At 35.6% G+C, this 1,153,433-nt stretch overlaps 1 protein-coding gene, 2 long non-coding RNA genes and 1 pseudogene across 9 annotated transcripts; 3 read left to right on the top strand and 1 right to left on the bottom strand.

Annotated features, from left to right (window-relative positions):
* Nucleotides 1-435,914: 435,914 nt before the first annotated feature.
* LOC132667237 (uncharacterized) lies at nt 435,915-448,400 on the bottom strand. Of its 2 annotated transcripts, XR_009605053.2 has the most exons (6): nt 448,027-448,400; nt 447,468-447,553; nt 446,970-447,090; nt 445,313-445,398; nt 437,001-437,099; nt 435,915-436,915 (listed from the first exon to the last, which is right to left on the bottom strand). It is a non-coding gene; the product is annotated as an uncharacterized LOC132667237 (long non-coding RNA). The 2 variants fall into 2 exon arrangements; XR_009605052.3 differs by lacking the exon at nt 447,468-447,553 and having other exon boundaries at nt 435,917-436,915; nt 448,027-448,387.
* Nucleotides 448,401-448,413: 13 nt separating this feature from the next.
* On the top strand, nt 448,414-1,049,176 carry KHDRBS2 (KH RNA binding domain containing, signal transduction associated 2). 6 transcript variants are annotated; one of them, XR_013555659.2, is made up of 10 exons: nt 448,414-448,751; nt 548,932-549,059; nt 683,532-683,648; nt 756,796-756,942; nt 841,508-841,635; nt 847,345-847,543; nt 998,977-999,059; nt 1,024,349-1,024,407; nt 1,042,410-1,042,583; nt 1,044,534-1,049,176. XR_013555659.2 is itself a non-coding variant. In XM_078447039.2 (10 exons), the coding sequence occupies exons 1-10, from the start codon at nt 448,661-448,663 to the stop codon at nt 1,044,556-1,044,558; spliced, it is 1,029 nt and encodes a 342-aa protein (XP_078303165.1). In that variant the 5' UTR covers nt 448,414-448,660; the 3' UTR covers nt 1,044,559-1,049,176. The 6 variants fall into 6 exon arrangements, 4 of the variants coding, with proteins under 4 accessions (XP_078303165.1, XP_078303167.1, XP_078303164.1 ...); XM_078447039.2 differs by having other exon boundaries at nt 1,042,410-1,042,461; XR_013555660.2 differs by lacking the exon at nt 1,024,349-1,024,407.
* Nucleotides 965,097-967,145, top strand: LOC144616389 (60 kDa heat shock protein, mitochondrial pseudogene; annotated as a pseudogene).
* A 9,332-nt stretch (nt 1,049,177-1,058,508) lies between the features above and the next one.
* Nucleotides 1,058,509-1,069,778, top strand: LOC132667238 (uncharacterized). The gene is made up of 4 exons (XR_009605054.3): nt 1,058,509-1,059,552; nt 1,062,134-1,062,167; nt 1,062,714-1,062,883; nt 1,069,669-1,069,778. It is a non-coding gene; the product is annotated as an uncharacterized LOC132667238 (long non-coding RNA).
* Nucleotides 1,069,779-1,153,433: the final 83,655 nt, after the last annotated feature.

Below are 1,153,433 nucleotides of genomic sequence, written 5' to 3'. Positions count from 1 at the left end.
TTTTTAAGAGTCTCTTATGCTTTGGCTCTCTCTCCCACTCTAACCTCTTTTTTTTTTTTTTTCCTTCCTGTGGGAATTTAATAAAGCCTGACCTGGGAATTAGAGTTGACTTAGCAATACTGTTGTGTTCTAAGATTTTTACTTAAATATTGTATATACTTTTCCATATAATCACAGCAATTGTAGTTTTTTGCTGTTGGATGGCAATTCAACAATTTCAGGTGCTGGTTTTACTTTAAATCTCTCCCGCTGCTGGATGTTTTATGGTGTGGAATTTACTTTGAAAGTGTCAATCAGTAGGGCTGCCTGGGTGGCTCAGTTGCTTAAGCGTCCAACTTTGGCTCAGGTCACGATCTCACGGTTTGTGGTCCAAGCTCCACATCGGGCTGTGTGCTGATAGCTCAGAGCTTGGAACCTGCTTTAGATTCTGTGTCTCCCTCTCCCTCTGCCCCTCCCCTGCTCATGTTGTCTCTCTTTCTCAAAAATAAATAAATGTTAAAAAATTTTTTTAAAGAAAGAAAGAAAGTATCAATGCGTGAGGAAGGGAAGTGTGAGTGTGCTTGGTCAGATGTCAATCTTTAAAAGTTTCTGAGAACAATTTGAATATAGCATGTTTTGGTAGGTGGATTTTTTTCCTCAAATAATTTTTTTCTGTGATTGTGTGGATTTAGTTTACCTGATCTATTTTTTTGGCTGACTCAGTATGAATTAAGGAAAGGAGACATTAAATCTCAGATACAATGAAAATGAAAATACTGTAGGTTTCTTCTTGATGTCAAATCTACCCTTAGATGAAATTTGTCAGTGAGAAATTGGAAAAAGAATTATTACAGGAAGTATAGATACATATCAAAGATAAATTTGAACATAGATCTCCACAAGATATTCCATAAAAAGCTATCTAAACTTGGTTAAATATAAAATAAATACTTTCCAAGGAAGAAATGATTTAGCTTTTATAAGATTTGCTCTGCCCAAGGATCTCTCCAATAAGTGTTCTGTTTTGAAAGTCTCTAGAAATGTACTCAAAGGAGTGATAGCTATTAGGAATTCTGTTGACCTTTTCCTAATCATTAATAATGTCAATGGCTAATTCAAAATACTAAGGAGAATACAATCTAATGAAAATCAATAAAATTAAAGCTAATTATTAATACACAAGTTACAGTACAGTCAACACTTGCCTCCTAGGTGGCCCTCATGAAGCAAGCATATGTCTCTTTCTTTCTTTTTTTTTATTTAAAATTTTTTTTTAACGTTTATTTACTTTTGAGACAGAGAGAGACAGAACATGAAAGGGGGAGGGTCAGAGAGAGAGGGAGACACAGAATCTGAAGCAGGCTCCAGGCTCTGAGCTGTCAGCACAGAGCCCGAGGCGGGGCTGGAACTCAGAGTGCGAGATTATGACCTGAGCCGAAGTCAGACGCTCAACAGACTGAGCCACCCAGGCGCCCCTGTCTCTTTCTCTTTGTATTCCCAGCCCAGAGAAAATACAGCACATGTAACAGGCATCAGATAAATGTTTAGTGAATTCAGGGAGTAAAACTGACACCACAGGAGACCCAAATCTTAAAAGTCACAACTGCTATTTCTGAGATATTTCCGTTTCCCTACAAATACAGGGTTCTGCATTTTAGAGGTTTTATTCCATTTAATTGTCTCTCATGTGGAATAGGTATCATTAAGCCATTGTTCTACATGCAATAAAAATATAATGTAATTCTTTAGAAGTTTATTAGGAGACTAGGGGTTGGGACATAAAATTATGCCATCATAATATATAGATAAATCAAACATGGATAAATTCAGAGTAAATAGTACTGAATAGGTGGCAGAATGAAATTACTTATTTAACCTTGTACAAGAAATTTCACTGTTTAGAAATTACTTCCCTTCTCTTAGATTTGATTCAACCAAATTAGAACTAAACTCTTTTAGAATTGCATATTTGTTTTGCACCTGCAGAGCAGACATGCATGTGGATAGCCAGACCTTGACAAAAGGTCAAGAACTAAGCTCTGAGGTGCCTATTCCAAACATTAAATCCATTAACCTGATAAAGTCAATATGAAAGTGTGGTCCTTGTTTCTGTGTCTTAAATGAAAAATAAAATCTGAATGCAAAAACAGCTATCAAAGAAAATTTCAACACAAAGACATTTGTAATATCAGGATTTAAAATTCACTTTATTTTGAAATATTTGTTTTTCCAAACATGGGCCTAATACAGAAATCCTAGCACTACCGCTAATGTTATTAATATTATATTACAAAAAGAGATTCATGGAATGGAAATATTATTGGTGTGTACAGATCTCATGAAGATCTTTCCATGGGTTAATCATTTCTTTAAACATTTGTGGAAAAAGCTAAAAAAAAACCCCATTATTTTCTCTTTAATAGAAAATAGTGGCTACCCACTTCTCTATACCATATTTAACTACATTATGTAAGTGGATGAACACTCAGTTCATTTTGGGTAGCTTAATGAAATGGATTTCTGTCAGGAAACATTTAATTAAAACGTGATTATGACACTATTACAAAGACACTAAGGCAGTCTTAGTACATATGTTTTTTGAATTATTCCTTGGAGATATAACAGGAATTCCTCTTAAAGATTTTTATCTCAGATTCAGATTACCTACATTTAAACTCCCCCTTAATAAGGCATCAATATGAGAAAATAGTCTTACAGTGGGCTACATACTTCTTCTATCATGTTCATTGTCCTCCATGTTAAAGATAGGAAAGACAAGGGAAAAGAGAGATGGGTTCTTCCACATCATGTTTTAAAACCCCTTCTTCAAAGAAAATAGCACAGACACAGAGTCAGATATATATTGTTTCCTATGAACTGAACTAAACCTATTTTTTTAAGTATATATAAAATTTCCTTTTCCTAAATCTTCACATCTCTCAAGACCATACTGAAGTCTAACATCGGAGCTACAGAAATATGCCTGTCATCCATTCGGCAGTATTTGCTTAAAGCCTATAAACCTTAAAATATGCCTTCAGTTGCCTATGCATTCACCTTGCAAACATTCAGCTGTTCCCTATTGATGAAATATTATTGGATAAAGGGTAAGGAAGATTAACTTCATAATACTGGCCTACAGATTAACAGATGCAGGAAGAGGCTTTTTTCTCCCTTTTTTCATACACAAATATACAGACATATTCTGTTTACTAGACAGAAAAAAAATAGTCTTAAGTAATTATGAGGGTTTTCCTTCCCTTCACTGCATTTCACAAATCTCAGAAACTGCAGGCTGATGACATTGTTACTAAGCATGGACAGAGATGTTAAAAATCTGTGTGGACATTTGTTAAAAACTTGTTGCTACTCTGAAGCACTTCTAGTATCTGCTTTTCAATAAAGGATTATTCTGAATGTGCCTTAAAGATTAGCAAAGGCTTCATCTTCAACCGTTTATTACTTGTATGAATGGGGAGGGAAATTGTACAAAGAGGTTTAACCAGGAAGAGTAGGAAAAAGCTCCAGTGACCTTGAAATATGTGTAGCTTCTACTCAGATTCTATTCTAGCCGTTCTGAATGTGAGTGAACTTCAGTGAAAGAAAATAAGACAATGAAAATTATTTATGCATAACTAAGGCAGCGAGGCTTCAAAATGATCATTGGTTCTGCTATGTGCCGTTGTGCAATAATTCAGCCTCACTCGCTAAATCAGGCATCAATTTGTTCAAGCCCTAGCTTTGCCACTTCTTTGGCTATGTCCTTGGAGACTTGTTTTATTATTGTCTCTCAATTTCTCATATGAATACTTACTGTAGATTTCTCAGATTTGGGGCTATTGTTTTAAGCACTTGAATCTCAATTAAGTCATTTAATTCACAATATGCTAAAATGTAGATAGTATCACTATGCCAACTTTGCAGACCAGGTAACTGTTAAGTGGACTAGTAGGTATTTGAACCCAAGCAACGAAGTTGGGGCAAAGCATGTGACCTTAACCACTTCATTTACTACTTCTCAAACTCTTAGGATGGATCTCACATAAAATGAATGCCTAGAGTCAGCCTCTTACACCAGCAATTATTTTTTCTTTTTTTATATTTTATTTAATCACACAAGAAATGAATTAGAAATATCATGGGCCCTCCTATTCTATATTTTGTTATAAGTTGAAACAGTTTACACAGTAACAGAATGAAAAGGTAAAATATCTAAAATACCAATCAAAAGTTAGCAGTTTAATCACTGAGTGTATCCAGTGTCTAAAATAAATAATGAAATGTTGAAAATATAAACCGCTAGCAACAATGCCATGACTTTTGAGGAATACTCATGTGTATATCCTGAGATTTGAAAGAGGAAGCCTCGTCTGGTGGAAAGAAGATCCACTGGCATCAAACTGATTAGGCTCCTGGGGTGTCTGGGTGGCCCAGTTGGTTGAGCTTCCAACTTTGGCTCAGGTCATAATCTCATGGTGGTTCATGGGCTCAAGCCCTGCGTTGGGCTCTGTGCTGACAGCTCAGAGCCTGGTGTCTGCTTCTGATTCTATATGTCTCTCTCTGCCCTTCCCCTACTTACTTTCTGTCTCTCTCTCAAAAGATAAATAAATAAACATTAAAAAATTTAAAAAAGCTGATTAGGCTCGAATCTTAATTTACTAGTTGTGGAACCTAGGAAAATGATATAACCTATGTGAGACTTGGTTTCTTCACCTCTAACACTGGATAAATATTTAACTTAAGTAAAACTGATAGATGAATTGAATGAACAAAAGTCTAGTATGGAATGTAAAGAGCACAGAATTGATCCTAAATAGGTCTTAAAGTCACTAAAATAAACTCACTTGGAATGTCATACATTTCAGTAAACACAAAATGGATATCATGATCTGTGTAACCGTACTTACTTGTCAGAGACGAATGAAAAGCACAAAAAGAAGAAATTGTCATATGGAAGCCCTACATATCTTTTCTTACATCCTTTCTAGAGCCTCTCTTGTTCTCTTTTCCCTTCTATCACTTTCCGTCTTTCCAACTCCTTTACTTTCTGTTTGAATACAGTTAGAGCACTGCAGAGACTGGACTAGATAGCTGGGGAGTTGATTTGATTGCAACTCACATTGGCTGACTGAAGACTTCACTCACTACCACACCAGCTGGTAACAAAGTGCCTGGTGCAAGCACAGAGCTTCCTGACTGGTTGCCAGGAAAGACAGAGATGTTCAATAATAACCCTCCTTAATATGGCCCAATTATAAAGACAGTTTGATGGAAAAACAACAGTTTGATGGAAAACTGAGGGCAGTTCATCTGTCCTCAGTTCCGTTGCACCAGAGACAACTTCTTTCTTTCTTTCCTTTCTTGCCTACTTGTCTTTGACCAGATTAATAAGAATTTTCAGGTGTTAAATTAAATACCAGAGGGAGCTGTACAATGCCATCAATATATTTTAGACAATGATGCTGTGATAGTGAAAATGAAATCAACTAAATGTTTTAGCTCTAGTACTTAGAATCCAAAATAAAAGCACTGCTAGTTTATATCAAATGCTAAATGCACACAATTGGACAATTGTGAATATTGTTTTATTGCTCCAAATTTGCCATTTCATCCAAAAGTAAAAGTCCCCTGAAGTACGATTTTGTGATTGCAGAAATAAAATATTTCTGGAAAGAAGCACTCTACAAAAAAATATTACATCCAATTCAGATGTCCAGTGAAAGCAAAATCACCTGTGAAAGAGCAAGCTCTAATGAAAGAGATGCTAGGATGACAGTTAGTGGGAAGTTGGACATCTGAACACTTCCTGCCAGAGCAAAGTCATTTCTACAAAAGAAATAAAAGGGTGCTGTTCGCTATCATTATTTACAGCATCTATGAAAGAGGGGAGAGTGCGCAGACAGAAAGACGCTTACGGGAGGTTTTTTATGCGGGAAGAAAAGAGGATACATCACTCTCCCTGCCCCATCCTTACCTAATACTCTATCATCCAACCTTTCCCCTTTCTCCCACCATGGAGAGAAACACTTCTGGGATGTTGTGAAGGTAAGTCTGGTGCTTTTTCTTTGCTACCAACACATAGTACCAAAAGTGTGTGAGAAGGAAGCTGCATCCTGTAAAGTTGTTTTTCTGTGACTTACAGAAAGCTCCTCAACTTTTTGAATTGAGGCTTAGACCTAATACTTGTAAAAGCTGCACAAGAAAGCCCACCTGGCAGTCATCCCACAGGCTCCTGTCACCATGCATCCATTCCATTCTCTTCAGCCAGCAATAGAAAATGGGCACAAGCCTGTGTCTTTCTGTCTACTGGGCTGTCTTCATTATGAAGAAGCTGGAAGAATTTCACGTATGAACATAAATCTTTATTTTATCAAAGGGAATATCAAGTTTCAGTCAAAAATAGACTTGTAAGACATCCTCACAAAAGAACTCTGTTGATATTGTATTATTATAATTACAGGAAAATCTAACATAACCCATGTGGGGTACACATCATCTCACTAAAGGAAAATACATAATTCAAACATTATTTGGGGAATGTTAAAACAACAAAGGAGAAAAATATTAGTAACAATACCATTGAAAGAGGTAGAGTATTATTTAATCTCATCTTTAGTTAGACTAAAGGTATGCTTAATTACGTATTAAAATTACAAGCTATACTGATCATATAAGTCTCTAGTTACATGTGCATCATAAAATTATATCATATAAATCTTTCCAAGCAGAAGATCAGCCTTTAGTTGAATTCATGAATAATTAGCTGGGACTCAAGAGTAAAAATAAAATGCCATTCACATTCCTTAAAAAAATAGTTTCTTTTTCTTAAAATAAGTACATCAGCATATAAGTTTTGTTTACTCTTGCAAGTTAAGTGAGACCTGAAGTTCATGTGCAACCAAGTGGAATTTTTTAATTATATAAATCAGTTTGACTACACTGCTCAAGTGTTACATACAGTTATTAAAAGTTTCATTGCATTTGTTTCTCCACATCCTGCTCAATTTTAAGTAAAATTGACAAAAAATACATAGAAGTATAAAATGTGATGTTTTTATATACTTCTACATTGTGAAAGGATTGCTACAATCAAGCTATTAACATAACCATCACCTCACATAGTTACCACTTTGTGTGTGTGTCTGTGTGTGTGTGTGTGTGTGTGTGTGTGTGGTTAGAACACATAAGATTTGCTCCCTCAGTAAATTTCAAGTATACAATGGTGTATTATTAACTATAGTCACCATGCTATACATTACGTCTTTATTCATCCTGCATAAGTGACACTTTGTACTCTTTGAACAATGCCTCCCCATTCATTCCTCTCCCAGCCCCTAACAACCACTATTCCACTATCTGCTTTTATGTGTGTGAATTTTTGAGATTCCACATACAAGGGAAATCATGCAGTTTTTATCTTTCTGTGCCTGGCTTATTTCACTTAGAATAATATCCCTTAGTTTCATTCATATTGTTAGTAATGACAGGGTTTCCTTCTTTTCAAAAGCTAAATGGTACCCAGGCACCTGGGTGGCTCTGTCAGGTGAATGTCTGACTTCATCTCAGGTCCTGAAATCATGGTTCCTTCACGAGGTTGAGCCCCACATCTGTCTCTCTGCTGTCAGAGCGGAGCCTGCTTCAGATCCTCTGTCTCGCTCTCTCTGCCTTTCCCCTTCTTGTGGTCTCCCTCAAAAATAAAGAAACATTTAAAAACATAAACAAATAAATGAAGTCTAAATAATATCCATGGTACATATTTTCTTTATCCATTCATCCATCAATGGATAAGTGTATTATTTCCATCCCTTGGCTATTGTGAATAATACACTGCAACAAACGTGGGAGTGCATATATGTTTTGGAATAATTTACAAATGAAGCCATCTGGTCTGGAGATTTTCTTGGTTGGGAGGATTTTGATTATTGATTCAATCTCATGTCTCATTATTGGTCTGTTCAGATTTTCTATTTCTTCTTAATTCAGTCTTGGAAGGTTGTATATTTCTAGGAACTTAACCATTTCTTTTAGGTTGTTCAATTTGTTGACGTTTAATTGTTGATAGTAGTCTCTTATGATCCTTTGTATTTCTGTGGTACCACTTGTGATGTCTCTTCTTTAATTTTTTATTTTATTTATTGGAATCCTCTCTTTTTCATTTATCTTTTTTTCACATTATGAGTTATTAAAATATATAAATAACAAAAGGAAATTTTGTAATTATGAAATTATTTAGGCATATTATAGACTTCTATAGCTTTATTGTGCAGGGATGAGGAGGATAGGTCTAAAATGAACATGAATCTCACCATAATGTAGAACAGATTTTCAAGACTATCAGACAGGGGCTGATCTGACAGGCTTTGATCAGTTAATTCTGGAAAGATGATACCTTTTTTGTAATTATAAAGAGTATCATTTGGACAGAGCATGTACTGAACATTTTTACAAATTATATGTTATTTGGTTCTCACAGTAATCTTAAGAAGTCAGTATTATTTCTTTTTAATTTTCTAATGTTTATTTTATTTTTGAGAGAGAGAGAGAGAGAGAGAGAGAGAGAGAGAGAAACAGAGGTGAGCAAGGGAAGGACAGAGAGAGAGGGAGACACAGGATCTCAAGCAGGTCCAGGCTCCGAGCTATCAGCACGGAGGCTCAAACCCAGGAACTATGAGATCATGACCTGAGCTGAAGTCAGCACTTAACTGACTGAGCCACCCAAGTGCCCCAAGAATTCCGCATTCATTATCGACATTTCACAAATGAAGAAACTTAGGTTCAGAGAATTTTTTTTTAAGAGAGAGAGAGAAGGTGCACACACCCTCATATTCAGAGAATTTTTGCAAATTTAAATTTTTGCAAATTAAAAAGTTCAGAGAATTTTTGCAAATTAACAACCACCATATATCTAGTAAGTTTTAAATTAGTATTTAAACCTGAATTTCACCTCTTTATTCCCTAGAACTTGATTATTTTCTTCTCTGAGCAGGAAGCTACTTTTGTCTTTTATATCAGGTGCTGCAATTACCATTTAAATAATATCCATGATAAATCATTTCATTATTTTATTTTGTAATTATTATTATATGTATGCTTTTTATGTTGTAGACTTGTTTGTAAGTCTCTCTCACACACACACACTCCATGAGGTAAATATTATGGTTCACCTAGACTGATTCTTTGCTACATCCCCAAAGAGACACTTATGTTTCCTAATATTTCCATCCTATCTGATATTAAACTAGTTCTAGTCTCTCTGAGTGGCACATATATTTTAGGTTGTCTGATATACTATGTACCTATAATAAGATCCAAATCAGCACCAACTTTCTGCCAATAGAAATATTGCTGAGATTTTATGTGTCCCAGCTATTCATCTTTCCCTTGAAGCCTACATGTTACTTGAAAGCCATCTATCAATAATACATTTAAAAGAAAATTTTTATAAATTAACAATACTGGCTACTACACCTGCATATCATTGAATAACAATGATCTTTTCTGAATAACTATAAAAAAATTTTCTCCCACTCCTACTACTGCACTTTAATTTGTTCTGAAGATGTGGACTGGATAAAAGAGAAAATGAGAGACTTCTTAAACAGACAAGGACATTTCTTCAGTTATAATTTTTCAAATTATATAAAATTCCATGTGAATTTTATATCTCAGTGTTTTTCACCAACCTTAACATTAAGGAAAATTGTAACCTTAATATGTGCATTTCTATTGTAACCAAAATTAGTAAACTGATTAAGTCTAAGCAATACTAAAATATCAACAAGTGAGAAGAGACTTCAAGCTTCAAAAACCTGATCTACAGGCACCTGGGTGGCTCAGTCAGTTGGGCGTCCAACTTCAGCTCAGGTCATGATCTCACGGTTTGTGGTTCTAGCCCCACATTGGGCTCTGAGCTAACAGCTCAGCTAACAGCTAACAGCTCAGCTGTTAGCTCAGAGCCTGGAGCCTGCTTCGGATTCTGTGTCTCCTCTCTCTCTGCCCCTCCCCGGCTCACACTCTGTCTCTCTCTCTCTCTCTCTCTCTCTCTCTCTCAAAAATAAATAAAAATTATTAAAAAATTTTCAAACCTAATCTAAGATGATGCTCTATAAACTTTTATTTCCTGAGTTTATAAAAATGGGCTATTTAAAAAGAAATACATGCATTCTTTTACTGAAGTTCTCGTCTTTTTTTTTTTTTGATATCCATTTATTCTGTAAAGAAATCTCTTTGCACGCTTCCCTTCTTAACAAATATGTGACAATCTGTCCCTCAGAGTGTAGAAAACGAAAACAATGTTATATGCTCTCATTCAAAATAAATGTAAAAAAAAAATAAAAGAAATGAGGTATGATTACAGATCATAAAAATAAGGATTGTTTATATTATTCCAGCTGAGCAGAATGAACCACCTGTTAAACGTCTGTTTTATGTATTATTGTCTTCTTCCAAAGGGAAGATGTCAACATAAGTCAACACCAATCATAATTTGTTTCTAACAAAACACTTATATTATTTTTTTTTAAATCTATGGATAACAGAATTGATTACAGACAGGTTGGGAAGAAATTATCTTTTGCTAATTCATATACAAAGTTTTGTGTGTGTGTGTGTGTGTGTGTGTGTGTGTGTGTGTGTGTTTTCTTTTTCTTTTTCTTTTTCTTTTTCCTTTTCTTTTTTATGGAAAGAAGAAATTCCACAAGTTTGGATCTAAATACTGTCTTCCAAATTGATCTCCACAATTAAAGCTATTTTTACCATTGATGTGCAAGATAGCACAAATAATTATTGTGGCTGTACATGTACCTCTAAAGAGAAATAGAAGATTCAGGTAATTAATATGGAATAATATCTATGTATCTCAATTTTTAAAAATCTACTCTTGTGTAACATTAACAAGATGCCAGATAGGAGTTTTCAGCCCTCACCACCCCTTCCCCATAGAAACATTAATTTTTGCAACCATTCATAGATGAGAGTACCATTGTGGGAGCCCAGCAGTCCAGCAGACAGGTCCTAGCACATATTGGAGCAAAAAATCCAAGAACAGACATAATGAAGAGGATAGGATGAACAGTTTACTGGCATCATTCCTTCCCTAAGGCAGTACATTTTAGCAGCAAGAGAGGAAGACTTGGCCCGTGATTTCTCGCACTGGAGAAAATGAGCATGTAGTGAGCACCCAGTTTTCCCATTTATGTAGGATGCTGCCCAAAATGCCCAATTCTTTTTGACCCATCCAGAACACTGAGGAGATCAGCATGACTAAATAGTTAGGGAAACTTAAATTAGAGAAAAGAGGTGGGGACCCACAGAAACCAGGGTGCAAGGAACCAAACAAAAGGTCTCAATTTCACTAGCCACCTCCTGGTTTCATCAAAAGGCCCAATCATGACACTTGTAGCACACATAACCTACAGACCCCTAATCCTCATATGCCACCAGCCTTCCATGCACCCCTGCCCTCAAACACTCAGTGTATACCTATCCCCCACTCAGTGTATACCTATCCCCCCATACCTGGCCCACTTCACAGAAGGTGTGCTCAAGTCTCTATGGATACTGCACAGCCCTGAACAACCAATGGATCAGAGAATAAACCAAAAGGGAGATCAAAAAGTATCACAAAGCAAACAAATATAGAAACACAACATATCAAAACTTATGGGATACAGCAAAAGCAGTTCCAGGAAGGAAGTTTATAGTGAAAAATGCCAGTGTTAAGAAAAAAGAAAGCTCTGAAATATATAACCCAACTTTATACTGCAAGGGGATAGAAAAAGAAAAACAAACTAAGCAGAAAGTTGGCAGGAGGAAAAAAAATAAATATTAAGGGCAAAATAAATGAAATATAAAGTAGAAAAGCAATAGAAAAGATCAATAAAACTTAGAGTTGTTTTTTTTTTAAGATAAATAAAGTTGACAAACCTTTAGCTAGACTAACCCAGAGAAAAGGAAGAAGAGTCCAATAAGTGAAATCAGAAATGAAAGAGGAGACATCACAACTGCTAGCACAGAAATACAAAGGATTATAAGAGACTAGTATCAACAATTGTACGCCAACAAATTGGATAATCTAAAAGAAATTTATAAGTTCTTAGTAACATACAATTTTCCAAGACTGAATTATGAAGAAATAGAAAATTTGAACAGACCAAACATGAGCAATGAGATTGACTCGCAATCAAAATCCTCCCAATCAAAGCAAGATCAATATCAGATGACTTCATGGATGAATTTTGCCAAACACTTAAAGAAGAATTAATTCCAATACATCTTAAAGTCTTCAAAAAAATGGAAAAGTAGAGAACACTACCAAACTTGTTTTATGAAACAAATATAACCCTCATACCAAAGCCAGATAAGGACACAATAAGGTAAGGAAATTATAGGCCAATATCCCTGATGAGCATAGATTTAAAAACCTTCAACAAAATACTAGCAAACTGAATTCAGCAGTACATAAAAAGGATCATACACCAATGTCATGTGGAATTTATCTCTGTGATACAAGGATGGCTCAACACACACAAGTAAATGTGATGTACCACATTAACAGAATGAAATATAAAAATCATATGATTATTTTAATAGATGTAGAAATAGCATTTGACAACATTTCAAAATGTCCATGCTATCCAAAGTGATCTACAGATTGAATGCAATGCTTATCAAAATTATAGTGGCCTTTTTCAAAGTAATAAAAATATTATTTTAAAATTCATATGAAACTACAAGAGACCCCAAGTAAACAAAGCGATTTTGAATGGGAAAATCAAAGCTAGAGACATCACACTGCTTGATTTTAAACTACCAAAGCTATAGTAATCAAAACAGTATGCTACGGATATAAAAACAGACACAAAGACCAATGGAACCAAAGAAGAGCTTTAGAAATAAATCTACACATATATGGTCAATAAACCTTTAACAAGGGCACTAAGAAAACACAATGGGGAAAGGATAATCTCCTCAATAAATGGTGCTCTGAAAACTGAATATCTACATAAACATGAATAAAAGTGGGCTCCTATAACACCACACACAAAAATAACTCAAAATGAAAACCATTAAACTCCTAAAATATAAGGAAATATTTTGGATATGACACCTAAAATACAGGTAAAAAAAAGCCAAAATAAACAAGAGAGACTAAATGAAATTAAAAAGCTTCTGTAAAGAAAAGGAAACAATAAAAAAAAATAAAAATCTACTTACAGAATGGGAGAAAATATTTCCAAGGCATACATGATAAGCAGTTAAGCAGTTAATGTTTACTCCATATATATATATATATGTAACTCCTGTAACTCAATAACAAAACAAGGCAAAACCAAAACCAAATAGCCTATTTAGAAATAGGCAAAAAACCTAGACAGAAACTTTTTCTCAAAGAAGACAGAAATGTGTAACAGGTATATCAGGTGATCAAAAGGTACAAACTTCCAGTTATAAGATAAATAGGTCCTGAAGATGCAGTGTATAGTATAATGACTAAAGCTAGTACTAAATAGTACATTTGGAAGTTACTAAAAGAGTAGATTTTATTTTTTAAGTTTACTTATTTTGAGAGAGAGAGAAAGAATGCGCCCATGAGCAAGGGAGAGGCAGAGAGAGAGAATCCCAAGCAGGGTCTGTGCTGTCACCCCGGAGCCCATGAGGGGCTCAATGTCGTGACCATGAGATCATGACCTGAGCCAAACAAGAGTCAGATGGCTAAGCCACCCAGGCACCCTGAGAGTAGATCTTAGGAGTTCTCATCACAAGAAGAAAAATTGTAACTATGTGAGGTGATGGATATTAACTGAGCTTTTAGTGGTAATCATTTTGCAATGTGTACATACATCAAATCATTACACAATATTAATATCATTTATGTTTCCATAAAGCTGGAAAAAAATTTAAAATGAAAGTGATAAGATTGTCACACAGAGAGGGGCCATGGGATTTTCCTCTGAGCCTCCTCACATTCTGGAGACAGAAACCGTATGATTTTCTGACAATTACCTAGTGCTTTATAAATGAAAAAGGATGTATTATGGTAAATGCAAAGATATTTACCAATTCTAATTTGAGAGTCACTCTAATTTTCTTTCTTACTTTCTAAAATGGTATATTATGAAAATAAACACAAATGGTTGGTAGCTATAATTCTTTATCTGCTTGTTCTTATTAACCAACCAAGAACAAAACTAAACTACAAGGAACTCATGACAAATAAAATATTCTTGGAAATTTTGGAATATCTCCACTAGTTGAAGGATAAATTATAAAAGGATGGTTATATCTTGATACCTCATAACCGGTTTATATTTTTGCAAGTATTTAACTTGATTTCATTATAGAATAAACATAATTTCAGCTAATTTCTAAAGACATATTATTTCATCAGTGTATGTCTATGAGAAATATTAACAAAAATAATATATTAGTTTAAAGAAAAAGGCAAATAAAACATAGTTCTGCTCTGAATAAATTTGAAATCCAGGACAGGGAGGCAAGCAAATACAACAGAAAAAAACAAAACAAAACAAAATCAAAACACTACACTGAGATATAACCTCACACCTGTTAAGATAACTATTATAAAAAAAAAAAAAAAGAGAGAGAGAGATGAGATTAGGAGAGGGAATCCCTGTGCACTGTTTATGGAAATATAAATAGGTACAGCCATTGTAAAAAACCCTATGGTGGTTACTCAGAGGATGAAAAATAGAACCACCCCAGGATCTAGCTATCCCCCTCCTGAATACATGCCTAAAAGAAATAAAATCAGTATCTCAAAGAGGTATCTTCTCTCTTCTGTTTTTTTGCAAACTTTTTTCACAATAGCAAAGTTATGAAAATAACCTAAGCATCTATTGATAGATGAATGAATAAAGAAAATGTAGTACAGAATGGTATGCTATTCACATAAAGAGAAGAAAATCCTGCCATTTGTGACAACATACATGAATCTGGATGATATCAGGCAAAGTGAAATAAGCCAGACACAGAAAGAAAAGATAGTGCATGATGTCGCTTACATGTGGAATCTAAAAAAGTTGAACTCAGAACCAGAGTAGAATGGTGGTTGCCAGGGGCTGGGTGGTGGGAGAAATGGGGATATATTGGTCAAAATGCAGAAACTTTCAGTTATAAGGTGAATAAATTTTTGCGATCTAAGTACATCATGATGATTTTAGTTAATAATATTGGGTTGTATATCTAAAATATAGTAAGATGTAGATCTTAAGTGTTCTCACCACATTAAAAAAGAAAAGGGTGCCTGGATAGCTCAGTTAGTTAAGTGACAGACTCTTGGTTTCAGCTCAAGTCACGATCTCACAGTGAGATGGAGTCCCTTGTAGGACTCTGCACTGTCAGTGCAGAACCTGCTTGGGATTCTCTTTCTCCCTCTCTGCCCCTCCCCCACTAGTGCACTTTCTCTCCCCCTGTGTCTCAAAATAAAAAATAATAATAATAAAAAAAGTAAATATGTGAGATGATGGATGTGTTAATTAACCTAATTGTGGTAATTAGTTCACAACATATACAAACATTAGACCATCATGTTGTACCCTTTAAAAAATAAAAATAAACATTTCACCATGCTTATAGTCTTTGTTTTTCTGTCATCAATTGTAATTCTCTTCCAAGCTTCCATTCTCATGTCCTTCAGCAACCCAGCATAAAACATTTAAATGAAACTCAACTTTGTTTTGTTGTTTGAACATTAAATTATTTTATATTTAGGTCTCCTGATCTAGAATTTAGTAGACAAAAAGAGGATTCTTTTAAAGCATTTAGAAAGTGGAAAATATAGTCAATTAAAAAAAAAAAACAACTAATGTAAGGCAAAAAGAATATGGGAACTCCACCTCTTTTAAGCTTTAATTTCCACTTTTATTTCCACTATATTTATTCAGAAAATTTAGATGGTTTTACTTTTTTACTTTCAGCCACTGAATCATTCAGGAAGCAAAGTGATTGTTATAAAGGAGCACAAGAAAGAAAGTATGGCTGGGCAAATAAAAAGGTTGAGAAAAAAATAGATAATGGAAGCAAAAGAATTATATCAGGTCAGTGGCTAACAGGAAAAATGTACAGAAATGTAGTCATGAAAGGGAGACAAAATTTGGAGGAAAAATGAAATGAAAATTTTTTCCTATTTGAGAAAAAAATGAGGGAGTGATGAAATATTATAAAAGTTTCCAGACAGTTTTTTACTAGTTCATTCATTCATTCCTTTATCTCTTTACCCATAATTTATTCACCTATCCCTTATATTATGAAATAACTATACTTTAGAAAAATATTCAAGTGTAGGAAGAAAAAATGTTTCTTTGGAAAATTATGCACTGTCTAGAACATATCCTGCCAGGTTATCTGCTGCTGTCTCTACAGGAATGGTTTTATAACTGTAAATTTAGAGAGTCAGTAACAATGCCAGATAATTCTTGCTCGTAAACCTCTAATTCTGTCCAATGGAGGTAAAATTGACTTCCTTCCCCAGCTATAGATATTTTCCTATTCATTTCAATATTCTGGATTTATAATGTTCCTGTTGTTTGGATTCTCCTTTGGATTGGTTTTAATATATTACCAATTTCGTCATTAGTGAGTTAAAATTTTTTAACTTGTGTTTATTTTTATATGTATGATAGTCATGGTTTACTTACTTTTTAAAATTGTCTTTTAACAGTCCTCTTATTTTGTAAATATTTTGGCAGTTAAAATTTTCTTTGGGGAAGAAAGGGGTCAGTGGTAGTAGTTATATGACCATAACATTCTGTGTGGGAATTTAGTACTTTAATTCTAACCTCATGCCTTATTATGACTAAGAATGGATGGTTTCTTGAATTTAGTAGTTATCTGTATCTTGGTTGTTTACATTTTGAAGTAATCAATTAATATTCCTTTTATCAAGAAGGATATGAACATAGGGGGACAGTTGGATTCCATGGTACAAAGATTTCATATTTTATTTCCTAAAGCCAGAAAACATCTTCCAACTAAAGAAGTAAATCTCTGTGTTTCTCAGCGTCTTCCATTCGTCTGATTTCCCCCATGTCCCTGTAACCTTAGCTAGTTGAGAACACCACTTACATCTATCTGTATACCACAGAACCATCTGACTATTCCCTAGCCCTTTGCCTGAGGAAAGACTAGTATTATCCTTTATAGTTTTCACTTTTATCTTTTATGAAGACTTGCTTAATGTTAAAGGCAACTCCTAGAGATATCTATATTTTCCAAAAATACTCAACGTTCATATTACAAATTTTATAGGAATCATAAGCCCTCACTTCACTGTATTTAAAGTGTAGGGTCAACCATAATTTTATAGTTATATTATTTTGCAAATAAATGAGTATTCTGACAATTTGCCTCTGTGTTGATTCCATTATAAAATTAATTTTGTCATGATGTCAGTAAAGTTACAAGAAAAATGTAAAAGAGATGAGAAATAGAAAAGGAGGAGAAGGAGAGGAAGGGGAAAAAGAATGATCAGAAAGGAGAAGGAGAAAAGAAATGAAGGAAATAGGAAGGAAGGAAGGTGGGAAGAAAGGAAGGTAGGAGTGAAGGAAATAAGGGGGGGGGGGAGGAGGGAAAGGAGGGAGGGGAGAAGGAAGGAAGACTTTCTCCGCTGCTCTGTGAGTAAAAGAAAGCAAATTCACTCATCATTTTAAATCCAGAGGGAATTTCCTTCTGGTGGTTTATAAATGGGTCAAAGATTTGGTTATCATTTTAAAAATTACTTTAGGCAGGGAGATTCAGTATCTGAAATTAATATAATTAGAGCTTTTAGAATAATAAAGCTTTTTTTTTTAGAAAAATCTTTATCCATTTATAATAAATACATTAGTAATTTGTGACCTGTAGGACTAAACACTGGTTCCTGATTGAAACACACTATTATATTGTTTAACTTCAAAACTGCTGAAAAAGAGAGAAAGAAGTACATTCATAAGTACATTTTGAGTGTTGTATTATTGATTCAGTTCATAGACACTCTTGTATCTAACTGGCTTTCATCTTGTTTAATAATCCCTGAGCATCCTAGTCACGTTTTCAACGCTGTACTGAAGGAATGCTAACTTATCCATTAAGATAAAAGACACAAAATGTCACTTTTAACACCAAGGGATTAGGGTCTTCGTATGTAGCATCACAACCCCTCTAGGCTAAGCGAGGAGGCTGACACTGAAGTGATAGATGACCCCAACGTCTATTATACACGGTAACACAATTCAGAAACTCTGAGTCACAGCTTGAGATAACTTTCAACTGCACATGTGAATTTTCTTAATGAGACTGCTTCTGAGACTATCCATTTAAAAATAAGCTCTTGCACTCTTATTTCAGTACTCAGACTCCCATTTAAGCATAATGCAGCACTTGATTTTATTAAAGGGCAAATTCAGATTCAAGAGGTGGGGGGGAGTCAATCAAAAAGTGAATATGAAATAAAAGGCTTGCTTGAGAAGTATTTTAATAAATCTGGAGGACTTCTTTGTTTAAATTTTTTATATCTTACATAGCTCGATAGCTCATGTTAAATATTCTTACACACATGCACACATCACAAAGCAAACCAAAACACACATATCACAAAAGCAAAACAAACAAAACAAAGGGCCAAGGCAGAAACTTCTGGAGGTGATGGATACATTTATCATCTTGATTGTGTTGATGGTTCTGTAGATGTATACCTATGTCCAAACTCCTCAAATTGTACGTATTAAACATGTGCAGTTTGTGTTTAACAATTATACATTACAAAAGCTGTGAAGAACTGGTTTGAAACTTTAGTTACTAAACTGTGTTCAGGAATTTTTTAATTAAATTGTGAAAAAAAAAAAACCCACAGAAAACAAAAAAACCAAACTAAGGATATCCTGAACCAGTCCTCCATAGTTTGGCTGAAAAGTCAGCTGATCTGGATGGTTTAAGCTTTGATCAGTCCGTGCCTAGTGGCCAAAAAAGTTAATGAGTCTTTCAAAATCTGAAGAGATAAGTCAAATAATTAAAGAGAGCTAATTATCTTTAAGAAAATGCCCTCTTAGCACTATTGATGATAATAATAATCAGCAAGGTTATTTTAGAAGAGTTGGCATTTTCCAATTTGATTGACTGACAATATACAATGTTGGTATTTGGTTAATTTGCATGTCTTGGCCCAGGACAAAAAGACAGAAAATTTTAAAAGCATAGTAAACTAGAGACAGTAACTGAGAAAACTATTTGTAAACGGGAATTAGGGTGATAGTAAGCGATGTGAAATATAAATTCACTTATATGCACTGAAACCATGTATTTAAGATGAAAACGATATATATATACATGTATATATCAATACTTATAATTTATACTTGTCATGGTATCATAAGCTATTGAAATGAACATGATGATTTTAATATGTATGTAATTTGTAGGCTATATTGCAAAGAAATCAAACACTGTTTCACTGTTAAACACAGGCATTATTTTGCTAATATGTGAAAATCACTAATGTAATTACATTCATGCATCATTATGATCCATAAAAACAATATACTTCTATGCTAAGGCAATTAGATCAAACTTCATGAATAAGAAATTTGGTAATGTAATAAATTGATCTTCTGGGAGATGCTGATTTTTCTTTGTATGCTTTATGGCTTTGGTCTGTGTCTCAGGAATATTTTCATATCCTATCTGAGATAGAGTAGAATGACAATGAGAAGTATAAAAAAAGAAAACATGACTTGTTACATTGGCACTCTGTGTTACATTTGTTGCTTGGCTATGTTTAGATACTATTATTATGGTTTTGACTTTTTTTTTCTGCATTTATGTGTTTATTTTGTACTGCAAGACACATACGTGGAGACCAAGTTATGCATCCTGTAATTTAATATTGAAATGATCAATTATGAAAGTGATTAGCAGATGTTTTCTTTATTCATTCTCCTAGCTTTGCTAATGCATGCAATTAGAATAGTCAGTATTTTCATGAAATGTTGACAATACAATTGCCACATTATCTTACAAAGATCTCAGAAAAAACTACCAAGCACGAAGTACCAATTAAAGTGTAAATCCTTTGATTTCCAATTTAAATTTATAATTTATTTGTGTATAAAATAAGAATACAAATTCTGAATAGATATATATGCATGAGTATGAAAGACTTTCTTTGGTAGTTTTTATGCATCACTGGTAGGTTCAGTGGCAAGGTAGGAATGTTATTTTGCGAGTGTTTATCCATATGTGGGTCTCACTGCTTACAAGTCATTTTGTTCCTTGTAAAGGCCCTAGGCTGCTGAGCACAGGCCTAAACTTCTGTTGGCCTCCTGTTTCCGCATACTTATTGATACTAGTCATTTCTTTTTATCATCAATTAGATTGAGTATAACACCTGGAAAACATAGGCTATTTTAAAGACTAACATTGATAACAGGGTTATAAAAATAACCCAAGTTCAATTAATATATTCACTTCAGATATTCATACTATTTGAAGATAAAAGGCCATGGAAGTAAATATGGGATATCATCCAATTATATGAAATCATATCTTAATTAAATACAAAGGGGAACACTTTAGCTTTAGAAATCTGGAGATGAATTATGAGCTTAAAAATTTATAATACTTTCATGGCTTGAAAAATTTCATTTTCACAGCTCTAACTTCTTCATTTCATGTTTACACCATTTCAATAATTTTGTAACTTCTCTACCTGCATATAAGATCTTAGCTCTCTATGTTTAGGCTGATGCTGTAGCTATTTTACTAGAATCCAAGTCATGTCTTAGTTCTATTCTTCACAAAAAGCTAGGTGGCCCCCAAATGCCCATCTCATAAAGTCAAGTTTCTTAGCTTGCCTCCAGAGCCTTCCGCAAACTGATTTCAATCTGTCCATTCACGAGCTGGGTTCTCCATCAAGCGCCAGACACATCAGACCCTTGGCCTTCCTCAACAACTCGTGCCGCTCTTGAGCCTCGGCAGTTCTTTGGATTGCTGCCTCTGTGTGGAATAGTCTTGCCCATCTTTTACTTGCTGTACGTCCACTCATCCTCCTAGGTCCAGCTCAAAGGCACGTTTACTTTGACACCTCCAAGATGGAATCATTCTTTCGTATGGAATATTGGGAGCATGTGTCATGTATTTTAATAATCGTATCTAATTTAATGATAAACAGCAACGATGAGAAAGCACCAGAAGCATGAACTCTGAAGTCTGAGAGAGTTAGGATTAATTCATGTTTGCTCCTGAAAGGGTGATTTGGGGAATTCTACTTAATCCCTAGGCTTAAATTTTCTAATCAAAAAAAAAACAAGGATAATAATAAGACTCGTTTTGTGGGTTTATTTTGAGTATTAAATTAGATCATGCATATAAAATGTTGTGCATAGTGTCTGGAATATGTATCCATTTTTATTTCTTTACAGTTATTGTTCTAGGGAAAACACTAAACCTTTGATGTGCCTGTCTCCTGAATCATATTAGGCAAAACTTTTTTGGTCTCTTCCCAATAGTACTTCAAAACACATGTCTCTTTGTATCATATAAACTATTTTATTAAAAACCACTGAATTACGAATTTGTAAGAGCTTTGTATTTTTAGCATTTCTTAGCTTTTACATACAATAATGTATCAAAACATCCTAGTTGGGTATAAATGAAACACCTAGATTGAATCTGATCAAACAAGATAACATAAACTCTTGGAAACATTTGATATCATTAGAGAATTTCTGAGTTTTACTTTTAGGTGCATATACCATGGATAAGGTGTAATATTAATGTTGATACTGGTAATGATGATAATTATCACCTATTAAATACTTTTTATCTGACAAGCACTAACTCAGAAAACCTTCAGAATATTTGGACACTATTGTTATCCTTATTTTACGGATGAATGAATCTATTTTAAGTTCATTTAAGAATATAACATTAATAACTTTAAAAATATAGTAACACATTTTGTCCATGTGACAAATGAGCGACTTTTAAAAGGTCTCTTATGCAAAACAACTAGTGTTTGGGTGAAGGGTATTCTAAAGACGTTTCTGGGTTGGCAGAAGTAAGGGAAACGGCAAGACCCTTCCTGCCCAAATAAACAAAGCTGGAGCAAAAAGTCTTGAACACTTAGAAAATGCCAATAACTGCTTGATCTGAGAGCGAGTGACAATATCTGCACTGTAATTAAATTCCTAGTTCTGGGCCAGGGGCGGTTTAAATCTGATATGACCGCTTTAAATTTGAAATCTTATAAAAGGATTAAAGTGCCCAAGGTTGGCAACATCTCCAGGTTTGTGACAAAGCCAATTGTGTTGTCTCTCTGAAGTAAGAATTGCCACTGATGAAAACTAATGACATCTGAATTAGAGTCAAAGATGACCAATCACTGAAGAAAATTGCCACCATGAGTGAGAATCATCAAGAAAAATAGAGATTTAAATCCCTCAGAAGCCAGTAGATATTAGAAATACCAGACACAGAATGTAAAATAACTACATATAAATTTTTTTAAAAGACTCGTGGGATCACAAAACTGAGCGATATGAGACTATCAAAAATAGTCTTTTTCAAATAGATTTGAAAAAGAGTCAAAGGAAATCTTCAGAAGAAAATGAGATAGCTAAGAGGGAAAAAAAGAGAAAAAGATGGGTGGACTAAATAGCAGGTAACAAGATGCAACATAAAGAAAACTAGTGAATGGAAGATCTGAAAAAAATATCCATATCATTTAGAGACAGAAGATGGAAAATATTTTTTTTAATGTTAAAAACTTTGGAAGAAAACAGAATCTCTAACATACGTCTAATGAGTGTTTTCAGAGGATAGGATAGAGGAAAGGCAGATGAGGTTGCTATAATTATAATGAAAAGAATTTTCCAGAACTGAAGAAAAATAAGAATCTATATTTATTAAATCACAATTCATACCAAACAGGATAGGGTAAAGCAAGAATAACCACAGACAATTTCTCAACAGTCCCAAATATATTTTAAAAGAATAAACTATCTTTAAATTCATGAAAGAAATTATCAACTTAGAATTTGGTACCTATAAAATATCTTTTTTTAAATGTTTATTTATTTTTGAGAAAGCACAATTGGGGTGGGGGCAGAGAGAGTGGGGCGGGGGGGGGGGGAGCACAGGATCTGAAGCGGGCTCTGCCCTGTCAAGCGATAGCAGGGACCCTGATGTAGGGCTCGAGCTCATGAACCACGAGATCATGACCTGAGCAGAGTTCAGACGATCAACTGACTGAGCCATGCAGGTGCCTCTAAAATATATCTTTTCAAGCAATTTGGGAAGTATTGACATTTTCACAATATTAAGTCATCTGATCCAGAAATATGAAATGACTTTCCTATTTAAGTTTTCCTTAAATTTTTAACAATTTTTGTGGTTTTCAGAATATGTTTTACATTTTGCTTTTTAAATTTATCCCTGAATATTTTATCCTTTTTGATGCTATTATAAATGAAATTGTTTTCTTATTTTCATTTTTTGTTTGTTCATTCCTACCTCACAGAAATACAATACTTCCCAAAATTGATTTACAGATTCAAGGCAATTCTTATCAACATCCCAGATACCTTTTCTTTTTCTTATATTTAGAAATATAAGAGAACCAGAATAACAAAAACAATCTTGTTAAAAAAATCACAGTTGCAAGACTCACACTTCCTAACCTCGAAACTTACTAGAAAGTTCAGTAATCAAAACAGGATAGTATTAGACTAAGAATAGACACACAGATCAATGAAATAGAATTGAGAGTCTAGAAGTAAAACTCACATTTATGGCTAACGGATTTTTGACTAGTGTACCAAGACAATGGAAAGAGAGAAATCTTTTCAACAAATGGCACCAAATTACCTGTATGTCTACTTGCAAAAGAATGAAGTTGGACCAATACTTCATGCCATGCACGAAACTTAACTCAAAATGGATTGAAGACCTAAAAGTAAGAACAAAAACAATAAAATTGGTGGAATAAAACCTATGAGTACAACTTTATAGCCTTGGATTATATAGTGATTTCTTAGTTGTGACACCAAAAGCGTAAGTTACAAAAGAAAAAAATCAAATAAATTGGATGTTATCAAAATTAAAAATTTTGTGCTGTAAAAACACCAGCAAGAAAGTGAAAACACAATCCACTGAATGAGACAAAATATTTACAAATCATGTATCTGTTGTGAGACTTAGATCCAAAATATTTTTTAAAAACTTATATATCAACAATAAAAAGAAAAGTACCCCAATTCTAAAAATAGGAAAGGTTTAGAACAAACATTTCTCCAATGAAGATATATAACTGACCATTAAACATGTGAAAAGATTCTCAACATCACTAGGCATTAGGGAAATACAAATAGAAACCACAATGAGATATCACTTCATACCTGCTTAGGTCGGCTAGCATCAAAAAGACAGACACTAACACATGTTTGTTAAGATACAGAGGATGTACATTGGCAGTGGAGCTGTAAAATGGTGCAGCCACTTTGGAAAACAGTTTGGCAGTTCTTCAAATTAAATAGTCTTAAGACCCAGAAATTCCACTCCTAGGTGTTTGACTAAGTGAGTTGAAATATATCCACACAAAACTTGTGCATGAATGTTCATATAATAACAAAAGAGTGGGAATAATCTAAATTTCCATCATATGATGAATGCCTAGACAAAATACCCATAAAATGGAACATTATTTGGCCATAAAAAGAAAATAAACATTGATACATGCTGCAGTGTGAAGGCACTTTGGAAATATGTACTAAGTCAAAGACACCAGACACAAAGGCCATATCTTTTATGATTCATTTACATGAAATGTCCAGAAAAGGCAACTGCATATAGATAGAGAGAAGGTAAGTGGTTACTAAGGGAAGGGGGGGAATGGATATGAGACTTGTTGGGGGGTTGATGAAATATTCTAAAATTAGATAGTGATTGTGATTGCACAACTTCATGAATATACTAAAAACAACCAAAATGTATACTTTAAAATGGTGGGTCTTATTGCATATATATTAGATCTCAATAAAACTATTATAAGAATATAAATGTATATGTGACACTTGAAGGTATGTGAACACTGGTTGAATAGTTGATGATACTAAGGAATCATTTTTAATTTTTTAAAGTATGGCAATGGTACTGTGGAATGCTTTAAAACAAGACCACCTATGATTTGATTATTGTTGGATATAATTGATAGATACATGGGAGTTTATTATTTTGTTTTCTACCTTTGAAGAAGGTAGATTATCTAAATTTTCCAGCAAAGTGAGGGAAAAACAAGAGTAACATTTATAGATAGATAAATGTTATCTATAGATAGTATAATTATCAGCATGAAAAAGACTCTAGCTCCCAGAGAATTTCTTAGAAATAATAAAAAGCATGATAAGTTGGTTGTATAGATGATCATTGTACAAAATATCAATTGCATTTCAATACAGAAGCTATAGTGCAGTGCAGTATTTAAGATGATAATTTAGACTTACTATTTTGTTCAAAACAGAAGATTTTAAAGACAGAGAGCCTCTTGATTTGGTCATAAAGTGGCATTAGCCTTTTAAAGCACAGAGTTGACCACAGACTAATAGAATTATCACATTGACATAAAATTCATAATAGAAAGTGAAAAATTGCCTAAAATAACACTACCCTTTGTGAGAAAGTTGGTAAGAATTTCAAATAATGCAGAAGATTCCATTCCAAGAACTATCCGTTATATCAGATATTCATTTATCCTTCTAAACCAAAACAGACAAACAGTAAATTTCAGATAAGAGTATTTGCTATTCTCATGTAATATCAGTGTGTCATGTAACTTAATTAACACTTTATCTCTTTAATGACTTAGCAGTTCTAGTTTAATAAATGCTTTCTGTAAATCTACTCTGCCTTATAACATGTTACATTCTCAGTTTGACTTTAGGATGAGGTTTTTATTTTACTTAAGAGATGAAAGCCAGTGTCGGGGGGGAACGTATAAAGTATCTCTTAAGGAACATTGAGTAAAACCAAACTATCTTCTTATTCCTCACATAGAAATGTATTAAATTCTATAAAAATTGTTGGATATTAATGATTAGAAAATGTAGTACCAGCACACATTCAGTAAAATAATCTTTGCCACCACAACCTGGGGACCATATACTAGCCTAACAAAGCATAATATCCAACTGAAAATAACAACTAACTAACTGAAAATAAGAAATAACTGCTGGTACTTGCATATTCAGATGATTCCTATAAATTCTAGAATTATAATGATTTTTCACTCTTAAATTGTTGTATCAATATTTTAATTCTAACTAGGAAATACATAGCCTTTGAAAAAGTAATTATAGCTTCTTCCATTAAAAAATGAACTAAGAGGACTGAGTTATCTCTTTGAGCGACTCTGAAATATTTTAATTTCTTATTGGGTGAATTAAATGGCATGTTTATTTTTTTATGGGACATAAATGTTTGTTAGTAGAGAAGTTGCCTTCCTCAGAGTAAAATGTCAATGACAGTATGGTATTACTTATATAACTTATGAATACAAAAGTATCAATAAAAGTCTTACATAAATTATAGCGAATATTCAGTAATTCACAAATATAACTACATAAGCCATGATGAATTTGATGATAGAGGTATGTCATTTGAGAAGTGTTCAAAATCATGAAAATCTTCAATTCAATGATAAAATTTAGAATGTATTCTGAGTACACTACTTACTGTTAACAAATCTATTACTAGCATTCTCAGTCTGAGTTTCCTAATCTTTACTGAGAAGGATATTAAGGCATTATAGCAAGTTATTATTTATTCAACACGTACTGTTTTGTAAAGAGCAGTGTACGAGCCACTTGCATCAGAATAGATGCCTTGATCTCACACTGGACTTTTATGACTCAGAATATTTGGCCATTGTATCCAGGAAAACCACATTTTAAACAGTTTCCCTGGTGATTGTTATATACCCTTCTATTTAAGGATAATGGCCTTAAGGAGAACACTTTGAGATTTCTCCATTGCTTTATGGAATCCTTACCTGTGGCTAGTTATCAAACCATGAAAGTCAGTGTCTTATAATACAAGGAGAATGTAATGGAAGTATTATTCTAGCTCTGTACTAATTTATGTGACCTTGGGTAAATCACTTCTCTTGTCTAGGCTTTAGTTTCCCCAACTATAGAATGAGGGATTAAACTAGATGACTTTTGATGAGGCTTTTGGTTTTACAATTCTATTAAATTCAGTATGAAGAATGCTACGAGCTTATTCCTATGCTAGATACAAGGGATGTCAACATTTCATCACACATATGGGCACACATAATTCCTGTTCTCATCTCTAGTTAAAATTTATTGTGCTTTTACATGTATAGAAATTAGAAAGAAGACATATGTAAAGGTATGTTAAGAGAAATAGCATTGTCATTAATTAGTACAGAGCTTTCCATTCCCCTGCCTCTGGAATAAGTTTGAAATGGAGTTCTGAAGTCTGGTTGTTTTCAGATATATAGCATCTGGAGTAGTCACAAAGAGGTGATGAAATTTCTTTTTTTTTTTTTTTTTTTTTTTTTAATTTTTTTTTTTCAACGTTTATTTATTTTTGGGACAGAGAGAGACAGAGCATGAACGGGGGAGGGACAGAGAGAGAGGGAGACACAGAATCGGAAACAGGCTCCAGGCTCTGAGCCATCAGCCCAGAGCCTGACGCGGGGCTCGAACTCACGGACCGTGAGATCGTGACCTGGCTGAAGTCGGACGCTTAACCGACTGCGCCACCCAGGCGCCCCGAAATTTCTTTTTTTAATAAGCATAATTTAGGGGTGCCTGGGTGACTCATTTGGTTGAGGTTGAGCGTTCGACTTCAGCTAAAGTCATGGTCTCGTGGCTCATGAGTTTGAACCCCTTGTCAGGCTCTGTGCTGATAGCTCAGAGCCTGGAGCCTCCTTCAGATTCTGTGTCTCCCTCTCTATCACAGCTCCTCCCCCACTCATTCTCTGTCTCTGTCTCTCTCTCTCAAAAGTAAATAAACATTAAAAAATATTTTTTAAAAAAGGCATAACTTGGGGCACCTGGGTGGCTCAGTTGGTCAAGCGACCAACTCTTGGTTTCGGCTCAGTCCATGATTTTGCGGGTTCATGAGTTTGAGCCCCACATGGTTCTCCACATTGATGGCACAGAGCCTGCTTGGGATTCTCTCTCTCTCCCTCTTCCTCTGCCCTTCTCCCACTTGTGCTGTCTATGTCTCTCTCAAGAATAAATAAACTTTAAAAAAAGCACAATTTGACATGAACACTTTTTCTCCAGAGAAACTGAGAGAAATTGAAAATAGTGGATCTGAGAACCCTGGACTAAGTTTTACTATGAATCTATGAAAAAATATTTATGTTAAAATATCCATTTGAAATGCATTGCATACTGTAAACAAAATGATTTGGAATTTATAGCATATAAATATTGAAAAACAAAAAGCTCCTGTATGCTTTCTATCACTATGTCCTCTCAGAGCCTTGGATTTCACCTTGCATCACAGAAGAATATAACACTCTGTGGAGTACAATAGGGAATCTGTCGAAATATTACACAGCTGGCATGGCCCAGGCACCAAATAATACAACTATGTAGTTCATAGTCAAACGTTATTCCATACCTATTGGGAAAGATTCCTTCCACAGCTAAGATCTATAAAACTCAAATCCCTTTGGTTTTAGAAGCTTGTTGAACTTTATATACATAGGAACAAAACTCTACTAAAATAACTTCTTTGGCCCAAATAAAGGATAATAGATCAGTCACTCATTGACTATTTCTGCAGTTCCAAAAAGAGGCCTATGGAAGTCTTCCTTTGTTATTCGCTGGAGATCAACAGCACTTTCTGCCATTTCAGCTGTTTTTCTTTGCATGATGAAATTAAATTTCCACTTCTAGCCTTGTAAGAGCATCTTCTGAATTCCAATATGTTGATTTAGGTGTATGATTTTCCAAACAGTCTTTCAGAGCTTTGGAAATATTCCATTCACATCTCTGAGCACTGTATTTCTACATTTGTTTTCTTTTATTTGATTTCAAACTTACTCTGTGTCGGGAAAAAAAAAAAACCTGCCTAATATCTATACATATTTTGACAGCTTTTCTTCAACAGAGACTGGGTTTCTTTCCCCCTGTTTGATTATGGATTTGTAAAGTTTCATTTTGAGTGTTCAAACAGTGTCAAGCGGGTATGCCATTTAGAAGTCACTGATTTTCTCTCCATGTATTTCTCACTGACTCGTTGGAATTACTCTATCAAATTCTTAACTTTCTTTTTATGATTTGTTTTGGTTCTTTTAGGATTATTTACTCTTTTCTTCTTCTCTTAGATTGAATAATTCCCAGTTACTCTTAGTTCAACTCTAAACAAAAAGAACCAATAAAAAAAGAATTCATAAATCAATCACATACATCAAGAGACAAAGGTGACCACAGAGCTTGTGAAGGAAGCAACTTGTATTAGGTGAGCTAACATTACCTCTGATAACTAACACATTGAAAATATTAGTGACTTTTACAATAAAAACTTCTTTTTCATACAGCTGTGTAATAAAAGTGTTCTTGATTAGGGGTTGGGTAAGTTTTCTCTCCTATCATTTAGAGATTAGTCCAGGAGACACTATCTTATTCTGCCAGTTAGTTCACAAGGGAAGAAATGATGGAGAATGAATAACTTCTTCTCATCCAATTTGACTTGGAGGTGATATATGTCTCTTTTCTTATTCTAGGGGTGGAGACTAGTCAGATGGTTCCACGTAGCTTCAAAGGAATCTTGAAATTGTAGCACCTGTCTGAACAGATGACTCTTAGCAACAGTTAACACCAATATGGAAAAAAAAGGCACAAATATTTTTTGGACTATGAGCTGTTTCTTCTACTTAACAGAGATGAATGAAGACCTAATATCAAATGTACGAATTCACACTTAATATCCATTATTCTCAGCTGTATATTCTTTTATCAAAGGCACCTTTTGAAGCTAAATACTTATTCTCCATTGCAAAGAGAACCATGCTATCTAAAATGTATATAGTTCAGAGCCGTTCTTATATTTTGAATTGTCCGTGTGTCTCAATATTTGGAAATATTATAATTACTTAGATATTAATTAAAAACTAAATAGTACAGACCTTCACTTTTAACAAGCATTTATTAATTAACTACCTGACTTAATATAACAATGGGTGGTGCTTTCACCATGCTGTGGTAAAAGTGATAAAATATTTTATTTGCTGTGTGAGGAATTTATAAGTTAGTTATCTCTTTGGTTCTAATTTACTCAGTTGCAAAATGCAGCTTCCAGTACACTTGTAATGAGACCACCAAAGGAAACAACCTTAAAGTTTATATTACATTTTATTGCACAGAGAAAAATTCTTCATGCATTTTTGTTTTATCTAGGGACTTATATATTCAATGAACAAAAGAAAGGAAGGAAAGGGGAGGAAAAGAAATAAGGATACAAAAGGGAAAGGGAATATAAAGGAAAAGAAAGGAAAGAGAAGCAAATGAGCTAATGTAATCTGGAGCAGGGAGCTTTCATTTTATTTTGCCTTTGAGATCAGGGTCTCTGTCATTGGCACTTTGGTATTTAGAGCAGTGCCTAAATAGTGCCTCATACTTGAGAGTTAGAAAATGTTAATTTGAATGGAATTATTTATATCATAATTATAATGGGAAATATACGTTAAGGATGATGGCCAAGTGTATAATTTAGGTGTGTTATATACTTAAATAGCATTGTAGAAAGAGGTAGTTATGCTCTGACCAAAGAAATCTTTGGAGGAAAGAAATGTGTACTTCAGAAATTCTTTCAATTATACAAATAATTCTACAAATTTATATTCCATCTAAAAAATAAACATTGGCATGAGTAAATATAGTAGAGAAAAGAAAGAATTAATCAAGTGTTAAAATTTTTTTTCACTCCCTGAGCAAATTTGATCTTTAAATTAGAATGCCTCAAATAAAATTTCACTTTCTATTGAAGAAACAATTCAATCATTATCATAGGTCCTTTTCGTTATGCAATTAAATATTACACTCTTGTTTTTTTAAGAGACAGAGAGTGTTAGTGGGGGAGAGGGGTAGAGAGAGAAAGCAAGAGAGAGAGAGAGAGAGAGAGTGGGAATCTTAAGCAGAGTCCATGCTCTGTGTGGATCCCAACACAGGGCTCAATCCCACGACCCTGAGATCATGACCTGATTCAAAACCAAAAGTTGGACGCTCAACTGATGGAGCCATCCAGGTGCCCCAAATATTGCAATCTTATAAATAATTGAGAATCTTTAAAAACTCCTAATTAGAAAAATTGTTAACATGTAAGGTCTACTGAACTGCTGAAATCACAAGCATATTCTTGTGTGATCATTAATGCTTTGTCTTCTAAGAGGAAGATGTTCTTTTTATACATGGAAAAATGAAATGATAATTTACAATGTATCTCTTTAATTTACAAAGATGGACTGAAACTTTAGATATTTTTCATGCGAGAGATCATTTAAGAAATATATATGAAATATATACTCAAAGTGTTTTAGTTTGGGGAAGTACCAAGTGTTTACTCAAAATTTCTGTTTGAATATCAGAAATATTATCATTAGATTCTTATCATTGCAATACAATGAGTGCTTTCCCTTTTGGAAATTAACCTGCTGTCATTCCATAAGAAAACCTGAAAGAATGAGGGACGCCTGGGTGGCTCAGTCGGTTGAGCGTCTGACTTCGGCTCAGGTCATGATCTTGTGGTCTGTGAGTTTGAGCCCATTGTCGGGCTCTGTGCTGACAGCTCAGAGCCTGGAGTCTGCTTTGGATTCTGTGTCTCCCTCTTTCTCTCTGCCCCTTCCCCGTTCATGCTTTCTCTCTCTCTCTCTCTGTCAAAAATAAATAAACACTAAAAAAAGAAAACCTGAAAGAATGCAGTTTTTTCCAATAAATTAAAAATTCTCTCTCAATATTAATTTCTCTCTCTCTCTCTCTCTCTCTCTCTCCACACACACAGCATTTTACATAAAATAATTACATTATGAAATCAATGAATTAAAGTTAACTACACTTCTCCTCACAATATCTACATTACTGAAATAACTGCTTTTCACAGAAACAGAATCTGTTTAACATACCTATGCAGACAGGTGCATGTTTTAACATCCTTGTTACTTAATTTTTTTCTTCAGATTTCCCAGGACTTATGATTAACTAGTTATGGATTTCAGGACAAGTCACATTGCATAACAGGTTTTCTGGGAAAGATATTTAGTCTCCAGATCTGGATGCAACACTTAACATAAAAGATGAAGTATTGCTCCCCCAAATGTTAAAAATCGATTTAACAAAATGTCTACTTTTATTGTTATAAGATTCAGATATCTTCTTTTAAGCAACCACAAGGCTCAAGGTTGCATTAGATAAGTAATTTAATAATCACTAAATATTCAATGATAAGGAAGTTACCTTTTTACTATTACTCTCAATTATAGCTCTACCTATCAATTTAAATGACAGTTACTAATGTGTCATTTAAAATTAACAGCTTAGCCAGTGTTTCTCAATTATTCTGAGATTAATGTTTCCCAAGGTACTAGTAGCAGGAGAAAAATATATCTTGACACATTTTATGAGTAGAATTGAAAGCAAATTATGTCAAAAACGATTTGGATAGACATTTAGTATCTCCTTTCTATGTTAAGAACATAGTGTCTCCAGTTATTCAGAATTAAGATAAATTAATATAAATTTACATACACTTTTAGGAAAAAAATATCCAAAATTAGAATCAAATTGTTTGAAATTGAAGTTAACATTTGAAACAAGAGATATGGCAGCTGCAAATTAGTTTTAAATATGCTATGTATATTTTATTTATTTGTTTTTGTTCATATAAGAAAAACTGCATAGCACAAAATTGATGAGCAAGGAAATAAATGTTGTCGATTTTGTATTTAAGAGAAGATGGCAAAACAGGAAAGGCTTCTGACTTCTTTCACTGAACACAGTCTAGAGATGCTATAGAATGAGGATGTATTGTTTTAATGTTTATTTATTTTTGAGACAGAGAAAGACAGAGCATGAATGGGGGAGGGTCAGAGAGAGAGGGAGACACAGAATCTGAAGCAGGCTCCAGGCTCTGAGCTGTCAGCACAGAGCCCAAGGTGGGGCTCGAAATCACAGACCGTAAGATCATGACCTGAGCCGAAGTCGGAGGCTTAACCGACTGAGCCACCCAGGCGCCCCTAGAATCAGGATGTATTTTATGCACTCCAATATATGCCACTGATGGAAGATACCCATTGTTAGAGGTGCCACATTAGACATTTTGAGGATCACTGTCTATTACCACTTCAGAGCAGGAAGCTGGAATATCATAGCAATGAAATCTGCAAAAAAAAAAAAAAAAAAAAAAACGGATAAAGAAATAAATATTTTCAGGAATATGGGTGGCAAGAGTTGAAGTAATATTTCTGTGTAATAAAAACCCTGGAAGAGGAGAAAAGGATGTGGAGAGAGTAATAATAATTTTAAAAATAATGTATCTGCACTACATGTTCAATGCAACATTATTCACAATATCCAAGACATGTCCCTCAGTTGATGAATGGATAAAGATTTCTGGTATATATACAATAGAATACTATTCAGTCTCAAAAAATAAGGGAATTTTGCCATTTGTGACAACCTGGATGGACCTGGAGGGTATTGTTCTAAGTGAAATCAGCCAGATAACTGAAGACAAATAGTACATTATCCCATTTAAACGAGGAGTCTAAACTTGTCAAACTCATAGAAACAGTAGAATAGTGGTGGCCAGGGTCAAGGGGAGGAGGAAACAGGAAAGCATCAGTCAAAGTGTGCAGAGTTTCAGTTATGCAGGAGTAATTAGTCCTACAGATCTTATTGTACAGCATAGAGACCATCGTTAACAATACTGAATTCAGATGCAAACAGGGTGGAGCCATAATGCAGCTGGCCTAATCTAACCTGGCAAATGTACAGTCGGATGGAATTGGAGAAGCATTTGGAATTGGACAGCTTTGAATTCAATTTTGTTGCAACAAAAGATTGCTAGAGCAGTGTCACGGTCCCTCACCTGTATAACCATATATCAATAGCTATTCAATCTCTAAAAGATTTACTTACTATACTGAACTACTAAAGATTTTACTGACAGATGAGAACAGTTAAGTATTGGGCATGGGGCTTTTACAGAGAGAATAAACAATGGTGAGAAATGTTGCTCAAATTATACATACAAGAGCTGACATTTGGTGCACACAGGTCGAAATTGCTAAAAAAAAAAACTAGCCTATATTGACGAAAAGGGGTTAAGCTTTCTTCTTTACTGATATGGAACAAATATGTTTAGATGAGTACCTGTCATTCAGGGAGACTCTGCATTGACTTTGATTCAAACACTGACATTGAAAAATAAGAGAAGTGGCCAATTGGATGGGGAAAACTGAACCCTATTCCTTACAACTTAACAATTCTCCATGTATCTTATAATGAATGCCCCCTAATTAAACTTTAATAATGGATAACAGACCTGCTGTACTATATATATCTTATATTAGAAACACTGTATGAGGATAGCGGTACTACTTCTACTGATTCTAGTTTAACCTGTAAGAATAATATGACATATGATAATGGATATTCACAAAAAAATATATTGACCTAGGAAGAAAAAATCCAACTCAAAACCTTAGACTACCAAGTCCCTAGTGTTAATTATGCATTAGGCACCTACTGGGAAAAAATGAAAGGAGCTGAAGAATAGTTATCAAACTGGTAAAGCACTTGGAAAAAAATAAGCTACAAAACATATCAATAATTTGTAAAGTTTTTGTAGAATTAAGGAGAATCCTTACACACAGCTACCAAGAATCTGCTTTAACTGTGTATTGCTGGCTATTTTCAAAAACTATTAATCTAAAGCTAAGATCCTTAACTTTATAATTCACCCTATTGTAACATTAATCATTGCTTTCATATCTATGTTATGCATACATTTGTACTTGTTGGCTATATACAAATTAAGAAAAGCTCAAAAAGAAATTAACACTGCCATGCAAGTTAATTTTTGCCATGCAAAAAATCTGATACTGTAAGTGGCATCAAAAGTTGGAATGCTTGTGAGAAATTGAATTTAATTTAATCTTACTGAGGAATGTTTAAGACTGTGACTAAACTATATGCACTGTCAAGAAGATGCACTGTTAGGGGTAGCCCTAGGAGGTACTGATAAAGAATTACAAAAATCATGTCAGAGTAAACTTACTGTAACTGCTGATGCAAATCGAACAGGTATTGACTGTTGATTGGGAGTACAATGATGTATGACAACTGGAACTTTAATTTCTTAAAACAGAGAAAAAATTCACTCCACCTTTGCAGCCATTGCGAGCTACTTTCAAGGATTCTGTTTCTCTTTTTCCTTTTTTTCCCCTCCTTCAATAATAAGCTTAGCGAATCCAATTTTTTTGAATTGGCAAGTTCTTTGGGTTGCATTTTTTTTTACTTCTTTAATAGCTGCAAAGTATAGCCACAACTGAATTTTTCAAAGGTAATTAAAAAAAAAATTTTGTAGTTCTATTATTTATTTTTGAGAGAGAGAGAGCGAGAGAGAGAGAGAGAGAGCAGGGGAGAGGCAGAGAAAGAGAGAGACACAGAATCCAGAGCAGCTCCAGGCTCTGAGCTGAACTAACAAGCTGTGAGATCATGACCTGAGCTGAAGTCGGATGCTTAACCAACTGAGCCACCCAGGCGCCCCTGAATTTTTCAAAAATGTCAAATCTGGGGCACTGGGTGGTTCAGTTGGTTAAACATCTGACACTTGATCTTGGCTCAGGTCATGATCTCTGGGTCTGTGAGTTTGAGCCCTGCATCAGAATCCTTGAGATTCTGTCTTTCCCTGTCTCTCTCTGCCCCTCCCCTACTCTCTCTCTGTCTCAAAATTAATAAATAAACTTAAAACAAAAACAACAAAAATGTCAGATCCCTCTTCATCAGCAAAATCCTTATAGATACTGTGATCCCAAGGTGTAGGAGCAGGTCCCTGGAATGTTCAAAATGTAATGTGCTTGTTATTGAGCTGGTCCAACATCTTGAGCAACTGAAGTTCAATCCTGTTGGAGATCATCAGAGGAGTTGTGTAGAATTTCCATTAGAATTGCCTTTCTGAGAAACAGAAAAGAGAAGTATTTGTCCTCCCATCTCTGTGAACCCCTAGTTTGTCAAGTTGTGACCTATAGACAGCTAACTCCACTGCAGTTCCAATCTCCTGTATGTGTCAGAAAAGACCTCCCATTCCTGGCAGTAAAGAAGCCCTGGGCAGAAAGCCAGAGATAGATGGTGTAGCTGAGGCAAGGTCTGTCAAGTTTTCTCCACACACAAATGCTTACCAGATTTGGAGTAAAAAGATACGCAGGTAGGAGGGTCACAATAAGTTTCTGGTATGATGCCTTCTCACTACCCATAAAATTATCATATGCATTTTCAATTTTTTTAAAGTTTATTTATTTATTTTTCAGACAGAGAGAGAGAGGCAGAGCACAGAAGCAGGGGAGGGGCAGAGAGAGAGGGAGAGAGAGAATCCCAAGCAGGCTCCACACTGGCAGCATGGAACCAGACGTGGGGCGCGAATTCACAAACCATGAGATCATGACCAGAGAGGAAAACCAACCGACTGAACCACCTAGGCGCCCCCATTTTCACCTTTATTGTATTAATGGGGTGAGATTTGTTAATAAATTATCTCATGTATAATCATAATTACATTCCCCATATAAACTTTACTTGGGCATGATGTACAAATAATACATAGCTGGATACAACTAATAATTTATTTAAGATATTTATATATATAATTAATGAGAGACGTTATCTCTAGTTTATTTTTTCTTATTTTAGATCTTGATATTGCCGGTTTCTTCAAAAAAAGTACACATTTATACTCTGGAAGGAATTAAATAACATAAACTTTACTTAACACTCAGTTCTTAAAACATATTTAATACTTAATAGAGTTTAGTTCTTTGGGAAGTTTTTAATTTTAATTCATAATTATCTATGCATATTTGTTATCTCTTTTTGAATAAGCCTTCACAATTTATATTATTATTTTTTGAATATGTCCATTTAATTAAAATGGCAAAATTAAAACTAAAGTTACATACAGCATTCCAATTTATAGAATGTCTTTTGAATCTGTGATTATGATTTGTTAATAATTTATTATGTTATGCATATAATTTTATTCATTTTTTCCCCTTAGATTAGAATTGCTAAAGATTTGCTTAATTTATTAGGATTTCAAAACACAACTCATGGTTTTTATTTATAAATTCCACTGTTATTTTTTAGTGTCTAATTTAACATATAACTGCTTTCATTAATAACTTCTGCCTACTTGTCTTTGAAAATCAATATACTTTGCCAACAACTCACAAAGCTACATAAAATCAATCTTTTGATTTGATAAATATAAATATTTATTACTTTAAATTTCCAGAAATACAGCTTTGGCCACATTTCATAAGTTTTGTTAAATGGCAGAGTTTTGTTAATTTACAAATCATTTGTATTAGCAATTTTGTATCTCTTTTTTGAAATGAGGGTTATTTGAAGGTGTAATGCTTGTATATGTGTAGGAATCATTGTCATTGACTTTGTGAGAGTCATCAGGCCTCTTCTCCAAAAAATATACACACATGTGCACCATTACTCAAAATTTTACAATAATGCCAAGATGCCTATTAATCACCTAAATTTGAACCAATTAGAAACTCACAATTAAAATAACCTTTAATAATTTCTACATAATTACTATTTATTTGTTTCTTTTTTTTATTTTTCACATTTATCTGATTTTTGTTACAGGTTTGGTTGTAAATTTCTCCTTTGGGGATTATATTAAAAGTGATTATTTGAAAAGAGATATAAATTTTTCTGTATATTTAAGTATAGATATTAAGTATATAGTACATGGCCTGTATTTTAGGAAGTTAGTCATCGAAGCATTATGAATTGCATTATTTAGATTTACTATATAATTTTTATCTTTTTTATACTTCAAAATATCTTAGTCTAAAAAATACATGTTAAAGGATACTGCCTCAATACACAGGTTTTTGGATTTCTAAGAGTTTCTGTCTTATATATTTTGCTACGTATATATATATAGGACTTCATACTTTCATTTGCATACTGACATCAATTTAAAATAACTGGGTTGTTTTCCTTGTAATTTTTTTGTCTTAATTTTTTTGTTCTTCAGATATTATTAATATCCCTGCCTCTTTGAAAACTGTTTTTGTTTATTTATTTTTAAGAGACAGAGAGACATAGCATGAGCAGGGGAGGAGCAGAGAGAGAGGGAGACATAGAATTTAAAGCAGGCTCCAGGCTCGGAGCTGTCAGCAAGGAGACGGATGTGGGGCCAACCCTAGGAACCATGAGATCAGAACCTGAGCTGAAGTCGAACCATGAGATTAGAAACTGAGCTGAAGTCAGATGCCTAACCAACTGAGCCACCCAGGCACCTCTAACTGACTTCTTTAAAACTGAATTTGCTCAGTTCTTTATTTTGGGATTTTTTGAGTCATTTGTTTTAAGTGTCCCTGATATAACTAATTCATACCTGGTAGTTTGACCATTTAACCCATTCTTTTTTTATCAAGATAACCAAAAGTTGGGTATTTTATTCCAGATATAAGGTTTTATAATGTGTGTGTATTTAATTCTCCTCAAGCCATTGTTTTTGTTTCCTTTCTTCTGTTCTTTTGGAATTGATTCCAATTTTTGTTCTAAAGTGATTGCCTCAATAAAAACAGAAAACTAGAAAAATTTGAATCTCAATACCTAAATACCATTAAGAATAAAAATGAAATAATACATAGATATTGAAATAATATCTCAGTAACATAATTTTCTATTTTCTTGCCTTATTGTCCTTCCACTTTCCAGACTTTATTTTAAAAATCTAAAAGGTTTAATTCAGATTGTTATCATTATTTACAACATGATTAATATTTTTAAACACTGCTTTCTTTTAAAAAAATGATTTATTTTGAGAGAATGTGTGAGTCGGGAGGGGCAGAGAGAGGGAGTGAGAATCCCAAGCAGGCTCTGTATTGTCAGCACAGAGCCCTACACAGGGTTCCATCTCATGAACCTTGAGATCATGACCTGAGCCAATGTCAAGAGTAGGACGCTTAACCAACTGAGACACACAGTTATATTAATTCTTACATTAATAATCACTTAGATTTAACTTAAAAATAAGGGTTTCATTTCTCACAATTTTTAGAAAAGTTATCTTGTTGGCATTTTTGGTAAACCTTTTATTTTATTTTATTTTTTACTTTTTCAAATTTACATCCAAATTAGTTAGCATATAGTGCAACAGTGCTTTCAGGAGTAGATTCCTTAGTGCCCCTTACCCATTTAGCCCATTCCCCCTCCCACAACCCCTCTGGTAACCCTCAGTTTGTTCTCCATATTTATTAGGAGTCTCTTCTGGTTTGTCCCCCTCCCTGTTTTTATATTCTTTTTGATTCCCTTCCCTTATATTCATCTGTTTTGTCTCTTAAAATCCTCATATGAGTGAAGTCATATGATTTTTATCTTTCTCTGGCTGAGTAATTTCACTTAGCATAATACCCTCCAGTTCCATCCATGTAGTTGCAAATGGCAAGATTTCATTCTTTTTGATTTCCGAGTGATACTCCATTGTATATATATACCACATCTTCTTTATCCATTAGTCCATCAGAGGACATTTGGGCTCTTTCCATACTTTAGATATTATTGATAGTGTTGCTATAAACATTGGGGTGCATGTTTGAAACAGCATACCTGTATCCCTTGGATAGATGCTTAGTAGTGCAATTGCTGGGTCATAGGGTAGTTCTATTTTTAGTTTTTTGAGGAACTTCCATACTGTTTTCCAGAGTGGCTGCACCAGCTTGCATTGCCACCAACATTGCAAAAGAGATCCTCTTTCTCTGCATCCTCACCAACATCTGTTGTTGTGTGAGTTGTTAATGTTAGCCATTCTGACAGGTGTCAGGTGGTATCTCATTGTGTTTTTTTTTTTTTTTTTTTTTTTTTAATTTTTTTTCAATGTTTTTTATTTATTTTTGGGACAGAGAGAGACAGAGCATGAAAGGGGGAGGGGCAGAGAGAGAGGGAGACACAGAATCGGAAACAGGCTCCAGGCTCTGAGCCATCAGCCCAGAGCCCGACGCGGGGCTCGAACTCATGGACCGCGAGATCGTGACCTGGCTGAAGTCGGACGCTTAACCGACTGCGCCACCCAGGCGCCCCTCATTGTGGTTTTGATTTGTATTTCCCTGATGATGAGTGATGTTGAGCATTTTTTCATGTGTCAGTTGACCATCTGGATGTTTTCTTTGGAGAACTGTCTCTTCATGTCTTTTGCTCATTTCTTCACTGGATTATTTGCTTTTTGGGTGTTGAGTTTGATAAGTTCTTTATAGATGTTGGATACTAACCCTCTATTTGATATGTCTTTTGCAATTATCTTCTCCCATTCTGTCGGTTGCCTTTTAGTTTTGCTGATTGTTTCCTTTGCTGTGCAGAAGATTTTTATTTTGATGAGGTCCCAGTAGTTCATTTTTGCTTTTGTTTCCCTTGCCTCCGGAGACGTGTTGAGTAAGAAGTTGCTGCGGCCAAGATCAAAGAGCTTTTTGCCTGCTTTCTCCTCGAGGATTTTGATGGCTTCTTGTCTTTAATCCATTTTGAGTTTATTTTTGTGTATGGTCTAAGAGAGTGGTCCAGGTTCATTCTTCTGCATGTCACTGTCCAGTTTTCCCAGCACCACTTGCTGAAGAGACTGTCTTTATTCCATTGGATATTCTTTCCTGCTTTGTCAAAGATTAGTTGGCCATCTGTTTGTGGGTCCATTTCTGGGCTCTCTATTCTGTTCCATTGATCTGAGTGTCTGTTCTTGTGCCAGTACCATACTGTCTTGATGATTACAGCTTTGTAGTATAGCTTGAAGTCTGGGATTGTGATGCCTCCTGCTTTGGTTTTCCTTTTCAAGATTGCTTTGGCTATTTGGGGTCTTTTCTGGTTCCATATTTGTTCTAGCTCTGTGAAGAATGCTGGTGTTACTTTGATAGGGATTGCATTGAATATGTAGATTGCTTTGGGTAGTATTGACATTGTAACAATATTTGTTCTTCCTATCCAGGAGCATGGAATGATTTTTTGTGTCTTCTTCAATTTCTTTCATAAGCTTTCCATAGTTTTCAATGTATAGATTTTTCACCTCTTTGGTTAGATTTATTCCTAGGTATTTTATGTTTTTTGGTGCAACTGTAAATGGGATCGATTCTTTGATTTCTCTTTCTGTGGCTTCATTGTTGGTGTAATTGGAATGCAACCGGATTTCTGTGCGTTGATTTTATATCCTGCAACTTTGCTGAATTCATGAATCAATTCTAGAGGTTTTTGGTGGAATCTTTTGGGTTTTCCATATAGAGTATCATGTCATCTGCAAAGAGTGGAAGTTTGATCTCCTCCTGGCCAATTTGGATGCCTTTTATTTCTTAGTGTTGTCTGATTGCAGAGGCTAAGACTTCCAATACTACATTGAATAACAGTGGTGAGAGTGGACATCCCTGTCTTGCTCCTGACTTTAGGGGGAAAGCTCTCAGTTTTTCCCCATTGAGGATGATATTAGCATTGGGTCCTTCATATATGGCTTTTTATTATCATGAGGTATTCTTCTATCCCTACTTTATTGAGGGTTTTTATCAAGAAAGGATACTGTATTTTGTCAAATGCTTTCTCTGCAACTATTGAGAGGGTCATATGGTTCTTGTCCTTTCTTTTATTGATGTGATGAATCACGTTAATTGTTTTGCAGATATTGAACCAGCCCTGCATCCCAGGTATAAATCCCACTTGGTCGTGGTGAATAATTTCTTTAATGTATTGTTGGAGCCAGTTGGCTAATATCTTGTTGAGGATTTTTGCATCTGTGTTCATCAGGGAAATTGGTCTTTTTAGTGGGGTCTCTATCTGGTTTTGGAATCAAGGTAATGTTGGCTTCATAGAAAGAGTTTGGAAGTTTCCCTTCCATTTATATTTTTTGGACACCTCCAAGAGAATAGGTGTTAACTCTTCCTTAAATGTTTGGTAGAATTCCCCTGGAGAGCCATCTCACCCTGGACTCTTGTTTTTTGGGAGATTTTTTTATTACTAATTCAATTTCCTTACTGGTTATGGGTCTGTTCAAATTTTCTATTTCTTCCTGTTTCAGTTTTGGTAGTGTGTATGTTTCTAGGAATTTGTTCATTTCTTCCAGATTGCCCATTTTATTGGCATATAATTGCTCATAATATTCTCTTATTATTGTTTTTATTTCTGCTGTGTTGGTTGTGACCTCTCTTCTTTCATTCTTGATTTTATTTATTTGGGTCCTTTCCTTTTTCTTTTTGATCAAACTGGCTAGTGGTTTATCAATTTTGTTAATTCTTTCAAAGAACCAGCTTCTGGTTTCATTGATCTGTTCTACTGTTTTTGTTTTTGTTTTTTGGTTTTGATAGCATTAATTTCTGCTCTAATCTTTGTTATTTCCTGTCTTCTGCTGGTTTTGGGTTTTATTTGCTGTTCTTTTTCTAGCTCCTTAAGGCGTAAAGTTAGGTTGTGTATCTGAGATCTTTATTCCTTCTTTAGGAAGGCATGTATTGCTATATACTTTCCTCTTGTGATTGCCTTTGCTGCGTCCTAGAGGTTTGGGGTTGTGGTGTTATCATTTTCATTGACTTCCATTTACTTTTTAATTTCCTCTTTAACTGCTTGGTTAGCCCATTCATTTTTTTAGTAGGATGTTCTTCAGTATCCAAGTATTTGTTACCTTTACAAATTTTTTCTTGTAGTTGATTTTGAGTTTCATAGCTTTGTGGTCTGAAAATATACACCGTATGATCTTGATCTTTTTGAAATTACTTAGGGCTCATTTGTGTCCCAGTATATGGTCTATTCTGAAGAACGTTCCATGTGCACTGCAGAAGAATGTATATTCTGTTGCTTTAGGATGAAATGTTCAGAATATTTTCTCCCCTCAGAGAGTCCCCCTTAAAATTTCTTGCAGGGCTGGTTTAGTGGTCACAAACTCCTTTAATGTTTGTTTGTCTGGGAAACTTTTAATCTCTCATTCTATGTTGAATGGCAGCTTTGCTGGATAAAGAATTCTTGGCTGCAAATTTTTCGGATTCAGCACACTGAATATATCCTGCCACTCCTTTCTGGCCTGCCAAGTTTCTGTGGATAGGTCTGCTGCAAACCTGATCTGTCTTCCCTTGTAGGTTAGGGACTTCTTTCCCTTGCTGCTTTCATGATTCTCCCCTTGCCTGAGTATTTTGTGAATTTGACTATGATATGCCTTGTGGATGGTCGGATTTTGTTGAATCTAATGGGGCTCCTCTGTGCTTCCTGGATTTTGATGTCTGTGTATTTCCCCAGGTTAGGAAAGTTTTTTGCCATGATTTGCTCACATAACCTTTGTACCCCTATTTCTCTCTCTTCCTCTTCTGGGACCCCTATGATTCTGATGTTGTTGCTTTTTTATGAGTCACTGATTTCTCTAATTCTTAAATCATGGTCTGTTGCTTTAATCTCCCTCTTTTTTTCTGCTTCATTATTCTCTATAAGTTTGTCCTCTATATCGCTGATTCTCTGTTCTGCTTCATCCATCCTTGGCGCGGATGCATCCATCCATGATTGCAGCTCAGTTATAGCATTTTTAATTTCATTCTATTTTTTACTTCTTTTATCTCTGCATAAAGGCATTCTAACCTATTTTCGACTCCAGCTAGTATTCTTATTATTGTGATTTTAAATTCTGGTTCAGACATCTCACTTGTATCTATGTTGGTTAAATCCCTGGCTGTCGTTTCTTCATCCTCTTTCTTTGGGGGTGAATTCCTTCATTTTGTCATTTTGAAGGGAGAAAAGGAATTATTGAGGTAGAAAAATTAAAATTAAATAAAATTAAAATAAAAAATATTAAAACTAAAAAAATAAACACACACACACAAATCCAATAAATGATGCTAGATTTTAGGTATGTTTTTGTCTGCGTATTGAAGGTCATTTGACAGATTAGAGAAAAAAAGGGAGGGAAGGAAATAATTTGAGAATTTGAAAAAAATGAATACACTGAAGTAGGCTAAAATGAGATGATGGTAGAATAATGGAATTTGAAAAAAATTTACGCAAAAGTACAGAATATAATAGAAAAAAATTAAAGAAAAATATTTTAATACAAATTAGAAATAAAAATTATTTTTTTCTCTTTCTGTATTCAAGAAAAAAGAAAAGAAAAAGAGAAAAAAGAGAAAAAAAAGGAATTCCTTTGAAAATTTGAAAAAGTGAATACACTGTAGTAGACTAAGATAAAATTATGGAAGTAAAATAGATTTTGAGAAAATTTACATAAAAGCAAAAATATAGTAGTAAATATTGAAGAAAAATATTTTTAATAAAAATTGAAAGTAAAAATGAAGTTTTTCTCTTTCTGCCTTCAAGAAAAAGAATAGAAACAAAAAAGAGAAAAAAAAGAAAAAGTCAAAAAGGAAATAATTTGAAAATTTGAAAAGGTGAATACACTGAAGTAGACTAAAATAAAATGATGGAAGTAAAATAGAATTTGAAAAAATATACACAACAGTAAAAAATATTGTAAAAATTAATGAAAAATATTTTTAATAAAAATTGAAAGTAAAAATGAATTTTTCTCTTTCTATATTTAAGAAAAAGAAAAGAAGTGTAAAAGAGGAAAAGAAAAAAAAAGAAAGAACGAAAATTGATACATGGACCTGCTAACAGATTGAAGTAGGACTGGAATTCGTTTTTCCCTAGAAGTCAGACTATGTAGCGCTTTCTAGTCCATAAACTAAGTAGGTGGTAAAACTTGTGTCTTGGAGAGCAAGGTTGGCCCAGTTGAGGGGGTGGCGCTTAGTGTAACGGCTTCATTCTCCACTAGATGGTGCTGCTAGCCTACTGGGGTCGAGTGTTGTGGCGCTTGTAGGTGCGTTTGCATGGGAGCGGTGAAAATGGCACCACCCAGCTACCCAGTCTCTAGTATCGGAACTCTGTTCTCCCAGATCAGCAATCGCGCACCCGTCCTCTGTCTTCAGCTTTCGTCCACTCCCTGTTTTTTCACTGTTCGTGACCAGGCCCCAGGCAGTACCTCTCTCCTGAGTTTTGTCTCAGATGCAGCTGTTTTCCCCAGCCCCTTACTTCTGAAGGACTGTGGCTTTGACCCGTTCTGGCCCTCTGAGGGAGAGTCTCACTGAGCAATGGCCGAATGAGCAATGGCTGAATGTTGCTTGCACCCAGGAACGCTTGCTGGACCCTGCTGCTACCCGTGCCACAAGATTTTGGCCAGGTGCCAATCTGCCCCAGAAAAAGTTCGCAAGATAGTGTAGCAGCAGCATTTTAGAGATTATGGAAAATCACAACACACATATGGCACCAGACTTCACCCTTAATGACCTTGTTCCAGCACCAGCAAATGTGGCCATTTTCTGGGGTCTGCTGAGACCAGGTGGCTTCAACAGTCTCTAACAAATGTCCTTCCAGCAGTGGAACTGCTTTCCCTCTGTGGCTGAAGAACCTCCCGGACCCCACTCCATTCTTGGGGATTCGCCCTTCCCACCAGAGCACCTCCAGGTATGGAGTTGTGGAGTTGCAGCCTTTGTGCTTCCCTTAATTTACAGTCTTAATGGAATTTAAACCATCTTCTTTCTCCTTTCTCCTTTCTCCCTTTTTAGTTTAGCCCCTGTGGCTGTTTCTAATTTTCAACTTTCTCTCCAGCTGCTTTTGGGGAAAGGTGCTTTTCCTGTATTCTCCCCTCCCCCCCAGTCTCCAACCTCTCTCCGCTCACAAAAGCACCTCCCTTCCTGTGTCTTCTTGCTCCCCAAGTTCACCTCTGCACTCCGTGTACCTGCTGAATTCTCTGGTTCAGTTTGTGCAGATTGTTGTGTTAATCCTCCAGTCAGTTTTCTAGGTGTGTAGGATGGTTTAGTGTTGGTCTGGCTGTAGTTCATGGGTGTGATACACACAAAACACTTCCATGCTGTTCTACCGTCTTGGCTCCTTCCTTGGTAAATCTTTGAATATTGAAAAGTATCTGTCTTTTGATCTTACATTTGAAAAATGATTTGGATATGAATAAGAGACTGTTTGTTAATATTGTTTCTTCAAAACTACTATCATGACTAATTATATTCTCCTCTCTTTGTTGCTGTGGAAAAGCAAGAATTATATTCTTTTTCTTGAATGTTTAGATTTTTCTTTCTTTACTGAGTGCTTATATTAACTCTTTATTTTTCAAATTCAGATATTCTTCTAGAAGAAATTCATTAATGTAGCTATGAAAAATGAAAGCTTCTGCGATAAAGTTAGGCATAGATTATTTGTTACTTCTGCCTTTCAGAATTGTCTTATTATCTTTGAATCTGTCTTTGCCTACTAAATTATATGATGAATAGAATATGCAGAAATGATGGCACTTCTGAGACTAGGTAATAGGAAACCTTGTAACTTCTACCCAGGCTTTTTATAAAAGGTAAGGCCAAACTGTCAGATCAGAAGCCCAACTAACCAGAGATCACCATGCAAAGAGGAAGCCATGTTAGTCCCCAGGAAAGGTCATATGGAGAGAGATGGAGATGCTGGAGTAACGCCACCTTACCTCTTTCAGCTTTCTCAGTCCCAAGACTGTTCAGGCATATGACAAAGCTGTATTGCACACACCAGCCCCAACAGATGCTACATGAAGCAGAGAGGAACCCCTATAGCACCCAGATTGAAAGCCCCAGACATATGGTCCAAGTCAAGCCTTCAAAACCAATCAAACTACCATACCTGAGTACTCCATCTTCATGGGAAAGATTAACTGATTCTGCCTAAATTTAAAACCCACAAAATTGTGACCATGACAAAACAGTTAGCTTTAAGGTAGTTTGTTAGCAATAATATACCAGAACAATTCCAAATATGAAAAGTAATGGTGTTTTCTTCTTTCCCCACAACTTAAGTTTATACCATCATTTCTTTGATAATTGTTTTTGGTTTTTTTTTTGTTTTTTTTTTGTTTTTTTTTTTTTTTCTGGTCTTCACTGGTTTTTTTTTTTCTCTTTTGGTAATGCTACTATTTACAGATTGGATAACTTAGGTTTGCTCTCCATATCTATTTCAATACCTACTTCATATATTTTTTTTCAGTCTATCTTTTCACCTATTTTCCCTGAGAAAATTCCTCTTGTTTCCTTTTAATTTGGGAATCTGGCTTATGGCCATATCTAATTGGTTCTTTTTTGTTGCATTTAGGTTATTAATTTAATAATTATATTTTATATCCCAATACTCTTTTCTTTCCCAAATTATTCCTTTTCTGTAAAAGCTTGGTCATCATATATCAATGCAGTATACTGTTAAGTTTCATAGTAAATACTGTTTGGATTGCTTTATAATGCATTCTCCTTCTTTTAGGAACTATGTTTCACTAGTCATCTGAATATTTACATTTGTTCTTGTGGAAGAAAATTGCTATAGGTTCTTTACAAAGTAAACACCTTATAAATAAAATCCTTAACACCTGACTCAGACTTTTCTCTGTTTCCTCCAGTAAAATTGAGTTCTATAGAAAGATTTCTTTCTTATAATGCTAAATAATGAATTCCAGATCCTTCCCTTAGAAATTCAGGTTTGCATAACTAACAAAGGAGTCCAAGAAATAATGAAGTATAGTGTTTCTCTGCATATTTGGGGAGAGATACTCTTTTGCATCATAAAACTTGTTTTAAATAATCTCAGATGGTAAGATGTTAAAATGAGAACTTTCCCAAGAATATCAATTTTATTCTTTTGTGTAAAATGGATACATATATGAATATTCATAACTATTATTAACTTGTTCTGTTCTCTGTTAAATACATGTGCCCTTGATAATACATTCTGAATAAAGGAGTATTATGGTCCTATGAACCTCCCAAGACTTTAGAAATTCTTGCTACAATCTGTGAAAAACATGTGAAGATTGAATCTTATTCAGCTATGTTTTTATATTAACAACATTAAATTGACATCTTAAATGGCTAAATGGTTTAAATACTTAGTATTCTCAGCCAAATGAGAAGGAGATCATTGGCACTTTCATCTCCCATAGACACAGTAGAAAAATAAAATAAAAAATCTAAAAGTCCTTTAGATTTATTCTTTAATAAGTAATGACAAAATTTGTTTCATTTAAGTTCTTCTCTTTTGATATAATGAGTCTTCTTTTGTTTCTTTTGATTTTCCTCTATTTTCATACATTGACAAAAGAAATCTTGATGGGTAATTGTGGAATATTATAATAGAGATTGCAGATCTTAATAAAATCCTTTATCTAGGAAGTCTCCCTTTCATGTCTTCCTTGACACAATTATGCCATTCTTCATTTGACCCAACTTCATAAGAACTAATCTTTGTGTCCTTGTTTGTCTCCATGGCTTATCCCCTTAGGGTACTAGCTTTGTGTTTGGGCTGCAAGCAGCTTACTCATGGACTATTGTCTCTAACCTCAGTTAGTAGTTTAGTAGGGCCATCACCAGCCTTTATCCTGAATGGAGGATGTTAATTGAGTTCTGCAAGGTTGCAGAAAGACAAAGAAGAAATAGAAATTTTTGTGTCCACCATCTCTTCAAAATTTCACACAGATTAATAAATGAAATCTAGTTGATACTACAACCAAGTTTTCTCCTCTCGCTTTGTACACATTTCTTCTGAGAGTTGCTGGAGGATTCCCTGTCTAATATCCACGTTTCCCAATTGTACTGTTGGGTCATTTGGGCAGAAAAAAATGTTGGAACTTCAATTTTGGCATTGCTCTTTTAGTATTTCAATTTGTTCTTTGAAGTAACACTTCTGACATCTGTCAAGTGAGTGGAAATGAGTGTTTATTCAATTTCTAAGAACATAACCTCAATTAAAAGGTTGCAACACTTTATATCTATCATATATGTGCTCTAAAAATATTTGGTAAAATGCTGTTCTTTTTCAAATGTTCAAATTCCTTTCATATAATTTACTATCTTAAAGTTATTGTCCGTGATGCCAATATAATATATGGAGCAAAATAACTGATAAAATAGAATTTAACATTGAATCAATATTGGTTTTTGAATAAATTAAAGCTAGAATTTATGTCTTTGCATAAGTATTAATGTCTAAGTTATCAATCCATAAAGGACATATTAAAGAAAATATTAAAAATTAAGACCATAAATACTAAAAGCTACATGATAAAATGTCATAGATAAAATTTAAAAAGACAATTTTGGAGTATATCACTGAATATATGGTAGGCAAACACAAACATATAAGGAGTTACTTTTTTTAATTATAGGAAAAATATTAAGTAAATATAATTCCTGTAAAATAATTGCTAGTAAACAAATATAGAAAATTTCAATTTTCATGTATATCAAAATTATTTAAAAAGCAATGAAGCATTATTCTATATCTATTAAATAAATAACACTTAAAAGCAATTATAGTTCCCAATTCTGACTATTGGCTATTAAAAAACTGACATATGTTCTGGGTAACGATGTAGATTTTTGTAATATTTTAAAAGGTAATCTGCTAGTTCATATCAAAACATCTAACACCTTTGCACACTTTGTCCAAAGAATCTCTCTCTTTTGAAAATTTATTTCTTTTAAATAGTCAAAAATGTTAAATATCTATGAATCGATATACATGAAGATCTTCATGAATATGCTTCTTATAATAATGAATTCAAACTGTTGTAAAGTTTTGAATAAAAACTGTTGTAAAGTTTGTATAAAAACTGATTCAGTGAATTATGGTGCCAAATTTAATGGAATATTTGCTGAACACTTAATATTTCATAGTTTCAAGACACTAAAAGTTTAAGTATAAAAATGTATATAAGTGGAAACATACTTTTGTATGATGTTGAAACAAAACAGTAAATTTAAAAAGTATGCCTATCTTATGCTCATACCCAGGTAAAATAAATTTTATATACTAAAAAAAACCTTGAGAGACCTGTGGAAAAAATGTTTCTTGCAAGAGGGTTGGGATTCCTTATGACTTTTTTTTCATAAAATAAAAAAAAATCTAATGAGGTCATGAATCGGAGTAGAATCCACCATAAATCTAACATTTTTTTCCCAATTATTACAATTGTAATTTCAAAGAGGGTTTTATGCAAATAATTACTATGTTTATATTTGTTTAAAGAAAATACCTGTGAATTGTAGAAACAGGTGAAGTGTTATGGAACCAAGAATTTCCATAATGCGGAATAATAAATAAATAAATAAATAATAAACAGTAAGAAGAATTTCTATGATGTGGAATAATAAATACATAATAAGTTGAATGATAAACATAATTTATGCAAAGGAGCACAAGTTATGTGTGACATAAAGATGTTTGGACTAGCCTTCACAAAGAAACCATGAAGGCAAATTGACTTTAAAAACACCATTAAAAACTACATTTATGAAAAAAAAGACTGCCTAATCCTTAAAGCTATAAGGCACACTTAATTTTTTTTTTAATATTATGACATTTGAGGGAAATAAGATTTTATAAAGATGAATTATTTCATCCCAGAGAATAATTGTGAGCTCAAAAAACCAAATAGTGAAACTAAAATATTAAAATATTATCTATTTTTACCCCTGCAAGGTAGCTTAAATTAACTCGAAGTGACTAAAGGAAAATGAATAATAACCACATAATTAATGAAAAGCTGATGAAATTTTTATGTAAGGCAGAAAAGAATACCAATCATGCTACTGTTAGTTCAAGCATGTGGAGTGGCTCACTCAGGTGGGTATAATGACTGCCATTCTTTTTCTTCGTTTCTCCTTTTTTTTTTTTTTAGAGAGAGAGAGTGAGTAAGAGTTGGGGGAGTGGAGAGGGACACACACACGGAGAGAGAGAGAGAGAGAGAGAGAGAGAGAGAGAGAGAATCTTAAGCAAGCGTCACGCTCAGCACCATGCCTGACATGGGGCTTGATCCCACAACCCTGGGGTCATGACCTGAGCCCAAATCAAGAGCTGGATGCTGAACTGACTGAGCCACCCAGGCGCCCCCTAACTGCCTTTCTTTTGGAGCACTCAGCACATATACTCTACCTATACTGCATACAGTGAAGGTCCATTCTCTGTTTCTCAGACAAAGCATTCACAGGGAACAGTTTTTCATTCTCTGCCCCAATAACTTATTAGTTTTTTTTTTTTAACTCAGATACTCATTATGTTATTAAGATCATTATCTGGTTCAGTTTGAGAGTTTAATATTTTATTCTTGAAAATATTTATGATTTCAAATCCTGTTTGAGGAATATGATGCGACACACTGCAAATAGCTAGGTAAGAGACTGAGTTAAGAATATAACTAAAATATTAACTAAAGTAAAAACCTCTGCTTACTTTCAGATCAATCATTTTTCCCCGATGCCAACCTAGACAGCATTGTATGTGTTGTTGACACTGCCAAATATGACTAAATCAGGTACTGACACCCTTCTTCAAGGAAATACAGCCTCAGAAACCAACTTCACTACTTTCTTGACTAATTTGATATGTAATATATATTGCTGTTTATCTCCTTTTGTCAGGATGTTTTGTTATAAATTTTAACTACTGTGGGTAATATGTCATGTTTGCCCTTTATGTAGCTTTCAAACAATAACTCTTGTGCTATCAAATTCCCTCTGAGAACAGTACATTACAGAGTTATCACAGATTTCAGGTTTCCAATAGCCTTTTTAAAAAAGTCAGGGTCTTAATGTTTTCTAATTGAACTTAATATATATATTCTTTATGGTCTGTATTAAGGTTTTCTTCCAGAGAAACAGAGCAAAGAATCTGTGTGTGTGTGTGTGTGTGTGTGTGTGTGTGTGTGTGTGTTATATTATAAGGAATTGGCTCATATGATTATGGAGATTAAGAAATCTCTTTTTGGGGCGCCTGGGTGGCGCAGTCGGTTGGGCGTCCGACTTCGGCCGGGTCACGATCTCGCGGTCTGTGAGTTTGAGCCCCGCGTCAGGCTCTGGGCTGATGGCTCGGAGCCTGGAGCCTGTTTCCGATTCTGTGTCTCCCTCTCTCTCTGCCCCTCCCCCGTTCATGCTCTGTCTCTCTCTGTCCCAAAAATAAATAAAAAACGTTGAAAAAAAAAAATTTAAAAAAAAAAAAAAAAAGAAATCTCTTTTTAATAAAAAAAAATAATATTTACTTAGGAGCATTCAGACCAAGGCTAAGAAATCTTAAGATCTGCAGTCAGAAAGCTGGAGGCCCAGGAAAACCAATACTGCAAGTCCAGTTTAAAAATCGGCAGGCTTGCGACTTAAGAAAAGCGAATGCTTCAGTTTCAGTCTGAAGGCAGAAAATAAAAAGCGATGTCTGCTTGAGCAGGCAGGCAGGAGGAACACCACCTTACTTGTGGGATGGTCAGCCTGTTTGTCCTACTCAGGCTTTCCACTGATTAGATGAGGCCAACCCACATCAGGGAAGGTGATTTGCTTTATTTACTCAGTCTACTGGTTGAAATGTTAGCCTCGTCCCACAACACCTCCACAGACATCTGCAGAACATTGTTTGACCAAATATTTGGGCATCCCATGGCCAGTCAAGTGGACATATAAAATTAACCATCACATGGTCTTTGGCCAAATAAAATTTTGTGAAGAATGCCATAACAATACAAAACTGTCTGCTTTCTAACTCTACATATCTGCATTTTGAGGTGTAAAAATTTTATTTTGGCTAATTTTAGAAAGAGTGAAGTTGACCTTAAGTTTAAGACTAATAATGTAGGAAATCACAGAGCATTTCAATCTTGCTCATTTAGCAGTTGGCTACTTTTATTGTATTGATTTCAGAGAATTTTGAGGATCTTCTGAAATTGACTATATTTGTGTACTCCTGCCTTCAGCATTTTCAGATGTTGGCCCTAATACAAAAAGAAAACTATAGCACAGAACAAGCTACATAACATTTTGGGGCTAAGTAAAGACTACCGGAGTTTTTAGATAGTGCTTTTGTGGTAGTTAGTTCTTATTAAGGAGTGGGGGTAGTTATTTTGTAGCATCCAGGATCCCTCTTGTGATTCCAGGGATTAGCTTATTTTCCATATTTAATTGTATCATAGGGCTTTTGCCTTTAAGGTTTACTGGGATTGGAAGCTCTCACTTTATATACTGAGAAAATCCCAAGACATCTCTATAAGTGGTTGGATTTTTCTTTATAGAAAGTTTAGCTTTAGTGGTTGAGAGAAACATACACTAGGTAACTCTAACAATAAACCTACAAAGAATGTATGAAAAATTTGAAGATGTGAGTTTTTCATCTAAGAATCTAAAAACTATCAATAAATAGTGGCTTAATCTCCTAAATACAAATTACTTGATCTCTTAAAGTAAAAGCTTTCATTGATCCAAATTTGTGTCCTCAATTAAAAAGGAAGACCACTTTACTTGATTCTAAAATCTGATTGAAACAAAAAACTTAACAAATGATTTAGAGGGACCTCCCTGACCTGTTTATAAGCTCATTACTTCTTGCCTCACAATAAATGCATGTGCTTTTAAACATGTATCGAATCTTGTTGCTTAGAAAACACTAATATTCTCTACAGACGCAGTGAACTGCTTGCAGCTCTTTGCACTGGCTCTACTGATTCTCATTCCTCTCATTTGCTCATTCTCACATCTCTAGCTTTCTCCTTTCTGAGCCCTACAATGCCTATCCATCCTTCAAAACTCTGCTAAGGAGTCACTTTCATCCCCAGGAAACCTCTTCTAGTCCTTATCCACACATCAAGGTGTGTTAGATGATATCCCTCTTCTTGTTTCAGTGTTATTATATGAGTTCTTTCAATTCTCTTGCCTTAGGTGGCAGCATGGTGGGAAATAATGATTGGGATCATTTTCTGCTCCAAGCGATTACTAACTGTTGCAGGAATTACTATAGAAATGGATTCCAGTGAGAAAACTCACAGAGTCTACAGGGACAATTTCAAAAATGGCACAGTTCTTGGCATGAAATTATCATGCTCACTTCAGTAGTAAGAGAGGCTGAACTATTTGTCTACTTTCTTTTAAGAGATAAAAGCATGGAGTGGTAGGAGCAAGAAGAGATTATTATAAAAGATGAGGGAAATGGTACTTGATTGGTTTCCCCTTCCTTAAAGCTAACAAAGAAAAAATTCTGCACAAACCAAAGACTGGCATGCTATTCCTGAGTGGGCATGTGTTTGTGCACTGAATTTATTGACCTACTCAGTGTTACTGGAGGCAGGGGGAAGGTTAGTATGGGACAGAGATACCTCATGATATGACCAGGCAGAGAATGGAAAAGAATAATTCACTGACTTTCCAGTTCTGAAGCAGTATAGAAGGTGGATCCTGCCTATTTCTATGGGCCTTAGACTGGAGCCTTGGACTGGACTGGGAGTCAAGATGTGTGAATCAGAGGTAAGCAGCTGAAGATTGCCCACAGAGGGAAGCAGGAATATAGAATTCCTCCAGAGGAGGTAGCCTCCAGAAGCCTCCAGAGGCTCATCAATACCAAGGGAACCTGCTTGAAGTTGATTCCTTCATCAGCAGGGTCTGCAGGTCTTTCACGATGCCCCTAAATCACAGACAATGAGCTACAACAGTGGTGAATATCAACAATGAAAAGGTAGCAACATTGCCAGGGAAAGTCACACACAAGATGTTTTCTCCCTCAGACTTCTCACAGTTTTAACCGTAGAAGGTAAGCATAGGAAATATAGAAAGTTAAACATAGTGCAAAAGAGAGAACTGCATGCCCCTTACTAATTCCCCAGACTAACCAAAGCTGGGAAGAGAGAGAGAGAGCTTTTTTTTTAAGCTTATATATTTATTTTGAAAGAGAGAGCACAAGTGGGGAAGGGGCAGAGAGAGAGGAAGAGAAACAGAATCCCAAGCTGAATCTGCACCACCAGTGCGGAGCCCGATGCAGGGCTCAAACTCATGAACCGTGAGATCATGACCTGAGCTGAAGTTCAATGCTTAACTGACTGAATCACCCAGGCATCCCAAGAGAGTGCTCTGAATTAAATATGATGTCATTTATTACATTCTTAAAAACACACTTCCTTTTGTTTATTGTAATTCAATAATGTAAATTACACATATAACTGGAATTAAAATATAGAGAATTTAAAAAATAAAATCAGGAGGGAGACTGGATTATTTTACACAGAGCTACTGCTATATATAGGACTATTTATTTGGTCATTCCTTCATATGATAAGGAAAATAGCTGTAGGTCAACTTTTTATTTATTTATTTTTTTTTTAATTTTTTTTTCAACGTTTTTTATTTATTTTTGGGACAGAGAGAGACAGAGCATGAACGGGGGAGGGGCAGAGAGAGAGGGAGACACAGAATCGGAAACAGGCTCCAGGCTCCGAGCCATCAGCCCAGAGCCTGACGCGGGCCTCGAACTCACAGACCGTGAGATCATGACCTGGCTGAAGTCGGACGCTTAACCGACTGCGCCACCCAGGCGCCCCTAGGTCAACTTTTTAAAGCAGTAACCATCCCAGAACTTCGTTTTTCCATACTGAAAGTAGGGAATTCTGTATCACCGCATCCATTAGGGCTGTGGTAGAGAGACACTGTATTAATATGCTACAGTGGCAGGTGATTTTAAAGGCAAATACTAAAGATTTGAGTATAAATCTCTAATTCCTCAAATTTCTACAGATTTTGCACTGATGGTAGGAATAGAAATTATTGGAACCATAAAAATGATAAGTTAAAATATAACTCTACGGTGACTTTAAATTCTTAACTTGTAGTAATTACAGACAACAAAGCTAAATGTGTTTCCTGGCGGTTGACCTGTCTACTCAAATCCCAGGAGCAAATGAGTAGGTGTGAATTGGCATGGTGCCCAGAAGAGGATGGGAAGTCGATACTTAATAAGAACAACAACAAAAAAAAGAGCTAAAATTGGAACTGAGCAACTTCTATATGAAGTGCCTAAACTAAGGTCTTCTTCTATCAGTAGAGACTGGTATTTCACAACAGAGACATATGGAAATTTACATACACACACACACATTTTTATGCATGCACACACACATAGTATTTGTGGTTTATGTATTTTTAAACTGACTTTTTGGAAAACCACATAGTTTATCTTTCTGCTCTCTATTCAATAAATTCTTTGATTTTACTCATTTCTAAATGAAATAGTTGCTTCAATAATTGTGAAAGACAAATATCCTACCAAATGAATATTTACAGTCCAAATTAGAGCATTCACAGTAGGCAAGCAATACACTGTAGTTCCAAGTACTATGGTAATAAGCACCAGAAACCGACTAGCTTCTTATGAAAAATAAGACAGTTTTTGGAAGAAATTTAAAGCAACCTTCCCACTCCCTGCCAGAAAGATATAAACTATAAAATTTTAGAAGGCAGGTTTTTGGTGCAGCTACAGAGACCAAAGACACAGGAACTGAATTCTGTTCCCCACTCCTGACTAAAAACTTTTCATGGAATTATATTAATTGAAGTGCATCTTGAAGAAGAGTAGGATTTTGATAGATAATAATATAAATGAAATGGAAGGACTCCATTCAAATCATCCTTTTAGGTTTGGTATCTTTTCCTTAGGAATGTGCGCCCTCCCCCCCCCCCCCCCCCACACACATCTATTTTTAAAAATCCTTGCAGTGAAATGTTAATAACTGGAAATTTTGAGTTATTTCCCAATCAGCTCTGTATTCACCAAGTTGGTAGTTAATGTTGTTTAGTTACAGTCAATTTAGGTATCACAGTTAAGTCCTGTTTTGCTTTTTTAAAAAATCTTATCTGACAACTGTCTTTTAATCAGGTATGTTATTTATTTTCTGTTTCTCTCATCTATTGTTTTCCTTTTCTTCATTTTCTGCCTTCTTTTGGAGTTAGTATATTTTATGGTTCTATTTATCTGCTTTTTTGACTTATTAGCTTCAAAACTTTTTATTTTGCTTCATTTTAAACAGTTAATTACCATTTGGGGTATTTAAAAATATTAAAAATTAACTTTATATTTGCTCATATATTTACCATTTTTGGTGTTTTTTATTCTGTTAGCATAGGCAGTTAGGTTCTAATAGGAACATGGAGTTAGGTTCTAATAGGAACATGTGGAAGTCATGGGCAGCTATCAGGAAGTCAGAGACCGTCCAGGCAGGCTTCCACAAGAAGCCAGACAGGCCCAAGATGGCAGATGCCATGACAGGAGCCCCCTGGCCAAATTAGGAAGGAAAAGCACAAAACTCTGCTTTGCACCCCAAGTAATAAATATTTCACTTTTTACTTAACAAGTGTCAGTGAAAGATAGAAACCCAGTCCCCTATGGCACACATCTTCCTCTCTCTTCCTCTCTCTCTCTCTCTCTCTCTCCCCTGCTCTCATATCTTTAGAGAATATCTTTCACTTTAATAAACTTCCCTGCTTGCATCATTCATCTGCTGTGCTGCATTAATTGTCCTTGAATTCTTTGTTAAGACAAGACCAAGAACTTTTGGTGACTCCTTCAGGATGGGCTAGGTCAAGGTCCCAGGGTCAATGGGTCTCTTCAGCTCTCCCAGCAACAATTCCATTGTGCAGATCCAGATATCCAGCTGACATCATTTTGATTTTACCTGAAGAATTTTGAGAATATTTCTTGAATAACAGATTCTGATGAAGAATACTTTCAGCTTCTGTATGTTTGAAAGACTTTATATCACCTTTGTTTTTAAAACATATTTTTGCTGGATATAGAATTATAGTTTATGGTTTTTGTCTTTCAGTACTTTAGAGATATGTATTTTATTCTTCCATCTTTTGGATTTTTTTTTGTTTTTAAATAAGAATCTATTGTCATTCTTTCTTTTTTCCCTCAATATGTAATATGGTTCCCCCCCCCCCCCCCCGCCCCCCAAATTCTGGTTGCTTTACATTTTTTTCTTTATCATTCGTATCAAGCAACTTGATTATCATATGTTCAAGGTTTATTGTGCTTTTTGGATTTGTAAATTACAGCTTTCACCAAATATGGAGAATTCTCATTTTGTGTTTCTTCCTTTCTCAGAGCTCAACAGTTATAACTGATGCTTGTTGCCCAATGTCTAAAATTTATTATTTAATATAATTTATCTGGTTTTTTAGTTGTGTATTTTAGAGTGCAAGTTTGGTCTCTGTTATTCCTACCTGTCTGGATATGGAAGCTGAGCCCAGGAGTATTTTTCATGATAATTTATATTGAAATTCTTTGAAACTTATAGAAAAGTTGCTAGAACAGTATATAGAACTCCAATTTTCCTCAAGATAGGGAATTTGTTAGAAATGTATAGGATTTGCCTGCTACCCTTCCAAACAAACATACACACACACCCACATACCTCCATACACATTATTATTAGTCTTTTTTTGAATCTCTTGAAAGCAACTTGCATACATAATGTCCCTTCACCACAAACACTGTAGTATCTATTTCACCACAATGTGAACCTCTTTGACATAATCAGCATACGTCCTACAAATCAGGAATTCATCATTGATACATCACAACCATTTCCATACACAGAACTCATGTAAAATTTTCCAACTGCACCAACAATGTTTCCCTTTAATTTCTTGCCCAGAATCTGATCCAGTTGTTTGTGTTACATTAGAGTTTTAAATCTGAAACAGTTTCTCCTTCTTTTCCTGTCTTTTCTGTGCAGGAGAGCTTTATTTTATTTTATTTTGAGTTTATTTTTTTTAATTTATTATTATTTTTTAATATATGAAATTTATTGTCAAATTGGTTTCCATACAACACCCAGTGCTCATCCCAAAAGGTGCCCTCCTCAATACCCATCACCCACCCTCCCCTCCCTCCCACCCCCCATCAACCCTCAGTTTGTTCTCAGTTTTTAACAGTCTCTTATGCTTTGGCTCTCTTCCACTCTAACCTCTTTTTTTTTTTTTTTTTTTTTTCTTTTTTTCTCCTTTCCAATGCAGGAGAGCTTTAAAGAGTACAACTCTTATATTCTGGATGAGGCTGCATGACCCTCCACCTGTACCTGTTAGTTGGTTTCTCATGACCAAACTCATTTCATAAAGTCTCAGAAATAATATTACTATTGATGCTAATTAGTATTACTAATTACTAGTATTACTAATGATGCTATAAACTTCATGCACTGTTTGGTTCCCGTTATCATGCAGTCACTAGGGGCGTTAATCTTGTTCACCTTGTCATGCTGGTATCTGCCAGGTTATTTTTTGCCCCCCACCACATTTTGACTATTTTTTCCCTTTCAATTGATCAGCATTTTGTGGGAGGTGTTTCATGATTATTAATCGAACTTTTATCCGTCAATTTTATCCATTGTTGAATTCTACATGAAATAACCCAATATATGATGGTTGACTGAGAGAGGAAGAGAAGGGAAAGGAAGATGAGAGGGAAAGAAAGATGACTTGGGAAGAGCAGAGAGGCAAGGAAAAGAAGATAGAAAGTTATGAGAAGATGGGCAGAAAAGTGGAGATAGGAAGAGAGGGGACAATGGGAAGGCAAAGCAGAAGTATTGTTCTGAACTCTTTCCAACTCTTCTTCAAAGAAAGTAAAATCATATAAAATCATATAAAACCCTTGTCCTTGGTTTATATCTGACTAAACTTCAGATTGGGTATTTATTATTTAAAATATTGTCTAAACAAATACTGTGTAGACTCTGACCCAAATCTAGTCATCATTTTGAAAGGTATTGAAATGTGAAAGGGCTGAGGGTTTGTTGAAGAGCAGTTTAGCATGTTATGTGTGCTCATTAATCCATAGGAATCCCCAGCTGATGTGGCCAACTTAAGTTTTATAGCATAGGGTTTGGGTCATGAATTTTAGGCATTAGGAGAAAAGTAGTGTCTGCCTGGGTGACACTGTTGGGTGACACCAGGGAAAAGGGTAAGAGTGAAGAAATCATCTTGTTCTTCCACAGCAACCCACACTTCAATCATAGAAACTGTAACTCCTTATTAGACTTCTGGACTATGCATTTGCATATCTATTCTGTTATTTTTCTTTGTAGGCAGAAACCTTGTCTTACTCATTTTTATACATCATCCACTTAGCTCAATGCCTAGCCTATAATAGTAATTTAATACATATTTTTTGAAGAGACAAATAATGACTAAAGTTTTGTGGTATAGAGCTTGATGAATTAATAGGACAGTATCTGAGAAGTGCCTGGGTGGCTCAGTCACTTAAGTGTCTGACTTCGGCTTAGGTCATGATCTCATGGTTCATGAGTTTGAGCCCCATGTCAGGCACTGGGCTGACAGCTCAGAGTTTGGAGGCTACCTCGGATTCTGTGTCTCCCTCTCTTTCTGACCCTCCCCCACTCGCTCTCTCTCTTTCTCTTTCTCTCATATATGAATAAATGTTAAGAAAAAAATAAATAGGACAGTATCTGAGGCTGAGATTTGATTGCACAGACCTTCTGAATTTGTTGTATGGCCAGCAGGAGAAGTTCGTAACAGTAATCCCTCTAACAACTCCAAGTGTAATACGGCTACCTTTTAACTTTGAAACGTTTTCTCTAAGTGTTCAAGGCATTTTGCTTGGTCAGATCTTCAGGATGTGAACGGCTTTTGATGATCTGTGATCAGGTTCCCTGAAGGCAGTATCTTCACTATCAGGGGCACTTTTTCCAGATAAAGGGTAGATCCTGGGGAAAAAAAAAAGCCAATATCCTTAGGAGTTGAGACACAATTCATTCTCTTCCCTGCGGTGATTAATCTGTGAGGCAGAATGATAGAATGGTTAATGGTGTTGGCATCAAAAAAACCCCGAGTTGAACTCTTGACTCTGCCAAATCCTAATCAAGTAACCCTAAGGCAATTTACTTAACCTTTTTATGTCAGCCCTGGTCCCACAGTCAACAATTGGCATACTTCAAAGTGTGTAATTGAAGGGAACATAACAAGGGTGTGCAGGATTCAGGAAGTAATGGAGAGTAATGAAAAGCCAGAACTAGCAACAGCAGGAAACTGTTTCCACCTGGGGCCTGAAAAGGAAAGGAGGGGGAAAGGTGTAACCATGTTACAGAGACAGCTGGAGACACAGAAGTGGGACCACTAACTTGAACTATGGTCATGAAGAAAGTCAGTTCCTGCCAGAACCTTAGCAAGGTGAGTCAATCTCCTGATCTCTTCTCTTACCCTCGTTCTTCCACCTTCCAAACCCAACCAGGAGACAAAAGGCCACGGAGCCCAGGAAAAGAAATACTTAGGGGTCAGATTCTCAGTGTGCAGAACAGGCCAGAAAAATGCAAAGAATAGATATTGAGAAAAATAGAGAATAAAGATATTCTTTAATCATCAATTCCCCTTTCTACAAATTTCCAATTATAATCATTTCTTCCTCATAGTTGAGGGTTGTGGATGAGATAATGGATGCAAAGCATTTAACACGAAGCTTAGCACATTGCTAATACTTGTTAAGTATTAAAGTATCCTCTGAAATATGCCCAAGGCTTTGATCAGAGGGATCCTAACTTGTGAAGATAATTCTTCTCTAATTAATTTCTTATTTCAAAACAGATAACTAGAATCCAAGAATATGTCTTTTATTGTCAGGATGTACATACACACATTCCTGGTGTGAGATTTGGATTCAGAAAGACCCAGGCTCCAATCTGGTCTCTAGTTTCTTTACTAACCATTTCCTTTTTCCTGAGCAATTGTGTATTTCATATGATCCAAGGTTTTTTAACTATGAAAATAAGGGAATAATAGCTACTACTTTTCAGATGTGTATCAAAAATAAAACAGTTTGACAACACGATAGGTAGTCAGAAGTTAGTAATGGGATGCTTTAATATTATTATAGAAGCTAAATATGGTATTATATACTAGAAAGCATAAAGAGATATAATATAGACCTTTATTTTGTAACTCAGAGTGTTTTCTTTCTAATATTATAATTATATTACATGGATAGTTCACTTTAAAAACTGCCCACAGATTATCCTACATTAATATTTCAACATCTGTGTATTGGAAACTAAGGCAAATATCCTCACACCAGACACTGAGATTAATATTAATATACAATCTACAAAAACACAGCAAAACTCAATAATCCTCAAATAGACTTTTATGTTCTCCATTACCAAACAAAAAAGATAACAGGTTGACTCCAGATGTTCTCAGTAAAATGCCTTCTTGTTTAACCTGACTTTATTTTCCTTCGACTAAGCTATACGGAGTCATTTTGGACAATTACACAATTTTCCTTGCCCTGCTTGGTCAAGAGACTAGAGGGAAAATGTTTGGGGGAAAAATAGAATCACTCTACTTTTTTCTTAGAGGAAACCAGCAAATGTCACTGAATGAGAAATGTTCTTGATGCAGAAGAATGCACCAGTGATGAGCATATTTACCATTCTTGATGACTACATCAAGCCCACACCACCATCAGCATTCAGTGCAGAACCAAGACCTGCAGGAAACCATTCCATTTGTAAAAGGTCAAACGTTGGTGGCCCTAAGCTTTTGAAATGAAGCAGAGAAAACAATTTCAGAGCTATTTACTGCCCTGTTCTCTGACAGCTTTTGTCCCGGCTTCCAGTAAGAGAGATTTGCTTTTATAGTCACAATCCTTTAAGTAAATATGATGCTTGTGGCTACAAAAATGCATTTGATTGCTTTCTTTGAGTCATAAGGCTTTTATCTTGTTTCTAAAATCATAAAGCTCACTAGACATTGCATTTTTCCAGGAGTATTGACTGGTGTCCACCCTATACATTTAGGTAATCAGATAAGGGTATAGATGATGATAGAGTAACTTGGGTAATGCAGGAAGGAATTTATAATACATGAAGGCTCTTTTACAGGAGAAGTAATGTGCCTTTTGGAGGGTAGGAAAATTGTTATTGTTGTTTGGCTGTAACATTTAGCATTTCTTATATACTTCCTAGCCTTTTGTGTATTAACAAGAACATATTTGGAGGTCCTTCAATACTGTTTAACAGAAAGAAACATACATACAAATGATCAAACTTGCTGTGATACCTCAAGAATACTGTGTCAATATAAGGAGCAGCAAATATAAACCAGACAGATGTCTACACACAATCAGGTGTAGTTCCTATTAGGAATTGATGGTTGGAATATATTCTACATGTACTTTCAGTGAAATAAAGGCACACACGAAAAACATTTTAAGAAAATGGCATCTCTTCAATTTTAAGATTATTTACGTTTACAGTGAACATCCTAATACATTTATTTCACACTTTTTAGAAATCCAAGCAATTCAGAGTATCATTACTACTTTCATTTTATAGGGAGGAACTTAAATGATTATGTGATTTTCCTGAAGTCACATAATGGGTAGAAAAAATTTGCTTTCAGGTAATATGAAGCAAGTAAGAAACATGAAAATAAAAAAGATGTATTCTCAAATATTTTCTCTAGGGATGTTTTTTACACTGTTGTAAATATAATAGCTTTTCAAAATCCACTCAATGGCCATAAGCTATTTTAGGCCAACAATTATTATACGTTCCAAGATAGTCAACTGTGTTCAACATGTATATATATAGCAGTTATGTAACAAGCTTTGTTAAAATATGGTTAAGAACCATAGTGGCTAGAAAAGATAAGATTCTTTCCTTCACAGAGTTCAAAGTCTTATAGATGTAGTCAGTGCTACTGAAGAAGTATTAAAGGATGTTATTGTGACACAGAGGGTCAGAAAGTCTTCACTAAGGAAATTCTACAGGAAAACTAAAGATTAACAGACAAAAAGAGTGACTATGGTTGTTAAAGAGAATAAAAAGGCAGAGATGAGTGAGGAGAATAAGATTCAAGGTAAGGAAACAGCTTATTCAAAAGCTCAGAGTGAGACAGACACATGAGTGCACTTAAGGAACCAAAATGAATCCAAGAAGTCCAGTAAGACTGGATTATAGGGTTCATGATGGAGAAAAGATGAGGCTCAAGGACTTAAAATAAACTAACTGCATTAAGACTTATTAAATTAACTCAAAGGATAACATTGTCAAATCAGACTCCTAAGAATCAGCATTCTTATGTAGTATCAAGTTTTACTAATTATATGAAGGGTATAAGCAATCTCAAGAACTAGGAAAAACAGAGAAGTTTGGGACAACCAATGTGTAGCTCCACAGAGCCCTCTTGACATATTAAATGTATTCTTTGGCTCACATTTAAACACAAACTATCTACATGATGCATGGGGTCAACATTTACACAAAAAGGAATTACTTTCGTCATTACATAGGTTATGTAATAGTCTCCCTGGACCCATGCCCCGTAAATCCAGAGTTCATGTTTGTTTGCCATTAACAATGCTGTACAAATATAGTACATCATGTTCAATATGGAGAGCAGATCGAAGAAGAATAATATTATAGGAAGGAAGAACAGTTGCAAGCTTATGGCATGGTGAGCATGACTTGACCTGGGGTATCCCACAGTGGTGTCCAAGAGCAAAAGGCTGATGGGAGAGATGTTTGCAAGTCAGATTCCATGGGACTTGGTGATTAAATACATACAAGGAGATGAAAGAAAGTAAGGAGTTAAGGGTCATCTATATTTGAACCATGAGGCAGATGGGGCCATCCGCTGAGATAAGTAAACATCAGAAGAGGAGTAGATTTGGCACCTGGCTGGCTCAGTCAGTTAAGTGTCCAACACTTGGTTTCAGCTTAGGTCATGATCTTGTAGTTTATGGGCTTGAGCCCTGCATTGGGCTCTGGATTGGCAGTGTGGAGCTACCTTGGGATTCTGTCTCCTTCTCTCTCTGCCCCTCTCCTGCTTGCTCTCTGCCTCTCTCTCAAAACAAGTAAATAAACACTTTTAAAAAAGGTGTCAATCTAGAAGTCGAAAATGTGGTCAATTTTAGATACGTCAAGTGTGAAGTGATTAGGAAATGTAAAAGGAAAGTTTCTAGTAGGCAGTTGGATAAATGGGTCAGGACCTCAGTAAAAAGACCTGGATGGGAGAGTTGGGGGTTCCTAGCACAAAAATATCCAGTGAGGCCATGGGAATGACTGAGTTTGTCTGAAGAGATCAATTCAGAAGAAAGCCAGAAGAAAATCTAGCCAATTGTAAAGAGCACAAAGTAGGTAAGGAGAACAAAAGGACCTTGGTATGAAATTAGGAAGACAAGAGCTAAGTTTTAGATGAATAAAGAGAATGTTTGTGTAAAATCTTTAGAGTGTCCAAGCAAGTGAAAATTGTTCTCTTGATTTAATAATGTGGATGGGACATTGGAATAAAGCCCAAATACAGAGATGGAAACCAAGTGGGTAAGTAACTTCTTGCAAGGGTTGTTTGTGAAGTCAGGAGAAAGATAGGGTTAAAACATAAGATTTAGATTCAATAAATTAATGAAACGGGTACATAGGTGGCTCAGTTGGTTAAACGTCCCTCTCTTGATTTTAGTTCAGGTCATAATCTCACAGTTGTGAGACTGAGCCTTGCATCATGCTCCACACTCTCAGCGTGGTATTGGTATTCTCTCTCTCCTCTCTCTTTGCCCCTAACCCCTCTCTCTCTTTCTCTCTCTCTCTGTCTCAAAATAAGTAAATATATAAACATTAAAAAAAAAGAAATTAATGAGTAATATCTCAAGAAATATGAGCGAGTGATTATGTTTGAATGCTGATGGTGGAGCTTCAGCAGAAAGAACTTTAAAATGGAAAGATATCTTACTTAGCTCCTTATCTAGGCTATATTCAGTTTTGAGACTTGTATCTTTTTCTATATTCCCCCAAACCAGCAGAGGGAGCGGAGGGACCTATGCATAAAGGAGCTTAAGAAATACTTTTTGAAAAGTAATCTTTTTGAAAATTACTATCTGAAGAAAAACTGAGTCCAGATTACTTCTTTGTTGGCGTGTACAAGGTAAAACTTCTAAGTAGGAGTTCAGTATAACTGTTCGGGGTGCCTTTACTGCATTCTTCCTATTTTTTTGTTTTTGTTTTGTTTTAATCTACCAAATCTGGTGAACATGCATGTGCTTAGGAAATAAAATAATCCATTCACTTTAGCTTTGTCAAAAGATCTAAAAAAGACAATCTATTATACAAGTTATTACAAAATGCAATCCTAGTACACAGAGGAATTTCAAGGACTTGCTATTATCCATACTACTTTCCTCTTCGGTTTTCTGAATAATGGAAAATAACTATATTTCAAATGAAAAAGAACTGGTGTGAATTGATACACTGATATGCTCATATAGGTCCCTACAATTTAAATATGAAAATGTTGGTAGGATTAAAAGTATTTGTTTTTGGCTTGTAACAACAATAATGATAGCAATAATAACAATCTCTTATTTTTAAAAGAGGTCATGTCACTGATTCATCTTCAGCATGATATTTTTTCCTATAGAAGAATATGCATTTATACTAATTTACTTCTTGGTAATCAATGGCATTCAGTTGAGAGATTGTTTATTGAATTTAGGAATCAACTATTTAAGCAGGGAAGAGAAGAAGAATATTTGAATGTGAAGAGAATCACTACTTATCTTTTATAATATTATTTTTAATCAACTGAACTTATTAACTCATTGTAGAATTTTCAAGAATCACTCCTAAGTAAGAAGAAATTGATGTTTTACCTTTTGATTGAGAATTAGGCTGTTCAAGTTTTTAAATTGATCTAATCATCAAGGGTTACTTAGGATCTAAGTGCAAAATATCCATAATAACCTGCATTTCAGTGAATTCATTAAAAAAAACTGTTGAAACATAAAATAATTGCCATGCAAGATAACATTTCTATTTGTTATAATTATATTGATGCTCCTTATTGCTTTCCATTGTGAACATCCCTAAAATGCTATCACGTTTATGACTCCATAAATCTGGAAAATGCCTTACAGTGAAATAATGGTCATCTGTTTCTAAATTAAAATGATATCATAACACTGGGGGCCTACATGTATAAAGTTGTTAACTCCTATAAGCAAAACATTAAACAAAGGGAAATCTTTCTCAAATTTGATATTTCTAAAATAGCTATGCAGATAAAGAATTTCAAAGAGACAGAGAATTTTTTTTTTACACTGAAAAATAAATTAAGATGTAGCCGACCTCTTGATCCAGGCTTGGCTAAATATATATGGTTGGAGATAAATAGTGGGAAGTGTAAAGAATTCAGTCAGTACTTTTAAATTAATAGATGAGTAACTTCTGAGTAGGCATTCCTGAACAGAGTGTTCACAAAATGAATTAATATGAATAGATAGATAGATGCTCTGACCAAGGCCATGTCAGAAGAAAATGTATTACACTAATTGGACCAGACTCCTGCTATTGGGTCCTTGTTTTCCATGGAAAAGAATGTAAGCCAACAGAAAACTTCCCATACAAACTGCTTACTACGGCTAAATACGATATAACTTTAGCTTCTGAATGTGCCTTCTGAAATAGTGTCTGGAAATACCACCACTAGTATCAGTCTAAAGGTTAGGTACACTATGTTGCCTGTGACAAGAAACACATTAATAGGGCATAGTGTTGGAGGAGGTCATGGAAAGGATGTGATTTCAGAGCTGGGTCCTGGGCAATCAGAGGTTCTTCACCCCCTTCCTTGTCCTTGGAATGTGCATCCCGCCCACTGTTCCCACAGTGGGAGCCATTTTCAAGGATGCAGACTTGAGAAAGCAATGCGTTGTTGAGACTATCTAGATGGTGTATGTGAGTGAAGAATTCCATTAAGGCCTCTAAAAACATAAGATTCCGGCAGGCAGACTTGGACGTCTATTTGTCTTGCAGCTGCTAAAGACAAACCTCGTAAGTTCCTTTGCTTATCCAACCTGCCACCTACCAGCCTGGAGTGGCCTGCCTCTTTCTTCAGTCTCTTCTAGTGCTCAGTGTGCAGAGGCCAGTTTCAGAGTTCACCCAGGAAACTCCCAAGGTTGTGAACCAACAAATAGTTTGGTTAATTCTTTACTAGACAAAAAAGAACAGATACCACATTTGAATGTGTTCAAGGAATGTGATAAATATATATTGAATTAATGAAGTGTCAGCACAGAATAGAAAAAGACAAAAAGGAGACAGTGTACTCTATTTAATCTTACTATGTCTGAGACTGAGTGTAAGCTACACGGTTTGCTCTCAGTGGTTCCCATTTTGCTTAGGAATCCTGTGGCATGGTCCCTGTATACTGCAATTCTGCTCTTTGTGAAACTTTGTTTTATTACAATAGTTTCTCTGGTATACCGCAACGAGTCCAGTGCGAATCCAACCAGGATCCTGTTCTTGGATTCCTTACTAATTATGTGAATTTAAGCATAATTTAAGACTTGTCTGTTTCCTTGTTCAGAGTGGTTTTGTTATTTTTTCTCTTTGGTGTGTATGTGTATGTCTTCACCATTATATCAACACTGCAAATAAACTTTCTTACAGATATCTTTCTGGGGGCATTTGTGTGAGAGTTCCTTCACTAGATAAATGTTCCTCTGCCTTTCAGAGTATAATTGCTGGGTCATCAGTTAAGAGTAGTTTCCACTTTACTAGGCATTACCAAATGCTTTCCAAAATGGACTGATTTACATTTATACAAGAAATGGATTAGATTTTTTTGTTTTATTCTACATCTCCATCAACCCTTGATATTATGATATTCTGTAATGTTTTCCAACCTTAAGGAAGGGAACAATTTCAATGATGTTTTAATTTTCATTTGATGATTACTAGATTGAGCACATTTCGTTTATGGTTAATCTGGCATCCCATTTCCAGAAATTGCCTGTTCCTGTCCCATGCCATTATTCAGTTATTCAGTTTTTAAAACCTTGATGTATAGACGGTCTTTATAGTATCTAGATATTAATTCTTTATTGCTTAAACATTTGTAGATAAATTATGCAAATCAGAATTTTTCTTTTAGCTTCTGTTATATTGCCATTTAATGAAAATATTTAAATGTACTCCCACTTATCATTTTCTTCCTCTTACATTTTTGCTTTTTGGGTCTTACTTAGGAAATAATTGTCTGCTTTGATATTATGTTTTCTTCTCAAATGCTTTTCTCAAATGTTTGCTTTTTACATTTATGTCTTTATAAGGAACTTATTTATTTACTTGTTTCAAGATTCAAACATAATTTAGAAAACTCAGGAAGAGAAGGAAAGTCTCCTGTATTTACCTGGATTTTAATTTTTTTTCCTATTGTTTTTTCTTCCTTCCTAATGTTCCAAGATTTCTTTTATCATTTCCTTTCTGCTTGAAGCATTTATTTTAGCCATTCTGAAGTTACCTGGTGATGATTTCAAGTTTTCCTTCAGCTGAATTCTCTGATTCTGTCTTGATTTCTGCTTCATTTCTGAAGGATATTTTTCTAGATAATGGAATTCAAGTTGACAGTTCTTTTCTTCCAACACTTGACAATTTTCCCACTTCTTTATAGTCTCCACAGTTTCTGCTGTAAAATCCACTGTCTTTTACAGTATTGTTTTTCTCCTACAAGTTGATTCTTGTCTGCTTTCAAGACTCTTATCTTTGTCTGCAGCTCTCAGAGGTTTGACTGATGTGTTTTAGCTTGGATTTCTTTGGGTTTTCCTCCTTGGGGCTAGCTCAGTTTCCAGAGTCTGTAGGTTTGTCATTTGCCACTGAGATAATTTCAGCTATTACTTACTCAAACACTTCCTTCTTTCTAACCACATTTTAAGTGCTCAATAGTTACATGTGGCTTGTGGCTACCTTATTGAACAGTTCAGGTTGAGACTATTTTGATCAATACAACCTACAATTTTATTTTCTTCATTGGCTTGGTTTAGTGTCAAGTATGGTGTCAAGTCTTTACGAGCCTCAAAACCTAAGTTTGTTTGCTTTATTCCTTAGCTTTATTCTGAATGTTTGTAAAAATAAGGATACGGTGTTGGTTGGAAGATTGATGTCACTAATTGGGCCTGTTAGCTTTGTACTGGTAAGGGGGAGTTTTGGTCATTAATTGGTTACAGATTGTTGGTTTATTCAGACATTCTCCATATTTAATCAATTTTCATAATTGATAACTTTCTAGAACGTATCAACTTTTTATTTTAAAATTTTATAAATGCCTTATAAATCTACAGATTTTTATTTTATGTCTGATTTTGTTTAGCATATTTTTATCACTATATAGCCTTTTGAATTAACTTTATGAAGATATAAATTAAACTAAAACACATCATTTTCAGTATAGAGTTCATTGAGTTTTGATAAATGTATTATTTATCAATGTAACTAACACCATAATCAGAATATAGGACAATTCCATCATTCCAAAAAGTTTTCTTTTGCCTCATTGCACTTAATTTTTTTTTTCCTTACCCTGGTCACAAGAAATCACTCTTCTGCTTTCAGGGTAACCTGGGTGGCTCAGTCCGTTAAGCATCCAACTTTGGCTTAGGTCATGATCTCATGGTTCACAAGTTCAACCACTGTGCTGGATTCTGTGCTGACAGCTCAGAGCTTGGATCCTGCTTCAGATTCTTTGTCTCCTCTCTCTGCCCCTTCCCTGTTTGCACTCTCTCTCTCTCTCTCAAAAATAATAAAACATTAAAAAAAAAAAGAAATCATTCTTCTGCTTTCAGTCATTAAAGAATCGTTTTCTTTTTTTTTTAATTTTTTAACATTTATTCATTTTTTTTCAATATATGAAATTTATTGTCAGATTGGTTTCCATACAACACCCAGTGCTCATCCCAAAAGGTGCCCTCCTCAATACCCATCACCCACCCTCCCCTCCCTCCCACCCCCCATCAACTCTCAGTTTGTTCTCAGTTTTTAAGAGTCTCTTATGCTTTGGCTCTCTCCCACTCTAACAACATTTATTCATTTTTGAGGGACAGAGTGTGAGTGCAGGAGGGGTAGTGAGAGAGGGAAACACAGAATCTGAAGCAGGCTCCAGGCTCTGAGCTGTCAGCACAGAGCCCCATGTGGGGCTTGAACCCATGAACTGGGAGATCATGACCTGAGCCAAAACCAAGAGTTAGACGCTTAACTGACTGAGCCACCCAGGCGTATCAAACAGAAATTTTAACTTCTTCCTTTCTAATTTGGATGCCTTTTGTTTCTTTTTCTTGCCTAATTGCTCTCACTAGGACTTTCAGTACTATGTTGAATAAAAGTGGTGAGAGGGGGTATCCTTGTCTTGTTGCTGATCTTAGAGGGAAAACTTATATTTTCACTGTTGACTAGCTATGGGCTTGTCATATTATGGACTTTATTATGTAGAGATAAATTTCTTCTGGACCAAATATTTTGAGAATTTTTATCATGATAGCTTATTGATTTTTGTCAAATGATTTTTTTATATCTATTGAAATAATCATATGACTTTTTTCCTTCATTCTGTTAATGTGCAATATCACATTTATTGGTTTGCATATGTTGAAACAAACTTGTATCTCAGGGATAAATCTTACTTAACCATAGTGTATGATCATTTTACTATACTTTGAATTTGCTTTGCTAGTTTTTGTTGAGGATTTTTGTATTTTTGTTCATCTGGGATATTCACCTATGGGTATAATCTTTCTTGGGTCCTTGGGCAGATCCCTGGGTAGTAGGACTGCCTCCAAACTGTGGTAGAGGGAGGCTGAATTCAGGCCACAAGACTGTTTCAGGAACTACAGTCAGATCCTAATTTTGCAGGATTGTTACTGGAGAGGTGCCTCTGGGGTCCCTGGGAAGGTCTCTGGGTGAGAAGGCAGAACTGCCATAGGACCTCAATAGAGCAGGGCTGGAACATAGTCATGGGACTACTTTAGGGACCCCAGTTGGGTCTGAGGTTGGTGGGTCTGTTCCTGGAGTTACTGATGAATGTAGCACCTCTTGGTCCTTTGGCACAACAGGTTGGTGACAGAACGTGAATAAGCAGGGCTGGAGCCAGTTCTCAAAGGGGTAGAGCTGCTTCCAGCCCATGAGTACCATGGTTGCAGACCTGCCAGTTGTGCATGAGCCTGCCTTGTCAAGGCTCCTGCCTTGTCTTGGGCTCCACCCAAGTTTCGTAACTTCCCACTTGGATCCCAGAGCCCCCAAAAGGCACTTTTTCCCATGGATAGCTGCCAAATATTCGTTTTTATGAGGGCTGTGGGATAGAGACCTCCTATTCCACCATCTTACACATGTTGCTCTTCATTGTCATTATTTTTACTTTAAAGTAAATTACTTTTTTAAAGTAATTTATACATGAGAAAAAATATCTATTGTATTTATCTACATGTTTGTCATTGCTGGTGTTCTTTATTCCTTTTTGTGGTTCCGTGATTTCAACTTGCATCATTTTCTTCCACCTGAGAAACTTAATAATTCTTTTTTTGCAAACCTGCTGAAAGTGAATTTTCTCTTTATTATTTCACTTTCATTTTTGAAAGTTTTTCCCTTCTGTTGCTGTGAATGAAATTCTCACTTGACCTTAAGCAATTTAAAATCTTCATTCCAATGTCTTTTGGCTCGCATTGCCAAAAGTCTAATAATATTTTGTTCTCCTGTGTGTCTTGTGTCTTTGTTCTCTAGTAGATTTTAAAATTCTCTTTATACTATTGGTTTTCAGAAAGTTGAAAATGATGTGCCCTGATATGCTTTAGTGTATTCTACTGAGGTTTTATTGAGTTTCTTGAATGTGTAAAATTACATTCATCAAATTTGAAAATTCCCCCCAATATTTATTTATTTCCCCACCTTCTTTTTTATCCTTCTCAGGAATTTCAGTTACACATATGATATACTAGAGTATCTAATATTGTGTCCCTTGTTCCTTGTTTCCTTCTCTTCCTCCTCCTTTGCCTTCTTTTCCTTTTTCTTCTTCTCCTCCTTGTCATCCACTTCCCTTTCCTCCTTCTCCCTCTCCTTTCCATCTTCCTCCTCCTCTTAATTCTCCTCCTCCTTCCACTTTGGCAATATTTTTCCTCTGTGTATTAAATTTGGATATTTTCTACTGCTGTATTAAGGTCACTAATCTTTTCTCCCACAGTGTCTAATTTTATATAAAGTCTATCTAGGAGATTATAGGACTCCTGTTATTTGCTTCCCTTCCTTATGTATCTCAGTCTTTCACTGCCTCTTGTCCAATGTCCGACAACAATTGTTTCTCATATTTTGCCCAGTTTCTAATTGCTTATAGCAATTAGAATGAAGACCTATACCAGTTTTTCCTTTGTAGATGGAAGCACAACTTCGAGGTATTGTGTATACATTATCTATATACTGTATGTGTTTGTCAGTTTTTAAGTTATCACACAGTAAAATTGGTCATTCTGATGTGCATCGTTCTTGACTTTTACCCTTAAGTTGTAATTACCATTACCATCAGGATACAGACATTGTAATCACAATCCATCTCCATTATATCCTTTTGCATACATATTCTCTCCCAGTCTTTAACCCCTAGTAATAACTTAGCTATTCTATGGCTCTATCTTCATCTTTTTATCATGTAATATCAATGGAAACTAAATGTTGTCTACCCTTGTTTGAGCTCTGGGAATTCAGCAGTTGTTCTCTGCCCTACGTTATGAGGTTTAACTTCATAAATGTAACCTGGTATATGTAGAATAATGAAGAACGTATTTTTTTTAAACCTAGCTACTTTCACTCAAAATAATATTATTGCTATTTAACCAAACTATTGCATGTGTCAATATTCTCGTGGCTATTGATGCCAAACATCTTTTCATGTTTGGTATTTTATGATGTCATATAGTACCTCTGAGAAATATAAATAATTTATTTTTAAATCATTGCCACTCTTATCTAATTAATTACATATGGAATAAATTCATAATTGACTTGCACATTTTGCAGCTGCCTTTCTTACCATTAAATATTTTCATGTTTTAGAATTTCATTTTGCATTTGCAAATTTGAATGAGAGTTATGTTTATATTGTACTAGTAATTGCCATTTTTCTTTTCCAACTGCTACCAGTCCAGTATTCTAACAATTTTATGGTTTCTTTCATCATAACACTAACTGACCTACCTCTTGTTCCAAACCAGGGTTCTCTACTTCTATTATAGACCATATTTCTTGTAGTGGTTTGGTAACTTGTATATATATTTTATCTCAAGTGAAACCTTTAATCTAGGTTTCTAATAGTAAGCCTAACTTTTTGCTTTGTAGCATTTTGAGTTTGAGTCGCTACAAAATTTGATTCCCTGGCCTCCACTCCTTTTCCTTGATTGGAGTATAGCTACTGTACAACTATTGTCAAGGTTTTGCACTTTCTGCTCAGTTTATAATCTTTTGAGATAGTCATCTTTAATCTACTCCAATAATAACTTTTAGTTAGTTCTTTTAATATATTTTCTCTACCACAGCCATGATTTGGAGTAGAGGTGTCTCCCAACTTTTTAGACCACCTGGAATTTTTCCAAGTGGTCTTTATGGTTTATGCTAGCTTTAAAATTCTATGTAAATACTTTGTTTACATACAGCATCAACTTATTGCTTGTAACATCTATCAATATGCATCTCATTCTGTGATGTTACAGCTAATTCACATTTATACAGTATTTTACTTTGATAGAAATTAATTTTATATTTTATTATTTTATTTTATAATTGCTTTAGCATTTCTTTTTCAGAGCATAGTAAATGTTGGTACAAAGAAGTCATGACCAGTGTCCTAAATTAAGGACATTGAATCAGTTCTTCCATATAGATCTTCAACTACATGCCCATTTTCACCTCTGTAATTGATAGCATTCTTAGGAAAAGTTGACACTTTTACATTCCTAGAGATTCAAGTTCAAATGAAATTTGAGGAGTTAAATCAATTTAGGTGAATTGCTGAATAGAGGCTTTTTCTTCACATCTTAAAAACTACTTAGTATGGAAGTTGAGAAAATAAGAGTAATAAGGTCAGTGCCCCAAAATGACTTCAGAAAAATTATGTGCACATAGGATCTTGTATCAAAAATAGTCATGAAGGGGCACCTGGGTGGCTCAGTCAGTTGAGCGTTCAACTTTGGCTCAGGTCATGATCTCCCGGTTCCTGGGTTCCAGGCTCGCGTCGGGTTCTGTGCTGACAGCTGGGAGCCTGGAGCCTGCTTTGTGTTCTGTGTCTCCCTCTCTGCCCCCTCCCCCCCCAATCACACTCTGTCTCTCTCTCTTAAAAATAAAATAAAACATAAAAAAAAATAGTCATGAGGTATGAAAGACAAATACATCTACTTCATTGCTGTACTTTAAAACTAGAATTTGCTTGTATGTGGTACCTTGAAAATGTGTTGTCTGTGTAAAAAAACTTCCATGGAATAAGTATGATAAAATAATTTCACACCATCTTTATGAGTCTTGGCATCATGAAGTAATGGGGTGTAATGGAAGAATTACTTACCTGATTATCAGACACTAATACATTAATACCAAAAGCTTGTGTTAAGAGTTTTTCATTTAGAAATTTCTAAGACTAAAGTCAAACTCTTATTATAAACAATTAGCAATGACTGCCCTAAAAGTATTTTTTAAACTGTATTTTATTATCTTTTTAAACAATAAAGCTCTGACTAAAGTCAGGATTTCTATTCTAAACAAATTACTAATGATTAACAGACATTTTATATGGGAGCAATCATTATTTAAGCTCTTTCTAATTAAAAACAATTTTGGGGATTATGGGTACTAGAAAGCATAGTTGGTACCTTTTCTCACTATAAAATATACATCTCTCTTATATTTTATTTTATTTATAGCAGGTACATAAGAACCACCTTATGGAAACTTTTTATTAATAGATATTACTGAACTCTTCAAAACAGCACAGGTTAAATAATTTTATATAAATAAGGAAGAACTAAAACAGACGAGTATATGTAACACTGAAGTTATGGTTTGGTGTTACAAAATTTTTTTTTTTGTTCTCTAAATTTTTGTTTAAATTCCAGTTAGTGAGCATACAGTGTAATATTGCTGTCTGGTGTAGAATTTAGTAATTCATCACTTACATACAATACCCAGTGCTCATCACAAGTGTCCTCACTACCTATTTAATGCTTCTTCCTGCCCACCTGCCCTCCAGTAATCATCAGTTTGTTCTCTACAGTTGAGTCTATTTTTTGGTTTGCCTCTCTTTTCCCCCCCATGTTCTTTGTTTTGTTTCGTAAATTCCACATATGAGTGAAATCATATCGTGTTACGAATTTCTAAGAAAAAAGTTACTAGCTCTCCCCTATTGAACTTTAGCCCATAAAATAATTTTCTTTTTATAGCCTCTTTATAGCATTCCTAAATTTCAACTACGCAGCTTAAGAAAAGTGCAGCAATGATTTCTGTGATGGCAGTCTAGGCTAACTTTTATATTCTTACTGATTTTCTGTCTACTTGCCATCAGTTATTGAGAGAGGGGTGTTGAAATCTTCAATTACAATTGTGGATTTGTCTATTTTTTTGTAGTTCTATCAGTTGATACATCATGTATCTTGAAGTTGTTTTATTAGGGGCATAAGCATTGGGTTATTATGTCTTCTTGATGAATTATTTATCATTATGAAATGACCCTCTTTATCCTAGGTAAAATTCTTTTTTCTAAAACTTACTTTGTCTGATTTAATATAGCCACTATAGCCCTCTGTTGACTGATGTCAACATGGTATTTTTTCTGCTTTTTTTTTTATTGCAAAACTGTTTATTATATTTAAAGTGGGTTTCTTGTAGGCAACACACAATTAGGTATTATTTATTCATCCAATCTGACAATCTCTGTCTTTTAATTGGGGTGTTTAAACATTTACATTTAATATGATTATGGATATATTTGGGTTTCATTCTACCATCATGCTCTTTTTTCCTTTTGTCCCATATTTTCTTTGTTCTCTCCCCCTCTTTTTCAGCTCTTTTGGGGAGATTAATTAGATAGCATTTTATAATTTCATTTAATTTTATTTGTTGGCTTATTAGCTACAGCTCTTTTTTTGTTAATTTAATGGTTGGTTTATGTTTTATAGTATATATCTTTGATGTCAGTGCCTGTCTTTAAGTGATATTATATATACTTCATGTATACTATAAGAATTTTATAATAGTATAATATACTATTATAGAATATTATTATAGTGTAGTATAATATAATATAATACATATAGTATAGTATAATATAATATAATACATTTCTCCCCTTTTGGTCTTTGTGCTGCCATATATTTTATTTAACTGTATGTCATAAGCCTCACATAAATTTTTATTATTTTTGTTTTACAGTTGATTATCCTTCAAAGAGTTTTGATAATAAAATAAAATATATTTATTCACATAGTTACTATTTCCAGTCTCTTCATTCTTTTTTTAAGTCTACATTTCCATCTGGTATTATTTTCCTGCATTTTGAAGACCTTCTTTTGACATTTCTTATATTCAAGTCTATTAATAATTTTTCAGCTTCATTGTTAAATGATTCTTTATTTCACCTTCTGGTTTTAAAGATATTTTCCCTGGATAAAGAATTCTGGGTTGACAGAATTATTTCTTTTATATTTTAAAAGTATTACTCCACTATTTGAACTTGCATTGTATATGACAAGAAATTTGCTATCTTTGTTCCTTTGTATTTTTTTGTGCCTTTCTGCCTCTGGTTCCTTGTATAATTTTCTCTTTGTTGCTGATGTAAGTGATTTGATTGTAATTTTTTTTGGAGTAGTTTTCTTCCTTTTTTTTGTGCTTGAGGTTTGTTCAGCTTCTTTGATTTGCAGGTTTCTAATTTTCATCAAATTTAAAAAAAATTGGCCATTTATTCTTCAAATACTTTTGGTGTCGCTGCTCTTTTCTCCTTTCCTTCTAATACTCATATCAGGAAGCTTGAAGTTGTTCCACAGCTAATGCTCTGTCCAATATTTTTCAGTCATTTTTCTCTGTTTCATTTTGAATGGTTTCCATTGCTATGTCTTCAGCTGTATTTTCTGCATGTGTAATCTGTCATTTATCCCATCAAGTATTTCTTTATTATTAGACATTGTAGTTTTCATCTCTAGAAGTACAATTTAGATCTCCTTAATATTTTCCATATTGTTTCTTTATGTGTTCAAATATCCTGTAGCATCTTACATATATGGAAAACTGTTACAATAATTTACCAATGTCTTTATATAATAAATCTATTATATGTGTCTTTTTTGATATGATTTGATTGGTTAACTTTTTAAAATTAATTTTGGGTAGTATTTTTCTCCTTTGAAGGCCTGGAATTTTTAACTGGATACCAAACATGGTGGACCTTGCCTTGTTGGTGCTGGATAATTTGTTTTCTATAAATATTTTTGAATGTTATTTCAAGACATGGCTAAGTTACTTGGAAATAATTTGCTCTTTTAGTGCCTTATTTTAACGACAAACTAGGCAGTTTATGAATAGGTCTCAGCCTGGAGCTAATTATCCCCACCTGAGGCAAAACTTTTCTTAGTACCTTTCCCATTGCCTCCTGAATTATGAGATTTTTTTCACTCTGGTTAATGGGAACAATTACTATTCCTGAACACTGTTCCTTGGTGATTGTTTCTTCTAATCTGTTAGGGTAGTTCTTTACTGGGCTTTGCATAACTTCCTTAAAAGTGTGCATTGATCAATACTCAGCTGATTCCTACTCAAGTGGGAATCTTGCTTATATTTGAAATTGTCTCTTTGTGCTGTGTTTTCTTTGTGAATTCTGGAAGCTTTGGCCTTCCTGGACTTCCATGTCCGTCTTTTCAACTTAAGAAGTCCACTTGCCTCTGCTTTGGACTTCCCTTTCCTGCTTGGAAACTTTACCCAGGTAGTAATCTGGGGCAATGTTAGGGCTTATTTTATTTATTTCTCATCTCCCAGGGAGCCCTGACCTTTACTGCTTGATGTCTGACATCTTGAGACATCATGTCATGTGTTTTAAAGACAAAGTCTTTAAAGAAAATGTTTTTCTTCAGTTAAGTAGTTAAGTCCAGTTTCTGTTACTACATTTTGGCTGGAAAGTCAGGGTTGTTTTACATTAATTATAATAATTTGAGCTTAGTATGCTTCATGGAGTCATTTTAATTTCATATCTTTTGAATTCCTTTCCTTCTTTAAAATATTGCATAACTTTTTCTCTTCTCTCCTTATTAACTAGAATGAGAAACATCTTACATGCTTCTTTATGGTATAGAGCCAAAAGTATGACTATTCCTTTAATAGAGACCTTTTTCTTGAAAAAATTATAACTGGGAAAACATTAAGAATCTTAATAATTCAAATCTTCATTTTGGTCATTCCACATATGTTATTCCATTCGATGCAGTCTTAATAGCAGACTGAATTATGTGAACCTTATGGTTCCTTACACACCATATATCCTTCCAAGATTGCTTGCTTTGAATCTTGTAAATGATACCCAAAAAAATCTAACATACGCCTAAATATTCTTTGAATAGGACTGTTTCCTTATCTCAAGACTTCTCAGAGCCTTAAACATGCAATTTTCCAAGAGGTAATTTGGTACTCAGTACTTCCAAAATGTATTTGAATGTGATTTTGTTGTTGCTGTTTTGAATATATTTAAGTAATACATATAGGACAATATATCCTTAGCAAATATTTTGAAAATACCAAAGAAGTGTTCTTCTATGATACTAATTCTAAAAGAATTGCATTAGAAAGCATATTATTATCAGATATTTAAGTTGTACCATTTTTTTTTATTAACGCAGAAGTCTCATCTAAATAAAAATCCCAAAGAATTGAAAAACAACATATCTTTCTGCTTTGTCAACTATTCCATTCATTAAATGCTCTTCATATGAATGTTAATAACACAATTATGCTAATAAAATTAGAAAGGTAAGCATGAATATCATAGCTATCAAGAGATAAGGATTTATTTTGTTAGAGAGGAACCTCAGTTTTTCCATTTGAATATTTGTCTTGGTAGCACAAGATGTAGAAATTATAGTACTTGAATTTAAATTCAAATATTTTATTTATAAGCCAAGTCACTTTCTTTTAATGGAATCTATATTCATGCTAGTTAATATTTGTTATTTTTTCTATACTCCAAGGCTGTCAACAATTAATATTTCTTTTGGTGTATTTGAATACTTTTGTCTGTGGTTATTAATATTAGAGACCCTAAGTTTTTAGGAATTGGAAATTTAGTCAGTGGTTTGATTCATCAGTTTGAATGTAAAGAGTGCCCTGCTATTGTTACATTTACTAATAAAGCATTAATTAACTAGACTACTTAATAAGTGGGTGTTCTGGTTAACTTAAAATTGTCACAAAACTTTAAACATATTTCTTAGTCAGGAAATTGGATTATATTTTGGAGAAAATGCAGCGTACTCCTATTAATTAAATCTTTTGTCGACAATTGAAGATCCTGTCCAGTCTCAGGACCATCCTTCCGAATATCAATGAAGTCTGGATTGTATTGTATATAATTGAATGGGGTGTTAGGTGTATCTATTCAACTGATGGGACAAAACCTAGAAACCATTTGGTCTTTGGTCTTGTGAAAAAATTCTTACCTCAAAATCTGAATATAGAAGAAAAATGAAAACGTGATTCTAGTTCATTGATGATTCTCTATTATGCCTTTGTTCATGGAAATGTCTTTATTATGGTCAATTTTTTGGTATTGTGTGAAGGAAAAAGTGAATGCTGTTTATTAGTGATGAATCTTAGTGTAAAATCAGAGCTTGATAATTTTCCAGCTGCTAGGGAGGAACATCTTGACTATATCACTTTAACATATATAACAGAAGGGGAAAATGAATGGGGAGTAAGGAATCTCTGCACAGCAAATAGAAAAACACATAATATAAAACAGGTTTTAAGGCCTTTACTTACTCATAGGAGAAAGTCATTTGTAGAGTTGATACTTAGGCCAAAACCATTTCCTTTTGTACTTTGTTGAGCCTTCCTCATGTTTCAAAGAATATGTAGCCATAAAAACCCATAAAATAAGATAGATCATTTCTTTCAGTATAGATGCTCATAGGATAGTACAAATTACAAAAATTCACCTCTCTGAAAATATTAGTGTTCACTCTTTTTTTTCTTACTTATATGGGCACAAAAATGGGCGTATGAAATTTCAATCTACATCATTGAATATTTGTTTTTATAAAAAATATTTTTAAAAGGCATTGTTGCTTAAGCATTGGAAAATTGTTAGTGACATTTTCTTATTTTATTCTGATGCCCCATCAATTTTTTTTCTTATGATCAATTTTTTAACTTCCCAGGTTGTTCTTTCAAATTCCCACAAATCAGATTTGCTACTCTGCTTCATTGCTTCATGTGGTCTGAGATTAATCTGCAGAATGTCAATAAATCAAAAACTCTTTTTATTCATGCACAAAGTAGATTCAATCAATTTTACCCACTGCTGAGTTTCTGGTATTATCAAATTTCTGATCTACCTTTGTGCATTTAATACATAATTTAAGAATGTGATATTGACTGATTATTCATTATTTTGAAGTACTCATGGACTATAGCAATATTTAAATGTTTCAAACTGACAAACATATCACCTCCAGTCGTTATTAGAGAACAGTGTCTTAGAATTCATTTTTGTTTCTATGGTACGAAGTTATTTTATGTACTGGGGACATTATTTACATTACTTTTTTTACAATGTATCTAGTATATATAATTGCATTTTTTTTAATCTATTCTATTATATAAAATAGTGAATTATCTTATCAATTATATTCTTCTCCAATTACTATTTTTCTATTCTCTCTCTTTTGGTTAATTTTTTATTTTGAAATAATTCAAACTTACAGAAAATTAAAAGAACATTAGCAAACATTACCACATTCTATTACTCATTTTATCTTATTTGCTTTATTGTTCTCTCTCTCAATATGTGTATACATATTCAGATTTAGATGTATATTTTATATTTCTATAACTATCTTATGTTTTATATATTTTATATTTATGTTACATATGTGTAAATATTTTTTGAGAATAAACTGCAGACATAATGCCCATTGTAACTAAAAACTAGGTACACTTTTTGCATAACATTAGTCCAATTGGTGGTGTGCTATGACTAGTTTGAATTGACTTGCAAGAGTTAAATGGGCTCATCTCTTTCTAACTCCTCTTAGTGAGTTCACATTAGTAGCTTGAAATCAGCGGTTGTGGGAGTGTTTATCACATGGAAATCAGTAAATGTCCCAAATCTGGGCTTCCTCACCACCACTTAGGGAAAGCCAGCTTATCCCTTTGGCATTTGTCACCAACTGACTTAATTTATATTACCTTTATGCATTTTCCTTCTGTCTCTTTCTTATGGAAAACAGTAAGTATGCTTTGAACATAGTATGTGCTTAATGAACATTGGTCTAATGGATGAATTTCTTTTGGTTACAGCAATCCAATAGGTAAGGAAAACAATTTTATCTGAATGTGATGCATAATTCAATATGATAGCAACATTATAGAAGTGATGTTCAAAATGTATGCTCAATTTTATTGTATATCAACAAATCTAATTTATTTTATAAGTAATTTAACCCTCCAAAAATTTAACTTAAAGCTTAAAATATTTAGCACTATAATATTACATTAAATATGATCTTTTCAAATTTCACTAGAAGTGAACATTTTCCATTGTCACATACCCATTAAGCGTTGTATTTATTTGCCTACTTAATCAAGTAGTCTACTCATCTATAATGTGTATGAACACATCGAAATAGTATTTGTAGGGTCTGGCAAAGTAATCAGTTTTGCTTGTTTTACTTTTCCCAGTCAGCTGTCTCCCTAGATTCTCTCCCCTGTTGAGCCTATACCTTAAAAAATATATTAGTATGGTAAAGGCTTTCATAGGTTACTTAAATCATAAGGCTTTGACTCTAGAACATATTATCAGAGCTCTGTAGCATCAACTTCCTGCTTATTAATGGACGTTACTGAATGGCACATATTAACTATGGTATGTATGTGTATATTTATTTCTTTCTTGCAGTATGAGTAAACAGAATTAATCCTTCTTCAACTGTAATTTTGTTCATGATTTTCCATCCTCACTAATTTCTAAAGCATTTAAAAGTTTTGAAAATTCTTTCAATCAGGTCATATTCCCTTTATTGATTTATATTTAACCTTAACTTTATGGGAGGTTTACTCTCTAATTTCAAAAAAATCCAATTTAATATCTCTTTTACCCCTTCCTTTTTCTAGCAAACACAATGTATTGCGTATATTTTCCCTTGATCCAAAAATCTTCTTTGTTATCTCTGAAGATTATCATTGAATGCCAACTGCTTTTAGAATTTTTCTCGGTGTATCAGTGCCACTCAATAAAACCCTCACACTTTGAGTTGTGTTCCAGGGCTTAGTCCTTGGACCTTTACTCTGCCCTTCGGTGATTTTCTCCATTCTCATACTCATAAATATTATCTGTAAGCCCCTAACTCAAAAATTATGGATCCAGCCTAGACCTGTCTCCTGAACCATCTGGAGTTGTTTATCCAACTGACATTTAGATGCCTCTACTTTGATAAATTAGAGATATGTCCAAAACTTATGTCTCAAACTGAACAACTGTTTTTCTCTACCAACAATGTGGTATCCTCAAATGTCTCTCTTTCTAACCTCTGTTTCCAATGTCACATCTCTGACTCTAACCGTCCCACCTCCCCTTTATAAGAATCCTTGTGATTAGATTAGGCCCACCAGTGTAATCCAGGTAATCTCTATCTCAAACTCTATAATAAACTTATGTGGAAGGTCCATTTTGCTGTGTAATTAATCTCAACAGCTGGGTAGCTATTCTACCTTTTATGTATGTTTCTATTTGTAAAAATTTTAAATTCACAAAGCTTAAATATACAGTTTTAATAAACATGTACACCCATTTAATTTATATCTCTATCTAAATACAGAATAGTCCCATAAACCCAGCAAGTTCCTTTGTGCACCAGTCAATTCTTCACCCAGACACAACCATTATTCTGGTTTCTATCTCTATAGATTGGTTTTATTTGTTGTTGAAATTCATATAAATGAAATCAGATCATATATAAACATTTTACAACTGGCTTTCTTCAATCCATATGTGCTTTAGATTATCTATGTAGTTGTGTACAGCAATAGTTTGTTCCTTTTTATTGTCTAGTAGTATTCCATTGTATGAATTTGCCATGATTTATCCATTCTTTTTTTCTTTTATGAACATTTAAATTGTTTCCAGTCTTTGATCATTATGAACAAAACTACTATAAACATTCTTGTCTTATAGATAAATGTTTTTATTTCTTTTGAATAAATAAGAGTAAACTGCTGGATCAGGGGAAGACTCGCAATCTTTTTTCAGAATGGTTGTAACATTTTACATTAAGAGGCACATTCTTGCTGATATTTGCACTGCCAGGCATCTCAATTTTAGCCATTCTAATTGGGGTGAAGTATAGTTTAAATTGCGTTTTATGATGATTAATTATGGTGAACACTTTTTCATGTGCTCACTGGCCTTTCACAAAGTTTTTTGCACAGTGTTAATTAGGTTGTTTCCTTTTTTATTATCGAGTTAGGAATTCTTTATATATTCTGGATATAAGCAGTTTGCCAGATATATGCATTGCAAATATTTTCTCCCAGTCTGTGGCTTCTCTGTTTTCTTTCTCAACGATATGTTTTGGTAAGTAAAAGTTGTTTGTTTGTTTTTAATTTGTGTTTGTGTGTGTGTGGGGGGGGGGTTCTTTTGAGAAAAAAAAGTTTAAGTATGAAATTAGTTTTATTATTATTTTAAAATACTTTCTGAGAGAGCAGTTTAAAGTTCACAGCAAAAATAGAAAGGTACAGAGATTTCCCACGTTCGCCTGCTCCCACACATTCGCAGCCTTCTCCATGATCTACATCCCCTACCAGAGTGGTACATTTTTTACAACTGATGAACCTACATTGTCATATCATAATGACCCAAAGTCCATAGTCTACGGTAGGGTTCACTCTTGGTGATGTGCGTTCTATTTTATTTATTTATTTATTGAGAGAGAGAGAGAGAGAGAGAGAGAGAGAGGAAGGGGCAGAGAGAGAAGGAGAGAGAGAAACCCAAGAAGGCTCTGCACTGTCAGTACAGAGCTCAACGCAGGCCCGATCTCATGCGCTATGAGATCACGACCTGAGCCAAAATCAATAGTCAGACACTTAACTGACTGAGCCATCCAGGCGTCCATTCTTAAATTTTTGATAAAACTCATTTTACCCAAATTTTTGAAACCTAGTTGTATATTCAAAAATTACTGTTTTAGTATTTGAGAATTGGGAATCTGAAGGAAGTATATGAAATGCCATTAGAAGACATTCTACTACTTCAGGCAACAGTATTTAGGAAGAAGTTCAATATTAATAACATTTCAAAATATATAGTTGTTTTATGAAGTAATATGAAAATGTGCAAAATAATAAAACTGGACTATTATCTTATAATACATGCAAAAATTAATTAAAAATGGATTAAAAACTTAAGTGTAAGACATAAAACAACAAATGTCCTAGAAAAAAACAGGGAAAAATCTCCCTGATACTGGTCTTGGGAATGATTTTTTGGATAAGCACAATCAACAAAGCACAATTAAACAAGTGATGAGACTACATTAAAGTAAAAGCTTCTGCACAGCAAAACAAGCAACCAACAAAATGAAAAGCCAACTTATAGAATGTGAGATTATTTACATATCATATAGTTGATAAGGGTTTACTAACCAAAATATATGACATACACCTCAGTAGCAAAAGGGAAAAAGGGCTGCAGACCAAATAGACATTTTTCAAGAATATATACAAATAGCCCAAAAAGTAAATGAGAAGATGTTCAATATAACTAATCACTAGGGAAACACAAATCAAAACCACAATGCAGTATCACCTCACACTTATTAGAATGGCTATTATCAAAAAGACAAGAGTTAACAAGTGTTGATGAGGATGTGGAAGAAGGGAAACTTTGTGCACTAATGGCGGGCACAGCCACTATGTAAAACAGTATGGATACCGTTTTTGTTGTTTTTAACAAAAGTTCATTTCTAAAACAGTTAGAATTCTTAATTATTATTACTTTCTTCTATGCTCATTTTGAATATTCTTACGCTAAACAAAGACTCGAGCTAATTCTTATTTTCTGGTGGGTATCTATGACGTATGTTCATAGCTTATCTAACAATGACTCTAAGTGCCTAAATTCAGAATAATACTACTTGATTTTTAACATGCAAACTGCTTTAGGGGATCACCATTTAGCCATTGGATAGAACTAAATTTTATGTTTTTACCTTCAAAAGTGAGATAAGCTGAATGTAGCTAAATATGATTAGATTAGCATTTCCAGTATTTTTAAGTAGTTCACTACTATCATGAGTTGTCTTTTTATTAAGCCACAATATGGGAAAATTAGTGAAATAAAATAAAGGAGTTAAACTTTCCCTAATCTATTATGTAAATGTAAACTGTTCTTTAAAGAATACATTTCAACAGTTATTACTTTTTAGTATCATAGCTGCCCACTGATGTCCATGTGCAAAGACTGGCAGAATGACTATCACTGGGTCGACATTATAGACATTATAGAAAATATCATATCATGGTTTTAAAGTATCTTTGTGAATTGATGGACTTTGTGACAGTTTATTGGATGAATTGGGAAGCTCTAGAAACTTGTCAATGTCTTCACTGTCTATAATATGTTCTTAATCTTAGGGTACTCTAAAGATTTATTTAATAGTTTACATTGGGGAGCCTGGGGGGCTGAGTTGGTTGGGCATCCGACTTCGGCTCAGGTCATATTCTCACAGTTGAGGAGTCTGAGCTCTGTTTCAGTCTCTGTGCTGACAGCTCAGAGCCTGGAACCTGCTTTGGATTCTATGTCTCCCTCTCTCTCTGCCCCTCCCCCACTTGCACTCTCTTTCTCTCTCTTTCTCTCTCTCTCTCAAAAGTAAACATTAAAAAATTAAAAAAAAAAACATAGTTTACTATTATAGCATCCGATAAAAGGAACCCATAACCGGCAATTCTTACGTTGTTTGTAACTATAATCAATTAATCAGAGTCATTTAATCTTGAAGAGTGAAAGCCTCAATAAGGACTATGCCATGTACTCTTGACAGTTAATAACCATGTAGCAATCTCATGAGTACAAGCTTCCCAATGCAATCAAGCACTGCCATGAGCACACATATCTGTTGGTCTAGTCTGAAAAACCAAGTCAGGATTTTAGAACTTCCAGTGGAGAGGCAGGTATCTTATCAAGAGTAGACTACTAGCTAACCCAAAATCAACTTAACAAGAATTGATTATACAGAAAAATAAAATGAGTGAGGAACAGCTAATGAGATTGTTTGTAATATTATTGTTCTCATTTTTAAGTTTTTATTTTCTGATGGGTGTATGAGAGAATCTTTGTCTTCTTTATCCATCTCTAGTTCTCAGTGTAGTAGGTTCCACTTGTGTAGTGTGAGATGAAACATTCTTTGAGTGATTGCTTAATTCAAATGACCCCTTAGAACTCAGGAAAAATCCTAATATTGGCATACTAAAGAGTAGCAGTTAAAAAGTCATGCTTAACTAAAAGTCCTTATAAGCCTATTCTTCAGAATTTATATTCTTTAACACCTATTAATATCTTTCTGAACTCTAGGGTTTTCAAAAATTTTAAATTTCAAATTTCAAAAATTTTTAAAAATTACAATAGAATTCATCTACTTCCAGATTTTCAGAAATTATTCCTTTGACACGGATTGGCCCTTAAGCTAACAAGCTTTCTTTTAACTTTTTTTTTTTAAAGGCTTTTGGGGAGGAACTTCAGCTTCATCTCTCTATGTGTTAACAGAGAATTGTTATAATATATAATTATGAATTATCCTTGGGCTCAAATTTTTGACTGGTCAATTCCAGTTTATATATATATGTTAGAGTTTGGTTTAAACAGCTCAAAAGAAACAGTGAGTCAGCATTTAAAAATCAGGTGCTTCTGAATAAAACTACTCATTTCTGGGACTGCCTGATACACTGGAACATCTGCCAGTGTTAGGACTACCTTCCCTCATGGCAAAAAGCCACCATAGCTAAGCAGAACTGCTTCACAGAGAAGGAGAGGTACTGGATGGAATCCCTGCCAGTCCACTCCACTTGCATTATCTGACTGGTCACTGAAGCCATTTGACTTACAGTCCCTGATTTCATAGTAATTGACCTTAAGTTTGATCCCAAACATTTATTGAGTCTTTTCTCAATAAATGGAAAAGATTCAGAACAGAAAACATATAAAACTGAAGTGTATAGCTCTGTAGAGATAATGAGTCAGTAATAGCACACAGAGGTTCATTTTTTTTTGGACAATGAACAGTATTAGAAATGTCATTAAAATGAGGGAAACTACTTCAATCAGTCAAACGTTTGATAGGTAGGAAGAGAATATCGCAGCACTGTAAGGAAAAAATAGCACTACAAAGTAAAAACTAATTCCATTTATGTTAGCATAAGGTTTTTGAGAGAGTAGGATGAAAACAGACTCATTGTTGCTTAATTTAACAGGCATTTTTACACACAACAATAATGAGTTAGATCCTGTGTGCTGGAAACCGCTTGAGAACACCAGTGCTTGATTGGGAGGTGGATGAGGATGGAAAATGAAGAGCGGTTAATTTAGCAGAATAATCTAAATCATAATCAGTCACTTTTAGTTATAAGTCACCAAAGATGTCACCTATCAAAAATGTATAAGGAGTCCAAAGTTAAAAGAAATCACAAAATTTTGTGAATGAGTATGGAGCTGAAGTGTTCACAGCCTGGAATTAATTTGTGCTCACAGAAACAGAATTAGTTTCACCTTTTGACTAATAATATCTTTTCCCAAATAAATTGTAGAAAAGTTGCAAAGAAACATTTTCAATTATTTCTGAATGCAAATTAAGCTCTGAGAATCCCAACTATGACTTGACATATTAATTTGTTTAGAGCTCCATTTTCCTTATTGAAAAACAACCACTAATTTTTATTTTAGTAAGTTTCTTTCATCCAAAATATAGTAACTAGACATTCAGACTATGAAGGAATCTATATTAAAAATATGAAAAGATGAGTAAAATCATATTATAGCATAGAGGTAAAAGTATTCCTAAATATATATTTTTCAATGTGTTCAGTGAAGAACCTGGCTACCTTAATCCATTTTGAATATTTACAGACCATTCCAAACCTTTTGAGAACCTTAGCCACTGAATGAATAGTTAGTCCTTTCTCTCACTTTAATCAAACGTTTCAGCATGAATTCATGCACTTAATTCTAGGGACCATTTCCTCTGAAATTATCCATAAATCTCCTATGTCCTATGGCAGAGAAAGTAAAATTTAACATCATTTTTTAAAGTCTTGAAATTAAACTATGTTGAATTTTTAATGGAATCCTAGGTTGAATATGACATCCACAATCCTTTGGGAGAGGTATTAAATACTTGTAAAAAATTTTTGGATGAGACTTTCTGGTGTGTTGCTACATATACATTATTAGTCACTCTAGTTCTTTTATTTCAAAGGAAATGTTCTTTATTCTTTCAGAAATAGGCCTTTAATCTTTGATACAATTTTTCCCTTATTGTTAATATGGTCTGTGACCTTGAGCAAATTATTTACTTGGCTAGGCTTTTGATTAACCCCGTATGAATTAAGATGACGCGTGTTTGAGCTTTATAAAGAGTCTGAAATTAATTATATATAAAAATTTTGGTACCATGCATTTTTTAACTTTTAATTTTGATATAACTCTAGATTCATAGAAGTGTGACAAAGATAGCATAGTTTCTGTATAATTTTCATTTGACTTCCTGTAATGTTAATATTTTACAATGCTATGATATATTTTCAAAACTAAGAAATTAAAATTAGTATAATATTATAACATTAGTATATAACATTAGTATAATATTAGTATAGTATTAGTATTAGTATATACTAATTAATATGTATATATTAGTATAGTATTGGTATTAGTATAATATAACATTAGTATAATATTAAAGTATAATATAATACTATAATACTATAGTATAACATTAGTATAATATTAAAGTATAATGCTACAATGCTATTATTATATTATACCATATATTAGTATTTATATAGTATACTATCTATATTATACTATATATTAGTATTTATATTGTATACTATATATACTAACATATAGTATAATATAATAGTACTATTATAATATAATACTATTATAATATAATACTATATATAATATATAATAATATAATAAATAATACTAGTATTTATATAGTATACTATATATACTAACATATAGTATAATATAATAATACTATTATAATACTATTATATTATGTAATATAATACTATTATATTATATGATAATATAATAATACCATACATAATATATACAATATAATAATATAAACTATTATAATATCATACTATACTATACTATACTATACTATACTATAATATAATACTATTATATAATATAATATTGTTATAATATAATATATACTACCTAGTATATATACTATATATAGTACTATATATTAGTATAATATAGTGTATAGTATAATATATATATAATTAGTGTACACACTAATAAACTATAACATATATAATATTAGTATAAACCTCAGGCTTTGGTTTGATTTCACTTTTTCTACTGCCTTTTTTCTGTTTCAGGATCTAATTCCAGATTTCATATTGCATTGAGTTGTCATGGCTCTTTAAGTCTCTTTCAAACTGGGATAATTTCTCAGTCTTTCCTTGACTTCATGACCCTTACACTTTTGAAGATATTGGTTAGGTACTTTGCTAAATGTCCCTCATATTGGATATGTTTGACATTTTCTTGTGAATAGATGGAGGTTTTAGATTTAGGGGAAGAATATAACAGATGTCATGTACTCTTTTCATTGCATCATATCAGGGGTAACGTGATATCAACATAACTTTTCATTGATGATGTTTACCTTGAACACTGGTTAAGATGGTGTCTGTCATGTTCCTTACTCTAAAGTTACTACTTTTCAGGGCACCTGGGTGGCTCAGTTGGTTAAGCGTCTGACTTCAGCTCAGGTCATTATCTTGTAGTTTGTGGGTTCAAGCCCTGCATGGGACTCTGTGCTGACAGCTCAGAGTCTGGAGCCTGCTTTGGATTGTGTCTCCCTCTCTCTCTGTCCCTCCCCTGTTTGTGGTCTGTGTCTCTATCTCTCTCTCTCTCTCTCTCTCAAAAATAAATAAAAATTTAAAAAAATAATAAATTTAACTATTTTTCTCTTTCCACATTCCATTCACTAGAAGCAAGTCACCAAATTCAGCCCACTCATAGGGGAAGGGGAAATGAAGTTACATCACCCACAGAGATGGGTATCAAAGAGCATGTAGTCATATATTGAAACCACATCATATCTAGTAAATTTGGGGGAGAAACTTTGAGACTATGCAAAGAGGCTGCTTCTTTTTAAAGATTCACCTACTAATTTTAACATTCATCAATGGATCATGACTGCTGTGATTCCTTCTACATCAATTAATTGTAATTTTTCTGTTAGAAAGGTTTGTCCCTACTTTCCCATTCTTTTATTTATTCACTTATTTACTTACGTAGTATATCCTCCTGGAAATTTACTTCATTTTTAGCATGATAATCTGATATTATTATTATTTCTTATATTGTTTAAGTTGCTTTTGTCATTGGGAGCTCTCTCAGAATATCTTGTGGGTCCCTTTGACATGACCCATCATGGCTTTTGGCTTTATTGTGGGTATATATTCACTTTGTTACTTCGTGTCACTAGAAGATAATGCCTGATTCCTTTAGGAGGCTCTGAAGGATAATCTGTTCCATACCTCTCTACTAGCTTTGGTTGGTTGCTGGAAGTGCTTGGCATTCTTAGGTTTGTAGTTGCTCACCCCAATCCTTGCCTGTATCTTCACATGTGCCTTCTTCCTTGTGTGTCTCTCTGTGCCCTCTCCTGTCTTTATAAAGATACATCATTGGATTTAGGGCCACCCTTGGTACAGTATGACCTCATCTTAAATAATGACATCTGCAAAGACCCTTTTTCCAAAGAAGGGAAAATTCTGAGGTTCTGGGTGGACATCGATTTTGGAGGGACACTATTCAACTCACGACAGTGTTTAGAAATCAAGATCTGGACGTTGCATTTTGAAATAAAAAATCATTCTGTGTATATGTATGTGTGTTATACATACAAATGAAAATATGATATTTTGTAAGACGTTACAACATACTTGATAATTGCATTGCTTTACTCCTTTATTTTACATTGTATTTTCAAGTCAAGAATTTCTTTAGTGTACTATTAAAGACACATGTAATCTCTGAATTTTCAGTATGTAAATTTCAAAATATTTTTGTACAAATCAAATCTGTTGTTCTAGGTGATAATGATGTTGTTAAAATAGCTTATTTTCAGTCTTTCAGATGACCAGAGAAAAGCCAAAACCATAAAATTTATATTGCTTCCAGTTAACTTAAAGTGATTTAAATTTCAATGTTTAAATGTGTTACATGTATTAAAAAGATACAGGAAAGATACACCATAGAAGCACAATGTATTCATTACCCACATTTAACACATGGTCTGGTAGATTTTGCAACATGAATTTTTAAAAACAAAGTAAATTATTCTAAAAAGAACTAAAATATTGGTATAAAATTGAAAACCTTTTTATTATGTATATTCAAATCCATATCCATAATCATATGTCTGCAAACATAGCATTACTCTATGTTTGTATATTTATGCAAATGACATATTTATCATGATTTCTCTGCTAATACATGTAGATATAGTGAATTTTAATAACTATGTATTATACAAATTTCTGGATTTTAGAAAAATATAGAATAATTGACTATTAATTCATTTTTATATTCAAAACTTAGGCTGTTTCATATTTCAATATTAAAAGTATTTTTCAATAGATATTCATGCACAAAGAATTGTTCATTCTTAGTGTATGTGGATGCTTAGCTCTAGTGGATATTGCTAAATTGTTCTTCAGAGTGGTTTTTCTTGTATTACATGTCTATGTAATTAGCAATGTAGGCAAGATTCTGCTTGTCCCAAGTCTATGACTATTTGATATTATCTTACAGACATTGTTTTATATGTATATATAACATATATTATTTTTGACAATTTGATAGATGTGAAATTGTATCTCATTGCTTTAACAAATATTTCCTTAATTTCTAGTAATGAGCTTTAAACATGTTTTTATTTATTATTTTGCTTCAAGTTTTTATTTAAATTGTAGTTAGTTAACATATAGCATAATATTGGTCTCTGATGTAGGATTTAGTGATTCAACACTTACATACAACCCAGTGATCATCACAACAAATGCCCTTCTAAATACTCATTGCCCATTTAGCCTATTCCACACCCACCTCCCCTCATCAACCCTCAGTGTGTTCTCTATAGTTGAGTCTTTTATGGTTTGCCTCCCTCTCTTTTGTTTCCTCTTTCCCCTATGTTCATCCTTTGTTTCTTAAATTCCACATATGAGTGAAATTATATGGTATTTGTCTTTCTCTGACTTACTTATTTAGCTTAGCACAGTACACTCTAGTTCTATCCATGTTGTTGCAAATGGCAAGATTTCATTCTTTTTGATGAATGAGTAATATTCTATTGTACATATATATACTAACTTTTCTTCCTTCCTTCCTTCCTTCCTTCCTTCCTTCCTTTCACTTTTTTTTTTTTAATTTGAGAGAGAGAAAGTGTGCCAGTGGGAGAGAGGAGCAGAGGGAGAGAAACAGAGAAAATCTTAAGCAGGCTCCATGCTGAGTGTGGAGCCTAATTTAGGGTGCCATCCCATGATGCTGGGGCATGATCTGAGCTAAAATCAAGATTCAGACACTCAACCAACTAAGCCACCCAGGTACTACTATACTATGTTTTCTGTATCCCTTCATCAGTCAATGGACATATGGGTTCTTTCCATAATTTGGGTATGGTTGATAATGCTGCTATAAACATCTGGAAGCATGTGTCCCTTTTAATCAGTATTTTTGTGTCCTATGGGCAAATACCAAGTAGTGCAATTGCTAGGTCATAGGGTAGTTCTATTTTTAACTTTTTGAGTAACCATCATACTGTTTTCCAGAGTGGCTGCATCAGTTTGCATTCCCACCAACAGTGTAAAAGGGTTCCCCTTTCTCTGCATCTTCACCAACACCTGTTGTTTCTTGTGTTGTTAATTTTAGCCATTCCTACAGATATGAGGTGATATCTCATTGTGGTTTTGATTTCTATTTCCCTGATGATGAGTGATGTTGAGCATCTTTTCATATGTCTGTGTGTCATCTATGTGTGTTCTTTGGAAAAATTTCTATTTATGCCTTCTGCCCATTTCTTCACTGGATTATTTGTTTTTTTGGGTGTTGAGTTTGATAAGTTCTTTATAGATTTTGGATACTAGCCTTGGTGAGATATATCATTTGCAAATATCTTCTCCCATTCCGAAGGTTGCCTTTCAGTTTTGTTGATTGTTTTGTTCCTTCACTGTGCAGAAACTTTTTATCTTGATGAACTCCCAAGACTTTTTTTTTTTTTTAGCTTTTTTTCCCCTTGCCTCTGAAGACATGTTTAGTAAGAAGTTGCTATGGCTGAAGTCAAGGAAGTTGCTGCCTGTGTTCTTCTCTAGGATTTTGATGGTTACCTGTCTCACATTTAGGTCTTTCACCCATTTTGAATTTATTTTTGTGAATGGTGTAAGAAAAATGTCCAATTTCATTCTTCTGAATGTTGCTGTCCAGTTTTCCCAACACCATTTGTTAAAGGGACTATCTTTTTTCCACTGGATAGTCTTTCCTGCTTTGTTGAAGATGAGTTGCTTCTTGTGGTAGGCCTCTATTGCTATATACTTCCATCCTATGGCCACTTTTGCTGCATCCCAAAGATTTTGGACTGTTGTGTTTTCATTTTCATTTGCTCCCGTGTATTTTTTTAATTTATTTTTTAATTTTGTGGTTAACACATTCCTTCTTTAGTAGGATGTTCTTTAACCTCCATGTATTTGTAGTGTTTCCAAATTTTTTCTTGTGTTTGACTTCAAGTTTCATAGTGTTGTGGTCTGAAAGTATGCATGGTATGATCGTAATCTTTTTGTACTTGTTGAGACCTGATTTGTGACCCAGTGTGTCATCTATTATTGAGAATACCCCATGTGCACTAGAAAAGAATGTGTATTCTGCTGCTTTAGGATGAAATGTTCTGAATATATCTGTTAAGTCCATCTGGCCCAATGTGTCATTCAAAGCCATTGTTTCCTTGTGGATATTCTGCTTAAATATCTGTCCATTGGCATAAGTGGAGTATTAAAGTCCTCTACCATTATTGTATTGTTATGAATGAGTTTCTTATGTTTGTTATCAATTTATTTATATATTTGGGTGTTTCAAGTTGGGGCATAAATATTTATAATTCTTAGATCTTCTTGTTGGATAGACCCTTTTATTATGATATAGTGCCCTTCTTCATCTTTTTTTACAGTCTTTGCTATAAAGTCTAGTTTGTCTAATATAAGTATGGCTACTCTGGCTTTCTTTTGATGTCTATTAACATAATAAACTGTTCTCCATTCCCTACTTTGTCTGCAGGTGTCTTTAGATTTAAAATGGGTTTCTTGTAGGCGGCATATAGATGGGTGTTGGGTTTTTTTAATCTATTCTGATACCATATTTCTTTTGATTGGAGCATTTAATCCATTTACATTTCAGAATTATTATTGATAGATATGAATGTACTGCAAATGTGCTACCTAAAAGTTGGTATTTCTGGAGATTTTCTTTGTTCCTTTTTAGTCTTTGTTGCTTTTGGTCTTTCTTTCCTACTTAAAGAGTCCCCTTTAATATTTCTTGCAGGATTGATTTAGTGGTCACAAACTACTTTAGTTTTTATTTTCTGGGAAACTCTTTATCTCTCCTTCTGTTCTGACTAATAGCCTTACTGGGAAGAGCGATCTTGGCTGCATATTTTTTCCATTTTGCACGTTGAATATATCGTGCCAGTCCCTTCTGGCCTGCCTAGTTCCTGTGGAATGATCTGCTGCTAACCTTATTTGTCTTCCCTTCTGGGCTAGGGATTTCTTTTCCCTTGCTGCTTTCAAGATTCTTTCCTTATCTCTGTATTTTGCAAATTTAACTATGATATGTCTTGGTGTTGGCTTTCTTTTATTGATTTTGATGGGAGTTCTCTGTGCATCCTGGATTTGGATGTCTGTTACTTTCCCCAGATTGGAAAGTTTTCAGCTATAATTTCCTCAAATAGACCTTCTGCCCCCTTTTCCATCTCGTCTTCTTCTGAGACTCCTATGATACAAATTGTTATTATGCTTTATTATTCTTCGAGTCTTCATTTGTGACCTAATATTTTTCTTTCCCTCTTCCTTTCAGCTTCTTTATTTTCCATAATTTTATCTTCTATTTCACTTATTCATTCCTCGGCTTCTTTCATCCTTGTGGCCATTATATCTAGTTGGTTTTTCATCTTGGATATAGCATTTTTATTTAAGCCTGACTAGTTTTTAGGTCTTTTATCTCCATGGTAAAGGACTCTGATGTCTTCGATGCTTTTCTCAAGCTCAGCTAGCATCCTTATGATTATTGTTTTAAATTCTGGTTCTGGCATATTACTTATATCTATTTTGATTAGATCTTTGGCCATGACCTCTTCTTGTTCTTTCTTTTGTGATGAATCCCTCCACCTTGCCATTTTGTCTAGGTCTCTGTCTTCTGTGTATTAGGAAAGCCTGTTATGTTTTGTGCTCTTGAGAATAATGGTTATATTAAGAAAAGGTCATATACTGTCCAGGGCCTGGATTTTCAGAAAGTGTTTATGGTGTCTGCTGTGTGCACTCTGCTGTTGTATTTTGGCTGCTCTTTCCCTCAGGTCAGTCCTCTGCAGAGTTTCTTCTTGCTTGCAATGCAGAGTGTTTGGACCTTGTCCACTGTGTGGTGAGTTTTAACTTGGTGTGCTTTGGTCTGCTTGTTAATAGAGACTATATCCTAGTTCCCCTAGAGCTAAAGCTTTGTAGCACTCTCTGGTCAGTAGACCAGATGGTGGGTGTGGGGTGGTTTCTGCTGGTCTTCTGAGGGAGGGGCCAACTGCCACTCAGAGTCTCAGGCATGCTGGCCCTAATTCAGAAGCACCTTCAGATTGCAGGAGGGTGTCAGCTTGGTATAAGTGATTCAAGCCTCCCCTGTAGGCACTGTGCTGCTCACTGAAGTACTCTGTGCTGATGGATGAGGGTAAAAATGGCATCAGCCAGCTCTTTTATCCCCAGAGAGGGGAGTTTGCACCCCCACACCGTTCAGGAAGCCCTCACAGAAGAGTAATCTCCCTTCTTGTGTCCCAGGCTTTTCTCAGATATGTACCTTCACTCCATGTGTCTAAGCCATCTGCCCACCTGTCAGTGCAATGTTCCTGGTATTTTATCCCAGGCATGCTGGTTGGGTTTAAAACTCCAAATTTTGGAGACCCACCACTGCATAAGCCTGAGCTGGTCCTCCAGAGGAGAGTCTTGCTGAGCTCTGGCTGGTGCCAGTTTGTCTCAGAAGGGCAGTTGCAAGAATGCATAAGGGCTCGGATTTATGCAAAGTGCAGCAAAAATCAGGTGTCTAGGTTAGCTGCCCTCAGCATCTGCTTCTGCTCCTATGCTAGTGAATGGGGCAGCTCAATGGTGTCTACCAGCTCTTTTGTCCCTGGGTGCAGTGCCTCCTCTCCCAAATGTACTCCAAGAAGGGAAACTGTCTCTCCCAATGAAACCCAGGAGATCCTCAGACTATGCTATCCGCACCTGGGCCTCTGCCTTCCTTCTCCACAGGAGCACTTCTATGCCTCCCAGAATCCACCTTGCCAATGGTGCAGACTTCTAAAATTTCAGATTTTGAGCTCCGCTCCTAGTAAAACCTTGTGATAATCAACCCCTCTCATTTTCCACATCAATGGTTTTAGGGAAGTGTTTTCATTGTGCAGTGACCTGGACCCTGTTCTCTCTCTCTCTCTCTCTCTCTCTCTCTCTCTCTCTCTTTCTCTCTCTCTCTTCTTTCTCTCCTCTCTCCCTGATCAGGCTCCTTCCCCTCTGCAGCACTGGCAATTTTCTCCCCCAAATAACATCTCTGCACCTCCTACCTTTCATGATGTGGCCTCTTTTCTCCCTCTAGTTACACAGTTTGTTCTTTCAGTCCTCAGATTGATTTCCTGGGTGTTCAGAATATTTGATATTTATCTAGGTGTGTTTGAGCGTTGAGGACCTTAGTCCTCCTACTACCCCTCCATCTTAACTCTTCCTCCTTAAGTATGTTTACTGCCAATGCAGATTTTACTTTATGATTTGCTTGTTTAAATCATTTTATTTTTTTTTACTTCTTATGTTATTATTTATTATTTTATTTTTTGTTATTATTTTTAGAAACTTGTAATGCTTTCAGAAATCAAATATTGATTACTTATAGGTGAAAAATATAATTTTGCAATTTTTGGCTTGTATTTTAAATTTGTCTTTTTTTTGTCAGACAGAAAAATCTAAATTTCAATGTAGTGAAATGAATCACGCTTTTCCTTTGTTTCATTTGTGTGTGTGTGTGTGTGTGTGTGTGTGTGTGTGTGTGCGCATGTGCATTATTTTAAAAATTCTTCTTACCCTGAGGATATATAACTATTCTTTTAAGTTACATGTTTATTTTACCTGGATTATAAGATATAAGATATTTTTATATTTTGTTTTTCCATTTGGACAGCCCAATGTTCCAACAACATGTGTTGAAAAATCCATCACCTCTATAGTGATATAGTTGTAAAATCACTATTTCTTGTATATTCTATGTTCACATATCTGCATCTGTCTGCTTTCTGGGCTACCTTTTCAGTTCCATCTCTCTATTAGTCTGTGTCAATATTATCATATCTTAATTTCAGCCTATTGTGCTATTTATTAAGTCAAATCTTATCATTTTAATTTTCTATAAGGGTGGTATAATGTACTGGCTTATCATGTAATGTTTGGAGATAGCATATTAGAGTTTAAATCTCAATTCTACCTTCTTTTAGTAATATGACATTGGCAAGTTACTTGGAATCTGTGTCTCAGTTTCTTCATCTGCAAAATATAGGCATTATTGGTTTCTATATAACCATGTTCTTTCAAAATTAAGTGTTCTTATTCATATAAAGCGTTAGAATTATTCTTGACAAATAGTAACTACTCAATCATTAGTTATTATTTAAAATTATCTTGACTTTTCTTGGTCTTATACTTTTTGTTGTGAATTTTAGGGTTAGTGTTTTAAAGAGTTTAATAAACCCTATCCAGATTTTGCAATTGAAATTTCATTAGATTTATAGAGTGATTTGTATTCTCTAGCTGATTCTATGAATCAACTTTATTTGAGCATCATTAATTTCTAACTAAGTTGTGATAGAAACTAATGCGATAGTTGTCTTGACAAAACAATGTATGGAGTAGCTTTGCAAAGTATCATGATTATAAAGTAATTTTAGAAACATGATAAGTTTTTAAGGAAAGCTTTTTTTAAAGTTGTATTTATTTGTTTTGAGAGAGAGAGAGCATGCAAGCAGGGGAGGGGCAGAGAGAGAGGGACAGAGAAAATCCCAAGCAGGCTATGTGTTGTCAGCACAGAGCCAGACATGGGGCTTGATCTCACAAACTGTGAGATCATGACCTGAGCCAAAATCGAAAGTTGAACACTGAACTTACTGAGATTCCCAGGAGCCCATCGTGAGAATTTTTTAAGGATACAGGAGTAACTTACAATCATATAAAATTAGGCCCTATGTGACAAATGGGGAATTTGAGGCTCTGAAGAGTGTGGCTTCATGCTGAGTATGGAGCCTGCCTGGGATTCTCTCTCTCTCTCTCTCCTTCTCTCTCTGCCCCTCCCTTGTTCACGTGCTCTCTCTCTCTCAAAATAAATAAATAAACTTAAAAAAATCCATTGATTCAAAAAAAAAGATTGATTCATTGTCATTAGAGAATTAAAGAATAATAACAGCTATTAACGTTAAAACCCTGCTGAATATTACTGTGTGTCTGATAACTGACCACACTTGAGTATTCTAAAGTGGCCCCCCATGAATAGGAACGTTCACTGATGCTTTGAAGAATATTTAACAGAGATTCTCAGCTGAGAAAAATGGCATATAAAAGTCAGGTTTTACTTACTTTTGCTTACCTCAAAAGAACTCTGGATTCCTTCTAAAGTCATATTCTCTGTTTTTTTTTCTCCAAAGTTATTAATCGTTCAGTACTCTACGAATAATTAAGAGGTTTGGAGGATGCCCATTAGCACTGATTTGGGGTTGAGTCAGTATCAGGCATGCACAGTACTCAGCAAGGCCTTTGGGGTAGTAGTTTGGGAAGGACAGTAAGGGTCCTGAGTAGGTTGTTCATGAAAACACCTAATTTCTGAGTCACACCTACCTTATTGTAAAAATCGTATTTGACTGCAACTCACGTTTCAAAATCCTGCTTTGCTGTCTTCTCTTTTGTGAAGCCATTTGTGACAGTTCCAGAGGAAAAAGAGAAAATGGTTTGTAAATAACTTCATCCTTAAAAAATATGTAACTGTATCATAATTGATTGGGCTACCAGATGACTCTTTAAAAATGTACTTCAAAGGCCATTCATTTGGCACTACTCTTTGCAAACCACAAATAAAAAACCCTATTGATTAGGTTAACAGAGGAAAATTTCGACTTCTTTTTCAGGTAGTTCTGCTGGCAGATTCTCAATTGACTTTATTATTGAGAAGGATTTTACAGAGGAAAAGAATCATTTGTTGTTTACTCATAGGTCCTTTTTACAGCAATTCACATTGAATTTGTGATTTCCAGTTCTCTTTGGAATGCACCTACTCAGATGAATATGATTGAAAGGCACTTCTACTTCAAAGTCTCTATTTTCAGTAGCTTGTTACCAAACTAATTAACTGGTGAAATGAAATGATTCATGCTTATTGTCAGTTGAAAAGTGAATTTAGGTATATGGAAACAAAATCCTTGATGTTATTTTGGAGGATCAGATTAAAACAATTACATATTTTGATAAAAATTCTTTGGTGATATGAGTTAACCTTGAATCAGAGTCATTTAGACAAGTAGATGTCCAAGAAACACTGCATTGTGCCTGTTTTTGATTCTCCTCGCCAAGAACATAGGTGTGGACTCATCATGGTAAAGAAGTAACTTTCATGTGTTAAAAATAAAACAAGCTTTTCTGCAATCTTTAACACTTCACGTCCTATGCCTCCATAATGTTTATTTCTAGGAATATATGGGCAAAACCAGTAGTGGTTATAATATAATTAACAGCCAGCCACATGCAAATTTGTTTCTTCACTCAACTTTTATTAGTAAAGTAACACTGAACAAGTTACTTAAATAATCCGTATTATACAACAGAGAAGCAATACCTAATTTATGAGATTGTTATGGAAAGTAAATATGATATGGTAAGAAGTATAAATATTTAGACCATTTAGATATGGAGGCAGTTTTGTTTTCTTTCCCCCCACCTTCTTACTACTCACAAAGAAGGGAACACAATTCTAAGAGAACAAGTTAAGACCTTTCTGTCTTTGTATAAAGGAGAGCTTGTATCTCTGAGTAGAGAAAGACATTAAGAGATATCACCTGAGTATGACTAAGGAGGCAAGAAACCAGCCAATCTTAAGGAATTTGTACCCCAGTGGAGAAGACTTTACTCCCTTAGAACACCCTTGGTGAGCAGATACAGTGAAGTCTTTGGAGCTGAATTATATACGTCAACCACTTAACTGGTCACGGAGACAAAATTTGTTTATGGCTTATGCTAAAGGTACTGTAACGTTGATGTCTAGTTGGGATCAAGAGGATTTTATCTTGTCAGCTTCCAACACCTCACCTGTTGATTGCCAGCAAGAGTGAGATGAGTTAGAGGCCACGTGCTCCCCAGCTGATTCCTACACCCCATGAACCCAGTACACAAACACAACATGCCAGACCATGAATAAACAATTCTCTAATCATACCCATATCATGGAGGGTATGAATTTAGCGTAAATTTGAAACTGAATATTCAAATTTCACTTAGAGTATAGAAAGACAAAGACATAAGAATTTATTTATTTTTTTTTCTTTTCTTTTTTTTTTTATTTTATTTTTTAATATATGAAATTTACTGTCAAGACATAAGAATTTAAAAGAGAAATGAGAATCAGATAGTAGAATTTGAAAATCAGTTTCCTGAAGGTGATTTAAAATATTAAATGCTGTTAAAATTAAGTGGAATGATGATTGGGAAACAGCTTTTAAATTGTCAAGGACACTTGGTATCATTAAAAATAGTCACTGAATGTACACATGACAGAATTTACTTAAGAAGGTTTTAGATTGGGGGCGTCTGGGTCCCTCAGTCGGTTGAGTGTCCGACTTCGGCTCAGGTCATGATCTCACAGTTCGTGAGCCTGAGCCCCTCATCTGGCTCTGTGCTGGTGGCTCAGAGCCTGGAGCCTGCTTCGGATTCTGTGTCTCCCTCTCTCTGCCTCTCCCCTGCTCGTGCTGTCTCTCTATCTCTCTCAAGGAATGAATAAACATTAAAAAAAATTTTTTTTAAAGAAAGTTTTAGGTTAAATGATGAAGGAATCTAAACTCAACTTGCCCAGAGGAAAATTGGGCTCTTTTCTATAACATAAACTCCTGCAACGTTTGAATGATCTCTTGGTTTGTGCCTTCTTTAACCGTCCTATATTTACCATGTGGCTAGGGTGATATCTTCAAATGATAAGAGGTGGATACAACTAGATCCACCTGGCTAAGGGGAAGAAGTAACTGTATTTCTCTTGGCTTATCACCTCAAAATTACCCTATGAGTGTTACCCTATCAGAACCTAAGCAGACTCTATTATTCTAAATATTTAAATAATTACTGATGTTTAGATGCATTACTCCAGTCAGTCATCTTTAAAAGAACACGAAAACAATTATTTTTCCCTCTTTCTTGTGTCATGTGAAGCATTATGTGGGATTATGTTAAGAGAGGTCTGTTTAAGATCCATCCTTCTGATACACTTGGTTAGAAGAATTAGACCAACCTCAATGTGTTCTTAAGGAACTTGAGTATTTCTGTTGGGCTCTAAAAAGTTAATAAAGGGACAGTACAGATCCAATAGGCATTGAAAGCAGCATGTCCTATACTTGTGGGAAAATCTGCTGCAGGAGATCATAGTGTCACAGCAGAGTTTCCAAAACTACTAAGGAAGATGAACGAGGGCCTCATCTGCTCAGCAGTTATAGTTCTTGATTGAATATAAATAAAATAACAATTTATTTTATGCAACCATTTCTGTGAACTTAATATGTGCCAACTCACAAGACAGAAGCCCATTCAGCAAACTATCAAATTAAAAGACCAGATGTTTAGGTTGTGGTGAATCTACCAAGAAAATGCCACTCGATGTAACTGGCCCAGGGGCCCAGCTAGTTTTCTGGTGAGATGTTACTTTATATTGTACTCATTTTTTTCTTTAATTTCTACTGCAAAGGAATCTGCTAAGATATTTAAATTTAACCTTGAATATATGAATCTGCAAAAGTGATTACAGTGCTTCATCCTTTCTAATAATCAAAGTTGTTTGCCCACTATTTCCTAAGTAACTAACCTTATTTCTAACATCATTTCTAATAGCTAGATTGGTTATAGGCAACTAACTTCTTTAGTAAATTTTAAGTCAATGTTGACAGTATGATTTATACTATTTTAATGAAGCCAATGAAATCACATTTTTATCTTTATTTCTTTGGAGTTATATCATTTATTTTATGACATATACTAGCTTTGTTTTGGTCCCAATATGCACGCTTTTAAACTAGGAAAGTTCTTAGGTTGAAATATAATGGCTATAAATCATTCATTCATATAAAATAACAGTTTTTATGATGGAATCTTTACCAAAAAATCCTGATTTTTGTGACCACTGGTGACAATTTGCATCTTTTTTGTTTGTTTCTCTTTAGAGAAACTGTTTAATCATATAATGTTGATACATTTATTAAATATACAATGATTATTTCAACCATATCAACTGATTAAAAAGTTAGATAAATAGAAAATACAGCAAATATCTAAAAACATAGAATATTAATTTCAAGTGTTTATTTTTGAAGGAGAGAGAGACAGACAAAATGTGAGTCAGGGAGGATCAGAGAGAGAGGGAGACACAGAATCTGAAGCAGGCTCCAGGCTCTGAACTGTCAGCACAGAGCCCAATGCAGGGTTTGAACTCATGAACCATGAGATCATGACCTGAGCTGAAGTCAGAGACTTAATCGACTGAGCCACCCAGGTGTCCCTCAAATTTCAAATTAGAAATCTAGATCATAGGTCAATGAACTTTTCCTGTAAAGGGTCAGCCAGTGATTATTTTAGACTTTGCAGGCCATATGGTTTCTGTTGTAACCATTCAACTCCGGCGTAGCGAAACAGTAACAGACAATATGGATACCAATAGGTGTGACTGTGTTCCAATAAAACTTATAAAACAGGCAGCAGGCTAGATCTGATGCATGGGCCATAGTCTGCTGACCTCTGAGCTTTAGCATTCAATTTTAGTATATGTGCTGCCGAAGCGAGCACAGAGCTTTAGCATTCAAATATAAATGCTTAAATTGTGACTGAAACATCAGTGAGGTAGCTGTGCTGTTTTGGAACTTAGAACTTCGGCATCTCAACATGGGCTTGATGCCTGGCCCAGCTCTTTCCCAACTCTGTGACTTTTGGCAAATTACCTAACTTCTCTGTGCTTCAAATATCTAAGTTGCAAATGGAAATGATATGAATATTTATTTTGTAAAAGTATTTGAGATAATTACCCTATATAATTTATGTAAAGTGCTTAGCAGAATGCATGTTGGCATATGAAAAGCAGTCAATAAACTTTAAAAATGTTATCACTTTTGTCTCACTTAGATTCTATGTTATATATGCTATGTAATATAATATTATATATACAATATATATTTACCGTTTGTCTCTCACAAAATTACATATTATATAATTAATAATATATGTCATCTATGTAATACAACCTAAAATAGGTATTATTTGTTTAGGAACAATTTTGATTTTGAAATTTTTGTTGCCCAATAACTTTTGGTGATTTTCCCCCTTCGTTTTATATGTATGTTACTTAAAATGTTTAAAACAGCTCTGTATTATTTTATTTTTTTAAATGTCAATTTATTTTGGGGGAGAGAGAGAGAGAATCCCAAGCAGGCTCCATGCTGTCAACACAGAGCCTGACACGGGCTCCATCCCACCAATCGTGAGATCATGACTTGATCTGAAATCGAGAGTTAGATGCTTAACCAACTGAGCCACCCAGGCACATCAGACAGCTCTGTATTATTTTAATTGAACACATTTTCATTTAGTTAAGCACCCCTATGTATAAGTTTGGAAATAGGTAAGTCTAGACACATTAAGATGAAAGAAAGCTAAATAATGGGTTGCATTATTTAAGGGCCAGATTGACATTAAAAGAAGTGATTCAGAAGGTTTTCACATGTTAACCACCTGTTATGTGAAACACTAACACTATGAAGAAATAATTTTGGTCTTGAAATTAAGGGGCTCTGTGCTGGCAGCTTGGGGACTGGAGCCTCCTTCAGATTCTATGTCTCTGTCTCTCTGCCCCTCCCCCCGTCTCTCTCTCTCTCTCTCTCTCTCTCTCTCTCTCTCTCTGTCTGTCTCCCTGTCTCTCTCTCTTAAAAATAAACATTAAAAAAACACTCAAAAAGCTCATATCTAGATAAAATCACATAAATAGAAACTATGTATTAAATGCAAATGTAGAGATGTGGATGGAATATTATAGGAACACCAAAGAAGAGAACCTATAACAGGATAATGAGTTCATAGTGGACTCCTAGAGGAGGTACCACCTAACTTCTGAATGAAACTTCTTAGAATGTAAGTACCACAATATACACTGTTTATTAAATCAATATCAAAGAAACGGATCCTGTCACCTAAAATCCTATATTTAACAGTATATGTTTAAGATTCCTAAATCTATCACCATAAAACCATCTTTCCCTTTAATCTAAAATATATCTCTATTTTTTTTTTTTTTTAGATCTAGCTATACATCCATCATGATATCATGGTATTTTCTGTGTTCAAATTGTCAAAGAGAATTTGGTTAGTTCTCAGACTATGTAATAGTAGCTACATATAAATGGGAAGGAAAGCAACATTTTCAATGTAGTCTTTATTTTTAAAGGCTCTGATATTTGTTTCCTTAGATATACTTGCTTAAATTATGTTTTTGCATATGTCAGAGGAAGCATGTTTTTCCTTGACATATCAGGGATTTATTTATAAGACCTTAGTTGAAAAGATGATAAATTATTTAAAATGTTGCCAAAATGAATTCAAATATTTGAATGCACAGAGCATGTCCAGATTGCACCAGATGTTTTTGAGGATTCCCAGGGATAGTATTATTATTTTTGAAAACAAAAGTAATTACTAATAGAATCCCTTAAGTATAGGTTTTATGTGAAGAAGTCCTTAACAATGGCAATAATAAACTCCATTTCAGACATTGAACATTGAGTGCTTAAGTCAGAGAAATCACCTAAAAATCTGAGTACTGCCAAATTAAATGTTATTTTTCCAGATCTGAGACCATCCAACTTGACTAAATATGAATCTGGTCCTTGTTAGGCCCCAGAATCATTGCAATAGGGCAAGGGCTTCAAATTATGTTACATCAGTGAATGCTTATTTTCATCAATTAGTTTGTGTTCAGCATTAGTCTCTGAGGTGTCATTGATAAATTTAAAAGAATGTTCCCCAAGGTAATTTTCCAGTAGTGAGATATAAAGCATAGTAAAGACTTAAAGAATCATTCTTAAAATTAAATCTGTCAGAGAATGATCTGCATAGTAGACTCCAAATAGGAAAAACTTAACATCGATGGTACTGTCTGTCTGGAGAAACATCATCAGCATGTAATGGTGAAGAAATGCTAAGTGGATCCAATAGGGAGGCTTAGAGGGCTAAATGGGAAGTTTGCCTGAAAGAGAGGCAAATTTGAAAATGGAAATAATTGCCAATAGGTGAGTAATGCATTATCTTTCTAAAATACTGTCAGAAGCCTCATCTCATTTAATCTTAATATTGTGTCAAAAAGGATTTGTTTTTATTACCATGCTGCATATAAAGCTCAGAAATGTTATTGAACTTGCTTAAAGACACAGTCCTAAAAAGAGCTAGAACTGAAATTTGATCAGCAATATTCAAAGGCCAAATTCTAGATTCTTGATACTATGAGGCAGATTTTAAACAGAATTCCTTCAGCTAAAACTGAGGTGAATTACTTGTAGGGGAGCAGGCACAATGGAATATACCTCTGATCACCTGAGTTACTGTCCTGTACAGCATGGGGATGGTGGTAATGGGGCGGGGGGCGGGGGGTGGTGAGGTGGGCATTCTGATCCATTCAGAGTATATCCTAGGGAACTAGGGCAGAATACGTGGTCCCCTGTTGATATTCAATCACAAATTCCCTTCCTCTCTTTTGAAATACAAAGAGAAATTATTTGCAAAAAAATAAAAGACAAGTAGGTTTCTAAAGCAAAAATATTTAAGCAAGTAATTTTGTAGATGTTAAACTTCCTTCTCCTACAGTACTGGCATGCTGGATAATTTCTAAGTGTAGAGAAGGGAATCTTTCTGTGTGAGAGAAAATTTACTACACGGTAATGGCAGGGGAATTTCCTTGAGGGTATCCAAGAATATCAATGTTATGTAATGTAATTACTTTATTTCCTGGTAGTTTTAAGTGAGGCCTGGCTTTTGAAAAATACAGACTAAGCTACAAGGAGTATGAGACTTAAATTTAGTTTAATTTACAGAGCACTGTTGATGTCTAAAGCGTTAGGATAAACAGAAATGGATGCAGCCAGGTATCTGCCATCTGAGTATTTATCGTTTGGTGAAGAGAGATACAAAGACCTTTAATATAATGTTGCAGTAACTACTATAGAAGAGGTAACAATACAGTGAGAGACCAAGAGAAAGAAAGAATATTTTCACTGGGAAGGAAATATGGAAGAGGTAGTGTAGAATGAAAACAGCGAATAGACAATTGGAAAAAAACAGTGGAAGAGGTAACCTAAAGAAAGACATGCTTTGAGAGAGATTTGGGATGGATCGATGAGACCAGTGTAAAAGGATCTTGTGAAGAAGACGGAGACCTAGAAATCTAAAAGACATAGTGTTAACATAGAAGCCAAGGGAGACAAGAGAGAAACTGTCTCTGAATGAATTTAGATCTTTAAAGTGGCCATTGGCTTTGGCACATCAAGATCATATGTTCATTTCCAGAACAGTTCCCAGGGAGTGGCAAGTGGTGAAAGAAGAAGGTAATCTCAGTGGATTGAAGACTGAAGGGAAGATAGAGTGACGATGGGAGGTGGTATGGGTGGGTAATATTTCTATGAAGTGTGCTATTATGGGATGGATATGCTTAAGTGAGTAGCAGAGTTTCAAAAGAGCAAGTTTATAGGCTAACAGGAGGACTGGAAGAGAAGAAGAAATACCTAATGGGCATTGCCTTGGAGGACACTGGATCATTTTGGTCCAGTGAAAATGGGGAAGCTAGCCCTGAACAGAAGGAGGAATTTCTTCACCTGAGACTGGAAAAAAGAAAGAAAATATGGATAAGGATATGTTAATAAGTAAAAGCAATGGGATATTGGAAGTGTCCAGTACTAATTACTTCAGTTTTCCACTTGATATAGAGTTAAGTTACCAGAAGATTAGATGGCAGGATAAAGCTGGAAAAATGGAACCCTCAGTGAGAGGAATGAAAGGTGGAACTAAGAACAAATAAATGTATAATTAAGTAGATTTGAGGGCCTCTATCAGAAAAAAACATTATTATTATTATTATTATTGTTATCATTATTATTATTATTATCCTTGTTCTATATGGTTGCTTAGTTTTATCTAGTAGAGCTTAGGAAACTGCCTAGATATGAAGAAAGGGATGGTGGGGTTGAGTCACAAATGCAATGTCACCACCATACAGTTGCAATGAAAAGGCAGGACTGCAAGATAGTTCGAAGTGTGAGTGAGTGATACTTCAGAGGGGTAGGCTGAGCACACAAAAAGGAGAGATCAGAACCACTTTATGTATTAGGTGAAATGGAGGGATAGAGGGACCAGAGTTATGATATTGGAAAGGAACTGCCTGGGAAGTGATGTCCAAGAGAACAGAAGCATGCATGGTAGTTTCTCTTTTCAGGTTCCTTTTCCTCAGTTCTGAATCTTACCTTCTGTGTAATAATTCTAATTGTTGGTGTTTGTTCTTTTTTTTTTAAATTTTAGAGAGAGAAAGTGAGCAAATGAGGGAGAGAGGCAGAAGGGGAGAGAGAGAGACACACACAGACAGAGACAGAGAGATGGAGAGAATCTTAAGCAGGCTCCATGCTCAGTGTGGAGCCCAATCTGGGGCTTGAACCCACTACCCTGGGATCATGAACTGAGCCAAAATCAAGAGTCCGATGCTCAGCCGACTGAGCTACCTAGGTGCCCCCAATTTTTTTCAAAATATATGTTGTATTATTTCATGTTTAACTTATAGATTCAAAACTTTTCTGTTAAAAAAAAAAGACTCCTATCTCAGCATCAGTGTCCCCATCACAGAACTGATTTGGGGAGGACTGTTCGGCAAGCAGCAGTTTCCTTGGATAGCTGATTCAGCTCGGGTGATAAGGGTCGGTTCTCATACACAATGCAGCTATATGAAGACAAAATGAGCCAAACAGCTAAACTGTAGACAATTTGACGTTCTCAGCAAGTGAACTTTCTCAACTGGCCCCATAGATTTCCAACTTCTGGAGGCTGCCTGGTAGTCACTACTGCACTAATTGGACTTGATTTATTGTGGGACAAGCTACTGTACATGCATTAAGTCACAGATTTTTCTAACTGCTAAATTGAGGTCACTGTGTACAATTTAAGCGCTTTGGTTAGGTAATAATGCTTCTAGGTGGAGCAAAATATTTAACAAAAATAAAATGTAAGTTTCCATACAATTAAAGTGTAACACCCATAGGTTTGAAACTGGTTAGAGGCTATTTTAATATTAAATTAATATTGCATGAAGTTATTTTTATTCTGGAGGAAATATTGACCTAAGATTTTGTTAGAGTGTGTGGAAATCTCCCTTCAGCCATCCCTCAGTTTTCTGTTGGCCTGCTCACCTTTCTCTTCCTCACATTTTAAGATATCCTGAATTATCCATATTCAGTGTTTAAATAAGGATAGAGAATTACTGAGGAGAGATGGTAGTAAATTAAACTTGGTTTTTAATTCTTCATTCTAAGCAGAAAAATGTTTTCCAGAAACTTATTCTGGAGCTTATTGTAACCAAACAGTGAGCTTATTCTATTTTTGGTAAATTCACATCCTCTTTTTCACTTATAGGACTTTAATAAGATATCAAAGCCTGTATGTATATTGAATTCTTTCCATACTGCTTAGCACTGTTCTAGATATTTTGGAACACAAAAGATGAAACCCAGGCCATGACCTCACATTCTAACAATCTAGTTGGGGCAGATTAGTATCATGCAGGGAATAATAAAGGCCAGGAAAACAAAGTAAAATATGAAGTCTTAAATCTTGCACCTGATATTCATTTACTCAGCAAACATCTATGGAGCACCTCATTTCAGGTACTCTTTTAGGTGTTGAGCATACAGTATTGAATAAAACTCATTAAAAAAGATATTTTTGAATGACTTACAGTGAAGTAGAGCAGACAATAAGCAAGATAAAGAAGTAAATACATTAAAGAGTAAATAATGCTAAGTTGAAACATGAGGAAGAACGGAGTATATGAATGTCAACAGGATGGGGTGAGGCATTTTGATAAGGTGTCCAGTGAAGGGTTCACTGAATATAAATCTGAAGGAAGTGAAGGAGCTGAACTGACTGGCCATGCAGTTAACTGGAACATCATATGCCAGGCAGAGGGGAGGTCAAGTACAAAGACCTCATGGCAGGATCATGTATGTTCAAGGGGGCAGAATAGTGAGAGTGGTTTGAATAGGGAGAGAACACTGGGTGATAAAGTAAGAGAGGTAATGGGGAACCAAATCATTAAACATATGTAGATCATTGTAAGAAATGTTGGCTTCACTTGGAGTGGGAGAGTTTGGGGATGAAAAGGAAATTAAGAATTTGGTAGAGAGAAAGGATGTCTCCAGGATTTGAGATTTGAATGGGGTTTCGATGGGTAGATAGACTGAGTTGTTGTATCATTACTGATGAATAGCTCAATAGCAAAAACATAGTAAAAATTACTTTAGGGGAGCCTGGATGACTCAGTCGGTTGAGCATCTGACTTCGGCTCAGTTCATGGTCTCGCAGTTTGTGAGTTCGGCCCCACGTCGGGCTCTGTGCTGATAGTTCAGAGCCTGCAGCCTGCTTCGAATTCTGTGTCTCCCTCTCTCTCTGCCCCTCCCCTGCTCATACTCTGCCTCTCTCTGAATTTCAAAAATAAACAAATGTTAAAAAAAAATTTTTAAAAATTACTTTAGCGTCCTTGAGGATAAGATCCCTAGTGAGCCTTGAAGTAGAGGACACATTCTGGGACTGGCTAATTGTGATGGAACTAAATTACTAATGACCTTGAAAGACATGAAAGGAATCTCATATATGATAAAATCAGAAATAAGCAATCTTGGAAGTTTCTGACCATCAGAGTTTGAATAAATTGGAGAACGACTACAGGAGGACAAGAGATAAAACGACACAGAGAGAGAAAAAGAAAATTGATTTCTCCGGCAGTTTAAACAATCAAACTCCTATTCCTGACCTTCAGTGGACCGTGAATTTCTTCCTATGGTTTGTAAACATGGAGCATTTTGTATGCCCTTGTGAAAAGAACCACTGATAAGGATAATGTAAGAAATGTAGTACGAGATCATAGAAGAGACTAAGAAGTAAAGAAAGTTAGATGAAGGTAGAAGAGTTATGGATAGGAAAATCAGTGAAAACATATTTGAGTAAGCCAGAAAAACTGGAGTTCTATTAACAGCTTTTATGAATTTGATACTAAGAATGTTTTAATGTGTTAACGTTTATTACAGTGTCATAACCTGATCTTTAGATTACTTCTCACTGGTCCTTCAACTGTCAACATTTTGAGATAGACAGTGTTTTGAAGCCTATTTTTCTGACAGTAAAATAAAAAAAAAAAGTACTTTAATGTTTGCCTCCTACTGCCTCTCTGACACAGAAAGATTTTCACACAGGTTGATACAGGAAGTAAAAATAAAAATTGCTTTTACTGAGCCATTGGACTGTGAAATGCAGTAAATTTCTAAATGGCAACAGTAGAATGGTGTTTATGACGGTGGGGGATTTGCTTACCACAGGGTACACTTTTAGGTGGGTTGGGAATTTGTGAAATTCTATTTTTCTATATGTGACCTTTAGCGAGTATAGAAGATGGGAGAAAAATTCTTTTCAACCTTAACTGGTTTACAAGGTAATCTCCAATAACTGGGTTGTCAGGGCCAGTGGGTGGTCAAACTAACTGCAAACAGAATCAGCCTAACTATATGGATTGAGTGTTCGTGATCCTGAGCAAACATCAAAAAGGGGTAGAGGAGAATTTTATGAACAATGATATTGGAACAATAGCATTTTTATTATGTTTAATCAATTTTCAGTGATCTATTCATATCAACACTTGTTTGTTGTTCTTGTTGTCTTAGAGGAGACAACTCGCATGGAAACACAAAAAGACCTAATTGCCTCACATAATGTATTACTAATGGCAAGGCAATAAGAAGCAATGTTCTAAGAAAAGGGTTCGAAAACTGGCCCTTGGACTAAATCTATGTACCCCAGACTCTCTTTGTAAACAAAGTTCTATTGGAATGCTTAGGTAGGTCGTATGCATGATATATGCATGGTCTGTGGCTGTTTTTTGGATACATCTATTGGAACGCTTAGGTAGGTCGTATGCATGATATATGCATGGTCTGTGGCTGTTTTTTGTATGCAATGACAGAGTTGAGTATTGCTATAGAGATGGCCTGGCTGCCAAAGACACATCTGTTTACTCTGTGGCCTTTTATAGAAAAAGTTTGGCATTCCCATTCTGAAAGTCACTGCTTATGATTGTTACGCCAGTGGAAGGTAACATAAACATTCTGTTAATGGAAAGCAAAGGAAACTGGGAAAGAAATGAGTGGCAGAGATAAGAAGTCATAGCAGTAAAAGAACTCATGGGCCTCATGAAACAACTTTTTTGAGTGTACTGTCTATGTACAGCTTATTTGAACTCCAACATCATCCAGTGTTTTATTTTTTTTTAATAAAAATAAAAAGTGGGGTATCTGGGTGGCTTAGTTGGTTAAGCGCCTGACTTCGGCTCAGGTCATGATCTCAGTTTGTGAGTTCAAGCCCTGCATCAGGCTCTGTGTGGACGGTGTGGAGCCTACTTGGGACTCTCTCTCTCTCTCTCTCTCTCTCTCTCTCTCTCTCTCTCTCTCACTTTCCCTGTCTCTGCCCCTGTCTTGCTCTGGTGCTTTCTCTCTCTCTCTCTTTCTCTCTCAAAAATAAATAAACTTCAAAAAATAAATAAAACAAAATAAAATAAAAATTAAAAGTTTTTCCCCAAAATTCTCTAACACTGTCTTAGGAGGAGGTATTTCTTTTTCTTGCACCGAATTACTACAAATACAGCTAGTATGCAATATAACACATTGTTGTTAATAATTATGCTTCTTTACCAAGGCAGTAAAAAAGAGGTTGTTGTTATTTTCTCATTCTCAGCCCCTTTTGTTATAGAAGCGATAGTGTCGTTTTGACTATATGGATGAAAATTGCTACTTGATGAGATCAAAATGTAAAGGCAAAATAGATGAGAAATTCAGATCTATTACATACCACATGGACTACTATTTATTTAAGACTGAAATTTGTTTTGTTTACTGAGGGGAACATCCATATTCTCTTTTTCTGAGAAGAGCTTTACATCACTTCTACCTCATCCATGAAAACTCAATGGACAGTGTGACTTATGAACACATGGGAAAAACTTGCACTGTGCAATGGGATGACGGAAACATGAATTTCAGATTTTCAGCACGCCTGCTACTTTGGCTGCTGCTATCACACCTGTTGCAGCCTGTGTTGAAGAAAATGGATTGATACATAATTTCTAAAAAGCCTATCTCTATTTGTCTCAAGAAGATTACTGTTAAATTTTTCTGAGGGAACTGTGTTTCTGTTTGTTTTTACAATAGATTTTAATTCTAACTTCATAATAGGCTCACATAGCAAGGATGTTTAAAGCAGCAATTTCTCAAACTTTTTGGTCTCAGAACACTTTCATACCCCCAAATTAGTGAAGATTTCAAGAAGGTTTTTGTTTATGTGGATTATATTTATTACTGATATTTATACTACTGGAAATTAAAACTAAGAGACTTCAAAAATATTTATTAATTCATGTTTAATGTTGAATTGTGGCAAAACACACTTAACATCAAATTTATAATTGACCATTTTTAAGTATACAGTTTAGTATTGTTAAATATACTCACCTTGTTTGTAAAATCAATTTTTTTACATGACAATAATAAACACTACACATAGTGACATAAAGAATATATTTGTAATTCAAAATAACTATTTATTTTTTAAAATCAAATTTGATTTTTCTCCAAATTCTGTAAAATTTGCATAGTTTATATTTTTGTAAGCCTCTTTAATATCTGGCTTAATAGAAGATGTCAGATTTCCATGTCTACTTCTATGTTCTTCTTAGTGCTATATGTTGTTTGGTGAAGTTTATGAGGAAGTTCTGGCTTTGTTTAAATATGTAAGTGAAAAAAGAATTTTTTAATAGCCTTTCCGGATAATTGTGGATTCATCATGTAGCCTGCACTGTGCATGTGAAACTGAAAAACTAAAAACTATAAAAAAGACACGTGACATTTTAGTATACTTGAAAAAAATTTTGACCTCACAGATGCCCTGTAAAGGACTCATGCAGGTAAGTCCTCAGGCAGTATTTTTGGAATTGCCAGTCTAGAGTACAGTATCCTGTAAATCATGATATGACTTCTTAGATTTCAAACATTGTAATTATCAGAAAAACACATTTAAAATTTGTTTTTAATCGTGGTAAAAGGAACACACCATAAAATTTACCATCTTAAACATTTTTTAATGTTTATTAGTTTTTGAGTAAGAGAGAGAGAAGGAGAGAGAGCATGACAGTGGGAGGGGCAGAAAGAAAAGGAGACAGAGGGTCCAAAGCAGACTGTAAGCCGACAGCAGTGAGCCCAACGTGGGGCTCAAACTCACAAACCTTGAGATCATGACCTGAGCTGAAGCTGACGTTTAACCAACTGAGTAACCCAGGAGCCCCATCATCTAACCATTTTTAAGTGCGTGGTTCAGTTGCATTAACTATATTCATTTGTTGTGCAACAAAACTCTAGAACTTTTTCATCTTGCAAAACTGAACCTCCATACCCACTGAACGACAATCCCCATTTCCTCCTCTTCCAGCCTCTAGGAACCACCATTCTACTTTCTATTTTTATGAACTTGACTACTTTAGATACTTCATATGAATGAAATCATATAGTATTGTCTTTTTGTGGCTGGTTTATTTCACTCAACACAATGTACCTAGGGTTCATCCATGTAGTAGCATGTGGCAGGGTTTCCTTCCTTTTAGATGGCTGAATAACATTGTGTTTTATGTATATACCACATTGAGTCTATCCATCCATCTACTGATGGATATTTGCATTGTTTCTACTTCTTGACTACTGTCAATAATGCTGCAATGGACATGAGTATGTAGATTATTTCTTAGAGATTCTGCTTTTAGTTATTTTGGATATATACCTAGAAGTGGGATTCCTGGATCATAAGCATTCCTGGGTTGCTAAAAATCATTCTATTTTTAGTTTCTTGAGGAACCTCCATACTGTTTTCCAATGTGACTGCACCATTTTACCTCTCCACCTAGAGTATCCACAGGTTCTCATTTCTCCACATTCTCCCAACACTTGTTATTTTGTGTATTTTTGATAGTAGCCATCAAATAGGTGTGAAGCAATATGTCACTGTGATTTTAACTTGTGTTTCTCTAATAATTAGTGATATTGAGCATCTTTTCAAATGTTTTCTCGAAAATTGTACATCTTCTTTGGAGAAATATCTATTCAAGTCCATCAATTTTTAAATAGTTTTTTTTGTCTTTGATTCTTGAGTTATTGGATTTCTTTTTATATGTTCTGGATATTATTATCAGACATATGATTTGTAAATATTTTCTCCCACTCTGTAGGTTGCATTTCCATTTTCATTTTGCTGATTGTTTTTGCAAATAACAAGATTCTCTCCCCCTCTATTTTTTTAAGACTAAATAATATTCATTTATGTGTAAACATTAACACTCTTTACCCTTTGTCTTTCTGATAATAGCCATCAACAAGGTTGCCAAGAACATACAATGGAGAAAGGATAGTCTTTTCAGTAAATGGTACTGGCAAAACTGGATATTCACATGCATAAGAATTAAACTGAACCTTTATCTCTCATTATTTGAAAAAAAAAAAACTTTCAAAATGGATTAAAAATTTAAATGTAAAATGTGAAACCAAAAAGTAGCAGAAGAAAACAGTGGATAAAATCTTCTTGACTTTGGTTTGGGCAATGATTTTTTTTTTAAATATGACCCCAAAAGAACAGACAACAAAAGCAAAACTAAACAATTCAGATTGCATCAAATAAAAAGCTTCTACACAGCAAGGAAATAATCAACAGCATGAAGTCAACTTACAGAATAGGAGATTATATTTGGCTAAAATTGTTCTAAAAAAGTAGTTTTAAAAAATTAAAACAACAAGAACAATAAAAAAGCCATATATTTCCATCTTTACTATCTTCATACAAAGGAAAACCTTGGCTAATAAGCCTAGTCAGAGATTTAGGGGAGTGTCTAAACCTTTTCTGGGCTTGACCATGAAATTTCCCAGTCAGGTGAATTTGCCACCCTGTTTTCTGTATCTTGTAATCTCTTCCGCCCCCTGGTGACTATGTGCAGTAAAGTAGTCTGTCTAGTGGAGCCACAAGAAGGGATGCTTGCCTTTGTCTCAGAGCCCCTTGGTCTGACACTAAACTGCCAATTATGTCCGTGTGCCGCATCAGTCAAGGCAGAAACCATTCCCTTGGGGAGCTCTCTGATAAAGCAGATCATTAGATTCAGTCCATGCTTCTCTCTCTCTCTCCTGAGTGGAGGGAGAAGTCTGAGAGTTTGGGGTTTTCTCCACATCATGCTGTGCTGTGCCAGGGAGTAGACGGACTATGATGGGCAAATACAAAGAACATTCTTACTGTCTTCTATCCAACTCTTTCTGGCTTTGTTCTTACCTGAGGTGCTCACCTTCTTAACTGGCTTCTGGAGTTCTCACAAAGGTAATTTTGGTCCTATATTATTACCAGGTCGGTGTTTCTATGGGGGAATGTGAACCTGGGCCTTCCCACTGCACCAGTGCTGACATCCCTTCAGTAAGTCATTTTTGAAATATAAATTTTTATAAAATTAAATCTAATGTATTGTAAATAGAAGTTTTACGAGATATTTTTGTTAAACTTTCTAAAATACCCTTTCCTTAGAAAATATTTTGGCTCATTTTATCTCTTTTTAAACCCTCAAGACACTTGACTAATTTTAAAAATCAGCTGACACACTTTTATGCAATGTCACATAAGTTAGTATAAGCATGACATTATAAATATCTCTTTTCAGTGGCCATGATTGGTTGCTTATTCTTTCATTGCTCATTTTGCTGGTTAATATATCTTTATGAAGGGAAGCAGTTTTCAAGAGCTAATAAATTTTGTTAAGCTTTAAGTGGCTACAGTTTAAAAAGTAAACATATTTCCTACTATGACTTAGTTTCAGGTGTGCAGGTTAAAAAGGAGATAGCATACCGAAGTACTCAGTCCATATTAATTCTCAGTAGAATTTTACTCAATAGAATTGTCTTACTTTATGCATAGAAAAGGTAATATAAACAAAATTAAGACATGATGTGTTTTTAAAAGAATTACAAATAAGAATTAAATAATTTTTGTTTCTTCAAAAGAAGTATACCCTATTGAATATTCAGGGCTTTGATGATAGTTGATGAAAATTGTGTTCCTTTGTCCAGTTATAAAAATATCAACACTAACATATTTATTGATTTACAGAGAAGGCATCTGGACCTGCTGGAAGCTATTTTCCTTATCACTTTATTGCAATGACCAGAGAATATTAAAACTGTTAAAACGTAAAGTGTTTTAAATAGATCAAGCACAGAAAACTACTGCTTCTGAGCATTGCAAGCCATGCAAATACTTTTTGTATTTATTGTAAAAACCTTCAAAAAGAAAATGTCTACTTCTCAACAGTAACATTTATATTCTGAACCAAAGAATGAGTCTTTCAAATGCATTTGCATTAGACACACTCAGATTGCCGCTGCCTTTAGGGCTGAATCCACTGATTAAGTGCCTATTAAGGTAAAGATAACAGATAAAAATCTACTCTTGATTAATTACATATGAGAAAAAGTATATTTAGAAACCTGACTTAGAGGTTTTGTATGATTTTAGAAAATATAATTTTCAAGTTCAAGATGATTTATCTAGAAACATCAACAATAATGGACATAAATTATAGATTTCTTTTCTCTTCACCCTTCTAAGGTGTTATACTCTTTATGCTTGCTTTACCTATTTGTCTTTATTTCTATATATCTCTCTGTTTATATAACTATCTATCAATGGCCTATCACTCTATTTTCTTCTAAAATATTTTTCATTACATTAAAAACAGATCTTTCAGTCAAGAGCTAAGTGCAACACTGATTAGTATAGGACATTTACCACGTTGGAAGCTCTTATGGAAATAACTTTTTAAGTTGTCATGAACAGGATCCCTGCAATCCCCTTATTCATTTTCCAAAGAGCTAGTGCAAATCTGACACATACTAGATGAAAACATGACTATCTGGAGAACTTAACTGGAGGTAGAGAAAGAATGAGAGATTTATTTAAATCCTAATGTTTTTTCTACCATTTTTGTCAAACACCAAAGCAGACTGACAGGTAACTGAACACTTCATTTTCATATTTTAGGGCATTTTGGATATCAAATATTATGAAAATTACTCACATGTTAAAATTAAATAATAAAGATAGAATGCAGAAAGAACTTGAAAATAACCCATTTCTCCAAACTGCTCCTCCCTCTGGCTGGTGAACTAATGTAAATTATCAGCAGAAGTAGGGTCAGCCTGATAACCACCCCCCTAAAATTGTTGGCTTAGTTCTTAGAGTTTGCTCTGCTTGATTTTCCTTCTTCCTGCCCAGATGTTACTTCATTGATCTTCACCAGTCCCTTTCACCTCATGTCCTCTTGATTCATCCTAAGCTGAGTGAAATATCACAGTACCACCATCAGGATGAAATTTCATAATAACATTTACACAGCAAAATGCATTTCAAGACATCCTTCAACAATTGAAAGGAATATCAAAGCAATGGTCTTACTGAACATCTTGATGGCTCATATTCTTCTAGCTTATTGTGTAATATCAACAAATTCTTCACGTCATAGAAATCTTGTGAGGTAGCCTGGTAAGTTTGCACTATTGCATATCTACATATCTCTTGTGGGTGTAGTTGTTTCTAGAATTTCTTCAAATTAAAAATGCAGAGAAATAATTTCCATAGCAGTCAAGAGGTTATGGTCATTTATTATAAAATACAGCTAGACATGCCGTGAAAATTGGTAAATCGTTATGATAAAGTAAAGCAAAAACAAGCCTGTCTTTTTAAAAAATATATGGCTCATCAGATGTATATGAGTTTGCTTTAATGATGGAATAATCTACTTTTCCTGTCCAGAATAATGGAATATTTTAGGTTAAATCTTTAGTCTTTTGGTGATCTGCTTCTGAAGGAAGACTAAGCCCTTTCATAAACTGAGTCATAAATAGTGAGGTAGATGCAGTGGGGAGGTAATCTGCAAGAAGTTACTGTAACTGAAAGAGTAGATAACCAGCCCATGTGTCCTTTAGGCTGTAACATATAGTTATTTACAGCCCTTAGTTTACAAAGATTTTGTTATAATTAAGAGACTCGTGGATCAATGCTACAAAGAAAACAAAAACAAAAACAAGACAATTAAAATCACCTTATTTTCCTGAATACTAGTATAAGTCCAACATACACAAAACCATGTAAAATATAGATACTTGCATATATAACTAAAAACACACTGTGGACTTAGAAATCGCATTTTTTTCTAAATAAGTTTATTATTGACTATTCATGCTCCTTTCCTCCATAGTCCCTTTTGAGGAAAGAAAAGTTGTATTTGAAAATCCTGTTTAATAAACAAGATAAAATGTTCGCAGTTGGAGTGGCGTGCAAATTAAAATGCAGTGTTTTACAATCTGAATTTAAAAGATTATCACCTAAACTGATTATCCTCAAAATTAAAATGACACTCTTATCCATCTATTATAGAATTACTCAAAAAAATGATAAAGTGGGGAGCCTGAGTGGCTCAGTCGGTTAAGCCTCGGATTTCAGCTCAGGTCATGGTCTCGCGGCTTCTGAGTTCAAGCCCTACATGGGCTGTCTGCTATCAGCCCAGAGCTTGCTTCTAAACTCTATCTCCCCCTCTCTTTGTGCCCCTTTCCGGCTTGCATGCTCTCTCTCTCTCTCTCAAAAATAAATAAACATTTAAAAAAACGATAAAAAGCTTTCAACTAAATTTGAAGACCACGCTTGGGATAGTTTGGCTTAACAAAAAAGACTATAAGGTACATGTGAAACTCCAATTTTCCTTAGGGGACATTAAAAATATAGTTTTTCTGAAGAAAAGGAGAAGCTAAGCATGAATTCTTTAGCTTCAGAAGGTATGCTTGTGTAGTTTAACGATATATAAGCTATGTGGCACTTAAAAGTCATCATTTCTATGCTCAATAACAGAATAGACTGTATATAAAAAACTAGACTATATATAAAAAACTAGACTATATATAAAATACATATGTAAGGATAAGTATATATCTATGTGTAAATACATATATATGTATATATATGTGTAGGTTATATATAGGTATGTATATATACTACTATTCTCTTTATGGCCATATTTATTATTTTAAATATGTGTTCTAACATGGAGTTTATATAATATATAGTTTATATATGTTTATAGTTATATATTATATAGTTTATATATTATATATAAAATAATACAATAGCATCTATCTCTCAAATTATATCAAGACATCCAGATCTCTCTGATGAGGCCCTACTTGAGCTTAAACTATCCAAAGAAGGCAGAACTCTTAAGAAAGATCAGTCATGCTTCCAAACATCATGTGAAGAAGTAATTGGAGGGTCAGATTCACTGTATTTGCCTCTGCTGAAAACTCTCCCTGTAAAGTTGTTTTTCACAAGTTCAGTGGGTTTCACAGATTTTAGTTCCTAAGGCTACAGCTTTTTAATCAAGACCTGTGCAGCCATTGTTCCTCAGTCATACCACTATAACAAGTTAGCTCCAGAAACTGGCACCATTTCCTACCCTTTCCTAATCCAACTCCATTTGGTGTGGTTTTGCAGCTCCTTCCATCAAAAAGGAGGTTATTCTTCTATTCCTTGAATCTGGGATGGTCTTGTCTCTTGCTTTGACCAATGGAATATGATGGAAGTTATGCTATACAAATTCCAAACTGAGGCCTCAGAAGGCCTTGCACCCTTCTTCTCATTGTCTTAAAACTCTGTTGCTGCCATTTGAACAGGCTCAGGCTAACCAACTGAATGAAGAGTGATGTTATGCTCCTTCACCAAACCATATAGGGAGTGAAGGCTCTGAGATGAACTAGAACCCAGCCATTAGAGCAACATGAGCTAAGATCAGCTAAGCCTGGCTCAGATCAGCAAAATCACCACATAAACCATAGACATGTGAGAAGTAACAAATGATTGTTGTCTTAAGCCTCTAAGTTTTAGGATGGTTTGTTATATAGAAAGCTAATCAATGCATTATTTATCACCTCAGAACTTTAGAACTCTTCTGTGGAGTATAGGGCACCAGTCCAGAGTAACAGTAGCTTTCTTCATATTGAGTTTTCCTTCCCTTTCTTGCCAATGGACATTAATTTATCAGTAAGTTTTGTTAATGAACTACAGAAGTGAAGAAGTTAAGGTCTGGACTCATAGCTCTCAGTACGTTCTCTTCTTCCTATGCAAATTGATCTCCTCAATAGGTATATCATTTCATGATAACAAGTACTACACAAAACCACCATAAAATTTAGGGAAGTGATGGATATATTTAGTACCTTGATGGCGGTGATGGTATCATTTCAGGATACTCTATAGCTTCTAAAGTCCTTCACCTGCATAATCTCATTTTAGAAATATCATTTCCCACAATTTCAGTAAAGAGAAAACTAAGTCATAAAAATGAAATAATTTGCCTGATAAATTGAGTAAATGTCAGATTCAGGATTTAATCCATGGTCTTTAGACCCCAGGCTCCACATTCTTTTCACACAATAATATTTCCTTTCATAATCAGCAAAATTAACATTTTGAAAGAATGTTGATATTTCAGGTTCTGCATTCACTGGCAATTTAACAGCCTAAAAATGTCATTAAAAGTAATATGAGAAACTATACTTGTAACAAGTAGTGCACTAATTAATCCAGCTGAAATCTAATGCAATATGCTAGTTATTAATGAATAAGGCTTGACTAGTATCACATCAATTTAAATTTTATTTATGCATGAAAGAGATGACACTTTTTCTTTTTGCTGACTACTTTTTCTCTCCTATTTCCCCAGCAGATTAGTTGAAAATGTTCTGCATATCAATATATTGGGATTGCCAGGGCGGGATGGCATAGTTCTTAATTTGACTAAGTACCAAGAACTGGAATTATCTATTCATCCATCCATCCATTTGTCCATCTATTCATGTATATGACTTAATATAAAATTACCAGTGGGCCATTATATGAATGTGATTTACACTTATATCTAGAGAATATTACATCTTGTTATGGATATGCCTACTTAGAAGCTAAGTCTTGACTTCAAAATATTTGGGCTCCCAGATGTAGACTGGAATAGTTAGCACAATATAGTGGGAAAAGATTTTAGCATCAAACAAACTTAAATGTGAATCTTCGATCTGCCACCAACAGGATGGTCTTAGATAAATCACTTAACTTTTCTTAGCTCCATTTGACAATGTGTAAAATGAAACAATTAGTTTATATATTCTATATTTACAGATATGTATAGCAAGTCTGTATGCATAGAATCTGATATATAATTTAGGCACTTTATACATGTTGTTGTCATGAATAAACATTAAAAAATTAATAAAAGTGATGTTGCATAAATAATAAATAAATAAAAGTAATATCGCTACAGTTATATAGTAGCTAATGCAATCTTTTATATTATTTTTTAATATAATAGACCTTAATTTGTTGAAGGTTTTAAACCTGGTAAAAGAGAAATCCAGTACTCACATTCAAGATTGACTCATCATTTTACGACAACATATTTAAGCATCTATGAGGTTGAATCTATGTGAAATTAAAATACAGAAAGTAAAATATATAAAAAAGGTTTGACATATTTGAATTAATTTGTTGATAATTTCAGAGCATATAAGAAACAATGATGAAAAGCATTACTTTTGAAATTCAGTTTTACTAATAATGAAAACATATGTTTATAGAAATAATGGTTACACACAGAAAAAAGAATACCATCTTAATATTTGCAAAATCAAAGGAAAGGAATATAGGGTTATAGTCCTACAGGGCCAAAGAGTTTAGGAAAGAGTGTTTGAATATCCCAAGAGAAGGAAGCTTGTCCTAACAGCAGATGTAAGAAGCATTATAACCCAACAACCATACAAATTTCAGAAAAACATCCCTCAAATCTGACTACATAATTCTGAATAACCTCAGTGAGAAAGAAAAATGGAAAATAGAAAATATACAAGAAAGCGGCATGTTTGACCAATTAGCTCCATGAAAAACTCAGATTTGAAAAAAGGCAACAAAATATGGAGCATCTGGGTGGCTGAGTAGCTTAAGCATCCAAGTTTGTCTCAAGTCATGATCTCACAGTTTGTGAGTTCGAGCCCAGCATCAGGCTCTGTGCTGACAAATCAGAGCCCAGACCCTGCTTTAGATTCTGTGTCTCCTTCTCTCTGCCCTTCCCCCACTCACACTCTGTCTCTCTCTTTCTCTCTCTCTCTCTCTCTCTCTCTCTCTCAAGAAAAAAAGAAAAGAAAAAGGAAAGAAAAACAAAGAAAAGAAGAAAAAAGGCAAAAATGTGAATTTGAAGTGAGCATCAAATAACAAAGACAATGCTAACAAAAAATGATACGACAATATACTAAAAATTTCAACGATATGAAAACCTTACAGTGTTACGGGATTATATCTTTAGAAGATAAAGATAATTGCTAGAGTCTTTTGTTTATTGTTTGTTCTTTTAAGAATGTTCAAGCTAGAAAATGAAGGAATAAAAAGCCTTTCTGGGGAGTCCTTTCAAATATCTGAACTAAAGAAATCTTTGCCCAACCCTTTAACAAAATGTAAGATAGCATTCATAGTTCATAAGTTGTAAGTTCTTGTGTGATGCCAAGACACAGAGATGGGAGTTTTTTACACTGTCAGTTTGTAACTTACTAACTGTACTACCTCAGCAGAATTATTTAACTTCTTTGTACCTTATTTTCTCACCTTTAAAATGAGAATAAAAATAGTCCTTGGCTCACAATGTTATTGTGAGATTTAAATAGGGTCATATAAGGTACAGAATTGTTGAATCATTCTATTATATACCTGAAGCAAATATGATGCTGTAAGTTAATGATACTTGAAAAAATATGTAAATAGGGTAACATATTTAAAGCATGAGAACCAAGAGGTCCATAGCAGCATTTAATGCTTTCTGTTTCTATTACTCTACTCCTTGGTGTACTGATAAACTATTCATAACAAGGTGGGTGGGGTTGGAGGGAGGCCTCATTTGTAGTGTTTGCCAATGTCTATGGTGCAAATACTCTCATCATGGCTGATCTCATCTTTCATGAAGTCACTGAATGAGAGTTGGATAGAGATGTACCCTTGCATATTATGGTGTAATACTGCCATAATCCAGTTATCAGTAACTTCAGGAGCATAGATGATAGTAAAATTTAGTAAAAAGAAACTAGGAAATAATAAGTTTTGAGAAATTGTTACTTTGTTTTTAGAAAGAAGAAAGAGAGAAAGAAAGAAAGAAAAAAAGAAAGAAAGAAAGAAAGAAAGAAAGAAAGAAAGAAAGAATAGGAAGGAAGGAAGGAAGGAAGGAAGGAAGGAAGGAAGGAAGGAAGGAAGGAAGAAGGGAAGAAAAAGAAAATAAATCACCTGAGTAATGAATTGCAAAAATATATATTCAAGGTGTGCCATGAGCAAATCTTACCTAGAATTTTAAGTTCTAGGAGAGCAGGCAGTGTCTGTTATATCTGACAATCATTTGACTCTCCACAGAACAGAGTAAATAAACAAAAAGTGCTTATTCATGGAGGGCCTGTTGGAATAAGAAGTACTATTTTAAAGATATATCTATATCGATAATATAGTATTATATATCTGTATATATATAAATTTGGCTTTTCCATACTTTGTATTTATTCCATAATAAAATATATTACTCTTATTAGTATTAACAGCAAAAAGTAAAGCTATATAACATCCAAATCAAAGTAGTTTGTTTAGAAACAGAATTAGTCAACATTACAAGGATGTTAAGGCACGATTGTGACCTAGTTACAGTTGGATCCAAAGGTTAACACAAATTTTCACAGCTATCTCACTCCCTCCAACCTCCTATGGCTAGGAATTGGTTTTATGCTGTCCTAATCCCAACAGATTTTCATCTTCATGCTAAATAGAATGGTCACATTCTCCCAGTTATTGTGATGTAAACCCAATAGCAAAGAAGTATATTTTATATTTGACTTAGCCTAAAAATATCACAGAGGATTCTGATGGGCCCAGGATAGGTAATTAGGTAATATGCCCATCCACAAACCAATCACTGTAGCCTTGAAATAGAATATTTGAACTGACTAGCGTAGATCATAGTTTTTTAGTGGAGAAGGAGCAGTTTGCCAAACTTCCCAGTTCTATAGAAGAGATGATTCCTTAAAGAAAGGCACATTGGGAAATAAATAATATATGTCTACTGCAATTATGAAATGAAGGTGAAAGGTAAATTGGTAGCTAGAGGGGAGTATAAAGCCTAAGGAATTCTCATGAAATAAAATGTTATGTATGATATTTGTAAATTACCTAAAGCTAACAGGAACTATAAATATAGTAGATGGGAAGACTGGATTCAAAATGTTCTCAATTGGCAGAAATGAGAAACATAAAATGTAATTTCAAAGGAGCAAATATAAATTCCTACATTTAGGTTCAAACAGTTGGTTTTATATTTTTAAAAAAGTGGAAAAACAGGATTTATAGCAGTTCTACTGAAAAAGAAAAACATGAAGTTTTATTTAGCTTCAAGTTCAATAGGAACTGACAGCATGACACTGTTGCTAAAAAAGGTAATCCAATCTTTGGCTGTTGTATGGCTCAGAACAAAGAAGATTATAGTCTCCTAGTGCTCTGTGCTGATCATATTAAACCCAGATTATCGCCTCCAGTTTTGGATTCCATACTTTAAGAGCGACACTAACAAACTCAAGGGAATCCTGAGTGAGATGAATAGGGTCAAGTAATATCTTGAAATGACAGAATAAACTGGGTATATTTTTATCACAGAAGGGATGGCTTCAGAGTATACAATATAGCCTCCTTCAACTATTTTCATGTGTATCTATGGGAAAGGAAGATAATTAAGTCTGGGGTCTAGAAGGACAGAACAACACTGATAGAGTTCAAAATAAAATGAATTCTGGCTTACTAGGAGGATGACATTTCTTTTTTTAAATTTTTTTTTTGTTTATTAATGTTTATTTATTTCTGAGAGACAGAGACATAGCGCAAGCAGGGGAGGGGCAGAGAGAGAGAGCGAGACACAGAATATGAAGCAGGCTCTGGGCTCTGAGATGTCAGCACAGAGCTTGATGCGGGGCTCAAATCCACAAACCGTCATGACCTGAGCTGAAGTCAGACATTTAACCCACTGAGCCACCCAGGCTCCCCTGAAGGATGATATTTGAAATGACTGTATCCCAAAGTAGTGTGCTTTTTACTGGAGGTGTTAAGCTATACATTAGCACAATGGAGTGAGAGAGGAACAAATCACTAAGGATATGAATGAGAGCAGGAAGTTCTGGACACTGCTCCCCGCTAAAACACTACACAAATATTCAAAATATGTATATCAGTTATATTCCAACTTTTATTTGCCTTCTGCAATTTTACTTCATGCTGTCTTTATATGTTTTTTTAAATTTGATTTTAACAGCTTTATCGAGATGTATTTGACATACAACAAACTGCACATAAAGTGTATAATGTAGTGTTTTGACATATGTCTGTTTCTGTGAAACCATCAACACAATCAAGAAAGGGAACATGTCAAACACCTCTAAAGGTGTTCTCATGCCTCTTTGGGAATTCCTCCCTCCCCAAATTTCCTTCACTCCAACTGCTTGCATCCCTCAGCAAACACTGATCTATTTTTTTTGTCCCATTAATTTGTTTGCAGTGTTTTAGAATTTTATATTAGCTACTCCTTTTCTGGCTTTTTTTATGCAAAATAATTATTTGTGGTTTATCCATGTTAATGTGTGTATCAATAGTTCAATCACTTTATTGCTTAGTAGTATTCTACTATATAGATATTGCATAACTTGCTCATGTATTCACCTATGCATGGACAATTGGACTGCTTTCAATTTGGGACTATTAAAAATTTTGGTAGAGACATATTCTTTCACTTCTTTGTGTAAATATCTAGGAGTAAAAAGGCTGGACTGTATGTAGGTATATGTTTAACATTTTCAGACATTTTGGCCAATATTTTTCCAAAACGGTTGCACCATTTTACATTTCTACAAGAACTGCTTGCGAGTTCCATTAATTCCACATCCTGGGAATCTATTCAACTGCAGACCCTCTAATGGGTATATAGTGGTATCACACTGTGGTTTTAGTTTGCATTTTCCTAATTACTAACATTGTTGAGCATTTTTTCATGGGCCTATTTGCCATCCATTCGACTACTCTGAAGTGTCTAAGTCTGCCCATTTAAAATAATTAGTTTAATTTCCTATTATTTCACATTATAAACACAAGTTCTCTATCAGATATATTAGTGCAATATTTCCTCTCCATCTGAAGCTTGTCTTTCATTCCCTTAATATTTTTGAAAGAGCAGAGTTTTTAATTTTAATGAAGTCAATTTATCAATTTGGTTCATGGGTTATACTTTTTTAATAGAGTGTGCTAAGAAATCTTTATCTAACTAAATATTTATAAAGATTTTCTCAAAAGTTTTATTTTAGAAAGTTTATTGTTATTAGATTCTACATTAAGTCTGTTTCCCATTTTGAATAATTATTTTATGTAATACAGAGGATGGAACGAAATTCATTTTTTTTTCACATATGGGTAAGTGACTGTTCCAGTAGAATTTACTGAAAGGATGACTCTTTCTCTAGTGAAATACTTCACATCCGCTTTATAAGAAGTCACTTTTCCTTGTATTCTGTTACAAAGATCTAGTTTTCTAACTTTATGCCAATACCATCCACACTGTCATTATAACTAGCTTTATTGGAAATATTCAAATGGTGTTGTGTTAGAATTTCAACATTGCTTTTCTTCTTCAAAGTAGTTTTGCCTATTCAGTGCCTTATGAACTTCCATATGAATTCTAGAATCAGTTTGTCAATTTTTGCTAAAACTCCTAGTGGGATTTTAAGTAGAATTGCATTGATTTTGGAGATCAATTTAGGGAAAATTGTCATATTTACAATAAAGAGCCTTACAAGTCATGATGACAGTATATCCCTCCATGTTTTTACATCCTTAATTTTCTCAGCAATGTTTTGGAGTTTTCTGTGTAATTTTTGTATGTGTATTTATCACTAACTATTTTTCCATCCTTTGTAGCTGTCGCTATTTTTTGCAATTTCAATTTCCAGTTTTGTTGTACTATAAAGAAATACAGGGGCTCCTGGGTGGCTCAGTGGGGTAAGTGTCCAACTCTCAATCTCCCCTCAGGTCACGATCTCGCAGTTCATGAGTTCAAGCTCCACGTCAGGCTCTGCACTGACAGTGTGGAGCATGCTTGGGATTCTTTCTCTCTCCTTCTCTCTCTGCCTCTCCCCTGCTCACTCTCTCTCTCTCACAATAAATAAATTAACTTAAAGAAAAAAAAAGAAATCCAATCCGTGTTTGTATATTGACTTTATACCTTGTATGTATCCTTTCTGTAAATTCTATTAGATCCCCTATGAATATGAGCATGTTGCCTGAGAACAGTCCAGAGAATAGCTTATGGAAAGATTATGGTTTTAATGTATAATAGCCTTCATGTCCACTCATGTTTGGGAGTTCTATCTCAAGAAAATGACACAAAAGCCAAATTTTGAGAAGAGCTAAAATAAAAATTCTAGCTCTACTTTGGCACTGCCTGTGGAGGTGACAGCCATCTCTTCTTCAGCGTCATGGCCACTTTCCTATCTGGTGAAGCCGAAGATTGTTAAAAAGAGGACCAAGGTGTTTATCCAGCACCAGTCATACCAACATGTCAAAATTAAGTGCAAGTGGCAGAAACCCAGAGGCATTGACAATAGGGTGTGTAGAAGATTCAAGGGCTAAATCTTTATGCCCAACATTGGTTATGGGAGCAATAAGAAAAGCACATGCGATCCATTGGCTTCCTGAAGTTCCCCATCCACAGTATCAAAAAGCTTGAAGTGCTGCAAATGTGCAACAAATCTTACTGTGAAGAGATTGCCCACAGCATCTCTTGCAGGAACTGCAAAGCCATTGTGGAAAGAGCAGCCCACTGGCCATCGGCGTCACCAACCCTAATGCCATCCTGCACAGCGAAAAAGAGGAATATTCAGACAGCCTATGTGCATGTTGCATTTGTGTCTATAAAACCACAAAATAAAATAAAACAAAATAAAATAAAACAAAATAAAATAAAATAAATTATTAACTTAAATTAAAATTAAATAAGAATTCTAAAGTAAACCCTTCAAGTTTAAAATAACTTATCCATAAGAAGAAAATAATAAAGACAAAAAGAGAAAAAACAATAAGAAGAAAAGATACAAACTACTCAACAGTCATTAAAATGGGGATGTAGATGTCTTATATTTGATGTTCAACTGCAAATACAATGTTACTTTCCATTGAATATGGAAACCTCCATTCTAAAGTTTACATGAAATTTATGGACAAAGGGAAAAAACATCATTGACAACAAGAAAAATGTTAAAATAAAAGTATTATATTAAAATTTCTCAGTAAGACAAAATGTACAAATATATAAGAAAGGTATCATTCTATAAGCAAATTAAGATCCATTCTGTGTCAATAAATCCATGACCTGATTAAAGAAAGCCCCTTTGAATAAATAAATAAGGTGATTTTAAAATAATGAACAAAAGCAGATGAATTTTGTTACTTGCATTCTTTCTTTACTACGTAGCACAAATTATTTTCTAACAAGATTAAATAATATTGTTGACAAATTTTATGTATTCCTACCTTTTTCCGTTTTTTAAAATCTTTATGGAACCCTGTTATCTCTTTTGCATTTAAAACTCTTGACCATTTATTTGTATTTATCAAATCACCTCTTTATTTATTTAGTTAGTTAGTAGTTAGTTTATATTCAAGTTAGTTAACATACAGTGTAGTATTGGTTTCAGGAATAGAATTCACTGATTCATCACCTGCATATAACACCCAGTGCTCATCACAATAAATGCTCTCCTTAATGCCCATCACCCATTTAGCCCATCCTCCCACCCACCTCCTCTCCAGCAACCCTCAGTTTGTTCTCTGTATTTAAGAACCTCTTATGGTTTGCCTCCCTCTCTGTTTTTATCTTATTTTCCTTCTCTTCCCCTATGTCCATCTGTTGTGTTTCTCAAATTCCACATCTGAGTGATATCATATGATATTTCTCTATTACTGACTTATTTCGCTTAACACAATACACTCTAGTTCCATCCACATTATTGCAAATAGCAAGATGTCATTCTTTTTGATTGCCAAGTCGTATTCTGTTATATATATATATATATATATATATATATATATATATTCCAGTTTTAATTTTTTGAGGAACATCCATACTGTTTTCCAGAGTGGCCGCACCAGTTTACATTCCTACCAACACTGCAAAAGTGTTCCTCTTTCTCCACATCCTCTCCAACATCTGTTGTTTCTTGAGTTATCAATTTTAGCCATTCTGACAAGTGTGAGGGGGTACCTCATTGTGGTTTTGATTTGTATTTCTCTGATGATAAGCAAAATTTTTCAACAAGATACTAGCAAATTGAATTCAACAGTACATTAAAATAATTATTCACCATGATCAAGTGGGATTTATTCCTGGGCTGCAGGGCTGATTCAATATTCACAAATTAATCAGTGTGATACACCACATTAATAAAAGAAAGAATAAGAACCATATGATCCCCTGCAGAAAAAGCATTTGACAAAATATAGCACGTTTCTTGATAAAAGCCCTCAAGAAAGTAGGGACAGAAGAAACATAACTCAAGATCACAAAGACCATATATGAAAAGCCCACAGTTAGTATCATCCTCAGTGGGGAAAAATTGAGTTTTCTTCCTAAGATCAGGAACACGACAGGGATGTCACCATTGTTGTTTAACATAGTGTTGCAAGTCCTAACCTCAGCAAGCAGACAACTAAAAGAAGTAAAAGATCCAAATTAGCAAGGAAGAAGTCGTGCTTTCATTCTTCACAAACGATATGCTATTCTAAGTGGAAAAGTGAAAGACTTCACCCAAAACCTGCTAGAACTGATACATGAATTCAGCAAAGTCACAAGATATAAAATCAATGTACAGAAATTGGTTTCATTTCTATACACCAATAATGAAGCAGCAAAAGAGAAATCAAGGAATCAATCCCGTTTACTATTGCACTAAACACCAAAAAATACCTAGGAATAAACCTAACCAAAGAGGTACAAGATCTGTACGTTAAAAACTATAGAAAGCTTATGAAGGAAATTGAAGAAAACACAAAGCAATGGAGAAACATTCCATGCTCATGGATTGGAAGAACAAATATTGTTAAAATATCTATACTAGCCAAAGCAACCTACACATTCAATGCAATCCCTTTCAAAATAACACCAACATTCTTCATAGAGCTAGAAAAAAACAATTCTAAAATTTTATGGAACCAGAAAAGACCCCAAATAGCCAAAGCAATGTTGAAAAAGAAAACCAAAGCTGGAACCATCACAATTCTGGACTTCAAGCTGTGTTACACAGCTGTAATCATCAAGACAGTATGATACTGCACAAAAATAGACACATAGATCAATGGAACAGAATAGAGAACCCAGAAATGGACTCACAAATGTGTGGCCAATTAATCTTTGACCAAGCAGGAAAGAATATCCAATGGAGAAAAGACCATCTCTTTAGCAAATGGTGCTGGAAAAACTGGCAACATGCAGAAGAATGAAACTGGATCACCTTCTTACACCATACACAAAAATAGTCAAAATAGATTAAAGACCTCAGTGTGAGACAGGAAACCTTCAAAACCCTGGAGGAGAAAATAGGCAGCAACCTCCTTGACCTTGGCCACAGCAACTTCTTACTTGACATGTCTCCAGACCCAAGGGAAACAAAAGCAAAAATAAACTATTGGGACCTCATCGATATAAAAAGCTTCTGCACAGCGAATGAAGCAATCAACAAAACTAAAAGGCAACCTGTGGAATGGGAGAAGATATTTGCAAATGACGTACAGGATAAAGGGTTAGTATCCAAAATGTATAAAGAACTTATCAAACTCAACTCTCATAAAAACAAATAATCCAGGGAAGAAATGGACAGAAGATATGGATAGACACTTTTCCAAAGAAGACATCCAGTTGGCTAACAGACACAAGAAAAGATATTCAACATCATTCAAATCACCTCTTGGTCTTTTATTCTTCCCCAATTGGGTGTACTAGGAGCATCAGCGTATATATTGATAATTAAAAGGTTAAAAATAGAACAGACATGAACTCATATAGATATTTTTCTAATAATTTAAAGAGTTACCTCTTACATTTACTTACATGATCTATAATAAATCACATTTGTCCTTTAATCCTAATAAGGACATGGACTTTATTATTATATGTTGTAGATACAGAAATTCAAGTTATAACTCACATTCTTTTCCCTTAAGGAAGTGCAATATAATCTCAATTTTTTTTTTTGAGTAGCTTTAGCTGTTTCATTCTCTACCACTGATCATATGGTCGTGTAGGACAAAGACTATGTCTTACAGTTGATTGTGTCTTACTTCAATGCCTAACACAAGCTCTGTTCTTGGGAGATGCTGAGTCTGTATTTGTTAGTTGATAATGTTATATTGTAGGATAAAATCACATAAACTGTAAATAGTGCAGATGAATGTGAAATTATTAGGCTGGCTAAGTTCATTAAGTCTTTGTATGTAAAGCGATAAAAAAAAAAAGAGAGAAATCAAATGGACTGATCTTCTTCTGATAAGTAAAAATTAGTGAAGTCTGACTTCAAAGGAAATGACCATATATCAACTACTTTCCTGCCTGACTTACCTGGAAAGTTAATTTTACTGACCACTCCAGTATACCTATCGACTGTAACAACTGTATTAGCTATGCTTCCTTACTTTTTAAAATGCTTTCATTTATAACATCCAATAGGTTCTAAACCTAAACCTTAAACATGTCATGCTGTCATCTAACTAACAAAAAAAAAATGATTATCTCAAGGTTTGATATCATAAAATTTATTATTCCTTGCATACATATAATGTATCAATATGTCAATTAATTTATTGACCTGAATTAACATGAATCTCAGAGAATTTGTTTCACACCCTTTGGTTATGCAGCTCATTGGGCTAGAGTTGGAAAGATAATAACAAACATTATATTTTATTGTCAAAAATATTCAAAATATTTTTTCTTGGGGAAATTAATTCTTCAATGTTAAGTTATAAAAAAGGCTAAATGCAAGGTAAAAAATTGAAAATACTATTTAGCTTAATTTGCTACATAGTTTTTTACTTACTTTGGTCCTAGTTTAATTGTTTGGTGTCAACTTCTTTTCTACATAAAATTCTAATTGTAGTTTCTATAGATATAGAATTAAGAGAAAAGGGTGCAGAAAAAAACTAAGCCTGTCAACAGAGAAATTAACAAAGGAAGAGTTAATTAAATGGAAAGAAATACATTGTTATAGTATTTAAAAAAAAACCAGGGCAAGGAATTAAGTGACCTGGGTTATATCCTGGGCTCTGCTCAGAAAAACATGGCATTTAGTAAATAGATTCTAAGCCAATGTGTACATTTTATATGCATTACTTTGTTTACAAACTATCTCCAAGGTGTACTTTTTATATAAATTTTTTATATTACTTCATTTGGTTACAAAATTATACCCAAGATAAATATTATTCTCTTCTTTACAGATGAGGAAACAGGATTAGGGAGGTTAAGTAATTTGGGAAAGGTCACACAGGTAGTAAGTGCTTGGTTGATGTTAGAGCGAGGAAGTCTGATTCCAAATCCAGGTTCTTTCCATTTGTCATTTAGCTTATTTCAGACTCAATATGTTTATTTAGTTTTAAAAAAGGAAGGATCAGATAATCCTTTAACCTATGTCACTTTGTAGACACGACAAAGAAAAAATCAAAAGTTTAGTTTAAAAAAGTATGTGCACAATGACTGAAATAATAAAATAATGATAAAAGAGATAGTCCATCTGTTTCTGTGGCAGCATCCCACTTCCTAGAATCCACAACACCAAAATATTTTCTCTGCACAGGTTTCACTTATTTGAGTAAAAAAAAATGAAAAGTTATTATAGCCTGAAAAAAATTACAGCATTCATTTCTAATTCTAAAAAATGATGCTGGCACACTTTCACTAAACCAGAAAATACACCTTCCTTTCTCGTGAGCCTGATTCATATTTCTTTTATTAATTCAATATGGGGTTCATAGAACAATGCATTTTATGACTATTAATTCACAACCTGTCATCTCAATTTTCAAGTGGAACTCCCCTAACTGTGAAAAGAGTTTCATATTAAAATCCATAGTAGGATACGACCCATGGTTTTGTGCCTTGAGATTTCATCAGTGGAATTATAACCCCATAATTCATGGTTAACTGTTTATAACTTCCATACTTGAATAATGTATATTTAAAGCATGTTTATAAGGCATGGAGATGCAAACATTTCTAAATTAATTTTTGTGTTCGTATTATAGGCTGTTTTCCTTGATGTGATTTTTCTACTCCAATTTAATGAATTAAAAAGTGAAGCAAATTGGAAAATGAAAATGGTGGAAAATACAAGTGTAATTTCTTTGGATACTTTTATAGATAAGGTTAGAAGGACTGACTTATATATATTACTTGAAGTACCCAGCATGGTCTTCAACATTCTCCTCAAATCCTGCCACTGTGCAAGTAAGGGTGCCTTAAATTTATCTTAATAGTAACTTTTAAAATAAGCTTTATTTCTTAAATTTGAGAATTTAATAATAGGTTAGAAATGGTTTTTTTAACCAGTTGTTTATATTTCAGTGTGAATATATTCCTGATATTTTCTGAGAGCTTTCACTTAACAATCTTTATTAAATCAATTAATTAATGTTATAACTAGAGACCAGACCATCCTAAGCAATGAGCTACATAGATTGGTCCTGTACTCATGGAGGATGTAGAGTGAGACTGCGGCTAGCATAGGTAGGTCAGGCCAAGATTCTCTGGGGTGCAGAAATTAGACTGAAAATTGAACGTGAGAAGTCTTAATGAGAGAGCTCCATGTGGAAGGAACAATAAGTGCAAAGATACAGAGATAGAAACAATCTTAGCATGTTTAAAGAATAGAAAGAAAGCCAGTGAGGCTTACAGTTGGAGAGAAGAGAGAGAGGTCTGGAAGAAAATATTAAATAGATCTGCCAAGAGCTAGGTGTGTAGAATATTGTGAGCCATGGTAGGGAGTCTGGTTTGATTCTAAGTATAGGAAGACGTTTTTAGACAAAAGAAGATTTTGATTCAACTTATTTAAAAAAATTATTCTGTATGTTCTTTGAAGAATGGATTATTGAGGCCAAGTGTAGGAAGGTATAAATGTAAGATGGCAATTTCTTCTTTATTTATTTATTTATTTATTTATTTATTTATGACTGAATGATGGAACATGGGGTTGCCAATGGAAATGGAGAGAAACATACTTAAGATATATTTTGGAAATCAAGTCAACAGAGTCACCAATTAATTAATTGGATTCAAGGAAGAAGGAAGAGTTAAATACAAAGGAGCACTCTAGGATTTTTTACCCAATCTTACAGGTAGTTCCACTTATCATAATGAAGACTAGGAATAGGGTATAGTTATGGGTTTGGGATACTTAATAGGATGAATCAAGTGTCCTACGTTCACTATGATAAATGAAGTGACTGTTAATCAGATAATGAAATGTGTAAAGGCAGCTGGATATTTGAGTCTGGACCTCAAGGGAGGCATTGAGATGGATGCAGACAATTACAAGTCAGATAAATACAGATGATCTTAAAGCCATAAATCACAAGAAAATGATGTAAGAAAGTTTAAAAAACAAACCATGGCGTAATCTAACATTTAAGGCCAGCCATAACAGGAGCATTCAGGAAAGGCAATTGTTGAGGAAATGCCAATAATTCAAGGAAGATCAGGACCATATTTTATGGAATCCAAGAATGCAAAATGTTTCAGGGAAGCAGTGGCCATCTGTGCTGAGAGATTGAATAACATGAGGGCAACTAAGTGACCATTGACTTTGGCAACATGGAGGCTAATGAAAAGGTTAAAAACACATTTAAAAAATATATTTGAATGAAAAGGAAGACAGAGGTAATGTTATTATGAGAAACCAAATTTCCATAGGTGCAGAGTAGCTCTAAGGCTAAGATTATGAGAGACAAATTTCTTGTACTTCATACATTAATGTCTATAGAATAGGTAAAAAGCATTTCTTATTCTACATGGTTGGCTTACGTCTTTGACATTTTTTTTCATTATAATCCAATGATGTTTTTGACTAATTAATTTGGAAGCCTAATTCCTGAAAAAGAATAAAAGATTTCCAGTAGTATTTACCTACTGAGTGCTTGCTACCTTAGTTACAGGGCTTCTCTTCTAATTTTGTCTTCCTGTACTTTGACCCTCCTTTAAGTTTTTATCTTTTACTTCTATTTACAAAAACATAAAAGGTAAGGAACAAATGACAGAGTTATCACATTAATAATTTTAATATTTAATCATGTTACACTATTATTATACTCCTTGATGGGAGAGTTATTTCAAATATTGGAAAGAATTCCCAGATGCCATTTAATGTCGACATGCCAAAATTGAGCACAACAGAGCACATTACATATAACTAGGTCCAAGTATGCAGTTGGAAGCTATGCACATTATAACTTGGAAGTTTTCTCTTGTGGGAAAACAAAGAAGTAATCAATTATTTTATTTGTCATTCTTAAAATTCATAGGTAAGACACAATACAAAGAATATCCTTTTGGTTTTTAGTAGAAAGAGGCTAAATTTCTTCAAAATTCTTTATAAATTTTCAATGTTTGTATAACATCTTAAATATAGAAAAAGTGACAAAAAAGATCACCTCTTTCATGGATATACATGTAAGCATATGTACATGGTAAAGGCAAACTATAAAAGCTTTATATACACTGATAAGGTAATGTAAAGTGACTCTAGATTCTTACCAAATACCATATTTGTGTTGTTTATTTTCAATTTTAAAGTCATATGATAAAGTTAGTTATCCTTTCACAGCAGTAAATACTTTAAACTTAAATCTATGTGAAAAGATAAATGTCAGCAAGGGATTCCAAAAAATAATCATCATTTAAAAGTTTATCAAAAACTATACAAGAGAACATTTTTATTTCTTCAGGTTGACATAATATGGATGACAAATATTTCATTTATAGACAAAGAATATAACTCAAGGGGTACAACTTGAGTAATTATATGTGTTTAAGAATTTAATTCATTTAGTAGCTTGAAATAATTTTAAAAGAGAAAATTATCTGTTGACATAATGCCTGTTTAAGGTGAATAGTACCAGTGTACTATTTACCAAAGAAATGATAAAAATGACAAAGTTTAATAACTGATGTACAAATATATATTTTCATGCTGTTATCCTTTTTTGTACAATTTTATGTTATTTTTCTGGTATTCAGGCATTATTCTTTGTATTCATGAACATTTTACATTATTCCATGATGAAGAATCTGTACCTCTAGAGAAGCCTGCTATGCTCATCTTTCTGGTAGGTAATTTTAATACAAAAATTTAAATCATTGTGAAAAGTATTTCGTACATTTATATTTTGAAGCCGTAAAAAAAATGTAACCATTTTTCATTACAAATGGCTATTATGGATGGTTGCCTGAAAAGAATAAGAAAAGATAAAGATTTATAACATCACTGGTAACATAATAAATGTGGTCTATTTAGTAAATAAAATTATGTTAATGATGAAAAGAAATCTGAAAGAAAGTAATTATCCAAAGCCCACCACACAGAATCAATGTATAAAAGTTAAAAGTCATATGTCTTATTTAACTCAATTCATAAATATTTTTAAAAATATGTCTTAAATGATTGCTAGCATGGTAATTCTTTTTAACAAAATTATGAGCTTTTAAAAATACATATTATCAAAAGATTTTCATCTATTCTTATCAAAGGAAATCTCAGTTGCTTTTTATTTCAATTAAATAAATACACTTATTAAATAGGTATCTTACATGCTGAATTAAAAGGATGGAGAACTAAATATGATCTGTAAGTTAAATTACATAACATTTGTTATTTATCCTGAAAGATTACCTAGTAAATCCAATACTTTTTGTCTGCTTTTATAAGTTGTTTCAAGATCTTATTGAATATCATCTGCTTACATAGTACCTACCTGAATAGTTTCAGGCTCTACAAAAATGGTGATGGGCACATATCTGTAATGAAAATGTGCCTACCGTTAGCTCTTATCTCCTACAGTTGGAAATCACATAGTGAATTAGTGACATTACTAGCTCTCTATTATTAACTATTTTTGGCAGATCCTCCTGAAGATACTTTCAAGGACGCTGACTTTCATTTGTAAAAACTTTTGTTTGAGGTAGAAAATATTTTTTTCAATCTTTAGGCATCTATATTTGGAGTGCATCAAACCAGTGCTTTCCATGTTGAGCGTCTAAAGTGTTATCAACTCAAGGAGACCTAAATTTGAGGGCCCCATATTAGAATGCCACTTTGGTAGTTACTCTGTCTTCTCAGAAAAGGAAACTAGGAAACTGATAGGATTGTTTTACTTGAGTTAGAAATATCAAGCTTGCTCATGAAGGGTCTTTCTAAAAAGTCATGGTTTCCTTTTAGAGAAAACGTTTTGTTCATCCTTTTTGAAAAACATCATACCATATTGATGTATTTAATTTCATTATACAAATTAGAATATGTTATTAGAATTTCCACTTTTAAATGTGACCCACTACTGGAAGAAGCTGATATTTTCAAACCATGTGACAAGCTAGTAACCTTGTTTCAATCAGAGGTTGAAGCTTTGCTGACCACTTACCTACCATAGCCCATCATGCCATACAATTGTTCCTGAAGTGTCTCCTTTATGACAACAAAAACAAATCCTATGAAAGATATTTGTCTTTGGGCCAGAAATATCTGCAATTATAAAAACCCCTTGCTTTCCAACTACAGTGGTTGTGAGATTTATGAGATTCATTGGGAAAGGGGTTGCACTTTAGAATATTGCAATACTCTGTTGGCACTAAAAAATTAATGATACAAAGAACAGTCTGCAAGACAAAAAGTAATGGAAACATTCTATTGTTCAATAATCACTCTGGTATTTAGTATTTCAAGATGGGTGAGATTGTCTCCAATGTATCATTCTGCTAAATGAAAGAGTGTTTAAAAAAAAAGAAGAACCTGAGGTGTTTCTTAACAAGAAATTGAAAAAAGATCTTAATATTTCTAAGCAGTTGAAGCAACAGCAGCCAGAGTTTCCCCTTAAACTGATATGCTGTGAGATGTATTAAAAGCAACAGCTTTCTATAATTGTGGTATTACAAAAGGCAAATTATTTCATACATGCGTAGCCTTTTTAAGAGACTTGAGAAAATAGAATTCAAATTAATACCTCATTTTCTTAAATCATAAGGTTTTCTATTAATTTTAAAAATAGCGTTACATAAATTTTGAAAAATGCCAGTGTGCTATTAAATGTCTCATTTATGTTTCATACACAGTTCTTAGAAATAGGACTAATTTACTACTGAGTATTTATGAGTTAAGGAACTAAGGATTGAGAAAAAAAGAACTCTCAAAAGCTTAGGAAATTATAAAATATTTTTCTCGATATCAAAGAGAAAGATATATGTTCTGTAGGAAAGAGAACTAAAAGAAAGTAAAAAAATATATGTATCTTGCCTGGACTCAGATACAACTAATTATAAGATATCCATTCACCATGAAAGATAAGATGTGGACAATGTATTTTCTGTAATGACCGATGAATGCACAACCCTATAAGTGGCTCTAGTAAAATAATTGAAAACTAGTCCATGTATAATCAAGTTTCATACACGATTATGTAACTAATAAAAACTCATGATTTCAATAATTTGAGGAAAATATATGATTTCATAAGAATTCTTAGCATAAATGTCATTTTATTTCATTTCTTCTGCAAATATTTGATACTTTACCTACTTACACTCCAGTCACTAGGTACTAGGTATCCAGAAAAACAAACCAGACTAGGTTCTTCTTGAAGCACACATTTAGTGGGAATGTGGAAAAGAGACAATGCCCAAGTATAAACGTGCATAGATAATTTTAGGCAATTATACATGCAATGTTATAAAGTAAAGACAACTGGGATCTGATTGGGATAAAGAGTGATATAGGGTGGGAGTGGGGATTTTTTATTCAGGTAGATCAGTGAAGACCTCTCTAGAACACAGTTTGGAGCTAAGTTCTGAATGCTGGGCTATGAAAGAACAGTGCTACTGGTTGAAGATCAAGTATAAAGAGCCTGGGGGAGAAAACACCTAGGGTTTCATAAATGTTATTTGAATTTTGGTTTCAAGCTTGGACTATCATTGGTGCTCACACAAGAAAAGGTACAACGTTAATACTACAAGTGTGAAAAATCAGATTCTTTCATCTGCTGTACTCTTAAGCCATACATTTGTTTATTTTTAATTTCAGTACAATTCCGTTAAAAAATATGATCCAAATGTATTTAAGATTGCAAATATTTTCATTTCAATGACACAATTAAGTGATACTGTTGTCTTTAGAAGACCTTTAGTGATAAAGCACAGATTATACTTGTATCATTTTTGCTTAAATTCACATAATTACACAACTGATGAATGGATAAAGAAATTGTGGTTTATGTACACAATGGAATACTACGTGGCAATGAGAAAGAATGAAATATGGCCTTTTGTAGCAACGTGGATGGAACTGGAGAGTGTGATGCTAAGTGAAATAAGCCATACAGAGAAAGACAGATACCATATGTTTTCACTCTTATGTGGATCCTGAGAAACTTAACAGAAACCCATGGGGGAGGGGAAGGAGAAAAAAAAAAAAAGAGGTTAGAGTGGGAGAGAGCCAAAGCATAAGAGACTGTTAAAAACTAAGAACAAACTGAGGGTTGATGGGGGGTGGGAGGGAGGGGAGGGTAGGTGATGGGTATTGAGGAGGGCACCTTTTTGGGATGAGCACTGGGTGTTGTATGGAAACCAATTTGACAACAAATTTCATATATTAAAAAAAAAATTCACATAATTAGAATAGTGCAGAGAAATACCAGGGCTATACTTGGTTTTGTTTTGTTTTATTTTTAATTTAAATTCAAGTTAGTTGGCACACAACTATGTACTCTTGGCTTCAGTAGTAGAACTCAGTTATTCATCTCTTACATATGACATCCAGGACTCATCCCAAAAAGTGTCCTCCTTAATTCCCATCACCCATTTAACTGATACCCCCTGAACCTCCCTTCCAGCAACCTTCAGTTCATTCTCTGTATTTATTTATTTTTTTTTGAATCTTTTATCTTTTTCTTTTATTTTTTTCTTTTCTTTTTATATTTTAATTTTTTTAAATATATGAAATTTATTGTCAAATTGGTTTCCATACAACACCCAGTGCTCATCCCAAAAGATGCCCTCTTCAATGCCCATCACCTACCTTCCCCTCCCTCCCACCCTCCATCAACCCTCAGTTTGTTCTCAGTTTTTAAGAGTCTCTTATGCTTTGGCTCTCTCCCACTCTAACCCCCTTTTTTTTTCCTTCCCCTCCCCCATGGGTTTCTGTTAAGTTTCTCAGGATCCACATAAGAGTGAAAACATATGGTATCTGTCTTTCTCTGTATGGTTTATTTCACTTAGCATAACATTCTCCATTTCCATCCACGTTGCTACAAAAGGCCATAATTCATTCTTTCTCATTGCCAAGTAGTACTCCATTGTGTATATAAACCACAATTTCTTTATCCATTCATCAGTTGATGGACATTTAGGCTTTTTCCACAATTTGGCTATTCTTGAGAGTGCTGCTATAAACATTGGGGTACAAGTGCCCCTATGCATCAGTACTCCTTTATCCCTTGGGTAAATTCCTAGCAGTGCTACTGCTGGGTCATAGGGTAGGTCTATTTTTAATTTTTTGAGGAACCTCCACACTGTTTTCCAGAGTGGCTGTACCAATTTGCATTCCCACCAACAATGCAAGAGGGTTCCCGTTTCTCCACATCCTCTCCAGCATCTCCTGTTTTGGAGTCTCCTGTTTTGTTCATTTTGGCCACTCTAACTGGTGTGAGGTGATATCTGAGTGTGGTTTTGATTTGTATTTCCCTGATGAGGAGCGATGTTGAGCATCTTTTCGTGTGCCTGTTGGCCATCTGGATGTCTTCTTTAGAGAAGTGTCTATCCATGTTTTCTGCCCATTTCTTCACTGGATTATTTGTTTTTCGGGTGTGGAGTTTGGTGAGCTCTTTATAGATTTTGGATACTAGCCCTCTGTCCGGTATGTCATTTGCAAATATCTTTTCGCATTCCGTTGGTTGTCTTTTAGTTTTGTTGATTGTTTCCTTTGCTGTGCAGAAGCTTTTTATCTTCATGAGGTCCCAATAGTTCATTTTTGCTTTTAATTCCCTTGCCTTTGAGGATGTGTCAAATAAGAAATTGCTGCGGCTGAGGTCAGAGAAGTCTTTTCCTGCTTTCTCCTCTAGAGTTTTGATGGTTTCCTGTCTCACATTCAGGTCCTTTATCCATTTTGAGTTTATTTTTGTGAATGGTGTAAGAAAGTGGTCTAGTTTCATTCTTCTGCATGTTGCTGTCCAGTTCTCCCAGCACCATTTGTTAAAGAGACTTTTTCCATTGGATATTCTTTCCTGTTTTCTCAAAGATTAGTTGGCCATACGTTTGTGGGTCTAGTTCTGGGGTTTCTATTCTATTCCATTGGTCTAGTGTCTGTTTTTGTGCCAATACCATGCTGTCTTGATGATTACAGCTTTGTAGTAGAGGCTAAAGTCTGGGATTGTGATGCCTCCTGCTTTGGTCTTCTTCTTCAAAATTACTTTGGCTATTCAGGGCCTTTGTGGTTCCATATGAATTTTAGGATTGCTTGTTCTAGTTTTGAGAAGAATGCTGGTGCAATTTTGATTGGGATTGCATTGAATGTGTAGATAGCTTTGGGTAGTATTGACATTTTGACAATATTTATTCTTCCAATCCATGAGCACGGAATGTCTTTCCATTTCTTTATATCTTCTTCAATTTCCTTCATAAGCTTTCTATACTTTTCAGCATACAGATCTTTTACATCTTTGGTTAGATTTATCCCTAAGTATTTTATGCTACTTGGTGCAATTGTGAATGGGATCAGTTTCTTTATCTGTCTTTCTGTTGCTTCATTGTTAGTGTATAAGAATGCAACTGATTTCTGTACATTGATTTTGTATCCTGCAACATTGCTAAATTCATGTATCAGTTCTAGCAGACTTTTGGTGGAGTCTACCGGGTTTTCTATGTATAATCTCATGTCATCTGCAAAAAATGAAAGCTTAACTTCATCTTTGCCAATTTTGATGCCTTTGATTTCCTTTTGTTGTCTGATTGCTGATGCTAGAACTTCCAACACTATGTTAAACAACAGCGGTGAGAGTGGACATCCCTGTCGTGTTCCTGATCTCAGGGAAAAAGCTCTCAGTTTTTCCCATTGAGGATGATGTTAGCTGTGGGCTTTTCATAAATGGCTTTTATGATCTTTAAGTATGTTCCTTCTATTCTGACTTTCTCGAGGGTTTTAGTAAGAAAAGTTGCTGAATTTTGTCAAAGGCCTTTTCTGCATCGATTAAGAGGATCATATGGTTCTTTTCTTGTATTAATGTGATGTATCACGTTGATTGATTTGTGAATATTGAACCAGCCCTGCATCCCAGGAATGAATCCCACTTGATCATGGTAAATAATTCTTTTTATATGCTGTTGAATTCGATTTGCTAGTATCTTACTGAGAATTTTTGCATCCATATTCATCAGGCATATTGGCCTGTAGTTCTCTTTTTTTACTGGGTCTCTGTCTGGTTTAGGAATCAAAGTAATACTGGCTTCATAGAATGAGTCTGGAAGTTTTCCTTCCCTTTCTATTTTTTGGAATAGCTTGAGAAGGATAGGTATTATCTCTGCTTTCAACGTCTGGTAGGACTCCCCTGGGAAGCCATCTGGTCCTGGACTCTTATTTGTTGGGAGATTTTTGGTGACTGATTCAATTTATCGCTGGTTATGGGTCTGTTCAAGCTTTCTATTTCCTCCTGATTGAGTTTTGGAAGTGTGTGGGTGTTTAGGAATTTGTCCATTTCTTCCAGGTTGTCCAGCTTGTTGGCATATAGTTTTTCATAGTATTCCCTGATAATTGCTTGTATCTCTGAGGGATTGGTTGTACTAATTCCATTTTCATTCATGATTTGATCTATTTGGGTCATCTCCCTTTTGTTTTTGAGAAGCCTGGCTAGAGTTTGTCAATTTTGTTTATTTTTTCAAAAAACCAACCCTTGGTTTCGTTGATCTGCTCTACAGTTTTTTTAGATTCTATATTGTTTATTTCTGCTCTGATCTTTATTATTTCTCTTCTTCTGCTGGGTTTGGGGTGTCTTTGCTGTTCTGCTTCTGTTTCCTTTAGGTGTGCTGTTAGATTCTGTATTTGGGATTTTTCTTGTTTCTTGAGATAGGCCTGGATTGCAATGTATTTTCCTCTCAGGACTGCCTTTGCTGCGTCCCAAAGCGTTTGGATTGTTGTATTTTCATTTTCGTTTGTTTCCATATATTTTTTAATTTCTTCTCTAATTGCCTGGTTGACCCATTCATTCTTTAGTAGGGTGTTCTTTAACCTCCATGCTTTGGAGGTTTTCCAGACTTTTTCCTGTGGTTGATTTCAAGCTTCATAGCATTGTGGTCCGAAAGTATGCATGGTATGATCTCAATTCTTGTATACTTGTGAATGGCTGTTTTGTGACCCAGTATGTGATCTATCTTGGAGAATGTTTCATGTGCACTCGAGAAGAAAGTATATTCTGTTGCTTCGGGATGCAGAGTTCTAAATATATCTGTCAAGTCCATCTGATCCAATGTATCCTTCAGGGCCCTTGTTTCTTTACTGATCCTGTGTCTAGATGATCTATCCATTGTTGTAAGTGGGGTATTAAAGTCCCCTGCAATTACCACATTCTTGTCAATAAGGTTGCTTATGTTTGTGAGTAATTGTTTTATATATTTGGGGGCTCCCGTATTTGGCGCATAGACATTTATAATTGTTAGTTCTTCTTGATGGATAGACCCTGTAATTATTATATAATGCCCTTTTTTATCTCTTGTTACAGCCTTTAATTTAAAGTCTAGTTTGTCTGATATAAGTATGGCTACTCCAGCTTTCTTTTGACTTCCAGTAGCATGATAAATAGTTCTCCATCCCCTCACTTTCAATCTGAAAGTGTCCTCAGGTCTAAAATGAGTCTCTTGTAGACAACAAATAGATGGGTCTTGTTTTTTTATCCATTCTGATACCCTATGTCTTTTGGTTGAAGCATTTAGTCCCTTTACATTCAGTGTTATTATAGAAAGATATGGGTTTAGAGTCATTGTGATCTCTGTAGGTTTCATGCTTGTAGTGATGTCTCTGGTACTTTGTCTCACAGGATCCCCCGTAGGGTCTCTTGTAGGGCTGGTTTAGTGGTGACTAATTCCTTCAGTTTTTGTTTGTTTGGGAAGGCCTTTATCTCTCCTTCTATTCTAAATGACAGACTTGCTGGATAAAGGATTCTCACCTGCATATTTTTTTCAGTTCATCACATTGAAGATCTCCTGCCATTCCTTTCTGGCCTGCCAAGTTTCAGTAGAGAGATCCGTCAGTAGTCTTATTGGTCTCCCTTTATATGTTCGAGCACGTTTATCCCTAGCTGCTTTCAGAATTTTCTCTTTATCCCTGTATTTTGCCAGTTTCACTATGATATTTCGTGCAGAAGTTCGATTCAAGTTACATCTGAAGGGAGTTCTCTGTGCCTCTTGGATTTCAATGCCTTTTTCCTTCCCCAGATCAGGGAACTTCTCAGCTATTATTTCTTCAAGTACACCTTCAGCACCTTTCCCTCTCTCTTCCTCCTCTGGGATACCAATTATGCGTAGATTATTTCTCTTTAGTGCATCACTTAGTTCTCTAATTTTCCCCTCATACTCCTGGGTTTTTTTTTTTTTTTATCTCTCTTTTTCTCAGCTTCTTCTTTTTCCATAATTTTATCTTCTAGTTCACCTATTCTCTCCTCTGCCTCTTCAATCCGAGCTGTGGTCATCTCCATTTTATTTTGCAGCTCATTAATAACATTTTTTTAGCTCCTCCTGGCTGTTCCTCCGTCCCTTGATCTCTGTAGCAATAGATTCTCTGCTGTCCTTTATACTGTTTTCAAGCTCAGAGATTAATTTTATGACTATTATTCTAAATTCACTTTCTGTTATATTGTTTAAATCGTTTTTGATCAGTTCATTAGCTGTCATTATTTCCTGGAGGTTTTTTTGAGGGGAATTCTTCCATTTCGTCATTTTGGATAGTCCCTGGAGTGGTGCAGAACTGCAGGGTACTTCCCCTGTGCTGTCTTGAATCAGTTGCATTGGTGGGTGGGGCCGCAGTCCAACCTGATGTCTGCCCCCAGCCCACCACTGGGGCCACAGTCAGACTGGTGTGTGCCTTCTCTTCCCCTCTCCTAGGGGCAGAATTCACTGTGGGGTGGCGTCGCCCATCTGGGCTACTTGCACACTGCCAGACTTGTGGTGCTGGGGATCTGGCGTATTAGCTGGGGTGGATTGGCAAGGTGCACAGAGGCAGGAGGGGCAGGCTCAGCTCGCTTTTCCTTCGGTGATCCGCTTCGGGAGGGGCCCCGTGGCACCGGGAGGGAGTCAGACCCGCCGGAGGGATGGATCCACAAATGCACAACGTTGGGTGTTTGCGCGGTGCAAGCCAGTTCCCTGACAGGAACTGGTTCCCTTTGGGATTTTGGATGGGGGATGGGCGAGGGAATGGCGCTGGCGAGTGCCTTTGTTCCCTGCCACGCTGCGCTCTTTTGTCTGGGGCTCAACAACTCTCCCTCCCATTGTCCTCCAGCCCTCCCGTTCTCCGAGCAGATCTGTTAACTTACAACCTTCCAGATATTAAGTCCCGCTTGCTGTCAGAACACACTCCGTCTGGCACCTCCATTTTTGCAAGCCAGACTCAGGGGCTCTGCTTTGCAGGCAGGCTGCCCCTCCGTCCCGGCTCCCTCCCGCCAGTCCGTGTATTGCCCACCGCCTCTCCGCCCTTCCTACCCTCTTCTGTGACCTCTTCTCTATGCTTGGCTCCGGATAATCCATTCTGCTAGTCTTCTGGCGATTTTCTGGGTTATTTAGGCAGGCGTGGGTGGAATCTAAGTGATCCACAGGACGCAGTGAGCCCAGCGTCCTCCTATGCTGCCATCTTCCCAGAAGCCCCTTCCCATTCTCTGTATTTAAAAGTCTCGTGGTTTGTCTCCCTCTGTATTTTAATCTTATTTTTCCTTCCCTTCCTCTATGTTCATCTGTTGTATTTCTCAAATTTTGCATATGAATGAAATCATATGATATCTGACTGATTTATTTCACTTAGCATAATACCCTCCAGATCCTTCCACATTGTTTCCCTTCCCTTATGTTCATCTGTTTTGTCTCTTAAAGTCCTCATATGAGTGAAGTCATCTGATATTTGTCTTTCTCTGACTGACTTATTTCACTTAGCATAATACCCTCCAGTTCCTTCCACTTTCCTACAAATGGCAATATTTCATTCTTTTTCATTGCTGAGTAGTATTCTGTAGTGTGTATACACCACATCTTCTTTATGCATTCATCAGTCAATGGACATTTGGTTCTTTCCATAATTTGGCTATTGTTGATAGCATTGCTATAAACATTGGTGTTCATGTGCCCCTTCCAATCAACAGTTTTGTATCCTTTGGATAAATTACTACAGTGCAATTGCTGGGTCATAAGGGAGTTCTATTTATAATTTTTTTGAGGAACCTCCATACTATTTTCCAGAATGGCCACACCAGTTTGCATTCCCACCAACAGTGCAATAGGGTTCCCCTTTCTCCACACCCTCACCAACATCTGCTGTTTCTTGAGTTGTTAATTTTAGCCATTCTGACATGTGTAAGGTGGGATCTCATTTCAGTTTTGATTTGTATTTTCCTGATGATGAGTGATATTGAGCATATTTCATATGTCTGTTTGCCATCTGGATGTCTTCTTTGGAAAAGTGTCTACCCATGTCTTCTGCCCATTTCTTCACTGGATTATTTGTTTTTTGGGGTGTTGAGTTTGGCAAACTCTTACAGACTTTGGATACTAACCCCTTATCTGATATGTCATTTGCAAATATCTTCTCCCATTCCAAAGGTTGCCTTTTAGTTTTGTTGACTGCTTCCTTTGCCATGAAGAAGCTTTTTATATCAATGAGGTCCCAAGAGTTTATTTTTGCTTTTGTTTCCCTTGGCTCTGGAGACATATCAAGTAAGAAGTTGCTGTTACCACAGTCAAGGAGGCTGCTGCCTATTTTCTCCTCCAGGGTTTTGATGGTTTCTTGTCTCACATTGAGGTTTTTCATCTATTTTGACTTTATTTTTGTGTATGGTGTAAGAAGGTGATCCAGTTTCATTCTTCTGCATGTTGCCATCCAGTTTTTCCAGCACCATTTGCTAAAGAGACTGTCTTTACTCCGTTGGATATTCTTTTCTGCTTTGTCAAAGATTCGTTGGCTATATATTTGTGGGTTCATTTCCGGTTCTCTGTTCTATTCCATTGATCTATGTGTCTGTTCTTGTGCCAATACCATACTTTTTTGATGATTACAGCTTTGTAATACAGCTTGAAGTCCAGAATTGTGATGATTCCAGCCTTGGTTCTTTTTCAACATTACTTTGGCTATTTGGGGTCTTTCCTGGTTCCATCCAAACTTTAGGATTGTTTGTTCCAGCCCTGTGAGGGATGCTGTTGTTATTTGGAGAAGGATTGCATTGAATGTGTATACTGAATGTATATCAACATTTTTAACAATATATATTCTTCCAATCCATGAGATTGGGATGTTTCTCCATTTCTTTGTGTCTTCTTAGTTAGCTTTAAGCTTGAGTTTTAAATTATTTTTCTTTGAAGAAAGTTTCATAAATGTGTAGTTAAAAAAGGGGAGGAAATTTGTGCATTAACGAACACTACCAACGGAATGAAAAGTCAACTTACAGAATATAAGAAAAATGTTTGCAAATTATACATCTAAGAAGGAGTTAATATCCAGGGTATATAAAGAATTCCTACAACTCAACAACAAAAAATCTGATTTAAAAATAGGCAAAGAACTTGGGTACATATTTCTCAAAAAAACAAAGTACATATTACAAATAAGCACATGAAAAGATGCTCAACATCACTAATCATTAAGAGAAATGTAAATCAAAACCACAATGAGATTCTATTTCACACTGGCTATTATGAGACACAGAGAGAGAGAGGGAGAGAGAGAGAGAGAGAGAGAGAGAGAGGGAGGGAGAGAGAGAAAAACAAGTGTTGCCAAGGATATGAAGAAAATTGGAACCCTAGGTATTTCTGGTCAGAATGTGAATTGGTGCAGTTGCTATAGAGAATGGTATGTCAGTTCCTCAAAAAATTAAACACAGAATTGCCATATGGCCCAGTGATTCCACTTATGGGTATATACCCCCAAAGAATTTAAAGCAGGGACTTGAACGGACATTTATACACCCATGTTCATAGCAACATTATTTACAATGCCCCAAAGTAGAAGCAATCCAAGTGTCCATCAACAGATGAATGGGCAAACAAAATGTAGAATATACATAGTGGACTGTTATTCAGCTTTAAAAAGGAAGGAGATTCTGGGGCACCTGGGTGGCTCAGTCGGTTGAGTGTCTGACTTTGGCTCGGGTCATGATCTCGTGGTTTGTGAGTTTGAGCCCTGCGTTGGGCTCTGTGCTGACAGCTCAGAGCCTGGAGCCTGCTTCAGATTCTGTGTCTCCTCCTCTCTATGCCCCTCCCATGCTCATGCTCTGTCTCTCTCTCTGTCTCTCAATAATAAATAAACGTTAAGAAAAAAAAATTTTTTTAAAAAGAAGGAAATTCTGACACATGACACAACATGAATGTAACTTAAAGCTATGAAATAAGCCAATCACAAAAGGATAAATACCATGTAATTTCACTTATATAAGGTACCTAGAGTAGTCAGATCCATAGAGACAAAAAACAGAGTGGTGGTTGCCAGGGGCTGAGGGGGTGGAGAGAATGAGGTGTTACTGTGTAAGTGGTACAGTTCCAATTTCAGAAGAAGAAAAAGGTTTTGGAGATGGATGGTGGTGATGGTTGCACAACAATGTGGATATATTTAATGCCAGTGAACTGTATGCTTAACAATGGCTAAAATAATAAATTTTGTTTTATGTATATACACAATTTATAAAAAGAAAAAAATGTAGTATTATTAATTGTTATGGTGATGTGTTTTCCCTTGCCTAACATGGGATTCTCAAATAAAGAAATGTACATTTTGTTGCTTTGATTGTGTTAAATATTTCAAAAATACCACTGTATCTTATTGAAACAAAATAACTTGAAAGTTGTTAGCAACAAAAGTTCTACATACAATTTTTTTCCTCAATTTTTCCTGATTAGAAATGATTATGAGTACCATGATGAGATGTGAGAAATAAAAAAAATTAATGTTATATGCTAGCTAAAACTTATTGGCTTTATATATTATATACATTATGTTATACGAACAGGCAAAAATAGAAGTTATCATAACATATACTTCAAATAAGTTTAATTTGTTGATCATAACATGTGATACATTTCATCACAATTTAAAATGAATGCAAAATTCTAACAATTATGCTACAGCCTTATCCCACTGGTTATTAAGAAAGTGATTTTTCTCTGGAGTAAAGCAATTTATAAGAAAGACTGCACATTGTACATGATGCCATTTTATATTAATAAACATTTGTTTCTAGTAATGCCATGGTGAATTCCCAAAGCATTGCTTTAATTAAGTGTTTTATTAATTAATGTAAACCTCATGTAGTGAGTATGAAATTAACTGCTTTCTTCCATCTCACTGAGCTACTGAAACTTAAAGACAAAAGGTACCTTTACAATAGGGAAATATATATTGAAAGATGAAAAACCACAGTGGGGTTCTTACATTATGAAGTTGTCTTCCAACAAGCATTTAGCCTCAAAATCATTTATCTTTAGCCCCAAATGACAAAAGCCGATGAAACATCCCTAGCCTCACAGAAGGCATTCCTGAGCAAAGGGAATGCACAGACACTAGGCAGCCATTACACCAGCGAGGGACACCTCTCATCATTTCTGCTACATACATGTTATTATAGTAGAAGGTAGGGGAAACTAACAATAACAAGACAAAAGAAATGTGGTTGCTGAACTGTGAGTACAAAATTGAGTATATTCTAGCACATTCTCTAATGTATTTGCATAACCTAGCCTAACCTCTTTGCCTAGACCCACACAAGTGATTATTGCTAGAAACACAAAGCCATCTTGATTCTAGACTCATGTGAAAACATAATCAAAATCTTCAAGTTGAACACTGCTCAGCAATCCCTTCTTGTTCCCAAAGTCAATTCACTCTTTCTCTTCCAGATTCCATATTTCCTCGTATCTCCTCAAAATTCCATCTCCTTTTCCATCTTCCTAACTCTTAAATGATGACCTTACTTTCCATTGCACTGAGAAAATAAAACACAGTTGACACTTGAACAACACAGGCTTGAACTATGGATCCACTTATGTGAGGATTTCTTTTGGTAAATACAGTGTAGTACTATAAATGTATTTTCTCTTCCCTAATTTAACATTTCTTAATAACATTGTCTTTTCTCCAGCTTATTTTATTGTAAGAATACAGTATAACATACCAAATATGTGTTAATTGACTGTTTATGTTATGAGTAAGGCTTCCAGTCAACAGTGGAGAGTATTTGAGTTTTAGGGTAATCAAATGTTGTGCATGGATTTTCTACTGCATGGCAGTTTGGCACCCCTAACTTTCATGCAGTTCAAGGGTCAAGTATAAGCAGCTACCAATTATACCAATCCATTTGCCTCTGGGCTTCCACTCTCTCCCTTCACTCCTGTCCATTCTCTTGTCAAGACCAGCACCTTCTGTTTAGATCCCATACCCTGACACCATACCCTGACTTCCTGAAGAAATTTACTTTGTAATTCTCACCTCCCTCCCATATCATCAATATTCTACCTCACCAGGATTCTTCTTATGAGAATACAAAATAAATTTGTATTTTAATAATTTAATAATTCCCTTCCTTAAATCCATTTCCCTCTTTCTAACTGCATTACATTTCAACTGTATAGCAAAATTACTCAAAAGTAGATTTATGCACATTGTTTTCAGTTTCTCACCTCTCATTTTCTTTTGAACATTCTAATCATGCCTTTGGACCCTCCTGAAATACTCTTTCAAAGGACTGCCTTGTAAAATCCCATGATGGAAGCTTAGTTCTTATCTTATAAAAATTATCAGCAGCATGGCACAACTATTTTGTTTCTTTTTTTTAATTTTAAGTTTCTTTCTTCCTTTCTTACTTTCCTCCCTTTCTCTTTCTTTCTTTCTTCTCTTTTTCTTTCTTTTCTTCATTGCTTCACCATAGAAATAAATCCAAAGATGAATAAAGAATTAATGGTCTCCCCCATTTTCTCTTGAGATAAGCAATATTAAAAACTTGTAGTCTACTCTTTCTCATTCACCATACAATCTTACACAATCATAAGTATACATATGTATAGTCTGGTTTAGTTTTAGAAAATAGAATCATACTATATAAGTCCCTCCATAATTTACACATGCCTTCTGATTTCTCTTGTAGTAGCACCTTGAATATATTGGCAATGGTGATGGAAATTTTGTGTTGAGAAAGATTCTGAGCGGGCATCTGGGCATAGTGAGTATCAGGAAAAAAGCAATGTGTCTTTGGACAGATAATTATAATTCCTTAGTTACGATTTAAAAAACTGAGTAATGGGTAATTGACTTTTATTTTATGAACGTTTATATTTATATATGTCTAAGTTCATTATTGTGATATATTTTGTGAAAAATATATTGTGAAATATTGTGATATATCACAATAATAAGTTTACAGTTACTCAAAGTAAGTTTCCTTGGAGTAATTTTACTGAATTCTAGTCCTGAATTAAGAACTGATACTGTTTAATGAAATAAGCAAACCATATACAGAATGCTTAGCAAAACTACCAAATTTGGAGTTCAGTGTGGCTTTATATACATACTAGACTAAGTACTTTGAAAAGTTCTATTCAGTTATATTCATCTAAACATGTTACCAGAGTTTATAGGGATGAAACATTTTATACTGGTTAAGAATACAAAATCTGAAATACAAGCACTGCTATTTAAACCTCCACTTACTGCCTGTGGAACCTTGGACACATTACCCCTCTGTCTCAGTTTCCTCACCTGCACAGTAGGGATTATAATGATATCTATATCATAGAGTTGTAGGAAGACTAAAGACAGTTAACATTTATTATGTGCCTAAAACAGTGCCTGACATAGTAAGTATTGTATAAACGTTCTTGAATAAGATATGAGGCACAAAGATGAATCCTTACCCTCACAAAGATAACCATCTTGACTCACACTTCATTACATGAACCCTTTTCTGTATCAAAAAATCACAGTCAACTATTATAGAGAAAGGGAAAGGTATTTACAAGTTAAACAACTTGAGAAAAGCATTGTTTTTGTTATTGACTACACACAAAAAGAAATATGATACAGGTTCAGTTGTTCAACACCTTAAAGTTATTTGATGAAATATTTATAAAAATAATGTTTGTCAATGAGTGTTACTAAAGTTCTGGAAGCTTTTCATAATACGTGTTAGCCTATGTGTATCATATCTGTTAAAACTTTAATGTTGGCATGGAGTTAGACCTGTATATAAACAAATGCCTTTAGCAAATTTTAAAATAATATTTTTCCAGATATTTAAGAGTTACACATATTTCCTATGGAGTAATATTTTCTAATGCATTTTACAAGGCTTTAGATATATGCATGATTTTATTTGAAATTTATTTTTCCTGGTTTTTATTCCTGTTCAATAACAAAGTATGAGATTTATTAATATATTCTCTATCACAGTGATCAAAATATAAGAACTAATTTAGAAAATTTATCCCTACTGTTTTTTGAGATAAAGAAAATTAATTAGGAAAAAAACGCATACATAGAAATAATCTAGAGATGTTGACTCTAAGTTGTCCTTGCAAAAAGAGGATCTCTTAATTTTTTTTTTTTCATTTTATTATAGGTCATGAAACATATCTGTTATCAGTGCTTTAAAATGGACCATGTGAGCACTGGGTATTGTATGTAAGTGATGAATCACTAAATTCTACTCTTGAAACCAATACTACAATGTATGTTAACTAACTTGAATTTAAATAAATACATTTAAAAGTAAATAAATAAATAATTAAAAAATTATTTAATGAGCCATGTGAACACCTAGGATATTTCACCCTTTCCCATGACTAGACTTAGAAAATTTATTCAAAATTATTTTGTGTGACCATCCCTCATTTCCCAGTTAAGTTACTGAACCTAGATTCTTTCGTTCATCCTTAAATTTACAGCTTTCACTTACTTTTCTTTTATTTTTATCCAGTTGACAGCCAGAATCTCATCTTTCCTATTGGGTTTCTCCTCTTAATTAAGTGATTTAATAGTCTATGCTGAAAAGGTTCTGCCTCACTCTATTTTCATTAAAGAAACATTTCCTGATTGTCAATTGTACTAAGGAATATGAGGAAGGCATTTAAAAAAAAAAGCCCCACAGTGATATCCGGAAGAGAAATACACATCAGTGAAACACTAGAGACCAATTAAAAGGCAACAAATCAGTAAGCCGATGATTATGTGGTATAATCAATATGCATGAGTACCAGGAGAATGAAATATTAGGGAAAATAAGTCTGGGATGTAATTAGGTCTAATTACATTCTCTGATAATAAGCCTGATCGTCCGGTGGCGATTTTACCTTTATTGTTTGAGGTTGTGAGGATACGGTTTACCCATTATTCATTACAGGCAGTGAAGACATTGCAGCAAAGGATTACCTTATTCACCTAGAGAGTGTTCTTCATATTATTTCTCTCCCTGCGGCTAGTAATTGATACAATTTTGAGTTTTGCTTTTGTATGTCCATGTTATACATTTTTAAATATCAAATAGAGATCATATAAACATGAGATCATTATGAGCATTTTAGATTTAAAAAGTCAGCCCCCCTTTTTTTTTTTAAATATTTATTTATTTATTTATTTATTTATTTATTTTTGAGAGAGAGAGAGAAAGAGACAGCGCAAGTGGGGAAGGGGAAGAGAGAGGGGGGAAAGAGAATCCCATGGGATTCAGCACTGATAGCATGGAGCCAGATTGGGGCTTGATCTCACCAACCATGAGATCTGAAATCAGGAGTGGGAAGCTTAACTGACTGAACCACCCAGGTGTCCCTAAAATCTCAGTACCCTTATCATTTTATCATTTTGGTGAAATAATAATATATTTAGATTATAATAAAGAAACAAAAATTTTAAAGCAAAGCAAAATTTCCAGTCATCTTCCTCCTCAAAAAATAGAATTTCATGTGAATCCAACTCTCCAGAATAGGCCATTATTAGCATGTAGTGACCCTCCACACATGAAAACAAGTACAAATCATAAATGTACTTTCATATTGCATGCATTACATGTACACATTTGCAACTTTTAAAAAAATTGCATAGGAATATATACAAGATGATCTGATTTTAAAAGCTCTGTCCTATTTTATTTAACAAAATCATTAACTGACCAAATTTGCTGCTATGGGCACTGATTATTCCTAGGTCTTTTTTACTATGACAAAGAGTTACTTGGTAACATTTTTATGCTTTAGGCTTCCATATTTGTTTAGACATATTTATTCACAGAATATATGTAAATATATCTGTATCTTTATCTGCCTTGACGTAAACTTGCTTGGTTAATGAGAAAGCCAAGTTTTATTTTCCCAAATATTTCTAAAAAAAAAAAAAGTATCATTTTGTGCTTCTATTAATAAGGTCTAATGGCTTCTTTTGTCTTACTTTATATTTTTAAGTATATTTAAGTATATTTTAAGATTTTGCTTAGGTGGATAATATTACCTCATTGTTATTTTATTTTGCATTATTTAATTATAATGATTTTAAACACCTTTCAAATTCATTGTCCATTTATATTTTGCTTTTTCCTTACCCATTTATATATTGTGTTTTCAGTCCTAATAAGGACTAATTTATAAGCACTCTTTGAAGGTTAACAAATTTAGCCATTTAACTTTTACATTTTTCTCAGGTTCTTGTTTGTCTTTGACTTTTTGCTAATTATTTTATTTAGAAAATTTTAATTTATATAATCAAATTTGCAAGCAATTCATTTTTAGAAATGGCATGTTTTCCCTTACAAGCTATACTATAACTTCAGTATAAGTTTAAGCTGTATCATAAACATTTCCTCTACTAATTCATGGCAAAGATAATAAAAGACTACTCAATAGACAAATGATTGTCTATATTTATATTTTATATATTGAAAACAGACACAAAATTGTAGGCTCATTAGTATTTTATAGTTACAAAAGTCCAGGGCAAATTTGCACACATGACAGAAAACTACTGCCAATTACTAAGTTATATAGATTAGCGAATGAGCCAGCACACATTGATTAAAAATAGAGACCATATCACAAAATGTACTTTGCTGCTTTATCTTGACAAATGTATTTCAGTACCAATTCTTTGATAATGCTTCAGGGCAGACTAGTACATTTCTTCTAACACATTTTGTGAAAATAGTTTAGTGTGAGTGATAATGAGGTCTCACTCCAGTTCTTAGCTAATGATTTGTTGCTGAGAAATGGAAGGAGATGGCTAGATATGCAATGGCAAGCTACGGAAATGACATTTAACAAGTTTCCTTTAATGGGGGAACTATTTTATCTTTTTGGAGTAGGAGGCAATTTCATGACTGTCTGTAATTTTAAAAGCCTGTGGTGAAACTGGAGTGTCACTGTAACTGAAAATGAAATATTAATGAATGAAACACACTTAGTTGCAATAACTAAATATATCTATGACTGCAGCGAAAAAAAGTAACATAACAGGCAAAGTATCTGTAGTTACAAGGGTTATCTCACAACTTTATATTCAACATCTTTTTTTTTTCTATAAAATGAACCTTTATCTCTTTATTTCCACTTATGTGATATAAGAGCGCCTGCCTGAGCTTTGATACAATATGTTAGAAGTTCATAAAGAAAAGAATTAAACAAATTTAATGTCGATCCAAGTTAGATGTTCACGAAAAGCAGTTTACAAGGTGCTCTAGGGTGTGTGCATCACCACAGGATTATGCACGTGATTTTACAAAGCCATAGTTTGGTCATAAAGAATTTTTGATGAGGGCAGAATTAAGATGGAGGTTAACAAAAAATAGATTGACTGATAGTACACTGTACCAGCAAATTATGTGATATAGGAACTGTGGTTTTCATCCATTCCCTGCTTCCCATTACACTCATATTTAAAATATATCAATGTGTTTATTAATGGAAAAAGGGTTATATACGAATAAAAATTTCTTTAAATTTCTGTTCCTTCTTCAAATACAAATATCCTAGATCTCATTTGTTGAATAAGTGATACATGGATTCTTTTTTTTTTTAAGTTTATTTTTTATTTACTTTTGAGAGAAAGAGAGTGAGTAGGGGGAGGGGCAGAGAGAGAGGGAGACAGAATCCCAAGCAGGCTCCATGTTGTCAGGACAGAGCCTGATGTGGACTTGAACTACCGAACCATGAGATTATGACCTGAGCTGGAATCAACAGTCAGATCATTAACCAACTGAGCCACCCAGATGCCCCTTGTGGTACATGGATTCCTAAACTTTTCCCTTTCCCTTCCTTTCTCCTATCCTTTTTTTTTTTTCTTTATTTCTTTTTGTTTTGCCATGGTTTACCCTTATTTTCTTTATATTTCACTGTATTTTAATATAGTAAATACTTGAAAGGTGCAAGGAGTCAAGAATTCAAAGGTCTATGAATCAAAGATGGATGAATGCACGATCTATACCTGTGTGAGCTCATCATTTCATTTACAGGAAGGATTTACATTCAGGTGTGCCAGAAAAAGGACAGTACTAGTTTACTTTTATTTCCCCAATGGAATTATAATAGAACTTCCTTTGACTCTCAGAAGTTTTCCAATGGGAAAGATAAATGATATGTTCACTCCGGATGTTGGAAATACTGGGGAATGTGATTTGCTTTACTTGATATAATTTCAACCAGTGCTTTTACTTTTCTCCCTTCCATTACTTCAACCTCAAGAGATTTATCCACAATTTAGTTCAAGCAAGAGAACTCAGATACTAAAATTTCAGCAATAACTGAAAAATTTGCAACTCAATAAGAATTAAGAATTTAAGGATTCAGGGGCACCTGAGTGGCTCAGTTAGTTAAGAAACTGACTCTTGATTTCTGTTCAGGACATGGTCTCATGGTTTGTGAGATCAAGTCCTGCATGGAGCTCTGCATTCTCAGTCTGGAGCCTGCTTGGGATTCTCTCTCTCTCCCTCTATCTCTGCCCCTCACCCACTCATATGCATGCACGTGGGCTCTGTCTCTCTCAAAATAAATGAATAAACTTAAAAAGAAGAACTTAAGAATTCATCAATCCTTAAATATAAAAATATTTGCTCCATTAGAAATGTTGAGATTTATTCATACTTAATGCAGAAAAAAAATCAATAAATTAAATAAATAAAAACATTTATTTCATGATTAGAGTTTTATTGCTTGTTTTCTAATTCCCTTTAATGTATTAATTGCCTGTGGAAGCATAACATTTTTTTGTTTGTTTTATATATTGTTTTTGTTTCTTTTCACAAGTTGAAGGAAACCAGGTGAGGGAAAACTGGAAAGTAACATTGAACCACTTTTCACTAGTTTTGTTGTCTAACAAGTTCAGACTGATAAATATAAAAAGTAAAGACAAATAGAGAGTTTTTAGAGAAGATTCCCTCTTCTTGGATAAACAAGAATTAATTCCTTTTCTTTGAGCAATATTGGAGATTTGATTTGAAAAAAACTTTGGATACATTTCTGCATAGTTATTTAAACTACTGCTTCTAAAATATATATAGTTGGCCCTTGAACAACAGTGGTTTAAACTGTGCGGGTCCACTTCTATGTGGATTTTTTTTCAATACAATACTTTAAATGTAATTTCTCCTTCTTATGATTTTCTGAATAACATTTTCTCTTCTTTAGCTTACTTGATTATAAGAAGATGGCATATAACATACAAAATATGTGTTAATCAACTGTTGATGTCTTTGGTAAGGCTTCCAGTCAACAGTAGGGTATTAGTAGATAATTTTGGAGGGAGTCAAAAGTTATATACAGATTTTCAATTGTGCAGGTCAGCATTCTTAACCTCCATGTTGTTTGAAGGTCATCTGTATACTTCAAATAAGTTATGATGAATAAAATATGAACTGATGTTAGGTAGTGCCACAGGCACAATACTCACTTTAAAAAGTATGACTGCTTGCTAATTATTCATAAACACTGAAGAGAGAGTTTACCTTACTGATGCAGAATTAATCAGACTTCTTATTTAACATGAAATGCTATCTCCATACACCTGTCTATTATACACAAAATCAAGTATTATTTACATTCCGCTTAGAGGAAAGATTTCATTCACCATAGTGTTGTGGTTTCCTGGATTTATGTTTCATTACTTTTCATTTGTCTGATTTTGTTGGTTAGATATTGCCATTTATAATCGTCAAAGTGGGATGCATAAAGACAATAAAATCTCAATCTAAGTTTCTTATTTTTAGAGAAGCAAGAATGCATATTAATCACTAAACCAAAAATGTTATAGTGTTAGAATAAACACATCCAGACCACGATTGATTTACACAATGGATTAGAGAGGAGAATCATAAAACTTAACTGAGCTGGCAGGAAGCAAGAGTGGAGTCAAAGACACAAATAATTTTTCTCAGACCTAAGGGGCATTTATTTCCTAGAAATACTTAAAAGGAAAGAATATGGGAAGAATAGCTGTTCAACTTACATTCCAAGGAATGAAGAAGGCACATAAACATGACCTTTGTTTTTTTCTAGGAAATATTCAAAGAAAAAAAATTTAGTTTCACTGTGTCTGTTATGATTCTATCAAATCTTGTTAGTGTCATAACATCAATGTAATTATAGATTTTATGAGTCTATAATTTTATATAAAGATGAAAGATTATACTTCATAATTTTAGTAAATCAAATATATTTTTATTGGATACATTATACATATTGGAATCTACCACACATGCACAGTTAGGTTCTGGTGAGAATTGTTGAGTGACTTATGGTTACTGACCTCTAGGAATTCACTGTTCATTGCTTAGCAAACTATTTGTCATTTCAGCTCCTTCAGCTTGGACAAAAAGTCAAGCTATATATATTTCAACATTTTAAACCTTTAAACCGTTTAAACCATTTAAACCTTTAAACCATTTAAACCTTTAAACCATTTAAAAATTATCATAGACAAGTTATTGATGCTACAATGGCAGATCATGAAATTTCTTCAGATGAATTTTGGGAAAACATGACTTAAAGCATGCAGTGGAAAATATTCAACCATGATGACAGGAAGTAACAGAATAAAATGCATGTAATACAGCAGAAACTTTTACTACACTGTGAAAATGATTTTGCAGGTTTTAAATCAAACATAAATGGGGTTGCAAAAGAAATAGCTGCTCATGAGATGGTCGACACTGCAGCTGTTTGACACATGCTAGGAATACATCCAGAGGAACTAGTGAAGGTACACTTACTGACATAAATGATGACAGAAAAGGGTTGTGATGAAAAAGATGAAGATATCTCAGAAGTGATATGGGCAAAAACTTAACATTAAAGCAATTCTCAGAGCCATTTCATGACTTTGAAAGCACAAAGGATAAAATGTTGGAAGTGGATCCAGACTTAGAAAGGAGTATGACATTCCACAAGGCATAGAAAAGATCCTCACTGTGTACTGTAAGTTATACCGACAAGGAGCCAAACACTTTTCAAACTATCACAGATGTGTATTTTTTACCAAGATATATAACATCTCAATGCTCAATGTTTTTAATGTTTGAAATTATACTATATAAAATTAAATTGTGATTTACTATTTTTAAATATCTCCATACGTTTATAACTGACATTTAAATTGTTTGCCAAACTCATTGAAGGTAATGGGAGAATCATAAATTTCCCATTTGCTATTAAGATCACTTTGCACTCTTTCAGCTTCTACATTTATAATGTGATAACAGTACTGAGCAAGACAAGGACTGCCCACATTTACATTATTTAAAGGAAAAAGGAAAAATAGTTGTGAATCAATAAAAAAAATTTAGTTTTTACTCATTTATTTTTAAAGATCTGTTCTCATTTTTCAAGAGTCTCTTTTTGACAGAATAGGCTACACATATGTTAATTACGTGAAGTGTATAATAATATAAATTCCAACTGAGTTTTTAAAATTCTAATCTAAAATATTTTTTGAGAAGCTAAAAGCCAGTGACCTGATGTGTTTTTTGAGATTCCAGAGAAATAAAAGAAATAAGCATGGACATTAGCAGCTACTGATCTAATGTTTTATTACAGTGGAATCTGGAAGAAGATTTTCATATGTTGGTAAAAATTAGCCATCTGAAAGGAAGGGGAAATTTACATACAATTAAAATGGGCCAAAATGAAGCTACCTAGGAATATAATTCAAATATTTAACATACATTTTAAAGAAGGTAACGGGCATGTTAAATTGTTGCTTTTTACTTGTTAGCCGTAATATTTCATTAAATTTGCTTATGTATTTAATTCACACACCTCAATTTATATTAATACATATACATATAAAACATAAACTTTTGATTTCCAAGGTCTTCAGACCAAGTACATCTAGTTTTACCCATGATCACAGTTTATTACAAAACTTGCCCAGCAGAAAAATTGAAATTGGGTTTAAGGGAGCATATTTGATAACCATAAGGGTGATGCATCCCAGTTGTCTAAGTATTGTAAACTTCAGTGCTCACAATTCCTATAATTACAGATTCCAAATAAATATTTAGACATATCTGATGGTAATGGATGCTTATACATTTCTTTGACCATTACTGTAGCTATAAGTTATGAAGAGAATATCCCTCAGGTAAGAGAACTGATTTCAGTAAATATTCATCACAAGTGAAGATGAATTAGGCATGGAGGAATGCTGTTCATTCATTGATTCACTGTATTAGGTCTCAGTGATTGTTATTTCTCATATTTTTCTGCACATAGTGTTTTCCATTTATTCCCTCTGATTTTCTGACTTCCTCTGACTTTTTTCCTTCTTTTTTCTTCTCTCCTATTCCTCCAATTTTACTGGCTTACTCTTTGGTTCCCCTTACCAGCACATCATTAAGTAAGATAGTAACTTTAGGTGCCTCCAATGTCAGAGTTTGGATTGTGTTCATTAAAATAGCACAGCCTCTTTTTTTAAATGTTTTTTATTAATTTTATTTTTGAGAGAGAGAGAGAGAAAGAGTGCGGGCAGGGGAGGAGCATAGAGAGAGAGGGAGACACAGAATCTGAAGCAGGCTCCAGGCTCCCAGCTGTCAGCACGGAGCCTGATGCAGGGCTCCAACCCATGGACTGTGAGATCATGACCAGAGCTAAAGTTGGATGCCTGACCGACTGAGCCACCCAGGCACCCCTAAAGTAGCACAGCCTCTTAAAAGTAATACAGAACACTGAGGAGACAATGATTTTATAGTATTTTTCAACTTCTCGTGTGATAATCATAACATAACATAAAGTGTTACTGTAGATGAGTTCCTGAGAGGCATTCAAAGAAACCTGAAATCCAAAGTGGCCAGAAGTTAGCACAATAAAGGAAAGCTTACTCTACAAATGATAATTGGCTTATATCTTCTTACCCTTGTTCCACACCTCTGTTCTCTTTGGTCTCAGTCTTCCCATACGCATACAAAACACATTGTAAATATTGCTTTCTGATTGTTGTTTCTCAAAATTGTTTACATGATCTATAATCTCTGGGGGCAGGGGTTAAATTCTTCCATGGCTTTGGCACTTAAAAGCTGGAAATCTTACAGCCTGGTTTTGAAAGAGCTAACAGGGCTGTTTGTGTTCACAGAAGATTATTCACAGAAGATTGTTAATTGATGTTTATAAAGCCCTGTGTAGACATTCTGAAGTATGAAATTTTGGTTGATATACTTCTACATTTCAGTTTTATTTCTGTGCAAATGTTCTAATCCCATAGAATCCTAAACAATGAGTCACAAATAGCTTTCTTTGAGCTATTTTCTGGTAGCTCAAAGAAAATTTATTTCCTTTGGGTGAAAATATCTAAGAATACTCCCTCCCCTCAAAAAAGATAGATTGAATGGCAGTTAGAGACTGCATTCCAGATGTTTTTCTTTTGTGTCAGTTACTGGGAAAACATAAAGAAACATATGCAGCCATCTTGCACCAGAGACTCATTGCAAAGGAAATGCCACAGCTGATGGAAATGCTAAGGAATGGGTGACTCCCAAAGGAATGAATGGAACGGATACTTAAATGCCATTTGACAAAGATCTTCAGGCTAAACTTCTACGGATCAAGTGGAATCTTAACTTTAATCATGAAATAGAAAAAAACAATGGTGGATTTAAGCTATCTGAATATAACATAGCGAGCGAAGCATAGAAAATACAATCACCAAATATGGATTCATCAGCTAGACACAGATGGGTGAAAAATCTCTATGACAATTCTAAGTACAGTAAAATGAAATAGATCAGAAATACCTGTGTATTCCCCTAAAGAAATCATAAGGTGGAAAACTTTTGTGGCCTATTTCAATCTATTTCCATTACACTTATACCTTGTGGTACTTAGCACTCAATATACTAGCACAAATCTAGGTATAGAAAACTGAAAACACAGGGGATTAGGTGGAATATGTGTTCATTCATTCATTCAAAAAACAGACATTGAATTCTTACTATGTCGTATCTGATTTTCTTGAATTCATTGTAATAGCAAAACAAAACAAAACCCACAAAAAGCAAAAAATGAGAGCATGGATCCTCTGTGGAGAAAAGGGAGATATGAGCAGAATGGAGGAGATATCAGACTCTTGATCAATCTCTTAGATGTCTGCATTTTAACCATACAGGATGAAGCAGGCTTTCCAGTCTACCACTTAGCACAGGAGAGTCATCATGTCTGACCTAAACAGAATTAACCATCTCAATAGCACTTTTAGTGATATCACAAATCCTTTTTTCTCTGCTGTTTTTTCATCACACTAATATGGTAAAGCTGGCTAACCCAACTATCTAATTTCCTTGTACTTTCACCTCAGCAATCAAGCACCACTGGAGAAATAAGTTTAATTATAAATTTAAGATGAAATAATATCAAATGGAAGCAAACTGGCAAGTCTACTCAAGTTTTTCCTTTACCTCATTCTCATAATTGGCACATATATGCAGGCACACACACATACACACACACACACAAACTCTGCAGTCTTCTTAAATCTCAAGTCTTTCTTCCTCCCATCAAATCCTCAAGTCTTTAAGGAAGATATGCATTAAATAGCACAGGAGTTTTTCAATGCAACCATACAAAATTACCTATATCTGTGAATACCCTGTCCTCCTTCCTTCCTATTATAAGAGAGGAAAGATCCTTATTATTGAATGCACTATGAATCCAATGTATTCTTTTTTATTCAATAATCCTAGATAATAATCTTTTTCCTTTTATATTCAACCTCTACCTGGATTCTTTCCATTGGATTTTAGACATATTTGTATCTTTAACACTGGCAACAGACACACCTCAGCAAGGTTACTCTTTTCCTCATTCTTTTCCAGCTACTTTGGTAGCTTTCTCTTCTATTTTGTTAAGAAACACGTATTCTATATATGCTTCTCTATTTTTTCATCTTGCTCTCATTTTATAATTGCTGTGTGCTAGTATGGATATAAGCTCAGCTGCTACAACAGATATCCAAAATTAACAAAAGACTAAGAAAAAGCAAATTATCTTTTTCTTATAAAAGTTGGAGCTGTTGTGGCAACACCTTTCTGATAAGTTTTCAAAACCCATGTCCCTTCTCTCTTGCTGCTCTGATATCCATAAAGTGTTGCATTTATCACGGTCAAAGACAGCTTACCATCATATTCACATTCTAATAACTGGGTGAAAGGAAAGGAGAAATAAAGAGCATTACTAGGAAGTTGTGCTATGTTATCTATAAATTCAAAATATGACTACATTTACTTGTGATGGTAGTTGAGAAATGTTGGCTTAATTTTGGAGATCAGGTGTACAGATAAAAATTGGAGGTTCTGCTACTCTGGAGGAGAAGATAAGAATGGATATTGGGGAACACAAAAGAATCTACCAAATACTCCAATTTTATATTTCTTCATCCAAAATAACTTCCACTAAGACTGATGATCATGTTCATGAATTTAATTCCAATAGGCCTGAGAAGCTAAGATGGAAGATTATTAGGAGGAACCTAGTCTTGCCTTTTCCCTTGAACACAACTAGATAAATATCAAATCATTTGGAATACCCAAAAATTTGATCTGAGGACTGACAGAACAAACTGCACAACTAGAGGGAGAGAAGAGGTCGTATCATGGGAAGTGGTGTTGGAGACATAGTTGGGGGGAGAAGTGGATCTTGGGTGCTGTAGAGGGAAGGGAGCTGGTCACAGAAAGAGGAGAAAGAGAGAGAAACACATAGGGGGTCACATAAGGAAAACAATGCTCCAATGCTATTACTGGGAAAATTGGCTGATTTTCATGAGTTTTTGCAATCAACAGAGCCCAGGGGTTTAGAAGTCCATGGTGTGGGCAGTGTGGAGCCCTGAGGATGCTGCAGTTGTCCAGTGGAGAAGGAGAGCAGAGAGCCAGGGAGCAGACATCAGGATCTGCGGATCCCCTGGGACGTACTGGGAGAGATCATTCCCAGTACTGGGAGTGCATCTGCGAGAGGTGGCATTGCCTCTCCAGGGAGAAAAGAGGCGGCAGACACCATTACCCTCCCCAGATTCTCAGCGTAGATGCAGAAACACCTGCTGAAGGTGACTAACTGGACACTGGCTCTTTGCTACATTTTACTCCAAATTCCATGCATCTGTGATTTGGTGCAGCTGCCCTCCTGGGACAAACCTGCATCAGTCCCATTGCAGCAAGACCCTCCCCTAGAGGACGAGTGTGAGTCTGCACCACCATAGGTCCTTAAATTTCGGAGTTTTAATAATCAGCTGGCCAGCCTGGATAGACCCCAAGGTGCATTGCACTGCTGTGCAGGCAGAGGCCTCAACACAGACAAGGTGCAGACAGGAATATGAGGGACACCTGGAACACATGAGGGGAGATTGTTCGCTCTTTGGGGAGGGCTTCCTGAACAGCATCAAGTGCACACTACCCTCTCTGAGACCAGGGAAGAGGCTGGCACCATTTCTCTCCACTGCCCCTCAGCATAAACTAACTTCAGTAAGCAGCACAGCTCCAACAGTGTCAGCTTAAACTGCTTACACCAAGCCCCACTTCTCTGCACTCTGTAGGTCCTTTTTTTCTCCACCAAGTGTGCCTGAGAAGAAGCACAGTGGGCCCCTCCCCAGAAGACCAGCACAGATCCTCTGCACACACCATGGCAACTGGCCATACAGTTTTGCAAAACTTCAGCTCTAGTGGAAATAAGATCAGGTCCCTTTTAACAAGCAGACAAGAACACACCTAGTTAAAACTCACCACACTCTGATCAAGGTCCAAGCATTCCCCACTGCAGGCAATGAAAAACTCTGCAAAGGACTGACCTGAGGGAAAGAGCAGTCAAACACAGCAACAGAGTATTCCAGCATATACCAAAACACTTCCTGAAGTGCCAGGCCCTGGACAGTATATATATGACCTCTTTTTCATAAAGCCATTACTCTCAGGAGCAGAAAACATAACAGGCTTTCCTAATACACAGAAGACAGAGACTTAGGCAAAATGCCAAGATGCAGGAACTATCCCAAAAGAAAGACCAAGAAAAGGTCATGGCCACAGATCTTATTAAAACAGGTATAAGTAATATGTCTGATCCAGAATTTAAAGAAACAATCATAATGGTACTAACTGGGCTTGAGACAAGTATAGAAGACACCAGGAGTCCCTTACCACAGAGATAAAAAAATTAAAATAAAAAATTTAAAAAACCCTACAAACTAGTCAGGACGAAATGAAACATGCAATTGCTGAGATTCAAAACTGACTAGGTTTAATTACCACAATGGTGGAAGAATCAGAGGAACTAATCAGTGACACAGAAGACAAAACTATGGAAAATAATTAAGCTAGGAAAAAAAGCGAAAGAAAAATATTAGATCATAAATATAGACTTAGGGAACTCAGTGACTCCATAAAGTGTAATAACATTTGTATCATAGGAGTCCCAGAAGGAGAAGAGAGGGAAAAGGGTGCAGAAGGTTTATTTGAGGGAATTATAGCTGAAAACCTCCCTAATCTGGGGAAGGTAACAGACATCCAAATCCAGGATGCACAGAGAACTCCCATCAAAATCAACAAAAGCAGGCCAAAATTAAGACATATAATAGTAAAATTTGCGAAATACAGAGATAAGGCAAGAATCCTGAAAGCAACAAGGGAAAATAAATCCCTAACAAACAAGGGAAAGCAGATGAGGTTCACAGTAGACCTTGTCACAGAAACTGGGCAGGCCAGAAGGGAGTGGCATGATATCTTCAATGTGCTGAATGGGAAAAATATGCAGCCAAGACTGCCCTACCCAGCAATTCTGTCATTCAGAATAGAAGGAGAGACAAAGAGTTTCCCAGATAAATAAAACCTAAAGGAGTTAGTGACCACTAAACCATTCCTGCAAGAAATATTAAAGGGGACTCTTTGAGTGGGAAAGAAAGACAATAAGTGTCAAAGATAGAAAGAAACCGAGAAAATCTCCAAAAACTATAACAAAACAAGTAATAATGTCACACTAAATTCATATGTATCAATAATTACTCTGAATGTAAATGGACTAAATATCCAATCAAAACACATAGGGTGTCAGAATGGATTAAAAACAAGACATCTATATGCTGCTATAAGAGACTCATTTTAGACCTAAGTTACCTGCATATTGAAAATGAGGGGATGGAGAATGATGTATCATGCTAATGGACATCAATTGAAAGCTGGAGTAGCAATACTTATATCAGACAAACAATATTTTAAACCAAAAACTGCAATAAGAGATAAAGAAAAGCATTATATCATAATAAAGGAGTATAACAAGAAGATCTAACAATTGTAAATATTTATGCCCCCAACTTGAAAGAAGGAAACTATATAAAACAATTAATAACAAACAAATAGTAACCTATTAGTAATAATAAAATAATAGGAGAATTTAACACCGCACTTACATAAATGGACAGATCATCTAAAAAATCAGGAAGGAAACAATGGCTTTGAATGACACACTATACCAGATAGACTTAACAAATATATTCAGAACATTTTCTCCTAAAGCAGCAGAATACACATTCTTTTCGAGTGCACATGGGGCATTCTCCATAAGAGATCACATACTGGGTCATAAATCAAGGCTTCACTAGTACAAAAATATTGATATCGTACCATGCATATTTTTCCAACCACAAGCTTCTGTTATGAAAGTTGAAGTCAACCACAAAAAAATTTTTTGGAAAGGCTATAAATACATGGAAGTTAAAAAACAACCTGCTAAAGAATGAATGCATTAACCAGAAAATTAAAGAAGAAATTAAAAAAAATACATGGAAACAAATAAAAATGAAAACATGGCAGTCTAAATCCTTTGAGTTGCAGCAAAAGCAGTCAGAAGAGGTAAGTATATAGTAATACAGGCCTATGGCAAGAAGCAAGAAAAATCTCAAGTATACAGCCTAACATCCCACCTAAAAGAGCTAGAACAACAACAAATGAAGCCTAAAGGCAGTATAAGAAAGGAAATAATAATGATTAGAGCAAAAATAAATGGTAGAGAAACAAAACAAAACAGTGGAACAGATCTATTAAATCAGGAGCTGGTTCTTTGAAAAAATTAATAAAATTGATAAACCCCTAGACAGACTTACCAAACAGAAAAAAACTTAAATAAATAAAATCATGAATCAGAGAGGAGAGCACAACCAACACCATAGAAATACAAACAATTATAAGAGATTATTATGAAAAATTATATGGCAATCAATTTGGCAATCTGGAAGAAATGAATAAATTCCTAGAAAAATATAAACTACCAAAAGTGAAACAGGAAGAAAGAGAAAACTTGAACAGACCCATAACCAGCAAAGAAATGAAATCAGTAATCAAAATTCTCCCAAAAAACAAAAGTCCAGGACTGGATGGCTTCCATAGGGAATTCTATTCAAACATTTAAAAAAAGAGTTAATACCTATTCTTCTCAAAGTGTTCCAAAATATAGAAATGGAAGGAAATTTTCCAAACTCTTTCTACAAAGCCAGCATTACCTTGATTCCAAAACCAAACAAAGACCCCAATTTAAAAGAGAATTACAAGTCAATATCCCTGATGAATATGGATACAAAAATTCTCCACAAGACACTAGCAAATCAAATCCAACAGTACATTAGAGAATCATTAACCATAATCAAGTGGGATTTATCTTTGGGTTGAAAGGGTCCTTCCATATTTGCAAGTCAATGATCATGATACACCACATTAATAAAAGAAAGGATAAGAACCATATGATCCTGTCAATAGATGTAGAAAAAGCATTTGAAAAAATACAGCATCCATTCTTAATAAAACCCTCAACAAAGTTGGTATAGAGGGAACATACTACAACCTCATAAGGGCTATATATGAAAGACCCACAGCTGGTATCATCCTCAATGGGCAAAAACGAGAGTTTTTCCTCTAAAGTCAGGAATAATTCAGAGATGTTCACTCTCATCACCGTTATTTAACACAGTACTGGAAGTCCTAGCCTCAACACTCAGATAACAAAACAAAATAAAAGCATCCGAATTGTTAAGGAAGGAGTGAAACTTTTACTACTTGCAGAAGACATGACACTGCATGTACAAAAACCAAAAGACTCCACCAAAACTTCACTAGAACTGACACACAATTCAGTAAAGTCACAGGCTACAAAATCAATGTGCAGAAATCGGTTGCATTTCTATATACCAATAATGAAGCAGCAGAAAAAGAAATCAAGGAATTGATCCCATTTACAATTGCACCAAAACCCATACGATACCTAGGACTAAACCTAGCCAAAAAGGGAAAATATCTATACTCTCAGAACTATAGAACAGTTATGAAAGAAACTGAAGATGGGACATAAAGAAATAAAAAAATATTCCATGCTCATAGATTGGAAGAACAAACATTGTTAAAATGTCTATGAACCCAAAACAATCTACACATTTAATGCTATCCTTATCAAAATACCACTAACATTTTTCACAGAGCTAGAACAATCTGAAAAATTGTATGGAATCACAAAAGACCTCAAATAGCCAAAGCAATCTTAAAAAAGAAAAGCAAAACTGGAGGTATCACAATTCCAGACTTCAAGGTATATTACAAAGCTGGAGTGACCAAGACAGTATGGTATTGGCACAAAGACACCTAGATCAATGGAATAGAACAGAAAACCCAGAAATGGACCCACAACTCTATAATCAACTTATCTTCAACAAAGCAGGAAAAAATATCCACAGGAAAAAGGACAGTCTCTTCAACAAATGGTGTTGAGAAAACTCTACAACAATGTGCAAATGAATGAAACTGAACCACTTTCTTACACCATACACAAAAATAAATTCAAAATGAATGAAGACCTAAATGTGAGAAAGGAAAACATAAAAATCCTAGAGGAGAACACAAGCAGTAACCTCTTTGATCTCTTTGCTGTAGGAACTTCTTACTAGACATGTCTCAGGAGGCAAGGAAAACAAAAACAAACATGAAGTATTGGAATGTCATCAAGATAAAAAGCTTCTGCACAGTGAAGGAAACAATCAACAAAATGAAACCAAACCTTTGGAATGGGAGAAGATATTTGCAAATGAAATATCAGATAAAGGGTTAGTTTACAAAATCTATAAAAAAAACTTATCAAACTCAGCATCCAAAAAAAGAATAACTCAGTTAAAAAATTGGCAGAAGACATGAACATTTTTCCAAAGAATATATACAGATGGCTAACAGACAAATGAAAAGATGCTCACCATCATTGATCTTCAGGGAAATATACATCAAATCTACAATGAGATATCACTTCACACCAGTCAGAATGGCTAAAATTAACAACACAGGAAACAACAGATGTTGGCCAAGATGTGGAGAAAGGGGAAATCTCTTACAGTGTTGGTGGGAGTGCAAACTAGTACAGCAACTCTGGAAAACAGTATGGAGTTTCCTTAAATAGTTAAAATGGAACTACCCTACAACCCAGCAATTCTGTATTAGATATTTTTCCAAAGGATATAAAAATACTGATTCAAAGGGATATACGCACCTCAATGTTTATAGTAGCATTATCAACAATAGCCAAATTATAGAAAGAGCTCAAATGTCCATCAACTGATGAATCAAGAAGAGGTGGGTATATGTATACATACAATTATAATGAAATATTACTCAGTTATTAAAAAGAATAAAATCTTGCCATTTTCAGTGATGTTGATGGAGCTAGAGTGTATTATTCTAAGTGAAATAAGTCAGTAAGAGAAAGACAAATACCATATGATTTCACTCATATATGGAATTTAAGAAACAAAACACATGAACATGGTGGGGCGAGAAAAAGAGAGGCAAAGTATAAAACAGACCCAATTACAGAGAATAAACTGAGGGTTGATGGAGGGAGATGGGTGAGAAGATGGGCTAAATAGGTGATGGAGGAGGAGGAGATGGGCATTAAGGAGGTCACTTGTTGGGATGAGCACTGGGCGTTATATGTGAGTGATATATCGCTAAATTCTACCCCTGAAACTAATATTACACTTTGTTAACTAACTAGAATTTTAATAAAAACTTGAAACAACAACAACAATGCAATAGGCCTTTCTTCCATATTAGTCTGGTGCCAACTCTTAGCATCAATTGACACAGTTTACTTATTCCCTTTTTGAAATATTCTCTTAGCTTGATTTCTATGACACAACAGTCTCCTATTTCCTCTGATTTTTCTCCCATCTACTTTGTGGATTCACTTTTTTCTATCAGTGAAATTCTGGGATTCATTATGAGTAACACTATACCATTCTCTCTCTCACATTCTCTTTCTTCTCTCTCCCCCCTGCGTATCCTTCCTCCTGTAGGCAAATGTCTTGTATTAAGTATATTTCTCCTCTGTACTTCCCTGATTTATGTCACCACCATTCTAAGTACCTTCTAGTGTTCCCCATTCCAGTTAATGACACCAATATGGTCCCAGGTGGAACAATTCTAATGTATAACACACTTTCTAGTTTATAGTAAGCACTTGATACATATTTTTGACAGAATAAATAAATGAACCCATAGATCAATGAAATTACAGCACATCTATCCAGGAGAATCATTTTTAAGACTATACTACACTTTGTACTTATTAAGGATGATAAAATTGAGGCCTAGAAACATGAACTTATTTTATAGAATCATATAACAGTGACAAGAAGTGGATTGAAAACAAGGTTTATCTGTCTGCAAACCTACAGTCTTCCTACAACATTATGTTGCCTATTCTTGAAAGAATATGAAAGAAAGTAGATTACAGGAGGAACAAAGAAAAACAAAGATAATGTGAAAATTAATTTTGCAATGTATTATATACAGGATACAAAGGAGAAGAACGTGGAATTTTGAATTCGAGTCATCAGGAAAAGATTGGCGCCATGAAAAGAAAGGAGAGATAGTTAATTGACTTTTTGACAGAATAAGTTTAAACTGCTGAGAATCTGTGTAAATTTTCCAAAGGTTATTTGGAAGAGTGATTCTATATGTACATCCAAAAATTGAGTATTGGAACACAAATATAGGGTTAAGATGCCAGCAAAGGGAATATTAAGCTGGAAAAAATATTACCTTTGTAAGAATTTTTCTTTGTAATGCTTTTTGGCTTCTTTCAATATGTTGGCTACAAGGCATACTTTCCAGTTTGTCATCAAGTCTAGTACCTGCCATTTTATGGAAAACTTTTATCACTTCTTACCTTGATAGCCTCACAAATCTCCTTTGACTGTGGTTTCCAGGATATTCATTATCCCATTCTCCTCATTATTTCTATGGAAAAAAATGTCTTCTTTGTGTTATCAGATCATTCCTCTTTACATGTTCATCTATGATTGTTACGTACAGATATGTTCATTTTATAGGATTCTTCTGAGTTTTTGAAGCAAATGTTCAGTCTAATAAAGCTAGATTATTGAAAGGCATGTTATCCTCACTTGACATATACACTGGTCATTCTCACACCCTTTTCCACTTTGATCCATATACAGATACAGAAATTGTCCTTGAATACCATTAACTTTTGATAGTCCTTCTATTGTACAACTATAACACAGATTGTTAGAATAGAGGGTAGATGTTGTCTGGATTCATTCATGAGCATTGCCGTTGGAAGATTAAGAAAATCATGTGATCATGTTGAATTCACAGTAAGACCTTCTAGATTTGAAATTCCTTGAGAACTGGGAATGTGTCATGTTCATTTTTATTCTTCAACAATTAGGCCATTTTCTGGCACAGAGAAGGCACTGAACATTTTTGGTGATCTGAAATGAACTGAGATAGTCAACTATTTTATATATTACTAAGAAATAAGCATAATTCAAAGTTCAATTTCTACTTAAATAGGAAACTACTTATCCATTGCTTTAACTGATCCATGATTTAAAACTCAAAATGTTTTGGCTAAAATTTTTACAGGCCATGGAACAAAATGTTTGTTATCAGCATTTGCAAAGTTAAATCCCGCTATCAGTATTTTCTTGGGATAACATAATTAAAAAGCTAAGAAAAGCAAACAAAAACCCAGCATGGATAACCTGCTTCAAACAGTTGCAAAATTGGGGGGAATCTCTTGCTGTTGAACAGAGCACCACACAATTTGTCACAATTGTTGTAGTAATTGTGTCTGCCTTTAGGAAAAATCCAAAGCAGAACCAAGTATTATACCACCTCAGTGTGATCTCTGCAGGCAAATATATCACCATGTGGCAGAGTGCCATGCTGAAGCAAACTGCCCTGTGCAAGTCTGAAAAATGATAACTTTTAATCCCTGTATGATGTATGGTGGTGTGACACTTAAACTGTTTTCCATTCCCTGATTTTTAAAGCAATTATACTGTAGGCTGCAGGGTACATTGTTAGATGCATTTTTCTGTCTCCAAAACTTTTCTTTCCCTATCGAATATTTTTCCAACATGAACATTTCCTAAATTACTATGGAAATGGAGTATGAAGCACAGAAGTTGTAAAAGCAGCTAGGAAGTCCGGGTTTTGAAACAAAGCCAGAAATAATGGCTTAATCTGGTATTCGATTGTGATAAAATCACTCTTATTCACATATGTGCTCCCCTAATTCCCCTAATGATATTGCATGTGATTTTAATGTATCTTGAAAAACTCAAATTTTGAAATTGTTCTATAAATCATTGATGTTTATAAAGGACATATATCAATTAGGAATTCTCAAATACCTTAATACCACTATAGTAGGTAGTTTTCCTCACAAAGTAAACTCTAATTGGAAAGTATCTGTGGATTCCCATTACATTTTTAATTATTCTAGTAGAAAAAGAAAGTCACTTATAAACATATTTAAATGCATTTCACTTGAGCCATCTTTTCAGAGTTCTGTTTTCTTTGTGCTTAACTTTATAAAATGAACAAAAATAGTATGAAAGTTAAAGTGTTCACACCAATGACTAGAGAAAAACCAACCTTCATTGTAGTGTAGAAAACAGTTGCCTGGTCTATGGTGAAAGTTAAAAGAAAATCTTGTTTTTTCTCTTCAGCCCCTCCAAATTTGTAACTCAACAGAAGTAGAAGTTAAGTACATGCCATGAACCTTCATGTGTATTATAATAAGTTGACATGGAAAAAATCCTGCTCCAGAGGAAAGTTTATATTAAATGAGGTCATCAATTTGAAAGTAGGAAAGTAGGTGAATATGTTAACCCTTGATCTCTACTGGTGGGTCCATTTGTAAACTCATCAGTGCCTCCTTCAGTTTCCTTCAATGTCTATGGCTCTGTAACTCTTCATAGGCACTCTTTTTTCACTCAATCATTCACTCAAAGCAAATCGTTGAGAAAGTCTAAGTGTTCTGTACTGGGTGAACCAAAAGGTGGGCTAACAAGACATTCAATACCTAAGTCCAAAAAATACATCCTGAAAAATTGTGATATGCTCTTTGAATGAAAAACCCAGGGTAAGAGGAGAAAGAATAATAAGAAGGGAAATATTTAGATTGGGAGTTTTAGAAAAGCTTCCAGTTATCTGATAGAAGTGTAGAAATGTTCCTGCTAATAGCTTATAAGTAGCTATTTTCATCAGAATAAAAACATGTTTTCTCTAAATGCCAAATTGGGACATTTTACTTTCAAAGACTATCCAACTTGTTACTCTAGTTGTCATGCTAGCTGTTTCCTTTTTTTAAGTTCATAGGCTACACCAGGGCCAAGTGCTTAAGCCACACCAGGCCAATCCTAAATTTTGGGGATTATCAATTAATATACTGATTGCTACTCTGTTCAAAAGAACACAGCATTGACTATAATATACATGCTAAAACCACACATTCCTTCTCTCCTCCCTTAACAGCGGCCTAAGATCCAAGATTTTAGCATATTGCCCAGAAGATTTCAGAGATAAGATTTATCTTGGCTATTATAAGCTCAAGTCAGTAGTTTTCAAACCATGAAGGCTAGTCAGACAGGACTGTGGGCTCCTGTCACTTTCAAAAAGGACTTCACATCTGATTAACACCTGACTAGTCATCTCTGTAAAATTTTGTTTAAAAAAAAGTTCTGGGTTCTATAAAAGTGTAAAATCACTAATTTACTTCACTATATCACTATTTGTTTAAATTCATTTAAAGAACTTAAAGGAATAATCTCAGGCTTGTGGCATGAGTGGTTGCTCTCTCCACGACTTACACACTTATTTCATGTAGTCAGTACATTACAAAAATGACCCATACAAAAATGATAGAAATAGGCAATAAAAAAGTTTCACCTAAGATTGGATTCCTTTTCTTTCAAAGTTAACATTTTTTTTACTTTGTGCTGCCTCTCAGAATTGTCCCTGAATAAAATGCTTCCAATGAGGCACAATCTTATTGGATTGCCAGTACGAAAGTAATGAAGTAATATGAAGTCAAATACACTTCCATTACCAGCCCAAAGCCAGCACTAGGGAGAGCAAAAAAGACAGTGGAGCTCAATGCAGCCATCAACTTACTTCTCTGCTTTTACTCTTCCCCAGGACTCAACCTAATTAAGAGTGTTCAGCACATGTCAGAGACTTAAAAAAAGAGTAAAAGGTCTAGTTAGAATGTTGGAGCCTAGAAATCTTAGGGAATGCCTCAGACTGACACCAGAAATACTGCTGGGCAATTCAAGGGAAGACAACCTATTGACCAAAGTCGATAAAATCACCAAGCTTGTGACAGTTTAGCAAAGGTAACGAATTTACCTTTGATAACCTCTAACAGCTATTTATTCTGTTACAATCAGGAAATGATAATAGATGGAGACATGGTCACTGCTATTTAGACCTAAAAGCATAGGAAACTTTGAATCTATTCCTGGGTTTATCACAGGATGGGGGAAGTCAAACATCAAGAAATGAGATGGATTTTTAATAAGCTTATCAGAATTTTTTACATTGAATTGATATAGTATTCAAACCAGTTTGAATACATATTTTTTCTAATAATCCTTTTACTTTAAAAAATTTTTCAATGCATTTGATATTTATTTTCATAAATATTTTTATATTTCATGCTAATATATTATAAAAATTGATAACTGCTATCTTAAATTCAAAGAAAAATTTCTTTTATTCCTCATTCTTGCTACACTTTCTAGCTATAGTTCCATTGCTTTTCTCAGTGTCATTCTTAAGCTACACAAAAGTCAATTTCCAAAATCCTAACTCTTCCTCAACACGTCTTCACTGCAGTGTAACTTTCCTCCCTTACATAAATATTTAAAATCTCATAGCTTTGGGGTGCCTGTGGGTGGCTCAAGTCATGATCTCATGGTTCCTGAGTTCAAGCCCCACATCAGGTTCTGTGCGGTAAGCAAGGAGTCCCCTACAGATCCTCTGTCCCCACCCCCACCCCCACCCCCAACATCTCTGCCCCTCCCCCACTCGTGTTCTCTCTCAAACATAAATAAAACCTTTTTATTTTTAAATTTTCTAATTGTTTTAAATGTTTATTTTTGAGAGAGAGTTGCATGCACGCATGCGCATACATGCGCACACATGCGCACACAGATTGGAGAGGGGCTGAGAGAGAGAGGGAGCCACAGAACATGAAGCAGGCTCCAGGCTCTGAGCTGACAGCAGTGAGCATGATGCAGGGCTTGAACTCACAAACCAGATCATGACCTGAACTGAAGTCTGACATTCAACCAACTGGGACACATAGGCGCTCTAGAAAATAAAACATTAAAATAAATAAATAAATAAACTCTTGTAGTCTTGTCTTCAGCTTTTTTCTTCAACTATTATACAGCATTTTATCACTGTTTTTTCTGTCCTGAAGTTATTTGCCCCATGCCTTCTATTCCATGGCTCTAGAATGTTCTTTTTACTTCTCTAGTATATTTCACTAGTTCCTTAGCACCTTCCAGTCCTCACATATAGGTACTCCAAAATAATCAATTCTGCTCACTGCTGGAATTTGAAAATCTCAGATAAATTCCATCACCCAGGATATCCAGCATCTTTTTGAGCCTCATTTTTTTCAACCGTGGAATAAGCATAATAATAATAGTTAGCTACAGCCAAAGAATTGTTGGAATTAAATGGGATAATGTGTGTAAAATTAAATTACAAATTTTTAATAATAATATAAAGATATGTTGATGGATAACCAATCACATTGACAAAGGTGTGCATATGACACAAATTGGCCAATCAGAGACTTTGGTGGTGCTTTTTTCCTGACTTGTCAGGGAAGACTCTCTCTTGTTCTTTTTTTTTTTTTTTCTTTTTTTGTGATTGATAAACTGGAAGATGTGGGCTAATTAGGTCCACTATACAAAGAAAGGGTGTTTGAGAAACAGAGAGAGACAGAGCCCAATGATACTGCTTGAGTCCCTAAATCCAATCATACCCTTGGAGGGGCCAATAAAGTATTTTTTCCTTATATCTGTTTAACTTGTATTTTAAGCTATGAAATGACAACTGATTAATTTTGTATTTTTCTTCTTGTTCAAATCATAGTGGGTATGAGAATTCACTCTTATCAGGATGGAAGATAATCTATTTGCATAAGTATATTTATATTACTCATTAAAAAGTGTCAGAAATCTATAAAGAACCATACAATCATAAAGTTTTTTTCTAATTAAACTTAACTTGAGAGCTTAAACGTCCCCAAGTGCCTACCTTCTTGTTTGCTTACTTATATATCCATCTTGAATACCATCCCTCTAATTTTGTTGAAATATTACTAAACACATCATGCCCACAGCAAATGTCATTCACTTTTAAAAACCCTGTGTTACCACTGTAAAACTGGACATCCTCTCTTCCTTCCCAATACTTTATTTCTACCTCTTTTATGGTAGTTTTCTGCTTTCATTATCTATATGCCTTTTAAATATCCCTTATTAAAGTATAAGCTTTCTGAAGGCAGGGATTTTATATTTACTTTTGAAGTTCCTTCAATATCCACAAGATATAGATAGATGATACTCTGTTATTATTGGTTCGATTGAGTTAAATCATGTTCTTAGGGAAATGGAAAGAAAATTTATCTTTGAAACATTTAAAATTCCCTACAATTATCCACATGAAAACAATCAAGACAATCATAGGATTGGTGTGTCAGTTAGATGAGTAGCAGAGCCCTTTCTGCCTTCCAAATTGTTAACTGAATATACAATAAATTGAGAGTATCTCTGCAGATTCTATAACCTAATATACCTTCTGTAATAACTTTGATTTTTCCCAAATCTGGTATTGACATTAGGAGAACATTAGTACTTCAGTCTTTTTCATTGTGGTTATGACATCCCTGAAATTATTAGATGGATATAAGAGTTCTCCTTAAAGTTAAAGCATTAAGTAAATCCTTTAATAGTTCATTCATAGCTTGGCATAACTTAATAAGAAAATTCCAGTTGAGCCAGATTAGCAGGATTTAGCTTTCCATCCAATGCATGGGATTTCTAGACAGCTCCTCCTCTACCCAAAATAACTTCATGCTACAAGAGAGTAAAGCCTAGCATGATTCTTTACACTTCTCTCTCAACATCATGTATTTTTTACTCCTTATTGGTCTCAGGATTGCAATGCAAAAACATTATTTATGGGTTGTTTCTTATACATTTTTAACTACCATCACCATTTATTCTATTACTTTTGTATTACAGTCATTAAAAGAACTAACTTTAAGATTCATAAAAACAGAATCAAATGGAGACTAGTACCCACTAGTTCTCTGGTATAGATACTGCCCATTAGTTTATTTTCCCACTTAGTTTGATCTCTTACCTGTAAAATGGGTTAATATGATGATACTTTGCACAAAGTACATACTTATTACATATCAGTTTAAAATTACATTGTCAATAAGATAAATAAATCTGGCAATGAATTTGCCAGGAAGCTATGTATAAATAAATATTCAACTTTAAAATGTTGGAGCAGGGGCACCTGGCTGGCTCAACTGGTAAAGCATGAGATTCAATCTCAAGATTGTGAGTTCAAGCCCCATGTTGGGTGTGGAGCCTACAAAAAAAAAAAAAAAAAAGAAGAAGAAAAAGAAAAATGAAAGAAAGTAAGAAAGAAAGAAAGAAAGAAAGAAAGAAAGAAAGAAAGAAAGAAAGAAAGAAAGTGTTGGAGCAAATCTGAAAACCATAAACAACTCTCTTGAAAAGTGCTACTTTGTCCTTTATAACAGAAGAAAAAGAACCCTAGTAAGAAAATATCTCTGTAGTTTGGCTTTATGTGCTGTTCAAATTTTTTTAGCTTTCCTGAGCTATAATTGACAAATAAAATTTTGAAATGTCAAAGTGATGATTTATGTACATATACGTTGTGAAAAGATTCTCACAATTGAGTTCACTAATACATCCACCATTTCACATATTTTTCTTTTTCTAGATGAGAACACTTAAGTTCTTTTCTGTTAGCATATTTCAACTATATAATACAGTGTTTTCCACAGTGGTTGTACCAGTTTACATTCCCATCAGGAGTGAAAAAGTGATTCCATTTTCTTCACATTCTCATCAGCATTTGTTATCTTTTATCTTTTTGATAAACAGGTTTGAGGTGATATCTCACTGTGGTTTTGATTTGCATTTCCCTGAACATTAGTGGTGGAGAACACCTTTTCATATACCTGTTGATCATTCATGTGATTGCCTTGGAAAAATGTTTATTCAGATCCTTTGCTCATTTTTAAATTGAGCTCTTTTTTTGTTTTGTCCTGTCTTGTTACTGAGTTGTATGAATTTTGCACAAGCTTCTTCCAGGGATACTCTGGTGATTTGCAGCAGGCTCTTTTGAGAAGCCCAGGTACATTCTGCTGGGTAATGTCTCTGGGGAAGACTGCAGTCAGCTCCTAGATGTGTGCTAAATTAGAAGCCTGACCCTTAGGCGGAAGCTTTTAAAGTATGCACATATGTCTCTTTCAGAGCAAGACTGGAAAATGTTTTTGTTTCGTTGTTTTGTTTTTATCTGCTCCCTCTCCATTGAGCCCTGGAAGAATAGCCAGGTAGCTCCTTGTAAGTCCATTAAGAATTCTTTCTTTTTTGGCTCTATTCTGTAGTCTCATGGACACAAACCCCATTGACTGTCAGAGCTAGGTGTCTTGGACACCTTTCCCTGAGGTGGCAGTCTTAAAAGTTGGGGTGCTAGATGTGGGGTCCCAACTCTTCTCTCCTCAGGAAAAAGCTGGGAGTTGAGAATCGCCTCAAGATTGCATGGCACTATGCTGGTGGTGAGGTTTATGGTGAGAGGGTGCCTCGCCCTTTTCTACCCATTTCAATATGGATGATGTGAGTATTTTTTCATTTGCCTCAGGCATAGGAGCTGCTTACCTAGTTTCTGAATTTCTTGCAGACGGAATTGCTCTGTGTAGATGTGTTGTGTCTATGGAAGGAAGTGAGTTCAGAAGGCTCCTATGTTCCAATTTTGGGTTAGACAAGTAGGTAGTTTTTTATGGGATCAGTTCTATCCAAGGCAATAAGAGTGACATCTGAAGATACAAAATATTCAATAATTGGGACCATAAGTGTCCATCTCAGGGAATCTCGGCGGGAATTAGGACTATCTCTTTTTCTTCAGTAGCTTAAATTATTATCATTAGTTATAGGCCATTTCAAAAAAAATATTTCTAAACTTATATTAAAGAATGCCACAGGGCCATCCTCAGACCGAGTACCAACAATTTTGTTTCTAGTCACAGAAAAAAGATGACTAGTGACTGGGCTGAACCCAATATTCAAAGAGAAGCAACAGAAACTCCAAGATTGAGAGCACTGAAATTATACTTGACATTTAGGTCACACTCACACATTTGGGAAAGAGCAAGTTGACATGGCTCTGAAAGCTTCACTGAAAGATAAGGATAAAATAAAACCGCTTACTAGATTCATGAGATAATGGGCAGGAACGGCTCTGGGTGGGCATTAGCTGGACTTTTGTTATAATAATAAGCAGAATCTGTATAAGTGTGTCAAAAAGGCTTATATAAGAATTATTAATAATAAAGAGAAGTTGGTAAGAACACGTGATGTTTGGTTTATAGAAATTAGATTTGTAAGAGACACAGTTTATCATTATTTCCAGAAGATAATGAAATACACTACAGGAATAACCTATCATTACCTATAGCTAATGTCCTGGGGTCTTTACCCTACAATATACAGAATAAGGGGAGATAAAGTCTTAGAGGTCCAACAATTTATCATGTGATAATTGTTTGCATTAATGTACATACATTATTAACACAAAAAATCACATGCTGATATATAAGGTTTTATGCATAGCTTTGGTTGCTTGAATACAGAAAGACGAAATGTGGTTCTAGCATGTTAGATAGGGAGGCCTGACTGAATTAGGCCACTGGGAATGGAAACAGAAGGAAACAAAAAGCGGGGAAAGAGAGGAAGCTGGCAGTCCTATAGCCACTTACAGTAGGATTCGCTACTATTCATTACCCACCCATTAGTATCACAGACTAGGGCCTATAAAAACTATTGGACTCCTAATGAATGTTGAAAGCTCCCCTCATATATCTTATGTATATATAATATTTTTGAATAGTTAATTTATGTTGACATCCTTTAACTCAGTTTTTTTTTGTTTTTGCAAATGATTTCATGGGATATTAAATAGGAAAGCCATAATTAATGCTTGAGCAAACTGAATAGTAAATATCCCCCAGCTGCAAAGCTTCCACAGGGGAACGACTAAATTTCATTGTTTCCATGGGGTTTGTCAGTGATCCAATGTTTAAATCAAACAAGGTACCCATTTTTTTCAACTATAATTGGTGTCAGTTATTAAGGTTGAATGGACTAGATTTGAAAGTGCATTCCACACACCCCGAGAAGCACAAATTCTTACACTGATGATTGATTATACTATGCAGATGAAGTTGAATGCTTATATTTGCCTCATATTTAAGAAGGGGAAATTATTCTCAAACTGACTTGTTTTGAAACATTTTGTGATGTCAGCAGAAATCAAAAGTTCCTTTAAAAGCAGGGAAACTCAGATAAGAAATCTCAAATTTCTTCTAATATAGTTCTATATATGTGAAGAATCTTGAGTTCTTGAGATTAGATTAGCCATTATTGGCCCACTTAACTTTATTCTGTCTAAATTTATAATATCCAAGTGTCTGATCTAGGTCTGATCAGTGTAGATTTATATTAGAATATATATGAATGTGGCAAGATCCCTCACCTGTTTCTTTAGCCCAATCATAGAGGCAGAGGCCCTTCCTCCATGGTTTCACATATATTCACTACCCTTTTCACTCTCTCTCTGTGTGATTGTAAAATTAGATACTTGTGCCTAGTCATGAATTTATTCTCTACTCTTTCTTCTTAAATTCTAATGCATACCTTTTCTAATCTGACCAATAAATTACTTTTTCTTTCATCTCTGATTTCATTCCTGTCCAGTTCTCTCACATATGCAATTTAAACAACTTTTTAATTGTGTATGTTTAAAATTTTAGGGTAAATTTAAATTATTATTTTGGCTACTTTCAGTCTTCTGCCTCTCCATATAAACTTTAGAATCAGTTTGCCAATCTCTACAAAATAACTCCCTGGGGTTTTATTGAGATTGCATTGAATCTACAAATCAAGTTGAAAAGAACAGATTTCTTGACAATATTGAGTCTTCCCATTAGTTTAGGAAGTTTCATTCCATGAATATGGAATATCTCTCCATTTATTAAGTTCTTTTTTGATTTTTTATTAGCATTTTATAGTTTTCTACACATAGATCTTGTGCATATTTTGTTATATTTGTAACAAAATATTTCAACTTAGGGTGCTAATACTAATGGTACTGTGTTTTTTTAAGTTTTTATTTTATTTATTTGGGAGAGACATAGACAGTGTGAATGGGTGAGGGGCAGAGACAGGAAGAGAGAGAATCCCAAGCAGGCTCCACACTGCCAGAGCAGACCCTGATGTGGGGCTCAAACTCATGAAACCACGAGATCATGACCTGAGCCGAAGCCAAGAGTTGGATGCTTAACTGACCAAGCCACCCAGGTACCTCAGTATTATGTTTTTAATTCCAAGTTCCACATTCCACTTGTTCATTGATGATGCAAAGGAAAGCAATTGATTTTTCGATATTAACCTTGTATACCACAGTCCAGCTAAAATCCCTTATTTGTTCTTATTTTTTATATTATTGCATTTATATTTAAATATATTATAAAAAGGCATATACAATATTTACAATATTTATTGAGATTAGTTTTACCTCTTCTTGTAAATCATCTAAATGTTATCATTTAATATGGACTTTTAGAGGCTTTTCTTAGCAAAATGTTTGTGATATTAATCATATTGTTTCATGTTTTCATAACTAATCCATTTTTATTGCTGAGTAGGATTCAGTTGTATGAATGTATCAAAATGTATTTATTTATTCACTTATTAATAGACATATGGGTTGTTAGCGATTTTGGGTGATTAGGTAGGCAACTATGAATATCCGTTTACATATCTTTTTGAGGACATATGTTTTTATTTATTTTGAGTAAATATCTACAAGCAGAATTACTGTGTCATCATTTTAAACAAAGCCAAAGTGGGGCACCTGGGTGGCTCAGTTAGTAAAGCGTTCAACTCTTGGTTTCTGCTCAGATCATGATCTTAACAGTTTGTGAGTTCAAACTCTGCATCACTCTGTGCTGACAGCAGGGAGCCTGCTTGGGATTTTGCCTCTACCTCTCTTTCTGCCCCTACCCTGCTTATTTGTTCTCTGTCTCTGTCTCTGTCTCTGTCTCTCTCTCTCTCTGTCAAAATAAATAAATAAAATTTAAAAATTTTTTAAAAGCTAAAGAAATAACTCTACCCTTATTCTTCTCCTTCCAGTAACGTGTGAGAATTTCAGTGGCTCCATATCCTTCCCAATATTTGATACTTTTTCATTTTATCCACCCTAAAGGGCATCTGACCCTTTCTCTGGCTTTTCCTTGTCTTTTTCTACAACCATCCTAATAGTGACTAATTTCTGTTCATTCTACTTTTAAAATATATCTCTAACATTGTATAGTTATTCCAAGTGTGTCTTTGCTAACTTTAACTTTTTTAAGGCAATAACATTATTATTTTTGTGTAGTGTCATTCTTTAACCTCCACACAAAAGCTAACACAATGCTAGACATCATTCGAGGTTAAATGCATGTTATATTCTTAAATCACAAAATATATGAGATAAAGGGGACATTGTCTTGACAAATGCTTTGCTTTACAGATACTGTAAAGTATTCAGATTATACCCGTATAATGCAATGCTCAAATTGCAAATGGCTGAGTTCAGATGAGAAAACAAATGTTTAGCTTGTGATCCAGGACAATGTACACAAAACCAGGCTGCTTCTCTTGATAGATTGACAAGTAAGTTGTTTTTAACTCTAATGCTTTTAAGAATTAAAAAGGTAAGGGCATGCAGATTAGAGAGTCCCTAAATAATAACATATTCTCAGGAACATTCCCACCCTCTGGTATCCATGTGTGTTCCTAACTTGGTGCTCATGACAGCTTTTCTACCCTGGGAAACAATATCAAAGTTGGATTTTTTTTTCTACAGGTGAACACCCTGAGATTTATTTGGAATGACATAAGAAAAATAAGGGGTTGTTTAGGTTTTTCAGAAGCTATAATATTTCAGTTAATATATAAGAATTCTTAATGTTTAAGAATTTTTAAAGAGATTTTTTACTATATTTATTATGTTAGCTTTTACTGTAATAGGACTGAAAACAAAAAGAAAATACAACTCACTCCTTGGAAATTGTGGCAACCACTAGAGAAGCTTGTGATGTGAAGCACATCTTTACCGAAATCCAAAAAAATCTAGATAAATCAGATGTGGACCAACTCTATGTGGATTTCAGTCTTAAATTATCAGATCAACATATGTTGCTATTCGTATTTTTTCGCATAAATTATGCACAAAAGAAAATTTTAAATATCTACATTTTAAAATTGGAAATTAAGAGTATTTTATTATATTTCTATGAATTCTCTTCCTTTAAATATAATTATTATGGAGAATTCAGAGCGTTCCAGAGATTATGGCAATTATTATCAGAAGACTGGAATATGGGTAAAAAGTTGTTCATTGCCATGCTTTGTTCTTTGAAAATCTATTAGTATTGCCTTGATGTGTCTGTCCCATAAATCTTAAAGAAGATATTTTGTAAATCTTTTTGTTATAATTAGTGTATAAAGACATGTCTTAAAACCTGTGAGAATATCTCATGGCACCTAAACTCAGACACATAACTCTTTTTTCCCTAAATTATAGAGTAGGATCTAGCTATTCTTAAACACTGACAGTAGTTTCATCACCTTGCCTGTCGATGCCTCTGATTCAGGAAACAAAGACTTTTGCACTATTGTCATTGATTATTACAAGTGTTGATTCCCTCCCAACTAAACAAAGGTGTTACAGACTATTGTGTTGATGACATATTTCTACACTTGGAGCCCTTGAAATTTTATTGAAATCCTTTCTAGGAGATTCTGGGGGGTTGAAATATAGCATCATATTATGCTTAAAGTTCCATGGCAAAGATAGCATTTTTACCCACTATATAAAATCTTTCCCCATTCTGTCAGATGAGACCTATACAAAGGCATATGGCAAGATATTGCTTGGTTTCCACTTAATCACCTGCTGTGGCATTGGACTCCTTGGGACCTACAATACTGTCCTGGAGTCATAAAGGCAAGATATGTTTTGTGGTTGGGGACCAAAGGCCAAATGCTTATAATATCCTTTATGTACAATTGTAGAATAATAGCAAACCCTCAGGGTGAATTTTTTTTTGCTGATGTTGAAGATCAAAATTTTTGGAAAACAAAATAAACACTGAGAAAGAAACCAGTAAATTCATTTCATTGCCAATGGCTTGACAGTTAAGGTTATAACGGATGTTGGTGTGTTCACAGAACTATAATTGCCTATCTTGGATTATTCTTTTGGTTCTTAACTGTATTTTTCACAATATCTGAAAGCAAAAACATTGCAGGACTTAATGTTCAGTTTTTATTCATACCATGGTATCCCAGAGGGATCATGGATAATCTTGCTGTTGTAAACACTAGTCTATAATACTTCTCTGTATTAGTGAAAAAGATAGATATTATGAAGAGTAATTAATTATTTTAAATCCAAAAAATAATTATTATGTTATTCAATATAATAATATTATTAAAAATGACCATATGCTCAGTTCATCACAAAGTACTATTTAGCCTGAAGTATACTTTTATATTGAGGTTTCAGAGGGCTCTGTTTTAGACAGGGGTGATGTCTATCACAGGAGTGATAGACAGGGGTGATGTCTTACTGGTATTTTGCAACCAATTACTAATGTGAATTTTTACCAATCTATAGGTGGAAAATAATTATACTTGTAGCTTGTGAAAAGTATTTTCCAAGATATCTGGAAAAAAACAAACTAGCAAACAAAAAAAAAAAAAACAACCGCCTTTGATTAAATTTTCAATGTCATATATATGTATATATGTATGTCATACATATATTCTTTAATAAAAATATTTCTTAAAAGCCATTTAGAGATTGCATAGGTGCATTAAAAATTTTTTTTAATGTTTATTTTTGAGAGAGAGAGCGTGAGTGGGGAAGGGACAGAGAGAGATGGAGACACATAATCGGAAGCAGCCTCCAGGCTCTGAGCACAGAGCCCAATGCGGGGCTCAGACCCACAAACCATGAGATCATGACCTGAGCTGAAGTCAGATGCTTAACCGACTGAGCCACCCAGGCGCCCCCATTTTTAAAATGTTTTACTGAGGTTCAGCCTACCTAAAGTCTACAAACATTAAGTGTACAACTCAATGAAGTTTTATGCATATACACCTATATGACATCTATTGTACACCTAATGCTAAAATTTTAATCCCTTGCTATATAACAACAACAACAAAAATCTGGCTCTTTTCTTTGGTAAGCAGGAGCTTACCAAATGGATTAGCTAAGCAAATTTATTATTACTATCATCATCATCATCATCATCATCATCACCATCATCATCATTTATTTATTATATGATTGCTTTTGAGGCCAGGGGTGATGGTCAGTTTTATATGTCATCTTGGCTAGGCCAGTACCCAGCTATTCACTCAGACACTAATCTACATGTTGTCCTGAAGGTATTTTGTACATATGATTATCAGCTGACTTTGAATGAAGGAGATCACTCCTAACAGTCTGGATGGGCCTCACCCAATCAGTTGTTAAGGCCTGGAGAGAAGACCTGAGGTTTGTCTCAGGAAAAACTTCAGCCTGTGGAGTGCAGCACCAGGAAATGAAATAAAAGATTTTTCAGGAGATACATTTATATTAAATCATAAAAGGTGATGCCTCAGCATCACAGTAATGTTAGTTTCAGATGTCTCTGATACTGCAGTGGAGTCTTTTTTGACCCTAAGTTCTCCTGATTCCCTTCACTTTTCTGGCTTTTCTCTCTCCGTGCAGATTCCATGCCATGCCCATTCTCTATTTATACTTATGTGGTGGATTTCACAAGAGTAAATCTTAAACCCCAAGCCCCCTCTCCTCTCACTCTGTGTTCTCCTCCTAGACAACTTATCCATGACTGTGTGTACAACTGTACCCATATGATAATGATTTCCAAATTTGCCTCATCCCAAGTCCCTTTTCTGAAATGTCGATACATGTACTTAAATCTCTATCTGACATCTTGGTTTTAATGTTTTCAAGTTGCCTGACAGTCAATGTACTCAAAACCCAACTCTCAACCTTTTTCACTAATGCTCCCTCAAAGCACAGCTGCACGTCCTGCATTGTCCAGGAGTCTTTGGAAGTCACAGCAAATGCATTATGTTCCAATGAAAGAGTGTTGAATAAAATTTACAGGAGAGTTAGCAATTACCACCTTTAGTACTCCTTCCTCATCACATCTGTGTTCTGAGACCAACCCCTTTACTCTAAAAACCAGTTTCATCAGCTTTGTCTTGAGCATTGTAATGCTTTTATCTCTGAGTTCTTGAATATGTCCTCAAAAGCACAACTAATTTAATTTTGTGTATAGTTATACAGAGATATGGTATATCTCTTGTATACTTGGTAACAGATATCTGAATGATGAACATTTTCAAACATTATTTTACTTAATTCTCATAATAGTTCTTGAAATAGGTAATGTTATCCCTATTTTGTAGATAACATAATGCAGGCACAGAGAGATAAAGTATTTTCTCCAAGATCATACAAGCTAGCAGTAAAGTTAAGATTTAGATACAAATGTATCTGACTCAAAAGTCAATGAGCTTTCAACTTCATGAATCTAGAAAATGACATTTCCTTTGCTAATCTATAGCTTAAGACTTACATATTCAAGAATGACTTAGCTAATAGCAATTTTTATTTTTAAAAATTGAATCTAGTGTTCACTTTATATATTCCTAGAGATTATAATTCTCTCTATATTCTCATGTAACATAAAATAGCATTGAGATGTAGATTTATTTTAGCAAAAATATTATATTCTAGTATAACAACTGTCTAGTAAAAGGCTGTCTTTTTAACTCAGAGTAATGTGTGTGTCCACACACTTGAGTGTATGTGTTTAATATGTCACAACTTCTTTCTGTTTGCCTATTTTTTGTTACTCTGTATACTTAAAATTCCATAACTGATTTCTACTTTTACTCATAGTATTTTAAATAAGGTTCTAAATTAGCTCATGTGAAAATGTTATTAACTGACTATTAACTTGTTCTTCCAGATCATGACTCAATAAAATATCCTGTGGAGAAGAAATGAGAATAATACTTTTTATTTTTTCTTGCATAACAATTGAAACTTTTTCAGTCAGATTTTCTAATAAAAAGGAGACATTTTCCTCTCACAGTTTGAAAATTACAAACACCTCAATTCTTGTTTTAAAATAAAAACTGTCATTATGTCTCTCAGTATAGTGCCATTTGCAATAAGCAAGATTTGAATGCTTTTGATTTTGAAAATGAGGGTTTTCCTCAGTCCATATGGTTTAAGTGTTTCCTGACATCTATTTACATCTTCTTTATAGAATTAGATTGTTTATTACCAATCATATTATTGACTCTACTTTCAGTTGCCAATTGTCCTGGCCTCTTCTTTCAACCCTGGAAAGCTCTAAGTAGCAGATCCTACTACTTACTGTGACCCAGACAAATACATCCCCTACCCCAACTCCTATCATCTAGTACCTGCTCTCAATTCCATTTTTTTTTTAGTGTCCTACTCTCACATTATCTCTGATTCTTCCAAAAGGGTTTTTAATTAGAATAAAAGAAAACACAGGTAAATGGACCAGTATAGACCAGAAAAAAACCAAACAGATCCCAGGTGTATGTATGAAAGAATGAAAACATAATCTGTGGTCAAAATGTTTATGTCTATTTTATAAAATAATTTAAAATTTTACTAGCTTCTTAATATGTTACATTGGCTTAAAGGAGAAATAATTTGTCTTTTTTCATTTTTTAGCTTCTAAAATTAAAAAGAAATAGTAAAATGTAGTAGAATTTTATTCATATTGATGAATGAATTAGATTATGATCAAAACAGGACATGAAAAAATGTTTAAAAATTTTTTAACGTTTATTCATTTTTGAGAGAGAGAGTGAGAGAGAGGGCATGAGCAAGGGAGGGGCAGAGACAGAGGGAGACACAGAATCCAAAGTAGGTTCCAGGCTCTGAGCTGGCAGCACAGAGCCTGATGTGGGACAGGGCTCAAACTCACGAACCGTGAGATCATGACCTGAACCTAAGTTGGAGGCTTAACTGACTGAGTCACCCAGGGTGCCTCGATATGAAAAAATAGTTTATTATTGGTTTTTTAATTATATAGTAAGAATGTTCAGCATTAGGAATACTATGCACAATTTCTCAACTAAAATTAAGGTATACATACTTAGGCTTTCCTTGTACTTCTCTCTCTCTTTGTTTCTTACAGTTTTGTTTTGTTTTGTTTTGTTTTGTTTTGTTTTGTTTTGTTTTGTTTTGTTTTGTTATTAAAGCCCTTACTTTTGTGTACTTCTCTTATTCTGTTAGCTCTGCTACTGAAAAAAATATTTTTATCTAATATATTTTAAATTTTCTGACTAAAAGAGCAAAATTTCTACATAAATTGCATTAGCTATTGAAAGATTCTTTAGCTGCTTACCTAATTTAGTGTCTTTCTTTCTCATTTGTAAATATATACAGTCACTCAGAGTCATAATACTTTTCTATAGCACTCACTCTCTTCAAACATTGTTAAAATGCCCCTCTAGAAAATGGCATACTCAGGATACCACACCATTTTCCCTCATTGAAAATAAGTTTCCATACACAATGTAAAGCATGAACAAGTGTTGCAAGTAAATATAATATGTAATTCTTAGAATATTCTGTATGTAGTAGGTCTTCTCTTCTCATTTAACTTCAGAAAGAATTGATTTAGCTTGAATTATTCAGATTCTACATCTCTTTGGTGGAGATAATTTGAGAAGTTTTACCATTTTAATAATTGAGTGTCTATCAATTCAATTAGCCATGTGGGACTATGGATCAACCATTTAGACCACACTCCAATTGAGCATGCTAAAATCCTTTTGTATGTGTTCAATTCTTAAAGCTCTCTGAGTCCCATCTCTGTGCTGTGCTTTATAGCCTGAATAATAGCAACATTGCTTACTTCCTTCAGGGAAGGTGTTTTAATGGCTGTAAAATGCTGCCTTGTTTTTAAATGCATAATTATAGGTTTTGCATTTGCCTGAAGATTTTAATAATTTAGAAGATGTTTTTCTAGTAATCAAAATGAAATAATTTTTCCTGATAATTACCTCAGTCACTTTTAAAGAGTCAATGATGAACATATTCATGCTGTGAGATATAAAAAGGTGATTAAATAGACTTTAGCATTGAATATATTTTTCTCTCTGCCATCTATTGAAATCACTGTTTAAATTTAGTACTTGTGAGAAATTGGTATTTTCTTAATGGAAGATAATTAATAGCATCTTTTTCATTTCAGGAAAAATAAATTTTATTCAAGTTTTTTATTGCCATCATTGATGACTGTAATTAATGTGAGGGAGCACCAAGCAGGCATGCGCAGAGGTATTCCCTGAGTCTAGAGAATGGACTCACTTCACAGACCTCCTTCAAGGAAGCTTCTTAGACTGGACACCACCTCTAAAGAGACAGAACTATCTCAGGCTTCATTTGAAGGCAGTTCAAGATAAGGAAAATTTAAAATTATGAGCAGAGCATAGTACTAGGGACTCCCCACTACACTTAATACACAGGAATTCATTAAATAGAACTAGATTTTAGTCTTAGCCTTTAACTTTGGGTTAATGCACAACGCTAGTTTTCATTCCCTTAAAGAAGACAATAAAAGCATGGCTTGGGGTTAGTTCCTGTTTTAAATGTTTATTTATTTTGAGAGAGAATGAGAGAGAGAGAAAGAGAACATGCACGAACAAGGGAGAGCAGAGAGAGAGGATCTCAAGAAGGCTCCCTGCTCTCAGCACAGAGCCTGACATGGGGCTCAATTCCACGAACCATGAGATCATGACCTGAGCTGAAATCAAGAGTCAGAGGCTTAATTGACTAAGCCATCAGGTGCCCCAGGTCCTTTGGTTCTTTAAACTAAGTTTATGAGAAGTTTATTTAGAAACAGGACTGAGTAAAAGGTGTTGTGGGTAAATATGACTACGAAATAACACAAAGTCTAAGGTGTGTTCCTTGAGCAATTGAGTCTAAGGTCTTGTTGTTAGTAAAAATACACAGGATATCACTTCGGAGCTTAATGGTCATGACTAAACAGTCACATCTCAAACATTTAATTCTGGGCTGTTTAATTCTGAGTTTTATTTGGAAACAGAGAAGGCACTGGACATTGTTATAAGAATATGGAGAATAGTAGGGGATCAAGGCAAAGGATGAGAGTTTTCTCCACAATGTTGTAACAATGTCGAATGATTCCTGGGTCTACTCTATCTCTCAAACTTAACATTAAATAGTGTTCCAAGATTTTCTTTTTCATATAATGGGATTTCTCAAATATATCCTTTTTCTGGGAATAATTGTGCTCACCTACAGAACTGCTTAATTCTGCTTTATAAAATAGAGTGGTAATGAATGCTGATTCCCTCCTCTGATGGGCAAGTTTCTAGAATCTAAGACCTCAACTTCAAAATTAGCTAACTGGCAATGATTAGAAAGAATTGAGTAGAGAAATCAAGGAGAATTACTGTAGCTTTGGAAAGACTAATATAAATGTACATTCCTTTCATGGAGGACAGTGGAAATGTCTTATAACTCAATTCCTTGAATTGAGTCTTATAACTCAATGACTTATAACTTCAATTCCTTTGAAGGAATTATATTAAATTGAATATAACTCAAGGAAGTAGAGACATTTTGTAAAACAGTCTTACACTCTCAGATGAGGCAATTTAGGTTAAAATATGATTTCTTTATATTTTAATCCAATCAATATTTGTTTTAAAATATTTATGTAAAACTAATTATGTGTCACTACTTTAATAGAAGGTAATGCACAATAATAATAAAAAGGTATATGAGTATTTGAGTTTAAAATATGGCACCAATGCTAATTTCCTACTTTGGTACTGTATTAAAGTTATTTGAGATGTTATTATTGAGGGAAGCTGCATCAAGGGTACAGGGGAACTATGTGCCATTTTTGTGACCCCTTGTGAGATAAACTATTTCAAAATTAAAGAGTAATTTAAACAAACAAACAAAAACAGACAAGGTAGCTGTCTTCACAGAAGTCATAGTATACAAAATGAAACAGCAATTAAGTAAACAATTACAACAATCTCACCTGTAAGAGTGCTATGAAGCAAGACACTAAAACATAGCCTCAGAGATTTACACTAGTTATATAAACTTCTTTCTGGAAGTCTAGATGCTGATTGAGAATTAACTAAGTGAAAGAGTTGTGGGGGAGCATAGCAGGCAGGTGGGACAGTATATGCTAAGACTCCAACGTGAGAGATCTTGGCAAATATTTGGCGCCTAAAGAAGTCCTGATCATCCGGAGTACACAGCAAAGTGGGGAAGGATGTTAAACTTAAGTAGGGTACCAGATAATTCAGTACCTGTAGGGTAGGATACAGAGTATTAAATTTGTCCTTATAGCAATGAGATTCTTATGAAAGCCTCTAAGATGGTCTACGTATTATATGACAATTGATTAGCTTAGGAAAATACATGTACTCTTTTTTCTTAAGAAAGTGGACATGTCTGGGGCTCCTGGGTGGCTCAGTCGGTTGGGCATCTGACTTCGGCTCAGGTCATGATCTCAGGGTTTGTGAGTTCGAGCCCCACATCAGGCTGTGTGCTGACAGCTCGGAGCCTGGAGCCTGGTTTGGATTCTGTGTCTCCCCCTCTCTCTGCCCCTCCCCTGCTCATGCTCTGTCTTTCCCTATCTTTCAATAATGAATAAACGTCTAAAAAAAAATTTTTTTTAATTTTTAAAAAGTGGACACGTCTGCATGGGACAAGACTCTTTTGCCAATTCAGATATATAATGACTTATAGCATACTAGGATTGCTCACAATTTCAATGAGAATCTTTATTTGAATGTTCATTTTTTAAAAACTTTTAAACCAACCATACCACAAATACACACACAAATCCTAAAATAGCAGCCCCACTTTCACAGTGACCACTCCCATGTAGTCACCACCCAGATGAATAATTAGAGTATCAAGAACACCCCAGGAGCCCCTCTCATGCCATACAGTACCTTCCTTTCTCCCAAAAGATGGCTGCTATCCTGAATTCCATTCTGAAGTCTAACTTTTGCCTGTTTGCACTCATATAAGTGGAATTATTATGTATTCTTTTGTATCTGCCTTCTTTCACTCAGTATTATGTTGGTGATTCATCCATGTTATTGCATGTAGCAGTAGTTTGTTCATTTTCATTACTGTTACTCTGTTCTGGGAATATTTACCGATGTATCAACTCCTTCTTGATGGAAATTTGTGTTGTTTATATCCACTTACTTTTAAGCATAGATTACAATAGTTTGGGTCATTATTTTAGTGTAGCAGGTTCATTTGTGAATTTTTTATATACATAATTTATGCCATAATACATAAATACAATGAATTATTAATGATATAATTTAACAACAGAGTCAAAATATTCTAAGAATACTGGAGAAAAATAGAAAATTAAGGAACTTTTTATTGATGAAAGAGTTTGAAATGAGTGGAAACAAAAATTTGTAGTTTGGAAGACAGGCATTGAATTAACAATGTTCAAATCAAACATTTAATTTTATATTTTGGTGATTCATATATAGTTATGCTAGACATCTCAATTGTATTTCTTGCAGAAAATGGGAAAATAAAAGCTGTAATTTTATGGCTTACAACAAACATTAAGTTTCAAATTTTTTCTAAAAGCTTTCCTAATTTTTTTCAAGAAATTCTGCTGTATTTACTTATTTGCTCTACTATCCATTCACACACTTCTCCATCTTTGATATGTATTGTAGCAAAAAAAATAAAAATAAAAAAGTCTGCAAGAACAGCTCCCTTGTGTTTTTTTGTGAGTTTCTCTTCTAGAGGACAGCCTTAGAAGAGAGAAGTTACTAGGATGAGCTACCACTCTCACCCCTGGAATTAGTCTCAGAGCATATATGGTATTCATTTTCTCCCTCTTCTACTATCCATTCGAAATTCTCATCAAACTTAGCTACCACCTGGGCAGATTTTGATAGCTTACCTGGTGATGTGACCCAGACTGTCATTCCTACAGAGTCCGAGACTTCAGTAATAATAAACTTTGCAGGCTGGGGTTTCTTTGTGTATTGATCCAACAGTTACCATGTTGCAAAGGATTACCAGAAGGCTCTCCAGTGGATCACCAGCAAGCCACACAAACTCTTCCCTGACATTGTTGTAATAGCAGCCCTAGCTTTTCTGCTGATCAGGGCCAACTATCTCTTGCAAGATGGTCATTCCTAACACAAGAAATCCAAATTACTCTGGAGGCATGCATAAATTATACTTCAATGGTATATTTGCTGGTCTTTAGAGTGAAGTCCTTCAGGTAACAGGACTTTTAATCATGTCGATTCCAGGGTTAGGAGATGGGGTACAATATTGTTTTTGAGATCGCTCTTGGCCAAGGAGATTAGAGTAGTTTCAGAGGTTTCCACTTGATCTTCTCTACCATGATAAATATTAATTCACAGGCTAATGACACAATGTGGAGGTTATTCTAACTACCAAATACGGCAATCCCAATTATAAATGACAACTGGTGGGTCCACAAATGTGATTTGGATTTGGAAGTGGGCTCAGCTCTGGGAAATGAATGGAAGTTATCATAGCTGTTTACTGAGGAGATATTCCTGGGCTTTATTGTTCCTCTTTCTTTTGTCTGAAAATATTAAACAGCAACCTTTTATGCAGCCTGTCCACTTTACCCCTAGGTATACCATGCTCTCTTAACCATCTGCACAAGTCCATGTTGGTTGAGCCTCCTGGCTGTCCCTCCGATATTGCCAGTTATTATAGTACAGTCCCTTGTGTCCAGTGGTGAAGTTAGTCATCATCATCTGCCCTCTATTACTAGGAGTTAGGGGTGAGGGGAGTAAGCATAATTTCCCTGAATATTATGAGCCTAAACCATGTGATCATCTCTCCTATTATCATCCCTTGCTTGACCCACCCCAGACCTACTTAGTGATAACCATGCTGCTCTAACTAGCACATTCCTGATGACCTTGGTGAAAAGTATGCACTCTGGGTTCTTCAACAGAGCATAATCCATTGTGGCCTTACATAATATGTTCATTCAGGCATGCCCATTTCCCTTGGCCCCTTCATTCCTTCCTCTGCTGTCTACCAGAGCAACTCAGGCATTTTTATTACAGCATTGGCTCTTGATTTCTCCAGGCTTTGAAGAGCCAATTTGATCCCATCCCCTGGAGTATTTTCCAGGGTATTAAGTCCCATGTCCTGAGGATATGTCCTCAAGTTAATGAATTCTCACTTATCCAGTCTAATGTCCCAGGTCCCTTGATCAAGCACCCTTAGTACTCCTCTAGTTCCTGTCAATACATGCTAGGTAGTTCTTATATCTCCTTTGATATATACTCTGTTTTCTTCCTTATTAAGCACAGCAACTACTCAGAAAGGTTATGTAGGGATTTTACTGTAGTTATAGGTCTGTCAGCAAGAAGGAGTAGGGGCCATTCTGAAATGGAGATTCCTGTTACCTTGAAGTAGGGAGGCCTCTGCCATCCTCCATCATGGGGGAGTGGTAGGGAATAGGGAGCCAACTGTGCAAGCTAAGGGCCTCAAGGAGATCTGCAGAGCTAACATGCTCAGAGAAACATCAATGTCTCCATCCTACACTTTACAGTCCCAGGTGTTCTCAACCAGGACCCTGACTATAGCACAAGACTTGGATGAGCTTTTAAATGTCACTGGAGCTCTGTGACTAATTACCAGAACCTCAGTTCTACTTAGTTGCATCAGCTATTCCACTGTAGGAGATAAAGCCTTTTAATAAACTACTAAAGACACATGAAAGAGATTTCCTGGGAGAAGTCTATGAAGAGGAAAAAAAGGAGAAAACAAGAGAAGGTGGAGAGTGCCTTCAGATGTTAATGCATGTCTGACCCCTTCTAAGCAGAAGAATGTAAAACCATAGTGCAGTACTGTGAAAGTTTGTCTAACCCCGTGGGGAGATCCTTGAGCTGCAGCCACGTTTTTTCAAAAGTCCCACATCTTGCAGGAAGGAGCCTATATCAGTACCCTGTCTGCTGTGTTAAATCGCTAGGCACAGCCCTCCAGAAATATGGTGCAAATGCAGGGATAGATCCAAAAGAGAACCAGCTGAAGACCTCAGTCTTCTTTTCTTTTCTTTTTTTAACATTTATTCATTTTTTGAGAGACAGAGAGAGACAGTATGAGTGGGGGAAGGAGAGAGAGAAAGGGAGACATAGAATCCAAAGCAGGCTCCAGGCTCTGAGCTGTCAGCACAGAGCCCAACACAGGGCTCAAACCCAGAATAGTGAGATCATGATTTGAAGAGTTAAAGTGGTTTTTTTTTTGCCTGTCTGGACCTTACCTGACAGAATTAGGATAAATAATGTAAAAACCAATGTCACTTTTTTTCTTTACATCTAGCTTTCAGGAAATATGAATATTACAATTTTCTTAGAACACCTTCCTGAATTAATATATTACAATTATTATCAATTTTAATGATATTCTTTTCCTTTAACTTACATTTCTAATTAACATGTTCTTAAAATCATAGCAAAAATGAGTTAAGAAAGAACAAGAAATTCCCTTCCATAAAACATGTCTAATTGTTAAAAGATATACAGTATTTATACTTAGAGACATATAATACTAATTCTATACTGCTGAACTTGACATTTAAAAAATTTATTAATTAGTTTAAAACTAAATCAATACGTATACATTGCAAAATAGAAATGTGTATTAATTTGGATATTTTTCTTCCCTACTTATTGAGTTTTCAAGCCAATAGGTAAGGGTAATAAAATGCTCAATGATGCATTTAAAATTGTTAATGCCTTTTTTAATGGACTGTCCAAATACAGATTTATCTACCAGATAGATTCATGTTCACCATTTAGACTGAACTATAATGAACACATTTATCTGTATCTTGATCTCTACTGATACGTTTGACTAGACAAGTAACCTTTCTCAGTGTTTCTGAACAGTCTGCATTCAAGCATTATCAGTTAGCAAGACTTGCACAGTCTAACATCATCTATGATAAAGAGTACTATCTTTAACACACACACACACACACACACACACACACACACACAAAGGAGGGAGGAGAGGGAAAAAAAAGTAGAGGTCAGTGGAAATGGAGACTTTCTATGTAGTGTTACTTTATAAACTTATCTGACACATAAGGAAAAATTATGTGGATTGTTGACTTTGAGAATTATCTTAACACTGGTCTTGTCTTCTGGACATTGTTGGTTCACCTTAGGGACTACCACATCAGTCACTTTTGGCCAAGCCTAATCCCATACCAACCTGATCATTCAAGTTCCCAGTGGATTTTAGAAAGTATATGGGTCAATGGAAATCTAATAAGGATGTTTTTTCCACTCATCATGAATAAATTCTCTACTATAATTGATCCAATATAAAAATGCTCTATTCACTAAATTAACTGACTGGCTGTGCCTGATGCTGGAGTAAAAGAATAAGCATGAAAATCAAGAGGTCTTTGTAGATCTCAGAGAATTTCTACCTCTAAGATAAAATCTTACCGATATATGATGCACTTGAAATCTCTTGGATTGTTAAGTCAAAAAAATCTAAAGGGAATACCAGCTCCTTTTTATTTAGTTGAACCGTATGAAATTGCTGATATTTGACCATTTGGGGTCTAAAAAATAGCAATTTCAAAAAGTTCAACATGATAGGCTCCTAGGGACACCTGGGTGGCTCGATTAAACATTCAACTCTTGATTTCAGCTCAGATCATGATCTCATACTTCATGAGTTCAAGTGTCTACTAGGGTTCCACGCTGACAGAGCAGGGCCTGCTTGGGATTCTCTCTCCCTTTTTCTCTGCTCCACTCCCCCCACAAAATAAAAAAAAATTAAAAAGAGGTTCCTAAAAGCTGAAACAATATCACCTAAGAACATCTGTTAAGCACGTGAGACTTCACATACATGTAAAATAACCTAATGCCATTTATAAAATGAAGACATTCAGTATAATCTGTGTGATTTCACCAAGATTGTAAAATACCAAAACCAGATTGTTCAAAGCATCAGCCTTTTCTCTCTGCTGACCTGGTGATCTTGCAAGGTTTCAAGGTCAATGTGCCTGTAAAAGAATTAGTATAACAAATCCAAAAAGGTTCAATCTTTCATCCTGACCATTGTACCTGTAGCAAAATGCTGTTACTCAGAGAGAAATTTGGGTGCTTTCTTCAGCTCTGTCACCAACCTGTTCTGTAAATTTTTACAAATCACTGTCAGAACTATCCTTTTTACTTGGAAATAGAGGGTATTAACATGATGATCTGAGGTAATTTTAACTTTAAAAAATGATCCATTATGTGATTCCATTCTTGAGAAATGGCTTTGTTGGTAAATTGCAACTTGTTTTGCTTCTTGTAGCATTCTTCTGAATTAAATCCTCAACTTAATTAGAGCGTACTAGTGTTTAATTTTTATCTCATTCCCACAATTATAAGACCTGTTAATCTGACTTTATGTCATGTACCATTCATGGAAGCTTTCTTTTTGTAGATTTATAACCCTCAATGCTTGTTAAAATCTTTTTGGTGGGTTTTTGTGTTTAAATCATACATAAAAACTAGCAAAATGATTTTAACAAACATGAAAGGGTTATAATTGTAAGTTTAAGCTAGCTGCCCATGGTATGTTTTTTTGTCCCTCTTATTTTCACAGTTCTCTGATGGACATGTTCCCACCTGCATCCTACATAAAAGCCATTAATGTGCCCACACACAGAAGTCTGTGTGCCACAGGCAGAAGCCTGAAGATCTGATATCAGCCACAATTAGCACGGCCTCGGCCACAACCAGAGCCATGAACATGGTACGGCCAAGGTTGCTCTAGCTCTCCTGCCACAGTTGTGAAGAGGACTCCACCGCTTGAGAATGACCAAGAAATCCAGATTTGCCCTTTGGTGCAGCTGCCACCACTTCTGCTGCAGCTGCTGGTGGGAGCACTCTAGGAGCAGGAAAAAAAATCACTTTTCTTTCCTATCTTTCATACTCAGAAAAGGACTTTCCATTAGCAGAAAGTATCTAGGAGTCTGTTGCCAAGGAAATCTGGGATGTGTAGTTTCTGGCTTCCAGCCCCCACATTTCAGAAAAAGCATGGAAGGATGGGAATGAATCTGAGAGCCAACAAGTGCCTAATGGGTTATCCCTAAGGTTCTTGATCATCTATTCTTACCTTTGTACCCGTGTTCATATTCCATACACCATACACAAGACCACTTCATACGTTCACCTAAAAAGGCCACAAATTCTTTGTACAAATTAAGTTGCTCTCAGAAAGAGGGGAAATACAAGGACCTGGAAGTCTCCACATCTATCTCTGTGTGGCATTAATTTCTTTCCTAATTCATTCAATATCCATCCTCTGTATTCAGCAAACTAAAGACCAAATCATACTGTCAAAAACCCTACCAGTACTCCTTACACAAAAGTAAAAGGGATAAAGTGAAATGAGAAATAAACTAATGAATATACGTAAATGCTTACATATAATATACATTAAAATTACAAATACATAAATAGGCAAACAAGAAAATGTGCTTAGATGCTGTTATCCTCTTTCCTACAAATGGTTACCTAGCAATCTTTGATGTTAATCACTGTACAGGTAGGTAGGTACAAAGAGAGAGAGACAGAAATGCAGATGAATACGAACATGAAGACCATAAAGCATAAATACTTAACCATGAAGAGATATTTACTAATCAGTGGTTTGAGTACCAGTGAATCCTATTTCCTCCCACACACTAATCTGAGATTCTGTAAGAATGTAGACCCAAACCAAAAAAAAAAAAAAAAAAGAAAGAAAAAAGGGACATGAGCAGACATATGTAGTATTTCTCACACTGTTTCAGAAGGTTCACTGACCCTCTGAAGTCCATCAACACACTATACATTTTCAACATTGATCATTATTTTTCCTTTTTTTTAATGTTTACTTGTTTTTGAGAGAGAGAGACAGAGCAGAATGGGGGAGGTACAGAAAGAGAGGGAGATGCAGAATCTGAAGCAGGCTGCAGGCTCTGAGCTGTCAGCACAGAGCCCAATGCAGGGCTCAAACTCAAGAACTGTGAGATCATGACCTGGCCGAAGTCGGATGCTTAACTGACTGAGCCACCCAGGCACCCCTATTATTTTTTCTAACAAGACAAAACTAAGTAATATGCTCTAAGAAGAAAAGGAAAAGCAGCCTACCTAGTAATAGGGACATTTACTATACTTCTAGGAAATGAAAACAACAAAAATCTTCCTCAGATTAAAATGGCCACATCATATCGAAATCAGACTGTTTATAAATGAGTAGGTAGTCCTTTGTTTTGAGCAATTTCAAAAAACACAGCACCCTGTTCATGAATACTACATCATCTTTGTAACATCATAAATTTTACTTTTTAAGTAATATAAAACTAAATGCAAATTATTCACTCAAAATTGCTTATAATAACTCAAAAATCTTCCACAAAACATTGTATTTTATTCAGTTTATTTTCAAACTGACTCATTTGGGAAAACTTTTTGCATCATGAACTAAGAAATACATGAATTCTCTGGTGTAGGAGGAATAAAAATCATTTTCTTATGTATGATAACACTTTAGTGATTAGCATACGATAGATGGAGAGGTTTAGTTTTGATTTTCTTTGAAAGTACAGATCAAACATTTTTCCAAAGTTTTTATCCAGTATTTTCCCTTTTTTCAGATCCTGTTGAAAGCTTTAGAGCTATGTATCTTCCCAGGGTTTCTTTAACTATACTCTTTTAATCATAAAGTAAGGATTGAATTCATTCAAACTCATAAATACTCAGTGAAATTCAATGAAATACTCAATGAAATTCAATTTATTGGTGATGATATTAATGCTACTTAAGGCTAGTTTATGTTACTAAATCAACAGAAGGAAGCAACCACCTGAAAGCAAATACCCAAGAAAAAAAATAACCACACATTGTTTATCTGATTTAATATATAATCTTGAATAAGTTAATTGCGTTTGTTTTTTCTCAATACTATTTTCAAGTTATTTCAGGAGGCAGGTGAAAGAAAGATGGAGTGAAGAAAATTAAAATTTAGTTTATGTTGATTTATAATAATTGTAACTTGAGTCAAACATCTAAAATTTAAATAATAAAAATACTTAAATTCAGATAAAATTAATTTCTTAGAAACCCAGTTTGATAATTTTGTCATTATCAATGTTCATCCTTCTTCCACCCTGGGTTCTACCTCACATTTTGTAGCCTATTATATGCTTTTCAGGTATCTGCTTTCAACCAGGGACTAATGTTTTCTCAGATGTCAGGACAGGGATTGTTTGTGTTGGTAATGACCTGAGCACTCCTCTGGATATTTCTCAGGCACAATACATAATTCATGGGAAAGGGCTTCACTAAAACAAACACTGCAATGGTATTTCAGCCTACCCCCTACATGTCCAATTTTATTTCCTACTTTTATCCTTGAGAATTCTAGAAAGTTATCTCTTATAAGCTGAGAACCATTGTTTCTGCACTTTGACATTAGTTATGGAACCAAAAAGGACACCTCCCCCAGTGGATGCCCAACACATATTTACCAATGTAAAAATTTGAGAAATCTCAGTCAGATCAGTCACCTCAGTTTGAACTCTCCATGCAGGGATACTTTCATTGTTCATCTGCACACATACCTATTACCATCTCTCCTTTCTGAAAATTGGCTTAGTTGTTATGCTGAAGCTCTGAATCTATCACATAGCTTAGATTGCACACCACTGTTAGTATTTTACACAAATTTCTTTTGGTTTGTTAGCTTCTTTCTCCAATACAATTATAGGCAGAAATGTTAGCTGTGTTCTTCAGCAACCTCCTATGGCACCTAAAACGTATTTTCTTATTGAATGAAACATCAGGGGGAGAATTAAGCCAAAGGCATAAGCAATTGTAGATATTTATTCAACCCACATTTATTGAGCATCTACTCAATGTGAGACTCTATGCTTTTGATGTTGGGAATTCAAAGCAGAATAAAACAAAAACATTGATCTCATGGAGCACACTCTATTGATGTAGAAAGGAAATCACACGAAAAGTTAAAATGCAAGGCAATTAGTACTACTGTAAAGGAAAATACAAGATGCAATAGAAAAAAAAGGGGGGGGGGTTATGTGTAGGGCAGGGTCAGGGAGAACAGGTGGTAAGGGTTAGAGTCTGCACTTCAGTTCTATAGAGATTTAATCTGATTACTTTATTTATGTATAATAATCTCTGGTTTCCTGGTAATAAATCTCATTTAGGTACATTGTTTTACCAATGTGAAAGAACAACTTATTCATTGTTAAAGCTCTATTTATACTAACTGCAACAACACAGTTGAGGACAATTAGAGAGCTTTTAGGTATTAGCTTTCTCATGAAAAGAAAAACTAATAACGTAGCAGCAATAGGAGCCCATTTTTATTTCAAGAGCAGATTTATTTATCAATTTACTTTTAATCCTACCCACAAAGCAGCACAATCTGTGGGCTCATACTTTCAGTTGTAGATGTGATTCATTCAAGCTACACCAAACCTCAGTGCAGCTTTATCTTCCCTGTTCATTTACGCCAAGTGTTCAACTTAAAAGGCAATCCAATATTGCCTAATTAAAAATCACATGCTTCATCTTCTCATAAGCTAGCTAAATTGTGCCTTTTAGTTTCAATACTGACTTGACATAACAATTTTCTTATACAAAACCACTAAAAGAAGTTTATAAAGCTTATAATAAACATACATAATTTCCTTAATATTTGGAAATAACTTTTAAAATACTTCTGAGCTTTCATTTTATGGCCCTGTTTTGGCCAGGGCTTTAGGGTCCTTGGATAAGCTCTATCGCAATTTTATTTGGGAGATGTTGAAGTTTGGGCTCAAAATTTGCTCCTTGCATTTTTTCTTAAGTATGGAAACTATACTTTAACTCATACATGTCTGGCCTCATCAATCTATAACCACAAATCACACTGTATCTCCTTTATAGAAACATATTGCAGCAGAAGCCTTGCACTATCTTATTTGAAGAAAAACATCCCAGATACTTTATCCAACTCTGTGTGAGAACTATTTCCTCAATCCTTCCTCTGTCCACAATTTGCATCTTACCACATGCTGCCAGTTCTACAACTGCCCGGCCTTGGCCTTGTCAAGAACATAGACTTTGTGGGAAGAATGCTGGCAGCCACAGGAAAGCATTGGGGAGAGGAGGACAGTGCCCTTCCTCCTTACAAAGTACCACTCTGGCTCTTCTTAATGCTCAGGGCACCCCCTGGTGGATGAGGGCAAGTGGCAATCATCAGCCATTTCAACCTCCTTCTAATTGCCTTCCTTAACTTCAAGGGGCTGGAGAGCTAAAAACTACTTTGCACAACCTCCCTTATAGCCAGAGTTATGGATGCAAATTAGTGTCTGCCAATAAAATGCACTCTCCAGATGAGGTGGGAAGACATGAGTCTGCAGCTAAGCTGCTGTTGCTGGAAGCAATGGGGACATGCAGATGTGGAACATGCAGATGTGGAACATGCCTATACGGTGCTGTGGTCACTAGCTTTGGTTGCCCAGATGCAGGGATGCTGGACTGCTGCTACATAAGTGGGTACCTAAGCCACAAAGTGTAAGGGACGGCCTCAAGATGCCCCTCCACCCTCACTGCGACAGAGGTAGTGGCTTTTCTGGCAGTCCAGTTAAGTAGTGTGTTTTAGGGGTTCATTCCTGAACACTCAGCCTATCATTCTTATGACAACTTCCTGTTTTAAAGACCTTTCTCCTTAAAATAACAAGAATGGCTCCTATTTTCTGCAACTGAAGTATGACAGATATTCATTTTGAGTCTCTCTCATGGCTGCCCAAACTTGTTTCAGAGACTTTCTGCCTCATTTCACTACATTTGCAGCTGTTGCCATGGTTGATGAATGGTACACTCATTTTAGTAACCTTATTCCCCAACTACTTTCACATGGTGAGGGATAGTTGGATATTATTCCTGAAACAGTTCTAGGACATGTAATGCCTTCTAATCAGGGACCTATTAGCTCCAGATTACGGAGAAAGAGGCAAGTCCCCTAGTTCCCCATACCTCTGATCAAAAATCTACTTCATCAGTTGTCCTAGAAATAACCTCCCCCTGCATAGTTATCAATGGCAGCCTCAACTCCCTTCAGTTGAAACCCCAACACCCCACTCACAAGTTTTTATAATCATGATAGCAACTGACAAATACCCACTCCCTAAAGAAAAAACATCCTATTTTGTCTCCGTTTGCTTTATAATACTTACAATTATCATATCAGAGCAAGCTGTAATTATAATCTTATACCTGCTGGCAAAATCATAAGCCAGAAAAAATGTAGTTCTTACTAATACAACAAAAGTGGGCATTTTGGGGGGCGCATGAGTGGCTCAGTCGATTAAGCATCTGACTCTTGATCTCAGCTCAGTTCTTGATCTCAGGTTTGTGGGTTCAAGCCTCACATTGGTCTCTGCACTGGGTGTGGACCCTACTTTAAAAAAAAATTAAGTGAGCATTTTTTATCTACACACTTATCCTCATGTTTTCCATGATTGAAAAAGCTACCCATTTTCGTAAAGACTTGAAGACATTAGTTAATGTTAAAATCAATTTTTGCTTTTATGAATATTTTCACTTCAGTCTTTTATTGAATTTATTTTAGATAAAATAATGTACTCTCTTTGTACATTGAATGGGACTATGATTCACTTGCATACATATCCACTTTCAGATTTTGACTCCCCAAAACCCATAGATCATTTGGTTTGCCTAAATTAATATGGTACCTGGCACATTTGAGTGTATAACATTTTAACTTTATAATGGAATTGTTCGGGGATTTTATTTCTAATTATTGATATATTCACTACTCAGATCTTGACACTTTAGAGTATGCTCAGCATATCCACTTATTTATTGTACTATATTTAAGATACCATTCTTCCCATTGACAGATGGACTCTTTCCCTTGAAACCAGGCTTGCTTTATGACTTGCATGTCTAATAAAATGCAGAGGAAGTGATGTCCTGGGAATCTGAGGCAAGATCATAACAAGCTCTGTAGGTTCTAGCAAGACTTTTTGGAACATTTGGCTTAGTGCACATCCTTGTGGAAGCCAGCTGCCTTGATTTGTGACACTGAAGCTACCACAATGTGAGAAGCACGAGCCACATGGGCGATTCTCTGGAGGATGAGACACCATGTTGAAGGAGGAGGGATAGAGATGGAGGTGGAGATAGGAGACAGAGACAGAGACAGAGACAGATAGAGATGGAGATGGAGATAGAGATGTACAAAGAGGCCAAGGAGCTCTGGGACCCAGAACTGCAAATAAAGCAGCCATCTTAGAAAAAGATCCTGAAGCAGATCATTGCCCCAGCTGGTTCCTTAAGGATCAAAGATACAAATACTGCAACCAATCCCTTCACAAAATTCTGACCTCTGGAATTGTAAACAAAATAAAATGGTTGTTTTAAGCCTCTAAATGTTGGGATAGTTTCTTGTGACACAATGAGGAAAGCACAATAATTTATTCAATAAATATCTTCCAAAAAATAACTGCATAAAATAATACAATAATGACCGCATTAAAAAAGAAAGATCCTAACTTTTAAATGAAAACACATCCTAGTACTGACAATAAAAACTGGTAAGAAAATAATTGCACAAAGATTTGCTAAGAGAAATATTAGAGACATGTACAGAGTGTTGCGGAGAACAGAGGAAAACATATCTCACTCCAAGTGGGAACTAGGGATGAGGTGAAGAATCACAGAGAGTTATCTAAATTGAGACCTTGTATATTAATGGGAATCCATTATACAGATAAATAAGTCAGACATCTAAGTTTCATGGAACAACCTGCAAAGGGAAAATGGCACACGTTCCATCATAGTATCAGTGACATGGCTTAGTACACATACATAGCACAATGTGCACAGGGAAGGTGAAGGCAAAGTTTGAATGAAAAGAAAATCTTATAATTATTAAGTGCTTTGTGGGCCATAAACAGTATCCTACAGGTAACAGAATTTTTTAAAGGATTCTAAAAGTGTTCAAACCACTATAACAAATAGATCCTCAAATATTTGACAGTTCTAACACAAGTATGTTTCTAGCTCAACTGAAAAGCCCAAAAACTTGACAGTAGGTCTATATTAATTTTGGATGGAAAGACAGCAGTGGGACAGTGATCCGCTCCACACAGTCATTCACAGACCCAGAGTGAAGTAAAATCCATGTTTCAACAAGTGATGTCCAAGGTTACCCCGAGAGTGCAGACCCAGCAGGCAGAAGTGAAAGAATATGGTGAATCAAACCTGTAATTCTTTATGAGCCAATTCCTGGAAGTGGCACATATCACTTCCGCCATATTTGCCTGGTTAGAGATCAGTCTTAGGACCACACCTAACTACAATGTCATCTAACCAGATGCCCAGAAAGAAGAGGAATCAGTTTTTCTGAGCAGCCAGCAGTCTCTGTCACAAGGGTAAAATTAATAGATCTTGACAACTAATTACTGTGACAGGGAAGGTGTTTAGGCTGACAGTCAGATTTCTCACTTGTGCAATTTAGTGGGTACTCATCTTTTAACTAGACTAAGAAATACAGAAAGGAAATGTCACCCACGGGTTTTATTATGATTAAATTATGTCAACATCAGGTTAACAGTCTCTATCACATCTCAGTTTTTTTTGGATGAGGAGCCAGAAGCTGTGATGGGTTAAGTTCCCTAAAGTCACACAACTCTCACATGAGAGGTCAGGAATCCAAGATCTATTTGATTTCATAGCTCACATTTTTAACTATGACCTCTAAGAACATTTGGAAACAGGTGTAAATTGTATTATAATGCTCAAGAAACTGTAGATATAAATTTGCATGTCACAAGAGCACAGAGAATATTTGAAACTGAGCCTGTTTCTGAGTTTGCCAAGGGAGAATGTACGGAGAAATAAGAGGACCAAAGAAAGTCTGCTAAAATGAGTCTCTTAGACTTGGAGCTAGATCACAGCTCTACTGTGGCATGGCTGAAGAAAGTGACAGGACAAGTAAGAGCCAACTGTCTTTGAAAACTGAGAAAGGAGTCATAGGGGCACTCTAAATTTGAGAAACCCAGTACTATAATTTCTAAACTAAGGAGCCATGTGATGTGGGAGGCTAACAGTCTTCATAAATGTAGCTCTCAAATCCTCAATACAGAGTATAGGTTGATGACTTACTAGGCAGTACTAAAAGATCAGGTCCTAGAAAAGTTGTTCTTGAGCACTAAAACATGCTCATAAAATTTATGTCTTATTGCTTCCTCTTATATCAGGTTAACTATCAAATGCTATCACAGTGTTTGCTTTGCAGACGCCCACCATGCTTCCATGTAGTGTATGACAGAGACTACTATCTTTTCACAAAGCCTGTGTCCTCTTCCTCCTGACAGCATGACTAGTCCGTATTTCTCAGACTTCTTCCAACTGAGTTTGCCTATGTAACTAAGTGCTACTGGTCAGTGCCACAAAAGCAGACATTTTTGATGCAAAACACAGGCCTGCCCTTGTGTGTAGTATCTCCCATCATACTCTTCCTCCATCCACTAACTCTAAATAAGTGATTCCACTCCTAAAGGATGTCAGATCCCCAATGTGAACAGAGGTGTATGCACAACTAGACTTCAACCTGAATAAGAAATATACTCTTATGCAGTTAAGCTAATGTCCAGGATTGTTTATTACAGCTAATATTACTTTAATTAATGCATAGAAGGATAATGAAAACTTCCTGCAGCACAGACATGAAGGCAGATTGTTTTTGTTGGTTTTGTTGGTTTTTTTTCTTTTACAAGCATGAACACGTCACACTGCAAGATTTGGGGGGTTTGGCATTTATTATATTCTCAAATTCAGACATTTTCCCTTATGATCTTCCATACTAGTCCAACAGAATTCTGTAGAAAACATTTAAGTGGAAATCGTAGGAAGTCAAAGTCATGAAGAAGAGAAAGGAGTATGAGAGGTAAGAAGAAAACTAGGGATACAGTGGCACAAAAGCCAAGGAGAGTAGAAATTAATGAATTAGAAGTGATCCGCAGAGTTAAACGCCACAGCATCACAGATTAGTTGAAAGAAAGAAAGAAAGAAAGAAAGAAAGAAAGAAAGAAAGAAAGAAAAGAAAAGGTAGGAAAAGAAAAGAAAGAAAAGAAAAGAAAAGAAAAGAAAAGAAAAGAAGAAAATTAAAGAAAAGAAAACCCAAAAAACAAAAACTCGAATTTACCAGTTGAGGTCATGAGTGCCAAACACTCAGAAAGTATTTATTTACCTAAAGAAATGGAGATATTAGGTAAGGTCAGAGATGACAGACAGAGGGACCAGATCACATAGAGCTCTATAGATAAGGATAAACATTTGGGGCATGTCTAAATGTAATAAGAAATCATCAGAATTTGCCCTAGCTTTAGAAATTCTAGTATTAGAAATTATTTTCTTCAAATATTTGTCTTTTTTGAGTTACACACATATAGGGAAATATAGGCATACCTCGAAGATATTGCAGGTTCAGTTTGCAAAGTATCACAATAAAGTGAGGCAAATGATTTTTTTGGTTTCCCAGTGCATATAAAAGTTGTGTTTACACTATACTGTAGTCTATCAAGTGTGCAAAAACATTATGCCTTTAAAATGTACATGCCTTAATTTAAAAACACTTAAATGCTACAAATTGCTAACCATCATCTGACCTTTCAGTAAGCGGGTTATCTTTTTGCTGGCGGAGGGTCCTGCCTCAATGCTGATGGCTGCTGACTGATTGGAGTGGTGGTTGCACAGACGTTTGGGGAGGTTGTGGCAATTTCTTAAAATAAGACAATGAAGTTTTGCAACATTGATTGACTCTTCCTTTCACAAACAATTTTTCTGTAACATATGATGCTGTTTGATAACATTGTATCCACAGAACTTCTTTTAAAATCAGAGTCAATCCTCTCAAAGTCTGCCTCTGCTTTATCAACTAATTTATGTTTTATCTTTTTTCACTTTAGAGAGAGAGAGAGAGAGGACCCAAGTTGGGGAGATGGGCAGAGGGAGAGAGAGAGAACCTTAAGCAGGCTCCACACTCAGCACAGAGCACAATGCAGGGCTCAGTCCCATGACCCTGGGATCATGACCTAAGCCCAAATCAAGAGTCAGATAGATGCTCAAGGAGCCCAGGTGGCTCAGTTGGTTAAGCGTCTGACTTTGGCTCAAATCTCAATCTTGCAATGTGTGAGTTCAAGCCCTGCATTGGGCTCTGAGCTGACAGCTCAGAGCATGGAGCCTGCTTTGGATTCTGTGTCTCTTCTCTGTTACTCCTCTCCTCGCTCACACTCTGTCTCTCTCTCCCTCCAAACAATAAATAAGGATTAAAAATTTTTAAATTAAAAAAAAAAAAACAGTCAGATGCTTCAACGGAGCCACTCAGGCACCCCATTTCTATTTTATTCTAAATTCTCTATTGTCATTTCAACAATCTTTACAGCATCTTCTGTAGATTCCATGTCAAGAAACGACTTTCTTTGTTCATCTATAAGAAGCAGTTCCTCAGCTATAGACTTTTGAAATGTATTTCTTATATAAAAAAGATCTGAAAGCTGAAGTACTTCTTGATCCATGGGATGCAGAATGGGTGCTGTGTTAGCAGGCATAAAATCAACATTAATCTTGTACTACATCTCCATTGGAGATCTTAGGTGACCAGATGCATTGTCAATGAGCAGTCATATTTTGAAATACAGGAATCTTTTTTTTCTGAGCAGTAGTTCTCAACAGTGGGCTTAACATATTCATATTACAACATGTTGTAAACAGATGTGCTGTCATCCAGGCTTTGTTGTTCCATTTATAGAGCATAGGCAGGGTAGATTTAGCATAATTCCTAAGGGCCCTAGGAATTTTCAGAGTAGTAAATGAGCATTGGTTCCAACTTAAAGTATGCAGCTGCATTAGTGCCTAATGAGAGAGCCACCCTGTCCTTTGAACCTTTGAAGCCAAGCACTGACTTTTCTTCTCTAGCTATGAAAGTCCTAGTTGGCATGTTATTCCAACTGAAGACTGTTCACCTGCATCAAAGATCTGTGGTTCATGAATTATCTTGGCTAGGTCTTCTGGATAACCTTCTGCAGCTTCTGCCTCAGCACCTGCTGCTTCATCTTGAACTTTGATGTTATGGAGATGGACGTTTTCTTTCCTCGAATTTCATTAACCAACTTCTTCTATCTTCAAACATTTCTTCTGTAGCTTCCTCACCTCTCTCAGCCTTCATAGAATTGACGAAAGTCAGGACCTTGCTCTAGATTAGTTTTGTCTTAAGGGAATATTGTGGCTGGTATAATCTCCTATCCAGACCATGAAGACTTTCTTCTATCAGCAATCAGTCTGTTTTGCTTTCTTATCATTTGTGTGTTTACTGGAGTAGCACTTTTAATTTCCTTCAAGAACATTTTCTTTGCATCCACAATTTGGTTAATTGTTTGTTACAAAAGAGCTAACTTTTGGCCTGTATTGGCTTTCAACAAGCTTTTCTCACGAAGCTTAATCATTTCTAGCTCTTGATTTAAAATGAGAGACAGGGGACCCTTCCTTTCACTTGAACACTTAGAAGCCATTGTATGGTTATTAATTGGCCTAATTTCAATGTTTCTGTGTCTCAGGGTACAAATAATTCTAAGGAGAAGGAGAGAGGCCAGGGATTGGCTGGTTAGTGGAACAGTCAGAACATAGTAAAACAGCATTTGTGGATTATTTGCTGTTTTATATGGGTGTGGTTCATAGTGCCCCAAAACAGTTACAGCAATAACACTGAATATCACTGACCACAGATCACCATAACAAATATAATAATAATGAAAAAGTTTAGAATATTACCAAGATATAACACAGAGGCATGAAGTGTGCAAATGCTGTTGGGAAAATGGCACCAATAGATTTCCTCACGTGGAGGATTGCCACAAACCTTCAAATTGTAAAAAATGAAATTTTTGCAAAACGCAATACAATGAACCACAATTTTTGGTACTGACTTGTTGAACTTTATTTAAAAGCTTGCTGGTATTTTTATGAGGATTACACTGACTTTTCACTTTACCTTAGGGAGAATTGACATGATTATGATGTTGAGTCATCCTATGCAAGAACAGAGGGCATCTCATTTTTAAAAGTCTTTTCAGTGCCTTTCAGGAGTTTTTTCAAGTTTTCCTCATAGGAAGGGAAGCAAAAAGAATATAAAAACAGAGAGGGAGGCAAACCATAAAAGATTCTTAAATACAGAGAGCAAACTAAGGGTTGCTGGAGGGGTGTTGGGTGGGGGATGGGCTAAATGGGTGACAGGCATTAAGGAAGACACTGGTTGGGATGAGCACTGGGTGTTATATGTAAGTGATGAATCACTAAATTCTATTCCTGAACATACACACACACACACACACACACACACACACACACACACACACATATATATATATATACACACATATATATTAAAATGAATAAATGAACATATATATAATGAACATATTTATATATATATATAAAATGAACATATATATACACATATAATATATACATATATATTAAAATGAATGAAGCCTTCCTTATATGTGTTTTACATAATTCTTGTTAATTTTTTAAGTATTTAATCTTTGTTGCTATTACAAATAAGTTTTCTCAAATATTATGTCCTTTAGCTGGTTACTGTCTACAAAGATGAAGGCTAATGATTTCTGTATGATAATATTTTAGTCTACTAACTTATTGAATTATCTTATTGTTCTATTAGTTTTTACTATTGTAATCTTAGTAGTTAATTGTTAGTTTTAACAATGATTCTTTGGGGCTTCCAAAGTTCACTATTATACCATCTACAAAAGAGATACATTTTTCTTATTTAAAAAACACTTGCCTCATTGATTTGTCAAAGAAATTAGACACATTTCTTTGACAAATGTATATAGTAGAATGTTGAATAGTAGCGGAGATAGTGGGCCTTGTTCTGGCCTTGTTCCTTGTCTTATTAAGAATCTTTTAGTGTTTTCTTATTCTACAAAAACTAAGAATGCCTATTCTCTTGAGTTGTTTGGTTTTTTTGTTTATAATCAGGAAGAAGTATTGAATTTGTTACAGTTTTCAGCATCTATGGAAATAAATTATTTTTTTTCTTTGCCACATTATCATAGTTTATTATATTAAATGATTTCTTAATATTCAACAACATTTTCATTACTAGAATAAATTCCACCTAATAACTTGTATTATTTTCTTAGTATGGATTTAGATTTCTAACATTTTATCTAGTATTTTTGCATGAATAGTCACAATATTTCTGTATAGGGTTTATTTATAAAGAATTCATAAAAATGATTAGGGAATATAATTCATTATAATTCCCTAAAACCATTTATAGAGCTCTAAGTCCATCTGGTCTTCTGAAGATTTAACACAGTTTTCCTGTAAAAGTATCTGGGTCAGTTGCTCTTACAAGGAAGGAGATAGATACAGTTAGTTAATTAATATCTCCGTTTCTTCTATGAAAATTGGTCTGCTTAGATTTTCTTTATACAATGGGATCAACTTTGATCATCTATATTTCCATAGAAAATTACCGGCTTCAATTAAGTTTTCAAATGTATTCATAAAAAAGTAAATATAAAAACAGTGTCATGATTTTTGAAATTTCCTGTTTCAGTGATTCTTCTTTAAGCTTTTTCATTCTCTTAGTTGATACTCTACCTTTCTCAAGGATCCTTATTAAATTATTATTTGAGTTAAGCTTCTCATGTGCACTTTATAATTTCGTTTTTTTTTTTTGGACATAATTTCTGTTTCTTTTATGACGATTTCCTGACTTCCAACAATTCTGTTCATTTCTTATTTTTTGTCTATTTCTGTTTCTAGTTTTGTTATCTAGTTTTGTTTCTCATTCAGCATGGTTTTTCCTATCAACCAATGCTTATTGAAACCTATTTATTCAGTATGGAATGTTGTCTTTCAGTTTCTTCTGCTTGACAATTCTGTTTCAGCAAAACTTTTCAAAAGTTAATGTTTGTTGGACCTCATTTCCTGGTTTTTTTTGTGTGTGTGATAAATCAGAATAATGTTTGTGTGTATGTATTTTCTTATTTCCTCTTTGATTTCTTCATTGACCCATTAGTTGTTTAGTAGCATATTGTTTAGCCTCCACATATTTGTGGGGGTTTTTTCCAGGTTTTTTCTCCTAATTGATTACTAGTTTCATATCATTTGGCCAGAAAAGATGTTTGACATGATTTCAATTTTCTTAAATGTATCAAGACTTGTTCTGTGGCCTAACATATGATCTATCCTGGAGAATGTTCCATGTGAACTTGAAAAGAATGTGTGTTCTGCTGTTTTTGGATGAAGTGTTCTGTTTATATCTGTTCAATCCATCTGTTCTAAAGTGTGCTTCAAAGCTACTGTCTCCTTATTGATTATATGTCTAGATAAGATTTGATGATGAATTGGCTGTGAGGGATGATGGAAAGAAGGAATAAGAGAGTATACTCGTGGCTTGAGTAAATATGTGGTTGTGGTGACTTTTAACATAATGAGGAAGACTGAAAGAGAAGCATATTTAGGATTAAAGAATTCAGCTTTGATCTTGTTGACTCTGAGATGTTTAGTACACATCCATTTGGAGTTTCAAGTTTGACCATAGGCTTTATGAATCTGAAATTCTGGGTTAAAATCAAACATAGAATTACCTTGTTACATTGTTTCATCATTGGTCTTTGAGCTCTTGTTTCATTAAGTTTTCTAAAAAATAAAATATCCCAGAGAAATTTTCATCTTTGAGTTTCTTCCTCTAGATCAGTACTTCATTTTTCATTTACAAACTACGTTCTGTCACCTTAATTTACTTCCTCCTTACAGTAGCAGATTTTGCAGGGGCCACTATGCCTCTTCTTTATGTCACACTCATGTTGAACTTAGGCAGTTTTGTCCAAATAGGGAGAATTCAGCTCGAATTACTTCTGTACCCTTCTTTGAGATTGTTTTAATTGTCTTGTGCCTGCCTATTCTTGACCTGGTAGGGGATGCAGCCACTTATCATGAGGAGATAAATACATTCTGATAGCTCCCCTAATTTACCCACAGATCCTACAGGCTCTATTTCTGTCAGTGAGAGTATGATACCATATTTCATTTCTATATTTAGTCAGATTCTCTACGGCAACAATTTCTATTTTCACTTAACCGTCTTATGTCTTTCCACCTTTTCTAATCTTCATTCCTGAGTCAAGAAGGGGAAAAAATAATATATTCATAAGCCTAATTACTTGCAAACATGATGATCCAAGTGAGAATTGCCGCCATTTTGTTTACTCAGAGTAAAGCGTCTGAGGTTGGGCTATGGGTACTTAAAAATTACTCCACGATATACCAGTTCTTTTCTTGGTTATAACCTTTGAGGTTTGTGGCATAAAATTAAAATCTTTTTCTTGTTTGTTTGATACTGGTGAGTTTTTGGCCAATTTTTTTTTAAGTTTTGCATGTTATCAAGCATTGGAGAAGGAAGATTTGTCATCTGGTGTCACCCTACCATCTGTATACAGAAATCCTAAATTGATAATCTATACAACATAGTAGTTAACTGCAAGGGTCTAAAGGACTCAGTAGTAAAGATATGGAGGCAAAAGATTAGGCTATTGTTTTTCTTTTCATTTTCCTAAAAAATAATTTTGAAATTATAAAGAAGAAATAAAATTGAAGCAAGAAAATTAACAAGTTCAAACAACTTTTGTTTGCTTTCACATTGGAAACTATATGCGTGATGCAAGTTTGAACTCAGAAGGAAAGGTAATTTTTACCACGACTGTAAAAGTCACTTATATTGTGGGCATTGATTTTTAGCCTTCCACAATGAGCATACCTCTTATTTTTAAATTGTTTCATGAGAATCAATGTACCAATGTCCATAGAGCCACATAAAACTGAGAAGTTTTTTAGTGTTTACTGTGAGTTTTTGCTTTTTCTGTGCATTCTCAACTATTTGGCCATTCCTGGAAAGTTTCCTTGGATAAAATCTATGCAACCTGGGCTTAACTATATAGAAGAAAAGCCAAATTATTTATAATAGGTACAAGAAAGCAGGTTCTAAAGAACTTATGAATATTTCAAAGCACTGTCTATGAGCAGACTCTACTTGTTGCCTTGAAAACTTTTATGCAGGAAAAAAAAATGACCCAAACAACAAAAACAAAAACAGAGTGCCTGGGTGGCTCAGTCAGTTAAGCGTCCATCTTCGGCTCAGGTCATGATCTTATAGTTTGTGAGTTCTAGCCCCGCATCAGGTTTTGTGCTGACAGCTCATAGCCTGGAGCCTGCTTTGGATTCTGTGTCTCCCTCTCTCTCTGTCCCTCCTCCGCTCTCTCTCTCTCAAAAAATAAATAAACTTAAAAAAATTAAACAAAAGCAAAAACAAACAAAACACAAAAACCCTAACACAGTGATGGCAAGTATGTGGTAGCATGTCCTCACTCAGTTCTCATCTGCCAATGATAGACTTCACTGACACACCACAGCTCTTCATGCTGAACAGAATGATCTCAGAATCAGTCTTGATAGAGCTATCTCTATTATTTTTTCCCCACTAACACCCGGATTGATAAGTAATTGCAATGAAAGTGAATTTGCCAATTGTTCATGAGATCCGTGGTTTTCAGCCTTGTCTATGCGCTGGAATAACCTGACAGCCACCTGAAAACCACTTCCGCCTGTGCACCACCCAGAGAGGTTGATTTCCTTACTCTGGAGTGCGACCTGGGCACCCCTGTAGTGATCACTCCCTGAGTGATTCTAATAGGCAGCCTGAAAAAGCCCAGATGGACCTCTTTAGTAAACACACACTGCCCATTCAGCCTGTGCTGACCTTCATTCAGAGAACTATAATTCTTTTCACTAAGGCCACTGTGGCTGCTCCTGTAGTGCAAAGATTTTACTCTCCCCATAGGATAGGTTTCCTGCAGGAGCCATGATACTGCCTCAGCACAAAGAAGCCCATTCATGACTGAGGGAAACTTCCTTCCTGCCCAACCTTTGCACACACTGTTTCTAAAGTTCTTTTTTAGTCTAAATTAATGTGTCTTTACATACATACAAATCCAGCTCCTAACTTAAAAGAAAAAATAAGTTTAGAGATACCACCTATTTTGTTTCCTCCATTTTAAAGAAAAATATATTGAAGAGTAGAGATATCAATGACTTGTAAAAAGGAACAAACTTGGTAGTGGCAAAGCATAGTTGAGAATTCAGTCCCCTTTTCTAATTCCCAGGACGCTGATTTTCTAGGTTAATTATTTCTTAAACTAAGGTTTACTCCCTTCACTGTTTACTTCCAAATGGTAAAAACAAAAGCATAGGCCACTTTTATTACAGTAGTCTGATGCTATCCTCAGAAAAATAGTAACAAATTCTACCCTCTAATTTAACAGAAAGATCCTAAGGAAAAAGTGCTCTAGTCAGCAAGTTTTATTTTGTTTCCCCCAAATTCTTACTGACTTGCAGTACTAAAGAGGCAGCAAAATTTGCTGTACTCCTCCTTGCTAATTTCCAATGTCTCAGTGAGATTTTTTTTCTTCTGAACTTTGACAAATTACTCTGAACTTCTGAGTTTATTGAGACTCAGTCCTCATTTCCAGAATACATTAAGTCTCACACTACTAAATAATTTACCCTGGAAAATAATGATACTCTAGGTAATAATTGGCTAGATGAATTCAGCAAAGACTAGAGATGTGAGCGATCTGGAAACAAAAGAAAACAAAACAAGAATAAGCTCAAAGGTAGAGAACAAACGGGATGGCGTGATTTAACTGCATATTTTACTGGTATGCAAATCAGAAATCTCTTTTTATGTAAAACCCAAAGCCAATCAAATAGTATAAAATAATGAATTGATTTTTTTAAATTTACTGTTGGGAAAAATTTATTATAGTAAGACTTTCACTATGACATAACTTACTACCCTGCAGAATCATATCACCAAGTTCAAATTATATTCATAGATTAATATCAACATACAATAACAGCTTGACATAAAACAATCAGTGCAGGAGGCATTCATGAATGTTAATCTTCTCTAAGGTAATCATATTAAAAGTGTCATTGTAGTTGTAAATAAGTATTCTTTAAATAAGTACGCTTTCTGGGAAAGGTTAAATTTTTTTGTTTAAAAGGATTAATAGTTTTTAAAAAATGATTAACAATTTTATAGTGAAAATATTAACTCTGAAATGAAAATCTTTATTATGCCTTGGATATTTGAAACCTAGGTTTAGGCCTATCCATTCAGCATTGTAATAGGTAGACAAAGTAAGAAAACATACATAAAGGATTAACAAATAACTTATAATAACAATATATATGATGTCAAAGCACTTGCCTTGGATATTTATTTTTAATGAAGATCTTTAGATAAATAGGTAGAAAGGAAGAACAAAATTATTAAAATTAGATATAAAAGAGTAATGATTTCAATAAAATTTCATGTTCGGGAGGTATTAGGGTCTAATCAAAGGAAAAATTCAGCTCTCTCATTAGCTAGCTCTGTAATCTTAAGCAAATCTTAAAGTTTGGGAAATGTGTATGCTTTAAGAAAGGCATAGCCTTGAAAACAAGTGGTATGGATTTGCAGGTTAAATAGAAGGACTTCCTATCACCAAGTATCAGTATGTCAAGTTGTCCCAGGGCTTCAAAATGACATGCTCTCTTTTGAGTTAAACTTTGTCTTATTCCTGGCAGCCGTTCTTGACAAAAGGAAAGATCTCTGCATTAACCAGGAATTCAATGAATGTATTTCCAGACAGGAAACCGGTAGTGATTCCTGGGTGGAAAATTTCTTTGAAAAGGACAGAATGAGAATAATATGCCTACAAAGAAGGAAGGAATGTCTAAAAAGGGGAAAATATGTTTAAAAGAAGACATGTATCATAAATCTAAGACATATATCATAAATTTTCCTGGGACACCTTATTCATCATAGAGCAATTTTACCTGAAGTAGAGAAAGTTTTCTTCACTGTCATTTAGTCTTTGGGTTGTTCCAGAATTGAGTCAAACAGGAGCCAGACTGCATTCTAAACATATTATTTGTATATATGTTATTCATATATATTAATTTTATTAAAAATATTGCCTTTAAAATGAAAACAACTGGGGGCTCCTGGGTAGCTCAGTTGATTAAGCGTCAACTTTGGCTAGGGTCATGATCTCACAGTTTGTGGGTTTGAGCCCCTTGCCGGCTCTTGCCGGGCTCTGATAGCTTGGAACCTGAAGCCTGCTTCAGATTCTGTGTCTCCCTCTCTTTCTGTCCCTTCCCTGACCGTGGTCTGTCTGTCTGTCTCTCTCTCTCCCAAAACAAAACAAAACAAAACCAAAAACAAAACCAAAAAAACCCTAAATAAACATTAAAAAAAAATAAAATGAAAACAACTACATTTCATCCAAAGGAAAGACATATTTTAGGAAGGAAATAAAGCCCATAAATATATGAGGACAGATAAAAATTAGCAAAAATAGAAAAAGGAAAAATGTCCACCACCCTTTAAGCATTTCCTTGACCATTTAAAAATCTCTTGCTATTACAGTGTTTCTGAGATAATAGACCTCATCAGAACAGGATTTCAAGGAGATAAAAGGTCACTCCCCCCTTTGTTATTACTCTGAAACACATCTCCTTATTTTAAATGAAGTTGTCCCTATGCCTTTTCAATCTGCAAAAGTTATACAGCAGCATGTAAAAGTAATGCAGTAGCCTCTTCAAAGAAGCTTAAACCTGTGCTTCAGCCAAGTTGTTAAGACAAGAGTCTCACCAACACCAACAGAAGAATTTGGGGTAGAGATGTAGAATGTAGCACTTCTAAAATTCTGAGAAGCACCATAAATGGCACATTATTCCAGTAAGAGGAACGTTTGAATCAGTGACTTTGAGTATCTGCTCTATAAGGGCACAGTGAGGTCTACATAAGTAAATACAGGTGAAAGAAATAGCTTTGGGACTAGTACGTAGAAAGAAGCAAATATTAATTACAGGTATGCACTTTTAAACTATAATGGGGAACTTTTCCTGGAAAATTTGTTATTACTAGTTTTGATGATCAGTGACAATAATGCCCAAACATCAGCTTTGAATATTTATTTTTAATGGAGATTGGTAGAGTCGAAACAAGAGAAAGAGAATAAATAAGCAGTTATTTCAACAAACGTCCTCTGAAATATGAACTTTTGTTGCGAGCTATTCAGTTGTCCAAAACACCTGATCTCTCTTCTCTCTCTCTGAATATTCCAGGTGGCACAGCATATTGTTCTGCTCCGTTACCACTTTTCAAATCTGTTCATCCTCTCTGATGATGGGGTACAATAAAAATACATCGTTCCATTATTTGATCCTGTGTATGTCCCTTCCAATTGTAAATTTCTGCATGAAGAGGCACTCAAGCCACTATTCTAAATCAGAGGCTGGCACTTGCATAAATTGGATTTGTAAGCAGAAGCCATTTACAGGTTTCTTTGCTTTTAGATTTTATCTAATGACAAGGAACACATACCGAAGGTTACTTTATTGCTTCTAACAGAAGGGCACAATATGATGGTGCAGTTAACCATAGAAAGACATGAAGTGAACCCTGATAGCCAGTGGGTCCCCAGGAGTGGGATCTTCCTCATCTGGTGCCTTAAGTCATCAGATCCCAATGGATGTTTAGTATCAGAAAGCCAATGCACCTGTCCATGCTACATCAGCTTTCTGAGGAGAGGGCTTTTGAGAAAAATGGTTCAGTCTCTTCCTGTTAGAGCCCAATCAGTTAAGCATGCTACCTCAAACCCCAATTACCTTAAAACTTTCTAATTTAATCCAACTCTCACCATTGGATCAAAATTAGTTTTTAGCCACAGAGTTTTACTAATTAGACAGGAGTCTGGTGAGTGTCTGAAAGGAGCAACATTGCCTGTTATTTCAAGCCCATGAAAAGCCATGTTAAGAGAAATTTTCCCCTAGGATTTTACTCAAGCTACAGGACAATGGTATCAAATACTGTTTTCTGTATGGCTTAAATAACCTTAATTTGACAAGCCCAATTTTGATTGTGTCCTGGAAAAGAGAACTGGGGTCTTACGATGTTGCAGAAAGGTGTAGAAGTGCAATGAAGTGAAGATCCCAGCTTCGGCACATCAGACGAGACCCCAGAGCTGACCCCACCAAAGGGCAAGTGGGTGGACTGGATTAGTGGGTGTGGGTGGTGGCGTGCAGAAGATACCAAATATTGAATGGAGGAAAGACCACTCTTTGCTATAGCCACATGTATGTTTTCTCCTTATTCTCAACATTTATCTTTTTTATTTTATATAACATAACCATTTTCTTCAGGAAAAAAATTAGAAACTACTCAAAAATTATAATGTTAGAAGATCAATTGATACATATGGAATGAAATGGTATAACTATTAAATGCTTTTGTTGAGTAATACTTAATGATGAAAACATACACATGATATATTTTTTGGTCAAAAGATGCATGTTATGAAAGAATAAATTCAAAGTAATATTTTAGGAATCATTTTTGTGTATATATAACATACTTGTGTAAGAAGATAATAATAATGTGCAGGAGAAAATAACTAATTTTTTTCATTGTGGGATTACACCCATTTTTGTGTCTTTTTGTGTGTGTGAGTGTGTGTGTCTTTAGGCTCAAATAGCTTTTGGTTTAAGGAAATAAACTCTTTTATGACTTGTTTTTCTTTTGAGAGACATATCAATTTTCTTCAGGGGCCTCATGATAGGGGAGCCTGACAACACAATCGATATAAATTATAAAAAATAGAGCAAGGGCAATGACAGAGCCAAGATAAAATGCTGTTACAGAGGGAACAACCGGTTGGGTGGGTTAGAATGGACTCACCTAGGAAGTGACATCCAGATTGAAATAAATGTAGAAGTTCTTTGCAAAAGGCAATGTGTTTACTAAAATAGTATTAATATACTAAGCTCTGAAGAACTTTCTTCTGGTCCTTTTTCGAACAAGACACAAATAATTAATAGTTGACTAAAATAACTATTCCTCAAGTTTAGTGCTATGAATCACTAAAGTAATCCATATACCACACCCACACTAATATTATATTTGTAAGAAGATTGAATTCTTAACCAATAATGATATGCTATTTGGAACAAAAAATGTCATATTACTTCAGTAAAATAAATGAAGAAATGTATCAGTTCGATTTTAGGAATACATTCATCCAAGTGTAAACTGACAAATAGGCTGATGATAATTTCATTAAGTAATAAAACCAAGATTAAGAAAGACTTGAAAACCTGCAATGTCATACAGAAGGGACTGTTTTAAAATTGCTCCTTCCTAGTCCTATTATTCACTTCTTAAATATATTTTGTATATTCTAACTTTGAAATTGCTATTTAAAAAATAACACATACGTGAAAATGTTTGTGAAATGTATGGGTATAAGATGAAATTTAAAAACCCCCTGATATCCAAGTCCTACTCCTTGGAAGTACCATCAGCGTTGATGGGGGAGTTATATTTTTTAGAAATTTTTGATGGATATACATGTGTATGTACACACACACACCACAGAAACACAGACCGATTGCCCAAATTCCTCCGAACAAATAGGATTACATAATACATACCATTCTGTAACATTTGTTACCTATTAACAATTTCTTAGCAAGAAAGATAATAAAATGCATTTATAAGTCCATTTAGATTTATCTCTTTTTTTTTTTTTTTTTTTTTTGAGAGAGAGAGAGAGAGAGAGAGAGAGGGAAAAGGTGCACGTGTACAAACTGGGTAGGAGCAGAGGGAGAGAATCTTAAGCAGCCTCCACATTCAGCACAGAGTGCAATGCAGGGGCTCGATCCCACAACTGTGAGATCATGACCTGTGCTGAAATCAAGAGTCAGCTGCTTAACTGACTGGGCCAACTAAGTGTCCCATCTCCTTACCTTTTTTGGCAGCTTTGTATGAATATGCCACCACACTCCCCCTTGTTATTATGTGGCTTGTCCCTGCTCCTCTAGTCACACTTCAGATGTCACCTCCTCAGAGTTCTTCCTTGACCCCTCTATCTGATATAGGCCACCCGTCTCCTCTATCATGCTCCTTAATTTTGTTTTCTTCATAGTATGTATTATAATCTGAATATGTATATGAATACATATATGTAATCTTACATTTGTTATTTATTTTCCATGACTCCCACTAAAATGTAAGCTTTTATCTTGTTCACTTTGAATTACAAACCTTAGAACTAAACCTGGCCTATAATAGGCAATAATTACTTATTGACTAAATGACCAAATTTAGTCACTTTTTGGTAAATATTTTTCCTAGTTCTCTCAAAATTACAAGCAATACTAGAAATAAGATTTTTTTATTTATTATTAATTCAAATATGTGTGTAAAAATATACCCAGTTGATTTGCTGGAGTAAAGAATATGTACATTTAAAAATGCTGATAAACATTGCCTTCTGAAATTCACAGCAGTGTGCACTCTCAACAAGAGCATGTGAGAGGGTTATTTCTCAGTACCTTGAATAATACTCATTGTTATTAAAAACCTAATCTCTGCCTAATAATAAATAAAACTGTATCTCATAGTCTTCATATTTATGTTGCATTTACTATGATAATTTTCACATCTTTCTGTGGTATACATATATAATGGAATATTACTCAGCCACAAAAAGAATGAGATCTTGCTATCTGTAACAACATGGATGGACATAAAGAATATTGTGCTAAGAGAAATAAGCCAGAGAAAGACAAGTGCTATATGATTTCACTTGTACGTGAAATCTTAAAACAAAACAAGTGAAGAAACAAAAACAGCAGAAACAGACCCATAAATACAGAGAACGAACTGGGTGGCTTCCACAGGGGGTGGGGGAAAGACATAATGGGTGAAGGGGAATGGGAGGTACAGGCTTCACATTATGGAATGAATAATTCATGGGGATGAAAGGTACAAATACAGGGAGTATAGTCAATGATATTATAATAGCATTATATGGTGACAGATGGTAGCTACATTTGTGGTATGCATTGCATAATGTATAGAGTTGTCAAATTACTACATTGTACACCTGAAACTAATGTACATTGTATGTCACCTACAGTTCAATTAAAAAAAATTAAATTTAATACTTTTAAAAGTTACACATCTTTCTATATTTTATTTTTTGGTGGCCTTCATGTTCACATACTTTAATCATTTATCTTATGAGTTATTAGTCTTTTTCTCAGTAATTTGGATGAGATGTTTGTACATTAAGGAAATTGTTCCTGGGGCACCTGGGTGGCTCAGTTGGTTAAGCATCTGACTTCGGCTCAGGTCATGATCTCATGGTTCGTGGGTTCCAGCCCCACATCGGGCTCTGTGCTGACAGCTCAGAGCCTGGAGCCTGCTTCAGATTCTGTGTCTCCCGCTCTCTCTGCCCCTGCCCCACTAGTGCTCTGTGTGTGTGTCTCTCTCTTTCAAAAATAAATAAACTTAAAAAAAAAAAAACAAAGAAATTCTTCCCTAATTAACTATGCGAACTAATTTTTCTAGATCTTCCTTTGCATTTGAAAATTCTTTTATGATATTTTCCCACACAAGTGCTTAAAATTTATGTGGGCAAACTTATCAATAGCTTTTAGGCCATTATTCATTTCCTGTAAGTGTTTTGTTTTAAATGATTTCATTAGAGTCAAACCAGTTCCTGAAAATATTAGGTAAGAATGATATACATAGATGATGAAGAAATCCAGTCATATCTAGGAATAAAAGTCATAAATGTGAAGCTGCAAATTAAAAAGAAAATAAGATGAAAGTAGTAAGCCTTTGAAAGAATGATTTTTACTAACATTTAAAACAGCATTGAGTTTTAAAAAATATTTTAGAAGAGCATCTGGGTGGCTCAGTGGTTAAATGTCCCACTTGGGCTCAGGTCATGATCTCATGGTTTGTGTGTTCAAGCCCTACTTAGGACTCTCTGCTGTCAGCATGGAGCTGTTTCAGATCCCATGTCCCCTTCTCTCTCTCTGCCCTTCCCCACTCATATGTGTGTGCATGCTCTCAAATAAATAAATAAATACATAAACAAATATCGTTTAGAAATAAGAGAATGAAATTTAGTACTGTCTAAAATTTCAGTGCATTTTTCATAAATGAAATTACATACAAATATTCTTGAAACAAGAAACAAGCTTACTATTTCTTGTGGAGACATTTAAGTCTCTTAAAAAGTCTCTTAAATAGAACTTTAAAAGCTAAGAGTAAAAGGTTTATTTTTTATGAGAATCCATGTGGCTTAGAGATGGGACAGGTAGTGCACTCACAACAGTTTTAAGTAAGTAGTTTATTTATACCCTGAGTTAATCCACGAAGGATTTGGGATGACTTAGAAAAACACAACCAACAAAATAGTAAAACATAAATAAAATATCAGGACCAGGGAAAATATAAATTAGAATAGAAGGAACAGACCAAGGGGAAAAGAGAACACAGATAAGCAGACATAAGGTCCAAAATGGTTGTTATAATTGAAACATAAATTTGTGTCTGATATCCAAAAAATCAAAGCAAAAAGGGAAATGCTGTTAGTTACATTGTTTTCATTATCTATGAGGAGGAAAAAAATCCAGACCTTTGGGAGAAAGAAACCTATTCCTGGACCGCATTTTAAAACAGATTTCTTATGTAGATAAGCAACATCTAAGTTTTGAGTTGTAACTTAAATCTGGAACTGGAAATAAAAGTCATTTGTCACACATGCAGTTGCCTCCAGTACTATTTCCATCTGTAGCCAGGACACGGCATGTAACCTCCTCCAGTCAGTCATTGATTTGTGTTTTCATTTATCCCTGGCACCACCAGACCTGCTGCCCTCTCGGAGTTCATAGTTTAGTCAGGGATATGGAAATTCCCAGAGACGAGTAAAGCAAGAGAGAAACGTTCAGGTAGCCCGGGGTTTAAACACAACTGGAAGAACAAGAAAGGCTTTTCTTGCAACATGCGTTTTGAACTGCATATGGAAAGATTTGTACAAATTTTCAAGGTTAAAGAAAAGGGGAAGGCCATTATCACTCTGTAAGATTATAAAGTGGAGCCAATTTTAATACACATTGAAAGCATCCAAATTCAAACAGGTTTGTGTTTTGATCCAACAGATAGAATTAGTCCTTTCCACAAGATTTTTTTGTATTCAATAGACCCACAATATTTCCTAAAATGGATCATGGATAAATTGAATTAGTAACTTTAAATAGAAAATTCAATTGTATAAAAGTATCTTCACGTTGATTGATCTTCCCCATGAAGATATTTAGTTGCTGATGTTGAAGAACTTGCTCCAGACACAGAAGACCTCTGTGGAAACTCTCCACCTGTTCTCTGTCACATCACCTATTTCATTTTCTTCATTACAGTTCAAACTCTTTGAAATTATCATTATTAAGTCGTTGATTGTCTCCTACATAATATACACTTAACAAAGGCAGAAATTTACAATGGTGTTCAGCATTGCTCAATAAATACATGTTTACTAAATATATGTATGTATATATGTACACACACACACACACACATATATATATATATATAGAGAGAGAGAGAGAGAGAGACTAAATAGATGGATTCAGAAGTTCATGATATAAATTTAAGTAGACAATTGTAAGAAGGAAAAGAGGCAAGGTCAGAACTCAATGAGGTTAGAAAAGTCACCATGTCCCCTGGCAAATATTTATCACTAAAATGTTATTTTGATGACTTATTCCCATATATGCAATATCATAAATTTTAAAGATGTCCATATCTTTACCTATTTAGATTCTCTGGTGTTGCCCAAACTTACTGTTTGAAAGCTACAGCACTGAATTATATTTCTGTCCTGGAGAAAGCTATCAACCTTGGAACACTCTTTTCTCTGACCCCCAACATTTCTAAAAACTTCTTTCTTCTAAGAAAGAGAAGGTAAGTGTGTCTTATTTTGTTGAGAAAAACTCTGTAGAAGAGGTAGCATATTTATCCAACATTTCCCAATAGGGAACAAAACAAAAAGAAAAACAAAACTTATACTTGACAATTCAAGGTAAGTTGAAAGTTGCAAGGTTTGTCACAAGCTAAGAGGCAAAATATTCCTGATCTTTAAAATTATTGAACAATGTTAAGAAGTCTTCTATGAGGTCATGACATATAAATATCTGAGCAGAGATCAGATGTCTGGTATGTATAAGAGAACTTTCATATAGTCTGAGAGACTTGGCTGCATCTAAGTAGTGTGTTCACTAGTAGGGGGTGAATGACAAAAAAAATAGATTAGTCTACTAATTTATTTGCAGGTTAATTGTGGTTTAGAGCCAACAGTGCCTGGTTAATACATCACAGCTCAGAGCCTAAATTAATTTGATTAAAAACCATGTTGTTTTTGCAAATTAATTTTCTCCACGTGTTGCTTTCTGGTATGTCAAGACACAGCAGTGTCCTGATTAAAAACTCACTAGTTTAGTATATGTGCATATCTTTGACTTAGAAAAAAATACAAAACAAAACCGTAAACAAGGCGCTTGTAGTTATTTGCAGTTGTACTTTTAGTGCCCAACATCCCATCAATCATTCTACGCAGAGGAACAATTCCACCTTGGTGTACCAGTAAGTTTGTACAAGTTCACATGGACCACGTTGGCAAGGATTGACTGCAGTCTACCCCAACTCTGTAACATACCTTGTAATTTCTCTGAAACAGGTAGAGAAAGATAACGAGCTTGGTGAGGAGTTGCCATGAGGTCATTTCTCATCCACCTCTTTACCTCGAGGAAACTGCCACAAGTTGTTTCTGGTCCATCTCCCTAGTTTCATTTGAACTCAAGACTTTCACCTTATCCTTCTCTAATGCTTTAAAAATACTTCTTGGCTTAGTATTCAGAGTTGACTCTTCAATGTCAGAGCAAACTACCAAGCATGCTGCATGTTTCCTGGCCTTTTTGAGTTAGTATCTTCCTGTGGGTCTTGGGACACAGAAGCTGACAAAATGCTGACCTTGCCACTGCCAGCTGTGTAAGTAATAAATTGTCTGAATTCATATGGGATACTGTCTCCTTACTAGCTGGGTCGATTGAATTGTGACAAGGCAAACTAGCAGCTGAATAGTGGTCCTTTTGGCCCTGGTAGCCACCATTTTGCTGCCTACTGACTGTCTCATCACCTCATATTTTATACTCAGCAAGAGAGTTACCTTGTCTCCAGCCCCTTCTGGACTTGGTAACCAGGCTATAGAGTTTTGGAATATCATAGAACTTAAACTGAACCTTCCAACGAACAATATCTATTTCTGATGTACCCCCTTCCCACTAGTGCATTACAACATGACCCTCTGATCTTGAGCTACATCTTGGAGGACAGGTGGGACAATGTGTTGTGGAAATCTAATCTTTCTCTGACATCTGTGTTACTGCCTGAGATACTCACACATACATGCACGGAGATGAATTATCTCTGTTTTCTAATCTGAGCTGCATCTTGCATTAAGCAAACTTTGCTTGTGAGTTCTTTGCTTTTGAGTTCTAGGAAGTCCATTGATTTCCTAGTCTCTCTTATTTTAGCATCATAATGTAACACACTATAAATTTCAAAGATCTGCCTCTTTTAACAGCATAGTGGTTCTTTTATGCTTTTACAATTTTTGCAGCATGAGAAATTTACAAATATACCACAGAGTTTGATTATCTAAAAGGATATCATATATGCAAATATTAGAGCTTTCAGATACTATATTTTGATAAGGTTCGGAGACTAAGAAATCTTCCTAATGATTCATTATTCTTTCGAAATCCACTGAATGGGAAAAAAGTATTAAAGATGACCATTTTGCTGCAATCACTACATTTGCAGTTGATAGCAAAAGAAGAGAAAGGGTAGCATATCATGCCAGACAGGCTGTCCTGGCAGCACCATAACAAGTATGAAGAAGAAATATAATAAGAATCTAAAACTCTGTTTAAAGTTAACACAAAAATCACCATAGCAACTTCTCTCCCAGAATACTGTCATGCCTTTCGTTAAAAAATACTGGTATCTCGGAGGAGCCAAGATGGCGGAACAGCATGGAAGTTTTGTGTGTGTCTCGCATCCATGAAATACAGCCAGACCAACACTAAACCATCCTATACACCTAGAAAACTGACTGGAGGATTTAACACAACAATCTGCACAAACTGAACCACAGAATTCAGCAGGTACGCGGTGTATACAAGTGAACTTGGGAAGCGAGAAGGTGCAGGAAGGGAGGTGCTTTTGCGAGCGGAAAGAGGATGGAGACGGTGGGGGGGGGGGAATACGGGAAAAGCACCCCTCCCCAAAAGCAGCTGGAGAGAAAGTGGAAAATTGGAAACAGCCACAGGGACTAAACTAAAAAGGGAGAAAGGAGAAAGGAGAAAGGAGAGGGTTTAAATTCCATTAAGACTGTAAACAAGGGGAGAGCAAAGTCTGCAACTCAGCAGCTCCATACCTGGTGGTGCTCTGGTGGTTAGGGCGAATCCCCAGGAACAGAGTAGGATCCGGGAGGTTCTCTGGCCACACAGGGCAAAGTGGTTCAACTGCTGGAAGGACATTTGGTAGAGACTGTTGAAACCACCTGGTCCCAGAAGACCCCGGAAAACGGCCACATTTGCTGATGCTGGAACAAGGTTGTTAAGGGTGAAGCTTGGTGAAAGATGTGAGTTGTGATTTTCCATAATCCCTGAAACTCTGCTGCTACACTATCTTGTAAATTTTTTCCGGGGCGGGCTGGTACCTGGCCATAGTCTTGGGGCACCGGAGGCAGCAGGGTCCAGCAAGCGTTCCTGGGTGCAGCCGGCATTCGGCCATTGCTCGGTAAGACTGTCCCGCAGAGGGGCTGAACGGGTCAAAGCCGCAGTCCTTCAGAAGTAAGAGGCTGGGGAAAACAGCCACATCTGAGACAAAACTCCGGAGAGAGGTACTGCCTGGGGCCTGGTCACGGAGAGTGAAAGAGCGGGGAGTAGACGAAAGCTGAAGACAGAGGACGGGTGCGCGATTGCTGATCCGGGAGAACAGACTGGGTAGTGGATGAGGCTATTTTTACCTCTCACGCGCATGCGCATATGCACCTGCCAGCACCACCTCAGTAGGCTAGCAGCGCCATCTATTGGAGACCGGAGCCATTACACTGAGATCCACCCAACTGGGCCAACTTTGCTCAAGAACACAAGTCTCACCACCAGCTTAGTTTATGGACTATAAAGCGCTACATAGACTGACTTCTAGGGGAAAAAGAAGCAATTTCAGTCCTACTTCAATCTGTTAGTAGGTCCATCTATTCAATTTTCTTTTATTTTCTCTTTTACACTTTTTTTCTTTTTCTTGAATACAGAAAGAGAAAAATTCATTTTTATTTTCAATTTTTATTAAAAACATTTTTCTTTAATTTTATTACTGTATTTTTTACTTTTGTGTAAATTTTTTCAAGTTCTATTTTACTTCCATCATTTTGTTTAGGCTACTTCAGTATATTCACCTTTTCAAATTTTCAAATGATCTCCTTTTTTTTTTCTTTTTCTTTTTTTTTTCTTTTTTGTTTCTTTTCTTTTTCTTGAGCGCAGAAACAGAAAAACTTCAGTTTTACTTTCAATTTCTATTAAAATATTTTTCTTTAATTTTTTTTACTATATTTTTTGCTCTAGTGTAAATTTTTTCAAATTCTATTTTACCTCCATCATTTTATTTTAGTCTACTACAGTGTATTCACTGTTTCAAATTTTCAAATGATTTCCTTTTTTTTCTTTTTTCTCTTTTTCATTTCTTTTCTTTTTCTTGAAGATAGAAAAAGAAAAATTCATTTTTTATTTTTAATTCTTATTAAAAATATTTTTAATTTTTCTACTATATTCTTTACTATTGTGTATATTTTTTCAAAGTCTATTTTACTCCCATCACCTCATTTTAGTCTACTTCAGTGTATTCATTTTTTCAAATTCTCAAACGATTTCTTTTTTCTCCCCCCCCCCCTTTTTTTCTCTAATCTGTCAAACCACTTTCAACACCCAGATGAAAACACACCTAGGATCTAGCATCATTTATTCGATTTTGTGTGTGTGTGCATGTGTGTGTGTGTGTGTTTAATTTTTTAATTTTAATATTTTTTAATTTTATTTTTTATTTTAAGTTTTGTACCTCATTAATCCCTTTTCTCCCTTCAAAAAGACAAAACGAAGAAATTCACCCCAAAAGAAAGAGCATGAAGAAACGACAGCCAGGGATTTAACCAACACAGATACAAGCAAGATGTCTGAACCAGAATTTAGAATCATGATAATAAGAATACTAGCTGGAGTTGAAAATAGAATCCCTTTCTGCAGAGATAAAAGAAGTAAAAAATAGCATGAATGAAATTAAAAATGCTAAAAACTGAGCTGCAATCACGGATGGATGCAGCCACGGCAAGGATGGATAAGGCAGAACAGAGAATCAGCAATATAGAGGAAAAACATATAGAGAATAATGAAGCAGGAAAAAAAGATGGAGATTAGGGCAAAGAGCATGATTTAAGATTTAGAGAAACCAGTGACTCATAAAAAAGGAATGACATCAGAATCATAGGGGTCCCAGAGGAGGAAGAGAGAGAAAGAGGGGTAGAAGGGTTATGTGAGCAAATCATAGCAGAAAACTTTCCGAACCTGGGGAAAGACACAGACATCAAAATCCAGGAAGCACAGACAACCCCCATTAAATTCAATAAAATCCGACCATCAACAAGGCATATCATAGAAAAATTTACAAAATACTCAGGCAAGGGGAGAATCATGAAAGCAGCAAGGGAAAAAAAGTCCCTAACCTACAAGGGAAGACAGATCAGGTTTGCAGCAGAACTATCCACAGAAACTTGGCAGTCCAGAAAGGAGCAGCAGGATATATTCAGTGTGCTGAATCAGAAAAATATGCAGCCAACAATTCTTTATCCAGCAAGGCTGCCATTCAAAATGGAAGGAGAGATTAAAAGTTTCCCAGACAAACAAAAATTAAAGGAGTTTGTGACTGCTAAACCAGTCCTGCAAGAAATTTTAACGGGGACTCTCTGAGGGGAGAAAAGATATATATATCTTTTATATGTATATACATACAAAAAGCAACAAAGATTAGGAAGGACCAGAGAACACCACCAGAAACTCCAACTCTACAAACATCATACTGGCAATAAATTCATATCTTTCAGTACTCACTCTAAACATCAATGGACTCAATGCTCCAATCAAAAGACACAGGGTAACAGAATGGATAAGAAAACAAGCTCCATCAATATGTTGTTTACAAGAGACCCACTTTAGACCTAAAGACACCTTCAGATTGAAAATAAGGGGATGAAAAACCATTTATCATGCTGTATCAAAATATGCAGAAGGGCATTATATCATAATCAAGGGGTCTATTCACCAAGAAGACCTAACAATTGTAAACATTTATGCAACAAATGTGGCAGCACCCAAATATATTAATCAATGAATCACAAACATAAAGAAACTCATCGATAGTAATACCATAATAGTAGGAGACTTCAACACCCCACTCACAGCAATGGACAGAACATCTAATCAAAAAATCAACAAGGAAACAATGGCTTTGAATGACACACTGTACCAGATGGACTTAACAGATGTATTCAGAACATTTCATCCTAAAGCAGCAGAATATACACTCTTCTCCGGTGTACATGGAACGTCTCCAGAATTGACCATATACTGGGACACAAATCAGCCCTAAGTAAGTACAAAAAGATCAAGATCATATGGTGCATATTTTCAGGCCACAATGCTATGAAACTCAAAATCAACCACAAGAAAAAAATTGGAAAGGTAACAAATACTTGGAGGCTGAAGAACATCCTACGAAAAAATGAATGGCTAAGCAAGTAGTTAAAGAGGAAATTAAAAAGTATATGGATGTCAATGAAAATGATAACACCGCAACCCAAAACCTCTGGGATGCAGCAAAGGCAGTCATAAGAGGAAAGTATATAGCAATCCAGGCCTTCCTAAAGAGGGAAGAAAGATATCAGATACACAACCTAACTTTACGCCTTAAGCAGCTGGTAAAAGAACAGCAAATAAAACCCAAAACCAGCAGAAGACAGGAAATAACAAAGATTAGAGCAGAAATTAATGCTATCAAAACCAAAACCAAAAAACAAAACAAAACAAAAACAAAAACAGTAGAACAGATCAATGAAACCAGAAGCTGGTTCTTTGAAAGAATTAACAAAATTGATAAACCACTAGCCAGTTTGATCAAAAAGAAAAAGGAAAGGACCCAAATAAATAAAATCCAGAATGAAAGAGGAGAGATCACAACCAACACAGCAGAAATAAAAACAATAATAAGAGAATATTATGAGCAATTATATGCCAATAAAATGGGCAATCAGGAAGAAATTGACAAATTCCTAGAAACGTACACACTACCAAAACTGAACCAGGAAGAAATAGAAAATTTGAATAGACCCATAACCAGTAAGGAAATCGAATTTGTAATCAGAAATCTGCCAAAAAACAAGTGTCCAGGGCCAGATGGCTTTCCAGGGGAATTCTAGCAAACACTTAAGGAAGAGTTAACACCTATTCTCTTGAAAGTGTCAAAAAAATAGAAATGGAAGGAAAACTTCCAAACTCTTTCTATGAAGCCAACATTACCTTGATCCAAAACCAGACAGAGACCCCACTAAAAAGGAGAACTATAGACCAATTTCCCTGATGAACATGGATGCGAAAGTCCTCGGCAAGATATTAGCCAACCTCCAACAATACATTAAAAAAATTATTCACCACGACCAAGTGGGATTTATACAGGGCTGGTTCAATATCTGCAAAACAACTAACGTGATTCATCACATCAATAAAAGAAAGGACAAGAACCATATGATCCTCTCAATAGATGTAGAGAAAGCATTTGACAAAATACAGCATCGTTTCTTGATAAAAACCCTCAAGAAAGTAGGGATAGAAGGAGCATACCTCAAGATCATAAAAAGCCGTATTAACTACCCAACGCTAATATCATCCTCAATGGGGAAAAACTGAGAACTTTCCCCCTAAGGTCAGGAACAAGACAGGGTTGTCCACTCTCGCCACTGTTATTCAACATAGTATTGGAAGTCTTAGCCTCTGCAATCAGACAACACTAAGAAATAAAAGGCATCCAAATCGGCCAGGAGGAGGTCAAACTTTCACTCTTTGCAGATGACATGATACTCTATATGGAAAACCCAAAAGATTCCACCAAAAACCTCTAGAATTGATTCATGAATTCAGCAAAGTTGCAGGATACAAAATCAACACACAGAAATCAGTTGCATTCCTATTACACCAACAATGAAGCAACGGAAAGAGAAATCAAAGAATCGATCCCATTTACAGTTGCACCAAAAAACATAAAACACCTAGGAATAAATCTAACCAAAGAGGCGAAAAATCTATACGCTAAAAACTATAGAAAGCTTATGAAAGAAATTGAAGAAGACACAAAAAATCATTCCATGCTCCTGGATAGGAAGAACAAATATTGTTAAAATGTCGATACTACCCAAACCAAGCTACATATTCAATGCAATCCCTATCAAAGTAACACCAGCATTCTTCACAGAGCTAGAACACATAATCCTAAAATTTGTATGGAACCACAAAAGACCCCGAATAGCTAAAGTGATCTTGAAAAAGAAAATCAAAGCAGGAGGCATCACAATCCCAGACTTCAAGCTACACTACAAAGCTGTAACCATCAAGACACTATAGTACTGGCACAAGAACAAATAAATGGAACAGAATAGAGAACCCAGAAATGGACCCACAAACATATGGCCAACTAATCTTTGACAAAGCAGGAAAGAATATCCAATGGAATAAAGACAGTCTCTTCAGCAAGTGGTGCTGGGAAAACTGGACAGCGACATGCAGAAGAATGAACCTGGACCACTCTCTTAGACTGTACACAAAAATAAACTCAAAATGTATGAAAGACAGGAAGCCATCAAAATCCTCAAGAAGAAAGCAGGCAAAAACCTCCTTGATCTTGGCCGCAGCAACTTCTTACTCAACACTTCTCCAGAGGCAACGGAAACAAAAGCAAAAATGAACTACTGGGACCTCATCAAAATAAAAACCTTCTGCACAGCGAAGGAAACAATCAACAAAACTAAGAGGCAACCGACAGAATGGGAGAATATATTTGCAAACAACATATCAGATAAAGGGTTAGTACCCAAAATCTATAAAGAACTTATCAAACTCAACACCCAAAAAACAAAGAATCCAGTGAAGAAATGGGCAAAAGCCATGAATAGACAGTTCTCCAAAGAAGACATCCAGATGGCCAACCGACACATAAAAAAATGCTCAACATCACCCATCATCAGGGAAATACAAGTCAAAACCACAATGAGATACCACCTGACACCTGTCAGAATGGCTAACATTAAGAACACAGGCAACAACAGATGTTGGCGAGGATGCGGAGAAAGAGAATCTCTTTTGCATTGGGTGCAGCCACTCTGGAAAACAGTATGGAGCTTCCTCAAAAAACTAAAAATAGAACTACCCTACGACCCAGCAATTGCACTACTAGGTATTTATCCACGGTATACAGGTGTGCTGTTTCGAAGGGACACATGCACTCTCATGTTTATAGCAGCACTATCAACAATAGCCAAAGTATGGAAACAGCTCAAATGTCCACTGATGGATGAATGGATAAAGAAGATGTGGTATATATATATACAATGGAGTATTCCTCGGCAATCAAAAAGAATGAAATCTTGCCATTTCCAACTATGTGGATGGAACTGGAGGGTATTATGCTAAGTGAAATTAGTCAGAGAAAGACAAAAATCATACGACTTCACTCATATGAGGACTTTAAGAGACAAAACAGATGAACGTAAGGGAAGAGAAACACAAATAATATAAAAACAGGGACAGGGACAAAACAGAAGAGACTCATAAATATGGAGAACAAACTGAGGGTTACCAGAGGGGTTGTGGGAGGGGGGATGGGCTAAATGGGTAAGGGGCACTAAGGAATCTACTTCTGAAATCATTGTTTCACTATATGCTAACTAATTTGGATGTAAATATTTTAAAAATTAAAAATAAAATTTAAAAAATATATATTTATATCTCATTTTGATTAAAAGTTTTGTATGTATATGTGTATTTATTGTGTATATAAAAATATAATGTATAAAGATCATATTTAATCATTATATTATTTAGTAACATAAAAATGGTTAACTAAATTAAGTGGCAGATGTTATTCCACAGTGTGCATATAAAATATGTAATTACATAGAAAAATGCTTATCTTATAAGTGATAAAGCAAGATACAAATATAGCATACTCCAAATATATATTTCATTTATAGATAAAGATACACAAATATATGGGGCTCCTGGGTGGCTCAGTCAGTTAAGCATCCGACTTCAGCTCAGGTCATGATCTCAAGGTTCATGAGTTTGAGCCCCGCATTGGGCTCTGTGCTGACAGCTCAGAACCTAGAGCCTGCTTCAGATTCTGTGTCTCCCTCTCTCTCTGCCCCTCCTCTACTCGCACGCACTCTCTCTCTCTCTCAAAAATAAAATAAACGTTAAAAAATTTTTTAAAAAGATACACAAATAGAGGGTAAAGTCTTTTTAAAATTAATCTAGCTGTTAACAGCTATTTGTGCTATCTTGAGCAAGGAGTACTAAGAAGTAAGTGTTTTGAAATTTCTTTTCTAATTTTTTTCAACATGCATATATTATGCATGTTGATGACAATACTTTGTAAAATATGCACACAGTGAAGGAAGTCATTCTCCTCCCCCTTCCCTCCTCCACTTTCTCCTCCTCTTCTTCCTCCCTATCCTGCTTTTACTTCTTTTGATATACAGTTCTATGAGCTTTAACTCATGCAGAGATTCTGGTAACTGCCATCACCAAAAGAACACAGAACAATTCCAACACCCCAAAGAATTCCCTGTTCCTACTTCTTTGCACTCAGACTCTCTTCCTATCCCTAATCCCTGGCAGCCACTAATCTGCTCTCTGCTCCTACAGCTTTGCCTTTTCCAGAATCTCAAGTAAATGGGTGACACAATTTTTATTTCCATATTAAATGTTTTCATATTGTTTCAAATTAAGAAGTGAGGTTTTCACAAAATTATTTATCTGCAAAATGATTATTTTCTAAGAAGTGATTTCTGGATTCAGGATTGCTTATTCAGTGGGCATACTTTTTAATTGTTCCATATGTATTTCAAATTGCTTTCCAGGAGTTCGGCATCAATCTTTTCCTCTACCATTAGTGTACAAGGCTGTTCAATAAGAAAATGCTTTGCTGGGCGCCTGGGTGGTTCAGTCAGCTAAGCGTCTGACTTTGGCTCAGGGCATGATCCCATGGCTTGTGAGTTCAAGCCCTCCTTTGGGCTCTGTGCTGACAATGCCTGGAGCCTGCTTCGGATTCTCTGTTTTCTTCTCTCTCTGCCCCTTCCCCGCTTGTGCTCTCTCTCTCTCTCTGTGTCTCTCTCTCTCTCTCAAAAATAAACATTAAAAAAATTTTAATAAATAAAATGCTATCATAGACTGATGATATGATAGGTAAAAATTACATTTTATTCACCTGATATTTGGTTTTTTCATTATCAATTTGTTGGATTTCATCTAAGCATGTTTTTAGCCATGCACATTTTCTTCTATGTCTCATTGATTTGTGTTTGCTCATGTTTTCTAGGATATTAGTGATATTTTTAATTATTAATTTGTAGAATTCTTTAAAGAGAAGCTTTGTCTTATTTGTTGCAAAATGTTTCCCAGTTTGTCTTTCTATTTTAAGTATTGTTTTTAATCTGTTAAAGTTACATATTTTGTTAAACCTATTGCTCCGGTACTTTGTAACTTTTCCTATTGATTTTAATTGAAGGGACATCTCCCCTACCTCAACATCAGTTAAATATTCATTTATATTTTTATTTTGTAAAAAATAAAATGAAAACAAATGTAATTCTGTATTTTCTTTAATAGATCAAAAGGTAGGCTATTGGATTTCTTTCTTTTTGTTTTAGTCATTGTGCACTTGTCTGTGTGTAGATCTATATTAGGACAGCAGATTAAATTATCTGAATCCAAATCCTCTGAAATTCACCCTCTATGCTATTCCAATTCTTAGAACTGATGAGAAATACATTGCGGCGGCCTCTGTCAGCCACTGTTAATTGTTTTCCATTTCCTCTCTTTTTCTTGCAAAAAAAATTATTATTATTATTATTATTATTATTATTATTATTATTATTTACATACAGGCAATGTGCTGAGGCCTAAATTATAAATCACAATTGGCTTAAGATAGTCATGACTGTACGGTTAACCATCCGACTTCGGCTCAGGTCAATGATCTCAGGGTCTGTGAGTTTGAGCCCCGCGTCAGGCTCTGTGCTGACAGCTCAGAGCCTGGAGCCTGCTTCAGATTCTGTGTCTCCCTCTCTCTCTGACCTTCCCCCGTTCGTGCTATGTCTCTCTCTGTCTCAAAAATAAATAAACATTAAAAAAATTTTAATAAAAAAAAGATAGTCTTGACTGTATTAACTGATTTCCCAACTTCCCTGGTAGTAGGGTAGCTGTGTGACCCAGTTAGGGTTGCCAGATGGAGTACAAGACATCCAGTTAATTTGACTCTCAGATGAACAATGACTAATTTTTGTGTCCCAAATATTGCATTGGACATAGAGTAAAAATTAGTAATAGTTTACCTAAAATTCAAATGTAACTATATGCCTTATATTTGTGTTTGTAAAATCTGATGCTCACCTATACCCAGTTCTGGCCAATGAAACCTAATGACAAGTCTGTTGCAAGGATTTCTGGGAAAGTTTCTGCATTTCAAATAAAGGGTCATATAGGATTGGTCTTTCCTTTTGCCTGTTCTTGAATGTAGATGCAAAGTATGCAAGTGTAATGGCCGTGTTGGGATGAGTGTTACCACAAAGCATTAGAAATGAAAGCCACAAAATGAGAGGACATATTGAAAAGCTACCTGAAGCCTAGTCCCTGGCATAAGAGGCACTGGAGTCTGACTCCTGAATTTTTTCCTTTACAAGAAAAATAACTCCTATTTAAAAAAAACACTGTAAGTTGGGTTTTCTTACATTTTAAGCTGAATGAAGTCCTAATGGTTACATATTGCTTGAGGACCATTTCCTTCTATTTCTACAAGAATGCTTCACTTATAATGACAATAAATACAACCATTCATTCATTTAGCACTTACATTTTGAGCACTGACTTTATGTTTGGGAAGTACTGATTTACTAGATCACTCTCCCAACTATCTGCCAATGATTTTCCAGAATGTTGTAAAGCATAGAAAGTTGCTGGTGTTACTAACATACTTCAAATTCTTTAAAAAAAAATGTTATTCACATGCCAGATGCAATATTTGGGTCAGGGATTAGAGAATAGGGAATTTATAGTGTATCCTCTTAACTTTTGTTCAGAAAGCTAGCATAGCTCTTGGACAAGTAAAAAATATATGTCACTGGTAATTTTCTCAATCTAACACCTTTGGTCTTCTAAGCTGTGAAAATTATTTCTAGATTCTGGAGATAGGTCATCAGGCATGGGTTTAGTAGTGTGGCTTTGTGCCACTCCCTATTTTGAGCATCATCTGACAATTGGATTTTCTCAGAAGATATAGATAGTGCTATTCTTGGAAAATGTGACACAGTTGTCTTATAGTCATGACTTAGTTACTATAAATTTTACATCCGTGTTGTAGCAGAAGATAATTCCTTCTAAGAATTGGCACATTTCCCCAATGTTATAGGCTTTGCATCCTCTTGTTTCCCCAACATTGAGGCTTCGAAGAAGTATAGGAAATCATGAACCAAGCACAGCCAATCAACTTCAATCCCAATGACATAATTTTCTAAAAATAAATCTAAGTTTTAGTTTGCCTAATACTTATAAATACTATATTTAAAATAAATTTTATAGGGGTACCTGGTTGGCTCAGTCAGCTAAGTGTCTGACTTCCGCCCAGGTCATGATTTTACGGTTTGTGAGTTGGAGCCCCATGTCGGACATCTGCTGTCAGCAGAGCCGGCTTTGGATCCTCTGTCCCCCACCTCTCTCTCTCTGCCCCTCCTCTGCTTGTTCCCTCTCTCTCCCTGTCTCTCTCTCTTTCTCTCAAAATAAGTAAACTTAAAAACAAAACAAAAAAATAAAAAATAAAATAAAATTTATATTAAAACTATATTGGAATGCTAACTACTCTATAAACAGTCAATAAGCTCTTTAATGACTGATAAATATTAATGGCAGATTAATATATTGATGTTTGTATCATGTTAATTACCTGACCATTTGGTTTCAGAGGAAAACTAACAATTATATGTCATATATTTGGTGACTGCAAAGTTATATTAAGCTTTTCAGTGCTCTCTCATTAAAAAATAGATCTTTTTCAAGTGAGGTTACTCAAGCTTTATTCAGTTAACCGTAGTATACACAGTTTAAAAGCATAAACTATATGTGGTGCTGAATAATAGCTCCCCAAAATGTCCATGTGCTAATTCCTAGAACCTGTGAATGCTACCTTATATGGCAACAGGAACTTGGTTAAGATGGATATTTTGAGTGGGTACATCATCCTGGATTATCCAGGTAGAACTGGTATCATCACGAGGACGTAGAAGAGGGAGGCAATGGATCTAAGACACAGGAGGTGAAGTAAAAATGGAGCAGATATTTGTGGATCTGAAGATGGAGGAAAGGACCATGAGCCAAATAATGCAAGGAATGCATCCCTCAAATCTAGAAAAGACAACCAAGATGTAACATGTCATTCTTGAATTTCTACCCCTAACAAGAAGAACAACTAACAACTAGTCAATAATAGGACATCTCTGAGAGGTCCTAGAGAGTTCTAGAACACAGGGATCTGGCTGAAGCACCATCCTATAACACAGAGATCAAGGCAGACTGCATTAGAAGGGTAAGAGAAGTGGCTACATGTTGACCCTCCCCCAGGCCAGCACAGCACCATAAGGAGAGGTCTTCCCTAAGCATTTGGCTTCTCTACTGGGAAAAGAAAACCAGTTGGAACTGGGACAACCAGCACCACCCCCCAGCAATGTGGGTCTGTCTCTTTGTGGGAAGCACCAGTCTGATCTCATCCCACTGAGATTGCAGAGTAATCTGTGGAACCTAGCCCCTGGGAATCTTACCATGATGGAGGAGGGAGGTGGGGCTTACAACAACCAGCACTCCTACTTTGGCAGACTGATTTCATGCCTGCAGTACCCAAATGGTAATCCCAACCATCAGCTTTGCTCATCTGTAGAACCAAGTCAGCGGTGCACTCTGACCAGGGAACTCGACAAGGTGAAGATCTGCTTGATTTGGATCCTCAAATGAAGAATTTAGCCAGTCCTAGAACCGGGTTGGCACACACCCTAGGAAGGAGCTGAGTCATAGCCCCACAGTTGTAGAGACTGTCTCCCAGCCACATGTGACCAGAAAGGCTGGTGGGGGAACACCTGGAAGCAGTCTAGCCTGGTAACACTCAAGCCCAGAGAAGGGCTGGCAGAGCTGATAATTTGCAGAGCAAAGCCAGTGGGCCTGTTCAAGCAAGGAACTTGGTGTGCAAGTCAGTTTGAGTTAAGACAACAAACGGCACTACCAGCCTTAGAGCTGCTTCTCACACTGTAGTGGGACAGAAACTAATTCATAGTCCTTCCTACTACTGAATACAGCCTCCAGAGCACACAGCGAAACTGGGTAGATGGTTTTTCTACCTAGCAAAACCAGTGGCTTCACCTGATCAGGGAATTCAGCACACTCTTCTTGATGGATTCAGGTCCCCCAAACAATGAGTCCGACAGTCCCTGGGTCCCATCCTGCTGCCCTGACAGGGCAGGGAGGCTAATTCATAGTCCCATTCATAACTGAATATAGTACCTTCACTTTTTCCTTTGGTGACTGACACCTACAATCTAACATCAGCGAAGCTATCTGAACCAAGAACAAAATTCTTGCCCAAGCAGGGGTATTCTTGTTGACTCTGAGGCCAGCTTCACTCTTGACCTTGTGTTTTAAATCTAAAAGATGACACATTCTCCTTTTAAGAGTTACCTCTTCTAAACTGAATTTCTGTCATTGGTATCCGAAGTGTCTGACAGATAAACCCACCTATAGGTGTCTTGCTACCCACCCATTTTTGCATTGTGTTTAAGCGTCCTCATACTTCATATTTTCAACCCATTGTGAGAATTAAAGCATTTCTTTTCCTCAGCCTGAAATTCACTGTCTTTAAATAAGTCTTAACAATCTTGAAACATCTTAGGTACAATTTAATATTAAAATATCATGTCTAAAATAAGTGAAGTTTTCCTTATTCTTATTTCATAGCTGCAGTCTAACTTCTCTGTGTGCTTATAGCTGGTGATTTCCTTCAAACTTGAACTTGCAAAATGTACACTTCAGTATGCATCTTAATGCCTCTTATTACCCAGAATACATATCCTTGTTATGTTTAATCGATTCCTTTCCAAAAATATTTGTTTTTAATTTTTTATTAAGGGATTCCATTGTGGGGATGCCCCGTGGGAGTGAGTGAGAAAATCCTGGGGCCAACAGGTTTGAGTCCTCATCTCCAATCTGCCAGCGAAATCAGGGGAAGAGACGCCTGCAGACGTGGGAGGGAGAAAGCTCTACCGCCCAAGAAAAGAGCAAGTGGGCAGGCAGCGGCGGGGCAGAACCGAACTGTCTGCAGGGTCTATAGAGGCCGGTCCTGGTCGGCACCGCTCACCTCGAGGCCATGGTGCAGTCGGTGCTCTGGGTGATACCCAGGTGAGGGCAGCGGCTCCGCCAGGGTATTCCACCCCCGAACTGGGTAGATGCCGGGTGGGGAAGAAAGGATGCTGCCGCCACTTCTCCCTGGTAGCACCCTGAGCGGCCGCAGTTGCCGCAGCAGTAGCAGCAGAAACCCCACGCGGGCGGAGGGGGCGGCTCGAACTGCTGGTAAAGTCGCCCAACAGCTGTTTCTCTGTAACATGCAAGTTGACAAAACAACCAAAGAACAGGGCTCCCTGTTACAATCCCCATCGAGCTCTTTTTCCTTGCCATCTGGAGCTCATTTATGCGGAAACATGCCTTGCACTTGTACCTGGAGGAACTGGAGACAGTGGATTCGACCTTTAGTGGTGGTCATCTACTTGGTGTCCATAGCGGTTGCGGTTCCTCTGTGCGTGTGGGAATTATAGAAGCTGGAAGTGAATACACACAAAGGCTTGGTTTATTGCTGGCTTTTTTTTTTTTTTTTTTTTTTTGCTGTTGACTATACCTATATCACTCTGGGTGATATTACAACATTTAGTGCATTATACACACCCTGAATTACAGAAACCAATAAAAAGGATTCTTTGGATGGTACCCATATACACTTTACATATTTCAAAGCTATGAAATATCTTTGAAATATCTCAGCATTGCAATATGTAGATACCTGCAGAGAATGTTATGAAGCTTATGTCATTTACAACTTTATGGGATTCCTTACCAATTATCTAACTAACTGGTATCCAAATCGGATATTAATTCTTGAAGCCAAAGATCAGCAGAAACATTTCCCTCCCTTATGTTGTGGTCCACCATGGACTATGGGAAAAGTATTGCTGTTTAGGTGCAAACTGGGTGTACTGCAGTATACAGTTATCAGACCATTCACCACCATTGTTGCTTTAATCTGTGAGCTGCTTGGTATATATGATGAAGGAAACTAGCTTTTCAAATGCTTGGACTTACTTGGTTATAATAAACAACATGTCACAATTCTTTGCCATGTATCTTCTGCTGCTATTTTATAAAGTACTGAAGGAAGAGTTGGGTCCAATTCAACATGTTGGCAAATTTCTTTGTGTAAAGCTGGTGGCTTTTGTTTCCTTTTGGCAAGCAGTCGTTATCGCTTTGTTGGTTAAAGTTGGTGTTATTTCTGAAAAGCATACATGAAAATGGCAAACTGTAGAAGCTGTGGCTACAGGACTCCAGGACTTTATCATCTGTATTGAGATGTTCCTTGCTACTATTGCTCATCACTACACTTTCTCATATAAACCATAGGTCCAAGAAGCAGAAGAGGGTCATGCTTTGATTCCTTTCTTGCCATGTGGGATGGTTCAGATATTAGGGATGATATTTCTGAGCAAGTAAGGCATGTTGGATGGACAGTCATGGGACATTCTAGGAAGAAGTTCTTTCCTGAGGACCAAGATCAAAATGAACATACAAGCTTGTTACCATCATCATCACAAGATGCAATTTCTGTTGCCTCTTCTGTACCACCTTCACCCATGGGTCACTACCAAGGGTTTGGACACACTGTGACTCCCTAGAGTACGCCTCCTATGGATAACATACCTGATGAAATGTATAATGACACTACAGGAGAGAAAAATGAACTTTCAGATAAATCTGTGGCCTCCTGAACAAGTGTGCAGAAGCAAACTGTACTCCTTCTACCATGTTATTTCATCACCTCGTATCCCATTGCTCAGGATTTTGTGCTTGGGACAAGCCATAAATGATGGAAGGTTTCAACACAAAGAAGGTGAGAAAGCCAGGTACAGCTACTGGATTTAACGGAGTTTTGTATATCACAAATAATCAGTCTAAATATCCTAGACTTTGACTTGATTTCTTAACATTAGACTATCACATATTCAAATGGTAGAAAATGACTTTACTAAATGTTCCTGGTGTTGCATTGCTTTATCAAGAGGATGGACATTAAAAAAAAGTCAGTGCTTCCTACCACTGCTGCATGAATAGAATGCTCTGGAATTTAGCAGAAAGTATAATTTGGAAATATGAATTAGTGGAACTTAATCATAATCATGTGCCACATATGCCTGCCTAACAATTATTTCTCTATTTCTCAACTGGATGTCTTTCAATAAATACGAATTCATCATTAAAAAATTTTTTTATTAATACTAAGGTGTGAATAAATGACTGTCAGTTACAGGGTTATTAGTAACAGTGATAATCTTTAGATTAAAAATAATCCAAATAATAAGCATAGGTTGTTAAGTTCTAAAAGTAGAAGCTCAGGTATTAACAAAACATGTGGTGATTTCATGGGTTTTTAGGTTATCATTCTTGGATTTCTTAAGTCAATTATCCTGTGAAATACACAACTGAATTATGTATTGTTAGGTGTTTTGTGACAGAAGGGTCTTTAGATAAACTCAGATATCTGAAGTACTTGTAGATGTTAAAAAAATCACAACTGAGTTAATATCCATGGTAATGATTTTATATTCTTGTGGTTATCTTTTTAAAATCCAATCATGTGTATGACAACCCTCAACCCTAAATCTTTAAGTGGACTGTTGGCTTTAAGACAGAAAAAAGATACCTCCCTCTTTTCTTATCTAACTCTAATAGATAACAAAAGAAATGAGAAAGAGAAATGGAAATATGTCTTGATGACCGAAAAAATAGATATAGAACAAATATATATGCATATATATATATATATGCATATATATATATTCATATATATATTCATATATATATATATTCATATATATATTCATATATATATATATATATGAATATATATATATGCTTCCCATAATAGTAAAAAATAACACAGGGATGAGGATGAATGCCTAAAAGCATGCCTGCTGGTGCAGATTTCATGCAAAAGGGTTGGGATACTGGCTTTTCAAGGGTAGAGGACTACCTTAAGTGGTAAGGCCAATGATCTCTTACTTGAAAAAGAAGATTTGCTTCAAGGATGAGAACTGCTGCAGAAATTTCCCTCACATTTACTTCATACTAGGATCTTGCAAGGGAAGCTGAGAAAATCCACCATCTTTGCACCTGCATGGCAAAGTGGAAGAAACCCTGTGGGTGGGAAGCAGTTTTCAGCTAAAGTAAGCACGTGCTGGGGGCAAGATGCACTATGAATGGCTTGAAAATCAATTAAGAGATATGTGTGTGTTTAAGTGTATGGAGATAACCTCTAGCAAAGCCAGGGATTATATAATATTCAGAACACTATGGAATAATGGAGAGTAAAGAGGTGGTAGAAAGTAGATGGATAGAAATTTCAACATTACTTGCAGTAGGAAATGAATAGGCACTGGTAAAAACAATAGATTAATTCCACTGAGAAAATCACAATTATAAAGGACCACAATAACATTTAGAGAGCATAAGTTTTTAAAATTAACAAAGGTAAACATACACAGTAAAGGAAACACAGACCTTATTGAGAAAGAAAATAAATAAAATATAAAATCTAAAAAAAATAACATAAATTAAGATGAGAAAATTAAAACAAGCATTAATTTTATCTCCATAAATATAAATGAGGTTTGGGGCACCTAGGTGGCTCAGTCAGTTGAGTGTCAGACTTTGGCTCAGGTCATGATCTCACCGTTCATGAGTACAAACCCCACGTAGGGTTCTGTGCTGTCAGCTTACAGCCTGGAGCCTACTTTGGATTCTGTGTCTCCCTCTCTCTCTGCTCCTCCTCTGTTCTTGCTCTGTCTCTCTGTCAAAAATAAAGACATTTATAAATAAATAAATAAGGTTTGTTTATCTATTAAAAGAAAAAAATATGCTCACATTGATTAATCAAGTAAAACCCAACTACTTGTCATATATAGGAGATAAAAAATAAAATAACACAGAAAGATTGAAACAAAAGAGAAGACAAAGGAAATTGAAGATTTAAAATTTCTCAGCATATTATCAGATAATACATAGTTCTAAAAAAACTGAATCAAAAATACTTTATAAAATAAACACTGATCCACAATGAAAATTTTATTATCATGATCTATATACAAGGTAATTTCATCAAAATCAAGAAGAAAAATTCATTAGTATGGGCCACTCTCAACCTATAATAGATTGAATTAGAAAAGAGCTAAATAACTTTATTACTTATATTGATCTAAATGATATAACTCAACTGAGCAAAGAAGTTACATTTTCTATGTACACATAAAACAGTCACAGTATTTGACAAAAAATGCTCAATAATTCAAAACAGTAAAAATTCTAGAAACATTATGCTTTGTTTATAATGTAATATAACAACAAATTGTTGTTGTTATAACAACAGAAAATCAGTAAGACAAGAAAAAATGAATTAATTTATATACTTCTATTACTTCTCACTTTCTATCTTTAAAAAATGTTTTAACATTTAATATTTTTCAGGATAAATTATGACATGGAAGAGCAAGGTGTAATATAGTGTTTTACTTTGCATGTTTTCACATTTTATAACATAATATGCTATAGTATATTTTAAAATTATATATTTAAGTTATAATTATATACATACTCTTGTATATGCACAGCCATTTCTGAAATCATGTATTAGAATTTGTAATTTTTAGACAGTGAACTTGAGGAAATAGTAGGATGAGACTTACTTTTCTCTTAAATTTTTTATCATTTGCCTATAAAACCTATTACATATTTAACAAGAACTGAAAGGGTTTGTAAAACTGCTTTATATAGATATTCTCAGTAAGTGCAAACATACATAGAAGGCATACTGCAAAGTATTAGCTGTTGTTATCTCTGTCAAGTGGGATTTTAGATAACATATATTTCTTGTTTATATTTTACCATATTTTATGTTTTAACCTAAAGTATGGATCACACTTACAATTGGAAACACCAACTATAAGCCTTTCTCCATTTTGGAAAATAATAGCAAGTCTATACTGAGATGGTGTCCCATGCTTCTGAGAAAAACTGTAAACTCTTTAGTGTAGCATTCCAGGCTCTTTACAACACCATCCATTTCATATTCCCAGCATTAGTGCCTGCCTTATCTGCTTCACATACTTTGTATCAGGCAAAGAACTGACTCCAAATTTTCATGGTTTATTGATAACTTCATGCCGTTTTTCATGTCGTTCTTTCTGCATAGAATAAATGTTCTTTCCTTTAATGAGTATCCACCCCTTCATTTTAAAAAGTTTATTTAAGGGCTGCCTGAGTGTCTCAGTCGGTTAAGTATCCAACTTCAGCTCAGGTCATGATCTCATGGTTCAAGAGTTCGAGCCCAGGGTCGGGCTGTGTGCTGACAGGCTCCAAGCCTGGAGCCTGCTTCAGATTCTGTGTCTCCCTCCCTCTCTGCCCCTCTCCCGCTCACGCTCTATCTCTCAAGGATAAACATTAAAAAAAAAAAAAAAAGAGTCTTTTATTAAAAAAATAAACTAAAAAATTCATTTCAATGTTACTTTAGTGATATTGGCAGGTAAAATGAATTACTACCTCCTCTGATTTCTTTGATAATGGAATTAAGTGCATATATCTTATATGACACTGTGTAGCATGAATGTGTGTGTGTATGCAGGCGCGTGTGTGCGTGCATGCTTTGGGAAAGCACTGGAGGGTATGGCGAGAAGAGGAGGTAGTGGAGGAGAGATCAAGTGTCCAGTGCAAAGGAAGAGTACTACAGGAAGGGAAAGAGAGAGATGGAGGAGGGAGAGAGAGAAAATAAATGAGAAAAAGATAATAAAATTAGTTATCATTCCATCGAGCCCTCATCTCCAATATAATAAAAGAGATTTGAGTTGAGGCAGGAGATGTTCAAATTTAAACTTTTCTAACTACGAACAATTCTGCTTGCTCACATAGAAGAGATAGGTGATAACTTGATCTTATGAAAGCATGTCTTTGTTGACGTCTATAATGGTAACTTTCCTGTGCTAAGCAGGTGTGCAAATCTAGAGATTGTTGTTAGCCATATCCTATATATGCTGATATAAGGAGATTTAGTTCAAATGTTCAACAAAACTGTTGTTCAAGTAAGTCACAATTAATTCTGAATACTTTGATAAGAATTAGCCTAAGAACTATTTGGTAATGAGTCACCTCAATTTTTTTTTCACTTTGACACCAATATTATAAGCATTAAAAAAAGATGACTTAAGCTGTGGGCTGCTTTAGACTGAATTTAGAAGAATAAAAACTTTATCCTGAATTAAGAACAGTGTATTTTTGGTCATTGATTTTAATGCCACAGGATATATCATATGACTTCCACAGTGTTCTGATTAAAAACAAAAACAAAAACTATAGCATTTCTTTATTTATTAGTCAATAAATATTTATGTATTTATTTATTAGTCAATAACAATGTTTTTGTTTAGAATTTTTAAAGGATTTTAGTTTTGAGGTATAGTTACGATTAAATAAATAAAGTTGTACTTCTCAAAGAACTATTTTTTTTAATGAAGTTTTAGCATGTTTAGGTTATTCTGGAATTCTGAATTAATTGTTTTTTGGTAGAGTCTAACAATTTTATGACCTTGTACAAAATTTCCAACTCCTGAGCCTCAATTGCTCATGATTAAAATATTAGTACTCCCCTCATAGGGTTCTTGCTAATAATTTCAAAGTGAATAGTGCAATAATGATTCCTATGTTAAACTTCTATTTTACTACTTGGGGAGGGGGTAGGTAAAAGGATTTACAGATGATTTATAATTTAAATATTAAGATAAAATCTTGTGTGTAATATTTACAGAATCAGTATTCTATGCCTCAAATGGCAATGCACGCACAGTTGAAAACAAATATGATTAATTAATGACAAAGCATTTCTACTCTTGATAACACTGTAGTGATGTGTAGGAGACTCATCCTCTCACATACAGAAATTAAACACTGTGAAAAATTTGAAAAAGTAACTTTTGATGAGATATTGGAAAACAATCTAAATCAGGCAGAACTGGAGGGTAGATGGTCTCTGGAAAAACAATGTTCACTAGGTGGCATCTGAATTTATACGGCTTTTCTCTCCACACAGTGTTGGGTAGCCTGAATATAAGTGCAAAGTCAGAGTCTAACTAGTTTGAAAAGGTGAGACCAGAGTTCAGGAATACCAGAGAAATTAAAACATGAGGGGAGTATTGGCAAAAGGAGTATCCACAGAGAGGATCGTCCAAAACCGGTCTATAAACTTTCCCTATACCCTTGATTCTTCTATACATTATGTATATGTAGAGGAGTATTGAAAGTGACCTACAGATAGCAATAGCTGAAAAATCGAAGCACTGAGCAGGGATTTCAAATGTTCCCTTACTGAAGGTGAGGTAGAGTTTAGAATTTAAGTCCAACAAAATTAACTACCCAAAAGAACAAAACTCAACATCTTCAGAGGAAGCTATCTGAATTCAGTGTCTACAATGTAATAGTCACAATGCCCAAAATACCAAAACAAAACAAAATACTAACTGTGTGAACTGGAAGGCAAATAGGACCATTAGATAGATACAAGAAAAAGTGATCAGCAGTAACCAAACCTAAAGTTACTCAAATGTTGAAGCTGAAATTAGGAAACCAGACCTTCAAAGCAGCTATTTTAAAAATATTTGGACTTAAAGGAAAATATTGTCATAAAAAATAAACAGATGGAGAATCTTGAAAGAGAATTATAAAGCATTAAAAAACTAATAGATATTCTAAAATTAAAAAATAAAATATATTAAAAGAAATCAAGTATCCCTCAATGGCCTTAATAAGCAGAGTGGAGATGTCAACAAACATGGTGAGCCTGAGACAGAGCAATGGAAATTATACTACCTTAAAATCCACATGTGAGTGAAATCACATGATATTTGTCTTTCTCTGACTTATTTTGCTCAGCACATCACTCTGGTTTGGATGTTGTATGTAAGTGATGAATCACTGGGTTCTACTCTTGAAACCAATACTACACTGTATGTTAACTAACTTGAATTTAAATAAATAAATTAAGAAAAAAATTATGCTACCTGAAGACCACAAAGGGAAACAAAAAAATTTTTATTAAAAAAAATTTTTAATGTTTATTTTTGGAGACAGAGACAGAGCATGAGCAGGGGAAGGACAGAGAGGGAGGGAGACACAGAAGCTGAAGTAGGCTCCAGGCTCTGAGCTGTCAGCACAGAACCCAACACAGGACTTGAACTCGAGCTGTGAGATCATGACCTGAGCTGAAGTTGGACACTTAACTGACTGAGCAACCCAGGTGCCCCAAAAACAAAAAAAAAAATTTTAAAGAGTGAATAGAGCCTACCTGTCAGGCAACATCAAGCAGTCAAATATATATGCAATTAGAATTCCCAAAGATGAGAGACACAGAGAAAGAGAGAGTGAGAAGAGGATATCAAATAAGACAAAATATAAACAACTGGCCAATTGATGCATAGGTTATTTAAATTTTCTTATTCCATTCTTGCAATTTCTCCATAAGCTTGAAATTACATAAAAAGAAAGAGGAACTAAAAGCAAAGAAAAATATTTTATGCTGCTTTTATTTTCTTCCCTTGAACTAAAGTACAGTTTAAACATCTGATTCACCTCTAAAATAAGTCAACACCTTTGGGCTACTTAATAAGACACTTTAGAGCAAATTAAATTAAAGTATTTACAGTAATGGTTAAAAATTCAATTAAGGAAAAGTCCAACATGTATATAATACATGATGGCAGAGCTAATTATTCACATTCATAATAATCTTAGAGAGAGACTAATCTTTCCATAACTTTATTTTCAAAGACAAAGTAGTATTGAAAACAAAGATGAAGACTTAATTAAGTCTTAAAATAGATTCTGAAAAATTAACTGCATTTGCTAATTAATTTTTAACGCAGAAAGCTGTTCTATTGAGCAATATTAAATAAATACACCTCCAGTATGTCAATGACCTGAAACCTTTACTTTTTCAGATTTAGGCCAATCTGCTTCTGAGATTTTGGCTAATTTTAAAAAAGAATTGAGAGCCTGAATTTGGGTCGGATTGCTCAAGTATGTTGCAAAGCAGAGCCTTTGCTTATCTTGAATTTTATACTTTATGCCCAGAGTCATACTTATTCATACACAAACACACACACACACACACACACACACACACACACACACACACACACACAACTGCAGAGCAATGAAACAGAAAGGTTAAGTTGTTCTAATATAGAAAAATAATATTCTTAAAGTTAGCAGATTTTTCCCTGAGAGCGCATTAAAGAAAATGAAGACCTTTTCTCTAAAAGGTGTTAAAAGTGTTTAAAAAGAATACTTTTCTCTAATTTAGATAGCCATGTTTTCAACAATGTTTTGTTATCAATATATAAAGTATGTTTAATATTTCAAGTAACTTGCAAATTAAAGATTGTAGTTTGAAAACCATGGTAGTGGTGTTCTACAGCCTTAATGTTATTAGGTTCATTAACTTAGATTTACTTGTAGATATGGTTGTATACAAGTCAAACCATCAGTCTAAATAAGAGTAAATGTGAACAATGCAGAAGATGACTTAAAACTTAATAAAGTGAGGTTTATCTAGTTTTTTCACTTTTTAATGTGTTTTGAATTACACAAATTATAGCTAAATTTGTACTTGTTAAAAATGTCAAATTGTACAGAAAATATAGAAGAGAAAGTCTGCCTTCACCTTAGCCCCACATCTACGTTATTTCTTTTACCAGATATAAACATAGTTAATATGTTTGTTTTTGTTTTTCCAGACCTTCTAAATTGTTATAAACTTTTATTTATGAATATTTGTGTATGTATATATGTATATATTTGTTTCACATATTTCCCCTAATGAAAACTACTAAATATTAAAGTGAAGAGTACCTTTTTACTTAATAACATATCCACGCCATACATATCCTAATAGCCATGAAATAATTCTTTCTATATGCCTTCTCTTAAAATTATTGCTCAATATTCTATTCTACAGATATATATTTCATCATTGTCCACTGAGAAAAATTTAAGTTATATGCAAGTTTTACTATACAAACTTGGATGCAATGAACTGCTGCTTCATACATCTTTTAGTATAGGTGAATTGCAGTGTCAAAAGCTTTGATAGATATTGAAAATCTGACTTCAAAAAGATAACTGATTTACAATTTCATCATTAGCCTCAATGGTACTGTTTGCCATTCTCTTCGCAGCACTGACTACTGTAGAACTCTTCAGTATCCTAAGGTCATGACAATATTATGTTGTATTACTTTGCATTTTCCTGTGATTGAGTATTTTTATTAGCCATCTTTTCTTTCCTATTTTTTTTAATTTTTAGGACATTTTTCTACAATGCTGTTAACTTTGCTCTTATTGATTTTTTAAGAACTATCTTTAGTTTTAGTTTAGTCTTTAGTTAGAATTTGTTTTCCTAAACTATTTGTGGAGCTCATGATATTCAATGACGAATGAAAAATTAAAGCTTAATATTCATTTATTGCCAGACATTAATAATAATGATGAACTCTAGAAAATTTAGACCAAACTTTTACTTTTATACCCCTGAATCTAGAAAATTCTCTAGGATTATGAGAGGCACTCTTTAGGGCCAGTGGATGCTCTCTAGCAGGCCAATACATTCTCTCAAAAATGTATGAAAATATTTGTGTTTGTTCATGTGCTTGTTTGTTGTTGTTGTTGTTGTTGTTTGTTTGTTTTTCTCTCTCTCCCCTGGGGAGAGCACAGATAATTTTTTTTATTCTTTCTTTCTTTCTTTTTTTTTTTTTTTACAGGATTACCAATTTTCTATAAACGGATACAACTCAGGAACAGCCAGATGGTAGAGATGCAGAGGGCAAGATGTGTGGGAAGGGGCATGGAGCTTCCATGATCTCTCTGGGTGGCTGACTTTCCCAGTACTTTTGTGTGTTTACCAACTGGGAAGTTCTAGATAGATTTCATCAGATCATCAAAGGGGATCCAAACCACAGGAGCTTATCACTGTTTAGGACCAAACATGCAAATATTCTCACAATTTATTGCATATGACTCATCTAACCTTGATTCCAAACCAGATAAAATGATACAGAAAAGAAAAACATGACTAATGAACATAAATGCAAAAATCTTGAGGTATAGAACCCATGCATATCTAATAGAGATAGTATACCATGATAAAGTTTAATTAACGCAGAAACTCAGCAGTCTAGTACTAGCAAATTAGGAAATGTCAGTCCCACAATAAATACATCATTCCCACTCTAACAGGCGAATATGATCACTTAAATATACTAAAAACCTTTGGAAATATTATCAATAAAATAATAAAAGCCTACTATCCTCACTTTTATCCAACCTGGGAAGTCTTAAAACAAGGGGATAAACAAGGATTGAAACCAAAGGCTCTCATTATTTGCAGACATTTTGGCTATTTACATATAAAATACAAAAAACCTAAAAATAAATTATTGGAATTCATAACTGAGAAATTAATAGTTAAGTAAGTTTACTGAAGGAAAAAAAATATATGAAACTAGTTGTGTTTTTATTTACCATAATTAAACTGAAAATACAATTGTAATAGGATATCATTTATAATAGGATATCTGAGAAAAAGTCTATATTCTACTTAAGCATAATTACATACTTGTAAGATTTGCAGAGTGTGAAAAGAGACTATTTAAAAGATATCATCAAGGAAAGTATATATGCTATACCATTGATGTCAATTATTTAAATGCATATTATTATATACATAAATATGTATATAAGATTGTGGTCATTCAATAAGTTAATGGTAGTTATCTCTAGCTGCTAAGATCTCATGTGAATTTTACTTTCTCTTTTTACTACCTATTCAATGTTCTCATAAATTATCTTTTGCTATTTACCTAATTGAAAACTAGAAAATTGGTATAACATCACTATTGCAAAGCAAAAATCAAAAACCTGCAAGGTACTATGAAAATATATTTATCATCATGTCGCAGTGTATTTTTTTTAACTAAAACAATCATTGTGTTTAAATGGTTGCTGATAACAAGCACAGCAGTTTACATCATTCTGAAAAAAAAATTTGTTCCCATGAAAATGAGCTAATGATACTTATCTTACTTTAAAGTTTATCTGTTTCAGAAATCACCACAGAGAGTGATATACATATAAAGAATATAGCAAAGTCCCTTGTAAGCTGAAAAACATGAGTTCCTTAATGAAAGGAGAGTAAACACTAGAGGAACTGTCATGCCAGAAGCGTCATTTAAGCTGGGACATTGATAAAATTTGGGAACTCACCTGTGATGAAGAGATAATGGATCCTGCCAAAGGAGAGCACAGAAAGAGGACAGCCAAACATGAAAACCTAGATAATCTCAAAATCAGGAACCCCTAAGGAAGTTACATATAGAAAATCAGAAAAATATTCTTTTGTGGAAGAAAAACAGACCACCTAACACAGAGTGTAACTAAGTCCAAGCTCCTGCCCACCACAGGACAAGCTAATAAATCAAGAAGCAAGATGCTGGGGTAAGGAAAGTAACTTTATTTGGAAAGCCAGAAATGTAAAGAGATGGTGGACAATACTCCACCCCTTGGCATGAAATTCCAGCTTCTTTTATGTTAGCAAAAGGGGGAAATGGGTGGGGTTGGAATCAAAAGATGGCTGACATCTCTAGACATCTGAGGAAGGTCATAAGACTTCTTTGTCCTTGTTCAATAGATCTTTGTGTGCAAGGGTCTGGTCATGTCCTTTCTGTAAATTTTAAACAGCATAGTCATTTCTGTACCTGGTTAGGCATCCAACTCACGATCTAATGGGTTCATGATTTTAAGCCTGGTGTCAGGCTTTGTGCTGTCAGTGCAGAGCCTGCTTGGGATTCTCTCTCTCTCTTTCTGCCCCTCCCCACTCAAAATAAGTAAATAAACTTTAAAAAAAAAGACAGTTTTTGCAAATTTTAGCTGTAACATACCTGTGTGCAGGGCTAAGCAGAAGTTTCTAAGCTACATGTCACATGAGCAAGGGAAACAGAAACAATATGGAGCCTGATGTCCTAATTTCTCCATTATAATTCCCCAATGTAAAAGGTCCATTCCATAATCATGTGGAATCAGGGACAAGGGGACATCATCTCTCATCTGACTATTTACTGCTGAAACAGGGTCAACAAGGGGCTATTGTGGAATCGAACAATTTGGCTTGACTTATGAAATATTTCTTAAAAAATGTTTACATTTTTTTAATGTTTATTCATTTTTGAGACATAGAGAGAGACAGAGCATGAACGGGGGAGGGGCAGAGAGAGAGAGGGAGACACAGAATCCCAAGCAGGTTTCAGGCTCTGAACTGGCAGCACAGAGCCAGACACGGGGCTTGAACTCATGAACCACAAGATCATGACCTAAGCTAAAGTTAGGCACTCAACTGCCTGAGCCACCCAGGTGCCCCTGACTTATGAAATATTTCTCAGTGCCTCTTTTTGGTATTGGTCTTAGAAGTAAGACCTTTTTTTTTTTTTTGCATTTCTATGGATATAGTAGAAAAACACAGGTTAATGGTTGAAGCAAATTATAAACCCTAGTACCTGATTCCCAAGTGTTGCCAGTGAGAAGATTTTTAGATCTTGGGCTCAAAGCATCCACAGATGGAGTGAGGGCAGGCAGCAATAATCTGATAGATTTTTCTAGTTTGTAGTTCAAATGTCTCTGGTGATCTTTTTGAATGGCTTGTACGAAAGGCAAGAAGATTGTTTATGTATGAGCTATTGTGGCAGTTTCTCTAAAGTTTACCTCCAATTGACTAACTTTAGTTTTCAGTGCTTTAGGAAAAAGGGCAGTTTTAGTTCTCAATGATTTCAAGTGAAGAGAATGGGAAAAAAATTGTAAACTTAATTTGGAGAGTTAATCAGATAATTGAGGAAAACAGGAATTCAGGATCCAGACTAGTTTTATAAACAAACAATACTTAAAGACAATCAGAACTAGAATCTAGTATCCACAAAGGTGTGTTTCTGAAACGTAATTTCACTCTGAAATCACCATTATTTTGATCAGAGATAACCAAATTAAGACAAATTTGTTTGCAAATAAGTCCAGTTTTAACAGATTTGACCTAATTATTTACATAAATGCAGCAAGAATAGTGATTGACCATATAGGTTCTTTCAAATCTGCCTTGCTGGAACTCTTTACAAGGAACTTCAGATTGGACTTCTAACAGCCGTTTAAAGCCAACAAGCAAGCCAAATATTTGCCATCAGATTTTCCTGCAATACCTGTAGATTTGGGTGGATTCCTCTCTTCTCGAGGTCCCCTAAATATCCTGAGGTCCCTGGACCTGCCAGGAAGTGACATTCTTTACTCACCTGGTAAGGCTGCTGGGAACTCTGTAAGCAAGGTATCGGGCTGATTTTTTTCCAAGGAGCTTCATTGGCTGCATAAAGTCCATCTTAGTTCCTTAAAGCTGTCTGGTCATCTCTGAGTCTATGCATGTCTCTCTCAAATATGGCATTCCAGTCAAAGTTCTGGTAATATAACCAATGTTTTCAATGATGTCCTGTTACAAGAACAGATTCTTATTAACTTATGCAAATAGTTATAATTGCCATGAAAGAAAGAATACTCACTGAGACTTTCTGAATTCTGGAGAGTTCAGGTAAAGAAAAGATAAATGTTTCATTTTGTGCACAAAGGAACATTTTATCAAATTTCTGTAAGTCACAGATAGCTTGAAAGAAAAAGTTTCCTTAAATCTGGAAGGGCAAACATTAGAAAATCAGCAATGTTTCAAACAAAAGTCATAAAAACTATAATCATCTTTCTCAACTTATTTAGTTCCATGTAACTAATTTTTGTTTTGTTTGAATGCAGGTTTTCCATTAGTTCCTGAAATCCTTAGTTCGGTTTTATGATCTTAAAGATAGCAGAAACCTGTATTTGTCAAAAGTCCTTTTCATGAATCTCCTTGCAGCTAAACACATTTGCAAAAGTATCAGAGTGAAATAATAACTGTAAATGACAAAAGACTCATAAATGACTATGGGTAAAAATCTGATAAGGGCTCATTATAATGCAGTTGACAAGGAAATCTGGTTATTTTTGTGACACACAACATTTCAATAATAAGAATTACATATGATCACATTATACCAGGACATATTAAAACTTTAGGAATTTTGTATAATTTCTGGAACAGAATTGTAATTTCTGGAACAGAATATAAGCATTCACCTATACAATATAACCTAAGAAGGCTTATCATCATTTGTTTATTTAGTCAAAAAACCTAATTAATCAAAAAGACTTCATTGAGAATTTTAATTTGGGGGAATTCTGTTAAAAATCTCAGAAGGTTCTAAGGCACATACATAAATAGGATTGATTATAAATTATTATAAAACTTAATATTTAATTTTCCTATTTAACCAGAGTGGCAAGAAGATATTCTACATAAGGTTATATAGTTGTTAACAAAATTTAGCTCCTTTAATTTTGAGAAGTTTTAAATTTTTTAATGTTTAAAGTCTTGATGAAGACAAAACAGAAACATTGGTTTTCCTGGGATGATAAAGAAAAAAAAACTTATTTGTAATTTCTTATTAAGAGCAGTCCAACAATCTAAGAAAACTTTGTTTAACAGAGAGAAAACCAAATTCCAATATTAAACCAGTTTACTTTTGAAGTATATTCATTATTCCAATCTCAGTCCTGACCATGTGTAAAATTCTTTTCCAAATCTTCTACAACTTTCTTTTTCATTCAGATTTTGTCCTATGTTTTCCCTTTGTAAACAACCAGTCTCATTTCAGGACAAAAAATTTTTTTTTCCCCTCAACAACAATGTATTCTCATTCCTCATACCTTTCTTAACCAAAAACACATCTTGTTTTCTTTATTATTTCTAACAGTCTTAATTATGTTTTCAGAATTTAAACTTTTAAGAAACCTTAGTCTCCAGTGAAAACTAAGTAGTAACCAATTGTGAACTTTTATACCAGAATTCTTTAGGTTGGCAAACTTATAAATATATTTCATAATATTTAGAAACATGTTTTTTATAGTACAACTTCCAACAAAACATAATACATGTTTTACTAACAGACCAAGGTATTTTTAGTTTCTTTGCAACAAGACAAAGGCACACAAACCAATTTTAGTATTAATATTTCAGTATTTTCTCTTTTTTTTTTGGAAAAGACTTAGGTATTCAATGAATTCAGCCCAATTTATCAACCTTCGAAGTTTTAGGTTGCCAAAGATTTTGAACACTGTTTTAAAGTTTACCTATAAACCTTTTTAATTATTTAACCTACTTGCTCTTAACAATTATGCATGAAAACCTTCTGAGACAAGATTAACCACCACTTTAAGTCATTTTCTCTGACAAATTGCAATAGAGACAACATGAGCTTATTTGACTTTTAGTAAACCTTGGAGGAATAAGCTTTATATTTAATGCTGATAACTCTAAAAACTCTATTTTAATTAAGCCAGCAATCTTGAATTAGCTTCAATATCAAAATGTTGCACCTGTGGCCACTAAAAAGGCAATCAGTTTGTTCCCCGGTGTCAATTTTACATGGGGCTTCTGAGGGGAAATCTGAAGTGAGCAGTTTAAGTCCAAGGGAGTTGATTCATGCTGATTTGGGAGGTACTTCAGTTTGAAGCTCAGAAGGGGGAGTGCTTTTGGCTCCTTGATACTAAGGGTAGAAGGAGCAGGAGCCCAAGGCACTGAGGCATCGCCCACGGTGTAGAAACCAGTTGCATAGGCAGTACCAGTGGCAGTGCAGGAACAGGAGGGGCTGGTGGAGGCAAAGCTGGCAGGGGTTCGAAGTTTGGACTAACATTCTTCCATCTCCATCTTCTGTCTATCCATCCTGCAAAACAGGCCTTTTCTCTGTTATTCATCAGCCCTCTGCACCATTTATTCATAATAGAGTTCCTAAAGGACTTTTTTGGGGGGAATAAAAGGAATATTCCCTATCTTCCCAGGCAAAAGTTCACAGAAAGAACACAGAAAAAACAAAAGTATAATGAAATAATTCCCAGAGTACCTCTGTGAGCCCTGTTCCTCCCCAAAAGTAGGAGTTTCACGGGAACAAACAGCTTCCTAGACAAGCTAAGAGAGTCAAACCAAAACCCCCTATTTGGTGGCAACCAAATGGGAAGAAGAAAGCTAAGAGTCACTAATATTTATAGAGACAACATTAAGGTTCCAACTTGCAAACAACTCCCTTTTATGAAACAAATCGAACACAGCCAGTGTTGTCGAAAGTTACCAAAGCAGCAGCAACAAACAGACCAAATTCAAATGAACTGGCTAGTCCAACAACTATTGCCCTCTCCAACAGGGTACCTGACACAAAAGGAAACAATGTGGCTTCTCCCCAAGAAAAAGTCCAAATGGATGGGGAGGAACTTCCCAGTTGAACACACAGAGTGACTCATCCTGCTTTCAATTCAGTGAACTCTCAGAGGTCTACTCCCAGGACCCAGCACAGGGTCAGCCAGCAGCTCCAGGAAGTCACAGAGCAAGTCCCCAGGAAAAACGGTCCCGCTTCCCTGCCCCGACCCCATAACTCCTCAGGACTTACTGGAAGAATCCTGGGGTGAGACAGCTGGCGGCTGGTCACATGCTATTGATTCTGGATGGGTCACCAAAATTGTGACCAGGTACAAACTCATTCTGTTTGCCACAGGACAAGCCAGAAGCCAGTAAGTCAAGAGCAAGATGTTGGGGTAAGGAAAGCTACTTTTTTCGGAAAGCCATTAATCCAAGGAGATAATGGAATATTGTCCTAAAGAACCATCTCCCCTTGGCATGAAATTCCAGCTTCTTTTTTCAGCGGAAGGGTGTTGGAGTGTAAAGATGACTGACATCTCTAGATCTGAGGAAGGTCATATAATTTCTTTGTTCCTGGTCAGTTGATCTTTGCACACAGGAATATGGTCAGGTTGTTCTGTAAATCTTAGCATAGTCATATGCTAATCATAGCATAGTCATTCTGTATCTACTTCCTGTTCTCAGGTGAGGTAGTTTTGGGATAAAGAGTGGTTCTTGCAAAGCTTAGCTGTAACATGCCCATGCGCAGGGCTAAATAGAAGTTTCTAAGCTATAGGTCACAGCAGCAAGGCAAACAGAGGCAATATGGAGCCAGATGTACTAAGTTTCTCCCTGTTACAGGAGTGATATCAGTTGCAGATATAAAACTTTTATGGGCTCTGCCCACATCTTTGAGCCATAGTCACTTCAGTGTCCGCTGGAGAATTTCCAATGCCACAGTCTTTCACCTAAGCCACTCTCCATGTGTTCATAATAGGCTGAAGAATTCCAGAATTAACACTTCTCTTGGTTCCTCGATTAGCCCTCCTCAATCAACACCTGCTGGTGGATCGGTGTATAAATATGCCAGTTCTTTCACCCCTTGGATGAACAACCCCAAGACATGTGTTCTATGCTACTTCTCAGAATTTCCCTATGTTTTTGAGTTACTGCCACAGTGTTAGCTGAGTTAGTAATGTAGGTTTTATTGGCTGCCTTCTCCTTCCTACCCCAGTTTCCCATTCCTCTGCTAGTGTTACCTCCACTTTCCACCTAAGTCACTTGCACTCAAATCCTTATCTCAAGACCTACCTCCAGAAGAACCCAAACCAAAATAGCAGAAAGTTTGCAAATAAACAGTAAAGACTTTGTTGGGAAAGGAGCAAAAGTTGACAATTTTCAGGTGATTATTGGCCAGAAGAGAGTTTTTTCAGCTGTCAAATTTTAAGTCTAATGGTAAACTATAAAGCAGTCATGTGACTAAGTGGAGAGGAAGCAATGGAAATACAACAGGAATTTTTTTTGGAATGTCCATGAATGGAAGGAGGAAAACTATTAGGAACCCTTACTTGCCATTCAAGATTCTTTGTTGAATGTCACAGACCTAGCTGCCCTCCATAGATCAGACCTCCTCTCCCTCCTTTGTACCATACATAAATAAGAAAATATATCCAGCTTCTAGCTGAATGTATACTTGGCAACTGAGGTGACCTGCCTTCTGATACTAGTACTACAAGCCAGTGAAATGAAGCAGGTCGGGACAGAGAGAATATGGACAGAAAGTGATGGAAGACTAAATAAGATCATTCTCAGAGCCTCTATTTAGAATGTTGGTGTTAGAATCCACAGGTCAGTTTCAAAGTATTATATTAACAGAGAGTCTTTTTTTTTTTTAAGTTTATTTGTTTTGAGAGAGAGCAAGAGAGTGTGAGCATGAAGGGGGGAGGGGCAGAGAGAGAGGGAGAAAGAGAATCCTAGCCAGGCTCTGCATGGACACCAGATGCAGGGCTCAAACCCACAAACCCTGAGATCATGACCAGAGCTGAAATCAAGAGTCAGACATTTAATGGACTGAGTCACCCAGGTGCCCCTAACAGAGACTTTGGCAACAGAAATTATGTTCTAAGTCAGAGATGATGCAAGTAAATCACATTTGAATCTGGTTGAAAGAAAATGTGAAGAGAAGCAGCTCACTTTTTTGACACAAACCAGTAGTCTAGCGATCATATTGGAGAGAGGGTGTGGTACTCAAAGGAGCTTTTTAAAAAAGACACATCTATGTTTTAGACTCTTATACTAGCAAAAGGAAAATATATAGGAATTGTCTCATTGTGTTCATAAATGAATGAAGTAACTGGATTCTAAAAGATGACTTATCTTCCTCATTTTATTATTTTAGAAAATCTCCACCTGCTTTTAGAAGAATAAATAATGTTGCCCTATTTACAGGCAAACTTTTTAAAAAGGAGTTTAATAATTAAAATTCTTAAGGCTTTCTTAGTTTATGGGGAAAAAAAAATGATTGCTCCTATACAGAAACCTCTGGTTTGGAGAAAAATAGGCAGACATTTATTCCAAAAAGGAATATGTATTTACATTTTAAAGCTATTACTGAATTTTGAGACTAGTACTCAGAGTCCCTCTTACTAAATAATGGTCATTTCTTCTTAAGAGACATGGTTGGATTATTTATTTACCTCTCATTATGCTGAAGTATGAGACATGTTTTCTTTATAATAAAGCAAAAATGTCTTTATTGGATGCCTTCTCTTTCCTATCTCAGTTTCCCATTCCCATTCAGTGTATGTGTGCATTTATTTATTTATTTATTTGAGAGACAGCAAAAGCAAAAGTGGGGAAGGGGTAAAGAGGATGGAGAGCGAATCCCAAGCAGGCTCCAGGCCTAGCACAGTGCAGGGCTGAATCTCATGACTATGAAATCATCACCTGAGCAGAAATCAACACTTAGGTGCTTAACCAGCTGAGCCACCAAGGTGCCCTTAGTGTATTCTAACAATTGGGAATGGAATATTGCAACTGGCTTTAGAATAGCCAATAAACGACAGTTTTTACTATGACTGGATTTAGAACATGATGCCTTCACCTACCTAGTATCAAAGCAGAAGCAAAGCTTCACTCCCTGCAAGTTCACCATCCTAATGGACCTCCTGGTTCATATTCTCTCAATGCTCTGCCAATTTTGTAATACCCCTTAGGAAGTTTCCAACAGTCTGTTCTACCTCAGTAAGAGGGATAAAAGCAATATTAACTAGGAAAGAACCAGATGCAATGGTAATCTGAGCCATTAAAAAAAAATCCCTTCTTGGGAAAGAAGAGTAATATGACACTGAAAAACTCTAATGTGGGTTGAAGAGTAGAAAAGGTCTCTCTGTTGTATGTTTCAAATGTGCATGTTGAGAAGAAATTACCTGGTAATTTTGTTAGCATAATCCACAATCTGCATAATGTAATACATGGAAGTCATGGCTCATTGCTAATTCCTCTTCTATATCACTTCTACAATTGTGGTTCTGTTTTGATGACTAATTTTAATCCTTGGCAGCCCACTTCTATGAAATCTCGTTGGCTTACCCTTATCCCATCAGCAATAAATTGGACTGAATGTATGAGAAATGAGCCCACATTTATGGGGGCCTCGGATATAAGGAGTCTGCTTTAAAGTATGATAAAAAATAATGTGAGATGAAATAAGCCTTTTCAAGATACACTTTTTAAAACTCCATCCTTTGAAATCTCCACAAGGAACTTATACTCCTGAAAATTGCCTGTCTGGAACAGAGCAGTGTAGCTACTTAACACTCTTTTTGAGATAAGTAATAGCTGATTATTGCCCCTGTATAATCATCAGGATTCTCTAGAAGAAAATGAAACATTGTACAGTCATGCAGTAGGACTGAATGAGGCAGAACTTTTTACCTTTGTGAAATGAATTTCTTCAAGTAAGTTCTCTCTAAATCCTTGAAATAGCCAAAGTGAAGAGCAAAATACTATTTTCAGTGGCTTCAAACTCTACATACAGGATACCATGACATCAGAGATGACTGAGGGAGACGTACTAAGAACTTCTGAGCAACATGGCTAAAAAACAAATATGAAGACCCATTTGAAGCTGGTTTCAGTCCTGGCTCCTTGTTTGCTTTGATGTTGGAGCTGATTTTAAAATGCATTTAAAGGATACTCTGGTGTGCCTTAAGGGGACAGCAAAGATAAAAATGAAAACAGCTAGAGAAAATGAACATTTTCCAAAGAAAATGAAATACTCTCGTCACTCTTAAATGTCACTTGATTTCACAGATCCTATTTACCATCATTTAACAACTTAGAAAAGAGTATGCCTTATTAAAATATTACCCATTTAAGCAGAAATCTTCAGAAATCGACGAGGGATCATACACGCATAGCCTAGAGTGCAGTGCATTTTACATACTAGTTGATGCCCTCTCTTGGCAATAATAGTCAATCCTGGATTGCTTTAGAAAGAACTATAAAAATGTAAATTACTAAGACCTGATTTGGTCTTATTGCCTTAGCTAAGTTCTAACACTTAAACTTAAAATATATGGCTGCTGGAGCTAATTAATACTGGTTAATTTGCATATTCAAGAGTCTTCCCATAGTACTTCTTCTCTCTCTTAATATGAGATGACTCTTTCAAAGCTCATGAGGCCATTTAAATAGTGAACTGGATTGAAATTTGTGCCTTCATTTAAAAATGTTTCAAATTTTTCTCGAGCACCATATCCCAGTTTGGATTCTATCTTATATTCCTTACTAGTTCCCCTCTCCAATAAACAGAAGACAAGGACTATTTGGTATCAAATTACACAATTTAAATAGAAAGTAATGTCTTAAATTAGCATAATAAAAAGTTTTGGAAGTGATTGTATACTCATAAAATAATTCAATCATGCATTTAAATACAGCAGAAAGCAAGCCTAGAATATATATTTGCAAATAGCTTATAAGAAAATATCTACCAGAGTAGACTCATAACATAGCAAAAATGGGAATAAAAGAGATATATATTTGGAATAAAAGAACAGTGTTATTTATTTGATATCAATATTAATTTTCCAAACTCAACAGTCTCTGATTTTTAGGTTACTTGGTTTCTCAAATAAATGGGAACTAAGACTAGATATTACAAGATATTACTAGATATTACAATATCTATTTAATTTTTCTTCATAAAATCCATCAGTATTAACATTCTTCCTTTTTTTTTAAACTTGAGAAATTACCTCCAAATGTGTTATTTTACAAAGTTAACATTAGCACTTACCCCAGGACATTATGCCCCTCTTACTATAACCACCAAAGTATATAAGGGAAATTTAAAGATGTTACCATTATTGAAACAAGTGTATGGTCACACCTAGTGACTACTTTGCAAGGAAGAACAGAATATCCATAAGAGCTTATAGCCATATAGGATCCATAAATGGCTACATCAGAGATATGTAGCAGAATTTACCTCAACACAGATTGTCATCCATCAGACTTCGTTTTAGAGTTCCAGTGTTTTTAGAACCCAAACCAGCCGAGCACACCTTAAATTTCAGAGCTAAGAAGCAAAGGGGAAAGAAGTGAGACAATTGGTCCTTCATTACAAGGCTTTAAATATAGTTGCAAGCTTCGGTTTTAATGTTTAATTAGATATGTTATCTAATGCACCTGGATCTCCAAAGTATAATTAATTTTTATGGTTACCTTCCTCCTGAAGGACAAAATGGCTGTTGGACATTTTATCCTTCAGCAAGTTATTTTCCTCATCTCTTACTGTACTAGATCATCTCTTTCAACACTATTTCAGTGTCCAATACCAAACACCTGGAATTTTCATGAGGCTAAGATCTCTCAACTACTATTTCTAATTGAATGTCTTAGCATGTTTTGTGTCTATTGTGGAAAGGATATACAGTTTCAGTGGAAATAATTTAACAATACTATGCTTTCTACACTAAGAGAAGGAAAATCCTTACTCATGCTCTCCTGCCAGAATTGCATATTCCTAATTCAAAAGCATGACTGGGAAATCCAATTATTTAGAGATTGTGGTATGTTTTCAAAGTAAAAACCTAGTATATGTATTAGAATGCATGAACCCATCATTGTTTTTATGAGCTTTTATTGCTTTCAGCGAGCACTTCCACTCTCAGTGATGAAAAACTTGTTCCCAGAAGCAAAAGGACACCTATACCCTCTCTTGCTTCAAGTCAACCCTGAATAGTATATGTAAGATTGCAGAAATAACACCAACTGATGACAGAACCCAGCAACCCTTGAAAACCTGACTTGACTGCACTTTCAGAAAGTACTGGAAAAAGAAGTTGAGGATGAGTACTTGATAGCACTCTCCAACTTCCACACTCAGTATCTGGCATCAGTAGTTGTTAGAAATACACATCATGCATCTTTTGAAAGCTGGGTATCATGCTTAGGGTACTGCCTAATGTAAGCATATAAAATAGTCTATTTGCATAAACAAACTTACAGTGAAAGCTATTGATTAAATGACTGTTTATATATACATTTATAATATATAAATATAAATATATTTATATTATTTTCAAAATAAGGTATTTGTAGCTTATTTGAATTTCACAGTATGTTAAAAATTACCTATGACCAAAGTCATGGGGTACCTATGGCCCAGTAAATGTAGGTAATAGATTTGATTCACACATCTAGAAAGCTGTAGAAAGCTCTAGAACCAGGTGCCCTCTCGGGACTCAGCAGAAGTGGCAGGAAGGGCCTTGCCAGCTTCAGCCACAGGGTGAGTTCGGACTTAGACAGCAGGTTTCAGCTATTTTGCCTCCACGGGGCTGCCAGGGGGCATGAGGTCAGGGTGGGTGGACTTGCAGCAGCACTGTGAAGGAAAAAAAATTGCCACAGACAATATAAGGGTCTAGCATACCCTGATCTTTCATTAGCTGGGTGAGCACTTCCAGGGATAGATATTTCCTTCCTTTGAAAGGCAAACAGAGGAGATCCAACATGGCGGAGAAGAGGCGACCGAAGTTCCCTCCTCCCTCAAACACAGCAGTCTTGAGGTCAGAGGACTTCGAACTCCAAGAGTCCGGGTGGCAAAGTGACAGAGACGCCTCCCGGGACCCACTGGGACAACCTACCTGACAGGCCATAGGTGCGTGATTGCAAACTGGGAGAGATACAACGGGCGGCAGAGGAACAGAGGTGGGGATCCCCTTCTGCACAAAGGGAAGAGAAAGGAGAGGCTGTAGAAGTGTAGGGCTGTATTTGAACAAGAGAAAAACCACAGGCAGGGACGGAGAAAGATCCAGTCTCTAACTGTGGCGCTTTCTCCGGACTGGGGCCGGCTGCCCTGTTCACGCACCTGGGGAGGAGGGGAACCAGCCCCGGGCTCAGTAACTAGTTCAGAGGCACAGCCCGCAGTGGGAGTAAACAATCCCCTCCCTGGAGTGCTGTGGGAAGAAGATATATAACCTTTCAGAGGACAAAGACCGCCTGCACCCGCCAGCCAGAGGACACATATCGGCGGTGCGGCACGCATTTCCCCGGGTATGGGGCGGATGGAGCAGGACCCTTTAAGACATCAGGGTTTGAAATCCCAGCCGAGCGCCAGGGATGCGGGACAGGAGGCGGAGAGGGACAAACTGCATCTTTCACACCAGCGCGCAGCTACCTGAGGATATGAGGAGGCCCTTCCTTGTTGGGACGGATTGGCACTTCCGGGGAATCAGGGCACTTGGAGTGGGGCCCTTTAAGACACCTGGGCTTGAATCCCATGTGAGCTCCAGGGAGGCACTGCGGGAGACTGTGGAGCTGGGGGCGGGGCCGGCGCCCGTGCAGCACTATAAGGACTGCCTGAACAAAGTGGTTTCCTCTCCTCTGGGGAGGAGAGACTGGGGTGTCACCATTTTTCTCCCCATCACCAACAAGGTGGGCTTCAGGGAAGGGAAAGCAGGCCCACAGTGGAGGTGGAACCTATAGCAAACCATACCCCTCCATGTCTGGTACCTGGTAGCTTCTGGAGACAGAGGCTGACCAACCAGACAGCCCCTCCTCCAGACCAGCACTGCCCTTGGTTAATTCTTGGAGAATTCTTATTTTATACATATATAAAATGTGCATATAGGTATATATTTTTCCCTCTTCCTTTTCTCCTTGTTTCTTCTTTCCTTTAGTCTGGTTATTCTGGTTGTTGATTTGTTTAAACAGACATATTTATTGTCTTTATACCTGTTCTATATCTCCTTTATTTTCCTCTTTCTCTCTCTCTCTCTCTCTCTCTCTCTCTCTCTCTCTCTGGATTAAGCCATATAGTTTTTCTGCCTGGTCAATTTTCTTTTCTTTTCTTTTCTTTTTCCCTGCCCCTGTCATTTCTCTCTTTGTATGGGATAAGGCCTCTTCCACCACCACTGCCCCCCTCGTTTTTTTTTTTTTTTTCTTTTTAATTCTTTTTTTCCCAGAGCTACTTCAACAAACAAATCAAAGCACATTTGGTGGAGGGTCCAAAACATCACTACAAGTAGGGAGTTAAAGCAACCAGAATCACAACAACAGAGAGCACCTCCTGAAGGTGCCAGGCCCTGGGCAGTGTATTACTGCTCCTAATTACAGTAGTGCTGGCAGGTGCAGGACACATCACAAGCTTTTAAAACACATAAGGGACAGAAAACTTGCCAAATGATGAAATGGAAGAATTCTCCTCAAAACTTCTAGGAAGAAATGACAGCTAAAGAATTGCTCAAAACAGATATAAACAGTATATCTGATCAAGAATTTATAAAAAATAGTCATAAGATTAATCACTGGGCTTGAAAAAAGCATAGAAGACAGGAGAGAATCTATTGTTTCAGAGATCAAGAAACTAAAAACTGGTCATGAGGAATTAAGAAATGTTGTAAATGAGGTGGGAAATAAACTAGATGCTGTGATAATGAAGATGGAAGAGGAAGAGGGGAGAATAAGTGAAATAGAAGATAAAATTTTGGGAAAAGATGAAGCTGAGAAAAAAGAGAGATAAAAATATTCTAGACCACGAGGGGAGAATTAGAGAACTAAATGATTCAATGAAATGTAATAATACCCATATCATAGGAGTTCCAGAAGCAGAGGAGAGAGAGAAAGGGACAGAAGGTGTATTTGAACAAATCATAGCTGAAACTTCCCCAATCTGGGGAAGGAAACAGACACTGAAACCCAGCAGGCACAGAGAACACCTTTCAGATGTAATAGGAATCAATCGTCTGCATGATATATCATAGTGAAGCTGGCAAAATACAAAGATAAAGAGAGATTTCTGAAAGAGCTAAGGGTAGTAGCAGACCTATCTACTGAAACTTGGCAGGCCAGAAAGGAGTGGCAGGAAATATTCAATGTTTTGAATAGGAAAAATATGCAGCCAAGAATCCTTTATCCAGCAAGAATGTCATTCAGAATAGAAGGAGCAATAAAGGCTTTCCCAGACAAACAAAAACGGAAGGAGTTCATCACCACTAAACCAGCCCTACAAGAGATCCTAAGGGAGACTGTGAGCGGAATGTTGCAAAAACTACTAAGGACCAGCGACATCACTACAAGCACGAAACCTACAGATAGTACAATGACACTAAATCCATATCTTTCAATAATAACGTTGAATGTAAATGGACTAAATGCTCCAATCAAAAGACATAAGGTATCAGAATGGATTAAAAAAACAAGACCCCTCTATTTGCTGTCTACAAGGGGCCCCTGGGTGGCTCAGTCGGTTGAGCGTCTGACTTCAGCTCAGGTCATAATCTCACAGTTTGTGGGTTCAAGCCCCACATCAGGCTCACTGCTTTCAGCCTGTCAGCGCAGAGCCTGGAGCCTGCTTCAGATTCTGTGTCTCCTTCTCTCTCCGCCCCTCCCCTGCTCATGCTCTGTCTCTCAAAAATAAATAAATGTTACAAGTTAAAAAAAAGAGAGAGACCTATTTTAGACCTGAGGACACCTTCAGACTGCAAGTGAGGGGATGAAGACCCATGTATCATGTTACTGGAAGTCAAAAGAAAGCTGGAGTAGCCATACTTATATCAGACAAACTAGATTTTAAACTACAGGCTTTAATAAGTGATGAGGAAGGGCATTATATCATGTATCATAATTATGGGATCTATCCATCAAGAAGAGCTAACAACTATAAGTGTTTATGCACTCAGTTTAGGAGCACCCAAATACATAAAACAATCACAAACATAAGCATTCTTATTGATAAGAATGAAGTAATTGCAGGTGACTATAACTACTCCACTTACAACAATGGATAGATCATCTAGGCAGAAAATCAATAAAACAAAACAAAACAAAACAAAACAAAACAAAACAATGATCCTGAATGATACACTGGACCAGATGGATTTGACAGATATATTCAGAACTTTTCATCGAAAAGCAGCAGAAAACATATTATTCTTCAGTTTTTATGGAACATTCTCCAAGATCACATACAGGGTCACAAAACAGCCCTCAATTAATATAAAAGAATTGAGATCACACCATGTACATTTTCAGATCACAATGCTATGAAACTTGAAATCAATCACAGGAAAAAGTTTGGAAAACCTCCAAATGCATGGAGGTTAAAGAACATCGTACTAAAGAATGAATGGGTCAACCAGAAATTAAAAATCAATTCAATTCAATTAAAAAATATATGGAAACAAATGAAAATTAAAACCTGAAAGTCCAAACCCTTTGGGATGTAACAAAGGCAGTCCTAAGAGAAAAATACGTTGCAATCCAGGCCTATCTCAAGAAACAAGAAAAATCACAGAATCTAACAGCACACCTAAAGGACCTAGAAGCAGAACAGCATAGAAACCCCAGGCCATCAGAAGAAGAGAAACAATAAAGATTAGAGAAATAAACAATATAGAATTAAAAAAAAAAACCAGAATAGATCAATGAAACTAAGAGCTGTTTTTCTCAAAAAATAAACAAAATTGATAAACCCCCAGTCAAACTTCTCAAAAACAAGAGATAAAGGACCCAAATAGATAAAATCATGAATGAAATTGGACTTATCACAACCAACCCCTCAGAAACACAAACAATACTATGAAAAATTATATGCCAGCAAACTGGACAACCTGGAAGAAATGGACAAATTCCTAGACATGCACACACTACCAAAACTCAAATGGAAAGAAATAGAAAATTTGAACAGACCCACAGCTAGTGAAGAAATTGAATCAGTTATCAAAAATCTCCCAACAAATAAGAGTCCTGGACCAGATAGATGGCTTCCCTGGGGAATTCTACCAAACTTTTAAAGCAGAGTTAATACCTATCCTTCTCAAGCTGTTCCCCAAAAAACAGAAATGGAAGGAAAGCTTCCAGACTCATTTTATGAAGCCAGCACTACCTTGATTCCCAAACCAGGCACAGACCACACCAAAAAGGAGAATTACAGGCAAACATGGATGCAAAAATTCTCAACAAGATACTAGCAAATCAAATTCAACAGCATATAAAAAAAATATTCACCATGATCAAGTGAGATTCATTCCTGGGCTGCAGGGCTGGTTCAATATTTGAAAATCAATCAATGTGATACATCACATTAATAAAATAAAGGATAATAACCATATGATCCTGTCGATTGATGCAGAAAAAGCATTTGACAAAATACAGCATCCTTTCTTAATAAAAACCCTCAAGAAAGTCAGGATAGAAGGAACATACCTAAACATCATAAAAGCCATATATGAAAAGCCCACAGGTAAATAATCCTCAATGGGGAAAAAGTGAGAGCTTTCTCCCTGAGATCAGGAACACACAGGGATGTCCACTCTCACCACGGTTGTTTAACATAGCATTGAAAGTCCTAGCATCAGCATTCAGACAACAAAATGAAATCAAAGACATCACAATTGGCAAAGAAGAAGTCACACTTTCACTTTTTGCAGACGACATGATACTCTACATGGAAAACCCAAAAGACTCCACCAAAAAGCTACTAGAACTGGTACATGAATTCAGCAAAGTCACAGTATACAAAAACAATGTACAGATTGGTTGAATTTCTATACACCTGTAATGAAGCAACAGAAAGAGAAATCTAGAAATTTATCCCACTTACAATTGCACCAAGAATCATAAAATACCTAGGAATAAACTTAACCAAGGATGTAAAAGATCTGTATGCTGAAAACTATAGAAAACTTGTGAAAGAAACTGAAGAAGACACAAAGAAATGGAAAAACTTTCCATGCTCATGGATTGGAAGAATAAATATTGTTAAAATGTCAATATTACCCAAAGCAATCTACACATTCAATGCAATCCCAATCAAAATTGCACCGGCATTGTTCCCAAAGCTAGAGCAAACAATCCTAAAATTTGTGTGGAACCACAAAAGACCCCAAATAGCCAAAGTAATATTGAAGAAGAAAACCAAAGCAGGAGGCATCACAATCCCAGACTTTAGCCTCTACTACAAACCTGTAATCATCAAGACAGTATGGTATTGGCACAAAAACAGACACATAGACCAATGGAATAGAATAGAGACCCCAGAATTGGACCCACAAATGTATGGCCAACTAAACTTTGACAAAGCAGGAAAGAGTATCCAATGGAAAAAAATACAGTCTCTTTAACAAAAGGTGCTGGGAGAACTGGACAGCAACATGCAGAAGAATGAAACTGTACCATATTCCTACACCATTCACAAAAATAAACTCACAATGGATGAAGGACCTGAATGTGAGACAGGAAGCCATCAAAACCCTAGAGAAGAAAGCAGGAAAAAACCTCTTTGACCTCAGCAATTTCTTGCTTGACATGTCTCCAAAGGCAAGGCAGTTAAAAGCAAAAATGAACTATTGGGACTTCATCAAGATAAAAAACTTCTGCACCGCAAAGGAAACCATCAACAAAACTAAAAGGCAACTGACAAAATGGGAAAAGATATTTGCAAATGACATATCAGATAAGGGGTTAGCATCTAAATTCTATAAAGAACTTACCAAACTCAACACCCGAAAAACAAATACTCCAGTGAAGAAATGGACAGAAGACATGAATAGACATTTCTCTAAAGAAGACATCCGGATGGCCAACAGGCACATAAAAAGATGCTCAAAGTCACTCATCATCAGGGAAATACAAATCAAAACCACACTGAGATACCACCTCACACCGGTCAGAGTGGCTAAAATTAACAACACAGGAAACAAGAGGAAAGGCGAGATTCTGGCAAGGATGTGGAGAAACGGGAACCCTCTTGCACTATTGGTGGGAATGCAAACTGCTGCAGCCGCTCTGGAAAACAGTGTGGAGGTTTCTCAAAAAATTAAAGATAAACTACCCTATGACCCAGCAATAAGACTACTAGGAATTTATCTAAAGGATACAGGATTGCTGATTCATAGGGGCATATGGACCCCAATGTTTATAGCAATGCTTTCAACAATAGGCAAAGTATGGAAAAACCCTAGATGTCCATCAACTGATGAATGGATAAAAAAGATGTGGTTTATATATACAATGGCAATGAGAAAGAATGAAATCCTGCCATTTGCAGCAACATGGATAGAACTGGAGGGTATTATGTTAAGTGAAATAAGTCAGAGAAAGACATATATTTTTTCACTCATATGTGGAACTTGAGAAACTTAACAGAAGACCATGGGGGAACGGAAGGGGAAAAAATAGTTACAAACAGAGGGAGGGAGGCAAACCATAGAGACTCTTAAATACAGAGAACAAACTGAGGGTAGATGGCGGGGGGAGGGGAAAATGGATGATGGGCATTGAGGAGGGCACTTGTTGGGATGAGCACTGGGTATTGCATGTAAGTGATGAATCACGGAAATCTACCCCCAAAACCAAGAGCACGCTCTATACACTGTATGTTAGTCAATTTGACAAAAAATTATATTAAAAAAGAAAGAAAGAAAATAAAGGCAAACAATCCCATTATTTGGATTGTTGGAAAGCCTAATTATTAAAAAATTCTTCCTTTTATTGAGCAGATGTGTAAATGAACAAGTCTTTTATTGACTATTATTAAAGAATAAAGAATATGACATTAAATCTGAATTCAATGATTTTCTTTGCTATTCAGAGACAAAATGGTATTGGTACTTCACTTCATGATATTTCAACTACAAGTAGGAATTCAATTCAATGAAATGAATACCAAGTATGCCTATGTAAAAAATGCTGTGAAGTATGCAAAAATAATTGAGCTAAGAGTGAGAGGTAAGAAGAGAAACAATCAATTAGTGTTTCCTTTCAGTTATTGTCTAACTTAAACCTTGAAGAGATTTAGGGTGACAGTAAAACCTGTGACTGAAAATCTTATACATACCCAGTATGTACTGTTGGTTAATTTTAGATATCCAACATAAAGATGTCAAAATAGTCACTTTCTTGTCAAAGAATAAGAGTGTCATTACCCACTCCCAAACAGAAAGCCAATACACTTCAGTCTGGTGTCATTTGGAAGAATATTGTGTAGATTATGAGCCATGAGATGGCTGTGCTCTAGGCTAAATCAAATCTTTCATCTTCTTATTTTTTTTTTCAGAAACTCTGTTCTATTGATTATCTCTTCACTCACCTGAATCTACAAATTCTACTTATTCCTTCCTGACTGTCAAAGTAAAAATTGCACCCACAAAGTTAAACAGGTAAGAAAAACTTTATTCAAGGCTATCGAAATAGAGGACAGAGAGCAGAACACAGTTAACTCTGCTAAAAAAAAGGCACCATAGTTTCTAGTAACTGGAGTGGAGGGATTGTAGGCCATTGGGGTTTGCTGATTGACCTTACCCAAAGGAAAAACTTTTTGATACCTTCACGACAGGAGGTACTTTTACAACTTGAAGCAGTGCCCATCAGATAGACCCTTCAGCAGACACTGGGAGATAGGGTGCTACCTTCCTTGATGATTACATTCTTAAGGACATTCCCAGGTTCTTGAGAAAAACAGTCTAGAGGTGCCTGGGTGGCTCAGATGGTTTAGAGTCCAGGTTTTGATTTTGGCTCAAGTCATAATCTCACAGTTTTTGTGAGTTTGAGTCCCACATCAGGCTCTGTGCTGACAACCACGTGCCTGCTTGGGATTCTCCCTCCCCTTCTACCCTTCCATCACTTATATCCTCTCTGTCTCTAAATAAATAAATAAATAAATAAATAAATAAATAAATAAATAAGTAAGTAAAGAGAAAAAAGAAAAGAAAAGACGGTCCATGGTTATAAAACTGGCAAGAGGCTTTTTGAAAGATTTATATGTCAAAGGGTACAGAGAAAGAATTTGCAGGTATTACTTTTTTTAAGTAAATTCTCTAAGAAAAGAGAGGCCTAGAGATGGAAGAAACCTGCCTAAAGTTTAATTAAACTGGGAGAAATGCTATGACTATCTAAATGTGCACAAGTATTTCTCTTAAAACAGTAAACAAACAAATAGATCATAAATCTTTCTTTGACCCCTTATTCTCTTTTGCTATGAAGTGATTTAAGGAGGAAATGATGAAGATGTGTTATCTGCTTTAAGAAGAATATTTTATCGTTGAATTGCCTATGCATGGTGATAGTAAACACAGGTGTTTATTTAGTCAATTTATTATTGTTTTATAATTCTGTAGAGATAATGCAAAGTTTTATCACAGGCATGTTGGCAGAAAACACCCACCTTCCCTACCTACTACCCCTTTACACCACTGCCTCTATTCCCCTGTTTCTTGCTTTCCCTCTAAACCAAACATCTTAAGGGGCACCTGGGTGGCACAATCAATTAAGCATCCAACTCTTGATTTCGGCTCAGGTCATGGTCTTGCAGTTATTGAGACAGAGCCCTGTGTTGGGCTCTGTGCTGACAGCTCAAAGCCTGCCTGGGATTCTCTCTCTCTCTGTCTCTTTCCTCTGCTCATGTGTTCACACTCTCTTTCAAAACAAATTTTAAAAAGTAATAAATATTTAAACGAAACATCTTGAAAGTATTTTCTATGCTCAATGTATTTGCTTCCTCATAGAAGTCATGCTATGCTATGGAATTGACTTTTTCCAGTCACCAATAATTGAATAATTTATAAATCCAATTGGTATTTTGTAGTCCTTATCTCATATATTCTCTTAGATGCATTTGACAGTTTGTAATGTAATATTTCTTCAGTTCATCTCCTGTCCACTCCTTATCCTCTTAAGTGGTCTTTCTTCCTCTGCCAGGTCTTGAAATGTCCATGTTTCTCTTTCAAACCATCTTGTCTTCCCACTGGAAATATCTGAACAAACAGCTTTTCCCATAGATTTGTGCACATGTATATTCTTATGACTGCGAATTGTAATTCTAACCCATGTTTCTTTTCTAAGCTTCAGGCTTATACTTCCAGCTTCATTCTAAATATCTCCCTTAGCTATCCTAAGGAAATCCTAAAGTCAACAAAACAGAAAAAATCAACTCACTTCCAATTCTACTACTTTTCCCAGCTGAAAACCCAAGAGGTAACCTTGATTTCTCCTTCTATCCCTCATGCCAGATCTAGTTAAACAGAAACTTTTATATCATCTCCAAGTTACACATCTCTCAAACCTATCCTTTCCATCTCCCATGCTATTTTCTACCAAAATCAGGGCACAACACAGCTCATAAGGATTATCAAAACCTCCAAAGCCAGGAGCTCTGTATAGTCAATGACATTGTCCTTTTTAGTTCAAATTTGTATTCTGTTCTTAGCACATTGCCCAGGACAAAACAAGAAGTTCATAGATTTTTTTAACTAAGTGAATAAAGGTATACCTGATATTTTTCTTATTTTTATCAAAAAGAAACATGGATTTTGAACCTTTTCAATAATTACCTGAATATTTTCATTTAGAACCCAAAGGTACATGCTGTATATTATTGAATAGATAACCAGTAACCAGCTTCTTTATCAACTGCAAATTTATCTGTTTCATATTTGAGCAGAACACAGAACATGGAATAAGCTAGGACCCTTCTCATCCCCACTACCAAGTAGGTCTGAGATATGCCAAACCCTATTTTAAGTATCTGTTTGACACCCTAAATCTTAGTAAATTAAAGCAGCAACCATTTTATTGTATGTCGTGATCCTATGAATTGAATGGACTTGATTGGGAAGTCTTCTGCTCCGCAATCTGGAGCTGCAGTCATCAGGAAGCTCTCCTGGGCCCAGATGTCCAACCAAGGTCGCTCACTCATGTAAGCTGACATTTGATGTTGGCTATTGGCTGGGAGCTCAGCTGGGGCTGCCTGGTTCTAATCCCACTTCATATCATGGCAGTGGGTCCCAAGAGCATAAAAGTAGAGGCTTCTTGGCCTTTTAAGCTTTAGATTCAGAATTAGCTGAGCATTACTTAGCCCCATACTGTATTGATTAAAGCAGTTCATAGGGTCAGCACCGATTCAAGAGAAGGGAACTTCTATGGAAAGTTTTAGGTGATTTTTTTTAATGTTTATTTATTTATTTTGAGGCAGAGAGATAGAGAACGAGCAGGTGAGGGGCAGGAAAAGAGGGAGACATAGAAACCCAAGCAGGCTCTGTGATGTCAGCACAGAGTCCTATGCTGGGCTGAAACTCATGAAATCAAGAGTTGTACGCTCAACAGACTGAGTCACCCAGGATCCCTGGTGATTTCGATTATTGTGAGTGATGTTGCTATAAATATTGGTGTACAAATCTTTGTATGAACATATGCTTTTATTTCTCTTGGGTAAATACCTAGAAGTGGAATTATTTGGTTACATGATAGTTATGTACCAATATTTGAGGAAATGCCAAGATTTTTTTTCCAAAGTGGCTATAGTTTTTTACATTCGCACAAGCGAATGAGGATTCTAGTTTATCCAGATTTTCACCAAGAAGTATTATTATAAGTTTTTCTTATTATTGCCATCTAAATGGATATAGAATGGCATCTCACTGCATTTTGATTTGCATTTCCCTGTTGCCTAAAGATGTTTAGCATCTTTTCATGTGCTTTTTCATTTGTATATACTTGTATAAATTCTTTGGAGTAATATTGATTCAAATCCTTTGTCCATAATTATTGGGTGATTTGAATTTTTACTAAGATATAAGGATTTTTTCTATATTTTGGATACAGTCTGTTATGAATATTTGAATTGAAAATATTTTCTCCCATTGCATGGGTTTTCTTTTCATTAGTCATAATCACTTATTTTTAGTTTTATTGAGGTGTGATTGATATTAAAAATGCACACATTTAATGTACGCTCTTGATGAGTTTGGACATACGCATATATTTGTGATACTATTACCACAACCAAGATAATAAACACATCTTTCACCTCTAGCAATTTCCTTCTGTTTTTTTGTGGATCTTTCTTTCTTTCTTTCTTTCTTTCTTTCTGAACACTTCACATGAGATCTATCCTGTCAACATATTTTAAAGTGCAAATTATTGTATTGTTAATTACAGGTACTGTGTTGTATAGCAAATCTGTAGAACTTGCTCATCTTGCATAACAGAAACCTTGTACCCACTGAAAATAATTTCCTATTTCTCCTTCCTTTCAGCCACTGGCAGCTGCCATCCTCTTTTCTGCTTCTATGAGTTTGGCCTTTTTAGATACCTCATATAAGTGAAATCACATTGTATTTATTCTCCTGTGATTGGGTCATTTCACTTAATGTCCTCTAGGTTCATTTATATTATCAAAAAGGCAGGATTTCCCTTTTTTAAGGCAGAATAATTTCCATCATATGTGTATCCCACATTTTCTTCATCCATTCGTCTGTAAGGATATTTGGGTTGTTTCCATATCTTGGCTATTGTGAATAATGCTGCAGTGAACATGAGGGTACAAATAGATATCTCTTCAAGATCCTGATTTCAGTTTTTTTTGGTATATATTATCGCTTATGCCTTTAATGCCATATCTAAGAAAGGATGTTCATGAAGATATTTACCCCTAAGTTTTCTTCTAAGAGTTTTAACATTCTGGCTCTTATATTTATGTCTATGACTAATTTTGAGTAAATATGTGTATATGGTGTGGAGTAGGGGTACAACTTCATCTTTGTATGTTGATATCTGGTTTCTCAGTACCATTTGTTGAAAGGACTATTCCTTTCTTCATTGACACCTTTTCAAAAACCAAACCATAAATATCTGAGCTTATTTCTGTTCCATTGATCTATAGATTTATCTTTATGCCAGTACAACATTGTAATGATTACAGCAACTTTGTAATAAATTTTGAAATTGGAAAGTGTTAATACTCTAACTTTATTTTTCTTTATTAAAGTTGTTTTGTCTGTTCTGAATACCTTGGATTTCCACAAAAATTTGCTAACACCTGGGAAATTTTACTAATTTTTGGTGGGGCTCGTGTTTAATTTGTAGATAAGTTTGGAGAATATTGCCATTTTCACAATTTTTTTGATCCATGAGCTTGTATCTTTCCATATATTTACATCTTTTTAAATCTCTTCCAAATTTTCATTGTACAAGTTTTGCACTTCTTTTGTTAGATTTACGTGTATTTTATCCTTTTTTTGATATTGTTACAGCAGTTTTAAAAATATTATAGTTGTAATGTTCATTTCCAGTGCATACAGATGCAATTGATTGTATATTGATCCTTTATTCTGCTACCTTTTTGGACTCATTTATTGGGGCCAATAATTTTTTAGGGGATACCTTTGGATTTTCTGTATATGAAATTGTGTCACTTGCATATAGGGATATAGAGATAATTTTTTATCTTCCCTTAATGATCTGAATGTCCTTTTTTTTTTCAAATTTCAAAGACTTCAAATTGTTTTATTTTTGTTTTATAATTTTCTCCAGTTAAATGTTTTTGTTAGGGAATAAGACCACTGTACCCTTCACTCTACTCCAGAAGTCAGTCTCTGCTCAATCACCCTTGGGTGCATCTGGGCTTTTCAAACCAGGCAGATTGCCAAGTTTCAGGCAGGGTTCTGGCAGGAGATAGATGGCACATTCTAGTGTGCCCTTAATCCTAGGGTATTAACTAGGATATTAACTGAGGAGAGTATAATGAATGTATGGAGAGTTTTAAGAAACAACCAATTTTAATAAATTTAAGGACACTGGAATGAGAATATTAGGAAGCCATTACAATATGAAACAAAAGGAGCGAGAGAAGAAATTGTTTAATGGAACCTATAGAAAACTAAAAGCCCTGGAAATGGGACCATCCAATGGGATACATCTGTAGATCCTACACTATTATTTCCTCTCTCTCCTGAGTCTTTAATCACTGATCCTCCACTGGTCTTTTCCCCTCAGACAACACAATTCAGATGCACGGAGAGAGTTAAAGAAACTCCAAACTATCTCTACTTCCACATGTCCATCTCCTGTTGGTGCTTTCTATTGGGCATTCCCCATGAGAAGACAGAGGGGAATGGAGCCTGAGTGATACAGCTTATAGAAGTCATCTCTTGTGCATAGCAAAACGAGGAAAGGGAAAGAGAATGGATTTGGAAGGACAATTAAAAACTAAAAAACCCAATTGCTGTAATTATTTTAATGTTTATTTATCTATTGAGAGAAAGAGAGAGAAAGAGAAAGAGAGAGAGAGAGAGAGAGAGAGAGAGAATATGAGAGGGAGGGGTAGGGAAGGAAGAGAGAATCCCAAGCAGGGGCTTGATCTCACGAATCGTGAGATCATGACCTAAGCCGAAACCAAAAGTCAGACGCTTAACTGACTCAGCCATCTAGGAGCCCCAAAGCCCAATTACTTTAAATTTGATAATAAAGATTACCATAGTCTGCTACTCTGTATCCATTACTATAGCTGACTCATTTAGATATTTTTTGTTACTATGCATCCAGATTGAGATTGTAATTTAGCTTTACATCCTATTATTTACCATTTGCACTCGGCAAGGCTTATTACCCTAGTTTTAATTTTTGGTCCTCATCATCCCTACCAGCCTGCTAAAGAGGCTCTAAGCATTCCTTTCTTTACAGTAGTATGACCTGTCCCTTGCAAAGTATGTATTTTCATTACATCTAAGGATAACCTAGCTACCAAATGTGCTTCTAGACAGAACATGAATTTCAGTCTGTCTTGAGGTTATTTATATGTTAAAGAAAGCTTTGCTACTAACAAAGCAACAATTTAAATTTAGTAAAGTTAATGATAACTTTCTCTTTTTTAAATACTGTAATCCAGGGGTGCCTGGGTGGCTCAGTCGGTTAAGCGGCTGACTTCGGCTCAGGTCATGATCTCATGGTTTGTGAGTTTGAGCCCCACATCAGGCTCTGTGCTGACAGCTCAGAGCCTGGAGCCCGTTTCAGATTCTGTGTCTCCTTCTCTCCCTGCCCCTCCCCTGTTCATGCTCTCTCTCTGTCTCAAAAATAGATAAACATTAAAAAAAATTTTTTTAAATACAGTAATACAATAGAGCCAAATGTTTTAAACTATTTTTCATCTGATATAATAAATTTATATAGATGACATGGAGAAAAACACTTTTTTTTTGTTTGCTGAGAAAGAGAAAATTCATCTAATTCAATGAATTCATCTAATTCATTCATTAAATTGTCAAAATGAAGACAATTTAAGGAGTATGTCTTAAGATACTATTTGATACATTTCAATATTGAGTGTCTGAAATGAAATTATTCTCATTCTATGTTAGCAATAGCAGTGCGTTAAGTACTCTGAAGTCTAAGATATTATGGGGTGGAACACTTTCCTTTGGCTGCTCTAATAAATTAATATAAAACAGATTAAGAGAATGAAAAGAAATTTTTAATTTTGTATTTACAGAACCCCAGAAAAATATGAGACAAAGAAGCGAACAAAGCAGGCACCTCTTATACCTTTTACACAAAGAAACTATATATTTGTGAAGAATTGATAAGACAAAGAAATTTGGGCTTGGGGAAGTAATTAGTGAGGAAGTAACAAGTTTTATTTATCCAGTTTTTTCAGCCCTACATTTCATATTTCTGATGATAAGGATGCCTTCCGTCCTGCCGGTACAGAAAGGATACTTTTCACAAGGAGATTTATTTTCTGTTTTCAAGGGGAGAAAGGAGGGTCAGAGTGTCCTTCTTTTACTGGCCATTTCTTAGCTACCTTTAATTCAAAACGATCAATATGTTGGGGTCCCTGGGTAGGTCAGTCGGTTAAGCGTCTGACTTTGGCTCAGGTCATGATCTCATGGTTTGTGAGTTTGAGCCCCACATCAGGCTCTGTGCTGACAGCTCAGAGCATGGAGCCTGTTTCAGATTCTGTCTCCCTCTCTCTCTGTCCCTCCCCTGTTCGTGCTCTTTCTCTCTCTCTCTCTCTCTCTCAAAAATAAATAAACATTAAATTTTTTAAAATAAATTAAAGGAAAAAAGATAATCAATATGCCAAAATGGCATATTTTGTGGTGCTATATTCTGCTTCTTTTCAACATACATTAAGAATATACAGTTTGGTCCATGGATGTTTTCCCTCAATTAAATCAAAGATTAGTATATATTGCCTTTAGTTTTTCTCATTTTCCTGTGATAAATAAATAGAAAAAACATTTCTTAAAGTTTGTTTATTCTTCATTCAAAACATTAGTTTGAAAACCCAGTTCTATTGGTCTTAATTATTTAAAAGTGATATTATTTTGAAAAAATTCAATTAATATCCTACTGTACTAGGTAATTGATAAAAATTTTACTTTTCTGTGGCTTCTGGGTGGCTCACAGTCAGTTGAGCATCTGAGTCTTAACTTTGGGTCAGGTCATGATCTCATGGTTTGTGAGTTTGTGCCCCACGTTTGGTTCCCTGCTAACAATGCAGAGCCTGTTTGGGACTCTCTCTCTTTCTGTCTGTATTTCACGAAATAAATAAGTAAACGTTTAATTTCTTTTTCTCTTCTAAAGGTATAAATGATGATAATCTATGTCCGTTACAAGAGAAAGATGCTTATTTTCATTATGTAGGCAGTAGAAGAGAAACAAGTTTGAAATGCTTGGAGCTGGAGTGGATCTTCAGAACACCTTCTGAATCATGTGCGAAAGTAATTTTAATGACAATTCTAAATATTTACCTAATATAATTGATAATGACCTGTAAAGCTAAAGTAACTTTCTAAACTATCAATAATCAACAAATTTTGACCCATTATGCTAGAGAAAAATTATTTTTTTTATTCTCTCAACTTGTTACCTTACAAACAAGCTATCAGAGTTTGCAGCCAACAAAATGTAGAAAAATTAGGTGTGATTAATAGGATGGGTTAGGCAGTTAAATATTAAAACTAAACTTTTTTCTAAATTTCGTAATGATTTTGATGCATGTGAGTTTTAAAATTTGTTATATTTGTGACTTCTTTTTCATTGTAAATAAATATTTAGTCGTGTGCCTAATGTGTTCTTTTGCTTAAATAGAGTATGGGAAATCGTAGGAGTTTCATGCTTCACAAACCTAGATTTGCTGCTAACTGATCATCTTCCGTGAAATCTTTCTAACTCTTCTCTGAACAACTTCCCCCACCTTGTCACTCCCAAACAGAAGCTCTGGGGTCGAATGAGGATAATTTCAAACACAGAAGAATCCACTAACTCTAGAAATTCCTGTAGTAGAATGCTCAGATTATGAAGTAGTTTTTCTCTGGGACCAGGAATGATTAACTAGGATGGGCATTTGGGGTCACACTGGATGTTCAGTATTAAATCCCACCCCATCCATATACCTGGAATTAAAGTGAAATTATTCAGATGGGTAAGAATTTTTTTTATTAACCGCTTCCCCCTTATCCTAATTACTCTAGCTAATTTAGAAGTCATGGACAGCAGAAAGTCAATGTTCCCCTTCTCTAGCAAAGGGAATTCAAGGGTATATACTTGTACTTACCTAATATGAAATTTCCCCAAATAAGGCAAAATGAAAGACATATTTTCTAATTCTTCAGAAAACTCACCTTTCCCCCTTTTTATATGGTGCCCTTTCTCCTAGAAAAAAGTAGTGCCATCAGTGCTATTAGAAATTACTTAATATGCTTCTCATACTATACCTAGATTTCTGTCTAATATTTTTGTTTTAAGTCAAGTTGACAAAATTATCCAACTAGTGTATAAAGTAATTGAGGACAGAGAGAATACCAAATTCGTCACAAAAAATAAGAGCAAAAGTATTTATTAAGATACAGTATAATTTGAGCATTCTCAATGTTTGTGTAGTTAGATTCAGAGTAGTATGATAGTAATTAATCTTTGGTTACTTGGTGTTGATTATATCATTACATGTGCTTTGAGAAAATGTTGGTTTCATAGTTTTATTGAATTATTATTTTTGCCCTGTGGATATTTATTCTAGTTTTGAATCTCTGTTTTAATTTTAAAGATTTAAAGTTATCTTTATGTTTTTAGTTTTTTGTCTGCTTCAAACATTATTAAGATATATTGGTACTTTTAAGTTAAGACAGAGGACAAAATAATAAATATGATCTAATATCTTTCTACTACAATATTTACCAAAAGAAATGACACCTTTATGATATTTAACTTCAATAGACATCATTTACCAAATGAATTAAAATATTATTTTATAAATACATTTTAATTAGATGTAATCTTGGTAAAATATTACAAAATAGCGGTATAATCTATAACAAGAAAATAAAAATATTTAACTTTAAAGCAACTGGCAAAGTTATATTAGATACCATCAGATAATATGATATTCCTGTAGAATATTACCACTTTAGCTGCACATTCATCCAGAGAATTAGATGGATGAGATGGATAATACCTTCTTAGGAAAATTTTCCAATTGAAATATCATAATGAATATAAATTTGTACTCAATTTACTAACAATGAATTGGCCCTTAGGCCACATTGATGCTGAGTCTAACATAAATAGCACAAAGTAATCCAACTGACAGTGAAATTAGTTCCTGAGAAACTCAGGGAAATCTTATATTTGAATTGACAACTTTGTTGTATATTTTTAGAAATGGGTTTATTAAAGGCCAGATAAAATATTTGAGCAGCTTTTGTTAAATATTTTATTAATCAATCTAAACGACTTTAACTTAACAGCACTGCCTAAGCAACAAAGACTAAACTCTTTGTCTTCGCAATCAAATTCTTGAATTCTGCCTTTAACAATGTTTCCTGTTTCATTTTCTTCCATTTGTCTCTCATGAATTCCTTTGCTTTAACAAAAACTTCTAGTCTTGCAAATGTGCTGTCACCACTGTTTCTTGCAGTTCTGTGGGGAAAGAGGAGGGGGGAGATATTCTCTCAGTTTGTTTTTCTGCCCAAGTTAATTTTAAGTTTTTCCTTCCGGCTCAGGTTTCTCTTCGCCACCAGGACTTCCAAGACTTTTTCAGTCCACATTAATCTCTCTTCCCCTTCTGAACAATTATTTAACCACTTTAACCACTCCTGTATAAATGAATTGTATCCTGATTCTTTTTTTAAATTTTATTATTTAAAAAAATTTTTTTTAAAATATTTATTTTTGAGACAGGGAGAGACAGCATCAATGGGGGAGGGTCAGAGAGAGGGAGACACAGAATCTGAAACAGGCTCCAGGCTCTGAGCTGTCAGCACAGAGCCTGACGCGGGGGCTCGAACTCACGGACCGCGAGATCATGACCTGAGCCAAAGTCGGATGCTTAACCGACTGAGCCCCAGGCGCCCCCGTATCCTGATTCTTTAATGTTCCATATGGCTTCACACTTCTTCATGTCTGAAAGAGTACACTCAAATATTTTGCACTCTAATCGCTGTCTTCTGTATTTGACCTCTCCTACACCATCACTAGCTCTCTCTCTGATAAACCTAGTTATCTTCCCTTAGTTTATCCACCTTGCCTACCTCTCTTCCTGCCTTCATTGCCTGGATCACTTTCACAGCTCTTTTTCGTGCTTCAAACCTACCTACCTCACACACTTCACCTTGCTGCATTCACTTGAAAAATCTGCCTGGATTGACTCGATAGTCTGCCTTCAACACATACAGTATGGTAATCTCCTCTTATTCACGGTTTCACTTTCTGCGGTTTCAGTTACCCACAGTCTCAATGATCCATGGTCAACTGCAGTCCAGAGCAGATGATCCTCCTTCTAACATATCATCAGAAGGTCAGTAGAAGCCTAACATTGTCATGATGCCTGTGTCTTTCACCTCATTTCACTTCGAGTAGGCATTGATCATCTTACATCATTCAGAGAAGGATGAATACAGTGCCCTAAGATACTTAGAGAGACCTTATTTACATAACTTTACTGCACTGCATTGTTATGATTGTTCTATTTTATTATCAGTTATTGTTGTTAATATCTTACTGTGCCTCATTTATAAATTAACTATTTTAGATATATGTGTTTAGATATATAGGGTTTAGAACAATCTCTGGTTTCACGCATTTACTCGGGTCTTGAAATGTATCACCCCCAGAAATGGGGTAGGGGTTGTACTGTACCTAAAAGATTAAGTAACTGCTGGAGAATTGCATAGCCATGTAGATCAATTCCATTGCACATCTGAACTTCAACCTCAGCTGCATCCTCAGTGACCTTTGAAAATTCCTATATGTCTTACCTAGCTTGCTGCAGTCATTCTTCAATCATCTCTGCAAACTTTGCCCTTTTCTTAAGCCTGTTTCACAGCATACACTACATTCATGTTTGATAGACTTTCTGGCTTTTTCTCTGACTCTCAATGAATGGGTTAAATTGAATTTATTAGCAGTGAACTCCTTCAAGTTCAAAATCATAATAGCAAAGTTAACAAATTTGTCACAATATTACTTTGTTTTGTTTAGTCTCTAAGAAAAAGACACCCCTTCTTGTCTTCAATTTGACAAATTCATCTCCAGATAATAGCTTTTTAATATCACTCTAATCCCTCTCACCTGTCCCATCTTCTCTTTTACTACATAAGTTCATCATTTTTAGCCTTTGAGGGTACTTTCCCTATACCTAGTGTTTTATCCCCACTACCAACCAAATTCATTGTCTGTATCATTACCAAAGTGATCTTTCTAAAATATAGATCTAATATGTCATTTTTTGCTCAAAATTCTCAATGTCTTCTCTTTAATTTGTTTGCAACCAAATGTCTTAGCTTCTCTGTTCAGACTTATTGTGAGTCTGGCTCATCACTCAATTTCCCTCCAGCCACACTGAACTCCTTACAATTCTCATATGTCTTACATTCTCTTGTGTTTGTTTCTGTGTGTTTTTCTTTTCATTTTTGCTTTTGTGTATGTGGCTTCCTCTGTCTGAAATGTTTTCTACCTGGAAAAATTCTTGTATGTAATTCAGCTTTGCCTGATCTATAACATTTGCCTGGATAACCCTATTCCAACCCTCTTGTTGACTATCTTGGGTCTCATACCCTTCTCTGTGCTCTGTAGTGTTGGGCTTACACACTGCCCTTTGCATTTGCTTGTGTAGTGGGGGCGATGATAGGTTCATTTTCCCAAGATCACATTAAAGTTAAATTCAAACCTTATTTCTCCAAAATTAGTTTATTGATAACTATAAAAATGATCTATTTTGTTTTGTTTTGTCTTAGACATCTTACATAAAGCTAGTTATCTTACCATACATCTTTAACACATCAGACAAAATGAATAATAGCATTTTATACCACATGCCATAAAGTGACATTTATATTTTATGATTGGTGTACTTTATTAAAAAGTAGGCAATATTGAACAAAATACTTAGTACTAGTGATTTAATCCTGGGTTTAAGGGACTACAGTCTTTTGGCATGTGGTTAGGTAGCAGTGAGAACCTGTCTAAAGAATGGTTTTAAAAGTATGTTTAGATATTTTGTTATGGACACAGAAAAATCCCCATCATTTGTGATATTTTTGTTCATTCATTTACTCATTCATTTATTAATTCATTCAATATATGTTTATTGAACATCCAGTAGGTGCTGGGCACTGTGTTACTTGCTGGTTATATGCTAGTTACATAAATAGTTATGTTTCTGACTTTATGATATTTATAGTTTTTAAACTTGCCATTCAAGTTACAAGTGGCAATACATACCAGATAAGGATAAAGAAAATTCTTCTGATCTAATGCAGCCATTTACAGATATAGAATTGACAAAGACATACTAATGTGTTAACACCTGATTGAAGCTACAAGTAAAATTTCCATTAGGTTTCTATATAACATTCCATTTATGTTCTATATGAATGGTTAACCACTCAGTGTCTTTATTAGAAAACATATATGCACCTTATAGTGAAAGGAAACTTTTCAGTTACTAGTAGATATACTAGGTCAGAAAAAAAATGTAGACATCTCTTGTTTAGAAATAAAGAAGAAAAGAACCCTTTCCAAATACTGCTATGAGTCAGTATGCTAGTCATTCTCATGTGCTATCCCATTTCACATACCAGACTTGCTATTTATATTTTTACACTCATTTACAGACAAAAGTTCAAATATTTAGAAAAGATAATATTTTTTTTCCAAAAGGCACACATCCAATAAATATCCGGTCAGAATTTTAATTCAGGACCGTGCTCTTTTTATTACCTAGGTGCTATATGATTAACAACACTAAGGTTGAACAGGTTTTCATCTGACCAAGGACACAGTGCAGTCAAACAATTCCTGGCTGAAGAAGTATCTGTAGAGTAGTAAACCAGTGCATCAAGACATTAGGCCAGGAAAGCTTATTTGCTTTCAAGAAAACTGTATCCTATAGTTAGCAGAAAATAAATGTGAGCCAAAGTCAGTATGAATATCTCAGCCCTCAGTAGATAGGACAACGGAGAAGGAATTACACTTTTGAACAGAATGAATAATATCACTTAATGGAGATGTCAATGGGAAAGATTTAATAGATGAGGATATATGTCCATCTGATAGATTCCAATGACGGGTTGCCAGAGAGGATTATTTCAGGAAAATAATACTGTACTGGATGAATTAGTGTCAAGATCTAGTCCTCATACTTTTAGAATTATTTTGTGGGAATTGAAGCCTTCAAACCCATCCACAGAGTTTCCTTTTTCTGCTTTAGATCGTGGATAAACTAGCACAAGTTCAATTTACATCATTTTCTACGTTTTTAAAATGTTTTTGTGACAGTCACAAATTGAGCCAAAAGTGATAGAGATATTTTCTTTTTGAAACTCTAGGATTGGCTTTCTTGGATTCCATATTTGTATGTAAACACTTCTTAAAATAGTTTCAGCCTTGTTTTTAGTTCTCATAAGGGAAAGAAATGAGAAACCTGTTATAGTCCTTTCTTGGTTTATTATTCGGTAATTTTTGAGTACCTATTTTTAAAAGTTATTTATTTATTTATTTATTTATTTGTTTGTTTGTTTGTTTATTTATTTATTTATTTTTGAGACAGAGACTACAGGGGAAGGGCAGAGAGAGAGAAAGAGACAGGGAAACCCAAGTAAGTAGGTCAGCGTGGAGCCCAACATGGAGCTTGAACTCACAAAATGTGAGATCATGACCTGAGCCAAAATCAAGAGTCTGACATCCAGGCACCCCTTGAGTACCTATTTTGTATCAGATTCTGGCATATGCCAGGAATAGAGAAATGTACAACAGACATAGTTCCTGCCTTCATGGAGTAGCGATCTAAGGTGAAAAAAACACTTCACAATTAATGTTTAAAAAAAAAAAAAAACTTATAGCTATGTGCCTTTTTGATATATAGTCCAAAATAACTCTTCCAAAATGTGTGTTGGCAAAATAACTCTTAATAGAAGATTAATTTGCTGTTGGTTATTCTAAGGACAGGCATTAAAAGGAATTTAGTAACTTCTTTAATATCTTCTGGTGTTTCTGTTATAAGAAACTGTGACAAGTATAGACTATCTGTTTATTCCTTATGCTGAAAATCTTTTAGTTTTGCCTTCATTGTATTTATCCTTACCATGGTCTGGTAGTGTCACCTGAATTTTCCATGGGGAATTTCTACTCTTCCATGCTGCACAACTTGAGTAGTTATCAATCAAGACGCCTGTGTTCATTTTTCCAAGAAATAGGCAAAGGACCCAGACCAGAATGATTTGAGTCTCTTTCCTGGGCATTTTAATCTATAGTCAAAGGACATAAAAACACCGATTAGTTGAGCTGATTTGTCCACTGCAACAAGACCCTCCCCCCCCCCAAAAAAAAATTCCCATTCATCCAACACCCTATCTTTTCCTGTTGCAGCTCTGTTTTCTGTATTTTCTGCAGTCAAGCCCTATCCTATGCGCTGGGGGTAGTATGGTGAAGAAAACAGATGTGGTCTTTGTTCTCCTCATACTCAAAATACTCAAGGCAGATGTTTATCACATAATCACAAAAATCAGTTAATTGCAAACTGAGATAAATAGGACCATAAGGAAAGATTGGGATGAGTCTAGCAGTTAGGTGCTTATTTTAGTTAGCATTGTGGAAAGCCCTAGCATGCTCTTCATGTTTCTTGCTAGGTGAAATTTTTGAGATTTTATGGAGAATTATAGTTTAATTTGGTTGCATAGCTAGATACACATGAACTCACAGTGAAAGCCCCCAGGAAAGCAGAGAGAGCTAACAGGCTGCATCAGCAGTTTTCATTCTTCCTGGAGAACTTGTTGTACAAACAAAAGAATTTTTTTATTCAGTAGAATGCTAACATCATCAAAACTAACATGATATGAATCAAAAAAGGTGAAGCAATTATGATGCCATTAAACTTATATGAAATGAATAAAAGGCACTCAACATTTCAATATCACATACTTAGAGCATAGGTATAGCTAAGAGATAATTGAAGATTATGTGATGTTAAAACATCTGCCTTTATGATTGTAGTAGATATAGCTTCACATTTGTAGCCTTTCTATTTAAGTGTTATGTTTCCATTGGAAGAAAAACACATTAGTATTTCTCTATAGAAATCATTTTTCATGGTTAAAAAATAAAACAAATAAACTGTAAAATCATTATCAAAAAATAAATTTGCTACAAGACTAAAAATATAAATTTAAGTGGAAAAAGGTGAAACTCAAGGTTAAATATTTATTCATTTAGAAGATTAACCATTTTCCCTAATATAATATGCATATAATAGCAAACAAACAGCAACTATTAGAGTGAATACATAATCTTATTTTTCTTGAACTCCTTATTTGGTTAAAAATATTTATAGGTGAGCTAATTACCTAGTTGATGGATTTATAATATTTCTTATTGATCATTACAATAGAATTCTGGTACAATATTATAAATATTAACAATAATATTAGTTATTCATCAACAGTAGGTAAGCTCAATCTAAGGGGAAAATTAAATATTGATTTACAATATGAAAACATACTTGATTTCTGACTTTAGCTATATATACTTACACCTATGTTTTTCAATATTACCATTTTAAAAAAAGTTTTATATATTTATTTTGAGAGAGAGAGAAAGGGAGAGAGAAAGCATGAGCAGGGGAGGGGCAGAGAGAGAGAGAGAGAGAGAGAGAGAGAGAGAGAGAATCCCAAGCAGGCTCTGCACTGTCAGTGCAGAAATGGATGTGGGGCTTGAACTCAAGAACTGTGAGATCGTGACCTGAGCCGAAACCAAGTCGAATGGTTAACCAACTGAGCCACCCACGCACCCCTCATCATTACCTTTTTAACTCCTCTGGGGAAAACTTAATATATTTTCAGTCCTCAAGAAAATCATATTTACCAATGTAAATGTTTCCAGGTTTATCTGTGAAAATATATTTATGGACTCTGTATGAAATTTGCCATTTACTCGTCAGTGAAATAATTTCAGGTATACTCTACTGTAATAGAGTATTACTAGTATTACGACCTTTGTCATAAACAAATATTATGAATATATTCACATTTTATTAAATATTTTTTTTTTATTTTATTTTTTAATATATGAAATTTACTGTCAAATTGGTTTCCATACAACACCCAGTGCTCATCCCAAAAGGTGCCCTCCTCAATACCCATCACCCACCCTGCCCTCCCTCCCACCCCCCATCAATCCTCAGTTTGTTCTCAGTTTTTAACAGTCTCTAATGCTTTGGCTCTCTCCCACTCTAACCTCTTTTTTTTTTTTTTTTCCTTCCCCTCCCCCATGGGTTTCTGTTATGTTTCTCAGGATCTAAATATTTTGATAAGACAATTTATTTAATCAATATTATATAATAGAACATTTAATTTGTTTTTCTTTTATTATTATGATAAATTTGCAATAAATAGTTTTATAAAACATTTTTATATGTGAATCTGGTTAGTTTCTAAGGATTAATACTTATAATTAAAATTTTTAAATTTGTGCTTGTATAGTTTGATATTTGTATTTTATTTTATTTTATTTTATTTTATTTTATTTTATTTTAAATTCCAATATAGTTAGCATACAGTATTATATTAGTTTCAGGTATACAATATAGTCATTGAACGATTCCATATATCACCCAGTGCTCATCATGACAAGCACACTCCTTAATCCCCATTGCCTACTTTACACATCCCAGTCTTTTAGAACTGATTTGTTTCCCTTTCTTTTTTTTTTGTTGTTGTTGTTGTATATTCCTTACTTTGCAACAATTAATTTCATCCAATGTGTAAGCATATTTTTAACACTCATTTAGATAATGATTACATTCCCCATCTTTTTAGACCACAAATTTACATTCTTGAAAATTTTTTAATTCATTTGTCATTTGAATAGACTGAATAGATACCACACATCTTAAACCCTCTTGGCATTCCTACCTGTCTTGGGAGGTGTGAATTTGTTTCCACCACTAATCTCTCCATTATCTTCTACTGTTGAATAAGAAGAAGAAAGGAAAGCAAGTCAGTAACATTTTTCTTTTTTTTTTTTTTATTTTATTTTAGAACTATCTTATATTTTATTTTTTTTCCAATATATGAAATTTATTGTCAAATAGGTTTCCATACAACACCCAGTGCTCATCCCAAAAGTTGCCCTCCTCAATACCCATCCCCCACCCTCCCTTCCCTCCCACCCCCCATCAACCCTCAGTTTGTTCTCCGTTTTTAACAGTCTCTTATGCTTTGGCTCTCTCCCACTCTAACCTCTTTTTTTTTTTTTCCTTCCCCTCCCCCATGGGTTTCTGTTAAGTTTCTCAGGATCCACTTAAGAGTGAAACCATATGGTATCTGTCTTTCTCTGTATGGCTTATTTCACTTAGCATCACACTCTCCAGTTCCATCCACATTGCTACAAAGGGCCATATTTCATTCTTATTGTCACGTAGTATTCCATTGTGTGTATAAACCACAATTTTTTATCCATTCATCAGTTGAGGGACATTTAAGCTCTTTCCATAATTTGGCTATTGTTGAGAGTGCTGCTATAAACATTGGGGTACAAGTGCCCCTATGCATCAGTACTCCTGTATCCCTTGGGTAAATTCCTAGCAGTGCTATTGCTGGGTCATAGGGTAGGTCTATTTTTAATTTTCTGAGGAACCTCCACACTGCTTTCCAGAGCGGCTGCACCAATTTGCATTCCCACCAACAGTGCAAGAGGGTTCCCGTTTCTCCACATCCTCGCCAGCATCTATAGTCTGATTTCTTCATTTTGGCCACTCTGACTGACGTGAGGTGATATCTGAGTGTGGTTTTGATTTGTATTTCCTGATGAGGAGCGACGTTGAACATCTTTTCATGTGCCTGTTGGCCATCCGGATGTCTTCTTTAGAGAAGTGTCTATCCATGTTTTCTGCCCATTTCTTCACTGGGTTATTTGTTTTTCGGGTGTGGAGTTTGGTGAGCTCTTTATAGATTTTGGATACTAGCCCTTTGTCCGATATGTCATTTGCAAATATCTTTTCCCATTCCGTTGGTTGCCTTTTAGTTTTGTTGGTTGTTTCCTTTGCTGTGCAGAAGCTTTTTATCTTCATAAGGTCCCAGTAATTCACTTTTGCTTTTAATTCCCTTGCCTTTGGGGATGTGCCGAGTAAGAGATTGCTATGGCTGAGGTCAGAGAGGTCTTTTCCTGCTTTCTCCTCTAGGGTTTTGATGGTTTCCTGTCTCACATTCAGGTCCTTTATCCATTTTGAGTTTATTTTTGTGAATGGTGTGAGAAAGTGGTCTAGTTTCAACCTTCTGCATGTTGCTGTCCAGTTCTCCCAGCACCATTTGTTAAAGAGACTGTCTTTTTTCCATTGGATGTTCTTTCCTGCTTTGTCAAAGATGAGTTGGCCATACGTTTGTGGGTCTAGTTCTGGGGTTTCTATTCTATTCCATTGGTCTATGTGTCTGTTTTTATGCCAATACCATGCTGTCTTGATGATGACAGCTTTGTAGTAGAGGCTAAAGTCTGGGATTGTGATGCCTCCTGCTTTGGTCTTCTTCTTCAAAATTACTTTGGCTATTCGGGGCCTTTTGTGGTTCCATATGAATTTTAGGATTGCTTGTTCTCGTTTCGAGAAGAATGCTGGTGCAATTTTGATTGGGATTGCATTGAATGTGTAGATAGCTTTGGGTAGTATTGACATTTTGACAATATTTATTCTTCCAATCCATGAGCAGGGAATGTCTTTCCATTTCTTTATATCTTCTTCAATTACCTTCATAAGCTTTCTATAGTTTTCAGCATACAGATCTTTTACATCTTTGGTTAGATTTATTCCCAGGTATTTTATGCTTCTTGGTGCAATTGTGAATGGGATCAGTTTCTTTATTTGTCTTTCTGTTGCTTCATTGTTAGTGTGTAAGAATGCAACTGATTTCTGCACATTGATTTTGTATCCTGCAACTTTGCTGAATTCATGTATCAGTTCTAGCAGACTTTTGGTGGAGTCTATCGGATTTTCCATGTATAATATCATGTCATCTGCAAAAAGCGAAAGCTTGACTTCATCTTTGCCAATTTTGATGCCTTTGATTTCCTTTTGTTGTCTGATTGCTGATGCTAGAACTTCCAACACTATATGAAACAACAACGGTGAGAGTGGGCATCATGTTGTGTTCCTGATCTCAGGGAAAAAGCTCTCAGTTTTTCCCCATTGAGGATGATGTTAGCTGTGGGCTTTTCATAAATGGCCTTTATGATCTTTAAGTATGTTCCTTCTATCCCGACTTTCTCAAGGGTTTTTATTAAGAAAGGGTGCTGGATTATGTCAGATGCCTTTTCTGCATCGATTGGCAGGATCATATGGTTCTTCTCTTTTTTTTTATTAATGTGATGTATCACGTTGATTGATTTGCGAATGTTGAACCAGCCCTGCATCCCAGCAATGAATCCCACTTGATCATGGTGAATAATTCTTTTTATATGCTGTTGAATTCGATTTGCTAGTATCTTATTGAGAATTTTTGCATCCATATTCATCAGGCATATTGGCCTGTAGTTCTCTTTTTTTACTGGGTCTCGGTCTGGTTTAGGAATCAAAGTAATACTGGCTTCATAGAATGAGTCTGGAAGTTTTCCTTCCCTTTCTATTTCTTGGAATAGCTTGAGAAGGATAGGTATTATCTCTGCTTTAAACGTCTGGTAGAACTCCCCTGGGAAGCCATCTGGTCCTGGACTCTTATTTGTTGGGAGATTTTTGATAACCGATTCAATTTCTTCGCTGGTTATGGGTCTGTTCAAGCTTTCTATTTCCTCCTGATTGAGTTTTGGAAGAGTGTGGGTGTTTAGGAATTTGTCCATTTCTTCCAGGTTGTCCAATTTGTTGGCATATAATTTTTCATAGTATTCCCTGATAATTGTTTGTATCTCTGAGGGATTGGTTGTAATCATTCCATTTTCATTCATGATTTTATCTATTTGGGTCATCTCCCTTTTCTTTTTGAGAAGCCTGGCTAGAGGTTTGTCAATTTTGTTTATTTTTTCAAAAAACCAACTCTCGGTTTCGTTGATCTGCTCTACAGTTTTTTAAATTCTATATTGTTTATTTCTGCTCTGATCTTTATTATTTCTCTTCTTCTGCTGGGTTTAGGCTGCCTTTGCTGCTCTGCTTCTATTTCCTTTAGGTGTGCTGTTAGATTTTGTGTTTGGGATTTTTCTTGTTTCTTGAGATAGGCCTGGATTGCAATGTATTTTCTCTCAGGACTGCCTTTGCTGCGTCCCAAAGTGTTTGGATTGTTGTATTTTCATTTTCATTTGTTTCCATATATTTTTTAATTTCTTCTCTAATTGTCTGGTTGACCCACTCATTCTTTAGTAGGGTGTTCTTTAACCTCCATGCTTTTGGAGGTTTTCCAGACTTTTTCCTGTGGTTGATTTCAAGCTTCATAGCATTGTGGTCTGAAAGTATGCATGGTATAATTTTAATTCTTGTAAACTTATGAAGGGCTGTTTTGTGACCCAGTATATGATCTATCTTGGAGAATGTTCCATGTGCACTCGAGAAGAAAGTATATTCTGTTGCTTTGGGATGCAGAGTTCTAAATATATCTGTCAAGTCCATCTGATCCAATGTATCATTCAGGGCCCTTGTTTCTTTATTGACCATGTGTCTAGATGATCTATCCATTTCTGTAAGTGGGGTGTTAAAGTCCCCTGCAATGACCACATTCTTATCAATAAGGTTGCTTATGTTTATGAGTAATTGTTTTATATATTTGTGGGCTCTGGTATTCAGCGCATAGACATTTATAATTGTTAGCTCTTCCTGATGGATAGACCCTGTAATTATTATATAATGCCCTTCTTCATCTCTTGTTACTAATTTAAAGTCTAGTTTGTCTGATATAAGTATGGCTACTCCAGCTTTCTTTTGGCTTCCAGTAGCATGATAAATAGTTCTCCATCCCTTCACTCTCAATCTAAAGGTGTCCTAAGGTCTAAAATGAGTCTCTTGTAGACAGCAAATAGATGGGTCTTGTTTTTTTATCCATTCTGATACCCTATGTCTTTTGGTTGGCGCATTTAATCCATTTACATTCAGTGTTATTATAGAAAGATACGGGTTTAGAGTCATTGTGATGTCTGTATGTTTTATGCTTGTAGTGATGTCTCTGGTACTTTGTCTCACAGGATCCCCCTTAGGATCTCTTGTAGGGCTGGTTTCGTGGTGACAAATTCCTTCAGTTTTTGTTTGTTTGGGAAGACCTTTATCTCTCCTTCTATTCTAAATGACAGACTTGCTGGATAAAGGATTCTCGGCTGCATATTTTTTCTGTTTAGCACACTGAAGATATCGTGCCAATCCTTTCTGGCCTGCCAAGTTTCAAAAGAGAGATCAGTCACGAGTCTTATAGGTCTCCCTTTATATGTGAGGGCACGTTTATCCCTTGCTGCTTTCAGAATTTTCTCTTTATCCTTGTATTTTGCCAGTTTCACTATGATATGTCGTGCAGAAGATCGATTCAAGTTACGTCTGAAGGGAGTTCTCTGTGCCTCTTGGATTTCAATGCCTTTTTCCTTTCCCAGTTCAGGGAAGTTCTCAGCTATTATTTCTTCAAGTACCCCTTCAGCACCTTTCCCTCTCTCTTCCTCCTCTGGGATACCAATTATGCGTATATTATTTTTTTTTAGTGTATCACTTAGTTCTCTAATTTTCCCCTCATACTCCTGGATTTTTTTATCTCTCTTTTTCTCAGCTTCCTCTTTTTCCATAACTTTATATTCTAGTTCACCTATTCTCTCCTCTGCCTCTTCAAGCCGAGCCGTCGTGGTTTCCATTTTGTTTTGCATTTCATTTAAAGCGTTTTTCAGCTCCTCGTGACTGTTCCTTAGTCCCTTGATCTCTGTAGCAAGAGATTCTCTGCTGTCCTCTATACTGTTTTCAAGCCCAGCGATTAATTTTCTGACTATTATTCTAAATTCACTTTCTGTTATATTATTGAAATCCTTTTTGATCAGTTCATTAGCTGTTGTTATTTCCTGGAGATTCTTCTGAGGGGAATTCTTCCGTTTGGTCATTTTGGATAGTCCTTGGAGTGGTGAGGACCTGCAGGGCACTTCCCCTGTGCTGTGGTGTATAACTGGAGTTGGTGGGCTGGGCCGCAGTGCGACCTGATGTCTGCCCCCAGCCCACCGCTGGGGCCACAGTCAGACTGGTGTGTGCCTTCTCTTCCCCTCTCCTAGGGGCAGGATTCACTGTGGGGTGGCATGGCCCGTCTGGGCTACTTGCACACTGCCAGGCTTGTGGTGCTGGGGATCTGGCGTATTAGCTGGAGTGGGTAGGCAAGGTGCACGGGAGCAGGAGGGGCAGGCTTAGCTTGCTTCTCCTTAGGTGATCCACTTCAGGAGGGGCCCTGTGGCAGCAGGAGGGAGTCAGATCCGCTGCCGGAGGTTTGGCTCTGCAGAAGCACAGAGTTGGGTGTTTGCGAGGGGCGAGCAAGTTCCCTGGCAGGAACTGGTTCCCTTTGGGATTTTGGCTGGGGGATGGGCGGGGGAGATGGTGCTGGCGAGTGCCTTTGTTCCCCACCAAACTGAGCTCTGTCATCAGGGGGCTCAGCAGCTCTCCCTCCCTTTGTCCTCCAGCCTTCCCGCTTTCTGAGCAGAGCTGTTAACTTATGACCTCCCAGACGCTAAGTCGCGCTTGCTGTCGGAACACAGTCCATCCGGCCCCTCCGCTTTTGCCAGCCAGACTCCGGGGCTCTGCTTGGCCGCCGAGCCGCCCCTCCGCCCCGGCTCCCTCCCGCCAGTCCGTGGAGCGTGCACCGCCTCGCCGTCCTTCCTACCCTCTTCCGTGGGCCTCTCGTCTGTGCTTGGCTCTGGAGACTCCCTTCTGCTAATCCTCTGGCGGTTTTCTGGGTTCTTTAGGCAGGTGTAGGTGGAATCTAAGTGATCAGCAGGACACGCGGTGAGCCCAGCATCCTCCTACGCCGCCATCTTCCTATTCTTTTTCAGAACTATCTAACTTTTAAATGGTGCACATTTGCAGATAAAAATGGGGGCATTTATTGGAAAGATAGAGAAGAAGCTTCACAGCTGCTGGGAGGGACAGGCTTGGAAAAAGCATGGGAATTAAGGAGGCTCCAGAGTCCAGGAAGTGTCCAGTAACATTTTTCTTTAATGAAAAATTCTATCTATATGCTTATGCAGCATATTTTCTTCTACCTTATAAATGAATAGTTTCAGCAGGATTTAATTAAGAGTTTATATTCTTTTTGGAACGTTGTAGTATTTGAGGGATTTTTTTTCAGATGTATAGAATTAAGTCTTTAATAAGGAAAAATTACTTTTCTCGTTATAAAAACTTTCCATTTCTATCCCATTTTTTCTTTCTTAGATAACTTAGATAATTTAGGTTCTTAGTTAACACTTCATTAGGTTTTTTTCTTCCCCCTTCTTCATAGCTATCACCTTCAACTGTTTTCATCTATTCGTCATTTTCTTTCAGTCATTTGCCCAGTTTTATTCCCATATAAAGTATTTTATTTTTCACAGTGTCAGCTCTGTCTTTATTAGTACAAAAAAAAGTTTTGCACTGGACCACTATAACTTGTGGTTACAATTTTTCTTATGTCATTCAGTTTTCCTTTTAAATGACATTTTATCTAGGTAAAATATTTTATCATCCTTTCATTGCATTCTTCATAAAATCCATATTTTTTTAATTTTGCAGAGATCACATAGCACATAATACTTGAAATGGATTTCTTATTTTATTAAGGCTTATCAAAACTGTGCTTGTCTTCTATTTCAAATGTTATTTTTATTGTTGTTTATTTTTTTCCCTAATAACCTCTCCTTTCTATTGTCCATGCCCTGAATGGTAAGATGTCTGTTGGTATTTTCTTGAATTCTAAGAGTGTCCCTCTGCATGCTTTTAGGATCCTCTTCTCATATCTCAAGAGATTTGGATGGCTCAAGTAAAGTGACATCAGGAATTCAGCATTTTGAGGTAAGTGGGGCCTTCTGTCAGCAGTCGTCTTTGTTTTCTTCCATGTGTTAGTCAAAGTGTTGCTCCCAAGTCCATTTGTTCTTCTTCATCACTGGGCCCTGTCTTCAGCCTGCCTAGCTCAGTGTATCAAGAATCCTGCTAGTCAGTTTAGCAAGAATCTCACACTCTTGATAGCTGATCACCCTGGCCTGCCTTCAGCAGGAATCCTGTGAAGTGAGCTTATCAAGAATACCCATACCTTTTGGGCGCCTGGGTGGTTCAGTTGGTTAAGCATCAGACTTTTGCTCAGGTCATTATCTTGTGGTTCTTGGGTTCAAGTCCTGTGTTAGGCTCTGTGCTGATAGCTCCCTCGGAACCTGGAGCCTGCTTCTCTCTCTGCCCCTCCCCAGCTCATGCTCTGTTACTCTCTCTGTCTCTTTCTCAAAAGTAAATAAAGGGGCGCCTGGGTGGCTCAGTCGGTTAAGCGTCCGACTTCGGCTCAGGTCATGATCCCGCGGTCTGTGAGTTCGAGCCCCGCGTCGGGCTCTGCACTGACAGCTCAGAGCCTGGAGCCTGTTTCAGATTCTGTGTCTCCCTCCCTCTCTCTCTGACCCTCCCCCATTCATGCTCTGTCTCTCTCTGTCTCAAAAATAAATAAACGTTAAAAAAAATTTTTAAAAAGTAAATAAATACTAAATAATAATAATAATAATAATAATAAAGAGTACCTGTACCTTTGATGTCTCCTCTTAGTAATTTTTTATCCACTGACCCCGTTATGCTCTTTAGCTATAATCCCCAGCTGACTTTGCTGCATTTGGAGTTGAGCCCTATTTCTCACCTTTATTGCAATAGCCTTGACACCTATTGCAATAGTTGTGAATGAGGTCTTTTTTTGCCATTTTAATAAGTGTCAGAATAATTTTTTCTTTAACATGAGCGATTGCCTTTCAGCAACTCTTCTACCTACTGCTTCGTTTCCATTCTCTCCCTTGAAAATGAAGAGGGTTTAATAATCCAAATCATGAGATTTAAGATTACAAAATATTTCCTTTGTTTTAAATAGCATATTTTCTATTACTGTGAAAATTAATTTAACATAAGGTAAATACCTAATACAAGTGGCTTTAAAACACATCATATATGATTTGTGTGTCCGTATTTAATCTGAACTCAACAATTTGTAATAGACAAAGTATGAACCACTGAATCTAACCAATTCCCTGTTTCTGAGCGCTGAAATCAAATTGAGAAATTATTTTTTAACACATGTTCTGACTACTGTTCCATTTATCTGATCATATACAGACAAGGCTTACCTAAATGTCAAAAATAATGAATATATTACTGAGCTTGAATATAGTCACATTTACTTCGACATTTTACTCCCTTAACCACTTATTTATATCTTGGCAACTATTTGGAAAGATTTTAACATTACATCTTTTTCTCTTATTGTATTAAAAAAACATCTCGGAAACTGTTTAGGTAGAGGATCAGTTCAGTATTATCTCATCTGAACTGTGTTTGTATATGTCAGATGAAGACCTTTGATTCATTTTTTTTTAAATGCCTTGGCATTAGAATTATTGTTTTTAACATTTGAATTGTGCATGTATACACATGCAGATGCTAATAAAGGGAATTCTTAAGGGTAAAATAATCTTTTTAAACTCTATTTTTAAAAATTTGCACGAATAGAATGAAAACAAAACTATTTAAAATAAAATGCTGTCTTATTTTTTCTGGTATCTATGAAGCTCTTTTTCAGCTAAGTGAATTTTTAAAAGACATGTATATCATTTATGAAGTAAAGACAACTCTATGCATATATTTCTGCTGAAGAACAGATAAGCTTATCTAAACACTATTTCATTTACCCAACTGTCAGCTTACATTTTATTACCAAATTTTTATCAAATGGCAAGAGTGACATTTTTATGTTCAGATGATGAATTATTTAAAACATATTTTTCTAGAATTATTATTTTTCGGGAATTCTAAAGTCAGTCATTGATAAAATGAAAGAAAATAATTACAAGTTGGCCAAAAACATCCTTTTGATAGATAAATACATGACTTCAAAGATTTATGTTGATTTATCTTGTAGCTGGACTTGCATTCACATCTCTAAGTCTGAATTCTTTTTATTTAATTCATTATCATGTTCAATACAACTTCTCTCCATCTGGTTCCTTGTATAATTTATACTATTCTCCAAAACCCCTGCTTGTCCTTCCCTGTCCTTATAATGCTCACACATACTGCCAAATAAAAACTTTGGTAAACAGTTTGAACTGTTAGGTGGTATTCCCTCCAACTCACTTTTTCTCTTTTAAGTTTGAGGACCTCTACCTTAGCTAAACAAAATTATTTGTTACAGACACAAAATTGATTTACACTCTAAGCGTGTGAAGTTATTAATCTACCTTCATTTGCAACTCTAATTAATATTATTCTCCACAAAATATTTCCAGACTGATCCCTCTATGGTCTTTGACTTGAATGAGCTCCTGAGCCTTTGTATTTCCTCACCTCCTTAATCACTTTGTACTTCGGTATCCCTCAAGTGTTATTCTCCAAAATGTGCAGCATGGAGAAAAGAGGAAAATTAACAGGATAAATTTGCTAATTTAAATTTAATTATGTACAGTGTAAGAATAACAGATTTAATTTCAATGCTGGTTTATGAGCATAGACTGTCTTTTCAAAAACATCTGTGTCATCCATTGTGATTTATTTTGCTACAAAGTGTCTTTGCACTTATAAAGAGTGGCCACTAGAGTGCTGCAAGTATCCATTCAAGTTTGAGTCCTTGCTCTGTGAGGATATTCTAGTAGTGATTAAAACAATAAGGCTGATCTATCTTTGGAACATATGGGCCAGTCTCAGTAAAGAAATGCTAAAAATCATTTAAACCATGCATAGTTTTATTTGCTAATACATTTATACTTATAACTCTTTCTCTGTTCATGCATTAGATTCAAGGTATAGAAGCTACTGAAATGAAGTCAATGTTTTAGTTAATAAAAATTAGTTTCCATTTTACTATCTTACCATCAGCACTTTTACAATATAGTTACTTTCTTTTAGCATTTAGGATTGAGTATTTATATGTCTCCTTTCCATAACAATTCTTAATTTCTATTCATTAAGAATATAGGCCATGCTAGAGATGAACTTTCATTAATTTTCTCTTTTAAAGTATGCTTTTAAGTTTAAATATCCATTCAAAATATCAATGATAAGGTTTTTGGGGAAAAAATCTACTTTGCATGTGTAGGCAACAAGGTCAGGCTGCCCCAAGATGGGTCACTTTGGCATGAAGATTATTATTTTGAATTAAGGCAATCAAAACTCAGTAGATTCAGGAAAAGCTCCTTACTTCCCCCTCTACTCCTAAAAAGAATTTAGACAGGGGACCTGATCAGAAAGAGATCAGTTATTACCAGAAATAACTACATTATGATAAGAACTAGATATGGTAAACACAGAGGAACCTAGCAAAGCCTATCTGATCAGTCTTCTATGTCCTATTGTTTCTGAATGGCAGCAAACATTTGTTTGCCAAACATTTACTCTTTTTCCACTTCCTGTAAATTGCATAGCTTCCTTTTGAAGTCCTCCTCCTTAGATCAAAATACCTCATTTTGACTGACTAACTTTGGGATATCTGTGTAGATTCCCTGTGTGGACAAAATTAAATTTTGTTTTCTCCTATTTATCCATCTCTTGTCAATTTGATTCTTAGTCCAACTAGAAGGACCTTGAAGGACAGAGGAACTTCTTTCTCCTTGACCTGTTTAACTAGACATGTTTGAATTTTAAAGTTCAGCCTACCACCTAAATGCATTTTTTGTCCTTAGAAGTGAGTTCTTTGAGGACAAGGTACTGCTTTATTCATCTTCATAGTTATGATGTCGACTTCATATCTTTAAAAACAAATATGAACACTGATCATTTAAAAACAGGAGAATTAAATGTATTTCTTAGTAAACATTAAGAAAAGCATTTGATCTGGCATTTATGTATTTTATCATCTGTATTCTTTATTCATATTTACACTTGAATAACACTTTATATAAGATAATTTGGGATATTGTGATTCATTAGAATTATATATATTTCCTTCATCCCCATTTCTGATACAGAGCTCCTAAAACCCCTGAATTTCTTAAGTGATGAGAGTGATAAAGGTGTCTTTTGTTATGTTGATGAGTGAGTTTCAGAATGCTTCTAGGTCACTTAAGGATGGGGCTGATCTTCAGGAGAACCAACCATGTGATTCAAGGGTTGGAACTTTCAGTCCCATCTCCTTGACCACCAAAAAGAAGGCCTGAAAATTGAATCAATCATCAATGGTCAGTGATTTAATTAATCTTGACTATGTAATGAAGCCTGCATAAATCCTCAAAAGGACTGGGTTCGGAGAGCTTCTGGGTAGGTAAACACGTGGAGATGCTGGGAGAGTTGTGCACCTGGAGAAGGTATGGAAGCCTAGAGCCCTTTCCTCTTGCCATGCCCTATACATCTATTCCTGAGTGATATTCTTTCATAATGAACCAGTAACTTAGTGAGTAAGCAAGTCTCTTGAGTTTGTGAGCCTCTCTAGCAAATTAATTGAACCCAAAGAGAGGATCATGGGAACCTCTGATTTACAGCTAATCAGTCAGAAGTGTGGGTAACTACCTGCAATTGCAACTGTTACCTGAAAACGGGAAGTAGAGGCAAGTCTTGTAGGACTGAACCCTTAGCCTGTGGAATTTGATGTTATTTCCTAGTAGACTGTGCCAGAATTGAGTTGAATTCTTGAATACCTACTGGTGTTTGAAAACTGCTTGGAGTAGGGTGGGGAACACATCATCATGGTTGAATTAATCCAAGAACACCAAAAAGATACCTGATTCCTTTTGTTAGGATTAGAAGTATAGGGTAGTAATATTTTCACTATAAACACAAATTGAAATCAAGGTACAGAATTTACTTCATACATTAAATTATTAATAGATATTTTACTAAAATTCCTATCTCCTGACTGAGAGAAGAATTATTTTTATCATCTTTTTCCTTGCGATAGAGTCTTGAACTTGCCAAAATCTCTGTTCAATCAGGTCATATCTCAACAATATGTAAGTTACAAGCATACCACTGCACACCTACTGAATAGAATCAGTTAGCTTCAAATTAATTAAACATATTTCAGATAAGGCCAGGAACTTCACCAAAGTCAAATGAATAAATAAGAAATCAGTCATTAAGATCCCACTGCTGTTCATTTGTGTCTGAGAATAACAGGTTGCCCATTGTTGCCGGATAGAACCAGTTGATGAGATGAGCATTCATCTCTTCAGTTAAACTCTTTGGCTTCACGCTGCTTGCACGTGTCCAAACAGTTTTCTATGAAACTTGAGGTAGACCTGTATTTCCAGTTTCATTTTTCATAGTCTTCCATAAAAGGTACCCCCAGAATTTGTTTCTGCCTGCCTCTGTACTCATCATGCCCTCTTATTCTGAAATACCCCTCTACCAAGACAGTTAAAGTTTCAGCTCATTGGTTATGCCTTCAATACATCTTAAATTGAAAATAATGTCTTCCTTATTTGGAATCCCATAGGGTTTTGTTTACATATAATATCCTGGTATGTATTTCTTTCTGTTTTACAAATTAAGCCCTATTTTTCCTAATGTATTTCTCTCAGATAATTAACTAATTTAGTTATTTATTCATTCATTCATTGCACAAAATGGAAAATGTATGGAAAATGTTGAGCAGGTTAAAAGAATAAAGAGTGACAATGAGCTATGTAGCTGGCCTCTGTGTAGATGACAGAAATGATCAGAGATCTGAGTGCCCAAAGGGGAGAGCCAAGCCTTGCCATTCTTTGAGGAAGGAGTGATCCAAAAAGAGGAAATAGCAAGTGCAAAGCCTAGGGGCAGAAGTGAACTTGGCAAGTGAAGAACACCAAGAGGTTAGCAATGGGGCTTTATTTTATTTTATTTTATTTTATTTTATTTTATTTTATTTTATTTTTATGTTTATTTCTGAGACAGAGAGAGACAGAGCATAAGTGGGAGAGGGGCAGAGAGAGAGAGAGAGACACAGAATCAGAAGCAGGCTCCAAGTTCGACGCGGGGCTCGAATTCACAAAACGAGACAGAGAGAGACAGAGCATAAGTGGGAGAGGGGCAGAGAGAGAGAGAGAGAGACACAGAATCAGAAGCAGGCTCCAAGTTCGACGCGGGTCTCGAATTCACAAAACAAGAGATCATGACCTAAGCCGAAGTCAGTTGCTCAACCGACTTAGCCACCCAGGCACCCCAGCAATGGGGCTTTAAAGGAGACATGTTTAGAGAACACGAAATGATCTGACCACCATGCCTTATCTTCCCTTGGTTTCTTGTATCTCAGATTGCATTTAGTTTACAGGGTTTTACACACAGAGTAATACTCAATGGTAATGCAATATAGTGATTTGGAGGTAAGAAAAATTTGGATTTGAATTAAATTTCATTTCCTTATTAGTTTAATGACCTTGAGCAGATTGCATACCCTGAGGCTTTATCTCTGTGTTTGATCAATGTTTTCACTTTCCAGTTGAAAACCTTGTATTAAGATCATTGACTAAGAGAGAAAAAGTTAAAAGGGTAAATTCTCGTAGGAAAAAATGTATATTTAGGATAATTAATTGAATAAACTTCTCTTCTAAAAAAAACATTCTGGGGGCGCCTGGGTGGCTCAGTCCTTCGGGAATCCGACTTCCGCTGGGGTCATGATCCCACAGTTCGTGAGTTCGAGCCCCACATCAGGCTCAGTGCTGACAGCTGGGAGCCTGGAGCCTGCTTCATATTCTGTGTCTCCCTCTCTCTCTGCCCCTCCCCCACTCTCTCTCTCCCTCTCTCTCTCTCTCTCTCAAAAATAAACATTAAAAAAATTAAAAAATAAACATTCTGAACGACATTAATACTCAAAAATTGGACAAAATCATTGAATTATTTTAACTAGCTAAAACTCCTTAGAGAACCTAGCATCTTTCTTCACTGAAAATCACCTCCACAGAGACTTTCTTTGCTCTGAAGAACAAAGTTCTTGAAAGAACTGGGCTCGTTCATCTGGACTCCATTTTTTTCCCCTTTTCAACTTGATCTGCATTAAATTCTGAACCTCACTCTATTTTCATTCTTAAGACGACTGAAAAAGATTAATGCAAATGATGTAAACTGCCAGTTGACAAACATTATATATTTTTGTTTAAATACTGTGAGGTTATAAAAGTAGTCATAATCATTCTCTGCTATTTTTAATGGGCAGTAGAAATCAGGATCATTAAGGAAAATGGTTTTCTCAAAATCTGGAAAGCAATAAAATATGTATCCAGCCAGCCAGAGTTGGTTTATTCTCTTTTAGGTAGAAGAATCTTCTGATAATATCTTATGTCCTGCACTTACTTGAGCTCTCACCTGCCTTCTTACATATGTGAATAGAAAATATTGACCATTGTAAATGTGAACTGAAGCAGTATCTTCATTTACTTTTCTGATCCACTCTCCAGAGCTAGCAACACCCTTAACATGCTTCAGAATACTGAGGTAACTTGACTAGAAAATAATAAAATGAACAAAGTAATTTTGCCTTTTAATACATTTACTTTCAGCATATGCCCTGAAAAGTTAATATTTCCTCATTCCTGCTAACATTCTCTTCCCTTCTTTTGTATCTCCATATCCTGGAAAAATTAACTTGTTTCTTTATATCTCTGTAAGTTTGCATTTGTCCTTTGGTACCCTATTTATTCTCCTTTTACCCTTTTTCTTTGAAAATTCCTAGTGTCATTAATTAAAAAAAAAAATCTTCCTTCACCTCTCCACTCCCTAATTAGAATTAATGAGATATCAATATCTGCAATGTTTCCTCATCATTTTATAGACATTATATTCTACTATGCCCTGTGCTGTGATACAACTTGTGGTTTACAGTTTACAGCCCTCCACTAGATTGCATAACACTCAGAAATAGAAACCACATGTTATTAGTTTTTGTAACCCCAGAACTGAACCCAGTAAGAGGCACATAGTAGATATAAAATTATTATTTGATTAACTTCACCTTAAAGAGAATAGTATTTCTTTTGGAACTGGAGAATTTCCCCTCTGTAAATTGCTTCGTCTTATTCTCTCTATTCTCAAAAGAGAAAAAACAAAAAGAAAAAACAAACAAAAAAGAGATGGCTATCTGTAAAGTTACCTATCTGTAAGATATTGGCTGATAATTCTGCCTTTCCTCGCCTAGAATTTCTCATCTTTTTATGTCTTTACCATCCATTTGTAAATCTACTATCATCCACTGAGTCTTAGCACAAAGGCACTCTATATCATGAAAATACTTGCTAAGACATCAGCAATCATCCCATTTTGGGAACTTCTAAAGTACTTATGTACCTCTCAACTTGGGCATTTATCCCAAGTACGCTTTGTGTAGAGTAAATCACTCAAAAATTCTAATAGACTTTTAAGCCTCGTGAAATTAGAAGCTGTGTCATACTCTCTTTATTTGTTGAATTCAGCACATGCTTTGCACATGGAAGATAATTAATCAATATATCTTAAATAAATATATGTAGGTAAGGATATATTATAAATAGATATTTACTACTATTTATACCTATCTTATAAATTAGCTTACATTTGTGGTGACTTTACCCCAAAGCTGTGAGAGATAAGGAAATGAGTATTAAGTAGGGCTAGGCAAAATATTCCCTGGGAGCCAAATCCAGCCTGCCACCTGTTTTTGCAACTGTTTTCACAGTTTTCAAAGATTACAAAGTAATCCAAAGAAGAATATTTTATGCTACATAAAAATTACATGAAATTAAAGTTTCAGTGTCCATAAATAAAGTTTTATTGGAGAATAACTGCATCTATTTGTTTGGATATCGTCTATGGCTGTTTTCATGTTACCACACAAAGCTGAGTAGTGGTAACTTGTGTGGCCCTTAAAGCCAAAAATATTTATGTTCTGGCCCTTTATAGAAAAAGTTTGGTGAGTCTCTTCATACAACAACAACAACAACAAAACAAACCCTGATAAAGCAAAATTGAATATATTAATGTTTGCAATCTTTTTTCAACAGCAGACTTTTCTAGTCATCTCTCTAATCTTTCAAAAATGCAATGCCACATTTTACAGGATTGGAGTTTTTAAGTTCCGTGTTCAGCAATAATGTGTAGATTTCACCTGCAAGGGATTCAGATGTACACATATATTAAGACACACTCAAACCCACATATGTACAAGATCAATGCAGTATAATACAAATTGGAAGAATTATGGAGCAGTGTTAATTTTATGCTGGGAAATACTTGGCAGTAATGGTATATAAACTTAGCACAGATTTAATCATTTCGATTATCTGATACAGGTAAGAGTTAATATTTAAAATACTGAATGTTACTGAGTTTAACTTAAAAAAATTAAAAACAAAAAGTATACTGAGGGCTAATGTGTTCATGTTCTTCCCAAATATTACACAAGCATGTGATGAATTTGGGGTGAGACCATGTCTAACTTAAGTTATATTTGATCATTTTAATTAAGGAGACAAAGATTTTGTTGTGCTTCTTAAAATCTAAAATAATCCATTTGTCTAGAAAACTTAAGTTTGATTTTGTTCATTTCTTTGAGGACAGACTCAGATGAAGAAATTTCGATTAGTACTTAACAGGAGTCGTACAATAAAATAAACCAAATTTTTCCTTTTAAAAAAACATGAGGTTAAATAAATGCACTCATTTTAGCTACTTCTTTTCTTTTCTACCACAGACCTATCTCCCAATAATTTTTTCGCTCATCAGTCTAGCAGACTCTAAGCAGCTAAATTTATAAAATGAAAGAAAACACTTAAGCCACAGAGTGGGTAATCTTCCTCTCTTAGCAATTGCATAGCTAATTGAATCTCAACTCTTGGTGATGTACTGTTTAACTTTTGCCAAGTTAACAGACGTACGTGTCTGGGTTTGCACAACTGATAGGCAGTGGACGTCTACCACTATTTCATTTCATGTGTGTGTATTGATGAAGAAGTTTACCTTCATATTCACCTTAACTGACATTTACTATTCATTACAATAAGCATCAATGAATGGTAATTATTCCAAAGTTAGTGCACATGATAATTATCAACCATACCACCAAATACCAGTTAACTTTAAGGCCCAGAGCATAATTCTAAAGCAGCCAAAGTGTCTATGATTCATGGTCAGCTCCTTTTGTGAATTCATATATGCTTCCTACATTCTTGCAGTGTCTCTGTTAAACTTGATGCAAACAAATTTCTAGCTTTCAAAGATCTCTTTGGTGTTCCACCCCCACCTGTCCTGTGACACAACTCCCCAACTAACATTATTTTTCCTTTTATCACATGATCACATATGCACCCATTTATTAACATTTCCATGTACCATATTACTTTTGGGAGAAATTATGTTAAATATACACATATATTAAAATAGAACATGAGCAATCAGAATAAATCTGTAATATTTGATTGGGTAATGATGATATATTAAGAAGAACTCTCTACATTTCTGAAAATACCAAGGTACTACCATTAGAGTTCTCTCCACATGATAGGCCACACTTTGTAAAGTTGTGCCCTCATAATTTATAAAGTTACTTAATTTTTTGAGGCATTGTTGTTTAGAATAAAGACAAATGGTACCCTAATACCAATCTTATTTTTATACTCCTTTACCATGGTGTGACTCTTTCATCTATTTAATATAATCTTTAAAGTCCTACCCTGTTCTCAGTAAATGGTCTCAACATTTTCAATGACAGAATGTCATTTATTTTAATATTTAAAAAACAACTAAAGTCCAATATCAGAAGCTAAATGTCTTTTTAAAACAATATTTATTCCATGTTGCACTGATTAAATAGTGTTATCAAAGAAATGTCTGGAATATTACAGAAACCCATTCAAATTTCATTTTCTCAAATTTATCTTAAGTTTAATACACTGAACAAGCACATTCTCTTTCCAAATGAATGAATGAGTGAATGAATGAATGAAAACAAAAATTAACCCACCATACTCAACAAAACAGAAGCCTCTATAGAAAGAAAATTGAAATGGAATGAGGAAGAGGAGGAGATGTTAATAATGGCCTGACAGATGGGTAAACATTTCGCCTCATATTCTCTCAAAAATGTCTTGAGACTGTAAACATAACAGACTGTCATTGGATACACAAATGTAAATGACCCCAGTGAAAATCAGCAGAGGAAGTAACTACCCAGTGAACCCATCCCAAATTGCCAACCTACAGAATCTTAAGCTAAATAAATGGTTGTTGTTTTAAGCAACAGTTTCTGGATTGGTTTGTTAAATAGCAAAGGCATAACTGTGACACACACAGATCTATCTATCCTCATGATTGTACTATCTATTCTCACTCCCAAGCAGAGCATGGGAGGCAATATGGACACACAAATGCCTAGCTTATTTACATTAACTCCAGCTAAATCACATAGCAATAAAATAGGTCTGCCTTAACCAATAAGTCCTAAAGTTTCTATGCGTATTGTGGGCTTTTTGTTTAGGTGTTGACTGCATTTCTTTATTACCAAATTTATAGTTAGTTCACTGAGCAATTTTTTACCAATACACCCCAATTCTGCCTCCCCCTCATTTCTTCCTCCAAGCAATTCTCAACCCATTACTTTCCTCATTATATTGTTAATCTCATGAGGACCAGGGTCCAATCACTTGGACATTCTTAAGGGGTACAGTTTCATGTTACTTTAAATATCATGTCAGATTTTTTATTTTAACTTGACTCACATCAATCTCTCATGTTCTAAAAAACTGAAACATTTTTTAGTACCAATTCTTTATGTTAGATTTTCCCCAACCATTCCCCAAATTTACTAAAATATCACATTATTTTCAACTAATTAGTATATAAAATATTGATGTGTACAAAATATCACCAATAACAATCAGTATTAAAAATATTATTAAATATACACAACCCAGTAATTGTACTCTTTTCAAATGATCTAATCAGTTGCTCCAATATCATATTTTTTAAAAAAAATCATCTTTTGTCAGCTAGTAAAATGCTAACTTCATCATATGGTAAACTCCAACATTAACTTAAATTTGTTTTTGCACTTTCTCATTCAGTTCCATTGAGCTATCTAGACCTAAGAAATCTCTTGAATTGTTCTATTTTTAAATGTATTTCAACATCTTCCATAGTTTAATTGTCCCGCTTGATTATTACTCTTTTCAGCATCTAAATGAAAAGTTTTTCATAACTTTTTTTGTTTGGTTTGTTTGGGTTTTTTTCGTTTTGTTTTTTGTTTTTTTAAGTAGGCTTCGTGCCCAATGAGGATCCCAACATGGGACTTGAACTCACAATCCTGAGATCAAGACCTGACTGCAGATCAAGAGTCTGATACTCAACTGACTGAAGCAACCAGGCACCCAATAAGTTAATTTTTTTAAGTTCTATTATTTATCAACTTCCACAGTAATCTTCTTTATGCTTTGATTGGGATTGTTTTGAAGTATATACAACAATTTAGGAAGACCAAATCATATGATTATCTTCATAAATATAAGAAGAAGCATTTGACAAAATTCACAACTGATTTATGTTAAATCATACATAAAATAGAAATTTATGGATACCCCCTTAACATAATAAAATATGCATAAGTTAGTACAGTTGCTAGCCTGTTACTCAGAGGCAAAGTAACAGGGACTTTCCTGTTAAAGTTAAGAAAAAGATAATGATACCAATTCTACATTCTACTATTTAATATTCATTTGAAGATCTTAGCCAGTGCAATTAAACAAAGGAAGCAATTAGAGAGTATAGATTTTATAATTATAGATAAAGTTATAGATTAAAAGGACAAGAGGCATATTAACTTATATCAACAATCACATTTTAGTAACTTTTGTGGGATTCTTCCTTGACAAACTAAAAGATTATGTGACAAGTGGAGAAATGTGAACACAGATAATATTTAGAAAGTATTACTATTTTAGGTTGGATAATAATGTTGCAAATCTATTTAGAGAAGATTCTGGCATATTTTCAGATAAAATGATGTGATATCTCAAATTTCTTGCAAAGTATTCTGGGCTGAGGGAAGAGAGAGAGTGTGTAGATAAAACAAAATTGGCCTGCATGAATTGTCAGAGTTGTGTAATAGTACACTGATGTTCACTATACTATTCTAATTTGCCATATGTTTGAAGTCCATCATAAAAATATTTTCACATTTATTTATTCTTTACTCAGCCTTTCTTTGCTTATAAAGATGTTACTCCTCCAAGAAAACAACATATAGTCACCACGTAATGCCTGCCTTATTCACCCTCAGTGTTTTCTTTGGAGTTTTGTTTTCTTGAATTTTTGTATTGATTGGTTGTATATGAAGATAAAAGGAAAGGAGGAAGTTTAGAAGAGTGTATACTAAAAGAATCTGACAAGTTCAGAGATCAGAGGGTCTGGAAGAGAGTAACAAATAAACATCTGCACAAATTTTTTATGGGAATAGATCCCATGACTCAAGATTCAAAACCTGATGGGTGTTTTTACCTGTTTCACATTTGGTCTGTGTGTGTGTGTGTGTGTGTGTGTGTGTGTGTGTGTGTGTGTATAAAATGACTGTAAAGGAGATAGTTCTGCAGTTAAGTCCAGGCAAGTCAGTAAAAATAAAATCCCTATGAAGAATAATAGCACGGAATTTAGAGACACTGATATATGTCATTTGCAGTATGTAGTTTTCAACTAAAAATTAGTAAATATACAAATAAATAAAGTGTAGTCAAAATTCAGGAAAATGAAAACATTCAGTAGAAGCTGACTCTGATTGGGCTCCGATGTTGATTTTAGCTCACAAAAGAATCAAAGTAACTATTATAAATGTGTTCAAAGAATTAAACAGTAGGCTAATAAGAAATAACCATACATACATAAATACATACATACATACATACAAAGTGGAACTATCTTAAGAACAAACTAGAAATTATAGAGTATAAACTCTAATAATTTAAATGAAAAATTTACATCATGACTTCCATAAAACAAGCAATTGCACACATGGCCCAAAGGCAGTGAGATATGGTTGAATGGATGGATGGATGGATGGATGGATGGATGGATGAATATAAGGTTCTAATCTTTCTAAGAAATGCATTTACCATTTCTCTGCTTGACACAACATTCCCTATGGGAAAATCTTTGTGTAATTCTTTATGCTGACCTTTATAATCAATTGTATTTGAAGTATTTCACATCTCTGTGCCCATTTCCTATCACCTCAAAAAATTAAGCAATAATAGCACTAAACTATCTTGTAATTTACTTGGTAAGAATAATGAATTGATCTACACAAAACACTTCATTAGCATAATGAAGCATATTAATGTTAACTACTGTGATTAATACTTCTGATTGTGATGAAAGGGTATATGAAAGAGCTAGTAGAAATTTACAGCTCTCTAGAAAATCCTATAAACAAAACTCCCTAATGGCTCATCTTAGTTCAGCAGAGAAAAAATGATTGTCATTTATAACAATTATGTAACAGTACCTTTAATGTACAAAATTTCAATTTTCCACTTCCTCTATTTCAGAACTCTAGATTCAGTGTAAATACAATAAATTTTAGACATGGAATAATTTCACCATATCATTTGGCCAAAATCCCCTTCCTGAACTTTCTAACCCCTTCAGCCCTCCCCAACTCTTCCCATTTATACAAACCAAGCACATAAATAAAGGTGCATACAGTGTTTCATTTTACTATAATGAACTTACAAAAGTATCACTATTTAATACAATACTTTTAGTTCTGTTGTTTCTATATTATAACCACATCAATTGAATAGTTTTTCTCATAAAATGAATATTAAAGAAGAATTCCACATGCTGTTAAAAATGGTAGAGTTAACAATACAGGCTTAAATATTGGGAACTTATGGGACACCTGGGTGGCTCAGATGGTTAAGTGTCTGATTTCGGCTCAGGTCATGATCTTGTGGCTCAGGTCATGATCTCGTGACTCAGGTCATGATCTCAGGGCTCATGAGTTCGAGCCCCGTGTGGGGCTCTGTGCTGACAGTTCATAGCCTGGAGCCTGCTTAGGATTCTGTGTATTCATCTTTCTCTGCCCCTCCCCCCCCCCCATACTCTGTCTGTCTGTCTCTGTCTCTCTCTCAAAAATGAATTAAAAAAATTAAAAATTTTAAATAATTGGGAACATATGTTTCTTCTCTATGATGAAAATTCAATATAATGACAGAAAAGTACTATTTTAAAAGGTATATACTGCTAACAAAAAGTGAATGAGAGAGTTATTATTGGATGAGATTTCTATCAAATTTCTGGAAAAAGAAAATCTGATGGAAGATGTTGACTGTTGAAGCAGAAGGATAGAAATCTTATGTAGAACACATGAAAGGTGATCCATTTAAAGAAGGGACAATTTATGGCAAAGGTTGTTAATGTTCCCCAACATCTATTTTGTCTTTCTTCCTCTTGGTAATTAAAGGACGCTGACATCCAGCTCCCATTCTTAACAAGGAATGTGTCTCAGCTAGAGATTTTATATCCCAGCTTTCCTTGTAACTAAAGGCAACCCTGTAGCTAAATGCAGACCAATGAGATGCGAGCAGAATTTGTTGTGTAAAACTTCTGGGTGAAAATCTTAAAAAGAAAGATGATTCTGATTCCCCCGCCTTTCCCTTTTAGATTGGCAGGAAAATGGCAACAACCAATCTCCTAGCTGGGAGTCTATGGATAATGTCATGGAGTGGAGTTGCCCATCTGCCATGAATTACCCACAAACTTCTGGTCTTTTATGTTAGAAAGAAATTAACTTCTCTTTCTCTGAAGGATTGTATTTTGGAGTGTCTTTGTTAAAACAGCTTAGCTTCAACCTAACCAATATACCATTTTACCTGACAAAATCCCAGACAGGCTCCAGATCATGAGAAAATAATAACTAAAAATAATAATGAGAAATTGGGCTAAAAATATTATTATTTTGTAATTCTTTTTTTCTTAAAGTTTATTTATTTATTTTGAGAGAGTGGGGAAGGGGCAGAGAGAGAGGGAGAGAGAGAGAGGGAGAAAGAGAGAGAGAGAGAGAGAGAGAGAGAGAGAGAGAGAGAGAGAGAATCTCAGGCAGGCTCCACAATGTCAATGCAGAGCCCAACATGGGACTTGAACTCACAAACCATGATATCGTGTCTTGAGCCAAAGTCAGATGCTTAACAGACTGAGCCACCCAGGCACCCCTATAATTCTTAAATAGAAAATTTGTTCCCCCTCACTCCACCCCTATAACATTCTCTTCCTCAAAATCTTCATCTGCAGTCTGTTAACGTAGGAGGAAAAATGAAGTGCTGTTCTTTTTGGAAATTAAACCCACTCTTAGTGAAGTGATAGGATAGTTACATTTAGATTTATGCAAGGCAAGAATTAGAGTGAGTTGGGTGAGAGTGTGGTCAAGGGAGGCAAGCAGAGATTTGGATCCTGTCTTTATTTAAAATATTGACATTTGGGGGCACTTGCATGGCTCAGTTGGTGAAGCGTCCAACTTTGGCTCAGGTCATAATCTCATGGTTCAAGGTTTTCAGCCCCATGTTGGGCTCTGTGCTGACAGTTCCGAGCCTGGAGTCTGCTTCAGATTCTGCATCTCACTCTGTCTCTGCCCTTCCTCTGCTCATGCTCTATCTCTCTCTCTCTCTCAAAAATAAATAAATATTAAAAAAACTAAATATTGATATTTTTCACCATGTTTTTTTGCATTTTGATTTTTTTAAATATTGCTTTAAAATTATCTTGATTACTAAGTGTGTGTGGGGTTTTTTTGTTTGTTTGTTTGGTTTTTTGTTTTGTTTTGTTTTTGGTCACCAATCCACACTCTGTGCCAGAGCTAAGTGCCCCACTCACTCCCTTCTAGCTCCAGCCAGGGTTTCATCAACCCAATGTTCCTATAGATCATTTAGATCTCTTCCAATGGTAAAAGTGACTCACTGACAGCTCACTTTAAGTAAATTCTCTTAGACAAGCTCAATACAGATGTGAAAAGGTACTAATTTTCTTACTCTTTTGTTTTTAATTATTTTTTCTTGTTTATCAGAATTGTCCAAATATTTTCAAAACTAAATTACTAACAACTTTGTGTCCAAATGATTTGGATACCAGTTACTTCTTATTTCTCAATTTTAGTTAAAATCTATTGATTTACTTATTCAATAATGACAGAAATTTAGCTACTCTGTACTCTACCCAATATCTCAGTGCTCCCAATATAAGTATATTATATTTTTGTTTAATAGTATTTATTTTATTTTTACTATGTGAACACGTTTCACTGTTGAACCGAATAGTATAACAAAACTGTGTTTCTTTTCCTTTTTACTATTTTTTGTTTTCCTTTGATTATTATTTACATAGTTTTCTTTTTAAAAAATTTTTTTTAACGTTTATTTATTTTTGAGACAGAGAGAGACAGAGCATGAACGGGGGAGGGGTAGAGAGAGAGGGAGACACAGAATCGGAAGCAGGCTTCAGGCTCTGAGCCATCAGCCCAGAGCCTGACGCAGGCAGAACCCAAGGACCGCAAGATCGTGACCTGAGCTGAAGTCGGACGCTTAACCGACTGAGCCACCCAGGCGCCCCTACATAGTTTTCTAATAAATGCTAGGTAGAAGGGATACTTTTGGGTCCTTAAATCTGAAACATATCTTAATTCTACAAGTGTATTTAAATGATGCTCTGACAGGCTGTAGGTTTCCAGACGGAAAATTATTTTCCCTCAGAAATTTAAAGGTGTTATTTCCCAATTTTTCACCTGGAGTATCTGTTGACAATGTAGATGCCATTTTTATTCCCATTTATTTTCATATGATCCAGACTTTTTTTTTTTCCTGTTAAAACCTTTTAAATATTCCTTTACTGCTGGTTGTATAAGATTTCATGATAATGTGACTTTAATGGGATTATTTTTCATTATTTGTGCATTTCATGGACATTTTCAGTTCTGAAAAATGTTCACTTTTTAAAGTTTATTTATTTATTGGGGGACGGTGAGCAGAGGGCCAGGAAGATAGAATCCCAAGCAGGCTCCATGCTGTTAGTACAGACAGGGGGCTCGATCTTATGAACCATGATATCATGACCTGAGCTGAAACCAAGAGTTGGACTCTTGACCGACTGAGCCACCCAGATGCTCCCAAAAAGTGTTCTTGTATTATTTCTTATATTTTAATAATTTCCTCCTCACTATTTTTTTATTTGTCTTTTCTGTAACAACTATTTTGTTATTGAACTTCTTTTATTGATCCCTAGTTTTGTGTCTTTTAACTTTACACTCTATTTTTTTTGGAGGTTACTTTTGGGGGAAACTTCTTGGAATTTATCTTCAAACTCTTCTATTAAATATTTAATTTTTTACATCACAAGAATAACTTTCACAATTGAATGCTTGCCTTGTTATTGTTCTCATTTTATAGTATGCTTTTTTTCTGTTTTATGGAAATAATATTTTTCTGAAAATATTCTGAATACTTCTTTGAAATTTTCTTAGCCTTCTGCACTAGATTTATATTCTCTAAGATAATGTTTTCTTATGGTTTGTTTTGATTTCTCCTGTGTTGGAAGTTCTTCCTAAATCCTCTGGTGATCTTTGACTCCCTACTTTAATTTCAGAGGGAGGCACTAAAAATTTGAGTGGTGTTTCTATTTACAAGGTATGTACAAATACAAGGAGTACTTCTTGGCTGATAAATATTTATTAGTGTACCTAAGTTAAATAGTAATACAGGCTTTCCTTGGAGAAAATATTTTTGCTTCTGGAACATATTCTTCCCTCCCAAACAGGAAGTTTTGATTGATTGATTGATTGATTGATTGTCTGGGTGGGCATGGGTGGAATAGTGATATTTGTCTAGTTGCTTGCATTATAGAAAAAAGGCAAGAGAAGGGCTTCATGTGTCTCATAGTTAGTGTATATGTTTTTTCTCTATCTGCTATATTTCAGCCCTGTGTTTCATCTTTATGCTTTTCCATACTTTATGTCTGCAAGTAGAGAGCTCTTCTGATTTGTTTTTCAAGATAACTAATTTCCTGTAGGGATTGAAAAGATAAACATTTAAAGTTAGTTTACTAGATAGAACTAGATTTCTTATTGCTTATTCTTCAGTGTGAATGCACAATAAAGCATACTAGACATTGAATGGAAGTCGATGGTATGTTTCATTGTCCCTGCTGCTTACTTTTAACGTATCTGTGCTTGTATATTTAAAGTGGGATTCATGGAGACAGCAAATAGTTGAATCTTGTTTATTAAGTCTGTCAGCCCCTGCATTTCATTCAGTCTATTTAGAGTGTTCATATTTAATGTAATTAGCAAAATAGTTTCCTACTCTTTTCCTTTTCACTTGTCCGTTTTTTTCTTTTTTCCTTCCTTCTAAAGTGATTCATTTTTATGATTACATTTTTTCTAAAATATTGGCTTATTGGTAATACTTCTTTGCAATTTTTAGTGGTTGGTCTAGGATTCACACCATATATTTATAATTTATTATAATCTAATTTCAAGAAAAAATTTACTTCATGTATAAAGTGTAAGAGTCTTAGAACAGGATACCTGCTTTTCTTTTCATTCTTTTCCTTATGTTGTCAAACATTTTATGTTTATATATGTTATAATCTTTATAATAAATTATTATTTTCATTTAGACATTCAATTATCTTGTAAAGAGTTAAGAATATAAATAACTTTGGGGTATAGGTATTTTATACATTTTTATAATTATTTCTTATGTAGACAAAAATTTGCAATTGATAACATATTTCTTTTGGCTGAAGAAATTCCTTTTACTTTTCATTTAATAGTACAGATCTTATAGCAATAACTTTCTTAAAGTTCTTATTTGCCTGGAAAAATTCTTTGTGAGAGCTTCATAGTTTCAGCGAGAAGTCTACTGTTATATTTGTTGCTTTTTAGCCTCCGGCTAATTTCAAGATGGTTTTTTTTTTTTGTCTTTACTTTTCATCCGATAATGGTAATCTTCCTTATAATTTTTTAAAATCCTGCTTAGGGATCTCTAAGTTTCTTGGAACTTTTGTTTGCTTTCTTTCAATAATTTTGGGGATTTTTGGCTGTTATCTCTTCAAGTATTTCTTCTATCTGTTCTCACCTTCTTTGTCTGGGACTTCAGTTGCATATATATTAGATGATTTACTACTGCCTACCAACTTTTGTTGTTCTCTTCTGTTCTATTTTTCTCCCTTAGCAGTTTCCAAAATAACTAGAAATGTAAAACATATCAGAAATAAAGAATTAGCTAGTATATTCATTTCACTTTCTATGGTTCCCTATATGTTAATTTATGTTATCTACCTTTCCACTAAAATCTCTTAAAATGTTAATCATACAGAACACAGCTCTCATGAGATTTATGAAAGAGTATTTTGAAGGTTATTTGAAGAAACATTGAAAATATGATTTAAATATATTAAAAATATTTAAATGAATTAAGAAATGAGTGAATAAACAATGTAATGATGATATTCTGAATAAAGAAAGGTGAAAATCAGCAAATTGGTTTGACTTTGCAATGATTACAATGTCAAAAACATATAAAATAGCAAAAACTAAGCATAGAAAAAAGATATTGAAATTAGCAAATTTAAGATAAATTTCTAAAATGCCCATGCAAATGTGAATGTGTATGTGTTGGGGGGTGGTTATCTCAGGTCAATGTTCTTTATAGATATGAGTTTTCTATCCTTTCAAGACCTAAGTAAATAATTTTACAGTAATAGGAAAGATATGGTAGTAAGGGAAGTACATGCTTTTATAATAGATATACAGGCTTTTTAAATAAAACTAAATTAGAATCTCCGCTCTACCTACTTAACTTTCTCAATGGGATAAAGTCATTTAAACTTTCTGAAGTATGGATTTCTCATTTGTAAAATGAAGGCAGAGAGACTTCAGATTGTGTTTCAAATCTGGAGATGACAGCTGCCAAGAACCTGATGCATAGAAGCTACTCAATATATTGTGGCTGTTTTTGGGGGTAAGGGCGACGATATGGAGGGAAGGTTGTTATCATTTGTAGGTATGTTGAAAATGATGAAATTTTTACTTGTACTTTGATTTTATTTTAGTGACTAATGAGTTTTATAATCTTGAGATATATATTTAACTTTAATGAGACTGCTTTTTATGAAATAAAAATATACTTTATAGTGTTACTGTGAATGTTAGAAAAATATTCATAAAGTGCCTAAAATACCTATCGGTAAACACTCCAAAAATAATAGTTATTGTTCTTATTAGTAAGTAATACTGCTATTATTTTGACGTTTCTTATGAAAGTCATCTGTTCATATCTAAGAAACTACTCTTAAATATTAAACCAAAATTTACCTTTATTATTCATAAGACTTCTACCCATTTTTTTTAAACATGCTATTTCTAATGGGCTTCTCTTGCTCTTTGCACTAAGATTTCAACAATTTATGTTTCATGTGGTTCATTTTACTCTTAGCTATTGTTCTCTTATGTCATCATTAATCTCAGGGCCCAAACTTTCAGAAAATTCCTACCTTCATCTATTTCAGATCATCAAATAGAAATCTGTTCTAGATCATCGGGCATAGTTTATCTAAGTGAGCTTTTATCTTAGAAATGTGTCATTAATATTAGATTGTCTTGGATATATATGAATACGAATCAGTGATATGACTACACTTTCCATTTCTCTTATTCCTCTGCCTTTACTGCTTAAGGAGACCAACAGTCATACATGCTACTCACCACTTTGCTAGTTCCAGCTTTATAAAAATACCAGTATTCTCTGATGTGAAGTCTTTTGACATATGCTCTTAATTTCACAAATATTTCATTGTTATAGTCTTTGAGGTTTTATGCACTTCCCTTATTTAAAAATGCATTATTGGCGAAGATTTTCATATAATGAAAAAAGTTTTAAATAGTTAAAAAACTATAAACAGTTTTAAAGAGAGTAACACAAAGAGTATGATTTTCATTTTTTAAGCTGATAACTGTAGTTGCCACATTTTGAAAAGAGTCTCAAGTAATTAGTCTAAGTAATAAAAATCATATAAAGCACTACATGATTGGTCTTTTGAATAAGGTATAGACAGATATCTCCTAAAAAAAGAGCGGTTAGCTTTTCAGAGAGGATCTGGAAGTCGTTTTGTAGAACAGGAGCTATCAGATTTAGTTTTTAAAAATGGCAGGGATTTTCAGGGTAGAAAAAGGGGATTATCCAAAAGCAAAAGAAGTGCATGAAAAAGAAAGCAAATTTAAAGTGTGTAATGCATTTATCAAATACTGAAATTTTCAGGAGGTTAGAGTGTTATTGCCCAATTAATATATCTGAAAAGTTGAGCCATTCAATGTTTATTGATTAAGTGGGACAAGGGGAAAAGGGAAGGTGGTAGGAAAAGAAGAAAGGGAGGGAGCAAGGGAGGAAGGGAGGGAGGAACTGAGGAAAGAAGAAAAGTAGGCTGAGCCATGAAAGGCAAGAAAGATATTTCTTCATCTTAAAGGGAGGCTAAGAGATACTTACAGATACCACAGTAGGTAAGCCTACAAGTGACAGGAATAGAGGAACAAAAGGCATTTTTCCTATGATATATGTGATAGTTAAAAATAAATTTATAGGAAGTTTATTTCAAAGTTACAGTAAGAGTGTCATAAAAACTGATAAGTTTGAAGGCTTTGAAAGTAGCCTTAAGAGCCTTATTGACTCAAATCAGAGAGCTCTCATCTCAAAATACTAGATTCATCAAGCAATTGCTTGGCAGAAGTGGAATTTAGGATCTGGTTTCAATTTAATAGAACTAAATGGAAAGATGAACTAAGATTATAAGCCTTGATTCCTTCAGCTCTCTCAGAGTAACTCTGTGTGTCTACTCTCTGGACTTCTGACTTCTCTCTTCTAGTAAAGCTAAAGATACCAGTTATTTCAGTCACTCTCTAAGCTGGGCCTGTCACACAATATGATGAGAATAAAGCTGAACAAAGAGTGATGCTTAATACATACATTTGATAAAATTTCAGAACAGAATCTTCAACATTTTTATTCTTCATAAGGACCAGAAATTATAACAAACTTGTAAATTCACACAAGTAATTAGTAGCAGAATCTAGACCACAATCTAGGACTCTCAACACCCACCTGTCTCCTCTTATCATAACAATGAAAAGGATGTAGTTTGCTTCCAGTAGTAAGGTGACACTTAACAGGATGCAGATGACAGGAAAATGGGAGAAAGGTGCCATAAAGTATATGAAGAAGAAGGTACTATATAACTGGGGAAGGGAGTGTCATTGTGTAGAGGTAAATTGCTTCTCCTACACAAGAAAGTTGAGTTCTTGAGGCAGGGCACCAAAGAGTCTAACAGTACACATCCTATGTATTGGAAAAGATGTCTTTTGGATTGTTTCTTAGGTTCCCAGATATGAGCATAAGCATTTATGAAAAAGAAGTTTGATGAAACCTCTCCCAACTTCTGGAACATAGAGATTTTATGCTGGTAGGGAAATTACCTCAAGTGAGAAAGAATCAAAAAACATAAAGGTTAAATTTGGGACAGTGGTTTGTCATGAGCATGAAAGAATAAATCTCAGTGTAACACGAGTAATAAACTTGGATGTGGCCCCAAGGAAACGGTTAGAAGTTCTGGAAGTGCCAGACCTCCATCTGTGCACATTAGAAGCAGGTGTAATTACTAAGGGAATACATTCCCACATGTTTGGACTATCAATAGCAGAGATGATAAGGAAAGTAGGAGAAAAGAGTAGGGTGGAGGTGCACTGAGGGCAAGAGAAATGATATTGTAAGTCCCTGGCATGAACTGAGGAAGAGGCAGAGAAGGGTGGATACACACTCTGTGTCCTAAATCACGAATTAGAGGCAGATGCAGCTGGGCTCCAAGTGGAACTACCATGTCCATGGTCTTTAAATTACCGGGCTCTCTGCTGTTGTACTTAGAGATTAATGAATTTACATATGAAGAACATCCATACCAAATTTATTGTTACCAGTCTTTTCAAGATGTGTTTCAATTTAATTATACACACATGAAATTTTTAAAAGATAGGTCAATATCTCAAATGTTAAAAGATTTTCCACTTTTTCTTCTTTTGTGGTTTTACTAATAACAGGCCTTTAAAATGAATTAATAACTCATTGGACAATAAATAAATATTTACAAAAAACAAATTTTTAGGATGTATATGAGGAGAAGCAGAATATATCACCCCAAAATACGGGATAAGGAATATCATAAGCTAATTATTCTTAAGAAACAGAAGACAAAGAAACTCTGAAAACGGAGTAAAAGTTACCCTCTGTAAGAGACATTTATATTTACATTTGTAAGGAAAATCTCCATTAGTAAGAGTGTCTCTCTGTACCAGGAAGAGGATGATTAAACCTCTAGAAGCTCTATGCATGGAGACTTAAATTTGCATAATAACTTTACCCTTGTGTACTATGCTTTCCCTAGTAATCTTACATACATATATGGCACAAATTCTGTTGTTAATCATGACAGCGAGTATTTAGAGTTCCTTTTTATTAATTTCCTTTATTAATTTAACTTAAATTTTGTTTAGTTCTAAACTTTTTTGCCAGTTATAAAAGCATGTAAATAATTACAAACTTTATGTTCAGACAGGGAAAATAAGCTCAAATATCTCCATATCATTATATCCACAACTGCTTCTTTAATGAGAAAATAAAAACAATGTGCATAAATTACTGCAATTTTATTTCTCCTTCCAGGGTCATATATTTGCTACCAAAAAAGAATGAATATTCAGTAGAATAGAATAGCTTTGGGAAGAATACACATAATTGCCTATTTCTACTTCCAGGGGATTAGTTTTAAACCTCCTAAAATATACATTGTTCATAATTATCCGGTGTTTTGCTTCATATAAATTTTTGAAATTGAACTTTTAAAATTTGAAAATATTTTCAAAAAATATCTTATAAGTAGTTTAACAAGATGTTAAAAAACAAATTCAACTGAGTAAATTTTAAAGATCTTGTGGCCTATATTCAATGATTCATGAATTGCGCATATAGGAGGAGCTGTGGAAAGAACTTTTATAGGCAGAAGGGAGTGGGAAGAAAGAGGTTATACTAGACAAAAAAGCAGATTGGTATGACAAGGTCAGTTTTCGTTAGGGGAAAAAAAGGGTCTATCAGGCAGATTACCTAACTAGAGCTTATCGGGGAATTACTGATTGAGTGGTTTAAGGATCCATTGTTGGGAGATCCAAAACTGTATTTAAGTCTCAATTAGGGGACAAGGGGCTTACCATAACTGACTCCATTTTGGGCTTGTTGCCTTATTTTAAACAAAGATAAAAAATAAATGAGCATTAAAAACACTGATTTATTTAAGCAATCTATGCTTTTCATCCTTTTGGGGAGGAGTCTAAATTTTTACTTCAATAAATTTTTTTTGTATTAAGTAATTATTAGTCCAAATGCCTTTTTTTAAAATTATTTTTTAATATGAAATTTATTGTCAAATTGGTTTCCATACAATACCCAGTGCTCATCCCAACAGGTACCCTCCTCAATGCCCATCACCACCCTCCACTCCCTCCCACCCCCCCTTCAACCCTCAGTTTATTCTCAGTTTTTAAGAGTCTCTTATGGTTTGGCTCTCTCCCTCTCTTTGTTTTTTTCCTTCCCCTCCCCCATGGTCTTCTGTTAAGTTTCTCAGGATCTACATAAGAGTGAAAATATATGGTATCTGTCTTTCTCTGTATGACTTATTTCACTCTCCAATTCCATCCACGTTGCTACAAAAGGCCATATGTCATTCTTTCTCATTGCCAAGTAGTATTCCATTGTGTATATAATTCACAATTTTTTTATTCATTCATCAGTTGATGGACATTCAGGCTCTTTCCATAATTTGGCTATTGTTGAAAGTGCTGCTATAAACATTGGAGTACAAGTGCCCCTATGCATCAGCACTCCTGTATCCCTTGGGTAAATTCCTAGCAGCTCTATTGCTGAGTCATAGGGTAGATCTATTTTTAATTTTTTGAGGAACCTCCACACTGTTTTCCAGAGTGGCTGCACCAGTTTGCATTCCCACCAACAGTGCAAGAGGGTTCCCGTTTCTCCACATCCTCTCCAGCATCTATCATCTCCTGATTTGTTCATTTTAGCCACTCTGACTGGAGTGAGGTCGTATCTCAGTGTGGTTTTGATTTGTATTTCCCTGATGAGGAGCGACGTTGAGCATCTTTTCGTGTGCCTGTTGGCCATCTGTTTTCTTCTCTTCTTTAGAGAAGTGTCTATTCATGTTTTTTGCCCATTTCTTCACTGGATTATTTGTTTTTTGGGTGTGGAGTTTGGGAAGTTCTTTATAGATTTTATACTAGCCCTTTGTCTGATATGTCATTTGCAAATATCTTTTCCCATTCTGTTGGTTGCCTTTTACTTTTGTTGATTGTTTCCTTTGCAGTTCAGAAGCTTTTTATCTTCATGAAGTCCCAATAGTTCATTTTTGCTTTCAATTCCCTTCCCTTTGGAGGTGTGTCAAGGAAGAAATTGCTGCGGCTAAGGTCAGAGAGGTTTTTTCCTGCTTTCTCCTCTAGGGTTTTTATGGTTTCCTGTCTCACATTCAGGTCTTTTATCCATTTTGAGTTTATTTTTGTGAATGGTGTAAGAAAGTGGTCTAGTTTCATCCTTCTGCATATTGCTGTCCAGTTCTCCCAGCACCATTTGTTAAAAAGACTGTCTTTTTTCCATTGGATATGCTTTCCTGCTTTGTCAAAGATTAGTTGGCCGTACTTTTGTGGGTCTAGCTTTGGAGTTTCTATTCTATTCCATTGGTCTATGTGTCTGTTTTTGTGCCAATACCATGCTGTCTTGATGATTACAGCTTTGTAGTAGAGGCTAAAGTCTGGGATTGTGATGCCTCCTGCTTTGGTCTTCTTCAAAATTACTTTGGCTATTCAGGGCCTTTGTGGTTCCATATGAATTTTAGGATTGCTTGTTCTAGCTTCGAGAAGAATGCTGGTGCAATTTTGATTGGGATTGCATTGAATGTGTAGATAGCTTTGGGTAGTATTGACATTTTAACAATATTTATTCTTCCAACCCATGAGCATGGAATGTTTTTCCATTTCTTTGTATCTTCTATTTCCTTCATAAGCTTTCTATAGTTTTCAGCATACAGATCTTTTACATCTTTGGTTAGGTTTATTCCTAGGTGTTTTATGATTCTTGGTGCAATTGTGAATGGGATAAGTTTCTTTATTTGTCAGTTGCTTTATTACTAGTATATAAGAATACAACTGATATCTGAACATTGATTTTGTATTCTGTGACTTTGCTGAATTCATGTATCAGTTCTAGCAGACTTTTGGTGGAGTCTATCGGGTTTTCCATGTATAATATCATGTCATCTGCAAAAAGTGAAAGCTTGACTTCATCTTTGCCAATTTTGATGCCTTTGATTTCCTTTTGTTGTCTGATTGCTGATGCTAGAACTTCCAACACTATGTAAGACAACAGCGGTGAGAGTGGACATCCCTGTCGTGTTCCTGATCTTAGAGGGAAAACTCAGTTTTTCCCCATTGAGGATGATATTAGCTGTGGGCTTTTCATAAATGGCTTTTATCATGTTTAAGTATGCTCCTTCTATCCTGACTTTCTCGAAGGTTTTTATTAAAAAAGGATGCTGAATTTTGTCAAATGCTTTTTCTGCATCGATTGACAGGATCATATGGTTCTTTTCTTTTCTTTTATTAATGTGATGTATCACATTGATTGATCGCAAATGTTGAACCAGCCCTGCATCCCACGAATGAATCCCACTTGATCATGGTGAATAATTCTTTTTATAAGCTGTTGAATTTGATTTGCTAGTATCTTATTGAGAATTTTTGCATCCATATTCATCAGGGATATTGGCCTATAGTTCTCTTTTTTTACTGGGTCCCTGTCTGGTTTAGGAATCAAAGTAATACTGGCTTCATAGAATTGAGTCTGGAAGTTTTCCTTCCCTTTCTATTCTTTGGAAAGCTTGAGAAGGATAGGTATTATCTCTACTTTAAACATCTGGTAAAATTCCCCAGGGAAACCATCTGGTCCTGGACTCTTATATTTTGGGAGATTTTTGATAACTGATTCAATTTGTTCGCTGGTTATGGGTTTGTTCAAGTTTTTTTATTTCTTCCTGTTTGAGTTTTGGAAGTGTGTGGATGCTTAGGAATTTGTCCATTTCTTCCAGGTTGTCCATTTTGTTGGCATATAATTTTCCACAGTATTCCCTGATAATTGCTTGTATTTCTGAGGGATTGGTTGTAATAATTCCATTTTCATTCATGATTTTATCTATTTGGGTCATCTCCCTTTTCTTTTTGACAAGCCAGTCTAGAGGTTTGTCAATTTTGTTTATTTTTTCAAAAAACCAACTCTCGGTTTCGTTGATCTGCTTTACAGTTTTTTTAGATTCTATATTGTTTATTTCTGCTCTGATCTTTATTATTTCTTTTCTTCTGCTGGATTTGGGGTATCTTTGCTGTTCTGCTTCTATTTCCTTTAGGTGTGCTGTTAGATTTTGTATTTGGGATTTTTCTTGTTTCTTAAGATAGGCCTGGATTGCAATGTATTTTCCTCTCAGGACTGCCTTTGCTGCATCTCAAAGCATTTGGATTGTTGTATTTTCATTTTCATTTCTTTCCATATATTTTTTAATTTCTTCTCTAATTGCCTGGTTGACCCATTCATTCTTTAGTAAGGTGTTCTTTAACCTCCATGCTTTTGGAGCTTTTCCAGACTTTTTCTTGTGGTCCATTTCAAGTTTCACAGCATTGTGGTCTGAAAGTATGCATGGTATGATCTCAATTCTTGTATACTTATGAAGGGCTGTTTTATGACCCAGTATATGATCTATCTTGGAGAATGTTCCATATACACTTGAGAAGAAAATATATTCTGTTGCTTTGGGATGCAGAGTTCTAAATATATCTGTCAAGTCTATCTGATCCAATGTATCATTCAGGGCTCTTGTTTCTTTATTGATCCTGTGTTTAGATGATCTATCCATTGTTGTAAGTGGAGTATTAAAGTCCCCTGCAATTACCACATTGTTATCAATAAGGTTGCTTATGTTTGTAATTATTTTATATATTTGGGGGCTTCCGTATTTGGCGCATAGACATTTATAATTGTTAGCTCTTCCTGATGGATAGACCCTGTAATTTTTATATAATGCCCTTCTTCATCTCTTGTTACAGCCTTTAATTTAAAGTCTAGTTTGTCTGATATAAGTATGGCTACTCCAGTTTTCTTTTGACTTCCAGTAGCATGATAAATAGTTCTCCATCCCCTCACTTTCAATCTGAAGGTGTCCTCAGGCCTAAAATGAGTCTCTTGTAGACAGAAAATAGATGGGTCTTGTTTTTTTTATCCATTCTGATACCCTATGTCTTTGGGTTGGAGCATTGCGTCCATTTACATTCAGTGTTGTTATTGAAAGATATGGTTTTAGAGTCATTGTGATGTCTGTAGGTTTCATGCTTGTAGTGACGTCTCTGGTACTTTGTGGTCCTTGCAACATTTCATTCACAGAATCCCCCTTAGGATCTCTGGTAGGGCCAGTTTGGTGGTGATGAATTCCTTCATTTTTTGTTTGGGAAGACCTTTATCTCTCCTTCTATTCTAAATGACAGACTTGCTGGATAAAGGATTCTCAGCTGCATATTTTTTACCCTTCATCACACTGAAGATTGACTGCCATTCCTTTCTGGCCTGCCAAGTTTCAGTAGATAGGTCTGCCACTAGTCTCATGGGCCTCCCTTTGTAAGTTAGAGCCTGTTTATCCCTAGCTGCTTTCAGAATTTTCTCTTTATCCTTGTATTTTGCCAGTTTCACTATGATATGTCGTGCAGATCGATTCAAGTTACGTCTGAAGGGAGTTCTCTGTGCCTCTTGGATTTCAATGTCTTTTTCCTTCCCCAGATCAGGGAAGCTCTCAGCTATGATTTATTCAAGTACACCTTCAGCCCCTTTCTCTCTCTCTTCTTCTTCTGGAATTCCTATGATACAGATATTGTTCTGTTTGATTGCATCATTTAGTTCTCTAATTCTTCCCTCATACTCCTGGATTTTTTGTGTCTCTTTTTCTCAGCTTCCTCTTTTCCATAATTTTATCTTCTAATTCACCTATTCTCTTCTCTGCCTCTTCAATCCGAACTGTGGTCGCCTCCACTTTATTTTGCATCTCATTTATAGCATTTTTTTTAACTCCTCATGACTACTTCTTAGTCCCTTGATCTCTGTAGAAATATATTCTCTGCTGTCCTCTATGCTTTTTTCAAGCCCAGCGATTAATTTTATGACTATTATTCTAAATTCTTGTTCCATTATATTGCTTAAATTGTTTTTGATGAATTCATTAGCTATCGCTACTTCCTGGAGTTTCTTTAGAGGAGAATTGTTCTGTTTCGTCATTTTGGGTAGTCCCTGCAGTGGCTCAAAACTGCAGGGCACATCCCCTGTGCTGTCTGGGTAACTTGTGTTGGTGAACAGGGCCACATTGAGACCCAATGTCTGCCCCCAGCCCACCACTGGGGCCACAGTCAGACTGGTGTGTACCTTATCTTCCCCTGTCCCAGTGGCAGGACTCACTGTGGAGTGGTGTGGCCCCTGTCTTGGCTACTTGCACACTGCCAGGCTTATGGTGCTGCTTTGATGGGATCTGGCATATTAGCCAGGGTGGATCCGCAAGGTGCAGAGGGGCAGGAGGGGCAGGTTTATCTCCCTTTGCCTTCGGTGGTTCCCTGTTGGAGGGGCCCTGCAGCACCAGGAGGGAGGCAGACTCATCAGAGGGATGGATCCACAGAAGCACAGCGTTGGGCATTTGCATGGTGCCTCGGCTGGGGGATGGGAGAGGGAGATGGTGCTTGCCGGTGCCTTTGTTCCCTTGCCAAGCTGAGCTGTGTCTTCTGGGGCTCAACAACTCTCCCTCCCCGCTCTCCGAGAGCAGAGCTGTCGACTTTTAACATTCCAAATGTTAAGTCCCACTGGCTGTCAGAACTCACGCAGTCCGGGCCCTCCACTTTTGCAAGCCAGGCTGGGGGCTCTGCCTTGCTGGGCAGACTGCCCCTCCACCACCCTGGTTCCCTCCCGCCAGTCCGTGTAGCACGCATCGCCTCGCCACCCTTCCTACCCTCTTCCGTGGGCCTCTTGTCTATGCTTGGCTCCAGAGAGTCCATTCTGCTAGTCTTCTGGCGGTTTTCTGGGTTATTTAGGCAGATGTAGGTGGAACCTAAGGGATCAGCAGGACCAGGTGAGCCCAGCGTCCTCCTACGCCGCCATCTTCCCCCCAATTGCCTTTTAATCTGCTCATGTGAGATACAATTCTATGTTGTAGCAAATCAAAATAATACATTCTGACATGTTCTGATTATAAGTGGGATCTGAATATTTTATAGTGAGAAATAATTAAGCAGAGCATTGATTTATCTAAAATCCTTACTGAAGCAGATACCTTATGGTTCTGTTCAAAGTAATCATCTTATTTTTTCTAGAATATCCAATTTTCCATGTAAACAAGAGAAGAAAATGGACATGTGCTCCTACTGGTAAGGCTCTTCTTACTAGCCATCACTTAAAGCAGTGTTATTTCTGATACCAGAACTACGCACCTCCACAATGATCTGACCATTATTTTCTTTGAATTTTCCTAGAACATAAATTTAAGACCCTTTAAATAACATGAAACAACCAATGAATGACTCACTATATATATTTAATGAATAATATATGTAAATATTTATGAATATATGTACTTATTCTCAGAATGAATTATATCTTGCTATATTTTAACAGTGTTTGAGATTTATTTTCTTCTAAAATACTATGGTTTTGAAACCCCCTTTTTATATATAGATTATTTAATATCTCATTTTATTTTTTTTTAATTTTCTTAAATGTTTTTATTTATTTTTGAGATAGAGAGAGACAGAGCATGAGCAGGGGAGGGACAGAGAGAGAGGGAGACACAGAATCTGAAGCAGGCTCCAGGCTCTGAGCTGTCAGCACAGAGTCCGACACGGGACTCAAACTTACAGACTGTGAGATCATGACCTGAGCTGAAGTCGGACACTTAACCAATTGAGCCACCCAGGCTCCCCTTTAATCTCATTTTAATCAGACTTGTAGTTATCAGATATGTGCAGATTCCAAAAAAGTAATAGATTTACATAAATAGAAATTATATTTATTTGAAGCTTTATTGGAAATGAATTAATCTGGTCTTAAAATTTTAGTATTCTTTTGCATTTTAAGTTGACTTTGGCTCAGTGTGATATTCAAAATTACTTTAACAAGGAAAGAAAGACATAATGATTGAACAGATACTCTTTGACATCATCCATTTCCAGGACCTGTTTAATTTAAAAAGTTAGAGAATTGAATGACACATTTTTCCTTCATTTAGTTTCCTTTATGTGATCTTGTTACATACCCAGCTGCATGATCCAAACATCACGTGTGTGTGTGTGTGTGTGTGTGTGTGTGTGTGTGTAAGAAAAAGAAGAACTAGTGGCACCCAACCTGCTAAGTCAGAAAGCATGCACCTCTTGATCTCAGGGTCATGAGTTTGAGCCCTGCGTTGGGTGTAGAGATTACTTAAGTAAAACTTTAAAGAAGAAAAAGAGGAGAACGAGAGGGAGAAGGAAGAATAAGGGAAAGAAGGGGAAAGGAGGGGTAAGTAAGGGGGGAAGGGTAAGAGAAAGGGAAGGGGAATGGAAGGAAGGAAGGAACGAAGAAACAAAGGAAGGGAGGGAGGGAGGGAGGGAGGAAGAAAAAGACACACACACAGGAAAGGATATAAGTGCAATGAAACAGAGCAAAAAAAACAGAAACAAAGAGAAGCACAGAGAGATAGAAGCAAGAAAAAGGAGCTTTTATTACTCTTTTATTAATCTTTCTCAAAATGTCTATTTGTGCAAAGAGTTTTTCCCTTCTTTTGCTAGGCATAAGGTCTTGGAAACTGGCGCCTAAAAGAGAAGGCCCTATTGCATAGTGGTTTAGAACGTGGGCTCTGAAGTCAGACTACCAGACAGTAATTTTATTTCCACCATGTAGTAACCATGTGACCTTGAGTAAGCTACTTAGCCATTCCAAACCTCAGTTTCATCATATGCGATACAGAGAAAATAACAGTATTCACTTCTTCTGTGATAATAAATGGATAGCTTGTACAATGCTTAGCAATGCACCTGGTATAAGTTAAGTGCTCAAAGACTATTATAATTATGATTATTATGATTATTAATACAGCACATAGAAGAGATAAATAGGAATCTTTGGTGCTCTAATCAGATGATAAATTTTATGTATTTAAAAAGTATTTTAAACCAAAATAAACAGGAATTAACTTTACATCTACTCTAATCGGTGGACAAGTGATCAGTAAATATTATACCTGAAATTATTTTAACCTTATAAACTTTCCAAGGAGATATTACCAGCATCCACTGAATGAGATTACTAGCTATTAGAGCCACTGAAAAACTCCAATCTTGTTTTTATACATTTTTTTTTTTTATTTTAGAACCCTGGACCTACCACAATGAATAGTTGCAATGAACCCCAAATAAAGAAAGGTGAATTTTTTAAGTTTATTTATTTATTTTGATAGAGAGAGAGAGCACACACAAGCGTGAGCATGCTGTCAGCACAGAGCTGGATGTAGGGCTCAAACTCATGAACCGTGAGAGATCATGACCTGAGTTAAAATCAAGAGTCATATGCTTAACCAACTGAGCCATCAAGGCACCCCAAAATGGTGAATTTTTAAATGTAGTTTTGGCCATAATTATCTGTTTCGTTTTGAAGGGAATTTAGTAAAAATACACATTTTTTGGAATATTTGACATAAAATGTGACATAAAATATTTTGTATAGAAATAGATACCTGAAAGAAAAATTGAGGCTGCTCTTGTTTTGTGATACTAAGATTCTTCTTAGAATTTACAAGGCTGAATTCAAAAAATTGAGCATATTTTCAAAAGAAGAAAGAGCATCAAGTTTTCTGATCTCTTACCCTTGATGTTCTAACTCCATATTGCTGTTTAAATGTAGCTTGCATAAGGTCATTAAGACTGAATCCATAATAATTTCTACATCTTGACCCACAACCATACTTGTCCATATCCTAAAGCTTGAAAAGAGGCCAAGCATATGCCCACAATCTTTGTTCCTTTTTAAATAAAAAACAAAACAAAACAAAACAAAAAAAAAAAAACTGAGGCAGAGATTAAGACAGGGATAAACATGTTTAATGTCTACCTATTCTTCATGCAGAATATTGGATTAGAAAGCCTGGATTATAATTTATTAATGTTATAAAATAAAAGAGCTCCAGAATTACACAGTGAAAACTGTGGATCACTCAATGGATCTTTGAAATGAAATTGCCTATATGTTGAATCTATCAGTTGAGATCATATTTTAGAGTTAATTTAAAGGGGAAGAGTTGGTAAGAATCAGAATTAACAGAAGAGATATGGATGGTTTTAGGGACAAAATTTTTCATTTGCCTTGATTTGAACTTTTAAATGAATAAATGAGAAAATATTATTGAATGTAATCCAACTAGAGAAGAATTTAAGAAGTATGAATTTTAAATATTTTTATCTCTGGACTGAGTAGTTGAGAGCTCACATGCTAACTATAAGTTTGCCTATTTCACTGACGACCTACATTTTAGCCTACTTTTAGTCCCCCACTCCCACCCCTAAATTGTGTTGAAATCTAGGGTGGAATTTCTAACACCCATACATATTTTTTCCTTTCCTTCACCTTTATCCCATCCCATGCTTGAGGTCTACATATCAATATCCTCTTCCATGGTACACATTTAGTTTTTAGTAATAATGTAGGATAATTTCTTAGCTTATGGATATCCTTGTGGAAATGTTTTCTAACGTACTTTCTTGTCACCAACACAGAATCTGAGAAAAATCATCCTTCTCTATTCTTACTGTGCATTTCTCTGCTTTTAGCACTTTTTAAATGTTGTTACAATAATTGATTTTCTCATCTATTTTTCTCTACTAGTTTATAAGTTCATTAAAGGAGCTATTGTTACTTATTCATCTTGGAATAGTCAGCACATAGTATTTTGTGTGGTATTGTACTAAGAATTCAATCCATATTTGAAATAATGAATAAATGAATAAATGAGTAGATGACATGAATGTAAAAGGAGAAAATAATGGAAAGGCACATTTCTCACAGGAAGTATTTATGAAGAGAATTTTTCATGACCTCACGTGTCTATAAGTTTTGCAGAGACAAAAATAGACTAATTTATGGTTCACTCTTACCTCTTAAGATTTTTCTGCCTTCACAAAATCTCTTGGAACATGCCATATATTATGGCTTAGTCTAGAGGAAGAGTTCCAATAATTGAATTGGTTAGAAAAATGGTGAATAAGTAGATTCCCCAACCAATAGTTCTTGTTAAGATAAATGCATTGCAGTGTTTTTTGTTGTTTCAGTCTTTTCAGGTTTCTTTCTCATCGTCATACATAATATAGGACCTGTTTAATCAATGACATGTTTTTAAGGTTCAAGTCAATGGAGAAGCGTAGGAAAATCAATTTGTAAATTTATAATTCATAACTCAGGCTGGAACACTGTTCTTGTTTACAGCTATTTCTTTATGATGTTAACTAATTGTTACTATCAGAGGGCTTGTAACAATTATTTTTGGTTTCTGTCTGTTGATTTCAATAAAATAGAGGTTGAGCACAGTGAATTTCACTATTTGGTTGTCAAAACACAGCATAATGTTATTGAGTAAACTAAGGTTAATTACACATTATTTTAAATCAAACACTTATAGTGGCTAGAGTTTAGCTCACAGACAGAAGCATGAATAGCATTTGATATTCAAGCACTAAATCATCAGGTAAATTTCTAAAGCTTTGTTTGTGTGGATACTTTTAGGGGAGTACAAGAAAATTAAGAACAGTTGTGAGGTGCTCCAAATATGGGCAACTTCTGGACTCATCCTTTGTTGAAATTTTCTTACTTATTTATGTGTTAAGAAATCACAGTAGAAAACCATGAATCAATTTTGAAATTAGCTGTAATGAATAGTCAATCTAAAACTTTGAAGGAATAACCAAGTCTGTAGTTTACTCTTCACATTTGCTATAATAAATGACAACACTTTATAAAAGAATATATTTAATTTAGCATTTTTGTATATCTTCAAGAATTTTTTTTACAAGCTAAAGCCAATGATCATATATTTTCTTAGTTCATGGTCACTGGTTGAAAGGATTTCTGAACGTAGGGTTTCCAGATAAAATACAAGAAATTCATTTAAATTTGATTTACAGATGAACAATGGGTAAGTTTTTAGGATAAGTATGTATGTAATATTTGGGACATAATTATAAATAGATATTTGTCATTTAGCATTCAAATTTAAATTGGATGGAGCACCTGGGTGGCTCAGTTGGTTAAGCATCCGACTTCGGCTCAGGTCATGATCTCACAGTTTGTGAGTTTGAGCTCGGAGTCAGGCTCTGTGCTGACAGCTCAGAACCTGGAGCCAGGTTTGGATTCTGTGTCTACCTCTCTCTCTGTCTCTGTCTCTTTCTCAAAAATAAATAAACTCAAACTTAAGTGAGAATCTTGTGTTTTTAGTTGCCAAAGTGGCAACATTGGTTATAGGAGTTCTTTTAGAATGGATTATAACAAATAGATACATACTAGATAGTTTACTTTCTTTAGAGTGTCACCCTCTTAAAAGTATGAACATCAGGCACCACATACTCTTATTGATTCCTAAGTTTCAGTATATGAGAAGCTGTCTCATGGCCGTCAGAATATTTAGAAATTATTGAGTCTTATTATTAGTCAGGAGAGAAAAAAGAAGTGAATTAATGGTTAAGGTTAGGGTTATGTAGATATAGTTTGTTTTTCTTTGAGGCAGGAGTTTAATGGAATGTGCTGGAAAACTGCTAAAATGCTAAAACTAGATTAGTAAAGAATTTAACTTTGGTCTGATTTTTGCTTTTGGATCCTAGGAGATAATCTCTAAGTCTTTGGAATGTCATGCCCAGTAAGAGTGTCTTTGTTTGCCTGGGGGCTTTGGACCAGCCACATAGTAATAATGTGATTTAGGGTGGAGGCTTTGAGCCACTTCAACAAGGTAATGTAGGGTCTTGGCTTTGGGCTCTGCATGGGATTTCAGCTCAGCCTCTTAAAAGACTAGAGACTGAGGTAAGCTGCTTGGATAGTAAACGAGGCTTATGTGATAGAACCGTAATAAAAACTCCAGACCTCGGGGCACCTGGGTGGCTCAGTCGGTTGAGCGGCCGACTTCGGCTCAGGTCACGATCTCGCGGTCCGTGAGTTCGAGCCCCGCGTCGGGCTCTGTGCTGACAGCTCAGAGCCTGGAGCCTGTTTCAGATTCTGTGTCTCCCTCTCTCTCTGCCCCTCCCCTGTTCATGCTCTGTCTCTCTCTGTCTCAAAAATAAATAAACGTTAAAAAAAAAAAACAACAAAAAAAAACAACCTCCAGACCTCAAGACATGGGTGAGCTTCCCTGGTTGGAAGTACTCCCTGTGTGTTGTCACACGTAGATTCCAAGAGGCATTACAACTGTCTGTGACTCCGTAGAGAAAGGACATCTGGAAGCTCCGTGTTAGGAACCCTCCTGGACTAGACTAGAGACTGAGGTAAGCCGCTTGGATAGTCAACGAGGCTTATGTGATAGAACCGTAATAAAAACTCCAGACCTCATGACATGGGTGAGCTTCCCTGGTTGGAAGTACTCCCTGTGTATTGTCACATGTAGATTCCAAGAGGCATTACAACTGTCTGTGACTCCGTAGAGAAAGGACATCTGGAAGCTCCATGTTAGGAACCCTCCTGGACTCTGCCCTATGCCTTTCTTCCTGTGGGTGATTTTAATCTGTATCCTTTCCCATGCACTGTGACCATAAAGATAACAGCTTTCAGTGAGTTCTGTGAGTCCTACTAACAAATTATCAAAATTGAAGGTGATTTTGAGAACCCTCCCAAACCTGCAGTTGAAGAAGGTCTTCTGTGGTCTGTATCCTCATAGCTGCACCCCTCAATTTGGTTTTACCTATAAAGAAATATCAATTCAATTGGTAAAAAAACTTTTAAAAAACAAAATAAACACCAAAAGGAGGGATCTAATTTTATACTAGTTATCTGTTGTTGCATAATAAATTAGATCAAAATTTTGTGACTTAAAACACCTTACTGTTAGTTTTTTAAATTTTTTTTTTTCAACGTTTTTTATTTATTTTTGGGACAGAGAGAGACAGAGCATGAACGGGGGAGGGGCAGAGAGAGAGGGAGACACAGAATCGGAAACAGGCTCCAGGCTCCGAGCCATCAGCCCAGAGCCTGTCGCGGGGCTCGAACTCACGGACCGCGAGATCGTGACCTGGCTGAAGTCGGACGCTTAACCGACTGCGCCACCCAGGCGCCCCACCTTACTGTTAGTTTTGTAGATAGATTGAGCTCAGCTTGGAATCTCTCTCCTCACGAAATTGGTTTAGGTTTGTCCACAACATGGTAGGCTCAAGGTATCAGACTTCTTACAACAGTCCGACACCTCTTTCAACAAGTACTCTTAAGACCACAGGAAAGCTGCAAGGCTTTTTTTTGACATAACCTTGAGAGTCACACAGCATCAGTTCATTTTTTTGAGTAAAAATTTAGTCATTTTGCTAATCCTAGTTTAAAGGGGTTCATCTACATGAGAATATAAATGCTCAAAGGCATCATCCACTGGGTGACCATTTTTATGACCATAATAAAATACTCAATATGATATCAGAAAAGAGTTGTCCATCCATAATTAACAAAACACCAAAATTATTTTTAAATGTAGTTAAAACAAAGATATTTTCACATAAACAAAAATTGAGAGAGTATGTAACAGATTATTAGTAAAAGAAATTTTATTTTTTAATGTTTATTCACTTTTAGAGACAGAGACAGGACACGAGCAGGAGAGAGGCAGAGAGAGAGGGGGGCACAGAATCCAAAGCAGGCTCCAGGCTCTGAGCTGTCAGCACAGAGCCTGACTCAGAGCTCAAACTTACGAACTGTGAGATCATGACCTGAGTCAAAGTCTGGCGCTCAACCGACCGAGCCACCCAGGTGCCCCAGTAAAAGAAATTTTAAATGAGTACTTTGGCTAGAAAGAAAATAATCACGGATGGACGTATATGATAAAAGTAAGAAGAATGTGAAAAAAGACTGATAAGCTTATTGCCAAATCAAATAAGCATTGACTGAATAAGATGATGATAATAATATACTTTCTTGGTAAGTGACAGATTAAGTTGACAAAATTTAGTAAGAATTTAGAAAAATTATACATTACCACACAAGCTTCATCTAATAGACATATGTAAAATTCCACTGAAGAAGTTGACAATATGTTTTCAAGGTCATACCAAAAATTAAGAAAAGTAATTTTTAAGCATACTTTTTAAAGTTTATTTATTTATTTTGAGAGAGAGAGAGAGAAAAAGAGAGATCACGCAAGTCAGGGAGGGGCAGGGAGAGAGGGAGAAGGAGAGAATCCCAAGTAGGCTCCACATTATCAGTGCAGAGCCCCATATGGGGCTCGAACTCATGAACCACGAAGTCATTGACCTAAACTGAAATCCAGAATTGGATGCTTAACCGACTAAGCCACCCAGGCACCCCAAGAAAAGTAATTTTAAAAGTAAATACAGATCATGATTATTTGAAATAAGGCTAAAAGCAATATTTAGCCAGAATTGAAATGTATAAGTATATAACTGTAAGCATGTATAGTTCTATAATCCAATTTTATGACATTAAAAAATTAGTACCTCTTATTGATTGTCTCTATATCAGGAGTGGAAAAGTATGACTCAAACTATATTCTGAGAATATAAAGCTTACTAAAAATAAACCTACTAGGAATTTGTAAAAGTCTGGATGAATCAACAGCCATAGAAGACATTGAAAAAAGTTATTAAAGAATATCTCTGGACCAGACATTTTTAAGCTTGAATTATTTTAAACTTTCTAGAAATCAGAAAGTTACATGTTATGATACCTGTGGCAAAACATAAAGGAGAGAATGTTATGCAACTTAATGCTAAAACTGACAATGAGAACATAAAAAATGAAAAGCATAGATTAATGATAGCAGTTTCAGGTCTCATTCCAACTCTGACTCATTAGTAGTAGCTGCTGACAAGTATTATGTAAATAATGAATCATTAGCCTCATTTGCTTTCACCAATTATGATATCTGCCATGAACACATGTGGTTCTACAGATGACAAGCATTTTCCATTCTTGCTATAAAAACTACTTTGAAATAATGTAGATATAAATTCCCATATAACATCATTAGAATAGATTTCAACATCATAGTAGAAAATAATCAGCTACTATGATTAAGATGTGTTCACGCCAGGAGTCAAAGAATGATATTATCTTGGAAATCTATTAATATAATTTATCACATCAATAGATACAAAAAGAAAAACATATAAGTCTCTCAAATGATGGTATAAATTTAACAAATATTCCTGGTAAAGGACTCTTAAAAATTAGTAATGGCAAGATCTGTCTTTAATATGATGTAAGTTTTCTGTCATAAACTAATAGCCAACATCATATTTTGTGGTGAAACTGCTGGTATTAATACTACCAGCACTGTATTTTATTCGTAGGTGTTTTGTTCCATTTTAGAAGTTCTATTCAATGCAACAGACATAAAGTTGAATTACATGATTTAACTTTTAGAATTAAAGAAGGTACAAAATTATTATTCAATTAGAAGTTATAATGCAAAAGTGATCATTTTAGTAAGAGAAATTATAACAAGAAATAGCTAATAATAGCCCTAATTTTAAATGCTTAGACTTCTTCTAATTAGGATATAAGATATGAAAGACATTTGTTTTATGATAACAAGAAAAATATGAGCAAATAGTGACTATATTATTTTGTGTGGCTAGCAAAGAGCTATAAAACCTTGAAATAAGGTAAAACCTTGAAATAAAACCTTGAAAAACTAAATTCCAGAGAAAAACAAGCCTTTCTTACATGAGTAACACAACAACTACCATACCTAGAGCAGGCATTTGGTCTGGGACAGGTAAATTGAGGAGTGGCCCTAACAGAGAATATTTGCAGGGACAAAGAGAATTCAGCTGAGCCTTAGATGAGGTAAAGGTAGATAGAATGGAATAAAATCAGGAAACCCCAAATACTGAAGCAAATCATATGACCAAACAATTTTTCCCTTATATACACACTCTGATTCAACCAAGAAAGTGCCATGGAGGAAGGGTCAGATAACAAAGAGTAATTGCATAGTTACACACATTCTCATGGTGTTAGAGTCCAGGGCTCTGACAGAATTGAAATGTAAGATACACAAAAAATATCTCAAACTGCTGCCCCAACACAATCCAGCTGAACTACTAGTAAGACCAATACTATATATGGTAAAACCTTGGATTGCGAATAACTTGTTCTGCAAGTGTTCCGCAAGGTGAGTGAACATTTCTAATAAATTTTAACTTGATAAACAAGCCCATGTCTGGCAATACGAGTTACATGACACCAAACGTCACATGATCACAACTGAACCAATGGTCTCTCTCTCTCTCTCTCTCACTGTGGGATTGTGGATGATCGTCTCCCATGCTCAGATGCTTGGTCTCAGTCCATGGTGTTTGGCAGAAATCAGTGATTTTTTCAGAACATTGGAAGGTGCCCACAACTGGCACTAGTGTATTTTTTAGCACTTCAAAGTGACCTATAGACAGTCCTTTACTTTTCCATACAAGAGTGAGTTTAGGAATGCTTTGCTTCATTCTAGGTCAGGCTGCCTGCAGATGTAGACCCTTTCCTCTGCTGCCTTATTGCCAGTTACATTAAATACAGTATATGACAAGAGTTTATTGATACTGTACTGTAGTCAACATCCATGTGAGCATATACAATGGCTCCCATGCAGAAAAATATTCCATTGAGCCAGTAGATGGCGGTGATTCCATTAGTGGTAGAGAAAGTCATCCTACACAATAACCCTCCTCTCTCTTGTCTCCCTCACAGCAGCCATGAAGGTTTTCAAAGGTAAATGCAGGTTAATTTGTTTATTTTTCTTTCTATTTTGAATTTTCTCTATTTGGTATTATATTACAGTATTATAATCATTTTTATATAAATATTCTTGGGTTGTGGAATGAATCATCTGAGTTTCCATTATTTCTTATGGGGAAATTTGCCTTAATATGCAAGTGCTTTGGATTATAAGCATGTTTTTGGAACGAATTTGCTAGCAAACCAGTTTTACTGTACTTCCAAGAGGGTGGAAGTTGGGCTTGAATATAGGTGAACTCACTCCAAGTTCAGATCAATTTGAACTGAGGAAGACCAGCTGTTACCCTAACTACTTGACAGAGAAAAGGGCTTGTGTCAGTTGGAAGATAAAACAAACAAAAATATTATTACAAAATATTGCTGCATTGCAAATTACCCCTAAAGCTCATGTCTTAAAATACCAATTTTATTGGGGAGCCTGGCTGGTTCAGTCAGTTAACTGTCCAATGTCTGTTCAGGTCATGATCTAGCAGTTTATGAGTTGGAGCTGGCTCAGTTGTTAAGTGTCTGACTTCAGCTCAGGTCACGATTTCACGATTTGGGAGTTCGAGCCATGCATCTGGCTCTGTGTTGGCAGCGTGGAGCCTGCTTGGGATTCTCTCTCTCCCTTTCTCTCTGCCCCTCCCCTGCATGCTCTCTCTCACTCAAAATAAATAAATAAACTTTAAAAAAATACCAATGTGATTATATCTCACAATGTATTAATATAAAGGTTTGCATAAGCTGCTCTCTTTGAAAATGTCTTATCAACAAATGTTTTTTAAAAAAAAGAAACTTGTCAAAATTTTTTTCTAGGTTTATGCACAAAGACACACTAATTATTTTTGTTGTAAAGCCTTTGAAAATTCCAACTGGAAATATTAAAAATCTATTACCAGTTTAAATTAGGAGTCTTGACTTGATGAAAACAATTATATTCTATTTTTCTGTGAACTGCTCCTGCTAAGCTCTCTATAACTTCCCCTTTCCTGTGTTTGACATGTCCCTTAATGATATCTTAGTCTCAGTCCATAAAACTTTAGTTATTTTAGTTATTGAGAGTCTCATTTCAGCAATTAAAACTTGATCTTGTTCATTTAAATGAACAATTTCACATTTAATTCAAAGCCCACCAGAAATAAGTACAAGTTAAAGCATGGTGAGTATGAGAGGATCCCTATGATTTACTAGGCGAAGGGACAGAACAGCTTGGAATGAAGGGGCTATGGCAACCTCCAAAGGGAATATATATGGCCAAACAGCAGGGATTGGAGTCCAGGAGAGCCTCTCATTGATCATTACAACGTAACTGTGAGGGATCGAAAAACCAAGGTATCTTACAAATTAACAAGTAAACACAGAGATATGAGGCAAATGCTGAAATATTTAGAAAATACCCAGCAGATGGAAGAAGCAAATTGCTGAGTTCCACTACCAAAGAAGAGCTAAATATCCTGCATCATCATGATGGATTAGAACACGTGAGCTCTTTCTTGATTTGAACTAATAAAGCTATAATACCAACAAACAAGTTAGGAAATGCTACATTGTAAACTCTTCAGAATTCTAAGTTATAAAACAGTGAATAAATGGAATTGCATTGAAAAAAAAAATTAAAACGGAGTCAAAATATTCCTTGTCCCCATTCCTGGCAGCATTAGGCTGAGAGTTCTAGCTATGGAAGTTAGAGAGCAAAGTGGTCTGCCCTGTTATACTGTGGTCTTCCAAGTACTCCTCCTCTCATTTTGGGACAAGGAGGACAGAGAGTAAAGGCATTTCTTTAGGCTTACCCTTATTGGACAGGACAATGTGAGTAATCCCATCCTTCCTGTCAAGATTGGGTACAGTGGTGTGGTGCTGCTAGTCATCATGGCTTCTCTGCCTAATACCAACTGGCTCTTTGTGCTTTCTGTATTTTGTGTGCTCTAAAGCCATCTCCTAGTTATGCATTTGCTGGTTCATCAAAGGACTGGATCCCACCCACACATGATCTCCTGGCATGGGAGAGCCACATGAAATGCAACTTCCTCCTTTTCTCCCTCTCCAAGTCATGCCACCATTTACCTCACAGCTTTGTGCAGTGAAACCCTCTCCCTGAAGGTGGTCTTCTTGGAGGGATTGGCAAGAATACCTAAGATGCTACAACCATCTAAAGTATCTATTGGACCCATGGGAAGGCACTTACTTTACCGTTATGTTAAATGAAGGAGATCTAGGCTCACCTTTCAGCTCTGCCTCCTCTCCTCTGCCCTTTTTGTGCGCTAGTAGCAGAAGAAACTGAGCTGTCTTCATGACTTGCAATTTTCCGGTTAGAGGGCATCAATTATTAGAGCTTAGGAAAAACATGTTTGGGGCACTTTCTAGTGAAGAAGTTGGAAAGAAAAGAGACAGACTGACTGTTGCTGCAGAACCTCATTCTTATAAAGACCATACTTTCTCTCTCCTGGTCCCCTTATTATATCTCTTTATTAGTTCACTGAAAGAGTTTGGCTTTCCTCTAATACCAGGGAGCATAAGGATTTTATATGAAGATCCAGGTATTCTGACTCTGAAGCAGTTAGCATCTTTTCTGTAACTCCACTTTAATGACTGCATTATTTGCGTTAGCCACCCTCCTGCACCCACCTAAAATATAGATCTTAATCAGTACCTCGTAAGTATATCTCTGTGATGGAGATTTATGAAAATAGGGTAAGTTATCTATGGGTTTCTTGATTCTCTGCAATCATCTATAAACACAAAATGTATGCAAACCTGTGTCTTAGAGCATTTTGTATTGTCAAGAATGATATGGGTACATTCTACCCACAGAGATGAATGGCTAATGTTCCTTTTAGGCCATTTTCAGTTGCATAGTTGACATTTCGGCATAAATAAAATATTCAAAGTAGCATGAAAGGTGCAAATTAGGATTGGTAATAGCTCTGGTATCAGATATATTAATACCATTTTCTGAAGTTATTATCTCATACAAAATTCTCTCGAGAAAGACAAAGAATGAGCTATATAATTACACAAAATATAGGCATCTTACAATTGCTTCCTGTGATGGCTCTTGAAATGATTGCTCTCCATGTGAATATTTTAGTAGTTGTAACTATCTAATTAGAAATACTTAGGTATAGTAAATTAAAAAGTTTATTTCATCTACTGTAAGTCTTGAATAAATCAAGCCAACAGTAAAGCAAAGGAAAAGTATTCAGAAGTTTAAATCAAACTGAAGGAAAACATACCATTTTCGGTTTTGTAGTACTTTCTGAACTTCTCAGATTGACAGATTGTCATCACCACACCTATGCCTCTAAGGAACATGGCTGGTTTTCTCATTGTCACAGAGCACAGAAGTGGTTTTCTGGTAGCAACACTAGCATTTCTGCCATCTCTTAACACCAAATTTGACACAAATGGAACACAACATCCTATAATTTTCCAAAAAGTGGCACCAGAGATGTGACACCATCTTAAATTACTGTCAGTTCTATTCCCTGAACTGATGGCTTACTGCTGAGAGAGGCAAAGCTGGAGATGAAATTCTCTCAGGATGACTGCATGGGATCTTTGTCAACACTCAAAATTCTGGAAATTTTCAATACTCTATGTGTGAAAAAAAAAACCAAGCAATAAAAACATAGAGACATTTGAGTATTAAAGAGGCTTTACATTTCTTAGAAAGCAAAATCTATAATCATAATATATGCGATATTATTATCAATCACATCCCTACAGTTACAAAGAATAGGTAGTTAAAACTCCATTGCAATGAGAGTATTTTATTTATAAGTTGACTTCTGTTATAGAGGGCTTTATTGTTGATATATAACTTACAGAGTGCATTGTTTTACATCATTCTAATTCCCAAATAGCCTTTGTAAGGTGAATGGTTTTCCCATTTTATAAAAAAGAAACGGAGACACACAAATGTCATTCACCTTATTTCAGATCATATAGCTAGTAACTCCTTGGCATGGAACTTGAAATTAAGTCCACTTCAAGGTCAATATGTTTTCTTATATGCCACAATTGTCTTTATAGCATGGAAGGGGCAAGGGGTGAAGTGGTAAGAGGACATACCTCTTAAGGTTTCAGTGAAATATGGATATAGGACTTGGATTTGGAAAACATATAATATATTGGCTTTTGAACAAATGTTTTCAAAAAATTGAAAAATTACATATTGATCTCATTATGGAGGCACTATATGAACTACTCATCAACAAAAACAAGGGCGGAAAGGTGGATACTAGATACATACTCATTATTCATTGCACAGAGCAGGAACGGAGACTAAAACACAATCTAAAGTCAGCTTTCAGATGTGTGGGTGGTTATCTCTTTTAGGACAACTCTATTTCTGCTTTGTCATTGTGACTTATGGCCTATAGTATCTGATTATTATGTCTCCAAAAAAAAGCACGAGAAAATACATTCTGCTTGCAGAGACTTAAGAATTTTTTTTCTTTAATTTAATATGTAATTCAAGTTAGCTATAGAACTCCAAACACCTGTCTCTTAGAAGTAACAGTCTAAACTGGCAAGTCGGAAAGGGAAATTATCATTTAGTTTACTGACTTATTGGCACTCGCAACATTGCACTGACTAACGAGGAGGCAAAAATAGGAATCAAGAAACTCAAGAGAGAGGAAGATGATTCTGGTGTGAAGTGCTGTTACCAAATACTAAACCAGAAGAGAGTGGCTTTGAGGTTTCAGTGAGCACTGGCTACTTGCTGTCTGACCAATCAGAGTGAATACCAACTTTATGATCTCAAGAGTCACAACCACCCCTTAATTTCTTCTCTATTATTATACTTCATGATCAGAATAGAAGACAGATTTTTTTTAAGTCAATAAGACATAAGAAATGTTGTCAGAGAGAAAATTTGCAACTACTTAGCCATTTTTTTTCAGCCCTGCAATTTTTTTTAAGGGTACCTCCCAATTATAGTATAAAGCTTTACTTTGACAATAAAGCCATACGGTCCTTCTGAAAATAATTCACTAGTAGCTCCAGACACTATAATCAGCACCAAATGCTAGGGAAATCCTGAAATAATGATGTCCTGGGAGGTAGTCAATATTCTGTCACTAAACAAATACATCCACTTGGCCTTTCCTTACTCGAGCCAATCGGAAGCCCGGCAGGCAGAGACAAGAGCAAATGGCAAAAGAAAGTACATTTTGAGCAAATGATAACTAGGAAATAACAACAGTGGAGAGCCAGGACTAGTGTGTACAGAAACTGGAGATGAGAAAGCTCAATTTGATCTAAATTATCTAGCCATTCTTGAGGCATATTATTAGTCCACATCTGAAGTTCAAACTATGTTAGTCATTTCCATCATTAGGTAACATCTCTGTGCAGAGTTATACTACTGAGTAGACAGGGAAGAATGTAAGTCTTGTAAAATACTTAGTGATAGTGACTGTTATTGGATTTTAAATGCATGTTCCATTTGGTAAGCACCTATTTAGATGTGGTCCTGTACCTTTGAAATTACAAATGGACTACCATTACAATATTTGAACCTAAGGTCACTATTAAGGGCTAGGGCTTCATGAGAACATTGAATCAAAGGGAACATAATAAGCAATAACAACCTGTCTTTATAGAGGTCTTTATATGTCTTTATATGTCTTTATATGTCTTTAAGCCATATTATATACTGTTATTATAGTATACATGGAATTTATTCAATTTTTGTGAAGCATTTCCTGACACGTGTGATAGGCATATTTATTTTATGAAATATAGCTTTATAAAAATGGTCCTATTTTATTGATGCTATATTTTATTTGGATAATTATATGTTTCATTTTTCTCATTATAATCTGTGTGAAAACAGTCCTATCAAAGTATGTCAAACATGCTGGTAACATGTGGTATGCAAATGACAATAGTAACAATCAACTAGCTATTTTTAATTAACCTATTAACAGGGTGGGCCCATTATCTGCACATGTTCTGAAAACAGTCAGTCAGTTTGGCCAAAAATGTTCTTGTCGGTTAACTTGAAAAAGGAAATGATAATAATGTATTTTGATTGCAGACGTTTACTCAAGAATACCATTTCCATTTTCACTTAGGGTGTGGAGGTTTCCATGATGAAGGTGGGAGCTTCATTGTCACCTTTGTAATATGGAAAAAAAATGAATATATTCTCTTTTCCTACCATGTAGAGTTTCAAGATAACTCATATGATGCTGTGGATTACAGTAAGATATTATTGCATTTATTTTACTTGTAACATTTCTATTCATGATGTAGCCAACTCTTTCAACAGATTCAAACTTGTGTTCAAACCCATGTATAAAATGGACATAATAATAATAATACATACTTCCCAGTATAGTAAAATTTAAATAAAATAACACACATTAAAATATTTTAAAATTATACCTAACTTCCCATGGAACTCACAAAATTTCTAAATTAATGAATTTAACTTCATCTTCCTTTCTGTCTGGTTATAGCTGAAATTTATTGAGGTATAGTTTAGATATAATAAAATAAATATATTTTAAATGTACAGTACTATAAGTTTTTAAAACTATACCATTTAACCACCACCAAAATCAATATAAAGGATATTATCATAGAATAGTTTCCTTGTGTCAGTTTTTTCCAATCTCCACCCACATCCCCCTTTCAGAAGCTACTAGCATCCCTATATATCACCAGAGCTTAGTTTCCCCATTCTAGAACTTGATATAAATGCAATTATACAGTATATACTCATTTGTGCCTGGTTTATTTTGCTCAGCATAATTTCTCATTATCACCAGCACGACGTGGGAGGAAAACTGACATATGCACTTTTTGAAATTCCACCGAGTTACAAGCCACCCAGGTGACAACCTGGATTATGGTAGAATATCACTGAATTTTCTTTTCATTTTTGTAACATTTCTGACCTATGGCATAGCCAACTGTATACAGCAAACTGATCTTGAAGTCAAAAGAACTGGCTTTTGTCCTTTAGTAATTAAATGTTATTGGGCAATGACTTAAGTTCTCTACAATTCGGTTTCCTTATGAACAAAATGGAGACGATAGTAATATGTAAGATTCAATGCTTTAGTATAGATTAAATAACAATGTATATCAAAATGCAAGACTTCTGGTTTCTACCTAGCATACAGAAAACAGATAATCTACAAAAAGTATAACTTTCCTTCAAACCATAAGAGAGATTAGGTCACAGAGAAACTAACCAGTCTGTAATCCAAGGACAGGCAGGCACTTTCAAGTAGAAGTGGGGTATGAGTCCTGACTTATGTAGGGCAGACCACAGGAGGAAAATGAAGATTCCATACAAGTGGGAAAAAGAATTCAACTAAAACTTTTAATGAATGCTAAAGGTTCTGTGTGGGCTAATGTGAGAGTTTAGAAGCCTTGAGAGCTGCAGACACAAAGGATGTTTGCATTAATTCATTGGCGCTTCTACAGAGAACTTCACTTGAATACTCAAGAACAACTTTATTGACCCAATAAACCACCTCAATTTTGCAGGTTAGAGGAGGAGAATGTTCACCACCTTGGGAAAATCAGAAAGCCCCACTTGCACCCTTATTTTCTACAGAACAAAAGCCTTCTTCTTTTTGACGAAGAAGAGCAAACTATATTGACCCTAAGACCATGTGAAGATCCACTGTGACGAAGAAGGGAAATACGAAAAATCCCTCTATCCTTCAGAAAGGGACAGGAAATATTCCTCAGCCTGGACCATTAGAAATTTTCTTCACCTGGAGGAAGGACAGTATTATTTCAAAAGTCCCACCATGAAGACGTATGGACACAGCATCTGCTTCAGACTGAAACTAGATCGACCACTTCTTCTGCTCTACACCACCAGGCTGGCAAGGCCCCCAAAACTGTTCAGTCCTGGAAAGGAGCAAAATTTAAAGGAGACTGTTGGTCTGATAAAGGAGGTTCTAGAAACCTGGGAGTCTTACGGACAATGAGGTAGGACAATTATATTATTAGCTCCATTTAACAGATTCAAAAAGTTCATATATTCTTTTAAATCTTAATTTTTCTAAGGTCACACATCAAGTAGAGCAGAGGCAATTAATCAAGAATTTAGAGGTGACTAGGAATAATTACATGGAACTAACTGAAGAGGTGAAAGAATACTTTTTATAATTTTGTGTAGAGATATGATTTCTCTATTATAGAGCATATTTTGTGATATTTTATGGTATATGTAATGATGATTTATATTATACTTTTGTGTGATAGTTGACAACCTGACATCTAGAATCAGGTAGTTTAATTTTGCTTCCTAGATCTGCTCATACTAGCTGTGTGAATTTGGGCAGAATACTTAACCTCTGTGTCTTTCAGGATTCCTCTCTATGAATGTGACTATAATAATAGCATTTAACTGATAGAGATGTTGTGAGGATTCACCGAAAAAATGCATATTAGTTACTTAGGGCAGTGACTGGCACATAATGTCCAATAACCATTAACTAATATCGCCACCATCATCACTACCACCATCACCATTATTGGGAATGGATATTGTCAAGAACAGATCAAATAAAATTTCCAAAATTAAAGTTCCATTGATGGAGAAAAGAAAGGCATAACATTATAATATTTTTTATTTTGGAGTAGAATCATTAATTTAAAATTTGTCACATTTTATTTTAGTTACTTATATATAAGTATATGACTATTTCCTATTAGATTTGATGTTCTTTGATTACTGCGAAGGTTTTTTAACTTCTAAAGTTTTGAATAGTTCTATGGATGTAGTGGTTATTCAATATTTATTGACTGACCACAAATGAATGAATAAAGTAATTGTCACCATTTATAGCACAGAACATTGGAAATGAAGCATCATTCATGTTTAACAGAAAGTTAATTGAAATAAGTAGCTATTTTTGATTAAGCACCTTTCTCAGTTATTTAAATCCTTTGGAAGCATTGAACTTGACTGTAATATAAAGGGATCACTTCTTTTGGGGACATGAATTAAGATACATTTGTTTGTGTTTAATTAGATGAGGACCTTTACCAATAGTAATTTCACTGAGTTCAAATTACAACCTTATTAAAAAATTAATGCTGAGTTCCCTTCTTATGAAGCCATTAAACAATGATCATCTCATTGCATCTTTAAGTTGAAAGGTATTTTCTTACCAGTAGAGTTTTCTATTTTGCTACTAATTTGATAAAACAAAAAGAGTAAATTCAATAACTTTCCAAAAAGGGCTTTACAACATTTTGTCAACAATTTCTCTAAATGATAAGAAAGATTCATTTTCTTCTTTTGCTTGTGAAATAAAATAGATATCTTTCTACTCATCATTTTGGTAGTTTATGCTCATAGTTCATGGAACAGATATTTCCATAAAATATTCTGCATTAGTAGAAGATAGTAACTAGTTGATTCATACACTAATTCAAAGAAGGCTGCTCCTCGTGTGAAATTAATCTTCTACCGTAAAGATCTATCCTGGAATTGTTACCCACATGGAGCATAATGTGCTTTTTCTCTATATTCCTGCTTGGATAGTAAGAATATATTCATATTGATTTGCAACAGTCAATACCATGGTAACGTATGAGTGTTCACTCTTTCGTATAAAACAATTACACTTTGAAATAATCTTTTCAGAACACTAGAAGGCATTGAGGTGGATGTAGCTGTGAGTGTAATGTTCTGTGCTAATGAAAAAAGTGACCGATTCTTATAGTCTCAAAAATATTTTGTGTAGTAAAATTAAGACATCTTAGATATTCTGATATTTGCCTACTGATGGGATTAAAAAAGGTAGTATATATTTCTTAAGCAGAGATGGAATGTATGGAAATGACTGCTGTAAAGATCAAAAAGGGGTAAGTTGTGACAGATAATTTGTTACTTCAAAGTACAAAGTGAATGTGTGTGTATAAAAGAGAGAACTAAGGGAGGTCTCTTTGAACATGTAAAACTATAAAAATGATGTCATCAATACACATGAACAGCATAAGCAGAAAATTAACAAGAAATATAAAAATAAATGTTAGTTATAACCTATTAGTCATGGACATTGAGATACAATTCTCCTCTTGCACTGTTGGTGGGAATCCAAACTGCTGCAGCCGCTCTGGAAAAGAGTGTGGAGGTTCCTCAAAAAATTAAAAATAGATCTACCCTATGACCCAGCAATAGCACTGCCAGGAATTTACCCAAGGGATACAGGAGTGCTGATACATAGGGGCACTTGTACCCCAATGTTTATAGCAGCACTTTCAACAATATCCAAATTATGGAAAGAGCCTAAATGTCCATCAACTGAAAAATGGATAAAGAAGATGTGGTTTATATATACAATGGAATACTACTTGGCAATGAGAAAGAATGAAATATGGCCATTTGCAGCAACATGGATGGAACTGGAGGGTATTATGCTAAGTGAAATAAGTCAGGCAGAGAAAGACAAATAGCATATGTTTTCACTCATATGTGGATGTGGATCCTGAGAAACAACATAAGGCCATGGGGAAGGGGGAGGGAAAAAAAGTTACAGAGATGGAGGGAGGCAAACCATAAGAGACTCTTAAATACTGAGAACAAACTAAGGGTTGATGGGGGGAAGAGGGAAAAGTGGATGATCTGCATTGAGGAGGGCACCTGTTGAGATGAGCACTGGATGTTGTATGGAAACCAATTTGACAATAAATTATATTTAACATAAAAAGAGATACTTTGTATTTTTTATTATAAGAGGATATGAAAAGTATCTTATTAAAATGCTTTTAATAGGAAAATGATATCTGTAAATCACTGCCACATTTTGTTAATTAGAATAAAGGATTGAGGATCAATCACCAGGGAACTTGCTAGTGGAACCTAAAAATCTGTCTTATTAATTATCTTTCTAAATTTTTAGCTTCCCACTAATTTAGGATAATAAATATCCTCATGTATAAATAGTGCATTTTTATATATACATGTATATTGTGCATACATGTGTCTGTGTGTGTTTGCATGCATTGTTTTGAGAAAAGTAAGTTTCTGTAAGCTATGAAGTATAATTTTATGTTATTATTATATTAATTCTGAAATGTTCACTCTACTTGGATATCATCAGGTGTAGCTATACCTGTGCCTATGGAGGTTAGAATTGTTCTACTTCTGATATCTCCATTTCTACAGTTCTTGTCTGAAAATGATCTCCATAGCTCCATCTCTTAACCGCTTGCCTATTTGTTCTTTGATTAACTGTAAGCAGCCTTTATCTGTCCCTATTGTTCTAATTCTGAGCCTCTTCTGGACCTTCTTGACTTTTCTTGTCCCTAACCTGGATTTCCCCCATCATCTCTTTTTCCCTTTGATCTTGAACTCCTTGCGCCCTCTGGAGATCACCATGAAATAATCTTCTCTGACTTAAGAGGACCTCCTGTTTGTTTGTGTTTTTAAATTTTTTTTAATGTTTATTTATTTTTGGGACAGAGACAGAGCATGAACGGGGGAGGGGCAGAGAGAGAGGGAGACACAGAATCAGAAGCAGGCTCCAGGCTCTGAGCCATCAGCCCAGAGCCCGACGCGGGGATCGAACTCACGGGCTGCGTGATCGTGACCTGAGCTGAAGTCGGACGCTTAACCGACTGAGCCACCCAGGCGCCCCGGACCTCCTGTTTTCTTAAAAATCTTTACATTGATCTTTACTTGACTTCTTATTACATTATCCACAATGTCTTTACAATCCTCCAAATAATAAAAATAATAAAAGAAAAACGGTTCCATAGTGCCCACAATGTGCCAGACATAGTCCTAAGCACTTTACATATATTAACTCATTTAATCCTCACAGAAACATAAAGGTATTTGGGTGGGAAGATTTTCAGGAAAAGGATCAGCTGTTACAAATGCAAGAAAAGAAAGTAATTATGGATTTTAATGTGATTTTCTGACCCACTTTTTCAATGAAATTTTTCTATAAAGTCAATTATCTTCTCTCATTAACCCAATTCAATGGCAGCTTTTAAGCATATCGTTCTTGAGCACCTATAAAATGTAATATTTGACCAGACTTCATTCTGACATTCTTTCCTTTCTTTGCTTCTCTGATATTGCTTTGATTTAGTTCTTTTCTTATCTTTGTACCATTTAAACATTCCCATTTTCTTATTACTCTCCTTCTCTTGCACCTTGAATAAGAGCATTCTAAAGTTTGTGCTTTGACCCGTCGGATTGAAACAGGTTTCTCTCATAAAAGCATCCAGTGCCCTCAGTGCAACTCTGACTCAAGCATGCATTCTGATAGACAGTTCAGAGCAAGCTCAGACTCATCTTGGCTATCAGTGTCCCACTTCAAGGGCATAATGTCTTTCAGCATTCTGCCCCCAGCATATTCTCTGAATTGGCTATTTAGCTCAGGGAGCAGACCAGAAATTCAGCAAGAATTAATCTCTGGGGGCAGTCATCTACCAATGGCTTATGGGAACTGGTGGCTAAATGCCCTGGCCTCTTGCTTTTAGGTGGACAGTTCTAGGAGATAATTTTCATGCTTTTTGCAAGTCCTGGTGGCACTGAGCTCAATTATTTACAGCAGCGACCTTGATAATGCATCATTATATTTAGATGTTTCATTTCTCTGGGTCCAACTTTTCCTGCTCCCTCTCTCCTGCTTCCTGGGGTCATCTTACAAATAAATGACCTGCCTTAGTCTTGTCTCAAGTCCTACTTTCATGAGTATGCAAACTAAGTAAGCAGATAAATTTTTTATGAGTCCTAGCACTTACAAAATTGGGGAGGGGGTCTCTTTTATAAGAAAAGAATAAAAAATGTTTGTTTTACAAATTTTAAAAAATCATATGACCACATGAAGCTATTCCTAGGGACCCTCCCATGGCCTTGGAAAGGGCACATACAAGTGATGGGCCCAGTATCATTATAAGTATCATTGTCAGCACAAAAAGCCTTGTATCTAGGCTCTCAGCACCAATGCAGTAAAGAATTAGACATCTGTGCCAAGTGAGAGAAGAGAACAGTTTTATTAAGGACAGTACACCCTCAGCGTGGGAGACCAGACAGGCACAGAGGTGGCAACCGCCCTGAGGCTATGGAGAGGTATAGGAGGAGCGGGTGTCCTTTCCTCTCATGTGAGAGGGTCTTGCATCATGGATGGGGTGGTCTCTAATGGAGGCTGCTTCTAATCATTTGGGGGACTCCTCCCACATTTTGGGAGGAAGAGTTTCTGACCCTACAAGGTTTATACTTGAACTGTCATGACAGCTTTCCTCCAGTGGGTGGGGCGGTGGTGGTGGCTATAACAGTAATGCAAATGAGTTATAATGAGTCTAGGGGCTATCCTGGGACAGAGGTAGAAGAGGAGAGCGTGGGCTTGTGGCTCCTGGGCACATTAGCCCCAGGGTCTTGGGGGCCACAAGGTCAGGATGTTTGCCCTCAGGCTTCTAATGTGTAATGTACTCACAACCGTCCTCTCCTTAGCCCATGTCTAACTAACTCCCTACTCTATCATTCTCCCCTCAAGCACTTGGCACTCTGAAATCTTTTAGTCAAGAGATGAAGGCTCCTCCATGCATTCCTCCCACTGTTCATATCTAGCTTTTATGTAACATCATTAATTTCTTGTCATATGTGGGTACTATTTGTCCACTACTCTTTTCTCTTGACACTCCCTTTCCTAGCAGAGTTAGCTATTATTTCTATGTGTGTTTTATCTGAGTATGAGCTACAAATCTAAATAAATAATGTCATGCTGACTACAACATCCTGGACATCATCTTGGTACTTCAAACATAGTGTGACCCAACTAAGCACATTTCTTTCTTAGGTTCCTTTGTTCCAAATATTAATATTTGGTACCTCACTCCTTATATGCAATTATTTTTACAACATTCATTTCCAATTGTATCCTTTCTAATCAACAACAGTTTCTAATATCTTTTGTCTGGAGTTGAAAATATTCCTAAGCATAGGCTAAATCCTAATTGAGGTCACCAGCTATGCTGTCCAACCTACCAATGCAGCCAATACACTCCTTGCAGATTAACGTTTCACTATATGATTCTAATCACATTATTAATTTGCTTACATATCTTTAGGTCTTCCCACTTCCTAAAGTTAAATATCAATTTCCAATTCTAACTGTCAATATATTAATCTATCATCTATCTATCTGTCTATCTATCTATCTATCCTAGATATTTAGGCAAAGCTGAGTTAGCAAAAAAAGAAGGAAAACATTTCTGACAAGAAACAACAGGAAAGGTTAAAACCAGAAAAACTGAGTATTTGCCCCCCAAGACTGTATGATGAGTAAATAGAAGATTTAGTATTTAACTCCACCATTCTGGCCTCAGAGAAGTACCCCCTCATTCTTACTTTATTCTACTTTCATTAAACACCATTGAAAGAGAATTAGTTATTTCAAACTTATATCTGAAGAAATTATGTAGAAGAAGGATATTGAGACAAAGGGATAAATATATGAAAGAGATAGCGATTTCATTGTGAGTTATATAGATATGTATTTGTTCTTATTTTTAATGATTGATGTTTGCTGGGTTTCCTGAATCTGAGAAGCACTTTTCATTAGTTCTGTTTAGTAGTTTTATCTGTTTGGTGAAGTTAGTATGGCCAAGTGCTTGATTCCCATCCAGGGATTGATTGGAAGGATAAGATGATTTGGCTACTTGAATAAGTTACTAAAGAAGAGTTATTTCTACATTGGAATTGGCCTGATATTTGGAAACTGTTCAGACAAAATATGTGAGCATTTTCCATGGATCAGAGATGAGTGAAGCAGGAAGGAAAGACAACCTGAGCCTAGTTTAAATCCTCTAAAAAGTGGCCAGAAGAGGAATGGGAAGCTAAGAGTGGAGTGAGATTATTAAAAAGGAGGATCCAAGGAAAATGTGTGTCCCATGATCCACTAAGTGTAGTCAAATATCACCAGTAGGGGTCCTTGAAGAACTTTTGAAAATATCCATGAAAGAAAAAAAAAGAAAGTTTTAAATATACACCAGACACAGACAACACAAATCCATCTAGGAAAGTTGTCAATCTGTGTAAGAACATTCTTTCTGACCTAACTCAACCCCCTCTTCCTGATTGGACGTGATGAAACTACAGCTAGCAGGCTTACAGAGTGAAAGAAGTACCAGGCATTCCTTTATCCCACATCAAGAGGCCAGCCAGCAGAGGAGTAAGGAGGGAAAGAAGTAAATTTATCATTAAATCTAACTCAATCTAAATCAGAGTTTTGATTATCATTGAGACTCTATATTTTCAATAAGTCCTTTGAGACTGTATTGGGTCTTAAATAACTGTAGGCTTTTCTACTGCTGACCATTGATGAGGAAAGTCATCGTATACAAGTAAAGAGATACTGAGAATTAAAACAAAGTTACTTTTACAAATCAATTCTATAAGCTCTTCTTATTCAACATGCCAGTTGTCTATAAGCAATCAATTCTCAATTTAATATAACCAACCTTGATATTAAAAAAGACTCATTCAACTGCCTAAACAACATATACAGGATAGGCACATCCTGTGAAGACAAATTTCTTTGTTAATCTGTACAAAAGTTTTTTTTTTGCTGTTGTTCATTTGTTTTTGTTTGTTTTAGTATGATTAGACCAAATTTTGTCATGTGTCCAATACCATTAATCGGGAAAATGTTAAGTACTGATTTGCTTAACATTGGAATCCTGCAAGGAGCAGCATATTAACATGATTAATTATGACTAGTGTCAGTCCTAAAAGCGAAAGTAGAGCCAGCTTCCAGGGAGGTAGATGGGCTAGTTGGGGAAGAAATAAATATATAAATCAAAGCAGCATATTAACACCAGGAGGACTGTAAAACAGAAGCTATGAACTATCAAAAGGACTCAACTTATTCTTTTCCCCTGTGGTTTGGATTTGTTAAAACTCTGCCCCCCAATATCTATCATTATCTAAATATATCTCCCTCTATCCGCCTTTATTATATTAGTCTAAGCCACCATCAGCTCTTGCCTTTCTTAACTATCATTCCTTGCCCTTTATCTCAAGCAGCTCTTCTCTATTTTGTTGCTGTTGTCAAATTTATTTGTTGTTATGTTTGTTGCAGTTGTAGTATCCATTCTTTATGGAGAACACGTTATGTGTTGTTACATAAAAATTAACCAGAGGGGCACCTGGTAGCTGTCAGTTAAGTGTCCCACTTTTGATCTTGGCTCAGATCATGATCTCAAGGTTCCTGAATTTAAGCCCCATGTTGGGCTCTGTGCTGATAGCCCAGAGCCTACTTAGAGTTCTGTCTGTTCCTGTTTCTGCCCCTCCCCACATGTGTGTGCTCTCTCTAAATAAATAAACTTTTAAAGATTTAATGAGAATTAGATTATCTAAACTTTTCCCCTTTCTCTTAAGATTTACTATTTTCTTCACCTTAATTGTATTGATTTCCCATTCTCCATCCCTTGAATTTTGTTCATATCCTTACATAAATACCATGGTGGTTCCTTCCTTATTATTATCCATCTGTGACTCAATCCAGCCATTTACTGAATATTAATGTGGGTTGGTGTGGAAGAAAGACATTTGGGGATAGCCACAACTTTGGTTCAGGATTGTTGTCTGGAGCACTATAGGTCTCTTATGTCCATTATCTTTCAAGACATGGCTTTGTTAGTTGTTTACATTCAGCTGGTTGATATAATACATAATTAAACCCCTTAATTCATGGTGTCTGTCTTATGAGAACTGGTTTTTCTCCTTCCTTTGTTGCAATTAATTTTGGCAATTTCCTTTGGTAAAAACCTGTCTCAAATGGAAAGAAACTTATAGTTATTATAGCCTTTCCTTGAGTTCTAATTTCTCCTGAACTTGTAATGTGCTGAACCAAGGCGACACCCATATTTCTTCTATGACCACTCATTTTAGAGAATTGCTGGATGTATCTTTTAGGAAACTGATTCATACTTTTAGGAATATCTTAATGCTCTCTCATCCCCTTGTATCTAAGAATGTATGATATGGCTCGTCATGTACCTCTATATTTTCGTTCAAATTTCAGAGTTCTTGACAGTTTTTTGATGGAATTTATGCATTGAAGTTGTGATCTCTTTTCTGCTTCACTAATGAAAGGTTTCTTTGTATATATTTTGTTCATTTTATTTTCTCTGATACGAATCAATGGAAGTAATAAAGTCCAAATACCCTCACATTGTCATGAGTTTAGACCTGCATTTGTAATTACTTATTGGTACCAGTTATTAAGAATAATTTTTATAGTACTGATTTTCTTAAACTAATGTGATTAAACCCATATATATAATAATTAGGCTTTTACAAAATTTCTTTTACCCTATTGGAGATAACTGATCCATCTGCTTTCAATCTCAATTCGTAAAATTCTCATCTTCAATGTGATTTTCTATCAGACTGATAGCACAGCAAAGTGTCTCAAATAAAATACTATTCAGGGAGTTGTACTTAAAATCTGGCTTCAAAGTCTCAGTTTTTTCTTCTTTAAAGGTCTTTCCTTGAAGATGTATTTGCTTGACTAAAATATGACTTGAGATTTACAGCTAATTCATGCAGGAAAATGTGTAGTCTGGCTTTATAAATATTCAAGACAGTAATAATGAGAAGAAATATAGAGATTACCTTATATCTTATTAGTGGTCAGTAGTTCATTTTACATTATGCTATAGATTAAATTAGACATGGATTTTAGACATGGAAATATTAGACATGGAAAAAAAGAAAGTGTTTTCCTTTGCAGAAATATAAAATGAATCCCTAATGCTTCTATTCCCCCATATTTATATGTTTCTTGTGTTCTCAGGACTTATATTAAAAAAATGATATCTTCTATTTTTGACACACAGGACTATTTAAATATTTTGATTCTCCATGTTCCATCTGAAAAAGCTATCACCTATAGCATTTTTTGTACAACCTCAATTTCTAAATGTAGATTACCAAATGAAATTCTTTGTCACTAGATTCAGATAGTATATATTAGGGCCTTGTTCTAGAATGCTTTATTATTGCTTGGATTTAAATATATTTTTCTCAGTTGGTTGAGCATTCGACTCTTGATTTCAGCTCAGGTCATGATCCCAGGGTCTTGGGATTGAGTGCTGGGCTCTGCACTGAGCATGGATCCTGCTTAAGATTCTCTCTCTCTTTCTTTCTCTCTCTGTATCTTTCCCTCTCTCTCTCTCTCTCTCTCTCTCTCTCTCCCCCTGCCCTTCTCCCCTACTCTCACTCTTTCTAAAATAATAATAATAATACTAATAATAATACTAATAATAATAATAAATTTTTCTCAAATGACATCCGGGATGGATAAATTACCAAATTACCAAAATTATTTCATTATTCTTAGCACATGAATTCTAAAGGTATAGGAGACTCCAGTGTGATTCCTATTTAATGGCAGTGCTATTATTGCTAATATCCATTAGAATATTGTAACTAATAAGGCCACATTTTTTCTGTGAGAAAAGAAGTATGCTTGTTTTGTGTTTACAGGCTTGATCCTGCTTACAGCTTAGCTTCCTCCCTTTACAAGAATCATCCCATCTCATATTACTAACATGCCAGCTTGGTCTGCCTGTTGCTATGGTTTCCCAGCAGTCATTGGCTATGCCCTGTTGCTTGAAATTATGCTTAGGCATGTCCTCATAGAATTTCATCTTTCTACTGTGATTTTGGTTGTTCTCAGTTTTGCATAGAGCAGTAATCCATTTTTTGTAATCCATTTTTACACTGAGTTTATTTGACTGCAACAGAATTGAATGTCTCAAAGATTTTGTTGGCTCGGGATTTATGGGGGCTTGTCTTGTTAGTGGCAGACCCTAGACTTGTAATATCCCTACTGCTCATGGAGTTGAACAAATGGCATGGTCCCTGGATGGACTTTAATGCCCTCATGAATCTGGCATACTGTTTGCCTAAGATGAGTTTTGATGGTGACACAGCTGTTGGTTTCATCTAAGGGCTTACCCTTTTGTTCATTGTGACATGGTAGAAGTAGTGACATTTAGCAGCATCTGTGAAAATGTAGGCCTCATGGTCAAATTACACATTGTATACTACCACTATTCTATGGGCTATTAGCTTGGCTAGGAGCATTTTGATCCACTGGTATCATATTTTGTTAGCTAGGCTTTCTGGAAACATGCTGGCTTTCTTTATTTTGTTCCCTATTTCCTGAATATCATACTGTTTAATATTTTGCCAAAATGGAAAATTCAATAATCAATTTTTATTTTTCCATCTCCAGTAAGGTTTTTATGTTCTTATGCTATGATGCGATCTCCCACTTAGATGGACTTCAGATTCATTATAGTTATTAACGTTATTGAATAACAATTATTAAACATTCATTAAAGTAAGATCCTTTTAAAAGGAAGTACAGAATCAAAAGGAAAGAGGAGAATTTTATTTTGATTTTTTGAATCATCAATTTTTTGGAGATTTTTTTCTACTTAAAGTTATTTTTTACATGATAATTTTAGAGAATTAGTAGAGAATAAAGAGAGAAAACAGGGAGGACACAAGGGAAATAAATTCAGACCAACCATTGGTATAATTGGTCTGGATAGAATAATTAAATATCATATGAAGTTATACACTCACATTGCACACATACATTTATATTAAAGCCTTATAAATGATCTGCTAAGACACTTATGTATTATCAACTACATCTATCTCTAGTTCATGCTCAGTCACTGCCCAGAAATATCTTAGAATTACATTTACAGGGTTAATTTTAGATGTGGAAAGACAAAATTACAATCTCTGTGTTTTTTAATTTGACTATGACTAGATAGTCAAATGACTAGGCAGTTTTATTGGTTAATAAAAACCCTGAAAGAGTGGTAGCCTTTTGATGTAGGAGACTTTAGAGGACAACCCATAAGGTAGACAGTTTATTCTGTGACAGTTAAAAGGAAATTACAGCATATTTACAGGTAATATTTACATATTACCTTAAAATTTAAGTTAAATTTCAATGTATTTTGCAGCTTAGCATCATAAATTTGAATTTTCATCTAAGCCTACTTGTTAATTAGGGTAAAGAGTTTTCCCGGAGTGGTGAAAACTTTGGTATGTGTATTATCAAGGATTATTGATTTGTAACCTGTGGATTTAACCTCTAGAAGTTGTTAGTCATAAGAAACAGCATTTATTAGGGTATTTGCTATGTAAAATCGTATTCACTCACTTAAAGCTTTATAGCATGTTTCTAAAAAGAGTGCATCTTCACCATGACTTTGGTGACAAATTAGCTCAGTTTAGCTGGAACAAAACCAATCTGCATAAAAAGACAGTACAGAATTTCTTCCCAGTAGGAACATGGTAAACCTAGATTATAGTTACTAGCAAGATAAAAAACTTAAGTAAAATAAAGATGGTCTTAAAAATTATACAGATTCTGAGTTCATGATCACACAGATTTTGAGAAGACCAGAGTACTAACAGAGGACTACTCTCTCCAACCCTCAAAATCTTAGCATTAATACTGTTACTGTTGATGAATTCCTGTCAATAACGCTACCTTTATTATGGACAGCATTTTGTATTATTTTATATGTGCTTCCCTTCCTCAGCTATTTTGGGCCTACTGGCTTGTGATCTCATTTTATCACTTGCTTTCTCTGTAGCCTCAAATATGTCACTTCAATTTTCTGATTCTCCTTTATCTGTAAAATGAAGGGGTGTTTTGTGAGAATCAAATGGTAGAAAAACATTTTTTCTTTGACTTTTTATTTTAATCACCCAGTGCTCATCACAACAAGTGCACTCCTTAATCTCCAACACCTGTTTCACCCATCCCCCCCTTACCCGCCTCCCCTCTGGTAACCACCAGTGTGTTCTCTATAGGCAAGCATCTGTTTCTTGGCTTGTCTCTGCCTCTCTCTTTTTCAAATGGGAGAAGTTTTTGATAACAATCTTGAACTGTAAAATAACACAAATGTTAATTGTTAAGTTAGCAGCTGTAGAGGCCTATTTCATGGATTTCTGAGAATGGCATGCATTCCAAAGTTGAAACTGTTTTCTGTAAATACACAGAACCGTATTTATTTTACTTTAGATACAAAAAAAAATATCCTCCTTGTCACTAGTCAGTTACAAAATTGAAGTGAGTGAATATAAATGTTTTATGAGAAAAATATTTTTTTCCTCAAAAATTTTCCTTTGGTTGCAAGCCATTTTCTGCTTTTACTTCCGGGCTCGGAACATGACCCAATACATTCAGAAATTTTATTATTTTATCTTCAAAACATTTCTCATCAGAGTAATTCAGTTATTATAATTGTCATAAAATATATAAAAAAGGGTAATTATGCTGATAAAAACAACCTGTTGCATTGGAAAGAGTATGGATTAGAGAGTCCAACAAATCTGGGCTCAAATTCTAATACTTCCACTTTCTTAATATGAACTTTGGGAGAACTTATTATTTTGTGCCTTGATTTGCTACTTATATAAGGACAATAATGCCATTTTTCCAAGATACTCTATGTGAGTGCTATAAGACATGGCACCTAAGAGCTTAAAAATGATAGCTTTTATCATAAGACTCCCATTCCCTATGGAAATATTGTTTGCATTATTTCTTTGCTTAAGATTTAAAAAGTACTTTTTAGCTATAATAAAATCTGAAAAATTAACTATTGAAAAAAAAAGCAAAGATTATTAATCCTCCAGCCTTCCTTCTTCTTCTAACATGCCTGCTTAGTCTCTTAGTTTATAGTTTTATACAACTTTTGTTTAAATAACAGTTTCCAGGCATTTTTATTGTCTAGATAAGCTTTTGTTTCTTAATTTCACTTTCAAATTGTGGACCCCAGAATTAAATACACCATACCTTAACTGGTTGGAATGATGATTATTAGAATGGAACTAATGTCTTTCTTTGTCTGGATATGTTTCTATTAATAGAACTTCTTTTCCAATTTCCACTTTCATTCTTAAACCACAAGAGAGTGACTTCTGGTTAAGTTTGAGTTCTACAGAGGGTTCCACTTGCCACCCCTCAAAGAACTTCTGTCCAATATCTATATTTCTAAATAGAAAATTTAAATACAAAATTTTATATTTACTCTTAATAAGCTTTATCTGACTTTTTAGCTCATTACTCTAGCCTAATTTCATATACTTTTATTCTGATCCTGTCATCAAATATTTTAACAATCCTTCTTGCTTTGTAACATTGACGGAATGCTTTATATGTCTTTAGAAATGCCTTGACTTTTAAAAAAAGTTAGATAGAATAAAGCTAATATGTAATCCTATGGCATACCCCTAGAGCAATTTCTTCAGGTTGACATTTAATTAATAAATACTCATTTTTTGAGAGACTTGCTCAAATAGCCATTAGTCATATGCTTATACCATAAACTTGGGTCTGTTTTTCCACCTTATCCATAATACTATAAACATTTTGCTTAATGTAAACTAAAATAAAAACATACTATCTATAGAGCAGTCACTTTATCTATTAGTCTAAAGACCCAATTAGGGCATAGTAAGTCAATTTAATTTTTACATGATGCCTTTTAGCAAGGGTGGCAGTTATCAGTATTACTTTTGTATTCCTTAATAAATCAGTAATTTAATCTGCTGTAGAATTTTTATCTTGATATCGAACATATTGGTTTGATATTCCAGATTCCATTATTTTTTCTATTAAAGAATCCATTTCCATTTAATTTATTCTTATTGCCTCAAATATCATCTTATTGTTTTTACTTTATAGAATGACAAGTATATAGGGAGCACTTACCATGTGTTAAGCCCAGGGGTGATGAAAAGTTGGACTAGATAGACAAGTTACTTTTCCTCATGAAATTTATATTATAAGGAGTTAGATAGGCAATAATTGCATCACCTAATACATAAACAAAGGAAATCTAGAAGGAAGTAGATTTAGAAAGGAAAAGAATAGATTGCTATGATAGAGCATAATAGAGACAGTTTTTTCATAGATACAAGGTTAAGGAATGACTACGTAAGGGATTCATATTTTAGATTAAAAGGGGCCAGCTGAGTGAAGAACCAGGTAAAGAAAATTTCGGGCAAAAAGAATAACGCAAAGACCCCAAAGAGAAAACAATATTTTTTTCTTTTCTTGAGTCGAATAGAGCTCCAGGTGGCTAAAGTGTAGTAAACAGGAAAAGAGTGGCCTGAGAGGAAGTTGGAGATATAGTCAGGAGTCAGATCACCCAGGAGATTGTAGGCTTCTGACAGGGAGGTTAGATTTTACTGTGTAAATTGAGACTCCATTAATAGACTCTAAACGGGCAGTGATATGATCATCATAGCATTTCAAAATAACTATTCTTGCTTCTGTGAACAGAAAGGGTAAGTAGAATGCACAAGAACAAAAAGGAAGAAGACTAGTTAGAAAGATTTCTAATATTCCAATGAAGATATAATGAATGAACTATTTTAGTTCAATTTGTCCAAAATAAAGCATACATCAATTCCAAAATTACTGACTCTCTGCAAATAATTCATAAATATGTTAAATGATCAATATGTTGAATAGTAAATTTGCCAAATTTACCAATTTACTGGAATATGTTATTTATTCATAAAGTTTAGAGATATTTTGATTGAAATGGTTTCTGATAGGATGGGTTGGGTTTTTTTTTACTTTTTTTGGTTAAAAAATTTTTCCTTAATGGGGCGCCTGGGTTGCTTAATCGGTTAAGTGACTGACTTCAATTCAAGTCATGATCTCCTGGTCAGTGAGTCCGAGCCCTGACTTGGGCTCTGTGCTGACAGCTAGGAGCCTGGAGCCTCCTTCGGATTCTGTGTCTCCCTCTCTCTTCCCCTCCCCCACTCATACTCTGTCTCTCTCACTCTCAAAAATGAATAAATGTTAAAAAAAATTAAAAATTTTTTTTCTTAATTTTTGTTTTTTTGAGAGAAAGAGACAGAGAGACACATGGGGCATGAGTTGGGGGACAGGCAGAGAGAGAGGGAGACACAGAATCTGAAGCAGGCTCCAGGCTCTGAGCTGTCAGCACAGAGCCAGATGAGGGGCTGGAACCCACAAACTGCAAGATCATAACCTAAGCCGAAGTCAGACGCTTCACCGACTGAGCCACCCAGGTGACCCGAAATGGATGGTTTTAATAAACTTTGAAAATTTCTGAAATGCTTTAATCAAATAATTTAAGTTTTAATTCAATCTATTTTAAATTTATTATGGGTAATTTCATACTGGCAAGCCAAAAATCTAGTGTATTCCTGATTGTTACTATTCTCTGGTTGGAAATGAGACTGTCTTCTGTATTTTTAATGACAAGTCTTGGGCATATATTCAATATTGGAACTTTAAAATGAGTGAATTTCTATCTCCAATAAATTTAGAGTCACAAATTTATCATTAAGCTCAAACAAGTTAATATTTGAGAATTTCTTAAGGACTAAAATGTGAATCACTCTTAAAATAGACATTTAAATAAATCTCACCAACAAATTCACTGCAAAACAACTAAAATAAATAATATTTAGCAGTATTAAGGCTACTATTAATCTCTTGAAATCATGCATGCTCCACAATATGCTGAAAACTATATAAATATTTCATATAAATGTGTTTGACAGAACTTACATTTTTATGAATTGGTTTTTATACAGTTGGTTTTACACTAATTTGTTTATTTAAAAAAAAGTTTTGGTGAATTGATCATTTGGCTCCTACCTTGATAGTGGCAAGGTAAATAGAGGCAAGTGGATATGATATTCTGGTTGGAAAGACTACCACATTTGATGCCAGGCTGGATTTGAAAGATGGAGGAAGGGAGAAATCAAAGATTACTCCTACAGTTTGGAGTTTGAAGACATGGTGAGTGCTAGCGTTATTCTCTGAGATAGGGAAATTTGGGGCATAACAATGCTTGCTGACAAGGAGAAGGAATATCTCCAAGTTGATCTTTTTAATATACTTGGGATGCTTCTATAACACCCGTGTGAAGTTGTGAAGTAGACAGTAAGATATCCCAACCCGGATCTAACAGGAGAAAACTAGCATGGAGACAAAAAGTTAGGAGTCATTAAAATATGGATGGCAGTTAAGACCAGGGATGGGAGAAGAAAAACACACTAGGATTCCCTCCTGAAGTTCTCCAATATTTAGAGTGTACAGAAGTAACATAAGTGGGAAACGAACTGAAAGGAGTAGCCAGTGCGATGTGCTGCTGCTAAAAATAAGAAAAGAGAGTTTTCAAGAAGAGTAGAGTTGTCAGTTGTATTCTATAAAATAGCCAAGTTTTATTCATTTGACTTCCCACTTACCTTTTTTTAAGGTTTCCGCTTCATTTTATTATCATGCTTTCTGTGCTTTATTTTCTAAATACATACATATATACATACACACAACATATGTGTATTAATTATGTCTATCTTCCACTTCATTGTTAACCATTCTTAACCATGAAGACAGGCACTCTGTCATTCATTTTCATATGCTTAACAGGGTATCTGGAACATACAAAGTACTCAGAAATACTTGTGGAATTGCATCATATTATTTCTAATAAGAACTTCATCTCAGTCACCAACATACAAATATAAAGACTGATAAAACATGTAAGTGCAGCATGCATATTCAAGCCAAAACCAAGAGATTATTCCAGTCCTTACAGGGAATTTTAATCTTCCCACCTGAAAATCAAGTGTAGCTTTTTTGATCCAACACACATAATTTCTTTTTTATCTTTAAAGTTCTTTCTTTGACTTTTTATGAACATCTCTTGAAACTATACAGTTAAATCACAAATGCTGAGCTCAGAACAGAAAATTTGCAAAAAGCCATGTCTGCTTGCTATATACCAGTGACTGATTTGAAACTGCAAACCGCACCTGTGGTGCTAAAATTGATTTTACTCATCTTTGCATATGTCATCAAGATCAGCAGGCATTTTGAACCATTACTTAAGATTTGTTAGGAAATGGTGGAGGTTGCAGTCTGTGAGAATGATTGGTGTTCTGAAAAGCTTCTTTGCTCATTTGCACATAGACAAAGGCCATGTGTAAGCTCCTCGACAAAGCTATAAACCTGGCATTATGCCATTACAGGAGCAAAAAATCCTAGAGATTTTTTTTATTCCTGAGATTGAAATATTCACCGAAACAACATAAATGGGAATGAGTTCCATTCTGTGAGCTCACATAATAAAATAATAGAGAATATAGCCTAGTGTATGTAAGAAACATGTAAAAAAACAAAATGGAATGGGAATGAGTCTTCAAAATCAGTAAGGGTAATTCAGAGGATGTGTCCAGATCAGTTAAGCAACCAACTTTGGCCCAGGTCACGATCTCATGATTTGTGAGCTCAAGCCCCATATCCAGTTCTGTGCTGACAGCTCAGAGCCAGAGTCTGCTTCAGATTCTGTGTCTCCCTCTCTCTCTCTGCGCCTCCACCACTCACATTCTGTCTCTCAAAAATAAACAAATAAAAATTATTTATTTATTTAAACGTTTATTTATTATTAAGAGAGAGACAGAGCATGAGCATGGGAGCGGCAGAGAGAGGAGGAGACACAGAACCCAAAGCAGGCTCCAGGCTCCGAGCTTTCAGCACAGAGCCCGACACAGGGCTCGAACTCACAAACCGAGAGATCATGACCTCAGCCGAAGTCAGATGCTTAACTGACTGAGCCACCCAGGCGCCCTTTCAAACAAAAAATTTTTAAACTGGCCTTAAAAGTGAATCTATAGATTTTACTAGCAATAGATTTTCTAGCATTTCAACTTCATTTTTCAGGGTTATATCATTATAAAACTACACAATATCAGGATTAAGATGTATCTTAGAGGTTTTATATGACTCGAAGAAGGAAGGCCATACATAGGATATCAGGCAATATTGGGGGGAAAGGGTGGGAACAGCTGCTTTCTCATGTCAAGTTACATTATTTTTCTACCAAATCACATGTTTCTCAAAGATGAGATGAAAGCTCTTATCCCAATTTAATTTAATACGTTGAATGTTTCCAATAAATATGATTGCAAAAATATGATTGCTAGATAATAGCATGCTTTTAATTATACTCGAAATTAAAATAATAACAAAAAATTCCTTTTTTATATGGCTTTGTCATGTATTATATGACTAATAATAGCAGCATATCAACTTAACATTATAATTGGTCTTCATTGCCTAACTACACACCGGGATAAGTGAGAAAGGTGTGTCAGGGGCATATTGTTGAAAATTCAAATATTAGCATGTGAAATTGCTCAACCGTAAAGATTACCATTTCACATATAGTTATTTTTGAAATATTTCGATTGTTGATGTTTATTCCTCATCTTTTCTTATGAATTTTGCAAAACAAGAGATTCATTCAAAGTGAACAAAATGAAACCAAGTTTTTGTTTATTATCTTTAAAGTATGAATCACCTATAATAACTCCATTAGCACTAATGGAAATTTGCATGTAATAAATCCTTTTGGTGCCTGGAGAATATACCACAGCTCTTTTAAACCGTCTGGTGCTTTTACCCTTGTGTCTCTCAGAAGTGATGAGCCATCAGATATAGTGTTCCTGGAAAGGAATAGGAAGATAATTAGAGTATCTACAATTTTCTGTCTTTGCATATAACAGTCTTTTGTTTCCACAGAAGTGCATGCATACATATCTTAATACTCCCACACAACTACAGAAAAGCTCAGGAAAAAATATACTGGATTACATGAAGGAGACTATGGTTATTACTAATGAGTATCTTATAAGAATTGTCTGTATTTTATATAATTACAGTTGGTCATAAAAGGGGTTAGAGAATGTTATTTAAATCTGTAAGGACATAATGTCTATTTAACTTTAAAATGACCAGTTGTTTCATTAACCTAAAAATGGAAGGGTGCCTGGGTGGTTCAGCCATTTAAGCATCTGACTTCAGCTCAGGTCATGATCTCATGGTTAGTTTGGTTGGTTCATGAGTTTAAGCTCCTCCTGGGCTCTCTGCTGTTAACACGGAGTCTGCTTCGGATCCTGTCCCCCTCTTTCTGCCCCTCCCACTGATTGCACTTTCTCTCCTTTGCTCTGTCTCTTTCTAAAATAAAAAAATTTTTAAAAGAAAAATTCTTCCAAGATAAAAATCAGACTTTAGTGTATACATCACTGGGAGTGTTTGCTCTTGTGTCTGAGTGTGCCTCTCACTTGGTGGTGCTCTTCATAAAAGAAAGAAGAAAGGAGCATGGCAGATTTGGGACGGATGGAAGTGCACCAATTTCACCTTCACTGAGTTTGAAGTGATAAAACAATTTCTGGAAAGAGGGGTGCACAATCTAGTATCTGGGGGAAATGTAGGGGCCAGAAAGTAGATTTGACAGGCGTAAGAGTTGAAGCTGTGAATGTGCATGAAATGTAGTAAAAATAAATACAAAACAAAAAGCAAAAGACAAGCCAAACAGAGATATGCCTGTAATAAATTTAGGGATAAAGAGGAGAAACTGGAAACAATAAGAACAGTTGAGAGAGAGGTCTAAGAGGCAGGAGGAAGAAGCACTGTCATGTAAGACAAGAGAGAAGAGAGTTTCAAGGCAGAAGTGGGAAAAAAGGCAGTGATATAAAATTCTGAAAGACCTGAAATGAAGATTAATAAAAGATCGTTGAAATCAGTAACCAAAACTCAGCATAGTTCAGTAGAGACAGAAGCCAAAATGCATGGAATTTCAAAGTGTCTCAAGTTTTATATATCCCACTTCAAGTAACCTTTATTGTTGTTTTGGGGATTATTCCAAATAATCTGTGCCATAGATAACATTAGACACATTTCAAAATTACATTGCTTCAGGAAACAAAAATAATCCTTTAGAATGTTAATGTTTTATTTAGGAACACTATGGCCCTATGAAAGTCCACATACGTAGGATCTATTTGCCATGAGTAGGGAAAATATGGATTAACTACTTCATTATTTTAAGGCAAATTGATGCCCAAATTATTATGGTATAAGAGATTTTACTGGGAATTTTTCTATTTATTAAGTAACAGTAATATTTAATAATGTGTGAAATATACATACACACTAACACAATAGCTATACACTTGTTGTATATTGGGCTCTTCTTTTTCCAAAATAGGCAATTATAATAAAAGTATAGAAAATAAACTTGGCAAAATCTCAGATACTATCGAGCATAGAAAGGAGATGGTAGTGCCGTAAGTGTGAAGAATGATAGGCAGGTGCTTAAGGATAAACAATTTACAAAGTTCCGGACTTTTAGGAACACATGGAGGGCAAGATTATTCTGAGATGCTCCATGCAGATTCAGTGCAAATTTAGGAGTTTTAGGGAACAAATATCAGTTGTTATATTATCAACACAGATCATCTCAGATCATTACTCTCAGATCATCTGTATTCCTTGCCACATTATCCAGGACCATGACGACCTGGAAACAGGACCATGTTGCAGGCTGTAGCTTAGGTGTGACCTGCACTTTAGTTTGTATGTTAAGGATCAACTGTTATGTGGCTTTGGACCTAATCAGTTCTGAAGTGAGTATCTGCTAGTTCTTGGATAACAATGGACTTCTGTAGGCCCAACTTCTTCATGGAAAACTTTCACAAAAATACTAAAATCAAATATAAAGTTATCAAAATTGGCTTATATTTTAAGTAACAATATCTACGACTAATTAACTTTTTAAAGAATTGTGGATTTGGGACTCCTGGGTGGCTTAGTTGGTTGAACATCTGACTCTTGATTTTGGCTCGGGTCATGATCCCAGGGTCATGGGATCAAGCCCCATCCTGGGCCCTGTGCTGAGCATGGAGCCTGCTTAAGATTCTCTCTCTCTCTTTCTCTGTCTCTCTCTCTTTCTCTCTCTCTCCCCCTGCCCCTCTCCCCCACTTGCTTTCTCTCTCTCTCTCTCTCTCTCTCTCTCTAAAATAAAAAAAAAGTTAATTTAAAAAATAAAAAATTGTGGAATGTCTGTCAGCCCAGGCTGCCATAACAAAATACTACATAGTAGTTGGAATAAACAACAGACATTTATTTTTTCACGCTTTTGAGGATCTTGAAGTTTAAAATCAAGGTGCCAAAATCAAGATGCCAGCAGGACTGGTTTCTGGTAAAATCTCTCTTCATGTCTTGTAGACTGCTGCTTTTCTCATGGTGTCTTCACATGGCCTTTCCTCTGTGCGTTGGAATAGAGAGATGTCTGGTGTCTCTTCCTCTTCTTATAAATCCTATCGCATTAGGGCCCCATCTATCTGAGTTTATTTAACCTTAATTACCTCCCTAAAGGCCCTATCTCCAAATACGGTCATATTGGCAGTTAGAGTTTCTACATATGAATTATGGAGGACACAATTCAGTTCTTAACAAATAGGATCCAACTAATCTAGAACCTCTTTCTGACAAAAAAATGAGACATTTCCAAAATTAATCAGCCCTCTTCTACATGACTCTTTAAGTAAAAACTTTGGATAAAAGAAAATTTTACTCCCAATTAAAATATATTTATAAAAATATCCTGTTGTTTTAGGCAGACTGTCACCATGCCTAATTCATCTTTAGTCAAACAGACAAATTTATTGATTTGTATCAATCCTGATAACAGCAATAATAGATTCTAGGTACTTAAATAGTAATTATGTGTTAAGTAGGGATAGTGGTAGTTAACTATCAAATATTTATAATTGAGTCTCTAGCTATACAGTGAGTTAAGAAAAGTCCATGAGGGGCACCTGGGTGGCTCAGTCGGTTAAGTGTCCGACTTCAGTTCAGGTCATGATCTCGCGGTCCATGAGTTCGAGCCCCGCGTCAGGCTGTGTGCTGACAGCTCGGAGCCTGGAGCCTGTTTCAGATTCTGTGTCTCCTTCTCTCTCTGACCCTCCCCCATTCATGCTCTGTCTCTCTCTGTCCCAAAAATAAATAAACTTAAAAAAAATTAAAAAAAAAAGAAAAGTCCATGATATGGAGTTATACTTTCCTAATATGGATAATGCATTCTTCATGTACTAGAGATTAGTGTTTAACTGTTTAAAAAACAAAAAAGAAAAGTCCATGATATGGAGTTATACTTTCCTAATATGGATAATGCATTCTTCACATACTAGAGATTAGTGTTTAACTGTATCCCTTTAAGAAGTATTGTGTAGAGGAAAATTTTCTATATTAATATGCCAATTTAAATTATTCTATAATTTTAATAGATATTTTAACATTTACTTTTTAATAAGGCTATTCATTTCCCAAAAAACCAGATAATTAAAGCATTTAAAAATAAGCAAGCTAGAAAGTATTTATTTTAACAGGTATTACGTATACACAAATTTCTTTTAAGTATGTTTAATGACAATAAAATGATATTTAAATGCACTAGTAAAGCTTGCTAACAAATCTTTTTGTATTCAAAGTGAATATTCTACAGAGTACCTGGTTTACAATTCCAGTGGCTATGGAGTATTCTAGTGACAAAAATTATTTTTAAAATATGTAAGTAAATATACATACGTACATATGTAAATATACATATTTATACAATTTACATATGTAAATATACATACAAACATAAATGAAAACAACAAAATTATTCATAAGCAATCCATATTGACTTGTTAAAATGAAAATAAAATATCCATAAAGTTAGAAAATTTAACAAGTAGCAAGTAAAACTTCCAAATCTGCAAATATTTTCTCTTCAAACTGTAGCCATTTTAAGAATTTATGTTATCTTACATTTCATTATACATAGAAATGTATTAATTTGAACCATATAAAATTACTAATTGTTAACCAGCAATTTTATGACTCAAACTAATAATCCATATGATTCTATATCTTATTTTTTTAATCTAATAATATATTTGTATACTTACTATATTAGAAAATATACTTTATTTAGATTAAATATTATTTTGCAGATATAAATAGATTTAATTTGACTGATGCTCTTTTGATGAAAATTTATGGATCTTTTTGCTATTGCAAACTTTATAGATGTATCTTTATGTATGTACACATATATATTTATAAACACCTAATAATGAAACTATTGTATCCAAATGATACACATTAAAAATTTTTGTACATATACTTAAATTACTCATCACGATTGCTCCCCCCCATAGCACACACACAACTTTGTCAGAACCAGGTATTACTTAACGGTTGATAAAATTAGTGTCTCATTTATTTAGCTACAAGTGAGTTGAACATTTTTTCATATGTATTCACTTATCTTTGTGTTTCTATTTCCCTTTCAGTATATTGGCTATACATATACTTTGTTCCTTTTAATTTTATTGATTTGTAAAACAGTGATATTCATATTCCTTGTAAACTCTTTATAAGACAACTGGTGCTTTAGAGGTGCCTGGGTGGCTCAGTCGGTTAAGCGGCTGACTTCGGCTCACGTCATGATCTCACAGTTAGTGAGTTTGAGCCCCTTGTCAGGCTCTGTGCTGACAGCTCAGAGCCTGGAGCCTGCTTCAGATTCTGTCTTTCCCTCTCTCTCTGTCCCTTCTCCATCACTCTCTCTTGAAAAATAAATAAACATTAATTTTTTTAAAAAAAATGGCGCTTTGTCATATATCTTGTAATTTTTCTGATTTTGTTTTCTCTTTTGATTACTTTTTAAAGTTTTTATTTATTTTGAGAGAGAGTGAGAAAACAAATGGGGGAGGAGCAGAGAGCGAGGGAGAGAGACAGAATCCCAAGCAGGCTCCAGGCTGTCAGCGTGAAGCCCAAAGGGGGTCTCGAACTCACAAACCTATGAGATCATAACCTGAGCTGAAATCAAGAGTCCAGTGCTTCACGACTGAGCGACCTAGGCACCCCTGATTTTATTTTCTAAAGTCACAAATAAATTTATCCAGCTTTTGTTTGTAGAAATCTTGGGTTAATTTTTACTTCAATCCTTGCTCCATCTGGAATTTATTTTAATATAGAAGTGAAGATGATATTTAGCTTTATAATTCTTTCCAAAAAATCTGTTGTCACTATTGAAATGACCCATCAGTCTTTTTAGCATGCACCTCACCAAATTTTCTCATTATTTTATGTACATTTTTAAATTTAATAATCTTGGATTTTCCAAGTAAAGAGGTACTTTTGCCTGAACTAAAAAAAAGTTTAGGGGGGCCTGGTGGCTCAGTCTATTAAACATCTGACTCTGATTTTTTTGGCTCAAGTCATGATCTCACGATTTGTGAGTTCAAGCCCCATGTCGGGCTCTGTGCTAAGTGAGGCACCTGCTTGGGATTCTCTCTCTCTGTCTCTCTCTCTCTCTCTCTCTGTCTCTGCCCCTTGTGCATGAGTACACATGCTCTCTCTCACTTTCTCTTTCTCAAAATAAATAAATAAACTCGAAAAAAATTTTTTTAAGTTTAAGAGTTAAAAAAAGTGTTAATTCCATGATAATAATTATTGAATTATCTAGAGGGGAAAATTTATAAAAGGTATGGGTCTAAAGGTTAACCTTTGGAGAATATCAAATATCATTTTACATTTAATGTTGGAAAGGGTAAGAAAAATAAGTAAAGTAGAAGTTTCTCTCAGAGGAATTGGAAGAGAAACATGAGGGAATACTGTTGCATAAGTCAGAGAACTTAAAAAAACACTAAACCTGGTGAAAAAAGCAATTTGGACTCATTTATATGCAAAAAAATTAACATTAGAGATCAAGGAAGGAATAGTATGAGTAAAAATGTCTGAGTTTGTAGATTATTCTTTCTAGAATTTTGAGATGAAAAGAAAAGAGAGAAACACAGTGGAAACTCTTTAAATCAAGTAAAGATGTTTTTAATATGAATTTGAGATTTGTGAAATTTTAAAGGCAAAAGAGAAGTCATTAGAGGCAGTGGATGAATGAGAAAGTTTGGGGCAAGCTAAGGATAGAATGCCAAACTAAAATATGTATTATTCCATAGGGTTAAGCTAGGCATTTGGGAAACCCCAAAACAACTAATGTGAAAATTAGCTGAATGACATCTAAGCTATTCAAATATGAATGTAAAGAAATATTCTAACAGTATCCAAAAATATCTGTATTGCTTAGTAATATCCATAACTTTCATTGAAAAGATAACACAAAGTTAAGAGAAAACACTTGAAGTGTTGCAAATGGGGATTTAGGCAAAATTAAGGGCAAAATTGAAACATACAGATGCTCCAGTAACTCAGAAGACAGTGCCAATTAACCTAAACTGATGTCATATGAAATTCTTCCTGAGAACTGAAATTTCTAAAACACAAAATTATAAATAATAAGAGCATTGGGTTTATTATCTGTTAGGTATCTGTCTTAGGCTGATAAATCATAGATTTTAACAAAATTCCTTTTATTAGTAAATATATTCACCTGTACCTGTCAGAATATTTCTGTATTCTTTGTGAGCACCAGTGGGCTTTATTTCCTCTCAATGTGTGTGTGTGTGTGTATGTACATACACACACACACACACACACACACATATATACACACACACATATTTACAAATATATATATATATATATATATATATATATATATATACATACATACATAATATGTATATGTATCAGCAGATAAAAATCCATCATAAATATGTCCCAAAAAGGTCTTTTGGAAAGTGCATTTTCCAAAAATTATGTAGCATTTATATTTTATCCAGACTAAACTTAAAATTAGTGGTGGCTCTCACATAATCATGGCAAAACAATTTTAAATAGATATTTCTCTTTTTTTTGCAATATTGGGATAAATAATTTAAATTTCTCCATAATCTATATTAGGTTATATTTATTTTACTTTGATTAGATTGAAAACTGACTTTATTGCTGTATTTCTTGAACATTTCAAGGTAATTTTCAGAGTCTAACCGAACAAACACATCTTATTAGTCCCTCCCTGTGCTGTAGTAATTTAAACAATCTTATTTGTACTTAAATACAAAGGAAAAGTCAATCTAAGAGGGGAATGTAGCAAGACAAATGGTCACTATATTTTAAGAATTATTTTTCCCAAAACCTGACTGGCATTCAATTAGATAAGGAAGAAAACCAGACAATGAGGAACTTGGTAGCATTATCCCTTGCATTTGACAATTTGCCATAACATTAAGCTATTTCCTGAATTAAAATTGCTATTGTTTTCAATTCTCCATAGATGAATATAAAGTCTCCATTTTGAGAGACCACGTGGTCTTGCTATAGTTTATGAATGCCTTGAAAGAAACCATGAGAAAATAAGTAATATTGGCATACCCAGTATATGAACTCTTTTTCCTTTTTATAATTTTATGTTTGAAAATAAAATATACTACATGTATTCTTGAGTGTGTCTTTATTTCAAGGTCTTGAATGTAAAATAACTCTACTTTTGGTCTTTTACAATTTCGATGATGTAGGAATTTTAAAATGTCGTAGGATGTCCACCCCCTCTCTGTGGCTGCAGCTTTCTTCAGGACAGATAGATAAATTGTAGACCTTCTAGAGTCAGTCTTAACTTCTAGAGTTCCCAAGGACCATTCAATTGAGAAATGATATTTCTCAAAAAGAAATGTAGCATTCATCTTTTATTCCAAACAAACCTAGATATTAATGGTGGCTTTCAGAGAATGATAACAAAGCAATTGAGCCTTATTTTTTATAGAAGAATACTTCAGTTTAAGTGTTCTGTTTATTTTTTAAGAAATGCTGAAAACACATTGCTTTGATTAATAATTTCCAAGAGCCTCCTAGGAACTTAATATGCAACTTCAGGTTTTCATTGACAAGGGATTTCCCACTTTTCATTTTAAATGTAATTAATTATTTCCATGTATATGATGTTAATATTACAGCATGCTGTGTTCCCAACTGAAGAGACAGTTCAGTGTTAGGCTTTTTTATATTTGCCTTTGATCTTTATCTTAAAGAGCTCCTGGTAGCAGAAGCTTAATAATTTAGAGCCACAATCTTGACAAAAATCAGGAAGAAAAATGAAATTAGAAAAGATGATAAAAGGGTAAAAATAAATAAATGTAGAGTTACATACTTTTCTTAAATAATAAGCTCTCAGGAATTCGTGGCCAAACAGATTATGCTGGGAGTACTGGAAGAATTGTAGATGATATTCCTGCATTTTATACACTTCGTAGGAAACGGAGACAACCTACTTCAGAATTGGGCCACATATGCCACGGCGTGGGTGTGGGAAGTACAGATAATGAGGACTAGGAAAAGGGGGGAAATACTACATTTCAGGAGTACTCAACTGTTCAAATTCTTTGTGACAGCTCCTATTCACCAATATCCAAACTAAAATCCCACTTGCTCTTATCTACAATGGACAAATGGGAGATATTGGCAGTAAGGAAGCAGATAAAGGAAACCATCCAAACTATGAGGTATGTCTGGATGGCTGTTCCGAGGTAGTTTTTGGAATTCCTAACAATAATCTTTTAACTCAAACATCTAACAGTAAGATAACGCAGCCTTGAGAATAGAGCTCAAAATAAATATGTGGATATTCTGGACTATAAAGTTTGTTTAATAATGAATAGAATAAGGGAGAAACAGATAAAATGAAAATAGAAAAGGTAATAGGATTATATGTTACACTCAGAAAAATTTCTTATAATCAATTTTTTCAGTAATATGATTCCTATATTTCTTATGTCTAGCAATAAATGAGGCCAATAATGTCCATTTATTGAAATATTTTGTATTATTGACATTAGTCCCTTGGATAATTTGTCTTTCTAAAAAATCAATCAACTAGAATAAATTGCTTCTCTATGATATATTTAGTTTTTTGAGTTAACAGTTTAAATTTTGTATTCAAATTCGTACTGGCAATTCTTCCAATAATTTATACAATTTAATACATTCATATTTTCCAGGAATCAATCCTTATTCCTAAAAGTATTAAGAGATTACAAGTTATTTCATCAGGACTCCTATGTGGATCAGTTGGTTAAGCATCCGGCTCTTGATTTCGGTTCAGATCATGATCTCGCAGTTAGTGAGATCGAGCCCCACATTGGGCTCTGTGCTGACAGAGCAGAGCCTGCTTGGAATTGTCTCCTCTGTCTCTCTCTGACCCTCCCACATGCATGCTTTCTCTCTCTCTCTCTCTCTCTCTCTCTCTCAAAATAAATAAATAAACATTTTTTAAAAAGTTAATTCATAACATCATAAAGTGAGTTCTATCATATACCAAAAAAAAAAAAACAAAAGACCTGGGTCAGGAAGGCATTCTTTAAAATTATACCCTATCAACAAATAATCTTTAAGCAGTGATTTTATGCAAAGCAGTTTGCTAGGTTCTATGATGTATAAGAAACAGCAGCTCCAATATTCTTAAAGAATATTGCCACTGACCTTGTTCTGATTGCCATCTTTTCTTACCTTTATTGTTAAAATAATTATGTAATTGTTCTTTTCTCATCCATTTCCTTCTCCTTCAAAGCTGCATGAATTCTCCTGTCACACCCTTCTCAAAATTTTCCTATTTTTCCCTTGCCCTAAATTGCTTAACATGCAGTCCAAGATTTTCCAATATGCGATTCCAGTTGATTTCCTAGTGTTACCTTTACCAACATCCCTCCCATGTACACTATATACCCACATCACCAAAATACTCATTCTGCAAGAATTTTGTGATTTTGCAGCTTTTCCCTTGAATTGACATGCCTTTATCTATTTATATTCATTTCTTGTTCATCAAATTCATATTCAAATTCCACCTATTCCAAGAAGTCTTCCCTTATCTTTTTCTACCTTGAAAGAAATATCTCCTGTTCTGTGTTCCAACACCACCTAGTATATTATGGTGTTATTTCATTCTTCTTTTGCATCACATTTAATTGCTTGTTTGTCTCCCCTTTGTCTTGAAACTATTCCAGTGTCTTTTATTGAGGAAATCTTCAAATCCTTTTTAAAAAATTTTTATTTAAATTTCGGTTAACATATAAATAAAACTAGTTTCATGTGTACAATATCATGATTCAACACTTCCATACGAAACCCGCTGCTCATCACAACAAGTGCACTCTTCAATCCTCATCACCTGTTTAACCCATACCGCTACCCACCTCCCCTCTGGTAACCATCAGTTTGTTCTTTATAGCGAAAAGTGTGTTTCTTTGTTTGCTTCCATCTCTCTCTTTTTTCCCTTTGCTTGTTTGTTTTTTCTTAAATTCGACAAATGAGTAAAATCATATGGTATTTGTCTTTCTCTGTCTGACTTATTTCACTTAGCATAATATTCTCTAGCTCCATCCATGTCTTTGCAAATGGCTAGATTTCATTCTTTTTATGGGTGAATAATATTCCATTATCTGTATGTGTGTGTGTGTGTGTGTGTGTGTGTGTGTGTGTGTGTATATATATATATATATATATATATATATATATATATACCACTTCTTCTGCATCCATTAATCAGTCAGTGGACACGTGGGCTGTTTCCATAATTTGGCTATTGCAGATAATGCTGCTATAAACATCAGGGTGCATGTATCTCTTTGAATTAATATTTTTGTATTCTTCAGGTAAATACCTAGCGCAATTGCTGGCTCATAAGGTAGATCTATTTTTAACTTTCTAAGGACACTCCACATTGTTTTCCAGAGTGGCTGTACCAGTTTGCACACCCACCAACAATGCAAGAGTGTTTCCCTTTCTCCACATTCTCACCAACACCTGTTGTTTCTTGTGTTGTTGACTTTAGCCATTCTGGTAGGTGTGAGGTGATATCTCAATATAGTTGTGATTTATATATCCCTGATGATGAGTGATGTTGAGCATCTTTTCATGTGTATGTCTTTGGTCATTGTATATCTTCTCTGGAAAAATGTCTTTCATGTCATCTACCCATTTTTTAACTGTACTATTTGTTTTTTGGGTGTTGAGTTTGATAAGTTCTTTATAGATTTTGGATACTAACCCTTTATCAGATAAGTCATTTGCAAATATCTTCTCCCTTTCTGTACATTGACTTTTAGTTTTCTTTATTATTTTCTACTCTATGCAGAAGTTTTTTATTTTGATGAATTTCTAATAATTTATTTTTGCTTTTGTTTCCCTCACCTCCAGAGACATATCTGGAAAGAAGTTGCTACAGATGATGTCAAAGAGGTTACTGCCTGTGTTCTCTTCTAAGATTTTGATGGTTGCCTGTCTCACATTTAAGTCTTTAATCCATTTTGAATTTATTTTTGTGTTTGATGTAAGAAAGAGGTCCAGTTTCATTCTTTTGCATGTGGCTGTCCAGTTTTCCCATCATTTGTTAAAGAGACTGCCTTTTTCACATTGGATATTCTTTCCAGCTTTGTCAAAGATTATTTGACCATACAGTTAAGGGTTCATTTCTGGGTTTTCTATTCTGTTCTATTAATCTATGTGTCTGTTTTTGTGCCAGTACCATACTGTTTTGATCACTACAGCTTTGCATTATAACTTGAAATTCAGAATTGTGATGCCTCTGCTTTGCTTTGCTTTTTCAAGATTGTTCTGGCTATTAGGACTTTTTTTTGTGGTTCTGTACACATTTTAGGATTGTTTGTTCTAGTTCTGTGAAAAATGATGGCAGTATTTTGATAGGGATTGCATTAAATGTGTAGATAGCTTTGGGTGGTGTAGACATTTTTTTAAAAGTTCATTTGTTTATTTTTGAGACAGAGAGAGAGAGAGCATCCACATGCAGGTGGCGGAGGGGCAGAGAGAGAAGGAGACAGAGAATCCTAAGCAGTCTCTGCCCTGTCAGTGCAGAGCCAGATGCCGGGCTTAAACCCACAAACCATGAGATCATGACCTGAGTCAAAACCAAGAGTTGGTTGCTTAACAAATTGAGCCACCCAGGCACCCCTCTTTGGGTACTATAGACATTTTAACAACATTTGGTCTTTCAATCCTTGAGCATAGAATGTCTTCCCATTTCTTAATGTCATTTTTGATTTTTTTTTAATCAGTGTTTTATGGTTTTCAGAGCATGGTCTTTCACCTCTTTGGTTAGGTTAATTCCTAGGTATCTTATGGTTTGGGGGGCAATTGTAAATGGGATTCATTCCTTAATTTCTCTTCCTGCTGCTTCATCATTGGTGTATAGAAATTCAACAGGGTTCTGTACATTGATTTTGTATCCTGCAACTTCACTGAATTCATTTATCCATTCTAGCAATTTTTTGGTGGCATCTTTTAGATTTTCTTTAGAGAACTCTATATAGAGAGGATCATGTCATCTGTAAATAGTGAAAGTTTTGCTTCTTTCTCACCAATTTTGATGGCTGGTTATTTTTTTTCTGTTCGTTTTCTGATTGCTATGGCTAGAACTTCCAGTACTATGTTAAATAACAGTGATGAGAATGGGCATCCTTTTCTTGTTCCTGACTGTAGAGAAAAAGCTCTCAGTTTTTTCCCACTATGGATGATATTAGCTGTGGGTTTTTTTATATATGGCTTGTATTATATTGAGGTATGTTCCCTCTAATCCTACTTTGTTGATTTTTTTGAGGTTTTTTATCATGAATGGATGTTGTACTTCAAATGTTTTTTTTTAGGGGTGAAAAAAATTATGTCAGTGAATAAAAATGTCTTTTCCTCTAGGTTGCCCATTAGATAAAGGCAGGACCATATTGTGGTTGCTCTTGCCTTAATCAATAAATATATGCTGATTTTGATTGTAGGTAATATAAATTGAATTGTTTTCAACACCATTTAGATGGAAAATGCTTCAAAAAGAATTTTTATAAGTAAAGAGGAGACCTGAGGTTTGCTATGCAAATTCATACTAAAATGAAATCCTTTAAGTCATAAATCACTTTGTAAGTTTCGTGTCTTGTCAGACACAGTTTATATTTCAAATTATGGAGGGATTGAAAGTTGTAAGAGTAAGAGCAATTTCTGATAAGTTATTATCAAAGCAAATGTTTATTTTATAAAGAATCAATGGGGTTATTTAACCCTAGAAACTTTTGTTTGAATGTTATTGGTTCTGGCTAATGAATGAGAAATTAATAGAGGAAAAATAAAAGAGTACAAGTGTATACCAGACTTAAGAAATACTAGAATGAGGGGCACCTGGGTGGCTCAGTTGGTTGAGCATCCGACTTTGGTTCAGGTCATGATCTCATGGTTTGTGAGTTCGAGCCCCACGTCGGACTCTGTGCTGATAGCTCAGAACCTGGAGCCTGTTTCAGATTCTGTGCCTCCCTCTCTCTCTCTCTCTCTGCCCCTTCCCTGCACACACTCTGTCTCTTGCTCTCTCAAAATAAATAAACATTAAAAAAAATAAAGAAATACTAGAATGAGAAACACCCATGGCTTATCTAATTAAACCATGTGTGCTGGTTCCAGATACATTTGATGGCAGGGACATTTGCCTGGAGGGCAATGTTCTTCATGAAAATATTTAAATGTATCCATGCACTTTATTTATTTTTATAAGCCATTATGTCATTCATCTATGTATTTCCAAAAATTCCTTGAATCTATTAATAGTTTCGAGTTGTATCACAGCTTTAACAGATTCTACCTACTGACTCAAGCCAGTCAAACCAAATAATATTTACCAAGTGCCTGTGATAAACCAGCTTCTATTCTGATCAATGTTATTCAAAGGCATAACAGCAGACTCTGTTTTAAGAATGTTGGCTAACATAAACACTGTTATAAAAGAGCATGATGAAACAGCCAGTGGTAATTTGACACAAGTATTACAAGAGCCCTGAAGAGAAGCTCTTAAACTGTACTAGTAGGGGTGGAGTTGGCTTTCAGGAAAAATTGAAGACTGTATGAAAACTTAAGGCAAAGTTAAGCAGTTGGAAGAGAGGGAAGATGGAAGAAGAAATGGAAATTTCAAGCAGAGGAGAAAGTGTGATTAAAGCAGGGAGAAGCATGAATCAGCAAAACTGGAAACCACTGACAGTTCAGGGTTGCTGAAACATAAACCATTCTCAAAGTGGAATAAAAGGAGTGACCAGTATTTCTAATATCTTAGAATTTGATAAATAAAACTATGGTTGCTTTCTCTTTTGTGTTACACATTTAAAAAAAAAATTCTGACCTTTTAGGGGCGACTGTGTGTCTCAGTCTGTTACGCGTCCGACTTTGGCTCAGGTCATGATCTCGAGGTCCATGAGTTTGAGCCCCATGTCGGGCTCTGTGCTGACAGATCAGAGCCTGGAACCTGCATCAGATTCTGTGTCTCCCTCTCTCTCTGCCCCTCCTCTGCTCGTGATCTCTCTCTCTTTGTCTCTCAAAAATAAATAAACAGAAAAAAAAATTCTGACCTTTTAGGACAACAGTCATAATAGGTAAAATGATAATGACATATATCATATAATATATAATTAGATATTGTAGATAAATATGTATTAGGTATAATAGTATGAATGTATTATATGTATATTATATGTATAATATGTATGTACTATATATACAATTATAACACATATTATATGTTATATATATATTATATAATAAGATTTCTTAAAGACTTATGTGCCAGACATTGCGCCAAGTCCTTTGCATCTATCATCCAATTTTATCCTCCCAAAATCATCTGAGGTATGTAGGGTTATCAGCCCAATTTACAGAATAAAGAAATAAACTTACTTGTCCAAATTTTACTGTTACCAGTATTGGAATCCAGATAATCTTAGGTTCCCTCACTGAACACCTATTTCTCTGTCTCTTTTTGAGGTAGTAATTAACCTTTCACTAATTGCGTTTTCAAGCAAAGAACTTTTCAAGTGACAAGTTTTTGTTCTAAGGCATTGCTTGTCATTTTCTCTGTGCTCCAGAATGATGTGGAATTTTCTCTGGAAAAAATAGGATCCCATTTGTCACTGATTTTCTTTGAGAAATAATTATTTTTGCTCCCCAAAGCTCTTTAAGTCTCTACCCCACTTTTTGTCACTTTCTAAATTATAATTATCCATTCAGTCATTCAGGATTAGATCATGGTTATTACATCTTTAAATGTGTTCTCTCTTCTGTCTTTGAGCTGGCAAGTTTCTCTCAAAAAATGGATACACTTTTTCTGCTTTTTGAAGGAGATGATGTACCTAATACTAAGACAACATCTATACTGTGACTTCTTAACCTTGATTAAATTAACTTTCTATTCTGAATCTACCCCATATCATATTTCTCCCTTGAGCTCAGACAAAATTAGTATGAATTTGTATTGTTCTTGTTTTTGTATTTTTAAAACTTTGAATTATATTTCTGACACTTAAAGAGAGAACTATTGCGGCAATTTAGGCAACTTTCTTTTGATTTGTTATAATTAAATCCTGACCAGTCTCACCCCAAATTCCTTTTTTTTCTCAATATTTCTCAACTAAAAAAATAGTTATGTGTGAGGCTTTTACCTTATGCTGTAGGTTTTTACTTCCTAAAATATTGTGGATTTAAAACTTAAAAGAAATGTATTTCTACCATAATAGAATTTGTGATTTTCTTTCAATGTTTGAACAAATCATAGCATCGTGTTGTAAAAATAGCATTTCGGTGGAGATTAAAAACATCCAGCTCTCCATTTGCCCCAACCCAAAGTCTTAACGCACTATATCATTAATGTGAATCACCTACTTTTTTGACCAGTGGCTCTCAAATGTTAGTGTGAAAAATAATCACTTGAAGAACTTGTTAAAATGAAAATTATCTGGCTCCAAACTAGGATGCCAGGGTGGGGTACAAGGACATCAGTCACAAGCTTCATTATATGATACTAATGCAGTGTGTGCGTCCTCAGGACATACTTCATAATCACTGCATGAGACCTGCTACAAAACACTCATTTTCTCAGAGCTCTACATTTGCTAGGGAAGCTCCTTGACATGCCTTCCGTGGAAGCTCATATCTCTTATTTTTTTTAATAGTTTTATTGAGGTAAAAATTTATGTTCAGTAAAATGCATTTCCTGTAAGAATACAATTCAAGGATTTTTAGTGAACTTATTAAATTGTATAATCACTATCACAACCCAACTTTAAGATATGTCCTGTAGCTTCAAAAGTTTCCTTATGCCCCTTTGCAGTCTGGTGTTTGCTTTCTGTCTCTACATATTTACCTTTTCTGGACATTTCAGTCATTCACTATGTGGTCTTTTTTTTGTCTGGTCTCGTTTATTAAGTATATGGATTTGAGATCTATCCATGTTACAGTATGTATCTACCAGTGATTTGTTCCTTTTCATTGATGAAAAGTATTCCATTGTATGGACTTACCATGTTTTAAAAACATCTTCAGTACACAGATAATTTGACTTGTTTCAAGTTTTTGGCTTTTATGAATAATGCTGTGGTAATTTATGTATCAATCTATGCGGACATTTTTAACATTTTTATTTTTCTTAATTTTTATTTTCATGTAAGTGGTTTTTATCACCAGGTGTCGGGGGTGCTTGGGGTGGCTCAGTTAAGCATCCGACTCCTGATCTCAGCTCAGGTCACAATCTGTGTGTTGGACTCAGCACTGGTCATGGAGCCTACTTAAGATTCTCTCTCTCTCCTTCTCCCTTCCCCTTCCCCCTCCTCATGCATGCTTGGAGGGACTGTCACTTGTACTTATACCTTTTATACTTCTTTCAGTGTTCAATGATGATGTCATATCTGGGATTCCAACTGCCACTGGGGGCCATAAATTAACCTAGAAGATAGAAGCCATATCCTTGGGTAGAACAAAAAATAGAACAAAAAATTTACTAAGTTGGAACAGTCCAAAAGCTCACCCTCACTTCTGGTACCAACTGCAAATTGAAAAGTCTCCAAGACCACCCTTAGTTTCAATAATTTGCTAGAGGACTCATAGACCTCACTGAAAGATCATGATTATGGTATATTACAGTTAAAGATACAGATTAAAATTAGCCAAGGAAAGAGGCACATAGGGCAGAGGCCAGGAAAGTTCTAAACACAGAGCATCTAGCTTCTAGCTTCCAGTTTTTTGTCTTCTGACAGAGTTGTAGACAGCATTAATTTCCCAGCAATGATGTGTGACAATATGCACTGACTATTGTCAGCCAGGATGCTCACCAAAGCCTTAGTGTCCAGAGTCTTTATAGAGACTCAATAATGGAAACCCTGTAGGGTGTCCTACACCCATAAGCCTGACTTTACTCGAATTCCACTGATGCCATGTGACCCAATGCTCCCATCCTAAATCACTTTGTTACCCCCTTGTCCGTCCCAAGGCCCCAACCTAGATCACATTCTTGCTGTGACACAAAGTTCTCATCCCAAATCACATTGTTTCATATGACTGACCTAAGGCCCTGAGGTGTACACAAAAATATTTTTAACAGACAAGATATCCTAAGGGATTAGAAATTACCTCCTAGGAGCCAAAGGCCAGACTTCCCCTTGAATAAGGTTAAATTCTTTATTACAGAGACTGTCTACTAAGAGAATTTACTATACTCTCTAATGACAACATGAAGCCAAAATAATGTATTTGGAATTCCTATCTCTAGACTTTCTTAATGTGAGGGATTTTTATCTTATTTATGTCACTTTTGTAGAATAGGTTTTTTGCCATATTCAGCCAAACATCATCCTAAACAACCAACATGGGTTATGTAACAGATAACCCATAGAATAGAATGCACTCTATAACTTTGCCCTAACAATATATGAAAGACCTAAGAAGAAATAAAGATAGTTTCTTAAAAAAAAACAACTTTTATCAAAATATATGCAATTGTTGTGACTGCATGAACTTATATAACTATAGGATAACTATCCAAATATAAGAATATCATGTAAAGATACAACTAAATAAGGAATGGGTAACAACATTATGGAAGAGGGAGTAAAATGCAGTCATATACGCCAATATTAAACATTGTTAACAGGTAGATGGGGGTGCCTGAGTAGCTCAGTCAGTTAAGCGTCCGTATTTGGCTCAGGTCATGATCTCATGGTTTGTGGGTTTGAGCCCCGCATCAGGCTCTGTGCTGACAGCTCAGAGCCTGAAGCCTGCTTCGGATTCTGTGTGTCTCTCTCTCTGCCCCTCCCCCACTCACATTCTCTCTCTCTCTCTCTCTCTCTCTCTCTCTCTCTCTCTCTCAAACAAATATTTAAAAACGTTTTAATGTAGATGATAATGTTGAAAAATTTCTCCATGAGAAATGAAATCATCCTTTAACTGAGAAAGCACTGAAATAGCGCTTATGGATCGTACATGTGTTAGAGGATTATTACTATAATTCTCAAATTACCAACTACAATGAAAGATGCTACAAAACTTTTCTCCACCTTTTGGATGATCGAGAGATTTGATATCCAAACGGAGTATAATTTCAAACTAAGAATGAGCGTACGGATTTATAATAAATTTCTGACACAGAAGTCAGTATACAGTATGATAGAACTGGCACACAACAGGAATTTAGCAATAGCATTTTGAAAAAATAGCGGTTTATATGTATCAGTTATATGACATCTTAAAGTAGGCCGTCCAGAGCTGATTAAATTGCTTAAGTAAATAAGCAAGGATCCTGATTTATTCAAGATTTTTCTTCTGCTTTCCTAGTTACATTGTCCCAATGGTTCCCAGACGACTGATCTACCTCCAGAACTTGAGTTCTATGCCCCTGGCAGAATAAAAAGGGAAAAGTGCAAAAAGCAGAAGTTACATGCTAGATGAGACTTTCTTCCTTATTAGAGATACCGCATTCTTAGAAGCCCCTTCTCAGTAAACATCTGTTTACATCTTGTTGCACATAGTGAAGTCTCAAATCCGCCCCTAACTGCAAGGAGAAGAGGGATATAAGCATTCTAACTGGGCATATTGCCCTAAACAAAAACAGCAGAGATATTAATTAAAAAACAAGTTAAGATCTGTCAAGAAAGAACAGGGGTGGGAGGGGTGGGATGTAGAATCTGGTCTCAGTGAATTTAGAAAATAGTAAAATGGAAATGATTTTTCATGATGTGATTTATTTCTATACTATTTCTACACATTTTTAAGTAATATTATGATTAAAATGTGAAATAAACCAAGCTAAGTAAATATTATTTAACCAAAAATGTATTATTGTTCTTACTATCTTATAAAGATATAAAAGAAAAAGGAAAATGTTTCAAAAAACACTTAGTTCCCTTGTGTAACATAATGCTCTGGCAATGTGTGTTGAATTATCAATGATGCAAACATAACTACCATTTTATTAAATTTTAGCTTGTGTTATTTTATTTCAAGGAACCTGCTTGTGGTATCAAAATAGATATTTATTTCCAATATTTGCAACCAAAATTTAGCACAGATATGTCAAAAATACCAAGTTTGTTTATACATCACCTTTGAAAATTGTGAATAATATAACAGAATTTACATGATCATCCATAATATTTCAATTTAAAACTTACTTTTCAGAGTAAACTAAGATGAAATGAGAGGAAAAAAGTCATAATATATATTATATGATATTTTTGTCTCTGATTTTAATATGTTTAAAGTTTTTCTACTAAAAGTTGAGGAATACTGACTCAATTACTGTAAAATTTTACTTTTATATGAAGGTTTTTCTCTTTGCATAATGTAACTATCATTATTATTAAATTACTAGTGTTTTTCTTACTAAATAAAATATTTTTACCATTGAAATAAAAATTATGTCAGAAATGCTTCTCAAATTTATCATATATTGTCATGACTAAGTAAACTAAGTAAACAGTGAGTGTAAGTAAATATTTTCTCTTTTTAAAGCAAATATTTATTTTCAGATAATTTTAGACTTATAGAAATTTGCAAAGAGAATAAAAATAGTTCTTATATACCTCACATCCATATCCTTTATTTTAACATGTTACATTACTGTGGTACATTTTTCAGAACAAAGAAAGAATACTGGTATATTATTATTAAGTAAACTCTAGGCTTTATTTGAATTTCACCAATTTTTCCATTAATGTCCCTTCTCTTTTCCAGGATTCAATTCAAGGCACCACCCTGCATTTAACTGGTAGGTCTCCCTACTCTCCTCTGGTCTGTGATGTTTTCTCAGTCTTATCTTGTTTTTCAAGGTTTTAGCAGTTTTGAGGAACCCCATCCATGTGTCCTGTGGAATTACCCCCAATCTGGATTTGTTTGATGTTTTCCTTATGGTTAGGTTTTGGGGGAAGAGAGGAAGTGTTTTCTTTGTCATATCACATTGAGGGTACATTCTATCCACATGATATCACTAATAACGCTAAGCTTCGTTAACGTAGTATTTATTGGGCTTCTCCACTGTAAAGCTACTGTTTTTCCCTTTCCCTATTCAATTCTTTGAAAGAGAGTCATTAAGCCCAGCCCACCCTTCTGAAGGGGGGGGGGGGTATATTTATATGTATGATTTGAATTCTTTTTTTTTTGTCTATTTATTCTTGAGAGACAGAGACAGAGAGACAGAGCGTGAATGGGGTAGAGGGAGAGAGAGAGGGAGACACAGAATCTGAAGCAGGCTCCAGGCTCTGAGCTGTCAGCATAGAGCCCAATGTGGAGCTTGAACCCATGAACTGTGAGTGAGCTCATGACCTGAGCAAAAGTCAGACGCTCACTGACTGAGCCACCCAGGTGCCCCTTATTTGCCTTTTAAACAAGCAAACAAATACACCAATCAAATAAAATATTAGAGCTGTACAACTACATGGGTAAAAGAGCTTTGGTCATTTTCCAAGAAAGAAAAAGAATTAAAAAGAAAAACTAGGATCCACATAAGAGTGAAAACATATGGTATCTGTCTTTCTCTGTATGGCTTATTTCACTTAGCATAACACTCTCCAGTTCCATCAAAAAAAATAAATTAATTAAATTAAATTAAATTAAAATTAAAATAAATTAAAATTAAATTGAAAATAAATAAATAAATAAAAAGAAAAACTAGTGCATCAAAGGCAGAAACAACTGCTGTCCCTTAGCCTAGTTCCCCCAAAGCAAAGCTCTAGACTATTGATTGACGAATGTAATTTTAGGATGTAAGAGCGAGGGATGGGTGAATAAACATAGAAGTTAAAATACAAGTATATGTCTGCTGAGGTCTACCTTATGAGATGGGTACTCAATCCTTCTGAGGGATCCCCAAAAATGTGCCTCAGAATTAATTTAGATTGCCCATTGGTCTAGAGTGGCCACCCTGTGGGTGTCAGACGGTTTTCTAAGAGACTGGTGCAGGAAGTGAGAGGTCTCGTGCAGGCTCAGGTGAGGTGCCTATGGGAGCTGTCAGCTAGGGCACTGGCTGGAGTTGAGAAGTGGGTGGGCAGGTCATGAAGAGGTACATAAGAGATGCAGAGATGTACAGACATGCTCCTAGGTTTTGTGATCATGTTCAGTAAAGTCATTCTCACTGTCTATCTACTGTCAGTAGAAAACCTGTATCATTAAAAATATTATCTTTAGTATCTCACAAACAAACGCAAACACTTCCTTATTAGCTTTGGTAGACTATCAGGACCAAACAGACACTAAATGGCTGGAAAGATATATTATTCAAATGACCTCATTTTCTCCCTTAAACATCTGAGGATTCATTATTTCAGCCTAGAGTATGGTTTCTCTATTGAGGCTCCTGACTGCAGGGTCTCTCTCTTCTGATACCTATGGTATTCTTCTGTCAGATATGTCTGTTTATTCTGTTCCTTTTGAACAAATTGATACATCGTACTGCAGCCTTAGCTAATTTTGAGCCTTAGCACAGTGCTTTCAGCATTTGGATAATTCCCAGAACTTATTTGTCAACTTGTAGTGTTCCTCTCTCTAAGAAGTAAACTATTAATTCTATTTTCCTGATATCATTGTTGGTAATTCTCATGGTCTATTGAATCACAGTCTCAATATGATAAAATTTCAAAACCATCTGCTTTAAAAATTAAGTCCTCTTTCTTGGCGTAACATTTTGTCCATGAGCTGTTGGTCATGAATATATCCTGCATATGTTTTGTTTTGTTTTGTTTTTAATTCAGGAAATTTAGAATTTCACCAAACATTTTCTCTGAATTTCACAAACATTCCTATAACAGATAATACTATATGTGAAAGTGTTATATATATATATATATATATATATATATATATATATATATACATACATATATGTTTACCAAGAAATAAAGAGATTAGTCAATTTTAAACATACTGGAAAAGTTTAAACTGAAACGTATATTTTTCTTATTTGTCCACCTCTTGTCAAATGGGATATTTTTCCTTGATAATTACATTTAATTACATTTTAAATTACACTTAAATTTAATTACATTTAATTTTACATTTTAATTACATTTTAATTACATTTGCTGGATTCCTTTGGATCTCATCAAAATAACTGTAATTTTTTCAGAGACTTGTCAGCATTTCAGATCATGATTAATAATGACAGAGAAACCCATTGTGTACCTACCATGTGCCAAATATTGTGCTAAGAACTTCACATACATTTCCTAACTCCGTCCTCACAATCACCCAATCAACAGCTGAGGACACTGAGGCTTGCACAGGGGCCTAGCTCGTCTAAGACCACAGAGTCAATAATAAGAGTAAAATGCAAGTTTGTCCATCTCCATAATCAATGTGACAAACCTAATTTCGGCAACCTTTCAGAGCTGGCACCACTCTGGCAATGTTTTTCATTTGGGCCTGACACGCATTATCTTCTCAATTTTAATTCTTGGTGCATTTCTTACACCGGGCTTCTAAGCTTTACAACTTTGGCAAGATTGTCTGTAGCTTTCTCACAACCTCAGTGTCTTTCTTGATTTAAAAATACGGAGGCTTCTTTTTACTGCCGTGAAAAAATGCATCTTACTACCCTGTTGCTGCTAAATACTACCACCCACCAGTTCTTTATGGTTTCTGTCTCCTTTAATACACATTATGTTGAATCCTTTTCTTTCTTGCTTGTAAGCTTAATTGCTTTCTTTTCTGGTTCCTTCTCTTCCACATAAAAACATGCTTAAATGTCTCCTATTCTCTTTTTTTTTTTTTTTTAATTTTTTTTTATTTTTTAATATATGAAATTTACTGTCAAATTGGTTTCCATACAACACCCAGTGCTCATCCCAAAAGGTGCCCTCCTCAATACCCATCACCCACCCTGCCCTCCCTCCCACCCTGCCCTCCCTCCCACCCCCCATCAACCCTCAGTTTGTTCTCAGTTTTTAACAGTCTCTAATGCTTTGGCTCTCTCCCACTCTAACCTCTTTTTTTTTTTTTTTTTTTTTTTTTCCTTCCCCTCCCCCATGGGTTTCTGTTATGTTTCTCAGGATCCGCATAAGAGTGAAACCATATGGTATCTGTCTTTCTCTGTATGGCTTATTTCACTTAGCATCACACTCTCCAGTTCCATCCATGTTGCTACAAAAGGCCATATTTCATTTTTTCTCATTGCCACATAGTATTCCATTGTGTATATAAACCACAATTTCTTTATCCATTCATCAGTTGATGGACATTTAGGCTCTTTCCATAATTTGGCTATTGTTGAGAGTGCCGCTATAAACATTGGGGTACAGGTGCCCCTATGCATCAGTACTCCTGTATCCCTTGGATAAATTCCTAGCAGTGCTATTGCTGGGTCATAGGGTAGGTCTATTTTTAATTTTCTGAGGAACCTCCACACTGCTTTCCAGAGCGGCTGCACCAATTTGCATTCCCACCAACAGTGCAAGAGGGTTCCCGTTTCTCCACATCCTCGCCAGCATCTATAGTCTCCTGATTTCTTCATTTTGGCCACTCTGACTGGCGTGAGGTGGTATCTGAGTGTGGTTTTGATTTGTATTTCCCTGATAAGGAGCGACGTTGAACATCTTTTCATGTGCCTGTTGGCCATCCGGATGTCTTCTTTAGAGAAGTGTCTATTCATGTTTTCTGCCCATTTCTTCACTGGGTTATTTGTTTTTCGGGTGTGGAGTTTGATGAGCTCTTTATAGATTTTGGATACTAGCCCTTTGTCCGATGTGTCATTTGCAAATATCTTTTCCCATTCCGTTGGTTGCCTTTTAGTTTTGTTGGTTGTTTCCTTTGCTGTGCAGAAGCTTTTTATCTTCATAAGGTCCCAGTAATTCACTTTTGCTTTTAATTCCCTTGCCTTTGGGGATGTGCCGAGTAAGAGATTGCTACGGCTGAGGTCAGAGAGGTCTTTTCCTGCTTTCTCCTCTAAGGTTTTGATGGTTTCCTGTCTCACATTCAGGTCCTTTATCCATTTTGAGTTTATTTTTGTGAATGGTGTGAGAAAGTGGTCTAGTTTCAACCTTCTGCATGTTGCTGTCCAGTTCTCCCAGCACCATTTGTTAAAGAGACTGTCTTTTTTCCATTGGATGTTCTTTCCTGCTTTGTCAAAGATGAGTTGGCCATACGTTTGTGGGTCTAGTTCTGGGGTTTCTATTCTATTCCATTGGTCTATGTGTCTGTTTTTATGCCAATACCATGCTGACTTGATGATGACAGCTTTGTAGTAGAGGCTAAAGTCTGGGATTGTGATGCCTCCTGCTTTGGTCTTCTTCTTCAAAATGACTTTGGCTATTCGGGGCCTTTTGTGGTTCCATATGAATTTTAGGATTGCTTGTTCTCGTTTCGAGAAGAATGCTGGTGCAATTTTGATTGGGATTGCATTGAATGTGTAGATAGCTTTGGGTAGTATTGACATTTTGACAATATTTATTCTTCCAATCCATGAGCAGGGAATGTCTTTCCATTTCTTTATATCTTCTTCAATTACCTGCATAAGCTTTCTATAGTTTTCAGCATACAGATCTTTTACATCTTTGGTTAGATTTATTCCTAGGTATTTTATGCTTCTTGGTGCAATTGTGAATGGGATCAGTTTCTTCATTTGTCTTTCTGTTGCTTCATTGTTAGTGTATAAGAATGCAACTGATTTCTGCACATTGATTTTGTATCCTGCAACTTTGCTGAATTCATGTATCAGTTCTAGCAGACTTTTGGTGGAGTCTATCGGATTTTCCATGTATAATATCATGTCATCTGCAAAAAGCGAAAGCTTGACTTCATCTTTGCCAATTTTGATGCCTTTGATTTCCTTTTGTTGTCTGATTGCTGATGCTAGAACTTCCAGCACTATATTAAACAGCAGCGGTGACAGTGGGCATCCCTGTCGTGTTCCTGATCTCAGGGAAAAAGCTCTCAGTTTTTCCCCGTTGAGGATGATGTTAGCTGTGGGCTTTTCATAAATGGCCTTTATGATCTTTAAGTATGTTCCTTCTATCCCGACTTTCTCAAGGGTTTTTATTAAGAAAGGGTGCTGGATTTTGTCAAAGGCCTTTTCTGCACCGATTGACAGGATCATATGGTTCTTCTCTTTTTTTTTGTTAATGTGATGTATCACGTTGATCGATTTGCGAATGTTGAACCAGCCCTGCATCCCAGGAATGAATCCCACTTGATCATGGTGAATAATTCTTTTTATATGCTGTTGAATTCGATTTGCTAGTATCTTATTAAGAATTTTTGCATCCATATTCATCAGGGATATTGGCCTGTAGTTCTCTTTTTTTACTGGGTCTCTGTCTGGTTTAGGAATCAAAGTAATACTGGCTTCATAGAATGAGTCTGGAAGTTTTCCTTCCCTTTCTATTTCTTGGAATAGCTTGAGGAGGATAGGTATTATCTCTGCTTTAAACGTCTGGTAGAACTCCCCTGGGAAGCCATCTGGTCCTGGACTCTTATTTGTTGGGAGATTTTTGATAACCGATTCAATTTCTTCGCTGGTTATGGGTCTGTTCAAGCTTTCTATTTCCTCCTGATTGAGTTTTGGAAGAGTGTGGGTGTTTAGGAATTTGTCCATTTCTTCCAGGTTGTCCAATTTGCTGGCATATAATTTTTCATAGTATTCCCTGATAATTGTTTGTATCTCTGAGGGATTGGTTGTAATCATTCCATTTTCATTCATGATTTTATCTATTTGGGTCATCTCCCTTTTCTTTTTGAGAAGCCTGGCTAGAGGTTTGTCAATTTTGTTTATTTTTTCAAAAAACCAACTCTTGGTTTCGTTGATCTGCTCTACAGTTTTTTTAGATTCTATATTGTTTATTTCTGCTCTGATCTTTATTATTTCTCTTCTTCTGCTGGGTTTAGGCTGCCTTTGCTGTTCTGCTTCTATTTCCTTTAGGTGTGCTGTTAGATTTTGTATTTGGGATTTTTATTGTTTCTTGAGATAGGCCTGGATAGCAATGTATTTTCCTCTCAGGACTGCCTTCGCTGCATCCCAAAGCGTTTGGATTGTTGTATTTTCATTTTCGTTTGTTTCCATATATGTTTTAATTTCTTCTCTAATTGCCTGGTTGACCCATTCATTCGTTAGTAGGGTGTTCTTTAACCTCCATGCTTTTGGAGGTTTTCCAGACTTTTTCCTGTGGTTGATTTCAAGCTTCATAGCATTGTGGTCTGAAAGTATGCATGGTATAATTTCAATTCTTGTAAACTTATGAAGGGCTGTTTTGTGACCCAGTATATGATCTATCTTGGAGAATGTTCCATGTGCACTCGAGAAGAAAGTATATTCTGTTGCTTTGGGATGCAGAGTTCTAAATATATCTGTCAAGTCCATCTGATCCAATGTATCATTCAGGGCCCTTGTTTCTTTATTGACTGTGTGTCTAGATGATCTATCCATTTCTGTAAGTGGGGTGTTAAAGTCCCCTGCAATGACCACATTCTTATCAATAAGGTTGCTTATGTTTATGAGTAATTGTTTTATATATCTGGGGGCTCGGGTATTTGGCGCATAGACATTTATAATAGTTAGCTCTTCCTGGTGGATAGACCCTGTGATTATTATATAATGCCCTTCTTCATCTCTTGTTACAGCCTTTAATTTAAAGTCTAGTTTGTCTGATATAAGTATGGCTACTCCAGCTTTCTTTTGGCTTCCAGGAGCATGATAAATAGTTCTCCATCCCCTCACTCTCAATCTAAAGGTGTCCTCAGATCTAAAATGAGTCTCTTGTAGACAGCAAATAGATGGGTCTTGCTTTTTTATCCATTCTGATACCCTATGTCTTTTAGTTGGCGCATTTAATCCATTTACATTCAGTGTTATTATAGAAAGATATGGGTTTAGAGTCATTGTGATGTCTGTATGTTTTATGCTTGTAGTGATGTCTCTGGTACTTTGTCTCACAGGATCCCCCTTAGGATCTCTTGTAGGGCTGGTTTCGTGGTGACAAATTCCTTCAGTTTTTGTTTGTTTGGGAAGACCTTTATCTCTCCTTCTATTCTAAATGACAGACTTGCTGGATAAAGGATTCTCGGCTGCATATTTTTTCTGTTTAGCACACTGTAGATATCGTGCCAAGCCTTTCTGGCCTGCCAAGTTTCAAAGGAGAGATCAGTCACGAGTCTTATAGGTCTCCCTTTATATGTGGGGGCACGTTTATCCCTTGCTGCTTTCAGAATTTTCTCTTTATCCTTGTATTTTGCCAGTTTCACTATGATATGTCGTGCAGAAGATCGATTCAAGTTACGTCTGAAGGGAGTTCTCTGCGCCTCTTGGATTTCAATGCCTTTTTCCTTCCCCAGTTCAGGGAAGTTCTCAGCTATAATTTGTTCAAGTACCCCTTCAGCACCCTTCCCTCTCTCTTCCTCCTCTGGGATACCAATTATGCGTATATTATTTTTTTTTAGTGTATCACTTAGTTCTCTAATTTTCCCCTCATACTCCTGGATTTTTTTATCTCTCTTTCTTTCAGCTTCCTCTTTCTCCATAACTTTATCTTCTAGTTCACCTATTCTCTCCTCTGCCTCTTCAAGCCGAGCCGTCGTGGATTCCATTTTGTTTTGCAATTCGTTTAAAGCGTTTTTCAACTCCTCGTGACTGTTCCTTAGTCCCTCGATCTTTGTGGCAAGAGATTCTCTGCTGTCCTGTATACTGTTTTCAAGCCCAGCGATTAATTTTATGACTATTATTCTAAATTCACTGTTATATTATTTAAATCCTTTTTGATCAGTTCATTAGCTGTTGTTATTTCCTGGAGATTCTTCTGAGGGGAATTCTTCCGTTTGGTCATTTTGGAGAGTCCCTGGCGTGGTGAGGACCTGCAGTGCACTTCCCCTGTGCTGTGGTGTATAACTGGAGTTAGTGGGCGGGGCCGCAGTCCGACCCGATGTCTGCCCCCAGCCCACTGCTGGGGCCACAGTCAGACTGGTGTGTGCCTTCTCTTCCCCTCTCCTAGGGGCGGGATTCACTGTGGGGTGGCGTGTCCCGTCTGGGCTACTTGCACACTGCCAGGCTTGTGTTGCTGGGGATCTGGAGTATTAGCTGGGGTGGGTAGGCAAGGTGCACGGGGGGTGGAGGGGCAGGCTTAGCTCGCTTCTCCTTAGGTGATCCACTTCAGGAGGAGCCCTGTGGCAGCGGGAGGGAGTCAGATCCACTGCCGGAGGTTTGGCTCCGCAGAAGCACAGAGTTGGGTGTTTGCGCGGAGCGAGCAAGTTCCCTGGCAGGAACTGGTTCCCTTTGGGATTTTGGCTGGGGGATGGGCGGGGGAGATGGCGCTGGCGCCTTTGTTCCCCGCCAAGCTGAGCTCTGCCGTCCGGGGGCTCAGCAGCTCTCCCTCCCTTTGTCCTCCAGCCTTCCCGCTTTCCGAGCAGAGCTGTTAACTTATGACCTCCCAGACGCTAAGTCGCGCTTGCTGTCGGAACACAGTCTGTCCGGCCCCTCCGCTTTTGCCAGCCAGACTCGGGGGCTCCGCTTGGCCGGCGAGCCGCCCCTCCGCCCCGGCTCCCTCCCGCCAGTCCGTGGAGCGCGCACCGCCTCGCCGTCCTTCCTACCCTCTTCCGTGGGCCTCTCGTCTGTGCTTGACTCCGGAGACTCCCTTCTGCTAATCCTCTGGCGGTTTTCTGGGTTCTTTAGGCAGGTGTAGGTGGAATCTAAGTGATCGGCAGGACGCGCGGTGAGCCCCGCGTCCTCCTACGCCGCCATCTTCCGGAACCCCCTCCTATTCTCTTTTTTATGGTATTTTGAAACTGATGATATTCCTTTAAAACTTTTTGACTCTTTGTAGGATCGAATTGGTGGTGAGAATGAGACTGAGACTTTTTTTACTGAATTATAATCGACATATAATATTATATAAGTTTCAGGTGTACAACATAGTGAGTCAATATTTTTATACATTACAAAATGATCACCACCATAGGTCTAGTTACCATCTGTCACCATACAAGGTTACTAAAATGTTGGTGACTGTATTTCCCTGTGACTGTCACAGGAGATATCCCTGTGGCTTACTTACTTTATAACTAGAAGTTTGCACCTCTAATACCCTTCACCTATTTCATTCATTCCCCATCTGGCAACCACTGGTTTGTACTCTTTATGTATGTATCTGTTCCTATTTTGTTTGTTAATTTGTTTTGTTTTTTAGATTCCACATGTAAGTAAAATCATATGATAGCTATCTTTCTCAGTCTGACTTATTTCACTTAACAAGACACCCTCTAGTTCCATCCATGTTGTGGCAATTGGCAAAGTTTTATTTTTTTATGGCTGAGTAATATATATATACACACACACACACACACATATATATATATATATATATATATATATATACACACACACACATATATGTATGTATATAATATGCTTGTGGTTGTGATTTCACATAATTTCACATATCTGTATGTATACATATATATGTGTGTAGAAACATATATACAAATATATACACACACATACATACCACATCTTTTCCGTTCATCTATCAGTGGACACTTAGGTTACTTCCATATCTTGGCTATTATAAAAAACGCTGCAATGAACATGGGAGTGCATACATCTTTTCAAATTAGTGTTTTTGTTTTTCCCAAGGAACACACAGAAATTGAGTTGATGGATTTTGTGGTAGCTTTACTTTCAATTTTTTGAGGAACCTTTAGATTAAGATATTTGTGGTCTCAACTGTGGCTGAGGCTGGAGAAGACCTGAAATGGCAAAGGCCATAAAAACAAAGTGGAGGTGAGATTAATAGAGGGAAGGAGAGGGCTATTTCATTGTTAAGTAAGCTTTATGCACAACATGGGACTTGAACTCATGATCCCAAGATCAAAATCTCATGCTGAACCAACTGAACCAACTAAGTGCCTTAGGAGAGGGCTATTTTAGAATGAAGAGTTAGAATGGGCAGAGAAGAACTGATCCTGGCAGGTCCAATAGATAGTAAAGTCATTTACTTTCATTAGCAGAGAGAGAGAGAGAATGTGGACTTAGTTCATGAGACAGCTTCAAATTCTATCCAAGGTGGTAGGATTAAATTCAAACACCTGGAAGAGATATGTATGGTCCTTGATAAGGGAATAAAGGAATGAAATGGTGTTTCTGAAAGACGTTTCAGGTGAAAGTGAAGAGAGACCATAGTGGAGAAAACCTAGAGGCAGAAATACTGGCTGAAATATATAACAATACAACTGATATCGGCCTAGGCTGGTAATTGTCAAAGTAAAGCTAAAAATTATTCTGAAAATATTGTTGTGGAAACAACAGGAAAGCATAATACCTAAATTGATATTGGATGGAAAGATGTACTGTCAGGACGCAATAAAATATAATCAAAAATACTTCCAAAAGTTTGAGGATGATGGATATGGAGATTGACAGGCCTTATGGAATGGTAGGTTTTGTGGAAGAAGATCAAAAATTAGTACTCACAGTCACAATCCTGAAAGCTGGAAAACTTCTTAAGTTCTCAGAAAATAAAATGGTATTCAAAGATAAATTTCATAGTAGCTTATTTTTTAAATTAAAATTCTAGGGACATACACATTAAAACGTGGAAATTATTTCAGGTTGTGATGCATTTAAATGCCCTTAATTTGTGTAAATCACTTGTGTATTCAAATCGTTGACCTTTTGTGACTAGATCAATAGTCTCAAGGTGATCTTTAAATATCAGCCTCACTTTTTGAATATTAAGCTTTAGCTTTCTAATCAACTTATTTTTTTAACTATTAGAAAATTAATCTTAGAAAATGAAAACAGGTTGTATCTTGATTTCTGCTATTTACATTTTTCCCCCTCAACTTGGATTTTGATACTGACCCTAATGTCTTACCTTGACCTGTGAATACAGGTAGAATTCAATTTTTACTATCTGATTAATAGATAAATATATCAACATGGACTCACCTACTCATTTTTAGACTTGCCAAGATTTTTCTGCTGTTTCTGATCTGGAACACCGTAGGAATTTTCTTTTTATCACTTGCCATTCATTAGTGTGTTATTTATTTAGCACCTAAAAAGTGCTAGCACTATTAACCCAGCTGTAACACAACACTTTGGGAGACCATATTCCAGTGGGTAGAAACTGACGATAAGGAAGTAAGTGAGTAAGCAAGCAAGCAAGCAAGCAAATGAATGAATTAATAAGTGAATGAATGGTGTGATTTCCAATTATGGAAGTTGCTATGAAGAAAATAATTATGGTATGTGGAGAGGAAAGTCAGCATTAGATAAAGTGGGCAGCCAAGACCTTTCTGAAGATTTGACTTTTGAGACAAGAACTAAAGAATAAAAAAGCCAACCTCTCTACAAGCCAAGTGAGAGTATCCCAGGCAAAAGTAATAAGAATTAAAAGTTAAAACTATAAAACTCATAGAAGAAAGAATAGGAATAAATCTGCATGACCTTGGAATCGACAAAGGATTCCTAAACATAACATCAAAAGTACAGGCAACAAATGAAAAGAAATAGATAAATTGGCAGTCATCAAAATTAAAGCTCCTTTGCTTCAAACAGCACTATCAAGACTGTCAAAAATACAACATACAGAAATGGAAAAAAAAATATTTGCAAATCATATATCTGATAAAGGGCTTGTATAGAATATGTAAAGAACTCTCATTCAGTAGTTGAAAGACAAAATAATTAAAGGATTTGAACAGGCATTTCTTCAAAGATAATACACAAAAGGTAAAAAGCACATGCAAAGATGCTTGACATCATTGGCCATTAAAGAAATGTAAATCAAAGCCATTATAAGATGCTGCTTCTTATCCAGTAGGATAGCTATAAAAAAAAAGTCGGGGGCACCTGGGTGGCTCAGTTGGTTAAGCATCCAACTCTTGACTTTAGTTCAGGTCATGATCTCATAGATTGTGGGAGTAAACCCCATGTCAAACTCTGCGCTGACAATGTGGAGCCCTTTTGGGGTTCTCTCTCTCCCTCTCTCTTCCCTTCCGCCACTCACATTCTCTCTCTATCGCCTCTCAAAATAAATAAATAGACATTTTAAAAAGTCAGATAATAACAATAGTTGGAAAGGATGTGAGATTAGAACTCACATACTGCTTATAGGAATGCAAAACGGTGCAGCCACTTTGAAAAACGGATTGACAGTTTCTCAAACAATTAAGCATATAGTTGCCATATGGCCCAGAAATTCCATTCCTAGATGCATACCCAAGGGAAATGAAGACATATGTCCACACAAAAATTACACACAAATGTTTATAGCAGCATTATTCATAATAGCCAAAAAGTAGAGACAACCCAAATATCCATTAACTTGACAAATGCATAAACAAAATATGGTATATCTATAAAAGAGAATATTATTTGTCCAGAAAAAGGGATGAATAATTGATACATGCTATAACATAGATTAAATTTGAAAGTGTTATGGTGAAAGAAGCCAGTCACAAAAGACAACATATGATTCCACTCATATGAGAATCCAGAATAAGAAAATATAGAGACTTAAAAGTGGATTAGTGGTTGCTGAGGGCTAGGGATGGGGGACAAGAGGACAGTGGAGTGATAGCTAAAGGGTACAAGGGTGTTTGTGAAGTGATAAAAGTATCTAAAATTGCCTGCGGTTGTGATTTCACATATCTATGAATATACTAAAAGCCATGGAATTGTATACTTTAAAGGGGTGAATTATGTAGTATGTGAATTATATCTCAACAGAGCTATATTTTTTTTTAAAGAAATTGAAGAGTCTTTGGGAAGGAATAAAAGGAATGCATCATGGCTGAATTAGAGTGACATAAATTGCAGATGAAGGGGTTGGCAAGGCCAGAACTCAGAAGGTCCAGTAGGCCCTGTGGAAGTTAACCTGTGGGATTCCCCTCCCTTCCCACTAACTCTCACCTCAGCAGCTGCCTGCCTGACAGCTGGGATTACCAGCAGGTCCTGAATGGCTGTTGGAAGTTACCTTCACAGCTTTCTCCATAATATGTGACTTTTCTCTATTGGCAATACCAAACCTCAGCTTTCCTAGAAAAATGAATGGTAAAGATAAGTCTCATACCTAAGGCTGAATGTGGCTGTTTCCTTCTTATAGCAAGTTCTCCACATACACACCTTGGGACTGGATTCTCATCATCCCTGCTTACTTTTCAATCTCTTCTCTTGTCCTCATCTACATTTCATGGGAAAACAGTTTAGTGTCTGCAGGATTAGGAAAAAAAAAAGGTATAGGTTTCCCTACAGGTCTGTACTTCTAGCTTTTAATTAATGCAACAAGACTCTCTTTACTTGGACATAGAGCATTTTCATTACAGCTGCACACAAACATTATGCCTAACAGAAAAGGAGCAGGGCTCCCCATGTGGGATGAAACCCACTAATCATTCTTGTTTCCACTTTGTCCAATGTGACATGGAATAGTAATGAATGAGAAGTGAAAATTATATAACCATAAGTTTACTGGAAATAGTAAATACATTGTTTATAAGAAAGGGAAAATGAGGAAAAGGACCATTTATTGAGAGCTTATTATGTACAACACTCAATACTTAAAGCACAAACATAATTTAAGCCTCTGAACAATCCTATCCCTTAAGTATTATAGGTCTGATTTTATACTAGAAAAACTGAGGCTCATTTGTATTATTACCTGTCAAAATGGCTACACACATGTATATAGGGCCTTTCACATTTACTACAGAGCTGGAAGTAGCAAGAACATGGACTAGGATACAATGTAGTGGGGGGTACTCCCCACACTTCCACAGTCAATTCCAAAATGTCCAAAAATCGCAAATTTGAATATGGACTTCCAGGCTGCTATGAAAGTAGGAGGATAGAATACACTTATTTCATATTGTTAGTTTAATTTATAAGTATGTATTGAGACATACAGTCTGTAGCCTCCTCTCTCCTCTTGTTTTCGATCCTTAATTTGGGGCAGATTCATGTCTGTGGATATGAGTGTGCAGGGGTGGCAGTGAAGGCCTGAGGGATGGTGGGTAGTAGGCTAGGGAACTGAAATCATATCTAGGAAATACATTACATGAAGACTAGAGGTTAAAATATTATGCATAGAGTCTGGGAGAAATTATTCTGCTGTATGGAGGACATTTCTCTAATAAGTTCCTCTCTAGAAAGGAAAAAAGAATAGACTTGCTCCCCAGTCCAAAGATCAGAGCCCTTATGGAGCCACATCTAGCTGGGAGTCAGGGTAGTGGATTAGAGGGTATTTGCTGCTGACCAGAATAAGGGACTCCACAGTGACCTCTCCACCCTTGCCTTCTGAAGCAGTTCTCAACAGAGCAAGATTGTGGCTGACTTCCTGTGTGTTTCCGTGAGCAGATAAGGATTCCTTGGGGGAAAAAGAAAACCAACCCAACCACCACTGAGACTTAGACTGGGTAGAGAAATGTCCTTGGTCGAGAATATAACAGGACACATGAAAGTGTTCATCCACTTTGAGGAGGTCAGGATGAACCCAGTGAAGCAGGAACTCATGTTTTTATTGTCACAGGCCTGAAGGGCCACCATTGAAAGGAGTGTAAGGGAAGGTGAAGGAAGAAAAGAACACTGCTATCCATTATGGTGTTAGGTGCAAACCCACTGCAGATAGGTAGCCTGATTGCTTGTGTGTTGGTGGCACAGATATTTCTCATTTTAAAAGTGTTTTCACACCAAGGGTCACAAAGCAGCAATTCACAGATTGAATTCAGCTTGGTGACATTTTCCTTTCTACACACAGTGTATTTGAATATGATGCATTTAGTTAAGCATACATTCTCCAGTTCTTCATGTTCCCAAATTGTATATATTGTCTCTTGTATTCCATATTTACATTACCTAGCTGGCCCTGGAAGAACTTGAATTTGTAGCCTCTGGATTAAAATGTGTTGTCTCTGGAAATTAATACTTGTTCTTGGGAGATGAGAGTTTGTGTGTGTGTATCTGCGTATGCATGTTAAAGGGAGATGTAGAGATAGGTGGAGAGAGAGAGAGTTTGGGAAAGATAAAGAGAGGGGCAGACACTGAGGAGAGACAATGTCAGAAGGCAGAGTCTGAGCAGAAAAATACAGGGAAATCTGTGCAGTCATTAACTAGTATTCACTGATATGGAGACCTCATAATGGCCCTGATACAGACTACCTACTCTCTGTAGAATCTCTAGGAGATTGGAACCCATATTAAAACTTAAAAAGAGGGGTGCCTGGGTGGCTCAGTCAGTTGAGCATCTGACTTTGGCTCAGGTCATGATCTTGTGGTTCGTGATTTCAACCCCTGCATTGGGCTCATTGGTGTCAGTGCAGAAGTGACTTCAGATACTCTGTCCGCCCCCTTCTGCCCCTACCATTCTCGTGCTCTCTCTCTCTCTCTCTCTCTCTCTCTCTCAAAAATAAATAAACATTTAAAAAAATGAATAAGACACCTAAGGAGAAACATACTGCTGTGGATTGAATTGTGTCCCCCAAATTTATATGTTGAGGCCCTCACCCTAATGTGACTACATTTGGAAATAAAGCTTTTAAAAGGTAATTAAAATTAAATGAGGTCAAAAAGGTGTGGTCCTAATATTATGGGATCACTGGCCTTATAAGAAGAGGGAGAGAGAAATCTCTCTTCAAGTGCATACACTGAGGAAAGGTCATGTGAGGGCCCAGCAAGCAGGCAGCCATCTGTAAGCCAGGAAAAGAGCCTTCACCAGAGCCCAACTATCCTGGTACCTTGATCTCTTATTCTAGCCTCCAGAAGTGTGAGAAAACAAGTTTCTGTTGTTTAAGCCACTCAATCTAAGATATTTTGCCATAGTAGCCCAAGCTGACTGATACATGTACTAAAAAGAAAGAGGGATGGATTTCACAGTGAGCTCATCCCAATGATAATAGATAAAGTTTCCTCTCAAAGAGATCAGAAAAACAAAGTGCTAGAGAGTTGCATTTTGAGAGCAGGGTAGGAAGAAGAGAAAATGGGATATCTATATGGAGTTTAACTTGGGGATGCTCTTCTCTTGTACTTTGGGAAAAAGTAGTATTTAGACTAGTGTGAAAGTTTTCCATCCCCTTTACCATGAAATTATCCACAGCAACCTCATCTCTTAGGTAAAATATGATAGGTTCCCTTGATGTTGCTTGCTGATGTGGAGAATAAAGGTTTGAAGATATCTCACAAGCTTTTAGAAAGGAGAGAGACAGACAGACAGAGAGAACCAGGTGATGAGCACTAACTCCCTGGCTCATCTTGGGGAGGAAGGAAGCACGTAGTTGGTGAGGAGCAACTGCCAAGTGGATGAAAGGAGAAGGAATGTGAGATAGCCCTTCTTTTTCCCAAGAAAGAGAAAGGTAATTTAAGTAATACTATATGTGTCAACTAGACTAACAAGACACAATTGTCTTGCAAGACAGGAATGATTCAAAGGCCTACCTGACGTGAATCTGCTTTCAATATATATTTGTGGGCTGATAATAGCTCCTACCAAGAGAATATAAGGGACCAAATGCAAATCACCACAGCCATTTCTGCAGTGGCTGGTCCTGGGGAGGGGTGTGGTGATGGCAACAGGGGTAGGACTTTTTAAAGGTACATTTCTTACCTCCCCATGTCAGTCCTAGAGATTCTGGCATACATCTTAGATGTGAAGGATGGCTCAGCATATAGGTCGACAGATTTTACTGCATTGCCAGACTCGTATTATCAATATATATGATGCATAGTATTAGGAGTGGAAATAAGTGTAATATAAACATTTGTCAGTAACAGGTCTGCACTAATTTTTGTGAGGCATGCACTGAGACTAAGGGTGATGTAATATTAAATCAGCATTAGCTACAAAGCAAGGATAAGATTTCCATGAGAAAAGAAATAACAATAATGCCTTGTATTTGTATTACGTTTGAGAGCTTACCACGTACAATCACATAACCAAATTTAGTTAATCTTCACCATAGCCTGTAATCTAGGAAAAATAGCTATTACACTATTTTAACATTTTGGCAAGTCAGGATAATACATGTGTCGAGGTTTACTAAGTAAATAACCAAGAACATATTGAGTACACATCTGGTGCTTTGTCCATCCCTACCACAGTTTGTCCATCCATACCACAGGGATGGAGGGAGATGTGTGCTGTATCCATTACAGGGCAAGTAAGAGCCCCATACCCTCACCACAACTGGCATTTTCTGTTTTTATATCTCAACATTCTATTAAGGCAATAACCTAAGGAAGAATGCCCTAGGGCAACCCTTGGAAGTGCAAAATAAATAACCAGAATCTTATCAAGGCAATGGAATTCCCTAATTTCTTGCTTAATTTTTTAAAGTCCACAGATACAGTTATCTTTAAACAAGAAGAATAGAGTTCTAATGCCAAATTCCAGCATTGATATTAGGCTTTCTGTAATTTAAAAAGACTTACTGAGATTACAGAACTGTCAATGATATATTGAAGTTTAGGGAAAGCTTCAGAAGGTAGTCTTCAAGTAATTAGTTAATTAGTGTGTCTGTGTTTCCTTAAACCTTTGTTATCTTTCACAGTTGAATCTAAATAAGCAAAAATGTCAGCTTTCAACTCTAAGTTTTATTAATAATTAGCTTATAATCAGGGCACCTGGGTGGCTCAGTTGGTTAAGAGTCCCACCCTTGATTTTGGCTCAGGTCATGATTTCATGGTTCGTGTGTTCAATCCTCTAGCGGGCTCCAAGCTAACAGTGCAGAGATGCTTGGGATTCTCTCTCTCCCTCTCTCTCTGCTTCTCCCCTGCTCCCATGTGCGCGCACTCTCTCTCTCTCTCTCTCTCTCAAAAATAAATACATAAACATTTAAAAAATAAGTAGCTTATAATCAATAAGTAGATAGCAATCTATAGGTAATTTCCAAATCTGTTATTGAAATGAATAAACTAAATTAATTAAATTTCCATAATATACCACTATAGGTCTTTTTTTTCTTTTCCTACAAATCTAAAGATAACAAACAATATGAATTTACTATTTTCACTGGGTCATTAGATATTATAAATTAAAGTCTTATTTTAACATTATATTTAGGATTGGTTAAATATTTATTACTGGAACCAAGAACCGTTAGAGACATTTAGAAGGCCACATGCATATTAGATTGATCCCTTTAAACTGGACTGTTGTCTTTGATATATTTATAGTCTCAGCACTGAGCACGTGACACTTGGCACATAGGAATAAACATTTAGTAAGTTGCATTAAAGGCAATAAATTACCACATTCAGAATATTTGAGGTATAATATTAGATTATAAACACTACAGTATCCCAACCAAAAATAAATCCAGAAACAAAATCAGAGAATAAGTAATCATTAACGATTAGCAGTATATAGCTACATGTCTGTGCAAATCTCTTCCTTTCCTTTAAAAGTCATAATTTGAAAATTGCCTTGTAAATGTAAAATCCTACTGAAAAGCTAGGTTTCATTCAACTTTTATTATGTATCATCTCCCCCAGTGGGAAGTGTATTTCTTAGTACTGAGAACTATGATTGATCTGTGAGTGCAGATTATGCATCTCTGGGCTACTCTCTGATACCAAAATGTACTTTACTCCACAGATCATTCTATAGTATAGATGCACGTATGAATGGCATACTAGACTACAAAATTCCAAGAAGTGAGGGACTGATATTTGTCATTATTGTATACTCAAGGCCTTGTATACCATTGGCATATAATAGGCACTGAATAAATATTTGCAGAACATCAAAATTATAAAAATATTAGTACAGATAATTGTTCAGTGTATATCATCTGTTATAATACTGTGTATCAGGTGTAAATCACCACATTATGACATTTATTGAGCCATCATTCTGTGTAGAAAATTGAATTATACACTTGAGACAAAGCAAAAGAAGTATTTTACAGTGAAGCTAAAATAAAGCATATGAATTACTTAAAAGTCTTATTTGACCAGGTGTTTTGGCATTTGCTAAGCATAATGATTATTTTTCTTTTACCCACTTTCAATAGCACTGGCAAGGAAAAAATTTTAAAAGGCCCAAATTAACTGCTTTGGGATTCTAGGACTGTATGTGCCTTTATACCCACTGGCATGCCATGATTCACTCTGTTACTTTTGGGGCTTTCTTTGGAATCTGGAAATACTTCTCCCTTGTTTTTAAAATTTTTTTTCCTGCCCCTCAAATCTCAAGACAAGAACACAGCATGCACAACTTTGAAATGTATCTACTTTTTCAAAGTGAACTAAACAAAATACTGGCAATGGTTAGTCGTGTCTCTCCTTTTGTGTTTTCATTCTTTGGTTGAAGCTGGACCAGAGCTTCACAAAATCTAAAATATAAAAGGAGTCATTACATTGGTGATGACTCTGACCTCAGCATATCAACAATGTCCAATGCAGGAGTTGACCCCATGCTGCCCTTTGATTAAATACCTAACTTTAGGGATAGAAGGAAAACGAATCAAATTTATATTTAGAAATAGAAAAAGAAAATTATGGTTATCAATACACCAGTGTCACCATAACACATGAATGCTTGCTGGAATTGTAATGAACAAAAGTTACAAATTTATTAAAAAGAAGGAAAATTATTCACGATGGCTGTTTAATTTCTCAAGTAGATACCAAGGGGACTTATAAAATCTCTTGTAAAATCACTTTTATTTAAAAATAACTTAGTATATCTCTTAGAAATGTAAGATCTCAAAATAGTCTTACTTTTCTTGTGTTGTTTTTTGTTTGTTTGTTTGTTCTGCTTTAATGCTTTCAGTCTCCTGGCACTGCTTTTGCTACTCACCCAAGTTACTAAGATAGTTTGCAGCCAGTCTCCATACTGCTACTTCTCAATTATAGTGTCCCAAACACAACTTGTATAATAGTTTTCTTTGACATTCAATTTAAGCAACTATATTTATTCCAGAGGCTGCTTCAAGGGTAATAGACTAGATGAGTAGAGGAGACAAAAGAACACTGTTGGACAGACTGAAGTCCTGAGGAAACATCTTTGGGAACAGAAAAATAACAATCCTTAGGCCTGGACAGATGAAAATTTAGAAATGCATTCTTTTTCAGAGAGTGTGGAAGTGATCTGGGAGCTCATTCCTAGAAAGAATAAGAAATGGGAAACAGAAAAAAAAAAAACAAAAAACGGGACAATTCCACTTGGCCCAGTGGGTCTATTTGAATAGATAAAAATTATAGTGTGGACTACAAAAACACCTGAGAAAATATTTATTATAAGAGAGGAGGTTCTGAGTATGCTGAATGAGTGAATATTATGTGAATTATTGTCCAGTGTAACTCCTTAGGATTTGGCGTGAGCGTCAGGGTGAAGGGAAGCAAATCCTCAGAGTTGTTTCACTGACAGAGCAGCAGTCGCAAAAAGGAAAGATGTCCTCAGTTCCTTCCGTGGCTTTGTGCACACAGTCGTACAGATGATGCAGGTGGGTGGGTGTTTTTGGCATTAAGAGAAAGATGAGTGGGGCGCCTGGGTGGCTCTATCGGTTAAGCGTCCGACTTCAGCTCAGGTCATGATCTCATGGTTTGTGAGTTCAAGCCCCGCGTGGGGCTCTCTGCTGACAGCTCAGAGCTTGGAGCCTGCTTCAGATTCTGTGTCTCCCTCTCTCTCTGCCCCTCCCCCACTCGTGCTTTGTCTCTCTCTCAAAAATAAACAAACATTAAAAAATTAAAAAAAAAGAGAAAGATGAGTTATGAGTGAGCAAACTAAAGCAGATGTGGCGGACAGTGGTGGCACCACTACAGGGAAACCAAGAGGATTCATTTTTGATACCTGTGTGAGAAATACATTCGGAAGGAAGCCTCAGGGAATGGTTGAGTCGTGGCGATACTTCCATTCCAGAAACGATGATTAATTCTGTTAGGGATTTTCTTTCTTTTCAAGATTTCAGGCCTGTCTGTGCAATTCCAGGATTTATATTTCTATCCCTGATTTGTAAAATGCATGTTCAACGGCATAATAACTGCTCTACCTCTATGACCTACTTGTACCTTGAAATCAGCATGAGCAAACCCAAATTTATTACTTCAGCTCCAAAAGCAGCAACTCCTGGTGACCTGCATGTTTTGATTAATGGCACACACAGCCTCCAACTTATCCAGAATGAAACCTCTGAGACATCTTTGACTCTTTCCTCCATCTCCTTGATAAGTTAAAAAGTCCTCATCTACCTCCCAAATGCATTTTACTTCCATACTCTGCTTTCTGTTTTCACTTCTCCAACCACCTTTTTTAGTTAATACCATTGATGATGACAAGAGCTGTGATTATTTAGTAAACGCTTACTAGGTGTAACCAGTGCACCAGGGCCTTTCACGATTTACCTTATATAGTCCTCAACAAATCTAAAAAGGAGGCACTATTGTCATTTCTGCTTTCTGGATGGGGATAATGATCCCCAAAGAGATTTAAGTATTGCTTTAAATCACTGAACTAATTATCAACAGAGTCAGGAGTTGAGCAACAGTCTGGCTCCAGATTCCAAAATGTTACACATGTGCTCATCTGACTTCCATTGGAGATGTGTTACTTTCTAAAGCACAATTCAAACAGACTCCTGCCTGAATCTCATCCTCCAACACAGGTGCCCTCAACACTAATTTATCCTAAACATAGGTGTCAGAAAAATTATGTAATAATGTGAAACTTCACTTATGTGTCACATAAAATCTTCAATGGCTGTTCGTTACCCATACAAGTTGGTAAAAAGTTCCTCCCTGCAATTCCAGAATTTTTATGTTTTAGCATTATCTATAGTTTTCTCCTTATTACTTTCTGTTTTACTACATCACAATTCCTATGCAATCTCTGTAATTTTTCTGATATTATAGATCAGTGCCTAAAGTTCCTTGTTGCCACCTTAACACTTTTCTACTTGGTCTTCAGAGATATTTTGAAATAAAGTTTTAATGATTAGTATTTAAAAAAAATTTTTTTTACAGTTACATCCAAGTTAGTTAGCATATAGTATAATGATTTCAGGAGTCGAAACCAGTGATGCATCCCCTACATATAACACCCAGTGCTTATCCCAACAAGTGTCTTCCTTAATGCCCCTTGCCCATTTAGCCCATCCCCCACCCATAATCCCTCCAGCAACACTGTTTGTTCTCTATATTTAAGAGTCTCTTATGTTTTGTTCCCCTCCCTGTTTTTATGTTATTTTAGCTTCCCTTCCCTTATGTTCATTTGTTTTCCACATATGAGTGAAGTCATATAATATGTCTTTCTCTGACTGACTCATTTTGCTTAGCATAATACACTCTAGTTCCATCCACATTGTTGCAAATGGCAAGAGTTTATTCTTTTTGATTGCCAAGTAATACTCCATTCTCTCTCTATATATACCATATCTTCTTTATCCATTCATCTGTTGATAGACATTTGGGCTCTTTCCAAACTTATGCTATTGTCGATAGTGCTGCCATAAACATCAGGGTGCGTGTACACCTTTGAAACAGCATACCTGTATGTTTTGGATAAATACCTACTTGTGTAATTGTTGGGTCGTAGGGTAGTTCTATTTTTAATTTTTTGAGGAACCTCCATATTTTTTTTCCAGAGTGGCTGCAGCAGTTTGCATTCCCACCAGCAGTACGAAAGGGTTCCTCTTTCTCCACATCCTTGCCAACATCTGTTGTTGCCTGAGTTGTTAATTTTAGCCATTCTTGTGTGACTTGTGTGACTTGTCATCTTGTGTGAGTTGGCATCTCATTGTGATTTTGATTTGTATTTCCCCGATGATAAATGACATTGAACATTTTTTCATGTGTCTGTTAGCTACCTGAATGTCTTCTTTGAAAAAGTGTCATTCATGTCTTTCGCCCATTTCTTCACTGGATTGTTTTTTGTGTGTTGAGTTTGATAAGTTCTTTATAGATTTTGGATATTAACCCTTTATGTGACATGTCATTTGCAAAAATCTTCTCTCATTCCATCAGTTGCCTTTTAGTTTTGCTGATTGTTTCCTTTGCTGTGCAGAAGATTTTTATCTTGATGAGGTCTCAATAGTTCATTTTTGCTTTTGTTTCCCTTGCCTCTGGAGACGTGTTGAGTAAGAAGTTGCTGTGGCTGAGGTCAAATAGGTTTTTGCCTGATTTCTCCTCTAGGATTTTGATAGTTTCCTGTCTTACATTTAGGTCTTTCATCCATTTTTAGTTTATTTTTGTGTATGGTGTAAAAAAATAGTCCATGTTCATTCTTCTACATGTCTCTGTCCAGTTTTCCCAACACCATTTGCTGAAGAGACTGTCTTTATTTCATTGGATATTCTTTCCTGTTTTGTCAAAGATTAGTGGGCCATACATTTGTGGGTCCATTTCTGGGTTCACTATTCTGTTCCATTGATATGAGTATCTGTTTTTGTGCCAGTACCATACTGTCTTGATGATTACAGCTTTGTAATACAGCTTGAAGTCTGGAACTGTGATTCCTCCAGCTTTGGTTTTCTTCTTCAGGATTGCTTTGGCTATTCAGGGTCTTTTCTGGTTCCACACAAATTTTAGGATTGTTTGTTCTAGCTCTGCGAAGAATGCTAGTGTTATTTTGATAGGGAATGCATTGAATATGTAGATTGCATTGGGTAGTATCGGCATTTTAATAATATTTGTTCTTCCAACCCATGAGCATGAGATATTTTTCCAGTATTTGGTGTCTTCAATTTCTTTCATAAGCTTTCTATAGTTTTCAGCATATAGTTTTTTCACCTCATTGGTTGAGTTTATTTCTAGGTATGTAATGGTTTTTGGTGCAATTGTAAATGGGATCGATTCCTTGATTTCTCTTTCTGATGCTTCATTGTTGGTGTATAGAAATGCAAACTATTTCTGTGCATTGATTTTATATCCTACAACTTTTCTGAATTCATGGATCAGTTTTAGCAGTTTTTTGATGGAATCTTTTGGGTTTTCCATATAGAGTATCATGTCATCTGTGAAGAGTGAAAATTTGACTTCCTCCTTGCTGATTTGGATGCCTTTTATTTCTTTGTGTTGTCTGATTGCTGAGGCTAGGACTTCCAATACTATGTTGAATAACGTTGGCGAGAATGGACATCCCTCTCTTGTTCCTGACCTTAGGGAAAAAGCTTTCAGCTTTTCCCCATTGAGGATGATATTAGCAGTGGGTCTTTCATATATGGTTTTTATGATCTTGAGGTATGATCCTTCATTCCCTACATTTTTGAGAGTTTTTATCAAGAAAGGATGCTGTATTTTGTCAAATGCTTTCTCTGCATCTATTGAGAAGATCATGTGGTTCTTGTTCTTTCTTTTATTAATGTGATGTATCACATTGATTGATTTACAGATATTGAACCAGCCCTGCATCCCAGGTATAAATCCCACTTGATCATGATGAATAATTCTTTTAATGTATTGTTGGATCCAGTGGCTAGTATCTTGTCGAGAATTTTTGCATCTATGTTCCTCAGGGAAATTGGTCTACAGTTCTCCTTCTTAGTGGAGGCTTTGTCTGGTTTTGCAATCAAGGTAATGCTGACCTCATAGAATGAGTTTGGCAGTTTTCCTTCCATTTCTATTTTTTGGAAGAGCTTCAAAAAAATAAATGTTAACTCTTCCTTAAATGTTTGGTAGAATTCCCCTGGAAAGCCATCCAGCCCTGGAATCTTGTTTTTTGGGAGATTTTTGATTACTGATTCAATTTCTTTACTGGTTTATGGGTCTGTTCAAATTTTCTATTTCTTCCTGTTTCAGTTTTGGTAATTTATATGTTTCTAGGGATTTGTCCATTTCTTCCAGATTGCCCAATTTACTGGCATATAATTGCTCATAATATCTCTTATTATTGTTTTTATTTCTGCTGTGTTGCTTGTGATCTGTCCTCTTTCATTCTTGATTTCATTTATTTGGGTTATTTTCTTTTTGGTCAAACTGGCTAGGGGTTTATCAATTTTGTTAATTATTTCAAAGAACCAGCTCCTGGTTTCATTGATCTGTTCTACTACTATTTTAAAATTTTACTTCAATAACATTGATTTCTGCTCTAATCTTTATTATTTCCAATTTTCGGCTCATTTTGGAGTTATTTGCTGTTCTTTTTCCAGTTCTTTAACGTGTAAGGTTAGATTGTGTATCTGAGACCTTTCTTCCTTCTTTAGGAAGGCCTGGATTGCTATATACTTCCCTCTTATGACCACCTTTGCTGCATCCCAGAGGTTTTTGGCTGCCGTGTTATCATTTTCATTGGTTTCCATATACTTTTTAAATTTCCTTTTTAACTTTTTGGTTAACCCATTCATTCTTTAGTAGGATGTTGTTTAGACTGTAAGTATTTGTTACCTTTCCAAATTTTTTCTTGTGGTTGATTTCGAGTTTCATAGCATTGTGTCTGAAAATATGCATGGCATGGTCTCGATCTTTTTGCACTTGTTGAAGGCTGATTTGTGTATCAGAATGTGATCTATTCTGGAGAATGTTCCATGTGCAGTCGAGAAAAATGTGTATACTGCTACTTTAGGATGAAATGTTCTGAATAGATCTATTAGGTCCATCCGGTCCAGTGTGTCATTCAAAGCCATTGTTTTCTTGTTGATGATCTGCTGAGATGATCTGTCCATTGCTGTAAGTGGAGTGTTGAATTCCCCTACTATTATGGCATTATTATCAATGAGGTTTTCTTATGTTTGTAATTAATTGATTTATATATTTGGATTTTCCACATTGAGGGCATAAATGTTTACAATTATTAGATCTTCTTGGTGGATAGATCGCTTAATTATGATATAATGCCCTTCTTCAACTCTTGTTAGTCTTTATTTCAAAATCTAGCTTGTCTGATATAAATATGGCTACTCCGGCTTTCTTTTGGTGACCATTAGCATGATAGATGGTTCTCCATCCCTTACTTTCAATCTGCAGGTGTCTTTAGATCTAAACTGGGTCTCTTATAAACAGCATATAGATGGATCTTGTTTTCTTATCCATTCTGTTGTTTCTTATCCATTCTCTTACCTTTTGATTGGAGTGTTTAGTCCACTGACATTTAGAGTGAGTACTGAAAAATACGAATTTATTGCTATTGTGTTGTCTGTAGATTTGGAGTTTCTGGTGGTGTTCTCTGGTCCTTTCTAGTCATTGTTGCTTTTGGTCTTTTTTGTTTTGCTTTGTCTTTTCTCCCCTCAGAAAGTCCCCCTGAAAATCTCTTGCAGGGCTGGCTTGTGGTCATGAACATTTTCAGTATTTTTTTATCTTGGAAATTCTTTATCTATTTTGAATGGTAGCCTTGCTGGATAAAGAATTCTTGGCTGCATAATTTTTATGATTCAGCACTTTGAACATATCCTGTCACTCTTTTCTGGACTGCCAAGTTTCTCTGGATAGGTTTGCTGCAAACCTGATCTATCTTCCTTTATAGGTTAAGGACTTGTTTTCCTTGTTACTTTCATAATTCTTTCCTTGTGTATTTTGTGAATTTGACTGTGATATGCCTTGTTGATGGTTGGTTTTTGTTGAATCTAATTGGAGTTCTCTGTGCTTTCTGTATTTTGATGTCTGTGTCTTCCCCCAGGTTAGGAAAGTTTTCCACTATGATTTGCTCATATAAAGCTTCTATCCCTTTTTCTCTCTCTTCATCTTTTTGGACTCCTATGATTTGGATGTTATTCCTTATGAATGAGTCACTGAGTTCTCTCATTCCTAAATTGTGCTCTTTTTCCTTAGTTTCTCTCATTTTTTTTCTCTGTTTCATTATTTTCTATAATCTTGTCTTCTATACTGCTGATTTGCTGCTCCACTTCATCCATTTCTTGCAGTCATGGCATCCATTTGAGTTTGCATCTAGATTTATTATTTTTAATTTCATCCAGACTAGATTTTACTTCTTTTATCTCTGCAGAAAGGAATTCTATGCTTTTTCAACCCCAGCTAGTACTGTAATTATTATGACTCTAAATTCTAGTTCTTGCTTGTATCTGTGTCGATTAAGTCCCTGGCTGTCATTTCTTGTGTTCTTTCATTTGGGGTGAATTCCTTCAACTTGTCGTTTGGGAAGAAAAAAAATAATTAATAAAATAAAAATTTTGAATTAAAAAATTAAAAGCAACATAAAAAATCAAGTAAAGGAAGCTAGATCCTGGGTGTGTTTTGGTATTGTTGATTAAAGAAGCTTGATAGAGAAAAAAGGGAAAGAAAAGAAAAGAAAAAAAGTAAGAAAACGTTTAAAAATTAAAATGTATACAATAAAATAGAATAAAATGAAAAAGAGAGTAAAATAGAATAAAAACATTTACAAAATAAAAATATAGTAAAAAAATTTTTTAAATTATAAAAACAGAAAATAAAAATAATGTTTTCTCTTTCTGTATCCAAGAGTAAGAAAAGAAAAGAAACAAAACAAAAGGATGGACCAGCAAACAGAATGAAATCCGAATGAAATCACATCAGTTTCCCTTAGAATTCTAACTATAAAGCATTTTATAATCCATACACTAAGCAGGTGGAGAGACCAGTAGTGGTCCTCTAGGGTTTGGTTGGAACAGTTGGAGGGGGTTTGGTGTAACAACTCTTTTCTCCACTAGGTGACACTGCTTAACTTACGGTGGTGGATTGGTGTGGCACCTGTGTGCTTGTGTGCACATGCGCGGGAGAGGTGAAAATGACGTCACCCAGCTTCCTAGTCTTTAGCACCAGAGCTCTGCGGTCTCACCAACCAGCAATCAAGTACCCCTCTTTTGTCTCAGTCTTCTGTTCGCTCCTCAATTCTACACTGTCCATGTCCAAGCCATCAGCCTGCCAGGCATCACCTCCCTCCTGAATTTTATCTCAGATGGGGCTGTGTTTCCAAACCCCTCACTTCTGAGGACCCTGCAGCTTGAACCCGCACAGTCTCTCTGGTGGACAGTTGCAGAGCAATGGCCTGGTACTGGCTTGACCCCAGGAACGTTCATGTGATCATGTTGCTGCAGAGGCTCAGAGATTGTGGCCAGGTGCTGGCTTGCCCCAGAAAAAGTTAGTGTGATCGTAGAAGCAGTGGTTCAGGGGTTATAGTAAATCACAACACACAACCGGCACCAGGTTTTACTGCACCCTGACGTCTTTGTTTCAATACCACCAACAATGGCTGTTCTCTGGGGTCCGCTGGAACCTTTGCCTGTGGGAAGGTCATCTGGCCTCTACCAAATGCCCTCCTAGCAGGAGAACGACTTCTCCCTGTGTGGCCTGTGGGCCCCTTGGACCTCACTGCCTGCTCCTGGGGATTCACCCTTCCCACCAGAGTACCACCAGGTATTGAGCTGTGGTATTTCTGACTCTGCTCTCCCCTGTTTATAGAGTCTTAATGATATTGAAACCCTTTTCTTTCTCCTTTTTCCCTTTCTTGCTCAGTCACTTGTGGGTGTTTCCACTCTTTTTCTTTCTCTCCAGCTATTTTCAAGGGGAGTGCTTTTCTCTGTCCTCTCTCCACAAAACAGTTCCCTACCCTCTGAGATTTCTCTCTCCCCCAGTTCACCTCTCCATCCCACGTACCTGCTGAGTTCTGGGGCTCAAGTCATGCAGATTGTTGTGTTAATCTTCAGATCAATTTTCTTGGTGTGCAAAAATGGTTTGGTGCTGATATAGCTACATTTTAGGGATGAGAGAAGCAGAGAACATCCATGCTGCTTGCCATCTTGGGCCCTCCCTAATATGTTTTTGAAATAACCTTGTAGAGGGCATTATGTCTTTTGGGCTCCTATTGTACTTGGTCTGTACATCACTAAAATCCCTTAATTCACTTTCATGATAAGCACCTGTATGAGTACTATTCAATTTTATTAGAGTACATTTACCTAGCATTGGAACTTGGCCTCACTAGTCATTTCCATTTTTTATTTTACACATTGATTAATTAATTGTATACTGAATTAAACTGAGCTGACAGAAGGGTAAAGGAAAGGTGTTTGATGTGAGAAATAACTGAGAAGCGGTGAAGAACATCAGGGCCAAGGGAAATAGGAACATTTAAAGGATGATGAAGTCATTAGTCACATATGAACTCCAAAGCAGAGAGGGATAGGTCAAGAATGCAGTCATATCCCAGTAGAGTTTGGGGCAATGTCAGTTATAGACTGAGGAAAAGTTGAATTAATGGGTGAATTTACCAGGATGTTGTATAGCAGTACAAAGAGTGTAGGGCCAAGACATTTTGAGGGAAAAACAGAAATATGTGAGATTCACACTGGATGGCTCAATTTTATAAATAAATTGCCAACAAAGCCATCGTCTTCTAGGGTTAAAGAAGAAAGAGCAAATTGATGACTGAAAAAAGAAAGGAATAGGCTTACCATATCATCTACTACAGGGAAGGAGATAAGAATCCAACAAAAATGGATGAAATTTCTCATCTGCGGCAATGAGACCCAGCTAGTGAACATAGTGAGCATGATTTTACTTTATCCATAATGCTTAGATGTTGGAATAATTAAAAAACATTAAGTTATCATACAACACTATAAAAAATATATACAGTTAATTTTGAATACAAATTTTGAATAAGTAATGTAATTTTTGTGTGTGTGCATTACAAAGAGTCAGTTGTAGTACTATGTATACGTTAGTTCTATGAAATATATTTTATAGAAGTAAGGTATATATATTTTATAGATACATTAATTAAATATATAATATAATTAAATTATATATTTTAATTAAACATAAGATATGCATATACATATGCATATTAAATGCCAAATTACAGATGGGAGGATAAAGTAATAAAATGATACTTTTTTCTAAGAACATACATGTGAATATTCAAGTGCAGCTACTTAAAATGAAGTAAGTATATTTGTTAGGAAGATAATTCAAATAGCTCAAAATAATTTTTAAAACTTAACTTCCTAGAAAAGATGAACTTGTCTTACTTGATTTGGAAGCTAAGAGCAAAATGAATAACCAATGTTTCCATGGCATATGTTAGGTGCAAATACGTCCAAGTAATCTCTACACATCCAATGTGGAGTTAAAACTCATTACCCCAAGATCAAGAGTCACATGCTCTATTGACTCAGCCATCCAGGTGCCCCTGATACAACATATATTTTAACTTAATTGATAAGAACCACTTAAGTAAAATGCAGGAAGTGGAGATCAGCTTGCTGAGGAATAAGAAATGAGTGGGAAATGAAAATAGATGTAGGTGTTCATAGATGTTGGTCTGTGAAACATGGGTGAGACATAGGTCAATAGCTAAAGCATTCAGGCCCTCAAATGACTAATTTGTGATTTTTCAATTCCTTTATTTATTTAATATTTATTGAGTGCAACTACATATCAGGCACTGAGATATTGTGATAAAAAAAGAAATGAGCACAAGAACTTGTCCTCACAGAACATGTTTGAGTGGCATGTTTACAGTCAAACAAATATTTAAAGATGTCTAAATGCTGATAAGAAAGAGCAAATGACAGGGAGAAATGGAAGATCCAGGAAAAATAAGATAATTGAGAGAGTGAAGTCTTCAATGAGATGTGAATTGATGGGGAGCAATAGTGCAAATCAGGTTAACTGATTGGCCTTAGACAGGAGACAGACTAAGCATTTCTATCTGATTTCACAACAACAATAACACTTGTAGATTTCTTCCAATACTCCAAACACTGCTCTAAGCTTTTAATGCATTAACTTAGTTATTCCTCACAAAATTGCCCTAAAGTAGAAGTGATTATTCACATTTCACAGATGAGGAAACATCCCAAAAGAAGCATGTCCAAGGTCACAAGCTAATAAGTGGTGGAATCAGATGAAGATGCAGACATTTCGGAAATGATTAAACTTTTGAGGGAATGTAATATAAAGAGAAGAGTAATGTTGTAAGGGATAAAATTTTAGTGAAGAAGGAACTATAATGAGAAGCTGAGACTTGTAAGTGCACATCAAATTTTATCATTATTGTTCACCAAATTATACATTCCCTTCTAAACACAGCAAACAACTTCTACAATTGTAGACTGATTTAGATAAATGAAGTGTCATTTGAACAATATGTCCGTGTATTTATTTGAAATAAAAAATGACTCAAATAGATTCTCTGTGACCAAGATTTTAAAATGTTAACACACTATATAAAGTGTTTCATTGAGCACATAAAATAAAAACTGGATTAAAAACTGAATTAATTGATAGCTCACTAAGCGATAAAGTGAATTAAGTATTGATCCTGAATACTTTAAGAATGAGTAACTAATTCACATCTGAAGTTGATACAAGGTATGCCCTACATAAAAACCAGTCTTTTATTACGAGAAATAATACAAAGATTAATAGAAGTAATTCTTAGTTTAATGAGTGCTAAAGAGGCATCAATTAGTTGAGATAGGAAGCTAGGTCAGCACTGTGGAAAAAAGATAACCTAGTAACAGCTATAATGAGAGAGTGATGACATTTGAAGGATTCGGACAATAGGAGTTGTCAAGAGAAATTTATGAAAACAACCAGTTTTACATTTTGTATTTTATCATGACTTACTCTTGCTTAAGATGGCAACAATGGTAGAAGCCAGAACATGGATTATTTTGAAATCCCCACTGAAACATTTGAACAACTGGAAAATATAAAGGTGTGAAATGGTGTGATTCTATTTGAATTAAAAAGAAAGAAAAGACAATCCCATTATTTCTAAAGAATGGATAGACTGAAGAGGAGGGACTAAAAGTGGGAGGTCAGACAAGTAAGAGGTTATGGCAAAGTGCATGGAAACATGGTGACAACATTAGTTAAAACATTGGCAATAGTAAGTTGGAGAGGAAGCAATAAATATGTAACATATTAAAAAGTAGAATCTACACAATTGGTGGCCTATTGGAATGCGGAGGTGGGGCACATGAGAGAATGAAACATGATTCCCAGGCTTTACACAACTGCATGGATAGAGGTATGCCCAAAAGGATATGTGCTGGATTTCTTCCATTTCCTTTGCAAATACACCTTTCTCTGTGCTCTAAGAAGCTGACCTATGTAAACTATTCTATATTTCCTCTTGCCTTTTGGCTTGTGATTTAGATTAAGCCCACAGACAGAAGAAAGGATGGAAGAGAGTGAGGTCAGTATCTCTCTCTGGTTCCTCCCTTCAGTTTTACCTTAAGTCATGCATTTTCTCAAGGAAGTTTTCTTTACTTTATTCTCTGCTTCTGAGTTCTAGTAAACACCTTATGTCCTAGGCCCAAAAGCACCAGAGTTAGCAATAATCTTGCTGCTATTAGCCTAGGATTGTAATACTATTTATTATGGCCTCCCTGGGCACAACCAAATCTCCATAAATAACCCTTCTAAATATAAACATTCTTTACATTTTTCTAATTGGTTGGATATTCACTTCTGTTTGGGATCCAGACTGAAACAGATATGTTTCACTTTTATTTTAAAATTGTAATTGTAGAAATTTGCTTTGTGTGTGTATATATATATATATATATATATATATATATATATATGTGTGTGTGTGTGTGTGTGTGTGTATCTATGTATATATACATAGATATATATAGATATATATATATATATCTTCTGAAAAAATAAAAATAATAGTGGACATCAGATAATAATGGACAATGATCTCTGAGAAATAGAAAACAAAAAAGGTGAGCTCTGGTTACTCCATCGCTTTGACTGCTGAGGGGAAACCTCTAAGCCAAGGTACAGAGAAAGCACCCAGCTGGAGATGGAGGTGACAGTGAAGAGACATCAAGGGAACTTGACTTCACAGGACAAAGTACCAAAAAGGAGAGAGCTGCACACAGAAAGAGCTCCAGAGAGTTCCCTGCAAAGGATCTCCCTCAAGTGTTCAACAAAAAACTGATTCGCTCATATGTGCGTGGAAACTACCCAGGGCCTGGGGAAAGAACAATCTGGAAGTATTAAAGGGAACAGTGTCCAGCATCTGGGAGAGCCAGGAATAGTGCCTGTTTCAACCAACGGGACTGAAAAAACAAAACAAAACAAAATAAAACACAACCTAATAATTTACAGGATACAGGGTAGACTACTCGGGAATTGTCACCCCAGTAATTCAAAATAGGTATTCCTAGACTGAGCAATGGTCCCAGAACTGCCTAATAAATTATAGAAGAAAAAAAGGCAGGAAAAGGGGAAAAAAGGAATATGGAAAAACAAAAAGAACTAAATAGATATAAACCCATATATATTTATTATTTTATTAAATCTAGTGTAATTATTCCAATTGAAAGAGTTTCTCAGAGAGAACAAAGTCATAAGACCCAACTTTATGCTGTCTATAAGTAACCAAGCTTTCAATTAAAAAAAATGCTAAAAGTGAAAGTTTGGTAAAAGATAAACTATTAAAACATCAATTATAAAAAATGTAGGGGCGCCTGGGTGGCTCAGTCGGTTGAGCGTCCAACTTCCGCTCAGGTCATGATCTCAGAACTCACGGTTCATGGGTTCGAGACCCACGTGGGGCTCTGTGCTGAGCTCTCAGAGCCTGGAGCCTTCTTCAGATTCTGTGTCTCCCTGTCTCCCTGCCCCTCCCCTGCTTATGCTCTGTCTCTCTCTGTCTCTCAAAGATGAATAAAGATTAAAATAATTTTTTAAATCTATAGCAATATTATAGAAGATCAAAAATATTATGGAGATAAAAAAATTATTTCATGATTATAAAGGAATCAATTTATCAATAAACTATAAAAATCCTAAATGTGTATGCATCTAACAACCGAGCTTCAAAGAAAATTTATAGAAATTAAATAATAGAACTCCACAATTTCACCTCTATTCCATCAACTACTAATAGAAGAAAAAGTATCTTAAAGTATCTTAAAAAGTATATAACTTAAAAAGTATAAGTTAAGTGTCTTAAAATACATATATGTACCACACTTTTCTTCACATTATCTACCTATCATGTATATAACCACTTACCACATCTTATGTATATCATATGTACATGATAGATATGATGATCTATCTATCTATCTACCTATCTATCATCTATCTCCAATGTCACATATACATACATCATATTCCACACAAAAACTCAGGAACATTAACAGAGACAGACCTCATAATTAGAAATCAAATGTGTTTCAGTAAGTTTAACATGATTTACTTTATACTATGTGCTCTATAACAATGAACTAAAATTAAAAATGAATAGCAAAAAAAATTCCTAACAATCTTTAAATATTTGGAACATAAACAACACACTTCTGTTTAATCATGAATAGAAGAATTTTGAAGGAAATTACAAATAATTGAAATGAAATGAAAATGACAACATATAAAATTTGCCATGATACTATTCAGTAAGATTCAGCTAAAGCATTGTTTAGTAGGATTTATAGTTTTTAACATTTAGAAAAATAAAGCTTCAAAATCAATAAAAATGAACAAAAACTTTGAACATACACTTTACAGATGAAAGTACACAAATAGTGAGTAAATTTATAAAGAAGTTCAACATCACTTGTAATCAGTTAACATAAGTTTAAATGCATAAGATACTGCTACTCTTTCATTAGAATGGCTAATAGTAAAAAGTGGCAGTATCTAATGTTGGCAAGAAATTACAGCAGCTAGCGCTCATACACATAGCTGGAGGGAATGTAAAATTGTACAAACCACTTTATAAAATACTTTGCCATTTTCTTACAAAATCAAATACTTACTTATCATATTTCTGTGAAATTCTTCTCAAAGGAATATACCCTATAGAAATCAAGATATATGCCAATATTAAGACTTGTCTATGGATCTCATACCAGCTTTATTCATAATAAAATATTGAAAACAACATAAGTGTCAAACAACAGGTGGATGAGTAATAAACTTGCAGGTAATGGAAAAGAACAAAAAAGGAATAAATTGGGGTGCCTGGGTGGCTCAGTTAAGCATCTGACTTTGGCTCAGGTCATGATCTCCCGGTTTGTGAGTTCGAGGACTGCATCGGGCTCTCTGTTGTCAGTGTAGAGCCTGTTTTGGATCCTCTCTCCCCCTCTCTCTCCGCCCCTCCCCAACTCACATGTGCTTCTCTGTCTTTCAAAAAATAAAAATAAATAAGAAAAGGAATAAACTAGTGATATTTCCAACCATATGAATGAACCTCAAAAAATCTGTTCACCAAATATAATGAATTTTGTAATGTATAATTTGATGTATATAACATTTTAGAAAACACAATAAACTCATCAAACTGTATATTCAAAATGAGTGAATTTTCTTCATATAATTTTTATTTCAATAATGTTTATTTAAAGCAATAACAACAAAAACATTGAAATGACATATTTAAAGTTCTGGGGAAAAGAAACCCTGCCACTGTTTAGTACCACATTCACTGAAATATCTTTTAAGAAGAAAAACAGTGAATAGTTTCAAATAAACATATACAGAAGATTTGCATTAAAAGAAACTAATGGAGGGTGTCTGGTTGGCATAGTCAGTAAGTGTCTGACCCTTCGTCAGCTCAGGTCATGATCTCATGGTTCATGAGTTCAAGCCCCACATCAGGTCCCATGCTGAGAGTGTGGAGCCTGCTTGGGATTCTCTTTCTCTCCCTCTCTTTCTGCCTCTCCCCTGCTCATGCTCTTTCTTTTTCTCTCTCAAAATAAATTAATTAATTAAAAAAAAAGAAACCAATGGAATTTTTCAGTTAGAAAAAAAATTGCTCCACACAAAAACATTGAAATGTGTGATAGGAAAACATCAATCAATCAGGAAGATGTAATAATCCTAAATTTATATTCTTACAATAAATTTCATAATATAAAATTCAAAACATATAAAGGAAAAACAAACTAGAATTAGAAATATAAATGTAGTTATCTGCAATCAATGAGAATTCTCTCAAGAGCTAATATAACAAACTGATTTTAAAAAAGTAAGAAATACAAATGATTTGAAAAAATTTGGCATAATTAATATCTTTAGAACACTGAAAGCAACAATGAGAATTCACAGATTTTGTAAGAATACCTAGACTCTCACCAAAAAATCTTAAGCTAAGCGATAAGGAAAGCTTAAACAAATTTCACAGAATTGGATTGATTCAGACTATGCTTTCATTTTTTTATTTTTCCTAGCTTTATTGGGATATAAATGACATACGACATTGTGTAAGTTTAAGCCATACAATGTGATGATTTGACACATGTATATAATGCAAAATGATTACCACAACACCAGTAGTTCCAAGTTTTTATTTAAACTCCACAACAGCATTAGTTCACACATCCATCACCTCACATATTTACTTTCTTTTCTGTGTGTGTGGTGAGAACACTTAAGATTTACTCTTTTAGTAACTTTCAAGTAGTGTATAATACAGTATTGTTAATTATAGTCACGTGTTTTACATTAGACCCCCCCCCCCCCCAGAACTTATTCATCTTATAACTGGTTGTTTGTTCTTTGGCCAACATTTCCCCATTCCCATTTTCCCCTCTGCCAGCCCCTGGCAAGCACCACTATAGTCTCCTTTTCTATGAGTTTGGCTTATTTTAGATTCTACACATAAGTGCAATCATACAATATTTGTCTTTCTCTAACTGATTTAACTTGGCGTAATGTCCTCAAGGCTCATCCATGTTGTCCCAAATGGCAGGATGTCCTTATTTCTCATGGCTGAATAATATTCCATTATGTATTTTTAAAATCTATATTTTAAATATACTTTATATTTAACAAGACATTGTTTCCATGTCTTGGCTAATACTGCAATGAACTGCTAATATCTTGAAGAATATCTTTTCAAGATAGAGATTTTATTGCCTTTGGATACATACCCAGAAATAGGATTGCTGGATCATATGGTAGTTCTACTTTTAATATGAGGGGAGACTTCATATTGTTTTCCACTGTAACAGTGTAAATTTATATCCCACTACCACTGCATGAGGGTTCTCTTTTCTCCACATCTTTGCCCACACTTGTTATTTCTTGTTTCTGTGATGATAGCCAATCTCATAAGTATGAAGTGATATCTAATTGTGATTTTCATTTGCATTATCCTGATGATTAATGATGCTAAGCATTTTTTTTCATGTACCTATTGGCTGTATGTATGTCTTCTTTGGAAAAATGTCTGTTCGGATCCTCTGCCCATTTTTTAATTGGATTGTTTGTTTTTACTACTGAGTTGTATGAGTTTCTTATATATTTTGTTCCCTTGGTATGTAGAACTGGCCCTGGGCCATGGATGAGAGGGGCTAGAAAAAAGCCCTAGGGCTCTTTCAGTTTCCACAGCCAAGACTGAATTCTGGGGGCACCTGGGTGGCTCAGTGGGTTGAGTGTCCGACTTCAGCTTGATCATAATCTTGCATTTTTGGGTTCAAGCCCCACGTTGGGCTCTGTGCTGACAGCTCAGAGCCTGGAGCATGTTTCAGGTTCTGTGTCTCCCTCTCTCTCTGTCCCTCCCCCATTCACACCCTGTCTCTCTTTCTCAAAAATAAAATAAACATTAACAAAAATAATTTTAAAAATAAAAGGCTGAATTCTGTAGACCCGACTCTGGACACATGGATGGATGTGTCTATTCCCAGGTCCCTGGGTGGACTGGTACATATGTTCACCAAAAGACTATTTTTAACAGCCCCAAGCTCAACTCCCCAAATGTCCATCAAGAACAAAATGGGTAAGTAAATATGGTGTAATTTAAATAATGCAATATTATATAGTAATAATAATGATTGTTATGCAATTATAATGAATTGCTACCCCAAATAACATGGAGGAATTTTAAAAACAATATTATAAATAATATCACAAATATAATATCACAAACATAAGAGGCAAGATACAAAAATTACATATAATTTGACCTAAATTTCATAAATATTTAAAACTTGCATACTACTCTATAATATTAGAAAACAGAATAATGGTTATCTTTGGAAACTGAGTAGAGAACAGGAGGGTGAATAACAAGGGATTCTCTTGAGATTTCTCTACAGTTCTGTTTCTTGCCCTATATATTGGTTTTACATGTGTGTTAAGTCTGTGAAAACTTACCTATATGCTAAGATTTGTAATCTTTTTTCTATATAGATTGGACACCAATAAATGGTTAAGATATAAAGCAACCACTAACAACTGGGAATGTGTTTGCATTTCCTAATATAGTGGGTATTTTTAAAATACATAAACTGTACCTATGAATATTTTAAAAAACACCACCAAAATCTTTTTGTCATCACCAATGACATGAGCAGAGTTCATAAAGAAGGAAATAAAAATGCCTCATAAATATTGAGATACTCAATCTCTTTCCTAATAAAATAAACACAAATTCAAATAACACTGCTAATATGTTTCATCTATGATCAAATTAGCAAAAATCCAAAAGTCTGACAACACACTATCTTTATGAAAGTCTGAAGAAACAGGGACTTGATACATTACTGATGGCAGCATAAATTAGTAAAAAAGGAATGGACGGACACTTACCAGAACAGAATCAGGACACAAATCCAGAACACTGACAACACCAAATGCTGGCGAGAATGTGGAATAACAGGAATTCTCACTCATTGCTGGTGGAAATGCAAAATGGTACAGCCACTTTGGAAGACAATTTAGTGGTTTCTTAGAAAACTAAACACACTCTTACATATGATCCAGCAGTCATGCTCCGTGGTATTTACTCATAAGGGTTGAAAACATGTCCATACAAAAACCTGCATACAGATGTTTATAACAGCTTTGTTCATAACTGCTGAAACTTAAAAGCCACCAAGATGTCTTTCAGTAGGTGAATGGATAAGTAAACAGTGGTACATTCACCTGATGAAATATTATTCATCACTAAAAAGAAATGAGCTATCAAGCTATGAAAAGACATGAAGGAAGCTTAAGTGCATATTATTAAGTTAAAGAAGCCAGTCTGAAAAGGCACCATACTGTAGTATTCCAACTATATGGCATTCTGGAAAAGGCAAAACTGTGAAGACAGTAAAAAGATCAGTGGTTGCTAAGAGTTGGGTGAGGGTGATGAATAAGCAGGGCACAGAGGATTTTTAGGGCAGTGAAAAACTCTCTATGATAGCATAGAGTCTCTATGATTCTCTATGATAGCATAATAATGGATACATGTCATTGCACATCTGTCGAAACCCATGGAATATGCAACACCAAGAGTGAACCCATAATGATAATTATGTGCTTTGGGTAATAATGATGCATCAATGTATGTTTATCCTTTAATTTATGTACCACTCTGGTGGGATGATGGTAATGGGATAGGTTATGAATGTGTGGGGCCATGGGGCATATGGGAAATCTCTATACTATCCTCTTAATTTTACTGTGACCTTAACTTCTCTGTGAAAAAAAAATCTTTATTTAGAAAAAAAAAAAGGAGGCTAATTTGGAAATATCTCTCAATATTTTAAATATTTATGCTCTGCTTGTAAAAAGGTTATCTTAGAGATGGGTTCATATACATGAAAAATGACATAACTTATCCTGTTTATATTATTAAGATATTGAAAACATCCCAACATTTGCATTAGTAGGTGTGTGGCAGTGCTCACAACATTATGTGAGCTCACCAATATTATCATATTTTTCTCTTTGTCACACTACATTTATCATTCTGCCTATTATTAGGTGGGACCAGGTGGCTGAGTCCCGGGGTCAAAGGAATGTGCACAAAAGTGATGTGCCTGATTTCTAAATTCTCCCTCAAAATCTTCCATTCTTCTACCTGTACATAGCTATTTAATGTAGTGTTCTATGAGCAGGGGAAGTAGGTGAGTGAGGATGTTGGAATAAATAAGAATGTCTATAATATTATAATATTATATAAATCATGAGTTTAAGCCTTATATACTCTCTCAACCTAAGTAAATTAATTCATCTTCCTATTGGTTTTTAGTTTGCTGTAATAGGTGTTGCATTTTTTATGGAGTGCCTTTTCAGTTTATATTTATGTTTATTTCTTTCTACTGATATACTGTGTTAAATTGTTATTAATCCTTTATCTAATAAGTATATTAACTTAATTACTACTACTACTACTACTACCTAACAAATATTGAACTCTTACAATTTTCCAGACATTATCTTAAATGTTTAACAGTATTAACCAACCTAAACCTACACAACACCTGTCTGAGATACATAACATTAGCCCTGTGTTATGAATAAGGAAAGTGAGGGATGGCAACTTTCATTAACTTGACAGAGTTAAATGTCCAGTAAGTAGCTGAGTTAGTCTTCAAACCTGCCCTTAAATGTAAATTTATATTCTTTTACTAAATTACCTTTGAATTCCCAAGAATTAATCACACTTGATGACTAGAAACTATTTTAATATACTGATGAGCATATTTGCTTATATTTAACTTATGATTTTTACATTTTTATCTATAATTGGAATAGGAATGTTAAAAAATTAAGTTTTGGCTCACTTATGTTAACTTCTTAAAATGATGGCAATGCTTAATTCCCTACTCTGAAACATATGGTATGGAATATGAATAAGGCTGCGCTAAGAAATTTGAATTGAACTCAACTGTACAACACTCTCAGATTGGAGATTTCAGGAGGTAATTCTTTCAATCATTTTCATTCTTTCACCTGATCATAATCTCTTTATATTGTAAAATTTTCTTGTGTCACATTTGGTAAAATACATTTTCGCGTAGAATTATTCTGAACCTACATTCGTATAACTAGAAAAAGTAGAATTTGTTTGCCAATATGCCAGAAACCTTTCCTTTGGAAAAATGATAATTTTTATCTGACCTGTAATTTGATCTTTTCTTATTTGAATGGGTATGCAGTGTGAGACTAGAATGTTCTGCTTCAAGAAAGCTTTCTTCTGCTTTCATAGAGTAAAAATAGTTTATACATGGAAGCCTCCCAGAACATCTGCTCTTTGTGTTCTATATTAACACATAAGGAAATATTACTATCAGTCCACTGTTTTAAATTTTAACTTTAAAGCTATACACATTATGTACAAAACAAACTTAATTTTATTATTTTTTAAATTTTTTAATTGTTTATTTATTTTTGAGAGAGAGCGACAGAGCACGAGCAGAGGAGGGGCAGAGAGAGACAGACACACAGAATCCGAAGCAGGCTCCAGGCTCTGAGCTGGCTCCTAATGAGAGCCTGATGCGGGGCTCGAACTCATGAGCTGTGAGATCATAACCTGAGCCAAAGTCGAACGCTCAACCGACTGAACCACTGAAGAACCCCAACAAACTTAATTTTAAATTAAAAATTACTTTTCATTGAGGTTTTAAAATGTATTTCTATATTTTCAATTAGGCAGTTTTTTGGCACTAGAAGAAAAATATGTCCAAATGCCAGACAAGTACAAAAAATTTTTAAAATAGCTATTGGCCTTAAATTGCCACCATACTTAAAAGTAGTGTTTATGTACACTAATTTCACTTTTACAGAAGTCTTTTAAAGTTTATTTCTTTTCCCAATGCATTAAAATACACTTAAAATAGCAGTAAGCTCTAACTATTTATTTGAAAAAATATTGCAATTTCTGTTTTGATCAAAATAATACATTCTGTAAGATACAGTTATTTTAGGAAAAACGTATATCTCATCAGATACCAGATCTGTCGGCACCTTCATCTTAGACTTCCGGCCTCCAGAACTAAGAAACAAATGCTTGCTGTTGAAAAAAAAAAGTTATTAATAAGATAAATTAATAGAAAAAGTGGAAAGTTGGAGAAAAGTCTTTATTAAGAAAAAGATATTACTAGGACTATACTTTTTAAATGTAAAATTGACATCAAACAGTAATGTAACTTCTAATATACCAAAAAAAAAAAAAGTGCCTATCTGGAAGTTTTGGGGCAAGATTGGACAAACCAGGGGTTAAATTCGGAAGAGGGCTAGGGATACTAACCTTTGTTCAAGCAGGTAACTTGGGAACCCCCAGGTGGCGAGCCATTGTCCGGTCTTATCTATTCCAACACCTGAGAGAATCAAGACAGGAACTTGCCCAAGTGATTTGGAGACAGCAAAGAAAGAAGACTCCAGAGAAAAATCGCCTGTCACTGAAAGTGGACAGTTTCCTGATTTAAAAGGGGCATAGACTAGAAGGAGGGTGGCCTGATGAAGCCCAAAATAAGTTAGGAAACATCACTGAGAAGGAAAAGTACCGAATGAGGACGGGGTAAAGTGTTGCTCTAATTGTTCGGTAGTCAGCTGGAAAATCTTCATTTAAAGCTTAAAATGATTGGGTAGTCAATATACTATGTTCAAACATGCCAACTGAGTGCAAATTGAAGACCACTTATAACGAAATATAATCTATATGTATATTAAATATTTGTTTATTCCTCTCACAAACCATTAGTAGTGAACTCTATATACCAAGTAAGTTCGTAAGCAGTGAAGCTTGTCTTACTGATTTAGAAATACAGCATACATGGGGTGCCTGGGTGGCTCAGTCGTCTAAGCAACTGACTTCAACTCAGGTCAGGATCTCACGGTTCGTGAATTCAAGCCCCACATGTGACTCTGTGCTGACAGCTCAGAGCCTGGAGCCTGTTTCAGATTCTGTATCTTCCTGTCTCTCTGCCCTTCCGCTGCTCATGCTTTGTCTCTCTCAAAAATAAATAAACATTAAAAAAATTAAAAAAAAAATATAGCATACCTATAATGAGAGCCTTTACTTAAATACTGTTATATATATATACATACATATATATATATATGCATATACATGTACATATACATACACCCCCATTTATATATATATTACTTTCACTGAGAAGAGAACTCCTTGAGGTAAGACACTATTAATTTCTCTTTTGTATCTACTTATCAATCAAGTGCAAATTCTTTCATATGAGTTTCCAATGACTGTAAACATTATATAGTTTGTGTTTTTATATAACCCCTTTCCCTTTGATTCTAACACTTAGGACAAACAATTTGCATGATGGTTTACACTATGTGGATAGTAAAATAACTAAACTCCTGGATACTGAATAATTGTTATGATAAAGAAAATTATGATAATTTTCTTTATTTTATTTTAAAATGAAGGACATTTCCTAAGGGAAAAGAAGGGTATTTTCTAGGGGAAAGAATTGCCCATATCACTAAATTATTATTTTTTCCATAAAAACGTATTCCACCCTTTTCCCCGGTGGATGTATTGTAATTTCTCCTGGCTCGAATTGGCAGTGCCCTTTTATTTACTCCTCTTACTTCTCATTTAAATATCACACACTAGACTATCATTCCTGATTTTACTACTTTTTACTGCCTATGGGCTTTTCTTTCAACTCATTTAAAAGGCATTATGCTTTGATAATGGACTGTCTGAAGATGGAACTAAATTATAATTTTTTTAACTTCAATTTAATCAATGCCAGGGGCGACCAAGAGATATAGGGTTTCTCATGAGAAGCTCTACTCTGGTTGAACTCTTTATATATTGTTCTTTATTAGAAAATGTTCAGAGTGTACATACATAAATATGTATGGATAAATATGTAAATATATTTGCAAAAGGAAGTTTCATTGTTATAATTAATTAGCATGAAGACAGTATCTTGGAATCTGTTTGGCTTTATTTATAGGATGAACATGCAAGAGAGAAGCAATTTTTAGCAGTAGGAACACAGACCTCGGGATGTGGCAGATTAGCTTTGAATTTTTGTTCTGCTTTATTCCAGCTTTGTAACCTTGGTGACATTTCTTAACTTCTCTAAGTTACCCATCTGGAAAATGATGATGACAAGCCCTATGACTAAGGTTTGAATTAGATAACATTGTAAATCACTAGCTTTCAAAAACATTAGTATTCCCTTTAGAGAAAAATGAGAGAAGCTTCTGGTTTAAATATAGGTCCTGTTTGGGTGTTCTCTTTTTTCCTCTAGAATACATAACAACCAAAAGGAAATGGCATGTTTGCACTGCAACTTAATCTACTTATGAGTAAGATAAAGGAAAAAAAATAAAAAAAGAAACAGCTCAGGTTCAGTGAGAATCCCTAAACTCATTGGTTATAGATCTTCTGGTGAAATTATGATTAATTATGAATGTTATGATGAATTTAGTGAATACCTTCATTTCTGAAGGTATATATACATTGCTTCATAGATTTAGCACAGACTTAAAACAAATATGATGGAAGGACTTCATATTTCTGAAATATATCCAAAGTGAAGTCTTTATTTCTTCTCAAGTCTTGCCTCTTCAGTTTGTCCCCATTCAGTAATGATGACACCATCTATCAAATGGTTGTTCGTGGTGGTTCAGGTCACTTATCTTGGATTAATTTTTGACATTTCTATTTCCCTCACCCTGCCATATCCAGTCTATTGTTAACTCCTTTGTTCTCGACCTTCAAAATACATCTTGAACATGTCCTTTTCTCTCCATATCCACTATCATGATAGTACAGGCTATTGCTATCTCTTATTTGATTACACCAGTCTCCTGCATTAGGTATTGGCTGCAATAACAGAAATCCGCCCAAAAATCATTGCTTCAAAAAGTTTGTTGTGTGCCTTTCCTAAAATAAATGTAGAATTAAGTAATCCAGAGATGGTATGATGTTTCTATGAAGCTGTTAGAGAACCTAAGTCCTTCCCACTCACCATTTGGTATGATTCTCAAGCTCATGGTCCATGATGACTGCTAGAGCTCCAGTCATCACAAGGAGCACATGGAGGAAAGAAGGGAGAAGGATGTTTCTTCTGTTTAAAGGAAAGAGGGAAAAAATTGCATGTGATACATAAGTTTGTATAACTTTGGGCGGAAATTAATCCCATGGCCTACTACTTACAAGAGGTCCTGTAAAATATCTTTGAATCAGTGTGACCAGCTAAAATTTTTATCTGGTTCTTGTCTGCCTCTCACTGTAACATTGCAGTATACTTCTCGTATGCCTTCAGTTATCTAAGGTTACACTAAACTTTCTCCCACTGCCTGGTCTTAGCACATACCATGTTCTCTGCCTAGAGGGTCCTAACTCCATTCCTCCCCTGGATAACTCCTTATCTTTCACATTTTACTTCAATATCACTTAAAATTATTTATTTTTGAGGGAGAGAGATAGACAGAGTGTGAATGGGGTAGGGGAAGAGAGAGAGAGGGAGACACAGAATCGGAAGCAGGCTCCTGTCAGCACAGAGCCCGATGCAGGGCTCAAACCCACGATCTGCGAGATCATGAAATGAGCTTTGCAGTCTGACACTCAACTGACTGAACCACCCAAGTGCCCCTAATATCACTTTTTTTGATACATCTTCCTGATAATCCAAACAAATCTGCCTCCTTCTGTCAACCCCCTGTTCTTTCTCAGAAGACTCAAATTTTCCCTTCATAACACTAACTACCAATGACACTTATCTATTTTTTTCTTGTTTGATTTCTATCTGCTTACTTTATCCACGAGTCTGAAAGCCTTATGAAAGTGAGGACCATATTTCTTTTACCTCAGTGTACAATGCCTGGACATAGTAGACACTCAATCAGCATTATAAAGGGGAAAAAAGGAAGGAAAGAAGGGAAGGATTAAGGAAAGGAGATGGAAATGTAAATTCTTTTCAATACCCAGGGATGCCAGTATTTTTATGGAATGATTGGTGGTTTGGCATTCATCTTTCTATTAGTCATTTTTCCATTTTTCTTGTCTCAGTTACAGTTCAGAAGAAATACATTCAGTTCAACAAATACCCATTGAGCTAGACTTTATCTCAAATATGCAAACAATCAGAATTGTTCTTAAAATGCTCTGATTTGAAATAATGTTTTAAAATCTATCTTCACCAGATTCAGCTTTCCAGGTGAAAATGAAAAAGGTTGAATCCAAAAGTTTTAATTCATGTTTAGACATTGCCTTCCAAGAAAATAGTCTGAATAGCTTTTGCAATCACGTTGGTGAATAAAGACTTGAAGACCTCTCTGCAAGTCCAGGCACAAAAATATAGGGATTAAATTCATGAAGGCCTTATAAAGTGCCCTGTCTGCTGCTGTAATTGTTTGTAAGGATGTAAAAATACATTAAAAGCCTTTTGCCTGTACAATAATGTATATGATTCTACTGAATATAAAATCACATATTTTCCCTAGAAATCAATCTAGTTGGATTAAGTGTCCCTGAATACCTTATGAAAGTTTGTCAATCCTAAACATCTCTTAAACTTGGTTTGTGTTTAATTGTCAATAGCAATATCTTGTTTTGCCTTTCCCTGAATGACACTTTTGCCTTCAGTGTTGAATATAGAAAACTAATTGAAATCAATGTTTATCTTGAATAACATTAGATTATTCTCAGTGCTCTTAGCTATTCTAGCCTGTACTTTGATTAGTTTTATTTAAAGATTTTCTGTCACATGATGTGGGTGTACCATTTGGATTTTCTCTATTTTTTTTCATCATTGATCTGGTTTTACTTGTTCTTTTGGTTTCCCTTGTAGGAAATTAAAATTTCCTCTCATTTTACTTTCTACAAGGCATCTTTGAGACTTTAGTACATTTTTTTTTAACTTATGCCAAAGAACACTCCATAAACATTGGTGAAACAGTGCACTGCCAATACTTTTAGCTGAGCTGTATTTTATTTTTAATGAAAGGATGTATTAGTATTCATGGGAGAATATTATATATTTTGAGCTCAGTCACATTTCCATTTGGCTGCTTTGTAGAAATAATTTTTTCTTTTTATGGGGAATTTATCAGAGAATTTTAAGAAAGGAAAAAGCTTTTGAAAACCATTACCCTGCCACCAGCAAGTCAATACAGTTTTGAAATAATGGACATCATCATGCATGAAAATTATTTTCATTTAAATAGAAGACCATTCTTCATTGACCACTATAATTACAGGAATGTATACTTAGAAATTCATGTGCCTAAAAATATGGATGCTGTGGTAGGCAGAATAATGGCCTCCCATCTATGTCTACAACCTAATCCCACGACCCTGTGAATATGTCAGGATTGCACTGAATTAGTATATTGTAACAATATACCACAAATTTAGTAGCTCAAAACAATACAACTTTATTATTTTATAGTTTTGGAGGTCGGAGGTATAAAATGGGTCTGTGGGGCTGCATTGTTTCTGAAGGCTCTAGAACAAAATCTGTTTCCTTGTCTTTTTTAGTCTTCTAGAGGCCACATTCTTTGGCTGGTGGCTTCTTCTTCCATTTTCAGAAAAACAGCTTCACATTTCTCTCTTGCTCTCCTCATTATCTCTTTCTCTTCTTTTTCTTCCTTCCTTTATCTCCCTCTCTATTAATTTCCTTCCCTCTCCTCCCTATCTTTCTCTACGTCTGTCTCTCTGTCTCTGTCTCTCCCTTTCTCTTTTTTTCTCAGACCCCCATGCCTCCATTTTGTGATGATGCCAGGTCCCCATCTGTATAATCCAGAATAATCTTGTCATTTCAAGGTCCTTCACTTAATTACATTTGCAAAGTTTCCTTTTCCATGTAAGGTAACATAGTCACAAGCTCTGGGAATGAGGACATGGGCATTTGAGGGGGGCGTTATACAGCCTCCCACAACTGCAGATGGAATTAAGATTGTTAATCAGCTGACCTTAAAATAGGGAGACCACTCTAGATAATATAAGTAGGCTCAATGAAATTATCAGGGTCCTCGAAAGTAGAGAGGGAAGTAGAGAGGTCAGAGTAATGCAATGTGAGAAGGATGCAATCTGCTGTTGCTGTCTTTAAAGATAAAGAAAGAATATGGAAAAGACAGACCTCCCATAAAAATGGTATAAAGACAGCATTGATGGCATACATATATTTTAACCCAGTGAGACCCATGTGAAGCTTCTGAACTACAAAACTATAAGATAATGACTTTTTGTTGTCTTAAGATACTAAATCTGTGGTAATATGAGGCCATTGGCCAACAGCTATGTTGGATGAGTGCTGTATCTTAGCCACGCCTTCAGATGACTCCAGCATTAGGCAAAATTTTGATTGCACCCTCATTAGATCTTAAGCCAGAACCACCCAGTTAAATTAACCCCAGATTCCTGAACCTCGTAAATTGTGTAATATAACCAAGGTTTATTCGTATAAGTCGCTAAATTCTTGACTCATTGCATAGTAGATAAGTAATATAAAAACTGATGTAAGTCTGGCTTATAGTAAGAATTACATAAATGACTGGTATTGATATAGTTCTCTTTTTTAAACATTTACTTATTTTCGAGAAACACAGAGTGCGAGTAGGGGAGGGGCAGAGAGAGAGGGAGACACAGAATCCAAAGCAGGCTCCAGGCTCTGAGCTGTCAGCACAGAGCCTGACCCGGGGCTTGAATTCATGAACCATGAGATCATGACCTGAACCAAAGTTGGCCGATTAACCGAGACACCCAGGTGCCTGATTGATATACTTCTCTTAAGGGCAAATGAATATATATGTGTCTTATCTCATCTACCTGTTCCTAAGGGAATTCCCCAAATCAGGAGAGATGGATAGTGAAATCTAGTTACTCTAGAATGGTGAGCCTTCCTGCTTGTTAATGTCTCTGGTATTTCCTTAGGGCTCTGCTCCTGTCTGCTTCTTAGAAGTGTCAGGATCACACTCCTAGTCCCAGACCTCTGCCTGCAGAGTTAGATTATGATTGTTTTGGTTTAGCTCGCCAGAAAGTGGACAGATGAGGCCAACAGAAAGCTGCATGAAGAAACTTACAATTAACAAGCGAGAAGGATAAAGTGTGCGTCTGTACACATGCGCCCATGTGTATAGTGAGTGAGTGCGGTAAGGCTTCAACATTTTGTTGAAGAATTGGATTACTTAATTGGTACTCAGGGCAAAAAATTTTTGAGAATCTTTTAATTAAATAGGAGAACAAGTTTAGATCCAAACAAAATTTACCGAATGTCTATTTGCGGTGAAATCTATTTAAAAAATTCTTCGTGGTTGATTTGCTGTGTAAGTAGCTTTTGATGAGCTAGGTTTCTAAGGAACCAATATTTAATAAATATTATGGGCCTAAAGTATTTGTCTATTCTTGGTTTAGAGCAAATTAAGATTAAATTGGAAATTACTGATAGACTTGTTTATTTTATTTATTTTTCATTTCCATAATGCTGCTTGCTCCTAAAAGTCTCAAGTTATTTGGTGCCCAATGAACACAAGATTGATTTCACTCCTTTAAAATTTCAACTCCCTGGTCAATTTGACCAGATTATGCTGCCGTCCTATTTGCATTTCTATTATATTTTTTAAGAAATACCTGAAACTTTCCAAGTCCTCTCATGTAATTAGCAAGCGTAGCTTGATGTCATGAATGAAGTTAAGTTCTTTATTCTTTATACATGTACACACACAAGCATAAATCCCTTTCAACTAAGTAAACCTCCAATTCTGCTATATCATTGTGTAGTGACTTTGAGAAAAGAATTGAATGAAAGAGAACAGTGTTTAACCAGAAAAAAGTGAACAACGTGGGGGATTTATTAGCCCTGGAATCTCCATCAGTAAGTGAAATAAAGATGCATTCTACATATTTCCAAACTTGAGGTCTTACAGCAGCATTTTCTGCTTCTATACTTATTTTTACAAATTTATTCCAGGGGTGCTTGGGTGGCTTAGTCAGTTAAGCTTCCGACATCGGCTCAGGTCATAATCTTGCAGTTTGTGGGTTCAAGCCCTATGTCAGGCTCTCTGCTGTCAGCTTGGAGTGCTTTGGATCTTCTGTCTCCTTCTCTCTTGGCCCCTCCCCCCCCCAAATAAATAAATGTTAAAAAATTTTAAAAAAATATTCTACATTTTTATTTTGTTTAGCTGAAATTCACATAACAAAATTAACTGTTTTAAAGTGAACAATTCAGTGACATTTAGTAGATTCACAATGTGTTGTAAACACCACTTCCATCCAGTTGAAAAACATTTTTCTCATTCCAAAAGGAAACCCATTCCCATTAAGCAGTCACTCCCATTTCCACCTCCCCTCAAATACTGACATCTCTTTCAGTCTACATTCTGAATCTATGGATTTATTTGTTCTGGCTATTTCAAGTAAATGGATTCATACACTATATGAATTTTTGCATCTATCTTTATCTAGTGTAACATTTTCACAGTTTGTCTGCATTGTAACACATATCAGTACCTCATTTCTCTTGTGGCTGAATTGTATTCCATTGTATGGATATATCACATTTTGTTAATCCATCCAATGAATGATGAATTTGGGCTGTTTCCATCTTATGACTTTTGTGAATGATGCTTCAATAAATGTATGAGTATATGTATTTGTTGGAGTACCAGTTTTCTATTCCTTTGCATATACCCTTAGGAGTGGAATTGTTGGGTTATATGATAATTTTATGCTTAAATTTTGAGAAGTTATCAAACTACTGAACCATTTTATGCTCCCATCAGCAATGTATGAGAATTCCAGTTTCTTCATATCATTGCGAAAACATTATTTTCCTTTTTTTTGAAATAGTAATCATTGTAGTGGGTATGATGTTGTACTTACTGTAATTTTGATTTTCATTTTTCTGATGATCAATGCAGTTGAGCATCTTTTCATATGCTTGTTGGCCATTTGTGTATCTTCTTTGGAGAAATGTTTATTCAAGTCCTTTGCCAATATTCTAAATTGGGTTGTCTTTTTGTTGATGAGTTGTGAGAGTTCTTTATATATTCTGGATACAAGGCCTTTATTAGATATTATTTGTAAATATTTCCTCTCATTCTATAAATTGTCTTTTCATTTTTGGATAGTCAAATGTACTTTGATGCACAAAAGTTTTTAATTTGGATGAAGTGCAATTCATCTATTTTTTCTTTTGTTGCATGTGTTTTTGGTGTCATATCTAAGACTCCACTGCCAATCCAAGCTCATGAGGATTTACCTCTATGTTTTCTTCTAAGGGTTTTATAGCTTTACATCTTATACTTAGGCTGTTGATCCATTTTAGGGTAATTTTTGTATATAGTGTGAGATGGGGTCCACCTTCATTCTTTTGCATTTAGATATACAATTGTCCCAGCACCATTTGCTGAAGAGACTATTCTTTCCTCTTTGAATGGTCTTGGCATCTTTTTTGAAAATCACTTGGCCTTAAATATATAACTTTCCTATGGATTCTCAATTCTATTTCATTATCTGTATTCCATTATCTGTCAATACTTATGCAAGTAGACACTTTTATGATTACTGTAGCTTTGTAGTAAGTTTTGAAACCAAGAAATGTGAGTCCTCCAACTCTCTATTTCTTTTTCAATATTGGTTTGGATATTTGGGGTCTTTTGCAGTTCTTGGCCTTCCCTCCTTATACTTGTGAGGATTCAAAAAAGCAGTATTCCAAACACAAGAGTAGGCTCTCAACATATATCACTTCTGTTCTCTCTTTTCTGCTGTCCTTTAGTTATACATTTGTGTCAGCTTAAATCCAATATGCTAATTTGAAAGCTTCCCAATCAGAAAACACTTTTCCCCTGTATATACATAGACCAGCTTTGAGTGGTGAATTTTCATTTTGTGCTGTGGCATATTAGCATATAGTATACATTCTAGCTCATAAAGCATTACATATGAGATTTCTCATGGCACATGCTACTTCTGCTATTGGTTATTTCACAGACAAGTCTCAATTCCCTTCTTCCTTCCTGGAAACCCTAAAATATATCATGGAAGTGAAAAAGGAAACTGGAACTGATTTCAATTATCTAGTTAGTGAAACTAAAATAAATAGAAATATTAAACCAGCACCTTTTATTAGTGGGCTCTGCCAGAGTCTTCACTAGGTGAAAATATGTCAGTAAATATTTTGGGCCTTTATTATACTCTATCCTAGGCACCAACACATTAGAAACTTTAGTAAATACTAATGCCTTAAGTCTCCATTATCATTACATAAATTATTGAGCTACTATAATTTTATTAACCCATGATTCTTATTGTTTGTGTCTTCTACTAAATCCTTGGAGTAAGTAGTTAGGCTGGTGAGGTATCCCTAAAGTTGATGAGAACTCTGAAATAAAAATTGTGTGTTTTATTTAATAATACCATTTGGGCACTTTTTGTTAGTCTGCAAAAATAAGCCTGAGTAAATGCCCTTTAACTTGGCCTTTCTTATAAGGGTTTGTGAAAGTATTGAATACACAGTTTGTACATAACTGCAGGACATATTCTACAGCACATACCTTGATCATCCTTCAAAACCAAATTTAGTTGGTGCAAAATTTTCCATAATATACTATCATTGAAATAATAGTACAGTAAATGAAATATCTTAAAATGTTTTTGTCAGGACTAGAACTCATATTGAAAATGGGATATATATTTTCTAAGATACACAAATCAATTCAATGGTAATTTTGGTTAAGTTATTTACACCATCAGAAGAAGAGGGCTTATCAGTAGTTGTAATTTATTCATGTATTGGGACATAATATTCTATTCCACAATCATCTATAGAAGGATCTCAATTTATTTACATTTATGTTTATTCAATTTTTGCATTAATAATGTTACTCTGAGAATATCCACTAAATAATTATATCTATAAAATATTTATATGCGAAATAAATGGAGAATACACAGTGACATAGAGTCATTTATTTAAAACACATAGATCTGATGCTGGATAAGTGTATGCATAGGGTAGTTGAAAAATTTGCCTTTATTCAGTCATATCCTGTTTGGAAACAGGCAGTACCTTCGAGTCAATTCTGAAGCATACTGATTTTTTAAGGGTCAATGTAGTGTGTATGTTGTTATTTTATATGTCCGTCATGTGCTAAATACACAAATGATCCTAAAGATTAGGTTAGCATTCACTAAAAAAAAAAAAAAAAAATCGTTTTAAAGCTACATTAACACTTTTATTTCTGTTAGAATATATTTTTAGGCATTTGTTGAGAGTTTACCTGGGAAAATAAAATTATAAATCTTTTTGATAATAACTAAAAGTAAAAGTTAGCTTACCATATTTATAATGACCTGGATATCCAGAGACATTGTATAATAAAATCAGCCCTCGGACAGATCTCCATACTATCTTCTTAGTGCACCTTTAATCATGGAAGAAAAAAAAAAAAACCTGTCGATGAATAATGTAATTGCTGTTGCTGAACATAGCAAGAGTTACTGCATCTTTCTGATTCGTGAAATCACGTTTGTACATGTCCCTCTCAACGTCATAGGCTTTTAATCTCTTGACATGCTACAATGCAAGATGCAGTTGTAATTATTGCGCAATAATTTTTCTAATTTATATTCATTCCAAAATATTTACAATTTATTAGCTGTGGTTAGCATCTTATCTACCTTCCGTTGCTATAGTAGTTCCTGGCTACCTCTCTGAAGATTGGTGGCACGTTTCCCTTCATGTCTCTGTAGCAAACCAGGTGCAGAATGCACAACTTCCTTCAACTATGAAACATCCTAGCCACACTCATCTAAAATGACAAGTACTCTCTACACATATCCTTAATTCTACATTTTAACTTCTTTGAAAATATGAACCAGAAGAGATCATTTGAGAAGCACATACATACAGAGTGATGACAATCCTTTGTGGTCCCCCTAACACTTAAAATTAAATCTGAGTTATTTTCCAACCATCAAATCTTAGGTATTTTGTCCCCTTCCATCCCTCACCTTTAATATTTTTCTTTTCTCACCCAGAACATTGCAGTCACATAGACTCCAGTCAGTTCTGAGGATAGGCAAATTCTTTTTAGTCACATGGCTTTTGCATGGGCAAATTCATCTGCCTGGAATGCTTTGCTCTGTTCATTTTACACAGATAGATTCTTCTTTTCCATTAGGTTTTTCATTAAATGTCAACTCCTTAGCAAGACTGCAAGTCTACCTTGCAAAAAAAAAAAAAAAAAGGTCTTTCCTTGCATTATATTTTTTAACTCCTTGCTTGGTCCCCTCTTGGGCTTTACTGCAGTCAGCAATTAGCAATTACCAGTTCTCTTGTGCATTTAGTTTTATTTTTCTTTCCCCATTAGAAAATAATCTTTCTGATAGGCTAGCTCCTTTTGATATTCAATAAACACTTATTGAATACATATATACATAAATAAGCTAAATATTTAATGTACAAAAAGGTAGGCTAAAGCAGTGCAGTCTGAGCTAAATGGTGCTGAGTGGACTCTAATTTTAATCTCAACTTTAGCATGAACTAGTTATAAGCTTTGAACATTTTTTTTTCTTGCAATGAGAATTTTTAAGATCTATCCCTTAGTAACTTTTAAATATATAATACAGCATTATTAACTACAGTCATCAGGCTATACATTACATCCCAGGACTTGTTTATTTTATCATTGCAAGTTTGTACCTTTTGACTACCTTCATGCATCTCACCCATCCCTCTATCAGAAGATACTTTTATACACCTAGAGAAAAAAACATTATTGGGAGCACAGACTCTTTTAAGGTGTTAGGTTTTTACATAGGAAAGCTCTTGATTAAAAAAAAAAAAAAAATTCCTAAAGAAATGTGATGTTTTTTCCTACTGTCAGAAAACAAAATTATCAGCATCATGAAATTTGATATCACAAAGTCATCACAGCTTATGTCATGAACTTTTAACAGTCCTATCACATTTGTTAGCCACATATTCCCTTACCATGGCCCCATGGTAACATACACTCAGCTTCTGGGTGGGATGAACATGGATGGCGCCAAGGAGATTGTATTTGTTACTTCTGGGTCACTGAACTTCTCCGTCTCCGCCTTCATTTCCATACCTACAAAGAGAGAAAGCAATACTCATACCATGTTTTCCAGAGTGCTTCTGTGAAGGCAAAGTGAGATAATGGATGTGAAGTCACATTGAGATTTTAAAAATTATATAAGTGAAAGATATTCTCCCAACCTTATCTTGAAAAATAATGAAAAGATTTGAATACAGTAGGAGAACTTGGAAAAGTTTTAGCATGCTTTATTTGTAGGGAAATTAGCCCCCATTCTTCTACACTGAAAACAGTGGAGGAGAGGCAAATTGGAAAACGAATGTGTCTGAAAAAAGACGGTGGAAAGATTGTTTTGTAACACTTGAAGCATGCAAGCTGCATTTTCAGGCTCCATTATTACGGATGGGCACTGCTTCCAGTGTTGGTGATACCTGCAGGGTTTAACTCTCCTTTAAATAGAGGTGGGATAGATACAAAGTAGCTCAGCCACAGCACCTGGTGAAACGCACTGTCACATCTAAAATAAGGAGAAAGGGGGAAATTAGAGCAACCGTGGTTACCTATTTTCTGGACTCTTCCTTCTTCCACTGTTTTCCCAATTCCTTCACAAACTCTAGTTAACTGATTATATCGCTTTTTTAGTTTTAAAATTCAGGCCCCTCCCAGAACCTTTCCTATAGATAGGGATTAGGGGAGGCGGGATGGATGGGAAGGAAACCAGGACTAAGTCAATACGCTAATGATTGTACACTGGAAGCATGTTGCTGTACAATATCGCCCCAGAGCCGCTTTGTTTATCAATGAACATCCTGCTGCGTCTCCGAGATGTAGGTCAGGCTCATTGGAAATATCAGCCGCCGATCACAAGCAGTCTTCATGATATTTCCAGACCCGGTGCGCTGCTGATTCTTGCACACTGGAGTGCGTCTGAGCTGCACGATGGAGAGGGGGACACCTGTACCTTAGGGACGCAGGTGAAGTCCCGTCTACCTGATACTTTCCCTGGTGCTTTCTCATTCCCTCAGCCGCTCAGTCTTCATCTTCATCTCCCTTGCTGTCTTGGACCCGAGCTTCTCTGCTAAACGGGTGTTTTTCCCGCTCTCTCCTTTCACCGCACCTCAGCCGAAGACGGAGTGCTCCACACAACTGGGCATGCCTAATAACCAGGGAAAGCTTGGGCTGCAAGAAGAAAGCTTCTGCACCTTCTGCGCTCCCCTCCCCTCTGCAGCTGCCTCCTGCCAGTCAGGCGATCCGACGTGCCGCGCGGCCCAATGAGAGTCCGCAGCTTTCGCGGGGGCCCAGCCTCTCGATGCGCCGCCACCAATGAATGGTTGGCGGAGGTGGGGCGCTCCCTGTTCCCGCCTCTCCAGTTAAGGCCGCTGGTGTGAGCCGGGGCTCGGCGCGAGCCAGGGACGACGGAAGGGACGGGCAGGTGTGGGCGCGGGGCCGCTCAGCCCGACGGCGGGAGTCGCAGCCACTCGGTGCATGGGCCAGTGAGGACGCGCGGAGATCCCCGCGCCGCGGCGAAGGCGGAGCAGCGCGGGAGCAAGGCGCTGCCCGGCGACCCTGCGTCCGAGCGAGCGGAACCTTGCGCTTCGCCCGGGGACGGTCCGAAGTCCGCGCTATGGAAGAGGAGAAATATTTGCCTGAGCTGATGGCAGAGAAAGATAGCCTGGATCCATCTTTTGTGCATGCATCGCGCCTTTTGGCGGAAGGTAGGACTTGCTCTCACAGATGGGCACAAATCACTGGCCGCCTGTCTCACCCGCGGCTTGGTTAGGGGAGTGAAGTTGGGGAGGGACGCCTGTCTCCTTCGCCGAAACTGTCCCCCTGAAGATGCTCGCTTCGGAGCTCGGGCGGACGGAGCCCATTCTTGGGGCGGGCAGCAGTGCTCCTTCTCTACGTCTTAATTTGGGGAAGACCAAAGCTACGAGATGTAATGGCAGTGGTGATGTGACCTGTTAGGATCATTGATGGAGAAACCGTAAAGTGTAGAGCGGTCAACAGGGATATTTTCACTTTGCAGAGGAAAAGGAAATCAGTTTGGAAGTAAATGGTGATGAGTGTAATGTTCTAAGAGCTTCTTCGCTACAAATCAGCATTTATTTTTTATTTTATTTTATATTTTATTTTTTGCTGCATTTGGGAAGTGATTTTGATACCCTTTATCTAATTATAGCCTTTCCTATGGAAAGACTTAGAATTAACCTAGATGAAACTATGCATGTTCGTCAATGTTAGTGAATGTGGCAAAGGCTAAAGTGCTTTTCAATTTATTTGAAGTGTGATGATTGGGTACTCTGTGAGATACTGGCCCCTGGGAACACTCCACAATTGATCAACTGTTTTACCAAGTGTGCATTTTCTTTTGTGTACCTGTAATGTTAAAGGAGATTTCATTCCCAGAGGAACATGTATGTCTTGTCTTTTGTGTTGCTTTGGAAGGTTGTTTAAACAGACACACACACACACACACACACACACACGCACGCACGCACACAAACTTATGTATGACAGAAATATTAGCCCAATTACTCCATTCATCTTGAGAGAATGCCATCTGTCTGCTAAAGATACAATATCTGTAATAATCTATACATGCCTTTTTAAAAACAACTCGTTTTTTTAATTTTTTGATGAATGCTTCATTAATAATGAATTGCTTCATCATCAAATTGACTACAATGCAGTTTTGTAGCTTAGGTTGTTATGGACTTACCTATAGCAAAACTAAAAGTGACAACTTCCTCTTCCTTTCCCTTCTGCATTAAATGAAATGTTTTCTTTTTTGAGACTTAGTTGTACATGGAAGGAAAAATTGTAATCCTCCATGTATGATTCAAATAGCCATTAGGTTTGTTTAAATATTTTATTGATGGAGTATTATTTATAACAACAGTAATGTTCAAGGTATTTTTTCCTTTTTGCATACTAAACAATTAAGGAAGATTTGTTATCAAAATCTTGAACATGTGAAATAGCTAAACTGCTTTTCAAGGAACAAGTTAGTTTTTTAGAGGATTTGGAAAGGTAAAAAGCAATGATACTTACTTGGTTACTGAATGAAAAAACTAGAAATTCAGATGAAAAGTTAAGTCAATTTAAAAATTAAACTCTCACTCTACTTTATTAAAAATAAAGATGACTGCATAAAAATGATAGGAATATTGAAAATTAATGAGTTAATAAATGCTTAAGTTAAGATTGTTCAAAATGATTAAAAATGCAATTAAGCCTTCTCAAATCATGTATTTCAGTATATCTTCCAGAAGTGTCTTTATTAAGCTGATAACGTCTTTAAAATGGAAAAAAAAAAGTTTGGAATTGATCATTTTCTCTGACCTGCTAATTGGAGTTCTCTTTGGGACAGCAGGCTCAATGATTAATTCATAAGTCATTGATGAGAGTTAGTGGAGTTAGTGTACATTTCAAAACTGCCAAACTAAAAAAATGCATATAAGAAACTCTTAGTAGAGTGCATAAGTGTTTCTGTGGCTGGTGAAACAGTCAGAAAAGGCTATGCCCTTGATTCCTTAGCATTTTATCTTTCCCAGGAACTTGATTTCTTGATATTTAGAAACATGTTCCAGCGTCCTTGTAATTTAATTTTTTCCCAGCAGGGGGAAGCATGTCCTGCTTTTGTAAAGAATTAGGAGGAAAAATCTCTTAAATAGAAAAATACCTAAGTAAGAAACAAAGGGAGGTGTTCAAATTTCAGAGAAATCACAATGAGGAAAAGAGAATGGAGGAAGTGATGATTATAATCTCGGAGTATATAAGGAGCTATGCAAAAAAGATGCGTAAGGTTTATATTAATTCTTTATTTGTACCTCAAGTTTTTTAAATGTACTTATTGAAGAGTAAAAGGTGAGTGTCCTTTGGAATCTCTAATAAATCTTAATGTACACTTTACATTATGGATCTTTCATTGTTTTATCCAGGGCCATTTGCCAAGATTTCCAGGTTTTGTTTCAGATCTCTATAGGAGAATATGGTGAGATGATTTTATTTCTCTTACCTGGAAATGCACTGATTGAAGGCAGTGGCTATAAATAAACCTGACATAGATATTCATTTGGAGGGAAGGTGCACACTGAAGTACATTTCAGTCAGTACTGTGCAGACAGTCTCAAGACTGAGTGAGCAATAAAAATGATCCAGATGATTCAGTTCTTCGGAATGATTTTCTGGAAGCTAATATATAAGGTCAGTGATGTAAACCAATGAGCTTTCACAGTGATTTATTTTGCATTTTTGATTGGTGATAAATGCAAATCAGTGCTCATTTGCAACTACTTCATAAGGCCATGGGGTTAAAAGTAGTAGTTTGTTAATTATTTTAATTATTTTGATTGTGGTTCATTTTATTTCACTTGTTTCTGCTATGTGTTTTCAGTAGAAAGCTAATGGAAGAGCCCATACGTTTTATGTATTTGATTGTTACTTAGAAAAGATCTTGAATAATATGGTTTGAAGAGTGCTTATAATATGTTTGACTAATTAATATAACTTTCCTTCTGTGATTATAATATTGTTTAATTATCCATTTGTTATGGAAGGTGCTTTCAAATATGATAAAACAGCAAACTCAGCATGATCCTTAAAGTTCCACTCAGCCTCTGAATTTGCTTGCCACATGAAATTAGATGAGGTTATTTCTATCTAAGCTGCTTCTGGAAAGTGCACTAAACTCTGAATCCAGATACCTGGATTTTAATTCCACTTTTGCCTAAACTGAATGTTGATAAACTTCCCTTCCTCCAGGCCCAGTTTCTTTGTCTCTGAAATTAAGGAATTAGACTAGATGATGTATAGGTTTCTTTGTAGTCGCAGACTTCATTAGAATTACAAAGTTCTCTGGTTTGCAAGATTTCCTAACCTGAATTTTTCACAGATATTGGTAGATTCATCATTGTTTTGGTTGACTCATCAAATGAGGAAGTCAAATATTGCCAAATATCCCAACAGTTAAAATGTGTGTTTTTTTTTTTTTTTTTTTAAGAACACTAGGTGGTATTTTTAAATTTGGGTGAAAAGCTTGACCTTCCATCTAGGATTGGCTTTCATGTTTGTAGATATGGAATAAACCTTTAAAACCATGAGAGAAACTGGGAATATTTATCACAAATGCTAACTTGCAGTGGCTTAACTACACGTACATTCTCAATAAGGATCATTATTTAATTTAAATTGTATTCCTCAAAATATTTTCCACAGATCATGGAGAGTTCTTAAATTCAGGAAAGGTATTGATGTAATGTCTAAAACTAGCTTCTGTTAAAAAAAATATTCATGTGACTTTCCTTTTGATTAATGTAACCCTTTTTTTTCTCCTAATACATTTGGGATAATCTGGCTTATGTTTCTTAAATAAAAAACAAAAATTGGCAAAAAAATGACAAGATAGTTTTGATTTTCAATTAAAACACATTTATGAGATAGTGGGAAAATTCTGCTTTAACAGGCAAAACACTTGGGACAAAGTGTTGACACTTTTGTCTATTGTGAAATGTAAGGTATGTCATTTATCTCCTCTCTGATTCTCAGTTTCTTCATCTGTAAAACAGGAAAAGTAATATCTACCACCCATGAGTGTTTTAAGGTTAAAACAATTCTGTTTGTAATAATATAAACCATATTTTATACAAACGTAAATAGAATTTTTTATACAAAAATAACATAAACAGAAATTACACAAATATGAGATGATACTTTTAAGATTTTCCTTAACATTTTAATGGCATTGCAGACTTGACCTCAACTTGAAGCTTGACTTTGTAAGAAAATGAGCACTGCCTTTACTCTCTGAATCACTGCTAAGTGAAATTTGAACTCGGAGACCAAATTATAAAACAAATTATCTTATGAAAAATTATTCCAGTGAGGGTTTTTAAAATATCATGTTCCTTCAGTCACTGGTCACTTATTCATTGCTTTACTTGAGCTTGATTAGCCCTTGTCCTGTGTGTTTCTAGGGTAATTCCAAACCTTCCCAGGCCTTGTCATAAACCCACACATCCTTCACTCTTGGCAGCTGATTTCGTCCTCTGTTTTAGTAGGAAATGGATATATCTCTTCTGATGTTTTTCAACCTCCTATCACCTAAAAATTTCCATAATCCTCCTTACTGGCTTCCATTCCCAGAAGGTGAAATGTTTCTTTTTTGTTCTAGGGTGACTCATGTACACCAGTATCCTTAGTCCTAAGGCTCATCATGTCTTCAAGACTTGTTCTACAGTTATATCCCTTCTTCAGTATCTCCACTTTTTTCCTCCCTATCCACTCTTTTATTGTAGCAGCCTGTAGGCATGATCCAATCTGAATAACTTAAAAAAGATAAAATAGTTTCAGTTTACCCCTTCAAAACCCTTCATTCTGGCTTCTGTCCTCATCATTGTCCTAAAACCAGTGACCCTGGAGACAGATTCATCTCCTAATTGCCAAATCCAATAAAAGTTTTCTGACTTCTTATGAGGTCTCTTGGCTGTTTCCACTGCTGGTCTTTTTCCAACTTCTTGGTGTTTGCCTTAGCTTCCAGGCACTATAGTACTGTTGGTTTTACTCTTCTGTTCTCAGCTCAGCGTCCTTTATCCCTTTTCTCCCCTTCCCAGCTGTGCTGCCAGAGTGATTCACTCAAAATCAAAGTTTGACCGTGTCACACTTTTTAATTATATTCTCTTTTACCAGGCTTCCTCTAATGCCATGCCAGCAGAGGGAGAGGGGGCATCATCTTTATACTTGGAGGCAGAGGTGAAAGTCCAGGCTCCCCACTAGGCATTCATTGATACCATCTGGCCAGAAAAGGGAGGAACATCTTGTCCCTGCTTCTTTTGTGGTCTCCAGGGACACCAGTAGTAGGGGGAAGGCTTCATTCCTGCAGGAGCATGATGAAAATTCCAGCAGAATGAGACCTCTCATACCACCCTGGTGGAGGGAGAAGGGCCTTGTTAACTGTTCATGAGTGAGGAAGTCCAGGATTTCCCTGTGGCCTCTGCTGCCACTGCAGGAGGCATCCTTACCGTGGGTGGAAATGAAGTCCCTAGTCCCCATCTAGTCTTTTCTGATTCCAGCCACAGGGGAAAACATACCCCTTTTTTTTTTTAATTTTTAAAAATTTTTAAATTTATTTTTGAGACAGAGAAAGAGCATGAGCAGGGGAGGGGCAGAGAGAGAGGGAGACACAGAATCTGAAGCAGGCTCCAGGCTCTGAGCTGTCAGCACAGAGCCCGACGCAGGGCTCGAACTCACAGACTGTGAGATCATGACCTGAGCTGAAGTTGGACGCTTAACTGATTGAGCCACCCAGGCGCCCGAAAACATATCTCTTTACAGCTGGATGAGGCTGGGTCTAGGCTTCCTGTTTAAACTTTCCTGACAGAGGTGAACATGAGACACTGTTTGTTTGTTTGTTTGTTTGTTTTCTTTCTGTATTTTTTGGCTAGAGAAAGATGTTTGTCTAAAAGTTTTCTTTCCTGCTAGTTGCTCTCTTTCTAGTCCTTTGGCTAAGAGGCTTTTCTTGAGGGTTTTTTTTTTTTTTTCTTTTTGTCTGCTCCTATTGACTTTTCTAGTTTGCCAGCTTCTCTAGTATCTACTTTGGTGGATATAAGGCACACAAAAACCCTACAGAAACTACTCCTATCTCATCCCTCGGTCTTGTGGTACCTAGACAGCCTACTTTCTTTTTTCCTCCTTTTGTTACTGATCCCTGAAGTCAGATTTGTGTGTCTGATCTCAGTAAGACAATCTCTGAGTCACCTGGTTAAATTAGACAAAGTTTTTCTCAGAGAAGGCAGGGGGTCGGTTCCAAATCTGCCCTGTCTTTGCTGAGCCTAGGGACTACGGGGACTAGCAAGGTATGTGTGGGATAGGGCAGGAACTGGATGGGCCTTGGAGCTTCTTGACAAGGGGAGGCTCAAAATTTCTGGGATTGTGTGCTGTTTTGGACATTTGGACTCTATCCAGGGGTCCTGGTGTGTTACACTTGTGTCTGCAAAACAAGCATTATCAAGTATCCCCCCTCCCTGGTTCTTGTAGGTAGTACTGGAAAACATAACAAAGAACAAGGTTAATAATTCTTGCAAGGCTGCGGATGAATATACCTATGTGCAGTGTGTGGGGTTATAATGGAGGAAAAACCCAGAGAAGGTTTACATGAATAAAGAAGCGTATACCTGAGCTCACTTTCACAAAGTATTCTATGTTTATATATGATACTCAGTCCCTATGCATTTGTGAATTTCAATTTATTTCTTTATAAAATTTTCTTATGAATGCATTGTACATTCATAGTTCATTAATTACATTTATAAGAATGAGCATGACCAGGATAAACCTTCTGGATAATGGGGACAATATTTTTCTTTACCTTATTTCAAAGCGACTTGGTAACAGGATACATGAAATTGGGAATAAAATGAGGTCTGATCATCATCCTTAGTTTTTTTTTTTAATGTTTACTTATTTTTGAGAGAGAGAGATAAAGAGATAGAGTGTGAGCAGGGGAGGGGCAGAGAGAGAGGGAGACACAGAATCTGAAGGCTCCAGGCTCTGAGCTGTCAGCACAGAGCCTGAAGACATGGGACTCGAACTCAGGAACTGTGAGATCATGACCTGAGCCGAAATCAGACACTTAACTGACTGAGACAACCAGGTGCCCCTATTATTCTTAGTTTCTGTTTGAGTATACAATCTAGATTGAAACTCCTTGTTCCCATAGCAGCTATAGAAGGGAAAAAAAGTTTTAGAGGTAGTTTTTGGAAACCCTTGGAAAGAACTCTGTAGTAGTGCCTGCTTTTCTTATGCCCTTATTTGTTTGTCATCTGATTTGATCTTTTTTTTTGTCTGAATATATAAGAAATGTATTTTAATTGGAATTATATTCTGGCACCAGTTTGTTTTTTAAAGGTATAAACAGTGTAAGGTTTAACACTTTCAGAGAATGAAAAATGATCCCTTTTCTCACAAAAATAGTTAATTTCAATAAAATAAGTGTGATATGCAAATAGATTTATTAAAAATAACAAAGTACTGGTTAATAACTGATCTCCCAAATTATGTTAGCAAATACCTGTGCTATATGACTTCTTCATTTTCTCAATGTTGTATATTTTGTTAATAAACGTGATTGAATGTTTTATTTGTTAAAAACTTGAGAAGTCATAGCCAAACATCTTGTTGCCCAATCATTGTTATTGATTGTGGGAAACAAGTCATTTGTAGCATATCCTCCATTGCTTATCTTTGCCTCTTGAACACTACTTCCAAAAAGATTCTGCAATAGAGAGAGATAGTAAACATTCGAGAACACCAGAGTGACACGTTTTTAGGCCATATACTATAGATAGCTTTATACTTTAGCTAGTGTGTGGGATGAATCCCATTGGGTTAGAGCTCTACTACATTTAACTATATAATCACACATGCCCTTCACTGTATGTTGGTAACACTTGTCTGCAACGTATGCTTTTGGTATTTGAAGAGGTATTAGATATTTAACTCATTGGTTTTTAAATAATCTGTGGGGGATTCACATATACATAAGATATAAATAATAGTGTATGGGAAGGTCTGCTAGGTTTTACAAACCAATGATATCGTGGGAATTCAAAGAAGATCATGACTCTTGTTGGTCATGGTTATCATTGGTTCTTTTTCTTCATCATCTTTGTCATTGCTGCCAACATTTATTGGGAGATTACTCCTTTGTCAGGCACTATACTAGACGTTTTGCATGCATTACCACAATCAATTCATCCAGCAATCCTATGTCATAGTTATTACCATTATCCTTGCTTTACAAATGAGAAGAATTAAGAATTAGAGAAGTCAATTTGTAAATCTGAACCCCAGGCTTTCTTGCTCAGAGATCGTGTGTAACCATTACACCATGTTGCCCATTTTGAAAGAGACACAACTTTCGTTAGGCTTTGATGGAAAGGCAGATTTTAATACGCAAAGTGTGTTTAGGAGATCGGCATGGTTGTTGCCATTCACTTCTGAGATATGTTCCTGAATGCAAGTATTGAATGAATTATTCACAAACTTCTTCAATAAGGATAGTATATGAAAGGTTAGTAAGTTCATAAATGGGGAAATTTTCCTAAGTACAGAATTGGGTCAAAGATTGAGATAGCTGAATGTTTCTGAATGTCTTATTTTGACTGTGGTTTCTGAGGGAGTTTGGTGATGAGGTGGCAAGGAACAGTAGAACATTTTCAACCTTTCCCCTCCCCCCCCCCACTGCCTTTTGAATCCAAAAAGTGATTGGAGAACTTTGTGTGATTTGCTGAGGCATTTTTTCTTTCTGTGTCTTTTAGAGAACTGCTTATGTATGCCGAATTTTTCTAGGGAGAAAGAACAACTATAGGTCCTCTCTTGGTGTCTTGAGGCGGTATTGGTTTTGTTTAAAATTTGGAAGTGAGCAGATTTCACATGTGGTCAGAAACAGATAACTCAGCAGCATGGCTTGATTAAAATGTTATCTATAGGTTCCGAGGTTTTAGAATTTAATAACTTTGAAACAGATTGGCTGGTATTATTACACTGTTATCAGAAATGGCACAATTGATGCCCATTTCCTTTAAAATATTAAAGATTAGATTTTACTCTTCTAATAGAAAAGCAGAATGAATGTGTTTTCTCTAGAGTGTAGATATTTTTAGTAAGTTCATGGAATTGTATGTCAGAAAATGATGGGCCCTGGCTACAACTCAGAAGAGGGAGCCTCTGTGACAGAAACTCGGTAAAGAGGCTGAAGGAGAAGGAATTTGTTAATTTGAGAAGAAAGGGATGACTGAAGTAATACTTTTATTGAACATACACCCTGGCTCAGTTCCTAACATTGTATCCCAAAGGCAGGTAATATTGTACCTATTTGCTGGGGCGGGGGGGAGATTAAGAAGCCGATTAGAGGGTAGCATACTCCAATTTGGGATTTTTAAGCAATAAGTCAGAGGTTAGGTAAACGTTTACTTGTAGTATAAAAGATTGTCAAAAGGAGCCATCAAACATTGAAGAATATTGAAGAATATTACTTGTTTAAGGGAATACCAAGCACATGGTTTGAAAACCGTTTTTGAAGAGTTAAATACCTGTTACTGTAGAATTTATTGTTTCCTCTAAAATAACTTTAATGAATTTGATTGGTTAGAAATTTGCTTTACATGCAACAATACACTCATTGTATAAAATAAAACTATAAAATGCAAGCAGTAGATGAATGAATGCATAATAGAATACATTTCATATATGTTTTTAGGCACGTAAATGTTATTTAAATCAGAAATTTAAGCAAGTGTTAAATTAAATTAAGTACCATCCATGTCTCCAGAGAGCCTAAGATTTTCTTTCTGGGAGGCAAAAACTAGAAGCTGCCTTTTTATCCATCCAAGATCTGGTGGAAGAGAGGGCCTTTAAGGAATTATGTGAAGATGAAAGAACATTTGGTGTGCTGAGGCAGATGGCATTTTATTACATGATATTGTTTTGGAATGGACTTTGGAACGATAGATGGCTATGCATTAAGCTAGTATCTGAAATTAGTGAAAGATTGGAAATTGTGTCCTATCCACATAAGGAAAATCTGGTAGAATAAAGCATTATGATAATTAAAAGCCACTTAATGGAATTAGATGGAAGTGGTAAGTGTTTGGAGTAAGTTGTAATAAGCTAAATGGTTTCTCTTTGAGTAAAATGAGTGGAGTGTGTGTGTGTGTGTGTGTGTGTGTGTGTTAAGCATATTCTACACATGGTTAATCAGTGCAAAACAGTACAGACTTGGTTCAGCTTTTTGTTTTTTTTTAATTATATGTGCTCTGTATTACCATCTGAGACTTACATTTAGGTTGAGGAGGGAACAAGAGTTACAGACAAATAAATGACCAGGATTCAGTGAAGAAGGATCTAGAAGACTTATACATGGATACAGTAAACAATATCTCCAAAGCCTGAAAACAAAGAACATTTATTTGAATAGGTATAAATTAAGTGTAATATTGTGTTTTATAATAAGAAATACATATTTGGTCTTCTTTCCTGTCTTGAACAGAGATCCTAAAACTTTTGGAATTTCTTAAGTGTGCATAGCCATAAAGGTGTCTATTGTTATGTTAATGAAGTGACTTTTCAATCCCACCTAAAGAATGGGGCTGGTGGTCAGGAGAACCAATTACATAATTAGAAAGTTGTCACTTTCAGTTCTACCCCCACCTCTCCACCTCCCAGAAGGGGAAAGGGAGGAGGTCAAATCAATTGCCAGTGCCAATGATTTAATCATGTAATGGAGCCTCCATAAAAATCCAAAAGGAGTGGGTTGGAGAGCTTCCTGGTTGGTGAACACATGCAGATTTAGGGAGAGCACTAAACTCAGGGAGAGCATGGAAAAGCTCTGTGCCTTTTCCCTTTGCCTTGCCCTATGCATATCTTCCATCTAGCCGTCCTAGTTATATCCTTTGTAATAAACTGGTAATCTAATAACAATGATGCTTTGTGAGTTCTGTGAGCTGCTCTAGCAAATTAATCGAACTCAAGGAGGCCATGAGAACCGCTGGTTACAGCCAGAGGGTTAGATGTACAAGTAGCAACCTAGATTTGTGACTGACATCTAAAGTCCAAGGAAGGGATGATTGGAATCCCCAATCTATAACTGGCCAATCGGAAGTACAGGTAACAACCTGGACTTGGTGTCTGAAGTGGGGAGGGGATAGTCTTATAGGACTGAACACCTAGCCTGTGAAAACTGATATTATCTCTGGTTATACTGTCAGAATTGTTTGTGTTATGTGGAAAGGAACTCCCACCTCCACCGTCCAACTTTGGAATTGGGTCTGGAAATCCAAAAGATTAAGTATTTTTGGAAAATACAGTAAAAGAGAAAGCATCAAGAAAAGTGGGTCTAAAGAGAATAGTAGAGGCTTATTACACATAAGTAGAGGCTTATTCTTGGAAACTGTTAAGTTTAGATTTATGTGAAAAGTAATGAATCATTTAAATCTTTTCATTTAAAGATTTTTAAATGAATCTTCTAAATCATTTAAAACTCTTAAAAAGGGCCAATGTGATGTCAGAGTTTCATGTAAAGCATAATGTGGCTGCACTATTGGAGAATGAATTCAACGGCTATAAGACATGGGCAAGCCATCAGCGCAGCAATCAGAGAGAGAAGTTATGGTGACCTGGGTTCAGGTAATGAGAGTGCAGACATGAAGAAGTAGACAGATCTAACAGAAATTTAGCAAGTAAAATAAAAAGGATTGGATTGCACAGAGGGGATGAAAAATAAAGGGTGGTCAAGACTGTTGTCTGAGTTGCTCCTTAGTAATGGTGCTGTCAGTTGAGTAATGGCTTAATGGTGGTATTGGTTACTGAGATAGGAATTAAAAGGAGGTTAATGCTGAGTTCGGTTGGATATACATCAAAAGGCATGAAAATGCACTTGGAGAGTTGAGTTTGGAGAAAGATCTGTGCTACCTGTAAAGGTTTCATTAGCAGTTAGGTGATAAATTGACCTAGATAGTAGAAGAGCTCAGGGGGAGAACATATGGAATACAACGGGAAGGAGACTGAGGATAAAACCCGGAGGAATGTCAGCACTTAAGGAGAGAGAGACAGACAAAAGTAGTCTTTGAAGTTGACTAAAAGGAGTGTCCTGGAACATAGGTAGGAAAGATCAAGTTCAGTGTCAGGTTAGTAGAGTTTTGGAATGATGAAGGATTTGGTTAATATTTTCAAGTGCCGTAGATAGGCCAATTGAAGCAAAGATTAAACATTTCTAATGGATTTGGCAACAAGGAACAAATTGAGAGAGGTGTTGGAGAAAATCCCAAATTTCTTTAGGTTGAGAGTGAAGAGTGAGACTGTGAGAGAATGAGGTTGGAAAACTCTTCAAACAACTTCAACTTCATTGAGGAGGAGAGCTAGGAGTAATTAATTTGTTGAACCACATGAAATCAATAATATTGAATCATAATGACCTAAAACCCAGCAAGTTTATATGGTTTAACGTATATAAGAGAGATGTTTAAGTGTAGTGGTTAAAAGCATAGGTACTGGAACTAGACTCCCTGGGTTCTATTTTGTTCCTGTAATTAAAGATCTGTATTATTTTGGGTGAGTGGTTTGACCTCCATATGCCTCTTTTCCTCATGTGTACAATGAAGACCCTAATGGTTCTAAACTAACAAGAAAATGACAGCCAAACATTATTACTTCTTTTGCTCACTTGAAATTACATAGTGATTCGTAGACTGCCCTCCATTCCCTCAGCTTCCACCTTGCTCCCTTTCTTTTTTATTTTTTTTTATTAAAAAAAAATTTTTTTTTAACATTTATTTATTTTTGAGACAGAGAGAGACAGAGCATGAATGGGGGAGGGTCAGAGAAAGAGAGAGACACAGAATCCGAAACAGGCTCCAGGCTCTGAGCGGTCAGCACAGAGCCTGACGCGGGGCTTGAACTCAAGGACGGGACCGTGAGATCATGACCTGAGCTGAAGTCGGACACTCAACCGACTGAGCCACCCAGGCGCCCCAACCTTGCTCCCTTTCTTAGTGTTACATGGAGCATCCTTATACAAAACGACATCTCAAATCAAAAACTGTCAAATTAATCCCTACTTCTTTTCTAAGACTGTCTCTGAACTTGAGTCTTTCCTTATCCCACATCCGTTGCATGCACCTGTTTTTTTCCTTGACAGTTCTTATTGACTTGTTGGCAATATGACTTTGTTGACTGTTGCCACTTTCTTGATATACTTTCCCCTTGAATTTGTGATTCTACCATCAATATAAGAATTTATCACTTTTGTTCTAATCAGTGGAGGTATAATCCACAGTGAGCATGAGATGGGTGTCTCTGTACTCTTATATCCTTAAAGCTTGTACTATGAGCATTTCTCTGTGCTGAGTAGCATTATAATGTGAAAAGATGCATGGATTATTTTTGATAGGTTTGTTTCAGACCGAAGGAAATATTGGCTATGTTGGACCTGAAAGAGTACACGTGCTTATGCAAAATTTGAATGATCAATTTTGAGGGTCAACATTCCTTTTGAGACATTTATCATGTGTGTGTTTATATGATATTTCTTGCTCTGGAATGTGGTAAAACATGTTTGAGAGCTACTATTATAGTAGAAAGGACACATCAAGTGAAGTCAAAATACTAGTGATTGAGTCCCAGATCTTCTATTTGGTTACTTTGTAACTGTGGGCAAATTTCTAAATCTCTCTGAACCTGTATTTCCTCATTTATCAAATAAGCAGGCTCTTGTCGATTATGTCATAGATGAACCAGTCACCTCATGAATCCTATGCAAGGGTATGTGCAGTGCTTATCTAATGGCAGAAATCAGTAAAGATTCTTTTCTTACCCCACTTTGCTTGGTTTGCTTACTATAAAAAAATTGAGGCAAATTTTATGAACAGTGAAATGCAGTTTTTAGGTATACAATTTAATGACTTTTGATAATTCTGTAATCTTGTATAAGCAGTACTCTCGGCATGATAGATAACATTTCCATCGGCCCAGATGCTTTCCTTATATCCCCTTCCCATTAATCTTCATTTCCTTTGGCAGCCACTATTCTGATTTCTACTGTTATGGATTACTTTGATTGTTCTTCAAGTTGTATAAATAGCATTATAGACTATGTACACTTCTTAAGTTAGGGTATTTTTGAAAGTCATCCATATTGTTGTACTTACCAATAATTAATATTTTTCTTGCTGAGTAGTGTTCCATTGTATAAATATGTCACAATTTGTTTATCCAATCTCTTGAAGATGGATATTTGGGCTGTTTTCAGTGCTAGTGTATTATGAATAAGCTGCTATGAATGTACCTGTGCAATATTTTTGCGAACATATGTTCTCTTTACTTGGGGTGGAATTGCAGGGTCTTAGAATGTATGTATGTAGTTAGCCTTTTTACATGGCATTGCCAAATAGTGTTCTAAAGTGATTGCACTGTTTCACTCTTCTACCAGTGTTGTATGAAAACTCTGGTTGTTCCGCTTCCTTGCCAACATTTGAAGTTCTTAGTCTTTAACAACAGTTATTTTAGTGGTTTCAAATGCTAATTTACTGAGGCTTTAGTCTGCATTTCCTTGATGATTAATGATGTTGAGGATGTTTTCATGTGCTTTTTGGCCATTTGTTTATATTCTCTAATTGTAAGTGATTGGTTAGAATGTTGACAAACTTTTAATTGGATTGTTGATCATTTTGTTGTCGTAGGAGTTATTTGTATGTGCTGGGTCTGCATCCTACTGCAAACACCTTCTCCCAATATGTGGCTTAGCTTTTAATTTTCTTACGTGTCTTTTGAAAAGAAGTTACTTTTTGTAAAGTCTGATTTATCATTTATCATTTTTTTTCCCTTATGCTTAGTGTTGTTTTGGTCCCCTCTAAAAAATCTTCGCCTACCTAAGGTCCCAAAGTTCTTCTCAATATTTTCTTCCAGAGACTTTATGGGTTTAGCCTTTAAGTATAATTAGAAGTGATTTTTGTATATGGTGTCAAGATAGGGTCAAAATGCTTCCTTTTTTTTTTTTTAGGATTTGAATATCCAGTTGTTTTAGTTTCATTTACTGAAAAGATTTTCCTTTGCTCATTGTTGTGTTTAAATGTTTGAAGATAATAGTGTGAATACGATGGATGTGTAGTGTTTAAACACATGAAATATAGAAAAATAAAGATCATAATGTTTAAGTATATGTGAACTACCTTACAGTATTGACCCTCCATGTATCTATTTCAGTATAAAAGGAAATAATGACTGCCTTAGGATGATTAAGCATGACATGTGTCTATATGTGCTTTAAAATTACATGTAACTTAATGAAACTTTTGCCTTTTCCTCATAATTTAAAACAGAATCTTTGAAGAAAATGTGAATACACTTTTCTTATTATAATTGAGGAGAAGACTAGCCATCTTAGAGGCCTTGGCATTTACTGAATCTGACAGGTGTAGCATTCTACCAATAAAGAAGGAAGGTATTTGTGGTCATAAACACTAGTGATAGCTATTAAAACCTGAACATTTGCACTGTCCTGAATTGCACAGCAGGTTCTGGTATCACAAAATAGTAGGGAATAGAGTACACAGCAAATATTTATTTTAAAAGGCCATATAATTTTAGATAATAGATTATATGCTCTTTCTATTTTTATAAGAAAAAAGCGTATTGTACTGAAACAATATATTGTACAGAATTGACAACCTTACCCTGGGTAAAAAGATACACATGTGAACGAACAGTGGAGACCTACGTCTACATGTACAATGATAGCCCATTTATTATCCCTTGATCTTCAATGTCATATTAACTGCCAGCATCGCTATCACACTGAAAATGCAACATAAAGTTGTTGAAATTGCCCAAGGGCATAAATGACTGGTGACTTTACATTAATCCCTAAAGCAGGTACCAAACCACTATCATTTAGTAAACATGTAGGTACTCATCATGTCAACACTAATAACCAAAAAGAAGATTTAACAATGATCCAGACTGACAGAATACATCAGTCCTGACATCTGACAAGGTAATTCTTGGGGGAGTGTTTATACAGGCAGGAAGGCAACTCCCTGAAGGAAAATGATCGTGTTGTGGGGTGTAGGGATGCAGTGGACAATTTCTTTTTGCATTTGGACGGGAATAAAAATGGATTTAGATTCCATCAGGTGATACAGCATTGTGAAGTACTGAAATGTGTTCCCATGGGGGTATTTAGAACCCCCTATAGAAAATTATGAGAAAAGGAAAAAAATAACTATTTTGTTTTTCCCAAAGGATATATATTGCTATATCCTTGGAAATAGAGGTTTTGATGAGATAACCTATGGATATTCATTTTATCTTGTATTTTAAAATTTTCATAGTATCAGACAATAATTCTTTATGTTACCATAAAAGAAAATGGCTTTTGAAATTTATCTGACCAATATGTTACAATGTATGACTTATACTGGGGTGCCTGAATGGCTCAGTCGGTTGAGCATCCAACTCCGGCTCAGGTCATGATCTCACAGTTTATGAGTTCAAATCCCACGCTGGGCTCTGTGGTGACAGCTCAGAACCTGGAGCCTGCTTCAGATCCTGTGTCACCCTCTCTGTCTGCTCCTCCCCCGTTCACACTTGATCCATCTCTCTCTCTCTCTCAAATGTAAATAAACTTAAAAAAAAAAACAAAGAATGTATGACTTATATTAAATAGTAGTCCATAGAGATATTTAAATCTATGAAATAAACTGTCTTTTTATACACGTCTCAAACTTTTACAACAATAGTCAGTTTAAGATTTGCATTGGCTGAGGGTTGCCTAGGTGGCTCAGTTGGTTAAGCACCCAACTTTGGCTCAGGTCATGATCTCATGGTTCGTGAGTTCGAGCCCCACATCTGGCTCTCTGATGTTAGCGAGGATCCCACTTTGGATCCTTTGTCTCCCTCTCTCTGCCTTACCACCTCCTTCCCTGTGCACGTGTGTGAGCACCCATGTGTGCACTCTCTCTGTGTCTAAAAAATAAATAAACATGAAACAATAAAAGATTCACAATGGGTGAATAAGAGGGAATAAAGTCTCTGATGCATTTAATGTTTAGCATTAGTAACTCTTTTTGATCATTCCCAATTAGAATTGAAAAAATAAGTACAACTTTCTTGAATGCAATTTGCTTTCTAGTCCCTAATAACTGATATTATATTGATGTTTTATGGGCTTCTTTAAGTCTGTTTTGATCCCTATTCTCTTAGAACCACAATCCCTTCAGAGCTCTGTTACAGACCCTTGTTCACCTGACTGCAATCAAATGGATAAGAGTGGTTACCTAATTCTTTCTGGTGAGAAATTGACATTAAAACTGGAGGAAGCCAACCAGTTTGGACTGGTTCCTGTCCTAGAATAGAGGAAACCTAGGTTTAATCTTCAGACAGAACAAAACAGATTATAGAGTGAGGCGTGAGTTTCCTTTTGAGAAAGTCGAAGGAGCCCAGCTGACTTTGGTTCCTTGAGAGACCTCAGAATTTTTCCAAGATATGCACTTTCTGATAATTATTTAAGATAGCTCCAATTGCAATTAAAATAACTTTGACTAAGGAAAAACAGAACATGTCCCAGGGTAATAGGAATCTCTTGTAATATTTTAGTTTGGGTTCTCATAAAGCAGACCCCGAGATGAAGATTTGAGTGTAGAAACTTACTCTTAGTAGCACTAATTGTCAGCCCTGAAATGAACTAAAATGCCAAAGCAACTTTATTAGTCTCTAAAGAGTTAGCATTTTTGTTTGTTTGAATGCTGGTGAGTCTAATATAATTATATGTAAGTTAAAAAGGCCTATTTAATGCATACCATTATTTAAAATGTTTCTTTTCAAACCCTATTACTCCTAAGAAATGGAAATAAATGAGCAAGGATACAGTTATCACTTAATCCTGCTCTGTATCGACGTCTGCACTGTCGATGGTATGTTAGGGTAAATATGTATTTCAGATTTACCTTCTATTCATTTGGGGTAAAGTTAAGTCCAAACTTACTTATCAATAGTTGTGTGTATAATGACTTACAGTTTTCTCCAGAAATAGACCTTGAAACAAATATTGGAGTCCAAGTTACTTATTTTGGAGGTGATCTCAAGAATTGGAGGTGATCTCAAGAAATGGGGAAGTTAGACATGAAGGAAAGGCAGCCAAAAAATGTTCTATTTTCAATTAAATTACTAGTTCAGACAAGTGATGCTTAATCATACTGGGAAATTTTGGGAGCCAGTGTAAAACATATACAAGCTAAGGATGAGGGAGCTAGAGTATTTACACCAAATCCTATTAGCTATTGGTTGAAAGCAGATCCTAGAGAGCATTAATTTCCTGACAGGTCATGCTTGTCCCTTGGGGGCAAAAAGCAGGCTCTGACAGCCAGGGAGAGCCCTTCGGCAGGAAATGTATAGATGCTGGCTGCTGGAAGATCGGCAGGTGTGCCTTGAAGTTGAAAGGATGAGGGGAGCTAGGTAAGCATAGACACTGCAATGCATCGGATTCTACAGTGCAGTGGATTGCTATTTAATCCATTTTTTTTGTCTATGTCAGAGAGACAAAACATGAAAGAATCCCTTGTGAGTTAGAAAAGAATCAACTAAATAAGGAGGAAGATGGTTGTCTACCCAAACTCCTCCTGCCCCTGCAAACAACACATTGATAAACATGAACTAGGTTTGGAGAGTACCTCTTCTGTAATGTTTCTATATGAATGAACTTTAGAATAATGCTGCTCTTTATTAAACTGAGGCAAAATATTGTAGCTGCCTGATAACAGCCTGCCACATTACAAATCACCACTTGCAAGGTTATACAAGGTGCCTTTAGAAAAAGCTAAATGAATTACTTCAAATAGTATGTTTGTATTCAAAAGGGAAATAGCTGGTAGTTTGGGAGTGACAGTCTTTTCTTTTGGTTTCAAAAGGCCCATTGCCACGCTTTGCCTTTCCATTTGCTGCTGGAGCTGAAAGCCTGCAGTGAACAGGTGAATAGAAGATACTCCTAATTGAGAAAGAAAATAAGAAAAGAATTTTTGTGAGCAGTCATAAGGTCTCTCGTTTGACTATTGTAATATTTATAGACTTTCAGGCTGGTTAAACTAAATGTAATTGAAAATACAGCATTTAATTTATTTTCTCAATCCCCCCTCAATTAACTTTCTTATTAAAAAAAAATCCCATACATTTGGATCCTTTTCAACACATTAAATCTAGAGGAGTCTATTTAATTTAACTGCTAATGATATGTCTCAAAAACTACACACACATAAACACATGTATGTACATGCACGGATGATGTGAGGGGAGGTATGCACACACACACACTTGCACACACACATTACCCTAGTCCTGGCATTTCTGCCCATCAAGGTGGAAGCTTAAATTGGCTCGTAGCTGGGAGGAGACAACTGTTCATTCAGCTCGGGTGGCATGCAGGAGACAGCTTTTTCAGCGGTTCCTTTTTTCCTTATGCATCATTTGATGACCTGTTGTATGAGCAAGACCAATTAAGTTCGTTTTCTGTCTAAATAATGTTTTAGTATGTATTGTGCCACAAATGCTTCCAGGGATGCCTGTTTTCTCTCTTAGTTGACTTAACAACGTTTCAGGTAAAACTTGCGGCTTACTAGTTCTCTAATAGTTTGTGAACCCGAGCTCATTTAAAAATATCCTCCTCGTGGGGTGCCTGCGGGGCTAGTCGGTTGAGTGTCTGTGTGACCCTTGATTTTGGCTCAGGTCATGATCTCCATGATCTCACAGCTGTAGATTGGGCTCCACGCTGGGCATGGAGACTGCTTAAAAGATTCTCTGTCTCCCTCTGTATGTCCGTGCTTGTATGTGCGTGCATGCTCTCTCTCTCTCTCTCTCTCTCTCAAAAAAAAAAAAAAAAAAAAAAAAAAAAAATATATATATATATATATATATATATATATATATATATATCCTTCTCCTTACTGATATTAGCCAAGATACAAATTACCTATTATTATTACTCTGGATCCATTGTGTTTAGGTAGTTGGAATTGCATGATTCGTGGGTAGGAGCAGGGACCTGAAACACTCGCTCTTTAGTTGTCGGTCATGAGAAATTATATTTGTGGGATTTCTGGAAGGACAGCACAACCTTAAATGCCACTTAATCTTTGAGCTCCTTTTCAGCTTAGAGATTCAGTTTTTCTAATAAGGAATAGAAAAAGATAGGTCCAGTAAATTAGATGATAAAGGAAATAATGAACTAAAAATGTATATTAAAAAAAAAAAAGGAAAAGGCAAGATGGCCAATCAGTGAGGTCAGAAGTATGTGGCTATAAACTTCTACTATAATTATCTCAGTCATTGCAAAGCCAATCCATTCTCACGTTTCACAGTGAGAGTAAGATCACTTGAAACTATTCACAGTTCTCTGTGAGTCCTTGCAAAAAGTTTTGTAGTCGTATGAAAAGATGAAGATGACAGCAAAGGAAAAGGGAGCAGCCAACCTGTGATCTTTCCTGATGTCACACCTTAAGTGTAGCGTCAAGGAGCCACCAAGTTGAATTTGAGGATTACTATGTGAACAAATAAACTGTCTTTCTTCTGAAATTAATATAACAACTATATTACAGTGCATGGAGTCAAAGAAATAGGGAGATATTTCTTTCGATCTTCGCATTTTTGTTGATGGGAATGAGTAATGAGGATTTTTGGCATGACATGTCCCTACAAAGAGAGCAGGTCCCTGAAAGACGTTAGTTATTATTTCTAAAACTGACATTAAAATATGGGACATGTGGGGCGCCTGGGTGGCGCAGTCGGTTAAGCGTCCGACTTCAACCAGGTCACGATCTCGCGGTCCGTGAGTTCGAGCCCCGCGTCGGGCTCTGGGCTGAGGGCTCGGAGCCTGGAGCCTGTTTCCGATTCTGTGTCTCCCTCTCTCTCTGCCCCTCCCCCGTTCATGCTCTGTCTCTCTCTGTCCCAAAAATAAATAAAAAACGTTGAAAAAAAAAAAAATATGGGACATGAAAGAAATATAGTCAGGTTCCAGCTAATATTTTTTCAAAAGCACGATGACTTAATCACTTCTTATATTCAATGATTTTTTTTTACTATCTGATTAATAGAGTATGTATTGTTAATATCTTTTCATTTCTCTTTTTTTTTAAAAAATTTAATGTTTATTTATTTTTGAGAGCAGAGTGCAAGCAGGGAGAGGCAGAGAGAGAGGGAGACACAGAATCTGAAGCAGGCTGCAGGCTCTGAGCTGTCAGCACAGAGCCTCATGTGGGCTAGAACTCACAAGCTGTGAGATTTATGCCCTGAGCCGAAGTTGGAAGCCTAACCGACTGAGCCACCCAGGCGCCCCAAAAGCTTTTTATTTCTTTGGCTGGATACTCAATTAAGTTGTCATATTAAGTCAGATTTACTTTAAATGAGAAATAGTATATTGTTGTTGTTTTCTGATTGCATTATATATGTATGTATTTTACTGTACTTTTTGAGAAAAAATCTTCCCATGGTTCTTTTATTTGCTAATAGGAAGGACAGTGATGTTCTATGGTTTTCATCCTGAGGGCTCAGATCTTCTTATTTCTGAAATTAAAGCAATTTCCAACTTGTACAATTGTGAGCAACTCAACTTAGTGCATGAATTAATTGTAAATATTACTCTGTAGGCATTGGTATAAAACCAATGAATAGAGGTCATTTTACCTAAGGCTTGGCACACATTTTTGTAAATTATTGAATATGAAGTAGTAATCAAGAGAACCTAATAGCTAGATGTTATTATTTAAAGAAGTCCTATTTCATAAGTAAAAGAAACATTAGTTACATAACTTGTAAAGAGATGCTTAAATTTTTGTGTTATAGAGTGTGGTTGAGAAAAATATGTGGGTGTTTGCAGTGGTATGAATGATCCAGTAATGTTTTAAAATAGTAAAATATGAAAACAATTGGTATAATATTTCAGATGGAATTAAGAATCACTGCTAAACAGAAATCTTGTGTTGTTTTCATTGCAGTGGACTTTAATCACATGTGGATAATATTTGGTTGAGACAATATGTAGCAACTCTTATTTAAAAAAAATATTTAGGGGTGCCTGGGTGGCTCAGTAGGTTAGGCATCCGACTTTGGCTCAGGTCATGATCTCATGGTTCATGAATTCCAGCCCTGTATTGGGCTATGCACTGGCAGTGGGGGACCTACTTGGGATTCTCTCTCTGTCCCTTTCTCTCTACCCCTCCCCCACTTGCATACTCTCTTTCTCTCTAAATAAAAAAAAAAAATTGAAAATAGTATAGTTGAGGAGTGCATGGGTGGCTCAGTCAGTTAAGCATCTGTCTCTTGATTTTGGCTCAGGTCATGATCTCATGGTTCATAAGATTGAGCCCTGCCTCAGGCTCTGCAGTGATAGAGTGGAGACTGCTTGGAATTCTCTCTCTCCCTCTCCCTCTGCCCCTCCCCTGCTTGTGCATGCTCTCTCTATCTCAAAATAAATAAACTTAAAAAAATAATATAGTTGATAATTTTTGTAATGGAAAAAAATGAGTTGCTATTACAACTGAGGATCCTCCTGGATCCTCAAAATACGTGAAAAAGAAGCTGGGTCTCTAAGCATGAAAAACCTTCCATATCTTATATTGAATTATACATTTATAAGAATAATTTATAAAATTACTCTAGAAAGTAAATGCAATAGTTTTACTATGGAAATTTTGTACCACTGGATGTGCTTTTGAAAATTAGGTTGAACAAAATATACTTACTACAATTGATGTAGAAAATGCAAATATAAAATTCTAAGTTATTAATGAGCTCTTTCTCTGAATTTTCTTGGCAGATATAGTGCATGGCAGTGTCTGAATATCAGGTGTGTTTCATATAATTTTTGTGTTTATACTCATAGTCAAACTTTGATCTCTTGCTTTTTGTTTGCTTGCCTGAATGTTTTAAAGGCAGGGTTGATAGAATGTCAGTGTGACACAGTAAAGCTGACTAAAGCACCAGTTTTATGTATATTTGATTTTAGAGAAAATTTTCTCTCTAGAGAATATTCTAAATATATTTTCTATATATTTGTGGCTTTTTTCCCTACTAAGGTTTGTTCATTTTAACAGAGGTGTGCATATATATATGTATGTATGTATATATATATATATATATATATGTACGTATATATATATATACGTACATATATATATGGACTCTTGTGCATTAAACATATTCTAGTAATTTAACTTAGCAGATATTTATTGAGTATAGCTATGATTCAAGTACTGCGCTAGATGCTAATACACAAAGGTGATAAAACAATCCTGGCTAAAAATAAGCTTCTCGACCCCCATGAAATTAGCATTTCAGAATTTCACATAGTGTATCAGGTTAGATTCCAAATGAGGTTTAGTGAATTTCAGTGAATTTTGTAAAAAGCTATATATTAAGAATTTAGTTTTTAACTTTATTGCTACTTTCATTGTTTAAATATGTAAATAAAGTAATATAAAATGTTTGAATTGCTGATAGTGATAGATTAACACTGTGACATAACTTCAAATGGTATGACTGACAGACATGTTTTAATGTAATTTCACTGAAAGTTAATTTACCTGGTTATAACAAAACTAGAATTACTTTTATGATGTAATTGATAAAGGTTAAGTGCTAGAAATGCACAGTGGACCCCTGAGTCCTCATATCTGGTGTCTTGTACTAAAAGTATATTGTATTTCCAGAGCTATTCAGGTATTTGTGTCTAAATACTGGGTATGCCTCATGCCACTTCTTCATAGAATAAACAAAATAAATGTAGAGAAGTTTAATTTTTCCAGTTTTTGAATAAATATATCAAAGCTTCAATTGAAAAACACCTAGTATGTGCCTATGGCTTTCAATAGCTATTTATGTGGACTTGGGATAGAGAAGAATGTCTTTGCTATGTAAGTGTTTTCAGAATATCATCCAATATCCAAAGGGCTATATAGTACCCCCAAATACAAGATAATGGTCATGAGCTTAGAATTAATATTTATTGGATTAAAATAAACAAATTCCAAAAATTAATATATTTTCAGCTGATTGCCTGTGGACCAGATGGATAATACATGATTTTAAAAGTTATTTCTTAGCATTTAATTTGATTTACTTTGAACGGTAATGAAAGACATTGCTTGCTTTCTGCTTTAAGAATGCTTGCTGGCTAACTCTGTCATCATGGAAAATGGCTCATTTGTCTCTTGTTCAGAGGTCTCCTTATTTTTATACTATACTGGTAGGATTGTGAAGAACATACATACATCTCTTTAGTTTTAAGTCATTGCGTATAATGAGTTTTGGTATAATTTTAACAAATTCAATTATATTATATAATTATATAAAAATTATTATATAAATTATATAATATAATTATAATATATATTATATTTAGCAAAATAATAATACATATTTTTATACTATAAAATGGGAGTTACCTCAACTCATTGAGACCGGTGGACTTCTGTCAGTATGAAAAACACTACTGATGCTGCTGCTAATTCTGATCTTCTAGCTCAACACTGGTTAGTAGTTCCATGGAGTTGAAGCATGTGGGCACGCATGGAACAGTTGAGACTAGAAAAATTTACTAGGGCAAAATCATAAAGAAAGTGATGCTCTAATGAGTTGAATATTTATCCTTTTGGTAAAAAAGGAGGAATTCTAGATCCTAAGTAAAGAGTAAAAGTATTGTATTTGCTCAAATCTATTTAAACACTGCTACTTAAACAATATTAGCACATTCCTTTAGAATCCCTCCTATTTTTCACACTAAAAGCTACTATTATGGATTAACAAAAGCAAGTAGATATATTTAGTAGTCTAGAATTAGATGTATTGCTGGTGACTACATTTCAGGAAGAGAAAAGTAAATAAATTCCTTGAAATGGGATACTGGAAAACAAAGACAGCACTAGCTCTTATGAATTGTTATTAATTACTTTTTTTTAATAAAAAATATTTCTTAGTTTTGCCTCATTCTTAAAAATTTACTTAGGTATTATGTTTACTCATTACAATTACAATAAAGGTGATGAAGCAATAGAAATGGAAATGGTTAGACCTAAAACTTGAGGAGAACTGTTTCCATAATCGGTTTTGGTTAAACCCACCACTTCAAAGGCTGATACATTTATCTGCAAGTATCCAGTCTTAAATGAGGTCACTGGGAATTTCAGATAAAAAAGCCAGATGGCTTTTCTTTGGACAGGAAGAGAGAAGCAGCAATCAACTGTGTGGTTAACTGCTTGAGAATAATGTGGAATTTTTACTTTCTTCGAAGCACTGAGGGGGTGACACACAAGTCGTGTGGTTTAGGAAGAGTCAAAGATGGCTGCTGAATTGATGGTGTTCCATTCAATCTAAAACACAAAGCTTAACTCACACTTCTCTGGTAATTAGATTTTGTTAAAGGGACCAAGAATTGTATTTGATGAGGTCATTCCTTCCTTTGATCTGTGAGCACATTGTATGTTAGGTCTGAAATTTTATAAGATTACGGCTCATTTTTACTTCATTTGAGCCTCAAAGAACTTTATTGAGCACATAGTATTTGCATCTTGCTGATAATGGAGCCAAGGTCCATGCAGCTAGAGTGTAGCCAAGCTCGGCTAGAACCTCGACCTTACTGACAGTGAGGCCTAGGTTCCGTGCACAGCACCGCGGGGCCTTTCGGACAGCAGCTGAGCAGTACCCACACAGACAAGTAACAAATTATACTCTGTATAATATTGGCCACTTAGAGCTACTTTGAAAATTAGACTTCATTATCAATATGATCCTGACATAAATATTGGAATATGTTCTCTCTGAATTCTGGAATTATCTATGATTATTTTCATTATATTTTTAGTAAATCCCAGATTTTCTACAATGGCATTTATTTCTTTTAGAATCAGAAAGTATTCTTAGAAACTCTGTCATGCTTTGGGTTGATGCTTTTAATAGGCACCATTCTTTGTCTATTGAAAGGTATCCATTTTCCCTTCTTCATCTGTTAGAGCACAAGATTGTTTTCGCTCCTGGGTTAACTGGGACCTTGTGCTTGGGTTAACTGGGACCTTGAGAATGGATCCATTTCCTCATTCCTCATTTTCTCCTCTGTACGATGAAGGCTCTGCACATAACACTTCTGCACTAACACTGGGCACTCTTCAGAGTGCTGTCTTATCTGAGAGGTCACCCTGATGGAAACATGGACAGAACTGGAACTACCTGCCAGGGGGCACAGGTGGGCACACTACCCATTTCCATGAATTGCTAACTAGTTAAACCCGCTTCGGGTTTGAGGCCAACTCAGGTCATCACTGGGATTGCAGGGCAAACATGTTTCTTGTGATTAGGTAAAAGATTAGGAGATGGGTGTGAGTTTATGCTTCTGGGATAAAAGCAAGGTGCTTGCTCCATGGTTTTTGTGTTTAAAAAAAAACAAACAAACAAACCAAACCAAACCAAAAAACTTGTTAGAGACAAGGTGAGTGAGAGATTATAAACTCTTGAAGTGAGAGTTATAAACTCTTGAAGTACATCAGGAAAAGAGGGAAATAAGCATAAATGGCTGAAGTTACCTGTTCAAATCCTAAGCAAGCAAAATGGGGACCTTCTCTTATTCCGTGGAGGAAAATAATCCAAGGATAGGAGAAGGTAAACTGCCTAAAGGTTTGGTGACACTAACTTAATAGTCACAGTGGTTTTTCAAAATAACTCTGAGTTATTAAAGGACAAATAAGTAGTAATAAATGATTCCAGTGTCTATTGTAGGAGGGTTAATTGCCTCACAATATTGTAAAATTAATCCACTTTTATAGTTATTTCATATATTCTCATCTTTGATAGTTTTAATAAATCCAAACAGATAATACACCCTTGTTGAATAGAGAAGGCAATTAGCATTGGTTATGAAACATTGGTTATATGCTAGTCAGGGTCCTGGTGCTTTACATTTCCTTAAATCCATCTAACAACTAAATAATAGAGTTGATAATTGAAATGGCCGTAGTAATCATAGCAGTGACATTTTATTGCTTACCGTATATCCAGGAGAATGCTGAACTTTGTGATTAAGATTGAGATTGAGGATCTAGTCTGCCAGTGTTCAAATCCCAGTGACAGCACTTCCACTGTGTGTTGCCTTGGAAAAAGTTCTCTTCCACATACTTCCTTTTCTCTTCTGTAAGATGGAAATGGTATTTAACCTAACCCTTTATGGTAGTTTTAACAGTAAATCCATATGGTGCACTGATAAAGTTCATGACATACAGGAGGCACTTAGTGAAATAGCTATTGCAGCTTCCTCTCCCCCACTACCTTCTTATTATTCATCTGCACAACAACCTTATCAGGTAGATACTTTTTAAGCTTCATTTGTGGAAACTGAAGATGAAAAAGCATCAAAAACTAGCCCAAAGTCAGACAGTTTATATAAATCCAAGATCTTCTGTTTCTGTGTTCCATGTTGGTTTCTCCTGTTTTGCATCCTGAATGCACAGAAAGGACTCCTTTGGTCCCCTGACCATGATTACTTGATTATCACTGCTGCCCGACTGGCAGTTTTTGAGAAAAAAAAAATTACTTCAATTCTTCAAAAGTAGATGCAGGTAAGTAGATGCAGGTACTGGGCCAAACAGTAACAGATGACAAGTTTCCCTGGGATTACCCAGCCTGGAGTCAGGTATCTGGGCAGAGGTGACCCTTGTAGCTACTACCTAAAATTCTTCTGTGGCCCTGAGTTGAAGGTTTTTGTTTGGGTTTGTTTTTCAATTTCTTTCAATGCAGAATTTTATTAAAGATTCAGTTTCCAACTTACCAAGTCTTATGAAAGTGTGTAGGATGGTTTTACCTGGGATATGATGGTAGGATACCCTGTATTATGAGATGAAGCACCAGGAGGTACTTACTAATAAGTTCCACAAAGAGCTTCATCAGGATTCACAGGCAAATTCACAGAATTCACATTACAATTTCTATACGATTTTTTTTTAAGCATGAGGAATGAGAGTAAATACAGCATTGTTTGGTTGTTAAGAGGGTTTAAAAGAAAACAAGCTTGGTTTGAACCTCCAGGATTTGACTTCCTGCTCTGCAAACAACTGACAGCCTGGACTGGTTGTTAACTGGGGGTTCTCAGTGTTTCATTTGTGAGATGGAGACACCAATAGTATCTACTTTATGGTGTTGCAACAGGCTTAGAATTATGTTGGTACTCATTTTAGCATCCAGCCAATGGTAGCAGTTGTTTATATTTTCTCTTATATACAACATGGACCTCTGATGTTTACACCACACTGTAGACTAATATTGTTAACACATTATAGATTACAAAGAACTCTCTTGGCTACTTTGGGAAAATAACTGGCATTCATTTTCTTCTGAGAAACATGTGCCCTGCATTTCCATTCAGGGAGATATGAGAGAACTTTTAGATGATCTACTTGTCAACTGGAAACTGCCTATTCTTCTCATTTTATAAACTGCCACCATGTGCAGTGATTACATGTGCATGGCCTTAATTGAAGTTTACCTTCATTTGAGTCTCAGGATTTGGTTTCGACTCACTACCCAGATTTCAAGAGTCATGGGGAAAAAACAATAGTAAATTATTATCACTAACATTTATTTAGGACTTACAATATGCTATGTACTTTATTAACACTTTGCATACATTATCAAATTAAAAATAACTATTATAGTATTATTATTATCCTTTTATTATTTTTTTCTTGTTTTTGTTCCAGTACTTTTTCGTTGTTTCAAATTATTATTTAAATTCCAGTTAGTTAACAGATAGTGTAATATTACTTTCGGGAGTAGAATTTAGTGATTTATTACTTACATAAAACACCCAGTGCTCCTCACAACAAGTGCCCTCCTTAATATCCATCACCCATTTAACTCCCTCCATACCCCCAGCACACCTCCCCTCTGGTAACCGTCATTTTGTTCTCTATAGATAAAGTTGGCTTTATGATTTGCCTCCCTCTCTCTATTTTTTTTTTTCTTTTCCGTTCCCCTATGGTCATCTGTTTTGTTTCTTAAATTACACAAATAAGTAAAATCTTATGGTATTTGTCTTTCTCAGACTAACTCATTCCACTTAACATAATACACTCTAGCTCCATCCATGTCCTTGCAAGTGGCAAGATTTCATTTTTGATGGCTGACTAGTATTCCATTGTGTGTGTGTATATATGTATATATACCACATCTTCTCTATCCATTCATCAGTGGATGAACATTTGGCCTCTTTCCATGATAGGCTATTGTTGATAATGCTGCTATAAACATCAGGGTGCGTGTCGCCCTTTGAATCAGTATTTTTGTATCCTTTGGGTAAACACCTAGTAGTGAGATTGCTAGTTTGTAGGGTAGTTCTATTTTTAACTTTTTGAGCAACCTTCATAATGTTTTCCAGAGTGACTGCACAAGTTTGCATTTCCATCAACAGTGTAAGTGGGTTCCCCTTTCTCCACATCCTTGCCAACATCTGTTGTTTACTGAGTTATTAATTTTAGCTATTCTGAACAGGTGTGAGGTGGTATCTCATTGTGGTTTTGATTTGTATTTCCCTGATGATGAGTGATGTTGAGCATCTTTTCATGGGTCTGTTGGCCATCTTGATGTCTTCTTTGGAAAAATGTCTATTCATGTCTTCTGCCCATTTCTTAACCGTATTACTTGTTTCTTGGGTGTTGAATTTCATAAGGTCTTTATATATTGTGGATACTAACCTTTTATCAGATATATCATTTGCAACTATCTTCTCCCATTCTGTATGTTGACTTTTAGTTTTGTTGATTGTTTCCTTTGGTGTGCAGAAACTTTTTATCTTTTTTCCAGTGGATATTCTTTCCTGCTTTTTGAAGATTAGTAGACCTCATAGTTGTGGGTCCATTTCTGGGTTATCTATTCTGTTTCATTGATCTATGTGTCTGTTTTTGTGCCAGTACCATACTGCCTTGGTGACTACAGCTTTGTAATATAGCTTGCAGCCTGGAATTGTGATGCCTCCAGCTTTGCTTTCTTTTATCAAGATTGCTTTGGATATTAGGGGTCTTTTGTGGTTCCATATAAATTTTAGGATTGTGTGTTCTAGCTCTGTGAAAAATGCTGGTGGTATTTTGATAGGAATTTCATTAAATGTATAGATTTCTTTGGGTAGTATAGACATTTTAACAATATTTGTTCTTCCAATCCATGAGCATGGAATATTTTTCCATTTCTTTGTGTCCTCTTCAATTGCTTTCATAAGTGTTCTATAGTTTTCAGAGTAAAGATCTTTTCCCTTTTTGGTTAGGTTTATTCCTAAGTATATTATGGTTTCTGGTGCAATTGTAAATGGGATCAATTCCTTAATTTCTCCTCCTGTGGCTTCATTAATGGTGTATAGAAATGCAACAGATTTCTGTATATTGAGTTTATGTCCTGTGACATTGCTGAATTCCTGTATCAGTTATAGCAATTTTTTGGTGGTCTTTTGGATTTTCTGCATAGAGTATCATGGCATGCGCAAATAGTGAAAGTGTGAATTTTTCTTGCCAATTTGGATGCCTTATAATTGTTTTGCTTGTCTGATTTCTGAAGCTAGCAATTCCAGTACTGTGTTAAATAACAATGGTGAGAGTGGACATCCCTGTCTTGTTCCTGACCTTAGAGGAAAAGGTCAGTTTTTCTCCATTGAGAATATTAGCTGTGGGTCTTTTGTATATGGCCTTCATGATGTTGAAGTATGTTCCCTCTATCCCTACTTTTTGAAGGTTTTTATCAAGAATGGATGCTGTATTTTGTCAAATGCTTTTTCTGCATCTATTCAGAGGATCATACGATTGTTATCCTTTCTTTTATTAATGTGATGTATTATGTTGATTGATTTGTGAATATTGAACTCTCTCTGTAGCCCAGGAATAAATCCCACTTGAACGTGTAGATAATTTTTTAATGTACTGTTGGATTTGATTTGCTAGAATCTTGTTGAGATTACAGGGATATTGGCCTGTAATTCTCCTTTTTAGGGGGGGTCTTTGTCTGGTTTTGGAATCAAGGTAATACTGGCCTTATAGAATGAGTTTGGAAATTTTCCTACCATTTCTATTTTTTGGAACAGTTTCAGAAGAATAGATATTAACTCTTCTTTTTAAAAAAAATTTTTTTAACATTTATTTATTTTTGAGAGACAGAGGGAGGCAGAGTATAAGCAGGGGAGGGGCAGAGAGAGAGAGGGAGACACAGAATTTGAAGCAGGCCACAGGCTCCAAGCTGCCAGCAAAGAGCCCAACGTGGGGCTCGAACTCACAAACGTGGAGATCATGACCTGAGCCAAAGTTGGATGCTCAACCGACTGAACCACCCAGGTGCCCCTAACTCTTGTGGTAGAATTCCTCTGGGAAGCCATCTGGTCCTAGACTTTTGTTTGTTGGGACATTTTTGATTACTGATTTGATTTCTTCGCTGGTTATGGGTCTGTTCAAATTTTCTGTTTCTTCCTGTTTCAGTTTCGTATTTTATATGTTTCTAAGAATCTATCCATTTCTTCCAGATTGCCCAATTTGTTGCCATATAATTTTTCCTAATACTCATGGTTGTTTGTATTTTTGTGGTGTTGGTTGTGATATCTCCTCTTTCATTTGTGATTTTTTTAATTTGAGTCCTTCTTTTCTTTTTGATAAATCTGGCTGGGGGATTATCAATTTTATTAATTCTTTCAAAGAACTAGCTCCTAGTTTGATTGATCTCTTCTGTTTTGTTTTTGTTTGTATATCATTTATTTCTGCTCTAATCTTTATTATTTCCCTTCTTCTGCTGGCTTTTGGCTTTTTTCCTTTCAAGTTTGTTTGTTTGTTTAAAGAGAAGGAGAGTTAGAGGGAGAAGGAGAATCCCAAGCAGACTCTGCATTGTCAGTGCAGAGCCCCATGCGGGACTGGAACTGATGAATCATGAGATCATGACCTGAATTGACAGCAAGAGTTGGAGAAGAGTTGGAGCCACCTAGAGACCACTGGCTTTTGGCTTTATTTGCTGTTCCTTTTCCAACTCCTTTACGTGTAAGGTTATGTTGTATATTTGAGACTTTTCTTGCTTCTTGATGGAGGCTTTGCTTTTTGATTAGACTTTTTGCTTCTTGGTGCTATGTACTTTCCTCTTATGACTTCTTTTGCTGCATCCCAAAAGTTTTGGACTGTTGCATTTTCATTTTCATTTCCTTCCATGTATCTTTTACTTTCATCTTTAATTTCCTGGTTAACCCATTCATTCTTTAGTAGGATGTTCTTAAACCTCCAGGTATTTATTGTCTTTCCAAATTTTTTCTTGTGGTTGACTTCAAGTTTCTTGTGGTTGTTGTGGTCTGAAAATATGCATGGTATGATCTCAGGCTTTTCGTACTTGTTGAGACCTGATTTTTGACCCAGTACATGATGTATTCTGGAGAGTGTTCCATGTGCACTCGAGAAGAATGTGTATTCCACTGCTTTAGGATGAAATGTTCTGAATATATCTGTTAAGTCCATCTGGTCCAATGTGTCATTCAAAGCCATGGTTTCCTTTTTGATTTTCTGCTTAGATGATCTTTCCATTGATGTAAGTGGGTTGTTAAAGTCTCCTACAATTATTGTATTGTTATTAATGAATTTCTTTATGTTTACTATTAATTGATTTATATATTTGGGTGTTCCAAGTTGGAGGCATAAATATTTACAATTGTTAGATCTTGTTGGATGGACCCCTTTTTTATGATATAATGCCCTTCTTCATCCCTTGTTATAGTCTTTGGTTTAAAGTCTCTTTTGTTTGATATCAATATGGCTACTCTGGCTTTCTTTGGACATATATTAGTGTGATAACTCATTCTCCATCCCCTCACTTTCAATCTGCAGGTGTCTTTAGGTCTAAATGAGTGTCTTGTAGCCAGCATATAGTTGGGTCTTGTTTTTCTATCCATTCTGATACGCTGTGTCTTTTGATTGAAACATTTAGTCCATTTACATTCAGAGTGATTATTGATAGGTACGAATTTGGTACCATTGTATTACCTGTAAAGTTGGTGTTTCTGGAGATTTTCTCTGTTTCTTTCTGGTCTTTGTTACTTTTGGTCTTTCTCGCTCAAAGAGTCCCCTTTAATTTTTCCTGCAAGACTTGTTTTAGTAGTCACAGACTCTGTTAGTTTTTGTTTGGGAAATTCTTTACCTTTCCTTCTATTCTGAATACAGCCTTGCTGGATAAAGTATTCTTCACTGCATGTTTTTCCCATTTAGCACATTGAGTGTATCATGTGGCCTGCCAAGTTACTGTGGACAGAGCTGCTGCAAACCTTTTTTTTATCTTCCTTTGTAGGTTAGGGATTTCTTTTCCCTTGCTACTTTCAGGATTCTTTCCTTATCTCTATATTTTCCAAAGTTTATTTCAATATTTCTTGGTGTTGGCCTGCTTTTGTTGATTTTGAGGGGGAATTCTCTGTGCCACCTGTTTTTGGATGTCTGTTTCCTTCCCCAGCTTAAGGGAGTTTTCAGCTTTAATTTGCTCAAATCTTCTGCCCCCATCCCCCCTTTCTTCTTCTTCTGGGAGTCCTAGGATTCCAATGTTATTATGCTTTATGGAGTCAGTGAGTTCCCTAAGTCTACATTCATGATCCGATATGTTGCTTTCCCTCTTCTTTTCAGCTGCATTATTTTACATGTTTCTTCTATATCACTTATTCATTCCTCTGTTTCTTCCATTCTTGTAGTTATTATAACCACTCACTTTTGCATCTTGGTTGTATCATTTTCATTTTGGCCTGACTAGTTTTTAGGTCTTTTATCTCTGTGGTAAGAAACTCCCTGGTGTCTTCTATTCTTTTCTCAAGCCCAGCTATTATCCTTATGATTGTTGTTTTAAATACTGGTTCGGGCATATTACTTACATCTGTTTGGATTAGATCCCTGGCGGGCCACCTGGCTGGCTCAGTCAGTGGAGCATGTAACTCTTGATCTCAGGGTTGTGAGTTTGAGGCCCACAGTGGGAGTAGATTAGATCCCTGGCTGTGACCTCTTCCTCTTTTTTCTTTTCAGATGAATTTCTCTCTTCTGCCATTTTGTCTAGGTCTCTATCTTCTCTGTGTTAGGAAAGCCTGTTATGGTTTGTAGTCCTGAGAGTAATAGCTATGTTAAGAAGAAGTCATAGACTGCCCAGGACCTGGTGCTTCAGGAAGTGTTTCTGGTACATGCTGTTGTGTTTTGGCTACTCTTTCCCTTAGATCAGTCATCTGCAGAGCATCTCCTTGTCTGCAGTGAGGGGTGTTTGGACCTTGTCCACTGTGTGGTGAGTTTTAACTAGGTGTGTTTTGGTTTGCATGTTCAAAGAGGCTAGATCCTATTTACCCTGGAGCTAAAGCTTTGTAACACTCTATGGTCAGTAGACTTGGTATGAGTGGAGGGTTTATGCTGGTCTTCTGCAGGAGAGGCCCACTGCTGCTCAGGCTCTCAGGCACACTTGACCTACTTCTGAAGCACCTGCAAAACGCAGAGGGACAGGGCTTCGTTTAAGCAGCTCAGTCCTCCACTGTGGGTGCTGTGCTTCTCACTGAAGTCTGTCCGGGCTGATGGACACAGGTAAAAATGGCATCAGCTCGCTCTCTCATTCCTGGAGAAGAGAGTCCATGCCCGCCACTGTTCAGGAAGCCCTCAAGAAGAGCAAACAATCTCCTCTCATTTGTTCCAGGCATCCTTCAGGTCCCTGCATTCACTCTGTGTCCGAGCCCTCTGCCCACTTGGCGACACCGTGCTCTTGTGTTTTAGGTTTCAAAACTACAAATTTTAGAGATCTGGGACAGCATGGACCCACACTGATCATCTGGGGAAGGGTCTCACTGCCTTGTGCTGGTGCCAGTTTGTCCAAGAAGGGCATTTGCCCTAACTAGCCTTCAGGGGCTTGGAGTTTATGGCAAAGCACAGCAAAAACCAGGTGTCCAGGTGAGCTGCCCTCAGCAGGTGTCTGTCTGTTTGTATGCTAATAAACAGAGCAGCTCAGTTTCTCCCACCAGGCTCTTTTGTCTCCAGAGAATCAGTGCCTCCTGTCCCAAATGCACTCCAAGAAGCAGAACCGTCTCTCCCAGTGAGACTTCCAGGCCTCTGCCTTCCTTCTCCACAGCAGCACCTCTGTGCCCACCAGGCTCCACCTGGCAATGGCGGGACTTTAGACTTCAGACTTTGGGCTCTGCTGCTTGTTAAAACATGAAATAATCAGTCCCTCTTCTTTTCCCCATCTGTGGTTTTGGGGAAGTGTTTCCTTGTGCAATGCCCTGCACTCTGTTCTCTCTCTCTCTGTCTCTATCTCTCTCTCTGTCTTTCCTCCTTCCCTGATCAGTGCTCCCTCCCATTCATAGCACCAGCAACTCTTTTCTCCTCCAAATCACGTATCTGCACCTCCTACCTTCTATAATGTGTGCAGTTATGTGGTTTGTTCTTTCAGTTCTCAGATAAATTTTCTGGATGTTCAGAATGATTTGATATTTGCCTAACTATGTTTGAGACTAGGCAAGCATAGGGTCCTCCTACTCCATCTGAATTCCTCCTATCATGGCTTCTTTATCCATTCATCAGTGGATGGACATTTGGGCTCTTTTCATAATTTGGCTTTGTTGATAATGCTGCTGTAAGCTATTATTATCCTTTTATAACCATAATCTATTCCTTCACCTGTTTTAGGAGACATTAGATAGAGCCTGTTGTCAACCTTCTTCAAACCGTAAGTGCCCATTGCAATTAGAATGAAATACAGTGTATAAATCATGGTCTACTCTGTTCCTCCTTATCTCGTCTTGTCTACCTTTTCCATCTAATTTCATACCACTTAGATTCCACTACTAATTTTGTTCCAGCAGTGCTGGTTTCCTTTATTTTTCTTGACCAGTTGTTGATCATATCCTGTGTTAGGCCCTTTGTACTGACTGTTTACCTTTCTGGGAAAGCATCACCCCCAGAATTTCACATGGCGAATTCCATTTCACCATTCTTGCCTCAGCTCAGAGTTGTCTCCCATGGCTGGTTTAAATCAAGTGGTCTCCTTTCTTACCCTCCTCTGTCCCATTATCATCTTTTCTTTTACTGAAAACATTTGTCACTAACTTAATTTTATTAACATATGTGTATTGCCTGTCTCCTTTACACATTTTAAATTCCATGACTGCAGAATCTTTTGTCTCTCTGATTCACTATACCTAGGAAAGGCCTTGGCATATATTAAGCATTCAAATATTTGTTGGATGAATGGCTGCAGTTTGGAAAGGTTACAAAATGTGTCCATCATCTTGGAGCTAGTGAAGTGACAGAATTCAGTATATTTGAATGGAAACCTATTGCTCTCTAAGGCAGTAGGACATATAAAATGCATGAGCAGCAATGAAACAAAACCATAAAAGTTATGATGTAATAGTTTTCTGACATTTGCTTTATTTTGTAAACCTTTTTGCAAGGAAGAAATGCCACGTTTTACTTCCTATTGCATTTCTACTTCCCATGTGCATGAATTTCTGTCAACAGTGATGTTCTGGGCCAGTCATTTCCATCTCTCTTAAAAGTTAGATTCTTGCCTGTGTTATTCTGCATGGCTACTAACTAAAGGGAGAATTCCCCAAATAAAAGAGCTCTGGCATATGGTCCCCAGGGCTATGTGTGTGGAGGAGAAAAATATCCCCACAGTTACACCAGAAACAGCAAAATTTTAGTATTTCAGAACTATAATGTCAATTGCGGGAGTTTCTAAGTCCAACATTCAAGTCATTTAAAATTTCTTAAGAAGTAGAGAGGCATTTGGGTATCAGGATCAGGTGAAAATATGGACTCCAGCCACATGAATTGCTGTCGTAGTAATTATTACAGTAGGTACAAATGATTATAAAATATGTTTATTTATAAGAATCACTATAAATGTATTATAGTGATAATAGGATTATTTTTCTCTTCCTCTTCTTTATTCTCTTCCTTGTCCTTCTTCTGTGTGTCAACTTTATTTTTTTATATTATAGATATATTTTTAGAGAAAATGGAACCTGAATGTCAAACAACTTTCAAGTTGTACATCTTGCAATTTTATTAGAGACAAAGAAAGAAATGGCGAGAGAGAGGAGGTGAGAGGGAGGGTGGGAGGAAAAAAGAGAGATTACCTTAAGGACTTTTCTGATCATCAGAACTAAAAAAAAAAAAAAACCCAGGGAAGAGTCTTGTAGACCCAGCTTTGGTTAAGCCAACTCTTTTCCAGGTCAGGAGAGAGAGGAGAAGAAGGTAAATATCCCATGGGTGTCCATAATTTTGTGTGAATGTGCATAAATTATGTATAATTCATATGTAAACATACATAAGCCAGAAAAATCTCCTCTGCTTATAATGTGAGACAGTCTCGCTACTTGAAAGCAGTCCTGTGATCCAAAACACAATGCTAGAAATGCCATTAGGGAAATAAAAGTAGAGAGTACTCACTGGCTTCAAAAATCTTGTAATGAAATTTGGAACACATAAAACAAACAATATAGTTTTTTAAATGTTTTATTTATTTATTTTTGAGAGAGAGTGTGAGCGGGGGGGGGGGTGTGGGGGGGGTGGATCGAGAGAGAGGGAGAGAGAGAGAATCCCAACCAGGCTCTTTCCTGTCAGCACAGAGCCCATTGCTGGGCTTGATCTCACAAACTGTGAGATCATGAATGACCTGAGCTGAAATCAAAAGTCGGACGCTTAACTGACTGAACCACCCAGGTGCCCCAAACAACAATTTTAAATTCAAAATTGTGTTTATATGCTCTTTATGGTATATATATGCATGTATTGGGGTGAGGGAGAGGAGACCATGGAGGATAAATAAGGGAAAAAACACCCAGCGTTCCATTCTGAGGCTGTTATTGATAATGTGTTTATGTATGCCATTCTAGTTGTTTTATATTATAATTTACTTTTTTCCAAGTCATGATCATATTTTTTAAATTTTTTAAATTTGTTTTTAAATTTTATTTTTGAGGGAGAGAGAGAGAGAAAGAGAGAGAAACTGAGCAGGGGAGGGGCAGACAGAATCTGAAACAGGCTCCAGGCTCCGAGCTGCCAACACAGAGCCTGATGCGGGGCTGGAACATAGGAACCATGAGATCGTGACCTGAGCTGAAGTTGGATGCTCAACCGACTGAGCCACTAGGTGCCCCTCATGATTATATTTTAAACAAGGTTTTTGGTTTGTTATTACTTAACATTTTAAGTATAAATCTGTGATTCAAATTCAAGCTGTGAACAGATTAACCAGGAGAAGACACGAGACAACTTGAAAATTTTATGAAGTTTTCCTTCAAACTGGATTTTTAAGAAATTGAATATTTTAACTAGAGAGAAGAGGTAGAGTATTGATGCTATTTGCTTTCTCTTAAGTAGTCACAAGTACTGTCAAACAAGGTTTAAAGACACTTTAACTTTATGAAAGTTTCAGAAAAATAAAAAATAAAATCAGTAAATACATATTGAACTGATTCATTCAGAGGCTATTAAACATTATGATTAATACAGCAACATTTTACATAGTCTCTGGTTTCAAGGAGATTATAATAAGTTTGGTTGGAAATGATAGATAGTTCATTAGCAAAAAAAAAATCTAGCTTCTACAATAAGATTTCAGTAAGCTGTTCAAAGTAATGAGAAGGCATACTAAAGTTGGTATTTATGGCTAAATGAATGAAAACATTTGAGTCTGAAATAGTCAGGAAAAGTTTTAGCAAAGATGTGAGGTAAGATTGTTTTTAAGGGATGAATAGAGAGGAGCAGTCATGTTATTCTGGCTGGCATGATGGTGGAATGGAAGTACACAGGTACAAAGCATTGCTGCAAACCCATCGACCGTGAAATGTTCTCCTAGAGTAAATCTAGCACTCATAATGATGAGTGCTTTCATCAAGCAATGAATATTATCTTTATGGTCAAAGTCTATTAAAAATATCAAAACCTGAGGGAGAGAACACATCTCTAAGAAATTTATTATACCCCTTCTCTTATAAATTCAGCCAATAAATATTACTATGTGAAGTGCTATGGCAAGAATGCTCTCCTCCTTTGGTAATAGGTAAGCTACTCATTCGTGTTCACAGATGTCCCACTTTGAGATATTGTAAATGGTAATGGAATTGGATTTTAAATTACTTTCAGCATCTAATCTTTCATAGAATTCTTACTCTTCTTCCAACTTTAAATATTATTTATTTTCTTATCCCTAAAAGTACATTTACCGTCTTCTTTCTTAAAAATTGTGAATTTGAAGTAAAAAGATGATGCCATGTGTGGGTGCAAGAAACGTCCTCTAGTTTTTGTTGGTTTTGAAAATTATTTCCACAATATGTGATTACATGAAAAGTAAAGTGTTAAGTATATATGTAGAGTTTTAGGTCCCAGAGTTGTTGTAAAGTAGGTATCCTCTAACCCATCTGTGGGCATAATTGTACAACTTCATTGTCATCTTCATTTATTAAAATCTCTGAGCATCCTTGGCTATTTCCACCAACTTGATACTCTATTTATTTAATGAAACTTTGAAAACTTGTCATAAGAGTAGGCACTTTGAATTCAGACTCTCTAGGTTTGAATCTTGGCTCTGTCAATATACAATCTGTGATTTGCACCCAAATGTAAATCTCTCTTTGCCTCTGTTTCCTTACTTGTAAAAAGAGTGTGCATATCTCAAAGGTGAGTCTTAACAATTAAATAGTGGTTAGTTATAAAGTTATTCATACAGCACATGGTAAATGTTTTGAGTGTTAAATGAATAAAAAAGATGCACAAAGGTACTAAAAGTACTAGTCCACTTGCCACACATTCTTTTAACATTTTATTTTTAAATAATTCCAAACGTACAGGGAAAAGTTGTAAAAATGAAAATAGTACAAAGAATACCAGTATACCCTCTATCCAGATTCACATGTTTTAACATACATCATGTGTCTTTACTCCTAAGTAGTTTAGTTGAGGTATTATCTACGAATAGCGATATCCTGGTCCATACTTACAGTTCAGTTGTCGACTTCAGTAGTTGAACTTTGATGCAATACTTTTATGTAATCTATCATTCTTAATACAGTTGTATCAGCTGACACAATAATGTCCTAAAACATTTACTTCTCCAGTGCAGGATCCAGCTTAGGATAAGGCATTCCATTGAAGAGTTAGGTCTCTTTAACTTCTTTTATCTAGAACATTTTCATAGCCTATCTTTATTTTTGATGACTGACATGTTTGATGAATACAGTACCACCATCTCCCCCCCTTTATTATTTATTTATTTAATGTATTTATTTATTGTGTGAGAGAGAGAGCGTGGGGGAGAGCAGAGAGAGACAGAGAGACAGAGACAGTGAAAGAGAAAGAGAGAGAGAGAGAGAGAGAAAGAGAAAGGGAAAGAGAAAGAAAGAGAAAGAGAAAGAGAAAGAGAAAGAGAAAGAGAAAGAGAAAGAGAAAGAGAGAGAATCCCAAGCAGGCTCTGCACTGCCATGGCAGAGCCTGATGTAAGGCTCCAACCCATGAACCTTGAAATCATGACTGGAGTCGAAACCAAGAGTTGGACGCTCAACGGACTGAGCCCTCCCCCACTTTTAAAATAGAGCCTCCTGTATTTATTGTATAATTTTTCCCCTTGCAAGCAATAAGCAATGTATGGTGAGATGTTTCAAGATCCCTCTAGAATTAACATCCATTGATAATTGATGCCTGATACAGTTTCTACCATGATGATTAAGAAATGATCATTTTCCTACTCTGGCACTTTCTGCACATTACCACCCAGCTTTCAGCATTCTACTAAAAGCTAGAGCCCTCTTTTTCCATTCCTTGCTTGCTTCCTTCCTCAATCCCTCCCTTTCTCCTTCCTTTCCTTTCTTTTTTCTTGCCTTCCTTTTTATATGAACTGTGTTTTTCCACATTTGAAATCAAAATCTATATATATTTCCTAAATTAGGTTATAGAAATTCTCATTAGAAGTTATCTATTTAAAAACAGGTCTGGGGTGCCTGGGTGGTTCAGTCGGTTGGGCGGCCGACTTCAGCTCAGGTCATGATCTCGCGGTCCGTGGGTTCAAGCCCCGCGTCGGGCTCTGTGCTGACAGCTCAGAGCCTGGAGCCTGTTTCAGATTCTGTGTCTCCCTCTTTCTCTGACCCTCCCCTGTTCATGCTCTCTCTCTCTCTCTCTCTGTCTCAAAAATAAATAAATGTTAAAAAAATTAAAAAAAAAAACAGGTCTAAGACACTTGTCTAATTACATGCACACAGATCAAAGCTAGTTGTATTCTGAGGTTTGTATTTTAGGTATTATTTACAGGGAAAAATCAATAAGAAAGGATATTATGTACATGTACAAACAAGTCTAAACATGATTTATAATTCTAGTATACTATCAACAGTAGCTGATCTAGAGGAAGTTCTGTGTTCACTTTTGTAACTAAGCCTTTTTTCTTCTCACAGGGGAGTCAGTGTGCATTCTATATTCCCTGGGGTTGACTTCTGAAGGCTCTCTGGATAGCACACTATTGCCCCTGGAACTATTTCCATTTATCATGTTAAGTGATAACAAAAGTATTTTCTTCTAATTTAAATCTAGTCCTCAGTGAAAGAACAGAGCACTACAGTTAATAAAAAGATAATTAAGAGACAATATGTGGGTAAAATAGGTGCCTCAGTGGAACTTCTGAACATATGAGGAAGCTTCCTCTTTAAATGTGAACTTTAATTAAATAAATTTATCATATTAGTTGTCTGAGGAAAGGCTTTTTTATGGAAATGTGCAGCATGGACTTAGTCATTAGTAGACAGTAGAAGAACGTGTACTTTTCATAAACATGAAAGCCATTTTTCTGAATATTCCACATGGAAAATAAGCCCTTTATAGAGAAATTGAACGTATGTAATGTTATTGGTTCACACACAAGCAGCAACCTGGCAGTTTTCAGTGTGGGTTAAATGGAAGCTTGTATTTCACAAATTATAGGGGTGGTGAAATGAAAATTAATTTTTTTGTTTTTTCCTTTTATTTTATTATTTCTTAAAATGTTTATTTTTGAGGGAGAAAGAGAGAGAGAGAGACAGGGCACGCACAAGCAGGGGAGGGGAAGAGAGAATCCTAAGCTATTAACTTTGGAGGATCTGCTATTAGAGCAGTGTCTGATGCAGGGCTCAGACCCACAGACTGTGAGATCATGACCTGAGCTGAAATCAACTGTCAGATGCTCAACTGACTGAGCCACTCAGGCGCCCCATTATTTTAGTTTATTTTAGTATGTATTACTCATATTAGTAGTTGTCATATACTCTTATTCTATAAAAGAGTTATAAATTGAGGGAAGAGAAAACTAGGCGAATTAATGTTTTCTTAACATTGCATGGTTATGTTTGAAAAATTAGAGTAACCATTAACTATATAATTATCTAAATGAGGTTTTGGTACACAGATATGTTTATTCATGACAAATACCTTATCATGTTTAATACATTACCTTAGAAATTGATGCTTAAAAATAACTTTCAGGTTAAGGTAAGCTCTCAGTACTTCTGAAAATGTACTTTCCGGTATAGAAAATCTACTGAAGAAGACATGCAGGTTGTGATCTTCCTTAAGGATATATGGATTTCCTGTATTTTTGCTCATTGGGACTGTAAATAAATGTGTAATGTCACATACGTATATAAATAATTATGGTAGTTAAGCAATAGTGGACTACTTTGAGAAATTTTACACATTTAGCCTATCAATTACTTCAGAAAATTTTTATAGAAATGGATGAATGAACATGTTTAACACATCTTTTAAATAGATTTTTAAACAGATTTTTTTCAGCACTGAGTTATAAAAGATTGATGAGACTCTTCCGCAGACATTTTGCTAAATGTACAAGGTCAAAACGTAAAGGATTATTCAAAAATGTTACATTTATAAAGAATGATAGCATTTAAGTTAGTCTTGTTCTGTCTTCTCTTTCTATCCCAGTCCCTACATGTCCCCATTCTCTTTTGAACATAGTCTTTATCATGTACTTTAGTAGATTTCAATTCCTCTGTGGTGTTTTCCCGTTTGCAGTTGCATTGGTACAGCATGCTTACTTTGTAATTATTTTCTAATAAGTCTTTTGCCTTTTGGGGTTTTCCCCTAAAATCAAACAATTCAAAGGAACTCTGCACCAGTCTTTTGAAGTTGAAGACATAATGCCATCAATAAAAATGAGACTGGATCAAACATCTTGCTGGATCCAAGTTAAAAAATTCCCTTCTTTGTATTAGTAATTGTATCTAATTCTATTAATTACTCATGCTTTTATGTAACTACCTCTTTTTTTTGTTTGTTTGGTTTGGGGTTTTCTGTTTGTTTGTTTTTTTTTTTTTTTTTGTTTTTGTTTTTGTTTTTTTGTTTTTTGGATTTTTTTTTTTTTTTGAATCCTAGAAATAATGGAAGCTAGCACAGGCATAACAATGATTTATGGTAATTTGATTAAATTTATCATGTGACTACAAACCATGTATACAAACCATCTATAAAGTAGATTAACAGGTCCTAATGTAGGCCAATAAGTGAGAATTATCAATTTATGTGTAACTTATTTCCTGGTTAGCATCTGTCGGAAAATAATTTAGACCTTGAGATGTGCAATCAGGATTTGTTTTCAGGATATTTGTTTCAGGATAGTATTCCGTTAAAGAAAATGTCAAGGAAGACCATTTTCTAATACTATAGGAAAACTCTTCTTCATTCCCACTGAAACTTTATTAGATTTGAAAAATGGAGCTATTTTTATAGAGACCATAACAAGAAATTAATATCTACCTATAGCCTCTTTATTGACAAAAGGAATGATGATATTCTGATTGCCTACAATTATTTAGTAGTAGTAGCTGAAAAATTTTAAGCTCTTTTTGCATCAGTTCCTATTTAAACCTTTTGTCTCTTTTCATAGTAGTGAAGCAGGAGTTATCCTCTACTTCCTTTGACGAATGAAGATCTGAGGCTTAGAGAATGTAAGGAAAAGAGTCAGTCAGTGAAACAGAAAGGTCTAGAATCCAGGTTTGCCAGACACCAAAAAACCTACCTTCTAAATACCTTTGTCATGCATGATAATACAGTAAAACCTTGGTGTGCTAGCATAATTCATTCCAGAAACATGTTTGTAGTCCAAAGCACTTGTATATCAAAGTGAATTTCCCATAAGAAATAAGGGAAACTCAGATGATTCGTTCTACAACCCAAAAATATTCATATAAAAATGATTATAATACTGTAATATTATAACACAAAATAATTTTAAAAATACCAAATACAAAGAAAAATAAACAAATTAACGTGCACTTACCTTTGAAAACCTTCACAACTGGTGTGAGGGAGACGAGAGAGGAGGGTTATTGTGTAGGATGATTTTCACTATCACTAACAGAATCACTGCTATCTGATGGCTCAATGGAATCTTTTTCTTTCCGTGGAGTGTTAACAAGGAACCTATCCAATGACCTAGAATGAAGCAAAGCATTCCTAAGCTTAGTCTTGTATGGAAAAGCAGAGGACTTCCATAGGTGCCTTGAAGTGACAAAAACTATACTAGTGCCAGTTGTGGACACCTTCTGATGTTCTGAAAAATCACTGATTTCTTCCAAACACCGTGGCACCTGAAACTGAACATCTGAGCATGGGAAACAATCACCCACAATCCCTCAGTGAGCGAGCGAGAGAGAGGGAGAGAGAGAGGAGAAAGAGAAAGAGAGAAAAGAAACATTGACTCATTGGCTCAGTTGTGATCGTGTGACATTTAGTGTCATGTACTACTCATATGCAAACCACTGCTCTTTTTCAAGTAAAATTTATTAGAAAAGTTTGCTCGTCTTGTGGAACACTCACGGAACAAGTTACTTGCAATCCAAGGTTTTACTGTATTTATCACATAGTAGTTTCTTTCCCAAATTAAGATAGTCCATATTAGTATAATTCTGCAAAATCTCTTTTTTCTTGCAAATCTAGAAATTCCTTATATGTGTTAAATGAATTCACATCTAAGCATATGTTCTTTTGGTGTCATCTGTACTACACTTTCCAAGGAAGTAGAACCTAAATTTCATGTGGAATCATGGTCCTAGTGGGTGTATTTTAAAATGTACCAGAAATGTTAACTATAATAGTACCGTTTACCAGAGGAGTCAGGACAGAAAGAGTTGCTGTTTTCTTAAGCTTTTAGAGGAAGTTTCTCTCCTTTCTCTCTCAGGAGACAGTTTGTGTGTATGAGTGTATTTAGGATTGATCAGACGGCCTTCATCTTTAGAAGGAGGTGTTGATAACATTATTTTAACCAAATCTTTTGGCCTAGCACTCAGTGATCTACAGATTTCCTCAGAAAAACCTAAAATAATTCACTGTCAGGTAATTATTCAGTGTTACCACTTTTCATGTTGTGACTGATAAATTCAGTTTCTTTTATTTAAAAAAATGCTTTCTGTTTGATTCATACTTTTGTTTGAAATTGAACTCAATCAAAGGGGGCATGGCAGTGTAATATTTTGCTTTACCAAATTGGGGAAAATATTTTAAAAATCAGAAATCACTAAGATATGTATAGATATATTTCCCTGAAAGCTTCATTAAAGATACATGAGGGTTCATTTTTCTTTTCCTACTTTGTCAGCATTTGAAAATGGCTCTATATCTTTCTTCTGAAAGCTGACTTTGATTAAATGCCCTATATACTCTGCACTGAAAGTTTCTTCTTTTATTTTGAAAAGCAGGATATTTAAAGTTGTATGCTGTCGATTGCAAAGAACAAGAACAGAATTCCTGTTATATATCCTCCCAGTTCAGCTGATAAGAAAACCTGGGAAACTGCACTTGAAAAATGAATTGTTAGCAGTAGACAAGAGAGGGGAGTGGAGGTTTTTCTTAGGTCTCTCAGGTGTATCTTAGCTGAGAAAGTATGTTTTCTAAGTGCAAAATTGTGTAACTCCAGCTGGCTTATATAACTTGCTGAATAATCAAAAAAGATCTTGTTCATTTCATGGAACTTTTCAGCCTGGCTGTGATTCTTTATCTTGGTTCTCTGGCTGTACATTCTCCCTTTTACTCGTTTAGAGACAGGTCACTATAATAAGAACCCCTTATTTTAATACACATTCCTCCACATTGATGAAATTCTCCCATACATTGAATAAGGTTAATATTAGCTTATGGGAGGGGTGATTTTTATATACCAAATAATTACATTAAGATTTGTAAATTGTCCATTTGGAACACATTGTTTGGCATGAGTCCACATATGTGTATATACGTGTGTGTGACATGACTGTCAAGTTATAGAAATTCTCAACAGGCACATATTGGCACATCATTTCTCTCTATTTTGTGTTTAAAATATAGACAGACCCTTTTAAAGATGTAAATAAACATTGTTTGCGCTGATTCTTGCCAATAGCTCTTTCAACAATCACATACAGTTAGGTTAGAGCTTTGCTTTCAGCTGAAAGTGCTTAAAGTAGAAACAAATAAAATCCAAAGTAATTATTTGATGTTGAATTTTCAAAAGATTTTAGCCACAGTTTTGAAGTTAGTGGAACTACGGTTAAAACAATATTCAACAAAGTCTCTTTTAGAGTAGCGACCCTAAGATTTTCTTTGTGTAATACGCACAAGGTTAAAATATTCAATTATAATTTCCTTTTTAAGATATCTGGGCTACAGAAATGATATATTAATGAGATTAAAATGGTAGGAAAGCAACCGGAAAATGTGTTTAAAAGTAACCAAGAATACCAAAAACAAAGAGAATGCACTATACCTTCTTGTATGCAGTAACAAGATGAAGAGCTTTTTTGAATTGCACTTTCTACCTCGTGTTCAGATATTTACTAATCAGACTTCAGAAACCCTCCCAGCTGTGTGAGTATGTTGGCTGTGTTTTTAGTGTTCTGGTATATGAGGATCTTGGGAAGAAGCTATAGAACTTGTAAAATGCCATAATTTTCCTCTCCTCCTGGGCAGAGAGTGACCTTTCTTGGTGCCAGCGAGGGTTGAAGCTGCTACCGTGTTGCTCAGAGGACCACAGCCCTGAGCTGTGGGGAGCAGATACTTACCTGGCTGGCTCTGCCCAGTAATCCACTTAATAGTCACTGGCTGTTCCAGATGCACGTGCTGAAGCATGGCAAGGCAGAGGCAAACTGCTGTGTTTGGTAGAGATCTTCTAAAGACATGAGATTTGGACGCAAATAGGCTTACAGAGAACTGTAATGGAGATCTTTAGAAACAGATGTATTGTTTAATCTATTTCTATGTATCAATTTATGGTGGGACACTGGATTGATACCATGGTGACTCCATTCATCTACCTACATAGTAAGAATGTTGGATATCAGAAAAAATGCATTTCTTCTTTATACCTAAGCTTTATGCTTCCCTGAGGTCCAGCCCATTGTCCTTAATTTATTCTCACAATAGTCTTTTAATTACCACTTGACAATGCCTACGTACCTCCTTTATTACCTCATAATGTTGACACTTGTTACACTTCTCTTCTTTCTCTATCTTCTTTGTTTTTTCAAGCAGCTTGAGACCATGAGGAGACATTATAGACAGATGGAGTTCAACATGCCTTAATTTTTTTTTAAAACTACAGTTGCCTGACAATGGAAGAAGCTATTTAAAAAATAGGCAAATCCTATCCAGCTTTCCTTGACCTTAAGCTCTTTATGATATATAAAGACTTCCCTAACATAGAAGAATATGGAAATATTTCAACTTGTGTTTATGATAGCCAGCAAAACCCAACACAAGAAACTGCTAAAGCAAGGGGCACCTGGGTGGCTCAGTTGGTTAAGCATCCGACTTCGGCTCAGGTCATGATTTCATGGTCGTTGAGTTTGAGCCCCGTGTTGGGCTCTGTGCTGACAGAGCCTGGAGCCTGATTCAGATTCTGTGTCTCCCTCCTCTCTCTGCCCCTCCCACACTTGCACTCTGTCTCTTTCTCCAAAATACATAAACATTAAAAAAAAAGAAACTGATAAAGCAAACAAAAGTAAAAGAGAATAATTATGTATATCCTAAATAAATTGTTAGCAAACTGAGCGATCTTTTTAAAAGATGACAGGAATGGGGGTGTCTGGGTGGCTCAGTCAGTTGGTCATCCGACTCTTGATTTTGGCTCAAGTCATGAACTCATGTGTTCAAGCCCCTGTCAGGCTCTGTGCTGTCACTGTGGAGCCTGCTTGAAGTTCCTTGTCTCCATCTCTCTCTGCCCCTGCCCCACTGGCTTCGTCTCTCAAAATAAATAAACATTAAAAAAAAAAGATGACAGGGACATTAATGTTTTGTTCCAGGAGTGACAGTATGATTCAATAATTGGAAATGTGATTCATATAATTTATCACATTAATTGATAAAAGGGAAAAGAAGGCATGAGATGCTCTTGAAAAATACGAAAAAAGCATTTAAAAAACTCTAATAGATCCTTAATATACTGTCTGTAGGACATTTTATCTGTTAAAGAATTATATCTACCACTTCACAACAGTGAGGGTCTGTTGTGTCCGGCTCTTGGCTCGACATTTTACATACCTAACTCATCTTTTCAGAAGTTAGTCAAGGTCAACAGTGTTATCTTTATGTACAAAGACCCAAACGATTATGAGATCTAGGATTTGAACCCACAGTCTGACTCCAAATCAGACTTTTCCATTAGTTTTCCATTAGCCCCTTGTACAGCACTTCTGCGTCCTTGTAGTTAGATTTTTTTCTGTATCATAACAATGAAGTGTTTTTGGTTTTGGTTTTTTACTTTTATTTTTCAGGTAGTATTTTTTTTTTTTTTTTTTACATCCAAAGTGGGGCTCGAACTCATGATCCTGAGATCGAGAGTCACATGCTCTACTGAATGAACCTGTCAGGTGCCCCTTATGTCTTATTTTTATGTCTTCTCAATATAGTGCTTTTTCTCTGTACTTCAAAGTAAAAGTAAAGTATAAGAAAATCACCCTAGAGGGTAGACATGTCAATATAATTCCTTTACATGTCTTCAGTTAGTTTACAAACCTGAATAGCAGTGTGATTGTTTTCATTTTAGGTTTTTATGTTGAGGCCACTGAATCTTAGTGTGTCTACTATATTGGAGTAATTTTTTACATTATAAATTTGAAATTGACCCACAAAAACGTGTAACTACGTCATGTCAATCTTTATTAAGAGACTCCCTGACCATTGTGGGAGCACATAGAAACTGAATGTTTCTTGCTGATAAAACACTAAAATTTTCACAACAAATATCCTATTAAGGTGTCTATACATATGTATTACTAGAGCAACTTATACCATGCCCAGACAGGTAGCATTGCATCTTTTATTTAGTCCACTGTGTCACTTTCCTTTAATTTCATACTCAGAGGCTATAGTGATGCAAAGCTCACAGGATGGGAAGGCATTTCTAAAATGATCTGAGTATATACATACACTGTTTCTTCCATACCTTTTGTCATTCAATGAAAGTCATGATTGTGGCACCTGCAAAGTCTATAAAAGTAAAGAGTCATGTCCTGCAGGTGTAACATGCAGCCCAGCTTTGGATTGGATTTTAAATTGTGTTGGTGCCATAAGGGCAGACAGATGTCTTTAAAGAAACAAGAAAAGCATTGGTTCTGAGAGAGAGTACATTGTTCAGTACTCTACTTGTAAGGATGCAATTTATAAAACAGATGTATTTTTCTTTTTTTCTACAGTGCTACTGACTTTGACTCTGTTTTGGAGTAAAATTTTAGTCTATTAACTTTCAGGAAAAAAGCTTTTTTAAACTAAGACTTTAATTTGCTGTATTATCAAAAGTTCTCCTATTTAAATTTAGTAAATACCATTCCTGTAAAGTTTTGGTTTTCAACCAGGGTGATAATCTCTCCAAGGCACATTGGCAATGTCTGGAGAGACTTTTTGCTTGTCATAATGGAGTGGATGTTGCTGGAATCTAGTGGGTAGAGGCCACGGGTGCTTCTCAATATCCTACAATGGACAGGAAAACCGCCACAAGGAAGAATTACGTGTTCCAAAATGTCTGTAGTTGAGAAACCCTGCTCAAAAATGCATTCTTATTTTTATTTTTAGTAAGTGTAAGAAAGATCATCAAGGGAAATAGGTACCCTAACTTCTAAGATTTTGATAGGAGTCTTTTATGCAGATGTGGCTAAAACATTCAGAAAGTTCAATCTTGTACAACTGGTGGAGAATGGCTGGTAACATTCATACTGGTTCAAGTCAATTAACATTTTCTCTCATTCTCTCTGTCCAAGACGACTTTTCTCTTGGATTACCAGATTCTACCTAAATATTAGTAATGGAATGTTAAATATGTGTTTTTGTTATTTGAGATGAAAAATAGTGTAAGTTCACTTAATAAAGGCTACAAAATAGAAGTTTTCAGTTGTCATGCCAAAATCTGTTAAGTTAGTATAGTCTAAACTTCCTGATATTGAAATGCTACAAACTGACATTTGGGAGATCCTTGGAACTCTTCCAACAAAATAACTCCTCTCCTAGAGAATAGAAGACCAATACAGCAAAGCAGTATTTTCAGCGTATCATATATATAAACACCCATTTTTTCTTCTACTATAGTGGGCTCACAAACCTGAGACTTTGCATAATCATAATAATGATTGCTAACATTTTTTTAGCAATAACTATGTACCAGGCACTATAACAGCGTTTTATCATCCCCATTTGAAAATAAAAATTAGGCATATAGTATTTTAGTGATTTATCTAAAGTAACACTCATAGTTGATGGTGGAACTGATATTCAAACCACATGGTTCCCATAATGGCATGCTGCCTTTCTGGCTCGTTGCAAATACTTGTCTTCAGCACTCTTATTAAGGATAGCTGAACACTGTCGGGGAAAAAAATCACACAGAACTGTGAGGAGTAGTACAGGTGTAAATATATTTGCCAACCTCAGCTGACTTACTTAGTGATTAATTTATTTTGTCTTTGTATTTTCAGATGAACTGTTTAGTGCCTTCAGCACTTTCCTAAAGTTTATCCAATTTTAATTATATACCTTGTATCTTTTGTCATAGATAAAAAAGAAGGAAAAAAAGATAGTTTGGGAGTTCTCTATTAATTCTTGATGAGTGTTTGCCTCTGCATCCTCTTATGATGTCTAGTCTCATAGTCTTTACTTTTTCCTCACAAGGTTACCATGAAGATACCAAGAAGTTAATCAACCTTAAGCTTCAGGATCTTTTATATGTTCTCTTCAAAGGCAGTGGAAAGGCTCCTAGCAATGTGTTCCCATGGTTTATTATGATGGTATAAATTTGCCAAAATAGGACAATTTTACTTTATTTTTTCAATATTTTTTTTTTTCATTTTAAAATACTTCAAACCAGTAGAAAGGACACAAGTAAAATACCCGTGTAGGAGAAAAAAATGTTGATCTAAGTAACTTTGGGAATGAGTGCATTCTATCTGATCAAAGGCAAAAGGAACAGCACATAAGCATTGTATTTTATCAATAAAATTGTGTCGATAAAGGAGATAAGGGTTAATAGTTCTAAAACTACTATGTATATGTATACTGGAGTTGAACAATGAGGTAAAAGTATGGTGGATGGTAGGTGCCACTTTTCTCATTGCTGGAATGAGTGGCTGCATTTGAGCAAGGGAAGAAGACTAGAATGATCCTTGTAGCAAGGATTCAGGTTGAAGACATCAATATGAACTCATGTATTATATTATATATAGGTTATAGACACTGTATATTATATATTCATGATTAATATACACACATGTATTTCCTTGTTCTGTCCTCTGAGAGAGCCTAGAAGCAATGACACTCTACAAGCAATAGGCATACTTGGAAACCAGATCTTGCTTTTTTTTTTTGAATTTTTACAAATTTTTATTTTTTTAATGTTTATTTTTGAGAGAGAGAGAGAGAGATGGAGGGAGGGAGGGAGGGAGAGAGAGAACGTGAATGGGGGAGAGACAGAGAGAGATGGAGATATAGAATCTGGAGCAGGTTCCATGCTCTGGGCTGTCAGCACAGAGCCCGACATGGGGATTGAACCCATGAGCTGTGTGATCATGACCTGAGCCGAAGTCTAACGCTTAGCCAACTGTGCTACCCAGGTGCCCCAGATCTTGCTTTTTAATAAACGTGTACTTATTTTAAAAGAAACCAGGGTCTTTGGAGAAATCATTGATTGTGGAACCGGAGAGCAGGATATATACAAGATGAGCCTAAGCATTTTGTAGTGTTAGAAAGTAAGGAGGTTCTTTAAAAAAAAAAAGCCCGCAATGATGGAAATATGTCAAAAGGGCACAAGAGCCCACTGAAAAAACTCCCAATGGCAAATCTGGAGCAATTTGAATAAAGTAAATAAATAAACTGGTATTAGATTTTAACCCAAAATGTAAAATAAATATCCATGAATCCACACTGATATAAATAATAGATAGATAGATAGATAGATAGATAGGGAAACCACACGAATATCCTATGCAAGAGAATTACAAATAATTTATGTAGATACTTTGCCCTCAAGGTGGAAGGAGGTGAATCATAACTCCTGTCTTCTTAAGTGTGGGCTGTGGAGAATCACTTTCTTCCAAAGAGAATAGTAAAGTAAGGAAGGAAAGTAACCTTACAGTAAAGGTACCTGACAGATGCTACCCAGCTAGGTAGTCAAGGTGAACATCAGTTGTGGTGTCATGTTAATAATATGTGTTCTTGTTATAATGTAGCAAGAATGTCATTTTAATTCTCTGGTATTTATCCCCAAAACATATTACCCCCGTCTATGCAGGAGAAAAACACCAGGCAAATGCCCATTGACAGATACCCCACAAAGTACCTGACAGCCCTCACAGCTATCAAAGTCATTAAAAACAAAGAAATTTGAGAAAATATCATAGCCAAGAGAAGCCTAAAGGAGATTAGCAACTAAATGTATTATTCTGGATGGGATCATGAAACAAAGGACGTTAGAACGAAACTAAACTACATGTGTGTATATGCATGCATGTACCTATTTATGTAGGCATGCGTGTGTGTGTGTGTGTGCATTTAAATAATCAGGAAGTCATTTTCATACTTGTAATTCAAATGCAGCAACTGGGAGTTCTTTCCCACCTTCCCGTATTCAATCTGTATATGCCTTCTCCCATAGTGAAAATTCCGGTTCCCTAAACATCAGTGTATTTCCTCATTTGCTCTATGCTTAGTTACGTATGAACCAGTTACAGAATTTCTACACCGATGTCACTATCTACTAATTTGAAAAGCTCTACTAATTAAAGTTAGGATTGCTTGGCATTTCTTTTTATTCCTACAGAATGTCTAATAAAGTAGTATGATCAGAATACTGTATTTACAGTAGTTAGAATTACCGTGTATGTGTGGTTACGTTTATGTTATTAATCTGATACATAATGAGGCATATTAGTTTCCCTTTGTATGTGATTTTAGAATTTTTATTTTTAATTTATTTTAAACCATGTAAAACACTGATTCCTGTAGTTCTGTATTTTCCAGAATATCATTTAAATTGAGCCATACAACATAATACTTTTGGTTCTGGTTTCTTTCATGTAGGAAAATGTGTTTAAGTTCCATCCGTGTTCTGCATGAATTGTTAGTTTGTTCCTTTTTTATTGCTGAGTTGTGTTTCATGATACGGATGTACCCTAGCTTGTTTATTCATTCACCTAGGTTGTTTTGGTTTTTTGGTAATTATGAATAAATCACTCTAGGTATTTTCCAATAGGTGTTTGTGTAAATGTAAGTTTCATTTTACTTTGGTAAGTTCCGTGAAGTGTGATGGCTGTGTTGTATTGTAACTGTATTTTTAACTTTAGAAGTAACTAACAAACTTCTCCAGATAAGGGTTTTTTTTTTTTTTAATGTGTGTGTGATTTAAGCACCTTACTCATTTTGTTCCTTTCTGAGGTGATGACATAAAAATACCATGTTTAATAAAATGCTTTTCTTTTTATAAAATGAAACTGTATTTTCTGAGAAAATGTGTCAGAACTAAAATTAAGGCCAAATAAATGACTCACTTTTTTTTCAGAGAAGGCTGAAAATAATTCTACTGACATACTCATTTGGGACTTATAACCAAAAAGGATTTATTCCCTTTTTTCTAAAGACAAACCTATAACTTTTTAAAAAGTGAGAAATTCCCATAAAAAGATAAAGTGAAATGAAAAGTAGAAAAATAACATTCTGACGATAGGCAATGCTAACATTTCTAGATGAAATTTTGCTTTAGGTGCCATGTTAGAGAGAGAGAGAAGAAAGAGGTGAGTTGCCTGGAAACAGAGTCATATTTGATTTAAATATGTGCCTTCATGGGAAATATTAATGCTTGTTTTGGTTATACTTTCTTACCTTTGCTAACTTCATATACAAACAGGTTCAGCCTGAAGATATTTTCATTTGCTGCACTCCATCTTTTCATTTTGTCTTATTTCTAAAGACAGATTTACTTTGGGGATTATTGCACAAAAGAACAGTGGCAATTCATCATAAGTGCAAATTTAAATGTCCCTGCAGTGGGTAGGATAGGGAAAAACAGTAGCCAAACTAACACAGATTTAAACAGTATGATGAGCTGAGCCAGAGTGAACTGATGTATGAGATGCGAGTTGGGTCAGTCTGTCTGTGCACTTAAGACCTCTTACAGAATGAGGGGCGCCTGGGTGGCTCAGTCGGTTTTAAGCGGCCGACTTCGGCTCAGGTCATGATCTCACGGTCTGTGAGTTTGAGCCCCGAGTCAGGCTCTGTGCTGACAGCGCAGAGCCTGGAGCCTGTTTCGGATTCTGTGTCTCCCTCTCTCTGACCCTCCCCTGTTCATGCTCTGTCTCTCCCTGTCTCAAAAATAAATAAAAAAAAAAAAAAAACGTTAAAAAAAAATTAAAAAAAAAAAAAAGACCTCTTACAGAATGAGCACATAGCAGTACTGAATGATATCCTGGAGCATAAAGGGGCATATTTTTCATTCATGGGTATTGCTGAATTAGTATGCAAAATGACGTATACCAGAATTACCAGCATACAAATTACTGTATGAAAGTCACTTTTAAGAAATTTAGATAAATTTTAATGATATTTTCATTTTATATGCTGGCTCTTTGTCTAACTCATTGTATCTTGAGTTTGTTATTTTCTCAAATTTAAGCAGTAATGGTGAGTGTGTATAGAAGGCATAATTATTAATGCTTTTATCAATTTATGATTGGTGTACAATACTTCCTAGGTTTTGAGAGTAAGTTTAGTACTTTGGATTTGTTTGTTTGTTTGTTTTGCTTTAACAGGAAAAAATTTGGCACTTCCTTGCAGAGTTCAATGTATATAAATAATAATGTCTTGAAAGTGTGTTGAAACAATGAGTATTTCTGTTTAATACTTGCAAGGGTTGATTGCACCAGTAAGTTCATAGAATGGTCTAGTTGAAGAACCTAACTGTATTTTTTTTTTTAACAAAGGAAAACTTTTTCTCTAATGTAGTTGAACTCACTACTTAGATTATGTACTATTTGAAAATGTAAGCACTAATATATCTATATCTGTATAGATATATAGATATAAATATAGATATAAATATAGATATATATAGATGCACTTTTTATGTATTTGAGTATCCCTGGGAAATTTAATAAGACCAGTATTTATCTATATTGTAGAAGTCCCAAGCATTTTGAAACTACATAAATATTTGTTAGTAGTGACAAGTGACTTTTTTTAGTATCTATAGAACAAATCCAAAATCAAAAAAAAATGTCTTCATATATATTAAGTAGTTTTGATGGAACTGAAGATATCTGTGGCTCTCCTTTGTGTCTCTTCGTTCTGAAGAGTGTGCCATTCTCTGACAAAAGGCTATTTTATTGGAAATGCATGTTAAACCTCTATTTTTTGACAAGAACATTAGCTTTTTTAATCACACCCTTAAATTTTAGTCATTATAAAATTGAGTTTTGTAGAGTATTAATGATTTGTCCAAGATCATGCAGTTGGATATTGTTAGGACAAAGACAGAACTTATCTTGGCACCTATGACTATTCATTACATAAGATTAGGCTGGTACTCAGGTCTCTTTGATATTTTAAAGACATGGGGTCTCAAAAAGGTGAAATAAAGATATATTCATACATAAAGCTTGTTTACATAAAGATATGTTCATTAGCCTAAAGTCTCAGAGGTGTGATAGTGGAAAGTATCAACTATTTTATCTATCTATCGATTGATCAATCAGGGGGAAAAAAAGTGTTGAGCAAAATAGTAGATTGGTATTGCAAAATTTTAGCCAAGATGTATATACAGCCTTTGCTTCTGTCTCTAATTTTCCAATCTCAGGTAATATTTGAGCTTTTTAACAGTGAAGAAACATTTAAATATTTCTCTTCAGATTCTACTTTCACAGTTTTATTTCTCATAGATTTTCATGGCTAACATATTCACACACCAAGTTTGTAGAAACCTCCAAGTTTTTTTCTTTTTAGTATCATTCCTATTTATGTTTTTGTTTTTTGTGAAGTTCTGATTTAGATTTTAACAAGATACTACCCTAACATTTTTCTTGTTACTAGATGGAGCACTGATGGAATGTTTCCCACTAGTGCCAACGGTTGATGTTTTCTTATATTTTTTGCCCCCTTTCATTGCCCTGTGCATATTATGAGTGAAATATTTTTATGGTCTTCTCCTTCATTGTGGAGGTACAGAGAGTGCTATCCAATAACTAATTTATAAAGAACTCTAATACACACACACAGACACACACACATATTAGGGGTTGTCAAAAATAATTAGTAATAGAGATTTCTTTTGAAAATGACTTAGTTGCCTGCGTCAAGACAGGGAACAATTTTGATGATTACTTACATTAAGACAATTCTATAAACAAAGAGACTATGGTAAGGCCTTAAAAATGATCTAATATTCTTCCTCTGGAATGAAAAATGAAAGTCCAGATAGGTAATGTGACTTAGTTGAGATTATGTTAGTTTAAAAAATGCTGGGGCGGGTGCCTGGGTGGCTCAGTCAGTTAAATGCCCGACTTCAGCTCAGGTCATGATCTCACAGTTCATGGGTTCGAGTCCCGCATCGGGTTCTGTGCCGACAGCTCAGAGCCTGGAGCCTGCTTTGGATTCTGTGCCTCCGTCTCTCTCTGCCTCTCTTTCTCCCTCTCTCTCTCTCTCTCTCTGGCAAAAATAAACATTAAAAATTCTGGGGAAACCACAATGTTTGATCCGTCATTTCTGTAGGTTCACAAATGAGTTTCAAAGTAAGTAACAGGTTTTCTGTAGGTTCACAAATGAGTTTCAAAGTAAGTAATAGGTTTTCACATTTTATAAAGCTCTGAGATACACCATAGAAGAGTTGTGGTATGTTGCTTCTTTCGGGAGGTAGCTGGTGATGAAAGAACTACTTCACTGATCTTGCCATTCTTTTTGGTTAAGTTTTATTAAAAAAATTGTTTTTAATGTTTATTTATTTTTGAGGGAGGGAGGGGGAGAGAGAGAGAGAGAGAGAGAGAGAGAGAGAGAGAGAGAGAGATGTTAGTGGGGGAGGAGCAGAGAGAGAGATGGAGACACAGAATCCTAAGCAGGCTCCAGGCTCTGAGCTGTCAGCACAAAATACAATGCAGGGCTCAAACTCAACTAGCTGTGAGATAATAACCTGAGCCCAAGTAGGACACTTAACCTACTGAACCACCCAGGCCCCCCCATCTTTTTGGTTAAGTTTTAAATGGGTTAAGAATGCTTTTCTATTTTAATCTTTCAAATGAGTGTCACTGCAAATGTTGCATTATTCCATCAAGTTCTCTGGGGAAATTTTGCATTTCCAATGTCTTCCTGGCAAAGTCATTGGGACTATTCAGTAAGAAAACACGAGAAAAGCACACATAATATCTGGTCCCAGAGGAAATAAATGCAATTCTTGGGCCAGAAGATAAAATTTAAAAATAAACAAAATTCTCTGTGATAATTATCCTAATTCTCTGTGCTAATTATCCTCAGAAAGATATGAGAAGATAATGTGACTTCCACTTTCAAGATTGGTATAATGGAGGCTGAATGCAAGCTGGTAAATAGGTGAGTTAGGGACAAGGGGCAGGTTGTGGTACCAGTTGATTCAACATTACGATCCTAACAATATAAGAATATCAAGAAGCAATTGGAGGTATATATAAGACAGAGATAAAAGGGAAGTGTGAATTGGAAAGTAGGAAAAAGGCTGTATTTCTTTAATAATTTACCACCAGTGAATTAAGTATAGAGTCATCTTTAAATTGAGAGCTTAAAATAGAAACAGATCATGTGAGCATTAGTCCATTGATTTGTTGTGTTGAGCTGGCCCCCCAAAAACTAACATAAATGAAAACATCCTTAATTTGTAACACAATAACCACTCTATACTCTGTGTTAAATCTTTTATCAGGTGTTCATTATTACCAACCAGACCACTTACAAATGAAGTATTCTAACATTTTAAAAGTAATCATTTTATAGTTGAAATTTTTATTTAGTTGGGTTTTGGTGCAGAAGGAGAAATGGAGGTATACACCTGACCCAAAAACTCAGCTTTAATCTTTGTCAAATCTATTTTAGCCATTAGAGATGGTAATAGATCATGATTTTGTAGTGGTGCTAGGAGCTCTGCTGGAGGATTTATTCTGAAACGATTCTGTGAACTGGTTGCCACTCACTGCCCGCGTCAGGGAGTGAGGCACTCAGCACCAAAGGAACATTAAGGAATTGGATGACATTAATGGCTCTTCTCTCTGTCAACCTTGTTCTCATTGCTTTGTGGTTGTTGAGTTAGACTTTCCAAACTAATACTTTTCACTTAGAAAATAAGATACGCTTTTAAAAATATTGTGTTTAAGTTTCCGATTGAGACATGAGAGGAACATCAAATATAATGTAATGAAGCTTGTCCTTTTCATGGTGTCCCCAGTACCTGGGAAATAAAAAGTACTCAGTAAATATTTTTTCACTGAGTTAATAAGTCATTTGACTAAATTGCATTGATTCTTACATATGCAAGTTGCTTAATCTTCACAGAAAAGGGTGTTGTAGTTAGTAATAAACCTTCATTTCACACAGGAGAGACAGGGTTTGGGGGAGCTCAGATGATTTACTTAAGGTTGCCCAACTGATAGTAGCAAACTGAGACTGAAACCCAGTCTGTGTCTGGTACTGTTTTTTCTCCAAACCATAGGGGCTAGTTTAGGAGCTTGGTGGCCTGGGGCTCCAGGCTTAATGTTGCTTTTTATCAGTCAGACTGTTCTGAGCAGTGCATGTGACTTAACTGCATTTGTGCATTATTTCATATTCATAAAATCGGAAATTTGGAATACATACATAATTTCTTTAAAAATCTGCCTCCAAAATTATATAATTCTATACCACAAAACCCATTTAATCTACAGTACTGAAATGTATATAGTGTGAGTTATGATAAAATCCTATGTTTAGTTACTTTCTTATATATAAGACGTTTATCTCTAACTTAACTTTTTATCCTGATGATTTGTGCATAACAGTATATACTGACAGTAAAGAACAGTTTTTCCCACTCCAGTAGTTTGCTTCTTGTCATGGTAGTCTATTGCTATAAGCCTGGACCACTTGTGAACTCCACCCTTGGAAATGGACTGACATAACTGATTAATAAATTTGTGAATACTCATTTCAGCCCCACCTGCTTCATCCTGAGAGACAAGAACATTAGGAGAGAGCACACATCCAGATCTATTTCCACAGGGGGCAGATCTTTGTGAGGCTCCATGTGGGTTAATGAACACATTTAGCTTACAGACTAAAATTGCATTCTCCAACCTGGCCCCTATCATCAATGAAGGCAATATTTTGACCTTCACACAGCCTTTATTTTAGCTCTCATCTTGATCTTAACTGAGCATGGGAGAAAGGTGCTATTTTTTGAGGATCCCATACAGATCCCAACAGGACTTGACTTCATGATTATTGTAGGCAGCTATCAACGTGAAACCTAGTTTTCTGATTATATCTCACTTTCATTGAAAGATTTTTGAGGGGCACTTGGGTGGCTTAGTTGAGCATCTGACTTCGGCTCAAGTCATGATCTCACGGTTTGTGGGTTCAGCCCCTGTGTTGGGATCTGTGCTGATAGCTCAGAGCCTAGAACCTGCTTTGGATTCTGTCTCTCCCTCTGTGCCCCTACCCCCCTTAAAAATATATAAACATTAAAAAAAAATAAAAAATCAAGATGTTTGAAAACTGTGCTATTCTTAAAGATCCATATATTAAATTTCTTTTAAATGTTAAAAACTTGGGGCGCCTGGGTGGCTCAGTCAGTTAAGCGTCCGACTTTGGCTCAGGTCATGATCTCACAGGTTGTGAGTTTGAGCCCTGCGTCAGGCTCTGTGCTGACAGCTCGGAGCCTGGAGCCTGCTTCAGAACCTTTGCCTCCCTCTCTCTCTCTGCCCCAACCCACTCTCATTCTGTCTCTGTCTCTCTCAAAAATTAATAAACATTAAAAAAATTTAAATGTTGAAAGCTCAGCAATTAACTTTATTGGTAGAGTATGAAAATTGAATCTTCAGTTTTGTGATATTGATAGCTTTTGGAGAAAAGTACTGAATTTCCATTTCATACTTTCAAGAGGCTAGGACTATTGAGACGGGAGTGGGGTGAAGGGACTGAGAAGGAGACTGTTCGATGTGTATAATGACTCCTTACTAGTTATTCTTTCTACCTTTCCATTAGAAGCCAGATATTGCTCTGGTGTCTGAGCCTCCTTCACCCAGCTCTGTGCTGAGGACGATACCCCTGCCACTAGTGTCAAGAGTAGGTCCCAATTAATCTAAAGCAGTCATCATATGACATTTTCTTAGCAACTGTGGGTCACCTAATATAGTCCAGTAAGACTGAAAGGAAGGACTATGGTCATGGTTCCAAGAATGGTCTTTCTTCATGGAAGATGTGATAAGGAACCATGACTTCTCTTTGGTGGGGTGGCAGAGCAGGGAAAATCAAGTTCTCTGTGACCCAGTTTTACTTTGTTCATGGACTCTAGTTCTCTGGTAGGTGTGCTTTAGTTCTAGTATGCCAAATAATCACTTTCCTTATTATACCCATTTGAGTTTGTTTTCTGTTCTTAGCAGCTAAAACCAACCTCTAACTGATTCTTGTAAAACATTTTGAGAGAGAAAGTTTCAGAATAGAAAACAATGAGCGAAAGAAGATAGGAATCTATTTACCCGGCTCTATGAAGGTATGTTTAAATAAAGTATTAAACACAGTACACTCATTGAGTTTCAGTGTGTGTGTTTCAGATAACTTTGTGTAAGTATCAGATTCATGGGTGCATATGTGTGTTTCAGGTATGTGTTTTGTTTCATTGGGAAAGTGACTGGTACTTTTTCCTGTTTTGGAATTACTTTAGCATATTGCACTGTTCTAGCATCTGTAATGTCCATGTCAGTTTGAAATTTGTGTAAAAACCAAAATGTTCTCTGCCTTCTAAGAAAATTATTTGTCCTGATAATTTCATTTTTTGTGACTAAAAATGATAGTGTAACTCAGATTCAATAGTGTAACTGCGCTCATGGAATACAGAAAGTGAATACATTAGAGAGGCAAATTATTTAAAAACATATTAACCTAGGAAACCCTGTATTAATTCATTAGTATAAAATATGATAAATTAATATTTATAAGAAATATTTTAATAGTGCTGCATAAGAATTCATCAGGAGGCAATCAAGGCAGATTGGTGTCTTGAGCAGTCCATCATAACGAAGTAGACCATTTATTCCACCTTATCTCAAACACTGTGAGTAATGCTTCTAGAGAAATCAAATTCTTCAGAAAGCTAAAACAAAGAAAAAATGAAAGATATTAAAGGTATCCTTTGGAAATTAAGATGTAGTACAACCAATATTTTATAATTTTTGCCAATTAGTTGCACCTAGATATGCATAATTTATTAGGCTTGATGCAAAGTACTGTTGGTGATTTTATTTTCCATATTGTTGAATATTCTTGGCATGTTTATTTCTGGGGATGTTTTACATTTGTGCTTAAATTTGGACCTCTTATACAGTGATTGGATTATGAGGCATGACCATATGAGGCAAGGACTATTCTATGACCTAGAATAGCATTTTCCATTTGCCTTGACGCAATTCCCAGTCATTTACAGTCATCACACATTTTCATATGAGCTGCTGATCATATGGTGATTGACGGGCCCTAGGCTATTCAGAAAGAGGAAAATAATCAAACCAGTCAGATTCTTAGCACATGTAGTTGTTAAATTCCTGTTACTGGCAATATTGTCTGATTTAGTCAAGCTGAAATATCATAGTTTGGGTTTTTCATTGGCCTCCAAATTTTTATTTGATTTTTCTTTCTCCTTACTTTCAAAAGGTTTTGGAAGGTAGTAAATTGGGTAATATAATAATATTTAAATAGTTGAAATATAATGATTAAAAATTTCTGCTAAGTGCTAGGAACTATCACTTTCCACATATGAAATCCTCTTAACTTGCTATAAAGTAGAAGGGCTAGGATTTGATAACTAGCAGTCTGGCTGTAAATTCAGTGATAGCCACTACTGTGTAATATTGCTATAGTTTGTACAAAACAGTCTTTCATAAGGGAAAAAGATCATTATCCTATTACAAACTGGAAATTCCAGCTGAATCTCATAGTTTTATTAATAATTTACTTAGATATTAATTCTAATAGCTTTTTTAAAAATCAACTTAGAGAGGCTGTGAGTCACTTAATGATGGTAGAATACTGCAGAAATTTCATTCTCGGGCTTCTTCCGTCTGTCATTGTATTTGTCATTTAATTTCCTGCTAAATTTGCTCCAAAACTAAACAAAAACTATCTTGTGCCATTTTATGAAACATTTTTGCTTTAATAATTTACAGACTTGAGGAAAATAAACAAAAGGGTGTTGAAATAAATGTAAAATATGCAGATAAAGCACACTAGCCTCTTTCAGGTCTGCACATTGCATATTGAAGGACATAATTCATTCAGATTTTCAGCAAACAATGAGTTTGTCCTCCACCAATATGCCAATTTCAGAATCATGATCTCTAGATATGCATAAAGGGGATCTCCAGGTTTTATGAGAATCAGTGTATTTCTCATGCCAGTGTGTAAAATAGGAAATAATTTAAATATTTAAATCTTACTTAAGTGAACACATTCCAAATTGATACACTAATCATATTTCTTCCTCCTGTCAAATATGTGATTAAAAGTTTCTTTCATGGAAGCGTGAATAGTTAACTAAAATTATATTGAGTTTACAGATGATGAGGGTAAATATATCCTAATCTTTATACCTTAGATTAGTTTTTAATTCCTTATTGTAAGGATGGTTTCTGTCCAATATAGAAAACATCAAAGAAAACAACACCGGTTTACTGTTACACAAAGTTCGGAAAGGTAAGAAAACCGTCCTGAGTTGATTGGATTAGACCAGGGTTTCTCGGTGTGGCACTACTGACATTTTGGGCTAGGTAACTCATTCTTGAGAGGGACTCTTTTCTGTATTGCAGGGTGTCTAACAGCTTCACAGGCTTCTATCCTCCAGATTCTGGTAGCATCAGTTTTGAAGGAAACAGTTTCCTTCAGTTCTGAAGGAAAAATATATCTCCAGATAATGTCAAATATCCCCTTGGGGTAAAATCACATGCAATTGAGAATTAATGTATTACCCTTTATTAGAGGAGTATCAAAACCAAAAATAGCCCAGTTTGAGGGGATGGGTAAGCCATCCAGGAAATGTGTGTGTGTGTTTATATTAACATATCAGATATGGGTATTTTTTAAAATTTTTAATTCTTATTTATTTTTGACAGAGAGATACAGAGTGCGAACAGGGGAGAGGCAGAGAGAGAGGGAGACAGAATCTGAAGCAGGCTCCAGGCTCTGAGCTGTTAGCACAGATCCTGACGCGGGGCTTGAACTAAAGAATTGTGAGATCGTGACCTGAGCTGAAGTCAGTCACTTAACCAATTGAGGCACCCAGGTGCCCCAGATGTGGGTATCTTTGAGCATGCAACTTTTCTCTCTGTTGATATTTGGACAGTGAGTCACTTATTCCTTTTCTTTGGTGGCACTATAACTCAGAAAGTCACAAAGTGGCATATAAAAGACATTGGAAACTTAAATCATGCTTCCACTCCTAAATATTTCATTCTTAAACACTTCATATAAAATTTCCGAGATGGATTGGACTGACTCTTGTTTAAGTATTACATACAGATAAATTCTAAAGTCAGCACGTAAGGAGAAAATTATATATGTCAAAGTAATTATTGAAATCTATAGGATAGTGCCAGGTTGAAAAATGGTATTGAACCTGTCAGTAAGTTTACATAACTAGTGTTTCTGAGTACCACATGAGAAGGTTATGTTTACGGAGTCACATTCACATGTGTACTCGTACCCTTCACAGACACATAACACACACACACACACACACACACACACACACACACACACACACAAAGAATGAACACACATGAGTACACACTGCATCCCATGAAGATGTGAAAAATACTAATGTTGTAAGAAGTACACTCAATCCATTTCTGTTACCTCTCACACAATTTTAAATTTTCCTTCATTTTATTACTCAATTTAAAACAGTTTCTGGGCGCCTGGGTGGCTCAGTCAGCTATGCTCAGGTTATGATTTCATGGTTCATGAGTTCAAACTCCACGCCGGGCTCTGTGCTTACAGCTCAGATCCTGGAGCCTGCCTTGGATTCTGTGTCTCCTCCTCTTTCTTCCCCTCCCCTGCTCGTACTGTGTCTCTCTGTCTCTCAAAAATAAATAAACATTGAAAAAAATTAAAAAAAAAACATTTTCTAATTTCCACTGTGATATCTTTGATCCATGGTTTATGAAATATATTTCTTAATTTCTAAGTATATAGGGATTCTACTTATTTAATCATTTTTAAATTTGTTTCTAACTAAATTGTATTATGTAATAAACTACAGACTGTATTATTTCAATTATAAAATTCGCAAAAACTAGTTTTTGGATAAGCAAAACAATTTTGTAAATTTGTGAACTTTCAGGTGTTATTGAATAGACTATTCTGTTAACATTAATGAAAAGTAGTTGTCTATCTGTTCATGAATTTAAGTTTCAAATTGTTCAAAATACTGATTTCCTTTTTTTCTGTTCAGTCTATCAATTTTTGTAAGGATCAAGTTTAATTCCAACTGAGATAGATTTTTAAATTGTCTCTCAAAGTGCTATCAGTTTTTGCTTCATATATGTTGAAGCCATGCAATTAAGTGTTTAATTAAGAAGTTTTATATCTTCCTGAGAAAAGCTAGTTTTTGTGTGTACCTTTTTGATACTAACAAGACTATTACAGCTTTCTTTTCTTTTAGTGTATGCATAGTATATCTTTGTATATCCTTTTATTTCCACTGTTCTTTTGCCTTAACCTAAAGATTTTTTATAAAAGGTAAATTATTAAATATTTCTAATCAAACATTTTTCTTAAATTGGAACTTTAATTTCATTACCATTAAAAATAATCATTGATGTATTTGCTTTTAAATTTACCATAGTCTAAATGCTTTCTGTATGTCTTGTTTGATGTCACTATACTTTTTCTTGTATTTGATATTAGTTATTCAATTTTTACTATACTGTGAAGTTAAGTACTCCTTTAAAAAATTTTTTTTTTAAGTTTACATCCAAGTTAGCATATAGTGCAATAATGATTTCAGGAGTAGAATCCAGTGATTCATCCCCTACATGTAACACTCAGTGCTCATCCCAACAAGTGTCTTCCTTAATGCCCCTTGCCCATTTAGCCCATCCCCCCCAACCCCCTCCAGCAACTCTCAGTTTGTTCTCTATATTTAAGAATCTCTGGTGTTTTGTCCTTGTCCCCGTTTCTATATTATTTTTGCTTCCCTTCCCTTATATTCATCTGTTTTGTATCTTAAATTCCACATATGAATGAAGTTAGATGATATGTCTTTCTCTGACTAATTTTGCTTAGCATAATACTCTCTGGTTCCATCCATGTTGTTGCAATTTCATTCTTTTTGATTACTGAATAATACTCTATTGTACATATATATACCACATTGTGAAATTATGTAGTCTTATGCTATTCTTTCATCTGTTGCCCTAGAGATTACAATATATAATGTCCAATGTTGGAGGATAATAGTCTAATTTTAATTACTAATTCCACTTTTCTCCATAGAACACTTTAATTTCACTTACTCCTGATATTCTTAATATATGGTTTATTCATGTATGTGTCTGCACATGTGTTTATACGTATAATTATATCAAATATGTGTGCCTATACGTGTGCCTATTGTATAGTGTGTGTATGTATTGTTTGCTTATATATGCCCAAGATCCTGTTATTGTTATCATTTCATAAAGATGATAAGTCATTTAGATTTCCCCATATAGATACTATTTCTATTGCTCTGCTTTGCCTTTGCATGTTTGTGTTTTCATCTGAGATCATTTTTCTTCTGCTGAGAAACACTCTTTAATATTTCAGTTGCTTGTGTTTGTTGGTAGCAGATTCTCTCAGCTTGGTTTTGACTGATTGGCATTTATTTTTATTTCTCTTTTTAAAAATATTTTTATTTGATATAGAATTTTAGGTTTCTGGTTGTTTTCTTTCACATATTTGAAGACATTATTCAGTTGTCTTCTGACTAGCCTTGCTGTTATTTAGAACTTATCTGTCAGTCTCATGCTCCCCTTCCCTTCGTTTCTCTATGTAATATATTCTCTTTATCTTTACTCTGTGCTATTTTATGTTGGCATAATCAGATGTGAATTTGTGTACAATGCCAACAGTAATTAATTTTAAAAATTCATTTACTTGAACTTTCAGGATTCTACATTTTGATGCCTTATGTTGCCATAATTTTTTCTTTGGCTTTTAAAAAATAAGTCCTTATGATTATGAAAAGCAAATTATACTTCCATATTATGTATTTAAGACAGTTTGAGACGTTTTCTTAGAATCATACTTTTCTAATCAAGATATCAGTTGGTCATTCTACTAGAAAATATAGTGTCATTTTACTTATGAGCCTATCTCTGATATTCTAACTAATTTTTCATTCTTTACTCCCTTGGTACTTTGCTAATTCTTCTTATCACACTTATCACATGGTATTGCCAATTATACATTTGTAAACAGTTCTTCAAAAATAAAGATTGAATATCATTAATATTTGTATCCACGGCACCTACCATAGCATCTGGAATTTAGTAAGTCCACAATAAATGTTTAAATAAATTTAAAATATACTCAGAAATATTAGTTAGAAATAATCAATGACATGGGATTGAATATATACCCCTTAAATACGAAACCACAAGCTAGTTGTTAAAGGCTCCATTCTTTTTTTACCTTTTTTTTTAAATATCATGTTGATTGATCAATAAGAATCTCAGTGTGAGTTTAGTGTATGATTTAAAAATTTTTAAGCATTTTTATTTATTTTTGAGAGACAGAGAGACAGAGCACGAGTGGAGGAGGGGCAGAGAGAGAGGGAGACACAGAATCCAAAGCCAGCTCCAAGCTCTGATCTGTCAGCACAGAGCCCAACACAGGGCTCAAAGCCATAAACCATGAGATCATGACCTGAGCTGAAGTCGGACGCTTAATGGACTGAGCCACCCAGATGCCCCCTTTTTAAAAATGTGTGTGTGTGTGTGTGTGTGTGTGTGTGTGTGTGTGTGTGATTTCAGATTTGTGAGAGACTCAGCTTCCTTTTGAAAAGGGCACAGAGACATTTCGCATGCATTATTGAAGAACATGTATTATTCTCTTTGAATTGATTCAATGTTCAGAATAAAAATGTAGTGGAGTGGATGTTGGTGATAACAGGAACAGTCTCAAATTTTGTTCTTTGACACCTACTGTTTTTAATCAGATCATCTTTTTTTGAGAATATCTGAAGACCTTAAGGTCATACAACTTCTATAATCTGTTAGTCCACTTGCCCTTGATCCCCAAACCCTATAACTACTATTAGCATGTCTTAAGTTCATTTCAATAATAGTACTTGGTTCTCCAGCAATGAAAATTACACTTCTGGAAAATTTGTCCATATGCAAGTTTCAGGTTCCTAATATCCAGCCAAGGTTTAGGGATCTAGGCTTTAGTCTACCCTGTTCTACTTGAAACTTGCTCTTCTTCCATTGAGAGAAAAACTACAAGCACTGAATTAAAAAAAAAAAAAAACAGAAACAGAAAGAAGGAAAGAAAAAAATTATCTTCAAATTATTTGAAGAAAGTGGAGCAAATCTTAGTTATGTGACTTCTTTGCTTTGCTTCCCAACCCACCATCATTGCAATGCATAATTGTAATGAATCTTACAGAACTAAAGTCTCTCAGAGACCTTTAAAATAAATATATTTTAAATGCTAGGGTATCTTATTTAGCCCATTTAGACCCCTAGCCTTTAAGTAGTTTATTGCTTTTATGTCATATAAACACGTCTGTGTATTTCATAAGAATTTTTAGATTCCATGTTTAAAAAAAACAGATTATATAAGCTTTTTTGAGAGATTTTGAAGGTCCACAGAATAAATCGGTGTGTCACCAGTTTAATTTAGAAATTATCACTCAACCATAATTTTGATCATATTAGTCAGACTTTTGTCACATGATTCCAAATTGTCATTGAACATTTTATGTAGCAGTGTAAATGTTTTTATGTATGGTGATTCTAGTACTTGGAAGTCGATTTTATTGAGTCCTTTGAGGATTTAAATGTAAAATACAAAAGGAGTCTTAAATAAAAATTTCTATGCTTCGGATTCTGTCTCCTTCTCTCTCTGCCCCTCCCTGCTTGTGCTCTCTCTGTCTCTCAAAAATAAATAAATGTAAAAAAAAATTAAAAAAAAAATTCTGTAACTCATGTACAACCCGTATAGCTTATGATTAAACAGAGATTACAGTGTTGACTGCAACCAACATTTGATCAATTCAACATGGATAAAGATATTAATATGTCCAAAATGTTTGAAGTTTAAAAAAATTCTACATTGTGAAATATTTTTACTGTTACTTAGTTTTAAGTTTATTTATTTATTTGGGGGGGTGCTCACACAAGCCAGGGAGGGCAGAGAGAGAGAGAGAGAGAGAGAGAAAGAGAGAGAGAGAATCCTAAGCAGGCTCTGTGCTGTTAGTGTGGAGCCCTATGTGGGGCTCGATCCCATGAACCATGAGATCATGACCTGAGCCGAAATCAAGAGTCAGATGCTCAACCGACTGAGCCACCCAGGTGCTGCTTTTCAGTGTTTTTTCTAAATGCGATAAAAAACCTTGTGGAGATATATGTAGTTCATGGCATGTAAATAAGCATAAAATTGAAAATTTGTCTTCAAATGTCCTGTGTTAATTTACAAAGCAAAGGCTGAGTAATTCACACTGTTTAGATATTATTTGTGGTTTGAAGAAGATCCCAATTTAAGGAAGATGAACCAAAACTATAAAAACATCAAATGTTTATTGTTATTGCACTGGATTGGGAAGATAATACTGAAATCTGTGACTCAGAATGGCTTAAATTGCTAAGAAGACTTTCTTCACTTCTCTTTCTTTCTTTCTTTCTTTCTTTCTTTCTTTCTTTCTTTCTTTCTTTCTTTTAATGTTTATTTATTTTTGAGACAGAGAGAGACAGAGCATGAGCAGGGGAGGGACAGAGAGAGACAGAGACACAGAATCCAAAGCAGGCTCCAGGCTCTGAGCTGTCAGCACAGAGCCTGACAAGGGGCTCAAACTCATGAACAGTGAAATCATGACCTGAGCTGAAGTCGGAAGTTTAACTGACTGAGCCACCCAGGTGCCCCAGAAGACTTTATTTTCTAATGTAAACATTAATATGTATTATTTTTTAAAGGATATTTTCTTTTTACTCTGTTTGGGAATGGCTACTTTCTAGTACCTACTATTTCTTTTCATCTGTAAGAATCTTCAGCGACTTAACACACCAGACTGCTCTGTTTTTCCTTGGTCAGTTCTGTCTAGGAGGAGTAGTGGCTTATATGATTGAGGAAGGCACTGAGTGATACCCATCCTTTATCTCCTTCCTTCTGCAGAAAGTCTCTTTCCCATAGGAAATGTGTGTTTTCTCTGCTTCTCCTTGTCCTATAATTAAATGGGCAGCATTCCCACCCTCCTAGTGAGGAGATGGCTTAACGCTGCATATGACTAGGTGAGGAGGAAAGTTATGTTGATTCTAGGGTTAAGAATTGGAAAATGCACTTCCTTGCATAACTAGGTTATGTTTTTAAATTTCTCCTTTATTGGTAATAACATGAACATGGGTATTTTGGTCTTTGTAGTGCCTCACTTTTATTTCTCAGCTGGTGCTGAATTTCCATAGGGATAAAGGGTGCTGTCTACAGGAATCCTTTTTGCTTTCCAGGAGAACAATGACAAGTTTAATGAACTTACCCACATTTTTGTATATTTTAAATTTATTTTCTTTCACTTATGTCTTGATTTGCATGTGTATTTCTTTTCTTAAATTAACTGAAATAATAAACATTGTCAGTAACAGATGAAGGAAAAAGTATTTGCGGGGCGGCTGTTGATAAAAGTGATGAAAGCTTTCAGCCAAGTTTGGGAGAAGTGGAACGGCGTGGAAATAAGAGGAAATTGATTATTGTGATCTGTTAGAGAGGGAAAGAAAATATATGTGAGGCGTACCTATAGTCCAGTTAAATTCTGCTACTGTGGGTAACATTTTATGTGGCAGAGACGTCCTAGATGTTGCTCAGCCAATTTCCTCTTTCTGAGTACTCAGATTAAAGAAAAAAAAAACCAAAAAACAAAACTGCCTTTCAGGTAAGCTCCAGTTGTGTGAATGAGTTCTGATCAAAAGGATGTGAGTGAAAATGATGTCAACTATTTCTAGGCATGCTTCTTTTCCTTTTTTGATGCCTTCAATAAGCCTTCATTTTCTTTATAATGATTGGGTTTTATTTTTTGTTTTCTGAGGGAAGATCGGTCTGGTAAGATCTTACTCAGCCATTACCACATGTCAACTTTTAAATGGGTTTATAGTTCATGTATGTTATTATATCTAGGAAGCTTTATTTTCTAAAATTTCATATTGTGACTGCTTTCCAGGGTTGCAGTTCTATCGAGCACTAAAAGAAGATCATAATATCTTAAAATTCCATACCTGCATTTATATAATCACGCCTGGTGGTTCTATTATGATAGACAATCCTTTTCTGCATATGGTGGAATCGTATAAAATGTGTGTAGTGGAGTTCAAAAAATAAAAGAGAGCAGCAGTCACAATAGTTATTTATTTTGCACCAGGGAATTTTGCCGTGGATGCATTTTCTGCAATATAAATCACATCTCAAAAGTAAACAAGTGAAGCATCAAAAGGCATAAAACAGGATTTGAGCATGCAGAGAGAAAGATAGACAAGGCTGTCCAATTTGCCATGGACAAAATCTTGGAGTTTGACAGTTATCTTCTAAATATATTTTACACTTAAAGTAAATGCCGAAGTGTTTTATCATCATGTGTGTTCCTTGGCATAAAACCTATTTGAGAAAGCAAACACATATATATTAGAATTGGAAGTCTGAGGTATTCATTTTCCATTACAAAAAAGGATATTATTTCCCAGACTTGTTTCATCTTTGAAATCTTATGAATGCAACCTGACTTCTTTTTTCCCCTTTGAATCTACGAAATCTGTTCTATCAAGGGTCAGTTCTCTTGAGAATTTTGTTTGTATAGTAGTTTTTTAAGTTAATATTTTTTAAATTTTTAAAAATTAAAAAAAATTGTTTAATGCGAGTGGCGAAGGGACACAGAGAGAAGGAGACACAGAATCTGAACCAGGCTCCAGGCTCTGAACTGTCAGCGCAGAGCCTGACGCGGGTCTCGAACTCACGAACTACTAGATCATGGCCTGAGCCAGAGTCAGACGCTTAACCAACTGAGCCACCCAGGTGCCCGTATTTATGTAGTACTTTCTGTTCCAGAAATCTAATGTTCCAGAATGATATTACTTGAAAAGGAGTACACATTATATGTTTTGGTAAGGACTATCTGATGTTTACAAGAATTCAGATGCTTAATTTATGATATTAAGTTTGTTTTTTCAGAGATATCCTAATATAAGAGATAAATGAGGGGATCTTTTAGAACTGTGTGAGTGTTTGCACATGTGTATTTAGAGAAAGAAACAGGTGGGGTTAGCGTAGCTTTATTTATTTATTTTCAGTATTCATTACAGATGAAACTTTGTAGTACATTAGAGTGTTACTAAGAAAAATTCATTGGCTTGGTGGTCTATACCTGGGGCTTTCTGTTTTATCTTTATTTTACAGAATATTTTACAGAGAGTTTCTTAACCTTATCTTTGAAATCATTAAAGTAAAATCAGTGATATTTAGTATTATACTGAATCAGTGTTAATGGAACCATTCTTGTTCAGGTTTCTCTGATAAAATAATTTGTCCTATGAATAATGCTTGAATTGAAACACATGAAAAAATATGACTTTTCTAAAAAAGAGGTAATTATTTGCTGCTGACTTTAAAAATACTAAAATAAGGGGCACCTGAGTGGCTCAGTCCATTAAGGTCCAACTTCAGCTTAGGTCATTATCTCATGGTTCGTGAGTTCAAGCCCCTCATCAGGTTCTGTGCTGACAGTGCAGAGCCTGGAGCCTGCTTTGGATTCTGTGTCTCCCTCTCCCTTTGCCCCTGCCCCCACTCACATTCTGTCTCTCTCTCTCTCTCTCTCTCTCTCTCTGTCTCTCTCTCTCTCTCCCCCCAAAATAAATAGACATTAAAAAATTTAAGAAGAAGACTAAAATAATATGCTTTTTATTGTTCCATTGTGACTAGCATGTGTTAAGTGTTTATCAGGAAGTTATTATTTAACCAGAGAATTCTTAAGAACATCGCCTTCGTTTTCTGCTGTTCTATCCAGTAAAAGTAGATGTCCTGGTATTCTTTGATAATAATTTTTCTTAACAGATAAATACAAACCAAATTATTTGCAATATTTCTTGCTTATGAGATATTAGTTCTAAATGGCACATCGTGCACTCTTCCCAGTATCTAATGATAGTATGGTAGCAAGCGTGTTTCTGTGTGTGTGCGTGTGTGTGTGTGTGTGTACATGGGCACACAGCCATATGCATGTGAGGTATGTAGAACTTTATACAGTGTGTACTTTGAGGAGTGGTCTGTAAAGCACCAAGAGTGAAGCTCATCCACTTTCACAGAATAATACAATCTGCCTCTGTCTTACTCTGCCTTTGATTTTTCTCTTCAAATCTCCTTCCCTTTTGACTTACATTTCTTAGATACCAGGATAAAGAATGGTAGATGTTGAGAAGCACTTTTTGCTTTTCATATCATCCTTTTCCAATAATCACTTACTACTTCCTCCTTTAAAAAAATCCAGTACCTTATAAAATAATCTTTGCATGAACGCTCCCCCAAATGGAGAGATGGCATTATGGTTAACCATATGACAATCAGTGGGGGCCACAGATGTCAAAGACAGCTTAGCTTCATATAATAATGTTTAGGTAAGAATAGAGTTTTGTGGATTCCTTTTACATTTCTTTAGGTTTCTGTGTACATCTTTTTGTTGTTGTTGCAAAGTTTTATTTAAATTTAAAATCCACTTTCCCATTGATTTTCATTTTGGCTTCAGGTAATTTGGGAGATAAATTGGTTGGGTTTTTTCCACTCACTCTCCTGGTTAAATAGATACCAAGTTTTGTCATGTGAGGACACTGGTTCCTGTTTCTTTAGTGTCTGAGATTAAGCTGGTAGATAGATCCAGCTGTCTTACTAATCATATAAACCAAATTAGTCTTTGAGTTTGTGGATAAAATAGACATTTATAACACATATTGGAGTACATTTCTGGATAGCAAATCGTCCCATTTAAAATGATTAATTTTGATGTTATTAATGTGTTTATGTATGTACATATATGATACTTTAATTTTTATATTATGGCTTTCAGAGTTAAAAGACAATTATTTTTTTGTTTCCTGATGTGTCCCAGTCACTTTGAACAATGCCTATCACTAATAGATAATATTTGTTGAATATACAAATAATTTCTGAAACGTGGATACATAGATTGAAGTTTAACAGTCTCAAGTGTAGGATTCCTTAAACATTTTTGGTTCTGCTCTTTGCTTATTTGTATATTATTCTTTTTCTGCCAATATCATTTTTTTAACATTTATTTTTGAGAGACAGAGAGAGACAGAGTGTGAGCGGGGGAGGGGCAGAGAGAACCGGAGACACAGGGTCCGAAGCAGGCTCCAGGCTCTGAGCTGGCAGCACAGAGCCCCACGTGGGGCTTCAACCCACAAGCCATGAGATCATAACCTGAGCTGAAGTCAGACACTTAACTGACTGAGCCACCAGGCACCCCAGTTAGCCAATGTCATTTTTATTAATGCTTTATGTATGTGTGGGTGGGTAGGTAGATAGCTAGAAAGATAAATATGGTTAGGTGGAAATTTTAGATTTCATTTGTTAAATGATGTATACTGCTTCAGCACTGCCTTGGTAACTGAATATGGAGAAGACAGATCAATAGCGGTGTGCCTACATATGAAATAAGAATACTCACAAAGTCAGTAGGGAAAAATCCCATTTAGCCATTTACCCTTCCATCCATCTCTGTCTGTGTATCTAGGTGTGCATCTATCAATCATCTACCTATTTCTGTGTATCTCTGCATAGCATAGCTTCTTATTTCGTACTTGAATATGGATGTATCATGTAAGCATACACGTATATACATGTCTGTATCCTGAAACTTTCAAATCCTGAAAGATTTGAGTGATGTCTTCAATATGTAAGGATAAAGAGATCAGGGGAATTGCTGGACTTCTATGTTTTTGAGGTACTGACAGATAATGAAGTTGAGTTGGGAGGTCAGTTATTAGAGTTGGCATGGGAGTTTGAAGAACATAGTTTCTGAACATTTAACAGCAAAAATTCCTGTTCACTGATTATAAAGTTTGGGAAATGGTATAACTTTATTATAAAATACTATTTCTAATGTAATAGAATGTGTATATCCGTTAGAAATGTATAATCAGAATAGACAAACCTTTCAAGTAAGTTTATTTTCATATACAGCTTAGAAACTATATTTTAAAAAAACCCAAATATTTGCTACATTAGCCAATAAGTGACTATAAAGAATTTTTGACCCTAAGGGTTAAAGATGACTTTTTATTTTTATTTTTTTATTTTGATTTATGTTTATTTCTTTAATGTTTATTTTTGAGAGAGAGAGGGAGAGAGGCAGAGTGTGAATGGGGGAGGGCAGAAAGAGAGGGAGACAGAATGTGAACCAGGCTCCAGGCTCTGAGCTGTCAGCACAGAGCCTGATGTGGGGCTCGAACTCACTCACAAGCTATGAGATCATGACCTGAGCTGAAGTCAGATGCTCAAATGACTGCGCCACCCAGGCTCCGCAAAGATGACTTTTTAGATATCCACAAGAAAAAATTAAGGAGATAAATGACAAATCCCCCAAATCTTCATCTTTAATTTTTGAAATTTTATTTTTTAAAGTGTATAAGTTTGAAATGTGTAAACATCGATAATACTGAACGTTAGCTATCATATAGACTATATATAGACTCCTCTCTACTAGCTTAAGTCACTATGCACAAATGACTTTATAACAGTGACTAATGTTTTAAGGTCATAGGACAGTATATTTTACTCTTCTCACCCATTTTTCTGAAGCAAAATTGAAAGTTTGTTTCATAAATCAATTTACTTTTGTTAGATGCATGTATTTCCCCATGGGTAGCTCATTGTCTTTTATTATTTATACTAGCTAGATGTCATTTATGTGATGTCTTAAAGTATCTTGGACATTTTAATGTGAATTGCACACTATTGTTCTAAGCATCTTTAAAAATTCACAATGCTTTCTTACAACTTTCAAAATGTCTTTCAAATGTCTGTCACATTTGCCACATTTTAATTACACCTTTTCTGTTCTATTTTTATGTAAGCTTCTTTCATCTGTTTATATAAGCATTAGAATTCTTATCCCTACTCTAAAATCTATATTTATAAATTCATGGACTTTGTCTCTACTAGACACACTAGAGGGCTTTTGTGTTTATTAGTCTGAAAGACTGGGCTCAAGAAAGCTCATTTTTAATGCTTAGTGTGATAAATACTTGAATTGGCAAGTACGTGTCTTACTAGAAGAGTAAACTCCTTCAGGACCCATTATTCTTAGAAGCAGTGTTCTTAGAGTAATCTTACGGAACAGTTTCTGTAAATGATTGGTGATGTATTGTATATGATACCAGTTGGAATTCATGCTGATCTGATTGGACCACATCTTTTCCTCAGTAAAATACAGGTTTTCAGAAATACTGTTTGATCTATGTTTACAATTGAGTTTGCAAGTTTTAACTTGATGTTATGGTAAATATCTTTATCACATTTTTCTCAGGTTATGATGGGATTTTAGGGAAAACGTAAGACTGTTAAATTTGCTCACATATCCAGGGGACCTTGAAGTTACTTATACATGACAGATTTATTTATTATAATCTAATACTCCATTTTTGAGGGAAGATTTCAGGTTCTGAATCCTTGTTCTTATTTTTTCCCCACAAGATTAAAAGCTTATATAGTTACTTTAATTATTGTACAAATTCTTTTGTTCTTGGTTTTTTATCTTGCTTGGTAAAATGCAAGATGACAAAGTAGATTATAGAATGACCAACGTGGTACCATCGTTACTAACCCTGGGCCAGAAGGGCCCTGCTCTGAGCTCTTTGCTTTATGGAAACACCTTATTGTTCTCCTCTGGCTGTGCCTTCCTCATGGGGCAAGGAGTCTCATAGGACCAAACAAAATTTCTCTGCTAGAAATTTAGACACGATTCATTTTTACGTTCATTCAGTGAAAACTTTATTGAGTGTCCAGTAACCGGGAGGTTTTTTTTTTTTTTTTTTTTTCATTTCTTAGCTCAGAGAAGATTCTCAGAGTGCTGTCATTATTTCAAAGTATTTCAATTTTACTATAATAAAAAAATAAGCTGCACTTTATAACAAATGTATTTATTTTTCCAGGGGAGAAATTTTGTTGTGCCCATATAGAGTCACAGCCTCTATCCCCATTCTCTAGAGCATACTCTGAAACCCTCAACTTCCTGCCTGTTTGGCCCAAACCCACTTCTAGAGCCTATTTAAATATATTCCTCAGGTCCATCTTTCTGAGGGCAGATCTCACTGCTAGTGTTTGAATGTAGCCTGAAGGTTTCCAAGGAGTTGGCTCTGTGCAGGGCATGTATAACTGAAGCTGGAGGTATAGGCTGGGTCTTCCATCTTCCTGTGGACAGACCACAACACATGTATGCATACATTGAGCCTCTTTTAAATTTTTTCTTTTTAATTTTGTTTGAAAGACGGGGGGGCAGGGAGAGAGAGAGAGAGAGAGAGAGAGAGAGAGAGAGAGAATGGCAGAGGGAGAGATCTCAAGCAGGCTCCATGCTCAGTGCAGAGCCTGACATGGGGCTTGATCCCATGACCTGAGTCAAAGTCAAGAGTCCTATATTCAACTGACTGAGCCACCTAGGCACCCCATGAGCCTCTTTAAAAGAATGTGTACAGGTGATGTATGGCTGGAACATAGAGGTGTGGGCTGGATATCCATCTTTCCAAGGATAGACTACACTACAGATGTGACCCCCGAGGCTTAAGAATTCCAAGATATACATGGTTCTTTGCAAAGATGGCATTTGGTAATGTGGGATGGATGTCCACACAAATGTGGGCATGGCCTTTTTCAGTACTAGGTAGAGCTGAGAGTGATCCTGGCTCTTCCTGTACTGTTATGGCAGAGAACTTGGCAGAGAAAGTTCTAGACATCTGAATTCTATTAGGCAATTAACCTAATTGGAAGCATACTGATTAGGGAGTAGTGAATGATGATACCAGCATTAAGTAGGAAAGTCTCTTTGTCATGTTAAAAGAATAGAACTTATTTTATTGAACAGTTTTTTAACTTGGTTTATAACTTTAAATATTTCGACTTATGATATAGGGCCTTCTATTTGTAGGGTGGCCACCCCAGGCCCTACAAATGGTAGGAGTTGGTCTGGACAGTGGTTCCAAATTCTTTTTTCCAAGGGCAATATTTAAATTTTATTAAAGACCTGAATTCTTTTTACCTATAGGATGATAGATCTTACAGGCAACTTTGAGGTCATTTGGTTTGTTTCTCCCCCCTAGAATAGAAAGTCACTTTGTAGAATCATGACAGATGCTTTATTCTGCCTCTGTTTTAATATGTTTAGACATCAGCATCTTAACAGTTTACAAAACAGTACTCCCAATTATTTCTTTAATGTAAATAAAAACAATATTTTTTAATATTTAATTAGTTCTTTTTTCCCTCCATTTGTTCACAAGAAATAGAGCTCAGTGCCCTTATGTCCAGCCTAAGCCAAGAATCAGTGCTGGAACCATCGTGTCTGCAATGAGACTTTCGAATAGGGATGGGAATTTACTGATTTTTCTTAGGTAGACTGTGCATGCTTTATGTATTTTTATACACACCATTCATTTTTACATTCATTCTATGAAGATTTGTTGAGTGTCCAATACCCAAGGACTTTTTTTTTCATTCCTTAGCTCAGAAAAGATTCTCAGAATGCTGTCATTATTTCAGAGCATTAATTTCAGTTTTACTAGAATAAAAAAAATATGCTGTGCTTTAAAACAAATGTTTATTTTTCTAGAGGAGAAAATTTGTATACTGACTAAGAAATTTCTCATTCAGGCATTGCATCTCCCTTAAATTTATTTTATTAAAAACTTTGCTGACTTGGAAGAACAATGTTATGATGCTCTGTCTTTCAAGGAGTTTATGAAGGAAACAAGTTCAGTAGATTGTTAAACAGAATGTAAATGTCAAAATGTAATTGAAATAGAAACTCTGAGGAATCTAAACAAAAATATTAGAACTAATAAATAAAAAAGTATAACAAGGTTGCAAAATACAAGATTATACAAAAGTAAACTTATTTCTATATCAGAAATGAAAGTTCCAAAAATGAATGAAAAGAATAACTCCATCTACAATAGCATAAAAAGGAATAAAACACTTAAGAATAAGTTTAATAAAAGAAATGTGAGTATTGCATACTGAAAGTTATAAAATATTGTTGAAAGAGTTAAAGACCTAAATAAATGTAAATGTGTCCCATGTTCATGATTTGAAAGAATAAATATTATTAAGATGACAATGTTCCCTTATTGACCTACGAATAATGCTATCCCTATCAGAATTAAGCTGCTGTCTTGCATGAACTGGCAAACTAGTTCACATATTCATAAGAAAATCCAAGGGACCTAAATAGTCAAACCAGTCATGAAAAAGAGGAACAAATTTGGAGAACTCATACTTCATGATTTCAAAACCAAAACTACAGCAATCAGGACAGTGTGATACTGACTGAAGATTACACAGATAGGGCACCTGGGTGGCTACGTCGGTTGAGTGTCTGACTCTTGATTTAGGCTCAGGTCATGATCCTAGGGTCATGGGATCAAGTCCCACACTGGAGCCTGCTTAAGATTCTCTCTTTCCTTCTGCCCTTTCCCCCACTCTCTCTCTCTCTCTTTCTCTCTCTCTCTCTCAAATAATAATAATAAAAAGATATACAGATCAATGGGATATATTTGAAATTCCAGAAACATATCTTCACGTATAGTCAACTGATTTTTGACAAGGGTTCCAAGAACATTCAATGTGGTACAGATAGTCTTTTTAAAAAATGGTAGTGGGATATCTGGATATCCATGCAACAGAATAAATTTGGACTCCTACTTCACACCATGCCAAAAAATGAATTCAACATGGAACAGAGACCTAAATTTAAGAGCTGAAATTATAAAATTCTTATGGGGAATAAACTTTTGTAACAATGAATTAGGTAGGCACTGGGTTCTTACATATGATACAGAACGTAGATGACAAAAAAAAAAAAAAAAGGATAAATTGGACTACATCAGAATTCACATTTTGGGGTGCAAATGATATCATCGAGGAAGTAAAAACATATAGATTAGGAGAAAATTACTTGTCTGATAAAGAACATGTATCCAAGAATGTAAAGAACTCTTACAACTCAATAATAAAAAGAATCCAATCAAACATGTGCAAGGTATTTTAGACATTCCTCCATAGAATACACGCAAATTACATGTAATCACATTAAAATATGCTTAACATAATTAGTTATTAAAAATGCAAATCAAGGGCACCTGGGTGGCTCAGTCAGTTGAGCATCTGACTCTTGATTTCGGCTCAGGTCATGGTTTCATGGTTTGCGGGTTCGAGCCCCGCATTGGGCTCTGTACTGATGGTGCAGAGCCTGCTTGGAATCTGTCTCTCTCTCTTTCTCTGCCCCTCCTCCTCTCTCTCTCTCTGTCTCTCTCTCTGTCTCTCAAAATAAATAAACTTAAAAAAATTTAAAAATGAAATCAAATTCATAATGATATACAGCTTCACACACACTAGGATGACTAAAATAAAGAAAGACAACAAGTGTTGATGAAGATGTGGAGAAGTTGGAACTCTTATACATTGCTGCTGGGATTTTAAAATGATACGGTAACTTTGGAAAGCAGTTTGGGGGTTCCTCAAATGTTAAGGATATAGCTACTGTTTGAATAATTCTACTCCTCGGAATCTATCCAAGAGAACTGAAAATGTATATCCACACAAAAACTTGCACACAGATGCTTGCAACAGCATTATCTATTTTATTGAAATAGTAGAAACAACCTATATGCCCTTGAACTGATGGATCGGTAAACAAAATGAGGCATATCCATACAATTGAATATTATTTGGCTGATAAAAGGACTGATGCATGCTATAAAACGAATGATCTTGAAAACACAGTAAGTGAAAGAAGCAAGGCACAACAGAGTACATGTTGTAGGAGTCCATTTTTTCTGAAAAGTTTAGAATAGGCAACTCCACAGAGCCAGAAAGTGGTTGCTGGTTGCCAGGAGCTACAGTGAGGGGAGCAGAAGTTGTGACTGCTAATGGGCATGGAGTTTATTTTTTTGGTGAATGAAATGTTTTACAATTTGATAGTGGTGATGGTTTCACAACTCTGTCAATGTATTTAAAAAACCTCACTGAATTGTAACTTTGAAAGCATCAATTTGGGGCTCCTGGGCAGCTCAGTGAGTTTAGCATCTGACTCTTGATTTCAGCTCAGGTCATGATCTTACAGTTCGTGAGTTCGAGCCCCGCATAAGGCTCCATGCCGACAGTGCAGAACCTGCTTAGGATTCTCTCTTCCTATCTCTCTGCCTCTCCTCCGCTCTCACTCTCAAAATAAATAAACTTTTTTTAAAAAGAAAAAAATTAAAAAAAAAAAACTAAAAGCGTCAATTTTATGGTGTGTGAATTATAATCTCAAGCTTGATAGATATAGATTTATATAGATTTATAAATATATGGATAGCTATCTTTATATGTAATATTTATACATCTAATATCTATATAGCTAATTATCTATATCTATACCTAGATATATCTCCTCCCAAAAAATGTAATTCAAGGAATCCTGTCTAACTCATCTACTTTGTCACACACACACACACAAATCACTTTTTATTTATAAAATATTGTTTTGACACAGGAATACTTCCTCTTTTACCACAGCTGAGATTTGGAAATAAAGACACCAAGTTTCAGCTATCTAAACAGTCAGGTTAAGTCTGTGAATAACTAACATAAATAAATGCTGTGCAGGATAGAGTGACATAGGTTCTCCCTTATCCTGTTGACTCTTCCTTTAACTTTAGTTCCAGTGAGTCTGCAGTTTAGGACTACAATGTAAGCATGATGTTTTCTTCTACAGGTAGATTCATGGACATCAAGAATTACAATGACAGCAATAAAAGTATATCAAGTAATATTGTAAGCAATTTAGTTGTTATTGCCATTAACACAAAGACAACAGCATGAAGTAATAATATTATTATCTGCATGTGATAGATGAAGAAAATAGGGCCCTATTTGTTAGGGCACTCTTAACCATTATAATATAGAATCCGAGCAATAGCAAACTTGATAAGTAAAAATGGGAAAAAGATTAAGTCACATAAAGAGAAAATATCTCAAATCAAGTTAACATCTAGCTCTTTAAATAAAGGACCAAATAATTATATTGAACCTGTCTACCCTGTAGACATCACATTCTATTTTTGCATTAAAGACTCAGCACATGTCAGAATTTGAAGATCCTTCAGATTTGTGAAGGGAAAAAAATATCATTTGTAGATAATGAAGCTTGGTACTAAAAGTGTAAATGGACTTGCACGAGGTCAAGTAGTAAAGTACTGGGCCATCTTAGTAATAATGGTCATGGTTAATTCCTAGTTTGTAATCATATGGCTTTGATAAAATGGGCATATTTTGGCTACCTGTGTTCGGCACGGGAATAGTAATGAAAACCGGACTTCGTGTTCTAGGACATTGTCAAAATGGTAACAGGCAACAAAGAGAAATGAGAAGCTTTTCAACTCTTGTTTATGTCTTCATATATTTATTTATTTAATTTTTTTTTTGTCTTCATATATTTAAAAAAGGAAAACGTCTAGTGTGACAAGGGGCGTGCAAAACATGTGACACAGTAGAAAGAAAACAGCAGACAGTTGCACCTTCTTGGGTTCCTCCAGAGTGGCTGGTACAGTTGTGTCTGTTGAGGAGAGAAATCTCAAGATCCAGATTTCCAAGTCTACCATCAGCCACCCGTTCCCACATGCTACTGAGTGAACAATGAAAAAAAAAATTGTTAACTGGGATTTTGCCACACAATCACTTTCTGGTTTATCATATGAAAACCTGTGCCATTTGTGAGATGTATGGGTCTATTGAGATTAAATTCAGACTGAGTGCCAACAAGACACTGGTGTCTTTTCCTTAGGACCAGGGCTTAAATTCATTTCTCAAGGATTTATTGCTTTGTTGATGAGGAGAGGCAGAGGAGGGCAGGCTCAAAGAAAATAAAACATTTCTCACTACATCTAAAGAAGAGCAACCAAAGACAGGCCCTTAGTGTGCATTTTGTTCAGGACCACACCATGGTGGTAAGAGGCCCGTTTTATTATTTCATCTGCATAAGAATAACTAAAAAGAGGAATAGCAAGACTGAATGGAAAGTAGAATATCATCTTTAAGCACTATAGAAACTTTGTTTTCTAATGTGGCTCCTGATTATTCGACTTTGATTTATTAGATGAGTTTCTCTCTTTAAAATTGGTTAAAGATGATTGGGGTAAAGAGAAAATGTTGGCAAACTTTTTCTAGAGAATAGAAATTAGCCCAAACACCAAGTCCATAAATTATACCCTCTCCAATTTTTAAAGCAATCCACCAAAGTAGGAACTTATATATACCAAAGTAGGAATTTATGAATACACACACATTTATATATATAGAATCTCTTAATTCCTTCTATATACTAATGTCATAATTGAATATTATTTGCATATATTATATTCAACAATAGCGTTGATGCTAAGGAAGAGGACTTTCAATTATAGTTATGCCATTCATAAATACTGCATATATATTTAATAAACTTCTAAATTTGCCTTTGATAGTTTGACTACTGAAATATACAAATAAGAAACTGGGCATGATATGAACAGCAGTAAAATAAGAATTGTTTCATCGTGATACTTGCAATTATTAGTCACTAGATAATTAGCAACTGAAGACAGAATGTTACTTCTTTTTCTCCTTCCCAATGACATACATAATAAGAGACTCTCGGTAACATTTGCTGAATGAGTAAAAGTATTGGACAAAGAAATTGTGTCCCAACATGATGAATGTGAGGCAGGTCATATTCAGTTCTATTTAAATACCTTCTGATATTGGCATATTAGGAATTTTTAACTCCAGTGAATAATAGCTCACCTTTATTCAATTCAGGAAAATTGATTTTCAAGCACAAGGAATGCCTAATGTAATTAGACTTTTGAACATCTTGAAAATAAATTAATACAAATTCGAGCACATCTGGGTGTAGTATTTCTGTAAAATTAGTCTAAATGGTGAATAAATGCTGATTTAGATAATTAACACAGTAAAAGTAGACTCAGGAAAAAGTCTTTTAATTTGAACCAAATGAATGTAACTTGAGCTGCTGATTTTAAATGTGTTGTTTTCTTTTTATGAAGATAGTATATCTCTAAGTGTCTATGGCAGAAGTAAAGTCTCATACTTTCCCTCACAAACATAGGATAGATGTTCTACTCATTGTGTAGAAATGACTATAGTTGAATATGAATATGAAAAAAATCAGAAATAACTTAGTAATGACTACAGACTCTTCCCACTTAACATTAGTAATACATTTTAAAAAATAAAATACATTGAATAAAAATGATGAGACCTTACTTTCCAATATTTTACATAAAAACATTATAATGCACATCATATCAACTCAAAAGCTTCAACCTGTTTTCTAAAATATAACTCAAATTATAGCTAAACAACAATGTTATAAGTAATAAGAAGTCATATTTGGTTGTAACATGCCTAAAATATCACTTGAGCACTAAACGATAAGGCTGTAAAAAAAGTTGTGCTGAATACTTTATCCTCTCTTTTAGATGTTACTCCTCCTTTCTTTAGGCTTTTCAAAACATATAAGTGAGATTAAAACCACTCCAGAATATAAAAATGTTGTATTACATTTTGTGGAAATAAATATGGATTTTAAAAGGATATTTTATGCTTTGTGAAAACGAATAGAAGTTTCCCCATGTAAACAACAGTCAGTGCGTTTGAAAGTCACATATGTTCTAAGAAATTTTTGTATTAAAACCAAGAAAAATTGTTCTAGAACAATTTATTCTGACACACCGTCTGGTGAGTATTCTGATTTTGAGCTTATATTTCATTGTCCCTTGTCCATTGTAATGAGTGCTGGAAGTGAAGAAAAAACGTGATGTTGTCCTGGCCTCAAGGAAGCCACAGTTTAATAGGGGAAAACACTCATAAATAACACATTACAAAGTGATAGGAGCACTATTAAAGTGTACTGAGGGTAACCCAGGATTGGGGAAATCCTGCAAAATGAGTGTTCAATCTGGGCCTCCATGAAAGAGCAGTTCTTCACTGGTAGAGGAAGGAGGAAAAATCGTGAGTGAAAGCCCAAGGACTCTGAAAGCACATGGTTTGCTTAGGTTATGTGTGATGATAGAATGCAGTGTTTTCTTCAGGATGGCAAGACCCAAGACTAGAACGTGGCAAGAGAGGAGAAAGGAATGGTTTATCAATTTGTAGTGACAGAAAACATTAAGAATGTAACCTTCAGGCAGTGAGATGCAGGTACCTGTTAGAGTAGTGACACTCATTCATTCAACCTAGAGAATCTGAATGCTCAGTATAGCTAGGGAATAACCAATACAAACACCACACTCCAGCAGAAAAGGGGAATGTGTAATGCTCAAATCCGTGTTTTCAAAATAGAGCTCAGATGTGAAAGATTAGTTATGTGTGGGTCTTCAAGGAAACTAGTTGAAAGCCCCCTGCCATGGGTGAGAATGGACGGCAAAGGGATCGGAGTAGTGGTCAAGCACCAGGAAGGGAGAAGCTGGATTTGTGAGGAGGCCCGAAGATGGAATTAATAGGGCTTGGTGACTACCGCAGGTAGAATGGTGAGGAGCAGGGAGGAACCAATGTTTAAATGGTTAAGAATGTGTTCTCATTCTTGTGTGACTGCAAAGATTGTAGTGGAAGGGAAGACGGAGAGAGAATAGGCTTTAGAGCTAAGGGGAACCCAGTATGAGGTATACTGAGTTTTACCTATATAATTTTAGAGTGGAAATATAAAGTAAGAAGTAAAGAGAAGGAGAAGAAGAGATTTGAAACTCAGGGAGGTAGGTTGGGCTTGACGTCTGAAAAAGATGAAAGATGGTCGATACAGATCGTGGCCATGGCTAAGGTCATCTGGAAGTGTGCTTAGTTCAGGTCACCTCAAAGAAAGTGATTTAATTCTAAGGATAGAAAGGGGAAATCAGGTGGAAGGAGCTGCATTACAGGAAGGTCTCAGAAAGCTTAGAACAGGGTTCAGGAAGGCAATGAGTCAGAGTAGCTGTTGGGGGGAGACTTCTTACTTACTATATCCACATCCTCTCCACCTTATTCTCTCATAAATCTACTTCAGTGAGTGATTTTCATCATTCTTAGAAAGATCACCAGCATCCTTCACCTTGCCAAGTCCAGTGATCAAAATGCAGTTTTCATTAATGAAACTTCTCAGTGGGATCAGTTGATTTCTTTCCCATGCCTTTTTTTTTAATGTTTTATTTATTTTTGAGACAGACAGAGTACAAGCAGGGGATGGGCAGAGAGAGAGGGATACACAGAATCTGAGGCAGGCTCCAGGCTCTGAACTATCAGCACAGAGCCTGATGCGGGACTCAAATTTGTGAACCATGAGATCATGACCTGAGCTGAAATCCGATGCTTAACAGACTGAGCCATGCAGGGGTTCTGATTTCTTTCCCATTCTTAAGGTATTTTCTGCACTTGAATTTTGTGCTTTGCATTTTCCTGGTTTTGCAACTGTTCAACAAAACAAAACAAAAACATACAATCCCCAAAGGTGTTACTTGACCGAGTTCCCAAGCTCGTGCTTACTACAAAATCTAACTGCAGTTTTAACCTCCCCCACAGAGATAGTCTTACTAGGTAAGTCAGGAATTTTTCAGACTGCACCAGTGAGGCTGCCACAGGGATCCTCTCCACCCCCAAAGAAAGATGAGGTTATCTTTATGATAAGACACCTTGCTTTTCCCCTAGAAAGCCCTCCCTGGATCAATCCTTTTCTTTTGCTAATAACTTACTTGCCCCTACCCTTCTATAAAAACCTTCCATTTTGTACAACTCCTTGGAATGTGCAATAGCAAGTACAGTAACTCTTTACTTGCTAGATGGGGTGCTGCCCGGTTTATGAATAATTTAATAAAGCCAATTAGACCTTCAAATTTACTGGGTTGAGTTTTGTTATTTAACACAACCTTTGCAATCCTTTGCTGGTTTCCCCTTCTTACTTCATCTGTTTAATCCGTTTGCTCTCCTTTCTTCTATTCAGTGGACTTAGTCCTTGGCAATCTTCTTTTCCCCATCCCAATCTACAGCTATGAATTTGAGCATCAACCATGTGCTGACGTCTCAAAAATCAATATGTGAATCCTCAACCTTTTCTGTGGGCTCCAGAATTACACCAACTTCCCATCATACATATCCACTTAGATGTTCCCTAACAATAATACAAGACAACTCATAATTTTACCTACCAAGCCTGCTGTCTGCCAATCATTTTCATGTCTATAAATGCTGCTCTTCACCTACTTGCTCATGACAAAAACCTGAGAATCGTTGTTGATTCCTCCCTTTTTCTTAAATTTGTATTCCAATGTACAGCAAACTTCTACCTTCAGAATAATCCAACCAGTTTTTAGATCTCCACGTCTAATACCTTACTTAGCCTTCATAGTATCCCACCTGATCTAGGGTAACTACCTCACAACTGGTCTTCCTGTCTCCTCTCTGACCTTTCTACATAGGACTGCAGAATAGTCTCATGAGAACACAAATCAATCAGATCAAAATGGTGGTAAAATTCTTCAAACTCTTTGCATCACACTTAGTAGAAAATAAAAGTTTTATATCATGATGTATTATTTATTGTTTCATAATAAATTACCTCAAACATAACAGCTTAAAATGACTAACATTTATTATCTCACAGTTTCTGCAGGTAAGGAATTTGGGAGAAGCTTGAATGGGTGGTTCTGCCTCAGAGTCTCTGAAGAAGTTGCAGTCATCTGAAAGTTTTACTAGGGAAAGAGCATCTGCTCCCATATGTTACTATTAGCAAAAGGCATCCAGAACATGGGAACTCTACACAGGGCTGGTTGAGTGTCCCCAATGATAATGGCAGCTACTTTCTCCAGACACATGATGTAAGAGAACAAGGGGGAAAAAACCACAAAATTTTGTATGACCTAATCTCAGAAGTCATACATCATCACTTCTGTCTGCCATATTTTATTCATAAAAACTGTGTTACGCTATCTACATACAGACTACAAGGCCTTATGATATTACTCCTACCTCTCTCACCTTATCCTCTACCATTTTCTCCCATATTTCCACCACTCTAACTACACGGCCCTTATGACACTTTATTAAGTATGTCAAATTCTTTGCAGTCTCAGATGCTTTGCACTTGCTGTTCCCTCTGCCTGGAAAACTCTACACCTAGATGTTCATGAGTTTACCCCCTTACTTAACTCAGGTCTCTGATCAAGTATTACCTCCTTAAAGAGACCTCCCTTCCCTCCCTCCCTTTCTTTCTTTCTTTCTTTCTTTCTTTCTTTCTTTCTTTCTTTCTTTCTTTCTTTTTTCTTTCTTTCTTTTTCTTTTTAGACAGAGAGAGAGAACAAGTGGGGGAGAGGGGCAGAGAGAGAGAGAGAGAGAGAGAGAGAATGAATCTCATACAGGCTTCGTGCTCAGTGCAGAGCCTGATGCAGGGCTTGATCCTGTGGCCCTGGGATCATGACCTGAGCCTAAGTCAAGAGTCAGATGCTCAACCAACTGAGCCACCCAGGTACCCCAAAGACACCTTTTTAAATCACACCTATCTAAATATCACACCCTTCTCACCATTTTCTGTGCCATTATGTTTCTTTGAAACATTTATGCCCACCCAGATTATGTCATAATTTACTTATCCACTTACTTTCTACCTTATTTATCTGTAAGATTTAAGAGGACAGGAATGCTCTCTCTCTGCTTCACTACAATGTATCTAGTTCCTGGAATGGCACCTGGTACACAATAGACTCTCAGTAAATATTTATTGAATGAAGGGGTGAGTGAGTGAGAAGATGAATGATCGGTTTTGTGGTTAAGAAGCAGCAAGCAGAGATATGTGTTCTGCATTTCCTTTGCTGTGTGTAACTTTGTGTGTGTGTAATGTAGCAAGAATTAAAATAAAAACATTGAATGCATTCAGAGAAGAGGGCCAAACCAGGAAGAATGTGAATGGATATATTTGGAATGAGTAGTAATAAAATATTCTATTTCTTTTAAAAGGTATTAATTTTAAACCTTAAGACTTTGTGTCTGACACTTTACAAGGTTGAAAAAAAATTAACTTGACCTCTCGTGTTTTGTGAAGCACCACTGCTTAGTGTTAGGTGACAATATTATCCAAAAGCTGCAACATATTTTTGACGAGGTTTCAACAAATTAATTCCACACCCTGTTCTTACTATCACTATGGGATTATTTTTCTTATTCTTTTTCATTTTGTCCTATTTCTCATTTAAATCAATACATATGATATTACAAACATATACGTAATGATATTAGTCTGGTAAAGAAAACACAGACATGTAAGTCATGGATGTGCCCTCAATAATTAACAGTCTACCTAAAGACTAGGTGTAATCATGTGAAATAGGATAGTATTGGCTGTCATGATCTGTTAATAGTGGAAAAGACTTCAGTGAAACCCTATGCCCTGCCATCAAATGCCAACAGTTTTATGAGGATATTACACTTGTTTTACAAGCAAACAATGCATCACAAAATTTTTTTTTAATATATGAAGTCTATTGTCAAATTGGTTTCCATACAACATCCAGTGCTCATCCCAAAAGGTGCCCTCCTCAATACCCATCACCCACCCTCCCCTCCCTCCCACCCCCCATCAACCCTCAGTTTGTTCTCCGTTTTTAACAGTCTCTTATGCTTTGGCTCTCTCCCACTCTAACCTCTTTTTTTTTTTTTTCCTTCCCCTCCCCCCATGGGTTTCTGTTAAGTTTCTCAGGATCCACATAAGAGTGAAACCATATGGTATCTGTCTTTCTCTGTACGGCTTATTTCACTTAGCATCACACTCTCCAGTTCCATCCACGTTGCTACAAAAGGCCATATTTCATTCTTTCTCATTGCCACGTAGTACTCCATTGTGTATATAAACCACAATTTCTTTATCCATTCATCATTTGATGGACATGTAGGCTCTTTCCATAATTTGGCTATTGTTGAGAGTGCTGCTATAAACATTGGGGTACAAGTGCCCCTATGCATCAGTACTCCTGTATCCCTTGGGTAAATTCCTGGCAGTGCTACTGCTGGGTCATAGGGTAGGTCTATTTTTAATTTTTTAGGAACCTCCACACTGTTTTCCAGAGCGGCTGCACCAATTTGCATTCCCACCAACAGTGCAAGAGGGTTCCCATTTCTCCACATCCTCTCCAGCATCTATAGTCTCCTAATTTGTTCATTTTGGCCACTCTGACTGGCGTGAGGTGATATCTGAGGCATCACAAAATTTTTAAGTAAACGAAGTGAACTCAACTAGTCCATGTACAGGATCACCGCCTAGCAAATAGAAAATTTTTAGAAAACACTAGGTATCATCCTTCTTGATGTCAAGTGTTATACAACTGAGAAGTTACAGATACTATATACTATGTTATGAAGGCTATGAGTTTGAGAATATATTAGGATGCCCTTTCTACAATTTGATTCCCATTTTAAGGTGGGTTGGTGGGTGGGTAGGAGGGAACAGATGGAGCCCAGAATGCTGACCGTGACTCGTCCAAGGTCATTGAGCTAGGGTGTGGCCTTGTGTTATGACTGAAGGGTAGTACTGACTGAATATGCAATACACGAATTGAATGGTAGGAGTTCACAAAGAGAAATCCCCATGAGTTACTCTGTACTCCGTCCGGGCAGAGGACCTGTGAGCTGAGACAGTGAAAGCAGCCAGGGAAAGAGGGGCAGGTAGATATCAGTAATTTCACAGTTTTGGTAAAGAAAACACAGACATGTAAGTCATGGATGTGCCCTCAATAATTAACAGTCTACCTAAAGACTAGGTTTGGGGTACTAAAATGAATTGGTAGTCATTAAAATAGTTGTGGTACAGTTAATCTTGTTGAAAACAAGTAGTTGGGTTATATTTAAATCAAGTTTAGTAGTTTCTATTTCTGTTTGAATTATCAAAATGATTACTTTGTATGTACTTAATACTATTTGCAAAATTTTACTACGATTTACCATTAGTGAATCTGAAACAGTTATTCATGTCTTCAATAAAAGAAAAATATCATTCAATGATTAGGAACAACTTTCCATCCCTTAAAGGCTTTGGAATTAGACCATTATCCACTATCCCTGCTGACTTTGAGTCTGAGAGATCCACTTTTTACAACATCTCTTATTGGTAGATCATTGTTCACACATAAGGCTCCTTTCTTATTATTTAAGCTGTTTTGTAAGAAACAGATGTCATTTTTCTATGGTGGGAAACACAGATTTAGGGCATAGGTTCTTCTTCTACTTTGTTAGTCTTTGGGCTAAATTCAGGGGCTTTGAAAATGAATAAAATAAATCTGCTCAGACATTAAAATATAGAAGGAGACAGATATGAAACATTATACTATCAAAAAACATCATAATTATTGCGAGTGAAGTGTACACAAAATGCTAATTCCCATAATGTCATCATTTGATAGATTTACTTTCCTTTTTTTAGAAAAGGAATTGAGGCTAATTTGCTTAAGATTATGTAGCTAGCAAGTGACAAAGCTGCTTTTAACACCCAGAGTTAACTCCAAAGACCACAAACAGAACTTAGAGAAATTTTGTATTAGTAGAGATTGTTGGCTTAATAATTGATTATTAATACAGAATATTAAATGATTTTAAAATAAAGTATTTATTACTTATTTCTGAAATGGTTTTGAGGTAGCTGATAATAAAGCATGAGTGAAATAAGGCTAAAAATGCTATCACAGCATTGAATAAACAAAAAGTTGTAAAGAGAGTGAAAAGAAAAAAAATTACACAAGAAATCCTTATCATAGGCAAGTTAGAACAAGGCAAATTTGCCTTAAAGACACTCAGCATGAGCTTCTTGGGAAGCAGGTAAGGCAAGACATAAACCTTCATGCCTCCCTCCCCAGAAGATATTTTATACAAGAATAAATTGCTAAATGATATTTTCAAGCAAAGTCTGGCTTGGTTTTTTTAAAAATCATTTTTGATTAAATAGCAATTCTCTCTACTGAGAGAGAATTTCCTTCTATATTTCCTTCTATATTAATCCTCCACACATGAGGTAGACTATAATTCAGTAGTAGTTATTGAGTTAAGGAAAGAATAAAGTCATTACTCACATCGATTAGCTTTGATAGAATAACTGACATTCTTAAAGTCCCTGAATCATGCAAAGTATGTTCTTTTTCAAATGACTGGGAGATTAGTAATTTATTTTACAAAGATTGCTTAAAATATGCAAATTCCCAATTTTAAATTTGGTTTTAAGAGAAAAGTTAATTTATATTAAATAACTGATTTTCCATGAAGCAAAGTAATTGTGATTTCTCTTATTGTGTAATTATATGTCATTTATATTTAAAAATATGAATCTCTATAATGTGCTAGTTATAAAAATAAATATAACCATGATAACTTGTGTAAAGCATTAATATACAGACACAGCCAAACACATCAATTTTAAGGCTTTTGATATTTCTAAATTCTTAAGCCAACTGTATTCTGAAGGTCGAAAAAATGCTAAGTAGAAGTGAATGGGAGACCACTATTAAATACTCAACACACCCAGTTTAGGAAGTGTGAATTAGGACTGCTGAAAAAAATCACATGTATTAAGAAAGTGACTTGAATATGGAGGTATAAATTCAGATATTCAAATAGAATCCTCTTGACTGAAATTTTATTCATATTTTCAGAATGAGTTTAATCTTACTCATATTTTCAGAATGAGTTTAATCGAACTTTAAATGATTTGACACTGTTTGTGCCTGGGGCTATAGAATATACTAAACTACAAACATAGGTCAGATATTAAAATATTTTTAAAAATTATCAGCAAAATGAAAAGCCATTCTTGATATGTAGAAATTATATAGTATGATTTGTGAGTCCAGCCAGTCACCTTCCCTATTTCTTTGTGATGCTTTCTTAACCTAGAGATCAGTTCCTGGCTCCCTCTTCAGTGACATTTTACCATATCGCTCTAGTGCACTTGGTCCTTTTAAAGCTAATGTATAATAACGAGAATAATAATAAAAACAACAATGCTTTTGCCAGACACTTTTCTAAACACCTTGCTTATTAATTTAGTTAATCCTCATAATACACCAAGAGTTCTTTCCTAATTTCCAGGTGTGAAACTGAGGCAGGCATTTGCAGCATGTCATATTCTAAAGCCAGAATTGTGTTTTTTGTCTTTGTTTTTTTTTTTTTTTTTTCCTTAGAGCCAGAGCTTTAACCACTGTCTGGAACTAATTTTGTAGCAATTATTTCTAGTCCATTAAACCTTGCATTATTGTTTGCACCTCCAGGTCTCAATATCAATCTCCTTCTCTTTTTCACCCTTCTTCCCTCTCCCTCTCTTCCTTCTTCTGCCTTTCCCTCTCCCTCTCCCTAGGTCACAGTCCTCAGTTCATGTCACAGTATTATATAGTTTTTTATGAAGCAGTTTTTAGTCTGAACTGTTTTTAATGTTTCTTCGGTTTTATTGCTTTAGTTTTCATCTTCTCAGAGCTCCAGGTATAGCTCCCTTGGAGATGAAGACATTACCTATCTTCTACATCTTTCATTTTCTGTCAAAACTTTTCAACTTTCTGATTTTATAGTAGTGTTTAATTCTTTCCTTTGCTTCTATTTCTCTTCTTTTATCTATTTAGTCTTGTGTTATTTCTAGTTTATTCTTCATTTATGATATAAACTATTTCCACTTCATTCCTGAGCTCTGAAGTTTTTACATGCTCCTCTAATTTATTGATTCTTATATAACCCATTTCTATTTCTGATACATTTTCCTCTTTTATTACTTTTCTAATTACATGCTTTCTTCCACTCATTTTAATATTCTGTTTTTCTGCTTTGTTATCATATATTTCTCTCCTGCTTTCATTTTCTGTCAATATATTATTTAGTTCATTTTCGTTTTTTGTTTCTTATTTAGTATGCTTGTATGAGGTTCAACACTATCCGTTTCTCTTTCTATTGTTTAAATGATTAAGTTTTGCCTGTGCTTTTAAGAGGTTTCTGTTGGAATAGACTGTTCAGCTTGGGTAGTGTCCTTGGTTTATGCTCCATTAGGATCTTGCTTGAGGCAGTTTTTCGCCTCTCAGGAAGGGACTTACCCTTAAAGAAGGACATTTTTGTTGTTTCTCTTTTGCTTTCTGAGGTCCTGGAGTGCTTATGCTGCCATAGTACCTTCATCTTTTTCCTCAGACATTGTATGGTCTCCATTGTTTATTTCAGAATCATTCATGATTTGAAGCTTGTATAGTCTTGTCCAGTTTTATGGTTTTTTTTTCCTTTCTTTCTTTTGTTCAGATCATTGAGAATTCTATGTTAGAGGTCATCTATTCTTTTGAGAAGTACTTGATCGAAATTCCTATGTTCTAGGACTCTTGGAACCATCTGAATTTTCCTTTTTCCACAATCTACCCCACACAGGACCCAGCAGAATTCCTGCTATGTTCAGTGTTTTCAGAAACCCACTTTTTAAATAGGGTTTTTGTAGATCGCCTGGATTGTGGGGATATTTTAAGAGTTTAGGGGTTTTTTTACTTTCTCTTTTTTTACTAGGCTTTCTGACTTGTTTCTATAGGAGAATTAGGTGAGGTTACTCATCTAAGCCATTGGGGGGAAATGCAAGTAATAGAAACACTTCTGCTCTGTTTGTGGGAATGTGCCTAGTATATTTTATAGAACAAAATACTGGAGTTTAGTCAGATTAAGTATGTGAATACTTTATGAACCAAAATTCCGCTCATATGCATATTCCAAAGAAATTCTCACACACCTTTTTCACTCCAAGATGTATCCAGTATAGGTTAAAAAAGATCTCACTGATTTATAGCTAACTTTTAACCCAACAGCAGAGAATATACACCCTTTCCATGTAATGCTTATAAGTCCTGACCCAAAATTTACCCACTACGAAATGCTTCATTGAATTCTAAAATACAGAAATAATACAGGGGCTCCTGGGTGGCCTGAGCATTTGACTCTTGATTTTGGTTCAGGTCAGGATCCCAGGGTCATGGGATCAAGCCCTATGTTGGGCTCCATGCTGAGTGTGGAGTCTACTTAAGATTCTCTCTTTCTCGCTCTGTCCCTCTCCCTCTGCCCATCTCCCCTGCTTGTGTGCTCTCTCCCTGTCTAAAATAAAAAAATATAAAATAAAGTAAAATAAAATAAAATAAAAATACAAACAATGCAAATAAAAAGAGAAATTAATATCAAAGTTAAAGGCTGGAAAAAGTAAATGAATTAAATATGCAAATGAATCAGTTTTAAAAAACTCAAAAAAACAAGAAAAAACACAATTAAAATTATATGCCCAAATAAAATGAAAAAGTGAAGCAAAAGCAGAACTAAAAGTTCCCTTCAAAATATCTTGTTACCTAAAATCTGTAAAAAATAACTCAGTAACATCAAGGAGGATGCAAGTGAGAGGAAGGAATCCTTTGTGAAGTGGAACATTGAATATTGATTAAATTTCCATAATACCCTAAGCAATCTACAGATTCAGTGCAATCCCTGTTTAATTCCTATGGCATTTGTTTTTCAGAAATATGAAAAAAATTCTAAAATGTATATGTAATCTTAGAAGACTCCAAATAGCCAAAATAATTTTGAAGGAGAAGAACAAATTTGGAAGATTTGCAATCCTGTTTTCAAAATATAATACATTGTATATATATGCCACATCTTCTTTATCCATTTATCAGTTGATGGTCATTTGGTCTGTTTCTGTAGTTTGACTGTTGTAGATAACTCTGCTATAAACCTTGGGGTGCTTGTATCCTTTTGAATTAGTATTTTTGTATTCTTTGGGTAAATACCTAGTAGTGCAATTGCTAGATTGTAGGATAGTTCTATTTTCAAATTTTGAGGAACCTCCATACTGTTTTCCGTAGTGACTGCACCAGTTTGCATACCCACCAACAGTGCAAGAAGGAAAAAGTGAGAGAGAGAAACAGAAACCAAAACCAAGACTCTTTGCTACAGAGAACAAACTGATGGTTACCAGTGGAGAGGCTTGGGTTATATAGGTGATGGGTATTAAGGAGTGCCTTGTTATGAGCACCAGGTGTTGTATGAAAGTGTTGAATCACTGTATTCTACACCGAAACTAATATTACACTATATGTTAACTAACTGGAATTTAAATAAAAACTTAAAAAAAAAACAAAAAACAAAAGCAACAACAAAAATATAATAACAAAGCGACAGTAATCCAGACAGTGTGATACTGGCATAAAGACAGAAATACAGAGCAGTGGAACAAAATACAGAGCCCAGAAATAAGCCCTTGTGTATATGGTCAGATGTTATTCAACAAGGGTCCAAAAACATACAATGGGGAAAGGACAGTCTCTTCAACAAATCGTGTTGTAAAACTGGATATCTACATGCAAAAGAATGAAGTTGGAGTCTTGTCTTACATCATACATAAACCTAACTCAAAATGGATTAAAGACCTAAAAGTAAGATCTAAAACTATAAAACTCCAAAGAAAACTTAGGGGGAAAGCTTCAAGATTTGGATTTGTCAATGATTTCTTGGATATGACATCAAAAGCATAGGCAACAAAAGTAAAAAATAAAAGGGAACTACATCAAACTAAAAGAAAACTTCTGTGCATCAAAAGAAACAATCAACAGAGTAAAAAGGTAACCTATGGGATGGGAGAAAATATTTGCAAATCGTATATATGTAAGGGGTTAATGTGCAGAATGTATAATGAAATTCTACAACTCAACAACAATAAAACACAGAACCCAATTAAAAATGGGCAAAACACCTGAACAGATAATACTACAGAGAAGATAAACAAATGGTCAACAGCATATGAAATGATACTCAAGATCACTAAACATAAGAGAAAATAAAAATCACAATGAGATATCACCTCATGCCTGTTAGGATGACCATTATCAAAAGAATAGAAAATACCAAGTGTTGGCAAGGATGCAGATAAATTGGAACTCATGTGCACTCTTTTTGGGAATATAAAATGGTGCAGTCATTATAGAAAACAGTATGGAGGTTCCTGAAAAAATTAAAACGGAATTACCATATGATTCAAAACAATTGTATATGCCCAAAAAATTGTATATGTCCAAAACAATTCAAAGCAAGATCTCAAAGACACTTCCACACCCATGTTTATAGAAGTATTATTACAATAGCCAAGAGGTAGAAATAACTCAGATATCCATTGATACGGAAAATGTGGTATGTATCTACAGTGGAATGTTATGTAGACTTTAAAGAGGAGGAAGTCTTGACACATGCTACCACATGGATAAACCTTGAGAACATTATGTTAAATGAAATAACTCCAGTCATAAAAAAAGCAAAAACTGTGTTATTCTACTCATATGAAGTACCTAAAGTGGTCAAGCGTAGAAAAGATAGTGAAAAGATGGTTGCCAAGGCCTGTGGGAGGGGGATGGAAAATGAGTGTTTCATGGTTCTAGAATTTTAGTTTTGCAAGCTGAAAACATTTTAGAGATGTACAGCCAACAACAGAATAGACTTACCACTATTGAACTGTACACTTGAAATTATTAAAATAGGAAGTACGGTTATGTGTTTTTTTTTATTACAAAAAGTATAATTTCTTACTTTAGCTTCCATCTGACTAAAACCAGTTGGGTACAAGGTGAATACACCAATGCCCACAGGTTAACTCTGTCGTAATCTTCTCATAATTTTAGTACTATGGAGAGAGCCACTAAAAATAAGTCAATGAATGCTAAAGCAAATTCTTGAATGAATTTGGGCATTGGAATGAATATGAGCATTAATAGATAAATGGTGAAAGGAGAACAGAAGATACTAAAATCTATATAATTTAACATTTTCAACAAAAAATAATCCTGCCCTAGTATATTAAATATGTTTTCCCAATAATATGGAAGGCAAATTTAAAGAGAGGTCATACAAACAAATATAAAAAATTATTCAACTCCTCTACACAAAACTGTTTAGTGATTGTTAGATGACCATGGATACCATTAAATCTTTATGGATACCTATATTGTCTGAATGTTACACAATGAACATGCATTAATTATAAAATAAACAAAGAATTATTTTAAAGTAAAATTTAAAAAGGAAAGGTGTTGTATACATTGCTTTTCCTGGCTTTAAAATCAGGCATATTTGGTTTATACCTTTCCATGACTATCCAGTTGACAAATGCAATGACTGAGCTGTTAGTCATGTAGAGGTGTCAGGAAAGACAAGATAACTCCCTGAAAGTATCAGAAGGGCAAAAGACATATCAACATTTTTAAAAGGAAAGTGTAGAAATGAACAGAAAAAGCAGTGGAAATGGTATTTTTTTCAACTCCATTTCTTGATGGAAAATTTATTGGAATTAATAAATCGATCAAATTGCAAATGTTTAAAAATGCCTAGGGTAGTAGTAGTTTTGTAGAGAACAAATAATGTCAGACAAATTCAATTTATTTTGTGATGGAGTGAGTGATAAGGGAGAAACTGTACATTTAATAGATTGGGAATTGAGTCTTTGTGTCCCACATTACAATTGCCTCAAACTAGGTATGGTATTAGGTAGGTGCATGTATCCAAAGGGCAGTGATCAAAACTTCATTGTCAGGATCAGAAGATATAATGAATATTATTTCTTTGCAGTTGTCAGAGTTCTGTATGTAATAATTGTATAAGGGATTGAAAGCCTGAATAGAGAATGCTTTTTGGTTGAAAACGACAGGCACTTAAAATGACTTGCTGGAGTGGAATAGTGAGAATCTGATGTCCTCATTCTACATAGAAATTATAGACGTATTACATATAACTTTTTTTCAAACAGTACAGTTTATTCTAAGATAATTGTCTTCAGGGAAATTATAGTATATACCTGAAAAAAGTGATTGTAAATGACTGTGCAAACCATGCAGTATAGCATTCATTCAGCCACTATGTGGGTAAGCAATGAGATCTTACTTCAGAAAGATTTTTTAATAATTCCACATGAGCCAAATAAACGATATGCTAAAAGATTATCTTTGGGAATACTACAGGGATTTTATGTAATGTATGTGAAATCATTTTGGGAAAGATACTAATTACAAACAACAACAAAGAACAAAGCTCTTACATGCAATGCAGTATTGCTTTTACCTCCAGAAGTAGTCAGATCTTTAAAAAATGTTTCAAAGCAATATAAATTAATAGGAATTGAGAATTTCCATACTTAACAAATATCACCACCTTTCCTTTACTCCAAAATTACAGAAACAAAATTTTCTTGTTCCATCTGACAAAACTTTAAAAAGCTGTCTTAATATCTTTATTTTATTTATCCTTTACCCCCACACATAAATATGCATGCACATATATATTCACTTTCTAATTGCTCATTTTTCCCATCAAAATATAGATTCCATAAAGGCAGGGACATTTTCTTATTTTCTGCTTTCTGTTTTATCTGTGGTACCCACAATAGAGGTTTAAGAGTCTTTGTGGAATAAATTAATTTTAAAAAGAAAGAATAGATAAGTAATGTACATTTGCTCAAAAACATCCATTTTGGGAATATTCTCATAAGGCAAAATTAGTAATTCCTCTTAAACATATGGACAGATAATTTCATGTTGAGGAATATGAATGATAGCATTTACAGATTTAATCCTTTAGAAGACTTTGCTATGACCCCCTTTATAATTGCCTTGAAGTTTTGTTAGAATATAAAATAATATGCTATTTATCATTACTATCCTATTATAGAGAATAGGAATAATTCTTAGTAAAAATAAAACATATAGCCTTAAAATATATTTTATTCTATTTATTGTCCTTAGGAAAGTTATGTTTGCTTAGATATTTTAAATAATTAAATGGCATATTCTTCCTCCCTTCCTTCTTCTTTGGTTGTAGATGTTAAAAATTAAGTTCATCGTTTGTTTCATGGCAGGCAGTCACATCTTCAATGATAACTTTTTAGTTAGATTTGACAGAGGTCATCTTAATATATGGTAGCATTCACGTAGCTGTTAACAAGGTGGTGTTTAGTCCTATCAAGATTCTTCAAAATCTTTTTTAAGAAGGCAAGTAATAAGAACAATCAGCATTTTTTTATTTATGACTTCTCATTTCACTTACTATTTTTTTCTTGTGAATTTTTTTTCAGAAATTGAAAAATTTCAAGGTTCTGATGGAAAAAAAGAAGATGAAGAAAAGAAATATCTTGATGTCATCAGCAACAAAAACATAAAGCTCTCAGAAAGGGTATTGATTCCTGTCAAGCAATATCCAAAGGTACTACAGTATATGCTTTGTTCCCATAGAATTAAGTAAAAATGATAAAAATAAGACTTGATGTTTCATTCATTGCCTTTCATGAAATCAATATTTAAAACTTCATTATATTAGTATACACAAATATATGATACTGATATAGAAGAAAGAGAAGTCTTTGAAAGTACACTGATGAAAACAGTTTTCAACTAAAGACTGTAGCACTTTTATTCTATGAATATGTAAAACATAATTAGATATTTTAATCATTCATTTAACATGTAAATGGTTCAACAATTTGTCCAAATATGCACGCTCACTTGATTATGTTTTGGTTCATGTTACAGTGCATATTCCTATTGTAATAAAGAGTAGAATTAATGAAACTAAATATACAGCATTAGCCAATCCACAGGAAATTATTATATGCAGGAAAGCAATCTAGTCTTTATTAGACACTTAGATTATAACCTGTAGTCTTCTGTAGTCAGGGTTCATTTATAAAAATAATTATGATACTGCTCTCTTGAGAGTAATTTTTCACTAGACATTTTCATATCATATGACATTTGTATCACCAGAATCATGATTATAAGATAGAGCATTCAGTGGCATGGTTTCATCACTTATATTCATAAATTCTAGTGGGTAAAAGGAGTTTCTTTTCTTTTCTTTTCTTTTCTTTTCTTTTCTCTTTTTTAATAAATTACGTATCAAACAATGGAAACTCAGATTAGGTGGTAATTTACTTTCTGAAGAGTGAATTGTAAACAATGACCGTGTAATTATCCTAATAGTAAAGATTACAGAAATAAGTGCTCTAGTTTACCAATTGTCTTCTAATATGATAAATTTTAATAAGTATAATTAAGTAGAAGACTGTGTTTATAATTATTTCAAACAGGAATAAACTGTTGTAGTCCACCAAACCACAAAATTTAACTTTCAGGTGAGGTTTTTGGGCATACCAGTTTTTGGTTTTTGTGTTTTGTTTTTATTTTTGTTTTAGCTAGACTTACTCTATTACAGGAAAGGTGCGTTCAGTAGATATATATTTTACACTTAAGTTTTATTAGATTTATTTCATAATCATGTTTTTATGAATATTAAATTGGGTTGCAAAATGTACATGAATATGTTTACTTAGTAATGAAATATGGTAGAAATATGGGTATTAAGAATGTGTCTTTTTTAAAGGAATTTGATTAATTAACCTATTTTGAAGTACAAGATCACTTCTTTATATCATACATTTAACTATTATATAACTTGATCCTGTTTCTCAGAATAACACTTGTCTGTTCGCTGGATATGGGAAAGCCAGTGACAGATTCAGTATCTCCTTCTCAATAAAACGTAGCTGTATATCTCTGACCAAATCAGGTTGGGAAGGTGTGAAAGGCTTTTCAAATTGTGGTGGTTCTTCAAATGGCAGTATGAGTGATTTTTTTTTTAAGTTTTTATTTATTTATTTTGAGAGACAGAGTGTGTGCGTGCATGTGTGAGCCAGTGGGGGAGGGTCAGAGAGAGAGGGAGAGGAAGAGAATCCCATGCAGGCTTCCTGCTGACAGTACTGAACCCGGTGTGGGGCTGCATCCCATGAACTGTGAGATCATGAACTGAGCCGAAATCAAGAGTCAGACCCTTAACCAACTGAACCATCCAGGAACCCCGGTATGAGTGATTTTATAGTGAATATTGCGATAGTCTATATTTGATGCATAATGGTAAATATTGAAACAAGAATACTGTATAGTGTCTAATTTTTGTGTGTGATTTAATTTCATGATTTATAGGAAGATAATCAAATAACAAAACTGCTTATTTGTATTGAAACAGACCATATCTCACCAGCAAATTCATGCATCTCCTAGAATTTTTAGAATCACAAAATGTTTAAGCCGGAACTAATCTTCAGAATCACAGACTATACAAAACTTTCATCTTGCAGATGAGGTAATTGGGAAATTATGAATCAAAGACATATCTTTGTTGCAGATGGAGATACCTAGAGGTTGCTGTTATTTTAGTTTCTTCACTTTTTGTGAGTCATTGCATTTTTAACTTGACTGATATGCTCACATTTTTTGCTGTTGTTTTGTTTATTTAGTTTTGAGAGAGAGAGAGCATGAGCAGGGGAGGGGCAGAGAGAGAGAGAGGGGGAAAGAGGATCCAAAGCAGGCTCTGTGCTGACAGCAGAGAGCCCATGTAGGACTTGAACTCACAAACCTTAAGATCATGACCTGAACCAGTGGGACGCTCAACCACCTGAGCCACCACCTGAGCCCCTGCTCACATTTTTGTGTTACTTGTTCATGTGAAAGGAATGGAAGAATGTGAAGAATGAGAGCTCCTAAAGTTAGTAGTTTTATGGAATACTATCAAATAACAACTTATGCCTTAGAAAACTTAGCATTTTTAATTGATGAATAGAATGCTAAACCACTTTAAATTATTTTTAAAGGGACGTGCATTTCATACACCCTGTTATCACAATGAGAGAACTCTTAAGAGCCCTTTTACAGAAAAAGGTACTGAGAAACAGAACAGAATCATCTATCAAGTTGACCTACATTTGCTGTTGTTTGCTTTTATACTATAATAGATTAAAACCAACTTTTTGAAAACTGTGTTTGTTTCAAAAGTGGTTATTCTCTCCTGCTGAGTGATTATTGCCTACCCCTCACAAAAATATCAGTGGGGTTAAGATTACAGTCACTAGACTTGAGCCATATTTGATGTACATTTGGGGCTGTAAAATGTGTGGTGTGTGTGGTGTATAGTATGAACTGTTGAGCAGAACACAGTCATATTTATGGGTTTAAAGTTTAATCTTTTATAACAAAAAGTGATTTATCCCTGGGGGGGTACATTGGAGAAAGACCTACTTTTCATGACTTCTCTCAGGGCCATCTCTCCACTTGATGCCTGCTGTCTGTTTGAACTGGTAATTAGTGTATTGATGACACAGCCCTCTCCAACAAAGGGCATTAAATAACTATGGGAATTCTTGAGGAAATGGCCTTATCCTGACTTTAAGACATGACCTTTTTTGGATAGATTTTATTTCAATTAGTCTCCAGTTTCAAGTTGCTGACTTATTTGAGTAATACAAGGGATTGAAAGAAGTTTAAGATTTTGAATTATAGAAAATATAAGAATGCTGTTCAAACACATTAAGAATGATTTATCTAGCTCTAGTGCTTTATGTTTAATCACTTAATTTGCGAAAATATGTCACATTACCAAATTATTACAATGAACAGCTTTTCTTATTTGTTTTCAATATTTTTGTTTGTAACAAGATTAGCAAAGAGATAGGCTTTGCACATTGATTGTTTGCATTTACAGATGTTTCAGAATCAGTGCAATTATTTCTTGATAGTCAAGTCTTCAAGGAGGTAATATGTGGCAGTGTGTTTCTCTGTCATCTTAAGCAATTCATGCAGAAGGCCTGGAGAGATTCATGCAGAAAACTCACCGTCCTTAACATGAACTCTTTCTACTTAAATCCACACACACTGTATTTCATAGTCCAATACGCATTTATTTTTTAAAATTTTAACATCTCCAACAGGTACGCATATTATAATCAGAATCGTTTTACAGTCTCTATCAGGAAAGCAGTGGTCATAACTCATTACTGTTGTCTGTGAACATTGCACACGTGAACTTGTCCGTGCCTTCTCATATCCAGTTGTTTATTGTGTTGAAAAAATGTGGATTGAGTTTTGGTTGCTGTTTAAAATGTCTTCAAAGATTGCAATATGATTTAGTATTGACTTGCCAAGCTATTACATGTACAAGAAAAGAATAGAACCATAGCTTGCGCTATAAGCTTTATATTAATGAAGGCAGTATTCATCCTTGGAAGAATGAGAAAAATGCCATGATTTCTTGGTTCTCAATAAGCAAGTTTCTTACAGGACCTAAGGAACAAAGATACATATAAGTGGCTAAGTCTGTATTCTGCTTTGTTACTGCTAGACATGCAAAAGGACCGTCTATCACAAGCGTAGACAAATTGAGAGCACATGAGAGGATGGGAAGGCGGCCTCCACTTGTGGGGGATCTACTCCTTGCTTTTGCAACTACACCTGTTTGGCCACCTGGGCAATCCAACCTCTCAACGCCTTTTAAAAATATCTTTTGATGTTGCCTTCAGAATCCTCTGAAATGCATCAGACCTTTCCTTCAATTAAATTTGCCTCAAGGCCCACTTTTTAGTTCTCAACTTGAGCTACTGCCAGCTTTTTAAAGCTGTAGGTCACCAGGAGTGTAAATTGGCCCCAAATTTGGCCCCTTTTAAGATCAAACATGGCCACGTTCCCCAGTACTGCTTTTCAGATCAATTCCTTATGTAGATTAATGCAGAAAATTAAAGTTCCAAACTATGTTCAGAAGCACCACACCTGCCCTCTAGTTCCTCTTACTCTGCTCAGTCCCAGAGAGAGGGACTGCTTTTGTACCTGTCTGGAACCAGTCTCTGAAGCCTGGTGTGTCTTCTCACAGAACTTGTTTCTTTCTTTATACCCCAAACTACAAAAACCCAAATCCAAATTCTTGATGAGTGTTATTTTTTCTAATTTTATAAGTAATCATCAGATCATTTAAGAATAAGTAGTAGAGACCCAGGGTTACTAACTGTGGAAGCTAGGACCGTATTTCAAAGCCAGTATCACCACCTACGATCTTGGAAACACCTCTCTATTTTTCTAAGCAATGTGGTTTTCTAAAAGCCATTCAGAAGCTTACATCCTAAACCTGTTTTATCTTTACCAGACAGAGACTACTGCATAGTGTTGCTTTTTGCTTTTCTAAAGGAAAGGGAAGAGAGGATTGATCGAGCTTTGTGATTTCAATTTCACTCGTATCAGTTTCCTAGTCTCTCACCTGTGAATGTAAATCTCAATTGGAAAATAACATGACGCTCAGATTCACATTTTCTATAAGAAAAAAAAAATTCCAAAATGCTATGGACTGCATTCTCTCTAGTAGAATGGCCTGTGAAATAACTCTGTTTTCTAACAAAATTTATAAATTTGCAGTGATGTTATGTCTTGTCCTTGTCTTTTCCAATGACCTTTTAACTGATGCCTATCCTGTGTATGTATGTATGTGTTTTTTAAAGTTTATGTATTTTTGGGCGCCTGGATAGCTCAGTCGGTTAAGCTCAGTCTGACTTCGGCTCAGGTCTGTTAGTTCATGCCCTCCATCGGGCTCTGTGATGACAGCTCAGAGCCTGGAGCCTGCTTCGGATTCTGTGTCTCCCTCTCTCACTTCTCCTCCCCCTCTCACACTCTGTCTCTGTCTCTGTCTCTCTCTCAAAAATAAATAAACATTGAAAAAACCCCTAAATTTATTTATTTTGAGAGAGAGCAAGTGGGGGAGGGGCAGAGAGAGAGGGAGAGAGAGAATCCAAGGCAGGCTCTGCACTGTCATCATGGAGCCTGATGTGGGTTTTGAACTCATGGACCATGAGATTATGACCTGAGTTGAATCAAGAGTCGGACACTTAACCGACTGAGCCACCCAGGCACCCCTTTCCCATGTGTTTAAATATTATTTTCTATTTAGTACTTAAAATATTTTTTGTCTCTGTGCAACACCTGTGTCTTCCTAATCCTGAATTATGTGCTTCTCATCACATCCTTTTTTTATAGGCTCAGCACAACCTCACAAAATTTGTCCTTGAAGTAATCTTTCTTTACTATATCTAGATCTCTTAGAGAATATTAAGTCTGTTTTAATTTCTTGTTTCCTCTCTGCCAGGTTATTTTACATTTACCTTCAAATGGAAAACTGAAAACTACTTCAAAAGGATCATTAAAATGCAAGTGCCTTTTGAAATGTGTCCAAACCTGTATCTCAACTCAAGGGTTCCTTGAGGGTGAAAAGATCATCCACCTCATATTCCCTTCTGTAATCTTGCCATCCTTCGTTTGCTTATTTGTTCATTTATTTAAGTCAGTGAGCCTTGAGTAAGTTTCTTTGCACCCATTAGAATACAGATGGTTTTTCTGTCATTTCTTCTGTTGTTGCAGTAGATGTGGCCTCTTACATAGATAGATCTTTAAGAGACTAGAGAATAAAGACAACTTAAAATTAAGAGACAGTACATTACCAATCGGGTGGATTCCTATATTATTACTGACCTTGAAGGACTTATTGACATATGGAAGCAAGTGAATTTGATATAAATTCAAGCACTGTATATATTAAGATTGGCAGAAAAGCACACTTTCTTTGGAAAGGATACAGGAATTAAAACTTAACAACCAAACATCTAGATAAGGGATTACTGTTACTTGTAATACTAAGTTAGAACCTGACTATAACCAAATTTTGAAAGAAATTTAGATTGATGTAGAAAAATTGTGACTTTTTTTGGCTTTTTCAGATTTAAGTGATTGGTAAATTTATGTAACACATTTAAATGTCTACCATGTTATAAGAAGTGTTCTTAAAAATGTATAGCTTTCACAAAGATATCAGAAAAAGTAAAACGTTGTAAGAATTCAGTTATGAATATCAATGTAAGAGCTTTAAATTATTACCAAATGTTGTGTACCTGTGTTCATATCATCATTATTCACAATAGCCAGAAAGTAGAAATAACCCAAATATCCTCAACAGATAAATCAAAAAACAAATGTGTATATATATATATATATATATATATATATATATATATGTGTGTGTGTGTGTGTGTGTGTGTGTATGTGTGTATAAATATACATACATAACAATATTATTCAGCCTTAAACAGCAATGAAATTGAGCTACATGTTACAAATGGATGAACATTGACAGCATGTTAAGTAAAATAAGCCAGACACAAAATTACAAATATTGTATAATTCCACTTATATGAGGTACTCAGAACTGGCAAATTCAGACACAGAAAGTGAAATAGCGGTTACCAGGGGCTGTGAAGAGGTAAAATGGAGAGTTATTGTTTAATAGATATAAAATTTGTCTTTAGGATGATGAAAAGTTCTGGAAATGGATGTGGTGATGATTGCACAACATCATGAATGTACTTAGAGTCACTGAATTGCACATTTAAAAATAGGTTAAACTAGGTCACCTCAGTAGCTCAGTGAGTAAGCCTCTGACTCTTGATTTTGACTCAGGTCGTGAGTCGGGCTCTACACTGACAGGGCAGAACCTGCTGGGATTCTCTCTCCCTCTCTCTGCTTCTCCCCAACTTGTGCATACCTCTGCTCTCTGCCTTTCAAAATAAATAAACTTAAAAAATAATTAAAATAGTAAATTTTATATCTATTTTATCACAATAAAAATGATGTTATAAAAATACTAGCAAATGTATTTAAATGGCACATTACAAGCAAAATAAATTACACCCAAATGTGTTTTATTTCAGGGATGCAAGACTGGTTTAGTACTGAAACATACTTTTAAAAATTTACTGAATTTTAGCATCAATCATTTGATAACATAGATTTCCCATTCCTTGTGAAATAAACATAGACATATATTCTATAATGTATGTATAATGTGTAATCAGAGTGAAGAAATCCTTTCTCAATAAATGTTGGAAAAATAACTAGTGAGGCATTTAGGGGCAAGGGAAAAGTAAGACTAAATCCTTAACTCATCTTTTACACCAACATAAATCTCAACTGGCCTAAGATTAAATGCAGTAAAAAAAAGTAGAATATATTATGGGAAATTTATTTCCTAACATTTAATTGAGGTAAAGCTTTTCAAAGAGAAATGGAAAATACTAAAGCCGTAAGTAAACAATTAAAATATTTTGTAACATAAAACTGAAACAGGCAAAAATGTTCTGTATATGTTCTGTATATGTTCTGTACAGGCAAAAATGTAATGATGATTACCAGAATTAAAGGTCACAATAAAATGCCGAACTGGTATGACTATTTGAGAAATATTTGAAACACATAACAGAAAGTGCATTTTCTTTATATGTAAGGGGCTCAATTTTTCTAATTGGACAAGAGATTAATGATACTGACACATGTACTATTTAAAGCAAATAGAAAAAAGTCCTGAACCTTACTTATTAGAAAAATCAAGTCAGATGAATTTGAAATGCCTGTTTTCTATCAGACTGACTAAGAAGTTTGATTATAACCAAAAATAATATTAGGGTATGGGGAAAAATACACTCCATAACCTGTTGCTCAGAGCATTGAGATTTGGGGGAGCAATTTTGCAAAGTCAATGAAAATCACAAAGGCACAGACTTTTGGAAACAGTTGGATATCTAACAATTTATTTAAGAATTATATATTTACACACATAAGTAATGTTAAGTGAAAGCATAAAATATTATAGTTTGTTCCTCTTGAGTATAGAAAGAATCCATTTATGTTTATATATATACATACATGTTTAAATATATATATAGTATATGTATAAGATAATAGATTATAAGTAGAAGGAAGAAGGCCCTTTTTTTATTGTAGGCTCTTTGTGCTATTTGAATTAGTTACTATTAACATGTTATCTTCCTAATAATAAAGGTATGTTAAAAATAGTTTGGGTGCCTGGGTGGCTTAGTAGGTTAAGTCTCCAACTTCGGCTCAGGTCATGATCTCATGGTTCATGGGTTCAAGACCCATATCAGGCTCGGTGCTGACAGCTCGGAGCCTGGAGCCTGCTTCTGACTCTGTGTCTCCCTCTCTCTCTGCCCCTCCCCCATAGCGCTCTCATTTTCTCTCTCTCTCTCTCTGTCTCTCTCTCACTCTCTCTCTCTCTCTCTCTCTCAAAAATAAACAAAAAAATTAAAAATTTTTGGGCTAATGAAAAATTTAAAATAGAAACAATGCTGTTTAGAATTTTTTCCTAGAATAGAGGAACAAATAAGAAAAAATAAGGATTATTGATGTTTTTTATAAATCAGACACTTTATTTTGTAGTTTACGTATATATTAACTCATTTCATTTTCACAAAAAAATCTAATAATTCCTTCCTTCCTATTTTATGGATAAGGAAACTGAGTCTCAGAGGGGCTCATTTGCCAAAATCACATTTTTAGGAAATTACCAATTCAGGATTTATATCCAGCCACTCTAATTTCAGAGCTTCTTGTCTTTACCTCCTTGGAATATGTGTTTCAATTATTATCATGTAAGTAAACGACATCGTAAAACATACAGTAGAAAAGTTGACTCCAAACATGACTCCTCAAAATTTATTATGAACTTCAAAACCAAATAAAACTGTTTTAATGAAGACACCATACACTTCTTTTTCTGGTTTATCAGTAAGTATATTGCTTAAATGAAGAGTGTATTCTAAAACTCAATGTTAGAGGAACAGCTAACTTTAGAACATCAAAATAACCCTTAAATCTGGGACCTCCCACTTAAAGAATTAAGGTTTTTGTCAGAACCCAGGGTATATCAAACACTGAACAAAGCACAGTGAACTGTTTCATTCCTTCAAGAATACTGTGAGAGTTCTGAAGAAGAGACTAAGGTTTAAAAATATTTAAGGAGCTTTCCTAAAGCCAGACGATTTAGTAGTAGTGTTAACATTGAAATTCAGGTATGTTTGTACCAAAGCGTCTCTTTGCATTGAAGCGTAGTTATGATTCATTTTCTTTTTCTGTCAAGAGGCAATGAGACAACCCTGGACACAGATTGCTTAGATTGCAAAGACCCACAGATGGAAAAGCAGATGTATTTCTCCTCTGGTGTTAAGTGAGGCAGAAATAATAGACTCATTAGTTGGAGTGTATCTCATAGGTCGTATGGTCTAATCTTCTACCCAATTAGGAATCATTTCCAGAATATCTCTGATACTCATCAGCCTGTCTATGAATACCTCCAGTGATTAGAAACAAAGTTCACTGTATTATAATACAGCTGGATCTAATAATGAATAGATGTTGCTTTCGAATTTTTTTCTCATTGAAATACATTTTTATCCTTATAAGTTGCTATTGGTCCTGGTTCTGCCTTTTGCATCACTGAAAAATTCACTTGACACAACTTGAACCATGGTCTTAATTGAAGTATCATTGATACATTGTCTTCATTTGGCTTCTAAACACCACAATTTATTTTTATCTCCTGTTAAAAACCGGTTCCATTTCTCAGCCTCTTCTGGTTTCTCCTCTTACATAACTTAATGTTGGAGTTTCCTGGGGATTATCCACAGTGCTCTTCTCTATGTACATTCACACTTCCTTCATCATCCCACCTGTGACATGGCTTTATAGACCATATAAACTAATGATCCAGTCAAGACCTCTCTGCAAGAGTTAGATATGGAGGGACCTACTTGACCTCACCACATGGAGGTCTAGACATGTCATATTCAATTGATATTCCGCTCACCCCACGCGTCTGTCTCACTGGTTGGCAATACCATCCTTTTATTTGGTCAAATCAGGATTTGTGGACTCTTCCTTGACTCCTTTCTTTCTCCCACATATGAGAGAAACAACTTGCCAGGCAAATATGTGGTAGTCTTACCTTCAAAATACATCAAGGCTCAAATAGCTCTCACCACCTCCACTGTTAACTACGTTGGCCTAAGCCATCACCTTCTCTTACCTGGATTAATCTGATGGCCTCTTAACCTCTTTGCTTCTACAAGTGCCTTCATCTGTCACTATGCAAGTAATCACAGTCCGTTTACCCTTCTCTAGTTTTCTTTTTTTTTCCGTAGCAAGTATCACCTTCTAACGTACTTTGTGATTTACTTCTTTGTTATTTTTATGGTTTCTCCACACTAGTATGTAAACTGCAAAATGTCAAGTCTCCATCTCTTTCTGGATCAATCATGTATCCTAATCACATAGAACAATGCCTAGCACATGGTTATATGGTTTATAAATAATTGCTGAATGAATGAATGTAGAAGAACTACATGGCTTCTTTTCTAAGACACTCTTGATGGAGGAAAAACAGTTACTATAGAACAGACTCAGAGCAAGGATTTCCCTATTCTCACCTATTGCCTGTTACAGAATTTTCAGGGGACCTATCATACTTGTAGCAGTGACATCACAGATTTCCAAAAGAAACCCCAGTGTTGCTGTCTTCACCAAAATCCCAGTGCTGCTGTAATCTTTCCAGACAACCCAAGTACAAGAAGAAAGCAATTACAGTGAAAATTTTACTCAATTCTAATGCCCAGATAATCGGTTACTTTACTTAACCAAATTTTCTAATTAAAATGAAGTTAAAGGTTAACTCAAATTACTTTCAAGTCATTTTTGAATATGTTATAATTTTATTATTTAATTATCCATTTTTAGTAAGTGCAGTATATTGAACATCATTTGACCTTTTACAAAAGAGCCTATGAGGCCCCCACTTCATAATTCTGAATATTAATTCCAGTTCATTCATTCAGGAGATATTTATTGGATCTATGTGGCAGTCACTTGGTATTTGACTTATAAATGTGAAAATTAAAAAGATGTTTTCTTGAGTCTCAAGACGTCCTATAGTAGATTTAAACAATTGTCCTAATATGGCTTTGTTCTGGGGTGGATCTTGAAGCTTTGGAATTGTGTTAGTTTAAATAAAAGCCTGAAGTCAGATTGTCTTTAACAATTTCTTTTAAACGTAAGAGACTGAGGCATTAAAAGTTGGCAAAAATATAGGAAAAGTAGGCCATTGTTTGAAAAAACAAAGCAGATGAGAAAAAAATGGAGAGGGTATTATTTGGGATGTAGAGCTGAGAGGAGCAGAGGGATAAGATCAGGGGAATGTTTATTTTACTGTCAAGTTCTCTCAAAGAGAAATTTTAATTTATATGGAGGTTTTTGCAACCTGCTAATTTTTAGTTCTGGTCTCTTCTCTGTTTTTGGAAAGAAATCTGTAAGAATATATTAAGATGTAGAGTTTTTGAGAAGCTAAAGAGAGCTGTGAAGAGACAGTATAATATACAGGGAAAATAATAGAAATTTGACCAGATAGACCTAATTAGGTGTGAGTCACATCTCCCCCTTCATTCAGCTGTGACAGTGGAAAGTTCCATAAACACCTTCGTCCTCAGCATTTTTCAGCTGCAACATGAGTATAATGATATGCCATGAAGTTTCATCTGGGATGAGAATATATGCATATACTTGGCAAGTATCGGCATACAGTGTAAAGCTTGCACAAGTACAATCCCTAAGTATAGTGATTTTTCCCACTTAATAACACTCTTTTTGGTGGGGAAGCACCTTACTCTGTGCCAGGTTCTGTGTATGTGTGATAGAACAGATAATTGGAATTATTTCCCTAAGAGGTCTATAATATCCTGAAAGGGAGACATTAAGAAATTAATAAAAATAGAGATAAAGTAAATGAAAGAGGAAAATGATTAAATTGGTGATAATAAAAGTTTTTATTTGTTGACTATTTACTATGTATCAAACAATTTTATCTGTGATTTATAGTATTACCTGATTTATTCCACTTAATATCTCTGTGGAATATGTACTATATAGAGAAAGAAATTGAGGCATAGATAATCAAATTGTTCAAAGTCATATAGACATTTAATAATTAAATAAGAGTGAAGAAAAGGTAACTTACACATAAATATTATCTTGAATATCTACAATGTTTATTTACAAACTAAATTTCATCCTTATTTATTTAAATACAGCTATAAAACATTTCTCACATACAGTCTCTACCTCCTTGTTCAAATGTTTGGAATTGAAAATTGAAGTTTGTGAATGGTCATAAATTGTCATTATTCATTAAATTGAATATTGTGCATATAATATTAAATTATGAAGTGAAGTTGATATAAACTGTTGCTATTACTGAATTTTACGTATTAATTCTTTGACTCATAGTTATATACCACTTTGTATAAAAACATGAGTACATACTCTGACAGTATATTTTGTTTACTTCCTATATTCCTATCTGAAGGTATATCCTTAGAGACAGAAATTGATGCTGCTGCTGGTTTATTTTTAATTACATATGCCAACTAAAGGAGAGTGAAATGTTCTGTGTCTCATTTAGTTGGAAATCTTTAAGGGAGTTCCAAAACTAAGCAACAAATATTGAAGCTTCACAAAATTTTTCATTATCATTTGTGCCAATTGTAACTTTGTTTCATTTATATGATAGCCTGTGTAATGTGAAATTGGAAGGCATAACCCATGGGCTTAGCTTACATCATTTTTATTTTCTTCTTTTAGAGTAAGGTATTATATTTAGCCTAATGGAAAAATTATTCATTTTATGGTGTCATAAAAAGCTACAAGTTTAACTTTTTGGAGAAAAAGTAATAACAGTTTTTTTGTTTTATGATTTCAGTGATGGATTCTAACAAAATGCTTAGGAGAGTATTTCCCTTTCTGTACTCTTATTTATTGGAATTCAAATAGAATGCTCACATTAGGTCCAAAATAGAATTTATATTTTAAGGTAAAGTTGTAATGAGGAAAGTTTAATTTCTGAAGTGGTCAGTGCTCATCTGAATTGTCATCAAATTAAGAAAGAACAGTTTAGGAAAACTTTTGATAGTTTCGGTTATCTGTTGGGATCTAATTTTAAAGCCTTCAAATGATTTTTGATTTTACAGTTTCACACTAACCATGCAGTTGACTTTATTACCCACATTTGTTCATGTATCCCCATTATTCCATCTTGCTTTAGTACAATCTAAAGCTACTGAATTAGTGAAAAAAATGTTTTATTGTAAGACTTAATGTAGTCTTCAAAAATTCTCTATGAAATTGACTATTAAAATGTAACTTCTTGGTTGATAAAAAAATATATAGTACAAGACACAACAAAAAAGCACATAGTTTAATGGAACTTGGGAAACATTTTTCACATGTTTATCATTTTTATGTTTGTATCACAGATGGTTTGAAATTATTAAAAGCATCTTTACACACAGTGAATCTGTACCTAAGCTATCAAATATAATTGGATCGATGGCATTACTAAGAACCTTTTATTTTTCTAGTATGGATAGAATTGTTTCTGACTACAACCTGGGAAATGTATGGGGAAATGCATTAAATTAACATACACAATTCTGCTGCCATACAATATGTTGTCTAACTAGACAGAGAAATTGCTGCAACTATATTTCACACATGTGAGAAAAGGAGTGAGCCCATTATATACTCTGAAATTATGATGGGATTTTTCCCCCAACACACACCAGTGGGATAGAGCACTCCAATTTTCACAAAAATGGAAAGATTATGCAGAAACTATCACTTTACCCCCCGCCCCCATTTCCATTCTTCTTGCAAATGACTTATGTGAACTCTTGTATTTTTGTAAACTATAGAAGACACATCTGGGAATAGCTTATTCTGTGCATTCTAAAAACAACCATGTGAGAGGAAAATAGTTTTAGATTATGTGAATAGCATTTGTACATTAAAGGAAAAATAATAGCTTAGCGATAAAGTTGAATAAGATGATGCATATGCATTTTTCTAGTCTGGGCATTGTTGAGAAGAGAGCCAAACCTAGTGGCCTTCTGTACACAAGGCAGAAGATATATGGATTATGGTCTTGGTCCAGGTCCCTTATGTTGTTCTGAATCAGTTCCTGGCAATTCTGCCTCCTGCCATGATCTTCAGAACCATGTATTTGCTAATGACTTTAAAATCCAAATCTTTAGCTGATATCTTTTTTGATTTCCAGATGTTTTCAGTAACTTAGTTGACATCTTCACCCGAATGTGCCTAAGGCCACTCAAACTCAGCAAATTCAAAACCAAATTACTTCTCTTTTTAATAGAATCTGCTCTTACTCTTTCATTCCTATTTCAGTGGATGGCACATCATCCCCTTTGTTGCAAGGAGAGAAATTTGGGTATCTTTTTTTTTTTGAGCCAAGTGATCCACTGCCAAGAGTTCATTTTTGACTCTTGATTTGACTTTATAATCACCAAAGCCTATACATTCTTACCTTCTAAGCACAGTTCAAATCCATTTATATTTCTCCAGGACCACTGCCAACCCTTCCTCTTCTAGGCTACCATACATTTCTGCTATAGCCTCTGACATGTTTTGCAGAATTCAGTCTTCCTCCTTCTGATGCATTCTTCATAAAGGATCTTGAGTAAGTATTTTTACATAATGTTGTTCTCCTGCCTAAGACCCTTCAATGTTTCCCCACTACCTAAATCCAATATCCATGATACTTCTTTATGATTTGAATGGTTTCACTCTCCGTTCAATCCTACTATCAATCGTTTCCATCTTTTGGTATATTTGTGGTATGACTAATCCTCCAAAATCAAAGGTTTGTGTGATTATATAACCAAAATTTAAACAAAATAAAGACATGTGGTCTTGCTTTTTTTTTACTTTTATTTTTTATTTTTTAAAATGTACATCCAAATTAGTTAGCATATAGTGCAACAATGATTTCAGGAGTAGATTCCTTAGTGCCCCTTACCCATTTAGCCCATCCCCCTTCCCACACCCCCTCCAGTAACCCTCAGTTTGTTCTCCATATTTATGAGTCTCTTCTGTTTTGTCCCCATCCCTGTTTTTATATTATTTTTGTTTCCATCCCTTATGTTGATATTTTTTGTCTCTTAAAGTCCTCATATGAGTGAAGTCATATGATTTTTGTCTTTCTATGACTGACTAATTTCATTTAGCATGATACCCTCCAGTTCTATCCACGTAGTTGCAAATGGCAAGATTTCATTCTTTTTGATTGCCGAGTAATACTCCATTGTATATATATACCACATCTTCTTTATCCATTCATCCATCGCTGGACATTTGGGCACTTTCCATACTTTGGCTATTGTTGATAGTGCTACTATAAACATGGGAGTGCATATGTCCCTTCAAAACAGCACACCTGTATCCTGTGGATAAATGCCTAGTAGTGTAATTGCTGGGTCGTAGAGTAGTTCTATTTTTGTTTTTTTGAGGAACCTCCATACTGTCTTCCAGAGTGGCTGCACCACCTTGCATTCCCACCAACAGTGCAAAAGAGATCCTCTTTCTCTGCATCCTCGCCAACATCTGTTGTTGCTTGAATTGTTAATGTTAGCCATTCTGACAGGTGTCAGGTGGTATCTCAATGTGGTTTGATTTGTATTTCCCTGATGATGGGTGATGTTGAGCATTTTTTCATGTGTCGGTTGGCCATCTGGATGTCTTCTTTGGAGAAGTGTCTATTCATGTGTTTTGCCCATTTCTTCATTGGACTATTTGTTTTTTGGGTGTTGAGATTGATCAGTTCTTTATAGACTTTGGGTACTAACCCTTTATCTGATATGTCATTTGCAAATATCTTCTGCCATTCTGTCGGTTGCCTTTTAGTTTTGCTGATTGTTTCCTTTGCTGTGCAGAAGCTTTTTATTTTGATGAGGTCCCAGTAGTTGATTTTTGCTTTTGTTTCCCTTGCTTCCAGAGACATGTTGAGTAAGAAGTTGTTGCGGCCAAGATCAAGGAGGTTTTTGCCTGCTTTCTCCTCGAGGATTTTGATGGCTTCCTGTCTTTCATCCATTTTGAGTTTATTTTTGTGTATAGTCTAAGAGAGTGGTCCAGGTTCATTCTTCTGCATGTCGCTGTCCAGTTTTCCCAGCACTACCTGCTGAAGAGACTGTCATGATTCCATTGGATATTCTTTCCTGCTTTGTCAAAGATTAGTTGGCCATCTGTTTGTGGGTCCACTTCTGGGTTCTCTATTCTGTTCCATTTATTTGTTCTGTGCCGGTACCATACTGTCTTGATGGTTACAGCTTTGTAGTACAGCTTGAAGTCTGGGATTGTGATGCCTCCTGCTTTGATTTTCTTTTTCAAGATCACTTTAGCTATTCGGGGTCTTTTGTGGTTCCATACAAATTTTAGGATTATGTGTTCTAGCTCTGTGAAGAATGCTGGTGTTACTTTGATAGGGATTGCATTGAATATGTAGATTGCTTTGGGTAGTATCGACATTTTAACAATATTTGTTCTTCCTATCCAGGAGCATGGAATCTTTTTCCATTTTTTTGTGTCTTCTTCAATTTCTTTCATAAGGTTTCTATAGTTTTCAGCGTATAGATTTTTCACCTCTTTGGTTAGATTTATTCCTAGGTATTTTATCGGTTTTGGTGCAACTGTAAATAGGATCGATTCTTTGATTTCTCTTTCTGTCACTTCATTGTTGGTGTAATAGGAATGCAACCGATTTCTGTGCGTTGGTTTTACATCCTGCAACTTTGCTGTATTGATGAATCAATTCCAGCAGTTTTTTGGTGGAATCTTTTGGGTTTTCCATATAGAGTATCATGTCATCTGCGAAGAGTGAAAGTTTGACCTCCTCCTGGCCGATTTGGATGCCTTTTAATTCTTTGTGTTGTCTGATTGCAGAGGTGAAGACTTCTAATACTGTGTTGAATAACAGTGGCGAGAGTGGACATCCCTGTCTTGTTCCTGACCTTAGGGGGAAAGATCTCAGTTTTTCCCCACTGAGGATGATATTAGCATTGGATCATTCATATATGGCTTTTATGATCTCGAGGTATACTCCTTCTATCCCTACTTTCTTGAGGGTTTTTATCAAGAAACGATGCTGTATTTTGTGAAATGCTTTTTCTGCATCTATTGAGATGATCATATGGTTCTTGTCCTTTCTTTTGTTGATGAGATGAATCACGTTAATTGTCTTGTGGATATTGAACCAGCCCTGCATCCCAGGTAGAAATCCCTCTTGGTTGTGGTGAATAATTTTTTAAAGGTATTGCTGGATCCGGTTGGCTAATATCTTGTTGAGTATTTTTGCATCCATGTTCATCAGGGAAATTGGTCTGTAGTTCTCCTTTTTAGTGGGGTCTCTGTCTGGTTTTGGAATCAAGGTAATGCTGGCTTCATAGAAAGAGTTTGGAAGTTTTCCTTCCATTTCTATTTTTTGGAACAGTTTCAAGAGAATAGGTGTTAACTCTTCCTTCAATGTGTGGTAGAATTCCCCTGGAAAGCCATCTGGCCCTGGACTCTTGTGTTTTTGGCAGATTTTTGATTACTACTATGATTTCCTTCCTTGTTATGGGTGTCTTCAAATTTCTATTTCTTGCTGTTTCAGTTTTGGTAGTGTATATGTTTCTAGGAATTTGTCCATTTCTTCCAGATTGCCCATTTTATTGGCATACAATTGCTCATAATATTCTCTTACTGTTGTTTTTATTTCTGCTGTGTTGGTTGTGATCTCTCCTCTTTCATTCTTGACTTTATTTGTTTGGGCCCTTTCCTTTTTCTTTTTGATCAGACTGGCTAGTGGTTTATTACTTTTGTTAATTCTTTCAAAGAACCAGCTTCTGGTTTCATTGATCTGTTCTACTGTTTTTTTTTGGTTTCAATAGCATTAATTTCTGCTCTAATCTTTATTATTTCCTGTCTTCTGCTGTTTTTGTGTTTTATTTGCTGTTCTTTTTCCAGCTCCTTAAGGCATAAGGTTGGGTTGTGTACCTGAGATCTTTCTTCCTTCTTTAGGAAGGCCTGGATTGCTATATATTTTCCCCTTATGACTGCCTTTGCTGCCTCATGTGTGGTGTTCCATATACTTTTTAATTTCCTCTTTAACTTTGTGGTTAGCCCATTCATTCTTTAGTAGGATGTTCTTCAGTCTCCAAGTATTTGTTACCTTTCCAAATTTTTTCTTGTGGTTGATTTCGAGTTTCATAGCATTGTGGTCTGAAAATATGCATGGTATGATCTCGATCTTTTTGTACTTACTTAGGGCCGATTTGTGTCCCAGTATATGGTCTATTCTGGAGAATGTTCCACATGCACTAGAGAAGAATGTGTATTCTTCTGCTTTAGGATGAAATGTTCTGAATATATCTGTTAAGTCCATCTGGTCCAATGTGTCATTCAAAGCCATTGTTTTCTTGTTGATTTTTTGATTAGATGATCTGTCCATTGCTGTGAGTTGGGTGTTGAAGTCTCCTACTATTATGGCATTGCTGTCGATGAATTTCTCTATGTTTGTGATTCATTGATTTATATATTTGGGTGCTGCCACATTTGGCGCAAAAATGTTTACAATTGTTAGGTCTTCTTGGTGGATAGACCCTTTGATTATGATATAATGCCCTTCTTCATCTCTTGATTCAGTCTTTATTTTCAAGTCTAGGTTGCCTGATATAAGTATGGCTACTTCAGCTTTCTTTTGTTGACCATTAGCATGATAGATGGTTCCCCATCCCCTTATTTTCAATCTGAAGGTGTCTTTAACGCCTAAAGTGGGTCTCTTGTAAACACCATATAGGTGAATCTTATTTTCTTATCCATTCTGTTACCCTATGTCTTATGATTGGAGCATTGAGTCCATTGACGTTTAGAGTAAGTAGTGAAAGATATGAATATATTGCCATTATGATGCTTGTTGAGTTGGAGTTTCTGGTGGTGTTCTCTGGTCCTTTCTAATCTTTGTTGCTTTTGGTATTGATTTATTTCTCTCTCTCTCTCTCTATATATATATATATATATTTTTTTTCATCTTTTCTCCACTCAGAGATTCCCCCTTAAAATTTCTTGCACGGCTGGTTTAGTGGTCACAAACTCCTTTAGTTTTTGTTTGGGAAACTTTTTATATCTCCTTCTATTTTGAATGACCCCCTTGCTGGATAAAGAATTCTTGGCTGCATATTTTTCTGATTCAGCACACTGAATATATCCTGCCACTCCTTTCTGGACTGCCAAGTTTCTGTGGACAGGTCTGCTGCAAACCTGATCTGTCTTCCCTTGTAGGTTAGGGACTTTTTTTCCCTTGCAGCATTCATGATTCTCTCCTTGTGTGAGTATTTTGTGAATTTGACAATGATATGCCTTGTTGATGGTCAGTTTTTGTTGAATCTAATGGCAGTCCTCTGTGCTTCCTGGATTTTGATGTCTGTGTCTTTCCCCAGGTTAGGAAAGTTTTCTGCTATGATTTGCTCACATAACCCTTCTACCCCTAGGACCCCTATGATTCTGATGTTGTTCCTTTTTATGAGTCACTGATTTCTCTAATTCTTAAATCGTGCTCTTTTGCCTTCATCTCTCTCTTTCTTCTTCATTATTCTCTACAAGTTTGTCCTCTATAACACTGATTCTCTGTTCTGCGTCATCCATTCTTGCCGCCGCTGCATCCATCCGTGATTGCAGCTCAGTTATAACATTTAATTTCATTCTGGCTATTTTTTACTTCTTTTATCTCTGCAGAAGGGATTCGAATCTATTTTCAACTCCACCTAGTATTCTTATTATTGTGATTCTAAATTCTGGTTCAGACATCTTACTTGTATCTGTTGTTTCTTCGTGCTCTTTCTTTTGGGGTAAATTCCTTCATTTTGTCATTTTGAAGAGAGAAAAGGAATTAATGAGGTAGAAAAATTAAAATAAAAAAATTAAATTAAATAAATATTAAAATTAAAAAATTAAACACACACACACACACACAAATCAAATGAATGATGGTAGATCCTGGGTGTGTTTTGGTCTGGGTGTTGAAAGTGGTTTGACAGATTAGAGAGAAAAAAGGTGGGGGGAAGGAAATTGTTTGAGAATTTGAAAAAATGAGTACACTGAAGTAGACTAAAATGAGATGATGGAGGTAAAACAGAATTTGAAAAAATATTCACAGAAGTAAAGAATATAGTAGAAAAAAAACTGAAGAAAAATATTTTTAATAAAAATTAAAAATAAAAATGAAAATTTTCTCTTTCTATATTCAAGAAAAGAAAAGAAATGAAAAAGAGAAAAAGGAAAAAAGAAGGAAAAAAGGAAATCGTTTGAAAATTTGAAGAAGTGAATACACTGTAGTAGACTAAAATGATGGAAGTAAAATAGAATTTGAAAAAATTTACACAAAAGTAAAAAATATAGTAATAAAAATTAAAGAAAAATATTTTTTATTAAAAATTGAAAGTAAAAATGAATTTTTTCTTTCTGTTCAAGAAAAAGAAGTGTAGAAGAAAAAGAGAAAGAAAGAAAATTGAATAGATGGACCTGCTAACAGATTGAAGTAGGAATGAAATTACTTCGTTTTCCCTCAGACGTCAGTATGTGGCGCTGTATAGTCCATAAACTAAGCTGGCGGTGAGACTTGTGTTCTTGAAGAGTGAGGTTGACCCAGTTGGGCGGGGCTCAGTGTAATGGCTCCGTTCTCCACTAGATGGCACTGCTATCCTACTGGAGAGGATTGTTGCAGCTGCTGGTAGGTGTGTATGTGTATGTGTGGGAGGGGTGTAAATGGCCCCGCCCATCCACCAGTCTGTTCTCCCGGATCAACAATCGCGCACCTGTCCTCTGTCTTCAGCTTTCTTCCACTCCCTGCTTTTTCACTTTCCGTGGCCAGGCCCCAGGCAGTACTCTCTCCAGAGTTTTGTCTCAGATGCGGCTGTTTTCCCCGGCCCCTTACTTCTGAAGGACCTCAGCTTTGACCTGTTCCGCCCCTCTGTGGGAGGGTCTCACCAAGCAATGGCACCAATCGGCTGCACCCAGGAACACTTTGTGGACCCTGCCGCTGCAGGTGCCTGAGACTGCGGCCAGGTGCCAGCCCGCCCCAGAAAAAGTTCACGAGATAGTGTAGCAGCAGTGTTTCAGGGATTATGGAAAATCACAAGACATATCTGGCACCAGGCTTCACCATAACGACCTTGTTCCAGCACCAGCAAATGTGGCCGCCTTCTGGGGTCTGCTGGGACCAGGTGGCCTCAACAGTCTCTACCAAATGTCCTTCCAGCAGTGGAACCGCTTTTCCCCGTGTGGCACGAGATTCACCTGGACCCCACTCTGTTCCTGGGGATTCGCCCTTCCCACCAGAGCCCCACCAGGTATGGAGCTGCAGAGTGGCAGACTTTGTGCTCCCCTTGTTTACAGTCTTAATGGAATTTAAACCCTCTTCTTTCTCCTTTCTCCCTTTTTAGTTTAGTCCCTGCGGCTGTTTCCAATTTTCCACTTTCTCTCCAGCTGCTTTTGGGGAGGGGTGCTTTTCCTGTATTCTCCCCTGCCCGGTCTCCATCCTCTCTCTGCTTGCAAAAGCACCTCTCTTCCTGCTCCTTCTCGCTCCCCAAGTTCACTTCTCCGTGCCGCGTACCTACTGGATTCTGTGGTTCAGGTTGTGCACATTGTTGTGTTAAACCTCCAGTCAGTTTTCTAGGTGTGCAGGATGGTTTATGTTGGTCTGGCTGTATTTCATGGATGCGAGATACACACTAAACTTCCATTGCTGTTCTGCCATCTTGGCTCCTCCCTTTGTGGTCTTGTATTTTTAAAACAGTGTCCCGTCGGTTGATATTCTTCTCCTCAACATCATTTGTGATAACTCTTACTATTTTATCATTTTTGTCTCCTTGATTCTTTTACCACTTTATCTATAAACCCTTTAGCTTTTTTGTTTTATTTCCATGCACTTCTTAAGATGGATTGAAGAAACTGAGAGAATGCCAAGAAGTGAATCCTTCCACAAAGAGACATTAGCTGAAATTGCAAGAGCATATAAGTTGGAACCCTTCTTCTTTCTTCAGTATATAGCCTAAAACACAGAGGTTATATTATTTGCTGTTTTTTTGATTCAAATTTTATATATTCTTGAAGTATTCTGGCTAGAAGTCCTATAAAGTCACTAAATATTGAAGTCATTTCAGGGCTTTTCATTCCCTTTTTCTTTCATTCAAATCCAAGTTAGAAAATAATGCAACAGATGAAATAAGGCAGAAGAAAATAGGAATGGAAGAGAGAGATATCAAGAGAGAACACAGAGACAGAAATTGCAGTGACACCTGGTGGTGTGTCCCGGGAGCCCAGGCATATTTGTTCCACTCCTATGACTACCTCTTCTGAAGGAGCACTTGCTGGTGCCAAGCCTTCTCTGATGCAGCCTCTTATTATGCAGCATCAGTACCCTGCTTGGCTTCCCCGCTTTTGTCTTGTCTGGGAAGTATTGTGCCCATTCTACTACAAAGATGATTAATCCAGTGATAAAAGAGCTCCTGCTAGTGAAAAAGAGAAAGCAAATACCCAGGATTCTAGTACCCCAAACTCCTTAAGAAGGATCTGTTTTGTTCTGTGACTTTAGGGTAGGCGGGTGTGGGATGATTAAGTAGGATGCCTATGAGAAATGTTTGAGATTGTTACCTTTAACTTCACACTAGCAACGCTTGAGTCAAAATCTTGGTGGAAGTTTTCTGGTGGTTGCAAAAGAATCTCCTTTGCCTTATACCCATGGTCCAAGAGAACGGAGTGCAATTATGCCAGACATTTAAAAAAGGGCAAGAGAATGTTCTTCATTCGGTTTAGTGACCAAGAAAAATGTGGCATCAAGGAAAGATGAGTGGGTCTGACAGTAGCTGTTCTTAAATCTCTGCCACTCCGCCCATGCACCATGATGCAAGCATGGCCTTGGGATGCACTGATCATATTTTATTATTTTCTCCTCATGTTTTAAAATATCAACAAAAATATTGGAATGAATATTTATATCACTTATCTTTAAATGCACACTTGTAAAAAGGGGAACCATTGTGCTTATTCTTTTATTTTTAACAATATAAAGGCTAAAACCTCTTATCTTTTTTTTCTTCCCTCTTTTCAAGGGCCATGCATTACATTTTTTATCATAACACCAATCATAGCACATTGTATGAAGAAAGTGCTCCCTTGCCATTTGAGATGAAATATGCACAGATTCCAAAAATATGACTCCGTATTCATATTTTTTTCTTTGTTACCAGATTTTGTTTTACAATAAATAAGCATTAAGGACCTTCACCATTTGCTCAGCATTAGAATTATACAAGCAAATTTGGATTTGGAATTTGACTGTGCAGCATGTCCTTTTAAAACACTAAGCGGGTTATTCCCTAATGCTCAATTCATTCATAGTTTATGGTAATGATTTTAAGTCTTGGAAGAGACTGAAACTAATCCTTGAGATATGACCTTAAAATGTGAAGTTTAATGTTTATCCCATTGAGCAAGCTATAAACTGTGAAATAATGTTTCACAATCCAGGGTTTCCCCTCCAAGCCCTTCATTCACATACCTAATCACCAGTGAGCCTCACGCCGGCCCAAGCCCCGATGATATCAGGTGGATCCAGGCCTCCCTACCTTTACCCTGTTGTGTTCATGGAATCTACTGTGCAATTTAAAGAGCTTGTAACAGGCTGAAGATATTAATTTGTTTATTTCAGATCTGAGTTATGTTCCCTGAGGTTGCTTGTCATGCACAAGTTACTTCTCAGTCATTCCAGAGGAGTAATGTGTGTGTGTGAATGACAGCCACAGAGCAACCTGTTCCAATTTATGCCAGCCGTCTCCGTGGAGCAAGCAGGTGGCAAAGGGATAAATGAACCACAAAGAGGAATTTAGTTGGGTCAAGATTTGAATATAGATTTTCCATCATCATCTTTAATGATATTTTGGACAGTCTCCTACAAAAATTCTACCTCTTCGGTTTTTTAAATAACTTGATTAAGTGAGTGCTAGTATACCACACTAAGGGCTCTTTTATGTCAATTATGTATTTTCTCAAGAGTCAATGGATTAAGTAAATAAAGTAATGCCTTTTCTGAGGCGAGTTACCCAACCCCATTTGTCTTAATATGCATAAGGATTAACATTTAATGAAATCTTATTGAGTGCCAGGCACTGTGCTTTTTACTTGTATCATCTCAGTTAAGCCTCACTTAAGTCCAATGTGACAGTATTATTTTTTTAAGTTTATTTATTTTGAGAGAGAGCAAGAGAGAGCATGGGGAAGGGGTGGAGCGGGAGGGAGACTGAGAATCCCAAGCGGACTCCATGCTGTCAGTGCAGAGCCCAATCAGTGCAGGGCTCGAACTCACAAACTGTGAGACCATGACCTGAGTTGAAGTCAGATGCTTAACCAACTGAGCCACTCAGGTGCCCCCGCAATGTGATAAGGATTATTATTATTCCCATTTGATAGAAGAAGACACTAACTCATAGACAAGAACAGTGTATTGCCTATCTGCATACCTATCAATATATGGATCTAGGTCAACCCAGACAGTTGGCTCTTAATATTAGCTGCATGTTCTGTTGTATGTATTTTTACTTTCTTTAAATTTTTTGCCCATATGATTAATATTTGCTGCATAAAATATATCCTTTTGCAGATACAGCCTTTTTACTCCATGTGTTACATGTCATCTTTATTCGAGATTAACATCAGTGCTGAATCTTTGTTAGGATAGCCTACTGACATTTTTTATTTATCTTGCAGTGTTGGAAACTATGTGTATGTTTGTGTGTGTATGCAAGTGCACATGCATGCATGAATAACCTTTCTTCTTCCTGTGCTAATACCCAGTTTGGTTCACCACCCAACAGCTTGAATATCTTGATGCCACTTCCTTCGGTGTTTGTTTAGTTAACTTGTGTCTCCAAGATATGTGTTATTATCCATCTTAGATTATACAGGTCTGAAGAAGACTAAATAGCATATTTTTCTGTACTCTTAGAAGCCTTTTTCTTGCTTAAGATAAACTTTTTTTTTTTTTAATTTAATTTTATTTTTTTTTTATTTTTTAATATATGAAATTTACTGTCAAATTGGTTTCCATACAACACCCAGTGCTCATCCCAAAAGGTGCCCTCCTCAATACCCATCACCCACCCTGCCCTCCCTCCCACCCCCCATCAACCCTCAGTTTGTTCTCAGTTTTTAACAGTCTCTAATGCTTTGGCTCTCTCCCACTCTAACCTCTTTTTTTTTTTTTTTTTCCTTCCCCTCCCCCATGGGTTTCTGTTATGTTTCTCAGGATCCACATAAGAGTGAAACCATATGGTATCTGTCTTTCTCTGTATGGCTTATTTCACTTAGCATCACACTCTCCAGTTCCATCCATGTTGCTACAAAAGGCCATATTTCATTTTTTCTCATTGCCACGTAGTATTCCATTGTGTATATAAACCACAATTTCTTTATCCATTCATCAGTTGATGGACATTTAGGCTCTTTCCATAATTTGGCTATTGTTGAGAGTGCCGCTATAAACATTGGGGTACAGGTGCCCCTATGCATCAGTACTCCTGTATCCCTAGGGTAAATTCCTAGCAGTGCTATTGCTGGGTCATAGGGTAGGTCTATTTTTAATTTTCTGAGGAACCTCCACACTGCTTTCCAGAGCGGCTGCACCAATTTGCATTCCCACCAACAGTGCAAGAGGGTTCCTGTTTCTCCACATCCTCTCCAGCATCTATAGTCTCCTGATTTCTTCATTTTGGCCACTCTGACTGGCGTGAGGTGGTATCTGAGTGTGGTTTTGATTTGTATTTCCCTGATAAGGAGCGACGTTGAACATCTTTTCATGTGCCTGTTGGCCATCCGGATGTCTTCTTTAGAGAAGTGTCTATTCATGTTTTCTGCCCATTTCTTCACTGGGTTATTTGTTTTTCGGGTGTGGAGTTTGATGAGCTCTTTATAGATTTTGGATACTAGCCCTTTGTCCGATGTGTCATTTGCAAATATCTTTTCCCATTCCGTTGGTTGCCTTTTAGTTTTGTTGGTTGTTTCCTTTGCTGTGCAGAAGCTTTTTATCTTCATAAGGTCCCAGTAATTCACTTTTGCTTTTAATTCCCTTGCCTTTGGGGATGTGCCGAGTAAGAGATTGCTACGGCTGAGGTCAGAGAGGTCTTTTCCTGCTTTCTCCTCTAAGGTTTTGATGGTTTCCTGTCTCACATTCAGGTCCTTTATCCATTTTGAGTTTATTTTTGTGAATGGTGTGAGAAAGTGGTCTAGTTTCAACCTTCTGCATGTTGCTGTCCAGTTCTCCCAGCACCATTTGTTAAAGAGACTGTCTTTTTTCCATTGGATGTTCTTTCCTGCTTTGTCAAAGATGAGTTGGCCATACGTTTGTGGGTCTAGTTCTGGGGTTTCTATTCTATTCCATTGGTCTATGTGTCTGTTTTTATGCCAATACCATGCTGTCTTGATGATGACAGCTTTGTAGTAGAGGCTAAAGTCTGGGATTGTGATGCCTCCTGCTTTGGTCTTCTTCTTCAAAATGACTTTGGCTATTCGGGGCCTTTTGTGGTTCCATATGAATTTTAGGATTGCTTGTTCTCGTTTCGAGAAGAATGCTGGTGCAATTTTGATTGGGATTGCATTGAATGTGTAGATAGCTTTGGGTAGTATTGACATTTTGACAATATTTATTCTTCCAATCCATGAGCAGGGAATGTCTTTCCATTTCTTTATATCTTCTTCAATTACCTGCATAAGCTTTCTATAGTTTTCAGCATACAGATCTTTTACATCTTTGGTTAGATTTATTCCTAGGTATTTTATGCTTCTTGGTGCAATTGTGAATGGGATCAGTTTCTTCATTTGTCTTTCTGTTGCTTCATTGTTAGTGTATAAGAATGCAACTGATTTCTGCACATTGATTTTGTATCCTGCAACTTTGCTGAATTCATGTATCAGTTCTAGCAGACTTTTGGTGGAGTCTATCGGATTTTCCATGTATAATATCATGTCATCTGCAAAAAGCGAAAGCTTGACTTCATCTTTGCCAATTTTGATGCCTTTGATTTCCTTTTGTTGTCTGATTGCTGATGCTAGAACTTCCGGCACTATATTAAACAGCAGCGGTGACAGTGGGCATCCCTGTCGTGTTCCTGATCTCAGGGAAAAAGCTCTCAGTTTTTCCCCGTTGAGGATGATGTTAGCTGTGGGCTTTTCATAAATGGCCTTTATGATCTTTAAGTATGTTCCTTCTATCCCGACTTTCTCAAGGGTTTTTATTAAGAAAGGGTGCTGGATTTTGTCAAAGGCCTTTTCTGCATCGATTGACAGGATCATATGGTTCTTCTCTTTTTTTTTGTTAATGTGATGTATCACGTTGATCGATTTGCGAATGTTGAACCAGCCCTGCATCCCAGGAATGAATCCCACTTGATCATGGTGAATAATTCTTTTTATATGCTGTTGAATTCGATTTGCTAGTATCTTATTAAGAATTTTTGCATCCATATTCATCAGGGATATTGGCCTGTAGTTCTCTTTTTTTACTGGGTCTCTGGTTTAGGAATCAAAGTAATACTGGCTTCATAGAATGAGTCTGGAAGTTTTCCTTCCCTTTCTATTTCTTGGAATAGCTTGAGGAGGATAGGTATTATCTCTGCTTTAAACGTCTGGTAGAACTCCCCTGGGAAGCCATCTGGTCCTGGACTCTTATTTGTTGGGAGATTTTTGATAACCGATTCAATTTCTTCGCTGGTTATGGGTCTGTTCAAGCTTTCTATTTCCTCCTGATTGAGTTTTGGAAGAGTGTGGGTGTTTAGAAATTTGTCCATTTCTTCCAGGTTGTCCAATTTGCTGGCATATAATTTTTCATAGTATTCCCTGATAATTGTTTGTATCTCTGAGGGATTGGTTGTAATCATTCCATTTTCATTCATGATTTTATCTATTTGGGTCATCTCCCTTTTCTTTTTGAGAAGCCTGGCTAGAGGTTTGTCAATTTTGTTTATTTTTTCAAAAAACCAACTCTTGGTTTCGTTGATCTGCTCTACAGTTTTTTTAGATTCTATATTGTTTATTTCTGCTCTGATCTTTATTATTTCTCTTCTTCTGCTGGGTTTAGGCTGCCTTTGCTGTTCTGCTTCTATTTCCTTTAGGTGTGCTGTTAGATTTTGTATTTGGGATTTTTCTTGTTTCTTGAGATAGGCCTGGATTGCAATGTATTTTCCTCTCAGGACTGCCTTCGCTGCATCCCAAAGCGTTTGGATTGTTGTATTTTCATTTTCGTTTGTTTCCATATATGTTTTAATTTCTTCTCTAATTGCCTGGTTGACCCACTCATTCGTTAGTAGGGTGTTCTTTAACCTCCATGCTTTTGGAGTTTTTCCAGACTTTTTCCTGTGGTTGATTTCAAGCTTCATAGCATTGTGGTCTGAAAGTATGCATGGTATAATTTCAATTCTTGTAAACTTATGAAGGGCTGTTTTGTGACCCAGTGTATGATCTATCTTGGAGAATGTTCCATGTGCACTCGAGAAGAAAGTATATTCTGTTGCTTTGGGATGCAGAGTTCTAAGTATATCTGTCAAGTCCATCTGATCCAATGTATCATTCAGGGCCCTTGTTTCTTTATTGACTGTGTGTCTAGATGATCTATCCATTTCTGTAAGTGGGGTGTTAAAGTCCCCTGCAATGACCACATTCTTATCAATAAGGTTGCTTATGTTTATGAGTAATTGTTTTATATATTTGGGGGCTCGGGTATTTGGCGCATAGACATTTATAATAGTTAGCTCTTCCTGGTGGATAGACCCTGTGATTATTATATAATGCCCTTCTTCATCTCTTGTTACAGCCTTTAATTTAAAGTCTAGTTTGTCTGATATAAGTATGGCTACTCCAGCTTTCTTTTGGCTTCCAGGAGCATGATAAATAGTTCTCCATCCCCTCACTCTCAATCTAAAGGTGTCCTCAGATCTAAAATGAGTCTCTTGTAGACAGCAAATAGATGGGTCTTGTTTTTTTATCCATTCTGATACCCTATGTCTTTTAGTTGGCGCATTTAATCCATTTACATTCAGTGTTATTATAGAAAGATATGGGTTTAGAGTCATTGTGATGTCTGTATGTTTTATGCTTGTAGTGATGTCTCTGGTACTTTGTCTCACAGGATCCCCCTTAGGATCTCTTGTAGGGCTGGTTTCGTGGTGACAAATTCCTTCAGTTTTTGTTTGTTTGGGAAGACCTTTATCTCTCCTTCTATTCTAAATGACAGACTTGCTGGATAAAGGATTCTCGGCTGCATATTTTTTCTGTTTAGCACACTGTAGATATCGTGCCAAGCCTTTCTGGCCTGCCAAGTTTCAAAGGAGAGATCAGTCACGAGTCTTATAGGTCTCCCTTTATATGTGAGGGCACGTTTATCCCTTGCTGCTTTCAGAATTTTCTCTTTATCCTTGTATTTTGCCAGTTTCACTATGATATGTCGTGCAGAAGATCGATTCAAGTTACGTCTGAAGGGAGTTCTCTGTGCCTCTTGGATTTCAATGCCTTTTTCCTTCCCCAGTTCAGGGAAGTTCTCAGCTATAATTTGTTCAAGTACCCCTTCAGCACCCTTCCCTCTCTCTTCCTCCTCTGGGATACCAATTATGCGTATATTATTTCTTTTTAGTGTATCACTTAGTTCTCTAATTTTCCCCTCATACTCCTGGATTTTTTTATCTCTCTTTCTTTCAGCTTCCTCTTTCTCCATAACTTTATCTTCTAGTTCACCTATTCTCTCCTCTGCCTCTTCAAGCCGAGCCATCGTGGATTCCATTTTGTTTTGCAATTCGTTTAAAGCGTTTTTCAACTCCTCGTGACTGTTCCTTAGTCCCTCGATCTTTGTGGCAAGAGATTCTCTGCTGTCCTGTATACTGTTTTCAAGCCCAGCGATTAATTTTATGACTATTATTCTAAATTTACTTTCTGTTATATTATTTAAATCCTTTTTGATCAGTTCATTAGCTGTTGTTATTTCCTGGAGATTCTTCTGAGGGGAATTCTTCCGTTAGGTCATTTTGGAGAGTCCCTGGCGTGGTGAGGACCTGCAGGGCACTTCCCCTGTGCTGTGGTGTATAACTGGAGTTAGTGGGCGGGGCCGCAGTCCGACCCGATGTCTGCCCCCAGCCCACAGCTGGGGCCACAGTCAGACTGGTGTGTGCCTTCTCTTCCCCTCTCCTAGGGGCAGGATTCACTGTGGGGTGGCGTGTCCCGTCTGGGCTACTTGCACACTGCCAGGCTTGTGTTGCTGGGGATCTGGCGTATTAGCTGGGGTGGGTAGGCAAGGTGCACGGGGGCTGGAGGGGCAGGCTTAGCTCGCTTCTCCTTAGGTGATCCACTTCAGGAGGAGCCCCTCTTCTGTGGGCCTCTAGTCTGCGCTTGACTCCGGAGACTCCCTTCTGCTAATCCTCTGGCGGTTTTCTGGGTTCTTTAGGCAGGTGTAGGTGGAATCTAAGTGATCGGCAGGACGCGCTGTGAGCCCCGCGTCCTCCTACGCCGCCATCTTCCGGAACCCCTTCAAGATAAACTTTAAAGAAAGCCATATTCATCACTAAAGGGGAAAATCTTAAATCTAAAAGCAATCCTATTGTTTAATTTTCAAGAAAGCAGCATTTCAGGAATATTCTCAGAGAGAAAAAGATTAATTCTGGGACTGTGCTTATGAAGCATAGAAAAAGATGGGTTTTATGTGACAGTATGTGAATCCAATTTGGTTTTGGAACTGGAAGGAAGGGAAAGTAATATCTATTGACTGTATAACAAAGGGGGAGGTTCTGATATAATAAGTTTTTATATCCAATGTAGAGATGAGGAAATCAAGGTTAACAGAAATTTTTCAATACCTCAGGATTACATCAATATTATGTGGCTAAGCCAGAATTCCATGGGCTGAGTCCAGAGTCCCTGTATGCTCCCTCTCTCCATCCTGCTGCCCTGTAACAAAAGATGCAGGTAAAATCTCTTGGGAGGGTGGGGGATGAAAGTTACAAAGTGAAGCTGAAAGATTGTCCGGGGAGAATTGAGATCCAATTAAGATCAAGGATGAGTTATAAAGAAGGATTATCTTTGGCTTTTGAGCTGATCTAAGAACATGATAGAGATCTGTCAGTTGCTTACAGAACTATACATTAAGATCATTAACACATTGATTTGATGTCTTCCTTATAAATTTCACTGGATTTTGGGAATAAAGATTTCTATGGCACAGCCCTAGACTCTGAAGGACCAACGAACTCCTTGTGGGAAAAATGGTTTCTACATTGAAGCAGAATATCCAAATAACTGAAGAGAGAAAAAAATAGTATTTTTCATTTGGGTGCTTTGAAAAGAGTCTGTTTGGATTGAATATAATGTTTATTTATTTTTGAGAGAGAGAGAGAGAGAGCACACAAGTGGGGAAGGGGCAGAGAGAGAGGGAGACACAGAATCTGAAGCAGGCTCCAGGCTTGCTGGAGGCAAGCGAGGCTTGAACTCATGAACCACAAGATCATGATCTGAGGCGAAGTCAGATGCTCAACTGACTGAACCACCCAGGCACCCATGGATCAAATATTTTTTAAAACAATTCAGATTTCAGTCTTTAGTAGAACACCATTTAGAAAGAAAGGACAACATTATGGTTTGATGTTTGGGCACTGTAATGGGACTGCTCTGATCTCAAATATTGCTCTACTACTTACTATTTGCAATGAGTGCAAACAAGGTACTGTCTTTCCCATGTCAGTGATGTATGGCCATCTCTAACACAGGAATACAAAGAGTACCAACCCCATAGGGTTTTGTTTTGTTTTGTTCTTTTTTTTCTGTTATTTTCTCTTCTTTCTTTTCTTTTCTTTTCTTTTCTGTTTTTTAAAAGTTAATGAGATAATGAATATAAAACACTCAGCACACCTTATGAACCATGGTAAACAAGTCCCAATGTATGCCATAGTTTATATATATATGTGTGTGTGTGTGTGTGTGTGTGTGTGTGTGTGTGTGTGTATGTATACATACATATATATGTGTGTGTGTCTCTCTATATATGTGTATATGTGTGTGTGTGTCTATATATATATATTTTTTTCTTTTTTTTTTTTAAATAAACCCTTCAGAATGATCCCTGTATTGACTGCCACCAACCACATGGTGGCAGCAAAAATATTATCAGGGCCATTACTGAAGAGCCATTTATTCCCCCATATGATGAGACTGGAATGTGGCAATAAATGAACCAGCCCAACAGAGTGGGATTGGATGTAGTATTTCCTCTTGGCTGGGTGACTTTCCAAGATGACCCCTGGCTCCCATTGCTGATCTTTTTGCCATGGCTTTAAAGTGAAGAAAGGAAGATTATTATGAATTCAAGATGTACTGCATGCCAGTCACAGAGCTAAATGCTTCACATCTGTTATCTCATTTAATCCTCTTTAATAATTTATGGTATGGACACAAAAACTTTACTTCACATGTGAAAAATAAAAATTGAGTTCAGTTGGGTTAGATAGATTGCTTACCATCCAGTGTTAGTACATGTTAGTTAAAAGGTTAGAACACAGCTTTGTCTAACTACATAGGCCGATATGGATGAAAAAGCTTTTGATACGTATCCTTATATAACCATGTATCTTTAACTGGGGTTATTTTTCTTAAATCTTTTTTCATCTTGATTTTTTTTTTACTGTGACTTATTCAGTTAAGTTGTTACATGCTAAATCATATTATACTTGATTTTAAGAGGGCTAATGTTTGTTGAATTCTTTGAAAGTGTTTTATTTGTATTATATCAGTTAATCATCACCTATATTCCCTGTAAATTTAATAAATATTTGTTGAGCATATTCCTTTTGTCATGCACTATGTTAGGCAGTAGAACTATAAACACCTGTAGTTATACTTGTTTCTTAAGTGCTCACTCTTCCCAACCTTTTAGCTTGGGAAATAGACAAGTAAGCAGACTGCTACAATACAGTATGAGTAGACCCTGTGAAGTGAACTGCACCGTGGTTTGAAAGCAAGTAAGACAGTCACTGTCCAAAACTCCAGAGTAAGGAAAGGCTCCTCAGAGGATCTGGAAAAGATTTAAGACATTTAGGAATTACTTACATGAAGAGGGAAGGAATAGGGCAGTGATGAAGAGGTAAGATTCCTCTAGGTGTTAAAAATGAATACCCATTGCCCTTTCTGTTTTTGCCGTATTGTTATAAGTAACTTTGAGTGCAATTGAAAGAATTCTGGGTGTTTACTTTTTTTTCTTACTTGTTTTAGTTCTTAGGATTGACCTTGTGCTTACTTTACTTACACTATCATGCTTATCATGTTGCACTATAAATCTCTATTAATTCACAGTATCTTGTTTCTGAGACTAATGGGCGTCTTGGAGCTAAGGACTGCCTTTTACCTCCTTGTTCTTAGTGCCAAGCTGAGTGCCATGCTTATAAAGGGCAGTCAGCGAATGCTTTGTTAGATTAACATTTATGTCCATATTATGGACCTTGTTCTTTATAATGATAAACAGCAAGTATTAGAGGTTTGTTCTATGGTAAGAAAAGAGAATATTTAAAAAGAGGATACCAGGACTTTCCTTTTATTTGTATATTGGCCCTAATCAATTAAAAAAAATATGACCAAAAATAAACCATTTACAGACAATTTCTTTTTAATTTCCAAAGTCAATTCTTGAAGTCAATCTGTTCTCTAAGCATTCAGATAAAAATGTATGTCAACCTATTTGCCATGAATAGCACTTATATTTCTAGTTTGTTGGTTTTAGAACCTTTAACTTTTTACTATAGCTATGGACCATGTCTGTCCTTGTTCATTTGCTCCTAGCTCCAAAATGGATAACATTTGTAGGAGCTTTGTATTATCCTTTCATATGCAGACTTTTGGGTGCTAAAATAAATTATTTAGTCACTGGCTATTTGACCTCGTCAGACACAGGTATAGGGAAAGGCAAAGAACCCTTGGTGTAAAGAAAAAAGATGTAATTAGCATTATCACACACATACACACCCTTTCTTAACAAGACACTGTAAGTGGTTTAATGATTACATTTATCATCCCCCTCCAGCCACTGCACTTCTCTTTTACCTACCCCCATGGAAACCTCTCAGAAATGTTGGCAATTGCTAGGGTTTAATTTGAGTTCTTTGTTATTACACATCCCTCTTGTAACATATTATTTCTGTAAAAGTTCTTTGAATAGCAGGTTTTTTGTTTTTTTTTTGTTTTTTTTTTTTGTGGTGGTGATCTGGAAGAGTCATAGCTGCAGCCTAACATGATTTTGGAAAAAAAGAAAAGAAAAGAAAAGAAAACCTGTGATGGAATAGAACAAAGTGAAATTAAGCACTGTCCAATGACCAGTGACTTATGGGAAATAAGATATTTTCTCTTTCCCTCTGTAAAAGACACATTGATAATGTAATTTGTAAAATCAGAGAATACTAGCTTACTAAACATATTGCTGTTATTTGGCAGATTTAAAGGAAGACCTTCTGCTTAGTAGAGCATTTCTGGGAAGAGGTAGGGGAAAAAAAAATTGCTTACTTCAGTTTGGGCCATCTCCAGAGTCTGAATCCCTAAGATTGATTGTCCTAGGGAAATTGAGGCAACATAATGCAAATTTCTAACCTCATGGGATTAGGCAACTCCATAAGCAAGAATAATGAGACATCCAAAATGTAATTTCTGAAGAACCATTCTGAAGACTAATTGTGTGTGCGTGTGTGGTCATTTGAATGTCCTTTTGTAGATTGTATGTTGTGAACATTTTTAATGGTAAGAGATCTAAATAGCTGATGGTAAATGTAAGTGCTGGGGGTGTAGACTTGAGTATAAACATGCAGAGTTTTACAGTGTGAGCTGCTCATCCACACATTCTCTAGGTCAAAGTTCAGAGCCAGTAGAAGAGCCTATGCAGATATTTTGTATCTTCAGATGAGTGTTTCTGCCAGTGTTTCAAATAATTAGCATTGCCATAGATGTGTACACTTGTCATTTTTTTTCTTAACCCTTGAATTGGGGCTGGTGCAAAGGAGATAAATCTTGCTTTTTTGCTATTGGGGCACAGTGCTGCGATTAGTCCTGTGCTTAATTGTGGTAATCAATCTGGAAACACTTATGAAAGGTATAATTATGATTTAGGAGGCAGCTTTCTTTTGGTCACGTTATAGATGTTAGCACATGAATAGATTTTTTGTGCATGTGCTCCCTTTATTTTTCTTTTAAGGAAAATAATTTATTACTCTGTAGATAAGAGACCTTGGTGGTAGAATGAAAGCATTGTAGTAGGGAATACATTTTATAGGAATGGGAATCAAATCTGTAGAAACTCATGTAAAAACCATACTTTAAGATGCAGCGTATATAAAGAAATTCGTAAACCTTTTAATTTTCTTCTTTTACAATCCATCTAAAAAGTAGTTAATTAAAAGCAAGATAATGAGGTAAGGGATAGCTGAGAAAAGAAGCAGCAACGTGTGATTTCTTCAACTATTTTCTTTTGTTTAGGTGATTTGGGACACTGGTCACCCAAGATAGAAACAGTTTGGGGAGAGATTATGGAAACAGGGAGCTAGGACTTTTAGAGGCCTTTTTTGTCTTTCTGAGGTATTGATTTATAATAATTAATTTACTGATAATTAATGATAATCAATGATATTCTGAGTGTAGTGGCCAAGCAGTTTTGCCTTGTGGGTAGAATAAAGGCGAAATTACATGATAATTCTCAAGGAGAGAAATAAGCATATGGAATCTCTGAGAAGACAGATGTGGAAGAGACACAGAAAACACAGGCAGTGGTTTTGTTATTTCATCAACATGATTACCAAATTCCATTTGAGGATCCTTTGCTGACTTCCAAATATGGAAGCTGAAGGCAAGATGAGTTTCTGACTAGAATGAAAGAACTAATGCAAAACTGACTCCAAGAATCAAAAGCAGGTGAGTGAGAGGAAGTTTTCATTCTCAGATGTGAGAAGCTGGAGAGGAAAAGGGTAAGTTAGGAAGGGGAAAAAGAGGTAACACTATACCACAGAGGCTGTATAGTAAATAGGATGGTCTTCACTCAAAGGAAGTATTATGTTTCTATGGACTGAATTGTGTCCTCCCCCAAATTTATATGTTGAAGCCCTTAACACTTCTCACATCAGATTTGACCATATTTGGAGACAAGGCCCTTAAAGAAGTGACTAAGTTAAAATGAGGCTAGGACAGTGGGCCCTATTCCAATCTGGTGTTTTTATAAGAGGAAATTTGGATTCAGCAAGAAGGTGGCCAGTTTGCAAGCCAAAGAGAGAGGTATCAGAGAAACCAACCCTGACAACACCTTGATCTTGTATTTCCAGCCTCCAGAACTGTGGGAAAATCAATTTCTGTTGTTTCAGCCAATCAGTCTGTGGTATTTTGTTATGGAAGCAAAGCAATTGCAGAGAGTGCTGAGTGGAGTATGGGCTTAAAAAAGGAAAGGAGGATGGAAATGGTTGCGCAAGTCTATCATTGTGCTAGAAATTACTGAATTGTACCTATAAAATGGACATACCTATAAAATGGTTTCCAACCTCAAACCCAGTTGGAAAAATTATAAGAATTATAACTAAGACTGTCATCTCTTTCAGGGGATAGGAGAGAGAATACTTCCTAATTCATTCTATGAGGTTAGCAGGACCTTCATACCAAAACCAAAGACATCATAAGAAAAAAAAAAAAACAAAACAAGTGCAGACTAATTGCCTCTCCTGAACATAGATGCAATATCCTCAACAAATCATTAGCATATCGAATCCAAAATAGCATAAAAAGAATGATATTCTACAACCAAGGGGGGTTTATCCTAGGCATGCAAGGCTAGTTCAGCATTTGAAAATCAGTTAATGTGATACATTACATCAGTAGCCTAAGAACAAAAATCACACAATCATATCAATAGACATAGAAAAATCATTTGACAAATTCAAAAACCATTCATGAAAAACCTCTCACTAAACTAGGTATCGAGGGAAACTTTCTCATTTTGATAAAAACTATCTACAAAAACTCTGCAGCTACTATTATTTTTAATGGTGGGAAATTCAAAGCTTCCCCATTAAGATCAGGTACAACACAAGAATGTCTCTTCTTATCACTCTTTTTTACACTGCACTGGAAGTCCTTATTAATGCAATAAGGCAAGAAAGGGAATAGAAGGTATACAGATTGGGAAGGAAGACATAAAACTGTCCTTATTCACAGATGACACAATTGTTTCTATAGAAAATCTAAAAGAATCAACAAAAAACCCCCAGCTTGAGCTAATTAGCAATTATAGGAAGTTTGCAGGATTCAAGGTTAGTATACAAGTCAATTGTTTTCCTATCTACCAACAATGAACAAGTGGAATTTGAATTAAAAATGCAATGCCATTTAGATTACGACTCTGAAGTGAAATGTGTAGGTATAAATTTAACAAAACACATAAAATGTCTCTATGAGGAACTACAAAATTCTGATGAATGACATCAAAGATGAATGAAGTAATTGAGAGATATTTTATGTTTATGGATAGGAAGACTCAATATTGTCAAGATGTCAGTTCTTCCCAACTTGATCTGTAGGTTCAATGCAATCCCAATCAAAATCCCATCAAGTTATTTTATGGATATCAACAGATGTTTTATAGAATTTGTTTCAAGAGGCAAAAGACTCAGAATAGCCAACACAATATTGATGGAGAAGAGCAAAGTTGGAGGATTGATACTACCTGACATCAAGACTTACTGTAAAACTACAATAATAAAGACAGTGTGGTGCTGACAAAGGAATAGACAAATAGATAATGGGAGAGAATAGAGAACCCAAAATAGAGCTGCCCAAATACAGTCAACTGATCTTTGAAAAAGGAGCAAAGGCAATAAAATGGAGCAAAGGTATTCTCTTCAACAAATGGTGCTGGTACAACTGGACTTCCACATTTTAAAAAATGAATTTAGACACAGACCTTACACTCAAAATAGATTATAGACCTAAATGTAAAATACAGAATTATAAAGTTCTCAGAAGATCACATAGGAGAAAACCTAGGTGATATTGGGTATGGTGATGACTTTTTAGAGAAGAAACCAAAGACACGATCTATGAAATAGATAATAAGCTGGACTTTATTAAAATTTAAAACTTCTGCTCTGCACAGAATTAGAAGAAAAGCCACAGAGTGGGAAAAAATATTGTAAAGGACACATGTGATGAAGAACTCTTAACTAAAATATAAAAGGAACATTTATAACTCCATAATAAGCGGTGCCTGGCTGGCTCAGTTGGTTAAGCATCCAACTCTTCATTTCAGCTCAGGTCACAATCTTATGGGTTTGTGAGATTGAGCCCCACATTGGGCTCTGCACTGAACATGGAGCCTCCTTTGGATTCTTTCTCTCCCTCTCTCTGTACCCCTCCCCTGCTCATGTGCAGTCTCTCTATGTCTCTCAAAAATAATAAACATTAAAAAAATTTAAAAAATATATCTCCAATCATGAATATTGCTTGAAACAACTTGATAGCTTCCCAGTGCACTAAAGAAATGTCCTTAATGTTTGACAAGGTCTGTTACATGGTTTCCCTCCCTAACTTCGTGGACATGCTGCTGTTTTTCATTAACATCATTATTCTTCATACACTGTACATTGTGCCACATGCAGTCTTGTCTCAGAGCTTTTACATATCCTGTATTGTCTTTCTGGGATATTCTTTTCACGCTACTTATCTACCTGAAAACTGCTTATCCTTGAGATACTAGGTCAATGTTATTTTTGCAAAGGAGACTTTCTTAAATCCTTCAAACTCTATTAGGTAGTGCCTGTCATCAGAAAATGACAGTAAATATTGATTGGTAAGATGAACGTGAGATCCAAATAATTGAGTAAAATTGTGAAAAACATGTAGCTATTTCACATGAGCTTGGGTCCCCTAGAACATAGAAATTACATATCCAGGTATTAAGGGAACTTGAAGATAAGATTATTGAGCCACTGTCAGTGTTTGCTGAAGAAAAGGAACATGTGTATTAGGAGGAACTCTGAGGGACCCAGGATGGATATAGTGCCTGCTAATTTTTATAAAGCATTAGCGGATAGAATTTATGAACCACTGACTGGTTGACTTGCTATCAGTCCAGACTGCTATCTTAAAAGAATTTATTTTAAAAAATACATATTTTGTTAACATCTAAAACAGGAAAAATGTGTAATTAGAAATAGCTAGCACAGGTCTCTAAAGGCATATCATGCCATACTAGCTTTTTAGGCAAGAAAATACAGTAGACTTAACATTCTTGCCTTTGTAAGGAATTTTACCAATTACTTCATGATATAATAGAGAAATACAGGTCACAGGGAAAAGTATTTAGGAGGATTGGTGCCTGGTTGAAATAATGTGCCTGGTTTTAATTGTCACTTTTGAAAGACATGTTTATTGGTGTGCTATGGAGATATGTTCACTACTTCTATCACTGGCTTGAATGTGGTGCTAAGAGTAGGTTCATCACACTTTTTTGATGTTTCAGACTGCAAAGGATGGCTTTTATATTGAATAACTGAATTAAGATAGGCTTTGTATCTTAAAAAAGGATAGTTTCAAAAGAGGTAAATAAAAGAATATGTATTTTGTTTCCAACACATGTCATAAGTCTTGTCTATATTAATCCATACTGTAGGACAGCCTTAAGAGCAGCATGCTATTCAGAAGAAGTGAGTAATCCTATTCTGCATTACTCAGATTCTTAGAATATTACATTTTGTTCTAAGCATGACATTCTAAAATACAGGGAAAAAGTACCCTGAGACTTAGCAAAAGGGAATTACTGTTATATGATCCACAGTTGCTCAAAATCATCTCCTATGAAGAAAAGTGCATGGGGAACTGGAAATTTACCTTGGAAAAGAGAGGCCTCCAGGAAAGAAAAAAAAAAAGTAACAATCTTCAAACCTTTGAGGTTGATCCCTGAATGTGGAACAAATACAAAGAGGCATTTCAGCCCAGTACAAATAATGTGAATGATATTGACTGTTGTATTTAAACTGTGTAATACATGCATTAAAATGATTTTATCAATGTTAAAATAGCATGTGTCTTACAAAAAAAACAGGCCATATATATTTCTGAGTTCAGTGTAGTGAAAAAATGTAAGTAGTTTTTCAGAAAAGGAAAGCCTTTGTGGGAAGTGTGTAGATGAGTTAGGAATGACACCCATCAGCTTAATTAAAATAAATTGGTTTTATAATATATCACATAAATTTTATTGGCAGGAGAATAAGACATCAAGTGTATGCAGAAACTTTGCTAAAAGTTTGGGTATATTTTCTCATGTTTTTGCAAAAAGTTTGGATATATATTTCTCATATTTTTCAAACCAGAATAAGTCAATTATGTGGTAAGTAGCTTTTAAGGTAACCTTATTTTTGAGCTTAATAATTTGTGGATGCTAAAACAAGGGACTTTAAAACTCAATAATTCATACAAAGTTAATACTTTTGCTTTCCAAAATATAAGAAACCCTTGTACTTTAGATGTTGATGAAGTAAAATCAATATATAAAAATTGATAGATCTATCTATAATATAATGCGTAAGTGTTTTCCTGGATACATTTCACCACTTGCTTGTTTGTAATATTAGATGTTTAACTACAGGACTTCAGAATACAGTTCTTTAAAAAGGTATAAGCATATAGCTGATGGAAACTTTAACATTTGTCTCTTCCTTCTTAAATTTATGGACATAATGTATCCTGACTTAGAGTAGTCCTATTTCCTTATTGACATGAATTTTTTTTACTATTCATGTTGCTTATTCCATTGTGGTGTTCTAGATGTTTACTTAAGTTTACAGTGCTATTGATGTTTACTTTAGAATAATTATATTGATTATATTTTTAGATGGAAAATAAACCCATATTTACATATAAAACAAACATGGTGATTAGGCACTTATGTTTATGGACACTAGTATTAAAGAGTTTGCTTTACCAACTACTTCTTTGGAATAAGGCTACATTCCGAGACTTGTGTTCTTTAAAATAATCTTGTGTTCTTGTAGTGCATATATAGTCTCTGGGTATAGGTTTAGTTTATTAGAACCTAAATAAAATCATAATTCCTGGTCAGTAGTAACAGATATATTCAGAGATATATAAAGATATATTCTGGGGGGATGTTTAAAATACAAATGAACTTGCCTGTGCAATTTGAGGCTAAATGCTGAGGTTTACAATTTGAAATTTATGTTTCAAGCAAAACTTAATTTACTCCATGCGATAGTAATAATGGTAATAAAATAGGATTACTACTTACTCTGCAAAAGGTGTGAGTTTTTACTGTCTCTGTTCCCAGGTGGAATATATTTTAATGTTTTGAAAACCGAACCTGCATAATATCTACAGTTTTTAAAAAAAGACTATCTTGTAGGGAAAGCTACATGAAGTAAACAATAGCGTCAACTTTCAACTAGCTAAAGTGATATGAATATGAATAGATAGAATGGCAAAGTGTAAGAATCAGATCATCATACCTAACATACAACAGCAAATATTTTGGATACATGACCATCCAAGTGTGTGTCAGTAAAACAGCAGCTTGTCAAAAACAGCTGTAGCAGACACTAATTGTATTCCCTCTGACATGTGCTGATGTTGTCCTACTTGAAATACCTTCAAATAGCTGTTTGAGGGATTTTTCTTAGTCCAAACACAGATCATGTCAGGTGTGCCAAGAAAGTATTGGCTTTGGTAGCAGCCCTTGGCCAATGACAGATGGCATTGGGGGATTATTACTTCGTTTCTTCACTTCTTGGGTGGATAACCTGAGGGATGTTGTAGTGTTTCACAGAGGTCCCCACAGTTGCTCATAGCAATAACCTAATGATTAGTAGCATTTTCTTGGCTTTCTTCCCTTCCTTTTTACTTACTCACTTCCCCAGAATCCCCTCTCAACTAAGGTATTCACACTAAAGACTTTGTCTCAGAGTCTGCATGTAGGGCAATCCAACCTAAGAAAACTGTTTATTGACACTCCCAAATGTTCTCAGTGATATCCATGTAAATATACCCAAAGAGATACACAATTGCAAAATTGTACACTCAGAATATTAACCAGCAGTCTTTCAGGCTACCAGTCACATTTTTACCCATCAAAACAGAAATAGAAATCTAAAGCAAAACAGCAGTTAGACAGGAAGAAGGCAGCAGGTTTTCTTTCATTCTATTCCTATTTTGTATCCTCATTGTGTAGACGTTGGCCTTTGACCTCCAGAAAACTGGCTAGAGTTTACCCACTGCTATTTTACAATATCTTGACAGATCAATCCTACTTGCCTGTCCTCATGAGTATCTTCTTCCTCTAATTCCCACAGACTGAGTGTAAGCAGTAGAAAAGTGTAGAAATTCTGCAGAAGGGTGGGTAGTATAGATACAGAGAGAGAGCCCTGGGACTGATGGTTGTCATGTCCCTTTCTCTACTTATTTATTTTTATCATTATTTTTATGATTATTTTTAATATTTCAAGTTTTTATTTAAATTATAGTTAGTTAACATATAGTATAATATGAGTTTCAGGAGTGATTCATCACTTACATACAACACCCAGTGCTCATCACAAGTGCCCTCATTAATACCCATCACCCATTTAGCCCATACCCCTGCCCACCTTCCCTCCAGCAACCATCAGTTTGTTCTCTATAGTTAAGACGATCTTATGGTTTGTTTCCCCTCTTTTTTTTTTCCTTTCCCCTATGTTCATCTGTTTTGTTTCTTGAATTCTACAGATGAGTGAAATCATGTATTTATCTTTCTCTGACTGACTTATTTCACGTAGCATAATATACTCAATTCTTTGTCTAATTTTGGTGAGTTAAGGTGTATGGACTATTTAAAACCACCCAGGAATATTTCCTACTCCATGTATTGTTTGATAAAGCATTAGGGAAGGCAAAACTTTTAGCTCAGGGAAATCACACTCACAAACATGTTTTTGATACAATAAATTTCATTAAAAGCTCTATAGATCAGCTTTCTTTCTAACTGAAAGATCTAAGGGTACAGTGATTTTAGCACTTATGTAAATGTAAGGTACAAGAGGAAATCTACCTACCTTATATGTTATCATGTACCAGAGTAATGTGTGGGATAGGAGTAAGTGCTCAGAAAAACAAACAAAATAGTAAATAAAAATTTATAGATTGCATAGATATATCAAGACTGGCTATATAAAAATATGATTATCATGAAGCCTAATGATAGAATCATTTTAAAAAACCAAAACTTTTTCATCTCATTTAAAAACAAAGCATTGTGTCTATTGTGCACAGGAAATGATATTAAAAAAAAAAAGATTCGCTACTGTAAACAGAAGAAAAATAAGTATCTACTACACTGAACTTCAATTCTTTTTTGTGGAGAAAACTGAGGCCATGTCAGAATCTCTTTCATTTATCCTGTCCCTAAAACCTAAGGACAGCTCCTTTGTCACATAGGATGAAGTTTCCTCTGTACTACTTACTTTAAAATTAGGTTTTTTTTTTTTAGCCAATTCTTACATCATCTGCCAATCTTCTCTAGAGCCTTGTCTTATTAGTATTGTTTGTCAGTATCACCTTTCTGCAGGCTTTTTCTTCTTACTCAAAGTTAATATCTAAACCTTTCCCATTCAGAAAAGGAAGAATAAATATTTAGCTGCTGTCTAATATCTTTTCCCTCTTTTTAATTTTAACTTTAAAAAATAATTCTCATCGTGTTCACTTCTGCACTGCCATTAACTTCCAAGTTTACCCCATTCTGGCATCCATGCTCATTTCTTCATTGTTCAAGTCTGTTCTACATTTTTGAAAATGTTTAGCCTCATCTGATCCTGTGAATTAAATTTCAGTAGTTCTAACAATCAGAAAATACTTCATGTATTTTTCCATGCCTCCTGTGTAATAGTATCTCCACTGACTGTAAATCACTGTTCTTTCAAAACTGTTCTCTTTAAGAGCCGTAGTGGCATTCTAAGTGTAACCACCAATACAATTTCTTCCTGTGCAAGACTTCCATACTAAATTGTACACAATTAATCTCATTCTCCTTTTTAAGCCTTTATATTTCCTTTGATTGTAAAGCACTGCATTTACCACTTTCCCCTTATACTTCCCTCATTTTCCTCTTTGCCTCTTTTCTCTCTATTGAATAAATATCAGTGTTTAAATATCAGTCCTTAAATATCAGTGTTTCTCAGAGTTTCATTCCTCATTCATTGCATGTAACACTCTACACTAGTGATCCTTAATGCTTTTGGTTTTAATTTATACATCTCTTTGAAACTCTATAGATAGCTATGGCCTTTTTGTTCCAAGAAGGGGGATGAGTGGGTGATAACACACATATTACACAAGGACACAGCATTTGTATATTTCAGAGGACTTAATGAATTCTCTGAAGCCCATTAGTGGACTTTTGATTTAAAACTTTTAATCATCTACTCTCTTTAACTATCCATTGATAACTCTCTGAAACTTACATTATTTATCTTTATGTTTACTACAGAGGTCTCCCAACTGTACCAGCCTCTAGTCTTGCCCCAACAAATGCATCTTCCATTCAGTTTCCAGAATTATCTATAAAGGAAATCTATTTATAAAATCTAAGGTTTTAAATATCATGGGTTCTTCCCATTATTTGTACACTATCTGTCTCTCCTGCCATTACCTCTTGTCATCTCTTGCACATGAATTACTTTTCATGATGTGCATGCTATTGGCCAGAAACGATATCAGTTATTTCACCTTGTTTATCTGAAAAATGTGTATCTTTTTAAAGTATTGCTAAGAGATTTGGAATTCTTAATGGAAAGTACGGAAATCTAGGAGCTTAAGAGAGAAATACGGAAGAAATGTAATTAAGAAGGCTGGAAAATTTTTGTCTTTGTAATTATGGAAAGAGATTAATAGACCATAGGGTTTGGATTATTTTTATTCATATCCAGACATTTTAAATGTTCTAAATGAATATTTGAAAATAAATACGATGGGGAGGGTGAAATAATAGCAGCAGCAAAGGGCAAGTCTCAGTTGGCAAAGTCGAAAGTGGGCCTGGCATTAGGGGGCAGTAGCAGAGCATAAACCATCTGCAGAGAAGCTGGGTTAATTACTGCTAAGGCAGCCCTCATGGTTGATTGTCATTTAGTGAATGATTTGACTTATGTCATGTTACTCTAATGGTTTAGAAGTCAATGACCTTCTCATTGTTCTCATCAGTATCAAGCAGCTCTGATTAAGTGTATGTTGTATTGATAAAGGGGCTGTATAATGAGAACTATGTGGATTGAATCAATATTTAGGAGATGGAGTAATAAATGGTAGTCTCAGAATATATTTATATTTATTCGAGATTTGTCATTATATAGAAATGATAAAAAAAAATTTTAACTCAAACTAAAAAGTCATTTTTAGAAAATATATGTTTCCACTCTTGCCTTTCCACTGGCATCCATTTTTTTTTCCGAAAATTTTTGCTCTTGGAAAAGTAATACAATCTTAAACTACAGGTTTCAAAATGCTATGTTTTAAGTTTGTTTTTCATCTTAAAAAGTCAGAGTTGTTTTCAGCATTGCCCATTTCAGGATAAAAAAGGAAGCATTGCATTGGCTAAGAGAAAATTGCATAGGAAATATTACTTATGACTTACCAGTGGCTGTTTGATACACTGCTTGGAGTAGTTTAAAATACCCAGTTTTACACTCTTCCTGTAAGAGCATGCTGGCAGTTTGATAAGATAAAACATTAAAGACGCAGTTTTGTTTATATTTAGCTTTATTCTATGTTGTAATGACAGCACTTGTAGTTTTTGGTGACATTTCTCTATTTTCCTTAAATATTTCTTAAGGCAATAACCTGTATAAGTCATATCTACAAAATATAATGGGTTGTAAATTCTAGTTCACAGTCAATTTCACACAGAACCATTTCCAGGTTTCATCACCCTCCTCAATGATCTTGACAAGCTTCAGTTATTCGTTGTTCCTTTTGTTTGGCAGCAGACTACCATTTTAGTTTTAAGTGAAAATGCAATATGAGCAACTCACTGTAGAATCACTTTTTTTTTTTATTAGCCTTTGAATTGGTCACAGTAATAAGAGATAACATTTTTGGGTAAGTTTTGCGTAAGTAGAAATTTAGAGGCCTACTTGCTTTACAAATAACAAGAATTTCACATAAATCACAATTGATAGTATAATTTTCCCCCGAAATATGTATCCTTTAAAATACCAGGCGAGTCTTATCAATATTGGTTTTATTGCAGAAGTGGCACTGCATCTTCAAGTTATCTGATTAGTCAGAAGAGCAAATGCATTCCAAGGGCACAACTGTTGAAAAACAGAGGCAATTACCGAATAATTGAAGCTTGTCAAGATCACCTAGATGCCTGAAGAGGAGCATATGATAACCTTTATGCATACAGTATTTGGAATCAAGAAGACAGAAGGTTATTGCGTGCCTTTGCAGGCTATTGCATTGATTCTAAGTCTTCGTCAGAATATAGTAGTGATCAATCATGGTTGTGCTCCTATATAGTAGAGTTAGTCCACAAGTCTGTCATTAACATCTGTCAATGGTGGGCCCAGGCAACGAAGGAATAGGAAATGTGCAAGTGAACACAGCAGCAAAGCAAACATGCAGAGCTGCAAACATTAAAAGGTTACACACTGTGAACTTTTTCATGTGATTTGAAGATCCCAGCTAAATAAATCTCACTGAACAATAATTATGCCGCTTAGAGGAAATTTTGTTCATTTAACTTTGGGAACATCAGGATATAAACTCAAAGATTTTAAATAATTTATTAAACCTAAGTCAGGGTTTCTAAAGTAGTAGCCCATGCAGTGTGTTCAATAATCACAATATTTAAGAAACAGGAATTAGTGGACAGCATTTAAAACCTAAGTACTTCACATAGAGAATCTGTTTCAAAATATTATTTTTAAAAAAATTTGGAAAAGAGGTTATTACTAGGCTTTTATAGCCTAAGGTCATTAATCAGTTGGTGAGAAGTAGTGGGTCTTTCCTTTAGATGGGATATGCCCTCTCTAGTTTGCTCAAGTCTCTAGCACCTTTCTATTGTTCACTGACACTGAAGACAAATTATCAGTTGTCACTTAATATGAATCTTGCAGTGCTGTTTAATTTATATCTGGAGTTTGCTTTCATTATTGTTTCCTGAATTGCCCCTGAAGATCTTGAGTTTGCAATTTTGCTCTAATTAAACTGATTTTGAAATTATATACCTAATATGGGTAATCCCCAAAGACTATCTGCTTTAGCATCAAGAAATCTAGAAGATGAAACAAGCAGTCTCTGAATCTGTGCATTACACTGATTTAAGAAAGAGCTGAAAGTCAATCAAATGAGGTTTGGCATCCAGAGGCTCAGACCACACAGTAGGGAATGGGAAGGAGCACATTTCAGATAAGGATACCAGGCCAACTTTGCAGGTGCTGTTAGTAAATTCTTACATATGTCACCAAAGAACTATGTATGAGTCTTGCCTCAGGGAACAGAAGAAAAGACTGTGTGCCTAAACCGCTGTGCTTTTAAACTGCTTGGCAAGCATTTGCCGGGCAGAAGCCAGAAATCTCATATGATTGTGACTGTTGGCTGTGGTAAAGAGGCCAAGCTAACCACTCACACTGACAGTTTAACATTAGTGATAGTCTTACAGTGTAATTGGTTTTCTAATGTTGTTTTCATAAAGGAGAAAAAAGTCAAAGCCTTAACATCATAAAACATAATTTCAAGAAACCAAATCTATCATCTAAGTAAAAGCAAACACTATTCCATTTGCGATAGTCATACAAAATTAAGATAATCTTGAATAAACTGTAATGGATAAAAACATTTATATAGTAATGGAATGCTGCTGAATCTTAAGTTTTAATGAGTTCCTCATATTTAAAGAAGCCTATCTCCTGATTGGGAATCATTTACTGAAACCACCTCTTAACTAAGCTATATAGGATTTGAAAAAAAAATCCATCTTCCTTAGTTTTATTTTTCATGTGTAAAGTGTTATCAATAGATTCCTTAGTTCACTAGACTTGACAAACCCACGGACCAAATCCTTGACCTTTCCTGGTAAAGTTTTATTAGAATGTAACCACATCCCTTTGATTATGTATTGTCTACAGCTAATTTGTGTTATGACATAGCAGAGTAGTTCAAAGAGACCATATGGTCTGAAAATACCAAAATGTTTACTCTCTGGTCCTACACACACACAGACACACACACACACAAACAATGTTGACCAATGTCTTAGATACTCAACTAATTTTCATAAACAAATCGGACCAAAGTAGGCCTTGTTAATCTGGTTCAAAACTATATGCATCTCATGTTAAGAGGCATAATTTCTGGTGTTGATGGTGGAATTCATGGGGATTTTCTAAAATGCATCAGAAAGAAAGAAAATAAGAGACCTGATCCTTTTTAAACACATTAAAAGTGGTGCATAATGAACATAATATTAGCATGTTGTATGTTTCTACCGGGTACCTTTCTGGAAACAAACATAATGATTGAAAGGTTAACATGGTGACAAATTCATCACATTAAATCAGGCTAAAACTGTAGAAGAGTCTCCATTTTGCTTCCTTCCAGGTACTCAGGTTTCAGCTATATTGGCTGCCAGCAGTTGATTAAGGATAATCCATTAAAAGAGTGGTTTTTAAACTATAGTTGCACCAGGATCACAGGCAGGGCTTGTAAAGGGACAGATTCCTGGGCTCCACCCTCAGAAATTATGACTCAGTGGGGTTTGTGGGGGGTGGGGGGGATGGGGGTGGGGGCGGTGAGGGCAATAGTTTACAATTCTAACAATTTCCCAAATTATGCTGATTCAGCAGCTTGGTTAAGAGACCACACTTTGAAAATCACAACATTAAAGTATTGAGTGATAAGAAAATAAGGGATATCCTACTTGACGTATTCACTTTTACATTGTTATAAGGATGATTTAAACATTCAAGAGACAGAAAGAGACACAGCATGAGTATGGGAGGGGCAGAGAGAGGGGGAGACACAGAATCTGAAGCAGGCTCCAGGCTCTGAGCTGTCAGCACAGAGCCTGACCCGGGGCTCGAACTCAGGAACCACAAGATCATGGCTTGAGCAGAAGTCGGACACTTAACCGACTGAGCCACCCAGGCGCCCCTAGGATGATTTTAGCTGACAAGTATAGTAGTTTCCCTTATCTGTGAGGGATGTATTTCAAGACCCCCAGTGGATGCCTGAAATCCCAGATAGTATTGAATAATACATATGCTATGTTTTTCCCTGTACATACATACTTGTGATAAAGTTTAATTTATAAATTAGGCACAGTAAGAGATTAACAAGAACAGTAATAAAATAGGCCAGTTATAACCATATATAGTCATAAGAGGAATATGAATGTGGTCTCTCTCAGAATATTTTATTGCACTCTATTCATTCTTCTTGTGATGATATGGGGTAATAAAATGCCTATGTGATGAGATGAAGTGAGGTGAATGCCTTAGTCATTTGTGACATGGCGTTTAGGCTACTACTGACCCGATGATAAGTGAAAAGGAGGATCATCTGATTCTGGACTGTGGTTTACCATGGGTAACTGAAACCGTGGAAAGCAAAACCACAGATGAGATGACTGTAGATTAATCATTCAAGCAAAGGACAGAAACTTTAAAACCACAATAAAGACTTGAATCTGAGTTCTTGTATTCATCAGCCAGTTAAAATCTCAGTTTTCTTGTAATTATATACTGGACATGAATTTCTATCTATCTTATAGGATTATTTTGAAGTATTTTTAATTGCTTAATATTTTGAACATCACTGTTAAAATGTAAGACATTTACAAACATTTCAAAAATATTAACTAGTTTTTAGCAATGTCATTCATCAAAATAAACTGGATCATTTTGCTGATTTCTGTCCATAACTATTTACCTCAGCTTATTCTCAATATCTTGTTAATGAACAGATGTGATTTATATCATTACTTTTATGTACTTGCTCAGAACACTGTCCACCATAAAGATAATAAATAATTCATTTAAAATGAGACACCATACGAGACACCTTATATGTAGGACATATATCTCCCATTTACATTTATTTTTTTCTTTTATCTCTTTTTTTTTTTTTTTTTTTTTTTTTTTTTTTTTTTGAGAGCGAGAGTGAGAGAGAATTCCAAGCAGGCTGCACACTGTCAAGGAGGAGCTGGATGTGGGTCTTAGTTTCATGACTCAGATCATGACCTGAGCTGAAACCAAGAATCAGATGCTTAACCAGCTGAGCCACCCAGGTTCCCCCTATTTACTTCTTCATTTCAGCTCCCTACTGCTGTCCGCCTTTTCTGCTATAGTCATGATATACATGGACTCCATCAACAGGTCTATATAGCCTCTGGCTTCCTGTTTTCACCAATTAGGACTCCAGCAGGAAATCAGGGAGGAGAAGGATAGAGAATGTGGTGAAGATATCTATTCCCTTGGTTCACTTCTGATATTTCTCAGGATGGCTATTTGTTATCAGTCTCATTGTTCCTCTTGTGGAATCCTGCTCTACAGCACTTCCTCTCCTGCTAACCTCTGCTCCTTCTTGTCTTTAGACTTCATGAAGATACAGCTTGATGTTATAGGCCCCACATGGAGACTCACTTGTGCGACCCTTATATGCTGCTTTTATCTTTCTAAATATATCTTTTGTAAATAAGCCCTCTGAATTATTGCAATTTTAGTGGATCTTGTTGGGATCCTAACTAATAATAACACCCTTACAATGAGCTTATGAAATAAATATTATTTTACCATTTTACAGATGAGGAAGCTAAAGCTCCAAGAAGTGTCTCAATCCAAACTGAGTACTAATGTTCAAGAATGCAGTCTTTCTACTACCAAAGTTTCTCAAATGTGGGTACACATAAGGATTACTTGGAGTGTTTGTGAAACGTTTATCAGTAAGTTTCATAGGCAGAAATTCTGATTGTAGTAAATGGGATAAATTTTAGAAATCTGCATTTTAAAAGCAAGCACAGGTTTTTCTGGATCTAATAATGTTAATAGTAATCTCATTACCTTTACAAATACTACTATTAGTTAACATTTGTTATGTTTCCTATTAGCTAGTATCTTCCTAAAAATCATAATGAAGAATATGCCATTCTTACCTTTTTATAGATGAAGAAACTGATGAATAGAGAATTTAAGGAACTTGACTAAGATGATATACCTCAGATCAGTGGCTCAGGAATCTTATTCTGAGCCCATGCTCTTGCATACCCCACTCTGCAGGGGACCTTTGGGCCATTCTTAGTGAACTGTAGCAAACTACCTCTAGGTCCCCAACTTCACTGCCTGTCAATTTTCTCACCTTACTACATGTCTTTATTACTCTTCTAAGGGGATAATTCTATCGTGATTATAATTCTAGTATTTCTAATTTATTTTATTTTTTACTTTGAGAGAGAGAGAGAGGCAGAGTATGAATAGGGGAGGAGCAGAGAGAAAAGGAGACACAGAATCTGAAGCAAGCTCCTGGCTCTGAGCTGTCAGCACAGAGCCTGATGCAGGACTTGAACTTGCAAACTGCGAGATCATGACCTGAGCTGAAATCAGACACTTAACTGACTGAGCCACTCAGGCGCCCCTTTTTTTAAATTAAAAAAATATATATTTATTTTTGAAAAAATCCTAGTATTTCTAATTCACCTCCTCATGCCAAGCACTGTGAAAAGAATAATACCATCTGCTTTGGTTTCTCTGTTAATTTTATCAGACAGAGCTATATCTCTACTAAAGATTTTAGAATTTTTAAAAAACAGTGATCATGAGCAATGAAGCTAGTTTTATTATATATATATATATATATATATATATATATATATAAAATATATATACATACATACATACACATATGTATGTATGTGTATGTTTAATAGTTACATACAGATAACATGTCCACTCTTAAAATCTATGGACATTTTTTCAGCTAATCATCTACGAAGAATACTAGCTAATTTTTCCATTTTGAAATATTATATATAACATCTAGAACATTGGCTTCACATGATAAGAACAATTTGGTTCTATATTCCTATTTCTGCAGAGTAGTGTTTTCTTAAAACTCTAGACTGCTTTTCTTTAACAGAACTTTATATGGTGATAGAGATGTTCTGTCTGTACTATCTAATGTATTAGTCACTAACCAGCTACATATGGCTTTGAGCATTTGAAATGTGGCTAGTGTGACTGAGAAACTGAATTTTTAATGCTATTTAATTTCAATTTGTTTAAATTAAAATAGTGAGATGTGACTTTTGGCCATCATATTGGGTAACACAATGCTAGAAAGCAAATAAACAGCATTCTTTGGTCACTGATTCTTTAGTTGACATATTTAAAACATATTGTAATCTGGTTCTTTTATTTATTTTTTTTGTCTTTTTTTTAATATATTAAATTTATTGTCAAATTGGTTTCCATACAACACCCAGTGCTCATCCCAACAGGTGCCCTCCTCAATACCCATCACCCACCCTCCCCTCCCTCCCAGCCCCATCAGCCCTCAGTTCTCAGTTTTTAAGAGTCTCTTATGCTTTGGCTCTCTCCTACTCTAACCTCTTTTTTTTTCTTCCCCTCCCCCATGGGTTCCTGTTAAGTTTCTCAGGATCCACATAAGAGTGAAAACATATGGTATCTGTCTTTCTCTTTATGACTTATTTATATACACAATGGAATACTATGTGGCAATGAGAAAGAATGAAATATGGCCTTTTATAGCAACATGGATGGAACTGGAAAGTGTTATGCTATCTAGGCCATTTTATTTTATTCTACTTTATTTTTTAAAATATATGAAATTTATTGTCAAATTGGTTTCCATACAACACCCAGTGCTCATCCCAACAGGTGCCCTCTTCAATATCCATCACCCACCGTCCCCTCCCTCCCACCCCCCCATCAACCCTCAGTTTGTTCTCAGTTTTTAAGAGTGTCTTATGCTTTGGCTCTCTCCCACTCTAACCTCTTTTTTTTTTCTCCCCCCCCCCATGGGTTTCTGTGAAGTTTCTCAGGATCCACATAAGAGTGAACACATATGGTATCTGTCTTTCTCTGTATGGCTTATGTCACTTAGCATCACACTCGCCAGTTCCATCCACGTTGCTACAAAGGGCTATATTTCATTCTTTCTCATTGCCACGTAGTACTCCATTGTGTATATAAACCACAATTTCTTTATCCATTCATTAGTTGATGGACATTTAGGCTCTTTCCATAATTTGGCTATTGTTGAGAGTGTTGCTCTAAACATTGGGGTACTAATCTGGTTCTTTTAAAACCTGCAAGTAGTTACAATATTTAAGTCCTTAAGAAGATGTAGATCTTCTTAATTAATAGCTCTATTTCTATTGCTATTTAAATTTAACCCAGAGTATCAAAAATATATAGTTGGTTTATGTATTCTATGTCTAATGACTTACTCTTTTTTGTTCCTGTGATATATTTTTTATGAATGCATTTTTTGCACTTTGGAACTTTACTTTCTGTAGCTGTGATGGATGTTGTCAGGGTGCTCTAATATTTGAGCAGTCATCCCCCATGAAATCATGACAGTTACCTATAAGAATGCAATTCAATGTGTCTTCCATAAATCTTTAATCAAGTATATAACTTGTTGTGGGGTTTTAATAAAGTTGTAAACATAGGAAATTTAAAGCCATCATTTCATACTGTTTTAATCCATAAAACATAGAAAAATGGTTGTTATTTTATCCATCTTCAGCAAAATAGAGTAATTTTAACAAGCCTTGGAATAAATACATTGAATATGATACACATTTTTCAGTTGAGTCTGACATCCAACCTCATGAATAAAAAAGGTCCTATTTATCATGCAGTAATAGTCATACACATTATATTTATCATGTCTATAACTGAGTCAGTTATATCCTGAAACTCTTCTGTTACTCCATAGTAATTATATAATTATAATCATGTCAGGTATATAAGTAGAAAATAACTACTTTAAATTTGTTTTTAATTTTATATTAATCTGTTTATTGGCTGGGATGTGGTTTTAAAATGTTGATGTTTTTAATGTGTTCTTATAATAGTCTTCATATGGAGGAAGTTATTAATTCTGTCATGCTTATGAATATCAACATTAAAGATGTATTTAGAAAGGTATAAATCTTAAATTTATCAGTTGAATGAAAATAGTTAATGCAGTTCATTCATTCAACAGATTTGAAAGGCAGTTATTATTTTAAGAGACTGTGACACTCTCACTTTCTTTATAAAATACAATATTTAAGAGAAATTTGGACTCTCTTTTTAAATAGTATTTATTGCCTAAAAATCATCCCTCCTACATTTCCACTAAAATACTTATTAAAATCCATCCTTAAAGAGAAAATCTTACACAGTGAATATTTGAATTCACAATCCATCTGTCCAGAATCATAGAGATCTTTTCATCAACTACAAACCAAAGGAAATAGACTGAAAAATTCAATAACAAGAATCATCTCAACCCTATGAAGTAACTACTGCTAATAGCCCCATTTGCCAGCTGGGGAAATAGGAACAGGGAGTAATTTGCCCTGAGGTCCTACAAGGAGTAAGGGTCAGAGCTTCGTTTGGCTCAAGAGTGAATGCTCTGAACTACAATTCTATGTAAACATTTACTTAACTGTCCCTGCCCTGGAGAAACTGTAGACTAATAGGAGGGCATAGATTTGTAAGCATTTAAATGCAGGAAAGTTACTGGTTGCAGTAGACTCAAGTAAGCTGATACAAAAGGATAGAAGGAAAAGTTATTAATTCTATAAAAAGTGGGAAATATATAAAACAGAGACTGTTTTTTATGTCTATTTTCAGTGGCTTCTCAGCATAACCCATGGTGCCTGGAAGATTCTAGGCATATAATAATGGCATGATTGAATAAGTGAATTAATCAAACAGTGAATGGATCAATCAGTGGATGAGAAACTACAGAAAATCATAACCAGAAGTGTTCATAGGGTCTCAAAATGTTATAAGGAAACTAGAAATATTAGGTTTAAAGGTAAATATAGCCTTTATATTGGTAAAAATTTTTCAGATAATTAAAGACCAGGAAGATACATCCTGTATGGTTACAGAGGGCAAAAATTAGTAGAAATTATAACACAGTAAATTTTGACACAAAATAGGTAGGATTAATTACCTAAGAGTTGTTCCCATTTGTATCTTAATTTATGAAATTTAAGAAACCTTAGTCTAATAAAAACTTCATTTTCTTTTCAAATTCCATATATTTTACACTATTAGTTTGTAACCTATTAGATTACTAGTATGTTATAGTAAGAATTTTAAATTTTGACCTATTTTTTAATTATTGAAGTGTAATTTACACGTTATATTAGTTTCAGATGTACAATATATTGATTTGACAGTTGTATACCTTCCTTAATTGCTCACCACAATAAGTGTGGTCATTATTGTCACCATACAATGTATTTACAATATTATTGACAATATTCGCTATGCTGTACTTTTCATCTGTGTGACTTATTTTATAACTGAAAGTTTATACTTCTAGTCCCCTTTATTTCACCCTTCCCCACCCCACAAAGCTTAAATATTTGTATTCATAAAAGGGAGTTTAATAATGTTGGAGAATTCAGTCACTTTGGAAGACAGTTTAACAATTTCTTACAAAACTAAAGAAACTCTTATCATATACTTCAGCAATCATACTTTTTGGTATTTACCTAAGGGTTTGAAAATTTATATCCACACAGAAGCCTACACATAGATGTTTATAGCAGCTTTATTCATCATTGCCAAAAGTTGGCAATGTTCTTCAGTAAATGAATGGATAAATAAACTGTGATAAATCTAGACAATATATCTCAGTTTTAAAAAGAAATGAGCTATCAAGCCATGAAAAAAACATGGAGGCAACTTAAACATATTACTAAGTGAGAGAAGCCATTCCAAAATCGGATTAATTCCAAGTAGATGACATTCTGAAAAAGGCAAAACTATGGAGACAAAAAAAAAAAAATCAATGGTTGCCAAGGATTTTGGAGGAGAGGGAGGGATGAATAAATGGAGCACATAGGACTTTTAGGGTAAGAAATACTCTCTATGATACTATAATAATGCATACATGTCATTATATATTTGTCCAAACCCATAGAATGTACAAGATCCTGAATAGTCAAAGCAATTTTGAAAAAGAAGAACATAGCTAGAGACATCACATTTCCTGATTTCAACTATATTAAAAAGCTATGGTAATGAAAATAATATAATATTGGCATAAAAACAGACACACACTTCAGTGTAACAGAATAAATATTCCAAAAATAAACCCATGAATATATGACCAATTAATTTACAACAGAGGAACCAAGAATTTATAATGGGGAAAGAATAGTTTTTTCAATAAATGGTGATGGGAAAACTGGATAATCACATTAAAAAGAATGAAACTGGACCCCTATCTCACACCATACACAAAATCAACTCAAATAGGATTAAAGGTGTGAATAAAGACTGAAACAAATCAAAACTATAGTAAGATATAATCTCACACCTGTTAGAGTGGCTATTATCAAAAAGATAAGAGATAACAAATGTGGGGGAGACTATAGAGAAATGGGAACCCTTGTGCACTGCTGGTTTGCCCACCATGAAAAACATTATGGAAGTTCTGCAAACATTAAAAACAGAACTACCATCTGGTTCAGTAGTCCCACTCTGGGTATTTATCCAAAGGAAATGAAATTAGGGCATTGAAAAGATATCTGCACCACCACCACCCCCCACCCCATGTTCCTTAGTGGCATTATTCACAATAGCCAAGATAAGGAAACAACCTAAGTGTCTGCATAAGGGTGAATGGATAAAGAAAATGTGGTATGTATACAATGAAATAATATTCACTATGAGAAAGAAGGAAATCCTGCCCTTTGTGACAACATGGATGGACCTTAAGAGCATTATGCTAAGTAAAATTAGCCAGAGAGAGAAAGAAAGACAAATACTGTATGGTATCATTTACATGTGGAATAATAAAAAAAAAAACAACTGAAGTCAAATTCATAGAAACAGATCTACAGATCTATCATTTGTCAGGAGCTAGTGGGAGGGAGAAATAAGGAGAGGTTGATAAAAGGGCACAATCAACTATCAGATGAATAAGTTCTGAGAACTAATGTAAAACATGGTGATTATAGTTGATAACACTTATGTAATTGAAATTTGCTAAAAGAGTGAACTGAAATATTCTCACACTCAAGAAAAAGATTAAATGAAGTAAAAATGAAAACAAATGATATTGAAGTTTTTTTTTTTTATTTCTTTTGAAAGCCTGTGCTCCTTAGGAAGGTTCAATGGTTAAGTCGAGGAAACATTGGTAACACATAGTATTGTGAATATTTTAATTTTAACAACATTTACAGCTTACACATAGTCATTGTGCATATCTTTTTTTGTTTGGTTGTTTAGGTTTTTATTTAAATTTCAGTTAGTTAACACATAGGGTAATATTGGTTTCAGGTATAGAATTTAGTGATTCATCACTTACATATAACACCCAGTGCTCATCACAACAAGTTCGCTCCTTAATACTCATACCCATCTAGCCCATCCCCCATCCACCTCCCTCCATTAACCCTCAGTCTGTTTCTCTGTAGTTAAGAGTTTCTTATGGTTTGCTTTCTTCTCATTTCCCTCCCCCCCCCCCCACTTCTCCTATGTTCATCTGTTTTGTTTCTTAAATTCCACATATGAGTGAAATCACATGGTTTCTGTCTTTTCTTGACTGATTTTGCTTAGCATAATACACTCTACTTTCATTCACATTGTTGCAGACTGCAAGATTTCATTCCTTTTTATAGCTGAATAATATTCCATTGTATATCTTCTTTATCCATTCATCAGTTGATGGACATTTGGACTATCTCCACAATTTGGCTATAGTTGATAATGTTGCTGTAAACATTGAGGTGCATGTGCCCCTTTGAATCAGTATTTTTGCACCCTTTGCGTAAATACCTAGTAATGCAATTGCTGGATCATAAGGTAGTCCTATTTTTAACTTTCTGAGAAACCTCCATACTGTTTTCTAGAGTGGCTGCACCAGGTTGTATTCCCACCAAAATATAAGAGAGTTCCCTTTCTCTGCATCCTCACCAATATCTCTTGTTTCCTGTGTTGTTCATTTTAGTCATTCTGATGGGTGTGAGGTGGTATCTCATCATGGTTTTGATTTTCCCTGATGATGAGTGATCTTGAGCATCTTTTCCTGTGTCTGTTAGTCATCTGGATGTTTATTTATCTATTTATTTTTTGGAAAAATATCTGTTCATACCTTATACATATCTTTTGACTCCATTTCAGTAGCTTAAGTTTTGAATCTTTAATTGTATCAAGATAAGTGACTCCTCCTTACAAGGTCTCTACTCTAAACTCCACCAAATGAAATCTCTCGGTCTCGAGTTAAACAGGACTTTATCATATACCTCCTCACCATATTGTGAAAAATGTTGCAGCCCTGTTTCATGACTCACTCATTCAGCCATGTGGAAGAAGGCTAAAATTGACAAAAGGAGGGGTTAGGAGCAGAAAAACTCAAGTAAATAAAGGGTGTGCATCGTCTCTAGTTGTTCAGCCAGGGAAACCCATATATAAAATTAAAGAAATCATGGTTCTAAAGCTCAGGTGAGGTTTATCAGGTTCTTTCTCTGAATGGGAACCATCAAAATAGCAGCCTAGGGACTCCAGAAAGAATAATAGAAAGTGGGAGAATTTGTTTAAATTCATGAAGAATGGAAAACTTTGAGATGTGGGAGAAGAAAAATGTTTCGTAGAAGATGTATTCTTCTAAGGAAGGAGGGAAAATATGCCAGAGATCTACAAATAAGGATTGATTCATTGCATGGTTGTTGTTAAGATTTGGGTAATAATGAGTACTCTTGAACTATGATTAGGGTTTATGAGTCAGAGAAGAGGAGGGTGCAAAAGAAACCATAAAGACAAATGGCATTTGTAGGTAACAGACTAGACTTACACAAAGCCATTTTTAACCAGACCAAATTCTTTATGGATATTCTAGCTTATATCGATATCACTGTTTATAAGACTAAAAAAACCAGTGCTAAAATTAACCACAGTGGCAATAACTTTTTGTAATTACTGAACGTCTGTATGTAATACTGAATTACATGATCTGATAAGCCACAAGATCATGACCTGAGCCAAAATCAAGAGTCGGATGCTTAACTGACTGAGCCACCCCGGTGCCCCCAGAACTGATTCTTAAATTCAGCAAGTTTCCATTGAATTAAGAAGGAAATTCCACTATAAAGGAAATATGTGAATAAGGTATGAAACAGGTTTGTGTATGAAGGAACTCTTAATTGTTTTGTGGCCCACAGCACAGTTCAAAGGGGTATAAGTTGAGGGAAACACTTCAGAGAGTAGTAGATGAACACCAACTCATGTATCCAACTCTAAAAACTTGGGACTTTATTTTACAGGGGATGCGGAATCAGGGACAGCCTCTATCTTGTAAGAAGTTGCAGATTGCTTGAGATTAGTGCTCAAGATTGAGTTTCCAAGTAGACATTTATTATGTGACACTGGAAGCCAAAGAGGTGAAGAAGGTCACGCAGGCAGGAGCAGAAGGCCATGTTCAGATGCCTGGGGACACCAGTATTTAGAATCTCCAACTCTTTACAAGCTGTGAGGTAAGACGAGAACAGAAAAGTGGCCATCAGATTTAGCAGTATTTGGAAATATTTGTAACCTTTGCCAAAGCAGTTTAAACACACACTGAGACGGGCACATACAGGAGGAAAAAATGATGAATCAGTGTGACACTGTTTTATCTACCCACATCTTATCAAGGCTCAAAAAGACAGCTATTTACAAAGAACATGTCATTTGTTTGTATTTTAATTGATAAATGTAAAACTGTCAAAACCAAAACATACCAATAACAAAGGTAACAGTGTTTATGAATGTCCACAGGATGGAGACTACCACTGTCTGATGTTGTCGAATAGCATCATAGGATTTGCCCACCTGAACACAAGCATATAAAATGCATCACATTGCAAGGTGCTAACATTCTATTTTGTGGCTTAATGCTTCTTAAAAAATAAGATACAACTTTGAACAAATGTAATTTATTGGATAGTGTGCAATATAAAAATTATGGAATCAATAATTTGAAAGCATTAGAGGTTTGGCAATGTTGTATTGAAAAACAGAAGGCAAAATTTAAGGGCTTAGGATAAATTTGTAGCATGTTTTAGAAAACTTTAAAAAATAGGATTGGAGGGGCACCTGGGTGGCTCAGTAAGTTGAGTGTCCGACTTCGGCTCAGGTCATGATCTCACCATTTGTGAGTTTGAGCCCCGCACTGGGCTCTGTGCTGACAGCTCAGAGCCTGGAGCCTGCTTCGGATTCTGTGTCTCCCTCTCTCTCTGCCCCTCCCCACCTTACGCTCTATCTCTCTAAAAAATAGATAAACATAAAAAAAATTTAAAAATATGATTGGAGTTTGTCCTCAAGTAATTTGATAATGCTGATGAAGCTGACCTTGTTTAAATGGCCTTATCATTCACTTGTAGTGGACACTGGTGTTTTAAGAGAATAAAGAGAGAGAACAGATTGTATATTATTAGAGCATGGAAATAGCCTCACAAAATAAATTTGCTGATTAGAAAACAAAATTTTTCTGGAGTTTTGAAAGTTGATGTACCTTCAGCAATTGCTTGCACAAAGCAAGTCATTACACACACATAAATATATTTTTTTCCTCCGATTGATTCTGTCAGCATTCTATTTTTAGTGAAAGATCATCTCACAACTGTAAGATTAAATTAATCCAGATGCTTAAGACTTTGGAGTGTGCCTTTCATTTTACCTTTGCCATTTGATGCTCTACCCTTGGAAAATTTACTTGCCCTCTCTAAGCTTTTATAGCTCCGTGTCTGTGAAATAATTAGTAATGAGATAATGGTAGCACCTACAGCCAGCAGCAAATTCTAATTCTGACTTCAACAGCAGGACGCCAGGCATGAACTGGACCATTAGTGGGTATGGTGTTCTGCACAGTATAAACATATCATCCTTGACTCTCTTCTCCATGGCCTCATGTTGTGGATACCCGTAATGTAAAAATTAATTGTGATTTATATTCAAACTCATTCTGTGTTGGAGTAAAGCAGACTTTTGAAATAAACGACAATCAAAACAATACTTTTGGAATTGAAAATTTACCTCAATTTGTGGATACTTTTAAAAGAAGGGAGAAACTGTGGTAGTTTAGAATCATTTTATCATACAGAATCAGAACCAACTGAACCATTCCTAAATTAAATGATTGGAAATGGGTGGACAACTGAGAAGTAGTTTCAATGGGCAGATATTAGTTTCTTCTACTAAATACTTATGCCAGTAAAGTGATTCATAGATCTGGAAATTATTAAATATTGAATATGATGTTTCTTCAATATTAAGACTCTTCAAATTTTCACATGATTTAAAAAAATTAACATAATTTTATTTATTTTAAATTAAATTTTATTTATCTTATTTATTTTAAATAAAAAAAAATAACATGCATAGGGGCACCTGGGTGGCTCAGTTGGCTGAGCATTGGACTTTGGCTCAGGTCATGACCTTGCAGTTTCTGAGTTCAGCCCTGAGCTGTCAGCACAGAGCCTGGAGCCTGCTTCAGATTCTGTGTCTCCCTTGCTCTCTGCCCCTCCCCCACTCACACTCTATCTCTTTAAAAAATAAATAAACATTTAAAAAAATTTAAAAAATAACATGTATATTGCAACATGAATTTACCATGGCTTTTGCTTGTTTGTTTGATTAGGATTAATAAGATTGAAGTTGGGAATGTGTACTCTGGAACCAGCGTGTGCTAGATTCCCCTTTAATTCTCCTGATTCTTTGTCTGTAAAATGGGCATAATAAGACTGTTAATGAGTTAATATAGATAAAATGATTAGAATAATGCCTAGTAAATGACAATGCATATTAAATGTAAGCTGTCATTGTTGATAATACCAAGATTATAACTTCTTTTTTTTTTTATTTTTTTTATTTTTTTTATTTATTTTTTTTATTTTTTAATATATGAAATTTACTGTCAAATTGGTTTCCATACAACACCCAGTGCTCATCCCAAAAGGTGCCCTCCTCAATACCCATCACCCACCCTGCCCTCCCACCCTGCCCTCCCTCCCACCCCCCATCAACCCTCAGTTTGTTCTCAGTTTTTAACAGTCTCTAATGCTTTGGCTCTCTCCCACTCTAACCTCCTTTTTTTTTTTTTTTTTTTTTCCTTCCCCTCCCCCATGGGTTTCTGTTATGTTTCTCAGGATCCACATAAGAGTGAAACCATATGGTATCTGTCTTTCTCTGTATGGCTTATTTCACTTAGCATCACACTCTCCAGTTCCATCCATGTTGCTACAAAAGGCCATATTTCATTTTTTCTCATTGCCACGTAGTATTCCATTGTGTATATAAACCACAATTTCTTTATCCATTCATCAGTTGATGGACATTTAGGCTCTTTCCATAATTTGGCTATTGTTGAGAGTGCCGCTATAAACATTGGGGTACAGGTGCCCCTATGCATCAGTACTCCTGTATCCCTTGGATAAATTCCTAGCAGTGCTATTGCTGGGTCATAGGGTAGGTCTATTTTTAATTTTTTGAGGAACCTCCACACTGCTTTCCAGAGCGGCTGCACCAATTTGCATTCCCACCAACAGTGCAAGAGGGTTCCTGTTTCTCCACATCCTCTCCAGCATCTATAGTCTCCTGATTTCTTCATTTTGGCCACTCTGACTGGCGCCAAGATTATAACTTCTGTCACTTAGATCATAATATAATTAGTTGATGAAAAAAATACTTATACAGAATTGTAAGATTTTAAAATATTTTACATTTTATTTTATTTAACACTTTTTATGATTGATATTATTTCCATCCCATTTCTCAAATAAGGAAAAAATAGGCTCAGGAAGGATTAGTGACCTGCTTAACATCCTAAAACTATTATATTGTAGAAGTAGGTCACTAAAACATGCTGTTTTTCCTTTTTGTAAACTCACAATTGAAGAGAAAAGCCCTCCTAGCTCCTTTATAGAAAGCAAATGTTTCTTGCAAGTGAAATTTGATTTGGTCACTCAAGCATTTTATGGACTCTCATTAATTCCACAGAGTGGGAAACAGTAATTTTTTTTAAAATGTTTATTTAAAAAATAAACTCCAGTCTCTGAACTATCAGCACAGAGCCTGACATGGGGCTCGAACTCACAAATTGTGAGATCATGACCTGAGCTGAAGTCAGATGCTTACCCAACTGAGCCACCCAGATGCCCCGGAATCATTAATTTTTATTTTTTGTTGCATTTGGTTTTTCCAGTATATTGACATATAACTGACATATATATCCTTAAGTTTAAGTTGTACAATTTTTTCCTTTGATACACTTATGTATTGTGAAATGATTACTACAGTAGCATTGGGTAAGACTTCCATCATGTCACGTAATTACTGTTTTTATTTATTTTTTTAATGGTGGGAAAACTTAAGATCTAAGTCTAAGCAACTTTCAAATATGTAATACAGTATTGTTAACTAACCCTGGAACTTATTGTGCCCTTTGAGTGGCATCTCCCCATTTCTTCACTTCCCAGCCCCTGGCAACCACCATTCTACTCTTTTTTTTATATGTTCAGGTTTTTTAGATTGCATACATATCATAGAGTAATTGTCTTTCTCTGTCTCACTTATCTCACTTAGCATAATGCCCTCAAGGTCCACCCACGCTGTCACAAATGGCAGGATTTTCTTCTTTCCCATGGCTAAATAATATTAAATTGTATGTATGTATGTATATACATACATATGTCATACATATGCATGTATATGTGTATGTATATCTATATATCCTATATAGATATGTATCTGTCTCATGTCCACTATATCCAACACAAGTTGTTTCTATATCTTTGCTATTGTAGATAATGCTGCAGTGAATATGTCAGTGCAGATATCTCTTCAATATCTTGGTTTCATTTCCTTTGGATATATACCCAGAGTGAGATTTCTGAATAATATGGTAGTTCTACTTTTATTTTTTTGAGGAAACTTTATACTGTTTTACATAGTGGCTGAACAAATTTTCACCCAATCAGCAGTGCCCAAAAGTTCCCTTTTCTCCACATGCTCACCAACATTTGTTATCTCTTGTCTGTTTTATAATAGCTATTATAAGAGGTGTGAGATGAAATTTCACTGTGGTTTTGATTTGCATTTCTTTGATTGCTAGTGATACTGAGCATCTTTTCAAGTACCTATTTGCCATTTGCATGTCTTCTGGGGAAAACAGTTTCTATTAGATCCTCTGACTGTTTTACTAATTGGGGTTTTTATTTATTTCCTATTAAGTTGTATGAGTTCTGTATATATTTTGGATATTAACCTCTTATCGGGTATATGATTTGCAAATATTTTTTCCCAATCCAAGTGTTTCCTTTTCATTTTGTTCATTATTTCTTTGGCTGTGCAGATGCTTTTTATAGTTTTATTTTATATATTTTTTAATGTTCACTAAGATTTCTTTAAAAATCACAAGAAATTCATGATCATGTTCTCACTACGGTCTATTAATTTTTTGAAAATTTTTTAACGTTTATTTATTATTGAGAGACAGAGAGAAAGAGAACATGAGCAGGGGAGGGGCAGAGAGAGGGGGAGACACAGAATCCGAAGCAGGCTCCAGTCTCTGAGCTGTCAGCACCGAGCCCAACGTGGGGCTCAAACTCACAAACTGTGAGATAATGACCTGAGCCGAAGCTCGTCGCTCAACCAACTGAGACAACCAAGAGCCCAACGGTCTATTAATTTTTAACATAGAAGTACCATTTGCTTTTGACCTTGATATTTTTTTTTGTAATTTGAGTCATTTTATACATTTTTTTTAATTTTTAAAATTTTTTTTGAAATTTACATCCAGATTAGTTAGCGCATAGTGCAACAATGATTTCAGTAGATTCCTTAGTGCCCCTTACCCATTTAGCCCATCCCCCCTCCCACACCCCCTCCAGTAACCCTCAGTTTGTTCTCCATATTTATAAGTCTCTTCTGGTTTGTCCCTCTCCCTGTTTTTATATTATTTTTGTTTCTCTTCCCTTATATTCATCTGTTTTGTCTCTTAAAGTCCTCATATAAGTGAGGTCATATGATTTTTGTCTTTCTCTGACTAATTTCACTTAGTATAATACCCTCCGGTTCCATCCATGTAGTTGCAAGTGTCAAGATTTCATTCTTTTTGATTACTGAGTAGTATCCATTGTATATATATACCACATCTTCTTTATCCATTCAACCATGGATGGACATTTGGGCTCTTTCCATACTTTGGCTATTGTTGATAGTGCTGCCATAAACATGGGGGTGCATGTTTCCCTTTGAAACAGCATACCTGTGTCCCTTGGATAAATGCCTAGTAGTGCAATTGCTGGGGCATAGGGTAGTTGTATTTTTGGTTTTTTGAGGAACCTCCATACTGTTTTCCCGAGCAGCTGCACCAGCTTACATTCCCACCAACAATGCAAAAGAGATCCTCTTTCTCTGCATCCTCGCCAACATCTGTTGTTGCCTGAGTTGTTAATGTTAGCCATTCTGACAGGTGTGAGGTGGTATCTCATTGTGGTTTTGATTTGTATTTCCCTGATAATGAGTGATATTGAGCATTTTTTCATGTGTCGGTTGACCATCTGGATGTCTTCTTTGGAGAAGTGTCTATTCATGTTTTTTGCCCATTTCTTCACTGGATTATTTGTTTTTGGGTGTTGAGTTTGGTAAGTTCTTTATACGCTTTGGATACTAACCCTTTGATATATCATTTGCAAATATCTTCTGCCAATCTGTCAGGTGCCTTTTAGTTTTGCTGATTGTTTCCTTCGCTGTGCAGAAGATATTATTTTGATGAGGTCCCAGTAGTTCGTTTTTGCTTTTGTTTCCCTTGCTTCCAGAGACATGTTGAGTAAGAAGTTGCTGCGGCCAAGATCAAAGAGGTTTTTGCCTGTTTTCTCCTCAAGGATTTTGATAGCTTCATGTCTTACATTGAGGTCTTTCATCCATTTTGAGTTTATTTTTGTGTATGGTGTAAGAAAGTTGTCCAGGTTCATTCTTCTGCATGTCGCTGTCCAGTTTTCCCAGCACCACTTGCTGAAGAGACTGTCTTTATTCCATTGGATATTCTTTCCTGCTTTGTCAAAGATTTGTTGGCCATACATTTGTGGGTCCACTTCTGGGTTCTCTGTTCTGTTCCATTGATCTGAGTGTCTGTTGTTGTGCCAGTACCATACTGTCTTGATGGTTACAGTTTTGTATATAGCTTGGAGTCTGGGATTGTGATGCCTCCTGCTTGGTTTTCTTTTTCAAGATTGCTTTGGCTATTTGGGATCTTTTGTGGTTCCATACAAATTTTAGGATTATTTGTTCTATCTCTGTGAAGAATGCTAGTGTTACTTTGATAGGGATTGCATTGAAAATGTAGATTGCTTTGGGTAGTATCGACATTTTAACAATATTTGTTCTTCCTATCCAGGAGCATAGACTCTTTTTCCATTTTTTTGTGCCTTCTTCAATTTCTTTCGTAAGCTTTCTATAGTTTTCAGTGTATAGGTTTTTCACCTCTTTGGTTAGATTTATTCCTAGGTAGTTTATGTTTTTTTGTGCAACTGTAAATGTGATCGAGTCCTTGATTTTTCTTTCTGTTGCTTCATTGTTGCTATATAGGAATGCAACCAAAAAAAAAAAAAAAAAAGGAAATCGTTTGAGAATTTGAAAAAATGAATACACTGAAGTAGACTAAAACAAAATGATGGGAGTAAAATAGAATTTGAAAAAATACACTCAAAAATATGGAATACAGTAGAGACAATTTTAAAGAAGAATATTTTGAATAAAAATTAAAAGTAAAAATGAATTTTTTCTTTCTGTATTCAAGAAAAAGAAACGAAAAAGAGCAAAAAGAAAAAAAGGGAAATCGTCTGAAAATTTGAAAAAGTGTATACACTGTAGTAGACTAAAATAAAATGATGGAAGTAAAATAGAATTTGGAAAAATTTACATAAAAGCAAAAATTTATATTTAAAATACTAAAGAAAAGTATTTTTAATACAAATTGAAAGTAAAAATAAAGTTTTTCTCTTTCTGTATTCAAGAGAAAGAAAAGAAATGAAAAAGATAAAAAAAGAAAAATTAAAAAAACGGAAATTGTTTGAAAATTTGAAAAGGTGAATACACTGAAGTAGACTAAAATAAAATGATGAAAGTAAAATAGAATTTGAAAAAAAATTACCAGAAAATAAAAAATATAGTAAAAAAAATAAAAATTATGTTTAGTAAAAATTGAAAATAAAAATGAATTTTTCCTCTTTCTGTATTCAGAAAAAGAAAAGAAGTATAAAAGGGAGAAAAAAAAGGAAAGAAAATTGAATTGATAGACCTTCTAACAGATTGAAGTAGGATTGAAACTACTTTGTTTTTCCCTAGAAGTCAGACTATGTAGCACTTTATAGTCCATAAACTAAGTAGGCAATGATACTTGTGTTCTTGAAGAGTAAGTTTGGCCCAGTTGGGCGGGGCTCAGTGTAACGGCTCCGTTCTCCACTAGATGGTGCTGCTAGCCTACTGGGGTGGAGTGTTGTGGCACTTGTAGGTGAGTATGCACATGCACAGTTGCAGTGAAAATGGCGCCACCCAGCTACCCAGTCTCTAGTATCAGAACTCTGTTATCCCGGATCAGCAGCCCCACACCTGTCCTGTCTTCAGCTTTTGTCCACTCCTCGCTTCTTCATTGCTGTGACCAAGCCCCAGGCAGTACCTCTCTCCTGAGTTTTGTCTCAGATGTGGCTGTTTTCCCTGGCCTCTTACTTCTGAAGGACTATGGCTTTGATCCGTTCCACTCCTCTGCAGGAGGGTCTCACCGAGCAATGGCCGAATGCCGGCTACACCCAGGCGCCTGCTGAACCCTGCTGCTGCCGGTGCCCTGAGACTGCGGCCAGGTGCCAGCCGCCCCAGAAAAAGTTCATGAGATAGTGTAGCAGCAGCTTTTCAGGGATTATGGAAAATCACAAGACACATCTGGCACCAGGCTTTACACTTAATGACCTTGCCCCAGCTCCAGCAAATGTGGCCGCCTTCCGGTGTCTGTTGGGACCAGGTGGCTTCAACATTCTCTACCAATTGTCCTTCCAGCAGTGGAGCCACTTTTCCCCATGTGGCCTGAGAACCTCCCAGACCCCACTCTGTTCCTGGGGATTCACCCTTCCCATCAGAGCACTGCCAGGTATGGAGCTACTGAGTTGCAGACTTTGTGCTCCCCTTGTTTACAGTCTTAATGGAATTTAAACCCTCTCCTTTCTCCTTTCTCCTTTCTCCTTTCTTCTTTCTCCTTTCTCCTTTCTCCCTTTTTAGTTTAGTCCCTGCAGCTGTTTCCAATTTTCCAGTTTCTCTCCAGCTGCTTTTGGGGAGGGGTGCTTTCCCCATATTCCCACCCCCATCTCTGCCCTCTATCTGCCCACAAAAGCACCCCCCTTCCCGCGGCTTCTTGCTCCCCGAGTTCACTTGTCTGCGCTGCATACCTGCTGAATTCTGTGGTTCAGGTTGTGGAAATTGTTGTGTTAATCCTCCAATCAGTTTCCTAGGTGTGTAGGATGGTTTAGTGTTGGTCTGGCTGTATTTCATGGATGTGAGACACACAAAAAACACTGAATATTATAACTTTTTTGGTGGAGTGTTTGGATTTTTTGATATATATGATCATATTAGGTGCAAATGAAGACAGTTTTAATTCTTCCTTTCCAATTTAGATGCATCTTATTTCATTTTCTTGTCTAATCACTCTGCCTAGGAGTTTGGTACTATGTTGAATAGCAGTAGTAAGAAAAGTTTGTCTTGTTCCTGATCTTACAGGAAAAGCTTTCAGCCTTTCATTGTTGAATATGATGTTGACTGTGAGCTTGTCTTATGTGGCCTTTATTATATTGAGGCATATTCCTTCTTTGCCCATTTTGTTGAGAGATTTTATCATGCATGGATGTTGGATTTTTTCAAATGATTTTTCTTCATCTATTGAGATAATTATATGACTTATATCCATTATTCTGTTTTTACGGTGTATCACTTTGATTGATATGTGTATGTTGAACCCAGGAAGGAATAAATCCTGTTTGATCATGGTGTATGACCTTTAAAATATAGTGGTGAACTCAGTTTGCTAATATTTTTGAGAGTTTTTGTATCTATATTCATCAGTGGTATTGGACTGTAATTTTCTTTTTCCTGCAATGTATTTATTGTCTTTGGTATCAGGGTAATGCTGGCTTCTTGAAATTATTTTGGTTGTGTACCCTTCTTTTCAAATTTTGGAAGAGTTGGAGAAGGATTGGCCTTAATTCTTTTTTAAATGTGTGGTAAAATTTTCCAGATAAGCCATCTAGTGCTGGACTTTGTTTTATTAGGAGGTTTTTGATTACCGAATCAATCTCTTTACTAGTAATTGGTGTGTTCAGATTTTCTATTTTTTCATGATTCAATCTTGGTAGCATGTTTCTAGGAATTTATCCATTTCTTCTAGGTTACCAGTTGTGTTGGTATATCATTGTTCATAGTAGCTTCTTATGATCCTTCATATTTATGTGGTATCAGTTGTAATATCTCCTGTTTCATATCTATTTTTATTTATTTCAGTATACTCTCTTCTTTTTTTCTTAGACTAGCTAAAAATTTGTTAATTTGGTTTATCTTTTCAAAAAAAAGCCCTTAGTTTCATTGATCATTTCTATTATTTTTTGTCTCCTGTGTTCTTTGCTGTTTCCTTTATTTTTGCTAAATTTGGGCATTTTTGTTCTTTTTCTAGCTTCTTACAGTATAAAGTTAGGGTGTTTTTGAGATCTTTCCTTCTTCTTCTTCTTCTTCTTCTTCTTCTTCTTCTTCTTCTTCTTCTTTTGAAGTAGGTATTTGCTGCTTTAAACTTTCCTCTTAGAACTGCTTTTGCTACATCCTGCAGATTTGGTATGTTGTGGGTTTTTTATCATTTATTTCAAGATATTTTTTATTTTCCTTTTTATTTTTTCTTTTACTCATTGGGTTTTCAGGAGTTTGGTGTGTGTTATTACTTTTCACAGATTTGTGAATTTGGTAGCTTTCCTTGTGTTACTGATTTCTAGTTCATATCATTATGATCACAAAAGATACTTGGTATGATTTTAGTCTTCTTAAATTTGCTAAGGCTCGTTTTATGACCTGTCACATGATTTATCCTGGAGAATATTCCATGTGGCTTTGAGAAGAATGTCTATTTTGCTACTATTGAATGGAATGTTCTATATATGTCTGTTAGGTCCATTTGGTAAAATATGTTTCAAGTCCATTGTTTCCTTACTGGTTTTCTCTCTGGATAATCTATCCTTTATTCAGAGTGAGATATTGAAGTCCTCTACTATTATTGTATTGTGTCTCCTTTCAAATATGTTAGTATTTGATTAATAAATTTAAGTACTTCCATGTTGGGTGTGTTATATTCATGTCTGTTATAGCTTCTTGATGACTAACCCCATTTTCACTGTATAATGACCTTTGTCTTTTGTTACTATTTTTGGCCTAAAGTCTATTTTGTATGATGTAAGTGTAGCTACCCTTACCCTCTTTTTGTTTCCATTTGCATGGAATATCTTTTCCCATTCCTACACTTTGGTCATATGTCTTCATTAAAGTTGAAGTGAGTATCAGAATGGAGGCCTTTTGGTCAGCTGTGAAGATGGAGGATTAGGAGACCCCAAGGTCACCTTCTCCCAAGGATACAACTAGATAAGACCCAGAGCACTATAAATAACTCAGAAGATGACCAGAAAACTGGCAGAGCAAACTCCACAACTAAAAGCAGGGAAGAAACCAAATAGAAGAAGGTAAGAAGGGTGAAGATGTGACCTCGGAGCAAAACGGACTGTGGCTATTCAATGTGGGGAAGGAGCCCATTGTACAAAGGGCAGAAAATAGACTTTCATGCTGAGGAACCCACAAACAGAGAGAATTAATCTCCGCAATATTTACTTTGAAATTGAGAGGGGTTGAAATTCGTGAGTTCTTAAAACCAGTGGGAGCCTGGAATCTTAAAAAATCTGTGGGCTTAGTTTGGGAGAGCATGGAGGGCATTGAAAAACAAAAGTCCCTGGCTTTAAAGAGACAAAACAACAAACAGCTTGTGTGGATACAGCCTAGAACTAGCAGTTTGAAAAACAATGGGGGCAGATGGGAGCAAGGATGATTTGTTCATGTCAGAGCATAGCCTGGAGAGACAGACTCGCAGGAAGATACCACAAGGGACCAAAGAGCTGGCAGGTACCATTTCCATTTCCTTTCCCCACCAGGATAAATAACAGCCACCTGCTGCAGCCAGCACAATACCAGCACTCCTTACCTAACTTGCTTGCTCTGAGCCTTGCCTCCCATGCTTTGGCATATCTGCCCTTCCCAGTCAGGTTGGCCCCAGTCCAGGCACTTCAGACCCCTCCACCAGAAGATCAGCACAAATCCTGCCAACAATGCATCTCCTGACCCATGTGTTTTGTGGGACTTCAGTTCTGGCAACAGTGGGGGCAGGTCTTGTTTCACAAGCAGACCACTGAACACCTCACTGCCCATGATAGGCAAAGAGAGCCTCTGCAGATAATTAGACTGAAGGAAAAAGAGTCCAAGGCTCAATAGCAAAGCACATGCAAAACATCTAGGAGACATTCCCTGAAGTGCCAGGCCCTAGGGAATGGGGGACACTGCCCAGCAGGGCACTACATGACCTCTTCTTCATACGGCTATTATCATTAAGAGCAAAAGAAGTAGCTGACTTTCCTGACATAGAGAAACAAACACAGAAAGTCAGACAAAATGACAGAGAAATATCTCCCAAATGAAAGAACCAGGCCAATCCGCAGCAAGAGACCAAAGTGAAACAAATATAAATAACGTGTGGTAGAGAGTTTAAAGTAATAATTATAAAGATATCCACTGGTTTTGAGAAAAGCGTGGAGTATGTCAGTGAGACCCTTAACACAGATATAAAAAAGAACCAATGAGAGATTAATAACATAAAAAATGAAATTAAAAATACACTTTATGGAATAAGTAACAGGCCAAATGAAGGAGAGGGATGAATTAATGACCTGGAAGAGTCATGGAAAGTAATCAAGTTGAGCAAAGGAGAAGAGAGAAAATTATGCAAATTGAGAATAGTCTTGGGGAACTCAGTGATTCCATCAAGTGTACTAACATCTGCATTATAGGAATTTCAGAAATTTAGACAGAAATTTACTTGAAGAAATAATAGTTGAAAACTTTCTTAGTCTGGAGAAGTAAACAGATATCCATATCCAGGAGGCACAGAGATCCCCAACAAAAATACAACCCAAAGAGGTCCATACCAAGACACATAGTAATGAACACAGCAAAAAGTAACAACAAAGAAAAGAAAAATTAAAGGCATCAACAGAAAAGACATATACATACAAGGGAAACCCCATAAGGCTATCAGCAGATTTTCAAGCAGAAACTTTCCAGGCCAGAAGGAGTAGCATGATATATTCAGAGTGCTGAAGGGGAAGAATCTGTAGCCCAAAATACTTTACCCAGCAAGGCTATCATTCAAAATAGGAGAGATAGTTTCCCAGACAAACAAAAACTAAAGGAGTTCATTACAACTAAAGGCTGGTAAACCAGCCTTGCAAGAAATATTAAAGGGAACACTTTGAGTGGAAAGGAAGATGGTATTTGAGAGTGAGAATTAAAAAACACAAAAGCAATAAAAATATTTATATAAAAATCAGTCAAAGGATTGACAGAATGAAATCATGTAAAATATGACACCATATGTCTAAAACATAGGAGGGAGAGGAGTGAAGAATGGGCTTAAACCTAAGCAACCATCAACTTAATATAGACTGTTATATGCAGAAGATGTTATATACACACCTAATGGTAACTATAAAACAAAAACCAGTAACAGATACTCAAAGAGTAAAGAGAAAGGGATCCGAGTATATTGCTAAAGAAAGCCAATAAACTGTTAAAGAGAGCAAGAGAAAAAAAAGATCAGGGAAAATCTATAGAAACAATCACAAAATAAGTAACAAAATGGCAACAAATACGTATCTATCAATAATTACTTTGAATGTAAATGGACTAAATTCTCCAATTAAAAGATTTAGGGTGACAGAGTGGATAAAAAAAATAAGAGCCCATCTATATGCTTCCTACAAGAGACTCCTTTTTGACTAAAAGACACGTGCAGATTAAAAGTGAGAGGATGGAGAGATATTTATCATGCAAGTGGATGCCAAAAGAAAACTAGGGTAGCAATACTTATATTGGACAAAATAGACTAAAATAAAGACTGTTAACAAGAGACAAAGAAGGACAGTATATAATAATAAAGAGAACAATCCAACAAGAGGGTATAACAATTGCAAATATTTATTCACCCAACATTGGAGCACGTAAACACATAAAACAGTTAATAACAAACATTAAAGAAATAATTGATAGCAGTACAATAAAAGTAGGGAACATTAACTCCCCACTTACATGGATGGTCAGATCATACAAACAGAACATCATCAATGAAGCAGTGGCTTTGAATGACACAGTCAACCAGATGTATTTATTAGACATATTCAGAACATTCTGTCCTAAAACAGAATACACATTGTTTTCAAGTGCATACAGGACATTTTTCAGAACAGATCACATATTAGGCCACAACACAAGTCTCAACAAATCCAAAAAGATCGAAATAATATTATTGCATCTTTCCTGATGACAACGCTATGATACTAGAAATCAACCGCAGGAAAAAATCTGGAAAGAACACAAATACATGGAGGTTAAATAACACGCTATTAAACAATGAATGGGTCAACCAAGAAATCAAAGAAAAAAGAAAAAATTACATGAAAACAAATGAAAATAGAAAAACAGCCATCCAGAATCTTAGGGATGCAGCAAAAGCTATTCTAAGATGGAAGTTCACAACAATACAGGCCTCCCTCAAGAAGTAAGAAAAATCTCAAATAAACAACCTAACCTTACACCTAAATCATGAGATTGAGCCTTGCTTGCATTGGCAGCTCCAGGGTCAGCACAGAACCTCCTTGGGATCATCTCTCTGCCTATCCCCACCCCTCTGCTCACGCTCGCTCTTATTCTCTCTCTCTCTCTCTCTCTCAAAATAAAATAAGCCTTAGAAAAAAGAATATTATAAAAACCAGTTTATATGGCAATAAATTGGACAAGTTAGAAAAAATGGATAAATTTCTAGAAACATATAACCTACCAAAACTAAAGCAGGAAAAAAATAGAAAATTTAAACAGACCAAACACCAGCAATGAAATTGAATTAGTAATAAAAAAAAAAAAAAAAAACTCCCCCAAAACAAAAATTTCAGAACCAGATGTCTTCACAGGCAAATTCTACCAAACATTCAAAAAAAGAGTTAACACCCGTTCTTCTCAAACTATTCCAAACAATACAAGAGGAAGGAAAACTTCCAAATTCATTCTTTGAGGCCAGAATCGCTTCAATACCAAAACCAGATAATAGCACCACAAAAAGAGAACGACATGTTAATATCTCTCATGAATAGAAATGCAAAAATCCTCAACAAAATATTAGTAAACTGAATGAAATAATGTATTTAAAAAATCATACCCTATGATCAAGTGGGATTTATTCCTTGATGCAAGGGTGATTCAGTATTCACGAAATAATCACTGTGATAGGTCACGTCAATAAGAGGAAAGATAAAAACCGTATGATCCTTTCAATAGATGGAGAAAAAGCATTTGACAAAGTACAACACACACTAATGCTAAAAAACCCTCTTCAAAGGAGGTCTAGAGGGAACATGTCTCAACATAATAAGGACCTTATGTGAAAAACCCATAGCCAAATATCATTGGTAAAAATCTGAGAGTTTTCCCTTTAAGGTCAGGAACAAAAGACAGAGATGTTAACTCTGACCACTTTTATTCAACCTAGTACTGGAAGTCCTAGCCACAGCAATTAGACAGCAGAAAGAAATAAAAGGCATCCAAATCAGTAAGAAAGAAGTACAACTCTCACTATTTGCAGATGAAATAATACTATATATAGAAAACCCTAAAGAGTCCACCAAAAAACTACCAGAACTGATAAATGAATTCAGTAAAGTCACAGGATAAAAATTAATGTACAGATATCTGTTGCATGCCTATACAGTAATAATGAAGTAACAGAAAGTGAAATTCAGAAAACAATCCCATTTACAATTGCATTAAAAACAATAAAATATCTAGGAATAAATTTAACCAAAGACATGACAGAGTACAGTACTCTGTACTCTGAAACTATAAAACACTGATGAAAGAAATTCAGCACAACACAGAGATGGAAAGATATTCCCTGCTCATGGGTTGGAAGAATATTGTTAAGATGTCTATACTACCCAAAGCAATATACAGATTTAATGTAACCCAAATCAAACTACCAACAGAATTTTCCACATAACTAGAACAAGCAATCCTAACATTTATATGGAATCACAAAGAGACCTAGAATAGTGAAAGTGATCTGGAAAAAGAAAACTCGAACTAGAGGTATCACAATTCCAGATCAAGTTATATTACAAAGTGTTAGTAATTAAAATGGTATGGTACTGGCATAAAAACAGGACATATATCAATGGACTAGAACGGAAAACCCAGAAATAAACTGACAATTCTATGTTTACCTAACCTTCAACTAAGGAGGAATGAATATACAATCGGAAAAAGTCTCTTCAAGAAATAGTGTTTGGAAGTACTGTACAGCCACATACAGAAGAATGAAATGAACACTTCCTTTCACCATACACAAACATGAACTCAAAATGGATTAAAGACCTAAATGTGAGACCTGAAACCATTAAAATCCTTGAAGAGAGCATAGAGTAATCTCTGTGATAATAGCTTTAACAACATGCTTCTAGATTTGTCTCTTCAGTCAATTGAAATAAAAACAAAAATAACCTATTGGAACTACATCAAAAGAAAATGTTTGTGCACAGTGAAGGAAATGATCAACAAAACTAAAAGGCAACCTACAGGATGGGAGAAGATATCTACAAATGACATATCTGATAAAGGGTTAGTATCCAAAATATATAAAGGACTTAAAAACAACACCTCCCAAAAAACCCAAATAATCCAATTAAAAAATGGACAGAAGACATGAACAGACATTTCTTCAAAGAAGACATACAGGTGAAGATGCTCAATATCACTCATCATCAGGGAACTGCCATCAAAACTACAATGAGATATCACCTCCCACCTGTCAGAATGGCTAAATTCAAAAACACAAGAAACAAGTGTTGGCAAGGATGTGGAGAAAGGGGGATCCTCTTGCACTGGTGGTAGAAATGCAGATTGGTGCAGCCATTGTGGAAAACAGCATGGAGTTTCCTCAAAACAGTTAAAAAATAGAACTACCCTATGATCCAGGAATTACCTTACTGGGCATTTACCTAAAAATATAAAAATGATAATTCAAAGGGATACCTACACCCCTATGTTTATTGCAGCATTATTTATAATAGCCAAATTATGGAAGCAGCCCAAGTGTTTATCATCAGATGAATGGATGCAGAAGGAATGGTATATATATATGTATATATATATACATGTATACATACATACATATATACATGTATACATATACATACATACATGTATACATATATATACATAAACACACACACACACACACACACACACACACACACACACACACCTATATAGGAATATTATCCTGCGCCAAAAAAAGAATGAAATCTTGCCATTTGCAACAACATGGATGGAACTGGAGAGTATAATACTAAATGAAATATGTCAGAGTAAGGAAGATAACCTATGATCTCACTCATATGTGGAATTTAAGAAACAAAACAAATGAGCAAAGGAATAAAGAGAAAGACAACCAAGAAACAGACTCTTAACTATAGAGAAGAAACTGATGGTTACTGGAGGGGAGGTGGGTGGGTGGATGAAATAGGTGATGGGGATTAAAGAGTACACTTATGATGAAAAAAATAAAATTAGATTTAAGAAATTATAAAAAAAATGACGTTTTATTAAAAATGAAGTGAGTGTCTTACAAGGAGCATATAGTTATGTCTTTTCTTCTTCTTCTTTCTTCTTTCTTCTTCTTCTTTCTTCTTCTTCTTCTTCTTCTTCTTCTTCTTCTTCTTCTTCTTCTTCTTCTTCTTCTTCTTCTTCTCCTTCTTCTTCTCCTTCTTCTTCTCCTTCTTCTTCTCCTTCTTCTTCTCCTTCTTCTTCTCCTTCTTCTTCTCCTTCTTCTTCTCCTTCTTCTTCTCCTTCTTCTTCTCCTTCTTCTTCTCCTTCTTCTTCTCCTTCTTCTTCTCCTTCTTCTTCTCCTTCTTCTTCTCCTTCTTCTTCTCCTTCTTCTTCTCCTTCTTCTCCTTCTTCTTCTCCTTCTTCTTCTCCTTCTTCTTCTCCTTCTTCTTCTCCTTCTTCTTCTTCTTCTTCTTCTTCTTCTTCTTCTTCTTCTTTAATCCAGCCAGCCATTGTGTGTTCTTTAATTAGGGCATTAAATCCAAGTACATCCAGAATAATTATTGATATGTAAGGATGTGGGAATACCGTCCTTTTTTTTTTCCTGTTTATTTTGTAGCTCTGTTGTTTCCTCCTTTCTTGCTGCCTGCCTCTCTTTGTGAATTGATGGTATTTTCTAGTGGTGTGCTTGGATTACTTTGTTTTTATCATGTATCTACTGTAGATTTTTGCTTATATATAAAACATCTTATAGATACAATAATCTATTTTAATGCTGGTAACAATTTGAATTAGAAGGCATACAAATACTCTTTTATTCCTTCCCTGTATGTTTTTAATATCACAGTTTATCTTGTTTTTAAATATTGTGTATTCATTAACAAATTTTTGTAGCTATATTTATTTTAATGCCTTTTTACTATAACTTTTATACTAAATTTAAGTGGTTAATATCACCATATTATGATGTAGAGTATTCTTAATTTAACACTTACTTTTATCAGTGTCTTGTGTATTTTCCTGTTTCCTATGTTTTCTTTACCAATTACTATCATTTTGTTTCATCTTGAAAAATCTATTTCACTGTTTTTTGTAGTGCACGTCTTAGTGGTGATGAATTTTCTCAGCTTCTGTTTGTCTGGGAAAGTATTTATCTCTCCTTTATTTCTGAAGGATAACTGTGCTAGGTATTCTTCATTGTTAGTTTTTCTTTCAGCTCTTTAAATATATTATTCCACATTCTCCTGGTCTGGAAGTTTCTGCTGAAAAATCCATTGATAGCTTTATGTGGGTTCCTTTGTATGTTACAAGCTTCTTTCCTCTTGTTGCCTTTAAGAATCTCTGTCTCTGATTTTTGACAGTTTTATTTTAATGTTTCTTAGAGAGATCTCTTTAAGTTGAATTTATTTGGTGGCATATAAGCTTCATGAATTTAGATATCTAAATCTTTCCTCAGATTTGGGAAATTCTCAGTAGTTATTTCTTTAAAATTTTTTTTAATGTTTATTTATTTTTGAGAGAGACAGAGACAGAATGTGAGTGGTTTGGGGCAGAGAGAGGGGGAGGCACAGAATCTGAAGCAGGCTCCAGGCTCCAAGCTGTCAGCACAGAGCCTGGGCGGGGCTTGAACTCACAAGCTGTGAGATCATGACCTGAGCTGAAGGATGCTCAACCAACTGAGCCACCCAGGCGCCCCAGTAGTTATTTCTTTAACTACTTCCTTCCTCTCCCTCTATCTTCTTTTTTTTTTTAATTTTTTATTATTATTTTTTTAACATTTATTTATTTTTGAGACAGAGAGAGGCAGAGCATGAACAGGGGAGGGGCAGAGAGAGAGGGAGACACAGAATCCGAAACAGGCTCCAGGCTACGAGCTGTCAGCACAGAGCCTGACGCGGGGCTCGAACTCAGGGACCATGAGATCATGACCTGAGCCGAAGTCGGACGTTTAACCGATCGAGTCACCCAGACGCCCCCCTCTATCTTCTTTCTGGAAGTCTAAGAAATCACAAATTGTTGGTATAGCATAATTCACATAGGCTTTCTTCATTGTCTTTCATTCTTAATCCTATATTCTCCCCTACTGGATAATCTCAGTAGTGCCTAAAGTGCCTACTTTCTAAATTGCAGATTCTCTCTTTTGTTTGATCCGTTTTGATGTTGGTACTTTCCACTGCATTTTGAAATTTTCATTCATTGTATTCTTCACCTCCAGAATTCATTTGGTTCTTTTTTATGATTTCTGTTATGCTTCTCATTTGTTTCTGTATTGTTTTCCTGATTTCATTGACTGTCATTCTGTGCCTTGTGGTAGCTCATTGAGTTTCTGTGAACAGCTATTTTGAATTCTTTATCTGGTAAATTGCAGATCTCTATGTCTTTCAGATCAGTTACTGGACAACTGTTTTGATTTTTTTGGTGGTGTCATGCTTCCTTAATTTTTTGTATTCTTTCAAGTTTTGTATTGCTGGCTTTGCATTTGAAGTAGTAGCCACTTTCTCTAATCTTTATTAAGTACTTTTGGAAGAGAAATATCCATTATATCCTGCTAGTCCTTTTATTGGATACATTTGTTTCACTCTTCTTTCTTGCTTTTGTGGCAGAATGTCTTTAGCTTGTTTTCATTCTCTTGATCCCGTAACATGGCAGGCCAGGTGCTCACAGCCTAGCCTCCCTTTTATTTTCCCACAACTGACACTAAAGCTCAAGTTTGTGGTCTCTTCCTGGTCTTCAGATTCAGGCCAGTTTTCTGCACATGTTTACTAAGCTGTCTGCCAAAGCTCTCTCTCTGCCATCATGAAGAATGGGCATAGAGAGGTAGCCACAGGATAGGGGTGTGTGTGGGTAAGGCCTGTACAGTTCCAGTTGAGAGGGCGGTGGGGTGGGAGTCTGCAAGCAAGGCATCCCCAGCAGTTTTGGGGCTGGCTCCTGATGGAATCCATGACACATTTAGTAGGATTCATGTCTCTTTAATGCCCTCCTAGAGTTTTGTCTATAATCTCTTCTTGCCCCGAATTATGGAGCTCATGATTCAGTACTCTGGTTGTGGCAAGAGAGAAATGGGCTTCTTTGGCAGCATCCTGCACAGCTCGAGTAGTGGATGCTCACTCACATGCTGTCATTTTTCCCGCATGGGAGAAATCACAGGATAAGAAGTTCTTTCTTGGTCCTGAGCTAAGTTGCCTTGGAGGGATAGTGCAAGTAAAATCAAACTGTTTCTCCTATCCTCTCCAGTGCAGCAAAATTGTATTTTTTTTTCTTCAATGGTGTGTTGAAACTTCTCTGCTGAAAAACCTGGACTTCCACAAAGGCTCATTCATCCATGGGTGATTGTCTAAGACAGAATATTCTAGACCATCCTGGACCATGGCTCAAATGGGTAGGAGTCGGTTCATATGCTACTTCAGAATTCACAACTGTAACCAAAGTCTACCCATACACAGGTGGGCAAGACTCTTCCTGGTTCTCTTGGCATATGGCACTGGATCACACAACTCTCACAAGGGCACTTTTGTCCATGTAGTGATACCAAATTGCTGTTGTTAAGGGGGAAATATGATGAAAGATGTCTTATTCAGACATGATGATCCACAGAGTGGGCATATTGCCATCTTGCCAGCTCCTGAGCGTCATTACCAATTGTGTAAATTGTGATTACATTAAAGTTTGGGATTTACAGATTCTGTTAGTGAAAATATTTTGTCAGATCTCTGATTATTCCTGCTAACTTGTCAGATAGCTTTTCTCAATTGATAAATACCAAGTATCTAAGTTATTTCACACATTTAAAAAAGTCTCTAGGGAGAGTCAAATGTCCACAATATTATTCAGTTATGAACACTGAAGCTGTGTAATTTTTTATTTATTTATTTAAAAAAAATTTTTTTTAACGTTTCATTCATTTTTGAGACAGGGAGAGACAGAGCATGAACAGGGGAGGGTCAGAGAGAGGGAGACACAGAATCCGAAACAGGCTCCAGGCTCTGAGCTGTCAGCACAGAGCCCGATGCGGGGCTCGAACTCACGGACCGCGAGATCATGACCTGAGCTGAAGTCGGCCACTTAACCAACTGAGCCACCCAGGCGCCCCGTGGGTAATTTTTTAAAAATAGCATTTGGAGAAACATGGAAAGATGATAAGGTTTGTTATCTCTCCATAAAAATGCCTTGCCACAATTCTCTGAAAGAGGTTAAAACAAAGCAGTATTTTTATTATACTTTCCACATTTAATATTAAACCTAAAGGTATGTTTCTGAAACCATTTTTTCCAAATTAACATTTTATAATTTATATTATCTCAGTAAAAAATGTATTTTAACCATGTGAAAAATTATATTCTCATCTGTCCCTAGAAATTCAAACTTGGACTAGAACAGTTTGCCCTTTTTTTCTTAATTTTAGATCTTAACTTAATCATGAGCTTATATAGCAGTCCGTATATTCCATGAAGCATCTGCTCAGACAAGAGCCTGAATACTGTGAGATAATGTGTGCATAAAAATATTAACTCAGGGGCACCTGGGTGGCTCAGTCAGTTAAGTGTCCGACTCGATTTTGGCTCAGGTCATGATCTCAGGGTTCGTGAGTTCAAGCCCCACGTAGGGCTCTGTATTGACAGTGCAGATCTTCCTTGGGATTCATATTCTCTGTCTCTTTCTCTCTCTCTTTCCCTCCCTCCCTCCCTCCCTCAAAATAAATAAATATTTTTTAAAAAGAACATTAATTCAATTAGTTGTTTTAGGTTTTAGTACATAATGTACGACACCTGTAGTGGCACAATTCCCTTAGATTAGATCCCATTAAAAGAGATATTTGAAGCAATCCATCCTCTGGGCAACTTCGTTGCTTTTAACCAGATAACCTCAAAGCATTTTGGATACCATCAATTAGAAATAAGTGGTACTTTAAAAGAAATGATAGCTAACTACATAGAAACGCGGGTATGTGAATGGATGAATGGATGGATATAGAGATAGCTATCACAAATTTGACTCATATTTTAGTTTTTCTGTGAAATATTTCCATTTACATGAAAAATCCAGGGAGGATCTCTGGCTAAAGATGATTTTGATGCATTGGCTGCTCTGTTATTCTAAAAATGTTTGTATTGCACCATTTTGCAGAAGGCATGGTTTCTGTTGAACTTTTTGGTGGATAATCATTCTTATTTGTCACCACAAAGTAGTTTATATAAGTGTGATAAAAATACACAGGAAGTTTACACAGTAATTTAGCATCTTTATTAGATTTTGCTACCACCCTTCATTATATAACTCTTTTCATTTTTGGAAAGGATTATTGTATAAGATATGAGGTTGATTTTATTACCTTTTTTCTATTTAAGTTCCAGTCTTCTGTTTCACTCTCCTCATGAGAACTCAGTGAACAGATTTGCTGGTGTATAAATCCCAGTGGAGATGCCCTATTTATTCAGTGTTGCCTGAATCTCATGTGCCCAAAAGGTTTTTTCTGGTTCTGTTGCTCCACTGTGATATTTTAATATTCTCAGGGTAGAGATATAGATGACTTGAGCCATATGAATGCTCAAACATACAGTAATCATAATCATTTGTCCAATCAAAGTTGCTATAATATGTCTTTCCCATTAACTGCAGAAGTCAGTCAGAAAGACATTTTCCCCCCAATTTTGTTAAGAAATATTGCAAGTGTAAATGGCCACATATAGGAATGCTTGCTCAGTTTAACTACAGACTTTCACATTTGTAATCATGATATGATATGTGAAGTGAAATTTAAAGTAAGAGGTGTTCCCTATTTTTTTTCTGTTGAGGCACCTTGTCTTTATTACTCCCCAGGATCAAATTATTTTCTTAATTATTCACATGGAAATTATAAAATTATTTCTAACAAATCAGTGCTTCACCAAGAATGGCTCCTGGGCCAGCAGCACCAGCCTCACCTGGAAACTTACTGGAAATGCAAATACCCTGTACCCAGCTCATTCTTCTGAGTCAGAAACTCTGTAGTTGGCATTCAGCAATATGTTTTTTAGCATTCTTCCCAGTTGAATTAGGTGCAGCTAAGGTTTGAGAACTACTGTAATAAATCATGTAACTTGCCAAAGGAAAATTAAATTGATATCTAAAGTATGTACATTTATTTTTTTAAATATTTACTTATTTTGGGGAGAGCACAAGCAGGGGAGGGGCACAAAGAGGGGGACAGAAGATCTTAAGTGGGATCTGCACTGGCAGGCTGACAGTAGCACACCTGATGTGGGGCTCAAACCCACGAGCCAAGAATCATGACCTGAGCCAAAGTTACACATTCAACCAACTGAGCCATCCAGGTGCTCCTAAAGTGTGTAAATTTCTTAAAACATACTTTCCACTTTCACAAAATACTTGTTGGACCTCACCATCAAATAACTTTATATAAGGTATGCTGTGATAAAGGTAACACATAAATGAGGCATTCAAAAATATTTATTGAATGAATGAATGAATTCTATGCAGATCCAGTTCATTTAGGCTTTATAACCGTATACTCATTTTAGAATTTAAAAACGTGATCCAATATGCAGCATATTTGGCATATTTTTATTTCAGGCAAGAGTTAGTACATTGCACATTTTTTCCTAAAATGGTAATAAACAGATCTAGCTATGAATTCTAGGTACATACGTGGATACTTTAACTTTCAAAAGAGTCATAAAGTATGTCTAAAGTATATTGTATGAGAATACAATAGAATTAAATTACAACAACTGATCAGGTACTGAATTTTGTTGTCAAAAGATGGAAGCATTTACTGTAGTTCTTTAGCTATTACAGAAGAATAAAATAGAGAGGTTCCGGAAGATGGCGGCGTAGGAGGACGCGGGGCTCACAGCGCGTCCTGCCGATCACTTAGATTCCACCTACACCTGCCTAAAGAACCCAGAAAACCGCCAGAGGATTAGCAGAAGGGAGTCTCCGGAGTCAAGCGCAGACTAGAGGCCCACGGAAGAGGGTAGGAAGGGCGGCGAGGCGGTGCGCGCTCCACGGACTGGCGGGAGGGAGCCGGGGCGGAGGGGCGGCTCGCCGGCCAAGCAGAGCCCCCGAGTCTGGCTGGCAAAAGCGGAGGGGCCGGACAGACTGTGTTCCGACAGCAAGCGCGACTTAGCGTCTGGGAGGTCATAAGTTAACAGCTCTGCTCGGAAAGCGGGAAGGCTGGAGGACAAAGGGAGGGAGAGCTGCTGAGCCCCCGGACGGCAGAGCTCAGCTTGGCGGGGAACAAAGGCGCCAGCGCCATCTCCCCCGCCCATCCCCCAGCCAAAATCCCAAAGGGAACCAGTTCCTGCCAGGGAACTTGCTCGCTCCACGCAAACACCCAACTCTGTGCTTCTGCGGAGCCAAACCTCCGGCAGTGGATCTGACTCCCTCCCGCTGCCACAGGGCTCCTCCTGAAGTGGATCACCTAAGGAGAAGCGAGCTAAGCCTGCCCCTCCAGCCCCCGTGCACCTTGCCTACCCACCCCAGCTAATACGCCAGATCCCCAGCAACACAAGCCTGGCAGTGTGCAAGTAGCCCAGACGGGACACGCCACCCCACAGTGAATCCCGCCCCTAGGAGAGGGGAAGAGAAGGCACACACCAGTCTGACTGTGGCCCCAGCAGTGGGCTGGGGGCAGACATCGGGTCGGACTGCGGCCCCGCCCACTAACTCCAGTTATACACCACAGCACAGGGGAAGTGCCCTGCAGGTCCTCACCACGCAAGGGACTCTCCAAAATGACCAAACGGAAGAATTCCCCTCAGAAGAATCTCCAGGAAATAACAACAGCTAATGAACTGATCAAAAAGGATTTCAATAATATAACAGAAAGTGAATTTAGAATAATAGTCATAAAATTAATCGCTGGGCTTGAAAACAGTATACAGGACAGCAGAGAATCTCTTGCCACAAAGATCGAGGGACTAAGGAACAGTCACGAGGAGTTGAAAAACGCTTTAAACGAAATGCAAAACAAAATGGAATCCACGATGGCTCGGCTTGAAGAGGCAGAGGAGAGAATAGGTGAACTAGAAGATAAAGTTATGGAGAAAGAGGAAGCTGAAAGAAAGAGAGATAAAAAAATCCAGGAGTATGAGGGGAAAATTAGAGAACTAAGTGATACACTAAAAAAAAATAATATACGCATAATTGGTATCCCAGAGGAGGAAGAGAGAGGGAAAGGTGCTGAAGGGGTACTTGAAGAAATAATAGCTGAGAACTTCCCTGAACTGGGGAAGGAAAAAGGCATTGAAATCCAAGAGGCACAGAGAACTCCCTTCAGACGTAACTTGAATCGATCTTCTGCACGACATATCATAGTGAAACTGGCAAAATACAAGGATAAAGAGAAAATTCTGAAAGCAGCAAGGGATAAACGTGCCCTCACATATAAAGGGAGACCTATAAGACTCGTGACTGGTCTCTCCTTTGAAACTTGGCAGGCCAGAAAGGCTTGGCACGATATCTACAGTGTGCTAAACAGAAAAAATATGCAGCCGAGAATCCTTTATCCAGCAAGTCTGTCATTTAGAATAGAAGGAGAGATAAAGGTCTTCCCAAACAAACAAAAACTGAAGGAATTTGTCACCACGAAACCAGCCCTACAAGAGATCCTAAGGGGGATCCTGTGAGACAAAGTACCAGAGACATCACTACAAGCATAAAACATACAGACATCACAATGACTCTAAACCCATATCTTTCTATAATAACACTGAATGTAAATGGATTAAATGCACCAACTAAAAGACATAGGGTATCAGAATGGATAAAAAAACAAGACCCATCTATTTGCTGTCTACAAGAGACTCATTTTAGATCTGAGGACACCTTTAGATTGAGAGTGAGGGGATGGAGAACTATTTATCATGCTCCTGGAAGCCAAAAGAAAGCTGGAGTAGCCATACTTATATCAGACAAACTAGACTTTAAATTAAAGGCTGTAACAAGAGATGAAGAAGGGCATTATATAATAATCACAGGGTCTATCCACCAGGAAGAGCTAACTATTATAAATGTCTATGCGCCAAATACCCGAGCCCCCAGATATATAAAACAATTACTCATAAACATAAGCAACCTTATTGATAAGAATGTGGTCATTGCAGGGGACTTTAACACCCCACTTACAGAAATGGATAGATCATCTAGACACACAGTCAATAAAGAAACAAGGGCCCTGAATGATACATTGGATCAGATGGACTTGACAGATATATTTAGAACTCTGCATCCCAAAGCAACAGAATATACTTTCTTCTCGAGTGCACATGGAACATTCTCCAAGATAGATCATATACTGGGTCACAAAACAGCCCTTCATAAGTTTACAAGAATTGAAATTATACCATGCATACTTTCAGACCACAATGCTATGAAGCTTGAAATCAACCACAGGAAAAAGTCTGGAAAAACTCCAAAAGCATGGAGGTTAAAGAACACCCTACTAACGAATGAGTGGGTCAACCAGGCAATTAGAGAAGAAATTAAAATATACATGGAAACAAACGAAAATGAAAATACAACAATCCAAACGCTTTGGGATGCAGCGAAGGCAGTCCTGAGAGGAAAATACATTGCAATCCAGGCCTATCTCAAGAAACAAGAAAAATCCCAAATACAAAATCTAACAGCACACCTAAAGGAAATAGAAGCAGAACAGCAAAGGCAGCCTAAACCCAGCAGAAGAAGAGAAATAATAAAGATCAGAGCAGAAATAAACAATATAGAATCTAAAAAAACTGTAGAGCAGATCAACGAAACCAAGAGTTGGTTTTTTGAAAAAATAAACAAAATTGACAAACCTCTAGCCAGGCTTCTCAAAAAGAAAAGGGAGATGACCCAAATAGATAAAATCATGAGTGAAAATGGAATGATTACAACCAATCCCTCAGAGATACAAACAATTATCAGGGAATACTATGAAAAATTATATGCCAGCAAATTGGACAACCTGGAAGAAATGGACAAATTTCTAAACACCCACACTCTTCCAAAACTCAATCAGGAGGAAATAGAAAGCTTGAACAGACCCATAACCAGCGAAGAAATTGAATCGGTTATCAAAAATCTCCCAACAAATAAGAGTCCAGGACCAGATGGCTTCCCAGGGGAGTTCTACCAGACATTTAAAGCAGAGATAATACCTATCCTCCTCAAGCTATTCCAAGAAATAGAAAGGGAAGGAAATCTTCCAGACTCATTCTATGAAGCCAGTATTACTTTGATTCCTAAACCAGACAGAGACCCAGTAAAAAAAGAGAACTACAGGCCAATATCCCTGATGAATATGGATGCAAAAATTCTTAATAAGATACTAGCAAATCGAATTCAACAGCATATAAAAAGAATTATTCACCATGATCAAGTGGGATTCATTCCTGGGATGCAGGGCTGGTTCAACATTCGCAAATCGATCAATGTGATACATCACATTAACAAAAAAAAAGAGAAGAACCATATGATCCTGTCAATCGATGCAGAAAAGGCCTTTGACAAAATCCAGCACCCTTTCTTAATAAAAACCCTTGAGAAAGTCGGGATAGAAGGAACATACTTAAAGATCATAAAGGCCATTTATGAAAAGCCCACAGCTAACATCATCCTCAACGGGGAAAAACTGAGAGCTTTTTCCCTGAGATCAGGAACACGACAGGGATGCCCACTGTCACCGCTCTTGTTTAACATAGTGCTGGAAGTTCTAGCATCAGCAATCAGACAACAAAAGGAAATCAAAGGCATCAAAATTGGCAAAGATGAAGTCAAGCTTTCGCTTTTTGCAGATGACATGATATTATACATGGAAAATCCGATAGACTCCACCAAAAGTCTGCTAGAACTGATACATGAATTCAGCAAAGTTGCAGGATACAAAATCAATGTGCAGAAATCAGTTGCATTCTTATACACTAACAATGAAGCAACAGAAAGACAAATGAAGAAACTGATCCCATTCACAATTGCACCAAGAAGCATAAAATACCTAGGAATAAATCTAACCAAAGATGTAAAAGATCTGTATGCTGAAAACTATAGAAAGCTTATGCAGGTAATTGAAGAAGATATAAAGAAATGGAAAGACATTCCCTGCTCATGGATTGGAAGAATAAATATTGTCAAAATGTCAATACTACCCAAAGCTATCTACACATTCAATGCAATCCCAATCAAAATTGCACCAGCATTCTTCTCGAAACGAGAACAAGCAATCCTAAAATTCATATGGAACCACAAAAGGCCCCGAATAGCCAAAGTCATTTTGAAGAAGAAGACCAAAGCAGGAGGCATCACAATCCCAGACTTTAGCCTCTACTACAAAGCTGTCATCATCAAGTCAGCATGGTATTGGCATAAAAACAGACACATAGACCAATGGAATAGAATAGAAACCCCAGAACTAGACCCACAAACGTATGGCCAACTCATCTTTGACAAAGCAGGAAAGAACATCCAATGGAAAAAAGACAGTCTCTTTAACAAATGGTGCTGGGAGAACTGGACAGCAACATGCAGAAGGTTGAAACTAGACCACTTTCTCACACCATTCACAAAAATAAACTCAAAATGGATAAAGGACCTGAATGTGAGACAGGAAACCATCAAAACCTTAGAGGAGAAAGCAGGAAAAGACCTCTCTGACCTCAGCCGTAGCAATCTCTTACTCGGCACATCCCCAAAGGCAAGGGAATTAAAAGCAAAAGTGAATTACTGGGACCTTATGAAGATAAAAAGCTTCTGCACAGCAAAGGAAACAACCAACAAAACTAAAAGGCAACCAACGGAATGGGAAAAGATATTTGCAAATGACACATCGGACAAAGGGCTAGTATCCAAAATCTATAAAGAGCTCATCAAACTCCACACCCGAAAAACAAATAACCCAGTGAAGAAATGGGCAGAAAACATGAATAGACACTTCTCTAAAGAAGACATCCGGATGGCCAACAGGCACATGAAAAGATGTTCAACGTCGCTCCTTATCAGGGAAATACAAATCAAAACCACACTCAGATACCACCTCACGCCAGTCAGAGTGGCCAAAATGAAGAAATCAGGAGACTATAGATGCTGGAGAGGATGTGGAGAAACAGGAACCCTCTTGCACTGTTGGTGGGAATGCAAATTGGTGCAGCCGCTCTGGAAAGCAGTGTGGAGGTTCCTCAGAAAATTAAAAATAGACCTACCCTATGACCCAGCAATAGCACTGCTAGGAATTTACCCAAGGGATACAGGAGTACTGATGCATAGGGGCACCTGTACCCCAATGTTTATAGCGGCACTCTCAACAATAGCCAAATTATGGAAAGAGCCTAAATGTCCATCAACTGATGAATGGATAAAGAAATTGTGGTTTATATACACAATGGAATACTACGTGGCAATGAGAAAAAATGAAATATGGCCTTTTGTAGCAACATGGATGGAACTGGAGAGGGTGATGCTAAGTGAAATAAGCCATGCAGAGAAAGACAGATACCATATGGTTTCACTCTTATGTGGATCCTGAGAAACATAACAGAAACCCATGGGGGAGGGGAAGGAAAAAAAAAAAAAAAAAAAGAGGCTAGAGTGGGAGAGAGCCAAAGCATAAGAGACTGTTAAAAACTGAGAACAAACTGAGGGTTGATGGGGGGTGGGAGGGAGGGCAGGGTGGGTGATGGGTATTGAGGAGGGCACCTTTTGGGATGAGCACTGGGTGTTGTATGGAAACCAATTTGACAGTAAATTTCATATATTAAAAAATAAAAAAAATAAAAAAAATAAAAAAAAAAGAAGAATAAAATAGTTACTTCATATATTTAATGGCATTATTCCAAAGGTCCACTATACTTAGAAGCAAGTTCTAAATTTTAACACACAAATATATTAGCGGAGTAGGCTGTCAAAATGCACTTTACATTTTTTGTTATTTTTAACAGTTTTATTGAGATAAAATTGACATACAGACAATAAGTTGTACATATATGACATATACAACTGAAGCTTTTACTTGTATGTGCACCAGTGAAACCACCACTAAAATCAAGATGATGACCTCATAACACCTGTTTTCCTTTCCAAAATATTTTATTGTAGACCCTCACGCCTACCCTCGCAATTCCACCTTAGCCCAAGGCAACTGCTGTTCTTTTTCAGTTACTATATATTGATGTGCATACCCTTGAAATTGATATAAATGGAATCATACAGTATGTGGTGTTTCTTTTTAAGGGGAAGGTCTTTTTGGCTTCCTTAATCCAGAATAATTATTTTGCAAGATTTTTTTCTGTAAGATTTGAATGGTAAGATTTTATGTTAGGTGTATGTTGGCATTTTAAGAAACTGTCAGATTATTTTCCAAAGTGGTGGTATCATTTTACATTTTCATCAGCAGATGTTTTTCCACATCATCACCAATACTTCACGTGGTCAGTCTTTTTAAGTTTAACCATTGTACTTGGTGGGTCATAGAGTCATATTGTGGTTTTCATTTGAAATTCCCTAATGCCCAATAATATAGAACATCCTTTCATATACTTATTTACCACGTGTACATCTTTTGGATGACTGCCCAGATTTTTTTTGCCTGTTTTTTAAAATTGCATTGCTTTTTCATTATTGAATTTTGAATTTTATTATTTTTTTCTTTTTTTTAATGTAGATTTATATTTGAGAGAGAGAGAGAACCTTAAGCAGGCTCCATGCTCAGTGCAGAGCCCAACACAGGGCTTGATCCCACAACCTTGGGATCGTGATCTGAGCCAAAATCAAGAGTTGGATGCTCAACCGACTGAGCCACCCAGGTGTCCCGAATTTAGAATTTTTTTAATGTATTCTGATTACAAGTCCTTTATTAAATATATGTTTTGAACATATTTTCTCCCAGTCCGGCACTTATCTTTTTATTTTCTTACTCTGAAGATCAGAATTTTAATTTTGATGGAATCCAGTTTATCAGTGTATCAACATTTCCCTTTATATGGAACTTGCTTTTGGTTTCATATTTAAGAAATCTTTTCCTAACCCAAGGTCACAAAGATTTCTCATATGTTTTCTTCTATAAGTTTTCAAGTTTTAGGTTTTACATTAAGATGGATCCATTTTTATTTATTTTTTAGTTTTTATTTTTATTTTTATTTTTATTTTTTTTAATGTTTATTTATTTTTGAGACAGAGAGAGACAGAGCATGAACGGGGGAGGGTCAGAGAGAGAGGGAGACACAGAATCTGAAACAGGCTCCAGGCTCTGAGCTGTCAGCACAGAGCCCGACGCCGGGCTTGAACTCACGGACCGCGAGATCGTGACCTGAGCCGAAGTCGGATGCTTAACCGACTGAGCCACCCAGGCGCCCCAAGGTGGATCCATTTTTAGATTATTTCTATGTGCAATGTAAAGTTCTTAGAAAGAAATTATTCTCCTTCCTTCCTTCCTTCCTTCCTTCCTTCCTTCCTTCCTTCCTTCCGCTCCTTCCCCTCACCTCCTCCTACTTATCTACTTGCTCTCCTCCATTTTTTTGGCATACATATATATCAAATGTTTCCAGTACCATTTGCCAAAACGATTGCTCTAAGTTGACTTTGAACCTTTGTTGTAAAAGCATTTGTACATATATGTGTAGATTTTTTCCTGAACTCTCTTTTTGGTTCTATTGATCTATCTTTATAATAAGACTCAAATAAGTAGTCTTACTCCTCCACTTTGTTCTTCTTTTTCAAAGTTGTTTTGGATATTCTAGTTCCTTTGAGTTTCTGTATGAATTTTAGCATCCATTGGTAATGTCTATCAAAAAAAGCCAGTTGGGATTTTGATTGGAATTGCATTGAGTCTGTAAATGAATACCGATGATGTAGATTTGGGAAAAAAGGACATCTTAACAATATTGAGTTTTCTAATTCTTTTTTTTAAGTTTATTTATTTTGAGGGAGAGAGTGAGTGAGAGAGAGTGAATGAGCATGAGTGGAGGAGGGGCCGAGATAGAGGGAGAGAGAATCCCAAGCCGGCTCTGTATCCTTAGCACAGGGCTGGGCCAGACAATGGGGCTTGATCTTAGAAAACTGTGAGATAATGACCTGAGCTGAAACCAAGAGTCAGATGCTTAACCAAGTGAGTCGCACACGTGCCCTGTGTTTTCTTATTATTGAACACAGTGTATCTTTTAATTTACTTAAACCCTCTTTAATTTTCCTCAGAATATTTTGTAGTTCTCCACATATTTTTCAAATTTACACCTAAGTACTTCACATTTTTGGATATTTTAAATGGTATTTTAAATTTCAATTTATATTATTTATTTTCACTATACAATTTCTTTTTGTATATTGACCTTAATATACTATAACCTTGCTGATCTACCTCTTAGTAGCTATTTTGTAGATTTCATGGACTATTTTGCATAATTGGTCACATCATCTGTGAATGGAGTTTTACTTCTGTTTTCAAATCTGGATGCCAATTTATTCTTTTTCTTTCCTGACCATATCGGCTAAACCTCCAGGGCAAGATTGAATAGAAGTGATGAAACTAAACATCCTTGTACAATACCTTTAACTCCACTAAGTATAATTTTAGCTGTAGGATTTTGGAAGATGCCTTTTATACAACCGATGAATTTTCCTCCTCTTCCCAGTTTGGTGATCATTTTTTGAAAGGAATGGATGTTGGATTTTCTAAAATATTTCTTCATTATCTTGAGATGATTAGAATGATTACATAATTCCTCCTTTTTAGGTTATTAATGCAATGAATGTGTTGATTAATTTTCAAATATTTAAGATAACCTTGTATTTTTGGATAAACAGCCCTTGGTAATCCTTTTTATACAATATTCATTTCTATTAGCTAAAATATTATTTAGAGTTTTTGAATTTATGTTCATGAGGCAGATTGACCTGTAGTTTCCTTATATATTTTTGTTTATGGGGTAATGCTAGCCTGACTGAATGGGTTTGCTCCTCTTCAGTTTTCTGGAGGAGTTTGTATGTATGTGTGTCCCATACATGTTTGATAGAATTCATCAGTGAAGCCATCTTGACCTGGTTTTATTTGTAGAAAATTTTTTCAGTAAAACACAAATTTTTAAAATGGATATAAGACTATACAAATTATTACTTTCTCTTTGATGAGATATGCTGTAGTGTGTTTTTCAAGGAATTTGTCCATTTCTTCTATGTTGTCAAATTTATAAGAACAATATTATTTATGACATTAAATTTTTTTCTTTTAATATTTCTAGATTCTGTAATGATGTCACTTCTTTGATTCCTGTCATTGATATTTTGTATCTTTGTTTTTCATGACCAGTTTGTGCATATTTATCACTTTTATTCATCTTCAGCAAGAACCACTTAGTTGTTTAATTGATTTTTCTTTAATTTCCTATTTCATTTGTATCCACCCTAGTCTTTTTTTCTCTTCTGCTTATTTTGGATTTCATTTGTTATTTTCTTTCCAGTTATTTAAGTTTGAACCAAGAGTGATAGATTTGAGACGTTTCTCTCTTAATATAAGAACATATTGACATTAGTTTCCCTTACAGAGTGTTTTGGTGAAATTGCAGGTGTTGATTTGTTGCGTTTTGATTTTCATTTAGTTTGGAGTACTTTCTTATTTCTCTTTGGATTATACTTTGACTGCTATGCTATACAGAAGTATGTTATTTACTTTCTAAATATTTTGGGATAATCAAGAGGTCTATTACTGATACACAGCTTAATTCCATTGTGGTTACAAAACATACTTTGAATGATTGGAATCATTTTAAATTTAATCAGACTTGAAAAAATGATCAGACTGGGATCTATTTTGGTAAATATTTTATGTATACTTGGAAAGAGTGTGTATGGGCTATTGTTGGATAAAGTGTTCTGAAGACTTAGCTCAAAGTGGTTGATAGTCTTCTTGAAGCTTCTATTTCCTCACTGATTGTCTTCCTTCTTAGTATTTTTAACCAATCAATTTGTCTCTCAAAGTGATTTTAAAAAATAAAATCTTATATGTTTTCCTATATGCTTTTATTTCCATGTTCTTCATTCTTTTTTTTTTTTTAATGTTTTTTTATTTATTTTTGAGACAGAGAGAGACAGAGCATGAACAGGGGAGGGGCAGAGAGAGAGGGAGACACAGAATCCGAAGCAGGCTCCAGGCTCTGAGCTGTCAGCACAGAGCCAGACGTGGGGCTCGAACTCACGAACTGTAAGATCATGACCTGAGCTGAAGTTGGACGCTTAACCGACTGAGCCACCCAGGTGCCCCTCCATGTTCTTCATTCTTTTGTAGATTTATATTTCCCTGTGGTATCATTTTTCTTTTGCCAGAAGGGCATTGTTTACATTTCTGGTGATAAAGATCTACTACTGATGAATATTTTCAGTATGTCTGAAATTCTTTTATTTCACCTATATTTTTAAGAGATATTTTACCTTGTATAGATGGACAGTTTTGTTTCTTTCAATACTTGGAAAGTCTTGTTTCACTTTCTTCTCAGTAGAATAATCTCTGATGAAAACTGTGCTGCATCCTTGTTGTTTGTTCCAATATTTTTTATTCTTTGGCTGCTTTTCAGATTTTCTCTTCATCACTGGTTTGAGCAGTTCAGTTAACTTGTGCCTTGGTGTAGTTTTGTTCATGTTTCTGGTGCTTGGTAAGTGATGAACTTGCATTTTGGGTTCATAGTTTTCACAGATTTGGGAAAAAGGATCTTCAAAAAAATTTTTTTTGTGCACTGTGGGTGCTTCAATTACATGAAGTTGTCCCATGGTTCACTAATACTCTTCATTTATTAAAAAAATTTTCCTGTTGTGTTTCATTTTGGATAGCTTCTATGTATATTTCTATATATATTCTAGCTATATCTTCAAGTTCACTAATTTCTTGCTCTGCAATGTTTAATCTGTCACTTATCCCATCCAGTCTGTTTTTTATCCTAGGTATTCTAGCTTTCATCTCTTGAAGTTATCTGGGTCTTCTAAGAATCTATATCTCTAACTTTTTAAATATATGGAATATAGTATGATAAGTATTTTCATGTTCTTGTCTATTGACTCTATCATCTGTATTAGTTTTGGGTCCATTTCATTTGACTGATATTTCTCCAAATAGTGGATCATACTTAATTGCTTCTTTGCACATTTGGAAATTTTTGGCTGAATGCCAAATTGTAAATTTAACATTGTTGAGTGTTGGATACTTTTGCATCGTTATAAATATTGCTATGCTTATGAGTTGGTTTTGTTTTTTGTTTGTTGTTTTTTTCTGAACTGCAATTGAGCTACTTGGAGACAGTTTGATTCTTTCAGGTCATGCTTTAATGGGATGCCAGGCAATCTTGGAGCAGTATTCAAGCTAAGGCTAATTATTCCCCACTACTAAGACACAGCCTTCCATAGTGTATGGGCACTATATCCAGTAGATGTGAATTTTTAGTTTTTCCAAGCTGACTTATGGGAAAGAGGACTATTCCCAGCCCTGTGTGAGTGCTAGGCACTCTTCCCTTGAGTCATTTCAGGTGACTGTTTTTTCCACCTCAAATAATTTCCTCATATTTATCTGCTAATCAGTATTATGCTGAATACTTGAGGGAACACCCTGGAGATCACAGGTACTCTTAGATGGACTCCAGATGCCTTGGTCTGTCTGTACTCCTAGGCTTGCCTCTTAAATTCAGAGAATGCAATGCATCTGTCTGTGATTTCCTTCCCTATCTCACTGCCTAGAAACTCTTGTCAAGCAGTAAACTGGAGTAGACTTCGGCTTCACCTCATCTGTTTTCTGTTTCTAGGGAGCTTTCCTTCATTACCTGATAAGCAGTACCTACTGATAAGCACTATCTTGGAAAGTGTTCCCCTTGCCCAATTAATATATTTTTTTTTCTGATTTATTTTTGGTTGTTTCAGTCAGGAGGGTAAATCTAATCCTGGCTTCTCTATTTGGCCTGGAACTTGAAAAGCCACCTGTCTTTAGCTCTGATTTTTCACCAGTTGTTCCCCTATAATTTTCTTCAGTATGTAAGAAAACCTGTATTTGAGGCACCAGAAAAAATGTATATAATTTTTGTATTTTATTTGCATAGCTATTTTTGGTATGCTATATGCAGTGGCTCAATATTTGCCCAATGGCATATCTTAATGTATGCTCAATGGTATATCTCAAAAGTACATTTCTTTCAACTGTAGGCAGTGAAGAGTTTCATTTTTACTTGCAGAAAAATAAAAAAATATTATTGCTAGTCTGTCTCTGTGCACAACCGCACTAAATTAAATGGAAAAGGTTAAAAATATTAACTAGTGCAAATGGGCAAGTATTATTTTGCACTTGTGTTATCTCTGCTTTTGTGTTTGGTTATTATTCTGTTAACATCCTTAGATTATTATTTGTTTCAATTATTATTCTAGTGATCACTGATTATTTTGGAAACATTGAATCAAAACAATTTACATTTTTAAATTATCTACTTTTAATGATATAATTTCTAAAAATAAATCTTAAATAGGAGCATATACAATATATTAGTCACTCTATTATAAATATTTAAATATTGCAATGGGTTTTTGAGACTCCCTCTATGTTCAAAGTTTGTGGGTTTCTTAATTGATGAGGTTAAAGGATCATGTATTTTTGGGACCGATTAAATAATTACTGTAGAATATAGTGCTTTACTATTATCTTATCAATATAACTGTAAAAATAAACATAGGCAAAAAATTTGATTTAGATATTCTAATTAAAGAATGTTGCTGAGTACCTGAAACAATGGCACAATTAGTGCATTTGCTTACATTTCAGGTCTTACAGACTCAGGGGAAAAAGCTCTATTAATATGAGTAACTTAATAGTAGAGTCATAGTGCTCGAAGAGTGTAAGATCATGTTATGCTAATATGATTGTTTCTTTGAGTTTATGAATATGTGTGGAAAAAGGATAATGCAGAAAGAAAAAAAAGAAGAAGAAAAGCCATGTGGCCCTTGCATTGAATTTTGGGTCCTTAATGATGAACTTTTATATATAAAAATGAACATCCCCTCAGTCAGTGTGTCAAAACTCAATTCCTGGTCTTCTACCCACCCCACAAATTTCCTTTACTTTTAATTCTTCCTTTTGCCAGACCAAAACAATTTTTTGATTACCCCTTCTCTCAGACCCCATATTCATCAGTCAAGAAGTCCATGATGAACTCCTCCTTTAGTATGTATCAGGAATCTCACTCGCCATTCCACTATGGCTTTCCCTTTGATTGAGCCTCTGTCATCCCTTGCAAGGACATTGCAGTGGCTTCCCAACTCATCTCCTTGCTTTTTGCTTTGTATTGCCTATATCTATTCACAACGAAGCAGTCAAAGTGATCTTTTCAAGTGGACTGTGACTTTCATCTGCTCAAAACCTGTGGAGGTCGCTGTTTCACTCCATAAAAGCCCAAGACCTTGCAGTTACCTAGGAAGTACTATATCATCTGTTTCAACCTCACTCCCTCCTTTGAGTACATTGCCTCAATGACTTGCTTGTTGACATTTTTTAGTATAACCTGAGATGGACTATTGTATCTAGCTAGGTAGAATGATACCTTTTAGAACAGGAGTATCTTAGGTAAAATTTGAATTATTTTGATTATTGAAGCCTAGGCTTTTATACCTTGCATATTTTACTTTCCCTACATTATAAATAAAAAATGAACTATCTGATCAAATACCTGAAGCTTTTAAGCTCAAGGCCACATTGCAAATGAGCTTTACTTCTCTTCTTCCTGTAAATATGACTTTAAAATTCATGCTCTTTCAGGCACTAGAGATAGATTTTTCTACCCATGAACCTGTTGGAGGACTACCCTGATTGGTAAATTTCTCTCCTCATCAATTTGTTAATCTTTGTAAAAATCTACAGCTGTGACACAATAGCCTCATCTGTTTCTTTAGTCTAAAGATGCTTATTTTGTGCCTATTATAAAATGGGCACTGAACTAGAGTCTGGGTGAGAAAAATGAACAAAAGTCCTGCCCCAAGATATTTTACATCCCTATGGGATAATGACAGTAGTTAAATAGTTATAGAAATATTTAATTATGGTAGTTTTGATGGATTTTATTATAGGATCTCATCTAGAGACCTTGTCTCATTATTTCTAGTCTCATCTAGAAAATCGGATATAACTTCCCCAAGGAAGTGAGATTTGAACTGAGATCTGAAATGTGCAAGGGATATGTTTGCAAAGCCTAGGAAGGTAGAAGTAGACTGATAGACTGATAGACTGATAGATTCAATAGTGGAGATCCTGAAACAGGAAGATCTTTGGATAGGAACTGAATAAAGGCTGGTGTGTATGGAGAGCAAAGAGCAATGAAGGGTGTGGTGCCAGAAGAGGTTAGAAATACATAGAAGATGAAGATTGTGGACCTTAAACTGAACCAAGGATTGACGACTTCATTCTAATCATGCTTTTGAAAATTTTTAGTATCAGAGTAATATATTATTTATTAAAAAGTTGTCTTACTGAAATACACATGTATTACAGATTTAAAAAGGGAGAGAATGAATGTTATAAAACTGGTTAGGAGGTCAATCCAGTGTGCCAGGCAGGAGATGGAGGTTGTTGGGTTGGGGTGGTGACAGTGGAGATGGATAAAAATGAAAGGAGGATATTTAAGGTGGAAAAGCAGCAGGATTGATATTGCTGCAAAATAGAGAGCTGTGTCAATGAAGATTGTATGTTTGGACTTTCACAACTGCATGGAGTGTGGAGTACAAGACCTTTTACTATAATTAGGGAATGTTGGGAAAGAATCATGTTCTCCTGATTGTGAATTCTGATTTAGGTATGTTAATTTTAGATACTTGCAGATGAAACTTGGTGATGGCCGTTGGCAAATGGAAATTCATATATGGAGTTCTGAATAGATGCCTGTCCTAAAAATATGAATACAGAGTCATCAGCACATCGACAGTTATTAAAGTCACAGGCATCGATGAAGTAATCTACTCTTGAGTGAAAAAAGACAGTGTCCACACTGTAGCGTATTTTTTCAACGTTTTTTTTTTTTTTTATTTATTTATTTTTGGGACAGAGAGAGACAGAGCATGAACGGGGGAGGGGCAGAGAGAGAGGGAGACACAGAATCAGAAACAGGCTCCAGGCTCCGAGCCATCAGCCCAGAGCCTGACGCGGGGCTCGAACTCACAGACCGCGAGATCGTGACCTGGCTGAAGTCGGACGCTTAACCGACTGCGCCACCCAGGCGCCCCTGTAGCGTATTTTTTTAAGTTTATTTATTTTGAGAGAGACAGACAGAGAGAGAGTGAGCAGAGGGGAAGCAGAGAGAGGGAGAGACAGAGTCCCAAGCAGGCTCTGTGCTATCAGCACAGAGCCCGACACAGGGCTTGAACTCACAAACCATGAGATCGTGACTGAGCTGAGATCAAGAGTCAGACACTTAACTGACTGAGCCACGCAGGGGCTTCTACACTGTAGTTTATTCTATTTTAAATATAAAAACTCTCTAAACTGCCCTTCTTTCAATTTAGGGGCTTATTGTAGTGATTTATATTCCATTTTAAGAATGTAACTTTTTCTCTCAGTTTTTTGTAAATCTGGCCTTTCAAGATAATATCCTATGTGAGGAAAAGGCAGGCCTTGGGCACATCTGTTCTGTTACTGATCAGTGTCATACTCACGACAACCCTAAGGAGAAAATATTTTAAGAAAATCATAAACTGGTTTGTGATATTCCCTGGCTTTTCCTAGGCTTTTAAGATATGAACAAGAATTAGTATTGGACTAAGATGTGTCAACTTGATAGAAACACCTGCTTTTCTAGAATCTCAACTAATTCTTTTCATGTGTCATGGTCTGTAGAACAATTTTGTTTGGTTTGATTTTGGTGTGGGGAAGGAGTGACAGTGGTACACATAAAATTATAAATTTCAGAGGGGCAAAACAGAAGTGCGTTTTAGCTTGTCTTTTGAATTTGAGCTTTAATGACTTGACTCTAGTTTCTGATCTGAACAAGTACCCTATCTCTTCCCCATTACCCACATTTACTATAGATAGCAGATACATATGTGTTTTCCTGTATTCATATTACATTTTTGTTATTGAGTTGATAGAAATTTAATAGGTGCCTTAATAGACAACTGTATAATTGGCCCAGTTCTCTTCTGGCAGAAAGAGTTGTGTAAACACAAATGTTCCTTTTATGTCTCCTTTTCATCCATAGTCATAGCTGTGGTACTTTGAAGAAAACCAGAGCTCTATGACCTAGAATTTAAGACTGTTAGTCACTGTGTTGAAATGCATTTAGAATCTTTGCAATAAATCCCTTTTCCATCTACTTCTATGCAGAAGTACTGGTCATCTCTTCAGATGGTAAGAACCAGGTTATTTGTTTTTCTTTCTTTAATAAGAGAACGTCTATCTTATTGTCAGCCATTAACCCTGTTTAAAAAAAAATATGGATCTTACCTCAATCTGCTATCTAGACTATCTGAATTCTAGGCATTCGTCAGATGATTTAACCTCAGACTTACTGATATCTAATACCTCTCAAAAGCTTGGTTGAGAGAAGTGGCATTGACAGAGAATTTCCTGAAGTTTATCCATTCATGTAGAAACTCTAAATTTTACCCCTGGATTTGGGGAAGCCACCTGAGACTTGTGTTTTGCGTATTATTCTTTTTCTTGACTTTATCTTACTTTACCTAAGGTCAGAGCAGTCTTTCCACTTATTTTTTATTCTGTTTTACAATATATATTGTTGAAAGTTGCTTTATGGTTTTTTGAATAGTTTGTGCCTAATTAACTGAATAAAAGGTGGAGTACCTTAATTTGTCAGTTGTTCATAACTGAATGTGAAATACAAATATTTAAACATCTACTTAGCCTTCCATTGATTTCTCAATATTAAATAAACCAGTAATATAAAACTCTCCAAATCTTGCCATCAGCCCTTTCGAAATTAACCTGTCTGGTAGTCCATAGTGGTTTTATCTAAATTAATGCCTGAATGAAAGCTAGAGGCGAGACGGTGGATATTCTTTATATTATCCTTATCTAACATTCATATGCCTTACAAATGAACTGCTAATTGATCCTAAAACTATAATTCCTTTTTTAGCAATGGAAATTAAATGATTACCTTGCCCTTTCATTGTTCAGCGCATTTTTTCACTTTTACCTATAAGGTAGAGTCAGGGAAGAGTGATTAAGATAAAGGTCATTTATAAATTCATATCTATTCCAGAGAAAGAAGGTTTTAGGAAAACATGCAATAGGAGAGGCAGAAATGCAATGAAATATTATGTTCCTTTGAATCAAGTAGGTATTTTTTTTAATTAATAAAGTTTATTTTTTTAGAGCTGTTTTAGGTTCACAGCAAAACTGAGCAGAAAGTAACAGAGAGTTCCTGTATACCCCCATTAGGAGGGCAATTCTGATTAGCATGAAGTATGTTTTTCCCATGAGCAGAGACCATAAGGGAAATAAAATAACATATATTAGTTCTTAACAATCCAACTTTATAGGAAACTTTTTTAGAATCTAGTAAAGTTGCTTTGTGTAATGTTGGTGCCAACACTTTCTGATGTCAATGGGTGCTGAGAGAAAACATTTGGAGCTGATCACCTATTTGGAGATGTTTATTTCCTTAAAGTTATTACCTATTTCCAGGTTGTGTTCATCAAATCATTCTCAAGAATATGATTTTATTGGCCTCTTTGTGATTATCATAGCACAGTAAATGCCATTTGGATGAGTTATGCAGCAAGATATCCAGGGCCAAACTCCAAATCCACTAATTCTGACTGTGGGGGATGTGAATAAGGGATTCTTATATTGCTAGGGACTCTAAAGGACTATTGGAAACAGAATGGCAGAGGGAAACAAAACAAAACAAAACAACAACAACCCTGGAGCACATAGGAGACAGGACTTTAGGAGATGTGTAATTGGATGTGACTAGAGATCAACAATAATAGTCCTCGCTATCAAGTAGGGTAATTTTATACTAGCTTTGAAGTTTGCTCCCTACAAAAGCCCAACCCTGTGCATCCACCTAGAGGCTCCTTGATTTAGTGAGGTTTCATTACCCAGAACCTGGATAATAATTATAATTGATGATTAATATGGTATGGAGCTTTGAAAAGCACTATTCTTTTTTTTTTAATCCAAGTTAGTTAGCATGTAGTGCAATAATGGTTTCAAAAGAATCCAGTGATTCATCCACTACATGGAACCCCCAATGCTCATCCCAACAAGTGTCCTCCTTAATGTCCCTTGCCCACAACCCCTCCATCAATGCTGATTTTCTCTATAATTAAAAGTCTCTTATGTTTTGTCCCCCCCATTTTTATATTATTTTTGCTTCCCTCCCTTATGTTCCTCTGTTTTGTATCTTAAATTCCACATATGAGTGAAGTCATATGATATTTGTCTTTCTCTGACTAATTTTGCTTAGCATAATACTCTTTAGTTCCATCTACATGGTTGCAAATGGCAAGGTTTCATTCTTTTTGATCGCTAATATTCCATTATATATATATATACACATATATATATATATATATATATATATATATATATATCTCCATTATTGATAGTACTGCTATAAACATCGGGGTGCATATGCCCCTTCAAAACAGCACACCTGTATCCTTTGGATAAATACCTAGTAGTTGATAAGCACTATTCTTGATGTTTTCTATGGAATCCTTATAATAAATCATAGTATTATTACCAACCTTGCCTTATCAGTAGAGAAATGGCAGTATAGGAGAGTGAAGTATATTTCCAAGGACTCCAGAAGTAAAGCAAGGATGGGACTTAGGTCATCTGGTTCTAGCATCTGTAATTTTTAACTCTGTGCTCTACCTTCTGATAACGATGAGATAATATGGAAACCTTGGTACTTTCTGTGGTAAAAAATTTGTATCATAATGATTATTAAGTGGGAATTCTGGCAGCTCACTTGCAACTATGAATTGCAAGCATACGGGCTATCAAGTAATTACAGAGAAACATAGTTTATTGAGAAGAAGACGAAAAATGTCAACAACCTCATTTCTATGGAGTGAGCAACTTAAGTAGATTAATTTCGTAATTTTATAAGTACCAATGGAATTATAGTTTCAAATTACTATTACTTTTATTTTCCTCATGAGTAGCACCAAGGTAATTAAATAAATATTGATATTTCATGCTAAAATTATTAGAAATTGATAGTTTTTTATGTATGTTATACAACCTAACTAAAAAAAAAAAAAAAAAAAAGCATGTAGAGTACTATGATGCAATTACACCATTAGCAGCTCTGTGTATGAACTAGGTGACCTTTAAGGCCAATTCTAGCTCAAAGGTTTTATGAATATACTCATCAGGACCTCGCCCAGAGAATATAACTGAGTGTAACACAAACAGAGTTACATGTACTGTTCAGTGAGATAGACTATGGCAGTGCTATCCTTTTAGGAGGGTGCTGTGCTTCAAATAGGTGCCCAGATGGTACTGTAACTATGTTCCCCATGGCTGAGCAGCAGCTGAGTTGCAATGAAGGATGGATGGGACACGTTCTGCCGTTCCCAATTACTGTGTCACCCATAGGTTGTGGGAATGATATTATACCTGTGATAACTTTATTTCTCCTAGGAGGACCTGCCACTCTAGCCCTATAGAGTGGTATTTAGAGTACTTGTTGGTCAGTATTTTTTGTGACACTTGCTAAAGTCATATACCTAAATATACCGCAAATCAGTGATGCTTCCACCTTCATTTACAGGAGTTTGGGATAAAAATGACGTCAGGAATGCCGAATTTTGAGTTCCTTGGAGAATTTTTCCATTTAAATGCAGGCTAGCATTTGTAGTGTGCATTTCATTTCAGTAACTTCTATTTCTTTTAAAATCAGACTGTTGGGTAATATACATGGTACCTCTGTTCTCTCTGGTGCATAAACAGATTCAGGGCTCGTTGGATTATCATGCATGACTGTTGCTTAGTAAATGCTAAACAGAAGCTTTTCTATAGCCACTGGGGGTTACTGGCAGATACAGCATTGCTCCATTATACAATTTATGCACCATAATGGGATTTGCTTTGCTACTGTATTATCTACCAGTATACTGCACTCAACAGTGCCAAACACAAAAGTGTTGACTAATACATGTTATTGATAATGATTGTTAGTTTCTTTTGCTTTCTTGAGATAAATGAACAATATGTCTCTTTGGGGCCAACCACTCTGGGGACTTAAACCTGTGAGAAGATCCTATTAAAATAATTCCAAGCTCTTTCAAGGATTAATTTCATGAGTACAGTTAAGGAGCTGTTTCTTTAAACAGTTCTTGTTGATACCCCCTCAAGTCCCAAATTATTTTAAAAAGAAACCTTCTTATTACATCATTTTGTTTTTGTTTTTGTCATTGTCTTTGCTGTGCTGTCATTTCTTCATCTCTTATACCATCATCTATAACCGTAAGCATCTGCCAAACATTTATTGAGGCTTTTTTTCCCCAGAAAAGTTTTATTTGTGCTCCAAAGTCCACAATCTTTGTAGGAGACATCTTCATCTGGGTGGATACTCCAGTTAGATGAGGGCTTCTCAGTTCCTTGACTATCGCTGTTGAGTACTCTTTCTCAGAACTCCTGTCTGCGGCTTCATTATGAGTTTTGCCTAAATCTAGAACTGCTTCATTCCCCCCCCCTTTTTTTTTATCTTTTACATACACTTTACACACAAACATAACCACTGCGAAGAGTGAGATAAAACATAGATTCAAAAAAGTATGCAAAACAAATATGTAGCTTAAAGAATTGTTATAAAACTGAAACCTTATACTTAACACGTAGCTTAAGGAATAGAATTTTACTTGACTCCCTCCATGTACTCCATTCTAATCAAAACCACCTGCCTCTCACAAAAATTAGCCAGCTTTCAGATTTTTATGGTACTTTTAATTTATTTTACACTAAACACTTTCCTGCAATTCTTTGTAGTTTCACCACTCAAATGTTAATTCTTCAACCGTAAAACTTTGATCATTTGTTGTTTCTTTTCTATCCCTGATTTTTTCTTACTATTTAATGTTTAGAAGGACTATTTTGATTTGTCGAGTTTCTCACAGCCTAATTTTGTTCTGTGATTGCTTCTGGTATAGTCTAATACGTTCCTCTGACCCCTTTATTTTTACACACTGGAAACTAGAACCAGAAACTTGATCACTTAGGTTTAATCCTTTTGACAGGACCATACCTACTGTATGTAGTGTGGCTTGTTTTTATGACATCGTCAGTTGTTGATACCCAGTGCCTGAATCTGGTAATACTTTGGGAGATACAAATTGGTAATTTGTAAATTCTTTTATTGCTTTTTATTTATTAGCTAGAATAACATTACAAATAAATGCTTGTACTTATCTTCGATTTGGCAGAATAAATATATGACTCTTTCAGTTATGTAACAGCTTTCAAGATAATAAATTGACTCCCTACAATTTGCCAAAGTTGGAAAATCCACTTACTTCAAAGTATCTTTCTGAACTCAGGTTGAAATATATTTGAAAGGTTTCAATACATTACAATTTTGACCCTTTTGGAAACTCAAATTATTCCATCTTAGGCTAGTTGAAGTTTTGTTCAGTTTTAAGTTGATTTCTGAGTTCTTTTGACATCACATTAGTGTATTTTAGTATGACACTATTTGATAATTTTTTCATTATCTGCAATGGCAACAATTCTAATGTTCCATACTCACCTTGTTGATTTTTCCACCCCCAATGTACTTTTTGTCCAATAAGCTCTTATATTTTAGTGGAAAATGTTATACAAGACCATAGTCTGTGGTAGGGATTCCCATGTATTGGTCAGAGTTTCTGGGACTTTTCAGTAACCAAGACTGAACACAAGACAGGGCACAGAATACAGAGGTATCGGCATCGAGTTCTCACTGATACCCTCAGTTAAGGACTTTGGGATTTTTACTTAACTTTGTCTATATTACTTTTATGTAACACCCATACCACAAATGCTTGCTCTCCAGAAATATCTCTTGTGGTAGAAAGACTTTAACATGATGCCCAATGACCCCACCTTCTATTATTCATCCTCTTATAATCCCTATTTCTTGACCACAAGACTTGTTTCTGGGGTTTTTTATGTTTATTTATTTATTCATATATATCAAGCATCATTCAAATTGACAAATGGAGTTGATAGACACAATTAGACACAATTTCCAAACTCTTTGAAACATTAAGGATTGAGTTTTTAATGTGCATTGGGAGTTACTTTCCTTATCTTTACTTAGCACTTACTCAGATTTTCCGCAGCAAATTCTAAATCACCACGAAGTCTTCAGAAGCCCTCTAGCCACTCTTCTTAACTATTAGCAGATCGTAGTTTTCACTAATTCCCAAGGAAAATAGACTCCATCAGATACTGTCCCCTTTCTGTATTGCTAACACTAACTTTATGCAAGTTCATTATTTTGTTGGATTCCTTACCATCCCTTCCTTTCAAGATCCCCCCCCTTGCATGCATTTTCAATGTATAATAACATTCCATGACCATGCAACCCTACAATTAACCCTAACCCTGACTCTAACCTTACCTATCATTTTCTGTTTGTTTCTCAATACATTGACATAAGGCCTTATACCTCTCATCATTCTAGCGAAAATACCTTCCTTAGTACCTCCCCCAGTTTCCTGAGAACTAAGTTCCGTGGACTTGGTTCCTTCACAACACTTTGTATTTAATACAAGGTTTTATTCACTTATCACATTAAGATTTTACTATGATGGATTCAGTACTTTGTGTATTAAATAAAAAGGAACTGGGATTTTCTGTAGCATGTTTTTCCATTAATTTTTCCCTTTTTTGTGAAACTTTCTTTGCTTCCTTAGCAGTAATCTTCCCTATTCTTTTAGAATTCCCTTTCATGCTCTCTTCCACTTTTATCCCCCACTCCTCTACTTTGCTGATCCTCAGCTGTCTTTCCTTACTCTACGGTCTTCCTGGCTTATCCATTGAATTTTACTTTTCTTTTTTTTTCTTTTTCCACCTACATTCTTCATTGCCTTAATTCAGAACATCTTATCTGGCTAACACAGTGTTACCTGGCAAGCCTCGTGACATTTTGTATCTCCAATAAATAATATGATTATTTCTTAAGCACCTTAAGATTTGTAATTTATCAAACATAATAGGTAGTTAATATGAGAATGAGTAGGTACTGAAGAGTACTTCTTCAGAATTCTGAAGTATAGAGTAATATCTAAATTTTAATTTGTAAAAACTTAAAAATATGCAGATAATTTTATGAGGTCATTTGATTGTTAGATGTTTGAGCTTCACTTGTATGTGCTTAAAATGTTTTGTTGTAATGATTTTTATAGGCACTAGTGTTAATTTACATGTGGTATAAGAATTCGGAATTCACTGAATCATGTATCCTCCTTGAAGGAAAAGGAAAATAGTTGTAATTTAATTTGTCATGAAAATCATGTTTCTGTAATGGGTGAAATAAGTTTAATGAACTATTTAATGGAAGAGCTTTTCACAGCTGAAGCATATTTAGAGAAATGTGAGAAACCATGATTATAAATCCACACAATACTTCATTAAGACTATTTACAGAAAACACATTTTTCATCTTTAATGATGCAACATGAATAATTTCATGTATTTTTTCTTTAATCTTTGTTACTACTTCAGAATAATTGTATTGTTTCCAGAGAAGCATTTAACTGAATATTACTTCTTCTGCTTCTTGTCATTTTAATCATGCCTAGGAGATATATACATAAACATCTTTCATATTTTCAGAAGTGGATCTGAGTATATACCTGTATGTTCTCCTGGGCTATCTATTGTTCCTCTGGAAAAGTGCTGATTTCCACAAAGTTCTCATTCCTGGGTACACATGGCAAAGTGCCATGACCTTTTTCTCTTTACTGACTGCCTCCTAGGAGCTCTGCTTATTCCATCCAGAAATGGGGAAAATGTCTGCACCAGCTGGAGCTATATCACCAGAGCTCTCCAGCATCATTGGATAGTGGTGAATCTCCAAATATCTCTTTGGCTTTTGTAATGGTCTTTGTTCTTCACAAGCTAAAAGTCAATCCATGAAGGTGAGCAGAGGCAGACATTGAATCATCTCCTTTATTTTCCTCCTCTTTTTTCACAAATCATACCCCCCTCTTCCTTTAGCCAGGCATTATGCAAAGAGGTACCAGAGGTAGATAAGAAGCCTTTGCAATCCCCATTTTCTTATATCTCTTTAGATTTGCGTCTTATAGGACTATGTGACCACACAGAAATCTGTACTTATTGAAGGAGTCCAAGGAGAGAATAAAAAAATATTTGGCTTATAAACTTCTCTAACATATGAAAATTAGGAATGTATTCTATTCACCATGGAATTTGATCCATGGTTACATTTAGTTATTTCTGTATCTTTCTTGGTGATATCCATTTTTACCTTCTTAATTGTTTCCAAAAAGATAATATTAAATTTGGCAAACAACTGATGTGATTAGGTACTTTGGTGTAGCCTATTGTAAGCCTATAAAATACAAACATCTATATAATAGTTTAACACTGAATCTACATTTTTCAGGATTCTTTTGATTACAAGTGACAGAAATTCAATTTGTGCTAGCTTCATCCTAGGGAGATTTAAAAGGAGATTGTTTTGAGATGTGTAGCACAGAATTAAATGATAGATTTTGCCACATTGATTATTGATTTAGAGGGAGGACTCCCTCATATGCTTGAGGGAAGGATTGGGCATTCACATTTGGGGACCTGAAGGGATCAAGCTGGGCCTCAGAAACAACTAGTAGGCAAGACTCAGACAGCGCGAGAGCTCACTATTGATCTCCTGTCTGTATTTCTCTTAAGTTTTAACTTCATTCTCTCCCATTGACATCTACTGTCTGCACATGACTGGAGAAGAAGCTACTGTTAACTCTTAGTTTCATATTTAGAGTTCATTGCAGAGGATATGCTTTCTTGTCCAGCTTTTTTTGGTGTGTTTGTTTGTTTGTTTTTGTTTTTTGTTTTTCTATCCCAAGAAAGGGCAATGACTTGCATAGATTAAGTCATGTGTCTACCGCTGTGTGAGTTAAATGTGTGGAAGTAGATGTGGTAATGAAAGAATATGAAATAGTTACCCCCAAAAGGAAAAGGCCAACACAGAATAAATTCACTTGCTATTCTTAATTTTAATCCTTTAAATTCCCTTTTTCTCAACTCAGACCAGGACAGACACACCTTTTATTAATAAATGTGCAAAATCTCCATAGTAATATTCCTGTAATATGCAGTATTGTTTCTTATCTTTTTCAATAAACTAAGGATTGTTTTTGGCCCTTTTCCTTATATGAAGACTGCTTCTTCATAATCTTTAATGATTTTTTTAGTAACTTTTTTCAAAGAGGAAGTGAGATTGGGCCATTATCCAGCTCCAGTTCTGGAATACCATTATCCCCTCTTATGAGAGGAGTCCAACTTTGACCCAGCCACCTCCTAAAGTAGCTGTTTGACTGGCAAATTATCAATTCCCACTGGCTGTAAAATTATTTTTTTCATTCTAAATTATCAGATGAATACCCTTTGGTGTTTTGTGATTTCTTGCAATTTTTAAATTTAATTTCTTCAATTATTGCCAACAATAGCAATAGCATTTCTGTTTATCACTGATATTTTGCTTATACAAGATTCTACCTAGAGAAAAGGGGGAAACAAGTAACTTTAAATGTAACTTTAAATGTATAAAGGTACTTTATGTATGTATAAATGTACTTTAAAAGTAACTTTAAACGTATAAAATTGTTTTTCATGACCTCTTGGTTAGATCATCCAAGGAAACAGAGCACACTCAAAGGTAATGATTGACAGACTTTTATTGAAGAGGATATCTATGTAGTATGGTCAGTGTTAAGAGTAGCTGACAAGGAATGATGAGATGTCCAGGGATAGTAACAGTGAAGAGCCTTACTACTCTTAAGCCTAAAAAGCCAAGGGAAGATAAAGAGACTTTAAATTATAGAAGAGGACTAACAGAAAAGAACTGTGTCCTATAATAGAGGAACATAGTCAGTGGCAAACAAATGTGCATCAAGGAAGGAGCCAGAAAAATAGTGCTCTGATTTCTCTGTCTTATTCTCCAGTTATTTGAATTGTCTCTCATTGGCCAAATCCAATCAGAAGCCAAAGGGAGAGAGCATGGAAACATCAGCTTCCACAGACTAACACAGAGAAGCTCGGGGGCACAGACTAGGATGGAGAAAAATAGGAGATCTGAACGGACAAATGGAGACTATCCAGAACAATAGTTAATGTACAACAGCTCAGTCCAGTTTGTTGTCATAAAAAAGAACCACAGACATCAGGGCACTGCTTAAGTTTTATCACATACTTGATTGAGGGAAACAGTATCTTTAATGCTACATTTTGGCTCACTTAAACATCTGGAAAATCTATAGGTTATCTCTAAGTTATCCCACATAGTTAGAAAGACTATATTTTCTTAAATCCTTGTGCCTAATATAATAACAGTCCTTGAAATATTTTCTGATGTTATTCCATGAAAGCTTGGGTATGCCATTTAGCAAATCCACATGAGCACTCTGTCTGTAAGATAGTACCCCTTGTAGGTTTGGATTAAGAATTAAATAAGATAAAGGGACTCCTGGTTGACTCAGTTGGTTAAGCGTCAGACTTTGCCTCAGGTCATGATCTCATGGTTCATGGGTTCGAGCCTCACATTGGGCTCTGTGCTGACAGCTCAGAGCCTGGAGCCTGCTCCCGATTCTGTGTCTCCCTCTCTCTCTGCCCTTCCCCTGCTCATGCTCTGTCTCTCTCTCTCTCTCAAAAATAAACAAACATTAAAAAAAAATTAAGATATTGAATATAAAACATTTAGCATGGTTATTAGCACATCACAAACATTCAGTAAGTATTGATCAACGTGTTTTTGGCTCACCTTGAAGAATGCTACAATAAACTGCATTATAAAACATGTCTCTGAATGTATTTCTACATGTAGTTGAGAATCTCTCTATGTGTAGTGCCATAAAAATTAATTTCACGTTTCAGTATATTTTGTAGGTACATGTACATCTGTATTTATCTATAAATATACCCTTTTTCACATTAGGAACGTTATGAATTTTATAACTCATCTTTTTAATAGGCCTTTGGCCGCAAGAAAGCTCATGGTCAGAAGTGCTATCTTAGAAACCTTATAGTGTCTCCATGCTTGCACATCTGTAGGCACTAATTTTTAAACTATTTTGTAGTGTTTGGCACAGCATTTTATTGTGTGATTTTATTTGTAAAAGTTCTTTTTGTAAAGTTAAAGGAGTTATAAAACTATAAATGAATACATCTTCTGAGAGTAAGGTTTTAGTTATGTGCAAACTTGGGAAGATGTCTGTCTTATCTCCATTCATCTTAGGGTAAACATTAGGAGTACAATTAATATTTATCAAATTGAAAAGATCCTCAAATAAAGTACGTATTTTTCTAAATTTATGCATGCAGCAGAAGATTTTTCTTAGAATTTTCTGCAATAACAAATATAAAAGACAGTTAAAAATTTTTAAATTCTTGTATGTGCTGCTACATGATTCCTGACTTGTATTGTGGTGATTATTAACTTAAATAAAACCATCCTTTTTTAATGGTCATATTTTACAAGTATGGTTAATATCTTAATCTTTAAAGAATAGTATATCAAATTCATAGAAAAATCACTTATATTTACAATAGGAGATTAAAAAACATAGCATACTAAATAAAAACATAGTGAAGTGTGCATCATTTCACTGAGAAACCTAAGACCTACTTTATTCATAGTGGACAGACAGTTATGGATCATGGTGAGTTATTTTGTGTGCTTAGTTCATGATTTAAAGCAATTGTTTTGAGATGTGTAGCACAGAATTAAATGATAGATTTTGCCACATTATCATCCTTTTGCAAGTCAGTTGACAATGAAGTTTGCCTATGGAGAAGTAAGATATTAATTATAAAGATTTTGAGAAGAAATAATTTAAAAATATAGCTGACTTCTTCTCTATGAGCAAGTCTCCCAACAATGACATACAAAAATGTTCCCTTTTAGTAGCAAATGCAAGAAATATTGATTTTCTCTAAAGTATGTCATTTGCCATTTTGCATCAAAGCACTTTAAAACCTTTTAACACCACGGAAGTAGAAACTGAAGTACATTAAGTATGCTTTCTGTGGTGTAATTTTCTTCAGAATATTAGATCTTAGGTGTAGAATAATTATTACATTTCATACACACTTTCATGAATTTAGTAAATTTTTCTTTCAATTCCTGTCATGACTCTATGGTATAAATAATCACAAAGAAAGTGTCCTTTTTTAACTTCCTCTGATAAAGAGTAAATTATAAATTAAGATTTTCTGTCTTTAAAAGTCAAATAATCAGAAACTTCATCTTTATTTTGGGGAACATTTTTAAAAATTCTGCAGGTACATAGAATGAAGTCATATTTGAAGATTTTTAAATATGTTTTAAATAAATATGTTTTAAATCTCTGATAAATCTGTGAAAATCTGATAAATATGTTAAGAACCTCAATAAAAGAAATCACACACACCCCCAAATAAGAGTATTTTATATTATAGTTCATTACTTGTATATTATTTTATGATATTGGTTGTAGAGTTCTAAAGCACAGTCAGAAATTTTCTAAATGCTACTTGGAATTCACATTTAGGCTGTATTATGTTCATAAAATATGTCAAGATGTTATGTGATTGTAGTGAATTACAAAACTGCTGAAGACTACTTTAGGTGATTTTGCAAAAAGTTGTCATGCAACACCTTATAAATTCTTAGCAGTATTTATTAAGTCACTTTGCTAAAGACAACCAAAAATGGCATTGTAGCTACATTACACAAGCACTTTCAAATGTGTAGTAAGATGTGTTTTTCCTTATGTTTCACTTAGAAAGATAAATGTTGTATTTCCTAATTTTTTTTTTAATCAAGGAGACATTATGCCTATTGTGTTGTGCGTTTCTAATGTATTCCGTTTGTACACCAATCTCGTATTTCCTTATGACATTTCTCTTATTAGATCATCACTTATTAATTCATCAATATATTCTTTCCATCCATTAATTAATAGAGCACCTACTATGCGGTGAGATGCCATATGTCAAGGTGGTTAGTTAGGGCAGTGAATCAAACCAAAGGTAACATTTATGTTTTTATTCACTTACTGTGAAAATGCAATCAAGGTGCCCAAAATGGTACCAGCCATTTTTCTCCACAGAATGACACTGGGTGAAGGCTAAATGGATGTAGCATAGATGGGGGGAGTTGTCTCTCTACCAAGGAGTCCCAACAAAAGACTCCTGACATTTTGAGGACATGGAGGCAGGGAAAGGCTAGGAGTGGAAATTACTAAATCAGAACTGGGAAAATTGCCTCATTCAAGACCCCAGATAAGGAGTTCTTCATAGAGGTACCTAGGACTAGGAATTCAAGTGTGTATAGAAGCATGACTGGCCTGGTGGGCCTGAGTCCTTGACTGCAGCTCCTTCCAGTAAAATGCCATTCAGTAGCTGTGCACTAACTCTGATATTGAAATAGCGGCTTCTCCATAGGAAGCCTGTCTTGCAAAGTTTTGTCATGGTTAGGTTCTGAAAAGACAGGGACTGAAAGAGAGATTTGATTAATTACTGTCAGGCTGCTGACATGGTGTTGCATGGATATTGGACCACATACATAGTCTTTTGGGTCTGGATACTGAAAGCAGGGCCTCTATTGCCTACAAAAAGGTAATAGATTACCTTAATCAAAATTAAGGTAATTAATTTTAATTAATTAAGAAAGATTTTTATCCTTATAGGAGTTATGGTAGAGGAAAAATCACCTACAAGAAATTGAAACCCCAATCCTGTGCCAAAAAAGTTGGGATCTAGATATATAATCCCATATGGTATATGAATCTTAAGCCATTAAAATCAGCATAAAATGTAAAGATGTATAAATATTTATATATTACAGCATAAAAATGTTCATATTTATAAAATCCAAGTCTGATTCTCACTTTTCTCTCAATCTCTCTCTCCTCTCCATTTTCTCCTTTACACACACACAGACACACACACATAAGCTCATTTTAAAATATTAAATAAAATATGTAATCGAAACAGCAATTTAAAATAAGTGTGGAAGAGTGACTCTAAAAATCAAATTCATGTTGAATTTGATGTTAAAAAGCAAAATTGATATAGCTGAACATAAACAATTACCTAGGTTATCTGAGAAAATCTTCTAGGGTGTAGCTAGAAATGAAATTATGACAAAGTGTTTAGAATCCTGGAGGACATAATGACAATACTTAACTTTATTTCTAATTGCAGCTTTAGAAGAAGGAAAAGTTTATGTGTGTATATATATATATATATATATCTTTATTTCTGTATATAGAAGTGTGTATATATGTGTGTGTATTTAAGTTTATTTATTTATTTTGAGAGAGAGAGAAACCCAAGCAGGCTCTGCACTGACAGTGAGGCTCGAACTCACAAACTTTGAGATCATGACCTGAGCCGAAATTAAGAGTTCAAGAGTCGGACGCTTAACTGACTGTGCTACCCAGGAGCCCTAGCTTTATTTCTAAAGCTGCTGTTAGAACTAAAGCTAAGTATCATCATTATGTGTGTGTGTGTGTGTGTGTGTGTGTGTGTATGTGTGTGTGTATATATATATATATATATATATGTATATATGTCATTGGATCCCCCCATCTAGTCAATAAACACATCCATCACCTCATGTATTTTATCTTTTTTTGGTGTGAGAACATTTAAGTTCTACTTTCTCAGCAAATTTCAATTACACAATTCATTGTTATCATCCACAGTCACTGTATTTTACATGAGGTCATCAGACTTTGCCATCTTATAGCTAGAAGGTTGTACATATTTACAAATCTCAAAATAGCATATTTGACCACATAATGACCAAAAATATGTGATACAACTACAGCCAGACATACTTAGCTATGAATATATATATTGAAAAACAAAGCAACTGAAAATTATTTAGTTTTATATTCATCTCAAGAAGATAGAAAAATAAAGTTAATATAAATAAAGTAGGAGATAAAAAAATAAATTTAGGACCAGAAAGGAACATAATAAAATGAAAGAAGCAATCAAGAGAGTCAATAATCCCTAAAGGAAATTTCTTGAGAAAAATTGTCAAAAAAAAAACCCCACCTCTGGTGGGGGATGCCTGGGTGGTTCAGTCCGTTAAGCATTGGGCTCTTGATTTCAGCTCAGATCATGATCTCAGTTGTGGGATGAAGCCCTGTGTAGGGCTCTGCACTGTGAGTAGAGCCTGCTTGGTATTCTCTCTCTGTCTCCCTCCGCCCAGACATGCTCACGCGCTCTCTCTCGCTCTCTCTCTCTTTCTCAAAACAAACAAACAAAAAAGACTCTAATGATACAGATCAATAAATATTAGGGACCAATAATCGATAGTAGGAATGAAAATGATACATACGTATACATAGAGTATTGTCAAGAACTGTGAGGGGTCTGGGTTTTGCCACATTTCCAAACTAACATGTTAGCTTGCCACAATTTCATCGAGGCTGGCAGAAAATACGACTCTTGAGTCAGAGACACACACAAGCAGCATACACATTGGTCCATTTTTATCAGTCTTCAGAGGTGACACAAATTAGACCTTATTGAATGCCTGCATAAGCAGTGGGTTGCATTATAAGAGGGTAACTGAACTGAAACATTCCAAAATGTGAGGATAAGGGGGAGAGGGTATGATACTTTAAACTGTTTACAGTAATCATATGGGTAGGGTTCTATTAAAATTGTTATTCTCAGATTATGTGTAATTTGGGATAAAGCAAATGAGTGTACATGGGATGGAGTAGTTTTCTATTGCTGTGTTACAAATGGCCACAAACATAGTAGCTTAAAAAAACACACAGTTATTATATCACAGTTTCTATGAATCATAAGTCCATGCATTGCTTAAATGAAAACTAGCTTTTTATTGAATTAGCATTTGGACACAGTTTGTGTTTAAGCCCTTTGTGCCAGTGAAGATTCAGCCTTATGCTGGTGGGTCTGTGTGTGGTTTGGGTGATGCTTTCAGGTCTGCTCTGTGTCTGCTCTGATTGCTTTTAACAGGGTGCATGCAGCCTAGCCCATGTTCATACCTTTTTGGCCCTCGAAGTTGATTCTAATCGACAATCATAAAGTGGAGGTTACCAGCTCCTATACCTGATTTGGGACAGTAGTGCTGAAGTTCTACAGAAGGAAGCAGGCCTTAAGTACAAAGCGATCTGCCCCTCTCCGGTGAGGACAGATATTATTTGGGACAGAGTGGAGAAGTACATGGCTAAGAGTGTTGATGAATAGTGGAGACCTTGGTGGAGAGCAATTAAGAGGAAACTTAGAGGGGCGCCTGGGTGTCTCAGTCGGTTAAGCGTCCAAATTTGGCTCAGGTCATGATTTTACGGTCCGTGAGTTTGAGCCCCGCATAGGGCTCTGTGCTGACAGCTCAGAGCCTGGAGCCCGTTTCAGATTCTGTGTCTCCCTCTCTCTCTGCCCCTCCCCTGTTCATGCTCTGTCTCTCTCTGTCTCAAAAATAAATAAACATCAAAAAAATTTTTTTTAAAAAAAGAGGAAACTTAGAGCTGTATGATAATAACAAAAAGGCACAGCAACCAGAAGTTTGAGAAAAACAGGGAAAGACACAGCCAAGAAGACCCCTTTTGCTATCACAATAAATGCCTATATTAAAAAGGAAGAAAGATAGGGGCGCCTGGGTGGCTCAGTCGGTTAAGCATCTGACTTCGGCTCAGGTCACGATCTCGCGGTCCGTGAGTTCGAGCCCCGCGTCGGGCTCTGGGCTGATGGCTCAGAGCCTGGAGCCTGCTTCCGATTCTGTGTCTCCCTCTCTCTCTGCCCCTCCCCCATTCATGCTCTGTCTCTCTCTGTCCCAAAAATAAATAAACGTTAAAAAAATTTTTTTTTAAAAAGGAAGAAAGATCAAAATCAATAAAATAACCTTCCACCTTAACCAAGAAAAACAAAACAAAACAAAACAAAAAACCTAAAACCAGAACAAGCAAAAGGCAGGAAATCATAAAGATTAGAGCAGAAATAAAGGAAATGGAGAATAATAGAGAAAATCACCAAAATCAAAAATTGTTTCTTTACAAAGATTGGCAAAGTTGATATTTAGCTAGACTGACCAAGAAAAAAAAAAAAAAAGAGAAGCAGTCAAAGCTATTAAAATTAGGAAAGGAAGTGAGGACATCACTACCAACTGTAAAATAGTAAAAAAGATCATGAAGGAATATTATAAACAACTGTATGCTAACAAGTCAAATAGTGAAACGGATAAATTGATGGATGCAAATTATCAAGGACTCAAGGAGAAATAGAAAATCTGAATAAAACTTTGACAAATACAGATTAAAAATAGTAATTAAAAACTTCGCAAAGCATACCCTAGGTTCAGATTCTTCACTGGTAAATTCTACTAAGCATTCAAAAAAATTAATTTCAATTTTCCTAAGCTCTCCTAAAGATTAGAAAAGGAGGGAATACTTCCCAAGTATTTTATAAAGCCATTATTCTGTCTATTTTAGACAAAGGTAGCAAAAGAGAAAGGAAGCTACAGGTCAATATTTGGTATGAATGTAGGTGCAGAAAATCCTCAGTAAAACACTGCACACCAATCCAGCAATATGTGGAAAGGATTGTATGCTCTGAAAAAGTGGGACTAATCCTAAGAATGCAAGTTGGTTTAATACCTATAGATCAATTAATGTAATACATTATTGTAATTAATAAAGTGTAAAACCATATGATCATCTCAACAGATGCAGAAAAAACGTTTGACAGAATCCAACCCTCTCTCACTACCCACCAAGCTAGGATTATAAAGGAATGTCCTCAACATGAAAGAGTATAGCGATGGAAAACTATGGAAAATGCACAATTAACATGATAATACAATGGAATATTTCAACAATAAAAAGAACCAACAATAAAAAGAAAGAACCAAAAAGTGAACTTTTTTAAGTGAAAAAAGTCACTAAATGCCATGTATTATGTGAAACTTGTATTTTACATTATATGAGATGTGCAGAGCAGGCAAATCTGTAGACACGTAGAGAAGGTAGATTTGTGGTTGCCTAGGTTTAGGGATGTGATAGGGAGTAAGTCTAATGGATATGGGGTTTCTTTCAAAGAGAACACCAACATTCTAAGATTTGGTATTGACAATGGTTGCATAACGCTGTGAATATACTGTGACTATGCTAAATATGAATATACCAAAAAATATACTGTGAATATACTAAAAGAATGAATTGTACACTCTTAATGGATGAATTTTATAGTAAGTGAATTATACCTTAATAAATATGTTCAAAATATTCAAATCGATAGCTGATACTTTGTGAAAGAGTCATGTCAGATAATGAGGACTGGGCAGCTATGGCAATTTTATATTTATCAGCAGAACTCTGAAGATAATCTTTAGTTTTGACAGAGTCCATTGTCCTAAAAGAATCAAGTCGAAGCAGAAGAATCATTGAGTTTAATATATTGTGTTTCTTTTTCTGGTATATGAAGTTTCCTTTCAAATATATAGTACCTTTTATATTTTCTAGTATCACTAAATGGGTATAAAGAAGGACTTGCAATCTGGATTTCCTGTTTTCTCTTCTAACAGATCCATATCAGTTTCAGTTGAGGATTTCAGAAAAGCAGGTAGGAATACTACTTGTAGTCAGGTGAAAAGCATCCTGAGTAGTCTGCTCACAATACCCAATCTTTTAACCAATGTTGATCAACTTGATGATATTTAAATGAGCTAATCAAATCAACTTTCTTCTTACTCTACTACTGAATTGATATTTAACCTTAAGGAATTAAGATATCCTTTTAGAATGGTTGGAATTGTCCATATTGTATGCAATAAAATCCTAAACAATACAATAGTTGATTTTTACACAGCCTGAACCTTGGAAAAAGTAGGTAGCATTTAGGAAACAGAAAAGCAGTTACTTGATTTAAGTTGTAAATGTTTGTTTGTTTGTTTGTTTGTTTGATCTCTACACCCAACATGGGGCTTGAACTTACAAACCTGAGATCATGAGTCATACCCTCTACCAACTGAGCCAGCCAGGCACCTCTAAATCTATATTTAGAATGAAGCTCGCTAGGGTCAAAAAACACTGTTTCATGTGCTTCTATGTTCCTAGTGTCTAGAACAGTGCCGGTTACATAGTAAATACTCAATAAACACTTCTTGAATGATTATGTCGTTATCAAGCACAAGCTCATATATTGATTTCATGACATTGTGTAGAGAAGAACAAGTCCTGTAAAGGACAAATCTCTAATTTGGACATGTAAACACAGTTTACAAGGGACATATGTGACATTTAAATAAAAGATTTAGTTTAGTTATTTTTTTAAAGTTTATTTTATTTTGTTTCATTTCATTTCATTTCATTTCATTTCATTTCATTTCATTTCATTTCATTGTATTTTATTTTTTGAGAGAGAGAAAGCACATGAGTGCAAGCAGGGGAGGGACAGAAAGAGAGGGAGAGAGAGGGAATCCCAAGCAGGCTCTGTGCTGTCAGCACAGAGCCCAGCGCAGGGCTTGATCTCACAAAAGGTGAGCCGAAATCAAGAGTTGAACGCTTAACCAACTGAGCCACCCAGGCTCCCCAAAAGATTTACCTTAGAAATTCAGGATTCTATATGATGGCACCATTGTGATTTATTTAAAGATTTTTAAAATTCCAAACTATACGAATATAACTGACTTAAGATGTTATTATAGTGACTATTTGAAAAGCCAAAGAAATATCTGCTAAGTATTTAAAGTGCAAACATGCAGATTAAAAAAGAGTTATGTGCCTACAAGTCACTGTACTGAGTAAACACTTAATCATTAACCTCTATAAATGACTTTATGGTAATCTCATCATATAGTATTTTAAGCATTTTATTCAGACAATTGTATATGTTGAACAAATTAGTGTTTGGGTTTGAGCTGTGGTTATAATTAAGATTATAGTTGTTTTTTAATGACACTTTTCACTTAATGATAGTGATTTAAATGAATCTTTCCAAATAAAAATAACTTGAGCTTGGAGAAGGTGCCCCTAGAGTTGTATAAATATGACATAGATGGGCTCAGAAGACATTTAAGGATGTTCCACACAGGATGAAAAACATTTAAAACATGACCAAAGGCTCTTTAGTTGTCTACGAAAGGAGAATATGATTTACACACATAGTGCTGAAACATAGGAAAGAATTATTTATAGCAGAACAAATAGGACATGAATTGTATATGTGTTTGAAATTATTAAATTATTTACATTATTAAAATTATTAAAATTTAAAACTGGTAAATTATTTACATTATTAAAATTCATGTCCAATCATTTTTTATCAGCATCTTGCCAAGTTTTTTGCTGTTTCTGTAAAACATGGACTGTTCTGTACAATGGCAAAAGACAGTGTGATTTTTAACCTTGACTATGCTTTTTGGAAACTTCAGAGACAAATATTGATTAAGCCCAAGATATACTGAATCACCACATTTTTAAAGGATCCACATTTTTATACTTGGTATAAATGGATTCTTCTTCTCCAACTCTGTATGCTTTCTTCAAATTCAAATATTTCCCTCTGAAGTGAGCAATCCCAAGTGGGATTTTATGATCTCATGGGGAAAGCATGAGTAATTGCTGCTTATGTTTTTGGTAGGCCTTTTTATTTAAACTCTTTTAGTTCATATATGTGTTGACATTTACTGTTATATTTTGAAATGTTATCTAAATTCTGAGTTTAAATATAATGTAATGATTGGTATTTTAGCACAGAATAAGAATTCTTCCTAATTGCCAGATTCAATGATCAGTTTGTTTTTTCTCAAACCCTAGGCTACCTCCATCTGTAGCCTCTGCTAAAATTATTGCTTCCTGATATCTCCACCTCTTTTGCTTACTCCTTCTATTCCTCACACTTCAGGCAGCAAGATGCCTTTAAAGGAAGTTAATGGGGTGGGGGGGGAGGAGGGCGCCTGGGTAGCTCAGTCAGTTAAGTGTCCCACTTTAGCTCAGGTCATGATCTCCCGGCTCATGATCTCATGGCCTGTTAGTTCAAGCCCTGCATAGGGCTCTGTGCTGACGGCTCGGAGCCTGAAGCCTGCTTCCAGTTCTGTGTCTCCCTCTCTCTCTGTCCCTCTCCTGCTAGTGCTCTCTCTCTCTCTCTCAAAAATAAAGACTAAAAAAAAATTTTTTAAATAATAAAGTAAGTTAATCAGGCCTCAGTTCTCTTGTTCTACCCCTACTCCCCACCAGTCACCAGTTCAGAACTTCAAAGGCTTTATACTGCTTTTACCTAAGACCAGAATTCTCAACAGGGTCATAAGTACCTGAATATTTTCTCTATGTTTGTCTCCCTTCCAGCCACATGTCTTACACCTCCAAAGTGAATTTTTACCAGTTTATCAAACGTCATACTGGGGTTTTTTTCATGTTATTTCTTTTGCCTGGAAAGTCTCCATCAGAACTCCCATCTTTTGCCCTTGCCTCAGCTTCCTATACATCCCCTCTCTGCTTAAATGCTAAGTCACAGGGAAACTTTCCTAAGGACTCCAGTTTTACATTCCCATGTAATCCTAACCTTCTTTTAGCACGGTACTCAGAACATAATTGTCACTTGATTCATATTTGGGGATTGAGTGATTTATTAAACAAATCTAACATTCTTTTGTTTTCCCCATTCTCTTGTATTCCTCCAGACCCTAGTCCTTTGCCCCTCTTCCTTATTTTCCTTTCTAAATGTAGGGGCGCCTGGGTGGCTCAGTTGGTTAAGCGTCCGACTTCGGCTCAGGTCACGATCTCGCGGTGAGTTCGAGCCCCGCGTCGGGCTCTGTGCTGACTGCTCAGAGCCTGGAGCCTGTTTCAGATTCTGTGTCTCCCTCTCTCTCTCTGACCCTCCCCCGTTCGTGCTCTGTCTCTCTCTGTCTCAAAAATAAATAAACGTTAAAAAATAAATAAATAAATAAGTAAATGTAAGTGTTCCTCAGATTTCTCTCCTGGGCTTTTTTTTTTTCTTTTCCCTTATCCCTTTCCTGTAGTAATTTCTTGACTTTTAAGTAGCACTTCTATGTAGAAAATTGCTAGACTTATATTTTTATCTTAACTCTCTCTCTCTCTATGTCTATCCATATATGGCTACTAGATTTCTCCAATTGGAGGGCACGGGAAATGGATTATAACCCAGGTTTCCCTCTAAAACTTTCATTCTTGTCTTCCACAGTTTTATTAATGATACAATATATTTTCAGCACTCCAGATTTAGAATGTTTTGATTAATAATTCAATATCCTTTCTTCATATTCCTCCAATTTAATAAATTGCCAGGTCTTGTTGCAGGTACCACCCCGGTCCCTATTTCACTTCCTGTCCTCTTATATTTTCTATGACTGCCATTCTACTTTACGCTCCATTATCACTATCAACGTTACACCAAACAACTTCTGATAGGCTCCTCCATCTTTAATTCCCCAACTCCACTACGTCTTCGCTAACCTCCCTTTTTAGAGTTTTGCTATGTCCCTGCCTTTTTTCCATGCCCAGCTTCTGACTCCTTGTTCAAGGTTTAACAAAAACATAAAACTTCCTAAGCTTTCCCATAGGGAAACGACTTCTTCTTCCTTTGAATTTTTGTTGCACTTAATGTACTTCTTTTATGGCATTTACCAGTTTCTTTTAAAAATTTTAACAACTTATCTATACCCTTTTCCCCCACAGGAGTATAAGTTTCCTGAAAGAGTATTTATATCTATGTGGTTCACTTTGTATCCTCCATACATTTCACAAGTTCTAGGTGCTAAACCAATGTGTTTAGTGAGCAACTGAATTGATTCCATCCTTGATTTTATATAAATATGTTTTTGAATAACATTTAGTTTATGATAAGATATTGATACTATCTCTAATGGTTCTAAAACATTCTCCCCTACTCCCGCCGTTTTCTTGAATACTCATCCTTGTCTATTTTGTTAAATTGGAAGTGCTTTTCTTTATAGAGTTCTCTGTTAATTCCAAATGGTATTATTTAATTCTACAGACATAGCTTGATATTTTTGTTGAAGAAAGCTCTGTTCCTTTACTCACCAGTGTCCTTTGATGATTGCTGAGATGAGTACCTGAAGTATTGTCTTTTCCTGTCTGTTTATACAGAAAGAATATTTTTTGATCTGTAGCTGTGGTCTCTCTTTGTGCAATCTGCCCAAATTTGCTTAACTTTGTTTTAATGGCAACAAACACAAGAGTAGAATACCAAAGGATGACTTAACGTTGAATTCCCAAATACAGAACAGCAAGCAGCTCTATGAATTCCTACTCATTAAAAAAGGGATTCATACTCAATTCAGGAATAGGATAGAGATGAAAATGGTGTTCAGATATAAAGAAATATTAGGACAAGGGGAATTTGAGGATCAGGAAATAAGGGAGCTCAAATCAGTTGTGGCATATGAAAAAGTAGATGAAGCCAACAGCAGAGACTAGTAATTCAGAGATTCTTCACAAGTGGCCCTGGTGATAAACCCTGCCCTTTCATTGTAAAGCAGATGTAATTTTAGTGCCCACAAAAGGAGAACTAAGGCTAGGTGTATTGCCTCTTCTATTTGAGAAGAAACAGAACTGCCGGAATTAGTTTACAAACATTTCATTAGAAGAATACCACATGGTGGGGCACATTGGTGGCTCAGTCTGTTGAACATCTTACTACGGCTCAGGTCATGATCTCACAGTCTGTGAGTTCAAGACCCACATCAGGCTCTGTGCTGACAGCTCGGAGCCTGGAGCCTGCTTCAGATTCTGTGTCTCCTCTCTGTCTGCCCCTTGCCCACTCGCACTCTCTCTCTCTCTCTCTCTCTCTCTCTCTCTCTCAAAAATAAATAAACATTAAAAAAAAGTAAAAAAAAAAGGAAAATGCCACATGGTAAAAAAAAAAAAAAAGAAAAAGGTTTATTTTATACAAGTATTGATGAAATATTTTAAAAAGGAAGAAATGAACTAATCAAGAAAAAAGAGTAAAATGAGAGACTGGAGATTCTGGAGTACTCTGTACTTAAAGGGTGAATTGGTAAACCTTGAAATACATATACCCAATATTATTGAAGTTTATTTTCACCTAATTTTCTTTTGTTTTTATTTATTATTATTATTATTATTATTATTATTATTATTATTATTATTTTAAGTTTAAATAGGCTCCACAGCCAATATGGGGCTCCAACTCATGACCCTGAGATTGAGAGTCATATGCTCTATTCTTGGAGCCAGCCAGCCCCCATATTTTCACTTAATTTTAAACTGTTCCTGGATTTACTGTGTTAAAAAATGTCCCTGAAATATTTTGCTTAAGATGTCCCCATTTTTATGAAAAGCAATTGCTTTGCCACAAATTATATTTTATAGCTTTACAAATCCATTGAAATGTGTTCTCTTGGTTAATTTTACTTGACATGATTTAAATATTTCCTTTTAGGAAAAAAAATTAAAAATCTGATTAAAATGCTCAAAAGGCTTTTTGAAAATAAAAGTTATTACAAAACAACTGTTCAGTGACTTAAGCATAAATGAATTTGACATCCACAAATTTAATTTTCTTTAAATACATGTGGATAAAATACTTTCAAATTATTTGAAGATATTTAGCATACTGAAAACACAGCTGTGTTCACTCTATTAAGCCTTAGGAATCTTGGAGGTTCCCAAGTTACTAAATTATAGCTAAATATTGAAGACACTATGGTGTAGTGTTTGAGTTATTTTCCATGTTGAAAGAGATTTGCTTTAAAGAAAGGTTAGAACCAACTGTTTTCAGTGAACTGATAACTCACCTGTCATGACTATGTCATTTGACTTTGTTTGGAAGGGAACTGAATATAGGCTGAAAGCAGAGCAACAACAACAACCACAAAAAAACAAGTCTTAATTAGAACAACTTTTGTATTGTGTGTTTTCCGAATTTATCTTAACATAAATTTCCCAAAACTAAGCACTGTGTACAAAATATGTACCAGCTTCATGATTACATCTTGTTTTAAAATATGAAACAGAAATGGTATCCATTCTTTGGATGGAAGTGCCTGCCTTTACAATAGAGGTGGCCATGTGAGGAGGTGTTTGTAAACATTTCTTCTCGTCACCACACTTTCTGTGAGATCATCCATGTAGAGGACTTAGTGCCCAGCACAGAGTGACCCTTCAAAATATGTTAATTGTAGCAAGTAATAGTAGCCAATAATCAAAAATCATTATATATTATAAATATATAAAAAGAAAAATATTAATATAAAAATAAAAGAATAAGGGTTACCGAAGTCAAATTTCGGTATAGGTGTCATACTATTACAATCTACTGAAAAAAATAATAATTGTGTAATAGTAACAACCCACTTTATAAAACTGAAGTATAACTAACATATGATGTTATATTAATTTCAGTTTTACAATGTATTGATTCAACAATTCTATACATTATTCAGTGTTCATCATAAGGGTATTCAGCATCTGTCACTACAGAATGTTATTAAAATATTATTGAATATATTCCTAAATCTGTACTCTTTATCTCTATGACTAATCTGTTTTATAACTGATAGTTTGTACCTCTTAATCCCCTTATTTCAACTATACTTCCCCTCTGGTGACCACCAGCATGTTCTCTGTATTTAAGTGTCTGTTATTTTGGGGCACCAGGGTGGCTCAGTCGGTTAAGTATCTGACTCTTGATCTCAATTCAGGTCTTGATCTCAGGGGCATGAGTTTAAGTCCTGCATTAGGCTCCAGTTTAAGTAGGTGTGGAGCCTACTTAAAAAAAAAAAAAAAAAAAAGTAAGGGTCTGTTTGTTTCTTTGCTTGCTTTTTAGATTAGATGTATAAGTGAAATCATACAGTATTTGTCTTTGTTTTAAATTCTGAAAGAGACTTATTTCACTTAGCATAATACCCTCTAGGTCCTTCCATGTTGTTGCAAATGGCAAGATCTCTCTCTTTTTTTTTTTTTTTTTTTTTTGCTGATAATATTCCATTATACATACACTCACATACACACGCATACACCACATTTTCTTTATCCATTTATCTATCAGCGGACATTTGAATTACTTCCATATATTGGCTATTGTAAATAATGGTGCAATAAGAGTAAATATATCTTTTCAAATTAGTGTTTTTGCTTTCTTTGAACTACCCGCATTTACTGGGCACTTATTGTGCATGTATTATTATCTTTACTCTTCCCATTTACAGATAAGAAAAATGAAGTTAAGGGGAAGTTAAGTAATGTAGCTAAATGTATATAGCTAGCAAATTTACAAACCCATGTAATTGGTCTTCAGAACCATGCTCTTAATTATTATGCTCTAACTGTTCACTGGTGTTGGTGCATTTTACTTACCCAAATAATAATTGGGAAAAAAAGTTTTCGTGCCATTCCTCATTGTTGGCTCCAAGAACTGCAGATATTATGGAAGAGATAAAATCACATAAGCAAACTTAAAGTATTATAAATAAATACTTGTTTGCAAAAGCAAATGGTAGACTATGTTTATAAATTTTAAAAACACATTAAAAGTTCTGCATCTTTAAAATAATGTTAAAGATACTTTCCATCAGTTTAAATCTGATTATACAACATCTTCATTCCATTGAATCTATGTGTTCTATTTCAAAATGTAGAGTTTGGGAAAGAATTGAAAGGGATGTCTCCCTTACAGCTTTAGACAATTTGGTTTCAGATTGGTCACTGGTTAGAAATGAAGCTACTGTATTGAGAAAGAAGTGTTGGGAAATGTGTCACAATAGTCAAGGCAAAAAAAAGAAATTTCTCAAGAGTATAGCCCATATATATATGTTGTTAATAACCTGTCCTCAGCCAGGAATGCGTGAAATGCAATCTCTTCCTTTCAGTCATAAGCATTCCCAGTGGAGATATCACTTTAAGTGCTTTGGTTTTTCTTTTCTTTTTTTTTTTTAAATGTGTTTATTTATTTTTGAGAGAAAGAGCGTGAGTGGGGTAAGGACGGAGACAGAGGGGGACAGAGGATCCCAAGCAGGCTCTGCGCTGACAACAGTGAGCCCAAAGCAGGCGTAGAACTCACAAACTGTCAGATCATGACCTGAGCCAAAGTCAGATAGATACTCAGCCAACTGAGCTACCCAGGCGCCTCACTTTGGTATTTTTCTATCTGATGTTTTACTACTACCTGTGAAGGGACAAGAAAGTTCTACAAGAGTATTAAAGAGAAGTTCAGTCAAAATTTACTCAACTGGAATTGATCTATTTGATTTTTTAAGTTATGTAGTACTTAATGCATTCAAGTATATATGTGCTTTTCATGTAGAGCATAAAATAAAATGGATACTCATGAGCCCCTAAGTTAAACTAAAGTCTAAAATATTACTTATCATTTTGACATCACTGTGTTTCCCTTTGATCACATTCTCCACTGTCCATTCCCAGAGGTTACCAAGACCTTGAATTTTATGTTTATTATTATGCCTGTTATTTGAGGATTAGATTAACTACTTAAGCATTTATTCATAAATAAAACATTGATATTGCTCATTGGGTTTTATAAAAACAATGTAATATGTCTAGAACTTGAATTTTTTACTCATAATTTTATTTCTAGGATTTAATAGTGAGATTTCTTGTAGTTATGGGTAATTTATGTTCACTGGTATAAATATCCCACTATGGATATGTCGCAGTTTACTCAATCATTTGTACCATCATGATTCTGGGAGAGAAGTAGGATCTACTCTCTAGATAATTGTTATAAGCTATAATTTAGGACTAGCATGTTGTTGAAAGAGGTAAGGGACAGGACCTTAAGAGAGCTGTCACCCATGGGCAGTGAAGATCTGAGTCTGAAGCCTGACAGAACCTAGAACTGGAAGCTTGTGGACAGTCTGTGGAACTTTTATATGCACAGAGTGGGGGCCATGTAGACGTCAGTAAAACAGCCATGTCTGAGCACCATGATTTGCCAAGAATAATGGATGCCAATTCATGTTCATCTTCCTCATCTCATGCAACTTCCTGTTATTGACAAAATCCCAAAACAAAAGGAAAACATATGTAGAAGATCTGGGAAACACATCTCAGACATAAACAAGTGTTGACATGGGGTCAAGTTGACAGCATACCATTCTTGAATTGATGGCTTTTCCCAATTATTTTTGCTCTTACAAGCTTTGAGACTTTTAATGTTCTTCTACATGCACCAAGACTTACCTGCAGAATATACCTGAGAACGGAATTGCTGAGACATGGGTTAAATACATTTGCAGATTTACAAGACAATGGCAAAATAGTTGAATCTATTTATATTCCTGTAAGCAGGGTATATGAATCTTTGTGTCTCCACATTCTGACCAGTGTTTGGTTTCTGACTTCTACCATCATTGGGTGTATAAAATGACATCTTATTGTCATCTTAATTTCACTTTTATTTAAATTCTAATGAGGTTGAAATTTTCATGCATTTTTCTTTTGCTGTTCTTTCCTCAATGACATATTCATGATTTTATCTTTTATTTATTAAGATAAAAATGATTTTATCTTTTATTTATCTTTTATTTATTTATTAAGCTGTTTGTCTTTTCCTTACAGTTTTATACTTGTTTTTGTAAACTAATGTTTTATTGGTAACATAATGTAAATAGTTTTCAAATTTGTGACTTATGTTTTCGTCTTCGTTGTGGTTTATTTTAATAAATAGATATTCTTAATTTTAATCAAACTTTTACTGTTAGCATGTTTTATGTCTTGTCTTAGAACTCTTAGGCATTGTTTTCCTTTATTTTTCTGTTAGAAATTCTAAAATTTTGCCTTTCATTCCTAAATCTATAATCCATCTCTATTTATCTTTTTTTTTTATGGTGTAGGAAACAATTTCATTATTCTTACTATGGGTAGCCAATTATGCTCTGTATTAGATAGTTCCTTCTTTCCCTAACATATTAGTTTTCTGTTGTTTCTGTAATAGTTAACACAAACTTAAGTGGCTCGAAACACAACAGATTTCTTATTTTACAGTTATAAAGATCAGAAGTCTGAAATGGTTCTCATGCACTAAAATTAAGATGTCAGTAAGGCTGCATTCCTTCTGGGGGTTTTATGGGAAAATCTGTTCCTCGATTCCTCTAGCTTCTAGAAGGTATCCTTATTCTGTGCCTCATGGCTTCCTCCTGTCTTCAAAGCCAGCAACTGAATGACTCCAACCTGTGATTCTGTTGCATTTTTCTTTAATGTATAAGGACATTGAGCACACCTGGGTAATCTAGGATAATCTCTTCATCGCAAGATTCCTAATTTAGTCAGAGTTGCAGAGTCTCTTTTGCAGAGTAACATATTTACAGATCCTGGGTATTAGGCCATGGGCATCTTTAGGGAGCCATTATTCTGCTTTAGTGATCTGTACTGCCCCTGGAATCATACATCATTTTAACATAAGGAGGAGTTTGTTTCTGGATTCTGGATTCCACTGCTCCATTTTCTATCTGTGTTCCAGGACTATACATATCACATTGTCATAATTAATACAGCTTGATAATGAATCTTTGTATGTGATAGGCATAGTCCTCAACTTGTTCTTCTGCTTCTGAATGCTTTGACTATTCTTGGACTTTGATGTTTTCATACAAATTTTACAACCAATTGGTAAGTTGATCCAAATCCTATTATGATTGTAATTAGAACTGTGTTGAGCTATAGATGTAATTGAAAATACTAGAAATTGAGACTTCATGTCCATGAACATGATCTGCCTCTCAGTCTATGTATATCCATTTGACAGCTTTATTAATGTATTTTATATATTTTCTGTAAATGTTTTGATTATACAGAATTCAGTTTATTCTTAGGAAATCTTATTTATTTTTTACTGATACTGTAAATGATATCTCTCTTTTTAAAAAAAAATACTAATTATATGTTGCTTGTGCACAAAAATACAATTGATTTTTTATATTGATTTTGTATGAAACACCTTGCTAAGCTCTTTTACTTATTCTGATGATATTTCTGAAATTACTTTAAGTTCTCTCTCTCTCTCTCTCTCTCTCTATATATATATATATATATATATATAATTATATGTAATTATATATATTTTGTTTCTTACTTTCTGATGTTTATGACATTTATTCAGTGGCTTGAATCTTCATTGTTGAAGAAAACAAGAATGTGGATCTTTACCTTGTTTTTAATATTATTTTACTCATAAATACACTGTTCTTATGGGTTTTTAGTAGAAAGCTTCTACTAAAATGAAGGAAGTTTCCTTCATTTTTCAGATGATATGAGTTTTACAAATATTGGAACTGAATTTCATAAAATTATTTTTCTGTTTTAATAAAATGTTATCCTTTTTTCACATCCAAATAAAACATTAACCATTTTTTCTCCATTGTTATAAATTAAGGGTTATAACTTAGGGGTTATAAATCTTAAACTACCTGTGTATCTGTGACAAACACAATTCAATCATCATGTGTTTTTTGTATATACAGCAGGCTGGTATTTTGTTAAGTGGTTTTTATTTCATGAGTGGATTTGCTCTATAAATTCTCTTTTCTGATATGCTTTTATATCAAGGTTATACTAGACTGCTAACTGAGTTGAGGGATATTTCCCCATTTCTTCCTCTGGATAGTCTGCTATTAGCTCACAACCATAGGAATTTCCCAGTGATTTTCAAAACTGACTCCCATACACGCAGGGCAAGAACAGACTGAAGGAAGAGGTAGGCCACTCCAGATTGGTAGGTGAAAGGTTTAATAAGCAAGGAACTTCTATATGAGACTTGTCTTGGGTGACTGCAAAATGAGTAGATCTTAGCACCTGCCCACCACAATCTTAAGAGTTTATACAGACGCCTTAATATGGTTCAGTCATGTTTACAGTCCAGATGGTCTAAAGGCTGTGTCCTTAAAGTGGCTCCTATTGTGGGAACAGTGGGTGGAACATAAATTCCAAGGATAAGGGAGGGGATAAAGAGCCTCTGCTTGCCAAAGTCCAGGTTGTGGGTCAATTGGCAGTCATACCTCGACGACTCCTCCAACATCTGCATAGATTGGAATGATGTGTTTCCTAAAAGTCTAGTGAAATTCCTATGTAGAAGTGCCTGCAATTAGTATTAGTTATGATACTGTTCTTAAATATTTCTATGTTTTCAACCTTCTAATTTTGCCTCCATTTTTAATTGAAGTACTATTTACGTACTGTGAAATGCACAGGTTTCAGTGTACAACTTGATAAGTTTTGACAAAAATGTACCTATACTTTCAACACAATATAGAACACTTCCATCACCCCAGATGTTTCCTTCAAATCACTTTCCCGTCAGTCCAATCCTGGCCTTCTATTTTCCATAGGCAACCACTCTTAGGAATTCTACCACCATGTATTATTTTGGCCTCTAGAACTTTGTATTAATAGAATCTAATGTGATATACTTTTTTTGTATCTGGCTTCTTTCACTCAACATAATTGTGAGATATATCCATGCCATTGTATTAATCAGTGAATTATCCCTTTCTATTTATGTATAAACTTGTTGATCTTTTCTCCTTGGATAGGCATTGGTTTATTTATAGTTTAATGGTGACTGTGAGTAAAATATTATGGACACTCTTGTACAAGTTGTTTTGTGAACATGTGCTTCTATTTCCCTTGGTTAAATACCTAAGTAGAATTGCTAGGTCATAGCAGAACTCCATGTATAACTTTATACATAATAGCCAGTCTTCCCAAGGTAGTTGTATCGTTTTAAACTGCCAACAGTAATTGCTCCAGTACTTCCACATCCTTATCCTCATCAATATTTGGTCTTTGTTTGCTTGTTTGTTTTAGTAATTCTGATATATGTGTGTTTAATTATTGACTTGATGGAATTTTTTATAGATTCTAGATACTAATCTTTTTTTAAAGTTTATTTATTTATTTTTGAGAGAGAGAGAGAGCGAGAGCAGGGAAGGGGCAGAGAGAGAGACAGATTGAATCCCAGGCTCTCAGCACGGAGCCTGATGCAGGGCTCAGTTTCATGAACCGTGAGATCTTGACCTGAGCCAAAGTCAAGAGTCAGACAGACGCTAATTGACTGAGCTATGTAGGCACCCCATAGATACTAGTTTTTTTTAAAGTTTGTATTTTAATTCCAGTCAGTTAACATACAGTGTTACATTTGGATACTAATCATTTTTCAGATGTATACACGGGGAATATAGTCTCCCAATCTGTGGCTTGTCTATTCAGTTTCTTAGTGGTTTTGGGATCAGCAAAAGCTTTAGTGAGTGCTGTTTGCTTCATATTAAGTAACTTTTCCCAGTTTAACTTTGCAAAGGCATTCTTCTATGCTTTCTAACTAGAATTTTTATAATTTTAGATTTCATGTTTAGATCTACGATAGATCTCAAAATAAAGTTTGCCTAAAAGCGAGGTGGGACAGAAAAGTTTTTTTGTGTGTTTGTTTTCTTTTGGTGTTTTGTTTTGTTTGCATATGATTATCCAAATGTTCTAGCTCCATTTGCTAAAAAGATTTGCTTTTCAAATATTATTACTTCGGCACTTTTTCTGAACATCAATTTACCTTGTAAGTGTAGTCTTTCTGAATTTTGTACTGTTCTATTTATCTACTTCCCTATAGGTACAACAATCCACACTTCAGTACAATATTAAATAAATGTGGTGAAAGCAGACATCCTTGAATTTATCCTAGACTTAGGGGAAAAGCATTTAGTCTTTCACCACTCAGTAGGGTGTATTTTTTACTACAGGATTATGGATTTTAAAATATATAGAGAAAAACTCTCGTTTAGAAAGAAGTTACTTAATTTTATTTATCTTTGTTTTTCATTTACCCAACACAGCTTTTGGTGCATTCTACGGTTTTTGGTGCATTCTAACCCCTTTTTATTTTTTATTTTATTAAAATAATTTATTTCTTTATTTTTGAGAGAGAGAGGGAAAGAGAGAGAGAGAGAGAGAGACAGAACGTGAGTGGGGAGGGGCAGAGAGAGAGAGGGAGACACAGAATCGGAAGCAGGCTCCACGCTCTGAGCTGTGAGCACAGAGCCCGATGCGCACTTGAACTATCGAATCAGACTTTGAGATCATGACCTGAGCTGAAGTCGGACACTTAAGCGACTGAACCACCCAGGCACCCCAAAGCCCTTTCTATTTCTTAAATTAATAGGTGAAAGATTATTCAAGTCATTTGGTGTGGAGTATGTTAGTAACTGACAATATACTCCAATAACTGCTTTTATTTCACTAGTTTTAACTATGTTTTAGGAAGAATAACATACTGAATAGACCCTCTAGAATTTCCTGTTTAGAGAAACTGTTTTGTATGTATGCACTATCAGTAGTGTTTTAAACTTTTCTGTATATGTGTAGTTTTCAATAATCTGTTTGGAGAGAAAAAGCTTTTAGTAATTTTGTAACCATTGTGCTCCTCCCTAATTTCTTTTTTGTAAGTGATTTATTTATTCGATTATGTAAGTATATGACATGGTTCAATATATTATTGATTTTGGCAGTCTTTTAGGAAGAGGCATCCTTCTTAAAATGGATCGTAGATGAGAAGATCTGAAATAGTTTTGTGTGTGTATGTGTCTCTGTGTGTGTGAATGGCCTAACTCTCTTCTGCATGGTAAAGTTTGAAAAGCCCACAGCCCATCATTTATTTTTGGTGAAAATTATTACTTTTTTCTACTTTAAAACAGAATTCTATTGATTTTGTTTCCTAGTTCAATTTTGTGGGGAAATTGCTTGGACCAAGAGGAAACTCCTTGAAGAGACTACAGGAAGAAACAGGTGCTAAAATGTCTATCCTGGGCAAAGGATCAATGAGAGATAAAGCAAAGGTACTGAACTTTGAATTTGATATTTAACACATACAGGAGGTTACCTGTAACACTGATGGCCAAACTTACAAGCATATCTGCAGTGTTGTCCCATCATTTCCTGTGATTTTTCACCTTCTGGGACCACCCTATTGCACTCCCTGTTGATTCTTCCAGTTTCGTAAAAATCAATTACCCGCCTTTTTTCCCCCAGAACATGTAATTCCATATCTTTATTCTCTTTAGTCCTTTGTGTAAATTGTTGTCAAATCTTTTCACTTTTTCTGTGTCTTCTGTAGGATGTTTCTATATGTCTATGCTCATTTTCTTTAATTCCCTGTCTGGATCCCCTTTCTCTCTTCAACTATGTCACCTAATCACATCCATTATATCATTGTCTCTTTTTGTCTCTTTGCTCCATTTCACTCTGGCCCTCTTATCTAAAGCAATTTCAAATACTCATCTGCAAATCTAAGAGAATTCCACTCATTTTCTTAAATGTTTCAATTCACCTGACCTCAAAAGAACAAATAAGCTAAGAAATATGTGAACTTTGATATTTGAAATGATTTCCTTCATATCTGAACGACATCATTGTCCCATTTTATAAAATGAAAGCAATTTTCAATGTGTTATAATTCACTGTTTTGGAAAAATAACAACCATTTATAGAGATCTATTCATAAAGGATCCTTTAAGATTCATTGAGAAAAGGTGGGTGTGTTAAGGTAGTATTATTTGATCAGGCCATGCTTTTCTGATTCAGTATGTTACCATGGAAAATATAATTTTCAAACATTTATTTCTGAATATGGGAATTACTTAGAAAATTGTTTAGGAATTCTCCCTTTTAACTGTTAATGTGAAATCTTGAATAAATTTATAGTGGGAAATGTCACTGTACAGATAGCTCATAATCTTACAATGTAAACTTCATATTGTGCACTTTTTATATTCTTCAAACTTTCTTAAGAGTTAGATCAGGCATCATCTCCCCAACAGGGATTTCCTGACCTCCTGTGACAGGCTAAATCCTCTCATCACAACGTATTTTATTGAAATGTTTGGTTTCTCTCATTAAACTGTACACTCCCACCAGCTGGAGAAATATCCTTGTCAGCTTTGCCTACTCAGAGTATCTGTGTAGTCCCTCCCTCCGTAGCTTTCAAAGTAAATGAGTATTTATTGCTTTTTCCCATATATTTGAAAGTTTTTTTTTCTGTTCACAAAGTTGTACATTGGATGCCTTTTTTCCTGTTAGGTACCAGCATAAGTATTTGAAAATCTAGGAGGAAACAAATTTGGTTCTAGTAAGTTTCCATTATGTTTAATTTACTAATATTAGCTGTTGCTTGAAATCCAGGTTCTCATTGATTACTTTTTGGGTGATCCATCATGTTTGCCTATGCTTCAACTATTTTCATTGTTCTTCTACAAAATGAAAGAAAATAAGAACATTTAAGAACAACAATAGGGGTGCCTGGGTTGCTCAGTCGGTTAAGCCTCTGACCTCAGCTCAGGTCATGATCTCAGGGTTCATGGGTTAGAGCCCGCGTTGGGCTCTATGCTGACAGCTCAGAGCCTGCAGCCTGCTTCAGATTCTATGTCTCCTCCGTCTCAGCTCCTCCCCCGCTTGTGCTCTCTCTTAAAAATGATAAACATTTAAAAAAATTTTTTAATATTAAAAAAGGAACAACAATAATGTATTGTACTGTAAACTACATTTTATAGAATCTAGATACGATCTTAACTGCCAAGGGTTGTGGGCACAAAGATAACATAAAACCACAGACGTGGATATGCAAAAGTTCACCTTAGTAAACACTTTATTAAAATAAAAAAATAAATCCTTGTTAAAACATTGATTACTATGCTGCTGTTTTACCTCTTCCCAACACGACCTGATCAGGAAGAAAGATTTTATATGTGATTTTATTCTTTTAACAAATAAATAAAACTCACATGATTCTTCTGTGGAAGTACCTCTGTGTGTATGTATTATACAGCCACACAGGAATATATTCATGTATTAATTGCAGAAGTATTTGTTGCTATGTGTCACACTATGTGTCATCCGTAGTCTCCTCCTAAAGTTTACATTCCATTGGCAGAGACAGATAATAAATAAGTGAATAAGCACAATTTAATAATTATTATGGATTGAAATAATACGGATTGTTTTTCTGTGTTGACACTGCTATTAAGATGCTACACAATGTATGTCCTAAACTTGATCTTTGCTTCACGACAAAAAGGAGATACTTGGGTAGTTGTCTAAGTCAGGACAAAATAACTATGCAAAAGTCTTGCACTTCTGCTATGTGCTTAAACTGTAGATTAAATATCATGCTCTATAGAAAATAAATATTAGACATGAGTCAAGCCCTCACAAAACTTTTAATTTAATTAAACATCCTGATATGTTTAATGCTTTTTTTTTTAATTTTTTTTATTGTTTATTATTTTTGAGAGAGAGAGACAGAGAGACTGAGAGCAAGCAGGGAAGGGGCAGAGAGAGAGGGAGACACAGAATCCGAAGCAGGCTCCAGACTCTGAGCGCTCAGGACAGAGCCCGACGCGAGGCTTGAACTCACAGACCACGAGATCATGACCTGAGCTGTAGTCGGCCACCCAGCTGACTGAGCCACCCAGGCACCCCTATTTAACACTTTCTTTAAAAAAAAAGTTAAGAGGGGCGCCTGGGTGGCTCAGTCGGTTAAGTGGCCGACTTCGGCTCAGGTCATGATCTCGCGGTCTGTGAGTTCGAGCCCCGCATCGGGCTCTGTGCTGACAGCTCAGAGCCTGGAGCCTGTTTCGGATTCTGTGTCTCCCTCTCTCTGACCCTCCCCCGTTCATGCTCTGCCTCTCTCTGTCTCAAAAATAAATAAACGTTAAAAAAAAAAAAGTTAAGAAAGCATCAGTCATTGAATTAGTAGGTGGAAAGAGTGACATACTCATTTAATTTTATAATTCTAATAAGACTTTTTCATCCTTAGCAAAGCATGACATTTTAAGATTTATTCTAAGATCATTATAAAATTGCATGGTATAGAAAATAGTTCTAGTGGTTTAGTGTAGTAAAGAGTTTCTACCAAGTTTAATGTTTTTATTTGTGTTATTTTGGATTTGATGGATTTGGGGGAAATATTCCTTTTAGTTTTGTGATACCTAGCCAATAACTCTATAAGCAAAGCAAGGAAACAGAGCGAAAACAAAGTGAAGTGTGGTAATATCCAAGGTAATACCAGTGGCAAAATCCTACCGTATATTCAATATTTTATTCCCATAGTGGTCAGATCACCGAATATATGAACTCACATTTTACCTAAAACTATGCAGGGATGCTTGAACAGAAGCTGGCTTTTAAATTGTGATGATAAAGGTATTCTTAGAGAAAATTAGGAGGTAACATATACAGCATGTTTGCAATATTTCAAAATATCTCAGGAAATTAACTGGCAGTTCAGAAATTTCTTTAAAGTCTACGTCCCTCATGCACCATATGGCCAGCCAGTTCGAAATAACCATGCAGCTGCCGGCTTCACTAGCGGTTGCTTCTGAGCAATCTTCAGGGGTAACTTACTGTAGCTTCGGATAGAGTGTTGCTATTTTTAGTGATGCTGATGGCAGAGATTGGTGAGGGAGAACAGAGGAAGCAGTGGTCTACAGGCTTATCTTTGAAAAGAGTGAGGAGCAAACATATTATCTTCAAGAGAAAAGGTTTGAGAGTTTAGAGAAAATCAGACAAAAGCCAGTCACCCCGATAACAGTGAAGAAACAGCGGAAAGCATCAAAGCAAATTTCTTGCATACTTCCATTGTCCTTAAATGGAAATCACAAATAGACATGTTGCAAATAAATGATGTTGTAATGACAGGTATTCTGGCATTTCTGTTAATAAGCTTGGTTGAAATTTTGGCATGGAGTCTTAGAACATGCTGGTTATTATATGTTAAAAGTAAAGTGCCATTTGGTGGAGTTTTATGTGAAACTGTGTGATAATTCTCTAGGCAAGCCTTTCTCTCTTTGATGTGCTAATATCATGTGCAGTTTCTATTTTATAATATATCTTCTGTATTGGGTGATGGCTACTTTAGTAAATCCTTTCTGATTTCATGGCAATTTGATTTTCATCAACAATAAAATCAACCGAAAACCTTCAAAGTGATGCTGCTGCCTGGTGGGTGTGAACCCTGTACCAATCATCCTTCTCTCATTTGGCTTCTGGGCTATGCCTCACATCAAACAGCACTGTTAGTCTCTCAAATCCTGAAGGGGAGAGGCTCTGCTCACTGCCTGTCAGTCAGGCTGGGATCGGTTATGTAGACTTCTGTTTCAACTTTTTAACACCCCCAACAACAAAGCAACTTGTAATCCCACAAAATCAAGAGCCCAGACACCCTGATTTTAATTTTAGCTGTGCCCCGTAATAAACTGCACCATAGATCAACAATATTTTTTTCTCAGCTCCCCTCTGCAGGAAAGAATGCTTAGCCCAATCGTGACTTCCAAACAGAGATAGGGGAGTAAGCATTATTCTTTGCTTAAATATCACTTGAGTTTGTGAAGGACAAAGAGTATATCAGAAATTACAGATAGGTGGAAATTTATTTTTTATTTATTCACTGCATTCGTCTGTTTCTTGGATTTCTGAATTTTGAGAAATTAGATTTTAACAGACTAAACGGTTACACCTGAGCAGTGGCACATGTGCTAAGGAACACTGGATTGCAAACATATATTTTGTGAGAATGCAAGGAAACCAGTTTTAATGGCGAACGAACACAAGGTTATATCAACCTATGATATATTACGACTCCAAGTGACCAAACAATTAATATAGTCAGGTTTGAGTTGAAGAGTGAAATATATCATCACACTAGTGAGAAATAATTTTTACATTAACATCTTCAACCCTTTTATGTGTAAATAATTTGTCATTCATTGCAGTGGGCTTTGACCTAAGAATGAAAACAAAACGAAACAAATTCCATAAATCTATCCAAGCTCTGGTCTTCATAAGCTTCATTGACAGAGCATGAGGTGGCAGTGTTTTGCATGTGGTGAATCAAAATTATATATATGTTTTATTTTTATTTTTGTTTAATGTTGATTTTTTGAGAGACAGAGTGCGAGCTGGGGAGGGGCAGAGAGAGAGAGAGAGAGACAGACAGACAGACAGAATCCAAAGCAGGCTCCAGCCAGTTAAATGGAGAGGCCTTGTGTAGGTACCAGTGGGGAATCCCAGTGGAGCCCAGCGTTTGAGTCATCCCTGCCCAGGCATTACACATGCAAGTAAAGAACTCTCCAGATGGTATCGGCCTCTAGCCATTTGAGTGATCACAGATTGTTGGCGTCCTATGTGTAGCCCCAGGCTCTGGGATCAAAACACATTATCCCCATTGTGCTCTGTCTAAATCCCTCACCCACAGAATCCATGCACATAGTAACATGCTTGTTATTTTAGGCAACTAAGTTTGACATGGTTACTTATATAACATTAGATGACTGGAACATATTCCTACAATTTTATTTATAAAATTAAAAGATTCTCAACATTGTGAGCAATTTTCCGAATACTGGATTTGTCCTCTTGTGTTTCTGCTGCCCTCTCATGGCAATTACTACAGACTTTGAAAATTTCTGGGGATTTGTGTGGGTTTGTGTATTTGGTGTTTTGATTTTTTTTGTTATTTATCTGCACCTTATTTTGAAGCATATGTCAAAGTTCTGTTTCAAAGTTGCCAGTAAGAGAAAAGTCTTCCAAGAAAGACAATTCAAAGATTTCCAGAATGTTTGACTTAAAAAGTATTAAGCTAGTCATAAAGCTGGTTTAAGGCCTTTGTACCTTTGAATGTCTACTTTAATGCCAAGAGACTCAGTCAAGGTTAATTTGTTAGGTAATTTTTATTTCTTTGTAAGGTTTCTTAATTTTATTACAGCCTGCGAAAATGAGTGCTGTGGCATTTTGTCAGGGATGTTACATAGATCCCAGAAGGGGAAGGTATTGCGCCATACGGAATGTACTGCCCCAAACCAAGACTGGGATAGTTTTCTCTCTTAGTCCCTCCTTTGGACCAGGTCAGATTGTTGAAGGTTTGTTGTAGCCAAGAAAAGGACCATGTGGCATTTTTGTGCTGAGAACATTAACTGAGTTTGTTGCTTCATCAGTCATTTCTTAACTTTCTTACAGATGGTGGAATTTAGATAAGGGATCAAGTTATACAGTATACTACCATCAAGGTTACCTGCAATCTATTTACCCATTGACTTCTTTCTTTACCAGTTTCCTATGTTAGGGAAGAATTTCTAAGCAGAATCCTAAGGTGATTCAATTTACTGATATACATTCATATACTATTAATATATTTTATAATATTTAGTGCTACATATATGTTTAGTTGGCTTATCCCTCTCAACATATGTTTTTTAAGTATTAATATTTGCTTTGCTTTTTTAAACTAGACCCAGTCTTCGCTCTGCCCACACGTTACAAATTCCAGTAGACACATAAGAATCACCAGAGCAAAGCAATAGACCCACACAGATAGACAATGAATATATTGGGTTTATATAATAGGTCAAATGAGAAAGAAAAATTTCCCAGATAACTTTATTTTGCTCGTTGTAAGAACTACTACATTTTTAGTTTTATGGGTAATTTTAATGTCAACCCAAATAAGAATGGTGATCTAAAATTAAAAAAAAAATTATGGTTTTTAACTCTTAGAAAAACCTTTGATGGAAGGTTGTTATTTGTACATTTCTAGAAAGATAATGTTGCATGTTTGTTTTAAATTGTTAGAACTTGACCCCAATAGATGTTCTTTGAAGAGAAATTTGGACTACTTGTTCTAGTGCAGCTTGGGGAATTTAGAGATACAGTTAAGAGGATAATGGGACGGGAGTAATGTTAAAGAGAAAAATCCTGCACTTAAGTGCACTATCAGCACTAATTCAGATTTTGAATTTCATTAGTTGCAGTGATGTTTTTGACTTTGTACTCTGCTTTCTCCTTATTGTTTTCTTTAATTTCACAAACCATTCAAAAGTTAAATAGTAATCTAGTTTTATCAGCCATAAATACACGAATCATTCATAGTTGAATAGTGTTGTCATGAATACTTGAAATTTTGTTTGAGCTCTTGACAACCCTTGATAAAAAGTAGAGAGCTCTTTTTTCTGGTTATGGTTCATGATGCTAAACAGAGCCCAGAGAAGGACAAAGTAGCCAAACTCCTTAGTCTAACAGATAACTGAGTTCACTTTTGCTTTCTGTATTGGTTCACCAAAATTGAAATCAAAAAGACCGAGTAAACATAAAAAAAAATGTTAAATTAAAAAAAAAGGCGGTGGGCGCCTGGGTGGCTCAGTCAGTTGAGCGACTGACTTCGGCTCAGGTCGTGATCTCACGGTTTGTGAGTTCGAGCCCCACGTCGAGCTCTGTGCTGACAGCTCAGAGCCTGGAGCCTGCTTCTGATTCTGTGCCTCCCTCTCTCTCTGCCCCTCCCCTACCCATGCTCTGTCTCTCTCTGTCTCAAAAACAAACATAAAAAAAATTTAAATAAAAAGACCAAGAAAAATGAAAAAGCCAGGATACAAATGAAATTTTATGTATTTTGCTATGAACACAATCAATTGCACCACTTGACTTTTAGTGGCTGAGACAAAGTTTTATATACTTCCCGGGATGCCATTCACAAGGCCTTCTCTGTGAACTGTGCTTCTAATTGTTCAATACTGCTTGTCACCAGCACTTAACCTAGTTACAGGAGTGACCAACCACAAGTCAGTACAGGACACACTTCCATGTATGTCTTTCTTAATATCTAAATATCAGAAATTACCTAAACTTCTTTTTTTTAAGTTTATTTATTTTGAGAGAGAGAGAGAGAGAGGGAGGGAGAGAGGAAGAGAGTGCAGGGGAGGGTCAGAGAGAGGGAGAGATAGAATCTCAAGCAGGTTCTGTGCTGTCAGGCCAGAGCCAGAGGTGAGGTTCAGTCTCACAAACTGCGAGATCATGACCTGAGCCTAAATGAAGAGTCAGATGCTTAACTGACTGAGCCACCCCGGCGCCCCTAGATTTCTTGTTAGTATATTTATTGTTGAAATGTTACTTGCAAAGATATTTATTGTGTCACATACTTTCTGTGCAAACAGCATTTGTTTTAATTTTGGTAATACTAACATTTAATTTTTTTTGCTTTTGAGGTCAGGGTTTTGAGATGAACTGTGAATATATGCCAGTATTCTTGCATGTAGTTTACCCCAGATAAGGCATGCCTAACCTATAGGTATATAGTTGCTAAACAGCTACAGTTTCGCATCACTATGGGGTCCAAAACAAAACAAAAAAATGTAACCATTGATTTAGAAAACTTGGAATATCTGCAGAAGTTTTTATGTTCACATTTCTAAGTTTATTAAGCCCTGTATTTGCTGCTGCTTCTTTCTCAATAGTAGGCTTACTGTTTTCTCTTCCTTTTGATATTTTGCATGTTTTGAAAAAAAATTATTTCAGTTATTTGGCACTTTTATGGGATATTCTCCCCCATTTTTCTTAATTTTCTTCCTTTCACCTGTCTACCTTAAAACAATTTTAGAGCTAAAATTATTTAAAATCAGAAAAAATTTTCCAGTGTTTGAATACTGAATAGCTCTCATTTCTATTTCCCTGAATATTACTGAAATATGTGAGAGATATTTATTTCCTCAGCAGCACCACCATCATATTTACTTAAATCAAACTAAGTCAACAGTCACCACTACCAAACCAGGAGAATAAACAGTAAAGAATAAGAGGCCATCAACTAAACAGACATAGCCTTCCTTGGGCTGAGTTAATATTTTCAGGATCTCAGGGTGCCTGGGTGGCTCAGTCGGTTAAGAGTTGATTTCGGCTCAGGTCATGCTCGGTTTGTGAATTTGAGCCCCACTTGGTTCTCTGTGCTGACAGCTCAGAGCCTGGAGCCTGCTTCAGATTCTGTGTCCCTCTCTTTGTGCCCCTTCCCCACTCACATTCTGTCTCTCTTTCTCTCTCTCAAAAATAAACATTAAAATAATTTTAAAGAATATTTTTAGGATCTCAATTCTATACATTTTAGATTAAAAGTGATATCCACATTTTAAAAATAATTGTAACTATAACAATCTTAAAGCATGTAGAAACTTTTATTTTGATTATCATTTGTCTTAAGGAAGAATTCATAATATGGATAAAGCAGAATTATGTTTTATGGGCAATTCTATATCTTTAACATAATAATCTGGGTCGTAATAATTAAACTTGAGGAATCCTTAATATTATGAAGGTGACTGTGGGGTGGTCTTAATTTTCACTGAATTGATCAGAGGTGTAAACCATGTGTTTCCATATTCTACACATACACATGCACATGTACATTGGCTTATATAATCTTGGCAGAGAAAGTAAAAATGCTAGTTTATTTAGTTCATTGATTTTTATAACCAAAATATATTGTTGCCCAAGAGACAGTAGTTTGCTTGAGATTACTGGGAAATTATTAGGAAATATTTAATTATATGAGGTAAAAAAGAAAACATAAATAGGAGGACCAGTTTCATGAAAATACTTTGTTTAAACTGGCAGATTAATTTCAAGGAGCCATAACGTTGGAAGCAATAGACTTTACTAAATTTTATCTTGCTGTTTCTTAAACTGCTACACCCAAGGTAAGAAGAAAATGGATCCAAATTACTTTAAATAATATAAAATTACCTGCAGGATATAAAAGATTGAGTTGACCATGATTTTTCATCATGATCTAGCCTCTTTAAAACTGAGTAGCATAGACTTGCTTTGGATTCTGTCTTCCTCTGTCTCTGCCCCTCCCCACCTTGTGCTCTGTCTCTCTCTGTCTCTCAAAAAATAAATAAATAAATGTTAAATTTTTTTTTTTTTAAATAAAAAGATCTCCTGGGAGGCTCAGCTGGTTTAGTGTCCAACTTTGGCTCAGGTTATGTATGATCTCACAGTTCATGGGTTTGAGCCCCGTGTTGGGCTCTATGCTGACAGCTCAGAGCCTGGAGCCTGCTTCAGAATCTGTGTCTCTCTCTTTGCCCCTCCCCAGCTCATGCTCTGTGTCTCAAAAAAAAATAAACATTAAAAAAATATTTTTAATTAAAAAAAAAAACTGAGTAGTTTAGATATAATTTATTTGTGAAAATGCTTTCATCCAACCTCTGTGCTGTTTATCACAGACAGTATGCACCCCAGATGGATGAAAAAGGGGAAAGGGACCCTGTGCCGGGAGTCCCTGAGTTAACAGCCCATATGTTGGGGTGTAACAGTTGTCTGCATTTCATGACAACTCATACAGGGAAGAAGGTCACCACTTTCCAACCCTAGTCCTGTTCTTAGGGCAAGAGTAAGAGCAGCATGGGCTTTTGGGGAAGTCTGCCTGTGTTAGGAGCCCAGAGTTTCCTCTTTAAGAGGAAAGAGTTTTTCTTCATCCCTCTAGGTTTAAGGTCAGAAAATTGGTCACAGTATGTTTAGTTGCAAGTGTAATAGTTTCTTCCACATTGCTATGAATTCTTAAGGCTATAAACCAAAAATGTCATTTAAGTGCACATGTTTTTCCTCTAGCCAATGTTTGTTTGTTTGTTTGTTTTTTAAAGCCACCAGGCCTAGATCATATTTTTTTGCCTTTTATTAGGGTATAATTCACATATGCAAAAATCTAACACTTTTAAAAAAAATTTTTTTGATGTTTATTAATTTTTGAGAGAGAGAGGGAGAGAGAAAGCATGAGTGGGGGCGGGGCGGAGAGAGAAGGGGACAGAGGAACTGAAGCAGATTCTGTGCTGACAGCAGAAAGCCCAGTGCGGGGCTTGAACTCACAAACTGTAAGATCATGATATGAGTCAAAGTCTGATGCTTAACCAACTAAGCCACCCAGTGCCCCGAAAATCTACCACTTTTAAGTGTACAAATGTACATAGTCATGCTTGTACCATCACAATCAAGATAGAGCATGTTTCTGTCACACCAAAAATGTCCTTTGGGCCTTGCCTCACACTCTGGTCCTAGGAGATCTCTGATCTGCTCTCTGTTACCATCTTTTAACTTTTCCTAGAATTTCATAAACTAATTTACACAGTATATAGCTTGCTTCTGCGTTGTTTCTCTTGACATAATGTTTTTGAGGATTATCCATGTTGATGCATGTATCAATAGTTTGTTCCTTTACATCACTGAGAAGTTTTTCATTGTGTGGCTACACCAAAATTTACCCATTTTTTGATGATTATTTATAGATTGTTTACAGTTTAGGCTATTATGAATAAGGCTGCTGTAAAGATTCATATATGTTGTTGTATGGAGATATGAGTTCACAATAGAGGATTTGGGAATTATTCTTTGAAAGTTAAAGAACAAGGACGTTAATATAATCTTTTTCATTAATATAATACATTTACCACAGGGCTATAAATTTTTTTAGAAAGTTAGAAAGAAGTATTCCTAATGTGTTGGTCATAAATTTACTTTCTGATTTTTGGTATGGTTTACTTGACACTCGTGACATCTATTAGTTCCGTGAAAGACTATTTTATTAGTTATTCATTTTTCATTCTGCAAATAATCATTTCTAAATTAAGGTTTGGGAGAATTTTTTTTTCAGCAGTGCCCTAAATTAGGATACCAGAGTTCAGATGCAAACTGGAGATTCTGATTCCCAAGCCAGAGAGATGAGATTTGTTAGATAAATGAAGCCATCTGCATCAATTTAAATAGTTCTACCAAATTGATTCATGAAGCGTCTAATATTTCCATGTAATTAGCAGTGGCATTTTCAAATCTCTATAACTGAGAGGAAAATTTAACCTTCTCTGAAGAATTGCACACTCTAGGGTTGATACTTTAGAAAATTATATTGTTCTAAGGGAATACTCACCAAAGAATTACATCAGACTTTGAACAGATGCTGCAAGATCCCTGTTTTATTGCTGGTGCACCGGAGTGGTGATATTAAAAGTCTTCATCTCCTCCCTCGCATCTGATGTTAAAACAGATTTCCCATTTCTCAGCTCTGACAGTTTAGTGGTGAATCTCTTGTGGCTGTTCCAAAAAAAAAATTCTGCTTTCTCTTCTTTTCTCTTCTACTGTAAAATTAAACTCTGGGCATTAAGTTCAATGTCTATCTTTCTGTTGGGACTGTAAGGAGTCTTTCCCTCTAATGAAAGATGGAGGGCTTATTTCAAAAGATAATGTCTGTTTTTCTCTCACTCAAAGAATTTTATTTCTTACTATAAGTATTTTATACCTGCATATGCACTTTCACCTAAAAATAAATAAACATGCAAAATCTATGTATAATATTAATAGATTTTTATCCAAGATGTAATCTGTGAGCCTCACATCATATCTCATATCATTGCTTTACTAGGGGAAAATCTTAGAGACTGATTTATTATGAAAGTCCTCAAGTCTGGTAATATCTCATACTCCTGCTTTCTCTTTGCTGCTTAGATTTCTGATCTTTTTCTCCTTCATGCCGTATTAGAGGCATTGAATGCAGATGAACCACTCAGCTATTTTATGTTATAGAGGATAGACGTACTTAGATCATTAATGTGGAGAATGTTTGTCTTTCATGGCCTATTGCATGGGAGTTACAAATTAATTTCTAACCCTAGTTATCTTTCCTCATGATGTTAGTGATTCATAAATTTTTTAGACACTATAGTAGGTGATAGATGTAGTTTACTTAAAAATATTGATACATTTTATGAAACAGTTTCATAAGAAGAATGTTAGATAAATCAGGCATGTTTTATAAATTATTTGAAGGTTTTGTCTAGTGCCATACATCATCCATGTTAAAAAAACAAATAAACAAACAAACAAATAAACAAAGACTCTTCTCTCCCAAATGTGAAGTAATAAATGATAGTTGGTCATATTGATGTTGATAAAAAGTATTATTGCTATCCCAAATATTTTATTGTGTCTTTTAACTAAAACGTGGTTATGAATTTTTCTATATTTTTAATATTATTAAAGTATATGCTACCAATAATAAGATTTGGGTAATTATTATATAAAATTTCTAAAATATAGGGGCGCCTGGGTGGCTCAGCCGGTTAAGCGGCCGACTTCGGCTCAGGTCATGATCTCACGGTCCGTGAGTTCAAGCCCCGTGTCAGGCTCTGTGCTGACAGCTCAGACCCTGGAGCCTGCTTTGGATTCTGTGTCTCCCTCTCTCTCTGACCCTCCCCCGTTCATGCTGTCTCTCCCTGTCTCAAAAATAAATAAACGTTAAAAAAAAAATTTAAAATATAAGGGACTATTACCCATACTTAGTGGAATTATACTGTACTTTGTGACCATATTTGACTTTTTGAGGGCTTAAACTCTTTAAGGATAAAATTTGCCAGATCCATCTCCACATAAAATATTACCATTTTTATTGTTTGTTCAAATAATTTAACAATTCTAGTTATAGCTTGGAGCAAGTAACTTCATGACACAAGAGAAAAATAAAAATTATAACTTTTTAATCTTGGTTATCTTGCAGACATATCTTATTACTCTAAAGCAGAGAGTCTTGTGAATTCTCCCATGTGTTGACAAGCAACTTTTCCCATTCTGCTAAAGTGATTAGTTAAGAGTTGAACATTAATTAGTTTATTTATATTTCTTTTTATTTTTTACTTATGTATTTTATTGTTTCAAGTTTTTATTTAAATTCTAGTTAGTTAACATATAGTGTAATATTAATTTCAGGAGTAGAATTTAGTGATTTTCACTTACATGTAACACCCAGTGCTCATCACAAGTGCCCTCCTAATACACATCACCTGAGCCCATCCCTTGCCCATTTCCCCTCCAGCAACCCTCCGTTGAACACTAATTTATTTAAACAGGTGTTTTACTAATGTCTTTAAGAAAACGAGTTGCCAGTGAGCGTTACTAGTTTGATTTTGCACATACATTTCCACATGCATGTAAACATACCCTGATATTTTAAAAAGTACAATAAAAATATATGACTGAGAGCTTTGACAAAAGATACATGGTGAATACAATGTAAGTAATATAGGTAGAAAGAAAATAAATAAAAAACAGTACAAATAAGATAGGAAACACAAAATACTTAGAAACAAATCAGCATGTATACCAAAACTACATGACAGTTATCTTCCACCAACCTCAAAATGCAAGTGGGTAGAGATAAAGCAATGAAAGCTGCAAGATTAGCGTTTGTTGAGGGAAAGCAGAAACAAAACAGTGTGATTTCTGATGGCACAAGTACAGGCAGATGCCCAGGTAATAATATTTGTCAGGTAAATCTAAGAATAGAAGCTGACCCTTGAGAGGTGTTTTATTTTTATTTTTATTTATTTTTATTATTTTTCTTTATTTTTGAGATGCAGAGACAGAGTGCAGTGGGGGAGGGGCAGAGAGAGAGACACACACACACAGAATCGGAAGCAGGCTCCAGGCTCTGAGCTGTCAGCACAGAGCCCAATGCAGAGCCCGAACTCATGAACCTTGAGATCATGACCTAAGCTGAAGTCAGACGCTCAACCGAGTGAGCCACCCAGGTGCCCCTCCAGAGGTGTTTTATACCTGAATTTATGGGTGAAGTCATTGAGTCCACTTCAAGATCTGAAGATACTGGGAAAGCCTGGGTTCTATGAACTCTTGAAATTCTAAGACTGAGCCACACAATGAGAAGCTGCTGGGCACAGCCCCAAACTAAGCAAGGAAGTAAAAAAAAAAAAAAAAAAAAAAAAGGCAAAAATAGAATATTTAAATTAAATGGATCATTGAGCAGATAAGGTAGATTTCAGAAGGCAAGAGGCTGTATTTTTTTATCCTTTTGGAAAACTAAAAAGAGGGGGTGGTAGTGTTTACTCCACATACTGAACAGTAAAGAAAATCTCTCTTCACTTAAAAATGAGCAACAGGAAAGGATTTTGGCTGAATTACATAGGGAGCTATTTTAAGAAATGATAAAGCATCAGAATGAAAATCAAAACAGAAAGATGCACACCAAACAAGTAAAACATGTAGTTTCATATTTAATACCAAACTAAAAAAAGGAAGTATTGAAATAACCTCAAATTATTTAATTGGGAAGAGAGATTCATAAAGAGAGATGACAGGACTGAGGAAAGAATTATTATGACCCAGTAATTAAACTACTAGGTATTTATCCAAAGGATACAAAAATGCTGATTCTAAGGGACACATGCACCCCAATGTTTATACCAGCACTATCAACAATAGCCAAAGTATGGAAAGAGCCAAATGTCCATCCACTGAGGTGATATATATATATATATGTGTATATATATATATATATATATATATATATACACATAATTGAATATTGGTGATGAAAAAGAATGAAATCTTGCCATTTGCAACAGTGTAGATGGGACTAGAGTATATTATGCTAAATAAAATAAGTCAGAAAAAGACAAATATCATATGATTTCATTCATATGTGGAATTTAAGAAACAAAACAGATTAACATAGGGGAAGGGAAAGAAAGAATAAGATAAGAGAGAGGGAGGCAAACCATAAGAGACTCTGAAAGACAGAGAACAAACTGAGGGCTGCTGGAGAGGAGGTGGGTGGGGATGGGCTAAATGGGTGATGGGCTTTAAGGAAGGCACTTGTTGGGATAAGCACAGGGTGTTATATGTAAGTGATGAATCACTGGGTTCTACTCCTAAAACCAATACTACAGTGTACGTTAACTAACTTGAATATAAAAAATAAGTAAAAGAAAATGAATTATTAATAAAAGTAAAATGAATTTTGGAAATAAAGAATAAATTAAGAGAAACAAAAGAGGGATGACTGGGTGGCCTTAGTTAAATGTCCGACTCTAGGTTTCAGCTCAGGTCATTATCTCCACTGTTGTGGGATTGAATCCTGTATCAGGTTCTGCTCTGAGTGTAGAGCCTGCTTAGGATTCTCTCTCACCCTCTCTTTTTCTGTCCCCTGCCCTGCTTGTGCACACCCTCTCTCTCTCTCAAAATAAATGAACTTAAAAATAGAGAAACAAAAGAATAGAATTTTAAATAGAATTGTGAAATCACTATGTTGTTCACCTGAAATTAATACATTTTATGTCAACTATACCTTAAAGAAATTTAAAAGGAGAAACAAAAGAGCAACTAAAAGCAAATACTAATTTCTTAAATTTAAATATGATTAGAATTTGAAAGGATATGTATATAGAATACAGGCAAAGAAATCCACCGTATATACAGAAGGAGTTCTCAAAAAAGAAAACACAAGCAAAGGAGCAAAATAAAAAGCCATAATGAATAAAATTTTCCTGGAACTAAAAGCATTCTTGAAACTCTTTATAGAAGGTTGCCTAGGTGGTTCAATTGGTTAAGCGTCCGACTCTTGGTTTTGGTGCAGGTCATAATCTCATGGTTTCGTGAGTTTGAGCTCCACATCTGGCTCTGGGCTGGCAGCATGGAGTCTGCTTGGGATTCTCTCCCCCTCACTCTCTGCCCCTTCCCTACTTGTGCTGTCTCTGTCTCTCTCAAATAAATAAATAAACTTAAAAAAAATGAAAGAAACTACATATAGAAACATATATGAACATATAGAAAATGTTCACAATGTACTCTGGACAATTGTATTAGATTTACCCTAAAAGGTATTAGATATACCCTAATAAAAATAATAATACTTAAAAAAAAGTCTTTGTTCATGAAAGCAAAAATACTAAGTCACTTATGAGAGGGGGAAAAAAATCAGACTATCTCAGCAATGGTTTTTGCCAGAGATAATCAACTGACCTATATAAGATGCTGTGAACCAAGAACTTTTATTCAGCCATACTACCTCTCTACATAAAAAGCTTAAATTGTAAGTAACACACAAGAACTAATGAAATTATATTTCTATAAGTTCGTTCTGAGTAATTTACAATGCAAAACAAATGTAATGGGTTTACTGTGTTATCTTTATGTTATATTGTTAAATGACCAAAGCATAGCCAAGAAAATTATGTATATCATCCTATCATTTATATAAGAAATGAGAAGTGTAAATACAAGTAGGTAAATTAAAACTGTGAGCCTGAAGCTCCTTGTCACAATAGAAGTTAGGAAATCTGTTTACTTCAGGGTTAAGTACAGAAGTCTTAGGAGCCAATTCGAAATGGCTCCCCCTGTTCAAAGACAGGACAATTTTAGCATCAGTAAGGACAATAATTCCAGTGAATTGAATACATCAAATATTTTTTATTTCATGATAGAAGCATGCGATACCACCTATGACAACTACTTGCTAGAAAGTTTTATCTAATTTTTACCAAGTGTTTAGATATAATGAAAAATTTATAGAAAGTACAGGAGAAGGAAGAACATGTTAAGCAACATAACAATGATATAATAAAAGCTGATCTCTCACAACACTACAGGGGGAAATAAAGTGTCTTGGTATCTTCTAAAAGAAAAAAAAAATGTGAGGAAGTAAGACAGTTTGAGGAACAACCTAGAAATTAAAAAAAAAAGACTTAGGAAACATCGAGTCTGATCACAATACATGCACTTAATTTCAATCCTCAAAATAAGAAACAAAATGTAAATAATTAAATTGGATAAATGAACACTAAATTGATAATATTGAAATTAACATTTTATTGTTGATTTTTGTGGGTGATGATAGTAATGCAGCTATGTTTTTTAAAAAGTCACTGTCCTTGTGGAGCCTGAGTGGTTCACTTGGGCAAGCATCCAATTCTTGGTTTTGACTCAGTTCACAATCTCACAGTTCATGAGTTCGAGCCCCACATTGGGCTCTGCACTGACAGCACAGAGCCTGCTTGGGATTCTCTCTCTCTCTCTCTCTCTCTCTCTCTCTCTCTCTCTGACCCTCTTGCATCTCTAAATAAAAAACAAACAAACAAACAAACATTAAAAATATAAAAAATGGGGCGCATGGGTGGCTCAGTCAGTTAAGCATCTGACTTCAGCTCAGGTCATGGTCTCGCAGTTTGTGGGTTCGAGCCCCTCTTCAGCCTCTTTGCTGACAGCTGAGAGCCTGGAGCCTGCTTCAGATTCTGTGTCTCCTTCTTTCTCTCTGCCCCTCCCCCACTCACACTCTGTCTCTCTCTTTCTCTCAAAAATGAACGAACATTGAAAAAAAATTTTTTAATTTAAAGATAAAATAAATAAGGGAAGTAAATAAGTAAATAAATCTCTGTCCTTTAGAAATACATATTGAGACAGATACACTTTTTTTAGAAAAAAATGTAGATACATGGAAGAACAGTTTTTTCAATACAAAAAAAAAAATTATAAAATGCATTTTCTAAAGTAATAAGTAGTAATTACAAATTATTCCTCCCAGAGATGGAAATACCCCAATATCTTTAAAGGTACTTCATGGAGTAATAAAAGTTAGGAAGAGGAAACTTGTAAGCAGTTGATAGTAGTAAAGTTGAGATAAATGATTCAGGGAAACATGTCAAATTAAACATAATTTCTGAGACAATAAAATTCAAATCATCATTAGCATAGTATTTTAGCAGAATTGCATGCCAGTGCCGGACCATCTCTATAGTGTGAAACTGGGACACGTATCCATCAAAATTCAATTTCAATTCTATTTAGTATAGGAATCTCACAATATTGACAAATTTAGAGATGTTTGCTCATCATGAGAGTAATTTTCTTCTGATTTTTAGATATGAAAATGATTAATTTTTAATACTCATTGATTTTTGTAAAATAAATTTTTGTTTTATGCTTTAGTTTAATTGCTGCTGTTCTGGCGTTTTTACATGTAGACAAATAGAGATTTTTCTGAATTGTTTGTACAGATCATGTATTCCAGGTTTCTATTTGTGTGTTATTGGTATTTGTGAGGATCATGATAAATACTTTTAATATACTTTAATTGTTACAGTTAACAATTGTTACAAGAAATTTTGCATTGCCACAATAGAACATTTCCATTAAATTACCTTACAGGGCTACAATTAAATAGAATGATGAAAAAATAAAAGCTCAAAGAAGCAATTTTTTAAAACCCAGAGAAATTAGATCCCTTGATAATTCAAAAATATGACAAACAGAATTTAAATAGCTAAAGAATGATTTGGTTTGTAATATAACATTAAAGATTAATTGTCTTGTTTAGAAAAATTGATGTCTATAAATTATTTTATCTTGATAAATTCTACAATAATATATTTTGCTTTCAAAATGTGTCTGTAGTAAGTCATTTTGATTTTAAAATTATGACTTTAAATAAGTTTAGATACGACAAGACTGCAGTAATTTATGGTTTTCTTAAAAAAATTATTTAGGGGCGTGTGGGTGGCTCAGTTAAGTGTCCAACATCGGCTCAGGTCATGATCTCACAGTTGGTGGGTTCCAGCCCTGCGTCGGGCTGTGTGCTGACAGCTCAGAGCCTGGAGCCTGCTTCAGATTCTGTGTCTCCCTCTCTCTCTGCCCCTCCCCTGCTCACTCTCTGACTCTCTCTCTTTCAAAAATAAACTTTAAAAAAATTTAAAAAAAAACATATTTAGAGGGGGCTCCTTGGGTGGCTCAGTCGGTGAAGCATCTGACTCTTGATTTCAGCCCAGGTCATGATCTCACGGTTGTGAGATCGAGCCCCACTTTGGACTTGTCACTGGGCGTGAAGTGTGCTTAAAATCTTTTCTCCTTTGCCCTGTGCCCCTCATGCAGTCTCTTTCTCTCTCTTAAGAAAAAAATATTTAGAGGAATTTTCACAGTCTGTGCTTTAGCTCCTTACATGCAGGTGCAGAGACCTTCACAGTTATGCAAGATGATAAATGGGTGCAGTGGAAAGTAAATATTAAAAAATGTTTAAACTTTGTAGAATATTAATATTTACTACAATAATATGTTAATTAAAGTTGTGTGCATATATAACTCACTGATGTGTTTTTTATATAAGAAGTGCACCTTCAACAAATTCTTTTTGTCAAGGTATATGATCAATAAACTCTAGAAAAGGAACTTTTAGTGCCCTGAAGATGCAAATAACTACATAGATGCTGAAAAAGTAATTGTTTAGTTTTAAAGAACAATGGATATAAGGTTAAAAAATATTGGTTTTGGTTTTTTTTAGCAATATTTACATTTTGCAGAGTAAATTCTTTGCATATGTAAGTAATTTAAGAAATTATTTAGGTATGCAAAGAAAATAATTATATCAAATAATCTCAAATTTATTATGTTTATAGTCTTACATTGTAAATATATTGCCGACTGAAAATTCAATTTACATAAGGGTCCAAAATGTTGTGGAAGCCATAAGGTTTTTTTTCACTGTTTTTGTTGTTATTTTAGTGATAAATATAATAATAAACATAATTTTCCCTTAATCTCTAAAACTATCAGATCTTTACTTATTTGAGTATTCCAAAAATAATAGTCACAAAACTACTAATTTTTGAGTAAAAGTAGTTTTTTCAAAGTAGGGTGTTGTTTTAAGTCACAGTTTTGCAACTAAACAAGAAATTAAAGTTGTATGGAAACCAATTTGACAATAAATTTCATATTAAAAAAGTAAAATAAAGTGTGGATAATGTCAATTAAGTATGAAAAATGAACACTGGGAAGCAAACTTGTCTTTATGATCAATTAAGATTTTATAAAGAGCATCTGTTCCAAAACCAACATTAACTCAAGACCATTTGACTCAAACCTGCTGTTTTTCTTACAATCAGACTTTGTAGTTTTGTACCAACTCCACTAAGATGTATAAACACATGGCCAGGTTGTTTCTTGTAGACAGAAGTTGCTTGATAAATTAATATTTTTGAAAATCTGACACACATTTCAATAAACTCAGTTTTTATGAAACTTTCTTACATACATACTAGTAAATAACTTTTGAAAAAATAAGTTCTAGGGGCTTCTGGGTGGCTCAGTTGGTGAAGTGTCCTACTTCAGCTCAGGTTGTGATCTCAGAGTTCGTGGATTCAAGCCACCGCCCCCCCCCCCCCCCCCCCCCCCCGCGTCAGGCTCTGTGCTGACAGCTCAGAGCCTGAAGCCTGCCTCAGATATTATGTGTCCTTCTCTCCCTGCCCCTTCCCCACTCATGCTCTGTCTCTCAAAAATGAATAAACATTATGGGACACCTGGGTGCCTCAGTCAGTTAAACGTCAGACTTCGGCTCAGGTCATGATCTCACGATTCGTGAGTTCAAGCCCCGCATTGGGCTCTGTGCGGACAGCTCGCAGCCTGGAGCCTGCTTTGGATTCTGTGTGTGTGTCTCTTTCTCTGCTGCACCCCATCTTGCGCTCTCTCTGTCTCTCAAAAATGACTAAATGTTAGAAAACTTAAAAAAATGAATAAACATTAAAATTTTTTTAAATAAGTTCTCCTAATCTTACCTAGACACATGCTTAAGATGAAATGCAAAATATTGTTTTGAAGGTACTGCATATTTATTCTTTCACATATTCCAGGCAGAGGATCTTGCAATATTTCTAAAGTCATAGAAGCCTACCCTTTTGAATCCAGGCTTTTAAATGTTTCTCTTGGAACTTAATTTTGATGATGGCATTATGCTACTTCATTGCAAAAGCTGGTGCCAGCTCTCTGAGGACCACCAATAATTTTTTTTGCTACCATATGACATAAAGAATTATTACAGAAAAACAGCAAAAACCAGAGAACTTAAATTCTGCAATAAAACAATTTTATCTGATAGGAAAAATCTGTATATCATGCATATACTGTTGAAAGATTGCATTGATCAAATGAGAATCCAGAAAATTTTTGAAGTGGACTTTCTGTTAAAATTTGATGGTTGCCTATGGTGCATTAGAAACTAGAAGCTGAGGTAATATTCCAAGGAAGACGGTAAACTTAGTTAAAATGAAATAGGGAAAAAAATCTAATGAAAAATCACAACTGAAAATAGACAAAACAACATAGAAGTTATAATTGTTCTAGTAATCTTAATTGGTATTTTTTTCATACAGCACACAAATAATTTGTCCAGAATTTTTTTTCCTAGTAAGATGATTGATATTGAAACACAGGATGGAATACAGATTCTCCAGATTTACTGTTTTGATACAGGACTGATGAACTCAAATACGCCTATAGCCTTTGGCAAACCTGAGAATGCTTTAGAATATGATAAATTCCCACTGCAGTTGGCTAATTAAACATTTTCACTTCATGAAGAGAAATCACTTTTCCAACTTTATAGGCAATCCGTTTGCAAGGTGAAATCCTACCAACTTATTGAGACTTTTTCTAATATTTGATTTAGCACATGAACAAATTTTACTTTCCTTCATAGAGTGCATACTAACTCTTTTCCAAATATCATTTAGCTGTTTATTTCAAGGGCCTGCTCTTCAGAAGATTTTGTTGCTATTTCCATTTTATTCATTAGAAAGATTTCTTTCCCTTCCACAGACTCTAATTTTCTGTACTATCAATAGGACTAAACTGACTCTTGAAGGCATTATATGTTGTACTATGTTAATCCATTTTAGAATTTAACTTTTTACACCTACATTTTAACCTTCAAAATGAAAGTGTAGTATATTAATACATTTAGGGTGACATCATTTTGGTGACATTAAGAAGGATAAATGTGCCTTTGGTTGGCAAGTAGATGACTGCTATTGGTCATGACTCATTATCCTGTCACAGACATGCTATTTCAATAGATTAGAAACCTCACTCCTTCTTTATATTCAGTGCAAATCATACATTCTTCAGTGCTTCATTTTATTTTCTTATAAAGTGCAGGAGGTTATTATTCATAGCTAAACTATGAGTTATACAAAGTACACTTCATAGTTCTTCCTGTTCAGGTGTTGGGAAGGTGCATTATTATTTTTTAAATAAGTACTTGGTAATATTGGAGTGAATTTATAGTTTTCTAGTGTTCTTGTTTTCCTTAATGTTTACATTTTTTTTTACAATTTTGAAAAAAAAACATCAAATTTCTTTACAAATTAGTCTCAGAAGTCAGTGGAAAATATATGATGTAAAGTTTTTCTTTCATATTGAAGGGGTTTGCAGAAATGAAAGATTATCCTTGAATATTGACATGACTTTAATCATAAATCTAAATTTGACCATGCTATCAAAATATCTTTGTATTTCATGGGCAAATTGAAAAGGACAAATTTCATCTTAAGAATGTGGTTGAGAAACATAGGAAAATGGTTATCTTGATGACTATAAACAGTATTCTAAATTAAACAATAAATAAGCTTTGGCTCAAGGGCTTCATTACCTTCCAGGAGAGAGATAAAGTAAATTCTATTAACTCACCTGGACATAGCCTCTGGCTGTTTAACCAAAATAGCTTATAAGTGTAAAAAGAGGATTTATGAAAGGGCAATGGTGTATGTGACCACTTAGGCTTATGCAGTGAATAGTCATTAAATTTGGTTCAAGCAAGGGTGCTTGGGTGGCTCAGTCAGTTAAGCGTCCAACTTCAGCTCAGGTCATGATCTCACAGTTCGGGAGTTTGAGCCCCACGTCGGGCTCTGCGCTGACAGCTCAGAGCCTGGAGCCTGCTTCAAATTCTATGTCTCCCTCTACCTCTGCTCCTCCCCCACTCATGCTCTGTCTCTCTCTCCTTCAAAAATAAATAAAAACATTAATTTTTTTTTTAAATTTGATTCAAGCAAAAATGACTTTATCTTCATGTTTAAATTATCCAGATCTTTAGATTATGCCCTGCACTTTCAGTTAGCTCCTATGTAAATGAGCAGCTCCATATTTATTTGAAGCGACAGTATACTCATATAGTTATATTTATGTATACTAGTGATACCATAGCTAAAAAAGAATAAATATATGGAGATAGAATATCTTTCAGTAACATTTTTCAGTACAGTGATCAGAAGTAATGAAAAAAGTTTTCCCAATGCAAAATGTAATCTTATGACCCTAAATATACTACTACATCGATTTTATATTGGTATCTTGTCTTTTCAGAATTTACATTCTGATTGATACACTTACTCAGATTCAATCTACTTTAGTCTATATAACAACATACGAGGCATGGGTGAAAAATTTAGGCAGAGTTTTCAAATTGTTTCACTGAAATCATATATGAAATTATTTAACAGCATTATAGATAGTAGGATCTATTGATATGACATGCTGAGAAGTCGTAGAATGGTATACTGTAGCTTCAGAGTAGGCTTTTTTTTTTAAATTTTTTACAGTTTATTTACTTATTTTGAGAGAGAGAAAGAGAGAATATGAGCAGGAGAAGGGCAGAGAGAGAGAGAATCCCCATATTGTCAGTGTGGAGACCAAAGCAGTGCTTGAACTCAGGAACCAGGAGATCATGACCTGAGGCAAAACCAAGAGCCAGATGCTTAACTGACTAAGCCACCCAGGTGTAATTGAGAGTAGGCTTTAATAAGTTATATGTACTTAAAGAAGTATACTGTACACCATTAAGCCTCACAAAAATAACAAAATAGAGTAGGGCCAATAAACCAACCAAGAATATAAGATAGAATAAAAAAAATATTCAGTTAATCCAAATGTAGGAAATAAAGAGATAAAAGATAACAAATGACACATGGGACAAATAGAAAACAATATTTAAAAAAAGAAAATTAATATGATAAGATTTAAACCCAACCATGTGAATATTCACACTCAATGTAAATAGTCTAAACACCTCAATTAAAAAGCAGAGATTGCCAAATTGGATAAAAACACAGGTCTCAACTACATGCTGCTTACAAGAAGCACACTTTAAATATAAGGCACAAATAGTTAAAAGAAAAGGAAGAGAATGCTAAAATTAATCAAAGGAAGTTGGAGGGGCTATATAAGTATTACATAATTTAGATTTCAGATAAAAGAATATTATCAAGGATAAAGATGCTCAATTGTTAGTGATAGGGATTTGATAATAAAAGGGGTCAATTCATCAAGAGAACATAACAATTCTAAAGTTTATGCACATAACAACACAGCTTCAAAATATATAAAGCAAAACTGTTAGAATTGCAATGAAGTATAGACAAATCCACAGTTATAGCTTGAGAAATACCCTCTCTCAATAATGTATAGAATATGCAGACAATTAGTAAGGATATGGAAGAGTTAAAAGGCATTTTTGGTAAGTGACTTAATGAACACTTATAGAAATATTTCCCCCACATAAATAGCAGATTATATATTCTACTCTCAGGTGCTCACAACATATCAGAATGCAAGAGATACCAGTAAATCAGTAGCATTAAACATATATTAAAAAAGGACAAATGTCAAATCAATGACCTTTGCTTCCACCTCAAAAACTAGAAAAATAACAAATTAAACAAAACAAAGAAAGATAATAAATATCAGAGAGAACATTGCTGAAATACAAAATCGAAATATAAGGAAGAATTTCAAAAAAGTGTTCTTTGAGAAAAATCAATATAATTAATAAACCTCTAGCCAGACTACTCAAGGATAAAAGAGAGAAGAAACAAATTATTACTATTAACAATGAGACATTACTATGGATCCACAGATATTAAAAAGATAATAAGAAAACGTTATGAACAACTTTATGTCAATATATTCTACAACTTCAGTGAAAAAGAAATATTCTTTAAAAGATACAAGCTACTGCAGTTCATTAAAGGAAGTAGCCTGATAGCCTTTTATCAACTAAGAATTAACTTTGTACTTAAAGCTTTCCCTAAAAACTCTATGTCCAAATAGCTCCATGGGTGAATTCTACCAATTGAATAAGGAACATATAATACCAATTCTGCATAACATCTGCCAGAATTTTGAAGAGGAGGAAGTATTTTCCAATTCATTCTATGAGGCCACCATTACCTTCATATCAAAATTAGATAAATACATTAACAAGACACAGAAAGAGAAAGAACCATATGATAATCTCAATTAGATGCATTAAAAGCATTTGACAAAATCCTGACACAATTCCTAATGATAATACAGTAAACTTGGAATAGAAACAGACTTTTTCAACCTTATAGAGAGCATCAGTGAGAAACCTGGGGGTAACATTATACTTAATCCTGAAAGACTGAATATTTTCTCCCAAGTTTAGGGACAAGATAGAAGGTCTGTTCCCACCATTTCTAGTCAACATTTTGCAGAAAGTGCTAGCCAACGCAGTAGGGCAGGACTGTTGAATTAAAGGCCTCCAAATTGTAAAGGAGAAATAAAACTGTCCTTAGTCACAGATAACATGATTGGCTATTGAGAAAATCTATTGGAATGTCAAAAAAAAAAAAAAGCAAAAAACAAAGAAACTAAAGCTAATAAATGACATAGCAAGATTGCAAGATATACAATCAACATACAAAAACCATTTTCTAAATTCTTATAAAAAATAATTCAGATGTTTAAATTAGGAAACCATACTATTTATAAAAGCATAATTCTGAGGATTGATGAAAAACATTAAAATGTATTCAATTCAGATTTACATTTCAATTATGAAATTTTGTTTTCTAAGTTAAAATTTTATGACACATGTTCCTTTTTGCTATTTTTTTATAGAATTTTATCATCTTTTGGTGCCAAATATGATTATTCTACTTTGTCATTTAATCAATTCCTGTCTAAAGCAATTCTTACCTTCCTGTACAGATTTCAGGGCGCTACTGAAAATCACCACTGCTATGTGACTTTAGGCACAACTTCTTATTGGTTAGGGAATGAAAATTATTTGATAGAAAAAAATGGATAAATTGGTTCTACCAACATATAGTTGTTTTCATTTGATTGTTTTGTTATGATTTGTTGAATATTTCTTATTGGGACCTAATACTTTCAGGTAATAAAATTTGAATGTAAGAAACTGCAGTTCTATTCTGACTTCATATAATGTATATATATGTACATACATATATATATATATATATATGTATGTACATATATGTGTACCTATAATATATATCTATATCTAGATATCTATATACATATACATATATCTCTATATACATATACATATCTATATGTGTGATACATATGTATCTATATATATATATACATATAATATATATCTATATCTATATATCTATATCTATATCTATATCTATATCTATATATCTATTTCCTTCTTACCTCAATACTTTATTTGACTTTTGCCAAAGCTATCAGTTTTCAAGTATTGCCTTTTTTTAAATTATTGAAATATAATTGACATACAATGTTACATTAGTTTCAGGTGTACAACATAATGATTTGACAATTCTATACATTGGGCTGTGTTCACCACAATAAGTGTAATTATAATTTGCTACCATATATTATCACAATATTATTATTTATGTTCCCCAGGCTGTTTTTCATACTGTGACTTTTTTATTTTGTAACTGGAAATTTGTATCTCTTAGTCCCCTTCACCTCTTTTGCATAGTACTCCAAGCCCTCCTTTCTGGTAGCCATTAGTTTGTTCCTTGTATTTATGATTCTTTTCCTGTTTTTTTGTTTGTTTGTTTTTTTTTTTATGTTGCACATGTAAATGAAGTCTTATGGTATTTGTCTTTTTCTGTCTGATTTATTTTACTTAGCATACCTTCTAGGCCCATCTATGTCACAAAATGGCAAGATTTTTTTTTATGGCTGAGTAATACTCGATTACATATACACCACATCTTTTTTATCCATTGATCTATTGGTGGACACTTAGGCAGCTTCCATACATTGGCTATTATAAATAATGTTCAGTAAACGTAAGGGTGCATATATGTTTTTGAGTTAGTGTTTTCATTTTATTTGAGTACATACCCAGTAGTGGGATTACTAGACTATGTGGCAGGTTGGTTCTATTTTTAATTTTTTTGATGAATCTTCATACTGTTTTCCACAGTGGCTGCACCAATTTACATTTCCACCAACAGGGCATAAGTGTCCCCTTTTCTCCACATTTTTACTAACACATGTTATTTCTTGTCTTTTTTATATTAGCCATTTGAACAAGTATAAGGTGATATCTCATTATGGTTTTGATGTGCATTTTTCTAATGATTAATGATGTTGAGCATCTTTTCATGTGTCTGTTGGCCATCTGTATGTCTTCTTTGCAATAATGTCTGTTCAGGTGTTCTGTACACTTTTAAGGAGATAATTTGTGTTTTAGTTTGGTTTGGTTTGGTATTGTGTTGTATAAGTTCTTAATATATTAGTTATCAAGTATTTTCTGAACACTTACTATATAGTCAGCAACATGTTCAATGCTATTTTATTTCTTCCAGTATGACCAGAATTAAGTGTTCTCTACTAATACATGGATGCAAAAAACAGCATCCCAGGTTATTTCCAAAAATTATTGATGTGATAAAGCTTTTAAGAATGGTTGGATTTGATCGTCCTGCCTCATTCTACCATTAAATGTAACCTTGGGTTGAAAGTTGAAATTCCCAAGGACAAGCTAATAGAACCATGGAAGGGGCAGTGAAAGAAAAAGAAAAGATTCTTTTTGAGAAGGGCTCCTTAGTTGCCACTATTTGTGTTTTTTTCTGTCTTGGTCTGGCTATTGATTAATGATTGATTTAAAAGCATATTTGAAAGTCTAAACCTGAGTGAGGGAAGATCAGCTTGAGAGAGTTCAGGAGGAAGGCTAGTGACTGGGCATAAATGGCCCCATCTGTCTTTGCTGAGTGAAGTTACTGAAATCATCACAGCAAGAAGGAAAATCCTCAAAAAGCTTAGCATTTGTAATTCAAGAAGGAATGCTAGCTGTACCACCTTTATGAGAGACTTAGAAATGACATTAAATTTATCTAATTTTCGAGAGAACAGTTCTAGCTGTCATTAGTAGGATCAGAAAATATAAAGGCTTTCCCTGTGATTTGAAACATTTTAAACCTAGATGGAACTGCTATTTTTGCCATCTGTGTGGGCTCCTCTGTGTATTTCTTGGATCCGACCATGAAACTGGAGGTGGAGTAGGTGAGTGGGGACACAAAGTGCTTCAGAGTTTTGTCTGGAGCACTGGAAATTGTCACTGCACTAGAAGGAGGATCACAGGGCCTTTGGATAAAAGGCTGATCATGAACTAGACTGATTTTGATAAGATGTTTCTATTAGAAGAAGGTAGACTGATTAAGGTGAAGAGTGGTGGAGTGTGAAAATACTGCAGTAGACATAATTCATGCACTGATGTCTCCCCAACTTTTCCCTACATCTTGCAAAACTAAGTGGGCCAGGACATGGGATCTAGCCTGGGTTCTTGCCATTTCAAACTATGTGACATTTCAGACATGTTTTTTTATACCACTAACAGTGGTGTAAAGACTCAGAGTCTTTATTTGTAAAAGTCAAATTGCATAAATAGGAAATTATTCTAATTCTATAATGTTGTCATATGCACTTTGTGTATTAATCTATAATTTTAGCAGCATTAAATATCATTGAACTAGCAATATAGTTATTATTTAATTATGTAGGTTTGAGAGATGCAACAGGAAAGAATCACTTTTAAATGTGCCCCTGATGTGTTAGCATCAAACATGTCCAACCCTGAACACATTTCGTGATTATGGTTTGTCATCACAAATGTTTTTAGTCTAGTGGTGCCCGGGTGGCTCAGTCAGTTAAGCGTCCGACTGTTGGTTTCCACTCAGGTCACAGTCTAATGGTTCGTGAGTTTGAGCCCTGCTTCTGGTTCTGCACCACCATCCCCTGCTTGGGATTTCCTCTCTCTCTCTCCCTCTGTGTCTGCCCCTCTCCTGCTCATGTTCTGTCTCTCAAAATAAATAAACTCAAAAAAAAATGTTTCTAGTCTTCCTTGAATACATGCTAGGTATGTAGCATGTATTTTGCCAAGACAAAAAACTCACAGTAAGAAAACCAAGGCTAGGAAAGTAAAGGAGATTAGACTTATCTTTGTGAATTAAGAATCTTCCTAAATAAAACCATATTCTTATTGTTTTCTTATAGAGTGTGATTTATATAATTCATTAAATATATGACAGTTTTATGACCAGCTATCAAAAATAATTGCATTCAAAAAATATTTCATGTGTTATATGACTAGACAGAAGTAAAATCTAAGATTTCCCAGTTCAGGAAATAAATAATTTTAGAATCCAAATTAAGTGTTGAATATTAGTTAAGAATGAGAGATTATTCAGTTAATCTTTGTTATGCTAGTAAAAATAGATTTCATATTGTTTAAATTCCAGTTTCAGGTATTGCATTACAATATGAATTAAATTACCTTTTCTCTCTCTTTTTTTTTCTGTCATTCATACTCGGTCTAGCCAATAATATTATAAAAAGGTTCAAAAGGAATCAGATACAATTTGTTATGTCTAGACTCCCAGGTAACTTAACTGTCATTTAGTTATTCAGAGAACAATTTGGAGCTTGCATTTTGACAAGTTGTTGGACTCCCTTGATAAAACTAAAACTTCAATTAAAATATTGAATACAAAAAGCCAAGCTAGAAAAAAACAAACAAACAAATGAAACCCCCAAACCCACAAACCTTTCTATCCCTAGGAAGACAGGAAGCAAGATCTTCTGGTACACATATACGTTATTTATGAAAAACTACACGAAAGGAAAGATGGTACAATTGATTCTTAGAAAACATATTTGAAACTAATATTTTGAAGACTGAAAAAAAAATGTATACACTTCATTAGGAGTAATGATACAATCTAAGAAATATATGGGGAAATAAGTAATATGTATTTTATTAAAATACATTTTAAATTGATACAAACAGCACATAGTTAATACTATGTTTTCATAATATTTTCTTAGAAATATAATTAGTGTCATTCATATCTCATTGCAACAGTTAAACACATTATTCAGATGTTTCAGTCAAAACTTTGTAGTAAGATTCTGGGCACACATACAGCTTTGAGACCTAGCAAACAAACATCCTGCAGAATCAGGAGTGGGAAAAACGTCTCTCCTCATGGTTGCTAGTACTGACACCTCTCTGGTTTGTGCCTTTTAATCAATTCCTTCTAAAATTATATTAATATTATATTTTGGGGGACTGGGTGATATATGGGAATGTTGAATCACTATACATTTGAAACTAATGTAACACTGTATGTTAGCTAACTAGAATTAAAACAAAAACCTAAAAAGCCAAAAAAGTGTTATATTCTACAAAAACTAGTTTTTGTAAAAATAATCATTAAAACTATTCATTAAGTGTCATAGACTCTGGGTCTGGAGTTCTCTCTTGTCCAGCAAGAGAGCTGACTCAAGATTAAAATGCGAGAGAGGCTAATGTCCGGAAGGAGACAAGAGCCCCGAATAAGCGTCCTTGCTTCGTTTTTATTAGGATCAGAAGGCTTACAAGTGTGATGGACCCGCAGAAAGAGACAATGAAACCGTGAACATTAACTCATGTGTGTGAAGGAAAGGGGGTTTTGAAGATATGTGGTGTTAGGAGTTTGGGTCAATACAAAACAAAATCCTGGTGCCAGCCAGTGGTTGTTTATGGCAGGTATGAGGGGCCAAGTCTGTTTATCTTGGCTTGCCTAGGGAATAAGACAGATAGAGCATGCTACCTCAGGGTCAACAAGGCACCTTTCTTTTGCTAATAAGCTCCACTCAGAGCAACTTTGCCCTGCTGTGGTCTATAGTGGTTTACCTGTTTACCTATTCCTGTCTTTCCTCCTGTGAAAACAGCTTTCTGCTATTGTACTAAATTGGTGGGGGGGTGGGGCGTTTCTGCCCTGAATACCTAATCTTTTGTGTTTTTTTAATGTTTATTTATTTTTGAGAGAGAGACAGAGAACAGAGCTTGAGCAGAGGAGAGGCAGAAAGAAAGGGAGACACAGAATCTTAAGCAGGCTCCAGGCTCTGAGCTGTCAGCACAGAGCCCAAAGGAGGGCTCAAACTCACAAATTGTGAGATCATGACCTGAGCTGAAGTTGGACATCTAACTGACTGAGCCACCCAGGCGCCCCCTGAATACCTTATCTTGATTACCTAATCTTAGATGCTTTCATCCTGACACTTCCTATTCCTATATGCCTTGTTAACCCATGAGTGCAAGCTCAGGGAATTCCTAAGCTTATTCTCCACAATTAAGTAATGCACTAATAGTAATGAACATTTATTATATGACTATTATGTCTCAGGTACTATGCTAATAAATTTGTGTCTGTAATCTAGTTCAGCCTCACAAACTTATTTGAAAAGTTCTTTTTGTACACATGTGAAAACAGCATTAAAAAGTTTAAGAAAGTTAACCATAGCCACCAACTGTAAACAGTAGAACATGTATGTCCCTGGGCAGTAAACTTCAGAACTTTTATCCTACGGGCACCTGGGTGTCTCACTTGGTTCAGCATCTGACTCTTGATCAGAGCTCAGATCTTGATCTCAAGGTTGTGAGTTCAAGCCCTGTGTTGAGCTCTGTTGGGCATGAAACCTACTTAAACAACAACAACAACAACAACAACAACAACAACAACAACACAAAAACCCCCAAAAATGAAACAAAGTTTTTATCTTACACTGTCTCATTTTTATAAAAAAAAATAATACGGATAAACTTTGCTAAGATTTTAAATTATATTAAATGTATCATTTTGGGGTAGTTACATAATAATGACTGCACTTCTGATAACATTTTTTCTTCTGTGATTTTTAAATTGTTACTTAATAGAGGTTAAAGTGTAGAGAATATAAAATAAAATTTTGTTTCCACTGCAGTTTGGTCAAATTGTATCAATAAATTATGAGTAATGCATTCAGGGTATAATATATTGGAAGTAATTTAACCAGATTATCAATTAGAATTTTTCAAGTAGGCTCAAAATTAGAAATACTCTTTCTAGAATAGAATAGAATAATTTTCTATTTTCTATATTTTTCTATATTTTCTATATTTCTATTACTACTAGGTAGAAATCCTACTTCCTAAGTTTCTTTGTGCCTCATAGCTCTCCCTATTGGCTGCCTGGTAGTCTGAATAAAGTGCTTATAACCTCCCACCCTATGAAAGGGCCTTCGAGATTTTATCAGTTAAGATTCGTTCCATAGGCTCTCCTTTGAATTCCAAAGAATTTCCTTTCTGCAACCAGAACGTTTTGCTAGAATGAAGAAGCCATTTAACCACTTGGAGTACGGTTTGTGATGCGATCTTCCCTATTAGTGTCCTCTCGGTTCCCAAGTCCTCCTTCCACACTACCACCTATTCACTTCATCAGTCGATATGTATTTATTAATTTTAAAGTTTTTTATTTATGTTTAGAGAGAGAGAAAGAGAGGGAGGGGCAGAGAGAGGAGAGAGAGAATCCCAAGCAGGCTCTGCACTATTAGTGTGAAGCCCAGGGTAGGGCTCTAACTCACTAGCTGACAGATCATGACCTGAGCTGAAATCAAGAGTTGGAAGCTTCACCAAGTGAGTCACCCAGGAGTCCTTCAGCCAATATTTATTGAGGACTGACTGTAATCCACAAATATTCTAGAATCTAGACACTGGAGACATCACCTAAACAAGGAAAACATTTTCCCTACTTTCATTTAACTTAAACTCTCTCTTTATTAAAATTTTTAATGTTTATTTATTTATTTTGAGAGAGAGAGAGAGCAGGGGAGGGGCAGTGAGAGCCGAAAGAGACAATCCCAAGTAGGCTCCATGCTGTCAGTACAGAGCCCGATGTGGCACTCGAGCCCATAAACCGAGATCATGGCCTCTGCTGAAACCACGAGTTGAGTGTTTAACCGACTGAGCCACCTAGGTGTACCATCATTTACCTTAAATTCTATTTAGGGGTGTTGTAGAAATGAAAGAAAACAGACAAGCAGGCAAATAGACCGGAAAGCCTATCAGGCTGTGGTACATGCTGTGTAGGTAACTGAAATAGAGTGATGTGATAAGAATGCTTGGTTGGCTGCTCTAGTTAGAATTGTCAAGAAAGACCACTCTGAGAGGGTGACGTTGAAGTTGAGATAACAAGCTGACTATCAGGAAGAGGTGAGCCAAGATCAGAGGAAGAACATATCAGGTAGAGGGAAGAGCAAATGCAAAGACCAGAGGAAGGTACTTGCTTGGTGTGTTTGAGACACTTAAAGAAATTTTCCTTGAATGTAGTAGGTAAGGACGGAAGTGTCACAGGGTCAGGGACATTAGCAAGGATTGAGATCAAGTAGGGCATTTAAGCCAGAAAGAACAGTTTGGGTTTCATGCTAAGTGAGAAGAACTTGAAAAGAATCTGATTTATACTCAAAAACACTGTGTCTGTTTAGTAAAAATGTTTGTGGGTGAACAAGAGTGGAAAAAGGGTAACTGGTGAGAAAACTATGGCAGTGGTCACACAATATATATGGTGGTGAGATGGAACAGGAGACCAGAAGAGAGGAAAGTGCATGCCTTTCGAGTGTGTTTTGAGAACAGAATCTGCAGGGCTAATTGTTACACATGATGTAGATGGTGAAGAAGAGTGAAAAACAAAAATAACTCATGGACTCTTGGGGTAATGTGAGTAATTGCTGTCTGGTAAGGCTGTACTCATAAAGTTTAGTTGTAGGTGACTAGCAGGCATTTGCATGGACACATCCAGAAGGGAATTTTTTATATGAGCTTAAAGATCCTGGGAGAAGTCAGTTCCTTGGTTCAGGTCAAGAAACATTTATTAGATGCTATTTTCTATTTGCTTGTTTTATGTGAACGCCTCATACCACTTCTTCCTTTTTGTTTATGTAAATATTGCCCTAAATCTGTTTCTAGGTCATTAAAAATCTGTACTGCTCTTGGAAACAGTTCTAACAACTTTATATTTGCTGACTTCATTTTTTCATGGTACATTTGAGAAAGTTTATAATAAAAGGAAGGCAAATAATAAACTAAAACAAATAGTAATAATGATGCATAGCTCACACTTACTGAGACGTAGTATGTGTCAGGCATTGCTACAGGTGCTTTGAAAGATCTGTTATCAAAAAATATTAATCACAACAGCCCTAAAAAGTAATTTCTAATAAAAATAGGAAATCAAGACCACGAAGATAAAGAGCGAATATTCAAGCCAAGAGTATTAATATTATTCACTGTCATTGAGCCCAAAGTAAAACTAAGTGTCCTGTAGTATATTTAGCATAATTCTTGTGATTGCAAAGGAGAAAACATACTAGCTCTTCAGGGGAGGTAAATATTTTCCTAGTACTATATAATGAAAGCATTTTCCTACATGCAGTATTACTTAGGGAGTATTGCATTGCTATCTTTCATTGATTTTAACATGCATATTTTTAACATTTCCACATATCTGAAATTGGGGTGAATATTACAATTATGAAGAACCAAGCAGCAGTTGTGATATAGTTGTCATTGCTTATGGACTTCAAAACTTGCACACTATGTACTTGGAAGAAAGTGCTGGGGACAATGGTGAGGCATTCTGTTAAGGAATGCTGATTCATCAGATATTCCTCATGGCACAAAGGTCATATTGTGTTGTGAGGTAAACTGCATTGATGACTTAGTTCTTCACCCTTCTGTGTATTCATTTCTTTACAATGCAACTTTGCAGTGCCAGCACCAATGATGGGAGTATGTTGGCCTGCTACATACTTTGGTACTGGACCTTTGTCTTGACCAATGGAGAGTTAGTTTACGTGATGTAAATAGAGGCCTGAAAAGGAGCTCATGTATATACGCCATCAACATGAGAACTTTCCTAGTGTAGCCTGTTGGAATATGAGACAGAGTGCTAAAGCCCAACTCCACCAGCCAATAGCCATCTAACCCTCAGACATCTAAGAAAATTTAACCAACGTTAGCAAACGCAACGCCCAGCCGACTTCAGATACGTGGGCAACAGGTGTTTATTGCTTTATTCCATTGAGTTTTGGGCAGTTTGGTACTCAGCAAAAGCTGATACAGAAGAAAATAATATCAGTAATTTTGAGTTGAAAAGTGATTCTGAAAATTCATGCTCTGAATGTGAAAAAGTTTTAGAAATGAACCAGTTTATTTTGCTAATATTTTATTTTTTTTGCATTTACACAATATAATGATTTTTAAACATCTGTAATTCTAAACAGGTTCTGTCAATAACATAAAATAAAAGTCATAACGAAGAAAGCAATATTTTAAAGTTAAACTGAGTATTTTTTTTCTTTTTTCCGTAGTTCATTAAATATAGGTAGGTCTTACAATTAATAGTACCCTTATATTACATGTAAGTACATGACTGTATCATTTCCCTGTTTGTTTCTTACATTGAAAAGCAGACACTATCTCATATATATCATTGGATTAATCAGACATAGCTTTGTGGCTTGCACATAATTAAGTCAATAAATATTGCCAATCACTTTCTATACAGCAAAATCATTAATTATTAATTAATTAGCATGCATTCCTCACTATCACTGTCTCGTTTCACATGACTGAATAGACTTCAGTGCTAAGGTAAAAAAAATATTATTTTATCGATTTTTAATATAAGAGAATGTATGAGAGATAGCAAGAAGATTTTTGGAAGTTGGCTGAGAAATTCATTTTAACTTTTAAGATCTTTATTAAATATTCAGTTTTAATATGAATAGAAGTAAATTTACTCTGCATCTCAAAAATCATAGTTAAAAATGCATTCTCTCTATTCTGAAATGTTTGTTATTGGTTTAATGTCACCAAGCTGTGAAATTGTTTACTTTGTGTTTTTATTTTCATATACATTGTGTTACTCCTTTGTAATGTTGATTCCTGTATAGTCTTCATGATTGTAAATAGTATCACTTGATTTTTCATGACAGTTTTGTCCTTATCACAGGAGGAATTATGGAGTCTATTTCTACCTGATTCATTTTGCATTCTAGATGCTCCTTGAGTTCAGCATTTGCACTTCTAGACAGATGGCAGAATCCTGTTAAGTTCAGTTTTGATAATTTCCTTCACGCTAGCCTGATTGTACATTTTTAGGGGCAAGTAAAAGTTATCAAAATGTTACTGTCCTTATATACCTACTTATTACTTAATAATGAGCTCTTGGCTCCAAGCCACCTGGGTGGCTCAGTTGGTTAAGTGTCCAACTCTTGATTTTGGCTCAGGTTGTGATCTCACAGCTGGTGAGATCGAGCCTGCAGTTGGGCTGTGCAATGGCAGCACGGAGCCTGCTTGGGACTCTACCTCTCCCCTCTCTCTCTGCCCTGCCCCCACTCGTGCTGTCTCTCTCTTAAAATAAATAAATAAAATTTAAAACAAATTTTAGGGGCCCCTGGGTGGCTCAGTTGGCGAAGCGTTCCACTTCAGCTCAGGTCATGATCTCACTGTTCTTGAGTTTGATCCCCTTGTCGGACTCTGTGCTGACAGCTCAGAGCCTGGAGCCTGCTTCAGATTCTGTGTCTTCCTCCTCTCTGGCCCTCTCCCACTCACACTCTTTGTCTCTCTTTCTCTCAAAAATAAATAAACATTAAAAAAATTACAAATTTCTTTTTAAAATAAAGTGATAACCTGTACTAAGACAGATTTGTTTGTTTTTGGAAAACTGGAGGTGGGGTATGCAGGCCTCAATTATCTTTGCTGATATATTTTTCATCATTATTTTAAAAAAGATGAATTTCCAAAAAGCAAACATTTTGGACTTGCACTGTGTAATTAAGAGTTTAACAAAAATTTAATTACTAATACGTCAATGAAAACTAGTAAAAAAAAGTAATGGTCGTGTTTGTCCTTTGTCACATTTTCCTGTGCTTCGTGTTGATCTGCGCTTATCAGTCAAATTTTAGGTATACATTTTTGTTGTAGTTCTTTTCATAAAACATTTCACTTGTATAAGCCCAAGAATCAGCTATATTAGAAATGTTGCTTTAACTTCTAAGAAAGATTCTGATTACTTTATAAAAGGTCCAGGAATTGCTAAATTTTATATAAAGTTCATACACATAAGATTCAAAACCTCTACTTTATTATTATGTGAGGTCATGCCTTTTATTTTAATGCACAATTATTGATAGAATCTATCTAAACTATTTTTGAGGAAAAGTCATATAAAGTCAGAAGTGTCAGAAATAACAGGTTTGCAGGTGATAGTTTATGGAATATGTTGGTCTTTGTGGCCTCCCACTCTGTGCTATTCTACACATTAACGCATGTCCAAACCACTGCAATTTCTAATGTCTCCTTGTCCAATATTGTACTTCTATAGGTACCTTCTATAGGTTTTTGTTCACTTACAGACACTGTCACATAGTTTCCATGTTACAATTTTGTCACTCAATTATTCTTTGTGATTTTTGAAAGTAAAGCTGTATGCTTCTAGACGACAGAAGTTATACTTTATTTTTTAAATGCTGATTTATTTATTTATTTTGAGAGAGAGAGAGAGACAGAGAATCCCAAACAGGCTCTGCAGCTGTCAGCGTAGAACCTGATGCAGTGCTCAAACTCACAAACTGAGATTGTGACCTAAGCCGAAACCAAGAGTCAGAGGCTTAACTGATTAAGCCACCCAGGCGCCCCCAGAAGTTATAATTTAAGTGTGTGTGATCTATAGCAATTCATCCAAAACAAGAAGCTGTACTTAATGTGTGTAAGAAGAGAGAGATACTCCCTTCTATAGGCTTGGCGTCATAGAACAGGTGGCTGTTAGAGAATGTTAACTCTGCAGTTTTATTTAGAGGCCTACCATCTTTAACTGTTTTCCCAGTTGAGAATAATTATGATGACAACAGCAATGACTGCACTTAAGTAATTGTGTAGGCCACATCCTTTACTTCTTACAAGAAGCCTCTGAGGTAGGAATCCTTGCCCTATAGTACAGAGGAAGAATTTGAGGGTTTTGAAACATTAAACAACTTGTCTAATATCAAGTCATACCTACCGGATGGCAGATCTGGGACTTAAAATCAGATGTGTCTAACTGTGCAGAGGTTGTGTTCTTAACCTACTACCATGCCATCAGAGCTCCTTCTATACAAAAAATGGCAATTTATTACTTTAAACTGGAAAAATTAATTTCCAAGTGAAATTTCTCTGATGCACTGTTATCCTATAGTTACTAATGTGGTTTTCAATATTGCATTTCATGTAGTATGAAACTGAATTTGAGAGAAAATGAGATTTTAGCAAAATATTCAATCAAATGTAGACTAATTTTTTATCAGCCTCAGCTTTAGGGGGTTAACATTTGATGTTAATCGTACCTTAAATCAGATACCATACACGACACGGATACGGAATTCCTCTGTATTGATTATAGTTAAAATTTATAGACTTGTAATAAAGATAATGATAATCATAATATTTAAGTCCTGAGACCTATGGTAAATTCTGTACATATATTTCTTTCATTCCTTACAATAATTCCAGTGAGGTAGTTACTATTACCGTCTTCATTTTCAACAAGGATATTAGTGTCATATACATAAAGTAAGTTACTAAAAATCACATGACTGACTAGTAAAAGTCTTTTGTGTGATAACTTTAGGCTTAAAAAAATCCCTCTTATGTGGAAAAAACCTGGAGCATACGATACTTTAAAATTTTTTTAATGTTTACTTATTTTTGAAAAGAGAGAGACAGTGTGAGAGGGGTAGGGGCACAGAGAGAGGGAGACACAGAATCTGAAGCAGACTCCAGGCTCTGAGCTGTCAGCACAGAGCCCAATTCAGAGCTGGAACCCACCAACTGTGAGATCATGACCTGAGATGAAGTCAGACACTTAAATGACTGAGCCACCCAGGTGCCCCTATGTTTCCAGATTTTATAATTATATCTATGGGATAGTCCTCACGACCACTTTACTTTGCCACCATTATTCAACATGACAGAGAAAGATTGTTTGGCTCTTCAAAGCTTTTCATTTATTTATTAATTTTTAAAATTTTTTTGTCATGTGCATGCTTTACCTGATTTTTAAAATTTATGCATGAATTTATTTCTCTGCTTAACCCATCAGATGTATGATAATTAATGCCACAGACCACATTTTATTTATGCTTACATTCTCATGCAATTTTAATTTGTTGAATTAATTATTACCTATCAAAAATAGAATGTGAAACTTCAAGTGTAATTAGCATTCTGTATAAAATCATTAAAACATACAGCTATTTAACAAGGAACAAACTCACACCATGTCTTTCACTTTTTAAGGTATATCAACTAAAATTCACTGCAAGTAAGTTTAATAACTGAAAAATGGCAAAGCTTTTCTTTATTTTTTTAATTATTTTTATTTATTTTTTATTTTTTTTCAATATATGAAATTTATTGTCAAATTGGTTTCCATACAACACCCAGTGCTCATCCCAAAAGGTGCCCTCCTCAATACCCATCCCCCATCAACCCTCCCTCCCACCCCCCATCAACCCTCAGTTTGTTCTCAGGCAAAGCTTTTCTTTAAGTCAAACTTTTACTCATACATTTAAAAAACAAAACTGCCATTTTATGTCTTCATATATTCGTCATAGTTTTAAACGCATTTTTGACACTAGAGAAACAAGAAAATTATAAGATACACTTTTTGCTAACTCCACTCTTGAATGACAAAATCCAGTAGAGGAATTCTGCAAAAGTAAAGAAAATACCAGGCAGAAATTAATTCCTGATTTTGTATGTTAAAATATGCCAAGCATTGATCATATATAAACATGCAACTCTTCAAATAAAAAAGTTGAAAAAGTAACACATTCTGATTGAAATATTACACAATTTTGCTATTTGCTTCATCAGAAAAGTTCTCATTTAGGACAAAATATCGCTTGCATTCAGGGTCACCAAAAGCAAATAAATAAAGATTATTAACTGGGTATAACCTTCCTCGACAAGATATAATAAAAAGTATCTTAAAGGGGCACCTGGGTGGCTCAGTTGGTTAAGAGTCCGACTGCACCTCAGGTCAGGGTCTTAGGGTTTGTGAGTTCGAACCCTGCAAGGGACTCTGTGTTGACAGCTCAGCCTGGCGCCTGCTTTGAATTCTGTGTCTCCCTCTCTCTCCCCCTCTGCCCCTCCTCTGTTCACACACTGTCTCTCTCTCAAAAATAAATAAACATTAAAATTTTTTTAAAAAAATCTAGACAAAGTAATAAAAAAAAAGAAATTATCTAAAGGCACTGGAATCCTTATAAAAATAAGGAGAAGCTGCAAGAGAATTCTCAAAAATTACAACTATAAGGGAAAAGAATTGCAAGTATCGAGAAGGCTTTCCAGCTTCCATGGCGACAGGAAATGGCAGCAGGAACTAGCCTATCATATCAAGGAAGCAACCTCTATTTTGTCTTACATTTATGTAAGTTTTATTTTGGTTAATATTTTGGTTAATATTTGGTTAATATTTTAATTTGGTAAGTTTCCCCATTTTTTTTTCTTTCAATGTCATTGTATCTTTTTGTTTTAGTTGGGTTTCTTGTTAAGGATCACAAAGCTGGAATTTTTTCACTCAATCCAACAACTTCTGAATTGTAATTTAGGATTTTATATTATTATATTTATTGATATATTTAAATTTCTCTACCATCATTCGTAGTTACTTGATTTGTTTTGCTTTATTACATTTCTTCATTTGTTTTCTTTCACATTTCAGTTAGAACTCCTTTTTGTTCAATTTTTCCCAAATGTGGTTGAAAATTATATATTCCGCATCAAACTTTGTTAACTTTGAAATATTTACTATGCCCATTTACAGGATAAAGTTAATATTTTAACTCCACCCATAGAAGAAATTAAGAACACTTCAATATTGCCTCCTGAATTTATATTTTATGGGTTCCGGTATTTTAGTTCTCTCTCTGTCTGTCTCGTGTGTGTGTGCGTGTGTGTGTGTGTGTGTGTGTGTGTGTGAGTGCCTGTGTGCCCAAACACACGAGCACATGTGGGACTGTATTCTAAACCATCTTTTAGGCATTATTATCAGTGTGTTATTTTTATATAGTCTGTATCTGATTAGATTTGTCAATATGTTTACTTATTTCACTGCTCATTTCTCTTTGCATCTCTGGCCTTCATGTTGAAATCATTTCCTCCTTGAAATGTATATATATATATATATATATATATATATATATATATATATATATAATTTCTTTGGAAAAAATATTGAACATTTAGTTTTCATTAACCTGAAAATGTTTATCTTGCATTTCTTCATGCAAGATTTTTTTTGGAAATATAATTTTAGACTGGCAGTTTTTCACTCACAGAATGTCAAAGTGGTCATTGCACATCTTTCTGGCTTCTCTTGTTGCCTTTAAGAAGTCTGTGTCAGTCTAACTGTCATTTTTACACAAGTAGTAATCTTTCATTCTGCTCCTCTGGCTACTTTTTCAGATTCTTTATGTCCTTTCATCTTTTTTTTTTCTTTTCTCTCTTTTGCAGTTTCACTACTATATATCTAGGATGAACTTCTTTTCTTTATCCTACATGTGATTCATTTTGATACCTGAATCATTTCCTGGAGATTCTCAACTTTTGGAATGCTTCTTCTTCACTCTATTTTCTCCTTTGGATACTACAGTTGAACATAAGCTAGACTGTCTCATTCTATATTTCTTTTAACCTTGTTTTTCACTGTTTCATCTCCTTGTATGTATGTGTTACATCTGTTATAATTTTCAGCCTCTACTTATCTTTTAAGATGTGTTTCATCTGTTTTTTTAATTGAGATATAATTAACACACAGTATTTTTTAGTTTCAGGGGTACAACATAATGATTCAATATTTGTATATATTGCAAAATGATCACTGCAATAAATCTAATTAACATTGTCACTATATACAGAATTCTTTTTTTCCTGTGATGGAAACTAGGATCTATTTTCTCACCAACTTTCAAATATGAAATACAGTATTATTAACTAGAATCACCATGCTGTACATTACATCCTAAAAGCATACTTATTTTATAACTGGAAGTTTGTAGCTTTTGTCTCCCTTCACCATTTGGCTTACACACTACCCCCAACTTTGGCAACCACCAATCTGTTCTCTGATCTGTGAGCTTGGATTTATTGTTGTTATTGCTGTTGTTTTAGATTTCACATATAAGTGAGATCATATGGTATTTGTGTTTCTCTGTCTGACTTATTTCATTTACCATAATACCCTCAAGGTCCATCCATGTTGTCGTAAATGGCAAGATTTAATTCTTTTCTTTATGCTTGAATAATATTCCACTGTATACATATACCATACTTTCTTTACCCATTCATTCATTGATGGACACTGAGTTTGTTTCCATATCTTGGCTATTATAAATAGTGCTGCAGTGAACATGGGGGTGCACATATCTTTTCAAGTTACTGTTTTCATTTTCTTCAGATCAAACTCAGATTTGGAATTGCTGGATCATCAGGTAGATTTATTTTTAGCTTTTGGAGGAGGCTCTACACTGCCTTCCATGGAGTCTGCACCAGTTACATTCCAACAGTGCATAAGGGTTCTTTTTTTCTCTCTATCCTTACCAACACTTGTTATTTCTTGTCTTTTTGATAATAGCCATTCGAAAAGTATGAGGTGATACCTCATTTGGTAGTGTTACACATTTCTCTAACTGAGCATCTTTTCATGTACCCATTGGCCATCTGCATGTCTTCTTTGTAAAAATGTCTATTCATATCCTATGGCCCATTTTTCAATTGGATTTTTGCTTTTTGTTACTGAGTTGTGCAAATACTTTATGTTTGGGGGTATTAACCCTTCTTTTTATGTGTTTTGCAAATATTTTCTCTGATTCAGTATGTTACCTTCTTTTGTTGATGGCTTGCTGAGCAGAAGCTTTTTTTTTTTTTTTTTTAATTTTTTTTTTCAACGTTTTTTATTTATTTTTGGGACAGAGAGAGACAGAGCATGAACAGGGGAGGGGCAGAGAGAGAGGGAGACACAGAATCGGAAACAGGCTCCAGGCTCCGAGCCATCAGCCCAGAGCCTGACGCGGGGCTCGAACTCACGGACCGCGAGATCGTGACCTGGCTGAAGTCGGACGCTTAACCGACTGCGCCACCCAGGCGCCCCGAGCAGAAGCTTTTTAATTTGATGTAGTTCAACTTGTTTATTTTTGCACTTACGTTTGCTTTTGGGCTCCTTCCAAAAATTCATCATCAAAACTGATGTTAAGGATCTTACTGCCTGTTTCCTTCTAGGAATTTTATGGTTTCAGGTCTTACATTCAAGCCCTTAATCCATTTGGAGTTGGGTTTTGTACATTGTATAAGATAGTGTTCTAGTTTCCTTCTTTTTGTGTGTGGCTTCCAGGTTTGCCAACATTACTTCTTGAAAACTATTCTTTCCACATTGCATATATAGACGTACCTCAGAGACAGTCGGTTCAGTTCTAGACCACAGCAATAAGGCTGTGGCTTTTTCCCCCCATGTTTTTCCTTTATTGGGAAGCAGAAACAGGGCAGATCATAGGGCAGGAAGCAGTGATCACACTGGGATCACTCCTCCTGGGGAGACCCAGGACAGTGGTAGCCAGAGTCAGGGACAGCCCCATGGCCAGGCCTATGCCCAACATCACAGAGGTGGGAGGAGAGGTTGACCACTCTACACCACAACCGGCAGCTTTTCCCAGGAAGATCAGTGGCCCCATGGTGATATCCACTTCTTTGGTCATGTGCCTGTGATTTTGATTTCAGGAAGACCAACTTGCGCCTTGGTCTCTCTAGGTGGGATAGCCTCCTGGAGCGGCCTGGAAGTCCACAACTACCTTTGTTACAACAGTTACAGATGTCAGCCTTCTACTGGGAACCACCTGTTAGAAGACTTGATGAAGGAACAGGCATTGTTTAGTTGATAGAGGACTTGGTCAGCTGGAGTGACTTTCAGATGGCAGGTGATATAGATCACGTTTTGGGGGTCATTAGCAAAGTGGAACATGTCCACTGTGAGCTGGAGAATCTCTGGCCTGGGTCTGGGGGCTTTGAAGGCAAAAGAGGCATCAGAGACATCGTCCACGAGACAGCTGGGAAGTCCACTATGGTGTGATGAGGTGAGGCAAATGAATTTTTCAGTTTCCCAATGCATATAGAACTTGTTTACACTATATTATAGTCTATAGTGTGCAATAGCATTGTATCTAATAAATAATGTACATACCCTCATCGCCTTAATGTTGATATCTACTGGCCAATCAGGGTGGAGTTTGCTGAAGTTTGGGGTGGCTGTGGCAACTTCCTTAAATAAGACAACAATGAAGTTTTCCACATTGATTGACCCATCCTTTCATGAACAATTTCTCTGTAGCCTGCAATGCTGTTGGACAGCATTTTGCTCACAGTAGAACTTCGTTCAAAATTGGAGTCAATTCCGTCAAACTCTCCTGGTTTTATCAAACTCTCAGGTTTTATCATGAGCTTGCAGCAATTCAGGCCCATCTTCAGGCTCTACTTCTAATTCTAGTTCTCTTGCTACTTCTACCACATCGGTAGTTATGTCCTTTCTCTTGAACTATAAGAGGCCATTTTAATTGCCTTCATTTCAATGTTGCTGTGTTTCAGATAACAGGGAGGCCCAAGGAGAGGGAGAATGGCTGGCCAGTGGAGCAATCAGAACATACACAACATTTATTGCTCAATTTTGCCATCTTGATATGGACATGGTTCATGGTGTCCCAAAACAATTACAGTAGTAACACCGAAGATCACAGATCACAGATCACCATAACAAATATAATCAAAATGTAACACAGAAACACAGAGTGGGCTGATGATGCTGGAAAAATGGTACCTAGAGACTTTCTGAATGCAGGGTTGCCACAAACCTTCAATTTGTAAGAAATGGAGTGATGCGTAATAAAACAGGGTTTTCAATGTTCTCCATTACATCTATTGCCTTCATTACATGAAAAAATGTATGTGTAATTTTTTATAAAGAGGTTAAGTCAGAAGACTAGTGCCATGAATGTTGTATTATAGATAATCAATACTAATAAATATAAATGATAGGTTAGTGAAGCTGCCAGAATGCCTATTATTTTATTCCCTGACAACATCTGGAAAAATTTTTCTCTCCAGGGTGGAGTTTTAGGTTAAATTAGTATGTTATTCTTCATATCGTCAAAGTTAGCAGAGTTTTATCCAAGTTTTATTTAAAATGATAATATGATAGATAAGATTTGTCACCTAGTAAAACTGTTGGGTACTTTCTTTTTAAATGTATTTTGTTTTGTTGTTATTGCCTTTATTTTAATATATTTTATAAATTAAAAATTATTTCACAAATATTTGGAGGAAGCCACCACTTGGAGATAGTATTATGAAGATAGACAAGGACTCTTATCTTAGTTAAATTATGCAAAGGAAAACAAATTGGAAAATCAGTTGCAAAATTTGTGTAATTTAGCCAAAAAGGAAAGGGATAATGTTTTATATGCGTTAGATTTATCTATGAAAATTTCTATATGTAAGCAAATGATGGGAAGTAGTAAATATACTAATTCTCAAAATGGTTCTGTTAAAAGTTCAGGAATTATGAAGCTTAATTGTCTCAGTTTTCCAACTTATGTACCTTTAAATTATGTCATACAATCTCATATTTCAATTTAATGTATAGAATATAAAATTAACAGAAAACAAAATTGTAAGAAATTTTACCTATACCATACTTCTTTGTATAATGACATTTGTGACTAAATTATGGAAAAAGAACATAAATTAAATGTTTTTTATGATAGCCATTTGTAGTACATTCTTTGTAATTTTTATTGAATCAATTAAATTTTAAAATAATTTTAATGATTTTTATATTGATGAATAATATAATTTAAATTTTCAGATACATATTTTACAACAAAATAACAAATGTAGTATATAATTGGTTACAGCAAAAAGATGCTTATATCAAAGAAGCAACTATGATTTTATAAATATTCCAATGTAGTAATTATTATAGAAATGGTAGGAAAGATAGGTATTATATTTCATTAGTAGATTTGAAGAGACAGTTTTATCAGAAAAGTCCCCCAACGCCAGCTGAATAACAGATATTTAAAAAAAAAAATCTTAGCTTTTATTTTATTCATAATTTTAACAATAGCAACATGCCGAGAAAAGCACTCACATCCAGTGTAATCCCCATTGCCTTTCACACATGATCCATCCTTTAATAATAGAAAATTTTGGAGACTCAAGAGGAAAAATATCACTTTCGGTTGAATTAAAAAAAAAAAAAATCACATTGGTGACTATGCTTCCTAATGCCCACAAAAAGGAAACTTAATAGCAATATTGAATGGTTTCAATAGCCTTCGCTCTCTGACTACTCAAGGAAAACACTCTTAACTATTTGGTAAACGCCTTAAAGCGATCAGGGAACATTACATCTCCTATGTTTCATCTGAAGTGAGTACAGTGCTGTAAGGGGCTCAAATTTAATTTTCTCTTTGATCTACTTTGCAAGTTCTCTTGCTTCTTTCAAATAATTTCTCAAATAACCTTCTTTCAGTAAAAGCCCTGCCAGATAATCCACCTCTCTTCAAACTCAGTATGAAATAGATGTGTCAGTAGTAAGCACAAAGAAAATTGAAACAAAATCTGGTACTTTTCACCCCTGAGATTTGTCCACCCTAGTGTCATTTTAGTTAATTTCCTGTATCTGTCGTTAATGTTTGCCCAGATCCTCTTGGTCGTGTCTTGTCTAAAGGCCAAACTATTTCCCTGGTGTTGAGCAAATTTAAAAAGCAATGCATGCAGAATCTATGAATGACTTGCATTAACACTCAGAAGTCAATTATTTACCAACTGCCCCAAATTAAATCTTATTAAGACTATGGTTTACTATCACCGAAGCTTGCTTTGTTGCTGTTATAAATCTTGGCTTTCTGTAATCTTTTTCCACCCCAGACAATTTCAAGTTTTTGGCATTTTTATACAATTCTCTCAAAACTAATGCTATTTTTTAAAAAAATATATATTTTAATTTTTCCAATATATTCAGTTTCTAACCATAGCATTACAGTAAGTGGAGTCCCAATATATAAAAAAATAAATGATTGTAAGGTTTTCAATTTTATGTCATCAGTTTAAGAAATAAATTTCTTTAGTGATCCTCCATTCATGGAAAATAGTATATTACCTATCTGATGAAACTCTGGGTATATTTAACCAGTTTTAAACTTTAAACTAGAAATTACTGACCCATTAACTCCACTAATTAGGCTGAAACCTAATTTGCATGTTCTTTAAGGACTTTGCCCTTCAGTTGCTCATCTGCTTTTACATTTCACTAATCATTTAAATTGACCTTCTCAAATAAGGTGACCAAAACACAATGAGCTACACCAATAATATTGTGACTGATGCAAAAAAGAAGGCTTACTTCTCAAACACCATACATCATTCTTCATACATAAATGTTGTTACTTCTCCAAGCAATATTCCTTTTGAATTGTTTTAAATTTATTTCTTTGTATATCAATTAAACATGCTTCTGAAGAACTTTAGATAAGTTAACAGTTTTTTTAAAATAACCAAATTCATTTTTATTTTTGCTATTGAAGGACCATATGTTCCCAATTTAGGAATCATTTGAAAATTGTTACATCTGTAATTGATCATTTAGAAGGATACTGATTAAGTCTCACAAATCTGTATGATATTTGATTTGATACTTCTATCTCTCTTCCCCTTCCTTCCATTATTCCATACCAAGTTTGCAGTAAGTCTCTCAGTTTAATTCTAGAACCCATTGTTGCTTGTTCTTTTAACAATAGTGTGATTATCAGGGATAGTTAAAAGTATTGCATTTCTATTCCAAATCTAATCAATTGATACCTTGTTGCAATCCATGTTGGGAATGATTCTGATTCTGACGTTGCATTTGAGCTTAGCAGAAAAAAATTTAAGATCAATTAGTGATGTTTACTATGCTCTGTACCTGGGAAGATGGTAACATTTTTGCTATAACTGTGCTGTCACTGGGTCTAAATGAGTTTTGTGCTTTTAAGCCAGAACTCACAGTAAGATGTTTTACATCATGACTCAGCACACACACATAGGTACACAAGCACATACACAATTGTGACAGGTTGAATGTTGCCTTCTAAAGATGTCAACATCTTAATCCTAGAACCTTAATTAGATAGTAAAAGAGACTTTGCAGATTTAATTAGGTTAAAGATCTTAAGATGGAGAGAATATGCTGGATTTCCATATAGGCCGAATGTAATCACTAATGTCTAAGAGGAAGGTAGGAGAATCAGTTAGAAAAAATATATGTAAAGATGGAATGAGGAGATCTGAAGATAGAATCAGAGGTTGGAGATCAGCTTTAAAGATGGAAGGAGGAGGGGCGCCTGGGTGGCTCAGTCTGTTCAGCTTTCAGCTCAGGTCATGTTCTCATGGATCCTGAGTTCAAGCCCGCATCTGCTCTCAGCACAGGGCCAGCTTGGATCCTGTGTCCCCCTCTCTATCTCCCCCTCCCCATTGCTTGCACGTGTGAGCGCTGCAGGCACATGTGCTCACTCTCAAAGATAAATAAACGTTAAAAAAAAAAAGAAAGATGGAAGGAGGAGCCATAAGCCAAGGAATGCAAGCATCCTATAGAAACTGGAAAAGCAAAAACATTTCTCCCCTAAAGTCTCCAGAAGGAATGTAGCCCTGCTGATACATTGATTTCGACTAGTGACCTCAAGAAATATAAGAGAATAAATTTGTATTTTTTTAAGCCGGTAAATTTACGGTAATATGTTAGAGCAATAACAGAAAACTAATTCATTAATATGTAATTAAAGAACAGTTTTATCAGATGATACTTACTAAATGTGTATACTTCTTTCTCAAATATTAATATATGACATACTCTTTGATATTATTATTCTATTGTATTTATTGTGTTACACTTTTCTTTTAAACTAAAAAAAAGGTCTCCTTATGTAAAACAGGGGCACTCAGACCAGTGATCACCAACTGACCTAAGTAAGATCTGCACTTGAAAAACATTGGTCTAACTTTATTTTCTTTTCATTTTTTGTTATAAATCCTAATGAATCTTAAAATTTATTATAAATCTTTAATTTTATATCCATAAGGTTTACCACTTTTTACTTTTTTTTTTATTTTTATTTTTTATTTTTTTTTAACGTTTATTTATTTTTGAGACAGAGAGAGACAGAGCATGAATGGGGGAGGGTCAGAGAGAGGGAGACACAGAATCCGAAACAGGCTCCAGGCTCTGAGCTGTCAGCACAGAGCCCGACGCAGGGCTCGAACCCACGGACCGTGAGATCATGACCTGAGCTGAAGTCGGCCGCTTAACCGACTGAGCCACCCAGGCGCCCCTAGTTTACCACTTTTTAAATTAATATATTTTTTAAATGTTTATTTATTTATTTTGAGAAAGAGAGAGAGAGTACTCACAGCCAGGGAGGGGCAGAGAGAGAAGAGAGGAGAGTCCCGAGCAGGCTCTACACTGGCAGCGTAGAGCTGGACTCAGGGCTCAGTCTCAGGAACTGTGAGACCATGACCTGAGCTGAAATCAAGAATCAGACGCTTAGCCAACTGAGCCACCCAGGCACTTCATAAGTTCTACCACTTTTTTAAAAATGGCACCATTTTTTCAGTTTTTAATTCTTAGCATTCAGTCTCTGCCTATTAAAATGTACTTTCAAAGTCATGTATCTCATTTTACAAGCATACCTGCTATAAATGCAAATATTATGGATCAAATCATTAGGTCTAAATGATGCATTTAGTTATTAAAAAATAGTTTGAAGTATTAATTTGCACAGAAGCCATGCTACATGATGACAAGACAGTGTTGAACAAAATTATTATAAACCTTATAATGATGGATCGTATGTTTTAGAGAGAATTAAAAACTGCTTTTTTTCCCCAGATATTTTAATTCTCTCTAGCTTTTTAAAAAAAAAAATAAAAATGTTTTAGTATTTATTTATTTTTGAGAGAGAGACAGAGTGTGAGCAGGGGACAGGCAGAGAGAGAGACACAGGATCCGAAGCAGCCTCCAGGTTCTGAGCTGTCAGCACAGAGCCTGACAGGGGGCTTGAACTCATGAACTGTGAGATCATGGCCTGAGCCAAAGTCGGTTGCTTAACTGACTGAGCCACCCAGGCACCCCAATTTTTTCTGGCTTTTGTTTGTATTTTATTCCTATTACAACTTAGCTATACATCCACTTGGGCTCAGCTATAGTTTCATTGATGTTTATCTTGCTTTTGTCTTTGTTATTAATGAGAAAATAATTTGAAATAATGTCCTTTAATTTCCACCATATTATAAGGAGTATTTAATCTTTAATTTTATTTTTGTTTTTTTATAATGAACATATGTTTTTATATTTTATTAATATAAAGTTTTTGTCAAATAGACACCACAGCAAGTTTAATGGGCAGAAAAAAACTCAAAAAAGAAAATATATCTTTCCATGATTTAATAGGCATATTGTCCTGAGCTGGCCTTAAAATTCAGTTTGTTTTAGTATTACTGAAACCTCCTTGGGCTAATGATTTATTTTCCTGTATGAGTTGATTGACTGAAATCAGTGCAATATGTAAAATAATTTAAAAAATATTTGTAATTTTTTTTAAGTTTTATATTTGAGAGAGAGAGACAAAGAAAGTGCGAGCAGGGGAGGGGCAGAGAGAGGGAAGACTCCCAAGCAAGCTGCACCCTTTCAGCATGAGCCCAATGTGGGACTCGATCCCATGAACCATGAGATCATGACCTTTCAAGAGGTGGATACTTAACCAACTAAGCCACCCAGGAGCCCCCAAAAATATTTGTAATTCTAACTACTTTCAAAACTAATTGTGAAATTTAAGAGAGGTCCTTCCTTTGAGTTCATAAGTGCAACATGTGCGTAGAGTATGGAAAAGAGTATGGAGAAAACATGTTTAAGTTATGTCAACATTGATGCTCATAATAATGAGGCTTGACCACATTTTAATTTATAGAAGAGGTTTTACACGTAAGTATTAATGTAGCAAATGCCAATTTCAGTAACTACACAAATTTAATTGGAATTAATTGGAATCCTTTTTTGAAATCTTTTTATGAGATTGCTTGTTCGCTAATAGAGAAAGAAAATATTGCATTTGTAGAGACTATTAAAAAAAGTCACTCAAGAATGCGTTTATTTGGTTAGGAGGTGATTGATCTTGCTGTAATGGAAAAGGGAACTGTAGAAATTGGTGGCCATTTACCCCAATGTGAATGAGTCCAGTCATGTTCTGGGCCTATTTATAGGTTTAGTTCAGTCTTTTTTTTTTTTTCTTAAATTAATGAAAAACTTTCAAATTGATCTATAATTTGCCATATAGATGGATAAATATAAAAAGTTCAGAAACAAAATAAATGAGAAGAATTAGTCAAGGAAACAGAATTTGGAAACATGGCTAAGTCTAAAGCTGGTTAGATATAGTTTAAAAATAGATATGTACATACATGTTTATATCTAAAGGCAGGATGAAGTTATACTTACACGAATCAATAGCAACTGGTATGATTTTGAGGTGAGTTTTGGCATACGAGAGGTCAAGAGAAGGAAAAGGATGTTGATTCTACCCTGTACTATGCAGATTAGACTCTTTTAGGAGCATAAGAAACAGCAACAAGTATATTATGGATAAAATTTTGCCAATGAAGTATGATTACAAAATTGTTGTTTGAAATACTTATTCACTGAATTAATCCAATTGCTTTTTACTCTTCAAAATTGCCTCAGTTAAACTGCTTTAATGAATTTTTATTTCAATCATGGACTTTCAGAATGCTGTAAAGTATTCAATGAGTCTCCTTCATTCAGGTTTTGAATTTAATATATTGAAGAGAAAATATACTTCATTTCTAGTGCCACTGTATGCATAATAATTGAACTGAAGTTAATCTACACCTATAATTCAGTTTTAAAATGAATTATGATTAATACATCTTCATACTGTTTGAGTTACTTTGTCAAACATTAGTAAACCAAGCATATTGATTCTAGTTGATTTTAGGCTCCAACTTCTGTGTCCAAAGCATTTTTCACAGACATTTTTTGGAACACCTAATTCCTCCTGAATGTGCTATAGTCATTGTCTTCTCTGTAATACTATGCATGTCTTGTGGAAGAGTACTCTTCATCTTTGGAGCATGGCAACCGAATATCACTGGTGCTTAGGAAAAGAACATATAACCTGGGTTGGGAGTTAGTTTGGGAGAAGGCTTTGAGAGAATGTCCTCCAGAGTTAGTGATATATGTTGTCTCTAATTATACTCTAAAGGGCTTTATTGAGGATTAGGAGGATTCATAGCTAGTTGAACCCTAAAAACACTAATTTAACAGATAGGTGTTAAGTTAAGAAGGTCCTAAATTGAGGCAAGATAATTTTATCAGTGGACTGAGATGGGAATGTCAATAACATGTTCACCAAATTTGTAAGACAGAGAACTTGGGGAGAAATGTTTGGGACAAATAAGTATAGATAAACTTGAATAATATACTGCATCTGATTCTTTCAATCAAAAATTTTAACAGCTAACTTCAAAATATCAGTGATATTACTTCTGAACATTCATGTTCACATACATGTTCACATACATATGCGATAGCTCTAAAGGTGTCCGTTGGCTAGAAGTTAAAGAGGAGTCAAAGATGGGACAGCCTATATTAGCTGCTATTTATGTGCCTTTTCACTCAAGACCAATGAGATGATAGTTACTCTCTCTCTACTGTGATAAAATAATACTCAAAAAATGTACACAGTTTTAAAAGCTACATTTTAAGAGGAATGTTAGCAAACTAGAACTCATCAGAATGAGTCCAGGATTGTGACAGGTACAAAAATATGGTCTAACTTAGAAAACAAATGATGGAAATACTTTAGCTTAAAAATATGTATGTACATGTTTATTTTCAAATTAAAAGACTATCATAATGGGGGTGCCTGGATGGCTCAGTCAATTAAGCAGCCAACTTTAGCTCAGGCCATGATCTTGCGGTCCATGAGTTCAAACCCCAGTCGGGCTCTGTGCTGACAGGTTGGAGCCTGGAGCCTGGAGCCTTCTTCAGATTGTGTCTCCCTCTCTCTCTGCCCCTCACCCACTCATACTCTGTTTCTCTCTGTCCTTCAAAAATAAACATTAAAAAAAAAAGACTATTATAATGAAGTGATACTAAAGTTGAGTGTGACACATGAGAACAAAAACAGCAGTGTATGGAAGTTTAATTTCTAGATTTCAACTCAGTTTGGAGAACTTTATTAAAAATGAGGGTCTTTTGGATTGGAGTAAGTTACTTTCTCAAAGGGAAAATATTTCCATTTTGTGGTCTACCAACCATTCTTTGATATAATACAATTCAAAATATACGTTTTTTAAAAAAAAAAAATTATTGTTTATTTATTTATTTTGAGACAGAGAGAGAGAATACAAGCAGGGGAGGCTCAGAGAGAGAGGGAGAGAGAGAATCCCTAGCAGGTTCCACACTGCCATTGGAGGGCCCAACATGGGGCTTGAACTCATGGACAGCGAATTCATGACCTGAACCAAAATCAAGAGTCAGTTGCTTAACTGACTGAGCCACCCAGGCACTCCTACAATTCAAAATATAGAGAGAATAATTTTCTAATAAGAAGCCAAGGGTGGGTGGTGGAGATTTTTAGCAACCTTGATTATAAAAACATTTAGGAAAAGAGATATAATAACCAAATATACACTTATAACATAAAACTAAATTGGATGCAGAGATATATTTAGTGATTTTTCCTACTCATTTTATATATATAGTACTTTTATCATAGTCTTGACATCAGTATCTTCATTAGCCAATTTTGGGGTCATCTAAAAGCTTTCCTTAGCAGATCATTTTCATTTTCATGTAAATTATTTGTGACACAGAACTTTCTGAATGTCTAATTGAAAATTTCACCCCAAATCACACATGCCATTTAATAAAGCATTAAAACATTTTTAACATCTGTCCTGTAAGCAGATTAAACATGATAGTATTGCTTTTAAAAGTGGTTTTTAAAAAAACTGTTTACATAGCCAATTGAGGTGTCATATCCCCAGAAAAAATTATACTTGTGCTCAATTGCTTGGTGTCCTTTCCTTTTTTAACTAATATTATTAGGCTACCTATAATATCTTAAGCTAGTGTGCCTTGATGGAAGTCTTTATAGACTAATGTTCCTTTCACAAACAATAGTTTTTTTTTTTTAAAGTTTATTGTTTTATTTTGCAAGAGAGAGAGAGAGAGAGAGAGAGAGAGAGGAGCAGAGATAGAGGGAGAGACAGAGAGCCCCAGGCAGGCTTTGCATTGTTAGCCTGAGTTAGCCTGAGTTAGCCTGAGTTAGCCTGATGCCAGGCTTGAATTCACAACCCAGGTGACATCATGACCTGAGGGGAACTCAAGAGTTGGATGCTTCAGTGACTGAGCCACCTGAGTGCCCACAAACAGTAGCTTTGTGTTTAAAATGAAGCAGTTAGGAGTGCCTGGGTGGTTCATTCCACTCTTGGCTTAGGCTCAAGTCCTGATCTCAGGGTTCGTGAGTTTGAGACCCACATCAGGCTCTGAACTGACAGTGCAGAGACTACTTGGGATTCTCTCTCTCTCCCTCTCTTTCTGCCCCTACCCTGCTAGTGTTCTGTTTCTCTCCCCCCACCAAAATAAAATAAAATAAACTTAAAACTAAACTAAACTAAAATAAAATAAAATAAATAAAATGAATCAAATAAAGCAGAGCAAATAATAGGGGACATGGGTGGCTTAGTCTGTTAAGTGTCCAACTCTTGATCTCAACTCAAGTCATGATCTCAGGTCTTCATCTCAGCGTCATGAGTTCAAACCCTGTGTTAGACTCCATGCTGCGCACAGAGCCTACTTAAAAAATAAATGAGTAAATAAATAAAAATAATATAAAAAATAAAATGAAGTAATTGCTAAAGCCCCATATAATATGTGAATTTGAAAGACATGGATTTAAGGCATTTAGATAGGTAATTGGCAGGGAAAAAGGTGGTGAGTCAACTGAAAATGAGACAGATACAGTTTTTCATACATTGCTGATTTTCTTCCTTTGAATTGTGGTACTAATTAACTTCACCCTCCTTGCATATCTCCAGGTATCCTTCTGTAGGGTAGAGAATTAAAGTCCAACTCCCCAGTAGGGATCACAGGACCTCTATGCTCAGATTCAGCCTAACTCTTCAACATTAGATCATGTTGCACTCCATGCATACCTGCCCAGTGACACTTGGCAGGAGCTTTTGCTGTTCCTGACACAAGTGCATGGTTTTCTGCCTCCATGCCCTTGCTGCTGATTAAGGCTGACCATCTAATTTAGTGTCCAAACCTGACCACATTTGAGGTGAAAGGAGGTACTATTAATTATTGGGCAAAGACAATGGTATAAACATGGTTTCTCCCAAGGCAAACATATTATAGTCATGAGATTCTTTCTTCTTAACCTACTCCCTTATCATTTGCAAATCTCAGTCATCCTTAAATTCTAGCTGAACCAATGACCTCTTCCTTAATACTTTGTAGACTATGAAAGTAGACCTTAAATGTGTTGAAATGTAAAGCAAAAAGTCACTTTAGTTTGAAGTACTTTTCTTCTAGTGTTCTGAAATATTATATTAATGTTTTTTTTCCCTTGAAAACTGAACAATTGTTACCATTCTAATCATCTCAGTTAATTGTACTTTTTGCATTATGTTGGACTACTTTCACGCAATTCAAGGACAGTCCCTCCCCTCACCCAAAGAGACAACACATATGCACTTCAAAAACATCTCTCCCAGTTTTAAAGTTTTTACCATGATCTACAAAGCCCTATAGTAGTTGTCTACATATTCCACTTCACGTCTCATTTGCCTCCACTTTATTCTCTATGAGCAAGCCACACTGGCTTTTTTTTTTTCTCTGTTCCTCACACATGACAAAATTTTTCTGCCTAAAGACATTTTCTCTTATCTTTAATTTCCCCACAATACCTCTCCCACCTACCCACTCTTCCTTTGGCTTTGTGTAGATAAGCACCTTCTCATTACTCAGCACTAAGCTCCGAGAAGCCCCTTGACAACCTTATCCAAATAATACTCTGTCCTTCTGGTTCTCCAACCCTTGTCTTTTGTTTAATTTATTACAATTATAATTTAATATATATATATATATATATATATATATATATATACACACATATAATACATAATGCAATATGCGTGTGTATATAATATACAATATATATGTATGTATATATATATGTGTATATATATAATTATATATATGTAATAATTATATCCCTTTATTATTTGACTTCTCCCACTAAAATGTAAGCAGACTGGCCTCAGTTGCTGCTGTGTCCCTACATTTTAATTATGCTCCCACAGCAGAGAGGCTCAGTAAATATTGTTGAATGAATATGTATGCCCAATAGTAAACTTGCTTAACTTTTCTTCTGACTTCTGTCACTTACAAGAATTTATTTTGTACAAATGCTTTATCTGTCCATGTAAACAATGAACTCTCTAAGGTCAGGATTTACTCCCCAAACTTATATAGCACAGTGCCGTCACATGAAAATGCATCTTAAATGTTTATTAGTTAAATCAACATATATGTTTGTAATTACTTAGAACACAACCATCAATGCAGCCTTTCCAGATACCTATTTTTCAGAAAAAAATCTGTTTGTTTCAAAAGGAGAATTAATAGACTTCCTTTGACCAGAGGTGGCCTCTGGAATAAAAGTAAATCACTGTCAATCCCTCATCCCAAACAGGGTCTTTAAGATGGGGACGGGTATAACTTTGGAAAACTCCTCTTTGCAGAATTAAGAATGCTTGAAAGTTAAGGTCTTGTTAGAATTCCTTATTAGAACGTCTTTTTAATATTCTTATGACCACTGAGAGGAGGGCCTTGAAACATATCCGGTAACTCTCTTTTAGCACACTAAGAAGAGTACCTTTTTTGCTAAAGGCCATGGCCTTCCTGCCAACTAGTTCTTCCAGTAGCTAACATTGAGATAAACAGCAAAACACCCTGCAGGTCAGAATCCAGCCTCAGGCCTGTCTTACTTATTTTTATGCTATAGGATAAGATATGATTATCAATATGGGCTTAACAGTTATCATTGAACCACATGTTTGAGTCAGTTCATTTTCTAAAATTTTGTCTGGTTTATTCAAAGAATCCTTTGTTTCCTTAAAAGTCAAAATGCAGATAATGTTAACCTATTGTGAGGTATAAATATATCATAAGTAAGAAAAACGCTAGTATAATTCCAGAGCATTGTGGATAGTCAGTACATGTTCTTTTGTTCTGTTTTTGGCTGAGTCTTAAGTAACAACGTTAGCACCAAGGCAAGACAGTTGAATATATACCCTCACTTCAAAAAATAATGTGCAGTAAAACCCTGGATTGCGAGTAACTAGTTCTATGAGTGTTCCATAAGATGAGCAAATATTTCTAATAAATTTTAACTTGATAAACAAGCAATGTCTTGCAGTAGAAGTCGTATGTGATGCTGAACGTCACATGATCACAATTGTGCCAATGGTTCCTGAAATTCGCTTCAATATACGAGTGTTTTGGATTATAAGCATGTTTCCAGAATGAATTATGCTCTCAAACTGAGGTTTTACTGTATATGGTTTTTTTTGTGGTGGAAAAGTGGAGGACAGTCATAGACCTTCTCTTTTTGACCTATGTTCTCTAGACATATCTGTCATTGCTGACTGCTACTGTTACAGACACATTTGCTGTCGGGCTAGCAATGGCAGGGAGGGGGCTAACCTGAGAAAAGACTGGATTAAAACTTTGCAAACTCTAGCATTTTTTTTTTAATATACACTATCTTATCAGTGGTATAGGACAAACCCTAGTTCCTTACAATGATTCTCCTTTTCCCTTCCGTTTACTCAGCATCCAAAGATGTTTGTTACACTGAGGTTAAAAAAAAAAAAAAAGAGTGAGTTTAGGGGCACCTGGGTGGTTCGGTTGTTAAGCGTCTGACTTCAGCCTAGGTCGTGATCTCCTGGTTCGTGAGTTTGAGCCCCGCGTCTGGCTCTTTGCTGATAGCTTGGAGCCTAGAGCCTACTTCAGATTCTGTGTCTCCCTGTTCCTCCGCCACTCATACTCAGTCTCTCTCTCTCTCAAAAATAAGTAAACAATGAAACAAAAAGAAAACATGAGTCTAAACCTCATTTAAACATAGGTAGGGGATGATGGAAAGATTTTTAGATAATAGCATGAAAAGAACACTTGTTGTCAGTGTTGGTGAGGGAGAAGTTCCGCTCTTAGAAAGATCTTTTCTGGGTGATATGAGGCAAGATATGCACCAGCAAATATAAAGTGTCATGAGGAGCCTGAGTCTGGGTCCATAGCTCCTCCTTCTGAATACTTTATCCAAAAAAGTGATTTCACAGGTTTTAAGAAAACAAAATTGCAAAAGGGCTTTCCATACACAAGAGAAATTTTGTAGTACCTCCCGTTTTACACATTCAATTTCAGATTGATGGTAAACAATGGTGCTTGAAAGTTAGTTATAGAAGGGCACTACAGCCCTCTTTCCATGTGCTCTAATGCTTACATCTTTTGGGTGTCTCTGGTTTGGGATTTGTATTTTGTAGCACTGACAGAACATTCTGTAAGTCTGTAAAAACAAAGCAGAGATTAATTCTTTGGGAAAAAATATATGTATAAAATTAGCATTTACTTACTACCACTTTGCTCTGAGACATTATCAAATATATTTTTGCTAAGACAGAGTGAAGGATAGAAAGAGAAAATGATTATGTAATAAGATACAGCAATATCCAAGAGATCAAATTCCTGTCTCCCATTCCCCCTGGGAAGTATTTATTATCTGTATAACAAAGCTTAAGTGTTCATTTGATTAAAACAATTGATACAAAAGTATATAGACATTATACATCTTATTAACATTTAGATAGGATCTAAGAAACATCACTTAAGTATATGCTTTCCTCATCCACCTGCACCCCTCCCATCTCTCACATGCACTTCGCCCACACACATACACACAAGATGCCTATAGAAAAACATACTCCATGTTTAAATGGATCCATGGAACCAAATATCCTAATGGAGGATTCAATCAATATTAATAATATAATTCCAAATATTTATGATATAATATTATTGAGAAGATGTTACTGTTAAGATTCTATGGAACAATTGTTTCTGCATTGCTGGCTGTGTGAAGTCTAGATAAATATATGTGATCTGAACCTTGCAAGAAAAACAAAGAAACACAGGGATTTGAAAGAGGATGATGATTTCAGAGAAAGGTGAGGATTTTTTAGTGACTGGAGAATAGTGTCTGCAAAGGAGATGGCAGAAGAGGTAACTGATGAGCTAAGCCAGTGCCAGATTAAAAAGGTCTGCAATGCCATGTTGAAATTGTTGCATTTTAGGTAAATAGTGTATTGGTAGAGAGTTGTAAGCAGGAACTAATATGATCCGGAAACCCTTTTTTCAGAAAGCTAAAAGTGGCAACAATAAATATTCTTCTCTTATGGCATTTATTGACCTTGAATCTATGCTGTAAATTTGGATGCCCTTTCACACTGATACCAGGTATATTCTAGTCAGTGGTTAGCCACTTTATGGGTCCTAATGATGTTTGCTTCTCAGTCTGGTTGCTTGATGAACAGTATAATGCATTTGTTCAAAGTAAAGTCTTCCATATCATATCTTCAAAGGCCAAATTGATCTGTCTGCTGCCATTGCATTTCCAGTGGGCAGCGTCTCTACAACTCCGCGGGAACTTCTTAAGCAGCTTTTGTGGCCTTTCTGCTGTGGTTCTTGTTTTCTCTTCTCTGTCTCTAGTCACTCCAGCATGCTTGGTCAAAGCTGTTTTGGTATCTCTTTGTTGTGTCCTCTACAAATGTGTCTGGTTGTGCAAGATGACCTTCCCAAAATTGATATGCCACCTCTAAATTTTCTTTCAGAACCAGGCATCTGGCCTATTGCTCCCTGCCAGCTTGGACTCATTAGTATTTGCTTTTCCGTTATTGGTTGGCAGTGACGACTTGCCCTTTCAGCATCACGAGGCTTGGAAGAAATTCTGGCAATATCTATCAGGGTAAAGATGGCTTTGCTGAGATCCCCTTACCCAATTCACTAGCTGTTTTCACTTCTTCATTGGGGAAATGTAATTAAAACAAAATTTCCCAGCCCAGAAATCCTTTCCGCAAAAGTAGTAAAGAAAACACTTTTGTTATTGAATAAGCATTAAGCCAGAATGTGATGGGCATCACAGGCAATTCCCTAAGAGCTTGCAAACATAGAAAGGAATCTCACTCTTTTATGCATCCAGGCAGATACAACCCATTACATACTTGTTCGCAACATAAACAGTAACTCATCCTCAATAAGAAGACTTGACAGCACCATTTGTCACAGAATTCATCCTTTTACCTGGTTATTGGGGTGATTAGTGTTAGCCAATTGGCTTCATCCCAGGGAACCACAGACTTACTATATTTTTATGATGAGAGATTGTTTTGCACCTTGGAGCAAGGTACCCACCAAAGTTGGGCTTCTGCCTCCCACAGAAACTGGGAAATAGGAGTGTTATCTATCATGATGCTTATGTTTCAAAGAAATGGCTTCCAAGTCCTTGAGATGTATATTTCTAGGTAATAAAGTTAACAATAGGCCTATCTAGCTTCAAAAGGATTTATGTACATTTCAAAGAGAGGAAGACCTACCTACAATTACACGTTTTATAAAGTAAGTGCTTTGAGAAAAAGGAGGGAAGGAAATCAATTACCAACAGGGCGAAGTAAGCCTCTTAAAAGCCTCTTCCTTTTAATTTGTATTTGTTCTTACCTGAGAAGTCACATTTTTTAAAACCATACAATTTTTGTGTCTGCATTTTTTTCTCCTTCACTGCTTCCTAAAATGTGTTTATTCAAGTGTTCATGTTTCTCTTCCTGCAAGTCAATTGGCTTATGTTCAAATAGCATATGTTGAGATGTTCTGCTTGATTTTCTTGACTATGGGTGCTAGTATTGTATGCTACTTTTATTTGTCAGCTTAGATAGGGTTGTTGAAATTGATTAGTGATGAAGTCCTTTAAATACTGAGTGGAAGACAGAGGGATTTCCGCCCGAGTGGGCTTCTGGTCCCTGGTTTTCCTGGTTTCTCTTGGCCTCAAAGGCAAGGCATGCCTAGCCTACTTTTTGGTTTCTTCTCAGCTTCTGAGGTCAAGCCGAACCAGTACTCTGCCATGTCCTCAAAGTGCTCAGATCTCTGAGTACAGACACTTACGAGGATCCATTCCCTCTTTCTGTCTCACCACTGGGCTCCAACACTGTTCTACAAGTGCTTTCACATCCCCTGAACAATTCCTCTGAACCTGAATGGAGCCCATTTATATCCAGTTGAATTTGGAAAAGAGTCTAAAGAAGCATATTTACATAATTGTATTCCCAGTTTGTTCTCTTCCCACAAAACAAATGTTTGTGAGTGCCTTAATTACTAAGCAAATGATTTTTTTTTAATTTTTAAAAATTTTTACTTATTTATTTTGAAAGAGAGAGAGAGACAGCAGGGGAGGGGCAGAGAGAGAGAGAGGGAAAGAGAGAATCCCAAGCGGGCTCCACGCTGTCAGTGCAGAGCCCAATGTGGGGTTCAGTCCCATGAACTGTGAGATCATGACCTGAGCAGAAATCAAGAGTTGGACGCTTGACCCACTGAGCCATCCAGATTCCCCATAAGCAAATGACTTTTAAATAAAATACAGGGACACAAGCCACTCTTTCTTGTGTTAATTCAGGACAACCTGTTAACCTTATAGGTTCCATTTGGTCAAGCTTGATTGCTTTATTTTCCTTGAATAGTGAAGTAAGTCTTTTACTGTGTCTAGACACTCTTTTCACTGTTTCAAATAGCACACTTTCATAGTTTGAGAAGCTAGACCATTCTTGTTGTAACATAGAATGTATGATTCGATTGTCCTGATTTGAGATTCATACCTCTAATAAACCCTCAACTACCAAACTCAAGCATAGGGAATATTCTGGCACTATCCGCTTCTGTCCTTTTAAAATCCTGACCTACTTGAAAAGAATACCATCCTTGGGTCCATCAATGTTTCTGGTTCTTCACTCTTCATGAATCTAGATGCTGTTAGCAGAGAACAGATTCCTTTCCCATTGTTGACAGTTTGGAGTATGGATAGCTATAATCTGTAATAGTTCTTGCCACTATCAATTCAAGAGGGCCGGAATTTGTAAATGAAGGCAACAAAAGCCTGAGGGGTGTGCTTGAGGATCAAACCATTGCTTTTCTATCATGTATTTATGTACCTCCATTTGTACAAAAACCCTTTGTGTGGATAAATTTTGGACAACTAATTTGTAGTAGCATAAAAGAATTTCCACATATGTGTATTTAAAATTGCTTTTAAATTGACAATTCAGACAAATCCCATTCAGACCAAAGTATAAATAATAAATGTGTGTTTATGTGAACTTCTTGATGGAGAAAGCTGTGCAGACAATAGACTTATTTATTCCTGAAGATTTATGTTAAAAGAAAGTTCCCTGGGGCATTAAGAAAAAGCCTGCAAAAAGCACTCTAGTAAATTATAACTCTGAGGATAAAATATGACAAAAATAATTGCTAACGTAAAAACCACAGTGTAAAACTTGAATGTACTCTATATTATATGTTTTCAACTTTTTAAAAATTCCTGTCACTGACAGAACTACTTCTGAAAGAATAATTTGGATTTTTGGATACACTAACTCTTTCGATTTATGTATGTTTGAATATTGTTTTGAATCCTAGGTATTTAGCATAATAGTATTTAGCAATAGTCATATTTAATTAGTGCCTACTATGTTATTACTATCATCATTTTACAGGTGAGGAATTCAAAGGCTGAATTAGTAAGGTCATTTGCCCAAGTTTTACACCATTAATTGGAAGAGCTGGGATTTTAACCCTGGCCATCATGAGCAGAACCTACGCTGTTAAGTATCATGATATGTGGCCTTTCAATGTTATGTAATCCATGTGACATACTGTAGACAATACATTTGTGGTTCATTTGAAAGTTAAAATTCAAGGAATTACATGTGGTGAAGTTAATTTTTCCTTATCTTTCTAAAATACGTGAGCTCTTTGGCCTAGAGTAATCTTCAAATATACATTCTCTTAAAGTTATACATTTAAATTAACTTAATAATAAGTAAACCAGCATTGAACGGATGCACTCTTGCTTACATCGAGGCAACAGTTAATTTGAAACTTTTATAATTATATTCTTTCAAGTGAATTTAATGCTCATAAAAAAACAACCATTAACATAAGAGTGCACTTTATAGTCAGGCAGACTAAATTCGAATCTCTTACATATTGAATAATTGCAACCAAGTTTCTTAGCTCCTCTGAGAGAAAACCTTTAACTTTTTCTGAGGGTTTTTAGTATGCCCGACACTGTACATGAGAGACCTTGAGTTTACTTGTTTTGTAGATGAAGAAACTAAATCTCAAAAAAAATTTAGTACTTTTCTATTATACTACAGATAATAAATATCAGAGCCGTTAGTTTAAATTTAGGTCATTCTGACTCCAAAATTCTTTTTTTTAAACTTTTCATTACATTCTGCTGCTTCCATTACCTACCTCAAGGGGTTCTATGAGGATTAAATGACATAATGTGTATAAAATACACAGGAGCAGCCTCACTGTAGATACTGAAAGAGTAACATGAATTGTTTCCATTTTGAATTTTCCTAGTAGTGTATCTTAGAAGATACTCTGTTTGGAAAGTAGTATTTTCTACTACTAATGTCTTAAGTAGCAGAATGAGAATAGCTGTGAAGGAAAGTCACATGGTGAGTCATGAAACTTTAAAACTATGAGAAACCTTAGACATCATCATATCTAATGTTGTCTATTGTCTTCTGTTCAGTGAGCTTGTGGAATATTCTCTTACCCAGAACTTTTATACATAAACAGGTCTAAATTTGGTTGATGTGGTTGAATGGCATAGAGGAGAATCATTTTGCGCCAAATTTTGCATTTGAAATTTTTTTCTCTAGTAACTTTCTCTTCTTTTACATATGAAGGAAGCCACACGGGCAAAATACCTGCTAAAATTTGCAGTTGGTGGAGGAGCCGTGGCTAGAAGAGATGTTATACTCAACACCTTTTAAGTCTTGGTCCCATGCGCTTTCTTGGACCTAGGGCTACATAAAAGTGTCTACAGAAAAACTGTGCTTGGTATTTGTTCATAGTATTTTTGAAATGTTTGTTCTTATACATAGAAAACAATACAAAAATTTATTTCAGTGTCTAAGATGGAAGCAATTGTCGATAAAATATTACTGTAAAGTTTTTATCATTGGAATCTTCTCTGTGGACTCTAAAACTTTCTAAGGTTCATTCCTTAGAAAGCAAAGAATAAGCACTGTACTTATACAGCTATTTGATTCTCCTGAAATTGGAGTAGCCTAGTAAAAACCAACCTAATTGCCAATCCCATTATACAGTAAGGTAGCAAGCCATAGGAGGGACTAGATAGGAGGGGCTGTTGTAAATAAGTTTGCTTATTCTAACTTGTTTGTGACTAACACCACAATACTCTTTTGAGTTATAAACTTCTATTTTGTTTACTTACCCAGATTATGTGCTTGTAATAACAGAACAAATACTTGATGTGGTATAAACTGCGATCGCAAAATCATTTGCTTACAAAATAAATTATCATTGAATATACATATATGATCTATACATTGTTCATTAATAGGAGACATTGAATGTAATAATAATTTGGAGATAGTTCTCCTAAGCCAAAAATAGTCATATTAGTAAAGATGGATTACTGCATTCCAAGGTCTCAGGACAATAAATGGTTGAGCGCTTAAAGAAAACCTTAGCCTGAGCAGTAAAGATATGGTTTGATGACAGAAGAAAAATGCAGCATGATTTTCACCCTTAAGTAATTCATTCAATGAGAATTTATTGAGTATCTTCCTCAGGTTCTATCAGATACACTTATATATGAAGAGAAATTTGGGAGATGAGAAAATGATGAAACAGATATATATAAAGATAAATTGTGAAATATAATGAAGATGCTGTAATTGATCTAGGAACAAAATATTGTACAAAAATCATAAGTAAGAAGTTCACGTAACTATGAAAGCATTTATAAAACGGTAAAATCTGTCTTTACCTACATGTTTTTGATTTGAAAGTTATTCGGTAATTTTTTAAAAGTAGAAAGGAAGTATAAAAATGTAAATTACAATAACAATGACAAATACAGCAGGTATAAACAAGTTTGGGAACAAATACCACTGATTCATGGTTTATAAAACTTGGAAAGCAGGCAGATTATTATAGACATTAGCTTCACTATTTTATGGGGGAATAAATATTTGGCAAATACGTTGAGTCAGTTATGTGGTTGAGACTAAAGACTACTTCAAATGTGACTAAATATTTAAGAGAAACAATATAACATATATATAACATATATGTGATACCACATATATACATCTAGATGAACACATAGTTTAAAAAATGATGGATAGTACATCAACTCAGTTACTCAGGTGTTTTCTCTGCTGGTGCTGTTGGTAATAGGATGCCTTTCAGGAGATACCAGAGGGACAAAATAACCCAAATTCTGGAGTAGCATAGCAGAGGATTTCATGGTCTACTTCATGTTGTGAGCAATTTATAACATATTTTTTTTAATTGTCCAAAGTAGGTGAATACTTCTTAACTTAACAAAATGGAAACATTTTCTTTCACTAGAGACTCACGTGTGTGTGTGTGTGTGTGTGTGTGTGTGTGTGTGTGAGAGAGAGAGAGAGAGAGAGAGAGAGAGATTCCAAAGGGTCATTCCAAGTAGCATATGGTGATCACCACGGCGACTTCTAAAGAGAGTAGGGTCAATTAACTGATATGCCCTTTATGTCATTGAGCTCCATAATAAGTTGGACATGTACAGTTGGAAATTAGCACTCACTAACTAAATTACTCTGGTTAATAGGGGTGAAAATAATTTGAAATTTCCTAGGAAATTCCACGTGGGAAGAAAGAATAATACAAACATTAGAGACAGCAAAGAAAAAATTAAAACTGTGTAATGAAGCAGGAAAGGAACTTGTGACAATGAGAATTTTTTGAGCTGTCCATAATGAGATTATCAATGTGACCTCTTTGCTTTATACCCCTCTGCTATTTCAAATGAAGTCTATGCCACCCATAAATAATTTTAAGAGTGGATATTTTAGATTATTTTAATAAATTTTAAGTTTTACATTAAAATTGACAATTGGCAGGGCACCCAATGTGAGTGCATTGGGCTCTGCTCTCACAGCATGGAGCCTGCTTAGGATTCTCTGTCTCTCTCTTTCTCTCTCTCTGTCTCTCTCTGCCCCTCCCCTATTCATGCCCTCACTTTCTCAAAATAAATAAATAAATAACTCAAAAATAAATAAAAAATACATAAGTAAGTAAATAAGTAAGTAAATAAATAAATAAATAAATAAATAAATAAATAAATAAAATTGACAGTTGGCAAATCCAGGGATCAAGTGGCTGCACTTAGGACCACAACACAAGGAGACATCTGATTCTGTGTCCTATTTGGGGGAATTTGTCATTAGCCAACATGATATATCCACTTGTAAGCTGACTTAAGTCCTTATTCCAGACAATAATGTGGGTACAGAGGGTCCTAACCACCCTGCCCCTGCTATTGGACAAACTATGCAGGAAAATAGAGAATGATGCTTCATGAGGTACATTTGTTTTAGGAATACAATATGAATATCCATGAGAAATTGTATGAACTAATAATGAGCTCAATCTTAAAAACTTTGGATGAATGCCTTGTTTGGAACTGATGGTTGCAAACAGAGGGTTAGTTATAAACAGTGTGGTTGGTGCAGGATCACTAGCAATTTTTAGGTAAGTCATTCATAAAGTAGGGGCTGAGTACTGAGAACCTTGAAAATAATGGTTTCACCCATCACATACATACAGCTACTAAGGAATCAACACCTTTTGGGAGAGGGAAGAAGAAATTCATGGCAGATGTGCTTAGTGTATAAGGACCTGTAATCTGCCGTAGGATACCCTGGACATGGGACTTAATACCAGGAAATTGCTGGGAGACCACTGGCCATGATATTCCCAAAATTAGACAGACATATCCATGGGAATATCTGGATGTATAAAATGTTTACTTACATTGAACATACCTATACCAGTACGTACCTGTAGTGATTAAGAACTTGACCTTTGATATGAAATTACCTGGATTCTAATCCAACCCTATGATTTATAGTCTGTGTAACTCTGGACATATTTCTATCAGTCCCCTCATCAGTAAAATGAAGCAAATAACATTATGTAGCATAAAGTAAAGTTGTGTGTACAGAATTAGATAATCTATGGAAGGTACTTTGCATACCCGTGACCTAAGAAGCAATATTAAAATTATGACTTCAATTCCATTACTCTTCTTGTATAGAGATACTTGAGGAAACACTGAAAATACTAATAGTCTACCTTAAATTGTGTGGTTGTTGATATCTTTTAAAATATTTGTACTTTGGGGATTTTTTTCAAGTTTTCTTCAGTGAACAAGCTGTTTTGAATTAAGAGGAAATTTTTCTAATTGTCAAATTATTTCCCAGTCAAAAGCATTCTTTTGTGGAAGATAAAACACAATTGATAATTCCTAAGAGAAAGTTTCCTTAAAAATCCTTTTAACAATTAAACACATGAATGCAATTCAAATTAGACTCTATTTCGTGCCACGCTATTCTCTATAAAATAACTGGTGAAAACTGATATGTTTAACTTATATTTTACCTTAGGGTATAACATGGGAATAGAATGTTTGGGGATATGTAAAACTAGATTTGATATTTGTAATGACTTTGTTTTGAATTTCTTATGTTTAGCAACTAATGATTGTACTTGAAATAATTAGCTCATGATACCTTTGTAATAGCTGAACATCACAAATCATGTTCTGAAGGTCAGTGGTTAAAGTAAATATCCTCAATGGAATAAATGTACCTTTTTCATAGAAGATTAAATAATATCAACTGAGTGCACAGTCTTTTAAGCAGAAATCTGAATCACGTCAAACCAATTCACCTTCCAGTGTGTGCATCTTGCATTCTTTTAATTTATTCCCTGTGCCCTTTTCTTTGCTTTTATTAGATGTAGATTCACTCTTCTGTAATGTTAACTTCGGAATAGTATATGTCAATTTACACTCAAGATTTTTCTAATATTTTTAATTTCTTAATTTTTTAAATTTTTTATTTATATACATATATATTATTTTTTTTACACTTCTTGCTATCTGTCCCCTGTTCTATCTAGTGTAACTTGCTAGGGTACAATGCTCTTTGTTATAAAACATGGAAAAGATATCGGGCAGAAACATGAAAAGACTACTCACTGCCCCATTCACAATCAACTTATAAGATAATGAATTTACTGCAAAAGTAAACTTTTCTTTTTTTCAAAATATATTTGGAACTCTTGTTTAAGAAATACTTCAAGAGATCGTACTAAATTACTGTAAATGTACTTACTGGTCTCTGGACACTTGTGTTATTCAGGATGGCTGTGATGTCTGCCCATATTCAAATGAAACTTGGAGGTTTATGTTATAAATCCAACTGGAGGTATAGTATTGTTTTTGAAAATAAAATTTAAACATTCTGGAAGACATTGGCTAGCTATTCACCAAGATTAGATTTAATAAATAAGTGTTATTTTAACTAGCCCTGAATGAGGACTGAATGCAGAGACAGCTAGTTGTCATCCAGTATCCATTCTCACTTATTTCCATCATAAATGGAACCCCTACATTTTAGTCTCAAGGCTACTCAGCCTGAAACCACAATTATAGCTTCCATAGCATCCAGGGCCACGGTGTAAGTACACTTTTCCCAAAGAAATGTGACCAGAAATGGCGTATGAAACGCCTGGCAAATGTCCTTGAGAATAAGATTTTTGCTGTCTGCATTTTCTTTCTCTTTTCCCTGGAGTGGAATTTAGAAGTGATTATAGGCAGCCTTTTTCATCAGCACACAGGAGAGCAACATCTTAGGGGCTGCTTGAGTTCAGAGAGGAGGAACCAGGATCTCTGGATGAGTGAAGAGATGAACCACCTATTCCTCTAGCTGCTTATAGCTTAGACTCTTACTTGAGAAAGAAAGAACTGTTCTTCATGTGTAAGTCACGTTTACTTTGGTCTCTGTTGGAACAGTCAGACATTATTTCAAATGCTCCTTAAAATATAAGAAACAATATTCATTATTAAAATAAATTGGGGGAGCATTTTTAGTGTACAAATGTTCTTCAATTTTCTCAAAAGTCACAAAATCCTGTGACCTCACTATTATTATATAAGTCTCACAGGTAAAGAAACTAAAGCTTGGGGAATTCTGCTCTATCAAAAGTTACCCTTGGCTCAGTCCATTGAGCATCCAACTCTTGATCTTAGCTCAGGTCATAATCTCACAGTTTGTGGGATCAAGCTCTGTGCTGACAGTGTGGGGACTGCCTGGGATTCTCTCTTTCCCTCTCTCTCTGCCCCTCTCTGCCCCTCTCCTGTTCTCTCTCTCTCTCTCTCTCTCTCTCTCTCTCTGTCTCTCTCAGAGTAAATAAATAAACTTTAAGCAAAAAAAGTTACCCTAATACATGAGTTCAAATATAACACACCTGGAAGATAGAAAGTTTAGTTTTGAAAATAACCAGTAGTAGCTCACAATAGGTTTTGCTGTGTTAACTTTTCTCCTTTAAAGTCTTTATCATTGCTAACACCTACCTTACTGGATCCTGGCTGGAAACCTAATGCTTGGCCTCCAGGAAGTTGCTTAATATCTAAGGACCTCAGCTTCCTCATCTGCTTGTATAAAGGGTGATTGAGGAGGTGAGAGGCAAATGTGCTTTTTAATAGTAAGTTACATTTTGTTCGTGAACATCAGCCTAATGGCTCAACTGCAGAGATACCTAGTTAGGCTCCCTTTATTTGAAAACCTTTAAAATAAGTATCATAATTTTTGGGGTGCCTGGGTGGCTTAGTCAGTTAGGCGTCTGACTTCTGCTTGGGTCATGATCTCTGAGCTGTGCCGACAGCTCAGAGCCTGGAGTCTGCTTCAGATTCTGTGTCTCCCTCTTTCTGCCCTTCCACTACTCGCACTCCGTGTCTCTCAAAAATAAATAAACATTTAAAAATTTTAAATGAGTATTATAATTCATATACGAATGCCACACCTCTTAGTATTAAATGTGGCTAACAAGTAGTCCTTAATAACCAGTGGGAAATCAGCTTAGGAAGTATGGAGAAAGGGGCAGTATGAAGAATCCTCTGATTTAACCACCTCAACACCTAGGTACAAATGAAGCTGACCCCAGAGATAATGAGCAGCTTACCTCCCAGCAGAATCCAAAGAGGAAAGAAATGTGTACTATACCCTATGAGTGGTGTAGTTGTTCAGGCAATCATTACTTCTCCCTAAACTGAGAAATGGGCACTAAGAAAACCCCTTTAAGTAAAAACTCCTAGTTAGAGATAGGAACTGTGCTTAGGAGGGGTTCCTGGGTGGCTCAGTGGGTTAGGCGTTGCACTCTTGATATCTGCTCAGGTCATGATCTCACGGTTTGTGAATTCGAGCCCCCATCAGGCTCTGTGCTGACAGCTCAGCTCATTCTCTTCCCCGCTCATTCTCTCTCTCTCAAAAATAAACATTAGAAAAAAAAGTGTGCTCAGGGACACTTGGAGAGTAGATTATTAGGCTGAAAGGTGTTACTGTTAGATTTGAGTGGGTGGGGCTGGACAGAAAAGCAGGGACACTGTCCCATCTCTTTCATGAGCTTCCCTGTATTGAAATGATGGAAGTTTCTTTTTTTTTAAGATTTTTTTTTAATGTATTTTATTTACTGTGAAAGAGAGAGAGCATGAGTGGAATAGCAGCAGAGAGGGGGAGGGAGAGAGAGAATCCCAAGCAGGTTCCACACTGTCAGCACAGAGCCTGACTTGGGACTCGATCTTACAAATGGTGAGATCATGACCTGATCTGAAATCGAGAGCTGGGCGCTTCACCAACTGAGCCACCCAGGAGCCCTGAAATGATGTTAGTTCCTAGTCAGATAAGCACATGAACATGGGTCATACAGTTACTTATTGGAAATCAATAGCAAATTTGCCTTTATTTATCCAGTTTAGGTCTGTCCATGTTACTTTTCTAATTAATCCCCAAGTAAAGCTAAAAATTACTTTTTAGTTTTTATCATTAGATATTTAGTGAAACAACTACAAGTTTATTGGGGATAGGAGTCAAGAAAAGTAAAACATAATTAATATTATTTATGTTCACATTTTAACCGAAATTCTGCTTCCTTGAAACCCTAGAAAAATACAAATCTGGTTGCAAAAGGTGCCAGGTTTGAATCCCAAGTTTGCTGAAGCTGCTTAAGGTCTTTTAAACTCAGCTTCCTAATCTGAATTGTGAATAATGTGTAAGGTTATTGTGAGATTAGAGATGATACACATCAAATACCCGGCACACATTAGCAAAGTATATGGAATTGTGTGCTGATTTGCTCTGTACCTGTGCTGTATTAATCGGGATACAATAATCGCTTGGGTACAGTACTAGAAAAAATCTGATCTAATAGAAATATGTTGTTGGTTAAGCTGAGGATACATAGCTCATGCAGAATCAATGCCAACATAATACTTAACCACCATCCTTTTAATGTACTCCTATTGACCAAAATGCAGCAGCAAACAATTGAGAAGATGTGAGTATGAAGCTAGATGACAATCTGGGCCAGTGGGGACATAGCCTGGGATATAAACCTTGGTTTTCCATACTTTAATGGTGCAAGTAACCTTTTCACCACTTCTCAAAAACTGGCTAGAAAGTTCTGGTTTTCTCAAAGAACAGTTATAATCTTTAGTTTATTTTCTGAAAATTTTATTCGTCACGCACAAAAATAACCCTTTTCTTCCACAACTGAGTGTTGTACACTGAAAAATTAATGGCATTTCTGTAACTTCTTTTCAGGGGCTTAGCATTTTCATTTAGCTGATTAAAATCTATTGCAGATGATAATTATGCCAGCTTTTAAAAAAAATCATTCAAACACTCAAAAATGATTTTAAAATCTTTAAATGTACCAGATTTTTATTTCTCAGAGGGTTTCTACTTACAGAAAATTTGCTTAGATTATTCCCTTTTGTCATATTCTAAGTAAATGTTAAATCAGTGCAAAATGGGTGGATTTGTATTTCTAAAAATAACCTCTTTCACAGGAAGAAGAATTAAGGAAGAGTGGGGAAGCCAAGTATGCCCACTTGAGTGATGAACTTCATGTATTAATTGAAGTGTTTGCTCCACCTGGGGAAGCTTATTCACGAATGAGTCATGCACTGGAAGAGATTAAAAAATTCCTGGTTCCTGTAAGTGTCTTTCCTTTTTCGCAAAATTGTTTCTCATAAGCTTTTTAAAATGTGCCTTTGATATTCACTGACTTTCTAGACAGAAAGTCATACTGCAAACTAATTATTTGTTGAGTTGATAAGAAGGTTAAAAAAAAAAAAAAGAATACAACAAATGCTTAGCGTAGGACCTGGCATGTTGTCATCACATAATGATGGTTTGACAGTGTCCTCAGTATATCACATGCCATACACCAGTTCATGGTTATGAAGAATAAGACAATTAACATACTTATATATATATAATTGAAGTTGTATACTTTTCTCTTGTGTCTTAATCACTTGGTAGTTGACATGTATTCTTGGCAATTTTTTTTTTTTTTAAAATTTTTTTTTTTTTCAACGTTTTTTATTTATTTTTGGGACAGAGAGAGACAGAGCATGAACGGGGGAGGGGCAGAGAGAGAGGGAGACACAGAATCGGAAACAGGCTCCAGGCTCCGAGCCATCAGCCCAGAGCCTGATGCGGGGCTCGAACTCACGGACCGCGAGATCGTGACCTGGCTGAAGTCGGACGCTTAACCGACTGCGCCACCCAGGCGCCCCTGGCAATTTTTAATTAATAGAGAAAGCAGATGTAATGGGACAGGAAAGATTAAATATGTAATATTTGTAACAAGACAATGATGTTATTTGAAAATATCAAATGCATTCTTATCTGAATTATGCCAGGTGTTTACTCATTATAAAACACCATGTCAAATAATCAATATTAATAGAGCCAGACATTTGTTGACCTCAAACAAAAATTGGGAAAATAAACTCATTGCGCTCTATGAGAGCACCAGAGAGCATTCATTTAGTAAGGCAGCAAATTCAGGGTTGCACATTGGATAGAATTCTCTACTGATTTTCTAAGAAATAGAGGAAGGTTAAATGAATGAAGCTTTTATAAAGGTTGACAATTTAGCATTCTAGGAAGAGGTCATTCAAATAGAAATCTTGGCATCAGGCTTAGAGCTGGGAATAGGATAATTGGAAGAGAATGCTGAGTAAAGTTTTCTGGAGTGCCTGGGCAGAAGTCTTTGGCAGAGGAAGAAGACAGTAGCTAAGATTAATCTGTTCAATGAAGGAACACTGTAGATTTCTAAAGTAAGCAATAAATTCAGAGGAAATGGTGGGTAAGATCCATTGATTGGCAGTGATTTTGAGAATGGGAAAAGAGAAGAAGAAAAACAGAATTTCAGAATGTAAAAACATCAATATCTAACCACATAATGTATTTATATGCTCAGTTTAAAAATTTCTTTCAAGACAAGGTTATAGAATAATCCCATACCACTCTGTTTGTTCCCTAACTATATATGCACACAGAATTTCTGCACAATTTATTATCTGGTGCTTATCAAAACACCTTCCTAAACAGATCCCATATTTCATAAGGATGCTATATTCTTTCTTCCATTTGCCTCCAAACTAAATGCCTAGCTGTTGGGTACACGACTTTCCTATATTTAGCTCAGATCAGACCTCTAGTGATATAGGTGGTGTAGGAAAAGGCTAAGACTACTGATATTACTAACTCATTTCATGCCTATAGACAGATAATTTAAATTCTCATAGCTTCAGCTTATTCATCTTTAAAAAGAAGATAGGGGCACCTGGGTGGCTCAGTCGGTTGGGCGTCCAACTTCGGCTCAGGTCATGATCTCACCATCCGTGGGTTCAAGACCCGCATCGGGATCTATGCTGACAGCTCAGAGCCTGAAGCCTGCTTAGGATCCTGTGTCTCCCTCTCTCTCTGCCCCTACCCCGCTCAAGCTCTGTCTCTGTCTCTGTCTCTGTCTCTGTCTCTCTCAAAAATAAATAAACATTAAAAAAATAATAAAAATGTAAAAAATAAAAAAAGGTAATTATAAGTGACCTCTATCACAGTTTTTATGAATATTAAATAGGGTAATGCATATGAAAGGACAGAAAATTATCAAGCACTATATAAATGGATGTTTTCAATCTGTTGTATTATAGTAGGTAGAATCTTGGGATAACTTTTTGAACTTATATGTAGAAATTTGAAGTTATATGTAGAAATTTGATGAAATATGTAAGATGAAATGCTATTTCATTGCTACATATATATAGGTCCTAAGTTGTAGACTAGGTTAACCCTATTTTACTATAAAAGCCAGTATTACATCTCACTTACATTTTCAGCCTTGTGATGCCTGTAATCATTTCATTTATAACTTATCCACTAAAATATATATACTCCATGAGGGCAGGGCTGGTAGTGTCTGTCTTATATTCCCATCATTCAGCATTGTGCATGGCACAATTTGTTTGAGAGTCTGACTGATGGAATGGCTGATTAATAGGCACCAGCAGTGATGCAGATATAAATAGCTATTAGGTCAGGTTGGGGGAATAGTACCTCACAATTAAGATTCTCTCTCTGTACACATCCAGGTGAAGACCAAAAATCTCACATTGGCTAGCGTGACCTGTTCTTGCCTGTCTCTGGGATTTTATCTCTGCCTGTCCAGCTGCTCACTTTCTGTGCTCCAGATATGCTGGCTTCTGTTCATCCTGTATTCCAGGCTCTCCAGGGTCAGTCCTCACTAAGGCCTTTCAAGATTCTTCTCCAGAATACTGACACGCCTGTCATTCAGATCTCAGCTCACAAGTTAGCAATGCAGGAAATTCTTTCCTGACCACACGGTCCAAAGTAACCTCCCTACATTTGGACAGTCCTATTATATTTTGTTCACAATATCACTGGCTGCCTGATTTAACAGTGCAATTCACTGTTTTGTTATGTTTTAGCTCTCTTCGCCTACTTATTTTCCTCATAGCTCTTATAAACTATTATACATATATATAATACATATATTATATATATATATACACACACATATATATATTACTTATTTGTTTATTATTGGTTTTCCTGCTAAAATATAAATGTCATTAGGGCAGATATTGTCTAGCTTCACTGCTTTATTCTCTTAATTTGAACAATGCCAGGCATGTGGAAAGTAAATAAATATTTTTTAGAGGTGCCTGGGTGGCTCAGTGGGCTAAGCATCTTGGTTTCTGCTCAAGTCATGATCTCAAGGTTCGTGAGTTCAAGCCCCACATTGGTCTCTGCGCTGACAGTGTGATTCTCTCTCTCCCTCTCTCTGCCTCCCCCACTTGTGCTGTCTCTGTCTCTTTCAAAAATAAATGAATAAACTTAAATTTTTATTTTATTTATTTTATTTTTATTTTTTAATATAATTTATTGACAAATTGGTTTTCATACAACACACAGTGCTCACCCCAACAAATGCCCTCCTCAATGCCCATCACCCACTTTCCCCTCTTCCCCAACCCCCATCAACTCTCAGTTTATTCTCAGTATCCAAGGGTCTTTTATGGTTTGCCTCCCTTCCTCTCTGTAACTTTCTTTCCCCCTTCCACTCCCCTATGGTCTTCTGTTAAGTTTCTCAAGATCCACCTATGAGTGAAAATATATGGTATCTGTCTTTCTCTGACAGACTTATTTCACTTAGCAAAACAACAATAGCCAAAGTATGGAAAGAGCCTAAATGTCTATCAACTGACAAATGGGTAAAGAAGATGTGGTTTATATATATAATAGAATACTACTTGGCAATAAAAAAAACAATTTTAATACATAAATATTTTTATATGGGTGAATGGGTGAATAAATGATGGAATGAATAAGCTTTTAAAAAATAAATAACCTGGGGCTCCTGGGTGACTCAGTGGGTTAAGTGTCTGACTTCAGGTCATGTCATGATCTCACAGGTTGTGGGTTCGAGCCCCACATCGGGCCCTGTGCTGACAGCTCAGAGCCTGGAGCCTGCTTCAGATTCTGTGTCTCCCTCTCTCTCTGTCCCTCCCCAACTCATGCTCTGTCTCTATCTCTCAAAAATAAACATTAAATTTTTTTTTTAAATAAATAACTCTTCTGGTATCTCTCAATGTTGTATTAGCAGATTTTACAATCAGTGAAAGTCCTTCTACTTGATAAATTTTTCCCATTTGCCTTGTTTGCCTTAGCACCAGGCAAAGGATGGCGACTGTCTACTTCATCCTTCACCATAACCAGGGAGGCAAACATGAACAACCAGTTCTTTTGTTATTATAAAAAATTACTTGGTGATCCAAGTTTCTTTTGACATTTGATATTAAAGTCTACAGAAATGCTAACATATCAGGACATTAAAATTTACCAATATAGGAGGTGAAGAATTATAGCCAGTCAGAGGCATGCTAGAACTACCTAGAAAGCTAATGTAGACTAAGATACTCGAGTCCCACTGCCATCTAATTCCTCTATGAAATGGAGTGTCTTTCCATGGTCAGAGTTTTTATATTCCTCCCCCACCCCAACATTTCTTTTCTTTTTTTTATTTTGAGACAGAGAGAGAGAGAGAGAGAGAGAGAGAGAGAATGAGTAGAGGAGGGGCAGAGAGAGAGGGAGAGAGAATCTCAAGCAGATTCCACACTCATTGCAGAGCCTGATGCAAGGCTCGATCGCACGAACCTGAGATCATGACCTGAGCCAAAATCAAGAGTCAAACACTCAACTGACTGAGCCACCCAGGTACCCCCCACCCCAACATTTACCCAGTGTGCCCTATATCCAGAGGTTGTAATTGTCCAAGACTGCTGACTTGAGAACATACAACTCCTCATGAAATGTCTACATGTTGTAAGATGTTGTAAAGCAACAGAGTTTTAGTACTTTAAATGAATTGTTAAAAGGCAAAATAATTATTATTACCTTGGGAGAAAATTTCTAACTTGTTGATTTCCATCTAGTTACTAGTCTTATCAAAACAAGTTGAGAGGCAGGTCAATAAAACATCAATAAATTGCATTTTCCTAATTTTAAATCTCTAATACTTTGAGCAGATACTCTATTAAAGTTTTCATCTATTGCTAATATTTCTTACAAATACAGATTAGGCAAATTAAATTGATTGACAAATAGTGACAAAAAGCATATAAAATCCTAAACTAATATATGTTTCAATAATGTTAATGCCCTTCTCTTCCCTTATAGTGTATAAAGGGGTAACCAAATATTGTCCTTATTATTATTATTAGTAGTAGTAGTAGTAGTAGTACTTTCTTTTATGTTCAGGCACTAAGACTGCCACGTATGGTTGTGCCTTGCCCAATGCTAGGGGACAACATTTACATTGTAGTTTGCGAATGAGACCCCCTGTTATCCTTGAATTCAACTTCCCTTTTTCCAACCCTAGTCATCAGATTTCCTTAAAATAATGATGCTGTATTTCATTTCCCTAAATCAGTTAAAATCACCTTCAAATAAGTTGAATTAGGAAGTTTTACTTGTGCTTAATAATCAACTTGTGATTGAAGCATAGTACATTGTCTCATAATTAGAATTTATGAAGTTTCAGCAAATTCTGCTCATTGAATGTGAGTTTATTCATTCATATTTTGTTTTTTGGGTTTTTTTTGATGTTTATTTATTTTGAGAGAAAGAGAGAGAAAGAACACACCAGAGCAGGAGAGGGGCAGTGAGAGAGGGAAAGAGAGAGAATCCCAAGCAGGCTCTGCACTGACAGCATTGAGCCCAACGTGGGGCTTGAACTCATGACCCGTGAGATCATGACCTGAGCCAAAGTTGGAAGATCAACTGATCAAGCTACCCAGGTGCCCCCATTCTTTCATAGAAAAGATGAAAGGATGGGTTTCCACACAAACAGGAAATTAGATTTGTGTCATAGGTAACAAAGAGATTACTTTGTTACCAGCTCAAGAGTTAGTTGTTGACAGAATTAAGAGATCACAATATTCATTTCTACCAAGCCTGGTCATGGCCTCAGAATCTTTCTCAGTGCAGTATGCTAAACATCACTATAATATTAACAGAGCTGACAGAATTTGAAAAGTATTTGTCATACCTGGAATATGCCTTTAATGATCATTATTAGAAATTTGTATCATTTAAAGAAAAAGCATTATACATACATATATATATGCACATATATATATAAAGATAGAATAGACTACAACATAGACTACATTATATTGTACATTAGTAAAGAATAGAATATATTAAAACAATTCAACATAGAAAAAAATGCATCATTCCAGGTTGTTTCTTTCCTGCATCAGATTGGATGTATGTCTTGGTGACAGTAGTGATTCTCCAAATGGGGCAATTATCATTTCTGGTTTGAGATTAGAAACCTGTGTAGGAAACCTCTCAAGAATGTGACTATGGAGGAAAAGTAAATTCTTTCCCTCTTTGTAGTAAAAGCAAAGAGAGGATATTCTTGCCTTCTCTTCCTCAAAGACTATAATCCTAGCTCTGACATGGGAAAATGGCACTGATTGCTTAATATTAACAATCATACAGGAAAGCAAATAAAAGGAAAATGGAAAAGAAAAGAAAAGCAGGGCATTTTTCAATCTAGGAGATAGAAAATCTAAAACTTTCATGCATTGAAAAAAATTTTATAAAATTTTGAAAGATTATAAACCTAAGGATGTGTCCCTGAAATGCATGTTATAATTTGATAAAAAGTGGTAATTTGGGCACAGTCTTTTATACAAGTGAATATGTAGGGAAAATGATGTATTAAGTAAAAACCCACCAGTCAACAAAAGTACCGTTGGTAGTTGGCAAGACCTATAGACAAGATGGGGGATGGCAGCTACATTTTGCCTGGCTGATGACAGCAGTTCAGCTTGTATAGCAACAACATCCTATAGGCAAGATAATGATCAGTAAGAGAATAAAAAAATAAAATTCAATGCAGAGAAGGAAACAGAGTCCACACCTGGGTATCATTTCTTCATTGTTGTGGTGGTTGTTAAAATGTTATCAAGAGGTTCCTCAAATTACTCTCTTCAAAACCAGTTAATTCTCTTTTCTCTCTCATAATAGTGTGGCAACTGATAGCACTAAGCACAAAGCCACATGTATTTATGTAATTATTACTTGCTCAGAAATTGTAATGCCCCCGATTTCGAATCCGAGAGACCACCAAGGAGCTGATACCGATGCAAACGCACGAGGGTTTATTTGCAAGCTCGAGCTTGGGCCCAAGTATACCCGACACAGCGGAGCAGGGACTTGGACCCCTAGGTTAAAAGGTGTAGCAGTTTTATAGGGGCCAGTGGCCAATGAGATTGTAACACACACAGAAAGTTGCATAGTCATGCCAGTCCACGCGCAGGTGGCCAATTGAATTACAATTTACCCTATAGTAACTGTTTGAACTAGCCTATTATCACTCTGGTCAGAATTGGCGTGCAAGTTTGGCAGGCAAAAGGCGGGGTTTATGAATTGGTGCACAAGTTTGGCGGGCAAAAGGTGGGGTTTACATTCTTTGGAGGTTAAGGGTTCTGCATTCCTATTTGAGCCGGTTTCCAGTAAGGGTGTGCTCAGCGGCTTGACTAGGGCGGGGGAGTGTCTTAAGCAATAAGTAGGTCATGTGGGGGTTATACATGAGATGGTGGGTGTAGCAGAAAATGGAGTTAGTCTTGCTCTGCTTGTCCAGGGGTAGGGGATTTTTGTTAAATTCCTTGGATCCCACAAAATGTTTCCTGTATTGCTGTAGTACTAGGATCATAATCTGATTATATTTGGAGAAATTTATAATCATCTAACATTAAGTATTTCTCCTTATCTGGTAAGTTGTAATAGATAATACAGACCTATGACTTAGAAAATAATTAAAATTATTACTTGTTCTTAGAACAGAACTAATAATTTTTATTATGTAATTATAACATTAATTATAATAACATATAATTAATAAGAATGACATTGTAATAATACAGTTTATTATTGTTGTTGCTGAAACCAGGGCCACTTTACTATTGCTAACTGATTGGCATAAACTGAAAGACAGATAAAAAGAAGAGTGGATAATTATTTGAGTTTGATTTTCCGCAAACCCTAATACAAGTATCTTCTTACTCTTCATAATACAAATAATCAAATGTTCACTTTATGAATCTAGGGTCAGGATGTGATCATCTCCTTTCTATCTTAAGAAACAATTTGTCACTAATTATTTCTGGTCTCATTTGATGTCAGGGATCTGAATTCTCCAAACACATTCTTTTTAGGAGTTTTTATTATTTTTTAAATGCCCTGCATTCTTCTCTTGTTTCTATCACCACCTTGGTTTCAACTTGATGATTTACTTCTTCCCCGTTAACTGACATTAAATCACAATAATTGCTTTTGCAATTCCAAGTTTAGTCATTAACATGAAGGCTTAGCAACATTCCTAAGGTTATTTGTGTTATTAAAGATATGTGATTCCTAAGGATACAGGTTTAATCTCCAAGGCAAAAAATCTTTACCTCTTAACTTCATCTGATTCTTATTAGTATAAGGAAATTTGTAGAGGATCAAATAAAAATTTTATATTATATTCAGAACATTTACTGAATGTTAATCCTACATTTGTACACAGGTACATAACAAACATATGCCAACACTGACCTGCAAATACTTTTAGAGATGGCAACGACTTTAAAAGACTCGTGACTATTGAAGAATTTGGTACAAAAAAAAAGAATCCCGGGAGAAAAGTAGCTAAAAAATCAGAATCTGTTAAATAAAGTATATAATTTTTAGCTGAAGAGTATAAATAAGTAATATCAATGGTCTAATCAATGCAAGGCAGAAGGTTTGTTTAAATACAATTCAACAAATATTTTTGAACGTCAAATATATGCTAGGCATGATTCTAGGAATTTGTGTCACATCGGTCACTGCCCCTGTGGAATTTATGGAAGCTATTTTCAAGATTTGAAAGATAAATATTATGGAGACGTATTTAAGAGAGAATGGAAAATGGGAGACCAGATTGGATAATAATGACAATATGGACAGTACTAATGACAGACCAGGCAATGTTGATCAAAAAGAAAGTGTTAATTCTAGAGTCCAGAAAAAATGAGAATTACTTCCTAGGAGCGGTTCAAGATGACAGTGTAGGAAGATCCTGAGCTCACAGTCTCCTGTGAACACAACAGATTTATCATGACATATGGAATAATTTACTCAGAAAAATATCTGAAACCTGGATGACTGATGCCTCCACAATAAAGGACAAAAGGGTGGTGTCAAAATGGATAGGAGAGGCAGAGACACAGTCTTGCCAGGAAAAATTGCACTCTAGGCATAACAATCCACAATTAGGAGAGATCTCAAAAATGCAGACATTTTCCTTGAGAAGTGAAGGTCTGTGCTCCACGTCAAGCACTCCCACCCCTAGATTTTGTTCAGGACAGATGAGCCCCCCAAAACCTTCAGGCAGTTGTCCAAGAAAGCAATAGAACTGTAGGAAATGGAGAACCCACTCTTAAAGGGCTCACACATAGACTGACTCATCCCAGGACTTAGCATAAAAATGTAAACTGGATAAGCACTTGGACCATGTGTGAAGGACAACTACTTACTAATCTTGGGGTGTCTGCTGACGAAGCAGGAGCTTGTTGGAACTCTCTCTGGGACAGAGACACTAGCATATGCCATTTTTGTGATTTCATGCTAACTTGCTAATGCTGGCACTGGCAGGCATCATTTTGGAACTTTCCTCTAGCCTGTTACTGCTGTGAGATATGGTTCTTGGAAAAGATAAGCAAAAGTGACAAACTTTTAGTTATACTCACCAGTAAAAATAGAGAGGACTCAAATAAAATCAGATGTGAAAGTTACAACTTTATCACAGAAATACAAAGAATCATAAGAAAGTACTACAATTATATGCCAACAAATCAGACAAATAGATAAGTTCCTAGAAACACACAATCCTCCCAGACTGAACCATGAAGTAACAAAAAATATGAGTAGGCCAATTTCTAACAAAGAGATAAAATCTGATCAAAAATTTCTCAACAAACAAAAGTCTCAAGATCAGACAGTTGCACTGATGAATTCTACCCAACATTCAAAGATTTAATATTTATCTTCCTCAAATTCTTCCAAAAAATTGAGGAGAAAACAATGCCTCTAAATCCAATTTTTGAGGCCAACATTACTCTGATACCAAACTAGACAAGGACACACACACACACACACACACACACACACACAGAAGAAGAAAGAAAGAAAATTACAGGCCAGTATCCCTGATGAACATAGATGTGAAAATCCTCAACAAAATATTAGCAAACCTAATTCAGCGGTACATTAAAGGGATCATACACCATGATCAAAGGGGATTTATTCTAGGGATGCAAGGATGGTTTGACATCTGTAAATCAATCAGTGTGATATTTCATGTTAACAACAAAAAAGGATAAAAATCATATGACAATCTCAGTAGATGCAGAAAGAGAATTTGACAAAATTCAATATCGATTTATGATAAAAACTCTTAACAAATGGGTATAGAGGCAAACTTCGTAAACATAATATAGGCCATATATGACATATCCACAGCTAACATCATACGCTGGTGAAAAACTGACCGTTTTTCCTTGAAGATGAGGAATAAGACAAGGATGCCTGTTCTTGCCACTTTTATTCAACATAGTATTGGAAGGCCTAGCCACAGGAATAAGACAGGAAATTGAAATAAAAGTCATCCAAAGCAGAAAGGAAAGGAAAAACTCACTATTTGCAAATGACATGGTACTGTATATAGACAACCCTAAAGTCTTCACCAAAAAAAAAAAAAAAAATGTTAGAACTAATAAATGAATTCAGCAAAGTTGTAGGATACAAAACCAATATACACTAATAATAAGCTATTATATAATTACATATATATAGTTATAAATATATATATAATAGTGTATATGTATAATATATATTTATAATAGTGTATATAATTATATATACTAATAACAAGCTATAAGAAAGAGAAATTTTGAAAGCAAGTCTATTGCTTTATAAAGAATAAGTACGTAAGAATAAATTTAACCAAGGAGGTGAAATATCTGTATTGAAAACTCTAGGACACAGATGAGATAAATTGAAGACATAATAAATGGAAAGATATTCTGTGCTCGTATATTGGAAGAATTAATATTGTTAAAATGTTCATACTACCTAAAGCAATCTACAAATTCAGTGCAATCCCTGTCAAAGTTCCAATTGCATTTTTCACAGAAGTTGAGGAAAGAATTTTAAAATTTGTATGGAGCTGCAGAAGATTCCAATACCCAAAGCAATCTTGAAAAAGAATAACAAAGCTAGAGGTATCACACTCCCTGATTTCAAACTATACTACAAAGCTATAGTAATCAAAACAGTATGGTCTTGGCATAAAAACAGATAGATAAGTGGAATAGAATTGAGATCCCTGAAAAACAAACAAACCACAAACATATGAACAATTAATTTACAACAAAGGAGCCAAGAACATCAAATGGTGAAAGGGCAATCTCTTTAATAAATGGGGCTGGGAAAACTGGACAGTTATATGCAAAAGAATGAAATTTGGCCACTGTCTTACATCATATTCAAAAATTAACTCAAAATGGATTAAAGACTTGAATGTAAGACCAATATACATAAATTCCTAGAAGAAGTGGTAAGCTTCTTGACATCAGTCTAAGCAACATGTTTGTGGATCTGACTCTCAAGGCAAGGCAAACAGATGTAAAAGTAAATGAATGGCACTATTTCAAACTAAAAAACTTATGCACAGCAAAGGAAACTATCAAAATGAAAAAGCAAAATGAAAAGACAACCTATTAAATGGGAGAAAATATTTGCAAGTCATATATCTTATAAGGAACTGATCTCCAAAGTATATGAGGAACTCATATAACTCAACAACAAAAAACAAACAAACAAACAACCATATCAAAACATGGACAGAGGATCCGAATAGACATTTTTCCAAAGAAGACATACAGATAGTCAACAGGCACATTAAAAGATGTTAAACATCAGTAATTGTTAGGAAATTCAAATTAAAACCATAATGAGATACAACCTCACACCTGTTAGAATGACTTATCAAACAGACAAGAAATAACAACTTTTGGAGAGGATGTGGAGAACAGAGAACCTTCATGCACTGTTAGTGGGAATGTAAGTTAGTATAGTCCATATGGAAAACAGTATGGAGATTTCTGAAAATATTAAGAACAGATCTACCATATGATGCTGTTATTCCACTTCTGAGAATTTACCTAAAGAATGTGAAAATACTAACTGGAAGAGATATATGCATCTCTATGTTTATTGCAGCATTATTTACAATAGCCAAGACACAGAAACAACTGCAGTGTTCATTCATGAATGAATGGATAAAGGGAATGTATTATATTTATATATAATGGAGTACTACTCAGCTATAAAGAAGGATGAAATTCTGCCTTTTGCAACAACCTGGGTGGACCTGGAGTGTATGGTGTTAGCTGAAATAAGTCAGATGGAAAAAGACAAATACCAGAGGATTTCACTCATATGTGGAATCTGGAAAACAAAACAGATAAGCAAACAAAACAATACAAAAACTCACAGATAGAACAGATTGTTACCAGAGTGGAAGGATGTTGTTAGGTGGGAAAAATGTGTGAAGGGGGCCAATTGTATGGTGATGGATGGTAATTACACCTGTGGTAGTGATCACTTTGCAGTATATACATTTATCAAATTACAGTGTTGTATACCTGAAACTTATATAATGTTATATTCCAGTTGATCTCAATTTAAAAAAAAAAAGGAAAATCAATTGCATACAAGGAATACTACCATACAGACAAGAGTCGGTTATTCAGTGAGACCAAGAGACTCCAAAAGAGAGAATTGGGACAGGGGTCTGAGGTGAAGGGTGTATGAAGAAAGAGAAAGAGCGTGTTTTCATTAGTTTCTTGAAGGTGTTGGTGACCCACAGTTAAAGAGTCTATTTCGTAATGAATATTTTTTAAATGCAGCAAGAAAAAAGTAGAGAATGGCATATTCTAAAACTTATAGTTTTTGCAAAATCATGTATTTCTGAAATTATCTTCAACTTCTGTTCTAGCAATTAGTTTTTACTTCTCAAATAGCTTATTTTGCAGCTACATAAGATACAATGTAAGCTTATTTTGAATTGCTCTTCTTTGATTAACTGATCTCATTTCATGTTCAGCAAACTGCAATGGAAATATATTGATTCCCGTTGAGAATATTCGAACTAGATATCCAGGGAACTTGGAAGAATCCTTACTCTTCTAAGAAATATATCTTTTATATCATCTCTAATCTTTGTTTTTTGTCCTTTCTCTGTCTGTTGCACCCAATTTCTCTACATAGTGTATGTGAAGATGCATATACAGGTGACCCTTGTACAATGTGGGGGAGGGGTGTCATCTCCACCATGTAGTTGAAATTTTGTGTATAATTTTTAACTCCCCCAAACTTAATTACTAGCATCCTACTGTTGACCAGAACCCTTACTGATAACATAGTCAATTAACACATATTTTGTATGTTTTATATACTATATACTGTACTCTTACAATAAAGTAAGCCAGAGAAGAGAAAAAGTTATTAAGAAAATCACAATCATAATATAAGAAATTACATTACATTTATATGTACTGTGTTAACCAAAAAACAACAAAAAAAACATATATAAGTGGACCTGTGCAGTTCAAACTCATGTTGTTCAAGGGTCACTGTACAACTCCTTAAAGGACAAATAGAAGTGGGTTACTGGATGTTCTGTCCTCAGTATTGTACAAATAGGAATTGGTTTTATTTTTCTGTAACTATGTCATTTCTTATTCATTACCAACAGTTGGAGCAAATCACAGCTTTCCACTCATCCTCCTATAAAAAGAGTTTCAACTTGGGGCTTCTGGGTGGCTCAGTTGGTTGAGCAGCCCACTTCGGCTCAGGTCATGATCTCGCAGTTTGTGGCTTCCAGCCCTGCGTCGGCTCTGTGCTGACAGCTCAGAGCCTGGAGCCTGCTTCGGATTGTGTGTCTCTCTCTGCCCCTCCCCTGCTCATGCTCTGTCTCTCTCTGTCTCAAAAATAAATATAAGCATTAAAAAAAAAATAAGAGTCTTAATTTATACAATTTTAAGTCCAGTTAGTTCTAATTTATGATTTCAATTTCAAGTCCAGTTCAAACCTCCACTCCTCCCTGAATTTACAGTTTGGGAGTAGCAGTGGGAAGGGAGGCATGGTCTATTCGTTTATCTCCTCCCACTTTCTCCATGCTCCAACTTCTAGTGCTCCTAGAGCTCCGTGAATGGTCTTGGAGATGAGGTAGGAAGTGATAGGAAATTAGAGCAAGATGGGCTATAAAACTGGTCCTGTGGTAATTTGGTTGGTTTGGTTGGTTTGAGTTATTTGTCATTTTCCTCTGATGAGATTTATGGATGATAGACTAGTATTGTTGCCATTCCTCAAATAACTTGCCTTCTTCTTTTCAGCTGAGCATGTCTGGGAGGAGCACAGGGATCTGATGTGCAGTCCTTTTCTCTCAGAGGTGTCTTGATGCTATTCTCCCATCTTCTTGCTTCCAGGGTTGCCTGTGAGCTTTGTCCTGTGTACCTAATATCTTCATTCTCTCTGAGAACTTGAAGGGTTATTGTACCTTGTCCTTGGGGTTGAAGAATTTTACCAGAATATGCTGAAGCTGGCTCTTTTCTCATCATCTAGGCCTGGAAATCAGTAAACTCTTTCATTTCATAGTGGCATTAGGTCTTCCTTTCAGGGAAATTATCTCCCTAGTATTTGTAATATTTCTTTTCTCTACAATTTTCCTTTTTATTCCTTGGTAATTCCTACACCTTATGGCAAGTCTCCTGAATCTTTTTCTTTTTTTTTTTTCAGTTGTCTTTTGCTATCAATTTGCATCCTCTTCTCATTTTGTTCATGTGTCCATATGGTCTTCTAAGCCACAAATTTAGGATTTAGCAATGATGATGCTGTCTTCCATTCCCTTGAATTGTTTACATGGAATCATGCAGATATTGTGCTTACTTTTTTTGTTTTGTTTTGTATCTTTAGAAAATACTATAACTGTATTGGCTTAGGTATTTCTTCTGTTCTTCTGTCTAGGTTTGTTTCTATCCTCTCTGGCAGCTTTATTTCACTGGACAGGTTTTCTGACTGCTCTTACTCTCTCCAGATGCTCTTTCCATTTTTTTTCTTTCTTTCTATCTTGATGTAGGCCTGTTTTTTAGGTACCATTAGTAATCACCAGTCCTCCAAAGCGTTAGAAAGTACATCAGTCTTCCCCACTTGGACCAAAAATGTAGAACTAGGCAGGCCACCAAAAACTTGGTGAGAACTTGAAAAATACCTTTGTGTTCTCCAGTCTCTTTTGACCTTCCCAGACTCGAGGGCTCATTCATTCTGGTTCTTCTTAGCCTCTTGCTGGCAGGGAGAATAGGCCTACTCAAAGCAAGTCTGTGCAGCAACCTTATACTCAGATAAAGTATATATGTTTGCAAGCCAAATTCTTTCTCAAATATTCACTCTACCATTACCATTCTGGGGTTTTCCAGCCCTGGATTTCATGTACTCACTCAACCCACACCCACAATCAAGGCCTATGCCAGGCAGTTTTCTTACGTAGGTCTCTCAGAGAACTCAAAGCCTATCATGCATATGAGCTTCTGAGGGTCTCAGCCTTTATTTCAGCCAAAATATGCTAGTATGTTACAGTGGGTAAAGAAAGAGAAAGGCTCTGCATTTAGGTCACTATCTTCTCAGGATTACTAAGGTCTTCCACAGTTAGTTTAATGAGTTCTTTTTATATTTAGCATGTGGAAGAAATAATCCAATGTAACTTTATAGGTGCCAGACATTGGAGTTTGAACTCTGTATATCATGTGACAGTTCCAAGGTGAGTATTTTGTTTTGTAATGAACCAGAAATTACGTATTTAAAATACAATACGATAATATATTCCACAAGAGAAAAAGCAGAGTATTCAATGAACATGTACCCCTATAAAGACCAGATACACAGTCATTTCCATATGCATTATACAGATGTTGTCAAGTTAATGTGCACAAATACTAGTGAAGTCCTTTCCTTAATGGTGGAAATATTAAGATAAACCTATTTGGGAATTCAGAGTATTCACTTAAGTGATAAATGTGTCAGTAACTATTCTTATTTGCCATTAATAGTCAATTATGAGTGTAATATTCATTTTACTATGGTTTTCGATAGAAAAAATAAAATGCTAATAGCTTATTTCTACTCTCTTGGTGTATATCTTTTACCAGAGATTTTTCTTTTGGGAAGAAACAGTGGCATTTGTTTAGAATCTATGACCTGCTAGGCATTCTGGTGGGTAGCTTATCGACATTACCTTTTGTGATCCTCATATAAGCCTAAGGGTGTATAATGCTTATGAGGAGGTTGAGCCTGAGCAAGATTGTGTAGCTGCATAAATAGCCTGAGTAGCATGGCATAATGAAACCCCCCTGACTTTAAAGCCCTAATTTTCTCACAACAGCGCATTGTTTTCCACATTAGACAATAAAAGAATAGAATGTTTAAGATTTGATCCAGTAGACCTCTGCATTTAATTACAAAGCTATTAATCGGCAACAAACTACACTTGAATAAAACACAGAAAATATCACCTTTGCATAGTTCCATTTGGTTTTTACCATTGGGTGTTTTGAGCTTCAAAGTCTGTGTGTGTGTGTGTGTGTGTGTGTGTGTGTGTGTGTGTGTGTGTATAAAATAATCACTTATCGTATTTCTATTTATAGAACCAATCATTGTTATTAATATTATATAACTATGGAAACCTGTCCCTTTTTAGGGCAAATTGCTTTGGAGATTCTTGAAAATCTCCAAAAGAGCAGTTTATTCTTAGATTGCTGCCATTTTCCAGATGCCCTTCATTTCTTTACTTTTTTCACTTTCTCTATTAGGAAATTATAACAAGAATAATAGAATCTTAGAATCTGTTTTGTTTCAACCACATCTTTGATCCCAGAGTCCACATTCTCCAACTAGTATTTATCTTTGTTTAGATCAAAATAAATTTTGAGCATACAGATTCCTATAATAATTTTACCCAACCTTATCAGTCCTATTAGCGAGGGCACATTGAAGATGATAGCAAACACCTCGTGGTATTAGCCCACTTACTAGGGTGAGTTCCATTTTATCTTCTCTTCCCTTCTTAGTACTAATTTATGTTTCATTTGAGAAGTTTGAGAAGCTTTAAAAAGACATGTTATAAGCAAGAGTAGATTTCAGAATCAGAGTAAGATTCTTTTAAAAGTGAAAGGAGGACCGCCCATAAAGAGAAGTAGCCAACTACTCTCCTTAAACCCATATTTAAGCTACAGGTAGGACAAGGTTTTAGCTAAAATTAGTCTGCATGAAAAGTACAAACATTATGTTATTCCAAACGCATTTTTATTTTTTTAATTTATTTTTTATTGAAATTCCAGTTAGTTAACATATAGTGTAATATGAGTTTCAGGTATACAGAATAGTGATTCAACACTTCAGTACAACACCCAGTGCTCATCACAAGTGCCCTTCTTAATCCCCATCACCTATTTCACCTAACCTCTTACCCACCTCCCCTCTGGGAACCATCAGTTTGTTCTCTATAGTTAAAAGTCTGTTTTTTGGTGAGCCTTTCTCTTTTTTACCCCTATGATCATTTGTTTTGTTTCTTAAATTCCGCACGTGAGTGAATCATATGGTATTTGTCTTTCTCTGATTTATTTCACTCAGCATAATATTCTCTAGCTCCATGTCATTGCAAATGGCAAGATTTCATTTTTTTTATGGCTGAGTAAATATTCCATTGTAAATATATACCATTTCTTCAGCATCCATTCATCAGTCAATGGACACTTGGGCTCTTCCCAATTTGGAAAGACCTATTTGGCTATTGTTTTTAGTGCTGCTATAAACAACACGGTACATGTATCCCTTTGAATTAGTATTTTTGTATTCTTTGGGCAAATACCTACTAGTGCAATTGCTGTATCATAGGGTAGTTATATTTTTAACTTTTTGAGGAACCTCCATCCTGGCAAACATATTTTTAAATATGAAACACACCTACTGTCTAAGAAATAAATAAAAGACCATGTATAAGAAATATGATTTACTTAAAAAAATATACTGAATTATTAGAATTAATAATTAGCTAGTAAGTCCACAAGTTTCTGATATAAAGAGGGTAACTCTTTCTCTAGAACCTAGATGCCCTAACCAAAATAGGGCAAAACACAGGTCATGCCTATAAGAATGATAATATCAACCTTGGGTTCTATGAGTAGATAGTCAACTTCAACTTCTATGAGCAGAGATAATCTTTTTTTCCAAAAATTCTTCATTTAGATGCTCTGCTACCCTGGAATTAAATCCAACCTAGAAAGCATTTTCTATGTTAAAGCTTTTATCCCCACACCTATATATTCATTTAATTCATTTCACATTCATTTAATTGTAGAGCTAGAAAGAATTTTTAAGTTCAGGGCAATTAATAGTTTCCAAAGCAATTTAGATTTTAATGGTTAGGAAGAAAATAATTGAAAATACTTCTTTTTTTTGCCAATCCCCTAAAAAATTTTCAGAGCCATGGGTTTCCAAAGAGGGTAGTTTGAAAACTACTGGTGGAATCTGACCCTCATTTACCAGTGAAGATACTAAAGGTGAGCATGGTTACCTGAGCTGTCCAAGGTCAGGCAGCAAAAGATGAATGGGTCAGATGCCTTCTTGTCAGGAAAATTATCAAAATATGAAGGCCCAATTGCTAAAGATCTCTCATGTTCTATCGGAGAGGATAAAACAAGTCACTTGCATATGGCGATGGTTTAAGTTAGCATTAGGCTTCTCTGTATTTGAAGCATCCTATATGCCTATTTCTTATCACACAGACAACTCTGACTTATTTTCTTTCAGTAAGTGTTTGCCAATATTATTTTTAGTGGCAAAGCAGGCACAGCTTTCCCTTCTCGTTCTTAGATGCTCATTAATTCAGTAATATCTTCATAAGTCTCTTCTACCTGGTAACTTCTTCCTTGCTTCTTTCTTATTTTCATGGCACAAATGCATTGTCCTTGGTGAAAAGTACTTTGCAGTTGTTTTAAACATAGGTCAAGAATGTGTGACAGAGCTTTTATAGTAGGAGTAGGAACATTAAAATAACATATTTTGAAATTATACATTGCCAGGCACTCTAAGGAATACTCTTTCATCTAACAGCAAGCTGATGCCTCCTTACATTATAATCTGGTCATTCTCACAGTTAGCAGTAATGGTTAATAATGCAACATATTAAGATATATTTAGAAAGTAGACTGCAAAAGGAAAAAAAAAGGATTGACACAATAATGAACGTATAATAATGGTTATTCTCAGGAATAAAAACAAAATACCATTTGAAATGCCCACTTTGGGGTTTCAGGGTCGTCTCGCCTGGGTAACAAAGTTATAGGTTTAACCAGTATTCCATACACTATGGAGAGAGTGGTTCTATTTCAGTGAGACCCTTCTGGTTAAAGTGAAAAGTGATTCACTCAGATTAGGTCAAATAAGCATGAATGGAGGGAAGGGCATAATAATAAAATGGTATATTTTTTATTTTATATTAATAGTTATAATTATTATATAGTTATACACACACAAAAACACGTATGGAGAAAGAGAGAAAAAATGAGACAGGCAGACAGCCTAGGGGCAGATTCTCATGGAAATCTTAAGAGTAGGAAAGATAGTAATAAAAGGTCTTACAAAGAACTACATCCTGGGTGTCCCAGGCACAGTAGGGTCTCTCGAGAAGTATGTTCAACATTAAATGGTCCACTTCTCTGTGTGTCTGTTCATTTCTCAGCTTCTTCTCAACTGTCTTCTTTACCTACCATCCTTCTGTCACTTTCCTGTACATCAGTCATGCTTTGTGACTCTTCCAAACTTTGTTTTGCCATCAGAGCCTCACTCCCTCTCACTCCAGGCCCTTGAGATCTCTCCTTTGGGCTAAAGCTCCCACTGCTGCTTTTTTGTTCTATCTTCTTGTATTGATCTGTGATTACAGATTCAAGGCAAACAGCTTGGAAAATTGGCTTAAATATCAAAAAACTTTTCAAACAAATGTAAATCTTCTCTGCCCCAAATTTCACGGATATAGTGTCATCATCAAGTATTAATTTCTTCACTTTTTTCCTTTCTTCGTTCTTTCCTTTCTTTCTTCATTTTCTTTTGTTTTGTTTTCTTAAATTTCAATGGAGGCATTTATCTATTTCTTGTAAACATTGGGAAAGAAATTCTACTCTAGTCTAATAATTCAAACATAGCATAATATTATAATTTTAACTTCATATGTGTTGCTACATTTGTATGACTTTATCTGAACTGGCTAAAAATTTTTTTTTAATTTTAAAAGAGCATGAATCATATTTTCCTTTAAAATGTATTCCAGCTAAAAATACGTAATGTTTGGGCACCTGGGTGGCTCAGTTGGTTGAACATCCAGTTTCAGCTCAGGTCATGATCTCAGTTGGTGAGTTCAAGTCCCACATTGGGCTCTGTGCTGACAGCTCGGAGCCTGGAGCCTACTTCAGATTCTGTGTCTCCCTCTCTGTCTGCCTCTCCCCTGCTTGTGCTCTCTCTCTCTCTCTCTCTCTCTCTCTTTCTTTCTCTCTCCTCCCTCTCAAAAATAAAAATTTAAAAAAATTTTAATGTTGACAGATCTTAGTTCATAACACTATCCCATCCATTTAATAAACATGTATTAGGAATTGTTTGATAAATTGCCCAAATAAGTTTTTAATGGTTGATATTTAGAAATTAGAAATATAGGGATGAATAAATATCTGATGATGCTACTATTCAGGGAGGTATTTCCTTTAAATATAGGATAGGGAGAGGCAAGAAAAAATGAAATATCACCTTATTCTAATGGTTTCATGGACTCGAAATCCACCTTTCAAAAAGAAGTCAGGGTTAGAGTGGTTATGAGGTACTCATGCAGCTAGGGACAACATTAAGAATTTGGAGGGGGAAAAAAAGGTAAATATGTGAGGTGATGGATGTGTTAATTAACTTGTTAGGGGAGGATCTTTTCACAATGTATACATACCACATTATAGCCTTTAAATATCTTACAATTTTATAATATAGAGTATACCACAATAAAGCTGGAAAAAATAAAGTAAACTTTATGTTATTCATAAGACAAAAAAAAATACAAAAACAAGACAGAGAATTGGACTATCACATCATGTGATATCAAACAGACTTTGGCTTCTTACCACACTGTGTCATGCTTAATTTCTCCCACCATATAGATCCCTGATCACTCTGAGATCACTTCAGAATCAGATGAAACCTCCAGATACTCTGCCCAGAAAAACGCGCAGGTACATTAATATGTTACACAAAAGTCCAGGGGGATTCATATTCATGGATCCAAGATTAAGAGCCTTACATTAGAAGCATCAAACTTTAGTATGGGAGAAGGAAATACAAAAATGCATGACTGACACTGTATTAAAATGCTAAATTTTTTCTATATTAGAAAATTAAATGATCTATATTGAAAAGCACAGGTCATTTTGCCTCAAACTACCTGAAGATAATTATAATAGAAAAGTAGGTTTTCTTACAGTTATCGTCTTAAATGAATGAATTTTTTATCTTATTATGAGGTAATTTCATCACCAAACTGTAATTCATTACTTTTCTCACTTCCAAATTTCATTTTAAGCAGGATACAAGTACCATATCAATTATAGTACATTAGAATATATTTCATCTAGAGATTTTTTCCTCCAAATATCAATCATAAGATTTGTCTGATTGAGCAGGAAAACGATTCTATATAGGCTGAAAAAATATGAAGCTTTACTTTCTATTGCCAACTGACCCTACACTTCTAAAATCAAGAAGTGGAACTCACTATAAAAAATAGACGGAAGCTTGAAGAAACTTGACTGTGGGTTATTTATTCCATTTTAGATTAATTTATTGGAGTCATTCAGATTTCCACTTCCAACTGAAGTGATTCACTAAATATTATCCATCAAAATATCAGTAGCCCCATGGCTCTGTACTCTCCCCTACAAGAAAATGCCTTAATATTATCTACTCTAGAAAATCTTTACCATAAACCAGAACACCCTTATCTGTAAATTGTAACTATTATTCCTTTCTGATTTGGGGGGAATAAAATTAATTGTAGAATATTATCATGGAAGAAATAATTTTTCATATTGGTGACCCAGGTGACTGTTTTTAGATAACAGATTTTCCACCACCCCATGTCCAACTGATCTGGAAAATACCAATCCTCCCTCACCTTGTGTTCTCCATTAGCACACATTGGACATGCGGTTAAAGGGGAAAAAGTAACTGCAGGAAATAATTTTAATCTGAAAACTAAACATCTCCCCAAATCCCTCTTGACTTTTATTTTCTGAGTTTAAATAATCAGAGCTTGAGAAAGATCAGAAAGTCTAATGTCCTTGTGTCCTCCTCCCAGGCCTGGTTCTGGCCCATACCTGCAACAGTTCGGAATCTGGACCCTCTTGCCTCTTTTCAAGTCCTTCAGGCTTTCACACCCATAAGCGCTATGATTGATATTGGGAGCAGGTATTTAAAGTGCCCTGAAACTGGTTGCTGCTACATAGCAAACCCTTGCCAAGGGGTATAGAAAAACCCTGTGAGCCCCTATCATTTTCTTTCAGCATTTCCCCTTTATTTGTTCCATCTCAGTTCTATTAAGTCAATGTCAGAACCCTTTTCCAAACAGCAACAAAATTTAGCTAACCCTCCTCTTCATCCAAGTGCTAGGACTAATAAATCCTCCAAAATATACATCGATATTCACGAATGACATCTATAATTCAATATACAGTGAAACATTAAAATATCTCAATATTTCTAGGTATCCAGATGTTTCCCCATTTGCTGAACAAAATGTACACATATTTGACTAAAGACTTTTTTTATCCTGTTGACAGACACTATTTTTGTCTAAACACCTGTGTGGAAATCTGCTTAAGTGGTTTTCTTTTGAAGCACATTCCTGCCACTTCTGTTTGGCTCATTCATCTGTTATTTATGTTACAACTCGAATGTCAGAAACACTTGAAAGCTTGACTAAGACAATGATTTCTTAATTTCTTTTCAGATAACTCCATGCCTTAAAATCATATTGACCAATTAAATTCCTCAGAAGTTATTTTTTTAAAAATTAAAAAAAAACCAATCCCAGCAAGTAAAAATAGTCTGTTAATTTTAAGGAGGAAAAAAAGTTTATCTTATAGAAATAGTTCATCCTTTTTCAGAAATTTTAATTTGATCAGTATGCTAGTGCAGAGCTAATATGCTGGAAAGAAGTATGAATTGACAGTGAAGGTGCTATTTGCCCACCCTTCTATCCTCTTTTCTCCTTGAAGCCCAGCCCTCTGAAGTCAAAAATCAGAGCTAGGAGGGCCTGGGTGGCTCATTCGGTTAAGCATCAGACTCTTGGTTTCAGCTCAGGATATGATCTCATGGTTTGTGGGTTTGAGCCCCACATCACCTGCTTGGGATTCTCTCACTCTCCCTCTCTCTCTGTCCCTCCCATGCTCGCTCTCTCTCTCTTTCTCTCTCTCTCTCTCTCTCTGTCTCTCTCTCTCTCTCAAAATAAATAAACTTTAAAAAGAAAAAAAAACATCAGAGCTAGATTATACTTTACAAGCCCATGCTGCCTGATATTACTGCATACACTGTTGGCCTCAATGAATATTGATTGATGGAAGTGGCCTCTTTGCAATGTGAAAAGGTTAAAAATGTTTAACTGAATTTTTACACTTGCCAGAAAATTTTCTACAACAATATATGTATATGATATTTTGGGGTTTCTAAAGAGCAACATGATTCCTCCGTAGCACCACCATAGCATCAATTTTGTTACAATGAACCATAAATGATAGTCCTTTTAACTTCATTCTTGAGTTTTATTCCACATAAATGTAAGAGGTAATGGAGTGCAGTACAAGGAGTTTGATACTTTGTATTGCAGTATATTCAGAAGGAAGGAGTACATTTATGTGTCTATAGTCTATCTTTAGATATCACTACATTTCATAAAGTCAGCTGGAAAGCAGAATTAAAATTGGCCATCCACAGGGCACAATATGAGATTTTAACAGGTGTATTAATTTATGGAAAAGCCTATATAGTTAGGTATAAAGGAAGAAATAAAATTTCCTCAGGCTTACTTTTTACAATATTGGTAAGATTATCATTCCAGTATAGATCACAGGTGTGGTTATCAAGAAGAGACCTTTTACTTGGATTTATCTGGGCCCATATACAGACTTTCACATCAAAATGTGGAGGAGGAGGGGGGACCTGTAAGATTCTGCAGGTTCTGTGCCCCAGTCAAACTGAATTAGGGAACTTTCTTAATTTAGAACGAGTTAGAACATCATTTCCCAAAATATTCTGTGGAGCATTCATTCTACACTGTGGTCTGTGGGAAAAGAAAAAGTTAGAGGGTCCCTGTGGTCAATTAAATTTAGAAAATGTTCCTGTCTGTATTACCTTTTTAGAGATTCATAACCTCGATTACCATTTTAAAGGCTCTGAGTGGTCCTGAAGTAAAGAAGTGGAACTAACTTAAAATAATGGCGTTTACCTCATCCTAAATTTTCTGTATCCTCGGGTGTTCTCTTAGATTACTAAAATGCCATTGTTCATTTTCTCATAACATATCACGTAAATCTAAATGCCATAAATTTATAATAACCTTAAACCACAGCTTCACCTCATGTTCCAGACGTAGTCTTACAGAGCCAAATTGACACAGAATAGTATCTGCTTGCACCAATGCCCTGTCCCGTCATGTTTACGGGCCATGTTTTATGTCACTAATAAATAGTAACCAACGTAAGTAATATTTGATAATTAACAAGTCTGCTGTTATCTTTGTGAGAAGTAAGAACAGAATGATTAACGGGCTTAACTTGAGTCGTTTCTCTTTAATCATATCTGGTTCCAGAAGAACAGACTTAAGCCACACATTTCATATCACATCTAACATGTAAATTAGTTTCCCTTTTGATAAGCTGAAAATTTGGCCTTCAGAGTCAATTTTCCATATAAAGAGTGGGTGGAATATAGGTTGCACATCTGATTTGTATAAAATTTTACTGTCACAACCTGAGAGTTACCTGGCCTAAATAACTGGCATTACTATCTTTTTTTTGTCACAAACAATTATATGGTGATGGATGCTAACAAAACTTTTAGTGGTGATCACTTTGAAGTGCATACAGATGTTGAATTATAATGTTGTAACCTGTAACTTACATCACTTTTTAAACCAATTTTATCTCAATAGCAAAGAAATGAGTCATCCTTATAAGAAGGGAATCAGTTTTTAATTAAAAGGAGATTTTGAAGCAAAAAAGAACAAGAAAAGACAATCAATAACGAAAACCATAATTTTTGGTATACATCCTCCAAATGTATTTATCACAATTTACTGATTGTTCTCTAACTATAAAAAGAGACCCACAAATTTTAAGTCATGCTGGGAAATTTAGTGGTTCTTGCACAACATAGTAGCCATACATCTTATATTAATTGAAAGGTAAAATTCACATGCAAATGTAGATGAACAGACACCTTTGTGAAACCTTGATGCTGCCCACAAAACACAAGAAAACAAAACGAACAAAAAAAGACCTCCCAGTATCTGCAGCCCATGGTTTGGGAATGACTGCAACAAAGCAGAGAACTGGGGGCCACACACGTTATTTTATCTATGTTAGAACAGTTTCCTGAGAATACTCTTGGATATACGCACAGTCACAGCCTTACCTCAAGCCAACGATAAGATGGTAACGTTTCCTTTTACCAAGACAGGCATCCGAAGGAGACTATTTTTACTACCATTTATCACCCCTACCAGTTCTGTAAATCAGTGATAACCAAAACTATCTCTGTGTCAGTCAGTCCAAAGACTAGCTCTTTTCAACTTAACTGTAAACTTTCAAAGCATATGGTTATACATTTGATTGGCAACACAATAGACCTGCCCTTCAGATTCTGCCAGAGATTACAAACTCAAATGCTCAGCTGCCCAATTCCTATCAAAGCTTACTTGTGAGACATGTTTACTGAAGATTGCCTATAAGATATGTGTGCCTTTAGATCATAAATAAATGTATGAATTACATTTCCTAGGGTATTTTCCATAGATCAGAGGGCCTAGGAGATACTTGTCAAAGAAGAACACACACACACACACACACACACACACACACACACACATTTCTGCATGATCACATTGCCCTACAGACTGACATTTTCTAAGATAGCCCTATAAAAGGTGCTATTGTTTTTATTCCATGGCATTCACATAGTCTGTTTTCAACATAGTAGCCAGAATGATCCATTTTAAACCAAATCAGATAATATTAATCCTGTGCTCAAAGCCCTCTGGCTCTGAGGCATTCTACTTCATGCTGAATAAGACTGAAAGAATTGATGGTGGCCTTCAAGACCCTGCATGAGTTGCTTGCCCGTAGTTTCTCTTCAATCTCAGGTTCTGTGAGTTTCCTTTGTGCCTTCTGCTTCAGGTCTAACTTTCTCACCCAACCTTGAGCAAGTCAGCCTTGTTCCTACTTTAGGGCCTGTAAACAGGCTTTTCCTGTGTGGGAAACCCATTCCCCTTGATCCAATATTGTAGATTTCCTCATTTTTTGCACATCTTTGTTCAAATGTCATTTTTTTTCCCAAAGAGTCCTTCCCAAAGCCCTACTTGAAACTTCATCTTGCTTCCCCTGACAGCACTCCTGATTTGCCTTACCCTGCTGTATTTCTTGGCCTATCTTTTTATATAGCACTCATCACCTTCTAAACTACCACATAATTTGCTTAATTAGTGGGTCTCTTGTTTGCTGTCTGTCTCTCTCTACTACAATATGAGATCCAGTGATTTCTGGTTTGTTTATTGACTATCACCAAAGCTAAGAAAAATGCCTGGCTCATAGTAAGCACTCAGTAGATAATTGTTGGATGAATCAATGAATAAAAGCTTATTGTAGGTCTGTTGTCCCAGCATAACGTAATGCTCACCTTATTGGGAACTCAGGGAGAATTTCTCTCAGGTTTCTCCTTATCCTTGACAATGCCCACTTCCAAGTTCGGGACTAATGTGAGTCCAAGGAAAAACAGTAGTAAACTCATCACCAGTTCCAGTGCTGTTTCAAATTCTGGTCTTCTTCCCCTATCTGCATTGATACTTTTTAGAGCCTTCAAAAAATTGCTTCATGCATTCAGTGGGAGAAACAGTGTGGAATGTGCTTATTACATCTTACCCTGTGCTGAAATCTCTCCAGTTTCTTCTGCTTTTCTTCAGAATCTCTCCAATGTTGCTTCTATTCTTTACCTCATTGAGATTAAGGCTCTAGGGGCACCTGGGTGGCTCAGTTGGTTAGGCCTCCAACTTCGGCTCAGGTCATGATCAGACAGTCCATGAGTTTGAGCCCCGTGTCGGGCTCTGTGCTGACAGCTCAGAGCCTGGAGCCTGTTTCAGATTCTGTGTGTCCCTCTCTCTCTGCTCCCCCTCACTCACGCTCTGTATGTCTCTCTCTCTCAAAAAATAAACATTAATTTTTTTAAATTTTACTCAAAAGTTACTCTCAAGTGTTTGTAATTTCTCTCAAAAATGAATTTGTATAGAGGAAAGACAATTGGTTATTTTCATCGGGCAAGTTTGTTAAAATGCTTAGAACAGTTTATCTGCAGCTGAATTTTGTTTATTTTGGTGGAGACATACTGCTCCTTTGTTGACATTGTACAGATCTGACTTTTCTTATTTATTTTATAAAACCCGTCAGTATAAGCTAGTCATGGCTTTATTGATCTGAGGTTCAATGTGTCTATTGCTTCTGAATTATCCCACCTTATTTGACCACAGTATTGTGGAAAACATCAAACCACACATAATTGTAATTATTAACAATCAGTTGAGTACAAAAACACTCTGCTTGAATGTAGTTTTTCCCTGTGTTGCTTCACAAATGTAAATTAAAATAGCATTTTTATTTTCTTATTTGTAATTGTTCCAAAAAGCAGTAGAAGGGAATCAATGCATATGAGCTTTTTAATATCCTTTAAAGAGCTATGCTTTAATATCTTTATAATAGTGAACCACAACTGACTTCCAGACATCTATTCTTCCTTTTGTATAGTGCTTTTTCAGGACATAAAATTATCATGTGGCTTCAGTCTGGTTTTTCAAGAAACATCGGCTTATAAAGATCTCAAGGTTTTTAGCAACTGTGTATTTAAATTATATATTTCTTTTTAAAAATACATATTCAGTGGGAGTTTATGCACATTAATTTGGCTCTGAATTTGACTTATAATAAAAGTTAAAACTACTTTCCAAATTATGAAGATAATCTCCAGGAATGCTGTGCAATGTTATATGTCCAATGTGTATGTAAACATATTCTTTCTCCATAAATTATTATTGACAGCATGAAGTAACAATTAGCAAACTAGAGTCATTTACTACTGATAATGTTTATGTGAATATATGTATCATTTGCCTAAAGCTTTGTGTGGATTGCAATTCAAAATATGTGAAAATGTTGATTGGGTCTAGATTCCATCTGTGTGATTCAAAAAGGAAATAACAATAAATTTTTACAAATCTCCTGGAAATTTAAGGACTTAATGCAAAGAAATGGATTAAATTAGTCTTCTAGTTTAATGAACTGAAGTTTGATTCTAAGTCACAGATTTTTAAATCTTACCCTGGTATAGAATTAAGTTGGTATCTGCTGATTGTTCTGGACTAATACAAAAGTTTTTGGGTGAAGCCACCATTAATGGAAGCCACCATTAATCCTTTTTGGAAGGACCATTAATCCTTTCTTACTAGCTGCTTCATATCAATAGAAGGATATGGATCTAAAGAGATCAGGGGCAAAAGGCCTGGAAGATATCCAAGGTTTATAGAGTTAAGGGTAGGGCAGATTGCTAGACTGAAGTGAAAGCAAGTATATTCTCTAAACCCAGGCAGTGAAGCAGATTTCAGAGTACAGGAGATCAGCTCCAGAAAAAAAAAAAAAAAAAAAAAAAAAAAATTAATAGAGGGGCTAAAGGAGGATGCCTGCTGAGCCCTGGGAATCACCACAGAGAGCCATTGAAGCCATATTAGGTGCCTAAAGATCACAGAGAAACATTTAGCAACAAAGGTCAGTAAATTTAAGCACTGATTCTAATCTGCATATTTTGTCGACCAGTCTTGGTAGCAACAGTGTTTTCTGAGACAAGGGACCCTTATTTTTTTAAATGAAATCAGAATCAAGTCTTGAGTCAATTGAAAAGGAAAAAACATATACCCAGCTGGAATCTAGGAGCGCAGAGGCAGGGAGTCAAGAAATTGCTGACAGTGGAACGTAAACATATTTAATATTTTATTATAAAGGTAAGTTTTAGGGGCACCTGGGTGGCTCAGTCTGTTGGGCCTCCAGCTTTGGCTCAGGTCATGATCAGACAGTACATGAGTTTGAGCCCCACATCGGGCTCTGTGCTGACATCATGGAGCCTGGAGCCTGTTTCAGATTCTGTGTCTCCCTCTCTGACTCTCCCCTGCCTGTGCTCTGTCTCTCTGCCTCAAAAATAAATAAACATTAAAAACAAATTAAAAAAAATTAAGGTAAGGTTTAGTTTGTTTGTTTGTTTGTTTTATTTGTCTTCTAATATGGCTGCCATTGAATAAAAGACTTGACTTTTGTGGTGAATCTAAAACTGTATTGCATTTTACCGGACCCATAACTGTCTTCGTATTTTTGCTTTCACTTGGCAGAGTCTACTTTCTGTTACATTGTATTTTTTGTTTTTAGTCCTGTTATATAAGTAAGAATAGTAGAAGCATCAAGAAACCAGACTGTATAATCTCATGAAACCCTTAATTGACTTTGCTATTACGTTTTCCAGTTTCCCTGCAGAAATTGTTTCTATCGATATTTTAATTTCATGTGAGTCAAACGACAGGAAGTAAAGCGATTTCAGCAGATGGTTGCCACAAACTACACACTACATTTCAGAACTGGTCTACAGAATTCTGCAGCTTGGCAACGTGTGGTGGATCATTTCACCGTCTGTTAATGCCAAAAGAAATCTGGCTGAAACGTGTGTGTTTTTCCATTTAATGTATTCTCTAACTTTATTAAGAGCTAGCAGGCTTGATTTGCTTGTGTCTGATGTATCCATAAGATTTAAATTCAAGAACTTTCACAAGTCAGTGTTTCCCATTTGCATTAACTAAAATTTTACTACATCTAAGATTAAATCTTTAAAGGAATCACCGATAGCTTTAAATATGACTTTAAATATTCTTTTCAGTAGGCATTCCTTTAATGCAGGTTGTTGAAAACTTTGGCTATCGATGTGGTAACTAAGAGTACTCCCTTATATTTTTAACCCAAATCAATATTTCCATTCTTAAAGATCTCAGCCAACTTTCTGTGAAGTAGGAGGCAGTGTTATTTGCTGCTAAGTGTAAGGGCGGAGATGCTGGGTCAGAAGGCTATGGAGATGTAAAAAGCTTTTACATTTTTGTGGACAATAGGAGCGATCAGGCAAACCCTAGAATGTTTGAAGAACCACATGCTGTTGGAGTGGCATCAGTTAAGGTTGTAACAGTGCCACTGATGTTGGGGTGCATCTTTCTGCAGCATTGTCTGTCCCTCCAGCTGTCCACAGTAACCTGAGTATGGATATTAAGAAGCAGAGATTTGGACTGACTCACAGTTGGGTTTGTGTCAGGTGGGTTTGATGTAGGAACAAGAGCTAAGAAAATTGAAGGCATTATCAAGAGCATGGTTTCAATTACAGATCATGGGGTCAAAGCTCAACAGAGGAGGGAACAAAAGACAGAAGACAGGAGGGCTGCAGTAAAGAAAAGAAATTAGATAGACTACGTATTACACTGAAGAAAAGAATAAGTGTTGTAGAGGTAAGAACACCTAAAATAGAATAGGAACACAGTTGTAAACAAAGATGGTGGTGCTTATGTGGAAAATTTAAGACTCAAGAGTCTGGCCATTAAATGGGTCATTGAAGTGGAATAGAAGGAAATACCACTACGGTGAGAACTAGAAAAATGGATGAAGTCTCCATATGGTTATTTGAATTCTTTATATTAAGGATGGTTTGTTTGAAAACAACAAGCAAACTTTAAAGTCAGGAATGAAAATGACATCTGGACGTCTTACAGACAATAGTATATGAAGAAGCATAGCCAAATGGTCTTTTCTTCAAGAGTGCAAGCATTTTTTGCCCACCAAACAGGAATCTAATCACTATAAGCAGTGTTGACGAGGGTAGAGGAAACCTACTTCTCTTTGTGACCCAGACAGATACAAGATGTACAGAAATAGTCTATGCTAACTGGATTGCAGGTAAAGGAGAGCCAGGCTGTAGTTAAGAAGATGTGAATTCTGTCTACCAACAGACTGAAAATGTAGTATTTTGTTCTGTTGTGTCTTTTGTTATATCACAGAAGTTGACTACAGAGAACAGAATCAAATGGCTTAGGTGTGAATAGAGAGGTCAGAGATTGGGTTAAGGACTAGAACCGTAAGAACATTTATGAATGAGAATGGGGGGATAAAGGTAGATTATAGTAACGATGGTGACAAAAACAGCTAACACCTATTGAATGCTTGCATTTGTAAGGTACTGCTTTAATTGACTTAACTCAGACTTCAAAACAATCAGATGATGTATTACCGTTTTGAACTTTAAATGTGTATGAACTGAGGCACAGAGTGTTTTAGAGACTTTAGGCACACAGCTAATATGTAAAGAAGCCAGGAAGATTGGTGGAGTATATCTTTATTTGCAATCAAGTTATAGGTATATGTGGAGAACAGTGAATTTTTCTGGTCCCCCTTTTTTTTTTTTTAAGTACTAGCCTAATTGACTCCTTGTGGACTTTTCTTTCTGTGCGTGAACAGGGTGGGAAGGGGATTGGTGGAGTTCCGTGATCTGTTTCCTGAGTGCTCCCTCCCTGTGCCTTCGGTAGTGGCTATGGTGGTTAGCAGCCTGGGGAAGTAGCAGATGATGTACTGTTGGAAAGTGTCTGAGATCTCTAAATAAGAATGCCACAACAGTGACCCAGGAAAATCAAGGAGATAGAAGAGACAGGCTGTTTTATTCCACTTTCATTGGTGAACCATATGATGGTCATCAGTTTATATTGTGAAAATTAATAAAGGGAAACCTCACTAAAGTGGAGGAGGGAGGCTGGGAAGAAGAGGCTACCACTCAACATCAGTTACAGGAAGAAGAATCAATTACAGACTCTAGTGAGGTTTCCCTTTATTAATTTTTACAACATCCTATGATATCCTCTATATGCACTAGTTGATATTACATAGTTTTAAAAGTCATTAACAAAGATTTATGAGAATCAGAATTATATGTAATGGAAATGACATGTATTGATACAGTATGCTTTGAGTATATAACACGAGTGTGTTAAGAGCATCAACTCTAGAGCCAGGTTGCCTGCATTCAAAGAAAGCCTTGCTCCTTTGTTTACAGGCTGTGACTACGGACATAGTCATAATTGTTCTGTGCCACAGCTCCATCATCTGTATATTGAAGATAAAAATAGTGTTGATCTCATAGGATCTTTCTAGGCATTTAGATAGGTAATTGGTACTTAAAAGTACTCAGTAAATACTAATGATTATTATTTACATTATGTCTTTATCTATTTATCATCTATCTATTAGTAATCTACACACACCCCCATGGACTGAGTTCTCGGACTAAAATAAAAAGCACTGAAGACAGTGCTAGAACTTGGCAGGTGCTTCTGGAAACAAGGACATACCCCTGAAGCATGTTTCTCAGTACTATGCCTGGTGGCTCTCTGAGATGCCTGTGGAGCATCCCTCTGCCAGAATTTCTCTGTAACTATTTGACAGACCTTGATTTTGTGGCAACTTTGTCCTGATGTCTGTTGATTCACTGTGGTGTTTCCATTCCCATCTGTTTCCTTTCTCGGCCCATTTTTCTTTTTCTTTTTCAGTCTAGAAACTTGTCGTAGGTCTTCTTTAAGTTACTTACTCACAGCTTTCTTTCCTCTCTGCTAGCTGCAAAGTTAACTGTAGTATCTTGCTTGGGTTTTATTTGCTGTGGCCCATGCCCTTCCACTCGCTGTTTCTGAGTCAGCCTCTAAATTTGTTTTGTCTCAAGCTGCACTTGTATCTTCTAAGAAGGCAGAGAGGTCATGGCACTTTATCTCTCCAACAGTATCAGCAAATTGTTTTGATTTCTAGAGCATGGGTGGGTCATATACTTTTTATTTTCCTATAGAAGAATGGATTTCATGAACACAAAGAGAGAGCTTTGTTTTTTTACAATTTTATGGCTGAGAGCAGTACTTAATCGTTCTAGTAGCTTCCTTTTTCAGTTGGTGGCTGAAGGGCATCGTCACCAGGCATGAGAACAGCAATGCCATAATGCTAGCAATATTAAGTGAAATTCTGCCCTTTCTGTCAAAGCTGAGTTGGCATAACAAGAATTTTCCTTAAAGCACTTCAAGAATTCTAATGATATTCCCAAATTCCAATTTACCTTTCTCAGTTTAGGTGGTTGTATTCAGCATATGTTAGTGCATGAATGTGGAGGCATTGGGTCAATTGCAAAAATGCTTGCTGTTCCAATCTTTATCTTTCTAATGCTTATCAGTATGTGTGCCAAGGACTTAGTATAGTTTGCAAAACCCATAACATTGTTTGAAAAGTCATGCTTGATTGGTCAGAGTCAGAGTCTGCATGGTATCACTTAAGCCATGATTCCCTCATCTTAAAAACAAAGGATCATAGCTTCCCTGCCTTGCACTGGGCCGTTATGAATATCCAGTTACCTAATATATATGAACAAGTTTTGAAAATCCTAGATAAACATAAGATTTCACATTTAATGAAATACATAACACATTTTGGGAATTTTATAAGTTGAACTAGATAGAAACGTTTAAAAAAAAAAAACCTTGGAGTTGGTGTCATTATTCACAGTTTTTACAAATATAACAGAAAGAAGTAACTTCTAAAGTATATGTTCCAGAGTAAACATCATAGCCATACGGCTGCAATACAGCCCCCTGGAGAGGACAGTGGGATGTCCACACTGATGATGTGAGTTGAAATGGAGCAAAATGATTAGTAGGGAGACTAAACTGGTTGCAAGTCATGGTGATGCATCGGGAACATGTGTAATGCAGGTGACACCGTAGGCTGTGGTAAGCATTATATAATCTCCACATTTCTGCTTTAATTACATTGATAAATAGGTGGGAAAACTGTACTTGGTTTGAGGATACAGTGTATAAAAGAAGGCAGATGTGTGTCATGGGATAATCTATAAATTTATTAAAAAGCATGTTTAACTGGTAATTACTAACTGTGAGTTTATGCTCAGTGGACTCAATGAATAGTCTTAACAGTCCAAACTGAGAAAATAAAAATATTATTATTGCAAGATAATGGAAAAAAAGATTAGGTGGAGAATCTAGAAATGTTTTGTAATTCCAGTCCTCAGTGTAGGGACACCAAAGCCATTGTCCCTAGTCAGGTCTCCCTTATTGTGATTCTGACTTACGTATCTCCAAGTTTGCATTTTCAATACAGAGTTTTTAACTGAAAAGCTCTTCTAATCAATGCTTTAAAAATAATTAAAGTCATCAATCAAAAATGAAAAAATGGAACAAAGTTTTCTGCTATGTGTTCTTATGATTAGTTGTTAATGAAAATGAACTAGAAAATGTTTATGGAGTCTTCTGAGTTTTGCCTCATGATCATCAAAAATATACAGTATCATTAATGGCAATTACATCATTATTCTCCAATACAGTGTTTTGGGTATAGTTAGAGAATTCTGGTAAACAGAATTGGCCTAAGGAGTGGTTTTCTTTGATTGTACAGATAATGTTTTACTTCACTTTAGCAAGGCTATTTGAATTGCAAAAACTATAATTATAGAACCTTTCTAATGTGTTTTCTGAACTTCTCTGACAGTATGCCAAAAAAAAAAAAAATCCTCAACAAGAGAATGAGAGATTACTTATGCAGACACTGATGTGATAAACACCTTTTATTCACTTCAAGTTAAGTTGTGCATGTTAAACATGGCTGTAAATAGCTCTGTCAAGGTCACTTTATGGCCACTAACCCAAGATTGGTGCATCCTATAAAAGTATTCAGTAATTTACACTGTATGCTGATTTTCTAATCCTGCCTTTGAATGTCTTAAAGTACCTTACTGTCAAGCTAATACATTTAAAGGAACTGGATGACTGAGCAATCAAGACATATTAGCATGGCAGGATGTTGTACAAGTGCCCTATATTCCTGACCATTATGTTGGAAGGCCAGTTTTCAAGCCTCTTAAGAAATACTTGTGGAGGAAAAAAAAAAAAAAAAAGGTAGCAATACTAGACTATTTCTAGTACAGTGCTAATACAGGGGGGGAGAAAGTTGATTTTTAAAAACCAAAACATGCCGTTTTGCATGTCAATTAAAAATAGTTGGCAGAGGGGCACCTGGGCTGTTCAGTTGGTTAAGCATCCCATTCTTGATCTTGGCTCAGGTCATGGTCTCAGAATTCGTGGGATCAAATCCTATATAGGACTCTGTGCTGACGCAAGAGGGACTTTTGTATGGGACTCTCCCCCCTCCCCCTGCCTCTTCCCCACTTGTGTGCATGCACATGCTCACTCACTCTCTCAAAACTAAATATATAAATTTTAAAAAATTAAAAAAAAATAGTTGGTAGAAAAAAATGGTTGATTGATAACTATAAATTATGCAGTTGCTTCCTCACCCCCAATATTTTTGAGAGTTGTTTTAAATCCACGCCAAAGCCCTCCTCTCCAAAGGAGTTTACTCTTCATTTGCACATAGAACCATTTGTCAATTTCAGGTCTACCTTTTTAGAACAGCAAAGACATTTTGTCTACAATAATTGTCTTTCAAAAATCTTCCTCTAATACAGTTTCACTGATATCAAAGTTTCTCTTATTCTTGTCCATTTTTGAATAGTGCTTACTGTTTTGTACTTTGAGATGAAAGAACCTTAGAACAGAGCAGAAAATAGCATGAATTTGCGACCAGTCTCCACGCCATCTCATGCCTCATGCTTCTCTAGAGAAAAAGTTCAGAAGATATGGAAAGCTTACCTATTGGTATTGGTATATGCCTATGATAATCGTTACTTCAGTCACCCCAGATTTGTGCCTAGTAAATATTCTCTCATCAGGAAAATAATATTGGTAAGATTTTATCACTATAAATATCATGAGAATTAATAAGAGTAATAGCATATTTAAGTTTGTTACATACTCATAAACAACAACAAAAACTACAATCACGTGAAAAAATGGCAGTGGGATTTCAAATTCCTTCCGTCTCTGAAGGGAAGCTTGACATTCAGCCTTACCTCAAGGAAAATCAACTTAAAGCAAGTATCACTTCAAATCCTCAAAGGATATCTTATCTTACACATTTTAAATCTTGTAAAGATAAATAATCCTACTCCAGGAAGGACAATAAACCAAAGCTAGCATTGTTGAAATGAATCAAGTTGAGAGGATTTCATAGAAATTAAACACTTTCCTAATACTCAGTGTAAAGAATATTAACATGAAATCCACAATCACATCAGTATCATTGATTAATGGGGAAACAGACGGTAGGTCTATCTATATGAAAAAAAAAAGTCTAGGATTAAAAGAGTCTTGGAACATCTGGAATGTTAACTTTTAGTGAGCATTTCAACACTCTACTGTCTTAATTCAGGAAATTCATTTCCTAGCATCTGTTTCAGAAGGAAGTTGGTGATATCAGTAGTGATTACTATAGGATCATTTACACCAGAGTAATATATTGAATTTTCCACATCAGCACTTACTGTTAAATAGCAAGCCATTCATCTCTTGGAACTGTATTGTATCCAAGGGAAGAGCATTAAGACACAAGCAAAAAATTTTCACACGGAGAGTCTATTCCGACAATATATCAGCTGCCATCCAATAAGCTTGCCAAAGACAGCTATTCTGTAAGATACAAAAATTTTCAGTCACAGAGCCACCCACCTTCCTGTTGATTCTGTTATTAGGGTTTTTTTTTTAAGGGAAAAAAATGACAGCATTAACAGCAGCCAGTATATTTGATTCCTTTGAGAACTTTGAACTGTAATAGAATACCACATTTTGTTTTTGAATATTATGCAAATAAACTTACTGCTAACCCAAGAAAAACACATCATTTTTTAACAGTTAAACAAGCTCTAGGTAGTATTATCTATTTGTATTTCAAATTTGCAATATGAGGTAAGAGAATGGTAGATAAAACAACTTGTAGGTATTTTTGCCTTTAGGAAGGTATCTTGAAATCTGGAAAATACTGGGGCGCCTGGGTGGCTCAGTTGGTTGGGCATCCGACTTTGGCTCAGGTCATGATACCTCGGTTTGTGAGTTCGAGCCCCACATCGGGCTCTGTGCTGACAGCTCAGAGCCTGGAGCCTGCTTTGGATTCTGTGTCTTGCTCTCTCTCTGCCCCTCCCCTGCTCACACCCTATCTCTCTCTGTGTCTCAAAAATAAATAAAACGTTAAAAAAATTTTTTTAATAAAATAAATCTGGAAAATATTTGTAAATAAGAATGTAAATAAATTGTTAGGGGGTGTGGGCTATTCTTTTAAAATTTAGTCTCAATTTTATATAAATACATAAAAATTATCTATTTTGCCTGTGAACATAAATCTGTGAATAAAATTACTATGTTAGCATAAATGAATATGGGTGCCATTTGAGTTACAGAATATACATAGAACAGCATAATTGTGAAATAAGACCTGTAGCTTCCTCTTCCTAATAGACAGATCTCAACTTTCCTATTGAAGACAATGTCTTTTACTAATAAAAGGTCATTCTGTGTGTCAACCTTAAAAAAACATCAAATAGATAGCAAAAACAGCACAGGAATATTCATCATTGTGACTTGTTAGAAATATAGGGGATTAACAAACCTCTCTTTCTCCTCCTACTGAGTTCAAAACAGATTGAGAATCAAGTCACAAGTCAAAATATGACCAGCTTTATTTAAGATAAATCAACTAGCTTTAATTTTTTTACATCAATAGGCTTTAATTTTTAGAGCAGTTTTAAGTGCACCGAAAAATTGAGCAGAAAGTACAATTCACATATAACCCCTTTCTCCACAGTTTCTCCTATCAACGTATTGCATTAGTGTGGTACATTTGTTACAATTAATGAACCAATTGCCAGTATTAATTCTCACCCCTAATTGAATGGAAGCACCACCTGTTCAGTGGGGAAGTAGGACAGTCACATACTTACTCCACAGATACTCCTCCTGGACATCTATACCATAGGGGTAATGAGAATGTTTTCCTGTCAGAAGCTTGGCTCTCAAAAAAGGAAGGGAACAAAGGGATGAGCCAAATAGTCTAATTTCTTCTCATAAATCAGCTAACTTGCTATGCATCCTATGAGAAGATGGAAAGACCAGGAGTTTTCTTCTTAGTGAAGGCATTCCACATGGAAAAGTTAAAAATGGGACAGGAGGGCTTTGCCACAATGTTATTCTCACTACCAGCAACACTAACATCATGACCACTGATTTGTAAGGGCTTGTAATACATGATATGTGAACTACTTACCATGCATTATTTCAAAATCATCCTCACAATGACACTTTACGTCAAGAATTAGAATCTCCATTTTACAACAAAAGAAATTGGAGTTTAGGAAACCTACTTAGAAATACACAGATTGTTGGATATGCCAGACTCATCCCTCCTGTTCTTCAGTTACCAGGATGATACTTCTGTAACCTCCAGAAACGGCAATCAAATGGCAAAAGTATAAATGTGTATTTTAACTAAGATTTTCTTCAGCTAAAAAAGAGAACTCTGGATTTCAAATCACTCTTTCTATGCAGCAATTATTGGTTATAAAAATGCAATGACAGGGCGCCTTGGTGGCTGAATCAGTTAAGTGTCTGGCTTTTGAATTCGGCTCAGGTCATGATCTCACGGTGAGATGCAGCCATCATCTGGCTCTGGTCTGCACTGACAGCACGGAGCCTGCTTGGGATTTTGTCTCTATCTGTCTGTCTCTCTCTCTTTCTCTCTCTCTTTGTGCCCCTCCCCTGCTCCCGTGCATGCAAGCTCACTCCCTTTCTCAAATAAATAATAAATAAATAAATAAATAAATAAATAAATAAATATGAAAAAATTAAGAAATGCTGTGATATAAATCACACAGAAGGATAATGAATAATTTTATACAAAATTAGATTCCTATATAGGAATTTTAGTTAAGTTTATAATTAGTTAGCTACGTATATAATTTTCTGTACAAATGCCTTGTTCTTTGCTTGAATTTTATGTAATTTGCATTTCTTATAATCATTTGCCTTCCCAGAATAGTTTCTTCCCAAGTATCTATGGTATAAATTTTAATTTTATATAAATAAATTTTGTATAAATAAATTTTAACTGGCATTAAATTTTAAATGCCAGTCTTCAGAGAGTTCGGTTTCCTAAATATTGTTCTTAGGCAAATTCTTAGAAATTAATTTTCCCTTTATGTACTTTTAAGATATCTACTTTTCTATAGCTACCCTAGACCTTATTCTCTCATGGTTTGTCATAACATTGTAAAGGGTTTTTTTGTTTGTTTGTTTGTTTGTTGTCTGTACCTGAAATCAAGGGTGTGCCTGTCCTGCTGCCATATACAAGTTGTTTTCAAAAATTTTTAACTGACAACTACAGTAAGATATGCATTTCATATTGTGATTCACCATACTCACGTATACAAATGTGAACTAAAAGTTTCGTAGTACATATCCTTACCGCTTGCACTATACACGAAAAATTCACATTGTTTCTCTCTTCATTCTTTAAAATGTTTGTCAAGACCCACTAGATGGAGTTAACTATACTTCAATGTATATTTTTTAAAGACCCACTAGATTGTACTTTGAGCCACTATTAAGGTATGACCCACACTGTCCTGGACCGCAATTTTTAATTCCTTTGTCAGTGACTTTTGGCTACAAAGCCAGATGCCACATTTTCCTTAGCCTTTCCATCCCTGTTTTGCTCCCCTTTGCCAAAAACTCATTTGTTCATTTGGAATATCTACTTCATACTACACATCTGCTTCATACTACAGAACTCATTTCAACAAATATTTAGGGAGCTCTTTATATTTGTTGGGACTGTGCCAGGAATGCATGTATCAGAATGTCACTGTCTGAGGGTGCCTGGGTGGCTCAGTTGGTTAACTGTCCGACCTCGGCTTAGGTCATGATCTCACGGTTCGTGGTTTCAAGCCCCACATTGGGCTCTAGGCGGACAGCTCAGAGTCTGGAGCCTGTTTCACATTCTGTGTCTCCATCTCTTTCTACCCATCCCCCACTCATGCTCTTTCTGTCTCTCTCTCTCTTCTGTCTCAAAAATAAATAAACATCAGAAAAATTAAAAAAAAAAAAAAAAGAATGTCATTGTCTGTGCCCTGGAATTGAGTAATGAATTGTGCAGTGTTGTTAATAGTGAAAATGGATCACTTTGTGGTCTATTCTGAATCATTATTTTGGGTCTATTGTGCTCTGAGATTGTGTTTGTTAATCCACATTAACTGACACACAAGTACCTACCTTGATTTTGCAGTTGTCTTATAATAGATAGTGGTAGGGAATGGACGATTGTTGGCTAATATCAATGGGTAAGTTGTAATATACAAGATTGACATTTAGTTTTAGCTAGAAGTTTTGGGCAAATCTTCCTTCTTGATTCTTGATTCTTTGATCTGATCTGATATATATTTCTAGAGTGAAAAGGAGAATACAGTTTTAAAAGACTGGATATCTGTGGAATTTTTATCCATTTGCCCAGCTCAGATGCATTCACCTCTCTTTTCTTCTCTCTTCTAATACCAGAAAGGCTGACCCCTGAATCTGGTACCTATCTTACTTGCTAACCTGACTTAGGTGGGGTGCCTGGGTTTGGCCAATGAGAGGCAGTATCAGGGATGCAGAAGGTGAGAAGAGAGAGTGAGAGGTCTGGGTATTTCACCCTGCTGTCCTTCCTGTTCCAGACCTATGTGTCTAGGAGTAGTGACATCCCCCTAGTCTCTCCTTCATGATCCCAGAATTCCTGTGACCCTTTCCTCCCCTTGCTCCTTTAGTTCCAGTGATGGTCGTGTCTTGCTGTGCTGCTGGATTCAGGATGGCTTATCCTCTCTAACCCCTAAGTCTCCAAGTAGCCCTTTCTTTAAAATCTGTTCTATGAACTTTTTGGGTGACTTTACATTCTTGCTAAGATTTTTTTATACTATTAGCAATGTATTTTTTTAGATTAGCAAATTTTTTTGTTTTTTAAAAAATATTAAATCTTACTAAGATTTTACTAACATAGTATTTTTTTTTTCTTTAGCTTAAAAAAGATAGGTTTAAAGCATTTGGGACAGGCCTGACTTTAGTATAAGTTTTTGAGCTGTTTGAAAGCCGCTCAGATAGAACATGTCCTACACACAGGTCTTATGTCAAGCATGACAACAGCATGGGTGATTGGAGTCTTTATTTTTATTTTGAGAATGTGTTTTCTCTTTATCACTCTATCTTAAAACATGAAGAGGGAGGATAGAATAGTGAAATTTCCATTAGAATAGTGAACATTTCCATTATGATATTGCTAAAGGAATTTAAACTATATGATTAGTGGACATCAGTGTGGACCTAAGTTATAATAAGGAGTACAGAGTTGATATATAAACATGTTTATAATGTCTGGTTGTTTTAAATGCAACGGAGAGCCTTGATCCTGTGATCTCTGAGTATGTTTCTGAATCATCTGATATCTTTGCCTGGTCCTTTTATCTGCCCAGTTTATTTACTCGTACCTTTGTGCAAGGATTAGCTGTGTCTCTTCTCTCTCCCTTCCCCTCCTTTCCTTCCCCTTCTCTATCTCTCACCTCACTGAATTTGTGTGTGCAAGCCTGCTTAAGCACATGCACATGTATACACATGCACAAATGCGCGCGCGCACACACGCACGGAACATTAATGTAATTCATAAAGGCATAATTACCAGTTCTTTATTTACCTGGGTTGTGGCATTCTGTGTGCAGTCTTACTCCTTTTTCTAAGTGAGAAGTCATTTTAGTATGAATAACCGGTTATTCTTTTGTGTTTTGTGCTTGAGAGTGTCGATTATTTTTATTTATACCTATCATGTTTCTGTTTATTTTGAAAGGTGTTATTTGGATTAATTTTATGTGGAAGTAATAGAAAGAAGATAAAAATCAATGAAGGACATTTAAAATTAAATCCATGGAAATTCAGTGTGCAGGGAATAGATACTAACACGTTACCAAAAAAATGCTTCTAAATAAACAAAATTTTACATGTAGATATTTCTATGTGTACTTGGGTATTAAATTCAGTCAAAAATAATGATGTGGTTCAAGTGTGTCTTTTGTATCTTGCTAACTAAAAAATGTTTGTAGGAACTGAGAAGCTGAAAGGGAAAGAGAAATGGTAATACATTCAGCCCTCTGGCTATGCTAAGCACATTTTTTTTTAGTACAATAAATATTTGAACATAATTGTTTCCTTATAGTAAAATTTTAACAAAGGACCTTCCAAAAAGGCAATTATTTTACTTTCATTAAATTTATTCATCTTAAAAATATGTTTCTAAAGTACTGAGATGTTTAGTAATAGTTTTTTTATAATTAATGAAATATTAATTTTTAATAAAATGAACTTGGGCCAGACAAATCTTCATTTGTATATTTTCATGATCTATATCATTCCATGTAGGTTGTTTAGTATGGGTACTAAATTTATTTATTTTTGGAACATTTATTTGCCAGTACACTATTGTCAAAGACCTTTCTATTATATTTTTATAATATGAAATATTTTTATTGATCTATTAAACATTTTAATTGGTATTATTACCTTTACCTTTGAGGAATAATGGAGTTAATATTGTTTACCCCAAGACTTATAAATTTAAATATATGAAAAGATTTTTGCCAATAATTTTTCTCTTTGTTTTTTTGACTTAATATCATTAAGAACAATATCACTTATGATTAAGAATATTGATTCTGGGTCTACTGGCTGGCTCAGTCAGTAAAGCTTGCAACTCTTGATCTCGGGGTCATGAGTTCAAGCCCCATGTTAGAGATGGAGCTTCCTTAAAAAAATTAAAATTAAAAATATTGTTTGAAAGGAAGTGCCAAGAGAAAAAAGGGGTGGATTTGATTCTGTGTTGAATGTCAGGGGAACAAAACATTCTGCTACCACTTTTTTACTAGGGAAGTAGTAGAATACTTCCGCATTGATAGAAAAATCTATATTTTTTCAGCTACATACTCTGTGACACCTGTTGTCTTTCTTTCAATATCTAATGAACCAGTAGGTCCTTTGATTTCTTTGCAAAGTTTTATAATCAGCATCAAGGAATTCCATCCACCACATCCGTTCTTCAAAGAAAAGATATTCTTGAAAAATGTAGCTTCCTTTGGAAGTATAAAGAACCAAGTAAGATGTGGGAAAGATACCTTATAGTCATACATACACCCCATTCCTCTACGTATTTTAATTTTTAAATTTCTGTGGCATTAGTTAGACCACTAGATATCTGTGCATTTTTAACCAGCTTCATTCAATCATATATGCAAAAAGAATTTATTACGGTTCTACCTTCTACCAAGTACTGGTATTGGGAAATGTCAGTGCACAAAACTTATCCCTAAACTGATGGAGCTTATGTTCAAGCAACTGCTGGGGGTTGCGTAGAAGATAAATATGAAATAAAAATAAGTAATTTAGAATTTGACATGAAGAGTAAGTGATTTTGTGCAATGAAAAAGTAGAGCAGGTTGTGGTCAATTGCATGTGCCTCTCATAGAACTGTTTCACTCCTCAGATTCACATTCATGTGTTTACACATAATGGCCAGATTAATCCTACTGAGTTTCATAATCTCAGCACGTTGGCATTTCGAACCAGAGAATTCTTTGTTGAGGGCCATCCTGTGCATTGGAAGCTATTTAGCAACAACCTTCACCTCTCCCCACTAGATGGCAGTAGCACACCCTCCTCCTCACTCAGTATGACCATCAAAAATGCATCTAGACAATGATAAATGTCTCCTGGGGAGCAAAATAGTACCCAGTTGAAAAGCACTTAACAACATGAATAAGGGAAGTTTTTTTTTTCTTCCAGAAGTTGTATCTAGAAAAAAACTTGCTTCTCTTGAGGAGCACACTTCCCACATTTTCAAATATGCAATGGCAACCATAAGAGCAACAATTTTAGGGGGCATCTGGGTGGCTCAGTCAGTTTAAGTGTTCAGCGCAGGTCATGATCTCATGGTTTGTGAGTTTGAGCCCCATGTCACGCTCTGCACTGGCATTGTGGAGCCTGTTTGGGATTCTCTCTTTCCCTCTCTCTCTGCCCTTACCTGCTCACTCTCTCTGTCTCTCTCTCAAAAATAAGCTTAAAAAAAAAGAGCAAGATTTTTTTTCTCTTTATAAAATCTTTCCTTATATTTCTAGTTCATCTTTTTGTATTTTCTCAGAGACACTAAATCCTGTGTAGAAAATAGTTGGTGTAAATACATTAAGCTGCCTTTGTCAGTTTTCCCTTTCTTTCCACTTCCGTTACCAATCTACTAGGCTGAGCATCTATCCTTTTACAACTGAGTTATTGCAATGCCTTCCTGCCTCTTTTCTCCCGTGCCATAATGTACAACGCTGACAGATTAACTTTCTCAGACCAATGATTTAACAACATAACATTCTAACTTAAAGTATCCTCAGTAAAGGGGTCCTGGTTGGCTCAGTCAGTTAAGCATCCTCGACTGTTGGTTTTGGCTCAGGTCAAGATCTCCCAGTTAGTGATTTCAAGCCCTGTATTGGGCTCTGCACTGACAGTGTGGAACCTGCTTAAGATTCTCTCACTCCCTCTCTCTCTGCACCTTCCCTGTGCACGTGCATGCTCTCTCTCTCAAAATAAATAAACTTAAAAATATGTATCCTCAGTAAAGAAAGTTCAAATTCTCAAAGTCTGTTCCAGGTCTTTTGCCCATCAGTCTGCTCAATGTGAAGCTATAATAATTATTACCTCACAATATTCTTTGTTCATCCTTACCTCCATAGCATAACCTGTTTTGGTTTTTGGTGTTTTTTTTTTTTTACTAGAAATACTTCTAACACTTCAGTTTTCCTAAATGTGTGGGGATTTATGTTATTTATTGAGAACAGTATTAGTTCACAGCAAAATTGAGAAGATACAGAGAATTCTCATTTACCCCACAGCCCACACATGCATAGCCTCCCTCCCCACCCCCGTTATCAGTATCACTCACCTGAATGGTACATTTGTAACCAAAGATAAACCTACATTAACACATAATAATCCCCAAAATCTGTAGTTTACCTCAGGATTCATTCTGGTATTGTAAATGCTATGAGTTTGGTCAAATGTGTGATGACATATCCATCATATTGTACAGAATATTTTCACTGTACTAAAAATCCCTTGTGCTCTGCCTATTCTTCCCTTAACCCACAACCCTGACAACTACCAATCTTTTTATTGTCTCCACAGTTTTGCCTTTTCCAGAATGTCGTATAATTAGAATCATACAGTATGTGGCCTCTTCAGATTGGTTTCAAGACTTAGTAAGATGCATTTAAGGTTACTCCAGGTCTTTCTTTATTTGGCTTGATAGCTCATTTCTTCTTACTACTAAATAATATTCCATTGTCTGAATGTACCATGATATCTATCCTGTATGTATTTATCAGTAGATACTTGTTTATTCACCTACTGAAGGATATCTTGATTGCTTCCAAGTTTTGGCAGTTACAAATACAGCTGCCATAAACATCCATGTGCACTTCTCAGGTGGACTAAGCTTTTAACTCCTTTGGGTAAATATCAAGGAGTGTGATTGCTGGATTGTATGGTAAGAATATGTTTCTTATGTTCAGTTAGACAAGAAACTGCCAATTGTCTTCCAAAGTGGCTGTACCATTTTACATTCCCATCAGCAATGCATATACTTCCTATTGCTTCATATCATAGCCAATCACTGTTCCAAATTTTGGCCATTCTAATAGGTGTGAAGTAGTATCTCTTGTTTAAATTTGCATTTCCCTCAAGAATTGTGATGTGTATGCTTATTTGCCATCTGTCCATCTTTTTGGCAAGATCTTTGGCGCATTTTTAAATAAGATTGCTTTGTTATTGCTGAGTTTTGAGAGTTTTTTCTGTATTTCAGATGAGTCTTTTATTAGCATTGTCTTTTGCAAATATTTTCTCCCAGTCTGTGGCTTGTCCTTTATTCTTTTTACATTGCTTATTAATTATTTCTTTCATGGTTCACGTCTGGTGTTGTATCTAAAAAGGTGTCACCATACCCAAGGTAGTCTAGGTTTTCTTCAGGGTTATCTTATAGGAATTTTATTGTTTCACATTTTACATTTCATCTGTGATCCATTTTGAATTAATTTTTGTAAAGGATTAAGTCTGTGTCTAGATTCAGGTGTTTGTGAGATTTTGTTTTTATTTTTGTTTGTTTGTCTGTTTGCGTGTGGATGACTAATTGTTCCAGCACCATTTGTTGAAAAGACGATCTTTGTTCCATTTTTTTATCTTTGTTCCTTTATCAAAGACAGTTGATAATATGTATGTGGGTCTATTTCTGGGCTCTTAATGATGTTTCATGTATCTGGTTTTCTGTTCTTTTGCTAATACCACACAGTCTTGATTACTATAGCTTTATAGTAAATCTTGATGCAGATAGAATCAGTCCTACAACTTTGTTCTTCACCTTCAATATTGTGTTACTTATTCTGGGTCTTTTGCCTTTCTCTATGACTTTAGAAATGTCAATTTCTGAAAAATAGCTTACTGGAAATTTGACTGAATTTTGCATTAAATTTATAGATCAAATGGAAAGAATTCACATCTTGACAAAATTGAGTCTATCTATCCATGACATCAAATATCTCTACATTTATTTAGTTATTCATTGATTTGTTTCATCAGAGTTTGCGGTTTTCTTCTTTAACTCTTGTACATATTTTGTTAACATTTATGCATTAAGTATTTTAATTTGGGGCATGCTAATGTAAATGCTACTGTGTTTTTAATTTCAAATTCCACTTGTTCAATGCTTATGTACAGGAAAGCATTTGACTTTTGTATATTCACCTTGTATCCTGCAACTTTGCTATAATTGCTTTCTGGAGAGATTTGTCAGCTCTTTTGAATTTTTACATAGATGATCATTTCATCTGTGAACAAATACAATTTTATTTTTTCCTTCCCAATCTGTGTATCTTTTATTTCCTTTTCTTATTTTACCGCATGTATCAAGTACAACATTGAAAAGAAGTGGTAAGAGGAGTCATGCTTGCCTTATGCCTGATTTTAGTGGAAAAACTTTCTCGCCATTAAATAGATACTACCTATAGGGTTTTTTAAAAATAGTTTTTATCAAGCTCAGAGAATTCCCAGGGAATTCTTAGTTTCTTGAGTTGTGTTTTTGTTTTGTTTTGTTTTTTAGTCATGAATGGGTGTTGGATTTTGTGAAATGCTTTTTATTGATCTATTAATATGATCGTGTAATTTTAAAAAATATTCTGTTTATGTGATACATTAATTAATTGCTTTTCAAATGAGTCACCCTTGCATACTTGGGATAAATCCCAGTTGGTCATGCTGTTTAATTCTTATTAGGTATTGTTGGATTCAATTTGCCAATATTCTACTGAGGCTTTCTGCATCTGTGTTCATGAGACATAATGATCTGTAGTTTTCTTTATTTGTAATATCTTTGTGTAGCTTGGTATTAGGATCACTTGGCTTCATAGAATGAGTTAGTATTTCCTCTGCTTCTATCTTCCGAAAAAGATTGCAGAGAATTCGTATGATTTCTTCCTTAAGTGTTTGATAGAATTCATCATTGAACCTATGTAGGCCTGGTGCTTTCTGTTTGGGAAGGTTATTACTTACTGATTCAATTTCTTTAGTGGTTATAGGCCTATTAAGATTGTCTATTTCTTTTTATGTGAGTTTTGGCATATTGTGTCTTTCAAGGAGTTGGTCCATTTCATTGAGATAATCAGTTTTGGGGCCACAGAATTGTTCATAGTATTCCTTTATAATCCTTGTAATGTCCAGGGCATCTATAGTGATGTCCCTCTTTAATTTCTGATATTAGTAATTTATATCCTCCCTTTTCTTGTTGATTTAGTTTGTTTCTAGTTTGGCTAGAAGCTTATCTATTTTTTTTTTAATCCTTTCGAAGAACCAGCTTTTGTTTTCATTGATTGTATCTATTTGATTTCCTATATTCAATTTCATGATTTTTGTCCTATTTTGCATTTTTTCCTTGCTTCTGCTTACTTTAGATTTAATTAGCTTTTCTTTTTCTAATTTCCTACTGTGGAACTTTAGATGATTGAGTTTTCCTACTTTTCTAATGTATACTTTTCTTTCTGCTTTTCTAACATATACATTAAGTGCTATAATTTTCCCTGTAAGTACTGCTTTTGCAGTATGCCACAAATTTTGGTAAATTGCATTTTTATTTTATTTATGTCTTCTGGATCTGTTTTCCTATAAGATTGAGAATTAACTCATCCATGAAACCTTCACATATCATTTATTCAGAGTGATGCAGACCCTGTTTAATACACAGTGATTTTATGTGTGTATTAACTTGTTAAAATTTAAATATTTTATCTCATTTAAGTCAACACTAGATTATAAACTCTTTGAAGAGAAATAGTAAAACTTATACTTACATTTGCCCAGACCCCAGTGCTTTAACACAGAAAAAATGCAGCAATGTATTAGTGATTTGAATAGATTATTTGGAGTTGTAGAATGTGCATTGAGAGCATCTGGCCAAGATGGTGAAATTAGCTGACAAGGAAAACAACATCTACTACCCTACTCATATGCAACTACTGCATTGAAAAATGGGGGGCTAATTAAAATTAAAAGGAAGAAAATGAAGTCTCCAGGTGCTGGAAGTTAAGAGAAAATTTTCAGTACTACCTAGGAGGATGTCCTGGTAGCTCCTGGGTATAACACTGTTATAAAGGATGGAGTTTAATTCTGCTTAGAGGTCAGAATAAAGGCAGTAGGCCATGTGGATCTAAAAGGTACTGAACCTGAGCTTCCTTTATAAATATAGTTACCAAGCAAAGGAAATCCCAGTGGAAAACCAGTCTATTGGCTGAAGCTGTAAGTACAAAATCAGATGGAAAGCCTGTGATTTCTAGCCTTGCAATAGAACTAGGTATGTGATCTCAATTCTTACCTTATGCATTTACAGCAGAAGTTCGCAAAGAAGGAAAATATTAAAAGCACCCAGTAAGTTCAAGAAACATGGGGCTCATTAGATCCCCAAATAAGTCACTAAATTTCAAAACATATGAGATACGTTGACATCATGCAACAGAGTAATAACAGCTAAGGGGCCATTGATATTGGAGGAATCTGAAAGTTACTTTAAAATAAGAATTTTTAAATGGGCAGTCAATAAAATAAGAAATGTGGTTCACAAGGCATGAAAAAAGTTAAAAAAGATACAATGCTTTGCAAAATACCCACATATAAATTCTAGACAACTAAATAAACTAAACTAAAATTGAAAAAAAAAAAAACTCAATGGAATGGGTTATAAGGGTGGACCAAATACAACTGGGGAGAATAGGAATGGACTTGAATGGATTTCAAGTGATTACCTAGAATGCAGCATCGTGAGATGATAAGAAAATCATGGAGGAAGGAATGAGAAGTTCCTACCATGTTTAGTAGAAGTTCAAAGTGGATCAAGGAAGTGGGTCAGATGCACTCTTTGAAAACATATTTTCTGAGAATGGTTTAAGAACTGAAAAGAAAATTAAGTCTGTAAAAAGGAACTAAAAGTCCTGGAAAGGGTAAATTAGACATATGTTTGTCATATTATAGACTAAAAAATAACAATTTTTAAAAATTAAAGTTTTTATGGAAGAAAACTTTTCATTAGCCAAACTAGATAAAAACATAAAAGAATAGCATTTTCAAAGCACTGACAGAAAAATAATTATTACCTACTTTCAGTTCAATTCCTGGCTAAATTGTCATTCAAGTCAGAAGACAATAATGGTATTTTTCAGACTTATAAACAACAAATTTATCAGCTGCAGACCTTCACTGAAAGAACTACCAAAGACATATTCAGCCCAAAGGAAAATTAACATAAAAGGAAATAATGGAATACAGGACCCAATATTGAGAAAACATAATGGTCAACTTCATTGACTTGAAAAAATAATAATGAGAATATATGGAGGGTGGGGATGTTAAAATAATTGCATTAAAATATAGGCTAACACTAAAATGAAAACCAAAAAATAGGTGGCATTTCACAGTAAAGTGCACACATTTTCAGGAAGAAGAACTGTGAAAGAGTCCCTATGGGGTAGGCTACTGAGGTTGATGAATGCTACACTGTATTGGAATATTTTGGTCATTTTGCATGTTTAAAGTGTATAGTAGAACATATATTTTTCAAATTATTACAGGGGAAAAAGAAAGAGAACAATGATCAATCTATTAGAAAGCAAAAAAATGGGGAAGTTGGGAAACAACAAAAACAGAATAAAAAATAAAAGCAAAGAATAAATATAATAAAATATATGTATATACTACAATTATATGTGTTGATATAAATGGATATTTAAAAACAATATTGACTGGAACCAGCAAGTTACTACAACATTAGCAGAGTATACATCATTTCTTGTTTATGAATGCATGAATGATAGAATAGAGAAAATTAAAAATTTAGTCCCACAAATTGGAAGAATGCACATGGAAGAAAGGAAGCCATAAAATGAAACTGGAAGCTGGAAATATTCACTTTAACATTATTATTGTATAACCTATGCTGAAATCAATATGATAGGATTGTTATTTTCTGAAGTTTTCTGTAGTTAAGTAATCAAGATGTTACTCTCTGAAATTGTCTGTGGTTAAATTTTGTTTCTAAAAATAAAGATGGGTGAAGAGCCATGCATTCTTGTTCCATCTTTGGCCTCAGGTAAATGGTTTTTTACCTTACTGGTCCTCAAATTTCATTAATTTTAAAATGAGTGGACTGCACTGAATTGTCCCATTCAATCTTAATACATTGTGCAGAATATGAATAATATCGAGGATTTAGCAGCATTGAGTCAAACAGTTTCACTCGGGAATTTGCTCTCCTTTTGCAGAAAAAAATGTGCATAATTTCTATTATGGCATTGTAAAACCTCAGATAATATACTCTGTGACTGTAATTTTCTAGTTGATAAATAGTAAGTATTCATACCCATTCTGACAGTCTCTGACACAGTGCTATGCAGGAATGACCTCTAAAGAACTGCCTGGTTGGATACATATATAATCTCCCTTTCTCCAGTTGCCCCTGCCCTTGCTCTCACTCACCTCTTTGCCTGATCCCCACGGGAGACATCCTTTTGTTGCACTGCAGCCATTATCTCCCTTCCTGACTTGTCCAGTTGCTAGTCAAGGACACTAGGGACAGAGGTGAGACTGACAATGGGAAAGGGGAAAAAGAAAGATAAGTAAACTTCATACTCATCTTTCATTCAAAATCTACTAACTTCTGTAAGTTCCAGGGATAATAACTCTCAGGCAATATTGAGTGTCTCATGTCCTCTCTTTAGAGATCTGTTTCTCAACCCCAATCCTCAAGAGTCTACCTAAATTCTTTTAATGAAAAAAATAAGGTCTTAGAAAACAAGAGAGGTATGATATGACCATGAGTTTACTGAATCTCTTAGCCTTTTCTAAATTTTCTGAGTCTTTGCCCTTATAAATCTGAGAGAATTCTATCACCCAATTTGGAATTATAAGTGCATTTTCCCATTCATAAAAAAAATAGTAATACCACCTTTGGCAATTTTATGAGATTTCTTTTAGTTTATAAGACAATAAATTCAGGCCTTCTTAATCAGGTTTCTATTAAGAAAACTGACCTTTTAAAGTCAAGAGTAAATTTCAATGAATAGATCCTACACAGAATTGTGCAATTTTTTAAAGTTTATTTATTTATTTGGGGGTAGGGGAGGGCAGAGTGAGAGAAGGATGGAGAATCCCAAGCAGGCTCCGTGCTGTCAGCACAGATCCCCACACAGGGCTACATCCCATGAACTGTGAGATCATGTCCTGAGCCAAGATTAAGAGTTGGATGCCTAACTGACTGAGACACCCAGGTGTCCCCAGAATTGTGCAACTTATACAGAAAAGATAATCTGCCTCTTTAATTAGATGGTACTTGTTGGATGTGTTTCTTTATGTCCAAGAGAGTAGATAGTAACCAGTATATACTTTATGGTGGCTTGTACCAATGTGATATCTCACTTTTCTATAAGATTCAAGAATTGGCTAGTCTGCAATGCTCTTTCAAAAGCATGAAATTATACCTATGTATATGTGTATATATATGTGTGTATATACACATATATATATATAGGCACCTTGGTGGCTCAGTCATTTGAGCATCTGACTTCAGCTCAGGTCATGATCTCACAGGTCGTGAGTTCAAGCCTGGCGTCGGGTTCTATGCTGACAGCCCATGCTTTGAATTCTGTGTTTCCCTCTCTTTCTGCCCCTCCCCTGTTCACCCTCTGTCTCTCTCTTTCTCTCAAAATAAATAAACAATAAAGAAATTTTAAAGTATATATATAATATAATATAATATAATATAATATAATATAATATATAAATAACTTGTTAAAATATATTCTTTGATTTTAGATAAATCTACATATCAATATATATCCTTAAAATTTCAAATAAAAGTTTTTATATCCAATATTTAGATTTTTTTGTTTGTTTTTGGAAATATTATTCTCTTAGCTTTTTTTTTTAACGTTTTTATTTATTTTTGAGACAGAGAGAGACAGAGCATGAATGGGGAGGGGCAGAGAGAGAGGGAGACACAGAATCCGAAGCAGGCTCCAGGCTCTGAGCTGTCAGCACGGAGCCCGATGCGGGGCTCAAACTCACGGACTGCGAGATCGTGACCTGAGCTGAAGTCAGACGCTTAACCGACCGAGCCACCCAGGCGCCCCTCTCTTAGCTTTTATAAACTTCCAAACTTTGTAAAAATTTCAGTTACTTGAAAGTTTCAGCAAATGACTATCAGAGGTTTATAGATCCATGATCGTACACTCAAAATCAACTTTATTTACATTTTATTATATGACAATATACAAAGGAGTCAAACCATATTTTCTTACAGTGATTTCCATTAAACATTCATATGGGTGGTAATTTTACACACAACTTTTTAATGTTTTTATTAAAATTTCTTTTTGCCCATTATAAAGATGTATAGAAAATATTCACTGCTTGTGTGTAATGTGACTGAATTCTTATTATGTACATTGGGAGTGTTTATTTCAAATATATAAAAGAGTTGTTGGTTTGAAACAAAAATTATCAAATTATCTGTCCACCTGAGTAGAAAAGTTGCATGTGTTAATTTTGAATTACCTTTCTTAAGTACAGAATATATTACTAGGTTTGGACATTGAAATGACATAGAAGTCTACTGAAGCCTGGTACTTAACTTATTCATTAACTAACTTAACTTCAGTTAACTCCCCCTTTACTTGTTTTTATTATGATTCTCCTTTTCTTTCTATGTCTATTCTCATTAAACTCATAGTCACTACTCATCTTTCTTTAGGAGATTAATGGAGTACATTGTCACATGCCAATTCAGAAAGTCCACCATTGGGACACAATGGTGCAGGTTACACTCGTTGAGCATTTTCTGTAAGAATTGCCAGTTATTGGGGCGCCTGCGTGGCGCAGTCCGTTAGGCATCAGACTTTGGTTCAAGTCATGATCTCCTGGTTCGTGAGTTCAAGCGCCGCATCGAGCTCTCTGCTGTCATCACAGAGCCTGCTTCGGATATTCTGTCCCCTCTCTCTTTGCCTCTCCCCCCGGCAAAAGTAAATTGAAACATTAAAAAAATTGGCAGTTATGAAAACTTAGCCGTTTCTCAATACTTCTGTTTTAATTGCCTTTATAAATAGAAATGGCAAGCCACGGAATGTTAGGATTGGGGAGGAAAGAATTAAGTAATCGAATAATCCTGATCTTTTATTACCTGATGAGAAGACCAAGGAAACGTAGAGAGATGATATGTTTCAGTTCATGCAAAAAGCAAATATAAACAATAGCTTCATCCAGCAATTTTGAAGATATTATATATATCTTTAGATTAACTTTCCTCTGTTTAAACACTTGTTAAAGGATAGTTACATCCTTTCAAGCTTGTTGGTTTTCTGGTTATGATTGAATTTGCATCCACAGTACAGTTTTGTTATATTTCATGATAATCCTCAAGAACTTAATAACATCAAAGAGTCCTGCTCAATTGATCCATTTTGAGTAAGCTATTTTATCTGTCCCTGCGATATATTCCAGATTGCTAAAATATTCCCTGTATCACTGGATTTTTTTCTCCCCACTTCTGAGTAAGTTGAATGTGAATGATTGAAGAGGTCTTAATAACCCTTAGATATCCAGATGGTAGAAAATGGCCTCCGGGCAGACTCATATTATATTGCTATTAAGATGACTAAGTGATGGAAATTAGATACTGGAATAAATTGTTCCCCAAGTCATTTTCATGCAGATTAAAAAAAAACTGATGGGAGCTTTTGATTTTGGCCTACACCCACACATGTTAAAGACAGCTATGATGAATCAATCTGAAGAATTTGCTTTTAAGGTGTAACTATCAGTAAAATAAGAATCTTCTTCCAAAGTTGTTTTTCTGATAATTACTTGAAAGAAAAAGACCTTACAATCATCTGATTCAGACAGAATATGACATCAATTGGGTACATTTCTTTTAACATTTATGAGTGCTTTGAAAACTTGTTCAAAAACTTGTTCAAAACTTGTTAAATTGTTAACACTTTTAACAATAACAAACACAATTGGGCATTACAAAATGATCCATAAGGCATCTAAACAATGGAAACTAAATGTCACTGGCATTTAGAATTTGCATCACTTTTTGAAAGTTTGATTTTGCAAGGATGTCCAAAATACTATTATTCTAGAATATTTTAAAACTAAATACCTTCTAGAAATAACCAAGCAAACGAAAAGAAAAATGTTGGCCAGTACTTTTGGATTAACTATTTAAGTAGAACTATTACAACACTGTACAATAAACCATTACCTTTCACTAAGGTATAATTTGATGACAAAGGGGGAGGGGAAAGCTTTTAAACACTCAAGCACAGAGCTGGCATGTGTTATTCTAATAAAATGATAAACTCTTGAGGTGTTTCTGACTGGCTTAGTGGGTAGAGCATGCAACTATTGATCTTGGGGTTGTAAGTTCGAACCCCATGTTGGGTGTAGAGATTACTTAAAAATGAAAAAAAAAAAACAAAAACTTAGAACTCCTGAGTTCTAATTTCTAATCCTCCATGACTAATTTATTTATGGCTTCCCATATTAGCACTTCTTTCCACTTTATTTTATGGCAATGTGGACAACCACATGGAATAAAACCTCACCGTATTCAATGTTCTGATAGATTGTTGTTACACTTCCTTGCCCAATTTGGATTCTTTTTCGGCCACCTTTAGAGGAAAAATATTTGCTTGTAAGAGACTTGACATTTTTATGCAATTTTATATGTAAATATGTGCGTTAAAATATGATATTTTGTGGGTGCCTGGGTGGCTCAGTCAATTAAGCGTCTGACTTCTGAATGACTTAGGTCATGATCTCATGGTTGGTGGGGTCGAGCCCCAGGTCAGGCTCCACACTGACAACGTGTGGCCTGCTTGGGATTCTCTTTCTCCCTCTCTCTACCTCTCCCCTGCTCATGCACACTCTCGCTCTTTCAAAATAAATAAATAAACTTAAAAACAAAAGATGCTATTTTAGGGGCATATGAGTGGCTCAGTCGGTTAAGCATCTGACTCCTGGTTTCAGCTCAGGTCATGAGATTGAGTCCCATGTTGGGCTCTGTGATGAGCATGGAACTTGCTTAAGATTCTCTCTCTTTGTCCCTCTTCCCCTCTCCCCCACTTGCACTTTCTGTCTCTAAAAAGAGAAACAACAACAAAAAATAAAATAAATATCCTATTCTGTAATTAGTAGTAATATTTATATTCAAATTTCACTGCCAAAGAGCTGCCAGTAGTGTTTAAAAATAGTGTCAACAATGGAAAAAGGAGACTCATACAAAAAATAAATTTTATGGTCTAACAAACAATCCTGGTTTTATAATCTTTCCAAAGCATCATGAAACCTGTTTTTTACCATTAATGTGGTATAATCATAAATTGCCTTTGCCTTAAAAATATAAGTAGAAATACCAAGCATGATAAAACTTAAGAAAGCATAGATGATCTGTTTGAATAATTATTCTTCCTATAGTGTAAAAATGTAATGATCCACTTTCCATCCTCTTTTAAATCCATCTCATATACTAGCATCCTACTATAATGTATATTTGTTATGTTTACACAATCTTAAATATACTAGAAAGCATTTTGTGAGTAGTCAGATTAAAATGAATGAAGTAATTGTATGAGATATTTGATCATTGTGAATAACAGTATGAATAATTTAGAATTTGAAATATTTTTGCCTCAACAGAATGGGAATTATACAAATAGCAGACTCATATTTCCTCTTCACTAACCTGTTTCCACATAGCAATTTTATAATTTTATCATGAAAACAGTGTTTTTCTCCTCTGGAGATTGGAGAGTTGTAAATAAGGAGGAGGAAAAAGCAATGATTTCCTCTGGAATTCATTCAGCTTTGCTTAGCATTTTACACTAAATAAGTTCCAGGGACTACAATTACTGAGAAAGTATAAATTTGAATGTAGAAGCCGAAAAGAATTGCTTTATTATATACTGAATTTGAATAGGCAATCAAAATGTGAATTGATAACAACCACATTGTTTTCTGTAGGAAACTTCCATTTGTCTCTGGAAATTTTAACATTTATATAATGAGGTAAACACAAGGACATGGTTTGCTCACCAATCAAGCAGTATGTAGAACCTAGCCAGTATTTCCTCTGACACCAGAAAGCTCTCCAAGTGTAGGGAGTATCCAAGATCAGTATAGGGGGTATCCAAGATCGGGCAGAGTTCAGTAACAAAAGTCAACAATGTCAATTTCTTCACCCGTGAAATAAATCCCAATAATTATCTGTTGTCATAGCCCGTTTTGTTTGTAGATACATAACTATCACATGCTGCAATTTTGTAGCTGATTGAAAAACTCAGCTATAAGATTTAAAATAAATATCTTATCCTTTTATGTTCCCATTTCTCTGCAACAGATGTACATTATACAGTGTTATGCATTGCAGCGTATTTTTATCTGTTTTTATGAATTTAATCAACCTGAATTTTCAAAGTGATACATTATGAATATAGTCGCAGGATTTTCTTGAGCCATCAAATTGTTAGGGTGTTCAAGGGACCGATTAGGGAGTTTGGACAATCGCTTCCTTACCTTTGGCATTTGAGGAAATTTTACTTTTGAGGGGGGGAGAATGGAATTCATTTATTAAAAAAGATGTGGTAGCCCCAAGAGGTTTGACTTGGAGACTTCATAGAAGATGCTTTCTATTCTCTATAATGCCCTGGGTAGTAAGCACACTCTTTGGAAATTGTCAGTACCTAGTGGAGAGTACTTCTCAAATTTTAATGAGTCCCATTGATGTGACTTTATTTATGTTTTTCTAGGGCAGCTTATAATTGAGATTTTTATGTTTCTTATGGGTAAAAAGGTGACTTGTTCATAATAATAATCCCAATAGTCAGCATGTAGTAGTTACTACATCATTTTTTGTAAAATAAATCTGTTAATCTACCACAGGCCAACCCGCTGTTTTATGTTTACTATCAGTCATCCGCCAACAAGTCTATAAAGTAAACATTTCTACTGTTTTTACTATTGTTATTGTTTTTATTGTTTCTGAAAACTTAAGCACATTTTCTGTTCACCCAGCTATTTGTTGACAAAGTCAGTGACGTAAAGTCTGCCCTATTCCACATTTTAGGCATCTTCTCTTGAGCTACATTGTGTCAACCAGATACTGCTGAAAAAAGAATTAGATGATGCATGAGTGCTATAAGCATGATAGTGATAGTGAATGAAGTCAGAAAGCCAGAGACTTGTTTGAAACCCTCTACCACAATTTTCATTTATGTGCAAATTAGAGATCATTAATATATGAATCCAGGAAAATGGTGGTTAGCCTGTGGCCCATTTGTGTCTCTTTCAAACTTTTGTTTCTGGATGACATCCTTCACTTTCTTAGCTTTGCTCCCCCACCTCCTTGCTGACAACATCAAAAACTCTTGCTTCAAATTCTCTCCTGAGTTTCAAACCCACAGGCTTAGTACCCATCCTGCTGGATACCAAGATCTTCCGTGGTCAGTAATCCCAGAACCCTGCTGCCTCGTGAGATCCATCTCACAGACTGTGCCAGGCCCCATTCGCACTCCAGTTTGCAGTAGCTCTTTGAGGGCAGGGACTTGGAGTCGAGCACTTATCTGGTAGTACCACTTGTCCCTGGTTTCGTGTTTCCAAATCTGTACTCCGAACTCACACTTGCTTGCTGCCCATCTCCAGCATGTATACAGTTAGTACATCAGTAGGGAATTCTACACCTTTTCAGTCTATTATCTCATATAGCACTTACACTGTACTTAAAAACAAAACAAAATACCAACAAATTAAGGAACCTCAGTAACTCTTTTGTCTACGGGATCAATTTCATACTCCTACAAATGATGCTTTCACAATCTGCTTCCCAAGCCCATTCCTTGCTCCATCTAAGCCTACCCATTCCCATGCCTCAAGTCAGCCACAATTGATACTGCTTACACAGTTCTTTAAAAAAACCAAAATACATTCTGCCTTTGCACATATGGTTCCTCCTGTGATGCTCTTTGCCTCTTTTCTGTCACACAGAATCCAACTACATGTCATTTTTTCTCTGCTATAGTTCTATATACCCTTGGACCTCACTCTGTAAACCCACTGTACTTTTATAAAATGCCAAAACATTTTTCACAATCATTTTATATAAACAGTTACACTTTAATAATTATTAATAATTCATAAGTAATTATAGACATGTCATTTAATGTGTCAGTTTTCTCATTTTTTAAAATAGCAATAATATCACTACCTACTTTATAGGTTTGTGAAGATTAGAGATACGATACATGCAAAAAAAAATCTTAGTACACAGTAAATGCTCAATAAGTAAGTGTTCCAAGTAATACTATTTTACTTACGTCTGTTAGAAATTTTATTACTCCACAAAACTGTGAATTTTTTGGAGAAAAGGCAATATTTATCTTTGTAACTCTTCATGACTGGCACACAATATGTACTCAATACATTCTTACAAATTAGTGAATTATTACTCTTTAATGCTTCTATGATATTAATTTTCAATCTTGCATTTTTCTTTTTTGAAAGTGCAGATTGCACAAATATCAGTAGTAAATTGGATAATGTTACTAAATAGTGATTTAAAACATATTGGAACCCTCTGTACCTGGTATATACCTGTGAAACAGAGCACCCACTCCACTGTTCTGCCTTTTGCTGGAAATCTTAGTGATCACTCTTCTAGCAAACTAATTTTGCAAGTACTAATACAATCAATTCAATTAAAAGCCTACACGTTGTTAGAGTCACCACATTACAAAAAAGATGCTCATTTAAGTGAAAGAATTCAATAGCCTAACATTAGTAATAGCAGTTTTAAACCCAGTCCCGTATTATTTATACCTTTGGTTTAATTAATCAGTCCCATTAATGTCTGACCACTCTACTCCAATTACCATTATGGAGTTAAGGAGAATGGTCTAATTTCGGCTAGATAGAAAAACAATGAGTGGTTATTAAATACATAGAGTTCTCCTCCTCAAAACAGATGTGCTTGATCTGTCTGTCTGGGTACTGGGTTGATAGGTTACAGCAAAGAGGTTATTAATGTCTCAACTGTTCTGCTACTTCTGCCATGGCCTCCATCCTGCCCACTACTCTCTGCACTACAGATCTGGGGATCTTTTTTTTTTTTTTTTTTTTTTTTTTTTCAACGTTTTTTATTTATTTTTGGGACAGAGAGAGACAGAGCATGAACGGGGGAGGAGCAGAGAGAGAGGGAGACACAGAATCGGAAACAGGCTCCAGGCTCCGAGCCATCAGCCCAGAGCCTGACGCGGGACTCGAACTCACGGACCGCGAGATCGTGACCTGGCTGAAGTCGGACGCTTAACCGACTGCGCCACCCAGGCGCCCCAAGGGATCTTTTTAAAGCATATATCATATCACATTACTCCTCCATTTAAAACTTTCCTTTATTTTAATGCTTATTTATTTTTGAGAGAGAGAGAGAGAGCATAAACAGGTAGAGGGCAGAGAGAGAGGGAGACACAGACTCCAAAGCAGTCTCCAGGCTCTGAATTGTTGGCACAGAGCCAGATGCAGGGCTTGAACTCATGGACTGTGAGGTCATGACCTGAGCTGAAGTTGGACACTTAAGTGGCAGAGCCACCCAGGTGCCCCTCCATTTACAACTTCCCAATGATTCCTAGTGCACTGAGGATAAAGGCCAAAGGCTGCTCCAGCCACACCGGTCTCCCTGATGTTCCATAAACATCACAAGCCTATTCCCACTGCCAGGTTTCTGTCTTCGTGTTTCTGCTTCCATAAAGCTCTTCATTTAGATCTTTTTATTCACCCCCTTGAGTCTTAGCTCACAAATGGCCATATGAAGACTTTACTGAGTAAACCCTATTTAAAAATTGAAATTACTACCATCTTCTTCAGGATTATCTATTTCCCTTCCCTATTATGTTTATAATATAGCACACATATCACATATTTAATATTTAATATAGCACATGTCATCACACATTACTTATCTTACTTTTTTATTATCTGTCACTTTCCACCACAAAAATTTTAGCTTAATTCCAGCCAGGATTTTTGTCAATTTAGTTCACTTCAGAATCCCTGTGCTGATAACATTATAGGATCTCAGTAAACACTGAATGAATGATTCAATCCATAAATAAAAAACAAAATGCAAGGATAATTAAGCCAATTTATCGTGTTCCACATTTTAAGTTATCATATATTTCTGTATAACCACTAGTAATAATAATTGATGTATAATAATTGATATATCTTTTCTACCTAGAATTAAATTAATGAATAATAAATTCTAAGTTGAATAAAATCTGTGGATATAAGTAATTTAGGTAGAATATTTACATAACCTTTTTTTTTGTTAATATTTTAATGCATTCCAAAATCCCACATTTTATAAGTTAAAGACTAGATGTGGTTATCCAAGTAGACATATTCATCTATATAAGAATAAAAACAAATAGAAGAAAAGATATAAATAAAACCTTAAGATCAGTGTTAGACTTGAAAAAATTATAATGTGTATCACAGTTTAAGGATTAATATAATAAAAAGCTATATGTAAATTTTTATTAGATTTATTATAAACTAAGTGATAAAACCTCACACCTATTTTAAAGTGGACAGTTTGATGTTTTGGTATATGTCTAATCTGTGAAACAATCACTGTGCTCAAAATAAAGAATATCTGTAGGGCTCTTGGGTGGCTTAGTCGGTTAAGCATCTGACTCTTGATTTTGACTCAGGTCATGATCTCACGATTCATGGTTTGAGCCCTGAGTCAGCCTCTGCACTAACACCACAGAGCTGGCTTGAGATTCTCTGCTTCTCGCACATTCACTCTCTCTGTCTCTCTCTCTCAAAATAAATAAATAAATAAACATTTAAAAAAAGAATATCTTCATCACCCACAAAAATTTTCTTTATGGTCCTTTCCTCCCAGCTACCCCACAGCCTACTCACTGTCCCTGGGATCACACTATAGATTAGATTGCATTAAATAAACCAATTTGAGAAGAATTGCCTACTTAACAATATTGAGTGTTCCAACCTATAACATGGCATATGTCTTAATTAATTAATTAATTAAGTTTTCTTTAATTTCTCTTAGCAAAGTTTTGTAAATTTCAGTATGCAGGTCTTTTTGTATCTTTTGCAAGATTATTTCTCTCACTTTTTTATTCTGTTGTAAAGGATATGGTTTTATATTTTCAATTACTAACTACGCATTGTAGTAGATGAAAATGCAGTTTATTTTTTCTGTATGTATTTTATATCTTACAGCATTGCCAAATTTACTCATTAATGGCATTTATTAACTTTGTAGTAAATTACATTAGATTCCTTACATAGATAAATATGTCATATGCAAACAAAGGCACTTTTACTTTTTTCATTCCAATTTAGATGCCCTTTATCCTTCCTTAGTCCTATTCCATTAGCAGAGCCTAAGGTATAACATTGAATAGAAGTGGTACAAGCACATTTGCCTTTTCTCTAATCTTAAGGAGAATGACTCAGTTTTCAACATTAATATATTAGTTGTAGGTTTTCCAGAGATACTCTTTATTATGGTAAACAAGTTTGCTTCTATTCCTGTTTTGCCAAGGTTATTTACTTATTTATTTATTTATCTATTTATTTATTTATTTATGTCAGAAAAATATTCCAAACTCTTCATATTTCTGAGTTTGTGGAGACTGAGAATTTCGTTTGTAAAAGGTAAATTTCATCAGTGAAGATAACTGGGCTTGGATTTTTCTTTGTGAGAACGTTTTTTCTTAATCTATAAATTCAATGTCTTTAATAGACAAAATGATATTTGAGCTGTTAAATGTATCATTTTAAGTAAACATTAGTAGCTTTTGTCTTTGGATTTGTCCACTTCACCTAAGTGGTTGACTTTGTTGGCATGAAGTTAGTCATAATATTTTATTATACTTCCAATATATATAGAATTTGTAGTGGTATTACCTCTCTTGTTTCTGATATTAGTAACTCATATCTTCTCTTTTTCTCTTCATTTTATTTTTTGAATTCTTATTTATCTCTCTTTATTTTGGAAAGTTTCTGTTGCTATGTCTTCAAGTTCACCCATCTGTTTTTCTGCTGTGTCTAATCTATAATAGTCCTAATACATTTTTCATTTCACACATTGTAATGTTCATCTCTAGAAGTTCAATTTCTAGGCCTCTATTTCCCTCATGTCTACTTAAGTGTTTCATTAAATGGAATGTAGTTTGTAACAGCTATTTTAATATTTTTAACAGCTAATTCTAACAATTGGATAAGTCTGGATCAGTTTCAATTCATTGATTTTTCTCCTGATTATTGATCATATTTTATTGCTTCTTTGCTTGACTGGCAATTCTAGATTGATTGCTAGACATTGTGAATCTTATTGTAATAAGTGCTGGATATTTTTTTTTATTACTGTACATATTGTCGAACTTTATTCTGGAATGCTATTAAGTTACTTGTAAACTGTTTGATCTTGCTGTGTCTTACTTGTTTATTAGTCAAGACCAGAGAACTGTTTAATCTAGGGCTAATTATTCCCCACCACTGGCACAAGACCCTTTTGAGCACCCTAAATTGCTGTGAATTGTGTGAATTGAGTTTCTAGTATAGTTGGTCGTCCTTCGCTATTTGTCCCATGTAAGCAACACAGACTATTCCCAGTAGTCTTCTGGTGGTTGTTTTCTTGGCCTTAGCTAGTTTCCATACACACAGGCACTGTAGATAACTCCGTTGAAAACCAAAAAGGGATCCTCTTCAGATGTTCAGAGTTGTCTGTTTTTGTAGCTCTTCATTACTCTTTCCTAGGATTTATACTCGTTGGTCTCCCTGAATTCTCAACAGTGTCTTTATAACTCAAGGAGTTTTCTGAGCTTCTCTTGGATTATCCCTCTCTGTGCAATGGCATGGAGATTTTCTCAAGGCAGTAAACCATAGGGCTTACCTCATTTGTTTCCCATCACTCAGGTATCACAATCTTTAATTACCTAGAGTCCCTTTGAAACTATTGTTGTTTTTTGGTGGATATTTTTGGATATATTTTTCTATTTTGTTGTTGGTGGTGGTGGTGTTGGTGTTGTTGCTGCTGCTATTGTTGTTTTTCAGATCAGGGTGTAATTCTGTTACCAGTGATCCCATCTTGGTTTGAAACATAAGTTTCTACAAATAGATTCTTAAAAATTACAAATAACCAATAAAAAATGAATAGACTGTTCAGAAAAGAGGATATTCTAATGGTTATTAAAAAATATTCACCATGGGATGCAGTTTTTATCCATATATATGGCAAATAAAAAAAGATGATGACTTTAATATTATTAGTAAAGTTGTACAAAATAAGCACTTTAATATCCTGTTGATAGTAGTGTGAATAACACAAACCATTTTGAAAAGTCCAGTAATGTGTATAAAAAATTTTCTTAAAAATAACACACCATTTGACACAATTATTCCTTTTCAGAGACTCTAAACTTGGAATCAAAAGGAACCATGTAAGGAATGATAATCATAGCATTGTAGTGGCAAAACAGTGGAAAACACTTAAACGTCCATAAATAGGAGAATGGTCAATATATTATTAAATTACACGTATCCTATGAAAAACTAATTAGCTACTTTACAAACACTGAGTTCTGTCTCATTGACCCTGAGGAATGGCCATGATATATCATTCAGGTAAAAGAGAAACTTGACAAGCAACAGAATAATATAATAATAATAAAAATTTAAATAGAAAAAAGAAGAGAACAATGGAAAAAGTGATAGGATAAATTCCATCCTATTTATTTTAACCTTGAGGATGTGTTGAAGAGGTGTCATGGATAGGTTATTAATTTTTAAAAGATTATTAATATTTGTATCATATTACTTGCTATACTAAGTAAATATTCCTTAAAAAGTTAAAAAATAGGGGCACCTGGGTGGCTCAGTCAGTTAAGCATCTGATTCTTGATTTCAGCTCAGGTCATGATCTCATGGTTTGTGACATCAAGCCCAGCATCAGGCTCTGTACTGATAGCGTGGAACCTGCTTGGGATTCCCTGTCTCCCTCTCTCTCTGCTTCTCCCCCACTTGTTCTCTCTCTCTCTCTCTCTCTCTCTCTCTCTCTCTCTCTCTCTTTCAAAATAAATAAATAAACTTTAAAAATAAAAAAAAATTAAAAATCCCAGGAATGTTGCCAACTACTGTCCAATATGTGCATTGCTAAAATATGCACATACATATTGAAAGAAAATCAATAAAGAAGGCTGCTTTAATGTGTATATAATGCAACTCAAGAATTTAACAGAATATACTGTTTGTCTAGGACTGCAATAAATGATATAAGAACACTTGCTGAGAGATGCCATTTAACATTATAAAGACAAGGCACTGGAAATGACAGCTAACATGTCCTGTAGCTTTGATCTGTGTTGCTAATGAGCAACAAGGATCTTGCCATGCAATTTAAGGTGAGACTACTGGTTGGAAGTAATAACCTGGTATTTTATGTTTTCCTTGTTTATGCATCTTTCCTAAATGAATTGAATTTAAAATTTTTGTCTGGAACATTTATTTCTTTTAAACTTTTCTTTGCATTTTAGTTTTGTTAAGTTAAAAAATGTCTGGTTTTGAAATGGGTAATGACACTGCCTTAGCTGCTCCCCAACTCCCCCCCAAAAAAAAACTTGCATGGGCTTATGTTGACATTTTATTAATTTTCCCTCTTATGGATTAATTTGCATGAGTCTCTTATTTCTTTGCAAGTGTTTCTCTTTACTTTCTTTCCAGCTGCATTTATACAAAACCTTTTGAAAGACATTTTTTGTTATTGTTGTTTTATTGGTCTTTCTTAGACCTTCATTTCATACCAGTGATATTATGTTCACTAAGTCTAATTATGCTCTGGCTGCAAACTCTTAGAATTGGATCTTTTCCAGATACTCAGTCAAGAATAGCTTCAGACTTGATTGTTTGTTAAATGTACTGTACGAAGAAACAACCCTAAACTGATTCATGGCTATGAATCTTCCTGAATTCATCAAATCAGGGTTTGCCTACACATTCTCACCCAAGGTCTTAACCTTCTAAGGATAAATAGCCAAAAACATATCTATTATATTTCATAACTTACTCTAGTCCTAAGATTGTCTACCACTTTAGAAAAATACAGGATAAAATGTTTTCACCTACATTTAACACTTGAGTATTTTCTTTTAGCTAAAATTTGTCTAAGAAATAATTGATATGGCAGACTTGCCTTATCATTTCAAATGAGTGGTACATCAGAATAGGGGATCCAGTAATCTGCATGGGAAAAATAATAGCTAACATTCATCACATGCTCAGTAAGTGCTAGACACCGTCTCAAGCAATTTACATATGTTTATTTATTTAATCCTCCCAACATCCATATTATTTTGTTTATTAGTGTTATTAATCTCATTTTATAGATAAGAACATTTAGGCCCTGAAAGGCTTAGCATTTACATTAAACCACACAGATAATAAATGTCAATGTCTGAATCTGACCCGGTAGTGGGACCACACAGTCACATTCATAATTACTACATGACATTGTCTTTCCAGAGTCCAATAAAAATACTTCTAATTTTTTTCTCACAGTTTTAAAACTTAACTCTCCTAAAAACTGGCACGGCACCTAAAAATATCGTGAAATCAAACAACTAAATGCTACCACTGTACGGTAATGTTACAATCATGTTTTTATCTCCTTTAAGCTCTTGAGGTCTTGTATCATTTTTTTTTAAGTAGAAATTGATTTTTGTTCCAACTAAAAATACATAAAAATGGATTTTCTCACACAACTCTTAGAATTGTAAAAGGGGACAGAAAGGTACTGAAGTGATATTTCACCCGCATGACCCGCTGAAACTGAAACACCCAGTGATAGGATCCACATGGAAAATACCAGTCTTACAGCTCCCAGAGAGTGGGAAGGTCTTTACTTCTTTCTTTCTTTTTGTCTTCCATTATTTTTTTTAAAGTGTATTTACTTTCGAGAGGGACAGAGACAGACTGTGACCGGGGGGTAGGGGGGCAGAAAGAGGGAGACAGAATCTGAAGCAGGCTCCAGGCTCTGAGCTGTCAGCACAGAGCCCCATGCAGGGCTTGAATTCATGAACTGCAAGATCATGACCTCAGCTGAAGTCGGACGCTTAACTGACGGAGCCCCCCAGGCACCCCCTTATTTTTTTAACTTTTTAAATGTGTATTTATTTTTGAGAGAGACAGAGCATGAGTGGGGGAGGGGCAGAGAGAGAGAGAGAGAGAGAGAGAGAGAAAGAATCCGAAGCAGGCTCCAGGCTCCCAGCTGTCAGCACAAAGCCCGACGCCTGGCTCAAACCCATGAACCGAATGGTGAGATCATGAGATGAGCCAAAGTCAGATGCTTAACTGACTGAGCCACCCCAGTGCCCCTTTTCTTATTTTGTAAGTAGGCCAGTAGTTTTCAAAATTTGGAAAGGTATGATGGTTCGGTAGTTATTCTTTTTAGATTTTTAAGCCACTGTGGACATGACCAGAAATAATTCATAATGAGGAAATTAAACAAAAGATTACTTTTTAGAAGGGAAACACTAAATGAAAGATCATGTTGTAGTCGTGTTTCTACAAACTGAAATTATGCAAAAACTAGCCAGTATATCAGGGCTGGAGGAAATAAGGAGGGTCTTACAAGTTAGCTGGTCTACGTGAATAATTTTGACATAACAGTTTCATCTAATCACATTGTTCATTTAGATCTCATCAAGCTTTGGACAGTCAATTTCCAGCATATCAACAAATGACTATGCTGTCATTTATTGCCCATTTTGTTATGATGCAAGCTACTCAACCCCATTTCTTTGTGCCCTGAGCCACACTTCTGTTGCTCTACTTAACCGTTTCTTGAATCCTTTACATATCTTTTGTATTTTTAAAAATTATTGCACAATCACATATTTTATATCACCCTTGGTCGGCTGTGTGTTCTGCTTTTCTATTTACTGATCCTTGCCCTCAGTTTTAATTCTCTTTATAATTTTACACGTCACAGACACATAAATGCATACTGCACAGACACACGAGTGTAAACGTACATGTGTGAAAATAACATATGGTCATGTAGAGGCTCACCAGATAGTTTGAGTTGTCTTCATGTCTCTAGAAACGGAGTCTGGTTTTATTTAACTCCATTCGGGGATAAGAAAATAGATAGTTGAGAGAAAAAAGGTGATTTTGTTACGTCACACAGACAAAATCCACACTAGAGCTTAGAATTCCTATCTCCAGGCCTAGAAAGTAGCCTCTTCAATTGACAAATTTATTTATATCACCTGCTTATCTAGTGGCAATTGATTAGTCAAACAGCTACCATACTTGTTTTACATACGTGTCAAACACAGCCATATACCACCAACACCAACAACAGGAGCAGCGATAATATCAGCTTGGCAACAAGGGCAATGTGCTCTTTGATTTCCATTTCTTTTTTAAAAAGAACACAGTGATTTAGAAGGACAGCCCCCATACAGCACATTATATCATGTGTAGAGCAAGGACTTGGAGCTCTGATTCAGAAAGCTATGCTATTTTGATTGCAGCATGTCCAGGCTGACAGGATCTCAGAACTAGAGGAAAATAAAAAAAGAGTAATTTAACTGGGATAGAAATGAGAAATGTAAGGCACTTAAAATGTTTTCTGCTGCTAAATCCTGCTTCTGATTTGCCTCACATTCATCATTTAACCTCTGAGTCTGCAAATGGGGGTAATAATCTTCCAACCCCTCATCATTCACCAAGGTGCCATAAAGATGAATTTGGTCTACTTCTGATGCACTTAGAGTTCCTTAGAGATTGGCAGTGCATATTAGAGGAGTTTTCAGTAGCCTCCTACCTCTTACAATGAGCAAAGAAATAATTGGGTAGCACCATGATTTTTGAAGCTTGTGTAAATTGTTTCAACTTGATGAAAATTCTTTATTTCATAGCATCATGCTATCAGAATAGTTTCCTGATTGATTTTTTAGTAAATTTGATATTTTAGAGCAGTTTTATGTTCACAACAAAATCGAGAAAAAATACAAAGGGTTCTCTTTTATACCTCCCCCCACATATGCATAGTTTCCCCCATTTTCCACATCCCCTACTGGAGTAGTATGTTTGTCACAATTGCTGAGGCAACATTGACATATAATTGTCATCTAAAGTCCAGTGTTTACATTAGAGTTAACACTTGATGTTGTACATTCTATGGAGTTTGATAAATGCATAATCTCATGTGTTGCTATAGATTGAACATTTGTCCCTGCTTCCCCCCAAATTCATATGTTGAAATCCTAACCCCAATATGATGGTGTTAGGAGGTGGGTGGGATCACCTTTGGGTGACCTTTAGATTATGGTGGTGGAGCCCTCATGAATGGTATTAATACCCTTATAAAAGAGACTCCAGGGGCGCCTGGGTGGCGCAGTCGGTTAAGCGTCCGACTTCAGCCAGGTCACGATCTCGCGGTCCGTGAGTTTGAGCCCCGCGTCAGGCTCTGGGCTGATGGCTCGGAGCCTGGAGCCTGTTTCCGATTCTGTGTCTCCCTCTCTCTCTGCCCCTCCCCCGTTCATGCTCTGTCTCTCTCTGTCCCAAAAATAAATAAAAAACGTTGAAAAAAAAATTTAAAAAAAAAAAAAAAAAAAAAGAGACTCCAGGGAAAAAAGGTCATTTATTAACTAAAAGACCCTCACCAGACACTGATTCTGCCAGCTTCTTGTTCTTGAACTTCCCAGTCTCTAGAACCAAGAGAAAGAAATTTCTGTTTTTTATACCCAGTCCTATGGGTATTTTGTTATAGCAGCCAGAACAGACTTAGATATGTCTCCACCATTATGGTATTGTACAGAATAGCTTGGCTGCTTTAAAAATCCTCTTTGTTCTACCTAGTCACCCCTTCCTTCTCTTTTTTGCCTGTGACAACCACTAATCCTTTTATCATCTCCATAGTTTTGCCTTTTCCAAAATGTCATATAGTTGGAATCATATAGTATGTAGCCTTTTCTGATTGGCTTTTTTCACTTAATAATATATATTTGTTTCCTCCATGTCTTTTCATGGATTGATAGCTTATTTCTTTCTGACGTTGATGATATTCTGTTGTCTGGATATATACCACAGTTTGTTTATCCATTTACCTACTGCAAGATTTCTTGGTTTCTTCCAAGTTTTAGTAATTGTGAGTAAAGATTCTATAAACGTATGTGGGCAGACTTTGGGGCTGATCTACATTTTCAAGTCCTTTTGTAAATACCAAGGAGTAGTATGTTTGTTGGATTATATAGTAAAACTATATATACTTTTGTGAGAAACTTCCGAACTGTCATTCAAAGTAGCTGTACTATTTTGCGTTCCCACCAGCAATAAATGAAAGTTCCTATTGCTCTACATCCTTGTCAGAATTTAGTGTTGTCAGTGTTTTGAATTTTTGCCATTCTAAGAGGTATGTAGTCATATCTCATTATGGTTTTAATTTGCAGTTACCTAATGGCCTATGATGTGGAGCATCTTTTCATATACTTATTTCTAATCTGTATGTCTTCTATGGTGAAGTGTCTGTTCATATCTTTTGTTCATTTTTTAATCAAGTTGTTCATTTTCTAATCGCTGAGTTTTAAGAATCAAGTGTATATTTTGGATAATAGTCTTTTTAAAATTGTTTTTAAGTTTATTTATTTTGAGACAGAGAGAGAGAGAGAGAGAGAGAGAGAGAGAGAGAGAGAGAGAGAGAACAAGCAAGGAAAGGGCAGAGAGAAGGAGAGACAGAATCCCAAGCAAGCTCTGCACCATCAGTGCAGAGCCTGATGTGGGGCTCAAACTCACAAACCATGAGATCATGACCTGAGCCGAGATCAAGAGTCAGATACTCAACCAACTGGGGCACCTAGGCGCCCCTGGATAATAGTCTTTTAACAGATGTAGTGTTTGCAAATATTTTTACCCAGTCTGACTTGTCTTCTCATTGTCTTAAAATCCCGATTGATTTTTAAAATTTATCCTACATTATTGTTCAGGTTGTTTATTGGCTTTACAAATCCGTATTTGCATTTGATGCTGAGTATAGAACTTTCTTTGTAAAGCTTAGTTAAGCAGGAGTTGGCAATTCTTCTCATATTGATTTGTATATGTAATATACTATAATTATATTCTAAATAGTGATAAATCAGAGGATGTGATATCCAGAAAGTTTGGGTGGAATCTCAAAATTCTAGTTGTGTTGCAAATAATTTAGAGATATAGCAAAAGTACTTTTGTGAGAGTTGAATTCTCTGCCTTCACGTGCACACCTTCACCTATATAAACATCAATTACTTAGCACAAATATAGGTCTTAAACCAACAAAATTTTACACGTATCCTTTTAACTTTTTAGAACAAGGCCATATGGAAATCACTCACATTAAATTCTAAGTCTCAACGGCTGATTTGCAAGCATGAGGCTAATTAAGTTTAGAATTAAGTATATTTTAGAAACCTATAGAAGTCAAACTTCTTGGAAGAATGTTTTTGTTCATTATAAAATCAAGATTTGGGTTTGTATTTCTAATCTATAAATTGTCTGAAGGGTGATAAAAGAAAGAGAACCATAGGTCTGCTCTGTACTTACTGATGCTTTGGAAGCAATATCCGTAATACTGCAGAAGACAGCCAATTAATGGCTTTTGTGGTTTGCTAAATGCCTGAGTAAAGTTGAGATGTTTAATAACCACAAAAGCCCTTTACTGCCACTAGAGTCCTAAGACTCCAATTGCAATTCATATTCTATACCAGCATTAAAACTGGTGTAACAAACCAAAGTATAAATCTCTTTTTATAGCATTTTCTTTCTCCTCAAGAGGATTTGCTGATACTATTTTTTAAATCTTTTTTTTAAATTCCTCTTTGTTTCAGTGACTTTGTGGTAAAGAAGTATGTGAAATGAGATGGTCTGCAAAGCAAAGTTGTCATTTAAGTATGTGTTTTGTGAAGAAATTATTATATAAATAGATAAGTACACTACATTTCCATGTGCACATAGCACTCTAATCATTTGTATTTCAGTGCTAGAGTAGGAAAGTAAAAATTCAGTAGCCTATCCTCCTTTGGATGTCTATTGCAGCCTTTTTCATGAGAAAATCATATGGAGACACCTTGGGGATTATTTAGTTGGATTATTATGACCACATTTTCATTTTCCAGCTATAGAAATAGAGCCAGAAATGACTCATTCAAAGGCCCAAATCTCATTTAAGAGCAAAACTTGAATTCTTCCCTCACTGCAATCTTCATTTTCTCATGTCTGGACTGCTCTAAAAGTCTTCTGCAGCAATTGAGTTTCTTCTGGAGAAGCGAATAACATCCCTGCCACTCCAGTCCATCATCCACATTCCTGAGTGATCCTTCCAACACCTGTACATGGTGATACCATTCTGTGAATACTCATTGTCTTGAGAACACAAACCTCCAATCTCCCAACCTTCTCTCCATACACCCTTCTACTATCCACCTCAGACATGATGTTTTAGGAAAATTGGATTATTGTCTCTTCTACCCTGTTGCTTTTTTGTCCTGACTTCATGACATTTAAATCTTCCTGGATTCTTTTTTACTTCTAACTAACAAATGTCCACCTCCACTCTCCTTTTTGACCCCTAAATGCCTTCATGTAAGGGCATTTATATTCTTTCTTATGATTAATAGACTATGTCTTTTGCCTTCTGTCTCTCTCTCTTTTTTTTTTTTTTTTTTTTTTTTTTTTAAACAGGGTTCTTAAAGACTTGTATGTCTACCCGGAAGACAAGCTACCCATATAGGAGAGAATCATCACACCTTAAAAGTCCCAATTTAAAAAGCCTCCTTGTTTACAAATAATGTTTACTTTCCTTTTTTAAGAATAGAGAGATATGAAGGGAACTCACACATCTTTCCCATCTCGGTGATACCATGATTGAGTCAGTTGCATAAACCAAAATTCTGGGAGTCACATTTGAGTCCATTTTCTTCATAACTCCCCATACCTGATCTATCAGCAATGTCAGAAAATTCTGCCAGTTTTCCCTCTAAATATGTCCAGAAGTAAGCAGTGGATCTTCCTCTCCACCACTCTCCTTGGTAGCAGCAGAAGAGACTGCAGTAGTGAGCGTACGAACTGCAACAATAGTGTCTTCACCTTTCTCCCTGTTTCCACTCTACCTCCATTTTAACCCATTTTCCTAATAGCACCCTTCATGTTCCCTTTAAGATATTAAACTGGTTATTTCACTGTCCAGTTAAATACTCCCTAGGCCATCTAATATACTTAGAATAAAACCAAAAAGAGCCAGTATGATCCAGCCCCTGTCTACTTATCTGACCTAATATCACTCTCTCCTGTGCTTACTAAATTCTTGATATACACGCACCAGAATTCTCTCTGTTCCTTAGGAAGCTCAGCTTCTTCCTGTCTCATTGCCTTTGCCTTCCAGCTACCTGGAAGACTAGTGATCCAGATCCTTGCATGTCAGGCTTCTCTACATTCAGGTCACAGTTTGTATGTTACCTCTTCAAAGAGGCTCTGACTGACTTCCCATCTAAACCAGCTTTTCCAAACAGCCCCTCCGTAATGTTGCCCTGTTCCTTTTTATCACAGCATATTATTGTCTAAAATAAGCTTACTTATTCCTTTGTTTGCTTTTTGGTTGTCTGTTTCCCTGCTTTAGAATGTAAGTAAATTCAATGAAGGCCATTTGTTTACTGTTTTTGTAGCACCTAGAACAAATATATAAACAAATAAGCATATTTGCTGTATTTAATATAGAGAGTGTTACTATATTTAATAATAATATATTTTTTCACTGAGGAATGCAATTGTCCCAGACGCCCCTTCCTGGCTCCTGGCCTTATTATGTTTGTTCAGGTTCAATATAAATTCTGCTTTCTATCCCTAGCTCTGAATGATATGAGCCTGCACTGGTAGTATTCTAGATCTTTAGAACAAAATAAGAATCCTACCTTCAAGCAAAGGACAAGAACACTGTAGATAGTATCCAGATGTTGCTTGATCTTGCATTTCATAGGAAATGAAGGAAAACTGAAGTTCCTTTGACTGGTCTCCCCACCTCTTGAGAACCCATAATTTCTCCAGTTGGGATAAAAGCAAATCAAAGTATAACCTTCATCACGGACCATAGAACTGATGTTGATGAATCCTAAAGCGTGTTCTTTATAGAACATTTAAATGGTTACCGTCTTTCAATCAAAGTTTACAGAATGAATCTTAAATCTTAAAAGTGAGTGGGGAAGGCATTAGGGAAAAGTTTGTGACCTGAGTGCTAACTCTCAATACTATTTCTCCCTTGGCTTTGATGAAAGGACTTGACAGACACAAGTATCTTGGTAGGGAAACTGAATGGTCTTGAAGTACCTGATACTGTATGTGATTCCAAGAAAGCAGACATTATCTTTACTCTTTGAGATGCAGAGTTAAAGAAGGAAGAGATCCAAGGCCTGAAAGGAGCCCTAAAAACAGACCATCAATCCCATGTTTGAGGGGATCTGGTGGCTTCCTGCAGTGAACCTTTTCTACAGAATAATTGATTCTGACAGCCCGCCATGTATGTTCATTATGTGGAGGAAGGAAAGGGGGCTGCCTGTTTCAGTTGACTTTAGTGCTCTTGAGGAGAGCTATACACATGGCCTGTGGAACTAGGGAATATTAGGAGAAGCCTGAGGACAGAGAGCTGTGCTGTCCCGGTTCAGAGAAGCCCAGCATGTCAGCTGCTCTGCATGAGCCCATGACAGCAAAGAACCCAAGTCTTCCTCACCTGATGAAGAGGCTCCAACTCAAGACCCATTCAGAGGCTGAACAAACCCACCCACAAATAAACAAATATGATTTACAGTCCATTAAAGGACCTTAGTAAATTGAGGAAGAGGAATCCAGCTGAACAATTCAACAGACAGTTCCTATTGAGGCAGAACTAATGGAAGCAAGGAAAGGAAGAAAGGATGTACACCCAATCCCTCTAACTTCAAATCAGTGTTCTTTTCACTTTGCAATTCTAATTTCTTTCATGAGGCTACTTGGGAACTTTCACATCATATTTTGATGTGTCTTCAAATACTTCTTCATTGTATTACATTCATATATCACAAGTCCATTTCTTCAGTCACTGATCGTGGAACTAAAGTTTTTCATCAGGTGTTTGTTGCTTTCCTTTCTTGAGTTTTCAGTAGCTGAACTCTTTAGTTAGCATCCTTCACCTTAGCTGGATACTCTCACTCCTGCTTGCCTCTGCTCGGCTTCTGTCCTACATTCACCTTTCCCAGCTACTAAATGAGTCTGCTCTCTTCTAGTATAACTTTTTTTTAAATGTTTACTCATTTTTTTGATAGAGACAGAGCGTGAGTGGGGGAGGGCCAGAGAGAGAGGGAGACACAGAATCCGAAGCAAGCTCCAGGTTCTGAACTGACAGCACAGAGCCTGACACAGGGCTTGAACTCAAGGACCGTGAGATCATGACCTGAGCCGAAGTCAGACGCTCAACCAACTGAACCACCCAGGTGCCCCCTGCTCTCTTCTAATTCAACAGTTGAAAAAGTAGCACTTTAATTATTTTTAAGGGCTAATCTACTGTAATGTGATTAAATGTTCAGGAAGAATACTATACAAAGTTTTGTTTTGTTTTTTTTAAAGATTAAATTTGGAAGGAACTGGTAACTGCAAGCCAAATAAAAGGACAAGTTTAAACAAAAAGGCATGTGCAGCATATTTTATACCCTTCTCAAAGAGCTTCAAAAAAGTTGCCATGACTGAGTAGGTTGTTGTTTCCCTGATTAAAACACTCAGAAGGAATCATCACAATGTTTTCATTTGGGAAAAAACAAAGAACTTCTAGGAGAGATTTTCTCATGAGCCACCCAGATAGGTCTTCTCAGTTAACACTTTTCTTTCTAAAACAGAAATGTAGAGTTCAACATTTTTTAATAAAACAAAGTAGAAAGGTAGTAGCCACTAAAAACATCATTATAATATTGGGAATAAATCAGTTTTCAAGTCTAAGAAGGCATCTATCCTTGCCTAGAAAGAAGAACAATTCATGAACAGGTGTAGGGATCTAGTTTTCTGTATTCACTTAAGTTCTGCTGGTTCAGGGGTTTTCCTCTACTGTGTCTCCAACACCTACATCAATGTCTGACATGTACTTGCTGCTCAAAAAGACATTAAATAAGTAAAATGGTGATTTATTTAGCAAAATTCCTTTAAGCACTTTAAAAAATCTGGTTGGTTAGATGCATTTTTACCACCTTGAATATATGAATTTTCTATGTCCAAGGAAGGCCCAGAATTACAAGGTTATTAATAAAAATCACCCACATGTGCCATATTCTATCAACGTTTTTCATGCACAGAATTTGTACTCTCTTCTAAATATATACTTGTCATGCTGATTCTTTGCTAAGAAGAATTTGGACCCATTTGATCAATGTACCAATAACTATCATCAATTCTGTGTTAGCCAGAAGTTTGGGGTTTGTTTTTGCATCCCTAAATTAAGGTTGATATGATATGCCAAAGTATTAAATCAATGCCTATTTTAACTTAAAATTGAGAGAGAACTCCTGTATCATGTGTGCAGTAAAGTTGCCAAGGAAATTTGCAGAAAAAAAAATGTCATTTTGGCTCTGTTTAAACAAATGGAACTTGGTATTTTTAGAATAACAACCCAAATCTCTCATTTACTGTTATCTAAATATTTATCTATGACCCTAAATCCACCCTGAGGTAGTGGCTGATTCTTATATGCCGGGATGGGTGAAGTAATGACACCAAATACGTAAGTCAAATACACCCAATTACATGAATCCTTTGGTGCTCATTCAAAAGGTCTTGCTTCCTAGACCTCATATATCTGTGGCTGATGTTTGCTAAGGTAAAATAAAACAAGAGAGAAAATAAGCCAATAATCCTGCAAAATATCTACCTAAAATATGTATAATTATTGTCTTATTCTTTGATGATTTTTATATAGTGTGCAAAATTACTTTATAATGGGGAAAAAGAAAAAATCTTGAATAACAGAAGTTGCCATCCATAGTGGTTCAAGATACAAAGTCCACATTTTTACTTTGTGATATTTGATGTCCTTTGGTGAATAAGCTTTATAAAGCCTTTATATAGACCTTATGCAGAGTCATGCACCAAACAGATTCTTAATAAATCTAAATTGACTGTTCTTTGACCACATTTTGTTAATGAGGTTTTCTGGTACCACGCCCGGGCTGATTAAAACTCATCCTGCGTTGGCTAAAAGATGTTATCTAATAGCCTAAGATGTTTTGCTAAATAATATCCAGCACAGCACTGGTTGTTTTCTGAAAGAGCTTACTACCCATTCCAGTCCAGCTACAGATTTGATATTGGCACAGGACCCATTACCTCCCGCACTTTCTTGTTTATTACTCTAGTGAAAGTGCCCTAACCTAATTGTTTGTAGGGGCTTAGGAAATCCCAGATCTCTTTGTCATGGCCCAGACGGGTTACAGTCTGCATTTCATTCTCCCCTGATGTTGTCTGACAGTCTTGGCATTGGTAGAGCCAAATATACGTTCACATGTTACCAGTGGTTATAATCACAGTTTTAAATGTGCAGCGCCAATGCCCATCAGAGTCTCAGAGGAGGGAATTTGGCAGGAAAATGGTCCCTCACTGTGCCCCCAGGTAGCCTATCTACACCTGTCATCACCTGGCATCAATACGCAAGTGAAATAATCTTCCCAATTTGTATGTGGGCAAAATGCCATCATAACAGATGGACATGAGTGTATGTAACTGGGAAATTATGCATATACATTAAATATGCAGACTATGAGCATGAGTCCTTTCTAGGAACATCCAAACATCTGTCTGCTCTGAGCTTTTGTGTATACTGTTTACACCATATGCCGTCACGGTGGGAGGGCTTTGTCGGAGATGCGAAAAGGAGCACTCATGAATTTCATGGAAATTGTTTCATAGGGCTAATTTGCCTCACCCTAAGCAAAAGGAATATAGAACAAGTATTGTGAATATCTTTGTTATTATTTCAAGACAGCAATTTTTAAAAACTGATTTTGGTAGCAAACAAGCGAAATTTTTGGACATTGTAGGAAAATAAAATTAAAATTTGAATCAATTCTAAAAATGTTTTTGTATGATATGCATGTGTTATTTAAGCCTTGATAGATTCATTCAAAAGTTCACTGTTACGACCCCTTCTGTCTGAACCCAAAGCTGCAGATCAAACCAATCAGCATTTTTAAAGCAACTTAGTTTGTCTTCAAGGTAAAGAGTATTTTTAGAGTGCGTATGATTTATTTACTGCTGGTATAGCCAAAGTAGTAAAGCATTCTTTATTATTTGAAGTGTGGAATCCCAGGCCTGGAATCTTTTTTTTTCTTATGAATATAATTTATTGTCAAATTGGCTTACATACAACACCCAGTGCTCATCCCAACAAGTGCCCTTCTCATGCCCATCACCCACTTTCCCCTCTCCTCCATCCCTCCATCCACCCTCAGTGTGTTCTCTATTTAAGAGTCTCTTGTGATTTGCCTCCCTCCCTCTTTGTAACTATTTCCCCCTTCCTTTCTCCCATGAACTTCTGTTAAGTTTCTCAAGATCCACTTATGAGTGAAAACATATGGTGTCTGTCCTTCTCTGACTGACTTATTTCACTCAGCATAATACATTCCAGTCCCATCCACATTGCTGCAAATGGCATGACTTCATTCTTTCTCTTTGCCAAGTAGTATTCCATTGTAAATTTTTTTTTTTAAGGTTTTATTTACTTTTGAGACAGAGAGAGACAGAACATGAACGGGGGAGGGGCAGAGAGAGGGAGACACAGAATCGGAAGCAGGCTCCAGGCTCTGAGCCATCAGTCCAGAGCCCGACGCGGGATTCGAACTCACGGACCACGAGATCGTGACCTGAGCTGAAGTCGGACGCTTAACAGACTGAGCCACCCAGGCGCCCCATATTCCATTGTGTATATAAACCACTTCTTTATCCATTCATCAGTTGAATCTTATTTAAAATAATAGTAAGGTTCATCTGTAAGTATAACTTTCATTTTTTCTTGACAAGAACAATTTTATAATATGAGGGTTAGCTTTATTTCAAAAATTTTGAAATATTCTGCTTTTGCATACAAGTTAAACATATAATATTTTATTTTTAATATTTATTATTTTATTATCTCATCATTTATAATAAATCATATTTAATATCTTATCTATTAAATTATCTATATTATTATTTATTTATTTTAAGTGACTGGAAATTAATTTTTCCACTTTTGTTCATCCTGAATTGTCATAATTGTACCTTTCTTTGTCCTTTATGAACTTTATCACATGCTTAGGTAATCATTTTTCTATATTTATGTCTTTATCTCTCAAAGATCTCTTAATATTATAGTAATAAATGAAATAATATCATAAAATGAAAGTTTTCATAATTACTATTTATAAACTTATATTTTTACATCTCAATGAATATGTTGTTAGCAAATTGGGCATAAAAATTGTAAATGCCGTAAAACTACAACCATACATTCGTATGTATACATATTTCGTGACCCCAGCACCTTAGAACTCAATAACACCAGGTGAACTAGGTAGTGATATATTTTTGATAAGATAACATTTGCAAGGTAAACTTGGAAGGTTTTGTTTGCTCGTGTCATTAAGATTTTATATAACTAAAGTATCAGCAACTCATACCACAGTTAAATGTCCAGCTGGATATACTAGCTTCAGGTAGACTCAGGTTCTAGTTATGAAAGATTAATTCAAAAATAGGTTTGTGCTTAATGAAGACTGGAAGTAAGCACTATAATAAAAAATTACAGATTTTAGGGTTTAGAAAATTATATTTATGTTATAAAACAATACACAGAATATATTCAGTCTAGGAAGTTATTAGTATCAACTATTCCTACATGCAGACATTTAAAAAGTTCTTTTCCATATTTATTTGAAACATGTAGATGCTTCATTACTATAAATACAGAAGTGTGTATATTTTGGTTGTCTAATTAGACAAACCTGAGTTTATTAAAAGGCCTGGTCATTTAACATTTAATGATCCAAATACTACAGTTAATAAGTGACATCTTCAAGGATACAAATTTGCATTAAAAGTAGATTAGAAAATTCTAATCACTACATTCTTTTACTAATCTCTTATACAATCTTTGTGCTTCTATTATCATAAATATGTGTAGATGACTCTCATATTTACTCTCCCTACCCAGATCTGAATTTCTAAGGTAACCCTTACTGTCACTTTGGCATTTTATTTATTTATTTTTTTTTAACGTTTATTTATTTTTGAGACAGAGAGAGACAGAGCATGAACGGGGGAGGGCCAGAGAGAGAGGGAGACACAGAATCTGAAACAGGCTCCAGGCTCGGAGCAGTCAGCACAGAGCCCGACGCGGGGCTCGAACTCACGGACCGCGAGGTCATGACCTGAGCCGAAGTCGGATGCTCAACCGACTGAGCCACCCAGGCGCCCCACTTTGGCATTTTAAATTTAAGCTGATTAAGACCAAATATAAATTCTCCACCTCTACACTTTTTTCCTCATTCTTTCTTTTATCTTGTTAATGTTCTACTTCTAGCCATCTCTGCACCTTAAATGTCTTTTGTCCCTACCTTTCCCAAATATATCATATACTTCCCAGTTGAGGACTCCTACTAAATTTTTTCGTGGATGCCCATTTTCTTTCTCTGCTACCCCATCACACACATGTACCCACAGTTTTTCATTGTTGCTGCAGTTTATCTGCACCTACCAAGTTGTTCTGATCTCCGGCCCAAAATATGTTGATGACTCATATTGTCTTACTAAGTGAAGTGTTACAAAAAATTGGGCAACAAACAATTCATTTTCTTAAAAAATATCAATCACCACCCTTTATGGTAATCAATAATCAGTTCACAGTTCACATTTAATCTGTATATGACCATTTTTAAGTAAGAGAATGGCAAGCACTCCAATTTAATCAGAGCATAAGGTGTGTTGAACAGAACAGGCTACACCAGCATTGACATTAATGCATTTACCAAAGCTCTCAGTTTTGTAATCTTAGCAAACTTGGTTTTGTTAACATTGTGTATGTTGGTTTGTGTCCTTCAAGCAGCAGATGCCAAGTTGGGATTATACACATAAGGATTTTGTTAGGGAAAATTCTCTTTAACACAAAATAAGAAGGGAGCCAGAGAATGCTGGTGAGCCCTCACACTACAATATCTGACCCAAAGGAAAGAGAGGTAGAGGGGCCTCGACTGCCCTGGTGCAATGAGATTAAAACAAGTTCAGCAAGGCTGTCAGGGAATCCTTCAGGTATAGGAAGACGGGTCTTGTGATTCCCAAGAATGGGCCTATTTTAGCATCTTGACCACATTTAGCCACTGACTAAGAGTCACTCATGGGGAGCATGGCATTGGGGACAAGAGGTTTCAGAACAGAGCAACTGGAAATTTTAGTCAATTACATCTGTAGTTGGAGGTTTGTATTCTCTTGACCACCACAATCCTGGAAGATGATCCATTTTTCAAAACAGAATATCTAGTTAAGCTCATAGAAAACCTGATTGTATATCATTATATATCAATAATAGTTGTTTTACTTACACTAAGAATTAACCTGCAGTGTCAAATATTCTTGTTAAAAAATAAACAGATTCTCTGCATGTTAGCAGATTTCTGTCTAGGACCTGAATTCCAATCTGCAGTTGGATTGGTGAGCATAGACTCTGAATAAAGTGTTTTAAGTGGACAATTCAAACTTTAATGACACCAGGGTATGACATTAGTTATATTTCCCTCCATAGCAGGGCTACACATACCCCAAATAATATATAGATCACATCTGGGTCTAAGCACCCTCCTTTGGACAGGACAGGGAAAAGACTGCTGAAGTATGCCCCTCTGACTTTGGTCTCTCGTGTTCCATGCTGAGCAGTCCCCTCTCTGTTTGTTAGCTTTTGCACAAAACAAACGACCACAATGCTGGCTTAAAGCACCACTTTATTATTTATTTCTACCAGTTCCGGGGGTAAGTAAGTGATTTTTTTATGGTCTTCATCAGCTTGACTCATATTGGATGGCCTAGGATGACCTCACTCTTATGTTTGGGATAACAGATGGGACGGTGGGAAGGAAGGGGTGACTGGAGCCTCTCTCCACATGGTCTCTCATTATCCAGGAAGCCAGCCTGGCTTCTTCACCTGGTAGCATAAGTCTCCAGTGACAAGAAAGGACAATCTCCAGTATGGAAGGACTTTTCATGTCTTTGCTTTTGTTACATTTCTTGTTCAATTGACTAAGGCAAATCACATGGATAATTCCAGAGTCCGTGTGATGCGACCTATCCAAGGTATGCATTCAGGGAGGCCTGACCAAATTGGGAATTATTCTTTCCTGCTCTCTGAATAAGTTCCTCCTCTTTCTTCCCTATTTTCTTCTCAGCCTCATCTTCCTCTTCTTTAAGATTACACAACGAATAAGACCACATCCACATTATTACATTTTCTGATTCTGGCATAAAAGTAAATTTTTACATAAATTGAATTCATCTAAAATTTCTAAATTTTTAATTGTTTTTAATTTTTTTTAAATGTTTATTTTTGAGACAGAGACAGAGCATGAACGGGGGAGGGTCAGAGAGAGAGGGAGACACAGAATCCAAAGCAGGCTCCAGGCTCTGAGCTGTCAGCACAGAGCCCGATGCGGGGTTCGAACTCACAGACCGTGAGATCATGACCTGAGCCGAAGTCGGACGCTTAACTGACTGAGCCACCCAGGTGCCCCTAAAATTTCTAAATTTTTAAATTTCATTGTTTCCAACAATGATCTCTCTTTTTACAATTTTTAAAGACCCTGAGAATTCATGGATTTTCCTCAGATAAGAAGTCACACAAAGATTCTCTTGCAAATTAGGAATATTATGTGGGAAAATTATGGAATTAATTTTTCATTTTAATTATGGAATTTAACGACTGGTCAGCTCACTCAGAAGTGGCAATTCATCACACTCCCCGATCCTAATAAAATAACGGACATGTATATTCTTCCGTTTGGTGGTTACTTGAATGTGAAAATTAAGAGGTATAAATTGAATATATGTGACTTCTTAGAAACTGTAATTTTCTACTGTGTAGTTCTTCTGTCAGCCAGCTGTGTTCAGCCCCTTATGAGGTGCTGAAGAGAATGAATGTGAAAGCATCATGTTAAAAATCAGAAAATGTATGCTTTGGAGTGACTAGTACTTTTCTTGTAATCAAGGCAGTTTTTGGAGCATGAGATAAAGTTGTACATTAGAAATCCTTATAGGTTGAATGCATCCCTGCCTTTTTCTAGACAGAGGTGTGTGGGTGAGTAGCACAGTTTTCATGTAATATTACTGTTAACGTATATATGCAGAGGTAAACTGGCAACATTTGGTTAAACGATATGCTTGTTTTTTGGGTCCACAGCTAGACTTCCAACATGATTTCTGTCAGCCTGCCCTTCACAAATATTTCTAGTGTCCACTTCTAGTCACCTCTCCAGCACTAGAAAATTCAGCAGATTGATTTCACTTAAACATATGTTTACTGAAAAAGAATTTAATCAGATTAGCCACTTGGTAAAAATAACCACTTATTCAGTTTTGTACTATTCAAGCAGGTGTGTGTGTGTGTGTGTGTGTGTGTGTGTGTGTGAATAAAAGGAGAAACAGGTAAGACTGATATTTGTCTTTAAAGAGTATTCACCTTTAGTGCCTCACATCCATTCTTTGGTCCCATTGAAATGACTGATAAATTTCCACACTGACAAAAGATAAAGGTAATCCCTTTGACTTTGCTAAATCTCTGGTTATCACTGCGAAATTTGCCTTTTGCTATGGCTATCTTTCTATCAGCCCAATGCTAGAACACATAGAAAATTCCTTACTTTTAAATATTGTCCATCAAGCTTGTTGGATTGCACAGCTTCTCAGTTTTCTGAAACTCTGCTATATTATTTGCACTTCTTTATGATTTTAACACAGTGTCTACCTCGGGCCTTGAGATTGCACCTTTTTGGTTTATGCACCAGGAGCTATTTGAATGTCATGCAGTCATTCGCAATTTACACATATCACCCCAGTAGAGTTGTTTTTCAGTAATCTTTATGTTAATCATAACTGTGGTACATTCCAAGATTTCATTCTATATTGCTGTCTTTCCTTTTCTGGTTAACACATCAAGTGATATCCCAGCACATTTCATCTGATTTCCTGCTGAGTATTTCCTTGATAAAATAAGCAACTTCCCATTTCTCTCTATAAAAATAGGAATTTAAAGTATATACACTTTTACATCATTTCAGATTTTCATAGACAAGGCTCCAGAAAATAGATGAAAAATGTCCTTTCATACTGTGTTTGTTCAGCTCTAAGATCCCCATGCCCCATTTTAACTGATCAGGTCATGTTTTTTGTTTTTGTTTCCCTAGGACTACAATGATGAAATTCGTCAGGAACAGCTACGTGAATTATCTTACTTAAATGGCTCAGAGGACTCTGGTCGTGGCAGAGGTATTAGAGGCAGAGGGATAAGAATAGCCCCCACAACCCCTTCAAGGTACATTAGCTCTTACTTGAAATAAATTAACTGTAATCAAGGATGGCAAGCCTTTACTGATCTGCTCTGTGCCATGATCATAGCTAGGAATAAACAACATCATCAACAACCACCACCACAACAAAAGCAAGGACAGTGAATGCTTATATAACACATAGGAACTTTCATAAGTTAACTCATCAAATCTTCCATGCAGGGTTAAGTATTATTCACAGGTGAGAAATTGAGGTACAGAAAGGTGTTAAGAATATGCCTGAGGTTACACAAGCAGTCTGACTCTAGAATTCACAGGTGGAACTCTAACCAGCTATCCTAAGAAAATCAGAGGCGCAAACCTGAGACTTCCTTCTTTGTGGTTCTGTCTCCAGGATTAGGGCATGCAGATGATACAATTATTTGTCTTTTTCAACCAGGATGACCTTGCAGGAAGAGAAAGCTATACATTGGTCTGTGCATTGAGTGGCCCTTGAATTGATAGTCATTCTGGATAGGTAGAGACATAGGTGATGATAGATAGATAGACATTTAGATAGACAGGTAGATAATACTTATACCACCAGTCCAGAAAGCCAGAGCACACTTCTTATATGGCTGATGGTAAGAGTATTTAAAATTCAGTTACATTTGACTTTGCAATGTCCTTGGTCAACAGAGAAGATTTTACTTGATATTCACTTTCCAAAAATTTGGCATCTTTCTGCATCAGAGTTTGTTTTGTACGATTCTGAATTAGTGAAGCTTTCAACAGAAAGCATTGGTTTGCAAAGAGGTAAAGCAAAATATACTAATAGCCTTCATGCACAGACTGTGTAATTCATTCTCTTTACCTGATTATAGTTGGCCTTCAAATCTCTAAAAGACACAGGTCTAGGATATTAATTCGTACATCGCATAGAAATCATCTTATGAGATTTTAGGATACTTTGCTGATTCAATTTATTTAGTAAATTATGTCCTAATTATTGTTGACCACCAGTGTCAAAAAAAACACTGTTTTAACATTTAAGTCATAAATGCCTCCATTTTACAGTGAATCGGGGGAAAAAATTAAAAATGATAAATTTCCAAAAAAATATATCAAGGCAGTAACTATTTAAAGGTAAATTCTGGCAATTCTGAAATTTACATTTGACTAAAGGAAAAACTTCTGAAAATCTGTGAGAGCTTATTATTGCATTTTTATCTCTAAAAATGAAAAAAAAAGAGCTCTCTGATGCTGATAAAGAACATTTTTCATTGCTAAAATTTAATGTGACATACTTTTTTGTGGACGTACTTTTATGGAATAAGTCATTTATAAAACCTTGTACATTTCTAACCTCATCATGATGGGTTGTGAAATGACATCATTGCAGGTAATCTTAAGTTGATTAAATCATCTGCTTTAAATAACATAGCTGTCACTTTTGTGATTCCCAAAATACCAAATTTTGTAGTTTTACGTGATGTAAACTAATAAATATTTAGAAAATCTACAGAGGGGACAAGTTTTTTTCTATCCTTTTTCTTTGAAATTAGGACCATCTTTTAAAAATAATGCATTAACCTGCTTTTTAAGATTATAAAATCTTCATATTATTAGATTTTGTTTTCTTATTGAAGTTCTTTAATGTAATATTATATTTGCATACTTGAGTGGACCCTATAAGATTTCAATTTCAGTAAAGCTTTGTTCTAACATATTAGTCTCTTTAATGATTTAATAAAGAATAGTGCTTTGTGGTCCCGATTTTTAAATGTTAGAAGAAAAATTTCCTTGAACATTTTTGGTTTTTAATATCCCATATATATCATACAAATCTAATACTACATATGTATTATGGGAAAAAAAGATAAAATTAATGTTGGAATTTAAACCTCACTTCAGTGCAATATTGATATCATTAATGTATTAACATTAATGAAAGTAAATGGACCAGAACTCTGTTGTCTTTTATTTCAAACCACATGATGGAATGTATCTACAGTTAAAAAAAAGAATAAGGAAACAGTTTTACAAAACAGAAAATCATATTGATTAGAAAGTTCTTGAAAACATGAGTTAATGGATGCTAATTTGTACATACTTATGAAATTATGACTTTATTAAGTTATTCAGTTATATTTATATTAAAAAAGAATGGTGCCTGGGATATTTGAAAACTTCTATAATAATTTGTTTAATTAAAATGATTTACATTGCAGCAAATGTATCTATGAAAACTACCTAATCCTCCAATCATTATGCATACCAGAGAACAAAGCATTACATCTATATAATAATTCATAGTACATATTTGAAGAATTAAGATATTTGACATCTCTGATGCACTTCATCACTATATATTTAGAGAAAACTGTGGAAAATAAAACATTAGGGGCAGATTTTGAAGGCTTTTGTTCATTAATTAATGAGAATTAATACAGAGAACTGATGGAGTTTGTTGAAGAAAGGAATAATCGTATTTGTTTCTAAGAAAGACTGCTCAGTCGTTACTGTGACTGATAGAGAAGTAGAGCAATCAAAGAGAGACGGACATAAAGACCCTGATTTATGGCAGGGAAGCCAGTGAGGAGACAAGTCCATTATCCAAGACAGAAATGCACAGCCCTTGTATAGAGATACAGGGCTAGATTAGAGATAAGAATTTATAGGAATTAGTACTGTATTAGATGTTGGAGAAGAAAGAGTGGCCCACACAAGGATAACTCTTTGACATCTAGCTTAGTTAGAGATTAATGACATCAAATAAGATTTGGTGAGGGACCAAGTTAAACAAAGCCTATAGTTATTCCTATAATTATCCAAGATCTATGGATCTAGTAGGACCTTGAGCAGGTGACTTGTACTTTCTGTGACTTGTTACTCAACCTTCAAAGTATCTTAGAAATGTCTACATGACAACCTTGTCAAGATTTTTGAATTAGATGATACATATAGGGCAGTGGTTCCCAAATTGGTCTACATACTGGAATCACTGAGGGCTTCCTGCCATTAGAGGTTGTGATTTAATTGGCCTGGGGTGTGGTCTGGAATTTGGAATTTTTTGAAGGTCTTCAGGTAAATTCTGAAATGCAGACAAGTTAAGGAACCTCTGATAGAAGGCATATAATCCAGGATATGGCATGTGTTAGGAAGGAAACAGGTAACAGTCGTCATTAGCCTTAGAGAATGCAAGGATCCAAAGAGGGCATTTTCCAAATAGTAATCCACAGTGATAAATATAGCAAGTTCAGTGAAATGGGGACTGTAAATGAATCCAGTGGATTTGTTACCAGTGAAAAGTTACTGGTAATCTCAGAAAGAGTATTTTCAGCAAAGTGGGGAAGCAATAACTAGATTGCATTCAGTTCTGGAATGAGCAGGAGGTGGAGTATTGAGAATGGAAAACTTTTGAGAAGTCAGAAAAATGAAGAATACTGTAGTGTAGACTCAGCCGGGGACAGTATCCTAAAATAGATGATGTGAAACTTCAGCTGAATTGGAGAAAAGAGATATGAGATTAAAATTCCAGGGAAAGAACATAGTGTATGGAGGTGATGAGTCAGATTCAGGAAACAGGTTTTCTAGGGCTGTGTCTGGGACACAACTGACGGAGGAATAGGATGAGAAATTAGATTTGATGTGAGCATCATATAATTTTAAAGCAGGAACAGTTGTTACAGATTGAGAGATCTGATTTTACCCATTAGAAAAAAAAAAAATCCACCTTAAACCCGGGGAGTTATAGTTCTTCCTTGTGATTATTCATTAAAATAAGACTTGTGAAAATCATTTACTACCCACACCTGGACACTTTTGAGAATGTTAAAATGCTAAACTAAACAGGAAGCTAGGACAGCAGTTGTATATCAGAATTATTCTGGGCAAACCTGGATGTATGCTCACCCTGCTGAGGAAACAGACCCTTGGAGGCCCAGTGAAGGTAAAATTGGTCTTTACATCATTTTTCATAGATGTGTTTTATATTTTGATGATAATATAGTATATTGTGTTCTCAGCTATTGTTGTGTTTGAAGTGGGCACTGGGCCTTCTGGGTCTTTTGTATTTCACCTTCCCCAATCTAGGAGAGCATTCTCTATACATTAGACTTACAATAAGTTCTCTGATAATTTCTCTATTCATCAGCTCTACAATCTATTTAAAACGTTTAAAAGCTTTACCAGCATTCTTACTGTTCAGTCACAAAAGCTCATTTTCTGCAAGCAAGAAAGAGCCAGCTGACTGCTATTCATAGCAGAAAGCCTAACCTACATCCCCCATCTGTGGGTACAGCCAAGCAGTGTGATTGTTGACATCCCAATGATCATCATTTTTCCCAAAGCTTTAGTGTTCCTGCTGAAAGCAGTGCTTTCTGGAGGCCAGCCTTTCAGACATAATAAAAAGTGAAATAACCATGCTTTTGCCCAAAGACTTCAAACACTCAACCTTTCCAAAGGCCTTGGAAAACCATAAAAGTTGGCTGCAACCATTTGATCTTAGGCTTTTAATATAAGTTACTTTTGTGTCAAGCACTGTAGTACAGAGCATTCAGTCTATTCTTTTATTGCAGAATCCTAATGTATTTCACTAACACCGTAGTTACCATAGGAAAATAAATTATATTAGTGACTATACCAGTTCAGGGGGTTGTATGCATGATGACAAATCAGTGACAATGAGTTCCGATTTCAATGACCTTAAGCTGAAGCTACTATAATAAACAGAATGATATCACCATGCTTAGAGTTCCACATTTTATTAAAGTATGAAAGCGCACACAGATTTTTTTCATTGTAAGTTACAACGTTGCACTCACTGTCAATAACTTCCAACATGGAGGAGACATTGACATTTAGCAGCTCAGTCTCATAGATGGTCCAGTGAGCCATACAGGTTTCCCCTGCTATCCAAAAGTAGAATATTCCTATGAAATATCTCATAAGCTGAAATGGAATAAAGCAAAGAAGCAATTGCCATTAATTTATATGCAAAATTTTTGAGTGCTCTCAGACCCCTCAAAAAATGACCTCAGGCTTTTCTGATACCTTAGGATACATCTTGCTAATGGATGCACAAAGTAAATGGAGATAAAGCACAGATGCTCACACAGTTCAAAGCCCTGGCAGGTTGATGGTAAGATGCTGAGTGTAGTACCAGGGGAAGGAGCTTGGTGGCTCCACTCTCGCTGCTTGGGGTGCGCACTGACCCTATAATGGCTCGCTAAAAAACAAATACTAAACTCTATTTTTGTTTTTCGCCTTTTTCATAAAAGCAGAAATCCCCTTCTGAGATCTTTCAGTTAGCGAAAACAGGTGCTAAAGTCAGTCTTTTGTAAAAGCAAAGTGGCATAAGGTGAACTTTTAAAAGGCAGAGGATACTTACATGTTACCAGAAACTCTGATTTGGGTCTTCTTGGCAAATCTGGAATAAAATGAGAGTGCGTTGGTTTGTGTTTGGTTGTTTGTTTGGTTGTTTGGTTGGTTTTCTATAGTAAAGTATTTGATACGATTTTCATTATAAGTAAGTCATAGATAGCATTTACAAAATTTATTCTACTATAGACGTCAAATGCTTTACATCCTCAAGAGTCTCAATCACACACACACACACACACACACACACACACACACACGCACATGCATACAGAAATAAATTTGGTTTTCTTTCCATCAGTGTAGTCTGTTTTAGTCTGTTTCAGTCTCTCTCATCACTGGATTCTCATCTGTACATGACCTGTTCCTCCTAGGGGCCGTGGGGGCGCCATTCCTCCTCCCCCCCCGCCTGGACGGGGTGTCCTCACCCCTCGAGGGACTACTGTGACTCGTGGAGCTCTTCCAGTGCCTCCTGTAGCAAGAGGTGTCCCTACTCCACGAGCCCGCGGAGCACCGGCAGTGCCGGGATACAGGGCACCCCCTCCTCCAGCCCACGAGGCTTATGAAGAATATGTAAGTACCCTCGAGAAACCCATTGTTAGGAAGATCTCAATTCATTGGGTAACAAGCTAACCCTCAAAGACATTCATATACCATGAATATAGCAGATGATGTTTGCTGCAGAAGGCAAACGTCATTTGCATCAGAAGTTAATCAGTGCATTTAAACAAGAGCTTTTTTTGAGAAAAGCTTTTATTTTACAGGGACCATGATTGTTCGTACCAGTTAAGTAGCTTGCATTTTAAGAATTTTCCTATCTTTAGAAGATCAATCTCAAAAGGGAAATAATTATGAATACAATGTAAAATGTTTGAATATTCAGAAGCTTCTGGAACATGTTAAAGACTAGCATAAAACCCACTCGGCAGTATTTGACTATTATTATATTATAAACTTTGGTAATAATGTAAGACCATGTGGTTTGTCTTTCACTTAAATATCCTTGCTCTGTCTTTCACCATATGAAACATATGGAATTGGCAGATATGAAGAATTCAAAAAATATAGAATAAACAGAAGACATGTAGTGTCTGTAAGCAGTCCCCTCGCTTCCCAAGCACTCTGTCACTTGATACACCCTTTGATCTTTCATCCAGGTTGTTAATATTCCACTGGTCACATTGTATTCTAGTCCCTGTGACTAGAATACTGTGAAAATTATAAAAAGGCAGTTTCCTATTCACTTGTGTAACCATAGTAAATCCACTGTAAATGTTAAAGTGAATTGATACAAGCCAATCGTCATCTTATGAAACAGTTTCATTTTGTCTTTAACCTTTCCAGCATGCTCATCCCTGGTCTAGGGGATTATTTTATCCAGCCACCCACACACATGCTGTCTTCTTAAATGTCCTCTGTGAATGGTTACTTATTAAGCATAAACTCTTCAAGGACAGTTACTGTCACATGTGGGGCACTCAAAACACATAAATGTTCAATGAAGTGGTTAATAACCAGTAAAACTTAATCCAAAATAAAGTGAACATGATTGATAGGTATCACGAAGAATGTATTAGTGCTGAGAGTATGTTAGTATTTAGGAATGACGTTACTGCTTAGTATGAAACATTGACTAATATTTGCAAGAGGGAAGAAAAGTTATGTTTAGAAATCCATTTCTACTGGCAAAGGAGAAATGTGTTCATCTAAAGTATCTTTTGATACCAAAAAAGTTAGATATCAGTATCAGGCATTAATATTGAAAAACTTAATCTGAAAATTACAAAATGAGAAACAAAATATATTCCACCCTGTAAATATGACCACAAATTAGGAAACACAGAGCCTAGTCTTGATTTTGCCATCTCTTTCCTGAGAAATAACTATGAAATAAGTATGAATATGTATGAAATAAGTACTTGTTAAATGAATGAATTAAAAATCCACAATGGGATGATGGAAATTTTTTAAACGTCTCAGAAACCTTCTATCTCTGCCATTTTTATGTGCATTGTTTTGTTACCATGGTATTTGTGTCTTCCAAACAGAAGCTTAAGCAGTCAGATCTTTATTTCAAAAATTAAAAGAGAGAGAAAACCTTTTCAGGTCATAGTGGTCAACATTGTTATTAATCAGAGAAGTTACAGGGCATGGAGGGCACTGCGAAAGAGAAGAAGACTGGCAAAACATTGTAAGCTTTTGTGTAGCTACTAACACACGGTAGCCTTTCACATGCATTCCAATTTATAGTTGGATAGATCACTGGAATGCAGGCCAAATAAGAGTAAGCTACAAAAGCATGAAGAGCTTATAGAAACATGAGTGAAAGGGTTATATACTGAATAGGAGAGGGTGGTTTTTAGAGTAAGTAAAAGAAAATATGTAAAGCCATACTATCTGAATTTTTTATTTAGATTCTAAGGTATCCAGTCCCTTTTATTCATTCACTCAATCATTTACTGAGCCTCAGTCTTATTTCAGGCACTGTTCTCAAGGTCCTGGAGATGTAGCTGTGAACAAAACAGACCAAATATCTGCTTTCATAAAGTTTGCGTTTTAGTGCGGGGAGACAGAAAACAAACATATATTAACAAATGAATGAAGTAATGCCAGGTAGAGATAAGTGCTCTGGAGAGAGGTGGATGGAGGACACTACAGTAGCATGGGCTGTTATGGAAGGTCTCTCTGCCATAAAGACTTGAACAAATGCCTAATAGAGCAAGGGTCCAGGCTGAGAGGATGCCTCCATAAAGGGTATCCCTGGTAAAGGAAACAGCAAGCACAAGTGCCCTGAAATGGGACCTGCCTGGAACATTTGGGGGCCAGAAGCAAACAGAACATTAAAGCTGGAGCAGAATGTGTGAGGCAGAGGTAGTAGATGAGGTCAAGTAGATGAGGCTTTTGGAGTTTTGGGCAGGACAATGCCATGATCAGATTTATGTTTTAAGGGGCTCTGTTGACATCATGGAAAACAGAATATGGGGTAGGAGTGGGCCAATAATAGAAACAGAGACTGCTGAGTGACTCATTGCAGTATCCTCCACTGGCAAAATGATGGCTTGGAGGGGATGAGAAGAGAGATCAGAGTGTGAGAGCACTGGGAAAATGATCTGTTAGGTTTTGGATGATAAAATAGATGTAATGTGTGAGAAAAGAAAGTAAAAGGAATTTTTGCAACGTTTCTGTGAAGTGCAGGTTAAACTGAACCTTGAGCTGAGCAAGTGGGTTAAATCCAGATGTCCTTTATTGAGATGAGGAGTACTGGGGAGGGAAGCGGAAAGTCTGGCTTGCGGGAAAGTCAGCTGTGTTGCTGGGGGGACAGGACCTGACTTTTGAAACATACAGCAGCAGCCGGAGGTTTGCATTCTTGTCATGTCACTAGCTGTGCAATTTATAAATACTGAGGCTTGGATTTCCTGTCAACTTGGGTTTTCCTTTCTACTGGAAAGGGGAATTGTGCTCATCTAAAGTATCTTTTGTACAATAGGAGGTGTCAATATTGAAAATTTCAGACAATCTTAAACGTGCAAAATTGGAAACAGAAAAATACATTCTACTCTGTAAACAAGCCCACAGATCAGGAAACACAGGGCCCTGTCTTGATTCTGCTATCTCTTTCCTGAGACATAGTATGTATGAAATAAGTACTTGTTAAGTGAATGAACTAAAAATCTACAGCAGAGATGGGGGGCGGGGTGTTATATGAATAGAGAGTCATGAAGTCCAGTAATAGCAATACCATCAGGCCTTAAGAAAGTTCTAGAACGAGGAACTAGAAAATTGTCAAGAATCTCTTTTCCTATCTCATCTCTGTTCTCTGCATATATGTTTCCATTCACTTTAGTCTACAATCTACTGGATTTTTGGCTTCTCTTGATCAACGTATGTCCACCCCAGGGCTGCCACATTTGTGTCCAGTTCTCGTCACCTACAGACACTGACTGGCTGTCTGTCTCTCAGTCCCAGTCTAGATCCCCAGGTGAGGGAGTCATACTCACCCAGGCTTGTCAGGTGTCCAACACTAGTCAGTCAGCCATGACTAGGGACAGTTTCTGGATATTAAGTCTGGGATCTACTACTTACCAACCAGCAGTGCAAGGGAAGAGTAAGGGTCAAGTTCACACAATATGAACATGGTTATTGGGGGATTTGGCAGATTTCCCAAAATATATCTATGATAACATTCTCTTGATAACAGGCAAAAGTAGATAACTGTTCTTTAAATGCCCTTTTATGCCATGTTTTATAAAAACCTGTCATATGTCATATTTTAATTTTTTCCCCTGTAAACAATTCAATGATTATGTACAGAGTTTAATACATGGCTGATAAGGTGCTGTCAGCATCTCTGAAGTCTCAGACCAAGCTCAAATTAACACTCAAGAGCTGCTATTCTCTGCTCTAATTTTAAACTATTGATTCCTCTGTAAGGGGTAAGAAAAACAAAAGTTTAAGTGTTTCCGTAACAAAATAATAGCACCATGCTGAGTTGATGGTGAAAATCTCAAAGGAGTTCTTAACTTTCAGATAAAATTTCTAGAAAAGGTTCCCTTTATTATAAATGACACTGTGAGCCAATTCACTCCTCAGACTTCTCTTTCTTCCCTGCTGGGTCCCAGCATTACATTTCTGACCACACAGAATGGATACAGGTAATCAAATCCACTCCTTGCAGCCTGCCTGACAAGCAACAGCTTACAGTAAATGAGATTGCTGTTTAAAACCATCATTAGTGTTAGCAGAGTCTAAAAAAAATGTGAATTTTGGTTTAATTGTTATACATCCTAATCCAGACTTTAAATATTTTAAAGTTTCTTTGCGCTGACCTTCTACTAAGAAGTACATTTAAATTTTACAGATCCATCATCATGATCAAAATAGATTTGCAGAATTGAAAAGTAGAGTTCAAAAAGTCTCCCACATAACAAAATATGAAGTTGATCATCTGTATCAGTGGATAATATGTTAAGAGCCAGTAAACCGAAACATAAACTTTTGAATGCCTACTAGGTTCCAGTCACTATTTTAATTAACTTAATTTCATGATAACACAACAACCAGTTATCGATGAGTGATTTTAGTAGGTGAGGAATTAAGACTTGCATTCAATTTTCTGTCTCCAAACCTCTGTATCTTTGTCATCATAAGATATCCTACATAGTACTTGCTTCACAGAGAACTCACATGCACGTATACAGACCATTTATGCTTCACACCTCCCATCCAGACCACTAGTCCGGGCTTGAATCCCCTCAGCAATATTTAGGACATCTACCAGCCTCTACAGGAACACCTCCAACTATGGAGAACTCAGTACCTCCAGAAGCTAGGTGCTGGACATACACAAACTGTGGTTAAAGAGACACTACCTCTGCTCTCAAAAAGCATGCCATCTAGTGGGAGAGACAAAGAATTAGTCTAACAATTAACATAGGCTATGTAATTGCTTTAGGCTCTTATCTTACTCTACCTTCTATTAGAAGTAAGTTTTGCTCTTATCTTCTCGCCCATAATTTAAACATCCTAAAGGCTGAGAGTGTTTCTTACATTTATTTTATCTTTGCAGTTCTAAGTGCTGAGAATTAGCAATTGAATTGAACCTATTTATGATATTGTTGGAAAGATGTTATATCTATGCACACTCACGTACATATACATATTTTATATAAATATTAAATGAATGAAAGTAAAACACAGCATATTTTAAGTGTCAAATAGAGACTACACCTGCTTCCAGTAAAGAGAATTATCACCATGGCAACGGGTGTTTTAAAAAACCTCTAAGAAGGCAAGGAAGACAGCAAGAGCAAACCAAGAAAAGTTAAGTATAACTTTGAAAAGTAGAGAGAGGGGGTAGGAAGCTCCCTGCAAAAAGGAATGCTAAGGGGGAAGGCAAGAAGAGGGACCTTTCAAAGGAAATTGTAAGAAGCTAGGAGAACAATTTGGGGAAATAGGATTCATTTAAGATAGCAGTGAACATGATATAGGATTACAGATGACCTTAAAGGCTGAGGTTCTAACTTTACTGACTGTCATTAACAACCACCTGACGGTTTTTCAGCAGGAGATTAAACAAAGATTTGGGGGAATTTTATGATCCTCAATTGTTCATAATTTGCAGTTTTATAATTCTCAATTATTAGGGTGGATTGGAGAACAGAGTGAAGAAAGGAGAGATGATTTAGGGAATCAACTGCAGTGAGACTTCCTGAGATGTGGCCTTGAATTATGGAAGCACAGGAATGGGATTAAAAGTATCAAGGCCAAATATAGCACTGAAAATGGAAATAATAGGGTTTGTGACAAGTGAATGTGAGAGGAATAGGAAAATCCAGTCAGGGCTCAAAGGTACGCTTGTATGAGGGGCAAGATTGAGATAGGAGGGAGGGCTATAATGGGGAGGAGTGGGCAGTGAAGAATTGAGTTTGAAGCTAAACAAGGTCCTTTCCAAGGCTTACAAATGTCCTCACGGGGCCATGTCTCTGAGTTGCAGAGGTAAGGTCTTTCACCTGCTATCAGTTGAGATCACTTCCCCACCTGTCACACTTCCCCTTGGGTAAGGTGATACCAGAGGACAAGGTTGTTTATGAAATTGTGCTCAGTGGAGTTCATTCATCTCGAGTTTAATAGGATATTTTTATTTGCATGATCACGTATTGCTAATGTTCTATTATAGAAATAATTCCAGAAATATTCTTCCCATCTTGCCTGGTGTCATGACACAAGTGTTCATGGACACAGATCTGACTTATTTAAGTTGGGAACTCAGGCACTAGTGCTGGAAGTATTTGGTTAGTGGTGGAAAAACAAGTTTGAATTGTATGGGGGCCAGAAATGTTCTGTTGAGAACTTTCCACATTATTCAGAACATGATAGATATGAAAGAAACGTCATAGAGCCTTCCCCAAATTTGACAGTAATCCTCATAGTCTATAATGTAACCAGTAATGAGTTGTAAAACTGAGATAAACTTTCAAAACTACCAATAATAATAAGTGTTTTCTATCAACCATGCTGGAGGAAGAAAAAATCAAAACAGTTTCCTTTCCTCTCTATAGAAAATATTATAAAGTCATTGTCATATTAGAGGTGATCAAAAATTATGCCTTCAAAAAATAGGAAAAATAATCTAGGTGTATATTAGGCAACTAGTGAATGAAAATACTGTATTGTTGTCTGGAGCTTGTCATGTTTGTATTTTCAGTTTTTAAAATTTTGCAGTTTAGGGGCGCCTGGGTGGCTCAGTTGGTTAAGCGTCCGACTTCAGCTCAGGTCATGATCTTGCGGTCCATGAGTTCAAGCCCCGCTTCGGGCTCTGGGCTGATGGCTCAGAGCCTGGAGCCTGCGTCTGATTCTGTGTCTCCCTCTCTCTCTGCCCCTCCCCGTTCATGCTCTGTCTCTCTCTGTCTCAAAAATAAATAAAACATTAAAAATTTTTTTTAATTTTGCAATTTAGCCATGATTGCTTTTCTCATTCAAAATAAATATTCACTTTCATGCCTAATATACATAATTTGTAACCTTTTTCTTAAAGATAGATGCAAAAATTGTATATATTCAGGACCCACAAGCTCCTTTAAAAAATTTTTTTAATGTTTATTTTTGAGAGACAGAGAGTGAGAGAGAGAGCGAGAGAGTCAGGGAGAGGCAGAGAGCGAGAGGGAGACAGAGGATCTAAGCAGGCTCCAGGCTCCAAGCTGTCAGCACAGTGCCCAACACGGGGCTCAAACTCACAAACCGTGAGATCATGACCTGAACCGAAGTTGGACACTTAATTGACTGAGCCACCCAGATGCCCCAGGACCCACAAACTCTTAGTCTGTCCCCATAGAAGAAAACAATGGCAATATTTATAGGAAAATGGATGGTATATATAGGGCTGGTACAGTGGGGTGGGGTACTGTTTAAAGAAAAAACCTGACCGTGTAACCAGAGTTTCTTTCCAGTACTGAAAGTCTGTTCTGCTATGCTCAGCTACAGCCATGTTGCTGCTGTTGATAAGTATGCTATTCCTTGTGGAGATGCCATCCTTTTCACAAAGGTTGTGTGGAAGAATTAAATGTGCAGCTGAAGACACACAACTTCCAGAAGTGTCCATCAGAAAACATACTGTCAACATAAATATTTGCTTAAGTAAACACTCTCTTGTGGCTTACATGTTGGTGTAACATAAAAAAAAAAATGAAAACAAAACCCTCAGGTACACAAAATAGTTTCCTGCTTCCAAAGACATAGATCCAATTAATTTTTAAATTAACTCAAATCTTTTCCAACAGTTAATATCCAGATATCAAAATGGTGCATGGGGGCACAACAAAGGAAGAGAAAATATCAGTTCAATGCTACCTGAGAAATTTGGCCATGTATAATCAATCATGTTAACCGAATTTATAAAATTCATTTTGACAAATTTTTGAAAAGCTTTTCCCTTCATCAGTCTTAACTAAGCCTATCAGCATTAAAGCTCATCCTATCAACTGATTACAACTCTGAGGCATCCTTTCAGTAACAATGAGAGAACTAGAAAATTCACTGGTAAATCAATAGTCCTTAAAATTTCCATAAATGAGTTCAGGCTGCCAACCTTCAATTTCATGTGTATGGAACATTTTTTGACAGGAGAAGGAAATAAGTATTAAATGATAATTGAAATCAATTCTTGTGCCATTTTTGTGGAAGGAAAGATTATGAGCCTGATCTATAATGCATTTCGAGGGGAGCCACATGTGGTGATTTTCTGTGTAATAGTCAAGAGCCTTCACCCAACGAAGGGAGATTTTTATTAGAGTTTCTAGATTGGATATTTGTATTCCATTAAACATTCTTGTTTGAGTTTCATGCTCTAGTCTCCCCTTAGTAGAGACTAATTTACCAGAATGCATTGTAGGATTTTGTTTTTTGAAATGTAACCAATATTTAAATTAAACAAAACATGTGAACTTAATGAAATATTTTTTGAAACTATCGGATAGGCATAATACTGCAGTGCTTTAAATCCCCATAGATAGGTGGTGTTTTTTAAGGATTATTAAAATATTAAATTATTTCCCCAAAATATAAGGTAGCATCTTTTTAAATTGTGTGCAGTTTTCATCTAAAGTTGAAGCTTGAATAAACCATCCTTCTTCTAGCATTATGTTTTAGGTTTTAAGTCATTTTAGAACAGATGCAGATTCTTTTAGTGGCCACAACATAGGATTGTATCCAAACCTCTACCTTATAATTACCATGATGACTAATGTCTTTTGTAACACTTACAAGGAAGAACATAGTGTTTCCTCTCTGTCCCTTTTTGAGATGACTGTTAGCTGATGGAAAATATTATAAAGTATTTAAAGTTTCCTTTAGGCTCTGTTGTTATGGTCCTTTTACAGTGTCTGCTATAGATACAGGGAGGGAGAGCAGTGGCAAAAATGCCCCCAAACTGCCACTTCTGCCTTCAGTTACACCATTTTTTGTTTTTAAAATTATTAGTGTATTTTAGGTCATATTATTTTCTATCTTTTCTCCATACACATGGTCGAAGGATCAGTAATAAAAGTGAATTGAGCCTTAATTTCTTTCTATAGATATGTTCTTAAAAGGCTGTGCTGGGTATATCATTTTTTTTCTTCTGAGTTCATTATGATTTTGATTACGATATCCCCACTAAAAATTTAAGACCCTAAAGAAAGTGACAAATCAGACCTAAGAATCCTAAAGTCATTTTTTCTTTTGCTGGTCACAAAGCAATATTCTATGTGTTTTGCCAACACCACCCTTAACATTCTCTGGCAAACAAAACTTGGTTAAATGCAACGTGCCTTGATTGTCAGTGGCTTTTGGCTTTTGGCTTTTTTTGGCAGAAAACCAAATAGGAATGGTTAAATAGGATTGAGTCCTTGTCCATATTCTGGCCCTCTTTCATTATGGATTCCCCTTTTAGGTGAAAATAGTGGCTGCTAAATCTTGCCATCAGTCACATATCTTTGTGATTATTTTCTGTGGTATCTTATGAGTTAAAGGCTTCTACTGGGGAAACTACAGATGTTCTTTGCAATAACTTTTAGTAATCTCAACATTTGAATTAAGAAAATTTCTCTTCCTTTTTGGAGATAACAAACTTTACTTTCCCTTTATATGAAACTATGTTGTGGATTATTTCTGTCTTTTATTTCTTAGAAACAAAATAGAGAATATACCACTAATGGGCTTTTAATTTTTTTCCATATTCCTTCATGTAACTACAGCCCTTCTTAGAACCTCTGACCTACAAACATCCATGTAAGGTAATTTGTTCTCTATTTTACACTGTCATGGATACTAATGGAGCTGGAGAGCTGTGGATACAGCTGGTATGAGGGCTGGAGTGAAAGCTGAGGGTGCAGAGGATGAGCAATTTGTTCTTTCAGGCGATCTTTCCTTTCTTCTCAACCTCCACAAATAAGTCCAAAATCTTCCCTGTGTGTCTTCTATTCTTGATGTAAGAAAATAATTAAAACAACAAACTCATTTAATATGAGTCATGGGGGTTGTGTGTCATAGGGAGTGAAAGAGATTTTGCTTTTAATGTTCTTATTGTTCTTCCCCTTATAACAGTACTAGATGCAACTACATGAAAATAAAAGCCAATGTCCTTTGCTGTACTTTCAGCCCATGTTATAATTTCTGTTACATGGCAGTCTTTTTTATTAAATAATGTACCTGGAATTTATGCATTTGCAGAATAATAAATAACTAGCCAGAAGAGTAACTGGAACCCACCACTAATATATTCATCTGGTCTGCATCGGTACAGAGCACCAGCTGGTGTCCATTCTGCTTGGTCAAACCTCAGATCTGATTGGTTGGGGCCCGAGTCGTTCTGGCTGTTAAATGTTGTACCACTTCCACGTTGGTGAAATTCTAGTAGAAATACAATGTAACAGATTTTCACAAATAGGCAAATTAAGTCAACTGAGCTTAGAGATTAGGATTCCTTAGCCAAGCCATTGGGGCATTTGTCCAAGCCAGATGGTTGCACTGCACCAAAACCTCTTCTGATCACAGTTACAGCTGATGGCACATGCGACTTCAGAATTCCCAGTGCTCTGCCTGTCATCATGCTGAAATTCATCACTGTCTCTTTCCTGGACAATGTGTCCCACATCCGTAGAGAGAATGGGACATAATCTAATGTACCTCACCCACTTTACTTCATCATATACATAGAGTCCTCTGAATGCAAAAAGCCACCATGCACTTTTGGATGTCACAGAGTCTTATCTAGTCCACTACTTTAGTTTACGTCGAAGAAATTAAGGTCCAGAAAATGAATGACTGAACTAAAGTCACACACCTGGTAATGCCAGTCACAGGTTTCATGACTTTTCTTGCAGTGATTTTTCTAACACACATTACAAAAAGAGCAAGAAAATCACAAATGCACTTGCTTATGTATCTTCCAGTTAACTAGACTAATCATCGGCACCCATGTTGAGCTTTAAACTTTTCTAAAATTTACAAGGAGTAGATCGAGAGGATGACATAAGAAAATGTTTGAGTCCTCATGCTAAGCAGATTTACCAGTGAAGTTTATGGGGCCCAAATTTCTCCTTTGACTGTGTCTTCCCTTATCAGGAACCTGAAAGCCTTCTAGAAGTCACACACATACACACACGTGTGTGTGGGTAGGCAAGCACACACAGGTACATATCGTCTGTATTTTATGTTTTTTAGTGACTGACAAATAAACCAAAAGCAAACATAAACAAAAGGGGAATTCCAGTTTTCCTTTACTTATCAAAATATTTTCTTGTTAAAAAAAGGATTTATAGAAATGTAAGAATATGCATTTCTCATGTTCTCTCTTACTTCTTTGTAAAACTCTACCCGACAGTACAGAGTTACAGTTGTGAAGACAGGAGTGTAGTTTACTGTCATGTAGAAAACATACCTATGAGGTAGGAAAAGGTTTGAGGAGATATCTCTATGGATTTAGTGGGTAAAAAGTACTTGGTCATTAAGCCGGAAGAGACTCCTGTGTTTGAAACCAGATTTTTACCAAACATATCTATTCCATTCTACATTCCAAATGTAAGTTAAAACATATTAAGCAATAAACTACAGAATGGAATTATACACATAAAGCTCCAAATGTAATGAAACAAAAAAACTTTCCTATCTAGATCACATTTAAGGTTTTCTTTTACATAAGAAAATATAGTTTTAAAATTTAGACAACAGAATGTGATGGTTTTCATTTGTAATTTAGGCAGCAAATAACCAGCCCAAATAAATCTACCAAATCTTCTTCCTCCCAGAAAGTAATCTCCATTAAAATTTCTTCCAAAATAACAGGTTTCATCCAGCTATATTCCCCTTTTTTCTATTCTAAGCTCCTTACAGGGCTTAATATAACACCATATTTTCTCATAACACCACATTTTCAGCTTTCATTTCTAAAGCTGTCTTAAACCTTGACTCTCCCTATTGACCTATTTGTTTGAGAATCTCCAGTTATTTCCATTCTAACAGTACTTCTTTTCCTACACCTGTGCATCTAAACCTTTCATCATCATCTCCCAAGTTAGGATTCCTCCTGATTTGTCTACTTCTGTTCAGTTGAACCCCAAAAATGTAAAAGTCATTTTTTGAGTCTTTCTTTGCTTTTGTTTCAAATGCTAAACTCAGATTAGTTTTCCGAAAATGCTAACTTTATCATGTCACTCCTTTGTTAAGAAATATCCATCTATCTCTTCCCATTACCTAAAATCTAAAATTTCAACTTCTTAATTTTACATACATGATATTATGAGAAGATGAAGAGCAGTAATTTTACAAGCTTATTGTTAACTGAGTTTCATTTTCAAATGAGGTTTGGCCAAGAATAAACACAAAATAAATCTAAAAGCAAGAGAGAAAAATCTTAAATTTATATAGCCAATAATTAACAGCAACTTTAATATATATTAAATACATTCTTACTATATTATAATATAATTCTATAATTCTTAATATACTAAATTAATGTATATTCTGAAAATATTAAAATACATTGTGCTATTTGATTCAGTTTTACCTAATATTTATTGAATGCCCATTCTATATGATATTAATTTCTGTAGGAAGAGGCATGATGGATGAAAATGGTGGTCATTTTTAATGCATGTCTATTGTACGTTAGGGCTTTTACATACATAATCTCACAACAATAATGAAAAGTAAGAGGTATAATTCTTGTTTTTCCATTAAGGAATTTTGGGGTCAAAGAAATAGATAAATCTGCCAGTCACCTGTCTGATACAAGAGCCAGACAGATCTGTCTTCAAAGCTAATACCTTGTTGGATATAAAGATGTAAAGGCAAAGCTCCTGGCTTTAAAAGGGCAACAGGTAACACACTTGCACAAAAAACAAAGCTTACAGGTTCAGGGCAGAGTATACTTTGTGAGGGAGGACTCAAGACTTCATTGTTAGATATATACCGATACTTTCCTGACCTACCTCTCAACCAGTATAAAGTAGTTATGACACCTGCTGGAAATTCCATTAAACTAAACCTATCTGTAATATTTTGTATTTGCTTTGCTTCCACTCAGGTCAAAGAACTAATCAGTTATAATGCTATTTGATATAGTGCAAATATAGGCATTTACAGGAAAAGCAACCAATAATCTTCAACTTTATGGTAGTCAGGATAGAAAAGACTGAAGCAGTTATACACATGCTGAAGTTCTTTGGAAGTCTAGAATATTAAAAGTAGCCAGAAAATCCAACAATGATAATAATTATTATAATCATAATGATATCGATAATGGAAACAACTGATATAATTAAGTACTTACTTTGAGCCAGACACCATGCAAAGTTATTCACCTTCAACATCTAATTTTTACCACATTATTATGTTGGTATTATGTCCATTTTACAGTTGAAGAAACTGAGATTGAAAGAGGCTAAGCAGTATGCCCAAAATTAGCTAGCCACAGAGCGGCAGAGCTAGTATATATATATATATAAGTAAGATTGCAAGGGCATTGCCCATAGTCTCCAAGCTATAACAGTACAGTACTTAACAGATGGCAGGTGTTTGCCTAGGTGCTACACATAGACTCAAGTTACCTTCCTGGCACTTCTGTGAAAAAAAGTGCTATTACTTTCTTAGATAGGAAGGATTATATGTAGGGAGAAGTGCAGGGAAAGATTTAGTAGCTGAGCCAACATTATCCAGGTAATGAGCTGCAGGAGCTGGGATTTCCAACCAAATAACCTGGCTCCAGTCCACCCTGCTCTGATGTCTATAGGGAAGCTTAGCAAAAGTATCATTTGGATACTGAGTTGCAAATGATACCAGTGGAAAAAAATGAGTGGGGTATTTCAAGGAACCACCTAGTAAATCTTCCTGGTCTAAAGTGAACAAATAAAAACAAGGACTTGGTGGAGGAGGGGGCTTGAAAGATGAGTTGGGGCAAAGTGATAAAATGAGTTGTGGAAAAAAAATGCCTCAAAGAGAATTTAATTGTAAGATGATGGTTAGTGAGAACTGGCTGAATGTTACCGAGACATCCAAGAATGAATGTAACTGTGCACATCAGCAGGGACTGAGGCAAGTAGACACCGAAGACAGGAAACACCATCGAAAGCCTATGTAATAATTTCTGTAGGAGTGCAGTTGCTAAGAGGGGACAATATGGGAGGCATTATGGAAGATGTAGTAAATTAATTAAACCAACTAATTCCAGAATTCTGATCATTGTGCAAAAGACTTTAGGTAATTAAAAAATAGAAAATTATCCAATACTATTTATTTTTGGCTTAAATATTAATTGGACATTACAGAATGTTTATACTAAGGCTAGTTAACACTTTTATCCTCTCACATAATTGCATTTGTTTTGTGTGTGTAATGGTAACATTTAAAATCTATTCTCAACTTTCAAGTATATAGTAAGTATTATTAATTATAGTCAACATGCTGTACATTAGATCCCCAGATCTTGTTTGTCTTATAGGCGGGACTTTGTACCCTTTGACCAATATCTCCTCATTTCCCCCACCCTCTCAACATTATTTTCTTAATCACACATCTTTTTCCTATAAATGTTTTCCCGTGTATCTATGTCATGATAAGAGCGTCAGTTAGGAAACATTTTAGACAATTGTTTATGAAATCCACAGCCTTTAAATGAGATTTAAAAAGATTTGGAAGAGAAAAATGATACTTATTTTTTTACCAAAAATAAAATAATATAATGTAGTCATATCATGACTGTGGATTTTTTCAGCCAAATGCTTGAACCACTTTCTAAAGAGATGTTTTAAACATAATATCATAACAAAGTGGTTTTTACACTATTTTTTTTAGAAGCATCCATCTGTCAAAGGCACTTTTAGCCCTTGTTCCAGTTACATAATAGTGAGGAACAAGTGTTTTGTTTTGTTTTCCTTGGTAGTTTTATATTTATGATCTCAGAAGTTACTGAGATCTGTTTGCAGGACCTCAGCAGCCCGTCAAGGGAGCAGTGTAGGTCTGGAAGAGCTGTTAGCCCCTGAGGGAGCTAACCGGGGGCTGAGTCAGAAGAGGGAGGCACAAAGCCCAAATGCATTGCAGGTGAGACAGAGGGAAGAAAAACCAGGGCTTTCCAATTACCAGAAAGATTCTCTTCCTCTTCCATATAGCCTCCATTGAATTTTCTATTTGCACTCCTAGGAGAGTGTTTAGAAGATGCTCTATAGGAATGGTGGAATTGTCATTCTCCCAATATGTTTTCTGGTCATTTCTATCTCTTCTGGTTTCTTGCCTTCCGTCCCATTCCTCCTGGTCATTCAGACAGGCTGGAATCAAGACTTCTAGAGAGTACATGACACTGCTAGTCCAGTGCAGAAGTCAGCCAGCAGACCTTTCCTGCAGAGGACCTGGAGTGAACATTTTTGGCTTTGCGGGAAATACAGTCTGTGTCACAACTATGCGACTTTGCCATTGTAGCACAAATGTGCCATACACAATATGCAAATGAATGGAAGTGACAATGTTCCAGTGAAGCTTTATTCGGGAAAAAACGGGTGACAGGGCCATTTTTAGTCCAGGGGCCATAATTTGCCAACCCCTGGCCTAACGTGTAGCACTCACTGTATTTTGTATTTATCTCGTGACAGATATCAGAATCAAATTTACAAGGAACATATTTCTGCAATGACGGCAAAAAAAAAAAGACCCTGGAATTTTAGCTTATGTGAATTATCTAAGGCCTCTCCTTTTCTCATAGGAACTGCATGTCAAAGAAGAGGGCTAAAACATTACATAAAACCATATCAAATTCACTCCATCACTAACTGCCAGAGATGGTGGTTTGCATAGAATTATTTTCATCTCCAGCCCCTCCCGCCCTTTTAATTTAAAGATACATATGTGATGTAGCACACTGCCAAATTGCTTACTAAAACAGCTGAATACCATTAAGGGAAAAAAAATCTCATTTTCAGCAGAGCTTCTGAAGGCTGGGTGATGGAGGCACCGTGCAGGTGAGTGTCTTGCTAAATGATAAATGAGCTTGGATCCTCATAATTTTTAGAAGAATGTAGGTACAGTAATACCAATATTCTATATAGCTACATACTTCTGATGATAAATTCTCCTGTGTCACCTCACTGGTAGTGTGCTATGTCCCCGCCATTTGTAATAATCTAGTATTGTAAGCTGCTGGCAGATAAATATTCACACAAGTGTACTACTTGTTTTCTTCTGAAAGAACCTGTTAGCCATCGTGCTTCAGACAGACTCAAGTTTAATGCATCCTTTAAAAAATGTATTTGGCAGTAAAAATGTTGTGAAAATTGATCTTGTTATAAAATTTAGCACCTTAGATTTGACATTAAGGCCACTTAGAGACTTCAGCAATCAGTAAGGCAGAGAGGGAACAACTGAATTTCAAGGTAATGGTTAGGAGGCCATAAAGTGAGAAATTGGAACAGGTTACAAAATCCAATCTTTCAAGTTGGTCATTTATTTGTCAACTACTCCAGCTCTAGGATACTCTACAAATACAAACAAATAAATAAATAATGCTTGCTCTCTGGCATTTTTCTTAAATCTGATGAGAACAAACCGGAGTCTTTTAAGATTGCTTCAACATCACAGAGAACCAGCAATAAAAAGCAGAACCCAAGCAGCAAATGACAAAAAAAAAGAATATGATAATCTAATAAATAAATACAAGAAAGGGATAATTTTAAATTTGCAGAGTCATAACCAATATGCTAGTTTGACTTCAGAAATAAAATGATATAAAATTAAACATTATGGGCATGGAGAGTAATTATCAAGTTGATAAGAGAAGGTGAAAAGTCATATTTGTCCTTGATACTCATTGGCAGCTTGATTTTAGAGACATATGTTACAGTCATGACACAACTCAATAGAAGGGTAGATGTAATCCTGCATGTATATGGGGGAAGTTCTTTGTTCAAGGCTCCCTCTGGTCTGTGAAGGACAGGTGGTTACAACTCATGTAATTGCAACTCATTTCTTAGAGTTACACCTGCCTCAATCCTAACAAAGTATGAATTGTACAATTTATGAAGAGTGCCACCTTCAGGCAAGAGTGGATAGAGTCTGAGTAAAACCGATAGGAAGGACTTCATTTACTGGCACGTGTAACATGCATATTTTATAAAATGTTCTTGTTTACCCTAGAACTTGATTTTTATGGACAAGCTTGACATCCTGCTTTATTTATAAACCCTACCTTCAGCCTGACCTATCCCAGAACATTACTTGCATTTTCACATTTTCACACCTCCCTGCTTTTACTCTGTAATTCTTTTCATCTTTTAAACACACACACACGCACGCACGCACACACACACACACACACACACTTTCTCTCTCTCTCTCTCTCTCTCTCTCTCTCTCTCTCTCTCTGTTATATGTGACAGGTATACTCAACTTTTCGGATCCCCAACTCAGAATTCACACCACCTTTCCTTGAACACCTTAAAAAGTGATGCTTGGCTTGGTTCAGTCTACCTTTAATGTGGTTAATTACATATTTGCTGTCTCTTTCGCTAGATTGTATGCCCTATTGAGGGCAATCTCAGGCTTATTCTTGTTTATTTTCTGCATTAGTTTGCAAATAATAAGTGGTCAATAAAAATGAAGTAAGCAAATGACTTTTATCAGTCTGGCCAGATAGCTAAAAAGAAATGTGGAACCCCTTCCAGGAGATGGAAGGATATAAGAAATCCCAGGAGGGTTTTAAATCATGGCATGAGTTCTGACTAGACTCCCAGACTAATACAGGATGGGGGTATGGTCAAAGGAGGCTGTGCCATATTCATCTAGGCTAAACTCCACCTAGTTTTCTCATTTGTGCAGATCTGCTTGACTCTCATCACTGAGATCTTCCAGACAGATTTAAATGAGGTGCTTATCCCATCACCTATGTTGAGCTGTGTATTCGTATAACCGCAGCTTTCTCTACCGGGGTCAACGTTGTGGTGGAGACATTAAAAAGAGGCACCCGAGCAAATATTGACTAGTTACTGATTAGGTAAATAAAGTATTTGTTTAGCAGTAATTACTAGTTTTGGTGGAGAAGCAGGGGGAAAGTATGCACATTGAGGTAGGAGGGGGCTCAGTGACATCAGTTCTGGATCTAAATTAGAGATTACTTTTGTACTTGTTCTGCTAGTTATTTTGTTTTGTCAGTATGAATTCTTATACAATATTGACGAATATTTTAAATGAGGTACTTTGTGAAAAAAGGTGTCAATTATTAGATTTCTTAGGAAAAAATTAATTCTCAGCATTTATTTTTGATGACATTTATTATTATTAAAGTTATTTATTATGCATGTGTGTAATGAATGATGGTTACTATTTCTTATGTGAAAATTGTTCTAAAAATGAATTAATTCCTCTGATATTTAACATGAAAACAATATTATATAATCAAAGGCAATTTTCAAAAATTAAAAATTCAATAATCCCACTATCCTAACAGTTTTGTTCATTATTCTTTATTGCCGTGAAGTTTTATGCATATGAGAGTTTATTTCATTAATGGGGACAGTTAAATAATAATATTCATAAAATAAACATGCATAAAGCTCACAGATTAAAAACTAAGATGTAACCAGTCTCAAGCCACCTATACATCTCTTTTCAGTCATCTGTCCATGGTAGCATCTCAGATATAATATCCTGAGCTGAATAATCACATCACCTTGCTTTCGTCGCCTAAACATGTAGCTCAAAATCACTTATATTTGTATTGTTTAGTTTTATTTATTTTAAACTTTATAAAAAGGAACCCAAGATTGCATATTCTTAATTTGAAGATTTATTCATATTAATGCAGGTAGCTGTACCTTATTCACTTTCACTAATAAATATAGCAGAATTTTAAAAATCCATTTTGTTGTGTATAAACAAACAAAATGGATAGTCTCAGTCTCTCTCTCTCTCTCTCTCTCTCTCTTGTTTTTTTGTTTTTGTTTTTTTTTTGGTTTTTGGTTTTTGGTTTTCTTATTTTTGCTTTTATGAACAACACTGCCATGAACATTGTGCTTACTTACTGGTGCTGGGCCATAGGGAATGAGAATGTTCAACTTTTTGAGATAAGTTGTTTTTCTAATCAGAAATTATACTATGTTACCTGGTATGTTATTATAGTCCCTATTACTCCACATTCTTACCAACTAATCAAATATGAAATCAACTTTTATTGTGGTTTTGATTTGCATTTTTATGATTACTAATGAGATTTGTTATATTTTTGCATATTTATTGGCCATTGCTATTTTCTCTGTTGGGATATTCTTACATGACTTATTCCTGTTTTTCTACTGGGTTGTATTTTGCATTTATTTGTAAGAGTTCTTTATATATTCTAAATACTAATCCTTTGTCATTTATATTTGTTTTTTAAATCACCCCCTGGCTTGTGGTTCATCTTGTGTTCTTTTTTGATGCTTAGTGAATATAGGTTATTCATTGAATGTGGTAGCATTTATCAGTTTACCTTTCATAAAGTGTGATTTTTGTGTTTTAACTAAGAAATCCTTTCTTATTATGAAGTAATAAAAATCCTTGCATAAGTTTTCTTTTGTAAAAGTATTGTCTTTTCCCTCCACATTAATTGGCCAGGAACAGATTTTATGTATGGTATATGAAGAGACTTAGGTTTCATTTTTTTACCCCCTTCATGGTTTACCAATCAAATCAGTGCAGTATATTGAGTATCCTATTCTTGGCCCATAAGTGTGCAATACTAGTTCTTTTATGTATCAAGCTATTATATGTATGTAAATCACTTTGCAAGCTCTCTGGTCTCTAGTTTTTCTTTCTGCAAGTCTGCCTAACACCTGCTTATCTTTCATAGCTTTTAAATTAATTCTGATACATAATCACACAAGGGTTCTATTTCCTCTTCTTCCTCAGGACCATCTTGGATTCCCTTGGTTCTTTTTTCTTCATATAAGTTGACTTTATATATTCTTTGGAAATGAATTAATGTCTTCATGAGACTCCCATTCTGTACATGGCATATCTCTCTATTTAACTCTTCCTTAATTCCCTTTAAAAAGTTTCATGCTTTTCTATGGAAATCTTTCACATCTTTTAGCTTAGGTGTCTTACATTTTTTTGTTGCTTTAATACATGATACATTTTTTTTAAAAAAGCATTAACATAATTACTCTACATGTTTAATTTTGTTGTATAGCAATTAATTAGTGTGTATTATCATCTCCAGTGATATTATGAAATTTCTTTCTAATTCTAATAATTTAGAATTATTAGAAGTCTGGAGGTTCTTTGGACCTATAAATTTGGACCTTCATGCATTACATTTAACCTAATAAAACATACAGTCTGTCAGTGTTTTAAGCCTCCTCCTGAATAGCACAATGAATGCAGAATGAATTTGTTCTAGTGTTTTTCTCAAATAGTATGTTATTATTGGGTAATTTTTTAGTTTACTTCTGAATTTAAAGATCGAATTTATTGTTTCATATGCCTTTTTTTTAGGTTTATCCATTTATTTCTTATTTCCTGACTTCATTGTGTTTTCTTGCTCTAAAACCTTCTTTGGATAAATGTTTTTTCCTATCTACAATGCATTCTTTTTTTTTTAATGTTTATTTATTTTTGAAACAGAGAGACAGAGCATGAACGGGGGAGGGTCAGAGAGAGAGAGAGACACAGAATCCAAAGCAGGCTCCAGGCTCTGAGCTGTCAGCACAGAGCTTGATGCAGGGCTCGAACTCATGGACCATGAGATCATGACCTGAGCTGAAGTCGGATGCTTAACTGACTGAGCCACCCTGGAGCCCCTACAATGCATTCTTTAGAAGCTCATTTTGTCAGTCTGTTAACAGTATTTCTCTCCATTTTTATCTGTCTAAAATGTCTTTATTTTTCTTGTTCATTGAAAGATGCTTTCACTGGATATAGAATTTGGTGTCACCATATATATTCCTCATTATGTTGAAGATATTCAGCCTGCTTCTACTACTGAGAATTCAGCTTGACTCTAATCTCTTCTTATAGGAAATCTGTTTCTCTGCTTTTAAGACCTCCTCATCTTTGATGTACTACTATTCTTTACTATGAAGTGACTAAGTGTGGGTTCATTTTTATTTATTCTGTGAATTTTTAAGCTTTGCTAAATTTGTGAACTAGCATTTTTCATCAATTCTACAAAGCTTTTGTAATTTCAAAAATTTCCTCTTCTCATCCATTCCGTTATGTCATTCTCAAACATTGATAATAATACATTAAACTTTCTCATTATCTTCTTTGTGTCTCTTAAATGCTATCCCTAATTCCTGTCATTTGCAGGAATCTGTGTAATTTCTCAGATCTTTCTTCCAGTATATTTTATTCAATATGATATTTGGTTTGGTTTAATTATTATAACCTTAACTTATAGAAGTTCTAGATCTCAATTCGGTCAAATTCTATTACTGCCTGCTCATTCTTCTCGATTACCCTCTTTCCATTTATGCAAACATATTAAACACACATACATCCTCGCTGTCATTCTGATACATGCAGTCTTTCTGAATATTATTTTATACTTTGATGTTTATGTTGATTCATATTCATGATGGCTGATTTTCTCATGTGTTTAATGAAGCGTGAGCTCAGAATCCTTGGAACCATATTAAGACCTATGTTTAAAGTCCAAAGATATACAGAGTCATAATTCCCAGGCTTGGGGGAGCACTACCAAACAGAACTAATTAACCAGATTTTCAGCTTGAGGGTCCTTGGACCAGTTGGTTTTATGAATATAGGTCTAAACCCCTTGTGAATGAGAGACATTTTCTTTTTGGTTTCTTTCAGAGATGACACCCTTTCAGGAAGGTATTTCCATTGTTTTTTCTTCTGGATGACTGTTCCTACTTACTTGCTAATGTCTCATCCTATAAAGCAGTTCCAATATTTTGTGAGATTTTTTTAACATGATTTTTTCCTTTCTAGTTAGTGGTAAAGGCACTATATCTCCTGCCCCAGACATACATGCCTCCTATTCAAAATCAAACATTAGGTACATGCATGTAAGTAGATATTCTAAGAAACTTGGGCCATACAGTTTTTTTAACTTTTCTGGAATCACACTTTATTTTATGTCTGCTCATTTATATGATTAAAAATACATATTTCAGGATATATTTTATCCTTTTTGCTCAGGTCTAATATATTAAAAACATTTTCACTGAATTTCTTACTCATGGTCTTTCTGGGAATAACTTTTACTTTTTTTTCTCTTTTTTACATCTTTATCCACATCTAGACATAATTTTAAATTTATAAATTCCAATAATGTGCAACTATATAGTAATTTGAATACTTAATTAGATTATAGCACTTTTATGGGTTCCCAGAGAATGTGACAAATATACAACACCTATGTAGGAACTAGCTATTTTATGTAACATTATAAAGTTAGTACTTTAGAGAAGATACCTTTTGAACATGAAAACTTAATCTCAAATTTTTATATGCACTGATTTTCTTATTTTCAGACAATATAATTGTGAAATTTTTATTTCTTTGTAGACTTCAGTTAAAGGAAAGATTTCGACCTTTAGGAAACTCATATGGCCAACATGTTGTAAAAGTGGTATAGTAAGATAGGAAGCTACTGGGTTTTTTTTTTCTAGTTTTATTGAGAAATAATTGACATATATCACTGTGCCAGTTTAAGTCAAAAAGCATGATAATTTGATTTACATACATTGTAAAATGATTACCACAGTAGGTTCAGCTAACATCCATCAACTCATATAGATACAATTAAAAAAAAAGGCAAGAAAAAAAGTAAAAACAACTCCTTGTGATGAGAACTCTTAGGATTTACTCTCAACAATTTAGCTATAGCCTTCATGTCATACATTACATACTTGTACATATTTATCTTGTAACTGGAAGTTTGTAGTTTTTGACGCTTCTTCCAGTTCCCCTCCACCCCCTGCCTGGGGTGATCACAAGTCTGCTCTCTTTATCTACGAATTTGTTTAGACTGCATATACAAGTGAGATCATATAATATTTGTCTTTCTTTCTCTGACATTTCAGTTAACATAATGTCTTCAAGGTCCATCCATGTTGTCACAAATGGTACAATTTCCTCGTTTTTTATACTGAATAGTATTCCATTGTATATATATCACAATTTCTTTTTTTTTTTAATTTTTTTTTAACATTTATTTATTTTTGAGACTGAGAGAGACAGAGCATGAACAGGGGAGGGGCAGAGAGAGAGGGAGACACAGAATCTGAAACAGGCTCCAGGCTCTAAGCAGTCAGCACAGAGCCCGACGCAGGGCTCGAACTCACGGACCGTGAGATCATGACCTGAGCCGAAGTCGGACGCTTAACCGACCGAGCCACCCAGGCGCCCCTATATCGCAATTTCTTTATCCACTTATCCATCAGTTGTCACTTCAGTCGTGTTCCTGTCTTGTCTAATTACAAATAATCCTCCTCTGAACATGAGAGTGGAGATGTTTTTTCAAGTTAGTGTTTTCATTTCCTTTGGATATATTAGAAGTGGAATTGAGGGATCGTATGGTAGGTTGTGTTGTTGTTGTTGTTGTTGTTGTTGTTGTTGTTGTTGTTTTAAGGATCCTCCATACTGTTTTCCATTGTGATTGTACCAATTTACAATCCTACCAATAATGCACAAGGGTTCCCTTTTCTCCATATCCATGCCAGCATTTGTTATCTCTTCTCTTTTTCATGGCCATTCTAACAGGTGTGAGGTGATATCTCATTTTGGTTTTATTTGCTTTTCCTTAAGGTGAGTGATGTTGAGCATCTTTTCTTATACCTGTTTGCCTTTTGTATATCTTATTTGGAAAATGTCTATTCAGGTCCTTTGCCTATTTTTAATTGGATTATTATTTTATATTGTTATTATTGCTGTGAGTTGTATGAGTTCTTTATATATTTTGGATATTAATACCTGATCAGTTATGGTTTGCAAATATTTTTCCCCTGGAAGCTATTGGTGTTTGTAAGGTAAGAGATGGTCTTGATATCACTTATTTCAATAAATTAAATATTGTAAGTGTATACCTTTCCATAAAGTTTCAAGTGATTACATTTTTATAAGTGTCAAGAATCAAAATTTGAAACAAAATTCAAAGTCATAGCGTAGGTGTTAAAGGTAGAATATAGAAAAAACTAATATTTAAAAATAATAAAGGGTCTATATTATGTGAGATTCTAAATTGCTTAGCTGATAAAAATAGAAGATTAGAGTTAAAAATTCAGTATTGAGTAATCTATTCCCTCATGAGTAAATTTGGCCTTTCCAGATAATAAAGAAGCAAAATCTTGGATGATGTTGTATTGTTTTTTGTTGTATTAATTGCAAGGAAGTTTCTTAGAAGTACAATATTAAGTCTATCAGAAACAAATGGGTGTTACAGGGATTATAGGATAGAGACTAGGAATACATGCTTCAGAAATCCTCATTTGGCTGTATCAAAAATAGAAAAATCAACTCAATGGGTCTGGTTATTTGACAGTATGGCTAATTTAAACCCATGCCCTGATTCCAATCTTGAATGCATTTAGTTCTTTATGGTGAGTCCCAGTTACTTGACTTTTTGAGTATTTGTTGACTCTGGCATTTTTTGGATATTGTACAATTATAACACGATGTGCGATATGATATTAAATATGAGATGTATCATAATATGGTACAATGCAAACTTTAAATAATACAATTAGCAAGTTGAATAGGTTTAACATATACACAGAAGTATATTGTCAGTGAAAAATCCACATCATGTTGTAGTCTGTCTTTTGATGAAGGAGGTTATTGGATACTAAGAGTTTCAAAGTTTTACAGAGAGCAGGAGTTGCCACAAATGATTTATCATCACATTGGCATTGCCCTATTTGAGGTTTATGAGAACATGCTATTTGATCACTTCCTAAAGCTACAAGGGAAGGTCAGTGTGTGTGGCGCTGTACGTATATAAGTTTCTGGGCTTCACTCTGGCAACAATATCTGTATCTTACGAACATGGTTTTTTTCTTAAAGATGCTGTGACAATTTCAATGGTTATTTTAAAAATATGTAATAAATAGGGGCACCTGGGTGGCTCAGTCGGTTGAGCATGCGACTTCGGCTCAAGTCATGATCTCAGAGTTTGTGAGTTTGAGCCCCGCGTGGGGCTCTGTGCTGACAGCTCAGAGCCTGGAGCCTGCTTCAGATTCTGTGACTCCCTCTCTGTCTCTCTGTCCCTCCCCTGCTCATGTTCTGGCTCTCTCTCTCAAAAATAAATTAAAACATAAAAAAATTTAAATATGTAATAAATAGCTATATCCTCCATTATTCATGGAAAGATTGATTCTAGATTCTTTCAGAATCCAGAGAAAATTATTTTGAAGAGACATGAAAAGAAAATAAGGTGTAACGACAGCCTTTTTTAAATTTTTTTTTATTTCTTCACAACACTGCCTTATTCCTTACATGAATGCTAATTGACTACTTGTGACAATTTTTAAGCTATAGCTATAATTAAGTTGATGGCTATATAAAATAGAATATCACAAAATGTCATGGAAATCCAAGAGAAATATCTAAGCATTCTTTTAACCTATATAGTGAAAGTTATATTTTAAAATTCTTTTTACTCAATTTACATAGTCATTTTACTATGAAGTTGAAAAAAGAATGAGTATGCTGTTATATCCAAGTTTTATCTAGCATACATTTTTCCATATATTTCTGAAATACATAATTTAGAAAATACTGGAACCCATGAGTCTTAAAGGAAAAAAAAGGAGGGGGGGTTTAGGAAGGGTTGTCATTTATTGAAAGTTTATTTGGCACTATTAGCATTACTTGAGCTAGTTTATTATATTATTAAATGTGTCCCATAGCAAGATTACAGCCATGCTCATCAGCACAATATTTAAAGAGGGTCAGGGACTTGCCTCTTATAATTGTTCTCACATTCTAGATAGAAAAACTGTTTCTTCTCAAAATGTTCCAGTAGCACTGTGTGTAAAAACACAGAAGGATAAACAAAACTACTGCATTGTATTGCTGTCCTCACTCTACCTCCAGCAGTCCCAGGAGTGTGCCTTAATCTCTTTAAGTGCCTGCAAATCTTAAAAGTCATTGCTATTGAAGTCTTAGCAAAAAATACACCTATCCACCTATGGAAGAGCGTATGTGTGTATATATATACATATACATATGGTGGTTTTACAAAATGTCACACTAACTCAAGTAACCCGAGAAGAAACCTTTTAAATCTGTCTCCTTCCAAAAACCTAAGAAGCACAAGAAACTCTCTAAATAAAATTTACGTCTAAAATAAAAAATACAGTTATTTTTCGAAATAAAGTAACTATCAAATGGACTTTTCATGATGCCCCACAATATTCTTCTATATTTCAGGTAAATTAAAACCATGACATTTAAACAGGTTTATAAAGATTGGGCAAACTTCCTTCAAACTCAGTCATCTGTGCTGAGTAAAAATAAGTAAGTGACTCTTAACAAAGAAATAAAAATAGAGGAGCTTCGTTTTTGTTATTAGCAGAAAAATACGATAGCCAGCAGTTTTCAGACAAACCAGTTACTTGTTTTCTACCTTGCTAGTGGTGAAGATTAGGAGAGAAGAAAATGAAAAAATGAAAAGAATTAGGAAATTCAAATCAAGATGACATAAGCCAAGGAGATGTTGATAGAATAAGTAAGCAGAAGAAAAATTTAGAGTATATGGTAAAATTGCCAAAGAGAGAACAAAATTCCACGACTTGAATTTGACAACTGTTTCCAAATTTGCAGAATTCTTGAGACTGTGCCAGAAATGGTGAATTTTATCTTTAATAATTCTTCTCTATATCTTCCATAGGAATATTGATACTTAGCTGTGACCAGGGAAATCCTGAAGAGAGACTAGCTTGCTCAGTCTTCCTTCCTAGCAAGGTGCAGACCTGTGACTAAGTTCTGGCCAATACAAAATGTTGTGTGGGAATTTCTAAAAATCTTTCTTAAGACAGTGTAAAAAATTCTTTTCCTGTCCATTCAGCCAGCTGTCAGAAAGGAGATGCTACCACATGGACTTTGAGGTCAAAGTTGTGTAGGATAGAGCAGTAGTAATACAGGGAGCTGACATTTAGAAAACCACATCAGTCCTCAACCATCCACCTTGATTTTTGGGCAAAAAAGCAATGAAATTTCATCTTGTTTAAACTACCCTATTTGGGGGCTTATGTTTCCTGACCCTCATCCTACTGGATACAGAGACAAAATTCAGCAATTATAAAATGTTATTCTTGCTATAGATGTATATCAATTACGATTGTGTATGTACAGATAGAGATACAGACGTGTATATTTGATATATATATGTATATATATCTGATGTATATATTGATTTACATTTGATATATATTTTTGACATATACTGGTGTATATCAAATTACCTAAGTAACCTTTGCTTTCTATTACATTTCTACATTCAGTAGATTCCAGAATGTCAGCTGGATGAAAGAAGACAAAAGACTTTGTAAATATTTTAGTTCATTTCTTCATAGTCTTTCTTCTAGTGCCTAGGCTTTTGGTCACATAAATGCATTTATGTTTATGCAAATTTTTGTTACTTTTCCACAATACTACAGTGTTAATACATAAATTTTAATAGCTGTAAGTTGTTAAAGTACACAGCAAATGCATTTAATGGTTATGAACTGTAAACTTGATAACTAAAAATAGCTTTATTAGGCAACAAACTCAGTGAGTAGATTCAGAGATCGGCGCTAGAAAGCTGTAATTTAAGCAAGAACTCCCTGAAATAACATAAGGCCCAAAGAGCAGAGAAAACCAAAGCTGAGTCCATAGATAAGGGCTGAATCTAAGGCCAAGGAAAGTAAAGATATCAAATACCACTTTGCAAAGGCCAAAGGAAGGACAGTCTATAGTCAGAGCCAAGAGCTCATAGATCAAGGGCAACATCCTAAAGGCACAATACCCAAAACTGTGTGTGTTTGTGTGAATGTGTGGATGTGTGTACAAGGATGGAGAAAACAGGGCCTTGGCATTTCTGTAGGTTGTTCTTCCTTAAATGATTGGATGTGGCAGGCAAAGTTAATTAAAGTGATCCTTAATAAAGCATAGTCACATTTGTAGGTGGCTTTTAATTTTTCATTATACATAATAGTAAAGAAAAGTAAACACAACCATGTACACACACACACACACACACACACACACACAATAAATTTTTGAGATTACTTCCATTAATCATTTATGAGTAGAATGGCTGGGCCAGATTTTACTTTATGGTTTTATTAAATGTCTTTATAAAATTTTCTTAATCACTTCCCATAAAAGTCCTAGAAAATAAGACTTCCACCAGTAATCTTTAATCACACCTGGTATTATCAAATACTTAAAAGGAAAAAAATATTTATTTGATAGGTGACAAAATCAATGTTACTCTGGTTTACATTTCTTTGATTAATACAGAAGGTAGACATTTTCTTATAATTTTCAGTTTCTCTTCAGTAAATTGTATACTAATATCTTTTGCCTATCTTTCAAACATATACTATATTCTATTTCACTAATGTAGTAGTACATAAAGAATGAAACTTGGTGAATATGTCTTTAAGACATACATGTTAGTTTGCTAGATTTGCCTTAACAAAATACCACAGACTGGGTCACTTAAACAACAGAAATTTCTTTTCTCACCATTCTGGAGACTGGAAGCCTAAGACTGAGGAGTCAGCTGGCTTGGTTTTTTTCTGAGGCCTCTCCCATTTGCTGCCTTCTTGCTGTCATCCCATGGACACCCCTCAGTTTGAGTGTTGTCTATGTCCTAATCTCGTTGTATTGTAAGAACATCAGTTGGGGCACCTGGGTGGCTCAGTTGGTTAAGTGTCTGACTCTTGATCTCAGCTCAGGTCATGATCTCAGCTCAGGCCATGATCTCAGGTCATAATGGCACAGATCCTCCTTGGGATTCTCTCTCTTCTTTCTGTCTCTGACCCCCACTCTATGCACTCCCTCTCTCTCAAAATAAGTAAATAAACTTAAAAAAAAAACACCAGTCATCTTGGTTTAGCACCATGCGTATAACATCATTTCATCTTAATTACCTTTTCAAAGGCCCCATCTCCAAATCCAGTCCATTCCAAGGTACTGGAACAGGTTAGAACTTCAAAATATTTTGTGGAGACACAGTTCAGCCCATAATATCCAAATGCCAAAAGGCAGGATTTACATGGTATTAAAGCAAATAGGATATATATTCTATTTGGAATATATATATACATATATATATATATATGTGTATATATATATGTATGTATATATATATGTATGTATGTTGCTCAGTTTTCCAGAAGAGGTTTTTAGGCAAGGAAGTAAAATAATCATATTTTTTGGGGGTAGTTAATCCTAACAATACTGCAGAGGGTAGACTGGGTGAGAGAAAAAATGGAAATGAGTGATGAGTTGGAAGGCTGCTGAAACAGCCTAGGAGGGAAACCCTGAGGTTCTCAACCATGCTGTGGCCAGAGTACTGGGAATGAAGAACATTCAGAAGGCATTTTCTGTTTCTTAGACAAGTGATTTACAACCTTCTTCAACAAGAATGGGCCTGGAGCATATAACAAAATGCCTATGGTAATGGCTTATGACAACAGTGATGTAGGTAAGAGGAGGTAGGTCCATGTTCTAAAGCATCCTTGTTGCCCTGCCCTTCTCTTAGGCCCACCCCTGGGGAACCCACTACTGCTCCCTCCAGCAGCACTGTGTTAGCCTTACCCCTAGCAACTGTCTGCACTAGACTGACAGGAGAAATTCAAAATTTGAAATCAGACTAATGCCTGAAATTACAATAGTTCAATTTTAATAGAAAACTTTTGTGTATTTTAAATAAATTTTGGGTTGGGGCTCTTGGGTGGCTCAGTCAGTTGAGTGTCTGACTCTTGTTTTGGTTCAGGTCATGATCTAATGGTTTCATGAGTTCAAGCCCTGCGTGAGGCTCTGCACTGGCAGCACAGAGCCTGCTTGGACTTTTCTCTGCCCCTCCCCAACTTGTGCTGTCTCTGTCTCTCTCAAAATAAATAAATAAACAAACAAAAAATTGTGGAGGAGGTGGGCAGGGGGATTGGCTAAATGGGTGCTGGGCATTAAAGAGGGTACTTGTTGGGATGAGCACTCGATGTTACATGTAAGAGATGAATCACTGGGTTCTGCTCCTAAAACCAATACTATACTGTATATTAACTAACTTGAAATTTTTTTAATAAAAAAATAAATAAAAGTAATAAGTAAATAAATTTTGGGTCAAATGACCCTGATGATTGACTCTGAATTTTTCAAAGAGCAGGTGCCTAAAATCCTTTCTGGAAGTGTGATTGGTAAAATTGACATCACAGGGCTAGAGAAAGCTGGAAATATTAACAGAAGTCTTCAAACTAGAATAGACTAATTTTTCACGAGTACAAATGTATTTCCTAATGGTACAATAAAAATGACTATTGTTTTCCCAAATATTAAGTAGCCACATTTAGTTACATATTTAATAATAATGACTTAGGGCTGGCCAAAAAAGCAGGTACCAAGGGAGTTTATTAAAATAGTAACTGAGCTATGTTGGAAGTCTAACCTATGGGTACCAGATTTTGGACTAAGTATTTATATTAGTTTTCTCATGGACATTAAGATGGTCCATGGATATTGGTACTTCCATCCCAGTCAGTGAGCTACAGATCTTTCCACAATAACAGCTGTGCCGCATGCAATTCTCTGTTTCCACCATAAGGCTAAAATTAGTTCTGGCAAACCTTTAAGCACAAGGAAGATCTTAAAAGATCTTTATCCACTATGAAATCCTAAAGGGGCTTAATCATGGTCTGTGATTCATATTAATAGCATTCTATGAATCTCATTGAAAGCTCCTTCTGTGTTTTGGGGAAAGATTTAGTTTAAAAAAAAACTCTTTATTTCTCTGAGGGACATTACTTATCAGGCCATTGAAATCCAAAATCAGTGCTAAGGACAGAAACATTTTATTGAACTTAGCAAGTTAGTGGTTAAAATAAACCCATTATTAATTATCCAAAAATGGCTGCTAAATTCTTTATTTTAGAGCTCAAGAGATTTTTAGTTTAATAAAACTTAAATTTTTGTACTATGTAGGTTTTTTTCTCTCTAAGGAAAATGTTTCAAAATAGTATGCCTTTTATTAATATGTAAGCAATTCCTTTTTTATAGTTTTTTATGCTTATTTGTTTTTTAAATTTTTTTAATGTTTATTTATTTTTTCTTTGAAAGAGAAAGAGAGCACAAGCAGGGTAGGGGCAGAGAGAGAGGGAGACACAGACTCTGAAGCAGACTCCAGGCTCTGAGCTGTCAGCACAGAGCCCAATGCGAGGCTCGAACCCACGAACCATGAGATCATGACCTGAGCCGAAGTCAGATGATTAACCTACGAAGCCCCCCAGGTGTCCCAACACATAAGCAATTTTTAAGTGATGTTTGAAAACAAAAATAGCTGTTTTAATAAAGAAAAGTATTACTATTGAAGTTTAATTTTCAAAGAAACAAAATCATTACGTTCCAGGCAAATATGGGAATCCATGCCAAAGTTTCTATTTAACTCATTAATTACTGAGGGGAGAAGTAATACTGTGATCAGTTCAAGGAGAATTTAAGAAGTTAGGGTATTTGTAGGTAATTTGACAAAGAAATGTCAAAACAGCATACAAACTGGTTAATTAGATACAAACTGGGTAGTATCTAACAGGCCATCAATCTTTATGACTGTCTGTTGCACCAGACAGAAATCATTTGCATTTCTCCTGGAGAAAATCTACAAGTTAGCAAACAAAATCTGGGACCTTTAATGAAAAGTAAACAGTGAGATGAACCAAATTCCTCCCTAGACCATCCTTGGGTAGCTGTTGCTTCTGTGTGATATTTAAAGATTGTGCTGTCCATCTTTTTGTTTTTCTTCAAAGTTCTGAATAACTTTTCTGGCAACAAAATGCATAAATTCAAATTTATGTGGAGATACATTTCTTTATTCAAAATTATACAGCATGTGTCTGCTTTTCAATTCAACTTGGGTTGAAAATATAAATAAGAAATTTACCCTATCGTCAGGTAGTTTACAGTATGAAAGGGAAACACAAAGGTATACGATGTATTATGATAAACACAATAAAAGAGATATGAATGAGTAACGGCTGGAATTCTGAAGTGGGCTAGGGATTTCACATTCAGTGATCAGGGAAATTCCTTAAAGGGATGACATGAGCTATAATGCATTGAAGAACAGATAAGATGTATGAACCTCCTGGGACCCAGGAGATATACCTCAATCTCTTCTTAATATATAATTTTGGTTGCATTTGCTTCTATCTTCATTTCTAGATGAAGAGTTCTCTACATGTTAGCACTGTTCATACAACACTGCAACCTGCTTGTTCTCTTGCGTATATGTTAAGCAATTTCCTATAGCTATGTTAAGCTGTAGGAGATTGCATGTAGAAGGAAATAGAATAGTATATTTCATAAATGACATTTTGTAAAATGGGGACTGCAGACCATCTGCATCAGAATTAGGAGACTTGTTTATGGGGGCGCTTGGGTGGTTCATTCTGTTAAACGACCAACTTCGGCTCACAGCATGATCTCACAGTTCATGAGTTCAAGCCCCATGTCAAGCTCTGTACAGCTCTGTGCTGACAGCTCAGAACCTGGAGCCTGCTTCAGATTCTGTGTCTCCCTCTCTCTCTGCCCCTCGCCTGCTCACACTCTGTCTCTCTCTCTCTGTCTCTCTCTCTCAAAAATCAATTTAAAAAAAATTAAGAGAGTTGTTTAAAAACCAGTTTCCTGAAACCACTTGCCCTTGACCATCTTGTACCTGTAGCTCCTGTGTGTAGTCTGGCACATAATGATATTCAAGCAGTTGCTTACTAACCTGAACTTTAGGAGCTAGTATGGTAACAGATGACTGGTTAGGGGTTAGAGATCACCAAAAGAGTGCCAGTCAGTAAACCAAGGAAGGAGAATGCAAAAGTATTGAATGAATCCCAGTTATGGGCAGGCAGTGACTTCTCAATGTAACAACAATAAAATCAGTTTGTAATAAGCAGAAGCAACCACTTTAGAAGACTTTCTCAAATGTTTTTTAACCTATGAAATATAATTAATTGATTATATGCATTGCTCTGAAATAGCATACCTGTATCTGTTAATAACTTCCAAATTGTTGCAGAAATAGAATTAAAAACAAAATCCTCTCCCAACACAGAAATTCTTTCCACAAACATAAAATAGGAAAAAAAAACAAGTTCTTTTATTGAATGAGCATTACACCAGATGTGACGTGCATCACAGGCAGTCAGTCCACTACAAGAATGCAGAACGAAATCTCACCCTTTTATATAGCAGAGTTGATGCAACCCATTCCACATATGTTTTCAAGGTAAACAATAATGAGTCCTCAATGAGTTGAGAAATTGACAGCACTATTTGTCACACATAGTTTGTCCTAACTTTATCTGGTTATTGGGGTGACCATCCATGTTGCTAACTGGCTTCATCCAGAGGAAAAACAAACTTCTCATATCTTTATAAGCACAGGTAGTTTTGCTACTTGGAGCAAGGCACTCACCAATGTTAGACTCCTACCCTCCCACAGAAAGTGGGAGACAAGATTTGGGCGCTATCTCCCTTGATATTTACATCTCAAAGAGATAACTCCCAAGTCCTTGAGAAAAACATCCCTGGGTCATAAGATGACAAAAAGCCTATCTAGTCTTCAAAAAGATTTACATACATTCAAAGAGAGGAGAAAGTATTTAGAGTCACAAGTTTTCTCAAGTAAATACCCTGAGAAAAAGAGGGAAAGGAAATCCCTTATTTTCACCAGAGAGAAGTTAAACTCTTATTTTAATTTATATTGTCCTTACACTGTAGAAGGTAAATACTGGGAGAAGCACTGTGTGACCTTATAAAACAGAAGAAAAAATTAGAACCAATTTCTTCATCTAGGTAAGTTTTTGTGGTTTGTTTTAAATGACCATAATACATTTTATATAAAATGAAATTTTCACTCAGTAAATGTTTGAAACGAAGGTACATTTCTCAGGAAAAACTGTGATAGTTATAATTTATTTGCTCTCTGTCTGTACTGCACTAAAAACCATCATACCTGAATTGCCATAGCTGTCATTTCACTGGAACAAAATAACACTTTCATTCTATTTTTAAAATACATTGAAGGAAAAATTATTGTAAATGTATTTTTTCAATGTTTTGGTGTTTTCATGCTATCAATTACTCAATAATGGCCTATATTTATCATGTATATTTCTTTTGCAAGGGCTTTATCTTACATTTTTAGAACCACCAGATCCTTCAGTGTTTATTTTTGGAATTCTTACCTTATAGAGGTATTTATTTATTTATTTAATCATTTCAATTTCTTTATTCTTTGCTTCTTCTTTTCCCCTTTTTGAATTTAAACTTTAGGTAGTTAACATACAGTGAAATATTGGTTTTAGAATAGAATCCAGTGGTTTATCACTTACATACAACACCCATGCTCATCATAACAAGTACTCTCCTTAGTACCCATCACCCATCTAGCCCATCTCCCACCCGCCTCCCTCTGTCAACCCTCAGTTTGTTCTCTATCATTAAGAGTCTCTTGTGGCTTGTTTCCTATATGTTCATCTGTTTTGTTTCTTAAATTCCACGAGTGAAATAATATGCTATTTGTCTTTCTGCGGTTGACTTATTTCACTTAGCATAATACAGTCCAGCTCCATCCATGTCATTGCAAATGGCAAGATTTCATTCTTTTTGATGGCTGAGTAATATTCCATAGTGTATATATACTACATCTTTTTTTTTCTTTAATTCAACTTTCTTTTTTTTTTTTTTTTAATAGGAGAAAATCAAATTTAATAGTGAACGTATGGGGTATCCACATAGACATGACATTTGAGTTGTTTCCACTTTTTTTTTTTTTATTTTTTTAATATATGAAATTTACTGTCAAATTGGTTTCCATACAACACCCAGTGCTCATCCCAAAAGGTTCCCTCCTCAATACCCATCACCCACCCTGCCCTCCCTCCCACCCCCCATCAACCCTCAGTTTGTTCTCAGTTTTTAACAGTCTCTTATGCTTTGGCTCTCTCCCACTCTAACCTCTTTTTTTTTTTTTTTTTTTTTCCCTTCCCCTCCCCCATGGGTTTCTGTTATGTTTCTCAGGATCCACATAAGAGTGAAACCATATGGTATCTGTCTTTCTCTGTATGGCTTATTTCACTTAGCATCACACTCTCCAGTTCCATCCACGTTGCTACAAAAGGCCATATTTCATTTTTTCTCATTGCCACGTAGTATTCCATTGTGTATATAAACCACAATTTCTTTATCCACTCATCAGTTGATGGACATTTAGGCTCTTTCCATAATTTGGCTATTGTTGAGAGTGCCGCTATAAACATTGGGGTACAGGTGCCCCTATGCATCAGTACTCCTGTATCCCTTGGATAAATTCCTAGCAGTGCTATTGCTGGGTCATAGGGTAGGTCTATTTTTAATTTTCTGAGGAACCTCCACACTGCTTTCCAGAGCGGCTGCACCAATTTGCATTCCCACCAACAGTGCAAGAGGGTTCCTGTTTCTCCACATCCTCTCCAGCATCTATAGTCTCCTGATTTCTTCATTTTGGCCACTCTGACTGGCGTGAGGTGGTATCTGAGTGTGGTTTTGATTTGTATTTCCCTGATAAGGAGCGACGTTGAACATCTTTTCATGTGCCTGTTGGCCATCCGGATGTCTTCTTTAGAGAAGTGTCTATTCATGTTTTCTGCCCATTTCTTCACTGGGTTATTTGTTTTTCGGGTGTGGAGTTTGATGAGCTCTTTATAGATTTTGGATACTAGCCCTTTGTCCGATGTGTCATTTGCAAATATCTTTTCCCATTCCGTTGGTTGCCTTTTAGTTTTGTTGGTTGTTTCCTTTGCTGTGCAGAAGCTTTTTATCTTCATAAGGTCCCAGTAATTCACTTTTGCTTTTAATTCCCTTGCCTTTGGGGATGTGCCGAGTAAGAGATTGCTACGGCTGAGGTCAGAGAGGTCTTTTCCTGCTTTCTCCTCTAAGGTTTTGATGGTTTCGTGTCTCACATTCAGGTCCTTTATCCATTTTGAGTTTATTTTTGTGAATGGTGTGAGAAAGTGGTCTAGTTTCAACCTTCTGCATGTTGCTGTCCAGTTCTCCCAGCACCATTTGTTAAAGAGACTTTTTTCCATTGGATATTCTTTCCTGTTTTGTCAAAGATTAGTTGGCTATTTTTTTTATTTTTTAAAATTTACATCCAAATTAGTTAGCATATAGTGCAACAATGATTTCAGGAATAGATTCCTTAGTGCCCCTTACCCATTTAGAACATCCCCCCTTCCACAACCCCTCCAGTAACCCTCAGTTTGTTCTCCATATTTATGGGTCTCTTCTGTTTTGTCCCCCTCCCTGTTTTTATATTATTTTTGTTTCCCTTCCCTATGTTCATCTGTTTTGTCTCTTAAAGTCCTCATATGAGTGAAGTCATATGATTTTTGTCTTTCTCTGACTAATTTCACTTAGCATAATACCCTCCAGTTCTATCCATGTAGTTGCAAATGGGAAGATTTCATTCTTTTTGATCGCTGAGTAATACTCCATTGTGTGTATATGTATGTATACACACACACACACACACACACACACCACATCTTCTTTATCCATTCATCCATCACCGGACATTTGGGCTCTTTCCATACTTTGGCTGTTGTTGATAGTGCTGCCATAAACAGGGGGGTGCATGTGTCCCTTCAAACAGCACACCCGTATCCCTTGGATAAATGCCTAGTAGTGCAATTGCTGGGTCATAGGGTAGTTCTATTTTTAGTTTTCTGAGGAACCTCCATACCATTTTCCAGAGTGGCTGCACCAGCTTGCATTCCCACCAACAATGCAAAAGAGATCCTCTTTGTCTGCATCCTCACCAACATCTGTTGCTGTTAATGTTAGCCATTCTGACAGGTGTGAGGTGGTATCTCATTGTGGTTTTGATTTGTATTTCCCTGATGACGAGTGATGTTGAGCATCTTTTCATGTGTCGGTTGGCCATCTGGATGTCTTCTTTGGAAAAGTGTCTTTTCATGTCTTTTGCCCATTTCTTCACTGGATTATTTTTGGGTGTTTTTTGGGTGTTGAGTTTGATAAGCTCTTTATAGATTTTGGATACTAGCCCTTTATCTGATATGTCATTTGCAAGTATCTTCTGCCATTCTGTCAGTTGCCTTTTAGTTTTGTTGATTGTTTCCTTTGCTGTGCAGAAGCTTTTTATTTTGATGAGGTCCCAGTAGTTCATTTTTGCTTTTGTTTCCCTTGCCTCTGAAGACGTGTTGAGTAAGAAGTTGCTACGGCCAAGATCAAAGAAAGTTTTTGCCTGCTTTCTCCTCGAGGATTTTGATGGCTTCCTGTCTTACGTTGAGGTCTTTCATCCATTTTGAGTTTATTTGTGTGTATGGTGTAAGCAAGTGGTCCAGGTTCATTCTTCTGCATGTCGCTGTCCAGTTTTCCCAGTACCATTTGCTGAAGAGACTGTCTTTATTCCATTGGATATTCTTTCCTGCTTTGTCAAAGATAAGTTGGCCATACATTTGTGGGTCCATTTTGGAGTTCATGAATCAGTTCTAGTAGTTTTTTGGTGGAATCTTTTGGGTTTTCCATATAGAGTATCATGTCATCTGCGAAGAGTGAAAGTTTGACCTCCTCCTGTCCGATTAGGATGCCTTTTATTTCTTTGCGTTTTCTTATTGCAGAGGATAAGACTTCCAATACTATATTGAATAACAGTGGCGAGAGTGGACATCCCGTCTTGTTCCTGACCTTAGGGGAAAGCTCTCAGCTTTTCCCCATTGAGGATGATATTTGCGTTGGGTCATTCATATATGGCTTTTATGATCTCAAGGTTAGCTCCTTCTATCCCTACTTTCTTGAGGGGTTTTATCAACAAAGGATGCTGTATTTTGTCAAATGCTTTCTCTGCATCTATTGAGAGGATCATATGGTTCTTGTCCTTTCTTTTGTTGACGAGATGAATCACGTTAATTGTTTTGCAGATATTGAGCCAGCCCTGCATCCCAGGTATAAATCCCACTTGGTCATGGTGAATAATTTTTTTAATGTATTGTTGGAGCTGGTTGGCTAGTATCTTGTTGAGTATTTTTGCATCCATGTTCATCAGGGAAATTGGTTTGTAGTTCTCCTTTTTCATGGAGTCTTTGTCTGGTTTTGGAAACAAGGTGATGCTAGCTTCATAGAAAGAGTTTGGAAGTTTTCCTTCCATTTCTACTTTTTGGAACACCTTCAAGAGAATATATGTTAACTCTTCCTAAAATGTTTGGTAGAATTCCCCTGGAAAGCCATCTGGCCCTGGACTCTTGTTTTTTGGCAGAGTTTTGATTACTAAGTCGATTTCCTTACTGGTTATGGGTCTGTTCAAATTTTCTATTTCTTCCTGTTTCAGTTTTGGTAGTGTGTATGTTTCTAGGAATTTGTCAATTTCTTCCAGATTGCCCATTTTATTGGCATATAATTGCTCATAATATTCTCTCATTATTTTTATTTCTGCTGTGTTGGTTGTGACCTCTCTTCTTTCATTCTTGATTTTATTTATTTGGGTCCTTTCCTTTTTCTTTTTGATCAAACTGGCTAGTGGTTTATCACTTTTGTTAATTCTTTCAAAGAGCAGCTTCTGGTTTCATTGATCTGTTCTACTGTTTTTTTGGTTTTGATAGCATTAATTTCTGCTCTAATCTTTATTATTTCCTGTCTTCTGCTGGCTTGGGGTTTTATTTGCTGTTCTTTTTCCAGCTCCTTAAGGTGTAAGGTTAGGTTGTGTATCTGAGATCTTCCTTCTTTAGGAAGGCCTGGATTGCTGTATACTTTCCTCTTATGACCACCTTTGCTGCGTCCCAGAGGTTTTGGGTTGTGGTGTTATCATTTTCATGGACTTCTGTATACTTTTTAATTTCCTCTTTAACTTCTTGGTTAGTCTGTTCATTCTTTAGTAGGATGTTCTTCAGTCTCCAAGTATTTGTTACCTTTCCAAATTTTTTCTTGTGGTTGATTTCAAGTTTCATAATGTTGTGGCCTGAAAATATGCACAATATGATCTCGATCTTTTTGTACTTGCTGAGTGCTGATTTGTGTCCCAGTATATGGTCTGTTCTGGAGAACATTCCATGTGCACTGGAGAAGAATGTATATTCTGCTGCTTTAGGATGAAATGTACTGAATATATCTGTTGAGTCCATCTGATCCAGTGTGTGGTTCAAAGCCATTGTTTCCTTGTTGATTTTCTGATTAGATGATCTGTCCATTGCTGTGAGTGGGGTGTTGAAATCTCCTACTATTATGGTATTGCTATGGATGAGTTTCTTTATGTTTGTGATTCATTGATTTATATATTTGGGTGCTGCCATATTTGGCGCATAAATGTTTACAATTGTTAGGTCTTCTTGGTGGATAGACCCCTTGATTATGATATAATGCCCTTCTGCATCTCTTGATACAGTCTTTATTTTGAAGTCTAGATTGTCTGATATAAGTATGGCTACTCTGGCTTTCTTTTGTTGACCATTAGCATGATAGATGGTTCTCCATCCCCTTACTTTCAATAATGTTGGAGTTTCTGGTGGTGTTGTCTGGTCCTTTCTAATCTTTCTTGCTTTTGGTATTGATTCCCCCCCCCCTCCATATATATATATATATATATGTTTTTTTTTTTTCATCTTCTCTCCTCTCAGAGAGTCCCCCTTAAAATTTCTTGCAGGGCTAGATTAGTAGTCACAAACTCCTTTAATTTTTGTTTGTCTGGGAAACTTTTTATCTCTCCTTCTATTCTGAATGACAGCCTTGCTGGATAAAGAATTCTTGGCTGCATATTTTTCTCATTCAGCACACTGAATATACCCTGCCACTCCTTTCTGGCCTGCCAAGTTTCTGTGGATAGGTCTGCTGCAAACCTAATCTGTCTTCCCTTGTAGGTTAGAGACTTTTTTTTCCCTTGCTGCATTCATGATTCTCTCCTTGCCTGAATATTTTGTGAATTTGACTATGATATGCCTTGTTGACAGTCAGTTTTTGTTGAAACTAATGGGGGTCCTCTGTGCTTTCTGGATTTTGCTGTCTGTGTCTTTCCCCAGGTTAGGAAAGTTTTCTGCTATGATTTGCTCACATAACCCTTCTACCCCTATTTCTCTTTCTTCCTCTTCTGGGACCCCTATCATTCTGATGTTGTTCCTTTTTAATGAGTCACTGATTTCTCTAATTCTTAAATCGTGCTCTTTTGCCCTAATCTCCTTTTCTCTGCTTCATTATTCTCTATAAGTCTGTCCTCTATATCACTGATTCTCTGTTCTGCCTCATCCATCCTTGCCGCCGCTGCATCCATCCGTGATTGCAGCTCAGTTATAGCATTTTTTATTTCATCCTGACTATTTTTTACTTCTTTTATCTCCACAGAAAGGGATTCTGATCTATTTTCAACTCCAGCTAGTATTCTTATTATTGTGATTCTAAATTCTGGTTCAGACATCTTGCTTGTATCTGTGTTGGTTAAATCCCTGGCTGTTGTTTCTTCGTGCTGTTTCTTTTGGGGCATATTCCTTCATTTTGTCATTTTGAAGGGAGAAAATGAATTAATGAGGTAGAAAAATTAAAATTAAAAAAATAAAATTAAAAAATATTAAAAGTAAACACACACACACACACACACACAAATCGAATAAATGATGCTAGATCCTAGGTGTCTTTTGGTCTGGGTATTGAAAATGATTTGACAGATTAGAGAAAACAAAGGGGGGAAGAAAGAAAAGAAAAAGGAAATCGTTTGAGAATTTGAAAAAATGAATACGCTGAAGTAGACTAAAATAAGATGATGGGAATAAAATAGAATTTGAAGAAATATACACAAAAGTAAAGAATATAGTAGAAAAAATTTAAAGAAGAATATTTTTAATAAAAATTAAAAATAAATATGATTTTTTTTCTTTTTATGTATTCAAGAAAAAGAAATGAAAAGGAGAAAAAAGATTAAAAAAGGAAAAAAGGGAAATCATTTGAAAATTTGAAAAAGTGAATACACTGTAGTAGACTAAAATAAAATGATGGAAGTAAAATAGAACTTGAAAACATTTACATGAAAGCAAAAAATATAGTGAAAAAAGTAAAGAAAAATATTTTTAATAGAATTGAAAGAAAAAATGAAGTTTGTATCTTCCTGCATTCAAGAAAAAGAAAAGAAACGAAAAAGAGAAAAAAAGAAAAAGAAGGAAAAGAAAGGAAATCGTTTGAAAATTTGAAAAGGTGGATACACTGAAATAGACTAAAATAAAATGATGGAAGTAAAATAGAATCTGAAAAAATTTACACAAAAGTAAAAAATACAGTAATAAAATTAAAGAAAAATATTTTTAATAAAAATTAAAAATAAAAATGTTTTTTTCTCTTTCTGTATTCAAGAAAAAGAAGTGTAAAAGAAAAAAAAAAAGAAAAGAAAGAAAATTGAATAGATGACCTGCTAACAGATTGAAGTAGGACTGAAATTACTTCGTTTTCCCCTAGAAGTCAGTCTATGTAGCACTTTATAGTCCATAAACTAAGCAGGCGTTGAGACTTGTGTTCTTTAAGAGCGAAGTTGGCCCAGTTGGGCTAGGCTCAGTGTAACAGCTCCGCTCTCCAATAGATGGCGCTGCTAGCCTACTGAGGTGGAGTGTTGTGGTGCTGGTACGGAGGATGCGCATGCGCGAGGTAAAAATGGCCTCACCCCCTACCCAGTCTGTTCTCCTGGATCAACAATCGCGCACCCGTCCTGTCTTCAGCTTTCATCTACTCCCCGCTTTTTCACTCTCCATGACCAGACTGCAGGCAGTACCTCTCTCCCAAGTTTTGTCTCAGATGCGGCTGTTTTCCCCATCCCCTTACTTCTGAAGGACCGCGGCTTTGACCTGTTCTGCTCCTCTGCGGGAGGGTCTCACCAAGCAATGGCTGAATGCCGGCTGTACCCAGGAACGCCTGCTGAACCCTGCTGCTGCCAGTGCCTTGAGACTGCGGCCAGGTGCCAGCCCGCCCCAGAAAAAGTTCGTGAGATAGCGTAGCAGCAGCGTTTCAGGGATTATGGAAAATCATAACACACATCTGGCACCAGGCTTCACCCTTAATGACCTTGTTCCAGCACCAGCAAATGTGGCCATTTTCTGGGGTCTGCTTGGACCAGGTGGCTTCAACAGTCTCTACCAAATGTCCTTCCAGCAGTGGAACCGCTTTCCCCCTGTGGCCCGAGAACCTCCTGGACCCCACTCTGTTCCTGGGGATTCGCCCTTCCCACCAGAGCACCGCCAGGTATGGAGCTGTGGAGTTGCAGCCTTTGCGCTCCCCTTGTTTACAGTCTTAATGGAATTTAAACCCTCTCCTTTCTCCCTTTTTAATTTAGTCCCTGCGGCTTTTTCCAGTTATCCACTTTCAATCCAGCTGCTTTTGGGGAGGGGTGCTTTTCCTGTATTCTCCCCCCACCACCCCCAGTCTCCGTCCTCTCTCCGCTCGCGAAAGCACCTTCCTTCCTGCGCCTTCTCGCTCCCCAAGTTCACTTGTCCGCGCTGCATACCTGCTGAATTCTGTGGTTCAGGTTGTGCAGATTGTTGTGTTAATCCTCCAATCAGCTTGCTAGGTGTGTAGGATGGTTTAGTGTTGGTCTGGCTGTATTTTATGGACGTGAGACACAAAAAAAACTTCCATGCTCCAGGTATTTAAAGCCTATAAGAAATATCTTCTAGCGTGAGAATTGAATTATAAATCTCTGTAATTACTGCAGGACTTCTTAGTGGATAGAGAAAACTGAATTTGCAAGCAATTTATTATTAGTATTATTAAGTTTTAACTCTAGTTTCTGAGATGAAAATATATTTAAATCCAGAAATATTCAAAATAGGGCAAAACTCAATTCAAACAGACTTTTTTTTTTTTTTTTAACCTCCTTAACAACATGTAGATACCAACCAGGCACTGTGTAGCCAATCAAGAAGGTAGTGATTAATGTACAGGACATGTCAATATGATTCATTTTATGGAAATTATAGTCACTTTGGGGTAAATAAGGGTAGCAACTGTACTTTAGATTTCCTATTACATGAGAAATTCACTTATAACTTGACATATAAAGTATTATGCATGCAGAATATAATTTTATCAGTAGTCTAGGACTTCTGTGTTACACTTGCCTTGAAATGGTAATAATGCTAATATTAAGGAAATGAAGGATGTATAGCTTCTATGAAACACTACTACTGTTCCTTTGAAAGAATGATGGATATGGGGTGCCTGGGTGGCTCAGTCGCGGTTAAGCGTCAGACTTCGGCTCAGGTCATGGTCTTGTGGTCCGTGGGTTCGAGCCCTGCGTCGGATTCTGTGCTGACAGCTCAGGGCCTGGAGCTTGCTTCGGATTCTGTGTCTCCATCTCTGCCCCTCCTCTGCTCACACTCTGTCTCTCTCTCTCTTTCTCTCACAAAAATAAAAGAATGTTTAAAAAAAATTAAGAGTGATGAATAGAGATTTATATCTCAGATTTAGTTTCCCCACATCCACAACCAATAGCAGTTACTGAGAAATTTTCTAAAATTCCCTTGGCATCAACTCTGATCCCAAAGGTGAACCAGAACAGGGAAGCAATATACCCTCTGCCATCACATACTATTGGCAAAGTAGGAAAATGCTCATCATATACATGTTTGCATTCAAAAACTATACAAGTCTTTTGAATGATTTTTGTGTGGGTTCATGTCAGTCATACTTAGTTTAAATTGACACATTCTATAAAATCCAAAATTCCCAAAGAAATATATCATGACATATATTAAATAAAAACTAAATAATTAAAATTCCTAGAATTTACCTTATTTGTTGTTAAATATTTTTTTTCACTTTCTAACCATGTAATATTTTTGTAAACCAGCCTTAAGAGGAAAAAATGCAAAGCAGGTACAGTTCCTGGAGTAGGGAAACTGAGCTTTGTTGATTAATTTAATGAGCAAATGTTCACTGAACAGAGACCACGTTCAAGGTGGGGTAAGATAAAATGCTGGAAATATGAAATGAATGAGAGATAAGGAAGATAAAGATAAATACTCAAATAAAATTTATAGTAGAATATTAAGTTCAATGAAAAAGTTTTACATGATTTCAGAGAGAACTGGGATATCAATAGAAGCTATTACTTCCTTCATTTAACCATAAATTAATTTTATTTATTTACTTATTTGTTGCTGGAATTTCTACTTTGCATACAGCACTGTTCTAGTCAATGGGGTTAAGACAAAGTTATTGCTTTCATGAAATTTCCATGTTACCTGTGATTTACATACACCCTAAGAAAAGGATAGAATATCAACAGGAGTAGGTGAAGTGAAATCAGTCTAGGCAGTGGGCTAACACAAGGATCATGTCGAGAATATATGAGGAAATAGGAATATATCTGGCTGGAATATGAGGCACATATAGGAATTAGTAGAATATGGTAGGAAGAAAAGCCAAAATATCAGACTGGAAATTATACTAAGATCAAAAGGAAAGTGGTATTCAAGGTTTTTGAAGAGGAACACTGTAACAATGTGCTTTGGTGAAGATTAACTGTGGAGGAGAAGTTAATGGGGTGGGGCTAGATTGGGTGATGCCACTTATGAGATCATTTTTATAGTCCCAGCGAAAAGTAATAAAGTTTCTGAAATCATGGAATAAAGTTTGAGAAATATGGTATCTGAGGCCTTTAAAAGGTATTTATTTTTGTCTGAAAGATAGAACTCTGTTTCTATAGTTTCCAAAAACTGAATCACAAAGCAAAAACAGCATAATCCTGTTCCTTCACCCCCTACCCAAAAGCAATAGGATATACTAAAAAACAAACAAACAAAAACAGCTCAGATTTTAATGCAGTGTGAATATTAAAATGATTTAATTCTCAGGGCGCCTGTCTGGCACAGTTGGTTAAGCAGCCAACTTCGACTCTTGTCATGATCTCAGCTTCCTGAGTTTGAGCCCTGCATCGGACTCTGTGCTGACAGCTCAGAGCCTGGAGCCTGCTTCAGATTCTGTGTCTCCCTCTCTCTGCCCCTCCCCTACTCGCATTCTGGCTCATTCACTCTCTGTCTCTCAAAAATAAATAAACATTAAAAAATTAATGTTTATTAAATTTAATGTTTATTATTTTTTTAAAAAAAATTAAAATTTAATTCTCATCTTAAAAAGAAAAGATTGCCAGATTAAGCACATTGAAGAAATTCAAACAAAGAGAATGAGACGTTCATTGAATGCAAAAAGTGGTAATATACATCAAATGTGATAGATCAAGTGATAATTAGGTATCTTAACAAGTATATTTTTGAAACTAATCCTGGAATCTTAATGAAAATGTAGGATAGTGGTTTTTATACTTGAAATGCTTCCTAAATTAGTCCACATAAGCTTTCTATGAGCATGTGGAGAAATAACAGCCTAACAATGTCTACTATGAAGATGCTTATCACATGAAAACATCAATAATGTGCATTTTTAAAAGGCATAATTCATATACCATACCATAAATCCTTTTAAAGTGTAATTTCAGTGGTTTCTAGTATAATTCCAGCCATGCAGCCAAGCCCACAAACTAATTCTAGAGCATTTTTATCATTCCAAAGTGAAACTCTATGCCCATTATCAGTCATTGCCTCTCCATTCCACTGTCCCTCCAGACTCTGGCCAGTGCTGGTCTACTTTCAGTCTCTGTGGATTTGCTTATTCTGGATAGCTCATAAAAATGGAATCATATCTGTGGCTTCTTTTGTGTCCGGCTTCTTCCACTTAGCATGTATCAAGGTTCACCTATGTTGTAACTTGTGCGAGTACTTCATTCCTTTTTATGGCTTAACAGTATTCCCTCATATGAGTATCCTACATTTTGTTTATTGATGGAAATTTGGGTTGTTTGCACTTTGGGGCCATTATGAATGATGCTGCTATGAACATTTGTGTAAAAGTTTGTGTGTGGATATATTTTCAATTCTCTGGATATATGGCGAGGAGTGGAGTTGCTGAGTCCTATTACAACTGCGTTTGACTCTTTGTGGAGCTCCCAGACTGTATTCCAAAGCAACTGCACCATTTTATATTCCCTCCAGCAGTAATGCATTAGGGTTCCAATTACTCCGCCTTCTCACCAGCACTTATTATTGTCCATCTGATACATGTATTTTGTCAACAAACTTGGAAGCATGCTGATGCAGTTGAACACTGGGACCTTCTTAGCTCTTTAGACATTTGAGACACAGCTCCTCTGTCAGTACTAGGAAGCATTAGGAATCTCTCCTCTCTTTACTGGGGAATTTGGGTCACACGTGTAAAGGTAATATAGACTGTCATTATTCAAAACAAGGTTTGGATGTGAGTGTTTGTATCTCATTGAATAATGAAAACATGTCTCACACAGCTAGGATGCCAGGCCCTGTCAGCCTACACAGCGGTAACCAATTTTGCTCTTCAGTATGTATGTCACTGTAATCCTGCATAAGTAATAGCTATTAGATTCCCAATGCTAAACTGGTGTTCTGACCTTGTTTTGTCATGGGTAGCAGCACAAAGCACCTTAGCAGCTTTCAGATTGGGTGGCTAGGTAAACATTGCTTTCAGTTAAGATCCAGCAGGAAAGCAATAAGGCAGCAATTTCAGATGTCATAGAAGCCAAGAACACATAGGGCGAGGTGCATTTTCTTTACACAGCTCAGAATATAAAGGACAGACATTCTTCATCTGCCAGTGCACCGAGAAAGGAACAAAAATGGGTTAGCATTGTTTAAAGCTCATAAACTGCAACCATAAATCAGCAAATTAGCTAATGATTGCCTCTGGGTAGTGATACATGATGAAAAACAAATGAGGAAAGGTACTCAAGCATTGCACTTGGTAGCTACTGAAAAAATTAAAGTTCCATCTTCATAAAAAAACTGTTTAAGGGATGTTATAAAGGGTTGTGCCCTGGTAGCAGAACAATTACTGCTTCAAATGAGTATGTTTTATAATAAATGCTACCACATCAACTGCGCTTTTCAATGCTAACTGTTGTAAATGATTCATACTGTTCCCAGGAAGATGCAAGAGTGGGGCTCATTTAGGAAGATGCAGTCAATCCTGTCTCGGCAGAGAGCATGGAAATAACGAGTGTTTAATCCATAGTACCAAGACCAGGGCCATGTCACCAGTCAGGACCCAATAAATATTTATTAATGAGGTTGCTTATAAAATCAGAGAGTAACATTAATCTTTGCAAAGCCAAATTAATCTTCTGGATTTTGTTTACTTTCTATATCTACTTTGCTGCTTTATTTTAAACATAATGATGAAATTTTAAGAGGTTGAATTCTTTATGTTACAAAGATATTCAAGAAGTATTTACTGAATATTCTCCACCTGTGAAGCACCTTTGTAGGAAAGGAGGAAAATTTAAAGACATGGAGCCTGCCTTCTGGGGGGGCTGACAATCTAGTAACCATGCCAAACAATACCTAGTGCTTTTATTTTATTACCTATTTTCAGAGTATTTAAATAGCAGTAAGGGAAAGGAAGCTGTAAAGACTGGTATATTCCAGATAGAGTTTATTAGATGCTTAGTTTACCTTAACATTAAGGGAACTACCTTTTCTTTTGATTAGTACTAGCAGATCTCAAATGGCCTGAGATTTTTAGGACCCTGGGTTGTTTTAAGGGCTACTGTAAGACTACAAGTTCAGATTTATTTTGATAAAAATTTTAACCTTCACACTTATTTCCAGAATATAATAAATACATGTGAAATAAATGGCCCCCAGCAGTCACTGAGGCCCCTTGTTTGGGCTGCATGTCTTTTATTCAGTTCATAAAGAACATTTTCTATGTTAGTGGGATGAAAGATGGGAGGTTGGAGTTAGGGAGGTATTCTCTGCCCACAGAGCAGCAGGATGAGAACTGCAGTTCTCCTTCACTCAAACCTGAGCTTAATGAGCTCAGTTGGGATGCTGACATTGAGGACTTGCTATGGAATGAAGCCGGCACAGAAGTCACCGATTATGACAGGCATCACCATGTGCCATCCCAATATGCCATTTTGGATTAGAAGGTGACATCTCCCTTTGTCTCAGTGGGCACCCGTGGTTGTTTTTATCTCTCTTGCTGACCAGAACTCCTAAGAGAAAGCCAGTTTAGCATAAGCTAGTTAGAATCCATTAGAATGATTTATTATCATATCTTATTCTTGATGCAGCAAATTGTAAGCTTCACATTGTTCCTCTCTTTCCTTTTTGTTTTTTGTTTGTTTGTTTGTTTGTTTATTTGTTTTTAGCAAGCTCTGGTCCAAAGAACTGAAAGTAACTTTAACTTTTTATGTGTGACATCAATTATTAAGGAAAAAAAATGCTATTATTAAAGGTACTAGAGTATGTGCTACAGTTGAAATATATGGACTGAGATGTTGCAAGCAACCAAACAAAATTATATTTAGGTTATCTACTTTTACAATGTCAAAAGTCATTATTTTTGGTGATGTAAAAAAAAAGAAAGAAAGAAAGAAAGGTCCCCTGCTACTAGTTTGACACAGGCAAGCATACATCTTTAAATATGTGCAATATCAGTATCATTTTTAATGTAAATCTTAGTTTTTTTGTTCAAGCTTCTATCGTTTAAATTGGAAATGACATGGTAGAAAATGGCCCTTTATCTTTGCTCACATGATTTTTTGTTTTTCTTTTTGTTTTTGTATTCTTGCGCTAGTAGTAATTGAGAATAAATATCATTAGATAAAGGTAACAAAAAAGACTAGATAGGTAATTTCACTGAAAACATTTTGCTTAGAATTAATGCACAGTCATTATATGAATATTTTCATACTAAACTAAATATTTGCTCAGGAGGAAATGCATTAGTCATGAACTTCTGCACTCCTTTTCTCCTCCATCTCTCTTTATCATCTGTTCTTCCTTCTTCCAGATCCCACATGCTATGCATGCTCCTCCTTCCAGGCAGTATTTTTGTTTCTTTCTCATCTGTCTGAACACCCATGTTCTTGACCTTTCATCAGCTTTCAGTAACTTATTAACACATCAGTTTTCCTTTCATTCTCTTCACTTTGTACCTCTTTGCCAACATCCTTATTCTACAAATCATTTCAATTTTACTATTCTAGTAAAATCAGACCCATAAAAATTATTAAAAGACTTAGAAAGTTTATTAACTCGTCCAATCTCACATGAAAAATAAGTAGCCAAGCTGGGATTTAAACCTAGCCAACCATGGACCCTGTACATTTGACTATTAAACACTTTCACCTCTTTAGAGATTAGCATTGGGCTCTACCCATTCATCCACCTAGCCATCTGTGTGTTCATTTATTCACTCTTTCACAGATGTTTATTATTTAGTGGTTTGCTACTATCTATGCTCTTGGTAGGCACAAGATATTCAATGCAAAGCAACTAGAAACAGCCGCGAAGTAGGGTGAGGTGATAGAGAAATTACACGGTAATACATAACTACAAATTATATTCTAATTGCTAGTAAGAAAAGTAGATCTTGCCATGAGACAGTATGAGTGACTCTTTTAGATTGGAGGCTCAAAGAAGCTTTTGTTCCTGGGGAAAAGGCTTTACCATGAGATCTGGAGGATGTGAAAAATTAGCCAGTCAAGGGGAACACCATTCCAGCCAAAGGAAAGGCATCCGCAAAATCCCTCAGGTGGGCAAAGGGTTAGCCTAGTCAAAGAAATCTAGAGTTACTAGAACATTGTAGGAGGGTGGTGAGAAATGACCTTGGAGAGGTAGGCATGGCTAGAGTAGTCAGCAGCTTTTACTCATGTTAACTATTTTTTTAACCTGATGCAAAAAGAAATCTTTGAGCTTTTAAACAAGAGAATATGTGAACACATTTGGATATTTTTAAAGATTGCCCTAATTGTACATAGAATGGAATTTGAGGTAAGCAAATGAACAAATAACCAGTTATGAATTCATTACTTAGTCCACGTGAAGGATGATACTGGCTTGGCTTGCTGTGGTGATGATGGGAATGGAGAAAAGTAGATGGATTCAAGTATGTTTCTATTTACAAACAATACTGGAGCCTGGATAAATCACAAATCATCACAAATCATCACAAATCATCCTGGGCTTCAGTGTCTCTTTTATATCTTTCCTGGATTTTATACTGAATACATGTTGAAGAAGGAAATATAAAGAGTTTTGATTCCTTAGAAAAGACAGCAGGTGCTTTCATTATTGTATCATGACAATGACGTATATAATTATTTTTGAGGTAAATTACATATAAAGAAATATTTCCAAGATATATGAAATAATAAGAAGAAGAAATAAAAAACATTATCATGTTATTTGTTTATGAGAGGGTTGGGAATATGATATAGTTTCCTTATTTTTTTGTATCTTTGATTTAAAAAGTTTTTTAACATTTATTCAATTTTGAGAGACAGAAACAGAGTGTAAGTGGGGGAAGAAGGGCAGAGAGAGAGGGAGACACAGAATCCAAAGCATGCTCCAGACTCACCTGTCAGCACAGAGCCCCATGCAGGACCCAAACTCACAAACCATGAGATCATGACCTGAGCCAAAGTCAGATGCCTAACTGACTGAGCCTCCCATGTGCCCCCTGTGCATTTAATCATTGTTCAACTATAAATGAAATTTGATTTAAGGACTGTTTTAGTGGGAACATCTCAGAAATTAAGATTTATATAATATGTATGACAACATAAGTTTTTTAATTTTTTAAGTTTATTTATTTTTGAGAGAAAGAGAGTGAGCAGGGTAGGGCAGAGGGGCGGGGTGAGGTGGGGAGAGAGAGAACCCTAAGCAGGCTCCGTGCTATCAGAACAGAGCCCAACGTGGGGCTCGAACCCATGCACTGTAAGATCATGACCTGAGCCTAGATCAAGAGTCAGACACTCAACTGAGCCACCTAGGTGGCCAGACAACATAAGCTTTTTAAAACAAAATTACTTGTGTATTTCCAAATTTTTACTTGACAACATTTGTAACCTATATGTGTGAAAAGTATTACATATCAACACTGAACTGAGACCATCCGTCATTAATCTCTTTGGAAAAATCCACATGCAGGCAGAAAGAATCTCATCAAACTAGTGTCTTCCTTTGTGCTTTTCCCAAATTGGTTGTCCCTTTTCTTAGATCTAAAGAAAAGTGTGTTGTGTTTAAGTTCTTTCTGACTTACACTTGTACCAGATCCTCTTCTGGTAATTGTCTAGGATCAATGGGAGTTCTCAGTTATATATTTCCCTTCTTGGCTGTCTAAAGGAATATCTGCATCATATTACTCCTAACGGTGTCCAGGTTCTTCACCTCCATTTCTGGTTTCCATGCTATTGGTTCCTGAGTTTCTAAAGGATGGTTGATCACAGAAATTGGTGAGAAAGAATGTTCCTGTACAACAGTTGATGGTCTGCTGGAAGCTGTTAACTGTCCCAGAAAAAAAAAAAAAACAAAAAAACAAGCAAACAAAAAACCCCCCAAAACACAAGTGGTAACTGGTCCCTAGCTCAGTTTCCATATGGTACCTAGGGCTGGTTAAAAAAAAATGGCAGTTGGTCTTTTTAACATTGTAAGTTTTGAGTCAGGAGCCATCCCTGCTGGTGTAATCTCTCCTTACCTGTTCCCACCAATCATATAATCATAACACTGAAGAAAAGGAGAAATAGGGCAGGAATAGTCATTCTAAAGTAAGTGAATGTTTCTGACTTACTCTAATGCTGGCTGCTTTTTTTAGTTCATAGTCACGAATCCATTGCCTTTGATTTGTGGTTTTATTGTGACCATCTTCTCCACCAAAATAGTTGGCTAGTCATGTCTAGCTGTTGGTGCCTAAGGAAGGGATTATCTCCAGAGTAAAATGTTTAGTGACAACAGTTGCAGAAAAGAATGCAGAACCCTGTGTTAAAATTATATCCCACATATTCCTTATTATTTCAGTAGTTTCTAAAATGTGGAATAATGTACACTTTGAAAAGGTATGTGACACTCAAATACTAATGCTTTGTCTTGAGTTAGTGGTAGAATAAGACATGTTCTGATTTTTGAATTATATTTTCTTGTTGCTTTTTAAAAGTTGTAATTAGAGGTGCCTGGGTGCCTCAGTCAGTTAAGCATCCCAGCTTCGGCTCAAGCCATGATCTTGCAGTTTGTGAGTTCAAGCCTCACCTGGGGCTCTGTACTGACAGTTCAGAGCCTGGAACCTGCTTTGGATTCTGTGTCTCCCTCTCTTTCTGCCCCCTCTCCCTCGTGCCCTGTCTCTGTCTCAAAAATAAATAAGCATTAAAAAAAAGTTATAATTAATATCAGCATATTTACTGATGTATGTAAGTTTAAAAATATGAAACATGTCTTATATGGAGTGTGTGCATAAGGGAAAAAAAGATTCCTGCATTTCAGTTTAACTCAGAATGGTACTCTATGTTTAGTATACCTTCTTACACATTTAAGATCTTTTAAAAACTCCTCATACCCCTGGTCTAGAAGAGCTGTGTCATGGAGGAATGAATTCTGCTACTCCTTCTCAGTAGATAAATTCTTAAAGTCCAAATAATTTGTTTTCAATATATAAATCCTTTAAAAAATAGCATTATAGGGGCACCTGGGTGGCTCAGTTGGTTAAGCGTCTGACTGGCTCAGGTCATGATCTCGGGATTCATGGAGACTGAGCCCCACATGGGGCTCTGTGCTGACAGTGTGGAGCCTGCTTGGGATTCTCTCTCTCCCTCTCTCTCTGACCTTCCTCTACCTGCTCTCTCTTTCTCTCAAAATAAATAAATAAACTTTAAAAATAGCATTCTATCTGCATATTATGAAAAAAAGAATTTTAAGCCTCTTGTCAACACCAACAAATTAAAGTGTAAATACTTTGGTCTCCAAAAAGTAATATGGTGGTTTTGGGTTACTAAACCATCAATGCTATTAGTCTATCGTATGTATATGTGTATATGTGCATATTCCATCTTGAATTTCTACCTAATAGGTGTAACACTATAGGTATAACACTATCTAATAGGTGTAACACTATATCTAGTCACAGCATCATTATTTTTAGTCACTTGACACTTCATCCTTACTAAATAATTGAAGAGAGGTCATAGACATCCATTTTATTTCTCTAGTTAGTTATAGCACTGGTGTCTGAATACAAATTAGATTCATCTGTTGCAAATAACACAAGGCAGTCACAGGATTTTTCATGCTGCAGGCACATTTTTCTTATTTATTGGAAGCATTAAAAATGTGTCCCACCTAATTTTATCTGAGTAGATAGATAATAAAACATGAAAAATTTCATAAAGTAAAAAAGAAAAAAAAAGGCCGGCTGCTGATCTTCCTGTCATTTGTCGGCTTTTCAGGTTCATCAAATGATGCATGTGTCTTTCATATGGAAAAATTATGAAATCTGCCTTATATGGAGTCTGTGTATAATGAACTAAGGTTTTTGCACTGACTACCAAAACAGCCACATAGGAAGAAGAGGGTCCCACAGTGGTTTGAATAACCACGTTGTGTCAAATAAAATGGTGGCAAAGAAGAGACCATGCTAGGTGATATTATTGGGCAGACACATAAATTACCTAAACAGTTCTTGTTCCATGTAGTAGAGAGTGAAAAGGAAGCCAGATTGGGAATCAGAAGACATTGTTATTTCAGCTCTACTCCTTATTTAGATGACTTGTGTGTAGCACTTACACCTTTGTGAACCTCAGGATTATCACCTGAAAATATAAGGAGTGTAGTGTAATGTGGTTTATTAAATTGCTCACAATCAGTGTTTATCATCCTGGGAAACTTTCCCACGGATATGACAAATATAACAAATTTTCACTATGGGCATGAAAGGCTGAGGAAATAAATAATGGTCATTAGATTTACAAAGCTGATTAATTAATCCCTTCATAACCTGCAACATATACTTCATTTTCTTAGTAGCTTGACTGTTTCTATTAGAGTTTGTCTTAGACATGTTATATATATTATGTGCAGTGATGACACGGTACATTTATGTCTGTAGTTTTGGAATCTAGAAATGATGTCAATACAATATTGCTTTATTCTTGGAGAGTAAACCAAGAATTTTCTTAAGCGTTTGGGAAAACATCATGTACATTCTATGTTAAAATATTAAGTCCTTGTCTTTTCTACAGTATTGTGTTTTATTCAAAGCTTTTTCATATTCATTATCTCAGTAGATCCTGGCAATGGCACTGTGAGATGGCTCACGCTGATGGCAATATCTCTATGCCATGGAAGAGAGAAATGCAACACTATGATTAATGAGCTGTGCCCAAGGTTCACACACAACTGATTAGTAAAAGACCCCTGACACTTACTCAATGATTCCTTGTACACCTCACTGCTACTGCAGTTAAAACACATTAATAAGAAACATTTAAGACAGAATTACTGTGTAGAAATGAGAAGAGTGTTTTTAAGGAACCTTCTGCAAGTGATACAGTCTGAACTTGTCATCTCCATCTGCATTAGTCAGAATGTTAACAGATTTTGGCTGCATCTCTACAGACTTAAATCTCCAAAATTCCAATGATGGACCTTAGCGTTTCTCACTTTCCTAATCAAATTGGCAAATTAAAAAATCTAACAAGAATAAAATTTGTGATAGAGAGGGCATCATTCTGGCAGAAAGAATTCCAGTGAAAGACTGAAATGTACTTTCCATCCCTTTGCTTTGCTAAGCGTGGGTGCTTAATGTTTGAAAAAAAAGAAAGGAATAGAGAGAGAGTGAGAGATGAAGGAAGGAAGGAAGGAAGGGAGGGAGGAATGGAGGGAGGAAGGAAGAAAATGAATTAAAAGGTAAGTTTTCTATCAACAATTTATATATTTATTATTTTAAAATTCTGCTGGCTCAATCAGTTAATCTTCCAACCCTTGGTTTCAGCTCAAGTCATGATCTTGCAATTTATGGGTTCAAGCCCCATGTGAGACTCCGTGCTGACAGCATGGAACTTGCCTGGGATTCTCTCTCTCTCTCTCCCTCCATCTTTACCTCCCCCTCTCATGCTCTCTCTCTCTCCCAAATAATTTTTTAAAAACATTTTTAAGAATATTTCATCAACTTGCCCTATTTTCAATGTACCCTTCCTAATGAGAAGAGCTAGATGGTAAACTCTGCTAACTATCACTAGGAGGAGGGAAGCAAGTCTCTACCTTATGATTCTAGGCTGCTAAGGATGTTGGCACAGTGACATCTTTGAATTTGCTTCCAGAGTAACAAACATAAAAAATGCAAATACAATAGATGCCCTTAAACCAAAAGGAATTAACTTTTGGAAATATTCTTTACTGTAATTATGATAAAGAAAATTAAAACAGAATCAGAACTACCAAAGGTGAAAAAAAAACTCATCCTCTCTGCTGTTAATTAGTTTTATGATGCTAAGTGATTACATTTACATGTTCACTTCATTATGTAGTTTCATTGTGTCTTGTATTTCATATGCTGATTAAACACATATTTTTGTTTTTAAATAACAAGACTGAAAAAACTTTTGGGTTCCCCAAGTGAAGAAAGTACAGTTGGCCGCAGGAAATAGTTCTCATCATTTGATTCACTCTGTCTTAAGAGCATTTCTTTTTTTTTTTTTAAGCTATTAATGTTTTGTAATATATACAGAAATAGTATGAATGGTTAAAAAGCAGTAAAATGGAAATACTCCTGAGGTTAATGAAAATATAGATGACGGCTTGTTTGCATGTAAAATGAAAATAAAATGATCTTCCATTTAGAAAATCTACCCACAGATATAGATCAAGTTTTTACTATTTATCAGATGTTTGTCCATTTCTATTCTATGTCCACATATAGTCTACAGCCAAACTCTGGTTGTAATGGTCACTTGAAAAATGTTCAAATGGGGGTGCCTGAGTGTCTCAGTTATGCATCCAACTGTTGATTTCAGCTCAGGATGTGATCTCAAGGTTTGTAGGTTTGAGCCCCATGCTGGGCTCTGTGCTGACAGTGTGGAGCCTGCTTAGGATGCTCTCTCTCCCTCTTTGCTTCTCCCCTGCTCACTCGCTCTCTCTCTCTCTCTCTCTCTCCCTCCCTCTCTCTCCCTCCCTCCCTTGCAAAATATATAAGTAAACTTTAAAAAGGGTGGGGGAGAAAAAGCTTCAGATGAAGGGTAGAGGGAAAAAGGGAGATAGGAGAGACAGAAAAATGGTGAGAAGGAGGGAGGTAGAAGAGAGAGAGAGGTGGAGAAAAAGACAAACTCTTTTCTACTTTTTTTTAATTTTAAAGAAATTGAGAGTAGCTCAGGGACATTATGTTCTTTCAATAGGTTTTCTCAAAAAGTCCCAGAAATGTTTTGCTGGAAACAAACTGGGCACAAGTTCAGTGTAACCATAGTATTTTTCACACCAAATGTCTGGAGCTGCACTTGCCCTTGGAAGAGCTTTTCAAGTCATTAAAGCCTGTCTTGTCCAACTACCTCGAATGATGAATGATGGAGAACTATATGCTAGGGTTTCATTTAATTTGTATCTGGAAGGAATGTTATAGCTCACGACCAAATGTCTTTCAAATAAACACCTTGTTGATTGATGTGACGCATCAGAAGACAGAAGGTTTTTTGAATTGGGAATATATGATAGAAGCTGAACATATGGTATTATATAGGAAAAGAATCTCTTCCAGAATGTGTGAATGAAATAGCATTTTCAAAGCTATTTCAAAAATATTACATTTTAGAGATGTTAGCAATTGCCTGGCCTAGAATTTAATCAACAGCAAGAGCTTTGAAAAGACTCCAGGACAAAGAATGTAGGTAATGTGAAAAATGTCACTCAGACCAGAAAGCATTGCTAACAAATTGTCGTGATTCTGTGCCACAGGAATCATTCATACCAATGTCAATAATAGCTCCACAACCTGTAATTTCATAGATACTGAGATATCTAATGTAAACAGCCTGCCTATTTTGTCTTTTAAGTTCTATTCTGGTAAATCCATTGAAAGGTTTAAAAAGAAGTGTTGCTTTTTAGGAAAGTTGTTAACGAAAAGAAATTATCAGATTGTGACTTGTGTGTATCAGTGATGATCAGCGTAAATTGCATATGTCTGACCTAAATATACAAAATTTACTTTCAATTTATTATGTGATGTTTAAATTTTACTTATTTATTTTGAGAGAGAGAGAGAGAGAAAGGGAGAGAGCCTGTGCATGTGTGCATATGAGTGAGGGTGGGGGAGAGAGAGAATCCCAAGCAGGCTCTGTGCTGTCAGCACAGAGCCGGATGAAGGCTCCATCTCACCAACCGTGAGATCATGACTTGAGCTGAATCAAGGGTCAAACCCTTAACCGACTGAGCCACCCAGGCGCCCCTCAGTTTACTATTTTAACGATAAAAATACGAAGCCTAAATCTGATCTTCAACAACATTTAGGAATTACATTCCTTGCTCTGACTTAAAAGGAAAACAGTTACAATTCAATCATACAAACCCATTTAGACACAAAAGGCTTTGACATTCCCATCCCACAAGTCTTTTTGTGTTTCCAAATATACCAAAGGTCAGCAGCACCCAGATTATGACTGGGTTCCATCATCTATCTTTCTCCATTTGGACCATTCTAAAGTAGTTTGGTTATCATCAGCTGCCCCTAATGGCTTGCAAAGTGCTTGCTGCTGACCACGATACTTCACAACTTAAAATAGGCTCTTACGAACATTTCCTCATGTGCTCTCCCTAGCAATCCTTTGAGAGAAGTATTCTTACAATCTGGTTTGAAGAAAACAAAACTGGGGCTTTCCCAAGGCAGAAGTGGCAGCTGATTTCAGATTTCTTGATGTCAAATTGCAGCCTTTATTAACTTTATCGTATTACTAACACTTTTGAAGTTATTTGAGGATTTGAGACACACATAGAAGAAAGAGACTTTTAAATAAGCAGGTATGCAGGCCACACTCCAAATCATGATTTAAATAGCCTTATTTCTAAAGCCAGCCTTGAGTGAAATATCTGTTCATTATAATATTTAGAAATAATTTCAAACATTTAATATTTTCCCACTTTATTAGGATACAAATATATTCACTTTATATAATGACTTATCCCTAATTATGCTCAGAGTGTGTTTATTATGGTTAAGATTGCCCTTGGAAACTTATGGAAAATTATTATGTAATCAAGTTATTCCTTAAGTTATTCTTTATTAGCATATTTTGAACAGCTAGATAATTTCATCTGTTTGCCAATGAGGAATTTTTTTAAATATGTTATCACTGTAAGATTTAAGAAGATATTTAAGAAATTATAGATAAACCTATTGACTATATTATGTACATTTAATGTGACTGAACATATTAATTACTTTCATTAAAAAAAAATACAGGAAACTCCCAACCAGTGTAACTGAGTTACACTGTAAAGTTTCTTATATTAATCAGTTGCTTGGAATTCTTCTCTGGAAAAAATATAAATATTGACTGTGATCTCAATATCCTTCAAAAGTTCCTACAAATCGTAGTATAGATGAAGGAAACAAATGATAGTAATATTTAGTAGCAACCTATAATATTTTATAAATTAAAACTGAGGGTACATTATCAACCTTAACACACACACACATTTTTCCTTTTGCCGTCTTCAGGAATTGTGCAATGCTGATACATTAAGTATAACTAGAAATGTTACTTTTTATTTATGATTTTTAAAATCTATAATGTAATAAAATATTACTAACAAGTCAGTCATTTGATAATATTCCAGAATTAAAACAGCAAAAAGATATTGCTAGATGTTCTTTAAGGCTAAGAATTCGTTTGGTATAGAAACTACTGAACATATCATACAAAGGCTTAAGGAGCCTTGATGCTAGTAACAGAGATTTACCAACTTTATAAAGAGTGAAATCACTGAGACTTAGACCTGCCAGTGTGTTCATTGCGCTTTTTTAAGGAAAGAAAAAAAAGTATCTGATCTAACTACATTTTTTCTCAAATTGTCAGAAGTATCTTTCCCATATTCTCATATCTCTGAAAAAGAGGTACATCTTAGAGTCAAGAATTTGAGAGCATTTTTTACATCCTTAATGGTATATAAAATGATGGCCTATCTTATAATCATCTTACATTTGATGAAATGCAATGTTACCAAATGTCTAAATTATCTACGTCTCTAATATTTTTAAATTTTATGATCATGACTAGTAAAAAGTCTTTAGAGTACACTGTTACCAGTAAGTAAGCATATATTTATTCCAACTTCTACTTTACCCTTGGCTCAGAGGTAGAATGGTAAGCTAGCTTTCCCTGGGACCGAGGCCATAACATGAGACCTACATTGGGAAGCCAGAGATACAAGTGCCAAGTTAAAGCAGACAGACTAATGAGAAAAGATTGGACTGCCAGTTCTTTGTCAATGAGGAAAAAAAGAAAATGAATCAAAAGCTTCAAAAAATAACTTCTGTACGGGACACAGAAATGCAGAATTCAAGAATAAATGGAGATTTCAACATTCATCTCTCTCCCTCACATTAGGGAAAATTGCAGATAAGCTGACAAAATTTTCTATTGCTCACCAGTTATTCCTTCAGTTTTTTTGTTTGTTTGTTTTTGTTTTTTATAGACAGTTTGAAAAGGATAAATTTGGGGGAGACTTGTATAATCGGCATTAGAGAAGCTCTGTAACAACAACTGCCAAAATTATAGATCTCAATATAACTTTCCTGCACTTCATCCTGGACTTGTCCTAAACAGGAAAAAAAAAAAACAAACAAACAAATTCTAACCACTCAAAACATGACTAGGCTGAGGTGAGTCCACATTCCTGTATTCTAAGAATTGGCTTCACCCACATCAGTATGCCCTTGAGCTTCTGATGTTATCTGCTTCAAAAGTTAGAGAGGACATGTGAAGTGTGGATTCACATTGCAAATTTGCCATATTTCTTTACTTTCAAGTTTCTCAAGATGTTATCTATGTACAGCAAAAACATCCATTTTTTTCAACTTATTTAAGAATAGATTCAAAATAGTAAGTTGAGTAGAAATTATAAAAATTTTTCTTGCAATTATTCTGAAACATAAATGAGTGGGCATAAGAAAAAAAGATAAAAGCAGATTTTAAAATTTGGCTCCTAATTTCCAGTGTTGGTTTCTAGTTGGGCTCATCAAGTCACCTGTTTTCTCATTCTGGACTAAATTCTCTCTAAAGTCCCACACTATGGGTCCAATCTTTGCCCTCACCATTTTTTACTGCACTAAAGATTGGATATCATGTATGCTTCCAGTTTTAAATTGATGCATTACTATTGACTCTTATGAAAATTATTCAGTATATGAGTTTATGGAGATTATTTTTTTAATTTTATTTTTTATTTTTAAAAATTTACATCCAAATTAGTTACCATATAGTGAAACAATGATTTCAGGAGTAGATTCCTTAATGCCCCTTACCCATTTAGCCCATCCACCCTCCCACAACCCCTCCAACAACCCTCAGTTTGTTCTCCACATTTATCTCTTCTGTTTTGTCCCCCCTCCCTGTTTTTATATTATTTTTGTTTTCCTTCCCTGTTCATCTGTTTTGTCTCTTAAAGTCCTCATATGAGTGAAGTCATATGATTTTTGTCTTTCTCTGACTAATTTCACTTAGCATAATACCCTCCAGTTCTATCCATGTAGTTGCAAATGGGAAGATTTCATTCTTTTTGATTGCTGAGTAATACTCCATTGTGTGTATATGTATGTATACACACACACACACACACACACACACACACACACACACACACACCACATCTTCTTTATCCATTCATCCATCACCGGACATTTGGGCTCTTTCCATACTTTGGCTGTTGTTGATAGTGCTGCCATAAACAGGGGGGTGCATGTGTCCCTTCAAACAGCACACCCGTATCCCTTGGATGAATGCCTAGTAGTGCAATTGCTGGGTCATAGGGTAGTTCTATTTTTAATTTTTTGAGGAACCTCCATACTGTTTTCCAGAGTGGCTGCCTCAGTTTGTCTTCCCACCAGCAATGCAAAAGAGATCCTCTTTCTCTGCATCCTTGCCAACATTTGGTGTTGCCTGAGTTGTTAATGTTAGCCATTGTGACAGGTGTAAGGTGGTATCTCATTGTGGTTTTGATTTGTATTTCCCTGATGATGAGTGATGTTGAGCATTTTTTCATGTGTCGGTTGGCCATCTGGATGTCTTCCTTGGAGAAGTGTCTCTTTTGCCCATTTCTTCACTGGATTATTTTTCGGTGTTTTTTGGGTGTTGAGTTTGATAAGGTCTTTATAGATTTTGGATACTAACCCTTTATCTGATATGTCATTTGCAAGTATCCTCTCCCATTCTGTCAGTTGCCTTTTAGTTTTGCTGATTGTTTCCTTCTCTGTGCAGAAGCTTTTTATTTTGATGAGGTCCCAGTAGTTCATTTTTGTTTTTGTTTCCCTTGCCTCCGGAGACGTGTTGAGTAAGAAGTTGCTGCAGCCAAGATCAAAGAGGTTTTTGCCTGCTTTCTCCTCGAGGATTTTGATGGCTTCCTGTCTTACATTGAGGTCTTTCATCCATTTTGAGTTTATTTTTGTGTATGGTGTAAGAAAGTGGTCCAGGTTCATTCTTCTACATGTCGCTGTCCAGTGTTCCCAGCACCACTTGCTGAAGAGACTGTCTTTATTCCATTGGATATTCTTTCCTGCTTTGTCAAAGATTCCCTGGCCATATTTTTGTGGGTCCATTTCTGGGTTCTCTATTCTGTTCCATTGATCTGAGTGTCTGTTGTTGTGCCAGTACCATACTGTCTTGATGATTACAGCTTTGTAGTATAGCTTGATGTCTGGGGTATGGAGATTATTTTATACTTCCAGCCTTACTTATAATGAAACTATGTTTCCCACTATGCTTAACAGACCTATAGATATATAGTTTTAATAAACATGATGAATGCATATATGTTTTTAAAGATTAGAGAGAGAGAGAGAGAGAGAGAGAGAGCGAGCGCATATGTGCACACAAGAGGAGGAGGGGCAAAGAGAAGGGGAGAGAGAATCCCAAGCAGGCTCTGTTGAGAGAGAGGAGCCTGATGCAGGGCTAGATCTCATGGACCATGAGATCATGACCTAAGCTGAAATGAAGAGTTGGAAGCTTAACTGACTGAGCCATCCAGGCACCCCTATATTTTCTTTTATTAGATCTTTTTGATTTTTAAGTTTCTTGGGTTTATTTTTCCTTAACTCATTTTACTTTCTTTTATTTATCTAAAGTCAATAATAAAAGGAACTATTTGGAATCCTCAGTCTCAACTAACATACACACACACACACACACACACAATCTCAACTGCATTCCTTCTCTCTCTCTCTCTCTGCCTCTTATTGTTATATGAACAGCTATTACCAAATTAAAGTGAATAGAGAATAGCCCTATAGACTTCTCGGAGTCAAAGGCTAAATTTTTCAACATTCATTTTACTTGCACTTAATGGTTTCCAGGATATATATTTATAATCCTAATCCATTGCATACTAACAAATATAAATGTTTTCAAATGCTTTCACTTGCAACTTGAGGTTCATTTATTTATTTGGCAGATTGCAGAGTTTCACTTATGTGCCAGATATACAATGATATACAAATATCATACAAATAAACATAAGTGCACATGAAAGATAGCAAAAACATACAAAGATAAATAAAATATTGTATCTGACATTGAGGGTCTCCTGGCTGGGCAAAGAGGATCTATATGAGAAATGGTGTAAGAGAAGCTCATTAAAGGGCAGGTGAGGAGCAAAGCAGAATGGAGACACACACTAAAATGTGGAAATAGTTACCTCCCAGCTGCCTGGGGAATACAGACAAGATACACAGAAGAGAGGACTTTTGAGCTAAGACAGAGAATGAATAATACAGTTAGTGACTTAATCATACATTATGATGAGCTCTTGATGTTTTATAAAATGCTAGATTAACATTGAAAAACAAAGGAAAATTGGTAACAACTGTACAAAGAATAATGAAAGAGCATTTATAGCCCCCCCACCCCCACACTCAGCCTGTAACCCCCTTTGCTAATCTGAATCTAACATTTAGGTGTTAACCCTGAGGTCACATCCTCAGAGAAACCTTAGTTGACACCAAGTGTAGATTTGGTTCTCCCTTTTATAGTCTCTTAAGACACCCCACACTTTTCTTTTATAGCCTTTATCACAATTTGTAATTAGATGTTGTCTGTGTGCTTATTTGTGCACTGCTTCCTCATTAGATGCAGGATCAGATTGCCAAATTGGATACATGCATCAAAGATTTTACCCAGCATTAAGGATATAGGCAGTCCAGACACTCTGGCAAAGGACAGAGTTCTGGAGCATCAAAAACTTCTTCCAGATCCTTCCTTCCCAAATCAGACATGTCCCAGAAAACTCAGAGATGTCTCTAGGTGAGTCCTCATGGTTACCTTACAGAAAAAGGAACACTTAGATTATGCAAATCTCCATTTTGTATCAGCTGTGAACTGAATTGTGGCCCCTCAAGATCCGTATGTTGAAGCCCTAGCCCCCAGTGTGATGGTATTTAGAGATGGGGCTTTTGGGAGTTAATTAGGTTTAGATGAAGGCATGAGGGTGGGCCCCTCATGATGGGATGAATACTTTATAACTAGAGAAACCAGAGAACTTGCTCTCTTTCTCTCTGCTATGTAAGGACACAGTGGGAAGGCACCATCCACAGAGAACTCTTACCAGAACCAGACCATGATCTTGGACTCTGAGGCCCCAAAACTGTGAGAAAATACATGTCTGTTGTTTAAGCCACCCAGTGAATAGTATTTTTTTATGACAGCCCACACAGATTAATACAGTATTCTTGCAGAGTTGTCCAATTATGTATATTCTCCAGGGAACTATGCCTTACAATCCATACACTCATTTATGGACTATATATGGAATTTTTTTTTTTAGCCAGGGTCATCCTGCCTAGCACTTTCAATAGAAAAAGATCCCTCCTCCTAGCAAGTATGATGTGTCTGCTGACATGGGAGGTCCAGTAGACCAAGAAAACAGACTGGGTTTTCTGTCTTCTCTTTCCTCCAGAACAACACCCATACACCTGCTCCCTCAAAGTGAGTGAAGGGACCATAGACAGGATGCTTTACTATGTTCATCCCAACTGTAAACTTGAGGACAGTGACTCTTTTGTTTACTGCTGTTTACCTAGCACTTTGCATAATGCCTAGCATATAGCTATTAAAAGAATGAGTGAATTAACAATGCTTACTAACTACTGTGTAAAACTTTAACTTATACTTGTTCTCAATACGCTTCTTTAAGCCCCAAGAAGTATATTCTACTTTTAGTACTTGGTCATTGGATTCATCTTTGAACTGACTATACTATATTTTCTTTTTTTTTTAATCTTTTTAAATGTTTTTATTTACTTTTGAGAGAGAGAGAGAGGAGACACAGAATCCGAAGCAGGCTCCAGGCTCTGAGCTGTCAGTACAGAGCCTAACGCAGGGCTTGAACCCACGAATGGTGAGATCACAACCTGAGCTGAAGTCGAACACTTAACCGACTGAGCTACCCAGGCACCCCTGACCGTACTGTATTTTCTAATGAAGCAAACAAGTGGCCAAATATATGTAGTCCAAACTATTTCCTGGCTGAAATTATGTTCTTGTAGATTTAGGGTAATTGAAGAAAAGAATACAGGCTTTTCATAAAAACAGTTGAAAATATGTCTCCAAAGAATCACTGACTCTAGCAAATAAGCATTTTCATGGCAGATAGGAAACAATGAATTGTCCTCTTATTTTGAAAATTCAACATGGGTTTCTTGAGAGGGTAGGAAGATCAAATTCATTGCTAATTAATGAATACCTGTATACTACCTGTATGGGCCAGGTTGCCAGCATGGACCAGATAGTATACTCTCAGATAAAATTTGAGAGACCCCAGTGAAGGGTCTATCTCACCTAGGAATGGTGAAGCTGCCAGAGCCTAGTGACAGCAGAAAGCCTTTAGAACTCTGCCATGAGGGGACAACCAGAAGGCACTATTATGGAATCTGTGAAAGCAGTCACACAATGGCAAAGGGGCTGCCCCACAAGAGCCACGGTCAAACCTTGGTCAAGCAGCGGACAGCAGACATGGTCGTGGAGGATAATCCTCCTCCTGTCTTTCTCTTCTTGTCATCAGATTTCTCTCAGTGCCTTCCCTTGGCCTAATTTAAGAGAATTCTTGGTGGCGAAAAGACCCTACATGACACAGCCGGTAGAGGTCAGCCTCCAGGACACATAGCAGAGTGGATGAGGCAAGAAATAGGTGTAGAAAGGGAAACAGAAAATAACCATTAAAAAACCCTAAAAATGCCACAAGTTGTCTATGCAGATCAGGGCCACATCTGAAAACAAGTTAGGAGAAAAGCAGAATGTTTGGAAATACCCCTTCATTTCATCATTTGTAACCTTACATCTATTTCATCAGGTTAAGGAGGCCTTATCTTCTGGTTTTGGAAGGGAGAGATCATTCAGGTGGTGACATCCTAATCTAGCACTGTTTCTTTAAAATATTATATTTAAGAATCAGTTTTGTAGCTCTTACTGTGTGGCAGGTGCTGCTTTAAAAATTTTTTGTTTTTACAAATGCTGATTTAATTTTATCTGGATCCAGTGATATGAAGTAGACTCTATTCTCATCATCCGCATTCAGTGTGCTAAGGACACCAAGACGCAAAGAAAGGGAAGTGGCTTGCGCCCCTGGTTCACACAGATAACAGGTGGGGGAGCTGCCGTCTGAACCCAGGCTCTTGGGCTCCAGTGTCCATACTCTTAACTGCTACAGCATGCTGCTGCTTTTATGGGGGACTTGTTGCAAGACCAATTTCCCAGCACAAATAAATTTTAAATGGTGACCATGTCAACAGATCAGAGATGGTGATTTTTTCCCCCGTGAATTTTCACAATCCTCTCAACTATATTAGCTTGTTTGTAAGACTGTTAGGAAAAATGCATTTTCTACTCACGGTCAAACCTACAGCAAAAACCAAGATAATTTTGGTGTTAATATACACAGACTGGGTGCTGTTTGTCAGAGCCTGGGATTTAGAGGATTAAGCGGGATTAGATGCAGAATTACGGCAACGATGAATGTGACTGAATCTAGCGTGAATGTTGTTAATCCCTAACACTCAGAATGTGTTTCCCAATATGGAAGCACTATTTTAAGTTGATAATTCATTTACTTTCCTAAGAAAAAAATGTATGAATTGTTAAATGATAATTATTTGACAAATATAATTTTTAGAGGCCTCAATAACTTTTATAGAAATACCCTTTTAACAGAAATGAATTCTAGTTTCAGAACCTAAATTATATCCTTTTCCAAATGCTTTTGGCTAATGAAATAATTTATCCCTTGATTTCAACTAAAATAAAATTAATATTAAAGTGAATACTGAATTAAATTTGTAATAAAAAGATGAGTCTCTATGAAAATTTTCCAGATAAGAGCTGTGAAATTATAGATTTTAAACCCCCTAGCACATTAAATCTACCCAGTTTTAATATCGGCAAAGTGGACAATCAGCCATTTGAGTGACATGACTATGATTAATGCATTACTCTCATTTGAAAAATATGTAAATTTTATTTTTAGGAAGTTTAGGTTTCCAGTAAAGGTCTGGCAGTCATTTGCAGACAATCTAGCAAGTGAACAAGGACCACATCATAGTATCACCTAAAACAAACTTATTATTGAAACATGTGATTTGATGTCTTATTATTGCAACTTTAACCACTACTTCTGTGTATTGTATGAATTTTCAGGGTACCTTAATTTCCCTAATGTATTTGAAAGTGGAAGTTCTAAAATACATGCCTCCCGGCGCTCAGATCCTAGGGCAAAGTAGAGTTCTATGCTTTCAGTAGATGTTGACTAGACAAGACGTATGAATAGGAACACAAGCTTTACTCAGTTCAGAGCTTGATTGGCCATGAACACAGGTGTTCGATGACCTCAAAATACTCTTTGAACTTTTAAAGTCTTGCATCTCATTATTAAAATGAAGAGGGAAAATAAAACTGTCTTTTGGGGATACTCTGAAGGTAAAACTAAATGCTTTTTCTTATCACCAAATTAAGAAAGGATCAATAATAGTCAACATTCTTACATGATTTAACTTGGATTAAAGATCTGATATTTTGGAGTGTGTTATTTCAGGCAGTATTTCTTCAGTAAGAGACACATATACATGTTTTACTGGTCCCTAGTTCCTCCTAGTTTTATTTTGTAATCTCCAGATTTTATAGAAGCCACAGATTTTTGAAAACTGTAAATTTGAGCAGCCTTTACTTCCAACACAAAGTCATCCAAAACACACATAAATACTCTGAAGGCAAACCATGTTATAGGGAAGTGACTATTCCTAGATACCTCCTGATAGTGAGGAAAACAAATAATGGAAAATCATTTTGATGCTATTACCCCATTGATGAATACAATCATTAAAACTAGTTTGATTATAATGTGATCACATTCTGAGAAAAATAAACCTATGTTAGGACAACATTCTGGAAGATATTTTGTTTCTGTACTTGCTCACCCGGGGCACTAGGCTATTCTTGATAAGTTCTAGCCAAACTTTACATCTAGAAAAAGCATCTTTAAATGAGAATTTTAGGAATAATAGCAAGGATATATTCCAAAAAACAACTCACGTGCTTTATCAGGACAAAATGTATTTAAGATATTTTTAGCCTAACATGAAAAATTATATGCAACTCTTATGAAAGATTCCAATATAAATTTCTAATTTCTTCTCTCTAAAGTGCTAGAGGGCACCCTTAGTGACAGCTGTGGTATGGCAGCAGTGCAGTATATGTCACTTGTTGACTATAGAAGACATGGCCAATCCATCCTCATGGCCCCTTTGCTACTGGATCCTCAGAGGCTTAGAATCTACCTCAACTCAGTCAACTGGTTAGAATGACCACTTATTAATTATTCAGCACATAAGTGTTAACCTAGGCATTGTGTAGGGCACTAGAGATACAACAGTGAAAAAGTCATTCTCATGGAGCTGACCAACTTGTGGAATACAGCTATGAAAACAGCTAATAGTAGTAGACTGTTTCAAGGATTCCAACAGAAATAATGTAGGCCACCATGGATAACAGAGAACAGAAATACAGATCTCTGCAAAAGGGGATGGGAAAGAGAGAATAATGTAGGTTTGGATTACAGTCCTGTGACACATTGGAGGAGGAAGATAGTGTCTGAGATGGAGCTCTCAGAGGGAGACAACAATACTGACCTGGTACACTCACAGAACTGAACAAGAAAACATGAGTATGGAGTACAAATAGGTTAGCCTGCAGAGTTCACATGGGGCTACATAAATTAGAAAATTTTAGGAGATTTTAAGAAGTTAGACATCTACCCTAAGACAAATGGGAGACCATTAAGGGTTTTAAATATTTTGGAGAAACTTCTGACTTTTGTATGGAGAATTAGTGAAAGAATGAGAAGATGGGGGAGAACCATGTTAAGAGGCTGAAGTATGAATCAAAGTGAGAAAAAGTGGTGATCTAATATGAGGCCAATGGCACTGGGGATGAAGAGAATTGGAGAGATTCATGACACATGTAGAGGCTAAATCTGACAGGACTCAGTGGTCAACCAGATATGGGAAAGGAGGAGGACAGATGGTTCAAGGATGATGCCCAGCTTTCTGACTCTGGATACTGGATAAATGTTAGTATCATTTACTGCCATAGGTTATACAGGATGAAGAACAAATATGGGGGAAGAAAATGAACTCCATTTTAGTTTTAGGTAGACTGATTTGGAGGACCCTGTGGGTCATCCAAAAAAATAATAATAGTAACTAATTAACAGTGGGAAATACCGGTCTAAAGTTCATCAGAAAAACCTGGTTTGGGATCATACAATTGGGATTTATCCTTAGAAATAGGTACTGAAATAATTTAAATCATTAAGGTTATTTTGGGTTTGAGGATATTTTAAGAAAAAACAAGAAAGCACTTCAAGTAATAAAAACATTAAAGGGAATTCCTGAAAATTCTGAGAAATTTCATACAATGGGCCAACTGTGTCTTCTGACTATATAAATGAAGAAAGTTTTATGTGGAGTGAATATCCTAGCAGGTTCAAACCTTAGACTACTCTAGACACCTGTTGAATCTAGACTTTGTTGAACTGAATGCTTACTCTACCAGGAATCCCCTTTCTTGGTCCTTAGGTGTGGCACAGTATGCTTCTAGAGTTACATAAAGATGAAGAGACTGCTCTGCTAGAAAGGGGAAAAAACCTGCCAATAATGGAAGCAGTCTATAGGACACCCAAAACCTAGCTAAAAAGGTTTTTTTCCCTAAAGCTTTAAGTGGGGGGAGAAAAAAATTCATCGTGGCAATAAAGGAGCTTCTGCCTCTCATCATTGTAGCACCCTGTGGAAGTAGAGTAAGAGCGAAATCAAGGAGAGATGGAAAGAGTAAGCTGGAATAAAAGTGTCACGTTCAACTCGGAGATAAGTGATCTTAGAAATGTCATCTTACCATTTGTATGCTTTCGGTATTTTAGTTCATGGATGCCTGTCCATTAGCACTGATAAGCATCCAGAAGGGTCCTGGGTTTTTATATTGTTTAAATAGTGCCCCAGTACATTCTAACAAAGGTGGTCTGCAAACTACATTTTGAAAACCTCTGAAGTAGGGGGAAATTGAAAACCAAATATTCCAAAACAGACATGATTCAAGTTACTGAGGGGTGAACTTGTTTAACGATAAGGAAGCATAGAGGTCTTTAATCATGCTTAATCTTAGGAAACCAAGGGAAAAAACAATAATATTCACAGGTTTAAATCCAGGTTCAGTCAGCTCAAGTAGTCAGTGTATATAGATATCCCAATTCTGAGTAAAATTCTCCTTATAACCACTAGGATTCTATTCAGCTCCATTAAAGTTGATCATTACAAACTTGAGAGGAAGAAGATAAAGATGGCTGTGCAGGTAGCACTTTGCTTGCCCCGGTTATCTAGTGTTTAATGCCACTTAATTTCTCTCCAAAAACTTATGAAAAACCACATCCCTAGTAAACACTGTTATTAAATGTGTTGCACATGCACAGAAGAGGCCATCAGAAATGATGGCCCACTTTTGCAAAAGTGGGTTGTAGAAGTTTGTGATATACAGATTTCCATCAAAATGGTTACTGATATGAATGTGACTGCCAGAGAGTCCCTAAGGGCAAAGTTATTCCAGACAGGAAGCATGGATTGGTTTGATTCTCCATTTCTCAACAAAGCTAAATTGATTTTCCAGAATTAAACTCTCCCCAAGATACAGATTTGTTAATCTAACTTCCTGTATAAAGTAGCTGAAACAGAATTTCTGTTCTGTAACCTCAGGCCCTGTCAAAACTGTCCCTTATCCAGTATTCTTCGTCTTCCTTATAGTACCTCCATTCACCTATTGCTCAAGCAAAAAATGTAGAGTTTTTTTTTTTTCACTTCCCATGTCAAATCGATCAGAAAGTTATGTTGATTACACTTAAAACCACATCCAGATCTTCCCATCCATAGTATGGCCTGATCTGAGCTATTATCCTCTCTTGCCTGGAAATTCATGAAAGTCTTTTAATGGCTTTCACTCCTAACTCCCTCCAATAATTTACCAATAACCCATTCTTTCCCAGCAGCAGGAATCAGCCTTCTTCGAATATAAATCAGATATCACTCAACTGCTTACAATTCTTCAATGTCTTCCCATTGCTATTTGACAAAACAAACAAATGCAGTTACCTTTCACAGGAAACCAAGGCCTCTTGCTACCTTTTCTCTTCATTAATTGTCTTGCTTGCTTAGCCAATTAGCTGTATGTGTGTTGAGAACAAGTTTCTGGAAACAAACAGATTATCTAGGCTTGCATTTAGGCTTTACTGCTTTCTAGCTGGGGCAAGTGAATGTATCTTCCTATGCCTCACCTAAAAATAAATAATGAAATGGAATGTACTTCAGAGACAGTTTGGAGAAAGTTTGTTGAGAATGTTTGTTGAAATTCTCACACTTGTTCATTCTTCAGGACTTTGACACCTGCTGTTTCCATTACCAGAATTGCCAATTCCTAAGTCTTGGCTTGACCATCTTTTCCTCATCAGTTGGGCTGTTGGAAGATAGGTCCTTAGGATAGCTGCCCTCATCAGCCTGCTTATTTCCCTCATGTCTCCTAACTTCAATGATTTTAATGTCCATTTTTTTTAATTTTCCTGTATTTCTTCACCTAAGTTATAGGGGAGTGGGAACTTACTTTCCCTATTACCCAAAACAATATCTATAGGCAGGAATCAAATTTACTATAAAGTCCCATTTGGAAGAGTGAAGAGTGTTTGTAGATTTCATTTAATCTCAGGAAAAGCAGTGTCCTCAGTTACTAAATCAATAAAACAAGAAACAAAATGCTGAAAACACAATGTAGATATTATCTATAGATATCTCTGTATCCAGCACGGGCAGAGAAGAGACATATCAAACCCAGAACTTTGGATATCTCGCAGGAAGAAGGGGCGGTGGGAATCACAGCAAGGACAAAGTGAGCTTCACAATGTTGTTTTATTTCCTCAAGTTACATTGTATTATACAATATTTTGAATAAATTAATATAAAATTTTTAATTTAAATTATCCATTAAAACTGGGTGGAAAAAAACTCTGCCCTCAATCCCTCATTACCTCATGTTCTTTGGCCTCATCAGTCACATTCATTTCCCTAAGATTATTTGTATGATGAAATTATTATTTTATATTTTACAAATTAAGTATGGCCTGCCTTACAAAAGGGCTAAAGGTTTCTCAAATATTAAAATATTAAAGAAAAAGATATTGGGGAAAATTAAGAGAGAAGAGAGAAATTTAAAAGATGTAATTAATTCAATTATGTACTAAAGTTACTATTGAGAATATTATAGACTTTCCCAAATCAGTAAAGCAATTCACAGTAACATGTACAAGGATGTGCATATTCCTACTGGGCGATTATCCTAGACAACAATTGCTAAAAAAAAAAAAAAGTCAGATTTTCACTTTGTCAACCTAGAAACAGCTCTACTATCTTTCTAGACTTAGCAGGTTCTGGAGAAATGGCTTATACTAACCAAACCCACAAGAAATGGATAAGTATAATAAAAATGTCAATATAGCAGTTTTGCTATACATATTTCCAATGAATGTCATATCATTTTTATTGTCCATTATCCAAGCTGTCTGGTGAACATGGAACAACAGCAAAAGTAAAGTAGGTAGACCCTAGACCCTGATAATACTATATTAATTCCCTGTAGCCAAAACCAAATGCATCCATCCAGAGAGTGGGGTTCTCCATCCACTTGGGGGCTAACTCCTTGGTCTCTCAGGAGGAGTGCAGAGAGTTCACATTCCCAGCTTCTCGTTGTTGGACCTCCCACTTCTCTTTTTAGTCACTCCCTCCTTTCATCATCTTATACTATTATAACAACTTTCAATAATAACCTCTTGAGTGTCCCTGACATCATTGTTTCTTTCAACCTTTCTTCCACCCTGATGCCTGCTATCCATTTTTTTTTTTTTTTTTACTTCATCATGTTTCCCCAGGCTAATAGTCGCATTTGAACAATGGGAAGGTCTTATTTTTTAAAAACCTGGCAATAAAATGTCCTTTCTGAATTGCAAGTGATGTGAAGAACAATAGAACTGCTTGTTATTTATCACAGAAGATATTATCTTGGCAGGATGAATATGAAACAGCAGGTGGAATTCCTATTGTAAATCATGTGGCATTTTCAGGAATTCTCCCTGTGATTCAGGTCTCTGGGTTTTGAGATGGGGAATATAGGTAGTATATTAAAAAAAATGCCTTTAATATGTGGAACTTGTCAGTCAAAACATAGAACTACGCATACACAGCCCTGGGCATATCAGCACTCTAATTATAGAAACTCTGGCTCGTCACCAATGTTTTAACACTTGATTTATTTCCTGTTCAATTTGTTCAATAGAGCCAGAGTTAATTGGTTTTCCAAATGAGTGTTAAAAATATAAAGATCTAGCTTCATTAAGTGGAGGCTATACTTATTATGCACCAGTGACCTGTAAGTCTATGTAAAGGTTAGTAGGGTAAGCTTTCTGGGCGCGATGCACAAAACTGCAGCTTTGACTTCGTACTAATATGGCTAAAAACTAATAAGTATTGAAAGCCACAGTTGCTGGTAAAAATAGAGGTTTTCTGAATTGAAATTTCCCCCAATCCAAATATATTTATCAAACAGACTATCTAAAAACATAGCATTTTCTTTTTCAAATCTAATGTTTTTTTCTTCCAGAAGAAACATTTAGAATTTCCCTACAGCAAAATGAAAAGAAAAAGAAAAAGAAAGAAAGAGAAAACAAAAAAGAAGCAAAAAGTCTATTTACCAGTAGAGAGTTAGCACATTGTGAGGTTTTTAATATACTGCTTAGCATTTCTATAATTGCCTTCCTTCTATAGCACAGCAATGCATTTAATGTGGTATTTTGACCATAAGTAACAAATAGAGGATTAAACAAAAGAAGGCAATGGGCCTATTAGAACAGTTTTAGACTTCTACATGTGCACAAGAAAATCATAAAGCAATGATCTTATTTTCCAAAATAAGTGCCTTTAAAAAAATAATAACTTCAATATCATCATCAGTAATGCTGTTTTCATTACTGTTAAATGTAATTTTCAGGAAATATCATCATCTCTTTGCAGAACAGTTAATTATTTAGGGGGCAGCATTTACATTCTTTGTAGAGATGCAAGAGATCCCAGGTTGGTTTGGGAAAAAAATTCAGAAAAGCCATAATGGAATAAATACTGATTTCATACCTCGGCACCTCTGTGTAGTGTTTCAGTGGCCACCGCCACGTTCTTTGTTTCTGGAGACCATGACCAAAATATCATCAGGTAAACTGTCTTAAGTAGGAACACCAAAATTGAAATCCACTAACTTCTAGCTGTGTTATCAATTGTAGAAAATATATGGTTTAAATTAGGACAACTCCCACAGATTTAAGAAGAATATTTTGTGCATAAAAATATTGATATAAAGAAAATTCATGTAGGAGGATTCTAAATGTCACCTTATATGAATATGGTGAGTTAATTTTGTTTCATTACATAACATCATGGCATTTCACATTTTAATAGATTTATTCTTTAAGAGAAAACTGGGCTTTCTTTGGCAAATTTAATTGTAAAAATAGAGAACACTGTTCTATTAGTTTCCTAAAGCTATGGTAACAAAATAGCACAAACTGCTATATGGTTTTTAACAATAGAAATTTATTCTCTCATAATTCTGGAAGCTAGAAGTCTGAAATCAAGGGGGTGGCAAGGTTGTGCTCACTCTGAGAAGATAGGTTGAATCCTTTCTTGCTTCTCCCTAGGTGCTGGTGATAGCTGGCAATTTCCACATCAGGTCACATTTACAGGTTACAGGGGCTGGAATTTCCACGTATATTTTGAGGAACACAATTCAGCCCATAACTGTTTGGGGGAAATATTTTCTAGATCAGAAGCACTGTGTGTAATTGTTTAACTCAAATTCATTTATTTATTTTGGCAAGTGATAAGTCTGATAAATGTATTATTCCAACACCTTGGATTTGGTGTGGGGTGGTGAGGGTGAGATGCAGTTCACTAAGGAAGTTTTGATATTTGTGAGAGCTCTGTTTAACTATTTAACTGTTTAACTGTAAGCTGTTTAACTGTTTAACTGTTTCTCTGTTTAACTGAAGAGCATAGTTGAAAAATCCTTCCTATAATAAAATCTGTTTTTTTTATTGATTCTGCTTTAATATTAACAAATATTCTAGTAGAACTTATTTAACAATGCATTCAGCAGGGTTTTTTTAAATTTTTTTTAACATTTATTTATTTTTGAGAGACAGAGACAGTGCATGAGCGGGGGAGGGGCAGAGAGAGAGGGAGACACAGAATCAGAAGCAGGATCCAGGCTCTGAGCTGTCAGAGCCGGATGCAGGCTGGAACCCGCAAGGTGTGAGATCATGACCTGAGCCACCCAGGAGCCCCTCAGCAGCATTTTTTAATGCACTAGTTATTATCAACATAGGGTTTATGGTGGGTTTTCAGGCATAAGTTGTACATAGCCTAGAGTTATATAATCTAGCCAAAGAGGAAGAAGGCCTCCAAAGTGAAAGTAGAATCCAGAACTCATTTGCTCCGTTGAGTAAATTAATTCCACATTTTTTCGCTAAAAGCAAGAGCAAAAAATTTTTCCCCTCAATAATTACTTCAGGGATAGAAATGTTCATGGAGATCGAGTCTGTACCAGGCTTCTAATAACACCGAGGCCATGGACCCTAGGGACCAGTTACTTTCTCTCAAGTCCATGGCCATTGACCCTAAGAATAATCCCAGCTAACTTCTTACAAATGCAAAGTCCAGGACACTGTAAATATATGAATAGATGAACAAGAACACATAGCTTTTGCTAAAACTTCAAGTTAAAGTATGCACTTAGCTACTTATGGGCAAGTAATGTCATTTGGAGGAATGGAACATTATTATCTTCATCATATTATTTATTCTCACTCCCCACCCCAGTCTCTAAAACACAAACAAATGCTTATAATTCCAAATTTTAGGTAAGACTAAACTGTATTAACATCATGCACACAGTTTTTAATAATATTTATTTTAGCCCATGGACTAGATTGTAGTCGTTTATTTTAATTTCAATCAAGGCAGGTTGTTACATTATATTATTACAGAAGCCAACAGCAGCTCAAAGTCATGATTTTTGTTGAATAAGTAAACAGCTGTTTTGCCTTGAAGAATCCATCTGACATATTTTTACCACTTCAAAGAATCATAGAAACTCTCAACTGAATGGAACTTGAAGGTCATCTTGTGTACATTTTCAGCAAGATCTACATAAAGGAATGAATGAATTCAGTGGTTTCTTTCATTAATCTCACTGGAGTTCAACTAAACTAAACCCAGGACTGAACCATTTGTTCAGCATGGGGGTAGGAGTAGGATAGGCAGTCCAGCAGATTCTGGACAGCAGTGGGAGGTGGAAAAACACAAAGCAATAATGGAGGGATAGTGGCAAGCAAGTGCAACAGAACTACCTCTGTGAGCTGGGAAGGCACCAAGGAGGAAAGAAATATTTCTTTGTTATAATTAGTTATAATCTAGTTCATTCCAGAACATGAGTTAATTTCATTTAACCCTTATGAGATTTGACTGCATTGATATTGATAAAGTAAAAGCAATTCTTTCTAGTAGCTAGATGATGAGCAGGGAACTGAGTATTCAAATAGAAGCCATACCTTGTGGGGCATCTGGGTGGCTCACTCGGTTGAGCATCCAACTGTTGATCTTGGCTTGGGTTACAATCTCGTGGTTGTGGGCTTGAGTTCCACATCAGGTTCTGCTCTGACAGCATGGAGCCTGCTTGGAGTACTCTCTCCCTCTCTCTCTCTGTTCCTACCCCTCTCATGCTCTCTAAATGGATGGATGGATGGATAGATAGATAGATAGATAAAGAAAGGAAGAAAGAAAGAAAGAAAAGCAAGAAAAGAAACCATACCTTGCAAGATAGTACTATGATTTGCAAAACAGATAAACTGTACCAAAATATGATATGCAAGATAAATTATGTAATCTCAAACTCTTTTAGTGTTAGCTCATTCACACCTTTCAGATCCAAAAACTATAGCAAACAGTAGTAACTCCTCACAGACTCATGTGGTCCCAACAATTTCTTAGTTTACAAACTCTGACAATCCCTGCCAGTTCAATTGTCTGCCTAGTTATGTGTCTTCTTGCAACAACAAACTAACAAAAAACAATTTTGTTTGCCCGTAGTTGGGTTCTTGGTGGTCAGTGGGCTATAATAATATAATAGCAAGAATAATTATAAGCACAATATTATCATGTCTTCCATCCGAGTAGTATCTGACTCATTAACTTCACTAACTTTTCATCTTGGATCATGATGAAATGATGATCAAAATACCACAATGCTTTTTTTTCATTCTAAGCCCTGCATTTGGGTTTAGATTTTATTTTCTTGCAACTCTTCTTTCTTTCTCATTTCCTTATCCATTACATTTTGATTTTAAACAGAATTCACCCCAGTACATTTACATGCACACATGATATTCAATGGTAGACTAAAAATCTTTTACTAGGGACATAAATCCCATTGGTTCCAAGCTACGTTGGATTCTGAGTGGTTATCAAAATCAAACAGTAGACATCTGGCAACTTAAAATATGATTGTAACATACATGTGAAAAAGATGTAAAAATGTATGCATATGAATCAGAATACTTGATATTGCAAAGATAATGCCTCTCAAACTTATCTGCAGATTCAATGTAATTTCTGCAAAAAAAGAATATTCAATATTTGTATAAACATGTGAAAGTATGCTATTGTCAAGGGTGACTATATTAGAAAAACCAGGTTCATATCTCAACATTAAAACTATGGTTTTGTAATGTATAATTTTGAATTTTTGTTTCTCTTTGTAAGGACATTTTACATTACATGTGTATTTATTGTTTTCCAAAGTAGTGATTTATCTTATATTTTATCTTTTCATTGATTAGGTTGACTTATATAAAATCGATAATCGATCTTTGTGATGTTAACAGTTTCTTTAGTAAAAAAATATTCAAGTACATTAGCCATTAAGTTATAAAGTAGCTGATTGGCATTTTTTTGCATTACTGTAATATATTTATACTAATTATGCCACATACTGTTGACTTTGGATGAGTTACTTGGTATTTATGGCCTTTGGTTTTCTCCTGAGTTATTAGAAAGATTAAATCAGGTGACTTCTGTAAAACTCCTCATTAAGGGTCTGGCATTTATTAAGCACTGTCCTCGGAGCATTTCTCATACATTTTTGAGGACCTACCATGTACCAAGCACTGTACATAGTACTGGAAAGTCAAAGAAGTATAGGATACTATTAATGAACAACTCATGCCCTAAAAATCTGGAGGACACAAAATCCCATGGGTTATTTTAGAGAGTGCTAAAAGGCTGGTGCGTCTTGATGGTTGGAAAGATGTAAGAGATCAGATGCTTTCTTTGCAGAATTTTTAAGTTGAATTTGAATTACAGTCTAAATTTCTATATTTCAATTACTATAACTGTAACTAAGAAATATAAGACACTTTAGGATTTGAAATGAGGTAACAGATTATAGGAATGTGAAAAAATATTCAGACTGACATTTCATACATTTTAAGCTATTTTTTAAAATTACATTCCTTTTTTTTCTCTCTTAGTGGTATGTATTTGGACTGAATCAACATACCAATTCCTCTCCTCTACAAAGAAAAAAGGAAGCCAAAAGTAGAAAATTAAATGAAATTTAATTAAATCCGGCATAAAAATGTGTTTAAAGCAAGGCAAGAGAAATTCATCATTGTGATTGTAAAGGAAGGCAGTCTCTAGCATTAACATGATATCCAGCAGTACAAAGTAGAATGAAAAACTAATTCATACAGAATCATGAAAGATGCAAAGATTTTTTTTTCCATACTCTAAGACAGGAAGATACGAACTTTATTGACTTTTCAGAACAATGCTTAAAGGAGTTAACTTTTTTTTTTCATTATATAAAAGACTTAAAGACTATGATATAGGAGCTAAAAGGCTATTAATGCAATGGTGTTGGAACTGGAGTAAGAAAATGTAACCTAAACTGTACATGAAGAAACTTCAGATTTGATCATGGGCTGAATATAAATCTCAAAGAAGTGAAAGTTGGGAGTTTTGTGACATTTAGGTATCTGAAAATGATAGCAATATGAAAGAAAGGCAATGAGAAAAATGTCCAGTGGATTTAAGCCTGGGAATAAATAAACCATCCAAGTAAAGAAGAACCAGATGAAGCAAATGGTATTGAAACTGAAGTATCAGGAAGCATGTTCATTCCAGATGTCCTTTCCTCCATACCCCCAAATAACTTCCACTGTGTTCTTCAGGGCATACTGCATTGTTTTACTCTATTCTGACTTAAAATAGGTAGCTTATTGTATTTAATTCTCGGACGCTTTCTAAATGTTTTAGGTTTTTGTAACTGAGTCAATATTTTTGTCATAACTTTATGTTCTTTTAAAGTTTGTAATAAATGGTATTTAATAATCCAAAATCTCTTATGTATATGAACATTAGTATTCTTTTTAACATGAATTTTCTTGAGATCTTGTGACACAAGCCATAGATTTTTCTTCTATGATATATTACAAAATTTTCTTTACACTACAAATCTTTCTTTACAATGATAAAACTAAAAATATTCAATAACCAATGTACCAGGATTTCCCCCATGATTTATACAGCTAAAATTCTAGTTACAGAATAAAAATTGCTGCAATATTTATTCATAGCCTTGAAGTGATTGAAAAGAAGAGGGTATGAGAGTAGGGTCTTGATGAGAATGTGTCAAAGAAGCTCCATCACATTTGTCAGACAATTTTTTGAGGCTGACATTTTCTGGGCACAATAGTTTAACTTGACATTGGTTTGCAAAGCTTAATAAAAATTTTTGCAAACCACATTAGTTCAGATATCAATAAAACATTGGCTTTAGGTTTCTTTATTGATTTGACATGAGCTGAGAAGAAAGCAGGAATTTGAAGGTCAATGTTTTAAGATATTTTGCATGTACCTATTCTATTAACTGGCTCAGCATTAGGATTGCTAAGCATTTCAGGCTTATGTGTAGTAATACCCTTTTAAATGAAAAGTTGCCCAAGTTTTTAGCTAACCAAATGTCAAAGCATATACTTGGGCAGTAAACTAATTGGTAGCAAACCTCATTAAGAATTCTGGATGCAGTAATAGCTTTTCTTCAATTGCCACTGCCTTTAATGAGAAGCAGAACAACAGAAGCCACATTACTGGTCTGACAATTTGTTCTATTGATTTATTATGCCTGCTCTGCCACCATCTACATGAAGGGACTACAAAACATTAGTCTCATATTAGTGCATTTTGACTTCTACAAATACAGTAAAAGGAGTCTAGTACTTAAAAGTGACACCATTGCTTGGAGCTTTTTTCCAGTGTAGCCCACTGGCTACTACTAAGATAAGAAACTTGTGCTCAGGAAATCATTACAGATTATTTTTATCTCAATCCTGGAAATGAAGAAATGGATGTCGCATTTAACAAATTGTGTTAAACACATTTTACACCAAATTTAATTAAATTTCACTTCATTTTTCTACTCTTTTCTTCATTCCTTTTAGAGAAGAGGAATTTGTACATTGTTTTGGTCTATATAGATATCACCAGAAGAAATAGAAAAAAGAAAATTAGAATTTAATTTAGAAAGACAGCTAAGAGTGTATGAAATGGCAATCTGAATATTTTTTCATATTCTCCTAATGTCTTACCTCATTTCCAATCCTAAAATGTCCTATTTTTCTGTTTGTGGCAATTACAGTAATTGAAATACAGAATTTTAGGCTGTAATTCATATTCAACCTAAGAAATTCTGCGAAGAACACATTTCTCATTCATCTCTTTTCGGTGTTTTATCTTTAATGAGTGCACACTCCAAAGATATGACTCTGTCCGTGACTCCCCTGGTGCCATTTTACAGAATTATATTTAGGAGAAAATAGATCATGTCACTGGGAGAAATCACATTTGCCCTTTGGTCAATACTTCTTCAGAAATCTAATGCTGAATCCCAATTTCGCTGTAATTACACAGACTCCTGGTAAAAAAACAAAAACAAAAACAAAAACAAAAAAACTTGCTTAATGGAACTAGAACTAGAATTCTGGTTTATAACCTTGCATCGCATAGACTCTCAGTTTTATATTTTGTTTTAGGCCACATCTGAATACTCCCAAGTTCCTATTAATGGATTAATATTAATTTCTGTATCTCTCTAGCAGACATACATAGAAAGTAGGTGCTTAATGTGATTGTTCCCTGGAAATAATTCTACCTTTAAATATTTAAGAAGAATCAATTTTATAGATTTAAACTACTAATGGGAGTTGAGCTAATGCTCTCACATTTTACTTGACGTGTGTATTTAAAATGAAGTAAATAAGCTTGCCAGTGGGAATATTCCTTCTCAAATACGATGCCCACCGAGTGATGAGATGAGGCCTACTGAGTGAGCATTCAAGCAGTTGCTTTATTTGAATGCCTGAATGGGAATTTAATTTGTTCTTCAAGTCTCCCCCTAACATGACAGTTGATTTAATATTGTTATCCAGTAGGGGTCCTCTGGCTGGATTATTATAGTGATGTGTGGTACCTTATTCACAAAGTACAAATATGTTTCACAAAAGAAGGGATATTTTACAGGAATGTAGAGTACTTTCATCGTGAAGAAATTATTTGACATTGAAAAGACAGGAAGCAAATTACACTAATTTAAAAAGTTGCAAGTGTTAGAATCTAGTGACTGTCGTTTCTATAGAAGTTAACCTACCCTTTGCAATAATAGAAGACAAAAACAAAACTGGTAACTGGATTAAACCAACTTGTGAGATTCAAACAATGTTATCATAGTAAGAAACTTTCTATTTGGGAAACCAATGCACATACCAAAATATAAACTTATAATTAAAACACATGTTTAATTAGTATACATGTTTGTATATACTTCATTTTAACCAAATTCACTTTTCTACAGAAATATCTATGTCTGTGTCTATTGCTACATAACGAATTGCCCCCAAACAATTTTGCTTAAAACAGTAACAGCTCTGTTATCTCTCCGGGGTTTTGGGGGGGGGGGGGGGGGGGGGGTCAGGAATTTGGGAGTGGCTTGGCTATGCAGTTTTGACTCAGGTCTCTCCTGTATTTGAAGTCAGATAGTATCTGAAGCTGGAATTGGTGGGGATACTAAGCAACTGGGGGCTTCTTGGGCATCTCCCATTTTCACATAGACTCAAGGCTCTCCATGTGGTCTCACTTCTTGTGGATTAATTTGGACTTCCTCACACCATGGTGGCCCCAGGGACATTGTACTGCTTACATGGCAGCTCAGGGCTCCCAACATGAGGAGCCCAACAGAGTATCAGGTGAATGCCATACCACCTATTATGACCTGTCTTTGAAAGTTACATAGTTTCTAACATTTATTTCTAACTTAGTTCCAAACCCTGCTCTGATTTAAGAAAAAGAGGCCTAGATTTCGCCTCTTAAAGGGAAAGTGTGCCCATATCACATTGTAAGAAAAATAGGGGAATAGGAAATATTGTTGCATATGTGTCTGGAAACTAAAGTCTGCCACAGCATCAGTGGTTAGACATAGTCTCTGAAACCTGACTGCTTAGGTTCATGTCCCAGCTCTACCATAATCTACAGGAGTGACTGTGCACACAGTGTTTAACATATACCTCAATGTTTTTATCTCTAAAACAGGGATAATAGTTCTGCCTGCCCTAAAGTGTTGTTATGAAGATTAAATGAGATAGTATGTGTAAAAATGCCATTGACAGTTCCTGGCATGTAGTAAGTATGATTAAGTGTCTGCTGTTATAATTATTCAATTGTATTTGTCCAGATAAACTTGAAAGTATAAGAACATATATGAGTCTGTGGATTCTTGATAACAAATAGTGTGTCTAAATCATCACTAAAGTTCCAGGGTCAGTAGACTTTTAGTATTTTTCCTTTCAAGGATGCCCCTGTACATTCAGTCCCTCTCTAGAAGGGTTGCTGGGAAAGACCTTGATTCTTATCCTTCTTAATAAACCTTGTTTCCATAGGTAAAAGGGCTGCCTAGAATTCTGTCTTTGTGTTTGCAAACAACTGACAAAATTTTTGTTTCCAATTCTCACTCACATCTAACAATGAAAGAATTGATTATAAGGAGGAGCAGTATGACTCAGTCCATGATTCAGAAAATACATTTTGAGTCCATGAAAACAAAGTCAAGATTTAAATTAAGTCAGTATTGGGGCGCCTGGGTGGCTCAGTTGGTTAAGCGTCTAACTTCGGCTCAGGTCATGATCTCGCGGTCCGTGGGTTCAAGCCCTGTGTCGGGCTCTGTGCTGACAGCTCAAAGCCTGGAGCATGTTTCAGATTCTGTGTCTCCCTCTTTCTCTGACCCTCCCCTGTTCATGCTCTCTCTCTGTCTCAAAAATAAATAAATGTGAAAAAAAATTTAAAAAAAAATAGTCAGTATTGTAGTCAAAAATGCTCATTTCAAGAAACTTCTCTGATTTCCCTTCTTTTATCCCCATAAGCTTTTGAGATAATTGCTTTCAATTTTTATATCCGTTCTTTATCAGGATCCATACTTTCTGTCTCTATGCCATCTTTCTCTTTCTTGTTCTGTCTGTCTGTCTGTCTGTCTCTCTCTCTCTCTCTCACACACACACACACACACACACACACACACACACACACACACATTTGATTCGCCCTGCCATCCTTCTGCCATTCCAAGATGGGGAGGGTGGAAGCATGGATGTAGCTCTCTTTAGGTTTCTCTTCCACGACCCCCATCCAGGCTTTAACTGAGGAGAAAGATCTGCCAATGAATAGATGAGAAATGGCTTTTCTGAAGCCCATGACTACAAATTATACCCAGAGAATTGTGTAAAATTTTAGATAAAATACTGAAGGAAGGACATTTATATCTCCCTACCTCGCCTCAAATAAAACTTAAAGCATTTTCTAAGCATTGCCTCTTGCTCTTAGGTATACAAGAGTCATTTCAGACTTCTTTGCCCATGTTTGGAACTAGACTCAGGGTGAAAATATTGTAATTTCTTCTGTACAGACTTAGCAAAAGTCTTTAGTCATCAAAAGTTTAGTGTCATATGAAAGTGTTATTTGCCTAATATTAAAGTTCTGTTTCACATTATCAACCATGCTGATACATGGGAAATGTGAGCAGAAGTCCACTTTCTTCGTCTTCAATTGGGTATAGTGATGTTACCACTGTATTGGTTAAGAGAATTGTATCAATTTCCTATTTTTGCATTGCATACTTAGTAGATCAAAACTTGTTTCTTTATTATTCACAGTTCTGGAGGTCAGAACTCTGAGTGGGCTCAACTGAGTTTTCTCTTGGGGTCTCACAAGTATGAAACCATGATATCAGCCTGGCTTCAATCTCATCTGGAACTTGGAGTCCTCCTTAAAGCTCATGTGGTCATGGAAGAATAAATTTTTTCAGCCGGGTAGATTCTGCAGCCCTTGATTCTCTGCTGCTTGTCAGCCAGGGCTCACTCTCAGATCCTGGAGGTCACCCACTTCCTTGCCATGTGGCTTCTTCAAAGCCAGTGATGACACATTGAATCCTTCTCATGCTTTGGATCTCTCTGACTTTCTCTGTCTCCAATTGCTATCTGTGACCAGACTTAAAGGACTCATGTGATTAATTCAGGTCCACCTGGATAATACCCCTATCTTAACATCCACTAATTTGAGACCTTAATTACATCTGTAAAATCCCTTCACAGTGGTACGTAGGTTAGTGTTTCACTGAATACCAGGAGAAGTTTTGTGTACACCAGTGGCCAAGAATCTAAGGGGCCATTATCAATTCATTAGAATGAAATGTGGAAACGGATATAATTCCATTAGACATTGTCTTAAATAATACGGAATCATTGATGGTCAACATAAGTGCTGTCACCTCCTCTAGAAAACTCTCACTAATGCTGTTTCCTCCCTACTTCCATCCAAGCTTAATTAAGGAGCCCTTTTTATACTCTTTTAGAATCATCTTTTTTTATCGTACTTCGTTCTCCAAGTAGTATTTTGACTCTTTAGGGTTAAAAAATAGTGCCTAAAATTCCCAGGAAATGTCCTGGCACAACAAAGATGCTCCAAAATTATTTGTTAAATAAAAAATAGCGAATGGAAATTTGAGAAAACATTTGCTCTCATATATAACATGCTATCTAAAATGAAAATAAGGAAAAACTGTTGATGTAGTGTAATATAGAAAAAATATAAAGGAATTAGAATCATGGTAAAAATGAGAATAACTGTTGTTATCACTCCTGTTATCATCATTACATAGTTGTGTTCATGCAAACAGGTAGTTGACATGAGGGAAATCCAGCATATCCACCCAGGATGTCCTAACAGACAGGTAAGTACAGCAGCACAGAATCTAGGAGCTGATGATATTTAGATATCCACAAAAGTAATCTGCATTGGGAAGGGCCACGGTTACAGTTGTTTAGAAGCAAGAGTACTATTCAAGTGTGAAGGACCCACAAGAACAAGATGGTATCCCAGTTCTAAAGGGGAGATAAGTAAAACTAAAAGAGGAACTTTCGCAAAGGTGAATAAATTAAAAGATGAATTTCCATACCAGGGTATGGGATGGAGATGCCTGGGTCAGAAACAAGAGTGGACACATGAAAGCCGTGCCCCCTTCCTAGAGCCAGGATGGGACCCGTATCTGACGAAAGAAGTAGATCCAGCCATTAAGTTGAAAAAGGTCCAGAATCAGGACGATTCTGAAAACAGCCTAAGAGTAAGATTTTTTTCCCAATTAGTTTACGTTAAAGGAGGTAAATGTAGCACTGCCTACACTACTATGCAACTACTCTCCAGTGTAGAACCAGATTACGGTATTTGAATATAATGTAGCATTTGCTTTGCTGCTCATGAGGAAGGAACGAGGGGAGTCAAGGCACAGTAAAAAGGACAGTTGTGACCGCCTAACTAAAGATCCTTGTGTTAACAGTGAGAAAAACTATGTTTAAACACATTTTCAGGGGTGCCTGTGTGGCTCAGTGGGTTAACCTTCTGATTCTTGATCTCGGCTCAGGTCATGATTGCAGTCCTGGGATGGGGCCCCGTGTGGGGCTCCATGCTGTCAGCTTGGGATTTCCTCTGTCTCTCTCCCTATTTTTCTACCTATCCCCCACACTCGTTCACACATGCTCTGTCTCTCAAAATAAATAAACATTTTTTAAAAAGTACTTTTAGACAGGATCACCTGACTTTCTATTCTAAAAATATAATAATGTAGCAGAATATAGTTCATTTATGAAGGATTTGAATCACAAAAATATGAAATCAGCTTCTTAATCATTTTCCTTGCAAGAGTTTTGTGCCAGCATTAATCAGGACCAAGAACTCTGATTTTTATCTAATAGGATAAAGAACCTTCAGGCACTAGCACAGGTCCAGGCAGCATCATTACAAGTCTAAACTTGAGGTTAGGATGTAAAAACTGTGCCTTTTGCAGTCTTTCTGATAGGCATATTATATCGAAAATCTTATCACTGAGAGATGTGTGTATGTTTACATTGGCATAAACATAACTTAGATACTCATGTTTTTATAAATATATGTAACTTATTAATTTATAACTTTCACATGCAATAATCAATATTCCAATATACCATTTTCATAATACTATTGAACCACAGTGGAAAATATAGTGTTGCAAATAGAAGGACATGAATATAGAGGGACAAATAAAGATTATACCTCAAACCTCTTACTGCCTATCTACCTATTTTTTCTTCTTCTAAATATTATACTAGTACATTCCATGCCTAAATGGGTATAACAAAATGGAGAAATCCAGAGTCATAGTAGTGTTGATAAAGGTTTTGGTTTTATGTCAGGAGGATTTACTTGAGAAACTAGAACTAGAAGGGAACTAACTAAAAATAATCTACCAAAGGAGGTTCTGTGATGATGTGCTTTAAAATTTTTTTGCTTTCATATTAGAAATTCTAAGTTATTACTTCATTTCATTAATGTGTCATGATGGCAGTATCTCTTGATTATTTTATCGAACATATACATTATTCACAAAACGATGAAAGAAAGACCTAGTAAGCTTAGAAATAAAATACTTTTCCTTTTTTTTTTTTTTTTTTTAGAACAGCAGGACTCTTCAGTGAAAAGCCCTCAAGATATTCAAAATGATTAAATGGAAGGCGGGAAAAAGACACTTATATAGCATATATCTGTGCCTGCTTAGATCTCTGACTGCCTATTTAATGCTCTTAAAAAAATGTGTAATGTCTTGGAACAGAAACCTTGGGGACAAAAAACTGCAGCATTTAAAGCTTACTGTACTGTAATTCATGACTGATGCTGCAAAGCCTAGTGAAGGAAACACAGGGCTCATCGATGTTTCAAGTGCAGGATAGTTTTTGGCTTGTTCTTTTGACTCTGTATCTGATGGCTGCTAAATATTCCACAAAAATGGAGGGTATCTGTCTTTATCAAGTCTTTAATTCTCTATTTATTTTTAGAGTATTTTAACAACTTAACATGTCACTAAATAATCACTGAATTAAATCTTTTGAACAGTATTTTTGTCTTATACATATATTAGTATATGCCTAACTATACTATAGACATATACTACTATAAAAATGTATAGGGGTTTTTGGTTGTTGTTTACTTAAGAGAAAACTACAGAATAACTGGGAAACATAAAAAGTATCATTCTAATTATATCGTTTAAATATTAAATAAGCCAAAATGCCTCATTACCCAAGCCATTAACGTAATAAGAAAAAAGATAATTATTTGCTTTTATGATGATTGTTGTGGCCAAGCAGAATAACTATAAAATTTACAATTTAGAACTCATTCTAATATCATAAAATTCTATAGTTTTTAGACTACCTTAGGAGACAGTATAAAATGCATTTGTACGAATAAAACATTTATGTTGTATACTTATAAACTAACTATAGTATTCCTTAACCAAACTAACCATAACAAATCACTCTTTTCTAATGATGTTACATGGCTTTAAACAAATTTCACTGGTACAAAATGTTGTCTTGCATTTTCTTTGCTGCTTTGGCAGTAAAAACATAGATCATGCACTTTCATGCTCAGGAACATTAAGATGAAATAACTCACATTGCATAGGGTTGTTTCTCCATTTGTGTGTTTCCACTCTTATGCAGAATGAGTTGTGCATATAGTCTGATAACAGCATGATGGATGCATCAAAATGACTACTCTGGGGAGTGATGTCAGCATCATGGCAATGTAAAATATTCCTTTTTTTATCCCCCCATTTAAACAATGAAACAGATATCCATCCACAAACAAAAAGTACTTTTGTGTGTGTTGTGGAATCTAGCACCATACACCAAGGGTTCCAGGAGGAGGCTCACCCACCTGTCCAATAATAGGCAGAATGACCTAGGTATTAAGCTGTAGAACCAAAGGAGACAGTCAACATGTCAGATCTCTCTTGCCCAGGTTGGGAAAAACCCTGGAGAGTGTTGACCTGGGCACATACCCACACATAAGAGGGAATTTTCTGAAGCTCAGCCCTCCCTAGGGGAGATTCTAGGACACCACTGGAGAAAATAAATAAATAAATAAAATACAAGTTTGGTCACAGAGAAGGCAGCTGTAAAACATTCCTAATGCTACTCTCCCCAACAAGGAAACATTGCATAGGACTGCTCTATCCCTTGTGGGGGGAAAGGAGAACAGTGAATGATTGCCTATTTACCCCAGTTATGTGGGACACAGATATATAAACCCATTTCTTTCTGGCAATACCCAGAGTACTGAGGTGGTACCTTCATGACTAGGGGGATGGAGGAGGTTGAGAGAGAGACAGTTAAGGGTTTTTGCTGACTGTACTCAGTAGAAAGTCCATCCATTAGCCTCTAGGAGTAACATACCCTAGGACCTTTCTACTAGGTCCCATAGGCCTGCAGACACTGTCTGGAGGGGCTAAAATCATACCTCCCCCCACTCTGGCTGGTTCTTTGTATACACTCCTGAGTGCTGTGGCAAGAGAGCTCTTAAACTGATACACACCTAGAAAATAGGCCAGGCTCTCCAAAGCAAGGAAGAAGTCACAAACTTGAGCGATAGTGCCATCTTCTGGAAACAAAAAAAGGTTTCCAGTAGCCAGCCTGGTGACTTGCAAGAACCAAAGACATAAAAGCTTAAGGAAGAATCCTGCCACAAGAGGGAGCAAGTACAGTGGAGCGGGTATGCCCACACTGAGAGACAGATGAAACCCCATCCAATAAAAACATCATTGAACAGAATACCCAAACAGAAGGCAATTAGCAATGGTTTAGGGGTGTCTTCCACTTCAAATGTGAAAGCAGCAGCACAAAACTAAAAGAACATGGAAAATCAAGGAAACATGCCATCAAAATGCAAAATAGCTGTTTTGGAGAAACCACAAGCTACAAGAAAACTCAGACATTTTGACTAAATCTTGAACAAAAAATATATGATCAACATAAGATTTTTTTTGAAGAGACAGAAGTCATAAAAAAAAAGGACCAAACAGGGATTCTGGAGCTGGAGACTTCAAGAAATGAAATGAAAAATGTAATAAAAAGGCATTTGCAGCAGAGTGAGCAAATGGAAGATAGAATAAGTCAGTTAGAGGACAAGAATTTTGGAATAACCCAGTTAGAGGAGAATAAAGGAAAAAAGAATGAAAAGTGGTGAAGAAAACCTGTTTTATCTATGGGATATCATCAAAAGAACAAATATTGCAGTAATTGGGATTCCAGAAGGAGAAGAAAGGAAGAGCAGAAAATTTTAAATCATAGCTGAAAATTTCCAAACCTGGGAAGAAAATTGGACATCTAATTTTACAAAGCTAATAGATTACCGTTATTATTATCTCAGTGCAAAAGACCTTTCCAAGACACATTACGATAAAACTGTCAAAGATCAAGGATAAGTAAATAATTCTAAAAGCAAAAGAGTAGGGGGGTGGAGAGAGGGAGGTTTTAATCCTCAAAGGAACCGTCATTAGTCTATCAGTGGATTTCTCATCAGAAATCCTACAGGCCTAGAAATCCTACAGAAATCCTCAAGAGAGTAGAATGACATACTCAAAGTGTTGAAAGAAAAAAAAATGCCAACCAAGAATACTCTATTCAGCAAAGTTATCTTTCAGATATGAAGGAGAAATAAAGACTTCCCTAGACAAACAAAAGCTAAGTGAGTTCATCACCACTAGACCTGCATGCAAGAAATTTTAAGAGGAATTCTTCAAGTTGAACTCAAAAAACACCAGTCAGTAAATGAAAACATATGAAAGTTTACAGCACACTGGGAAAGGCAGTCATAGAGTCAGACTTAGAAAACTCCAAATCTGTAACAGGATGGTGTGTTAACCACTTAACTGTACTATAAAGATCAAAGGAAAAGAGTAATAAAAGCAATTATAGCTACTGTAGTGTGTTAAGAAATACACAAAAGAGGTAAATTATAACATCAAAAATATAAAAAGGGTGGGAGTAAAAGGGTGAAGCTTTTATAGATGATCAAAGTTAAGTTGCTATCAGCCTAAAATGGACCATTTTATCTATGAGATGCCTTATGTAAGCCTCATGGTAACCACAAAGCAAAAAGCTAGAATAAAAGATAAGGAAAAAGGAAACAGAACATACACCACCACAGAAAACCACCAATTTACAAAGGTAAGCAAAAACAAAGGGAAAAGAAACAATGGAAATGAAAACCAGTAAGATGGCATTAGCAAGCCCTCACATATCAATAACTCTAAATGAAAATGGATTGAATTCACCAATCAAAATGTGAAGAGAGGCTGGATGGATTAAAAAAACAAGACCCATCTATCTATATGCTGTGTACAAGACTCACTTCAGTTTTAAAGACACTCCTGAGCTCAAAGAGAATAGATTGAAAAAGATACTTCATATAAGTGGAAACCAAAAGAAATCAGGGATAGCTATATTTATATCATAGATAATAAACTTTAAGCCAAAAATGATAAAAGAAGCTCATTATATAATGATAAAAAGGTCAATCCATTAAGAAAATATATAAATCATGAATATGTATACACTCAACACTGGAGCACCTAAATACATTAAGCAACTACTAACAGATTTGAAGAGACAAACAACAATACAATGACATAAGAATTAAATACCCAACTCAGAGCAATGGTTAGGGCTTTTTTCAGCCAGAAAGTCAACAAGAAAATGATGGATTTGAACCATACATTGGACCCAATTAATCCAAAAGACATTTTTAGAACATTCTATCCAACAGAAGTAGAATGTAGGTTCTTCTCAAGTGCACATCCAACTTCTCTAACAATAGTTAGAACTATTGTAGGACACAGATAAAGTCTTATCACATTTAAGGAGATTGAAATCATACCAAGTGTCTTCTCCAGTCACAATAGTTTGAAACTAGAAGTAAACAAGAGGAAAGCTAAATATATCTACAGATGTGGAAATTAAATAACAGTCTCCTGAAAAACCAGTGGATCAAAGAAAAAAATCAAAAGCAAAATAACAAACTATTTCAAAACAAATGAAAATGGAAGCACAATATGTGTAAAACCTATGGATGCTGCAAAAGCAGTTTTGAGAAGGAACTTTATACTGATAAATGCGTATATCAGAAAATAGATCTAAAATAAACAACCTAACTTTACACCTCCAGGAAATACAAAAAGAAGAACAAAATAAGGCCAAAGTTAGTAGGAGGAAGGAAATAACAAAGATCAGAGTAGAAATAAATTAGGTAGAGACCAGAGAAAAACAAGAGAAAAGATCAATGAAATTAAGGAGTTAAGCATCCTACTCCTGATTTCGGCTGTGAGGTCATGATCTCACAGTTTGTGGGATTGAGCCCCACATCGGGGCTCTATGCTGACAGCAAGGAGCCTGCTTGGGATTCTCTCTCTTCCTATCTCTCCCCTCTCCCCCACTTGCTTGTGTCCCCCCCCCCCCCCCCCGCCAGCTTTCTTGCTCTCAAGATAAATAAACTTAAAAAAGTTTTATGGTACAATGGAATATTGTTCAGCCATGAGAAAGAAGGAAATCCTGCAATTTGCAACTACACTTACAGACTTTGATGGCATTATGCTAAGTGACATAAGTTAGAGACTGTATGATATAACTTAAATGTAAAATCTAAAAAAGCCAAACCTGTAAACAGAGAGTAGAATAATGGTTATTTAGTTCAGGTTTTTCATTTTTTTTTTTCTCTTTTTCTTTTTTCTTTTTTTTTTTCCACCAGAGGCTGTCAGGGGCTAGGGAAGAATTGGGGATATGATGTTGAAGAGTATAAATTGGGAACTACTATATATGTAAGTCCTGAAAATCCAGTACACACATAGCATTGTGATTATACTCAGCAATACTGTATTATAAACCTCAAGATTGCTAAGAGACTATATCATAGTTGTTTCTACAACAAAAAAGAAATGATAATTATGTGATGATAAAGGGGTGTTTACTAAGGCTAAGGTAATAAGCATACTGCAATATACAAATGTATCAAATCAATACATTGTAAAACTTAAAGCTACACAATGTTATATGTCAATTATTTTTCAGTTTTCAAAAAAAAATGACCACTCTACCTAGAGATAGTTTCACTAATCAGGTCAAGAAATACTTTTTCGGGGCACCTGGGTGGCTCAGTTGTTTAAGTGTCTGACTTCAGCTCAGGTCATGATCTCGCGGTTCGTGAGTTTGAGCCTGCATCGGGCTCTGTGCTGACAGCTCAGAGCCTGGAGCCTGTTTCAGATTCTGTGTCTCCCCTTTCTCTCAGCTCCTCCCCAACTCGTGCTCTGTCTCTCTCTCAATAATAAAGAAACATTAAAAAATTTTTAAATAAATATTTTTTCAGTCAAAACACTGAAATTGTTTATACCAATGCATGTATTTTTGTCTAAAGTAGTTGTGTTTGTGTGCATGTGTGTATTTCTGTGTATACCATACTGACACGCTATTATCAGACTATTTTATGAGGTCAGTGAGTTGCTCTTCCTTAGAAGACTATTATGTTAAAATGGGGCAATGTTAGATAATGCATGTGACATATAACCAATGAGGGTAGAACTTGGAATTTCCTAGAAAGGGCCTGACAGCCCAGAAGTTGGCAGTGGAAAAGAAAACACTAATATATTTGGGAGAGTGCCCAGTACTTCTAAGTGCTTATAAAGATGTTTGTAAAATGAACATGATGGAGACTTGAAGATCAGTTACTATTTTTCTTTGTTATTGGTCCTGCTCATGCTTCTCTCTTCCAAGTTAACAACTCTGATCCTATGGGTCCATGTTGATAAAGATGGAGATATCAATACCTATCTCACTGGGTTGTTATGAAAATTAATGAAATAAGATATATCTCAGGTGCAACTAATGAGGTATTAGGATGCTGTTATGCATGGATAGGAAACCATGTAGCCCTGTGATTGGCATAGTATGTCATCTCATGCTGGACAGACATTGTCCCGTTCTATTTATTCCTTCCCCTAATTGCAACATGAAACCGGACCCTCATTTTTCCTTCTTTTTGTGTTAAAAAACTGTATGTTCAGCTAGGTGTCTTCAGTACTATTTAGTGTGTGTGTGTGTGTGTGTGTGTGTGTGTGTGTGTGTGTGTGTTTTCATTCTCTTCATTTACTAAGAAATTGTTTAAAGTGTGCCTGGGTGGCTCATTTGGTTAAGTGTCTGACTCTTGGCTTTGGCTCAGGTTCTCATGGTTCATGAGTTCAAGCCCCACATCAGGCTCTGCGCTGGCAGCTTGCAGCCTGCTTGGGATTCTCTCTCTCCCTCTCTCTCTGCCCCTCCCCCACTCAAGCTGTCTGTCTCTCTCAAAATAAATGAATAATGTTTTAAAAAAGGCTTCCAAATCATTTTTAAAAAGAGAGAGAAAACCTAAAATGCATCCAGAGATGCTCTGTTAAAGCAGAAGCTTCTTTTTATAAAAGATCAGACTTCTTAGTTTTATTCTCTATTATCACTCAAATAATTTAGAAAACAGTGGTGATATTTGTTCTGCACATTCTGTTTTGCATTTGTATGGAAATATAAAATACAGGTAGCTTGGAAACTCAAGTTCATTATCAGCATTTTATAGAGTAATAAAGAATTCTCATTAAATAATGGACAGTCATCATACTCCATGACATATTTTCAAATGAAACCACCTGTTCTTATAAACAATTGCTGTGGCACACAATATATAGTGTTAAATTACATCCTTTGAAAGTCTGAAAGTTAAGGATATGGCCCATTTTAAATATAATTTAAGTATGAAAGAAATGTCACACATAGCTAAAGTTACCACCATGCAAAGCATTAAATATTTTTCAAATTCCATAAGAATGTGTGTGGTTCTTTTGTTATTAGAAACCATATTATTTTGTCAATTATATAACTATTATATTTATTTATATAAAGCCACTTACTGGTAGGCTTTAATGTAACACTTAAGAGGAATGGATTCAAAAGTAAGTTCTGCAAATATAAAATAATGCTTCCTTTATTTAATACCAAACTCTCATCATTTGAATCATGCTTGACTGATATTTAATTGGAAGTTAATTTTTGTTGAATCAAGAAAACACTGAAACATACGTTGAATTTTATACGTTACCTATCAAAAATTACATAAGTTGAAAATTATTCAGGCATTCCAAAGAAAACCAGCTCTCTATACTAGTAGAAAAGAGTTGAATAACATGTTTTGTGCTTGTCTGTCTTACATAACTTCTCAAATAAAAAGCCAGATTATGAAGACCTCAGACAATATGTGAAATTATAAAAGACTTGTATTTTCAATGATCTAGAAGGTAGAAAGAATAACTTTATTAATGTTTTCATTTTCCAAAGGAGGAAACAAAATTGTCTTAGCTAAAAATGACAAAAGTTGAGACTAACACCCATTCCACCTTATTCCAAATCCCATGCTTTTAACCATAGGCCATGTTATTTGTTCATTTCCTTCACTTTCCTTTGTTTTTGTTTTGGTTTTTTGGTTTTTTTTTAATATATGAAATTTATTGTCAAATTGGTTTCCATACAACACCCAGTGCTTATCCCAAAAGATGCCCTCTTCAATGCCCATCACCTATCCTCCCCTCTCTCCCACCCCCCATCAACCCTCAGTTCTCAGTTTTAAGAGTCTCTTATGCTTTGGCTCTCTCCCACTCTAACCTCTTTTTTTTTTCCTTCCCTCCCCCATGACCTTCACTTCCCTTTGAACATCCTAGCATTCAAGGATTCTATGATAGTACAATGATGATAACCACCCACTATTTCAGAAAAAAGTACTCAAGTCAACTGAAAAAAAGATGATTGAAGTAGGGCAGACCAATAAACAAACCAGAGTATAGTGTATTATCCACTTCTCAAATATATAATTTATAGTAAGAAAGAGGTAAAATATAAAAATGATCTTTTGGGGAAGAACAAATGATAAGCTGCATTGATCTGGAAAGGTACTACACAAATAAGAAAATTGTGGCAAATAAAACCTTCCATGAAACTAAAGGAAGAGAAATGAAATTGGAATAAAAGTGGTATCAAAACCATCTTTTTCTTCTTACATTAGTGAACATTGATTTTTTTTTAATATATAACTTCTATCAGTGAATTCAATATGTCTGCCTTAAGTAAAGCAGTTTTTAAAGATGTGCAAGTACTTGTGTATTACAAGTATAGCTTTGAGTGTATGTGGCCCCCATCAAGTTATTACCTGCAAAATGTTTTGCAACAGGAGATTTAATCTTGTGTGTAAGCTGACATGCCTCCCTTCGAGTACTCTTTGTGTTGAGTTTGTGCTGGATTGCAAGCCATGCCCAATCATCCTTCTTTCCCTAGTATTTCTTTTTTTTATTTTATTTTTTTTTTAATGTTTATTTACTTTTGAGACAGAGAGAGACAGAGCATGAACGGGGGAGGGTCAGAGACAGAGGGAGACACAGAATCCGAAGCAGGCTCCAGGCTCTGAGCTGTCAGCACAGAGCCTGACACGGGGCTTGAACTCACGGACCCTGAGATCAGGACCCGAGCCGAAGTCTGACGCTCAACCGACTGAGCCACCCAGGTGCCCCTCCCTAGTATTTCTTAACAGCGTGCCTTTCAGTACTTTGAGTACAGCATTTCTAGTGTATACATAAGAAGACTCACTACATAACTACAAGATAGTATAGAAAATATGCAAACAAGGGCACCAGTGTGGCTCAGTTGGTTGAGTGTCTGACTCTTGATCTCGGCTCAGGTCATGATCTCACGGTTCATGAGTTCACGCCCCGTGTGGGCTATATGCTGACAGCATGGAGTCAGCTTGGAATTCTCTCTCCCTCTATCTCTGCCTCCACCCTATTCGTGCTCTCTCTCTCCCTCTCTCAAAATAAATAAATAAGCTTTAAATAATTAAAATAAAAAATATGCAAACAAAAATATTAAATTTTCTTAATTTGTAACAGAATTTGTCAGCTTCACTAAAATTCTCTGATTAAATAGTCTTTGAGGACATACTTTTTAAAACCATGTATATGTGACTACAACAACTTTCTAAAACTTTTAAGGAAATATTTCGCCTGACACTTTATGAGAAAATCTTGATTATATTTCAAATTTCCAGTGTTTTCATAATTTGCAAAGCGTCCACCATTTTGATTCCATGTTCTTTTATATCATTGGATAAGATCCAAGTATTTTCTGACATAAAAACAATATGTCTAAAAAATGTTTGATCTATTAGTGAATTCTCATCCAGTCAAATCAAAAGGTATCACATTTAACTGATTCATTTTAAATTTGATGCTAGATAAAAATTATCCAACACTAAAATGTACAGATACTTTAACAGCTTAGAATAATGCTAGCTAACATGCCATAGAAAACATCATTCTCCTTTATGGAAACAGCAACTTATTTGATAATTATAAAGGTGTTAATGACCAGGGCTTTTGAACCATTCTGGGCTGCATTTTCCGGGCTCTGTCATTTACTCTGCTCTCAGGCACATTACTGGATCACTAAACCTCAGTTTCCCCATCAGTGATATGGGTAATTACATCCCAGGGTTATTGTGATTATCAAACAAAATATATAAAATTTTTGATACTCTGCTCAGCACATAATGAGAGGTCAGTAAATTGAACTTAATGAATGTAATTAATTAATTAACTAATAATTAATGTAGTATATAAAGATTTCATTGTCTTAATACTGTACTACCAAAACTCTTTAGCCTTTGACTAGTCTTACAAGTTGGTTTTACATTGAATGTATATATAATGCTTTTTTGACCAAAGGCATACTATATGTGTGTTACTATCCTGGCAGCATGCTGAAAATGAACTATAAAGCAATACCGAAATCATCATCACTTGGGTAAATTGTCATTGCCCATTGCCATGTGAACTGTTCTTATTATAACATGTGATATCAACTCTCTCATAATTCAAAGGTAATGCTATAGTTGTTGATGATTATCATCTCTTTATGAAGTAACATCTGGAAAAATCAGTGTGAATTCATTAGGAACACAAATATTGTATGCATATAGCCATTAAAAAATAATTGTTTGATTTGTTTTGTGGCAACTGTTGTAATTTACAAAGCAAGCTGGTATTTCTGAATCTATTTTTTTTAATTATGTGATATTTGCAACATACCAAGAGATATTCAAAATATTGTAACATATCTCCATATATTCACCAACTAATATTAACATTTGGCATTTAACCAATTTGTCTTTTTTTAAATTTATTTTGAGAGAGAGAGAGCAAGCGGGGGAGGGACAGAGAGAGAAGAAGAGAGAGAATCCAAGCAGACTCCACACTGTCAGCACAGAGCCCAACGTGGGACTCGAACTCACAAGCCATGAGATCATGACTTGAGCCAAAATCAAGAGTTGGATGCTTAACTTATTGAGCCACCTGCACCCCCCAATTTATCTTAAAGAAAGAAAATATTATTCGGGCATCTGGGTGGCTCAGTTGGCTAGGCGTCCAACTCTTGGTTTCAGCTGAGGTCATGACCTCACAGTTTTGTGAGTTCGAGCTTTGTGTCGTGCTCTGCACTGACAGCATGGAGCCTGCTTGGGATTCTCTCTCTCCCTCTCTCTCTCTACCCTTCCCCCACTTGTGTGTCTTTCTGAATAGAAAGAAAGAGAAAGAAAGAAAGAAAGAAAGAAAGAAAGAAAGAAAGAAAGAAAGAAGGAAAGAAAGAATAGTTTTGTTAAAACTCCCTTGCTTTTTTTAATTTTTTAATTGATTATTTTATTTTTTAATTTGCATCCAAGTTAGCATATAGTGCAACAATGATTTTAGGAGTAGATTCCTTAGTGCCCCTTACCCATTTAGCCCATCCTCCCTCCCACAACCCCTCCAGTAACCCTCAATTTGTTCTCCATATTTATGAGTCTCTTCTGTTTTGTCCCCCTCCCTGTTTTCATATTATTTTTGCTTCCCTTCCCTATGTTCATCTGTTTTGTATCTTAAATTCCTCATATGAGTGAAGTCATATATTTGTCTTTCTCTGACTAATTTTGTTTAGCATAATACCCTCTAGTTACATCCATGTAGTTGCAAATGGCAAGATTTCATTCTTTTTGATTGCCAAGTAATACTCCATTGTGTGTGTGTGTGTGTGTGTGTGTGTGTGTGTGTACATACATACATACATACATACATATGTACATACATACCACATCTTCTTTATCCATTCATCCGTCGACGGACATTTGGGTTTTTTCATACTTTAGCTATTGTTGATAGCACTGCTATAAACATTGGGGTACATGTGCCCCTTCGAAACATCACATCTGTATCCCTTGGATAAATACCTACTAGTGCAATTGCTGAGTCATAGGGTGGTTCTATTTTTAATTTTCTGAGGAACCTCCGTACTGTTTTCCAGAGTGGCTGCACCAGTTTGCACTCCCACCAGCAGTGCAAAAGAGATGTTTTTTCTCCACATCCTCACCAACATCTGTTGTTGCTTGAGTTGTTAATGTTGGCCATTCTGACAGGTGTGAGGTGGTATCTTTTTGTGGTTTTGATTTGTATTTCCCTGATGATGAGTGATGTTGAACATTTTTTCATGTGTCGGTTTGCCATCTGGATGTCTTTTTTGGAGAAGTGTCTATTCATGTCTTTTGTGCATTTCTTCACTGGATTATTTGTTTTTTGGGTGTTGAGTTTGATAAGTTCTTTATACATTTTGGATACTAATCCTTTATCTGATATGTCATTTGCAAATATTTTCTCCAGTTTCGTCAGTTGCCTTTCAGTTTTGCTGATTGTTTCCTTTGCTGTGCAGAAGCTTTTTATTTTGATGAGGTCCAATAGTTCATTTTTGCTTTTGTTTCCCTTGCCTCCAGAAACGTATTGAGTAAGAAGTTGCCAAGGCCAAGGTCAAAGAGGTTTTTGTCTGCTTTCTCCTCAAAGATTTTGATGGCTTCCCGTCTTACATTTAGGTCTTTCATCCATTATGAGTTTATTTCCATGTATGGTGAAAGAAAGTGGTCCAGGTTCATTTTTCTGCATGTCGCTGTCCAGTTTTCCCAGCACTATTTGCTGAAGAGATTGTCTTTATTCCACTCGATATTCTTTCCTGGTTTGTCAAAGATTAGTTGATCATACATTTGTGGGTCAATTTCTAGGTTTTCTAGAGTTCCCTTTCCATATCTCTTTATCCTGACCTCCTCATGTAGAGGTAATTAGTTTACCTATGTTGGTGAGTTCATGTTTGTATCTTCATACTTCTACTACATTTTTATATATCCATATAATTAAGACATGGCATATACACATCATTAAAGAATACATTAAAGAATGATTTGCACATGCCATGTCTTACTTTACAAGGTATGTATGGCATTGACCATACTCAATGGCATACATATATTATTCTGTTTACCTACTTTTTTTTTACATTTCACTTTTTTGATTTAGTTACTTATCTGAAATCTGTTTTATAAATGTGGTGAGGTAGATTCCATATTTTATTTTATTAAGCTTACTGTCCCAACGCCTTTATCAAATAGATCATATTTCACTACTGATAGTTTCATCATTGTTTATAACTGTCTACAGTGTCATATGCTAAATTCACATATATGCATGATCTGTTTCTCAGCTCTCTCTTCTTTTGTTTTTATCCCCATATAATTTCAAGGATATCAGTCACCAAAGCTTTGTAACAAGTCTTGAAATTAAGTAGAGAAAACCCCACACCACTCTTCCTAATCTTCATACTTTTCTTGGCTATTATTTACTGTTTTTACATCCATATGAATTTCAGGATGTACACACATATATATATAAATTTTTTGTGATTTTTCTTGAAGCTTCATTATACTTGTAGATTAATTTAAGGAGGGCTGACACCTTTATGATTTTGAGTCTTTCTATTCAAGAACATGATACATTTCTCCATTCAGAATATTCCATACCAAAATCATACTCACTCCTAGGTAACATTCATTTGGGGGGAGAGTATTTTTAAAATTTCATTACATTTTCGAATCGTTTGTCATTCTGATGTTTCATGAGCAACAATGGAAAGAATGTGAATAGGATATTGGTATAAAATAGGATAATACTTTGATATTTTCAAAGTACCAAAACCAAAAAATTGCCATTCTGCCAGCAGATCCTCATTAAAGAAAATTTTGAATTTATAAAAAAAAGATTCCAGATGGCAATTATAAATTTCAAGAATGAATAAAATATTAAAATGTTTTTTAAAGTGTACAAGTATTAACTATATAAGATAAAATGATAATATATGAATAAAATAATATAGAGTTTAAAAGTAAACATAAATTTATATATAAATGAGTAGCATGTGCTACTCAGGGCAGAGGGGCAGTGGATGGAATTAAAGTGTTCTAATGTCCTATTTTTTAAGGTGTTCATACAGATATTAACCTTATACTATACTCTGATAAATTAAGTATGCTAACTATGACAAAATAAAGACTTTAATGAGTTAGGGAGACAAATCAAGAATAGAAACAGAGGGTTCAATTTCCAAACTAGCAGAATGCAAAACATGAAATGAGAAAACAATTTTTTTTCAACAGATTTAAGATAGAAGGAAAAAGGACACCTGGATGGTTCAGTCAGTTAATTTGATTTTGGCTCAGGTCATGATCTCAGGGTTTGTGGGATAGAGCCCCATATCAGGCTCTGTGCTGACAGTGTGGAGCCTGCTTGGGATTCTCTTTCCCTCTCTCTCTGCCCCTCCCCCTTCTCTAAATAAATAAGTAAACATTTAAAGAAATAGAAGGAAAAAACAAAACAATAAAACACACGAAGGACAAATCAAGAAGTAAGATATGATGGCAGGAATTAAATCCAAACATATCAGTAATTAACAAAACTTATAAATGGACTCAGTTAAAAGACAAATGTTATAAAGTAAAAGGATGGAAATATATATCAAGGAATTTTTTAAAAAGAAAACATTTAGTGACTTTAATATCTAAGCAGAATGACAGGTAAAAAAATACTAGAAACAGGGTAACTTCACAATGCTAAAAGCTTCAACACATCTATAACTTGTAATGATTTAAAATTGTTTGCAGTGCATTCGAGAACTTTACACTCACATTCTTTTAAGACACAGGAGATGATTTAGGAAAATTTATCATAAAAAGACTCTAAAGCAAATCTATCCTACTTCAAAGAACTCTGAGCACATAGAGAATTTTCTCTGATATCAATGTATTTAAAGAAATAAGAAACATATGTTATATACCAATGCTTTAAGGAAAATACCATAATGGATATTAGAAAATATTTATAATTCAATGATATTAAAAATGCTACAAATCAAAACTTGGAAATGTAATTAAAGTAGTATTTAGAAATAAAGTAAGAGCCTTAAAGCCTTATATTATTAAAGAATATAGGCTTAAATTTAATGATCCAAGCAAGCATTTTAGGAAACAAAGTGAAACAAAGAGAAAAGTAAAACAGTCCCAAAGAAAAATGTAGAAGAATAAGAGAATTGATGAAATAGAAACATTTGCAAGAGAGACTCAAAAAGAAAAAACAGCCAGAAGTTGATTCTTTTTGTTAAGAAAGAAGAAAAAATAAATTTGGCAAACCTCTGAATAAATAATCACAAAAAGAGATAATTCACAAATTACCAAAACTCACAATGGAGACTCAGTTATGGAGAGTCAAATAACAAAAGTTTATTATAAGTAACATCATTGTAATAAATGTGAGAGTTTGGATTCAATTTACAAATTCCCAGGAAAAATATAACATGATAAAATTGTCTCATAATGAGCACAGATGAAAAAAAAAAAATCCTAAACAAAAAATTAGTAAACTGTATGCAGCATTGATAATGATAATTTAACAAAAGAAAATATACCATAGGAAAATTAGGTTTATCCCCAAACCCAAGGTAGTGTAATTTAAAAATCAGTGAATGAACTCATCAGAATAAAGGATTTAAAAAGAAAGTTCAAATGATTAGAGTTATTTTGAGTACCAGGTGGAACAGTGCAGGTGAAGAGGTTTTGTTGTTGTTGTTTTGTTGTTTTGGGGTTTTATTTGTTTGTTTGTAAGTTGAACTGTTAAAGAATTATTCTTGCTGGCTCAGGCTGTTGTTGTCTGCTTCTGCTTTATTTAAAGGAAAAAAAAATCGCAAGTAAGGTGTATTGTGAGAGCCTTGATTAATTTCTTTAGCAATGGCTGCTTTACATTTCACTCATTTACACATCTTTCAAGTCTAATGGATTAGAAATCTTGATGAAACTGAAGGGGAAATGCTTCAAAATAAGAGGGGAAGGTAGAAGAGCACCTAATGAGGAGATCCTGGTAGTATTTTACTTTTACAAGGATCTCCATTCTGTTTCTAATAAAGACATCTTTTGACAAGCACCCTTAATATGGAAAATGCATTACTCATTTTGGTCAGTACAATCTATAGTCTTGTTCTGGATATAGAATTGCCATTGATTTCATTGAAATCAACTCAATAGTATCCGAACCAACATGTATAATAGATAATTATACTACCTCCTTCTAAAATATCATTTCCCAAGAATTTCAATTAACTTTATAATAATAATCTCATGGAAAAGTGTACAATCCCTAATTAACAATAGGACTTACCCTTTTGTTTCGTGAAAGCAGTTGACCACTAAAGTGCTATGTTGGCTAAGTTTTGTTTGAGCCCTCTCTTCAGTCTGAAAACAAATGTTCCTCTATCACCTGCTTCTTTATCTGTGCTTTTATTTCAAATGAACAGTGTTTTTAAGATCTACAATGTTTTCCTTTTCTCATTTCTTTCTAATACTCTGCAATTTCTGTTGTCCAATATCTCTCTTTGAGTTTTATCAAAACAGTGTGATTTCCAGAGGAAAGAATCAACTTAGAATTTAGGCAGGACTTCAGATCTTTTTTGTTTTTTTTTTTTTCCTTCTTCTTCTTCTTCTTTGCCACTTATGTGCTATAGGACTTTGACCACATGGGTTTTTGACAATAAAGTAAGCATGAGAGCACCTTTACTATATACTTGTGACATAAATGTTCTTAGGTAGGTTTGTACTGGTTACCATTGTAAGTGTGATCATGCATCCTTTAAAGGTGTTCCATTTACTAACTAAATTATGAAATTCTAACCCTAAAGTAATATCTTGAAAACTATTCTCCCGGTCATGAGACATATAGGAGTAAAGAAGTTATGGCAAACTAGCACCAATCTTAGAGCAGCCTAAAAGCCTGGTCTTTGTGCATCAAAATAAAATTTTAGAAACATAATTTACAGGGTCTGTAATTTATTTGATTGTTCTGAGTTTTCTTTTGGCTAATCACCATATGTTGGTCTTTAAAACATATGTTACCCTCTGTGCAGATAGTTCCTTGCAAAAAACTAAAACTATATTTTCCTTCTTTTTATGTTTGTGTGCTTAGTGATTGTACTTTTTCAATTTGCTTCTTTTTTCTTTCGTATTTAATCATAAACCTGTGTATACAATTTTGTCTTTTGCCCTATCAGTTGCTCTAGTAACTGTGCACTCTCTTACTATGTCCATGCTTTTCTCCTACACCTTTTACAGTCTTCAATCCTCAAGTTTTGACTTTTCAATTTATCTTTGCCAATTGCTAATTATCTACACATACTCTGCATCCATTAGGTTTTCAACAAATACTAGCTAATTACTGAATATGTAATATCTAAAAATAATTACAAATATGGTATTAATGTTTATTGAAGATTATTAGATGCCCGGCACTGTTGGGTTTATACAGGTTACAGGATAACTATTATTATCACAACCACTTTGCAGATGAGAAAACAGACACAGAGAGGTTAAGAACTTGCCCAAGTAACTAAGTGGAGATTGTGTGATTGGAGCCCAAGAATTTTGAGTTTGGAAACCCCATTCTTAACTTTAATCTACTGCATCTACAATTCATCATTTTTACACATTTCTTGGGTTTAGTCTGTAAAAATAAAAATTAAGAGAAAATTCTGTCTATCTTTCCAAACATTATGATATATATGATTTCTATAAATATAATCGGTTAATTGGTGAACATATCACTTCTTAGGAATGGCAAATTTTGTATAAACTTCAGTCAGTTTGTTTTTAATAAACTTTTTTTTTATTTTTTTTTTATTTTTTTAAGTTTTTATTTATTCATTTTGAGAAAGAGAGAGAGAACAATTGGGGGAGAATCAGAGAGAAGGAGAGGCAGAATCCCAAACAGGCTCTGCACCAAAGCTTGATATGGGGCTCGAACTCACTAACCGTAAGATCATGGCCTGAGCCAGGATCAAGAGTCGGACACTTAACTATGCTACCCAGGTACCCCTTAATAAAACTTCTAATTCAAAACTGTTCTCCAGGAATCAGCATGCTAACTTAAAAAAAAAAAAAAAACAGACTTGGGAGTTTTAAGTTTAAATAAAATTAGCTTATATGAATCTAGTTTACAGTAGAGTTTTGTTTACTTAGACATGTGATGTCTACATTTGATAACAAGGGGATGTTACATTTGCATAAGATATGCAAGTTTATTTTTAAAAAGCCAGATAAAAATATGTGTGATACTACATAAATATCTCAAGATTAGATGTCAAATGTATATCCACTGATATTTTATATGATAAAATAAAGCAACATTTGAGTTCCACCTGGGGGAAAAAAAAAAGCCTATTCTTCTACTCTCATTACAAATGATTTGTTTGAATTGAGAATAAGCCTAGAAATAATAACCACTCAAATCTCATCTAACAGCTATAAATAAGAGGAGTTTTCAGTAATTTGTGTTTCCTGATACTTCTTTCTTTGGTCACAGATAACATAGGCCAGAGTCAAAAACTGCCAGTATTTCAGAGCATCAAAGTGGCTGAATAGGATTTTTTTTCCAACAATATCTCACTGGGGACTTTGTTACTTATAGCTTATGAGGTCACTATTTTGCCTGTGTCTGTAAGTACAAACTACCCAAATTATTGAACATTGATTTGGAACACATGTAGAAAAAAATAATTTTTTGTACTAATGCAAGTTCACTAAAATATAGTACTTAGACAATAGAGTTCTCTAACAATCAAACATCATGATATATTGTGCACACCAGTGTATTGTTATTCAGAGCTATACATAAAACAACCTTTGAAAGGCATGCAGTTTTAGGGAGAAGACTGACTGCAGGTTTCTTGAGCTGAGGGTAAGATTATGGTAAATTTTTACTGCTTAAGATCCAGTCTGCTTTTAGAAACTCACACTTTTACAGTAAAAGTGACATTCTGTTGTCATTTCCAAGGAAGAAGAGAATGACTTTCCTAAATGAATCTGATTGGAAGAAATCTGGAAATATGCAATTACTCAAATTGGCATTGGGCCAGAAGACAAGTTAAGACCTTGATATTAGTGAAGAATACTAGAACATTTAGATTGATAATAGGTCAAACCAATTTACAAAGTAGACAAAACAAGATAAAACCCCCAAATCTTAGTAAGAGAAAAGATGAAGTACTTAATGTAATACTTTTGATTTTCTTTTGTAATGAGAGGCATAGATAAAACTGAGTCTTCACTTTCTAAAGAAAATAATTCCGTGGTTTCATCTGTAATAAACAACCACAAGAGTTAAAATATGGAAATCATTCACTGTCTATAATAGCATCTATCATATAAGATTCTCAAAAGTTTCAGGAAGATTGAAACTGTGATCACGGTAAAGTTGCAAATCATTTCACTCATAATTTTATTGTAAACAGAGATGGACACTCTTTGGCAATTAACTTTATTTCTAGAAATCTGTCCTAAGGAGATAATGAGAGATGAGGTCAAAGATTTATATGCACAGATGTTCATTAGAGCAGTATTTATAATAGCCAAATGTTAAAAGCAAACTAAAAGTCTAATAAAAGGGAGCTGGTAAAATAAATCATTGTACATTCCTAACTACACCATAATTCTATGTACCAAAGTAGTATACTTTTGAGAATATTTAAAAATAAGGAAAATAGTTTTTTAAATATAATATTATGTCTAAATATATATTTATGTATAAATGCATTTATTATATATGATAAGTAATATATGCATATATATTACTGACAGTTATGTAAAAATATAGAGAGACTTATGTAAAGTGTAAGTAATGAAATTTATTTAACATTTTGTAGTGGGATTATTTTTTGATCACGATATTAAGACAAAAACCAAAATAATTTCCTATTCCTGTGCTAAATAATTCTATGACAAATTCTGTGCTGGGGAGGGGGGTGTCGTGTGTGTGTGTGTGTGTGTGTGTGTGTGTGTGTGTTTGCTAAGCAATACAGAGAACAGGTGAAAATATTTAAGCTATTGTTCCTACTCCTGGAAATTAAGATTGAACCTTAGTTTATTTGCCAAGACTAAGTGCTTAAGCATAAAGGCAGAATTCAGAATCTTCTGCCTTGTTATTCACATTCACCAATCCAGAGTTATGTCATAAATTCTGCCCGATCTCAACTAATTCCTTTACTTTCCAGATCCACCTCAAAATCACTCAGCTCATGTTTTGATACTTTATACATACATAGTCTGTTCTGATTCCCATCTGAAGGCACTAATAAATGTAGCTTTGCTCGATCTAGCAGGTTATTTGATCTTTGCTTTTCTAGCAGTCTCTTTACATAACCACAAGTGATTTTAATTTTCAAAATATTTCGCAAATTTCTCCAATGAATAGGTGTTTTAATTGATTTAGCAAATTTTCCACTCTGCATCCATTTTACTTTCTTCCTTTCTTCACTCTTTCTTCCTTTCCTTCTTTTCATCACTGGATTAGGAGAATTAAATAAATGAATATAATTTAAAGACTAGCAGTGTTTACACTTTTCAAACTGTCTTAGAGGGGTGCTTAGTACCTACTACATGACTGATCATGTAGGGGTACATGTGTGTGTATATGTGTGTGAAAAAGAGAGAGGCAGATACAGAGACTCCTACTGTCTGTATGTATGTATGTGTGGCTTTGTTTCATTTTAGCCAAAGATCTAGTCAGCATGAAAAAAGATATAAGTAATTAGTGGTTGTATTTGCCTGAATAAGTTCAACTGAATAAAACTGGGAAGAGAAAGAATAAAAGAGGTTCACCACATTAGACAATGGAAGCTCATTCCACATTATTACTGTTATTATATAGTCATGACATGTATGCAGTGTTTTTCCTTCTTTGGCTGTGGAGGTGAGGGAGAGGTAACATTTCTTCCCCCCTCCCCGGCCCCACCCTGTCCTAAAGCAATTTTAATACAATAGTTTATAAACATGAAAGTAAGGAGCCAAGTGATCCTGATGCTTTATTCCCCATTTGTTGGAAATATAATTTTAAAAAGAAGACCTCCTCCTTGAACCAATCCCACAGAAAAATATTTTTATAGACTTTAAGTCTTTATGATCTTTGTATGTATACGCATATAGACACATTTCATTTTCTCAGAAAGGGTCCAGTTGCACAGTTGCCCTTTCACCCTAGTATATTTGTGGGATAAAGTTCAATATATATATTGCTAGGTTCTAGAGTATGTAGAACATTAAATTTTGATAAACGTTGTCCAGTTACTCTTCAAAGTGGTTATACAAATCTGTACTCCCACAATCAAAGAACAGGAATATTACTTTTCCTGCATTGTGAATAATAACTATTTGCAATTTTTGTTGAAGTGATAGATATAGAAAAATAGCTTCTTATTTTATAAAATTTCCCTAAGTTTGAATATTAGATTCTGAGCAGCATGCCTTACACTCTTTTTAATAGTTTTTATTTTGTCTGTTAATGCATATATTTTTAAAAACATAAAATTTATGTTAACTTAAAAATTCTAATGTTGATAATAATTTAAAAATGAAGCACTAAGTTTCCTGTAAGGACACAGATGCATGTGCAGTGTTCTGTTATTTTTATTAGGTTGAACCATGTGCAATTTCCACTTTTGTAGGTTAAAAAAATCAATAGATATTGTCATCTTCATATGATTCAACATAATAATTCACCTAATATTTCATATTTTTGCATTTAATTGTATCAAAAATTCACACCGTGTTTTACTTGAAGAATGTACCAGATACCATGCTAATTTCTAGATTAAATTGATTTATAACACAAAATTGGTATGTGATGAGAGGAATCATATTCTGGAAAAAAAGCACTCTTACTCATATCTTGAGTGATTTCTCACACATATTATACTCTTGGTATAGATTTTTTAATTTACTATTTCAAAATAATTAAAAAGAATCTTTATAGAATGCTGAATGACAAAGTACAGTCTTGACAAAAGTCGTTAAATGAAGTAAACTATGTTAAAAAGTTATCAGTCGATTACTATAATGATTAAAGTAATAAATACTTTTCAGGTCCTTAATTAGAAGCTATATACCAGAACATGAGGCTAAAATTGCTAAAACACTAAAAATCTTTAGGGATATGTATGTGTTTTTGAATTAAATAATTTATAATTAATTAAATATCTGAAGCTAAATATTAAAGTAATTCTGGTTTAGATAAGTATTTTCAAAAAATACTCCTGGCTGGGAAGTCTACACATATTGCTAGATTTAATTTCAGGTTTCTTTTTTTTAACTGAATAAAAGAAACATACTTGGTAGAGTCATTCTAAGGTTTGTTTTCATATGCCTTTAATGAGATTTGAGTGCTGTGATTTAATTGCTTCAATGATTCACATTTTCTAATCTAAAAGGGTGATGCCTGATATTATCAAGTAATTTTTAACAACCATTCATAATAATTAAATGTTGCATTTTCCTTCTAATATAGCAGTTCAGTAGTTTACATATGATTAACAACTAAGCTCAAGCTTGTATAGGTAATGACTACACTTATTAATCTCCCACACATATTATAATTCTACGTAAAAGAAAAATGCAATTAGTTTTGGAGAATAAATACATGTTACATCATTTTAAAGAAGATAACAGAGTACTACTTTTTTAATGGATAACTACTTATGTGGCTTCATTTCATCAAGGAAATAAATTTGATTTTATCTTTCAAATTCACTTGTATAAAACTATTAAGGAAATGTACTTTTAGGGCATAGGACATGAGTTTTGAAGGCAGAGACTGTATCTTTTTGTCTTCTTTTGTTTCATTTGTATTCCTTCAATAAATATAAATTAGTACTGGCTACATGAAATGTTAGAAACAAAAGATTCAAAGGAACTCTTATCCTTCTGGAGAGACTGACATATATATCATTACAATGCAACATGGAAAGTGCTGGGCTAGGGAGACATCCATGTGCTTCTGACCTAGACATGCATGTGTTTCTGACCTAAATCAGAATGGTCAGAAATTACTTTCTGTAAAGAGTAGTGTATGTGCTGAGCTAAAGGGATGAATACAAATGGATCAGGTTAAGAAAAAGGAGGAAGACATTCTAGAAGAAGAAGCAAGGTATAGGAATGAACAGGAAATGGGTGATGGGAGGAAGCTGATTACAAATAAATTGTATGATGTGGAAGGCTGAGGATCTTTATTCTTTCCAACACACTTTATTCTTTCCAAAGTGATTGCATTGAGTAAATGCTGCATTTTCTCTCACAAGTTATGGCAGCTTTTAAGTCTTGTGCACAATTCTCACTCCCATGTAGTAGCATTATATATTTGGTATATATTATATATGGTACAGCATCCATATATTTGCCATAACCTGACCATGGACAGAGTATACTCCTCCACTCTTTGATTGCCTATGTGATTTGCTTTGGCCAATGTGATACAGTGAAAATAAAGTAAGAAAAGGCATGAAATGTACTTGAGTCCTCTTTTGCTTTTGCCATTTCCATAAGAAGAATATATCCTGAGTACCTCTCTAGTCCAGGAAGGATGAGAGACATGTGGATGCAACCCCCTGCCTAGGACAAGTTCAGCCATGCCCAGCCTAGATCAGCCCAACTGCAGACACCTCATAGACACATGACTGAACAATATGTGCTTATTTTTGTGTGCTATTAAAGTTTTGTGGTGGTTATGCAGTAATAGCTGACTAATACACAATTTTGAGTGTAAATGCTGCCAAGTTGACAATCAACATACGTTTTCTGAATGGAAGAGATAACTTTATTTGTTACTGCTTTTTGAGAATTATATTTATCTAAAAAAATTTAAATCATATTAAACTCTCACAAACTCCCCTGGAACTGAAAAAAAAAAAAACAAAACCAGGACTGTGGCACAGAAAGGGCTATATTGTATTTGAGCCATTCAGAATTGGCCTTTTGGGGCACCTGGGTGACTCAGTGGGTTAAGCATCTGACTTCAGCTCAGGTCATGATCTCACGGTTTGTGGGTTCAAGCCCCGCATCAGGCCCTGTGCTGACAGCTTGGAGCCTGGAACCTGCTTCGGAATCTGTGTCTCCTTCTTTTTCTGCCCTTCCCCTGCTCTCACTCTGTCTCTCTCTCGCTCTGTCTCTGTCTCTCTCAAAAATGAAATAAACATATAAAAAATTTTTAAAAAAGAAATGGCTTTTTATGTTTTATAATAGAATAAAACTAGCAACTAAAACCAACTGATTGATCTTAGGGGGTGCCTGGGTAGCTCAGTCCATTAAGCAGCCAACTATGATTTTGGCTCAGGTCATGATCTCACACTTCGAGGAATCGAGCCCTGTGTTGGGCTCTGTGCTGACAGCACACAGAGATTGCTTAAAATTCTGTCTCTCCTTCTCTCTGCCCCTCCCCTGTGTGCTCTCTCTTTCTCTCAAAATAAATAAACATTTAAAACCAACTGATTGGGGCGCCTGGGTGGCGCAGTCGGTTAAGCGTCCGACTTCAGCCAGGTCACGATCTCGCGGTCCGTGAGTTCGAGCCCCGCGTCAGGCTCTGGGCTGATGGCTCGGAGCCTGGAGCCTGTTTCCGATTCTGTGTCTCCCTCTCTCTCTGCCCCTCCCCCGTTCATGCTCTGTCTCTCTCTGTCCCAAAAATAAATAAAAAACGTTGAAAAAAAAAATTAAAAAAAAATAAAACCAACTGATTGATCTTAAACTCATGAGGTGATAAATCCTGGACTGGTCACTGACCTAATGGGGAGTACAAATCTGAATCCTGCCAAAATAATGAATAGGTGCTTTGTTTATACAGCAAGACTACTTTCTAGAAAAAACAAGCACAGACAGCTCATTGCCTACACAACATCAAACTTAAATGGGCCCGGATATTCCCAAACACAACACGGCTCAGTCAGTAGTAGCCAGAGACTTTGATCTCCTAATGTGTGATAGAAACTCTGAATTTTTAATTATAAAATATAAAACAATCAAAATAAAACAAAAAATAAACAGGCAAACCAACAAGCCAACCAACCACAAAATACGTCTCAATTTCCCTTCCTGGATATGTATACTTCTATATGCCCCCTCCCGCCAGTAGTTCAGAATTCTTAATTTGCACACAGGAATCATCAGTGCTCAGGATCATGTTTATATTCCCCAGATAAAACCAACCTCTCTTACTGTTGTGCCAAAGTTTCACAGTGAATCTCCAAAGAGGATTTAAAGACCGTTCATAACAAGGTTTGTTATTCTCTTCTCTTTGTCCCAGGAACATCAGCAGCATCTGCTCTCCATTTTTAAAAGCTTGGGAAAAGGGAAATATTTGGAAATTTCTAATCGGGATATTGTTAGTTTTGCTCATTTTATTTATTTTTTACTTGTTTTGAAAAATAGGTCTTACTGATGGCATTGAGGTATCTACACTTCATGTGATTTTGAAAAAGAAATTTGTAGGGGCGCCTGGGTGGCTCAGTCGGTTAAGCGGCCGACTTCGGCTCAGGTCACGATCTCGCGATCCGTGAGTTCGAGCCCCGCGTCAGGCTCTGTGCTGACAGCTCAGAGCCTGGAGCCTGTTTCAGATTTTGTGTCTCCCTCTCTCTCCGGCCCTCCCCTGTTCATGCTCTGTCTCTCTCTGTCTCAAAAATAAAATAAACGTTCAAAAAAAATTTAAAAAAAAAAGAAAAAGAAATTTGTAGAAAAATACTAGCCTGAGTTTAGAAACTTGGATTTCTTAAGACTGATTTTTTTTATTATTATTTTTTTTTAATGTTTGTTTAATTTTGAGAGAGAGAGAGAGAGAGAGAGCAGGGAGGAGCAGAAAGAGAGGGAGAGAGAGAATCCCAAGCAGGATCCATGTTGTCAGCACAGAGCCCAACACAGGGCTCAGTCTCACGAATCATGAGATCATGACCTGAGCCAAAATCAAGAGTCAGATGCTCAACTGACTGAGCCACCTGGGAATAATATCTGCATTTAATCAGTTTTTATTTCATTCTTTGTTTTGCAAAGTCATTCCATATAAGCTTGGGCTTAAGAGTTACTGTATGGATAAATTATATACACATTTGTCTTAAAATGCTCAATATCATTCAGTGTCTCCAGCTAGAATAAAAGGGGAGTTAGGTAATCTATGTAAATAAAATTAAATCCTGTCTGTGTGTCATTACATCATATAAAAACGATTGGGCATATTTTCCTCAAATTTGGGACATATGTTTGGGATGTTCTATTTGTAAATATTGGCTAGAGGCTCACACAATCGTCCAGGTGCCTCAAAACAAAATGCCATGGTTTTCCATAATAAATGAATCTGAGGTACAGGGAGAGGCATAGGTGCCTCATATGCAGGGTTATGCCATTGAGAGAATACAAAATGGTTTCAAAGAAGAGCCCCCAGGTGAAACTCAGAAGCAGATACTCTGTAGGCAAGTTGATTCTTATAGAGGCAACAGTGGGTAGCAGGTATATATTTATTATCAATGGTTTATTCTATTCCCAAACAGCTAAATTATAGATTTCAGAAGGATCCACAATTAGGTTTAAATGAATGTTGTTTGTTAGAAGGAAATTACTAGATAGACATAGCTGGATTTTTTTGCACGGGAGGAAGATGATCTTGAATAGATTCAGGGAATTCAAGAAGAGAAATAAAAGTCACATGTGGTAAAACATAGTGTTACATGTTTCCCAAAGTCAACAAGTGTTTTACATTTTGGTACTGAAGATACATATTTTTTTCCAATTTTTTTCTGAAAAAAAATGTGTCTTAAGTTTAGCTAAATTAAACTTCTCAGACCACTACTCAAGTCATTGATTAGATAAAGCCTGTCTGTTTCATGGATAAAAATTTGCTGAGGCTACATCATGTATTTAAAAACATCTCTACCATGTTTTTATAAGATGCACAGAGAGTTATTCTACTGATATGCAACCCAAGAGAGGAAATAGAGTACTGTAATTTGGCGAGTTTCTTCTACTTTTATAGTATTTTATGATTGAGCTCTATCTATGAATGCTAAGCAATCAGCTTTAGTGTCAGACAGATGTGGGTTTCATTCCCAGCCTAGACACATTCTAGCTGTGTGATTTTGGAGTTTATGCCTCAATTTTATGAGGAGGAAAATGGGGATGGATACTACGTACTCTTGGGGGTGTAATCAGAACAAATTATGACATTTAATGTAAAAAATGTGCCTACAGTATCATATCCATTGAATGTTAGTTGTTATTGGTATTCACATAAATTTTAAGTGTAACTTGTTTATCATTGTGCATTGTCATATTTCCAAACTGGGCTGGTTTCTGATTGGGTGGTTTAAAAAATAATGGCATTTTTCATACTTCCTGGTCAAAAGTTCTCACTCTTTATTTCCCAATTTGAACCATTCAAGAGAAGTATATTATTTTCCATTGTTTTCTACATATTATCCCACTTTTTTCTTCCTGTGATGCTAACTACAATTTTCTTGAAAAACACACTAAAGATCGGTATTTTTTTAATTCCACAGTTCCCATATGGTCTTCATCCTTATATTATTGCTACATTTGTTAAGACAAACATATAATTTTTAATATTCTATTATCCCACATCGTAGCAACTCTAAGAGGTGTATTTCTTATGGCATCCATGGGAGAAGAGTTCTAAGTTGGGGGATTTCAGATATTAGTGGGGTGCCAAGAAGTGAACCCAAGAAAGATGATATAAATGTTCTGAGTGTCACTAAAATAAAATAAACATTCTTAAATTACATTTTTATTTATTTATTTATTTATTTATTTATTCTGAGAGAGACAAAGAGAGTGTGAGCAGGAGAGTGGCAGAGGGAGAGGGAGAGAGAGAATCCTGAGCAGACTCCATGCTTAGTGTGGAGCCTGACATGGGGCTCAATCCCATGAACTGTGAAATCATAATTTGAGCCAAAATCAAGAGTTGGACACTTAATCAACTGAGCCACCCAGGCACTCCTACGTTTACATATTTAAATCAATATTATTAAATATTTAAATCAATATTATTAAATCAATATTATTAAATATTAAGAGTAGAATTGTTCTACTCTTGTTGATGGATGGCAGGACAGGAGGATATTTAGTTTAGAAGCTGGGGTTATGACTGAGAAAATGTCTACTAATATTCCAAATTGTCTGGTAAATTAAGTACTCCCTTTCCTCCCCTGAAAGCAGTTACAAATTGCCTACATTTGGACGATAAGCTTAACAGAAATGAAGGAAATACCATTGTGGAAAGAGTCTGATGCACAACACACAACAGGGATTGGGCAGGAAATGAGTGGTGGATTGTCGGTGAGCAAAGCACTAGGAAACAAGGTTACAGAAGTAAGTGGAACCAAATTGCTAAGGGTCCAAAATCAAGGCAGAGAGGTTTGGCTTCCAGTCAATAGTCAATCTATTCTTTCTGACATCTTGTCCTTTAAATTGACTGAACAAAGAGATCAAAAAACAAAATCTAATGTCTCTTGACATTAGGGGGTGGAGTATGTCATTTAGGACTGACAGTGGAGTGAAGAAATGAAGGAAGACACAAAAAAAGCAACTGTAGTGTGGTGGCACTAGGTCCTGGCAAAGACCAGTCAGTCATCTGTGCTGTCTTTAGAAAACTGTCCTTTATGCTATGACACCTCTATCTGTAGAGTGTGTATTTTTAGATTTTATTGTAGCTCCCTATTTTATTTTATTCTCCTCTGTAAGTCATGTTTATTATGCTTTCTGTTTGGAGACACATGGTACTTAAATTTGCTGTCAGATTAACCAGCTATGTGGTCTTGGGTAAATTATCATCACCTCTGTAAATTTCCTCATGTGTAATTTGAGGAAAGAAATACTTGTTTCATTGAATTGTGATAGGGGGTTTACACATGAGATTAAGGATGAGAAAGAGATTTGCACAATCCTGGGCATAATCGCAGTGCCAACTTTACTCAAATACTTTAGTGCCAAATACCATGTTGTGCATGGAATTTAATAAATCCTTGAAATTATGACTGTTAGAGCTGGTATTAATATATTTTAGTAGTTGTTCATTGTCTCAAAGACATGTTCTGGTAAGTAACTTTATTAAACAGTATGGTAGATGATATAATATTAAAATCTTAATGTTTTTCTTTTTATGGCTATGTCTTATTGTATTTCATACCCTTAATATGAGTGCTGAAATCCTGGAAAGATATCAAACATATGCTGTTATGTTCTTTCCTAAATTAAAGAGGGTATTTCCTTTGAGGTTTCTATCACCAGAGAACATAGACATCCTAGGTAATATTTTTCCTTCTATACATGGATCTCTCTGGACACTTTCATTGTGTGTCAGTTTATAATTCCACTCTGTTCTTTCCCAAGTGAGTAAGTAAGAGTGAGAATGAATTTTCTCATTGTTTTGCCATGATTTCTTGGCATTCTCTGCTTCAATACTTATTTGCAAATGAAGAGCAAAATGACTTCATTACTCTTTCACTGCTTTTCACAACAGCTTCTACTGTTGCTCTTTGTCAATGGGTTAATAGCACAGCATGGCAAAATGCACTTTTTCTCTTCTTTATTCAGGTCCTCTTCTAAATATAAAACTGGAAATTTATATTTTATCAAATCCGGAGTAATTTTTAAATCATAAATATTTTTAGGTGACCTCCACTTAACAGCCTAAAATACAGCATATCAGACTGTAAAAATGGTCACATACAACATGACCTTTATATTAAAATGCATTTTTGATATAAACAAAATCACCAAAGACACTGAAACAAGGCCAAAGACACCAAAGACACTGAAGAAAGACAATCAGAGAAGGTCGACAATATGATTTTTTTCACTTTCAGTGAAAATGATACAGATACATTTTGAATTAAAAGTAAAGTAGGTTCTTTCTAAATTCTCTGTAAGTTAAATCAAATTTTAAAATCAATGAGTTCACTATTTTCAATTCTCTATACTCTTGTTGACAACTGAGAAATAGCTTTTATGATTTAAACAATTACCTCTAATAGTTCTATTTTATTAATCTATATTTAATCTAGTTTTTTGTAAATTTAACATGAGTTTTAAGTTTTTGAATTTTTTTGGAAAAAGTAAATCAAGGCACACCTGGAATATGATGTAGAAATTATGAACCAAAAGATAGTCCCTATCTACCCAAATTGTGAATAGAAATTCACAAACTGCACCTGCCTTGGGAGTATAATCATAAAATGATGTAAGGCTTCCATGTAAGTCTAAAAAGTGCTGAGTAAGACTCTTCATTTTCATTTTGAAACTTGGGATAGTCTATTGTTATTGGTTTGATTTCAATACTATATCAGTCATATACTTTCATTGTATAAAAAAAATCCCCTTTTTAAATTTTTTTTTAATTTTTATTTTAGAAACTGCCCCATTTTCAACTCAGAAAGGGCTCCTTTATGATCTCTTAGCTGAACCTGGTCAGCAATGCATGTTTACTGCTGTTTGGCATAAATCCTCCAGGGACTCTGGGCCTCTCATTATACTCCTCTTTTCCATCACTGTTCAGACAATGCTCCAAATTCTCCACAATAAAATCCAAGAAACCTACATACACTGCCTCCACAGTATAGCATTTAGAGATACAAGAGTATTAGGAATCAACATATTAAAAGGTTTAAATGTTCATTTATTCATATGTTTAGTTATCCAACAAATATTTATCAAGCCCTTTGTGCCACGGGCAGAAGAATATCTGAGTGAGCAAAACAAACACCCCACCATGTTGCCTTCCATTCTCAATTTCCACTCCCCACTTCTAGGAGATGCCTTTGATTTCTCTCTCCACTCCTGGGCTTTCTTCTGTTCTGTCTGAGTTCCCAGGTGAGAAGGGACTTTGGGAGGAGGCTATGTTAATATGCATTTAAAAATAACTTGGAGATCTTAATGAACAAGAAGATAGAATAGATCCCAATAGAATAGATCCCAAAGGCCCTCACTCGCCTCCGACGGCCTGCCTCATCGTCCGCACGCCCTGCCGCTGCCCCGCAGAAATGCTTCGATTACCCGCAGTACTTCGCCAAATTAGGCCAGTGTCCAGGGCACTGGCTCCTCATCTTACTCGGGCCTATGCCAAAGATGTAAAATTTGGTGCAGATGCCCGAGCCTTAATGCTTCAAGGTGTAGACCTTTTAGCTGATGCTGTAGCTGTTACTATGGGGCCAAAGGGAAGAACAGTGATTATTGAACAGAGTTGGGGCAGTCCCAAAGTAACAAAAGACGGTGTGACTGTTGCAAAGTCAATTGATTTAAAAGATAAATATAAAAATATTGGCGCTAAACTTGTTCAAGACGTTGCCAATAACACAAACGAAGAGGCTGGAGATGGCACCACTACTGCTACTGTCCTGGCACGCTCTATTGCCAAGGAAGGCTTCGAGAAGATTAGCAAAGGTGCTAATCCAGTGGAAATCAGGAGAGGTGTGATGTTAGCTGTTGATGCTGTAATTGCTGAACTTAAGAAGCAGTCTAAACCTGTGACAACCCCTGAAGAAATTGCTCAGGTTGCTACCATTTCTGCAAATGGAGATAAAGAAATTGGCAACATCATTTCTGATGCAATGAAAAAGGTTGGAAGGAAAGGTGTCATCACAGTAAAGGATGGAAAAACACTAAATGATGAATTAGAAATTATTGAAGGCATGAAATTTGATCGAGGTTATATTTCTCCATACTTTATTAATACATCAAAAGGGCAGAAATGTGAATTCCAAGATGCCTATGTTCTGTTGAGTGAAAAGAAAATTTCTAGTGTCCAGTCCATTGTACCTGCTCTTGAAATTGCCAATGCTCACCGTAAGCCCTTGGTCGTAATTGCTGAAGATGTTGATGGAGAAGCTCTGAGTACACTTGTTCTGAATAGGCTGAAAGTTGGTCTTCAGGTTGTAGCCGTCAAAGCTCCAGGTTTTGGTGACAATAGAAAGAACCAGCTTAAAGATATGGCTATTGCTACTGGTGGTGCAGTGTTCGGAGAAGAAGGGTTGACTCTAAATCTTGAAGATGTTCAGCCTCATGACTTAGGAAAAGTTGGAGAAGTCATTGTGACCAAAGATGATGCCATGCTCTTAAAAGGAAAAGGTGACAAGGCTCAAATTGAAAAACGTATCCAAGAAATCATTGAACAGTTAGATATCACAACTAGTGAATATGAAAAGGAAAAACTGAATGAACGTCTGGCAAAACTCTCAGATGGAGTAGCTGTGCTAAAGGTTGGTGGCACAAGTGATGTTGAAGTGAATGAAAAAAAAGACAGAGTTACAGATGCCCTCAATGCTACCCGAGCTGCTGTTGAAGAAGGCATTGTTCTGGGAGGGGGTTGTGCCCTGCTTCGGTGCATTCCATCCTTGGATTCAATAACTCCAGCTAATGAAGATCAAAAAATTGGTATAGAAATCATTAAGAGAACACTCAAAATTCCTGCAATGACCATTGCTAAGAATGCAGGTGTTGAAGGATCATTGATAGTTGAGAAAATTATGCAGAGTTCCTCAGAAGTTGGTTATGATGCTATGCTTGGAGATTTTGTGAATATGGTAGAAAAGGGAATCATTGATCCAACTAAGGTTGTAAGAACTGCTTTATTGGATGCTGCTGGAGTGGCCTCTCTGTTAACTACAGCAGAAGTTGTAGTCACCGAAATTCCTAAGGAAGAGAAGGACCCTGGAATGGGCGGAATGGGAGGAATGGGAGGTGGTATGGGAGGTGGCATGTTCTAATTCCTAGAATAGCGCTTTACCATTGTTAATGAACTGTGAGAGGAAGCTCAAGGCAGTGCTCCTCAAGAATAACTTCAGAGAAGTCAGTTGAAGGAAATGACTGAAGAAAAGGCTGGCTGATGTTTAAGAAAATCACTATAACCATCAGTTACTGGTTTCAGTTGACAACATATAATGGTTTACTGCTGTCATTGTCCATGCCTACAGATAATTTATTTTGTATTTTTGAATAAAAAGACATTTGTACATTCCTGATAACTGAATGCAAGAGCCATGTACCAATGTACTGCTTTCAACTTAAATCACTGAGGCATTTTTACTATTATTCTGTTAAAATCGGGATTTTAGTGCTTGCCATCACCAGATGAGAAGTTAAGAAGCAGCCTTTCTGTGGAGAGTAAGAATAATTGTGTACAAAGTAGAGAAATATCCAATTATGTGACAACCTTTGTGTAATAAAAATTTGTTTAAACTTAAAAAAAAAAAAAAAAAAAAAAAAAAGAATAGATCCCAAAGGCACAACATGGAGTGAGGAGGTGAGATTTACAAAAACCAAGGAAGAGGCCTCCCTCCAACCCCCCACCCCTGCATCTGGCTGGAGTGTTTGAGGATTTGGGGAACAGGAGGGTCAGGCTGGCTTACTACCTGAGGACTGTGAGAAGAGAGGCGGGTAAATAAGATTTGGGAGGACCTTTTGCTCTTTGTTATAGCCCTATTGCTACCTGTTTGAGAGACTTTAAATGTTGCTTGTTGTTTAGGGCTATTGGCATTGGACTTGAGCTTCTTCCTCTGTGACACCATGCTGAGACTGGCTAAGAGTCTGCCCTATTTTATTGGAATACACAAGTCCATAAAGGATTCTTTCCAGGACAAAAAAAAAATTGGGGAGAAAAGTGACCAGTTTCTCCACAGAGAAACCTGAGAAATAGTTACAGAGAGGTTGTGTAGCATTTCATTTTTCTAAGGCATTTCCCCAAATTGCTCAATGTTTTTTATTCTTACGGATTATGTCCTTGATTTATGCTAGTCTTATTACTGAAGTATATGAAACATAACTAGTGAAAATTAACCCTTTCTCAGTTTAAATCATTTTGTATTGACATCTACAAATTATTCATTTGCAGTGAAAAATACCGACTTTTCCTTCCTGTTCCCGCCCTTCATTCATAGTATATTTGATATTGTATTTACATTATTTGATATTATAACTGAACTCATATTTTTGTTAGTAATAACAGAGATTACAGAAGTATTTTGCAAGCCTAATGAGACAACACAAATGTAGTAAAAATTAGGTCTTGTGTAATTTTATGGTACCAAGGCACCCATGTTTATTTGTGCAGATAAATTTCTCTCTGCCCCCAAATACAATGTATATATTCGTATCACCATTTACAAAATGGAGATGTGTTAAAGGCAGAATGCAAATAGCAGTTAATCTGGTTTCAAACTTCATAGTTTTCTACTGCATCACACTAATCTCCCAAACTTTTTATAACCTTCCTCTGTAATGACGGATCCATTTAATACATATGTATTTATTTCAGAGAATTTCCATCAGCAGGCTTTAAAGAATTTGTGCTAGGCGATCTTTATTTGACATTTATGGTGTTAGTCTCCAGATAAATAGTACCAAATACCTTAATGTAATGATTTGCAATTCTGTTTTATAAATATTCAGGGGCATATTAGTTGATGTGTACAAAATCTTCCAGATTAAAATGAACCATTAGAATTTTGTAAACTGATATCACCAGCATATTATTACTATAATAGGAAACATAAAGACAGTGTCACTGGCACAAAAGCAAGTAGGTGTTTATAGGAATTGCTAAGCAAACATGTACTTGTCTTCTAAAGTATGTAATAGTCAAAAGTGTCAGTTAAATTCAAACCCAACCACCTTGATTAATTCCAAAGGAGGCAACACCTGTGATTGACAGCATCTTTCTCTAATCTGCATCCTTATTTGCATCATACAAGCATTACATCTCTTCACTGACCACATATTTTAAAGCTTGAGAACTGTTTCTCTGGAAAGCCTTGCCTAAAATTAGACAACAGAAACAGCTATTCCTTAGAGCATCTGAAACCAGTCCAGTAAAAATACAGTTAGAGGAAATATGCTGAAAGCAAAGATGCTACAAATTTCATTTCCAACACCTTTCAATCTTGACTCTTTGCCTGAGTCTTACAACTAAAAATATATTTAATATTAATAATAAACAACATGTGATAGAAAAAAACAATTATCTTTGACACTCGATTATGGAAGAAATTTTCAAAACTACTCAAGAATTTCTCCATGGCATTTCCCAAAGTGTCACTTACTAAGACTATTTGTGTTACGTCTGTCAACATATTTAGATTTTATATTTCATGTGAAGGCACCCTGCCAAACAATTGGTATTCTATAATTTTCCATGATTCCTTATTTCCGTTTCAAATAAGTTAAAATCAGGAGTGCCATAAAATATTCAAAAATGTATCATTTTCTATTCTGTTGGTAATGGTTTTGTGTTTTTCATTGTGTGTGTTTTTGTTTTTTTACAAATCATCCTCTCCAGAGTGCTACCGGTCTAGTGGTACCAAGGACACTTTGGAATCTTGTTCTTTGTGATTTCCACTTTTGTTTGCAAACTTTCTCTAAGAAAACAATACAGATGCTTTTAGAAGAACAATTATAAATTTATTGAATTTCTCTCACCAATAAGAACTTTAGAATGTTTAGATAGACCATATATAATTGAATTTTCCAATTAAAGATAATACAGCATGCATTTTAAATAGTTAATCTTTTTTTTTTTTTTGGATGTAGTTTAACATTAGCGCATATTTTTCGTATGTTACTTTTTCAAGTTATTTTATGAATAAGTAAACAAGTATAAGCAAACTGAAGTCTTCTCCAGTAAATTAAGTTTGCCATTTAGTGCCTGCCCTCAGGTTCAGACCTTTAAAAAAGTTAGGCCAGGCTTAAAAGACAGCATGAAGAAGACAAAAGTTAAAGCTGAAACCACAATCCTTCGCACACATTCTGGTTCCTTTAGGCTGCTAGTGTTCATTTAATTTTTGCTGATTAGCCAAATCCTACCATTATGATGGCCATCAATTGTATCAGGCAGCCTGTCTGTTCACCATAACTTGAGGCTAAAATGTGCTACCAGGGAAAAATGAAAGAGCTCTTATATTTTCTAAAATAGTTTGGTGTTTTACAAATGCCAAGGCATGAATCACCTACTTGGAGCATGTGACTTCATGAGCTTTACTTCATCTGTACTTAGAAGGAGAGCTTGCTAACTTTTGGGGTACCACTAAAACCTAGCAGATGAAACACAATTCTTAAATCTCAAAAAAAAAATTGGAAGAAGAGAATCAAGAACAGTAAATCCACTTTAATTATATTTTCATAATATTTTAATTTTGAGATATAAGAAGGTTTGGAACTATTACAACTGCTTTTTTATTATACATTTAGAAGAGTACTGTAAGAGAGGAATGGACACACCATTTTAACTTTTGTGTTTTTAAGAAGCATGTAAAGCGTCATGCAGAAAAAAAAAATGAATAAGGCAGTGTGAAAATTCAATACTTTTGGTGGGGCAGTGTTAGATAAGCCATGGGTTGGTATCCATCAGAGTTATCAGCATTGCTAACCTATCTATACAAGCAGATGTCTAGTTAAGAATGTTTTGCTTTATTCTTTTGAATACAGATAGAGTGACTACTCTCTTATACTTTTTCCACTGAATTCTTTGAAAGGATTGGAGTCCTTTGAACAGCAAACTATCTCTATGCAAAACCACTGCTTTCATTAATATTTTAGATAGCTGCTGATGGAATACTATCTACTACAGACAAACCGAGCTTTCATTTCAGAAACACAGCAATCATTTATTTAGAGCCAGTAGTATTATATCCATTTTATAAGTGGATAGAAATCATCCACTACAGGTTGATGAATTTGCTTAATGTCATATAACAGAACTGCATTTTATGTTGGACTCTAACTAGCTTTGGGAAATATACTAATTCTCATGGGCCATATTTGATACAGCTATAAAGTAAGGCTAGGAGGAGAAGGAGGCTAACTTTTCATGTTACTAAGTTATGGCAAATACCACATACAACATTGAACTAATCTATACTTGGAGTTTTGTTTAATTGTTCAAATTCAGCCAACACTTATCAAATGTTTAATATATACACCAAGCTGACAATAGGGACAGATATTAAGATGAACACCCAGAAAAAATCTACCTGTCAAAAACTCATGAACTACTGAACGAGAGAGATACAAGGCTATACTAACAAGCAGAATATTAAGTTCAGATAACAAGTGCTCTGGCCAAATGGAGCAAACATGAATTGGATGTACTCTTTCACCTAAAACAACAAAGAACACACAAAACACATGAAACAACAGCTTTATGACACTGAACACTGGGCATTGATGGACGGCAGTATCTGAGAGATGGGAAACCAATGAGATGAACCCAGCAATTGCCCCCGCTTACAGACTTGAGAGAGTTTCTGGGCTGTGATATAGTAAGGAGGGTCTCAGGGTGAGTTCACCAGACTCCCGGAATTGAGCTGGGAATCCAGGGAAGCCAAGGCAGATAGAGATTCTAAGAGTTCTGGATAGGAGAGAGACGCACTAGCACACATATGTGAATAAATATCTGAGTTTGGGGAAAAGATTACTGCCTAAAAGAATCAATAGTAACAGGATCCAGCATTTACACAGGACTAGGAATAGGGCCCAATCCCAATTTTCATACTGGAACACATCATTTATTAATGAGGCATTGAGTAGAGTACATACAATGGTCTCAAGAGTGGGGAATAATGAGCCCTAAGCTAAGTACTGCTGTGGTCCACCTAACAGATTCTAAAAATCAGAAGCAAGGCTGAAAAGAAAATTTGGTTTCCATGTAACTAAACTGCATCCCAAAACAAAGCTCTAGAACATTTATATGAAAACAAAAATATCCAACACTGAAAAAAGTAAAATTCACAAAGTATGGCATCCAACAGAAAATACCAAACATGCAAAGAAGTAGGAAAACCCACATCATAAAGAGAAGAATCAATTAAAACTTACCCAGAATTTGACACCGATGTTAGAATTAGTAAAAAAGACACTGAAATAATTGTTATAACTATATTCTAATTGTCCAAAATATTAAGCAGAGACATGGAGAATATTTTTACAAGACACTAGATATGATAATTACCAAATGTCTAGATATGATAATTACAATATGTAAGATGAAAAAGCAACTGAATGAGATTAATAGCAAATAAGACATTGAAGAAATGATTAGTGAACTTGAAGACTAGTAATATAATAGAAACCATTCACAATGAAGCACAGAGAATAAAAAAATAAACAGAACACAGTTATGGAGTAATTTCAAGAAGCTAAGTATAAAGGAGTAAAAAAAAAGGGAGGGATAGAAAATTATTTTTAAAAGTTTTAGCCGGAATTTCTCAGTTTTCATGAAAATTATTTAAGCCCGCACATCCAGGAAGTACAATGCACACTAAAAACAAGAAACGGGAAAACTACTTTAAGGCACATCATAATTAAACTGATTTAACTAACAACAAAGAGAAAATTATAAACCCAAAGAAAAAGGACACATTATGTGCAGGGGTACAAAGATAAGGGTAATAGCAGATTTCTCATAAGAAATAGTGCATGCAAAAAGACTGTGGAGCAATTTTTAAAGTCTGAAAAGAAAAGGGAAAAAAAATCTGTCAGTTTAGAATTCTATACACAGAAAAAAAGAAATCTTTCAAAAATGAAGGTGAAATAAACACTTTTTCAGACATAGAAAATCTGAAATAATTCATCAACAATAGATTCAAACTACAAAAAGATATATATTAAGGTACTTAATAGGCAGAAGTAAAATGGTTATGAAAATCTGAATTACATATGGAGTGAAAAGCCTCAGAAATGATAACTACATGAGCAAATACATAAAATGGTTTTCTTAGAACTTATATTGCTTAAAAACATAATTGACTAAGGGGTGCCTAGGTGGTGCAGTCAGTTAGGCGTCAGACTCTTGATCTCAGCTCAGGTCATGGTCTCACAGGTTCGTGAGTTCGAGCTCTGCATCAGACTGTGGGCTGATGGCATGGAGCCTGCTTAGAATTCTGCCTCTCATTCTCTCTGCTCCTCCCCTGCTTATGCTCTCTCTCTCAAAATAAATAAATAAACTTAAAAAAAAACATAATTGACTAAGATATATGAAAATAAATTGTATGACAATAGCGTAACAGCACAGGGGAGAAATGGAAGTAGACAAATATAAGATTCTTACACAGTAATGAAGTGGTGTATCACATGAATATAGATTGTGACAACTTGAATATTTATACTATAAATTATAAAGATACCACCAAAATAACAATAATAAGATAACAAGGGAAATTAAACTGGATGATAAAAAAATACTGAATTAATTCATGAGAAGTCAGAAAAGACATAAAAAGGGAACAAAGAACAGATGGGACAAATTGAAAACAAATAGCAAAATGATAGTTTTAACCCTAACCATGTCAATAATCACACAAAATATAAATGGTTCTCAATATCCCCATTAAAAGGCAAAGATTGTCACATTGAATAATTTTAAAAGATCCAACTTTATGCAACTTACAAAAAATGTACCTTCAATATGAAGATACAAATAGGTTACATATAAAAGGATGTAAAAATGTAGACCATTCCGATCAAAAGGAAGTTGATGGGAAGTATGTGAAAAAATTGGAACCTCCATAAGTTATTAGTGGGAATGTAAAATAGTGCATAGACTGGAAAACAGTTTGCCACTTCCATAAAACTACACATAGCAGTACATACATACAGCAATTCCATCCCTTGGAATATATCAAAAAGAAACAAAACATATGTCCATACAAAAATTTATAGCCAGATACCCAGTGCAGCATTATGCACAATAACCAAGAAGTAGAAACAATTCAAATACTCATCACCTGATGAATGGATAAGCAAAATGGAGTATATCCATACAGTGCAATATTATTTGGTAATGAAAAGGAATGAAGTGTTGATACCTGTGTCAACATGGATGAAATATGTTAGGTGAAAGAAGCCAATTACAAAAGACTACAGAATGTGTGGTTCTGCCCATATTAAATGTCTGGAACAGGTGATTTTATAGAGATAGAAATGAGAACAGTTGTTGGCTAGACTAAGAGATTTGCAGGAATGGGGTAAATGAAGAGTGACAGCTAATAGATACAAGCTTTTTTAAAGAAATGATGAAAATTTAAAAATTAGTTCATGTTGATAGCTCCCTGACTCATAAATATACTAAAAAACAATGCCTTGTAAACTGTAAACATAGGAACTTGATGGTTGTAAATAATATGTCAAAAAAGCTATTTAAAAGCTTGAGTGGCTATTTTAATATTAAAGTAATTTTCAGAGCAAAGCATATTAAAAGGGAGAAAGAAGAAAATTTCACTATGATAAAGAGGTCAATTAGCAGTAACATAACATCACAAAATATGACAATCCTAAATTTTTAATCCCTTAATAATAGCACTTCAAATATTTTAAGTAAAAACTGATAAGATTGTAATGAGAAATGGATAAATCAGCAATTAAAGTGAGAGTTTCAATACTACTCTCAAAATTGACAGAACAAGCAAACAAAATTAGCAAGGATATAGAAGACTTAAACAACACTACCACCGCATCCTAATTGTTGTTTGTAGAACACTTTACCCTACAATAGCAGAATAAACACATTCTTCTCAAGTTCATGTGGAACAGATTAATGGATAAAGACTTATCTCATAGACTACTATTTAGCAATAAAAAAGAATGAACTTTAGGGAAAGCCAAAGCATGGATGAATCTCAAAATAATTGTGCTAAGTGAAAGAAGGTAAATGAAAAAGAGTACAACTATATGATTCCATTTATGTAAAATTCTAGAAAATGCAAACTAATCTATAGTAACAAAAACCAGACTATGTTTCCCTGGAGACAGGGGCTGATGGATATGTTTCTCATCTGGATTGTGCATTCCTGTGTCAAATTGTATACTTGAAAAATGTTTTCTGTGGTATACCATGTGTTAATTATAGTTGAATAAAGCTGTTAAAAATTCAGATAGCAAGATCTAAAAGTGACAGGGAGGAGAGATAATTATCTAATAACTATTATTTTTTAGGGTCTCACATTTCAGTTAAATGGACTGCTGTTTATTTACTGATCACCATTTCCAGATAGGAGTTATTTGTTGATAAATGCAATTATTAAAGTAAAATTTAAAAAAGAATCTACTGATTTTTATGCATGATTTCAAGTTAATGACCTCAGGCACTGCCTAGGTTCTTATGACAGATACTTTCTTATAGGTTCTGTGTTTTGGGGGCTTGGGGTTGTTTTGTTTCTTGTGTGTTGCTTTTTTGTTTGTTTCTCTGTAGACTAGTTTCGGTGAACCTTCAGCCTTATTAGGAACTTTCATCCATGGCCTAGGGCTAATAAGGCTCCAAAACAGTGGTCCCCAAATTGGTCTGTTCACTACTATAATCTGGAGAACTTTAAGAATTTACCAATGCTCCATCCCTAGTACAGACCAATTAAATTAGAATCTCAGGAGGGGGGCCAGGCAAAATATCAAGAGATTTTATTAAATAATTTATTTTGATATCTAACTTCTAAAGCATTTCTTTAGAAAATATATTACACCCAGTCCTTTTTGGTGTTCTATTTTCACACATCCTTGAATATAAAAATAAGATCTGATACATAGGACAACATACGTGTCAAACTATTCAGAGAAGAGAGTGCCTAGAATGAATCCTTGCAAAATGTCATGAAATATTAACTTGGTAGATGTAAAACAGTTAAGTATATCCATTTGGGCTCAAGCAGATATTGTTATACTAAATTCTACAGTAAATTTGGTATTAAAAGTCAAAATTGTAATGACAATTTCTGGAGGAAAAACTTGACACTGAAAAATGTCTCATTTGTTAACTGGGTTGAAAAACACTGCTATCATTTCAATACCTTACATTGGCCTTCAAAGTTACAGTTTAAGAAACATTCTCTTAACTTCATGCTTGTTACTGATGCCTTTACACACTCCTTTTTCTTGCTTCTATTATTTCTTGGCTTACATTCATTCCACAGTCAATAAGTACCATTCACAGTTGATGCAGCATTTTCTTCCAATCAATTACAAAGATTTGTAAAACCAGGAGCAAGGTCCTGCTTCAAGTGGGAAGGTTGATGCAAAGAAGCATAAAATCTAGTTCATACCTGAAAAACAGTTACTTTCATGACTTCCTAAAAACCTGCCCTTGTGTGCCTCTAAACATAGTCTGGGTTTATAATCCTTGATTCTCAAACCTGTACCTCAATTTAGAGGGAGACAGAAGTTCTGGAAGTAGTAACAGGCTCACCTTTCACTTACTGAGCATGAAGTCTGCAGCACACATAGGACTCACGCTTGGGGACCTCGTGAAGCTATCCTGCCCCACTTATGAATAATGGAACAGGTCATCAGTTTATTTTTTGAGGCCCTCGCCAGAGGAACTGAATCAGGTGTTTTGTTTTAAGGGTTGTTGTTTTTTTTCTTTTTAGCAGTCCCCTTGCTTAACGTGGGGCATGCACTCATGACCCTGAGATCAAGAGTCACATGCTCTATTGACTGAGCCAGCCAGGTGCTCCTCAGGTGCTTTGTTTTAATGCAGACAACTTCTAGGTTCTCCACGTTCTGAGAATCCCAGTTAAATTGTTGCCTTTTCACTCCTCCACATCTGCATTAACTACCTTCAGCTGCTGTAAACAAATTACCACCCATTTAGTGGTTTAAAACAACATAACTTTATTCTCTCAGAGTTCTAAGAGTCCAGAAGTCCAAAATCAAGGTCTTGGCTGGGCTGTATTCCCTCTAGAGATTCTGGAGAAACTCTTACTTCTTCCAGCTTCTAGTAGCTACCAGCATTCCTTGGCTTGCGACTGAATCACTCCAGCCTCTGCCTCTGTGGTCACGTTGTCTTTGTGTGTGTGCGCGTGTGCGTGTGTGTGTGTGTGTGTGTGTGTGTGTGTGTGTGTGTGTGTGTGTGTGTGTAAAATCACCCTCTGCCTCTCTCTCTTAAGGACACTTGTGATGGTATTTATAGCCCATTCAGATAATACAAGACAATCTCATCTCAAGATCCTGAACTTAATTGCATCTGCAAAATCCTTTTTTCCAAATAAAGTAACATTTAGTTTCCTGGGACTGGGGCACGGACATATTTTGGGAAGTAATTATCAGTCAACCACACCATGTCACAACACACATTAATTGTAGATGTGGATAACAGATTCGAAGCTTTTTTTGCATGTCTGGCCAGATCTCCACACTTCCTCTCATCTCCCTACTTTCCTCTCTTTCATTTAACCCTGGGGAGGAAAAGAAAAATCTCAACACTACAGAAATATAAATAAATGATCCACAATTTGTTCAGCATAACCATTACTGAGTCACTCAGTGGAGCTGACTATAAGTTATAATCTCTGCTTAAAGATGTTTAGGGGCACCTTGATGGCTCAGTCTGTTGAGTGTCCAACTTAGGCTCAGGTCATGATCTAGCGGTTCGAGAGTTCTAGCCCCTGTGTATGCCCCTGTGCTGGCAGCTCAGAGCTTGGCTCCTGCTTCAGATTCTGTCTCCCTCTCTCTCTGTCCCTCCCACACTCGCCCTCTGTCTTTCTCAAAAATAAATAAGTATGAAAAACTTTTAAAAGAAAGAAAGAAGTTTACATACATTCTACTGAAGTTACTATCACCATCTTCTTTCTGAGAAGTGCTCATATAGTTTTGAGGGTACCAGACCATTCAAGTCATGATTCCTTATCCCCCAGAAATAATGATAGGTACAAAGAGAAGCATGTGATCTTCACTGATCACTGAAGTTTGAAAACTGAGGCTAAAAGAAAAACTTCTTTCTTTGGTTAGCTGCTAAATAATGTGACTACAGAACAGCTGGTGGCTTTATTCCCCGCAAATTGGAGATGCCTGACAGAGAGATGAGAAATTGAAAAAAATAGGAGAGAGAGGGGATAGAGTGAGGAAGAATGACACAAATGGTGTGTTTATGGCATTCCTAGAGCTACCTTTCCTTCCAGTCTGTGAACTACCAAATCCAAGTACTTCCAGTTGGTTTTCAGACACATACATGGCCATGAAGAAAATAGCCATTGAAAGTTAAGTAAGAACTTAGATCCCAGTGAATTCTGCAAGTCTTCTTCTTAAGTCACTAATATTATTTCAGTCAAAAATACATCTTATTCAGACAGTGCTATAAATCTCAGTCTCTCAGGAAAGCCTGCCCTGACTACCTTATTAAAATTTACACGCCCACTGCCCCTGTTCCAAAAACTCGGCTCTGTTTTTTTTTCCAGATATCTATCTCCACATAGCATAATATAAACTACATTTAATCACTTTGTTTATTCTTTGTCTCCATTTTAACCATCAACTAGAATATCATCTCTATTTATGGAGAGACTGTTGTCTTATTTACTCGTGTATCACAATCACTGGATTAAGTCCCTGGCACCTTGCAGACACTCAAGATATATTTGTCAAGCGAAATAATTAGGTTTTCAGTTTGTTGAATTCTGTAATATTAGAGACAAATATTAGAGAAAGCTAATGAGATGAAGGTTTAAAAATAATGCAGTTGAGTAACATGTCTTTTTGTATTTTAGTTATAATTGTGTTGGATATTTGGCTTATAGAAAAGCAGATTTAGGAAAAAGATTAGGATTTAGAATCAGCTAAAGCTAGGTCAAGTCTTGTCTGCTATTTATTAATCTATGAGATCTTGAGTGAGTGACATAACCCTATTAAACTTATTCTAGTACTATCAAAATGTTGAATGGGACTTTCAGACCCAGGGCAATCTGACTAGACTTGGCCTAAACCCCAGACCAGACCTGTGATGTATGAGGGCCCTCCCACTCTTGCCTGTGATTTTTGGTGCCTTACTTTCTGTTATGGCCTGTGTTGTGTCTCACCCATCTTAAATTCATATGTTGAAGCCCTAACACCTGATACCTTAGATTGTGATTATAAGGAGACAGGGCCTCGAAAAAGGTAATTCAGTAATTCAGTTAAAATGGGATTGTTAGGGTGGGCCCTAATCCAATATACCTTGTGTCCTTATAAGAAAGGAGATTAGGACACAGATACCAGGAATGCAAACCAAGAGGAAAGACCATTTGAGGACACAATGAGAAGGTAGGCATGTGCAAGCCAAGGGAAAAGACCAGAAAAAAAGTGAACCTTCTGATGCCTTGATCTTGGACTTCTAGCCTCCAGAACAATGAGAAGACTAATTTCTGTTAAACCAGAATACCAAATACCAGTCTGTGGTATTTTGTTATGACAACTCTAGCAAACTAAATACACATGCCCCAAGCTTTTTCTGACAACAGGCCCTTCCATCAGAGTGTGCCAATTTGGTTAATCCCTAGAATTGAATTAATAGCTCCTTACTCCTTTTCTAGGTGAAATCCAACACTATTCAGCATTTAGGTATTATGTTTATTTAGCAAAAATGTGATGGATTGCATCGTGGACAATTCAGCCTTGTGTCATTTATCTGGTCATTCTGCCCCCTTTTCTCTGAGCATCTTTCCCATCTATGTGTCGCATTATAAAGTTTGGATTCTTGCAATAGGACACAACCTGCTGTGTGTGACCCCTTGAGAAGTTTATTTCATGCCCAATTCTTACTGTTTCTGTCATAGATAGACCCCATTGCCAAATTGGCTGGCTGTTCCCTGGAATTCAAATGATTAAAAATACACATACATTACCCCCTATGTAGGAATCAGTATAGAGAAACTATTAGTAGTTATAGGGGTTAGGAAATTGAGTATAAATTTTGAAAAAAAGTATAATTGAAAATGCATGGTTATTCAAGAACTTAACAAGTTGAGCCAGTGTGGTCTCACAGTCTGTGAGTTCAAGCCCTACATCAGGCTATGTGCTGACAGCTCAGAGCCTGGATCCTGCTTCGGATTCTGTATCTCCCTCTGTCTCTGCCCCTCCCCTGCTCGCACTCTGTCTCTCTCTCTGTGTCTCTCTCTCTCTCTCTCTCTCTCTCTCTCTCTCTCTCAAAAATAAACATAAAAGAAATCATACAAGGATATCCTCAGTTGTAAAATGAGGATGATACAAGTAGTAGCCTCCTAAGAATGAATGGAGTAAGCTATGGGAAGTGTTTACCAGGTCCCAGAATATGTCATTCAAAATTCTTTACTATACTATGACATATTATAATATAAAATTCCATATTTGTATATTTCTATTTGTTATGCTAATAATAGCAATAACATTACAATCACTACCATAGTTTTACTACGAGCATATCATGACACCATTCATATGGAAGGCTATGCAAGATAAAATCAGAAACATAGGAATTTATCCTTGGAAAGATCTATAACATTTGTCAAACTTGACTAATCCCTGGGATGATTAATTGCTTCCTGGTTCTTATTTTTTTCTTCTTTTGGTCATAAATGAGAAGGGAGGCAGTAAACAGGGAAAATAAGAGAGAGGGAAAGAAAGAAATGTTAAAAGTTTAGAAAGGAAATAGTATGGGGCATAGGATCAGAAGATGGATTTGTCTGGGAACACTTGATTGCTTTCCAAAGAAATGGGCTGGAGCTCATGAGCAGACCCCCGCCCTTCCCCCCACAGGTGGATTAGCGAGGCTAAAGGTTATAACCGACATTGCTCGCACATAACTGTTCAGGACATATAAAAAGGAACACTGGGAGTTCAGAAATGCCCAGTATGTGCTATGTGGCTACAAGAGTCTTTATCTATCTATCTATCTATCTATTTATTTTTATTATTATTTTTTAATAGAAGAGTCTTAAGGAGATTTAACAGAAATCTAGACAGAATGAGCCTGAACCCTGTAGACTGGCCTGGCTTGTTCCCTTTGGTGTTCTCTATATTTACCAACCCCGGCACAAGCCTCCCTACCACCATCCTGCTTCTTTCTCTTCTGTTACCATTTGTCACTGGAACAAAAGTATGCCTTTATTCACTGGTCTCAGATTTAAGCATAGCACAGACTTTTCAAAACTGACCTTTCAAATCTTGTGATGCTTTTCTCAATTCCTATTTTCTTCTCCCTGTGTTTATATCTCCTTGTGGCAAGAATGTTCTTTTGCTGTTCTTGTTGTTTAAAAAAAAATGGATAATATCACACATAACATGTTTCTGGTGCCTTCTACCCTTTTCCACACAGTAATTTTATGTATTCTTAAAATAACTTCACTAATATTACACTGTATAGTCACTAACTAAAATTTAAATAAAAACTTGAAACTTCAAAAAAAAGTTCATTTTGAGAAAAAAATAACCTTTCATTTTCAATTTTGTGAATGTTGAAAGCTTCCTTAAGTACAAAACCCAGAGGTCATTCTATTAGTTTATAAGGAAACATTAAAGAATATAGAACTGACAACATAAGATTCTGCTTTAAAATAGCAGTCTTGAAAGCATCAAAGATTCAGGCATATGGGTCTATTTGTCTCTTTTGTTGATTTTTTAAAATGATTATAAGAAGGATAAGTGCAGAATCAGAAAGTGTTTTTCATTTCCCTTAAGCTCATTTCTCCTTGCTGTGTTTGGATGTTTGCATATTGAAATTTTCTCAGAACTATCAAAGATTATTATGTCATTAGTAGTATCTTCATTTTATTTCTGGATACTCCCAAAAAAGTCAGTTTATTGACTTTATTGAAAATGCCCTCCAAGTTCCCAACCCGTTTCATTCACTAGAAAGCAAAATCACTCAAAATCACGAGAAAATCAAAGATACGTTATACAGTGAGACAGAAAAGATGAAGAGAGAGTGGATGGCAGATTCAAAAAATATATTATTTTTGCTATCAAAATGAAATCATTTATAAAATCTAAATCCTTTGGCTTTGTCTCCCTCTTTCCTTAAGTTTGAACTGAAAAAGAAAACACATCAAAAAAATTTTGGTAGCTGAGTATTTCATATGTATCTTTCAGCAGTGCCGCAGTGTCCAATATGGTACCAAGTAGCCACATGTGGCCACTTATTTTTAAAATTAAAATTAAATAAAACTAAAAATTCAGTTCTTAAGTCACCCTAGCCACATTTATGTACTCAACAACTACATCTGACTATGACCGCCATATTGGACAGCACAATTCTTAGGAGGCTACTACTTGTATCACAGAAATACCTACTGGAGAGCACTGCACTTATATAAAGTCTCCCCGTATGAAATATAACAGGCATTTTAACATAAGCCAATGCAATGATAAATTTGGAAAGAAATTAATCACCACAGAGTAAATGAATAGTTAATAAAATAATATAGCAATCTGAATGATCTTTTGATACCAAATTGAGTTTCTATATGACAAACTGATATTTTTAGCCCATATAGCTAACATTTGTGAGTTATAGTAGAACATGTAAAGATGTTTAATAAAGCAGAATGCTCTATACCATGGTTTATAAAATTTTTTAGATTGACTTTTTTAAAGAAATCTCATGTAAAACTTAAAACACAGCCAGTCTGGTTACAGTGAAGACAGAGGGCCCCTGCCTGCTCAGTCTTTCAGGCTGAGGGTTTCCAAGATACTTCTGAATCAATCAATCAATCAGCCCCAAGAAGAACCTGAGTTCCCTTTAAAAAAGAAAAAAAAAAAAAGTAAACTCTGACCAGAGTAGGTGAGAGAAATTTTAAAAGTAGAATGTTAAAGGTACACCTGGGTGGCTCAGTCCATTAAGCATCTGACTTCTGCTCAAGTCATGATCTTGCAGTTTGTGAGTTCAAGCCCCGTGTTGGGCTCTGTGCTGACAGCTTAGAGCCTGGAGCCTGCTTCGGATTTTCTGTCTCCCTTTCTTTCTGCCTCTCCTTTGTTTGTGTTCTCTCTCTCTCTCAAAAATAAATAAACATTAAATAAAAAGTAAAATATTAAAGATCAGGACTAAACCTACTTCAGCAGTGAGACTCCTCCCTACTCAGTGTCAATATACTTTATTATTAACTTAGTTAATTTGAATGTTTACCTCTTCTCCATGAAAATAAGCACTGCTGAAACAAAATATCCCAGAAAAATAAAATTGGTAATGCTCTCATGACTTAGAACAAGATCAAGCTTTAGAAGACAATTCATGTTTTTCATTCAAAGTATCATAAGGTTAAGGATGAATAGAAGGGCATTGTTATATCTTGATATATTTCTAATCATAGGAATCTGTAAATATTAGAAATGCCTTCCCCTTTGGATAATACAGGAATTTTTGTTACACATAGTACCGTATAACTGAAAAAAGTCACCATAAAAATGAAGATTACTTAACTGGCTTATATGAAATCATTATTTCATTTTGATTTGCATTTGCCTGATGAATAATTTATTAGAAAGTGATTATTGTATAAAACAAAATATCAAAATTGCTTTATTTATGAATGTAAATAATAGATTCTTAAATTGTTTTTTAATTGAAAAAAAAATGTTACTAAAGATCATAGCTCAAATAGTTTTGGGGAAGAAATACTGAAAAATATTAAACAGATACATCGTGCCATCATACTCTTGTTTTGCAAGCCATTAAAATCCCTGTTTCCACAACCAACATCTTATTGCCAAGAAGTATGACAGGAGTCAATATGGTGTGTTAACTTTAAGGATTCTATTTTGTTTTGTTTTCTAATTTATTCCCTGCTATACACAGATTGGATCAAATCATTTGCATCAGATTCCTTACAACGACTTTTTTAGTTTCTTATAGCCTAAAACAGCAGCAACCTCAAGGCCCTTTATGTATTATTGCAGGTAAAAAGACCTTTAAAAAAAGAAATTCTAAAAAAACAAAAAACAAACAAACAAACAAAAACCACTCCCCTTGTGTGGCCAGCTCACTGAATTCCTATGATTAGAAATATATTAAGATATGACAGTGCCCTTCTATTCATCTTTAACCTTTTGGTACTTAATGAATGAAAAAGATGAATTGTTTTCTAAAACTTGATCTTGTTCTTAGTCATGACAGTGTTTATCTTTTTTTCTGTTGAGTGAATTAGAAGGACTTAGACACTTATAACACTGATTTAAAGCATTTGCTTTGGATTGTATTCTGAAGTAGGACTGATGCTTATGGTGCAAAGTACATAAAGCATTAATTAGCACATTTAAAATGAATCCATTAGCGAACTAGCACTCATTAGTATATTACTTTAAACTTCCAATTTCGATAGTCATTGTTCTATTCATTAACTAGATTGAACATACTGCTGTCTGATTCCTAAAGTGTTAAAAGGGGTACCTGGGTGGCTCAGTCAGTTGAGCATCCAATTCTTGATTTTGGCTCAGGTCTTGATCCCAGGGTCATGGGATCAAGCCCCACATCAAGCTCCACACTGAGTGTGGAGCCTGCTTGAGATTGTCTCTATCCCTCTCTCTCTCCCTCTGCCCCTCTCCTCTGCTCACACACACTCTCTTTCTAAAATAAAATGATAATTTAAAATAAAATAAAAATAAAAGGCATTTATAAAATAAAAAGTAGGAGAATCCTACTAATAAATGAATCTTCTCAAAAAACGTAAAGTTAACAACTTTTCATGGCATAACTAATGGAAAACAACTAAAATATTACAGGATGTCTAACTTAAATTAAACCATGGAAGAATTTTTTAAATAGCTACTACTTCTGTCTGTCCTCACCAAACACCAGGTATTACTATTTTTATTAATCTAGAGCTTGTGATGTACTTTGGTTTATTATATACTTTTTTACCAGAAAACTTAAAAATGTGTTCATGTATCAGAATCACCTACTTGGAAACTTAAACCACATTTAATAGTATTGATCACCAAAAATATAGATAGATAGCTTTGAAACTTGTAAAATCTTGGAAATTAATTTTCAGTCATTCTTTCCAATAAAGAGAAGCTAATTTGAAACCAGGATGGTAGAAAATGTTAATATTCAGAAGAAGCAGGGAGTCTCACTAAAAATGTGTATCTATGTTTTAGGAGCAATGTTTATTGCTAGTAATAGAAAACAGTTGTTTTAACCATTCCCCTTGGTTAAAACACTATAGAAGTCTAGGAAGCAAAAGAAGTTCAGAATAAAAAAAAGGAGAAAGCACCTTCAATTTTTCCGAAGAGATAAAATTAAAGGCACTCACTATGAGTTGCTAACCTAGCCTGTAGATATTCAATAAACAAGGAAACAATATAATCATCTATCTATCTTTCCTCAATATCAAACATTACTTTTAAAGGACTCCTAGATTTCATGCATTTTGCTTATCTCTTCTTGGGAGAAGGAATCTACTGTGGACCCTGACTGCCTTTGCACTTTCTGCCTGGGCATGCCAAGAATACAAGGCCCTATTATCCATGCTGTTTTTCAGGGCTTTGTTTTGAACAAGAAACACTGAGGGATGAGGTAACACCCCCCACAGACAAAGAGCAGGTTTGCTTCTGCTTAGTTTAAGATCCCTGCAACTCGCCACTCCGCCCCTGTAATGCAGCCCAATGACTGTCAAGAATCCAGCTTGGCTCCACCTGCACTGCCCCCCTGGGTGGTGGGACGCATGAATTACAGGCACAATCCAATATGAAGCTCTGGCTATTACTCTACTGTGAGTAATGAAGTCCCTAGTTGCCTCATGTTTTCTGCCAGCATCCATGAAACAGTAATAGGTTAGCTTATTAACTTAAAAGTAGATCAAAATCTCAAACCCTGCAGGGTTATTGACATTTAAAGATATAACACTGTTTTTAAAATATATAATAAAAAATTATCAACCCAGCATGTTTTGAAATTATTTCCTCATGTGTTTTTTTTTTGAAAGATTTTATTTTTAAGTAATGTCTACACCCAGTGTGGGCCTCTAACTCAAAACCCCGAGATCAAGAGTCACATGTCTACTGACTGAGCCAGCCAGGCTCCCCTCCCCATATGTTTTTAACTGCTAAAACCTCAAACTATATTTTCATTATTATTTAAAACTTGCATACTCATAATGATTTTAAAATAGTCATGAGAATTATATTTTTCCATTAACGATATTAGGCTTTTAGTAAAATAAATAGACATTAAGCACTAGACAGTGTCAGAGACTAGGATTGAATTCTAGCCGGGCCATTTGCTGATGGGCTGTGACCTCATGAAATTACTTGTTTCCTAATCTGTAAAATGGATGTGTAAAGGTACAGAACATACTTTATAGGGTTGATGTAGGTTTTTAAGGAAGTTCTGTGTGTATAAGCACTTCATGTACTGGTACTTAAGGGTCTTCTCATACATGCTGGTTGTATACAAATCCAAATGCTGTTCACGTGAATGTGATATTATCAATTTTATCTTGAAATGTACATAACCTCCAGATGTACCTACTGAAGTTTGTTATTTGATTTTACTGGGCTTATCTAAATCAGAATTAGCCTCCCCAGAGATTAATTTTGTAGTGTAGATATGCATGTGCATATAGCTGTCAGAGATGGTCTTACAGATCTTTGGGAGCTTTTAATTTCCAAAGATTTCAGATACATGCAATTTCTAACCTTCATACTGAGTGTACATATATATGGAAAACTGATTAATAGCCACAATCTACATAGGAAATGAAGGTATTATAGAGTAGCTCTTATTAGGGACTTATTCACTGATTTCCATAGAAAACTTTCCAAAAATTCAAGGTTTTGTCTCACTGCAGAACTAGACTGTTAGGTGTGGTGACTCCCCACCGATTATGTGGACCCTTATGCTGTAGGATGGTTTTGAAGAGATAACGACTTCCCACGGTGAGTGAGTGAGCTGACCTACTGCATCAGTAACAAAAGCTACACGTTGGGGGGTATCCATTGCCATGCTGCTCCAAACCAACCAGCAATCTCTAATAGGCAGCCATTCTTTCAGTGGGAAAAAAGAAATGGAAGATACTATTAAAATCCTTTCTGTATTGTAAGAAATCCATCTATACAGCACCAAACAGGGAATGCATGATTTAAAAAAAAAAAAAGCAGTAGGGAGATATTCACATAAAAATAAAACTTTTAAGAAAAGAAACATGAGAAATTATAAATAATCCATAATTTAGGAGATACTTGTCATAAGCATTGATTATTACATCCTGTGGGAATACTACCTATTAAGACATTGGGATTCTGTGTTTAGTTTTTGTTTTAATAATATTTCATGATATGTTTTTTTAATTTGTATAATTATAAAGAAGTGTTATTATAGTAACAAAAGATCATATATGAAGTGGACATTCTATGCATTTTATGATTTAACTCACTAAGTTAAAGAAGGAACATATGTTTATAAGAATTAACCACACTTCATAAAGAAAGTTAAATGTCAAGTTCCTATCTGACCTGTTAATTATATTCAATAACATTAAAGGGCAGCATTTGCAAATTGCTTCTGTGCCTAGTATTTTATTGTTTGGTGACAAAATTATGATCTTGACCCTAATAATTAAATTACTTAATTCTAACATATTTATTGGTTCTTGATTGCATGCTTGTCTTTATTCTCTTTTTCTCTCAATTGTATTAGAAAATTCAATGTTATTTCCTTTTATTTTCTTTTAATATCCACTGACCTTTTACAGAAAATAAAATCTGAAATGAGAATAATAGCAAATGCTAAATCTGTCACTAATGCTTGTTAAATTTAAAAGTCTTCAAAGAAAGTGGGGGTATATAACAGAGTGAAGATGACATTTCATATCATTTAAATTTCCAAATGATTTTCTTCTGGAAATCACAATAATTTACTAGCATCATAAGACATTTTTGCTTCTCTTTATTTGATAAAAAATGTTCGTTTTTATAGTTTCTATATTAGTATTAGGTTGAACTATAGAAAATTGCCAATATTTGACATTTTTGACCTACAAACATGGCAATTTCATATGATCCAACTTAACTTTCCAGATAAGTAAATTCATTACAGTAATCATTAACCACACTGTCAGTAACAGAATTTAATATTTTGGAAACAAATTTATGCATGCCTAAACTATGCTCTGAGATGGTCTCAACTATTTTTGAATGATGAGTCCCTTTTTGAGTTATAAGAAATCTTCAGAAATTCCATAAATGAGTGCTGATTAGAAAAATCTCTCTATATAGAGGAAACTCAATATATAATCTATTTATGTTTCCCTTATTGTCAAAATGTTTTGGTTTGGTGTCTGTGGGGGCAGTAATGTGCACACAGGGACAGCCAGAGATTCTCATAGGTACAGGTCAATGTTAAGAAAACACATCGGCGTGGGCATCTTTTACAACAGGATTTTCAACAAATAACATCTTTCTATTAAATCAAGACTGATCTTCTTTTTAGTGTGGGTTCTTCTTGTAGAAAACATGATTATATTTATTATACTGGGTGTTTTGCCTTCATTTCCTAGTGACATGAAGACCAATTAAAGAGAGGAGTGGGGCTTATAACACGCTGTTCATGTAGAACATGAAGTAACCTAAGCTTTTCATCTCAGTAGATACTCTGGTGGTTGTTATTTCAATGGTCATCTATCTGTTGATGACTTCCAGAGCTCTATTTGTAGTCCAGACTACCTAAGCCTAAACCCCCTAGGTCCACCTACCTGAAACCAACTCTCATGACATCAAGGTCATCTGCAGCTTTTCTAACTGCCTACCAGAGGAACATTTAATCACCTTTGGAAGGAAATACCGTCAGCCAAAGCTTTCTCAAGTTTCCGTACACAGTATTGAGGAGAGTTCACTGAAAGATTACAAGACCTTGTTAAAAACAGTATCAATTCAATACAAACCAAGAGGAAAAAATAAAGGCACTGATGATTCAAATGTTGGAGTTGTCATCCAGGGGATTTTCAGTAACTATGATTAACATATTCAAGAAAATAGAGGGGTAAAATGGAGCCTAGTCCCAAAAGACTTGGCATTTTTAAGAGTCAAAAAAGTAAGTTACAAAATGCAGATGTATATTTTGTCATTCCACTGCTTGAAACCTTTCCATGGCTTCCTTCTCTACAGGATACAAATAAACTCCTTACCATATCATAGGAAGAATTTCAAACTTTACTCCTTCTATTTCTTTAATCAGACTTGCCTACCATTTCATAGATATTTTCTGCTTTAGTTAGATCCAACTACTAGCAGTTCACCAAACAGTACTTTCTTTTATGGTGTCATGCATTCACGCCTGAGGTTCTTGGAAACTGGAATGCTCTCATACTACTTGCTGGTCCACCTAGAAATAATTTATTTATCCACAAATAACCATCTCAAATACCTTTCCTGAGAAATTCTTTCATTCCTTCCATTGTAGTTCCATAGCACTCATTACATACTCTATTAAACACTTTTCCATTTCAAAAATTTCAATTTTTTTTATACATTTGTTGGTCTCCTACAGTAGGCCACGAGCAGTGGCATGCTACAACTGACTTGTGCCAGCTCACAAGACCCTTTGTAAAATTTTTAGGGACTTTGTGAATTGGTTGTTAAGCAGAGCTATTATTAAAAATTAAATTAGGGGTGCCTGGGTGGCTCAGTTGGTTAAGCGTACAACTTCGGCTCAGGTCATGATCTCACAGTTCGTGGGTTCCAGCCCTGCATTGGGCTCTGTGCTGAAAGCTTGGAGCCTGGAGCCTGATTCTGATTCTGTGTCTCCCTCTCTCTCTGCCCCTCCTCTGCTCATGCTCTCTCTCTCTCTCTGTCTCAAAAAATAAAGAAACATTAAAAAAATTATTAAAAACAGAGATAGTTAATATTTTCATCAATATGTGATTACTTTGTTACAATCTATGCTCTAGATTATTTATGTCTGTTGTTTTTGTATGGTGGAAATAATATATAATAGGGTATTACTATTTATCTCTTCCCAAATTTGTTGTTTTTCATGCTGATAGCTTGACATCACTCATAAGTATTTATACCGTAGTACCAGTAAATCCTAAAAGCCAGGACTTGATCTTTTATTATGTTGATTATTTGGATTTAAGAAACTATGGAGAAAAAATGAATAATACAGATTTAACTTAAAATTGTGTTATGGTGGATGCCTGGGTGGCTCAGTTGGGTTAAGCTTCTGACTCTTGATTTCTTTTTCTTTTTTTTTTTTCAACATATGAAATTTATTGTCAAATTGGACTCTTGATTTCAATTCAGGTCATGGTCTCACAGTTCTTGAGTTCAAGCCATAAGTCAGACTCAGTGCTAACAGCACAGAGCCTGATTGGGATTCTCTCTCCCTCTTTCTCTGCCCCTCTTCAGCATGTGCGTGCAAGTGTGTATGTATGTGTGCACACAATCTCTCTCGAAAAAAAAAAAAAAACTTAAAAAAATAAACTAAAATTTGTTATGCCTATAGCCTTTACATTGTGACCAAAACACAAAATTGAGGAAATGTTCTTCTAGTATATGAAAACCATGGTCCAATTTAGAACAGACCTGCTCACATAACTGACAAATAAGTAAAGTTCTGACATACATAGTTGAGGTTTTCCTTTCATTTTACTTGCCAACATTAATGAAAATTTCAAATGACATTTATGTCAGAATTATAATGTTCATGGATATAGAGGAGTCTTACTTGCTGAATAAGACAGTAACATGTAGGAGACACCATTCCAATGTCTTCTCCCTTCCATCATTTCTGTTGAAAAATTCTGCTTTGTCTCTATTTGTTGCACTCTAGGGATAATGTACCAGTTTTTCCTGGTGCTTTTAAAATTTCAATTTTCAGCAGTTTTATTAGGATGTTCCCAGGTGTATTTTCTTTGTATTTATGCTAATTAATGTTCATAGAGTATCTTGAAAAAAGAAGTAATCACGTTTTATCTATGTTGTGATTTATTGTGGTATCACTGCAATAGCAGAATTATAAAACTTATTTTACAAGAGATAGCATGTCACACTGAAGTTGTATGTGTATAAAACTTAAATTATATATTTTATCTATAAGTTCTGTGCTATAAATTTTAATATAAAATATATAATCTTAGAGTATAAATGTAATTTATACATATTTATAAATTTGATTTTTATTTGTAAAATGTGTGCTTATGTCAGTAAAATTTACAGTGAAATTATGTACATACACACACACACCACACACATAAACACATACATGCAATTTTTTGAAGAGCCATTTGGTAATCATTTATCAGAACACCACAGGCTGAGAGCTCTCAAAGACAGGAATTAGGTCTTGTTTTTCTATCTTTATTGCCTGGATAATAAATTCAGTAGCTGATACAAAGTCTGGTGAATTACTATTATTTTAAGCTTATATAGAGAGCTAATACTATTTAGATTTGAAAACCCAAAATTGGTGCAGAAATCATAGTTCAAGATGGAGTGTTCAAATCAAATTGAAAAATTAGTAACATAATAAGGCAGAGAAGTATATTTTTCAAAGCAGATTTGAAAAGGGCTGGCTTTGTACAGCTATGTATTTATAGTAATACACATCTGTCCTGTATGCTGCTTTAGCCAGTACTCATAGAGTGTATGTATAATGAGACCTATAATTCATAAGAAACTATGAAGAAATCATCATCTCCTCATAGCACTCAGGCCTTCCTGTCAGGCTACACTTCACATTGTAACTTAAGCAAATAGTAGAGGACATGGTGAGGATCTGGAAAACAGTCAAGACTGCATTTTCTAAGGATCTGCTTTTATTTGGTTCAAAGAACAGAAAACTAAAGAACTTATAATTTCACAAATATGAAGGAATTCAAGATAGAAGAGATATTCTTCATGACCATGTTCCAGAAAAAAATGAATCTTTTTTCTTTGGGCATTTTGGTTTTTTGTGAGAGATAAAGAAAATAAAGTTAAAACCTTTTTTAATGTTTATTTATTTTTTGAGAGAGAGCATGAGCATGAGCAGGGGAGGGAAGAGAGAGGAGGAGACACAGAATCCAAAGCAGGTTCCAGGCTCTGATCTGTCAGCACAGAGCCTGATGTGGGGCTCAAACTCATGAACCAACCGTGAGATCATGACCTGAGCTGAAGTCATGCTCAGTCAGTTGACTGAGCTACCCAGGTGCCCCCAAAGTTAAAACTTTTAATTTCAGGAAGTGTTTTTGCTTTTACTGGGACACCAGTAGGAAATGTAGGAAATGCTACTCTGACACCCTGATAACTTAAGTAGCATCTGCAAGAGTCTTAATTTTTTAGTAGAAATGTGTGAATAGGCTGAGACATAAGATAGCAATTTCTTCAAAGGAAACAGCAGAAACAGTAGGGCAAAAATGGGAAAAATGTTTTTGATTTCTTAGTTGAATATTCATATTTAATTTGAATCTCTTGCGGATACCAACTGACTTTTTAGGGTGCATGTCTGTTTTACTGATTTATCTCAGAACATTACCAGCATGATCCATAATTTTACTTGTCCTAAGAAAATTACATAAATACTTATATCAAGTGTTAGAAAACAAAAATAGACTATATACAAGTATCCACATTTACTTTCTCTTTTACAGTAAGGAGAATTATTTGGGGACTACTGTACCATATATTTTATGAAATTGTGGGTTGCCAGGAAAGATCTCTATATATTCTATGGATTTTCTGTGTAAGACTTAAAAAAATAAAGAAAAGTGTAAGTGAGGAGGGAAAATGTATTAGTCTTCCACAAACTAAATGGTAAAGCTATTCTTCATAAACAGAGATAATACTACTGTGTAATCATCATTTGAAATATTTCTCTTTTAGTGGTGATAGATTTGAGTCAATCCGTATCTACTCTGTATGAGAATACTCTCCTTTGTGCTAATTTAACAGTTCAATACATATTTATTGAGCAAATACTCTATGGAATAAACTATGCTAAGCACGATAAGGTATCTAAAAAAGTGATTAAATTATGATAGAATCCATGCTTTTCAGGAGCTTCAATTCTAAAAAAAATAAAATAAAATTGTAAAAATAAATATACAGTATATATTTAGTACTGTACATATGATATATCCTAAGTACTGATGAGATAAAAACAACAGGCTATTAGAATTCAGAGAATACAGGCCTCTGGGTGGCTCGGTTATGCGTCCAACTTCAGCTTAGGTCAAGATCTCACGGTTTGTGGGTTCAGGCCCCGCGTTGGCTCTGTGTTGACAGTTCAGAGCCTGAAGTCTGCTTTGGATTCTGTGTCTCTCTCTGTCCCTCCTCTCTGTCTCTCTCTCTCTCAAAATAAATAAATAAACATAAAAAATAGAATTCAGAGAATAGAGCGTTACCATAAGCTTGAAAGAAGCAGGAAAATTTTCCTAAAGATCATATAATAACTTTTAGACATCAGTAGCATTTCAACAGATAGAAACAAGAAAAGCAGAAGAAGTTTAGGGGTTAGAAACTCTGAAGACATGTACTTTCCCCCTCCTTGGCTCTTCTAGTTTGGGACACAAACACAACAACAAAATGGAACTAAACAAAACAAAACTTGCTTGTTTGCTTGTTCCTCATGGAAGTCAGAGCTCGTGAGTCCTGAGTAACAAAGGAGGGTGAATGAAGCCATATTTTTATAATCTTGATGGAGAACAATAGCATGGATGCTTGAAAAGATGGTGCAGTCCCTGAAACACCTGTGGCAAATTCAATTAATCCCCTAGTTACTGACCTCATGATCCCCAAGACAGAAAGCTCAATTATCTGTTGCAGCTATGGGAAATCCCAGCTATGATGTTAACTGTTGTTCCACCCAAGGGGAGATGAAGCCTTGAATTGAGAATAAGGATGCCTAAACGTCACCTGAGAACACAGGAACCTCATGTCCACACTCTAATGGTTGTTAATGTGTGTGTATACATGCATGTGTGTTGGTGGGGTATGGCTGTGTAAACAAAACTATATATTTTATAGGATGGTTGGAAGATTAATTTATAGAATTCTCGTATTAAGTAAACAAAAAAAAAAAAGAATAAGAGATATTACATAAGACACAAAGGTAAAATTAAAGCACCAATGCAGAAGATCCAATATCTCACTAGTAAGAGTACTAGAAAGAGAGAACAAAAGTACAATGGTATTTGCCAGAACTGGAGAATATAAGCTCCCAGAATTGAAAGAGCTCATTGAGTACCCAGCATACTGAATGAAAAGAGATACACACATACAGGCACAGCATTATAAAATTTCAGAATGCTAGAGGTAAACTTTGTAAAAGCATCCATAAAGGAAAGAAAAAAAGTGAAATGAAATAAAATAAAACTAGGTCACATACAAGTAGCAGGAATTCTCAGCACCAATATGTAGTGATGAAAACACTGAATCAAAACTCTCAAAAATTCTGATTGAAAATCATTTTTCAGTCTAAACTTCTACACTCAGTTACCTGATCCAGTGTGGGATTAGAATTTAAAAATCTATAACCAGATAAATGTCCAATATGCCAACAATATCACATATGTAGTATCCTTTCCAAAATATTGAAGCAAAATGTAATTATGAGAATAATCAAACAAGTTCAGAATGTGAGACAGTCTACAAACAATTGGTCTAGACAACTCAAAAAGGCAGTGTAATGGAAACCAATAAAAGCCTGGAGTAGTTTGACAGGGATTGCATTAAATGTGTAGATTGCTTTGGGTAGTATAGACATTTGAACAATATTTGGTCTTCCAACACATGAACATGGAATGACTTGCCATTTCTTTGTGTCATGTTCAATTTATTTCATCAGTGTTTTATAGTTTTCAGAATACAAGTCTTTCACCTCTTTGGTTAGATTTGTTCCTAGGTATAGTATTGGTTTTTTGTGCAATTGTAAATGGAACTGATTCCTTAATTTCTTTCTGCTGCTTCATCATCATCAGTGCACAGAAATGCAACTGGTTTCTGTATGTCAATTTGGTATCCTGCAACTTTACAGCATCTTTCACAGTGCTAGAAGAAACAATCCTAAAATTTGTATGAAACCACAAAAGACGCCGAATACCCAAAGCAATCTTGACATAGAAGAGCAAAGCTGGAGGCATCACAATTCTGGACTTCTGTAGTGATCAAAACAGTATGGTACTGGCATAAAAACACACACATTGATAAAGTAGGACAGAACAGAAAACTCAGAAATGAACTCACAACCATATGACCAATTAATCTGCAACCAAGCAGAAAAGACTATCCCACAGGAAAAAGACAGTCTCTTCAACAAATGGTGTGAAAACTGGAAGGCAGCACCACTTCCTTATATCATACACAAAAATAACTTCAAAATGGATTAAAGATCTAAATGTGAGACATTAGGAAGTCTAGTTAAAATCCTAGAGGAGAGCACAGGCAGTAACCTCTTTGACACTGGCCATAGCAACTTCTTTCTTAGATATGTCTCCTAAAGCATGGGAAAAAAAGCAAAAATAACCTATTGGGTTTACATCAAGATCAAAAGCTTCTTGCACAGTGAAGGAAACAATCAACAAAACTAAAAGGCAACCTACAGAATGGGAGAAGGTATTTGCAAATGACCTATCAGATAAAGGGTTAGTATCCAAACTCTATAAAGAACTTCTCAAACTTAACCCCCATAAAATAAATAGGCAGAAATGGGCAGAAGACATGAATAGACATTTTTCCAAGGAAGACCTCCAGACAGCTAACAGACACATGAAAAGATGCTTAACATCACTCATTGTCAGGAAGTACAAATCAAAATCACCATGAGTATCACCTCACACCTGTCAGAATGGCTAAAATTAACAACACAGGAAACAACAGGTGTTGGCAAGGATGCAGGAAAGGAGAACTCTCTTACACTGTTGGTGGGAATGCAAACTGGTACAACCACTCTGGAGAACAGTATAGAGGTTCCTCAAAAAGTTAAGAATAGAAAACAACCCTATGATCCAGCAATCACAGTACTAGGTATTTATCAAAGGATACAAAAATACTAATTAGAAGGGATACATTCAGCCTGATATTTATAACACCATTGTGTACAGCCATTATGTACCATTATGGAATCAGCCTAAGTTCCATCAACTGATGAATGGATAAATAACAGATATATATATAATGGTGTGTGTGTGTGTGTATATATATATATATACACATATATATATAACAGATATATATATATATAATATACATAACATATATATTATATATATAATATATATAACAGATATATATATATAACAGACATATATATATAATATATATATATATATATATATATATATATATATATATATATATATAAAATCTATAATCTATATAGAGGGGGGGGATATTACTCAGCCATAAAAAAGGATGAAATCCTGCCATTTGCAATGACGTGGATGGAGCTACAGAGGATTTTGCTAAGTGAAATAAGTCAGAGAAAGACAAATACTATGATTTTACTCATATGTTGAATTTAAGAAACAAAACAAACCAGCAAAGGGGAGGGGGGGGGGGAAGAGAGGGAGGCAAACCAGGGAGAAAACAAAGAGAGGTAGGCAAACCAAGAAACAAACAGACTGTTAATTCACCCCTGAGGTTGGGGGTGGGGGGGTAGATGTGTAAATTAGGTGACGAGGATTAAGGAGGGTACTTGTAATGAGCACTGGGTGTTGTATGGAAGTATTGATTCACTATATTGTACACCTGAAACTAATATTACACTGTATGTTAACTAACTGGAATTTAAATAAAAACTTAACAAAAAACCTGGAGGACTACATTAGTTCTAAAAATACTAAGCAGACATAATAACCAAATGCAATTCACAAATCTTGATTGGATTCTGATTTTTAAAAGGTAGCTGTAAAAGATGTTTTTGACGATAGCAGAATTTTGACTATGGACTACACAGTAAATGATATTTGGGGATTATTAGGAGTGTTTTTGGTGGGAGTAATACCATTGTATTTATGTAGGAGAATATCCTTATACTCAGGAGATCCAAGCTGAAGTATTTAGGGATGAGATATCAGATATCCAGAATGGATAGAGAGAAAGAGAGAGAAAGAATAAGTATCACTTTCCAATATACCACTTAGTAAAAGTTACTGAAAGAGATATTTCAGGAAGAAAAGAGAACTAGTGAAAATGGAATTTGGTAAAAGATTTCATATACAAACAGTGGTGGTGGGGTGGGAGGGTGGTCCTTAGGAAAACCACTCTGCTCTCAGTCCAGACCAAAGTGCAATAAGTTGGCCCTGTGAGAGAGACTCTCCAGGTAACACAAAACAAAATGATAGATTATCTGGTATTGTTGACTATTTTAAAATATGATTGCTAGTTTGATAGAACTGTTGGGAAAATTAAAAACAAATAATTTGAATTATATAGAAAATCAAGAAAATAATAAAATGAATGAGGAATTATTAACATTAGGAAAAACAAAAAGTATGTGAGAATAAAAAAATAAGTGTGTTAATCTATTTGGAATCTTAGTGAATAATATTTATTGTTATTTAATGATAATGTAGATATTGACTAACGAAAGTTATGATGAAAACTATGTTAATGTGTAGGGAAAATATGGGGAAGAGTCTATAACAGCACTAAATCCTTTACAACCTGAAGGGCTAGCCAATAGGAAATAATCAAAATTCATAAATCAAGGAATGTTAATTTAACCATATTACTTAATAACACAAAAATTAATACTAAAATAATAGATGAAAAAACCTTAAAGAGAACCAGGGGTTAGAGAGGGACAAGGAAGTGCTGTTTTTTGGCCATAAACCCTTTAGTATTATTTTTAAATAATCTTATACGTTAAAATTAACTTCCAAATATTTAATTTTTTAATTCAATAGGAATCTAATTAGAATATTCAAAGATCTAATGGAGAAACTATTGCATACTGCAGAGCAAAAATATGATGAGATGGAAACCATAAGTGGAAAAATAAAAGAAATTGAAGTCAGACTCCGAAAACCCCATTTATAAATAATAGCATTATATAAACGGTAAACCAGATGGAGAAGTCATAATATTTTTAAAACTTTCTTAAATTCATGAAAATTATTAGTTTTCAGATTAAATGGGATCAATGATCTTAGTCAAGATTGAAGTAGAAACTTTCATATCCACACATTTTTTAAGTTTCTGAACACAATAGAGAGATTTATAATCCTCCAGACTGAAATGAAGTTATGAACTTGTGGGATGGGTTGGAAATGCATTCCAGGGAAAGAGACACACCAGCAAAGGTCCAGAAGCAGAAAAACTAGAGGTTTTTTCAGAAGTAGGGAATAGTCCAGGTGGATGGCTAGGGTTTTGAATAAAGTCAGTGACTACAAAGGGAAATAAAACTAAATCTCTCACTAAGTGATCGGATAACTGCTAGCTTGCTTTCACATTCTGCAATGACAAGTCTGCCTTAGCTTTGATACCATTTTAGTTAGATAATAAGACTCACCACCAACATCATTTTGTTTATGAGACTTAAAAAGTATAGAATGCACAGCAAAATAAATGGTCTTTCTTTTTTTTCTCTTCCCTTCCTTCCTTCCCTCTGTCCTCCCTCTCTCCTTCCATCGCTTTCTTTCTTCCTTCTCTTCCTTCTCATCTTCCTTTCTTCCCTTCCTTTTCCATCTTCGTTCCTTTTTCTTCCCCCTCCCTTTATTCTTTTTGTTTGTTTTGCAATGATGACTATCATTTTCTCACTGCAAGTTGATCACAATTTAAGGATCCCGTTTTTATAGGGTAAGAAAAAAAAACTCCCAGTGGGGCTGTAAAAAATAAAACTAGCATTATGTTAGCACACTATCTACCTATAATATTTTCAAAAGAAAATTTATTTTTCATTCTTTATATTTTCTTCAGTAGTACTGATCAAAATTCTGGATAAATCCTAGAGTAGGTATTGCTACTTCAATGATGTGCTGAATTTAATTATTAGACATTATTCTGATCCATGAAATATTATTCAAGGGTATGAAAAAATTGTTCATCTAGTAAAATCTGATGCAGAGTAACTAAGCAAACATAAAAACTAAATTAAGGTCACATTATATAAAATCTCATTAAGCAAAAACAGACCAAAGTTAATCAAGTTGATTGCTAATAGGTCTCTCTACCATTTTCTGCCTCAGGGGTATGATGATGGCTACGGGGGTGAATATGATGACCAGACCTATGAGACTTATGATAACAGCTATGCCACCCAAACGCAAAGGTAAGGCATTTGCTGTCTAAAGCATCCTTGTCAGGATTATTTCTAATCCTGCTATTTTGTTTCTTGTATCAGAGTACCAGTTATATTATGTGAGAGTTTCTAGCAGTGGTTTTTCTCCATCGTCTCTCTAAATTACTAAATTGCTTACTAGACTGAGGTAAAAGAAAATAATCTAGCAATTGTTAATAATGGTAGTGTGTTGGGAAGCCTTGGTGGCTCAGTCAGTTCAGCGACGGACTCTTGATTTAAGCTCCAGATATGATCTCAGGGTTTCTGAGATCGAGCCTGCTAGGGATTCTCCCTCTCCCTCTGTCTGCTCCTCCCCAACTCATTTGCATGTGTGCGTCCTCTCTGTCTCTCAAAAAAATTTTAAAAATAATAGTAGTGTGTTATTTTAAGACTAGGTGATTATCATAACCACTAAACTCATTAAATAACTTTTATGTAACAAAATACTGTTTGAGAAATTATTTTAGTAAATTCATAATTAACACAACAATGAAACACAAAGCACTTGCTCAATGGAGCTTTTTCCTCCTAAATGCAATTTTTAAAAAATACTTATGTATTTATTTGAAGGAGAGAGAGCATGCATGCCAGCAGGGGAGGGGCAGAGAGACAGAGGGAGAGAGAGAATCCCAAGCAGGCTCTGTGCAATTAGAGCAGAGCCAGATGTGGGGCTTGATCTCAAGAACTGTAAGATCATGAACTGAGCTTACATGAACTTTGAAATCAAGAGTCAGATGTTTAACCAGCTGAGCCACCAGTCACCCCTGTAATTTTTATTTGTAAAACAAAAGATACAGGAATGCTTTTAGTGCTCTGAAAAGGGAAAATTTGTAAAACATCTTATGGAATGAATAATTTCTTTCCTATTTTGATGGATCTTTAAATCATTATTGACTATATCTCTTTAGATTGATTAAATTTGAAATATCAATGAATTTTTACTTCTTTAAAGTCATTTTTTTGAGGTAGTATTTACATACATTAAACTTTGCCCATTTAGGGTACAGAGTTTGTATGAGTTTGGCAAATGCAAACTATCAAGTGACCAACATCAAACTTAAGTTATAGGGCAATTTAGTCAGCCCCAAATGTTTTTTTATGGCTCTGTACAGCCAACTTTTCCTAGGCCCTGGAAACCACAATCAGTTTTTTGCCATTACACTTTTGACTTCTCTAGAATGTCATTTAAGTAGAAGTGATACAATATGTAGGCTTTGAGTCTGGCTTCTTTACTTAGCATGATGTACTTGATATTTATTTTATGTTTTTATGTGTATCAAATTTCTCTTCCTTTTCATTACTATGTAGTGCTTCATTGTTAGGATGTGCTATAGTTACTTCATTCATGGGTTGAAGGACATATAGGTCGTTTCTGTTTTACTTTTTTTTTCAATTATGTAAAAAAAATTGGCATTAACAAATTCATTCTTAGAAAAATCAATCTTCTAAATATTTTTCTGAAAAAAAAAGTTACAATTATCATGGGAAAGTAGGAGGAGTCCATATGACAGTTACGTAATTCTTCACTACCTATAATTGATGGAAACCAATAAATTAATTGTTGCAAAATCATAGCATTGTCCATTTATTGATAAACTTTACTGGGACTCACAGAGATCTGGATGCTTCATTAAGTAATATTTGGAGGGGGGGTGACAAAGAAAGAAACAACTTTAAGGTCATTATGGAGTGGAGGAAATCTACATGTACTGCATAAGGTGCATTTTGTATGGTCTGAAGGACAACATAGTGAAAGGCATGAAGGGAAATTCTACTTAGAATATTGTGGGCAATTAGGAAAAAGATGAGTGTGAACTGATACTTTTAAAGCTAAGCATAACATATCATTATAGAAATGACCCTCTTCAATTTTGAGTAATTGGTTAATTCAAAGTATGTGAAATACAAGGGCTATCATGAGCTAAGGGTTTATATTATGGGTGATATCTTAATTGTCCCAATTGCATATTGAAACACAGCACAATTATTTAGGATGGGGGAAAGTTTTGCATCATGTTACAGACACTGAATATTGTATGCAAACTGGCTGTATATTTATATAGCATCTGCTAATATTTTCAGTCAAATTATTAGCTCATCCTTGTATATTAGTGCATAAAAATGGTGGTAATAAAGTTCTATAGCTTGTTTCAGAAATGATTTAGTAGAAAAAATAATTACCACTCACTAAAAACACAACTAGAACAGAGTAAAATAATTTCTTGATTTAGCTCTATAGAGCTACATTCAGCTGATAGAGATTTTGAAATAATTTTCTGAAAGCAAGAGACTTTCTGCATCTTTCTCTGGTGAGACTTAAATGGGCTTAACTGACCCTAAGACACAAGGAAGAAGAAAATTTGGGGATTAGAATAACTTATTTTTGAACACTTAAAAAGTGAATGTTAGAAGAATTGAACTAAGTATGCATAAAAAGTAATAGAATAATTTCAGAAAAAAATTTCTCTTAATGAAGTATAATTTATATGTAAAAATATATTTTCTATGCACTTCTGCTATCTTCTTTTTTTCCCTTTCCTATCTATTCCACTTCCTATGGCTAAATTCATCCCATCCTCATGGGCGCTGCTCAAAGCCAACTCTTCCAAAAATGTTTTTCTTAATCCTTTATTTGGGAATAGCCTGGTTTTGCTTTATCAGCACCATACATTTATTTCTCTATGGCACTTTCTCTCTCTGTCTTACATTTTACTCATCACTTTTACTACTTTCCTAGAATCTTTGTCTCATACCTTCATGTCCCTCACAGTATCTAGTGTTGAGTCTTTCATAGGGTATTATTGAATAGATGATTGTTGAATACATGAATGTCAGACCTAATGCCTACCTACACTGTGAAGATACAAAATAAGAGCCTCTTGGGGTGCCTGGGTGACCCCATCACTTAAGTGTCTTGGTTTCGGCTCAGGTCGTAATCATATGGCTTGTGGGTTTAAGCCCCACATCAAGCTCCACACTCTCAGCACGGAGCCTACTTGGGATTCTCTCCCTCCCTTTTTCTCTCTGTCCCTATCTCTCTATCTCAAAATATAGAAATAAACTTAAAAAAATAGAGCCTCTCCCCTCAAAGGAGAATACAACATGCAAGATTCTATGTAATACATTTATTGACAAAATATTTATATATTTCTGAGATATCTTAGTGTTTAACCAGAAGTGATAAAGAAAACAGGTCATGAACTTAATTAAAATGATACTAATATTCTATGATACAATAATTATAAAATATCTATTTTGGTCAAAACATATCCTCGATATTGGTAGAGTATCTGGCACACTAGAGGTTCTCAGTAGAGATTTGTTTAATAAATGAACAAAAAATAAATGAATGCATTAATGAATGAATGAAATTAACAATGTCATTTCAGAAAACTCTGTGAAGAATTTTTAAATATAGTACCAATTTGTAATAGAAATGGATAAACACTGAGAAAATTCATGACATACTCTATTAAATTCCTATATTTAGATTATTTCTATCAATCCAACTATGCCAGCAGAAGGTAATATTAGCAGTTTAGTTAGATAAGAACTTATTAAATGATTATGTGTGTCAGAGAGTATACTCGCCATGCAGTGACAACACTTATTTTTTGAAATTTTTAATTATATTTTAATATTTGCCCCTAACAATTTGTTTGAAGAGTCATTTGTGAGCTGTGTATATATTAAAATAACTATATTATAAGTGAAACAACTATAGAGTAACCAAGTATTAGAACTTATAAGTGAGAGAAAGTTTCTTTTTATAAGAATCAGTATAGAACTATTTCTCTTTAAAGTGGTGGCTCTTTAATTGGACTTTTAAAATTATTATTTGGATTTATGGAGGGAAATGGAGAAAGTTTCTAAAGTTGACTAAAGAGAAATATATGAGCATAAAACATCTCCATCATTTATAAACAATGTGAATATTATTTTGGCACTGTCATGGCCAAAATTAGAAGAAATTCCAATTTAGAATCTGAAAGCAAAATAGCGAATTATGTGTGACTTAGCAGAATTGATATAAAAAATAAAAATCTTTACAGAAAGTGGTCTTTAAATGACTAGTCGGCACAGGTGAATACAGAATTTGTAGAAATTATAGAGTAGAATCTGGCAGGTACCTAAATGGAGTAATTATATCATCTTCAATAGAGAGTCTAAGGGAAGTTCACAAGGTAACACACTAGAAAGGTTCACCTGGAGTTCAGAAGCTATAACAACTTTAATTAATCCCCAGTTGTCTTGTAAGGTGTCATTAGTTCTGGAAATTTTCAAATGGATCAGAAAAGGGACTTCTCTGAAGATTCCTTAGGAGGCAGCTCAACATAAATGACATATTAAGGACTGGTAAAGAGGACGATGATATCACGGGTCTTGGACCATCTTTTTCTCTTGCTCTGTGTCTATGAGAATAAAAACTTAAAAAAATATGGATTGATGAGTTTATTATGCAAGCATCAACTTGCAGTATTAGTATTGCAGTTTCCAGGGGAACTCAATTATTGAAGTCTTTGGATTAAGACAAGTTACATCCTGTGATTAACAACTTTAATTGGACTAAATATTAAATTCTGTCCATGTTCTCAAGCCCCATTTTTTATGTACTCCTCAAAGTCATTAACATTTTCAGAGATCAATCTTCTGAAATTATGTAAATTCATAAGGTTTTACCAACCAATTGACTTTTCTCAATGCCCAAATTTTCAGCAAGAATGTATACCAAACCAAAGCCATAGATGTAGGAAAAAAAATTTATTGGCATGCACTTAAGCTTAAATAGTAATATTGCAAATGAAAATCAAAAGACCAATTTTGATCATGGATTCTAAGGGCAATTTAATTTGGGTGTGAAATGTTAAGAAACTATAATTTTCCAGTGTAAATCTTTTTTTTTAAGATAGTTGAGCTCTTTTTTTATTGTTTCATTTCTACATTTAATTCTGAATTAAAAAAATTGTTTATTTGTTTTGGTTTAGTATTTATAAGTACTTCTGTAGTGATAGCAATATAGTTCGTTTTGCTTGAATATTACATCTACCCTTTGCACCTGGGACGGAACTATATATTTTCTTTACAGGTTCTTAAACCCTAATTGGAATATTTCCCTTTATTCTATTTTTTTAAGTTAAATTCAATTTAGTTAACATATAGTGTAGTATTGGTTTCAGGAGTAGAATTTAGTAATTCATCACTTACACAACACCCAGTGCTCATCCCAACAAGTGCCCTCTTTAATGTACATCACCCATGTAGCCCATCCCCCCACCCACTTCCTCTCCAGCAACCCTCAGTTTGTTCTCTGTATTTAAGAGTCTCTTATGGCTTGCCCCCCTCTCTGTTTTTATCTTATTTTATTTTCCCTTCCCTTCCCCTATGTTCATCTGTTTTGTTTCTTAAATTCCACATATGAGTGAAATCAAATTGTCTTTCTCTGATTCACTTTTGCTTAGTAGAATACGCTTTAGTTCCATCCACATTGTTGCAAATGTCAAGATTTCATTCTTTTCGATTGCTGAGTAGTATTGCATTGTATATATACACAACACATCTTCTGTATCCATTCATCCATCGATGGACATTTGGGCTCTTTCCATATTTTAGCTATTGTTGATAGTGCTGCTATAAACATTGGGGTACATGTGTCCCTTCGAAACAGCATACCTGTGTCCCTTGGATAAATACCTAGTAGTGCAATTGCTGGGTCATAGGGTAGTTCTATTTTTAATTTTTTGAGGAACCTCCATACTGTTTTCCAGAGTGGCTGCACCAGTTTGCATTCCCACCAGCAATGCAAAAGAGATCCTCTTTCTCCGCATCCTCGCCAACATCTGTTATTGCCTGAGTTGTTAATGTTAGCCATTCTGACAGGTGTGAGGTAGTATCTCATTGTGGTTTTGATTTGTATTTCCCTGATGGTGAGTGATGTTGAGTATCTTTTCGTGCGTCTGTTAGCCATCTGGATGTCTTCTTTGGAAAAGTGTCTATTTGCATCTTCTGCCCATTTCTTCACTGGATTCTTTGTTTTTTGGGTGTTCAGTTTGATAAGTTCTTCATAGATTTGGGATACTAACCCTTTATCCTATATGTCATTTGCCAATATCTTTGCCCATTCTGTCAGTTGCCTTTTAGCCAGTTGCCGTCAGCCAAGGTCAAAGAGGTTGCTACAGTTTTCTTCACTAGGATTTTGATGGTTTCCTGTCTTACATTTCCTGTCTTTCATCCATGTTGAATTTATTTTTGTGTATGGTGTAAGAAAGTGGTCCAAGTTCATTCTTCTGCATGCCACTGTCCAGTTTTCCCAACACCATTTGCTGCAGAGACTGTCTTTTTTCCTTTGTAAATCTTTAACTTCAGATTTGTATAATAGGCAAAATATCAAAATGGAAGACTTTGCTTTCCTTAATTCATGAATCAGGTGAGGAATTCACTAGGAAAAGGATCTTATTTTCTGTAAATTCCAAGTGACTGTGCTAGGAGAGCAAATATACATCTCTTTCTGATATTTAAGTTCTCAAAGTTTTCTAGAATGAAGACCCTTTTTTGAATACCTGTATTGGTCAGGGTCCACACAGTAGGGGGGGAAATTACTCTTAAATTAGGATAATTTGAGAAAAGTTTAATGAGAGAACTATTTTCACAAGCAGAGTATAGGGAAACCACAAGAGACAATACGATGCCCTGGCACTAGTATCCTTGGGGCAAGGTGTTTGTCACCAAAATTTGTTTTGAGAGGAAACAGAGAATACTATTTGGAGAGGCCTCCTGACAGGAACTCAGACTTCTGATTCAGAATGGTAGCTCTGGTCATCCCACAAAGAGAAAAGTTCAGGGAGTTAACGCCCTGACCTCACTTTCCTCCCTCCTTCCAGTCTCCTACTCTTGGTCTTATTGGTTGAATACATTAGGAGGCAGAAGACAAGAAATCTAGTATATGGAGTTGCTGTTAGTCATCCCCAGAGTACAGAGCAAGCTGGAGAGAAGAATGGAAGTGGGTAGGCAAAGGGAAGAGAGCCAGCACAGCATACGAAAATTGTATCATACACTCAACAACTAATAATTGTACATATTAATGTCAGTTGCTTGAAGATGTAAATAATGACTTGAATCATTATGGAAACAGTAATGCTTTTAAATGAATTCATATTTTATTAATGAGAAAGCATCTACATACTTAAAAAAAGTCAGAATACACAGTGACCGTACAAATGTACATTTGGTGAACCAATGGGTTCTTGGACTCCTTCGCATAATTTCTTGGCTCCTCAAGGGTCAGAGCCCACACAATGGGAACCAGTGCTGTGTTGTTCAGAGACTACTTGAAACTAATGATTCATAATAACTAACATTACTTTTGGCCTAACCGTTGTGTTAATTGTTTAGGCCAATTTGTCTCATTTAATCCTTGCAGTAACATTTGAGGCAGAAAGAACTGAAGCTTAGAAATGTCAAGTGATTTTCCCAAGTTCATTCAGGTAGTAAATGTTGGATTCAAAATCACATCTTCTAGCTCCAGACGCCTTATACATAAAGACTAATAGTGTCTGAAAATACTAAATCAATTCATTGAGTCAACAGATTTTGTTATTACCTGAACAAGCCACAGAGAATATGCATTTAATATAATAAAAATGTAGTAAGTCATTTGCATGCTTTTCAAAAGGTTCTGACAAAAGGATAATTTCAAGCAAGAAAAACCATGTGTTTAGGCTATAAATTTAATGCGATCCCTGTATTTGATACTAAGAGTCTATGGAAGCCCTTCTAATGAAAATTTAAGTGTAAGTCACTGCAGTCATCCAGTAATTTAATAAAAGTTATCATATTAAGTATATAACAGCTTTTCCTATTCATTTAAGTGGTACTCTTCACTATAAAATGACTCACCCTCATTTTGTAATTCAATTCTCCTATGTTTCAAACTATAGTCAATGATGAGATTGAATTTACAAAAGGTTATTGGATTTGAGATATTTTCCCAGTTATTCTACAAGTTAGTTGTATTTTCATGCCATCTGCAGACCTCTGCATGCATGAACAGTGGATTGGCTACTGCTTGGATTTACTTCAACAAAGTGAGAATCCAGCTCTTGATACACACTATTTTTTTTGTCCTCGTCTGGAATACTTATTTTAGGCATCTAGGATACTTGCTGTTGATTTTAAGGAAGAATGTGTTTTCGCAAATTATCCATTTATTGCATTTGTTGATTTTTTATTACTATAAGATTAATTTTGATAACTACTTCCCTAAATAGTCAATTTGTATTTAAAATATAAAGGGCAATAAAGGGCACCTGGGTGGCTCAGTTGGTTGAGCGTCCGACTTAGGCTCAGGTCACAATCTCACAGTCTGTGAGTTCGAGCCCCGCGTTGGGCTCTGTGCTGACAGCTCAGAGCCTGAAGCCTGCTTCAGATTCTGTGTCTCCTCTCCATGACCCTCCCCCTCTTGCACTCTGCCCCTCTCTGTCACTGTCTCCTACAAACATGAATAAGCATCAAAAAAAATTTTAAATATGCAATAATATATCTTTTGCAAGACTTTAATAAGAAAAGCTACAAAACTATTTTCCCTAGTCATTTGAATGATGAGTCTCCCAAGAAAACTTAAGGAAGTGTCCCAGTTAGTAACTGAAACCTGTTTAATCATTTACTGAGATGAGGATATGTCAGCATGTCAGTCATTTCTTCTCAGCAGATTACTTTATAACTGGAAACACGCCTCAACTAGAAATAGGAAAGTATTAGGCAAACCATCTGCAGTCAGAGCTTTGGAAAAGGGAGCTGTTAGATCATCGTAGACTCTTGAAGAACCTGATGTGTTGCAAAGTCTAGTATTAAGGCCAGTTAAAGAGCCTAAGATGAAATTCTGACTTCAATAGTAATTAAAGATACTTAGCTCCACCAAAAGAAAAAAAAAACATATTTAGGGGCACCTGGGTGGCTCAGTTGGTTAAACATCCAACTTTGGCTCAGATCATGATCTCACCATTCATGAGTTCAAGCCTCACATGGGTCTTGCTGCTATCAGCACAAAGCCCACTTTGGGTTCTCTGTTCCCCTCTCTCCCTGCCCCTCCCCCACTTGCGCTCTCTCTCTCTCTCTCTCTCTCTCTCTCCCCCCCAGAAATAAACATTTTTTAAAAAATAAAAACATATTTAACAGGTAGTTATCAACATATTTAGGGGTCACAAATACTCACAAGTGTATATAATTGTCAAGGTGCAACAATAAGGAGTGGTGGAGACTGGCAAACTGGAAAGTGCATGCTCTGTTGAAGGCAACTATCTTCTGTTCAAGTTTAGGATATCATGGCCATATAGTTCATGTAGAGTAAAGGGTACAGGGGTGTTAGATGTTTTTGCCCATGAAATCCTGTTTTCCAGTTACTGTTGCTGCATAACAAACCATCCAAAAGCCAAGTGGTATAAAATAACCACCTTTACCATGCTCTCTTATAATTGAGGATTTTGTATATCAGGAATTCTAACAAGGCACAGTAGGGTGTCCTGTTTCTTCTCCCCTACATCTGGAGCCTCTCAGCAAGAAGGCTCAAAAGGTAAGGATAACTCAATGGCTGGGATATGGAATCATCTGGAGATTCTTCTCTCATCTGTCTGGCAGCTGATGCTGGATATCAGCTGATACCTAAATTGGGACCACTGCTTAGAATGCTCATGTAGTATTCCACATTGCTTAGCTTCCTCACAGCATGGCAGCTTAAAGCACCAGATTTGAGTACTCCACAGAACAGAACAGAAGCTGCATTGTCTTTTATGACTTAGCGTCATTTTGTCAAGTCCATCCAGATTCAAGAGAAAGGATATGAGACCTCACCAGTCACTGGGGAATGGGAATGGTTCAAGGATAGAAAATGATGTTGTGTCCATTTTTGGAAAATGGAACTTGCCACATCAGTTTTTCAATGCAATGCCCTGATGTTTTAAATGTTGGCAACTAATTTTTGAAAGTTAAACACTATAGAGACTAAAGCAAATATAACTGTAGGTAGCCAGGTCATTGTTTTCTAAATTCTGTTCTACACAAAATAAGCAAGATAGAGAAGTCAGTATCCAGAAAATGCTTCCAAGGGCACAGTAATAAAAGAGTCCTTCAAAATGGTTATTTGGGGGCACATAGGTGGCTCAGTCGGTTGAGCAACTGATTTCAGCTCAGGTCATGATCTCACAGTCTGTGGGTTTGAGCCCCACATCAGGCTCTGTGCTGATAGCTTAGAGCCTGGAGCCTGCTTCAGATTCTGTGTCTCCCCCTCTCTCTCTGCCCTTCTACTGCTCACACTCTGTCTCTCTCTGTCTCTGTCTCTGTCTCTCTTTCAAAAATAAATAAACATAATTTTTTTTTAAATGGCTATTTGAGGGCACTATATCGTCCATGAAGGATGTCCTAAAGTCCAGGAGTAGACTCTTTGGAGACCATTAGTGAAGAAGACAGACATGCAAATAAACATGTAGCATGTGATAAGTACTTATGCTAGAAAGAGGTGCCAGAGGATATGAGAGAACATAGGAAGCCATCAAGTAGACAGTTACAAGAAAGTACCAGAAGCTTCTTTTTTTTTTTTTTTTTTTGAGGGAGGGAGGGAGAGAGAGAGAGCGTATGCAAGTGGGGGAGAGGGGAAGAGGGAGAGAGAGAATCTTAAGCAGGCTCTGTGCTCTGTGTGGAGCCAGATGTGGGGCTCAATCCCATGACCCTGGGATCATGATCTGAGCCGAAATCAAGAGTTGGACGCTCAACCAAGTCCCCCAAACGCCCCCAGAAGTTTTCTTAAAAAGAACTGATGCCAAGCTGTGATTTAACTGGGTAAATAAAATTTAGCCAGACAAAGGTATGTACAAAGACAAAGATATGAGAATATAATTAATTACTAAAGAACTACATGTCCTTCAGGTGACCTAAGATACTCAAGAATGGTAGAGCATTTAGCTGAAATGATAGGAAAGGAACAGGAAAGCCTAGATATAGCACTCAGATGTACAAAAAGAATGATTTTTGGATAGAGTTTGAGGTTGTTATCATATCTAACAGTTGGCAAAACCAAATTCATCTTTGGTGACGGTTATGATCATCTTTTTTTTGCGTCAGCCTGATTTGGTCATTTGAGCTCAGCAAGTTCTCTATTAGTTGCTATTTCATCCTTTTTCTAAATGATCTTCCTGTGCTTTCATTGCTGTCTTTTGTTTTTCAATCAGTTTGCACTTAAATTAACCAAAAAAACAAAAACCAAACAAACAACAACAACAACAACAAAACGGTCTTACTTTATTGCACTTGAACACTGGTAATGAGAGAAGGGAGGTATTTTTCTTGAAACACCCACGGTCAAGATGAAAAATATGGACTTTGTGATCTTGAAACTGTAGAGTAGGGGAGAGAAAAAAAAAAAAACATACAGGACACTTTAGATCCCTGGAGAACCTCAGAAAAGGAAACAATTTATCTCAGATGCATGTGGAATAGAGCCAAAATAAGATACATACATTAGTAATTCCCCATAATTAGATTCCCCTTTATAATAATCTCAACACCTTATTTTACTGTTTCATTAAAGCTGTTTATAAAGAGCTATTTTCTAGGGGCTAGAAGGAGAACAGTGAACTATATGGTATATGTAAGTACAGGTATATGTAACTATTCCATAGTTACAATACTGTGGACTAGATGTTTCATATTCAGAACTAATTATATTTTATAAAGGTAATACAACACATAAATTATATGTTGCATCTGGGCCAAAAATATATATTCATCTCATTGTATTGAAATAAATGAGTGACTATAGTAGGCAGGACATAAATAGCTATAAATAGCTAATCATTTTAGATAAGAATTTTGTTGCCTAATGATTTCGACATTCAGTTGAAGAAAAATTGGGAGTTCAGAGTTTTCAGATTTAGAATTCAAGTGCTATAAGTAATTGTGAATTAGTATTATATAATATTCAGTAAGACCAAATTATAGATGTGTGAAAAAAGAAAGAGAGGAGTGTGAAGGGCTAGTCAGGAAACACTTGACCATTTCTAAAATAATACAGAGCTGCTGCTATATGCAGAGGCCTATACTGAATATTTCATAACATTATCACATGAGGTAGACAGCTTAATCCTCAGATCACAAAGAAACTAGGTTTCCAATGTTTACCTTGCCCAGGCCTAGACAAGGTTCAAACTGATTTGTGTACAATTCCAAAGACTGGGTACTTTGTACTAATACCATAGTGCTCACACTTCAGCTTATTAGGAAACTCTTAAACTGAAGTAATATCTTCTCCCCTGTACTCTCCATTTATATATATTGACCAGTAATCAGCTTGTGAAGCTACACATAATAAATCATTTTGGTCCACATACCAGCCTTTATGAAGATAATGTCCCTCTATCAATATCCAGAATGTGATAGAATGCATTCTTGGCTAAGATTCCGCACCCTCCCTAAGTTCACACCCTTTGCTCTGTGATTTTTCAGTGTCTCTCATAAAAGAGACAGAGTGTTTGCCTCCTCATTATCCTGTATCTTTCTTTGACTAATGGAATAATGTCACATCTGAGCCTACACATTAAGAGGACTATGCATTTCCCACTTGCTCTCTTGCTGTTGCCAGAATAACTTCTCTAGATAGCTATTAGGCCCTTAGTCTTGGTTCCAGAATGAAATGGGGAGTCTGCACCTCAAGGAGTCCAATCCCAGTTCTATCCAAGCTTGAAACAGAGCCCCCAGTGATCCCAGCCTCTGGGAAACCTCTAGCCAAACAAAAACACACGACCTAAACAGTTATCTCTTAGTGCATGATATTAATGTTTTGTAATTGTTTGTTAAGCTACATTATTGTACCAGTAACATGTACTATCCAAGGTCAGTACTCACATAGAATGGTTTTCTTCAACTGTTGTCTCCGGTTGACTCCAAGTATGGAGTCCAATGACTCCAGTTGTCCAAGTATCCATCCTGAGGTGCGGCACAGTGATCTCAATACGTTACATCAGAGGAGAATTGCCTGGTGCAAAGCAGTGACATGATTACATCCTGTATAATAATGCTTCTTATTTTAAAGCACTTCAACATCATCTGACCATTGTCATATCATTGGGTTTTATTGAATTTGTTTTCAACTGAAAACCTAGGTTCTTCCTAAATGAACTTCTGTCAAGCCAGTTCTCACACCAGCCTGCATCTTTGCAATTGATTTTTTTTTAACCTAAACGCAGAAGTGTACATTTATCTCTGTGACATTTCACCTTGTTGTTGAGTCCTTGTATTGTTGATTTTGAACTACTTTTTTGAATACTCATTCTGAAAGTCAGAATATTAGCTATATTTCTTAGCACATCTTATATTTCTTTATCAAGTACTTTTCAAAAAAATTTTTTTAGAAAAACAGAGTACCAAGGACATAGTTCAGTAGCAACCTTTAAATTGACATTGACCACTAATTCAAATTCTGCTTGAATAGTTGTAAACATAGCCACAAATCTACATGGCTGTACTGTCAGGCAGCATACAAACTATTCACAAAGAAATTATGTAGTATTTTAAAACTATTCATTTACTCAACAAGCATTCATTGAATGTCACTATTTTGCACCTATATATTCAAAACTAAAAAGGCATAGCCCGGTTGTTGATTTATACACAATTAGTGCAGTTTGTTTTTTGGGGTTTTTTTTGTCTTTTGTTTGTTTTATTTTATTTTATTTTAATTTTAATTTTTACAAAATATGATCCTGGACTTCTGCATGAGAAACACCTGAAAATGAAATTGCAGATCTTGGGGTCTTGCGTCTTTGTGATGCTTATGCACACTAGGTATTGAGAGTCCTTGAGCTAAAGGAAGAGACAGAATTTAAAGAAAATCCTCATTCAATGAGAGCTGCTCTACATGAAGATGCCAGCAAGGCAAATGGGAAGGGGTAACACCTTGCCTGGGAGGCCAGGTAATGCTTTAATAAGCCAACCATTGAGTTAGACCCCAAGAGGATGATGGATACCTTCTTTAGTGAAGAAGTAGAGGAAGTCCCATCTAGATTGAAGGGTACCATGGTCAGGGAAATGGGGTGATGAAATGATTCATGATTTTGGGAGACATTCTACTATGTCAGGGTGTAGGGTTTGGTAACAGGGGAGTGATAAGGAAAAGGCTAGATAGGTCATTAAAATGTAGATACAAAAGGGACTTGTATGCCATACTAAAGAATTACCACTAACAGTCTGGGATTAGAGAAAAGGGAAACATGAAAATACACAATTACAATTCAGTTCACAGCATGCCACAAGGATGGTGCACAGAGACACAGCCTCACCTGACTTTAGTTAAATATTGAGAGTTTCTGGAAGAATGTGGCTTTGTTTCCTCACATAAAGAAAGACTTGTCAAAACAGAATCATTGTTATTAATTTATATACTTTCCCCAGACTTTGTTTTATTTATTTAAATTTCCAAAGTCTGGTACATGAAAATAATCCTTTAATAAGTAAAAAGTGGTTCTGGAACATTATGCAATAGAGGTGAGATTCCATTTCCAATTTGAATGGGGAAGAATATAAATCACCATTAACACATAGCCATAGTGCAGTTTGCACCAATGAATTCAGTCTCAAAGTCAACTAGAATAGAGTACTGAAATAATTAGAAATTATACTGATGTTTACAGAGCTGAAATGTTACTGATATACATGAATTATGATTCAGCCAAAAAACTAATGTGTATACAGTTGGAATTATGTCCATTTCAAACTAGGGTTCAATAACTTCTATGTATTTGTACCAAAAGCATGTAACAGCTCATTTAATAATGTCATGTATCACTGAGCCTAATTAATCAGTCACTTGAAGGTCTTATTTAGAGAAAATAATTGCTATGTTCTAATGATAATTCCATGCAAAAAAAACCCCAGAAGATTAATGTTTTTGTTATAAAATTGCTCACCCTTCATTTATGTAATAAAGGGTCAAAGTAAGCAAAAAATACAAGCTGAATTGGAAAAAAATGATTAAAGAGAGTCTATAAAAATAGACCATTTTTAGAAATGTATGTGTAGTGTTGAATCCAGAAAGCAAAAGTATATCTAAATGTATTTCTCTCTCTCATTTGGAGCATGAGGTTGTACTCTCAAAATACCCATTTTCTATAAAGTAGATCATTGCAAAGCTGATCATAATTCTACACTAGATGCCTTATATGGACCATCTATCTTGATCATTAATCTATGAGCAGAACAAATATGTCACTTCCCTCATGAATAATCAGCCTATATTTCATCCTGTGAACATTAAATACCATCAACTGAAACTTAAGAGGGCATGTATGGTTATTTCATGTTTCAGAGTATTTCAAGAAGATGAAATCTCTATCAGCATTGCAACCTTTATGAATATGAAAAAGGGGAACTTTATGTCTGTGCCTTTATTGATTGGACAATTACCCATTATTAATATTTACTAAGTGCCTGATATGTACCAGGCACTTATCATGGGGCTGTCTCAGGTTATCTCATTAATACTTGAGGTAAATATTATTATTGCCATATTAAAGGTGAAGAAACTGGAGTTCAGAGAGATTAAATGATTTGTCCAAGATGACACAGTCAATGAAAATGGAAAATAGCAGCTTTCAGTGTTCAGTTCAAATACTTTTTTTTCTGTATTCTGTGTATCATTTCTATAAGAAATACTGATTTTCCTCCAAATGGATCCAAGAATGGATTGTGGACTTTTTCTGTCTCATAACAAGTTACCTTTGAGTAAGAGATTTATATCTTTGACTTTCTTAAAATAAATTGTCCAGGATAACTGCGAAGGGTTATTTGTTCTCGTTCTCTCTCTCTCTCTCTCTCTCCTTCCCCCCCCTCCCTCCCTCCCCCCCCTCCCTCCATGCTCAATGTATTTGGTTTACCAGTTAATCTTGCAAGGCACAAATTTATATTCTATTTATAAACAAATACGGCCACTCTATAACACAATACTTTTCTGTGTAACACTATTGGTTGGATTGAATGAATGAATGAAATCAATGAATGAATTTCAAAAATATTTTAAACTATGCAAATTTGATGGAATTCCAAAGATACTTTAGAAATACATATGTATCTAAAGCATTGATCTTCTCCCTTGTTAGAACTCTGTGAAAGCCAACATTTCCATGCTGACATTTGAGCATGAAAAAAGGTATTTGCATTTTAGTTGAAACATGTACACATTTAAAAAGGAATGTATTTCATGTAATATTTTGTAGCACACACACACAAAATTATCAACATATTTTCAATGTTTAAGAGAGTTTCATTTATTTAAAATTTTTTTGATTTATTTCTGCATTAGGAATGTATAAGTTATGCAGTTAAGTGTTTCATGTGGTTTATTTTTATACCAAGTTTTTATTTACTAATAATTTCAACGATAGTGAATTCTCAAAAGAGAACATGATCATATATGTGAGCACTAATTTCTAGTACAATAGTTAACTTGTATGTTTCAATTCTCCAGTTGCCCTCAAAATAAAGGCCAATTTCTAAATGGAAAATTCTTGAATAGAAAACGAAATGTATAAAAAATGAACACATAAGGGTGGCTAAGTAATTTAAGCTATATATTTTTCATATTTAAACCTCTTATTAATTACAGTGGTATTAGTATTTGTGATTTTAATCTAAAAACATGAGATTAAGAATTTTAAACTATACATAGGTGGATTCACTCATAATTAGCAGTTATAGTATGTTTTCCTTCCTATGTTTTTCCTGTATAACTGGATGTATCGTAGTTGTGTTTTATATCTATCTGTTTTAATAATTCAGAATATTTCATTTCTAAGCCCTTGAAATTAATTGGTAGCAGCCCAATAAATATTATGAGTCTTCATTTCTATCTACTTGTAGTATTAATCATGGCAGTGCATTCAGAGGCCACCATTCATTTGTACAAATTAGTTACCAAATTCAAGCACATTTGGTTGCTTTTCAAAATGTATCAGTGTGTTGCGATCATAATCTACATACTAGGTTTACAAGTTTGTAAGTAGTACTTTCATGGAGCTTTATGAAACTTAACAGAAGGCTTTAATCATCATGTAAGTAGATATAAAAATAAAGAACTACCAATTCGAAATTTGAGGGTGGGATCTGGGCTGAAAACTTAACCTTTACTTGACAAATATTTCTGGAAATACAGCATAAATGCACAACATAACAAGGCTTCAGCAAAAATGCTTAGGAGAGCAGTTTTTTCCCCCACATTTTTACAACCTAATAAGCCACAGTGTTCCCCAATGCATTGCTAAGAGAATGAGTACAAGATCCAATCCCTTTAGCCAGTGCCCCATATTTTTTAAAAATGTTTTTATTTATTGTTGAGAGAGAGGGAGGGAGGGAGAGAGAGAGAATGAATGAATGAATGAATGAATGAATATGTAAGCAGGGAGGGGTAGAGAGGGGGAGACACAGAATTTGAAGCAGGCTCTAGGCTCTGAGCTGTCAGCACAGAGCCTGGGGCTCAAACCCAAACCCAGGAACCATGAGATCATGACCTGAGCCAAAGTCTGATGCTCAAATGCCTGAGCCACCCAAGTGCCCCAGGAAAGCAGTTTTCTTTAAGAGTAAAAATTTTAAGAGTACTTAAGTGCTAAAAATAGGTAGTTATAAGTCTCTCATATTAATACATTAATCAAACCCCTCTATCCCTTCTCCTAAAATATCATTTTACATATTTAAAAAAAATATTTTTAATTTTTTTTTTTATATTTGAGAGAGACAGAGACAGTGTGAGTTGGGGAAGGGCAGAGAGAGCCGGAGACAGAATCTGAAGTAGGCTCCAGGCTCTGAGCTGTCAGCTGTCTGACGCTTAACTGAAAACCACCCAGGTGCCCCTAAAACATTATTTTATATATTTTTTTATTTTTATTCAGTTTGGAAAATAATTAATGAAGCTTCAGTTAAAACTCATCCTCATCTATCTGTCCTACTTCATAGACACAGATCTTACTCCAGAATCAAGAAAAGATTGAAGTGAAAGACAACATAGCATAAACTAAACGCAACTAGAACTTATAAATGTGGAAGCTTTAATCTTTGGAGGACCACAAAGAGCAATGGTGTATTTGTAACGTGTTTAATGATCTCTGGTAATTTTTATATCCTACCAAAGTAAACAGCTGGAAAATTAAGCAATGTGTGGATTTTTAATAAACTGCCTCCCCTATTTTTTTTCCCACTTATGCCAGTCTAACTGGGTTGATGATATGAACACATCTTCTAGAGCGGAGCTCTCACTTATATTACTGCCAGTATCTCTATTTGTAACAAGTGAATGTCCAACACATTTCCTTTATGAGCTTGGTTAGTCTCGGTAGCTCCTGAACTAGCCTGATCCACCATCAGTGTGGTTTCTCCCACCACACAAACACGGACACCAACTGCTAGATTGTGAAGCACCATAGAAATGTGTTATTATGTCACAGGTGGGTGCACTAAGAACTTGCTTGGAAAAATAGTTTGATTGTGGTGATATTATTTGGTTTTCTAGAAACCGTATTTCATCCTAATGTTGTCTGTTGTGCTCACTGCCACTTGATTAACTGTCTTAGTAAACTGCTAACATAGTCTATTTAGGGTAAAATGCTCCTCTGTCCACCAAAAAAGAAGTGGAATTTTCCATACCTGATTTTCTTTCTCGTTTTACAATTGATCATTAATAAACTAATCTGATCTCTTTCCTACCTCTTTTACTTCACTTCCTTATATATTGTTTTTTTTTTTTTCCTCCAAGTATTTTTTAGTGTCTACAGTCTTAATATCAAAAGGCCAAAATGTTGTGCACAATTTTACTAATAATTACATATTGTTTAATAAGTCATTTTAGCTAACATGTTATATCTTGATTTTATATATGTCCCAATTCCTAGGAAAGTTATATATGCTATAACCACCACAGTAATTAAGTTCCAAACCACCAATAATTGTCATTTTAATGAACACTTCCACAATTGTCGCAATGTGTTTAGATACCTTGAGAGCTAAATTTTCTAAAATATAAGGTGGAATAACAGTGAACTGAAAATTAAATAACCAGGTTGTGTTTAAACTGAATTTGTTCACTTTATTCACATTTCAACATTATTAAGAACATGTAAACAAAACAAATGTAATGAAATGATAGTTTCTGAAATAATGAAAAGTATAGAGCCAACACTACAGTCTACTTTCTCTAGCTAAATCATGTATGATTTTAAAGTTCAAAAATAATATAACAATATAAAAATCACAGATCCATTGGTCAGTTACAATATTTTTAAGCTGTCAATCTGAATTTCATTCATATCAGAAAATAAATTTTTTCACTGCTTCCATTACTGTCACTATAACTAGATATTCCTTCTGAAGCATACACAAAGTTTTACAAAGATATTTATAGCAAGATATTCTAAGATTATTCATGTTCAAACACAGTCATGTCTTCTTTGAATTCTTTTATTCAGTCATCTATTCATTCAACAAACGTTTACTGGATGCCTGTTTATCTTCAAGGGACTGCTTTAATTGCCACCATATTATTTTGGATATGGGGCATAGCTTCCTTAGTAAGGAGATCCACAATTCAGTGGCCTAAACAAGAAAAAAAGTTTATCTCCCTCACATATAATAGACATGCACAAGTAGGTGGGCTCTGCTTCATGGCGACATTCAGGGATCTAGGCTACTGGAATGTCATCGCTCTTAGTTTGGCTGCTATGACACAATACCATACATGGGGTGGCTTATAAAAAGAAATTTATTTCCTAAAGTCCTGGAGGCTGTAAGTCCCAAATCAAGGTGCCAGCATGGTTGGGTTTGAGTGAGAACTCTATTGTAGGTTGTAGACTTCTGTCTTCTTCTTGTATCCTCACATGGTAAAGAAAGAAAGAGCATGAGAGCTCTCTGGGATCCCCTTTTCAAGGGCACTAATCTCACTCAGAAGGGCTCCACTCTCATGATCTAATTACTTCCCCAAAGTTCCACATCCTAACACTATCACATGGGGGGGTTAAGATTTCAACATACAAATTTGGGGAGACAAAAAGATTTGGTTCACTCCACCATCATTAACACAGTTTTCCAAAATAGTTCCAAGTCATTCACATTTCCAATCAGTTACATAAAGTTGAAATGAAGTAGAGGACAAAGGAATTTACTTTTATGCAGATCATTAAAACATTTTTACACATCACTCTACATCTATGCTAGGAAATATAATTCTGAGATAGTCTTCCTTACACAAAAGACAAATGGACTTGGAAGGGATAACTAGAAGTCTTCTCTGTCCAACCCTCTAGCTATGCACATACAAGTGAATACACTTCTTCTCATTAAAACAAAGATACCTACCTACTGCCCAAGAGAGAAAATCCAAGTTCAATTCCAATTACTGCAACCAGCTCAAAATCCAGAAACTATGGAAAATACACAAAACTACATGAGGTTTTGATATGGTTCTTTGAGGTCTGACAACCTATAAAATGATGAGCAGATTATCTTTGCCACTCTCAACTTTCTTCCCCATACATAATACCCAATATAAAGTGGTGGAAAAGGAACAGAATCACCACAATAGAAACTTTCATTGGGAAACACTGAAGGCTCCATAGGCAATAACAATTATAAAATCCGCCAAGTAGACATTAAAAGACACCTAAGCAACCACGCTGAAATAAGTTTTTTGGGTAGTGCATCTGGCAACCTTGTGGGTTTTTTCGTCTTTGTTTGTTTTTGTTTTTTTTTTGTTGTTGTTTTTTCTGGAGATTATACCAGATTTACTAGAAGGTTCTTCTTTATCCTAATGGATAAATGGTCTTAATCCATAGCCGCATCTGTATTGAGTCAAGTATAGTGTGCCCTCGTTGGGGACTTCATAATTTTTACAGCCAGCATGCTTGTACATGTTCAGGAACCTGAGGAATGTTCTAGGGATCATACGTGGCAGTGAACTCTAATGGGAAGAGGTGAGGGCATTTTTGAGCAACCCTCATCTCTTCTTTCTGTCATACAGAAACAGCTGATTTCTCTAATCCTGCCAAACCACAAGTTTCTGAACACTCTTTCATTTTAAATTATAGAACTCACACATAAATCAGGCAGAAATAACTTCTCTTAGCAAAGTTCTTCACTTCTGTTTCTTCTGGAAAAATGGCCCATTCTTATTTAAGCTCATGACTTTTGTAAACCTTTCTAAAAACAGCAGGATTAAGAACATTTGGGCTTTGTTCAGCTTTTTCCTGTAGTGTCAAAATATATGCAGACCTATATGCAGCCTACTGTTCCAAATTCACAGGCAATGGCATAACAAGGCCTATTAGCTTTCTACCCTACTATAATTTTTCTCCTTGCACTCTCCACTCTCCCACTAAGCTAATGCCCGGTATTTGGGGATTTTAATGGCAGTTCTACACTTCTCCATACTCATTTCTTTGACCAATTGTTGTGACAGAGAGATTCAAAGTTCAGTGGCTCAAACAAGATAAAAACCATTTTTCCCCCACAACAATCCCTAAGGTAGGCAGTGGTTTACCCTAAGTCTGCTCCAACATGATCATTTAGAGACAGAAGTTCCTCTCATGTTGCCACCCATGACTTCCTAAAGCACTGTCTGTATTTGCATGGTAACTGCCAGATCATTACTTTGAGTGCCTTCTACCAACTAAGGAGATGACTGCACAAGTCCAAGATGAACTTGTCATTGAATTTGAAATAACCTCAGGGTTGCCACTCTGACTTATGTGTACACCCTGTGCTTCCTGACTTAGTCACAAGGACACATCTAGTTGTAAGGATAGGTGAGGGATGTATTTATTCGCAGTGCAGCCATTTGTCCATGCAAATGTTTTCTGAGGGAAGAAATGAGAAGTAATGTTTAGACAAGCAAAGGTATGGACTCTGACAGAGACCACTATGCTTATTATCTGTTATTTTGCATTATCCATTATTTTACAAATATCTGATATGTTCCACTTTCCCGTTTTTAGAGTAGCTAAAAGTTAAAACTCCCTCTTGTTGTGGATGTATCATTTAGGACAGACAATAACTGTAGTTTCTTTGTCATGGTCTCTCTCTTTTTCCCATCCCTTACCTTCATCAATTAAAATTGAAACTGAGGGGGCGCCTGGGTGGCTCAGTCAGTTAAGCATCTGACTCTTGATTTCAGCTCAGGTCATGATCATAGTTGTGAGATGGGGCCCCATGTCAGGTTCTGTGCTGAGCATGGAGCCTGCTTAGGATTCTCTCTCTCCCTCTCTCTCTGTCCCTCCACCACTAACTCTCTCTCTCTCTTGCTCTCTCTCTCAAAATATTAAATAAATAAACATTAAAAATTCAAATTGAAGTCCAATGAGAAACATAATAATGCCACTAGACAGAGTTTGGAGCTAGTGGTCTTCATACAGCACTTTGCGAAACATTGTCAGGTTTTTTCAAGGAAACATGATTGTGACAAAGGGAAAGAGAAGCTGCTGTCGATGCCCTCATTTTCTCTTCATCCATATAAATGGGAATGCTGCCTGTTAAATCATATTCTCATGACTTCCATCTCTTGATCATCCAGGGAATCAATGTAACATCTCTCAGAAATTTGTGACACATGCACGAGGGTTCTCAATGAGGCTGTATCACCCCTTTTAAGCTAAGTATGTGAAAGAAGAGAGAAACATCCAGCCACTAGCCAATGGCCTTAGACCTCTATAGTCTCAAGGGTGGGAAGAAACACATACTACCATACATTTTTTCTAGATAATTTGTGTATAGATATTCTGGGCAATGAAGGCTGCACTCAGTAATCTTCTCTTTTTCCCAACTACTTTGTACTAAAACTGAGTAAGTGAATTCTTAGTTGCCTCCCTAATTTCTCTCTCTCATTTTCACCTCTAATACACAGACTTGTATTTTCTTTTTTGCTTCTCTTTCCTTATTATCAATGAAATCTAAACTATTTATTTTAATGAGACCTACGAGACTGCCTTGAGGGATAATGACAACCACAACATTCTAGGCCTATCTCTCCTTTCAACCTAACCCTTTGGTATCTGTGGCCCACCCTCAGCCATTATATAATTTGGTATTTGATCTTAAGCCATTTTCTTGCCACACTTCATCACTGGACCAGTGGCCCATAGATTTAATAAAATTCTTAGAGGAGACTGGAACTCTAAATTAAAATCTCTGCTTTTTATTGAACACTTGGGGAAGAGGATTATTTTATGTATGGAGGTGTTGCTTCCTAGGTAAACATAAATGAGGATCTGAATATTCCAAGGTAGAGTAAAACCTTGGTTTGTGAGCATAATTAGTTCCGATAATATGCTTGTAATCCAAAGCACTTGTATTCAAAGCAAATTTCCCCATATGAAATAATGGAAACTCAGATGATTCATTCCAAAACCCAAAAATATTCATATAAAAATGATAATACTGTAATATAATACAAAATAATAAAGAAAATAAAAAATATAAGGAAAAATAAATTAACCTGCACTTACTTTGGAAAACCTTCGTGGCTGGTGTGAGGGAGATGAGAGAGAAGAAGATTATTGTAGGACAACTTTCACTATCACTAACAGAATCACTGCTATCTACTGGCTCAATGGATCTTTTTCTGCATGAGGGCCATTGTATCTGCTCACACGGATGTTGACTATAGTATAGTATTAATAAACTTTTGTCATATCCTGTATTTAATGTAGCTGGTAATAAGGCAGCAGAGGAAAGGGTCTATATTTGCAGGCAGCCTGACCTAGAATGAAGCAAAGCATTCCTAAGCTTACTCTTATATGGAAAAGCAAAGGGCTGCCCATAGGTGCTTTGAAGTGACAAAAAAATCCACTAGTGTCATTTCTGGGCACCTTCCAGTGTTCTGAAAAATCACTGATTTCTGCCAAACACCATGGCCTGAGACTGAGCATCTGAATAGAGGAGACAGTCACCCATAATTCCACAGCAAGAGAAGAACGACTGCCTCAGTTGTGATCATGTGACATTGGCAACATGTAATACTCATATTGCAAGACATCGCTCATTTATCAAGTTAAAATTTATTAGAAATGTTTGCTCGTCTGGTGGAACACTCGCAGAACAAGTTACTTGCAGTCCAAGGTTTTACTGTACTTAAAAGGAATTAGTAATCTTGACATTATTTATAAATTTATCTTATATAATATTTAAAATTATAAATGAAGATTCAAGCAGAGGATGTAAAATGAAGGCGCTTATTTGAGGGGAAATATCATATATCATAAATTATAAATGTAAATATAAATATAAATGTGAATATATTAATATAGTAATTTATTCTGAGGACATCTCAGAAGTAACTAAAATGGCTAAAGGAACAGTAAATGGCCAACTGTTTTAAATGGTGCTAATGTAAAATGAGGACCATGTGTTGACCACTGGATTTGAAAATGTCAGGATATTGACAAGAGCTGTTTCAGTGGAGACAACAGCCTGATTGGAATATCTTCAAAAGCATGTGGAAAGCAGTGAAGAGAGTGAACAGTTGCCTCTTTTCAAGAAATTTTTCTGTAAAGGGACAGAGAAAGGGCAAGTCACTAGAAGAAGATGTGGGGGTGAGGGAGGACTTTTTTGGGAATGAGAGATATATGAAATGCTTGGATGCTAGTGAGAATGATACCTTAAAGGTGGAAGTACCACTGGACAACTGTAGTGGGGAAGCCTGTTAGTAACTTGAGTAAGAAATGAAGGAAGGACACCTTCTTGTCAGTTATTGAAACACAGAAACATGTAGCAAAATATTAAGTAAAAATAAACAGCTTATATATTTGAGAAGTTCATGGACATGCCATTGAAGGGCTAGAGGGGAGTATAAATATAATTTCAGTGTTTGGAAGTAAAGATGAAATTGATGCTTAAGGTAACAGAATTAGAAGCCACATACAGTTGACCAGATTGTCATCTTGTATAGCATAGCACTTTTTCTTGGAAATAGACCTTTATAACTTTCCTCTTGACAAATTTTGAAGTATGATACTTGTGTTTTAAGGAAAATTTGATTTATAAAATTGGAGGTTAGAGATAAAAAAAAGTTCTGAGGTGGCATGAGAAAATCATAGCGCTCCTTGTTAGTAACCTGTATGTCTTACAGAGTATTTTTTAGGATTGTGTTTTATGCTAGAGGTTCTTGGGATATTACTTTAGCACACATTTTGCTTTCAAATTCCATATGAGTTTCTGGGTTGATTCCCCCTTATTACAGTAGCATTGATTGCTGTCTAAATCTGTTGCAGTGTGCCTGAATACTATGACTACGGTCATGGAGTAAGTGAGGATGCCTATGACAGCTACGGTAAGACGTTTTCTTTACTAAAACTGTGAAATCAGAACATCCATCAGTCACTGACAACTCAGAAATTACTTCTATCTTTCTACCCCCAGTTTTTACAGAAGTCCAGACTAAATTGATTTATGTAATTCCAGGGTGAGATCTGACGTCCAACAGCCAGTCCCAGAAAACTGGACAGATCAATTTTGATCAAAATTTCAAAAGCAATTAATCACAATCATAGATCGTTTTCAACAGCAACAGTGAGCATTTTGAATAGTGTCTTACATGTTCTACTGTGCCCATTGTCTGACTCATTGATTTGACAACAATGCTGTGTCTTTCCTGCTGTCACAAAGATCATCAGGGCAATATACAGTTAAAATATTTTACAACTTTTGAGGGCAGAAAATGTGGCTTTCAAGTTATTTTTTTATAGTGTGCATAGGCATAGTTCTTAAAAGTGCCACATAATTCTTGGCATGAGAATTAATCAAACAGCATGTCAGTCTATAAAAATAATTAATTTCAAAAAATACACCATTTAATTAAAATACTTAAAGTTAATTGTAATTCAATTCAGTAAGATTTATTGAGTATCTGTGACATATCAATATAGTATATCACTTTTGAAACGTAGTTTTTCATCCCTTAAAATCTATATGCAGTATCACCAGTTAACCACCTTGAAAACACTCATGTAATTTTTTCAGCCCCCAATTTTTATTGAAATAATACCAAGGCCTCTCCATTTCTCTTTATGGGGAGCAGTAAAAGAGATCATGAATGTTGCTTCTGTGTCGGGCTCCACATTATGAAGGTGCGGTGCTCCATAAAGATGCGGAAGGGAAGGTCAAGAGCTCAGGAGGAAAGGAGGAAGTGCACCCTCCTTGGAACTAGAGTTACCAAATAGACTCAATTCTCTAAGGCAATCATGAGGCCAAGCTCAGAAATAGTAGAAAAATAAAGCACCCCCACAATGATTGCCATTCATAAGCTGATTACGTACATATATTTTCTTATTTATTTTTTCATAATAAATTGAACCATTAAGTGTTTTGAGCTCCATTTTATAATGAGGAAACGGAACAACAGAGGTTAAGCCGATATAAGAGTACAGCCATGAGGCTCGACTTCGGTTTTTATATTCTCATCGGTGGTTGGAACGCTATTAATTGCTGCTACCATACATGAAGTACCTACCTATTATGTCTCTGTACTGAGCAATTTATAACGAGGATTAGAGATAACAGAAATAATCCTCATTCAACATTACATGTATATCTATATAATCTAATCCCCATTAGACACATACAGGGTACACACTCCTGTTGCCATCTGCATTTGACAAATAAATAAGGGACTAAGGCTCAGAGCAGTAAGTAACTTGCCTGAGTTAAACAATTAGCAAATGACAGAGCAAGAATGTGAATTCAAGTGCGTCTGATTTTGTTGTTGGGAAGTGGGGGGCAGAGTTCAGTCGACCTAGTGAGAAAGAACAGGATCTGCTACTTTAAACCTGACTTTGTTTTAAAGGAAGGGAATTGAGCTCAGTGAGATTTCTCTAAATCCTTCCAGCTGCTCTCCCACTAATCTAAGGTTGTCTACAGCATTTTACAGGAAAATAATTAGTCTAAAATGAGCACTAGGCTCACTCTCTCTCGGATTCCAGCTTCTCCAGCACCAAATGAACCTAATCTCCCTGCTGTGAGAGACAGGCATATTCTCCAAAATAACTTAAACATATTTTCAGAAATTATTTCACAGAAAAAATAAGTGATAGACAAGTTTGCACAGGTCTGGCTCAGTTGGTACAGTATTCGCTTAGTTCAACAGAGCAATAAGTCAGTCTGCATTGTTCCAAGCATATTCTTAATCAAATAGGAATCAAGCCATATGCCTTGTATAATTAGTTACTAAGGATGATAGATGAATAAGATACAGCATGGGCCTTTCTTTAATTCATTCAACTTTGTGCATATAGGTATCACCAGGCTGTAGGAACATGATGTTGTACACAATAGACAATTTCCTTCCTCAGTTCCTACTGTTTACTGTTGAGAAACACATGGGTACATATAGAAACTCGTGCCATATTGAGGTGCCTGGGTGCCTTGTTCGGTCAAGCATCTGACTCTTGATCTCATTTCAGGTCATGATCTCACAGTTCATGGGATCAAGCCCCACACTGGGCTCTGTGCTGACAGCACAGAGTCTCTTGGGATTCTGTCTCTTCCTCTGCCCCTCCCTGCTTGTGTGAGCTCTCTCTTTAAATAAATAAACTTAAAAAATGCACCAGATTATAAACCATATGATACAAGAGAACGTCAGAGAACATTATTTATGTAACAAATATTTATTTAGTGGCTAACACGTGTAAGCCATTGTTCTCAATTCTGGAGATACTGTAGTGAACAATCTCTTCACACTTACATTATTATTTATAAATCACTTTTTTAAAAAATGGAATCTTCATTGCAAAAAACAGTCATTGCTTTTTATACTTAGCACAATTTGAAGAAAATCACACCTATGAGCTTTATTTTATGGAATTACATGTAGTAAAATCAATGGCAGGGATGAATCTGACGGTGTAGTTGGGTAATAGGAGATGGGTTTTCTCTTTCTCAGCTATTTACATTTTAAAATGTTACCACCATGTAAGGTAGTAGAGAAAATGTGTGAACACAAACTATTGCTTCTCAGATCTTATAAGGGACACGAAGGGGGCCATGGTCAGGAGAGTGGGACTCACCTCTGTAACCTATAGGTCTTACATGATTCTTTCTTGGTTATTTGATTCTTCTGCAGCAAAGTCTCAAGACAACCCCTTTTAGGGGCGCCTGGGTGGCGCAGTCGGTTAAGCGTCCGACTTCAGCCAGGTCACGATCTCGCGGTCCGTGAGTTCGAGCCCCGCGTCGGGCTCTGGGCTGATGGCTCGGAGCCCGGAGCCTGTTTCCGATTCTGTGTGTCTCCCTCTCTCTCTGCCCCTCCCCCGTTCATGCTCTGTCTCTCTCTGTCCCAAAAAAAATAAATAAAAAACGTTGAAAAAAAAAAAAAACAACCCCTTTTATTTTAAAAGCTACACCTACCCAAAAGCACTAGATTTCATCCTGGGTCAAATTACAATTTACCAATAACCAATTCTCAGCACATAGAAACAGTTGATAAATTATTTTTTAATGAAGTAATGAAGAAAAGGCAGAAAAGGATTTGACTGGACAGAGTAAGAAAGTTATTAAGTAGGAATTTTTACATAGTAACCTAACCTATTTTATTAACTAAAATGTCAGCTAAATTGACCATATTCTTAGCATTTGAAGATTACGTATATACATGTGCCTAAAAACAGACTGATGTTTAGGGCCATGATTTTTTCCTTGACCACTAGGATCTGTGGCCATATTGTGACATTATTGAGCAAGCATTAATTCAAGAATAAACTTCACATTCAAGGTGTTTTTATTCTTTGCTTGAAAATGTTGGTATGTCAACACTCTATGCATTCTAATTTAGGAAGTGCTTCTTGATTTTCATGTCAGAAGGATAATTGTTCAGGAGAGAGTTTAGTTATTTTATTGAGGTCAGAAGTGATATCCCAGGGGCTGAAACAAAGAAATCTAGCTAATATGTTGCAACCTTCTTTCCTGGTGTAGATCTCATAGAAAATGGTATGTGTGCAGTGCAGTGGAACTGAAGGAGGAGCTGCTCACAAGCCAGGATTCAAGCTGTCCAAGGTCCATTCCACAACCCCATAACCCTCTCAGCTCACTACAACCTATCTGTGGTACACATTAGGCCACAGAAGGGGGATCAGAGACTCTGAACAAAAGCAATTCTGTTTTAAATGATGCACATGTGAAATTGATTTTATTTTTCTAGATTTTGTGGGGTTTTTTTTTGCCACAGGTGTTCAGAAATCTAAGCAGATACGTAGGTCTGATTAACCTAACAAATAAGTTATTTTTTTTTCTTATTCTAAAAGTAATACACTTCCACTAGAGAAAGTTAGTTTTGAAAAAGACAGAAATTTTCAAACCATCCTGAATTACACTACTATATTCATTCTTTACTTTTTGTTATATATTTTGCCAGTTTTTTAATCCTTCATGATACACATTTAAAAAGAGAACACAAAATAGGATACTTCATAAAAATTCTTTTAAGATTTTCCTATCATTAAATAAAGTTTGTTTTCAGTTCTGAATCATTACAATTATACCTTGACAAAATGCACGATTTAATATACTTTCACATGCAGTATCAGAATTAACCACTACTATGATCAGTTGAAAATGATCCTGCTTTTGTATAACCAGGAAATAAAGAAAATACTTGCAGTCTATCCATATTATTACTATCTCATATAGTAATGAGATTTAAATTTTGAGAATTCGCATACGCTCATATCTTCTATAGACAATAGTAAAAGGGCCAAGTCAAAAGGTGAGAAATAGTAAGCGCTCAGCATCATAATCTTAAAGTCTAATTAATAAATTAACATGCATTATATACATCCAGATTTTAGTGTTAGCTTATTACACAAAGGGAGCTTCAAGTACAAGTTTCTTGCTGATAGGTTGCTCATCCTATCATATCCAAATGGGCAGATGATAAAATTTAAATATGCATGTGGAGCAGTTATTTGAGGACCTATTCATCTCAAATACAGATTGGTTGATGTTTTTTCATTAATTTTCCATACCTTACATATTAACTCATATCCATTTATAGCTGACCTTTAATGAGTTGTGCACAGTCTTAAATCAGTAACACTTAAACCTTGCATCTCCACTGATTTGTTCAATTCCTTTCTGAATTAGTAATTTCTCTCTGTTACAGTTTGATTGTATCATTGGTACAGATATTAAATCTCAATGGGAAGTCTGTATTTTTTATAAGATAAATAGCCCCGCTTCTCACTTTCCTGGCAACACTGCAGATTTGGACTGTAAGTGAGGAGGCTCAGAATCAGTTGCCTCTCCTGCTCAGGTTGGTGGAAAGAACTGTGTGGTAAACAGCTTTGGGAAAGGAGGAAGGAATGTTCTTCAGGATAATTGGATCCTGCATTCAAAAGACTTACAGATGGAGTCTCTCATTTAGGATTCCTTTAGAAATGATTTGAAATAAACCACTGGAAGTAAAAATCCAATCATTCAGTGTGATGCTTCACTCTGAATCTTCATAAATTGTGTGTATCACCAGATTAAAATTATATTTGTCTCTTTCAGGCCCATAATTCATGTTGAAGTGGCAAATATGTTGACTTCAGAGAAAAACATGCATCCTTTTGGACTTCATCACAGTTAGATTATTTAAGATATTTGCATACAATTTAATATTAATGATTAAACTCTTTTCTGGTAACACTATAAATATAAAATTTTAAATATTAAGTCTTTTCAACGTGAGTACTAAAATACAACATATATTATTTATTATATTTAATATTTAATGTTTTCATGTGTATTAAACATTTCATTGATCTTTAATTATTATTAAATTAATATTTAAATATTAGGTTTCTGATAACTTGAATTTACTTTGGATCACAAATATTTGATTTACAGGAATCCAAATCAGTTTCTTCATTTTAAAAATATTTCCTAACTAATCAGAGTCATTATAATTGTTTTGGTTAAGTCTAAATAGTTCATAATTCAATAAGGGTGCATTTTAAATATAGTGCATAGATTAGCTTGGCTAAACAATGTTTCACATAGGAAACATTCTCTAAATTCTCTCTGAGACTGACAGCTAAGAATGGATGGCAATATTCTCTTCTCAGAGAAAAGAACTGTTTATTAAAATGTATTTAATGTATGAACTGAAGACCTAATTATGCATCCATTCTTTAGTGGCATTTAAGATGACAGCTGTGTGGAAGCAAGGAGGATAATATTAATACACTGTCTTGAAATGAATGAAAGCAAAAAGAATTCTGTGCTATATTCTAGGGTATTTGAGTGCCTCACTTCAAGGCGATTGCAGAACACAAAACCCATTTTGTGTTCAGAGGCAGGAATGATTATTATCCCAGTATGAAAATAAGCCCTGAATTGATTAATCTGTGAAAACAGCAAAAGAAAATGAAGCTAACTGGCAATCATGCCATCCATGTGATTCAAGAACAAAGATTGTCCATTTTTAAGAGTAACTGGAAATATAAATTTGAGGAAATTGATTTTACAAATGAAGATGAGTTCCTTAATATGGGCAAGAATTTACCAGACATTTTAAAAACTAATGTATACAACCAATTTATTTTTCCTAGGACTTATTAATATTGAAATTGCTACATGATAGGCTATTGAGAAAAATACCACTGTTATTTTTCTATTTAACTTTTAATATAGATTTTTAAACTCTATTTTTAACCAAAAAGATTAATGAAATGGCGCTTCTAAAGTATTTTTTACGTTTATTTATTTATTTTGAAAGAGAGAGACAGTATACAGGACAGGGCGGAGAGAGAGGGAGAGAGAGAGAATCCCAAGCAGGCTCCATACCCTCAGCCTAGACCCCAATGTGGAGCTCGAACTCACAATGCATGAGATTCTATGAGATTAATTACAGATTTTAGAATCACCTGGTGAACCTTGAAAAAAATACCAAAGTCCAGTTACTACCCAAGATCAGCTCCATCACAGTTTTGGACATAAGAACTGGGCATCAGTTGAATAGTGGTCTCAGTGGTCCTATCTGAAGCTAAAGTTGAGAATAAGTTTTAGATACATACATGGGAACTTGATGAAAAGTAGCCAATGATCTTAATATGAATGGTCAAAACTGTGCCAAGGACTTGCATCCTTAAAGGCACCACACAAGTTATGCACAGGCTGCCTTTAGAACACTGGGTACTTTAAAAGTAAATATTGTGTTATAGGACCTGGCATTTTCAGTTCACCTTTTAAAAAAAAAAGCTGTAAGTTTAAGTAATGGAAAATAGAATTTGTCTTTTCTTTGAACGATGGTGTGCTGAACAGTTAAATCTTAAACTTGACGTTGTCTAAAATACACCCAACAGATAGAGAGTCCACAAAAAATTATAGCCCACATGCACCCAACAATTCTCTTGTTGAGACAATAAACCAAGCCATAGGAAAGTTCTTTTATCACTTTCTTTTCTGCTGAGTTAATGGGGCAATCATTTTAACTGATGGGGAGGGAGGAGTTGAGTGATTTATTGTCAGAATCTTGGGGTGAACAGATCATGTACAAAAAGTATATTCAATATGACACAGATTTTTATTTAGAATATACAAAACGAGCTGTTTTTAAAACACAAAGTACAGAATACAAAATATAAAGCTGGGAAAACGTTTTCTTGGAAATAACACTAGCAAAGAAAAAAATATATACTAGAGGCCTACCACCTTAGGGGGTCTTTATAATAAATTTCCACAGTTTGGGGAGATTTTTATGTTTATTAAAAGAGGATATGAATTTTAAAAAGACCAGGACACCTTGTCCTGAAATAAATGTGTAACATACATTTATCAAATATGTCATAATTTATTGAATGATTCAGTGGGAACTGATATATATGCTGAAAAAAAGTATGCCAGTTGAAAATATAATTATGATTATTGATGAATATAATTATGATTATTGATTGATATTGATATCAGTGTCTTTTTGTAAATGACCTAACCATATGAAGATCTTGTCAAACCTTTAGTTCTGCTGGTAACAAGATATGCCAGGGGAGGGGGAGGATGGATCTAGAACACTTAGGTCAGTTTCTCTGGAGCCTGGCAACTGTGCAGAAAGATTCCAGAAATCCCCTTGTGATCAGGGGAATATAGCAGCAGAAGATAGACAGATACCCCTGGAGGCCATTAGCATTCGGAAATTCCAGCAGGGATAGGTCCAGTTATGGGCCAAGAGCTAGGTAGGATTCGGCTGCTGAGAAGACTGGGGAGAGCAAACAAAGAAATTAGGGTGAGTGCTTAGAGTTAGCCCAAATGTCACAAGTTAAGGGCACAAGTGTCCACAAAACTGTGGACATACATTTGGGAGACTCTAGACCACCCTCTCTTCTGACCATTTGGCTATAGATTTGGAGTTCCCACTACCCCCTTGGGTTTGATAATTTGCCAGAATGACTCACAGAAGTAAAGGGCTTCTGTAAAGAAAGGGCTCTAACTTACAATTAATTTTATTGGAGCAAAAGGAAAGAAAGCAGAAGGAGGCAAAAAGAGAGATACATAGAGCAGGGCCTGGGTGAATCCCAAATATGAAGCTTTGAAAATCTTCAGGATGGCACTATCCCTCCCAGCATACTGATGTGTAACAACACACAAGGTATTGCCAAGCTCTTGAAAACCTCAGTGCCCAGAGTTTTCATTATAGCTCCATGATGCAGCATGAATGCCTGAATCATCTCCAACTCCTGCCTCCTTTTCTCTCCAGATTGGGCTGATATCACTCGGTTAATGCCCAAATCCTCTAACCTCCTGGTTGGTCTTTCAAGTGGGACCAGCCCACATCCTGAGTCATCTCATTAGCATGAACTATCCTGTGTGGTCTGAGGAGCCACCACTGATAACAAAGACCTTCCCATCACTCCAGGACATTCCGGAGTTTAGACTTAACTTCACAGTAACCAGGGACAAAGGGCAGCCAAAATGTTTGTTTCCAGAGGGAGGGGGTGGTGGTAACAACGTGAGCACCCACCTGGGAAAGCAGGCAGAGGCATGCTGAGAGGAAAGCAGAGTCAGAGCTCGTCACTGTCAACATTTTGCTGAGCTTAAAACCTGGTATTCTGTAACTCCCGTAACTTGGTGTTGGTCTAAGAATATACTCTGGGCTCATTTCTGTTCTCAAGTATAGAAATGACAGATGTGAGGGGAGTAAGGCAATCAAAACTGTTACAAATTCAGTTTCTTTGTCTATGAAGCTATGCTACCTAGTGTACCTTCTTCACTGAGTTGAGGGCATTTTTGGAATTCTTAGAGAAGAGAATCATAAAATGGTATTTTGTATCATCATGCTTATCCTTCCATTATTTTTCATAATGTTCTTATGTACAAAAAAAAGTCTGTGGCTGAATTCTGCAGACTTTTGATTGATTCAGGATTTTATTTCACAACAGTAAAAGTATTTTTTAAACTCAAGTCACAAAAGATTCTACATTGTGTCCAATTATCAGCCACCATTTTTTTTTCTGTACCTTCCATTTTGGAATATTTTGCATATTTTTTCTCTTCTATTTTTCATTTTTAGTGTTTATTTTTGAGAAAGATGAGAGAGAAAGAATGTGAAGCAGGCTCTAGGCTCTGAGCTGTCGGCACAGGGCCCAGGGTGAGGCTTAAACTCAAGAACCATGAGATCATGACCTGAGCTGAAGTCAGACGCTTAACTGACTGAGCCACCCAGGTGCCCCTATGCATATTTTCAGTATGTACTACATTTTAAAAATTCATATTTGTTTTTATATCAACAAATGGACTTTGGAGTCAGTTTACTTATCTGTTTCACGGTCCACGTGGGCAATGGAAAACACCTGCTTTCAAAAACCACTTAGGGACTTCACCTAAGAGCTTCTTCAAAGACTAAAATGAATTGCACTGTTTTCGAGGAACTATTGGTATTTAGGAGAAGTTCCCCAGTAGCTAAGAGAAGCTTTTAAGAAGTCCCAAAACACCCAGCCCATCTCTGGCGTGTGGGATCACTACCAGAAATCATCATTATCATTCTTAGGATGAATCAAAATAAGCAATAAAAAAACTAATCTATAAATATTTACTAGTTGCTAAGGGAAATATAAGTTTTTTTCTCAACATATTAAGCAAAATGAAATCATTTGCTGAAATACAACAGGTATCTAAAGTTTGTGTCTTACACTTGAAACCTTTGATTGGTTTGTTCTACTAGTTTCTTCCCCTAATTGGTCCATTTCCATGCAACAACAAGATGACCTTCCTTTTGAAAAAAAGAGTTTAAAATCTTAACTATACCAACAACACTCATTGTATTTCAAGACCCAAGACATTTTTTTCAATGAATACTGTAGAATACCTATACTTTAGTTGATCATCAAAGTCATCAACTCCAATGCTCTAAAATGAAGTCAAGGGTCAGATCATGCTAGACTGTGCATGGAATTCCTTGCTAAGGAATTTGGACTTGACCTTGAGTATGCTTCAAGAGCAATTGGCCAGGCAGGCCTCATCATTTGTACTAAGAAAAGTCCCTCTGGTTAGAAGGTGAAGAAGAGTAGGAATGTACACATACACACATTAGGGGAGTGTGTGTGTGTGTGTGTGTGTGTGTGCGCGCGCGTGTGTGTGTGACTACACACACAAAGATATACCTATGTATAACATATTACAACATATCACATCATATTGTGTGTGTAGACACACACACATACATATACACACACACACACACACACACACACTTAAAATCATGGAAAGACCCAAAAGATAACTAGGTAGATGAGCACTCTGGGCCAAGATGAGAATGGCTTGGCATGGAATAGGGTTGGTAGGGATGGAAAGAGATGGATGAGTTAAATGCATATTAAGGAAGAAAATATAATAATCCACATTAAGGAAGAAAAGACAAAGCTTGATGATTGATTAGATTGACTGAGCAAAGGTGAGAGGATGCCAAGGGTTTTGAGGAGTAGTAACTAGACAAGTTGTAGGTGGTAGCATCAGTCTCTGCAATACAAAACTTAGGAAGAGCATTAAGTATTTGGAGAAAAAGATGAGTTTAGTTTTGGGAAACAATGACTTTGAAACACCTGAGGAGATGCCCCTCAGGCAGTTAGATATACATGTCAGAAGCTCAGAATGGTCTGTGACAATTAAAATATATCATCCGTATGCAGATTAAGAAACCTACCACCTGCCAAAAAAGTCTTTCAAGTAGAGGCAGAACCAGAATTCAAATGCAGACCTGGCTAGAGAGCCCTGAGACTCCCATTCGAAGTGAAGAGATCTGAGGGAAGGCTATGGCTTCTTTTATGGGTACAAATGAAGGTGTAAAATATTTAAGTAGAATTAATTTATTCAATAAATAATTACCAAGTGCCTGCCATGTGCATCACAAAACTCTGGAGTTGAGAAGAGAGTGCTTAGAAAGGCCCAGCCCTCTGATACTCTCTAGATGGAATATTCCAAGTGTTACTTTTTTCTAACAGGGAATATCTAATTAAAAATTTGAAATAGTGATAAAAGCTGTAAATGCTTCTCAGAAGCTGACTGAATTTCCTGAGAGCATAACTGATGGTGAACTCAAAGTTAACTCTTCTTAGAACATAATTCACTATGTTCATCTGTGAAAACAGATGCTGGTCACCCATATTTCCCCTTCTGCACTATAATATTTTACCCTCTGTATTTTGGAACAATAAACTCTGCGATTACACATGGTGGCAATACAAACTATGTAGATAAAATTGTTGAACCATTAGGTGCCAACGTTTCATTAATATTTTAAAATGCTCAGGGCAGAGCAGACATGCTTTCTATGTTAGAGGAATGAACACCTAGATTTGCACCTTAACAAATTCAGTTCAAGCAGCCCACACTCTTGTTAACAAAATTAAAGCTATGCTCTCACTCATTTAGCTAATAATTTGTTGTAGGAACCACTAGTTATAAAATAAATCAAGGGGATTAGAATAAATGAAGTCCTATTTCCTAGGCAAGAAAAGGAGAAAGGGAGTGGAAGCCAGGAGCTTCTTTCAGATGAAGGCAGTGGTAGAAAATGGTAAGATGATTATAGATAAAAATTCTGGGTCTTCCAGACAAACTTTCTGAGCTATAATTTTCTCATCTTTAAAAGGAAGACAACGTTGGCATATACCTTACAGGAAGTTGTGAGGATTTGCTAATAATACACATAAAATGCCCCACACTGTATTTGGCCCTTGGAAGATGTGATGACAGGGAATATCTCAATTTTTTTAAAAGGATAGGATTTAAAAATTAAAGAAAATGAACATTGTTATAGTGAGTTACAAGAACAAAACATCTAATCTAGCATATTCTCTTTGGGAATAAATAGCAATAACAAAACATGTAAGAATACATTCCAAAGTTGCTTTTAAGTAGAAAGAGATGCCTTAGAGAAATATGAGAAATTTAACTGAGACCAACAAATGGAGTGGCTTAGAGCCAGGTGAATTTTAATCAACCTTGTAATGTTCTTATATGACTGGCAAACCAGACACCAGTGGTTTGTAATAAGAGAAATTAGATTTCCCACTTTCCTTGTGGTTTTTACATACTGGTTTCTAGTGTACTAAAAATAAATAGCATGAGCTCTCCCTTTTTGTTGTGGTGAGTTATTTTTATTTTGATGTTTGGGGGTGTTGTTGTTGGTGTTGTGTTATTGGTTTTATTTTGAGAGAGAGCAAGAGAGAGTGAGAGCGACAACAAGAGTAAGAGAGAATCTTAAACAGGCTCCCCAGTCAGCACAGAGTCCGACACGGGGCTCGATCCCACAACCCTGGGATCGTGATCTGAGCTGAAATCAAGAGTCAGATGCTTAACCCGACTGAGCCACCCAGACACCCCTTATTTATGTTATGGTATGGTATGGTATGTTAATGTGGTGAGTTAAAAAAATTTAGGTTCTTTTTAAGATATCAGAACTATAAACAACTAGCTATGTAGGGTCTAGCAAACTGTGAGCATAAAATCGGTGCTCTCAATAATCTCCATGATATTCTATATCCTTTCTAAATGATTCCTAAAGTTAATGTACTCTGAGGGTGGCATTTTAAACCTACTTCTGTAAAAATAAACATTAAAAGTTTGCTTTCCAGGTACTTAAATGATGCTGACTTTTCCTAAATTGGTGCCTTGTTCCAATGCTTCAATTTCCCCACCAAGAACCTCAACTCAATATTGATAGCATCTCTGGAACAGAGAACACAGCTTTGTAGCTTTAAATATCATCCAGATTTTTCTTTCCTGCTCTGAATGCTCCCCAAACTAGGTGGTCTCAGGGCAGGAATGAGAGCACATTTAGAAATGCACACCACTTAATAAATCTGATTCTGCTGAAAGCAGAATATTTGAGATGCAGAAGCTTTTGAAGTCACTAGAATAACATGGAAAGCACAAGAAGAGTTACCTGGGTAATTTACACCCCTTTATCAAAGTATAATATTCCTCAATGATGCTTTTAGCATGTAATGGAGATGCATTCTACGGAATTCTGTAAGACTTGACTCAACTGGGGAAAAAATCAGTCTAAATTAAAAGAACATAGGTGAAGTAATTTTTAAAAGATATATTAATATATTTCAAATATATGCAACACTATCCCCTAATTGCTAACAATGTGTCTGTAAGAATTCTGTTTTACTTATTTTACAGGATTGATTTTAAAATTCCTTTTTGGTTAGTAACATCATCTGTTTAAATGTAGCTTACAGATACTTACGGTGTTCTTCCTATGTATCTACCACAACAGAAGGGCTCTCCCCTCCTAGATCTTAGAATCCAGTTTAAGAAACAAGGTCAGGTGATACAAAATAATTAACATAAGAAAGTCTTCAAAGAAGGTGAGTTCTCTTAAATAGGTTAAACAGTACCTCAATTTTTAGTTACTCTGTATATTTGCTCAGAAAATTACTTCTTTGAGATGATTAGATGTTAGAGCTCATTCCAAGTTCAACTGAATAATGGAAATTAGTAGCTCTCTCTCCTCTAGGCCTTCCCCAGCATTCTCTTCAACTATAAATGTATTATAATCTATGAAATTTCCTATTAGTTTTGTCCTGTGATCTCCTAAAGGCTCCTTAAAGTATCCTCATACTCAGGGCTCAGTACAATGACTAGCATATAGGAGATCTTTAGTAAAGAAAAAAAAAATTATTTCATGAATGCTTTATTTGTCTCCTTCCCTCTTTATTTCATATACTGTATGGTACATTAAAATCTGAATTGGTAAGCCTAGAAATGGTGGGAATTTGATCAAGTCACTGAAGCCTATTTCTCATATCTTCATTTCCTATTTCCACATCCCCAATTCGGTAAACCATTCCAGTAATTTCAACTTGTTAGGCAGCTATTTTGCACATTCTCTGAGGAATTATTTGTTATCTAATTGCTCATTCACATCCATAGTCTAGCTAGTGCTTCTCATATGACAATGATCCTGATACTGAGAGCATCTTACATCCTTTATTATTTTCCAAAAGGACAAAGAAAGATTACCTCTAAGTTTCATTGTCTGTGTTATATTTAAAATGACATCCTAGACCGTATCATGGGAATAGAAACCACTGGCAAGGACTCCAAAATTTGTATGAATCTCTAAATATTTTAAGTCCATCTTGTCTGCAGAATAGTAGAACCCAAAGAAAGACAAGCTATTTCTAAGTCTATTCTTGGGCCTTTCTTTATACTTCAAATTTTAGAGAATTCCCATCATAAAAACCTTACAATGATTTGTCTCTTCCTATGCTTGGGTCTTTTCCATGTGCAAGGTTCTATGGTGGCCTCACATTAGAATCTCTTTAGATGTCTAAGCATCACTTCTATCTCTGTTACTTGCAGTGAAGAAATCCAATGGTAGGCAATGAGGGGACTGGCTGACTCTGTAAGGCTCAATGACACACTACATGATGATAAAGTTGAGTCGGTGCTCTCCAGTCCAGATTCAAAGAACATAACTTCACTAAAAGAGGCTGGCTTGTATTATCAGGTGATTGTAAACATTTGGCCATCTATAAACATTCTGATATTAGAAAAAATATAGACCAAGGAAATTTGGCACAAATAGAAATAATACCTTTGCTGATCTCAATTCACTAGTAGAACATGAATTAAGTGAAATATATCCTGATTCCTCTGTTAATGGGAAGGAATCTCAGAAAATCTAAAACTTTATGTAGGAAGTCATTTTGGCTGCCTTTTTGGTCACAGTTTTCCTAAACTAACAGTATTTCCCCTTCCTAGACTTCAGCAAGGAAGAAAGAACAGTACAAACTTACATACAGAGAATTAAAAGAGCATATTTTTGTACAATGACACATGCTTTTATACTTTTTTGTAATGGGATTCTACTATCATTTTTTATGGAATCCAGTCACGAAATACTTTTGCTATTTAGCTACCTGACCCTCTTAAGAAGTCTGACTTTAACTCTAAAATATTTAATATTTCTAGTTCTAAAGCTTTTCATATTAATATCAAATGTCTTCAGCTCAAATATTATGTTTGTAAGGTTGTCATTAGGAGCTTTTTGTGCCTCATACATCCTCTGTTTATTCATTCATTCATCCTGTCTTTCATGCCATCTTTCATTGTGTTCAACCCCTGCTAGGCAAGGCGCTTTTTCCAGGCACTGAGGATACAACAGTGAATAGCGACACTCCCCATTTTAACATTAGCCAAAAGTTAGGAAATGAAAGGTTTTAGCCCATACATTACCTGCCCTAGACTTTAGATAAAATCAAGTACACCTAAATCAATGAGTTCTTATTAAACACTTAATGTGCCCTGGGGCCGGTTCTCAAGATTATGTCAGTTTAAAAGTTCTGACAAATCTAAGGTAGCTATGGCAGGTATTGCTATCACTCTGTTTATGTTGTTTCACTATTTTGCAGAAACTACCAAGAACATTGAGCATCTGACAAAGGATCCAGGACTGGGAAAACTTGAAACTTATATTATCTCAGTTTCTGAATCCCATAGGCTACAACCCAGGGATCTCTAACACTCTAGCACAGAATGAAGCAAAACGTATTATATTCCTTTTATTAAATGCATTAATAAAACTGATTAGAGTTGGGGGCACCTGGGTGGCTCAGTCAGTTAAGCATCTGACTCTTGATCTCAGCTCAGGTCATGATCTCACAGTTTGTGGGTTCAAGCTCCACATTGGGCTCTTCACTGACTGTGTGGAGCCTGCTTGAAATTCTCCCTCCCTCTCTCTCTCTGCCCCTACCCTACTTGTGCTCACTCTCTCTCTCTCTCTCTCTCTCTAAGTAAATAAGTAAACTTAAAAAATTAAAAAAGAACTGCTTAGATTTTACCACTACAAGATAAGGACATTGACATATTCTTGATATTCATAGTCAAAGTATAAAATTCATATTACATAAGACCAAGAAGGCACTTGCTAGTTCTGCAAGCAGAATCGGTTTTCCCTTCTAGTACATCAAAAAGTTTTATTTAATTCCAAAAATAAATACATACAATTATTTTTCAGTGTCTTACTGAGAAATTAGGGCAGCCTTAGGAAATCACAAGGATCTCTGACCTCAAGAGATCACATCAGAAAGACCAACATCCACAGTATCCAACCAAAAGAGACAACATAATCTAGAGCAGGGGTCTGAAAATCCTTTCTGTAAAAACCCAGACTCCTTCACATCCATTTTAGGCTTTGCAGACAGTACGGTCTCCCTCACAATTACTCAGCTCTGCCTTTGTAGAGTGAAAACAGTCATAGACCGTATACAAATAAATAAGCATGACTGCATTCCATAAAACTATTAAAAAAACAAAAACAAAAAACAAGCAGCTAGCCACATGTGGCCATAGTTGGCCAACCCATGATCTAAGTAGATCTGTATTCTGAGAAAATGTAATATTTCTCATTTTTATTTAGTTTCTCATTTCTATTTTATGTCTTATCAAATACCGAGATAAACTTAAGCATATACCTTAAACAATGGAAAAGATAAATTTTTCATTAGGTATCATTTTTAATAAAGAAGTTCTGATGAAGAATATCCCCCCCAAAAAACATTTAAATGCTATTTTTTTCCTATGTTGATAGGCTTTTAATCCTTGTTCTACATTGTATATCACTCTCCTTTGTTTTATATACAGTATAGTGAGTACAATTTAAATTTTTCTTACTGCTTTTCCTTAATCTCCCTGAACTGTGTACAAAAATATTCTTAGGGTCACTTGAACTATGTAGGGACATGCCCTACATCAGTTGGCCTCAATCTGCAGTTTCTTTCCAGTTGATATGTACATTACCATCATTATCCTATATATTAGCTGTCAATGTCAGTGTGTCTCTTTCTACTAATCCCTTCTATGTCCCTACTTCCTTTCACCAGAGCTCCTTGCATGAAGTCAGCTCTCAACTGAAAACTGAATGAGGATTGAAAGACCCACATAACCTAGCTTCAGGAGTTACACAGAAGTAACCATGAGCCCAGTATTAAGTCCCCAGCCCTTTGAGGGAGGCCTATATTCCTCTTCTGGGAACATGGACTTTACAAAGGCTATTTTCCCCAATACTCAAAATCTTGCCATCTTATTTCTTGTTGTTGTTGTTGTTGTTTTTTGGCTAGGTTCCAGAACACAAAGTTACTGGAAAATCTGATTAACAGGTAAATGAGGAGTTTTCTTAGTGTAGTAATACCTCTTTATTTTCAAAGTACTTGTAAAAACTGACATGAGCATATTCTTTATTGATTTTACTGCTTAAATTCACTCTGTTCCACTGTCACTAACTTTGTCTAAGATAGTTTAGCAGAAGGATCTCATCCTGTACCACTTAAGAATCTTCTAGGGGATCACTGGAAAACAGGTCTCACCAGGTCTCACCCTGTAGTTTTCTAATCATTAAGTTTGGGAGACAGAGAACAGGCATTAGTCATTTTTGGTTTGGTTTTGTAGTGTCTTAAGATTCACAGGTTGTTTCTCAAGTTAATCAAAGGCTAAGCACCCCTAGATTCCTATATCCACTTTCTTTCAGATGCCTGCATAAAGAATAAAATATGGAGTGGTTTACACAGATACTCTTCTCTTTTGTGGCACAAAATTTTGCACATAATAAATGTGGAATTATCCAAGGACTTTTAACTTTCTCTTCTTCGAAGAACGCCCTGCAAGTTTAATTACACATGGCTGCATTTCAAAGTATACACTTTTTTTGATGATCTCACCATGTGGAAAACATAGTAAGGCTTTAGCCTTCAGTGTTGAGATCTTTTTTTCTCTTTTTCTGGGTCAACTCTTGTGTCTTAAATGACTGTTTTTGGTAACTGTGAAACCACGTGAATGTTATTGTCTTTCTCTTGTTCATAGCACCAGAAGAATGGGCCACAACCCGCTCCAGCCTGAAGGCACCACCGCCAAGGTCAGCCAGAGGGGGATACAGGGAGCACCCCTATGGTAGATATTGAAGGTCCTTCTCACCCGTGACCTCACCTCAAAGACAATTCATAGCCTGTGGTCTCCACATAAACAGCAACAAGACAAGTAATAGTCCTTTTTTTTTTTTTTTCCTATTATAGGGATAACTGCTCATGATTTCTCCCATATATTTCTTGTATTTCCCCCTATACTGTTGGCGTGACATTGACACTAGTATTATTTTACAAAACGGACTAAAAAAGACATTGGCAAGCACTGTCTATAAACCATTCAGTAGGATGATATTCTCCTGGTTGTTTTTCATTGTTGTGTGTAATCTTTTTTTTTTCTTTTTTTTCTTTTCCTTTTTTTTTTTTTCCTTAAGAAAGAGCATGAATCTGTTAACAGATTTTGAGTCTCAATCAACTAGCAAAAACTTTGTTTAGGGTTGCTAAAAGACTGTAATATGATTTTTGAACTAGCTGATAATAAAGTTGTAGATAAGATGTTTTAACCTGTCTTTTAATATCTGTTAGTTAGATGAAGATGTTCGATATTAAGTTTGTAAATTTAATTTTAAATGCTGTTTTAATGGAGTTGAAAACAAGCAGCTACTGTATGTATGTAGCTAACTGAATTTGTTCAGTGTTTTAACCTGTATTTGTTAAAAAAGAAAAAAAAAACACACACATAAAGTTCCATGTGTAAGCTACTCTAAATAGGAAACCACAATTTGTCAAATATGTTTGCCATAATTTGTCAATAAAGCTGAAAACTTTTGTAAAAACTAAATTTGGAATTACTTGTTTTCTAGCTTTAAATGCCTGCTTTATTTCTTCTTCAAGAGATGCCTAAAATGTTTTCTATTTAAAAATTACAAAAATGAACCCAAGCCTGTTTTAAGATATTTGTGTAATACTTAAAAACTGTATTAATAACTTATGGTTGTTAAATAATTTAAAAGTTAACAAACTAAACTGTTACATGAATCATGGTTAGTAAACACTAATGTATAACATGTTAATGGAAAAAAATGGATTTAGAATAATAAATGGATTTTAAACTATCCTCTAAGCTTTATCTTGCTAAACACAAATTCTGATTGACTTGTTTGCATTAGCATGTCTCTCGTGAGAAAGAGTAATGGAGTATAAAGAGGTAAGAGTACCACTTACCACTGTCTAAATGCCTAGTTCTTCAACCTTTGAGTTTCCCCGCACATTAAATATCCCATCCAACATGTAAGCATTGCGTAGATTCACTTTATTGTTTTCACTCAAAGGAGTGCGTGGACTTCATTTGCGTAGTTTATAACAATTTGTTTTGACAAACAAATCATCAGTGTCACTGGCCAGTTGTTGCTATTCAACCTCAAAAACTTTATTTGTAATTTTCAGTGCTAAATATCACCGCCCTTGAAGGCAGTTTAGAGGGCTGATATTTCTTTTGAGACTATCAGACTTGATGGCTGATGATTATTAAGGAAATATGTCGCAGGACTCAAAGGATGACTAAACGTTAAACAGGTAACACTAATAGTAACTCTGTAATTTTGCCTATGCAACAGTAATGTTAAATATTCTCAGTTATTAAGTTCCTGATAGTTAAAAAAGTAAACCTACAAAAACTTAACAAATAGGTCTATAGGCTATTAAAACAACTAATTAACATTAACTAGAGGCACCAAAATTATTTTACAATATATAACCCTCAAGGTAATAAACAGAACTAAAATTAACAATAATAGTAATGCAACTCTTGCTAACATCAAACGTAATCTAAATTTTGATGGAAAAAGAAAGCAAAAGACTTGATGGTAGGGACGAATGCCAAAACTGTTCATCTTTTAAATACAGTTTTTTTGTTTATGGTGGCTTTTGTCGATGTGATTGGTTTACTTTTTTGCTGCTAACCAGCTTAGGCATATTGCTGTTCAGTTTTTGCAGCTGGAGTTGCATGCTAATAGTTTTATGAAGTGTGTGTCTGTCATTGATTAAAATTGTAAATGTTTGCCTTGCACAAAATGCTGTTGAGTTATATTTAATTTTCCTTTTTTATTCTTTCTCACTATTTCAGGTATCCACAAGCAAAGAGCACATAATTGAATAGCAGATGTGATGGACTAAGAAGGATAGAGGTAAGCTTATTTTTTATCCTCTCCGAAATAGGGAGATAATCTATACCAACACGGAGCTATGGCAGTGAGCTAGGACACAAAATGCCACTTGTTGAAATACTGGAAAGGTTGAGACTGTTGTGAAGGAATGGAGTTATTTTTATCTTCTTTGAAATAAAGTGATCTAACTCGGTATTTTCCTGGCAAGGCTTTCTGAGCTTATTCAGAAGCTTGTCAAATGAAACGTGAATTAGTTGTTAATCTTCAGCCTTTTTCTTTGCTACGAATTACTGTATATTGCCTTTCCCTAATTGTACGAAGGAAGAGTATTCAAACCTTTAATCTGCATTTAAGAGAAGGAAATCACAATTGTTGGCTGAGATGGAGGGAGTGGGAAAGGGAACCCCATAACCAGCCTGTCGCCTACCTTTTGTCAATGAGATAATATTTATTAACATGAACATTTATTTAGTCAAATACAAAAACTAAACTTGCTCTTATTTTCCCCAGTTATTTCACTGGACTTGTCAATAAACTTCTTGTTTCTCACCTGCCATTCTATTTGATTCAGCAAATATTTACTGAATTCAAAGCGTTATAGGAAATTGAGACTTAATTTCTGTGCACAAGTAGAAAACTTTAGCCAATAAACCTCAGACTGAAAACAATGTAAGGGCAGTTATGAAATCCACAGACTGACTTGAGGCTCAGAGAATTGAAATGGCCTTGCCCCAGCGTTTAAAATAGGGGTAAAACCCCAAATTTCTCCTTCTGGGCCTGGTCTTCTTTTTACTACACAAATATCTATGTAGCCTTAAAATACCATGTAGCCTTAAACAAGTACCATAGGAGCAGTATGAGAGAGCCTGGAGATATCTTTATGACTAAAGGTAGGACAGAAACTAAGGGACCATGAGATGAGAGGGGTAGCCTGTCCATTGATGAGGATCAAAGCGCCACCTGGTGAAGGGAATAGGCTGTGTAACTTCATGGAGTCCAAAAAGTTCAGGAAGTGTTTGAAAGGAAAGCAATGGACCCTGAGATCCAGATTCATGAAGGCACAGAGGTAAGGTCAAATCAGGTGGCTGTCCTTGAGTGCTATGTTAAATTGTTCAGATTTTATGTGAAAAATAAAAGGAAGCCACTTTTGGTTTGAAGTAAATAATCAGAGCTAAGGAAAGTATCCCAAAGAACCACGGCAAACCACACTTTTTAGTCATTTTTATAATTACTAACTGCCTCTTCATCTGGGAGAACTTTTCTAAAAATTCAAACTGTTAAGATAACTATTTAAAACTGCAGGTGCTTCAACTAATCAAGTCCCTTTGTTAAGCCGCAGAATGAAAGATCAAAAGTTACAGAGAATACAATTCTGAAATTTCCTTTCTCAGTAACATTCCATACCTGATTTGACTCTTTAAAAATGTTACTGGTTTTATAAACCAAGGGGAGAAAGAATCTCTAATCCAGATATACTGCAAAGTATTCTCCTTTGATCCTTTTCAAACAATAGGCTTGATCTTGTAAAGCAATGAAAGAGAAACCAGTCACTGTCTGTTATTAGTTTGATATATTAATCAATATGTTTTTGTGTCCACTGGAATTCTTTTATTATTGCTGTTGTTGTTTCATCACCCTGTGGCTTTCTCACCATTCAGGCTGTATCTTTGAATGCATTAACTCAGGGCAGGGCTGTCAGAGCAGAAACATCAGTGCTGATCAACAGAAGAGAACATTCTTGGCTGCTGAATTAAAAAGTAAGAGTTTGTAAAGCACAAAAAAACATGATTTGTGAGAAAGCTGATTTTGAGTTTCAAAAGCCTGCATTTTGAGTAGGCTTTAACTAGCACATAAAGTTATGTGTTAATAGTAGACTCCAATCGATCAATCAATCAGCGATTCATCCACCAAACTTTGACTCTTAAAATAATCAGAAGTGAATATAGGCTTCTCCAGCAATGGGGAATGATAATTTCCCTAAGTTAGTGGCCTTTTAGCAGAAACCTTTGATAGAATGAAACTGTTCAGAGTGCCCAAAGGGTGCCTTCTTGTCTTGTCAGTATCCCACAATGATGCCCCATCCCAACGTCATCCCTTCATGACATCACATCTGCTCTTACTAGTTTCAAAGTGTTGGCACCCAAAGATGGCAGGCAAGAGCTACCCTGCCATTGATATACAAACATTCTCAAGTCTGACATTCACTTCTGCAAGTCATATAAACTTGCATGGCAAATTAAGGTTTATAAATGATAGTGCAATCCACATAAGTACAACTTGAAGTTATCCCTGTGTATGTTCCAGCATTATTCAGATAATGCTGGAACTCTTGGAACACTGATGATCCTATGACAGGTAAGAACTCACCAAAACACCAAAGGTAGCTAGCTTGGACACTAAACAAAATATTATAAATAGTAATAATAGCATTAATATGGAATATGGTCTTTGTGCCTGCTATTTGTCCAAAAGAAAGTTTTACTACACTCAAGTATGATTCAATCAGAATCAATCTAATGCAATTTAAGAGACCAAATAGTGCTTTTAGGTCTTATTTGTACTATTTAGATCATTTTTATTTTCAGTATATTAATGGAACTAAGGCCATTTAGCTTAATAACAATTGAAGCACTAACAGTTTTTAAATAAATTTGACACAAATGACATATTAAAGGTTCCCATGAATTCTTCTCAGGGAAATAGTTTGTTTTCAAACTGTATTATTAAGAAATGATTCTTGTGCCTTTAGTTCTTCACTTAAAAATAAACCATTGTGAAAACCACAAATGTCCCTTAACTCTACAGCATTCTCTCTCATTATCTCTATGTCTCTTGGTTAACATAATATAGAAGTTTATATGTTTCTGGGCGCCTGGATGGCTCAGTCAGCTAAATGTCTGACTTCACTTCAGGTCATGCATGATCTCACAGTTGGTGGGTTCGAGCCCCACGTCGGGCTCTGTGCTGACAGCTCAGAGCCTATAGCCTGCTTCAGATTCTGTGTCTCCCTCTCTATCTGCCTGTCCCCTGCTCACACTCTGTATCTCTCTCAAATATAAATAAACGTTAAAAATTTAAAAAAAAAGAAATGCATAGGTTTGTTTATGGTTTTAAGGGACTAGAGAACAGTGATCAGTAACCTGAGTTGGCCGAGTGTCAGGTACCAGTGTCAGTATCAAGAGACCACCTGTTACTGAAAACTCCATTCACTTGCTACTCTTGAAGGTTCTATGGGAATGTTTAATATTTTACTGCAAAAGAAGTGTGTAGTACATGATGAAAATATCCTATTTATGTGTTTTCTGAACATATCTTCCAGACAAGGTACTATCATTCTCACATAAAAACTTACATGAAACATCTGTGATCCTTACAGCAAGATTACCCCTATTTTATAGAACAGGAAGTTGAAGTCCAGAGGTTTAACTAATGTCACACTAATAACACATAGCAAAGCCAATATTTATAACAAACTTTGAAAACCCACACATTTTCCAAAATGGTGTGGTGATCTCCAACTTTGAATGAATTTAATTGAAAAGAGAATCTAAAATCTGATAACCTTAACATAATTTCTATTCTATAGAAATATGATAAACATTGACTTAAAAAAAGATTATGATAAAGCATTTTAACTTGAAATGCATCTTGACTTGGATCTTTCCTCAAGCTTGTCATTCTTTCAAAAGTTCTGATTCCATCATAGAAAAATGTAGATGAAAGCATACCATATTTGTTGTAAAGCATGGCTACTGTCTTTGGTAGTACAAATGAATTCATTTATAATCTAGATTCCATTTGACATTTTAAAAAACACTCACATGATTAAATAAGCATGAAAGCAATTTCAGGCTTTTATTATTCAATATATAAATCAGGACTCAGCTTTAAAGTACGAGAGTCAGTTTCAAATCGGAAATATCTTTGTATAATCCATGAGGTCATGTGTTAACACAAGTGAAGGTATCACTCATTGTTAAATATTTTAAAATGAAGTATTTCCTGATGCCAGTATAATGTGTAGCATTTCTAGTTTCCTACTAAAATATCTGAGTTAACAGTAAAATACCTGTTCTTGTTGACAGGCAGGCACTAGTCTTCCATATTCACCAGAAAGATAAATTTCCTAGTCTCGTTACATAGAATTTATTAATTGGTACTTGAAAGATCACTTACAGTGAGAGAAAACAGGTCACTCTACTAATACGCTGTTTTATATCTCAGTCTCTTATACTTTATAGTCGGGCAAGTTGAGAAAACAGGAGAGGAAGCTCTCTGATTCATATACCACTGGATGCCTTAACAATAGCCAGTTTATCTGACTTTATCAAAAAAGTAAGTGCAGAATGAGCTATCTTAAAAATTGGGAGCGAGCTTCTAAGCACTAATTTAGTTAACATTTCTGTTCCATCATGTTTCATACTTTGCAGGAGGATACAGTGAATGGTCTACTCACAAGAGAAATTTGGAGACTCTTAGATTAGATCTTTGTAGAGCCTCTGGAAGCAAATGTCAGCGCTAGACATAGATTTTCTGTCACCTCAGTGCCTTTCAGGATGACTTCTATCAGTAGGAAAATGTTTCCTCCCCTCTGTCTCATTCTCTGTCTCTATATATTTCCTATATTCTAGTCTCTTAGCCTGCCATTTTTGACATCAGGACATTTTTCACCTTCTCTGATATCATCTTGCCCCTTCCTTCCCAATGCCTTCATCACTTTCCCAATTGTACATGGGTACATGAGAAAACAAAAGAAAGGCAGTTGATGACTACTAGGGAAAGAGCACTGTCCAACCTATTCAGCAGATTGCCATGTTAAGAAATGTTGTCTTTATCACAAAACCAGTATGCCCACTGTAAACCAAAAAGTATGCCAAGAAAAAAAATCACATTTAATTAAGGCAGATAAATAATGACCATTAGGATTTATATATAACCTACTGGTCACAAAATCTTGCATTCTTAGCTATAAAGGGGAGGCAATAGGTGAGAAAATGTCTCCAATTAGTCTAAATTCTCTGTTTCAAAATACAAACCTTAATATTAGAAAAAAACATACTAATGGAATTTACTAAGATTAGTGCATAATATCTGTGACTGGAATGGAGCTAGTTTTAATGTCTTTAAATAAGGAAGATTATATTTACATGTTGCATAAAGATCATCTTAATGCTGAATTTTTAAGCTGTTTCTTTCAACTTGCCTGTTGGAGGTTTAAGAATACAAGTTGACTTATTGACCACTATATAGTATTTAGAACCAATATTGAGAACATATCTGCTGCTTTATGCTTTCTTATAAAGGACTAATTTAAAAAAAAAATTTTAATGTTTATTTATTTCTGAAACAGAGAGAGACAGAGCATGAGTGGGGGAGGGGCAGAGAGAGAGGGAGACACAGAATCAGAAGCAGGCTCCAGGCTCTGAGCTGTCAGCACAGAGCCTGACGCGGGGCTTGAACTCACAAACCATGACATCATGACCTGAGCCGAAGTCGGTCGCTCAACTGACTGAGCCACCCAGGCGCCCCAAAGCACTAATTTTTAAAATAAGTAATACCACATTCCATCAGAGAAACTTCTCTGGAATCCCTTTATCATCAATAATCCCAAAGTACAAATTGGTTTAACTTCTTAAAGACCTTTTTTCATTTCTAGTAAATAAATCATTCAGATACAAATAATGGTATCTTAGAATATAGCAGAATTGCCAATGAATTGGAGTTTTTTGATATATATATATATTTTGTATATATATATATATATATATATATATATATATATATATATGAGATTTATATATGAGTTTATATATAGAGATTTATATATATACACATATATGTGTATATATATATAAAAGAGAGAGAAATATAATATATATTATATATATACATAATATATATTATATTTCTCTCTTTTTTTAACAAAGTAATTCATACTCAGGGTTAAAAAAATTAGAATGTATGATACAAATATATAATGTAAAAATCCAAAATCTATAATCCTAATCCTCAGAGACCACTCTCTTAATAGATTGGTTTATATGCCTTTTTTTTTTTAACCTTTATTTATTTTTGAAAGAGAGAGACGAAGACAGAATGTGTACGGGGGAGGAAGAGAGAAAGATAGACAGACACAGACTCTGAAGCAAGCCGCAGGCTCTGAGCTATCAGCACAGCCCTCTGCAGGACTCAAACTCACAACTACGAGATCATGACTTGAGCCAAAGTCACACACCTATCCGACTGAGCCACCCAGGCACCCAGTTTATATTCCTTCTGATTTCCTTTCTCTTCCTATTCTTCTTTCCTTCCTCTATTCCTCACCTGCATGTTACTTATTTATTCATTTGAAATGGGATTCTGCTGTATATACACATGTAATTTTAATTTTCAGTAGAGAGCTGAATTTGGTTCTTTGTGAAAAAGTGAGCTAATACCTATTTCCATAGGGCTGATTTGTTTGTGGAGGATTAAAGTTGCATTGTTTATATTATGAAACTTTAAATCACAATAGAGGCTCTACATTGTAAGCAAAGTTACTTTAACTTGCCAAGCTTCAGTGTTCTTAGAACTAAAAAGGTGATAATAATACCACTACTCATAGTATGGTGAGGTATGTAAAGTCATACAGGTGTGGTTATATCCTCCCCAAATTTAGTTAATATTTTCCCCCAAATTATTTTTCCTTAACTAAAAATTTTAACTTTAAGATATCTTCATGCTGTTTATCAAATGTGTAAATAAAACCTAGCTTGATCCAATACCAATACTTGTATGATCCGAATCAATTTGTAACTTAGATGTTTCTAAAGTAATCTTTACTGGGGTGCCCGCGTGGCTCAGTCCTTTAAGGGTCCAACTCTTGGTTTTGACTCCGGTCACGATCTCACGGTTTGTGAGTTCCAGCCTGTGTTGGGCTATGCGCAGATAACATGGAGCCTGCTTGGGATTCTCTCTCTCTCTCTCTCTCTCTCTCTCTCTCTCTCTCTCTCTCTCTCCCTCTCCCTCCCTCTCTCTCTCTCTCTCCCCCTCTCTCTCTATTTCTCAAAATAAATAAATAAACTTTAAAAATAAAATCTTTACTAAAATAATCAACTAGTGTAGGCCTTAGACTACAGATGTAAAAAAGGTTGTCATTATATTCATAAGCAAACAGGTATTGGATATCTTCACAACAGGTATTACATATTTATACACAAGAATCTTATAATAATGTTGCAAATATGTAGTTCACATTGAAATAGGGGTAAAAATGAAAGTGAGACTAGTGATAATTTGGTACGTTGTTTCAATAATAATAATAATAATGTGAAGAAAGAGGCATTTGCAATCATGGAATGCATAAGACATGTCAAGCACAGCATTAACTATTTTGAGGAATAACTTTATATCTTTCTCAACAACCCTCTAACTGAAGTTATAGGGTATCTTCATTTTCTAAATGAGAAAACTGGGCCTGAAAAAGAAGTCATTTCCCCAAGTTCACATCACTGGGCAGTGGGGTAGACTCTAAACCCAGGCAATCACAGAGACCTCATCCTTAACCTCTGCATTCTACTGTTCCCTCTCTGTCTTTGATGATAAATTTTATAGTAAACTAAGTTTGAGAGGAAACCAAAATGCAGATGTGTAATTCATTCAAGCTAGGAAAAAGGAATTAGAAGAAATTCTATTATGAATTTCTAAACAATTTCTATATACATAAACCAAAATATTCAGAATATTTTCCCTGAGTTTTCTAGAAAGTGAGTCTTGTATGATAACCCTAAACTCCATATATGTTGACCCTGACCATATTTATTTGCTCACCTTACTTAAATGGAATCATGTGTATCTAAGTTTAGAAGTTAGCCTTCAGGGAGACTGAGATGTCCTAAATAACACAACATAAAACTTCAATGAAAAATGAAAATAAACTGGAAAAATGTATTTCTATAAAAAATAGTAACAGTTAGTTATCTGTTTACTAATGGCATGCTCCATTGTATTGATTTGTCTCAATCTGTACAACTGCAAAAATATATGGAGTTTTCCTTTATCTATATATCGATGATAAACACTACTGTAATGTCTTTTATATTTTATTATACTCAATGATAGGACACTGGATGAAGGTGGACCTGAGGACAAAAATGATTTAGAAAAAGCAGGAGTGCAGCTAGAAAGCTGAGAAAGACCCATTAGAAGTACGGGGAAGAAAGAGGTAGCAGCATGAAACATGAGATACAGCACTCCTTATATCCTTCAGGGAACATAATGTCCTGAGATCTAAAATTTTCATAAATCATCATCATGTGCAACTTATCATATAAGGCAATAACTTCAGAAATTAAAAACATGCCTTCCCTTTAGAGCAAATATAGAACATTTCTCTATTGAATGTATCTGGGACTTCTATTATCTGTTAGCTTCTGTATCTGATTCTCACAGACCATTGCACTCGCCCTTCACTTTCACCAGAAGAGTGTTTCAGCACTTTGGAAAATTTCTGTGTGTCCAGTGTTGAGTCAAGAACAAACAGGTGTACCAGTCTTTCACAGCATATGTTAATTTAAATTTGTGCAAAAGAAAATTACAAATTATTGCATATCATGTAACTTCAGAATCATTCAAAGATGTTAAAAAATAGTACTAAATCTATGAATTCCAAGGATATGCCAAAGTAATATTTATTACACTGCTTTATAATCATATTGATGTTTCAGAGATACTGTCCTCCAATCTATTAAAAATCTTGTCATTTGGTATTATATACATTTATATATGGATACAGAGACAGAGAGAAAGAGCATATTGAATAAAAAATATAGATTTGTTGGAAGTATTAACTCCATAAAGATTCTCAGTAAGAATTTATGATTTGTTATATTTAGATTGTTAGGAAGACATCTAATGTAGGATTTTATCAAATGTTAATTACTAATAAGTAAAACTTGATAATGAGTTGATTTGATTGCCCAGAAGTAGGAGAGGACCACTAATTAATGATCTCAGGATTTAAGGCCAAGGTATTCATGTATTTATAGTAATATTCAAATTATTTACTGAATCCACATAGTTTTCCATCACTCATTCTATTAGTTCACTGTATCACTCAAGGAAACACTTTAACCTACAAATTAGCCTAGAAATAATAGCCTGTGACTAAATGAAATAGAGTCAAAAGAAAGTGGTTTTGTGCCACTTGACAGCTAAAAAATATTCAGTGTATGCAAATATAGTCTGCTGAGCTAAATCCTTTCTAGCTGTCACAGAAGAAAAAATGTCATCAAGAGCAGCATCTTGGTTTAAAGGTATTCAAGATGTCTTTTGAGAAAGACTACCCTGGCCTTACCTTTCTATAACAAAAATCTTTAAAACAAACAAACAAAACAAACAGGGCACCTGGGTGGCTCAGTCGGTTAAGTGTCCAACTTCAGCTCAGATCATGATCTTGCGGTTCATGAATTCGGGCCCCGTGTTGGGCTCTGTGCTGACAGCTGGGAGACTGCTTTGGATTCTGTGTCTCCCTTTTTCCTGCCCACCCGTGCTCACACTCTGTCTTTCTCTCTCTCAAAAATAAACACTGAAAAAATTTTTAAAAAAGAAAAATCTGTGCCCTCTTGGAAAAAAGCATCAGGTTGTTGGTTTTTTTTAACTTAGATAGTATACTGGACCAGACTGATGGGATATATTTATCAAGTATAACTTAATGAATAAATATTTATCAACATACTTCATCTATTTCTGATCCTTGTATTTCTTATGTAATATTTATGATTACGTAAGTTATATTTATATGTAAAATGCTAATATAAGTTCACACATAACATATTTTTATCTATATACCTATCTATTATGCCTTGATACTTTTAAAAACATTTACAATAATATTGTATTTATCATAACAGCTCCATGAAGAAAGGTCAAATTTCCTTATCCTCGTTTTAAAGATAAGAAAACAAAATTTCACAGTGTTGAAAGGTTTGTCCAAAATTGCATGAAGTCTAAATGGTGGGATTTGGGCTGGGACATTAACCTCTCCAAAATAACCATCTTGGAGACAATAATCTCTCCAAAATAACCATATTAGTGGCCAGTGGCAGAGGAAAGAACAATCAAGGGTGAATGAGAACACAGTTCGTGTGCAGTAATTATTAAAACATTTTACAATAAAACATATGGCCAAAGTATTGAGACTTATTTTTACCTATACATAAATATTTACTCATAAACTTACTAATTAATATTTAGATGCTCCCTAAACACATGCCATAATATTGAATACTTTAAGGAATAGCCTATTGGTGTCAGCTACATATTAAATTACTCAAATTGAGACCCTAATGATTCCAGAACTGTACACTGAGTTTATAAAATCTAAATTAATATTTTTTCTGATTTTAGCTGGAAGAGAATTGGAATTGAAATTAATTAAAAATGTAAAATACTAAGTAAGAAATTAATGGAAGCATTCTAACTTGATTTATAACATATCAAAACTGCAACTCCATTTCTTTAGCATCTATGATTAAAAGAACTTCAAAAGAAAACAAAATGGATTATTATCCTACCACTAGACAAGAATTAGCATAACTTTGGCCATTGTTTTTCTAGTACTTACGTTCAGTCCCATCTTTAAAAAAAAAAAAAAAAAGGACTTTATGACTACTAGATAATTGAGATTTTAAATGCTCTGTGAGTTTCAAAATCTAATTTTGGCTCAATTTGCAAAGGCCAAAAAGAGTCACTGCAATTTCCTAATTTTAAATCAAGCACTCTTGTTTTAAGGAAAAGATCCTAGAAGGTTTGAGTCTAAATTATACAGATCATCAGTTGATCTTGATTTAATTTACTAAACAATTTCATTTAGCAGTGCAAAGATTTGGGCTTCTTTCATAGAAGTATAGTCATCTGAAGGGATTCGGGTATTTAGCCCATAAGTACCAAGATCAAGAAATGCACTTTTTATTTATTTATTTATTTTTTTTTTTTTAAGAATATATATGTAACTAGGGACACCTGGGTGGCTCACTTGGTTGAGCATCTGACTCTTGATTCCATTCAGGTCATGATCCCAGGGTCGTGGGATGGAGCCCCGTGTCTGGGTCTGTGCTGAGCATGAAGCCTGCTTACGATTGTCTCTGTCTCTCTCTCTTTCTCTCTCTCTCTCTCTCTCTGCCCCTCTTTCCTGTTCTCACTCTCTCTCTCTTAAAAAAAAAAAAAAGAAAAAGAATATGTGACTAATTAAAATATTAGGGCTTATTATATAAATATAATACAGCACCTTAAGTTGCAAATAGTAAAATAAATACATGTAGTGGATGATGAAATGATCCTTGCTGCCTCCCTTCCCCAAGGTAGGAGAAGGAAGGGTCTAGGAACATAATATAAATGAGAGATGACTTTAACTATGTCTATGATGTCCACACCAAAAAAGTTAAGATATTGACAGGCTACAGAGTATTTCTAGATTATGCATATATTTATAAAGAGAAATTATTTGATTATAATGTTTGATAAATATCTAAATAAACATTATTTCCTACTCTTCTGAGGCTAGATATGTTTTTAGTGATTTTAAAATATACCATAAATACTTTATTTGATTGATTTTCTAATTAGACTTCATTACAATAGTATTATACCTATTTCTCACAATAACCTTGGTTGTTAACATTAATATATTACAGTTACCGTCAATTTTATAGAAAGGATACATACCTCCTTTCTCAAATACTTTACATATGTAACTAATATTTTTATTCTTAATATAAGGACCATAGACAACATCAAAATATAATTAACTTATCAGACTATTGATTCCTAAATATAGTACTGGTTTTATTTATCTTTTATTTTCTTCAATGTAAAATATTGAAATCAGAATTTGGGAACAAAAATTTCAGGACAAGGAGTAGTTCATTGATTTGTAAATGACTATGCATTGTAATGGAATTAAATTTCAAAATCAAATTATTGGAGTACAAAAGAAGCAGTGAATGATCTTTATGATTAAAAATATAAAAACAAAACAAGGTCTTGCTGACTGGTGTAGAAGACTGATTTCACAATCTTTAATTCTGGGTATACTGGTTCCTTCAAAAGATATTCAGATCTTACCAGAACTTAAGTAAATGAGTAAGATTTGTACTGCAAACTGTAATGGAATTTATATAAATTTTCTATTTTCCATGTCATATATTTCCCAACACCGAATATTACTGATTAGGCTGTTTTGAAAGTTTCTTTTCTTTTCTACTTTAAGACAGTGAAGTTTAGAAAGTTGAGTGATAATCAGTCCAAACTAGGACATTTGCCAAAGTCAGCCAACAAACTACTAACTTTCTGTTCCACTTTGCATTTATGGAGAATCTAATCATTACTTTTAAGTGACACAATTCCTTTCACATTTCAAAATATGTCCTTATAATGTACTTAATAGAAAAAATGTACAACATAAAACACTCAAGTACCATCCAGTAGCTCTGATTACATTTAACACCAATATTTATATATTATGTTAACATAATGACACACAAAGTTTATTCCTGATATTTTATTTCCTAAAAATATTTTCCTCTACTCTAAGTTTTGACATATGAAAATCAGCTATAGGGGCGCCTGGGTGGCTCAGTCGGTTAAGCGGCCGACTTTGGCTCAGGTCATGATCTCGCGGTCCGTGAGTTCGAGCCCCGCGTCGGGCTCTGTGCTGACAGCTCAGAGCCTGGAGCCTGTTTCAGATTCTGTGTCTCCCTCTCTCTGACCCTCCCCTGTTCATGCTCTGTCTCTCCCTGTCTCAAAAATAAATAAAACGTTTAAAAAAATTAAAAAAAAAAAAGAAAATCAGCTATAAAATAACTGGGGAAACATACTATATGAATTTTTCATTGGAAGTTATATTGAGGATTTATTATCAGTTAATCTACCAAGCCCACCCAACACATTTAGATTTTTATGTCACGTGTTACTTGCTCAGTATAGCTTCAGCACAGACTAGAAATGAATTTGAATATTAATTAGTTTCTAACAGTATGTAGAGTTTGAAAAGGTGTATCCAGTTAAGTTGTAATGAATTTAGTTTTAATATCAGGTAATGATACATTTAAAAATCATAATAAAAGTCAATCGCTCTGCCAAAATGTGTCTTAATGTGCTGTAACACCACACAGATGTATTTATTACAATAATGAGACTGTAGTGCTAAACTAATCAAATTCAAATCAATTCGATTACATATGTTTCAGTGAAACACTATTTAAGAAACACAAAATGAACTAAAAATGAAAGGTTCATTGACTTGTAATCAAAAGCAGTGAGATTTAATCCTCAATCAACCAGGTGAGAAGTTTGTCATTTTTCACTTGTGTTTTTAGTAGGGAGTTGTCAAGAACATTTAACATCTCTTGAACTTGCTATCTCATTTGTCCTTGTTTATGAACCTCGTGTCCTTGTTTATGAACCTCGTGTAGTTATGAACCTCGTGTATGAACCTTGTTTAAACCACAGGACAGGAAGAAGAGGACAGCCACAGTTCTATTAAAATATATACATCAGCATTTGCAAATACTGTGTGTAGTGTTCAAGGATCTGTAATTTGCAAAGGAAATTCGCAATATCTTTCATGTCCTCGGTTCTTGTTTTTTGTTGTTTTTGTCTTTCTTTCCTTTTCCTGTGTCTGATGGTGCCCAACCAATTTGGAACAATAGTGAGTACTATTAATTAACTGCCCTAGAGTTGGAGACCAATCAGGACTCTTATCAGAAGAAAAACGAGTGATATAACACTGCTATATCCAAATAACTACAAAAGTCAGAAATCACTTTTTCTCATAAATTCTAAAGTGCCAATCTTTCAGTGAAAGTGTCTTTTTAGTAATTTCACAAAACTTCTAACAAAAGAGGGTGCTGACTTAACACATTTTTAATCAACCGGCGCTTTCTGCTAAGTCTTTATGTAAGGAAAGTAGAAATATTAGCAGGTAAAAAGTTATAAGAAAGTCCTTGAAATATAAAAGCTGAGCCTTTCTTAGAATAATAAACCGTCTCACTTTTGACCTAGTCTGACCTGGTCATTTTTAATTTTAATCCTATTTTGATCTTCAATTTGAAGGCAGCAAGGCTCAGGCTACATAGATCATTTCCTTCCAAAGTTTGATTTTTCTGTCACTTCACCAGGCAAGTAGAAGATTTTTGAATATCAATATATGTTCTATATTGCCTAGCTGATAATTTGAGCTACTGTTAGAATTCTAGGAATTTTTTATTGTCGTTGAGGTTCCATTAAACTTAGTTCTCAAATAGCTTCTTAGAGTTTATTCATCAAATAATTCAGGGTGTAAAAGTAGCACATAAACATTAATTGAACAGCCATTAAGCAGTATGACTGTTTGTTTTTGGTTGATAGAGGACATAAAGTTCCATACCCTGTGGTGGAAAACAATTAGGTCTTATGACGAACACGCCATTAAATATACTACTACCAGACTTAGACCAGTTTCACTTTACAGAATGGCAGTCAGCCATAGTTAGAAGCCTGCCCAAGTTATAGGAAGTCATATTTTTACTGTCATGACTTAGCTGCTTATAAATATTGTAGTGTGCCTCATGCCTTATGCTAATGGCAATGACTAATGGTTGTCATTATCTTCATTCAATCTCATAAAAAACTTCCTCAGGAGAGACTGATCATAGCTACAATGCTGCTTAAAGTTAAACTGGTTTTCTAAAACACAGAATATAAAAAGCACTTAAGGACAACGGGTTGGATGGGTAATTTATTTTGTTTTGAGTATGTCTGACAACTGCTGCTGCTGCTGTTAAATTTGCCATGAACTGAATTGATATACCATATGGGAGTGCCTTAGAGATGCCTATATGTGCGACTGCATAATGCTTTAAATTGTTCTGCTCATCTGGGACTATAGGTGAAGATGTATGATAGAGAAAACAAAAGAAGGAATAAATCTGACACTGAAGTTCAATGTTTTAAACGATGGAGGTGAGCCCCCTCATCTGTTTGTGATACAGGTACAGAACACTTTGTTATGTGCCCAAAAAGAAATGCTTAAACGGATGAAGCAGTTCTTTGCATCTGATAGAAGCTAAGTGGGACATTCAATGAATGTTATAATTCAATGAGCTATAATCTGTTATTCTTCCTAGCTATGATAAAACTATATTTTTACAAGGAGTGTACATTTTAAGGTGCAAGAGCACTGAGTTGAACTAGGTTGTAATTCAGGATATTGCTATTACCATAGTAATGATAGTAACAATTACTTATTCAGTGACTAGTTTTTTTACCTAGGGCTTCCTACATTGTAGCAGCATAGCAGTGATATGCTGATTGTCTTGTGTACACAATTTTCATGTGCCTTATACCTTCAGAGCTTGAGGTTATGAATTTGTGTCCCAGAATAAAATTAAAACAAAAATCAATCAGGAAATATATTTTGTTGAGAGCTTGTGATGAATAGTCACACAATCTTTGTTAATATGGAGATGGGGGACAGAAAGTTCCTGAGGAGAGGAAATGTCATCCCCTATACATGACACATCTTTATGGAGCCTGTGTCTGAAGAGTTACCTTAGTCATCCTTCCCAATGCCACCTTTTTGTCTTATTGTATTTATTTTATTATTATTATTAAAAAAATAATTTGCGAGGTGCCTGGCTGGCTCAGTTGGAAGAGCATGCAACTCTTAATCTCAGGATCCTGAGTTCAAGCTCCATTTTGGCTGTAGAGGTTACTTAAATAAATAAACTTAAAAAAAGCCATTTGTTTCAAGAGTATAAATTACAGTGTATATATATATTTTTTAATGAGACAGGAAACTACATAAGAGATTTCAGAAGGTTTCTCTTGAAAGTAATTAAAATAAAATTTAAAGGGGCACCTTGGTGGCTCAGTCGGTTAAACATCAGACTTCGGCTCAGGTCACGATCTCACAGCTGGTGGGTTTGAGCCCTGTGTCGGGCTCTGTGCTGACAGCTCAGAGCCTGGAGCCTCCTTTGGATTCTGTGTCTCCTTCTCTCTCTCTCTCTGCCCCTCCCCCACTCGCACTCGGTCTCTTGATCTCTCTCAAAAATAAATAAACATTAAAAATTTAAAAAAAAATAAATTAAATTAAAAAAGAAAAAACATTAAAGTGCATTTTCCTTGACCTAGCCAGAGAGACTTTAGGAAATTCTTCAGCTAAGTTATAAATACAATGCAAACATCAGTGACTCCTTTTTTGTCTCACAGGAGTTTGGGAGAAGGCAGCAGCATTATTTTGTGCCCATCTTGAAACTGACCCAAACATACAATCTTTTCAAAGAGTTCCATGTAAATTCTTCTGCACAGTCTCACACTCCCTTAGGAATTTGTTTTCAGCTAGAAAATATAGTATAGATAAGGTGACCATGCACCCTGGTTTATGCCTGTTGTTCCAGTGTAATTATTTTTTTTTTTTAACGTTTACTGATTTTTGAGAGACAGAGACAGAGTGCGAGTGGGGGAGGGGCAGAGAGAGAGGGAGACACAGAATCCAAAGCAGGCTCCAGGCTCTGAGCTGTCAGCACAGGGCCCGACCCGGGACTCGAACTCACAAACCGTGAGATCGTGACCTGAGCTGAAGTCAGACGCTTAACCGACTGAGCCACCCAGGCGCCCCTATTCCAGTGTAATTATTAATAGCACCACCTTTCATTCTCAAATGTGTCCCAGTATGGATGACTAATTATGGTTAACTTTATAAATAATAATAAAATGTTAATAATAATAAAATAACCTTTATTGGAAGCTTGTCATTTGTCCAATACTGAAATGCTTTCATGTAGAGTGAATTCTTCACAACAACCCAATGAGGGAGATATTTTATCGCTCCCATCTTACAGCTGATTAAACAGAGACAGAGAGACTGAATAGCATGGCCTCCTGTCATAGTGGGCAAACCTGAAACTAGACAAAGGTCTGACTCTTTAACAACATAGGCCAGACGATGGTACACTGTCTTCCTATTTGCTGGTTGATATGAGTAACTTGGTTTTACTGAATACAAAGATTATCAAGACTTGTAATTTATTATTCTTCCTAGATGTTATAAAACTATATTTTTATAAGGAATGTGCATTTTAGGATGCAAGAAAAGAGCACTGAACTAGGTTATAGTTCAGGATATTACTATTACTACACTAATGATAATAACAATTATTTATTCAGTGACTAGTTTTTGTACTGAGGGTTTTCCTTGTGTTTTCTGACTCTGTGAGGCAGAACATTTCAACCCCACAAATGCGTATGGATTGCTTTAGCTATGAGCCCTAAATTGGTTCAGAGGTTAAAAGGAAGATTGGGGATCATTTCATTTCGGCAGGCCTCCCCAACTCTGACATTCTATGACTAGATTAGATGTCTCTGGTAGTAACTGGTTATCAGGCTATAAGGCATGAAATCTGTATGCTGAAGAAAATTTGGAGGGGGGAGGGTGAAGAGACTTTCTTAATAACTCATATTTATATTAGCTATCATGCATTGAGTGCTTACTAAGGGCATGCACTTTATAAACTTGTTTCTTTTGTTTTTCTCCTCACCATAGGCCAAATAAGAAGAGGATTTGGATTTGAACAAATGTAAGTTTGAACTCCACTATGCTAGAATTATAGTATCTTTTTATGAAACTCTCTAGGGCTTGCCCTAATTCAGACACTTTTCTGAAGGCCAATATTAAATAAAGATGAATAAATAATATTTGCTTATAATCAATTTTGTTCCACCACTGTGTAAAGAACATGAATAGAAAAGCAGATATGAGCGTATTATATAGAGGTTGTTGCAAGGAAATTCCTTTTTCAGAAAAGAAGTAGAAATTCTTCCTCATGCAGAATAGGTTCTGTGTGCTGCAGAGAATAAAGTAAATAGAAGTCTGTGCCTATACCCAGAAGATGCTTAAAATTCACTTGGGGATTTAAGAATATAAATGTATAAATATGGATTATATGGATTATATGCTATTATAAGATACCAAATCATATAGTGTAATTTGAACAGTGTTTCTTAACTGGGAGTACATTATGTGTGGTGTGCTTTAAAAATACAAATGCCCAGACCATATTTGCATTGATTTAATACGTTTCTGAGGTTGGAGCCTGGAAATGTGTATTTTTTAAACTCTGCAGGTGATTCTGAAGTGACTATGAATAACAACCACTGATTAAAATATATGTGGAACATATTAATATGTTAATTATGCAGCTTAAGAAAGAAGAGGTTAATCTGGGCTGGGATTTTAAAAGATGGCTTCATAGAAGAGGTGAGATTTGGATGAAAAGTCAGATATGGACAGAAGGTAGGTAAACCGGAACTTTTTTTTCTTTTACTCTTAGCTCAAAATGAAATCTTGCCTTTAAAGTTTTCTTCCTGCATTTGAGATTCCTATTGGATTACTTTGGAAGAGATAATACAATTTGTAACACCTGGAAATGTTCCATTATCTTCTGATATGAAATTCAGGTTTAAAGTCTTGCTTGAAAGCTTATATATTATTATGGATTATGTATTGATATTATATATATATAGAGAGAGAGAGAGAGAGAGAGAGAGAGAGAAAGAGAAAGATATATATATATATATATATATATATATATATATATATATATGTATAGAGATTATAGATTATGCTACCTTAAATAAAGAATTTTTGTCATAATTAGTAAATGCAGTTTAGACTGCAAACTGCCAAGGACAAAATCTATATTTTATTCAAATATGAATTCTTAAATCTTTATCATAGACGTTGGTATCTAAAATATGCCTATAACATATATTTGTCTATTGAATGAGTGAAGTATTTAGGTTTACTCAGTTTATTCATTCCACCTTGTTTGTGGGGAAAATTCCAATATTCTCCACTTGAAGGATCAAGCATTTGATCTATGAAGGTTTTGGTTAGTTTGGTATTTTGTTTCTCGACCCAGAACCAGTGATCTGGCAAAGACTTTCAACAATCATTACTTTATAAAAGTAAGCTTTTAGGCCTTTTCTTTAGCAATTAAAAAGATGGAAGGGAAAGAAGAAAAGTGGAAAAGGCAAAAGAGTTGTAAGCATCTTAGCAGCAGGAGGCATTGTCCATGTATGTTTGTACCCAGAACAACTGGTAAACCCCTATTTTCAGACCAGGCTCTCCACGGAGGACAAAATTGCCAAACCTGTCAGTGGGAAGGAGTGAGCCTTTACAAGCTTTCCCAAGCTTTCTGCAGACCAGCTTTTTTGTAGAATAGGGTTGCTTTGCCATTGATGTGGTTTGGGGTGTTAACTGTTTTAAAGGCGTGACTGCCAAAAAGATCACTTAGAAACTTTATGTTGCCGCATCGCATCTTCCCAACACCAACCATGCCAAGTTTTCTTAGCATTTTGTTAGTAATGTTGTTATTGTTTTATATATATATATATAAAAAGATATTTATATTCCCCCAGTGGAATTTTATAATACTTTTGGAAACAGTTTCCTAGGGGAGAAAATAACAGAAAGAAGAAAGAATAAACAGAAAACAAAACACAGATGAGAAAAGAATATGGTGACATGATGACAAAGCTTTTAATTTATTATTCATGTATGTCTTGGAGAATAAAAAGGAAAGTGAAGGCATTACATGGTGTTTAGTTGTGGACATGTATTTGTAAAACATTTTTAACGTGAGACAGCTGTGACAATAAGGGCAGATCTTTATTTTTGGTATTAGAGAAGGGACAGGTAGGATCCAGAAGGAGGAGCTTGGGTAGAAGCAGCTCTCACAGAACAGGATGGCTGTGAGCTCAGCCTTGGTACCACTCAAGGGAAGTCCTGATTGTCCATCCCCATTCTTTCTGGTTCAGACATGGCTCTAGGCTACAGGGGCTTTAACAAATGGCCACTCTTCCTTAAAGGACCATTAGATGGACTCTTGAGGTGACTATATTCTGTAATAGACACATGGAATTCTTAGGTTAACCCAAACCCAGAACTTCCAGATTGCTAACTGGACTCTTAGTAACCATACCGGCTGCAAAATAACCTAAGGATCTGTGGTTTGAAAAATGACTGGTACCCGGCTCAAGGTATATATCTACTGATCATCATATAAATAGCTGCACTTTTTCGGCCTCTCCTCTCCCCTCTCCAGCTGCCACATGACTGCCTCATCCCAGACAAGCCTGATTATCATCGGCGAAAAACATTCCAGCATAACACATGATTACAAAATTCATTATAAGCAGTGATTGAATGTGAACATATCTAAAACAGTTTAATTCATATTGAGTTGCATAAAACAGCTGAAAATAAAATGAATTTGTGTTTTAAGAATATTTCAAGAGTGGATCATCACATCCATAGCATACATGTCGTCTTGAGTACAACAGTAATTTTAGTCAGCCCCTGGGATGCTGGACCCATATGCCAATGATCCAAATATGTGCATCTCTTCAGTGACTTCACTTTGGTAGCTTCAAGTGGACTCTGGTGGATTACCTATACCATGGAAATTGTCCAGGGCTTTGTCTTAGTTCAATCCATTCAGGTTGTTCTTTTAAAAAACACCACAGACTTGGTGCTTTTAAACAACAGAAATTAATTTCTCTCAGTTCCATAGCTTGGGCATCTGAGATTAGGGGGCCAGCATGGTTGTGTGAGGGCCCTCTTCCAGACTGCAGACTTCTTCTATCCTCACATGGCAGAAGGGCTAGGGAGCTCTGTGAAATCTCTTTTATAAGATCATCATTCCCCTTCATGAGGGCCCCACCTTCTAACACCATCACATGGGTGTTAGGATTCTAATACATGAATTTGGGGGGTGGGGGCAGAACAAACATTCAAACCATAGCATGCTACAAATCACGGCTTTGTTTTTTCTTTGGCAGAAAGAAAAGCCAGTTTAGCAGCACACTGTTGAGTTACTTGCACAATTTAAAAGAAGAAACCCAATATAAATGTATGTCTGTAATTAAGAACACTGCTTGCTAGGTGTATATTTAAAAAATCACTGCTTAAGAAAGACAGTATTTTGTTACACTGCTAAGGCTCATATCTCTTATTATGTCAGTTAACCTCCCCATCTCTTTTAGTCCCTCTCTCCTTAAAATAAGAATATAATAATACCTACGTCATAGGATTGTTCTGATGATTAAATGAGTTAATCTATGTGATGCATTTTTAAAGTACCTGGCACAGGGAATGTAGGTGCTCAATAAGTATTTTCTATTACCATCAGCAGGAGATGAAACTATATGGTATTTTATAGTCTTCTCTGAAAAGACTGCCTATTTTCAGTGTTATTTTCGTTGTTGAGCTTTTACATGTTTTAGAAGCCCATACCTAACTTCCGTAAGTTCTGTGAAGATCCGTTAAATGAAAGCATATCAAATCACTTTGAAATGCATAAAGTACTATGTAAATGAAAGGTGGAATAATTATGTTAAAGCCATCATCTTGAATTTTGTTTATACTGCATCTTTGAAATGAGCATCAGATTTTTCTCTAGGCAGTTACTGCTCCTACAGAAACAAACACAGATGGTGCCCAAACCTCCTACTGAATAGTTCTAGGCAATGGCATTTATCAAAATACCGCAGGTCACTAAATGTGCAAAGACTCAAAACAAACCCCACATCTCAGTGTCAGGCCAGCATGGTAATTTAGGCAAATAAGCCTTTGTTTGATAATTCAGGGATTTTCTGATTTGTAGAATGTACTAGCACAACAAACAGAAAATCTTCAATGTGGGCTAAGTTTTACAAAATAGGACATTAAAATGCAATTTCTTTTAGAGGAAAAAAAATCAGCGTTCTTTACTGATGAGTGTTTTTGCCAAATTAGAACTAAGTTTGGGGGTGTGCATGCAGATGTTCTGATGTTATGCTGACCTTCTATCCACAAAAAGCAGAGAAAGAGGAAACATGTTTTAAACATTTTTTTTTCTTATACTCAAAACTTCTAAGAACCCATTCTTTGGAGTGAATGCTTCCTTTTGTCAGCAAGATAGTCCCGTGATTTCTAGAACTTAACTCTCTTGATGGCGTCTTGAGTGGTTTTGAAAGAGCCCTCTCTCTGGCTCACTAGGGGACAGGAAATTCTGACCCCTGAGGCTTCCCTTCCCAGAGGGCAGTCTCAGGGGAACTGTAGCTGGCTTCTGCCAGTGAGACGTGAGGATGGGGACACTGGGAGGACACAGGAGATGGGGAAGAAGGGAGCAGTCAGGGCCCTTCTCTCGACATCGTTTGTCTCCTGCACCTTCTCAGGCAGCAGCTGTGTCTCTTCCATGCCCGCCTCCCAGCAACGAAGCCTGCCACGGTTCCAGTTCTTACCTGGGTAACCCATGCCTCCTGCCTTACAGCAGCCTCTTCTTAACCTGTGTCCCTGAAGCTAGGGTTGGTTACAGCTCATTCCTGTTGCCTCACTTTTCTCTGGTTGGCTTGTCTCTTTTTTTTTTTAATTCATCTGTAATGATCTGTTATTTTTTTTCAATATATGAAATTTATTGTCAAAATGGTTTCCATACAACACCCAGTGCTCATCCCAAAAGGTGCCCTCCTCAATACCCATCATCCTCCCTCCCCTCCCTCCCTTCTTCTGTCTCTTTTATCACCTGCTTCATGTTTTAATCAGTTCCCTGCATTTGAATCCTTCATTTAATGAATATCACAGGGAGATCCCATTTTCCTTGACTGGACCCCGACTGACCCAAGATCTAACAAAGGCAACCTGGTCAACTGAATTCTTAGGCAAATAACACTGTGGGAAGTACAGTTCCTCTGTACTCATCATGAAGATCTCAGAGGTCCTTCTTGAGCATGAACTCTTGCAATCACTGTTCCCTTTGCAGCTCTTCCCCTTAGTTACATGATAAATCTTACCTGGAGCCTGCTCTATGTTGCTGTATCCCTGACATGGAGGCAGAGAAAAAGTATGTTTCCTTGTTTCTTTTAACCTCAGTGTCACAAGACTCTCAGCCATTACACTTGTCAGCCTAGTCTGACCCCTTTTTCTGGCCACACCTTGCAAGTTCACCTATCGGTTGTGATTCTCACAAATGTTAATACCTTTCAAAGAAAGTCGAAAAGGATGCCAGAATCTGCAGATTACTCACACATATAAGAACAACAAGATTGGAGGGGTATCTGTGTGGCTCGGTCAGTTGAGCATCTGACCTTGGCTCAGGTCGTGATCTCGTGGTTCTTGAGTTTGAGCCCTGCATCGGGTCGCTGCTGTCAGCACACAGCCTGCTTCAGATCCTCTGTCCCCCTCTCCCTCTGCCCCTCCCCTGCTTGCACTCGCCCAATAATAAAAAAGTAAATAAATATTTGAAAAAGAATGACAAGATTGCAATAGGATCTATTAGCTGTTGTTATTCTAAAATTCTGCCCCTCTTCTTTCTTTCCATGAAAGGAAGTTTGGGTCACAAAACAACTCTGTATCTTAAAATGGTTTTAAGGAGTTTAAATTAGTTCTATGAATATCATCTCAATCCAAAAGTATCAAACTAGGGTTGTACATCCCGTGCATTTGCTAAAATTAGTTTGGACTTGAACATTGAAACATACCTTAATGCTGAGTTTCTAAAAATAATATTTTATAAAGGCTTCTCATGTTTTTCCTACACTTCATCCTACTGCATCGTCACACTTCTCCCCCATCCTGAAAGGACCCTCCTTCCTCCTATTTTCTTGTGTTATCAGTTCTCAAATAACCATCTTTCTAGGTGTGTTCTCTAAACTTTCCTACACATCATCAGGGTGACGCTGGTTGTCCCTTGTTCGGGTCCCCAGACTGCACTGTATGATATATATATGCCTGTGTCTCTCTGTCTTGAGTTAGCCTTTAAGCTCCAAAATGAAAGAACTATGTTTCCTCTTTGTAGTCCTGCTGCTCCATAACTTCCTTGGCACTCAGGGATTATTCAAAAATAGATTTGTTGAACTGTTGCTGAAAGTTCCAAGGCCTCTCATGCGGGACAAAAATTAATTTTAGAATCATGGGATGAAACGTTTGTTTCATTTTTGTACTAGGAATATTTTACTAACAAACATAGAAGAGACACTGATTATTCCACAAATTGCCTGGTGTTTGTGCCCCACATATGGAAGTGCTATGTTTTACCGATAAGCAACATTGATAAATAGGGAAACAGGCACACAAGTACTATAACAAGTTTGGAACGGAGCTTCTCAAATCTTTGCCTTGTTTACAGTCTCCTTCAGTAGAAGTTGCATCCTCTGTGTTTGGCTTCCTAAATTTAAGCCCTAATTTTCAGTGTCCATCTAACTATATTCCCACTGCCTCCACCATCAATAAAATAAATGCCATGCCTCTAACTCATTTCCTTTGAAAAGGATGAGCTCAGCCATGCTCTGTTTCTTCCATTTATAATGGCTCTCTTTGCACATTTTGGTCCATTGCCTCTGGTGCCATTCCTCATGCATCTGTTTATTCTACCCAATTAGACTCAGATCTTTGTGGTCAGAGGTACTTTTCTTTTATATGTCCTCACAGCATGTTCACAACATAGGCTTATGAACTAAATGTCTTCTCGATTTCACCAGTATCTGTGCTAGTATTTTTAGTTCCTTGTCAAATGAACATGTCAGTGTGTTACAGCCATGGGCATTTGGTCAACCACACAGAACACAGCTCTGAGCTGTTCCATTATTCCAGGTCAGAGAGTCTGTGGACTAGGCTGGGCAGCAGGGGGAAAAGACCCCCTTTGCCACTTTTCTTTAAAGCCTTATATCCCTAAGCTACTTCCCCCCTAAGGACTCACCATGGCCCTTCTAGTAGTTCCCACAATCCATAACTGGTTCTCTGTCAAGGAACCTGTTCATTTCTTTCATAGCACTTAGGATAATTTGTATCTAGCTATATATACATATATAGAGATACATACATAAGTATATATACATATGTACATATATATGTATATGTTCATAAAGTATATGTAGAATAAGCACATAAAGTAAACAAGTTAGATTTATATAAATGTGTAAAATATAGATGTAAGTATAAGCATGTATATGTGTAAGTAATATACACCAAAAAAAACCCATTTGTGTTGGTGTATACATGTGTGTGTTATGTTTTCATTTTTCTCTTTCCCTCTACAGGTTTTCTTCACCATGACTTGCTTCACCACTTAACACCCAAGCCTAACACAGAGCCTGGCACATAGTACATACTCAGAAATATTTGTTGAATAAATAACATGTGAATAAATGAAGCTATGAGAGCAAAGAATTCTTTCCAACTTTCATCACATCAGATCTTACGTTGTACTGGCCAAAAAGTGAAAGAGGAAAGAAATGGAAGCATAGAAAAGGAGTCAATGTTCTTCTCTCTACTCCAAAATTTCACAGACTTGCAATAATGTCTCCTCCAAGAAAGAGCCTCCCAGACTTCTCAGTTTGTCTTTATCTGGAAAGAAGAAAGAGGAAGACAAGAAAGTCTTTGCTGCTCACTGTTGGTGCTACCCACTAATAAAAACAAATATTTCAGCAAAAAGCTAACAGTTTGCAAATAGCGTAACAAAAACGAATTGGACATTCCTACATTTACCACTGCAGCCTTCTGTTTCCTCTCTATGAACACAGTCCTGATATCTTAAGGATATATCGATACTATGTGCACCCCATTCCCCTACCTAAATTTCTGATCACTAAAAAGAAAGAGAAGGACATAATTACAGGAGTAAGCAGCAGGGTATGGTTTTTGACAACAAGGACAGTGAGTCCGACTGCCTGATTTCAAGTCCTGGGTCCACTATTTCCTAACAGTGAGATCACAGGCAAGTAGGTAACCTTGCTTTGTTTCTGTTTCCTCATCTGCAAAATGGAGATTATAATAACACCTAACTCATAGGGCTACTTACTGGATTAAATAAGTTAGAACATGTAAAGCCCTTAGCATAATGCCTGGCACATAGTAGACACACAGTAAATGTTCACTAATCATATCCTTAGTTTTTGTATTACTGTTTTTGTGAACAATTCCAAATTAAAGCAGGTTTACTTCTAATGCAGAAGGGATTAATCCCCACTAAGACCGAGTAAGGAAAAAAGAGAGAATGTCCATATAAGTAACAGTAAGTATAAAAGGGAAGATAGCCATAGATGCATTAGAGGTATAAAATGGCATGCTAGAAAGAATTCTTAAGGTTTTATTATGTCCTCTTGAGCAGTTTTTCTTTAATTCTTACTCCTGATAGAAAATGTCCCTTTATATAACTTTTAAATACCAAATATGAAGATTACTCTTGTTTCATGTTTCTTGTCCTAAAAAATTTGGAGAATATTTGATCACAATCTACTTTGTAATACCCCCAGCCAAAAAGCAAAAACGAAAACAAAAATGAAGACAAAAAACCAAAACAAACAAAAACACCCCAGACTTGTTAAGGCCTCACAAGTGATTTACTTCAATGATTTTCAAACTTAATCATTTAAAGGCAATTCATATTCCCCATAGGTGTTTGAATTCCTTTACCTTAGCAAGAAAGGCATCAAATTTTCCATGTTAACAGTATAACATAATACAATAACACCTTTAGCTCTTAAAAAAAAGAGGAAAAATTCCTTCTCCACTTGACTGCACCTTTCCCTGCTTATTTGTTCTTTATGAAAGTATAAAATGTATTTCATTTAACAAATATTTATTTAGTTTCTATTATGTGCCAAGCACTATATTAGAAACTAGAGTTCTTTTAAAAAGCCAAAAAAAAAAAAAAAAAGCAAACAAAAGCAGTGAACAAGGCAAAGTTTCTATTTTCATGAAGCCTGGAGTCTAGAGAGGGTTTGATGTGTCTCAATTATAAATATCTCAATTATAAATTAAGATCATTGTTACCCCAGAAATAAATGGAGAGCTTGAGATTGAATAATGAAGGTGGGTAGAGGGGAGGATGAGAGCTATGTTGAGGCAATTACAGGAGGCCTCGATGAGGAAGGGACATTTAAGCTACACCTGAAGGAAGAAAAGGTAACATCCATTCAAATTGCTGGGAGAGGAGCACATTTCATGTAGAAAGAACAGCGGGACAGAGGTCGTGGTGTGAAAAAGAACGTGCACAAGTCAGTGGGTCTGTAACTGGACACCAGTGAGCAATGGGAAGCAATGGTGTGACAAGAGCTAGGAAGGCGAGTATAGGTGAGATCACTCAGGGTTTTCAGATTGGGACATTCTCCGGACACTGCTAAAAGGTATATAAACAAGGAGCTAGGGTGAGCAGGATCTATGTTTCAAAATAATCCTGCTTGCTGTATGGAGAATTCATCGAAAGGGGATATCAGTAAAAATAAGAAGACGACCTAGCAGAATATTAGAGTAATCCAAGCAAGAGAGATTTCTAGCTTAGACTGGAGATTTGTCGATGGAGATGTAGATGACTAAATTATGAGAGATGCTTAGGAGGTAGAAATGACAAAACTTGATGAGACTGGAAGGACAGGAACCGTGTATGACTCTTAACTTTCTGCTTCAAATCTGCCTGATAGCTCCATTTACTGAAAAGGAAAAACTAAAGAAGTACGAGGAGTTCCATCTTGATTGGGTCAATTTCATGATACCTTCATGACACCCCAATGGAGATGTTAAATAAGCATTTGATTATATTGATGTGAAGCTGTTATATAAATGAGCCAGAGATGGCCCCTAGGTCATTTATTTCTTCACTGCAGGCTGAGACCCATTAGCTCAAAAGCCCGCCAGAGACAAAATCAAATTTTTACACATCCATTTATTTTTAAAATAGGCCAAACAAGAAGATTTTTTTTTAGCCATTTAGAGCCTTCCTGTTTTTGCATTCCCCTGTAAAATTTCATCCCATATCTGCTAGCACTAGATGACCCCAGGGCCATGGAAACTCCAACCCTGGCTGCCCTTCTGAGCTCTCTGACCCAAAGACTGCCTGCCAGGCTGCTGAGCCACAGTTTCTACATACAGAAGCCCCCTCTCCAACCCCCCCCCCCCCCAGGACTTCCCCTGTCCTCCTCCCCTTCTGAGCAGCAGCCCTGGGTCAACATCAGTGGACAGACCCCTGCTGTGAGGGATTTTCCCAAAGAATTTACCAAAGCAGCTCCCAATAAAGTTTGTGAGTGCTACTGCCACCTTGTGGTCACATCTTTTTCCTTGATCAGCCACAAAATCCTTGAATAGCCCCTAAAGCTCCAAGGAAAGATGTGTCCTCAGGTGTCTCCCTGGATATAAGTAGCATAGAGATGGCACTAAAGGCCTCCGAGTGTCAATGATACTACCTCAAGAGGAGTATACAGAAATAAGGAGGGTTCAGGAGTAAATCTGAAGTTTCAGAATGTGAGATCTAGTAAAGAGGAAAAGCATGCAAATATAACCACTTGGTTAATTCCTACTCATACTCTATCACTCAGGCCAGACACTGGCTCCTTCAGGACAAAACCCTGTCTCTTCCCCATCAAGCCAAGCTGCATTGGAATGACCGCCCTCTTCTCTGCTCCTGTGGTTTTTCTTTTTTTTTTTTTTTTTTTTTCAAGTTTATTTATTTTTTTTTTATTTATTTATTTATTTTTTTTTTATTTTTTAATATATGAAATTTACTGTCAAATTGGTTTCCATACAACACCCAGTGCTCATCCCAAAAGGTGCCCTCCTCAATACCCATCACCCACCCTGCCCTCCCTCCCACCCCCCATCAACCCTCAGTTTGTTCTCAGTTTTTAACAGTCTCTAATGCTTTGGCTCTCTCCCACTCTAACCTCTTTTTTTTTTTTTTTTTTTTTTTTTCCTTCCCCTCCCCCATGGGTTTCTGTTATGTTTCTCAGGATCCACATAAGAGTGAAACCATATGGTATCTGTCTTTCTCTGTATGGCTTATTTCACTTAGCATCACACTCTCCAGTTCCATCCATGTTGCTACAAAAGGCCATATTTCATTTTTTCTCATTGCCACGTAGTATTCCATTGTGTATATAAACCACAATTTCTTTATCCATTCATCAGTTGATGGACATTTAGGCTCTTTCCATAATTTGGCTATTGTTGAGAGTGCCGCTATAAACATTGGGGTACAGGTGCCCCTATGCATCAGTACTCCTGTATCCCTTGGATAAATTCCTAGCAGTGCTATTGCTGGGTCATAGGGTAGGTCTATTTTTAATTTTCTGAGGAACCTCCACACTGCTTTCCAGAGCGGCTGCACCAATTTGCATTCCCACCAACAGTGCAAGAGGGTTCCCGTTTCTCCACATCCTCCCCAGCATCTATAGTCTCCTGATTTCTTCATTTTGGCCACTCTGACTGGCGTGAGGTGATATCTGAGTGTGGTTTCGATTTGTATTTCCCTGATAAGGAGCGACGTTGAACATCTTTTCATGTGCCTGTTGGCCATCCGGATGTCTTCTTTAGAGAAGTGTCTATTCATGTTTTCTGCCCATTTCTTCACTGGGTTATTTGTTTTTCGGGTGTGGAGTTTGATGAGCTCTTTATAGATTTTGGATACTAGCCCTTTGTCCGATGTGTCATTTGCAAATATCTTTTCCCATTCCGTTGGTTGCCTTTTAGTTTTGTTGGTTGTTTCCTTTGCTGTGCAGAAGCTTTTTATCTTCATAAGGTCCCAGTAATTCCCTTTTGCTTTTAATTCCCTTGCCTTTGGGGATGTGCCGAGTAAGAGATTGCTACGGCTGAGGTCAGAGAGGTCTTTTCCTGCTTTCTCCTCTAAGGTTTTGATGGTTTCCTGTCTCACATTCAGGTCCTTTATCCATTTTGAGTTTATTTTTGTGAATGGTGTGAGAAAGTGGTCTAGTTTCAACCTTCTGCATGTTGCTGTCCAGTTCTCCCAGCACCATTTGTTAAAGAGACTTTTTTCCATTGGATGTTCTTTCCTGCTTTGTCAAAGATGAGTTGGCCATACGTTTGTGGGTCTAGTTCTGGGGTTTCTATTCTATTCCATTGGTCTATGTGTCTGTTTTTATGCCAATACCATGCTGTCTTGATGATGACAGCTTTGTAGTAGAGGCTAAAGTCTGGGATTGTGATGCCTCCTGCTTTGGTCTTCTTCTTCAAAATGACTTTGGCTATTCGGGGCCTTTTGTGGTTCCATATAAATTTCAGGATTGCTTGTTCTAGTTTCGAGAAGAATGCTGGTGCAATTTTGATTGGGATTGCATTGAATGTGTAGATAGCTTTGGGTAGTATTGACATTTTGACAATATTTATTCTTCCAATCCATGAGCAGGGAATGACTTTCCATTTCTTTATATCTTCTTCAATTACCTGCATAAGCTTTCTATAGTTTTCAGCATACAGATCTTTTACATCTTTGGTTAGATTTATTCCTAGGTATTTTATGCTTCTTGGTGCAATTGTGAATGGGATCAGTTTCTTCATTTGTCTTTCTGTTGCTTCATTGTTAGTGTATAAGAATGCAACTGATTTCTGCACATTGATTTTGTATCCTGCAACTTTGCTGAATTCATGTATCAGTTCTAGCAGACTTTTGGTGGAGTCTATCGGATTTTCCATGTATAATATCATGTCATCTGCAAAAAGCGAAAGCTTGACTTCATCTTTGCCAATTTTGATGCCTTTGATTTCCTTTTGTTGTCTGATTGCTGATGCTAGAACTTCCAGCACTATATTAAACAGCAGCGGTGACAGTGGGCATCCCTGTCGTGTTCCTGATCTCAGGGAAAAAGCTCTCAGTTTTTCCCCGTTGAGGATGATGTTAGCTGTGGGCTTTTCATAAATGGCCTTTATGATCTTTAAGTATGTTCCTTCTATCCCGACTTTCTCAAGTGTTTTTATTAAGAAAGGGTGCTGGATTTTGTCAAAGGCCTTTTCTGCATCGATTGACAGGATCATATGGTTCTTCTCTTTTTTTTTGTTAATGTGATGTATCACGTTGATCGATTTGCGAATGTTGAACCAGCCCTGCATCCCAGGAATGAATCCCACTTGATCATGGTGAATAATTCTTTTTATATGCTGTTGAATTCGATTTGCTAGTATCTTATTAAGAATTTTTGCATCCATATTCATCAGGGATATTGGCCTGTAGTTCTCTTTTTTTACTGGGTCTCTGTCTGGTTTAGGAATCAAAGTAATACTGGCTTCATAGAATGAGTCTGGAAGTTTTCCTTCCCTTTCTATTTCTTGGAATAGCTTGAGAAGGATAGGTATTATCTCTGCTTTAAATGTCTGGTAGAACTCCCCTGGGAAGCCATCTGGTCCTGGACTCTTATTTGTTGGGAGATTTTTGATAACCGATTCAATTTCTTCGCTGGTTATGGGTCTGTTCAAGCTTTCTATTTCCTCCTGATTGAGTTTTGAAAGAGTGTGGGTTTTTAGAAATTTGTCCATTTCTTCCAGGTTGTCCAATTTGCTGGCATATAATTTTTCATAGTATTCCCTGATAATTGTTTGTATCTCTGAGGGATTGGTTGTAATCATTCCATTTTCATTCATGATTTTATCTATTTGGGTCATCTCCCTTTTCTTTTTGAGAAGCCTGGCTAGAGGTTTGTCAATTTTGTTTATTTTTTCAAAAAACCAACTCTTGGTTTCGTTGATCTGCTCTACAGTTTTTTTAGATTCTATATTGTTTATTTCTGCTCTGATCTTTATTATTTCTCTTCTTCTGCTGGGTTTAGGCTGCCTTTGCTGTTCTGCTTCTATTTCCTTTAGGTGTGCTGTTAGATTTTGTATTTGGGATTTTTCTTGTTTCTTGAGATAGGCCTGGATTGCAATGTATTTTCCTCTCAGGACTGCCTTCGCTGCATCCCAAAGCGTTTGGATTGTTGTATTTTCATTTTCGTTTGTTTCCATATATGTTTTAATTTCTTCTCTAATTGCCTGGTTGACCCACTCATTCGTTAGTAGGGTGTTCTTTAACCTCCATGCTTTTGGAGGTTTTCCAGACTTTTTCCTGTGGTTGATTTCAAGCTTCATAGCATTGTGGTCTGAAAGTATGCATGGTATAATTTCAATTCTTGTAAACTTATGAAGGGCTGTTTTGTGACCCAGTATATGATCTATCTTGGAGAATGTTCCATGTGCACTCGAGAAGAAAGTATATTCTGTTGCTTTGGGATGCAGAGTTCTAAATATATCTGTCAAGTCCATCTGATCCAATGTATCATTCAGGGCCCTTGTTTCTTTATTGACTGTGTGTCTAGATGATCTATCCATTTCTGTAAGTGGGGTGTTAAAGTCCCCTGCAATGACCACATTCTTATCAATAAGGTTGCTTATGTTTATGAGTAATTGTTTTATATATCTGGGGGCTCGGGTATTTGGCGCATAGACATTTATAATAGTTAGCTCTTCCTGGTGGATAGACCCTGTGATTATTATATAATGCCCTTCTTCATCTCTTGTTACAGCCTTTAATTTAAAGTCTAGTTTGTCTGATATAAGTATGGCTACTCCAGCTTTCTTTTGGCTTCCAGGAGCATGATAAATAGTTCTCCATCCCCTCACTCTCAATCTAAAGGTGTCCTCAGATCTAAAATGAGTCTCTTGTAGACAGCAAATAGATGGGTCTTGTTTTTTTATCCATTCTGATACCCTATGTCTTTTAGTTGGCGCATTTAATCCATTTACATTCAGTGTTATTATAGAAAGATATTGGTTTAGAGTCATTGTGATGTCTGTATGTTTTATGCTTGTAGTGATGTCTCTGGTACTTTGTCTCACAGGATCCCCCTTAGGATCTCTTGTAGGGCTGGTTTCGTGGTGACAAATTCCTTCAGTTTTTGTTTGTTTGGGAAGACCTTTATCTCTCCTTCTATTCTAAATGACAGACTTGCTGGATAAAGGATTCTCGGCTGCATATTTTTTCTGTTTAGCACACTGTAGATATCGTGCCAAGCCTTTCTGGCCTGCCAAGTTTCAAAGGAGAGATCAGTCACGAGTCTTATAGGTCTCCCTTTATATGTGAGGGCACGTTTATCCCTTGCTGCTTTCAGAATTTTCTCTTTATCCTTGTATTTTGCCAGTGTCACTATGATATGTCGTGCAGAAGATCGATTCAAGTTACGTCTGAAGGGAGTTCTCTGTGCCTCTTGGATTTCAATGCCTTTTTCCTTCCCCAGTTCAGGGAAGTTCTCAGCTATAATTTGTTCAAGTACCCCTTCAGCACCCTTCCCTCTCTCTTCCTCCTCTGGGATACCAATTATGCGTATATTATTTTTTTTTAGTGTATCACTTAGTTCTCTAATTTTCCCCTCATACTCCTGGATTTTTTTATCTCTCTTTCTTTCAGCTTCCTCTTTCTCCATAACTTTATCTTCTAGTTCACCTATTCTCTCCTCTGCCTCTTCAAGCCGAGCCATCGTGGATTCCATTTTGTTTTGCAATTCGTTTAAAGCGTTTTTCAACTCCTCGTGACTGTTCCTTAGTCCCTCGATCTTTGTGGCAAGAGATTCTCTGCTGTCCTGTATACTGTTTTCAAGCCCAGCGATTAATTTTATGACTATTATTCTAAATTCACTTTCTGTTATATTATTTAAATCCTTTTTGATCAGTTCATTAGCTGTTGTTATTTCCTGGAGATTCTTCTGAGGGGAATTCTTCCGTTTGGTCATTTTGGAGAGTCCCTGGCGTGGTGAGGACCTGCAGTGCACTTCCCCTGTGCTGTGGTGTATAACTGGAGTTAGTGGGCGGGGCCGCAGTCCGACCCGATGTCTGCCCCCAGCCCACTGCTGGGGCCACAGTCAGACTGGTGTGTGCCTTCTCTTCCCCTCTCCTAGGGGCGGGATTCACTGTGGGGTGGCGTGTCCCGTCTGGGCTACTTGCACACTGCCAGGCTTGTGTTGCTGGGGATCTGGCGTATTAGCTGGGGTGGGTAGGCAAGGTGCATGGGGGCTGGAGGGGCGGGCTTAGCTCGCTTCTCCTTAGGTGATCCACTTCAGGAGGGGCCCTGTGGCAGCGGGAGGGAGTCAGATCCGCTGCCGGAGGTTTGGCTCCGCAGAAGCACAGAGTTGGGTGTTTGCGCGGAGCGAGCAAGTTCCCTGGCAGGAACTGGTTCCCTTTGGGATTTTGGCTGGGGGATGGGCGGGGGAGATGGCGCTGGCGCCTTTGTTCCCCGCCAAGCTGAGCTCTGCCGTCTGGGGGCTCAGCAGCTCTCCCTCCCTTTGTCCTCCAGCCTTCCCGCTTTCCGAGCAGAGCTGTTAACTTATGACCTCCCAGACGCTAAGTCGCGCTTGCTGTCGGAACACAGTCTGTCCGGCCCCTCCGCTTTTGCCAGCCAGACTCGGGGGCTCTGCTTGGCCGGCGAGCCGCCCCTCCGCCCCGGCTCCCTCCCGCCAGTCCGTGGAGCGCGCACCGCCTCGCCGCCCTTCCTACCCTCTTCCGTGGGCCTCTGGTCTGCGCTTGACTCCGGAGACTCCCTTCTGCTAATCCTCTGGCGGTTTTCTGGGTTCTTTAGGCAGGTGTAGGTGGAATCTAAGTGATCGGCAGGACGCGCTGTGAGCCCCGCGTCCTCCTACGCCGCCATCTTCCGGAACCTCTCCTCCTGTGGTTTTTCTATGTTACTGCTATACCACATATTCTTGGTTAGTATTTGTCTCCACATGAGGCTGTCCTTGAGGCAGAATGTGTGTTCATCTCTAAATTCCAAGGATCTACCACACCACCTGACAGTGCAAAATACAGACTTTCTGACTGAACAGATGAATGAATTGCACAATCTGACTGTATTAGAATGGGTATAGGAAAGGGTCGTGCTGCTAATGTGGTGGCAGAGGGCTTCAAGTGTTTGGGGAACACTAGGACATCTTTTGTTTCCATGATGATGGTATGACTGGCCACTTCTCCTTCTCATTACAAAGTCAGATTCCACTCTTACCCTACATATAAAGATATTGGGACACTGGGCTCCCCAGTGCTGTACCATAGGGACTATGTAGAGATGACAGAATAACATGAAAATATCGTAAGTAATTAGAAAGGCACCTAATTTCACAAAGACTCAAGCTGGCATGATACAGAAGGCCTTTTTAAAGTATACCTTACAATATCATTATAGTAATTCGGTTTTGCTTCTTTGTATGAAATTTAAAATAAAGAAAAAGTGGCATGTTAGGTCAATTTGTATAAGATCTGAATATGAGTTACCTCTGAGATAATTCTCTGCTCTTAATTGGAACCCCTTTTTGTGATCTCACTGCCATAGCTTTTGATTCTCATTTAGAGGGGCAAGGCTGGTCTCAGAATGCAATGGCGGCATTAGATCATTGCTTCTGTATATTTTTTACTAAGATACATGTACATCATTCACAATTTGGCCTGTGAAAACAAAAACTAATACTAGAGAAGTCTGTGACACACATCACAGACTTTAATGATGTAGAATAAGCACTCATAAATACTTCATAGCAAATAATAAATGAAATGCATAAAAGATGATGGAGGCTAATTGAGTGATATGCGTTTATCTTCACAAAAGGTCTCTAGACACATGGTGGTACAATATCCTCTACTTCCTGAACTATGAAACAGAATCATTTGTAAGACATAGTTAATGAAAGTTTTTCAGTAAAAAAATAAATAATCAGAAACTTCTTGGATATTGATTATGAGAAGCACCCTGATTTCAAAATTTAAAAAGTGTGTCTTATAAATGATTTTTAAAAACTCTGTGTGTCACAAAAACAGAACTGAATTAATTTCTATGTCAGGGAGAAATAGTTAGCAAATGTTTTAGAATTCAGTATTTAACTTATGATTATATATAACTGTAGATAATTACATGTTAACTTATATAAACATTATGTTTTATTGACTTATTGATATCTGTTGGTGAAAATACTGACTGAGGTTGGTACCTCCTTTGAGATATGAAATAAGTAAAATTTAGACCTAAGTATGAAAATCCCACACACTAATTTATTATCGTTGCTACCAGTAAACATATTTTCATAATGTTTTAGCATTTATAGGATGCTTTCACAATCATTTCTCGGTAATCTTATTTTATCCTTAGATCTATACTATTAGAGGTTATGAAGATTAGAGGTTGTACATTTGAATACATACCATATATATATCTATATATACATATATATATAGATATATATATATATACTCGTTTTCTACGAGCTTTTTCCTGATAAAAGTTAGATACAAAAGAGTCCAAATACCTAATAAATCTTTCTGATTGCATAGGTGATGAAGTGTGTTTTTCTGGAAGGTGTTTTTCTGGTACTGTGATTGTCAAGGAACCTCAGGGACTGTTCTGAACATAGGCAAAAGCCAAATTACAAAGACCATAGTCTTTACAACTTTGTAAGCTCAGGAAATCAGAATAATTATCTTCTTAATGATGGACAGATCAATAATATATACTGAGGCCTCTTTCTATAATTCCCCAGTGCTTTACATTTGCATACCAATAATAATGCCAATATAACTTTTTTTGTTAATAGTTATTTATTTTTGAGAGACAGAGCATGAGAGGGGCGGGGGGAGGGCAGAATTAGAAGCAGGCTCCAGGCTCTGAGCTGTCAGCACAGAGCCTGATGCGAGGTTCAAATTCATGAACTGGGAGATCATGACCCGAGCTGAAGTCGGAAGCTTAACAGACTACGCTACCCAGGCACTCCTATAAATTTTTCTAATATAATAAATGGTCCTTTAGAGGTGAGGAGTTTGTGTATTCTTTTTTTCTTTTTTCTTTTTCTTTTTTTTTTTGGCCCTACCTACTTTGTTTAAATCTAAAAGTGCTCTCTAAACACAAACTATTATACTGCACATGCTGCTCCAAGCGTTTATTTATTGTTCATTATGGAAAAACATACCTCTATCTACAGCACTGTGTGCTCATTTATATAACATTCCTGTACCTGGAAACTACCAAAAGGAAAAATTGCCACTATGTGGAAACATGAATGCTTTCTTGCAGGCTAGGGAATTGGCAAGATCATGCCATTACTGAGCAACTAAACAGGTTCCAAGTACTTTACAGGGACTGACTCATTTAATCCTCTCAGCAACTTTAAGAATAGCTGTTATACTATCTCTGTTTTACAAATAAGGAGATTTAGGCTCAGAGAGATTAAATAACTTTCCATAATCATACAACTTGTAGATGTTAAACTGTTCAAGGCACACACACAAAATATATGTTTCCTGGAAGAAATATGAGTGCTACCACCATCATAATCATCAGCCTAAAAAGCAGTTCTATTGACATGGGAAATGGGGGTGTTATCAGAGGTTATATAGAGAAAGTAAGGGTGATCCATTATCACATGAGTTGGAAACATAAAGCTAAACTTTTTTTTTCTGACTAATATTTCTGAGCCTTTAATATTATGCTCCATAAGCCTCCAGGGAGGCATGTAGTTTTCCCAACACATCTGACCACCCACCCCCTTCCACATACAATTGCATTCCAGGAAATGCTATGCCAAATCCTAAGGCTATCCATCTCCCATGCCAGAGCTCCATGGACTACTTATTCAAATACATTTCCTTCAAGAAATCTTTCCTATCACCCTCATCCCTACAAGAAATGTCTTTTTAAAATTTTTGAAATGTCTGATACAGTAGTAGTTAATATAAGTTCTAACGATATATATATATATGTATGTATATATAAAACACATATATGTCTATATGTATACAGATCAGAATACACACACACCAGAATTTACACATTTAAGTGAACTATCTTTTAAGTGGCCACCATGGGGAGCCATGCATCACCCAAATAATTTTTTAAATTCCTTTGGGGAACTGGCTTTAAAAATACATCTTGGGGCACCCGTGTGGCTTAGTTGGTTGGGCGTCCAACTTCGGCTCAGGTCTTGATCTCACAGCTCATGGGTTCCAGCCCCGCATCAAGCTCTGTGCTAAAGCAGAGCCTGGAGACTGCTTCTAATTCTGTCTCTCTCTCTCTCTCTGCCCCTCCCCAGCTCACACTCTATCTGTCTCTCTCTCTCAAAAATAAAGATTAAAAAAAAGTTTTTAGATAAAGATAAAAAATATAAATAAATAAATAAATAAATAAATAAATAATAAAAATTGAAAACCACATCTTAAGTATCCTCATGATTGTCCTCATCCTTTCAGAAGTGAAGAATTTCTGCAAAGAATTTGTAGCAAAATGAAATTGAGAATGTCAAGTAATGAAATTGATTTTCTTGCAAGACTTACAAATTGGTTCTGAGAACGATGCAAAAGTGGATTAGAACATAGATGTTAGAATATGATGGTACGGTTTAAACACACATAGGCTGATGACACGCCTGCTCTGGGGAAGCAAATGCAACTTGTTACATTATGTGAGGGGTTATATATTTCAGTGCCTCCAAACAAATTAACTCTATGAAATCCTTAAGTATATAAGACAATAGTTAACAAAGGAATTAGTGAAAATGAGAAAGTGTATGTCCCTCCTTGCAGATAAAAATAAAAACTAAAAAAATTCACTGCAAAAAACAAAAGCTTCTGTTATTGAAGTAAGGGATGGGTAAAGGGAGTATCTTCTGTATGAGTCTTTTTTTGTTTTTTTTTTTTTAATCTCTTAAGGCATCCTTTGAGTTATATCTGCTAAACCCTAGGACTTCCCAGACATAATAATAGAAAAGTGACTAGGCTTGACTTCAAACAGACATGATTTTGAATCAGACCATGTATAGATAAGTTACTTAATCTCTCCAAGTCTCACATTTCTCATCCAGCAAGTTATTAAACGGAGAGGATTAAATGTAACAATGTAAAGATGCACTTAAACTAATGACTGTTACAGCCTCAAATAAATGGCAATAATTTATTTAATAATTAGAATTTAAACACCTTAATATTTAAACATGTGGAAACACTGCCTTGCCTTGATCTCTATCTTTGCATAGAATTTTTAGTATTCTTTCTACCAGCCCTTTAACCAATATTTACTAAACATATTCTAAGCACAGAGCATTGTGCCAGAGACTAGGGATACAAAGGTGAAATGAATAAGTTGTGTTCTTAAAATCTTAGGGTTGATTGGAGGGGGTCCTAAGTGGCTTAGTCGGTTAAGCATCCGACTTTGGCTCAGGTCATGATATCACCATTCGTGAGTTTGAGCCCCGCTTCAGGCTCTTTGCTGACAGCTCAGAGCCTGGAGCCTGCTTCGGATTCTGTGTTTCCCTCTCTCTCTGCCCTTTCCCCACTCGTGCTGTGTCTCTCTCTTTCTCTGTCTCTCTCCCTCTCTCTCTCTCTCAAAAATAAATAAGCATTAAAAAAACAAACAAACTTAGGGTTGATTAAAAAAGTGAAGCTCATACCATTTTGCAATACCAGTGAGAAGAAATAGTCCAAGAAAGATACACATGAAGAGCTGGAAGAACCTTACAGAGAAAGAGGTGGAGTCTGACAGAGACAAGAAAGACTAAAGTTCTATAGGAAGATGAAAGAAGATTTGGAGGGTCTCAAGCTGAAATGTATAGAAAGAGAGGTTTTATGTAATTACAACATTTATAAGCCTAAGAGTGGAGACCCAAAAGTAGAGTATTTTCAGGGAAGTGCAATTTGTTCTGTTGCTTTACAGTTTCAAGTGCTTAAAAGTAGACTCCAGACACATTTGTGAGGCCTGAAATGCTGAGTGAATGGAAGTGGACTTTGTGATACCATTTGTAAGCCACTGCTAGCTTTTGAACATGAGACTGGTCTAAGTGCCATATTTTAGGAAGCCTAATCTAGAACCATCTGATAGTGTGTGTTGAAGAGGAAAAGATTAGAAGCCAAAAGACCACCAGGAAAGATGTTGAAGTAGCCCCCAGGAAAATGGAGGTGCGTAGCTGCCAATAGAAAGAAGGGCATGTTGGTGATTGAAAGCTGGAAGGCTGAAGGACTTATTTGGAAGCTGGGTTTCTTTATCAAGCACAAGATTCTAACAGGTTTTATGCTTTGGCGGGGGGGGGGGGGGGGCGGGTTTGGGCATGCTTTTGGAGATAAGGTTAGCAGCTTTTGGATCATCACCTGAAGGAGTTGTAAAGAGGAGCTTGTTTCGGAGAGTGGCAACAAAGATGGAAAGACAAGAATGAGTATGAGAGAAAGACTTGACAACACCAAGTCTAGTGTTCAAATCACACATTCATATGTGTTCTGTCTTTGCCATCTGTCTATAGCATCTGCTACTTGGTAATGTCCACAGCTTCTGTATCGACTTACCTGATCCCTCGTATGTCTGTTAAAGAAAAGTGTTCTTATCATTTCTCTTCCATGACATTAAGGGTGACTGGATCCAGTTCAGCCAGCAAAGACAAAAATGTATTCTTTGCTTTTTACAGGGCTGCTGGCCATTCTCAGCAGAAGAGAGTAAAGTCATCTGGGGGCAGCAGCTGGCTATTATGTTGACACTAACATTCTTCAAGCCAGATAGTTATGAATAATAAAAAGGGGGTCCTTAGAGAAGGATAAAATGCCAGACTGACTTACTAAGCTCCCCATAGTCTTCTGTGCCATCCAAAGGAGTAGGACATTGTGTTACTAGGGCAATGTTTTCACATGTTCGGTTGGCTCCTAAGTGTTGGGTTAAACATTGTAAAATGAAATTTTAGACAAGCCACTGGACTCCCTTAGAATAAATATATAAAATGACTGAAAGATTACTTTCCTATGGTTCTTCTATAGAACTTTATATATCTATTTGAACTTTCAGTGGAAACATTTACACTTACACTGAACTAGAGTGATATTGTATAGTGAACACTACGTAGCCTTCACTCTGCTTCAATAATTATCAACATTTTTTGCCAATTGGTGCCAACTCTTTCATTATCTCTAGTACTTTTTTATTACAATATTTTATTTTATTTAAGTTTATTAATTTATTTTGAGAGAGACAGCATATGCTCAAGCAGGGGAGGAGCAGAGAGAGAGGGAGAGAGAGGATCCCAAGCAGGCTCTGCATTGTCAGCATGGAGCCCAAACACAGGGCTTGATCTCACGAACCATGAGATCATGACCTGAGCCTAATCCAAGAGTCAGACACTTACCCAACTGAACCACCCAGGTGCCCCACATTTCTATCTTTAAAAATCTATTTCTGACATAATGAACACACTTCTGTCATATGATGTCTCCTTAATATCATCCAATACCTATTCTATATGCACATTTCTCCAATTATGTCAAAGATGTTCCTTTGTAGTTAGTTTGGTCAAATCAACATCCAAACATGATTTAGACATCACTTTTAATTATTATGTCTGTAACAGTCCTCCCTTCATTTATTCTTGACATTTATTTATTGGAAAAACACATTTCATTTCATATTTTATAGCCAGGTTGCCACCCTATTTTCTACTTCTAAAGCAAAACCATAATTCATTCAACGTCCATTCAACTACTGTATAATGAATAGTTACTATGTACAGGACAGTATACTAGTGAATATGATTCAAAGATGTCTGTAAATCATGGTCCCTACTGCTACAGGGCTTCACAATCTGAAGGAAAAGCAAAAATAATAATGCACAAATATAATGGCAACAACATGTCAGTAGAAGTTAATTAAGCTGTATAAGATGCTATGTTTTAAAGGCAGAGGCAGGATTTAAAAGATAAAAGGATTTTTTTAGGGAAGTTGGCATGTGACATGGATGGTTTCGAACGGCCAGCAATTCAACAGGCATGAGAGAGCTAAAAAGAGAAACTCATCCTATGACTGAAAAACTTGAGGGGAAAGGAAAAAAAAAAGCCTTAGAGGTGGAGGAAGTAAGAAATAGCATTCAAGAGATTATAAGTGAAATAATTCAGCTGATTCAGGACATTTGTGAAAGAGACACAGGTAAGTAGGGGGCAGATTTGGGAAGATTTTGAATGGCAGGCAGATTGCTTGAACACGTCTTCTAGAACAGGGAGACATCAGCTCCACTCATTTTTCTATATATTGGAGACTGTGGGACATGATGTAAACATAGATATTCCATTAGTAAGCAACATGCATCAGCTTATTTCATAAGGAAGCTTAAAAAACTGTTTATGTATTCCAATAGCAATCATTTTCAAATATTTATAGCAAGCTGGCAAGATAATTTAATGTTTTATTTTGCCCAACAGCTAGATGCACTACTTAGAGGAATACAAACAAATTGGAGCTGATTTAACCAACACATACTTCCCAGAAGCTGAGAGACCTTCATGAAGCAAGGATTAATTATTTGTGGCATAGTATACAACAGTAACAACGACAGCTCAACAAATCTACCATAGGAGAAATAGAAGATAACCATTAAGGATAAATATACTAACCCTGAAAACCTCAGACTCTACCATTTTCATCTACTGTGAAAATACAGTAATGTTTGTAATATGTCTTTGTTTTTGCTTATCGACAATAAATATATACTGACCCGTACATTCTCTCTTTACTAGCATAATGCCAATGGATTTTCATCATTAAAAGATCCTCAAATGGACAGTTGAATTTTCAAAGCTTTCAAAGAAAGTATATATTGAGCTTGTAGCTTGGTTGGTAAGTATTTTCTTCTTGCATGCTGATTCTATGTATTGCATATCACATAAATTTTAAAATATTTTTGAGTGTACTCATATACCAGAGTTTGTGCTAGACTTGTGAGGAAATAAAATTCTGCATAAGGTGTTGTCCTGCTATTCCAGAGGCTTATATCCTAATACACATAACTAAACATATACCTATTGAAGTAAAATTATAAGCAGGATTGAAATAGAGGTTTCAAATTGGATTAAGTTAAGGTTTTTCAACAGTAGCACAATTGACATTTTAGACCCGATCATTCTTAGTGGTGGAGAGCTGTCCTGTATTGTGGGATGTTTAGCAGTATCCCTGATTTCTACCCACTAGAGCTATAACACCTTCTTATTAGTGACAACCAAAAATATGTGCAGATATCACCCTTATCTAAAGACTGAAAAATCACCTGTAGTTTTAAACCTCTGTATTAGATGGAAAGTCTCATGTGCGTGTTGTTAATGAAGAGAACTTGCAGTTGGGGAAATCCAGGAAAGTCCATAGAGGGGAGGGTGGCTGGTAGATGTAGGCTGAGAAGAGGAGAGCATTTCAGGAATAGAAGAGATAGTGAGAAAATGGCCAAACTGGAGATGAGAAGCCAAGTGGATAAGTATAAATTATGTTCCAGAGTCACATGCAGCAGTCAGTGTTCAGGAGGTGGTTAATACAGAAAAACTGAGCAAGTAAAAAGCAATCAAATCATGGAGGTCCTTGATTATATGAAATAAAAAGATTCTTTTTCATTTTGTAGGGATGTCATTGGAAAATATAAGTGAAATGAATAAAGCATCATTTGGAAATGTTAAAATGGCAGTTCTGAGCAGAATGATTTGGGCAAATGAGAAAGTCCATTTTAGGTGTGAGACTCAGTTAAGGGCATAATTTGGCAGAAATTGGAGAATGTATTTGTGGGAGATGTATTTCTCAACACTGGATGACAGAAGCAAAACAAGTGAAGAAGTAAATTCAATAGCTCGCTTCTATATTTGATCTCATAAATTGTTGTTGAAATTGTTTTCTCATAATAGAGTTGACACTTCATGACAGAGCTGATTGGCAGATATGCCCAGATTCTCTGGGATTCCATGAAGTGGAAAGTTGTAACTGATGTCGAAGAGTATAAAGACAAAGACAATATTATTCTCAGAAATAACTCTCTAGTGACATAGAAACTACGAATGAATCTAGGCATTTAAATAATCTTGGCGATGAAAAGTATTCAATTAAAATTCCAAGGCCTATTGGGGCACCTGGGTGGCTTAGTCGGTTGGGCGTCCAACCTCTGCTCAGGTCATGATCTTGCAGTTTGTGAGTTCGGGCCCCAAATTGGGCTCTGTGGTGACAGCTTAGAGCCTGGAGCCTGCTCTGGATTCTGTGTCTCCCTCTCTCTCTGCCCCTCCCCTGCTCTCACTCTGCCTCTCAAAAATAAATAAACATTAAAACAATTTTTTTTAATTCCAAAGCCTAAAATTTGTCTGCTCAAGTTAATATTCATCCACATGAAGGTTCACACCACACAACCAGACTTTTGAAAGTCTCCTCATTTCTCTCATGCCTTTAGAGAGTTTTGATCGAAGTTTATCTTCATGTCCCCACTTGGAACATGAAATATTAAGACAAGACATAATTCAATTCCATGTGATATGCAACTGTGACACTAGAACCTCAGAAAACCCCATCTAAAGGGTTAAAATACATACTCAGTATTACTCTTGATTCGTAACTACACTGTTCATTTGCTCTGAAAATATTTACTGTCCCTCCGAATAGTAAAAGCTCTTGTGTTCAGATGATACGGTGTTACAAATAGGGAGTAAAGGAAGCAACAAAGAGAAAGGCCTCATTAGTCATCACTCTACCTGCAACCCCACATCTCCTTCTGTCCTTGCCCAAGTCACCACTGACTTAGATCTGAGAAAGGGACATTTCCTGATGTCACAGAGACCTTCTAGTCTTTGTTTGCCAACAGGCTAGTATTTTCATTGTAGTAGTTCTTAAACTTACCCTATTTGAGATTATGACACCAAAAAATTAAAACGTAGTTGTTGTTTTCTTTTTTAAAAAAGAATATAGATTCAGTAAGAGATTAACTGAATAAGAAGAAATAAGGATTTAGGAAAATCAGTGGAAAAAATTTAATCTCAGGCACAAGAATTTTGAAAAAGCAAACTCTAGTTTCATAAGCAGGGAATTAAATATTGGTGGAAATTGAAGAGAGGGTTTTTGTTTTTTTCTGGCAGTTAGATATAAAATAGGTAATGATTGGAAGAAACTTGAATAAGTGAGACAAGTTAAGAGACTGAGGCAATAATCCAGATGTTGCTCATTTATCAGAAACAATTTATAAGGATCCTCAGTATTAATGGCACTTTATTAGATACAAATTAATGCTTACTTGAACTCGGGCAGTGACTGCAGAGATGGAAATGATCCTACTGAATATTAATAAAATGATTAAACCAGCTCACTGTCCATGTTTTCATGAAGCCTTTATTCCTACATTTATTAGACTTTACGTATTTGAAATGGATCCACAATTTGGGGATGCTTTCCTAAAATAAACTGCATTAAGAATCATGGGGAGAATTTTGCTGATAGTTGCTGATCAACTGCTTGTAGTCTGTACTGAGATGACATATTTTTTCTGAGTGAAACAGCACCAAGTTGTAAAAATGAGGGGGAGGAGAGTTGGTGGGGAGCAGTGCAACTCCCTCCAAGTTTCATGAAAAGCTCTATTTCTGTCAGTCACCAGATAATTGAAATCCATCCCAATCTTATAAGAATGCTTTTAGTGAGTTGTGACTGTGTTCATTAAACGCAATGAATGTGCCAAATGGCCACCATTATTGATCACTTCAGCCCTGTGGCTTCAGACTGGAAATGGTTTTCAAGGGTCCCAAAAGCGATTTCCAATTTTTTTAATTAATTTCATCTGCAGCACTGTGGACTCAACTCATTCCAGCCACATCTGATCTGTACCATCAGGCCACTGGGAGTAACTGCTAATGAATAAAGAAACTGCATTTGAAAGACTTTTTTTTTTTTTTTTTTTTTTTGACAGAGAGACTTTTTTAATCCTGTATAATTTAAAATTTACCCGCAATATTAGACAACTCAGTTTTAGTCCCACTTTTGACTTTTGCTTAAAGTATGAATCAAAAAAAAAAAATCTGAATGACCCAAGAAATCTAAAAATATGATTGAAAAGTAAAATCTCTCAGTCATTCCTCTAGCTTGTCAACATAATGTTCACCATTTGGAATTTTTGAAGTAATAGTAATTACAATTAGATGCTTTTTCAGTATTTTATAAAATTGTTAAGTGATATAAATGAAATGAGTTTTCTTTTATGTAAGTTCTTTTTGGAAGGATAAAATATTTAAACATAATCAGTGATCATATTCATCTATTTTAAATGCTTGATTAATGTAAAAGTATTTCATTCTATGTGTTAATATATACTCTTTGATGAAGAAATGTCCGTGGGCTCCTATTTTTATTTCTTCAATCTTATAGCCAACAAACATTTGTTGATACAACCGATTTGTGTTAAATGCAGTACAAGGAACTGGGTATGTGAGGGCATATTAGACGTAGCTCCCCATTTTCAAGGAATTGACAAACTGGGACATGCAGAAAAATGTAAAAAGTGCCGTCACTGAAATGAGTACTTAGAATACATAAGTCAGAATACAAGTTTTGTATCCTTTTTCCAGTATATTTAAAATCCTGACAGCAAGAATCTCAGAATTTTCCTATGAAAATGGCAACATGAACGTGTGGCTTCTATAAACTGTTCAATATCCTCACAGCATCTAAAGAGCTTGAAGAAATCTAAAGTTAACTAGTAGTTTCTTTTATATACATTCATTAAACATTTCCCATACTCTGACATTCCTATGAAATCTTTAAAACCCACCACATTTTATTTGGGGACTATCTTTCTGAGTCAGAATTGTTTTTTTCCTGTATCTGTTTCTTTCCCAATTTTCTCCTCAATAAGTCTAAAAGCAGTTCTTTTATTTCTCTGATAAATATGATTTATCTGCTTTTGAAAGAAAAAAAAAAGAAACACTGAAAAACCTGTGGTGCATTTTCTGCTTCAGTAAATGGGTCACACTTTGTCAAATTCTGAATATATTAAGCTTTTGTGAAGTTCTGTTTTTCTCAAATACTAGGTTGCTACACTGGATATCAAAGGGTAATTTATTTTGTTCTAAGTAGGCTTTTACTCAGTTCATTTTTTTTTTTTTTACCTCAAATCATGAATACTTCAAACAAGATAACTCAGATAAATTAGAATGTTTAAAGAAGGAGAATATTGGTTTTCATTTATATTTGTGAAATTGCATGCTGCCCTTCATATATGGAGATGATTACTTCAAACTGAGATCTGTAAGATATTTGCTTTGCTAATTTTCTTGTGGCAGTGATGAATTTGATGCAATCCATCCCGAAGAAAAATGGCCCAGTCAGAACGTAGCTTCTACCAACAGGGAGATCAACATTTGCTGTCCTCATAGGGACTGACCCTAAAGCATAGGCACCACCAAATATAACTACATATTAACAAAGGTAGAAAATATGTATAATCAAGAATATGCCTTTTGCTATCAATTGCCTAAACATTTTTGGTTGAATCTGAACATTCACTTTTTGTATCCAAACTATTTTTTTCAATTGTTTATGCTATAACTTTAAGGAAGAACCAATATTCCATCAAACTCTCCCACTAAAATGATAAAATGCAATATGTACATATTCTTTTTTAAATAATTTTTCGATTTTAGAGAGACAGAGCAAGTGGGAGAAGGGGAGAGGGAGAGAGAGAATCTTAAGCAGGCTCTGCACCCAGCAAGGAGCCCAACAACACAGGGCTCAGTCACCATGAGATCATGACTTGAGCTGAAATCAAGAGTCAGATGTTTAACTGACTGAGCCACCCAGGTGCCTTGCAATATGTATACATTCTAATTTAAGACGTATTTTGTTCCAATAATGCACCCAGCATAATGTCTGGAATATCACAAGTGCTCATAAAGTATTTCTTTCCTCTATTTCTCCGTATTTATCATGATAAATTATTTTGAGAGGGTTTAATTCTCATACTAGGTCCATTTCAAAGTGCCACATAACACACTTTTTTTTCCTGAAGATCATCTAGCATTAAAATAATATTTACCAATTACCAGGTAATATTAAACTTTATTTCGATTTGCACATTTCTACCAGCCATCCTCAAATTATTTGGTGCCAGTCTTTTCACAAACACAATCATTCCCATTTTCTCTCAGAACATTTTCATAAAGCCAGAAAAACAACACCAGCCCTGTTAGAGGAATAAATGGGCATGTAAGTGGACACTAATACCTACATCTGGCAACCAACTTTTACCTTCTCCATATAATCTATTTCCATATCTCTTTCAAACCCGTATTTACATCCTCAGAGAGTTTCATAGTCTTCAAACCAATTACCAGTTGGGTGCTCCTGTTGATTGATATATGGCTTTCTTTTCTCCTCCAGTTTCAGCCAAATGTCCATTCTTGAGGAAGAAATATTGAAATAAACTCAGACTCCAGACTCACATTCTGACAATTTGTGCTATCCCCACAACCACCATCCTACAGTGAGGTCTCCACTGCTTCACACAAAAGTGGTTGACATTGCTTACCTCCTGCCTCCAATCACCTTTCACCTGATTGCCCTACTGAAAGAAAGCTTTAGAAGCATTTCCACCATATTGTTGCTCCCAGTTTGAAAACTTAAATGATCTTCCATTTCTATCAAATCAAAATTAACTATGTCCATTTAAGGCCCAATACTAACTCATCTTTGAATGCCACTGATACATTCATTGTCAAAACTCAACAGACAGCCTTGTACACAAAGTCATGAGCACATATAATTGATAATTAAATTTCATTCAGGCACTATTGTCTTGAAAATATTTTCTGACCCTTCCCCCTTGTTCCTGATTTGGGTGAGGTATACCTCCCCTCTCAGTCTACCTCCAGAAAATCCATCAGAAAATGGAACATACTGCATTGTCATTTTTTGCTTATTTGTCTCTATCCTCCATTAGAATGTAAGTTTCTAATGGGCAGAAATATTTCCTATTCATCTTTATAGCTCTAATTAATATCTACCAAAGTATTGACATGTATTGGCAAAGTATTGGCATGCTAAAAAATGAGTATTGAAAGAATGACATTTCCTAAATAAGGTACTACATTTCTGATTCCAAAAACTTACTGATGTATCTCTTCCAGGTAAAATGCTTTCTTTACCTCTTTCTCTTTCTTTCTTTTTCCTACCTCCTAAACTTGGATAAAATTTTACTTCTTTGGAAATAGTCAAATGTTCATCAAAGAAAGGGAGGTATGACTTGAGCTCCCAACTTAAAATAACTTCTTTCTAAAGCAATAGTGCCTCTCACTAAGGAGTTTAAAAAGCCACAGAACCAAAAGACACCCATAGGTAGTATATGCAGAATCCTGACAAAAGGTTTCAGCATTCAACTCAGCCCTAGACACATGCACCAAACTCTAAGATGTCATTCTTTGGGGTAGTTTATATCCCCCATACATACAGCCCAGCTCTTCCCTTTTAGTGATATGATGAAATCCATTCCCTGCTCATCCCTCTTGCCACTGTATCCTGGCCACTCTCCTCTCTTGCCCAATGTCTAAGGACCCCTAAAACAGAAAACCCACTCCATTGGTACCTATTCTGCACTTCTTCATTTCAGGCATTAGTTCAGAATTGACTCTGCTCTGTAAGTATATACCATATTGTTGCCATAATACAACGCTTTATTGTATGTGAGAAATTTCCCAAGAAGCCTTTCTCAATATGTACCTCTGGTTTGGTTCTAGGTACTTTCCTCCAAAGATAATCCTAGTCACTGCCGACAACATTGGAACCTTCAATAGTCGGAACTGGAGGCCTTCACCAGAAAGCAGTCCTTTAATCATGTTTTTGCTCTTCCTTTCACTCCTGAAATCAACTTTGGTATAAGTATGATCCTCAGTTATCAGACCCTATCATACATCTATGAAATTTGAAAATAAACAGGTGTTTAAAATATGTGCATATCTACATTTCTTTCGTCTGATTTCTTATTAGCTCAGTATAATATTTAACAAGTAGTTCAAAAAACAGGAGTAAGAAAGTAAAAATAAATGAAATTTTCAGTCACTATCTCATTTTATAGACTTGTCATGAGCACACTATGAAAGCACACACGAGTTGTGTGTTTCTACAATGGCAGCTTTATTTCAGTCATAAAGCAAGGTTAACATAATTATGAAGCAGGTTCAGGATTCCAAACTCAATGACATTTCACCACGTGATTAACTTGGCTTCTTACACAGCATACGGAACAGAACACAAGACAAGTACACAACAAACAACATACACAGGGTTAGGAGATAATGAACTAAACACGAAGTTAGTCTGTGAGCACACAGTTGAGATAGGGCCTCAGTTGGGTCTGAGTGAGCTCTTGGCACTTACTGCTTATTATGTTCAAGCAGTGAAGGATCTCAGTTCTGTTCAGAGATCAACTGGGCAGAGCCTTCGGCGGCAGCTGCTTTTTAAGTGGTCAGACATAGAGGGGTCATGGTTGAAGAGTCTGACAGTTTGCTACAAAAATCCTCCCTTTTTAAAGGGATTTAATCATTCTTGGGCCCCTGCAGACCTCCCGTCTTTCTGCTTGTTGTAAGTTGTAGGGTGTCAGCTGATGCTGGTCTCAATGATACTTCATAGCTTCATTACCCCTAACTGCCTGCATCATTGCTTGACACAGATCCCTGCTTGACATGAGTGACTCCATCTTGCTCTCTACAAGACCATTATATCAATACATAATTTTGCTATCCCTTTGAGCTTTAGGAGTTCATTTTCAAATTCCCTACTGTGTATCTTTAAATGTGTAGTGACCCACAAACCTGTAAATGGTTGAAAGAACTATGTGAGGGAAAACATTAACTCACAGGTGTAGGACTACGAAATCACTACAAGATTATATTTGACAAAGCAAGACCTGTAAAAATGTATTTCCACTGACAGTAAGTAAAAATAATGTGGAATCTTATGAGGAAATTTAAAATTTATCTAATAAATTTAGATCTAATACATCTAACATCTAATATTTTTCAGAGTTTTCACTGTCCCTTTTATCTTTATTTTCAAACACATTTGTCTTCATTCACAGACTGGACATGCTGTACTTTAAAATTCAGCTTTATAACACCCTAGTTTTTCAGTATTATTGTTGATCAGTCAGTTTCAGAACATATAAAGCTCTTTAAAACAAATGTAGACCTAATGCCCCAGAACCCACTTGCCCAAAAGGTTTAGTAAACTCCCTCCAGTCATTTTCAGATTTGATTTTTTTTTTTAAGTTGTGTTTTTCTCACAAAAAGGCCATTGCTTCTCAAGGTGTGTCCCTATTGAATGTGTACATTCAATATATGTGTATACTTTTGATTAGTGAGAATGGAATCTTGTTTTTCTTCTCTTTGTCGCAAAATAACAAAGAATACCAAAATTTAGTCTTCAGTTATATATGGGCATGCAGGTGATGTAAGAAGATATGCCAAAGTCAGGACTGCAAAACTGCCTACAAACACTGTAAAATAAAGTCTGGAGCATGATTCCTTGCCTGTTTAGAAACAGCAAAGGCTACCCTATTATCCACGTAAGTGTATTTTTAGCTAGGTTCCATGGTGGAAAATGTGACCCTTTGCTGACTTTGGAGTGGATTCCAGTGAGAAAAGTTCAGATTAGAACAACCAAGTGAAAATTCACACATGCCCTATTGAAGGACAACAAACAAATATTAGTTTCTCTGTAATTCCGGCTACAAGGAGGGCCATATGGACAATATTACCTCTAATATTGCAGACATTAAAATTTGGGTTGATTAGAACACCTTCAGAATTAGTAGCTAAGGTATTTTCCCATTTTCATTGTTTTTACAGATCAGACTTGACTGCCTGTGCTGATTAGACAGAACAAAGGAAAAGCTATAGGAAAACTGGAAATCTTATGCACTTTTACATGCATTAGTCCTTGAGATCTAAAACATATTACATTTACCTTTTTAAAAAGGCCATGGTATGGTTTTTAAAAGAACGTGGGATAATATAAAATCCCAGGTGGTCCAGAAAAAGATCCAAATTAGAACTGCATACAATACACACAATATGCATACAATGTGTGCTAAGAGAATTCAGAAGTACAGCAATCCCTGGGGAAGGGAGTCCAAGAAGGCTCATGGAGGTGGTATTTAGACAAGTAGAGAAGGAAAAAGAGCATTTCAGACATGCAGTTTGTTCAGTGGAATGGAGATGGACCCATATTGTTTGGGAGCAAATAATTGGGTTGGAACAAAGGATTCCTTTATGAAAGTAAGAAACTACAGAATTGAAGAGATGTGTAGGGACCAACATGTGGGGTTCCTTAGAGCAATGGAGTTTGAATAGCAGGGAGATATTTATTCAACAAATAAATGAGCCCCTGCTATGTGAGAGGTATTGCAGTGGGCATTAAACAGATATCTCTGAAAAAGGGGTTTGAGCTTGAGGAAAAGGCAAGTGAGACAAATTTGACTGAACAATGCAGAAAAGACTACAATGAGGATAGGCCAGATTAAGTTGTATTGAATTAGCCGAAGGAAAAAGGGATACACATGTGATAAGAGAACATGAAATGAAGGAGATGCAAATGAATAATGTTATGAAATAAGAAGAAATTGTACTGAATGGTAGATAATATGGGAGGAAGATTAGAAAGTTCAGCAGATAAACTGGCTGAAAGTAGATTATGCTTTAGGATTCGCTATTAAAGGAAATTATGCTTTAGGACTTAAAGAATGTGCAATGCAATTCTGATGCTAACAATCCAAATTAGGTCAGACTGGACAGGTTAAGCACATAGCCCCACAGGTTAAGGGCACAGCCCCCCACAAGGCTGCTCCCACTTTAGCCACAAGCTTTAGGGTTCCCAAGCTATCCATACTTGGGACCAAGTGGCTACAAATTTGGAGGTGCCCAGTATCCCTTCTGGTTTGATAATTCACTAGAATGATTCACAGGATTCAGGAAAGTGCTAGTTTTATTATAAAGGATAAAATTTAGGACAAGCTAAATGAAGAAACCTAAAGGAAGATGTGGGAGTTCCCAATCATGAAGGTTCTGTATCCTCAAGATGTATCAGCCTTTCAGGATATTGATGAGAGTCAGCAGCTCAGGAAGCTGAACTGAGCATCACTGTACATGATTTTTTTTTTTTAATTGGAGTTTCATTACATAGGCATGATTGGCTAAATCATTGGCTATAAAATTGAACTTCATCTCTAACCCTCTTTCTCTCCCCAGAGATCAGGCTGATATCACAGGATTCAAAGCCCCAAACCTCTATTTACATGACTGCTCTTTACTGCCTGGCCGGCCCCCATCCAGACTCATCTGGTTAGCATAAATTATATAAAGGCACTTCAGGAGCTATCTCATTAGCATAAACTCAGGCATGGATCAAGAGCCCCACCTTAAAGAACAAAGACACTGCTATCTTGAGAAAGCCAAGGATTTAGAGGATAGGATCCCTCTCAAGAACCAGGGACAAAGGCCAGCCACATTCTTCACTACACAACAGAATGAATTGAAAGTAACTCTAGGCTCTTTTAGGTGGGATCTGGCAGTTGAAATTCCAAAACAAACTGGAGAGAAAGAAAAGAGGACTAGAGTTGTGACTTTGGTCACAAAGAATCCCATGGTATAGTTCAGGGTTCACAGCTACTCAGCAAGGTCTACAGTCCTTGTCAAGAGGATATTTATGGGAAAAGCAACCCAAACAAACACAGCATATTTTTTCTAAAGAAAACAACCCTAAGTCTGATACTTTAGCTGATAACATTAGTTTGAATAGAAACTAATTCTTGCATCTTCTTTTTTAACCAGATGTCTAAAATATGTATCTTTTACAAGCATATAAAACAAATCCCTAAAGAAATTGTGATCTTAAAAAATATATAAATCTAAAATTGACATAGCAGTGACTTCAACTTTTTTTTTTTTTTAATGTTATTTATTTTGAGAGAGACAGAGTACCAGCGGAGGAGGGGCAGAGAGAGGGAGAGAATCTGAAGAGCTGTTAGCACAGAGCTCGTTGTGGGGCTCAAACTCACAAACCAGGAGATCATGACCTGAGCCGAAGTTGATGTAGCAGTGACTTAAAATACTTCATTTTTATTACACAAATGCAAAAGTCATGAGGTCAGCATTATTAATACCCCTTTATTTTGTGCACTGCATACCAGCATAAACTTAGCTGTAATTACTCTCTTTTGACATGTCCTCAGTTCAATCCATTGCCACAGATTACTGCAGTTATCAGCTAAGAAGTAGAACAACCAACCCAGTCCCTATACTTGGAACAATACCTACATGCATTTGCCTTTGAGGATGATTGTATCCAAAAGCATTATCTTTCCTCTTATTCAGTGACAGTGGCACAAACAAAAACTATGTGAAAGATTTTTTTTCCATTTCATCTCTTTATTACTCAGTTTTAGAATGATAAGAAATGGATTCCAGAAAGAATATGCCTTACTTAAAAGATATTCATGAGCAGAAAAGGGATATATTATAAAATACACTATATTTGGATTTTGCTTCTTTATACTTCTATAATAGATTATGGACATAGCAAATAGTATAAAAGAATATTTGTTATTTTGAATTAGTAAATATGGTACAATGTATTTTTTAACGTAATCAAATCTTATATGCATGCAAAATATTCACTCCTCTGTGGCTTAAGAAATAAGCAATTTCTATAACATATTAAAAATATACACTGACTGATAAGGAGTTAAAAATTTTTGAGTGCTTAGTTTGAATCACAATGATTAGACTTCCATAGGCAGCATTATCTAATGTCTCAGTTTCATTCCTATGAGAAGTAGAAGCCAAGAATTAGATGTGCAAGTGATTTGCTGGGAGAAATGCCTACAAAGGATAAAGGGAAGGAGCAAGATCAGGAACAGCCTTCAGATTCTGGTGCAGGTCTGACATCTGAGAAAGGAGAGAAGGAAAGAAGAAAGGTTGGGTAGGGGTGTAGTATAGCATCAAAGCAAAAAACTGCCTATAAGTAGAGTGTTACATCAGGTGAGAATTACCTGACTGTTGTACTCAGTTATGGATTTGGGGCAGCCCAGGAGAGCATGGGATTTACATGAACCAGTACTGGAATGGATCCTAAAAGTATAGCCACTAGAGGCCATTTGCCAACTACTCTTCTTACAACAAGTTTCCTAGAAGGGATATCTGAGTGGTATACCTCCATGGCCACCACAGTCCACTCCTTGCATGTCTGATAAAGTCTCTCTGCCACAGATTTTCAGAAAGTATCCCTTCATTCCTGTGGATCTCTCTTCCTGAGAGAAAACTTAAAAGTGGGATATTAGGAGGAGAAATTGTAGCCCTGTCTCTGCAGTTAGTGTTTGAGTAATAATTGTAGGTCTTGCTGGTTTACTGGGTGATATAACCAAAAACTCATTCTTGAGGATTCTGAGCTGTAGGCAATCATATACTTTCTCAGAGTAGGATTGCTCAGACTAGGATGTCCATTCACTATTAAAACTGAATAAGAGAATATCACAGGATATCAGAGTGAAGTGAATTACTTGGATTCCAGACATATTCCTCTCTGCCTCCCTCATGGAAATAGTAGCCTTATATCATTCTGGAAAGCAGATCCATTACTCCTGCAAATTACCTGGTATTTTCTGGCCAAATTTGTCTAAACTGCCTAGGTGGCAGCTGTAGCCTTTAGTTTAATGGGATTTCTGCTGTTTTCCTTGGCAAGAGTTTGCCCCTTTGCAGACAAGGATGTCTAATGGAAAGTCCCACAGTGGGTCATTAGGAGTAACAGTAGCCAGTAAGTGGCACCATTCCTTTCCAACCTCTTGGCTCTTGGGCCCAAACATTCCTCCTGTTTAGACCTCTGACTTAGTGTATATTATGTCCTGACGTATGGCAACACCTCTTCACATAGTGTTGCCATCAAGCTGGCTCTCCAGTAAAAGGCCATTCCAATATTCTGTAAGAAGACCTGCCTCTGAATGGTGTGGTACGTGATCCAATCAGTGGATCCATTCCTACACGGTTTCTCTGTTGGATGGTGCTGTGAAGGATTCAATGCCTATGTATCAGACTTTTAGTAAACCTCCACGTAATGGTGCTAACTAAATCTTTGTTGGAAGGAAAGTCAAATTCATAAGAGTACCTGTATTCATAATAGGTATCTATCCCTGTGAGAGTGAATTCTGGCCTTTATAGGATGGAGTATCTCCAGTGTTACTAAATTGTTAACAAGTTTTTACTTGATATCTGTTTCTGGGTGATCAGACCTCCAGATGTGGCAGTAGCTGGATCAGCCTTGGGAATCCATGCTGCAGAGCCAATTGTAGCCTCCATCTCTGCCACTATAACTATTCTATTCATATGTCCATTATGCCAGTTCTGGGGTGGTTGATGACAAAAGCTGGCTATAGTCACTAGCTAAATCATTTTGCTAGGTATACAGTACCTCTGCAATGGAAAATGATTTGCTGTGGGCATTGACTTAGGATACAAAAATCTCTAAACCTTTGCCTCCCTACCATATGACTTTCCACATATTTCCCCTCCAGACTGCCTTGTCTTCACTACTCTAATCCTTTTATTTTCCAGTCCTAGGTCATTGGTCCCCGGGAATCTGTATATATTTTCACCTCAGGTCACTCTTCTTTCCCCATAAAGAAGTAACTATGTACACTTCTTGCAGCTCCACCCATGAGGAAAGATTATCTTCTCCACTGAATTTCTAAATCACCCCTGAATGTTACTATAATGCAGTCAACATCTATTTTCAGCTTATATCCACATACAAATTAACTTATCCAAAAGTCAAACTCAGGATTTTTTTTCTCTTTTTTCAGGTGGTCATTTGGAATCCCAACATCTGACCCAAACCCCCACCCTCAGGCCTTTAGGTGTAAGCTGGGGTGGGTGTGTGGGGGGGTCACTGCTGCAACTGTGGAGGGTGACATGGTGGTTTGGGATACCTGCTCATGAATCATACTCATGTCCTCTAGTCCTTCTGAGGCTCATTCAAGATATACTATTTCCATCTTCTGATAGAATGCTAATGGACATGCTCAGTTTTATGATTTGGTGGGTCCAAGAAAGCCCAGTAACAATGAGTAGTTCTGAATGCATAGTCACTTGTTAGACCATGGACAAGAGTTCTGTCTCTGCCAGGGCTCAGTAACATAGCAGGAGTGGTTTCTCAAAAGGCATATACTCCTTTGCTGCAGATGGTATTGCCTTGTTCCAGAACCCAAGGGGTCTGTGTTGTAATTTTCCCACTAGGGCTTATAAGCCCCACACTGCATCATTATCCATTACTGACAAGTCCTACACTATAGGATCTGCTCCAGAGACCGAAGGAATCTTCACAGTCTACACTTGCTCCACTGTTACAGCATCCTTCCTCATTTTTGCCTTCTTCTGTGTGTAAATGTTAATCTCCTCCCTTATTTATTGTCCATCTGTTCTGCCCCTAGAAATGCCACTAACCATCCCCATACCCTTTGCAAATCAAGGTCCCATGGCTGTCAGTCATCCTTGCCAGTCATTCTAGTAACTGTGATACCCTAGTTTCAGGCAGTTAAGAACTTCCAAATGGGCTCTATTCTCTCAAGCCCCATTATTCCCTTTGCTCTTTTTGAACCCCATTCTGTGAGTACTTCTTCTATCATCATCTCTGGCCTGCAGAGGAGAGCCACCATTGAAGTTCTTAGTGATGCTGATGCTCCCATCATTGGCACATATTTTTTTTTTTCTTTTTGGTAAAGACTTAATTTTTTTAGAGCAGTTTTAGGTTCACAACAAAATTGAGAGGAAGGCACAGAAATTTCCCATATAGTCCCTGCCCCTACACATGTATACCCTCCCCCATTATCAACATCACTCACCAGACAGGTATATTTGTTACCAAGGATGAACCTATACTGACATGCCATAATCACCCACCATGGACGCATTCTTGACACCTTAATGAACGATGTGTCCTTTAGGATCTTTCATGCAACAAAATCCTCTGGTTGGTCTTTTGGTCTTACATAATATATTCATTCATTCCAGCATGCTCTCTTCTCTGAGTATTCATTTTATTCATTATCTTATCTTATCTTATCTTATCCCCTGGGATCCTTGGTATAGTGTTAAATCCTATGTTCCAAGAAAGACATGCAAGTCACTGAATTCTTGCGTATTTAGACTTACATTCCAACCTACTTGATCAATCTGCCTCAAAATCCAATCCATTCCCTTGGATTCAGCTGGTACATGCTGACCAATCTTATAGCTTTTTTGGACATAAAATCTTTCATCCATTACCAGGCTTAGCTCATCTCCATTCCTATTATACTGAGAAGTAACCCAAGTTATTGGCCTAGAAGCCAGGAGAGGATGTGGGCTTCACTTCAAGGGGCATCTGTTGCTTTGCGGGAGATCTTCATGGTGTCTTTACTGATGCAGACGTGCTATCCCTTAATAGAAAGGGATGGTTTCAGGGCACCTGGCTGGCTCAGTCAGTAAAGCATGCTACTCCTAATCTCAAGATCATGAGTTCAAGCCCCATGTTAGGAGTAGAGATTACTAAGAAAAGAAAAGAAAGGCAAAGTTTCTCTTGAAGAGATACCTAAGTCTCACAGCCCCATGGCTACCACATTTATTTTAATCTTTGAGGTAACTATTATTATTTCTAATTTGCAATGATGAAATTTAGCTCAGAGCCATTGACTAACTTTACAGAACCACACATCCTATAAATAGCAGAGCTGGAACGATAATTCAAAACTGTCTGGTTCCAGAGCCATGTTGCCTCTCCAATAACAGACTATAATGACTAACACTCTGGTTCATTATAAGAACCTTGGAAAGAATAGATACTGTCTTAAATGAATAACATATATGAGATCTCAAAAGAATCAATAATATTACTAATAAAATAAGCCTTTGAGTCTATTTGTATAGTCACTAGTAGAAAAAATGAGAAATTAAAAAAATAATTACCAAAGTAGGTAAGAAAGAATGAAGCAAACTTCTCAAAGTATAAATTTTTAAACAGTTTTGGCTTTTGATATATATAACTATAGTGTGTAATTTTTAAATTAAACAGTTTCTTAAAATTGAAAACAAATCCCCAAATCAAAAAATAATACTACTTTGGGGCGGGGGGGGGGGGGGTGGCTAGAAAGAGCCAACAGCAATGGAATGAATGTAGCAATGATTTTTTATAAGTGACCCATAATCATTATATGTTTGATATTTACAACAAACTTTGCACAGTAATCATATTAAAGAGACTGGAGGTCTTAATACAAAATGACTGACTTTGATTAAAACTACGATATTTTTTGAATCACAAATTGAAAAAATTTAGCTCACTTACTCTTCAGCACTATAAAAGAAAAATAACTGAATTCCTTAAGGACAGAGAAAATGTTTGTTCAGTGTGCTGCTGAAAATGACATAGCATAAAACAAAACAGGCAAAAGCCTCTGCCTTTATGGAACTTATATTCTAGAGAAACCAACAATAAATACACATAAACAATTAAGGTAAGGGATTAAAGAAAAAGCTGTATGTGTAAAAAGAATGGGAGGTGCGCCTGGGTGGCTCAGTCGGTTAAGTGGCCGACTTCGGCCCAGGTCATGATCTCACGGTTCGTGGGTTTGAGCCCCACGTCAGGCTCTGTGCTGACAGCTCAGAGCCTGCAGCCTGTTTTGGAGTCTGTGTCTCCCTCTCTCTGACCCTCCCCTGTTCATGCTTTGTCTCTCTCTGTCTCAAAAATAAATAAACGTTAAAAAAAAAAAAAAAAGAATGGGAATCAGTTATATAAAGGTCAGCAGATGACCAATGAAGGAGCTACAACTTCCTGAGGGGTGAGGTATACCTCAAAGGTTTAACCACATTAAGGCCAGTAATTGTCTAGCAGAAAAATGTCACATGAAAATTAAAGTATTTTAAAAATTCCTTTAAAAACCATTCTCTTCCCTGAAAACTGCCCATATTATACATGTGGCCTAACGAATATTCCATGTATAATGGTAGACTGAATTCTAGAACTTCTAGGTATCAAGCAGACCACCACATGACAAAACGATTTCTCAAAGGCACAGCCCCTGATAGGATGGGTCTCAAAATAGTGATTCACCAATGGAGGTGTCAACATTTGTTAATGGATTAATTTGGGAGCATCTATAGGAAATATTTGCCTTCAAACATGTTGTAATTGCTAACAGAATGTCATCATTATTATTGTGACTTTCTACGCAGGTTCAATTTTCTTCCTTATTCTGTTCTATTCTATTTTGTTTTTGCTTTTGCTTTTGTGTCTTGTTTTGTTTTTACTTTTCAGGGTTTTTTTGACTTTTTTTTTTTTTAGTTTAAATTCAAGTTAGTTAACATATCGTGTAGTATTGGTTTCATGAGCAGAATTCAGTGATTCATCACTTACATACAACACCCAGTGCTCATCCCTACAGGTGCCCTCCTAATGCTCATCACACACTTAGCCCATCCCCCACCCCCTTCAGCAACCCTCCAGCAACCCACCAGCAATGCTCAATTTGTTCTCTGTATTTAAAAATTTCATGGTTTAAAAACTCCCTCTGTGTTTTTGTCTTATTTTTCCTTCCCTTTCCCTATGTTCATCTGTTTCTTTCTTAAAGTCCACATGAGTGAAATCATATGATATTTGTCTTTCTCTGACTTACTTCGCTGTCATAATATACTCTAGTTCCATCCACGTTGTTGGATGGCAAGATCCATGGATGTTGCAAATGGCAAGATTTCATTCTTTTTGATTGCTAAGTAATATTCCTTTGTATTCATATACCACCTCTTTATCCATTCATCAGTTGATGGGCATCTGGGCTCCTTCCATAATTTGACTGTGGTTGATAGTGCTGCTATAAACACTGGGTGCATTTGTCCCTTCAAATCAACATTTTGGTATCCTCTGGGTAAATACTTAGTTGTGCAATTGCTGGGTCATAGGGCAGTTCTATCTTTAACTTTTGAGGAACCTCCATACTGTTTCCAAAGTGGCTGTACCAGTTTGCATTCCCACCAACTGTGCAAAAGGATTTCCCCTTCTCTGCATCCCCACCAACATCTGTTGTTTCCTGAGTTGCTAATTTTAGCCATTCTGACAGGTGTGAGATGGTAACTCATTGTGGTTTTGATTTGCATTTCCCTGATGATGAGTGATGTTGAGCATCTTTTCTGTGTGTGTGTTAGCCATCTGGATGTCTTCTTTGGAAAGGTGTCTATTCATGTCTCCTGCCCATTTCTTCACTGGATTATTTATTTTTGGGGTGTTGAGTTTGATAAATTCTTTATAGATTTTGGAAATTCCTTCCAAATTAAAAACTCATCTGTATCCATGTGGAGAACAACTTGAAATGAAACTGTATGAAAACCATGGAAAGAATAAGAAAATAAATGGCAAATTGATTTGAAATAGTGTTAAATTTTTTTGGAAAAGATGGAAATTTGGGGAAAAAGTTAAGATTTATTGCTTATCTTTTTGTCTTCAATTTCATATGATATTCTTGAAAATCCCAAGGTTAAGCAAAAACAGTGACATTTTCTTAATTATTTCTAGGAAATATGTGGAAGTTAATGATTACCTACTGTCTAGACACAGACAAACACTTCTCCAAACAAATTCAATTTTATTTGTGCTTTTGTAAGTTATTAGCATTCATTTGGGTACAGTTTTTTGTTAAATTACTTTACTTAATGAGGTGTGCTATGAACATGATATTGCTGACACAAGATACTCAAAAATAGATAAAAAAAATCAGAGTTTACTTCAGTTAATAAGCTTTCAGAACAAAATAAATTAACATTCTTCTTAATTTGTATTTTTAATATTTAATTCTAATCACACACTCTGGCTGCCTAACATATCAAAATAAATGTGGTTTGTAAGATACCGAAATGTTATCAAGCATTGCTACAACAAAATATTCAGAAGTAATTACTTTAATAACAGGTAGTGTTTTCGAAAGAAAATCATCAAAATAAGATGATGGTTGAGGGAATGAAATAGATAATCTGGATGAAAGCATAGCTATCCTTCAAAATCAATATCCAGAATATATGCAGACAGCCACACTGATCACTGAGAAGGCTGAAGTGAATCAATTTTTCATGCATCAGTCTTTAAATTCCAGTAGAGTGACTACAGTTTAAAATGTGGTCTGAAAATAGTTTTACTGTTTCCAAATTTAAAACAAAACCCAACAATTACATATGTCTAAATAGATAAGTTTGTTTTAAATGTATTTTTCAATCCCAGTAGTCCAATTATTTCTGGTGAAAATACTTAATTGCTTCACATCTGCATCCAAATTCTCATCTCTCTTGTTTTGACATGGGCTTCAACTAGCACTAAGTATCAGCTGTGATCTATTTCCTATTTACTGTATACATAAAAAAGAAAAACAGGGGTGCCTGGTTGAGTTGGTTGGTTGAGAGTCCAATTCTTGATTTCAGCCCAGGTCATGATCCCAGTCATGGGATCAAGCCTCATGTCAGGATCTGCACTGAGCATGGATCTGGCTTAAGATTCTCTTTCTATCCCTGTGCCCCTCTTCCCTGCTTGTGCTCTCTCTAAAATGAATGAATGAATGAATGAATGAATGAATGAATGAATGAAGGAATGAATAAAATAAACAGCTACTCAATAAAATAACTTGTCCCTAAGAATTACAATGGTCATCATAACATTGATGGTTTTAGTAGGTTCAGATCTAGCCTAATAAAGAGATTTTTCCTAAATGTTTTAAAGTTTTCTCCACCTACATTGGGAAGTCAGGGAGGAAAGCTCAACTGGAGAATGCAAGTAGCTGGTCTGCTCTATGCCTGGTATTAAAACTAAGCTAGCTGGGGCACCTGGGTGGCTCACTCGGTTAAGTGTCTGACTTCAGCTCCAGTCATGATCCCACAGCTTGGGATCAAGCCCTACATCAGGCTCTGTGCTGACAGCTCAGAGCCGGAAGCCTGCTTTGGATTCTGTGACTCCCTCTCTCTCTGCCCCTTCCCCACTCACACTCTGTCTCTCTCTCTCTCAAATACAAACATTAAAAAAAAAAAATAAGCTAGCTAACCAGACTTTGTAAGACATAAGACAATTGACTCTTTAGACTTCAGTCTTCTCATTAATATGCTTTTCACGAGGTGTGTTAGGATCAAGCAAAATGAAATAACAGGTGACATTGTACATGTTTGATGTATGTAAGCCTATCACTCATATTTGGCCTTAGCAAATGCCAAGGGTCCATTCTAGTGTATCAGTCAAATTAACTAAGTCACTTAATCAACTACGAATATTACAAAAATAGCTTAGGCTATGAATGGTTTAGAATCTAATAATATTTCATACATATTCTGTCATCTCATAACTAAAATGTAAACATTCTTACTATAGGATCGTCATATCCCATTCTTCTAGCTAATTGCTCCCCAATAATCCTTCCCTCAACCCCACACACATGGCCATTGAGTTCAAGATGAAATATTTCAATAGTTTTAAAATATAATGTGTCCTAATATTCCAGAAAGGCATTCAAATGGGGAAGCTTTAGTGTATTTCAAAGCAAACAGTATCTTGGTCAGATTTTTAAGTCATCAGTTTTTTGCACCTAAATCTCTCATGCTCATCCTATCCATTGATGCCCAATGTTTCTTCTGCTAGTACAGTGGACACAGGAACATAAACATTTTTCTATAGCCACTTTCTTTCAGGAAGAAAATGCCATTTTTAAAAAATGTTTGTTTGTGAGAGAGAGAGAGAGAGCACGCACACAAACAGAGGAGGGAGAAAGAGAATCTGAAGCAGGCTCTAGGCTCCAAGCTGTCAGAGCAGAACCCAACGTGGGGCTCAAATTCACCAACTGTGAGATCATGACCTGAGCCAAAGTCAGAAGCTCAAAAGACTGAGCCACCCAGGCACCCCAGGAAGAAAATGCCATTTTGAGACAGACTATAATCTATTCGACTCAGGATTTTGTCTCCTTCTCTCACTCACTCACTCTCTCTCTTTCTCTCTCTTTTAGGATTCTGTCTCTTAACAGAAGTAAAAAGTGACATTTAGAGGGAAAAAAAAATGACTACTATCCTTCATAATAAACCTGGAACAACCCTATATGTACTTTTCATAGATTTTTATGGATTGGTCAACGTTAAGTCTGTCCAACTGACATTATAAATACTTATAAAGATGGAACAGCAAAGCTAGACAGATTTGGACCATTCCTCTGATTTCATTCTTTGGTAGGTAGGTATTGTGTGTAGGATATTATCAATCAATAACATCTAGGGATTCAGTGATTCCCCCCCAAAAAAGAAGATATCTCACTTTAGAAACGGGAATGGATGGACCATAGTCTGTCAACAACACTATTGCTTGTTTCTTCATTTGTTTTTAGTTCTGAATTTTCATGTTTTTAAATTGTGAATGATATTCACCTATAATATTTCAAATAATATAAGCAAAGGAGAAGGCTCAGAAGAGTCTTGGTTAGGTGAAGTTTACCAAATAATAATATATACTGAATTATTACTATGAGCTATGAACTGTTATCTGCAGTAACTCATTTAATATTGAAATAAAGCATATGAAGTATTTTATTATTGTGGTTGTCATTCCCATTTTGAAGATGAGAAAACTGAGGTTCTCCCAGGCTAAAGTTCACAAAGCTACAATGTCACAGAGCTAATATCCAAACCAAGGTCATGCTGTCTCTGAAGCATAAGCTCTTAACACAGACACAAAATCCTGAGTTCATGATTTTAAAACAAAACAAAAACTTCATTGTACACTTTTGAGACAATAAAGGAATCTGATACTCACAATGATACCTCTATGTCGAATGAAAATGTTGGGAGACTAAGTGGTCCCCATCTCACCATTCCTTGTGTCTATATGTAACCTAGAATGTCTTTATTGGTCAAGATAATTTAAGTCCTACCCTGAGAGACTGGACAGGAAGGCACTGAGAAGATGAAACTATTATCATTCCACAGATTAAAGCATTATATTTAATCAGAGGAAATAAAGATAAAACTCCTTCATCTTGTAGTGAATTGAGACTGTCACACTAGGAGATCTTTAGAAACGTTATTAACCCTAGCAAGGACATTGAGGAAAAAGCAGATTGCAGATCTATTCTGATAATCATCATGGCAGGCAAATGAACAGCTGAGTCAGCCCAATTACTTATGTTATCACTAGAATCAATAATCATTACTGTCTGTCTGCTTCCCATTCACCATCCCACTACCATGGGAGATTACAGGAAAGAGGTCACAACATGTTTAGTAAATAAACACAGCAAAGTGACTTTAAATCCTGACTTTATTCTTTTTAAAATTTTTTTAATGTTTACTTATTTTTGAAAGAAAGAGAGAGAGAGACATACACAGCGTGAGTGGGGGAGGGGAAGAGAGACAGAGAGGGAGACACAGAATCTGAAGCAGGCTCCAGGCTCTGGGCTGTCAGCACAGAGCCCAACATGGGTCTCAAATCCACAAACCGTGAGATCATGACCTGAGCCAAAGTCGGACGCTCAACAGACTGAGCCAACCAGGTGCCCCCTTTAATTTTATTCTTAATATGTGATTATAGGCAAGCTACAACCTGGGAGCTTCGGTCTCTCATGTCTAAAATGGAACTATGGTACTATTGAAGAAGTGAATGAAATAATGCATCTTAAGGTGGGTGGCAAGCACTGTTTCTGGGTTAAAATACTTCTGATTTGAATCAAAACTAATTGGAGTATAAATTTCCTTTATTACTTTTGGTCAAGTTGATGAATTAGCTACCCTTAATCTAGTATACAAAAAGATGACCCAAAACATCATGTGGTAACTTGTTTGAGTAGAAAAAAACCAAATACTGCTGTCTGCTTATTTGTTTGCAAGTTCAAGGGAAGAGTTTATACCATGGGTCTGTGGAATGCCAAACACCTTCTGGTGGCAATAGTTTTCCTCTAGTTCTTTGTGACATGAATTTGCATTATCCAGTAGAATTAACACTGACAAAGTCAAACAACATCTTTATGTAGAGTTAAAAACATTAAAAAATAAACACACTGAGGGTTTCTTATAACTAAAGAAAGTAAGAGTGTAGTGACTTTACAAAGATAACAGTAAGGAGTGGGTATAAGAAAAACAGGAAGAAATGTAGAAGAGTGAGAAATGCCTCAGCCTGACAGATAGGAGAACCTGACTCCTCATCTCAGTGCTGTAATGATTGGTATGTGATTTTGCACAACTAATGTAATGTCACTGGAACACAGCTGCCATATCTAAACAATGAGTGAAACAAACTCTCTAGGTTGAGTCCCAAAGACTTAAAGCACCCTAAGAGTCTGTTAAGTGTTGATAAAGAGCTACTGTAAAATTAAATGTTACCAACCATGGACATTCACTCAAGCATCCAGAAAACATTAATTGAGCAACTATTCTCAGACATTATTTCAGGAAGGGACGTTACAGCAGGAAATACAGGGAATACCTTGGAGGTATTGTGGTTTTTGTCCCAGACTCCCGTAGTAAAGAAAAGCAAGTATCACAATACAGTCAAATAAATATTTTGGTTTCCCAGAGCACGTAAAACTTATGTTTACACTATGCCGTAGTCTATTAAGTGTGAAATAGCATCATTTCTAAAAAATATGAACTTACCTTAGTTGAAAAATACTTTATTGCTAAAAAATACTAACCATCATCTGAGCTTTCAGTGAGTGATCACTGATCACACAGAACCATAACAAATGGAATAGTGAAAAAGTTTGAAACATGGCAAGAATTACCAAAATGTGACACAGAGACACCAAGTGAGTTAATGGAAAAGGGTACCAAGGGCCTTGCTCAGTACAGGGTTGCCACAATCCCTCAATTTATAACAAATGCATTATCTTTGAAGGGCAATAAAGTGAAACACAGTAAAACAAGGTATGCCTATAAGCCAGATAAAGTTCCTGTCCTCATGACCCTTATATTCTAGAGGAGGAAATCATAAAAAGAAACAATGAACAAATAGGCAAAAACCTACATTTTAGATTGCTTTAGACTGCTTTACCTATGGGAAGGAGATAACGTGGCAGTGGTAACTGTAATATTTAGGTCCATAAAAATGGAAAGGATGGGAAATCCGGAGCACTTGAGGGTGATGGGAGCATGTGACTTTTCCATTTGGAGGTGTTCTGCTATTCTGTACACAGGTGTTCGTGCTCCACAATACACAGTGATGTTGAGTGCTTTCCTCACTCCAGGGGCTCATCACAAGTAAGCTGAGAAATACTAATGCATTTTTAAGAAAGGTGTGGCTCATGACTAGTATCAGAATCATCTCTCAACCTCATGCTCAACCCCCCTCACATCTCTGCCTCTCAGCCATTCCTTCTTTATGCATTTATCCACTCATCTATAAAAATTATTCAATCAAATGACAGCCACTGTACCCCAATATGTATCAGATAATGTGCTGCATTCTACATTATTTTGCAGTGTCCTAAAAATGTTCATGAAACAGTGGTTAGGAACAGAAAGTACAGAGATAAGTGACTACTGGGAGGTAAGAGCCAAAATTGATCTCTAAGAGATTACTCAGGGAGTATAGGAAAAATCCTCTTTTCCTTTCTCTATAATTGGAATTCTCCTTGGAGCTTGGTTGGGGTGATGCCAATAGGGACATGAATCATTTTTCCTGATTTTAATAGCTAAACATGAGGGGCACCTGGGTGGCTCAGTCGGTTAAGCGCCCGACTTCAGCTCAGGTCATGATCTCGTGGTTCATGAGTTTGAGCCCCGTGTCCAGCTCTGTGCTGACAGCTCAGAGCCTGGAGCATGCTTCAGATTTTGTGTTTCCATCTCTCTCTGCTGCTCCCCTATTCACTGTCTCTCTCTTTGTCAAAAATTAATAAAAAATTTTTTTTTAATTTTAACAGCTAAACATGATTTAGAAAAAAAGGATATGACCCCATTTGACCAACACTTACCTCTAAGACAATTTTCAAAGACAGGATGTTTTTCCAGGATGTTTTACCAAAAAGAAAGGGAAAAAAAGCATATTTCATGGGCATGATACTGTCTCATCTAAAGTACTGGAAAAGGCACTGACTACAGGGCAGTCAGGCACACTTGAGTCTGAATGCTATGCTAATTTACTACCAGCTGATGACTTGGGGCAAGGTAAACCCCAAACTAAAACTTTCTCAGTCTCAGTTCCCTTTCTATAAATTAATAGGATTTTTAAAATGTATATAAAGTGCTTCACACATTCCCATTATAAAATAAGTGCTCAATAAATAATAGATACTATCGTTATATGATAATGATATGTTATATAATAACATGCTATGATAATTGTTCCTAAATGAAGAATGGTACAAAAATGTTTTAAAAATATCATAATCATATAAGGACATTATCTATTATTCATTGAGTAACTCTTTTGTGCCAGGCACTATGATAGGAATTTAGAGGCATTATTTTATTTATCCTCCCATGACCATACTGGAAGTAGATAAGATTATGCCCATTATACATTGAGGTTTACAGAATTTAAATAACAGACTACATTGATAGCAATATTGAGCTGGTTAGAAATTATGCTAAACAGGCCCTATTCCCTCCCAAAAGCCATCACATAGACTATATGCTCTTTTTTCAACTCTAGTCTTATAACAAGACCTGTGGTCAGTGCTAAAAAATAAGACATAATATACAATTTTGAGGGTCTAGGCCAAAGTGTCCTCATTAGCTTAATAAGGAGAGCAATTGAGAGATTTTGTATAGATAGTAGTCATACGCCAAGTGTTTCTCTCTAGCAAATTATGAAAAATAAAATATATGGAAAATCATCAAGATTTTATTTAGCTTTTTTCTAATCCTTTACTTTTGAATATGACCCTGATGTTATGTATGCTCATGTATCTAATTTATATACACATACATATATGCACACATGTTTATGATCTGATTCTATTAGTTTTCTCCTATATAGTTGATGTAGTAAATTGTTCCTAAATGAAGAATGGTACAACAAATACTTTAAAAAACAGAATCTATTGAGTGTATATAGGATTCACTGGTTGAATAAATTCCACAGTATATGTAGACTACTCACACACTGAATTGCTACTTCTAACAAAGGTTTAAGATACTAGGATTCACAACAAATTAAAAGGAAACTAACAAGAGAGAACAATTTAAGGTTTCATTCTAGATATTCCACAGGCATGATTACTCATCCCATCTCTTTCCTCTCAAATCCTTGGTCTTATCTCTGTGAGGGTCTTTACTTTAGTTCCTTTCTTGACAAATGGTTCCATGTGTGTTTCCTTCCACAAAACTATGATTTTTTCAAAAGGTGAGTGGAGGCTTCTGTTCTCTAGATTTTACAGACAGTTTACAACACAGTTCCGCTGAACATTAAGCTGTCAAGATAGGTTGACAGATGGAAGGGTGGATGGAAGAATGAGTGATTATGAGAGAGAAGTTCAAGATAAAATAACACATGCTGTGCCCCTATTGCTTGATTTTTTCTATAGGATTTACATGTTGTTGATTGTTCTAATTTGCACTTATTTTCTGTTTAAAGAAAAGTATCATAGGCAACCCATTTATGCATAATTTAAAACATGTTGTTCCTAAGGAGATGCAAAATGCCATTACCATGTAGATACTGAAAACAGAATTAGTCACTTTCTCCTATTCTCTCCATTGAAGAGAAAACATAAGGAGTCTTCTTCAGGGTTAGGGCCTTATTGCCAAGTGTTCCCAGTGTGATCCTTAGAATGTTAATAGGTATTATCAAGGGAAAAGAATGGATGCTGATATTGTGGTGGTTTCAAATTATGTCCACAAACTCTTTGATATTCTTTTCTTCAAAAGGTGGGAACGAAGTCCCTTCCCCTTGAGCATGAGTTGTGATTAGTGACTTGTTTTAAACAATACATAACTTAAGAAACAATGTCATAAAAAGCAGTAGGAAGGAAAAAGGAGGGAGGCACGTTGTGTTTCCTCTCTCTCTTGGATCATTTGCCCTAGGAGAAGCCAGCTGCCATGTTATGAGAACAATTTAGTAGCCCTCTGGAGAGGCCTACAATTGTGAGGAACTGACCATGACCAGCAAGTAGGTGAGCCAACTTAAAAACAGATCCTACAGGGCTAGTTAAGCCTTCAGGTGACTGCACCCTCAGCCAACATGCTGGCTGCAAACTCACCAGAGACTCTAAACCAAAAACAATACAGCTGAGCTACCCTCAAATTTCTGACCCAGAAAAATTGTGAGATAATACATTTTTGTCGATATCAGCTGCTAAATTACTGGGATAGTTTGTTACATGGCAATCTAAAACTAATAACGTTGTTAAATATATTTTTTAAAAACTTTTTAAAGCTATGCTAGATATATATTTTTCCCCTTAGAATTTTAATGTTATTTGTGGAATACTTGGTAATAATATAATGCAATATAATGGAAAAATATATAGCTATTGCTTTTTTCAAAATTTTGTTTTCAAAATCTTTCCATTGGAATGCCCTGGAAGACTGGTGTTGCTTAAAACATTCTGAGAAAGCATATTTAAAGCAAATTTTCTCTGTTCTCACTGTTAGAACTGATTGCTTTGGGGTTCACAAGCTTTTAAGAGTTATATGTATGTCCCCTGCCTAAAAGGGCCAAAGTTAACAAATAATTCATTAATCCTTTTCTACGTCCACTGATCAAGTTTCTAAACCTACCTAAAACCAGTGACTAGCTGGTTTTACAGAATATTGAAAGAGCATAAAACTTTTACAAATGGTAATTATGAAGCCTATAGCAAATATAAAGTTTTTAAGGACTTAAAATATATTACAGTTGTGACAACATGAAAATTATATGCACATACTTAACTGTACAAGTAATACATGACATTATTCTTATTTTAACATACAGAAGTATACGGAGAAGAGTTTATTTTTTATTTTTTAATTTCTTTTTAATGTTTATTTATTTATGAGAGAGAAAGAGAAATAGAGTACGAGCAGGGGAGGGGCAGAGAGAGAGAGAGAGATAGAGAGATAGAGAGATAGAGAGGGAGACACAGAATCAGAAGTAGGCTTCCAGGCTCCAAGCTGTCAGCACAGAGCCCCACGCGGGGCTCAAACTCACCAACCGTGAGATCATGACCTGAGCCAAAATCAGACACTCAATTGATTCAGCCACCCAGGCACCCCAAGAGAAGAGTTTTTTTAAATCCTCTTTTAACTTCTATCTTCTACCCAGAGGTAACCACTAATAATAATTGGATGTGTACCCAACCTATTGGTTCTCTCTTCCTCCAGTTAAATGCCTTTTTATTTTATATTTATACAAAGGGAAACTATAACTATCTTTCTATAACTATTTAAAGTTAACTATATATCATTGAGATCTTTCTATATTAATACATATATATCTACTTCATATGGATTGACAGATTTATTTCCAGTCTGGTACCATTATAAACAATGCTGCAGTAACATATGGTTGCTCACATAGCTTGTGCATATGTGCAAGTACTCCCTAGAACTTGTTCATAGAAGCAAAATTTTGTGGTCAAAGAGGTTAAGCATTTTAAATGTCAATAATTAATTTCAAATTGCTTTCTAAACTTGCTTTTTACTTAAAATCACACACAAAAGGGGCGCCTGGGTGGCTCAGTCAGTTAAGCGTCCGACTTCGGCTCAGGTCATGATCTCACGGGCCGTGGGTTCGAGCCCCGCGTCGGGCTCTGTGCTGACAGCTCAGAGCCTGGAGCCTGTTTCAGATTCTGTGTCTCCTTCTCTCTGTGACCCTCCCCCATTCATGCTCTGTCTCTCTCTGTCTCAAAAGTAAATAAAAAACGTTAAAATCACACACAAAAAACTTATTTCTCCATATCCTTTCCAATAACGTATATTAAAATTCTATTCCCTTATGTGCCAATGTGACTGACAAAAATTTAGTATTTGTTTTAATTTGTTCTCCCCTAATTCTTGAAGAGTGCCATCACATGTTTACTGGTTAGTTGTATTTTAGTTCTATGAATTGCCCATGAACCTTTATGGCATCCCTTTGGTCAGTACAGAATTGACCAAAACATAAAAAAATATTGCAGTCTTAGAATTTACATTCTAATAGGGAGAAGACAGACATTATAAAGCAAGTAAGTTTTATATATATATATATGTGTGTGTGTGTGTGTGTGTGTGTGTGTGTGTGTGTGTGTGTGTGTGTATGTATGTCGGGCACTATGGAGAAAAATAACATATGAAAGGGAATTCAGCAGGGTCATTTTCTTCCAATGGGATGATTACCTTCCAATAAATTTTTGGTAGTGTTTGAAATATCATGATAGGAAACATTTACCTATTAATAAAGGAACTAATAATATTTTCTGTTAGTTTTTTTTAACCATGTTTACGAGGTTCATCATCACAAAACAAAAGTCTTCTGCATCATGAGATCATTACTAAAAGAAAAACTCCTGGGGCACCTGGGTGGCTCAGTCAGTTGAGCATCTGATTCTTGATTTCAGCTCAGGTCATGATCTTGTGAGATCAAGCCCTGTGTCAGACTGGGCATACAGCCTGGTTAAGATTCTGTCTCTCCTTCTGCCCCTCCTCTGCTCATGCATGCACAAGTGCACTTTCTCTCTCAAAACAAACAAACAAATAAGAGAAAAAAATAAAAGAAAAACTGCTAGTATTTGTAATCTTTTTAGAATCTTTTTAGAGGCTTTTTTTTGTGTGAATTTCATTTAGCTCTTTAATCTATCCTAACTATATTATGTGAATATACACATGCCCCTATTTCTTTGCCATCTCAACATCATTTATTGACTAGTTCATTTCCCCTCTAAACTTAAATAGCATCTCAAACAAAATTCTCATATATCCACTGAACTGCTTTTTAACTCTTTTTATACTGATGTACATTTTTTTAGATTGTTACAGCTATAATATGCTTTGGCAACTCATGATGAAGTGCTTCCTTCCTTGACCTTTAGGTAATTCCAGGCTATTCTTGGAATTTTTTACTTCCATACGAACTCAGTGTATCAAGTTGCATTAAAATAGCTTATTGGGATTTAGGTATGGATTGTGCTAAATTTAAAGATTAATTTCAGAGTAACTTATTACCTACATTTTTTATTTCTTCAATTGGTTATTAGTCCATTCATAATTTCTGCATCTTCTTGAATTAACTTCAGCAAATTTTATCTAGAAAATCATCCATTTGTCTATATTTTCAAATTTACTGGCATAAAGTTATACAGAATTTCTTGCACATTTTAATCTCCTCTGACTCTGTGTTCATGTCCTCTTTCTCTTGTTTAATATAATTTATTATTTCCATATTCCTTCTTTTTCTTGATGAATTATTACAGAGGCTTGTCTATTTCATTAATTTTACAGAAACCAGCCAGTTTTTTCCTCTTGGTCTTTACATTTTGTTACTTTTTAGCTGAATTAATTTCTCTCTTATTTTTATGAGTTTATTTTATTGTACCTTTTTTTCCATCTCTTACTTTTGTTAAGATTTTGGGAAAATCCCTAGATTAAACTCCCAGCTCACAAATATGCTCTGTAGTTGTGCTTGTTTTACATCAAGTCCCTCTATTATTTATTTATTTTCTTTCAACAAAATTTGAATGTCCAAAATTTCTACATTATTCTTTTTCATGACCATAATATTCTGTTGCAACTCTGCTCAAATATATTATTCTTGTCCTAAGTTTTTTTTTTTTTTTTTTTTTTACTATTTTTGCTAACACTGTTTTGTCAAGTGTTATGTACTTAATGTAGTGACTCCTTCATAATGTTAATTTCCTTCAGATATTTAGTGATTCTTGGCTACTTAATCATATTTAAATTAGGCAACCCCTGACTACTTCAATGACCACATTTTGCCTCTGATGCTTATTGGAGAGGAGAAGGCAAGGCTGCAGTAAATTTGGGATGTGAGTTAAATTGTCTAATGAGTAGAAGCAACCCTGTCTTTCTTGCAAACCAACAGCTCCCTATCATCCTGCTTTGATTTTATAATCAATTCTGTTCTGGCTCTCTGCTTTATCCTGTAGCCAAATAACAACATCCAGACCACTGCTGGGTTAAAGAGGGGAGAAGTGGGGGGTTGGCTGCTCTAAGTGCGTAAGATGCAGTTCAGTGATGACATCAACCTGCCCAGTGTCCCAAGTTCCACCCCACAGGTTGTGTTCATTGCACTCAGCCTGGATCAATCAGGAAGTATCAGTGTTACTTTAGGAATATTTAGATCATGTTTTATATTTTGTTTTCTTAAAGTTTTACTCTTCAATAATCTATTCATATTTGCTTTTTATCTTCCAGGAAGTTTCTGATAGTTCTGGTTGTCTAATGACATTCTGTATAGCTTTTCCATAGTCATGGATTTATTCACTGAATAAATGAATCTTCTCTTTTCATTGGCTTTTTGAGGTGAAGATGGGTAGGTACATGTTTGCAGTCTTTCGTTTTTGGTGCAATCTCCGTACTAATGACAGTTTTTGTGGTAACAATTAAACTTCACTATATCAGTGATGAAAAACTTCAAATAATATTTTCCCCCAATTTTAAGTCCCTGAAGCACAGAATGAGAAACAGTGATCTAATTAATTCCCTTTATTTTGATTCCATTCTCATCCAGCAACATTTTGTTGTATTCTTGGTTCCCACGGGAAAAATGCATAAATGATGCCTTTGAATGTTCCAATCTTTATCATGGCAATTTCTTATTATAATTATAAAGTAGACATTTTGGATTGAAACACCAGTCTCTGGATTTTGTCTAATGTGTCTCCAACCCTACAGGATGGAGCATTCCACGACTTGTAATCAGAATCAAGTTTTCAAAAGCTTAAGGTTTAAGGTTAAACCCTGGATGTGTACTGATCAAATGCCTGGACTTTGATACCAAGCTGTTTGTGTCTGAATTCTGGTTCTGCCACTTAATAACCATAAGATCTTGTTGTCTCAGCTTCCTCATCTAAGAAAGCAGCTTGACAAACAGAAATTTATAAGTGTAAACAGAAAACATCAGAAGGAAAATTCACATAAGGTCCTATTATCCAAAGTAAACCTACAGGATATGACTTGTTTCAACGAAGAGAGGGTCTATGAAATCAAACAAACTTTAATTTATGGTTTCTCAGATCCCTTAATGTGTTATGTGCAACATGTTTGAGTCTTTAATAGTAGGATTGATATAAACTTAGTTGACTCCAAATATATATATAATATTTTTTATTTGGGGGGAAGAGAGAGAGAGAGAGAGAAAGCAGGGGAGGGGCAGAGAGAGAGAATCCTAAGCAGGCTCCATACTGCCAGCATTAAGCCCGATACAGGACTCAAACTCATAAACTGTGAGGTCATAACCTGAGCTGAGACCCAAACTGACTGAACTGAAAACTTAACTGACTGAGCTACCCAGGTGCCTCTAAAATTATTTTATTTTGGAGTAACTCACAGAATTTATTTCCTCAGAAAGTACTTTGTGAAAAGGTGCACCAAAGGGAAATGTCACCCTGATGGTCCCTTGAGAGACCACAGGCCTGTTATGTGTCCAAGAGACAATCCCAAGACATCTCCATGTGTCTAGTAAAAATGAGTTTTTAGTAGCCATAGTTTTCTACAGTATATACCCCATACTAGAAATTCTGCATAGCACAAGCACTCCATACTTGTAAAAGTCCCCATCTTTTTCCACATCACAACTTATTCTTTTAAATCCCAGTCCCCCAGCCCTTATAAGGAGAATAACTAACCCAGAAACAATAAAAAGTGGATTACAAAAAAAATATTAGTAGGTTACACTGTTTGGTGTACTCAGTAAATATTTGTTTCTAGTGTAGTGGTTACTCGGTTTTTCAGCACATACTTCCTGCCCATATCCAAAAGGAGGCACATTCAATAGTAAGTTTTTCTGTTACAATGGTGGGGGTGTTTTTGAACGGAAGAACATTCGCAAATTTGAAAGGATAACAAAATTTGTACTCTTTCCACTGTTTGTGGTTGGGACTGACTATAATCCCTGTAGGGAATGTGGGAGGGATTATTTATAGTCCTCTGTAGGGAAAAGAAAACTCCAAGCAATATGTAACTAAAAAGATTATTTCCCAACATCTACAAACCTTTCTCTTTGGTAAACAAATTTCTCCTCTTCTATTACTAAAAGCTTACTTCAAGGAAGACACAAGGTGATCATCATCAGCTTCTGGGGTTGAGAGGCCTTGTTTCCTTAACTCTTTCCTACTCAGTTTATAGCCTGCTGTCAAATTATATCCAAATGATAAAAAAGGCACTTCTGCATAAATCTGAATGGTAGAGCTAGTTAAGAGGGCTTTTCAGGCTGCATTATCCTAAGAAAAGAAAATGAAAATATTATTACTGATGAGAAAATTAAGAAAAAACTTAACTAGAACTTAGATGCTGGAATACATATTCATTCTCAACTACAGGTGAGTATTTAGGTGATGCCCCAAGATAGGCAAGTTGTCTCCCAAGAGGTCTCCTCACGACACTCATTCTCTTTGAGAAACTAGAAGTACAGGTTTAGAATTATCTGAACCACCTAACTACCATCATGAAATCAATTAGGTTATCTATAACATGTCATTATTTTTTTAACTATTATATCTGGGTATAATTATGGAGATTTTCAATTTAAATCACACTGATCCATAAATGATCACTCTTACATCCTCAGGCAATGCAACAAGTTGCCATAGTACTTGTTAAAGAAGTTTTAGTTTTTTCTAAATCTGTGGCACCTCAGAGAAGGGAATGTGGAGAGAAGAGACAAAAGAATACAAAACAAACAGCAGCAGCTGCAGTAAATGCCCTCTTTATCTTCTTGTCATTTTTAGAGTTATTGACACAATTAATTACTTATATTTGCATACAGTATAATTTACCAAGCATGCACAAACAATAGTTATATTAATTATAATTGGATGATGCATTAAAAACCCTAATAAATGGACACTTGACTAAATGAAAATGGAAGTGAAGAGCTCCCCAGTTCACCTTTTATTAGCTAGCTTGTCGACAATAGGGTGTGGCCTTCTCTTGTTTACCATGGTATCTGGCTCAGAATATGCACTCGATAAGTATCTGCAGATTAAATGAACTAGAAATTGATGACAAAGGATGAAGCAATCCATTGTCCGAAATACAGTTTCTTAAGTATAAATTTGAATGCAAGAATGAGAACACTATGTGCAATTAGTTTTCTAAGCACCTGTGACTGGATGGTAATACCAATCTCTAGAAGGGAGAGACCTGATCACATAAATGGTATGTGTGCATAGGGCAGTGGAGGAGAGATACAGTGAGATAAAAGAACAGGGACATTTTAGTGTAAATATATGTACTGTAACCAATGACATTTTGAGAGTTAACCAACCCATTGTTTGACATGGTTAAAGAACCACAATTTGTCAAATAAAATATACCATCCATGTGGCCTCAACTGCAGCTAAGCACTGGTACTACATAAAGCTGACCCCAGGTTGAGGAAGGTAGGGACATCCATGCCAACCTTAGGTCATTTCTTAGTATCTAAATATGAAAAAAAAAAAGTAAATTTTCCATTAACAAACAAAAATAAGAATAAAATGCAATACTAAACTGGATTTATTCAAAGTGATGATTGAGACTGGGTGTTTCCATTGATTTGGGGATATGTTCTAATGGCTGGGTCTGCCCCCCTCCCCACCCTGAACGAGTTTGCAGAAAGAGGAAGATATAAATGCTGTCTCTTCATAGTCTCCCTAGCCTCAGCTGACCATCACTGGGCACACAGTCAGCAAAATGATGGTGAGATTTCAGTTAATCAATTCATACACAGGCCAGTATGTTTAATTTGGCAGTTCCAAAAGGAGTGTCTGCTAAGTCTAGTTGCCATGAGGCCTCAAGTGGTGACTCAAAAAGCCAGCTGTGGCTGCTTCCTCCTTAGGAGGCTTATTATGGGGACCTGAGTGCACAGCATGGAGTGTGGGGAGCAGGGAGAGAGTGCTCAGTTTCCCCAACCCTATGAGAGAATCAAATGCTGAGAAAACAGACTATAAATAGCAAGAAGAAAATGAAATGAGTAGGTATGCAGCTAAATTAAGTCAGGAGGTATTTTTATGTACACAGACATTTCACCTGGTTTTCTTATGTATTATAAGCTAGGTCTTGAGAAGTACAGAAACTCTACTCATGCTATATTAAACTCAAAAGGAATTTATTGACTAAATGAACAAAGAACTCAAGCTTGAAGCCTAGCTTCAGGCATGTCGGGAATATTGGTCTTGAATGCTATCTTCTGGGCTCCCTCTCTCCTTGATTTTTGCTTTTTTTCTGAGCTGGCTACATTCGTTTCTTACTGCATATGCATTTCCTTCAAGTGACTGGGGACATGGCTATTGGGAGCCCAAATTCAAATCCCCCCAGCCTAGATACCCAAGCAGGTAAAGGTAGCTCTTCTTTCTAAATGTCATAGACAGACACAAAGAAAACTTCCAGTTCTATTGAGCCACATGTACAGCCTTATGTTAGTTACTCTGCCAAGAATACTGAATTCTTCCATTGGTCCAGGCTAGCACAAATGACTTGGATATTGTCACATGGAGAGAGTTAGGGAGAGCCCCTAAGTAAAGTATGAGCTGGTCTAGGTGGAAAACATGGAAGATTTCCCAAAGGAATTGGATCTATTTAATAAAGAAGCAGATGGGGAAAGGTACTGAGCAGGAAGAGAAATCACTACTAACAGGACAATGCACTGATATTAAGACAAATACACATATGGGGAGATACATGCTCCTTGCAGCCTATCTAGCTATGTTTAAAACAAAGCATTTCCCCAATTAATATGAGCACAATGTGTTTTTTTGTTGTTTTTTTTTTTTTAACGTTTATTTATTATTGAGAGACAGAGAGACACAGAGCGTGAGCAGGGGAGGGGCAGAGAGGGGGGGAGACATAGAATTTAAGGTAGGCTCCAGGGTCTGAGCTGTCAGCACAGAGCCTGACACGGGGCTCGAACTCACAAACCGTGAGATCATGACCTGAGCCGAAGTCGGTCACTTAACCAACTAAGCCACCCAGGCGCCCCCTTTTTTTTTTTTCTTTTTTTTAAATTTTGCAATGTTTTTGATTATAAGTTAAAAACACACAAACCAAATTGGCTTAGAAGATAAAGGAATGTAAGTAACTAAAAAAATCTAAAGATTTTGGTGTCTTCTGACAGGCGTGATTTGAATTTTTAAATTTTTTAAAAAATTATTTTTATTTTAGAGAGAGAGTGAAAGTTCACAAGTTGGGGAGAGGAGCAGAGGGAGAGAGACAGAGAGAGAAACCCAAGCAGGCTCCACACTCAGCACAGAGTACAACACGGGGTTGGATCCCACGACCCTGGGATCATGACCTAAGCTGAAACCAAGTCTGACACTCAACTAAGACACCCTCGCTCCGCCGGACAGGCTTCATTTGAAAGCTTAAACAAAGTGATTATGACTTTGATTCTCATTTATTGTTCAGCTCTTTCTTAGTATTGGCTATATTTTCAGCAAGTTTCACCTTCATGGTCCTGAGATGGTATGGGTAGCTCCCAGGATGTGATGCTTTCTCACTTACAAGCACAGAAATAAATCTTTCTCTAATTTCTAAATAAGAGATCTGGGGCAGAATCTGATTTAATCAATTAGATTTTTATTTTTTATTTTTATTTTTTTACCATACCCAAAGAACCACTGAAATCCAGGAAATGGAATCATACCAGTAATTTAAAAAAATTTTTGTTTTAAATATTTATTTATTTCTGAGACAGAGACAGAGCATGAGTGGGGGGAGGGGCAGAGAGAGAGAGAGAGAGGGAGACAGAATCAAAAGCAGGCTCCAGGCTCTGAGCTGTCAGCACAGAACCCGACACGGGGCTCGAACTCACAAACCATGAGATCATGACTGAACCAAAGTCGGTCACTCAACTGACTGAGCCACCCAGGCACCCCTAAGTAATTTTAAGCTTGAAACGTGCATCATTCCTGAAGCAGTGGACTATCAGGGGAAGAAAAGAGTATCAAGCAAATATTTGAGTGCTAGTCCCAAGAGAAGAATTTAATTCTTTTAATTTAATTTAATTTTTTTAATTTTTTAAAATGTTTATTTATTTTTGAGAGAGACAGAGCATGAGCAGGGGAGGGGCAGAGAGAGAGAGGGAGACACAGAATCTGAAACAGGCTCCAGACTCTGAGCTGTCAGCACAGAGCCCTATGCGGAGCTTGAACTCATGAATCACAAGATCATGACCTGAGCCAAAGTCCAACGCTTAACCGACTGAGCCACCCAGGCACCCCAACTACTGAATTATTATTGCATGAATTTTGTGACACTATAAAATGCTTTCATCACTGGATGAAGGCTTATAAATGATGGAATACCATTTTTCTCTGTTTTGTGCTTTTTAGAAGCCTTTTTAAAAACCATGGTTCTGTCTGATGGTTTCTCTACTTTTGATGTACTTTTTTTTTTATCACTCTTTTATGCAATGAATTAAAATTGGCCCCAGGAACAAATCCGCAATGACTTTGAAGTAGAAATGATCAGTTATGTGTAGAATAACACTGCATTAGAGTCACTTTGCTACAACTCTTTTGAATGCTCCCATAAAAATTACATGAGTTATCATTTTTATTTTATATTGTTTATTTTCCAATCAAAGGAATACAAGAATCGGGGCACCTGGATGGCTCAGTCGGTTAAGTAACCGACATCAGCTCAGGTCATGATCTCGTGGTCTGTGAATTTGAGCCCCGTTTCGGGCTCTGTGTTAACAGCTCAGAGCCTGGAGTCTGATTTGGATTCTGTCTCCCCCTCTTTCTCTCTGGCCCTCCCCTGCTCACACTCTGTCTCTCTCTCTCTCTCTCTCTCAAAAATAAACATTTAAAACATTTTTTTAAAAAAAGAATACAAGAATAGTTTCAAAGATAATTTTGGTAAAAATTTACATAGCAATAGAGGAAAAATCCCAAACATAAATGTAAGTAGGAAGAGAAATTTTTCAACAGAATTATAAAATTTGCTTTAAAGGTTTCACAAAAAAGAAACCACAACTCAGAGCAAATTTTTACACTGTGATCTCTGGTACCAATGCAAATTCCCAATACCCTATTTTGGATTTACTTCCCATGGAGTCATCAAATAATGCTGGAGGTACTTTTCTTTTACTTGAGAAAGCCAAACAAGAAGCATACACTCACACCAATGCTATATTCCCATGCTAATAATCATAAATGTCCTCTGTAATTAGACAGTATGTTTGTTAAACCATCTGCTCTCCCAAGTATTCCTGAAATTATAGATGCAAAACTTCCCAACAAAATGTTAGCAAGTCAAATCCAATAATATACAAAAATAATAAACTTCATACCAAATGGGGTTTATCCCACAAATGCAAGATTAGTTTAATAGGTTAGTCAATATGCCTTATCACATTAGCAGTTTGAGACAAAGAAGTTATACAAGCATCATTTAATTGTTTCAATACAAATTATTAATAAGTACCCATTAAAAGCTCTTGGCAAACTAGGAATAGAAGAAAACTTCTTTAAACTATAAAGAGCATCCACGAAAAAATTAGAGCTAATATGATATTTAATAGTGAAATAGTAAATGCTTTCTCCTTAAAATCAGTAACAGACAAAGACGTCTTCTCTCATCTCATCTATTCAACATTATGCTAGACTACTACCTAGTGCAATTGAACAAGAAAAGATAATAACAAACATGAAGACTGGAAAAGATGCAGTAAAATCATCTTTATCTTCATCATGCAAATGACATGACTGTGTTATTTAGAAAGTCCTAAGGAATTTTCCAGAAAATAACTAGAATAAGAAAATTTAGCAATATCACAGGATATAATATCAATATACAAAAAATGAGTTGTACTTATATATTAGCAATGAAAAATTTGAAGATGAAATTAAAACTGCCACCTGTAATAGCATTTAAAACATTAGATATTATGCATAAATTTAACAAAATATGTATAACATATCTACATTGAAAATTACAAAACATTTCTGAGTTAAAGAAGACTTAAGTAGGGACACCAGGGTGGCTCAGTTTGCTGGGCATCTGACTTCGGCTCAGGTCATGATTTCACAGTTTGTGAGTTCGAGTCCCGCTTCAGGCTCTGTGCTGACAGCTCGGAGCCTGGAGCCTGCTTTGGATTCTGTGTCACCCCCTCTCTCTGCCCCTTCTCTGCTCATGCTGTCTCTTTCCTTCAATAATGAATAAATGTTTTTTTTTTATATAGTTTTTAACATTTTATTTATTTTTGAGACAGGGAGAGACAGAGCACGAACAGGGGAGGGGCAGAGAGAGAGGGAGACACAGAATCTGAAACAGGCTCCAGGCTCCCAGCTGTCAGCACAGAGCCCGACGCGGGGCTCGAACTCACGGACCCCGAGATCATGACCTGAGCTGAAGTCGGCCGCTTAACCGACTGAGCCACCCAGGTGCCCCCAATAACGAATAAATGTTAAAAAAAACATTAAAAAAAAAAAGACTTAAGTAAATGAGAAATACACTGTATTGTGGTGCCTGGCTGGCTCAGTCTATGAAGCACGCAACTTTGGATGTTGGGGTTGTGAGTTCGACCCCACACTGGGTGTAGAGATTCCTTTTTTTTTTTTTTTTTTTTTTAATTTTTTTAAATTTTTTTTTCTTGAAGGAGAGACAGAGCATGGGTGGGGGAGGGGCAGAGAAAGAGTCAGAGACACAGAATCTGAAGCACGCTCCAGGCTCTGAGCTGTCAGCACAGAGCCCGATGTGGGGCTCGAACTCACAAGCCCGGAAATCATGACCTGAGCTGAAGTCAGATACTTAACCGAGTGCCCCTTAGAAATTACATCTTCAAAAAAAAAAAAAAAAAAAAAAAAAAAAGAAATATACTATATTTATGGATTGGAAGACTTGATATTGTTAAGACATTAATTCTCCCTAAATTGATCCATATATTCAGTAAATCTCAAAATACTAGCAGGATTCTTTCTAGAAATTTAAAAGCTTATTTAAAAGTTTATCTTTTAAGATAAAGACAAAGATAAAGATAAAGATAAGAAAGACAAAGGAACTAAAATAACCAAAACAATTAAATAAAAGAAGAATTGAAGGATCTGTTTTACCCTGAATCTAGATTTACTATAAATATATATCAAGTAAATGTGGTCAAAGGATAGACAAAATAGACCAAGGGAACAAAACAGAGAAAGAAATAGAATTACACATATCTGGTCACATGATTTTCAGTGTTGTCAAAGTAATTCAATGAGGGAAATGAAGATCTCTAAAATGACACTGAAACAAACATATCCATTTTTAGAAAAAGAATCTAATTTCATTCATAATATTTATATTTTAATTCCTACTATCCAAAAACTTAGAAATAGCAATGTTAATATCCGTCAAAGGAAGAGTAGCCAAACAAATTGTGTTATCATTCAGTGGAATATTACTCAGGACTACAAAATAAATGAACAAATTATACACACAACAGCACAGATGGATCACAAAACTATTTTGCCGAATGGAGGAAGCCAGACACAAAGTACATACTGTTCAACTTCATGAAATTCCAGAATAGGTAATATTAGCCAATAGTGATAGAAATCAGAATAGTGATTACTTCTCAAGGATAGGGGTTCACTGAAAAAGGGCATGAAGGAATTATGTGAGATGACAGAAAATTTCTGATTCTTGATGGGCAACCTACTCTCATATAAGAGTGAGAAAGTATGAAATATGGCTAAAGGTTAACAACGAATCTAGATGAAGGGCACAAGAAGTTCATATTAGTATTCGCACAACTTTTCTGTGGACTTGAAATTTAAGTCAAAAGATTTTTTTAATGTTTATGTTTGAAAGAGCATGAGCAGGGGAGGGGTGGGGGGGGGTGGGGGGGGACAAAGGATCTGAAGTGGGCTCTGCAATGACAGCAGTGAGCCAGTGTGTGGCTTGAACTCACGAACCACAAGATCGTGATCTGAGCCCAAGTGAGATGCTCAACCTACTGAGCCACCCAGGTGCCCTTAAGTAAAAAGGTTTTTTAAAGAAAGTAATTAATTCTATCCAATCCTCATCTCAAAGTATTTGGAAAGACTTACAACAAGAGTATGTGTAAATTGTAATTGTACAGAAAGAATGCATAAAATAAATTACAATTGAAGTGAAAAATGTGGACTAGAGAGAAACAGGACCAAGAAAAGATGATTACAAATATACAACCATATGTATATTTGAACTTTAAATTGATCTTTGTGCTTCTAAAAAGCCCAGTAAAATACTGAGTTATACAATTATCATAAGGAAAATGAAGAATTCATCTTTGTTAGATTGTAAATGTTACACTAGCCTTATAAAGCTATAAAAAGTAGTTTTTTTTCTCCTTTTGTAGGTTCTGGAACATTTTATAGGATATAGAAATTTTGTTCCTTAATGTTTGAAGCAACTGCCTATTAAATCGCCTCTTTTGTGAATCACTTTATTACTGGTATTTGAACACTATTTTAGTTAATTGTCTGCTTAATGGCCTATTCAGGCATTATACTTTATTCTGAGTAAATTTAGGCCATTTATATTTTCCCAAAAGCATATAATTTATTTTTAATATTTGCTGTATCTTGCATATATCATTGTGTTTTTCTTCTTCTTCTTTTTTTCTTTTCCCCTGCACTGGACTTCTAGGTTCTTTTCATGTATTATTTTCTAAAAAACATAAAATAAAAACACAACAGCAACAACAAAACTCTTGGATTTGTTCATCCTATTACACTGTCCACGTGAAATCATTATTTTCTGCTTTTATTCTTCTTGTTTCCTTCTACAGACTATTCTTATGTTTCCTTTTTTGATCTAACTGAAGCTGAATGCCTAGCTCCTCATTTTCACTTTTTCTCTCTTGCTATAAAAGCTTTTAGGTGATGAATTTACCACTGATTCAATAAATGTTTCATGTGGTTTTTACTTGCATACATTGTGGTATTATCTTTTTTTTTTAATTAACATACAGTATTATACTAGTTTCAGTCATAAAATATCATGATTCAACAGTTTTATACATTACTCAGTGCTCATCACAAGTATATTATCTTTTTTAAAAAAATCAAAATTCCATTTTTTAAAATGAGTTTTAGGACATTTTCTCCCTATACCTTTGTTATTCATGTCTAGATTCAGAACTGGAAAATGTGGTCACCACAGTTTCTAATTTTCATTTGGAGTTTTTAAAGGATAAGTTTTTGAAGATGTTCCATGGACATTTGAAAATAATGTATACTCTTTTTGACTCTTGGGTGTAAAGTTTTCCATGTATCTTTCCATGTATCTGAATAACATTAAGATTTTCTATTTATATGTATTCTGGTTTAGTTTAGTTGTCATAAAAAGAAAGAGATGTTTTCAGATTTCCCAGGTCAATTATATTTGTTAATTTTCCTTATAGCTGTATGTTCACTTTATATTTTTTATTATGTTTTACTTCATCCATTAAGTTTCATAGATTTTATGTCTTCACTACTTGTCCTTCTGAATGTCTTTGGCTTTTAATTCAAATTTGACATTTATTTTGCCACTTCTGCTATCTTTTATATATTTGGCTATATATTATTTAAAAATTATAGTTGCTGGTGTCAGATACAGACTGAATGAGATAAATCAAAAAAGAAAGTTCATTAGGTGACACTGAGGTTTCTCATAGAGGAATCAAACTCCAAACCTCAGGAAAGAAGGAAGGCAAATGTCTCACTTTGAGGGTACAGAACAGAGACAGACATGGAGAGAAGAATACAGCATATGATTTGGAAAGTACATGCTTAGTAGCTTGCCTGAGGAGGAGAGTTTGAGTTAGGAATGAGTGGAAAATAGGGATCATAGGTCATTCTCTGAGTCTCAGGCTGAGACTTGTGTTTTAGGTCTGTGGCAGCCTTCTAAGAAAAGGTTTGCTCTGGCCTCCCCAGACTTTACCCACACACGTTTGCTAACAATGGTCTTCTTGAGCTGGCATTCACAGTTTGTGGAAGAAGAACCAGCATTTCCAAACATTGAGTCTGAAGAGTCTATCCTTCATTACCAAGTAGTGTTAGCTGAGGTCAAAGTCCCACGAGCTGCACACAAAAATAATAGCATGAGAGGAAGTTCCGAGGAAGGTAAAGTGAAGGACTGAGGTTCCCAGCAAGGACAGAACGATGATATACTTGTTCTTTTCCGGTCTCATTCCCACCCGCATCCTTATTCTACATTTAAATTTGGCACTGGCAGCCCACTTCCCTCTTTCCCTGCTTCAGGGTTTGACTAAAACTAATACCTTGTGGCATGCTGTCACACTCCACGCTTGTTTAAATAGGAATAAAACAATTACCGACCTTCCTCCTAGGCTGAGAGAAGAAATTACTAGTAACATGTAAATCCCACGAAAAGTACAAGGTGTTCACTGCAAATGCATAGTGCTAGCTACATGATGAAGAGGACAAAGAGGAAAGAAAAAGAAAATCCTTTTCTCATTGCCTTCAATAAATTGGAATCTCCTTTATTTAATTGGTCAGGATAGTTTCATTGTCCCAGCATCTGACTATAATAGCTTTACTACCCACAAATCTGTAAAAGGATAATTTTATCACATTAAAAATATCTTATCACTACAACTATAATACAGATGCAATGGAGCAGCCAACTTCTTATTTGATGAATACAATTTCGTTTTTATAAGGCAAATTTTACTGGCAAATAAAAGCACTTTTAGGTGAGCTGTCGAATGCAGGGGCAATGGTATCTGGAATGTGTTATCTGACTGAAAGCTTTACAGGTCTGGAGATACAAGCAGCTGACCAAATAAACCAGAGACTTTCAAAACTCATCCTATAAAAATCAGGGCTCTTATAGACACACTGCCTTTTCAATTCTAAGTGCAATCATGACATATAATTGTCACTATTATCACTCACACACAAATTTTTGACTACTGTACTATTTTGGAGAATGGTCACTATGAATTTTAAGGTGAAAATAAGTGACCGAAATACACTTGACAAAATGTTGATGCAATGTGCCATTAGTGAACTCAAAAGATACACTGACCCCCACCCCCAACCCCACCTTTACTATCTTGGTCTGCTTTCATTGGTTTAACCTGGCTGAGGACACTCTACATTCAGCCTTTTTCTTCCAGGAGTCCAATGTCTTCTACAGTCATGATTTCATAAGTAAAAATATATATATTTGTTCAGTAAAACAGTAAGAGTGGTGTTTTAGTTAAGAAGATAGACATTTCTTTTTAAGTACTTCTCAAATGTCTGCCTATTATGTTCGATGATATTAATTTTGCTCTCCTGTTTAACTTTTGTGAAATAATCATTGAATTAAAAGCTCTGTAAGAAATATTCTCATTCCTTGACCAAGATTTTTACAACTCTCATATTTGTCATGTTAAGATGATTTAAACATACAAACAAAAAGTAGTATTTTAGCTGCCCCAGAACAGTTATTCTACAATGTTTAAAGATATTTTACTATAAGAATACTATTTATATATTCTTAATTCTATGAAACACGTATATTGTATAAAGAGCATTTTGGTTACTAGCATAATTCTGGGTTTAGTATTATTAATCTGTATAGTCTGGTTAAAGGGTTATAGTTTCACACAGTAAGTCTCTCAATATATTATTTCTAAAAAAAGTGCTCATATAAATCATATATAATCCTTCAAAGCCCAGTAAGAAGTTTTTAGTTTTTGTTTTTGTTTTTCTTCAAAATCAAAAGTTTGAAATCAGGCAGGGAGAATGTGGTTTCTGGTGTTGGATGTGTCTCCACAACAGCATGCTATGTCTCTGGCATTCTCTAGACATTTTCTTCATGGCCACAATATGGCGGCTATGTGTCAATGTTTATTCCTCCAATTGAGGCTGAGAACTCAAGTACTTAACTTTATACAACCTTTATAGTGCAGGCAGGCAAGGAAGAAGACAGTTTGGATGGAGTACTTGGTGCTAGATACATCAACCTACAAAGTTTATACTAATAATAAACCAAATCACAAAACAAAAACTTATTAGAAGAAGTAATAGAAGAAAAAGGCCATATTTACAAAAGTAATGCAACTACAAACTTAACAAATATTCAAAAACTAAATAAAGCAAACATAACACACTACCACAGAACTTAAAGGAACTCTTGATCAAATTGAAAAGGGTTGGATACTACAGTTTGCATATGATGACTCAACATCTTACATATATCAACTCTTTCAAAGATAATCTATGAATCTAGATTGTTTTTTTTAAATTATTGAGAGAGAGAGAGAGAGAGAGAGAGAGAGAGAGTGGTGGAGGGGCAGAGAGATAGGGAGAGAGAGAATCTCAAGCAGTCTCAGTGCTGCCAGCACAGAGCTCAACATGAAGCTTGAACTCACAACCATGAGATCATGACCTGAACTGAAATCAAGAGTCAGGCACTTAACCGATTAAGCCACCCAGGGGCCCCAGAATCCAATTTGATTCTAGCCAGAATTTTATGTGTTGTTGTCGTTTGTAATTGACAAACTGTTTCTAAATTCTATATAGAAAAATAAATAAGCAAAATAAAGAATTTTTGAAAAATTAAGAACAAAGTAAGACTAATTCTATCCAACATTACTCCATTTTACAGGGTCATAAAAATGAAAACAGTGTGGAACTGGCTCATTAATAGACAGCAATTGAAAAATGGAGGCCAAGAAATAAACACAAATGCATCCTGAATTTAGTATATGACAAGTACCTATATTGCTTAGTAAATGATGTTGGGACAATTAGAGAGCCATGAGTGTTTGTGTGGGGTGGTGATGGTAAGGATGCTGGCTCTACACTTCATATTTACCTCAATATAAATTCCACAAAAACAAACAAAAAAAAAAAATACTAGAAAAAACTTGATGGTTAACAAGAAAAAAACAAAAAACAACCCTGAGTGTTGGAGGCCATGCTAAGTGGAACACAAAATACCAGATGCCACAAGAAAAAAGAAATTGTTAAATTTGATTACATAGGATTCTACCCAAGATAGAGTAGTAGGGACCAGATTTATCTTTTAATCTAAAAAGCTAGACATGACATATAAAACAACATGCTTCTGGCCACTAGAATCAGGCCACAAATCACTACTTTAAACAAATGGTGATGGCTAAGGAATGGGAAGCAACCTAGGCAAGCCTTAGTTTCTTCAAAGGTAAACTTAGAAAGTATTTTTAATGGAATGAAAATTAATACATAATCAATCAGATTTTGTGTAAAGCTGCTAAAAAAGTACTTAAAGGTATTATAAAGGTACATGAGGAGACTTTTGGAGTGATGAATATGTTCACAATCTTGACTGAAGTTATAGTGTCACATGTGTATTCATATGTTAAAACTTACCATATTGTATACTTTAAATATGTGCACTTTACTGAATGTCAACTATACCTCAAAAGAGCTATGGAAAAAAACATTTTTTATTATACAAGGATAAAAAAATGTCCTTAGAAAAACTTGCCATAAACAAAATTAGAGAAACTCTGAATTTCTAAAAAGTGTATGCAACTCATATCAAATCGTGGTCTAATTTCCTTAATATATAAAGAGCAACTATAAATCAATAAGACAAACAATATAAAATGGCAAGAATATATGCACAGAATATATGCAAAGAACAAGAAATAAATTTGTGTGTTAAACTAATAAAAATATGTTCAACCTCTGTCATAATAGAAAAATACAAATTAGGATTACAAAGCAGTAACAAGCAGATAGTTTGATAGTGTACAGTGTTGATGAGGATGTAAGGGAACAGGGATCTTCATATATTGCTGCTTTATTATAGAAGTGTAATTGATACAACTCCTTGGACAGCAACTTGCTCACAATCAATAAGATTTGAATTTTGTCAAGAAACACACACACACACACACACACACACACACGTGTGTATATGTGTTTGTATATTTGTGTATATTATATAAACTCTATAAATGCTTACAATATGGCTGTGAGGGAAATTATGTATTGCTAAGAGACAAGGCTGTACACTATTTAAAACTGGAATATTTATTTATAGTTTGTATGTATTACTTATTCAAAAAGCACGTCAAAGAATTATTTTTGGAATCATCTGGGCTTTTAAAAATAAATGTTAAGTATGTGGGAGCAGTTTTTTAGTTTATATAGCAATTAATATTTTATTCTGTACATTCTCAAATTATGGAACATCCTAAATATTAATAAATGTTACAATGATAAAAAGAAAAACAATGGACCAGCATAAAATGCAATTTTAGCAATCATTAACCCCAACTCATTATGCTGGAAAAAAGAAAGTCATTTTATTTCACAAAGAAGAATAATTCTCTTGTTGTATTACAATGAATGTAACCATAAGTATTTACAAATATGACTATAAATAAACAATTTGTAAAGATGCTTCAGAAATGGACAGAGAATTTAAATAGAGTTTTGCATTCACCTTCTAATCAAAGATATTAGGAGTCACATACAAAATAATTCGAAAAATGTCACTAGTATCAATGCGACATCTTTTATCTTGGTGACTTCGTTGCCAGCTAAAGTCGCAGAAATATGGCAAGAGATTTTTATTCTAGAGCCAATTCAGTAAGAATGTGTGAAAGAAACTTTTGTGTAATTTAGAGAGCCAGGGTCATTTTTTTTTTGTCCTAAGTACATTAAGACATAATTAGCTTCTGAAACCTTTTTTTTTTTTTAATTTAAACTACATCTTTCCATCAAATCTCCTACCACTTTGCCACTGGAAGTCAGACATACCCAGCTTCTGTGCTATTGCATACATCTCTTGAAATGACTTCCCCACTATTTGAATCCTATCTACCTGCAAGGATCATCTTTAAGCACTTACTTTTTTCTGTTACCTTGAAGGAAGCATTGACTCATCTGGTAATTTAAGACCATAGGGTTACTGTTAAGGATGATAACAGCTACCAAGTATTTTTAATTTTTTCAACCTTTTCTCCCAAAATGTGGGATCACAGATGTGAGCTTTTAATAGTTATAAATATTAATATCTTTATACTGTTTAGTAAGATATAGTAAGTGAATAAAATTTTTCTTACTATAGTATTCACATATTCATCAATAAAATATAGCTTGTAACACTGATTGGTCAATAAACTCTTAAAAATAATCATGATACATTTTCTAGCAGTTGAGTGAGGAGAGAAATTATGTGTCCAGTTTAGTTACATAGACATTGTCCTACAGCCAATGGGGAGTCACTGTTCTCTAACTGGACCAAAACATAACAAAACCTGAATTTAACTAACGAATGGAGGTACTGATACCAAATGTTCAAACTCCCTAGATCCTCTGACGACCTAATTGCATATTTAGGTGGTTTAGAATTGCTAGAAGCCCCATTTAGCATCTGTAGGCCAAGGGCAAAACATCTTTATTTTGTTATAACAGCTATCTTGACAAAATGCAGTTAAAGAAAAGATGTGCTGGAAAATATGCTGGTGGAATCCACCTCGCCAAGATGTTCATCCCAAAAACTCTGATGCGGGTAGGTATCAGAACCAGGTCCTAGATTTTCTTTCCATGATGGTCAGGTTTTTATATAAAATAAGAAGTTCTATGTATAGCATTTGTAGAACTGAGTCTCACATGGAAAAGTAGAACCAAAAGGAATAATTTAGTATTTGTGTATGTATAAATGTACTATGTATCCATTTCTTTATTCAGTGAATACTTACTAAGCATCTGTTGTATACTAGGCACTATACTAGGAACTAGGAAGACGTCAGCAAAGTCCCTATGTTAAGATGATTCTCTTATGCTGCTACATGTACCACTGTCACCATTATATATGAGGCTGCCCTCTTCCATTAACCTGGCAGCTGCTGAACCCATCTCGACTTGGAGGACGACCACCTTCTAGAAGAAGGCTTCAAGAGCCTCCAATGAACAGAAATGAAGGTGAGAGAACAACATCCACTTTGTAGGGTCACAGAAATAAATGAATGAATAAATAACATCATCGGACACCTGTCTGCCCACACTGTTAGGGGGTGGAGGCTGCACTAGCTTGCTTATGGAGTTTATGGAGAACTACAACAGCTTTTATCCAACCTCTGTTTTCTCCACTCCCTCTACACAAAATGCTAATTTTATGATGGGACTGAAGAAAGTACATACTGGGGCTAGAGATTTGGACACTAGCTTTAAATCTGAGCTGTTAAGAGGAACCAACGAAGAAACAATTGTGAGGTGACTCCTCAAAGCCTGCTTTGGGTCTGCTCTGAGAGGAGGGAGATAGATGGGGAGGGTAAAGATTCCCTTCTAACTGCGTAGCCCCATTCCCTGGATAATCTAAGCAGAATTTTTGGGCAGTGGTCCTGTTCATGTAATTATTAGATTGTGCATTTGAACTAAACATCCTTTTATTATTTCTTTTAGAACACAGCTGGGCCAAGGTCACAGATACTCAAGTACTAGCCCTGTCTTTCCACTGTTCATCTCTTTTCCCCCAGGCTCTATATTGTGCTTTGCAGTTTCCATACATAAGTATTTATCTGCAAGTTAGTTGTACAATTTAAAAGTTTCATGTGGAGCACAGTAAGCTCTTAAGAGAAGAGGTGTTATATCAATTCAATAATGAGTAAATATTTGATGACCCACATGTAGTTTGTCAGCAGTGCTCCTGTCGGCATGAATAAAATAAACAGGCTCAGGAACCAACTGACCCAAAGGGATCACTACCAGTCACATTATAAATATGTAGGACTCAAGACAGCAATAATTACATCATCCTCTATCATATCCTTAGTTCTGTGCTTTCCCCCATTTCTTTTTATTACAGCAGCTTCTTTGAGCAAGAGACACGTACACTTTGATTATCAGTGTGTGTGCTCTAAATTCTGTTTCCAGTGCAATCACTGTATAGCAATTCACACAAGGGGAAAGAACATCCATCTTCTCTTCTTTCTGATGGAAGAAGAGTTTTATTATGCTCCATGTTTCCATTGAAAGTCAAGACTACAATTTATATGCTTTGTGCCTCCAAATCTTATGCCCTTCTCCCTCCCTGTTGGCACATTAAATTCTCCAAGACGGAAAAAGAAAAGTAAGTTATAGCTGAATTTCTATTAACACAAGGAATTTTTCTCTACTTCTAGGTTTTGGGGGTATATATGTGGAAAAATAAGCATAGCCACAATGTAGAACAATATAGATGTTCACATATAGAAAAAATATATAAGCAATACTTTCTTATTCACCTATGCCAAAACTGAGTTACTAGAACAGGAAAAGGGCCTCAAAAGATATAATTTTATTAAATAACTAAAAAGGTTATGAAGGGAGGATGAATTCCACACTCCTGTAAGATTAAAGTGCTCACACTGCAGCCAGGAGTAGCTGTGACCCAGAGTGATCTAGTCCAGGGGCCAGAACCCCCAACACATGTAGGAGTTGAAAGATGAGCGTAAATCATGAACAAGCCCAAAAATATCTTAACACTTGATATTAGAGTCAATCATGAATCAGAAACTAGCTTGGCAGACAGAACCCATGATGATACAAAAGAATTAGGCAGAGTGAGATTTCAAAACTTCAGATAAATAATCAATGGCCAAGAAACCTATAAAACCCAAAAAAGACAACACAAAGAAGGCAGGATACCAAATATAAAGGGCTTTAAAATTAGGGGCAACACCTGAAATTGTCAAAGGAGCTTTTATGCCCTGCATGCAAAAGTTGAAACAAATTCCCAGACATGGTAAATGTTAGGGATCCAGGTAAAAATCTGAAAGTAGAATCATTAAATTAAAATAAAACAAAATAAACTGACAAAAACAAGCCCTCACATTTACTGAACGCTTCTTATAGGCCAGTCACAGTTCCAAATGCTTTATATTTGTACTGTGTGTACTGAACAAACTTGACTCCTGGGATATAATCAGAATGCAACTTTATTTTTTTATTCCCTCTCTCCACAAAATGTACTCAATTGGGAAATTTCTTCCTCTCCTCTGGAAGAAAACTTGGGTAAGCCCTATGAGTCTTCTGTCACTGGCAATATAAAGCCCTGCCATCTGTTTATGTCCTAAACACATTCCCAGTTTAGTAAATTTTAAAATTCTCCCTTCCACATAACAATCAAATTTCCCAATTTAATAGTGGAGGGAGATAGCACAGAAGGGTAGGGAGGGCAGGAAAATTCTTACATGAACAGAGGTCTCATAAAATGATGTCCTCTTCTCTTTGCCAACCAAAGCCCCACATCTGACCCTTGTCTCAGAGACCCCTGGTTTCCAGGAAAATGGACTCTATAAGATCCTCTCTGATTAGCTCCTAGAAATCCTATGGTCCATATTCAGCTTCTCAACCATGTTGAGGCCTGATCCTCCAAGAATCCCCTTTGAACATATCTCTCAACACACATGTAGTCCACATTCATCTATTTATTTCTAGAATAAGTGTCAATAATGTAGTAGTGCAGGGCAAAGCCAAGGAGTTTAATTTTACTCCACTCTGCCACCCAAGTTCACCAGATTTCTAGGGCAGGAATAAGACACTAGTCTACTGTATGCCCCAAATTATAGCACATATATTAAATTCTGTGAATGTTATCATTGAAGCCCTCTCCCCTGACTGGGAGAACTGTGGAAGCATCCACACTCTTACACCTTGGCATGGTAGTGAAAGGCGAATAAAGAATGGCAACTGTTCTCTTAAAGAAAATTCTGCTCACATATACCCTAATCTCCAATAATCTGACTCTCTTCTATGTTATGTCATCATCCAACCTACTTTGAAATTTCTACAGAACGTTCTATTTTACAAAATCACTTTAGCATCTCTTTTCTCTCTTGGTGCCTAAGATGAGATTTCCAACGTGGTATCTTGTTACACCATTATTTTTTATTTCGTCTTCATACAAACTCTGTCCTATGGACACTCTTAATTCCATTTTGAGAGATCGGCAAACTGAGGTGAAGTGACTTGCCCAGGTCATAAAGTTAGTGAGTAGAAGGAGGGTTAAAATTCAAATTCAGGCAGGCTGTCTCTAAAGCCTGTGCTCATATGCCCCACATTATACTGTCTCCCCAATATCCAAATGAAAGGCAAAATTGGGATGTGAAAGTATCAGAATCTTCTTTGATCTAATTTTTGAAAAAAAGGAAGCTGCACTACATTATTCGTGTTGGCACACACCACTGACCATTTTAAGAAGGAACTGGTTGAGATCCAGAGGACAGGCCAATGCCTAGTTCTGTAACGCATTACACAAGCAAATTCTAGCCTGCTAACATGGGGTTTATTACACCAGCAGTTCAACTTACTCCATAATCTTGACCTTATTTTTCCCTTCAGCAATTGGTGATTTATTCTTTCTTGTTTTTCTCAGCTTTTGACAATAGTGTTTTGACGATAGGATTTGTTTCGATTCCTTCTGGTTAAAACATTACTAATAGACAACAAGTAACACAGTACTAGCCCTAAAAGAACCAAGAGAATCATAGGCAATCAGCTTATCTTTGCCAACTCTAGAAAACAGAGTTAACAATCTTGGCTGATCATGGATTATCACATTTTCTGATTATGAAGATCAGTAGAAGCAGAAGCTATTCTAAAATATTGTTTCAGAATGTACCTGGATTTGAATGAGCAAGTCAAACAAAAAATTAATATAATGAATATCTTTGGAATATACTTTATAGAAATACCACTGTAATATTAAATCTTCGTTTGGAATCTCAATCACATTTTTATACTTTAAAAATACTTTAGTCTCTTATAGTAACACTAACAGAGAAAGTATCAAATTTTCTATATAACATTTAGAAATATAGGCCTATTTTTATAACATTAGCTTTCATCAATTATGTTACCAAAATGAAAATTATTTTGTACATTCTATTTCAAAATCGTTACTATTATAAAATAACCAAAATTGGTTTACGGCATTTAAAAACTACACAGGTAATGGTGATTTTACACAAACCACACTTCATAAATGATAAGTTCAAATATATTTTGTATCATTGTGACGAATACATTTCATCACACTTTACCTGGGGATTGCTATAGTCCATCACACTCTAACTGACTATTGCTAAACCGATGATTAATATGATAACTTGCTCTTGGTTTAAATATCCACTGTCAGCTCAGGCTTAAAAGTAAAGGTTAATGTACATTATTGTGGCTTCATGGACTGAAAAGAAAGAAGAGGGAGAGAGGGAGGGAGGGAGGAAGGGAGGGAGAGAGAGAGAGAGGGAAGGAGTGAGAAATATGTGTCTGATGTGTGGGACAGAGGGAGAGAAGGGGATAGTGAGGGAAGGAGAGAAAAAGCAACAGAGGAAGGGAGGGAAAGAAAAAGAGGTAAAGTCTAAGTCATATATATGTCTTAGTCACATTTATCTTTATCTTTGTGACCAACATTACCATTCCCCTCAGCTTGACTGAACTTTAGATAGGATTCTCCCTGACTATATTTCCTGACCTCTCTTTTCTTAGAGCATTATTTTTAGAAAACTTGAAATTATAATTCTTTCTCTGATCCTTTGAGATGTAAATGTACAACCTGGAATGGTCTTTCTCAAGGACCTGGGATGACTCCCTTTGAAATGTAATCATGGAAGGAGATAAGGCCCCTTTCTCTCAGTCTCGGTGGTGGTGGTAGGGGAAGTCTAACCTCGAAAGCACCAATTAGCAAACACTGATGCCTTAATCACATTCACCAAACTTACCCTTGTTTAAAATATTCCCATCTTTTGTTTCAGAGGAATTGCGTTCAGTTCAGTTTCTCTCCTCTGTTGCAATAGTCTTGAATAACGTTCTTCTTGCATATTTAACTGATCTAGTATTTTTTCCTTGGATTATTAACTGATCTGCTGCTTTTCTTTTAGATTTACCATTACTCTAAATTTATCACATCTTTAATGAAAGCTCTAAATAAATGACCCATTTATCTCCTCCCCACCCATCACAGCTATGGTTCCTTAGATCTCTTAATAACTTAGTAAAGACATAGTTTGATTGGCTCAAAGAATCAGGATTTTTTTTTTTTTTTTTTTTTTTGACTACTTGGTATCCACCAGAGGCAAGCCTGACTTAAAAAGGAAAAGTACCATGGCTAAATGAAAGCCCCCATTCAATGTTAAAATATTTATACAGTAGTCTCCGAGACTTGCTGGGTTTATATCCATCTCCATAGCCTTTTTCCTTAATAAGCAGAACAAAAGACATGCAAGTGGACACTTCTTGCTTTTGTCTTAAATGTTTCTTCTGTCACGTATCCTAGGGATGTGACACCATCCTCAACTTGTAGATATCAATGTCAGCATTATGCTTTGGAAGAAACCAGATCACCTATATTTTTCATGAAAGAGGGAGGTACTCATCAAAGAGCCATATAATGCTATAAGCAAGCAATTACTTGGGACAACAGAAGAAACAAAAGAAAAGGCCATTATGCAAATTTAAGCCATTTAAAGAGGGTCCCACCCGGAGGAGATAATGTAAATCACTACTTTGTACACCAAGAAAGGTTGGAAAATTATTTCTAGACTTCTGCTTGGTTCATTCCAATTCTGTGTGAATACTGCACTCTTTTAAGGACAGGAACTGTATCTTACACTTTCTTTATAGTTTTCAGCGTGCTTGGCAAGAACATAGAGTACATGCTTAATAAAATGCCCATTAAATTGAATTTAAATGAATTGTCATGCTTATTAAAGCTAGACTTAGGAAAGGTCTGATTAGTGCTTTTTAGGGTTTTGACAAAGATTTGTTTTGTGCTTGGCCAAGGTATTTAACACAGACAGCTACTTGTTTTCTCCAAGCTGATGATTTCATAGTAGTAATCAGAGAGCTAGAGAAAATCTTTTTACTTGACCTGACTTTACTGAACACCACACGGAGAATAAAATGGACTGCAGACTCTAACAGACCATCCAAGGGCATAATCAGACTCCCATTCCTCTCCTGCTGCATGTTTCAAAAGTTTAACAGGCAGTAGTGGAGAAGCAAGCTCTTCATTTATGTGCAAATGACCTTCAAAATGCTGTTTCACGTGCTATAGAGGGCTCCTTTCATTCAAGTTAACTATCCCAATCCCTCTTTGACTCTAACAGATGCTCTATGATGTATTTTCTATGACTGAGTCTCAGTAGTAATAGTTTTAGAATCTATTTTAACAGACATTTTTTTTTTTTTTCTGTGCATATTTTGTCTGGAAAGTATAACTCCAAGTCTTTTTAGAAGGACACCTTTTTTTTTTTCTTTTCTTGTTTCTTTTTTTTTTTTTTTTTTTCTTTTTGGAGGTAAAAAGGGCTGTGGCTTAGGTTACCCTTGATTCCTATAAATCCATATTCTATTGACCATGACTCTTATTTGGAATGCCTGTTCCTTCCTTCCATTTGTTAGTAAGCTAAATTGATCCTATCAGTGTTAATATTAATAAAGGTCAGCAATCTTAGTTAAAATTCAATCCAAGATTAGCAATTAACATTTACCCCTTAAAACTGAAATCAGAGAACTTTAGAAGTTTTCTACCTAAAGTTCTACCTAAAATTAACAAGGTTTAAGAACACCTTCTAACTGAGGAATGTAGGGACGATGGGATTTCATAGATGGCATTTGCAAAACAAATTCCCATCAAATGTATGGCAAGAACAATAAAATGCGGTTGAGAAAGTGGTAACTTTTAAGATTGCATTTTGAGCAACTTCAGACAGAACCTAAGAATAGTTATTATTGACAAGAAAGTGACCAGTGTCATCGACTGGTCACTAATGGATCAACTAGATTTCTGGGGAACCAATGTTGGGGAGATAGGATTAAAAGCAAAATCTTCTTCCAACCCAGAAATCCTCTCCACAAATCTAGTAGAGAAAGAAAACACTTTTATTAGTGAAAAGTAGCTGCTTGATCCACTAAACCCCAAAAGAGATAAGTTTGAGTTCCTCCCCGTTTTTGCCTCTCAGTCTAAGGTAGTCCCTGATCTTGCTTGAAGTCAGGATAAACCTGACACATCTTCCCAGACTCATGATCTGTCTGGAAAATTTGAGAAAAAAAATTTAATTTTGAATTCTTTTGACCCTACACATGTGTAAGAAAAATTATCTGAGTATACCACATCAGATGACGTTATGGGAATTTTATGCTTGTATGAGGTCAGCAATCTCAAGATTTCCTCATAGTTGGTTAGATTATAGTGAATTTGGCTATTTTGTTTGGTTTATAATGATTTCATCTATAAAGACATTATATAAAGTGTGTCACCATGAAATAATTGGGAATATTTTATTGGCAAGGGAAGTGAGTTTTTACCGGCGTCTCTTGGTATTTAAGGGGCTGGGACAGAGGTTGAGGCAACATACAGATGTACATACAGCAAGAACCAAATCTCTGGTAAGGGAAAACTATAGATTAGTAGCCTGAATCAACACCATCATTCTAACCAACTCAACTAATAACTAACTTCAGTACTGCTTCCAGTAGTGCACATTAGCATATCATTCCAAAGAATTCCCTTAATTCTCATATAAATCTCGTAAGTGGAACTTGGCTTGCCTTTGAATTTTAAAATCCTTTATTAATCATTTATTATTATCATTTATTATTATTGTTATTATTTTATTTATTTTGAGAGAGAGAGAAAGAGAGAGAGTGCACGCAGAAAGGGCAGAGAGAGACTCCCAAGCAGGCTCTGCACCATCAGCGCGGAGCCTGATGCAGGGCTTGAACCCACAAACTGTGAGATCATGACCTGAGCTGAAGTCCAATGCTTAACCAACTGAGCCACCCAGGCGCCCCTCATTTACCATTGTTATTAATCACCTGTTTTTTTAAGTAAGAAGCACTTTGCTTCAAGGCTAAATAGTTACGAAGAACCTTTAAGCAAGACAGTCCCTTATTGAAAGTGCTTATTCCTCTCCCCAGTGTTTATTTAGGGAAGGTGATAGGGTGAAGGTCTTAAACTAGTCTCTTAGCTCCTGACTCTCCAGGTGAGGTTGAATGATTGATACTCCAGAAGATTTTCTAAACACTCCATTAGATAAGAAGCTAAGTAATGAGTTTCTCATAGAAAGCTGAGGTGAAAGCTGCTCAATGTTTTAGCTCCTCTGCAGGAATGTAAGTCAAGCTTAAAAAGTGGTAGCCAGGAGCTAGATCATCATTCCCAGCTGCTTTATCCTTTCCCAAGGTGGATTTACTCTTGTTAATTTTTTGGAGGAGCTTCCTAAACCTCATTCTTGGTATTACAGATCCTGTGCTTCAACATGTGTTTCTGACATATATTTATTTCATGTCACTGGGAAGGGTGTGGGGGTGAGGGGTACAGGGGATTATGTCAACCCATAGGTAATATGTATCATTTATAGTTAATGTTTCTGTCTCTCTCCCTCCCTGCTCCCCATTCTCCCTCCTGCTCAGTATAAATTTCTTGCTAATTCTCATACATACACATCAATCCCTATTCAAAAACAACATTTCTAGCATATTACAAATGCTGTCTGAGAAAAAATATTACAAACGCTGTCTGAGAAAAAAGGGATACATGATCAACTGAGAACCACTCTGCTATGGACTGACTGTGTCCTACTCAAGTTCATATGTGGAAGCCCTAACCCCCAGTGTGGCCATATTTGGAGATGGGGCTTCTAAAAATTAATTAAAGTTAAACAGGGTCATAAGGGTGGAGCCCTAATCTGATAGGACTAGTGACCTTATAAGAGAGACACCAGAAAAGTTCATTCTCTCCTGCACACACTCACCAAGGAAATACCATGTGAGCACACAGAGAGAAGGCAGTAGACTTCTGCAACCCAAGGGGGAAACTCTCACCAGAAAACTACCAAGCTGCCACCTTGATCTCAGACTTTCAGCTTCCAGAACTGTGAGAATGTAGATTTCTGTTATTTAAATCACAGTCTGTGGTACTTTGTTATAACAGTCCAAACTGACTCATGCACTCTCTCTAAATGTTTGTTCTTTACCCAACATATAATGATATATGATATTGAGCCAAACAGTTTAATCTATTATCCCTCTGACTTGAAGAAGGTGAGGACAAAAAGTTTTCTAATGGAAGTTTTCTTATGAAATTTTAAACATATTAATATTAAAATATCTCTATTTTGAATTATATGTAATAACTAGAATATACATAGTTCATCAAATAGATCAATATATTGATATACGTTTCATCATATATAATATTGACCACATATGATGAAATATATTTATGAACTATAATGCAAAACTGACATGAAACGAAGAAAAAAACAAAACTTCAAATCACTGCAGGTAATTGTATTAGGCTAGTTTGTGTTTATACCTTCAGGCTCACCTGAAATTATGAATTTATTCTGCTTTTACTTGGAGAACAGGTTTGAGGAAATTGCCATATATATTCATCTTTATATTCTTTTTAGTTTGATGCATGCAGATTTCACTTTAAATTGGCTATTTTTATTAAACTTTATATGATAGTGTAACCTCCTGATCATCGTTCAATGTTTTTGCTGTATTCACAAAGCTAAGTTAAAACAAAATTCCAGTAATTCTTAAAGATGCATAATTAAACTTGATGGACCTAGCTGACAAATTTAATCACCACATTAGTACACAGGCTAAGTAGACCCCTTAAGGAAAGAGAATGCTGTCAGCAGGGTGCCTGGCCAAGGCCTGTTTATTCTTGGCTTTGGCACTCTGTAGAGCAGTGACTCTAACAGATTAAACCAGACTCTCCCTGGTTTACACCACTTGGAGAGTTTTTAAAAATACTGACACATAAAAAACCACACTGGATCAAATTAAGCCAGAGTCTTTGGGAAGGAAACCCTTTCCAAGGTTTCCTTTTTTTCTTGTTTTTTTTTTTTAATGTTTATTTATTTATTTGAGAAAGAGAGAGCAAGTGCAATCAGGGGAGGGGCAGAGAGAGAGGGAGAGAAACAGGATCCCAAGCAGGCTCTGTGCTGCCAGCGCAGAGCCTGATGTGGGGCTCGACCCCAGGAACCATGAGGTCATGACAATGAGCTGAAATCATGAGAGTCAAGAGTTGGATATTCTACCGACTGAGCCATCCAGGTGCCTCAGTCCTAGGTTTCTTAAAAGCTTTTTGGATGAGTCTAAAGTGTAGCCAGAGTGGGATCAGTTGTTTTAGAGAGACTTATTTAAACTCCTATAAATATGTTAACAGTATTCTTCTTCCAAAAAATGTCCATTTCTCTGTCAAACTCTTGAACTATATGATAGTAAATTACGTTAGCCTTTATAGCCAAGGGGCTGGGAATGATTCACAGAATTCAAAGGGACAGCATTTTAACACTTTACTAATTTAGTAACACATAGAAATGAATCTTCAAAAGGGAAGAAAAATTATGTAACAACTCTGAGTAATCATTCAACAAAGCAGAGAATTTATACTTAAATATTTTCAGGGAGACAAAAACCTAATGGAAACTGAAGTGATGAATCTGATGCTCCAAAAAAAAAAAAAAAAAAAAAAAAGAACAGAAATTCTATGTTTTAAAGAAAATGGATTATGAAAATACACAGAAACACAGAATACACAGAAATGCTCTTTACAGCGTTTGAAAGAGACTTAACTTCAACTAACTAGGTAAAAGTAACATTAAGGATAAACTAAGTAACAGGGTGGATGGAATATTTTGGTTAATACTTCGAAACATAACACATTTTAGGACAGTTGAATTTTTGTAGTAACCATTTACCAATATAAGGTGGTAAGCTGAGATCACTAGCGTTCAAATTACCCTAAACCAAGCACTTGGAAGCCTTTTGCCCACAAGAATCACCTGGAGATCTTGTTAAAATGCAGATTTTGATGAAGTTGGGAGGTGAGGCCTGAGATTCTGTATATTTAACAAGCTCCCAGGGGATGTGTAAGTCAAAGTCCAAGAACTGCACTTTGAGTAGCAAGGCAAACTATTCATCTTTAAAGTTCCCACTGAGAGGGGCACCTGGGTGGCTCAATCGGTTAAGCGGCCAACTTCGGCTCAGGTCATGATCTCACGGTCTGTGAGTTCGAGCCCCGCGTCGGGCTCTGTGCTGACAGCTCAGAGCCTGGAGCCTGTTTCAGATTCTGTGTCTCCCTCTCTCTGACCCTCCCCTGTTCATGCTCTGTCTCTCCCTGTCTCAAAAATAAATAAAAATGTTTAAAAAAAAAAAAAAGTTCCCACTGAGAAAGTTACCCAGGTAATCGACAAATTTAAATTTCAAAGTTGAGGGGTCCCTGGGTGGCTCAGTCAGTTAACTACCTGATTTCTGCTCGGGTCATGATCTCACGGTCCCTGAGTTCGAGCCCCATGTTGGGCTCCGTGTTGTCATAACAGCTCAGAGCCTGAAGCCTGCTTTGGATTCTGTCTCCCTCTTTTTCTGCCTCTCCCCCACTCGTGTTTTGTCTCTCGCTCTCAAAAGATAAATAAACATTTAAAAAGTTGTATACAATTCAAAGTGCATTATGTGAATTTGGCTCTTCCAGAGCAGAGAACATTTGATACCTTTTACAGCTCTGTGTAATGCCAGGTGTCTCCACACCACGCTGAGGGTCTAAATGGCAGACTGCTGAATGGAGAGAGGTTAAAAAAAAACAGACTCTATTTTTTTTTGACAGAGATGTCAGAATAGATATGTTCTGAGCGAAAGTAGGAAACTGTGGAATTATCTTTTCTTAAAGATGAAAGATAGAAACGCTTGCCACTAATGCTGACATGGGCCAAGGGTGCGCCAGAATCAGTTCCTACCGTTCTGGAGAGACGACTGTTCATACCTCTTCCCAACTCCGGCTCAGTGTGGAGTGTGATGTTAGCTTGGTAGCTTAAAGGCATCAGCAAGCGCTTCAAATCAGGGTTTTTTTTCCCCTCAGGGTGGATTTACCAGCACACCATGGTATGTGGCTTCTGGCTTACCACATAGTTCTGGAAGAAAAGAAATATAAGCATAACGTGAAACACAGTGAGAAATGCAATGGCCTTGGGGATCATCACGATTTAAAAAGCATGGGAGCTTAAGGAGATAGGCTTCTTATCTGAATGGTAAAAACAAATATTGGAAAACAAAACTGAAGTTTGTGACATAAGGAAGAACACAAAAGCAACAAACGGATCAAAGTCTAAAATGTATTAAATAACGGTATAATGTTAAACCATGGGTTTTAATGGCTTCTTTGTAACCGTTTCACAAACATTTGGTGTTGGAACCCCTTGATCATCTTAAACATTAATGTATATACACCAATGAGCATTTATTTATGTGATTACATCAATTGATGTTTTACCATATTTGAATTTAAAATAGAGACATTTGACACTTTTTATGTATTGAGCTACTTGCAAATACTAGTAAACCCATGACAATGTTCATAGTTATTGTTCATAAAAAGCAATGTGTTTTCAAAAAACCCAAATATAATTAATATTTAATTAATTAACTTCAATATTTAATGAAGTTAATATCCACTGTGTGTAGGTGTGTGTGTGCGTGTGCGTGTGTTTTCACTGCAAATCTAATGACTGACTTAATAGAGACAGTTGGATCCTCCTCTTTGCTTCTGCACTCATTCTATTATTACACATTGTTTTGGTTGAAACATATGAGGGAAGTCTGGCCATACACAGGTTGGAACAAAGAAGTATTTTAGTAACCTTTTTAGATCATTATGGATGCTTTTCTTTGATTCTTTACCAAAACATGACAGGTGATAGGTTTCAGGTCCAACCTTGGAACCAACCTTTAAGAAACCATGTATCAATGATCTTCTTGCACTGGTACGTTAAAATCCATTGGTCTATCTTATAGGTTAAAGGGATCTCTTACTCACTGCCTTGGTCATTTGGAAAATATTGTTTCACTGAGTTATGCACAGCTTTCAAATGCTGCCTTTTCGTTATGCAATATCAAAAAAACCCAAAAAACAAAACCAAACCATATTCATTAATCTCACTCCTGATCTCATCAGAAAAGTCAGTAAGAATTAGAAAGTAGTAAAATTCAGGGGCACCTGGGTGGCTCAGTCGGTTGAGCGTGCAACTTCATCTCAGGTCATGATCTCACAATTTGTGAGTTCAAGCCCTGCATCAGGCTCTGTGCTGACAGCTCAGAGCCTGGAGCCTGCTTCAGAGTCTGTATCTACCTCTCTAACCCTCCCCCCTTCTCGCTCTCCAAAATAAATAATAAACATTTTTTTAAAAAGTAGTAAAATACATGGTGGCAAATGCAAGTTTTTAAAAATTCTAATTTTCATTTTTAAAGTTCCAAATATATTCATTAGCAAACATATTTAAATGATTTTCCTTGAAGTGATAGGCTCACTTCATTCATTTTTGAGAAAAATGTCTGCCCCAAGTCTTAATTCCATAGTTTGTCATTTTTTCTTTTGAGAAAAGAAGAAGTGTAATTTAAAAAGAGGCTAGTTCAGGTAAGAGCACAATGTGTCTTCCTCAAGACAGACCAGGAACTTGGCTGCACAGCAGAAGTGCTACAGGAGCCTCCCCGCACCCTGCAATTTGATCATACAGAATATTAAAAAGACATAGAACTCAAGGGTCAACATTTAATGAAGTTAATACCCACTGTGTGTATGTGTGTGTGTGCGTGTGTGTGTGTTTTCACTGCAAGTGCACGTTGATGAAAAATACAACTACTCGTACCATTTGGTGCCACCGCCTTGATTCTTGCTAAAGTGCCAAGCTTTGTTCACTATTGTTCTGCATCATCAGTACGAGGGTCAACATGGTAAAAAATTGCAAATACATCTTCACATTCTTGTGAAAATCTTTTAACCTCACATGCCACCTGAAATAGTCTTGGGGCCCCCAGGAACCCACAATTATACTTAGAAGACTACTACTTTATGGTACTACATCAGCCCAGGATTTTGTGTTATACTACCATCATCATCATAGTAATAATAATAATAATAATAATAATAATAATAATGTGTGTGTGTATATATATTTGGTAGCTCTTTCACTATGTCAGAAAGACTCTAAAATACCAATAATGTTATTCTTTAAATATCTCCAGTGAGCATAAGATACCTTTCTGGAAGCCACTATTGCCTTTTCCCCTATTATTTAAAAAACCCATTATACCATGTCATATCCTTATCAACCAATAAAATATTGCCATTTAACTGTATAACACACCTTCATGGACCTGTGAGCTATGGTACCTTCCTTCAGCCTTGTTTCTCTGTCCAAGAGAGCCAATGCTCCTAAACTCTACTCACATTTTCAGAACTGTGTTTCACAAATTGCCTGTGAAGTTTGTGGTGAATGTGTATATATCTGCTCCCCTTCATTAATCTATGCATTCCAAGTTTTCAGTTAGAAATTCTCCTTGATAAAGATAAAATTCCCATGTAAATGATAAATGCTTTGGTGGGGGGTTTTGCAATAAATTCGCAATATCACACTGTGGAAGATTTTGAGTTCTTAATCACTTAAAATTAAAAGGAAAATTAGTACTTTTGATTTTTCATAATTATTGTGTATGTATTATTTATAGGCACATTCACATAAGTGTGAAACTTCATTATAAATTAATACAATTTATCTGTAAAAGTACATCTAGGCATATATACATAGATGATTAAACATTTATATGTACACCAATGCAGCATCTATGTACAGGAGGAGTTGTGTGAGTGTGTTTGTGCTGCTTGCTGGAATTCCTAAGGATTTTCATGTCAGGAACAGCTAGTTAGCTAAGCTTAATCTCGTACATTTCTTACTTTTTTCTAGATACTGTTTTACTTGCGCATGATTATTTGAGAGTTCATAAGTCCTTACACATCTATATTCTCATTCGATATCCTCGACAACCCTAAAAGGTAAGAGGATGTGGTAGTTACTATTCTCCCCTTGTTTGTTATCAGGAACTCTAATTTTATTCAAGGTAGCAATATCACAGTTTATGTCCCAGCCTCCTTTGCAGCTAGAACTGGCCATGTGATATGAATATGATCTAAGGTCATTGAAGTGTGATTCAAAATCTGCTGGGGAGTTCTGCAAAAGTGTGGATTACTGATGTCAGCTTGTCTCTTCTTCATTGTCTCTTTCTCATCCTTCCTGCCTGCCATATGGAAGTTTTAACTGAAAGTCTACCAATTATCTTGCAAGCATGAGGGAATAACACAGTGGCACAGCAATCTTGGCCTCCACATTCTTGGGCCACTCTATCTGCGCTGACTTATCCTTTAGTCCTTATGTGATTAAAACATTATACCCTTTTTTGGTTCCATGCTGCAAAATGTATTTCTTCATAGACACAGCAGGTAAATATTATGAATTCATTTATATAGATAAGGAAAGTTGAGGGCAGTTTGTTTTACAGCTGTATAATTGGTACATGACAAATTACAAGTAGAAAAAACGTGAAAACGAAGAAAAAAAATCAGCCCATACACATGGAGGCACAAAAATCTCATCTAATAGATATGTGAGACAAGGAATTGTTAACCTTTAATCTGATCAGTTTATGAAATAAAACTCTCATTTCCACAACTTTCCTGCTCTCCTTTCACTAGCTTTTTAAAAAAAGGTAGAATTACAGATCAGAGATTCCCGATATATCTAGTAGAGGAAGAATAGTTAGTTGGTCATATATGGGCCATAATTTTCTCATGTTTCTGACCACTTTTTTCTTAGACTATTTGGCCTTCTTCAAATTCACCATAAATTTTCATGCCATTGAAAATTTTCTCATGCAGTTCTTTCTTAGTTTCAAAATCCTGTTATTCGTTATCATGACTTCTTTAAGTATAACTTCCTTGGGGAAAACTTTGTAGTTTCCCTCAATTTTTACACCTCTTTTTAAGAGCTATCTCCATGTTTCTTTTACATTCGTGATGTAGGTATTAACCTTGGACTTCTGAGATGTCCAATTATACTCTCTATAATTACTTCATAACACCAATATTAACACTCACCTCACACAGAGAACATATTTAATAAATGGTTTATTATGTTTTCAGGGGGAAAAGATTTAAGGGTTGAAAATAATATTGCTTTCAGCCTGACATTTGCTAATCAGTGTTTCTAAATTGTAGATCATGAAATCAATGTAGTGTGTCATGATTAGCACTTCGCAAAATGAAATCGAATCCAATACAAAAGAATATAATGGAATAGAACTATCCGAGTACATCATATACGAATGTGTCATCAAGGAATATATTCACTCATTTATCCATTCAACAAATATCTGTCGAGTACCTACTATAGTCCTTGCACTGGCTTATATGCACATGTACATACTGGGTCATGTAAAATGTATTCTATTTGTGGTTTAGTCGCATTTATTTCAAATATCTAAGATCCTTCCCTGTCAAACCACTCCTTATGGGAGAATTATATTTCCTGCCCCACAGACGTTGGGTTTAGCCACATGACTTAACACGGCCAATTAAATCTGAGGGGGAATGATGTGTGATCTTCCAAGCAGTTTAAGAGTTATCATTCCACCCCTGCTCTTTTTTCTCTGCCATAAATTTGACACTATCTCATTAGAAACTGACCCATCAGCCTGGGTCTTGGAATGAAAAAAGAATACAGTAGAACTGTAGTCAACCCCCAATTGATACAGAATAGGAGCAAAAATCAAAGCTTTTTTCTAAAAAAGACAGAAACCTGAGGGTCATTTGCTGCCACAATTTGGCCTAAACTATTGACAGATACTGAAGAAGAATGCCGTGGTTTGAGGAGAAAGCAGTAGGAATCTTACTCCTAGGACATGGGACAAAGGGTCCCAAGCAAAGAAAAACCAGTTATAGAGAATAAGGCATATAGAAATACAAATGTGTACGTGACAGTGTAATGAATAGTCATAACAGAATATTGTGATCATGGATGTTAACTATGAATATGTGCAAATAAACAACTGAGAAGAAAAAAAATCCTAAGATTGGCACCTGTTTGGATATAAAAATTCAAAATAAGGTTATTTCGGTGAACATCTTGGCATCTTTGACTAGTTACCTTTCGGCACAATTATTATGCATATCATTAACATATGCCAGAATAACTGTTGTTTTGTTTTATCAAAATATACGCTGAATGTGCACAACCACTTTTCATAGTTTCTGGCCTGCAACCGCCTATTCTTACAGCTACAACATAATAAAAAATTACAAGGGATAACTTCCAGACTTGAAGATTTTCTCTCAATAACAAAAGACTGTATTTCTTCTCCTTTGAAAC

The sequence above is a fragment of the Panthera onca genome, chromosome B2, assembly GCF_046562875.1.
Source record: "Panthera onca isolate mPanOnc1 chromosome B2, mPanOnc1 haplotype 2, whole genome shotgun sequence".
NCBI lineage: Eukaryota > Metazoa > Chordata > Mammalia > Carnivora > Felidae > Panthera > Panthera onca.
This window is presented reverse-complemented; position numbering and strand designations above follow the sequence as displayed.

Coding starts and splice junctions, on each gene's coding strand:
- KHDRBS2 (XM_078447038.1), top strand. CDS start 448,661: ATGGAAGAGGAGAAATATTTGCCTGAGCTGATGGCAGAGAAAGATAGC. Junction 549,060..683,531: donor CTGTCAAGCAATATCCAAAG/GTACTACAGTAT, acceptor TTTGTTTCCTAG/TTCAATTTTGTGGGGAAATT. Junction 999,060..1,024,348: donor TATGCCACCCAAACGCAAAG/GTAAGGCATTTG, acceptor AATCTGTTGCAG/TGTGCCTGAATACTATGACT.